The following is a 1122520-nucleotide window of genomic DNA, read 5'->3' on the forward strand; positions in this document are numbered from 1 at the left end:
CTCAACTTAGTGTTCTTAAGAGCATTTCCACAGTTATTAACAGAGAGCTTTCTTTGCCAAAGTTGTCATTTTCGCATTCGCATATCGTACGATGGTACTTTATGTCCACTTCCCTAGACATTTCCATTCCATCACGAAAAGATCCTGGACCGACCGGGAATCGAACCTAGACACCTTCAGCATGTAGCATTTGTAGCCGCGGACTCAAATTACTCGGCTAAGGAAGGCCCCGTTTGATTTTGTGTCTCTTTAGCGTTGTGAAATTTGGGAATGAGCCCAATATGTTAAGGTGTTAACTTAAATGATAACGAGGATCATTATTATCTTATTGAATTTCTTTCCAGCACAACAACACTCGAGACATTCTTATATCAGATTTTATTTTACAGACTTTTGTAGTACGAATTAACAAAAAAAAAACTATCGCTACACATCTTAGCCTTTCTGCTCTTCAATCTGACCGCTTCTGATTGTTATAAATTAGTTTAGTGTTCTTTTCCTAACGTAATTCGTACCGTATAAAATGTGTAACTAAGTATCACTGTTTCTCGATCCACCATCATCACACGATCATTAACTCGTTGAGGGGCATGATTAGCCGCGGACCCGTCTCCGACTGCTGCCCTGAAACGTGTCGTCCGGTTGTTGCGTGGTTAATGTTGTCTGCGTAGCGATGATTGAGATAACTATTGAAAATACTTCTACAATTGATAATAGGACCGAAGAAAGTATCCAGGAAAAATGGTTTAAAATACAAGACTAATTACAGCTAAAGCAGCAATCAGTCGCACACATTGTCCCACGTGCATTCACATTCACTCCGGTTTGATTTTTTCTGTGTTACTGTTAAGAATTTCAAACCTGTCGTAGCGCTAGTTGGCGTTTTTCTCTATTTTGGGTTTGTTAGCTCACCAAATTTTATGTAGATAATAATCAGGTAATAAGTATTATTACTCCGACACAATTATGTTTAATAGTTGTTAGTCTTATATGAGACAGGTTTTGCTACACTCAAACAATTGTCCAAAAAACGGGAAATTTCAGAAACAAATACCGGTTGAAGATTACATCAGGTGAATATACTTTTTTTCTCACTATCAGATTGAACTGGTTCTGGATGGATTAATCTAGAAAGAAAACGAAGGCCAAGAACCAAAAGACGAAATATAGAAACGTTCTTCGAAAGAATAAATGTGGTCTTAGCAAAGGAGAAGAATATCTGTGTTACAGCTGTTCCCAAACGTATGGAAACCCCCGAGGTTTCGTCTTCCGTCCATCGGTATTGGTTGTGCCTCTCTCTTGCTTTCGCCCTATTTACAATTCATCCTTCAGCAGTGTGTACCGCTTGTTCGAGGGTCCCAGGTTCTTGAAGGTGGACTCCGGAGGGGTGGTGGCTTTCTTCAAGTCCCCATTGATGACCACTTCGATGGTGTTGTCCTCGTTCCGTTCCGGACCGTAGTGGAATTCACTGACGGAGAGAAGATTGGAGAGTTAGATAGTTTTTAGTTGCTTACGATAAAACGATCTGTTACAGGTCTTAAAAAACAAAATCAGGACTGGTAGCGACTGAGTGGCTTAAAAATAAGAGGTTTAGAGAGCTCATGTCTGGAAAAAGAGACCAGAAAGGAAACAAAGAGAACAAAGAGGCCAAAAAGATACCAAACAAGAACCAAGAGAACAAAATGACATTACAACATGGTATTAGAGCAAGTTTTACCGCTCGTATTGCTATACGTATTTTACTTAATTTTTTGCTAGAAGTGTAAACAGAATCTAATTCAGATATTTGTCCGAAGTTTCTTTCAGGAGATAATCCCAAAAATTACTCCGGATTACCTGGAATTTTATCAGGAATTTCTTCAAAGATTTTTTACAAATTTCTCAAGAAAGCCCTAAGTAAGTTCACTGTTTTGTTCATTGATTGAAATTTCATTCAAGATTATTATTTAGCACTTCTTAAAGTATTTAATCATTAATTTCTCCAAATGTATCAATTTCTTAAAATTTACTTCAAAATTGTCTCTCAGGATTTCTTTACAGTGCTCGTGGTGACTGAATGCCTATAAAATAGGAGCTTTAGAGACCTTATCTTGAGAAAAAAGACCAGGCAAAAAAAACAAACAAACAAGACAAAAAAGAGACCAAGCAGGAAACAAAATGAGAACATGCAGGACACAAAACAAACAAAAACAATTCAAACAAAACTCAGGTGATTAAAGTTATTAGATTTTTTTCAGAAAATTCAGCCATACATGTCTTTTATAAGGTTCTCACAGCTTCCTATTTCCAGCAACAAGATCAAATGGAGTTTTTTGATTGTTGTTTTCATACGGAAATGGTTTTCGAAATGATCACCAACGTTGGGGGTGATATTGAGCAAAAAAGACTTAAGTTTTAAAGACACGGCCACGTTAATGCTTCCAGCTGACGATTTGCCCTTTGAAGGAAGCACCACACTAGACAACGGACTAGCATGAAACGCCCAGCTGCACAGTCGAAATACACTGCTGACGAAAAGTTTTTCGGACTGAAGCGGGAATCGAACCCACACCCCTTGACTCGATGCGGCTAAATGTTTGGTAACACTAATCGCACGGTCACGAAGCCCATTTTTAAACAACTTTTACAATTTGACTTGAATTCTGCTAAATATGAGAATACGTTCATGGGTTATGTATTTACAAATGCTGAATAAATAATTTCAATTCGTTTATTTTCCTTTGAATAGGATATGTATGAAAATAAACTAGAATTGATACGCAATTAGAATAAATCAAAAGAATCTTTTCCCACTAAAGTTTTCAAGAGCTTATTGAATATTGAAATTTCACCAAGAATACCTGGTGGAATAGGAGGTGTACACTACATTTCCTCCCGTATATCCTGATCGGCCACCGGTATCCAAATCTTTGTGGACGCATTTGGAGGTGCAACTAGTATCTCACACAAAACTGTTAAAATTTTGAGAATTGATCAATTGAGTCAAAAGATATGAGCCAAAGGGTGTAACAAAGTTGTCCACGCCTTTTAAGGGTTAAGAATATCCCTAAGGATAAGTTCAGAAATTACTCCAAAGATTCCTTCAATGATTACTTCAGAAAGGCTAGCAGAAATTCTTAGAGAAATTTCCCAAGGTTCTTTGTGAATGAATTTAACCAGGTTTTGTTTTCAGAAATGTCTCACAAAAATTGCCGAGGACATTTATCCAGAAATTAAAGGGGGAATCCTTGACAAGATCCGGAAAGTAATGCAATTAATCATCTAGCAATCTCTTATTAAATTTCTGTAAAAATTGCAGACGAAATCTTGCGAGGATATCCGAAAAACTCCCGAATTTCTGAGGGAGTCCTGGGGATTATCGAAATGTATTTCTAATACAATAAAAAAAAACCTTCTATAGATACGATAAGCAGTAGTGCGCGGGCGATAAAAACCGAGAAAAGCTTTATAGACAGCGTAGGTGCGCCATCATCAAAATCTGTAGACAGCATGTCGGACAAGATACACACATACACAACAACAAAACGCAACCTCGAAATCCCAGAAGAAGGTGAAATATACACCGAAACGTAGGAAAATAGATGAAAAAGGCGTTTTAGCTGCTTATCTAGACTGAAAGAGCCGAAAAACGTTAAAATAGTGGTGAATTACAGTAGAAAGCAAACCACAAAACTTCTATAAAAATATACTCAGGCCCTGTCTTTAGCGTTTCAGCCAGAAATTTCACTGAGGATACCTTCAGGAATAAATCCATATTCTTCCAGGAAATTCATTGACAAATTTCCAAAGGAAGTCCTTAAAAAATGTCCAGGATTTTTTTCAGTTTTTTTTCCAATTTGTGGCTCCGGAAAATCGTCAAAGAAATTTCTAGAAATTATTGGAGAAATTTCTGACATAAAAAGGAGGTGTTTCTAAAGTAATCTCTAATGAAATTTCTGTGGAAATTTTTGACGAACACTGGCAATGATGTACAGAACTATTGGACTCTATAGTGAATCTTGGTGAATATTCTTTTCTAGAACAATTGCGAAGATAATTATTGAACATATCGAATCCAGCAGAATTGACTGTAAGATTTCTGTTTCAGCCAAATAGCCAAGCCCCTTCCCTTCTCAGAGAGAGATGAATAGAAACGATAATTGAGAGATGAGAGATAAAACGATAAAATACTATGTAATGCTTAAACGAGTTTCTTCAAAAGGTCTGCAATAAATCTCTGAATATTTTTTTGGCAGAAATCCTTGAAAGAACTACTAACCTAGAAAAGATTGTCTCGAAAATTCTTTGAAAGTCTCTGGGAAAATTTTCAGGGTAATACCTGTGGAAATTACTGGGGATTAGTCCTGAGCAAATTTTGAAGAATTTCCTCAATGCCTCCCTTAAAAACGGTGAAGTTCCAGGAAGAATTGGTAAGCGATTTAAGAGAAATTCCTAAGGGTAGGTTTGGAGGAGTCTCTGAAAATATTTTAAAAGAAGTTGCATGCAGAATTCCTAAAGCATTTGCTCGTGAGTTTCCCCTACTACTCGGCTCAAACGGTATTATCTGCTCTGATTACTTTTGGTACTCGTCTGATCAACCTGTCGGTATTACCAGCATTTGCCCAAATAATTTGTAACGTTCTTCTCTGCTCCTCAAGCAACGGCTTTAGCGCCACCTTCGATTTCCGAAGGACCGTTACTCTGTCTAAGCCCGGTATGAGACCACCCTTCTCAGGGCAGGTCGCAAATAGTTCAATGCAGAAGCAAAAATTCCAAAATGGCACACACGAAAGGACAAATGAACGGAAATCTAAATAATTACTAAAAATAAACGCAAAAGAAAAGTAGAGTCGTTTTCAATCCGAACTCGAAATAATCATTAGAAACAAACATAAATATAAACGAATTTATTGGAAATAAAATTGAATTTGGAGAGTTATTTGCATAGGACCTATTCAAAACGTATGCAAGCTCTCAATTTATTGTGAACATTCAAATAAAACCTAGTAACTTATCTGGTGACGTCACGCATTTAACTCATTTAGCTTATTCTATATATACAGTTTTCGGATGCTATCAATCAGTTCAAAAGCTAGTGTGGATCTGACCTTAACTGCATCGGCGTGGTGCTCCAACGGCGATGGCTTATTCGTCCCTCGACGGCAGAAAAGCTTCGTCGGAATCAAATTCGAAACGTGTGCTAGCAGGTGGACTCGCGCGTGGGCACGATCATCAGGGTAGATGCGTCCCTGGAGGTTGGTGGAGTTAGAGCGGGTTGATTTTGCTCTACGCCTCACGCTTTGACGAAACGAGTCCGATAGTCGAAAAACTGCTCGATTTTGGACCAACGACTCGGGCACAAGCTCACGTCTGAACTTATCGATTCGGGGAAAAGCTGGATTGTTGGACGAGATTTTCCACCCACAATGGCCCACTAGTCGGAACAGTCTTCGATCACACGCAGGAAGGGACTTCGCACTTGAACACGTGGTACTCAGGTCAATCCAGGAAATCTTGCACCAGCCTAGACAAGCTGTCCACGTTGGATGGGCTGGACGATGCCTACACAACGTGATAATTTTCACTAACTAAAGTTCAATAATTATTCTCCACCAAAGGCTTACCTGAATAGTCACAATAAATCACTCACTGGCAATAATTATCTATTACAGGTCAAACTATCCGACTCTGTAAATTCAAACTGAAAAACACGATTATTTAAATTATTCGAGTAGTTACGGAAACTCGCGAACTTACTTCGAACTCGGATAAAAGTTCACAAATTTATAGTAAAGTTCACTTTGGAACTATGGCTTCACTTTTCGATAAAAGCTTCTACTTCGGAAAAATGATCCGTTCACTTTAACTGACTCCACCAGAATAAAATCGGTTCGCGCGCAATAGATTTGTTCGAACCTTTTTGCTGCGACGCAATTTCCACCTAATCGTGTACAGTCTTTTTTGTACCTTGTTTTTTATTGGTCAGCTCTGGAGGATTCAAAAAAGTCTCAAAACTTCCAACTGATCCGCTTTTCCCGATTGGTGGGTTTTCTAAATTCAAAGGACCAGGTACAAGTTAATTTGCGGAAAATTCCATAACTTATCGATTGTTTCTTAAGCGTCTAGCTCATTTGCCTTTGGTTATGCACCGTGCGCAACACTTACTTAAGCTTAAATCATCGGGCACAAAAGCTACTCTGAAAGCTTGCTGTTCTTTTGATTACGAACAAAAAGGAATATTCTTAGACTGGCACAAAACATTTAAGTGTTACAAATTCAGTTATTAATTCGTTAAAAGCTTTCTTAAGGAATACCTCCATTAAATTAGTACAAGATACCTGGCAAGGTGGGCTTCGTGGCCGTGCGGTTAGCGGCGTCAGTCGTTTAGGCGTATTGTGTCACGGAGTGTGGGTTCGATTCCCGCTCCGGTCGGTGGAAACTTTTCGTCAAACGAAAAATTTATCACCGGGCTACTGGGTGTTCCGTGTTGTCCGTTGCCTAATGTTAGTCATCGTTCAATCTATGCAGCCTTTGGTTGAAGACGGTGTAAATTGTCTCTTTTTACCTTTAATTTTAAGGACAATCCCAGAAATTACTCCAGAGACTCACCCATGAATTTCTCCAGGAATTACTTTAACGATTCTTCCATAAATTTTCCAAGAAAATCCTTCAGTTCTTCATTGATTTCTTTGGATTTTCTTATTTGAGAAATTTCTCAATAAAGTTTCAAGGAAATCATCCAGGATTGTTTCCAGAAAATCTTCTTCTTGTTCTTCTTGGCATTAACGTCCCCACTGGGACAGAGCCTGCTTCTCAGCTTAGTGTTCTTATGAGCACTTCCACAGTTATTAACTGAGAGCTTTTTATGCAAAAGTTGCCATATTCGCATTCGTATATCGTGTGGCAGGTACGATGATACTCTATGCCCAGGGAAGTCAAGGAAATTTCCATTACGAAAAGATTCTGGACCGACCGGGAATTGAACCAAGACACCTTCAGCATGGCTTTGCTTTGTAGCCGCGGACTCTAACCACTCGGCTAAGGAAGGCCCAGGAAATCATAAAGGACAATTTTAAAGCCAGTGTTGGAGAAACTGATGATGAAACTTCTGAAGAAATTCCTGATGAAACTTCTGAAGAAATTCCTGATGAACTCTTGCTTCTTCTTGGCATTTACGTCCTCACTGGGAGAGAGCCTGCTTCTCAGCTTAGTGTTCTTCTAGCGCTTCCACAGTTATTAACTGAGAGCTTTCTTTGCCTAAGTTGCCATTTTCGCTATCGTATATCGTGTGGCAGGTACGATTATACTCTATGCCCAGGGAAGTCAAGGAAATTTCCATTACGAAAAGATCCTGGACCGACCGGGAATCGAACCCAGACACCTTCAGCATGGCTTTGCTTAGTAATCGCGGACTCTAACCACTCGGCTAAGGAAGGCCCTCTTGCAAGGATCTCATAAAAACTCCCCAACTTCTGAGAAGTCTCGAGAGAATTAGAGAATTGTTAAGAAGAACTGCAAGAGTAATTTGTGGATCAAATGTTGGATAAATTTATAGATAAAGTTTTGGAGAAACTTAATGATGAATTTATAAAGAATTACTGGAAGAGTTCTTGAAAGATTTCCAGGAATAATCCCTAAAACAATTATGGAGTAATTCCTTAGATAAAGCTCAGATGAATTCACGAAGTAGTGCGTATAAAAATGGATAGAAAAATAATCAAATAAGTGGGCATATGAACTGCTTGATAAATTCTTGTTCGTGAAAAATAAACAAATTTCTTCAAAACATCTGGAATAAACTATTGGACATGTTCATAGCATAGCATGACTATACATGTCAATGGTAGCTATTTCGTGATTGATCGGAACTGGTACCTAAGAATTGCTTTTCGATTCAAATGAATAAGGGATGGGACTTTCCGCTTGCTCTTGAAGTGCACATTTTAGCAGCTCTCATATTATTGATTAATAATGGCGCCGGCCAAGTCCTTACAGCCAGTTTGGACTGGGAAGGGATGTTAGTGTGTAGTGATTGTTGCATCTAGAGACCGAGAATACCTCTGCATCTCCACAATCACCACGGGAAGTGTTCTTATTAGCGATGGAGGAAAAAATCGTCTTGTTCGGTGCTGCCATCCATAGATAATGAGGAAAAATACGATTCTGACCTTAAACCAGTTTTGGATTTCTGTCTCGTGGAGGAAAGAAATTGATAGAAAAATAAAAAAGTGCGTCGATATGACGAAAAAAGAAAGGTAAAGGTATGTGTATATGAAAATTATATGAAACAGGAATAAGAAATTACCGTAAAACGGGGTGAATAGAAAAAGTGGGGCGAATAGAAACAAAACGACCTTCGGTTAAAAATGCGACTATTGTGTAATGATAAACTTTAAAAACCTACTGATTTTTTTTTTCATTAGTTCAATAACAACAGAGTATCGCTAGACTATTTTCAAAATAAAAAAATTGCTACATTTATCATTTAAAAATTGAGAAGAAAATATTGAAATCTCAATTATTTTTGATAGCTTGAAACATCCGCCATTTTGGCTGATTTCAAAAATGATCAAAAATTGAACTCGGTTTAAAAAAAAAATTTCTTCACTAAGTAAATACATGTTGATAATTCTTCAAGCTCCACTTAAAAATGTGTTCATTTTTCCATTAAAATGAGAAAGTATTGATATTTACTGAACAGTGTTTCTATTCGCCCCATTGCGTGGTGAATAGAAACATACAACATTTTCATAAATATTTGTACGATATATTTTTTCTTTTTTTAACAGCAATGGGGGTCTTGCCAAAGGAAGACGCGACCCATATTTAAGGCTAATAAAAATGATTTTTATCCACACGGTTTAAGTTGTACACATTAAAACATGTTGGAAAGTGTTTCTATTCGTCCCATTTTACGGTATGTCGACACTTGTGACAAACCATCCATAGTTTGTTTGAAAATTACATAAACCTAACGTTCCATTGGACCTTCCTTAACCGAGTGGTTAGAGTCCGGGGCTACAAAGCAAAGCCATGCTGAAGGTGTCTGGATTCGATTTGGCAACTTTGGCAAAGAAAGCTCTCAGTTAATAACTGTGGAAGTGCTCATAAGAACACTAAACTAAGGAGCAGGCTCTGTCCCAGTGAGGACGTCATGCCAAGAAGATGAAGAACGTTCCATGTTGAAAATGTTTTATCATAAGCATGAAACGAGCTCACCAGTTTTCAATTCATGCTCGACTGAACATGAATACTATGGGCTTTAGAAGCACTGTCCAGCGCGGAACGAAACGATAAAAAAACATCTTCGTCGACCCACGGAAAATCGAACTGGCTTCCTTGGGTTTTTCGAAGCACTGCCTTTTGAGAACTTTCAATAAATATAGACTTGCATTAAATTTAAATTAATTAAATATAGACTTGCATTAAAATAGAAACCATGTCTCTAAAACGAACCTGCTATCAGTCCTGCATCGTCAAGGCTGGTAGCGAGTCACTTTTTAGTGACTTGGTCACTTTTTTTAAGCCAGTCACTTTAAAGTCTCTTTTTTGAAGCCATTTCAACTAAAGTCACTTTTTTCGTCAAAAAGTCACTTTTTTCAACTATTTTAAGCTAAATTTTCGGGACAAAATTTTGAATCGGCCTTTTTTAATTTAGGCTAAGTTTTAAGTTAGGTCATAACCTGGGAGGGAGGCACCGATATTTCACACGAAATATAACACGAAGTTATTTCGAATTGCAAGAAAACTCCAGCTTGCCAACGACAATCAAGGCAGACTTGATGAAAATCGCTAGTTTTCTTTTGTTGTGTTCCTTCGATCGTTCTGGACAAACATGGGAAAATGGTCAAAGTTTTCTGTGCATTTAAATTTCGTTTTTATTGGAAAAAGTATAATAATGCGTATTTGAACACTTTATATTAAATCAGGATAAAAGGTGTTATTGTGACATTACTTTTGAATAAGCATGGATAGCTTTTCAATCGATTTTTTGTCACATTTGATAAAATGCAAAAATACGTTTTAATCAATTACGCGCTTTTATCATGTTTGTCCATTGTTTTAGATCTGGGATCACAGTGACAGTTCGTGACAGCAGAATCTCGGCTCACCTTGACGTACATAAATTTCGTATTGGTTTCTCCCTTCCAGGTCATAACCAGAACAACTTCATGTCAGTATCAAAATATTGGTTCTTGGTTGTCTTGTGAAAAAAGGTTGGAAAAAAGCTAATATTTCATAGAGTTCCGCGTAATCTGTAATATTAGTATGGTGTAGGTTCATTGATAGAAAACTAGAAGTTTAAATGTTTAGTACTCATTTTGAATATCTTTTATGCATTCTCTTTTAGTAGAATTTTTAATACCTTGTGGTGGATAATAAGATGTTTATCTTCTATTGTCGAACACTACGTTTGTATCGTTATTATTCTCTTTGTTTTCCAAATTCATTTTATTAATCAATCCATCCTGGTATAAAGCACAATACTTCTTGAAAATTTTACAAAATCTATAATATAGATATTTAACACTTAAAACGCAAAACAAAGAATATTTTTTTAATATTCTATTTGAGAGTAAAACTTATCATACTTCTTAAAACAGATTCATTTATAATTTTTGAAATGGTCTATACTATAATGTGGCCACTTTTGAGAAACGTTTAATTTGGATAACCATGTGTCCTGCATTTGTTTAATAATTCAAATGACTATTTTCGGGTCCCCGAACGCCTCAAATTTACAATAAAGTAGCCATTTTGTTTCTAAAAATCTGTGATTACAGGAACGCATTTTAGTGATCTTCAGTTAACTCTCCCTTACTCGATATTCCGTATCTCGATATCGAATTAGAGAGCCATAGTAAAAGTTGGTTTTTATGACCAACTCGATGATCTCTTGGATCGCAGTTGCATTGGTTTTGTGTTCTGTAACTCGATACCTCCCTAACTCGATGGTCCCTTCAATATCGAGTAAGGGAGCGATGACTGTATTATGTTTGATCTATACTTTGAGAGAATTGAAACGGTTAAGCTTTTTTTAAGCGAGTAGCCTCATCCGGTACATTCTAAATGGTGAAAAACTCTTTATTTATAATGTTAAGTATCAGATCTTAATGATTTATGAAAATTGAAATGATTGCCATTGCATTGGTTTTTAACAGTATTTCAATCATAATCAATCTTCTATTATCATTTTTAATTTGAAATATTGATGAATGCCCAAGTACAGGTCGGACTCGATTATCCGGAGACTCGATTATCCGGGGACTCGATTATCCGGGATTCGATTATCCGGAATTTTAGACTCGATTATCCGGAATTTGTTTTTTGATGTTCATGTTTTTCAATTTTTATGCATAAATCTGAGATAATTTGGTATTGCATTATACAATATGAATGGTTTCGCAGTTTTGAACGTATTTAAGAAGAGTAGAGGTTTAAAAAGTGATTTTTTGTGTATGCTGATAAAAAAAATGTTTTTTCTTGTAAAGACCCCTACGGTTCGAAGAAATAATTTCTGGCTACGCCACCGCATCATATAGATAAAACATTGAAAAAAGATAATATTTAAGTTCTTTTATCGACGATTTCAATTTTTTTCTTAGTGATTCGATTATCCGGAGGATTCGATTATCCGGAGTGAAAAAAAAATCGATACTCCGGATAATCGAGTCCGACCTGTATTACATTTTCCGTAATCTTGATCTAATCACACAAAATATTGACCTTGATAGGTAGAAGCTTTAAAGTAGAATCTAATAAAGGTAAATAAAAAATATTGTTCTGTGAATATTACGTTTGACGGAACTTCATCTATACGCTTATAATTTTTCTAGACTGAATCTTAAATTCTTATCTATTTAAAGTCATGGAAAAGTTTTGGGATCTACACAGTTTAACGTTTTGTCTCAAATTTCGAACAATACTCATATCCCGCACAGTGGCGCTTATAAAGATTGAAATTAATATTTTCCATGCTTTTTAATATGGAGGACTTGAATTGAAAAAGAGTTGACATCCTGTCCCGATATTTTGAAGATTCATTTGAAAATGGTTGATTAATGTCGAGTGTTCGTAATATGCGTCATGTTCGGAATTAGAGACAAAACGGTACAATAAATTCAATTTTAGCGGTTTTATACGTGTATTTTTTTTTTTTTTGGAAATTTGGATAGAAATGTGAAATGAGATTGAGAACCTGGTAAAAAGGATTATTTAAATAAATGTTAATTTTTCTGTTTGAAAAAAAATATAGGCAACGTCTTGAAATTTGGGAAGTACAATAAAAATTTACAAACATGGTACTCAACTAGACCATCGACCTGCAGTAGATCCTATTGAAACAATTTTTCGTAGAACATTATACTAGAATTGAAATAAAACTGATTACGGTTTGATTTCAAGTCACTTTTAGTCACTTTTTCGAGAAACGAAAGTCACTTTTTAGTCACTTATTTCTGAAATCTGGTCACTAAAATAACTTTTTTCGGTGCCACTTTTTGCTACCAGCCCTGTGCATCGTGTACCTATAGAAAAATGCGCACAAGAAATCCACAAATCCAACTTACCGATGCAACTTTCCGCTGTACAGATCGCTCAAGAACTGCTTCAGCTTGCCCGGAGCGTACATATCCTTGAAGCTCGGGAACAGATACATATGCCGGAAGGAATCGATTGCGATCAGCGGCAGGTCCGATTGGCTCTTGCCAAGATGGTGCAACGGGTGAGCAAACCTCTTGCCATCGGCCGTCAGGAAATTGATGTTTTCTAAAACGAAATCGAATCCGTTAATTCTCCATCGGTTAGTAGCCTGTTGCAGCAAGCTAACGTTTTTCCGACATCAGCTGCGATTCGATTACGGCTTTGTAGTCCTTGATCGATTGGAAATCGTCCGGGGCGTGGAACAGAATCAGGAACGGCAGACCTTCCTCCGTCAGTTCTTCGGCGTTCTCGAAGGTGATTTCGCGCACCAGCGGCACGCACTTCTCCTGAACCCAAATGTTCAGCTCGTCAAAGTTGTTCATGTTGCCGGTGAACGTTTCGTCGTTCGCGTCCGAAACGGCCACATCCGGCCGGAACACGATGATGGGATGTCCTGCGAAGGGAACGGTAATGAACATTAGTAGACGTTTCTTTGCTTTCGATGCTACGCGATTCTATAACATTCCACGAAGTTCGTTCCTTTGAATGAATGAAACATTCCCTCAAAAACCTTTAGAAACTACAGAACTAGATAGTTTGCTCAATTACAAAATTTGCAATAAATGTTTTACAATCTGTAAGAAATGTTGCCTATCACCTACTACATTTAACAACATCCAAGCTTATTTTGCCCCGCTTACAATCTTCGGTTAGAGATAAGACATGTTTCAAAAAAATGTGAGATTCATTAGAGTGAGCGAAATTGGAGCATGCGCGAAATATGGGCGCATCACGATGAATAGTTTCCTGGGGAAAGGTACATTTTTGTGATTGATTTACTGTCCATAAACGCATATCAGTCCCATGTTTGCTGGATTTCCTATTCACATGGGACAATTATGTGTTTATGAAACTGCCCATAGGAGAATGACATTCTGGGAAATAAGATTCAGGGGAGTGTCATAGAATCAAACTACACCAATCAATTCTACAAAATTACTTTCATTATATCCTGTATCGTAGGTGAAAATGTAAGGAAATAAAAATTGAATTGTGTAATGAAACATTTCATAGAATTAAAAAAAAATATATACCTGGAGGATGCATAGCCGACACGGTGTCGCCGAACCCTGCATGGAACACACAGTCTTCCTTGAGATTCGTTGCCACCCGTCGGAACATGTTGTACTCAGGCATATCTCGCCGATCAAAGTATCCGACCACGACCCGCTTCTTGGTGTCCAGCTTCTCCAGATCCTTCAAATGGTGGAACTCCTTGATCGGATCTTCCAGCTGTTTCTTCACGAACTCGGTGAAGGCTTCCACGGTTCGCGCTCCGCGATATTCCCGCTTCGTCGGCTGTCCATTGCGGATGATCTTCAGCGTGGGGTACTTGGAGATGTGAAACCGAGACGCCACCGACGATTCCCGGTCGCAATCCACTTTACCCATGACGACCCGACCGCCATCGGGGAAGGCTTCTTTCACCTGTAGGAGATTAAATGTGAAGCATCACTGAGTTGCCAGAGCTGATAACGGCACAGCAGGAGATCAATCACACACTTACCTTATCTGCCGCTTCGTCGAATATTGGCTGCAGAATGTTGCTGAATCTACACCATTCGGCGTAGAAATTGATAAATACTAATTCATTAGAAGCTGTAAAAGTGGGAAGTAGGGTAGAGTTTGAGTTTATTCAGCGGGAAGAAATCGGAACCTACCTAAGGTCATATCAAGATTTTCACTGTTGAGTTGCACCGCTCCGCTGTCGGTGGGGTTGTAGAAAACATATACAACCTGGAAAGATAAGACAACAAAATTGTTTAGATGTCTGACCATATTTGTAATAGCGACAACTTCGTTGATAAAGAATTACATGTTGCCTTCACCCAAAAACAGAACATAAACTTTGGTAGTGGTTCTTTCAATCGGCTAAGAATTAATACTGCGGACTGCCTGTTCCGGTGGTAAAAGTCCATCTCACAGGTGACCCCTAATTTATGGTGTGATGCGTACCATGCCTAAGAATGAATGGTTAGGGAGGTCTAAATAAAACCTAATCGCTAACGGAGCTTGTGGAGTACCAGGGCGCCCTCTGCAGTATTGTGTCCTTCCTGTGTTACCCGGAGCAATGGCGCAGGTGACCTTGTGTTTCTCCGAGATAATCAGCTGCCCTTCTTCAGTCTCTGAGGCTAAGGGTGGGATTATGAATATGTTGCTTTTAAATTAAATTATCACCTATATGGTTTCGCATTACGCGTTTTTCTAAGTGTATGCTGTGCTTTTTCGCCTTCGATTTCAATAGATACTTATCTGTTTTTTTCAATGCTCGTCTTTTTCGTGCTGAGATTGCAAAAAGCTTAATCCTGCCTAGTTTGGGTAGTGGCTACGTTTAGGATAGCTCAGATAAGTCTTCAGCATAAAAGAACAGCAACGATCAATCTTTGCAGACTCATGCAAAATGGTACAGCCCAAGTGGCGCTAGTTCCAGAACCTTACTTTCGTATGGGGAACTTCTATCTAGGTAACCTTGTGGACCCAGTTTTCGCTACTTTCAGCAAACTTGAGATGGCAAACTCGCGTTCCATACCCCGCGCATGCGTGCTCGTTAATAAAGCAATCGTTGCTACACTCATTTCTGAGTTAACTACCAGAGATATATGTGCTGTCACAATCGATGTTGCTGTTGGTGACCTCAATAGGAAATACGTGTATTGTTCGGTATATTTACCACATGATGAACCCAACGGATGCATTCAGCACTTCAACAGCGCGTAATGGAAAAAAAATCGTATACCGTTTTGATTCATATTACGGACAGCTTCAAATTCCGGACACTCTCGTTTGTATGGGAAACATTTCACACGAAATGTTTCAATTTTCGCCATCCAAAAGTTCTCATTTTCGAGGCTCGTTTTATTAGTTTTTTTTTCCATAAATATCATTGCAAATTTAGAATGCCCAACTACCTTAGACGTCTCTTAAGTGGTTGAACGATTTCAATTGATGATTTGACTGTTCCATTTATGATTATCATGAGCTGTCCGTAATTCGAATCAAAGCGTCCGGAATATGAGGCAAAAGTGACGGAGCGTCCGGAATAAGAATCATGAAAAGGCCACACGTTTTGATTTATTTAAAATTATTCAAGTTGCGGAAGCGTATTCTTTACCCACCATCCAAAAGTTAAGGGCTTCCGACGCTCGATAACGCTAAAAAATCATACAGAATAATTTATTTTGTATGGTCCAAGTTGGGTTATACTTCACTGAGGCCTTAAGTGTCCGTAATATGAATCAAAACGGTACTTCTGTTCAGATAGTCAGGCTGCTATAAAAGCTCTTGCTGCGGCGAACTCAAGGTCGAAGCTTGTTATCGCAAGTCGAACTCAAATTGAGAAACTGAATTCAGTCAACTCTGTAAACCTTGTATATATACTTGGCCATTCTTCCATCGCTGGAAATGAATTGATTGATGAGCTAGCTCGCGATGGAGCATCGCATGACTTCATTGGCCCTGAGCCAGCTATTACGATTTTGAAGTGCTGGGTGAAGCTTCAGATAAATTCTTAGTCGGCAACTCAGCACAAGCAATATTGGAATAGTTTGGAGTCGTGTGGTCAAACAAAATTGTTCATTACTGAGCCTTCTCCGAGGGTAGCAAAGTATTTAACAAATCTGTCAAAGCAGAATTGCAGTCTTTTGATCAGAGCGTTGACATGTATGGACCTGTGCACGGGTTCACTATCAGACGTTTTAGCGGTGCCGTGTTATTTATGGGACCATGACAACCAGTGAATTCGGCACCGCTGAAACGTCAAATTAGTGAACTCGTGCATTGATCCATTAGCAGAGCGTATAACAAAAACTACTTGGCGCTACGGGTAGTAACAGTGGAATGAAAATTTATTAACTGTATACATTTACAGATTGCTGTGATCGCATGGTGAAATTTGAATTTCAAGTGGTTGCTTCGATTGTGCTGTTTCGGTATCTCAACACTCCTCCTCGAAACGCCCAGGAAGCACACCAGCCGTGGTTCGATGTTGAAGCGCTGTTGAACCGCTTAGCGATTGCTAAGTAGTAGCACCTCCGTTTTGTAGTTCGCTATCTTAAGCTTGGGGGGTGAATGGGCTATCCCGTTCTCGACCGTGCCCGTTGCCTCCGTGGCTAGCACTTCAACTTCCTAGGATCGCCGCTTTAAGTGCTTAATTAAGTATTCCATTCGGTCCGGGGGCTTTTTTCGTCACTGCTACAAGCTCGGATATCTGACAATCTTCAACGTTTGCTTTTTCCTCATCGACATACGGTGTCAGGTTATGCGTTGGGAAGAGCCCTCGACAATAACCTTCAGCTTTTCAGCACACGTTTCAACCGGTATTAATGGACCCTTAACTTTCGCTATGACCACTCGATAAACGTCCCTACAGGTGTTGGAGTCAGTTCGGCACAGCTCATTGTAGCACTCAGACTTGCTCAGCGTTGTCTCGCGTTTGAAAGCAGCTCTGGCTGCTTGGAATACGACATTTCGCTCCTCTTTGACTTCTACGTTCTTTTCTCTCTGGTAACGTCTCCTGGATTCAAGGCAAGCAGTGCGGAGGGCGTTGAGTGCCTCGCTCCACCAGTATGCGGGACGTCGATCGTTGTGGGGCTCCCGGTTTTCATGGCATTGTTGTATCACAAGCCTTTGCCTTCGCTTTTGTAAGCTCTACAGCATCAAAATTCAGGGCATTACTGTCGGTGCGAAGTGCCTCAACGAAGAGATCTTTGTCGAAAGCCGCAGTGTTCCGTTGGCCAATCCTAAAGCGTATCGCCTGGGAATCGCTATGGGTGTACTCTTCACTTATTCTTCAGTTCATGTTGCCCGCTAGTGAACTGGCAACCACTATCACTACTAGAAAACCTACCCGTCACTTGTATCGCTGTTGCGCCTGTACTATCCGCCACCTTATTGGTGTTGTTGGGTGGTACTTTTATCGCAACGTCGCACTTTGTTTCTGTTGTCGATTGCCACAACAGTTGCTGTGCGATGTCGCAGTGATTCAGGTTGATCTGCGTTACCTCCGATGCTGTTGGACTGCGATTGCCTTTTGGTACGCACGGTAATTGAAGCTGCTCGTCGAATGGGAGTTCCCTTCCTCCTATGAGCAGAACAAGCGCTTTGGTCGATTCTTGCGGTTTTGTTCTTCTTCTCCTTGGCATTAACGTCCCCACTGGGACAGAGCCGGCTACTCAGCTTAGTGTACTTATGAGCACTTCCACAGTTATTAACTGAGAGCTTTCTTTGCTAAAGTTGACATTTTCGCATTCGTATATCGTGTGGCAGGTACGATGATACTCTATGCCCAGGGAAGTCAAGGAAATTTCCATTACGAAAAGATTCTGGACCGACCGGGAATCGAACCCAGACACCTTCAGCATGGCTTTGCTTTGTAGCCGCGGGCTCTAACCACTCGGCTAAGGAAGGCCCCTTCTTGCGGTTTTGTCCGGACCATTATAGCTCGCCGCCGGGTGTCTGGAGTCCAGGCACTTGAAACATCGCATCGGTGGCCTATCTACTCGTTTGACGAGTCTCAGAGGAGATATCGACTAATCAATTATCATCTTGCCTTTCTCCACCAGTTTGATCGACGTGTCAACTGGTAGTAGTTGTCTCTTCCAGATATCTGCTTTCTGAGTAAGTGCTCTTACGTCCACCTCGTTCGCGAAAGATTTCGCGACTAGCTCCTGATGAGCCAAGCTCTTGATCGCTGGGTCACTCTTCAGCTCAAACAGCATCTCCCCTTTTTGGGTGCACCGCGGTCTAACTACATTTTCTCTGAGGTCCTTCAGGTTCGAATTGGCCTTAACTTTTCGAAGGATATTTGCGTACGTTGTTTGGACGCTTGCCTTAACAAGTATGACATCCCTCCACCTTCCCTTTCTGTTTCTTTTTTGTCTTTGACGTTAACGACGGTTAGCCATCCGTCATCGCTCCCGTCCTTTTCCGGCACACCTTTTCATTGTTCGTTGCGCTGCTTTTTTGGGTCTTCCTCTTCTCTTGGTGACTCTCTGTCTCGCTTCTTTGTAGGTTTTTCATCTCGGGGTCCTAAGCTTGGCAGCTGCTGCTTGCTCCGTAACCTTTTTTAGTGCCTTTTCGGCAAGCTCTGCTCTCATCACCAGCGTTTTTTGCTCGTTCATAGCAACGTTGACAGAGGATTTGATGTTCGTCAGCTTGCTCTTGATCGCGGTATGCACATTGTGCCGGTCCTTGTCGAACTGGATGAGTTCATCGACATTATTCTTCACCTCCGTCAACCTCGAGTTTTAAGGTTGTTGCCCCCTCGAGTAGCGTTGTTGCTCGAATTCGGTGTGTACACTGGACTCTGAATCCCTAATCATCCTTGTAGTCCTTGTGTCTCATATTGCTGCTCCGAGCTACTGCTATACGACGGTAGATTATCAGTGGTTAGCACCGGTGACCGTCGACTGACCCTGTTTCCACCAGATAAATTGGCGGGATTAGAACGTACTTGGAGGCCTGCCAAGGTTTTACCGGAACGGAGGCAACCGTACCATTAATCCACTCACCGTTTCAGGGAGGTCTCATCCATCCTTACTAAGAGTGTAGAATATGCTATGCTGCCAGTCTTCCATAATCAGAATCTCGCTGGCCTGGATCCTAATGCGCCTGGTGTTGCGCTAAAGTATTTTGAGTACGGTACGGGTCGCTTGTACGGAGACGTGCTTGCGGACCTGTGGGTTTTTGAAGGAGTTCAACAGAGCTCTTCAATGAACCCCAGCCACGTCCTAAGCAACCTCGCTTTGGGCTGACCGGTAAACCGGATCCAGGGCTCGATTAATCTAGTGACGAGGGAACAAGTCTCTAGCTCCCACCTCAGACTCGCTTTATGGGTTTGGTAATAGGGGTGAGTGTCGTCAAAGCACTCCGAACATACTGCCTGTCCTCTTTGTCGATGATGGCTCTTATCGTCCTTTCCTTGTATCCGTAAATTCTTACCGTCTCGAAAATATATCCCAGGTATTTCTACTAAGGTCTTTCCGTCTGCGCTGAGGGGTAGGGTCTGCACTCGGTGGACCATGCATTGCCATCTTATGCTGGAATGAATGATTCGATGTGTAGAGGATGACTCGCTGGGTGTTGGTAGGCTTCCTATTGATTGCGAAGTTGAACAATGAACTTTATTGCCTAATGGCAAGTAGATACAAAAACGGTAGTTTTCCCTACTTCTAGGTAGATCCTTCCGCTTGTTAACGCTGAAAATGTCGTCGACGTATCTCCACCAATTATCCGGTAATATTCCTGTTTCTTTAAATTTTCTTCAAGATTTGCCATGAGTAGCTCGGATAAAAACGTTGAGAGAGAATTTTCCATGGGGGCTTCTTTCGTCTGCTTGTAGAAGTTTCCTCGAAATTGTAAGAAATTCGCGTGCATGTACAATCTTGCCATGTATGTCCTGACCTTTCCTATCCATGCTGCATTCCATTGGCGTAATAACCAGTCCTCGAGAAGATTTAAGGAATCCTCTACTGGAACGCAGGAGAAAAGAGCCGCTAGGTCGAAACAAACCGTCAATTCTTCATCCTGGATGATTCCTGACCGTAATAGTTTCTGAGAGAACTTCAGTGTAATTTTACTGACTTAGTGCGGAAGGGATTCGGCATACTCCGGAAATCCTTTACTAACCATTTCGCCAGATTATGGGTGGGAGATCCGTCTGTCGAAATGATTTCTCGCCTTTCTTTTCCTGGTCTGTGAATTTTCGGAAGTCCTTTGAAACGCGGCAGAACGGGATTTGTCTCTTTCAAACGAGCCTCGCCAATGATCGCTTCGCAGTCCTTCGGGGTTTAGTCCGGGTAGTGGATCCATTCTCAAATATCGGTAGAGGCCTTTGTTTATCTTCAACAACTTCAAACAAGTCCTCAATTTGTAAGTACCTAAATTTCAACATCCCTAGTGATCCCATACATGCTACCATGTACTTTGTTTATATAGAATTTTTCGTCATCTGTTCATGGATTCGTAGGTCGTGTTCGACTCAGTGACGAAAATCTAGCTGTGGCAGGTAATATCTTTACATGAACTTGGAAAGCTGATTAAGCTGATAAATTCCAATCAAGTGTAACAATTGCATACGAGGTGGGAATATCGGTTTCACGGGGATGTGGTTGAAGGGCCTAGGAACACTTGTCACCTGTGGAAATGATGTTTCTCGTGTATCAAAAACACGTGTTCTTGCTGCGAAAGTGAATCAGTTTTCAATAATAATGCAATGAGAGCAACGAATGAAACATAATTGTCGATTTGCCCTGAACACACCGCTGATCATTGGCTCTCTAAACACATTGATTTAAGGACAGAAGCGATGACTATTATATGAATAAAATACGGCATACTTGAGTAAGATGGTCATTTAGTGCGAATGTCGGAAGAAGAAGATGCAACGAAGGTGGAGGTCAGCGGCTCCGTGGAAGACTTCCGCGTATGTTCATTCTGATATTGACGCAAGTGCACCAGAGCAACCAAAATATCCCGGATTTAACCCGTATGGGCCTGAGTGAAACCAAAAATTCTAAAACCCTCACTGCTCAGCGAATTCTTAATGGATTTTAATGATGTTTTGTCAGTATACTGGCACACATATCTAGTTTCTAGAGGAACGCGGAAATATTGCGGTGCTCGGAGTTATTCCGGTGGATCACTGGATCAGGTCGGGTGAGAAGGGTACTCTGCGTTTGTGCCCCTGGAGGTAAGCAAATTTCAAGTCACAGAAAATTTCCGGAATCTGTTATAATGTGGCCACTACATGACGGAATTTTAAGAAAATTGCATCAGTGGCGATTCCCTAACCTCAAATCTACCTGTTCCACGATTACAAATTCTGGATTATCAGCAACAAATTTGCATCTAACAAATAGAGCTTTGTTAGAAAGGAAGATTACAAAAATTCACTTTGTGTTTTATAAACTAAATTTGCCGAATTATCCATTTTTAGATTCGTAGAACAGGTAAAAAGTGAGGTTACGAGTCGCCTCTGCATCAGTGTAAACCTTTTGAGAAGCGATTGAATTGGATAACTATGAGTTTTGCATTTGATAAATCCTACAAATGACCATTTTCGGATCCCGGGACGCCTCAAACTTACAACAAAATGGCCAATTTATATCTGAACATCTGTGCCAAGCTTATGGGAACGCATTTTAAGTTACAATTATGTTTGATTTATACTTTTCGAGAATTGAAACGATTTAGTATCCAATAAATCCATAGCCGGTTCTTCCGGGCATTACATCCGATTGGTCACATCCGATATATTTTAAAGGGGAAAAACTCTTAATTTATAATGTTGAATATCAGATCTAAATGATTTACGCAAATTAAAATGATTGTCATTGCAAATAAATAAAGGTAACTTGGCATGTACCAAAAATTAGCCCTTTTTACCCGACTTGACCCAGTAACCCACCAGAATAACTCCGGTCACATGAATATTTCCGAGTTCCTCTGGTCACTTTTAGAAACTAGACATGTGGGCCAGTGAACTGTCAAAAAATCATTTGAATCCGATAAGAATTCTCTGAGCGGTGAAGGTTTCAGTATTTTTGCTTTCACTCAGTCCTATATGGGTTGGGTTAAACAAACGGTTGATACGTGCTGTACTGATCATAAATTTAATCACAATCAGCGATTAAAAATGTTGATTAATTTACTGTAAACAAGTACATAAGTTTTTTATGTACGATTTATCGTTAATCATGAGTAATATTCATCATAACCAAAATAGGTTATAATTTGCTGCACAGTTCAAAACGTGCAAAAAGTGCATACTTTTGTGCATTTAATCATTAGCCAATGAATGGTCGATCAGTCATCTATGATTCATCATAAAAACAGCGAAAATTTTATTGTTTATATGACTTTTTGATGTGATAAAAAGCTGATATTTGACAATTCAACTAAACTAGCTTTGTTTTTTAACAAAAAAAACACACATTTTTTTTTAAATATACGTTTTATTCGAAAGTCCTATCTACTGGTACATTCATAACCATTGGTATCGGTTTAATGAAGTTAAATCGTGCTTAGTATCACCAGTATTGGTACATTTACCCTATACAATATTATGTGATCCTGCTCATCACTGCGAATGCTTCGCTGCTCAAAACTGGATGACCTTTCTCGGTGAAAGTGGGTAGTGTTGGTAACAAGCGCCAATGCATGGGAATCACAGATGAAGAGAAACTATTCAAACAATAAACACAGTCGTTCACATTCATATTTTCGTGGAACAAATATCAATGGCAGATATGATCGTATTATAAGCTATACCATTATCGCAGATATGTAACGTTATGTTATGAATCCACATATGGTCATTATTGTTATGTGAGCCAGTGAGGTGCGATTTGTAGGTGGTTGGTAGTTGCAAGCAACTTCCACTTATCGAGTCACGCTCGACGACGTCACGTTGATTAGCGTATTGTACCAAGAACAATAATCCACTCTTGTGATAAGCTCGCTGTTCAGAAATCAGGAAGTTAGGTACCGTTGAATATTCAAACTAGAACGCGTAACACTTGCCAAACGCCCACCGATCGACTTAATGACGACATAATGCAGTTTTGATCTGTGTCGCCGCGTCCAATCGGAAGATCTTCAAGCTAAATGGCACTTACTCTGGAAACGATATATCATCAATCTAACAGAGTCAATTCTTCATCCTGGATGATTCCTGACCGTAATAGTTTCTGAGAGAACTTCAGTGTAATTTTACTGACTTAGTGCGGAAGGGATTCGGCATACTCCGGAAATCCTTTACTAACCATTTCGCCAGATTATGGGTGGGAGATCCGTCTGTCGAAATGATTTCTCGCCTTTCTTTTCCTGGTCTGTGAATTTTCGGAAGTCCTTTGAAACGCGGCAGAACGGGATTTGTCTCTTTCAAACGAGCCTCGCCAATGATCGCTTCGCAGTCCTTCGGGGTTTAGTCCGGGTAGTGGATCCATTCTCAAATATCGGTAGAGGCCTTTGTTTATCTTCAACAACTTCAAACAAGTCCTCAATTTGTAAGTACCTAAATTTCAACATCCCTAGTGATCCCATACATGCTACCATGTACTTTGTTTATATAGAATTTTTCGTCATCTGTTCATGGATTCGTAGGTCGTGTTCGACTCAGTGACGAAAATCTAGCTGTGGCAGGTAATATCTTTACATGAACTTGGAAAGCTGATTAAGCTGATAAATTCCAATCAAGTGTAACAATTGCATACGAGGTGGGAATATCGGTTTCACGGGGATGTGGTTGAAGGGCCTAGGAACACTTGTCACCTGTGGAAATGATGTTTCTCGTGTATCAAAAACACGTGTTCTTGCTGCGAAAGTGAATCAGTTTTCAATAATAATGCAATGAGAGCAACGAATGAAACATAATTGTCGATTTGCCCTGAACACACCGCTGATCATTGGCTCTCTAAACACATTGATTTAAGGACAGAAGCGATGACTATTATATGAATAAAATACGGCATACTTGAGTAAGATGGTCATTTAGTGCGAATGTCGGAAGAAGAAGATGCAACGAAGGTGGAGGTCAGCGGCTCCGTGGAAGACTTCCGCGTATGTTCATTCTGATATTGACGCAAGTGCACCAGAGCAACCAAAATATCCCGGATTTAACCCGTATGGGCCTGAGTGAAACCAAAAATTCTAAAACCCTCACTGCTCAGCGAATTCTTAATGGATTTTAATGATGTTTTGTCAGTATACTGGCACACATATCTAGTTTCTAGAGGAACGCGGAAATATTGCGGTGCTCGGAGTTATTCCGGTGGATCACTGGATCAGGTCGGGTGAGAAGGGTACTCTGCGTTTGTGCCCCTGGAGGTAAGCAAATTTCAAGTCACAGAAAATTTCCGGAATCTGTTATAATGTGGCCACTACATGACGGAATTTTAAGAAAATTGCATCAGTGGCGATTCCCTAACCTCAAATCTACCTGTTCCACGATTACAAATTCTGGATTATCAGCAACAAATTTGCATCTAACAAATAGAGCTTTGTTAGAAAGGAAGATTACAAAAATTCACTTTGTGTTTTATAAACTAAATTTGCCGAATTATCCATTTTTAGATTCGTAGAACAGGTAAAAAGTGAGGTTACGAGTCGCCTCTGCATCAGTGTAAACCTTTTGAGAAGCGATTGAATTGGATAACTATGAGTTTTGCATTTGATAAATCCTACAAATGACCATTTTCGGATCCCGGGACGCCTCAAACTTACAACAAAATGGCCAATTTATATCTGAACATCTGTGCCAAGCTTATGGGAACGCATTTTAAGTTACAATTATGTTTGATTTATACTTTTCGAGAATTGAAACGATTTAGTATCCAATAAATCCATAGCCGGTTCTTCCGGGCATTACATCCGATTGGTCACATCCGATATATTTTAAAGGGGAAAAACTCTTAATTTATAATGTTGAATATCAGATCTAAATGATTTACGCAAATTAAAATGATTGTCATTGCAAATAAATAAAGGTAACTTGGCATGTACCAAAAATTAGCCCTTTTTACCCGACTTGACCCAGTAACCCACCAGAATAACTCCGGTCACATGAATATTTCCGAGTTCCTCTGGTCACTTTTAGAAACTAGACATGTGGGCCAGTGAACTGTCAAAAAATCATTTGAATCCGATAAGAATTCTCTGAGCGGTGAAGGTTTCAGTATTTTTGCTTTCACTCAGTCCTATACGGGTTGGGTTAAACAAACGGTTGATACGTGCTGTACTGATCATAAATTTAATCACAATCAGCGATTAAAAATGTTGATTAATTTACTGTAAACAAGTACATAAGTTTTTTATGTACGATTTATCGTTAATCATGAGTAATATTCATCATAACCAAAATAGGTTATAATTTGCTGCACAGTTCAAAACGTGCAAAAAGTGCATACTTTTGTGCATTTAATCATTAGCCAATGAATGGTCGATCAGTCATCTATGATTCATCATAAAAACAGCGAAAATTTTATTGTTTATATGACTTTTTGATGTGATAAAAAGCTGATATTTGACAATTCAACTAAACTAGCTTTGTTTTTTAACAAAAAAAACACACATTTTTTTTTAAATATACGTTTTATTCGAAAGTCCTATCTACTGGTACATTCATAACCATTGGTATCGGTTTAATGAAGTTAAATCGTGCTTAGTATCACCAGTATTGGTACATTTACCCTATACAATATTATGTGATCCTGCTCATCACTGCGAATGCTTCGCTGCTCAAAACTGGATGACCTTTCTCGGTGAAAGTGGGTAGTGTTGGTAACAAGCGCCAATGCATGGGAATCACAGATGAAGAGAAACTATTCAAACCACCATTATCGCAGATATGTAACGTTATGTTATGAATCCACATATGGTCATTATTGTTATGTGAGCCAGTGAGGTGCGATTTGTAGGTGGTTGGTAGTTGCAAGCAACTTCCACTTATCGAGTCACGCTCGACGACGTCACGTTGATTAGCGTATTGTACCAAGAACAATAATCCACTCTTGTGATAAGCTCGCTGTTCAGAAATCAGGAAGTTAGGTACCGTTGAATATTCAAACTAGAACGCGTAACACTTGCCAAACGCCCACCGATCGACTTAATGACGACATAATGCAGTTTTGATCTGTGTCGCCGCGTCCAATCGGAAGATCTTCAAGCTAAATGGCACTTACTCTGGAAACGATATATCATCAATCTAACAGAGTCAAACAATTAATGTGGACGACCAAAGATAACAAAGAGCACGTAGCATTCCTGTACCCATCTTCGTACGGTGACAGACAACGCTTCCGGTGGTGGAGTGGAGCTGGTTTTTATCTTTCGCTACGCATCGCCAAAGTCGTGTCGCGGCGCGGCCCAGATAGTGCAGGGTTGGTAGCGACTGCGTGTCTTACATAAATCCTTTATTAGTAACATTTCAATCATTACCTTAAGGCGAAGTAGGCCGTCATTGAAATTTGTACGCGTTGTTAATGATTGTTGCTAACTCATCTCACGATTTCGATTCAAAGAAAATCAGTTGGTTCTGCACTGACACAGCTGAAAAAGTATCAGCATACTTTATGCAAGTTAGCGCGTACAGTGATACTTTTTCAAGTCAATATAAACTATCAAGACTAATTTTTAACACTTTGAAATGCAAGCTGAAAAGTCATCATTGTTGCCAAAACGAATGACGGGCTACTTAGCCTTAACCTGAATATATAAAGCACTTGTCGTCAATAGATGATTGCAACGATTTTTGTCAAATTTGTTGATAATTTTATTCGACGTTTGCTGCAATGGTTTAAAATTGGATATACTATAAGTAATTCATTGGTACTATACCAGGGAATGAGCTTCAGAATCATCTTCAAAATTGTATTTAGAATCCGATGTAGAGCTTTTTTCTTGGTATTACAACATCTAACCCATATTGGCACACCACACAACATGGCCGGCCTGAAAATTTATTTGAAAATCAGAAGCGTGTTCTTAAGGCAAAGAGTCGATTTTCTGTTAATAAGTGATACAGAAATTTTACATATTTGTTACATTTGGATTTAAGGACCTCAATGTGATGTTTTAAAAATTTAATGCTTATCAATCATGAGTCATAGATTAGAATCCCTCTCTACGTGACAACATGTCTACCTGAAGGTTTCAAATAAAGAGCTTTTGGTTTATGTGGAAATATTATTAGTTAAGTTTTGGAAGCATTAGGAGAAATCTTCTATTTTTGCAAGTATGAAGAAAAAATATCCAAACTTTTTTGCAATCTACTACAGATGACACGCAAGCTTCGGCCTTTGGCGGAGAGGCATGTGCCATCCGCAAACAAGGATTTTTGATATCCCTGAGGTAACTCAGGTAAGTCAGATGTAAAAATATTGTATAATATTGGTCCCAAAATGATGCCTTAAGGAACGCCAGCTCTTACAGATCGTGAGTTCTGATAATTAATCTGAAGTGTACGATTTGACAGATAACTTTGAATTATTCTAACAATGTATGTTGGAAAATTGAAGTTTTTTAATTTTACGATCAAACCTTCATACCAAACACTGTCGAATGCTTTTACTATGCCTAGAAGAGCAAGACAACTATAATAGCCTTCAGATTTGTAAGAACGGATCGCATTTGTTGATGAGTAGTCGAATGTCCATGGCGGAATCCGAACTGTTGATTGGCAAAAATTAAATTTTCGTTGATGTGGGCCATCATTCTGTTCAAAATAACCTTTTCAAAAAGTTTACTGATGGAGGAAAGCAAACTGATTGGACGACAGCTAGAAGCTTCTGCAGGATTTTTGTCTGGTTTTAAAATTGGAACAACCTTAGCATTTTTCCACTTGTCAGGAAAATATGCTAATTGAAAACATTTGTTGAATATATAAACAAAAAGCTACTTTCTAGAAGTTTATTGATGAGGATGTAGAAAATTCCATCATCGCCAGGAGCTTTCATATTTTTGAATTTTTTAATAATAGTTCTTACTTTTTCCAAATCTGTCTCCCAGGCATTTTCGAAAACGTTCTCTTGATTGAGAATATTTTCGAAGTCTTGAGTAACTTGATTTTCAATTGGACTAGTAAGTCCTAAATTAAAATTGTACGCGCTTTCAAACTGCATAGCAAGTTTTTGAGCTTTTTTGAAATTAGTTAGTAATAATTTGATTTCCTCTTTCAATGCCGGTATTGGCTTCTGAGTTTTTTTTTCAAAATTTTAGATAATTTCCAAAAGGGCTTAGAGCCAGGGTCCAATTGAGAAACCTTATTTCCAAAATTTTTGTTTCTTAATTGTGCAAAACGTTTCTTGATTTCATTCTGCAAATCCTGCCATATAATTCTCATAGCAGGATCGCGAGTGCGTTGAAATTGCCTTCTCCTCACGTTTTTAAGACGGATCAAGAGATTAAGATCATCGTCTATAATCACGGATTCAAATTTTACTTCACATTTTTTAAGCATTGCTATCCTGGCTTCAACAATGGAATTTGTTGAAGTTTCAAGAGCATTGTCAATATCAAGTTTTGTTTGTAAAGAAATGTTAACATCAAGATTAGAGTCAATATATGTTTCATATATATTCCTGTCGGCTCGAAAATAATTAAAAGTGGAGCTGATAGGATTGAGAGTCGCTTCATGGGATATTTGAAATGTAACAGGGAAATGATCAGAATCAAAAGCAGCATGAGAAATCAGTTGGCTACAAAGGTGACTAAAGTCGGTTAAGACCAAATCTATCGTAGATAGGTTTCTAGAAGAGGAAAAACATGTAGAGCTATCAGGGTAGGGTATTTAATTGAGATGTATCTTTAAGGAATTACTTCGGGAATTATTCCATGGCCGATGTTTGGCTTTACAGTCACCAATGACAAAAAAAATGACTCAATTTTCGCAAGTTTGGAGCAATTTAACTTGCTGCCCAGAGCATTGAAAAGGCAAATAGGCAGCTATAAAAGTATATTTACCAAGCTGTGTTTCAACAGAAACACCTAAAATTTCCAAAACTTTAGTTTCAAATGACGAAAACACTTGATGTTTTATAAGCCTACGAATGGTGATTGCAACTCCCCCACATGCTTCTTCAAGTCGATCATTACGATAAACAAATAAGTTAGGATCTCTCTTGAGTTTGGATCCAGGTTTTAAATATGGTTCAGTTATAACTGCAATATGTACGTTATTAGCTGTAAGAAAATTAAACAGCTCGTCCTCTTTACCATTCAGAGAACGAGCACTCCAATTTAAAATATTTAAATTATTATTTATTGGATCCTTTAGAAAAACGTAATCCAATAACAGTTTGATTAGTAAATTTTACACCAACTTGGACTTGTTTCACAAGTGTCGGATTGTTTCACGGTCTTCGGCAATATACTTCATCGTAAAAATACCTATCGAGGTATGTGTTCAGAATTTTTATAGAGGTAAATGGGCGACCTATGGCGATTTTTCTTTGCAAAAGTAAGTTTTCCCATAGTTAATCCCATGCAAACTTTGAACGGCTGGCGCTAAAATATAGTTTCTCCGATCGAGCTGAAATCTTGCACAGTTGGTATGGGACCTAACTGCAATCCAAAAAGTGGATTGGAGCAAGAATCGAAATTTTGTCCCACACTAATGAGCATGATTATAATCTTCCTGGTGGGTATGATTCTTAATCAAGCGATCTTTAACTGAAAAATGAGCATTGTTCGATACTCTACCAGGGGAATTCCGGAAACGACCGTTATCGTAACGGACATTACCGTTCATCAGCCTGGCACGAGCCTCGACGAAACGCCTACGCGAAGGGCAACCCCAAAAATTAGACTTATGATACTGCCGTGAATCGCAAGTCAGTCCCATCTGTAAAAAGTAGGCATTGAGAAAATGGGGTGTGAAGTTATCAAACTCGTTTTCCATACAAATATTCAAAAAATTCCAGAGGATTGGAACATGTTCAAATCTCAATGAAACTTTCACAATTTTCTTTTCACAACGATATCTTTCCGAGAAAAATATAAAAATGATCAGAAAACGGTTCATTTTTTGTGTTACACGGTGCGGAAATATGTAGTGGGACTGATATGCGGTTACTTTTCATAATGGGACAATTTGACTTGCTGTTTTTTCCTACTTTTTCCGAACAAATCTTATTATCTCATTAAGGCAGCTGAAAGAGTATTGGAAGATATGTTGAAAACTGAACTCAACTCAATTTTGACAAAAATGCAGATGGGACTGACTTGCGATTCACGGCAGGATAGCCCCCGCAATTGGCGCATATGAATTTATCGGTATCTTCCTTCACTGGACAGACGTCCTTAGCGTGAGAAGAACCTCCGCAAATCATGCATTTTCCATGCGGCAATTTTTTATACCATGACCCCACTTTTGACACCGACGGCACTGAGTGGGGTTCTGGTAATTTCCTCCAGGTTTCTGGAAATGTTCCCATGTCACACGGACATCGAACATAAGTATAGCCTTTTCTAAAGCTTTAATATTCTTGAGAAAGCCCTTTCCGAACAATGCCAGATTGGGTTCTCTTTTTCATAATGATTACTTGGACTGGGGAAAATCCAAGTAAATCATTTATTCCTTTTTGGATCTCTTCAGGTGACTTATAGTCACTTGAGAGACCTTTCAAGACAACTTTGAACAAACGTTCAGTTTTGTCGTCATTTCTTTGCTATTTGAAAGGAGACCTTGATTCCCCTAATGGAGTTCGAGATCTCCTGCCTAAATCCTCCATATTCGGAACAACTGACCACGATAGGCGGCACTCTTTGCTTCTTCACTTGAATCAAAAAGCCTGGGCTAGAGACTGCTTCGATTTGATGTTCGGAAAATTTGCCTAGAGCATGCTCCTTTCGATGCAATTATCAACATTATCCATTTCACCCTTGGAAGACAGTTTGCATTCCGGAGAAACGATCCTTTCTTCCATTCTTGCCACGTTTAGTGACAGTTTTAAATCCCACTTTTTTGGAAAGAAGTTCTGAATTCAGAGATTCACCCTTCCTTTTGTTTGTAGTTGCAACCATGTTTAGTGAATAAACGAAAGAACGTCTCCTAAGAGGTTTTTTTTTCCAATACGGTGTCCAAGAAGGATTACCACCGCTAGCTTTCGCCAACGGGTCCAACGAAAAATCGAAGGCACGGGTCCAAACAAGGATCTAAAGGGATCAATAGCAGAAAAAATAGTACTGAAAAGTACTGTTTTAGTAGCACTGAAAAGTACCGTTTTTAATTTTAGCACTGAAAAGTACTGTTTTATTGCTTTAGATAATTTTTAAGAAAACTTCCAAGAGCAGAGAGAATTCGTGCTCGCACAGCACGGAGGTACGATGCGCACTGATTGATTAATTATTAGTGTACAATAGTAGTTGTTGAAAAAAGTCGTGGAAGAAAACAGTATCAAAAGTTAATTTTCCAGTGATTCATTTCCATTGAATTTTTAAATGTAATTTCTGGAATAATTTCTATCAAAATTAGTATTTGTTTTTGAAATTCTGACAAACATTTTTGTTGTTATTACTAAGCGTCTCTGGATTATCTTCCGGAGGAGCTTTTATGAGGTTTCTTCAGAAGGCAGGATAAGATTCCTTCTATACTCATAGATTACTGCAGACAGTTCACTAGTAACTTATTCAGCAAGTCTGTCAGATATTGGTCCTGGTTTCCGCCAAATTTGTTCAAATATTTCAGCCAGAAAATTTAGCCCACAGCCGCTTCCTAAGTTTTGCTATAAAGGTTCCGAAACAATTTTTTTAATTTTCCTTTGGTAATGTGTACGAAAAATTCATCTGTGTCCTTCCAGGATTCCCTATCTTTCTTGACGCATTGATTTCCAAATCTTACTATACAGTACTGACCCGATTTTGTCAGCCCCCGATTTTGTCTGCCCCCGATTTTGTCAGCTTTTTGACCCGATTTTGTCAGCCTATTTAAAATTTTTCAAAAAATTGTGATCTTCATGTTTTACCACGTTTACATTAAAGTTAATGATGATGTTTGATGTCATGCACGCATGGGCGTAGCCAGAGGAGGCAATGGCAATGCCTTTTATTAAAAGTGAAGAAAATCGATATTACCAATATAAGGGAAGGGAGAGCCCCTGATAAAAAAAAATCTGGCTACGTCCATGTCCATTGCTCTCTTAAAAGTCCATGTAACCATGTAACACGTTAAAATTTAAAAAAACAGGAACAAAATAAAATGACCCGATTTTGTCAGGTTCCCCATTTTGTCAGCCTAAAATTCATCGAGGGGCTGACAAAATCGGGTCCTTACTGTACTTCGCTTTATAACAACAAATTTCTATTTCTTTCTGTTTGTGTTTGATAATCTGGCCCAGCTTCAAATTCCATCATCAAGATCATGGAAATAGTGACTTGAGTGAATTTCTGTTGTAAATAGTGACTTTTTAGTGGTTAGTGAACTGCTACCAGCCCTGTACAAGTAACAGAATGGACAAAATTTGATGTCGAAATTTTCATACAATTCTTGAAATTTTGGACGAAAGCGTGAAATTGTACAATGCACTCAATTAGGACACTTTGCGATACTGGCGTGAAACCTCAAATGAACTTTTAAAGAAATGATGGAAAACTTTCTAGTGAAAGTACTGGAGGAACTTCATGACCAATCCCTGGTCAATTTTATTGAGGAATTCCTGGAAAAGCTCTTTATAGATTTCCTCGAGTAATCCCTGGAAAACTTTTGTAGTAATTGCTGCGAGAAATTCAAGAAACACTAATGGAACTGACAGGAAGAATTCAAATAATTCGGTTTGAGAACTCTTGTAGTGATTCCCGGAAACATCCCTAAGTGTATTTCTCCGAAAAGCCTGGAATAAACCTTAGTGAATTTTCTTGGAAGAGCTCCTGTATGAATTTTTGGAAGATCTCCTAGTGAAATTACTGGAGAAATGAATAAGTGGAAAAAATGTGGAGGATGCCGGGCTAGACTCTAGCAAAATGATCAAAGTAAATTCTGTGGAAATTACTGGGGATAGTAGCGTCGAAGTGCTAAAGGGTTTTCTGGAAGAAAATTCCAATAAGCATCGGCTAAAAATTACTGGATTGATTTTTGGAGAATTGATATACTGCCCATAAACGCATACATGACCCATGTGATTAGGAAATCCAGCAAACATGGGACTGACATGCGTTTATGGGCAGTATTGGAGTCTCTAGAGGGATTTCAGGAAATTCGAGAAAAAAAAAACCTTAGAAGACATCACTAGAAACAATTCCTGAAGCTTTTTTTTTTCATCTCACAAATTTAGAAATAGTCTCTGAAGGTTTTTTTCAGGAGCCTTTAAAATTTAGCACCAAGATTCAGTGAAAGCAGAGTTAGTGATTGTAGAGATCATTCTGGTTAAAATAGAGACTTTAATGGAAGATCTATTGAAAATAGGGACTTTTAAGAGATTTGCATTAAGGCGACAATAAACCATACTTCAAATTTTCAGGAGCATAAATCTAGAGAACCAGCCATCGATTCAAGCTGAAAACTAGATCGATTAGTCACCACCACCGAGTGACCAGACGATCAAATTTTCAGCTTGAACCGATTCCTGGTTCTCTAGATTTGTGCTCTTAAAAATTTGTGGATCAATAATTAAGTGAATTCTCGCATAATTATTCATCTTCACCTTTAAATAATAACCAAGCCTTAAAAAAAACCTGCTACCAGCCCTGAAAGTGCGACAGGAAAAATGTCAAGCGCTGATTCGTCAGAACCGATGTTGTGTTGTGCGCTCGAGATTGGCTGAATGACCGACTAAGCGGCTAGTTTACCTATACCAATACCGGATAGACAACTCAACTCAACTCGGGTGGCCCTAATCTTGATAACTAGCATTCGAAGCTAGTGATGGTATTTCAATCGAACAATTTCCACTTTGCTATTCGGAATGGTTCCTGTTGAACAAGATTCATCCAAATTCCCAAATTAACCTATTCAACTACTCCGGAACCTCAGCTATAGCTGATGTGACAAAACATCGGGAGAATCTTCCTCCGCTTCAATCAGGTGTGGTCGTGTAAGGAAAGGGAGGCAACAGGAGACCTGGGACTTGGAGAAATGATTTCCCTTTTACCGATAAGCAAAACCTTTCTCATCTCCCACTCGGTACTCACCATAAAATAGCTGAATATCGCTGTCCTTGCACTACTGAGCGGGATCATCTTGGCCAGGCCAACACGGGGGAAAACCCGAAAATCTAGACACTAATTATAAACTACCCGAAAAAGAACACGCACGCCTCCTCCTCCAACCTGTCGTCTGGATTCCCTCTGATATCTGCTTCTTCTTGCCCAAAGCCGGAACACAATCTAACCACTGCTCACCGGACCGTTTAGTTTTCGGTTTACCGTGTTCCGGGTATGGTTTACGACGGAATTTTCGCGATCACTAAACTACACTTCGAGTTTACGGGAACAATCTTCGCAAGCTGCCGACGACGACACACGCAGACATTGAACCGCCAGCCAGACAGACAGCAAAAAATCCACGCACCACACTGTAAGACCAAAGTACCCTTTAATGGGTAAAAAAGTACCCTCTTTGAGAGAAACTAGTTTAACTCATAAAAAGAGTAAAGGGCCCTTACTCATTAAAGAGTAAACGGCTTGTACGTCAAATCAACGAGTGAATTTTACCCACTATCCAAAAAGTATTTTTAGAGAAACAGGGTAAAATTTACTCTTTTTCCGAACATCAAAATTCAATAAATTTTATTGTTTATTTTCGTGTATAAAACATAAACTATAACAACTTCTTAATATAAACAAACGTATTTTATTCAACATAATATTAAAAATTATTGTTCTGATGCAGTAGAATAATCTATTCATCAATAAGCCTAATGAATGGAGCAGCTGTTCCTGGTGGTTTTGCGCAGCGGGACATGCAACGGGATGTATTGGGCAGAAAATCCATTCTGTAAAATATTTGATTAATTGTTTAGATAGAGGACACAGCCACGAAAAATATGAAACCTACCTTTTACGTATCCGCACTTTTTAATTCTTATTTCTGATATAATAGTAACGAACTAATGAACATCAAACGCTGTTCCATGAATCTTAAATGACTATAGCTGCAAGATTTTTTTCACCCATTAAAGAGTAAATACGCGGAATATATAAATGTGCAAAAAATACCCATTATTTGAAAAAATGAAGTACCCTTTATTTTGACGTTTCCATATATAAGAAAATAATGGGTATTTTTCACACATTAAAGAGTAAAGCCGAGTTTACTGCAGCAGTTGCTGCAGCACCGAAAAGAAAACTTTCGTGTTTGACGTTTCTCGCTTCGGCTGTGAAATGCGCCAGGCTCATCAGTGCGTCGCCATTTTGGCAAACGTAACGCTTGTGATGCTCAAATCAAACAAGGAACGGTCGAAAATTACGTTTATTATAATTAGTAAGGCTTTGGAAATGACAATTTTGCTTTTGGGCCCATTCACAAATTGCATAACGCTGAAGGGGGTGGGTGGGTGTCCTCGTGCTGTTATGGCTCATACAAAATTTGTAAAATATTCATACAAAAAGCGTTACGAGGGGATGGGTGGGTGTCGAAAATGGCCATTTTTAGCGTTATGAAATTTGTAAACAAACCCTTTGATTATATCCTTATCCGCAACAATAGGGTCCTAAAGCCCTGTCCCAATTTTGGTGCCAAACGCTTAAGTTTAGGTCAAAAACATATGTTTACTCAATTTTCTAATGTTTTCCGATGGTTTAAGTCCAAAAAAACATTTTTTAAAGTTTTTTTTAATTTTGTCACACCCCTTGGTTTAAACTCAAATTTTGGGTGTATTTTGTTTTCCGTGTCCCTTCCAAAATGTCAGAAAGGAACAACCCCGGTGTTAAAAAGTTGAACCCCTGTGGCATTTTTGTCGACTAAGCGAACGTCAAACATGATCTCAAATGTCAAGGTTCATTTATGGATTTTTGAATTAAAGTTTTAATATGATATATCCGTTATTTGAGCGGGAAAAAATGCTAAAGTAGTTGCAGTAACATGCTCTTTCGTGATATTAAATGAAAACAAGATTCCATTAAACATTTTAGGACCCTATTGGGACAAACGGTTGTGAGCGAGCTAACTTTGTTGTTTGTTTTTCGTCTGTTTTGATGACAATTTGATTCACTGTCATTGACACATGAGCCAAATTTTCAGCCCATTTATCCGCCTGCATTCATACAACATGCATGAAATTTATCGTTCGTGGAAGATAACGAACCATGAACGAAAACAAGACAGACAAACACCACCCACTGTTTGGCCCCGATTACTGTGTGTCAACACTTGTAACATTCAAGGGTGGAGGGCGGCTGTCAACTGGGAGTAAAATTGAAAAGCCGCCAACCTAAGTCCAGAACCAGTTTTAAGGCTTAACGCGGAAAAGTTAAAATGATTCTTCGCAAAATTACAGGTTATCAATGCGCTTGAAAGAAATTGTTTGCAAGCAGTTATTTGCTACGTGCTACTGCAGTACGCTGTTGGCAAATCAATAAGGGTTTGTTCACAAATTTCATAACGTCGAAAATGGCCATTTTTGACACCCACCCACCCCCTCGTAACATTTTTTGTATGAATATTTTGAAAATTGTGTATGAGCTGTAACATTTTGTGGATACCCACCCACCCCCTACAGCGTTATGAAATTTGTGAACAGGCCCTAAGAAAATTCTGCTAAATTCCCAAAATAGATGTTTGCGAGAAAATTGATTACGCCTTCACCATTGTTTGGTCGTTATTTTGTATGGTTGTTTACATTTTAGAACCAGCGACATGTTGGGATAGCAAAATAGACATAATAAATTAGACCGCTAATGTCGCTGCAAATTTTGTTACCAACATCTAGTCAGCGTATTTTGGAGGTGATACTCAAAGTGTCAGATTCTCTTCAATATTACCATAGCAATCTGTTTTGGAAATCAAAACAATGACCTTGTCACAGCTCATGCTCACGCGTGCTGTATATTGTTGAAGCAATGGTTTCTTGCGTGTCCTGCAAAGTTGGAACTCTACAAACTGAAGAATGTTCCCTCTATATGTGTTGTTGTACAGGTAATTAATACTTCAAAATGCACGATCATCAAATACATGAGTGAACTTCTTTTAGGTTCCCCACAGATTCAAGTGATGGCCTCCGACTTCCAAAGTTAGGCTTTCAATTATTCAATCGCATTTTGCTCCCATGAATTTTTGTTCAATGAGAAAATTCTTAAACACGATTTTCACATCAATAAAGCAACGTTGTTTTATGTAGATAACAAATGCAAATTCCTAAGATGTATACAGTTTATGAAACATACATGGAACTAGCACTACAGATCACTAGAGTTAGCTGATAACAAGTTTCGCTTATAATCGTGGATCACCCAAGAGCTTCTAAAGAATGCAGTTGAACTGCAACGCGGTCTTCTCAATGAGGGTTCTAATCCATCACTTTTTCCAGGGACAATGCAACTTCACTTCCCGCATACTCGTGAACCATATCTGTACTGTTTCCGGTACTGTTCACAACCATTCACGACAATACCGTAACAGTTCCATATTACATGAAAAATAACAATAAACACACCAAACCAGAAACGGTTTTTACCGTTCCGCAAATAGTAATTGGGCAAATCATAATGTGGGGAATAGGCGGTTAAGTTATGTAACCATAAAAAAACACAGATTTTCCCGAACAAAATTTTTCGTTCACAATTCTTCAAACTGTTGACATACTATCCATTTTTGCCTAATTCACTATAGAACAAACAGTTGAAAAATAGTTGAACTATAAAATCACAAAGAGAACGAATAATGTTTGATTAATTGTTGATTTACGTTGCTGTATGGTATTTTAGTCATATACTGTACAGTTCTGTTACTGTAATATTGTACCGAAATAATTCCTAATTAAATGTTAATAAGAAACAATAAAATATAAATATAAATTATGTTTATTCATTATAAAATTTTGTTGTCGTTAGTTCCTCCAACTGCAAATTTAAATTTATTTATTTAAATTTATTTAAATTTATTTCTGCTCCATACTTGAACCCTCTAAATATCGGCTCTCGGAGGTTTGACTGTATGCAAAAGTTCACAAACAGTTCTGCCTCTTGGCCTCTGGGCCGCCGGCGACATCTTTGCTGATGGGTTAAACCCAGCAGCTTCACGACTTCACACTTCAGATACTGCTACGATTCCGGAAGGTATGACCAGTACAGCCTACAAGAAAAAAACACATAACAGTGGACAAAAACGTCGAGTCTTGATCATGCTTCAATTTTTTGTAGCTTACCTATTTTGTTGCACGTAAAGCCGTTAGCGAAGGTGGGTTCGGTTGCTCCGGATCCGGCCAAAATGTTCCAATTTGCAGTCCCATTTGCAGGTAATCCAAATCTTGCTATTTAAGGCGGTGGCGAGTTTCACTGATTTTTGCAGTCAACTATTTTTTCTTCATTGAACGCACCACTTCGGGAAATCGAATTTGCACAAGCAGCAAGGCGCTGCTGTACAGTTTTCGCGAACTTCCAAATTTCTGTTTTTTTTTCTTCAACTTTTGTTGACAGTCAAATGAGGTGTGCAGATACAAACACGCTAAAAAAATGCTATGTGACTGAATTAACCTCACACATATTATTTTCGCGTTTCTTCACCGTAATGTAAAATTATTTTTTTTTTCATTTCTCTAAATGAACCAAAATATGTTTGATTAAGTTGTGTGAAAACAAAATAATGTTTTATTTTGGTTTTATTGTTGCGTGAAAATTATTGACCATGTAAGTTATAGCCGTGTATAAAAATATAGCTCACAATTTACCAAACTGTAAAAGTAAGGTAATATATCCAGTTATCCGCGAGCGGGAATGGCTTCTTGTGGGTGCTGCTTGATAGTGGGTGAAAATAAAAATTTGACGTTTGTTGGAGGTCGTCAAAGCAACTGCACCTACCGAAGACAGCAGTCTTGCCACCCGACCCAGAGAAGAAGAAAAAAAGCAGAGAATTTCGATGGCTGTGGATTTAGAATTTCAGCTGTTTCAAATTGAAATATCGAACAAAAATGAATGTAAATATAATTCAAAAGGCGTTCCGGACACAGCATCGTTCCACAAATTTCCATCCTGACCCAGTTCTGAGTAAAATGATCAACACTGATTACTAGGATAGAAGCTGTTTCACGCAAAGTTGGTAAAACACTAGAAATTGCGAAAATGAAATTACCATGCGAATGTTGTTTTCATCACCCATGAAAAAGAACGTACTTCTCGAGCTATTTGAATGCTACGATCCTGCGGAACCATTTTTGTTTTTGAGGATTTTGATAGAGTACACGGAGAAAATCGAAAATACTAATTAGTATGAGATTTATTATTCTCCCAACATTATTCCCTTTTAATCATCGAGAAACTTTGAAATTAATCGTCGAAATATTTTGTTTTATACTTTTCCATGCTTAACCATGAATTATTTTTGGACGTGCATATGCGGTGAATCACGCTACTCTTGGGACTTAACCAAAATAATTTTGTCTTAGTTTGCTCTACAGTATCCTATTGCAATCCCGTTGCGTTTAAGAACTCCGGTGGTTTCCCGAATAGCACGCGTTCTGAGAAGTTTGATCTTAAATATTAAACTCATTGTCGAAGATCCTTCGCGTGAAAGTTATTTAAAGTAAAATAAGAATGTGGAAAAAGTTCCCTACACAATTTGCTCCATAGCAAACCATCCGCGACCGCCACCAGCGGCGGGGCCTCAACTTTAATAAATAAAAAAACGTAGTGGTAGCAATGAATATGAAGGTAAGTTCGTTTGTCTGAAGTATCTCGGTATTATTTAATAATTATGTCTAACTTTTTCAATTTAATTCTCCAGAAGAGCTCCATTGCGATCGTCGGGAGTTTTCCGGACAGATGTTTGGGAAGAACAGCTGCAAGCTTGTGGATAATGAATCTTGTTCGAAGCGGCGCAAAAGTGGAAGTGATCTGAATTAAAATCAACGATGATCATCAAATGCAATATAATGAGACCCTTATCACACACTTCTTCATGATTTGACTGAAAATAAATGCGCTTCATGCGAATATTAATTGTTGTTTCATTTTTGTTTGTTTTTGTTCACAACAAGAGAAAATGGTTAATTTTATTGATTGTACAGGATTATAGACCTTTATGCATGAGTTAAATAATTCACGAAAAATCATTTCCGGATATAAAATCTGTTTATACTAACCAAGCTTAATGCGTCAAAATGCATTACAATGAGTGAATAGACCGAATATGGTTTTAGAATGGTATTTAAGCCATCTAGTATAATTTTTTCTTAGCGTGTAGGTTCCGGAGAGTGTTACGTGTTATGGGAGGTACAGTGACCCCACGCAGTTGAATCACCCACAATTTATGAATCAGCTTACTTGAAAAGACAAAATTATTATCAAACTTGTCACAAAACATCACAGAATTATTTTTACTGATAAGAAACTATGTGTAAAAATAATTCTGTGATGTTTTGTGACAAGTTTGATAATAATGTTGTCTTTTGAAATCAGCTGATTCATAAATTGTGGGTGATTCAACTGCGTGGGGTCACTGTACTTGATGGGAAAGTTGTTGTTACAGCTTCCGAAAGCTTGATTTCTTCTGAATTGTTGGCTTGGTTGGGCCAACAGAAAGATAAAGAAATAATTTTTTTGGCAGCGTGCTCACTCTAGCAGATTGAATTTCATCAGCTTTTCTGAGGTGAAATTCGAGTTAAACTTCCATACAAACGTGCCGGTTTTCCATCTTGATATTTTGTAAACATCAATCATAGCGACGGCAAAATTCTCATTGGTAGGTGCGGTGCAGTTGCTTTGACGACCTCCAACAAACGTCAAACTTTGAATCCCACCCACCATCAAGCAGCACCCACAAGACGCCATTCCCGCTCGCGGATAACTGGATAGTGAAATATACATGTGTATTTGTTTTTGCATAAAAAATGCACAAATCATTTGGGAGAGGGTGGTCATACATTGCTACTATTTCTAACGATCTTTCATTCTCATATATTCCAACAAATTATGCACCTTTCGGTATATTGTTACAGTTTGGTATAGATTGAACAAATAAGTTTTTACAGTAAACAAAAATCAGACTCGTATTGTTCAACATAAAGCACACTGTTTGTGATACACTAACATTAACAGAAATCAGAAATATACTGTGCGGAAAGTATGACAAATTGTGTTTTTCTATGCGGGTTGCTTCGCCAATTTCACTCATTTTACTTCGAATTACGAGAAACAAAAACAAACCAATCTCATTGACACTTTGAGTACCAGTGCATCGTGCGAATATAAAAATAGGCTACTGTGGTTGGTTTATCCCCATCACAACCATTGTATGGAGGTAACAGCGCCCCTAGCGTTCTAAATCTAATATTTCTATTGGTAGCAATAAAGAGCCGCCAGTTCCACCCTTGGTAACATTCGCTGACTCACACTCATTCTGATCAAGAAACAAAGGCGAATATTTTTTAAATATTTTCTGTGCTATGTTTGCAACCAAAGGGGTGTTCAATGATCCAATAGATTATAATTAGGTTGTTAAAGGCTGCATTATCAGTTAATATGAAAGTTATTACCAATTTTATGCAAAACATAAATAACCCGAACGACTCGATACTGTTGCAGTCTGTGAGAGTTGTTGCTCTCGAACGCTCTTGTGTCGCGTATTAAACGAAAGAGTGAATGTTTACATTCATAGGGTTCTCCGAATGCGATGTGCCACGAACTGTTATGGTTCGCGAACTGTTACACTCTCCGAATATGGTTCGATCGGCTTATTCTGATCGAAATCCAAACACTGGGTTTGTTCATACATTTCATAACGCTAAAACTGGCCATTTTGTATGAACCGTAACAGCTTTTGGACACCCACCTACCCCCTCCAGCGTTGTGAAATTTGTGAATGGGCCCATGCAGTTTGTTTCTGAGCGAGTACAAAGGGAAAACCAGCGACATTATTCTTCTATGGTTTATTATTTCTATTATTATTGCCCATTGCACGGTGACGTCATCAGGAAATCAGTCTCTTTCCCTCCTCCGGAAAATCTGAAAACAACGGTGCCAGTACTTGTCAAAATTGACAGGTACTGGCACCATTGTTTTCAAGTTTCGTTGAAGAGCGAAAGAGAGAAAATTTTGCCGTGAAATGCCCAATTCAGCTGCTGTTTAGTGCTGATCCCAGCTGAGTTCAGTTTGCTATTTTTAGCGCATAGTGAGAAAATTTATATCAATGATGGTAACAAATAATGTTTGGGTATTGTTTATTTCTTTCACTACTGGACTGCGAAGTGCGGCCTCATAAGTGCGAAAGTGTGAATAAAAGTGCGAGATTGCATTGAATCCTGTTGGTGTCTTCAGAGCACTTATTAACTTATTACGAAGAATAAGTTCCCCGAAGACACCTATGGGGTCATCCAAAAATGACGTCCATCGTTTAGGGGAGGGGGGGGGTACTATGAAAGTGTGACAGTGTATGTATTAGGTATTGGAAAAAGCGTGACAGAGGGGGAAGGGGGGGTGTCTAGAAATCCCGAAAAACGATGGACGTAATGAGGCTGAAGCCGGTGAAGCATTCAGCGTACCGTGCACCCCCGATAATTTGAACGGTACCTCATGCAAACCATCGGAGGTCATTTTTAGTTTGAACATCTAGTCACTCTAGAACCGTGCTTCTGGTTACCCCTTTGGCTGTTTTGTTTTGATTCTGCATTCCGTTCCACAGCGTTCCATTTCACTTTACTCCGTTCTATGAGCTAAATGACGTTCGAACCATTTTTAATCTGAACGACGTGCAAATTAGCGGGGTTCAGATTAAAAAGTGTTCAGATTAAAAGTGGTCAAACCAACGGGGGTACCCGGTACTTCCTGAATGGAATACGCCAAGCATTGAGTGCTTTGTCAAATCGCTCTTACACTATTACCCTAGCTTGGGTCCCTTACCATTGCTCCATTCCGGGCAATGAGGAAGCGGACTCTCTGGCAAAGGTATGCGCCTCAAAAGGCGATGTTTACGACCGTCGAATCGCCTTCGATGTTTTTTTTCCATTAGCCCGTCGAGAGACCTTGATCAGCTGGCAACAGAAATGGAGAGACGGAGAAATGAGTAGATGGCTGCATTCCATATTTCCACAGGTGTCGAAAAAACCATGGTTTAAGGAGTTGGGCATGAGCCATGATTTCATTCGTGTCATGTGTCGGCTTAAGTCCAATCACTATTTGTTAAGCGCGCGTACCCACCGTATGGATCATTAAAATAACCAAAACGGCCGCTATGGAAAGCATAGATAGCGCCACCGTAGCCTTGTGTGTTTGACAGAACAGCAATGCTGTCACAATGTTAAATCCCATTTACAGTGGTGCCTTTATTTTGATGCGGTGAGCACTGACATACCCAACTAACATTCACTCATTTAACAAACACCATTATGGCAGTTTTATCCAGCATCATGTTTTATAACATTTTAATAATTTCCATGGCCAACCTTTGTTAAAGCATTGTTCACACAAATTTGGAGAAACTTTAAAGCATGTCGTTGAATACCAACTTTATTTTTCAGCTTTAAAAACGTTTTACAAGCATTTAGTTCAGCTTTTATACGGCTGGTCTAAAAATAATTAAATACTAATAAAAACAAAAAAATATTTTTCTAGGCACTTTATAAATGTAGTGTGCACTATTATTACGATAGTATAACAATCTTATTTAAAAATCGCATGTATACTGGATTCGAACTCGAGACCTTCCAATCGTCAGCGGTATGCCTTGCCATCTGCGCCATCCTAGAATTGATGATTATACCGTCCAGTGCAAAATATAAACTTTTCATAGCTGAATATTGACCATGTTCGAGCTTCTATTCGACAACGTCTAATCAACACATGGTACGCTAATCTACAACTGAACAAGAATATTATTCAGCTGCTGTTTAGTGCTGATCCAAGCTGAGTTCAGTCGGCTATTTTTAGCGCACAGTGAGAAAATTTATGTCGATGTTGGTCAAAGTAATGTTTATTTACACAAAATTAAAACAGTCTGAAATGATTAATCTAATTTCATAATAAATTTTAGTTTGTTCAAAAATGATTAATTAACTGAAATTATTTTATAAATTATAGTTTGATTATATTTTTATTTGTATTTTTCATAAACCTATTACATATGCATTGAAGTAAAATTTCTCTGTATGAATATATTTGAATCATTTTAGTCCTCAGAACCCACCTGAATAGAAAAATATTCGAATATCTTGATGCGATTTTTATTTTCGGTAATGGCCAAGTAAATCATTTTTCTCAGAGCGCAGTATTTATTCAGTTGTGAAGAAATGTCATTTCAAATGTAGCTGGCTATAGAAATTTATTTAATCAATTCTGTCAACGAAATTTCCATTTTTCTCGTACGGAAAAACATCCCGAGCAGGCGAAAAAAGCTAAGCAATAGAAAATATAATATGGATAGCTAAAAGTGATATTATCTTCATAGATATATGATATAAAATATCTGGAAATGATATCTAAAATAAACTACTAGAACAAAATTGGCATGTCCTATTTAGATTCTGCAAGATTTTACCATTAGCTGCGAGCTATTCATTAGATCTGCGTACATCAAATTTTTCATAGGTTTAGAAGTTCCAGGAACAACATTTTGATATTGTCTTCAGATATTTTATCTCTTATGTCAATCAAGTCAATATCACGCTTTGTTTGCAAGTACTTTGCTCCTACTTCGCAATAATTCTGCATTTCTGGAGACTGACCATGTTTATTTTCTGAACAGCTATTTCAAAAGTTTAAGAAAGCATAATTTATGAGCTTTGAAATGCATTCGGAACTCAACACGAATTTCGGATATTTTGTCCATTTTATGAAATTTAGCTATAGTGTGATCGCTTTTACAAGGCTTATTTATTGCTGAACAATGTGTTTGTTAATCGTCATTTTGGCCTCCATTGGATCAACTGTTCTTATAATATACTGAAGCTGAATTAGGATTTTGTAAGATACTTATTCAGCTCTTATTCATGCTTATGTTAAACATGTGGGAATAGCTGAAGTGCGACGCAAGTAAAACGTTAGTTCGTCTTCTGAATATCCTTTTATACATATACATTTGTTTAGTGGAATATTGGCTTTTTAATTGGGGGAAACATGTCTTGTTCAGCTTATTTGTAGAACAATCTTGACTAGTTGAATGAGAATCTTTGGAAACGTTTAATAAGTGGCGATTCAACTTTTGTTCATTCTAATGCATAACGTTGAACATTGATCTAAGTTTGTGTTAAAAAAGCACCTTCTCAGCTCTTTATAGAGCAAATTTTTTATTCAGCTGCCATTACCATTATTGAGCAATAATTAAACATGCATGCTTGTTTGTGGCTCTGAATTGTTAGTTGGGTAAACTCCCTTCAATGATCCATTGGGCTCTCAGAAAGCAATCTCTGTGTTTGCGGCGTGGCTTACCAGTATATCGAACATGTCGTATGGGGATGCAGTGAGCATCGTGGCATCAGATCTGAACTGACTGAAACTCTCCGGAACCAAGGAAAACAGCAGAAACCTGTCACTTCCCTTGTTGGCGGGCCTTGATTTAGAATATATAAATTTTAGCTACATGTTTTTGAAGCGTATCAATATCCGAGTTTGATTGTCGTTCGTTCCCTGTCTTTCGTTTTTCCCTTCAAAATGTCCTCTTCTCATCGTGTCTCCCACAAACCGTTTCTGTTTAGTTTCATTACAGATCTGTACGTCCTGTTCCTTCAAGCTTCATCAGCTTAGTACACAGTTAAACCAAATCACCAACTTCGATAATCTCATTACCGAAATCTCAACAGCTGAACGGTCGGTAATCAGTTCGGTAAACGAATAGATTACTGACCTTTCGGTAATCTGCGTTTCGCACCTCAGCTGTCAAAACTACCGAGTTTTCGATAAACGTTTACCGAAGATCTGTAAATACGGCGCACGGGTTTGTTCATCCAGATAACCAAATTCTTATTAGTAAATAGTAAAACGTAAATGTATACTTCACCTTTTTCACCTTTATTTTATCATCTAATATTATAATATATATTTACACATGATTGGATAACCAAATATCTACACTGAGCTGAAACTGCATCTAGATTGTATGTACAGCGCACATATATTTTTACAATCAAGCTTCGCATTTGCATTTTATTGATTCTGCACATAAAAGTTACGACTCGGTAACGCTTAGCTTTTTACTGCAGTGTCTTTATAAAATAAATGCGATTGCACATAATTTTAAGTAATCACGCCAATATAAATAATCTGTGACCAAAATGTTTATTTTTCCCCATTTCTTTAAATAAAAAATAAATCAAAAGCTTTTTGAAGGCTCATTTGCGTTTATTGAACTCTCGGCTGCATTTTTATGACCTTGATAGTGATGAAGTGAACTCCCGCATAGAAAAATACAATTTATCATACATTGAAAACAGTAAAACACTTATTTCCGTTAAGGTTAACGTATTACAAACAGTTGCTTTTATGTTAAACAATACGAAATTCAAAGTTAAAGACCATAAAGAATCATTTCAGTATTAAATACTGAATGGTGACAATTACTTAAACTGTAATGTCATTGTAAAACTATATTAAGCTGACAAACCGTGAGATATGGTTGAAACATAGCATCAACGTTCGCCAAATGGTTCACAGTTGTATATCCGCAAACGAGTCCGTAACACACTCACACATGTAAATTTTGTTGGGCAGAGGTGGACACACCACAACGCAGAACAGGGTCACCGAAGCGGAACGCGGAACCAGGATTTCGGTAGGAAAGAAACACAACTAATAAACTACTGTACGCAACGAGAAAGCTTTAATAAACACGTCTGAACGGATTGAACATCACTTTACGGATGAATGGTAAAACTTTCCATTCTCCCTTTCTTCGCACACATTTGGCGCGCTCGCCGCCTGCCCTACTGGCGCATGCGTTATTAGCCATTCTCTACACATTCAGTGTTGCCGCTTTGCTTACGAGGCACAACCATTGCATACTCCAACACTCCTCCTCAATGTTGTCCTCGTACTCGTCCGTATCCTCACTGCCTTCCATGCCGGGTTGATCTCCTCCTGCTTCAAGCAACGTAATCAACCAACCGGTTGGATCGTACTCCACGATTACTCCTCCTGGATTGCTGAACTTCCCTCCAGTTATCAGCATCCGAATCTGGGCTTCCACTGTTGGACTCTGCCACATGCAGCGGCTCCACTTCCTCGCTTGAAGTGTTCGCATCGAAGTATTCTTCTTCTTCACGTTCTTCGGCTCTATTCGGCTTCTTCTCCGAATACCAGCTCACCACACTGACTGGTGTACTTCTTCGCTTCGTCGTCTTCTTCTCGCCAATTAGCGGCCGCTGGCCCTCTAATTTCTTCTCAACTTTCGCCAACTTCAGCCGATACAACGACCCTGCCTTTTCTCCTATAACCACTTTCTTACCAGATGCATCGCAAATGTCGCAACCATCTTTCATGAAATTCACCGAAAACTTTTTCGCCGTCAATTTGTCCACTGACACGAGTCCACTCGCCAACGACGGAACATACAAGACGTTGGTAAGCTTCACCTCAACTCTTCTTCCGTTTCCGTCCTCACCGTGCACTACACCTACGCCACAACCAGCAGCGGTAACCACTTTACCATTCGCCAACACTACACTTGGGCCTTTTTCTTCCTTCAGTGACTTGAAAAAGTTTCTGTCGCTCGTCATGTGCCGACTTGTTCCACTGTCAATGTACCAGCACTTTTGCTGATCCACTCTAGCCATAAAACACACACTGGCACCACAATTTTCGTCCTTCGCTTGTCTCGCGTTTTGCCGCACACGCACTCTGTCGTCCGGCTTCTTCTTCTCTTCGCTCTCTCTTTCTAGCTCCTGTTTTGCTAGCAAAAACGAACGACAGTTGCGACGCAAATGACCGGGCTTGTCGCAAAAATAGCATCTTTTCACTGGTGCTCTATTGCCGAGTCCACCCACGCTTTGCACTTCATTTTGCACTACCACACTTTTCATCGCTTTTGTCTCACATTGCATTTCGCCGGAACGCTCTCTCCGACGCTCGAACTCATCGATCAGCTTCGATTTCACTAGCTGCATCGTGATGTCCGCATCGGCACGACTCTCCAACGCCGTGACCAAACCACCGTACGAATCAGGCAAGCTACGCAAGATCATCGCAATCCGCAGCGATTCCTCCAGCTGTTGGCCTGCATTCGTCAAACGGTCGAACAAATCGTCCAACACCACCAGATGACTCTCAAGGTCACCTTCTTCCGCGAGATTTAACGAGCACAGTTTCTTCAGCAAAGATACACGTGACGATACCGTGTTCTTCTCGTGATAAGCACGCAACTGATCCCAAAACGCTTTTGCACTGTTTGCTTCCTTCACCAGTGCAAACTGGTTATCATCAATACACAATCCGATAGTGGCACGAGCTTTCCGGTCGTCCTTCGTCCACTGATCGGTCACTACAGCCGGCCTCGCATCACCGACCACATACCATAGTTCCTCTCTCGTCAGGAGCATCTCCATCCTGAACTTCCATATTTGCCAGTTGTGGTTGCTCAACTTGGCAAACGCAAACTTGTTCACATCCGCCATTTTGTCCACACAAAATCACTACCGCGGAGAAAACAACTCACACACACTCACACACGGCGTGATCACTTTTGCTCTCTCGGAACCTTTTTCCTATGCAATCCAGAACCTTCCCTTCGGCACTGCTGGGCCAATAACCTGTTGGGCAGAGGTGGACACACCACAACGCAGAACAGGGTCACCGAAGCGGAACGCGGAACCAGGATTTCGGTAGGAAAGAAACACAACTAATAAACTACTGTACGCAACGAGAAAGCTTTAATAAACACGTCTGAACGGATTGAACATCACTTTACGGATGAATGGTAAAACTTTCCATTCTCCCTTTCTTCGCACACATTTGGCGCGCTCGCCGCCTGCCCTACTGGCGCATGCGTTATTAGCCATTCTCTACACATTCAGTGTTGCCGCTTTGCTTACGAGGCACAACCATTGCATACTCCAACAAATTTAACTATATGTTACAAATGCTTAACAGTTTGGCGAACAGTTGCACGCGTTAGTAAGTGTATATATTTTAAATTCATTTAGCTGCAAACGCTTAAAACAACTAACAGAACTATGTTTACATTTTCATGAATCAATAGAATTTATCTTACCCTCCATCACAACTGATCCAAAGATCATTATTGTCCAAATTTGTAAGATTTGTGGATGTATCAAGAATTGTGATTTTTGTCGGGACATTGATTCGGAAATCAATATTTTTCAAACAAAATTATAAAAATGTTACATCTACTGTGAGTTGTTTTTAGCGTGTCCTGTTTATTTTGTTCTTAAAGTAAAAAAAAAGCAAAAAAGTGAAAATTTTGTAAAAGAGTGCAAATAAATGAATAAAAGTCTTTTTCCACACCAAAAAAGCTCTTGTTGCTTTCCATGACAAGCATGCTGATCCTTGTGTGCTGTCGGTGTTATTTGCCCATCACAAACGCTTCATCGTTATTGCAGAAACCGCAGATTTTTCCCCTGGATTCGAAGGCCGGATTTTCTACCAGCAATCGATTGGAAGAACTATTTTCGGGTAATCAATGCAAAGCCAGATCAGATCCGCACCGTGGAAAATGGCAATGAAAGATACCTTTGGATTTGCCTTTCCATTCGGACTAATCGAAAACTTCACTCAAAGATTTTGTAAGGTAAGTGTTAGTGACATTGAATATTGGTTGTCCTTACTGGGGTATTAACTTCACGCGGCCTTCGGGAACGACGCGCGGCACTTTTCTCACCCCGTTATGATTCTTATGGGAGAATAACATTACGGTATTTGCTTAAGTGAGGTGCGTCGTTCTCCCAAAGGAAGGTCGCGTGAAATTTTGCAAGTGCCCTAAGGGAAACAAACCATCCGCCGCCCGGCGTTTACTATGCAAGGAATATAACAATAATATCTGTTTGTTTCCTTTCTCTTATAGAATCTGTACTCCATTTGAGAAGTGAAAGGAAAGCAATGGCACGACATGACCAGACCCTTGGCAATCCGGAAACAAACGAGTGTAAAACCTCCATCAGGAAAAATAGTGTCCGCAATAACACCATGAACGCTAGTGTGTAATTGGAATCGATGGCAATATGAATACAATTATTATATTTTTACCTTATATTCGCCTATTTATTTCAAATGAAAAAAATTAACAGTATGGCATCAGGTAAAAATTACAATAAAGCACCATAAAACAGATATTACACATACGTTATTTAATTTTGTACCGACTTTATTGTTCCACTATTTCGATACTGTTTGCTTTACAGTGGATTGTTACAGTATATCGACTGTTCCTCAAACTGTAAGCGGAAAAAAATGTTCGAGAAAATCGGCATTTTTTTATGGTTACATAACTTAACCGCCTATTCCCCACATTGTTATTTTCCCAAATACCATTCCCCAAACTGTAAAAATCGTTTATGGTATTGTTGGTTTATTGTTTTTTTTTGGATGTTATATGGAACTGCTCATATATTGTCGCAAATAGTTGCGGATAGTTTCAGAAACAGTGGTTGTATTGTTTTGGTCTATGCGGGCTGTATACTGTAGGTGGGATTAGCGATGGGTGTTTGCGCTAGAATTTGTTCGGAGTCGGAGAATCCTGTTAATTCTTAGGAACGTGGCACTGATTCCATGGCAGTTCATGGCATTCACCATCGTAGAGTTTAATCCGATGCAGTTTTGTTACTTCTCGGAAAACGGGAATCATAAATGCTTAGTAACGTATAATAAAGATGGGATTACCTCCAAAAAAATGATGATACAGAAGGCGTCATATTGATGTGTCCGTTGCTCTACGAGTTTCTATTCTTGAATTCAAATTGAAACTCTAATAAATTGTAACAACGTGACCTTCATAATGCATTACAATGCAAGTGAAAAATATGTGCATGAACATTTTATTTCATTGGTATCAAATAAAATTGATATGCGGCACATAAAATCTACTGCGAGTTAAAAAATTTGCATCTATCTGATTTCTGCATATAAAATATAATGGAGATTTGATTTCAGTGTATAAACATAAATCAATCCATGAACTCGTGCGTCGTTGCAATCTTGCTATAAATAATAACATTAATCCATATAAAAACCATTTGGAAGCTGCTTTTTACTCACCTCTATCGTATTTCTGTATTGAGTAAATCCTTAGAATAAACTTTAAATTTATAGAACATCGGCAAGCCAAAATTTTCACCACGACGCGTCCACGTAAACAGTTAAACGCTGTCAATTTTCCGAATTACCGATTTCGAAAGAAAAGATTTCGGCTCTGTTATGCCCTACGGCGCCTTAGCCTGCCAAATAAACGAAATAAAAAAATAATAATCCAGTGGTGAAAGAAATGCGCAATATTCACACAAAGTAAAACCAGTCTGAAATTACTTATCTAATTTCATGATAAGTTTAAATTTGGGGCCTTCCTTAGCCGAGTGATTAGAGTCCGCGGCTACAAAGCAAAGCCATGCTGAAGGTGTCTGGGTTTGAATCCCGGTCGGTCCAGGATCTTTTCGTAATGTAAATTTCCTTGACTTCCCTGGACATAGAGTATAATCTTACTTGCCACACGATATACGAATGCGAAAATGGCAAATTTGGCAAAGAAGTTCATATGAACACTAAGTTGAGAAGCAGGTTCTGTCCCAGGACGTAATGTCAAAAAGAAGAAGAAGAAGTTTTGAAAGATTTATCAACTTAGGGTTCATTCACATATTTCATAACGCCAAAAATTTTCAACACTCACCCACCCCCTCATTACGCATTTTGTAAGAATATTTTCCGAATTTTGTATGACCTGAAACTTCTTGAAGACACCCACCTACCCCCTTCAGCGTTATGAAATATGTGAATGCGCCCTTATACATATTTAAATTCAACTATATTTGGCCATTTAAGCCTGATTCGCTGCTGACAAGTAATTTCTCGGCCTATCTTGATGCATGGTAAATTTCTGCAAGGAATCGATGAAGAATGCGCTTTTTTCTGATCGCAGTACGCAGTTGAAAAGAAATTTCATTTCAAATGGGAGTCGCTGTAGAAAATTTCTGCAAGGAATCGGCGAGAAATTTCTTTAACGATTCCTTTTCAGTCGCAAATCAGGCTTTACGGCAAAATCAAATGGAAGTTGCCAAGTTATATACGCGTAACGCTCTGTCCAAAATACATAAAACACCCTAATGATTTGTATTTTTCATAATGGGAAGTATTTGTGCATTTTAACAGAAAAGTAATCGCCTATTCGTGATCAAACATCAACATCGCACCGCAAAATCGCTAGTGGTTGGAGGTGATTTTAACCTCCAACTTGCCAAATAACCTCCAAATCTTAACCTCCAAGTTAGTTCTAATACCCTCCGTTATATGATATATAGTGGCGCGTCGATCGTCGCAAGTTTATCGTTAAGCAGTCAATCTCGATGCGTGGAAAATTTCGTGCAAGAAATGCTCAAGAAAAGCATTTTTTTTGATCGCAGTACGCAGTTGAAACGAAAAGTCAATTCAAATCGAGCCATTGGTAACCAAGTGCGCAGCTTGATGTTACCGAGAAAACGAATGGATGTAGAGTAAAGTGGGGCAAAAGTTCGAGTGGGGCAAGAGTTTCTTTTTAAGATTTCTAGCTCAAATCAAATCAAAACTTAGAAATGTCATGGTGGTTCGAATGGTATTCAAGTAAGAATCTTTCACTCCAAATATCATAAAAATCGATTGAGATTTGGAAAAGTTATGGCTATTTGTTGTTTTTCGACATAAATATTGTAATACTTGCACTGACTAAACTGACGTGGTGGCTAGAGCATTTTGCTTCATGAATAATAGCCAAATATTTGAATGAAAATACGTTGGAACACTAACTCCACCTGGTGGTTTTTGTAAAGAAACACTTTGACGGACAAATCTTTAGCACTCCGAGGAAAAACTACACATGTTCGGGTAAAAATACGAGGAATATATTTAATCATATTTAGGAAATAGAGAATACAAAAATCTAAGCTTTCCTTTACGAAATAAAATTTTCTTGACTCAAATATATTGCTTTAGAATCAGACTCACATGATTGTCGATAGTTTTGACAAAACTAAAATGCATCATACGAAATTGATTTAGTTTATTTTAGATTTAGTATTTTACTCATACCTTACTAGTTTGAAACCAGTGTGTATTGTTTGGTTTGACTGATGAAGATGCTCGTTGTATAAATGTCACCTTCGTACTATTGACGTTGCATCAGTTTGACATTTGCGACCACTCATCATTTGAATTGATCGTTGCATATTTTCGGTTACCGTCTGCAATCGAGAGTCACGTCAGTTTAGTCAGTGATACTTGGTCAAACTTTCGATACATGGAACCAAATGAAGATAAAATATTTTTCAATATTTCATGTATGGGCGTTTCTAGGCCTATCATAAGGATGCTTTGACGTGTGTTAGTTTTTCCATAAATAGTTGGAATCAATTTTTGGCCCATAGCGGGGCAAAAGTTCGAATCTGCGGGGCAAAAAATCGACCCATGTATAAGGGCCCATTTACAAATTTCATAACGCTAGAGGGGGTGGGTGGGTGTCCTAGCGATGTTACGGCTCATACAAAAACTCAATAACATTCATACAAAAAGCGTTACAAGGGGGTGGGTGGGTGTCCAAAATAACCAATTTCAGCGTTATGAAATAAATGAATGAACCCTAAACCCACGGAAAATTTTTCAAATTTCCTGAAATCCACTTATTATCTTCAAATTTAGCGAAATTTGCCTGATCGTGCGAAAAATGTCACAAAAATTTTACATTTTCACTTAATTTTGCGAAAAACTGCTATTTTTTGGGTGTATTACAATTAATCCTGTTTTGGGCATTTTTTGATGAAAATTTAGTGTGTATTTTTCAGCAAACATAAGTTTACGGCTGGTAAAAAGTATGCCTGGCACAAAAGTATTGATATTTTGTGTTTTACCCAACGAACTTTTGCCCCACACTAGATTCGAACTTTTGCCCCACCGGTGGGGCAAGAGTTCGTTTACGACAATCAATTTTGAAACTGTTATAACTAAAAATGGATAAATATTTTGACACAAGTTTGTTCAGCAAAGTTATAGCCAATATGTTGAAGGTTCACTGTATGGTACTTGTTTTGTTTAATCTGCCATTATTTTCCTGGAAACTTTGATTATACCACTAAGGTCGAACTTTTGCCCCACCTTACTCTACACGTTATTCAACAATGCTACGATGAAGAAAAGATCCTTCTCTATCTTCCAGTGGTTACACGCTAAGACAGCTTCACGCGGCACATGTGTTAAAACTACACAGAATGAGTGCACATTGGCTGTGCGCGGATCGATGGAAATGGAACTGTCAGTCTTCTCCCGCGCCGGAGCAAACAGTTGGCCATTGATAGGATGAAAAGTTTTTCGGGATTTTTTTCTGGAGAAAAACCGGAAAATGATCGCAAATGTGAGAGTTGTTTTCCCATTTGCTTCCGCTTCGACTATTCCAATGAAAAAATCTCTGAAAAACTTAAAAAAATTGGAATGTTTTTTCATGTTTTCAGAAGCTAAACAAAAATGAAAGCGAATTCCGCATTCCGAGCGTTTCTCCTCTGTGCGCAATTCACTCATTCGGTTTGTTTACCACCGTTTGCACAAAACTGTGTACAGCCCCATTTGCACAGAATCTGTGCTGAATGAAGAGAGGCCGATTTTGTGCGCTCGGCACTCATTTTTGAGTTGATTTAGCAAGTTTAGCGTGTACAGTTTTCATCTTGGGCCTTGCTTTGCTTAGAAACAAGGAGTAAGGCCCCAAGCACAATGTGAACGGCAACGCGGTACAACGGCAAAACGGCATGCCCATTTTGATCTACACATTACTTATCAATCCCATGTTGACTAAATCCTTTTCAACATTGACTTGACAAGTAGAGTGTAGTTCAAGATGGGCTTGCCGTTTTGCCGTTGTACCGCGCTGCCGCTCTCATTGTGCTTGGGGCTTTATTCGTGATCAAATGTCAACATCCCACCGCAAAATCGGTAGTGTTTGGAGGTGATTTTAACCTTCAAATTACGAAATCATCACCTCCACCTAGTTCTAATAAATATCCTCCGTTATATGAATTATGGTGGCGCGTCGATCGTCGCAAGTTTCTCTTTAACCAGTCAATAACCACTCAAAATTTACAGAAGTCACCCAGTGACTTTAGGGCCCATTGACAAATTTCATAACGCTAGAGGGGGTGGGTGGGTGTCCTAGCGATGTTACGGCCCATACAAAAATTGAATAACATTCATACAAAAAGCGTTACAAGGGGGTGGGTGGGTGCCCAAAATGGCCAATTCCAGCGTTATGAAATAAATGAATGAACCCTTATTATATTTAGGGCTGTGCACTATGAAGATTTATCGGTATCGGCGATATCATATTGAATCAATATCGGTATCGGCGATATATCGGATTTGACATTATCGATATCGAACCGATATTCGATAATTTTCAAAAGAGATTGTTTAAAAGTAAAACCGACAAAATCGGCTTTGTTTGACACCAACTGTTGCATTATGAAGTCCATTACTTGAATTTCATAGTGATGTTTGGCAATACCCAATGGATTTTCAATATTTATTGAACAATTTTCAATTGTAGTATAAACATAAAATGTTGTTCTGATTTATCGGAACTGTTATCGGATCGATAATGGCTTTATCGATATCGGAAAATATCGTGCCGACAGATATCGGATATCGTATCGATAAAATCGATCCGATAATATCGATATTATCGATAATATCGATATTTGCACAGCCCTAATTATATTCATTTGAGGACTTAACAAGATTTATTCATTGCAAATTCATTTTAAGGCTATTTTTCAGGTTTAATTTTACTATATTGAGTAAAGCGAAGTATATGCACTTCAACAGAAAAGTAATCGCCTATCTCGATGCGTGGGAAATTTCTTGCAAGAAATACTAAAGAAAAACATTTTTCTTTGATCGCAGTACGCAGTTGAAAAGAAATGTCATTTCAAATGGAGCTCACTGTGGAAAATTTCTTGACCATTTCTTGATCAGAAATTTTTACTTTTCTTGAGCGGAACAGCATACCTAGCTTAAAGCGACAAAACGTATACATTTTAGATTGGCAAAAACCAAAATCTGACCAGGACGCTATTGCCACTCGCCATCGCCATTAAGTTTCTGCAGTATCAAAAACATGTAATTGAATGTGAATAGGGTATTTTGATCCTAATCGCTAACAGTTGGCGCCATTGGCAAAAAGTACAGACAACAACCCTTCGAACATTCAGTTTATCTGTGCTGGCCGCCTAGGGGCGACACTGATGCGTGTATTCCTATCACTGATCGCGCTACGCTGGATTCTCAAGTTTCTCAAATTTCAAACACAAGCGCATGGAAGAATGGTAGTCGGTGAACTGTCAAAACGTATGGGAAATAATGAAAAACGTAAATTACTTGCAATTAGGAAACTGGATCGAAAAAGTAGTGATTAGAAATCAAGCGTAATATGAATACATAACTTTCTGTGCTTAGTTCTTCTTCCATTGTGCTTTCTTTGCTTTAGGATTGTGTTTTTACTACCACTTAAAAAGAGTCATCTATTGCCTTTTCAGTTTTGAATATCGCCCTATTGTGTAATTTGTTAAGAAGCACCGAGAAATGGCCAGGAAAATGGTAAGGATTATAATATCATTTATCTTAAATGAAATCCTTGAACAACAAAACTGTTTATTTTACAGAAATCATAAATGTTTAAAGCCAGCATTTTCATATTTAGAGCCCTACCCAATTGGTGGTCGGCCAATTAGTTGCATGCACCAGGAACTCATCTCATCCGATATACTAGAGATCGCAGAGACTAACGCTGCCACCCGTCTGATGGAGGACTTGCCGGGGTTATGCTCCTACCTGGATTTTCTCAATCGGCTGTCCATATTCTGCCAGTCAAATTGCTGGAAAAATTAAATACTGCTAGTTGCCGCCTCAATCGAGAGGCTGGTAAATTTATTAATTTAGTTTGTGTTTATTTAATGTATGTTTATGGAATCAATACAAATACAGTCCAACCCATAATCGGCTCAACGTAATGAGCTGTTGTTTCAATTCAACCATTTATAATAATCTCAATAATCATTATTTTGAATCAGCTAAAAAGAAGTTTTAAAATGCTTAAAAACTATGCATTTTTGAATGGCTGATAAATCTACGTTTTAGATTGAAAACAACTAAAAAATAGTCATTGATAAACTAAACTGCATAAAGTTTAATCTGGCTTCTCGCATTTTAGACATTTTATGAATGAACCCAGGCAAACTTGCATTTTGCATGAAAAATATACATTAATGACTTTATTTATTTCTGAGTGACACACTCGGTTACCAATGGCTTTTAGGGCGAGATCACAAGTGATGCGAGATTTGGATGAAAACTGAGATTGCACAAGTCCTTCAAAGTTAGTATGGGAATTACTATGGGAAAGGTAAGCAATTCTCGCGAAACATTATTGTATATCCACTTCAATGTTGGATTATCCCGTCTATTTAGAAGACTGTTCAAAACAGCCGTCGGAAATCGAGGGGATTCTATCTATATTCCATCCAGATGAAATAATGTTGGCAATGTTGTTGAAACACATAATTAGGATAATACATACCTTACGCGCAATAAACTATTGCCAGGTCAAAGTACAAAAACGAAACCAATTGCCTGTCAAAAAAGACCACTTCTCATTAGTCGTTTTGGCAAAGGCCTCCTTTCACATCGTTGAGTTGGATTGCAACAGGGCACTTTGTTGCTTGATCGTACATTAGGGTTTTCATCAAAAGTTTAAATTTTTTTCATGAAATCTTTTTGTTTCAAATCTATTTATATTCGCTGTTAAGTTTACCCCATGTGCTTCTACAATGCTAAAATAAATAAAAAAGACTCAATTGAGTGCAATATGATGAAAATGGTTTAAATTTTCTTGAAAAACATCTCCGGTTTTGAATATTAACCTAATATTATAACAAGTATAGCACCCTCTATTGCACTAAATGAATGAAGCGTGCAAGAAACAACCAAAATGTGAACTTTGATTTTTTAATTGTTTCACAAGATTTGATTGAAAAAGATACTGGTAGCACTGGCTTTTGTATCGTCAAGGTTATCGACTGAAAAACAACCGGGCAGTCTTAGTTGAGCTGTCACGTCCTGTCCTAGATCGCAGCTGTTTCATGGATGGACCAATGCACGAGTTCACTATCTGACGTTTGAGCGGTGCCGTGTTATTTACGTGACCATGGTAACGAGTGAATTCGGCACCGCTCAAACGTCAAATTAGTGAACTCATGCATTGATCCATTGCCTTATACTAAAGGAACTATGTACAAATCTCGCATAACTTCTGATCTCGCCCTAAAAGCCATTGGTAACCATGCACTGAGAACAGCGTTGCGGTTGAAAATACTATATCAGAGGGTTAAATTAAATACACAACGCCACTTGATTTGTGCAGAATAAATTCACATTTATTTAGAATATTTTGTGCATTCAATTTTACCATGGCACCATTTGTATAGTAAAAATTACTATAGCATGGTCAAAAACTTGCAGCAGACCAGAATCGAACCGAGGATCTGGCGATTGTCAAGGGCGAACGCTAGCCGCTCGGCTATCGACGCGGTTGGAATGAGAAGGAACAAAACGCAAATAAAAAGCGTTCATGATAGCTCAATCGTGGTTGGAATAGTAAATTTAAAAACACGTTCATGGTTCTCATTACTGCAACGCTTGTTTCAGTGTGTGTGTGTAGCTCGTTGTTTCTGAGCATTTGAATGGATTTTCATGTTATTTAACAACACTATGTGGAAGAAAGGATCATTATCTACCTGTCCGTGATGTTGGTTTGGATGCTTATTCTTTCATTTGCTCAGAAACAACGAGCTACACACGTGGCTACCAATGGCTTTTAGGGCGTTATCTTAGAGTATGCGAGAAATGAGAGATTCTCTCCTCTCTCGCTCTCTTTCGATTATAACAGTCTCAGCAAAGACAAATTAAAGACCTCCATGTCCCTTGCAGTTGCCCAAAATTTTATGGCTCATAAGGTAATCTAGAATGCCGTGAAAAGTGTATTGCGATCTGTCAAACTTGGGTACCTTTTGTACTACCGAGGGACCACATGCAGTACTAGAAGTGGTACCAAATCTGAGCCCGAGTGTGACGGACCTGGTCTCAGCCTTTTGTCCCATTCTAAAGCATACCTTGTTTTGTACATGTACTTTGAGATCCATGGCGCCATGGCATGGCGTAACGCCAGCGTGATGCTCAGCTGTCAAAACTGAACATCATCACTGTCAGAGCGAACCCGTTTTTCGCGTTTTTAGTTTACATCTTCTCGAACATCTCATCGGTCGATGTGTGTCAAGCTGCAATGCGAAGCATCGATGCCATCGCAAGAGAACGGTGAAGAAAAATATATTTTTCTGCTTGTTCAACGCAAACTTACATACTTACGCTTCCGTGCTGACTTTTATATTAGTAGTGCGGAGAAGAGAAAGTGTAAAGTGAATTAGGGGTTTTTTTAGTGCAGTCGTTTTGCTTGCGGTGAAGCGAAAAGAATATTCGTCGGTGTGTGAAAAAAAGTTTCGCCATCGTTTTCATTTCGTGGGCCGCGTCGGAAAACGGTAAAAAGTGCGTTGAAAAGTGGTGTCGAAAGGCGTCAATTTCCTTTACGGTGGTCAAGTCTCTGTGGGAACCTTGGGGGCGACAAAAAGACGAGAAATGGTGGCGATGTGAATATTGTACAACCTGAGCAGGTGTGGAATTTAAAAGTGGATCACCATCAGTAGTGGAAGCGGAATTCATTTTGCGTGGCGTCGAGGAGAACTGAAGCGGAATACATTTTCGAATTGGAACGCAGCGGTGCAATTGCAGCCCTTGGAAAAGGAAGGGAGAAAAGCGAACAGGCAGACACAGAACCAGCCCCAAGTACCGCTCCTCGGCGGGAAGGGACAGAAAGCAGAGGCGGCAGAATGAGTTTCTTCACCTCCTTTCAGGAACTATTGGTAAGCGAAAGCGAGGATCGGTTTCTTCCTGTTTTTGGGATCCCCCCGGTGTAGATTGCGTCCACCCCGAGTCATTGTCATCCTGCTTTGGGGAAGGTGCGTTGCCCCATCGAAAGCAGATCCCCCTTCTCTTTGCTCTTGATTCGACCTCGATACACATTTTTTAGGGGGAGAGTTCATTTCTCCAGACGTGTGTCTGTTGGTTCCATTTGGGAAGCAGGGTTGCCAGTTTTCGTGGGAGATCAATTTGCCTTCTCGTAGCTTTTAGTCACAGTGCTGATACCCTCCTTCTCCCCTGGAAAACACGTAGCACAACAAACTACCCCTTATCATTTTTATAAAAGGACGACGGACCCCGGGATTGATCAATTTTAAAGAACATATTTTTCGAAACATATGTATCATTGTATTCCAAGCAAGTACAATGTAATGATTTTTATGAGCATTGCTTTGATTCGAACCAAGATATTTTTATAAATACCTTGATTCGAACTCTATTTCAATGCTTCTTATTCTTATTCTTGGCATTACGTCCTCACTGGGACAGAGCCTGCTTCTCAGCTATTAACTGAGAGCTTTCCTTGTCAATGTTGCCATTTTCGCATTAATGTATTGTGTATGGCAGGTACGATTATACTTTATGCCCAGGGAAGTCTAGGAAATTTCCATTACGAAAAGATCCTGGACCGACCGGGAATCGAACCCTTCATCATGGCTTTGCTTTGTAGCCGCGGACTCTAACCACGCGACTAAGGATGGCCCATTTCATCAATACAAGTCTCAGAAAAACAAATCCCTAAGATCTCTAAAGTCTATTTTAAGCAAAATGGTATCATGAGCCTCGATTTTCCATTTCCTGCTTGCAGTGAAAACCCCCAGAAAATTGTCTTGCATAATTAATGGACAGCCACTTAGTCACTATTTCCAACAAATAGTCACTAAAAGTCCCTTTTTCAGAAAAATTGTCACTGAAGTCACTATTTTCGCTATTTGAAGATAATCAAATTTCTGCTGAATAGAATATTAGTTAACTTTCTGCAGTAATTTACAGCTATAGAATGAATCCCAAATCTGTCTTCTGAAAGAACATCATCAAAACTCCTCCGGAAGAAAACCATTAAAACGAACAATTGAAAAATTCAAAGAGTTTGTCAGATACTCGGCATGGACCCGTCTGTGCCCATAATAGGAATGTTTACGCATTTGACGTTTCCTATTATGAGCCCTCCATTTGATTCCCATATTATCCGGCTCGCTTCCGGCGTGCCTATTATGGGCCCACCTGAAATTGCCCTCTTATGTAATTTCATCTACAAAACTGTTTTAAAATGTATTTATTTATGCACCTCAGACTAAATATTTTGTCTGAAACTGCTGGCTAGTAATGCCAACGATTTTTCCCCTTTGGTTTTGAAAGGATGATTGCTTTTAGTTGTACTTTTATGTTATTTTTGTAGGGGGTCTATAATACGCAAAAGGTTCATAACCGGCATCGATTCCCTAAATTGATTAATATACACATAGAACGTATTTTTATGACTAATACTTGTAGTTTTTGAGTCACTTTTTGGTCACTATTTTTATCATTTTAGTCACTAAACTCACTATTATTTTGTTGTCTGACCGCAACCACCCCTGCTTCAGTGACTATATTACGCGACTATTCAATTGATTCTTCAAGAAACTCTTCTCAGACTCCTCGTCTCGAGGAAAAGCTTCTGGAACTACCCTAGTGGTTTCTCCAGAGATTGAATCTGGAATACTTTATAGGGACTCTTACAGGGATCTCTGCAGATATTTTATGGAGATTCCACTACCAATTTCCTCCTGATATTCTTCTAGCAATTTTTCAACGATTTCCTCTCAAAATGCTCTAGAAAATCCTTGGGTATTTCAGTATTATTCTCCAGTAATTTGCTCAGGGACTACTTTGAAAAAAGAAAAAAAAACAAAGACTGTTCTGGGATTTCCTCCAGATATTTTTCCACTAATCGTTGAAACGAGTTTTTCAGTTGCTTTTTTAAGAGATCTTCAGAAACCCTACAAGTAGGGTCAACGGTTACTTCCAAGAAATGTTCCAAAAAAGAACTCCTCAAATTCGAACATTGATTCATCATAAAGTTTCTCTAGAGCTCTTTGTAGAAATGTATCGAACTTTTCATTCAAGAATTACAACTTCAGTCAGTCAACTATTTACGTTTTTTAGGTTAACTTTTAAGCCCTTGCGTAAAATTTGACATATTTCTATTTCAAATTCTTTTACCTAGTTGAAACTGGCTATTCTAAATAATGTTTCTTGAAAAGTAAAACATCCCATATCGAATGATTGACTGCAATCGATAGAGCAAATCAGTTGCTTGTACAGAAAATAGCAGCATTTTTGTGTGTGTTTTTTAAACAAAATATTGTCTAAGCTTCTAAAAATATTTTCCGTAGAAATATGGATGTAACATTTATAGGTGGGGATTGCTCATCAAACCTTCCGGTCCGCCTCATAGTTATGTACTATTTGGTGCTGGGTGTAGTTCTTGTTTTTCCAGCTGTATTGAAAAGCATGAGCCATAGTCTTTGGCATACAATCGGATCTATCTTTAGCAGAAAAGAACCGAAATGTCTATCGACGACCGGTGATTGCTAGCAGATATAGTGGAGAGCTTGTCTTGAAACGTTCATCGCTTCAAGCTAGTTGAAAAACTGAATACACTGATTGCCTGTCGATCAGAGCCGAACTAGGCATAGATCGTATACATACATCTGAATCTACATGTCTCCGATGTATTACATCGTTCCAGGTGGGAGTTATCTGATATGTGAATATGGTACCATAACAGAATTTTCCATCTGAACGAAGTGATAAATCATAATATTCCGCAAACTGTATCACACATCTACAGAATGTATTGCGTGAAGTTAAGACACAGCAGAGTATTGGGTACATAGGACCAAGTCCCTGCCGGGTGGCGCGAAACTGATGAGCGATAGACAATAGAATCAACAACACTGCCATAAGGGATAGTAAGCATGTGACTATTGTCGAAACTATGATTAGGAGGATTTTTGTTACAACCCAATGTAGGTATTATTAAATTAGGCTGTAGAAAATGATAAATATCTGATCACTTAGGAACCTTGCAACAGGTAATAAATGCTCGTAGTCTGTTTTCTTCGAATACACATGTATAAATTGTTAAAATTGCCGAATCATACGCGGAATTTATTAAACGGATCATGAAATTAGGACTGAAATCATAATGATGATAGATTTTCAACTATCCTTTCGTCTTGCTATTTGTTACCGTTAGAATCACCAAACTGATTGGTTTCCCACTACTTACACCAATACAACAGCACGAAAACTGAAGTATTATAATCGCGTGTTGGAACTTTTAATATCCATATATTACATCAATAGTGAATTCTTGTATGTAGCCAGTATAAATAACAGAATCATCAACTTCTTGAACATTCTTTAACTGAAAACAGGATGCTTGTTTTATCAAACATGCTCAATCTGCACCTAAAATCTCGGATCCAAATAGTTTTCTAAATAAAAATTGTGTCTAAATAAAACGTGTAGGCCAACAAAACATAATTGAGTAGGAGTTTACAAGTTACTTAGCACATGAAAAGCAGTTTAAATTAATCTATTACTAGATCAACACTAATGCTGCAGTTGCTATCCATCTCCCAACCGTACATCACGCGTTCGATTCTTTAGTGCTCTTTTTTCGCTTCAATCATGCCGGTGACGAGGAAGAATTGTATTGTGCTAGACACATCTGTTCTTCCAAAGCGACCCAGTATTGCCGATCTAAAGCAGTTTCTCGATGGTGAACTAAAGTTGGACATGACGTTAGTGAAGAGCATCCAAACTCATAACGTCAAGAATGTGGTTTATTTGATTGTGCATTGTGAAGAAGTAGCTGCCAGGATTGCTACAAATCATCACATGAAGCACTACATGTCTTGCGACGGGAAGCGACAAACGATCCCTTTGCCCATTTACATCGACAGTAGCGCTGTAGATGTCCGCCTTCATGATCTCCCGGAGGAGATCGACAACAACACTATCACCCGCCATATGCAGCAGTATGGTGAAGTGATTTCAATACGGAACGATGTCTGGAGAAGTTATTTTCCGGGCCTTAGCAACGGTATACGTGTGATACGAATGAAGCTGACTCAAGCCATCCCATCGTACATTACTATTTCCGAAGAAGTGACCTATGTTTCTCACTTCTCGCAATTGAAGACCTGCCGAAACTGTGGCCGTAAGGAGCATCCAAAACTAAGGTGCTCCGAAGCCGCCGCTCCTACATCATCAAACCCACAATCATTGCGTCCGATTAAACTAAACGAGCACCAAAACCAACCTGCACTTCTTGAGGAACAATGGCCATCTCTCTCCAAGCCGGAGACAATTGGTACAAACATCCCGAAAAAACAAACACACCACAAGCCGGAACCAAAGCGTCAGCGTTCAATGGATTCGGACCAAGACACTGCAAGCAACCATATACCCAAGCGAGTAGCACCCCATGTATCTGTTTCAACTTCAAATGAAAGCGATAGCAGCGTAGTCGTTTCTGATGCCTCTCCTGTGCGGGCACGAAATGGGAGACGACGTGGTTCATTTTCGCACATCGATGACCCTGTTCTTCGTCAGCAATATATAGCAGAGGAAGCTCAGAGAATAGAAGAGTTATATAGGCAAGGTTATAGGATTTAATTATTATGTAATTAAATTATTATGAATATCGGCTCCGTTATGCCTAGTGCGCTTGAGCCTATAAAATAAATAAATAAGAAAAAAAAAAAAAAACACTAATGCTCACATTTTTATATTCTCATTTCATCATGGTCCTCATTGCTCGAGCGGAGACGAACACCCTGGAGATGGAAAAAATCGACAGCGCTACGATAAGGAAACGTAACAGATGAGAAACTATCGATACATTTATCAATTATAAAACCCCGTTTTAATGTTAACACTTTGTTTCTGTTTCTGTTTTTTTCTGTTTTTTTCGTTTCAGCAATCAAATAACCGAACCAACTCTACTATCTTTTCATTTCTTCTTCGTTATACTTATAGTCCTTCTGGCACTGAACCGAGTGGTGCGCCTTCCGCTTTCTTACTGGTGCTGTTTTTCCTGTATATTTGGCATAGTGTCGGAGGTGGTGTACTGTATTTGCTATACAACGCGCTACTTTCGATATTGTGCTTGGCGTGTGGGGAAGCAGTACTAGTGGTGAAGCGGAGGGCGCCATTCGGTTTAGTGCCAGAGGGACTATATCTATTCAATGTATCTGAAGCTTGTGGGACCGCTTTAATTCCGGCGCCTGCTTGTGGAAGATCCCGGTGTGCTAAACGGTATAGGACATGTTAACGGGGGAGGCTTGGTAGGTCCTCACCCAGCCCGTGTCTAGATGGGCGGATAATTGTCTGCCAGGGTGTGGATTGAGCAATTACAATTACAAATATGGATGTAACATTTATAGAAAAATGAATACAAAATCCTACAGAACAGTACACGGAGAAAATAAAAAACCCATAATTAAGTATTTTTAAACTTATTTGTGAGTTATTTTTCTCTCCATATCGTATTCGCTCCTTCTATTGTTGTCAGAGAGCGAAGAGCAAAACAACCGAAAAACCGAACCATAGTGCGTTACCTTAAATTTGAGTAAATGACATAGTACTGAGAGTTGAGTAAATTATGCCGGTAGGTATTTTTTCGCATGGCTGTAAATGAAAACAACTTCTACCTCATTAACTCAAAATTAGGTTAACGCACTAACCCCCCGATTTGAGTGGATTGAACTCACTTTGGAGTAGTTTGGTTTCTCCGTGTAGTGCTCAACATGCCGCATGAAGTCCGTGATTCATTAGGGCCGCTTGTAATTTCGCACAATACATAAATAAGCTTATATCATATAAATTTGAACTGAGTTTTAATTTGTGTTTTAAAAGTTTAGCTTGATATGTTATAAACCTTATGAAATTAACGATATTTCGCAGGATCCCGCTATGAAACCTAAGAGGCCTCCAGGTGCGCGTTGGTAATACAATCCCGCTAGGACTCTGAAGCATCGCTAATGATCCACATGATTCTCAGGATCTCACTTAGGGCTCCGATAGGGATTGACATCTGTCTAAGAGCTCGGTAGGAATTTTGTGGATGCCACTTAGAACCTTCCATTCCGATAGAAATTCTTAAAAGTCCATTAGGACAAGATCTTTAGCCAGTGCTTATGCTTTGATTAGACGAGCTGTTCCAAATCTGGAAAAAAATTGATTTCTATTGAATGTATCACGTACCGGCAAACTCAAATGGGCTGCTACACATAGTATGAACGCTTGAGAAAAAATGTTGGAACTTTTATTGTGATGCTAATGGAGATGAATAACTTCATGAAACGTTGCGAACACAACCATCCCGAAGCAAATGAGCGCGTATGAAAGCCCTAGTAGTTGGTTGGATTTGGATGAATATCAGCAAAGATGGAGCTCAAGAATGTGGCTTCCGTGAAGCTGACCTGTACAAATGATTTAAACAAAAACATGATTATGTTTATAATTTACAGTGGCCCCGGCAAACTTTGTCTTGCCATCAAGTAGGCTGTTGAAAAACGCCATGATACGTCCCGTACAAAACGACACTCCAGTCCTCTCCCTTTTTCCCGACATTCCCGTTCAATATCCTTTGCTTTTTATATACACAAACACGTCGGAACACTTCAGAAACAAAATTGCGGAAGAATTTTCATTATCCGATTCTCCGTTCTCAAGCTATTTCGTGACATACAAACACCATTCCATTTTTATTTATATAGATGTTGCCAAAAACGGAGTTCCTTCAGAAACCCCTGCGGAATGTTATCCAAAAACACGATTGATTTCTTTGTTCAATTATCTTAGCAATTTTTCTAGAAAGTCTTCTAAAACTCCCTGAGAGTTTTTTATTCATCTAGAAATACTTTAGAACTTGCACAAAATTCAACAGAGGTTATCTCAAGATTTCTTTTAATGAACGACTCACAATTTTTTTTTAATTTCTCTAATTTCTGATAAATTTATCTGACATTACTCTGAATACTTTAATCAAACTCTTATCTCCTGATTCCTTTTAGGTTTCGTGTTGTTTTCTTAATTCTTGTTTGTACTTTTTTTCGATTTTATTTCATTCCAGTTGTACTGTTTTATTGATGATTTCATTTTACAGGCAAGAGGTTTTCAAAGTTATTTTTTTCAGAACACTCAATAACCTAAATTCGATTCCAGCTCAATAATTAACTTATGCGTCCATGAGTCCTCTCGTGGTGTAGTGGTAACGTGCCCTATCTAGTGAACGGGGAGTTCGATTCTCACCGAGAAGACGTGTTACTTTTTCGCAAATTTCACATCAATTTGTCCGTTCAATCCAATTGCAAAGCATATTTATTATGTTATGAGACGTTATGTTAGCCGCTATATAAATGCTCCCAGAGAATTATAAAATCGATCGATCCGTCAATTCAGGACTAAGTTGTGAACTCCACGCATCGCGTAAGCTGTTTTTACGTCGTTTTTTTATTTAACACGTAACAATATAAAAACTTCAGTGTATTTAAGGGGCCCATAAAGCCGTAGCGGTAAACGCGCAGCTATTCAGCAAGACCAAGCTGAGGGTTCGTGGGTTCGAGGATCTTTTCGGGTTGGAAAATTTCTGGACTTCCCAGGGCATAGAGTATCTTCGTTCCTGCCACACGATATAGGGGGGCATGGGGCAAGAGCGACACCCGGGGCAATAGTGCCATCTCTAATTTCACGTAGTTCAAATAATTTTTTTGATTTTTAACTCAGGATAAGAATAAATTGAGTACTAATTGAGGGTTGTGTAAATATTACAGTTAAAAATGTTTAGTACAAAAAATTAGAAAAATGTCTTTAACTCACCAACGCGAAAAATGCGAAATATTATAAGAATGTTAGACTGGAAAACAAGGTTTGACTCCCAATAAATACAAAACATATTGTTTTTTACGCACAGTATTGATGATTTTCAATTGTTTAAATAGCTGTGAGGATTTTTTTTTCGAAAAAGTCCTTTTGACATTAAGTTTTACATATATAAAAACAGTATGTCTTATGGGACAAGAGAGACACCGCAATTTTCTCATATAAAATCAAATGAACTTTTTATTTTTCTTGTTTAATATTGCATTAAATCAATGTTTCCTACTAAATAAAATCAAAATAAACCATTTTGGACATTCAAAATGGTTTCTGAAAATTTTTACTATTATTGTTACAGTCAAATAAGATGAGAACTAAATTAATTTCGTAAAATTACTTTTTAACTATAAGTCAACTTTTATCCCTCAGTTTTTTATCTTTACTTACTCTAAAATTTATCGTTTAGGCGGGGAAATAATAATGTACAAAATTTGTGGCATTTTGCTCTGGTGGTCTTCTTGCCCCATACGAGTGGCACTCTTGCCCCGTGCCTCATTTAAAAACCTCATAAGAAGGGACATTTTCAAAAATCTCAAATCATCATGTGTTTTTTATATTTTTGAAATCTATCGATAACATCATTTAGAACAAGAGGTGAGCTTGCATACACTGGAATAATCTTCAAAAATTGTGCTAATCATCCATGATTTGAACCAGAGGCGTCGCGTGGCCTCATTGTCAACCTGTGCACATCTAAATTAGTATCATTTTATTTTTGTCATTATTAGGCATACCTTGGATTCAAACTATTTTCAATAATAATGTGTGTTCAAATATAATTTTCTTTAAATTTTTCAGTTGTTTGAAAACGTTTAAGATAACATATGAAATTCGGGTTGTTGAGTTTGATTTATCAATTATACCAATAGTTTTTTTTTTATTTTACATATTTTTCATGATTATGGGCAAATTGTAAATTTGAACATAAAAAATAATTCTAATTATGCGGGTCATCAGTAACGATTTCAACAGCACTGACGAAAATAATTACTGTTCAGAAACGATCAGTATTTTTTTTTTCATTTCAATTCAAAAATAAACACTTTTTAAGTACATCTCGAAGAAAAGTCAAAATGTGTTTTCATATTTCAAATGTGAAAAAAAGAAATAAAAAAGATACTCAAACATTATTTAAATTTTTGATCATCTTAGAAATCGGAAATAAATGTTTGAGCTATCAAACATGCTTCATTTTCTTCTTGCTTTGTATGAGAAATATAGTAAAATTTTTATTTTTAAAATTGACCATACTTTTTTTTCTATCAAACACAAATATTTCAGGTTTTTATTTTTTGAAGATTGTGATTACATAATAGTAGCATTCCTAACTATAGGTCGCTTTGTTTCTTTTCGCCCTACTTCTTCTGTTTACCCCGTTTTACGATATCTTAAAAAACAAGATCGGTTTCATCGTGTAGGGTCCATAGGGGCAGTATGTTCCACCTAGGTAAAGGTTCTTGAAAAGCATAGAAACACAAAATAATTTAATCGTTCCATGGGCTTAATTTGTACTTTGAAGTATCTTTTTTCATACCATAGTTGTATTTTGTAGGATTCCGTTAAGAATTTTTTGGAAAAACACTATTTTATGTGTGATTTTACACTATACGGAGCGAAACGGTCCTCATTACGGGGCAATATAAGCCACAATACTAAATCTTATTATTTTAATTGTAAAACCGTTTGCAAGGCTTAATTTAGAAGAAAGCAATATGTATGAGAGAGTTTTATACAAAAACTCGGTTGAAACCTGATTTGAATCATGAAACTGTATGTTTTGCTGACAGTCCAATAAAACATGGTTGTAAGAGCTTCATTCGTCAGCAACTTTGTCGTTGAAATAATTTTAAATAGTTAAAATTAATAGTTAAAATTCAAATCACGTGCGGCAACGTTATTGCAATGAAACTACAAAAATGGCATGCATTGATTGTATATTATTGAGCTTTGACCATATTGCCCCGTTCCTAGATGTTCCATATAAATTCTGTTGTATTGAAAATTTGTTTCAGAATCAATTTCGTGCATTTAATGCCTATAGATAGTGGAAGAACGAACTGCTGTGAAAAATTATAAACAATAAACAAAACTTTATACAAAGCTTATTTATACATCCAAAATCATATAAGATTTTCGTAGTAGCATCAACGCTTTAGATTTTCATGAATATATGAAGTACAAAATCAGATTTTTGCACGGTTTTTACCTTGATAGCTAATTGAAGTATACTTTATGAGGTCCTAAGGTTATCAGGATCAAAATCGGGTTTTTAGGTTCAAATGAAAGGTGGCTCATATTACCTCGTAAGACCATACTGCCCCTCCTTACCCTACTTAGTGCACGCATCATGAACTATGCTGACTTTTAAAACATACTACAAGCGTGAAAATGCTGGGGTTGACGAAGCCCTAGCAACACACATGTTATAATTGAGCATTATCAACTGATATATGACCAGATCTGGTCATATATAAATTGAAAATGCTCAGATACATGTGTGTTGCTTGGGAGGAAGCGACCGCATCTTGAGTTTGTTTACTGGTTGTCATCTAATTGGCCACCGTAAGTACCACCGTGCTAATGCTGCATGTTCCCCGTAACGCGGGTAGATCACCTTTTCGAGGTGCGTTACGAGGCAAGATCTACCATATTGTACTCTTGTTGTATCTGTTCTTGTGAATACTTATAAGTTACGGTCGGTAGTATAAGAGAGTAACAAGACTTTAAGACCCACCTATTTGTCCTAGATGATGAGGAGGTCGATGTAGAAAAATGGCTCAATCAGCATCTGAGGTTGGTTCCAACTCATGAGACAATTTCTTTCCGAGTTCAAGAGTTTATCTTTCGATATCTAGGAGGGAAACGATTCCGAATCAGTGGTGTAGCAGACCTCTTAACTTCTAAAATAAGCTTTCTGTTTCAAGGAATCTAAATGTCTCATGCGATGAAACCTGTTCACAGTTTCAAAAAAACGACTTTGAAACTTATAAGATGAAGCAATAATTTGATACGCTAGAGTATCGATCCATGGTCAAAATCAGTATCATTCAACCAGCTTAGTGGTCGAACCTGATTAAGGGGCGCGCTTTTGAGAGTTTAATGGTGACAAACTGTTTTCTCCAAAGGGTATAAATAGCGGTATCTTTTTCTAAAGAGGCTCTATGCAAAATGGTAAAGAATGATATTTGTATAAAAAAAACCGACTTCATTATTTCTCAATAATAATGGGGTAGAACGACATGCACTAAACAAAGGTCACGGGTATACCACAAAAGATCAAAGAAAACTGGACGCAGTGGTTCATCCCGAACAGAAACAGGAAAAAAAATGCTGCATGTTATCAGCGCGGGTTTTAACCAGCAAACAACAAAAAGCAACAGCGTGAGTACTGAGTGCCAAAAGGGACGAATGACCTTCGGGTTAAAGTCCCTCTCAAACGACAACAACAACAACAACAACAACAACAACTGAGTGCCAAGCCAACTAGCAAAAACTTCCTACCGCCAGCCACCAGAAAAATCACGCTTGCACTTCACACCACAAGCGTGAGAGCAAGCAAAATGGATCTCTCTCGTGGACTGATTTCTCTCTTGTCTCGTCATCCGCACGCTCGAACTGATCAAATCAAATTTTGTGGATGTAGCAAAACTGTGCACCGGCCAGAGTTGACGCTTCGGCTACTAACACACTGGCATGTGTAGTTCAAAAAGCTTTCTACCACATATGCAGGATTGCGTGTACGATACAAGGCAGCGCGTTTCCCGATGAGAGTGCACACGTTGGTTTCCATCGTCACAGCAGCAAAGTTTAGCATGGAACAAAATGTTGCGGAGCATACATCGCGCGAAGCGTGTTAGGAAAATTAGGTCTCATATCGCAAGAACCAATAGCTGGCATTTCATTTGCTTAGCAAAAATTTAATAATTGATAGGTGAAAATTGTGTTGCAACCTATCAGCAATAGAAATAATTGAAATGGGCTAATAGCAATAGAAAAAAACATGAAATGGGATAAATTTTGTTGGAAGAATTCTCGCATAACTTCTGATCTCGCCCTAAAAGCCATTGGTAACCATGTGTGTAGCTCGTTGTTTCTGAGAATTTGAATGGATTTTCATGCTATTTAACAACGCTATGGGGAAGAAAGGATCATTATCTACCTGCCCGTGAAGTTGGTTTGGATGCTTATTCTTTCTTTTGCTCAGAAACAACAAGCTACACACGTGGCTACCAATGGCTTTTAGGGCGTTATATCAGAGTATGCGAGAATTATTGTATTGAACTTCAAAAGCAGTACATATTGTAGGTGGTTTGGATGAACGAGTTGCCACCTGTGCAGTGCACATGTTGCACATGCGGACGCGACGCCTCTGATTTGAACCTATATATCTTAAGGTGTTCTTCTTGCCCCCAGCCCCCCTATGCATGCAAAAATGATCATTGGCACAGTAAGCTCTCAGTTAATAACTGTGGAAGTGCTCATAAGCTGAGATGTAGGCTCTGTCCCAGTTGGGACGTAATGCCAGAAAGAAGAAGAAGTATTTGCATTACAATTAGAAAAAAAATCACTATAGATTTCTTCTTCTTTTGAACATATGCTGTTCTGTCGTGAAAAACTTTTTTTTTCATGTTCACTGGAAATTAAAACTTGTGGCTGCTAGAACTATGAAATAATTTGCTTAATACTATTCGAGTTACTGTCAAAAGCTGACTACAAACGCAATGCGAAAACCACTGATGGCAGCTATTGCCGCTAGCAGAGAAATAAATATTTGTTTATATTGGTAGTGATCTTCTTTCACTGCTGACTGTTTCTCAAACTAACATTAAAGAGCTTATTATTTGTATATAAATGACGATTTATCCTTCTTTACGAAAAAGCTGTCATTTGAAATTCAGCTTCAAAATTCATTACATATACATGTTAACTGTAGCTCAATATTGTTTTCGATTTCGGCCAAATGGCCCCGAACCTTCCCACATACAAATTATTTAACTTCTGGTAATTAACTGTGGACATAAGCAAAAAAGGAAGTTCAATGAAGGTAGAAACATGTTTGAATGTTTCAATTCCACTTTTAAGGAAACCACATAATTACATGTTAATATTGACAAACTTCTTCTTCTTCATCTTTCTGGCGTTCCGACCCCCATTGGGACAGAACCTGCTTTTTAGCTTAGGGATGGTACACAAATTATGTCACGCTAAATTTCAACTTTTTCGACCCCCTCCCCCCCTTTGTCACACTTTTTGCATGAGTCTTCCGAAAATTTTGTAAGGCTAGTCACGCTTGGCCTGACCCCCTCCCCTTGGAGCGTGACATAATTTGTGCAGTGTGTTGTTATGAGTCCTTCTATAGTTCCTAACTGAGAGCTTTCTTTGTCAATTGACCATTTTTGCATGTATATCGAGTGGCGCGTTCGAGGATATCATATGCCCTGGGAAGTTGAAAAAAATTCCAAGCCGAACAGAAGTAGTTCCGAGCCTAAATGTGTAGAGGTAAGGATGGAACAGACAGACGTGAGGTCATCGAAAGGTGGAATCAGCACTACAATGAACACCTGAATGGCATTGAAAGAAATTGAGTATGGCATCAACCAGCTGAAGAACAACAAGGTGGTTGGTGAGGATGGTATTGGAGCTGAACTCATTAAAATGGTCCCGGAGAGGTTGGCCGTCTGTCTACACGGGGTAGTCGTCAGAATCTACGAGACGGAACAGCTATTAGAACAAGAGATCATATGCCCTATTTACAAACAAGGGCGACTGGCTAGAATGTGAAAACTATCGTGCAAGCACTAGTCTAAATCCCGTCAATAAAGCACTATCTTTTGTAGTTTATCATCAATAAGAAATTTGTGTTTGTGAGAAGTTATCAAGCTGATTTCATCAATGGCCACCCGACGACGGACCGAATCTTCACTGTACGGCAAATCCTCCAGAAATGCTATGCATACCAGATCCTAACGCATCACCTGTTCATCAATTTTAAATGTACCTACCATGTACAGAATGCTAATGAGACTGGTGGTCCTCTATGGATATGAAGCATGCACCATGCTGGAAGAGAATCTGCGAGCATTTGGAGTGTTCGAACGCCGGGTGCTTATGAGCTGGGAGGGAGGCACAGATCCTACACACGAAATATGACTCAACACTTTTCCAAACTGCAAGATAACTCCCGCTAACCAACGACAATCAAGGAAGGCTTGGGAAGGATCGCTACTTTTCTTTTATTGTGTACCTTCGATCTTTCTGGACAAACTTGGAAAAAGGGCCATAGTTTTACTGCCGTTATACGCATAATTGTCCCATGTTCCAAAATATGTAATCGAGAAAAACGCGTTTAAAGATTTCAACACATGTAGGCCTCGTATTGACCAGGTGTGTGGTAAATTAAATTAAAATCATTACAAAGGTATAAAGAATAGAGTCAAGAGTTTGTATTATGGGAATAAAGTAAATTTTGCTACGAAATTCATAGTGGGACTCTTATGCCTAGAAATACGGGGTTTTTGGTGAATTTCTACGCATAACAGTCCCACTGATACTAATGACAAATTATGTGCTAAGCATACTGTAGATGACCGTTCTCACGTATAGATTGTACCGAATGTAGAGGACGTATATCCTTAAGACTAATGAAGGCTCAAGTGACCTGTGCCAAACGGAGCCACGTGAGGGGAAGTGAAGAAATACGATTTTATAGTTTGGAATGGAAAGCAAAGCTTTCTGTTTGTGTGGTAGTGAGAAAATGTATGAGTTAGTGAAAGAAAGAGTGGATAAATAAGTTAAAGAGTTTATATGATGTAATAAATTCCTATATCGAATCTTCCAGCTGCAGGCTTGACAGAAACTCGTCTGCGAATTCAAGGTTATTCTGCGGAGTAAATATTTAACTCAAAATTCACGACACAAATCTTCAAACGACTTGATATTTTTTTGGACTTGATTTGCAAAATCATTATATTTGACGCATCGCAAATTAAGTTTTAGAACCATAAACATATTTATCACTTGCACCGAAGAACTAATTATCCGGAATAAACCAGTATGTGGCCAGGTCATCCAAAACCTCTTGAACTATTCTTCTTTTGACTTGACTTTGACTTCTTCTTGACTTCATCAAGTTTGATATGTCGCAAGATAGGTCTTAGAACCGCCAATATAATGGCCACTTCCTTCGGGAAACAGGGTATTCAAAACAACCTGGCATGTTATCAGGTCATCCAAAAACCTCTTTAGCCTTGATTTGGGAATTTATGAAGTTTGATGTTGTCAGCTAGGTTTCAGAACCGACACTTTAGAGGCCATTTCCCTCAGGGAACCTGGAGTTTGGAACAATCCGACATGTGGACAAGTCATTCAAATACATTTAAACCACCCTTAGACTTGATTCGCAAATTCATGAACATTGATATGTCGCAAGCCAGGTTTCAGATTCGCCAATATAATGGCCGCCAGTGAACCGGTATTCGAAACAACCCATCCAGTGGCCAAGTCATCCAAAATCGGTCAAACTATTTTTTTTTAGACTTGGTTTACTAAATCATGAAGTTGATTTGTCGCAAGCCAAGGACTCGAAATTAAAGTGATTACTGATTCTTCAAGTGGGATTAATTCAGTACTCCCCGTGATGAATCCAAAATAACGGTAAATTTTTAATTGATGACCGTGGTTCCAAAAACTAGAGGAATTTTGTGATCAACCCTGAAAATTCAACTGAAATTTATTGAAAAACGGATGGGAAATAATATTTTGATATTGAAAATTTCAATCAAATTTGCCATCAGGCTCGCATAAATGATGAATGCATCCCGATAATACAAACACATAAAACAGGTTCTGTTCCATATGGGGTGTGAATCCAACGTAAGAAGATATTCAAAACGATTTTCCCAAACACCGACTAATTCAAAACTGCCTACTGAATTTTTTGTTCGAGATCAGTGCAACGAATTGTATAGTGTGACAGTTATGCGTAGAAATACACTGCCCATAACTGCAAAACAGTCACATTCGACATTTTTGGCAAATTGGAGTTAATACCATGGAGAGTCATCAAATGATAAATACTTTCGATCAACTTAGTGAAATCTGTGAGATTGTTCTAGAAAATTCGAAAAAAATACCAAGTTGTTTTGTCACATTGGCAATTATAACCGCATAACAGTCACATTGAGATTATATATGAGCCTCATAATGTTGTAGCAACGAAATTTCTATCAGAATTATTTTCTGACCATTCACCCAATATACGATATGAGTTGTACAAAATTTCAGCCTCAAATAAGCTCTTTTGAATTCTCAATGAATTTTTGAAATTTTAGTTTCCTCCCATACTGCAGTGATATGCAAACTTAGTATCCCATTTACTCAATGCCTACTTTTGTCGAATGTTACAAATATGCAGTTATGGGCAGTACAGTAGTGGGACAGTTATGCGTGGAAATTCAACAATGGGACAAATTGACTTGGCCTGCTTGCCATTGAGTTTCCGAACAAAGTTAATTTTTGGAAAGTGTTTTCTAAACCTATACGTAAAAATAAACTATTTGATGACAAAAAGTCAAAATGCACAAAAAGTAACATGGGACAATTATGCGTATAACGGCAGTTTATGTGTATTTAATTTTAATTTTGATTGAGAAACAGTAAAAAGATGCGTGTTTCAATACTTGATATTCGATCAAATTCGTAGCATTGCTTTTGGGTGTGCAGGAATTGATTTTCAACCGATTGTTGTCAACTTTGTTGACATGCAAAAAAATTGTTTTGATCTATTACGCGCTTCTATCAAGTTTGTCCATTCTCTAAGATCTGGGCTCATAGTGACAGTTCGTGACAGTAGATTCTCAACTCACTATGACGTAGGGTTTCAATGCTAGTAATGGACCCCTTAGTAGCTGAAATTCACTCTCGACGCTTTTCCGCAATGATCTCTCAGACGGATATACGTTTTGTGTAGTCTAACAACAAGTTCAATGTCTTTACTTTATTGTACGCCTATGAAACACACAAAATTATTCGATTTTTGCAGCGAAATATACTTTTGGAAAACTGTTGTCCAAATGCCTCCCGGGGTCCATAATGGACCAATGCACGAGTTCACTAGTTGACGTTTGAGCGGTGCCGTGTTATTTACGTGACCATGGAAACTAGTGAATTCGGCACCGCTCAAACGTCAAATAGGGTCCTAAAGCCCTGTCCCAATTTTAGTGCCAAACGCTTAAGTTTAGGCCAAAATCACATGTTTACTCAATTTTCTAATGTTTTCCGTTGGTTCAAGCCCAAAAAACATTTTTTTTAGATTTTGTCACATCCTTTGGCTTAAACTCAAATTTTGGGTGTATTTTGTTTTCCGTGTCCCTTACGAAATGTCAGATAGGAACAACCCCAGTGGTCGAACTAAAACCCCTGTGGTGTTTTTGTCGACTAAGCGAACGTCAAACATGATCAAAAGTGTCAAGGTTCATTTATGGACCAAATTTTTAAATTAAAGTTTAAACATGATATAGCCATTATTTGAGCGGGAGAAATTGCTAAAGTAGTTACAGTAACATGCTTTTTTGTGTTATTAAATAAAAACAAGATTTCATTGAAAATTTTAGGACCCAATTAGTGAACTCGTGCATCGGTCCATAGGAATGTTTACAAATTTGACGTTTCCTATTATGGACCCTCCATTTAATTATGGACCCACTTGGAAATGCGTATTATGGACCCTCTTGTGTGGTTTTATTTACAAAACTGTTCAAATATCTGTAATTATGCGTCTCAAACCAATTGTTATGTATTGCAATTTCAGAGAAAACTTTCCGTTTTACGGTTCAACAGAAAGCTACCGCAGCTGTCACATCACTGATTTGCACTGGTAAATCATCAGTAGGCTTCAATGATACCTTGGATACCGTCTTGATGATTGTTGTTTGTTGGTGTTTTTCATAGCGCTTTCTCTTTCAAGCATACTATGATTGAATTGTTTGCTTCAATGATAGAATGATTTCGAAGCCTGCGGTAGAACTTTGACAGCTGCGGTAGAACTCGGCGGCTACCGCAAAACGGAAAATTTTCTTAACAACCGTAATATCAAACTACTGACTTACACTGCGATCGAAGTTCCCCCGGTGAATTTTCATAGGAATAAGGTTGTTTTGAGTATTAACTTTATGTTCTTCTGTAGCGGGTCCATAGTGGTTTCTGCGCTCGTGTACATACACGTTACATGTCACCAACACTACTAAAAAAATGCTGGTTGAAAATATAAACAAAGATCAGCTGTTCCCAGCAAAATCAAACGGCAGTATTTTCAACCAGCAAATTTGCGCATGTGTTCGTGACACCGCTCGGCGAGAGCTCAATAATACGCAAAGGGTCCATAACCGGCATCGACTCCCTACATAAATTTTGTATCGGTTTTTCCCTCCCAGCTTAGGAGCATCTTTGGCGGTGTGTAGGAGAACGGTGTGTGGCGAATTCAGTATCCTTGCTAATTTGGTGTTCGCGTCGATTTTGGTTGGTAAAGGGAGGCGTGGATCGCACTGAGCCAGATGGCTTGATCAGGTGCAACGGGATCTGGAAAGCGTGTGCCGATATCAGAGTTCGAGTGGTTTTACCAAATTATTCGATGTAAATATGTTTTCCTGTTTAGAAATATCTGGCATCACTGCCTTCGAAATGAACACTCACTTGGAGTTTTATTTTGCTCGTGTTTCCCCTTTTCACCCATCCATCCATCCATCCGCTTGCTTTGGTTGAGTCATTCGAAAATCATTCATCGCTAGGGGCGTTCGGCGGCAACGTCTTCTCTCATTATTCAATCAACGCCGCCAAACCACAAGTGGATGAACTCACGCGCTGATGTTTCACCGTGGGGTAATGTGAGTAATGTTCACGGTGCTTGGTTCGTAGCAGTGAAGCATACTCCGATGCATTCTGTTATTAGGCAAGGAATGGTGTAGGTAGTAGAGCTAACACGAACGGAGTTATCAATTTTAAAGGTTTAGCTTCATGTGACACAAGGGTGCTAGCGACTGAGTTTCTTGAAAATAAGAGTATAGAGATCTCATCCCAAGCAACATTTTCTGTTTTTTCCACTTACTAAGAGCTTTTGTTATCACCATATCATTAAAACTCATTTGAGAATTTATTAGTTTTAACAATTTCATTGAACCTTTGAACGAACGAACGATACATGTCATGCGGCAGGCCGATAAATGGGATAACGCGTGTCAATGATCGTTAAATTTTCCAAAGCATGCTAAAATTCCTATTTTAAGACACTTAGTGGCTGCCAGCCCTGAGCCCTGCATGTAAGTCTGGCCCTTCGTCGTCTCTACGTAATAAAAAGTTGGGATTCCCTATTCCTCTATATCATTTCAGTTACCCAGGGACGTTGTCGAGAGTGTAATTTCAATAACGCCTATGTTTATGCAATCACGCCGGGGGTTCACCAATTCGATTTTACTTGTATGTATGCTTGATATGTGATACACTAATATGCATCTTCTCATTTTAGGACTTCGATCAATCGACCAACTTGAATGGGTTCCACTTCTCGAACAGTTTATTCGGGTTCGACTCGAACTCGATCCCGGGCTTGGAGAACTTGCCACCACCCCCGACGCCTCCAGTAGATCCACCCACGGCACCGGCCGTGACGACAAACCCTCGGCAGCTACTGAAAACTCCATCGCCTATTCCTGAACCCACCCTCCTGCTGGAAACCCCAAAGCAATGCCAAATCGTTGAACCACTTCAGCGGCCTCAGACTCCCCCAGTGCAACCTCCAGTCCCGCAGCCCAACAACCTACAAGTATCACCCATTCCAATAGTTTCCAAATTCCAGTTGAAAGTAACCCCCAATAACGAAATTTACATTTCCAACGAATCGGGAACGTTCTGCGAGCTGGCCGGAAGTTTCGTCCCTTCAACGGTAGAACGCGAACCTCGTGCAGTTCGGATCGTTGAAACCATTGTTCCTCCCGCATCCCCAGAAATAATCGAACCCGAACCGGAAGACCCGCCGAAGACACTCTACTGCATCGAGCGGGGCATCAAACGGCCACTGTCCCCTTCCGACCATCGGTACTGCAACTCTGGCATTTTCAAAACCTTAGAGACACTCAGGTCACCTCCTAAGAAGAAAACTACCTCCACGAAGAGTAACGGCCTCTTGCCGAGCAGCTCAGAACCGGAATCCGCAGCCAAGCTTGTGGTGTCCAACGTAATCAACAACGGGTTAATCGTTAACAAGAAACACCTCTCGAACAATGACGAGCAACCAAACGCTTCCGCCTCGTCAACCCCGGAGCGACGGATTATGCGTCCGAAAAAGAAGAAGAAGAAAGTACTTCCCAAGGTAACACTGGAGGCGAAGATCGAGCCGACTAATGGAAGGATTCTGACACGGATTGCCCCCGCTCCGACCGTGACCAGCCGGAAAGTGCCCCAGCAGAATGCGAACAAACGATCGGGCCCCACTCCGGACAATCTTCGGAAGGTTCCGATAAAACCTGCGCCGACTGTGGCCCCGATGACGCCAAGTTCCTCGATTGTATCCACGACACCCACCACTACGGAGAGTACGCTGAACTTCTCCGGCATCAAGGAGAAAGCCGCGCAGGAAGCGATTTTCATTGAACGAGTCGAGAAGCACTCTCCGGCGCAGAAGGTGGCGCATCAGCCGGCGCCAAACTCTCAACAGCAGCAGCATCAACCACTTCCAAGGCAACAGCACCCGCCAACGAACCATGTTGCCCCGGTGCAGACTAAATACACCGTACCTGTTATCGAACCTGATACGAAACTGGCACCGGAAGGTGCTGCCATACCGGACGAAGCCCATTCGAGTCCGGCGCCAGTGGAGCTAAAGGTCGTCGCTGATCTGGTGATGGATAAGGACGTCTTCGGTCACATTTCGTTGTTGAGGTAAGTGGGTGCTTTCGAGTAAGTGGGTGGCACTCTTTCAAGGATCACTTCAAAAATTCCTCTAGTCATTCCTTCGCTAACTCATCCAGCGATTTTTCAAAAGATTTTAGAGGCACTTTTCTACTTTTTTGTTTCAGAAAATCTTTGACAACTCCAGTAATTTTCACTGGTATTACTCTGTAAATTTTCAAAAGGACTATCCCAGGTTCTCAGATACGTTTCCATTAACTTTTCCACCGATTTTTCTAGTTCAGAGCTGGTAGCATGTCTCTTTTTAGGAAGTTAGTCACTATTATAGTACAAGCCTCTTAATGTCTCTGTTTTTTTTATCGGAAGGTCTTTTAAGCTCCATCTTAAGTAAAATGATTCCTAAAGTCACTTTTTTCCTTATTCTGCTTGCAGTGAATCGTGCTACAACATTTTAGAGGTCTTAAAGAAACCTCCAGTGACTATTTCGCGACTATTTGACTGGTTCTTCAGGATTTTTTCCTCAGATTTCTCCAGGAAAAACTATCCAAATCTTACTAGTGAGATCTTTAGAGATTTCTTCTGGTATACTTTTAGGGACTCCTTCAAAAATTGCTCTTGTGATTCCTCCATCAATTCTTCCAGAAATTCTTACATCGGTGTTCCAAGGGATGCTCAGAGGAATTTGCTCAAAGAAATTGCTGAGCACTTTATTAATGCTTCTATCACCAGTAGTTTTCCATAACTAACTCAGGATTTCAACGATTTCCCATATTAAAAGATGATCTCCAAAAAAAACTAAAGTAGTTCTTCCATGATAATCCGTAATGATCCTTTCAGAATTTTTTATGAAATTCGTTGGATTTTTCCAAACGTAGATCTGTTAGAATTCATACATCAATTTTTACGGTTATCCTTCCAGGCATTTCATATGAATTCTTAAAAGTGTTCATTTACATTTACTTCTAGGAATGGTTCGAAAAAATATTCCAGGGAATATTCGAGGGAACACATTAAATAGTCTTCAAGAAATTCCTCAGTACTTTCCGACCTGGGATCCCTATTGAAGTTTCTCCCGAAATTTCTTCAGAATTTTATTAAAGAAATCTTCCAAACAGTTCTGGAGTAATTTCTCAAAAAATATCTTTATGAATCGCTTAAATTTCATTTAAGGCCTAAGTGAAAATGGGGCAAATGTAAAAATGAAAAAGCAGTTTTCGCCGTTAAAATCAACAAATCGAAAAAAGTAGAAAAACTGTGTATGTTTTTTTCGAATGCTTGATTACAACGGCGAAAACTGTTTTATTTTTATTTTTGATATTTTCTCCATTTTTACTTGGGTCTCAAGGTTTTACTCCTGCTAATACTACATTAATTATTCTAGTAATTTCTCCGATCAATCCTACACAAATTTCTTCATGGATTTTCGATGGTTTGCATGGAATTCCTGCAGGATGTTATCAACAGACTTTTGTTTTGTTTCTTAATTATCTTAGTAATTTGTCTAGAAAATTTTAAAAGATGTGCTCAAAGATTCCAGGATTTCTTTCAGAGAATCTTGTGGGATTTAAACAAGCGTTACTTTAGACCTTCAGAAGGCTGGATTCAAAGGCACATTCCCCGCCAATTGACAGATTTGTGCCTTACTTTAGAACTTAATCAAGATGTTACTGTTGAATTTGCTTCTGAAAATCTCCAATAATTTCTTAGAAAAAATATTTGAAGACTCCATTGCTACATTTCTGAAAGAATTTCTGGAAGAATTCATTAAGGAATTCTTCTTCTTCTTGGCATTACGTCCTCACATAGCCTGCATCTCAGCTTAGTGTTCAATGAGCACTTCCACAGTTATTAACTGAGAGCTTTCTTGTCCAAAGTTGACATTTCCTCATTCGTATATCGTGCGACAGGTACAATTATACTCTATGCCCAGGGAAGTGAAGGAAATTTTCATTACGGAAAGATCCTGGACCGACCGGGAATCAAACCCAGACACCATAAAGCATGACTTTGCTTTGTAGCCGCGGACTCTAACTACTCGGCTAAGGAAGGCCCTCATCATGAAGAAATCTGCGGATTAATTCAACGACAATTTTGTGGGAAATTAAAAAAAAACGGAGAAAATACTGGTTTAATTTTAAAAGATGTTCTAAACGAGAATCTTTGAAAAAGAAATAGAGAAAGAGATGGTTATTGGACTATGGGCTTTCTTGAAAAAAAAAATTGAAAGAATATTTGGAGGAGTTCCTGTTGTAATCTCTGTGTTAACTTCTATGATTCTGAAGGTATTAAAATATCTAGTTTTGAAATCCTGAAGGTATCAAAATAAAACTCTTGAAGAGAGAAGTCCGTAAAAATCATCATGATTTGCCTAATATGTAATTAACTTAGCTTTCAAAAATCGAAACCAACACACAAACTACTTTTTTTTGCGTTCACCCTTGGCGTGTAAAGGAAAATTAACTTTGACTGTTTTTACTAGAAAATATAAAACAAAAACTGGCTCGGGTCGGGTTCTCAACATAACACTGTTACGCAGGGCTCGCGGTTGTACGTTTATGTTGATCTGCTGTAGTAAATAGCTGCAGTCTATTCGGCCTTGCAAGATGTCAGCAACCAGGAGAGCTCTTGACGTATCCCTACGAACTCGAAGCAGCTCCAGACCAATCAGCCGGCAACGATCCTCATAACTTGGCAGACGGAATGGGTCACTCCAAGGCAGTTTGCGCAAGGCGAATCGAAGACCGACGGTGATGCACCGATAATTATCTACGTTCAGCATGAAGGAAAGATTGCGGTGGAAAGTGATAGAGCATGAGCATGAGCATGAGCATAGATGACCGTACAATTCGTAGTTGCTACTCCGTGATTGACAAGAACAATCGAAGTTACACAGGGAATTTATGAATGGGGCTTGGGATTAGCTTACCATTATTTAATGTGCACAAATCGAGAGCTCAAATTTTAAAAGTCAATAACGGCGCCGGCCACGTCCTTACGGTCATCGGGGAAGGGAAGGAATGGTAGTTAGACACCCGTTGTTACTAGAGACCGAGTATACCTCTGCATCTCCACAGTTGTCATGAAAAGGATATTGGGTTAGTGGGATAAGGTAAAGATCTGGGAGTCACCAATGGTTGGTGATGCGATCCATAATATAACCACGCCTAATCGGATTCGCGATATAATTCGATAAACGCATTGTACCTCTAACAAGTGTTCTTCACTCGCCCACGCAAGAGCAAGCGACTCGATCAATAGATCAAACACTCCTAACGATCCGCGGCGCTTTTTATTTCACTACTCGACCTACGCTCGACATGTTTGATGCTGCCCTCGTCACCTGCCCCCGCAGGAACAAGCGTCAAGGTCGAAGGATCAAACACAACTCATTGCGGTGGAAAGCGATAGACGAAATAAACTGTGCAGCGGAGTAAGTAGACTGTCGATATGCTTCTTGAGGACTACTGACGGAATTCCATCTGATCCAGGGTTATACGACGACTTGAATTGCGATGTGGCCATGGAAATGGCATTATCGTCAACATCGAAATTGTCCAGCGTTTGTCCGTTTAGAGGAGCATTGTTGGCTGCTAGGATGACTTGTTCATTACTTTTTTGAACGTCGCTGAATACGCTGGCAAATTTGGAAGAAAATAACTGGCATATCTCCTGAAGGCGCGATGCGGTTCTACCATTCCATTGAATGGAAGACCAGACTCCTTACGCTGCTCATTCACGTATTTCCAGAATGACTTCGGATGGCGTTTAAGGGGGCTACCCCGTTTGGCATGAAGCCATTTGGCATAAAGTCGTTTGGCATAAAAGAAAAGAAATTATAAATTTAAATAGTGCTTCTTAAAAGAGGATCTGGTGATCAAAAGAAGGGAAAATCGTCGATCAAAATGTTAGTAGTTACAATGCAAACCACTAGTTTAACAACGTAATGAGAAAGAACAGCCTATGACCAAAAGTAGGGATCATATATGAGAATGTTAGCAATGGTAACGCCAAAAACATAGCAACTCAGTTTTCATTTTTTTTTTAAATTTCTTTATTAGTATCATTCCAAACATTACATTCATTTCTTATATCTAGGTGTTCTGTGTTATTAGACAACACTATCTTCCTAATTTGGTAAAACAAATTTAAGATTTAACTAACAACAACATATTACATTTCATTTGCCGTAGCAGTTCAGATTTTTTACAGGTGAGTTGATTTCACCTGCTTATAAGAGAAAAAACGCTTTGAATATACTTAACCTGACTTAACCTAAACATATAACGCATTAATCGTGGCAATAGAAGATTGTAACGATTTTTGCCTGAAATTATTAATTATTTTATTTGACATTTGTTCCAATGTTTCAACATTGGATATTCTATGTAACTCATTGGTACTATACCAGGGAGGAAGCTTCAGAATCATTTTCAAAATTTTATTTTGAATTCTCTGCAGAGCTTTCTTCCTGGTATTACAACAGCTAGTCCATATTGGTACAGCATACAACATGGCTGGCCTGAAAATTTGTTTGAATATCAAAAGCTTGTTCTTAAGACAAAGCTTTGATTTTCTATTAATAAGGGGATAGAGACATTTTACATATTTATTACATTTGGCTTGAATGCCCTCAATGTGATTTTTGAAAGTTAAATTCTTATCTAGCATGAGCCCTAGATACTTAACTTCATCTGACCAATTTATTGGAACCCCTCTCATCGTGACAACATGTCTACTTGAAGGTTTCAAATAAAGAGCTTTTGGTTTATGTGGGAATATTATTAGTTGAGTTTTGGAAGCATTAGGAGAAATCTTCCATTTTTGCAAGTATGAAGAAAAAATATCCAAACTTTTTTGCAATCGACTACAGATGACACGCAAGCTTCGTCCTTTGGCGGAGAGGCCTGTGTCATCCGCAAACAAAGATTTATGACATCCCTGAGGTAACTCAGGTAAGCCAGATGTGAAAATATTGTATAATATTGGTCCCAAAATGCTGCCTTGGGGAACACCAGCTCTTACAGGAAGTCTTTCAGATCTGGAGTTCTGATAATTAACCTGAAGTGTACGATTTGACAGATAACTTTGAATTATTCTAACAATGTATGTTGGAAAATTATTTTTTTTTAAATTTTACAATCAAACCGTCATGCCAAACACTGCCGAATGCTTTTTCTATGTCTAGAAGAGCAAGACCAGTAGAATAGCCTTCAGTTTTTTTTTGGAACGGATCAAATTTGTTACACGTAAAAGTTGATGAGTGGTCGAATTTCCATGGCGGAATCCGTCAAAAATTGAATTTTCGTTGATGTGGGCCATCATTCTGTTCAAAATAACCTTTTCAAAAAGTTTACTGATGGAGGAACGCAAACTGATTGGACGATAGCTAGAAGCTTCTGCAGGATTTTTGTCTGGTTTTAAAATTGGAACAACCTTAGCATTTTTCCATTTGTCAGGAAAATATGCTAATTGAAAACATTTGTTAAATATATCAACTAAAAATGATAAGCTACTTTCTGGAAGTTTCTTGATGAGGATGTAGAAAATTCCATCACCGCCAGGAGCTTTCATATTTTTGAATTTTTTAATAATAGTTCTCACTTCTTCCAAATCAGTCTCCCAGGCATTTTCGAAAACGTTCTCTTCTCTCTTGATTGGGAATATTTTCGAACTCCTGAGTAACTTGATTTTCAATTGGACTAGTAAGTTTGAAAAAACAATTGAATTGAAAAATATCCTGAAGAGCACTCATCAAACAAAATTCTGCCGTTGGAATTACTTTGAGAATTATTCCATGACCGATGTTTGGCACTAAAGTCACCAATGACAAAAAATTTTGACATATTGCGAGTCAATTTTCGCAAGTCAGTTTTGAGCAAATTAACTTAACAACAAGTGGAATGGGTACTCATGGAACGAACAGGGGAGGAGTTCAAATTTCCTGCTACGATATCGGCAAAGGATTTTCCGTGGGTAGATACATTCGAAATTGAAAGATTCGAACGGCTACCCGACGGATTAAAATTAGTTTGTGAATGAGCATGATTATGATCTTCCTGATGGGTATGATTCATGATCAAGCGATCGTTAACTGAAAAACGAGTATTGTTCGAAATTCTACCAGGGAAATTCCGGAAACGACCGTTATCGTAACGGATATTATCTTTCATCTGCCTGGCACGAGCCTCAATGACTCTATTGCGCGAAGGGCAAGACCAATAATTGGACTTATGATTTCCCTTGCAATTGACGCAAAAGAATTTATCGGTATCTTCCTTCACTGGACAGACGTCCTTGGCGTGAGAAGAATCTCCGCAAATCATGCATTTAGAATCCATGCGACAATTTTTTGTACCATGACCCCACTTTTGGCACCGACGGCACTGAATGGGATGGGGCCCAGATAGCCGTAGCGGTAAACGCGCAGCTATTCAGCATGACCATGCTGAGGGTCGTGGGTTCGAATCCCGCTGGTCGAGGATCTTTTCGTAAAGGAAATTTTCTCGATTCCTAGGGCATAGAGTATCTTCGTACCTGCCACACGATATACACATGCAAAAATGGTCAATCGGCAAAGAAAGCTCTCAGTTAATAACTGTGGAAGTGCTCATAAGAACACTAATCTGAGAAGCAGGCTTTGTCCCAGTTGGGACGTAACGCCAGAAAGAAGAAGAAGGCACTGAATGGGGTTCTGGTAATTTCCTCCAGGTTTCTGGAAATGCTCCCATGTCACACGGACATCAAACAAAAGTTTTGCTTTTTCTAAAGCTTTAATATTATTTAGTTCTTTTTTGTTAAAGTGAACTAAATAAAATTCTTGAGAAAGCCCTTTCCGACCAATGCCAGATTGGGTTCTCTTTTTCATAATGATTACTTGGACTGGGGAAAATCCAAGTAAATCATTTATTCCATTTTGTATCTCTTCAGGTGATTTATAGTCACTTGAGAGACCTTTCAAAACAACTTTGAACAAACGTTCAGTTTTGTCGTCGTAAGTAAGAAATTTGTGCTTCTTTTCTTCAAGATGTCTGAGAAGAAGTTCGCGATCTTTAAGAGTTTCCGGCAAAACGCGACAGTCTCCTTTCTTTGCGATTTGGAAGGAAACCTTGATTCTCCTAATGGAGTTCAAGATCTCCTGCCTAAATCCCCCAAATTCGGAACAACTGATCACGATAGGCGGCACTCTTTGCTTCCTCACTTGAATCAAAGAGCCTGGGCTAGAGGCTGCTTCGATTTGGTGTTCGGAAAATTTGTCTAGAGCATCGAACTGATTGCTCATTTCGATACAATTATTCATTTCACCCTTGGAAGAAAGTTCGCATTCCGGGGAAGCGTCCTTTCTTCCATTCTTGCCACTTGTAGTGACAGTTTTAAAACCCACTTTTTTGGAAGGAAGTAGTGAATTCAGAGATTCACCCTTCCTTTTGTTTGTTGTTGATACCATGTTTAATTAATAAACGAAAGAAGACGTGACCTTCGAGAGGTTTTTTCCCAAGACGGTATCCAATAAGGATTACCACCGCTAGCTTTCGCCAACGGGTCCAACGAAAAATCGAAGGCACAGGTCCAAACAAGGATCGTAAAGGGATCAATAGTAGAAAATAGTACTGAAAAGTGCTGTTTTAGTAGTACTGAAAAGTACCGTTTTTAATTTTAGCACTGAAAAGTACTGTTTTATTGGTTTAGGTAGTTTTTAAGAAACTTCCAAGAGCAGAGAGAATTCGTGTACACACTTAAACGGTTTCGCCGAGAACCCAACAGCTGATATTTCGGTAATAATTTGACGATTTTCGGTAAAACTTTTACCGAGATCTCGGTAAACGTTTACCGAATCTCGGTAACGTTCGCCGAGATTTCGGCAAAAAAATTCGGATTGCCGAAATCTCGATAAAATAAGTACCGAGATTCGGCGTTAAAATTTACCGAGTTCTCAGCTGTTGGGTTCTCGGCGAAAAATTTAACTGAGGTCGGTGAAATAATTTAAGTGTGTACGCACAGCACGAAGGTACGATGCGCACTGAACTCAGTTTTCAATGATTATGCCAAATGCCCATTATGCCAAATGACTTATGCCAAACGACCGTTATGCCAAATTATTTTATGCCAAACGGCTTTATGCCAAATGACTTTATGCCAAATGGCGTTCCCCCAACTTCCGCAGTTCACTGGTTTGCCAAGGAGGTCGGGAGACATTGTGGTGTGTTCTTTTCGAAACGTGCCTATCAATGATGTACAGTCGAATTTCGTTCGTTGCATTATCTTTAGGTGGGCTTCGTTTTAATTGGGCTCTTCCCAAGTAACCATAAGCATTAAATCATTGCACTAATTCAACGAAGAATCAACATTGCTAATGCAAATTAGCCCTTAGGTAACAACTGTTAGGGCATGATGCATTACAATGGCATTATGCAAGCTTCAAATTACTGGATATTTTATAATTGCTTTAATCTTGCCTGATTGCATTGCCTCGACAAATGTGTCATGGCACACTAAAGGGCAAGCATTTATAGCACTATAGAAGCAACTCCTTAAGCTAAGATCAGGTCGTGTTGACGAATATTGATAATTAATCGAAACGAAACAAATATTGGATGGTTTGTTTGAAATTTGATGCTCTACAATCCCAAAAACTGTAGATTAAAAGGATGTATAACGTATTCCTTTATTTTGTCGACTGCATTGTTTTACGTTATAACATTTTTGCTTACACCGGAGCGCACAAAGTTTCCCCCCAAAACATATTGATGTTCCACAAACACTTAGCCTGTCGAATTCCATTCTGTTTCGCGTAGAGCTTTCCTAGATGATAGCGCAATCTTCCTAAAGTTATATATTTTAGTTGTGGATTCTTTTGTGTGCTCAGCAGAAGGTGTAAAAGATGAGATTAAAATACCCGATTCGATATCGCATCACAATGCTTCCTTTTTATTATGCTCTTATTTCTTGAAATTTTGGAAGCTTCTACGGTACAGAGGATAAGGACGACTGCAATTTACGGATCACCAACACCTTCAGCAATCCAGGTTCAAATCCCGCTTCAATGCAAAAAAAAAAACGAAACCAGAACAACAACAACAACAACAACAGAATTGATGTGAGGAGAAATTGTTTTGTTTATTTTTGCACGCATGCCCTACATAAACAAGGACTAAAGCATATATAATGTACACCCTAACTCTACATGCTCAAATGCTGTTATGAAGCATATGCACTAATATTGCATTAGCAATGGCAACAGTCATGCCAGCTCGTATTACTTTAATTTGATTGTAGTGGGGCCCTTTTCGACTTTACATATGCTTTATTAGGGTATATAGGGTTTTGTCACTTTAAAATAAAATTGTATAGTGCTCTCTAAAGCAAAATTAAAGTATTCATATATAGCTTCTTGGTTACTTGGGTTGTTAGTTGGGCTATAGCCCACCTAAAACGAAGGCAAACCTCATTTTCTGACATAAGACGCAATTCAATAATTTAAGTCTTTCACTAAGTGGGCTAGAGGTTTAATGCAACGAACGAAAGTTGACTGTATAACAAAACATGTGCAAAAGTTTGCGGAGCTATTTCGATGTCGTTGTGATCAAGAATACTCTCCCAGTGGATGGTGGCTAGCACATCTGTGATGCTTTCGCTTAATCGTACGACACATTAGCGGGGCGGTTGTTAAAATCTTGAACGTGGTTATTATCAACGGTGATGATCAATGGAGGATCATGAGGGACTACTTCCACAAGCTCGCAAGATGCCGCCTCAATTATTGGAGCTTTAACTTGCATGCAAACGAAGCAAAGATACAAACTTAGATTGTTTTCGTTGACAATATGTTTGATTTGTGCCAACGCGGCAGTGCTGTAATTATCGAGGAGATTAGCTGCGCAAGCATGCAGGGACGATCGTACAGGATCCGGAAAGAGGAAGCCGTTGTCCGAGCGTTTCCACGAAATGCCAGCTAGGTTGAAATCACCCAGAACGAAGATGTCGTCAACTGGATTGACAGTTTCCATTATAGTAAAAACTGAGTCGCAATGTGCTTGTATTAGTTCGTTATCGCGACGTTATGACGAACAGCCACAAGTACTCCACCTCCTGTAGATTTTCTGCTATTGCTAGGATTTCGATCGCAACGGAACACTTCATAATCGATCCCAAGCAACTGACTGGACAGCGTTCGAGAGTCAAGCCACGTCTCGGTTAGAACGGTGATATCGTAGCACGTATCCGATACAGCCAAGCGATAGTCGTCAACAGATGAGTTCATCCCGCCAACGTGCTGGTAATACATTAGTATATCTTGGTTGCGCTGCACTGCTGGGACGCCGATATGTCTGGAAGGCATTTGTACATTAGGCAAATACTGAGGATTCACAATAGTAAAATACTCGCCGTTGTTAGGTTGTTGGAAGATCCTCTCTCCACTTCCGACAGCAGGGCCGGAACGACTATGATGTCAACTGGCAGCAGGAGGCAGGACTGCGTCGGAGGGATTGAGGACTTCCATTGGACTTTCTAAGGTGCGTTCCGGGTTTCCAGTAAGCGTATCCAAAGTGCTGAAATACGGATCGGCATCAGGGTTCGAAGAAGCAACAACTTGATGTAACAACTTGCTTGACAAAGGAGTCTGGAAGATCTCTGAACCACATCTAACATCAGGACCAGGACGACTGTGATGAACGCTGGCTGGAAAAAGCACGACTGAGCTAGAGGATCCAGAGGCTTCCAAAGTGCAATCTGCAGTGCGTCCTGGTAGTACAGTAGATGGATAAATGCGTTTTCCTTGGAGTCTTGGAGGCCTCGGTATTAGTTGAACATTGCTTGTTTCAAGCTGAGATTGTCTAATGGTGAATACTCCAATGTCGTTGCTGTTATGCTGGACAGCATTAGAAGGAGTTCTGAAATACGGAGGCTGATCAGGCGAAGAATTGATACTAATGGATGGGTAACTGCCTGAGAAAACAGGTTGGGAGACCCTGTCACCTGTCTCGGCAACAGGTTCAGAACGACTTCGATAACAGGAACCAGCATGCGCGACTGTGTCGAGTGGATCGAGGGCTCCCTTAAGGCGGCAGGCAAAGCGTTCTGGATTACGGGAACTGTTGTCACGTTCAATCACGTTGCTCCGATGTGCACTATTCGAAATTACACGACTAGATTGACTCTGGTTGGAGTGGAAAATTGTGATGCTCCCAATTCGGGCGACACCATAACTGTCGGCGAATTCAATCTGGGTAATCATGAGTTTTTTGCACATAGATCTTCGAACTCGCGGAACAAAATTCCTTTCGGCCACGTGTCAGGGCTCAGTGCAGTCTGACGGAGTTTATGATCAATAGGAAATGAAGTTTAAGTGGCTAACATTAATTCCTCGTTTTACAAGTGGAATAGCCTTGATAGGATCTTCGCTCTGCAAACAGTCTTTAGCAGGGTTCTGAATTTTCGTATCAATGTTGCTAAATGTACGATTTTTCGCACGTAAGGAGAATGCTTTTTTCGCTTCCTCACGTGAACATCTTTTATCGCTCACACAAATTTTCCCTGGAGCTACGATGGTGGATAACCGAAAATCACTCCACTCCGGGGATAATATATTTTTCACTCCATCATATTTTCACTCACCAACTGCTCCCGAGAGTTATCACTATGTGGATAAACAAAAACTAGTGCCGGCGACGGGATTCGAACCTAGAACATTGCTAAAAACAACCGCGATGCGTGCACGCTATCCATACTACCACACCAACTTGACGAAAGGGGTGGTTAATTTGGTGCATAAAAGCAACTGCTGCTTGTGACGATGCATACAGGAAAAGTTCTCCATGGATCGGAGAAATAGAAAACAAACTTTCACAGCTGCGGATATGTGCAATTATCTATTTTCGCTTTGTTTTGTGGACGGAAAAAATCACAAGGCAGCTGATCGCTGAAAATTGCTGTGAGGGATAAATCCATTATCGTGAGAGTGAGTGAGAATTCGGAAGCCTGGTATTTAGTCAATTTTTATATTGCTTCCGGTTTGACACTCGGATGGACACAAGAAGGATACAGTCCGAAAAACTCAACCGGTTCGGAGACAGTAAGTATGCTGGCGGTAGTTGTTTCTTTTGTGCCACCCACCTAGGAGCGGTTTTGAAGCAGTCGGGTTAAAGTCTATCTCTTCAGCACGGTGTCTTTTTGAGGGCGGTTGTCGAGAAAACGATCCAGATTCATGCATAAAGGCGGAGGATGGAGTCATACGCTTAGACAACAGAGCAATTTGTTGGCCGTTTTTGCAAGTTCCTTTCTAATCTCTGCGTGTACAGATTCTTGTTTTTCGGTAATGGACTGGAAGGCCTCACCGAACGAAGATACGGCAGATTTAAATCTTGCGATTTTCATCTCTTTCGCGCACTCGATGCACATCCAAATCAGACTTGGACTTTCATGAATGATTTTCACAAATGGTTTGTTGAGCTTCGTAACCGAGCACCTAATATGTACCATTCGTTCACAAAAAGCAATACAAGCTATAAACTCGTCATCGGATTCGACCGTCTAAGTCTAAGCACATTGATCACAAGCATCAGACGTGGTTTGGAGTTACTGTCTGTTTGTCTATGACTTCATTTTTCTAGTAATGTACGGTAGTCCAAAAAGTGCACAGAGAAACCAGTGGCGAAAACAAAGCGAAAGCAAAACAACTATCTACGGCGCGACCTAGGACAGGACATGACAGCTCAACTAAGACTGCTCCGTCGTTGTTCAGTTATTCAACCTTGACGATACAAAAGCCAGTGCTGCCAGTATTCTTTTTAAACAAATCTTGTGAACCAATTCGGATATCACGACTCATAGTTTTATAGTTTCTTACACGCTTTATTCGTTTAGTGCAATTGAGAGAGTTATTTCTTTCAAAATTCAGGTTAATATTCAAAACAGGCGATATTTTTAGAGAAAATTGACATAATTTCCATTGTTTTGCTCTTAATTCAGTATTTTTTAATTTATTTTAGTATTGTATTTTTACATGTAGTATATTTAACATCGAATATAAACAGATTTGAATCAAACAGATTTTGTGAAAAATTGCCAAACTTTTGATGAAAACTCCAAAATATGAACTAGCAACACAGCCGGGCTAGAAACAAAGTGCCCTGTTGCAATCCAACTCAACGATGTGAAAGTAGGCCTTTGCCAAAACGACCAATGAGAAGTGGTTTCATTTTTGTACTTTGACCTGACACGTCTTGTCTTAAGGCGCGACGTGAGGCGATAATATAATCGGACTTTTCTTGGTGTTAACACAGGATATGTGGGATTAATCAACTTGACGAAAAGCACGGCACAATATTTTATGGCGGTAAACTAAACGCAGGTAAATACGATGTATATTTCACGAGAAAACTTTTGAATTTCGGGGCGTGATAAAAAAACAAACTAGCACAAGCGGACGTTCTATGTTATCTCTAGAAAAATTCCTGGAAGTTTATTCAATCCTGGTTTAAATCCCAAATTAATCTTGAACAATAATTTTGGAGGAATTTCCATGAAACTAAGAGACACTTCTGGAGATATCCTTAGAAACATTCCTATTGAAATCTTCCAGATTGCTTCGTTTATTAAGTTAACATCTAAACATATCTAAACACTGAATCAATAATTTTACGCTATACTCACGCACGGTTCCCGATCGCATTCCCTCCATCATCAATTCTGCCCAACGTTTGCCATTTCCTATCGTGCACTTGATCTACTCACCTAGGTCACTTCGCATCAACGAAACTTGTGCCGATATGGTCTGAAATGAACGCAATCATTGCAGGGTTTCTGCCAATCGTATCCATGCCCTGTCATTCGTATCCTTTCAGCTGTAGCCACTTTCTGAATACTGGGAGCGCCGTAGAGTTGAGTGATTTATCATCTCTGCTTTATACTGTTCGACAAAAAAGTTCTAACTGGCGTCCGAAAACCCCAAAAGCTTGCAAGTCTTTCTCGAGCATCCGTTTCATCCTCGTATCGGTTTTTGAGCGTTTTGTACACGGGGAGAATCTTTTATGGTCGCAGCTTCTTCTGGAGGCCCGTCTTTCACAAACCATGCGCCTCCGTATTTCACTGCTGTACCTACATATTGCACCATTCATTGTTTGCCCTCTCAGTATCGTTAATGTTAAACACTGCTTCCACCTTTCGATCAGCAAACAATTCAATGATTTTGAAACAACTCCTAGGGAAATCCATGGAAGAATTATTGGATGAATTTCGGGAGCATTCTTTGGTGTAACCAGACATCATGTATACGCGCTTTATATCAAGAGCTTGAGATCAGCTTGCCATGAGCGCACAAAAATAATCGCGCGCTTGAGCACGTGCTATGGTGAGACACATTTTTGTAGATCTCATGTAGCAATGTACTAGCTCAAACGATCACATCTGCACTGACTCATGCGCCGTCTCATGAGAAAATCTCAATGTGACAGTGCATTTGAGCCTCGCAGATGAAGGTTTCAGAAGCAAGGAAAAGGGATTAAACTATGGATTAAACTGCCCGTAGGCAGTTTCAAAAGGCTGATGTGGTTCAACGCGGTTGAGATTCTAGAATTTGAATTGAAACTTGGGCTAGCCTCCGAACAAGCATAGGCATAGACCGAAGTGATATGCTTCCGGGGGGTTATTGTACTAGGCAAACATAACTGCATGAAAGTACTCCTAGTAAGCGCATGTGACGAGCCTCACGATATGTCTCATGAGACTCGCTCACTAAGATATATTTTGTACGTATCCGCATCTCGTGTCTCACAAAATCTGTGAGCTGCGATATGAACTATCGCATGGCACACTAGCTCATTTAGGTATACATGAGAAACACGACACTCTGGGTGTAACATCTGAACAAAATTACGGGTCAATTTTTGAATTGATTCTTGATCAAATTGCTGGGGAAAAAAATGAAAAAATAGTGGGATGCTTAGCGTAATATCAATGAAATTATTGAAAATGTTCTCAAAAATGTAATATACAATTACAAAATGTTAATTGCTCTTCCCTTTCTTCCATTACAGCAACGACAACAATCGCAACAAGGCAGTCATCTATCAAAACCCAGTGACCACCAAAAACGTCATCTACAGCATCCTGAACCCCAAATCGCTGAATCTTAGCTTGGGAGGTTCTGGGCGAGGAGCAACGGCCACTCTAACCCTTCAGCCTCATCGCCCAGGACGAAAGCCAAAGAAACGTGGTCGCAAGAAAAAGGTCCCCGGCGAAAACAACGGAAGCGCAAAGGATGGCCTTGTCAATGCTTCACTAACTCCTACTCCTCCCGACTTGAGCGCTCTCGATCCCAATACTCCCGTCATGATCACTCGATCCGGAAGGCTCTCTAAACCGCCCCGCTATGCGAACAACTTTTTCCAGAATATTAAACAGAAAGCAGAGCAAGCTCCAATCCTGCCACCTCCACCACCTCCGCCCGCGCCTGTGATCCCTCGGATAGATCTCCCCGCCACCGATCCCGAGACCATCGAAAAGCTCCCCAACTTCTCGGCAGCCCTCACTTCCTCCACCGTTGCACCCGTCACTTCGCAACCCGAACAGGAACCGAAACGGAAAATGAAGATCCCGCTGCAATATCGTTGCGCCACGTGCAACAAGATCTATTTGGGAAAACGCATGCAGAGGCATTTGGAGAAATATCCCAGTCACAACTCGCAGCGAGACTGCATGATCACCAGCAAAGAGAAGGTCGAAGAAAAGGAGGAGGAGAAATCCACCTATTTGTATAAACATCTGTTTGATTTGCTGCAGAAGTTTACCGAAAAGGATAAGGGACGCATCATGCTTAAGGAGATAAGCCATTTTGTCGATTACGTAAGGGCACTGATCCCTAAGCTTATTACAAACGATGAACAACACAGTACAGTTGAATACATTGATCATAACGTTGCGGACGTTCTGAGGTTGAATCATGGAAAGTATCGTCTCAAAATATCTTCCCTGGCGGAAGAATGCGACAAACTTAATCTCACAGTGAATCTGTTGAACAACAACCCCAACCCCGGTCTGACTACACCCAACCGACCACCACCTCCACTCTCGACCAGCACCCCCAACGGAACCATCGAAAGGCATTCACTCTCTTTCAATGCCGACGATCTACTCAACCAATCCAGTTCATTCCCTAGTCTAACGACGTTGATGCACGAACACAACCTTCTCCTGCAGCAGAATGGCAACGTGGGTGCCAACTACAACAACAACAATTCCTTCCACCAGCAGAACAATAATCACCAGCCACAGCAAACCAACAACCATCATCACTCCAATCACCACCACCACCATCATCATACTCATAACAATCACCACCCTCACAGTAACAACAACAATAACCACCACCACTACATCAGCAGCAATCATCACCATCATCTGCCGTTGATCGGATCCAGCTGTCACGATGATGCCATGAACAGCCTGTCCGGTTTGTGCAAATCCCCAGTGCAGCATTCCACCTCCGGAATGGTCAATATGGCACTGAACTTGTACTAGAGAAATTAACTAAAACAATACAAAAAAAATACACAAAAAATTAAACAAAAGTATATACACAGCTACTACCTACAACAAAAAAAAAATACAAACGATGAAGTTCTAACAAAAGTATGTAACTACTAGAAATTGTAAAGTTTTTTGATGCAAACGAAAGAAGGAGAGATGACGTTAAAACAAATTGGTTTTACATTGAGTCTAATCAGCATACAAAGAAGGATAATAAACTTATTGGAAATTAGTAATAATTTGTTTTTTTTTTTATTCTCTATAAATTTCTGTTTGGATACTATTTTGAAAATTAGATAATCCTTTAGCCTTCCTTAGCCGAGTGGTTACAGTCTGCGGCTACAAAGCAAAGCCATGCTGAAGGTGTCTGGGTTCGATTCCCGGTCGGTCCAGGATCTTTTCGCAATGAAAATTTCCTTGACTTCCCTGGGTATAGAGTATCTTCGTACCTGCCACACGATATACGAATGCGAAAATGGAAACTTTGGCAAAGCAAGCTCTTAGTTAATAACCGTGGAAGTGCTCATAAGAACACTACGCTGAGAAGCAGGCTTTATCCCAGTGAGGACGTAATGCCAAGAAGAAGAAGATAATTGGGTTAATTCTACGAGTGGCGTGAGGTGACCATTGTCGGTGTCGTATACACGGTAAAAAATAAGCACGATGCTATCAATAGTTCTGCAATTGGATGTAATGTTGAATCATGACAATACCAAGGTAACAGCACTTGAATTCAACGTTTTGAATTGAGTCAACTGATCAATCCATTCAATCGAGCGTGTTGATTTTTTAGCGTGTAGCGAGGTGCCAATTTTCGACTCGAGTGAAGTGACTCGCCGTGCAAATCAAATGGAGAGTCACTTCACTCGAGTAGAGAATTGTCACCTCACGCCACTCGTAGAATAAACCTCAATACTTTAAAGAAAGATAAAGAGGTATTTCGATGTCAGTAAAAAGTAATAAGGTAACTACTGTTTGTCGTGATGTACTTGCCAGCAGGGTTAAGCACATACACTGATAGGCAAAATAAAGTGCCCACCTCACCAGTTTTCGAATTTCTCTCATTGATTTGGTTCAAATTAAAGTTAACACACTTAAATCTTTTTTTGATATTTTATTTTTGATATTCTTTTAAAGTTGCACTTACGAAATTTTGATAAAAAAAAATTTCACTCAAAGAATAAGAAAATCAATTTGTATTGAAAAATTAATAGTGACAAAATAAAGTGCCCACTTCCTTCTTGGCCCCAGAAAAGATGATTTGAGAAAAATAAAAAGCAATTTAATAGTTAATGTGTCCTCCTTTGGCCTTAAGGACTTGCTGGAGGCGCTTCGGCATGCTTTTCACTAGGTTTTGTAGGTGTTGTGGTTCTAGTTCTTCCCAGGCGCGCTCCAACCCTGACATCGAGAATCTCCCACAAATTCTCGATGGGGTTGAGGTCTGAGCTTTGTGAAGGCCATTCCAGCGGTTTAATCCGACAAGACCGGAAGAAAGACTTGGTCTTCTTGGCAGTATGCTTCGGGTGGATGTTCTAGAGAAATATGAATTTCTCTTCAAGGCCCGTCTGGATCAGCGAAACCCCCAGATTTTCCCGTAAGATGTTGATGTAGGAATCTGCCGTCATTATTCCGTCGATGTTCATATTCCTACTCCACTCCATGAAAAACACCCCCAGACCATCACATATCCTCCTCCATGCTTCACCGTTCCTTGGATGTGGCGCTCTGCACCACACACGAGCCCGCCGCTTTCCGTTAAACAGTTCGAGCTTCAGGAGCGCTACATCCAAGGAACGGTGACGCATGGAGGTGTGATGTGATGACATGTGAAATGTCCCACAATACGGGTATATTATACTGGGTTATTTCGGTGGGCCAGAAGAACCAAAGTGGGGCATTCATCAATAATTGTACTAGCAATGTAACAGGTATTCAAAATCATGAAGATTGAACCGTCGCATGCCTAGTTTTTGTACAAAAACCGAAATGTCCCACAATACGGTGGTTATTCCTGGGTTATTTCGGTGGGCCAGAAGAACCAAAGTGGTCATTCATCAATATCTGAACTAGCAGAGTCACAGGGATGCCAAATCATGAAGATTGAGCCGTCGCATGCCTACTTTTGGTGCTTAAACTTTTTGGTCCTATATTACGGGTTTCCCGGTGGCCATTCCGGTGCTCCAAAAGGACCAGAATAACCATCCTTTCATTCTTTTGGCAAAATACATCTAAACATAAAAAATCGTAAAGAATTGGACACAATTCATTTGGTTGTGGGGTTCAAATCTGAGTAATTTCATCGAATTGCCCAGATTGGCCACCTCCCGGGACTCCAGGAACCGGTTCCGCATGGACCATACTGGACCGAATTTTTCAGGGAATGTGCGCCGGTAATTGGTTCCTTATTACAGAAAAAAAATTATGCCAAAATATCCATCAACCGAATAGTGCCGATGTGAATTACATATACAGAACTGCGATGGAAACTCATTTTTCGGATGTTCCGGGTTTCCGGAACCGGGTATGAATAACTAAGTGATTTAAGAATCTCTATTCACAGTCCACGTGAATACCTGTTCAACAATATGAAGACGGTTCAGATTACTTGTTTAGTTACGAAACTACAGGTCGTCAAAGTAAAGGTCTCTAAAGGGACTTTTTTCATGTGTAGCAGGTTCCCGGTGGCCACAGTGACCAAATCCGGATCTCCGGGAGAGTTTCTGAAACTAGACATGTATGCCCTTCTTTTAAGCCCAACAGAACTATATTCGGTCAACACACTGATTTTTGCGAGCTGTTTGAATTTTCGGGTCGAAAACGACCCTAAGTCACAATTTGTAACTTTTTTTTATGGAAGCTCCCCTAGGGGTCATTCAAAACTTTTGTTTCCGCTTAAACAAAATTTCCCACAAAAAAAATAATTGTCAGGAAGTTTCATATTGCTAGGTTATTTCAATCAAAAGTTACATTGATTTGAATTTTGAAATGGGTCGAAAAAGACCCAAGGTCCAAGGTTAATTTTTTTTCAAATGAATTGTTTTTGCTCATGAAGGTGTCTTCTATTTCCTTTGAAAAATTTCTGTTCATCATCGTGAACTGAACGGAGCTGTCAAGTGCATCAGTGTGTTTCAACTTGAATTTTTTTTAGATCAAATATTTTCCAATAATTTTCAAAATTGTAACTAACAGTACAGTAGTTTCTCGATTTTATCACTGCTCGCTAACGCTTAATTATTTCACTCTCGATTTTAGCACGGTTTTCTGTTCGATTTTATCTCGCCTCAATAATTATATGAAGTTCATATCTTTTACATTGAAAAACAACCCCAAACAATCAATATATATTCATTTGGCCCATGTCTTACGTGCTTTTCATTTCATTAGCTTTATTTCTGCAGTACAAAGCTCAAACTTTGATGAACATTATATGACAGAAAAGTACATTTTCGTTATATCACGCTTCGGTATGTCACGCCAAAATTTTTTGGGTCCGTGATATAATCGAGAAATCACTGTAATAAAAAAAAAAAAACAAAACGAAACCTAACAGGAATCAGGAGCAAAAGGGTTGATTCCTCATGGAATCAGATCAGACATTTTACTGATAATATTTCTAAAACTATTTTCAATTTTTCGTGACATTATGACAAATATGTAATACCATTCGTATCACTGATTTTCTCAAGGAATTTCATCAGAAATTATTTCAAGTATTTGCCAAAGATTTCAAATATTTCTTTAGGTTAGATAGATGGATAGCTCATTATTTGAGAGATTTGCATTTTCTTAATCAATGCCAAGAATTTTTGTTTTGGATATTTCAAAATACAACCTGGATTTTTCCAAAGAATACCACAAAAATTATCTCATAAATTCTATCAGGAATTTCTTCATATATTATTTCAGATATTTATCAATAAGGCCCTTAGTCCCCCAAGATTTTGCCCGGTGATTCTTCCATTTTCTAGGGCATCCCGTTTAAAAACTATTCAATCAGAAATTTTTCCAGAGATGCCAATAGGAATTTCTCTGGATTTCCAACAAAATTGCCCTTCAGAAATTCTTTAAGATTTCAACTAGATTTTTTTCTAAGGAATTGCTTCAGAGAATGCTCCAGTAATTCTAAGAGATATCTCAAAGAAGTCTTCAAAAATAATTTCAAGCATTCATCCAGGAGTTTTTCTAGAAATGAATGAAATGTTCCAGAAACCTGAGAAATTGCTGAAAAAAATCGTGACGTATTCCTAAAACAAATGGTAAACATGTGTTGTAAGTTCTTAAGCCACCCTTGATGAATGAGGATTTCTAGAAGAACTCACTCTTGACGAAATTTTAGAAGATTTTCCAGATCTTTGCTAAACTAAAAAAAAAGAAAAACAAATCAATTAAATCTCTGGATAATATCTTGCAGAGTTTAATGAAGGAACTCCTTGAAAAACATCAGGCGAAATCCCTAAAAAAATGTGTAGGAATGATCGGTGGATTTCTTGGACAAAACGCTGTAGTGTTATCTGTTTGGTACATTAAATCAACGTTTGGAGATATCATGGGATTTTTTTTCATTAATTCAATGACAAATGTTTGAAAGAATTGTAGTTATCCTGTTTTCCAAGAAAAATTCACATGAAACTCAATAATGAATCACAGGTCTAATTAAATGAATTTTTTAAAATGGTTTTAATAGATTTACTCGAATAATCCCTAGAGGAATTTTTTGAGCAATTCTTTAGAGTAACCGTGAATGAAATAGCGCAGCATTTCGGGTCTCTTAAAAAACATCCTTGAACGAATTTCATCAAAAACTCTGGAATCGACTTTACAGGTTTTCTTGGAAGATATTATGTGGGGATCTTTAGAAGATCTCTTAGAGCAACAACTAGAGAATTCAGTTAAGAAGTTAGTGAGAGAATATCTGGAGTAAATCCTAAGCTAGTCTTTTGAAAATTGTTCAATTAATCCATGAGAAAATTACTGAAGGTAGTAATGTTGAAATGCTCAAGGATTTCCTGAAGCGAATTCTAGAGAAATCCTTTAAGCATCCTTTGAAAAATTGTTGGAAGAATTGGTAGAGTAATCTCTTGAAGAATTTCTGGAGAGAACCCTGTATTAGTCGCTTAGAGTATTCCAGATGAAATCTCTAGAAAAACCATTAGGATAATTCCAGAATACACCCGATTCTGTTTTTGCACGGGGGATGCGTACCGTGCAAAAAAAGTTTTCAGTTCAAAATTTCAAAAACCGTGCAAAAAAAAGTAACACCATTTCTCGACGTTTCATGCAAAAATAAGGTTTTGGCGGAAAAAAATGTATGGAAACTTTTTTTGCACGGCCGTGTAAAATAAATCCGTGCAAAAACAGAATTGGGTGTACTTCAGGCAAGATAAGGAAGAAAGAGACTTTAGAGACCATTTGGATTATTTAAAGACTGCAGAGACCTTTGAGCTTGAGCTTGATTGGCCGCTCGTGGTTGCTACTCCAGTATCGCCAGATCAGCTGCACTTACACAAGGAACCAACCGAATGACTGCTTAGGACTAACAGACACCCTCAGTGTATAAGTGCTGGTGATCTTCTATTTTTAGGCAACAATGGTGCCTGCCACGTCAGAATGCAGACCAATGAGGGGAAGGGGGAGGAATTGATGATGCATTAAACTGGCTCCCACGTAAACCGTATATACCATTGCGTTCACGCCAGTTCATGCGGGAGTGTATGGGTTGAGGGAAAGGCATGGCAGAGAGGTTTGTTATTTGGTTAGCAGACTGCCTAGGGAGTCGATGCCGGTTATGGACCCTTTGCGTATTATGGACCCCCTTACAGAAAAACATAAAATTAACACTCAAAGCAACTTTATTCCTATGAAAACCCACCGGGGGAACTTCGATTACATTGTTAGTCAGCAGTTTCAGGCAAAATATTTGGTTTGAGACGCATAAATACAGATATTTGAACAGTTTTGTAAATGAAACCACACAAGAGGGTCCATAATACGCATTTCCAGGTGGGTCCATAATAGGCTCGTCGGCAGCGAGCCGGATTACATGGGAATCAAATGGAGGGTCCATAATACGCAACGTCAAATTTGTAAACAATCCTATTATGGACCCCGGGAGGGTCCATAATAGGCATTCGGACAACAGTTTTTCAAATGCATATTTCGCTGGAAAAATCGAATGATTTTGTATGTTTCATAGACGTACTATGAAGTAAAAACATTGAATTTGTTGTTAGACTCCACAAAACGTATATGCGTCTGAGATGTCATTACGGAAAAGCGTCTAGAATGAATTTCAGCTACTAAGGGGTCCATTACTAGCATTGAAACCCTATATATCAGGCGTAGGGAAACGGTTTCTTGTCCGTTTCTGGTTCTAGCGTTTGCTATGAACGAGTAGGGTGTGAGTGTGATAAATAGAGAATGGAAGATAGAAGGAAGTGAAAGATACAAGTATAAAAGTACGAGGAAAGGGACGGACCTTCTGCATACGAAGCAGAAGCGGTAGCCATTAGATCACCAATCCCGTCTTGATTAAAGACTGCAGAGACCTTTCATCACAAATAAAGACTTCCATTAATATAGAAACCAAGTCTCTAAAAAGCAATCTGCTACCAACCTTAGAAATGAGAATCCTTTACTGATCAAATAGGGGAAGACGGGGTAAGAGCGGACCATCTTTAGTTTGGCATGAAAATGGCGGTTATCTTAAAAGTTCACCAAGCACTTTCCATAAACACAAGATTTTTGACATTCCGAACCATTTAGGATGATACTTACATTAAATTTTTCATAACAAATATCAAAAACAAAGTTTCTGCTTGTCGCTATTAAATTTGGTCTAAATTTAACACATGCTCACTTAAGCATTTCGGAAGGGATTTTTTTGTAAAAACATTTCAAATTACCCGTCCATGGATCAACAGAAATATGCTTCAGTGAAGTGAAATATGTAAATATTTAGCTTTGAAATGAGGCCATAGTTGTAAATATTGCGCAAACGGGGTAAAACCGACCACTGTTGATGGGGTAAGACCGCCACCCCTAATTTATACCACATAAAATGTCTAAACCATTTTCAAAGTTGTAACTACGATATACATACATTACTATTCAAGTAATATGAAATCAATTTTGTTATAAACACAAGCCAAATCCGTATACAGTCATCCCTCCATGAGTCGACATTGAAGGGACCATCAACTCATGGAAATATCGAGTCATGGAACAGCATTGCTATGGAAAGCTGTTTGAGGGGACCATCATAGTAACCATGAAATTAGGTTTTTAGTATGGTTCCATGAGTCGATATCGAGTAATGGAACATCAACTCATGGAGGTTTAACTGTATTTTTTTTTCCAAAATATGGGTGTCTCAAGGCTGAAATAAGTAAACATCTAAGTATTTTTAATTGATTAATACTAAAAATGTTTCAATATCCTCGTTAATCAATATAGAATTCATAAAACATTATACTTTTTAAAATCATAGGGAACTGATATATTTTTTCGCAAAATTGTGTTCAAAAATCGTGGTGGTCGCTTTTACCCCTTCGCTAAAAATAATCGTGATAAGACATCACTTTTTCAAGCGTCAAGAAATATTTTTTTTTACAAATAGAACACCTGTGATATTTTTTGATCATGCCTAAGGCTTCAAAAAACGATATGCTGCGTCGAAAAAGGATTTATAAATTCTTGATTTTGTCATATGAATTAATATGCTTAGGCGGGTTGTCTTACCCCGTCTTCCCCTAAAGATATTAAAAAAAAAATCAATCATGTAGATCCTCACTGAACAGCTCAAAAAGTGGTTTGAAAGCGGCACAGCCGAATTTTTCTCGATTCATGATAATTTACTGGCAAATAATAGTTAGCTCTGGGTTTTGACGCAACAATCATTTGTCGTGACCATATTCTATCATACATTACAGACTCAAAATAATTTCCCTGATTGTGATCGAAATTCCCTGATAATTCCAGGTTTTCCAGGTTTTTCCAGGTAGTAGACACCCTGGTCGGCTTATCTGGATAACTCACCACCGTGAACGAAAGCAGAACAAAGCGCAACGTCCATACTAACCGTGCCTCGTATATCCAGCGAGATGGAAATAGAAAGAACCTTTGATGTGAGCACCGACTCTGATTCGGGTCCAGAACCCGAGCCAGATGATGTAACCGGATGGAGAATCAAATTTGACAAGCGGTGAAAGACAAGTTCATTGCTAAATATTGTAAATTATGTATGAATTTGAATTGTAAAATGAAATGTAGATTTTCTTTTATTCTGACATGAATGCACCTGTTTGGTGTAAAGTGTCGTTAATGAAACAAACAAGCTTAGGGGAGCTCTAAGTGTGCTACGAAGACATAGGATTATTGGAGTTTGGAGAGCTTTTAACGTAATCCCTGAAGAAATTCTAGAAGTTGGAAAAGGAACATCTAACACTGCTAGACTAGACTAAGTATTCATGGACAAATTTGTCAAAGAATTCATAGATGCATTTCTGACGTAGTTTCGGTTCAATTTCAATACTTAAACAAGGCTGGCGTTCTTGTCAGAATTCCCAAGTAATTAAATAGTACTTTAATTCGCCCTAATTCGTGCTAATATAGTGCTATTTGGTCGGTTGTGAGCTATATGCATTAAAAAATTCAACTGTTTCAAGCTTTCCAATAGTTAGGTTATTTATCCGTCTATTGGGAAAAATTTAATAATTCGAAGTAGACTGGCTCGAATTTTGACTCCTATATTTTTATGGAATGCAAAATTGCTGAACATCTTTAAAGACGGTTTTCTCCAAAGCTTTCAATCGCTTCATAAAATTACATCTTTTCAAACATCTATTTTTTTTCGGTTCAGCCATAAAGCACAAAGATATTATGCAGGTGTCTAGATGGTCTACATCTACAGTTTAAGTTTCGATTCTCGTTAAAAGAATATCATCACTGCAATTATTGCCAAAAACATCAAAAAAAGGTCCCAAAATGTACAGCACACGGGCGGGTCTGCAGGCAATGTAGCTTTTCCTTAAATTTCTCCACCATCCCCTCCCCACTGAAGTTGTTATCATAAACTCTTCAAATGCAGTGTGCAATGCCTTCGTGCTGTGCGTACACGAGAGAATTCGTGCTATTGGATTTTTTCTTTAAACTACCCAAACGCAATAATTTGTACTTTTTAGTACTACTAAACAGAACTTTTCGGTAATTTTGTTTTCTACTATTGATCCCTTTACGATCCTTGTTTGGACCCGTGCCTTCCATTTTTTATTGGACCCGTTAGTGAAAGCTGGCGGTGGTAATCCTTCTTTAAAAAAAAATCCCTTAGAAGGGCACGTTTTCTTTCGTTTATTCATGGTTGGGATGCAACTACAAACAAAAGGCAGGGTGAATCTCTGAATTCACAATTTCCTTCCAAAAAAAAATAATGAGGCTTGAAACTGTCACTAAAAGTGTTTCGGAATGCGCGCTTTCTTCCAAGGGTGATTTTTTTTACTTATGATGACAAAACTGAACATTTGTTCCAAGTTGTCTTGAAAGGTCTCTCAAGTGACTATAATAAGTCACCCGAAGAGATCAATAATGGAATAAATGATTTACTTGGATTTTCCCTAGTCCAAGTAATCATTATGAAAAAGAGAACCCAATCTGGCATTGTTCGGAAAGGGCTTTCTCAAGAATATTATTTAGTTCACTTTAAAAAAAAAACAGATCTAAATAATAATGAAGCTTTAGAAAAAGCTAGACTTATGTTCGATGGCTGTGTGATATGGGAACATTTCTAGAAACCTGGAGGAAATTACCAGAACCCCACTCAGTGCCGTCGGTGCCAAAAGTGGGTTCATAGTACAAAACATTGCCGCATGGATGCTAAATGCATGATTTGCGGAGGTTTTTCTCACGCTAAGGAAGTCTGTTCAGTAAAGGAAGCTACCGATAAGTTCATATGCGCCAATTGCAGGGGCAATCATAAGTCAAATTATTGGGCATGCCCTTCGCGCATGAGAGGCGTTGAGGCTCGTGCCAGGCAGATGAAAGATAATATCCGTTACGATAACGGTCGTTTCCGGAATTTGCCTGGTAGAGTATCGAACAATACTCATTTTTCAGTTAACGATCGCTTGATTAGGAATCATACCTATCAGGAAGATCATAATCATGCTCATTCACAAACTAATTTTAACCCGTCGGGTAGCTGTTCGAATCTTTCAATTTCGAATGTATCTACTCACGGAAAATCCTTTGCCGATATCGTAGCAGTTAATAAGAACTCCTCCCCTGTTTGTACTATGAGTACCCATTCTACTTGTTTCAAATCAAATGAAAAAAAACCCTACCGCCTCAGGTAACTCCTACCGAAAATTCAAACGGAAAATCATCAAATGTACCCACTTCAAGTGATATGTCTGCCTCTGATTTTAATTTTCTAACTGAACAATTGAATCTAATGATTGATGCAATGTTCAAAGCCACCACTATGACTGAAGCAGTCCAAGTAGGTGTAAAATTTACAAATCAAATTGTTATTAGATTACGTTTTTCTAATGGATCCAAATAAAAATTTAAATATTTTAAATTGGAATGCTTGTTCTCTGAATGGTAAAGAGGACGAGCTGTTTAATTTCCTTACGGTTAATAACGTGCATATAGCAGTTATTACCGAAACTTATTTAAAACCTGGATCTAAACTCAAAAGAGATCCTAACTTTTTTGTTCATCGTGTGATGATCGACTTGATGGGGCATGTGAGGGAGTTGCAATCATCATTCATAGGCGTGTAAAACATCAAATGTTTTCGTCATTTGAAACTAAAGTTTTTGAAACTTTAGGAGTTTCTGTTGAAACTTAGCTTTTCAAATATACTTTCATACCCAACTAACATTCACTCATTTAAGAAACACCATTATGGCAGTTTTATTCAGCATCATGTTTAATAACATTTTAATAATTTTCATGGCCAACCTTTGTTCAGGCGTTGTTCACACAAATTTGGAGAAACTTTATAGCATGTCGTCGAATTCCAACTTTATTTTTCAGCTTTTAAAACGTTTTACAAGCATTCCGTTCAGCTTTTATACGACTGGTCCAAAAATAATTAAAAACAAATAAAAAACAAAAAAATATTTTTCAGGCGCTTCAAATTAAAATGTAGTGTACACAATTATCATGATATGACAACCATATCTAAAAATCGCCTGGATACTGGATTCGAACTCGAGACCTTCCAATCGTCAGTGATATGCCTTGCCATCTGCGCCATTCTAGAATTGATGAATGAATCGTCCAGTGCAAAATATAAACCTCTCATAGCTGAATATTGATCTTGTTTGAGCTTCTATTCGACATCGTCTAATCAACACATGGTACGCTAATCAACAACTGAACAAGCATATTATTCAGCTGCTGTTTAGTGCTGATCCAAGCTGAGTTCAGTCGGCTATTTTTAGCGCACAGTGAGAAAATTTTGTCAATGATGGTCAAAAATAATGTTTATTTACACAAAGTGAAATCAGTCTGAAATGATTAAGGTGAATCTGCATAGGAGCCAAACCTCAAATTTTCAAGAGCACAAATCTAGAGAACCAGACTGCGCAGCGGTTCGAGCTGAAAATCTAATCGATTGGTCACACGCTGGTGGTGACCAATCGATTAAGTTTTCAGCTTGAACGGATGTTTAGTTCTCTAGATTTATGCTCTTGAAAATTTGAGGTTTGGCTTCGATGCATCTTCACCTTAATCTAATTTCATAATAATTTTTAGTTTGTTCAAAACTTCAATTCTAATGATTCATTAACTTAAATTGAAATTCATTTATTTTATAAATTATATTTGTATTAATTAATCATATTATTGATTTGTATTTTTCATAAACCTATTATGAATATATTTAAATCATTTGAAGTGTTCTGAAGACTATGCGCCTGAATAGAAAAATGTTCGAATATCTTGACGCGTGGGATTTTTTCAGAAATGGCCAAGTAAATCATTTTTCTTAGATCGCACTATTCAGTTGGGAAGAAATGTCATTTTAAATGTAGCTCGCTATAGATTTTTATTTAATCAATTCTGTCAAAGAAATGTCCACTTTTCTTGTACGGAACAACATCCCGAGCAGGCGAAAAAAGCTTAGCAATAGCTTATTATAATATGGATAGCAGAAAGTGATAATAACCTGAGAGATATAATATGTAAAAGTTCTGGAAACTACATACAAAAATCAAACAAAATTTTGATGTTGTCTTCAGATCTTTTATGTCAATCAAGTCAATATCACGCTTTGTTTGTCAGTACTTCGCTCCTACTAGGAATACTTAGCTCAAATGTTTGTTTTTCAAAGTAATCCTACATTTCTGGAGGCTGACCATATTTATTTTCTGAACGACTATTCAAAAAGTTTTGAGAAAGCATAAGTTATAAGCTTTGAAATGCATTCAGAACTCAACACGCATTTCGGATATTTTGTCCATTTTATGAAATTTAGCTATAGTGTGATCGCTTTTACAAGGCTTATTTATGTTATGGGGATGTTCATTAACCACGTGATCAGTTTTTTGGGATTCCAGGCCACCCTCCTCCCCCTCGTGGTCATTTGTCCATACACAAATTTATAAAATTCGTACGGACCGTATTCATTGGCCTTCCTCTCCCCATGAATGACCATGTGATTTATGGATGACCCCACAAAGGCTGGCGATTCTGATTTGGAATCGAATAGTCCAACATTTGTGCTGTGCTGTCTTACCTGATATCGATGGGAGCGTGAAAAGTTGTGACATTCATGGGTAGGTACTACTGTATCACAGCCTACGTGATTGAAAAATACTGAATTGATACTACGCATGGAAGTGTACCCATGTGGGTTCTCTTGAAATGTTTGTTTGCGCTTTTAGAGTTCATTCAGCTAAAATAGCATTTTTCGAAATAGCAAAAAATGTTGTAGGCAACAAGTTGCAAAATGATGATTTTTTCAGCACTCGTTGTATTTATCCAACTCAGCGCGTCTCGTTGGATAAATGTACAACTCGTGCTGAAAAAATCATCATTTTGCAACTTGTTGCCTAAATAACTTTTTACACAAACTGTTTAGTTACCCAAGTAACCAAATAGCACTTTAATTCTCCCTCCGTGCTAAAATAGGGCTGATATAGAGCTGATACGCTTTATATTAGCCGTATAACAGCCATATAAGCCCAAAAAGGCGAAAAAGCTCTCAGTTAATAACTGTGGAAGTGTTCATAAGAACACTAAGCTGAGAAACATGCTCTGTCCTAGTAGGGACATAATGCCAGAAAGAAGAAGAAGAAGGATCATGAAGAGAAGTTGCATGATACTTATGCCCTTATTCTAGCAGACACTCGAAATAATATGTAATGTATGTATGAAGAACTAATCTAGTACCTACGTAAGTCACAGTTATGTCACGATGTGATTTGTATCGGTTACTGGAGAACGTGTACTTTCCACCAATTTCTCGCAAGCCACAAAAGCCTTCATATCACAATTCTCACGTGGATGAGGGAGGAATGCGGCAGCCTCATGCATTGACTTCTTCCGCCTATGAATGTAGACACGAGGGACTCCATCAATATATCCTACCGTTGATGCATCGCAGCCATATCTATTGGTTTGTTGGCTTGTTGCATTCCGATTTCAGCACGTTGACAAATAAATGGCTCATACCGCAACTCTGTTCGACTTTGGTGCCATGCCTCCATATCGGCTGTCTGTGGCTGGTTGATGAATTGTATAGGGATGGGATCGATACAATTCGCGTTTCATTTCGGTTCGAGACTTGCTGCTGACAACGCACAATTGCAGGGAGATGATCCCACGCTGATGCCAAGCTTTATGACTATTTTGTGTGTTCTGTGCCGTCAAAAATTTAGCCTCCCAAGAGTGCCGAGTAGAGATTTGCTCGATACACTGAAACCTTAATTTACGTAATGGTTCCGGGGTACTGAATACAATTTCGTATGAAATATTGTAGATTGATATGAAATAAACGGAAAGCAAGCCTCCTTAGTTCCTAACGAAAAGTTAAAACTTGTGCCAAACGAATGCTGCTTAGCCAATGCATGCATATTCCATTATAACGTAATTATGTAGATGTTCTTCTTTTTCTTTTCGACATTAACGTCCTCACTGAGACAGAGCCTGCTTCTCAGCTTAGTGCTCTTATGAGCACTTCCACAGTTACTAACTGAGAGCTTTCTTTGCTAAAGTTGCCATTTTCCCATTCGGTGGCAGGTGCGATTACACTCTATGCCCAGGGAAGTCAAGGAAATTTCCATTACGAAAAGATCCGGGACCAACCGGGAATCGAACCCAGACACCTTCAGCATGGCTTTGCTTTGTAGCCGCGGACTCTAACCACTCGACTAAGGAAGGCCCCCGATGCGATGTGGATGTGTGGATGTAATTCCAAATTAATAAATAAATTCTCTGTAAATAGAATTTACGCAAATGGAGATTTCAGTGTACAGGCGGATAAATCCGAACTAAAATTGCACCCGTTGCAGAATGCTGACGACACGATGCATAAATTGATTGCCGAATGGTAGATATTTGCACAGCACTTGTAGCATACGTATGAAACATTCGATACGGTAACAATTCTCTGTTCAAATACCTACAATAAAACAATTCAGCACCTTCCCCAAAAGTGCATCTTTTGCTTTCACGGACATTCCAGAATAATGCACAAATCAGGATAGCCACTTTACGATAACTTTATTACACACCATCCTCCCAGGATTTCCCGTAAATGCGACACAAAGATATAATCCAAATCCACTCTTCCGGGCCGTTGAGGGCCTATAATTCACCGCACACTCCCTTTTATTTAAATTTTCACTCTTGCTTCTTGATCCGTTTATGCCGGTTGACGATGCTGCTGCTGCTAAAGCTGAACACCCATTAACCCAAATTCAATTAAAATATTCCACTTCATCGCGTTCATCTTCCCTTAAAAGCCATGACTTGGCAAATGTCCCAAAAAGCCGATTTTGGCGAAGCAGGGTGTGTTCGTCCTGCTATTCTGCAGTCCGGGATCTCAAACTGTGAGATCTCCAGAAAAGCGCTTCCGCTTTGGGAAGAAGCATGCATGCATGGTTTATGCGGAGATTAAGATGCAACTTGGAAAGTGTTACATTTTAATTTGCTTTCTTCAACTGTAACGCGGATAATTTGTACGGAAAAAATGGTCTCATTAAAAATTAGCATATTCGTAAGTCAGTCAAGCCTGTGACTGTTAACTAACATTTTTTTTTGAGAAAAAAAAACGATAGAGATTATTATCTAGATTATCTAGAAATCGTATTTGCAGATATTAGCGTTAGCGTTAGCGTAGTTACAGTATACTTCGTAGATAGGATACTAGCAACATTAATGTTTCGTTTGATTATCTTATCCAAACTACTTACAGGGACAAGACTGCGGAAGAAACCTTGAACCAATCTTGAATAAAATTATCAAGCGCATGAATATTGCTATTCCTGGCCACGCCCATCTTTACCGTAACTTAGGACAAAGAAGGGAAATGTTGATGTAGCACTTACTTAATGAGAGGCCACCGACTCAGCGACGCCTTCGCCTACGCATGAGGAGGTTGGGAAAGGTATTCAGTCAGAATTCGCTTGTAAAGCTGGCGATAGACCCAGACCATTTATTGTTTGAGTTAAAAATATGTATTCAACTTTGAAGATAATTAGTTTTCTGCTCAGTATTGAATAAAAAACAAAACCGATCCCTCTTGGGTCATCGAATAAAAGTGAAAAAAAAGAAAAGAAAAAAAAAAACAAACAATGGAAAAAAACACGTTCTGAATATGTAAGCAGACAATAATCCTACAAGAACTACGCACTGCCAACTGCCTAAAAATAAACTGACCGGAACGCGTAAACCGAACAATTACTGCAAACGAGTGAAAAAAACCGTGCGAATACCGACAACTAACAAATTGAAACGCGTTTCATGCCGAAAAGCGAAAATCTAACTAATTTCAAATCTATAGTAATGGAACAAACTCACCGGGTTGATTAATTGTAGTCATGTCTGTCTTCTCCGGACTGGAACACATGTTACGTCCAAAATCCCATGGCAACCAAATCCAGCTGAATCAACACCGAAAACACAAGTCAAATCACTCACTTCACTTCCACATATTTTCACTACATGTTTCTAGTACAAAATAGTCAAATTTAAATAATGTTCAAATACATGTATATAAATAAGCAAAATCATAAAATTTTTGACGGCACAGAAAAATTTTCGCTTCCGATTAGCATCATACCACACTTCCTGTTGCGCTGAACTGGGCGAGCACTTGGAGCCGAAAGTCGCTACGTCCATAACGTACACCTGTGGCGCATCGTCGTTGCTGCCTTGGAAAACGAATCGTTGCGCTTGCTTATCCTCCGTTCTGATACGGATTTGGTGGTACATCTCCTGTATGTCCCCACCAAAGGCGACCGGACGCTCTCGGAAATTGCAAATAACACGTGGGAGGGCAACTAGCATATCCGAACCCTTGAGCAACTTCGAATTCAGGGATACCCCAGACACCGACGCTGCAGCATCCCAGACCAGGCGTACCTGGCCCGGTTTCCGTGAATTAACCACAACATTCAGCGGCAGATGCTTGTGGCGTCTCCGTTAACTCGGCGTTGGTTGCCTTGTGCGCGTATCCCTTCATCTGGTACTCTTCGATTTGCCGACACACGTTCTCTTTCAGAGCGCTTAACTACGTTCCAGTTTACGGTCGAGTGCTTTCATCCGTCGAACGGCCATTGGGTAACTGTCGCGAAATCTTCTCTCGTCCTGGCGCCACAGCAATACCGTTTCAAAAAGATTGCATATCCGCTTTGTCGTCGTCTCAAGGATTTCTCTAGCCCGCTTCTCTTCCGCCGGTTCTGGAACTGCAAACGGCGAACACGCTGTTTTGTCCAGCGCGTACTCGTGCCGCATCAGGTTATGAAGCTCCTGGTTACCGGAGCGACGGAGTGTAGATTCAAATACTTCTGCTCCATGGGCTTTCGCGTCTCGGAATCGTATATCGTCCAGCCCATCTTCGATCGTACAGCGATTGGTTTCCCGACACGTGACTCCAATGGAGCGAACAAATAAAGATTGTCCAACCCAATGAGAATCGTTGGAAAGTCCTTTGTCAGCATCCCTACGAGATGCTTGTATTGCTGCACCACTTCTGCGTACCGAACTTTCTGCTTCGCGTGTAGAATAGCGAAACTGCTCTCTCGAACCCTTCGCCGACATCATCATTTCGACACTTCCGAGACTCGTTTTCAAACCGATTGATGTTTCCTGTCCACGTGACAATCAACGGCTCGAGTGTCCCTTCTGCCTTCAGCCGTTTTGCGACCATCTCATCCATCAAAGTTGCCGACGATCCTTCGTCAAGGAATGCGACGGTATCGTACTGTCGCTTGCCAACGTAGAGCGTCACCGGCGGCGTTCGGAAAATCACCATGCAGTCTGATTTCGCTTTCTGCAGCTGCACTGATTCTTCTACTCGGTGCAGCAGAGGATGATGAGATGCCTGACAATTCCGCATCACACACCGAATTTTGGGAGTGATTTCTATTGTGCTTGTTGAGGCAGACTCCACAGAGTTTCTGCCTCTCGACTTCTCGTAGACGCTTTGTGATGTCCATTCGCCTAAACTCTTCGCCTTTACGAACAAGATGATCCGGTCGCCTGCAAATCTAGCAATACCGGCTGGCCACCTCGCTACGATTGACTTCCCTTCGCTTCGGCTTGGATCCGAACACATGCAAAAACTCCTTCTTCCGATTATTCTCCTTCTCATTCATCGACCGTGTGGTGAATTCCGCCATTTTGGAAACGTCGGACACTATGTCGGTCGCGAAGTTCGTGAACATCCTCAGCGGACTGTCCACTCTGCCTCGCTTGTACCGGACCCAGTCCAGCTTGTAGCTTGGCGTCAGCTTGTCAACTAACTTCTGCACCAGCATCGGGTTATTCAGGTGGTCGTTCAGTCCTGCGGCTGTCGCACAGTTGCTTCACCGTGATACCAGTGATACGAAGGTGAGCTGGAGCGCTTTTCACCTTCGTCAGCAGCATCTTCAACAGCTTCTCGGGCTCCCCGAACAGGTTTTGAAGGTCCCGATTAACATCCGGAACCGATTCAGGTAGAACTAATCGACACACGCTGCTGTAGTATGTTCGAAGCTGCTGATGAATAGCGGCCAAACTTCCGCTTCTCCGCGAAACTTCGGAAGGTGCTGTGTCACCGCGGCCAGTTGCTCTCTCGAAATTCGGCCGATGGCGCGCTCCGATCTATCACCAACTTTGCTATCTCTCGAGCTTCGACCAACGCTTCGCCCCGGCCCGTCGCTGGCTTTGATGCGATGGCGGCTATTTTTCACTCGATCCTCCAACGAATCGCTGCTTTCGTCTTAGTCGCTTGATTCCGAATCGGCCTCGACCATTTACCACACTTTTTTCATCAGCTCCGGCTTCTCAACATTCCGCCTTTAGGGTACGTTCCCCGAAAATCGGCGGCCGACGGCAATTTCCCGATCTCCGTCTGGTCGTCTAGCCACTCGTGCACTCTCTGCTTCGGATTGTCTGCCAAAGCTCCACCAACAGTGCCTTCTTGGTCCTTCAACGCGTTGACACTAATAACGCTGCTAACAAACAGCTTCCGGATCGCATCCCGCTTCTTCATAAAATTCCTCTCCACAGCCAGTTGAGCATCTCTTGCTCTTGCTGCAACTGCTGCTCGTCCATCTCGCGTTGAACCTGGAGTTCCAGCTCACGCATCTCCCGTTCTTGCTTCAGCTGCTCTTCCTTTCACTGCCGAGCGAGTAACTTCTTCCGCGCCGCCATGTGCTTCGCAAAGGCCTGCTCCTTGGCTAGTTGTTCCTTTTCCAACTGCTTCTCAATTGGATCAAAGTTGGAACCAACTCCCTGATTAGACCCTCCATCGCTTTTCTTGCCTGACTTCTTATTCGTCTTCTTATCGGTCGCATCAGGTACTCTTAGCTGCTGAAAACTACTAGGGACACTCTGTGGGCAAAGCCAATCACTGTTGACAACCCCTTGGTCAATACCAGCGCACGAAAAATGGGTCCAGTGTTTACACTTCCCACACTGGACCCAGTCAACGTCCTCAGAAATTGACTCCGACATCGAGGAGAAAGCCATCTCGAAGAATCCGATGCAAAATTTTTGATTTTGTTCCGATCAAGTAGGTAGCACACACGATTTTTGGAAATCAGCCTATTTAATTTGGCAGATCACGAATTTTACTATGGCTTCACTATGGCTGCCCTTTCCCTCTTTTCCAAGTTCGCTATTTGCTTCGCACTATTATTTTCCGGCGGTGTACAGTATTAAACTACGTGCCTTAAACAGTTTGTGCGTCCGTTGTCTGTCGGTTCTATGTCCCACTTCTAATCGTTCGAGCCTTATGGTAATTGACTCAAAATCCTAATACAACAGTCTTCTAATACCTTTCACTTACAATTTTTCTTCACTACCTTTCACAAACCGAATCATTTTTAACCTCCACCAATAATTTACCGCGAACTTGCAGGCTTCTTCTTAGAAATCGTATTCGCAGATATTGCAGATCGCAGAACTAACATTTGAAACAATCGTTTATCTTTACAAAGATGGATCTTTAGATAAAGATAAACAGAAAGTCAAATCTATACATTTCAAAAGTACAAATATGAAGATCCAAAAATCAGTTTCAATCGGTTTCAAAATTGGTACAACCATGATTTTTCAAAGCCACTCTCAGGAAGTTCCACGCAGTTAACAAATGGTACTACATATTGAATTAAATGTGTTGACCCCCTAATTGATAGCAAAAATCAATCACTTTGAAAAGCGTTTTTTATTCCTCTGTGACGCCACAACGAGCGCCATCGTTCCGGCAAATTATAACAAATCGTCTTCCTTTCAGCTTCCTTACCACATTTTCTGGCTTATACTTAAAAGACCTTCCAAATTGCGTCGTCTTTCCAGTTTTCTTCTGTACATTTGTTAACAGAATATGTACAATGAAAAAAGAAAACTGCAAAACATCCCATTAAAAGCAAACAAGCCAGAAAAAAGCTGCTTATCACGAGTTAAACGAAACTAAATAGACTCTCATTCGCTATCTGGTCTCATTGTGCTCGGCCCCATGTTTGGCTTGCATGCCGAAGAAAAATAGAACGATTCTGACGAAAAAAAAGAGCGAACTTCTATAGCCATTCAGTTGGATCGCCTGCATACGGGAATAAGAAAGTCATTTATCATAAAACGAACGGTCGTGATTTTCCTCGCTGGGTGATTGCTTTATGCATTTTCTTACAAACGAGTGCTGGATGGTTCCAAATGCACGGTGTTTTAATTTGTCGATTTCGCTATTTAAACTTTCCTAATGTGAATGTTATGGCCCAAGGTTTAAGCCACAAGTAATCATTTTGATTTCCGAGCTAAGAAATACACAAAATTCCAAAAAGTATTCTGTCTAAAAGCGGGGTTGGGAATTATAGGGTATAAGTTGACACAGACATTTTATACATTTGGCTTGAATGCCCTCAACGTGATTTTTGAGTCAAATTTTTTCTAGCATGAGCCCTAGTAACTCACTTCATCTGACCAATTTATTGGAACCCCTTTCATCGTGGCAATATGTCTACTTGTAGGTTTCAATTAAAGTGCTTTTGGTTTATGTGGGAATATTATAAGTTGAGTTTTGGAAGTATTATGAGAAATCTTCTATTTTTGTCAGTATGAAGAAAAAATATCCAATCTTTTCTGCAATCTACTACAGACGACATGGAGGCTTCGGCCTTTGGCGGAGAGGCCTGTGTCATCCGCAAACAAGGATTTTTGACATCACTGAGGTAATTCGCGTAGGCCTAATGGAAAAATATTGGTCTCAAAATGATGCCTTGAGGAACATTTGCTCGTGCGAGAAGTCTTTCAGACTTGGAGTAATGATAAATAACCTGGAATGCACGATTTGACAAATAAATTTTGAAAAATATCGTTTATTCTATCTCACAACACTTTTTACATCAAAAGATACACTTTTCTATACCGAGAAACTTCGCCAAACAAACCATATCGCTAAAAGCATCAGTTTAGACGCTATTCAAAAAGCGCACATAATCGCCAAAACAAAACACTGTGCAACGTGATGAGTGTTACCGCCGCAACCACGTGGCTCGTGCGTTATTGTGGGAGCGTGGCACCGAAATGGCATTATCATCGTAATTACTCACAAAAGACATATTTCCGGCTGGCTTTCGATGTCAGTGGTTATTGTCGGCTACTAAATGCCGGGAAAAAAAGGTAGTACCAAGCAAGACCCACCTTCGCCGAAGAATTGCTTTGTGCTTCATCCTATTCACGTGCGTATCAATATTAATTTGAAGGTATTACACAAAGACTGACTGCCAGAATGAAGCAAACGTGTATTGTGTCTGTAGCTTACCTTAATAATGGCGTGGTTGCCTTTTGCTTATTAAAACGCGTAAAACTGTGCATCATTCTTTGGGAGATTTGCGGGAAATGATTTATGTGCTTCCACAAATACTTGTGGGTAAAGCTTCGAGGGCCTTTTTGATATGTTCCTGTTTCAATTTATGTGAAATAATGGTGCGAAAACTTTCATTTATAGCAATGACTGCATAAAGAGGTCTGTTTTATTCCTCCTAAGTATTCGGGGTACCTAATATTGTTACCTTTTTTTAATATTAGAAAATTCCATTTGAAAATTCAAATGTTGCGAACTACACCGATTGTTGCCGATTTCCACTGATGATGCAAGGATTCAAGGTAGACGAACTCGTCGACCACCTCGAACGTATCCCCGTCTATCGTAACACTGCTTCCTAGCAAACCCAGACGCGCTCGGCCCCACCATACTTTGTCTTGGACGCATTCACTGGTGTCCAACTTTGGCTGCCTCGTGTTTCAGGCGAGTGTACAGGTCTGCCACCTTTTCAAATGTTTGGCCGACAATACCCATATCATCCGCGAAGCAAACAAATTGACTGGATCTCGTAAAAATCGTACCCCTGTACCTGCTGTTGAGCCCGGCTCTCCGCATAACACCTACTTGCGCAATATTGAACAACAGGCACGAAAGTCCATCACCATATCGTAGTCCTCGGCGGGATCCAAACGAACTGGAATGTTCGCCTAAAACCTTCACACAATTTCACACGTCGCTCTTATCAGTCTCGTGAGCCTCCCGAGAAAGCAGTTCTTGTCCATGATTTTCCATAGCTCTACGAGGTCGATACTATCGTATGTCGCCTTGAAATCGATGAAAAGGTGATGCGTAGGGACCTGGTTTTCACGACATTTCTGGAGGATTTGCCGTACACGAACGATCGGCCGTCAACGAACTTCCCAGGAACTCGTTACCTACAGGTGACAGACGACGGAAGATGATCTGGGATAATACTTTATAGGCCGCATTTAGAATGGTGATCGCTCGTTCTCACAATCTAACTTGTCGCCTTTCTTGTAGATGGGGCATATTACACCTTCCCTCCACTCCTGCGGCAGCTGTTCTGTTTCCCAGATTGTGCCTATCTGCCGGTGCAGACAAATGGCCAGCCTCTCCGGACCCATCTTTATGAGTTCAGCTCCGATACCATCCTTACCAGCAGCTTTATTCTTATTGAGCTGGTGAATAGCATCCTTAACCCTCAAAACCCCGGGACAGACCTTTTATTTTCAATCGACTGGTTAGCGTTAGCGTAGTTACGGTATACTTTGTAGATTGGATACTAGCAACATCTATGTGTAATTTGATAATTTTATCCAGACTGCTTTCAGGAACAAGGCTGGGGAGTAAATCTTGGCCCAATCTTGGACAATATTACCAAAAGCAAGAATATTGCTATTCCCGGCCACGCCCATCTTTACCGTAACTTGGGATAGGGGAAGGAAATGTTGCTGTAGCATTTACTTAATGAGAGGCCACCGACTCAGCGACATCCTCATAAGGGCTTTAGGACATGTCGTCGAAGGACATTTGGTCGAATGACGTTTGGTCGAATGACATTTGGTCGAAAGTACATTTGGTCGAAAGGACATTTGGTCGAATGGACATTTAGTCGAATTGCTTTGGAACTTTTTTTTGCTGGAATGGCGTTTATTTGAACGGAAATTTAGTTGAAAGCTTATTTTTAAATGGTTTATTAAAATATTACTTGGTGACATTAATTATTGTTTTCTAAGTTTTTCAAAGTTGGTGAGATAATGTATTATTTTAAGGAATCTCAATCATTACCTGTTGTTGAATAAAAAAATGGGACATTTTTTGTAGTCTTATTTTCAAATTAAAAAAAAAGACAATTTACACCGTCTTCAGCCAAAGGCTGCACAGACTGAACGATCACTAACATCAGGTTCGAAAAAGTTGAAATTTAGCGTGACATAATTTGTGTACCATCCCTAATCAGTTCGTTTAGTTTCGGTAATTTGAATTTTTGAGCGCAGCTGTCAAAACTACTGAATGTTCGGTAATTTTTACCGAAAAATTGTAATCCATGACCACTAGAGTGATGCAAATTTCGAAATTTTTGCTCCCCTATGCTTAAACGATTTAAATTATGGTAAAAAGCATCCTCCCAAAATTTGAAATGATTTGGAAGAAATTTGACTGTGCACACGCCATTTGAAGTTTATATGGAGATTACTATGGAAAACGTCAACCTTTTGTGTTCAGCCCTCTATCTCTTCGTCATAATATTTTATGGAAAAGTGAACACACTGTTCTTATGTGAAATTCTTCCAGCTACAACTTTGCTGAAGACCACACTTTGATTAGACGTCAGGAAAAATTGTTATTCCTCATCATAAAGTGGGTTTGCCTTCAGTAAGCTTCAACAACTATTCGGCAAGCAACAGTGGTGCTTCTGGCGGGAAGAATAGATCAAAGTAATCCAGGCTACTATGTTCTACAGCAAAAAAGCAGTGTTGCTTTGAAAGTAATTGAATGATCATCTCAGCATGGTTTAGACTTTGGAATCAAGAATAACAAATTATCCTTACGTCCCATCAAAATGTAGTCTTCGGCAAAGTTTTAGCTGGGAAGATTTTACATGGGAAGAGTGCTTTTGCTTTTTCATATATTATTATGACGAGCAGATAGAGGACTGAACACAAAAGGTTTGGCTTTTCCATAGTAATTTCCATATAAACTTCAAATGGCGTGTGCACAACCAAATTTCTTCCAAATCACTTCGAATTTTGGGAGAATGATTTTCATCATAATTGACACCGTTTAAGCATAGGGGAGCAAAAACTTCAAAATTTGCATCAGTCTAATGACCACCGGTTGGTTTTTCTAGACAAAATATCACATAATCATCCTTTTTTATTTTTATTCCATCTTTATGATTGTTAAGTAGATATTAATTTACTTTTGAGCTGCGTTACGACACAGGTAGTTCTGGGACCATACAAGTCTGAAGATAGGGTCATTTTTGTTGTTTCGGAAAGCTGGTTGCGTTGCTACCAATACGGGACGGACAAATCGGAAAGGTGGTTGTGCATGGTGGTTCCTAGCAGCCATACTGCAAATAATTTTGTTTACTTCTATATAAAACATAAAAATATTATTACCTTACCTTCATCGTAATAGTTTCTACGCAAAATGTTTGCAGCTTCCAAAGGCCAACCAGAAAAAAAACATGACATTTTTGTTGTCAATTTGCAGATTTACCGATTTCGGTAAACTAACAGATCGATTACCGAAACATCTGTTAAATGTTTCACCATTGTCGGTAATTCTGGGGAATCACAGACTCCTCCGTAAAAATGATGACAGATTCACGTCAATTTACCGTAGTTTTGCTGTCAAAAACTGCTTGATTACCGAACCATCTGTAGTTTAGTGAACTACAGACCAAATTCGGTGATTTTATTTACCGAACTCTCACACTCTGTTTAAGTGTATAATGCTTGCATTATTTATTATTCTTTTGAAACGTCATCGTTCTTTGTTATGAACTGCTGATCTTCATCTGATGGAAGAATTCGGAGAGAGTGGTTGGAATCTTTCTTTGAATTCCGGATCTTGCAGCTTACGGAAGTGAGTAAGATTTTTGAATGCGGAATTCATAGTTAAAACGGCAGGAAAAATGCTTTAAGGAAAACCTTTATGGCGAAGTGTCAACTTAAGTGTCGGTAACTCTGCTTATGGCCAATTGGCTTATTGTTACTTCCAGCTTAATAAAATTCTTCAAGCAAATATATGGCTTTGATGACATCGGGTGAATAACAGTTTGCAGTAGAAGCTATTATTTAAAATGAAAATTGGGCTGTTTCTATGTATCGGGTAAGGGAAGACGAGCTAACTGAGGAGACAAAAATTGGTTTGCTTCCATTTAAGATCAACTTATCTCGAATTGCAGAACATGCCTGAACGAAAAAGCAGTATGAAACATTAAAAACGCAAGAGGTTGATCAATATGTTGGAAGAGCGTCCATCAAATTGAATAACTAAATTTTGCTAATCAAATATAGATTGTTAGTAAAATGATTGATACTTTTTCAATTATTCAATCTCCTTGTATTAGCGACAAAATGCTACTATCGACTATAGTAAGACTAAACGTAAAACTCTGTTTCCATACGATTCAGATTCGACCGCTATCCTTTCCACGAAATGTGGGTTCGATCAAATATCATATGCTTTCTGTCGCAACTAAACCTTTTCGACCAAATGTCCATTCGACGAAATGTCCATTCGACTAAATGTACTTTCGACCAAACGTCATTTGACTAAAATATCTCCGAATATGAGCGAACAAAAAAAAGTTCCCGTAGCGAAAACACGCAGCAAGTTCCGTGAAAATAAACCAAAAGGCATTTATCGATCCGATACCTATCAAAATGCGATTCATAAAATAATGGAACAAACTCACCGGATTGGTTCATTAAAACATGTGCCATCTGTAACCTCCGGATGGACAAATATGTTTCGTCCCGAGCACCACGGCATTCAAAATCCAGCTGGAATGGATCACGGCACCCAAAACACAATTCAAATCACTATTTTTTTACATGCCACTTCTTTTCACTAAAACTTTTGATAATAAAACTACAACAATTAAATACAATGAATTGGTAGAAAAAGACATTTTTGACGGCCCTTTTATTTTCAATCGACTGGTGCTCAGAAACAAAAAAGTTTAACGAAATGTTTTCACCATGATCGATGGGATGAGATAGACTTCCTGCGAGTGTGGTTTTCAAACCGGAATTTCTGGTCTTGACATATTTTTCAACCGGAAAGAAGTGTTCCCTAGTCACATATTTTACAACTTTACCAACGAAATCAATATTTAACGATAAGTTTAAGCCATTTTTAGCCAAAATGTAACGAACCAAGGCAAGATTACCCTATTTGGTTTATTTTCTTGTATGGTACGAAAGCCGGAACCTGTAAACCAAGCTTCTTGACAGTATGGACACTACGGCCATATGACCAAACAATGACCGGATTTTGAGGTCACTTCCGGTGAATCATGAACAAACATATATAATTGAAAAAACTAGGCATGCAACCGTTCAAAAATCATGAAATAACCTCAGCATTGCTGTAAGAACATGCTTTTTACGTTTTGATGCTTTGGTCAGATGAACAGACAATGGCCGGTTTCTGAGGTCACTTCCGGTGATTCAAAGAACAAACATGAATAGAATAAAAGGAAAAACTAAAAATGCGACTACTCAAACTTCATAAAACAACTGCGTGTACAAAATTCTTATAATACACAAGTTATAGTTTAACCATTGCCAACAGCAAAGCAGAGCTTAGACGATTTCATGAAGTTTGAATAGCCGTGCACCACTTTTTATACTTTATTTATGTGTGTCTTCTGGTTCACTAAAAGTGACCTCAGAATCCGGTCATTGTCTGGTCTTCTGGCCGAAGTGTCCCAACAGGCAAGTGTCATGTTCCTACAGCAATGCTGAGGTTATTTCATAAAGTTTGAGCAGTCGCAAGCCTAGTTTTGAGCTTCATCCATGTTTGTTTCTGATTCGCCGGAAGTGACCTCAAAATCCGGTCATTGGGCCGTATGAATAAAATGTAGTAAAGTTGAGTTTACTACATTCTCGGTAGTAAACGCTATATGTGGAACACGAGTGGAACATGTTTGTGTCATTTTCCTTTCTACACCTTTCGAACATACTACAAACAACGCATTGCTATGAATAAAGGTAGCATTTAGGGGGATTAGGGGCATAATGAACATACGGGGCGAAATGGACACCCTCTCAATATCTGATAATACACATATTTCATCAAAATTTCATTCACTGCATGAAATCTGTAATGCATTTGAAATGCTTGACGGTAAAAAAAAAATATTTTTTGCTTCAATAGTTCTTAAAATTTGACTTAAAATTTTTCTCAGTTTCAAATTGGCATATAAGCAAGACCGTGGAAGAATCTAATTTTTGAGCAAAGTAACGAACCCAGAAAGGTTCTTTTTAGCTATTATGATTGAGGGAGAGTCCTTTTGCATATCGGAATGACTGACAGCCATTGAATATGTTGGAATACCTAAATTTCATACAGGTGTTCATTTCGCCCCGATACCTTTTTACCAGCCTTGTTTTCGACCCAATTTTCTATCTCGCTTTTCTGACATATGATATGATTTTTATCACTATGAATGAATGTGGCACGTCGTACTAACATCAAACTTGAAAACTAGCCGGGGGTAAATTAAAAACATTGCCATTTAAGGGTCTTAAAACGAACATTTGCTTAACGTGTCCATTATGCCCCTAATTCCCCTACTACAAAGTTACTGGTAGTTAGCTTCAGAGGTTGCTACACATGCTTTGAGTCTGCGGAATTGAATGGAATAATTTACTTTTGAGTAAAAATCATGGGAAAACGATATGAGTTTTGATATATCGGAAGGTATTTTGAGTTTTGTAAAGGAATTCTGAGGTTACGAAAACTTACGCTCCGCCAATTCTGAGATTCCGGTAAGATTACCGGCAGTAGCAATTTGTAATATCCGTGTGAATTCTGGCATTACGATAATTATGTTATTTTCTAGGAATTTTAGGATGTCGGTAGGAATTCAGATATTGATAAAGTAATTCTGAATTTTACGTGTAAATTCTGACATCTCAGATTTCCTTTTGAATTCCGGAATTCCTGTAGTAACTTTGAGATTCCGATAGGGATGTCGGATTTTTTATGATAATTCTGAAAATTTAAATACCATTCTAGGAATATTGCGGAAATATTAGGAATCTGGTAAAAACTCTAGAATTGGGGTGGGAATGGGATTCCGAATATTAATCTCTTGGAATTCTGTGGGTATCTTTGAGACAGTATTTCTGTAAGAATCTATGAGATTGCGGTGGGATTCCTGCGAATTATTGTGTGAATATTTGTAATTCCGAAAATCAATCTTTGTAATTATTGTAAAAACCTTTAAGATTCCGTTGATCTCCAGTTCCGTTGGAATTTCAAAGTAAAGCTTTAATATAAACGTTTTGAATGTCGGTAAATATTTTATAGATTTCAATGGGATTTTTTGTGGAATCGTTAAGAATTTTAATAATTTCAAAGGGAACCCTGGTGTTTTAGGGGAGATCCTCATTGAATTCCAACGACTACCAATGGAATCACTACAATTCTCATAAAAATTTCTACATTCTAAGTTCTAGACATTCCAAAGATACTATCAGAAACCCCACCAAAATAACGAGAATATCACAGAAACACTTAGAACATCGGAATTCAACATGCTGTTAAGAAAACACACGAGGAGCATCAAAATTCTACCGCAATTTCACCAGAATCTCAGTACTGGTGCTAGAAAATATGTGGTTTGATAGCTGTAATCTCAAGATCTCTTCATAAATGTTAAGCTAGTATTTAAAAAATCATCGGCGTTGGCGAAGGCCGAAAACCACCCAGAAAATTCTTTGATGTACCATCATCATAAAATCATAGACATAGAGAGAATACCAGACTAATCGCAAAATTACACTACAAATCTTGTCAAATAACAGCACCTTCATGATTTGTGCAAATTGTCGCGTAATCGATTAGATTCCATGCATTTTCTCCATATGCATGATTGTATTAATTTTAAGCGTCACTCTGAATAGATTATTCTTTACGTGCAGAATCACTCTGCACTCTGAATGGAAATTTCTTAACGTGCAGCTTCAGTCACTGCTCATGTTCGAAAGTAGTAAGTACTACATGTTCGAAAAGTTTTTTATTCATACCAAAAGTGTAGTAAACTTTGTGGATTTTGTTTTTGAGTAGATGCTACATGTAGTAAAGTTCAAAGTTTTTTATTCATATCACCCGTCTGGTCATTTGACCGAAGTGGGCATGTTCTTACAGCAATGCTGAGGCTATTTCATGAAGTTTAAGCAGTCGCATGCTTAGTTTTGAGCTTCATCCATATTTGTCTCCTGGTTCACCGGAAGTGACCCTACAACCTAGCCTTGGCAATATGATAATATTGACAATACTGAGAGTTGATATCTTGCATTGGCTTTCTGAATTGATTTCATGACGTTCAAGTAGCCGTATATGTTGCTTCGGGTCAAATTTACATGTGTTCCTTGTCCTCGGCTCCTAGGAACCAGGTTCCGGCTTTCGTCCCATGCAAGAAAATAAACCAAATAGGGTAATCTTGCCTTGGTCCATTCCATAATTTCTAAAAATGGCTAAAACTTATCGTTAAACATTGGTTTCGTTGGTAAAGTTGTAAAATATGTGATTAGGGAACACTTATCTCCGATTGAAAAACATGTCCAGATCTGAACTTCCGGTTTGAAAACCCCACTCGCAGGAAGTCGATCATAGTGAAAACCTCATTTCGTTAAACTTATTTGTTTCTGAGCACCAGTCGATTGGAAATAAAAGGTCTGTCCCGGGGCTTTGAGGGTTAAACTCCCTCATAGCGGGTGCTAGTTGGTTTCCATCGTCCGCAGTACTGACGAAGGCATTTCCTCCGTTGTCCCGTCCTTCATTGCCTGTGCTCTCAGTGCTATTTAGGAATGTGTTCATCCGTCTATCTCTGCGTCGTAATATTTTATGGAAAGGTGAACAAACTCTTCTCATGTGAAATCTTACCAGCTATAACTTTGCCGAATACCACATTTTGATGGGACGCGAGGATAATTTATTATTATTGATAACAAAGTCTAAACCATGCTGAGATGATCATTCATTTACTTTCAGAGCAACACTGCTTTTTCTGCTGAGTGATTCCAAGCAACAGCACCAAAATTTGGTAAATTTTTTAATTCATTTTTTTCTATTGAGCTGAAACTTTGCACAGTTTTCCAGTTCCATCTAAATCGTCATTTTCCGATATCAAATCTTCAAGTTGAGTCACGACTAACTTTTCAAAAGGGTGTATGTGAAAATGGTTCAAAAATATTCAAAAAGCTGCACAGCAAAAACGGTTCGTTCGATTGTTAGACAACTAAAGAAACAAAGTTAGACAACTAAATAAAGATTCCAAAAAAAATACACACAGTAAAAAATTTTTTTTTTGCATTAAAAACATAATTTTTGACACAAAAACTCAAATATCTCAAAACCCTATCGAAATACCAACTTATTTTTTTGAGGGAAAACGGTCCATTATATTAGCTATCTACAGTGCTGTTCTGAATAATAGCAGCGCATGTCTATTTTCATACAAAATGCTCAACTTTGACATGCTGTAGTTTTGTTCCCTTTCAAGCAATCGAGTTGAAATTTTCTCCACAGAACTACAAATATGCCTAATTTTGTAAACACAAAATTTCAAAATTTTCTAAGCCCCTGCCGGAAAGTGAGATACTAGGTGAAATTGTACGAAAAAAAAATTTGGGGTGGGTAATGTCTATTACATTACCGCGGGGTTGACGTAGAACTACGATGATTAATAATTTGATATGCCATGTGTATGAATTTGTAAGTGTACTAGTTTTGTGTTGTTATTGATCGGATGAAGTTTTCATAAGTTAACTCTATTTGGACTCATTTTGGTAGTCCTGAAAAGCTGAAAAGCTTCTCAGGCACAGACATCGATAGCGAAGGACCTCCCCGTTTGTCTTGCTTCGCTCAAATCAAACTGTCGAGCGAGTGAGAGAAGATGCCGTCCGAAGCCAAAGTCATCACCGCTGGCGCCGCCAAGAAGTAGTAGAAGAAGAAGAAGAGGAAGCAGTCCACAGGTAAATTTGCGGTCGAACTGTGAACACGGTCGGGCAAGTCATTCTCGCTTTGTGCTTCACCGCTTGTTTGCGTTCACCCAGCCATCGTCATCGCCGCCATCATCAGATGTCGACTTAAGCCCGGTGATCCACTATCTGTTACTGTTGTGCGCCATCCACGCCACGAAACTTTCGGTTCGTCTTATAAGCAAAGAACTTGCTCAAATTTATACATTTGAGTTGAGGATTCCCCGTTTAACCATGGCAATCGACTGATAACATCCCACAGTGTTATTTATCTGTAAGAGCATCAAAGCTAACAAAGCCATCGGCCCTTTTCAGGGCCATCAAATCAGTGGAAAAGAGTTAAAAGAGAAATATTTCCGACTTCATATATGACTTCTTATATTCCTAAATCAATTTCACAGCTTCATACAAAATTTCATTTGTCATGAATAATTTATGACTAAACATTTTTAGACTGTTAATCTTCAAGCTGCCAATCCAGCATCTGGTTTGTGAAATCGCTCAAGATTTCTAGGTTGACCGTCGGACCGTAATAACATCATACTACTCAGAATTGTATGGTATTTCTAACAGCATCATTGATTTATCATATAATGGGGGAACACTTCCTCAATTCTCGAGTATGGAAATTGGAAAATGTATTAAAATTGCGACAGATTTTAAATACTGTTCAATAAACTGTTTCCTGACCAATTGTAATGAGCAGCTATTGATCTGAAATTTTTCTACATGTTAGTCTATTGCAAATGTCATAGTATATAAATCAGAACACATTAAACATTGATCAGAAATATTTAAAATTTGCACGAAAGCAAAACATGCGTGATTTTAATTTATTGTAAGCTATTAAAATAATGTTGATATTTTTACTGTCCATACGAACGCGCATGTGAATTTTCCAAGATATGTAAATCCCTAACCAAGACATCAACTTCATGTACCTTATCCTAGATTGGTCAACCAGAAGAAGGCGAAGAATACGAAAGGGAGGAGCATCGTCTGCAATTTAAATTATGTAAAGACAATTTGAGGATGTTTCGAGAACGCTGCTGCAGTACCGTCGGGATGCAATAACAGCATAATGCTCATTTTGTACATCCCAAGACATCAATTTCATATAGCCTATTTTTCAGATTAACGCAATAGACAACATGTAGAAAAATCAATTCAGATCAATAGTTGCTCATTACAATTGGTCAAAAAAACAGTTTATTGAACAGTATTTAAAATCTGTCGCAATTTTAATACATTTTCCAATTTTCGTACTCGAGAATTTTGGAAGCGGGGGCCGTGATGCTCGGGATGGATTGTCCTCCATGACTGGTCCTGGCTGGAAATATTCGTGGGGAGAAACTCGACCCTTTGCTGCATGAATTTCATTAACAACTCTTTGGTAAAGCAGAAATTTTCCGAGGAAAATTCTGCTAAAAGTGATCTTTTTCAAAACAACTCTTATAGATTGGAATATTTATCAAAAACTCTTTGTTAAGTAAAATCATCCTAAATAACTCTGCTCCATCGCCAAACCAAACCATTTCATTGAATTCTTCAAGTACAAGAATATGAATGGTAAGGAGTGGCAGATGGTGTATATTTCGCTGGCGTTACTTTCCAACAGGTCGCCGGTTGGCGCTGACTACTAATCCGTCCACTGAATGATTTTCAGTGTTGTTGCTTTCGCTACGTTGCTCTCTGGTTCCGTTCGCTACTCGCACACTGCTGTGGCTTTCACGCGCTCTTCTTTGCTGCTCCGCTGCTTGATCCGTTCGTTATGCCGTTCGATTTGTGAATGAGCTGGGAGCAGAACAACCAGTGGTTTTATTTGCTCGAGCTCCGTTCACCGATGGCGAGTGGTGGGGTTCTCGCTTGGTTATTTCGTCACTCCGTTCGCTACTCGCACGCGATTGGTTATTGCTTTCGCGCTATTTTCGTTGATGGTGCGATTCTTCGCTTTTGATTTTTCATGCAAAATGACCAACTTTGATAAACTATATCTCAGTTATTTATGGACCGATTTGAATGAAATTTTCACAGAATATCAGACATAACTTAAATTTTAACATATATTTTTGAGTGATTTTTCCAATCACACGTTGAAAAGCAGTAACGGTTTGACTAAAGTGAATTTTTTGACGATTTTTTATAATTGACATAACTAAACATATTGAAGAAATAGCTTCATGGTATCTTCAGCAAAGTTTTGACGAGATGAATAAGTTTGCTGAAGACAGTTTTTGTGTAAGGCTATCAGATTTTGAGATAAAAAGTTTTGAATTTTTCGTCGAAAGTTACAGTTTAGTCAAACCGTTATTACTTATAAACTTGTGATTGGAAAAATTATTCAAAAATATATGTTAAAATTCAAGTTCTGTTATATCTGCCACACGATATACGAATGCAAAAATGGAAACTTTGGCAAAGAAAGCTCTCACTTAATAACTGTGGAAGTGTCATAAGAACACTTAGCTGAGAAGCAGACTGTCCCAGTGAGGACGTTAATGCCAAAAAGAAGAAGAAGAATATGTGAATAAGTTCTCTGTTTATTCGACAAACTAGCTAAATATTTCATGGGTGCACAACAGCAATAGGGTAGCGGATCACAGGGATTTAGTTGAAATCTGGAAACGTAGCTCAATCTTGAAATCTTGAGCGATTTCACAAACCAGATTCTGGATTAACAGCTCAGCAGGCTTCTAGCAGCGAGGTACTTCTCGCTAAGCAAGTTCGGAGGAGCTCTTACCAGCTTGAAAGTGGAAATGGAATGAAACTGAATCCAACGAAGGCAGCATGTTTTATAACCTTGGAATAGCAGATGATGCTCCTCCCTTTTGTGCTCTTCGCTTTCTGATCGACCAATCTGGGAAATGGGTATGTGCCAATAATGTGTTGGGCTTGGAATTACTTGAAAATTGCGGAGAATGCTAATACGTGACAAATTGGTCGAACATGAATTGTTGGAATGATTGGCATTCCCTAAATATTCAATACGAGCTATTGATAATTTATAGTTTTCTTTATTAAAACGGTAAATTTCTGATCCATAGGTGCCAAAATTATTACAATTGTTCAATGAAAATGTCTTATCAAAAGCATTCTAAATGTGTTGCAATTTTGTTACATGGGAAAATTTTCCTAATCAAAGTGTTCCCATAAAATATGGAACATAAAAGGCGCTGTTGGAAAAGCCACTTATTTTACAATCGTTGTGAAATGTTGAGCACTCACCCTGACGGCACTGCAGCAGCGTTCGCGAGTACAATCTCAAATGGTTGAGTCATAAATTATTCACGACAAATGAAATTTTGTATGAAGCCGTGAAATTGATTTAGGAATATTAGAAGTTATAAATAAAGTCGGAAATATTTCTCTTTTAACTCTTTTCCACAAATTTGATGGCTCTGAAAAGAACCGATGGCTTTGTTAGCTTCGATGTTGTTACGGATAAATAACACTGCTCGGACCAGCAAAACTCAGGGGGCTTCTAGTATTTGCTCCTAACGGGATTGCTTCTTGACCACCAATGATGATTTCATCGCGATTCGAAATTTTGAAGCGCGGGTCAACAGCTCCTCGGCCGATGAAATTTGCGGCAGCAATGACGATGGCTGGGTGAACGCAAACAAGTGGTGAACCACAAAGCGAGAATGACTCGTCCGACCGTGTTCACAGTTCGACCGCAAATTCACCTGTGGACCTCTTCTTCTTCTAGGCGGCGGCAGCGGTGATGGCTTTAGCTTTAGACGGCATCTTCTCTCGCTCGCTCGACAGTTTGATTTGAGCGAAGCAAGACAAACGGGGGCGTCCTTCGCTATCGATGTCTGTGCCTGAGAAGCACGCCCGGTCAGAGCAAGCCGATCTGTCGCCTGCTGAGATGCGAGCCAATCGGAGAGTGAAAAGCAAATGACGTCAAATTTTCTCTAGCCACCCCTATTTATAGATTTGCTTGAAATCAACGTTCTCTTTTAAAACAGTTATTAAACTATTTGGACAGGTATGTGGGATTCAGTAAGTAAACGACATGAAGCTTTGATGTCTTATCTTTCGATTGAGGTGCTAATCAAGAAATTTCGTTAAGCCAGCGAAAAGTTATAAACGTTTAAAATATTTCATGCCAACGTAACGCTCTTGGTTTTGAAATTCCAATTTCACTCCTGTATAGAGAAGAAAGACGTACTTCTACGTCAATAGCAGTTTTAAAAATTTGAATTTCGGCTTGACATTATAGTTTTAAATTGTAAATAACTTACCATTGGAACAATCTCCTCCTACTTATCAAACCTACACCTAAACTGAAAATGTTTAAAATATTTGTAGAAGAAAAATTTCAAAATGAAAAACTGCTATTTTTTCGAAAAATTTCACCTAGTGTCTCACTTTTCGGCAGGGACTCAGAAAAAACTGAAATTTTGTGTTTACAAAATTGATCACATTTGTAGTTCTGTGGAGAAAATTTCAGCTCGATTGTTTGAAAGGGAACAAAACTACAGCATGTCAAAGTTGAGCATTTTGTATGAAAATCGACATGCGCTGCTATTATTCAGAACAGCACTGTACCATAAAAATTTGGTGATGGTAAACCAATAAACAAAAAAGTTATGACATCTCAAACATGTCACAATTTTCACATTTAGAAAAAAAAAAATTTTTTTTTTCGGTGTAAATTATTACGGGAACCGCAGTTTGTTGCTGATTTTATTGTTAAGGGCCTTGCGTGAATTAAACAAGCCGTTTTCATGTATTCATTAGTATTATGTATATTATATGTATAAATATTATGTATATGTATAAATATTATATGTATATGTATATATGTATAAATTAAAATGAATTAACAGATTACACGAAAAAAAATTTTTTTTACCAGGATATTTTTTTTTAGAGTATGATCGATGAGTTTCTAAATGTTATATATAAACTTTAAAAGTTTTGGATTTTGGTATGCGTTATGAGATCATGAAAACATTTTATTAATACTTATTTATTTATTTATTGTTATTCAATTTTTTTACAATATCGAACACTCTTGCATCATTATCAGTACAGTTCGAGTATAGTTTTGCTTTAATTTTATTTTCTGACAATGGAATGAAACAGTGAAATTTTTGGGTTCCTTGGATCATTTTCGCGTTATTATATTGCTCGCTGAGCTCTGATGCCGTTAATTCGTACTCTTCAGTAGTAGTAAAACAAAATGATAATTTTGTTAAATCTTCTTCTTTTCTGCGATTCGCCCAATCAAATAGTTCTTTTGCAGTTTTAATTGGATGCTCACGTTCTTTGGCTAAACTTGCTCTTGTGGCCATGCGCTTTATGGTTCCTCCAATAGCATCACAAGGACCTTTGCCATGTGACGTAGCAAAGAAATGCCATTCTGCATCAATTCCGTACTTTGATTTAAATTGACATAGGCTCGAAAAATTCTTACGGTTTTTGTACTGCGATGCTGCTCCATCAGACATGAAATATATCTTTCTGATTTCTTTATCCTTATCAACGCGTAAAAAGATAAACATTTTGGCAATGAACAAATTTACAGATACTGAGTCGTGTCTTAAATCTTCGGAAATTACAATAAAACTAAAATGTTCAATTTGCGTACTTCCATTGAAATAAATAACGAATGGATGAATTGTAGCTTGTTGTACGTTCCAGTGATGGGACTGCACTTCATCTTGCAATACAAAGCTATAGTTTTCAGAAAAATCACAAATGACTAAAAATTCACCATCTTGTAATGTATTTTTCGTATTTTTTAAAAAGCGGGATTGCTCTGTTTTAATAAAGTCGTGAGGCATTAAACTTTCTAATTTCAAGCAAAAAAATGACACAAACTCATCTACAGGTTTTACAATAGTTTCTAGGTCACACCTATCCGTGGTCACCCATTGCTCAAATGATAACTGATCAATACAATTTTCTTCAAACTCAGCGAATAAAGTATTTTCCAATGATGAAGAATCTGGAAAATCCGAACAAGATCGTAGATAGCAATTTGATGTTGTATTTTCACACAAAAGACTACCAGTTAACATTTTAATATCCTTTGATAAATTGATTCTTTTCAAACTATGTAAGATTAGGTTAATATTTTCGTGTGTTGTGCACACACAAACATTATGTGTTCCTGAATTGGATAGAAGCTTGCATTGCCTTGGACGAAAACTTGCAAATGAGGAAAAACCTACCTTAATATTTTCGTTAATTTCCTTGAAGCGTGTATACTCTTCTTTCAAAGTAGTCATCATTAATCGTTTTTGGATTGCTTGACGCTTTCCATCTTTTTTTTCAGATACATAATCTTTTTGGCCAGGCATAGCTCTACTTACTCCATCGTCTTCAAAATATTGAATTATTTTTTCTTTTGTCTCATCTGTTAATGAAGTACTCGACCTAGCATTTTTGGTTGCAAGACAGTCATTTTTGAATTGTTTTGCCTCTTTTGCTGTATATCTATTGGTTTTGAACTCATCAATGGCGTCTTGAATAGACCACGAGCTTGGCAGCATCGACAAAATCAATAATTTTTCTTTCCTTGTCGTGGCTAGATTCGAGAACCTTTCCTTCATATTCATAATTACCTCATCGTAGTCTGTATTTTCCACATCCTCAGGTCCTAATTTGAAGAGGTTTCTTCGTACAGCTTCGTTGATTTCACGGTATTTTTTCTCCGGATAATTGACGTAACCCATCTTCGTCCATTTAATCGGAGTCACTTTTATTCCAGCTATCCCTTCGTTGAAGCGTTCGATGTTGACCTTCTGGATGCACTCATCTTCTGATTGATTTGTTGAAACAGATGTCGCTGATGGTACCGTGGCAAGACTATCTGCACTTGGTACTTCTGGTAACTCCTCAGTTGTGTCGGTGCATCTAGTAATTCCTCAGTTGTTGTTGTTTTCGAACTTCCTGCAACCTGATCCACCGATGATGTACAGATTGCCCTTTTGTCAACGTTTAAACGGCAGGACGTACAAATGCGTAAATTTGTATTCAATGTAGACATTGGAGCATAACCAGCCGCTTTCAGTTTATCTATGGTGCTTTCGGTGAGATTTCGTAGCTCTTTCGAACACTTTTTTTCTGCAAACGGCCTGAAACAGTTGAGAAAGCGACTACTTATGTTGCTCGTTAGATTTTAATAAACAAAATCACTTTTAAGTTTTTACTGACTAGTTTGGTGTCGTTTGCTTGACTGAAGAAAAAATTTACAATTAAATCTTTTATAACCATAGTGGTAGTATATTTTTAGCTTTTTCGTGAGTATGTTCATGGTATGTACCTATCATTGTTTTTGAAAAGTTAGTCGTGACTCAACTTGAAGATTTGATATCGGAAAATGACGATTTAGATGGAACTGAAAAACTGTGCAAAGTTTCAGATATTTTTGAAATGGTCGATCAGAATCGACTTGCATGCCTCCGTGGAATCCCTCTGCTGTAGAACGTAGTAGCCTGGATTACTTTGATCCATTCTACCCACCAGGAGCACCACTGTTGCCTGCTGGAAAGTTGGTTCAGCATGCAAAATGCATGCCCAGTTTATGATTATGAATAGCAATTTATTCTGACGTCCAATCAAAATGTGGTCTTCGGCAAAGTTGTAGCTGAAAGGATTTCACATGAGACGATTGTGTACACTTTTCCATAAAACATTATGCCGAAGAGATATAGGGCTGAACACAAAAGGATGGCGTTTTCCATAGTAATCTCCATATAAACTTCAAATGACCTGTGCACAGTCAAAATTCTTCCAATTCATTTCAAACTTTGGGAGGATGCTATTTACCATAGTATAAGTCGTTTAAGCATAGGGGAGCCAACATTTCAAAATTTACATCACTACTGTACATGTTCGCTATGCAGAAGGTGAGAAACCTGCCTTTGGTCCTCAACTTGCACATTCGTTATCGATTGAGATGTAAATCAATCCTATTCGAACCAATAGAAACCGCATCAATATATTCACCAAAACACGGTTGTTGGAGATAATGTGATGACAGAATTTCTTCAGTGCCAATGTAAGTGAGAATTAGCGGAAATATCATAAAGACCCATAAAAGTAGGGCCACATGTGTTAGCACAGAGTGATAAGTTTTCAGAGCAGGATAAAAACTTTTCTCAATCTGTTATTACAACTTACGCAATCTATTGCAATTTTTCATACCTTTTCAAAGCAGATATGTGTTGGGAAAGTGTTGAAAGATAAATGAAACTTTGAGAGTAGTTTACGCTGTAGTAAAGAAAATACCGTTCGAATGGGGAAATCGAAGGGTTCGTTACCAAATTGACCCGGTTCAGTTTTTGGAATTTTTAATGATGGGCATCGTTAAAACTATGAAACGTTAACCAGTGCGGTTTCCTGTGGCGAAAAAATCACATCCCGAAAAAACTGTCTCTCCCACCGAATCACGTTTTCAAAAAACCACCCGGATCGACCTCAAGCCGGATCGACGTTTGCCACCGCATTTCATATTTGCATATTAATGCTTACGTGTGTCATTTTTTCATATTTTTACTTGTGTAATCATCGGATCGTCGTCGGCGTCGTCGTTGTATCATTCCCATCGTTGTCAACGTTTGCGCGTCGTAATAAAGCCAAATTTGCACATCAGAGTTTTCATCTAGGTACTGTCACCGGAAATAATTGCACCTATAGCGTTTATTTGTACAGTCGCAATTTTTTGTCCTGTAGCGATGGCACTCATTTAACGTGTAGTTGGTCAGAAGTACTCGACAGGATTCACACCCATTGCATGCACTGGAATAAAATGTGTGACTTTTTATAACAGGATTGCATTATGAAAACAAAAAATCAGTGGCAGAACATCAGTCATCAGTTCGTGACGTGTGTGGTTGAACTGGAAACGGTATCAAGAAGACATTTCATGATTTTTTCAAATCAATTCGTAATATTAATCCATGTGATACAAATTTTTAAGTTAAGGTTTTTACAAAAAAAAAAAATCTGAAAAAATCATTCCAGGCAGAATCAAAAAATGGCTGTTTCCTCATCTATTGAATTTTAAACAATTTTTCTCCATAAGGAAACACCCTCACACTAACCAATGGCTCCACATCCAACAGGTATCTGTCAGTACCTACCAGTTTTTTTTGCACCAGATATGATCCGCGGTGATGTTTCAATAATGTGCATAATCCTTAAAAGCGAACAAGCGAAGCAGCGTGAAATTAATTGGTCACAGTGTGCTCCACCACCATCATGTGTGGCCATTAGGGCGGATCAAACAACAAAAATCCCGTCTGCCATATCCTTTTTTCAATCTTTATGATTAAAAAATTCTGCCGAATTTGCAACCCTTTGTTGAGGTTGAACCATACATACAGGTGATTATAGAACGAAGCCACACCTCAAATTTTCAAAACCACAAAACTTGAGGATTAAACAGTGCTCCGCGTTGAAAATTTATCTCATTGGTCACCACCAGCAAGCAAGCAATTTGATTGATTTTCAACGCGAACTGTGATCAGATTTTCCAGTCTTGTGCATTTTAAAATTTAAAGTTTGGCTTCGTTTTATAATCACCTTTATGGTTTATATGAAAATTTGTGAAGACCACTAGCGGATGATGTAATGGCACCCGTCATCGAGAAAATCATTGTTCTGCTGTCACCGATCAGCGCTTGTGGTCAACTGGATTAAAGTGCGATCGAGAAGCCTGCATGGAAGTGATCTTCTATTGTGAGCAGGAAATTTAATCATAGTTCATTCATTTATTAATACCTTCATTAAATCAGAAGAATGACAATTGAACTGGAATCGCTTTTTGTTAATAATTAAATATTATTACAAGTTGTCTCACAACGTTCAATCAGAAAAACATATGTTTCTGATGCGTATTGAATACGTTGATTATACAAGTATATGACTTCATTACTTTTCTTGAATATGAGATGCTATTAAGTAAATCGTCAGTACAGTAGCGCGTTATGAACTGAGCACCTGTTTGAGCCAACTTGATGGTTTGAGATTTATGCATGTTAGATTTACGTCTTAAATACGTTGTTCAAACAAACTATACAAGCGCTTCAGTTGCCACGTGGCACGCACGAATGCAAAGTAAAAATTTGCCGGGGCAACATTGACGGTCCAAAAAATTGCCACGGCACAGTATATAAAGTCGTTTGATTTAAGCTGTCCGAATGTTAATTTGAGAAGTGAGCGCAATAAACACATTGTGATTATCCACAAGTAGTTTGTTATTCAGGGTAGTTCGATTGATATTAATGTGGATGTTACTTAGTAACATGATTTTCATTGAATAGTTTAGAATATTTAATCGATAAACATCCGAACTTTTTTTGACGGCACTGCAGGCTTCGTGAGGAAGACACCATATTGTGTTTCTAACATTGGGAATTGATCCGCAGAAAAATTCTATGATGGCCCACATATTTTTAGGATAGTTTGTTTTGTTTTCCCATTTCTTTGAGGTGCATGAATTAACAATTAATAAAATTGTGCATTTCACAATAAATCTGGAGCCGCATTCAGTTTGAGTACACTATTGGGAATCAACAGAAGAAAAGTTAATAATCACCATCAGCAATTCGTGAAGAGAAAAAAAAACATTCGCTTTCATTATTTTGATTTTGTTTTGAACTGATGCTATCAAAACAAAAATAAATGTAGTTTGTAAAACAATACATCTTCTTAGCTTCAATATAACAAGTAAGTATTAGTGATGCTATGTAATACATCTTTACCACATAATTGTGTGTTCTAATGATGTATTGGGAAACATCTTCTATGACATGAAAGATGTTTTATAAGCCGCCATTTTTTGCGCTGTTTCGGTGATATAAGTGTACAAAATAAAGTTATCCATATTCATCACAAAACATACCAATTTGTATGAATCAAGTATTTTATTCACTTATAAAACAAGTTGTGTTACTTGGGTTGCTGGAGACGTCGAAAGCCTGTGGGACCCTATCCATGAAGCTGTGACAACAACGGCGCGGGAAGTGATTGGCACTGGTCAACAACGAAGACAAAACGACTGGTTCGATGAAGACTGCCAGAGAGTGACATACATGAAGAATGTCGCCAGAAGCCGTAAGCTTGCCATGATCGAGAAGGGAATTTGCTGAACGATAAAACGGCGGTGGCTGCCTAGGTGGAAGGAGCACTTTCCGCAATATTTGAACGGTGAAAATGGAAATGGGGCCACATGTGTTAGCACAGAGTGATAAGTTTTCAGAGCAGGATAAAAACTTTTCTCAATCTGTTATTACAACTTACGCAATCTATTGCAATTTTTCATACCTTTTCAAAGCAGATATGTGTTGGGAAAGTGTTGAAAGATAAATGAAACTTTGAGAGTAGTTTACGCTGTAGTAAAGAAAATACCGTTCGAATGGGGAAATCGAAGGGTTCGTTACCAAATTGACCCGGTTCAGTTTTTGGAATTTTTAATGATGGGCATCGTTAAAACTATGAAACGTTAACCAGTGCGGTTTCCTGTGGCGAAAAAATCACATCCCGAAAAAACTGTCTCTCCCACCGAATCACGTTTTCAAAAAACCACCCGGATCGACCTCAAGCCGGATCGACGTTTGCCACCGCATTTCATATTTGCATATTAATGCTTACGTGTGTCATTTTTTCATATTTTTACTTGTGTAATCATCGGATCGTCGTCGGCGTCGTCGTTGTATCATTCCCATCGTTGTCAACGTTTGCGCGTCGTAATAAAGCCAAATTTGCACATCAGAGTTTTCATCTAGGTACTGTCACCGGAAATAATTGCACCTATAGCGTTTATTTGTACAGTCGCAATTTTTTGTCCTGTAGCGATGGCACTCATTTAACGTGTAGTTGGTCAGAAGTACTCGACAGGATTCACACCCATTGCATGCACTGGAATAAAATGTGTGACTTTTTATAACAGGATTGCATTATGAAAACAAAAAATCAGTGGCAGAACATCAGTCATCAGTTCGTGACGTGTGTGGTTGAACTGGAAACGGTATCAAGAAGACATTTCATGATTTTTTCAAATCAATTCGTAATATTAATCCATGTGATACAAATTTTTAAGTTAAGGTTTTTACAAAAAAAAAAAATCTGAAAAAATCATTCCAGGCAGAATCAAAAAATGGCTGTTTCCTCATCTATTGAATTTTAAACAATTTTTCTCCATAAGGAAACACCCTCACACTAACCAATGGCTCCACATCCAACAGGTATCTGTCAGTACCTACCAGTTTTTTTTGCACCAGATATGATCCGCGGTGATGTTTCAATAATGTGCATAATCCTTAAAAGCGAACAAGCGAAGCAGCGTGAAATTAATTGGTCACAGTGTGCTCCACCACCATCATGTGTGGCCATTAGGGCGGATCAAACAACAAAAATCCCGTCTGCCATATCCTTTTTTCAATCTTTATGATTAAAAAATTCTGCCGAATTTGCAACCCTTTGTTGAGGTTGAACCATACATACAGGTGATTATAGAACGAAGCCACACCTCAAATTTTCAAAACCACAAAACTTGAGGATTAAACAGTGCTCCGCGTTGAAAATTTATCTCATTGGTCACCACCAGCAAGCAAGCAATTTGATTGATTTTCAACGCGAACTGTGATCAGATTTTCCAGTCTTGTGCATTTTAAAATTTAAAGTTTGGCTTCGTTTTATAATCACCTTTATGGTTTATATGAAAATTTGTGAAGACCACTAGCGGATGATGTAATGGCACCCGTCATCGAGAAAATCATTGTTCTGCTGTCACCGATCAGCGCTTGTGGTCAACTGGATTAAAGTGCGATCGAGAAGCCTGCATGGAAGTGATCTTCTATTGTGAGCAGGAAATTTAATCATAGTTCATTCATTTATTAATACCTTCATTAAATCAGAAGAATGACAATTGAACTGGAATCGCTTTTTGTTAATAATTAAATATTATTACAAGTTGTCTCACAACGTTCAATCAGAAAAACATATGTTTCTGATGCGTATTGAATACGTTGATTATACAAGTATATGACTTCATTACTTTTCTTGAATATGAGATGCTATTAAGTAAATCGTCAGTACAGTAGCGCGTTATGAACTGAGCACCTGTTTGAGCCAACTTGATGGTTTGAGATTTATGCATGTTAGATTTACGTCTTAAATACGTTGTTCAAACAAACTATACAAGCGCTTCAGTTGCCACGTGGCACGCACGAATGCAAAGTAAAAATTTGCCGGGGCAACATTGACGGTCCAAAAAATTGCCACGGCACAGTATATAAAGTCGTTTGATTTAAGCTGTCCGAATGTTAATTTGAGAAGTGAGCGCAATAAACACATTGTGATTATCCACAAGTAGTTTGTTATTCAGGGTAGTTCGATTGATATTAATGTGGATGTTACTTAGTAACATGATTTTCATTGAATAGTTTAGAATATTTAATCGATAAACATCCGAACTTTTTTTGACGGCACTGCAGGCTTCGTGAGGAAGACACCATATTGTGTTTCTAACATTGGGAATTGATCCGCAGAAAAATTCTATGATGGCCCACATATTTTTAGGATAGTTTGTTTTGTTTTCCCATTTCTTTGAGGTGCATGAATTAACAATTAATAAAATTGTGCATTTCACAATAAATCTGGAGCCGCATTCAGTTTGAGTACACTATTGGGAATCAACAGAAGAAAAGTTAATAATCACCATCAGCAATTCGTGAAGAGAAAAAAAAACATTCGCTTTCATTATTTTGATTTTGTTTTGAACTGATGCTATCAAAACAAAAATAAATGTAGTTTGTAAAACAATACATCTTCTTAGCTTCAATATAACAAGTAAGTATTAGTGATGCTATGTAATACATCTTTACCACATAATTGTGTGTTCTAATGATGTATTGGGAAACATCTTCTATGACATGAAAGATGTTTTATAAGCCGCCATTTTTTGCGCTGTTTCGGTGATATAAGTGTACAAAATAAAGTTATCCATATTCATCACAAAACATACCAATTTGTATGAATCAAGTATTTTATTCACTTATAAAACAAGTTGTGTTACTTGGGTTGCTGGAGACGTCGAAAGCCTGTGGGACCCTATCCATGAAGCTGTGACAACAACGGCGCGGGAAGTGATTGGCACTGGTCAACAACGAAGACAAAACGACTGGTTCGATGAAGACTGCCAGAGAGTGACATACATGAAGAATGTCGCCAGAAGCCGTAAGCTTGCCATGATCGAGAAGGGAATTTGCTGAACGATAAAACGGCGGTGGCTGCCTAGGTGGAAGGAGCACTTTCCGCAATATTTGAACGGTGAAAATGGAAATGTAGCGAGGAACAGGATGAACATTGATGATGACGATCAAGCTGTGGACCCACCGACCATAGGAGAGGTTAAAAAGACTATCAGCGAGCTTCTCAAGCACGGAAGTGAGCAGATTTATCAGTCGATCCACCGAGTACTTCTGAAGGAGGACAAAGAATTGCTCACCGTCTGGTTGGATGGCCTCCTACGTCCAATCTACAAGAAAGGGCACAGACTGGAGTGTGCCAATTACAGAGGAATTACCTTGCTAAATTCGGCGTACAAAATTCTGTCGCGCATCCTGTTTAACAGACTGAGACCGCTCGAAGAGTCCTTCGTCGGTGAATACCAAGCTGGTTTTCGTGAGAGCTGTTCGACAACGGACTAGATGTTTACCTTGCGAATGATCCTAGATAAACTCCGGGAGTGTAACTTGTAGACTCACCATCTGTTTTTTGATTTCAAGGTGGCGTACGACTCAGTGAAAAGAAATGAGCTGTGGCAGATAATGTCTGAACATGGTTTTCCGGCGAAACTAATTGGACTGATACGTGCTACGCTGGATGGTTCGAAATCAAGTGTTCGGATCGTAGACGAGGTGTCAAACTCGTTCGTGACGTAAGACGGGCTGAAGCAGGGAGACGCACTTTCGAATTTACTGTTCAACATTGCACTAGAGGGTGCTATTAGGAGACCTGGCGTGCAGAGAAATGGCACTATCATCACAAGGTCGCACATGCTCCTTGGCTTTGCGGACGATATAGACTTAATTGGAGTCGATCGCAGGTCAGTGGAAGAGGCATTCGAGACAGCGAGGATAGAGGCCATTAATTTTACCAAAACGAAGTATTCAACAGGGAACCAGGTAGAGGTCGGCGGCTTCGGGGAAGACCACGAATACGCGGGCTGTACGCAGTGGAAGAGGACCTGGCGACCCTAAATGTTCGGGGCAACTGGAGAAGTTTTGCCCAAGACCGACGAAGACGGAGCTCTACAATACGTCCGGCAATGGCGTGACGCTACGCTGTAGCCATCAAGCTATCTTTAGTGCAAGGGTTTTTTTTACCGCAACAATTCTTCAAAGAATTTAATATGCCCGAGTCGCTGGATCTACAACCTACGCTGGTTGATGTAGTAAGCTGTATAACCTACTATAGGCTCGATGTAATCGGCAACTTTGTTCAGTGTAACGACTGTGATGCCTGTGATGTCACTTTTCATTTTCTGGCGAGAATGCATCAGTGAGCTAACGCGTGTGGGTGTGTGCTAAATGCCGCGTTGCTTCCAGAATATCTGGAATAAGTGGGCACTTCAACAAAACCGGTTCATCTCTTGCTTGAGAGCTCGAACGTTTGAAGCAGCATCAAGAGATCGAGTTGAAACGAACGAACCTGTTACTGCAAATGAAAGTTCTGGATCAAATATAGGAACTGTTGAATAAAGCGGCAGCGACAGACGAGACCCAGGACCTATCGAGCAACATAGATAAAGAGGCAAAACGCAACGAACAAAATATTGGGTAAATCATACTATTGGCGATGAAGAAGAAGGTGCAGTTGGAAGTTTATCTCAACAAGCTGCCTCTCCAACAGACCATGGTAACTAACAGCTTCAACCAGAGCGTCCTGATGCTCGCAAGTCTCAGCAGCACTGTTTTTTTGTTTACCATGAGTCTTTGACGTTTCGCAATTGGAGTGACCGTTGGATTACAAAAGAAAAAGTAAAGCTCTGACAACACTCGCATGTTTTGTTTACCCCTTCGCTTCGGTTGCTTGCACACTTTTAGCTGTCAGTCCTATCGCGGAAAGTCTTCATGGATAGCCTTATACAGCAGACGACACTGCTCAAAATTCCAGCACCAATCAATAGTGTCAACGTGACTGAAATTTGTTGGTTGCCATACTTTTCCGTTTGGGACATTCCGGGTGGATTACACCCATAATGTCTTTAAAGGAACTCCTGCCAATGGGCGGTCGAAGGTCCCAGAGCCAGCGAATGAGATCGATTCGAGCACTCAGTTCAAGAACACGAAGCAAGTTACCGTAAATTCGGGTGTAATTGATCAGTAGGGTGAAATTGATCACCGTGTCACGCGATTTTATTTCTTACTAATAGTGGGGCCCAAATAGCCGTAGCGGTAAACGCGCAGCTATTCAGCAAGACCAAGCTGAGGGTCGTGGGTTCGAATCCCACCGGTCGAGGATCTTTTCGGGTTGGAAATTTTCTCGACTTCCCAGGGCATAGAGTATCTTCGTACCTGCCACACGATATACGCATGCAAAAATGGTCATTGGCATAGTAAGCTCTCAGTTAATAACTGTGGAAGTGCTCATAAGAACACTAAGCTGAGAAGCAGGCTCTGTCCCAGTGGGGACGTAACGCCAGAAAAAGAAAAAGAAAGAAGAAGTGCACCAAATTCATTGCAACCTATAGTAAATGAACGGTGTTTGTTATAAATTATGTATATTTGTGTATAGTGAAGTTTCTGCGCCACAGAATGTTCATTTTTATGAAAATAATGTAAAATTCCAGAATCAAGTTTAGTGTGAAATTGATAGCCTTCCATAAACTTCTAGTTCTAAACAAGGAGTTGGACATGGTGTAAACCTGGAAGTTTATGAGGATGCTAAAAATATATCTCCAAAACAGATTTTACTATCAAAACTCTTACCAATTTGCTCGTTTTGTTAAAAAAAAAAGATTTTCTGCTACAAAGTAGAGAAATCCTTTGGAAATTGCCTACTTTTAGGCGTTTTTTGCAGTATTCTTGAAATTTAATTATTGATTATTTCCATAAATATTGTCTCGTTAAGAATTTGGGAAGCATATATGAATTCCGGAGGCCCAAATTAAGTATGTAATGTTAATTTCATAACTAACAATAATCACATTGACAAGTGATCAACTTCACCCCGAAATGGGATTCCACGATTTTTAACTTTAGAGTTGAATTTTGGCACTAATATCACATTTGTTAGAAAATTACGGCACATGAGCCAATGAGGTTCACCGTCGTACTTGTTTTCCTGCATTTAGTTGTATGGTATTGATAACATTTTAGAAAGCATATCAAGAAAACAGTGAAAAATTATCAATTTCACCCGAAATTACGGTATTTTTCAAGATGTTTGAGAAGAAGTTCGTGATTTTTGAGGTTATAAAACGAAGCCAAACTTTGAATTTTCAAGAGCACAAGACTGGAGAATCTGACAACAGTTCGCGTTGAAAATCAATCAAACTGCTTGCCTGCTGGTGGTGACCAATAGGATAAATTTTCAACGTGGAGCGCTGTTTGGTTCTCAAGTCTTGTGCTCCTGAAATTTTGAGTTGTGGCTTCGTTTTATAATCACCTTAAGAGTTTTCGACATAACGCGACAGTCTCCTTTCTTTGCGGTTTGGAAGGAGATCTTGATTTTCCAAAAGGAGTTCAAGATCGCCTGTCTAAATCCCCCAAATTCGGAACAACTGACTACGATAGGCGGCATTCTTTCCTTCCTTACTTGAATCAATGAGCCTGGGCTAGAGACTGCTTCGATTTGGTGTTCGGAAAATTTGTCAAGAGCAACGAACTGATTGCTCATTTCGATACAATTATCAACATTATTCATTTCACCCTTGGAAGAAAGTTCGCATTCCGTCCTTTCTTCCATTCTTGCCACGTTTAGTGACAGTTTTATATCCTACTTTTTTGGAAGGAAGTTGAGAATTCAGAGTTTCACCCTTCATTTTGTTTGTATTTGCAACCATGTTTAGTGAATAAACGAAAGAAGCCATGACCTTTGAGAGTTTTTTTTTTCCAAGACGGTGTCCAAGAAGAATTACCACCGCTAGCTTTCGCCAACGGATCTAACGAAAAATCGAAGGTATGATCTAGAGCGGCTTAAGCAACCGAATGTCGCAACTGCGTACGCGCAGCACATCGATGCTGCATAACTGGAACCCTCTTGAGGGCTGCTGGAGAACAGTAAAAGCAACCATCAATAATGCAGCTGAGAGCAGCGCGAGCGGTCATGCTGCAGTAAGGGACCGTCAGAACGTGGAACGTTATAGAAAGTTATTGCGGAACAGCAGACCCGCTTCTTTCGGGAGAAAAAACGCCGCCTGAAGGAGACGAAGTGCGAGGGGATGGAACAACTGTGCCAGTCTCTAGAAACACGTAAGTTCTATCAGAAGCTCAACGCATCCTGCAACGGCTTCGTGCCGCGAGCCGAGATATGCAGAGATAAACTCCCAGCATTTTGAGGGATGAGCGTAAGGTGATTGAAAGGTGGAAGCAGCACTTCGACGAACATCTGAATGGCGCTGAGAGCACATGCAATGAAGGAATGGACAACGGAAGAAATGCCTTTGTCAGTACTGCGGGCGATGGAAACCAACCAGCCCGGCAAATCCTCCAAAAATGTCGTGAATACCAGGTCCCAACGCATCACCTTTTCATCGATTTCAAGACGGCATACTTTAAAATGGAAAAGCATGGACGAGAACAGCTTTCCCGGGAAGCTCACGAGATTTATAAGAGCGACGATGGAAGGTGTGCAAAATTGTGTGAAGGTTTCAAGCGAACACTCCTGTCCGTTTGGATCCCGTCGGGGACTCGACAAGGTAATGGACTCTCGTGGCTGTTGTTTAATATTGCTCTAGAATGCGGAGAGCCGGGCTTAACAGCCGGCTTACGATTTTTACGAGATTTAGTCAATTTGTTTGCTTCGCGGATGATATGGAAATTGTCGGCCAAACATTCGAAAAGGTTGCAGACCTATACCTGTACCTGTACTGCAGACCGCGGGACAAGTAGGCGTAGAAGGGCAGTTTACACCCACCTGAAATGCGAGGTAGCAAAAGTTGGACTGGTAGTGAATGCGACCAAGCCAAAGTACATGCTAGTTGGTGGGGCCGAGCGCGACAGGGCTCGCCTAGGTAGCAGTAGTGTTACGATAGACGGGGATACGTTCGAGGTGGTCGACGAGTACGTCTACCTTGGATCCTTGCTGACGGCTGACAATAACGTTAGCCGTGAAATTCGGATGCGCATCATCAGTGGAAGTCGAGCCTACTATGGCCTCCAAGAGAAGCTGCGGTCGGTAGTCCTATACGGGTATGAAGTGTGGACGATGCCCGAGGAGGACTTGCAAGCACTTGGAGTATTCGAACGTCGGGTGCTTAGGACGTTCTTTGGCGGTGTGCAGGAAATGGTGTGTGGCGGCGAAGGACGAACTACGAGCTCGCCGAACTCTACGGCGAACCCAGTATCCAGAAGGTGGCCAGAAGGATACGATGAGCAGGGAATGTTGCAAGAATGCCGGACAGCAACCCTGCAAAGATGGTGTTCGTCTTGGATCCGGTTGGTACAAGAAGGCGTAAAGCGCAGCAAATAGGTGAGCGGATCAAATGCGCATCGATTTGGCGAGCGTGGGGCAGAACCGAGGATGCAGAGATGTGGCCAGATGGCGCCAGTACTGTGGCGTGAAATAGTTGATTCAGTGTTATATGTTTAGATGTTAACTAAATAAATGGAAAATATATTACTGAATGAAATGATAAGAAATTTTGTTGTTATAATGAATCAGATCATCGTACTTCTATTTTGAAAAATAATTATCAATTGTTTCTTTGGTGATTTCAAAATATTTTGTCGTTTTGTACATGAAATTTTTATTCAGAGACGAACCAGCCAAGGGCTGAAAGTCTCTCTAATATGGACAATAATAATAATTGTACATGAGAAATGACTTAAAATTTGACAGATTTCTTTTGATAATGGAACTGGTAGTAAAAATATGGGAAATAGTATTTTTAAACTTTTTTTGTAATTTGACCGACCCTAGAGTCCATGTGCGCGTAGATGAAGCATTCGAAGTGGGATTGCACCCTCGCTTGCTCCCCCCCCCCCCGCTGATAGTATCATCCAATACTGATTGATTCGACATGAGGGCCGAGTGTGCGTAACAACAGAGAGCGAACGCAAAAAAGGGACAATAAAAAATGCGCTAACAATGATGTAATTTTACGTTTTTTGTGCCACGTGATGAATATTTTGTTTTCGTAAGCCATTAAAATTCATCGGATTTGTCGGGGGGTTTTGTGATATTGAATCAAAGCGCTGAACCGCGAGGATGAAACCCATAATGTAACGACGTAATAACGTAGCTTTTGTTGCGATCTAATACTGTACTGACAAATGATGGATTCCCGGCGAGTTGACATTATTGAAATACATTGAAATCAAATGCATTGCTTTTGTGAGTCGAAATGTGAAGAGATGGAAATATTTTGACGGATTTCCAAAATAGTCGTGAATACATCTGCGAATAACTTTTCATTGAATATGCATTCAAAATTAATAAAAATAGTCAATGGGACAGTTATGCAAGCAAAGATAGTAAACTCAGTTGCCGTTAAACGTCGTTTACCGTGTTCTATCGCCCACCACTTCGCCTAACATTCTCAAAATGTGGAAATCTGTTGCACGCGAATAATGGGTCCTACTTGCGAAAACCACATAAACCGCAAGACGACGAGTACCTACTATGAGCATCCTAGCTATATGCATACAATTTGGTACCAATAATGCTCAAGACGACAATGCCAGCGAGGTTTGCCGCAACCGAAAAACCCATTCGGTGCAGCTGTTTACCGCTATCTTATGGCTTCCTCTCGTAGGGATTTAGAGAAGGAACTGATGCTGAGGTATATTCTCTGTAACGAATCAAGTTTACTTATCACACGTCACGATTTGTCTTCATACGGAAGGTGAATCCTATGCTTGCATTTCATCACACTTTGGTTTCGGGTACATTCTAGTATCTAGGTCTTGATATGTGTTTGACCATGGAGAGTAAAATACTAATGAAATAGATTTATTCTCCTCTTTGGAGTTTTATCGCAATTTGAGTAAAACTTTTTTAGATTAGTGTTTTCTCAGCACTTTAAAAGTATTATTTAGGAGCTTTATCGGCTCTTCTTATCATAGAGTAGAAGTAGCAATTTTGGTCAATATCATACAATTTTGTCCTACTCTATAGCACATCTTTAAAATAAGTACAGAACTCTCATAGGAAGAAATTTAGTGCTTTTCTGGCGCTCCACATGAAATCACGTCCTCAAAGCCCATTTGTTCCCGTTTATTACTTTTCATCGCGAGTAGTTGCTAACCGCACGACAACCAGCCTTAGTACCTACGTACACAACACACATGGCGTATAGGAGAAGTCAGAGTAGTTTCGCCAATCGGATAAAATGAACACCCCTTTGAAAACTACATAAATTCTTGAAAGCGTCTGCTAATAAATGTATAGAAAAAGAAATAAATAATGTTAAAACACATTCTTCTACCATTATAGCCTGCTATATAGACAGTTTGCTAAGCAAGCCTCTCTGCCATAAACTTACCTTACCTTCTGCCAAATAGACAACCAGAAATCATTCGAAGATATTATAAAAACAGTCCACAATATAATCTACCAAATATCTGTTATCGAACTCAGAAGGTCAAGGATTAGTTGCATATATTACTCAGAAACTTCTCCTGGAATTCCTTTTCATATTTCTCTGAATAATTTTGTTTAGATTTGCAAGAATTTCTTTCAGGAATCCACCAAAGGTTAATTCTACAAATCGAAACATGCAGTACTTCGAATTTTTCCAGCAAATCCTAGGCAGTGCCTCAAGGATTTTTGAGGATAATAATAAATCTTCCAGTTGATTAGTGGAATACCTATAAGCAAATAAAAAACCGAATTTACACAGAAAAAAAAATCGGTTCTTGTATTCGTGAACAGCAGACGTGAACTCGTCAACAAGCAAAAATACACCGTGAACTAGATCATGTATATGTGAACGCGTTGCCTAGTTCCGAAAACGATGGTGCTGGTTCACGGTGTATTTTTGACAGTTCATGTTTTCCAGAACTCTTTTTTGAGCGTGTAGTACTATACCATTTAATACCACTAGCACGGTATACTCAACAAGGTAGGCTAATCCCACGTGTAAACAACGGTTTTCAATCAAAACATGTGTCGTCATTCCTATCGTCAAGCATGAGGCTTACAGGATAGTAAAAGAGAGCAAGCCTTGCTTTCTTTTGCACTCGTTCGAGTTTGCGATAGGCATGATCGTCTTGTACCGGCCGGATTGGACGTAAACACCATCTTTGCACGTCATAACCATGCCTTCTTGCAGTGCAAACCTTTGCCCCGTATAATGCAATCTAATGTAATAACCTAAACATTGTTGGAAATCATGCACAAATCCAAAGGTTCCACAATATTTCCATCACAAAGTGCCCCACATTTCCCTGGTGTTGGAATCCTCAACCACGGCATTAAGTGCCATTTGTGGAAGGTATGGGAACAAGTTAGCTTTCCAGCTTAAACACATACTCTCGACAAACTCGTCAAGCAGATCGTTATGAAGCCAGCCTGCAGCGCCGCCGGTTGGCCTAGTTGAGCGTCATCGACTTGTGGTAGCTATCTCAATGACGTTATAATATTCAACCGTCCGGTGGATAAAGTTTTTCTGGGCTTAGCGAAACTCACGGAACCGGAAATCACTTGTTTTCTCGCGCGGAAACAGTTTCAAATATGTATTTCAAATAGAAATGAACTGCCCATAACTGCATATTTGTAACATTCGACAAAAGAAGGCATTGAATAAATGGAACACCAAGTGTGCATTTTATGGCAGTATGGGAAGAAACTAAAATTTCTAAAAATTACCAGAAACTCAAAAGTGCTTATTAGAGGCTGAAAATTTGTACAGCTCATATCGTTTATTGGGTAAATAGTTAGAAAATAATTCTGATAGAAATTTCTTTGCTACTACATTACAAGGCTCATACATAATCTCAATGGGACTGTTATGCGGTTACAATTACCAATGTGACAAAACAACTTGGTATTTTTTCGAACTTTCTAGAACAAAATCACATATTTTAGTAGGTTGATCGAAAGTATATATCATTTGATGACTCTCCACGGTATTAATTCAAAATTGTCAAAAACGTCGAATGTGACTGATATGCAGTTAAAGGCAGTGACGCTCTCTACCAAATCTGGGCCGCCATTTAGTCCATAGATTATGAATTAGGGTGTTTCTTTTTCTCCTTCTTCTTTTTCTTCTTGGCATTACTTCCTCACTAGGACAGAGCCTGCTTCACAGATTAGTGTTCTTATGAGCACTTCCACAATTATTAACTGAGAGCTTTCTTTGCCAAAGTTTCCATTTTTGCATTCGTATATCGTGTGGCAAGTACGATCATACTCTATGTCCAGGGATGTCAAGGAAATTTCCTTTACGAAAAGATCCTGAACCCACCGGGAATCGAACCCAGACACCTTCAGCACTTTTTTACAAATGAATATCTCACAAACACTCAACGAGAGAATACGATTCGGGACAATTCGAGACCACAGCGACTAAAAGGGACTTGTAATTAGAAGCTCGGTACGTGGAGCTGTAAATCTCTCAACTTCGTCGGGAGCACACGTATACTCGCCAATTTGCTGAAGGATAGCCTTCTATACCGATACACCTGTAGATCACCACAGCAGACAGAATCACAAATCGATCACATTCTGATTGATTGACGGCACTTCTCCGACATTATCGACGTCAGGACCTGTCGTGGCGCTAACATCGATTCTGACCAAAACTCTCCGTCGTTAACAATGTACAGTACCGACGGGCACCCCGGTATGACCTTGAGCGGCTTAAGCAACCGGATGCAACTGCATAAGCGCAGCACCTCGAGGATGCATTACCGGAACAGGGTGAGCTGGACAAAGCATATCTTGAGGACTGCTGAAGAACGTAAAAGCAGCCTTCGAAGATGCAGCTGAGAGCAACGTCGAGTACGTGAGACGGAGTCGACGGAACGATTGGTTCGACGAGGAATGTAGGCAGATTCTGGAGGAGAAGAATGCAATGCGGGCGATCATGCTGCAGCAAGGGACCCGGGAGAATGAGGAACGTCATAGACGGAAACGGCAACAGCAGACCCGCCTCTTTCGGGAGAAAAAACGCTGCTTGGAAGAGATGAAGTGCGAAGAGATGGAACAGCTGTGTCGGTCTCAAGAAAAACGTAAGTTCTATAAGAAACTCAACACCTCCCACAACAGCTTCGTGCCGCGAGCGGATATATGTAGGGATAAGGATGGGAACATCTTGACGGACGAGCGTGAGGTGATCGAAAGATGGATGCAGGGCTTCGACGAACACGTGAATGGCGCTAAGAGCAATGAAGGACGAGACAACGGAGGAAATGTCTTCATCAGTACTGCGGACGATGAGAACCAACCATCCCCTACTTTGAAAGAGGTTAAGGATGCCATTCATCAGCTCAAGAACAATAAAGCTGCTGGTAAAGATGGTATCGGAGCTGAACTCATAAAAATGGGCCCAGAGAGGCTGGCCATTTGTTTACACCGGCTAATAGACATAATCTGGGGAACAGAACAGCTACTGGAGGAGTGGAACGAATGCGGTGTACAAAGTTTTATTCCAGATCAGCTTTCGTCATCTGTTACCTGTGGAAAACGGGTTCATGGGATGTTATCAAACCAGCTTCGTTGACGGCCGATCCGCAACGGACCAGATCTTTACTGTACGACAAATCCTCCAAAAATCTCGTGAATACCAGGTCCCAACGCATCACCCTTTCATCGATTTCAAGGCGGCATACGATAGTATCGACCGCGTAGAGCTATGGAAAACCATGGACGAGAACAGCTTTCCCGGGAAGCTCACGAGACTGATAAGAGCAAAGATGGAAGAAAATGGTTCAAATTGCGCTAGAAGGTGTTATACGGAGAGCCGGGCCGAACAGCCGGGGAACGACTTTTACGAGATCCAGTCAATTGTTTGCTTCGCAGATGATATGGCCATTGTCGACTGAACATTTGAAAAGATGGCAGACTTGTATACCCGTTCGAAACGCTGGGCAGCACAAAGTTGTACTGGTGGCGAATGCGTCCTATACAAAGTACATGCTAGTAGATGGAGTCGAGCGCGACAGGGCTCGTCTAGGAAGCAGTGTTACGATAGATGGAGATACGTTCGAGGTGGTCGACGAGTTCGTCTATCTTGGATCCTTGCTGATGGTTGATAAAAACGTAAGCTGTGAAATACGAAGGCGCATCATGCTGCATCAGTGGAAGTCGGGCCTAGTATGGCCTTCGCAAGAAGCTGCGGTCAAAAAATATTCACCCCCGCACGAAATGTACCATGTACCATGTATCCTGAACGCACTTGGAGTCTTCAAACGGACGATCTTTGGTGTTGTGCTTGAAAACGGCGTGTGGCACGAAGGGTGAACCACGATCTCGCCCAACTCTACTGCGAACCCAGTATCCAGAAGGTGGCCAAAGCTGGAAGGATACGATGGGCAGGGCATGTTGCAAGAATGTCAGACAGCAATCCTGCGGATATTGTATTAGCTTCGGCTCTGGTTGGTACAAGAAGACGTGGAGCGCAGTGACAGAGGGGCCGATTGGTTTATCAGATGGATCGGGCCCTGAACATCCAGTCTATCTTCAATGGCTGCAGATGATATAAGGCATGTCTATAGTCTGAATTAACACCATTGCTTCGTGGAGTTGTGAATTTGGAATTTTGCTCTGTTGAGTTTTGTGCTGCATCTTCCTCCTATAGTACGTCACCGAACTCTGATTATCAAGGCCAGTGCTGGGAATGGTAATAGTAGTAGGCTTGAATTTCGAGAAACTCACGTGGCTCTTCTCAGTACAGTAGGTTAAAAACGTGAATCTCATCAAGTAGCCTATTTTGGGTGCATGAATTTTCCAAATCATTAGTGTCATTGAAGGCTCTTAATGCGGGAAATGCAGCGGGAAATGGATCAATGCACGAGTTCACTAATTTGACGTTTGAGCGGTGCCGAATTCACTGGTTTCCATGGTCACATAAATAACACGGCACCGCTAAAACGTCAAATAATGAACGCGTGCATCGGTCCATAGAACATGTTTCTACAATAATTTTGGGTTGCCCTTAGCAACGGGTGTTTTGCTATTTTCAAGGCTTTCTGCCTACAGCAGCGATGAGCGTGAATTTCACTGGCTTTGCTGTTTGTGATTTGCTTTGCTTGGCTACTGTAGAGTGAATTTCAAGATTTTTCCCAACCCTGATCAAGACTTTCTGTGGTCTAGGCATTGAGCGTTGTAAGTAAATTTCTGGCTTTATTTACAGAAAAAGGCCCAATAAAGCTTTTTCCTAAGAGATTCGAAAATTTTTTATAAACAGTCTGTTCAACGATCAGTATTTCATGAAGTATTTAAGAGTTTGTCACTTACGATAATGTGCCATACTAATACTTTTTCTTTTGCAATCGTTTTGTTTAACTGATTAACAGTTTTTTTTTCAATTGGAATGTTGTTGCTTGGGTACCACACTATCAAATTTTCCCGCATTATCAAAGATACTCAGTTTTACGGCACAAAATATGAAATTTTACTGTGGCATAATATGATCAAAAACATCACTTTCGTCGACACTATTTGTGTCCAAGTGCAAATCTTTCCCATTTTGCCAACTCTATCACGCCGCCATGATGATAGTCCCGGAGTATTCAAATCAAGTGGCTCATCTTCAACGCGAATAGACACAACGGCAACCGCTACAATGCAATTCCGCCTATAAACCGCAGCCGCACGTGTGCATACAGCGCAACAACTCCGACTTCGATATAGCAGCGATGACAAACCAGAAGCTACCTTCTCATTTAGACGGAACTCAACTCAGCTCAACTCATCGCCGAGCCCCACAATGAAGCTGCGAAACCGGGCAAATGTTTGCTGACACGTTCCGGATATAAAATAAAGTTAAAACAATAGAAAACTGCAACATGAAATGTGTGACGAGAAACAGAAGCAGCAATTCAAGTCCGGCACTAAAACGGCAATGACTGCCAACCTAAAACCTATATAACGACCGGCAATGCAATGCGATGGGGGAGTTGATGAAAGTGGGAGGAGTTTGGAACGTGATGAAAAACTGCACACAAATTCCACATGGCAGCCTGTTTAATGCACCAATGCAAAAATAGAAAAGCACCATAAAAAAACGATTGTGATCCATAACAAACGTAATACAAGGAAGTAAGCTCTGCAGAGGATTCAAAACAATAATTTGAATATTATTCTGAAGTTCCCTCCCTGAAATAGTAATAATGAGTTAGAATATCTAATGTTGAGACATTGGAACAAATATTTTTAGACAATAATCGTTGCAATCTTCTATTGCTTCTTCTTCTTCTTTCTGGCGTTACGTCCCAACTGGGACAAAGCCTGCTTCTGAGCTTAGTGTTCTTATGAGCACTTCCATAGTTATTAATTGAGAGCTTTCTATGCCAATTGACCATTTTTGCATGTGTATATCGTGTGGCAGGTACGATCATACTTTATGCCCTGGGAAGTCGAGAAAATTTCCAACCCGAAAAGATCCTCGACAGGTGGGATTCGAACTCACAACCCTCAGCTTGGTCTTGCTGAATAGCTGCGCGTTTACCGCTACGGCTATCTGGGCCCCTATCTTCTATTGCCACGATTAATTATATCTAGGTTAAGTTAATTGAAAGCGTTATTTAATCTTACAAACTCAAACCAACTCACCTGTAAAATTCTGAACTGCTACCGCATATGAAGTGTAATATGTTGTTAACAAAATATTAATAAAAGTTTAATTTAGTTATTTTCATTTTAGGATGATAGTGTTTCCTAACAACTAGATGTAATAAATAAATGTAATGTTTGGAATGATACTAGTAAAGAATAAAACAAATGATTTCGATGCATTCACTCAAACCTTATCTCACTGAGAAAACTCTGAAACTAATTGGTAAACTGCAGCTTATTTTTCTATTGAGCATAATCAATATATGTGGTGCTTTTCGATGTTTCATTGTAGCAAAAACTTTATTACCAATTCCGTACATCGTCATCATCACCACCGACTGGATGTGAGCTGCTGATACAGTACTTTATCTCTAAATGCGCTTCTGGTTCCCTTCGAACCGGGATTCCGGTACCCCAGTCACACGATGCCAGATGCAATGCTCGATGATGCCGATCTCTGCCTGGACAATGCGCTCGCTAGCATATACAAGGGCTCACAAGGACCACACGAAGAGAAAGTGTGATCCTGATGACGAAGCGAGAAGCGCAATTTTATGTGTTTCATTTACAATTAACGCCTCGGTTTTATTCTATCGATGTCGAACATCTCTCGCAGCTCGTTAGGTTTGATAGCGTGTGGCGTTGTGTGGAGGAGGAGTGGGAGGTGTCAGGAAGAGTAACGACGAGAGTAAAGTGACATATCACATACACCCCAAACCGCAGACTAGTGGTACTGTTTAGTGTTGCTTCGGGTTGATCGTCGTCCTCGTCCTCGTCCTCGTAGGATGACAATAACGCACTTGAGGAAACTTTGCCAACCGAAGTGGAAATAGAGCAATTGCTTTTGTTTTGGGGAGAATTGTGTAGAATACACCAAAATGGCATTTCCGGAATGTTTGATTCACAGAATCGGAGTTAGAATATGGAGCGCATAATTGATTTAACCAAAAAAAACTTGATTAGCTTCATTCTCTTAAATACCCTATGGAGAACGAGAACATAGATGAGCAACCATGCGTCTCCATTTCACAATTTATAAGCAATGCTTTTGAATGTCGAAATTTCGGAAAAAATGAATTTTTTATAGCTTTTCCCCATGCGTTCCCCTCTAGCATAGCATTCCCCCTCTATACACTAGTAATTCAGATATGGGGCGGTATGAATAAAATGTAGTAAAGTTGAGTTTACTACATTCTCGGTGGAACACGAGTAGAGCATGTTTGTGCCATTTCTCTTTCTACACCTTTCGAAAATACTAAAAAAAAAAACACGTTGCTATGAATAAAGGTTGGATTTACCACAAAGCTACTGGTAGTTAGTTTCAGTTGTTGCTACTCATGCTTTAAGATTTATTGAAAACGATGTCAGCTTTGATATTTCGAAAGGTATTTTGAGATTTCCGTTGAAATTTTGATATTTCGAAAGAATTTTGAGATTCCGGTAAGGAATTATGAATTTATTTGAGAGATCTGGTATTCTTTCTGGCGTTACGTCCCAACTGGAACAGAGCCTAATTTTCAGCTTTGTTATGAGCACTTACACATTTATTAACTGAGAGCTTCCAATGCCAATTTGCATGCGCATATCGTGTGGCAGGTACGAAGATACTCGTTACGGTAATTATGTTCAATCTGGAATTACGATAATTATGTTGTTTCTTAGCAATTCTCGGATGTCGGATTACAAAAAAAAGCTATTTATAAAATAATTCTTAATTTTATGTGAGAATGCTGCCATCCCAGATTCTTTGATTTCCTTTTGAATTCTGGAATCCATATAGTAATTATGGGTTTGCGATAGGCATTCTAGATTTGTTATAACAATTCAGGAAATCTGGACGCCATTCTGGGATTTTTTTTGGAATAATGTAAATCCGGTGTTTGATCTAGCTTTAAGTATTTTGAAATTATTCATAAGACGGTATTTCTGTAAGAATCTCTGAGATTTCAGTGAGATTCCGGCAAATTCTGGTCCGAATCTTTGGAATTCATGTAAACTTTAGATCCCATTGATTTTTTGTTCCGTTGGGAAAGGAAATCTTCAATTAAAGTATAAAACTTTGAATGTCTGAATGTAAAAATGTAAAAAAATCCTTAATTCAAACACTATTGTGAGAATTTATTTTTATTTCTAGGAATTCCAGGGACACTACCAGGAAACATACCGAAATTACGAGAATACCACAGAAATACTAAGAATCCAATATCCATCATGCTGTTTTTTAAAAATTCACGGAGGAAGCTTAAAATTCTACCGCTATTTCATAAAGTTCTCAGTACTGGAATCTTGAAAATGCTAGGAACTTTATAATTTCATAATTGCTGTAATCTCAAGATTCCTTCATAGGATACAGATTTCTAGCTAAAATTCCAAAATTCTAAAAACAAATCTTTGTGGTCAAATCATTATAAAATTCACAAGCACATAAAGGGAATGGTTATCGCAAATTTACACTTCAAAACGTGTAAAATTACATAACCTACATGAATTTGTGTTCATGATCGACTACGCGATGTATAGTTGGAATGTAGTAATATTCATATTTTCACATGATTTATCGTGTGAATAAGTGACAAATTTGACATCGCCTCTATATGCATGATTCTATTGATTTTACGCTGAAATATACTTTCATAGCTGCCTATTTGCCTTTTCGATGCTCTGAACAGCAAGTTCTTCTTCTTCTTCTTTCTGGCGTTACGTCCCATCTGGGACAAAGCCTGCTTCTCAGATTAGTGTTCTTATGAGCACTTCCACAGTTATTAACTGAGAGCTTTCTTTGCCGATTGACCATTTTTGCATGTGTATATCGTGTGGCAGGTACGAAGATACTTTATGCCCTGGGAATCGAGAAAATTTCCTTTACGAAAAGATCCTCGACCAGCGGGATTCGAACCCACGACCCCAGCATGGTCATGCTGAATAGCTGCGCGTTTACCGCTACGGCTATCTGGGCCCCTGTGAACAGCAAGTTAATTTGCTCCAAACTGACTTGTGAAAATTGACTCGCAATAGGTCAAACAAATTTGTCATTGGTGACTTTAATGCCAAACTTAGGTCATGGAATGATTCTCAAAGTAATTCCAACAGCAGAATTTTATTTGATGCGTGTTCTTCAGGATATTTCTCAATTCAATACCCTGATAGCCCTACATGTTTTTTCTCTTCTAGAGATCCATCTACGATTTACTTGGTCTTAACCGACTCTAGTCATCTTTGTAGCCAATTAGTTATTCATGCTGATTTTGATTCTGATCATGTCCCTGTTACATTTCAAATATCCCATGAAGCGATTCTCAATCCTATCAGCTCCACTTTCAATATATATGAAACATATATTGACTATAATCATTTCTTTACAAACAAAACTTGATATTGACAATGCTCTTGAAACTTTAAAAAATTCCGTTAGTGAAGCCAGAAGCATTGCAATTCCAAAATGTGAAGTAAAATTTGAATCCGTGATTATAGACGATGATCTTAAACTCTTGATCCGCCTTAAAAACGCGAGGAGAAGGCAATATCAACGCACTCGCGTTCCTGCTATGAAAATTATATGGCAGGATTTGCAGAAAGAAATTAAGAAACGTTTTGCACAATTAAGTAACAACAATTTCGAAAAAAAGATTTCTCAATTGGACCCAGGCTCTAAGCCCTTTTGGAAATTATCTGAAATTTTGAAAAAAACCTCAGAAGCCAATACCGGCATTGAAAGAGGAAAACAAATTATTACTAACTAATTGCGAAAAATCTCAAAAACTTGCTATGCAGTTTGAAGTGCGCACAATTTTAATTTAGGACTTACTAGTCCAATTGAAAATCAAGTTACTCAGGAATTTAAAAATATTTTCAATTAAGAAAACGTTTTCGAAAATTCCTGGGAGACTGATTTGAAAGAATTGAGAACTATTATTAAAAAAATTCAAAAATATTAAAGCTCCTGGCGATAATGGAATTTTCTTCATCCTCATCAAGAAACTTCCAGAAAGTAGCTTATCATTCTTAGTTGATATATATAACATATGTTTTCAATTAGCATATTTTCCTGACAAATGGAAAAATGCTAAGGTTGTTCCAATTTTAAAACCAGACAAAAATCCTCCAGAAGCTTCTAGCTATCGTCCAATCAGTTTGCTTTTCTCCATTAGTAAACTTTTTGAAAAGGTCATTTGGATTGGATCCGTTCCAACAAATCTGAAGGCGATTCTACTGGTCTTGCTCTTCTAAATAGACATAGAAAAAACATTCGACAGTGTTTGGCATGCAGGTTTGATCGTTAAATTAAAAAACTTCAATTTTCCAACATACATTGTTAGAATAATTCAAAGTTATCTGTCAAATCGTACACTTCAGGTTAATTATCAGAACTCCAGATCTGAAAGACTTCCTGTAAGAGCTGGTGTTCCTCAAGGCAGCATTTTGGGACCAATATTATACAATATTTTCACATCTGACTTACCTGAGTTACCTCAGGGATGCCAAAAATCCTTGTTTGCGGATGACACAAGCCTCTCCACCAAAGGACGAAGTTTGCGTGTCATCTGTAGTCGATTGCAAAAAAGTTTGGACATTTTTTCTTCATACTTGCAGTAATGGAAGATTTCTCCTAATGCTTCCAAAACTCAACTAATAATTTTCCCACATTAACCAAAAGCTCTTTATTATACCTTCAAGTATATATGTATATATGTTGTCACGATGAGAGGGGTTCCAATAAATTGGTCAGATGAAGTTAAGTATCTAGGGCTCATGCTAGATAAGAATTTAACTTTCAAAAATCACATTGAGGGCATTCAAGCCAAATGTAACAAATATGTAAAATGTCTCTATCCCCTTATTAATAGAAAATCAAAACTTTGTCTTAAGAACAAGCTTTTGATATTCAAACAAATTTTCAGGCCTGCCATGTTGTATGCTGTACCAATATGGACTAGCTGTTGTAATACCAGGAAGAAAGCTCTGCAGAGAATTCAAAATAAAATTTTGAAAATGATTCTGAGACTTCCTCCCTGGTATAGTACCAATGAGTTACATAGAATATCCAATGTTGAAACATTGGAACAAATGTCAAATAAAATAATTAATAATTTCAGGCAAAAATCATTATAATCTTCTATCGCCACGATTATGCGTTACATATTTAGGTTAAGTTAGGTTAAGTAAATTGAAAACGTGTTTTTTCTCTTATAAGCACTTGAAATCAACTCACCTATAAACAATCTGAACTGCTACGGCAAATTAAATGTAATATGTTTTTAACAAATTGGTAATAAAATCTTAAATTTGTTTAACCAAATTAGGATGATAGTGTTGTCTTATAAGACAGAACACCTAGATATAAGAATTGAATATAATGTTTGGAATAATACTAGTAAAGAAATTTAAAAAGAAATTGAAAGCAAATGGAAATGGAATAGTCAGAGTGTTATGTTGGGTGGCAATAGGAAAGCTTACCAGAAGCATAAACTGCCTTGCATAGTGCATGTCACCATATGGTAAACAAAGTAAGTTAATATCAACCACGAAAAGTAAAAGTAGAAATCTGTTGCAAAAGGAAATGGTTATGATTATGCCCTTTTTACTGATATCATCACCATCGTACCGAAGAACGACAAGGATAATATGATGATGATGATGATGATGATGATGCGAACGATACAACAACGAAGAAGCCGGAACAATGGGTGATCTTCTGTCTCTTGGATTCTCCCGCGTGTTGGATACATACATCTGATATGTTTCTGCAAAATGACAACGACATAATAAATATGCGACGCCCCGTCGAAGTGGCAACAGAAGGGAGGATGAGGGATTTGATACTTTCCTTTCCACCGCAGATGAAAATCTGCTCCGGGTGTGACCTTGCGTCCGCTGCCGGATGTTTCGGCAAATAGGTGCCGGTCTTTGTGTGTGATGATGCACCATTCTGGGGGAGTTGGAGAAAGCTGAAGATCCCGCCAAGCTTGGGAAGATTCTGATTCCTGATGACGATGATGATGAGACAAGAACTCTGGCGACGACGTTGAACTGAACGAGACGAGTGCTGCTGCATGATATATTTATGCGACATTTGCATTGTCATCGTCTGTGTGATAAAACAAGATTATTCAATTAGAGGTGCCGCACAAGACGACGACGACGATCCCGGGGACTTCGGGTGAAAGCTGACAAAAAAGTGTTTTAAACTGTAATAATCGTTATGAATATGAGAGGGGGCCCTTTTTGCGCTGCTTTACTGGAAGACGGACCCGGAAGAATCGCAACAAAGTTCCTTCGTGACAAAGGGGGAAAACAGCGACGATTTCGTACGGCTGCTCGTTTTCTTCCTTTCCTTGCTCCCCGTTCACGAGAACTTAATTATGCACTTTTGTGGTGTAAGAGTCATCCGAGACGGAAATGAGCCAGCTAGAGTTGCACGGTTTGAGGATTTTCCAAAACATAGAAATGGGTATCGTAGAGAAAGCTGGGAAATTTATCACGCCGTAATAATAGGAAGAAGGAAATTAGGGTTAATTAGTTTCATCAAGAGGGATGCACGTGAAGCCAATGATTTAACATAGTATATTATGACTTATTTTGGTGGAAGAAAAAGCGTTATGAATAAAATTGATTCGCTAGGGTCAATGTATATTAGGGCGGTTCAAAATTGAAAAAAAAGTTTGAAGATTCAATCTCCCATATCTTCCTCACCATCCTTACCATAAAATAGTGTTTCGTGAAATTTTAAACTTTTTCGGTGGTGATTCAGAAGTGGCCCAAGAAAATTATTCTTGATTACATAGGGAAAGATATCGAGATAGCTTTCCGACATTACCCGGAAAACCATTACCCGGAATGCAATTTACCGGAATGAACCATTTACCGGAAAACTATTACCCGGAAGGACCATTTACCGGAAATTTATTTATCCATTTTTCGACTTTTTTCATTAGCGTCCTTTCAATCGTTTTACGGTTATTCAGGTCAGTATGTTGACTCAAAAATATTTAAAATGACAGGGGGTGTTCTTCCTTCCAAATACATAAGCATCGAAGAGGAGTCTAAGATATCTTGGCTGAACTGGCTAAACTTGGCTACAACTATGTTACTTTATTTTTGACATTCGACCGTCGGTTCTCCAAGTGTCCAAATAAATAAATAAGCAATGATTAGATTTTTTAATACGATTGGATGTGCTACTTTTCGCCGAGTGTCAATTCACCGAATGTCATTTCCGCAAACGTCAATCAACCGAATGCAAATCCCCCGTAAATCCCTTTTTCTAGAATGACCCATTTCGGGTCATTTGATATTCACCCTTCTTCCACCAATCTTGGAATTTTTGGCAAAATGTGTTTATTCGAAAATGACTATATATCTTCATCTTATGATTGCTTATTGTTCTTTCTAGTTTATCACCCTGGCATTGAATTCAAGATACAGACATTCAGAGTTATGACATTCGTAGAAAAATAGCACAATCAGGCAAATTCAGGGGTCTATTTTGTAAATCGAGCAGATTCATGTGACTCGTTTGTATTCACTGTCGATCAAAGTGAGCGAGCATGGATATTTCAGATGTCACCGGTCGACTCCCATAGAAATCCAGTTACATAGAGAGACAACTGTCGATAAACTCGAGTGACAGAGCCGAGTCGACCGAATTTTTTGGTCGACAGCGACTCCAGTCGAGTCATTTTGGTCGACTCGACTTATAAAATAGGGCCCTGAGGGGTCTATTTTGTAAATCGAGCAGATTCACGTGACTCATCTGTAGTCACTGTCGATCAAAGTAAGCATGCATATTTCAAATGTCACCCGTCGACTCCCATAGTAATCCAGTCACATAAAGTGACAACTGTCGAAAAACTCGAGTGACAGAGCTGAGTCGAGCGATTTTTTCGATCGACAGTGACTCCTGTCGAGTCATTTTGATCGACTCGACTTATAAAATAGACCCCTAAATCAAGATGAAACTAAGGGGTCTATTTTATGAATCGAGCAATTTTGTGTGACTCTACTACAATCACTGTCGATCAAAGCAAGCACTGTCGATCAAAGCAAGCAGCATATTTCAGTAATTCAGTCACATAGAGCGACTACCGTCGAAAAACTCGAGTGACAGAGTCGATTTGAGTGAATGTTTTAGTCGACAGTGACTCCAGTCGAGTCATTGTGATCGACTCGACTTATAAAATAGGCCCCTAAGAGTGATTTAGGGCCCTATTTTATGAGTCGAGTCGACCAAAAACGACTCGACTGGAGTTACTGTCGACTAAGGGGCCTATTTTGTAAATCGAGCAGATTCATGTGACTCGTCTGTATTCATAGTCGATCAAAGCAAGCATGAATATTTCAGACGTCATCCGTCGACTCCCATAGTAATCCAGTCACTTAGAGTGACAACTGTCGAAAAACTCGAGTGACAGAGCTGAGTCGAGCGAATTTTTCGATCGACAGTGACTCCAGTCGAGTCATTTTGATCGACTCAACTTATAAAATAGACCCCTAAAATTTTTGCTCGACTCGGCTCTGTCAATCGAGTTTATCGACAGTTGTCACTCTATGTGACTGTATTACTTTGAACGTCGACGGGTGACATCTGAAATATGCATGCTTACTTTGATCGACAATGACTACTGACGAGTCACATGAATCCGCTCGATTTACAAAATATACCCCTTAGTGATCGAGAGTAGGGGCACTATTCGCCAATATGACGTCTGTCTTTGAATTCCAAAATATTGAACCTCAATAAGGGGTCTATTTTGTAATTCGAGCCAATTCACGTGACTCGTCTGTAATCATTGTCGATCAAAGTAAGCATGCATATTTCAGATGTCACCCGACGACTCCCATAGTAATCCATTCACATAGAGTGACAACTGTCGATGAACTCGAGTGACAGAGCCAAGTCGAGCGAAATTTTTGGTCGACAGTGACTCCAGTCGAGTCGTTTTTGGTCGACTCGACTTATAAAATAGGCCCCTAAATCTACTTTTCCTTTGAGGGGTCTATTATATAAGTCGAGTCGATCACAATGACTCGACTGGAGTCACTGTCGACCGAAAAATTCAGCACTGTCACTCGAGTTTTTCGACAGTTATCACTCTATGTGACTGGATTTCTATGGGAGTCGACGGGTGACATCTGAAATATGCATGCTTGCTTTGATCGACAATGAATATAGACGAGTCACATGAATCTACTCAATTTACAAAATAGGCCCCATAGATTTCCTATCTATATCAGGCGATACTTTTCTAATTAAGGGGTTTATTTTATAAGTCGTGTCGATCAGAATGACTCGACTGGAGTCACTGTCGACCAAAAAAATTGCTCGGCAAGGCTCTGTCACTCGATTTTTTCGACAATTGTCACTCTATGTGACTAGATTACTATGGCAGTCGACGGGTGACATCTGAAATATGCCTGCTTGCTTTGATCGAGCAGATTCATGTGACTCGTCTGTAATCACTGTCAATCAAAGTAAGCATGCATATTTCAGATGTCACCCGTCGACTGCCATAGTAATCCAGTCACATAGAGTGAGGACTGTCGAAAAAATCGAGTGATAGAGCCGTGTCGTGCGAATTTTTCGGTCGACAGTGACTCCAGTCGAGTCATTTTGATCGACTATACTGTTCAGAAACCACCTGGAACGTTCTTCCGACAATGTACACGTCGTCAGCAAAGCAGATGAACTGGCTGGATTTGTTGAAGATCGTGCCCCGCATGTTGAAGCCCACCCGTTTCATAACACCTTCTAGCGCAATATTGAACAGGAGGCAGGAAAGACCATCGCCTTGTCGAAGTCCTTTGCGTGTTTCAAACGGGTCCGATAATGCACCCGATATCTTCACACAGCACTGTACACTATCCATCGTTGCTTTGATCAATCTAGTCAGTTTCCCGGGAAAACCATTCTCGTCCATAATCTTCCATAGCCCTTCGCGGTCGATGGTATCATAGGCCGCTTTGAAATCGATCAATAGGTGGTGCGTAGGGACTTGATATTCGCGACACTTTTGGAGGATCTGCCGCAACATAAAGATTTGGTCTGTCGTCGATCGCCCGTCCACAAAACCGGCTTGATAACTTCCCACAAATCTGCTTGCCAGTGGCGATAGACGGCGGAACATGATCTGGGAAAGCACTTTATAGGCTGAGTTAAGAATGGTGATCGCTCGATAGTTCTCACATTCCAACTTGTCACCCTTTTTGTATATTGGGTATACTATTCCCTCCTTCCACTCCTCCAGTAGCTGTTCTGTATCCCAGATCCTGGTTGTCAATCAGTGCAGACAAGTGGCCAACCTGTCCGGACCCATTTTAATTAGTTCCGCTCCAATACCATCCTTACCAGCTGCTTTGTTGTTCTTGAGCTGTTTGATAGCATCCTTAACTTCGCTTATTGTGGGAGTTGGCACGTCTCCCTCATCCGCCGTACTGATGAAGCCATTCCTCCTGCTGTACTGATCTTCCTCCTCTGCGTCGTTTTTTTTTTCCTTCTAAGCAATGGGGGGATAATCTGCTCAACAGACTCCGGACCGAGGTCCGGGAGTGTGGGGTTGGGGACCATTTACTACATGCAAGCAGTAAACAGGACTACGGCTTTAGGACATTTGGTCGAAAGACATTTGGTCGAATGACGTTTGGTCGAATGACATTTGGTCGAAAGTACATTTGGTCGAAAAGACATTTGGTCGAATGGACGTTTGGTCGAATGACTTTAGAAAATTTCGTAGGAACATATTTTAGTAATAGTTGATCGCAATATCGATTGGTTCAATATATATATATAATCAAACTAATTTTTTGTTCAATGGATGATCTAAAGTTTATTTTAGATGAACATATTTTTCATCTGAGGTCAGTAACGAATCCATCTACATGATAAATATTATCTACGCTTAACAACGTGATTAGTATATGTACTAGCGTTTATATATGATTAATTATTCTTGAAAGTGTTCACACTTAGATTTTATTACCGAAGTCAGTAAAATTTTACTGGGTTTTTGAACAGCAGAGTTAAGTCGGTAAAAAATATAATTACCGAAAACTCAGCAAGGCAGCAAATATCGAAATGTCAAAAAAGTACGGATTAAATCAGTAAAAATTGTTGCGATACTTTACTGTCTTTTTCAGTAAAGTACTTTTTATTTACATTTTTTGCTGATTTTTTCAGTTAAACGATTTTAGTACTACTGGTTGTTCGCGATATGAATATAATGCTAATCTTTCCCACCCCTTTAGGCATTCCCATTTTTATGCTCCTATCAACTTCTCATGGTTGGAATATGATGTCCTCATTTCCTCGCGACTTCCCAAACTGGGTTTATATTACACCATGGTTTGTCAGAGATCCACTTGTTTTTTTTTTTTGCAGCCCGAGCATGTCTCCGACAAGCTGGATCTCCGAGAATGATTGGGTATGCTTTGCATACAAGGAAAGAAGGAAATACATGACGAATATTATATTTATCCACCAGAATTGAAACGGCCTCCAGTAAGTTCAGAATGCAAGACATGTTGCTGCACAATCTTAGCACCAGCCAAATTGTCCAGCATTGTGCGAGTTCCGTTGCACAAACATTGGCGGAAGATCGTTTCGATTTTTAATCGTCTGATTTTCGCATACTTACCATGAGTAGTGATGCAGATGGACGAGTTTAAATACCTATCAAATGTATATTTCTATCACAAAATTGAAATTTTCGTCAGTAGGCATTCTTTTTCTGTTTTTTTTTTAGATATAAGTACATCCTCTTGACAGATAGCACACGTGGTCAATTGTTTTCATTGCATATTAGCGAAAACTCGGTTAAAAAGAATCGATACTGATAAGTCAGTAATAACATTTAACTGGCTTTTTGCTTCTTTCGGTGAATTTGAAACTTTACGGTACTATCAGCATAATTGATTACCGAGTTCAGTAAACTAGGAAAAATTTTACTGAAAATTAGTAATATTATCCAAAAGAGCTGAAATCTCAGTATTTTCTGTGGTTTACTGATTGAAAACCGTAAAATAAATTACCGAACAGAGATATCGTTTTTAAGTGTGTTCATATTCTTCACCCTTTTTGAATTAGGATTTTATCCAATTTTGTAAAATTTTAGAAATGATTTTATCTTTTTATTGCTCAATGTTGAATTTATTATTCTTAAAAAATATCATCATTCTTTGTGAAAAATCCTCCTGAATACTCTCGTTGTTCAGATATTGGAATATTATACATTGTTGAATTTATTATTCTTCCACAATGTCATCGTTCTTTATATATTAACCTCAATGTGAGTGCTCGGAACCATTATTACCAATCACGTTTGATAAAAAGGTAAAATTTGCGGGGACCAGATCTGATGCAGCTGGATATAGAACAATTTGATCATCTTGAATGGTCTGCATATAATGCAGTTTTGTGCAAAGAATAAACAGGCTAATTTTAATGGCCATGGCTTTTACGAAACGATTTTGACGAAGCGTATTTAAAAGTATTAGCTTTATGATATGTTTTCCTACTCATGGTGATTTAGTGTAATGATTGTTACTCTCAGTTCAATTACATTCTTTGACTCTGACTCAATCACTGTGATTGAGTCAGAGTCAAACCCTGTACAATAATCTGAAAAATCCCTATTCGACAAAATTTTCGACTAAAAATCCTTTTAACATAATATCACATGCTTCTTAAAGCAATAAATATTTTTTCGACCAAATGTCCATTCGACGAAATGTCCATTCGACCAAATGTACTTTCGACTAAATGTCATTCGACCAAATGTCATTCGACTAAATGTCATTCGACCAAATGTCATAGATTCAGGACTACACCCCCGACCCACTAAACCATTTCCATTGCCGCCAAACCCTTCGTCTCTCCGGGACCACCAAGAAGGCATTGCTTCGGAGAGGGGCTATTGCACATCGCATCCTCCAGGTTAGCTGCGTAGCCATGCAGCAACGAACATCGATGACACGCTTAGGGGGGTCCACCAAGGTAGCATGCTGGCGCATTGCCAGCTTCCCGGGTGGTCCTCACCTCCCGTTGTCCGCTGAAGGCGGGCAGGGTCGACCACTAAGCCCGCGCCCAGCTGCACCGCAGGTATCAAGAACTGATACTGCGGGCTTCGCAATTTGACCTACTGAAGGCTCAGGCCCTATCAGCTAGCACCAGCTGTGATTGCTGACGAAGGGGCCTCCACCTGCCCCGAACAACCAGAGGCTCGTATCCACCCAGTAGGCCGGCGCCACGACAGCAGCGCTACCAGGATGTTCTCCCCGCGGCCACTTAATCGCTGTAAGGGTCGATTTCGACCGTAGGGCACCGGTATGACCTACGTAGCCGACTGCGAACCCTTGGACCACCTGTTAGCGTCTGCACTAGTCACTCCTCGAGTCCACACGCCACCTCCTTTGGAGTTCCGAGACGATGTGGGTGATAGCCGATAAAACGGCATTCCAGCCAAACTCGTCTTCACACATCCTCTGGACCAAATTGTCCGGAGTCGTGTCCCACGCGGGCACACGAACAATACGTGTTCCGCCGTTTCCTCTAAACCTGCACAAACTGGACATTCGGGAGAACCTGCATGACCGAAACGGTGTAGATACTGTCTAAAGCATCCATGGCCCGAAAGAACCTGTATTAGGTGGAATGTTAGTTCCCCGCCTATTGACCCAGATATCTAACCTCGGAATCAACCTGTGAGTCCACACTCCCTTGGTGGAACTGTCCCACGCACGCTGCCATTTGACCATGGAGGCGTATGCCTCTTGTGCCGCACATTTCGAAGCACTCTGTGTCTTCCATGATAAGGATACCAATAGGCATCATACCGGTGATGACACAGAGTGCATCGTGTGACACGGTAAGGTACGCGCTCGCAACCCTCAGGCACATTAGCCTATAAGTACTCTCTAGCTTGCTACGGTAGCTATCGGTACTTAAAGCCGTGCCACCATACCTCAGTATGGACGAGGCGACACTGGCCAGAAGCTTACGCTTACTGGCGTACACCGCAGAGCTATTGGACATCATCCGGGACAGTGCCACAATAGCGGTGGAGGCTCTCTTGCAGGCATAATCGACATGGCTACCGAAGGTAAGCTTGTCGTCGATCATCACCCCCAAGTGTTTGACGGAGCGCTTCGAAGTGATTGTGCAGTCGCCTACACTGATCGCCGCTTGCTGCACCGACTTTCGGTTGTTGACAACAACAGCCTCAGTTTTGGGATGAGCGAATTCCAGTTTCCTGGAGCTCATCCACTCCTCCACAATTGCGATCGAGTGGGCTGCAGTCAATTCCACTTCTTCGATCGATTCACCGTAGAGCTCCAGCGGCAAAGCCAACGATGACCACACCCGCCGGGAATTTTAATCTCAACACCTCGTCGTACATGACATTCCATAACACCGGACCCAGGATGGAACCTTGCGGGACTCCTGAGGTTATGTGAAAGCACTTCCGACCCACCTCTGTGTCATAGACTAATACCCGATTCTGGAAGTAACTTCCGAGAATCTTGTACAGGTACTCGGGTATCCCCAGACGCAGGAGCGCATCAGCAATAGCCGCCCAACTGGCACTATTAAATGCGTTCCTTACATCCAGAGTCACTACTGCGTAGTAGCGAATACCCCTCCTCTTACGCTGGAGTGCTATCTCAGCGGTTTTCTTAACCATCAGAATAGCGTCTACGGTGGACCTTCCTTTCCGGAAGCCGAACTGGTTACTTGAGAGATCATTTACACCCTCGGTGTACCTCGACAGTCTGTTGAGGATGATCTTCTCGAGCACCTTCCCCACCGTGTCAATCAAGCATATTGGTCTATACGCCGACGGGTCACCGGGTGGTTTCCCCGCCTTTGGCAATAGTACCAGGCTCTGCCTCTTCCACGCATCTGGAAATACTCCCTCGTCCAGGCATATCTGCATAGCAGATCTGAACATCCCGGGAGCCTCCAAGATTGCGACTTTGAGGGCCAGGTTTGGAACTCCGTCCGGACCTGGTGCCTTCCCCATGCTTAGGGATTTTGCAATCCCTACAAGTTTCTCATCGGTTACTCTATCCTCATCGCAAGCCCCAATCCTCGGCTGTCCTACAAAAGGAGGCCATGGGCTAGGGTTGTGGCGCGGAAAGAGCCCCTCGATGATCCCCTCCAGCATCTGTGGAGATTGCTCCGTAGGAGCAATTGCACCTCTTGTCTTCGCCATAACGATCCTGTAGGCATCACCCCACGGGTTCGCGTTGGCACTCTGACAGAGTCCCTCGAAGCAGGCCTTTTTGCTTGCCCTTATCTCGGAATTCAGCGCGACTTTGGCAGCGGTGAACACCGCCCGTCGTTCTTCACGCTCCTGCTCGGTACGTGCTCGCTGCATCCGTCTCCTGGCCCGTAGGCAGGCACGGCGCAGGTTCGCAATTGCTTGAGTCCACCAGTATGTCGGTGGTCTCCCATTCCTAGGGTGGACTTTTCTAGGCATGGTCGCATCGCATGCACGCGTAAGCACCGCTACCAGTTCGTCCCCGCTTAGGCCGAGTAGGTTACGCTCACGGCGGAGCGCTTCCCTAAGTACTTCATCATTGAAGTACGATGTCTTCCACCTACGAGGGCTTGGCCTTGACCTAGCCGCTTCCTCAACCCGCTGCCTGCTGTTGTTGTAGTCGATACTGTAGCGAGCCGCCAGGTGGTCGCTGTGAGTGTAGGTATTGTCTACCCTCCAGTTCGAACTACTCGTTAGGCCAGGACTACAAAAAGTAACGTCGATAATCGACTCCGCTCCGTTACGGCTGAAGGTACTTTTGGTACCAACATTAGCCAGATCGACATCTAGCACAGCCAGTGCCTCTAGCAGGATTTGACCTCGTTGGTTCGTGTTACGGCTTCCCCATTCCACGGCTCAGGCATTGAAGTCACCCGCTATTACAACTGGTCTTCGCCCTGTCAGCGCGGTCGTCATACAGTCCAGCATCTGCGTGAACCGCTCGGTCGACCAACTCGGAGGCGCATAGCAGCTACAGAAGAGGACCCCGTTTACCTTGGCGATCATGAAGCCCTCGTAGGTAGTAGACACCAACTGCTGGACAGGGTATTTACCCGTTGTCCATATCGCCGCCATTTTTCCGGATCCATCCACGACCCAGTTGCCGTTGCCGGCGGGTACTCGGTATGGGTCCGATATGATGGCGATGTCCGTCCCCCTCTCAGATACTGACTGATACAGCAGTTACTGAGCTGCGTCACAGTGGTTCAGGTTCAGCTGCGTTACCTGCACTGTGACTTTTCGTTAATGGCTCGTTTGAAGGTCAGGCACCTTGAGCCTCCCGTTGGGTGATTTTCACGGACTTGCTGGAAGCACTTGGGAGGGTTCTTGCAGCCTAGTGCCTTATGACCTTCCTCACCAAATTGTCCTTTACAGCCCCAGGACTTGTGTCCAGGTTCCCTACACCTAAAGCAGATCACCAGTTGCTCATGTATGTTCAGTGAACATACTGACCAACCAACCTTGATCTTACCTACCTTAGCGGACTTATTTGCGTCCGCCACAGGTAGGTGTACTAAGGCCACCTGAGAACCTGCCGGACCTTTCCGTAGCTGAACGGCAGCGGTGGGCACCTGAACTTCGCACTGTTGCCGCAGTGCCGTGACGAGCTCTTCTGCGTTGGTGATCTCGTCAAGGTTCATCACCTTCAGAGTCACTGACTGCGTCAGAGCCCTCACTTCAACACCAGCGCCAAGGACCTCTTCCGCCAAACTTTTGTAGGCGGCGCCCTTGCGCTCCTTGTCGCGCTTAAGCTCGAGGATCATTTCACCTGTACGAGTGCGTCTGACACTGCGTACGTCGGCTCCTAGATCTGCGAGCTTCGCGTCACTGCGCATCGCTTTCAGGACTTCCGAGTACTTGGACTCTTCCGTCTTGATGATGATCGCATCACCCTTTTCGCGCTTGGCACCTACCCTCCTACCTTTCTTAGGTCTGGTATCCCTGCGCTCCTGAACCTGCTGAATAACCTCCTGCTTCTTCTTCTTCTCCCTGTTCACTACGGTTGTCCAGGGGGCGTCCCCCCCCCCTGATCCACCCTAACCTGTGGTGATTGAGGGCCTCTCAAAGGTCGCAACCCCCTGTTCCCATCACTTCGTGAGAGGCCGGCCTTTTCGGGCCCACCCTTCTCGGCTTTCCGGGACGCCTGGCTGGGGTCCGATTTTCCGGCACTTCTGCCGGTTTTCGGGGTCAATATCCGCCTGGCCTTGCGAGCGCCGCCGGGTAGCTCCTCCCCTGACGGCTGCCTCGCGCGCTTCTGTGATTGCTTGTTGTAAGCATTCGCTTCCGCGCTTTTGGGGCTACCCGCGAAGACGAAGGGCTCCGTCTGGGTAGACTTCGGCACCTTCAATTCCACGGGCTCTGCTGCGGCCACAGTCACCATGGGTTCAGCATGGTTCTGCTTGGCCGCCAACATTGACCTACGAAGTCTAAACAGGGCCTGCTTGAGGTCCTTGCTGATGTTAGACTTCGAGGACGCAAAGTCAATTATGGAGTCGAGCTGCTGTGCAGCCACTTCCATCGCAGAGAGCCCATCTCTACTTTTATTGATGGCCCTCATCAACCACGCTCCATCCATAACCTCACCCGATGCGTTAGCCGGGGATGAAATATGGTTTCCAGCACTAGCACTACGTGCACTGCTGCCTCCTCCTGCTAATACTCTCCTCAACGGAGATCTAGCTAGCCCACTTCTTGCGAAGGGGTTCGCTTCCCTACTACTGCTACTACCTGCACTACTATTATTGTTTAGATTAGAAATTGTACTCATTATTGAATCCCACGAGTAGCACGGGAAAAAAGAGGTCCACCACGCCAGAGCCCTGCATTAACGCGGTAAGGGACAAAGTGCTGTGAGGGGTGCCCAGGTGCCCCACAGGCTCCGTTAATGGCCGAACATCTTTTTCACCCCTTCGACCATTCATTCCTCAGTACGGTTTTTCGCTTGACACCTTGAATTGGGATTACCCCGTTTGGTGGACTCTAACCACCGGAACAGGTCATCCGTAGTTCTATTCTATAAGCCGGAAACTACAGAGCGTCGTTTAGGTGTTCATCGTAGTGCTGCTTCCACCTTTCGATCACCTCACGTTCGTCCGTCAAGATACCTACATCCTTATCCCGGCACATTTTGGCTCGCGGCACAAAGCCTTTGCGGGATGCATTGAGTTTCTTGTAGAACTTACGTGTTTCTTGAGAACGGTACAGCTGCTCCATCTCTTCGTACTCCAACTCTTCCAGGCGGCGCTTTTTATCCCGGAATAGATGGGTTTGCTGTCTTCGCTTCTGTTTGCATCGTTCCACGTTTTGACGGGTGCCTTGCTGCAGCATCATCGCCCGCGCTGCATTCTTCTCATCCAAAACCGTCTGACACTCCTCGTCGAACCAACCGTTCCGTCGATTTCCTTCCACGAACCCAATGGCACCTTCCGCTGCGTTGTTTATGGCTGCTTTGAGACTACTCCAGCAGTCCTCAAGAGGGGCTTCGGTGAGCTCTCCCTCTTCCGGCAACGCTGCCTCAAGGCTTTGCGCGTATTCAGTTGCGACTTCGGGTAGCTTGAGTTGTTCCAGATTGTACCGTGGCGGGTGTCGGTACCTAATGTTGTACACAACGGAGAGTCGTTGGCGCACTTTATCCGTCACAAGGTCCGAATCGATGTTTGCGCCGCGATAGGTTCTGACGTCGATAATGTCCGAGAAGTGTCTTCCATCAATCAAAACGTGGTCGATTTGCGATTGTGTCTGTTGGGGTGATCTCCAGGTGTACCGATACGGGAGGCTGTGCTGGAAGTAGGTACTACGTATGGCCATGTTTTTGGAGGTGGCGAAATCAATCAGTCTAAGGCCATTTTTGTTCGTAAGCTGGTGAGCGCTTAACTTCCCTATAATCGGTCTAAATTCCTCCTCCTGGCCAACCTGAGCGTTGAGATCTCCGATAACGATTTTGACATCATGGCTTGGGCAGCCGTCGTTTTCACGTTCCAGCTGCGCGTAAAAAGCGTCCTTTCGTCATCGTCACTTGCTAGGTGAGGGCTGTACACTTTGATTATGCTGATATTGAAAAAACGGCCTTTGATCCTCAACTTGCACATTCTGTTGTCGATTGGCCACCACCCAATCACGCGCCTCTGCATTTCGCCCATCACGATAAAAGCTGTGCCCAGCTCATGTCTATTGCCGCAGCTCTGGTAGATGATATAATTATCCCTATACGTATGTACCGTCGACCCTTTTTTTTCCTTTGTGGGGACATGATACCACTGCGACCATTAATTTGATCTATTGTGGTGTTATCCTCTTTGTTTTTGCCGTACTGTAGAAATATATTACTATATGAAGTAACTATCTCCACAGCTATTTGCGTGCATCCCAATCAGGTACTACATTTCGGATAAAATGTAGTACCTGTTTTGGATGGTAGGTTCGAATTTCATTAGGCTCTAGCAGGCCTTTATCTAAATGTTTGCAACGCTTGTGGTATAGTGCAATACACTTGCACAACAAATGTTCAGTGCTCTCGCTTTCTAATTTACAGAAACGACACATATCTTCTTGCAATTTACGTATAATTTTGAGGTAACGTTTGCTGGGGCAGTGGCCTGTTAATAAGCCAGTATAAGTACTTAGATCGTGTTTATTGAGGTTTAACAACCTCAGCGTTTGATAGGCGTCTGGTTCGATGAATCGTTTGGACTGACGAGAGTCCATTGCGTTCTTCCAGTTTAGTTTAATTTTTGCCTTCATCCAGCTCTTTAATTGCATTTTCAGAGCACAAGAGGCCATTCCGAAGAACGGTTGAGGCCCTATAAATTGCATGGAAGAACCTTGTTTTGCTAACTGATCAGCTTTTTCATTTCCTTCTATTCCGCAATGGCCAGGAACTCAATATAGATTAACCTTATTACGATAGTACAACTACTGTAGCTTGGCACACTCCCAAACAAGTCTTGATGTGTAAGTTCTAGACTTCAAAGCGTTCAAGGCTGCTTTGCTATCCGAACACATACATATATTAGCATTCCTATAGCGCCTTTTAAGACAAATGTCAGCGCATTCAAGAATGGTATAAATTTCGGCCTGAAAAACTGTTGGCCAACTTCCCAGTGCATAAGATACATTAACTCCTGGGCCAAACACTCCTGACCCTACCATGTTTTCTTGTTTTGAACCATCAGTGAAAAAAATTAATGATCCAGATCGGAAAGTTGGTCCTCCTGTATCCCAATCCTGACGAGTTACATCAGCAACCCAAAAACGATGATCAAAAAAGTTACCGTAAAACGGGGTAACTTTGATAGTTTTTTCGAAGAAAACTTCAATATTTATGCATGCTGTTTCAAAGAAATATAAATTATATTTTTAAAACAAGTACTGGCATCCTGGCTATCGATTGCAGTCGATAGATTGCCAAAAGATATAGTATGAATGGATTTAAAATTTTTCATATAATCGAAAGTCGGTTTTTTGTTTTGGGGTAACTTTGATAATGGAATATGAATCGAACAAAATTGAACGCATTACGAACATTTGTAGGGCATTGCATACCTCTAGGCGTTTAACGCTGTATGAAAATTCCTGACTTAGATCACAAAAATGGTCCCAGTTTGTGAAAATGCTTTTCGCTAAGAGATTTGAGACCGTATTCAAGTTCTATGATAACTAGGCTGTCCAAGATAAGTGGTCAACTATTCAAAACTACATCAAATAGTGATCTTAGAACAGATTGTTTGTAAGCGTTTCGAAAATGCTAAAATTGTGTCAATTTTTAATACCCGTATAAAAAGCCTCAAATGTTCTCGATTCGAATGAAAATAGCTCTTACATGCAGTGTCATACTAATATTCTTCAGTTTTGCTTTCGTTTTGTTTAACCGATTAACAGAAATTATGATATATCGTTTAGTATGTGGTGGGTTACGCACTATCAAAGTTACCCGCATTATCAAAGATACCCCGTTTTAAGGTACGCTTCAACATATAATCTTCATTCACTAAGTACACTGGACTTATTTTGAAGTGCTTCAATATAGTCATATGTCCTTTCAGTTCATTATCAGCGCTATCTAAGGACCTTCTGACTCTGATAGCACTCCTAACTGCATCCATTTGTATATAGTCATTTACTGGAAGAAGATTTAACATTGCGTCCAACGCATTTGAAGGGGCGTTTCGTATTGCCCCAGTAATTGAAATAGTAGCAAGCCGTTGTAGTTTGTTTAGCTTAGCTTGAGTAGCGACTTGTTTGGTTTTTTCCTACCAAAAAATAGATGCGTATGAAATAACGGGTTTAACAATGGCCGAATAGATCCAACATATCATCTTCGGTTTCAAACCCCATTTTTTACCAAAGGTTCTTTTGCAGCCCCAGAAAGCACCCTTTCCAGCAAACTTCCTGCAGCGCTACGACGTCGAACTTGCGGACCCTCAATAATTCGGAAAGAATGCGGGTACTTCCCACGAAATTGAAAGACTTACAGTTCCATGATCCGTGTTTCCAATCGTTAGTCCGTTTTCGATGCCTGGGTCTATGCCGATTGTTCCGGTACGAATTTACATTGTATGCTTCCTGTACTCATGATTTTTACGGCTAGCTTGTAAGGCCTGCACCAACCCCCTGTCTCACCGGAGGATCATCGTGCACAGCAGTATTTAGAGTCCCACGCTGGCACTAGGACGATGATCAGCTGCTCCTAACATGGAGAACAGACGCTGTTTTGAGCCGCTCCTAACATGGAGAACAGACGCTCTGGTAAACTACACCCTCAGACAAGAGGAGCCCCGCCTTCCCTGTCAGCATACGACCAAGGTCTCACCGGGGGTTGGTTACCCGATCTTCCCTACGGTTACTCGTACTCCAGGCGGCACCATGGGGAGGTAGGGATAGGAGTTACTGGACAAGAGGCTAAGGACCACAAATGGGGTCGTACTGGTCATCTGATATGCCCCCTTCTTTATTTAATTAGCGGTTCTTACAAATTTTACCGCCCTCAACATTTGTAGCAACTTGTGTATAGTCCTATTTAGCACCTATTTGAACTGCTACACTTTTCGGGGAAACGGGTCATTCGGAGGAATGGCATTCTGGGAAACGGGTCATTCGGAAAACTGGCGTTCGGGGAACCGACATTCGGGGAAAAGTAGCACAATCGTTTTTTATGATGTTTACATAAAAATTAAAGTACGATTTATCAAACTTTTTTGTGAAGCATGCTAAAAATGCATGGTTAAATAGAGATAAAATCGATTTTTTCAACGTGCTTGCAGTCTCCATACAAAATACAACACTTTTCTAAACCATCAAAAAATAACTTGCTATGAACTTTGTGAATAAGTATTGTCATACACATGAAGTTTGTACTCTGTGGTAAATTAAGCAAATAAATATCCATACAAGCTGACAAGCTTGCATGCAAGTTTGCTGAAATAGTCAAATATTGCATATGCAACAGCCAATATTTCAAAAAACTAGACGTGCTATGATATTTTTGAAAGCGACTATGGATTCAGCAACTTTTTTTAAAGTAAATAACGGTATTTTGGTGTTTGAGACAAAAACGTGTTCCGCAGTGTAATGGCTGCTTGCACTGATCTCCAGCAGCTCTCAAGAGTGGCCGTATTCGTTCGTCAGTCAGTGCGCGCTGAATTTTCTAATAGTCGGCCTGAACTCCTTATTCTGGCCAGTCGGAGCGTTTAAATCTACTATGATGATTTTGGCAGCTGTGGGCTGCGCGTTAAAACGTCTTTATCATCAGTGCTTCCGGTGTCAGGACTGTGCACGTTTATTATGCTGGTTTTACGAATTGAGTCGTATTTTTTCCCATATTCTCCATCGGCGCTTTGATTTCGGCTTAAGGCCGCACGGGACGTCATCATAATCACCCTATCCATTTGAAGAAGCAAATCTCAAGAATCACTCCATTTATGGATGCGAAAAATGTATCACTATGATTCTATATATGTAGTGCACAACCTAATACATTTTCAGCTTCATCGGTTTACTAAAACTCGAGATTTACTTCCGCAAAGTTTTGATGATATTAGTTAGAGTGAGACAAAAGATAGAGAAAATAACACGGTCTCCCGTGTCCCCTTAAGACCAATCTTCTAAAGACGAGCTGGCTTTGTCTCATTTTAAAGTTTACATTGCATTGGCCACTGTCTTTCGACTACTCTTGAGAGATAGTATTACGTACTCGGATAGAACAAAGCTCGTTTTTGTTGGTTCGCACTTCCATGAGTGAGTGGTCTCCTCTGTCATTAGCTTGAATTTATCAGTAAATTGAATTAAATATTTTCATTGAATCATTCTGAGAACCATAGCCTACCGTTCACTCCAACTCTTGGAGCAAAATCGTCGTCGACGAGACGACTGCAGCCCGTTCTCGGCGGGTAAACATATAATCATTCGTCTTCGGTCATCACTATCTGGATTTGATGATTCTAACACATTCTAAGTGGCAACCAGAATACAGTGACGAACAAATTGTAAGATTACATCTCGCTGAGTTTCTGTGTTTTTATCATATTGCTATTGTAGTTTTGCGTGTATAATTTTAATTGCCGTCGTCGGGGGTGACATTAGGCCAAGGCATAATCAGAAATATCTCAGCAAGTATTAAATTTTGAAGTTAAACTAACAAAAGTCATGTGAGAAATAGTATATATAGTAGTTTACCAATTATGAAAAAATCAAGTTAGGAGGTCTTGAAGTTTTATCCATCACTGTATATGTTTGTCCGGTTCCCATCTCCACCCGCAGGGTAACGGTTCAAGGAAACGTCCAACGACAATGATAGCTTCTCGATTGTTTGGCTGCGCTATATTCGACTATATCTAGCAATGGATTCCTTGGGAACAATGCTCACCACCAGCAGGAGGGTATCGTTCGTGTGTGTCGTTTGAGGGCGCATTCTTATCCAAATAGCAACCGCTGGCATTACACAAACATGAACATGTTCGCTTACCAGCAGAATGGTTTCATTGCATACGGAATTCCTTTCATGAGGTCCACGATGACGATGATGCGCTCCATTATGGGGCCCGTTATCCGTATATGGTAGGTGTACCAGTGGTCGCCACCATTCCAATTTTTTTTATTCATAATTCAATCAAAAACTTTTGAATTCTATCAATACATTAAACAAAAGCTTTCAATCCATGTTTAGCAGGAAAATGGTTTTTTGTATTGTAATCATGAATATTTGTGTCGTAAAACGACATATCATCCTGGGTGGTGACTGTGCTGAATACCGGTACAACTACCCTATGGTGCGGAGGAGCCGTTGACATTGGTCGATCGACGACATGGCCTAGAGGTAAGCGATGACCAACTTATGCTTTGCTTCCCTCTGAGATGCTGTTTGCATTGAGAGTTGATTTACTATAATGTGGAAAGCCAATGTATCCGCTTACATTGTCATTCAGTGGACGTTTGCTATTAGCTATTCAATATGAGATTCCTGTCATAATATGGACCGATCGTGAATTTTGTCATTGAAGTTTGTTACAAATGCTTGATGGGACGTTATTCAAAAATGTTCCTGTTGGCCTAGTTCCATCAAGATAGCATTTAATTATCTTTGTTGGTAATTTTAATAGAATACTTAAAGAACTAACAACTATATTGATGTTTTTTTTGTTTTCAGAAAGTTTGTTTTCTTAGTAGTCGTCATGACTTCATTAAATAGTTTCATGCTGCAATTACATATATTTTTCTTTTATTTTTGTTAATGATATTATTACTGCCTAAAGATTGGGATCGGAAAAAGATTGAACTTGGAATTGCATGGATAAAAATTAATGAAATTTTGAGTAATACTAGTTTAGAGTGTTATGCTTATGTGTGCAGAATTTTATCGCGATCTGTCAACTAGTTTTCAAGGTGCATTCGAAACAAGAAGAGCTACGCCAGCATATCTTGGGCAAATGGCTCGGAATCCACCAGTTCACCGTGTCCCGCGTTGTGAAGATATTCAAGGAGATGAAGATTATCGAGCGCCGTGCTGGAAGCGGCCGAAAACCGAAAACGGAATACCAAGAGAAGGCGCGGAAGAGAAGGCAACATTTTAAAAATAACCCGATCCTTTCCACCCAAGACGTGGCCAAAAAGGTCAATTCATCGTGGTGGTTCGTCCAGCAGACCATGAAGCAGACTGGGCTACGTGTTTTTCACATCAGGCAAGCGCGAAACCGGACTGACAAGTAAAACACGGTGACCGAATTGCGTGCGCGGAAGCTGTACCGTGAGTGGCTAGTCAAGTGTGTGGCTGTCTCGTCATGGACGACGAGACATACATCAAGGCGGACACCAAACAAATACCCGGCCTCTAGTTTTTTGTCGGTACGTCCCGCATGGAAGTTCCGAAAAGAAAGATGGACAAATTGGCGATGAAGTACCTGTTGTAACAGGGGATCTGCGAGTGCGAACGGTACAGCAAGCCGTTCGTTACAACCGGTACCATAAACAAACAAATTAACCGAGAGGAATGCTAGCAGAAGCGCTTGCTGTCCTCCATCCGCTTTCACCGTGGTCCCACGCTGTTCTGGCCGGATGTCGTTTCGTGCCATTACGCCAAGCCTGTAATGGATTGGTACGAAGCGAAGTGCGTTAAACCCAAGGGACTGTCAGATTGTGATGCTTCCCTAGCCAGCATCAAAACTATGCAACACTGCATTGAGGTTGGCTGTCAGCTTGGGCCTTTGGCTTGAGCCTTGTAATGCTGGCTACGGAAAGATTGTGTTGGTTGGTATAGTGCTGCCAGTCCCTTGGTTAAACCCGTCGAAAACACCAGAACTTCGTCCGATCGAAAAGTTTTGGGCGATAAAGAAGAAGTTGAAGAAAAGCGGAAAAACTTTCAAGACCGATAAAGCTTTGAAGAAAAACTGGGAGAAATTGTGTAAGAAAAATGGGCAAAGCCTCGCCCAAGGTCACATCCCGACTAGCTTGTAACAAAAATATAATATGATATAATTTTGTTAGGCTCCGTTATCCATAGAACATAATAAAACAGAAATATAACATAATGTGTTTTATTTCCCTTTAAGAAATTTTTTTGTTCATTTTTGACAACGTTATAACAAAATAAATAGATAGTTATGCATTTCAATAATATACAATATTATCGTATATCGAACAGTATTATATTTTTGATACTTTGTATCAAACATTATAACTTGGTTTGATATGTTTTTGTTAGAATTAAAACACATTTTGTTATGTTTATGTTACTATTCATACACTTTTTGTTATAATTTTAGTTATTTTAACAACATCTTGCATCAAGTTTGTAACAACCTATGTTCGAAAAAAAAACTTATAACATAATAACATATGCTGATATAATTTTGTTATGCCTTAGTCGGGATGCACAGTGTTAGGAAAAATGTTCGAGCATTCAGCTTGGGGGAGGAAATTCAATAAATTATGACAAAACATAGCTAATGTATAGTTATTTAGTCCCTAAAAATATGAGAAGTATCCGATCAAAACATTTTTTGTGATCATTTTTTACGAGTCCAGTATTTATAAAGGTACATCTGTTCCTTATGGGAAATGTAGTTATTGCATGAATAACGCTCAAAGTGTGTCTTTTGATGCAAATATTCATAATTTTCTGATGCATGTTTTCGGTCTATATTGATTTAGCAAAAGCGTACAGATAAATTATTTTGCTTCTATTGCTCAGCATTAAAATATGAACATGAACATATAGAGACTGTTATACCTTTATTTTTCAATATGAGACTGCATCAACTGCATATATTTCTACAACACTTTCAAGTAGAACGTGTTAATGTTGGTCCCGAGAAGGACCGCGTGGAGACCCGAAAGTCGATCGATTCAAGGGTTAGCCAGATAAGCATGTGTTTTGTTCGTTAACTGTTAATGAAAATGTTGTAGCAAATTGTAATGTCGTATAGTTTATCGCTCTTTGAAGTTTTTGTATAGACTTTGGTGAATGAACGTTATGTTTTGTTGAATTAGTACATAAGAAGTAATCTGTGCGACCTAGTCGAAGATGAATAAATAAATAAATATAAGATTCTGCACCTGCTCATGAACTTTAAAATGCACAATGAAGATGAAAATCAGAAAAAAATACATCATTACATATTGAATTCACATAATTACAAATACTGCTCAATGTTCAAGCCTACTTGATCCCTCGTTCAAAGGTTTGAACTGGAACGCAAACTGAACGCGTTCAAATGCAACACTGTTAACAAGCAGATAAAAACTTAGTTTGAAGGTGGCCTTCAAGGCCCCATGATCAATGGTATTAATGATTAGAGAGGCTAGATAGCTATTTAAAATTCATTCTCAATAACTCGGTTTATTTTGTAATTCATACGGATCTATTTAATTTTGTGAAGCCCATAATCGTATCTGAAACTGATTTGGAGGTATGTTACTCATCATATCCTTAAACAAGTCGTTTCTCATTTCAATTATATTTAATGGGAAAATAAATCTGTTACCATCTTCGGGACACGGTTTGTATATAATCAAGGATGGTAGCAGATCTCTTTTTTGAGACGTAGTCTCTATTTCAATGCAAATCTTAATTTATTCTGCTCGCATTGAATCCTGCTTCAAGAGGTTCCAGTGAGACCCAAGACTACCCAAATAACCACTAGCCCGTTTATTTGCTTTTTCAGTCTTGTATGGCTATTTTATGGCTGAAATGGAGTATGTGATTTCTACAAAAATCTCTTCAGGTATACTTCTGGGATCTCCTTCAGAATTTTTTTCATTGATTCCAACACCATTAGGTAAATTCCGGCGAACACTTTTTTTTTCGAAGGGAAGAAGATTTCTTCCATTACTCACCAGCAAGAAAATTGTCTGTTCTTCGGGGAAAATACGCGCTGGAATTCGCCTACATGTCTCCCAAAAATTCTTCCAGCCTTGTTTCAAGGGATTGATAGAGGAATTTCTTCGTAATTTACTCTAGGAAATTTATGAGCACTACAACACTTTTCTTGACTATACAGTACTGACCCGATTTTGTCAGCCCCTTTTTTAAAACGTTTCTCAGCTCTCCTTCAAAAAGTAAACAAGTTATCAAAATTCTTTCATCACTATGTTATGCATATTAATAATAAATTTAACTGGGTTGAATAAGATTTGAAGAAAGTTTAATACTGAAACCGTGAAAGCAAAAAGTTTTCCGCAAAAAGGGGCTGACAAAATCGGGTCAGTACTGTATTCCAAAGTTTCCCACAGGAGTTCTTTTAAGAGAAAAAAAACATTATATCGTTCTTAAAAAAATTCATATGAGATTTTTTTCAAGAAGATCTTCGAGAATTCTTACGCCAGTTTGTCCAGTTTGCCATTCAGGAATTTTTATATGGATTCCTTTAAAGATTCATCCACATTTACCTTAGGAATTGCTCCAAAAATTACTTCAGGGATTCACCGAGGAAATATGTTTAATACTTTCGTGGAATTCTTCTTCAAATTAACTAAGGATTCCTCATAAAGCTCCTTCAGAAATTTTTCTAAAGATTTCTCCAAATTTTTATGCGAAAAGACTCCTGTAGTTCTTCCAAATAATTTCTCATGTATTTTTCAAGTAAAATCTTCATAATTTCTTCATAAAATCATCTAAGATTCCATACCAGCTAATACTACAGTCAATATTCAAGTAATTGCAATCATCTGAGTGATTAAAAAAAAATCTACGGATTCTTTAGAACTTCCTCAACAGCCTAGGAGTTCGTTAAGAGAACTTTGTGGCAGTTCATCATGGGTTGTTTTCAAACTTAATCACGTTTCAGCATATTTTTCTTTAAAATTTACTTCTGCAATATCTCCCGGATTTTTGACAAATTTCACTAATAATGTCTAAAAACAAATCCATTTTCTGGAGATATTCCTGGTAAAATTAGAAGGAAAATTCTTTAAAGACGTCTTCGGGAAATTTCTCTAAGAACTTCTAGAACAATTCCCGAAGGAATCTTAGGAACAATCTCACGAGTAATTTTTGAAGGAATTCATTGGTTGAAATCTGAACGATAATTTTGTAGGAAATTCATGAAAATCCTTCATGAAATTGACGCTTATATTGAGCAATTCCGCATGGTTATTAAATTAATTAACTCTTTACGCGTGGTAAAGATGGACAAGATGGCTGGGATCTCAACCGAGCACGTGGATTTTTTTCATAATTTCACCCATAATTTGTCCATCTTTACCACGCGTAATATTTTGAAATCTTAAAGATGTTATAAACGGGAATCTTGGTGGTAGTTTTGAGTAAACTATGGTTAAATCGTTGGAAACATACCTGGAGTACATATGACCTTCTTGAAAAATTTCTGAAAGGATCTATGAAGGAATGGAATGCTGGAATCTCTGATGTAACTTCTATGGTTATCCTTAGAAAATTTGATTTCTTAGAGGTTGAATTTCTAAGATATCTCAAACGGAATTCTTTGGAAGTTCGTAAAAATTATAAAATGAACTCCTGAACAGATCATTCTGTAATTTATTAGAAGCAAACTTTGGGCAAATTTATTGATTTTTCAGGCATTTCTTCAATCAAGAATTCCAAAATCAATCCCGACTCAGAAACACAAAATTTGTGCATGTCAAAATTTCCCTAGCATTCCCAATTTATGCTGTATATGAATTATTACTTTGCAGAGCTACTTCGCCAGCTAATATTTCCACTTCCATGACAATTCACTAGAAACGCTCTCTTTAATTTTAGTAAACTAATGTATATTTGAATAATAATTAAGAAAAGTAGAACTTCGGGCTCTCTAATCAACATTTTTGCCATTATTACAACAAACATTATCAATTTATTACAACAACATTATCAATTTATCAACATAAATTCCATTACTCTGGTCATAATTCTACAAAAGCTCTTTAGTCATTGTTTATTTGTTTATTTCAACAATCAATTTCACATTAGAACGGCGTTCACCTGTATTTTGAGGGCCCCTTAATGGAACTCCGGCTCCAAAAACCCTTGCAATGCCGCTGGATTTGATTGTTTGCGGATGCCTCCCAGTATTGTCCTCAAATTTGTGGAATTTTCCAGCAGATCGAAGTTGCTGACGCAACTCAATAATAGCGTTTTTTTCTAACTTGTGGTTTTGCTGATGATTATCTATTAGACAGTGTGCATGGGCAACCTGATGGAAAATACTCTTCAAACAGTTGATGGATGGTGTCGGTGAACCCTAAATTATTGTTTACAGAAAGACGGAACCGCGATGTTATTCAACATTTACGTTTTGTTGAATTGAGATAAGACAAAAAGGCAAAACGATATTTGCACTCTAAGTGTGATTTGGTTAGAAGTCTCTTGTGAAGATCTTGTGGTCTTTACACGCCAAGGCTGTAGCATACTAGCATACTTTAGAAAAACCCATAATAATCGTAATTAGCAATATCAATAAACAGTAAACGGAAATACCCAAATCTCCAACAAACAACCAATTATCACTTCTTTTGTCTATAAAGCCCTCTTATTGTCACCAACGGTTTCACTAAAAACATCATACAATAACATCAACACGCCTTAACCTTTACCCACAATAGAACTGAGCCTGGGATGCGTGGCCGCATCCAATGCCAGGCATCATACCGTTATGTTATGATTTAACATAACCCTCGTGTTTGGGTCACGTTCAGTCAGTTACAAGACAAATGTAAACTAGTATTTAAGAGAAAACTGAATAAAGAACAGAAGTCATTCATACTCAAGTCAATCTAGATGGACATGCTGTCCGTAGTGTTTTAACGTTTTCCGATGACTCCATTCCCCAACTAACGCGAATGTGTTAACAAAACCCGATTTGGAAAGTACAGTTAAAGACACAAGCAAAGAAATTTCACTCAACAGGGTACTAGCAGTACTTTAGAAGGGATCCACAAATCAACAAGATAAAACAGAAAACTAATAGAAATTACAGAACCGATCGGAGATCATAAGACGAATGATGTTCATGTATCTACTCCCCATGCTTTTTATAACGGCTATAGGTATGTTTGCAAACAAGCATTCTTTATATGTTCAGGTATCAAACTGGATGTAGTGAGCACTTTGAGGACAGTACCTGAATTTGTCTATTTTTTAATGTACTCAATATAACAAAGAGGAATTAGAAACAATGATCCGTAGAAATTTTTTTGATTTTTTAAATCTTATTACCATAAAACGGGGTAAACGTCCATTTTAGTAAGAAGTTCAAATTAAAGTTTATGATGGAAATGCTTCCCTTTTAATAAGCTAACAAATGTTGAGCATCTTGCGAAAATTGCACATCAAGTCAATTGTCAATCACTTGCAATTTAGTCAATAATAAAATTAAGATAATAATAATTTGTTACCACTTGGTTAATTTGAGAAACCCTAGAGACTTTCCTTAATACTCCCACATATGCAGGTATTTCATTTTATTATAAAATTGTTAAAAATAAACAAATAGAAATATCTATCTATATAAATAAAAATGGAATGGTGTTTGTATGTCACGAAATGGCTTACGAACGGGTCAATTGATCTGAATGATTATTTCTCCGTTTTGTTCGTCAAGGGTTCCGACGTGTTTGTGTGTATAAAAATCCCAATATATTCACAGGGAAAGTCGGAAAAAAGAGAATGGACGGAACTGTCATTTTGTATGGGACGATCCATAGCGTTTATCAACAGCCTACTTGATGGCAACTTGCCATTGGCAAGACGAAGTTTGCCGGGACCACTAGTATTCAATAAATATAACATATTATGTTATTTTTTTTTTGTTTCAATATTTTCTTTGAATAACGGTGCCTAACAAAATTATATAATAAGATCTTCTTTCTGGTGTCACGTCCCCACTGGGACAGAGCCTGCTTCTCAGCTTAGTGTTCTTATGAGCACTTCCACAGTTATTAACTGAGAGCTTACTGTGCCAATGAACATTTTTGCATGCGTATATCGTGTGGCAGGTACGAAGATACTTTATGCCCTGGGAAGTCGAGAAAATTTCCAACCCGAAAAGATCCTCGCGCGGTGGGATTCGAACCCACAACCCTCAGCTTGGTCTTGCTGAATAGCTGCGCGTTTACCGTCACGGCTATCTGGGCCCCAATATCATAATAAGATATACATATCATATTCTGATAAAATGTTATTATATTTTTGTCATATGCCCCTAAGATTTTTACAGAGCTAATCAAGGGATCATTTAAAGATAAAGGCAACAAAATCATACGACAATACATGAGGATAACTAAGGGATTAAAAATAGTTTAAAATTCAGAACGAACAGAAACCGAGGAACTTAAAACAGCAAATTGACATATAGTGGGGTAACTAAAGCAAACATTAAATCCGGTTGCCTTAAGCTTAAATCTTAAAATATAATCCAGCGTCTTTGACGAAGGATATCAACGATGCCATCGAGGAAAGGTCGTCTTTAAGAGCGTCTAGGATGCTGCCTAGAATCCCGTCTATCTGTCTCCAATTTTCGTACAGTGAGATCACTATCCTCGAAGAGAGCAAGCAACATAATGCCTCTTGCGTCGGAGCGGGACCTGCCCCCTGCCAGATTTTAGTTGTTCAGTGGAATACCTTTAAGTAAATTAAAAATCTATGAATGATGAATTCAATACTTTCTCGAAGATAGTTTCAAAAGTTTATTAGTTATCGACTGAAAAAATGACCTAGAAAGTTAAATACACAATTGCAACAAAAAGAGCAAAAAAGTTTTTTTTTATGATTTTTACGATTTTCGCCAGCAAAACACTTAAAACATTTTTGCACATTTTCTACTATCTCGGGTGGGTCGTTCGTTCAAATCGTGGTATCATCGCAATGGCGCATTTTACACCCAATTCCCCTACTAAGTAAACCCATAAAATTTGATTCGAACTTCTAACTAGAAGAGACATTTTGATCATTGTTACCCCGTTTTACGGTAGGCCAATTGTAACCAATTTTCTAAAGATTATTGTTTTTAATTAGGGGGATTGAGAAAGTTCTTTTTTTAATACCAAAAAATAGCAATATTTTTCAGTTATTCAAGTCCATAACCGTGCTGCTTTCATCCATGGTGAGAAAAATCTTATCAAATATCAGAAAAACTCAATAGAAAATTGGGTCAAAAACAAGGCTGGTGAAAAAGTATCGGGGCAAAATGAACATTTTCGTGGAATTCAGTGAAAACATTATTATTAATAGGTGTCAAACATTCTGATAGGTAAAAAAGAACCCCCTATATCACATTAACAAGAAAAAACTTCTCTAGGTTGGTTATTTTGCTCTAAAATTAGATTCTTCCATCACCTTGATTATAAACCAATTTGAAACTGAAAAAAGATTAGAGTGAAATTTCAGAGGATAAATGAAGCGAACCAGAAACTTTCATACCGTCAAACAGTTCATATACAATACAGATTTCATACAATGTATACAATTTTAATGAAATATGCAGATTCTCAGAGAATACAGGGGTGTCCATTTCGCCATTTGTCCATTGGCATAATTTATTACGGCATTTCTTCGAAGTTTTCGATAACGAGTGTGTTGCTCACTCCACACTTAATAAGTATTCTTAGCGAGAGCTCCTAGAATCGGTTCTGTAGCGGTAAAACCCCTGCCACAACCTCTAGGCTCGCATTATGTGTTGAGTGCATACACCCTAAGGCGATATGCAAACAAAGATATTGAATTCGTTCCAATTTAATCAGGTGGCAGTTTGCTGCTGAGAGAAAACAGAAAGAGCCATACTCTAGAACAGATAGAATGGTTGTTTTATAGAGTTTTATGAGGTCTTCCGGGTGAGCACCCCACCATGTTCCGGTAATTGTTCGTAGAAAATTGATCCTTTGTTGACATTTTTCCGTTAAATGCCTAATATGAGTTCGCCAAGTGCCTTTTGAATCAAACCAGACCCCAAGGTATTTTGAAGTCAAAGACTGGTCGATGTCTGTTCCCAAAAGCTTAAGCTTTAGTTGGGCAGGGTTGCGCTTCCTAGAAAATACAAGCAGTTGAGTTTTTTGCGGAGCAAACTCGATCCCTAAGTTCCTAGCCCAAGTGGATAGATTATCAAAGGAATTTTGCAATGGTCTTTGCAGAATTTCTGCTCGTGGGCCCTTCATAGAGACCACAGCATCATCTGCAAGTTGTCTAAGCGTGCATGGTTCTTCCAAACAATTGTCAATATCCTTAACATAAAAATTATAAAGCAAGGGACTTAGACATAAGCCTTGGAGAAGGCCCATATAGCTAATTCTGGAAGTTGTCAGTTGACCGAGAGTGAAGCTCATGTGTTTTTCTGACAACAGATTGTATAAGAAATTATTCAATATTCCAGGTAGTCCACTATTGTGCAAGTTTTCTGACAATATGTCTATGGAAACTGAATCAAAAGCGCCCTTAATATCCAAGAAAACCGAAGCCAACTGCTTCTTGTAAGCAAAGGCTAGTTGAATATCTGATGAAAGCAACGCTAGACAATCGTTTGTTCCTTTACCCTTAAGAAACCCAAATTAAGTACTGGAAAGCATATTGTTTGATTCGACCCAGTGATCGAGTCGGGATAGGGTCATTTTTTCTAACAATTTCCTTAAACATGATAACATAGCGATCGGGCGGTATGAATTATGATCAGACGCTGGTTTCCCAGGCTTTTGAATAGCTATTACTTTGACCTGTCTCCATTCGGGTGGAACAATGTTGTGCTCCATGAATAAGTTGAACAGGTCGAGCAACCGTCTTTTTGCGATATCAGGGAGATTTTTAAGAAGATTGAACTTAATCATATCGCGTCCCGGAGAGGAGTTGTTTGATGAAAAAAGAGACATAGAGAATTCCAGCATCGTGAATGGTCTGTCCAAAGCATCGTCTCTCTGAGTTTCCCAGAAAGGCGGATGAGCTGGAAATGAGTCTGGACCGACCTTTTTTGCGAAGTTGAATATCCAACGGTTGGAGTATTCGTCACTCTCATTTGTAGATGAGCGGTTTCGCATGTTGCGAGCCATTCTCCAAAGCGTCGACATTGAAGTTTCTCGCGAGAGGCCATCAATGAAACGCCGCCAATAACTACGCATCTTCGCTTTGATTAGATTCTTCAGTTTTTTTTTTCGAGCTTCGAGTACTCTAAATAAAGTTCTGAGGTACCATATCTACGAATAGCTTTGAAAGCATTAGATTTTTCTTGATACAGCTGAGTGCATTCATCATCCCAACCAGGAGTGGCTGGTCGTCTTTTGAAGGATGCACTTGGAACTCGTTGTTTTTGGGATTCTAATGCACTTTTATAAATCAATTCTGTTAGGAATCTATACTCATCTAACGGTGGGAGTGTGTTGAATGTTTCGATACCAAAAGTTACCGCTGATGCAAATTTTTGCCAATCGATATTCCTAGTGAGGTCGCAAGGAACCTGAATTGACTGTTCTGACCTTTCACAATTATTTCTGATAGAAGTTATTATGGGCAAGTGATCACTACCATGGGGCCATCGATCACCTTCCACATGTAATCGAATGATAGTGAACTTGAACCCAAAGACAGATCAAGGCGGCTTTCTTTGCCGTCGGATGAAATACGTGTCACTTCACCTGTGTTCAAAATGTTCAAGTTGAAATCGTCGCATAAGTCATAGAAAATAGCCGCTCTATGATCGTCATAAGATTTGCCCCATCCAGTACCATGTAAGTTCATATCACCCAGTATTAAAACTAGGGATGAGAGCATGGAGGCTCCATTCCAGAGATGACGGCGGTTTATTGAAACTCTTGGAGGAATATAAACAGAAGCTATGCAAAGATCTTTACCCTTTACGTTTATTTGGCAAGCAACGATTTCTATGCCTGGATGAGTCGGGATGGGGATTCTGTAGAATGAATGGCACTTTTGATCCTTAAAAGCACACCCCCGTAATTACCATCTCGATCTTGGCGTATAATGTTAAAATCGTAGAAGTTGAGATTATCTTCGGAAGAAAGCCATGTTTCACAAAGTGCAAATATATCACAATCGGAATTGTGAAGCATAAACTTAATTGTGTCTAATTTAGGTTTTAGACTATGACAGTTCCACTGTAGCACAGTGATCATATCTTGTACCTCACTCGATGAATTATTCATCGAAAGATATCGAAGCAAGGAGGGGCCACGAAATAGTCAATTCCCTGAGATACTCTTCTATTGCGGGGAGAAAAAGGTCGAGTATGCCTCTGAATGAGTGTGAAACTCCGAGAGCATTACATATGCGATCCACAAGGGCCGTAAAAGTCTTCGCATGTCAGAATCGCGTCAACGATTTTCCCTTCCACCTCTACCTCTCTGGCACTTATGTACATATAGTACTCCACAGTAAAAGCCTCAAGCTGAGCAACCTCATTCGCCGCTTTGTAACTAGGTGTAGTTACACGCAGCTTGGATTGCTTCAATTGGTGAATAACGGTCCCAGGATATTTACGCGTCAGCTCTCGAGAGATCGAGAGCACGTTCAAAATATTATGTTTGCGCCGGAAATAGACAACCCAAGGCCCAGACGAAGACGGTTGATAAAACCGCGTTCGAGCAACAAGATCTTTAGGAGGCGTATCGCCTCCATCCGATTCGTCCATGCGGGGCAAAATCCAACCGCAATTGAATCGCCAATAATAATTATAAAAAAAGTGTAGAGAATAAAAACAAAAAAATAAAACGATTGGAAAATATTAATCAATTAGTGGACTATTTTGTACATACCTCCCTTATAAAGGCAAAAAAAAACTAAAAAAAAAACTTGAAAAGAAAAAAAATCAGTCAGTGGACTATTTTTTACACACTTCCCCTAACCCTGCAAACAAATTTGCACCGGGAGAGAGACAGAGGAGAAGCGAAACACATCCTTGAACTCGAAACTGTTTTTTTCGGGAGATGCGAAGGCAATTCAATAGAGTATGGATAGGTATAGAAAAATTGCTACTTATCCGTTCCCGTTTGATGACGGCACAGCAGCTAGCCTTCCACGTCGTAGGTAGGCAAATATGTCTCGCCGTCCTCGCAGCAGATGTATGCGGGGGAACAATTATCGGTGTAACGATACCAGTTGACCCTTGCCAACCTGGTTCGCTTCCTTCGATGCGCGCGGTCTTAAGCACTAGAGGCACAATTGGTAAAAACCACACGGGCGGTGGAAGAAATTAAAAAAAAAAAACAAAAAAGCTGCCGACTGCAAAAAACTGAACTAACTTGCTCAAGCGCACAACAACGAATGAGTGTAATTCCTGTAAGACGGGGTTTTAACAATTTTTTAAGGATTATTGTTTCTAATTACTGCTTTTACAGAAAGACTAAACCGCGAAGGAATATTACATTTTGTACCAGAGATGCTCGATAAATTTGTAAAAAAAAATGTAATAGCCCCAATAGCTCCCTCTTTCAAATCTATTTGTAATGGCTTTAAACTTGCCTTGACTTATTTTGACTCAACCCTCGATCGAAATTGAATTCCTCTCAGTTAGCTCGATTTTTCCTCAAAAGTATATTGACTTACTCTGCAGTTCACACTTAGCCAACGAGGCAGAATAATTACCCCTCATCGATCATAAATCGATTGATCAACCGCAAAATCAACGACTTCCGCTCCAAAATGATCACTATCGCATCAAACAACATCGGAAAATCATTGACATTGCCTCAAAATCAACAAACATCGACGTTATCCCCAATGGCGCACCACCCGCATCGCCACCTCCACGACACCACGCACGCTATGTACCGTTTCGATTCATATTACGGACACTTAAGGTCTCAGTGAAGTACAACTCACCAGAAAGCATACAAAATAAATCATTCTGTATGATTCCTTTGCGTTATTGGGCCTTTGAAACATTTAACTTTCAAATTGTGGGTAATGATTTTGATCCCGCAACATGAATAATTTAAAATAAATAGAAATGTGTGGATTTTTAATGATTTTTATTCCGGATGCTTCCTTACTTTTGCCTCATATTCCGAACAATTTAATTCCGGAATTCCGGACAGCTCATGAAAATCATAAATAGAAAAGTCAAATCATCAATTGAAATTATCAAACCACTAAAGAAACTAAAGGTAGTTGGGCATTATGAATTTGCAAAGATATCTTTGGCAAAAATTGAAACATTAGGAGATTGGATGCGCTATCCAAGAGGCCTGTCGACAATGGAGAAGTTTGCGAGGAGGAAGCTGCTTTGGATCACCTCCTTATGACACCAAATGGCTGGAAGCAACCTGCATTCGAACCCACGGAGGGGACGACTACCTCTTCAGGGGAGAAAATTCGTCTGAAGAGTTCTGTGTTGCTGTAAAACCGCGAAACATTGTGTCGATTATGATAATTTGGCTGACAATAAAGTCAGTTAATAAATTAACGTTATTTTGAAGTTGAATAAAAATAATGCATATTTGTTTCTAATATTGAATGAAAATCAATTATTTTATTCATTAATGAACCTTATAGAAGTAATGGATGTGTTTTATAATAACCATGTGCATGGACACATAATTCAAATATATTATGAAATGAACCTAAATTATGTATCTCACACATAATTACCATGTACCGATACAAATTGCAAATATCTATGTGTGACACTAATAACGATGCTATTGAGATTTTTATCAGTGTAGGGAATATTAAGACAAAGATGTACTCTTTTCAATTGTTTATTCAAAAATGGTCTTAGCTTGTCATAGTCCTAGCCTGCTTAATTATAGAATCATTAACCATAGCTTACTACAACTATTAAATCAAATAGTATAATTTTAGACTAAGTAGATCAGTCGATATATAAGCTCAATGGAGCTTTCCAGCTATCTTTTACGCCATCTTCAAATCAATCGTTTATCTTTGTTCGTCTATCGTGTAGTGTAGTTCAAATCGCTGATATTAGCCATAGTGTCTCAATGTCCCAAAATTTAAATCTATGCGTAAAATTGTAAGTCCAATCAAATTATCTCTTTTTGTTTGTTAAATATTAACAATTTTTATTTTTTTTACAATTATTTAGATGTACAGGAAGCTCCCTATCCAAAAACGGCAATTATTGTTAAAATTGGCAAAAAAACGGTTGACAGCGTAAGAATGATTGTGTTATATGTTGTGTAAAAAGTGTTTGAAATTTTCTCTATTTTTTAGTAGCCCCTCGAAAAAGGCCCAATAAAAGAGCCGACACGTCGGGTAAAACAAAACATACCGTTTTGATTTTTCCCATGATTGAGAAAGCCATCCCAGTCGAATTCATCTACAATAACTTAACTAGTACATATTTTGAATATATATGGGCCTTCCTTAGTCGAGTGGATAGAAACCGCAGCTCCAAGGTAAAGCCATGCTGAAGGTATCGGAGTACGATTCCCGGTCGGTTCAGGGTCGTTTCGTAAAAGAAAATTCCCTTGATTTTGCTGGACATCGTTATCATCGTTCTTGTCACACGAAAGTAAAGTACCAAAAACTAGGTCCAAAAGGATACCTGGACAGAAGTTCCCCTTTCAAAGGAAAGGTTCTTTAATATATGGCAATAGGTCCAGAAAGCACCAGCCTAGGTCGGGATTGCATCGAGAGGAAGTGTAGATTAAATTGAAAGTAATCGATAGGGAATTAGAACCGATAGCTAAGTGCGAACTGATGAGTGGAGAGTAAGTCGAGCTGACTGAGAGGAATTCAATTTCAATCAAGGGTTGAGTCAAAACAAATCAAGAAAAGTGAATAAAATTAGGGAGAGAGAGAGCTTTGAGAGTTATCACGTACATAGATTACAAATCAATAACTCGGACACATTTTTTTACGGGAAATAAGTTTTTAATAACTGCTTTTACATAAAAAAAACTGAACCGCAAGAGAATATTACATTTTGGAGATAATTGAGATAAGACAAAAAGGAATATCGAGATATTGGTCGCAGCATTAGGACGTTGTTAGCGTTAAGACATGTACTTAGTGGTAATGAATTAATTGTAGCTTAGTGGTAATGAATTAATTGTAGATACCTGGATAAGATCAGTGGCTGTCTGCATGAATGGACTAGCTTGTTTTCTTTGAGGTTAGAATAAGCTAGAATAAGCTATCGTAGTTTCCAGTCCAAGAGCAGCGAACTAATAGAAATTACAGAGCCGATCAGAGTTCGTGAAATGAATGATGTTCGTGTATCTATTACGGCTTATCTATTACGCTTCTATTACGGTTATAGGTATGTTTGTGATCAAGTATTCTTCGAATTTTCGGGTATGGAACTGGCTGTAGTGAGCACTTTGAGAATAGTACCTGGACTTAATTGTCATAATGTTATAATGTACCCAATAAAAATATAGGGGGATGAGAATGCCTCTCATTAATTTATATTTTTTTATTGGGTACATTATAACATTATGACAATTCCAGGTACTATTCTCAAAGTGCTCACTACAGTCAGTGATACGAAAATTCGAAGAATACTTGATCACAAACATACCTATAGCCGTAATAGAAGCGTAATGGTGAGATACATAATTTAGGTTCATTTCATAATATATTTGAATTATGTGTCCATGCACATGGTTATTATAAAACACATCCATTACTTCTATAAGGTTCATTAATGAATAAAATAATTGATTTTCATTCAATATTAGAAACAAATATGCATTATTTTTATTCAACTTCAAAATAACGTTAATTTATTAACTGACTTTATTGTCAGCCAAATTATCATAATCGACACAATGTTTCGCGGTTTTACAGCAACACAGAACTCTTCAGACGAATTTTCTCCCCTGAAGAGGTAGTCGTCCCCTCCGTGGGTTCGAATGCAGGTTGCTTCCAGCCATTTGGTGTCATAAGGAGGTGATCCAAAGCAGCTTCCTCCTCGCAAACTTCTCCATTGTCGACAGGCCTCTTGGATAGCGCATCCAATCTCCTAATGTTTCAATTTTTGCCAAAGATATCTTTGCAAATTCATAATGCCCAACTACCTTTAGTTTCTTTAGTGGTTTGATAATTTCAATTGATGATTTGACTTTTCTATTTATGATTTTCATGAGCTGTCCGGAATTCCGGAATTAAATTGTTCGGAATATGAGGCAAAAGTAAGGAAGCATCCGGAATAAAAATCATTAAAAATCCACACATTTCTATTTATTTTAAATTATTCATGTTGCGGGATCAAAATCATTACCCACAATTTGAAAGTTAAATGTTTCAAAGGCCCAATAACGCAAAGGAATCATACAGAATGATTTATTTTGTATGCTTTCTGGTGAGTTGTACTTCACTGAGACCTTAAGTGTCCGTAATATGAATCGAAACGGTACATAGCGTGCGTGGTGTCGTGGAGGTGGCGATGCGGGTGGTGCGCCATTGGGGATAACGTCGATGTTTGTTGATTTTGAGGCAATGTCAATGATTTTCCGATGTTGTTTGATGCGATAGTGATCATTTTGGAGCGGAAGTCGTTGATTTTGCGGTTGATCAATCGATTTATGATCGATGAGGGGTAATTATTCTGCCTCGTTGGCTAAGTGTGAACTGCAGAGTAAGTCAATATACTTTTGAGGAAAAATCGAGCTAACTGAGAGGAATTCAATTTCGATCGAGGGTTGAGTCAAAATAAGTCAAGGCAAGTTTAAAGCCATTACAAATAGATTTGAAAGAGGGAGCTATTGGGGCTATTACATTTTTTTTTACAAATTTATCGAGCATCTCTGGTACAAAATGTAATATTCCTTCGCGGTTTAGTCTTTCTGTAAAAGCAGTAATTAGAAACAATAATCCTTAAAAAATTGTTAAAACCCCGTCTTACAGGAATTACACTCATTCGTTGTTGTGCGCTTGAGCAAGTTAGTTCAGTTTTTTGCAGTCGGCAGCTTTTTTGTTTTTTTTTTAATTTCTTCCACCGCCCGTGTGGTTTTTACCAATTGTGCCTCTAGTGCTTAAGACCGCGCGCATCGAAGGAAGCGAACCAGGTTGGCAAGGGTCAACTGGTATCGTTACACCGATAATTGTTCCCCCGCATACATCTGCTGCGAGGACGGCGAGACATATTTGCCTACCTACGACGTGGAAGGCTAGCTGCTGTGCCGTCATCAAACGGGAACGGATAAGTAGCAATTTTTCTATACCTATCCATACTCTATTGAATTGCCTTCGCATCTCCCGAAAAAAAACAGTTTCGAGTTCAAGGATGTGTTTCGCTTCTCCTCTGTCTCTCTCCCGGTGCAAATTTGTTTGCAGGGTTAGGGGAAGTGTGTAAAAAATAGTCCACTGACTGATTTTTTTTCTTTTCAAGTTTTTTTTTTTAGTTTTTTTTTGCCTTTATAAGGGAGGTATGTACAAAATAGTCCACTAATTGATTAATATTTTCCAATCGTTTTATTTTTTTGTTTTTATTCTCTACACTTTTTTTATAATTATTATTGGCGATTCAATTGCGGTTGGATTTTGCCCCGCATGGACGAATCGGATGGAGGCGATACGCCTCCTAAAGATCTTGTTGCTCGAACGCGGTTTTATCAACCGTCTTCGTCTGGGCCTTGGGTTGTCTATTTCCGGCGCAAACATAATATTTTGAACGTGCTCTCGATCTCTCGAGAGCTGACGCGTAAATATCCTGGGACCGTTATTCACCAATTGAAGCAATCCAAGCTGCGTGTAACTACACCTAGTTACAAAGCGGCGAATGAGGTTGCTCAGCTTGAGGCTTTTACTGTGGAGTACTATATGTACATAAGTGCCAGAGAGGTAGAGGTGGAAGGGAAAATCGTTGACGCGATTCTGACATGCGAAGACTTTTACGGCCCTTGTGGATCGCATATGTAATGCTCTCGGAGTTTCACACTCATTCAGAGGCATACTCGACCTTTTTCTCCCCGCAATAGAAGAGTATCTCAGGGAATTGACTATTTCGTGGCCCCTCCTTGCTTCGATATCTTTCGATGAATAATTCATCGAGTGAGGTACAAGATATGATCACTGTGCTACAGTGGAACTGTCATAGTCTAAAACCTAAATTAGACACAATTAAGTTTTTGATTCACAATTCCGATTGTGATATATTTGCACTTTGTGAAACATGGCTTTCTTCCGAAGATAATCTCAACTTCTACGATTTTAACATTATACGCCAAGATCGAGATGGTAATTACGGGGGTGTGCTTTTAAGGATCAAAAGTGCCATTCATTCTACAGAATCCCCATCCCGACTCATCCAGGCATAGAAATCGTTGCTTGCCAAATAAACGTAAAGGGTAAAGATCTTTGCATAGCTTCTGTTTATATTCCTCCAAGAGTTTCAATAAACCGCCGTCATCTCTGGAATGGAGCCTCCATGCTCTCATCCCTAGTTTTAATACTGGGTGATATGAACTTACATGGTACTGGATGGGGCAAATCTTATGACGATCATAGAGCGGCTATTTTCTATGACTTATGCGACGATTTCAACTTGAACATTTTGAACACAGGTGAAGTGACACGTATTTCATCCGACGGCAAAGAAAGCCGCCTTGATCTGTCTTTGGGTTCAAGTTCACTATCATTCGATTACATGTGGAAGGTGATCGATGGCCCCATGGTAGTGATCACTTGCCCATAATAACTTCTATCAGAAATAATTGTGAAAGGTCAGAACAGTCAATTCAGGTTCCTTGCGACCTCACTAGGAATATCGATTGGCAAAAATTCGCATCAGCGGTAACTTTTGGTATCGAAACATTCAACACACTCCCACCGTTAGATGAGTATAGATTCCTAACAGAATTGATTTATAAAAGTGCATTAGAATCCCAAAAACAACGAGTTCCAAGTGCATCCTTCAAAAGACGACCAGCCACTCCTGGTTGGGATGATGAATGCACTCAGCTGTATCAAGAAAAATCTAATGCTTTCAAAGCTATTCGTAGATATGGTACCTCAGAACTTTATTTAGAGTACTCGAAGCTCGAAAAAAAAACTGAAGAATCTAATCAAAGCGAAGATGCGTAGTTATTGGCGGCGTTTCATTGATGGCCTCTCGCGAGAAACTTCAATGTCGACGCTTTGGAGAATGGCTCGCAACATGCGAAACCGCTCATCTACAAATGAGAGTGACGAATACTCCAACCGTTGGATATTCAACTTCGCAAAAAAGGTCGGTCCAGACTCATTTCCAGCTCATCCGCCTTTCTGGGAAACTCAGAGAGACGATGCTTTGGACAGACCATTCACGATGCTGGAATTCTCTATGTCTCTTTTTTCATCAAACAACTCCTCTCCGGGACGCGATATGATTAAGTTCAATCTTCTTAAAAATCTCCCTGATATCGCAAAAAGACGGTTGCTCGACCTGTTCAACTTATTCATGGAGCACAACATTGTTCCACCCGAATGGAGACAGGTCAAAGTAATAGCTATTCAAAAGCCTGGGAAACCAGCGTCTGATCATAATTCATACCGCCCGATCGCTATGTTATCATGTTTAAGGAAATTGTTAGAAAAAATGACCCTATCCCGACTCGATCACTGGGTCGAATCAAACAATATGCTTTCCAGTACTTAATTTGGGTTTCTTAAGGGTAAAGGAACAAACGATTGTCTAGCGTTGCTTTCATCAGATATTCAACTAGCCTTTGCTTACAAGAAGCAGTTGGCTTCGGTTTTCTTGGATATTAAGGGCGCTTTTGATTCAGTTTCCATAGACATATTGTCAGAAAACTTGCACAATAGTGGACTACCTGGAATATTGAATAATTTCTTATACAATCTGTTGTCAGAAAAACACATGAGCTTCACTCTCGGTCAACTGACAACTTCCAGAATTAGCTATATGGGCCTTCTCCAAGGCTTATGTCTAAGTCCCTTGCTTTATAATTTTTATGTTAAGGATATTGACAATTGTTTGGAAGAACCATGCACGCTTAGACAACTTGCAGATGATGCTGTGGTCTCTATGAAGGGCCCACGAGCAGAAATTCTGCAAAGACCATTGCAAAATTCCTTTGATAATCTATCCACTTGGGCTAGGAACTTAGGGATCGAGTTTGCTCCGCAAAAAACTCAACTGCTTGTATTTTCTAGGAAGCGCAACCCTGCCCAACTAAAGCTTAAGCTTTTGGGAACAGACATCGACCAGTCTTTGACTTCAAAATACCTTGGGGTCTGGTTTGATTCAAAAGGCACTTGGCGAACTCATATTAGGCATTTAACGGAAAAATGTCAACAAAGGATCAATTTTCTACGAACAATTACCGGAACATGGTGGGGTGCTCACCCGGAAGACCTCATAAAACTCTATAAAACAACCATTCTATCTGTTCTAGAGTATGGCTCTTTCTGTTTTCTCTCAGCAGCAAACTGCCACCTGATTAAATTGGAACGAATTCAATATCTTTGTTTGCATATCGCCTTAGGGTGTATGCACTCAACACATAATGCGAGCCTAGAGGTTGTGGCAGGGGTTTTACCGCTACAGAACCGATTCTAGGAGCTCTCGCTAAGAATACTTATTAAGTGTGGAGTGAGTAACACACTCGTTATCGAAAACTTCGAAGAAATGCTCGAACTGAATACTCAGTCAAAATTCATGAGAGTTTATCTCTACTACATGTCATTTGACATTAGCCTTCCATGTTATAACCCTCCACGTGTACGCTTCACCAATAACAGTTCTGTTGAATATGATCTGTCCATGAAACAAGCTATTCATGGAATTCCAGATCAACTTCGATGTATATGAACTATCCTACATATTTTTAACGCAAAGTACCAGAATGTCGATTCCTACAGGAGATATTTCACTGACGGGTCCCGTATAAATGGATCCACTGGCTTCGGTGTCTTCAATGAAAATTCTTCCGCCTTCCGAAAACTTCAGGAACCTTGCACGGTTTATGTTGCTGAGCTGGCAACAATCAACTTTGCTTTGGGGATGATTTCTAACATGCCCGCAGACCACTTCTTCATCTTCTCGGATAGTCTCAGTTCTATTGAGGCCTGTATGAAACCTGTAAATCATGCATCTTACTTTCTTACAAAAATAAGAGAGCAGATGTGTGGTAACTGGTCGAAAGATCATATAAGATTACCTTTGTATGGGTCCCCTCACATTGCTTAATTTATGGCAATGAGAAGGCGGACTCTCTCGCAAAGGTGGGCGCTGAGGAGGGTGAGATTTATTATAGAAGAATTTTACACGATGATTTTTTCATTTAGTACGTCAAAGTTTTCTTCACGGTTGGCAAAGCGATAGGCTAAATGGCCAACTGGGACGGTCGTTACATTCCATAATTCCTAGAGTTTCCTTGCGAGCCTGGTGGAGTTTCATTCGCGTGATGTCAAGACTTATGTCAAACCATTACTCGTTAGATGCACATCTGCACAGGATTAACCTCGCGCTGAGCAATATCTGTAACAGGTGTGGTTCCGGTTATGATGACATCGATCACGTAGTTTGGCAGTGCTCGGATATGGAAGCTGGATTGAGGATCCTAGCCATCCGGCAGACGAATACCAGCAAGAAATAATCAACAAATCAAGATGTCACGTTATACCTCCCGGATGAGCTGCTGAGAACTCTGATCCCAATCCCTACCATGCCCTTCAAAAATTGTGACCACTAACCTCGAGCTGCCACGAGTACCCTGGCTCCAACCCATATTAATCTTGAACTAAAAAAGCCAATTAATTGTATGCAACAAAAATACAAAAAAATGAATTTCGGCTCCGTAAAGCGTTAAACGCATTTGAGCCTCAAATAAACGCACTAGATTAAAAAGACGGGGTTATACTGATCAAAATGTCCAAATTTTCTACGGATTATTGTTTTTAATTACTGCTTTTACAGAAAGACTGAACCGCGAGGGAATATAACTTTTTGGATCAGAGATAATTGATATAAGACAAAAAAGTAAAGACAATAATATCAAGGCATTGCTGATTTGAGCAGTCACAGTAGGTACATTAGAGAAACTTCAAGAACCACATTGTGAAGAAATAAGAGAGGCGCATTATGCTGGAAACTCTTAAAGATCGCAAACTTCTTCTCAAACATCTTGAAGGTTTGGTCAGTGCTTAGACGTATGTTAGTGGTAATGGATGAATTGTTAATACCTGGATATGGTCAGTAGCTGTCTGCAGGAATGGACTTACTTGTATTCTTTGTGGTTAGAATAAGCTATCCTGGAGTTGGAGTCCAAGAGGACCAAACTAATAGAAATTACAGAGCTGATCAGAGTTCGTGAAATGAATGATGTATGTGTATCTATTTCTTACGCTTCTATAACGGTATGTTAGTGATCAAACATTCTTCCTAATTTCGGGTATCGCACTGGCTGTAGTGAGCACTTTGAGAATAGTACCTAGCAATAATTGTGTAAATTGTGTACTCTAATTCAACATCGCTTAAAAAGTTCAAAAGATGGCACATATATACCCTTCAGATGACGATAAATGACATAGTAAAATAAGTCGTATAGGCCTATTCACATGACGTCTCAAATCAGCTGATCGGGAAGCACTTTGACAGTTCTTTTATGAAAATGACAGGCCCGTGTTAGCACCGGTCCTCCACCGATGTAAACAAATGCATAGACGGATCTGTCATATGAAAAGGCCTATTAATCGCCTTATTCTTGAAAGTTGTTGCAATTCCATTATGACATACTCTCATAGTCACATTCATACAGCGACTGCAAATATCTCGTTTATTGAACTAACTATTTTGAAATTGCGATGCCAGATGAAAAAAAAAACAATAAAGATGAAGATCAACTAGATATGAAGCCTAGTGATATTGTGTTCTTCGATTTCAAACCTTAACTTTTACGAGCTCGACCCTCGGTTCTGCCCCACGCTCGCCAAATTGATACGCACTTGATCCGCCCACCTAGCTCGCTGTGCTCCACGCCTTCTTGTACCAACCGGATCCGAAGCGAACACCATCTTTGCAGGGTTGCTGTCCGGCATTCTTGCAACATGCTCTGCCCATCGTATCCTTCCAGCTTTGGCCACCTTCTGGATGCTGGGTTCGCCGTAAAGTTGAGCTAACTCGTGGTTCATCCTTTGCAGGGTTGCTGTCCGGCATTCTTGCAACATGCTCTGCCCATCGTATCCTTCCAGCTTTGGCCACCTTCTGGATGCTGGGTTCGCCGTAAAGTTGAGCTAACTCGTGGTTCATCCTTCGCCGCCACACACCGTGGCCATCGACTTCTATATGTTGTCAGTATTTATTTATTTATGTATTGTATGCTTGGTGTTCCTGTTGATCTTTTTGCGCGATTACATCGACAGGAGTTCAAGATTGAGTTGAAAGTAATCGATGGCGAAAAAAGCCGATAGATACGGAGAGTATGTCAAGATAATTTTGGAAAAAATCGAGTTTATCGAGAAATTGTATGTTGAGCAAGGGTTAAGTTGCTGGTTTCAAGAGAAGGTTTATGTCAATTTAGTTTCGGGAGATATCGAGATTAGAATTTAAAACCTTATAAACCTAATTTGAATAATATTTTTTGCACAAACAAATTTTCTACAGTTTTTCGGATTTTTTTTACAGAAAGACGGAACTGTTAAGAATACTACAATTCGGATCAGATATAATTTATATAAGACAAAAAGATATAGACAATAACATCAAGGTTATTATTAATTACTTTAATACATTAGACAAAACTTCACAACAACAACAAATTGTAGTTCGATTCAAATGATGCAATCGCGAAGGAGACGAAAGTTCCCTGTCAAATTGCAAAGAAAGGAGACTGGTGCGTTTCGATGGAAACTCTTAAAGATCGCGAAGTTCTTCTTAAACATCTTGCAGAGAAGATGCACAAAGTTTTTACTTATGACATGTTGTCTTAGAAGAATAGATAAATCAGTAAAAAATGATTGACTTGGATTTTCCCCAGTCCAAGAGATCAGGTAAAACAGCAAATTAATAGAAATCACAGAGCCGATCAGAGTTTGTGAAATGATTGATGTTAATGTATCTATTGCTCAGGCTTTTATAACGTCTATAGGTATGTTCGTGATCAAGCATTCTTCCTATTTTCGGGTATCGCTCTGGCTGTAGGCTGTACTTGTAGAATAGTAGGTACCTAGACTTGGCAATAATTGTCATAATGTTATAATGTACCAATATAAAATACACTGAACTTTTACTGAACTATTATTACTTTTTTCAAAGCTTCAGAACAAAAATATCATCGTTATGGTAAATATTCAAAATTAAATTCAAAAATTAAAGATGGTCCCCTTAGACACACTGTATGACGAGTGTTTTGGGAATTTCATTGTCAATCATTTGCCATTGTTTCATTCAAGGCAGTGAAAAGTTTTCAGGGACAACTAGTGTGATCATAATTTACAGTGTGATATAAGTTTGATAAATCACTTGACTATGACAGCATAAATGGAAGTTGTAGCATGGAAGTTGCTTCTCAAATCTCACGAACCGTTGTTGATTTGTACCCGAAATAAAATAGTCTAATCAGGTTATTACCAAAAACTACTCCGGAAAACTCTATGTTACAATTTTGTTGACGGAAAACTTCTATACCAAATGACTATGAAGTGTTTTCTAAGTATTTATATTTTTTTCCTACAATTTTTCACATCATTCTTTGTTGAGCTACCGTGCGAGACAGTCGATAGTTCTCGTGTGTCCGGGTCCACACCCGTTTTTCCCGAATATTTTGTTGTTCGAGGCTTAATGCCAAGTGTGTTTATTGCAATGAAGAGCCTTAGTTCGGCATGGAAGCGGAACACTTTCGGCGAACCCATTGTGTTGCCGTTAAATCGAGTTTTGCGCAAAACTGATGAACGTTTTCGCCAACGCGTGGATTTTTCCGATCACGTGCATCGTCGAAAGCAGCCCGCACCCCGTCCCGTGTGCTACCTGTGTACAGTGCAGTGTGATCATCGGCTATAGTGTGTGTATAGCGTAAGAGCAGAGAGAGTGATAGACCAACCACACATCCACAAGTACCAGCGAGCGGCCTGTTCTTCACGTGTAGGGGAACTGGGGGTAATATGCCCATATGGGGGTAAAACGCGCCACCATCGATTTGGCCGAACGATGTGTTTTAGAATGCTTTTTTTCACCCTAGATCATAGAAAATGGTAAGAAATGATTTTCCTAATATGTTTTTATGGGGTTTTCTCAACCAAATTGATAAAATCGAATAAAAACGTTTTTCGCTGTTTTCGTTGCAATTTTGTGCGATTTTCAATGTCATTTTTTAGGTCGATAAACAACCAAATTTCTGAAACTATTGCCGAGAGCCAACTTGTGCACTGTCATAGTTTGTATTACGTGCAAAACATATGTTAAATTTGCCCTCAAAAAGCTTATTGAAGGACCTAAACTTTAATCAACTCTGGGGGCAAAACGCCCACCCCTATTTCATAACACCAAAACAGCCGTTTGAATTCAAATTCTACCAAACGTAATGGCACGTTGAAGTTACGCAAAAATTGGAACCTTACAAATGTACATTTTTCGCATCAGCATGTATACTATTATTGAACAATAACATCTGAACAAACGCCCGGATGTATGCAACTCATATACAAGCATGATTGTGTGCGTTCGTTTACAGCATGGCTAACGCCGAACTCAAGCGGGGCGTTTTACCCCGCAAAACAATACATACGCAGTTAAGCAAGCATTTTTTAAATAATAATTTATAAACCCCAGAAAAGTTAAAATGAATAGCTGTTTCAACTATTTGGTAGAAAACATGTTTGTCTATCCGACCATAACTAAAAAAGAGCATAAAATAATGTTTTTCACATCTAAAATAGCTGTTCTCCTTAACGTGGGCAAACTACCCCCAGTCCCCCTACCGTCGATGACAGCCCGTACCTCGTCCCGTGTGCTACCTGAGTGCAACGCAGTGATCATCCTCTGTAGTGTGCGACAGCGGAGACGTGCCAGCGAACGGTTGTCCGCCATTTGCTACCTCTCCCCAAGCGTAGACGCCCATCGGTTAAAGCATCATCGACGACGCCTGCGTGGATAGAGTAAAAGATAAGTACCTCTCGTTGTTCTTCTCCTCTTCAAGACTCTTTTGATTAGTTTTTACTGCGTGTGAAAGTTTTCCCTCTTCCCATTCCCCGTTGTATGTGTGTTTTTTTCAGTTTGATTCAATTTTCATTTCTGTGACTAGTGTTAGTTTAAGTTATTCGTGTGCCCTTTGCGGTGTTAAGTTACCGCAATGGGTGTAGATGATGATGGCGGGGGAACGTCGTATCCCCTCACTGAGTCTTCGAATGTGTTGAACCAACAAAACACAAACACCTCTATGCCCAATCCATGTGTGTCCCCTCAATCTGATGTGTCTCAAATGGACACCAATAATCTATCATCTCCGACGTCCCCCCGCCTCAAGGCCTACCCGCCCGACTCTGGTGGACCTTTTGTTGCTTTCTTTCGATCCAAAGGCAAACGGTTGAACACTATTCAGATCAGTAAGGATCTGACTAAGCGATTCTCTTCCGTTGTCGCCATTGACACTGTGGGTTCTGGTAAGTTGCGCGTCACGGTCAGTGACCGTAAACAGGCCAATGAGATTGTGGCCTGTGAGCTCTTTACTCGAGAGTATCAAACTTATCTGCCAAGCCATCGAGTTGAGATTGCGGGAGTGGTCACCGAAGGCAGTATGACCTGCGAAGAATTGATGCAGGGATGTGGTCGCTTCAAAAACCCTTCTCTCCCATCTGTCCCCATACTGGAATGCAAGCAATTGCATTCCGTATCCCTGGTGGGAGATAAGAAGATCTATTCGCATTCAGACTCCTTCTGTGTGACCTTTTCCGGATCTGCTTTGCCGAATTTTCTTGTAATCGGCAAACTTCGTTTACCTGTGCGGCTGTACGTACCGAAGGTAATGAATTGCACCAATTGCAAGCAGCTGGGCCATACTGCCCAGTATTGCTGCAATAAACCTCGTTGTGCTTCTTGCGGGGAGAGACATGTGGATGGTGCATGTAGTATACCGCCAAAATGCGTTTATTGCAACGAAAGTCCACCACATGCTCTCGAAAACTGCCCGACGTACGTACGCCGGCAGCAACATCAGCGACGATCATTAGAGCAGCGCTCTCGACGTAGTTTTGCCGAGATGTTGAAAAAGGCTGCTCCGTCTGCTGAATCACAAAATATCTACTTTTCTCTGTCTCTTGATGATCAGGGCTCCGACTCTGAGGTTGGTGAAGGAATTTCCTTCGTTTTCAAGGGTTCATCGAGGAAGCGTGTGAGACTCCAGAGACCCACAAAAAAGCCTCGGAATCTGCCTAGCAGTGATGACCCACCAGCCATGAAAAATACTAAGCCTGTCGCGAAAGTCTCAAAGCTTTCACCTCCTGGATTCAAACTCCAAGAGGAAAAAGACTTTCCGCCGCTACCGGGAAAATCTAAAATCCCAAATATCCCAAAATTTCAGACTGCTCAGCCAAAAGAAAGTTCGCATTCGGAGCCCCTAGGGCAACCTCAGGGCGTTCCAATGTTTACGCTTTCTGGCATTGTAGATATCATCCTTAACTTCTTCAATGCTTCCGACCCAGTGAAAAAAGGAGTCAAAGGATTGCTTCCATGCGTGACTCCTCTTTTGAAGCAGCTGGCTTCTAGAATGCCCCTCCTTGCAACGATCATATCTTTTGATGGATAAATTATCCACAGAGGTCGAAGATGTGATTTCTGTTCTACACTGGAACTGTCGTAGTATTATGCCTAAATTAGATAGTTTTAAATTTTTAGTTAGTAATTTACAGTGTGATGTTTTTGCATTATCAGAAACATGGCTAACACCTGATGTGACCTTTCCTTTCCATGATTTTAATATTATTCGTCTGGATCGATCCGACTCATATGGAGGAGTGCTTTTGGGGATCAAAAAGCATCACTCGTTCTACAGAGTCGATCTGCCGCCGATGTCAGGCATTGAAGTCGTTGCATGTCAGGTGACTATCCGAGGCAAAAGCCTCAGTGTCGCCTCCATATATCTTCCTCCGAGATCTGCGATATCTCGCAGAGATCTCTCTCACATCTGCTCAGTTATGCCTGAACCACGATTGTTCATTGGGGATTTCAACTCCCACGGAACAGGCTGGGGGGAACTGTATGACGACCACAGATCAACGTTGATATACGACCTCTGCGACGACTTCAATATGACAATTCTCAACACTGGGGAAGTTACACGAGTGGCACCTCCAGCTCAAGATGGAAGTCCTAGGGATAGCCGTTTAGACCTCTCAATATGTTCAAGCTCGTTATCGCTGGATTGTTCATGGAGGGTAATCCAGGATCCCCATGGTAGCGATCACTTGCCGATCGTAGTTACAATTTCCAATGGAACACAACAGTCTTCATCCATCGATCTCGCCTACGACCTCACGAAACACATTGACTGGGGAAAGTACGCGGAAACGATAATTGATGGAGAACAAGCGGTAGAAGTACTTCCTCCGTTGGAAGAGTATCGATTTTTATCCGAGTTGATTCTCAACAGCGCGCTTCAAGCACAACGCCGTCCTGTGCCAGGTCCGTCGGTTCGTAAGAAGCCTCCCAATCCGTGGTGGGATGACGAGTGTAAGGAACTCTATCGCGAGAAATCCGCCGCGTTTAAATACTTTCGGAAACATGGTTCAATTGACAACTATGAGCGCTATTCTTCACTTGAACGCAAGTTTAAAAGCTTGGTCAAAGCGAAGAAGAGCGGTTATTGGCGTCATTTTGTGGAAGGATTATCACATGAGACCTCATTGAGAACGCTTTGGACCGTCGGAAGAAGAATGCGTAATACATCGTTGGTTAAAGAAGATCGAGAGAGCTCTCCTCGGTGGATTATCGATTTCGCTAAGAAAGTTTGTCCGGATTCCGTTGCTGTTGATCGCGTGCGACGAGATATTCCGGTGGATAGGGACGCCATGGATAGACAATTTTCGATGGTTGAATTCTCATTTGCTCTCCTTTCATGTAACAATTCCGCTCCAGGAATGGATCGAATCAAGTTCAATTTGCTTAAGGGTCTACCTGACGTCGCAAAGAGGCGCCTATTGAACTTGTTGCGATGTTGTCGTGTATTCGCAAGTTGTTAGAGAAGATGATTCTCTTTCGACTGGATATATGGGTTGAATCGAATGGCATGCTGTCAGATACGCAGTTTGGTTTTCGCAGAGCCAAAGGAACGAACGACTGTCTTGCGCTGCTTTCTTCAGAAATTCAACTTGCCTTTGCCCAAAAGGAACAGATGGGTTCAGTGTTTTTGGATATTAAGGGTGCTTTTGACTCAGTTTGTGTTGATGTTCTTTCAGATAAACTCCACGCAAGTGGCCTTTCATCAATTTTGAACAATTTTTTGTGCAATTTGTTGTCCGAGAAGCACATGAGTTTTACTCATGGCAACTTGTCAGTTTCTCGAATTAGCTACATGGGTCTACCACAGGGCTCATGTCTGAACCCCCTTCTTTATAATTTTTATGTGAGAGACATTGATGACTGTCTCATGGGAAATTGCTCGTTAAGACAGCTTGCAGACGACTGTGTTGTTTCTGTCACAGGACCAACAGCAGCCGAACTACAAGGACCCTTACAAGATACTCTGGACAATTTGTCTACTTGGGCCTTAAAGCTGGGTATCGAATTCTCTGCGGAGAAAACTGAGATGGTTGTCTTTTCAAAGAAACACAAACCTGCCAAGTTTCCGCTTACACTCATGGGTAAAACAATCACTCATAGCTTGTCTTCTAAATATCTCGGGGTCTGGTTCGACGCCAAATGCACCTGGGGGAAACACATTGCGTATCTGACACAGAAATGCCAAAAACGAATCAACTTCATGCGAACTATAACCGGAACATGGTGGGGAGTCCATCCGGAAGATCTGATCAAGCTGTACCAAACGACCATCTTGTCGGTCTTGGAGTACGGTAGCTTTTGTTTTCAATCCGCGGCGAAAACACATATGCTGAAGATACAGAGGATTCAGTACCGTTGTCTTCGCATCGCGCTAGGTTGCATGAACTCGACTCACACAATGAGTTTAGAGGTACTTGCAGGAGTACAGCCCCTGACAGATCGTTTCGCGGAGTTAACACTCAGGTTCCTCATCCGTTGTGAGGTTCTCAATCCATTGGTTATTGAAAACTACGAAAAGCTGCTTGAACATAACCCTCAAACTCGTTTCATGAGTGTGTACTACTGGTACATGACGCTGGAGGTTAGTCCATCTTCGGTTAACACCAATCGTGATAACTTCCTATACTTCGACTGTTCCTCTGTAGTATTTGATTTGTCCATGAAGCAAGATATCCATGGTATTCCAGATCACTTTCGTTCAAAGTTTATCCCTCCCATGTTTGCAAGTAAATTCGGGCATGTCAGCGAGAACCGGCAGTTCTTCACTGATGGGTCAAAAATGGATGATATCACTGGTTTCGGTGTTTACAACGTTTTTCATAGCGCCTTCTTCATGCTTCAAAAGCCATGTTCTGTATATGTTGCTGAGCTAGCAGCTATACATTACGCCTTAGAGTACATCAGTTCTCTCCCACCCGAGCACTTCTTCATTTTTTCCGACAGTCTAAGCTCTCTGGAGGCTGTTCGGTCAATGAAGCCGGTGAAGCACTCAGCGCACTTCCTGAATAAAATACGCCAAGCATTGAGTGCTTTGTCAAATCGCTTTTACACTATTACCCTAGCTTGGGTCCCTTCCCATTGCTCCATTCCGGGCAATGAGAAAGCGGACTTTCTGGCTAAGGTAGGCGCTAAAGAAGGCGATGTTTACGAGCGTCAAATCGCCTTCGATGAATTTTTTGCATTGGCCCGTCGGGAGACCTTGATCAGCTGGCAACAGAAATGGAGAGATGGAGAAATGGGTAGATGGCTGCATTCCATATTTCCACAGGTGTCGAAAAAACCATGGTTTAAGGGGTTGGGCATGAGTCGTGATTTCATTCGTGTCATGTGTCGGCTTATGTCCAATCACTATTCGTTAAGCGCGCATACCCACCGTATTGGGCTCTCAGAAAGCAATCTCTGTGTTTGCGGCGTGGCTTACCAGGATATCGAACATGTTGTGTGGGGATGCAGTGAACATCGTGGCATCAGATCTGAACTGACTGAAACTCTCCGGATCCGAGGAAAATAGCAGAAACCTGTCAGGGAAGTGTTGGCGGGCCTTGATTTAGAATATATGAATTTTATCTATCTGTTTTTGAAGCGTATCAATGTCCGAGTTTGATTGTCGTTCGTTCCCTGTCTTTCTTTTTCCTCTTCAAATTGTCCTCTTCTCGTCGTGTCTCCCATAAACCGTTTTTGTTTAGATTCGTTACAGATCTGGACATCCTGTCCCTTCAAGCTTCATCAGCATTGTAGTCTAAGTAGCTTAAGATATCCCGAAAAATCCTTTCCTTTCCTGATGTACAAATGTATTCCCTAACCTTAAAACTTCCCCAAACTAACATAGTTTTAAAATAAATACAAATTTCAAAATGTATGTAATGTAAACAAAAAGAAAAGATTTCGGCTCTGTTATGCCATACGGCGCCCGAGCCTGCCAAATAAACGAGATAAGTAAAAAAAAATTTTTTTTCACAAAAACACGTAAGCCCTGCATGAACACAACTGTAAGCGAGTTAGGTAATTCCATAGAACCTTTTTCGTACTAAACAGTGGCAAACAACCACCACACTCTAGTCATTCATATAAATTGATAAATCGGCATTTAGAGCATACCTTAAAAATAAGAATTTACTCTAAACATTTGCTTAAAAGTATTCAGTGAACACCATATGGCGAATTTCTTCGCCGGCAGTGTATCATTAGAGTGGGGCTTATTTCCAAAAATCTTCCGTGGTCAGGATTTACAAAGTGGAAAATGATCATCGGTCCCAAAATAACATCCTGTGAAAAAATGAGAATTTTTGGTGAAGGTTTAGAGGTGGCGCAAAGGGCGTAAGTGCAGTTTTCCATTTTAGTGATCTCTGAAAATATTTGGTATGCTTTTCAGCTTGTTTTGGTGATTTTAGGACCCTTAAGGGCAAAAAATCACCTCAAAATTGCGATATCTCCACTCCTTTAGATGATATTTGACGAAATATATTTTATGCATGCGATTTTTGGCCCTTGAGTAGGCTACGCTGACTGATTACTACGAACCCGAATAAGCATATGAATAGCTGAGGAGGATTGCTATGCTAGTAGAATGGAACAAAGAGCAAAGAAGAATGAGATAAAGAACAACGAACACAGCAGAATGTAAGGTGGGGTGGGTTAAACAGGTGGGAGGGTTTAACTGATGATATTATATTAGAATAAACTGCGGAACCGTGAAAATGTCTCGGTTGCATATATTAGATGTGATTATATGCAAGTTTTACCACTTATTTAGTATTTTAGAATGTCCGTCTGATATAAATCCAGCAATTGCTTTTATAATCTGCAAGAAATTACAGAGGGGGGCCTATACAGGCTCAAAATCCGTTCACTTCATACAAATAGAAGGCGTTGTATATGAAGTGGAAGGGTTTATATTGATTTCTTAGGTGCACGGATTTTGATCCCGCACGATATATCCTTATAAGGTAACTCCATAAACGATTTCTGTTCTCTAGCAATAACACTTCCTTTTAAGAATTCCCACAGGAATTTCTGGATTATGATGCCATTTTAGAAATTAATTGCGTTTGGGCTTCCAATACTTCACTTACGCCACAACACCTTCAACATAACTTCGGACAAACAAATGCAGTTGAAGTTCAATACATCGTTCTACACCTGTATTTGAAATTGATGTATATAAACAACAGCAGAAGGAAAAAGTAGGTAGTCAAAATTCAAATTAGTGCACGAGCTTCTATAGGGTGCAAGAGATAAAGCACTTCAGGTTGAAAACCTCTCGAATAAAACCAAATCTCCGGGATGTATATTTTGCAAAGGTACCTTTCGATAAATTGCTATCAACATTCAGGAAAAAAACAACCGAACGATTATCGAACTAAAGCAGTAAAGTGTATTATTGACATGCATTTATCTATATCTACCTGGAGAATAACGATGAAACTTCGCATGGAGTTGAGGACATTATAGCCGTTACTGCAATTTGTCCATAGAGAGTAATCTAAAATCATACGCATGGGTCGAAAACTAGAGATTGGTCAAAAATTGGTGCTCTTTCCCTACTTAAAGAAAAAGTGCTCGAAATATTTCTGAGGTAGGTAATATTAATTATAAGTCAATATAATCTTCGTTTTCTACTGGAACTTTTCTCCATTGCGTAAAATCGAGATTTTCCAAGATTCCTCAGTTACGTTCAAGATATCACTAGTTTCACCCTCCCACCTGTTTAACCCACCTTACATTCTTCTGTGTTCTTTGTTCTTTCTCTCATTCTTCTTTGCTCTTTGTTCCATTCTACTAGCATAGCAATCCTCCTCAGCTATTCATATGCTTATTCGGGTTCATAGTAATCAGTTCGCGTAACCTATTCAAGGGCCAAAAATCGCATGCATAAAATATATTTCGTCAAATATCATCTAAAGGAGTGGAGATATCGCAATTTTGAGGTGATTTTTTGCCCTTAAGGGTCCTAAAATCACCAAAACAAGCTGAAAAGCATACCAAATATTTTCAGAGTTCACTAAAATGGGAAAACTGCACTTACGCCCTTTGCGCCACCTCTAAACCTTCACCAAAATTTCTCATTTTTTCACAGGATGTTATTTTGGGACCGATGATCATTTTCCACTTTGTAAATCCTGACCACGGAAGATTTTTGGAAATAAGCCCCACCCTAGTGTATCATCCATGCTATCAAAAGTATTAAATGACACTTTTGTTGCATTTGTTTTATAGACAACTAGAAAAACTTATATTTGACTGAAAATAAACATTATTTGTTTATTCAGAACATGTTTGAAAAGAGTATATTATGACATACATGTAACATTAATATGACATATTGAGACTGTTTATTTGTCGTACATGTCTAAAACAACCGAAATAAAACATATAACCAAACGCATGTTTTGATAAACATAAGAAGACAAATATAAAACATAATATGGTTGAAACATAGTCAACATAATCAGAACATTTTCAGCAAAATGGTAAATTTGTATTGCAAGACAAATTATATGCCTTAGTAGAACATCTCCATTCAAGGTCAATATTGAAAGGTTTAACAAAACAAAATAGCGACTTACGTGAGACATGACATGTTTCAAAAACTTTCTAGCAATCATTGTAGGACAAACTGTGTATTTTTAAATTTGGATTTATGTTTTCGGTGTTACTTGGGTAGCTGTCTGCAGGAATGGACTAACTTGTATTCTTTGTGGGGGATTTTTTTTATTTCCGTACGGGTTTGGGCCGAAAGGTCTCAGATTTTCATGAAACTTTTTCCACAGGCTCATCAATATATGAATAAAAAAATGAGAAAAATTCAGGGTCGCGGAAAACTCAGTTGGATTTTTTTTGTTTTCCCCTGACACTACTTACTTTGAAAAATCATAACTCAAGAACGAAGCATCATAAAAACAAAGTTTTTTTTTATGAAAATGAAAGCAAATTTTCTCAGGAATAAAAAAATAACGGGAAAAAGTATTCCACAAAATTTTCCACCGTTGAGAAAATTCATAAAGAAAAGCCGGAAAAACTATGCTCCAACTCGTGGAAATTTAAAAAAAAAAATATTTTTGAGAAGGTAATTTCATAAGCGATTAAAAATCGCTGAAATTTTTGAAATGGTATTTTTTTCGTTTTTGAGTTATGGCCAATTTTGTAAAAAATTTGCAAATGTGTCATTTTGAGCCTTTTCTTTGAAAAATTGATTAACTATTCCAGCTTACAAACAAAGTATATTTGAAAAGAGCGATCAATAAGATCCAATCCTAAACTTTTTTTAAATACGCTCATTTTTCGTTCCAAAAACATGATCAAATATTGCCAAGATGAGTTGTTTTCAAAGTTATTCATTTATTAGTTTATTAAACTTATTTTCAAATGTATAAGGTATAAACAAATATTTCTTCAATCATAATGTAGGCATAACAGGTAGGTAACTACAAAATTGACAGTTAAATCAATGAGTAGGCAATATGGCAATCAGGTATTTACCAATTCTGGTTTAAAGCGTTGGAATGGCTTGAGAATCATATGTTTACCAAACAACTAACAAAGAGCAGTGAGGAAGTACACGTGTTGTCAGCTGTATATTACTCGTTATTACCGAAGCTGTTGAAATGGACAAAGTTTAATTCTACGAATACTATTCCCCTTCGGACTGGACGGCCACAAATCAGTAAGGACAAATTTAATAGAGCGTAAAGTCATGGTCTCATGAAGTGCATGATTATGATTAACCAGAAGGCTCCCGTAACGGATCTTGCAGAAGGAATGGTGTTTGAGGAACAAGTTTTACCGGTTAGAATAAGCTATCCTGGAGTTGGAGTCCAAGAGGACCAAACTAATAGAAATTATAGAGCTGACCAGAGTTCGTGAAATGAATGATGTATGCGTATCTATTCCTTACGCTTTTATAACGGATATAGGTATGTTTGTGATCAAACATCCTTCCTAATTTCGGGTATCGCACTGGCTGTAGTGAGCACTTTGAAAATAGTACCTGGCAATAATTGTGTAAATAATTTTATAATGTACCCTATAGAAAAAAAGTGTAGGGGGTAAGAGGCATAATGAACATACAGAGCGAAATGGACACCCCTGTATTCTCTGAGAATATGCATATTTCATAAAATGTTTATGCATTGTATGAAATCTGTATTGTATGTGAACTCTTTGACGGTATGAAAGTTTCTGGTTTGCTTCAATTATCCTCTGAAATTTACTATAATCTTTTTTCAGTTTCAAATTGGTTTATATAAGCAAGGTGATGGAAGAATCTATTTTTTTAGCAAAATTACTAACCTAGAGAAATTTTTCTTGTTCATGTGATAGAGGGGTATCCTTTTTACCTATCAGAATATTTGACACCTAATAATAATAAAGTGTTCACTAAATTCCACGAAGTATTACTGTGCATTTTGTCTCGATATCGTAGAAGTTTTAAAAAATAATTCAACATTCACAATGTCGAACAATTCAAAAGATAATTTAAAATAATGTCAAAAAGAGAAAAAAATATATGTATATTGAATTTGTATAAGAAAAAAGCATAATGCCGATACTTAAAGTGACGAACAAAGTTTGTTTTAATATTACATTAAAGTTACGCTTTCACGAAAAATTGTGTTATCATAAGCATGAAACGAACTCACCAGTTGGTAATCCATTGTCGACTGAACACAAAACTGGCGTCCCGAAAACAAACCGTCTTGCTTGGGCCTTCCCAAATACCTAACCAGCAAGACGCTCCAAAACAGGGGAAAAAATTCTCCGGCGACGAAAACACGCGCGAAACCGTGAGCAAAATCTATCGGACGACGCAAAACCGAACCGTCTTACTTGGGCTTCATGAAGCACTACTTTGTTCTACGATTTCAAAGCTTAACTTTTACGAGCTCGACCCCCGATAAGGCATTTTCAAATAGCTGCTATTTCGTCAACTTTCTTTGGTTTTTTTTTTGAAACCATCTTTAGTTGACTTTGAAAAGCTATCAGTTATTTGTAATAAATAATAATAAATGAATTGCGTTCAAACCACAAACACATTTAAAATATTTGTGTTTCGAATTGTGCTAGAAAAAAAGTAACTCAAAATGTTGCTCCACTTTACTCTAAGTGTTGTTTTTCATAACAAATTCAAGTAATGCTAATAAGTAATGAAGCTGAAACTTTTCCATACAAAATGTCAAAACAGCCAAAAAGAAGGCCACATCTAAACATCAGCGGTTAAATCATAGTAATTTAATAATTCCAATTAGCGAAGCAGTCCCTGTTAGAGAAAATATATAAAAATGGTATTGAAATGAGCAAGCAGTGAAACCTCCATGAGTCGTTGTTCCATGACTCGATATTGATTCATGGAACCATACTAGAAACATAATTTCTTGGACGGTTTTTCAAATAGGTTTCCAAGGCATTTCTGTTCTATGGCACGATATTTGCATGAGGTGATGGTCCCTTTAGATATCGAGTCATGGTGGTTTGACTGGAATAGATACAATTCCTGAGTAGAAAATCGAAGCTCGCATCCACACCATCTTGGCAGGGTTGCTGTCCGGCATTCTTGCAACATGCCCTGCCCATCGTACCCTTCCAGCTTTGGCCACCTTCTGAATACTGGGTTCGCCGTAGAGTTGGCCGAGCTCGTGGTTCATCCTTCGCCGCCACACCGACTTCTATATGTTGTCAGTGTTTGTTTATTTATATATTGGATAATTGGTGTTCCTGTTGATCTTTTTGCGTGATTACATCGACAGGAAGTCAAGATTGAGTTGAAAGTAATCGAAAAGAGCCGATAGCTATGGAGAGTATGTCAAGATAATTTTGGAAAAAAAATCGAGTTTATCGAGGAATTGTATGTTGAGCAAGGGTTATGTTGCTATATTTCAAGAGAAGGTTTATGTCATTTTAGTTTCCGGAGATATCGAGATTAGAATTTAAAACCTTATAAACCTAATTTGAATATTTTTTTTGCGGAATAATAATAACATTCAAACAAATTTTCTACAGTTTTTCGGATTTTGTTTTACAGAAAGACGGAAGTGTTAGGAATACTACAATTCGGATCAGATATAATTGATAAAGGTATAGACAATAACATCAAGGTTATTAATAATGACTTTAATACATTAGACAAAACTTCACAACAACAAATTGTAGCAAGCTGTTCGATTCAAATTGTGCAATCGCGAAGGAGACGAAAGTTCCTGTCAAATTGCAAAGAAAGGAGACTGATGCGTTTCGCTGGAAACTCTTAAAGATCGCGAACTTCTTCTTAAACATCTTGAAGAGAAGATGCACAAAGTTTTTACTTATGACATGTTGTCTTAGAAGACTAGATAAATCAGTAAAAAATGATTGACTTGGATTTTCCCCAGTCCAAGAGATTAGGTAAAACAGCAAATTAATAGAAATCACAGAGCCGATCAGAGATCGTGAAATGAATGATATTGATGTATCTATTGCTCAGGCTTTTATTATGGCCATAGGTATGTTTGTGATCAAGCATTCTTCCTATTTTCGGGTATCGAACTGGCTGTAATGTGCTCACTTTGAGAATAGTACCTGGACTTGGCAAGAGTTGTCATAATGTTATAATGTACCCACTATAACAAGTGTAGGGGGATCAGAGGCGTAATGAACACACGGGTCGAAATGGACACCCCTGTATTCTCTGAGAAGAACATTAGTTTCATTGTCGCGAAAGAAAGAAAAGCTATGTGGGGCTTTTTGGTTGTGGCGATTTAAAGTTTTGATGTAAACAATTCAAAATAGTTGTATTTGAACAGATTTTGAAGAATTTATATTATTCAATTAAAAAAAATGTTTTCAAGAAGTCATTATCGTCGACGAAGTTCCTCCACGTGGCCGAGTCACTCATCATAAGGAGAATCCAGGACGAGCATTCCGTGCCGTAAAAATGAGTAGGTTGGCGAGCTCGAGGCTGGTGGCCGACAAGCCCCAAGTAATTGTCGTATCACACTTGGCAGAGAGAGAAATGGCAACCCTAGTATAGTGAATGAGCCGTATAATTTATTGAAAATGGTTTAACGTGCATTTGAACAGTTAGAGTTGAAGATAATTTTGTGAGAGTGTGATCACGATTCAAATAGCGTGACAGGACCTGATGAATGATGATTATAAATGGCTATAGTTGTATGAGTGCATCGTGGTCTGTAAACGAAAGCCCTGAACAGGTAGACGAATGGAAGAGAATTATCCGATAGGGCGAGGAAGTAGAAAGCGATTGACCGATTTGTATGTGAGTTTTCGGTCTTACAGAAGGAGAAAAAGTTTTTCAGTCTTAAGGTGATTATAAAACGAAGCTAAACTTTTTAATTTTCAAGCGCACATGACTGGAGAATCTGACAACAGTTCGCGTTGAAAACCTATCAAATTGCTTGCTTGCTGGTGGTGACCAATGGGATAAATTTTCAACGCAGAGCGCTGTTTGGTTCTCAAGTCTTGTGCTCTTGAAAATTTGAAGTGTGGCTTCCTTCTATAATCACCTTAAAAGTAGTTTTGTGTCGAACAGTTTGGATAGCGCACGATTTCCGGATACAACTATACTATACTAACTTGAATACTACACCTAGTTGTGGAGGTGAAGACTACTGTGAGGCCCGGTGGGATTACCCCCGCTTGAAGAACCCACCAACCATAAGCCAACCCTTATACCTTCGACTACATTTGTGCTAGAAAAAAAAAGAAACTTGCCGCACTCAAAATGTAGCCTCATTTTACTCTAAGTGTTGTTTTTTATAACAAATTCAAGTAATGCCAATAAGTAATGAAGCTGAAACTTTTCCATACAAAATGTCAAAACAGCCAAAAAGAAGGCCACATCTAAACATCAGCGGTTAAATCATAGTAATTTAATAATTCCAATTAGCGAAGCAGTCCCTGTTAGAGAAAATATATAAAAATGGTATTGAAATGAGCAAGCAGTGAAACCTCCATGAGTCGTTGTTCCATGACTCGATATTGATTCATGGAACCATACTAGAAACATAATTTCTTGGACGGTTTTTCAAATAGGTTTCCAAGGCATTTCTGTTCTATGGCACGATATTTGCATGAGGTGATGGTCCCTTTAGATATCGAGTCATGGTGGTTTGACTGGAATAGATACAATTCCTGAGTAGAAAATCGAAGCTCGCATCCACACCATCTTGGCAGGGTTGCTGTCCGGCATTCTTGCAACATGCCCTGCCCATCGTACCCTTCCAGCTTTGGCCACCTTCTGAATACTGGGTTCGCCGTAGAGTTGGCCGAGCTCGTGGTTCATCCTTCGCCGCCACACCGACTTCTGTATGTTGTCAGTGTTTGTTTATTTATATATTGGATAATTGGTGTTCCTGTTGATCTTTTTGCGCGATTACATCGACAGGAAGTCAAGATTGAGTTGAAAGTAATCGAAAAGAGCCGATAGCTATGGAGAGTATGTCAAGATAATTTTGGAAAAAAAATCGAGTTTATCGAGGAATTGTATGTTGAGCAAGGGTTAAGTTGCTATATTTCAAGAGAAGGTTTATGTCATTTTAGTTTCCGGAGATATCGAGATTAGAATTTAAAACCTTATAAACCTAATTTGAATATTTTTTTTGCGGAATAATAATAACATTCAAACAAATTTTCTACAGTTTTTCGGATTTTGCTTTACAGAAAGACGGAAGTGTTAGGAATACTACAATTCGGATCAGATATAATTGATAAAGGTATAGACAATAACATCAAGGTTATTAATAATGACTTTAATACATTAGACAAAACTTCACAACAACAAATTGTAGCAAGCTGTTCGATTCAAATTGTGCAATCGCGAAGGAGACGAAAGTTCCCTGTCAAATTGCAAAGAAAGGAGACAGATGCGTTTCGCTGGAAACTCTTAAAGATCGCGAACTTCTTCTTAAACATCTTGAAGAGAAGATGCACAAAGTTTTTACTTATGACATGTTGTCTTAGAAGACTAGATAAATCAGTAAAAAAATGATTGACTTGGATTTTCCCCAGTCCAAGAGATGAGGTTAAACAGCAAATTAATAGAAATCACAGAGCCGATCAGAGATCGTGAAATGAATGATATTGATGTATCTATTGCTCAGGCTTTTATTATGGCCATAGGTATGTTTGTGATCAAGCATTCTTCCTATTTTCGGGTATCGAACTGGCTGTAGTGTGCTCACTTTGAGCTATTACTCACGCTTTTATAACGTCTATAGGTATGTTCGTGATCAAGCATTCTTCCTATTTTCGGGTATCGCTCTGGCTGTAGGCTGTACCTTTAGAATAGTAGGTACCTAGACTTGGCAATAATTGTCATAATGTTATAATGTACCAATATAACAAAATGTAGGGGGGCAAGAGGCTTAATGAACACACTGGGCGAAATGGACACCCCTGTATTCTCTGAAAATATGCATATTTCATTAAAATTTTATACGTTGTATGAAATCTGTATTGATGATCTGTTTGACGGTATGAAAGTTTCTGGTTTGCTTCAATTATCCTCTGAAATGTGACTTTAATCTTTTTTTAGTTTTTGGTTTATGAGCAAGGTTATGAGCAAGATGATGGGAGCATCTTAGTTTAGAGCAAAATAACTAACACAAAAACTTCTCTATTTTTTTCCTGTAAATGTGATAGAGCGAAATCACTTTTACCTATCAGAATGTGTGACACATTTAAATAATAAAGTATTCATTAAATTCAACGAAAATGTTCATTTTACCAATCACCTTTTTTGAAACCAATTTTCTATTAGGTTTTTCTGATATTTGATAAGATTTCTCTCACCATGAATGAATGCAGCACGTCGTACTGATTACGAACTTAGGTAACTAAAAAATATGTGTGATATTCTAGGTAATTTTTCTAGTCGATCTTCTGAAACTATCTTTAATAATCGCTTTGTGCATTTCCATAGATTGTATTCCTTGCGAAAAAGGTGTTGAATTTTGCCTTGAAAAGCATATGTATGTAAGTACTTAAACTTCCTTAGTCGAGTGGATAGAGTCCGCGGCCACAAAGCAAAGGTGCTGAAGGTGTCTGAGTTCGATTCCCGGTCAGGCCAGGATCTTTTCGTAATGGAAATTTCCTTGAGTTCCCTGGGCGTAGAGTATCACCGTACCTGCCACACGATATACGAATGCGAAAATGGCAACTTTGGCAAAGAAAGCTCTCAGTTAATAACTTTAGAAGTGCTCATAAGAACACTAAGCTGAGCAGCAGGCTCTGTCCCAGTGAGGACGTTAATGCCAAGAAGAAGAAGAAGTACTTAAACTTTAATCAGCTGGAAAATCCAAGTAAATTATTTATTTCATAAGTGGAATTGAGCGTTTGATGTTTCAAGATCTAAACAAACATGAAAAATGTATGCCTCTAAAAGATGTTATCGATTTTTATGGGTTCGCAAGAACCCGTCTCTTTTATCATTTGGAAGGAAACATTCATGGAGCATGAACCTAAGAAGTTTGGACATATTTACTGATGGTATTCGAAAAAAAAGTTGTTTCGTTAACATTTTTTTTCTATCTTTATTAACGAGATTTTTAGCCCTGGGCTAGTTGTTCAGTTTGGATGGCGCGCGATTTCCCGATACAACGTACGGTGTTTATAAATTGGCTTGAATACTACACCTAGTTGTGGAGGTGAGGACTACTGTGAGGCCCGGTGGGATTACCACCGTTTGAAGAACCTACCAGCCATAAGATGACCCTTATACCTTGGACAGATACTTGGTACATATACCATAGCAAAAGTTGTCAACAAAATTATTTCAAGGCTATCTTGAATGAAGATAATTACCAGTTTGGAATTCATTTTAAGATGATTGTACCATGGTGCGTATGCCACCAGTGTGTCACAAGTATTAGACGCAAGCCATCGTTGGTTGGTTTGACTTTATTAACGAGATTTTTAGCCCTGGGCAAGCCATCGTGTTCAACTTCCAAGACGTCTGCTTCTCATCAACCCATATCGCCGGTATTCTTCTCACCAGTCAACAACCGAGAATTTCCACAACGGATGGCCATCCAGAAATCTCAGCTGCACTCCCCAGGCCGTACGCCAGCCAATAGACGCAAGCCAGTGGGACAATGTGCCTTGGTTCCGCGTCCATGCTCCTAGACGAGTCGAGTGGTAAGTTCCTCAAGAATACATGTTCTCTCTATCTCTCATGCATGCCCATAAGCGTAGCTTCCATTGTGTTGCGTCAATTCATTTCGAGGAAGGAGGGCTTGATTTTTCTGTGACGTCGTTGGTGTTTTTTTTTGGAAATGGTGTTGTGGGTCTTCTTCCAGTAAGTGGCTGCCGACCTTGGGATTATGCCCTGAGCTAGCCACTTATTTTTAGCGCATTTACCCGAAATTCCACGCGGTGTATGCTAGCCGAAAGGAACGGCCGCGCTTACATGAAACACCGCGCTGACTGAATCTGTCATTTCATTTCTCATGTTTATAATCGCAATCATTGTTGTTGTGCATTATAGTGCAAATAGTACCTGAAAGGAAAATTAAGAAGTGCTTCGAGACTTTCTTGAGTCGTAATGGTCCGTGAAGACGTTTTGAACCATGTCCAGCATCGACATGCGAGTGTTAACACCATCTCCCTTTACGCCTTTTATTTCCTGGGAATGGATCGCGGTTCCCTTGCGAAAATATTTGGAAAATCAAAATCGATAGACTGCTAATGGATCCGAAAATATGAACGAGATGGTACCTTCGCCTGGAAGTAACGGAAGGCAGTTTATCGTCGGTTCGGAACAGCTCATCGGCAATGGCTTTTGGAATTGTACTACAACGAACCTGTCCTCTTCATTGATGAAGCTCGGGACCGCTTTCAGAGGCATTTCAACTCGACTATTAGCGCTGCATCTGTCATCCGGATACTCCTCGCTGCAGGACTAACTTGGGAAAAAATTGAGAGACGAGCAATACAGATTCGTAAAGCAGACATTCTTAAATACGCTGACGAGTTAGATTCCATAAAATGGAAGTTTCATCAACTTATTTTCATGGACGAAGTATCGTTTGACTCAAGAGACATGCTTCGGAATCATGGGTATGGTGTTAAAGGGCAAAAAATTCTCTAGAATACATTGCGACAAAAATATAATTTTGTATCTAAGATCGATTGGTATCTTACCAGTATTCTTGCCAGCTTATTGTCCAATGTTCAATCCGGTAGAAATAATTTTTGGCTTGTGCAAAAAACATATGAAGCGTTATTATCAGGAAAATAATAAGAAACCGCTGTCCATAAAAATTAACGAAATTTTCACATTATTCCGAAACTATTCATATACTCACTTGTCTTGTTCCATAAGTGCGGATACACTTCTGGAGGTAATTTCGATCCATCTAGGTTTGGGACAATCATTGAGTGATTTTTGGTTTTAGGAAGGATATCTAACGGTTTGAGTAAATCAGGCTAAGAAAAGTTAAGTTAAATAACTAATCAGGCTTACAAAGTTAGGATAAAAAAAAAACAAATTAACTGTTAAGAAATCACGCTTAGAAAAACTATGCCATAAAAATCGGTTTGTTCAAATAGTTCATATGTAAGATTTGATAAAAAAAAAGTTGAAAGAAATAAAATATATTTGGCCTTTATTTCATATAAGAATGTATGACTCAAGTTATCAAAATCACATGTGGTCAATATCCATCATATCGCCTACTTGTTCACGCAGTTTCTGACTGAGAACTGTTTCCTGTGGGGCAGTCCAGGTTTGCATACCACATAGCATGTCATGGCAGATGTTCAGCTTCTCCTTCACTGCCCATAACTGTATAACAGTCACATTCGACATTCTTGACAAATTGGAGTTAATACCATGGAGAGTCATGAAATGATAAATACTTTCGATCGACTTACTGAAATCTGTTAGATTGTTTTAGAAAATTCGAAAAAAATACCAAGTTGATTTGTCACATTGGCAATTATAACCGCATAACAGTCACATTGAGATTATAAATGAGCCTCGTAATGTAATAGCAATTAAAATTCTATCAGAATTGTTTTCTGATTATTCACCTAGTATGCGATATGAGCACTCGACACTGAAGAAGTCTGTAAGTCGCAGACGAAATAGGCCTATCTGTCAAGATAAGCAACACATATTAGAGTTTAAAGGTATTTGCTCACCTTAGTGATTTTAGTATTTTATTTTTTTGCAAAAAGTGAAGTGTTAAAGTTCATTTGTAGTTTTTAAACATACTCTAATTATCCCTCCCAAAGTTTAATATAAAAAAGTGTAGTGTTTATCACACAGCTCCTTAACGCCGGCAGAAAGATTGTCCACAATATTTTGTTTCAGCAACCGTCAATCCTTGACGAGTGCATTCAATTCGTGTGCTTTCAGCTGTTGGTAGAGACCAAAACATCCCTCTCATCTCTGCTGGTGGCATTTGCTTTTTCATCTTTTCTTGGAGATGTGCTGGAGATGCATGAATTGTTGTAGCCTATTGTATCCATCCGGAATCATGGCTTTCAAGGTGAGAGTTTTCCTCCTTTATCTCTCGCCCTAAGTCATCTAGGTTGACATTGTTGGGGGCACTTGCTCTGTCGGTTTGTGTTGGTCGATCTTCAATAAAATTCTTCCTATTGTTGTCTTTCAGGTACACGAACTTAGCATTGTCTCGAACATCGGGCTTCTCTTTAGTTGACCATGATACTTTAATGCCATCCACTTCACTAACGTCAATTTACCGGCGAACATGTGGCTCGATAAAATTCCACAAGCAGTCTAACACTTCCGAAAGGGTATTCCCTGAAACAGGTTCCGGTACATTTTTCTTGCGGTTGACACACAATCCGTTCTTCTGTCTGGTGTGCTTTTTGACCATGAAATCAGCCAAGAAAAAAAACTTCTTTTTATGTTCGGGATCGCCAATCTTGTTTTCGTCAAGGACTTCATCAGACGAACTGGAATGCCCATCTTCACTAGCATTCAGATCATCGGGAATAATCGGAGCTTGGCCGTAACAATCTTGAAATCCGCACTCAGTTTCAAGTGCGTCATCCTCCTCCGGTTCATCATCCAGATATTCTGCTTCTTCTGCACATTCTCCAGGGTCATTTTCGAGATGAATCATCGCTGTGAATTGTTGGAATTAAACTTGTTAATAGTGTTATAGTTTAGAAAAACATATTAGCATTTTACCTGCAATCAAAAGATACAATTTTCTATTTAGTAATTTAAAAACAAAACACGACTGAGAAACTTTGTTGCTGCGCGATCCAGATTTGACAGATGTTTATTTTGATTCTTTTTCTTGAAACAGTGTTACCAGTTTGAGTATGTTTCTCGCAAAAGTGTACCGGTGACACGAATAATTTACTTGCAACACTATAGCGGCATTTTGAGTAAATATTTGTGCAGTTGGTGCGGCGTATACGTTTCAGAGAATGGCTCAATACAATTGGCGCTAAGCGTGGGGCATTCATACTGACATATCTGCTATTAAATATAATTCAAATTCTAGTTAGCTACAGTACGAGCTTCTGGGTTGATTTCCAGAGAATATGTGCTACAAGAAGACCCAAAAAATAATAAAAACTCTAAACTAGCTAAGGCCTTGAGCTCAGTGTTCTTATGAGCACTTCAACAGTTATTAACTGAGAGTTTCCTTTCCTAAAGTTGCCATTTTCGCATTCGTATGTCGTGTGGCAGGTAAGATGCCCAGGAAAGTCAAGGGAAAAGATCCTGGACCGACCGAGAATCGAACCCAGTCACCTTCAGCATGGCTTTGCTTTGTAGTCTCTGACTCTAACCACTCCACTAAGCAAGACCACGGCTCCCCTAATTCAACTTTGCATAAAACATTCCAAAGATGGCGTATATACTTCCTCTTAGATGATGATAAATGACATAGTAAAATGAATCGTAACTAGCCCTGTTGTTGGGAAGCAGTGCAGTCTCATGATCACAGACAACTAGACGTAAACTCTAACATCTGGTGTTCTACGATTACAAAGCTTCATAACATCTTGTGAACACACATTCACAAAATACCGTAATAAATGGAAGCCAAACAACTATTTGGGTTGAAGATCACTAATAAAGGAGCAAGTTTAAATCCGCAAACGATAAAAATGTCTGGAGTTTTGCGTTTACTTGTTTCTGGCCGAACTAAACCCATTCCCGAACGATAAACAAACAAACCAAAGCTACGATAGAAAACTGTAGAGGGAGTGCTAAACAAACACATAGAGTAATTTGCTCCCATTGCGGGTCTCGTTTTCACTATGGTGCTTGCGATTCCCACCAACTCTTTAGCGACATTTTCCCTCCAACTGGCGAAGAAGCAATGCACCGTTCTCCTCCGGTGTGACGTCCCAAGTAGCGGAAATATCGATGAATATCAATGATTTCCAACGCTAGAGCAGATGTGACAATCGATAAATTTGCCTCGGAACGGTATCTGGTGGGCTTTAGGGCGATCCCATTGTAAAATAGCGAGATGTTGGCCAAAGGCAGTGTGCACAGAGTTTTAATTTGTCGATTTCGTGCGATTTTTGAATTGAGTCTGAACTGTTGTCATAATTTGTGAACCGTTGACCCCAACGGAATTCGGAATACCTCCGGAAGCGTTAGATGTACCGGTTTAAACATTTGACCTTTGTAAATTGGGACAATTCTTACTTAAAATAATCGGTTTAAAAATGAGTTTATAACAGCTGATAAAAGATTTGGACATCCCAGAAAACAAGGATTAGCTACGCAAAAGTAAAGTTGTTATTAGAGAAGCACTCGAATTCGACAAATTAAAACACTTTGCAATGGGAACTTTGCGGTGCGCTATTGTTGTTTGTCTAGAAGTAAATTTGCCCAAACGATGGCATTTCAGAGGAATATCCACCAATCCACCCCATGTTCAGATGTTTATGTGTACTCGAAATCAATACTTTGTGCAACCGGTGTACAACGGTATGTAACGTAACATCATTCTCAATTCCAACAAAAGATTCAGCATTTCCCTGCACGGGAGATGCTATCTTCATTCATTACACCGCTTCCAATCAAGAAAGATTTGTCGGAAACATTTTTCACACTCCGAAGCGTTTCTCCGTTCGTTCCAGAGGGGGAATCCCCACCAGATAGACATCTTTAATCTCATAAATAATAGAGAATCAATTTAATTAGGTTTTCAAGCACGTTCTCCAGTTTAATTGCGGTGTTTGTGGTTTTTCTCAATTTTCCTCCTTGCTCGGGTTACTGCTTTTGCTATGGTTCCAGCAGAACGAGCAAAGAGAATGGGCCAATTCGTTCTACAACAATGGGATCCGGTGTTTGCGCATCGAACGCAGTGAGCACTAAAAGGCCAAGCGCTAAGATTCGTAACGTATCCACTCCAGCTGTGTAGAACTCCAACAGATAACACGGTACTTATGATACAGAATAATATTGAAAAAATAAGTCGACTCTGCTGAAACAGAATCAGACACGAGTTGACGAATTGGCATGTATTAGATGAGGAATAATTATCTGATCATCGCTACATCTTCTTTGAACATTCGAACATGTATGGAATCATGTATTTTAGGAATTCCCGGTCAACTAGCTGCGAACTCTATATTGAATGGATGAGACCAAATTTCATGGACACTCTCCGTCCATTGAATATTCAAGAGATTGCATCCTACACTATGGAAGCTTTTGAAGAAGCATGACCTCTGCGGTCTGTGAAGACTACAAGAGCACCCCATGGTGGAATTCCAATCTGTCTAGGTTCAGCAAGCAATGTAGAAGGAGTTGGAACAAACGCCATTCAGCTGGATCAGAATCGTTCAAGTCGGCTCGCAAGGCTTACAAGAAGGCTTTACGTTCTGCTGAACGATCCGGCTGGAAAAACCTTTGTACAAATTTTTCCAGTTTGAGTAAAGTTAGTCGGCTGAACAAAATCCTTGAAAATTCTTAGAATATCCAAGTCAACGAAATTCGCTAACCTAATGGTGACTTTACTTCTTCTGATGAAGAAGTTCCTGAATTTTTATCCTATACACATTTCCACGGATGTGTGTACATAGCATCTATGGATGAACCAAACGTCTTTCCATGTAGTTGCGAGTCTCTGGCTTCGGCTAGCAGTATCGTAACTACTGAATCGATTCAATGGACACTAAATAGTTTTGCTCCTTTCAAATCTACTGGAGCAGATGAGATTTATCCTGTTCTGCTTCAGAATGGATTTGAGTTTATAAAATATGTTTTGATCATACTCGATAAGTGGGCCTTGACAAGGTAGAACGGTTTTTTTCTCTGCTTGTCATATTTTTCATCCATTTCAGATACATATTACTTCCGAGTTTTTGGTTTGCGGTTTCGTGGATTTGCTGGGACTATTTTTCCGAGTATTTTGTTCCAGAGTTGCGGTATTTTCCAAGCAGTCAAGTGCTTCGTCCTTAATTCATGTTCGTCGTTGAAGTTTGGTGATTCAATCAACTGAACCCTCTTCTTTGAACAAACCTTTTCGTGTAAAGGTTTATCCTTTCAGTTTTTCCGGTCCTTTTGTAGTATTTTTTTTCGCAAGAAAGAAAATCTGATTAACTTTTTATTTATTCTATCTGAAATTTATAAAAAGTACAAATCGGTAAAAGAAATTAAAAAAAAATTCTCTCAATAAGTTGAGAGTAATTTTTGATCAAGAGATGATGCCAACACTCTTTTGAAATCCGTATTGTTTTCTAATTCCTATCGCGTTTATGCTCCTTGTGACGCATGCGAAATTGATGGAATTATTCATGATCCAGAGGCCCAGATAGCCGTGGTGGTAAACGCGCAGCTATTCAGCATGACCATGCTGAGGATCGTGGGTTCGAATCCCGCTGGTCGAGAATCTTTTCGTAAAGGAAATTTTCTCGATTCCCAGGGCATGGAGTATCTTCGTACCTGCCACCCGATATACACATGCAAAAATGGTCAATCGGCATAGAAAGCTCTCAGTTAATAACTGTGGAAGTGCTCATAAGAACACTAATCTGAGATGCAGGCTTTGTCCCAGTTGGGACGTAACGTCAGAAATAAGAAGAAGATTTATGATGAATTTTAGGAATGCGATGATGTTAAGAACCATGGTTCAGAAAATTTGAAGAACAAATCCCTTTCTCCTGTTAGAGTCTTGGATTGTGTTCGATTGCCAAAACAATAAATTTACAAATATATGCATTCTAATTGCATTGTGACAAATGTGTTCGTTTTGAACACACTTCCATTTTTTGCTCTAATGAACAACAATGTTCGAAATCCACATTCTTCGTCTGAATGTAATAAAAATTCGGACCTTTGTATTTGTTGTAAACAGAAGCACAAATCTTCGAAAGATTGTGAGGTTTATATAGATCATTAATCCAAGTTTAATCGAACAATAAGAAATAAGAACGATTTATCATACGCTGAAGTAATAATATCTTCAGATAACATTTCTTCATCCAATGTTTTTGAAATTTTCACAATGATGATAGAGTTGATTCATTTGAGATTTTTTTTATAAACCTCCTAATAAAAGGAGGAGAACTGCTAACATTTTTTTGATCAAACAAAATAATACTTCTGTTGAACTTCTATAGATATGAATTTTCCTCCTCTTAAGGCATCTGCACCTCACAAAAATATTCCTGGTTTTGAAAGATTTGATTCCTCCAAACGCAAGCTTTTCTTTGGCTCAAACAAAATGTGTTTTGAATAAAATTCCTTCTCCATTTTATATATTGGGCGATTTCAACGCACACAATTTTACCGGGGGTAGTGAAAAAACGGATGGTAGGGGTTCTTTAATTATGGATTTGATCGATGATATTCCCAATCGATCGATTACCAGGGTTGCTGTGCCTCCCAATTGTCATTCATGTGTTGATTTACCCCTGTGTTCAAATAATTTATAAATTTCAAAGTAGATGGAGTACCGTGTACCTTTTAATTCCGCTCCTAAATGCTTATCTCTGACAGATACGCGTAGTCGAACCACTTGCAGTCTTCTTCAGTGTCAATTACTCGTATCCACTAGTGGATTTGTTCCTGATCTCTGTAAAAATGTCAATTGGACAACATTTTCTGATATTATATCTGATTAATTGATAAATATTATTAATTTTGATTCACCAATTGGAAATTATAATACTTTCAATCTTCCTTCTTTGTGGTGGGATGATGAGTGTTCCATTTCTGTAAAGAATGAAACAGATACTTTTGTATTAATTCGCAGATCTGGCTCCAGAAATCAATATTTATCTTATGGTAAAACTGAAGCACAGTTTACCGTCGGACGGGGCTACTTTTGATTCCGGGGGCTACTTTGGACACTCACCTTTTGAATTTATTTCCAGCATAAATATACATCTGAGCAATTTTGTGTCTTCAGCACTTTTATTAACCAATGTGTGCTCTACCACTAGGCATGAAATTTTTATAGAACAACATCAACAATAACAGGATAAACAAGAAAACATTTCAAAAAAGTCTGAATAAATATTTACAAGGTATAAAACATTGGCTTTGCATAGCCATTGTTTGAATATTTCCGAAGTTATGGAAAGTTATTGGGAGTATCACAAAACTATCGAATCGTCATTTTTCATAAAAAAAAATGTAATAGTATGTTGCTTAAAATAGTTGATTTATCAATAATTGATTCAAGGTCTTATTTTTACGACTTTTATTTTATTATAATGTTTTGGATGAATATTTTACAACATAAAAAATAAATAAATTAAATGTTTGGAAAAGTGAATTTACATAAAACACACATGTTTCAATACGTACCAATGACAAGTTCACAACATAGGGGCAGTGTTGTGAAAAACCCAATTTCTTACAACTCACGTTTGAAATTTTTCATGCGTGAGTTGTCAATCACGCAACTAAGCAGTCAAAAAATCATGGATGAGTTGACTCATATTTTTGACTCATTGTCTCGTATTTCCACAGTTTAATGATACACGGCAAAAATTTCTTGTTAGTCTGGTAAAATTATAGTAATCCTTTCTAACGTAAACAAAAATATTCGGGTTTCACGAGTTTTTGACGGGTTCTGCGACTGAATCATTTTTTACGGTTTGAGTTGATTGAGTTGATTTTGCATCAAAATCTCAAGCGTGAGATTTGCGAAGCAGATCTATAATGAGTTTGCTCTCACGGGAGAGCGTATTGATTGAGATTTGAGTGTGAGTCAAACAACACTGCATAGGGGTCTATTTCATAAGTCGAGTCGATCAAAATGACTCGACTGGAATCACTGTTGACCGAAAAATTCGCTCGACTCAGCTCTGTCACTCGAGTTTTTCGACAGTTATCACTTTATGTGACTGGATTACTATGGGAGTCGACGTGTGACATCTGAAATATGCATGCTTGCTTTGATCAACAATGAATAGAGACGAGTCACATGAATCTGCTCGATTTACGAAATAGGCCTCATAATCTCTGAAAAACTATTTTCCGTCATATTCTATATAAATAAAAATGGAGTGGTGTTTGTATGTCACGAAATGGCTTCCGAACGGGGCAACCGATTTGAATGATTATTTTTCCGTTTTGTTCGTCAAGTGTTCCGACGTGTTTGTGTGTAAAAAAATCCCAGGGTATTCACCGGGAAAGTCGGTAAAATGAGCGTGAATGGAACTGTCATTTTGAATAGGACTATCCATAGCGTTTTTCAACAGCCTACTTGATGGCAAGACGAATTTTGCCGGGACCACTAGTTTTACATGAATTTGCAGTACAAGCCAATTGCTTCTTCCTATTGCTTAAATAAACTACTCTTAAGCCAGCTCTAAATGCTATGAAGATAAAAGCATATTACAAAAGCAACTTTGACTTCTTTACGATCATGTAAAACTTTACTTCATAGATTGAATTTGAATGAAAATTAATTTTTAGGTACAGGTTTTAAGGTGAAACAGTTTGGAATCAACTTTTAATATTGCACTGCAACTTCAAACGCACAAACGCACTTTTTATTTTGGCTTTGTGCACTAGCAGAAAGCTTAAAATAAGAAGATCAGAAACGTTTGCCAACTATTTCTCCAGTTTTTTGCCCTTGAAAACGTGAGTAGGGGTACAAGTTGGCCATTCTGCCGGCCATCTTTGGATTCCGAGATGTTTCACCTTAATGTAATCCTTCTACGTATCGTTCATATAACACTAAGAAAAGAAAAGACAGTTTTTGTAAATAACTCATCAACCATCGTAGTACGTACTAGTTACATCGTTTGTTTGTGTCAACTTAAAAATTAATCATAATTTTATTTTGCTCATTTTTGAGGTTATTGTGGGGAAATTTAAAAATTTGGATGGGCCAGCGGAAACAATGCACATTGATCTATCTCCGCACAGAACAGAAATCACACAGTGTGCGTTGGAGGCTGATTCAATTTTGTCTTGCAATGTGTAATAATGTGAAATCATTAGGGGTATTCACTCAACAGCGTAAACCACTGCGTAAGTCATACTAAATTGGTTATCGAAATTTTTCAATACGTTGCGTAAACTGCCAATGAAACATTACGAGATGATCAAATTCAACGCCATATCATTCCAAGAACGCTTTCGCAAACTGTCAAATGTCATTATTTTGTATTGTTGGAACAAATACGGAGAATATATTTTTAAGTTGCTATAATCAGCTGAAACAAAGATGGGCATGCGCCATAAATCAGAAGTTCACGTGGCCAAAGAAAGTCTCTATCACGATCCGGAATCATATCAGGATTGAATATCTAGATCTTGATCGAGGACATTTATGTTGGGATTCGTGAAATTTGTTCTGAGAAAATCTCCGGGCATAGCTTGATCATTTTGCTTCATATCCATTGAATGAGCAAAACAATCAATTAAATGGTCGGCGTAAAGTCAGAGTGGACCAAGTGACATTTTGAATATTTTGAGAAAAATGGGCTTAAAGTCTAACACTTTGTAATTTTTCAACTCGTTAAAATTTCGGCTCAATATCTCTACACATCTTTAAGTTACTTTCAAACCCTATAAGGTGCAGTGATAATCTTGAAAAAACGTAATACAAACTTCTAATAGAACGATTTTTTGATGGACTATGTGCACTTGGTCCACTCTGACTACACAAAAGACCACCGTTTAGTGATTTGGTTCACTCTGACTGAACAATTTCTAGGAAAATAACAATCATTCAATGCTTGCCTGGTCAAACTGGGTGCATATCTCTAAGATAAACAGATTATCAACATCCTTCGACATCGGTATAGTATATTATCCAATAATTCATATCTTCAATCCTAAAATCAGTGGCATTACGATAGCTTGAAAATTAAAGTGTTGCAGGGTCAGGGCATTGAAGACCAGCAATATTCAAATATGCGTTCAGTCAGAGTGGGCCAAGTGAAAATCTTGAGTGCCGGCCAATATATACTGGTCTAATGTGCAGGTTCTAGGACATTCCATTTAGCCACCATTGAACTACCCACAGCTTCTATCGGGCTCTGAAATCGACTCAAAAAACGCAATAATCAAGCAGTTTATTGCTTTTTGACACTTAGTTCGCTCTGTCTGCACAGAAAGTGTTGCAATTTCTGACCACCAATCCAAATGTGGTAAATGGTCAAAAATCAAAATCAAATGCATCGAAATAAGTAATATTTATGAATTTCTATTGATGGACGAGTAGATGAATAATTCGATGTGAAAAAATCTGTAATACACTTGGAATGTCTTTCATTTTCTCGCAGTCATCAGCGCGCTGGTGATTTTCGCTGTTATGGTAATAAGCACTTGGTCCACTCTGACTGCATACTTTTATGGATTTTTATTGATCATCCAAAGTAAGTTTCTTACATACAGTTGTGTTCAGAATAATAGTAGTGAAAGCCGATTTTCATACAAAATGCTCAACTTTGGCATGCAGTATCTTTGTTTCCATATTAGCAATCGGCATGAAATTTTGGCAGTGAACTACAAAAATGCTCAATTTCATTATTACAAAATTTGAAAATTTTCACACTACCGGCTAAAAAGTTAAGCACCAGGTGAAATCGCTCAAAATAATAGTAGTTTTTCTTTTGTAAATGTTTGTTCAGCTACAATTTTGTAAGAATTGTATTATTTGTACATTTAAAGCTTAGGTGGAAATGGTTGAAACGATGAGTAAAGAAAAATTCAAAAGCTCAAAATACAGCAAATATTTAAATTATTAAAACTACTATTATTTTGAGCGATTTCACCTGGTGCTTAGTGTTAGTGATTGTTCAGTCTGTGCAACCTTTGGTTGAAGACGGCGTAAATTGTCTTTAAAACATATAAGGCAGCTGATTATCGCCGATAATCCGTAATCAGTAGCACATTCGGTCATATATGAAATATCACATCATCCAACTTCGCTGTTTTCGATAAAGTAGTTGTTGTGCCAACCTCTATCATTAACACCGACACTTATGACATAACGAAATGGCAAGATTCATTCTAAATAAATCAAGAAAAATGCTTTTTTTCATGCTGTAATAATAGGAACAACATGATTTAAAATGATGTTTTGACGTTAACAGTGCCAAGATCCATAGACAACTAGATTATAAATATCTCATTTGACATTCCACCGAACCAAATAAGGAATATTTCATTGCTGAAGTTTAGCAGAATTGACCGATGCACGAGTTCACTAATTTGACGTTTGAACGGTGGCGAATTCACTCGTTGCCATGGTCACGTAAATAACACGGCACCGCTCAAACGTCAACGAGTGAACTCGTGCATCGGTCCATTGTACTCTATGGACCTGTGCACGAGTTCACGAATTTGACGTTTGAGCGGTGCCGAATTCACTTGTTGCCATGGTCACGTAAATAACACGGCACCGCTCAAACGTCAGATAGTGAACTCGTGCATCGGTCCATTATGAAGACATTGATCATATAGTATTTTAATGCGACAAATATATTTCTCCAAGAATAGCATAACTAATTTTGGTATTTCAGTTCCTGTGTCTGTGCGTAACATACTACATACTAGGTGCAAAATGTTATCTAGTTTTGAAATTTTTGTTTAATTTCTTGAATGAAACCTCATATTTTGTTTGATACTTTTTTGTTATTGTTTTTTTTCTTTTTAATTTATTTTTAGATATCAGGAAGATTTTGCTTCGTTCCCTGACTGGTTGTTATTCGCCAAATTTATGACTGAATTGATGCCCTTATCCAATACCTAATTGATGCCCCTTTCAAGACAATGGCTCTGTTATGGTTCGTTACCGTGTGAGTCTTTAGTTTTAAGTGTGTTTCATAACGTTTTGTCAAAAGATAAAGAGGTTTTGTGCCTCTTTGAGAAATATTTCTGAAAATAAATCACTCAAAGGGGTTGTTCCCTCTTTCAAAATTTTTGATTTAAAATAAATATATAATATTGAACATGTTTTGAAAAAAGCTACAATTTTGCTACCGGGTACATTCCCAGATTCTGGTGTAATATTACTGCGAAGATTATCCCGAAAGAAGAAGGTGCGTCGTATGAAGAAGCTGTAGCATCCGAAATTTGTATCTGCACAACATTCGGCTGATTTAGCCATCAGCTGATTCTCAACTACGGCTGAATATTTCACAACCGTTTCCCATTATTATCTTTCTTCACTAAACTATACTAGCTCTAGCTACCACCATTTTTCTTTCTTATATTTATTTTAAAGACTCTCTGTGCTCGTGGCCTCTACTGTGCCGGAATCTGTTCATCTGTAGCTTCTTTACCGATACAGATCTATTTTCAACTTATCTATATTTACATCTACATTCACTCTCTTCTACTCTTTTAGTCTCACCGAGCAGGTAGGATAGTGCTCTGCTGTTAGTCCAATCAATTTCCATCGCTCTTGCGGTGGTTCATTTTGCCGTGTTTATGAGTCGTTTGAGGCTAGCTGCCTTCGAAGAGGGTCAGTTTGTCTCAGTCACCATCTGATACTGACGGAGGATGGATGTGCTCCCCAAAGCACGGTCCTCCGTGTGGCGTCTTCTGGTGTTTTACCAAGGTTTGACTCCCAATAAATACAAAACATATTGATTTTTCCGCACAGTATTGATGATTTACAATTGTTTAATATAGCTGTGAGGAATTTTTTTCGAAAAAAATCTTTTGACATTAAGTTTTACATATATAAAAACAGTATGTCTTATGTCTACAATTTTCTCATGTAAAATCAAATGAACTTTAATTTTCCTTGTTTAATATTGCATTAAATCAATGTTTCCTACTGAATGAACTCAAAACAAACCATCTTGGACATTCAAAATGGTTTCTGACAATTTTTACTATTATTGTTACAGTCACATAAGATGAGAACTAACTTAATTTCGTAAAATTACTGTATAACTATAAGACAACTTTTATCCCTCAGTTTTTATCTTTACTTACTCTAGAATGTATCGTTTAGGCGGGGAAATAATAATATACAAAATTTGTGGCATTTTGCTCTGGTGGTCTTCTTGCCCCATACGAGTGGCACTCTTGCCCCGTGCCTCGTCGAAAAACATCATAAGAAGAGACATTTTCAAAAATCTAAAATCAACATGTGTTTCTTATATTTTTGAAATCTATCGATAACATCATTTAGAACAAGAGGTGAGCTTGCCCCCAGCCTCCCTACTTTTGTTCAGATAGTCAGGCAGCTATAAAAGCTCTTGATTTGGCCAACTCAAGATCGAGGCTTGTTATCGCATGTCGGACTCAAATTGAAGAACTGAATTCAGTCAACTGTAAACCTTGTTTGGGTACCTGGCCATTCTTCCTTCGTTGGAAATGAATTGGCTGATGAGCTAGCTTGCAATGGAGCATCGCATGACTTCATTGGCCCTGACCCAGTTATTCCAATTTCGAAGTGCTAGGTGAAGCTTCAGATAAATTCTTGGGCGGCAACTCGGCACAAGTAATATTGGAATAGTTTGGAGTCGTGTCGTCAAACAAAATTGTACATTACTGAGCCATCTCCAAGGGTGGCGAAGTATTTAACAAATCTGTCAAAGCAGAGTTGCAGTCTTATGGTCAGAGAGTTGATAAGCCACTGCCGACTCAACTATCACATGTCAAATATTCAGCGTGGTGACTTATTTTTGTGTGATAGTTGTAATTCCGATTATGGAACTTCGTATCATCTGAAACGTAACCGTCCAATTTTCACGCAACTGATATTCCGATTACTTGGTAAACACTTGTTAAGTGAAACTAATTTCAGAAGCCTGATTCTTCAGGACATTCTGTTATTCTTAATCCGCTGTAATAATGAGCTATAGGCTCTTTTTACGCTCATGCGTTTTGCAGTGCCCTGTTTGAACCCATTATTGTGGTATGAAGTTACATGCTCTCATTTCGCTTATGCGATTTTGTCTCTTCAAGGGACCCTACTCCAATTTCCTCCCATCTTTCCCTTCCCTTTCAAATATGGCGATGGCACAAACATCCGGGGAACGTGCCTCTGGAGCCGGCCTTCTGATACCTAAACAATCACACGAACACTGGGCACACGTGAGCTTGAGATAAATGTCAATGGCAAAGTAGTTTGATCATAAGTAGTGTTTGGTATGGACCAGTGCACGAGTTCACTATTTGACGTTTGAGCGGTGCCGTGTTATTTACGTGACCATGGCAACGAGTGAATTCGGCACCGCTCAAACGTCAAATTAAAAAACTCTTTCATTGGTCCATTGCTGTTTGCATTTGGGATGCAAATCTAGACTAAACGTCCTCCAAATGCGGTAACACAAAACAATCAAAGGACACCTAGCAACGATCAAATAAATCACCGCCGCCCTAGCAAGAAAAATCTATCTTTGACATCGCATTTCTTGTGAAAAAGCTTACCGCGTTTGATGTTCCCGCATTTGATATTTGCATTTCAGACGCACACAGCAATAGGAATTACTAGTTACTTAGCAATAGCAGTTTCAAAAATTTTATCATGAAATCTCCACCGCCTTCTATATTTTTTGAATAATATTCTTCTACGAAACACACCGTGATAAAGGAGGAAACAGAAATTGCAACCGATCGGTTAGATGCTGCGGTGGGTTTCCACAGTTGAAGGTGAAGATTTCTATTGCTCCGTTTGTATCGCACAGAATGGTGCATGCTTCCTTCTGCCAGCTGCGAGTTCTACTGAATGTGGAATGGTTGGTGTAAATCCTCGAAGGAATCAACAGCCAGAAGACAGAGGCAACAGCTTCTGCTACTCCCACACAATTCACTCAATTAAAGCGTAAATTGTTTGGCTCCATTAACTGGTAAGGTATTCTACTGGTCTATTTGTGGGAACTGCAAGCGGTGCAAATAACTAAAGGTTATAATTTTGAACTGTGATCTTAAGACTTCGATTGAATACCAAACGCATTTGATTTTTTATTGATTCATTAAAAATCCTTCTACCAGTAGCATCATTCTTTTTGCAACAAAAAATATTTTAATTCGATGACTGTTTTGTTTTTCGATATTTTTGCACTATTTTTCAAACGTTTCTCTCTTCTTTTTTTAGAACTTCCATTGATTTTGATCATTGGTCATCAAGTTCCAGAATTATTGCGGCATTCCTTGAGAAATCGACAAGTAGCTATAATTTACATGAATATCTCAGGTTACAGCATTTTTCTTATGATCGGTTATTTGCTTTTCCAAGGATTGCAGAGTTCACGATCAAAGCAAGTGAAAAAAAACATCGCATCTGTAGCGGTCCTTGATCGGCAATGTATCGCAAGTTGTAACAAGCTTGATGAACAAGAGCAGCGAAAGAGAGCCCTAAAGAAAGCGCGATAATAAAATCAATTTTTCTCACTTGCTTACCATTGAGGGTAGGTGCACGATAAACATTCCTCGAACATCCGATACCAATAGTTTCCCACAGGTTTGTAGTTTGTTAAAAGGGTTTTATCATGGACTGCTATCCCTCCGATCTAATCTGAGCTATAGCAGTATACGATAAATTGGTTTTCATGATGTGCTGCAAATCATGATTGTTACAGAGAGAAAAGTGAGAAGTACTTTCAATTTTCTCAGGATTGAATCCCTAGTTTTCGACAGGGTGGTGAGCTAAGAAGAACAATAAGTAATCAAATTAAGGAGGTATTCGGTCAGTCTCGAATAAACACATGCTGCCAGATAAGTTGAGAAAGATGAAACTCGAAAGAATTGCCAATCAAGTTAAGAATAATGCATAAAAGAAGACCATTTGACCCACATTTGCAACTGCATCTTTCTCATGTATTTAGTTCTGTTTTCAAGAAACTAAACCAATGTTAAGATTTTAAAAAAATAATTAGTCATTTGTTGTGCAGCACTTTAAGTTGAACTACTACTTCGTGAAATTCAAAGTTAGATTATAGCAGACCCAAACATCGACCAAAATCACACTAAACTCCCAAGACCAAACACGACATCCAACTTTTGCCATTCCTTTTCGCATGTTGCAAGGGGATGGTGCCTACTGAAGAGAGCTAGACTGGCCGTGCCAGTGCCTAGTGTGGTAAAATTTTAATGACTCATTAAACTGAAGCGTGCGGAGATTCGGCCGGATTAATCCGCCACTGCCAACTGTCGCCTGGAACAACGAGCCTTCATCAAGGCCATAAAAAAGAGCCTGTCGTCTCTTCATCTTATCCCCCTTGTGGGGGGGCTCTTTCGTACGACGAAAATTCTTGGCCAAAGGAAAACTCAACCTCTCTAACTCACCACTTTCAAGTGTCGTCACTTACATAAATTAGGTCTGTTCGCGTTTCTACAAGCTGTTCTGAGCGGGGCACGTTCCAGCAGTGATCACTCGGAGCAACGATTGAGTTCGCGCGATTTAAGGCCAACCAATAACGCCGGATTAAGTGTGCTAGAGCCGTAAATGGTTTATTGGCTGTCAGAACAATTTTGTGGTCGTAAAATAGCTTATTTGAGGGGTGAAGTACGTTTTAAGTAACGAACGAGGAAATTAATTTGACCTCTTGGTGATAGGGGCACTTCAATACAACAACTAATCAAGGATATTTTCCGCAAAGCTTCGAGCGTAAAACAATGCGCTTCCACTGAATTATATCTTTGGTGTCATATCTATGGGCGTAGCCAGTATATCAATCAGGGATGGGGAGCGAATGGCCTTAAAGTTATTATTCACCAATTTCTCGCAAAATTACAATTCTCGAATAAGTATTCAAACTGGTTCATTTCTGAGAATTAAACGAGCTTAGATTTTCGTTACATTGTAACGGCGGACAAAATTCTATATATTCCTTTCGAAGGATTGATCATTTTATAAAGATAAAGACCATGTTTATGCTATATCTTTTTATTTATGAATAAAATCGTGATTGGGCCTGGGAGATCGCCACTTCGATGGCCTGCAGCTGCCCATCAATGTCATCAGATGTCTCGGGTCGCACCTCGTAGTCGATTTGGGTGTCGACACACTGCCGGAACTGGTCCCAGTTGACATGGAGCGGTTCCATTTGAATTCGAATGTCGGTTTACTTTTGTATTTTTTTATTTGGCTGAAATTTGGCATATGCTTTCTTTATACCCAAAAATGCCTATTTGCATCATCGGTTCGCCATTTTTACCCTAGCGTTACTTTTGAGAAGGGCCTAAGAAAAAAAGCCTTAACAATTTTCAAAAAATTAAAACTCAGAAACTATTTGTCCGATCAGTTTGGTGTCTTCTGCAATGTTTTAGGTTATTGTTGGGACTATCTGGAAAAAATATACACTGTAAAAAAAATGTTGTAATTTTTTATATATCGAAAATAAAGCTTAAAAATCAATTTTCTCAAAAAATCGTATTTTAGATTTTTTTTTATTTTTTTATAAGTTAAAGTAGACAAAAAATGAAGTCTTTTGCACAGTGGGTCAAGATGGAGAAATCATGGACAAAAAAGTTATGATTTTTTGAAAAAAGGTGAATTTTTGAAAATGGTCATAATAAACTTTTTAAATATTTTTAAACTCGATTTTATGAAAATACGCAAAATTTACAACAAAAAAGGTATACGTAAAAATCAGGCTAACTTTTACCGTTTTAAAGATAAGGTACCGTGGGGCAAGTGGGTAATGGATTTAGCATAGTTGGGATTATTTAAATCCTAGAGACTTTAAATTAAAACAAATGAGGTCGTGTATATTTTTTGGCTTGACTCCCACCAAATATAAGCAGTATGCTGAAATTTATTTTTATGAAAAATTGAAGAAAAAAGTTCAGAAAAAGTTTTTGAAAAACGTCTCCTTACTTTTCACTTACCCCACAAGTGGGGCAAGTGAAAAGTTTATCGTTTTGAACAATAAATTCAAAAACTAACAGTTATATTCACGATTTCTAAAACCTTTAACATTTGTTAAGGCTTCTCAATGAACAATAACATAAGTAACATGTAAACAAAGAAAATTTTATTCTTGTTACTCGAATTTTCTTCTATTTAGTTATGTTTGTTGAAATGATTCGACAACATTATAACTGCAGCATTTCCAATGTTAGTTCTTACATCATGGGACAGCAATTGCATTTCTGCTCTGTAGAATTTACACCGCTCGTTTTTTTGTCAAGAAAATCGGATATGACATCGGATAGCTCTTTTGGAGAAATCAATCGGAACCCTTCAATAAGGCATTTAGATTTTTTTTATGTCGAAACGTCTATACACCATTTTTATATTTTGAATTAGCATTACATAGAAATTCCACGAGATTTACGTGCGTTCTCTTATATTGGAACTTTTCAATCAACGTCTTCCTTTTAATCGGCTGTCCAAAGTAAACATATTAATATCGTAATATTTGGCAATATTTTTTTAGAGAAGTTCCATGATAAAAGCTTTTAACACTTTGAGTGTAGTGTTTCTTGAATTATCAGCACGTTCTGTTATTCTATGATAATTGCAAACCTTGTATACTTATGGCTACCTAAAGAGAAAACACAAAATCAATCTCTAATAAGAAACTTTTCACTTGCCCCACGTGATTAGAAAATTGACGGTGTTTCATTTTAGTTAGTTTTAGTTCTATGTCGAATCAATTCTGAAACATTTTTTATTGCAGTTTAAAACTGTCAGAGGGGACAACTTAGAAGTGGTACAGAAAATGATTTTCCGCGACTTTTTTCCGCCGAAAATATTAAAAAAAGATTGCACGCCACCGACTTGTTACGGAGTTATATTTAACAGGTTAACAATCTTTCGCTCTATTATGCAATAATGGTTGAAAAATATCAGGAATCTCTTACATATCGTAATGTTCTGAATGGCCTCGAAGGTTTACACATGAGTTTAAAACGTTAATTCACATATTTAGTAAAATATGCAAATTATTTTCACTTACCCCATTTACCCACTTGCCCCGCGGTACCTTACAGCGATTTTAATACAAAATTGTGATATAATTTTCAATTTTCGGTCATTATAATATAACTTAGAAACGGTTTGTCCGATCAGTTTGGTGTCTTACGCAAAGTTTTAGGTTATTGTTGGGACTATCTGGGAAACAAATATACACAATTTTCTCAAAAATCGTATTTTTGATTTTTTTTATTTTTTTATATGTTAAAGTAGACAAAAAATGAAGTCTTTTGCACAGTGGGTCAAGATGGAGAAATCACGGACAAAAAAGTTATGATATTTAAAAAAAAAAGGTGAATTTGTTGAAAATGGTCATAATAAACTTTTCAAATGTTTCGGTAGCAATTAGAAAAATTTTCTCATATACCTTTTTTGTTGAAAATTTTGCGTAATTTCATAAAATCGGGTCGAAAAGCATTCAAAAAGTTTATTTAGACCATATTGAAAAATCAACCTTTTTTTTAAAAAATCATAACTTTTTGCGATTTTTTTAAGCTTTATTTTCGATATATAAAAAAATACAACATTTTTTTTACAGTGTATATTTTTTTCCAGATAGTCCCAACAATAACTCAAAACATTGCGGAAGACTCCAAACTGATCGGACAAACCGTTTCTAAGTTATATTTTTTTGAAAATTATTAAGGATTTTTTTCTTAGGCCCTTCTCAAAAGTAACGATAGAGTCAAAATGGCGAGCCGATGATGCAAAAAGGCATTTTTGGGCATAAAGAAAGCATGTGCAAAATTTCATCCAAATCAAAAAATATAAAAATGAAATTTGGGAAAAAAGTCGTAATTTTCTGTGGAACCGCTCATGATGATAGTTACACCGAGTCGTGAGATGCCGGTTGACCGAGAACCCAATTGGTCTGAACTGAGTTCCTGGTAGATGACCGGTTAGGAGATGTTTACCATGTTGGTGATGAACAGGTCCATGATGGCATCTGCTCAATCAGATGGGAGTATCCGGGCCAAAGATGTTGAAGTTTCCTTCCTTCCATCTAAGCCTTGCTGCAGGATGACTCCGTTTCGGTTTCTTCCCCCAGGCTTCGTGCTTCGCGTTGAGGTCACCAGCGATGATGTACCACCCGCACTGCCGAGTTAGCTTGGTGATGTCCTGTCGTAGGCCTGTCCTAGGAGGAGTGCCGGGAACACTGATTCCAGGATTCCCCCATCCAGGAGGGGGCGCATTCTGCACCGGTGGAGCAGCAGCGGCGGCCGCGAGGCCATGCTGAACGGAGGGGGCCGGCTGGCGGGATGCCTGCCAAATGGTTGGTGGAAGCGGTGGCAGATTGGGCACCTGGTAGCGGGGAGTCGGAAAGTGTTCCTCAGTCAGCGGTGGGGGTGGCCGACGCTGTCGTCCCTGTTTTTTTTGGCGGATCGCCAGTTTGATATTTGTTGAATGTTTACATTCCGTATGAATGAAAATGGGTCAAAATGTACCAGAAAAGACAAAAACTGCGCAACGCAGGTATGTGAGAATGTGCATTGAAAGTCTTCGGTTTTCTTACCAGTGGTTTAATCCTCGTTAGCAATGGCATTAAGCCGTCGATTCAGCGCATCGATATAGGTTGGAAACTTATGATGCGAAATGTTATCATCGTGATAGGGGAACTTACGTATTGTTGGCAACCTAAGCAGCTGAACTTTTAGGAAGGCACTTTTACGCAACAATAGAGCACAAAAATTAGCAGGATACACCTGAACTACACTTGAGCACTCTTCGTTTATTGATTATTATACATAAAACACTATTTTGTTCTCTTATTCTTCTATTTTTCCTCACCAAAGTCACGAGGCACTTGTTCTTCTATCGGCAATGCAATTTCTATTGTCGGCAACAAAAATGTTCACTTCGGCAATCCAAAACTGCGCAAAAAATAGTTTATGTATTGGTAACATTTCGTGTTTGTTGACAATTTCTGAAATTAAACGTCACTCATTATGTTCTACTCGTTGAAAGGGCCAATGCAGAAAAATACATACTACACTGAGAAAAGAATTGCAGTTATGAATAGAATAGCGGGGAGTCAAATTGAATACACAACGCCACTAAATTTATGCAGACTAAGGCGCCGTCATGCAAAGACTGTTGTGGAGGGGGAATGGTCGAAAATTGTACATTTTAACGTTTTGTCATAAATGGATGCTGCCTAATTTCGTTTTCATTTATTTTATTGAATATTTTTTTGTATTCAATCTCACTATGGCAGCATTTCGGCTGTATAAATTGCCATGTCATAGTTATAAACTTGCAGCAGGTGCGAATCCAACCTCGAAGTTGCAGCGTGACGTCATGGTTAATTGATTCATAATATTGTGCTCTGCAAGAAAAATCCCCGAAACGCGATTATCGGATTACTTGAATTTCAGAGTTGCGTTTGAATGGGTTACATGCATGCTCCTATTCGCTACTCGCAAATGCGCTACTGTCTATTAGGGTGCGGCTAATTTTTCAAAAGTTCTAAAAACCAAAAATTCGTGTACTCTTATGAATTCGAATCATATTAGTAAAGGAACCTCAAAGTTTGAGCCAAAAATATTAAGATTTAGAGGTGAATTTTCAAGTTATGAAAAATGGCCTTCAATGAAGTCGTCATAACTTCGGTAATTTCAGCACCATTACTTTAAAATTATTTTTTTGAAAACTTCAAATTTGTTTAAAATTAAAACTAGTTTCAATAAAAAGTAGTTCACTCCAAATTTTTTCTCATTTTACCAAAAAAAAATATCTTTGTTTGACCATAACTTTATGAATACTCAACCGATTCCAAATCTTTTTGCATGGTTTTGAAGCTATTAAATAAGCTGTTTAAACTTTTCATACGCCAAATTTCACTGAACATCAAATTTGTTTAAAATCAAAACTTGTTTCAATAAAAAGTAGTTCATTTCAATTTTTTTCTCATTTTACTAAACAAATATCTTTGTATGTCCATAACTTTATGAATACTCAACCGATTCCAAAACTTTTTGCATGGTTTTGAAGCTTATTTAATTGTGTTTAAACTTTTCATACGCCAAATTTCACTGTTTTGACCAAGTTATTCAACAAAAACCGCACAAAAACATGATTTTTAACGAAAAACGCCATTTTTTTTTTATTTTCGTCAGTGAAACAATATTTTTAAAGCTGAAACTGGTTTTCCTCATTTGTTAAACCTTGAAAAGGACTTGGCAACAATTTTTAAATAAATATGAAATAATAATATATTTGCACATGTTAAAAATTATATGCACTATTCAAAACCAAATGCTTTATAAACATAAGTTTTATATGAAAAATGTAATATTTGGCAAAAAATAATCCAAAGAATTTCGATTTTTTCTTTAAAAAATCATGTTTTGGGGGAAAATGTGTTGTATGAACAATTAGAAAAATACGTTTTATGAACAGTTTGTAAACAATTATTTTTTGCTTCAAAAACATGTACAAATATTTAAAATCGGTTGAGTATCTATGAAGTTATGGTCAAACAAGTATGATTTTTTTTCAGTAAAATGAAGAAAAAATTGTAGGAAACTACTTCTAACAAAGACTTGTTTCGATTTAGGACAAATTTGCTGTTGTACAAAGTTTTCATAAATTTAATTTTGAATATAATTTAGCATCATAATATTCAAAATTAAATTTTTAAAATTGGTTAGAAATAACCGAAGTTATGGTTACTTCACTGAAGGACTTGTTGTAACTTGAAAATTCACCTTCAAGACGCTTGCGCCACCCCTTAATCTCAATATTTTCGGCTCAAACTTTGAAATTTTTCTTATTATGTTATTTAAATTCATAACAGCACACGAATTTTTGGTTTTGAGAACTTTTGAAAAATAAGCCGCACCCTAGTGTTTATGCTAAAAATCGCTAAAAGATAACGCGAAAAATATTTGTATGGCGAAAAGCATATAACGAATTGTTTATCAAAATTGGGAACTATTTTCGAAAAAATACTTGGTACCGGTTGTACGGGATGATAATGACTATCACACCTACCAAATATTTTTTCGATTAATGCTTTTATTTACGAAAACTTTGTAGTTAGATTCCTTTCCCCATACAAAATGAAACGAGAAAACTTCTGCTAATCAACTGTGGACAAAAGCAATGCAGGTTATCTATTGCGCGTTAGGGTGCGTCCAGGGTAGACGCGAATCCGAAGCTACGCGAAAATTGCACGGAAAGGAATAATAATTGTTCAATAATGAAATGTCAAACTCCAAAGGATTTTCGCGTCTACCCTGGCCGAAATCTAATATTGCGGCGTTCATTTTAAATCCACATCCAGCGGCGGCGTTAACGCGCAGAACAAAAACAACGTCAAAATTCAAGTAGGCTTGGATTTTTTCGTTCTTCAAGGACGCAAATGTTTCAAATTTGGTAAATCTGAAACATTTGATGATTTTCATTATCACTGCGACGGTATATCGACATTTTCATATAATCGCATTACGTGGATTTATCTTGCAGAGCACAATATTGTCTACGCAATACTGCCGCCGCTGGATGTGGATTTAAAATGAGCGCCACAATATTGTCGGCGTGATGAAAAGTTAGAAATGGTTCCTCGCCGAAAATGGGTTTTTTTCAGATTTTATGCGAGATACCTAACTTCGGAAGTGATGCCTTCGATACGTTCGAATGCGCCCTACTTCCGCAGTAGGGTATCTTGCATAGATTCTGAGAAAGATCCAACTTCGGCGAAATGCATTTTCTAACAACTTACAATATTATCCTTTTTACCCGCTTCTGATCCACACCATCCGTCGCCATTCAAACAACACTCATGACTTATGTCGTTCAAGGGTGGAGGGCGGCTGTCAAATGGGAGTAAAATTGCAAAACCACCAACCTAAGTCCAGAACCAGTTTTAAGGCTTAATGCAGAAAAGGGAAAATCATTATTCGCAAAATTGCAGTCAATCCATGCGCTTGTAAAATATTGTTAGCAAGCAGTTATTTTCTACAAGCTACTACAGAGCGCTGTTGGTAATCATCAAAATTCCTAAAATAGATGTTTTCGAGAAAATTTATTACGCCTTTACCATTGTTTTGTCGTAATATTGTATGGATGTTTACATTTTAGAACCAGCAACACGTTGGGATAGCAATAAAGAGCCGCCATGACAGTACCTCCTTTGATGTCGCTAGTTTTTAATAAATCATCGAAAAAAGCTTGAAAAAGCCCTTTTTAAATTATCACTTTTGGGGTTTCATAGATAATCTCGCTTATTGAATAGCTCTAGAAAAATTGAGAGGAACACGATTCTCTCGATTTGTTCTTATTGCGAATCAATTCTACACGCAGCGAGCAGGACTATCGAAATTCATACATTTTTCCTTAAGAAAGATGGAACGATTATTGCAATACGAACGCTTTATGTATCGTTTTAGCATCACCCCACATCAAGACGTCGATAGACGAGGAGTGTGCGCACGAGCCTATCGATTGCAAGGTCCTTGGTTCGATTCCAGGTTGCCGCGAAAACTGTTTTTGTTATCAAATTTCGGTTTCATAACGTAAATTTATGAATTTCAATCCGATTTCTTGTGGCGAATTTTCATAAGGGGTTCCTATGTTTATCAATAGTTCATTTTCCTGAGTGTAGTTTGTTTGACCCAATGTCACCTTCTCGAAGGGGTGAGTTTGGGCAAATTTTCAAATAATTCCTATTTAAAGGAAAATAATCAAATTTCAATTATTGTTGTTCAGCATTTGCAATGTATTCTCATATTTGACTGAACATATCAAGTCCAATTGCGAATGTTATATAAAAAAATGAAGACTTACGCATTTTTGGCCAAATCTCAGCCCCAACGACGGTATTTGCACAGTTGTTTTCATTTTTTTTTAAATGCGAAAGGTCAAGAATTGCACCGTGAATTGAACTATTCGCTGACAAGCTGAATGGCTCCATATGGTTTTGGTCTGTTAAGGTTGCTCTTGAACGCTCTATCACCAAATTATTACCGTAATGTTAATGTGTATTATTAAAAAAAATCCGATTGTGATTTTTTTTGTTTTATGAATAGCTTTCTCCGAATATGGTTCGATCAGCTAATTCGGATCAGTAATTTTTAAGGTTCATTTTATTCTCAGTGTATGAGAAAATCAGAATAGACCCTTTTCAAATCTACTCACTTTTGACTTGACACAATTACATCATCCACTGATTGCCTGTAGAACAACAGGAGTGTTGCCAAAATAGTTAACCTATTAAAAGACGTATATTTTATTTGTTCTCAGTACATTGAAGTTTATGCGCTACCATCTTCAAATAAGTAAGATATTGAAAGGCTCCATTATTACCCATGCATGCTTTGTTGCCTAATTCCCGTGAATTAATTGGTTGTGTTCGATCTTTTCTGTGAATTAAAATCGTGAATAATAAATACACCGCAATTGAATATGGTTTTCTGGCAACCTGGTGCAGTAATAAAAAGTGATTGCCGAGGAAAACAAAGTTCATTAATTTTAACTTGTGATTTGAAGCATAAAAATTAAGTATTTTGGAGTGCTATATAGACCAATCAAAAGTTTAATTGTGCATAAAAGATCGGTGCGTAGATTTTGTGAAAAAATTGGCATTGGAGCGGAGAATTGGACCTTTCGAAGTGGTGAGTTTTTGTTAAGCTGTTCTTGTGTTGTTCTAATCGGCAGCTCACGAATGACGATCATTTCGTAAGACTTTATTTCATTCAATAATAAAACCCATGTTATATAATATTTTTTGTGAAGGATGTGATTTATATGGAAGATTATAGTTTAAGGAACATTTTGAGTACATTGAAGGTAACCATTGTTCCGTAGATAAATTCTAACAAAAACGATAAGTTAGTGTTGCCGAAAATTCCCTCAGGGTGCTGAAGCCATCATTTACCCTAATTGTTCTTCGACATCGCAAGAAGGAAAACAAAACTTCATTGTACTTTTCACGATAATTTAAATGAAACTTACTTTTATTTTAAACCGCGAGCTACGCTATGTATGTAACGAACAATATGCGTAGACACCACATCAGCTGCATTGCTTATAGCGTAATAGTATTAGTGAGCATTGCTTGCGTTCGATAAGAGGCAACAAAATACAGCCATTATACCGCCCCCCTGGATACCATAGAAACCGACTCTCCAAGAAGGTTTGGTAGTCCACAGCTGCTTCATATTTATACGATTTTGATTATTTCTGCAAACAGCAATTAGAACGGCTATAAATGCTAACATTTCTGAATATTTCTCGCGCTTAGTATCATACAGGCGTATCTGCATTGATCGATTTCTCTTCGTCGATTTTCTCTTTAGGTTAGCACATGAAAATCAAACCGTTTTCGTCACATTTTGCGATGCAGCATGAAGAAGGATGATGAGTGCTTTCTACTGAATCGAAAAAAGTAGTTGAAAATAGTCATCCGGCCGAGTAATCAGCCAAAGAGAAAATCGATGAAGAGAAATCGATCACTGCAGTTACGCCCTTATGATACTGAACGCGAGATTTGACAGTTTTCCATGCTGTTTTTTTTTCCTTTGTTTTCTGCTCACATACTATACATGTTAGTGCATTCAACCACTTTATGAATTATTTCGGGACTCATGAATGCAAAAAAGTCTCTCTTGGTGTAGTTATTCCACAACCAAATTCTGACACTCCAATCCGTGAATCATCGAACGTACCTTGTGGCGAAAGGTTTAATGGTCGGGGATACCAAAACATGCCAACATACAGTGAATGGATCTGTATAGGAGCTAAGAAAAAATGATGTAGCTAAGTCTAAAATTTGAAATCTTTGCTCAACTTACGCATCAAGCCCTTCGAAGCTGGAATCTGAATCAATATCCGATCCAGTATGCTGCGAGCAATCATCATCGTCTTCAAACGAGAGTTCAAACCAAGGTGTGGATCACTTTTCCAGTGCACATTTAATGTGCATCGATTTGCATCAAATGCATTTTTTCTAAATTTATATCAACTTAGCCCTGACACCGATTTATCATCATAGCAACATAGAAACACGACATTGTTTGTTGTGAAAAATTTTCGAAGTTTAAATTTTGGTCAGCTACAAACTGTATTAATAAATCAATTAATTGTAATCACATATATTTTAACATAATATTTAAATCTTTTAGGTCATCAATTAAATTTCCCTCCCCTTGGGGGCGATCCAATAATTACGTAAGACAATTTTTGGCGGTTTTTAGACCCCCCTCCCCCATAGTAAGATTTTTTGTATGAAAATTCAAAATAATTTGTATGGCGTGTAAGAAATATCAAACCCCCCTTCCCCCCATAAACCCTTACCTAATTAATGGACGACCCCTTGGTTATGCGATCTTGCCGCGATGGGAGGGCATAATCCATTAGCCCATATGATGGACACCAAAGGCGTAACCTGTAGTGGTGGTATCACATTTTGGCATTTTTTGCTTAAAGCCGCGTCATAATTCATATGGCATAGACGCAATAATATCTCGGATGTGATCCAACGGACATCCTGCGTCGTTGATAGAATTGATGCCCATTTCAAATAATTAATCTATTCGAAGTGGACATTAATACTATTGGCGACGATTAGTTTGCCTTTTGCTAACCAGAATGATCCGTAGCTACTCTTACTATTAATTTGCTAGACATATTGTCATCATATACGACGTAGGGAAGATTACTCTGAGGAAAATGACTATGAGATTCACTGAATAGAAATAAGTGGCGACAATCTTATTTTATTATGGTTTTCACATTGCCATAACAAGGAATACCTCTTTTGTAACAATGGTATAAACAATCTAATTCCAGCTTCATTTTCGCAAAATTTATAAGTAGAAAGTAGGCGTTGTGAATCTTGTAGGAGTCTGTAATAGAAGCCTAAGGTAACTTGCTAGTTTCGAAAAATTGTTGAATAGACAAAGAAAGTGTTTTTTTTTCTTTAAGGATATATGAACTTAATGACCAATAAATATTTTTAACAACAAAACACGAAATGAACTAGAACTACTACTAAACAGCCTAATTTTGTTAAGACTTGACGACAACTGACATTTAAGAAAATCTTATGTAAAAGACAGGAGTAATTAGAATAGGACTTAAACGACAAATTATTCAAAACTATTTCGACTAGACAGTATTGGTAATGATACTACTATTTCAAACAAATTCTGATGGAGCTGCTGATTTTGACAATGCTTCCTTTTCTCAGAAGCAAGGGAATATGAGTATTTTCCAAAAACTACCACGTCACAATACTAATAAAAAACAGTGTTCATGTGGGCACCATAGCCTAGTCCGTCTGGATATTGGTCCTGGAAGAGGGGAAACTTGGCAAAAGCCAGACCGAGGGTTCAGCCTTGACAAGTTAAGCTGTCAGGCAGCTCCAACTGAATACCATACAAAAAAAAACATTTAAATCTTTTAGGTCATCAATTAAATTTGAAGCAGCCATCCAGATCATGTCAAACATGAAATTTGTTGGGATGACCGGTGACCTATCACTTCAAGATCTTTGTGAAAGACGGTCTATGCATTCGTATGATATGAAACAGTTCCATGGATGATTCTAGATAAATGAGAAATGTAAATTTAAGAAAAAATATTGCAATAATATACGATAAAGTTTCTACAGGAATATGGAAATTATGTCTAAATCATCAAATAATTTACTGTTTCCTAATCCCGCAAGCTTGCATGTAGCTGAAGTTCTGTGTCGCATAGATTAGCTTTTTGCATAGCATACACCTAACAAAATTCCGACCATATGATAAAAAAAAACAAACGAATGTTCTGAAGATGCGAATCTAAGTTTGATTCACTCAGTCTAAGAATAAGTCTGTTACCGTCACCGTTCGTAATAGAAAAAAAATGTCGTTCTGCCCTAATTCTAAGGTTTCCATAAAACACGTTAATGACAACTCTAAAAATTGGTCATGATTCACTGTACATTTGAATCATGTCTTGTATTTTAGATTACTAAAATTTTAATCCTGGTTGGTCAGGCTTGCCTTTATTCATTAAATGTTTAATGTTTTTTTAATCCAGGGATCTATCGGACCAGCACCACTCTATGGAAGAATCTTCGTACAATAAATCTTTACTTGATGTCTGGTATCCAGAAATTCGCTATGACTGACTCCTCTCATCCCATGAATCCGTCATTTTGGACTTGAAAGCTGCAACGAAGAACATTTCATTATATATTATGCAGAGGTATCTCTCTGTGACTGGATAAGAAAATGTCCACGGGGAGCTTCAGATTTTCTCAATTAATATCCGCTAATCCACCGCCGACATCCGAGTTTACAAAGAATACTAGGGAATACACGACTATGATGTTGAAGGATCCGCCTGCAAAGACTAACAAACTTGCCAACAAAGCATTAAATTTCAATTGAAGTATTTACCAACAGTTTTAGAGATTGTTGTAGTACCGTTTTGATTCATATTACGGACAGCTTTAAATTCCGGACACTCTTCTTTGTATGGGAAACATTTCACATGAAATGTTTCAGTTTTTGCCGTTCAAAAGTTCGCACTTTTGTAGCTCGTTTAATTATGCTTTTTTCATCGATATCTCTAAAAATTAATATTGCTCAACTGCATTACACGTGTGTTTAGTGGTTTAGCGATTTCAATTTATGATTTGACTTCTCGATTTATGATTTTCATTCAAGGCAAAAGTGAGGAAGCGTCCGGAATAAGAATCATGGAAAGTCCACACATTTGTATTTATTCAAAATTATTCACATTGCAGAATTAAAATCTTCGCTCACAATTCGAAAGCTTAGTGTGTTCAAGGCTCGATAATGCGGAGGAATCATACAAACTGATTTATTTTATATGCTTTTTGATCAGTTTTACTCCACTGAGTCCTTAAGTGTCCGTAATATGAATCAAAACGGTATGTGGATGAACTAGTTTGACACATCAACAACGATAACAGTCAAACATTGTAACAATCCATGGATTATAAATAAACAAGTACATTTAAATGCATTTGAATGCATCCATATCTTCTGATATATCAAATGCATCAAGAGTGATACACCCCTTGGTTCAAACTCACTTTCGTCTGCATCCATTTTCTTTGATTTAGACAAAAACCAAGCAAACCACAACACTGTAGCGCTTTTGTTTATACGTCAATTCATGACAGCTTCTCAGCTTAGTGTTCTTATGAGCACTTCCACAGTTATTTACTCAGAGCTTTCTATGCCAATTGACCATTTTTGCATGTGTATATCGTGTGGCAGGTACGAAAATACTCTATGCCCTGGGATGTCGAGAAAATTTCCAACCCGAAAAGATTTTCGACCGGTGGGATTCGAACCCACGACCCTCAGCTTGGTCTTGCTGAATAGCTGCGCGTTTACTGCTACGGCTATCTGGGCCCTACTACTGAATACCAATTTGAGGTATTCCATACCAGAAAATTTCCATTACCAAAAATCTGAATGAGGTATGAATGAGCCCTGCATAAGAGGTAAAATACCTCAAATAATACCTTCTGCATATTCTACAAATACTAAGCTGATAATTAGATCAGGTATTGTAATACCTAAATAATACTTGATGGATTTTCATATGAAAGTGAAATTTTTCAATATTAGTTCAATACCTCCAGCAGTCCTCAATAGCTATCGAATACCAAAATGAAGTATTTTTAATTGCTTTTAACATTTTTCTTAAATACCAATAAAAAACCAAAATAAGGTATTGATAACTGAACAATACCTAATTGTGGTATGATACCAAAATCTGGTATGCATAAGTTATTGCGAGCTATTCTTTCCTCCTCGGGTTTCGCTACTCCCTTTCACTCTGAGTATAGGTATCGCGTTCACCGAAAAAAGCCAATCAATTTTCACAATAATGAAATGAATAATCTTTAGCATCGACTCCCCTTCGCCTCCCTCTAGGCTGTGCCCATGGTCATAGCTTAAACCAAACTGTGCCCAACCTTTGGCATACATATTTACTGAGATCGCATGGTTTTGGTCAAGAAACGGTCATACTCACAGCACATGTGGGACACATACGAATCTTTTCTCAACCATTTGACTGACCAAACAACCAGTCAGATGTTATGGCAAGCGGAAACGGATCCAGTGCTGGAAGGTATGGGAAGTACAAACGATATTGTTATGGCAATCATCTCCGTCATCCCATTCTCGATGGCAGCCAACGGCCAATGGGGTGGGGATGAGAAGCAAGGCTCGGGGAAGTCCAAGAGACATTTATTGCTTTTATTGACGCACATAAAATGTGAATCCCTTCGAATGGTGCTAGTGCTCCTTCCCATATATTGTCGTTGTAGCTACTCCTGCTTGCTGTTAAGACGAATTGTAACGTATGGTAGACACAAGGGCAGTATTAGCTGGATCCGGCCTCCAATGCCGTGCGCCGACACCAACTACATATGCCCTAATACTGGGAATCGTTTTGTTGGCCCCGAGTGAATGCCTCCGCCAACAGTCGGTGTAAGAGAATGGCAGCAGCAAATATAAACATATTGAGTTCATTTGGAATTCCGGGCACAGTTTCGTCATCTTGCACAAGAGAGCACCCAGAGTTCACAACATCAGTCGTAAAGTAAGATTCATTGGCCGGGAGCTCAATTTATTGGAATATTAATGAAGTCCGTGTTGCACTATTTCGACCCCGGTTTTACTAGAGGTCTAAGTTCAACTGGAAGATGAATTGGAGTTCGAAGTGCTGCAGCAAAGTCTCGTTCGACACGATAAATACGTGTCATTGGAGGAGATCAACGAGAATAACTTTGATTCTTGATTAGGCCGTGTTTCGAAATTGTCGGATTTATTATAATTTTCAAATGTAGTTTTATTTGTAAGAGTATCAAATTGATACCATCAATGTTTTAACACGTATTTCAGACATTTAGAATTATATTAATGAACCGCGGAATGTCGGCGTGATACTATAGAAGACAGGATGACGGACTTACGTACCTGCTGTTCAACAAATCGCACTATAAGGAGTAAGATAAATCCAAAAACCACGAGGTATTTTTTTTACTTCCAGGCATGGGAGGGGTGTGTCGTGGTCCAGTCAATGTCCAAGTGGTTTATGAGCAGCGCCTGATGAGGAAATCCAGGTTTGACAACCGTTGCACAACTTTTACAAGATCCAGTCAATTAGTAAGCTTCGTAGATGATATGGATATTTGAGGTACCTATCACATTTAAGTAGTCTGTAGTTAGTAAGTAAGAATACCGCCTGAGATAGGTGGACATAACAATGGCGTATCTTAACCGTAAATAAAAATGATGTGCATATATGTTCTTTGAGAAATATAAACAAATAGAAATTCCGAAAATATCGAAGTTCAGGCTTTTCGTCCTGGTTTTTGCGTCCGATAAGAAAGCCTGAATATAAATTAGGCCCATTATCAACTATTATATTTATTGCAAAATCTTTTACCTATATATTTAGTCGATTTTCTTCATTCAAACTTGAATTACGTTTTGCAACTTTTTATTGCAATGTCAGCGTTTTACTTACCATAAAGGAAATGTGAACGCACTGGATCAAAAGTGTTCACCCTGAATTCCGTTTTAAAAATAAGGATGTTCACGAACATATCAGGTAAAATTGTAGTTTCCAACAGCACCAGCAGAAGCCCAGAACATCAAAGCATTCACTCCAAACAACCCATGCCAAGCATCATTGTTAAAACAGACGATTCCCATTCAATTCACACGCCACTCGCGGTTCGTTCGCAGTCAGTGTCATCACATTTTTCCATTTAACCGCACACTGAGCGCGCAATATGACATTTCTTCCAAAGTTTGCCAACTGTCTGCAGCTGTCGTCGTCTTCATCTTCAATGCCGTCATCATCCATCCCATCATACACAGATTCGGGCATCTTTCAAAACGGGGAAGATTTTCCATCTCGTCGAGTTCTGCCACAGCACTGTGGGCCAGAAATCATTATTTCGCGACCAAAGTCCGGAAAAACTTTTTTCAAACAATGGTTTATGAGCAATTCTCGCACACTATTTACACTTGGTCTTTAAAATCTCCAAAATTATGCTCATTCGAAAACTCCTGTCGAGTAGCAAGTACTACCACCCATAGCTCGTGACTATATACTGTATTTTGTTTTTTTTTAAGATTTAAGCATGCTTACAAAAATGTTTTATGTGATATTTTCATTCAGCTGATATGTGTTAATAATGTTCGGTAATATTGAAAATGTAGTTACTTACTTAAATCATGGCCCCTGAAGCCGAATATGATGTTTATTTTACTTTTTGAGTTATTTAAAAATTAAAAACAACTCGAACAGCGGAATACGCCTAAAGGTAGGCATTTTCCTAAGGGAATTCTACATTTTTAACAGTAATTCGTTAATGTTGCCTAATTGAACATACCGTAAAACGGGGTAACTTTGATAGTTTTTTCGAAGAAAACTTCAATATTTATGCATGCTGTTTCAAAGAAATATAAATTATATTTTTAAAACAAGTACTGGCATCCTGGCTATCGATTGCAGTCGATAGATTGCCAAAAGATATAGTATGAATGGATTTATAATTTTTCATATAATCGAAAGTCGGTTTTTTGTTTTGGGGTAACTTTGATAATGGAATATGAATCGAACAAAATTGAACGCATTACGAACATTTGTAGGGCATTGCATACCTCTAGGCGTTTAACGCTGTATGAAAATTCCTGACTTAGATCACAAAAATGGTCCCAGTTTGTGAAAATGCTTTTCGCTAAGAGATTTGAGACCGTATTCAAGTTCTATGATAACTAGGCTGTCCAAGATAAGTGGTCAACTATTCAAAACTACATCAAATAGTGATCTTAGAACAGATTGTTTGTAAGCGTTTCGAAAATGCTAAAATTGTGTCAATTTTTAATACCCGTATAAAAAGCCTCAAATGTTCTCGATTCGAATGAAAATAGCTCTTACATGCAGTGTCATACTAATATTCTTCAGTTTTGCTTTCGTTTTGTTTAACCGATTAACAGAAATTATGATATATCGTTTAGTATGTGGTGGGTTACGCACTATCAAAGTTACCCGCATTATCAAAGATACCCCGTTTTACGGTACTTATAAAAGCTTTGACAGCGGAATCGTTTTTGGCGATGTCATTTTTAGTGAGAACCGCATTTTCCTTGCTCATATCGTTTGCAGAACCAATGTGAGGCATGAATCTTCGGTAGTGTCATCCTTAACCATTGAAATCATTGTTTCGCAAACTTGACACATTTACGCATAATGTTAAGGCATTTTTTTCAAAAATCTTATTTTAATAGCTCATAAATATAAGAAAGAGAAGCAACATTCATGCTTTGGAAATGTTTCATCAATAAATGTTGATACCAACTTATTACGAGATGAGTCATTCCGATCAATGTTACCCTGCTGATCAATGGTACCGTAAAACGGGGTAACTTTGATAATGCGGGTAACTTTGATAGTGCGAGACCCACAACATATTTAACAAAATAACGAAGTTTCTGTTAATCAGTTAAGCAAAACAAATGCAAAAGTAAAGAGTATTAGTATGACACTTCATGTCAAAGCTATTTTAATTGGAATCACGTGCATTTGAGGCTTTTTATACGAATATTAAAAATTGACACAATTTTAGCATGTTCGAAACGCTTACAAACAATCTGTTCTACGATCACTATTTGATGTAGTTTTGAATAGTTGGCCACTTATCTTTGACAGCCTAGTTATCATACAACTTGAATACTGTCTCAAATCTCTTAGCGAATAGAATTTTCACAAACTGGGATCATTTTTGTAATCTAAGTCAGAAATTTCCATATAACGTTAAACGCCTAGAGGTATGCAATGCCCTACAAATGTTCGTTATTCATTCAATTTTGTTCGATTCATTCTCCATTATCAAAGTTACCCCAAAACAGAAAACCGACTTTCGATTATATGAAAAATTATATATCCATTCGTAATAAATCTTTTGGAAATCTATCGACTGCAATCGATAGCTAGGATGCCAGTACTTGTTTTAAAAATATAAATTATTATTCTTTGAAACAGCATGCATAAATATTCAAGTTTTCTTCGAAAAAACTATCAAAGTTACCCCGTTTTACGGTACCCCGGATTACGGTAATAATGGTTGACGCAATTTTTGGCTATGTATCGAGAATCGGACGTAATTGATTTTGATTAGGTACATCTAGTTTACAACAATATTCCAATTAAAACGTTATCCGATTCAATCGACGAAAAAACTTGTTTCAAGTTTAACTTCCTTACTTCAGTGTGGTGAGATGACCGAGAGGTATCGGACGCACCTCTCACTTGGGCTCGAATCCCGACCTAATTTTTGCATCTTTTTGACATCTTGTCAAACCGGTTCTATCGATTGCTAGACTTCGATTTTCAGCAGTAGCTGGTTGGTTTTATACGTTTAAATGATTTAATAGTACATCATATTTGCGACAAGACTGTGTACAGCTGTTCTAGCAATAACGAAGTAGCAACTGCGGGCGGTCAATCATGCTCATGCTCTATGTCTTTGACATAAGTTATGTACGGTACTACAAAAGCAATGCGTTATACATTTTTAATAACAGCTGTGTTGTTATATTCACCAAAATGGCTTTGGTGAGTGAATTTGACGGATAGCGCCAACAATTGTTGTTGCATATGATTCATTGAATGTAGCGCGTTTGTTGCACCATGGTTCATGCATGACCAGATCCATTTCCTGAGAGCGTGCATGGAAAGAAATGGTCGGGGTTCTGCTAAACCGCACCAAGTGCCAAAATCTTTATTCCGAGATATTTTACTTTAAAGTCTTTTCCTGTACTAGTTTATCGCGGACGATAATTTTAATTTTATTATCGCTCACACGCGATTAACAGTGTTCAATAAGTACACAGAGATTAAATATACTTGTAAATCATCAAAAATTAACGATGTAATTGGATATCATTAAACAATATGAAACACTCAGTTCACTCTGGCTGAACAAAAATTGAAAAATATGGTTCTTGGTTTGGTATGGTTGGATGTGTTTCACAGTTTTCAACAACACAAATAAAATTGGAGACAAATGATGTTTATCATCACCGTGCATGTTGGAATCCATGTCACAAGTGTTTATGGGAAGGATTAGTATGTATTGAATCAAAGTTCTCACGTGTTCATACATAGATCCTAATGATCGAAGAAAACCATGAATTCGCTCTGCCAATGCGCACCAAGTTGCTTCCATTTGGTGCACCTTTGCTGATCAAGTTCACAGTTCAATGCGTGAAGTGTCCACCAGGAATGCCCATCATTTCAGATGTACATTGACCTGCTGATGTTTTACTGCAAAATAAAAATAAACACAGAATCTAAAAATTGGTTGATTTCCATCACCATCGGATAGAACAACAGAAAAAAAGTTTCAGTACTTAATTCATTAATTATTTCGTATAATAAAAAATAGTTTCTCTCAGTAGTGCTACTATAGGAACAATAGGTTAACTATAGGCGCAAGGGAGCTCAAATTTTAAGCAAAACTAATTATTTCGATCATTTTTTGAACAAAATCAAGCTGTGTATCAATGGTACTTAGATAAATAGCTCCTGACCTTCATGTCAAAAAATATTTTGAAAAGATTCATAGCAAAACGGCCATAAAAAGCCACTAGTGCGACTATAGGGGACTGTCCACTAAGGGAACACTGACCCTATCAGATTAAATTAATTCGTTTTTTTCATTACGGCTCCCGTGTGGATTGAGAAACATATTGTATAACAAGCAAATGCAAGTATTTATGCACGTAAATCTGGACAAACATTTGAAAAGGGCTCAAGAGGTCTTGAGCCTTTTTTCAGAAACGTTGCTGTTGAGCCCTTCCTTGCCCGCCCACGCAAACTAACACCACTATCAGAAAGATTGGTGTTAGTTCTTCCTGATAGCGGTATTGGTGAGTGTGATCGAGTTGAATTGGGTTCAACAGCGTTTTGCAAAGCCAATGTTTACCAATGTCGATGTGCCCTTTTGAAATGTTTGTCCAGAAATGCCTTTACTTCATGTCTAAATGTGATTTTCAAATAAACAGTACTTAGTGCGGTGTGGCTGGATAAAATTTCAAAGAAAATAAATCAACGCCACACAGTTAAAAATAATGAAGATTACACATCATGTAGACTTCATTTATGCGATGTAAACATGACGTCATGTAAATTTAAGTATGAAATCATGTAAAAATGTGTTATATGTCATGTAACCACACTGAATCCTGATGGGTTACATGACATTTAATTGAAGTTTACATGACATATCATGTAAATATCCATGATTTTCCACGCTCCAATTATGTGCATTATATGTCTCAGAAATTTACACGTTTCGTTCGAACTGTGCACCGCAACAATATTTAGTTTTAATTAATCAATTGCTGCAAAAATTTCACTGTCCTCTATTTCTATGAGTTGCTTGGAATGGATGAATTGTAAGAATGTAGAAGGAAATTGGAAAAATATAGCTTTATATCTGAAAAATGAATTCCCTCTGATGAAGTGCGTTGGTTTATGGTTCTCTCTGGCTGAACAAAGTTACAGTTTTACGTGTCCTTCCAAACAAAATTTGTGATCTAAGATTACAAGGGATTGTTCAAATCACTCGATATTTTTATAATAGAGAGGTTATGATTATTTAAGTCCTTTGGTGTAAAAAACTCAATTTGGGAAAAAATGGCACTTGGTGCGGTTTAGCAGAACCCCGACCAAATAACAATTGTTATTGAAAACAAATCTGTAGGGGCAAATCAACTGATGATCATTGTGGTTCTACTATACTGCTTCACGACTAAAAATGGGTGAACCAACGTGATAAGCTCGATTTTTGACCAACTTCTCCACGTCGCGAGTCACTTCGCTATGGACCAATGCACGAGTTCACAATTTGACGTTTGAGCGGTGCCGTGTTATTTATGTGGCCATGGTAACCAGTGAACTTGGTACCGCTCAAACTACAGATAAGTGAACTCGTGCGTTGGTCCATAATGCACATCTATGCCCTCCGCAATATTGAGAATCGAGTTGCGACGCGGCGAAGTTGGTCAAAAATCGAACTTCGCACGTTGGTTCACCCATTTTTAGTCGCGAAGCAGTATACTATTACAAGTTGCGTGGAAAATTATTCCAAAAAATATTATTCATACAAATAAAATGCTTTTAGAAGTTTGCAATATTGGTAAATCAGTCTGATGTATTATGCGCAGTTCATACTTATTTTTTAGATTCACTTTGATACCGTCGATCCGCCCCCAAACCGGATGGCGTACAAATTACTCAGCTCGCCGCAATTTGTAATTATGTATTGAGCATTGCGCATCATTCATGTAAATTTCATGTACGTGACGTATATATGCTATATGTTACAAATATGTTAATATTAGTTGTGGTGCTAAAGGGCTTCCTGAAAATCCGCTGACATTATTATATGCAATTATTTCTCTGATCGCTGATCGCGGGTTATTATGGGAATCCTTTTAGGATTTTTCCGTAAAATTTCCTTGGAATACTGCCGAAAATGATTTTATGATTGCTTTCCAGTGGAATGGAATCTATTTTAAAAATATGGGTTACTTCTGAGTTCGGGGATTCTCATAAAATTCCTCGGGATTTCTTCTGGTTATCCATTCGAAATAATTATATAAATCCTTCTGATTTTTTACCCGAAATCCTTCAGTAGTTCTTCCTTGAATCTTTTTGAAACTTCTTCGAATATCCCTCTGAGATTCTTCCAGAAACAGGTCTGAGATTATTTCGATTCATCTGGAATACTCTCGTTAAGACGGAAAGAAGGAAATTCCTTCGTGATACTTGAGATTTCTTTTCTAAGGGTCTTTGAAAAAAAAACTATGGTGTTCTTTTGGAAATTCATAAGGAAGCGTGCTTGATTGTTTTTCGTGATTTACAGTTGATTTCCTTTGAAGTCAATTACTCTTGAGTTCAAATGGAAATCCCTCAAGAAAACTACCGGACCGCCCTCTGGGACTTTTTAAAAATAACTATGAGATTCTTTGATTACTGATTTTTTGTTTCGAAAATCTTTTGAAAGTTACATATAAATGGTCCCGGAAATTCCTTTTAAGGTGAAGATGAATCGAAGCCAAAGTTCAAATTTTCAAGAGCACGGATCTGGAGAACCAAACATCCGTTTGAGCTGAAAACCTAATCGATTGGTCACCACCAGCTAGTGACCAATCGATTAAGTTTTCAGCCTGAACGGATGTTCGGTTCTCCAGATCCGTGCTCTTGAAAATTTAAACTTTGGCTTCGATTTATCTTCACATTTAAGTTATTCCGTAAATATTTCTGCAGTTCTTCTGGACATCGGAATTATTCCAGAAAATATTCAAGAAAACTTCTGGATGTCTGTGAATCTTCTTTAAATCTTTCAGGGATTCTTGCGAAATAACTTCTTGGATTATTTGAGATATTACTGTAAAAAACATCCAAAACCTATTTGGCATTCTCATGGGATTGTTTCAGATATTTACGAAAATCCCTTAATAATTCCTTTAGAACTCTCCCTGATAATATTTTAGTGATTTTTCTGTGATTCTTCTGTAAATTAACCTGGGATTCTTACGGAAATCCTGCTATAATCCCAAAGCGATTTCCAAAAGAATTTTCAGAAGAAAATTTTTAAGGATCCTTGATATTTTTTCCGAGGAATCTCAATGCAATTTCTGGAAAAATACCAGAACGATTTATGGTTGATTCTCACGAAAGCTTCTGGTAGAATTCTTAAATGGTTGAGTGATATCCGGTAGAATTCCAGTCGTAGATAAGATTCCAGCAGGATTTACGGAAGAATCCCAGCTGCAATATTTCTGGAATAATCTCCCAAAGTTTCTGAAGTCTTCCAGCAGGATAACAGATAGAAATTTGGGAGTATTTCAGAAGAATTTCCGAAAGAATCCAAGACAGAATAGCCACAGAGTTTCTTGAGAATTCGGGATGCTCCTGGATCCTACAGGCAATTTGGGAAGAATATTTGCAGGAATCCTTCAAAAAAAATCTAGTAGGAAGGATTTAAAGGATCCTCAGAAAGATTTCCGCAAAAATCCCAGAAGGTCCTAGAATGAATCCTAGAAAGATATCCGGAAGAATTCCAACAGTTTTTTTGGAAGAGTTCCAGAAGTATTTCAAAAATATTGACGTAAAAATCTCAGTGTAATTTCTAGAAGAATTTCTTAAAGGTTTTCGGAAGCATCCTCGAAAGTATTCGAAAGGATTTCCGAAAGCATTTTAGGTGATTTCCAAAAGAATACCCGAGGCATTCTCATAAGAATCCCAGAAGTATTTCCGAAAAAAATATCAGAGTTATTTTTGGAGGAATTCCTGAAGAATTTCTAGTACTTTTTTTTGACAAAATGCTCTAAGAATATCCAGAAGAATTGCATCAGGATTTTTGGTAGAATCTTCCATAGCATTTCCGAAAGAATTTTCAAGAATTTCGAAGAATTTATTTTTTATGATTTCAAATGTAATCCTTAAAGAGATACACGCAAAATTACATACAGATTTCTGGAAAAAATAAATCAAAAAAGATGTGCAGAAGAATCACAAGAGAAAATAAAAAACATCGTAACATCAATAATAGAATTAGTTTAGAAATCTTTATCCAGGTTATTAAGTATTTATCCAGGAATTTAAGAACATCCAAAATTAATAACAGTTCAAAGAGTAAAACACCATTCTCATGAGTTTTCGAGGATATAGATATGTTTGTTATTTGATATTTAAATACTTGAATTATGCTGTATCGATATTTACTAGCAATTATAATAAATTAGTATGTATGGAACAATAACAATTTTAATTTATCCCCTTAATTGAACGACAATTTTAATTAGAATGAGCCTCCACCACATCATCTCTCTTAGGAGGATTTTGAACTCCTATAAATATTTTTTGTTGCGATGATTCAGAATTGAAAATATCAAAAGTCTATTGTTATCATATTCTTGTTTAATAGCATGTGTTGTTATTCGATATTTAAAATAAGATTCGTTAAGCCGAACATGTTGATCCTTCAACAAGAACCAACAACGAGTATGGCTTTAAAATATGAGATTTTTTTGTAATGCACATCTAGCATAAACGTTCTCCCCCTTTTGTATATGTACTAATTATAACTTCAAATCATGTTAATTGAATTAGTTATGTTGCTAGTATTATACACGGTAACATGTTGCAAAATAAGTGGAGCTGCTTTTAAAACAAACTAAAATGCATCGATCAACCAAACCATAGAACATCCAATAGCGGAAAAAAAATAATAATCGATCAATCGAGCCAACTGGCGCTCTTTCCGTGCGCGCGCGCTTTCTGCAGAGCTGTCAAAACAGACTTTTTTGCCTTCCTTCTTTCGTTCTCCTTCAACGGAACATTGAAGGTAGTTTTTGCAAGTGCTCACCGCATCAAAATAAAGGCGCCACTGTATATGGGACATATGGGATTTAACATTGTGACAGCATTGCTGTTCTGTCAAACACACAAGGCTACGGTGGCGCTATTTATGCTTTCCATAGCGGCCGTTTTGGTTATTTTAATGATCCACTCAGCACGATCAGTGAATCAAATTGTCATCAAAACAGAAGAAAAACAAACAACAAAGCAAGCTCGCTCACATCCGTTTGTCCCAACTGTTGCGGATAGGGATACAATCAAAGGCAAAATTGTCATGATAATCACAGGGCAACCTTTTCAATTCGCGACTAATCAGTTATTTTGAGCGCAAAACCAATTTTCTTTTATGGATGCTGTTCGATAATGTGTCAATGTTTACCAACACGGAGAAAGTTCTCGAAAATTGCAATGCGAATCCCAGAAAATCACTGCACACGTGGTGATCAATCATTGTCATATTATGTTCAAGCGTTGATAAATTGATGTAGTGGAATAAAATTGTTGCAACAAGAATAGGAGACGACAATGTCTTTGTTGCTGTATGTTGGGTGACAATTTATTCACTGAGCACGATCCACCTCGGGATGGACTGGTGAGCTGTCTGGTTGTTGCAGATTAACACTTGTCGTGTAGTGCGACATCATCATTGCCACCAAGATTACAACTCACCAGGTAACGATAGGTATAATTAAGAACAGCCCTAATGGCTCTTATGAATGGAATTCATACATACTGTAAAATATCCTCACGCTTCCACGGGTCTAACAATTACAAAGACCGCTAGCTAAGGGTGGCGTTCTTAGCTGATCGTGCAACCTGGGCACTGTTGTCCTTCTGACATCAGCTAGAGTGTGGGGGTGCCAGGTGGGAGCTTGGGATTCTTGTCTTTCCCAAGCGAAACTCATCCATACAACTGTATGGAATACCACCTTTAGCACTTCCTCCGGGAGGTGGCCGGGCGTCTGGTCCATCTGACCAGGGGCTCCAGCATGGTCTACCTAGTATGTGGCGCGGTTTCAGCAGTAGCTCTGTTCAACATCTACAAAAGCCACAAGTACAAGTAGCCCTGAACTAGCAACCTGGTACCGCTTTCCAAGTACCTTAGCCCTCTGGAGTGCCAACCGGAATGGATGCCAGTGAAATTCTGATTATTGTATACTGGTCACAGCGTAGAACAAGGGTGACACCTACTTGAAACGGCGAATAGGACTATGAGGAGACTGCCTCCGTCCTGATAAAACCTTGGCAGGCCTTCATGTAGGGTAAGTGTTCCCTTAGTAGTGGGTGTTCCTATAGTTGCGGTAGTGCCGTTTCACTGATTTTATTGCATTAGCCACATAACCGACACTGTCAATCGACGTATTGGCTTGTTGATACACGGTATAGTTGAAAAGAGCGTTCAAATTGCTTTAAAACTGATGAAATATCACTAAAATTGCTAAAACTGTTTGTGATTGTACCAACAGTTGCGGTAAAGTGTTCCTATTGTAGAGGATCCCATAAGAAAACAACGGATACCGCAACTATAGGAGCACAAATTAAAAATATACCGCAACTAAAGGAACAGTGTACCAATAGTGGAGGTATTATTTTTCACTGACATGCCGTGGATTACTACAATGAAATCATTTTTCTCATTAAGTCAATGGTCGTTACTTCCCGTTACAACATCAACATGTGCATTAATTGTGCTTCTTGAATTATGGCGGTTAAATAAAGTTCATTCGTGCTTAGTACTTTCACTATTGGTACTCTACCCTACGTTCGGAACTCGTCACCAATTTCGGTGAGTAGATGTAACATTGTTGACTTACCCCGGTCCGGCTCTGAACACAACCCCCCATGGGATCACGAGAGGCGACTATATACAACGAGTTGAGATAGCGACCCGAAGGAGGGACCCAATCGAATGGAGCAAATAATCGATTTGGATGGACAATCAAGTGGAGGAAACGAAGACGCAATAGTATTCGCAAGGAGCGGTAAGATGCAGAGATCGCCAGTGATATCACAGACGGTAGCAGCCTGCACTAGCAGATGCAGCATATCGAGTGAGCCACCGGGAAACCAACAGGATGCATGCTTCCTGAGTCAAGTGTTCACACCAAAGTCGGAGAGTAGCACTGTTCAAAACGACCGGTAGCATGAGAGGACAAAGTTGTCGAAAGTTAAGAGGAAGGTCAACGAACTCTACGAGGTCGTCAAGACCTAAAACAATGTCCACCTCAGGATCAAGCAGCTGGTTACGAGCATCAAGTCCGCCGTTAGAGCCGCAGAATGCGGACAGAAGGAATTGCGGATTAGAGTGGAAAAAGCCAAAAAGGCATTGATCCCGGTAAATACAACAGCCGTTCCACAGGAGACGCCTAGGAGCAGTCCGACCACCCACTCGGAGAAAAGAACAAGGGACACACCAGGAGAACAGGAGGATCCCAAAAAGCAAAGAAGCGCCAATGAGTGCGTCAGCCAGCGGAAAGGCAAGAAAGGAACCAAAGAAGAATGAAAAGCGACGGTCACCTCGTGAGAGGTACAAGGGCGATGCTCTTGTCATTGAGACAATTGACAAGACAACCTACGTGGCGATTCTCAGGAGAGTAAGGGAGGATCCAGAGCTAAAGGGGCTGGGTGGAAACGTGGTGAGAATCACGTGCACTCATAAAGGTGATATGCTATTTGAGCTCAAAAAAGGTCCGTCAATCAAGAGGTCGGCCTGCCGGGAGCTCGTGGCTAGAATCGGCGAAAGGATCGTCATCACTATCACCATTGTGGATGCCATCTATTTGGGGAACAATCAGTGGCTTTGTTCCATTCAGGACCCTTGCGCGCCTTAGGACGTAGCGTCGCTTCTCTGGACCGCCATCGCTGCTAATTCTTTCGGGCTTGGCTTGGACTTCAGCCAAAAGGAGTTTTGTGCAGGTTAGTGAACCCTTGCTATTATATGTCCAGCCAAGCTAGGAAATTACTCTCCACTAACACCTGGTTTTTCTGTGCGATTTGGCTTGCTCTTCCATGGTTCGCCGAGGATACGACCGAGTTCTTCAATCAACCCAAATTCACCGGTTTGGCAGTGCATCCGTTTGCTTGTGGGAAAATTTGAATGCTTGGAGCTTGGACTGCATATCCGTGCGAAGTCATCAGAGGTCATCGACCGGCTATCCAGCTGGTGAATCAGAGGTCATCGACCGGCTATTCTGCTGGTGAATCAGAGGTCACCGACCGGCTATCCAGCTGGTGAACACATCGGCCGGCATTGAGGCTAGTTTACGCTATCGGGTCAACGACCAGCAACCCAAGCCAGTGAAAAGGATAGTTTGCGACGTTTGGCAGGATTTAAGCGTAGAGAGGCAGCATCACCATACTTTTTCCAAGGTAAATTTAGAATAAGTGTACTGCCGAAGCAAGGCAAATGGAAATATACCATTGTAATTTGGATCGAAACCTCTTCGTCTTACCTCTCTAATCGCTGAGCCCTGCTTGCCCGTTTGGGCTCCTCCGTCTTGATTTGGATTCGTGGAGCGGAAGTGGATTTGGTCGTATGCTTGTTCCGCTGGGAGTTTGATCGTTTGGTGCAGTAATTGTCTCATGTGGTGAGTTGCCGCAGTATATGCCTGGCCGAAGCCATCCCCTTTGGATACTACACCATATTTTCTCCTCTTCATTCATCCCCTTACTCGAGTAATTGCTGTGGTTCGACGATTTGGGTACAAGGCTGCCTGTGTAGTTCATCATTTAGAATTGGAGCATCGCTTTCAGTTTGATCGGGTAAATTTATGCAGTATATGCCTAGCGAAGCTAGGCCCACACTCTGTCTACTACACCGCACCATTCCTCTTTGATCCACTTCGTTACTGCTGAGTTTTCGTCGATTTGAATTTGGATGCGTGACGTCATACTGCTGCGGCTGGCTTTTCAAGAATTGGAGTGCTACTACTCGTTTTTCCGGGTAAATTAAGAAAGTATATGCCTGGCGAAGCTAGGCCTTAGCAGTATACTACACCGCATCTCTCTTTTCTGCTGTATTGCATTGACGACGACAACATGGTTTTACCTGGTGGAACATCGGCAACCAAGGCGCCGACTATGAGGGCGTTGACGGCGAGGCTGAAGGAAATCCATCTGTCCTTCAACGACATTCACCGCTTCACTCAGAAGTTTTCTGAAGCCACCAGCATAACAGAGGTGGAAATACGGATGGCCAAGCTGGATGAACTCTGGGAAAGCTACAGTGCAACCATGGTGGAAATCTTCGCTCACGAAGACTATAATCCAGAGAAAACGTCACTGGAAAAGGAACGTGTAGAATTCAGCGACCAGTATTATGAGGTAAAAACCTTCCTTATGGACAAGGTCAAGGAGGTTCATCAGCCCTTAATTTTGGAGCAAACCAGCCGAGCTGGTGATGGGTCAGCATCGAACACCAGCGATCACGTTCGTCTTCCGCAGATCAAACTGCAGACGTTCAACGGGGACATTGACGACTGGCTGAGCTTTCGTGATCTTTTCACTTCACTTATCCATTGGAAGGTGGATCTACCGGAGGTGGAGAAATTTCATTATTTGAAGGGCTGCCTTCAAGGAGAACCCAAGGCTCTAATCGATCCTCTCCCAATCACGAAAGCCAACTATCAGGTGGCATGGGACTCCCTGTTGAAACGCTATAATAATAGCAAGCAGCTGAGGAAGCGGCAGGTGCAGGCTATCTTCAAGCTACCAACTCTATCCAAGGAATCTGGAGCTGATCTACACATTCTAGTGGAAGGTTTCGAACGCATCGTGCAGACTCTCGATCAGGTCGTGCAACAGAACGAGTACAAGGATCTGTTATTTGTTAACATCCTCACAGCACGATTGGACCCGGTCACGCGAAGGGGGTGGGAGGAAATGTCATCTTCGAAGGAGCAGGACACTCTCGAGGATTTAATCGAATTTTTGCGACGTCGAATCCAGGTTTTGGACAGTCTTCCACCAAAATCCACCGACACTAGGGGAGTCGGTCAGTTGCAGCAGCAATCGAAGTCAAGGAGTCAACTCATGAAGGCTAGCTACAGCTCAACCCAATCTAACCAAGCATCTAGGGGACGCTGCGTGGTCTGCTCTTCGACCATCTTCTCTACCAATGTAGCGAATTCCAACAAATGGCAGTTTCGGATAGGGATGGTCTCTTGAAATCCCATGGACTTTGTCGGAACTGTTTTCGGGTGGGACACCAAGCCAAGGATTGCCATTCAAAATATTTTTGTCGGAACTGTAAAGGGCGTCACCATACTCTAGTCTGTTTTAAGCGAGATAAGGAAAGAGAAACCAAGGTTGCGGCCGTTGCTGGGGGCAACAAGCCGTCCAATTCCAAGGACCAACAGGAGCCATCCAACACTCAAGTGGCTAATGTGGCAGCCACGGAAACTGCAGTGTCCGCTGCAGCTCACCAACATCCAACGCAGGTTCTTCTGGCGACAGCAGTTGTGATGATCGAGGATGACGTAGGCAATCGTCATCCTGCTCGTGCAATGCTGGATTCCGGATCCGAGAGTAATTTTATTACGGAACGACTGAGTCAACGGTTACAAGTCCATCGAGATTTGGTAGATATTTCGGTGGCAGGAATTGGCCAGGTGGCCACCAAGGTTCGACAAAGGGTCAGAGCGGTTCTTCGGTCACGAGTTTCGGACTTTTCTCGTGAGTTGGGCTTCCTAGTCCTTCCAAATGTTACAGTGAACCTCCCAATGACCACCATCAAAACGGATACTTGGACACTCCCAACCGGGATTCAACTGGCGGATCTCACATTTTTCGAACCGAGCGCGGTGGATCTCGTACTCGGTATCGAGTGTTTTTTCGATTTTTTCGAAACCGGAAATAGGATTTCCCTGGGGGAGCAACTCCCAGCTTTAACCGAATCCGTATTTGGTTGGATCATCAGTGGTGGTATCTCGGTTCCAGCTCGTTCTCTTCAGATCAGCTGCAACGGTTCCACGTTGGATAACTTGGATAGCTTGATCACTCGCTTTTGGTCCTGTGAGGAGGTGGAATCATGCAAGGCTTACTCACCGGAAGAGGCACGCTGCGAGAAGTGGTTCTCCAGTACAGTTCAACGGGAGACTAGCGGTCGATACACGGTCGCTTTACCAAAGGTGGAAGACGCTGTGTCAAGATTGGGTGAATCGAAGGACATAGCGTTCCGGCGTCTTCTAGGAACCGAAAGGAGATTGGCTCGGGATCCATCGCTCCGAGAACAGTACGTTGGTTTCATGGCAGAATATCTTGAACTCGGTCATATGGAAATGGTAGACGAAACAAGGAGTATTTCAACCAAGCGGTGTTACCTACCACACCATCCCGTGGTGAAGGAGGCTTCAACCACCACCAAAGTTCGGGTAGTCTTCGATGCTTCCTGTAAAACGGCAACAGGAGTATCGCTCAACGATGTACTACTGGTAGGGCCGGTAGTACAAGAGGATCTCCGGTCCATAATCCTCCGCAGTCGGACCAAACAAATAATGTTGGTGTCGGATGTCGAAAAAATGTTTCGCCAAATCATCGTTCGCCCGGAAGACCGCTCACTTCAGTGTATTCTCTGGCGAAATTCACCATCGGAAGACGTTCGTTCGTATGAGTTAAACACGGTGACGTACGGGACGAAGCCAGCGCCTTTCTTGGCCACTAGAACACTTCATCAGCTGGCTGGCCAAATCCTTCGGTGAAAACTTTAGGGTTGACCTGGTTTCCTTCCACGGACACTCTAGGATTTCAGTTTACCATTCCCTCCCTGGACGTTGACGAAATCCTCACCAAACGGACCATTTTGTCAGTGATCGCAACTTTATTCGATCCATTAGGCCTTCTGGGAGCTGTTATTACTACGGCGAAGATCTGTGATCAGTCTTTACCTTCAACGGTGGGTGAGGCGTGGAGGAAATTTCACGAACTGCTACCGCTGCTCAATCAACCTCGTATCGAACGATGCGTGATCATCCCGAAAGCAGTTTCAATCGAAATCCACTGTTTTTCTGACGCTTCGGAGAAAGCATATGGAGCCTGTCTCTATATCCGTAGCACAGATGCATCCGGAAGGATCAGGGTTCAACTACTTTCCTCTAAGTCAAAGGTTGCTCCACTTAAATGCCAAACTATACCTCGTTTAGAACTATGTGGAGCAGTTCTGGGAGTACAATTATTCGAAAAGGTTCGTGAATCAATAAAAATAACACCAACCAGCTACTTTTGGACGGACTCTACATGTGTTCTGCGTTGGATAGAAGCTCTTCCGACCACCTGGACGACGTTTGTCGCCAATCGTATTGCCAAAATCCAAACTATCACCGAAGGGTGTCGGTGGAGTCATGTTCCTGGAACACAAAACCCGGCAGATCTGATATCACGTGGTATAACTCCCCAAGAAATCCTGAAAAATCGTTTCTGGTGGCAAGGACCTGCATGGTTGCAGGAGGACCCAGCTCAATGGCCCAAATCACCGGAGATCTCATCAATAAGGGAGGTTGACGATGAAAAACGACGAACAGTCATCGCAGGAACGGTTTCCACAGTCACCGAGTTCAATAACATGTATTTCCAAAAATTTTCATCATATTCCGATCTCGTTCGTCGCACCGCGTATTGGTTGCGTCTAATGAAACTGCTCCGATTACCATCTACGCAAAGAAGTGACCATGGTTTTCTGACTACGTCCAAGCTACGGGAGGCAGAGAACACACTGATTCGTCTGGTACAAAAAGAAGTATTCGTCGAGGAATTAAAGGCACTCTCAAGGGCTGAGCCAGTCTCAAAAGGATCACGACTGCGTTGGTACAACCCGTTCATCACAAAGGATCAGCTGCTCAAACTAGGTGGTCGGTTGAAGCACTCCCTCGAGCCAGAAGAAGCGAAACATCCCGTAGTGCTACCCGCTCGACATCCGTTTACTCGATTATTACTTCAGCACTACCACGAACGTTTGCTTCATGCGGGACCACAGTTAATGTTGAGTGTAGTAAGACTTCGTTTTTGGCCGCTAGGAGGGAGGAGTGTTGTCCGCAATACTATAAACAAGTGCCAAAAATGCTTTCGTTCCAAGCCATCGCCGATTCAGCAATTTATGGGAAATTTGCCAGCTGCACGAGTTGTGGTATCCCGTCCATTTTCAAACAGTGGTGTAGACTACTTTGGCCCCGTTTATCTTCGCCCCGTTCCACGTCGAGGAGTAGTGAAGGCCTACGTGGCTATTTTCGTTTGCCTATGTACCAAGGCGGTTCATTTAGAACTCGTGTCAGACCTATCCACTGACCGCTTTCTACAGGCACTTCGTCGGTTTGTAGCACGGAGAGGTCGTTGTTCAAACATTTACTCCGACAACGGTACAAATTTTGTCGGCGCACGCAACAAACTACAAGATCTCCTGCAGCTGCTAAGGAATCGCGACCATAACGATGCTATAGCGAAGGAGTGTGCCAAGGACGGCATTCAATGGCACTTTATCCCACCGAGCGCTCCCCATTTTGGAGGCCTATGGGAAGCAGCCGTTCGTTCATCTAAACATCATCTGCTGCGAGTATTGGGTGAGACACCGGTATCACCAGAGGATTTCAGCACGCTGCTAACCCAGGTTGAAGCTTGCCTCAATTCTCGCCCCCTTACGCCTCTGTCCGACGACCCCAACGACCTTGAACCATTGACACCCGCACACTTCCTAATCGGCTCATCCCTTCAATCAATCGCCGAACCAGATTTGGGAGAACTACCAGTTAACCGTCTGGACGTCCTGCAACTTACTCAAAGGAGGTTGCAAGATTTCTGGAAGAGATGGCGCAGAGAATATCTCTGCCAATTGCAAGCTAGAACGAAGCGATGGCAGCCTGCGGTTCAGGTTGAAGTAGGCAAGCTTGTGGTCATCAAGGACGATAATCAACCCCCGATGAAATGGAGAATGGGACGCATCTCTGAAGTTCACCCTGGTAGAGATGATATTGTCAGAGTAGTGACATTGAAAACTGCCAATGGATTCTTGACCAGACCGGTCGAAAAGATCTGTATCCTGCCGCTTCCAGAAGATGAGAGTGTGAAGCCAGCTGAAAAAGCCAATCCATCTCAGTAGCCACCCTTCCTTTCCCACCATCCCATCCTGTCGAAGAGGATCTGCTTTCTATTTTCAGAAATTAGGAATTTCAGGGTGGGTGAGGGTGTTTATGAGTACGAAGAACTCCACACACAGCCCTGTCACCTCTGTCGGCTATCGCAAAAGCAGCTCGAACGATAGCAATATCATCATCTACATCGTATGCATGCAGCCAACACTACCAACCAACTCAACGGTCAACGGTGGCTACGTGATCGACGCTCCACTATCTACCTTCTCTCCAATATACGACCGAGTCCACTCAGCATGATCATCATCATCGTCATCAAGGGCTTCAACTTCCACTAGAGTGATAAGGAGAGTGCGATAAGCCAGATAAGAGCGGTGAGAGTTACTCCTGACCTCGATAACATCGCAGCACGACATCCGAGGATAGAGGGACCGAACGGTCGGGAGCGATGACCAGTCCAGATTTACCAGGCAACCGGGCAGTTAATTAGTCGTAAGCCGAAATTGAATAGAAGTAAGTTTAATAAACCGCGTTTTGCATGTGAATAAAATGTAGTGTCTGGAACCTGATCGTCGCGAGTTGGTAGTTAATTAGTGGTCGAAGAAAACACCTACTTTTGAAGACTATACAGCGCATGTGAAAATCTCCACTGGAACCAATTTTCCGTCGATGTTGGGGGCTGGAAACAACCGATGTCCACTGCTAAAGTTCCAACACAAGGGTAATTGGACCTCCCCCTTCAGGTTATATTGGCAGAGACTGTCTGAAGACACCTAGGTGCATGCTATGTAAAACGGAGGATGGCAACGCTCATACGACGTGGCTTCAAATGCCCCAAATATCAGAAAGCAGTAATGGTGATGGAGATGACGCAGATGAACATCAATTATTGCTTTTTGCTGCAAAGCAACTGTTGTGGAAACAAAGTGCGACATTGCGATCATTGCAGAGCCATATCGGGTTCCTCCTAATAACGGCAATTGGGTAGCAGACAGAGCAAAGACGACGGCAATCCAAGTAATGGGCCAATTCCCTATCCAAGATGTAGTCAAACGCTCATACGAGGGCTTCGTGATCTTTAAAATTAATGGAATTTTCGTATGTAGCTTTTACGCCCACGATTCAGGGATATACGAAGCGAGATGATGTCAGAAACCGCAAGTGCCCTAAATCCGGACAACATCGTGCAGAACATGTGCCAGCATGGAAGCAATTGGAATGCGGTGAACAGAGGATAACGCAGATTATGTCGTTGCTGCAAAGAAGATGGTGTGAAGACCAGAGAGTTCCGGGTCGCGATCGGTGTAAAATATTGTATAATTTAAGCCACGATTACAGGGTGATTACTATATCCTGTCAGTAAAATAAGTAATCATAGACTAAATATGATTGTATGAATTTTAATTACCAGTGCATATATCCAGTTTTGGACATCTAGAACATTTATCTTCGCTATACATAGATAACATATTAATTTTGTTACCTCAATTTCCAGCCACATGCGTGGTTTCAGAAGCATTACAGTTAACACGAACGTTGTTCAAAAGCATATATTTTAACCAAAAAAGACATATTTTTTTCGCTAAAATTTTCCATAATCAGTCTTATGCTATTTCCTAGTTAGTTTTAAAGATTGTGGTAACATGCTGTTTCAATAAGGTAATTTTTCCAGCGGAGTTTAGTCAAAAATACAAATTTGTGGAAAACGTGCGTGCCAGGCGCAATGCCTTTAAAACAACACATATGACTTAAAGCTAAGGTAAATGAAAAAAGTTTTAATTTTTACTTTGTCAAAACAAACTTTATAGATATGCAAAACAGGATGTACACTTGAAATTAAAATTCATACATACATCTTTTATCTACGATCATTTACTTTACTGACAGGAATTAGTAATCACCCTGTACAGTAGTTTTCCCCACTCTGCAACGATCATAAGCTTTCCTGATGATCGCGAGATGGTCACCCATTCTAGCAGCATCCATCCAGCAGAGCCATATCACTCAACCTATCTCTCCGGTTACCCGGAGATAGGAGAATGTAGGTATACGATCATATAGATAGTATAGTCAGTCTCAATCCAGTGCGCGAATAAACCAGTCGCAAATACAGTTCGTCTCAATAAATACGCTCAAGTTTTTTGTACCCAGAAGTTATCGGTGTTCAAAAGTGCGGTAGAAAGATTACCCATCGTTGTGCTGGACTAATTACCAGTGTGATTACCGTTAGTTCATTCCGGGTAGAATTTGCTCCCCGGAGTCGCGAATAGGGAATAGACCACTTGAGAACGGTCGTTTCAATCGTAGTTGACCAGTGCGCTTAAGTCGAAGACGAAACAATCGGAGTTGGCTAGTTCCTCCGTCGGGGACTAGACCGAGTAGGGCGGGCATAGCGTAGTATCGATAATAAGTCGTCGGGGCGCCTGCAAACCGGAAGTCATCCTCCAACCGGAAATGCAGAACCGACCCTGGCACTTGAGTAGATCGCGTAGTAGTACCGGCAAAGGGTCGTCGGGCCGCTTGTGAACCGGAAGTTTCCCTCCACCGGATTCGCAGGACCGACCTCGGCATCTGCCCGGATAGCATCGGTTCGGGAGATCTTCCGCCACCGGGGAAATCTTCGTCGGAGTAGGATAGATCCAGCGCCGGGGACTACTCTGAGTAGTACGTACCGCATAACCGGTTCGAATCCTCGGAGCGTCAGTGAACCGGAAGCCATCCTCCAACCGGAATCGCTAGACCGACCCCGGCAACCAACTAGTCAACCAGTAGAGCTCGAACAGCAGCAGCAGAGAACAGTCGTCGTAGAACAACGAAGTGCACATAAGCGTCCAGTAGAAGTTCAACAGGGCTCTGATGCGACGCCAGCCCAAGGGAAGTATGTATCATCGCAAAGATAGCTGTATAAAGCCCCGGAGAGATCTTCAACCGTCAATTGGGGAAAACGAGTAGTCACCGTGAAAATGTCGTATTGAGCAGCGTTTTTGACGACATTAAGCTCCAACAGCGAACTAGCAGAATAGCTAGAGGCTAAGACTGACGAAGTGCATGAGCACAGGCCTCCCCCGATGAAGTTGTGTGGTGTAGTTCCGGGGGAGATCGAGGCACAGGACCACGCCGTGCCAACACATAACAGACCAGGTTTTTGAAGCTTTTTTGTTACTATAAATAGTAAAAAAACATATTTGTTGTAAATATTTGAAAAATTGTCAAAACAATTCAAACAATCATGGCTTCCTGACCATATTTTAAATACATTTATAGCCAGAGACTTTAAGGTGAAACAGTTTGGAATCAACTTCTAAGATTGCACTAAAACTTCAAAGCACAAATCTAGCGAAAAAAGCATCCAACAATAGTGTACTTTTTATTTTGGTTTTGTGCACTAGCAGAAAGCCTAATATAAGAAGATCAGAATCGTTTTCCAACTATTTATCCAGTTTAGTGCCATTGAAAACATGAGTAGGGGCACGAGTCGGCAATCTCTGGATTCTCTGGATTTCACCTTAAATGCGTTTAGCTTTGTAATGTATCTCTAAAATACTTTGAGATGCATCATTTTAAAATTAACTAGCCATTTACAAAAAAAAATATTCCTAATTCATTCCAATCCCTGCAAACACGATGTTCATATGTATATTTGAATTTGTATTGTGTTAATGGTGAATTTTGTTGATTATGGAAATACCAGGAATTTTGTCGTGAAATTCTAGTATCTGATCCATAGTGCGCCGTTGTTCTCCGAGGCATCCTGATAGCGAACGACCAATATCTGCGCCGCTCGTTCGTTTCATTCTTGCCAAGTCCCCGAAGAGCGGCGCGCGATTTTTGCTGCCTGCCTGCGGGAGGAATAAATCTGCCATTATTCCGAAGGCTGCGGGATATTTGAATTATTCACGCTCGATTAAGTAAATATGGTTTGGGATTTTCTTGCGGCTAGTTACCATGCATCCATCCTTCATTCTTATTATGTGGCACGAAAAGGGCGAGCCCGTACCGGGTGCTAAAAATTTGAATTCAAAGTGTGCGGGGACATGATATCTCCAGCAGACAAATTATCCACACAACGCTGCGATTCGGATATTGGTTGGTAATTATTTTCGCTTGATTTGTTGCAAATCGTAAGTGAGATATTCAAATTTCGTGGTCACTATTCTTCATTTCTACTTCTACCTTTTATTTAAAAAAATGATATACAATTTTTTTACATAAACATTATAGGTTGAGTTTTGGAAGCATTAGGAGAAATATCCCAGTTTTCAAGTATGAAGAAATAATTTCCTAACTTTTCTGCAATCTACTACAGATGACACGCAGGCTTCGTACTTTGGCGGAGAGACCTGTGTCATCCACAAACAATGATATATGACATCCCTGAGGTGACTCTGGTAAGTCAGATGTAAAAATATTGTTTATTACACTGCGGAACACGTTTTTGTCTCCAGCACCAAAATACCGTTATTCACTTAATTAAGGGTTGCTAAATCCATTGCCGGTTTCAGAAATATCAAAGCACGTCTAGTTTTTGAGATATTGACTGTTGAAAATGCAAAAAATGACTATTTCAGCCAACTTGCATGCAAGTTTGCCAGCTTGTAAGGTAATATATTGGCTTAATTTGCCACAGAATTCAAACTTTATGTGTATGACAATACTTATCATCTAAGTTTGTATTACTTTCGATACGGAAAAGTTATTTTTTGATGGTTTAGAGAATTGTTGTATTTTGCCATATAGAAGAAACAAAGAATTTTGTATGGAGACTGCAAGCATGTTAAAAAAAATCGGTTTAATCGAAATTTAAGCGCGCAATTTCAATCAAATTATGCCTGAAATGAAAGTTCAAGTTCTATTTTGCATGTTTGGTGGATTAGATTACAAAAAAGTATGATAAATTGTACTTTAAATTTCATGTAAACATTAATAAAACCAGTGTTTTATACAACTTTGGCGACCTGTAGCTAAAAATTGTGACGTGCTGGAACATTTCTGAGAATGGGATCAGGTTCAGCAACCCCAAATCTACTAGAGACACATAATTTGATCCTTGAGACACGCAAAAATGTCATTTTTGTTACGCTGTTATTAGTCCCAAAATGCTGCTTTAAGGGGTACCAGCTCTTACAGGAAGTTTGTCAGATTCGGATTTCTGTTATTAAAACCGAAGTGTACGATTTTACAAATTACTTGGAATTATTCAAACAATGTAAGTTGTAAATCTAATGTTTATTTAATTTTACCATTTATCCTTTATGTCAAACACTGTCGGATGCTTTTTATCTGCCCAGAAGAGATTCACACGTCTTGTATTTTAAGCTTCAATCATGTAAAACCATTTGTAATTTATTATTCAACGATACATCCTACACAGCAAAAAATCTTAAATTTATATAACACTTATTTTTTGCGATTGTCATGTAAAAAGCGAGTTATAACTAAATATTCAACGATAAATAATATAAACTGTATCATTTCATTCAAGAATGCTTGAAATCTTGAGTGATACTGAAATATTTCATGATCTTGCATTCAATATTTGCCAGTATTGCATGGTTTCTTGCATCTTGAAAGTGAAATTGCAAACGATAATGTTCGGTTTACACGATCATACGCTGAACAATTCATCAAAATTAATATACATCGATGGAACGGTCAATTCATGTACATTGTTATTGTTTTTTTTAGCGTTAAATCGAATAAACCAATTGATTTTGCTTGCAACATTCTTTGAAAGAAGATGTTTCCCGTACAATTCCTTGGATTTCATTGTAGAAAAAAAATGGTTGTGCTTCGCTGTAGTCTATAAAGTACAAAATCTCACGTTCAATCAATTTGTCCTCAAAACCAAGATTGCAAAATTTTCCATTGCTGCAGTCGGTGATCTAATTCTGTGTTTCTATTTGTGTGATCTAGGCCACGAAAATCATATGAGCTCAAGAGTCACCAACACTTCAATTTAATCTACTCACGTGTCACGCCTTGTCCTTGTGTTCTATCATCCCCTTCAAGATGGAAGATCCTCGGATTGTTTTTCTGTATGGAAAATGCCTTTGTCTGACAACGAGGAGTGTTCCGAAAGCCCATGCCGGTTTCGAATTCCCATCATTAGATTTTGATATTCATCGCAATGGGTAGCAATTGAAGAAACGCACACGACAATTTAATGCTTAGCCGGAGCGACGACTTCCCTGTATTTTTTTTCTGGGGAAGCACAGGAAGCTAACTCATATCACGAACCGATTCCCGAGTAGAAGTTTAGCTTTTGATGCAATTCAGAAGAGACTAAGTTGGGTACTCTGAATGTGGAATGTTTTTGAACATCATTAGAATTTCAGCTTAAGGTGGAGATGAATCGAAGCCAACCATTGAAAAATTGAGGTTTGGCTTCGATTCATCTTCACCTTAAAGCCGGATTCACTGCTGACAGGTAATTTTCCGGCCTATCTTGATGCATGGGAAGTTCCTGTAAGGAATTGATCATGAAAGCGTTTTTTTTTCTGATCACAGTACGTGGTTGAAAAGAAATGTCAGTTCAAACCGGAGTCGCTGTAGAAAATTTCTGCAAGGAATCGGCGAGAATTTTCTTTAGCGATTCCTTTTTAGCAGCAAACTGGGCTTAAACATAGAAAAATAACATGAAAAATGTCTATAAGACATGGTTTGTCTTGGGGACGAGCTTGGTGTAGTGGTTAGTACTCACGCCTCTCACGCCGGGGACCTGGGATCGAATCCCATCCTCGAGATAGTTAACGGTATACATACATGGAACATCGACTCATGGAGGTATCACTGTAGAATAATAAGTTAAGAAAGCTGCGATAAACAATCAGTTTAATAGCTGGCAGTAGAGCGTTGCTGAAAATCAATCAACTGCTTCAATTTGTTTAATTCCCTTTGCAAACATCAAAAAAGCTATTTTGCCAAAACGCATACTGCCAGGTGAAAGCTGAGGAGTACCGGGAGCAATGAGAAGCCAGAAAGCGGCAGCGCAGCCACAAGGAAGTCGACGAGTCAGACAATCCAGCGTCAACTAAACGGTAATAAATCAGCACGTTCGATTGAATGGACAGATCTCTTGGCTCAATTCAAAACACCAATCACCATAATTTGAAGAGTTCTAACTTTGGATTGGCGCTACTGTCTCCAGCACTAGACTCTGAAGTGAAAAGTCGTTGATTATGAACATCATGTCTCTTGTATAAAAGCATTCATTGACAGCTAGTTGTAGAAACTGATTGAAATTAATTCGATCCCTTTTAATAGATGCAAGTTAGTGTCGAGGTAAGATTCAAGACCAGCACTCCGATGATCAAAGGTTCAAATCTGGGTAAAGCGGAAACGTTTATTTTTTTACTTTTTTTTATTTCAAATCAAAACATGCAACGTTGAATTCATGGGATGTTTCTTTGAAATTGCGAAGATTAAACAGTAGTGCAAATCCTAGTGCAGAACTATTGGTATTATGGTGCTTATTTTTTACCTTGTACCGCTTTGGCGCATCTACACTGAAACAAGCGTTGCAGTAATGAAAACCATGAACAAGTTTTTAAATTTACTATTCCAACCAAGATTGAGCTATGATGGACGCTTTTTATTTGCGTTTTGTTCCATTTCATTCCAACCGCATCGCTAGCCGAGCGGTAAGCGTTCGCGCTTGACCATCGCCAGATCCTCGGTTCGATTCTGGCCTGCTGCAAGTTTTGAACCATGATATAGTAATTTTTACTGTTGGAATGGTGCCATGGTCAAATTAACACAAACTGTTCGAAATAAATGCGAATTTAGTCTGCACAATTCAAGTGGCGTTGTGTATTTAATTTAACTCTCTGATATAGTATTTTCAACCGCAACGCTGTTCTCAGTGTAGCGTTGAAGCAAAGGTTGGAGCACGGTAGACACAACAAGGTAGGCTATTCCCACGTGTAAACAACAATTTTCAATCAAAACATGTGTCGTCATTCCTTTCGTCAAGCAAGAGGCTTGAAGGATAGTAAAAGAGAGCAGGCTTTGCTTTCTTTTGCACTCGTTCGAATTTGCGATAGGAATGACGTCACTACCAAATGTCACTTTTCGGAACATAATACCTTGTTTCTTTTTATCGTGGGTTGAAGCGCTAGACGAACGTCAAAAGCGGCAGTATGGGGCTCTGCACTGTTTTGATTTTGCATTGGATTTTGACGTTTACTGGCCTTGTTGTTTACAAATTTTATGTAAGAGTAAAAGAGAGAGGAAGATTTTTGTGCAGTGACCCATGAGGAGATGGAAGCGGAGCTGCAGCTGAGGAAAAGAGAAAGGAAATGGGACGCGCATTCGAGCGAAAGAAGATGGAGTTAGAGCTGCAGATGCGTGCCAAAAAAGAAGAGGAGCAAAAGGCTTAACAAACGGAAATGCTCCGAAAGAAGGCGCAACAGATCGAATGGATGAAGGCGAATCAGGGGTCGTTCGAGAAGAAAATGGTGGCCATGGATAAGAAGTTAGTAGAGTTTTCGATCCAAAGGAGTCAAAATCGACGTCAAAACTCGGTGGTGACGATCGTGCCAGCAAAATCAATGAAAAGGTGTTGAAGCTGAGCAAGTAGAACGTCAGAAAGCTAGTGGCAGACGACGATGAATCCGAAGTATCGAGCCAATCTTCCGAATCGCCCGACGAGGAATGTTTCATCCCACCATCCAGGCACCTCAACCAGACAGGCATAGAGAAGGTTTATGAAATGAACCAAAACGGGCTTGAGCAACAGTAGACTGGACCGACCAAGGCGCAGCTAGTCGCAAAGAAGTGGCTAACCTACAAACTTCCAAAATTTTCTAGCAAATCAGTGCAGTGGTCTCTCTTCTACGCCGCCTACAAAGTTTCTAACGAGGCCTGTGGCTACATGAATCGCGAAAATCTTATGCGACTGCATGAAGCGCTAGAAGGCGATGCCCTCGAGCTAGTTTTCGGAAGTTACTGCTCCCTCAATCAATCCCGAGGGTCATCGAGATACTGCGTTGGCATTTTGGCCGCCCAGAACAACTGCTCGAGAGCCTGCTGAATAAGGTGAATCGGCTGCAACCTCCGAAGGCGGATAATCTCCATTCGGAAACACGATGGAGCAGCTCTGTAGTCAACTGGGGGCCGCGGAACTTCATCAACACCTTGTCAACCAACTGCTGATCAAGTCACTGGTCGAAAAGCTGCCGGATCGCGAGAAGCGTGAGTGAGTCCACTTCCTAAGAGGTCGTGGCGAAACGACGTTGTGAACGCTGACAGACTTCCTGAAGGACATCGTGGCAGATGCTTGTGAGGCCAACGTTGTTGTTAGAGTAAGGTGGGGCAAAAGTTCGACCTTAGTGGTATAATCAAAGTTTCCAGGAAAACAATAGCAGTTGAAACAAAACAAATACCATACATTGAATCTTCAACGTATTGGCTATAATTTTGCTGAACAAACTTGTGTCAAAATATTTACTCATTTTTAGTTATAACAGTTTCAAAATTAATTGTCTTATTCGAACTTTTGCCCCACCGGTGGGGCAAGAGTTCGAATCTAGTGTGGGGCAAAAGTTCGCTGGCCAAAACACAAAATATCGATCCTTTTATGATAGGCATACTTTACACCAGCCGTAAACTTAAGTTTGACGAAAAATACACACTAAATTTTCATCAAAAAATTGCCCAAAACCGGGTTAATTGTAATATACTCAAAAATAGAAGTTTTTCACAAAACTATGTGGAAATGAAAAATTTTGGTGACAATTTTCACACGATTAGACAAATTAAACTGAATTTGAAGATAATATGTGGATTTTAGGCAATTTGCAGATTTTTCCGTGATTTTATACATGGGTCGAACTTTTGCCCCGCTGATTCGAACTTTTGCCCTACTATGGGCCAAAAATTGTTTTCAAGCATCTTTGCAAAAACTAATACACCTCAAAGCAACCTTATGATAGGCCTAGAAACGCCCTTACATAAAATGTTGAAAAAGATTTTATCTCTAATTGGTTCTATGCAACGAAAGTTTGTCCAAAAATTACAATATTCACGTCGAAAAACAACAAATAGCCATAACTTTTCCAAATCTCAATCGATTTTTATGATATTTAGATTGAAAGTCTCTTACTTGAATAGCATTCGAACCACCATGACATTTTTAAGATTTGTTTTGAATTGAGCTGGAAATCTTAAAAAGAAACTCTTACCCCACTCGAACTTTTGCCCCACTTTACTCTACTCAATCTGGGAAGAGGCTGCTCAAGGAGAAGGGTGGACTATACTTCCACAGCAAAGCCAGCAATCCAGCCGCTACATCCAGGGAAGAGAAGAAATGCAAACCGTGCAAGATGTGTCAAAGTTTCAACTACCGACTGCGACACTTTGCGGACTTCGAGAAGTTGCGATATGTTAACCGGTTGAGACTGGTGACTCGAGAGAAGCTGTGCCATGTTTGCCTTAACGAGCACGACGGGCAGTGCGAATTCAGAATTCGCTGTAATGTCTGTCAATGCAGAGAACTGCACAATTCCCTGATGCACCCGGTTAAAAACACGGTCGGACTAAGTGCACATATAAGGAACGATTGAAATATTACGTAACGCAAAATTTGTCACTTTAGGACCTCATCCCTCCCCCACGTAACAGGTTTTGTATGGAAATGGGCCATAACATTCCAGAGGACCTCCTCCATCCCCTTAGTGCGTTACGTAATATTTGAACGATCCCTTAGGACCAACTGCACGGTTCTATTCCGGATGGTACCGGTACAGCTCCCCTGCGGTGAAAAAACCGTTACGGTGCTCGCATTTCTCGAGGAAGGTGCCTCCGTCACGCTGGTGGAGAAAAAGCTCGTCGATCGCCTGGATGCTTTCGGAATACAAGAGCGACTTACCATCAGGTGGACTGGAAAAGTACCGAGAGTGGAAGAAACCCGCAGAACAAGCTTGTGGATATTGAGCACAAACATCGGTGCCAATGACAAGATGTTCCTGAACACGGTTCATGCGGTTGGAAAATTGATGGATCAGCTGGACAGCGAAAAACTCGCCGCTGAATACGGGCACATGCAAGGCTTGCCTATCGAGTCCAACGAGCTGCAGTTGCGCATCGGAGCGAATAACATCCATTCGTATGCTCCGATGGAGGCAAAGATAGGCACTACAATTGCAATGGAGCGAATCGCAGTCCGAACTAACATCGGATAGACGATGTACAGGCCCAGGCAAAACACCACGGTAGTAGCGGGCAATTACCTTGGCTACCACCAGAGAATCACCAACAATTATCTGCTTGAGCTGCTGGAAAAGTCCGTCGTGGCGATTCCACAAGAGACAGCAGAGGAGAAACGTGCCCAGGAAATATTGGAGCGCACCACCAAACGCGTCGGCGATCGCTTCGAGACCGGATCGCTGTGGAAAACGGATGACTTAAGATTCCCAGACAGTTACCCAATGGCCCTGCGGAGGATAAAGCAGCTGGAGAAGCGACTCGAGAAAAATGAGGTTGCGGGAAAACGTCTGCAAACAGATTGACGAGTACCAGTAAAAGAGGCAACGAACGGCACTGCCTCCGATCAGGTCTGGTACCTCCCGCTTAACGTCGTCCAAAATCCAAAGAAACCTGAAAAGGTTCGCCTCGTCTGGGACGTCGCGGTACAAGGAATTTCTCTGAATTCACAGCTACTAACAGGACCGAGCATGCTGGTTTCGTTGGTAAAAGTTCTAGCTGGATGCCGCGAATGGAGCGTTTTCGGCGGCGACTTGAAGGAAGCGTTCCACCAGCTGATGATTCGCGTCGAAGACAAACAAAAGCAGTGGTTCATTGTTGGAAATCATTCAAAGGCCCCATCGAGTATCTACGTCATGAACGGAGCGACGTTCACGTCGACGAGCTCCCCCTGCTCGGCCCGATTCGTCAAAAATCCGAACGCTGAAGAGTTCGCTTCGCAACACCATGAAGCATCAGCGGCGATCATTCACCGACGCTACGTCGACGACTACTTCGATAGCGTTGGTACGGAGGAAGAAGCTGTCAAGCGAGCTCAGGTGGTACGACTGGTGCACCAAAAAGGAGGATTCGAAATCGCAAAACTGGGTGTCGAATAAAACAAGAAATTCTGCAGAGTCTGGGAAAGGAGAAACCGGTGGTATCGGTGTTTTTTGGTCACGACAAGCAAACGTCGAATGAGAGAGTCTTGAGAGTCATCTGGAATTCGGAAATGGACCAGTTTGCCTTTTTAACGACAAAGAACGAGGAGCTATTACCGTACCTCTACGAAGGCAAACCAAAGACTTGTCGCAAGCTGCTTGATGGTGTTTTTCGATCTGCTTGGATTGCTGTCGCCGTTTACTACCCACGGCAAAATCGTCATACAGTATCTGTGGCAACCCGGCTGCGATTGAGACCAGGACTTCGATCCCGACTACAGGCAGTCGTGGAAGCGGTAGACAGCCCTGTAACTGGTGGTTGAAGCTTTCCGGATTCCCCGCTGTTACACCGGTGGCGCTAAAATTGCCGAAGTTGGTTCGCTGAAAGTCCACATTTTTACCGATGCCAGCGAACATGGATACGGATGTGTGGCATATTTGCGAATGGTTATCAACAGGGCGGTCCACAGCAGTTTGATGATGTCTCAGACTACTTAAGGTGGCGCCAATAAAACGACAATCGATACCCCGACTGGAACTGATGGGCACGGACGACAAAGGTAACGGATAGGCGGTGGATACGAATATACTTCAACGTTGCGGACGTGCTAACGAAGTGGTGACAAGGCCCTCCACTTCAAAAGACGGCGAGTGGTTCAACGGGCCATCGTTTCTGTACCGGCCAGAAGAGCAGTGGCCAACACAAGAAGTAACGATCGACTTACGAAGAAGCGAGTTGTATTGTTCCACAGCGTGATCAACGTCGAACCGATATCACGCTGGACGAAGTTGTTGCGGGTGATAGCCAGCGTAGTGCGCTTTATCGCCAAATGCCGACGGAAGAAAAGAGGAGAGCTGACCGTCACTACACGGGCTACGGAAAAGCAGCAGCAGATGATCGAGGCTACAGCAGCGAATTACGCGGCACTGCAGTGAGTGAAAACCTTGCTTTAACGACAGGCACAGTGGTACAGCTTTCCCGACAAGTTTAGCGCGCTCACGAACAACCTCAAGCGCCAGCCGGACAGACCGGTGGAGAACATTAAGATGAGTAGCCCGACCTACAAAAGTTCTCCGATACTTGACGGCATGGGAGTGCTGTGCATGGATGGCACACTTGCCAATTCGGAGGAGAGCTCCTTCGACAAGAAGCGTCCGAACATCGACCTAGATTACCTAGATCCGGTGGAAGTCACGGTAGGGCACAGCCCTACCACAGAATCGTGTCGGATGGTCATCGTTCGTTTTCGTTACAAGTTTGACAAACCAAAGCAAATATGAGGAGATGGATGCGGAGATGGATGCGGAGATGGATGCGGAGCGGCAACTACGGAAAAGAGAAAGGTAGATGCAAAATGCTTGGCGAAGAGGAGAGGAGAAGCAAAATGCTTGGCGAAGAGGAGAGGAGAAGCAAAATGCTTGGCAAGCGGAAATGCTCCAGATATGCTGAATTACGTGACTCCTTCCTTAGCCGAGTGGTTAGAGTCCGCGGCTACAAAGCAAAGTCATGCTGAAGGTGTCTGGGTTCGATTCCCGATCGGTCCAGGATCTTTTCGTAATGGAAATTTCCTTGACTTCCCTGGGCATAGAGTATCATCGTACCTGCCACACGATATACGAATGCGCAAATCTCAACTTTGGCAAAGAAAACTCTCAGTTAATAACTGTGGAAGTGCTTATTGAACACTATGCTGAGTAGCAGGCTCTGTCCCAGTGGGGACGTTAATACTAATAAGGAGAAGAAGATGCTGAATTACGTGACATACACCAACTTCCATTGAAGGTATTCCTAAGCGCGCTAATCGTCTCCAATTCAACGCATACTATACGTAACTGATAACAATCGAAGATGATTTTCGGCATATTAAAACGAGTCCAGAGATGGAGAACAATTATATCAACAAAACGGCGTTAAATGTTTTGATGGTTTTTATCATAATAACGATAAATTAAGCATTTCAAAAAAGATAGCAAAAATAATTATTATGTGAATATTCCCATTTACTCGGGACCGTCAGCCTGAATGAAGAAGAACATCTTCCTCCTAACCAGTAGGAAGCAGACTGGGAGCCTACAGTGTGTAGCAGAAACGATCTGTGTCCTGCATTTCGAATACAGTCGTTTTGCAAATTGAAAGATATGTGAGCTGTGCTTGGGGGGTTATGTGAACTCACTCTACTCACACGCACTGCCATCCCAATTTGAATACCAGTAGCAGAATTCAGAATTCTGGTACATGTTCATGCATGGTTCGAAAATCTAATTCAGCCTTCAGTATTTCGAATGATGTATAAATGTCAAATTATGTCGCAACGGTTGGTTCGACACACGGGAACAGCTCGACTTTTGCTGAGGGATGGTTTTTGGGTTGAAAGGATGACGACTATTCCAGGGATGGTTTACAATTGAGAAGCCAACCCCCGGTCCTGAAGATGGCTCATCTTGTCGTCATCGACGTCGTATCGTTGAGGTTTTCCGCATGAATGTTGAATTTAGAATGCTCACTGCGTATCGCTTGATTTGCGATTGCTTGTATGCAGTCTTTGCAATCACATTACGGAGTCAAAATGTTAGAGAAGTTCACTTCCAAAATGACACGCACCGACTGGTTTGGCAGCAGCAGTGACTGCCTCTGCCTGGAAAGTGATTTGATTTTAAGACTTGCGTCATTCCGGACGAGAGAAGTGAATTTTGGTTTTGCTCGTGGTGCACATTAGTAACCGGATTTAGGGGCGTTTATGAGTCATAGGAGTTCTGTTCTGTAATTTTGAGCCGTGTTGTCTGTGGCTGCTGGTATCGGATGTAAAGTTTAACTTGATTTGGCGCTTCATTTGGGCGGAATACTAACATGCAGCGATTCTTGTGAAGTGTTTAAAAGGTAGTCCGCACATTCAGATCGCAGATTTCCGGTGAAATTTTTCAGAATTATCAATAGCTTGGCTGACAAACGGCTTGTCGACAACCATGAAGAAACATCCAAAACTGGAGCCAAGGAATAGACGGCATCCATCTTACTAGTAGAACGAGACGCTCAGCATGAAACTATGCTTGTCTCAGTGCCAAGAGGTTAGCACAGAGCGCAGAGAAGGAGATGGGCAGACAAAAGCGCAAGGCGACTTTTCGAGATGCTAGGACTGTATTCAAACAAGATACCAAGCTTGAGCTTGATTGGCTGCCCGTGGTTGCTACTTCAGTACCTATCGCCAGATCAACTGAACTTACACAAGGAACCAACCAGATGACTGCTTGGAACTTAAAGACACCCTCAATTTATAAGTACTGATAATCTTTCACTTTTAGGCAAAAATGGCGCCTGCTACGTCAGAATGCAGCCCATTGAGGGGAAGGGAGAGGAATTGATGATGCATTAAACTGGCTCCCACAGTAGACCGGATATATCTTACTTAACGTCTACGCCAAGTTCATTCTGGAAGGTGTAGGGCTGAGATAATTTTATGGCAGAGAGGCTTGCTGTTTGGTTAGCAGACTGACTATGTATCAGGCGTAAGGAAAATATAGTACGCTGATGGAAGAATGGAAGCGGGAGTAGGGGAACAGTTGTTTTGTCCGTCTCTGGTTCTAGCAAATAGTATGAACTGTGATAGATCAACTGTGATAGACCATCTGTGATAGATTAGGAGTTGAAGATAGAAGCAAGTAGAAGATTAAAGATAGTGGAACCGAACGTTCTGACTGATGGCAGGGCAGTTAGGAAGAAGTATACCTTATCGCCAAGATGATCTCCATTTACATCACTGGCTAAGAGTATCAAGTGCGTTTAGCAAAGAGACACCAGAAACATGCGATGGATAGTAATAATCGAATCGTCGGTAAGGTAACAGAAAGAGTGGGACCGTGCGGAGAAAGGAAGGTGAACTTACAGGGTCAGCACAAACTTGTCGATGTGATTGAATAAAAAGCATGAAGTCATCGGAGAAGGGTAGGTGCACTTCTAAGGACTAGTCGAGTGGATTGCGAAGCAACTCCTGCAGTTCCGATTAATATGCAGCGTATTGCAGACATGAGTCGTCGGAACGCCTTCGATGTGGGATCGATGTGGCGTCCTACACTCGGAATCGCTGGACTGAAACCAGTACTCTATGGAGATATTCCTTCCTGGAGGACAGTGCTGAGTAGTATTGGTCGTGACGAAGCTGCTTAAGCCACGACTTCAAAATCATCATTGGAGATCTTAACCCGTATAGGCCTGAGTGAAAGCAAAAAATCTAAAACCTTCACCGCTCAGCGAATTCTTAATGGATTCAAATGATTTTTTGTCAGTATACTGGCACACATATATTGTTTCTAGAAGTGGACAGAGAAACGCAGAAATATTCTTGTGGCCGGCGTTATTCCGGTGGATCGCTGGGTCAGGTTGGGTGAGAAGGGTACTGTGCGTTTGTGCCCCTGAAGGTAGGCAAATTTCAAGTCATTGATAATTTCCGGAATCGGCTATAATGTGGCCACTACTTGACGGAATTTTAAGAAATTTGCATCAGTGTAAACCTTTTGAGAAACGATTGAATTGGATAACTACAAGTTTTGCATTTGATTAATCCTACAAATGACCATTTTCGGGTCCCAGGACGCCTCAAACTTATGATAAAGTGGACAATTTGTATCTAATCATCTGGGCCAAGCTTACGGGAACGCCTTTTAGTACACAATTATGTTTGATTTCTACTTTTCGAGAGTTGAAACGGTTTAGTATCCAGCAAATCTACAGCCGGTTCTTCCGGGCATTACGTCCGAATGGCCACATCCGGTGTATTTTAAACGGTACAAAACTCTTCATTTACAATGTTGAATATCAGATCTTATTGATTTATGGAAATTAAAATGATTGTCATTGCAAATAAATAAAGGTAACTTGGCATGTCCCAAAAAAATAGCCATTTTTTACCCGACTTGACCCAGTGACCCACCGGAATAACTCCGGCCACAGGAATATTTCCAAGTTCCTCTGGCCACTTCCAGAAACTAGATATGTGGGCCAGTGAACTGACAAAAAATCATTTGAATCCGTTAAGAATTCGCTGAGCGGTGAGGGTTTCAGTTTTTTTTTGCTTTCACTCAGGCCTATACGGGTTAATGCTCAGGTTGGCCAGGACGAGGAATTCAGACCGACTATTGGAAAGTTCAGCGCCCACCGGCTGACGAACGAAAACGGCCTACGACTGATTGGTGTTCTCCGACATTATTGACGTTGGGACTTAACGTGGCGACATCGACTCTGGTGAAGGTTAAGGTTGCGCCCAAAACTTTTCGTCTTGTAACGTATGATTTCAACGGCCGCCAGGTATGACCAAGAGCGGCTAATGCAACCGGATGTCTCATCTGCATATACGCAGCACCTCGAGGCTGCATTACCGCAATAAGGTGAGCTGGATGAAGCTCCTCTTGAGAACTGCTGGAGTACAGTGAAAGCAGCCATCAAGGATGCAGCTGAGAGCAACGACGAGTGCGCGAGATGGAGTCGACGGAACGATTGGCTCGACGAAGAATGTAGGCAGATTATGGAGGAAAAAAAAAAAGCAGTGTGGGCGGTCATGATACACTACGACGAAAGGTTCTATCCCGTTAGGCCGAATACCGTTTGGCCGAATGTCGTCAGGCCAAAAGGGTCATTAGGCCGAAAATGTTCGATAGTTCTAATGAACCGTAAGATCGAATGGGTAATTAACAGGGATAGATCAGGATCACCTAGAAGCCGCCGGATGAATTTTCAGGTCGAATTGATTGTTATGTCGAATTCGTTTTTGAACCTAGGTTGGAACTGGCGCAACCCGTTCTGAATCACAGTTTCAACCTCAACCTGATTCAGGTTCGACCGAACTACAATTTGTTTAACGTTGGTTTGTTTATGTGTTGATCACCGACCCAGTTCCTAAAAACGAAAACGACATTAGTTGTTAGATCAGGATGATTTACAGTACCTAGAAACCCATAATAACCACTGTAAAAAATAAATAGAAAGAAAAGCCGTTGATTAGAAACAGGAAAAAAAAACAGATGAATGTGCCATTTAAAATAGTATTAAATGATCAAATGTTATTTCGGCCTAACGACCCTTTCGGCCTAACGGCATTCGGTCTAATGGCCTTCGTCCCAAAGACATTCGACCTAACGACCTGCATCGGTGGAATTCCTGGAGGAATATTTAAAGGAATATCTGGAGTTATTCTTGAAGGATCTTCTGGAGAAATTCCTGAAGAGTTTCTTAAGGAAATACTTTAGAGATCCTGCAAAAACTCTTGGGGGAATCATTAGAGGTATGTTTGGAGCAATTTCCTGGAGAAAGGAATACCAGGAAAAACTCCTGAAAGAATGTTTGGAGGAATACCTGGAGAAACTTCTGGAATATTACATTGATAAGCTCTGGAGAAATCCCTAGACTAATTCCAAAAGCAATTATTTCAGGATTTTTTGGAGGAATTCCTAAAGGAATACTAAAAGAAAGGAATAGCTAAAAGAAATTCGGAAATAATACCTGCAGAAACTCTTGGACGAATTCCTGAATAAACTTCTGTATGAATTCCAGAAGGAAAAAAAATCCTGTAGAAATCCTGAACGAAATCATGGAAGAGCTTCTGGAAGATAATTTGGTGGAATTCCTGAAATATGAAAGAATTTCTGAAGGAACTCTTGGAAAGATTCCTGATGGACCTCCTGGAGAAACTTCTGATGAGTTTTCGAAGGAACTACTCTAGAGATCCTGAAGGAACTCCTGAAGGAATATTTGTAGCTATTCCTATATGAATACCTGGAGGAATTCCTAAAGTAATCCCTTGAGAAATTGCGGGATGAATCCCGTGAAGAACTTCTGGAGGAATTCCTAAAGGAATTGAACCAATTCCAGAAGGATCTTCTGGATTGATTCTTGAAGGTACTTCAGGAGGAATACATGAAGGAACTCCTGGAGGAATTTCTGAAGGAACTCTTGAAAAAAAATACTTAAGGAACCCCTCGAATTTTTTTTTGAAGGAACTCCTTGAAGAATTAATGAAGGAACTCTCGGAGGAACTATTGAAAAAACTCTTGGAGGAATTTCTGCAAGAGCTCCTGGAGAAACTCTTGGAAGTACTATATAAACGCTATGAGGTTCACCACCAGGCGGCGCTAGTGAGCATGAAACTTTTGTTTTGCGGATATCTCAGGATCCTGGCCACTTAGAAAGATGGCGCCATCGGCAAAGTTGTTCAGTAGCTCAAGGACTATCATTATTAACGCTATAAGGTTCAAAATTTTGCCACCAGGCAGCACTAGTGAGCATGAAACTTTTGTTTTGCGGATATCTCAGGATCCTGGCCATTTAGAAAGATGGCGCCATTGGCAAAGTTGTTCAGTAGCTCAAGCGTTATCATTATAAAAGTTATGAGATTCGAAATTTTGCCACCAGGCGGCACTAGTGAGCATCAAAATTTGGTTTAGCGGTTATCTCAGGATCCTGACCGCTTAGAAAGATGGCGTCTTCGGCAAAGTTGTTCAGTAGCTCAAGGACTATCATTATAAAAGCTATGATATTCACCGTCATCCTTGCAATTCGACACGACAGATCAATGTTGAAAATAATTAGGATTGAACGTGTGGATTATTTTCAGTGTAGCGCTTGAGCTACTGAAAAACTTTGCCGAAGACGCCATCTTTCTAAGTGGCCAGGATCCTGAGATATCCGCAAAACAAAAGTTTCATGTTCACTAGTGCCGCCTGGTGGCGGAATTTTTAACCTCATAGCGTTTATAATGATAGTCCTTGAGCTACTGAACAACTTTGTCGAGGACGCCATCTTTCTAAGTGGCCAGGATCCTGAGATATCCGCAAAACAAAAGTTTCATGCTCACTAGCACCACCTGGTGGCAACATTTTGAACCTCATAGCTTTTATAATGATAGCGCTTGAGCTACTGAACAAATTTGCCGAAGGCGCCATATTTCTAAGTGGCCAGAATCCTAAGATAACCGGAAAACAAAAGTTTCATGGTCATTAGCACCGCCTGGTGCCAACATTTTGAACCTCATAGCGTTTAAAATGATGGTCCTTGAGCTACTGAACAACTTGGCCGAAGACGCCATCTTTCTAAGTGGCCAGGATCCTGAGCTATCCGCAAACCAAAATTATATGTTCACTAGCGCCGCCTGGTGGCAAAATTTTGAACCTCATAGCGTTTGTAATGATGGTCCTTGAGCTACTGAACAACTTTGTCGAAGACGCCATCTTTCTAAGTGGTCAGGATCCTGAAATATTCGCAAAACAATATTTCTATGCTCACTAACGCCATCTAGTGGCAGAATTCCGCAATTCAATAACCACCATAAGCTAGCCCTTGAACTACTGAACAATTTTGCTGAACATCATGATCCTCTATTTGGAATACTTTTTAAGATAATGATCATTTGTAAAAACGGTCGTTAATCTGAATTTCGGTCGTAAAAAAGTGGTCGGAAAAAGAACCGTCGGTAAAAAACGGTCGTAAAAAGAGGTTGGAGTGTACAATTTTGAAACATCTGACTCGAACAATGATAGTCCTTACAGTCACCCCACAGTTATGGATAGCACACAGATATGGATCAAAGTTCGATTAAAACGGGAATATTTCACCAAATACAGGGGCAATTTCGCAGAACACATTTTACCTACGTGAACCATAAATCTGTACAGCATCATAATCAATCATAATATGCTTAAGTATAATTTTTCCGTCTGTAGGAAATAAAATGTCAATCGTATTCCCAGAAGCGTTGATTCATAACTGTGGGGCATTGAAACCCATACCACAGTTATGAATCAAAGATAAGACGATTCCGAAAGAAACGCCAAAACGTATGCTTTCACTAACACACCATTCGTTTATCTCGAAGGTAAATTGCTGTTATAGTGCTTTGATCCATAATATGAGTCGATTTGATCCATAATAGGGATCCTCCTCTCTCACTGATCCACATCTGTGGGGTGGACATGACTTGGAATTTCTATTGAAATCGACACTTTTTGGTAAATAATCGCGAATTTTGATGTATATTCTCAAAAACAACTATATTCTGCAGTGTCAGGAAGGTAATTTTGATTCGTACAGCGTCACCATGATATTTAATCTTACTTTGTTCTGAAAAATGACCCTTAGTTGATCCATAACTGTGGGGTGACTGTACCATACTGAATAACTTTGCCGAAGACGTCATCTTTCTTTTTGGTGAGTTCTATGCTCACTAACGCCATTATATAAGTTTTCACAATTCAGAAATATCCTCAAAACAAAAGTTTTATGAACACTACGCCACTAAGTTATGCAATTTTGAATCTCAGGACTTGTATAAAGGTATCCCTTGAGCTACTGAACAACTTAGCCAAAGACGGAATCAGTTCTGGATCTCCTTCTGGGTTTACGACAATCTCGTAATGGAATCGCTTCTAGATTGTAAACCCATGGCGTCTGGTCGCTTAGTAGATTTCCTTTCGAACCATCCACTAGATTTGAAAATGAACACAGTATCCAACTTATCACAAGTATATTCAACATTGAAGTGAAAATAGTTTAACAACTACTTGGTACCTCCATCCAGTGGGCGGTGATGCGGAAGACAACTTTGACACCCACTTTCCTACATAAAATGCACCGTGATGCCAGATTAAAAAATGGCAAATATTGCGCGGCCTAAATGCCCCATCTACAAGAAAGGCGACAAGTTAGATTGTGAGAGCTTTCGAGCGATAACCATTCTAAATGCGGCCTTATGTCATAGACGTCCGTGCCTGTTGTTCAACATTGCGCTAGAAGGTGTTATGCGGAGAGCCGGGCGTAACAGCCGGGGTACGATTTTTACGAGATCCATTCAATGTGTTTGCTTCGCGGATGATATGGACATTGTCGGCCGAACATTTGAAAAGGTAGCTGACCTGTACACCCGCTTGAAACGCGAGGCTGCAAAAGTTGGACTAGTGGTGAATGCGTCCAAGTAAAGGTACATGCTAGTAGGTGGAGCCTAGCGCGACATGGCTCGCCTAGGAAGTAATGTTTCGATAGACGGGGATATGTTAGAGGTGATCGACGAGTTCGTCTACCTCGAAATCTCACCAGAAAGTAGTCAAAATGCCTGTATGAGAGACATTGAGTATTTTCCTCCAAAAACCATGGTACCATCATTTACAATAATCACCTTTGATTGCTTCTTTAACCCATCGATTTGAGCCAATTCACACACCCTTTTTGCTTACCCATGTATCTGATCCTCCCGAGAGAGCCACTTAAGAAAAACTTTCAACATCTTCTCAAGTGCAATCCACTGGAGAGCCATTGGAATTTTGATCACTTTGCCAACAGCTTCTGTTTTCCCCATCTCACTTACGTATCTGCTTACGTGGAGTCCTTTCCCACGGATACGGATCTTGGAGGAGATTTGAAGCAAACAAGCGGTTTTTCTTTTCGGGGAGGAAGAAACTTACAAAATTTATCCTCCCGCTCAAGGGATGTAGTTTTTCTTCTCCTTATGATTACGTCATGTGTTCGTCCCTTCAAAATAAGTGTATAAAGAAGAAGGGGGCACGGGTTGTTAGGAGTTTTGGGGGACAAGCCACTCGAGAGGAAATCAAATCACTTCGGAGACAAAAATAACATCAAAAATCTTTTGCACTTGCATGGTTTGTAGTTCCCCTCTAGCCTAGAGGTGGGGAGGGGTCGGAATCGTTTTTTATGGTGCTATTTTTTTTTCTTTTTTTTCCTGGGCCACATCCTAAGGCCAAGCACCAACTATTTATCTCGGTAACACTTTTATCCTTTCTCGTAGAGCTGCGTTTGCTCCCAATGGTCCCAATTTGCTGCGGAGAAACGAAGTCGGGGCAGGGGAAGATGGTTCAACATGGTAACATAAGCTCATTTGCATTTTACAGAGATAGAGCAAAGTTTTACGAGAAACTTGTACCGTATCACAGTAGTTTACAATATTTCCTATTGCCAAAACCATTAAAAACGGTTCAACCAACGTTTAATCTTCAGCTAGTTTTAATTTGAATTGAATGGGAAATTCTATTTATACTACAAAGCTGAGTTGAATCCATTTATTTTGCTTTGAAATTCTCATTGGCCAATAAAGGCCTCCAGAACCAGTTTCAGCCAGCTGAGAAGCAGGCTCTTTCTCAGTGAGGACGTCAATGCCAAGAAGAAGAAGAAGAAGTCAAAATTATAAGGAAAATGAAATGTTTTTCTTATGTTTTGAATCAATTTAGGCGAGTTAATTAATGTAGCTGATTGGCTTTGTAAAACGGTACACTGTGGATACAAAGACGTTGCTTCTACCCAATTAAATATACGGTAAGTACTGTAAATATTGTTAATTTCATTAAAATGTTAACTTAACAAAATTTTCCCTACGAGTGTATTTTGAACCACTTTCCTCTAGCTGCTTGTTTGGGTGTATGCACATGTGCCGACATCAGGAATCTTCATAAACCAAGAGCCACATAGGACCGAGGAGAAGATGATCGATGGCTGAGCTGCTGTTCGTTTGTCTTAGCTTAGCATCACAAGGCGACCTAATGCAGCCCACAGACGCTCATTTGGTTAGTCAAGTGTTGATGCAACTGTTTGGCCGGCTGTCAATGTTTGTTGCAGCAACACGATATTTTTTCGCATGTTTTGAATGATCTCGGCAAGTCTAGTGAATTAGTGAATGTTAGTTTTTTTTTCGAATTCTATGGCTGTGAGGGAGAATATTTCCACGATTTATTTTTTGGCAATAATCGTCAACTTCCAAAATTTATGTACCGGAAGGAATGGATATTGTTGAGGAATTACAGTTATAATTCGCACGAAGTATCCCAGCAAAACTTTGAAATTATGAAGGGTCTCTGTCGGGGAATATTCTGAGCAGTCATCGATATGGTTATGGCATTTTTTCAAACACTATACAGAATCTGTTAGTGGTTTATTCTAGTTTTTTACTTTGAAGTTTTTCCAGGAATCCATGGGTTTTACTAAGGATCCCATCAAAAATTCTTCCTGAGATTCTACCAGGAATTTTATCAATAATTCCTCTAGAAATTTATCCACAGATTTAACCAGAAATTTATCCGGGGAAAATCCCTCAGGCATACCTTCAGGTGGCATAGTTCCATAGATTCCTTCAAGGTATTCTATAAAAAATATTGAGGATTTGCTCCACCGATTCCTTCAAAAATCAAACAGAAAAATTCCGAGTAGCAATTTCTTTAGTGATTCTTCAGGGCTTACTCCAAGGCTGCCTACAAGAATTTCTCCAGAGATTGCTATAAAAGTTACTTCAAAGATTCCTTCAGGAATTCCTCTAGCAGTTAGTTCCAAGAATTCCATCGCGCGTTACCTAGGAATCACATCACGAGTTCTTTCAGATGCTTCTCAAGGGATTCCTCAAGCCAATTATCACCAGAAATCCCCCCTAGTATTTCAACAGAACTTTTTTCAGGGCTTCATTCTAGGGCTCCTCGTTAAATTCCACAAGGAGTTGCTTCAGAAATTCCACCAGGATTTTCTTCAGCAGTTGTTCAAGAGATCCCTTCCAAGAAATTAATACAGGGATTCCATCAAAAAATCCTCCATAATTTCCACCAGGAATTTCTTCCTTCAAATATCTTCTAGTAATTTCCCTAGTAATTCCTCAACAGATTCCTCCAGAATATCCTTCACCGATTTTCTCTAGAAATTCCTTCAAAAATTCTTACAAGAATACATTAAGAGATTTACTCTAGGAACTCTTACAATGATTCTACCCAGAATTTATCCAAGGATTCATCAAGGAACTCCTCCAGGGATTCCACCGAGAATTCCTCCAAGGATTCCACCAGGAAGCCTTCAGGGGTTCCACGAGAATTACTGCAAAAGAATTCATCAAAACTTTCTACACTAGATATCAGCAAGAATTCTTTTAGAGATTCCACTTACAATTTTTTTAAAAGTTATCCTCCGGTATTCCTTCCAGTATTTCTTGAAGATTTTTTTACAAGAAATCCACTAGGAATTAACCTAGAGAATCCTTTAGGAGCTCCTTCAGGGATTGCTTTTAAAGTTCTTCCAGAAATATAGTAATGAATATCTCCAGGAAATTCTTTGGGAATTGCTCCATTGATTTCTTTGGTAATTCTTACAAGGTTTCTCAACAAATTGCTCTAATGATTTTTTTCAGAAATTTTCCAAAAAAAAAAAATTCTAGTTGTTTCCTAAGGGATTCAACCTTAAGGCATTCATAAATATGTTTCGTTTAATCCTCTGAGTAATTATAGGTTGATTCCCTGGATTTTTGATAACTCTGAAGTGAAATCCAAGTAAAACCATTCAAGTATTTTATGGTAGAACTTCTGACGAAACTCTGGTGGATTTTTCTGATGGAAATGCTAGCGAAACTCGGTTGACATTACCAGTGCTAACCTTAGAAGAACTCCTTGTGAAATTCCTTAAAAACCTTCTTTCGTGAAAATTTGCAGGTGAAATAATTAGAGAAAATACTGATGAAGTTTCTGAAGTCACAACTGGTGGAATCTTTATAGAAAATTGTGGTTGAATCCTATAGGAAATTCGTCATGGGATCACCGAGGAACCTCTGGTGGAACTCTCAGAGAAATCTCTGAAGGAATTCCTGTTTTGAATCCTAGAAGGAACTCCTGATAGAGTCACGGGATAATGTACTTGGGGATCCAAAAATTGCAGGTGAAATTCTTATGAGATATTTCTGGTGAAATCATTATAACAAATTTCTGGTGAAATCGCTGGAGGAATCCTGAAAACTCTCAAGATTCCCTGGAGTTGTTCCGCGAAAAATTCTTTGGAAAAATCCGGGGAATCTCTTGTAGAATTCCGCGAGGAATCCTTTGAGAATATTAGAAATGAATCTCTTGAGTTATTCCGGTGATGAAATCCTTATGAGATAAATCTGATAAAACTCTTGGAGGGATTCCAGATAACCCTCGAGAATCCTTGGAAGTATTACTTAAGGATTAATTCCTTGAGGGATTTCGGGATGCATCCCTTGGTTGATTCCGAGAGAAATCCCTTTAGGAATTTAGTAATGAACTCCTGATGGAATCCCAACAACAAATTCTGTTGTTATACCTGTAAGAATTCCTAATTAAATCGCTTGGGTACTTCTGATGAAATCCCAACAAAAACTCTTGTTGAAAGACTCAGGGGAACTACTGATGGCATTCCTACGAAAACTTTTGATAGGAACCCTGGAGGAATTCCAGGTGGAATATCTTAAGAAAATGCTAATGAAATATCTGAAGGAACTCTCCATGAAATCCCTAGAGATATTCCTGAGGGAATTCGGAGAAACTCCTGATGGAATCTTTGCAGGAATTCCTAATGATATTCTTGAAGGAACTCCAGATGAAATCATTGGAGGAGCAACTCTTGATGAAATCCCTTGAAGAGCTCTTGATGACATATTAACTTTTGGGAACTCCTGATAAAATCACTAGAGGAATTCCTCATGATACCCCTAGAAGGAATCCTAATGGAATTCCTGGAAGAACTTCTGATATATTCTCATAAAGAACTCCTGATAAAATCCTTGGAGAAATTCCAGATGGAACCTCTGAAAGAATTCTTGATGGAATCCATGGAGGGACCAGATGAAATCCCCAGAAGAGCTCTGATGGAAGCCCTGGATGTACTCCTGATAGAATCCTGATGGATATCCTTATGATGAAATCCTTGGAGAAAATGCTAAAGATATTCTTGAAGGAAATCATCTTGGAATCATTGGAGGGACTCCTAAAATCCCGAGATGAACTCCTGATGGAATCTCTTTAGGAACTCCCGATAAAATCCCTAGAGGAATTCTTGAGTTTCCTGATGGAACTTCTGATAGATTCGTCCGAGAAATTCCTTATGATATTCCTGGAAGAAATATTGATGGAACCCTGTCAACATTTTGGTTGGTATAACTTTTGTTATACATCATTCTATATGAATCAATTCAATCGTATAGAATGGTCGAAAAGGCTATATACCTACCAAAGCGGAGGCTATATGCGTTATTGGCACGACTTTTTCAGACTTTCTGCGATCAGATATGCGATGCCACAAAATTTAAATGAAAATTAAATAAAAAGTTTGTATCAAGCCTCGAACGCGGGACCTTTGGATTAGTATTTGGACACCTTACCACTGTACCACCAAGGGTTACATAACGAAGTAGTGATTATTTGTCAATATTAATTCATATTTCATGTTCAGCGACACTTGCTTTGTTGTTCTTTGAAGCCCATCGTCAGCGATACCAAGTTGAGGTGGCAATTTTTTCTATAGAAGTTATAAGTTATTGTAATAAGTTATAAGTTATTGTGATTGATATATGATCTGTCAGTTTATTCAACTTAACGCGATTCTATGTTGCAATATTTACGACATGTTTTGCTGTCAATACAGATTGTCGTTTATGAATTGGAGATTTATATACAGCTCGTGTTGACATTGATAACGCTTAATCTGGCATGTTGTGCGATTCTGATTTCTGACGTACGAATATGTGATTTTGGATGCACATTCTTGTACGATACGTGGTTCACTGAGAATTTCTCGAGGAACTTTCGATAGAATCTCCAGAAAAACTCGGATGAAAACCCTAATGGTGCTCTTGATAATATACCTATAAGAACTCCTAATGGAATCCCTGGAGAAACTCCTGATGGAATCCTTGGACGAATATCTGAAGATGTTCTTGAAGGAACTTCTGTGGAATCATTGGAGCAACTCCTGATGAAATTCCAAGAAGAACTCCTGATGGAACTCGTGGAGAAACTTCTGTTGGAATTGCTAGAGGAACTCCTGAGAGAATCCCTAGATGACTTTCAGGTGCAATCCATGAAGGAACTTGTGACGGAATCTCTGGAAGAATTCCATATGGAATTCCTGGAGGAATATCTGATGAAATCTCAGGAAGAACTCTGATGGAATCCTTAAAAGAAATTCCGATGGAAGAAATTCCCTAGAGGGACTCCTGATAAAAACCCTGAAGAAACTCCTGAATGAATTCTTCGTGGAATTCATGATTGAATCTTTAGAACAACTTTTAATGGAATGGATAGATGAACTCGTGTTTAATTCCCCAGAATATCTTCTGACCCCTAAAGGAACTACTAATGGAATACTTGGAGGAAATTTTGATAGAGTTTTTGGTGGCATCGCTGAAGGAATTCCTGGTGGAATCGTCACAATGACTTCTGACGGAAACTTTTGATGTTCTCCTGATGTAATCCTTGAAAGAGCTTTTTAAGGGATTCATAGAAAAACTCCTGACGGAATCCCTTAATGAATTCCAGGAGAACTTTCGGAAGGAATTTCTGTAGGAATTCTTACAGGAATTCCTTGTTAAATCACTGAACAACATCCTGATTATTTTTTTGGAGGAACGCCTGATGGAATCATAAAGAGATTACCGATTAAGGAATTTCGGAAGAATTCTATAAGATATTCCAAGATATTACCTGCAGATATTCCTGTGAAATTCCTGATGGAATCCCTGTAGGAATTCCTGGTACAATCTCAAGATGAATTTCTTGTTGAACTTTTGATGGAATCACAGGTAACAAATTGCTGATGGATTCTTCGTATATAATTCCGGAAAATTGCTCGAAGAATATTTAAAGAATCCCTGGTGAATTTGCTAAAGAAAACTGTTGAAGATTGTTGGAAACCCTGGCAAAATATTCAGAAACAACTCCAGACCGCACATTTGCTGGATCACCATGGCATCGACACTGCGTAAATTCATGCATTTTGACTTGCCACCCATCTGCATCGGCATGGGATGTGGAAGCTTTAAATTGACATGCTGACGTCGATGTTCGTACATCATCCCTACACTGAGGCAAAAAAACTTAATAATTTCTTAAGGCACAATTATGATTTGGCGCCACAACGATTATTGTTGAAATTTTAAGTTTTGCTTATGATTTTGGTGAAGATTTTCATAACTTAATTTCATAAGTCAATCAATGAAAACAGTAATAAGCGCAATGATAATTGCTCACTTAAAATTATCAATCACTAATAACGGCTACCTTTTATATCAGGCGACCACAAAAATTGACATGTTTTGATAGCATGCATGTGATCTGTTTTCATTTAACTTGTACCCAACATCGAAATCGGAGCAGTTTTTCTAGCGATTGCTATGATAATTATTTCAAGTAATGGTTCTTAAATATTTCAAAGCTTTCACTTATGAAACTTTTGACCCCATTTTCGAAATGGTTAAGCGTTAATTTGGTTGATTCATAAGGCATGATCTATGGAAAATCTAAGTTTGCCTCAGTGATACAGTACGATCAGTTCATCAAACATTTGGCTTCGTCCACCGGTGGTTTGAGCAAAATCAAACTCGTTTGATTTTGGCCGACCGATTCGTTAACTATCAAACTGTCATAATGGTTCATCACACACGGTCAAACATAGCATTAACAATAATGGGGGCGGAGTCAATGTTGGTCAAACTGTATGAGCGTCTGTGGGCTGCATAAGCGATGACGAGTCAACCGTAGGGTTGAAAGCTTTCAGTTCACGATGACATAACAATCAAGGCTCTGGAGCGAGTCCTTACACTAAAAGCCAGAAAGGAGGTGCACCATCAATCGATGGATGGCAAGTGGAAATTTTGGGAGGGGTGACGTCGATGACGAAGGATGCAAACAACTTTTGCAAATATGGTGAAATCGTAAAATTTTCCTCCTCTGTCGACATTTTTCCTTTCCAGGGCCAGTGGCGGATCATAGGAAGAATAGTGAAAAAATGCTCTTGGCTGTCTCCTGACGGACAAAAGTACAGCTAAAGTGTCCTCTTGAGGCAATTGGCCTCTTCCTGTGCAAGCACTCTAGGAAGTACGTTTGCTTGTTAGTTTTACCGTTCGGGTGATGCTGTGGGTAAAAATTTTACGACTTTCTCTACAGCTTGGAGGGCGGTTCGTTTAAAACGAAAAATATGACTAGCATTACCCGCGAGAGTAACTAATTCTATGTTACGATTTGTTGGCCCTGAATTGTGATTTGAAGGTCATGGTTGCTTTGATATTTATAAACAAACTTTCGAAGCATTTAAATTCATTCTTCGCTTGAATAATATTCGGGGCACCTTGACAATGTTATAATTTATTTTGAATTGAGACAGAAATCTTAAAAAGAAAATAGGGCAAGAACTCGAAGTTTCATCCAATATTATTGTATTATTTAAAATAACACTAATTAAAAGCTAAAGGAGGAATGTTTGTTAATAAATAAAAAATATTAACAATTTTCTTCCCTATCGGACCCTTCAATATCAGAAAAGAACTGCCAGCTATATCCCCTGAAAAGTTTGTATTGATTCAAGTTCACACAAGTATTCAGTGCAACAACAAAATATCTGGCAATGTTCAAGAAGCGCTATGAATAATTGAAAGCATTGTTCACTTTTTTTTGTTGTTGTGTGAGCAAGTACTCTCAAGTACAGAACACAGACGAAAACAAATCGGACAGACAAATGGCGTATTCGCCACGGCGGGTGGCATCCTTTCACATCGGCTTATACAGTCAGTGTCACACTCGAATACAGCAGGTAATTCATGAAAAATGCAAATATTGCGCTCTTAAATGCAGAGGCAAAGGTCGAACACTAGGATGGCCCATAAAGATCAAAGTACAAAAATCATATTACAACCCCCAAACATTGTTTATTTGGATCTCTATAAGCTACCGTGAAAATTTGAGCGGGATCCGACCAATCTAACGGGGGCCAAACGAGCCTGAAATTTGTATGAAAAAATTGGCCAAATATATGAGAAATACGGTTCCAAATACATCTTCCCGTCTGTTGTCGAAAATGTAATTGGAACCGTAATTATCATATTTTCTCCATATAAATTTCAAGCTCATTCCAATGGACCACCTTATTGAACACCCACTAGATGGTGCACGACCCTCCATTATCGTAAACGACGAGAATGACACCGAATTGTTGGGCGACGTATCTTTTGGTGGCATACCAACTGAGCACGTGGCATTTTCCCTACGGCTGATGGCAGCAAGGAGTTTTCCCTCAACGAGTCGAACAAGGATACTGAAAGAAGCGCCGATGTGGGGGTATGTTTTATAGAACGTTTCATCACTGCCAGCCATTCGTTTCCGAATGGTCGGGAGGGGAAAATGCCAGTGTAGTCATGAATGGACACGAAGTTTCTGATCCGAGCGATGGAAAATTGAGAGAGTAAATCGGCATCATATGAGGGTTGTCGTTTACAGTTTTGCCGCAATTTACGTGATTTTGCTGTACGGCAATGTTGCCAATACAATCAAAAATTAAGGTTCGATTTTACTCAGGTTCGAGCAAGTGTTTTGCATTGATTAAAACATTCTGTTTCACATTGCTCATTCTATTCAAAGACAAATTATAATTATAAGTGTTTCTCTAATGTTAAAAAAAAATGGTGTATCATGAAAATAGCTTTGACCTGATAAGATCCGATATTGAAAAGCACATGTCGTTCTCCAACGATTACAGACTTCTAGGAAAGATAAACTAATCTCTACGCACCCCCACATCTCTGTCATATGATGCCAGAACACTCTATCTTTTTATCCCTGATGTCCCAGAAGTAAGAGAGACTCCTATTATTGAATCACTCACCATAAACGAAACAACATCCAATCACTGCTAATTACACATACATTTTTTATGACGGCGTACTTGTAATGTTTGATTTTATTCATAGTTGCACTTATTACAGAAAACTGACGCACTTTACGAAAAAATCATGCTGCATAAGCAAAACACATTGCGAATTTATTTGTTTGGACGAAGTTATTAGCAAAGGAGAGGACCGATGAAAAGAAATCGATCTTCTTTGATTTTTTTTTTTCGTCGAGGATAAGTAACTCGACAAAACATCCACATCTTGAAAGTTGAAAAATAGTATGCGGGGGTTAATTTGATTTCTTCGACTTTAACGCTCTTTTCCATACTAAATTCATGGAAAGTTCATTTTACAGCTTAAACTGTCCCACGTATGGGATTTTTTTTTAATCTTCCAATTTCAAAATCTGGAAGTATCCAATGTTTTTAAAAGTACGATAATAATAGATTTTGATAGCGTGCGACACTTCTTACACACACAACGAGCGGTAGAATGAACATCGAGAAAGACTGTGGAATAAATGTCATCTGACACGATGACATTTTCATAAATGGCAAATTCTGCATTAATTTTATGAATGTGCGATTATAAACAACAAGGATAGTTTAATCTGTTATGTTATGTGACATACTTACAATGAGAGTAGCTCCTATTACGAAAAACGATATAAATAAAAAAAAACATACTGTTTTCTGGCGATACCATCGGGGTTGACTGCTTTCAATTGATATTTTTCTATCACACGTTTGTTTAGTCGCTCGTGCTGAGAATGCTGAAGGCAAAGGCTGCCGATTGTCAAATAAATCATGTCGACTACCGCGATTGCAATGGACCGATGCACGAGTTCACTAATTTGCGTTTGAGCGGTGCCGAATTCACTGGTTTCCATGACCACATAAATAACACGGCACCGCTAAAACGTCAAATAATGAACTCGTGCATTGGTCCATACTGATTTTGACTAGTGAATATTCCTACTGTATCGTAACTTGTGGACTTCGTAGCCGTGCGGTTAGTGTCACCAAGCATTTAGCCGCATCGAGTCAAGTAGTGTGGGTTCGATTCCCGCTTCAGTCCGGAAAACTTTTCGTCAGGAACGTATTTCGACTGTGCCACTGGGCGTTGCATGCTAGTCTATTGTCTAGTGTGGTGCTTCTTTCAAAAGACAAATCGTCCACTGGAAGCATTAACGTGTCCGCGTCTAACTTTCCAGAAGAATTCAACGCTCTTCTATCAGTTTCCATTAATTCAAGGCCCTAGTTGACACAGTGATTTATTTCATCGATTTCACGATCAAAATAGAATAACTTCAAAACTATTGGTTCTAGATGTTTGGTGTCTTTGGTGAAGTTTCTTAGGCGCTTCTTTTGGTATTAGGGGTAAGTGAGATGAAAAAATTATTTTATCAAAAACTTATGTTAGAGATTTCAAGTCTTCGGCAAAGTTGCAGAGTATGTAATTACAAACAACTTTGCCGAAGACGCAAAATTTCTATATATTCGCGATAATGAGATATGGGGCATTTTGTCTTCGACACCCCTTAAAACTTGTTTTTTGTACATAACTTTTTAATAGAATTTTTCACATTTTTCGAATATTCTTCAAAGTTGTTAGAATCGATGAAATACACATTTTTGCTTATCGTTAAAAAGTTATAAATAAATTCATGTTAAATTTAAGTCCAGTTTCACCTTAAAAATCTCCATTCTATGCAAAATGACGCAGCTAGTTTCATGGCAACTTCAAGATCTAACTTTCTACTTTTGCATACAGGTAATAACTTTTGGAAACAAAAGGTTTTTTGCAGTGTTTTTTACAGATGATACACTCCCGTGCAAAAGTTTGGGTTCACCTCCTAAAAAACATGAACAAGTGTTTTGTCCATCTCTTTGCGATTACACGTCCAATTGAAACTCTCTATGGCGAATTTGAAAGCCAATGAGTTATTCTTCCTTCATAAGTATTTTCCCGAAAACAGTTTATGAATTTTGTATACTAAATTTTTACCTAAAGTTGTGATATTTAAAAAAAAAAACACACTGAAAAAACATGGCCATTTTTCTTAGAATTGGATCGATAAAAAAAATGTATCATTAGAATCGTAATTTTATATTCTTTGAAGAGCGCTTACGAAATTTTGGCTTAAAAATGTGAAAACTTTTCAAAACCAATCAACCAGTCATTCAAGTCATCGCGCGAAAGTTTTGGGTTTACCCCTCAGTATGATGCGTATCGTGCAAAAGTTTGGGATCATCTGAGCTGCCCGCAAATCATTTTTGTCGATATCTCTGCCATTTTTCAACCAATTTCAATAGTTCATAACTTTTTAAAACGAAAATAATGGCGCGTACATGATTGAGATTTCACAGAACTTTCGTGTTTTAGAAAGTTCAGATGAACCCAAACTTTTGCACGATGACTTGAAAGACGGTTTCATTGATTTTGAATAGTTTTCAGATTTCTCCACCAAAATTTCGTAAGCGCCTTTCGAAGAATAGAAGATTACGAATCTAATGACACATTGATTTGAAATTTTGGTCAATCCAATGCTGAGGAAATCAGCCATGTTTTTTCATTGAGTTTTTTTTTCAATAAATGTCACAACTTTAAGTATGAATTTAGCATACAAAATTTAGAAAATGTTTTTGGTAATACACTTACGTAGTAAAAAAAAACTCATTGCCTTCCAAATGCACCATAGACGGGTAATCATAGAGATATGGACAAATCACTTGTGTATGTTTTTTAGGGGGTGAACCCAGACTTTTGCACAAGAGTGTTTACCGTTCATTTAACGTTTTTAACTATAAATTCTCCCTTTTAACTACAATTTTCTTGTTAAGGTCTATCGGAGTAAGTAAAATACAGGATAATTAACAGACACAACTTCAATGAAATAAAAATATCAAAAAAATATTGCCTTACAATTTAGGGCAAAATATGGCTGTACAGGGGAATTAAGGGCATAATGGAAACAATTGACGATTTAGTATTTTTAGATTATGAAATGCCAATTCTTTGCAGTCTGTTAGTTTTCAAGCATTTGGTTTTTTTTCCTTGGTCTGGTTTAGCTAACATGTTCGCCACTTTCCATCACTTTCCATCACTATTCATTGTCCTTTATCAGACTGCATTGTAAAATTTTGCGAAAATCGATTCAACTTAAATGTACTAATCCGAACTGAAAATCGAAGAAAAGAAATCAATCATTGCAAGTATGTTTTAGTAAATGCAAGATATGAATTGTCAGAAAAACAAGATCGATAATTGGTTCGAATACAAGACTGGTGAAAAGGTATCGGGGCAATATGAACAATTTCTTTTATAGAAAATCTTGATAGAGAATCTTCTCTATCTTCTCTTTGGTCTGTTGCTAGAAATTTAAGAAATTGTAATTCTTTTTCTCCCAATATTTGCCTCTAAAATTTGTCCTGATTTTGTTCCATGTTCTATAAATTTTAATAATTGCCAGAGATATAATTATTTTCCTGAACTTAGTGCTTCATTTTCATTAGGAGAATTAGATTTAGCATTATCTGTTACAAAAAACACATCACCGGGAATTTGATAATATTAAATTTATTGTTTTGTAAAATTTACCACATGATGGAAAAATACATTTGTTAGAGTTGTACAATTCATTCCTTTTTCAAAATATTCTACCTTTGGAATGGCGTTCTATTAAGGTTGTCAGTATTGTAAAATCAGACAAGGATCCTTCGTTAGCTGATAGTTGTAGACCAATAAGTTTATTGTCATGTCTTCGTAAGCTTATGGAAAGAATGTTACTTAATCGTTTAGAATTATGGGCTGAAAGTAATACATTTTTTTCTTCTTCCCAATATGGTTTCAGAAAAGGTTGTAGCACTCGTGATTGCACTGCTCTTCTAGCTTCACAAATTAATCTTTCGTTTAATAAGAAGCAGGATATGGTTTCAACTTTTCTTGATGTTTCTGGGGCTTATGATTCCGTGTTATTAGATCTACTTTTTGAAAAATTAAAAAAATTCAATATTCCAAATATAATTGCCAATTTTTTATATAATTTTTTTTTCTTTCAAAATTATACATTTTTTCATAATGGCTCTTCCAAATTCATACGATATAGTTATTTTGGTCTTCCTCAAGGGTCTTGTTTGAGTCCATTTCTATATAATTTATTTACCAGTAACATATCATCTGTTATTTTTATCAATTTGCCTATGATAAAGTTATTTCTATCAGCGGTAATAATAGAGAAATTATTCGTCATTTTATGCAATGTGCATTAAACAATATTGAAATTTGGGCAAACAATAATGGTTTTTCTTTTTCTGTTTCTAAAACTAAATTTATTTTATTTTCTCGTAAACGTTCTATTGTTAATATAAATTTATATCTTAATGGTCACGAAATTGAACAAGTTGATGATTATAAATATCTAGGAATATGGTTTGATTCAAAATTATTGTGGAAAAAACATATTCAATATATCCAGATAATTTGTGCAAAAAGAATAAATTTCCTTAGAACTATAACAGGTACTTGGTGGGGGGCTCATCCTACTGATTACACTTTACAAAACGATCATTAGATCTATTATTGAATATGGATGTTTTACTGTTGTAAATGAAAGTCAATCGTGGAATTTAATGAATGTTTATTGTTCTTCTTTTTGGAATCACTTCGTTACAAACTATTACAAAGCTTGTTTCTCAGCTTGTTCTTAAAACATTTGCCACATTTCTTAACTAAGAGCTTTCCATGCTAAAGTTAGGAGTCGTCCACAAATGACGTAGCATTTTTTCACTGATTTTTTACACCCCCCTCCCCCCTCGTAGCAATTCGTCACAAATGCTGATACCCCCTTTTGGAAAATACGTAGCATATCAAGCAACCCCGCCCCCCTATCATTTGTTTTTTTATTTGTTTTCCTTAGCAATTGGGTTAAAAACAAAAAAAAAATAGAATTCAGGAGTTCAATACAAAGTTTGATAATAATTACTGACTGAAACGTAAGGATATCTAACGAATAAAAGTTTGATTTGAAGTAGCGCTCAAAAGTAATTTGGAAAACAGTTTTAAATAAACTTTTTCCTTTTTAAGTTGTTAGCTTCATTGTATTACTTTTGCTGTTGTTACCATGAAAAACAAGTTTACAGCTAAAAACATAGAAAAAATGGAAAAATCTTCGATTGAATTGATGAAGCTAACAGTAACGTGTTAGGGTACAATAGATTTTATAATATGTTGAAAAAAAAATTAGTTATATTATAGGATTGTTATTTTAATTAGTCGTTGTTAGGAAAAAGATTTTATAAAAATGATCAACAATATATTTTAATTTGAAAAGGATATTCCTCATTATTATCCAAATTGAAATCCATTTAGCAATCAGGTGCCAGATGTAGAAAAGATTGCACTTGTAATATTTTGAATGTTCAGAAAATCTTAGCGATTATTATACAAATTATTTATCTTTATTAATATTTCAGCTTAACTTCATTGACGTTCGCCAAACTGAAATAATCTTACACAACCTATAACGAAATAATTAAATACTAAAAATAATATTTTTTTCAAATTACCAAGTTTTTAAGAAAGTTGAATGACAGACAATTTCGATAACACTCGAATTTGTTGTCAATCAAGTTGTATTCAGGCTATTTAACGTTGAGAGCATAATTCACGTAATAAATATCTTGTTTTAATGTAATATTTGCCAAAACGAACATATGTTTTTTTTAAGAAATGAGCTCTAACAGAAAATATGGATGAAACTAAAACAATGTTTTCCAAGTTGTTAAAGTATTAATTTTTTATGAATTTATTTATTTTTTTATTTATTTATTTATAAATTTATTTATTAAGACATGAATATAATATTCACATAATTATTTAAAGCATTGAAAAAATCGGTTTGATTGCACTACAGAAAATCTTAAATTTTATAGATTTTTTTCAATATTGTCAAATGAATGTTTTGAAGCTGAATCCGCATTTTATAACCCAACTTCATAAGTAAAACTAAGAAAAAAGAAGTTTGATAAAAAATAATTGTATGTCCTTTTTTTCAGCGCCTCTCATTTTACCGACGTGATTCAAAATGCTACGTCGACTAGCTAGAACCCCTCCCTCCCCCTCGTCACACATCGTCACAAATTCTTGAAGCTCCCCCCCTCCTCCTAAAAAGCTACGTCATTTATGGACGACCCCTTAATATTTTTTGCTTTTGTATTATCTTCAAGGCATCGATACTTTTATGTGAAAAAAGTATCATAGAAAAGTATCGATACCTACAAAATATCTAATAGATAGCGAAGCTGATCTCAAATGGATGCAAGCCGAGCTTTGTCACCTCATTCAATTCGTCTGATCTCACCCGATTTACAGAATAAGCACAATTTCCTTAATGGCACAAATATACCAATTCGTGGGAAACGTGCCTTTGGAGCCGGCCTTTCGATAGGTCAAACTATTTTTGGTGCTTTCATAGTGTTGAATGGTTAGCTTCTACCGCAATCTCTGCTATTTACCTGAAGTCATCAACACCGCCAGCAAAGTCATATATTTACCTAAGGAATGTATCGATACCTACTTGAATCATATGAGTAGTTTTTATTATAAAGGAAACATAGAATTAAAACGATTGCGATAGCTATTTTTAAAGAATCGCATTGAAGATTTAGTCATAAATAAAAATACTGTTGAATAAGAATTCTTGATAAACTTTCGTGAATAAAAAAAGATTTCTCAAATGCTGCACCAGCCTTTCCAAAAACGTACATGAGAAAGTACTAATTCGATTCAAGTAATTTCATTCAATACCTATTTGAATTGGCATTGAATTGAAAGTATCGAGTATTTATTCGCTTTTACTTGAATTAATTCACCCCTACATGTGACAGGAACGGTGATACTCTATTTCTAAAACAAAAAAAAAATCATGGATCGACGGGAAATCGAACCCAGACCTAAGCATGACTTCGCTTTGCAGCTGTGGACTTAACATAGATTAGGGCCTTTTCCTTTTCCTAATTTCATTTCTTGAATCTTGGTAGTAGAATTCGCTTTCGAGAATCTAAAACTGAATTTATACCAACATACAGCCAAATTTCTGACCCACAAACTTACACAACTAGTTTACTAGGGCTAAAAGTCTCACTAAAAAAATAATTAAAGTGGTATTGCAAAGAAACGCATAATGCTTCAATTTTCCTTGCGTTTTGAAAATGGCGCAACAGTGAAAACTGGTACATGTTATACATTGTATTGAAACCAAAGAATGTTTGTATTGAATATATATAGCTTTATAAATCTTGTGAAATGTACATGACAATTTAATTTCACTGAAGTTGTACCTCAAGGTCTTAATTGTCTAGTATTCTTACTTGCTCCGATGTACCTTAACAAGAAAATTGTAATGTAAATGTAACAGGGAAGGTTTAAAACTTAAAATTTTAAATTAACGATATATCATCTGTGAAAAACACTGCAAAAAACCTTTTGTTTCCAAAAGTTATTACTTGTATGCAAAAGTAGAAAGTTAGATCTTGAAGTTGCCATGAAACTAGCTGCGTCATTTTGCGTTAAGGTGAAAGTGGATTAAAATATAACATAAATTTGTTTATAACATTTTAACTATAAGAGATAGAAGGTTTTCGTGTTCAGCAAAAATGTGTATTTCATCGATCCAAACAACTTTGTACAAGATTCGAAAAATGCGAAAAATTCTATTAAAAATTTATGCACTCGAAGACAAAATGCTCCATATCTCATTATCGCAAATATATAGAAATTTTGCGTCTTCGGCAAAGTTGTGTGTAATACCGTAATTTCGGGTGAAATTGATCATTTTTCACGTTTTTTCTAGTCTGTTTTCTATAATGTTAACAAAGCAAAACAACTAAATGCAGGAAAACAAGTACGAAGGTGAGCCTCATCGACTCATGTACCGAAATTTTCTAACATACGTCATTTTAGTGTTAAAAATATATATCTAAAATAAAAAATCAGGGGATCTCATTTCGGGGTGAAATTGATCACTTGTCAATGCCATTATTGTTAGTTTTCAAAACAACTCTTTAAGATAAATTTGAGCTGAATCTGAATATGCTTGTCAAATTCTTAACAATGCAATATTAATATAAATAACGAATAGTTAAATTTCAAGAATTATGCGGAAAACGCCTAAATGTATGCAATTTCCTAAGGAATTCAATGACATCTAACAGAAATTCAATTATTTCAACCATTTGAGCTAATTGGTACGAGTTTTGGTGATGAAATCTGGTTTGAGGATATATCTCAAGCAGCCTCACAAACTTTCAGGTTTATACCATGTTTAAATCCTTGCTTAAAAATAGAAGTTTATAGGTGTTTGACAATAATTCACCGTGTATGGTTTTGAAATTTTACATTATTTTCATAGTAATAAACATTCTCCAACGCAAAAAACTTCACAACACACAATTGGACAATAGTTACGACAAGCAACGTTTACTTACTGCAGCTTACATTGATATTTGTGCTTCATTACGAATTAATAAAATCGTGTGATACGATGATCAATTTCACCCTTCTGATCAATTACACTCGATTTTACGGTACTCTACAACTTTGCCGAAGACTTGAAATCTCTAACATAATTTTTTGAAAAAAATAATTTTTTTATCTCACTTTTAGGTGGATTGATCATCTTACCCCTAATACCAAAAGAAGGGCCTTTTAATATCAAGAAACTTCATCGAAGACACCAAACATCTAGAACCAATAGTTTTGAAGTTATTCTATTTTGATCGTGAAATCGATGAAATAAATCACTGTGAGTTGTAAGGCAATAAATCAAACTGAAAAAACACACAACTTCTTTGTTTGCCAATTAAAACAGCTCTGTGTTTTTATTTTTTACGATTTGTCGTTATGACAGCGGAAATCTGTTTTTCCAGTTTTGACATTTGTTCGATTCTAACTTGAGGCTTAAACTCCGACGAAATAATCAATCGTCGGTAAGTCTCCAGGATTCAATGTAGGTTAACGCTCATTTCACGTCTTTGCCTAATTCATCACACCATTATTGCGTGTTGTCTCTAGAGTAGCTTTTAAATAAGTGCGAATGAAGGAACATAAGGCAGCGTTCATCTATTACCTAACGCTAAAAATGGCAATTTTCAACCTCCTCCTCCTCATGGGGGGTCCGTAGCCTTGAGGTTACGCTTTCGCTTCATAAGCGGAAGGTCATGGATTCAATTCCCAGCCCCTCCAAAAAATAACCCGTCCAGCCACCAGAAGATGCCGCACGGAGGACCGTGCATAGGGGAGCACATCCATCCTCTGTCAGTATCAGATGGTAACTGAGACAAACTGACCCACTTCGCAGGCAGCTAGCCTCAAACGACTCAGGAACACGGCAAAACGAACTATGGCTTATGGAAATCGATTGGACCAACAGCAGAGCACTCTCCTACCTGCTCGGTGTGAGAGCAAAAAAAAGCAGAAGAGCTGTATCGGTAAGGAAGATACTAATAAAACTGATTCCGGCACAGTAGTGGCCACGAGCACGGAGCGCCTTACAAAAAAAAAAAAAAAAAAAAAAAAAAAAAAAAAAAAAAAAAAAAAAAAAAAAAAAAAAACTCCGTAAAGCTTTAGGTGTGAACAATTATATTTTTTCTACGTACCGTAACGCTTAAACCTACAACCCTCCTCCATTCCATAGTGCGTTACGTAATATGTGATCGGCGCTTTATACCCAAGTGATTTTAGAGGATATGTTCATTTGATAACGTTCAACTTCTGCGTCTTCTTGGCATTAACGTCCCCACTCACTGGGACAGACCCTGCTACTCAGCGTAGTGTTCAATGAGCACTTCCATAATTATTACTGAGAGCTTTCTTTGCCAAAGTTGCCATTTTTGCATTCGCATATCGTTTGGCAAGTACGATGATACTCTATGCCCAAAGAAGTCAAGGAAATTTCCATTACGAAAAGATCCTGGACCGACCGGGCATCAAACCCAGATACCTTCAGCATGGCTTCCCAGGTAACAATTTGATGCTGCTCAAACGTTTCTCTAACTAATTTAAATCAGCCTTTGTTTGAACAAAAGCTGTTCATAGTCTCCTCACACTTTTGTTCAGCTTTTAAAATCTAATTCTGGCGATTTTATTCAGCCTTAGGCTTAATTGAAGCTTTATGGAAGGCTGAACAAAGGCTTAGCATGAACCACATTCAATTTGAAAATTAACACGTTTAACACACACAGGAGATAAAAAAAAACGAGTCGCGTGAAACAAATTCAATTGCTGGAGTCATCACAGAGCACTTTCGAGCAAAACGCAAGCAAATCGAATAAAAGCAAAACAAAACTCCACAAAACAGCTTCAGATGTAATATGTGAAAAAAAGAAACAATTACATCACTTTGAAAAACATGTTCCCACAGAACATTTGCACGTGGCAAAGCCCCTTAAATGTGCGTTTCTTATATAGCGCTAAAGTCACATTTATTAGAAAATTTTGGTAAATGAGCCAAAGTTTACCGTCGTACCGTAATCCGGGGTAACATTGATCAGTTTTTAGGATATTTTTTGAATATTTCATCCAAAAATGTAAATGATGTGAGTTTAATATTTTTAAAACAAGTACTGCCACCCATAGCTCGTGACTATATACTGTAGTTTGTTTCTCGAAAGATTTAAGCATGTTTTCAAAAATGTTTTATGTGATTTTTTCATTTAGCTGATATGGGGTAACATTGATCACCCATGTAAACAACGTTCGGTAATATTGAAAATGTCGTTACTTACATAAATCATGGCCCCTGAAGCCGAATATGATGTCGAAACGCTTACATCTCATTTAGTTTTTGAGTTATTTTAAAATTAAAAACACCTCGAACAGCGGAATACGCCTAAAGGTAGGCAATTTCCTAAGGGAATTCTACATTCTTTACAGTAATTCGTTAATGTTGCCTAATTGAACATACTTCTAAAATTTTTGACAACGGAATCGTTTTTGGCGATGCCATTTTTAGTGAGAACCGTATTTCCCTTGCTCATATCGCTTGCAGAACTTATGTAAGACATGAATCTTTGGTAGTGTCATCCTTAACCATTGAAATCATTGTTTCACAAACTTGAAAAATTTACGCATAAAGTTAACGCAATATTTGCAAAAATCTTAATTTTTAATAGCTTATAAGTATAAGAAAGAGAAACGGCACTTGTTTTCCTGCAGTCAGTTGTTCGACACATGGTGTCGGAGCAGAACTCATAAAGATAGACCCGGAGAGGCTGGCCATTCGTCAGCACCGACTGATTGACATAGTCTGGGAAACAGAACAGCTACCAGTGTGTGGAATTTAGATAAGGAGATAAGGAGATTGCAGAGGATTGCCCAAACGATGTCGATACTTACATCGCGACGTAGCAGCACACGTCCTGTCAGGTCGGCCGTCCACAGGAGAAAGAGGACGAGTTCATGTTCTGTATACATACGACAGTTACCGCGATGACAATACATGTTAACGGACCTAATGAACGTCAATTGACAGTGAACCGAGGTCTATATATTAGAGTGGTTCAAAAAATCGTTTTTGCTCCACACCGCTCATTCGATTCTAGATCAAATTCTGAGTGTCCTCCCAAAATTTGAGCTCATTCAGATGAAAACTGAGACTGCACAAGCTCTTTAAAGTTTATATGGGAATTACTATGGGAAAAGCAAGCAATTCATTCAATCGGTCATAGTGTTTGCCCATGTGCTCTTGGGGATTAGTGCGACGTTGATACTGTGAGATACATTCATCAGCTACAACTTAGCCGAAGACCGTTTTCAAATCGGACACCCCAGTAATTAGTTATTGATTTTTGTATGAGTTGTGAAACTTTGGCTAAAATAATTGGGCTGTTCTGCAGGCAGCACTGGATATATGCAGTAAAACATAGTAGCCATGATTTGTGCGTGCTATCTTTCGCGCCAGATGCAGCAATGTTGCCTGTTCAGAAGTTAAATGAGCACTGTAGAAGAATTTGTGACTGGATATAAATCAATAACTAATTACTGATACGTCCGAATTGAAAACGGTCTTCGGCAAAGTTGTAGCTGATGAATGTATCTCCCAGTATCAACGTATCACTAATCTCCAAGAGCACATGGGCAAACACTATGACCGATTGAATGAATTGCTTGCTTTTCCCATAGTAATTCCTATATAAACTTTAAAGAGCTTGTGCAGTCTCAGTTTTCATCTGAATGAGCTCAAATTTTGGGAGGACACTCAGAATTTGATCTAGAATCGAATGAGCGGTGTGGAGCAAAAACGATTTTTTGAACCACTCTACTATATATGCTAGCATACTAAGACGGGAAATAGGGCATCCCACACATTGGAGGCGAAGGAATTGGTCATATGCCCCATGTACAAGAAATTAGGATTGTGAGAACTTTCTTGGGAAGCTACTAAGACGGCTTCAATGATAACAAACAATTTTTTTACTGCACGGCAATTCTATCGAAAATGTAGTGAATACCAGGTCCCTTAACATGATTGTGCCGATTGTATTGCAAGTCTTTGTACAGGTCGGACGTATTTCATATTTGCTCCGCTTGAAATAGGAGAACTTACGTATTCTCGGCAGTCTAAGCCGATGCCGCGCTTCTTTTGTAATATTCTCAGACATCAGCAGATAAATTCCGTGTTTGTCTGTTTGCATTTATGCGTTGCTCAATCCTCTATCGATTCACAACTACAGACTTGTCAAAATGCTTCTGGAAACGTTTTTACAACGCTGCGAACATCTCTTGTCAGTGTGACTATTGTCGGCAGCCTCATTCTGTTCGGCAACTTTCCCATAAGAACTGCTGGTGAATCACTTCGGCAGCTCCAAATCAGTCACATTTTGAGGCGTGTTCATTTGAATCAATGACATCTCTGGCGGTATTGTTTTTTCAGTCTCGGAAATCTCGTCAGTGGGAAGCGGACAGAACAAAGAATCATCTGAATGGTTTTAATGACGTGTTTTGATAGAATAATACTGTGAATTTGGTGTTTGAAATTTGGTTGCCGATAATAGTCGAATGGTGCCGAAGCCGTAAGTCTCTTTTGTCTAACTGCTGCATAAGTGAATCATGCCGTGCGCGAGTAATAATTGTACCGTCAGTGACGATAAGCATGTTGTGGCCAACAACAAGCCACCGGGGTGCACCATACCGCACCATACCGGTGGACGAACATGCCTCATGTTGAGGACACAAACACACCACAAATTCGCCATACTGGCAACACTTAACTCACCTGTAAACGGGAATATGCCATGGTCGCATTTGTTAACGATATCGTTTTACAACCTATTGATTCAAAACTACAAATTGAACTTTAACACTTCACTTTAGCAAAAAAATTCATTGATTCAACTGAGCTATTATCCAAATTAAACTTTTATGCTCATAATCAACAATTGCGTCACACAAATTTGTTTTCTTTAGATCGTTATCGTACAAACTACGCTAAATATAGTCCTCTAAATCAAATGATGGCTGCTTACAATGAGCACTGTGGAATGATTGATCTAAGTATGCCCCGGACCAAATTAAAATCATATTTTAACTCACTAGGAAATCTTAGAATATAAGAAACTATGTAACTATGTAGTCTACAAATGATTGACGAAAATAAACAGAGATTACAAGTCGACATATGATAGTATGGACCGCGTAGAGCTATGGAAAATCATGGACTAGATTGATTAGGGCGACGATGGAATGTGTGCCAAATTGTGTGAAACTTTAAGGCTTATATTCCAGTTCGTTTGAATACCGCCGGGGACTACGACAAGGTGACGAGATTTCGTGCCTGTTGTTCAATATTGCGTTAGAACGTGTTATGTGGAGTTCCAGCCCTAACAGCCGTGGTACGATTTTCAAGAGGTCCAGTAAATTTGTATGCTTCGCGGATGCTACGATGAATTTGAAATGGCGGCAGATTTGTGCATCCGCCTGAAACGCGAAGCAACAAGAGTCGGACTGGTGGTGAATGAGTCAAAAACAAAGTACATGCTGGTAGGCAGACCTGAGCCCGACAAGCCCCGACTAGGAAGCAGTGTCACAATAGACTGGGATTCGTTCGAGATGGTCGACGAGTTCGTCTACCTTGAATGCTTGCTGGCGGCTGACAATAACGTTAGCCGTGAAATACGGATGCGCATTATCAGTGGAAGTCGGGCCGAATATGGCCTCCACAAGAAGCTGCGGTCAAAAAAGATTCACACCCGCACCAAATGTATCATGTACAAAACGCTCATATGGCCCTCTACTGGCATGAAACATGGAAGGGTGGTACAAGAAGGCGTGGAGCGCAGCGAGCTAGGTGGACGAATCAAGTGCGCATCGATTTGGCGAGCGTGGGGCAGATCCAAGAATAATGAGATTGGGCCGTGAACCGAACATTGTGGCGTGAAATGGTCGATTCAGTGATGTACGGTCAGATGTTAAATTCATAAGTGGAACTCACGTTGAACAATTACAAAATTGAACATCGAAAATTCTGATGGATAGTCCGGCTGGCATCCTTGCATCCAGTCAGAAGCAACAGGTCATATTGCAAAACATCTGATTCGCCCCATCCGGACCGCATGCCGGCTATGGCGCTTTCGCTCTCGCCTCTCTTCATCCCGTTCGGGACACGGAACCGAGCAGTCGTCCCGAACCGCGTCCGAAACGAACCCGAGAGACCAAACGAACCATCCCGTCTGTTGCACATATCCTTCGTGCCCAGCATCATCACAAGCATCCGGCATCCCAGTTAGTATCCTTTCGGTTGGCAGCGCTGCTACTTGGCCAATTTCGGTTAGGGGTCCTACCGCGGATAGATAGATAGCATACCTCTTCTGCTGTCGTTGCTTCGGTTGAGCTTTTGGGCCCTCAGTGCGGATTTGCGGCGTTCAGTCGGTTTCGTTACTTGACGTCGTTGAGATCTCGCGAAACGTGGCACCGCGTCGCGATTCGAACTTTGATGCTAAGGGTTCTGAGTTGAGGGGTGACTTCGGCTTAATTGGTGGAAGTTCTTGTTGTAATGATGCAAGACCAACTTCGGTAAACTCGAAACAGAATAATTAAATTGAAACTGAAACAGGGAAGTGGCGTTAATAATGTAAAGGAGTGTCTTACTTAGTCGGTGCATTATTCACTGTCAGTTTGAAAAGCTCGGAGCAAGTGGAAGTGGAGAAAAAATTTCAAAAGTGCTTATCAGGCACCAGTTGGTCCGGTGATAAGGGATGACGGTGTTGTGTTGCTAGATTGTTTCTATAACGGTCTTTTCTTTCTTTTTGCTCCTACCCGTTCCTTGTTAGCCGCGTGTTGATGATTATTACTTTATAATGGAGAAGAAGTGGTGAGAAGTTTCCTCATTCTCCGGTGGAAAGAATTCCGGAAAGTGAATGGGAAGTTGGGTTTGAGTGAAAAGAAAAATGAATTATTGGATGAAGCTGAGAATATAAGTTGTGTTTCTGTGTCAAGTGAGGAAAAAAAAACAAGCGGAGGAAAGTGAGCAGCAGCTGTTCTTTGTGCAAGAAAAGGTAAAAAATACGGCAAAGTAAATCAGAGAAGTGGAAAGCGTGAAAATTCGCTGCAATTGCAAAACTCGTGAAAAGGAGGGAGGTGTTGAGGGTGGACCGGTTTGTGAGACTTATTGCAGGACTTGGTTGCGGAAAGTAGCTCTATCGCCACCAGCCTGGATGAGTTTCAATTGTGTACGTGTGCAATAGGAAATTGTATCGTTGCTGGTGTTCAGTACTTTTTATTTTCTCTCGTTGCTCTTGCCGCGTTGTTCATGATAATAAATGAAATTTGATGTCGTATCATCAATCTTAATCACTAAGAAATTATGGTTCTCGGACCGTGCTTGACGAGGTAGGTGTCTTCGACTATTATTTTTATCTTGAGGAAGTTTCTCGTGGATTTTTAAACAATGAAATTGGGATTCAATTTGTGTTCAAAGTGTAAATTGAAAAGTTCAAGGAACAAGTAAGGTAATCAACAAACGTTAGACTTCTTTGTTCCTATGCAAAATTCCCGAAATATACATAATTCTGGTAACATGTCTGCTCCCATTTTTGATTTCATAACTGATCAATTGCAACAAATAATTGTACTATGGCTAAAACTGTTCAAGTTGGTATTAAATTTACAAACAAAATTGTTACTGGACTACGTTCCTTTAATGGACTCAAATACATTTTTCAACAATTGGATTAGAATGCTCGTTATTGAATGCCAAAGAGGACGAGCTGTTTAATTTTTTAACAGCTAATAAAATACATATAGCAATTACTACTGAAAATTGTTTGAAACCTGGATCCAAACTCAAAAGAGATTCAAACTTTTTTGTTTATCGGATTAATCGTTTGGATGGAGTATTTTTTTTCGTCAATTGAAACCAAAGTTTTTGAGACTTTTGATGTTTCTGTTAAAACACAGCTTGGTAAATATACTTTCATAGCTGCCTTTTCGCCTTTTCAATACTCTGGGCAGCAAGTTAAATTTCTCCAAACTGATTTGCAAAAACTGACTCGCAATAAGCCAATTTTATGTCATTTAATGCCAAACATTGCCCATGGAATAATTCACAAAGTAATTCCAAAGGCATTATTTTATTTGACAAGTGCTCTTCAGGATATTTCTGAATTCAATACCCTGATAGCCTTGCTTGTTTTTCGTCTGAAAACTTTTCAACGATTGTTTTGTTCTTAACCGGCTCTAGTTGCCTGTGTAGCCAACTGGTTACACATCCTGATTTTGATTCTAATCATGCCCCTGTTACATTACAAAAATCCTATGAAGTGATTCTCAATCCTATTAGCTCCACTTTCAAGTATTTTTGAGTCGACTGGAATACATATGAAACATACATTGATAGTAATCTTAATGTTAGTATTTCGTTGCAAACAAAACTTGATGTTGACGAAACTTTACCAAATTAAATTGTTGGAGCAAGAGGCATTGCAATACCAAATGTGAATTTTACGAATCCGTGATTATTTACGATAATCTTTAACTCTTGATTCGTCTTAAAAACGTAAGGAGAAGGTAATATCTACGCACTTGTGATCCTGCTATGAAAATGATATGGCAGGATCTGCATAAAGAAATAAAAACACGATTTTCTAAAAAATGGCTATGGCTCTAACCCCTTTTGGAAATTATCTAAAATATTGAAAAAACCTCCGAAGCCAATTACGGCATTGAAAGAGGAAAACAAATTATTGCTAACTAATTGCGATAGAGCTCAAAAACTTGCTATGCAGTTTGAAAGCGCGCACAATTTTAATTCAGGACTTACAAGTCCAATTGTAAATCAAGTAACTCAGGACTTCGAAAATATTCTCAATCAAGAGAACGTTTTCGAAAATTAGGAATAACAAAATTGGAAGAAGTGAGAACTATTATTATTATAAAAATAAAAAATATGCAAGTCCCTGCTAAGGTTGTTCTAATTTTAAAACCAGATAAAAATCCTGCAGAAGCTTCTAGCTATCGTCCAATCAGTTTGCTTTCCTCCATCAGTAAACTTTTTGAAAAGGTTATTTTGAACAGAATGATGGCCCACATCAACGAAAATTTTTGTCAATAAACAGTTCGGATTCCGCCATGGACATTCGACCACCTATCAACTCTTACGTGTAACAAATTTGATCCGTTCCAACAAATCTGAAGGCTATTCTACTGGTCTTGCTCTTCTAGACATAGAAAAAGCATTCGACAGTGTTTGGCATGAAGGCTTGATCGTAAAATTAAAAAACTTTAATTTTCCAACATACATTGTTAGAATAATTCAAAGTTATCTGTCAAATCGTACACTTCAGTTTAATTATCAGATCTCCAGGTCTGGAAGGCTTCCTATTTTTATATATACAGTATTATACAATATTTTCACATTTGGCTTACCTGTGTTACTTCAAGGATGTCAAAAATCTTTGTTGATGACACAGGCCTTTCCGCCAATGGTCCATTCTGCCCCCATTGCACATCATTGCTCGACGGTGATAACAATCGAACGAGTTGGTAATTTTTCCTGGAAGTGCATAATATTATTCGCTCAATTTTCGGAACCAATTGCAATTAGGTAGCAAATTGAATTCGCCCAGCTGCACTCGCTTTGTTCTGGCTCAGTCGCTGTGGATGGTGGGCACTTCCGAGTACCTACTATGCACATATGTTTTGGGTGCGCTGGTATGCACAGAGCAAATAATTTGAAACATATGACAACAGGAAATTCATCCACTGGTGGTGAATTCTTTAATGAAGTTTGCACGTAGTTTTAAAATATGGATTCTTCTACTTTGTAGCTCTATATTGTCATTGGAAAATATCTAAATTTCTCCACATTCTATTAATTTTGTATGGAAATGTCTCATCGTTGCCATTGCAAACCAATAATTGGTCTGACATTGTATGGTTTATTATTTCGAGGAAACTTCCTACCCATAATCATGCACAGTGCCTGACCGGAAATAATTCAGTTTATATGATGCATTTTCTTCGTAAGCTTAATTGGGGTTTTATTGATGGAATCCTGCAAAAATTTTAACATAACTCCTTTTATTCATAGTTGAATGACATAATCTTCGAGAAAGTTTTTTTAAAACTCATTACCAAATCCGATTACAGTCATCTCTTCCTTACTCGATATTGAAGGGACCATCGAGTTAGGGAGGTATCGAGTTACAGAACACAAAACCAATGCAATTTCGATCCAAGGGACCATCGAGTTAGCCATGAAAACCAACTTTTAATATAGTTCTCTAACTCGATATCGAGATACGGAATATCGAGTAAGGGAGAGTTAATTGTATTCGTATTGCGAATAATTCTCAAAATGCAATTACCAATCTGTAAAGCCAAACATCCGTTTAAGCTGGAAACTTGATTGAATGGTCACCTGCTGGTGGAGATCAAAGGATCAAATTTTCAGCTCAAACGTATGTTTGGTTCTTTTGGATGGTGCTATTGGAAATTTCAAGTTTGGCCTCGATGCATCTAGGGACGTTCCGATACTTCCGATATATCGGAATATCGATATTTTGCGTTCGATATTCGATATTTTGGTATCGATATTTCCTATTCAATATATCGGTGATATCGATATTTCCTTCTGATATTTCGTATATTAATATAAAGAAAACAATTGTAAAGTTTTCTCCATACATATTTATTTTTTTGTATTTCAAAAAGTAGTTACCGTTCGTAATGTACCTCAACAGAGGATGTTTATGTCCATATCGGCATACTTGATAAAAACTACTCTGCGATGCAAAGAGGAGGCGATTTTGCCGTTTTTCTGAAGAGTGAAAATTGAACTCAAACTTTTCAACACAGATCCTCTAGCGATTCAAGTGAGAGAGTAAAAAAATGCGAGGAATTTTTCAGGTACTCTCTATCTCTTGTTGCGATGCTCACCTTTACTCACACTTCAAACGAACTCTTGAAAAAAAAATTACGATGCTGCATGATGAAGTACGATGATTACTTTCTACCAAAACAGCAGTGGAAAACATTCGCCCGGACAAGTAATTTGTAAAAGCGAAAATCACCGAAAAGAATTCGATCATTCCAGATACGCTATTATACTGAACGCGAGAAATGTATTTAATATCAGTAAATTTGTATGGTTTTTTTCGGTGAGCAATTTACTCATGTTTCCTAATAACAGCAATCTGTTGCCTTCGTTTTAAACGCTAGGCTTCAAAACAAGACATTAAACAAAATTCCATGTGGAGCTTATTTGTGACGAATCGTTTGTTCAAATAATGTTTACCAAATTTGAATCAATCATTTCAGGCACTTAATTAAAAATCACTAAGGGCTGAGACGAACTTAACTTGAAAAATTCAAATCCCTGTATCTTTTTCTCCTTTTCACCCTTCAAATATTATTGAAATTTGAGTATATACTTCAAAATTCTTGTACTATGAGTGAACATTATTTGCACTTACTATTCCATTTTTGATTTAACATCGGTAAAACTCCAAAAGAATCTCAGCATTATTTTGTTACTGGTAAAATTCAATTTGCAACAACAATAAAAGACAACCTGCCAAACTTTCACCAGCTTTACGATGCTTTCCCTTTTCGTAATCCATGTTAATGTACCAAGCATGTGGAATAATAGAGGCATTCATGCTATACACCCCTATTCTTGTATACGTTTGAATGCTCTTTCGATCGAAAGCCGTTTTACATTCTCGTTTACGCCAGCAAAATCAAGTGAATTCGAACGAATGGGATTCGATCGAAAGTTGGATCCGCCGTACACAAGAATGAGGGTGGTAAGCCAAACTGTATTTATTAACATATCAAAGATATAGTAAACCACGGCATGTCAGTGAAAAATTAATGCCTCCACTATTAGTACACTCTTCCTTTAGTTGCGGTATATTTTAAATTTGTGTTCCTTTAGTTGTGGTATTCATTGTTTTTATATGGGATCCTCCACTATAGGAAAAGTTTTAGCAGTTTAGTGATATTTCATCAATTTTAATGCAATTTGAACGCTCTTTTCAACTATTCCGTGTATCAACAAACCAATACGTCGATTGGCAGTGTCGTTTCTGTAATTGATGTAGTAAAATCAGTGAAAATGGAACTACCGTAACTATAAGAACACCCACAACTAATGGACCACTTACCCTATGCGTTTTACCTCATATTTCATAAAGAACTCTAAAAGCCTAGCAATTTCCCAAGGAACCTTTTTCTCCACGCCTGCTAGGACTTCAAAATGTTAAAAGTTCAAATTTGGCGATTTTGTTTATGCTTCTTTTTGATCTATTTATTATTATTTCAAATTAAGTTCGTCAGTCTTATGTTGAGAATTGTGACTGTTACAATCTGTGCTGGGAATGGTAATAGCAGTAGGCTTGAATTTCGAAAAAATCACGTTGTTCTCCCAGATCAAAATCGTGAATCTCATCAAGTAGCCTATGTTGCGTGCATGAATTTTCTAAATCGTTAGTGTCATTGAAGGCTCTAAATGCGGGAAATGCAGCGGGAAATAGAACATTTTTCTACAGTAATTTTTGGTTACCCTTAGCAACGGGTGTTTTGTAATTGTCAAGGCTCTTTGCCTACAGCAACGATATCCGAGGAGGAAGAAATAACTCGCAATAACATATGAATAAATTATTTTAGTATTATACCATAATTAGGTATTGTTCAGTTATTAATACATCAATTTGGTATTATATATTGCAAAAAACTGTTAATAAAATCAAAAATACTTCATCGAGGTATTCGACAGCTATTGAGGACTGCTTGAGGTATTGAACTATTATTGGAAAATTTCACTTTTATATGAAAATCCATCACGTATTATTTAGGTATTACAATACCTGATCTAGTTATCAGTTTGGTATTAGTAGAACATGCATGAGATATTATTAGAAGTGTTTTATTTCTTATGCAGGGCTCATTCATACCTCATTCAGGTTGTTAATATTGGAAATTATCTGGTATGGAATACCTCAGTTTGGTATTCAGTAGCACTTTTCTTCTGCTCGGGTTGGCGTGAGTTTCACTGGCTTCGCTGACTACGATTGGCTTTGTTTGGCTACTGTAGTATGAATTTCAGATTTTTTCCCAACCCTGGTTACAATTATGAAAACTTTATAAGCCTACTGAATTGCGCTGCACAATCGTTACCCGTTCTGTGGCGTAGTTGGTTAACGCACCCAGTCTAGCTTATTGGGAGTCGTGGGATCGAAACCCACCAGAACGACTCTATTATTTTTCACAATTTAACATCTCAATTTGTCCAAATTGACTTCTGTGTCTACGACATTCCGGTATTTTCGGTTGGTTTAAGCCGTAATAGACATGACAACCCTAGTTGAGTAATTTCTGATGAGTTTTCGGAAGAATTTCTGAGAAAATTATTGAAAAATTTCGGATGGATTTCCATAAAACAGTTAGTTAAATATATCCACGAGAGATATCTGGAAGAATTTCCGGACAGAATTTCTGAAAGTATTGCATAGAGATTTGCGAAAGAATTTCAAGAATATGAACGAAATAATCTGACAATGAAAGAAAAGTTTTTCTATTATAGTTCCAGATGGATTTCGTGGAGAATCACAGAAGAATCGGAATAATCCTGTGAGATTCTAAGAGATATTCAAAAAAGTCTCAGGGACATTCATGAATAGTTTTCTGAAAAAGGGAAATCAGGTGGTATAAAGTAATAATTTTGGATGGATTTCCGGAAGAAATCCTGAGGGATTTTAGTAAGGAACCCCGAAAGATTTCTGGGAGAAATCTTTAAAAGATATTCAGAAGAATCACAGATCTTTTTAAAGAACTCCATCCCACTGGAAAGCAATCGTAGCAATATATTCAGTAGAATACCAGGGAAATTTCACGAATGAAATCCAAAAGATTTTCATAAAAATACAAGAGAGATTTGCGAGATAATCCAAGAGAAAGTATCAGGAAGATTTTCGGAAAAAAACACAGAGCGATCTCAGAGAGAAAACTATAATAATTTCAGATTTTTCAGGGAGATTTTCTGAATAATCCCACAGGGATTTTTGGAAGACTTTCCGAAAGATTTTCTGTAGTATCACAAAGAAATTGCAAGAGCAATCCCAGAAGCATTTCCAGAATTATCCAAAACAAGATTTTTGGACGGAACAGTTCGAGATAGGTTTATGAATGATAAAAGAGGAATATCCTGAGAAATTTCAGAATAATTGGGATAATCCCAGAGAAATTTACGAATGAATTTATGAGGGATTGCAGGAAGAATCTCAGAGAGATTTTCCTAAAAATCCCATGAGAATTTTCAGAACTTCTTTAAGAATCCTGAAGTGATTCAATTTATAATCTTAGATGATCTTCCGGACGAATTCCAGAATAAATGAAAGAAGAATAAAAAATAGTTCAACTTTAGTTTTATTGTGACTTTTTATTTTCTTAGTGTTATTTTTTTCCGTGTACGCGCTCGAGAATTGAATCTGGCCCTGCTGCAACAACCGCGCTAGATTCGATGTCGGCGCTATCCGTCAAATTCACTGACCAATACCATTTCTGGACAAACATTTGAAAAGGGCTCAAGAGGTCTTGAGCCTTTTTTTAGAAACGTTGCTGTTGAGCCCTTCTCAGCCCGCCCACGCAAACTAACACCACTATCAGAAAGATTGGGCTCTTCCTGATAGTGGTATTGGTGAGCGTGATCGAGTTGAATTGGGCTCAACAGCGTCTTGCAAAGCCAATGTTTACCAATGTCGATGTGCCCTTTTGAAATGTTTGTCCAGATTTTGGTGAATATAACAACACAGCTAATGGGCCGTATGAATAAAATGTAGTAAAGTTGAGTTTACTACATTCTCGGTAGTAAACGCTATATGTGGAACACGAGTGGAACATGTTTGTGTCATTTTCCTTTCTACACCTTTCGAACATACTACTAACAACGCATTGCTATGAATAAAGGTAGCATTTACTACAAAGCTACTGGTAGTTAGCTTCAGAGGTTGCTTCACATGCTTTGAAATTGCAGAATTGAATGGAATAATTTACTTTTGAGTAAAAATCATGAGAAAACGATATGAGTTTTGATATTTCAGAAGGTATTTTGAGTTTTGTTTAGGAATTCTGAGGTTACGAAAACATTCGCCCCGCCAATGCTGAGATTCCGAAAAGATTACCGGCAGTTGCAATTTGTAATATCCGTGTGAATTCTGGTATTACGATAATTATGTTATTTTCTATGAATTTTAGGATGTCGGTAGGAATTCAGATATTTATAATGTAATTCTGAATTTTACGTGTAAATTCTGACATCTCAGATTTCCTTTGGAATTCCGAAATTCCTGTAGGAACTTTGGGATTCCGATTGGGATGTCGGATTTTTTATGGTAATTCTGAAAGTTTAAATACCATTCTAGGAATATTGCGGACATATGAGGTATCTGGTAAAAACTCTAGAATTGGGGTGGGAATGGGATTCTGAATATTAATCTCTTGGAATTCTGTGGGTATCTTTGAGACGGTATTGCTGTAAGAATCTATGAGATTGCGGTGGGATTCCTGCGAATTATTGTGTGAATATTTGTAATTCTGAAAATCAATCTTTGTAATTATTGTAAAAACCTTTAATAAGATTCCGTTGATCTCCAGTTCCGTTGGAATTTCGAAGCAAAGCTTTAATATAAACGTTTTGAATGTCGGTAAATATTTTATAGATTTCAATGGGATTTATCGTAAAATCGATAAGAAATTTAATAATTTCAAAGGGAACCTTGGTGTTTTAGGGGAGATCCTCATTGAATTCTAACGACTACCAATGGAATCACTACAATTCCAATAAAAATTTCGACATTATAAGTTCTAGACATTCCAAGGATACTATCAGAAACCCCCCAAAATAACGAGAATATCACAGAAACACTTAGAACTTCCGGAATTCAACATGCTGTTAAGAAAACACACAGGGAGCATCAAAATTCTACCGCAATTTCCCCAGAATCTCAGTACCGGTACTAGAAAATATGTGATTCTAAATTTGATAGCTGTAATCTCAAGATCTCTTCAAAGATGTTAAGCTAATATTAAAAAAAATCATCAATCACTGGCGTTGTCGAAGACCGAAAACCACCCAGAAAATTATTTGATGTACCATCATCATAAAATCATAAACATAAAGAGAATACCAGACCAAACGCAAAATTACACTACAAATCTTGTCAAATAACAGCACCTTCATGATTTGTGCAAATTGTCGCGTAATCGATTAGATTCCATGGATTTTCTTCATTCAAGCGTGTGCTAGAATAAGGGCGTAAGTCGCATGATCGATTTCTCTTCATCGATCCTCTCTTCTGTGAATAAAAGTGACAAGATGCAAGTTTGTGAGCATTTTTCCACTTCAGACCGCTTGCCAGCGATGCAATCTTGCGTCTTCAGGTGAAAAAATGCTGACAAATTTGCATCTTGTCACTTTTATTCGCAGAAGAGAGGATCGATGAAGAGAAATCGATCATGCGACTTACGCCCTTATTCCAGCACACGCTTGGTATGAATTTTAAGCGTCACTCTGAATAGATTGTTCTTTACGTGCAGAATCACTCTGCACTCTGAATGGAAATTTCTTAACGTGCAGCTTCAGTCACTGCTCATGTTCGAATGTAGTAAGTACTACATGTTCGAAAGGTTTTTTATTCTTACCAAAAGTGTACACTGAGGAAAGCAAACGTAAGACTGTCATAAGATTATGGAATTACGACACAACAAAAATCTTTGAAATTCATAAGACCATCGTATGGTTTTCGGCAGATGTTGTTTCCATAATACACTTCGAAGGAATTTCGTAAGATGATCTTATGAACCATCATTGACTTGATAACAAAATCCATAGATAGTCTTATGAATTACGTTCTGAACCATTCTTGGTTCCATAAGAATGTCTTGTGTAATTTGAGCTTTAGATTATAAATTTCAATGAATGAATAATACTAATCCGCGTTGAAAAATAGGTTAACCAACTTGGGAAAATCAAATTTTCATCCATTTTGTCACGCCGCAATTCGATCAAAGCACTTACTGTAAGCATTAGAATCGATTTGCGATACGACAAAATGGATGAAAATTCGATTTTCTCTAGTTGGCTAACCTATTTTGAACGCAAAGAAGTATATCATAGCAGCGAAACATTATTGAGAAAAGTTGTGAAGAACGCCTGAATTGTTGCAGGTTTACGTTAGGGGTGGATTAATGGATGAGAGGGGTTTGTGATTTCTTACGCGTCATACAAATTGTTTTGAATTTTCATTCCCAAATCTTATTGTTTGGATCCAATTCCTTAATCTGTTCGAAAGAAAGTGTTAGTTACAGCGGAATTGATGATAAATAGAAAATATTTACCCTTTGATGCATTAGAAACGGAGTCAGCCAACGACAAATCAGCAAACACGTCCATTTCGGAAGCCATATTGAATTTCTGATAGTGAAATGAGAAAATTTGCCTCACGTGGTTCTTCACAATGATGAGCAATGGGGTTCATAAGCGTTCTTATGACATTGACAATTGATTGTTATGAAAAAATTACACTTGTCTTATGAATCTCAATCTCGTCGAATGAAATACACAAGTGTCTTATGAACCAACAAAAAAATAATAAAAAACGCGTTCATTAGTGTGATCTTATGAAAATCATGCGAGATTTTTGCCTCAGTGATAGTAAACTTTGTGGGTTTTGTTTTTGAGTAGATGCTACATGTAGTAAAGTTCAAAGTTTTTTATTCATATCACCCAATGTGTTGGCCCACATGAGGTCGATATTGACAGTCATCAACTCAATTTCGTGTTAACCGATCGGACAGTGTACCGTAATCCGGGGTAACATTGATCAGTTTTTAGGATATTTCTTGAATATTTCATCCAAAAATGTAAATGATGTGAGTTTAATATTTTTAAAACAAGTACTGCCACCCATAGCTCGTGACTATATACTGTAGTTTGTTTCTCGAAAGATTTAAGCATGTTTTCAAAAATGTTTTATGTGATTTTTTCATTTAGCTGATATGGGGTAACATTGATCACCCATGTAAACAACGTTCGGTAATATTGAAAATGTCGTTACTTACATAAATCATGGCCCCTGAAGCCGAATATGATGTCGAAACGCTTACATCTTATTAAGTTTTTGAGTTATTTTAAAATTAAAAACACCTCGAACAGCTGAATACGCCTAAAGGTAGGCAATTTCCTAAGGGAATTCTACATTCTTTACAGTAATTCGTTAATGTTGCCTAATTGAACATACTTCTAAAATTTTTGACAACGGAATCGTTTTTGGCGATGCCATTTTTAGTGAGAACCGTATTTCCCTTGCTCATATCGCTTGCAGAACTTATGTAAGACATGAATCTTTGGTAGTGTCATCCTTAACCATTGAAATCATTGTTTCACAAACTTGAAAAAATTACGCATAAAGTTAACGCAATATTTGCAAAAATCTTAATTTTTAATAGCTTATAAGTATAAGAAAGAGAAACAACATTCATGCTTTGGAAATGTTTCATCAATAAATGACGATACCAACTTATTACGAGATAAGTCGTTCCGATCAATGTTACCCCGCTGATCAATGATACCCCGGATTACGGTACTTATCAAATAGATTGGATGGCAGAGGTACATTTGTTTTCACTAACGGCTACAAAACGGAACGTTTTTTCAAGGTTCTAAATAATCTTTCGAGTGACAATAAATCACCTGCTGAGATCACAAGTGAGGCTGCTTGGGCACGTCAGGAGTTAATCATCAATATTAACCTCCTTTTCGCGAGCAGCATAGATAGCCACGTAGTGTCGGTAGCGGTTGTTTCAACTGGCTAAGAATTAACACTACGAACTGCCTGTTCCGGTGGTAAAAGTCCACCTCACATGTGACCCCTAATTTATGGTGTAATGCGTACCGTGCCTAGGAATGAATGGAAAACCTAACCGCTAACGGAGCCTGTGGAGTACCAGGGCACCCTCTGCAGTATTGTGCCCTTCCTGTGCTACCCGGAGCAATGGCGCAGGACGGATTTCACGCCAACTCGACACGCGATTGGCAGCACCCCTTCAGAATTCAATGAAACTTTCTGGATGTCAAAAGTATGTGAAACTAAGATACTTTGCGTATTTTGTTTTTTTCAATATCGATCTAGACTAACATTTGGAAAGGGTCAAAGTTTTTTTTTACTTTTTTTATAAACCCGTATAACTCACAAACGGTAAGACCTACAAAAAAGTGTTGTATGGGGGACTGTCGTGAAATTTCCTGACGTTTTAGAGAAAAATATTGAAAAAATAAAAACACATTTTCTACACTGAAAAAAAAAATATTCAAAACTTAAAAAAAACGGCCACTTCAGATTTTGATCATCTTTAAGCAAAAAGTTTCGCAATTAAATTTACTAAAAGTCGTCCATACATTGCAAATTGGGCATATTTTAAAGAAAAAGGTTTTTCTAACATCGATTTTTTTAAGTCCCAAAGTTTTTTTTTTCACTTTTTTTTATAAACCCGTATAACTCGAAAACGGCAAGACCTACTAAAAAGTGTTGTATGGGGGAATGTCGTGAAATTTCCTGAAGTTGGAGAAAAAAATATTGAAAAAAATAAAAACACATTTTCTACACTGAAAAAAAAAATATTCACAACTTTAAAGTCGTTTAAAAAAAACGGCCATTTCAGATTTTGATCGTCCTTAAGCAAAAAGTTTCGTAATTAAATTTACTAAAAGTCGTCCATACATTGCAAATTGGGCATATTTTAGAGAAAAAAGTTTTTCTAACTTCGAATTTTTTAAGTCCAAAACTGATTTTATTTTTCAAAGATTTTGTTTTAAACTGTCAAATATGATCGTGTTTTCAAGTGATAAATGAGTTTGAATCAGAAAATAAATTGTATTTTTTATTGAGAATAGATAAAAAATGGATTTATACAGTGATTATGTTTTATAAATGAAGGCAATCAATGGACTTCGCCTCTGCCTATGAGGAAATCAACTCCGTCTAACAATCCGACGGATTTTTATGGTTCGAAAGGTATCACAACAGTATTGCAAACATTGAAAAGTAACAACCTTATCCATATCCCATTAAATTCTCTTCTAGAACAAGTGTTGTGAAAAAAAACTTACTAAACGTACCTGCATTAAACGCCAGATGAATAAGAAATAATGAATATGTTTGTATTGTTATCTACCTAAAAAAAGTTGATAAGCTCATAACTCATGATTTTATTTGCAAATAACGGTCTTCTTTTCTACGAATCAAAAAAGACAAAAAAGCGTCCAGGACGAAGGTTAAATACTGGTAATTAGCAACTTTACTGAAAATTATAACGCTGCTCAAGGATATCACTGGAATACTTCCCAAGCAGTGATACACCAATTCTAGATTTACCATAAAAAGATAATAAATTGGAAAATGTTAGTTTTATTATAATATCAGACCCATGACACAGTAGCAGTTCAGCTATTTATTTCAAAATTGATAAATTTTGTTAAACAAATCAAAAGTTATTTTTAAGTTAGATGGAGCTGCAGCTCATTATAAACATAGAAAAAATGCCAGCTTATGTAATTTCAAGAAAATACATGGATTGGAAGCAGAGTGGCACTTTTTGCCACATCCCACGGCAAAGGCCCCTGTGACGCTATTGGTGGCACTCTCAAGCGAATGGCAAAAAGAGCAAGTCTTGCAAAAGACTATGGAAACACAATCGCAACTCCGCGAGAACTATTCGACTGGGCAGTGAAACAAACTGATACATGCATCACCAAATTAAATTTCTGTTATAAATCTGAACAATATGTTAAAATGTCAGAGGAATTGGTGGAATTGTTTGATAAGGTTAACCCGTATAGGCCTGAGTGGAAGCAAAAATTCTAAAACCCTCACCGCTCAGCGCTGATCAGGTAAAGTATGTCGGAGTAGTTCTAGATTCCAAACTTTCTTGGACACCTCACATTGATTTCAGAGTCAAAAAAGCTTGCATGGCCTTCGGTCAATGCCGGCGAACCATTGGTAAAACTTGGGGCCTCAAACCCAAGTATATCAAATGGATTTGCACAACAGTTGTTCGACCAATATTGGCATATGGATATCTTGTGTGGTGGCAAAAGGGTGAAGTGAGAACAATTTAATCAAAATTGCGCCATCTCCAAAGGATGTGCTTGATGGCGATATCTGGTGCGTTCTCTACAACTCCCACGGCAGCGTTCGAGGCTCTTTTAAAGGTTGTGCCACTACACATACATCTTAAACAAGAAACAATTTCTTGCTTTTACCGTTTATGGGTACTGGATCTACTGGAGAAGAATCCAGTGAATCGTAGATCTACACATACTTCGTTGTTTCCACTTTTTGTGAATTGGGACAAAATTGTCCATGCTCCAAGTGATCTCACAATTGCTTGTCACTTTCCTTACAGGACATTTACCACACAATTCCCTTCACGGGAAGAGTGGACGTCGGGCTATTTGGAAAGAAGTATATTAAACAGTATAGTATGTTACACTGATGGCTCCCTTCTTGAAGGTAGAGCTGGTGCAGGAGTAGAGTTTTCATTCCCGGGAACATTTCCCGGGAATTGAGATTTCCCGGGATTCCCGTGTCCCGGGAAATGATTTTCTGTTTCCCGGGATTCCCGTATTTATTCCCGTATAACTTTATAAAAAAAAAAGAAATTACTATCTATTTTCAAACAAAAACCATCGCACCATTTACTTATCATATAATTCTACCCAATGAACTCACTACATCACTAGTTATATTTTGATACTGATTTTTTGTATTTTTTCGTAATGAAATAGTTGTTCATAAAATAGATATCGTTTTTTGATGAATTTTGCTATATAAAATAAAGGAATTTTCAAGGGATCTTTTCTATGAATTCAGTGGGCTTATAAAGTTTTCATGGATGTAACAGTCACAATTTTTAATGTAACTCTAGTTGGATTAAGAATAAACTCCACGAGGACTTATGCTTAAGGTGATTATATAACAAAGCCACATCTCAAATTTTAAAGAGCACAAAACATGAGAACCAAACAGCGCTCCGCGTTGAAAATTTATCCCATTGGTCACCACCAGCAAGCAAGCAATTTGATTGGTTTTCAACGCGAACAGTTATCAGATTCTCCAGTCTTGTGCACTTGAAAGTTCAAAGTTTGGCTTCGTTTCATAATCACCTTAATGCTATAAACTTTGTTGTGCTGAAGCCTAGCTTTCTTTAGAGAAACATGAATAAATTACTCATTACAACATAAATAAACAAAAGAATTACTGGTATAGGGTCGATGAAGCCGCATGACTTAGAACAAATATTCGAATAAAATCGAAAAATAAAGCCAGTGGCATTGTTTTTACGTCTGAAAGCTTTTTATCACGGTTTTGTAAAAAAAAAAACACAAAACAATTTTTTTTTGTGTTTATTGTCGCTTGTGCTACAAAAGCCTATAATACAAAGAAAAATACAAATCAAAACCGTGTTTTTACAAAACTTTAACATTTTTACTATTAAAGGTGGTTCAAAAGCGTTTGATTGATTTAAAAAAGTTCTAATTTAATTATTTATTTTGTTTTATGAAAAATAGCTTTTCTTAGTAGTGCTACTATAGGAACAATAGGTTTCCTATAGATGCAAGGGAGCTTAAATTATATGCAAAACCATATTTCGGTCATTTTTTTTACAAAATCGAGTTGTGTATCAATGGTACTTAGTTAAGTGGTTCCTGAGCTTCATGTTAAAAATGTATTGCAACGATTTGTAGCAAAACGCCCGTAAAAAGCTACTAATGCGGCTATAGGAGACTGTCTACTAAGGGAAAACCGGCCTTACACGAAATACGAATAATTTGAAAAAAAAAAATCCACCAAATTTGCTTTATTTTCACGTTTTTCATAATTTCCCGGGATCCCGGGATTTCCCGGGAAATGGTAATTCTATTTCCCGTTTCCCGGGAAATCAAATCCCGGGAAATTTGAAAACTCTATGCAGGAGTATATTCTCGTGAGCTAATGCTGATTCAGTTTTACTCACTTGGTAGAAACTGCACCGTTTTTCAGGCGGAAATATTTGCTCTTATGTGTGGAGTGCAATCAGCATGGGTAAAGTCATATACTTCTGTTCAGATAGTCAGGCTGCTATAAAAGCTCTCGCTTCGGCCAACTCAAGGTCGAAGCTTGTTATCGCATGTCGAACTCAAATTGAGGGACTGAATTCAGTCAACTCTGTAAACCTTGTATGGGTACCTGGCCATTCTTCCATTGTGGGAAATTAATTGGCTGATGAGCTAGCTCGCGATGGAGCATCGCATGACTTTATTGGCCCTGAGCCGGCTATTCCAATTTCGAAGTGCTGGGTGAAGCTTCAGATAAACTCTTGGGCGGCAACTCAACACAAGCAATATTGGAATAGTTTGGAGTCATGTCGTCAAACAAAATTGTACATTACTGAGCCATCTCCAAGGGTGGCGAAGTATTTAACAAATCTGTCAAAGCAGAATTGCAGTCTCTTGGTCAGAGCGTTGACAGGCCACTGCCGACTCAACTATCACATGGCAAATATTCAGCGTGCTGACTCATTTGTGTGTGATAGTTGTGACTCCGATTATGGAACTTCGTATCACCTGATATGTAACTGTCCAGTTTTTGCGCAAATGCGATTCCAACTATTTGGTAAACACTTAAGGTAAAGATGAATTGAAGCCCAACCTCAAATTTTCAAGAGCACAAATCTGGAGAACCGAACATCCGATTGAGCTGAAAACCTAACCGATTGGTCACCACCAGCTAGTGACCAATCGATTAAGTTTTCAGCTTAAACGGATGTTTGGTTCTCCAGATTTGTGCTCTTGAAAATTTGAGGTTTGGCTTCGATTCATCTTCACCTTAAGTGAAACTGAATTCAGAAGCCTAAATTTTCAGGACATTCTGTTATTCTTAACCCGCTGTGGTAATGAGCTAAAGGCTATCTTTACGCTCATGCGTTTTGCTGTGCCCTTTTTAGGGCGCTGTTCGAACCCATTGTGGTATGAAGCAACAAGCTCTCTTTTCGCTTATGCGATCTTCCCTCTTCCAACTCCTATTTCCTCCCATCTTTCCCTTCCCTTTCCTCTCCCATCGGGTAGATGATGAAATAGGCTCAAATATGGCGATGGCACAAATCTCCCAACTGGTGGGGAACGTGCCATTGGAGCCGGCCTTCTGATAACTAATACCTGGCCCACATGAGGTCGATATTGACAGTCATCAACTTTATTTTGTGTTAACCGATTGGACCGTGTACTTATCAAATATATTGGATGGCAGAGGCACATTTTTTCACTAACAGCTACAAAACGGAACGTTTTTTCAAGGTTCTAAATAATCTTTCGAGTGACAATAAATCACCTGCTGAGATCACAAGTGAAATAAATAATTTAGTTGGATTTCTTTTATCTTAGTAATAAGAATGAACAAAGAACCCAAATTGACAATTGCCGGAAAGATCATTCTCAAGAATCAAAAACTATTCGCATTCTCCGATTGAGGCTCAAGAATCCATCATTCAATCATCAGCAATCATCGAAAACTAAAAACCAGTTATTTCGTTCAAATTTAAAGAAATCTTCATGCAAATCTATCATTGAATTACAGATAGTAAGTGCAATGCAATAATAGATTGTCATGAACATTGCTTAAATTTTGAGTGGAAAAACTGGTTTTGAAAATTTGAAAAAAACGACTTTGGATATTTTCTTCTTAAAGAACGCTTGATTGAAGGTTATATCAATCACTGGGCAAAATTTTAATGATTCTCATCAACAAACTAATTTTGATGCTTCCTACGTTAGGGTTTGCATGCCATTTCCGAGATAGTGACTAATGACCTGAAGGTGATAGTGACATCTGACGCCAGATGGAAGAAATATGGAGTCGTTGGTTCCGAAATGTGAGGGCCCAGAACTGAACACCCGCACGCACGAATGTTATGCCTTGACTACTTCACAATGACTTCCTTGGTTATCGAATGCGCATTGTTAAAAAAATGATAATAAACAATCGACATTTTTAACTGTTAATCTTAGAAACTATCCTCCATAACCCCGCTTATCGTTTATCGATTTCGATAAAAATGCCAGACATTGGTGAGAAATGAATTTATTTTGCCTGCCAGAGTGATTTATCTCGCTCCTATATATCACAAACCGCAACTGCAATCTTCGGTTCACACGTGCTGAACAATTTCCCAAGCTCGGTTCTTTTTTCTTCGGTGCAGTATTCTTTGAAATGCAAAGATTTTCCCATCTTGCGGGTAAGCTTCTTTTGTCCAAAGTCGAAACCATCACCGCAGCGCATTTCTGGGAGGAAAGTAAATTTTCCCTCTGACCGATTTCGAGAGCTATCACTTCGTCTCGAATTTGGCACCCAGCTTCAGCAGTGCCAGCGCCAACCAATCCGTCCGACTGTCTACGTCCATCCGTCGGTCGAGTTTCGGAACTTTTAGAGCGGAAAAAACGGTTCTACTCGACCAGACGCAGCAACTCTTCGTCCGGCGTCTACAAAGACTGGCCGGCGGAATGATGGAGCTGAGTCTCCCTTCTGTGCAATGTGAAAAGACTTTGGTGATGCATTTTTGCATGCACCTCGTTTTAGGGTAAAGTTTTTCCGGAAGTGCTTCCCCATGAATGAGGTGCAGCGTGGAATCGTAAATAATTCATTGCACGTCACGTGAGATTTTCACTCAACCAGAACCAGAGAAACCAGAAATTTTCAGTCTCAGACAGTTGGTCTTCCAGAATTCAGATGGATGTGGTAAGGTGTCGCTGTTTTTCGGGGAATAGGTGCGCTTGTGAGACGGAGGAGATGGTTCAAAATTCAACACTCAAAGCGCACGGACGAATCAGTGGAGAAGATTTATTGTTTCTGGAAAGTTTCCTGCTTCCACCAGAGTCTCAAATTGTTTGAGGAATTCATAATGAAATTTGAAGAGCGTGATGATATCTTTAAGAATCCATGAACGCTCATATAACGAGTGTGGTTCCTGATTTTTTTTTTTTTGATATTCCATCAAAAAGCATGGTCAAATTAGTGACTGCTCTTAGGTTACTGAATTTGGTGTGTGCACACTCAAGACAAACTGTTATGAACAGAGCTTCTCGCTTAGGTCGCGTCATCACCATTAGAATCGATCGAAAACGAAAGCGTTAAATGCCACGTTCTCCATTATGATACCAATAATAAAAGACCATAAACAAAATCGATTCATTTATTGGAGCCGCGAAAAGGAGACCATCCCTCCTGCCATTACAGTGCAATTCCACCCTCCAGTTGCGTATAATTTACCCTCCCACCCCCAGAACCGTTATACCGACTGGGAAGGAATAAAATCACTCATCTAGGGTAATAAAACTGGAAACTTTTTCCCCTCGGTTTTTGGGGGCCTCTTGCTTTCGAGGATTCTAGGGGAAGGGGCCTGAGTCTGATGTGCAGACATTTCACATCTGGAGAGAAAAATACGGACAAGAATTCTTTCAAGGCCTTGGTCCCGTCTGGTTGTTGGCACAGCAAACTTAAGTGAAAACTGAACATGGCCATTCGTTTTCTTGGCGAAAAAATAGGATCACGTTTCGGGGGAAAAGTTTCGAAAGTCCAACAATCTTTAACATGGGTGGTCTTCGTTGTCACCGATGGATTTTGGATTTCGAAGGATAAAAGTTCATTGTCACGCTTTGGGATTTAATTTCTGGTTCTTTTAAAGTCAGCTGGATTATGTGCCCATATCTTTACTTTCAGAGCTGGACTGGAAAAATATGACTTGTTTACTTACATCGAAGTGGTTCTCAATCACTGGATGGAATACATAGGTTTTACCTGAGACAAGACTCGCAAAGATGGTCTTCTTTTTCTGTGATTGCTGAGTTTTTTTCTTATTTCACTTTATGTTCATACCAATCATGCGCAAGCCGTTCAAACCCTCACATGTACCTCTCAGCAAAAAATGATTGCGTTTGCATCACACCGAATCATAAATAGGCCAGGGGAAGTGATTCACCTAGAGTGAATTTATAGCAGAGAAAAAGTAGATTTTGTATGAAAATTGACAGGAAAATGAATGACAAGTTCATCCACTTCTCCTGGCCTATAGCCTTTTGAGTGAAATTGCATGCCAGCAAACGTAGCAGACATAAGAAATAACTAATCTTGTGTTTAGATTTATCAGCAACTTTGGAAAAAAAAAACGGTTCTACCGACTGAACCCAACAGTTTATTTTGAATACAATACTTTTCAATTTTTTAGCCATAAAAACAGCGGGCTGCATTTGACGTTTCGTGACATCGGAATCTGGGCTGCATATGACGTTGATATTTTTCCTCTTCGCGAGTCTCTCTCAGGGTTTTACTATATTATCAGAAATTCTGCATTGTAAATTCAACTTCTGTCAGTTGCTGTTGAATTTGTTAAAACTTTTTTATCATCATATTATCCATGTTTTTCAAAAATTATTTACCATTCTGCTTCGAAAGCCGGACACCTTGTACATTGTCTTATTTTTTGTAATGTTCTAGTAAGTGTAACTGTAATATTATTTCACAAGTCGATTCTTTGATTTTTAACATGTGTTGTAAATATCAATTTATCGTAGTAGGCTGCAAAATCGTAAAAATAAAAATAAAAATAGAAATGAATTGCGTGTCAAGTCGTTTATTTTTTGGCTTGGTAAATATTTACTTAACCCCTCTATCGGCAGCTTCATTTTTTACCGCAAAAAAAAAAAAAATAAATAAATCGCGATAACATTTTTGTTTCTTGACATTTTTGAAAAGCTCTCAAAAAACTCTTCTAGATTTATGTGTCGATATTGATAATTGGCCATCTGGATCAAAAGATATTCCAAAATTCCTTGGGGGCTGACGCGTAGTCATAGCCCAGGTAAATATCTCAGGCTACAGAATTTTTATCGTATTCGGAATTCACTCCTTGGAATGATACATTAATGCGAGTATGTTGTGAAAAAATGAAGCAATTTGATGCAGCCTTCTTTGTGTAATGAGCCTTTATGTTTCTGGTACCGTAAAACGGGGTAACTTTGATAATGCGGGTAACTTTGATATAGGGACGTTCCGATATTGCAAAGTATCGTTATTTGATTCGATACGATTATCGAATCGAAGGATCGATATCACCGATATATTGAATCAAAATATCGATGTATCGCAATATCATTTGATACAATCGATGGCTTGATTATCAATCTAATTGTAGAATTAAAAAAGGAGAATTCCTTACTCTACATGTATAACAGCATAAATAAATAAATAAATAAATAAAATATTCTTGAATTGCTTAGTTAACAGATGTTGAGTTTCCTACGATTCGAAAACAATTCTTTGAACCCTCAATATTATCGGAATTTTGTTCGATATGAACTTAAATTTCTTGTTTTACAATACATAATATTACAGTTGGTATGTGAACTGCTTTCAAATATTTGAAAATCAATTGTTATATGAGAACACCCTACAATTGTTATCCAAATATTGGTCTACGATATATTGAATATGAAATATCGATACCAAAATATCGGATATCGAAAGCAAAATATCGATATTCCGATATATCGGAAGTATCGGAACGCCTCTACTTTGAAAATGCGAGACTCTCAACATACTAAACGAAATAACAAAGTTCCTATTAATCTCTTAAGCAAAACGAATGCAAAAGTAAAGAGTATTAGTATGACACTTCATGTTAAAGCTATTTCCGTTGGAATCAAGTACGTTTGAGGATTTATATGCAAATATGGAAAATTCATAAGATTTTAGAAATTTTGAAATGCTCTCAAACATTCTGTTCTACGATCACTATTTGATGAAGTCATAATGAATTCGTCACTTATACTTGATAGCCTAGTTATAGTAGAACTCGAATTCGGTCTCAAAACTCTTAGCGTATACTATTTTTACAAACTGGGACCATTTTTGTAATCTAAATCAGAAATTTCCATGTAGCGTTAAACGCCTAAAGATATGCAACGCCCTACAAATGTTCTGTAATTCATTCAATTTTGTTCGATGCTTCATTATCAAAGTTACCCCAAAACAGGAAACCGACTTTCGATTATATGAAAAATTATAAATCCATTAAGAATAAATCTTTTGGAAATCTATCAACTGGAATCGATAGTTAGGATACCAGTACTTGTTTTAAAAATATGAATTAAAATTCTTTGAAACAGCATGCATAAATATTCAAGTTTTCTTCGAAAAAACTATCAAAGTTACCCCGTTTTACGGTACCACACTGGACAAATGTAGATCTTGAAAACTCTAAAAAAACTCATATTGTAATTTTCATATTTCTTATAGAATCAAAATGGCCACCAAAGACATTTTATATGGAGAATTTTATATGATCATCACAATATCTTCAAAACTAGATCACTAATGATTATTACCGACACGAGTTCTTAAACTAGAAGAGTTTTTGAGGTCTTGTGAGAAAAAGGTGCAAAAATATTGAGAAACAAAAAGTTATTGCGATTCGAATATTTTTTGCGGTAATAAAAGAAGCTGCCGGTAGAGGGGTTAAGAATGGTGCTCGGATATCTTCTTCTTCTTCTTATTGGCATTAACATCCCCACTGGGACAGAGCTGGCTACTCAGTATACTGCCCATAACTGCATAACAGTCACATTCGACATTTTTGACAATTTCGCGTTAATACCGGGGAGAGTCATCAAATGACAAATACTTTCGATCAACTTACTAAAATCTGTTAGATTGTTCTAGAAAATTTGAAAAAAAAAATACCAAGTTGTTTTGTCACATTGGCAATTGTAACCGCATAACAGTCACATTGAGATTATACATGACCCTCGTAATTTAGTGGCAACGAAATTTCTATCAGAATTATTTTCTGACTATTCACCCAATATGCGATATGAGTTGCACAAAATTTCAGCCTCAAATAAGCATTTTTGAATTCTTAGTGATTTTTTAAAATATCAGTTCCCTCCCATACTGCAGTAAAATGCAAACTTCGTATCCCATTTACTCAATGCCTACTTTTGTCGAATGTTACAAATATGCAGTTATGGGCAGTAGGGGAAGTAGTGGTAAAATGAACAGGGGTGGTAAAATGAACACCGTGCCTTTTACCGAGAATAACCAAATTTCGATGAATTTCCATCACGCACGAAGGATTTAGAGCATAAATCGGAGTATTCAAGTTGATACATAAGTCAATTAAAGTGAAAACATCAACGAAAACTAAGATTTTAGAAAACCATGTTTGAAAATTAGAACTGACGTTACTTTTAGCTCGGAAGACTTGGAGTTTTTCAGGGAGGTGAATATCGTTGTCATATGATGTCAAATCTGATATTTTTAGAATTCTTTTTGAATTGGTTACAGTAAATAATGGATATATTTTCGGTAAGGCAATAAATTTTTTCAGAAATAATTGTTTTGCTCACGATTTTTGCATGATGTTCATTTTACCACCAACAGCTGTTCATTTTACCCACATAGTGCAGGTAAAATGAACATTTACATCGTTTTTTGCTAGCGCCAAAAATATGTGAAAATTCAGCTATTTTAGTCTGAATTCAGGTCGCTTCTATAGATAACATCCCTATTTTTGATGTTGTGGGATAGAACTATACAAATTTCTCGTCTTTCTATTAGAAACACGATGATTTCCTTAAGGTGTTCATTTTACCACCCCTTTCCTTATAATGTTCTTATGAACACTTCCACCACGGAGAAAAGTTGTAGCTGAAAAATGTAAACAGCTAAAAACATGTTGTGAATTTCAGTTTATTTCCATGCACATTATTGGAGCATCAAAATAAACTAAAATGTCAACGATTAATCTGTAATATTTTTTTTGTATTTATTTATAAGGCTTTAAACTTGATTAGCCAGTTCATTCGCCTCAATAAAACATTTTACAATTCTTGCAATAATCCAGTTAATTGTAAGTATTTTAACAATTTGCTTTCTGATTTTTTGTTATCGCTCAATGCTTCTCTTAGATTCAAGCTGATACCTAATTTTTGCCTAATGTTATCAAATTTTTTACATCTTGTTATTATGTGATCTGTTAAGTTCCTCATTACAAATTTCACAAATATCAGGCGCATTTTTTTTTGAACAGGTGGTTTTTGGTAATTCTAGAGTGCCCTAAGTGACATCGTGTTAAAGCTTTCTGGTCTTTACGCTTAATTCGATCCTTCCATTCTCCAACATATGTTTTGATAGAGGCTAGATGCTGATGTTGTTCGTTTGACCACTTTAGCTGGTGTCAATGTCTGCAATATCTAATCCTGGTAAGTCGTGCACTAACAACCTCAATGATCTCCCTCTATATTATTCTTGTTGCCGATGTTTGCTTCGACAGATTGTAGACAGGCGTTGCGACTTTTTCCATTTTCCAGTGATTTTAAACAGCTTGCCGAGTCAGATAGAATGATGGTGGGTTTCTTCGAAGCGTATTTCACAGCTGAAAAAATACTGTATTGTGATGGTAATTTACGTTCTATAGGAGGTCCAGACCATATTATACCACATCCAACGTCCGAATTACATTTGGAGCCGTCAGTGTAAATCTTTTCGAAAGTGGCATATTTTTCATTAAGGATGTTGGTCTTGCTTTTATAGCTCCTTGACCAACTTTGAAGCTATTTTTAACAGTCCAGTCGATCGTTGGTGACTTAATATTCCATGGCCTACGGCTGATACGACGAAGTTTTTGTACCGGAGGGATATTTACTTCTGCTAAAGACAACAACGCTGAATTAGCGGCATGTCGAAGAGCTGGTTGCTGGTTGCTGGTTGTTTTTTATTCAATCTGGCAGAGACTCTTAACCATAGCCAAGACAACTCGTTCATTAAGTGGAAGTACACCACTCTCTACAGCCATAGCAATTGCAGGTGATGTGCGAAAAGCTCCAGATGTCGTTCGTAAAAGTTGGTTAAATGTTGATTGATAAGGCTTGGCACATTTCGTACCGAATAATTCGATCCCATATAGCATCTTATAGTGAGGAAACCTTCAATACATTTGTACATATTAACACCCATTTCGAGTTGCTTGACTCTTTTTAAGTTGTAAGGCCGCCAGGTTCTATCGTAGGCCTTTCGCAAATCCAACATGGCCAATTCACAGTGGTGGCGATTGCTTGTCGCTTCCGTCAAAATTTCATTGAGCTCCGCAAAATAAGTTGCTGTACCTCGTCCCGCCCGAAATGCATGTTGATTCGGATGGAGCAGATCATTTTCCTCCAGAAATGTGACAAGTCTATGATTCACCAATCGCTCGTAAATTTTCCCAATGCAGCTTAATAGGGTGATTGGCCGATAATTAGTAGCGAATTGACGTTTTTGCCCTTGTTTCGGTATTGGGACGACGATGCCTTCTTTCCAACTGTTCGGGAAGCGTCCGTCTATCCAAATCTTGTTGAACGATTTCAACATTGCTAGTTTGCTGGACAGTGGGAGCCTCTTGATCATAGGATAGCCTATCTGATCCTTACCGGTCGAGTAGCCCTTAGTTGAATCAATTGCAGTCAATAGTTCCGAGAGAATTAATTCACTATCCATTTCCACCACATCAATCGGCATCACGTCTTCTTCGTCGACGAAGGTGACATCTCGTGTTTCTTGGAGTGCGGTTTGATCAGTTTCGGTGTTGGTTCGATCTGCGGTATTTTCTTCAAATATATCGGCAAATTCCTCTGCGATCCTGGTAGGGTCGGAGACGTGTTCGTTGTTTATGATGAAACTTTTATTTCCGATAGCTTTCTTGCCACATAACCGATGGAAGTTATTCCAGATTTGATCTGCACCAGTTGTTGGCGCAAAGCTTTCACAAAATTGAACCCATGAGTCATGTTTCGCTGCGGCGATAACTTTTCGCGCTTCGCCTCTCATTCGTTGAAATTCTTTGAGATATGATGTTCTTTGGGGATCGTCAGGGTCAATTCGTTTCAGTGCTCGTAGCGCCTTGCGACGCGCTTTGACGACTTTCTGTACCTCTTTTGTCCACCAGATACAGTCACCCCACAGTTATGGATAGCACACAGATATGGATCAAAGTTGGCTTAAATCTCATCAAATAGAGTTGCATTTACGCAGAACACATTCTATCTACGTGAACCATAAATCTGTACAGCATTGCAATCAATCATAACATCTTTCAGCATATTTTATTCGTCCGTATGAAATAAAATGTTATCCCTATTCATAGAATCGTTGATTCATAACTGTGGGGCATTGGAATCCGTACCACAGTTATGAATCAGCGATAAGACGATTCCGAAAGAAACGCCGAAACATATACTTTCACTAACACACCATTCGTTTACTTCACAGATAAATTGCTTTTATAGTGTTCTGATCCATAATATGAGTCGATTTGATCCATAATAAGAACCCTCCAGTTCCACTGATCCACATCTGTGGGATGGATAACGTTGGAAATTTCTATCGAAATCGACACTTTTTCGTAAATAATTACGATTTTTTATGTGTATTCTGGAAAACAACCATTTTCGGCATTACCAGGCGGGTAATTTAGTTTAGTATAAGGTCATCATGATTTGTAATCGAATTTTATTCTAAAAAATGATCCTTAGCTGATCCATAACTGTGGGGTGACTGTAGCTGCTTTCCCATATGGTTTACAAGATCTTCGTGGAATAGAAGATATTGCTGCGCGATCGAGTGACTCAATGGTGGTGTCAGGACCTGTCAGCTGCTCAACTTCTCGCTCAAATTTCTTCCAATCGGCATCCTTGTATAACCAACGACTCATTCGTTTTTAAAATAATCGGTAAGTGATCGCTTCCCATCGTATCTTCTGCGACTTCCCAGATTAGTCTGGAGGCAAGATTTGACGAAGCGATGGTGTTATCTATGGCAGATAGAGAGCCTCGTGCTTCGTTTATGCAGGTTGGGGATCCATCGTTAAGAACGATCATTTGGTTTTGCACTACCCATGAAAGAAGCATTCTACCTCTCTTCGTTGACTTAGGACTTCCCCAAGCTTCGTGAGAGGCATTCACGTCTCCTGCTAAAATATAAGGTGGATCTGTTATCTTTAGAAGGTTGTTCAGAGCATCTATGATCTTGGTCTTTTGCCGAATGTAGAAAATATATCGATGTATGTCACAGTTATGTTGTAGGGGTTGAGGATTTTTGCAGCGCAGATGGGAATAATTGGGTTAATGTCGATGAATTTGTGAGGTACTTCCTTCAAAATCCCAAGGCCGGCTGAGCCTTTTCCGTTGTGAGCATTACGATGAGCTAACTTCCACGAATATTGACTTTTCAGATAATTCTCAACATTTTCAGCCATTAATTCTTGAAGACACAAAGCGATGGGAGCGTTGGTGGAAACGAAATTGGAGAGCTTGGCGTTGTTTGCCCAGATGCTCCTTATATTCCGTTGGAGAGCAAGAATTTTGTTATGGTTGACTTCGGTGGCATTTGGTTCGGGAGAGATTTCCCGCATCGGTTGGTTGTGTTCTTCTCCGACCATTGAACGTCTTGCGCTGGTTGATGGTTTTTGTACGATACTCCGAAATTTGTCGTATGCTTCAGGATTTGAGAGTGCATCTATCGGAAGGGAGCCTAGTTCTCGATAGTTCGTTCTTGCTTCTTCTTGGTGGTGTCGTTTGCCTTTCCGGTCCCCCCGGACGTTCACTTTTTTCCCGGGCATTCGTCGAGTTCTAGCGTTGCTTAGGTGTATTCTTGAATGCTTGGAGAGGTGGATACGGCTGTATTGTTGGCGGCGATTTCATGTTCTAGAACGGATATGGGAGACAGAGAGGTACTGCTTCGATGAGCTAAGTTAAACATACTTGCCTGTGGGTATTGGCAAGCCGCGTCGGCTGCCGCCAGAGGCTCATCGGGAAAGCCCGGAACATCCCTGGTCAGGGCCGACGCGGAAAGCCTCGCGCTTGGCGAATCATGAAGATGACTTGATAAACTCTTGTCTACGATGCTCAATTGGGATGCACTGGTGGAACACATGTTGCTAACGTGGTATATTTTCGTTGTCCTTTGCTTTTCCGTGTTTTTGCTGGGTCGTGTTTTCTTCCTACTGCGGGTTTCAACACCAGAGACTTGGTTCGGTTGAAGAACATTCCCGACAGATGAACATTTTTTCCTTTATGGAGATTCAATACCTTCATTTTTCTTGTTCGAAGTTCCTTTTCTTTTGGAGATCCGTAAATTTTCGTATTCCATGTTTGCTGCATGAGGTTCGGCGTGAGCGCTCGTGTTCGGTTGATTTGTGGGATGTTTTGGATTGGCGAGTCGTAGTTGGTCCAGAGAGCTGGAGCGTGTTAGTTCGACGTGACAATTTTTGTGTGAAGGTTCCGGTCGGATTGGGACTGTAATTTCTTTCTGTTTGCCACTTGGAGTGCTGGTGTTGGAGCGGCTACATTTCTGCTAGTTGGTTGATGCGATTTGCGCCTTTAGATCAGTGACCATTTTAGTTAGACTTGTTATTTGTTCTTGGAGTGCTTGAATTATACGGTCCTTTTCGCTTTCCAGATTTTGCGTGTTCTGGTTAGCTACAGCAGCATACGAGATATTTCCACTCAATTTTCGAACTTCAGATCGGGCTTCACTGTACGATAGATTGTTATCAATTTTCAACCGAACATTTTTTTCTTCCTCACGGTAGACTGCACATTGCTTCGGGATTGGCGAATGATTTTGGCCACAATTTTTACAGTGTTTCGGGTTAGTGCACGGAGTTTCTAAAACTTCGTGCGTTCCCGAGCATGTGAGGCAAACTTGTTAATTTTTGGTGATGTCGCACTTCTTCCGGGTGTGCCCGTAATTCGCACATCGGAAGCACATCATTGGAGCCGGATAGTAACGTCGTACTGCTACACGAAGAAGTCCGTGGAACACATAATCTAGCAGTTTTGCTCCGCTGAAAGTTAACACTGTTAGAGGAGTGTTTTGCAACCCCTTTCCTACTCGTTTTTTGATGCGTCGAACAGATGTTACTCCTTGAGATTGCAGGTTTTTCAAGATGTACTCTTCGTCGAGATTAACTCCAGCTTAATCAAAAACAACACCTTGAACTGAGTTCAATGTTGGATGCTCAATGATTTCGATAGGCGTGTTGTCTTGGATTTGGTTCGGAGTATGTATTTTGCTCCGCCGGCTTCCTTTGAAGCTTGAAGTTTTTTAGTTTCACTGGGGCCCAGAGCAAGTAATATTGTATTACCGATCAAGAAATGGTCAGTAGGCAACCGTGGTGTGCGCTGAGTCGAGCAAGCTTCATCGTCAGTGCGCACTTGCATCAAAAGTACGATCGATTGCGTGAGCTCATCATCTCGTATCATCCATTGCGGAATCCTCCCTCTGTCAGGTGGATCACTTGGATGGGGTTGAGAGTGGCCCCGCATTTGACTCAAACGATGTTAGGTAGCTTTTTTGATAGAGTCAGTGGCTGATTGTATATTGCCGTGTGGTTTAGATCTCCTCTCTTTTGGTGCTTACTGTATGCGGTCGTCCGATATCGCTCTCGGGCGTTGTATTGTATTATTCACGATTGTTTTTTGTTGCTGTTAAATGTCGGCTGTCCGAAAATCGGAATATTGGATAGCCAAAATGCAGTTTTTCAACTAATTACTGCACACATGGCTTGATTTTCACTATTCACCGCGACAGTTTTCAGTAACAAACGTTATGAATGTAGTTTATGGTGATAATACTTCGAATGAAGCGAGTAATTTCGATAATACGATGATATGAGTCGCGCGCGTGGGGTATCTTTACGATGCCGTTTACACACTGATCTGTTATTTTTCAATCAAATGCACTTTAAATTTACACGATCATGTAACATTCAAACATCTTTAGTTGAACGTTAAACGTAACAATAGATGAAATTGCTCTAATTTTACTATATTCTCCAGTTTACACTACATTGACATTTAAATATTTTTATCTGTGTATCTAACAGTTTCAGCGTAGCTCTAACCTTCAAGAGCACATGGGTAAACACTATGACCGATTGAATTAATTGCTTGCTTTTCCCATAGTGATTTCCATATAAACTTTGAAGGGCTTGTGCAGTCTCAGTTTTTTTTCCAAATGAGCTTTTGGGAGGACACTCAGAATTTGATCTATCATCAAATGAGCGGTGTGGAGCAAAAACGATTTTTTTAACCACTCTAATGAGCAGCCTTGTCGACAAAATTTAGTGTTGATCGGTATGATTCGGAAGAACGGAAATCAGCTTGAACATTATGATTTGTTTAATGACATAATTCGGAAGAACAGCCTATGCATGGAAGAAGGACAATTAACCAAAAACAAAAGACGGACTGGGCAATAATAACTCTACTAGAATAATACGAGAATGGACCACCTGGAAAGTTCCACACAGACTGCACATGGTACTGATGTTTGAAATGTCTTGATGTTATTAAAATAACTTAAAATAAGTTTACAATTGGAAACCTTTCGAAGGGTATGAGACTTAGAAAATTGGTCTACACGATGTATAAATAGACTTAAGTCAACTGGCAATCAGAAAACTTGAAAAAAATCCTACCCTTCAAAGCTCTCGATCTGATAAAAAAAAACTATCCCAACTCTTAATGTAAAGATGTATCGAAACCAAACCTCCAGTTTTCATGAGCACAAACGGTTGTCTGGTTCTCTAGATTTGTGCTCTTAAAATTCGAGATTTGGCTTCGATGCATCTTCACCTTAATCTCCCTCACAAGCTGAAAATATTTAGGATGAAAACATTGTACAGCCAACTCTCTCTCGTTTACTCGATAAAGGGTGAACACGAAATTATTGCGACACCTGTATTTTGTTTCGTTATAAATCTTTGAGTTACATTTCCAAATAATCAACAGAAAACATCAACAACTAAATATCGTATTGACAAAAAATCTAAAAGGAAAATATTTGATATTTTGGTCTATGCAAAACAACTTTTACCGAAATAATTTTAAGCGGATTACGAACATGCGTTATGAGCTTTTCGTTATGAGCTTTTCTTGAAGAGTACTTCAAGAAAAGCTCATAACGAACATAAAGCATGTGCGTTTGGCTCGCTGCTCGATTGGCTCACAATTTGACAGATATGTCAGCTTCCGCGTATCGCTCTTATAAAGTATCACTAGAGTACATGTCCTGCCAAATGAAATATTTGGAGGCGAACTTCGACATTTTCTTCCTCTTAAATTTGTTGTCCACATCGAACTTGCTCTTGCCGATGCAAAACTCCAACCCCGGAATTTGCTTAAAATCGGCTTTTATACACGTTTCGTCGTCCATATCACAGCAGCCATATTTTGTCAGCATCTTCTCGTAGAGCTTCCGTGCCCGAGTTTTAGCTGTCGATTGCTGCCGCCCATCGCGGTTTGGTGAGTTCTGTACCTTGTATGTAAGTAGTCCAGCTCTCTTCATTGCATTCTGGACGTAGTTTCGCGACATGCCGATTTTTTTTAGCCAAATCACGGCTTGAGACATTGGGATTTGCTTTAATCATCCGCTTCACCTTTCCCTCCGTCTTCTTGTTCCCCGGTCGTGGTTTTCTTCCAGCTCATTTGCCGTGGTCCAACGTCAACCGCTCCTGGAACCGCTTCAACACTCTGGAGACGGTTGAATGGTGTATGTTCAAAATTTTTCCCAACTGCCGGTGCGACAGGTCAGAAAATTCCAGGTGTTTGGAAAGAATTTGTTCTCTCGACTCGCGTTGGTTTACCTCCATTTTCGTTGAATCGAAAAACACAACTTCGAGTTTGACAGCATGTAAACAATACACATCAATGAGAAAGTGTGCAAAATTTGGTTGATTTTTACCCAATGGTAGAATAGTTATGCCCTGTTGAATGTGTCGCAATAATTTTGTGTTCGCCTTTTATTCTGTGTCTTGATATCGAGTTAGAGAACCACATTTGAACCAAATTTGGTTTCAATGGCTAACTCCCTTGGATCGCAGTTGCATTGGTTTTATGTTCTTAAACTCGATACTTCCCTGAATCGAATTTCAAAGGTGAATACCAAAGAACAGTTCATTCTTAAAGCAGGATAAATCATCATTGATATACAGCTCTTTAGTGTTAGTTCAAGGAACATTCAATGCTGAAAGAAAAACATTCTAAATGTAAGCAATTATTCACTCCTCTGCTAGCATAGGTTTTTGCATTGCGTTTGTAGTCAGCTTTTGACAGTTAGTGAAACCGTTTACGACTTATTCGTCTTTCTGTAGTATCGATTTTCTTCAATCTTTTTGATCGTAGTTAGTAAATCAATTAATTTCTAACAATCACAAGTTTGGCTTCTTCTTTTCACAACGCAGAAACAGCTTCTTTAACGTAGGTGTTCACTGAGTCACTATTAATTTATGTGGTTTGTTTTAACGTAAGAATAACGCGACATTTACGGAACGCGATGAGAGACAAGACATAACACCTATTGTTCTTACTATCGTCAAAAAAAAAAAACTTAAAAATTACCGGTTGACAGAAAGGTAATTTTTAAGTTTTTTTTGACGATAGTAAGAACTATAAGTGTTATGTCTTATCTCGCGTTTCGTGAATGTTCACCGAGTCGTTCGGTCTAAATTTTAGTAAGACTCTATGCACGTATAATAAGCCTTTGTTCCATTAACTGTAAAAAGTATTAAAATATGATGGAACAGCCTAAGATCAAAAGAAGGAAAAATTTCTTATAAAAATTTAAGCTAGTGTAATTCAAATAATGTTTATATCAGTATAACTATCAAGAACTGCCGATGATTTAAAGAAGGGAAAATTCCTAATTCAAATACACTGTGTCCATTTAGCTTAAGACCACCTACATTTTAGAACAAATGAAACAAATTTTGTTGAACTTCAAAGTAGTTGTGAATGTTTTATTGAGTACTTCAGTTGTACAGTATTTTGTAATCATTAACTTACGACTAATGAATAAATCTAATTTTTTAGAGCAACTTTATTGATTTCTGCTGTCCATTTTATTTAGGACCATTTCATATATTGTTCGCTTTTACACAGTAAAAGCTGTGTAAACAGTGAAATTAATGTGTCAATAATCGGTCACCTTACCATTCCTGTTAATAACCTGGAACATTCGGTTCGGCATACTGTTAACCAAGTTTTCCAGTACAGTCTTCTCAATATTTCCCCATGCCTCCAAAATAGCTGATTTGAGCTCATCAACAGTGGCGTACTGCTTACCTTCAGCATAAATCCTGCGTACAAGGATTCCCCAGAGGTTTTCCACAGGATTTAGGTCTGGGGAGCGCGCTGGCCAGTCCAGCAGATCGATTTTGTGGTCCTTTATCCACTGTTTGGTTTCCTTGCTTGTGTGGATAGCAGCATTGTCCTGCTGAAAAGTGAACTTTTGCGTCGAAATCTGCGCAGGAATGGTAGAAGACGCGTTTCTAGCACCTGGATGTAGTCCTTGCTGTTCATTTTGAACGACGTGAACGCAAGGTCCAGCTTTCCAGATGCACAGAATCCTGCCCAAACCATGCATGAACCGCCACCAAAATTTCTTGTGGTGAAATATTGTTCTTCTTTCCGCAAATCTCTCCAGTATCCATTAAATCCGTCGGGACCATCCAGATTGAACTTCTTTTCATCACTGAAGATCATCTGGAAGTAAACAAAAAAGAAAACATACTTTTTAATAAACATTCCTTAATCACGCTGAAAATTGCTTTAAAATAATACGCCCTTTTCACAACTTACCATGGTCCACTGTCGATTCATGTTGGCTTTTGCAAAGTTCAAGCGTCTCTCGATGTGGGATGGAGTAAGGTTTGGAGCTTTTGCCTTTTTGGCCCTTTTTATGTACGGACTTTGGACCAAAACTTGACGAATAGTCTCCCAGCAAACGTTCAAATTCAGCTCCTGCTTAATCTGCTTCAGCGATTTTTGGGAGTTCGAAGCGGTTCTAACGATTTCACGTGTCAGTGTCTCTCGTCCGGAAAGCTTCGATTTGCGAGGTTTCTTCCGATTTTTGCCATATTTTCAGATAAGTTAGGACCACTTGATGTGACCGGCCAATCCGACGAGCAATTTCTCTGATTCCAACTTTATCCCGGTGAAATGCTTCTATTTTGCCTTTCTCCTTATCCGTCAGTGCTTTTCCTTTTTCTTCTTAAAAATTTCAAAACACACGTAAAACACTTGTGGTCTTAACTTAAATGGACACCGCAAAAGTATGCGAAGGACGAATAAACACTGATCCTTCATCATCATCCACCACTACTCGTACATTCGACTGCTTACACAAATACAAGCAAAGTGTCATAGGGTGGGTCATAAATATAAACTGTTTTCCTATTGGATCTGAAAAAAATCAGGTGGTCTTAAGCTAGCTGGACAAAGTGTATGAGCTAATTTATTGCCAATAGTAATAAAACCAGTACATGTTGAAAAAATAGCCTATGTTTAGAAAAAAAAAATCATATTAAATTATCAAAAACATTTCAAACCCTAGCACATCGTTGGTAGCCCAGAGACGCACTAGCCATGAGCTCATAGTCTTGACTCGCGTTCACAACTTCGTCCTGAATGAACGGATAGTTTTATGTATTGTAAGTGTTCCATTATATAGCGACAAACATGACGTCCCGCAACATCATAAAGATCAAAAAGTTAACTAGCAGATCAGTTATTGGGCCACACTTATGAATCCTACACATCAGTGTTGAAAAAAAAAACGATTACATTTTTGTTCTTGATTTGGCCAAACGGCATTCGGCCAAACGGCCGGACACCGTTTCAAGGTTCTTTTAACTCGTTTAATTGATTTTCATATGTTTATTGTGTTTAATTGTTATTGTTAGATATTAATTGTAAAAATGCTTGTTTACGTTGTGAAGAAAATATATGGGGTTTTTATATGCTTTTGAGTAGGGTGTACATGTTAATCAACTCAACAAGCCTTTTCCTCATCACATATTTCATTAAGACAAAAAGTCGGATGAAATTCAATAACTAAATAAAATAGAATAATATCATTTATTATTGACTTATTTCTGGTGCCTACTGATCCTTTCGATTTATAGATGAAGGTTCATATGTCCCTGGTGTCTGAAAGGTTAGCAGATACTGGAAAAAAAAAAATGTTTAATTTATTTAATTTTCAATGGGTACTATGAAAAAATAAAACCTCGAAACAAATAAAGTGAAAATTATTGACAGTTCGATCAACATTCTGAAAACATTGCCTATTGAGATCATGTTAAATGTGTGTGCAAGAAATGTCAAAATCGATTCACACCTCGCAGTTTTATAGCCAGCTTTAAAAGCTGAATTGGTTTAAAGTACATCATGACGGAAGTACTAATATAGTCTATATATATAAAAAACCTGCGTCTACAATGAGTTGCTTATTTAGTCTCTACGTCATATTTAAAGCACAATAGTGAAAAACATGTTCATTTCAGAAGACCCATCAAAGCACAATGAAAACCATAAAAAATGGCACTGCTATAGTAAATCAAACTTATTTTTTTATTTATTATTTTCATAATATGCAAACAAATCTTTGGGATGGTCACTCCTCTGGTTACTACGAATAGAAGGTAGAATGAATCTCTGATTTCACAATTCCATTTCAAAAGTGAGTTTTGAACTGACGCTTAACGTGACCAAAATGGAAAAATGCATTCCTTTGGATTGTGCACTTCCTTCTAAAGGTTTCTTTCCGAATCGCAAAGCAGGGTAACTGTCGAATTTTGCAGGAAACCCTTGAAGATCGCGAACTTCTTCTTAAACATCTTGACGAGGAAAGGCCCTAAGTTTTTAACTGTTCAGGCCATCGAACGGTTGTTCAAGGTCGTCTTGAATGGTTTCTCAAGTGACGGTAAAATAAATAATTCAATTGGATTTTCCAAATCAAATGGTCTAATAATCCTTTCAATCATAATAAAGTAAGATCAAACTGCGGAGAGCAATCGAAACAAATTATTCAACTATTGATATAAGCGCTCGGAAAACGGAAATCAAATGGAGTGATCTTTTCACCAAAACCGATTTCCACCCATGATGAAAATGGAAAAACGTTTTCATTTTCCTCCTATCTACTCACACGGTTCATCGTTGCCCTACTGCTACAAGTGGTTAGCCTCGTCTGTTTGGTTTCGGTGGTTTATGTGGTTGGCGCTCATCCAACATTGGAGGAAAGTGTCATCAGAGACCAGAAGACCCACACTATTGGAACGAGAAAACTCAGTCCTGGCCGGTGAGAAAACTGTAACGTGTGCTTTTTCCGTTTCTCTACACTCTTTTGCAACTCGGGTCGGCTGCACTACGGGCAAGAAATCGAGATTTCGAGACGAAATTCCATGCATTTTCAAAATGAACAAAAAAAACTTCAAATGAACATACAGAAGTCGTGTTAGTGTGATCAATATTTTTCCAAAGAAAAAAAAATGGGCTTTTGTCGCAACATTTTGATTTCTGCCCCATAGTGGGCTGTAAGTGGCTGTAAGCGGCAGCTGTATGGTGAATGGTGGCAAAAAGTAGCTAGATATTTGCTTTCCACTAAGTTAAACGAGCCGTTGTGGGAGAGAGAAATGGAAAACGCAAAAAAGACCACTGAGAGTGCTTCCGTAGGAGTATTCCGATGTTTGAGCGTGGGAGGAAGAAAGATTTCGGCTTGGGTGGGGGCTGTGAAATGTGGGAGGGAAAAATTGCCGAGCAAGAAGGACGAACGAAGAATGATAGACTTCAGCGGAAGGCACTTGGCCCGAGTCGGCAGTCGATTCGGTGGGAGCAAAAGCAAACAAAGTCAGTCCTCAGGAAGGTCGATTGGCGCTGGTGCTGCCTGCTTGAACGTGGCTGGTGGAAAACGAAAAAGAGGGAGGAGTGTTCAGTTCTTTTTTGGGAATCCCCACCAGGGCTGGAGCACGTGCCTTTATTAGTCGTGATGGAAACGAGTGATTTCAATTCATCAGAGGCCAACTTTATTTGCCTGCATGAAGGTATGGTTGAAGACAATTCTCGAATGAAATTTCAAGGTCTGGAAATGCATTACTTTTGATTGGAATGGATGTACTTCGCTACATGACCCAAGTATCATTATTTGATAGGATTAAACCCTTATAGCCCTAAGTGGAAGCAAAAATACTAAAACTCTCACCGCTCAGCGAATACGGATTCCATTTTTTTTTGTCAGTTTTACTATACATATCTAGTTATTAAAAGTGATTAAAAAAAGGGGGTTTGTTCCTGGGGTTGGAGTAATTCCGGAGGGTAACTGCATCCGGTCAACATTATACCTGAAGAGATTGGGACTTTTTAGGATGTACCGGATGTGGCCACTAGGACTTAATGCTTGGAAGAACCGCCTATAGATTTGTTAGATACAAAACCGTTTCAAACCTCAAGAAGTAGACATTAAACATAATAACATACAAAAATGCGTACAAATGCTCAGATCCCATCCCCGACATAGTCACTTATGACTTAAAAGTTATAGTGACGACTTTCTTCGGAAGGGAAGTAAAGCCGTTGGTCCCGACATAAACTAACCCAGGGCTAAAAATCTCGTTCATAAAAATAGAAAAAAAAGCTTAGATACTAATTGACCACTCAATAGTAAATTTAAGGTGTACCGGGGAACCTGAAAATGACCAGTTTTAGGATCAATCAAATGTAATAAACATGATTATTCAATTCAATCGTTTCTTAAAAAGTTTAAAAAAGACACGGACACCGTCTTCAGCCATTTAGCTGCACAGATTTTAACTTAACACTAGACAACGGACAAGCATGCTCCAGTGGAACAGCCGAGAAACATTCTTGACGAAAAGTTTCAATGGCTGAAGCGGGATACGAACCCACACTCCATGACACGATGCGCTCAAATGCCTGACGACACTAACCGCACGGCCACGAGACCCACAACTGATGCGTTTTTAGTAAAATTCTCTGATACAGTGGACACATTATAGACACTTCAGGAGATTATCTATGACTTCAAATTTACCTACTCACTGGGGCACAAAAGCACACCACCCTTTACACTCGACCTGACCCAGTGACCCTCCGATATAATTCCAGCCACATGAACATTCCCAAGTTCCTATGACCACTTTTAGAAACCAGATCTGTACGGGTAAACAGACAAAAAATATTGAAATCCATAAATTGTTCGCTGACTGGTGAGAGTTTTATTCTTTCACTTAGGCCTATATGGGTTAATATTGGGTAGAGTAAGAACTACTTAGGCACTTTTATGGTTCACTTTGGTGTGGGGTTTTCCTCGGCCTTATTATCTGAAACATTGCGGTAAGCACATTGATCCCTCTTCGATTGGCTTTTCGGTCGATAATAAATTTAAAAGCGGAATTACTTTTAATCATCCGACGTTTCGACCCTTGGTTTGAATCTTTTTCAGAGAAGGAATAGGTATACCGCTTTCCTTTCACCGCCGATTGCTTGGCGTTGGACTGTCGGGTTTGGATCTTTCGTGGTTAGCTCTCTTGAAAGCTGAAACACAGTGTTTGGATTTTGATCCGAATAAGCCGATCGAATCATATTCGGAGAGTGTAACAGTTCACGAATCATAACAGTTCGTAGCACATCGCATTCGGAGAGACCTATGAATGTAAACATTCACTCTCTCGTTTGGAACGTGGCACTAGAGCATTCAAGAGCAGCACTCTCACAGACTGCAAAAGTACATAACAAAAAAAAATCCTAAATTTACGTAACACGTAAACTTTCATGATAATCATGTAAAACGAGTTATCACTGAATATTCAACGATACATAATGTAAACTGTCTCATTGCATTCGAAAATGCTTGGAATCTTGATTGAAACTGAAACATTTCATGATCTTCTACCCAACATTCGCCATGTCTTGCATCTAGAAAGTGAAATTGCAAACAAGATTGCTCGGTTTACATGATTCTACACTGCATATTCTGTCATATATAATGCACATGAATGAATCGACGATGTGCATTAATTATGATTGAATTGTCAGCGTGAAAATCATGTAAACCGAGCCGTTTTGCATGCAACGTTCTTTAAGAGAAGACGTTTCATGTTCAATATTAAGGATTTTGCTAGCAATGTTGGATATAATAGATATGTTTGTGATTTGCATGATTGAAGCTAAAATTTACGTTACGTGTAAATCTTAGATTTTTTTTGTGTGTATCGAGCCATTCGGGTGATTTATAAAATTGGTAACGAAGCCTTTAACAACCTAATTATAATCTATTGTAACCAAAGGGATGTTTTTGGTTACAAACATAGTACAGAAAATAAAAAAATATTTGCCTCTGTTTCTTGATCGGAATGAGAGTGGGTCAGTGAATGTTACAAGTGTTGACACACACTGATCGGCGTCAAACAGTAGGTGATGTTTGTCTATCTTGCTTTCGCTAATGGTTCGTTATCTTCAAAGAACGATAAATGTCATGCATGTTGTATGAATGCTGGCGGATAAATGGGATGAAATTATGACTCGTGTGTAAATGATCGTTAAATTTTCCAAAGTCTGCTGAAACATTAAGCAACCAATAATGAGCAAACATTTACCGAAAATAATTATTTATGTAACAAGTTGCAATATGATGATTTTTTCAGCGCGAGTCGTACATTTATCCAACGAGGCTCGCCGAGTTGGATAAATACGACGAATGCTGATAAAATCTAGATTTTCAACGAGTTGCATACAACATTTTCTGAAGATATTTTAAGGAAATCCACATCATGCGTAGTAGCAACTTAGTATTTCTCAATCAGGTAGGCTGTAGAATGACTAACACGAATTTTCACACTTTCATTGCTGATCACGGTTTACAATATTTATAAGGTTATATACTCCGAAAACTGGCAGCTACTTGACGACGTCATTCCTATTCACCTCGAACCAATTTGTTGAAAAAATAATCTAGTCATCTAGATCACGGTGTACTGTATTAAGAAGGTGATATGTTCCGAAAACTGACGACGTCATTCCTATCCACCTCGAACAAATTTTCGAAAAAAAATGATCTAGTGGTCCGGAAGGTATATAGTACGATAGGAGTGACGTCATATGTTTACAATCAAACTTAATATTTACATCAGTAAAGAGCCTGCCTTGTTAATTTTATGCCGTGATTCAGATCGTATATGTTACGCATGTTTACATGCAAATTTGATGTTTACACAAGTAAAGAGACTGGCTTATCTTGTTGATGCCGTGATTGTTGATTCTACTTTCAAAGACAGACCAGGTGAGACGCGGCTAGTAATTTTCTACTATATTGTAAGTTATTCATGTACTTAGTTGCCTACACATAAGCATACACGACCCGCCCTATAATGCTCCCGTGTATTTTAATAGTGAGCTTACAAATTCTACTGCCTTCTCTACGTACGCAAAACTCAGAATTCCTCACAGTCAACTAGCGTCTGATTGTACAATCCGAATCCGACTCAATATTGTTCGTCAAATGGTTGTAGAATTAGAATTTAGTTAAGTCATTGAGAAATTCAGAGCAATTCAATAAGTGACGTATAGAGGTAATCCAATCAGAGGCGTCTCGTGGTCTTCAGCCCTACCTGTTCTTTACACCATACCTTCACTTACATTTAAACTTACATGAGTGGATATTCAAGAGACCACAGACTCATGGAAATATTGAGTTATAGAACAAAAATGATTCGGATTCATTATAAAAAAAAATTATGCATTTTACATTAACTCACCATTTATTCCTTGTTTATTGATACAATACCGGAATACATGTTTGAATACAAATACAAATCATTTATATTATCATGCAATATGCACCTTTTTAAGTTTGTAACAATTCTCCTTCAACGGCCATTAGCATCAACTAAAACAATCTTTCCAACCCCAAACCAATGCAATCCAGCAGCGTTTTTCCTCCAACGATCTCATAGAAAACGGCTTTTCCGACAAAATTTCAATAACGCTGTAGGTCTACCTTCTCCATCTAAAATAAGTACCGTAAAACGGGGTAACTTTGATAGTTTTTTAGAAGAAAACTTGAATATTTATGCATGCTGTTTCAAAGATGTACAATTTATATTTTTAAAACAAGTACTGGCATCCTAGCTATCGATTACAGTCGATAGATTGGCAAAAGATTTATTAGGAATGGATATATAATTTTTCATATAATCGAAAGTTGGTTTTCTGTTTTGGGGTAACTTTGATAATGGAGGAAGATTCGAACAAAATTGAATGAATAACGAACATTTGTAGGGCATTGCATACCTCTAGGCGTTTAACGTTATATGGAAATTTGTGACTTAGATTACAAAAATGGTCCCAGTTTGTGGAAATGCTTTTCGCTAAGAGATTTGAGACATTTCAAGTTCTATGATAACTAGGCTGTCAAAGATAAGTGGTCAACTATTCAAAACTACATCAAGGCTTCGTGGCCGTGCGGTTAGCGGCGTCAGTCGTTCAGGCGTATTGTGCCATCAAGTGTGGGTTCGATTCCCGCTCCAGTCGGTGGAAAATTTTCGTCAAATGAAAAATTCATCATTGGGCTACTGGGTGTTTCGTGTTGTCCGTTGCCTAATGTTTGTAATCGTTCAGTCTGTGCAGCCTTGAGCTGAAGACGGTGTAAATTGTCTTTTTTTTAAATAGTGATCGTAGAACAGATTGTTTGTAAGCGTTTCGAAAATGCTAAAATTGTGTAATTTTTTTAAATTCGTATAAAAAGCCTAATATGTTCTTGATTCAAATGAAAACCGCTCTTACATGAAGTGTCATACAAATATTCTTTAGTTTTGCATTCGTTTTGCTTAACTGATTAACAGAAATTATGATATTTCGTTTAGTATGTGGTGGGTTACACACTATCAAAGTTACCCGCATTATCAAAGTTACCCCGTTTTACGGTACGTTTTAAATAGTGGTGAATAATGTGCACACCCAAAAAAAAATCATAGATTTACACGTAACGTAATTTTAGCTTCACTCATGCAAAGCCATTTCTCATGTATTATTCATTGATAAAACCCACAAACACATCTATTATATTCAACATTGATACCAAAATCCTTAATATTGAATGCGAAACGTCTTCTCTCGAAGAATGTTGCATGCAAAACGGCTCGGTTTACATGATTTCCACGCTGAAAATTCAATCATAAATAATGCACATCAAATGACAGGCCCTCGATTCATCCATGTGCATCATATATGACAGAATATTCAGCGTAGAATCATGTAAACCGAGCATTTTTGTTTGCAATTTCACTTTCTAGATGCAAGAAAGCATGCAATATTGGCGAATGTTGGATAGAAGATCATGAAATGTTTTAGTAGACTGGCCCACCCTAGTATGGGAGAAAAATAAAGTTGTATAATTCGGGGCACCCACCAGGATTATTCTTTAGGGTTAGAGGAAAACTTCCTGAAAGTTTCAGCTCATTTGGTCGTTCCATGAGCTGGCGCAATTGAATTGAAGTTAATATGGGATTTTCAGCTCCAACATATAGGAAACAGCACATCATCTCCTGTTTGAGTCAGGAAAATTGTTGATCGCGTTCAATTGAACCCAGAATGTCAAAAACACTACTTGATACTATAGCAAACAATATTGTAGAAGGTTGTATGATGATTAAAATTGATATGATTGCTGTTTTAACTATCTGAAGTAGATTTGCAATATTGCATAGTATTCCTTCAACTTAGCTGGGTGGTAGCCACTAAGCGCATCATAGCCACCTATGACGCTGGGCGAGCTGCGGCACAAGGTGCATGCACATGTGTGATTGTACGGGAGTGCTGATCTAAGCCTAACTTTCAACAACTGAAAGCTTAATGAAAATGAGCTTAAATCCAGTTACAACCTTCGGCAACTATGTTCATTAGCGTATCAACTAGTGAATTTGTCATTCTGGGCTCAATTGAACGCGATTAACTAGTGTACGAGACGAAACAGTGACATAGGGTCAATTTTCAATATATTTGAGACGAATATTCCATACAAATTTTGAATTGAATGCGCCAGCTGGGGGAGCAACCAAATGAGTTGAAATTTTGAGAGAGCTTTTTTCTTACCCTAAGGCACATATCTAGAGGGTGCCCCGTTGAATTTTACAACTTTTTTGTTTAAGGGCCAGTCTAATGTTTTAGTTTCACTCAAGATTGCAAGCATTTTCGAATGCAACGAGACGGCTTACAATATTTATCGTTGAATATTCAGTTATAACTCGATTTACATGATTATCATTAAAGTTTACGTGACACGTAAATTTAAGATTTTTTTGCTGTGTGAAGCAAATGTAATTTTACCGTTTAAACGATTCACAATTGGTCGGTGTTCAGGGCTGTCTACAGGACTACATGTAGTTTTAGCCTTGTACAGATTGATCAAGAACTCAAACAGTTCTGATCTTTTTGATACTATTTGGCTCTCTTGCAGACGAAACAAATTTTCGACGTTAGAAAACCTACAGGCATCGTTAGAGGCTCAATAACTGCGAATGGAGAGTGGTCAATCTTCTAATTTACCAGAAAATGTAGGTAATTTTTAAGAAATGCCGTTTCGTGCAGCGAGTTGGGCCTTTGTTGGAGTATTCGATCTCCGCTCTTATTTGTATGACGCCGTTCTCTTGGCAAACTTCTTGCTATATTCATTACCCGATTCTTCCTCAGTTACTTCACTAAGGCTAATGGATATTTCACTATCTGTTTCCTCCGTGCTTTCATCTTCGCATTTCTCTGTTTCAGCTTTTCCGACAAAGTTTACACCGTGGATGCGTTGGTTAGCTACGTCTTCCGTTACCCATCTTTCTGACCGCTTCGGCCTATGGTGCTTCATACTATCCAACTCCTGCTGGGTTGCATCAAAACGTACTTATTACGACTTACGCAAATCCTTCATACGCTCCAAACGAATCTGCTTCTTCTTTAAAATCTCCTCCAGCTTTCCTGCTGTAATTTTTTTTTTTGCAAATCGTTCTTCAATTCTATCCTCTGCTTTTGGAGAATTTGCTTCATCTCCAATCGCTTCTCCCTCAAAACACGTTCTTGCTGTATTTCCTCTAACTTGTCCTGTTTTTCTCGCGTCAACGATCTTACTTGACGATCCAATGGTGCCTGTACATCGAAATGCGTGACGCAGGCGTATCCCCACGCCTGGCAAAAAAGCATCATTTGCGACACTACCTTGAGTATCAGGGGATACTCTACTACATCCCAATGTACGTGGATGGTCCCACTACCACTGTTAGAATCCACGATTTACCACCGCAGATGTCTAACAACATCATATCCGACTACATGCAGCAGTATGGCAAAATCATCTCTATCTACAACGAGTTATAGAGAAAGTATTTTGCGGGAATTCCGAACGGTGTGCGAGTCGTACGCATGAGGATGGAGAAGCCGGTGCCATCGCGAATAACAATAGACAAACAGCATACACTCGCACCTATTCGAAAGACGACAAATCGAAACCAGTCCGTAACGAGAAAAGGGACAGTACAACAACACACCAAGAACGAACATCCAGCTCTACTGTTGCAGATGGAACGAACCATACGAACAACGACGACGAACACTTACCAACACCGCATGACGTCGACGACGATAACGACGACAACGAACGAGACAGCGAACTGGAAACATCCACGAAACGGCGGCTGTCAGCTAGAACATCGAGCGAAGAGAAAGAAGGAACGCAAACACTCGGTGCAGACGAAGAATCTGGCAATGAAATCGGTAGAAAACAGTCTCCTGATTTAGGCTGGAGAATTACTAGATCGAGAAAGTGTAGGAAAATTAATGAATGAATTTGATCTGTATATGATTCGAGAATTAGGTACTTAGAATAATTAATTAATGAATTTGTATAAATATCCGACACGAATGCACGGTTTACGTGTTAAGTGTCGTGATAAAAAAAAACAAAACAAACAATACCAAATTCGACAATATTTACAATGCATTTTGCCTTCTTGCGTTTCTTATTCCAATCCGCAGGCTCCACAAACACTTTTAGCGATGTTTGGTGTACCATGACCCCACAGTTATGGATCAAATAGTGTGGAGTCCAACCTATAAAATTCAATAAAACGACATGGAAAACGTAAAATTGTAATTCAAAAGCACGAATCGAATCGTTTTAAATTGGAACTTTGGTTGGTAAACTGTTTTGAGTGTAATATTTACATAGGATTGCATAAACATTAAAATTTGTGTCGGTTCCTGAAAACCACATTATGGATCAATTTTCATATTATGGATCAAATTGTGACATATTACCGATCAGTGCGCAAAATCAAGAGATTTTCAACTCAATGCATCTGTATTGCATGGTATGGCGAAAGTTAACAATGTGTCATATACACACTCAATCACGATTTGCTTGTTCGGTAATTTTTTATACTGGGTACGAATTGTAAATCATAAAAAATACCGAACTTTCAGCTTTTTGATTGAAAACTTCTGACGTTCAGTAATAATTTTTACTTTTTACTGAACTACGGTAGCTATCAGACCCCATTTTGCAACATTACCGAACAGGCCGTAAAGTCAGTAAAAACAATTACCGACTATTCAGTAGTTGATGTTTTTTATTGACTTGTCGTCAAAATCAAATCAAAACAAACTGATGCGCATGCGGGAAAGTGTCAAATGAGAATCTCCTGCTGTAAAATCGTCCGGCGCCGGGAGACACGGCTTTGGCAATCAAACTTTTCCTGCACCTACTTTGCGCTTTCTCGTGGTAAGTAGTCGAAATTTAGTGAGAAACTCAACCATTTTAAGCAACTAAAAAGGTTCAGCACGTTTAAATTGCTTACGTTGGTAAATTCGGTTGATTTCCATACAAGAGGTAAATTCATCTGCATCATTGAGTTTGCCTCTTGTATGTAAACCAACCAAATAATGATTTTGTCACACATTTTTCGATTACTTCCACTGAGATATGAGCATACCGTAGATGTTTATTCTCACGAAGAATGCATGTCGATTGGGGTTTAATTTGTATTGATTTCTGAAAAAACAGTATCCGGAGAAGCAAACCATGAAGCATGGGAAACTGGAAAGCCAGTAAAAACGCTCTACAATTTTACTGACTAAGTCAGTAATGTCCATCAATCAAAAAATGTTTTGGTTTACTGGGTTTTTTCGGTAATCGTAAAAATTACCGAAAAAACCGTAGTTCCAAAACCCAGTAAAATTTTACTGGGGTCGGTAATCTGAATTGGCTGTGTATTACTGCAAAAATAGCAGTGTTAGAGCTGGAAACAAGGGTAAAATGCCCTTTTTATTGTGATACTGCATTGTAGTAAATGAGACATGAACTGTTTTCGCTCCACACCAAGTTTTCCACCCATTTTTGTCTGCTAAAAATGAAATTTACAAACCTTGATGTTTTATTAGTTTTATCTTTAGTGCTATTGTCTGAAAATGTCGAATGCAATGCATAAAATAGCAGATATCTACATTCTTTGGAAGTGATCCATAACCGTGGTAAACAATCATTTCCTGGTCCATATTATGGATCACTAGTTAGAAGTGCTAATATTCGGTATTCAGAATAAAAATTCAAGTAAAACGTTTTCCAAAGATGAATTCACACTTCATCGAAGCAAACGAGCATAAAACATGCTATAACATTTGAATTTTACCACCTGTGGGAGCTTATGAATGCTGACGGCACTTTTTACAGAAAACGACCATATAATGATAGCTGTGTGCTACCAACTAAACATTTGTCAAATACACCGTTATTCAGGAGTTGAATGTTGTGCTTAACATTACAAATGGTAGAAGATAAATAGTATAACATGCAAAAATTTGTTTTACGTCAACGTTTATGTTTTGAGCGAGTTACCCGATGTTGAGCGCCAAAGTGATCCGTCACTGTGGGTGATCTTTAACTGTGTGGGCATGGTATGTGGTATCATGTCGCTAGATCTTCATAAATCTTTTTGAGTTTGTTATGAAGATAAACTTAGTTTTTGGAGCAGCCTTTGTACATCGGCTCAAACTGTAAATAATTGTATTTGATTATAATTCATTATGAATTCGTCACTTAACTTACAAGATTTAGTTTGCTTCCTGCGACTTTCCGATCCGAATTTCACTCTAGTTCTCGCATTCGTTTACTTTAGCTTATCACTGCTTTAACCCGTATACATAGGCCTGAGTGAATGCAAAAATCTCACCGCTCAGCGAATTCTTAATGGATTCAAATGATTTTTTGTCAGTATACTGGCACATATATCTAGTTTCTAGAAGTGTACAGAGGAACGCGGAAATATTCCTGTGGCCGGAGTTATGCCGGTGGGTCACTGGGTCAGGTCGGTGAGAAGGGTACTGTGCGTTTGTGCCCCTGGAGGTAGGCAAATTTCAAGTCACAGATGATTTCCGGAATCGGCTATAATATGGCCACTACATGACGGAATTTGAAGAAAATTGCATCAGTGTAAACGTTTTAGGAAATGATTAAATTAGATAACTATGAGTTTTGCATTTGATTTATCCTACAAATGACCATTTTCGGGTCTCGGAACGCCTCACACTTACGATAAAGTGGCTAATTTGTATCTGAACATTTGTGCCAAGCTTATGGGAACGCATTTTAGTGCACAGTTATGTTTGATGTCTACTTTTCGAGAATTGAAACGGTTTAGTATCCAACAAACCTATAGCCGGTTCTTCCGGGCATTAAGTCCGAATGGCCACATCTGGTTTATTTTGAACGTTGCAAAACTCTTCATTTATAACGTTGAATATCAAATCTTAATGATTTACGCAAATTAAAATGATTGTCATTGCAAATAAATAAAGGTAACTCGGCATGTCCCATAAAATAGCCCTTTTTTACCCGACTTGACCCAGTAACCCACCGGAATAACTACGGCCTCAGGAATATTTCCGAGTTCCTCTGGCTACTTCTAGAATCTAAATAAGTAGGCCAGTGAACTGACAAAAAATAATTTGAATCCGTTAAGAATTCGCTGAGCGGTAAGGGTTTCAGTATTTTTGCTTTCACTCAGGCCTATACGGGTTAATTAATTAGGCTCACTATTTGTGACTCAATGTTAATATTTGGAATTCAGTTTAAAGATTTCCCTCAGTACGATTGGCTTTGTTTTGTGCTGTCCCTACTTCGATTACCTATTTGACAGGGAATTATGCAAATTTCACTACCTATTGTTCATTTCTCCTTCGCTATAGACTGGTGCAGATACTGTAGCATCCTATTGATTTAACATACCGTAATTTCGGGTGAAATTGATCATTTTTCACGGTTTTTCTAGTCTGTTTTCTATAATGTTAACAATGCCAAACAACTAAATGCAGGAAAACAAGTACGACAGTGAGCCTTATCGACTTTTGTACCGACATTTTCTAACAAATGTCATTTTAGTGTTAACAAATATCTCTAAAATAATAAATCGGGGGATCTCATTTAGGGGTGAAATTGATGACTTGTCAGTGCCATTATTGTTAGTTTTCAAAACAACTCTACATGATAAATTTGAGCTCTCTGAATCCGAATATGCTTGTCAAATTCTTAACAATGCAATATTTATATAAATAACAAACAGTTAAATTTCAACAATTACGCGGAAAACGCCTAAATGTATGCAATTTCTTAAGGAAATCAATGATATCTAACAGAAATTCAATTAATTCAACCATATGAGCTAATCGGTACGAGTTTTGGTAATGAAATCTGGTTTAGGGATATATCTCAAGCATCCTCACAAACTTTTAGGTTTATACCATGTTCCAATCCTTGCTTAGAAATAGAAGTTTATAAGTGTTTGTCAATACTGCACCGTGCATGATTTTGAAATTTTACATTATTTTCATAATAATGAACATTCTTTAACGCAAAAAAAAAACTTCACAACACACAATTCGACAATAGTTACGACAAACAACGTTCATTTATTGTAGCTTACATTGATATTTGTGCTCCATTACGAATAAATAAAATCGTGTGATACGATGATCAATTTCACCCTTCTGATCAATTACACCCGGTTTTACGGTAGTTAGTTCATTACGTAACGCTAGTTCACTGCGGGACTGATTTGAGTTGCTTGATGAATGATTAAACAATTATTTCTAGAAACTGCAACACAATGTTACAATTCTGATATCTTCAAATGATCTTTAATCAATGCAAGACTCGTATTTAATAACAGAGCGTTAATGATTAATCATAAATTTAATCATGATTAATGATTAATGATTAATGATTAATCAAATATGTTAATCATTAATCACAAAAAATCAAAAGTTAATCATTAATCACTAATCATAATCATTGCAATTTTATGTTTTAATCATTAATCATTAATCATAATCATAAAGATCGTTAATTTCATTCAGTAATCATAATCTTAATCATAAGTCAAACATTTAATCAATCATCAATCAATCATTGAACAAAATTTAACAAATTTTACAACATTGCCTTCTAATGTATACATAAGTTTTACATTTCTTATATCTTGTGGCACGAACAATGAGAGTTTATGCCCAAGGAACATCGAAATCCAACCAGGTACAGCATGGCTTTGTATCCGAAGACCCTTAAATATTTCCTCCATGTAAGACGGTGCATTTCTTAGTTGTATATGATCCGAATCCGAAGCCGCGGTTGGAAGCTTGTGAGTTGTTTGTGAGCTTGTGAGTTGCTGTTTATAGGGGCAGATCACAACATTTCGACCTAGCACTAGTTTTTTGGCCGTTCATAAGATTGTTGTATACTTTGTATGAAAATCCGAAAATTGGCATAACATTTTCAAGATCAAAAATTAGTCCTTTTCCCCTAGTAGGTGGTATTTCTGTCAATACTTCCTCGCTGTTTTTGTTCACTTTTGATGTTTGCAATCTAACATCGCCTGCAGAAATTCACTGAATGTAGCAGTTTTCTTCAATAATGAGTAAAGCCATTCATTTTCATGTTTATGGCTCATTTGTTACACACTTCAAGGCGTGTAAGTAGCATCCATTCATTACGTAGCGCTAAAAATTGAGTTTTTGAACCCTGGAAAGATGCTTTTTGTATGAACATTTTCAAAATTCTTTTTGAGTAACACCGTATGAGCTTCCCCCTCTCCCTTCGAGCATTACGTGATTTGTGGACGGTGCCTTAGGAAGATGCCATTTAATTATTCTTTTATTAATAATCATTGATTAGTCATCCAAAAGCTAATGAATTAATGCCCAAAAGTATGCTATTAACGCCTTGAAGTATGCAACAGACAAGGTATACATTATATAATGATGAATTTTTCCCTTGATTAGCAATAAATCTGATATAAAATCTTTTGAACTTCGTTACAGCAATATTATTAATCGCGAACCATTTTTACTAAAAAAATTTGATTCAAATCAAGGAAATTTCTTTAAAACATTGTTTGAAAAAATATTTATCCAAGTTTTTCATAAAGATCTCAAAATTTCTCCAAGAATTGGGTTGTTTAGTGATGAAATATATGCAGTGTGTCGTAGCCTGTTCGAAAGATCACATTTTCTAAGTATATCAAGTATATCAAAAAAGATTTCAATCCGTAGATATTTTAATTTAAACAATGACAGCTCGCGCGAAACTAAATTTGCCGGGGGTGATTCAAAAGTTATTCCCATACTAATTTCGAACGCGTTAATAAAATAGTTTCAGGGCACGAACAATTTTGAAATTTTGGGTTCTGGCTCAGGTAGATTCAGAAAATACAAAAAAAAACTGGATACTTCTGAACAAGCCGATTCTTTCGAAAAGTCTGATATCAAATATTTCAATAATTCCCTTGAGAATTAATTCAATGGCTTGCTTTGCAAAATTCATGAAGTCTAATATATGGAAAGCTAGATTTCAGAACTACCTATATAGTGCTTCACTTTCATTTTGGAGGAATTTCCGGAGTATGAATAAACAACTTATTGAATTTTAACATTTCGCTTTACAAAAAGAATACTGAAAATCACTAGAAAGGCGAGCAAATACCATTGAACTTTTATATGTATAATTATAATATAATCACATGATTAGCAGTATATTAGAGTATACCGGGGTTTGCTCGCCTTACTAATGATTTTTTCAACACAAATATTTTGAATTCTTTTCCCGGGAAATCGACAATCTTTAACGTGAAGATGCATCGAAGCCAAACCTTAAATTTTCAAAAGCTTAAATCTAAAGAACTAAACAGTCGTTACAGCGGAAAATTTAATTGATGGGTCACCACCAAAGAGTGACCAACCGATTAAGTTTTTAGCTCAAACAGCTGTCCGTTTCTCTAGATTTGTGTTCTTGAAAATTTGATGTTTGGCTTCGATGCAACTTCACCTTAACAACCCGGCATATATTCAAGTTTATCATTAACGTCTGAAACTTCCGCTTAAGAGGAAAATAACCATCATCGTTTTACAAATTTTCAAAACCAGTTTTTTTACTCAAATTTTAAGCAATATTCCAGAAAATCAATCATTGCATTACACTTGCTATCTGGACTGCAATGATAGATTTTTATGAGGATTTCTTTAAATTTGAACGAAAAAACTGGTTTTTCATTTTTGATGATTGCTGATGATTGAATGATGGATTCTTGAGCCTTAAAGCTTAATAATTCATGAAGTTGGATGTGTAGCAAGCTACGCTCCACAGAGCCGATATATTGACCACTACCTCCAGGATACTGGCTCTTAAATCAGAGCAATTAATCACGATTTGTGATTGAACACTGTGATTAATTTGCCATAGCGAAGTTCAGAAGACTTTTTTATATGATTGTTTGTTAATCATGAGTAATATTCATCATTTTCTAGTGTTAGTATATAACCCACTGGTTGCATACTTTAAGTCGTTTAGTGCATATTTTCGGGTATTTAATCATTCGTTATTGAATGATTAAGATTAATTAAAGATTAATTATAAAAACAATAATTAAATGACATGAGATACCAAAAAAACCTTTAAGTATGCAACGAATGATCACATCTTTAAAATTTATCGGTACACTTATGATTAAAAAAACTGAATCAAATAGCTCTCATCATGAATTCGGAACTATCGTAATTTACGATTCGATACCCGCAGTTTCAAAGACAAACTGCAATCCTAATATTTACGGAATTTCGTTAGAAGACGACTGAAAAACATAATTTTGAAAAACAACATTACATATACTTCGCATATGGATTAAATGAAAAAATGATGTGAAATTTGCGATAAAATTACACGTCTTCTTGGTGAGAATCGAACTCACGACTCCCTGTTCACTAGATAGGGTGCGTTATCCATACACCACGAGAGGACTCACGGATGCAGAAGTTAACCTGACTTCGATTTCATCTCAATAATCACACACTACTCGCCAACGACTTGTTGGATGAGATTTGTATAGTGCAAGCTCACAATGAGCTCACAATATAAATACGATAAATGATAATTAAAAAAAAAATTGTTTTGAAATAGAAAATTTTGATCAAATTTTACATTAGGCATGTAAGGGTTAATCATAAACATTAATCATAATCACTAATCATACTGAGTTTAATCATTAATCATAATCATTAATCATTTAAAATTGTAATTTAATCATCATTCATAATCATTAATCATACTCTGGCTTAAAAATCAATCACAGTCATCAATCATGACTTAAGAAATTTTAATCAGTGCGCATCGTACCTTCGTGCTGTGCGTACACGAATTCTCTCTGCTCTTGGAAGTTTTCTTAAAAACTACCTAAAGCAATAAAACAGTACTTTTCAGTGCTACAAAAACAGTACTTTTCAATGCTAAAATTAAAAACGGTACTTTTCAGTGCTACTAAAACAGTACTTTTCAGTACTATTTTTTCTACTATTGACCCCTTTACGATCCTTGTTTGGACCCGTGCCTTCGATTTTTCGTTGGACCCGTTGGCGAAAGCTAGCGGTGGTAATCCTTCTTGGACACCGTCTTGGGAAAAAACCTCTCGAAGGTCACGTCTTCTTTCGTTTATTAACTAAACATGGTATCAACAACAAACAAAAGGAAGGGTGAATCTCTGAATTCACTACTTCCTTCCAAAAAAGTGGGTTTTAAAACTGTCACTACACGTGGCAAGAATGGAAGAAAGGACGCTTCCCCGGAATGCGAACTTTCTTCCAAGGGTGAAATGAATAATTGTATCGAAATGAGCAATCAGTTCGATGCTCTAGACAAATTTTCCGAACACCAAATCGAAGCAGCCTCTAGCCCAGGCTCTTTGATTCAAGTGAGGAAGCAAAGAGTGCCGCCTATCGTGGTCAGTTGTTCCGAATTTGCGGGATTTAGGCAGGAGATCTTGAACTCCATTAGGGGAATCAAGGTTTCCTTCCAAATCGCAAAGAAAGGAGACTGTCGCGTTTTGCCGGAAACTCTTAAAGATCGTGAACTTCTTCTCAAACATCTTGAAGAGAAGAAGCACAAATTTTTTACTTATGACGACAAAACTGAACGTTTGTTCAAAGTTGTCTTGAAAGGTCTCTCAAGTGACTATAAGTCACCTGAAGAGATCAAAAATGGAATAAATGATTTACTTGGATTTTCCCCAGTCCAAGTAATCATTATGAAAAAGAGAACCCAATCTGGCATTGTTCGGAAAGGGCTTTCTCAAGAATTTTATTTAGTTCACTTTAAGAAAAAAGAACTAAATAATATTAAAGCTTTAGAAAAAGCAAAACTTTTGTTTGATGTCCGTGTGACATGGGAACATTTCCAGAAACCTGGAGGAAATTACCAGAACCCCACGCAGTGCCGTCGGTGCCAAAAGTGGGGTCATGGTACAAAAAATTGTCGCATGGATGCTAAATGCATGATTTGCGGAGGTTCTTCTCACGCTAAAGACGTCTGTCCAGTGAAAGAAGATACCACCAAATTCATATGCTGTAATTGCGGGGCTAACCATAAGTCCAATTTTTGGAATTGTCCTTCACGCAAAAGGGTCATTGAGGCTCGTGCCAGGCAGATGAAAGATAATATCCGTTACGATAACGGTCGTTTCCGGAATTTGCCTGGTAGAGTATCGAACAATGCTCATTTTTCAGTTAACGATCGCTTGATCATGAATCATACCCATCAGGAAGATCATAATCATGCTCATTCACAAACTAATTTTAATCCGTCGGGTAGCCGTTCGAATCTTTCAATTTCGAATGTATCTACCCACGGTAAATCCTTTGCCGATATCGTAGCAGGAAATTTGAACTCCTCCCCTGTTCGATCCATGGGTACCCATTCTACTTGTTTCAAATCAAATGGAAAAAACCCTACCGCCACAGGTAATTCCGCTTCTTCGTCTACCGGAAATTCCAATGGGAAATCACATGACATGTCTGCCTCTGATTTTAATTTTCTAACTGAACAATTGAATCTAATGATTGATGCAATGTTCAAAGCCACCACTATGACTGAAGCAGTCCAAGTAGGTGTAAAATTTACAAATCAAATTGTTATTGGATTACGTTTTTCTAATGAATCCAAATAATAATTTAAATATTTTGAATTGGAATGCTCGTTCTCTGAATGGTAAAGAGGACGAGCTGTTTAATTTTCTTACGGTTAATAACGTGCATATAGCAGTTATTACCGAAACGTATTTAAAACCTGGATCTAAACTCAAAAGAGATCCTAACTTTTTTGTTTATCGTAATGATAGACTTGATGGGGCATGTGGGGGAGTTGCAATCATCATTCATAGGCGTATAAAACATCAACTGTTTTCATCATTTGAAACTAAAGTTTTTGAAACTTTAGGTGTTTCTGTTGAAACACAGTTTGGTAAATATACTTTCATAGCTGCCTATTTGCCTTTTCAATGCTCTGGACAGCAAGTTAATTTGCTCCAAACTGACTTGCGAAAATTGACTCGCAATAAGTCAAAATTTTTTGTCATTGGTGACTTTAATGCCAAACATCGGTCATGGAATAATTCTCAAAGTAATTCCAACGGCAGAATTTTATTTGATGAGTGCTCTTCAGGATATTTCTCAATTCAATACCCTGATAGCCCTACATGTTTTTCCTCTTCTAGAAATCCATCTACGATTGACTTGGTCTTAACCGACTCTAGTCATCTTTGTAGCCAACTGATTACTCATGCTGATTTTGATTCTGATCATGTCCCTGTTACATTTCAAATATCCCAAGAAGCGATTCTCAATCCTATCAGCTCCACTTTCAATTATTTACGAGCCGACTGGAATATATATGAAACGTATGTTGACTCTAATCTTGATGTTAACATTTCTTTAGAAACTAAACTTGATATTGACAATGCTCTTGAAACTTTAACAAATTCCATTGTTGAAGCCCGGAGCATTGCAATTCCAAAATGTGAAGTAAAATTTGAATCCGTGATTATAGACGATGATCTTAAACTCTTGATCCGTCTTAAAAACGTGAGGAGAAGGCAATTTCAACGCACTCGCGATCCTGCTATGAGAATTATATGGCAGGATTTGCAGAAAGAAATCAAGAAACGTTTTGCTCAATTAAGAAACAAAAATTTTGAAAATAAAATTTCTCAATTGGACCCTGGCTCTAAGCCCTTTTGGAAATTATCTAAAATCTTGAAAAAACCTCAGAAGCCAATACCGGCATTGAAAGAGGAAAACAAATTATTACTAACTAATTGCGAAAAAGCTCAAAAACTTGCTATGCAGTTTGAAAGTGCGCACAATTTTAATTTAGGACTTACTAGTCCAATTGAAAATGAAGTTACTCAGGAGTTCGAAAATATTCTCAATCAAGAGAACGTTTTCGAAAATGCCTGGGAGACTGATTTGGAAGAAGTGAGAACTATTATTAAAAAATTCAAAAACATGAAAGCTCCTGGCGATGATGGAATTTTTTACATCCTCATCAAGAAACTTCCAGAAAGTAGCTTATCATTTTTAGTTGATATATTTAACAAATGTTTTCAATTAGCATATTTTCCTGACAAATGGAAAAATGCTAAGGTTGTTCCAATTTTAAAACCAGACAAAAATCCTGCAGAAGCTTCTAGCTATCGTCCAATCAGTTTGCTTTCCTCCATCAGTAAACTTTTTGAAAAGGTTATTTTGAACAGAATGATGGCCCACATCAACGAAAATTCAATTTTTGCCAATGAACAGTTCGGATTCCGCCATGGACATTCGACCACTCATCAACTTTTACGTGTAACAAATTTGATCCGTTCCAACAAATCTGAAGGCTATTCTACTGGTCTTGCTCTTCTAGACATAGAAAAAGCATTCGACAGTGTTTGGCATGAAGGTTTGATTGTAAAATTAAAAAACTTTAATTTTCCAACATACATTGTTAGAATAATTCAAAGTTATCTGTCAAATCGTACACTTCAGGTTAATTATCAGAACTCCAGATCTGAGAGACTTCCTGTAAGAGCTGGTGTTCCCCAAGGCAGCATTTTGGGACCAATATTATACAATATTTTCACATCTGACTTACCTGAGTTACCTCAGGGATGTCAAAAATCTTTATTTGCGGATGACACAGGCCTCTCCGCCAAAGGACGAAGCCTGCGTGTCATCTGTAGTCGATTGCAAAAAAGTTTGGATATTTTTTCTTCATACTTGCAAAAATGGAAGATTTCTCCGAATGCTTCCAAAACTCAACTAATAATATTCCCACATAAACCAAAAGCTCTTTATTTGAAACCTTCAAGTAGACATGTTGTCACGATGAGAGGGATTCCAATAAATTGGTCAGATGAAGTTAAGTATCTAGGGCTCATGCTAGATAAGAATTTAACTTTCAAAAATCACATTGAGGGCATTCAAGCCAAATGTAATAAATATGTAAAATGTCTCTATCCCCTTATTAATAGAAAATCAAAACTTTGTCTTAAGAACAAGCTTTTGATATTCAAACAAATTTTCAGTCCAGCCATGTTGTATGCTGTACCAATATGGACTAGCTGTTGTAATACCAGAAAGAAAGCTCTGCAGAGAATTCAAAATAAAATTTTGAAAATGATTCTGAGGCTTCCTCCCTGGTATTGTACCAATGAGTTACATAGAATATCCAATGTTGAAACATTGGAACAAATATCAAATAAAATAATAAATAATTTCAGGCACAAATCGTTACAATCTTCTATTGCCACGATTAATGCGTTATATGTTTAGGTTAAGTTAGGTTAAGTATATTAAAAACGTTTTTTTTTCTCTTATAAGCAGGTGAAATCAACTCACCTGTAAAAAAACTGAACTGCTACGGCAACTGAAATGTAATATGTTGTTAACAAAATGTTAATTAAATCTTAAATTTGTTTTACCAAATTAGGATGATAGTGTTGTCTAATAACACAGAACACCTAGATATAAGAAATGAATGTAATGTTTGGAATGATACTAATAAAGAAATTAAAAAAAAAAAAAAAAAAAAAAAAAAAAAATTTAATCAATGATCATAATCATTAATCATGATAAAATTGAATGTAATCATTAATCACTTAATCAATCATTGCGACCCGTTAATCATTAACGCTCTGATTAATAATCATCTTTAAGTTAAGAAATGAATAAGTAGGGCGATTCAAAATTAAATAAATGTTTTGAAAATCCAATCTCTTATATATTTTTTTAACATACCATGAAAATGGTGTTCTGTGCAATTTTTAGCTTTTTAGGTGGTGATTTAAAGGTGGCCCAAAGCCAAAGTAGGCTTATATGGCAATTACTATGGAGAATGTTTTAGTAGTGTTCCAAACACGCTAGTACTATAATGTCAGTTCAAACTTATTAGCCACTAGTGAAAACTCATTCTTCAAACCTTAATGAAGGATGTTGCTGAAGAAACAAATCCCTTTTGAGCTATTTTTGTTTGGGAATTTTGTATATGTTTGCAGGGCTCCCATAATCCCATATGCAGCTAAATAGTAGCAAACAAACCTTTTACTTTGGGATGATAAGTTTGTACTCACATTCCAATACTTACGTGTTTGAAACCTATTTTACCTTTGGACCACCCATAAATCATCACCTAGAAAACTGAAAATTTCCAAGAACACTATTTTCATGGTACGGATTGTTAGGCAGATATAGGAGCTTGTATTTTCGAACTTTTTTTAAATTTTGAACCGCCCTAATGAAAAAGTGATTCTTGAGCCGTGAACGCAAATTGAGCATTTCATTCACGGCTTAAGCACCACTCACTCATTAGAGCGGTTCAAAATCAAAACTAAATCGACACAGATTCTAAAATTAGAAGAGTTTTTTAAGAACTTTTGAAAAAATGTTGCTAAAATATCAAAAAACAAAAAAAGTTATCGCGATTTGAATGTTTTTTTGGCGGTAAAAAATGAAGCTGTCGGTAGAGGGGTTGATTCCATTAGAGTATTTATCAGTGATGTATTTTAAACTGAACGCGAGCCAAAAATGAACTGAACGCGTTCTAATTTTGCACGTGAACGCAGTAAACATTGAACTCTCGTGCAAGTTTCTGAAGCTGCTCACGAACTTTAAAATGCACACTGAAGCACAAAACATAAAAAGTACTACTTTGAACTGCACTGAGTGGTATCCCGTAAAATGTATGGAACCTTTCATGTTCCTTGACATCTCTAGTAAATATTTCTGCATTAAATTTGTTTTAATCTGCCATGAAAACAATTTTCCTTTCGCGTTCATTTTTCTGCTCTTTTGCGTTCAAATTTTTGAACTGCTCAATGCTCAAGCCTACTTGATCTTTCGTTCAAAAATTTGAACTGGAACGCGAACTGAGCGCGTTAAAATGCTACACTGGTATTGTAAATTTCGTACCTTATCGAACGCGACGATTTGTAATCGTCGCCAGTGAAATCATCGCCAGTCTACCAGCCGCTGCAAATTTGACGTTTCACCAGTCTTACCAACATAACGACAAATCACCTCCTTTGATTCTTTTGTTGGCGACGATTTTGTCGATCTGTTTCAAAGTTGGCGGCCCGTTTCGTTAGCCATGAAACAGACAATATTTATAGACGTATTTCGACCTCAACTGTCGTCTTCAGTGACGTGTATTATACTCGACATGAAGAAATCCTTCAAGTTAGATTTAGTATGTTTTGTTATTTTTTATTTGTTTTTAAGCAAGAAGAAGCAAAAGGAAAAAGCAATCAAACGATATTTGAACCCGATCATTACAAAATTTTTACACGACTGTTTAGAACATCGAACAAAATAAACAAATATCCAAATTTTCCTTTTTTTAACTGTTAATCCACACAAGTGAACACTCATAACATAACGTGCGATAAAATACCATCTCTCAATTGATTCACAGACTTGCAATGATGTAACAAAATTGAACCACCACAGCACGTATCTAGCTGAAACAACTTCTCCCATTAGACAAAGTGATGAAATCACTTTTCTTCTCTGGGTTTGTCAGTTCCCCGTCTTCGGTTACGCCAAATCGTGCAGCGAAATCGTTTCACGTTCCATCCCTACCCTATGCAACGGGTGTGTGATCAGCGTGAAAATGATATAATTAAGGAAAATAAACACGTCCTTGCTTTCACGAGAAGACTTCACGAGCCCCCGGTCGGTTTTGCTTGCGGGCTGAATTGGAGTCCCTCTAAGATACTTACCGTAATTTCACCGTTCTAAATTGATCGCCATTTTCAATCGCCTCAAAAACAACTCTATATTCTAAATTTTGGGACGCTGAATTGCAATATGCTTGCTGAATTCTTACCAATTTAACATTCACGGAAACAAAGAACTTATAAATTTCAAGAATACCTTGTAAATTTACTCAATGGCTAAATAATTAAAAATAAAATTTTAATTATTTAGCAATTGTTGTTTTATACGATCAAAAATCGATCAACTGATGGAACATACACTTCGTAGTTGCTACTCCGTGATCAATCAGGATAGTGATATTGCACAGAGAACCACTCAGATGAAGCTTGGGCTTTAGCTTGTTTACCATCTTCAATGTACAACAACACTATCCTTGATATTTCTCAATTGATAACGGCGCCGGCCACGTCCTTATGTCCACCGGGGAGAGGAAGGAAGTTAATTAGTTAGCCGTTGTTACTAGAAAACCGGAGAATCTCCTGCATTTCCCACAGCTACCTTGGAAGTAGGAGTGTTTTTTTTTTGTTAGTGATGGATGAGGTATTCGACCGTATGGATACCACTGTGGTAAGCGGTTAAGTCGATATATTCAGTTCTAGCGATGGATAGAACTGATAATGTTTGCGCCATAATGACGCAGAGAGATAGTGAAAGACAGCTATTAGGAAAAGTGTTACAAATATGTGAAAGGGACGGGCCTGGGATTGAACCCATGACCTTCTGCTTGCGAAGCAGAAGCGATAGCCATTAGACCACCAACCCCGTCAATTTAGCAATTGTTGTTTTATACCTAACAATAATTCGATTATTTCAACAAAATTAGCAAAACAAGAAATTAAATCGTGTGCAACTGTAATCAATTTCACCCCATTTAACGGTAACTGTCTTGAAGTTGTTTTTGCTTTCGGGCGTTTTAGAAACCACCGCATCGATTGACTTAGCTGTTTGAAATTCAACTCTATTGTAGGTCAACCCGCCCTTTTGGCTGCGTTGTCGGGTCCGCAATCACGGGATAAAATATCAATTTTCCGAATGAGCAAGATTGTTGCGGCGTCACATCGTCAAACAGATCCTCAGCCGGGACGTTGTCGCCGATGCACAGTGGCTCAACTTTATACAAAAGTTCGACAAAACCAAAGTGTCCATACGAATAGTGAAAATATGGATTTTTTGAAATGTTTTATTATGTTAACATCATTTTACAAGAGGTTTTCATGAATTCTACTCAGTATTTCCTCCAGGACATTCTTGATGATTCCAGAGGTTTTTCCAAAATTTTATCTTAGATTTTTTTTTACTGAATTTCTCAGGAATTATTGTTAAAAAGTTCATTAAAGGTATTTCAGGAATAAATTTTGTTATTTTTCGAAGTTGTTTTTCAAAAGTTCGAAGAATTCTTATCTTGTTTTCCAGCATTTAAACTTTGATTTTTTCAATAAAAAGTCGAGGAATCTAAACAATACAAATTCTGAAAATCCAGTTCAACCAGAATCCAAACCAAAAACTACTCAAAATATTTCATCCTGGATTGCCTAAAATTTTATTGAAGGAATAACTGTTGGATACTCTGTTGTAATTCTAGAAGAAATTCTGGAAGAAACTCCTGTTGAAATTTGCGAAAGTTTCTTGGGAAAGTAGAAAAACCAAATCTTCTGAAAATATGCTAACAAACTACAAGAGAAGAAAGGAGAGCTCTGCTTTGCTCTGTTATGCAGGATTAACGTTATTACTTATGTTACGTTCTAGACAAAAGTTTAAAATAAAGAGTCTCTATTTGATCGAAATTGATAAATAATGCAATTTTGAGAAAATCAGTTATTTTTTATTTTTTCCATCCATGCGCCACTGTGCAAACAACGGCACAGGAAAACAACAAGTTGTGACTGCATAATAGACTTGCCTGGTGTCTACCCTTACCCTATCTATGGTTTTCGGGCGACATAAGACAACAAGATGCTGCAGTCTCTGACGCGTTTCCACTGTCTTTTCTAGCGATGGATGGCACATTTTTATGCTTCCTCCGTCGCGTTGTTTCGATGTTGGGCTGAAACATGGCGACCCGAAAGAGGCTTCCTCTTGTTAGGATTTATCTGTTTTCCAAATGGACTCTATATTAGTGGCTTGGCTAGATGCGGTGATATTGCGTGATACTACGATGAGCTGAGATTTGCATAAATATTTCCTCGCTGTTTTATTGAGACAATACACTAGGACGGTGCGTAGTTTAAGGATTTTTTTAAATGCAGTTTGTTGTGCCCTGATGAATTATTTTTTTACAGTTCTCTAACTACTTAACTGAACAACCTTAAAAGCACTTTGCATCAGGTCGAATAGGGTGCTTATGCACATCCCAACTATCAAAGCTAGATAGTCGTTGGCAAATCCATAAGTTGGAAAACCGCAATTATTGAGTTGCCTCAATAGCGTATCTGCTACGCGATTCCACAAAAGTGGTGACAAGACTCCCCCTTGGAGGCATCCGCAAACACACAATTTACGAATCGCTGCTTGACGCAATGTCGAGAAGAGATGTCGTTTTTTGAGCATTTGATGAATCCAATTGGTTATCATTGTAGGTAGCCTATGGTTTCGTGCGGCTATTGGAGGCATCGAAAGACACGTTATCAAAGACACCCTCAATATACAAGAAAACACCCAAGCAGGATTGCTTCTGAGCGAATGCTTTCTCGATATCGTATACATTTTTGTGTAAAAAAGACACAGTGGATTTTCCAGATTGATAAGCATGTTGACTCACATGGAGAGGCGTGTTTGCCAAATAAACATCACGGATGTGATGATCGATAATGCGTTCCAGATATTTCAGAAGAAAAGAGGTCAGACAATGTTGCATACCGCAATCAAGAGCAGGCTGACAAGCATCAAATCCACTGTCAACGCTGCCATGAACGAGCATAAATCGCTGAGGATGCGAGCAGAGCTTGCCGGAAAGGCACTGACGAAGGCTACGGAGCAAGCAGCGGCTGACAAGCTTAGGACCCCGAAGGTACGAGGTGACAAACCTACGAAGAAGCGAGACAGACAGTCACCAGGAGAAGAGGAAGACCCAAAAAAGCCACACCTAGATAGGGCAAATGCTGTTTGATCTGAAGTGTGACCAAGTGCGATCAAGAGCTCGGCCTATCATGAGCTAGTCACGAAATCTTTGGCGAACGAGGCGGACGTAAGAGCACTTACTCAGGAAGCAGTTGTTGAGCGCAGATATCTGAACGATATAACAACCGTGGACGAAATGAGTGAGAAGCTGCGTAAGCAATGCAGCCTTGGAGAGGAGGCCATAGTAATCCATCTGAGGAAATCGGAAATCGTCAGTGACGATTCGACTACTAATTGATACGGCGAACAAACTGATGGAGAAATGAAAGGTAAGAATTGGCTGATCGATGTACCCACTGGGACTCGTCAGCACAGTGGCCGCATCCCATACAAATACTGGCCAAAAGTACAATTCTCACTCAAAACGTTTAAAAATGCTAAATATTTGACAAAACATGATTTTTAGAGGTAATTTGATAGAAATAGTCGCTGAAACAGAAAATCGATATTTCCGGTACATTTGACAGAATTTGTTTAAAATAGCACATTTTTGTAATTCAATCAATGAAATCCGTATCCAGATCAAAATCAAATGAAACGTCATTCTTTTGATGCCAATTTGAAGTTAAATATCGTGGGCAAGCTCAAGATGGTTTTTGAATCTATTCGGGAGCTTTTAAAGGTAAAAAATGCGATATTTATATCAAGTATGATGGTCTAATGGGCTGATTCGTAGTGTAACTAAAAATAATTTTTCTTATCTTGGCGCAAAAAAGCGCAAGTGAAGCCATAGTACATCGAAAACTATGGAATATTTGCTACACATTGAGGGGTAAATGATCATTTTAGAGCGTTTCCCAGATATCTTGCACTACCTTTGAAAAAATGACTTATTTTTTAAGGAGCTCTATGTTACACACTTCTTGACATTCTCAAATGGTAAACATGTCAAATATGGTTTAAAATATCTTCAAAACAAAGCTTAAGGTATATTCTTTCGAATGAGACCGGTTGAGAAAGGTTTGGTCATGATTTAGTACAGAAACTGCAATTTCTATAGAACAACCTTCACGAAATTTGAAGAATTCAAAAGGGTCAATTTCAGCTGACATCTCTCCAGGTCACATGCTGTGAAAAATCGAAATGTACACCGATCGATCTGAAACTTTGGGGAATTGTTATTCAATACTGAAGAAATCAAGAAAATATATTCAAGAAGGAATTTGCAAACTTTATTTGTAAAGGTCCGGACAAAACTAAACAGTGCAGGAAGTATGGAGAAAAAGGTCATTTTGGGAAAGACTGCAAGAGTCCATCAAGGTGCTTGATCTGCTCACCGGAGGAAGGAAACACTCATTCGACGGACAGCATCAATTGCAACGATACAACGAAAACGGGAGCCCCGCAACGATCGACGTCCTGCGTACTGATGGAAAGAGGTACCCAACGCCCTTCGCGCTGCGTGCCTTACAGCCAGGAGGCGTTACCAGAGCAAAGAACGTAGAAGTCAAAGAGCGAAAAGTCGTATTCAAGGCAGCCAGAGCTGCTTTCAAACGCAAGATAACGCTGAGCAAGTCTGAGTGCTACGAGAAATTTTGCCGAGCAGCTGACGCCAACGGTGGTAAGTCATTTGGAAAAAAGTTGTTTGGCATAAAGCCGTTTGGCATAATGAATCTGAAACCAAGAATTTCTTAAGATGACATTCGTTTTTACGTTTCTATTGAATCTTTCTGATGACATCAGAGTAGTGTTTGATCTCTCGACCTTGACGCTTGCTCCTGCGGGGGCAGGCGATGAGGGCAAGATCAAACATGTCGCGCGTCAGACGAGTAAAGGGAAAAAGTGCCGCGTTCGATTAGTTCTTTTTGATCCTTCGACCTTGACGCTTGCTCCTGGGCAGTGCGTCAAGAAAGCCCGAGAAGTCGTCAGTTGTTTTCCCTCGCGGGTTGCACGCCTATTTTCTCTAAGTGCTTTTATATAGCCGAGCAAACGAGGGAAGCCGAAAGTGGGTTGTTGCTGCTCAGTCAAGGATGACGGATCAATTGGTGAGCTCGTTTCATGTAACTATTTCTCATCTATAAAATATGTATGACTGCACATTTAATCGCTACAACGGTGGGACGTAAATATGATGTTTTAACAAACTACGAATGGTTCGTCACTGTGAATGTTGACATAACCTCTGATTCATGAATTATTTATGTTTTTTTTTTGTATTTTTTTTTTTTTCAAAACACCCTTTCTTTTTACCTTTATTTAGGTAATTAAAAAAAAACTTTGAATGATTCGACACTACAAGTGTAGACCTGCGAAAGGTTCACATTATTCAACAAACTTTGGATGGTTCACATCTGCAAGTGTCGGTATAAGAATAAGAGTTTTAGGAATGTTACATTTAGGTATTTGTTCAACAAACTTTGAATGGTTCGTCACCTCAAGTGTCGGCATAATTTTGCTCTTCATAGAAATTGTTCATATCAAATGAATATATTATATTTACATATAAGCATGTTTATATCTCACAAATAATTATTTATCATGGTCTAATCGCTTATCAAAGTGAATTCTGTGACCCAACGATCCCCCCCATTAACAAAAATCCCTCCCAGTATCCTTTGTGGAGATGCAGAGGCAAACACGGTCTCCAAATAGCAAAGGTTACACACTAACATTCCTTCCTTCAACCCCACCTGACTGCAAGGACGTGGCCGTTATTGGCCTTATATAAATAGAGGCACTGAATTATGCACACAGAAGAAGATTATGGCCAATTCCAGCCGAACTTCTAGTTGATTCTTTGTGCATTTTCACTGACTTCGATCAATCACGGAATAGCGACCATTGATATGTGTAGTCAGTCTAAGCTAAGCTAAGCTAAGCTATTGAATCTTACTGATGACATCAGGTTTGTTTTGGAGTCAGTTGATACAAAATGACACTTCATTCAACAATCATATGCTCTTGAATAATATTAGGAAAGTTAGCATATTAGGTAAGTTAATGCCAATTATATTTTATTATTTATCCAGATATTGCCCTCTTTCAAATATTAATTCTTCTTTTGAGTTTTGTTATTGGAATAATTTTTTTCACAGAAGACTTTGATATATTTAGCACAAATTTATCCTTTATTCAAACTTTGAATAACCTTTCTAAATATGATACCATAATGATAGGCATAAAAACTATTGATTTAAAATCTAAATAAATTTCAGCATCGCTTATACATAGGCTGTTCTTTGGAACTATATTTTTTTGATATTATTTTCTAACTTATGTGAGAACTGCAATCGATAACATTGATCTGCTCAAGTTATTAGCGAAAAGAGAAATCGATTACTGCAGTTATTTAGATGGGTTGTACTACTTTTCCCCGAATATTGTTTCCCCGAACGCCAGTTCTCCGAATGACAGTTCCCCAAATATTCCGTTTCCCCGATAAGCCCACTTCCCCGTAAAGTTTTAAGCACTCAAAATTGTCGTAGCTTTATACATTTCAGGATGGGTAACAACCTGGCCATCTAAAATGCACCCTTCTTTATTTAATTGTTGGTTCTTTCGAGTTTTACCGTCTTCAGCATTTTTTCCAACATGTGTATAGCCGAGAATGACAGAATACCTCCTTCTGTTGATTGCTTATCGTTCCTTCTCGTTCACTATCCAGCCACTGGAGACTATTATAGTACCTATTTAAACTGCACCACTTTTCGGGGAACCGACATTCAGAGAAACGACATTTTGGGAAGAGTAGCATCTCTTTAATGAATGTTCGAATCCTCTGAGCAGAATCTCAAATAGAGAAACTTTAAAGTAGATGGAGTACCGTGTACCTTTTAATTCCGCCAGCGGAATTAAAAGGTACACGGTACTCCATCTACTTTAAAGTTTCTCAAGAGTAGCATAATCACTTCAATGATTCTGAACGCAATTTGATGTCTTTTCGTTTTATTATGTCGTAATATTTTTTGGCCTCCAATCTCCTATTGGTTTAATCATAAATTTTGCCTTCTTTTATAAATAGGCTGTTTTTTAGTTCAGCTAAATGTGAACCATTTTGATATTTTGCTGTTTTATCAATTCTTGCGAGAACCAGCCAATATTCAACATTTTTTTTGGCAGACGCATGATCTCCTCTTGAGATATGTAGATAAATTTATATTGAATCGTTGAAAAGTTTTACCACACATATTTTCTTCTGTGTTGTTCATTTGAGTTATGCTGTAAGAAGATTTTTTTGCGTTAGAGTCTTAAACACTTTAAACAAAAAATAATCTGCTCTCGTATATAGGCTATTTTCGCATTATGCTGCTTTAATACATCTTTGGATTAGAGCTTTTAATATTTTGCAAATAAATGTCCCCTTCGGTTATCAAGTAATTTTCGTCAAGTGTTACGCCCATCCTGAGACAGAGCTTGATCTGCAGCGAAAAATTCTATGAAATTTCCCTTTATTATTAACTACGAACTTTCTTTGACAATTTACTATTTTCAAATATGTATATCGCAACAAGCTCAAAGATATTCTATGCTCTGGGATGAAGAGAAAATTATTATTTCGAAAAGATCTTCCAACAGACCTGTCACGAGTTTTATTGCGTAATGTTATCTAATGTCACAACAATGTTTGACATTTATGGCTTGGAAAATCTCTGAACGAACACCACGCTTGTTGAGAACCTACCAAAAATTTTTGTTATGGGCTCGGTGGTGTTGATCTCGGTAAAAGCTTCAAAAATTCCGATATTCATTCTAACTCAATCATTATGCCAAACGACTTTATGCCAAACGGGGTATAATCGACGCCAACCCCTGGGGGATGCTTATCGAGTGGTCATGGCAAAAGTCAAGAGTCCATCAATGCCGGTTGAAAAGTGTTCTGAAAGCTGAGGGTTATTGTTGAGCATCTCTTCCCAACACATGATCTGACACCGTTGTCACCGACACCGTTATCGACGAGGAAGAAGCAACCGGCAAAGATCGTCAGGTCTCCAATGACGAGCTTGTAGCAGCAGCAGCGGCGAAATCATTGAAGGTGAAAAAGGCCTCCGGACCGGATGGAATACCGAATGTTGCACTAAAAGTGACGACCTGGATTTGGAAGCTTGGACGAAGATCATTTCCCAGATGCATGGAAGATACAGAAGCTAGTGCTGCTACCGAAGTAAGGAACACCACCAAATTCTTGGAACGCGTCATCGTAAACAGGATGGCTTAATGTACGGAGAGCGAGAACGGACTATCAGAAAGGCAGTTCGGATTCCGGAAAGGAAAGTCGACGCTAGGCGCGATTCGGACGGTCCAGTAGAGGGACGAGAAGACATCGAAGCAAAAACGAAGAGGAAGTCGTTACTGCGCCGTAAGACCAGGTCCGTCGCACTCGGGCTCAGATTGGGTACCACTTCTAGTACTGCCTGTGGTCCCTCGGTAGTCCAAAAGGTACCTAAGTTTGACAGATCGCAGTACACTTTTCACGGAATTCTAGATTACCTTATGAGCCATAAAATTTTAAGCATCTGCAAGGGACATGGTAGCCTTTAATTTGTCTTTGGTAAAGGCTGGTTTGCTACTGACAAGAAAAGGAATCGCCTATCTCGATGCGTGGACATTTTTTTTCCAGAAATGGTCCAGAAAATCATATTTTTCTGATCGCAGTACGCAGATGAGAAGAAATGTCATTTCAAACAGTGCGCATCGTACCTTCGTGCTGTGCGTACACGAATTCTCTCTGCTCTTGGAAGTTTTCTTAAAAACTACCTAAAGTAATAAAATAGTACTTTTCAGTGCTACAAAAACAGTACTTTTCAGTGCTTAAATTAAAAACGGTACTTTTCAGTGCTACTAAAACAGTACTATTTTTTCTACTATTGATCCCTTTACGATCCTTGTTTGGACCCGTGCCTTCGATTTTTCGTTGGACCCGTTGGCGAAAGCTAGCGGTGGTAATCCTTCATGGACACCGTCTTGAGAAAAAACCTTTCGAAGGTCACGTCTTCTTTCGTTTATTAATTAAACATGGTATCAACAACTAACAAAAGGAAGGGTGAATCTCTGAATTCACTACTTCCTTCCAAAAAAGTGGGTTTTAAAACTGTCACTACACGTGGCAAGAATGGAAGAAAGGACGCTTCCCCGGAATGCGAAGTTTCTTCCAAGGGTGAAATGAATAATTGTATCGAAATGAGCAATCAGTTCGATGCTCTAGACAAATTTCCCGAACACCAAATCGAAGCAGCCTCTAGCCCAGGCTCTTTGATTCAAGTGAGGAAGCAAAGAGTGCCGCCTATCGTGATCAGTTGTTCCGAATTTGGGGGATTTAGGCAGGAGATCTTGAACTCCATTAGGGGAATCAAGGTTTCCTTCCAAATCGCAAAGAAAGGAGACTGTCGCGTTTTGCCGGAAACTCTTAAAGATCGTGAGCTTCTTCTCAAACATCTTGGAGAGAAGCACACATTTTTTTACTTATGACGACAAAACTGAACGTTTGTTCAAAGTTGTCTTGAAAGGTCTCTCAAGTGACTATAAATCACCTGAAGAGATCAAAAATGGAATAAATGATATACTTGGATTTTCCCCTGTTCAAGTAATCATTATGAAAAAGAGAACCCAATCTGGCATTGTTCGGAAAGGGCTTTCTCAAGAATTTTATTTAGTTCACTTTAACAAAAAAGAACTAAATAATATTTAAGCTTTAGAAAAAGCAAAACTTTTGTTTGATGTCCGTGTGACATGGGAACATTTCCAGAAACCTGGAGGAAATTACCAGAACCCCACTCAGTGCCGTCGGTGCCAAAAGTGGGGTCATGGTACAAAAAATTGTCGCATGGATGCTAAATGCATGATTTGCGGAGGTTCTTCTCACGCCAAAGACGTCTGTCCAGTGAAGGAAGAAACCACCAAATTCATATGTTGTAATTGCGGGGCTAACCATAAGTCCAATTTTTGGAATTGTCCTTCACGCAAAAGGGTCATTGAGGCTCGTGCCAGGCAGATGAAAGATAATATCCGTTACGATAACGGTCGTTGCCCGGAATGCTCATTTTTCAGTTAACGATCGCTTGATCATGAATCATACCCATCAGGAAGATCATAATCATGCTCATTCACAAACTAATTTTAATCCGTCGGGTAGCCGTTCGAATCTTTCTATTTCGAATGTATCTACCCACGGTAAATCCTTTGCCGATATCGTAGCAGGAAATTCGAACTCCTCCCCTGTTCGATCCATGGGTACCCATTCTACTTGTTTCAAATCAAATGGAAAAAACCCTACCGCCACAGGTAACTCCGCTTCTTCGTTTACCGGAAATTCCAATGGGAAATCACATGACATGTCTGCCTCTGATTTTAATTTTCTAACTGAACAATTGAATCTAATGATTGATGCAATGTTCAAAGCCACCACTACGACTGAAGCAGTCCAAGTAGGTGTAAAATTTACAAATAAAATTGTTATTGGATTACGTTTTTCTAATGGATCCAAATAATAATTTAAATATTTTAAATTGGAATGCTCGTTCTCTGAATGGTAGAGAGGACGAGCTGTTTAATTTTCTTACGGTTAATAACGTGCATATAGCAGTTATTACCGAAACGTATTTAAAACCTGGATCTAAACTCAAAAGAGATCCTAACTTTTTTGTTTATCGTAATGATCGACTTGATGGGGCATGTGGGGGAGTTGCAATCATCATTCATAGGCGTATAAAACATCAACTGTTTTCATCATTTGAAACTAAAGTTTTTGAAACTTTAGGTGTTTCTGTTGAAACACAGTTTGGTAAATATACTTTCATAGCTGCATATTTGCCTTTTCAATGCTCTGGGCAGCAAGTTAATTTGCTCCAAACGGACTTGCGAAAATTGACTCGCAATAAGTCAAATTTTTTTGTCATTGGTGACTTTAATGCCAAACATCGGTCATGGAATAATTCTCAAAGTAATTCCAACGGCAGAATTTTATTTGATGAGTGCTCTTCAGGATATTTCTCAATTCAATACCCTGATAGCCCTACATGTTTTTCCTCTTCTAGAAATCCATCTACGATTGATTTGGTCTTAACCGACTCTAGTCATCTTTGTAGCCAACTGATTACTCATGCTGATTTTGATTCTGATCATGTCCCTGTTAAATTTCAAATATCCCATGAAGCGATTCTCAATCCTATCAGCTCCACTTTCAATTATTTACGAGCCGACTGGAATATATATAAAACGTATGTTGACTCCAATCTTGATGTTAACATTTCTTTAGAAACTAAACTTGATATTGACAATGCTCTTGAAACTTTAACAAATTCCATTGTTGAAGCCCGGAGCATTGCAATTCCAAAATGTGAAGTAAAATTTGAATCCGTGATTATAGATGATGATCTTAAACTCTTGATCCGTCTTAAAAACGTGAGGAGAAGGCAATTTCAACGCACTCGCGATCCTGCTATGAAAATTATATGGCAGGATTTGCAGAAAGAAATCAAGAAACGTTTTGCTCAATTAAGAAACAAAAATTTTGAAAATAAAATTTCTCAATTGGACCCTGGCTCTAAGCCCTTTTGGAAATTATCTAAAATCTTGAAAAAACCTCAGAAGCCAATACCGGCATTGAAAGAGGAAAACAAATTATTACTAACTAATTGCGAAAAAGCTCAAAAACTTGCTATGCAGTTTGAAAGTGCGCACAATTTTAATTTAGGACTTACTAGTCCAATTGAAAATGAAGTTACTCAGGAGTTCGAAAATATTCTCAATCAAGAGAACGTTTTCGAAAATGCCTGGGAGACTGATTTGGAAGAAGTGAGAACTATTATTAAAAAATTCAAAAACATGAAAGCTCCTGGCGATGATGGAATTTTTTACATCCTCATCAAGAAACTTCCAGAAAGTAGCTTATCATTTTTAGTTGATATATTTAACAAATGTTTTCAATTAGCATATTTTCCTGACAAATGGAAAAATGCTAAGGTTGTTCCAATTTTAAAACCAGACAAAAATCCTGCAGAAGCTTCTAGCTATCGTCCAATCAGTTTGCTTTCCTCCATCAGTAAACTTTTTGAAAAGGTTATTTTGAACAGAATGATGGCCCACATCAACGAAAATTCAATTTTTGCCAATGAACAGTTCGGATTCCGCCATGGACATTCGACCACTCATCAACTTTTACGTGTAACAAATTTGATCCGTTCCAACAAATCGGAAGGATATTCTACTGGTCTTGCTCTTCTAGACATAGAAAAAGCATTCGACAGTGTTTGGCATGAAGGTTTGATTGTAAAATTAAAAAAACTTTAATTTTCCAACATACATTGTTAGAATAATTCAAAGTTATCTGTCAAATCGTACACTTCAGGTTAATTATCAGAACTCCAGATCTGAAAGACATCCTGTAAGAGCTGGTGTTCCTCAAGGCAGCATTTTGGGACCAATATTATACAATATTTTCACATCTGACTTACCTGAGCTACCTCAGGGATGTCAAAAATCTTTGTTTGCGGATGACACAGGCCTCTCCGCCAAAGGACGAAGCCTGCGTGTCATCTGTAGTCGATTGCAAAAAAGTTTGGATATTTTTTCTTCATACTTGCAAAAATGGAAGATTTCTCCTAATGCTTCCAAAACTCAACTAATAATATTCCCACATAAACCAAAAGCTCTTTATTTGAAACCTTCAAGTAGACATGTTGTCACGAGGGGTTCCAATAAATTGGTCAGATGAAGTTAAGTATCTAGGGCTCATGCTAGATAAGAATTTAACTTTCTAAAATCACATTGAGGGCATTCAAGCCAAATGTAATAAATATGTAAAATGTCTCTATCCCCTTATTAATAGAAAATCAAAACTTTGTCTTAAAAACAAGGTTTTGATATTCAAACAAATTTTCAGGCCAGCCATGTTGTATGCTGTACCAATATGGACTAGCTGTTGTAATACCAGGAAGAAAGCTCTGCAGAGAATTCAAAATAAAATTTTGAAAATGATTCTGAGGCTTCCTCCCTGGTATAGTACCAATGAGTTACATAGAATATCCAATGTTGAAACATTGGAACAAATATCAAATACAATCATTAATAATTTCAGGCAAAAATCGTTACAATCTTCTATTGCCACGATTAATGCGTTATATGTTTAGGTTAAGTTAGGTTAAGTATATTAAAAACTTTTTTTTTTACTCTTATGAGCAGGTGAAATCAACTCACCTGTAAAAAAAAACTGAACTGCTACGGCAAATGAAATGTAATATGTTGTTAACAAAATGTTAATTAAATCTTAAATTTGTTTTACCAAATTAGGATGATAGTGTTGTCTAATAACACAGAACACCTAGATATAAGAAATGAATGTAATGTTTGAAATGATACTAATAAAGAAATTAAAACAAAAAAAAAAAAAAACAAAGCTCACAACTGTTTGTCGCAACTGTTGCGGATAAGGGCACAATAAAAAACAAAATTGTCATGACAATCACAGAGCGCAACATTGTTGCAACCTTTTCAACTCGCGATTAAGGTGAAGCGGCGTATATCCATGTATATTTTCAAAACAAACAAAGAAAATATATAACATTTGTGTTAAGCATTTTTTATATGTAAACACATGGAAAATTTAGTAAATTGACAAGTATTGGAAATCAAAATCAACTGTTCAATAGTACATATCAAAAGAAAACATTACAGTTTAACGGAATTTCTCTGTTTTTTATTGCATTTATCGCATATTTTTGTTACGCTTCGGTATGGTTTATGTTTGCAAGGGATGACGGTGTTGCCAGGTGATTGGTGACAGATTTATCTAGCAATTGTTATATGCTTGTTTTCGGAATGTTTGCTGCATATTATAAAAACTTATAATTTGGCAAATAGTTTTCCATCACAAGATCACTGATTTAATAAAGTTTTAATGATTTTTGTGATCAATCCACATTAAATGCAATGATTTTACAGATAGCAACTCTGACATCACTGTGCTCAACGATCGCGATGATTGTGCACACACGATAGACGCGTCCCGACGCATCCCGACGCAACGCACTGTGGAGCTTTTTAATTATTTTGGGTGGTCCAAATTGATAAACACTTGGTATGATTTTATGTTTCGTAGAGATGGTTTCTGTAATTTGAGAGAATCGAAAAACAAACAACGTATGAGTTTCAAGTTTCTATGCTTTGCCCAACCTTTCCGCACTGAAAATTAATACAACAGAAAAAAAGTTGAATATTTTAGACTATAAACACAGGCATGTCTCAGTGTGCGGTGGCAGCGTCGATTCGCAACAAGTGAAAACCATCGCCATAATAGTTTTGAGTGATGCGGTTGATTAAACTTTATAAATATTGAAATCCCGGTGGAAATGTGTTCCTTTAAGGAAAGTGAATAAAAGATTTGTTTAGTGGAAGTGTAGTGAACGCAATATGGAATCCAAAACACAAATGCTTGCCGCTGAATTACAATCGAAAAGGTAAGCACCTTCCATTTACAAGTGTAGTCACACAACTACAATGAAATGCGGCATGAAATCGGAGATTTTTTTCGAGAATATAAATCTCATGTTTACTGTCGCTAAATTGATAATGCTGTATCTGTAAGTGTTGATTAAATATTGAAATACCACCTGAAGCATTTTTCTTCGCATAAATTATCCATTTCATCAGGTGATAAGCAGTTATATTTCATCGATGTTGCAAATACCAGTGCGCATCGTACCTTCGTGCTGTGCGTACACGAATTCTCTCTGCTCTTGGAAGTTTTCTTAAAAACTACCTAAAGCAATAAAACAGTACTTTTCAGTGCTACAAAAACAGTACTTTTCAGTGCTAAAATTAAAAACGGTACTTTTCAGTGCTACTAAAACAGTACTTTTCAGTACTATTTTTTCTACTATAGATCCCTTTACGATCCTTGTTTGGACCCGTGCCTTCGATTTTTCGTTGGACCCGTTGGCGAAAGCTAGCGGTGGTAATCCTTCTTGGACACCGTCTTGGGAAAAAACCTTTCGAAGGTCACGTCTTCTTTCGTTTATTAATTAAACATGGTATCAACAACAAACAAAAGGAAGGGTGAATCTCTGAATTCACTACTTCCTTCCAAAAAAGTGGGTTTTAAAACTGTCACTACACGTGGCAAGAATGGAAGAAAGGACGCTTCCCCGGAATGCGAACTTTCTTCCAAGGGTGAAACGAATAATTGTATCGAAATGAGCAATCAGTTCGATGCTCTAGACAAATTTTCCGAACACCAAATCGAAGCAGCCTCTAGCCCAGGCTCTTTGATTCAAGTGAGGAAGCAAAGAGTGCCGCCTATCGTGGTCAGTTGTTCCGAATTTAAGGGATTTAGGCAGGAGATCTTGAACTCCATTAGGGGAATCAAGGTTTCCTTCCAAATCGCAAAGAAAGGAGACTGTCACGTTTTGCCGGAAACTCTTAAAGATCGTGAGCTTCTTCTCAAACATCTTGAAGAGAAGAAGCACAAATTTTTTACTTATGACGACAAAACTGAACGTTTGTTCAAAGTTGTCTTGAAAGGTCTCTCAAGTGACTATAAATCACCTGAAGAGATCAAAAATGGAATAAATGATTTACTTGGATTTTCCCCAGTCCAAGTAATCATTATGAAAAAGAGAACCCAATCTGGCATTGTTCGGAAAGGGCTTTCTCAAGAATTTTATTTAGTTCACTTTAACAAAAAAGAACTAAATAATATTTAAGCTTTAGAAAAAGCAAAACTTTTGTTTGATGTCCGTGTGACATGGGAACATTTCCAGAAACCTGGAGGAAATTACCAGAACCCCACTCAGTGCCGTCGGTGCCAAAAGTGGGGTCATGGTACAAAAAATTGTCGCATGGATGCTAAATGCATGATTTGCGGAGGTTCTTCTCACGCCAAAGACGTCTGTCCAGTGAAGGAAGATACCACCAAATTCATATGTTGTAATTGCGGGGCTAACCATAAGTCCAATTTTTGGAATTGTCCTTCACGCAAAAAGGTCATTGAGGCTCGTGCCAGGCAGATGAAAGATAATATCCGTTACGATAACGGTCGTTTCCGGAATTTGCCTGGTAGAGTATCGAACAATGCTCATTTTTCAGTTAACGATCGCTTGATCATGAATCATACCCATCAGGAAGATCATAATCATGCTCATTCACAAACTAATTTTAATCCGTCGGGTAGCCGTTCGAATCTTTCTATTTCGAATGTATCTACCCACGGTAAATCCTTTGCCGATATCGTAGCAGGAAATTCGAACTCCTCCCCTGTTCGATCCATGGGTACCCATTCTACTTGTTTCAAATCAAATGGAAAAAACCCTACCGCCACAGGTAACTCCGCTTCTTCGTCTACCGGAAATTCCAATGGGAAATCACATGACATGTCTGCCTCTGATTTTAATTTTCTAACTGAACAATTGAATCTAATGATTGATGCAATGTTCAAAGCCACCACTATGACTGAAGCAGTCCTAGTAGGTGTAAAATTTACAAATCAAATTGTTATTGGATTACGTTTTTCTAATGGATCCAAATAATAATTTAAATATTTTAAATTGGAATGCTCGTTCTCTGAATGGTAAAGAGGACGAGCTGTTTAATTTTCTTACGGTTAATAACGTGCATATAGCAGTTATTACCGAAACGTATTTAAAACCTGGATCTAAACTCAAAAGAGATCCTAACTTTTTTGTTTATCGTAATGATCGACTTGATGGGGCATGTGGGGGAGTTGCAATCATCATTCATAGGCGTATAAAACATCAACTGTTTTCATCATTTGAAACTAAAGTTTTTGAAACTTTAGGTGTTTCTGTTGAAACACAGTTTGGTAAATATACTTTCATAGCTGCCTATTTGCCTTTTCAATGCTCTGGGCAGCAAGTTAATTTGCTCCAAACTGACTTGCGTAAATTGACTCGCAATAAGTCAAAATTTTTTGTCATTGGTGACTTTAATGCCAAACATCGGTCATGGAATAATTCTCAAAGTAATTCCAACGGCAGAATTTTATTTGATGAGTGCTCTTCAGGATATTTCTCAATTCAATACCCTGATAGCCCCACTTGTTTTTCCTCTTCTAGAAATCCATCTACGATTGATTTGGTCTTAACCGACTCTAGTCATCTTTGTAGCCAACTGATTACTCATGCTGATTTTGATTCTGATCATGTCCCTGTTACATTTCAAATATCCCAAGAAGCGATTCTCAATCCTATCAGCTCCACTTTCAATTATTTACGAGCCGACTGGAATATATATAAAACGTATGTTGACTCCAATCTTGATGTTAACATTTCTTTAGAAAATAAACTTGATATTGACAATGCTCTTGAAACTTTAACAAATTCCATTGTTGAAGCCCGGAGCATTGCAATTCCAAAATGTGAAGTAAAATTTGAATCCGTGATTATAGACGATGATCTTAAACTCTTGATCCGTCTTAAAAACGTGAGGAGAAGGCAATTTCAACGCACTCGCGATCCTGCTATGAAAATTATATGGCAGGATTTGCAGAATGAAATCAAGAAACGTTTTGCTCAATTAAGAAACAAAAATTTTGAAAATAAAATTTCTCAATTGGACCCTGGCTCTAAGCCCTTTTGGAAATTATCGAAAATCTTGAAAAAACCTCAGAAGCCAATACCGGCATTGAAAGAGGAAAACAAATTATTACTAACTAATTGCGAAAAAGCTCAAAAACTTGCTATGCAGTTTGAAAGTGCGCACAATTTTAATTTAGGACTTACTAGTCCAATTGAAAATGAAGTTACTCAGGAGTTCGAAAATATTCTCAATCAAGAGAACGTTTTCGAAAATGCCTGGGAGACTGATTTGGAAGAAGTGAGAACTATTATTAAAAAATTCAAAAACATGAAAGCTCCTGGCGATGATGGAATTTTCTACATCCTCATCAAGAAACTTCCAGAAAGTAGCTTATCATTTTTAGTTGATATATTTAACAAATGTTTTCAATTAGCATATTTTCCTGACAAATGGAAAAATGCTAAGGTTGTTCCAATTTTAAAACCAGACAAAAATTCTGCAGAAGCTTCTAGCTATCGTCCAATCAGTTTGCTTTCCTCCATCACTAAACTTTTTGAAAAGGTTATTTTGAACAGAATGATGGCCCACATCAACGAAAATTCAATTTTTGCCAATGAACAGTTCGGATTCCGCCATGGACATTCGACCACCCATCAACTTTTACGTGTAACAAATTTGATCCGTTCCAACAAATCTGAAGGCTATTCTACTGGTCTTGCTCTTCTAGACATAGAAAAAGCATTCGACAGTGTTTGGCATGAAGGTTTGATTGTAAAATTAAAAAACTTTAATTTTCCAACATACATTGTTAGAATAATTCAAAGTTATTTGTCAAATCGTACACTTCAGGTTAATTATCAGAACTCCAGATCTGAGAGACATCCTGTAAGAGCTGGTGTTCCCCAAGGCAGCATTTTGGGACCAATATTATACAATATTTTCACATCTGACTTACCTGAGCTACCTCAGGGATGTCAAAAATCTTTGTTTGCGGATGACACAGGCCTCTCCGCCAAAGGACGAAGCCTGCGTGTCATCTGTAGTCGATTGCAAAAAAGTTTGGATATTTTTTCTTCATACTTGCAAAAATGGAAGATTTCTCCTAATGCTTCCAAAACTCAACTAATAATATTCCCACATAAACCAAAAGCTCTTTATTTGAAACCTTCAAGTAGACATGTTGTCACGATGAGAGGGGTTCCAATAAATTGGTCAGATGAAGTTAAGTATCTAGGGCTCATGCTAGATAGGAATTTAACTTTCAAAAATCACATTGAGGGCATTCAAGCCAAATGTAATAAATATGTAAAATGTCTCTATCCCCTTATTAATAGAAAATCAAAACTTTGTCTTAAGAACAAGCTGTTGATATTCAAACAAATTTTCAGGCCAGCCATGTTGTATGCTGTACCAATATGGACTAGCTGTTGTAATAGCAGGAAGAAAGCTCTGCAGAGAATTCAAAATAAAATTTTGAAAATGATTCTGAGGCTTCCTCCCTGGTATAGTACCAATGAGTTACATAGAATATCCAATGTTGAAACATTGGAACAAATATCAAATACAATCATTAATAATTTCAGGCAAAATCGTTACAATCTTCTATTGCCACGATTAATGCGTTATATGTTTAGGTTAAGTTAGGTTAAGTATATTAAAAACGTTTTTTTTCTCTTATAAGCAGGTGAAATCAACTCACCTGTAAAAAAACTGAACTGCTACGGCAAATGAAATGTAATATGTTGTTAATTAAATCTTAAATTTGTGTTACCAAATTAGGATGATAGTGTTGTCAAATAACACAGAACACCTAGATATAAGAAATGAATGTAATGTTTGGAATGATACTAATAAAGAAATTTAAAAAAAAAAAAAAAAAAGATGTTGCAAATACCAATACTATCATAACAATATGTTAATGATTTTGGATAAAGCCATTTTGTGATGACGCACTCAAAGGCCTTAATCAGTTATTTTAACCACAAAACCAAATTTGTTTTATGGATGCTGTTTGATAATGTGTCGATGTTTACCAACACGGAGAAAGTTCTCGAAAATTGCAATGCGAAGCCCACAAAATCTCTGCGCACGTGGTGATCGATCTTTTTCATATTCTGTTCAAGTGATGATAAACTCATGTTGCGGAATAAAAGTGTTGCAACAAGAGCAGGAGGTGACAATGTCTTTGTTGCTGCGTGTTGGGTGACAATTGATTCACTGAGCAGCGGCGAAATCATAGAAGGTGAAAAAAAAAGACTGGGATGCCTCTGAGAAAGATAGGTGCACCTACAGACTCATCACGAATTTGTCGACCTGGGTAAACAAGGAGCATGGCGAAGTGATACAGTTCCTGTCAGGTCACGGTTGCTTCAAAAAGTATTTGCATCGATTAGTTTGACCGCCCTCGGCACTCGAGCCAGCCTGACGAAGAAAGAAGACGAAGATCTCCCCTGCGATAGCCGCCGGTAGTCGCCATCAGTGCGGACGTCTCTCCAAGCGGTACTGGTGACAACCTCCGACGACGGGGGAAGTCAGGAGGAAAATGAAGCTAGAAGGGAACGACGGAAGGAGACAGAGAAGCGGAAAATGGAAAGGCAGTTTGCTCAACATTAAAGAACAAACCACTGGCAGACTGCGCAGAGTGCAAGAGCACAGAGCGGTAAAACGCCAAGAGCGCAATAGAAGTGCTGATGCACAGTCAGAGCAGATTGCAAAGCCTAACAACAAATCCACACTCGAACGATGATCAGCCGCCTCTAACATGAGGAACGGTCGCTGTTGAGTATGATTTATTCCATGAAGTAATCATTGTACGCCATGCCCTGTACTTACCAACTATGAAACTTTTTTATTATCTTTAATATTAGAATGATGATACTGAATCTTAGAGTGTGGACCCTAGTGTAATCAAATGGAATATCACTAAATTCGATTATAATTTACTCGTTAAAATGATATTTTACGTTTTTGTTAGAATCTGGCAGGCGCTAGTTGGGTATACAAAAACTTACAACAATGTCCAGGGTTCAGTAAAATAAATTCTACAACATTTAATCCAGTCATTTATCTAGAGAATATCCTAAAACATCCTCAAGGAATACTGAGAAATTAGTGAAAAAACACTCGCTGAGCTCTTGAAGCAATCAAATGAAATTAAAATGTGGCTTGCAGAACAATGAAAAAAAAATACTGATCGTTAATCTTAGGCTTCAAACACCGTGTCCCGTTCAAAAATCAGATCGAAAACTGCACGAATTGCGTTTTGTAATTCAAACCTCGTTTGGCACATCTTCTATGGGGATGCTTTGCTAGTGCAGGTCGACGTCGACAACGACGTTGTTTCGCAAAGTATGAATTTGAGCGAGGATGGAAGACATGGACTACTAACGACCAACAACGCAGATTCAGCTGGATTGCGTGTCCTGGACGGGTAACAATACTGACGCGCAATGAATTCTAGGGGAAAATGTCCGACATACTGTTTTCCATCAGTCCAGACGGCAGACGTTCGTGAGTAGTTTATGAGTCTAGTTAGGAGAAAACTAAAGATAGTGAAAAAGATGGTGATAACGATCTTGTTAGTTCTAAAACAAAAATTGAAAGAGTGATAAATTGGACAGATGAAGTTACCTATCTAGGGCTCATGCTAGATAAAAAATTAACCTTCTAAAATCACATTGAGGTCATTCAAGCAAAATGTAACAATTATATAAAATGTATGCATCCACTTATCAATAGAAAATCGAAACTATGTTTTAAGAACAAACTTTTGAATTTCAAACAAATTTTCAGCCCAGCTATGTTGTATGCTGTACCACTATGGACTAGCTGTTGTAATACTAGAAATTGCTATGGCAAATTAGATGTAATATGTTGTTAACAGTTAACATTATTAACAACATATTAAGCTTAATTCAGCTTTACCGAATTAGAATGATAGTGTTGCTCAACACAGAACTCCTAGGTATAAAAAATGAATGTAATGTTGCAAAATAAGTTTTCTCAATGTCATAATTTTAATTATATAAACCAAACAACTGAACAGATGGCTAATCTTCTTCTTTCTGGCGTTACGTCCACACTGGGACCGAGCCTGCTACTCAGCTTAGTGTTTTTATGAGCACTTCCACAGTTATTAACTGAGAGCTTACTATGCCAATGACCATTTTTGCATGCGTATATCGTGTGGCAGGTACGAAGATACTCTATGCCCTGGGAAGTCGAGAAAATTTCCAACCCGAAAAGACCCTCGACCGGTGGGATTCGAACCCACGACCCTCAGCTTGGTCTTGCTGAATAGCTGCGCGTTTACCGCTACGGCTATCTGGGCCCTTAACAGACGGCTAATAACGACAGCAAATCCATCCCTTAGCGTCACGAAGAGTGCGCCATTTTCTCATTAAATGCACAGCATGTCACCAGAAATGGTGAAATCTTAATTTTGCCTGCGCCAACGGAACCACTCTCCACCAGGACGACAGATTCCATTCCAAATCAGGTCTATGACTACTACTGCAGAATGGTCATTAAAAATCTCATATCCTTTTTTCAAGGCACATCTCATCACAGCTACCTCGCAAATCGGGTTCACACAGTTTAAGTTTCGGGGGGACCCGTTGGGAAAAAAGCAGTAGATTTTGCTATTTAATGCTTCTCTACTAGTCTTTGCCGAAAATGAAGGCACTGAGGATGACGACAAAGGCGGGAGTGTGTCATCTGATGAGAATATTCATAGTTCTTTCGGTCCGGTAGGGCGTTTCGACTCAAATTAAGTTTTTGGCAGTGATGCCCTACGAAACCGCTCACCAGCGCCGCGCATGAAAGCATAATTTCGATGTTCTGAAGATCGTTTTCCTGATTTAGGTTTTTTTCTGTTCCCATGTCGTCGGTGAGCTTCCTTGAGTTCGGTGGAGTGTCTGTCTCTAGAGAAGGGAGCAGCGAAATAAGGGTTCATTTTCTAGAACTTTTTTTGGACGGTGGCCAAATAGGACGTTGGGATGTTTGAGTTGGATCGACTTCGGATGCAGAAATTGTTATCTCTATGGTATGATTGCTTTTATTAATTTACACGAAAAATGTCATCAGCAGTTGCGATGGATATTTCGAATTCGTAAATTTCAAAGTTGGACGGAAGCCGAAAGGAACTAAAATAAAATTAAGAACATAAGTAATTATATAGCTTTGAGTTGCACATTTAACGACAACCGGCGAACATGCAGAATGCTCCAAGTAAATTGAATTAAGATGATTTTTGAACTATTTTAAAAGTTTCTGTTCTAACATGACATTAGTTTCTTATATCTTGGTGTTCTGTAATAGGAATTACCTGGAAGGCAGGCATTACAATCTCATCTGATCGAAGAGATCATCTCCATATAGTGGAAAGATATTATCTTCAATCCAAGAGTGCATTGGAAGGATCCCATCTTTCAATCATACACAGCAAAAAATTCTCAAATTTACATGGCACGTAATTCTTTATGATAATCATGTAAAACGAGTTGCAACTGAACATTCAACGATAGTTAATGTAAACTATCTCATTGCATTCGATAATGCTTGCAAACTTGAGTGAAACTGAAACATTTCATGATCTTCCATCCAACATTCGCCAATGTGGCATGCTTTCTTGCATCTTGAAAGTGAAATTGCAAACAAGAATTCTCGGTTTACATGATTCTACGATGAATATTCTGTCAAAAATAATGCACATGGATGGATCGACGGCTTGTCATTTGATGTGCATTATTTATGATTGAATTTTCAGCGTGAAAATCATGTAAACCGCGCCGTTTTGCATGCAACATTCTTCGAGAGAAGACGTTTCGCGTTCAATATTAAGGATTTTGGTAACAATGTTGTATGTAATAGATGTGTTTATAGGTTTTATCATTGAATAATACATGAGAAATGGCTTTGCATGATTGAGGCTAATATTACGTTACGTGTAAATCTAAGATTTTTTTGGTGTGTATACATCCAGAGATTATCTTGACAACTCTCCGCTATGCAAATCAATTTGCTGATGAAAATTATCCAATAAAGTAATTTGTTGTTAGTATTATTCTTTTGTCTAACTTTGCCATTTATAAAATGATGCCTTGTGAATGCTTGCGAATTTCAAAGCCAAGAATGGTGAAATAAAGAACTGGAATGCAGCTAAATTAAAGTGTGATGTTAACCTCTCTATGATGGCTGTTTTTGGAAGGGAGAAACCGATACAAAATTTCTGCACGTCATGGTGAGCCCAAATTCTGCTGTCACGAACTGTCACTGTGAGCCGAGATCTTAAACAATAGACAAACAAGATAAAAGCGCGTAATTGATCAAAGCATATTTTTTTCATTTTATCAAAACTAACAAAAATCGAATGAGAATCAATTCATGTACATTCAAATGTCTTGTCACGAGGGCGTATTTAATTATTTTTAAATAAACAGCATTGAAATACGCATCATTTCACATTTTCAAATAAAAATGAGAATATAATGTATAGAAAACTGTGGCCCTTTTATAATGTTTGTCCGGAAACGTCGGAGCTGCACAACTAATGAAAACTAGCGATTCTCACCAAGCCTGCCTTGATTGTCGTTGGCAAGCTGGAGTTATCTTGCAGTTTGAAAAAAAGTTGTTCGATATTTCGTGTGTAGTATCTGTGCCTCCCTCCCAGGGAAATACTATCATTTGGTTAAAATAAATTAAGGTACAGTGGGGGTAGTGTATCAGTGGGGTAAGTGGATCATTTGTCAATATAAAGCATAAATACTTGAATATCTTGAATGTTTACGCACCATTGCTTCGTTTTAGATTATATTCTTACGCTCACACTGATACTATTGCAAAACTGGTACTACACGTACACTAACACAAGCAAACTTGTTAGCTGCAAAAAGTAATTAATTTGAAAATTATTTTCCATCCATAAAAATCCATTGTATCGCTATCAAAGATCGATTTCTATATTTTGTTTGGACACATGGTGAGCATTTCAGTTCTAATTGAATGAATCACAATGAAAAATATGTGATTTTTATAAATTAATACAGATATATTGTACATGGTACACTTACCCCTACTTCTTAATAGGGTGGGGAAATTGGATCAAGAATTATTATCATTTATTGGCAGACTGCTTACGAGAATTTTAATAAGCTTCAATATTCCTGGTGAATACCTTTGAAGAAATCCTTCAATAAATACTGGAAGGAATAGATGAAAAAAAATGGGAATCCTCGGAGAAATTTATGGTAGATTATTGAAAAATCTATGACAATTGGTCGAAAGGATAAAAGATCGAAAAACAAAATAAAAGGGACACAAGGTCGAAAATCTGTTTTCAAAGAAGGAAAAATTTCCCACCAAGTAAATCATTTTCAACTTTTTGTCCTTTCGACCTTTTGTCCATATTGCAGTAATCCCTGCAGAAGTACAGGGACGAATGCCTCGTAGGCTCCCTTCAGAGATGCAAGAAAAAATCTTTGAAGGAGACATAAGTGAAATTTATAAAAGAATTTATAAAAGATTCCCTACACAAATACTGTAATCCGGGGGCAAATTGATCACTTTTACATATTTTTTTGTCAGGTTATCCTTTGTAATTCAAGTATTGCCAAATTTATTTTGGTAAAGCTCGTACTTCATTGATCTCTATCGGTTTATGTAATCGGATTTTGATGCAATAAAATTAAACATTTCATAAAATTTGTTTTAATATCAAAAATTGAAAATGAAACATTGGGGTGAAATTTATCACTTTATAATACAGCATATTTTATAATGTAAAATTTCCCCATCTACTAAATTTGGGTCTCCTAAATCTGAAAATGATGTCAAAATTCTTACAACTCGAGTAAATCATCATTTTATTGCAAAATTAAACTTTTTAAATCTGCACAATACGCTTAAATGTATGCAATTTTCCTTGAGATAAACACGTTATTCAACAATAAACGGTTTTATGAGCAAAAAACTATTCTTGTAATGCTGTACGATTTCAGAAATGAGTTCAGCAGTTCACACTGAAGCTAACACAACATTTTTAACACTCAAAGTCTGCATGCTGGCTCAGCACCAGCGGATTGTTTAGTACCGACATTTCCAACAGTATTGATAACACCTTTAAAAACTTGGAATATTTATATGCAAAACTGACCTTGATAAAAATGTAGGGTCGGTGTTCCCTTAGTGGACAGTCCCCTATAGTCGCACTAGTGACTTTTCACGGCCGTTTTGCTATAAATCTTTTCAAATCATTTTTTGACATGAAGGTCAGGACCTATTTATCTAAGTACCATTGATTTACATTTGGATTTTGCTCAAAAAATAATCGAAAAAAATATTTTTGCTTAAAATTTGAGCTCCCTAGCGCCTATAGTAAACCTATTGTTCCTATAGTAGCACTACTGAGAGAAACTATTTTTTATTATACGAATTAATTGATGAATTAATAACTTTTTTTACACCAAACGAAAGCTTGAGATCCACACTTTGTAGGAAAAATATAAAAGTTTTGTAAAAATATGGTTTTGATAAGTATTTTACCGACGCCGTGATGCTAGTGCTACTATAGGAACAGAAATTAGAAATAGTGCTACTATAGGCACATGTATTCCTATAGTGGCACACGCGATAATAAATACAAACATTTGAGTTTTCGTAGGTTTTATATTTTTCCCACAAAACCAAGATAAAAAGCTATCAGATGATGTAAAAATAATGACGCTAGCATTATTTTTCGATTTTATACGAATTTTTGTTCTTAGCTATGCGGCTATTGGTACATCGACCCTAATAGTTTAAAACCCTCATTAGACATTTATAAACTAGAAAACATGCAATGTCTGTGATGCAAACGAAGTATTAGGCATCCTTGCAAGAAAATACTATTTGGTACCGACCTGATCAAATACATCCCAGTGATCAATTTGCCCGCGGATTACGGTACCAAACATGGGAAAATTCACTCACTCACCCGAACGCTACCGATAGAATATCTGCAAAGTATCTGCTGCCACCGAATGTTCAATGACTGCCGAACGCTACTAGGGTGAGCGCAATCCCGACGAATCGTAAACGATTGAGATAAACCGAAAATGAAAAGATATACGGATCGGAGAGAGCACCTATCCTCTCTTAAATTGGAGACACGAAAGAACGCGTTCGCCATTCGATCACTGAAAGCTTCCTGCGAAATGTACAGATTTTGCGTTCACTAAAACATTTCGCCTTGTGTATTACCAGTCAGTAAACGCTCTTCAGCTCTCAAATACGAATGCCACTCGTGCGGAATCGGAATGTAAAGAATCATTCGCTACAGCAATCGGATGCCTTTGGCACAAGGAGTCGGTAGTGAATCATTCTGTTGCCGTTTTTGTCTAACTTGTCGCTCGGCGAACAAGAAGAAAGCGCATTGGAAATTGAAACACTCAGCTTGGTCGGAGAAAACGGCAATCTCGCTCTTGACCGCTTGTGGATGTGAGCGAGAGAAATGCAATATTCGAATGAATGTTTCGCATGCTTGTAGGGTACCGTTGGATAACCTGGGGGAAGCTTTCAAAAAATTGTAAGCGGAATCTCTAAAGGAATTCCTGCTGATATCCCGTGTAGGAGGAATTCTTGTTGGAATCCCTGTAGAAACTCCTTGATGAATACTTGGATAAATTCTGGGTAGAATCATTATAAGAGTTCCTGGAGTAAATTCTTCTTCTTCTTTCTGGCGTTACGTCCCTATTGGGACAGAGCCTGCTTCTCAGCTTAGTGTTCTTATGAGCACTTCCACAGTTATTAACTGAGAGCTTACTATGCCAATGACCATTTTTGCATGCGTATATCGTGTGGCAGGTACGAAGATACTCTATGCCCTGGGAAGTCGAGAAAATTTCCAACTCGAAAAGATCCTCGACCGGTGGGATTCGAACCCACGACCCTCAGCTTGGTCTTGCTGAATAGCTGCGCGTTTACCGCTACGGCTATCTGGGCCCCCGGAGTAAATCTGGAGTAAATCTCTTCATGTAATTCTGTAGGAATTTTTGAAGGAATTTCTTGAGAAAATCAGTGAAGGATATTCTGGAAGAATCTGTTGAGGATTTACTAGGGAAATCACTAGAAGAATCACTGAAAGATATTTGATAGGAGCAATTCCTGATGGAATTTCTTGGTGGAACTTTTGATGGAATCCCTGTATTTATTTCTTGAACAATCGCTGATCAAAATCCTGGTGGAATTTCTTGTGAAATTCAAAGACGTTAGGATAATGAAGCCAATAGGTGAAGTTAAGGATGCTATCAAATAGCTTAAGAACAACAAAGCAGCTGGAGAGGATGGTATTGGTACTAAAATGGGCCCGGACAGGTTAGAATGTGAGAACTATTGAGCGATCACCATTCTTAAAGCAGACTATAAAATGCTTTCCCAGATTATCTTTCGCCGTCTATCGCCACTGGCAAGCAGATTTGTGAGAAGTTATCAAGCCGGTTTTGTGGACGGGCGATCGACGACAGACCAAATCTTTATGTTGCAGCAGATCCTCCAAAAGTGTCGCGAATATCAAGTCCCTACGCACCACCTATTCATCGATTTCAAAGCGGCCTATGATACCATCGACCGAGAAGAGCTATGGAAGATTATGGACGAGAATGGGTTTTCCCGGGAAACTGACGAGACTGATCAAAGCAACGATGGATAGTGTACAGTGCTGTGTGAAGATATCGGGTGCATTACCCGTTTGAAACACGCAAAGGACTTCGACAAGGCGATGGTCTTTCCTGCCTCCTGTTCAAAATTGCGCTAGAAGGTGTTATGAAACGGGCGGGCTTCAACATGCGGGGCGCGATCTTGAATAAATCCAGCCAGTTCATCTGCTTTGCTGACGACGTGGACATTGTTGGAAGAACGTTCCAGGTGGTTTCTGAACAGTATACCATGCTGAAACGTGAAGCAGATCGGGTTGGGTTGAAGGTAAATACGTCGAAGGCGAAATATCTGCTGACTGGAGGAACCGAGCGCGATAGAGCTCGCATTGGCAGACGCGTAATGATCGACAGCGATGAGTTCGAGGTGGTGGACGAATTTGTCTATCTCGGATAATTGAAAACGTCGGATAACAACTGCAGCAGAGAAATTCGAAGACGTATCATTGCCGGAAGTCATGCTTACTACGGACTCCACAAGACCTTGCGGTCTGGTAAACTTCACTTCCGTACTAAGTCTACCATGTACAAGACGCTGATAAGACCGGTAGTCCTCTACGGGCATGAAACGTAGACAATGCTCGAAGAGGACCTGCAAGCGCTAGGAGTTATTAAACGACGTGTGCTTAGGACGATCTTCGGCGGAGTATGTGAGAACGGCGTATGGAGGAGAAGAATGAATCACGAGGTTGCGCAACTCTACACGCTTCGAAAAAATCATGCGATTTAACGTCTTTTGGATGCATATAAAAGAAGCGAACAAAATGACGTGAGTTTGTGTCTCTTTTTAAATACGATGATTCGGCAATTGTCAATCATAGCGGCATCGTTTTCATGACCTTCGTCATGTAAAATTACATTTTTATTTCAATACATCTTCCAGAACCCATTTTTATGTCATTTCATCACTTACATCATATGTCATTCAGTCATAATGTGAAGCACAATCATTCTGTTACAATACATATTAACAAGCTCAATTTTATGCCGCCTTTACCGAGCGAAAAGTCAAAACCCCGAAAACTGGAAAAATCGTGTCACCATTGTGCTCGAGTCATTTCGCATTCGGGTTCGAAAAAAACGTTGGAAGGAAAAAGATTACAGTTTTGAAGAGCCGTGACACTTTTTTGTTTTGAACGGTCATGGTTTGCTTTGGATTTTGATGGTCGTGTAGAAACATGCAAATGTAGAGGCGGTAAATGTTTGCTACAGTACATTTTCCATCCCTGTTCTTGGGTAACGCATGACGGAATCCTTGGAACTAACTGCTAGAGGAATTTCTGAAAGAATCTTAGAAGAAATTGTTATTGCAATCTCTGGAGGAATTCTTGTAGGCAGCCATTGAGTAAGCCCTGAAGAATTACTAAAGAAATTATTTGTGGAATTTTTCGAATTGGTGTCTGAAGGAATCAGTGGAGGAAATCCTCAATATTTTGTGGAGGATCGTTTGGAGGAATATCTGGAAGTGTGCCACCTGAAGGTATGTCTGAAGGATTTTCGCCGGATGAATTAGGAATCCAAACAAAAAATGACCACGTGGTTAATGAACAGCACCTTAGGAGCCAAATTGAGAGGATATGACTAAAATGGTTGGTTTTGGATTTGTTATATTAATCAAGATTACCAATATCCACTTGTTCTTCTTCTTCTTCTTGGCATTCGTCCTCACTGGGACAAAGCCTGCTTCTCAGTTTAGTGTTCTTCCACAGTCATTAACTGAGAGCTTTATTTGCCAAAGTTGCCATTTTCGCATTCGTATAACGTGTAGCAGATACGATGATACTCTATATCTCTAGAGTCTGACCCAGAATATTTTTATGTGTTTCTCTTAATAAAATCGTAAACATAGCATAGCATAGCATAGCATAGCATAGACTGACTGTACATGTCAATGGTTGCTACTCCGTGATTGATCGGAACTGGTAAGAATTGCACTACGATCCAAATGAATAAGGGATGGGAGTTTCCGCTTACTCTCGAAGTGCAATTTTAGCAGATCTAATATTATTGATCAATAACGGCGCCGGCCAAGTTGGGATGGGGAAGGAATGTTAGGGTGTAATGATTGTTGCTTCTAGAGACCGAGAATACCTCTGCATCTCCGTAATCACCACGGGAAGGGTGTTTATTTGTGAGGGAGGAAAAGATCTGGGAGTCACCTCTGGTCGGTGATGCGATCCATGGACAAGGGGGAAATATACGACTTATATTTAAAGCTAGTTTTGTATTTTTGCCTCGAAAAGTTTTTGGTAGAAGCTTTCAAAAATACGTCAACATCTATAATGTCGAACAATTCAAAAGATGTTTTTATTAATGACAAAAACTGAAAATTACATGCATATATTTTAAATTATATGAAACAGGAATAATGCCGACACTTGTAGTGACGAACTATACATAGTTTATTTTAAAATTACATATGAGTATTACTGTGCAGAAGTTTGAAAAAATACGTCAACATTCACAATGTCGAATTCAAAAGATAATTTTTATTAATGTCAAAAAGAGAAAAATATATGTATATTGAAATTGTATAAGAAAAAAGCATAATACCGACACTTATAGTGACGAACCATACAAAGTTTGTAATATTACTTAAAAGTTACGCTTTCAAGAAAATATGTGTTATCACAAGCATGAAACGAACTCACCAGTTGGTAATCCATCCTCGACTGAACACAAAACTGACACTGACAGCAAAACTTCTTGGCGTCCCGAAAACAAACCGTCTTGCTTGTGCCTTCCCAAATACCTCCTCTTAATAAAATCGTAAACATCGTAGAAAAACATTTTCGCTGTTTTCGTTGCAATTATGTGCAATTTTCAAGGCTATTTTTAGGTCGATAAATAACCAAATTTCTGAAACTATCGACGAGAGCCAACTTGTGCACTGTCATAGTTTGTATTAAATGCAAAAAATATGTTAAATTTGTCCTTAAAAAGCATATTGAAGGACCTAAACTTTAATCAACTCGTGGGGCAAAACGCCACCCCTATTTCATATCACCAAAACAGCCGTTTGAATTCGAATTCCACCAAACGTAATGCAACTTTGAAGTTATGCCAGGGATGCCAAGTCAATTTTTCCAAAATCTGGAAGAATTTGAAAATTTGTCTGGAAAAGTCTGAATCGCTTATGTTGTTTATGGAGAATTTTACAAATTATTTACAAACCGAGTTGAGTTTGATCCTTCGACCTTGACGCTTGCTCCTGCGGGGGCGGGTGAAGAGGGCAGGATCAAACATGTCGCGCGTCGGTCAAGTGAAAGTGAAAAGTGGCGTGATCCGTTAGTTGTGTTTGATCCTTCGACCTCGACGCTTGCTCCTGCGGGGGCGGGTGATGAGGGCAGGATCAAACATGTCGCGCGTCGGTCGGGTGAAGTGAAAAGTGGCGTGATCCGTTAGTTGAGTTTGATCCTTCGACCTTGACGCTTGCTCCTGCGGGGGCGGGTGAAGAGGGCAGGATCAAACATGTCGCGCGTCGGTCGAGTGAAAGTGAAAAGTGGCGTGATCCGTTAGTTGTGTTTGATCTATTGATCGCATCGCTTGCTTTTGCGAGGACGAGCGATGAACACTTGTCCGGCGTACAATGCGATTATCGAATTATTTCGCGAATTTGGTTAGGCGTAATTATATCATGGATCGCATCACCTACCATTGGTGACACCCAGATCTATACCTTACCCACTAACCCAATATCCTTTCCATGACAACCGTGGAGATGCAGAGGTGATCTCGGTCTCTAGTAACAACGGTAGTCACACTAACATTCCTTCCCTTCCCCGATGACCGTAAGGACGTGGCCGGCGCCGTTATTGACTTTTGAAATTTGAGCTCTCGATTTGTGCACATTGAAGAATGGTAAGCTAATCCCAAGCCCCATTCATTAATTCCCTGTGCAACTTCGATTGTTCTGGTCAATCACGGAGTAGCAACTACGAATTGTACGGTCATCTATGCTTATGCTTATGCTTAATTTTACAAATTATTTACAAACCCTTACAAATTCACTTCAAATTTTATCTGGATCTTCCAGATTTTTGTAAAATGGGGCCTCAAAAATCTGGAATCTTCTTCTTTTCTGGCGTTACGTCCCCACTGGGACAGAGCCTGCTTCTCAGATTAGTGTTCTTATGAGCACTTCCACAGTTATCAACTGAGAGATTACTATGCCAATGACCATTTTTGCATGCGTATATCGTGTGGCAGGTACGAAGATACTCTATGCCCTGGGAAGTCGAGAAAATTTCCAACCCGAAAAGATCCTCGACCGGTGGGATTCGAACCCACGACCCTCAGCTTGGTCTTGCTGAATAGCTGCGCGTTTACCGCTACGGCTATCTGGGCCCCTAAAAAAATCTGGAATGTTCCAGACAAATCTGGAAGGTTGGCAACGCTGGCTGTAAGGTTGTAATCTCAAATGATCGATGCCGTTTATGCTGTTGTAGGGTTTCTTCTACTGTGAAGAATGATACCGGAAATTCTAGATCATTCTTCTGTAATAGTGCGCAATGAACCATTTCGGTGAAACATTTCAAAGCTTTTACTTTTTAGTTTTAGCTCTTTAGCTTTTACTGAGAGACAGACAACTCTGGGATTATATATATATATATATATATGATAACATCTGAACAAACGCCCGGATGTATGCAGCATATATTACAGCACGAGTAACGTCGAACTCAAGCGGGGCGTTTTACCCCGCAAAACAATACATATGCAGTTAAGCAAGCATTTTATGAAAACTGGTTTATTAACCCTAACATAAATTAAAATAATTGTTTTCACATCTAAAATCTCTGCTTTCCTTAACGTGGGCATACTACCCCCAGTTCCCCTATAAGTCGATTCCTATAGAGATTCCAAACGTTCATCCCACAGATGTGAATCTGTGGAATAAAAGGAATCTTATGGAGGATCGTATGGATTCATATTATGCACAGTTCGAACGAAACGTGTAAATTTCTGAGACATATAATGCACATAATTGGAGCGTGGAACATCATGGATATTTACATGATATGTCCCAGCAGGATTCTGTGTGATTACATGACATATAAGACATTTTTACATGATTTCAGACTAAAATTTACATGACGTCATGTTTACATCGCATAAATGAAGTTTACATGACGTGTAATCTTCATTATTTTTAACTGTGTGGATCCGAACACTATATCAGCAATTTATCTGCGAGGTAAACGAATGGTGTGTTAGTGGAAGTGTTTGTTCCCCGTTTGGCATAAGGTCGTTTGGCATAAAGCCATTTGGTATAAAGTCGTTTGGCATAATGATTGGCTTAAAATAAATATCGGCATTTTTAAGCTTTTACCGTGATCAACACCACCGAACCCATAGCAAAAAAATTGGTAGATTCTGAACAAGGGTGGTGTTTGTTCATAGATTTTCCAAGCTAAGAATTTCAAAAACTGTTGTGACATTAGAGAGCATTACTAAATAAAACACGTGACGGGTTTCTACATCCCAGAACAGTATCTTTGTAGTATCTTTGAGCTTGTTGTGATATACATATTTGAAAACAGTAAATTGGCAAAGAAAATTCACAGTTATTCATCAATGGGACGCTTATAGAATATTTCGCTGCAGATCAAGCTCTGTCCCAGTTTGGACGTAACACTCGATGAAAATTACTAGATAAAAGAATGGAATTTTTGTTTGCAAAGTATCAAAAGCTCTAATTCAAAGATCTATCAATGCGACTTAATGCAAAAATAGCCTATATACGAGATCAGATTATTTTTCGTTCAAAATGTTCAAGGCTCTAACGAAAAAAAAACTTTTCACAGCATAGCTCAAATGTACAACACATCTTTAATAGAAAATATTTGTTGCAAAACTTTTCAACGGTTCAATATTCTAATTTTGGAAGTGTATATCAAAAACACCGTCTATTATCGAGAGAAGGGAAAATTTGTGATGAAAAATATATTTTCCAGCATATCTCGGAAGTAGACCACGCGTTTGCTTCAAAAAAGTATATGTTGAATATTGGCAGGTTCTAAAGTAATTCATTGGCACAAATTGATAAAACAGCAAAATATAAAAATCGATAACATTTAGCTTTACTAAATAATAAAATTTAAAACAGTATAAATATAAAAAACGGCTTATTTTAAGAAGAAGGCCAAATTTATAATCAAACCAATAGCCATTCTTCTCATTCGCAAAAACTATTGCGGCATAATAAAGCGAAAAGTCATAAAAAAGTGCGTTCAGAATCATCGAAGTGATTGTGCTACTTTTCCCCGAATGACTAGTTCCCCGAAAAGTGGTGACAAGAAAGAACGATAAACAGTCAAAAGAAGGAAGTATTCTGTCGTTCTCGGCTATATACATGTTGGCAAAAATGCTGAGGGCGGTAAAACTCGAAAAAACTGCCAATTAAATAAAGATTGTTTGAAAGGGTTGATATTAGATGGTCAGTTCGTTCACCATCCTGATATGTATTAAGTTACGCCAATAATGAGTGCTAAAAACTTTTCGGGGAAGTGGGCTAGTCGGGGAAACGGGATATTTGGGAAACTGGCATTCGGGGAGCTCTAGTTCGGAGACACGACATTCGAGAAAAGTAAGTACAGTCTTTTCGCTGATAATTTGAGCAAATCAATGTTATCGATTGCCGCCCTTTTGTCAGTTGGAAACAAAAAATACTCAAAAAATATAGCTCCAAGGAACAGCCTATGCATTAAAGAAGGAGGAATTTATTGAAATTTTAAATCACCTGTTCTCATACCTATAATAATGGTTACTTCATATTAAGAAAAAAATAGAACAACTAAAAGAACGGTAAATTTGTGCTAACTTTCGAATAATCTTCAGTGCAAAACTCAAAAGAATTATTATTTGAAAGAAGGGTAGTTTCTGTATAAATAATGAAATACTATTGGCAATAACTTTCCTAATATCCTTAAATTGATTCAACAGCGAATGATTGTTGAATAAAGTGTCATTTTGTATCAATTGACTCCAAAACAAGCCTGATGTCATCAGAAAGAATCAATAGAAACGTAAAAACGAAAAATTGGGCAATTCTTGGTTTCAGACTCATTATGCCAAATGACCATTATGCCAAACGGCTTTATGCCAAATGACCTACCACCAGTGAAAGCATACGTTTTGGCATTTCATTCGGAATCGTCTTATCTTTGATTGATAACTGTGGTAAGGTTTACAGTGTTCCACATATACTAATCAACGCTTCTATGGGGTGGTCCATTATTTACGTAAGGGATGGGGGAGGGAGGGTTTGAGATTTCTTACGTGCTATACAAATTATTTTTAATTTTCATACACAAAATCTTATCATGGGGGGAGGGGGGTCAAAAAAACACCAAAATTGTCTTACGTAATCAATGAACAGCCCCTATACATATGGTTGACATTTTATTTCATACGGACGGGAAAAATATGCTTGGTAGCACCGGAAATGCTGAATATAATTATGTCTTCAAAAGTGAAGATGGAACAAAATCAGTATCAAGTAAATTTATGTCCTGTCCTGTCCCAATCAAAGCACTATCAACAGAAAAAGTTCTGTTTTGAAACCTCGGTCCATCATTTACGCACCTATGTAGGCCGATCCATAATCAAAGGACAGTTAAAACGACAGAACTTGTTCATCGAGAGAGAGATCATCTGGTCGGTCAATTGTTAATTGAAAAATTTAAGCATGTTAAAAAATGTTTAGGCATTTTTCTGATTTAGCTGATATGGGGTAACATCACCTATGTAAGCAATGTACGGTAATACTGAAAATGTCGTTACTTAAATCAGGGCCTCTGGAGCCGAATATAGGGTCATTTTTCAGAATAACATATGATTAAAAATCATGGTAACGCTGATCAAAACAAAATTACCCCCCTGGCACTGCAGAATATAGTTGTTTTTGAGAATACACATCAAAATATCCGATTATTTACGAAAAAGTGTCGATTTCGATAGAAATTTCAAACGATGTCCACCCCACAGATGTGGATCAGTGGGAGAGGAGGATCCTTATTATGGATCAAATCGACTCATATTATGGATCAAAACACTATAACAGCAATTCATCTACGAGGTAAACGAATGGTGTTCTAATGAAAGCATACGTTTTGGCGTTTGTTTCGGAATAGTCTTAGGGTTCATTCAAATATTACGTAACGCAAAATTTGCCAATTTCATACCCCCTCCCTCCTCCACGTATCAGCTTTTGTATAGGAAATTTTAATTTTTTGTATGGACCGTAACACCATGCAAGGCCCCCTCCCTCCCCCTGTTGCGTTACGTAATATTTGAACGATCCCTTATCTTTGATGCATAACTGTGGTATGGTTTTCGATACCCCATAGATATGAATCAACGCTTCTGGGAATACAGCTGACATTTTATTTCCTACCAACGGCAAAAATATGGCTGTACAGCTTTATGGTTTACTTAGGTAAAATGTGTTCTGCATAATTGCAACTCTATTTGACGAGATATTCCCATTTTAATCCAACTCTGATCCATATCTGTGTGCTATCCATAACTGTGAGGTAACTGTACTACTTATAAATGTTTTGACAACGGAATCGTTTTCGGCGATGCCATTTTTAGTAAGAACCAAATTTTCGTTGCTTATATCGTTTGCAGAACTTACGTGAGACATGAATCTTCGGTAGTGTCGTTCTTAACAATTAAAATCATTTTTTCGAAAAGTTGACAAATGTACGCATAGGGTAAACGCAATTTTCGCAAAAATATTAGATTTTATTAGCTCATGAATATAAGATAGAGAAGCATCATTCATGATTTGGAAATGTTTCATCAATAAATGATAATACGAACTTTTGATGAGATAAGTCATTACGATCAATGTTACCCCGCTGATCAATGATACCCCGGATTACGGTACTGTTTTTTTTTTTGTGAGAATTTGTGTACATATAGCACGAGAGTTCGATGCGCACTGAGTTTATCTACTGATATAATAGATATCTAGATACTAAAATCTTGCGGGGCCTTCCAAGTGGTTAGAGTCCGCGGCTACAAAGCAAAGCCATGCTGAAGGTGTCTGGGTTCGATTCCCGGTCGGTCCAGGATCTTTTCGTAAAGGAAATTTCCTTGATTTCCCTGGGCATAGAGTATCATCGTACCTGCCACTCGATATACGAATGTGAAAATGGCAAAGGAAGCTCTCAGTTAATAACTGTGGTAGTGCTCATTGACCACTAAGCTGAGAAGCTGGCTCTGTCCCAGTGAGGACGTTAATGTAAATGAAAAGAAGAATACTACAATCTTGAAATCGATTTATCTTCAAAATGATTCTCGAGCTAATAAATGAAATTTGCGCAAGTAAACACATCTCAGTAATAGTCTTTAACCATGGTGACACCCTTCTCAATTGCCAGAAGTTTATCTCAGTCTCAAGTAGTAGGAAAAATGTGCCGCAAATTAAATCCAATAAAATCTACCACATCCATCCATTTATCCATTGCCTACTCTTGCCCACGCGTTGAAATCATCCTGAAATGAAGAATAGCGCAAAACTGGGAAGCAGGGACGACGACGACGGAACATAAATCAAAGCCCGGGGAGTTGGCAGTGGGACCAGAGTGTAACAAGAGCCCATAAAACATATCACTCAAAGAGCGGTGGCGGTAGCGGTAGCCTTCTTACACTTGGGTCGGGGTGCTACTACAAGCTTCAGCACATCGCCACATAATTTAATTGGATCCATCCCAGGAGGTGTCTCGACAGCTAGCAGCCTTCCGATATGACTTCCGCCTCCCTCTCACTTACCACATCCGCATCAGCAGTAGGGTGCGGCTTATCTTTCAGAAAATCTAAACACCGAAAGCTTGTGGGTTCTTTTGAAATCAAATCACATAAAAACAGAAACCTCGAAATTGTTGATTCAAAAATATTAAGATTAAGAGGTGGAGACTTGAAGGTGGATTTACAAGTTTTGACCTTTGGTGTAATTTACTTAACTTTGTCAATTTCCAACCATTTTAAAATCTTGAGCAATATTCTCTTTAAAAAAATATAAAAAAGTTTGTACAGCAGTAAATTTGTCTAAAACTATAACTAGGGTTTCGTTCTACTTCGTCGTAAGAGCTACTATTCGTCGTATCAAACTTAAAATGTCCCACTACGGCGGGTATTCCAACTTACCTGCAACATAGATTCATTTCCCGAATGTAATTTTGTGAAAGCTTTTATGATTCGTCCACCTGTACACCAAAAATGCAATGAAACTACTGTATTTCGATAAATAACCTCAGTTCAATTATCCACTTTTCATTTTTTCACCGAAATCGCATGGACGAACACGATTTGAGAGAAATGCTAGCGATCGACATCAGTCACACCACTTTCGAGCACAAGTTTCTTCCCGCCCCCGTGGGTGACTTACTTCGCCGGGCATTTATTTTCACTATGGAAAACCTTCATATTCTTCACTGAAGGATTTCATTCCAATCACACGCCGTAAAACTTTAATAAATCACCAAATTTTACGAAATTTCCTCAACCGCCGCGTATAATTGAGAATGTAAACAAAGTTCAATCCGTCGTACTGAGAAAAAAAAGCTTGTGCGCATCAATGTGCTCGACGTAAAAATACGGTTCCTTTGATTGTGTTGTTTTCGCTGTACTGTGAGCAAATGCCATAATTGTACGGTCAAAAGGAATTGTGCTCATATGATTGGGCTGAATTTTGATGACGAACAATGAATTTTAAAGGAAATTAGTATATTCCATCATGCTGAAGGAATGGAGGGAGATGCCCGTAGATCTATATATTCTAGTAAAACATTTTGTTATAGAGTTGATATATTGTGTTTTAACCACTCAATACATCACAGTGAGCCGTAAGTTGTGGGACGAATCTGGAAACTGATTGCGACGGAGTTGAAAACGATACGACGGATTGAGATTACGATAAGATACATTTTCTTTACATTATTTCCAAAAACAGATCAAGATTTATCAAAATGTTATTGTACAATGCTAAAGCCGTTTTAAGGAAGAATTGTTTGGCATCGGTTTGTATCAGCATCATTAACTGCAATACTGGGAAAATTGCAGTTCTCACTGATCAATGCTTAATACGATGGATACTAGCACATCACCCTAGTAATTCTAGATGAAAAACTGAATTTAGTACTGTACCATTTAATTCAACTAGAGTTTGTATCTGTATAGTACTAAATTCGGTTTTTCATCTACTTATAGGTATTCTACTGAACAGCTCAAAGATTTATTATCATAGTAATTCTAATTAGTTTTCTACTATTTTTTCTCACTCTACTAAAAATGTTCTTTGTTTGATCATTAAATATTAAACCGAATCCAATTATCCGTTGAATTCAATAATTTTAAAACTTTTGGCTCAATTTTTGAGGATTATCTTCTTATGTAATTTTAATTCAAAAGAACACACGAACTTTTGGGTTTAAGAACTCTTGAAGCATAAGCCGCACCCTAATCCTCCGCCAAGAGTCAGAATAAATCTTGGCGAATGTGCGAGACTCAGACCGGTCCATATCATACTAATCCCGTTATAATCGTGTCAATTTAGTTCAATTTCTTGCTCAGTCTATCCTCAAGATTCAAGACTTCAATCTTCGTCTGATGGCGTTTCTTTAATCTCTTTGCAGCTTCTGCGGATCCAGCCGGGCAGACATAAATTTCGATTAGACAATTGGAGCTCTCTCATGGGAGGCACTCCCAGGAAGCAAGTGTGATTTAGTGAATCCTCGCGCTCAGAAAAACCCAACCATCTACACAGGAAGTGCTGTAGATTCATGAATTCCTTCAGGATAATGCCGAGACAATTAGCATCACCTTAATTGAAGTGAAAATAGATCACACTCGGGAAAAAGGGGGGAAACAGTACAACGAATTGGAAGTTTTGACAGTTTTGTTTCTCGCGATTCCATAAAGTCTAGTTTGGAAAAACCGTTGATGGTCCAGTTGTGTCAAAACAGAGGAAATTCATTTAATCCTCCACGAAAATTGGCTCCAAGAGAGAAGAGTAAGAGTTACCTACATATCAGCAGGAAATAGTTTATCAGTGGCGAGTGCGGTGCCCAAGAAGAAGAAAAAGAAGATAACGAACGGAGTGAAAGTTGGATAGAAAAGTTCATTTTGCTCACCAACATGAACACGTCACTCAACATTAGCTTATCGTCGGCGGTGCTGCTGGCGGTTGCATTCTGGCTGACTCTTGTGAAAGGTAAGTGACAGTCATATTTTTCTGGTTTTTAAGCGTTATTCTATTTCGAAACTACAATATGGTACATTTTTAATAGAGCGAGCAACGTGCTCTCCATTTAAGAGGAGCAGTGTTACAGCTTATCGTATGAGAGGTGTGAAAACTGATTTGAAATTAGGTATTGCACATAGATTAAAAAAAAAATGTATCTTGAAACATACAACGATGTACGGTAGATCAATCCACATAATTGTTCAAGATAATTTACTAATTGATTGTGTATAAGAATAGATATATTATGAGTGAGATTCGAAGGTGGAATTCGAACCCAATAAAATACTAGACGTACGCTTTACCAAACAGTCAACAATACCTTAGTCAGTAGAGTATACTAGAATCGTGAGTTCAAAGCTCACATAGGCACGATTTTTTTTTATGATTTCATTGTTTATTCATTTTAAAATACGTAGACTAAACCAATATCAACAATGAAAACAAACTCTGTTTTATGCCTTAAGGGGCAGGATCCGTCATTGATTTCGGAATTTTCAAAAGCTGTTTTCTCGTTTACAATCAAGAAAATTTCCAGGAAAATGTATTTACTGTATTCTCCAACCGAAAAACAGAGAACGCATTTTCATCGGATAATTTTTAGTTTTGAACAGAAAAACAGCTTTTGAAGTTTCGATTATGACGATGATTACGTTGACGGAGCGTTGAACATTAAGGTAATGGCTCCTGTCTTCAAGGGTTGTAAATCGTTTCATATTCATAGACGCAATGAACTCTCGAACGAAAATTCGTTGTTGGAGTGAACACATTTCTTTTGGCATCATGATATATGACAAAGACAAACATCTACCTACCTCGATACAGCGTAGCGTCACGCCATTGCCGGGCATATTGGAGAGCTCGTCAATTTTGGTACAGTGTATTCGTCCAGGTAACATTGGTAGCTGAATAACTGCTGTTCAGCTAAAATTTTGTTAAAAAAGTTAATTTTAGTTGAATACATTATTATTCAGCTATCAATGCTTCATAAGCGTGATCTTTCACGACGTCGCTGACCTCTACTTAGCTCCCTGCTATAAGATATTCTGAAAGTATATTGGAACAAAGGGCTGTGCAAAAGTATTAAATATTTTGTTCTTCAAATTTTGAGAGAAAGAGAGTATTACAGAAAGAGAGATTATAGAAAGTGTAGTGCGAATGAAGCTCTATGCACGGTCATGTGTAGGTTTTGGTTGAATTATTAAACGAAGCTTGCGAATAGCGGACTCTCTGTGGCAGTCGATTTAAATTGAGTTCCGGTCGAGCAAAATTCTAGCTTTAACTGCTGATTAATGATGGAGGGTCACAATCACCACACTCTCCTCCGGGATTCAACCAATATCCGCTCCAATATTCTTCCGAAAACTCCTCCGGAATTCGTCCAGGATCTCCTTCGGGATTCTTCCAGAATCTTCTCCTGGATTCGTTCAGAATCTTCTTCTGAATTCGTCTAAAATCTCCCCCGGAATTCAACGGAAATCTCCTCCTAAAGAACCTTCTCTGGGAATCGTATAGGATCTGGTATTCGTAGAGGATCTCCCCCGAGATTCATCGGGAATTTCAACTTGGATTCGTCGTGAATCTCCTCTGAGAATCGTCTAGGATCTCCTCCAGGAATCGTCCACAATCTTCTTTGGGAATCGTTCAGAATCTTCTCCAGGATTCTTTCTCAAACTCCTCCGGGATTTGTCCAGAATCTCCTCAGGGATTCGTCATGAATCTCCTCCATCGAGTGTTTATATGTACTTCTCCAGGATTCATACAGAATCTTCTATGAGATTTTATGAGAATTCTCTCCAGGATGTGTCCAGAACCTCCTTTGGGTAATCTCCTCTGAGAATGGTATGGGATCTCCTCCGCGATTCGTCCAGAATCTTCTCCGGGATTTGTCCAGAATCTTCTCCGGGATTTATCCAGAAACTTTTCAGCGATTCGTCTAACATCTCCGGGATTAGTCCAGAATCTCATCCAGGAATCGTCCAGAATCTCCTCGGGATACGTCTAGAATTTCTACCGGAATTTGTCCAAGGTTCTGGACACGGGTCTCATCCAGAATCTCCTCTGGGATTCGTTCAGAATATGCACCGGGGATCGTCTAGGATCCTCTTCAGGATTTTTCTTCAATCCCCTCCAGGATTTGTCCAGAATCTCCTCCAAAATTCGTTCAGAATCTCTTCGGGTATTCGTCCAGAATTTCATTCGAGATTCGTCAAGATTCTCCTCAGGGATTCGTCCTGAATTTCTTCCAAGATTGGTCCAAAATTTCCTACGGGATTCGTCGTATCTCCCTTGGGACTCGTCCAGAATCTCCTCTGTGGTTCGTGTAGAATCTCATCTGGGATTCGTTGAGAACCTCCTCTGGGATTCATCGTGAATGTTCTCTGGAATTCTTCAAGAATCTACTCCGGGATTCGTTGAGAATCTCCTCTGGGATTTGCTGAGAATCTTCTCCGTGGTTTGTCGAGGATCTCCTTTGGGATTCGTCAAAAATCTTCTTCGTGATTCGCCGAGAAACTCCAAAATCTTATCTAGGATTGATCCATCAGAAGGTCGGCTCCAGAGGCACGTTTAAAATCTACTCGGGGATTTGCTGAGAATCTCCTCCGTGGTTTGTCGAGAATCTCCTCTGTGATTCGTTGAAAATTTGCTCCGTTACTCGTCAACAAACTCCTTCGGAATTCGTCTAGAATATCTACCGGAATTCGCCCAGAACCTCCTTCGGAATTCGTTCAGAATCTCCGCCAAGATTCGTCCAGAATTTCCTCCGTGTTCGTCCTGAATCTCTTCCAGGATTCGTCCAAAATTTCCCCCGGGATTCATACAGAATCTTCTCCGGCATTCATCTTGAATATTCTCCAGGATTCATACAAAATATTCCTCGCGATTCGTTCAGAATCTCCACCGGAACTCGTCCAAAATCTCCTCCTTGATTTGTCCAGAATTTCCTCCAGGATTTGTCCAAACACCAGAGATGCCAAGCCAATTTTTCAAAAATCTGGAATTTTTGAAAATTTGTCTGTAAAAGTCTGGATCGCTTATCTCGTGTATGGAGAACCTTACAAATTTTTTACAAAACCTTACAAATTCTAAATTCTTTACAAATTTTATCTAGATCTTCCAGATTTTTGTACAATGGGGCCTCAAAAATCTGGAATATTCCAGACAAATCTGGAAGGTTTGCAACGCTGCCAAACACTCCTCTGGGTCTCGTCCAGAATCTCCTCCGAGATTCACTCAGAATCTCTTCAGGGATTCATCCAGAATTCGTTCAGTATATGCTCCGGAGATCGACCAGGATCTTCTTCAGGATTGGGCGAGTGATGAACACTTGTTCGGCGTATAACGCGATTATGGAATTATATCATGAATCCGATTAGGCGTGATTATATCATGGATCGCATCACCAACCACTGGGGACTCCCAGATCTTTACCTTATCCCACTTACCCCCTTATCCTTTCCACGACAACTGTGGAGATGCAGAGGTATACTCGGTTTCTAGTAACAACGGTTGTCGAACTAACATTTCTTCCCTTCTCCGATGACTGTAAGAACGTGGCCGGCACCGTAATTGACTTTTAAAATTTGAGCTCTCGATTTGTGCACATTAAGCAATGGTAAGCTAATCCCAAGCCCCATTCATTAAATCTCTGTGCAACTTCGATTGTTCTGGTCAATCACGGAGTAACAAATATGAATTGTACGGTCGTCTATGCTCATGCTCGCCGCCTTGAAATCAATAAACAAATGGTGGGTCTGCAAGTCATACTCCCGGAATCAATCTAAAATGATTCACAAGGTGAACATCTGATCCGTTCTCGAGCAGCTCTCATGAAAAACCAGTCTGGTATTGGCCAACGAAGGACTCCTCGAGTGGTCTCAGTCTGTTAAACAGGATACGCGACAGTATTTTGTATACAATACAATAGGCCTAATTAAGCAGCACAATTCCTCTGTTTTTGGCATACTCCAGTCTGTGCTCTCCCTTGTAGATTAGGTGTATGAGGCCATCCAACTAGCCAGTGGGCATTTCTTTGTCCACCTATACCTTCAGAAGTACTCGGTGGATCGACCGGTGTCTCTTCTTTCCCAGCAGCCTCACAGATTTTCAGCTCGCTGACAGCCTGGACTTCGATTAGGATTTCCTCTATAGAGACTCATGTTTAGGTTTCTATGACAAACTATGGGAATCATAATAATCCTGTCTATTACACAATAAGCACCTTCCCACCATCTGCAACTTACCCCGCCATTTCCACACGAAACTAAACTGTTACATCCCAAGAAATAATAACCAATTTAATATCAGTCAACGCGATGACACAATCGGTCCAAAGTTGAGAGAAGAATTGAAAACAATATAACGACTTAACCAGAAGCCATTTATATTCATAGCCTTTTCCCCTCCTCGCGAGGTCGGTCGGTCCCACCAGCAGACCAAGTAACAACCCATTTCAGCAACTCTTAGCCCAAGTAAAAAACGACGACAAGAGGCAAATAGATTCCATTTTCAAATACGATCCCCTCTGCCAGTACCTCCCAAACATAGAAGTAGCATCCGACAAGAATGTGGTTGAGGTCGAAGTTTGACCCACCAACACACAGAGGTTCAGTTTTTTTTTAAGTTGTCAAAAATCCCTTCTAAACATAGATTAAATTTGAAAAAAAAAAACTTCGAACAATCATCAACAATATCAGATAGGGTGCAGAGCTACTTGGACACTTCCATGATTAACTTTTGCATGGGGTTTTTTCTCGGCCGAATCGTCTGAAATTTTGCAATAAGAACCACTTCAATACGATGGCGTGGTCAAATATGAGGTCAGTAGCTTTCAAAAAACCCCACTGCCGCAGTGAATCAAAAGTGCCCAAAATAGGATCCGACCCTAGCTAAAAACACATGCGAGAATTTGAAAAATATCTGCACCTGCCCAAAGCGTAGCGATTTTTTTTCAAATCTGAACCACTGTGCAATCAGCAGCCTGATGGAATGCTTTCCCGGAGAATGTCGAGGAACGGACAACAACTTTTTCGTCGCCACTTTGCACGGATTTGAATCATCTCATCTCATCACTTCGGGATTGTGCGACATGCGAGGGATGGGGCCGACAAAAGATGGAAGTTCTTAAAAAGTAATCCCAATAACGGGATGATGACAGGATAGTCGTTTCTTGGAATTGTCCTCGGCGTGCAAGAGAACGTTTGGCAGCGATAGCGATAGATACCTAAATGGTGCCAATTGAAGCAGAAGCGACCGATGTGCTATCGGGAAAGTTTTGATTGATACATTTTTATTGGAGAGTGGATGAGTGGCTTTTTGTTTTCCGCAGTGCTGTTGGGGTGATGGAATTCGATTGAAACGTCTAAATTTTGTGGAGAAAAATGGGACATTGGTTGGTTGTAACTTGGTTCAGTGATGAGCAGCGGAGACATGCGGATAAGCGCGAAATGTATCCGAACATAAAAATATTTTGCTGCAGAATTTTTTGGATTAGGATTTCGTTCTACTTCGTCGCAAGCGCTATTATTCGTCGTATCAAATTTCGGCGGATCTCCAAACATACACTGATAGGCAAAATAAAGTGCCCACCTCACCAGTTTTCGAATTTCTCTCATTGATTTGGTTCAAATTAAAGTTAGCACACTTAAATCTTTTTTGATATTTTATTTTTGATATTCTTTTAAAGTTGCACTTACGAAATTTTGATAAAAAAAGAATTTTACTCAAAGAAGAAGAAAATCAATTTGTATTGAAAAAAAAAAATAGTGACAAAATAAAGTGCCCACTTCCTTCTTGGCCCCAAAAAAGATGGTTTAAGAAAAATAAAAAGCAATTTAATAGTTAGTGTGTCCTCCTTTGGCCTTAACGACTTGCTGGAGGCGCTTCGGCATGCTTTTCACCAGGTTTTGTAGGTGTTGTGGTTCTAGTTCTTCCCAGGCGCGCTCCAAGGCCTCAACATAATTATTTTTGTTGGTAACACCAGTTTTGTCAACCCTGGCATCGAGAATCGCCCACAAATTCTCGATGGGGTTGAGATCTGGGCTTTGTGGAGGCCATTCCAGCGGTTTAATCCGACAAGACCGGAAGAAAGACTTGGTCTTCTTGGCAGTATGCTTCGGGTCGTTGTTCTAGAGAAATATGAATTTCTCTTCAAGGCCCGTCTGGATCAGCGAAACCTCCAGATTTTCCCGCAAGATGTTGATGCAGGAATCTGCCGTAATTATTCCGTCTATTTTTACGAGGCTTCCTACTCCACTTCATGAAAAACACCCCCAGACCATCGCATTTCCTCCTTCATGCTTCACCGTTCCTTAGATGTGGCGCTCAGCGCCACACACGAGCCCGCCGCTTTCGGTTAAACAGCTCGAGCTTCAGGAGCGCTACATCCAAGGAACGGTGACGCATGGAGGCGTGATGTGATGAAATGTGATGGTTTGGGGGTGTTTATCGTGGAGTGGAGTAGGAAACCTCGTGAAAACCGACGGGATAATGACGGCAGATTCCTGCATCAACATCTTGCGGGAAAACCTGGAGGTTTCGCTGATCCAGACGGGCCTTGAAGAGAAATTCATATTTCTCTAGAACAACGACCCGAAGCACACTGGTTTGGGGGTGTTTATCGTGAAGTGGAGTAGGAAACCTCGTGAAAACCGACGGGATAATGACGGCAGATTCCTGCATCAACATCTTGCGGGAAAACCTGGAGGTTTCGCTGATCCAGACGGGCCTTGAAGAGAAATTCATATTTCTCTAGAACAACGACCCGAAGCACACTGCCAAGAAGACCAAGTCTTTCTTGCGGTCTTGCCGGATTAAACCACTGGAATGGCCTCCACAAAGCCCAGACCTCAACCCCATCGAGAATTTGTGGGCGATTCTCGATGCCAGGGTTGACAAAACTGGTGTTACCAACAAAAATAATTATTTTGAGGCCTTGGAGCGCGCCTGGGAAGAACTAGAACCACAACACCTACAAAACCTGGTGAAAAGCATGCCGAAGCGCCTCCAGCAAGTCGTTAAGGCCAAAGGAGGACACACTAACTATTAAATTGCTTATTATTTTTCTTAAATCATCTTTTCTGGGGCCAAGAAGGAAGTGGGCACTTTATTTTGTCACTATTTTTTTTTCAATATAAATTGATTTTCTTTTTCTTTGAGTAAAATTATTTTTTTATCAAAATTTCGTAAGTGCAACTTTAAAAGAACATCAAAAATAAAATATCAAAAAAGATTTAAGTGTGTTAACTTTAATTTGAACCAAATCAATGAGACAAATTCGAAAACTGGTAAGGTGGGCACTTTATTTTGCCTATCAGTGTACCTGCAACATAGATTCATTTTCCAAGTGTAATTTTGTGAACGCTGTTATGGTTCGTACACTTGTAAGTACATTAAAAATGCAATAAAACTACTATCTTTCGATAAATAACTTCAGTTCAATTGTAAACTTTGCACTTTTCACCGAAATCGCATGGACGAACACGATTTGAGAGAATTGCTTTGCGATCGACACCAATCACACCACTTCACGATACAAGTTTCTTCCCGCCCCCTGTGTGACTGATTTCGCCGGTCACTTATTTTCACTCTGGAAAACCTCCGTACTTCTTCACTGAAGGATTTCATTCCAATCACACGCCGTAAAAGATCTATAATTCATGAAATTTTATGAAATTTCTTTACACACTGGTTTGGGGGTGTTTATCGTGAAGTGGAGTAGGAAACCTCGTGAAAACCGACGGGATAATGACGGCAGATTCCTGCATCAACATCTTGCGGGAAAACCTGGAGGTTTCGCTGATCCAGACGGGCCTTGAAGAGAAATTCATATTTCTCTAGAACAACGACCCGAAGCACACTGCCAAGAAGACCAAGTCTTTCTTGCGGTCTTGCCGGATTAAACCACTGGAATGGCCTCCACAAAGCCCAGACCTCAACCCCATCGAGAATTTGTGGGCGATTCTCGATGCCAGGGTTGACAAAACTGGTGTTACCAACAAAAATAATTATTTTGAGGCCTTGGAGCGCGCCTGGGAAGAACTAGAACCACAACACCTACAAAACCTGGTGAAAAGCATGCCGAAGCGCCTCCAGCAAGTCGTTAAGGCCAAAGGAGGACACACTAACTATTAAATTGCTTATTATTTTTCTTAAATCATCTTTTCTGGGGCCAAGAAGGAAGTGGGCACTTTATTTTGTCACTATTTTTTTTTCAATATAAATTGATTTTCTTTTTCTTTGAGTAAAATTATTTTTTTATCAAAATTTCGTAAGTGCAACTTTAAAAGAACATCAAAAATAAAATATCAAAAAAGATTTAAGTGTGTTAACTTTAATTTGAACCAAATCAATGAGACAAATTCGAAAACTGGTAAGGTGGGCACTTTATTTTGCCTATCAGTGTACCTGCAACATAGATTCATTTTCCAAGTGTAATTTTGTGAACGCTGTTATGGTTCGTACACTTGTAAGTACATTAAAAATGCAATAAAACTACTATCTTTCGATAAATAACTTCAGTTCAATTGTAAACTTTGCACTTTTCACCGAAATCGCATGGACGAACACGATTTGAGAGAATTGCTTTGCGATCGACACCAATCACACCACTTCACGATACAAGTTTCTTCCCGCCCCCTGTGTGACTGATTTCGCCGGTCACTTATTTTCACTCTGGAAAACCTCCGTACTTCTTCACTGAAGGATTTCATTCCAATCACACGCCGTAAAAGATCTATAATTCATGAAATTTTATGAAATTTCTTTACCGACCGCGTATAATTTAGAATGTAAACAAAGTTCAATCCGTCGTACTGAGAAAAAATCAGTGGGGGTTGTGTACAAGACACGACCGAATGACGTTAACTACGCCATGTGATTTGATGCATTTGAATTTAAGTCAAATGTCATAATTACAACCTTCCTTTAGTAATAATTCAGAATGTAATGGTTTGTGAATTTATGAATGGATCAATGCACGAGTTCACAGTTCAGCCCCAGTCATCGATATCGTCATCGTCACCGTAAATTTCAATTTGCCATATTGTCAATTCTTCTTCTTCTACTTGGCATAACGTTCTCACTTGGACAGATCCTACATCTAAGCTTAGTGTTTAATGAGCACTTTCACAGTTATTAACTGAGAGCTTTCTTTGCCAAAGTTGCCATTCTCGCATTCGTATATCGTGTGGCAGGTACGGTGTGACTTTATGCTCAGAGAAGTCAAAGAAATTTCAATTACGAGAAGATTTTGGACCGACCGGGACTCGAACCCACACACCTCCAGCATGGCTTGCTTTGTAGCCGCAAACTCTAACCACTCGGCTAAGGAAGGCCCCTATTGGCAATTATTCATAACAAATCAGATATTATGTGATGCGAATACGGGAAGAAGTAAATAATTATAGCAAGTATGTGGTATACACATCAAGAAAAATTACACAATTGATTCTTTAGTACACATTTGTTGACCCTGAAAAGGGCTGATTAAACTGTGAGATTCGAGTAACACGGTCACACGTTTTGACGGCACACATGTTGGAATCCTCCTCGTCCGATGAGGTTCAACGTGGCGATGACGATGGGCGCTTCTACGAGCGACTGTGGCTGATTTTCTTCAGTCATCTCGTACAAATCTTGCTTTGGCGCACCGATTTCTGCTGGGTCGATTCTGGAAGCACGAGTCAATCTACAAATCTCGAGCGATTTTACAAACTGGACGCTGGATTTGCAGCAGCTTGATGATCAAGAGCTCTGTGAGGATGACAGCGGAGCACTAACTGGTAGCGACGGATTTCTGGCCGAAAACGATTATGCTGGTCACGTGAGAGCAGCTTTAGTCGCGGTGGATCCGATATGCGTGTTGTTCCATTGAAAACTGAGCTGAGATTGCGAAAGGCACTCGAGACTTGCTCGCCGACCGTGTTCCAGTGATGCCACATACACAGATCTATCTGTAATTACACAGATTTTTTCATGTAATTGCCTACAGATATCTGTGATCACAGATTACAGATCTTCGAGATAAGAAAGATTTTAAAGATCTTAGGCTGTTTCACGAGTTTGAGCCATGAATATAAAGAACAAATGCCATTGCTCTGTTTAATTTTTCTCAATTTCGAACGTATTTGAAATGTTTAAATGCAAATAAATATATTTTTTTACCAACTACCGAATAGCTCGTGAGTTCGATTCTCACTGAGAAGACGTGTAACTTTTTCACAAAACTTCACATCAATTTGTCCATTTAATCCAATTCCAAAGTACCGTAAAACGGGGTAACTTTGATAGTTTTTTGAAGAAAACTTGAATATTTATGCATGCTGTTTCAAATAATTTTAATTCATATTTTTAAAACAAGTACTGGTATCCTAACTATCGATTCCAGTTGATAGATTTCCAAAAGATTTATTCTTAATGGATATATAATTTTTCATATAATCGAAAGTTGGTTTTCTGTTTTGGGGTAACTTTGATAATGGAGCATCACTCGAACAAAATTGAATCAATTACAGAACATTTGTAGGGCGTTGCATATCTTTAGGCGTTTAACGCTATATGGAAATTTCTGACTTAGATTACAAAAATGGTCCCAGTTTGTAAAAATAGTATTCGCTAAGAGTTTTGAGACCGAATTCGAGTTCTATTATAACTAGGCTATCAAGTATAAGTGACGAATTCATTATGACTTCATCAAATAGTGATCGTAAAACAGATTGTTTGAGAGCATTTCAAAATTGCTAAAATCTTTTAAATTTTTCATATATGCATATAAATCCTCAATTGTACTTGATTCCTACGGAAATAGCTTTAATATGAAGTGTCATACTAAACCTCTTTACTTTTACATTCGTTTTGCTTAACAGATTAACAGGAACTTTGTTATTTCGTTTAGTATGTTGAGAGTCTCGCATTATCAAAGTTACCCGCATTATCAAAGTTACCCCGTTTTACGGTATATGTAATGTTTAGCTTTTCGGTTGTTGTTAAACTTCCACTTGGCTGGTTAGCCGTAAACCACGATTCAAAATTAAAAACAAGTATATTTTTCTTACTTTTAGTAGAATAAGTTCAAATTAAAAATTGTTAACATGCCAAGCCTAATACGTTTGCAAGAGAGCTTTTTGATCTAAAAAGTTGAAAATTTTGGATTTTTCCGCAAAACAGATTTTTACCAAGATAAAAAAGATTTTTTCAACCTTAAACACAGATGAGATTCGGAAAAAAATTGGCAACAGTCGACAGTCTGACGGCAAAAAGAAAAATAAATGAAGAAACTGCTTAAACGTGACTGGATGCGTAAGAAAGGGGTCGACATTTTCCCAATTTTCAATGGTTTATTGACGATAATACTTTCTCCATTCGAGAAAATTGTTGTACAAATTTTCAACCGATTTGTCGGAAAATATTGGAAATCTATCTTATTAAAGTTCGAAATCTAACACAATTTCGTGACGGTCGCTAATTTTAAATTTTCTATTGAACTATTGAACACCCAGTAGGATGCAGAACCACTTGGGCACTTCCATGATTAACTTTGGCATGTGGGTTTTTCTTGGCCGAATTGTCTGAAACTTGGCAATAAGAAGCATTTCAGTGTGCCGCATATTGAGGCCAAATAAAAGCTTCGTAGTTCTCAAAAAACCCACTGCCAATGTGAATCAAAAGTGCCAAGATATTTATATATATATATATATATATATATATATATATATATATATATATATATATACATATATATATATATATATATATATACATATATATATATATATATATATATATATATATATATATATATATATATACATATATATATATATATATATATATATATATATATATATATATATATATATATATATATATATATATATATATATATATATATATATATATATATATATATATATATATATATATATATATATATATATATATATATATATATATATATATATATATATATATATATATATATATATATATATATATATATATATATATATATATATATATATATATATATATATATATATATATATATATATATATATATATATATATATATATATATATATATATATATATATATATATATATATATATATATATATATATATATATATATATATATATATATATATATATATATATATATATATATATATATATATATATATATATATATATATATATATATATATATATATATATATATATATATATATATATATATATATATATATATATCCCTATATTGCATTGGGCGATCCAGGTAAAAGTTCATTATTGTTAAGTAGCAACGAAGATCTTTTCCATCACTACCTAGGTTCTTGATAAACAATAATAATGTCTCTCTTTTTAATGTATTTGAATCTTCTGAGTGGAGTCTCAATAGAGAAACAATGGAGTACTACTACACACCAAAAAAATAACTTAGATTTCAACGTAACGTAATTTTAGCTTCAATCAGGCAAACCCATTTTTCATGTATTATTCAATGATAAATCATAAACCGAGCAATCTTATTTGCAATTTCACTTTCTAGATGCAAGAAAGCATGCAATATGGGAGAATGTTGGATAGAAGATCATGAAATGTTTCAGTTTCACTCAAGATTGCAAGCATTTTCGAATGCAATGAGACAGTTTACATTAAGTATCGTTGAGTATTCAGTTAATACTTGTTTTACATGATTATCATAAAAGTTTACATGTTACGTAAATTTAAGATTTTTTTTACTGAATATTTATCTTTTAATTATGTCCTAAATGCTTATCTTGGACAGATACGCGTATTTCAACTACCAGTTGCAGTCTTTTTCAGTGTCAGTTACTCGTATCCACTGAAGAAATCGTCGCATATCTCAATCTTAAATACTTAAACATCAGATAAGTACCTATAAAATTAATCTATCTAGGAAAGTTTCAACATTTTATATGTCTATAAAATCCTGGGATAATTACAAGGGAAAGTCGAAAAACCGTGAGCAAACGGAACTGTCATTTTGTATAGATCAATGTATAGCGTTTTTTTTCGTCGAAAAGTGTAAATTTTGCATCCATTTTTAACTTTGATACTGTATATCTCTGAAACTGAAGCAAGTAGCATCTTCAAGTTTTGGATTTTTCTGTATAATGTTATTAGTAATAAGTTGAAAATAACCAAAAATATGACGGGTTTGGTGGTCTAATGGCTACCGCTTCATAAGCAGAAGGTCGTGGGTTTAATCCCAGGCCCGTCCCTTTCCTCGTACTTTGTAGTTGTATCTTTCACTTGCTTCTATCTACCACTCTTAATATAATATATCACAGCTCATAACTATTATGCATAGCATAGCACGGACAGAAATAAACCGTTTCCAAACGCTCCCATTCTTTCATCATTATTGCACGCCTTTCCTTTCTGCTAAACAAACCAGCAAGCCTCTCCGCCATAAAAATTACAGCACCCCTTCATCCTTCTCGCATGAACTGGCGTAGACGCAGTGATATATACGGTCTACCGTGGGAGCCAGTTGAATGCATCATCAACTGTTTCGCTTCCCATCATTGGTCTGCATTCTGACGTGGCATTGCTGCATAAAAATAGAAGATTACCAGCATTATATATACTCTGAGGGTGTCTGTTTATTCCAAGCAGTCATCTGGTTGGTTCCTTGTGTAAGTGCAGCTGATCTGGCGATGCTCAATCAAGCTCAAGCTCAAGTAGCAGTAGAAAATAATTAAAAATGATTTGGGAGACATTTTTTTCGATTTATGATCACCTGATCTCTCGTAGTGCAATCTGACGACTTTACCCACCGTGATTTTTATGTATTTTGTATGAATTAATAAGCTATTACGTAAGCTAGAGTTTCCAATTTTCCTGGGAAACGGGAAATTTAATTATTATTTCCTGGGAATTCCCGGAAAATTCATAAAACGTGAAAATTAAACTAATTTAATGGAGTTTTTTGAAATTAATTATATTGCATGTACAGGTCAGGTTCGATTATCCGGAGACTCGATAATTCGATAATCCGGGATTCGATTATCCGGAGTATGTTCTTGATATACTTGTTTTTCAGTTGTTATGCATAAATTTGAGATAATTTAGTATTGCAATATACATTAAGGATGGCTTAGCAGTTTTGGACGAAGGTAAGAAAAGAGGATTTTGAAAAAGTGGTTTTATGTGTATGCTTGCCAAACATATCTTTATCTTCTCGAGACTCCTAATGTTTCTAGAAACAATTTCTGGCTACGCCACTGCATCATATAAATAAAGCAGCAAAAAAGAGATAATATTTGAGTTCTTTTATCGCAGATTTTCTTTTTTCTTTTAGTGATTCGATTATCCGGAGTGAAAAGAAATCGATACAGCGGATAATCGAGTCCGACCTGTGTATCATATATAAGACCAGCACTAGAGTGTCCATCCCGGGACAAAGATTCGCAGGATTTGACAAACTTCAGGATTTCCCGTTTCCCGGAATTTTATTCCTGGGATTCCCGAAATGTACGTAGAATTTGATGAAAACCATTAAATTTCAATGAAACACAATGACATTTTTCCTCACTACCAACTTTATTTGATAAAGTAGAAAAGCATAATAAAAAAGAGAATAAACGAGTAATTATTTGCATGAAAAGATCAATACACCAAGTTAGAAACACATATTTTTATTTGTCTAGTTGCAAAGTTTTAATGCTTTTCTTTTCAACATTAGCCATTTTTATGAGACTTTGCTGAGATAACAATTTTGAAAGTACACCTAAACCGCCACAAATCGCAAGTCAGTACCACCTGTGAAAAGTAGGCATTCAGAATAAATTGACTGAGAAGGATTCCAGGAGATTGGAACATGTTTCGATCTCAATGAAACATTCATAACTTGCCCTTTACTCCGTTACCTTTCCAAGAAAAACACAAAGATGAACAAATAACGATTCATTCTTGTGTTACACGATGCGAAAATCTGCAGTGGGACTAACATATGTTTACTTTTCATTATGGGGCATTCCGAATTGGTGTTTTTTCCTACTTTTACTGAAAAAAGTGATTTCTCGTTAGTGCTGCTGAAAGATCGTTAGAAGATATTATGAAAACTGATATAAACTCAATTTTGATCAAAATGCAGATGTAACTGACTTGGGATTCACGGCAGTAAAGCTCAGTCAATAATTTTCAGTAATTAACTTTTAGCATGATCTACAATACCTGCAATGATCTTCAATCGTTTCTTTTGTTTTTATGACTTTTCAAATGTTTAAAGAAAATTGCTCTAAAATTATGACTTATGTTTTATTCATAAGTGCTATAGAGAATTTCAAAAAATCCACAGAAAAATCGTAATTAATCCAGCTTAAGACTGCATTTGGTCAATTATTGACATACTAGTAGTTGCTCGAAATGTTACTTGATCTTTTTTTTTCATCCTTTAACACCCTATTCTACGGTAAACCATATTTATATCTCTTCAAAATAGCTCAAAATCTTCAAATCACGATAACTTTTGTTCTCCTCATTGAAATATTTTCAGGGATTGAATCCTGAGAAAATTGAGAGAATCTCTCACGTATCACTCTCTGTAACTATCATAACATGCAGCATATTATGAGTGCATGATGAAACCTCTCTAAACAAGCTCCATACCTGGGGGGCACTATAGCTATCGGAAGTTCGGGGATTGTTTATCGTACCAGTAAAGCAAAACACCTATCCCCAATGGCAATCAAACGAGAAAAATAGATTTCATCATCGCTCTCTCTTTGGGGCTCTCATTCGCTGCTTCTATTTATCAGACTTGTTAAAACTTGCGATACATTGCCGATCACGGACCGCAACAAATGGTATGTTTTTCTGCGCTTACTTTGATCGTGCTTCAAAATCAAATGAGAGCTAATTCTGCAATGCCTGGTCTACGGTACTGTGTTGAGCTTCTGATAGAACTTCCGTGTTTCTTGAGAACGGTACAGCAACTCCATCTGTTGTCATTCCACATCTTCCAGGCGGCGCTTTTTGTCCCGGAAGGGAATAGGCGGGTTTGCTGTTTCCGCTTCAGTCTGTATCGTTCCACGTTTTGCAGCGTACCATTGTGCAGCATTGCAGCTCGCGCTGCATTCTTCTCCTCTAAAACCTCCTGGTACTCCTCGTCGAACCAAATGTTTCTTGAGCTCCGTTCTACATATCTGATAATACTTTCGGCAGTGTCGTTAATGGCTGCTTTGACTCTGGGTGCTGCAGACAGACTCGATATGCTTGTAAAACGGGAGCCTGATTGCCGGAGCCAAACATTAGAAATTGAGGCTATGTTTGTTTCGGTTGAATGACTAATGAGAGTCAAGGAGTATTGCATTCTATCAAAATTAAAACCCAACAAAGTTTTTATTTACTTTATTCATATTTTATAAGTATAGTTTGAAAATCTCATTTATGATTCTCATATGGATTTGTCTTTATTATTTATGGTTATCACGTTCGACAGTATACAGCCATGCTGCCAACCGGCTGTCGAATTCTGATTTGCGTGTTTTTATCGAAACGAAATGCTACAAAGATTCATGTTCAGTGGTATCATTACTCCGAACAAAAGAAGATGAAACTCCAATTCAATGTCTTCGTTTTTGTCTAGATATTATCAAAAAATTTGAGCCACTTTGAGCGGAGAATAAAATCCGTTGGGAAGCGATAGAAACTCACACGATCCTACCTGTTGTTCTCTTGGCAACCTTTAATCGAGCATCGTATTGTAATCAACAAGTTAGTTATGAGTAAGAATAGAATAGATAGACAATAATCAACTTCCCGAAGATTTTATATGACCATATCCATATTTCACATGGAGTCGATTGAATCCAAATGTAACCAAACTTTGAGAAAGTCATGGATGGATCGGTGAGCAAAATTTTGAGAGCAGAGAACTTTGAATGACGTTTGAGGGATCAATGCGACAAACACAATTCGTCACAAGAAACATGTTTCAAGATTTGCTTGAAAATAAAAGGGGGTTCAGTTCGCAGTACCCAGCTTTGACTGTCCTCCAGCAGTCCTCAAGAGGGGCCCTATCGAGCTCATCCTCATCCAGCAATGCTGCCTCAAGATGCTGCATGTACGCATTGGCGACATCCGATTGTTACTACTACTAATAATGGAATAATTCAAAGAATGTCTACTGAAAGAATATTAATCACGGAGGAATTTTTGAAGGCTCGGAGTAGTTTCTAGAGGAATCTCCGGATGAATTCCTGGAGAAATTCACGGAGTGGTTCCTGGAGAAATTGCTGGAAGAGTTTAGGAATGAATATTCAAAGAAATATATAGAGTAAATTTTGAAGGAATTATTTACAAAAAATCCCGGAATCATTCCCTAAATTTCAAATGATTTTATGGAAGAATCATTGGTGTAATTCCTGAGAAAATCGGTCGGTGTTCAGACAGACCGGGTAAGATGATATTTTGGAGTTCTAAATATACGTGAAGCACTTCATCAATTAATACAACAATTAAAGCAAATATTTTGATATTTAGAATTACTGGGTTAAGTCATCCTGAAACCATTGAAAAACACTTTGTCCGGTCTGACCAATTGTCGGAGCGATTTTCAGATGGATTCCTTCAAGATTTTCCGGAAGAAACCCTTGAGGAACTTCGATCACAGGGGTAAAACCTGGAAAAATTCCCCCGGAGGAATTACTGGAGACTATTACCACCGAGCAGCTCACAATAAATTCCATCATAATGTTTCTGGATCGCTACAGCCATGGCGAGCGCCAGCTCTAGGAGAACTTCCAGTGGTAATCTCCAGAGCTCAAGGTTTATCCTTCAACTGGATCGAGTGTTGCGGCTCCGGGCGTTTCGAGTAGAAAAAAAATCAGAACAAGAATAAAAACAAATATACAGTATTATATTTCTGTCAAATGCCCGCAGCGCTGCAGCAAAATTTGTTTTCGAGCAGCATATTCGCAGCAGTTTGTATCATAATATTTAAATTATCACATTCAAAAGGTGATGTTGGAGCTGTCAAAAATGCATGGAAATAAGGACTGTTCATTTTATAAAGTGGACACTTCGTTTTTGCTATATCTTTTTTGTTATTGATAAAATCGTAATTGGTTTTCTGTGCATCGTTCAACTATTTTTGTACAATGTTGTGAAAAATAAAATGTTACAAAATGCTTTTGGTTAAAGAACTAAATAGTTTTTCTAAAGACTCCATAGAAAAATAGTTCGTAAAAGTTAAGCATTATTTTTCACATAAAAAAATCCTCATTTTTATGAACAATTTGTATGTTGGTATCCTTTATCATTCTACAAAATGGAGCGCTATAAAAAAATCAATAATATTCCACCGTTCAGTAGGTCATTCTGAAACACCATCCTTTTATTCCCAACAATAAAGTAAAGTTAAAATCGAGTTTCAAAATTGGTTTAGATAATTAGAGAAACTATATTTGTATAAAAGAAAGCTAAATGGCCAATCGTAACTGCATTCTTAGGTATATTTTTTCTCTTTATGGTCGTTTTATTAAAAAATCTCATACTTTCAAAATCTTGTACGCATTTTTATCGATCTACTGCAAATTGTAAGCGTATTTCTCTAAATATTTTTAAAGGTAATCTCAGAATAGCATATAGTTAAAATAATATATGAAATCATGATATATATGATGATTTTCACTGTGCATTGGAAGGTCTTCTGGAAGTAAAGCATTTGTTTTTCTATTCTGCTTTTGATGTGACGTGGGGATTAAACTAGCAACTCTATGACGGCGTAGGTTATTTTCCGCATCAATACTATATTACAGTGATACCTCCATAAGTCGATGTTACATGACTCGATATCGACTCATGAAACCATACTAGAAACAAAATTTCATGGTTACTATGATGGTTTCTTGAAACAGGTTTCCAAAGGATTGCTGTTCTATGACTCGATATTTCCATGAGTCGATGGTCCCTTCAATATCGACTCATGGAGGTTTCACTGTAGTACATCCATCAGAACGTACTTTAAATCTAAAAATTCTACTCATATCAGTTCCATCTAAATTTGAAATATTTTTTCTACAAATATCAGTGATATCAATGAATTTATGATGTCTGGAAAACTATTGCTCCAAAAATAACTTGATAATTTGCAGCAGGCTTCTGATTGATGATGCTTTGGAAGAACAATCATTTTTTGAAAATAAAAAATATAGGTGGTTGAGTTTTTCTGCCAACTTCTAATAATCATTGATTTTGATAACCTCCAAAAATCGACCGTTCTAAACGTTGTGCCTTATAAGTGCGAAATTAATTTATTTTGATGGCTTTTCAATTATCACAACATTGTACAATATTGATTGAACTATGTACATAAAACCGTTTGCGATTCCATTAAAGTGTCCACTTTATAAAAAGAACAGTCCTTATCACTTTCCAGCAACATGGTAGTTGCCCAATATCACGAAAACCGCTTGTATCATGATGACTGAACCGTAGCCTGAACATACCTGGGGGCGGAGTTAATGTTAGTCAAACCATATGAGCGTCTGTTAGCTGCATTACAGGATTCAAAATATTACCTAGGTACTCGTTAAACGAATTGCATGTCGTATGTGATTCCCATTTCATCACTCGGAGAAAGCAACAGAATCAACAAACCAAACACAACACTTTAGAGTTTCTGTCTACAAATGTTGAAATGGTTTTTCACTCGGTTACACTTTTAAATCTACTAGCATTGAAAAAACTTCATTCTAAGCATTCAAGTGGACATCAATTGACCACAATTAATTTGAGCGGGAAGTGACTATTATAAGTGCTCCATATGTGATCAAATATTCAAGGGTCATCAGAGTAATTGGAAATGCTATAAAATTGAATGGACAATTCGAAACTTTTTAAATCACTGCAGTATCACAGCAGTTTCCATCGCATCAATTTATATCCGAAACTAGTACAGCCATTCACACCATGTAACACAATACTGAAAAGCTCTCAACGGGTTTTTCAATTTCATCACGAACACGCACCGCAACACAGCCGTTGAAATCCAATTCAAGTTCTCTCATCCACATAAACTCGACAATTCTGTTTATTATCCCACTACACTATGGCTGTGGATTTCGCTTCATAAGTCACCACCGATTGCTAATCCACCCGACCCAGTTCGCCAAATTGACCTAAATTTATTCCGCATCCATCCATTAATCTGACCAATTTAGTAGTTGCCCCGAAAACTTTCCCCCGATCTTTATTGGCTGCGTACGTGCCGGCTCTCGATCTCCCTTTTATCGCCCAGCAGATTACCGCTCTCAGTCCTGCTCAACTATCATTCCGTCCCCGAATCCTAAATCAAACCTCACCGAAAAATTGTCATAAACATAAAGCATTCATATTTCAGGGAAATTTCTTCTCCAGCCACTACACTGGAATCTCCAGTTGCGTGGAATTTTACTTAGAAATAATCATTACTTGGTTTTGATTATAAATCGTGGTTTACGGCTAACCAGCCGAGTGGAAGTTTAACAACTACCGAAAAGCTAAACATTACATATATTTTGCAATTGGATTAAATGGACAAATTTATGTGAAGTTTTGCGAAAAAGTTACACGTCTTCTCAGTGAGAATCGAACTCATGTTCATGTTCCCAGTCCAACGACTGTGCCAGTTACTCCATCTTCCTCGCAAAGTTGTCAATGTCCCGATAGCAGGCGTCTATAGCACAATTACGAAAGCAAAGCATGAAGCCCGAGCTGAAATGCGTTCCCGAGTGGCGAACTTCTGTGAATCCTTGGAGTTTCGGGTACTGTGCGATTTTGGCGTATCGAGTAGAGATGGGCAAAAAGAATCGTAGCCGTTCAAAAGATCCGAATCACTCAAAAGAACGAGTGATCCGTGGCTCTTTGTTGGCGAAAGTCGGTTCATTTAATCACCACGGATCAGTCACAAATTGACCCGGAAAAGTACGAACCAAGAATCGGTTCCCATATTCTCCTTCGTTCGTTTCTCAGCTTTATTACAACGCTTGACACGTGCCTTGCTTTGCGCGCCACGGCACACAGGCAGCTCCGCTCTCTCAGAGTATACACAGCCAAACAACTAATTTTCCCCGCCTAGTTGCAAACAGAGCCCACTTGGATGGCAAAGCACATTTGATTCTTCCTTCGGGTAGGGGAATACGACCGAGTATCGTGAGTTTTTGGGGAAGAATAAGAGAGCGAAAGATAGTACCAAAGCTACGACGCATATCGTGCAATAGAGAGAGAACCGCTCTTCTTCCCGTTTGCTCAGTTCAGTTCGCTCTTCTTTTGCTAGCCGTTGAGCCACTGAACCGTTCAAAAGATCCGGTTCATTAAAATGAGTGATTCGAATCGGATCCGTTCACTAAAATGAGCCGTTTTGCCCATCTTTAGATGAGCAGCATTGCAAAAACTTTTATTGGACAACAGTTTCCCGCGACCTCGATACCTAGTTCGGATAGCGAAACACCCTGAGCACGATTTAATGATAGGACCATCGAAACCGTCTGCCTGCGAGTAGCTGAAGTGGCTGAGATGATCGAAAGATGCCAACTTGGGGACCCAATATCACGATTTTCTCAGGGAGTATGCACCTCTGGGCCACATGTATCCTGTCCAGGAAGCTGAGGATGATTTTTTTCCACACCACCCTATCATCAAAGAGTTGAGCACCACGACGAAGGTGAGAGTAGTGTTAGTGGTGCCCCCAACATTGGGGGCCTGTGGGAGGCCACTGTAAAGGTTGCCAAGATCAACCTCGTTCGTCTACTGTCTTGCCCATAAAAATCGAAGACTGCATGAATGCTCATGAAGCTCTTCGTACATCCTCCAGAACCCTCAAGAGAGCACGCTCAAAAAAAGAGTTCTGGAAAACGTGAACTGTCAAAAATACACAATGAACTACCACCAACGGTCACATAAACATGATCTAGTTCACGGTGTATTTTTGCTTGTTGTCGAGTTCACGTCTGCTGTTCACGGATACGATAACGGTTTTTTTTTTCTGTGAGCTATCTCCAAGATATGTCCTTTGGAATATGCCGCCCAAAATTGAACTTTATGAAATCAATGGAAAGTTTAGTTTGAAATATTAGATTGTGAATACTTTGCAAGATTGCAAATAGTTTTTTTTTTCAAAAGTGGCCGGTAATGATATGATTTGAATAGAATGAAATTTGAAATCCTTAATTGCCAGCAAAATTCCCTGCGAATGTGTAGTTCGAAATTACATGAACCTTTTTAGTTTTGCCCGTAGAAGTTTTTAACTTTACTGCGCTATCTCTGTTCATCCGTATACATATCGATCTCCACCAGTGTTATTGTTGTACCGTTTGCCTTGCTCAATATAGTTAAATATAGTTTTCTCGCAAGTTATATACGTTATTCTACTACACGCGAAACATGAAACATTTTTTTTTTTCAAAGTGCGAGATAACTCCAGCTTGCCAACGACAATCAAGACAGGCTTGATGAAAATCGATATTTTTTTTTGTTGTGTACCTTTTTTCTTTTCGAACCAACATGAAAAAAGGGCCATAGTTTTCTATGAATTTAGTTCTCATTATCTTTGGAAAAAGTAAAAATATACGTATTTCAATACTTTATACTCAATCAGAATAAAAGGTACTCTCATGGCATTACTTTTAAATAAATAAGAATCCTCATTCGATTTCTACCACCTTTGATGAAATTAATATATATATTTTGATAAATAACGCGCTTTTATCAGGTTTGTCCATTGTTTAAGATCCGGGCTTCATAACAGCGAAATCTCGGCTCACCTTGACGTACAGAAATTTCGTATCGGTTTCTCCCTCCCATGTTCTGAGTATAGATTCGAACTCCTGTTCTCAATAGAGTCATTGGATAACCTCACACAGTCGTTGATTTCAAATATGAGTAGGATATTATTTCTACATCTGTTCAGATATTACCATTACACACTAATCGCAAAGAAATTAAAAAAGAAACAAGATGCCCGTGTTTACATGTTTGCATTCATGGAATCACGTAAATTGAGGTTTCAGTGTACAATCATCCCTCCAAATTGGGGAGCCATGAATAAGAAGATTCGGGTGGAAACGACACGGGAAGGACGTCCAGTTTTAAATGTTTCAATTAAAACTCATTTTCAACTGGATTTATGGTGAAACTCAAAGCGTCACTTTATCTCTTCGAGAGGGAGTTTCACTCCCCCAACGAGACGAATGATGCATTAGGGTTATTCAATTTATAAGAAGAAAAATCAGAAATCTGATCAATCTTGTGAAATTTTCAGAAATTTCGGAGGCGATTTGAAGTAGATCCAAACATGAAGTATGTTCATATGGAAATGTTGTAATATGTTCCAAAAACGTTAGTACTGTTATGTAAGTAAAAACTCGACACCTCAAAGAAGAAACTCATTCTTCAAACCAGAATAAATAGAGTTGCTGAAGACAGTGACTGAACCCGACGGAGGCGAAAGGAGATATCCATCAATATCTCTAGATTTGTGCACATAAATTTTTGAGGTTTGGTTTGAGTCATCTCCATCTTCACCTTAGAAGTATCATTATGGTTTTTTTCACATACATTTTCATACTTTCAACCTTCACAAAAATGACAGAAAATTTCAAGGAACTCTGTTTTCATCATAATAATTGCAAAAAAGAAATGGAAGATGGAATTTTCTACCATTTTTAAATTGGAACCGCCCCAATGATGCAGTCATTCACCGACTGGGTGCGGGCAGGGAAGGGGTTAACTGCTGACGGGCTACCCGTTCCGCTCCGGATGATTGCTATCTCCTCCCTCCAAACCGGCTATCCGGATCCAGTTTGGGAGTTTGGCACTTTGAATTGGTGCCACCTCCCGGGGTGGAATTTATGAGCTCCAAGTGTGTGGGTTTTAAACCGAAGTAAAAGAGTTAAATGGCTCTGTGCGATATCGGATTTCACGGTAATTAGATCAGGATTTACTGGGTTTTGTGGGAGCTTACCAGCCGTGTCCGTTTGGAGGGCGTTATTGCGGTTCACTTTTGGATGTACACACCAGCTGACTAATTTAGGTTGAACGTTTTCGATTGCACCACTTTTAAATTGAAATAAAGTTATGGAATGCTTTAAAAGGAAACCGAGGACATAAGCTAGAATGTGTCGTAATAAAAACTTGCTAAGGTTCTGAGGAAAATCCTTCTGAGCATTCGAGGAGAATCCTTCACAGGTTTTGAGGAAAATCTTTTTCGGGATTTTAAGGAAAATCCTTCCCTGGTTTATGAGGAAAATCCTTCTCAGGATTCTGAGAGAAATTCTTCTCATGATTCTGATAAGAATACTTTTCAGGATTCTGAGGAGAATCTTTCTCATGATTCTGAGGAGAATCCTTCTTAGGATTCTGAGAAGAATCCTGCTCAGGATTCAGAGAGAAATTCTTCTAATGATTCTGAAAAGAATACTGCTTAGGATTCTGAGGAGAATCCTTCTCAGGATTCTGAAGAGAACCATTTTCAGGATTCTGAGGAGAATCCTGATTCAGGTTCTGAGGAGAATCCTTCTGAGACTTCTGAGAAGAATCCTTCTGAGGATTTTGAAAATAATCCATCTCAGGATTATGAGGAGAATCCCTCTCAGGATTCTGAGAAGAATCCTTCTGAGGATTGCCTCCTTAGGAATCTTATGATTCTGAGGAAAATCCTTCTCAGGATTTTGAGGAGAATCCTTCTCAGGATTCTGAGGAGAATCCTTCTCAGGATTCTGAGGATACTCCTTTTCAGGATTCTGAGGAGAGTCCTTCTCAGAATTCTAAAGAGAACCATTGCAGGAATCTTAGGATTCTGAGGAAAATCCTTCTCAGGATTTTGAGTAGAATCCTTTTCAGGGTTTTGAGGAGAATCGTTCTCATGATTCTTAGGAGAATCCTTCTCAAGATTCTGAGGAGAATTTTTATCCAGGATTCTGAGGAGAATTCTCAGTATTTTGAGAAGAATCCTCCTCAGGTTTCTGAGGAGAATCCTTCTCTTGATTCTGAGGAAAATCCTTCTCAGGATTCTAAGGAGAATCCTTCTCAGGATTCTGAGGAGGATCCTTCTTAGAATTCTAAAGAGAACCATTTTCAGGATTCTGAGGAGAATCCTAACTAAGGTTCTGAGGAGAATCCTTCTGAGGATTTGGAAAAGAATCCATCTCAGGATTCTGAGGAGAATCCTTCTCAGGATTCTGAGGAGAATCCTTCTCAGTTTTCTGAGGAGAATCCTTCTCAGGATTCTGAGGAGAATCCTTCTCTTGATTCTGAGGAAAATCCTTCTCAGGATTCTAAGGAGAATCCTTCTCAGGATTCTGAGGAGGATCCTTCTCTTGATTCTGAGGAGAATCCTTCTGAGAATTCTAAAGAGAACCATTTTCAGGATTCTGAGCAGAATCCTAACTAAGGTTCTGAGGAGAATCCTTCTGAGGATTTGGAAAAGAATCCATCTCAGGATTCTGAGGAGAATCCTTCTCAGGATTCTGAGGAGAATCCTTCTCAGGATTCTGAGGAGAATCCTTCTCAGGATTCTGAGGAGAATCCTTCTCAGGATTTTGAGGAGAATCCTTCTCAGGATTCTGAGGAGAATCCTTCTCTTGATTCTGAGGAAAATCCTTCTCAGGATTCTAAGGAGAATCCTTCTCAGGATTCTGAGGAGGATCCTTCTCTTGATTCTGAGGAGAATCCTTCTGAGAATTCTAAAGAGAACCATTTTCAGGATTCTGAGGAGAATCCTAACTAAGGTTCTGAGGAGAATCCTTCTGAGGATTTGGAAAAGAATCCATCTCAGGATTCTGAGGAGAATCCTTCTCAGGATTCTGAGGAGAATCCTTCTCAGGATTCTGAGGAGAATCCTTCTCAGGATTCTGAGGAGAATCCTTCTCAGGATTTTGAGGAGAATCCTTCTCAGGATTCTGAGGAGAATCCTTCTCTTGATTCTGAGGAAAATCCTTCTCAGGATTTTAAGGAGAATCCTTCTCTTGATTCTGAGGAGAATCCTTCTTAGAATTCTAAAGAGAACCATTTTCAGGATTCTGAGGAGAATCCTAACTAAGGTTCTGAGGAGAATCCTTCTGAGGATTTGGAAAAGAATCCATCTCAGGATTCTGAGGAGAATCCTTCTCAGGATTCTGAGGAGAATCCTTCTCAGGATTCTGAGGAGAATCCTTCTCAGGATTCTGAGGAGAATCCTCAGGATTTTAAGGAGAATCCTTCTCAGGATTCTGAGGAGAATTCTTCTGAGGATTGCAGGAGAATACTTAAGAATCTTAGGATTCTGAGGAAAATCCTTCTCAGGATTTTGAGGAGAATAGTTTTCAGGATTCTGAGGAGAATCGTTCTCAGGATTCTAAGGAAAATCTTTCTTTTAGTTTCAATGAAATTTTTCAGGTCATTTTTATTATTCCTTAAAATTCCTCAGCACGACTTAGCCACAGCTTAAAACTTACATGTTAGGCCAACAAACTTTGACCTAGAATGATCCTAAAACTCAGAATGCTATGGTGTTCGCTTTCGTCCACCCAACCAAGGAGATTCCTCCCAAAATCTGTTGTCTCTCATGAATATTAATGCACTTCCGTGGTTTCCTTCGGTTTGCATCAGCGTGCACAGTGCAATCATCATTCGTTGCTATTTTTTTGCCGGTTCTTGACCCATCCACCAACCTCTCAACCTGGATGGTACTCGTCCCCTCCAATAAAAGCGCAACCACCAAGGCGGGAAAATAACACTGCAGAAATAATTGGATCCGAATTTCAAGATGAATTGCACTCGTTGAAAACGCGACATTTCATACCGTTTCGAACGAGACAAACAAAACAAATTCCACCAGACACTTGAATGGGGGGGGGGCCCTAAGTGAGCATCGAAGTACCCCTCGGTAAGGAAAAAATCTTCAACGGAAACGGAATCGGTCGAAGGGTACGCGGGGCGGAATCGTTACAGAATTTCCATCCGGTTCGGTTGCTTTCCAGGAAAGTGGTTTCCGCAAGAATAGGAAATAAGTAGTTTGCTTTGCTGATTCGTCGTCGTCGTTGTCGTGGAGCAATCTTGCATATCGGGAACTCTGGTCCGGAGAAGGAAGCATTGTTTTCTCAAAACTGACCGGCTTCTATCGAGTAAGGACTGTACTCGAATAAATACATTATTTTTTGTTTTTGCGTTTGTGTAGCTAGGATTTTTTTCTTCCAGAATTCCTACCTCAAATTTCAAGAATACCAGGAATATTGCCAAAAACTTGGTACCATCACCAATGACAACGGCATAAGACAAGAAAGTCTTGGCTGCAGCCTTGCACGCAATGACATCCGAAAGCACACCTGGATGCACCCAAATGGCAAGCTCTGCATCCGGATAGATCATGTTTTGGTGGACGGCCGGCATTCATCGGATGCCATTGATGTGAGGACTTTCAGAAGTTCAAACATCGACTCAGATCACTATCTTGTTGTCAGAAATATTCGTGAACGGTGCCTATCGTGGCACACACAAGAGCATACCTGTGCTTATCAATAGAAGATCATTCATTTATTTAGTTAACAATTAAACAGATGACACCGAATCAACAATTTTACGCCACAATACACAATGTACTCGGTTCGTGGCCGCTTCTCTCCATCCCCGGTTCTGCCACACGCTCGCCGGATTCTTGAGGGCCCCAAAAACACGATAAATATTTTTCATAGTATTGGAGATTGAGTTTTTAACAAACTAAAATATATAGAGGCAAGGAAAACTAGGTTTGGGGGTGACCTGAATTGGTAGGTTAGAGGCCCCTGTATCATCCAGTATATTAATAAGGATAGCTTTTATTTTAACGTTATGGAACAGTACTTTTTATCAGAACATCGTGGTTTTGGATCCAAAAATACATAATTCTTGTAATCATCATGGGGACCTCTATAATTTGAGATCAAAAAGCCAGGAACTGGTATGGAAACATTTTTTTGTGAGTCATATACTGAACCAAGCTGAATATACTGAAGAAATGAATGTAAACAATATTGTATAGGGGGAGATCCCCCAGTACCGGACAGCACCCAATACCGGACAAAGTCGAAACATTGAGAAATCATGGTCCAATCAAGATGGTGTATTAGTAGTAAAGGAAGCTATTCTGTAGACTAATGTTTGCGTAGAATAACACATCCTTGAAATATGCATGCCTTTTTAAAAAAGTACAAAAGATTGAAAATTTCAAAATAAATGACGTATTGCCTTAATTTTGAGCCTATTTAGTAATTATTTTGAATATGAAAAAATACTTTGGATCACGCAAGCATATTCTAACATAATCCTAATTTGATAGTATGAATGTATTTTGTACTATAATTTGACTAAATATGGACAAATTACAATTTTGTTTAAGCACCTCCTGTCCCCCAGTTTCGGACAGCCTGATTTGTTATATGATATCTTTGTAGTTATTGCACGAGTGTCTCAAAATACATTCATTTTTCATGGATTCCGTCGATCATGGTATCAAACATGCTATAAAATTATGAAAAATGAACATTCAGAACAACATCGTAAAATGTGCTATTTTTCATCGTATAAGAAAGAGGTTTTTGATGGACATCTTGCAATCTATGATATACTCAAATTGTTCTTGTAAATGTTGCAAATGCATTGAAATGGCAATTATATACTATTTCTAAAGTAAACACATTCAATGATGTTCAAATTTACAGAATTCGAGGCATTTCCAGATTGTGTCCGGTATTGGGTGCCACCTTTCAAGATCGATCAATTTGGTACTAAAATACATCATCCAAATGCAATGTCAAAATTCATACTTATATTTTCAAATTTATTTTTGTACACTATAAAAATGATAATATTTATCATAAATGGGTAACACGAGCACATAAAACCAATATTTTTCGAATTATGAATTTAGTGGCTTAAGTGTCCGGTACTGGGGGATCTCCCCCTACATTCTAAAATACAGTCGACTCTCCACATCTCGATGTTCTATATCTCGATATCTCTCCCTATGTCGATGGTTTCTTCGGTTCCTTCATTCTCTCTTTGTATCTCGATATCCTCTTTATCTCGATGTTTCCATATCTCGATGCGTTCCTATTGATTTTGTGTTCACAATTTTCTCTCCATATGTCAATATAAACATTATCAAAGGTTACTAGACCAGATTATGATTAAGAACAATTTGGGCACTCGAAATGAAGTTTGTTCATTATTTTCCTAGTAACGAAGTGATTTTCAATCTAGTATTCATTAAATCAATGTTCTTTGTCTCGATCTCTGCTTATCTTGAAGGTCCCTTCGATATCGAGATGTGGAGAGGCGACTGTAATCTATATAAATAAGACTGGAATGGTGTTTGTTTGTAACGAAATTACTTGTGAACGGGCTATCGGATTTTGAAAATGCTTCCATAGTTATATTGCTGAAGTGTTCCGACGTGTTAATGTGTTTAAAAAGCATAGGATATTGAACGGGATAGTTGAAAATAGGGAGTGAATGGAACTGTAATTTTCTATGAGACGTTTCATGGCATATTTCAACAGCCTACTTGATAGCATGACAAAGTTTTCAGAGACCACTAGTACTAAATAATGAAAAAAGGTTTCTAAGTACTCTTTCCTGCGCAAAACAGTATCTGATGTTCCTTTTTCCTTTTTTTTGCATTACAATGGATCTTGATATAAATTCTTGAGGCTCCAAAGATCACTACGCGACTACTTCATAGGTTTATAGATTTTCATCTTCAGGAATTCTTCAAGAGATTGATTCACAGTTTTCTTCAGGAATACGTACAAAGGCTTCTCCAGGGAGTCCTCCATAAATAATAATTTAGTAATTCTCTCAAGAATTCGTCTTGAAATTTCTTAAATGATTTCTTAAGATAAGCTTAGAGGATTTCGCTCCAGAAAATCGTTCAGCAGTCCAAAAAACGGAGTTACAACGAAAATTCTCTCAAAAATGTTTACAATGTTCATTCGGAAATTCTTGCAATGATTTCTTCAGATTTAACATTGAGATATTTTAAAAATATTCCTGCAGAAAATTTTCCAAGAAATTAACAAGGGTCAGAAATTACACAATAAATTCAACCAAATTGATTTCATGTACCAAACAATACAATCATGTTCGACAGTATTCACATTTCAGTGATTCTAGTTTTACGACGACTATGTCCTTGTCACTGTCCTGTGATTTGTCTAGCCAGTATACCTTTTTGAATCGATTGTTGTGCCTTAGTCTTAAGTCAAACGTTAGAATGTTAGTTTATTTACAGTTCTGTATGATAAGATATAGTTTAAGTTGTAATTCAATTGAAATAAATCATAGTTAGTTTAAGTATAGAAATAATGCATGAATTGTAACTTAAAAATAGCGATAAATTGAAAATTTTAACGTTTGTTTCGTATAAATATCATTTTTGCATGGGAACTTACAAGCACTATTCAAAAGTGTTCATAATAGGAATTTATCACGGTAGTTGCACAAAATGTTTCAAATTTTTCCAGTATTCAGTTTCAAACTTGGCTCTTACACATCACTTTATTATTCACAATTCATTTTCAATCTTTATCTGCCATTCGAGCATTTCCACTCATCAGTGGCGTAACCAGAAAATCACTCTGGGAGGGATTTTGATTTTTTTTTTCCGAGATGGTCCATTGTATCGTAAGAAGGGGGTTTTCCGAAGAATTTCAATTAAAATATATAACATTCAAAACTTGTCATTCAAGTTGCTACACCTCTTATATTTTTCCGTTTCTATTCTGCGATCCCCATTGAATATCGTTTTCGAAAGACGCTTCATTTTTTTTTTCTATCCCAACCGTAACTTAAAAAAAATCTGGATAAAGCATTAAGTTTTACTCGATATTTACTTGTTTTATCATTTTGCATAAAACCAAATTAAGAATATGAAATCATTCTCTAAATGATCTATAATTTAAAAATAATTCTTCAAAATTGTTAGTTTGTTTAAACTTCATTTTGAACTAATTGTGTATAAATCATATAATTTTCATAGTATGTTTCTTCCATGAACTTCATTTGAAGTCGATTGCAAAGCAAGAAAATTTTTGTACAATGAGGCAATACATTATTCACAAATATATTTTTTTAATTGTTTATGGTAAAGGTTGCTAGAAAATCAGGGATGGAAAATTTTGTATATTTAGAAAATGCGACGCTAGGGTTTGTATGTCGCATCTGCTAACTACAGCAGACACGATTGTGCGATATTTGCCTGAAACCCATTCGCCAGAAAACTATTCGCCAGAATGACATCCGTTGTTACGTCAGTTTCATCGCCGCTTTTGAGATTTTGTAGATGTTTTCATCGGCTTTTTTCGGTGATATTAAAGTTAAAATTTTGCATTTACCGAACGTTTCGACCTACTTATGGATTCGGTCATCCTCAGCGGTTCCTTAAATATTTATTTCTTTAGCAAATTATAAAATAATCGTTTTAAAAAACTTACATGCTATAGAGCAAATCCTACACCACCATCTACCTGTTTACTTCTGTTTTTATCAATCATTCGTTTTGTGTTGTGAGTATGCTGGTGTTTTGTACATTTTGTTTTCCTTCTTTCAACTTATCTATCAGACCATTGTATGCGCACCTGAACTTGATGGAGTCTCTTTGTAAATTAACAGTATTCCCTTCTCCTTTGATTTTAATGTAGAATGTTTCCGCTATTAATCGTGTGTCTGTTCTCGGTATTTCGTTTAGTATTTTGGTCCTATCAAAATTGAAGCAATGTCCTTCGTTAATTGTATGTTGAACTAATCCAGTGCTTCCTATTTTTTTTAGTTTTTACATCATTTTTGTGTTGTTCTAATCGTTTACTTAAAAATTGACTTGTTTGACCAATATATGTTTTGTATTCACATACTCCACAAGGGATTTCATATACTACATTTGTTCGTTTTTGTTTATCAATTTTGTCTTTTAGTTTTTAAATACATGGTCTTTAATTTTATCTATAGGTTTAAAAGCAAGTGTAATGTTAAATTGTCTTAAATATTTAGCTATTTTTTCTCCTAGTCCTGGTACATAAGGTTTTGATATGAATTTGTATTCTAGAGTTACGTCTACTTTCTGCAATGAGTTGTACATATTATGAATTCTCTCTTTAATTGTCTTTTCAACTAATGCTTTTGGGTAGTTATTGTTATTTAAAATTTGTCTAACCGTATCAAGGGAGTCAGGTCTGTATAGTGAGTCACTAAGTTTAATAGCCCTATCCACTAGTGCAATAACAGTGTTCTTTTTGTGCGTGAAAGGACTCACTGATTTAAAATCAAGGTATCTTCCATTTATGTCTTTAGGAGTCCATTCTAATGTTAGTCCTTCTTCGGTCCTTCGTACAATTGTGTCCAAGAATTTCAAGCGGCCATTTTCTTCAATCTCCACTGTAAATTGAAGTCGAGGATGGTAGCTGTTGAACACTTCGACAATTCTATCGATGTCTTGACGTCGTATACCCAATAGACAGTCGTCCACGTATCTTTTGAAAAAAATCGGTGATATGTTTTCGTGTGTAAGCCACATTAGAGCGTTGGTTTCGATTCGTTCTAACGTGATGTTTGCTACCACTGGTGAAAGCGGTGATCCCATCGGTACTCCGAACTTTTGGTTGAAGAACTGGTTTTGAAATTGAAAGAACGTTGACGACAGCAATAACACTAGCATTCGTTCGAAATGTTCCTTCGGAATATTCGTAAATTCCTGAACTTGTTCCCATCTTAGCATGACACTTTCCACGGCAAAGTCAACAGGAATGTTTGTAAAGAGAGATACAACATCCAGTGATACTAAAATAAATTCGCTTGTCATTGATACTTTTCGCATTTCTGTCACAAAGTCGAAGCTATTGACGATGTGACACGCAGATTTCTCAACAATGTTGTTCAAGATTGACGAGACATATTTCGCACAGTTGTATGTAACCGTGCCAATCGTGGAACAAATTATTCGAAGCGGTCTATCTTCCTTGTGGGTTTTCGGAAGTCCATATATGCGTGGAGGGTTGCAATGGTAAACTTTGAGTCGGCGTTTAGTTGCTGCATCGATTCAATTTTCTCTGCTCCACTCATCCAACATTGTGTTGATTTTTCATAGCGTTTTCATCGTTGGGTCCCTATTGATCTTCTCGTACGTATCCTCATCATTGACTAGTTCATTCATCTTTCGGTTGTATTCCTCTCTTGTGATAACGACGACTTGTTTTCCCTTATCAGCTCTCGTTACTACCAAATCATCTCCATCTCTTTCCTTATCCATGCGTTCTCATCACTAAACGGCTGTTTGGTATAGTTTATATGGTTTATGAACGCGTTACACAACCCGTTTCGAATCATTTCTGCTTGTGGGTCCCATTGGATACAGTTCTCGATTTCAGACAACATCCGTACGTATGGTGCGTTTCTTCGGTCTGGAATGTTGAAGTTCCCTCCTAGTTGCAGAGTGCGAATCAGGAAATCTGGAAGCTCCGAATTCGAGTAGTTAACGACCCATGATTCATGTTTTCGAAGATTGCGGATTGTTGTTGTTTTTAAGCGTTCCAATTTCGTTATTCCTTTTGCGCTGCATCGTTGGTACATCGATTCCTCTTTTCGTTTTATACAGCTATCGACAAACACATTATCTTCCTGCGTGAGCGTGTGGTCAATTCGTCTCCGTAACGAGAGTGATGCTGTTTTAATCTTCTGTAGACTACGTTGGCAATCGGCTATCAGCACACTGACCACTTTTAGTTTAAACTTTTTAACGATTTTTTTCTAGTTTCTCACTTGATTCATGGTTTTCTACAGCCAATGACAACTCGAAATTTAAGCAATTCGGAACGAGTTTAGTTCTACGACAGTTAAGAAGGAAAATACGGTGATTCCTAAGGCGGGCTGCCTTTAATCTTATTTTCATATACTGGCGCAGTATTGTTTCCAAACAGCAGCCATACCGTCTACCCAATACTTTAACGAAGAACATGTTGTGATCTGTTCTCGTAGAGATTTTCTACCGATTGTTGCAGTTGTTACGTCAGTTTCATCACCGCTTTTGAGATTTTGTAGATGTTTTCATCGGCTTTTTTCGGTGAAATTAAAGTTAAAATTTAGCATTTACCGAAAGTTTCGACCTACTTATGGATTCGGTCATCCTCAGCGGTTCCTTAAATATTTATTTCTTTAGCAAATTATAAAATAATCGTTTTAAAAAACTTACATGCTATAGAGCAAATCCTACACCACCATCTACCTGTTTACTTCTGTTTTTATCAATCATTCGTTTTGTGTTGTGAGTATGCTGGTGTTTTGTACATTTTGTTTTCCTTCTTTCAACTTATCTATCAGACCATTGTATGCGCACCTGAACTTGATGGAGTCTCTTTGTAAATTAACAGTATTCTAAACGAAATACCGAGAACAGACACACGATTAATAGCGGAAACATGCTACATTAAAATTAAAGGAGAAGGGAATACTGTTAATTTACATTTCATTGAATGTATACGAGATTTCAATATACGTTGCAACTATTGTTATACAGATGTAGATGAGAGAATGTTATTTTATAATTAGTAAATTCCATACGATTTGCATTCTAAATTTTTCAGTTTCAATTGAATTCAATTCAATTTGATTAAAAGTTTTACAGGGAATTATGGTTTGGAATATTTCACAAGTGGTTCTCCCTTCTTTTCATCATAAGCTGTTCTTTAAAGTTTTGTTGCTTCTTAAGGGCCAGTTTATTGGATATTTACGAAATTTCTATATACGTTGCAATTATTTGTGCCATCTGTTCGATGAAGTTCGATGGTTAATGCCTCTACTCTCGAACCAACTTTACATTTACTATAACAACTTTCAGGAGCTTTCAGACAAATAAGACAAATGAAAATTTACTAAGACCATCCTTTATATGAAGCATGGAGAATTCTTATTTGCCCCGAACTATATCGAGTAGCGATATGCAATTACTCTATTTTAAATACTTTTTTATGTACCGAAATGTAGGTGATCACTATCACTAAAAACCTTTTGGTCTATTTTTACCGAAATGTCGTTCCCTCGAATATCATTTCCCCGAACGCCAATTATCCGGATGACACTTTTCCCCGCATTTCATTCTGCCGAATGACCCGAAATTTGTATGGATCGTGCACACCAAAAAAATCTTAGATTAACACGTAACGTTATTTTAGTTTCAATCATGTAAAGCCATCTCTCATGTATTATTCAATGATAAAACCTATAAACACATCTATCATATACAACATTGTAACCAAATTCCTTAATATTGAACGCGAAACGCCTTCTCTCAAAGAATGTTGCTTGCAAAACGGCTCGATTTACATGATTTTCCCGCTGAAAATTCAATACGCTTCCAATCGCAAAACGCAACATACCTTTAGCCATCTATACTTTGGTAGCGCAACTAGTCAGATGATGAGAGATTTGATTTTTCACGCATCCATCACATGCCGCTGTGGGGGAAAATGTTTTATTTTCCTGATATAAGACGGTTCACAGTGAAACAGTTAGGCGGAAAAGGTAGGAATATCCATCCTCTATGTTCTACATACGTTTGTTTTTTGTATTATTGCACTACTTTCATAAAAATTGAGATCCGGCTGGTAGGAGCACTAGTTTGAGGTTGGAAAACCAGGATATGTGAGGTTAGTTTCATTGGAACTTTCGCCACAGCGATTTTTGCGCTTGAATAAAACACGCTTCGGGACATTCTCCGCTGCCCCTAAAAATACCATTGGGTAGATAAATGAATTCTCTACCATTGGATCTCATTCAATTTCATACATAAGTGAAGTAAGCGGTGAAAATAAATATTTTGTTCCGAATGTTTTGAAACCATGAATGAGTTTGACATTGCTCTCGTCAACCATCATCATGACGACAGCAGCACACCCCACCGCACGAATTGTCGTATTGGGAGCGAATCATAAATAATGCACATGGAATGACACGCCGCCGATCCATCCATGTGCATTATTATTGGCAGAATATTCAACGTGGAATCATGTAAACTGAGCGATCTTGTTTTCAATTTCACTTTCAAGATGCAAGAAAGCATGCAACATTGGCGAATGTTGGATGCAAGATTATGAAATGTTTCAGTTTTACTCAAGTTTGCAAGCATTCCTGAATGCAATGAGGCAGTTTACATTATTTATCGTTTAATATCAAATGATAATTCGATTCACATGACAATCATGAAACTTTACGTGCCATGTAAATTTAAGATTTTTTTACTGTGTGGTATTAGGATAGAACCACCCCATTCTACACCCCCTCTTGAACGATCACGTGGTTTATGGACGGGCTCAAAATAGATGCAGTTCAAAATGGATAAGAAACAATCTTCAGAGACAGAGTGGTGAACTAGAAAGTACGATAACGAAAACAAGAAAAAATGCTGAGTTCGGAAAAACTTTAAAGAACCGCTGATCAAAAAAGAAGGGAACATATCATATGAACCGTTCATCACCCTAAAATATACAATAAGTTAGGATAATTATGAGAGCCAACACATTTTCGAGGAAATAGGCCACTTGAGAAAACTGGGAATTCAGGGAACAGGCATTTGCGGAACTGGTGTTCGGGAGACGACATTCGGGGTATCGATATTCGGGAGAAAGCACAACCACAATAAACTTCCCATTGAAAAGCATAAATTGTATGAGCAATTCAGTACAATACAATATTCTGACGAAGAACGGCTTGCGGTGAAAGGAAATGCAATTATCTCAAAGTTTAAACTGTGTAAACTGTGTCTGGCGAATAGTTTTCTGGCGAATGGTTTTCTGTCAAATATCGCACTATTGCAGACACCTATACTCTTCTCTAACTGAAGACCTAACGATGATTATTTTAAGCTACTTTGCAGTTTGACTTAAATTTCAATGGACTTCTAGAGAATCTCATAAATCGAAACAGGTTTTTAATGCGGTGCAACCGAAAACTTTTGGAACTTAAAAAGGTTTTATACCAAAAATTTGTTCCAAAATTTTTGGCTTTAAGGGAAGGGGGATGTTAACCTTAAAACTAGTCCTACCAGACCCCCCTCCCCTTCGGTATGCCATTGCCACTCATACCATAGTTGTTCTCGGATGACAAGTCAATCCGTCAGATCCGCACAATCCCTGTGGAGCATTTTGCTGAAGCGTCAACGGTCGTAACGCCTCCCGTAACATACTTATTTTATTAATTTCTCAGAAGACTTATCCAATACTTTCCTAAAAGTCCAGAAGAGATCCAGAGACCTTTGAAAGACTTCTCTCTTGTAGAAATTTATATATTTCGTCAGTGATATCTTTAAAAATTCGTTTAGAAATAGCTCCAACGATTTCTGAAAATTTTCCTCAGCATGATCTTGGACAAATTCCTAGAGAATTTTTTGCTGAGAGTATCATTGGAAAAAAAATCTAAGGGTATCTTTGATAAAAATTAGGCTTGCATTCTTCAAGGTTCCTCGAAAGAAAATTCTGGAGGAATTACTTGAGAAGCCTGAGAAAGAATCATTCAATGTACTTTTGAACAAATCTTCAAATTAATAGCTAAAGAGAACTTTGAGCAAATACCAGAATTACATTCGGATGAAATTGCTGAAGAAGATTATTGAATCCCTCATAAACTCTCAAAGCGTTGAGAGTTGTCTGCTCGAATTACTAAGTAGAAGAATCTTTATTGAACCGTGATTCCTGTTCAGTCTCTTTTTAGTCTTTTTTTTTCAGGCATGAGGTTTCCAAAGCTTCCTTTAGACACTTGACCGCTATCAGCCTTGAAGAATGAGGACTTTCCGACTGAGCTAATTGCATACTTTAGGCAGTTCTGTTGCGAAAAAGGATAAACAAAACATACGAGTATCTCTAGAGCTCTACATTCTCCTTTGTAACCGAGTGACCGTTCAACTCCAATCTCGAAACGTCAAAATCTCATGGTAAATAATAAACCAGCTGATCAAAACTGTCTCATGGATTGTCTTATTACTCTTCATTATTTGACATTTTGATTACTAAATGAAAAGTTAAAAACGGCTTCAACAATAGATGAACACAAGGTCCATTATTTTCAATCCGAAATATTAGTATTGACTGAAGGCATTTTGTCGTTTCGATTAATTGATTAGTCAATTGGCGGACTTCCCTATTTTGAAGGGCCCCAGAATTTTGCTTCGCACCGGGCCCCGAAAACCCTAGTTATGCTCCTGCGACCACTTCGAACGGCATGTACTTTGTCTTGGACGCATTCACCACCAGTCTAATTTTTACTGCCCCACGTTTCTGCTACCTTTTTAAATGTTCGAACAGCAATGTGCATATCTTCCGTGAAGCAAAATAATAGACTGGATCTCGTGAAAATCGTACCCTGGATGTTAAGCCCAGCTCTTCGCATAACACCTTGCGCAATTTTGAGACACGAAAGTCCATCACCTTGTAGTAGACTCCGGCGGGATTCAAACGAGCTAGAATGCCCAAATTACTCTCTTGAGCTTCCCGGAAGAGCTGTTCTTGTCCATGATTTTCCATAGCACTACGCGGTCGATATTTTCATATGTCGCCTTGCAATTGATGAAAACCGTGATGCGTTGGGACCTGGTATTCACGACATTTCTGAAGGATTTGCCATACAGTTAAGATCTGGTCCGTTGTCGATTGGCCGTCGACGAGGGTGGCTTAATAACTTCCAACAAACATAGTAAACGAGTTGACAGAGACAGAATGGTGATCGCTCGAAAGTTCGCACAATCTAACTTGTCGCCCTTCTTGTAGATGGGGTATAATAATCCTTCCTTTCACTCCTCCGTAAGCCGTAATGCTTCCCAGATTGTGCCTATCAGCAGATAGAGACAAATGGCCAGCCTTTTAACGCACATTTTTAAGAAGTTAAGCTCAGATACCCCCTTACCAGTAGCTTTATATTTATTGAGCTGATGAATGGCATCCTTAACCACCTTCAAAGTGGGGGCTCGTTGGTTTCCATCAAGTACTGAGGAAGGTATTTCCCCGTTTTCTGGATCTTCATTGCTTGTGCTTTCAGTGTCATTCTGGTGTTCGTCGAAGTGCTGCTTCCACCTTAAGATCACCTCACGCTCGTCCGTCAAGATGCTCCCATCCCTATCCCTCCACATCTCGGCTCGCGGCACGAATCCCTTGCGGATAGTGTTGAGCTTCTGATTGAACTTACGTATTTCTTGAGATCGCCACAGCTGTTCTATCTCCTCGCACTCCGTCTTCTCTAGGTGACGTTTTTTTTCTTTCGAAATAGGTGGGAGGGGCGGTTCGTTGCCGTTTCCGTCTCTTGCGTTCCACGTTCTGCCGGGTGCCTTGCTGCAGCATGGCCGCCTGCGCTGCATTCGGATCGTTGCCAGCTGAGACGAGACTCGCGAAGACGGTCTTCTTTTTCTGTGATTGCTGAGTTTTTTTTCTTATTCCACTTAGTGTTTATACCAATTATGCGCATGCTGTTCAAAACCTCACATGAACATCTCAGCAAAAAATGATTGAGTTTGCATCACATCGAATCATAAATAGCCGTTTGAGTGAAATTTCATGCCATGAAACGTAGCAGACATTAGAAATAATTAATCTTTTGCTTAGATTTATCAGCAACTTTGGAAAAAACTGCTCCGCCGACTGAGGTTTTTAATAACAGTTTACTTTGAATACAATACTTTTCACTTTTTCAGCCATAAAAGCGGTGGGCTGCATTTGACGTTTCGTGAGAGGGGAATCTGGGCTGCATATGACGTTGATATTTTTCCTCTTCGCGAGTCTCTCTCAAGTTGCCAGCTATCGACGAGCGGAAGTGTCAGAAAGCTCGGGCGAAAATCATTTTGCTGTTGGATCCCGTAAATAACGTCCATGTGAAGGATGCAAGCACGAACAGTGGTGCGTGGAAAAAGTGGGAGGCAGCGTTCGAGGACTCCTGCGTAAGTTAATCACGACCAAATTTGCCACATGTGACAGTGTAGACAACTACGTGAATCATATCGTATTCACCGCACACCAGCCATGGGGTAGGATTCGATATCTCCGAAGAGTGTGTTTGCACTCTGCACCTCGCAGGACTTCCAAAGGAGTACAAACCGAAGATCATGGCGTTGGAGAATTCCGGTCTGGCTATCACCAAGGACAGCATCAAAACCAAGTCGGAGCGACGGCGGACAAGACCGTTTCCGTAGGACATACGTAAGGAGAACGGCAAGACAGCTTACTTCCTCATTTATGTGGACGATATGGTCGTTACGCAGGCTTAGGAATATTTCAAGTCAATTTTGAAAAATCTGCAAGTACATTTCACCGTGTCCAACCTCGATTATAAAAGACACTTCCTGGGAATTGGGGTAGAGGAAAGCGACGTCGGATACAAGCTCAATCAAGCGGCATACATCCGGAGGCTCATGCGTAGGTTCAACATGGACAACGCTAAGCCATCGAAGACTCCTCTCAACCCGGGCTAACCTTAGGGGGTAACCTTAGGAAGATCGGGTAACCAACCCCGGTGAGACCTTGGTCGTATGCTGTCAGGGAAGGTGTTATTGGGTTTGTGGAAGGGAATCGGCAGAACGGTTGGCTCGACGAGGAGTGTCAGACGGCTATGGACGAGAAGAATGCAGAGCGCGCGATTATGCTGCAGCAAGGCACCCGTTAAAATGTGGAACGATTCAAACAGAAGTGAAGACAGCAAAGCCAGGAATAAAAGCACCGCCTGGAAGAGTTGGAGTGCGAAAATATGGAGCAGCTGTATGCATGCATCCCGCAAAGGCTTTGAGCCGCGAGCCGAAATGTGCCGGAATAAGAATGAAGGTTTCTTGGCGGACGAACGTGAGCCGATTGAAAGTTGGAAGCAGCACTACGATGAACATCTGAATGGCGCAGAGGAGAGAGACCAAGGCAGCAGGAGAAATGGCTTCATCAGTACGACGGATGAGGGAGACGTGCCAACTCCCACAATAGGTGAAGTTAAGGATGCTATCAACCAGCTCAAGAACAACAAAGCAGCTGGAAAGGATGGTATTGGAGCCTAAATTATTAAAATGGGCCTGGACAGGTTGGCTACTTGTCTGCACCGATTGATAGCCAGGATGTGGGATACAGAACAGCTACCGGAGGAGTGAAAGAAGAGAGTAATATAACCAATTACAAAAAAGCAAGCAGATTTGTGGGACGATATCAAGTCGGTTTTGTGGACGGGCGTTCGACGACAGACCAAATCTCTAAGTGTTGCAAATATCTAGGCCCTAGGCACCACCTATTCATCGATTTCAAAGCGGCCTATGATACCATACTATCGACCGCGAAAAGCTATGGAAGATTATGGACGAGAATGGTTTTCCCGGGAAACTGACTAGACTGATCAAGGCAACGATGGATAGGGTAACGGTCGTATTTTGGACCCCCTAAGGAAGTAATTTTAGTTTTTTGTCCCAATTAATTAATTTCACAACGTAACCAAGTAAAAGAACATGCCAAAATGTAGAGAAAAAGTTTCCTCCACGAGATTAAAATGCTCATTCAATCATGTAGAATCCAAAAAACGTCGAAAATAATTGAATAGTGAAGCACTGTTTCTCTTTATTTTGGACACAACAATACATTTTGGACCCCCGGCATTTTTTATCGTTTGGCGACAAGGTCCACGACACTGGACCATAGTCCAATCAATCGATTGACAATGGAACATCGAAGAAATTCTACGCTTTTAGTTCAGAAAATTGAAAAAAGTTTTTGTTTACATTTGAAAATTTTTGAGGGCTTCAATTTCTGTGTGTAACGTGTTGTAACGGTTGCATGGATGAAACGATTAAAATAAATTAATTTCAGATGAAAAAACACATTTTCTATGTACAAACGGTTGATGCAAGAGCGGAATAGTCCTATCTTTCCAAATGGCATGCAAATTAAGTTGGTCTTCCGATTTAAACTGGGAAATTTGCAGAAAAATGCCCCTGGGTGTCCAAAATATATTGGTTACCCTAGTGTACAGTGCTGTGTGAAGATATCGGGTGCGTTATTGGACTTCGACAAGGCGATGGTCTTTCCTGCCTCCTATTAAATATTGTGCTAGAAGGTATTTCTGAAACGGGCGGGCTTCAACGTGCGAGGCACAAAGAACGTTCCAGGTGGTTTCTGAACAGTATACCAGGCTGAAACGCGAAGCAGATCGGGTTGGATTGACGTCGAAGACAGTGGTACCGTAATTTCGGGTGAAATTGATCATTTTTCACGATTTTTCTAGTCTGTTTTCTATAATGTTAACAATGCCAAACAACTGAATGCAGGAAAACAAGTACGAAGGTGATCGTACTCGTGTACCGAAATTTTCCAACAAATGTCATTTTAGTTTTAAAAAATATCTCTAAAATAAAAAATCAGGGCATCTCATTTCGGGGTGAAATTGATCACTTGTCAATGCCAATATTGTTAGTTTTCAAAACAACTCTACATGATAAATTTTAGGTCCCTGAATCCGAATATGCTTGTCAAAATCTTAACAATTCAATATTTATATAAATAACGAATAGTTAAATTTCAAGAATTACGCGAAAAACGCCTAAATGTTTGCAATTTCCTAAGGAAATCAATGATATCTAACAGAAATTCAATTATTTCAACCATTTGAGCTAATTGGTACGAGTTTTGGTGATGAAATCTAGTTTGCGGATATATCTCAAGCATCCTCACAAACTTTCAGGTTTATACTATGCTCAAATCCTTGCTTAGAAATAAAAGTTTACAGGTGTTTGTCAATACTGTACCGTGCATGATTTTGAAATTTTATATTATTTTCATAGTAATAAACATTCTTCAACGCTAAAAACTTCACAACATTCAATTCGACAATAGTTACGACAAACAACGTTCATTTACTGCAGCTCACTTTGATATTTGTGCTCCATTTCGCATAAATAGAATCGTGTGATACGATAATCAATTTCACCCTTCTGATCAATTACACCCGATTTTACGGTACTGCCCATAGGTCAGAAATCGAAAAATGAATTGTCTTGTTTTCCACTTTTTTACCTCTTCATGGATCAACTATGGTCTCAAGAATGTAAAAACATAAATTTTATAGACGTTCTTGAATAATATTCATAGTAGGGCCAACAATGATGGAGTATGTTTTCATGTTTTAAAAATACATGAACAATTAAGCGATTTCTGCATGTTATTTATTGCCGTAAACCAGAATTAATATTTTTTTCAATCAGTTTAAATTACAGAACCTTAGTACAGATGTATATCAATCCCTTCCGATACATTTCAGAGTGTAATGTGACATCTAGGAGTCAATGAGGATGGAAACAGTCTCATTTAATAACTACATCTTTTTATTTGAAGTACGTTTTTAAATATGTTCATTATAACATTTAACCCGTATAGGCATAGGTATAGAGAAAATAAACTAAATCTCTCACCGCTCAGCAAATACTTAACGGCTTTCAATTATTTTTTGTCAGTATACTCGTACACATATCTAGTTTCTAAAAGTGGCCAATAGATCTCGGAAATGTTCATGTGGCCAGAGTTATTGCTGTGGGTCACTGGGTCAGGTTGGGTGAAAAGGGTGCTGTACTTTTCTGCCCCTGAAAATACGCAAATTTCAAGTAACTTCTAATTTCTGGAATCGGCTATAATGTGGCTACTATAACAAAGAATTTAAAAAACGCATCAGCGCGAACCTTGTGAGGAACGATTGAATTGGATAACCTTGTTTCCTGCATTTGATTGATCCTACAAATGACGATTTACGGGTCCCGGGATCCTCCAATTTACTATAAAGTGGCCAATTTGTGTCTAAACATCTGTGCCAAGCTTATGGGAACGCATTTTTGTGAACTATTGTGATTGATATATACTTTTTGAGAATTGAAACGGTTTAGTATCCAACAAATCTATAACCGGTTTTTCTGGGCATTAAGTCCGAATGGCCACATCCGGTACATTCTAAACAGTGCAACACTCTTCATTCATGATGTTGAAAATCAAATCTTAATGATTTCTTCTTCTTCTTCTTCTTCTTGGCATTAACGTCCTCACTGTGACAGAACCGGCTACTCAGTTTAGTGTTCTTATGAGCACTTCCACAGTTATTAACTGAGAGCTTTCTTTGCCTATATTGCCATTTTTGCATTCGTTTATCGTGTGGCAGGTGCGATGATACTTTATGCCCAGGGAAGTCAAGGAAATTTCCATTACGAAAAGATCTCGGACCGGGAATCGAGCCCAGACACCTTCAGCATGGCTTTGCTTTGTAGCCGCGGATTCTAACCACTCGGCTAAGGAAGGCCCCATTTATGATTTATGCAAATTGAAATGATTGTCATTGCAAGCAGATGAAGTTAACTTAGCATGTCCCAAAAAAAGCACTTTTTTACCTGACCTGATCCAGTAACCCATCGGAATAACTCCGGCCTCAGGAATATTCCCGAGTTCTTCTGGCCACTTTAAGAAACTAGATATGTATGCCAGCACAGTAACAAAAAAATATTTGAATCCGTCGGGTATTAGCTGAGCGGTGAGGGTTTTAGTATTTTTGCTTTCACTCAGGCCTATACGGGTTAATCAAATGTTTGCCACCAAATGATCATGTTTGAGAAGGAAATTGAACCTGTGAAGGTTCTCACTGCAAATATTTGCAAATAAGTTAGTAGCGTGCCTTCAGTATTGTTAGTTTTACGGGCAATGATAAAAATATTCATAGAATTCATCAGATACCAATATATTTGTAACTAACATGGAATGAATGTTCAAATTATGAAATTTTCACTGTAACTACTTCAACTCGATATGAATATACTTGCAACTTTGTATATTAATTTATTAAGTATATTCAGTGAGGGCGCTGAGACAATAAAATCCTAAATTATTAGTTATGGTACAACAGCAGGACATGACTTCCCCAAGTGTCAGAGAAACGGCATGAATATTTTCTTGTGTTATGATTAGCCTCGAAGCAGGGAATGTCCCTTAATTGGAAAATAGTAATTATTATATATTGCTTCCAGTGTTTACATTCCCTGGTCCTTTCCAATAACATATTAAATATTTCAGTCAATCTTGAATACAGAAAGATAGATAATTGCAAATTCGCTATAGACACATATACTTATTTAAATAATAGTATCTTTGCAATATGCTTTCCGCATCCATAATCCAAAATAAGAGCTTTTATAGTGATATCAGCGACGAGAGCAACCTTGTCTGTTTTTTAACAATTAGAAATAATTAATATGGCAAATAGTATTTGCCATCAGATATTTAGTAAAATAATTTATGACGCTTCGTAGAAAAATTGGAACCACGATGTGTGTTTAGGACGATCTTTGGCGGAGTATGTGAGAACGACGGAGAAGAACAATAAACCACTTGTTTGCGCACCTCTATAGTGAATCCAGAAGATCGCCAAAGCAGGAAGGGTACGATGGGCGAGACACGTTGTGAGAATGCCGGACAACAATCCTGAAAAAAATGGAGTTCACTTCGATTCAGGCCGGTACAAGTTGAAGAGGAGCGTAACGAGCTTGATGGTTTGACCAAGTAATTTTGGTAATAATTTTTGTCTGTTACATTTTTTTTCGAGTACAGTCCTTAGTGGAAAGCTACAACGAGTGAAAAGAATGCAGATTATAGGTAGTTCATTCTTGCAAATATACTTCCTTTCGGTTCATTTTTGCTCAGGAGTTTTTTTTTTCTTCTATCGGTTGTGAAGAACCAGTCCTTGGCAAGATAAAAATGTAATAGTGCAAGACGATATGCTTCTTCTTGAGGAATGCCCCCAAGGTATCGTCGGAGCAGCCGGGAAACTCGAACCGTACGTACGCTGAAGTAAATCAAGCAAGAGATATTGACCATTGAGTTTGTGCCCGGTCACTGCCTGAAGGTGATAGGTACTGAGAGATGCCGAAGTGAACTTTACCGGTTTGCTTTTATCGGTTGAAGTTCGAAGTTGTAGAAGGTTTATTTCTTGATGAAGTGGAACATTTAAGGAGCTTCGTAAATATCTGGACTTCATTTTCTCTTGCAAAAAAAAAATCAAATTTTGAAAAAGGAAACCGCATTTGTCAATTCATTACACCATTTCGCTTTTGGTGAAATCTTCCGCATATTTTAATGAAATTATCGTGCATTTATAATTTCATTAAAATATGCGGAAGATTTATATATTTTGATGATAAAAACAAATAATATTAAATAATGAATTCCAACAGGATCTCCACAAACTAACTAGCACACAATTTTACCACAAGACTATTCTACCGGAATCCGTGAATTTCACAGTAATTTCAGCAGCTGAACAGTTCGGTGAAATAAAACACCGTAATTCTGTCGAAATTTTACAGATTTCGATGAATTTTTACCGAATACTGTAAAAATTTACCGTACCGTACCAAGATATCACAGGTTTCGGTAATAGTAGTTTACGGAATAAATAGCAGAATGATGATTTTTACAGCACGAGTCGTAAATTTATCCAACGAGGCTTGCCGAGTTGTGAAATGATTCATTACGCAACTCAAAACAGTTGCGTTATAACAAAGCGTTGCGAAATGAATCATTACAGCACAGGTTCCAGTTGCGTAATGACTATTACCGCACTGCATACTTCAGTGCAGGAAAGAAGGCCGTTTCATGACAGATTGGCATGATGAAAAACAGCCTATAACGATGAGAAATTGCAGAAAATAATTTAAGTGTGAAGGGATACATTCATAGATTGTATTAATGATTCAACAAATTTAAATTTGGGATTAATCAAGTTAATTAAACCACAACGAATGCACCACTGTCATTAAGCTTATTAACCTGAGGATGTTTGACTGAATGTCCCTCCTCCGTCACATTGTGTGGGCTTTCAGATGCAACCGCTAATAACCCTTGAATATCAATTTGGCTTCCGTTGAATTTCAATTACCTCAAAAGTGGCGCAGCAGCCAGCAGCAGCAGAGGCTCAAACATTCGGCTGTGGCTGTGAAAATCCCTTCGAGCGAATGGTTTTAATTTCTCCAACAAATTTCAAACTGCCATTACAGCACTTTCACAGAAGTTGAATCAAAGTGCGCGGCTGGTGCAACCAGGAAAAAAAACCGAGTAACTGCCAACGTCAAGATTAAAATTTTAATGCTTCCCGGACGTCATAGGCAAAAACCATTTCCCACAGACAGGCTGCTACTGGGCGGGGAAAACCGAAATCTCACCAGGGGAGGAGGCGGAGCGAAATCTGCTTCGCGAACAGAAGGAGGCGAATTTTAAAGGATTATCTCTTTTATATTGCCATGAAAAATAGCAGTTCGCTGATTTTTGATTACTATTACACCATATCTTCGGCAAGGGCTCTATGGTGCACTGTGGCTGCTAGCGTGGGTGAAGTGGTAGATCCTTCTACCATTTACCATTTCTGCTGCCACTGTCAGATCCTTGACGGTTTCACATTTTGCTGCTATTCCAACGAGTGCCACTTCTGCCGTTGCTGGTTTTGTTGGCAGTGATGCCAGAAGCACGGAAATGGGCAGCTTTACCAATCGACCTAGGAATGGTAGGACAAAGAAATGCCCACCGGTTGGTTAGATGGCTTTATACGCCCAATCTAGAAGAAAGGGCGCTGAACTGTGCCAATTACAGAGGAATCACCCTGCTGAATTCGGTGTACAAAATACTGTCGCGCATCCTGTTTAACAGACTGAGACCACTCGAGAGGTCCTTCGTCGGTGAATACCGGGCTGGTTTTCGTGAGGGGCGGCTCGATAATGGAGCAGGTGTTTACCTTGCAAATGATCTTGGATAAATTCCAGGTGTATATCTCAAAGACTCGGGCCCATCCTTAGCCGAGTGGTTTGAGTCCGCGGCTACAAAGCCAAGCCATGCTGAAGGTGTCTGGGTTCGATTCCCGGTCGGTCCAAGATCTTTTCGTAATGGAAATTTTTTTTGACCTCCCTGGGCATAAAGTATCATCGCACCTTCCATACGATATACGAATGCGAAAATGGCAACTTTGGCAAGGAAAACTCTCAGTTAATAACTGTGGAAGTGCTCATTGAACAATTTGCTGAGAAGCAGGCTTTGTCCCAGTGAGGACGTTATACCAAGAAGAAGAAGAAGAAGAAGAAGAAGAAGAAGAAGAAGAAGAAGAAGAAGAAGAAGAAGAAGAAGAAGAAGAAGAAGAAGAAGAAGAAGAAGAAGAAGAAGAAGAAGAAGATAAAATATATAATTAACAATTTATCTAAACATTGGACTCGGAAAAAATAATACACACAAAAATGATCCCCGAAAATACATTTTACATCGGTTACTTCTCAAATTTTCAGGAATTATATAACTATACATCAGCTATGTTTTGGCATAATTTATTTATTGAAATTCCTCTCCAAGCTGAATGCTCGTACATTTCTCTTAACACTGCTCATGAAGTTTTGGGCAAGGCTTTGCCCATCTTTCGTACACAATTTCTCCCAGTTTCTTTTCAAAGTTTCATCGGTTTTGAATGTTTTGCCGCTTTTCTTCAACTTCTTCTTCATTATCGTTCAAAATTTTTCGATCGGATGAAGCTCTGGTGTTTTTGGCGGGTTCGCCTCCTTCGGGACCACATTAACGCCCTTCGATTCATACCAATCCATTACAGGCTTGGCGTAATGGCACGAAGCAAGATCCGGCCAGAACAACGTGGGACCACAGTGAGAGCGGAGGAAGGGCAGCAAACGCCTCTGCAAGCGCTTCTACAAGCAGGTACTTCTTTGTGAATTTGCCCATCTTTCTCTTCCGGAACCTCCATGCGGGACGTACCGACAAAAAACTCGAAGCCAGGGATTTGTTCGGTGCCCGCCTTGATGTATGTCAGCTTCCGCGCACGCAATTTGGCCACCGTTTTTTGCTTGTCATTCCAGTTTGGCATCTTCCTGACCTAAAAACACGTAGCTCAGCCCGTTTCATGGTCTGCTGGACGAACCACTTCGACGAATTGACCTTTTTGGCCACGTCTCGGGTGGAAAGGTTCGGGTTATTCTTAAAGTACTGTCTTATCTTCTACGCTTTCTCTGGGTATTCCGTTTTCGGTTTTCGGTCGCTTCCAGCGCGCTGCTCGGTGGTCTTCGTCTCCTGGAACATCTCGCCAAGGCGGGACACGGTTGAATGGTGGATTCCATAACTTTTGCCGACCCATCTGTGTGACTGATCAGGTTTATCGATCATCGAGCCCAAGATTTGCTGGAGTAGCTCTTCTTGTTTCGAATGCATCTTGAAAACTACTTGACAGATCGCGATCAAATTTTGCACATATAAACATAACACTCTACACTAGAATTACTCATTCATTTCTACCCACGCGTTATAAAGTTACTCCTAAAACAAAGTGTCGCATATTTTTCCCAAATCCAATCTTTAGAATATCCTTCGAGACTTTTTTCAGAGTTCAGAAGTGCTTTTGCAGATCTTAACAGGAGTTTTTCAAGAATTTCAACAGAAGTTTTCATCGAAGATTTTTTTTTTTTTTTGAAATGCGTCTTGATTTTTTTCAGAAATTACTCAAAACAACGATTTTTGAAAGTTTTGTTTTTAAATTTCTTGGAAGAGTTCCATCAAAGTGATTATCGAACGAAGCCACACCTTGAATTTTCAAGAGCACAAGACTTGAGAACCAAATAGCGCTCCGCGTTGAAAATGTATCCCATTGGTCATGCCCAGCAAGCAAGTAATTTGATTGATTTTCAACGCGAACTGTTGTTAGATTTTCCAGTCTTATGCACTTGAAAAATCAAAGTTTGGCTTCGTTTTATAATCACCTTAAGTTCCTTATGGATTTTCTCAAAGAATTTCCGATATTCTTTGTTGCAATCTGAAAGAAAATCTTAAACACCAATTTTGTAGGAAATCTTAATACAAACTGTGAAGGCATACCAGTAGATTTCATTGGTTGAATTGTTGATGATGTCTTCAACGGAAATTTTGAATGAAATTCTAGAGTAATTCCTGAAAAAAAGATGGGGTGAATATTTGTGGTTAGCTTCAGAGAATAAACAGAACTTCAGTTTTTGAAGGTATTGTAGATCGAATGAAATTCTCGGAGGAAGTCCGTGAATGAACCACTAATGAGCATAGAAGAAGGTTTCGACCGTGATTGTTTTGTATTATTTTTGTTTTAAGGCTGTAGCGGTCATGCGGCTCAAAGGTAAAGGGAGTCTATAGAAGCAAAAGATGGAAACGAATAGGTGCAATTTTTTTTGAAATTTTTTTAATTAGAAAATTGAACAAGCCATTTTAAAGTCACCTGATTAAAATAAATTTCAATCTTGTCGCTCCCTTGTGACGCCTATGCACCTATTCGTTTCTATTATTTGCTTCTATAGACTCCCTTTATCTTTGAGTCGCATGGGGGCTGTCCATTTATTACGTAAGACATTTTTCGGGGTTTTTCAACCCCCCTCCCCCCATGGTAAGATTTTTTTGTATGAAAATTAAAAATAATTTGTATGGCACGTAAGAAAACTCAGATCCCCCCTCCCCCCCATAAACCCTTACGTAATTAATGGACCGCCCCATGCCGTAAAAAAAAATAATCCACTTATGAGCTTCTGATCAAAAATTCTCAATCTGAAGGAAGTTTAAGGCAAATGATTTTTTGAGAAAAATACATATAGTTAGAGGAGCATTGATACAGTGCCCGTTCGTTTTCGGCAATATGTCAAAAATTTTCATGTTGCCTGCATAGAACCGTGCCAAAATCGAGTGGTTATTTTTGTTACAACTTTAATCACCATTATAATGACCATGAATTGAATTTACCTATTATGAACATTGTGAGCCTCAAAGAGGCCCAAAGAAACATTGAGATTGGTGATTGACCTATTATCATTTTTTGGTTGTGCATTTCCGTGTCCCCGAAAACATACCGTGTCAAAATTGAACTGTCGTTTTTTCACGAAGAATTCCATAAAAAAGCCTTTGATTTATTTTTATACTTACAGAAATGTTTGGTCGGTTTCATTGTAGAATTCATATAAAACTCTCTCCAAATAATTTGTTTGTTTGTTACTTTTTATTTTATCGACCTTTTTCCAGACACGAGTAATTTTTTGAGATTGCTCCAGCTTTTAACGAATGCTTGAATGAATGAGCCAGGGTATTTTTGAAGTGATAACTGGAGAGATCAATGTGAGAGTTATTTGTGGAAAAACATCCAAAAAAAAATCCATGATAAAATTTGAAAAAAATCCCAGGAAAAATTCCAATTGAAGTTATTATGAAATTAATAGAAGAATAAATGGATTATTTCATCCTGAAATTTTGGGGTCCATGTGAATCTTTTGTACTATTTGTAGAAATTACTCTGAAGAAGTTTTTGGGAAAATCTTTAAAAAATTTCTTGAAGCAACTCCTGAAGAATTCTTCGAAGAAATTCCTATAGAACCTTAGAAAAATTCGTAAATGATTTTGAAGATGAACCTTTTAGGATATCCCTGGATGTATCTATGGGAAATTTCATGGCGAAATTCATAGAAATTTTAAAAAACTTTCTCCCGATTTTTCGAAGCAAGTTTTTAATGTTATTCGGAAGTATTTCAAAACTCTGTAATGAAAGCTCTTTATACATTCTTTCAGCAACACCGAGAGTAGACGGGGTTGGTGGTCTAATGACTACCGCTTCTGCTTCATATGCAGAAGGTCATGGGTTCAATCCCAGGCCTGTTCCTTTCCTCGTACTATGTAGTTGTATCTTTCACATGCTTCTGCCTTCCACTCTCAAACTGTATCACACTCACACTATTCGTTCATAGTAAACGCTAGAACCAGAGACGGGCAAGATACCGTTTCCCTACGCTTCCACTCTATCATCATTATAGCACGCCTTTCCTTACACCTGATACATAGGCAGTCTGCTAACCAAAGAGGAATGTCATGCCATTCCCTCAACCCATACACTCCCGCATGAAATGGCGTATAGGCAGTGGTATATACGGTCTACTGTGGGAGCCAGTTTAATGCATCATCATTTTCTCCCCCTTGTTGCCTAAAAATAGAAGATCACCAGCACTTATACACTGAGGGTGTCTGTTAGTCCCAAGCAGTCATTCGGTTGGTTCCTTGTGTAACTGCAGCTGATCTGGCCATACTGGAGTAACAACCACGGGCGGCCAATCAAGCTCAAGCTCATGCCCATACCATGACAAAATGTTAGAACCCTTGGTATATTTGGAGTCAATGGGAATCCCTATTACTATTTGTAGAAAAGACTCTATAGAACTTTTAAGTCTTTGGAGAAATTGAAAGAGAATCCCAGAATAATTCCTGAAAAATTTTGTAGAGGATCGTCTTAGGACATCTCTGGATGTATCTATGGGAAATTTTATGGCGAAGTTCATAGAAATTTTGGAGATTCGGAAACTTTCTCAGGAATATTTGAAGCAAGCTTTTAATGTTTCTTTGGAAATATCTCAACATCACAAAAACACTCTCTAATGAAAGTTTCATACACATTCTTGCAACAGCACCTACAATTCTGTTTCAACCTTCTGGAACAATATGTGGAAGAATCACTGAAAAGATTTTTAAGGAATTGTTGCAGGGATTTATGAACAAATCTCTAAACAAATTCTCTTAAAATACTAGAAGAAATACATTTTTTGATAGAGTTCATGTTAGATTTTATAATAAATTTGATGATTCTAAGATTCGAAATAACTATGGATTTTGTTTCTGTGAAAATCCCTCGTGAGGATAAAAATTCAGATGAGAGAGCTTCAAGAATGATAAAACAAAATTTTTATTTCAAGGATTTTCTGGAGAAGTTTTCAAAATAATTCGTATAGGTACCAACAACTCCTAGAGGTTTCAATGGACTTATTTTTAAACAAATGTGTTAAAGAAATAGGGGAATGTTAGAGGAATCTCATTTCAATACAAAATTCTTGAAAAATACTTAGATAAAACTCTAAATAATTGTCAACAGAACTTTTTAAATGAATTTTTAAATTTCTTGGATTACAATGACATTTGTGATTAAGTCTCTAAATTATTATTGGAAGTCTATAATATTTTGTTTTAGGATCCTTCAGAGGCATGCTTGGAAGAATTTTGAATATCTAGAAAAATTTGTTCAAGCAAGTGTAAACTAATAACAAAATTTCTAACTTCTTCAGATAACTTTGTAGATACAAACCTGCAAAAATTATAGAACACGATCTTTGAGTTCTTTTGCAGGACTCTTTAATGGAGAAATTTGAAGGGTTCCTGAAGGATTGTATGACATTTCCCAAAATGACGTTCCCCAGAATGACATTCCCCAGAATGGGACATTTCCCAGAAAAAAAATACAAGGAATTTTTGGACTGTTAAAATGCAAGTATATGGTAAATAGTGAGTAATTAGTGAGCACATTTAACTAAAACATTCGAGGAAAACCAACTTATAGTTCTCGTAGAAAAAAAAAACAATTTTTTTTAAACTTTTAATCGAAAAATTAAGAAATTAATCAAATACAGCTCCACCTATGGCCGGAAATGTAATTAGAACGTAATAATTTACGTAATAATAATATGTAATAATTTGACGATTCCTCCTTGCAAATTTCAAGCTCATTTTGCCCCTTTTTAGAATTGATGGGTTTTGTTCAATTTTTACAGTAGTTATTGTAGTTTGACTAATGTGGGCCACCCTAGTGCATAGAGACTACGATATTTTGTAGCTATTAAGTTTTACTGTGAAAGGAAATTATCATAGACAAGAGAAATTTTCTAGTGTAATTATGATTCATTAATCTACATAATTAGGAAGAACAGCCTATGTTCAAAAGAAGGGAGAATATGCTTTGGAAGCAAAAATAAAAATAAAGTTCCATAATTTATTCTGTACATATGAAGAATATTACACTAATTTAAATTACCCTTTGTAAAATACAATACGAAAGAACAGCCAATTTTAAAAGAAGGAAGAATAACTATGAAAACAAAAAATCCAATAGCTTGGATCAAGTTTGATCATTAAACATAGTATGACATATATGAGAGCAGCTTATTTTGAATGGTTGTGCTACGTTTCTCCAAATGTCGGTTCCCCGAATTTCGTCACCACGAACACCAGTTCCCATAATGCCAGTGCCCCGAATAGCCTAGTTTCTCGAAAATTAATTATAATTGTCTTAACTTTATGTGTTTCAAGGTGGTGAACGAATCGGTCAGAATATGCACCTTTCTTTACTTGATTTGCGGATCTTTCGAGTTTCACCATCATCGGCAGTTTTGTCCAAATGTACTAACAAACTTAGTCGAGGATAACCTTATAATCTATATTATCTTCTTTTTTTAATTGCTTATCATTCTTTATAGTTTAGCACCCAGTCCCTAAAGACTATTCTTGCACCTGTTTGAACTGCATCACTTTTCGGGGAAACGAGTTATTCGGAGAAATGTCTTTTGAGGAAATGGGTCATTTGGTAAGCTGGGATTCGGGGAAATGACAGTAGCACAATCATGTTAAGCAGATGTAAATAGTTAAACAGTATTTTCCCATAGATGACCAAGTAGTTTATGGATGCCCCCTTAGATGGTTTACCTGAGAAAAGGGAAGCAAACACTCGCCTCTTTAAATGTTTTTTTATTTTGACTCCAATCCGATTTTGTTCGCTTGAGATTCTCAATAACAATTTTGACCAAATAATATTTTGGGTGAATTGAAAGTGTGAATTGTGTCCGGAATTCGAAGTTTCTGGGAATTCGAATCAATTCAGTAGGTACATTTTTTAAACGAAAAGAAACCTAAATTATGAAATTTACTTTTTCCACTGTTTTAAAACGTTCAAAAACGATTCTGGGAAATGTCGTTCTGGGGTTTGGCTTTCTGGGAAATGACCTACAACCTTCCTGAAGTAATCTGTAGAGTTATATTTTGAATACACAAATCTAGGTCAATTTCTGATCAGATAAATTTGTGGAGAAGTTATTTAAAAATTGGTTTAATCGAAAACCGTAGGCTGACAGATTGGCGTGATGAAAAACAGCCTTTTACGATGAGAAATTTCAAAAAGTAATTTACAAAGATCTGGCATCACTGTTTGTTGGGCCAATCAAGTCCCAATCTGGAGAACCACCGTCGCGACCCAAAACCCTATAGCGAAACGAAGATGATGATGATGAGTTCATGAAACTCACCCAGTCCCAGTTTTGTGCTCCGGAATAGGAAACTTGTTACAAGAATGGTGCTTGTTTTCTATTTTTCTTACGATTCTGGGGGCTTTTATTTTTCCGTCGGTACGGGAAATCGAGCCTTAATGTTTGGCGCAGCTGTTGCCGGTTGTTTCCGTGATTGGTTTGGGTGTTGAAAAAATACAGGATTTTTTCAGTTCTGCTGGGGTGGAAGCGGAACGGAACAGTTTTCGACGGTTGTAAACAGTTTGGGTTCTCCTGATGGCGGATGTTCAAGTTCGTTATATGGATGAACACAAGCTTACCTTGAGCGATTTGGGTGAAGTTTTAAAGCGTCAAAAGGGTGTTTGTTAAATTGAATGGAAGATGTAGAGTTTTTGTCATGGAAATGAATCAAGAGAAATCAGATAGTGCCAAATTGCATTCAAGAATATATATACTGTTAAGTATATCTATCTATAGCATTATCGCCAAAATAAAGTGTCGATCCTTCTCTGAAAATGATTTGGAAGGATCTGTAAAAAGAAATCAAAAACCGGTTTACTCAATAAAGGAACAAACATTTTCCAACAAAAATTGTATGTATAATCAAAAGTTATCTGTCAAATCGTATACTTCAGGTTAATTGTCAGAACTCCAAGTCAGGAAGACTTCCTATAAGAGATGATGTCCTTCGAGGCAGCATTTTCGAACTAATATTTTACAATATTTTCATATCTGACTTACCTGAGTTACCCCAGGAATATTTGAAATCTTGTAGTAGGCTTGTTGTCACAATGAGAGGGATTCCAATAAATTGGTCAGATGAAGTTAAGTATCCAGGGCTCAGAAAGAAATTTGTCGTGGTTCTATCGGCAGTCAATTACGCGATAGCCAGAAGATTCAAATAAAAAGAAAGTACAAGTACTTCATATACATAATTAAATTCTGTTAAACACCAAGCTAGAACAAGGAATCCATTCCATAAACGGTTTCCCCATTCGGCAGTCTGCATGCAATGGCACTTCTCCGTTTAACAAGAGAGTAAAGCTATAACTTATTCACATCTCGGCCTTCTTTAAACATAGGCACGCTGCCACATTTCACTGGCTGCCCAACCGAAAGTACACATCATAAATAAGCCAAATTTACAATCCGCCATGAACCGATGACCACTGCAAAAAACGACAAAAAAGCGAGTGCGAAACACGTTTTTAAAATGCACCAATTCAGTCCGTAGTCAAGCCTTGACACTGATAATGGGCGGCAGGAAAAAAAAATGCCATTACATGTTGTTGCCGACGTGCGGCCATGGCTCACTTCCACCCCACCCATGCACATGGACGTAGTCAGTCTAAAGGGAGTGCGTAGAGATTTCCTGACTACGCCAATTCATTGTTGCGATGGAAGATTCAATTCGGCCGACAGGAAGGCAACGCGTCCTGCAGTTACGGCTTGGCGCGCTGTTTGTCTAGTGGTGGGTAGGTATCTATGTGTGTCATCGCCGAAAAAAGGGGGGAAATCCACGCCGCCGAGCTTGATGGAAGCTAAATGAAAATTTAATTAACTAAGCTTCTTATAAATATGAGCGGATTACGTGGATGGGTTGCTTGCTGCTGTGTGAGCAAAGTTGCTTTTAAGAATGACACCGTGTAAATGTAGACGGTTGGTACACTTTGGCTGCCTGTGAACCGTGATTATGGAGGACTTTAGGTGGAAATGGAAGTTGCCAGACAAGGCAGAATGGCTCACTCTTCTAAAGGTGTTTGTTAGCATTTTCCTGGACTGACTCAGTTTACGTAGTGTTGGAAACATTTTCATAGTAAGTGATGTAATCTTAGGACAATTATAAGCAAATTACTAGAAATTACCTCTATGGGTTTTGATATACTTGTTGCTGTAAAAATACCAGATAACTCATGCATTTTTCATTTATCTTTGAAAAAAAAAACAGTTGTTTTTAATACATTTTTTCTTATTTTTCGTTTCAGGTACTACCCGACTAGAAGAGAATAAACCGAGTGAACTGGGTGACAATCAGAATATATGCTCAAAGTTTTGCGATATATTTCTTCACGTTGGAAATTGGATGTGGCTGAAAGTCTGGAAATGTGCAATCAGGTACCTACGACGCTACTCAACAGAGACCAAGGCAACAGCAATACATGGCTTTTCAACATTATTCCTACAAATCGTTCGCGTGATGTACCTAAGGTGCCATCCACAAATTACGTAAAGCTCTAGAAAGTTACGGCTTATACAAAAATTGAGGTGGTCGAAAATTGTCAATTTTTGCGTTACGTAATAAATGGGCGATACCTAATGGCTTTTAAATTTGAAGTTTCTACCAAAGAGGCGAGGGAATTATGACGGCCTTACCCTTTGTACCCTTTGACAACTCTAGTGGAATAAAATGGTATAGTGATTGGCAATCAAAAGTGAGATTAGGTCGCGGAAGTTTTTCAAATTGAAATGAATTTTTACGATATGCTGTGCCCTAAATTGCAAAAATCTTGTCAGATAAATGATTGTGGTGATTTTTCTTTCAAAGTTATCACTAAAAACTTTAAATAAGATGCATAGATCCCACAGTTAATCGATGCCCGAAAGATGAAAAGAAGCGGAGTAACTTGAACGTCAATGTGCTGCTTTAGAAGAACTGATGGAATCTTTAGAAGATCTGAGTTGAGGCACTGGTAATCATAGTTTCATCGATATCAAAACTTCCTATCGCATGAGATGACCGAGGAACGTTGCTAACGGCGAGCTCAATTTGATCCGCAGTTAAATCTTCTCTTGAAAACATACGCAAAAGTTTTCCGAAAACATGTCGCAGATTTCGCGGGTTATCGTGCCTTCGATGCTGTTAAACCTCATAGCAGATGGTAGTCCCGATACTTTTTGTTGCTCACTGATGAACTTCCAGAAGCGCTTTGGGTTTGACTTTAAATTTCGCTGGATATTGTGCTGATATCGGGAGAAGCACCGCTGACTGACATATTTATACTTATGATTGAGCCTAACATAAGCAATTCTTAGCGAAACTGTGTGGTGTTTAGTAAACCACCGCAGGGCAGCCTTTTTAAACGTTTTTACAGTCGCAGGGAAGTCCGGTTTTGTGCTCTTGGCGACGATACGATTCCAAATCCGTGGTCCTTCAGCACGTCGGCAAGTATGCGTGTGCTCCAGATGAAGTTGGGAGATTTGCAGTTCCACGTACCATGCTAGCTTCCAATCGCTAGTCCCTTTTTCGTCGCTGTGACCTTCGCTGATTATCCTGGTTCGTATTCTCTCGTTGAAAATTCGTTGCTTGTTTTTTACGGCTGGCATACAGGGCCTGACACCAACCCCCTAGATTTCCGGAGGGCCATAGTGCAAGGTTGTGCTACTTTTCCACGAATGCCAGTTCCCCGAATAGCCCATTTCCCCGAAAAATTTTTGGTACTCAGAAATATGGTAACTTCATAAAATTCATGGTGGTTAACGAACTGACGTCATCTGATATGCATTCTTCTTTGTTTACTTGGCAGTTCTTTATAGTTGCACCGACCTCGTCATCTTTGGCAATATGTGTTTAGTTGAGACTGATTATATATCACCTCCTTATGATTATCTTATTGTTGATTCTAGTACAGCCCGCTGTCACTAAAGATTTTTCTAGCCCTTTTTTGAACTGAATCACTCTATGGGGAATCGGGTAATTCAGGGAAATGGCATTCGGAGAAAAGGATTATTCGGGGAACCGGCGTTCGCGAAAAAGTAGCACAAACGATGTGTACCGCTCCTAACGTGGAATACAGACGCTCCAGGTTTGCCGAAACAAACCCCCTCTTCCCTGTCAGCATACAACTAAAGCTCCCACCGGTGTTGGTTACCAGATCTTCCCTAAGGTTACTCGTACCTCGGCCAGTACCACGAGAAGTTAGGGATAGGAGTTGCTGGGCAAAAGGCTAAGACCACACAAAGGGATGTATTTTATTCTAGCAGGTACGCGAGGTACAGTGGTCACACTATTATGGGTCACCCACTAATATGGGTCATTTGCATTTACATTGCATGTGGAACAGAGTGACTAATAATCGTGACAAGGTGACCCATAATAGTGTGGCCACTGTACCAAGGATTTCCACTTTTTTCAAATACACAACTAGATACACAAAGCTCAACTGATACTGTAGCACGTGAATTACGGCTAAAGGTTTTACGTCTCTTGTTTCGTTCCCTGGCTCAAGAAACAGACGGCCTTAGCGCCACCTCCGAAGAAGACCGTCTGTCGAGTTATGTTTGCCCGGCAAGAAACCCAACCTCAAGGCGGGTTTGTTTTATAAGAGTCCAAATAGCAATCAAGGAAACGATACAAAAAACTCAAAAGGTATAGTGGATCGAGATTTCTCAGTTATAGAGGTCGCTTTAAGCGATTCTCAAAAAATAGTTGATGCTGACCGTCGTTCTACCGACACAAAAAGACACCACTCACGAGTATCATCACTGGAAGAACTCACTAATTCAAATTTCCTTATCCGCTTCAGACACGTGAGTGGAGAGACTGATTTCCCAGGCAGTCTATCCTGGCGTACAAAAAAACAGAAAAAGAAACAGGTAGAACGACGCGAAACGTGAGAAATCTCGAAGACCAAAAAACGGTTACAGGGAAAGCACTTACATATTACAAAAATACATAATTTGGTAGTGAACAGCAAAAACATTTAGAAATTTATTCAAATTTGATAACCTAGGTTTTTATTCATGACACGTGTTTTCTTTTCTTCTACTTCTTCATACTTCCTAGCTTTCCCTAATGTGTGTGCGGATTTTCTAATCTACTTCTATCGATTTGCAACAATCACTTTCATCTTGTCTTCGATCTCAGTTAGTTGTGTGGAGTTTTAACGCATGCACATGGTTAGTTCGATTTGGCTTGTACTCACGGACCCTTTTTGCTGCGATGAATGCCGCCGGCAAAGCAGAAGCGACGGCCGTTGAATGGACTGGCAAAGCAGAAGTGCCGGATTCCGAATTTAGCACATCGATGATGGTGGTATTGCGGCTAACACTCCAAATACGGCAACGAACTGCGACCTTTTTGGTTTACCTTTTGATGAAGTGTCGCACGCCGGAAATTACATGCGTCGGTGACGGATGACGCAGTTGACGACGGTGGGGATCGTCGGGGGCTTCACACGTGGCCTGTCCACGCTAATAGAAATTGGTGATGGCCGCTCTGTCGGAACGGTTCGTTCCCTTCCGGCTTTCCCCTCAAACCGGGACTTTTGAACGCTGAAGTGTGGGGTCGAGAGCAGCGTTTAGCGAGTAGATGCGGTGTGCCGAGCTTAGGCGTTGATCGCTAGATGCAGATCCTAGATAAAAAGCCGTCGAACGGCTGTTCGACGCATTTAGCAAAAAATTTCTCCACACAACAAAAAAAACACAATTACCTTTTTTATTCACAAACGCACACACGAAACTAAATGACCGCACTTAACCTCCTGACTTAGGTTATTGACTTTTCTACTCTAACGAAAGGAACAAAAAGCAACATTAATTTTAATCTAAAAGACTTCTCACGTTTTCAAACTATTACCAAATTAAACACACCGCGACAATTAACAATTATTCACGCACTCTCGCCTCTTCCACGTTCCAGGTCAAAATGGACGAGTAGAAATTCTGAAAGTCCTCAAATAAGGTGTGATTTTACATCTTCGTGGACGGAAGTACGTAAAATCACCGAAGTAATTTCACGACCTTTTCAAACGACGATCCTCATCAACTACGAATGAGAACCGATTGAAGCGCTATCTCTTTCGCTACCATTCCATCTGAATGACCTGTATCATTCCGTCTATTTTTGGACTCCGATCTATTTATAACGATCGTTAACGTTCGGGCTTGAACTTTGAACCTTAGGCTTATTCGTGTTTCGTGGTGTAGTGTGTAAGGCGACAGGGACTTTTATTTGATATAGTATTGGTAGAAGGCGACTTGTATGCAAGTTTTGTATGCGGTTTTGGAAAAGTGCATTTCATTTTGAACTGTGATATTGAATATCGCATATATTTAAGTGAACTATTGAATTTGTTAATTTTGACAATGAAATAATATATGATTAAATGAAAAATAAATTAACACGAATAATAAATTAACATTGAAGAACATGAAAAAACAATATCATTATATAATAATTTATGTACATCTATATATATTGAATAAATCTTAAAATAATACTTACAAAAAAGTGACCATGCTACAATACTTCTCAATTTCCAGCTACATACAAAATATTTGCACTCCATACCACAGTGTAGACCATGCAACACTTTTATTCCCTGATGACATTTATTTATTTATTTATTCATTTGTGAATTCATGTAATATAAGGCTAAAAGCCTTGTAAATCATTACACTTGATAAGAAAATAATACGCCAAAGATATTATAATATTTAATATTCAATGTTAATTCAAATTATACCTAATCAATTCCCTGAATCATACTGCCAACAACTGTCTTAGGTCCCTTTTAAAATTCACAACTGAGACATTTGTTTTAATTTTTAGTGGCAATTGGTTCCAGAAGACAATACCTCTTGCGAACAAAGATTGACTGTAATGTGCAGAGCGATGGTGAGGAATTAAAAGATTTTCTGTCGGATCGTATAGGAGTAAGTTTTGTAAACAAATATTCTGGCTTTTCAACAATAGAATTTTGAATATTGTTATGCATGACCTATATCTATAAAGGTTCGAAAAACTGCAACCAATGAGCTCTTTGTGGAGATGAGACACTCTTGAAAGTCTCGACAAACTATAAACGTATCTTACACAAGAATTTAGAGCAAGTCTCAACTTATCTAGCGAGGAAACCGACGCATTAAAATTAATAAAATCACCATAAATGAAATAAGGGAGAAGTAAAGTTTTAAAAAGTTTAAGTTTAATAGGAATACTAAAACGTCTAGTAACTAAATTCAATTTTTATGCAACCATATATTTTACCACATTGAGAGTTTATCTGATCATCCCAATTAAGATTAGACGTTATGGTTATTCCTAGACTCTCTACACGATCAACAAATTCTATGTTTACTCCATCCAATACCAAATCCGGACACTCAAAAATATTCCTACCTCGATTGATCAGCATTGCTTTAGTTTTTGCTGAATTGATTGGTAACAAATTCCGCTGTGACCAATCTAAAATTCTTTGTAGATCATAATTAACCTTTTCTCTCAAGGAACCATAATTACTTGGCTCCAATTCACACAAATATATCTGGACATCATCAGCAAAGAGATGAACTGAACAGTAGCGTAAGGTGGAGGGCAAATCATTAATAAATAATGAAAAAAGCAATGGCCCTAGTACTGATCCTTGGGGAACTCCAGATACAATACTCTCAAAGCGAGATAACTTGTCATTGCCGAAAACAGCCTGAGATCGATCAGTTAGATATGAATGGATTAACTTAGTTGCCGCATGAGAGAACTGGAACACTTCTCCTAATTTCAATAACAGCAAAATCAATCAGCAGAAAAATAGCTATTCCTTTTTAATCTATAACTCTGGCAATATCATCATGAACTTTCATTAGGACTGTATTTGTACCATGATGTTGTCTGAATCCTGATTGAAATGGGTGTAGGAAATCCATCTCAGAAACAAAGGCAGAAATTTGCGTTTTCAATAGTTTTTTAAAAATTTTAGAAAGAGCACACAAAATACTGATAGGCCGAAGGTTACTGATCAAGTTTTGTCTAAGTTTCTTTTTAATTGGAATAATTTTCACTGCTTTCCAACCACTCGGAAATCTTGAACTAGAAATTATAGTATTGAACAAATGCTTGTATTGATGGCGTAAATTATTTCAGTGTCATCCACCAAGCGAAATCTGAACTTTCAGATCTATAACTTACAGTAGGTGTAGATAAATCATCTACTGTTAAATTCTCAGTGAAATAGCTATTAATATCATCTCCACTAAAGTCAAGATTATTTTCCAAAGAATTAGTTTTTGAAACTCCTAATTTCTTTATATTATTTATTATTAATTGCTTACAAGGCAAACTTGCATTAAACTTATTGGAATCTTATCGTCGTTTGGCATTACGTATCAACAGATTTACTCTATTCCTTTGTCGTTTAAAATGGAGCTCATCAGAAGCATCCCTGCTGCGTATCCAGTTAGAATAAGCAATATTTCTGTCTACAATAGCAAGCTCAATATCCCGGTTAAACCAAGGATTGGTTTTATGTTTTTGCTTCCGTAAAGGAATGAACTCATCATGTAAGAATTTCAAACGATTATTTAATACATTAAGAAGAATGTCACTATCCGTGGTGCTATAAAAGGAATTCCAATTCATATTATGAAATGCGTCATGCAAGCATCGTTCATTGTAATTTTTGTAATCTCTGTAAATACACAGTTCGAACGAAACGTGTAAATTTCTGAGACATATAATGCACATAATTGGAGCGTGGAATGTCATAGATATTTACATGATATGTCATGTAAACTTCAATTATATGTCATGTAATCCAGCAGGATCCTGAGTGGTTACATGACATAAAACATATTTTTAAATGATTCAGACATAAATTTATATGACGTCATGATTACATCGCGTAAATGAAATTTACATGACGTGTAATCTTCTTTATTTTTAACAGTGTATCTATCTTAACATTAGCCTTGGCGATGTTTAACGAAGCAAAAATAAGATCATGCCTGGAAGCAAATGGCATTGAAACTTGGTTAAAATTTGAGACTATGCTGGGAGAATCAGTTATGATAAGATCTAGTAAGGAGCAACCACTTGTATAGAAAAACGTTGGTTCACTATTGAGACATGTGTACGATATGGAAGACAACGTGTCCCGAAAACGATGGGATCTAGAATTATTTTTCAAAAGATCTGTATTGAAGTCTCCGATAAAAAATGTATGATTGTATTTGACGGTATACTGTTCAAAACGCACTCTTAAGAGTTCAGACCAATAATTATCTGGAGGATTGTAACACAAAGATAACAAGAATAACTCTAAGCCACTCCGCACTTCAATCACCATAAACTCAGTTGTTGATGTAGAATTCATTGGATTGCATGGTATGGACGATTGAAGTACTTTGAAAGACAAATTGTTTTTAATATATATGCACAAACCTCCACCATGTCGATCACGGTCATTTCACAAAAAGTTGTATCCTTCAATAGCAATCATCTGATCTGTAACGACATTACCAAGCAAAGTTTCCGTAATGTATACTATATTTATTTTACTGTTGAAAAAATTAGCTTTGAGTTCATGAAACTTGGAAAAATTCCTAGCACATAAGCTTTGTATGTTTATATGTCTAAAATTGTGTCAAAAACTGCTCTTGGAATCAACATAGACGCAGAGGTATTGTTATGTGAATTAGCCGATTCTACCCCATTACCCCGAACCCCATTACCCCGAATGCCATTAACCCGAACGCCATTACCCCGAATTTCAAAACCCCGAATGATCCATCACCCCTAATGACATTACCCCGAATTCCAATATCATGGGGAAATGTCATCAATATCATCATGTGAAGATAATTGTAAATTCGGGGAAAAAGCATTCGGGGTGATGGAATTCGGGGTAATGGTACATTGGGGGTAATGGAATTCGGGGTGGTGGCATTCTGGGAAATGGCATTCGGGGTAATGGGGTAGAATCGAATTAGCCATTATCGTATACGAAAAATAGAATGAACTTCAAAAGAAACCCATATAACAGTCGCAGCAGATATGAAACAGTATTGTGTATTTCTTTCACTACTGGACTTCGAAGTGCGACCTCATAAGTGCGAAAGTATCAATAAAAGTGCGGGGTCGCATTGAATCTTGTTGGTGTCTTCAGAGCACTTATTCATTGATTTACGAAGAATAAGTCCCCCGAATACACCTACCCGATTTGATTCAATTGCGCACTTTGATTAGCGTTCCCGCACTTGTGAAAACTTCTGCGATAGTCCAGTGGTGAAAGAAATGCGCAATATCATCAATGAAGTATCCTAACCTAATTAAGTTTCTGGACATGAATTCAATAAACAATAGTTGCAGTCTAATTGGCTTATGGAGTTAATTAAATAGTGAAGCACAAAAATAACAGCAGTATCGCAAACAACAGCAGCAACAGTATCGAGTTTCTCATAGGCCATACACAATAGATCATCAGTGTCATCTTGCAATTAAGTAGCAAAAATTCACAGCAACAGCATCAGCAATCCGTCAACAGCATCCATTCAGCACCAGCAGCATTACCATAATTAAACTCGACGATGTGATCTCCTCGATGTTTTTCCATTAACTTTCAGGAAGGATGGAGACAAGGACAACTTGGGATCGGATTGATGGATTTGCTTGGTAGGAAAAAAGTGAATATAACAAGGAAGGGGAAATTCGGCAATTCAGTTCGATTTAGTGACTTTTAGGAGCGGACTGGGTTTCATGGATTAACATAGAAGTGATACATGGATAATAGGAGCAGGAATATGAAATTCATAGGAAAGGTTAGTTGACGTACGAAAAGAGTTGTTCCAGAGATTGTAACGGTACTGCATCATCCTGGTTTTTTATCCGCGCATAAACCGTTCCACTTCGTGTGTATACTTGATGAATCCGTCCTTGTCGTTTAAGTTTTATTGCTTGCGTCCTGATCTCCCTGTCAGCCTGGCTTAGGTTTCCATTCATGTAGATTCTGTTGTCGTTGTTGAATCCAATGTGCCGAAGGTTGAGCGATCTCTCACGTAGATACTTCCCGTAAAATTTATCACGTAGATTCCGTAGCACAAATTGAATAAATAAAGGCGGTGATGATCCAACGCTGATTGGAAGCTTTGCAAGCCGTTTGACATACATTCCTTGCTTAGCGCTTGCACGAGTCGGTTGACAGGTTCCCGGTCTCATCGCACGGCACAAAGTTGCAAAGTTTATTTGGCTTTTTTCTCCCACCGCCCGCGTGGGTTTTTGGTCTAGTTTCGACTGTTAATCATTATCTAATTAGTGCATTTAAGTGCTTAGGCGATCGCGCTTTGCGAAGGAAGCGAACTAGTGTAACTAGTATCGTTCCACCGCAAAAAAAAAAGTCATCACCACCGGCACAACGGTGATTGACTTTTTTTCCCGCACCGAGAGCAACATCGAAGCAGAAGGCGATTCGGTTAGTCTGCTACCTACGGTGCTTGGACGTTCTGCTGCTATACGGATAAGTATCAATTTGTATATCTATTGAATTGCTCTACATTTCCGAACAAACAAGTTCAAGGTTGTTTTTTGCTTCACCTCTGTCTCTCTCCCGGTGCAAGTTTTGCCCGTATAGGGGAGGCTTGTACAAAATAGCCCACTGATCGGTTTTTTTTTCATATTTTTTTTCTTCTTTAATTAGTATTATTATTTTTTGCCCGTATAGGGGAGGTGTGTACAAAATAGTCCACTAATTAATTAATATTTTTCAAACGTTTTTTTTTTCTCCACATTTTTTTTTTATTTTTTGTTGATTTGGTTGCGGTTGGATTTATTCCCGCATGGACGATTCGGATGGAGGCGATACGCCTCCAAAAGATCTCGTTGCTCGAACGCGGTTTTACCAACCGTCTTCGGCTGGGCCTTGGGTTGTCTATTTCCGGCGCAAAAATAAGATTTTGAACGTGCTCTCGATCTCTCGAGAGCTGACGCGTAAATATCCAGGGACCGTTATTCACCAAGTGAAGCAATCCAAGCTGCGTGTAACTGCACCTAGTTACAAAGCAGCGAATGAGATTGCTCAGCATGAGGCTTTTGCTGTGGAATACTTTACCTATATTCCGGCACGAGAAGTCGAGGTGGAAGGGAAAATCATCGACGCGAGTCTGACATGTGAAGACATTAAGACTGGCAAAGGTGTTTTTGATAACCGGTCAATTCCTGATGTGGCTATACTGGATTGCAAACAATTGCAATCAGTTTCCATGGAAGGAAATAAGAAAGTTTTTTCGCCGTCAGCCTCGTTTCGAGTGACTTTTCCTGGTTCCGTCCTCCCGAAATTTGTTTGCATTGATAGTGTTTTTTACCCAGTGCGTCTTTACGTGCCGAAGGTATTCAATTGTACCAACTGCAAGCAGCTTGGCCACAGTGCTAGCTTTTGCGACAACAAGCCCCGTTGTGGCAAATGCAACCAAGCTCATTTAGAAGATGCTTGCACGCAGGAAGCTGAAAAATGCAGCTACTGTAGCAAGGATCTGCATGACTTGCAGAAATGCCCGGCATACAAAAAGCGCATTAGAAATGAGAGTCGCTCAATTGTGAAGCGCTCCAAGAAGACGTATGCGGAAATGGTGAAAGCTTTGAATCCGCCTGCAAAAGAGTCTTCATCAGCCATCCCAGTTGGTAACTCTTTTCAAGAGTTGTCTTCCGATGAAGCGAACGACGACGAAACCGATGGGGGAGATTCTTCGGAGGTACACGCACCCGGTAAAAGAAAGTCTCCATCTTCTCCGGGACTGCGCCGTAAGGTATTGAAATCTTCCCTCAGAAGTTTGCCTAATTCCAAAGGAGGTGGGGCAAATTTGAAAATCCCGAAGAAACAGGTCTTTGATGCTTCCGTGCCGTGTTGCAGCAAAGATCTGCCGCCCCCGCCTCCACAGATAAAATACACTTCGAAAAGAAGCTCTAGACAAGAAAGCAAAAGAAATACTACTGAAGTCCCTCGCTCTTCCTCGAAAACGCCCCGGGCTAAGCGAGGACTGATAACTTTTAGGGCCCTGGTGGATCGCATATGTAATGCTCTCGGAGTTTCAGACTCATTCAGAGGCATACTCGACCTTTTTCTCCCCGCAATAGAAGAATATCTCCGGGAATTGACTATCTCGTGGCCCCCCCTTGCTTCGATCATATCTTTCGATGGCTAATTCATCAAGTGAGGTACAAGATATGATCACTGTGCTACAGTGGAACTGTCATAGTCTAAAACCTAAATTAGACACATTTAAGTTTTTGCTTCACAATTCCGATTGTGATATATTTGCACTCTGTGAAACATGGCTTTCTTCTGAAGATGATCTTAACTTCTACGACTTTAACATTATACGCCAGGATCGAGATGATAATTACGGGGGTGTGCTTTTAGGGATCAAAAAGTGCCATTCATTCTACAGAATCCCCATCCCGACTCATCCAGGCATAGAAATCGTTGCTTGCCAAATAAACGTAAAGGGTAAAGATCTTTGCGTAGCTTCTGTTTATATTCCTCCAAGAGTTTCAATAAACCGCCGTCATCTTTGGAATGCAGTCTCTATGCTCTCATTCCCGGTTTTAATACTGGGTGATATGAACTCCCATGGTACTGGATGGGGCGAATCTTATGACGATTATAGAGCGGCTATTTTCTATGACTTATGCGACGATTTCAACTTGAATATTTTAAACACAGGTGAAGTGACACGTATTTCATCCGACGGCAAAGAAAGCCGCCTTGACCTGTCTTTGGGTTCAAGTTCACTATCATTCGATTGCATGTGGAAGGTTATCGATGATCCCCATGGTAGTGATCACTTGCCCATAATAACCTCTATCAAAAATAATTGTGAAAGGTCAGAACAGTCAATTCAGGTTCCTTTTGACCTCACTAGGAATATAGATTGGCAAAAATTTGCATCAGCGGTAACTTTCGGTATCGAATCATTCAACACTCTCCCACCGTTGGATGAGTATCGATTCCTATCAGAATTGATTTATAAAAGTGCACTAGAATCCCAAAAGCAACGAGTTCCAAGTGCATCCTTCAAAAGACGACCAGCCACACCTGGTTGGGATGATGAATGCACTCAGTTGTATCGAGAAAAATCTAATGCCTTTAAAGCTTTTCGTAGATACGGTACCTCAGAACTTTATTTAGAGTACCGTCGATGGGGGTGACAATGGGTCTAGGGGGTGAGATTGGGTCAAAACGGAAAAATATGTTTTGTGAAATATTTCAGCTAATAACGCTGATATTACTACACATAATAATTCATATGTTAGGGAACATATTATTACACATAATTCATAACAATATATATTTTTAGAAAAAGTAGTTTTTGTTTACTACATCAATAAACTTGCATGTTGAAACTAGATAAAATTTGCAACATTAAATTTCTCCTGTGCAAAGTATCACGCATGTACTCTAGCCTCTATCGTTGTATTAGTAGAATGTTGAAAGTCTTTTCATTACACATCACAGGTATTTTCCGGATTCTGTTTGATTTTCCCACAAAAAATAATTTTTTTCGGTACGATGTCTAAAACATTGAAAATGGGGGTGACATTGGGTCAAGCAAGAACGATAGTAAATGAAATTCCAAGTCCATTTTTTGACATTTTACGGTGCCGGGTGTTCTCTTTTTTCATTAAGATGTGTTTATTCTTCCTATATACAACATCTCTGAAACATCAAACAAGTCCACTTGAGTATTCCGTGCATTGAATAACAATACAACGCATTTTGACAACTTCTCAAACCAGCAACTGTGTTTCGTGCGCAGCAACATCGTAAATTTTTATCAAAAGGGTGTTTTTATCTAAATTTGATTATTTATCAGTATTTTCATATTATAGAAACATCTCAAGCAAGTACAAATGAGTTGGATCGCTGAAATATTGAGATTATGACGTCAACATCTGCCTGAATTGTAGTGATCGTGGAATGTCGCACCGAAATTTAACTATTTGCGAAGATTTAAAATAATCACTGTTTCAGTACACCTTTGGGAAACTGAATAGGCTTCATGGCAATGGTGATGAGACTTTGAAGACAATTTGAGGTAAAAAACAAGAAAATTTATTTAAACTTGACGATAAATATTAGATTTACATATTTTTTCTCATAGATCTTCAATTTTTTGGTATAATCGTTCTTTAAAGTGGGTTTATTATACTTGTGAAACATCTTAGATATCTTTTTAACTTGTTTGCATCGTATTCCATCAATATTTTTCAGCTGTGAATGGTTTTGCAATCATTTTCTCAAAAACAAGTTATTTCAATTTCAGTGACCCAATGTCACCCCCTCTATGGGGTGAGATTGGGTCATTTTTCATTCACTTGTGGTGCCGCTGTGAATAAATATTTGTCTTTAATTTTTTGAACAGTTGGTAATGTATCATCAAAGTACATACACACCAAATTTGAAGTTTATTGGAGTTAAATTGCGATAGTTATTCAAAAAATAAATCGCACATATCCCTTTTTGACCCATTGTCACCCCCAACGACGGTACTCGAAGCTCGAAAAAAGACTGAAGAATCTTATTAAAGCGAAGAAGCGTAGCTATTGGCGACATTTCATCGATGGCCTCTCACGAGAAACTTCAATGACGACGCTTTGGAGAGTGGCTCGCAACATGCGAAACCGCTCATCCTCAAATGAGAGTGACGAATACTCCAATCGTTGGATATTCAACTTCGCAAAAAAGGTCTGTCCAGACTCAGTTCCAGCTCAACCGCCATTTTGGGAAACCCAGAGAGACGATGCGTTGGACAGACCATTCACTATGCTGGAATTTTCTATGGCTCTTCTTTCATCAAACAACTCCTCTCCGGGATGCGATATGATTAAGTTCAATCTTCTTAAAAATCTCCCCGATATCGCTAAAAGACGGTTGCTTGACTTGTTCAACTCATTCATGGAGCACAACATTGTTCCACCTGAATGGAGACAGGTCAAAGTAATAGCTATTCAAAAGCCTGAGAAACCAGCGTCTGATCATAATTCGTACCGCCCGATCGCTATGTTATCATGTTTAAGGAAATTGTTAGAAAAAATGATTCTATCCCGACTCGATCACTGGGTCGAATCAAACAACATGCTTTCCAATACTCAATTTGGCTTTCGCAAGGGCAAAGGAACAAACGATTGTCTAGCGTTGCTTTCATCAGATATTCAACTAGCTTTTGCGAACAAGGAGCAATTGGCTTCGGTTTTCTTGGACATTAAGGGCGCTTTTGATTCAGTTTCCATAGAGATATTGTCAGAAAGCCTGCACAATAGTGGACTACCTGGAATATTGAATAATTTCTTGTACAATCTGTTGTCAGAAAAACACATGAGCTTCACTCTCGGTCAACTGACAACTTCAAGAATTAGCTATATGGGTCTTCCCCAAGGCTCATGTCTAAGTCCCTTGCTTTATAATTTTTATGTTAAAGATATTGACAACTGTTTGGAAGAACCATGCACGCTTAGACAACTTGCAGATGATGCTGTGGTCTCTATGAAGGGCCCACGAGCGGAAATCTTGCAAAGACCATTGCAAAATTCCCTTGATAATTTATCCACTTGGGCTAGAAATTTAGGGATCGAGTTTGCGCCGCAAAAAACTCAACTGGTTGTATTTTCAAGGAAGCGGAATCCTGCCCAACTAAAGCTTAAGCTATTGGGAACAGACATCGACCAGTCTTTGACTTCAAAATACCTTGGGGTCTGGTTTGATTCAAAAGGCACTTGGCGAACCCATACTAGGTATTTAACGGAAAAATGCCAACAAAGGATCAATTTTCTACGAACAATTACCGGAACATGGTGGGGTGCTCACCCGGAAGTCCTCATAAAACTCTATAAAACAACAATTCTCTCTGTTCTAGAGTATGGCTCTTTCTGTTTTCTCTCAGCAGCAAACAGCCACCTTATTAAATTGGAACGAATTCAATATCGTTGTTTGCGTATCGCCTTAGGTTGTATGCATTCGACTCACAATGCGAGCCTGGAGGTGCTGGCAGGGGTTTTACCACTACAGAACCGATTCTGGGAGCTCTCGCTAAGAATACTTATTAAGTGTGGGGTGAGCAACACACTCGTTATCGAAAACTTCGAAGAAATGCTCAAACTGAATACTCAGTCAAAATTCATGAGAGTTTATCTCTACTACATGTCATCTGACATAAGTCTTCCATGTTATAACCCTCCACGTGTACACTTCACCAATGACAGTTCCTCTGTTGAATACGATCTGTCCATGAAACAAGCTATTCATGGAATCCCAGATCAACTTCGATGTATAACGATTCCACGTATTTTCAACGCAAAGTTCCAGAATGTCGATTCCTACAGGAGATATTTCACTGACGGGTCCCGCATCAATGGATCCACTGGCTTCGGTGTCTTCAATGAAAACTCTTCCGCCTTCCGAAAACTTCAGGAACCTTGCACGGTTTACGTTGCTGAGCTGGCAGCAATCAACTTCGCATTGGGGATGATCTCAAACATGCCCGCAGACCACTTCTTCATCTTTTCGGATAGCCTCAGTTCTATTGAGGCACTTCGATCGATGAAACATGTTAAGCATGCATCTTACTTTCTTACAAAAATAAGAGAGCAGATGTGTGCACTGGTCGAAAGATCATATAAGATTACCTTTGTATGGGTCCCCTCACATTGCTTAATTTATGGCAATGAGAAGGCGGACTCTCTCGCAAAGGTGGGCGCTGAGGAAGGTGAGATTTATGATAGACGAATTTCACACGATGATTTTTTTCATTTAGTACGTCAAAGTTCTCTTCACGGTTGGCAAAGCGATTGGCTAAATGACCAACTGGGACGGTGGTTACATTCCATAATTCCTAAAGTTTCCTTGCGAGCGTGGTGGAAAGGTTTGGATGTAAGTCGAGATTTCATTCGCGTGATGTCAAGACTTATGTCCAACCATTACTCGCTAGGTACACATTTGCACAGGATTAACCTCGCGCTGAGCAATGTTTGTAATAGGTGTGGTTATGGTTATGATGACATCGATCACGTAGTTTGGAAATGCCCGGATATGGACGCCTCCAGAGCGCAACTTTTGGTCGCAATTTACGATTTTCTTCGCTTGTCCAGTATAAAAGTTTAATTCTCCTGTGTTCTCTTCTCCAGTTTTTTTTTGTCCCCTGTATGTTGGATTGAGGATCCTGGCCATCCGGCAGACGAATACCGGCAAGAAATTGGTACCAACGCCACTACACGTTCATCGCGATACCATGATATACCTCCCGGATGTGCTGCAGAAAACCCTAAACCCAATCCTCACCATGTCCTTCCTTCCAAAAATTGTGACCATTAACCTCGAGTTGCCACGAGTACCCTGGATCCATCCCATACTAATCTTAGTACAAAAAAGTGAATGATTTGTAAACAATACAAAAAATGAATTTCGGCTCCGTAAAGCGTTAAACGCGATTGAGCCTCAAATAAATGAAATAGAAAAAAAAAGCCGTTTGACATACACCATTGGTATAGCTGTTGCACAGTAGGATAGAGCTTTAGCAATGTTCTGGAAGATTAACATTGGATTTTCATCGTTCGTGTACGGTAGGGGTACCGGGGGCAGTATGGACACCCGGGGCAGAATGGACACCCCCTGTATCTAGGCATAGGCGAATACTTTTACACTTTCAATGCAAACAATATTTCAGTTGCCTATCGGAAAAGTAAACTATCCACTAAAATTTCAGAAAAAATGTTCAAAACATTGATTTTAAATCGAAAAATTGAGCATGATTTTATTTGGTTCGAAAATTATAACATTCACACCTCACTAAATAAGGTTTCAGAAGCAAATGACTGCAAGTTGACCGATAATGTAGCTCTTGATTGAATCTTCAATTATTTATGCTATATTCAAAAATATAGTAGATTTTTTTCTGGTACTTTAAGACATTGAAAAACTTATATGGAAATTTCTTGTACTGTTGGGGCAATATGGACACCGGGTGGCAAAGTAGAGCTGGCACTTCAAAGAGGAAGAAATATAACTTCAAACACAAAATTATCCAAAAATATTTAGCATTCAATGCAATAATTATAAAGTGGAACCACTTTAAGAAAATAAAAGAAAAAAGAAGAAGAAATGGAAATTGGAAGAAATATAACTTCAAACACAAAATTATCCAAAAATATTTAGCATTCAATGCAATAATTATAAAGTGGAACCACAAATTGGTTGAAAATCGTCAATTCTTGATTAAAACTACCCTGGAGGCAATATTAAAAGCATCTTCACGAAAAAATGTCGTAAATTGATTTTAATCATATTTTCAGTGGCACAGTGACCTGTCACTATAGTTTCCTGAATATGTACTTCATTTTCCGAGGTTTTGAGAACGATCGCAGGACAATTTTCCTTATGTTGAAGTGTTTGCTGTTTTACGTTCAACGAAGAGGACGATGAAGATGTGGAGCGAGTGAGTGGTTTGTTTTGATTTATTTTGTCAAAGAACAAAAGAAAAACTGAAGATAGTAATCAATTGGCATACAATTCTGAAGGGGACTTGACGCAGTAGTGCTTAGCAGTAATTTTTCAACAAATACACTGCGGAATGTAATTGTATGCGGAAAACTTTAGTTGATGAAGATCAAACTTTCACTAAATGTGAAGAACTGCCTTGGAACTTGATTTTAGAAAGACTCCAGCATCACTTATAAGCCAACGTAACTGCAGCCACCTATTGTTTCACTCTATAGCACTCATTCCCTTCAAAAACTTCACATTGCCAATGCACGTTAGAAACAGCTCATAAATTCAACTTTGAGCAAATGACACCGACAAGCCCCAGGGATGTTTTCTGCTTTTGAATAGTAAACGTCCCTAGACTCGACTCGCACCGACCGTACCAAGCGAAGACTTTATCTCCAGATAATCGACTTACGACCAATTGATTCATCGCCATCGTTCGTCGAATGCATTTAGTTGTAATGTGCTTCGGGGAGGGACCCAAACTAAAACATACGGTCTGACTGCAACCATCGACACAATTTATTGTGTTTGTAATCGTTTAGAAAGGAACATGAAAATTTACATCGCTCCGGAAACCCACTGGTACCGTTCCCATATCACCACTGGGAGAGAAGTCGACGATAAGGAAGATGCAAACCGACCGAACTTTGTAGTATTGTTCGCCGGTTTATAAGACATCTTGCAACCAAGAAGTGCTGGATACCCTTCCTGGCATCGATTCAATATTGGAAATTTACAGTTGAAACCATGAATAACAAATTAATCGATGCATTTTCCAGCGACGTAACGTATGTTGACTTCGCTGCATTTATTTCGGTTTCCTTGTCAACAGAAGGGAAGATGATAGGGTCCACAAAGGATGCAACGAACGACGTCATACCACTTGAGTTCTCGATAATAGTCTAACTGGCAAGCTGCATTTAACATAATCGGCTTTAAGCTGATAGTCATTAACGAGTTAACTGCGTCGTCAGTCTTGAAATCTGATGGAAGGAAAAAGTTTACGACGATGCTCTCGTCGCATAGAGTAGGGAGCTTTTTTGCAGCGCATTACTGGCTTTGTAGTTCCAAATGAATGCGATTGACCAAAGGCGGTGGACGTAGTAAGTTGTGCCAGAATTGGCATAAATGACACATATTAACTTGAAAGGTTGAAGACGTGAAAAGGTTGCTCGATATCAAATCATCTCTTTGTAATATTTTGTAATCGAAAGATTACTAAGTAAAATGTATTCTTGTATGCATTTGCATACTAGAAGCCTGTATCATCACTCCTCTGACAGCTGTTCTATTTCCAGCTTCTTCCTCTCCAACAGTTCAAGATGATCCAGCGAAAGCAAGCAGCTCATCTCGAACTGTTGAATGGTATCCTTCGTAGCCTTCGCTATCCTGACCTTCTATACGCACGACTAAGGATATGTACTGGATAATATGCGTTGAGGCGGCATCATTCTACTCCTTTGGTAGGGTCGTTCCAAATCCGTCGCCTGTTTGTTCCAACTGGGTGGAAGTAGGCTCAAATGCCACTAACTGACTTGCACCGATCCGGCTCTGAACATAGTAACCCATGAAGCACTATGTCAACCATAGCATCGCTTTCCTACTTGCATAGATAACCATGGGATCACAAAAGCGACTATTCCAGCAGAGATGGATAGGCTAAGCCGACTCTCGGTAAATTCTTGGAACGAGTTATCCTCAGCAGGGTGATGAAACGCAGAGAGAGCGAGAACGGACTATGAGAAAGGCAGTTTGTATTCCGGAAAGGAAGTTCGACGGTAGACGCAATCCGGACAGTGCTGGAGAGGGCCGAGAAAGCATTGAAACAAAAGCTTAGAGAAGATCGTTACTGCGCCGTGGTCACGCTAGATGTGAAAAACGCGTTCAACAGCGCCAGCTGGGAGACCATTGCCACAGCGCTGCACAGAAAGCAGGTTCCCGACTACTTGTGGCAGATTTTGAAGAGCTACTTCCAAAAACTAATACTAGGGTGTGAAATCGACGCCGGCCCGAAGGAGTTAAGAATAACGGTTGGAGTCCTACAAGGTTCCATGCTAGGTCCAACGCTGTGGAGTGTGATGAACGACGGGGTCCTATCGCTATACCCAAGGGGGTCGAGATCGTCGGCTTCGCCGATGACGTCGTCCTACCGGTAATATGTGAGACACAAGAGGAAGTAGAAATGCTGGCTCCGGGGGCAACTGGTCTGGTCGAAGATTGGATGAAGGGAAGAAAGCTGAAGATAGCCCACCACAAAACGGAGGTGCTACTAGTAAGCAACTTCAAAGCAGTCGTTCGAACGCTGAAACACCTGGACGTAATGCTAGACGATCGGCTGACCTTCAACAGTTACGTCGATTATGCACGCGAGAAGGCAGGGAAGGCGAGCAATGCGCTCACAAGTATTATGGCCAGCATAGGTGTTCCTAGAAGCAGTAAGAGTCGTCTTCAGGTTGCCGTATCAACATCGCTACTTAAATACGGTGCGCCATCCTGAGGCGCGGCGCTACAGACCATGCGGAATCGGGTTAAGTTAAACAACGCGTTCCGACTCATCACCTTGCGAGTAGTGAGCGTGTACAGGACCTTATTATCGGAGGCGGCATGCGTAATCGTTGGGATGACCCCGATCTACATCATCCTACCCGAAGACATCGGCTGCTATCAGCGAAGAGAAACCAGGTAGGCGAGGATCGATTCGGACAGGCGTCTTCACCATTCTGTTCTGAGTGTATGGACATTGAAGAAACTCCAGAACATGTTGTATTCGACTGCCCGAAGTTCAACACGGGCGGCTTTTGGTAAGTTCTTCAGCGTAGAATGTGTGGTACACGGAATGATAAGCGATCCCGATCTTTGGAATATGATGTGGTGCAAATAAAGTCTGGCTTACAGCGCAACTGGAGAGCAGAACAGCGAAACGAGACGCAGAGAGCAGCCCTTGACGTGGGGTCGTCGGGGCGCTGATGAACTAGAACCCATCCTCCCACTGGAATTGTCAGACCGACCTCGGCACTCGACAAGTCAGTCTATTGAGAGGAAATCGTCGGGTACGATCGGAGTAGACTAGATACTTTGTCGAAGACTAGACCGAGTACAACGAGCGTAACGTAGTATCGGTAATAAGTCGTCCAGGCGCCTGTGAAACAGAAGTCAACCTCCAACCGAAATTGCAGAACCGACCCCGACACTTGGTCGACCACCATCGAGTCGGAGTAGGCTAGATCGCGGAACAGCATTGGCAAATGATTGTCGGGGTGACTGTGAGCCGGAAGCTTTCCACCACCGGAATCGCACGACCGACCTCGGCATCTGCCCGGATAGCATCGGTTCGGAAGATCTTCCGCCTCCGGAGAAATCTTCGTCGATGTAAATATGATAGATCCACTGTCGGGGGCTATTCTGAGTAGTACGAGTGTATGGCTTGAGTCGTCGGTGCGCCATCCTCCAACCGGAATCGCTGGGCCGACTTCGGCATTGTGCCGGCTAACTAACCGAAATATTCCTCCGTCGGGGTACTCTCCATCGGAGTAGGCTAGCTTTGCCGTCGGGAACTCCGCCAAGTAGTATCGATCATGACGAGCCACCGGCTTTGGGTAGGCATAGCCCAGGCGTGCGGCTGGCCCCAAAATGTGAGTGACGTTGCAAAGACAAATTGCTGCCAGATCGAATAGAGCAAGAGGTGACGAAAAGGCGTAGAAACATCAACAAGCCCTTCGCCGCCTGAAATAATACCGTGAGGTAGTTCCAGGGGCACCTCCGCAGTAGTTTCCATTTGAACAAAACTGTGAATATGGAAGTCTAGCGAGAGACAGGGTGGATTCTACCGCATTACCCCAAATGTCATTAACCCGACTGACATTACCCCGAATTCCAATATCTTGTGGGAATATCATCAATGTCATCATGTCAAGATAAGTGTTAATTCGGGAAATAGTATTCGGGTTGATAGAATTCGGGATAGTGGTACATTTGAAGTAATGGCATTCGAGGTAATAGGGTGGAATCAAAGACAAAATAAAGACCTCCATGTCCCTTGCAGTTGCTCAAAATTTTATGGCATATAGGTTAATCGAGCAAAATCTAGAATGCCATGAAAAGTGTACTGCGATCTGTCAAACTTGGGTACCTTTGGCAGTACCAAGGGACCAAATGCAGTACTAGATGTGGTACCCAATCTGAGCCCGAGTGGGACGCACCTGGTAGAATCATGCTTTGTTTTGTAGACCTTTAGATCTACGAGCTCAACCAGGGATATTTCAATGCAATAATGAAGTAGGAAATGGTTGATACTTGGACAGTCTCTTTAAACAATATTGTATCAAGTTCAGGGTAATTCTACTGATTAAGGTTGTCCTTGAAGTTAAGGTCAAAAAATCTACAAGCGTTATGATTGATCTTTCAAAGCATTGTGAATAACGTTTATTCCCATGCAGGCTTACTTTCACATACATTTTTTTATGTGTTGAGTTTAAACGATCATTGGAGATTAACCTATAGCTCCTTTGAACCGACGTTTTGACAAAAATTAAGTCAATGACAATTTAAGGTGAAGCAAAAATTCCCCCATGTATGGTCCAACAGATGGGAGAAGAGATATTCATTAATTTGTCTGCTATCATTTGGCTCCATATGAGATTGCCTGGCAAACTATAGCAAGAATCTCGAACAAAATAAGCTCAAAAAAAAAAATTGAGTTGAACTTTGAATCGCCCTACGCATACAATTAAGATTCACCAAGTTTTGGTTCCGACTACGGTTTCAGGTTATCGTTAAATTCTGAGAATAAGGCGGTCAGATCTACAAGCATGTCCACTACGCTAAGACCAATAGGAGGATTGTTTAAGGTTTCCCTGGTATCGCTGACAGCTCTGTAACATGTAATACTCTTTTCATTGATCTTAAGTGTACTTAACATATTTTAAAAGTACAAGTTGCTTTCCAAAATCTTAAAGGGATATGTTTAGTGGTTAGAGCCCGCGGCTACAAAGCAAAGCCATGCTGAAGGTGTCTGAGTTCGATACCCGGTCGGTCCAGGATCTTTTCGTAATGGAAATTTCCTTGACTTCCCTGGGCATAGAGTATCATCGTACCTGCCACACGATATACGGATGCGAATAATGGCAACTTGGGCAAAGAAAGCTCTCAGTTAATAACTGTGGAAGTGCTCATAAGAATACTCATATGATTGATCAATAACGCCGCCAGCCAAACCCTTACAGTCAGTTGGGATGGGGAAAGAATGTTGGGGTGTGATGATTGTTGCTTCTAGAGACCGAGAATACGTCTGCATCTCCACAATCACCACGGGAAGGGTGTTTATTAGTGAGGAAGGAAAAAGATCTGGAAGTCACCTTTGGTCGGTGATGCGGTCCATGGATGAGGAAGATTAATATGACTTTTACCTCAAACTTTTTTGGCATTTTGTCTCGCGGTAAAAAGATATGTTAATATACAAGTTTAAGAAAATCCGTCGATATTCAGAATATCGAACTAATCAAAGGTTATTTTAGTAATGAAAAGAAAAAAAGCTATGAATAATAAAATTATATTTAATAAGAATAAGGGTTTATGCCGACACTTGAAGTGACGAACCATTCACAGTTTGGTTTAAAAATACGTAAACGATGATCCTAGAATTTCGAAAATTGAGTCTGAAACCCTAATCAATCTTCTTAATTTAATGCATTCCGACTCAAATTAGTGAAGGAATCATGAAAATTTTATATAAGAAGCCATATAGGGTATCTTTAAGAAAATGTAAACCTGTATTACCTCGATATTCATGATATCGAACTAATCAAAGGTTATTTTTGGTTTTGACAAAAAAATAAAGGTATATGTATATTAGAATTATTTAAAACAGAATAAGGGTTTATGCTGACACTTTTAGTGACAAACTATCCATAGTTCGTTTGAAAAATACAAAAGTAACGTTGCCTCGGTATAAATGAGTAACCATTAGCATGAAACGAGCTCATCAGTTTGTAATCCATCCTCGACTGAACACGAATATCTTTTCACACTCGAACAACGCGAACCGGACGATTGCTTGGGCGTCCCCGATGCACTGCCAGAATCGCCCGTAAACGGAGACGGGAACCGCACCGGCACGAAAAAAAAACGAACACGAATGCTTGGGCTTCTCCGATGCACTCTGAAAAACTGACTGATGAAAAAATTTCAAAGTAGATTTTCTCAAAACTTGCTCACTGACACCCCTTTGCTTCTGATCCCCTTATTTTAATGCCAGTCGTTATCCAAGACTTAGACTAAGCTTTTCGTCCTTACAGGGCTGGTAGCGACTGAGTGGCTTAAAAATGGGAAATTAAAGACCTCTTGCCAGATAAAATACACATAAAAGGAACTAAAAGTGACTGAAAGGGCTATTACTGTGTGTTTTTCATATTTTTCTCTAGGAACTTCATTAGAAATGTTTTTTGGTATTTTCCCAAATGTTCAGATTTTACTCCGGAAATTTCTAAAGAAGTTCATTTAGTGATAATTTCTCCAGGAACTTTCCGCGATTTTTTAGGATACGTCAGGAATTCAACCTTAATTTTCCCATGGATAACCAATGAAATAAAATTTATCCATCCAATTTATATTATTCCATTCCAGAAATCATCTGAATTCTGAATTCCTTCAAAAATTCTTTGAGAAATCTTTCAAAAAGCCCTAACTTCTCCAAGATGTTATCCAAAGATATCCCTTGGACATACTTCAAAATTTCCGGTCAAAACATCATCTATAATTCAATCACTGACTTCTCCAGAAATGTTAAGGGATTTCCTTAAAAAATGTCTTTTAGTATACTTAAAGATTCCTTAACCAATTGCTCCAGAGATTCCACCTAAGATTTCTACAGAAATTCATCCAGTAATTCGTTTTGATTTTCTCAAGTTGTCTTGACATTTTTGTTTTTCTCAGGAATTCTTCCAGGAATGTCTCCAGGAAAATGCCAAGGAGTTTTCCTGGAAAACTTGTGTAGGTTTTGAAGTCACCTTTTATGAATAAGGATCGCTGAAAAATTCCTGGATTCTTAAAAAAAATTGTATGATTTCCTAGATAATTTGCTAAGATAATCGAAAAAACAATCGAGTCCCAGGATAGTATTCCTCAGAGTTTCCTAAACAAATTTCTCGAAAAACATTGGACAGAATCTCTGTAGAAATTTGTGTAGGAATGATAGGAGCTATTATTGGAAAAATTGATGTAGTACAAACTGGTTGTAAAACTTATGGGTTTTTGTTGAGAAACTTTGAGAATGTTTGATAAAAAATGGACGAAAGGTTGCAAAATTCATAGAAAAAAAAATTTGTTCGAAGAACCCCTCAAGGAATTTTTAATTTCTGGGAGGAAACGTGGTTGAATGAAGGAATCCATATGAACAGGCTGAGTAATTCTTCCAAGGTTTCTTGAAAAAGGAAAAACCCATGGCATTTTTTTTTTCAGGTGCTTCAAAATAAACCATCATTGATTTCCTTGGAAGAAATTCTGTAGAAAACTTTAGAAGATCTGCTAAAGTAACTACTGTAGAATTCGATTGAAGGATTAGTAATAAATACCTGGATATAGGATAGTTTAAAAAAAATCAAAGTAATACCTGAGGAAATTACTGGAGACAGTAGCTTTGGAATTGTCACGGATTTCCTGGAGCAATTTCTTCTTAGCATCCTTTGAAAAATCGCTGGAAAAATTGGTAGAGAAATCTTTAGAAACTTTTCTAGAGAGATCCCTGTAGGAGACCCTGATACTATTCCCAATAAAATCGCTATGATAATTCCTGAAGCCCTTTCTCGGGGAATCAGAGACAAAATTCTTGAAGAGCCAGTTGAACCCGTTATAGTGTCTGAAGGTTTCTTTAGATCCTGTACAATTTTGCATCAGGATTCAATGCTTGCAAAATAGAGAAAACAGAGACGTTAGAGACCATTTTGTTTAAAATTGATACCTTAGAGACCTTTCCTTAATAGACTTTTTAGAGGCTTGCAATAAAATAGAGACTCCCAACTTTTGATATCACCCACTTTAAAAAAAAAATATGAATATCCTTTCTTTGTACATCCTTTTTAAATCAATTTTACTAAACACATTTAACAAATATAGACCAAACTGTTTGTTTAAGGGCAGGCTGTTCTAATTTCCTCATCTCTTCCTAGATAACAAATGGATGAACAGTGAAAAGTCTTTGAATGTGTGTAGTTTTTATTTTTTTGATACTGAAGTGACTCCTTAATCTCAAAAAATTCCAGCAGAAACTGAATATGCTCGAAAAATGTTGAACGATAAAATACCTTATCGTGTCATCCTCCATAAGAAAAAGTACGACGTTGATCGAGTTTGTATATATACAGGGTGTTTGGTTCCATGTTTTTAATAATTGGAGGGTAGATAGGTCGCCATGAGATATGAAAAAGTGCCCATGGAACATAGGGTCGCAAATCACTGCTAAGTGAGTTATTCACGATTTTAAGATTTTCAACTTGTTCATCTTTGGAATCTCATATCTAATTAACTGTGCGTCATACATTTAATATCAGCGCATGAATCGAAAGCTTATGATCTAATCTATCTTAGTTTCTTGGACGTATTTTTTGTAGAAAATGATTCAAAGGCTCAAATTACGAAAAGTTTGCAAAAAGTGACGGAAAAATCAGCATTTTTCGACGTATTTTTATGAATTTTATTAAAATTATCGTAATTAATGTTAAAAAAATGCTTCTACAAAATATGCATTAACTTGTCAGCTACCAAAGTGTCTTTGAGAGCAAAAGTGTATCTCTTGTAGATTCGTCACAATATCATGTTGAAAGTTGTGCTTCAAAGAGCAAAAAAATCAAAATAAATATCGGCTGATAACTCTATTCGTTCGTCCGTTCGTGTGTTGATGCCTCCGCGTGTGGATGAAGTGCTCGGAAACGACAGATGTCGGTCGTGCCGAAGCGAAGGGGAAATGAAATCGCTTCGCAACATGCGCCATTTATGTCTTCTCTTCGCGGCGTTTGGTTTGCAAACAGACGCATAAATAGATTTAGTGCGGTCGCCGCACGACCACCGCAGTAGCGAAAGTGTGCTCATAAAGACTGATCTTTTTAAATTCCTCGCACTAGTAGCTGAGCTACGGTGCAGAGCAGATGGGGGATGCGCTTGCGCGTGTAGCGAGGACTCAATTTATGCATTTCTCGCCTATGACGTGGAACTTTTGATGCATTTTGAAGGGTTTTAGGTCGTCTATTAATTACATAGAGGTGGACAAGGGAGAGTAGAATTTATGACGTGCCATTCACGCCGTTGTAAAAGTACAACACTACCAAGTAAACCCGCCCGTGATACACAGCACGAGCGAGGTGAATTCTTAGGTTCAATAAAGTAATTTAGGTATCGCACTAATGCTCAGCGTGAACTGTTGGAGCAGCAGGATGAAATATCTCACAAAATTAGTGACCGTCTATCCTACTACAGCTTAGTTTTGTGTATAAGGTTGCTTACAAATTATGTTCAATAGATCAATAATCTCTCAGTTAACTATTTTTATAAAATCAAATAATAGACCTACATGTAATATTTCATATAATTTTCGGTGTCGTATCCAGAAAATTGCTCAGGGGAGACGAACGACGCAAAAAAGTGGATATTTTTACAAAAATTGGGATGGCTTAAGACGGTTCAACCACATCATTTTGTTTTTCTTTTATCCAGCAAAATAATAGAATAACTGCATAAAATTAAGAATTTCTTTTGAAATTGAGACTTTGTCAGTTTAATAGGTTCTATGTGCAGTCACAACAATTAAAAGTCACAATTTGTAGATCAGTACTTTTCTTTAAAAAAAAAAGCCTGAAGCCTTGCAATATGAAATCAAATATTTTGAAAAAAAAATCAAATAATTCATCAAATTCCAACATTTTTACTTCATTATTGAAACAATTTATGATAGATTGAACGAAAACGACACAATTTTATCAAGCAGGTTGATGCGGTTCTTGTACAAGAATAATAAAATATAAATAAACCTTTTGTTATGCTCTAAATCAAATAGTAATCAGATCAGTACCCAAATATTTGTAGTTCAAAATTTCATTTTTTTCTCTCTCTCACTCTGTTGAGTTACTGAGTCTTATTTTTTTAAATTTGAATTAAAAACCAAGAGAAGTGTTAATTTTGAACGATAACATTTGAAATATTTGCAGTTTGCTCTAATAGATGGAAAATTAGAAATCAAATTGAATATAATTTAACAATTAAATGTATTAAAATGAACTTAAAACAGTCACAGTCACAATTAGAAATTGAAGCTCTTTCCAAACTTTAGTCAAGTTTTAATCATCAAGTTAACTGTAACTCTAGCGATGGCAAAATCATTTGAAATTTGACTCATGGAACATATTCAAGGCATAAATGTGAATGATTTTACACGAATTAAATTATAAAAAAAAATACCTGCTGGAAACCCACCAAAACCCGGAAATATGAGAATATGTCATTTTTCAAACAAAACTAGTTTCATGTTATTTAAAGCTCCCACAGCAATTTACGGATGCTAATGGTTGTCACTATGGCAAGCCTGTAAAATTTCGTGAAGGGAAATATCCTTCATCATTTTAGTAACAGAACCTCCGAAATGTCAAGAAGGCGAAAGTGTAAACACGACACGTAGCAAAACATATTTTGGGATGAACAATATTTTATTAATAGTATGTCTCACTATCAAGAACTTTGGTGATCCAAATGTTTAATTTTAAAAATAAAATTCAATTCACATTTTCAAAACTGAATAAGCCAAACATGCTTTTAAGAGCGTTTTTCGTATTTCAAGTAGTTTCACACCAAAAACTTACTCCAAAATCCACTAAGGTGGAGAGGGAGGGAGGGTTGACCCTCAAACACACCCCCTCCCACTGATCACTTGTTTCTGTTTTGTAGACAATATGATCTTAATTTTCTTTCTGGCGTTATGTCCCAACTGAGACAGAGCCCTGCTCCTCAGCTACTGTACTTATGAGCACTTACATAGTTGTTAACTGAAAGGTTTTCTCAGCCAAAGTTGCTGTTTTGTATGTGTATATGGGCAGAGGCATATACGTTTTAAATATTTTATATGGGACAAAGTCCACGAGACCCCTCCCAGCTCTGAAATTCTTTGGAAATGAGCATGTAGCTTAAGGACAGCCATAAAAGCACTGCAATATTAAATAAATGAAAAAAAAAAAAACTCTAGTGGAATTAAATGATATATTACTAGATTCGGGTTTTCTTTTATTTATAGGTATTCCACTAAACAGCTCGAAGATTTATTACACAATATTCTTAATTTTTCTCATGATCTCAATTAAATGCTTTTCACACAAAACAAAAGCATGATTACTGCATTCAGATGAAAATATTAATTTAGAAAATATTCAAGATCTATCCTGCAATTTCCAAGTTGTTCCAATAATTTCTCCACAGAAATTCTTTCAGTTAATGTTCTCAGGAGTTTCCCAGGGATACCTTCAGACTGAGACCACTTGAGGAATCCTTTGTCGGCCAATACCAGGCTGGTTTTTGGGAGGGCCGATCCGACAACGAATCAGATATTACCAGATACATCTTGCAAATGAACTTAGATAAATTCTTGGAGTATAACTAGCAGACTCACCATCTGTTTGGATTGGAGACGAGGTGTCAATGTCGTGTGTGAATTTATATGGAAGCAAGGAGTCGCACTTTGGAATTCATTGTTCAACATTGCACTCCAGGGTGATATTAGGAGACCAGCGAGCAAAGAAATGACACTATCATGACACGGTCACATCTTCTTCTTCTTCTTGACATTACGTCTTCACTGGGACAGAGCCTGATTCTCAGCTTTCTTTGCCAAAGTTATCATTTTTGCATTCGTCTATCGGGTAGCAGGTACGATGATACTTTATGCGCAGAGAAGTCAAGGAAATTTCCATTACGAAAAGAAGCTGTACCAACCGGGAATCGAACCGAGACACCTTCAGCATGGCTTTACTTTGTAGCCGCGGACTCTAACTACTCGGCTAAGGAAGGCCTACGGTCACATATGGTCCTTGGTCTTGTGGACGATATCGGCCTTATTTAATTCGATCGCAGGTCAGTGGAGTAGGTTTTCGAGGCTCTGAAGAAACTGAATATCTACATTTCTACAGTGACCCCTTCAGGAATCAATCCATTCTTAAAAACAGGGAGAAACTCTGGAAGAATTCCTGGAGAAACCAATGAAGAAGCTCCGGTAGGATTCATCGGAGAGATTCCTAAGGAAATTTTTGGATGAAACCCTAAAGGAATTCTTGGAGGAACTTCTTAGAGCAGTGTTTCCCAAACGTTATTAACTTTCGCCCCCTTTAGGCTAATATTTTTTGGAATCGCCACTTTAATTTACGAAACACATATGTATGCCAAAAAATGTCTTCGATTTGCATATCCCTTAATATTGTCGGTTATCGGACAATGATTAAAAACGATTAACTGAACAGTATTTTAAACAGTCGACTATCCACATCTCGATATCTCACCCTATGTCGATGAATTCTTCGGTCCTTTTATTCTGCATATAATTATCATCTCCATGTGTCGATATCTTCGTCGATCGATGTACTGCTCATAACTGCATATTTGTCAAAATCGACATTTTTGAAAATTTCGAGTTTGTACCGGGGAGAGTTATCAAATGACAAATACTTTCGATCAACTTACCGAAATCTATGAGATTGTTCTAGAAAAAAAAAATGCATAGTTGTTTTGTCACATTGGCAATTGTAACCGCATAACAGTCACATTGAGATTATACATGAGCCTCATAATGTAGTAGCAACAAAATTTCTATCAGAATTATTTTTGACTACTCTTCCTATATGCAACATGAGTTGTACAAAATTTCAGCCTCAAATAAGCAATTATGGATTCATAGTTTTTTTTGAAATTTTAGTTTCCTTCAATACTGCAATGAAATGCAAACTAGGTATATCATTTACTAAATGCCTACTTTTGTCGAATGTTACAAATATGCAGATATGGGTAGTTTAGTCTTGTAGTTTTTTCATTCCTGATTTTTTTTCCGTACGTCGCTATGCCCATTATCAAAGGATACTAGTTCAAATTTTCGTTATTCAAAATAATATAGGTGCATAAGATGACGTCTGCTTGTTTATTGTTTCGCCTATTTTCCTTCGTATTTCCACGCAATCAACGCATGCTTCGTAAACTGTTTAAGGTTAACGTCAACGAATTAACGAAACGACGTTAATCGTTGATTAACGTTAACAACTCTGTTTTGTACGCATATTTATCGATCTACAGCAAATTGTTAACGATTTTCTTCGAATATTTCGATAGTTAATCTCAGAATAACATATTATGAAAACAATATGTGAAAAATAGAATCCATTTCATTACAGCAGTGTTGCCAATTTTGATGATTGTCAATGTACTTTGAATGGTCTTCTAAGAATGAAGCAATTGTGTTTCTATTGTGCTTTAAATGTGGCATTGGGACTTAATAAGTAACTCTGTGAAGGCGTAAGTTATTTTTCATATTAATACTATAGGGTGATGTGCTAGTATCCATCGTATTAAGTGTTGATCAGTGAGAACTGCAATTTTCCCAGTATTGCAGTGAATGATGCTGATACAAACCGATGCCAAACAATTCTTTCTCAAAACGGCTTTAGCATTGTACAATAACATTTTGATAAATCTTGATCTCTTTTTGGAAATAATGCAAAGAAAATGCATCTTACCATATTCTCAGTCCGTCGTATCGTTTTCAACTCCGTCGCAATCAGTTTCCAGATTCGTCTCACAACTTACGGCTCACTGTGTGTATTGAATGGTTAAAACACAACATATCAACGCTATAATAAAATGTTTTACTAGAATATATAGATCTACGGGCATCTCCCTCCATTCCTTCAGCATGTTATATACTAATTTCCTTTAAAATTAATTGTTCGTCATCAAAATTCAGCCCAAATATATGAACACAATTCCTTTTGACCGTACAATTATGGCATTTGCTCACAGTACAGCGAAAACAACACAATCAAAGGAACCGTATTTTTACGTCGAGCGTGTGCACACATTGATGCGCACAAGCTTTTTTTTTCAGTACGACGGATAGAAATTTGTTTACATTCTCAATTTTACGCGGCGGTTGAGGGAATTTCGTAAAATTTGGTGATTTAGTGAAGTTTTACGGCGTGTGATTGGAATGAGATCCTTCAGTGAAGAAGTACGAAGGTTTTCCATAGTGAAAATAAGTGCCCGGCGAAGTAAGTCACCCACGGGGGCAGCAAGAAACTTGTGTTGGAAAGTGGTGTGACTGATGTCGATCTCTAAGCATTTCTCTCAAATCGTGTTCGTCCATGCGATTTCGGTGAAAAAGTGTAAAGTGGATAATTGAACTGAAGATATTTATCGAAATACATTAGTTTCATTGTATTTTTGGTGTACAGGTGGACGAATCATAAAAGCTTTCACAAAATTACATTTGGAAAATGAATCTATGTTGCAGGTAAGTTGGAATATCCGCCGTAGTGGAACATTTTCAGTTTGATACGACGAATAGTAGCTCTTACGACGGTGTAGAACGAAACCCTATTAGCACTTCCGTCAGGACGTACTTTTATCCAAAAAAATCTAATCATATCAGTTCCTTTCAAACTTAAAATATTTTTCTCTAAAAAATATAGGGGAAAAATGATTTTATGATATCTGTAAAATTGTTGCTCCAAAAATAATTCGATTTTCACCATCAGGCTTCTGATTGATGATGTTTTCTAAGAACAAGCCTTTTATGAAAATAAAAAATATAAATTGTCGAATTTTTCAGCCAATTTGAGCAATCATTGGTTTTGATAACCTCCAAAAATCGACCGTTCCAATCGTTGTTTTATATTCGTGTGAAATTTAATTATTTTGGATATTTTTTATTATCACTACATTGTAAAATACTAGTCGAACGATGTACAGAAACCCGATTGAAATTTCATTAATAAATTTAAAAGTTACAGCATGCACAAAATGTCCACTTTATAAAATGAACAGTCCTTAATTTCAAAGTTCCATACAAAAAAGTTCCTGGTATTCAATATTGAACATTGGGATAATTACTTAAAATTCTCAGATAAATGTTATGATATCTGTGTTCTCAATGATATCAGTGATTTATCTTTTCGATTCAGAGAAAATCTCAAATACCGATCATTCACATGATATGGAAAATATGAATGCATATTACAAACATTTTGTTTTTGACAATCATTCAGTGTTTTCTATCATAACTTTAAACGGAACATGCTTAGAGTTCTAAGCAGTCTAAGATAAAGGAAATCATGAAAATGGTTTAGTTTAGAATTGATTCTCCTTCAGATGCATTAGGCATAGTTTCTTGTTGTATAGTTGTACTTGAGTGTGTTCTTCAAAGGTTATAAGTAATTATTTTCAACTGCTCCCATGTCAGCTTTTTCTAGATTTTCGCTCCCCAATTTCTGTTTTACAAATTTTCGCCCCCTTGGACCTGAAAATCGCCCCTAGGGGGCGAATTCGCCCACTTTTGGAATCACTGCTTTAGAGGATTCATCGGGTTATAACTGACGGAATCCAAGAGAAAACCCTAGTGGTACTCTTGAAAAAAATCAATGGATATATTATTGATTGCTAGAGAAAACCCTGACGGTATTCTTAACAATTAATCAGAGATATTCCGGTTAGCAGTAATTTATGGACGAATCCTGAAAGATATTCCTCTACCTGAAGGTATTCCTGGAAGAAACCATGAAGTTAATCCTAAAGAATCCCTGGAGCTATTCATAGTAGAATTTTAAAGTTATTTCTTGTGTAGATCGTGGAAGAAACCTTGGACGTATTTTTAGAGGAATCCTCAGAGAAACTCTTGGAGGTATTCTTGGTGGTATTTCTGGAGAAAATGCTGAAGGAATGTAATTTAAGGAATTCCTGGAGGGAGCTCTGGAAGTATTTTACGAGAAATCCTTGTAAATATTTCTGGAGGCATTCAAAGAGGTATTCCTGATAGAATCTTTGGAAGAATTCCTGTTAAAATCTTTGGAGGAAATTCTGAACAAATCCCTAGTGGAATTCCTAAGAGAAGGAGTGCTAGGTGAAATCCGCGAAATCCCCGAAGAAATTTTAGAGGTCCTAGAGGAATCCTTTGATGTTTCTCATAGGAAATCCCTGAAAAAAAAAATTTGCCAGGATTTACCAAACAATTTCTGGAGAAACCCCTGGAGAAATTCATAAAATAATTCTTAAAGGGGTATCAGGGGTAATCCCTAAAAATACAGTTTCTTCAGAGCCTCGAAAACCTCCTCCACTGACCTGCGATCGTCCACAAGACCAAGGACCATATGTGACCGTAGGCCTTCCTTAGCCGAGTAGTTAGAGTCCGCGGCTACAAAGTAAAGCCATGCTGAAGGTGTCTCGGTTCGATTCCCGGTTGGTACAGCTTCTTTTCGTAATGGAAATTTCCTTGACTTCTCTGCGCATAAAGTATCATCGTACCTGCTACCCGATAGACGAATGCAAAAATGATAACTTTGGCAAAGAAAGCTGAGAATCAGGCTCTGTCCCAGTGAAGACGTAATGTCAAGAAGAAGAAGAAGATGTGACCGTGTCATGATAGTGTCATTTCTTTGCTCGCTGGTCTCCTAATATCACCCTGGAGTGCAATGTTGAACAATGAATTCCAAAGTGCGACTCCTTGCTTCCATATAAATTCACACACGACATTGACACCTCGTCTCCAATCCAAACAGATGGTGAGTCTGCTAGTTATACTCCAAGAATTTATCTAAGTTCATTTGCAAGATGTATCTGGTAATATCTGATTCGTTGTCGGATCGGCCCTCCCAAAAACCAGCCTGGTATTGGCCGACAAAGGATTCCTCAAGTGGTCTCAGTCTGAAGGTATCCCTGGGAAACTCCTGAGAACATTAACTGAAAGAATTTCTGTGGAGAAATTATTGGAACAACTTGGAAATTGCAGGATAGATCTTGAATATTTTCTAAATTAATATTTTCATCTGAATGCAGTAATCATGCTTTTGTTTTGTGTGAAAAGCATTTAATTGAGATCATGAGAAAAATTAAGAATATTGTGTAATAAATCTTCGAGCTGTTTAGTGGAATACCTATAAATAAAAGAAAACCCGAATCTAGTAATATATCATTTAATTCCACTAGAGTTTTTTTTTTCATTTATTTAATATTGCAGTGCTTTTATGGCTGTCCTTAAGCTACATGCTCATTTCCAAAGAATTTCAGAGCTGGGAGGGGTCTCGTGGACTTTGTCCCATATAAAATATTTAAAACGTATATGCCTCTGCCCATATACACATACAAAACAGCAACTTTGGCTGAGAAAACCTTTCAGTTAACAACTATGTAAGTGCTCATAAGTACAGTAGCTGAGGAGCAGGGCTCTGTCTCAGTTGGGACATAACGCCAGAAAGAAAATTAAGATCATATTGTCTACAAAACAGAAACAAGTGATCAGTGGGAGGGGGTGTGTTTGAGGGTCAACCCTCCCTCCCTCTCCACCTTAGTGGATTTTGGAGTAAGTTTTTGGTGTGAAACTACTTGAAATACGAAAAACGCTCTTAAAAGCATGTTTGGCTTATTCAGTTTTGAAAATGTGAATTGAATTTTATTTTTAAAATTAAACATTTGGATCACCAAAGTTCTTGATAGTGAGACATACTATTAATAAAATATTGTTCATCCCAAAATATGTTTTGCTACGTGTCGTGTTTACACTTTCGCCTTCTTGACATTTCGGAGGTTCTGTTACTAAAATGATGAAGGATATTTCCCTTCACGAAATTTTACAGGCTTGCCATAGTGACAACCATTAGCATCCGTAAATTGCTGTGGGAGCTTTAAATAACATGAAACTAGTTTTGTTTGAAAAATGACATATTCTCATATTTCCGGGTTTTGGTGGGTTTCCAGCAGGTATTTTTTTTATAATTTAATTCGTGTAAAATCATTCACATTTATGCCTTGAATATGTTCCATGAGTCAAATTTCAAATGATTTTGCCATCGCTAGAGTTACAGTTAACTTGATGATTAAAACTTGACTAAAGTTTGGAAAGAGCTTCAATTTCTAATTGTGACTGTGACTGTTTTAAGTTCATTTTAATACATTTAATTGTTAAATTATATTCAATTTGATTTCTAATTTTCCATCTATTAGAGCAAACTGCAAATATTTCAAATGTTATCGTTCAAAATTAACACTTCTCTTGGTTTTTAATTCAAATTTAAAAAAATAAGACTCAGTAACTCAACAGAGTGAGAGAGAGAAAAAAATGAAATTTTGAACTACAAATATTTGGGTACTGATCTGATTACTATTTGATTTAGAGCATAACAAAAGGTTTATTTATATTTTATTATTCTTGTACAAGAACCGCATCAACCTGCTTGATAAAATTGTGTCGTTTTCGTTCAATCTATCATAAATTGTTTCAATAATGAAGTAAAAATGTTGGAATTTGATGAATTATTTGATTTTTTTTTCAAAATATTTGATTTCATATTGCAAGGCTTCAGGCTTTTTTTTTTAAAGAAAAGTACTGATCTACAAATTGTGACTTTTAATTGTTGTGACTGCACATAGAACCAATTAAACTGACAAAGTCTCAATTTCAAAAGAAATTCTTAATTTTATGCAGTTATTCTATTATTTTGCTGGATAAAAGAAAAACAAAATGATGTGGTTGAACCGTCTTAAGCCATCCCAATTTTTGTAAAAATATCCACTTTTTTGCGTCGTTCGTCTCCCCTGAGCAATTTTCTGGATACGACACTGCAAATTATATGAAATATTACATAAAGGTCTATTATTTGATTTTATAAAAATAGTTTACTGAGAGATAATTGATCTATTGAACATAATTTGTAAGCAACCTTATACAGAAAACCAAGCTGTACACTGAAATGAATTTTATTGTAGAAACTACTGAATCCATGGTAAAATTCAACATCACTACACAAGAAAATTTCTTCTGTTGATTTAACCAGAGTTGTAGTATTTTTGACTAGAAACATTCTTGATTTGAGAAGTTTAGCATCATACTTTTGACCACACTGTGTTGTACGGTGGGTGTCACGGATTGAAATACAATGTTTTGTAGATGATGCTACTATGGACATAGTCAAATTTACTGTACTGCTCAGTGATTTTCACCAGATTATAGTAAACTTAACAGATTTTTGTAGTCGGTTGAAAATCGTTGGTGCAGTTCTTAATTCTACCATGGATTCGGTAGATTATACAACAAAATTTGTTTGCGTGTAGTAGGATAGACGGTCACTAATTTTGTGAGATATTTCATCCTGCTGCTCCAACAGTTCTCGCTGAGCATTAGTGCGATACCTAAATTACTTTATTGAACCTAAGAATTCACCTCGCTCGTGCTGTGTATCACGGGCGAGGTTTACTTGGTAGTGTTGTACTTTTACAACGGCGTGAATGGCACGTCATAAATTCTACTCTCACTTGTCCACCTCTATGTAATTAATAGACGACCTAAAACCCTTCAAAATGCATCAAAAGTTCCACGTCATAGGCGAGAAATGCATAAATTGAGTCCTCGCTACACGCGCAAGCGCACCCCCCATCTGCTCTGCACCGTAGCTCAGCTATTAGTGCGAGGAATTTAAAGGGATCAGTCTTTATGAACACACTTTCGCTACTGCGGTGGTCGTGCGGCGACCGCACTAAATCTATTTATGCGTCTGTTTGCAAACCAAACGCCGCGAAGAGAAGACATAAATGGCGCATGTTGCGAAGCGATTTCATTTCCCCTTCGCTTCGGCACGACCGACATCTGTCGTTTCCGAGCACTTCATCCACACGCGGAGGCATCAACACACGAACGGACGAACGAATAGAGTTATCAGCCGATATTTATTTTGATTTTTTTGCTCTTTGAAGCACAACTTTCAACATGATATTGTGACGAATCTACAAGAGATACACTTTTGCTCTCAAAGACACTTTGGTAGCTGACAAGTTAATGCATATTTTGTAGAAGCATTTTTTTAACATTAATTACGATAATTTTAATAAAATTCATAAAAATACGTCGAAAAATGCTGATTTTTCCGTCACTTTTTGCAAACTTTTCGTAATTTGAGCCTTTGAATCATTTTCTACAAAAATTACGTCCAAGAAACTAAGATAGATTAGATCATAAGCTTTCGATTCATGCGCTGAGATTAAATGTATGACGCATAGTTAATTAGATATGAGATTCCAAAGATAAACAAGTTGAAAATCTTAAAATCGTGAATAACTCACTTAGCAGTGATTTGCGACCCTATGTTCCATGGGCACTTTTTCATATCTCATGGCGACCTATCTACCCTCCAATTATTAAAAACATGGAACCAAACACCCTGTATATTACAAATGGCGTTTTAATTAACGTGACGTGTAAAACTAAAATTTTTTTGCTTCTTCTCTTTGGTTCTTTTGGTTCTTCTCTGCTGTTATGTCACTCTGTCGATTACTGATGCATCCATCGCCACTGGAAAAGACGAATCCCACTCCGTCTCTCGATCTCCTTCCACATAAACGTGGATAGTGGTTACAATAGTGGAAAATTGTTGCGCACTGCCGCCCTACCAGTCAACATTGGCTCAGACTTCAGAGCTCCACAGTGTCCAGGCGGAGGGAGGGTGCTGGTGTAAAGTTGTTTTCACTCTGGTTGGTTTGCGAGCTCAGGACTCGGACCCAGCGGACACGCAGCAGCATGATAGTGAAAACGACGGACGACGACCATTGACGTGACGCTCAAATCCTTTAAGCTTGTTCAGCGCTTTTGCCGACCGTTCGTAGTCTGATAATGATGACGGCGACGACGACGGACGGGCTTAAAGCGATCCCCCATTCGGACTTCGTTGGGTTGTTCGTAGAATTACAGAATAGTGGAGCAATTTTAGAGGAACAGAGCTCTGGCAATGACGTTGTTCTCACTGTTGTTGGGAATATTGTTACTCGTCTGTTCACCATCCAGACGCATTATGTTGAACCTTTGGTGGGAAAGGTGGCAGTTATTTTAGCAAAAAGGATGATGAGCTTTGTAATCGATTCTATCATGGGATCATAGTTTAAAGGTGTAAACAAGATGACGGGTCTTCCTGAGTGCTTGAGGAGCTATGAGAAGCCTTTATTTATACGATATTGATACGATAGTGTGTGCTCCTATAATGCAAAACTATGCTAAATACAGTATTCGGAATTAGTTAAATAAATTTTCAAGTATTCTTAGTAAATATTAAAAGTTCAGTAGATATTAATTATCAAATAGTTTGACTGAATATGCTAGAATTTCAACAGAAGTTTTATTTAACCTAGTTTGCTGCAAAACGAATGCTGAAATTGATCGAGTATTATCGGAATATAGGTTAGCCTTAATTTTTTGCAAGGATATAGCTGTAGTTCTGTTTCTTTCATGAATTTAAGAAGCTTTCATGAAGGTTAGCATCCTTGAAATGAGAAACAATTTGCACCGAAAACATTCTGTTTTTGTTTTGGTTTACGAACCGAACTTTGTTAAAGTAAAATGCAGAAAAGTTTGTTAAGTTTGCAAAATGTGCCTTATGCTTTCAGATCTATATTCAGGACAAAGGGTAGCCTTGAGCGTACTAAAACTCCTCTTCCATTTTTTGGTTATGACAGTATTCCCTTCGAATGCAATATATTTCCGCGACAAAGGAACGAACCCGCAGAGCATCGCTGTAAGATATAAACCGGCAAAGTCCATATTTCGAACACAAATAAAAAAGATTGCTGCACTAAGAACCGATACCATCATCATCGCGTTGAAAGCCTCCGCGCGTCCCCATGATTCCGCATCCAGAGGAGCACCCCTGTGCGCTGCCCCATAACTTTCAACCCATTTTGGGGCAGGAAGACTTTTGGCACATTGTCAAAAAAGCAGCTTCTGGCCGCACTTTGGCTGGGACATCCTTTCGGCATAGGCTCATTTATCATCTGGGTCTTTTCCAACCCCCGTCCGCCAGATTGCGCTGCTGCACTAATATTTCTCACGGTGTGTCTGAAACCTTTATTAACAAAAAAAAAAATGTCCACCAATGCGGCAACCACTATTTGAAAGATGTAGTATTCGAGCTTCTTCTCCTTGAAAAGCTATCGTAATTTGAAGGTTTTGTGATATTTTTAAGGAATATTCATATGGTTTAAATTATGCTAAAACGCATCACCCACGATTTGTAAAACAACGTAGTACTGTTTTAACTCATATTCCGAACACTTAAGGCCAATAGTGACTTCAAATGCATCTGATTGGCCTTAATTAGCTGATATTTGTGAACATTTGGTGTGCCGATAAAATGTTTATTTAATTTTGTTCAGTATTGTTTTAATATGGAACAACATTTTGAATCCTTCCCCTTGGTTATGCGACCTTGCCGCGATGGGAGGGCATAATCCATTAGCCCATATGATGGAAACCAAAGGCGTAACCTGTAGTGGTGGTATCACATTTTGGCATTTTTTTGCTTAAAGCCGCGTCATAATTCATAGGGCATAGACGCAATAATATCTCGGATGTGATCCAACGGACATTCTGCGTCATTGATAGAATTGATGCCCATTTCAAATAATTAATCTATTCGAAGTGGACATTAATACTATTGGTGACGTTCAGTTTGCCTTTTGCTAACCAGAATGATCCGTAGCCACTCTTATTATTAGCTAGCTAGATACATCGTTATCATATACGACGTAGGGAATACTTAGGAACTCTTAGGAAAATGACTAGTAGATTCACTGAGTAGAAATAAGTGGCGACAATCTTATTTTAATATGGTTTTTACATTGCCATAATAAGAAATACCTCTTTTGTAACAGCGGTATAAATAATCTAATTCCAGCTTCATTTTCGCAACATTTACAAGTAGAAAGTAGGCGTTGTGAAGCATTGCATTTGCCACCGAAAAGTGAATCTTGTAGGAGACTGTAATAAAAGCCTAAGGTAGCTTTACTCTTCAATATTCACTATAAAAATGACTATGGAAAGTAAGACGCTGAGATCGATCATTAGGGTACACTTGCTAGTTTCGAAAAATTGTTGAACAGACAAGGAAAGCGACTTTTTTCTTTAAGGAAATATGAACGTAATGACCAATAAATACTTTTAACAACAAAAAATGAAATTAACTAGAACTACTACTAAACAGCCTAATTTTGTTAAGACTTGACGACACTTGACATTTAAGACTCTAATCTTACGTAAGAGACAAAAGTAATCAGAATAGCACTTGAATGACAAATTATTCAAAACCATTTCGACTAGACAGTATTAGTAATGCACTACTATTTCAAACAAATTCTAATGGAGCTGCTGATTTTCATAATGCTTCCTTTTCTCAGAAGCAAGGGAATATGGGTACTTTTCAAAAACTACCACGTCACAATACTAATAAAAAACAGTGTTCATGTGGGCGCCATTGCCTAGTCCGTCTGAGTATTGGTCCTGGTAGAGGGGAAACTTGGCAAAAGCCAGACCGTGGGTTCAGCCTTGACAAGTTAAGCTCAGGCTTTGCAGAATCCGCTCTCATTTGAGTATGAAGCACGATCAAAGCAAGCAAAGAAAAACATCCCATCTGTTGCGGTCCACGATCGTCATTGTATCGCAAGGTGTAACAAGTCTGATAAATGGAAGCAGCGAGCGAGAGCCCCAAAGAGAGAGCGATGATAAAACCCATTTTACTCGCTTGTTTACCGTTGGGGATAGGTATTTTTCTTTACTGGCACGATAAACAATCCACGAACTTCCAATAGCAATAGTGTCCCCCAGGCTTGGAGCATGTTTAGAGGGGTTTTATCATACACTACTATCCCCCCAATCTGATCAAAGTTGTAGCAGTATACGATAAACAGTCTCTCATAATATGCAGCATGTTATGATAGTTACAGAGAGCGATACGTGAGCGATTCTCTCAATTTTCTCAGGATTCAATCCCTGGTTAAGCTGTCAGGCAGCTCCAACTGAATACCATACAAAAAAAAAAAAAAATATGGAACAACATTTTGAATCAAATGACGAACTCTGTGTTAATTCTGTCTAATATTCCAAACACCTTGATTCAAATTTCGAACAGCATGAATAAATCGTATTCAAATGATTTGTTTCGTAAATAAACTTATCTGAGTTCGTTGTACTGACCTCGAACTAGAGAATCATCACTTCTCCCGAGGTATGAAATAGATTGAAAGACGTTAAAATTTAATTGCAATTGCCTGCCATTTGTTGGTAATTTGATGACATATGTCAGCGAAACATTTCAACCGAATCATCATACAAAAACCGAGAGACAGACAGGTGCCTATTCGACCAGAATCACATAACAAAATTTTTGATCATTTCTAACAAGTTAAAATATTAAAAAGTTAAAATATCAGAAGTAGATATGATTTTGTAATCAAGACGGTTTTGTTCTTAATTTGTTACATTATTTGTAACAGATTTATTTTTGACATTGAAATGTTCGTTTTATAAAGTGGTCACCTTATTTATGCTTTATATTTTTTATTTATTAATGGAATCATAATCGGTTTTCTGAACGATTTCTTGAACGATGTCAACTACTTTTCTACGATGTTTTTTCTTTTCTTTGGTACCGTGCCCGATGTGCTCCTCGCCTTCTTGTACTTTCCGGATTGGAAGCGAACACCATTTTTTCAGGGTTGTTGTCCAGCATTCTTACAACATGCCCTGCCCAACGCGTTCTTCCAGCTTTTGCTATCTTCAGGATGCTAGGTTCGTCGAAGAGTGCAGCGAGCTCGTAGTTCATCCTTCGCCGCCACACACCGTTCTCCTGCACACCGCCAAAGATCGTTCTAAGCACCCGACGTTCGAAGACTCCGAGAGCTTGCAGGTCCTCCTCGAGCATCGTCCACGTTTTATGCCCGTAATGGACTACCGGTCTAATAAGCGTTTTGTACATGGTATATTTGGTGCGGGGACGAATCTTTTTTGACCGCAGCTTCTTCTGGAGCCCATGGTAGGCAAGATTTCCGCAGATAACGCGTCTCCGTATTTCACGGCTTACATTGTTGTCCGCCGTCAGCAAGGATCTAAGGTAAATTAATTCATCTACCACTGCGAAGGTATCCCCGTCAATCGTAACGCTGATTCCTAGGCGAGTCCTGTCGCGTTCGGTTGCGCCCACCAGCATGTTCTTTGTATTCGATTTATTCTTTTAATTATCCCAGTGATAAAATCTGGCAAGTAACTCTGTGAAGATCCTAGATTTAAGCCAAACTTCTTTGTAGCTGTTTTCCAGATGTTCTATTTACCGGACTGGGGATAAAGCTGCCTACGGCAGAAAATCCCTGAATAAAAATAGGAAAAAAATAAATGATTTCGACGCATTCATCACCAGTAGAGATGCGCAAAAAGAATCAGAACCGTTCAAAAGATCCGGATCACTCAAAAGAACGAGTGATCCATGACTCTTTTTTGGCGATAGTCGGTTCATTTGATCCGAACGGAGCAGACAAAAAATGACCCGGAAATCAAACCGATTAATTTCACCTGTTTTCTATCGTTTGTCTGTCAGCTTTATTATAACGCTCGTCACAAGCTTTGTTTTGCGCGCCACGCCACGCATGCAAGTAGGTACAGTTTTCAGCTACTCAGCGCTCTCAGCTAAGACAGACAAATATGCCCCGCCCACTTACATAAAAGCAGATGATAAATAGAGAGAAAATTTGCGCACTTGAATGGGTAGGGGAAATCAGCCGAGTAATCGTCAGTTTCTGGAGAAGAATTTACAAAGAATGAGAGAGCGAAAGATACGAAAGTTACGACGCATGTCGCGCAACAGGAAGTGAACTGCTCTTTTTCCGTTCGCTCGGTTCAGTTCGCTCTTTCATGGCGAGCCGCTGAGCCAGTGAGCCGTTCAAAAGATCCGGTTCACTAAAATGAGTGATTCAGATCGGATCCGTTCCCTAAAATGAGTTGTTTTGCCCATCTCTAATCACCAGTACGACTCTTGTTGCTTCGCGTTTCAGGCGGATGTAAGTTTCTGCCACCGTTTTAAATGTTCTTCCGATTATATACATGTCATCAGCAAAGCAAACAAATTGACCTTGTGAAAATCCTGCCTCGGCTGTTAAACCCGGCTCTCCGCCAGACATCCTCTAGCGTTATGTTGAACAACAGGCACAAAAGTCCATCACCTTGTCCATAGCCCCCGGCGGGACTCGAACGAACTGGAGTGTTCGCCCGACATCTTCACGCAGTTTTGAACACCGTCCATCGTTGCTCTAATCATTCTTATGAGCTTCCCGGGAAAGTTGTTCTCGTCCATGATTCTCCATAGCTCAATGCGGTCGATACAGTCCTGTGCCGCATTAAAATCAATTGCTATTGGTGATAGACGACGGAAGATGATCTGCGATAATACTTTGTAGCCGGCATTTAGAATAATGATCGCTCGATAGTGCTCACATTCTAGCTTGTCGCCCTTTTTGAAGATAGGGCATATAACCCCTTGTTTCCACTCCTCCGGTAGCTGTTCTGTCTTCCAGATTCTGACTAGCAGCCGGTGCAGACAAGCGACCAACTTCTCCGGGCCCATCTTAATAAGTCCCGTTCCAATACTATCCTTCCCAGCTGCCTTGTTATTCTTGAGCTGGTGAACAGCATTCTTATTCATTTATTTAGTTAACATCTACACAGATAACACTGAATCAACAATTTCACGCCACAATACTCGGTTCGTGGCCGCATCTCTCCATCCTCGGTTCTGCCCCACGCTCGCCAAATCGATACGCACTTGATCCGCCCACCTAGCTCGCTGCGCTCCACGCCTTCTTGTACCAACCGGATCCGAAGCGAATACCATCTTTGCAGGGTTGCTGTCCGGCATTCTTGCAACATGCCCTGCCCATCGTATCCTTCCAGCTTTCGCCACCTTCTGGATACTGCTGGATGGTTCGCCGTAGAGTTGGGCGAGCTCGTGGTTCATCCTTCGCCGCCACACACCGTTCTCCTGCACACCGCCGAAGATCGTCCTAAGCACCCGACGTTCGAAGACTCCAAGTGCTTGCAGGTCCTCCTCGAGCATCGTCCACGTTTCATGCCCGTAGAGGACTACCGGCCTTATGAGCGTTTTGTGTATGATACATTTGGTGCGGGCGTGAATCTTTTTTGACCGCAGCTTCTTCTGGAGGCCATAGTAGGCCCGACTTCCACTGATGATGCGCCTCCGTATTTCACGGCTAACTTTATTGTCAGCCGTCAGCAAGGATCCAAGGTAAACGATCTCGTAGACCACCTCGAACGTATCCCCGTCTATCGTAACACTGCTACCTAGGCGAGCCCTGTCGCGCTCGGCCCCACCAGCTAGCATGTACTTTGTCTTGGCCCCATTCACCACCAGTCCAACTTTTGCTGCCTTGCGTTTCAGGCGGGTGTACAGGTCTGCCACCTTTTCAAATGTTCGGCCGACGATGTCCATATCATCCGCGAAGCAAACAAATTGACTGGATCTCGTAAAAATCGTACCCCGGCTGTTAAGCCCGGCTCTCCGCATAACACCTTCTAGCGCAATATTGAACAACATGCACGAAAGTCCATCACCTTGTCGTAGTCCCCGGTGAGATCCAAACGAACTGGAGAGTTCGCCTGAAACCTTCACACAATTTAGCACACCTTCCATCGTCGCTCTTACCAGTCTCGTGAGCTTCCCAGAAAAGCTGTTCTCGTCCATGATTTTCCATAGCTCTACGCGGTCGATACTGTCGTATGCCGCCTTGAAATCGATGAAAAGTGGTGATGCGTTGGGACCTGGTATTCGCGACATTTTTGGAGTATTTGCCGTACAGTAAAGATCTGGTCCATTGTCGATCGGCCGTCAACGAAGCCGGCTTGATAACTTCCCACGAACTCGTTTACTACAGGTGACAGACGACGGAAGATGATCTGGTATAATACTTTGTAGGCCGCATTTAGAATGGTGATCGCTCGAAAGTTCTCACAATCTAACTTGTTCCCTTTCTTGTAGATGGGGCAGATTACCCCTTCCTTCCACTCCTCCGGTAGCTGTTTTGTTTACCAGATTGTGCCTATCAGCCGGTGCAGACAAATGGCCAGCCTTTCCGGACCCATCTTTATGAGTTCAGCTCCGATACCATCCTTACCAGCAGCTTTATTGTTCTTGAGCTGGTGAATGGCATCCTTAACCTCCCTCAAAGTGGGGGCTGGTTGGTTTCCATCGTCCGCAGTACTGACGAAGGCATTTCCTCCGTTGTCCTCACCTTCATTGCCTGTGCTCTCAGCACCATTCAGGTGCTCGTCGAAGTGCTGCTTCCACCTTTCGATCACCTCACGCTCGTCCGTCAGAATGCTCCCATCCTTATCCCTGCACATCTCGGCTCGCGGCACGAAGCCGTTGCGGGATGCGTTGAGCTTCTGATAGAACCTACGCGTTTCATGAGACCGGCACAGCTGTTCCATCTCCTCGCACTCCGTCTCCTCCAGGCGGCGTTTTGTCTTCCGAAAGAGGCGGGTCTGCTGTTGCCGTTTCCGTTTATAGCGCTCCACGTTCTGCCGGGTCCCTTGCTGCAGTATAACCGCCAGCGCTGCATTCTTCTCCTTCAAAACCTCCTGGCACTCCTCGTCGAACCAATCGTTCCGTCGACTCCGTCCCACGTACCCGACATCCTGCGACATCCGGTTGCTTCAGTCGCTCAAGGTCATACCGAGGTGGGCGTCGGTACCGTAGGTTTTTAACAACGGAGAGTTCTGGACACAGCTTTACCATCACCAGGTTGTGGTCGGAGTCAATGTTAGCGCCACGATAGGTCCTGACGTCGATAATGCTGGAGAAGTGCCGTCCATCGATCGAAACGTGTTCGATTTGCGATTCTGTTTGTTGTGTCGATCTCCAGGTGTAACGGTATGGAAGGCTGTGCTGAATGTAGATGCTACGAATGGCCATATTCTTGGAGGCGGCGATATCAATCAGTCGAAGGCTGTTCCCGTTCGTCAGCCGGTGGACGCTGAACTTTCCAATCGTCGTCGGTCTGAACGCCTCCTCCTGGCCAACCTGAGCGTTCGAATCTCCTATGTTGATCTTGACGTCATGACTTGGGCAGCGATCGTACTCGCGTTCAAGCTACGCGTAAAATGCATCTTTATCATCATCAGTGCTTCCGGACTGTGAGCTGTGCACGTTGATTATGCTAATGTTGAAGAATCGGCCCTTGATCCTCAACCTGCACATTCTTTCATTGATCGACCACCACCCGATCACGCGTTTTTGCATGTCACCCATCACGATGAAAGCTGTTCCCAGCTTGTGTGTGTTACCGCAGCTCTGATAGATCATATGATCACTTCTAAACGTTCGCACCATTGAACCCTTCGTATAAACCTCCTGCAGCGCTACGATGTCGATCTTGCGGTCCTTCAATACATCGGAGAGTATGCGGGTGCTTCCGATAAAGTTGAGGTATTTATAGTTCCACGTACCGAGTTTCCAATCGTTAGTCCTTTTTCGTCGTATTGGTTAATGTCGATTGTTCCGGTCCGTATTATTCTGTTGACGTTCCTGTGCCTGTTATCAACCCCCTAAATGTTCGGAGGGCCATAGTGCATAGTTTAGCTTAGAGTCCTTCTCTGGCACTCGGACGATGATCAGCTGCCCTTGACATGGGGAACAGACGCTGTTGAGATCCGCTCCTAACATGGAGTACAGACGCTTCAGGTTCGCAAAAGCAAACCCCCCTTCCCTGTCAGCATACGACCAGAGTTCCCACCGGGATTGGTTACCGGATCTTCCCTAAGGTTGCTCGTACCCCGGCTAGTGATGTTTTTTGACGGACGTAATGGACCTCGACCTTGGGACTGCTGGTCGAATGTGATGTTTGTTGGATTGAGCTTTTCATGCGGCAGACCGATTCCGAAGCAAGGACGACCCGCACGACCTTCCGGATAGCACATCAGCGTAGCGTGCATTTGCCAATGGTGGTTATCAGGCTCAATGGTGTGGGTGCCCTAGTGTAGATGTAGTTGTGAAACTCAGAGGAAAATAATATGCACTCTGTCTCCAAAAAAAAAACCAAGAATCTGGGTAAAAAAATCAGAGGGGGTTGTGTACAAGACACGACCGCATGACGTTAACTACGCCAAGTGATTCTTTGCATTTTAATTTTAGTCGATTTTCATAGTTGCAGCCTTCCTTTAGTTCAAACTCTAACATAATATCGTGACGGTCGCATCATTGTAGGTTTTCATTTTACACCCAGTATATTCCCGTAAGACGTAGTTAACGTCAAAATGCGCGAAGAAGCAGAAATTGGTCTGCTTTTATAATGCACTAGCCAACCCAAAGGAATCGTGGAAGACAATATGAACGAGTTTGGTTGCATAAGAAAGGGGTCGACATTTTCCCAATTTTCGACAGTCTACCGTCAACAATCAAAAGTTTTCTCCCTTTGAGTAAAATGTTGTATAAATTTCCGACTGATTGGTGGGAAAATATTGAAAATCTACCGATAAATGGCTGAGTTATTACCATTCAAAATCTTACATAATTTCGTGACGGTCGCAACATTTTAGATTTTCAATTGACACCCAGTATTTTGCCGTAAGACGTAGTTAACGTCAAAAATATCAAATTGGGTAATATTTCCATATAAATTTTGACAAGTCCAGAAAGGGTGTGCAAGTTTGGCGGAGGAAAACAAAAACAAACTGTGTATAACAAGCAAATGCGAGTGTTCGTGTGTTCAAATGTCACTAAGCTCTATACATGTTTGCCTATCCTGTAGTATAGAGGCCTACAAGTAAACTGCCACGAACACCAACGCACGATCAATCTTATACAAGGCGATTTCCTCAGAATGAAAACGTATCGATGTTTGTTTGAGTTCTTCTGGACATCGGAATTATTCTGGAATGTCTGTGAATTTTTCAGGGATTCTTACGAAATAACTTCTGGGATTATTTTGAATATCACTGTAAAACACATTCAAAATCCATTTGGAATTCTCATGTGATTGATTCAGATATTTACGAAAACCATTAAATCGACCTTCCGAATTCTTCCGGAAATAATTCTATAATTCCAAAGCAATTCCCAGAAGAATTTTCTGAAGGATATTTGTAAGGGTTCTAGATATTTTTTCCGAAGAATCTCAATGGAATTTCTGGAAACTACCAAAACGATTTACGGTTGAATCTCACGAAAACTTCCGGTAGAGTTTTTGAATGCTTGAATGATATTCGGAAGAACGACAGTCGAATTTTTGGATGAATCTCAGCAGGTTTCACAGAACAATCCCTGCAAATTTTTTTGAAAAAATCCAGCAAAATTTCTGGAAGAATCTTTGAAAGATATTTTGAAGCCTCCTAGCAGGATAACAGAAAGAAATCTGGGGGTATTTCAGAAAAAAAATCCGAAAGAATCCTAGGAAGATACTCGTAAGAGAAGAGTTTTCTTGAAAAATTTAGGATACTCCTAGATCCTAGAGGTAATTCGGGAAGAATTTCTACAAGAATCCTCACAAAAATCTAGCAGGAAGATTTGAAGGATACTCAGAAAGTTTTTCGAAAGAATGCCAGAAGGGTTTCCGAAAGAATAGAAAGATTTTCGGAAGAATTCCAACAGGATTTTTGGAAAAGTTCCAGAAGTATTTCAAGGATATTGACTTAAAAATCTCAGTGGCCTTTCTTGAAGAATTTCAGAAAGATTTTCGGAACCATCCTCGAAAGTATTCTAAAAGGATTTTCGAAAACATCTTGGGTGATTTTCGGAAGAATACCAGAGGCTTTCTCATAAGATTACCAGAAGTATTTCCGGAAAAAATCCAGAGTTACTTTCGGAGGAATTCCTGAAGAATTTCTAATAGAGTAGTACATTTTTTTTGGCAATATCCTCTAAAAATATCCAAAAGAATCGCATCAGGATTTTTGGTAAAATCTTCCATAGTATTTCCAAAATAATTTTCAAGAATTTCGAAGAATTTGATTTCCAGGATTTCAAAAGTAATTCTTAAGGAGATACACGCAAAATCACATCTGCAAAAAAAAAATCCAAAAAAGATGCCCAGCAGAATCACAAAAGGATATCCGTAAGAGTCTCAAAAGTAATACCGGAATCGTAACGAATGTTTTGGATGAATCCCAAAGCGATACCTGGAAGAAAAATCAGAAATATTCTCAAGATTTCCAGAACAATCCCAGTGAGGATTTGAAGGATTCATGAGTGATTTAAGGAAGAATTCCGGGAGAAGCTCCCAAAGAATTGTAGACTAATTTCTGGAACAATATTTTTTATCATATGATATATAGAAATACTTTGATTAAAATGTATTTCTTGTGTAGCATTAACTTTCACTGCAGACACAGCTCGTAACATCAATAATGAATTTAATTTATAAATCTTTATCCAAGGGGCGGTTCAAAATTTTAAAAAGTTTGAAAATCAAAGCTCTCATATGTTTCTATGCATCCTTACCATAAAATAGTGTTCTGTTAAAATTCTAGCTTTCTATGTGATGATTCAAGTTTTTGAAACGATCATTAACTCGCGAGCTATAATTTCATCCCATTTAGCCGCCTGCATTCACATAACACGCACGATATTTATCGTTCGTGGAAGATAACGAGACACGAAAGAAAAAAAGACGGAACCATACCCCAATTTTATGCAAACGCTCTTTCGCCACGTACCAAACGAGACAGTGAATTGCAATGTGGCACGAATTGTTGTGGTTCATGAACTGTTACACTCTCTGAATATGGAAATTACTATGAAAAAATTTTGACGAATGTTCCAAACACGTTACTACTGATATGTAGGTAAAATCATCCTATAGTAAAAACTCATTCTTTAAAGCATAATAAACGAATTTGCTGAAGAAAGCAAGGGGATTTTTTTTTAATTTCCGTACAAAGTGGGCCGAAGGGTCTCAGATTTTCATGAAACTTTTTCCACAGGCAAAAAAAAAATTCAGGGTCGCTTATTTTCCCGGAAAACTCAGTTGGAATTTTTTTGTTTTCCTCTGACACTTCTTACTTTGAAAAATCATAACTCAAGAACAAAGCATCGTAGAAAAAAAGTTTTTGCTGAAAATGAAAGCAATATTTCTCAGAAATAAGAAAAAAAAATTAACTGGAAAAAGTTTTCCACAAAATTTTCCACCGTTGAGAAAATTCGTAAAGAAAAGCCAGAAAAACTATGTTCCAATTGGTGGAAAACTTTCAAAAATATATTTTTGAGAAGGTTATTTCATAAGCTTTAATCGCTGAAATTTTTGAAATGTACTTTTTTTCGTTTTTGAGTTATGGCCAATTATGTGGAAAATGACCATATAAGCCATTTCTTTGAAAACCCATATTTCAATCGAAGCATCGGAAAAACAAAGTTTTTTTTATCAAAGCAATTGCAAATTTTCTAAAACATCTGAAAAAAATATATGGGATTGGTCTCTCGTCGGGATAATTTCAAACTCACAGAGAAGACCCTTGAATACTATATCTTTCGAAGGGTGATTGCCAAAATAATGGACATTTTCACGTCAACAACGGTTTCAGTCACACCGTGCTCTTCTTCCGGGTTGGCCCATCGGACGTTTTGAACCGGTCGATACTCTCTCTCTGGTTCTGATTCGGATGTTGTTGCTGCTGCTGGCCGGACATGGTCCAGTTTCTCATTGCCGTTCTTCCACAAGCAGGATGACGATGATGATAGTATCGGAACAAACTACCGGACCGAGAAATGCAGATAAAGAATTATTGATTTTCAGTTGCTATCACCCATTAAGAAATGTATGACTTCACCAGCTCCACAACCGTAGGACCGAGTTATTACAAAGGGAAAAGGCGTCTTCTTTGGGATTTTAAAAGTTATCGGTACATTTTTTTTTGATCTAGTCTGAGTCCCATATGCTGAAAGTCATCTGACCAATTTGTTGAAATTCCTTTCGTCGTGACAACTTGTATATTTCAAGAAGTAAGATCTTTTGGTTTATGTGAAATAAATGAAGTTTGAGTTTAGGAAGCATTACGAGGAATCTTCCATTTTTGCAAGTATGAAGATAAAATATCCAAACGTTTTTGCAATCGACTAAAGATGACGCGCAGACTTCGTCCTTTGGCGGAGAGGCCTCACGGTGTCTCTGGTAGAAAACATTAATATAAAAAAATCAGTATCGCTGAAATACCCACCAAATGAAAGCTTAGACTTTCCCCTTTCATTTGAGACCGGTTTGAAAATGTTCTATCGGGGGGTCCTGAACATTTTTTTTTTTTATTTTAGTAAGAGATCATAGGTGATCTTCTTCCACCAATAGTATGATACAATGAATCGCTTGTACCATATGATGACAACTCAATCGAACCGTAGAAGGCCATGACAAATATTTCTGGACAAATATTTGAAAAGGGCTGGAGAGGTCTTGAGCTTTTTTTCAGAAACGTTGCTGCTGAACCCTTTTTAGCTCGCCCATGCAAACTAACACCATTATCAGAAAGATTAGTGTTAGCTTTTCCTGATACTAGTATTGGTAAGCGTGATCGAGTTGAATTGGGCTCAACAGCATCTTACAAAGCCATTGTTTACCAATGTCGATGTGCCCTTTTTTAATGTGTATCCAGATTTCCATAAAACAAGCTTGTTTTGGCAGTGTTGCTGTTCAGTTGATTATAAATTCAGTAAATAGTAAAATTGTATATTTTGAATCAAAATTTATTTATTCATACAAAACTAAAATGGTTGTAAAAAGTATTTTAAATTTTATATAAAAAAAAAATGTTTAGAGATTTAAAAGATTTTCAATAAATAACCCTTATTTAGATTCAGTAGTATGCTACCGTCTTAAAACTCAAATATATTTTCAAAAGATATTGGTTTTTACGATCAGTAATAAACAAAGCGTTTGAGAAAACATTTACTCATGGATCATTACATTACAAATGGTTTCACAGATTGCACAAACAACTTAATTGGTATCAATAATAGGGAAATCGGCGCTGCATTGCTTAAGTTGTCGCGTTCTAAGGTGGTATAGCGAAAAATTGGTGCTTGTGTCGCGTGATAAGTTTATAAATTCATTGTTTTGGGTCAACATTTTGGTTTGCTGATTAGAGGTATGCCTGTTAATAATTACAATAAATATATCCCAATTTCACACCTATTAATAAATATATATTTACGCTACACTCTGTCAGGAGACCTGAAACATGAAACCGAAAATCGTTCGAAGATTTGCGTATTGTGTTCAAAAAATATATGTCTGCAAACGTTATCAGCAATAGTATTTGATATTATTGAACAGCACATTCTTCACGACATCAGGATTAAAGTCTGGTATTGTCCTACAAAAATATGTCGAGCTTGCACGTTTATTCGTTCAGTAACCAATTTAAATTTTTGAATATAGCACTGTATAAATATAAATACAATTTAAAATCTACCATTCGAAACATGTAATGATGTGAGAACAACAATCTCACCAAAACTAAAGGCAAAACGTGGTAGACACAGTAATGCAAAAAGTAAGTGCCAATTGAATTGGTTGGTTGTCGAATCTACACGGTTTACCACCCAATGTGCAACATAAAAAAAGCCCATTTGTTCGCTGATGACTTGTTTTTGATTTAAAAAAAAATGTGATTTGAGCACCAGATGAACGTTGCAGTTGAGCAGCTGTCTAAGGAGTTTGGATATTGCAATCGCCCCAAACATCGCCTTTAAAATCAGCAGACTTAACCAATCAGTTCAGGGGTTTTTAGAGGTATCACATCAGCACTTTGATTTGAACGATAATGCAGAAACTGAATTAAAACCTGTAATATACTGCAATAACATTCAGGGGTTAGTTGATTATGTGACGTCCAAACAGGAGGGTTGGCCTGGGCAGTTCAATCTGCAAGCGATGGAGAAGGGTCTTTTAAGGTTACTCTCTCGATTATCGAGCATAATTCCGACGTCATCGGGACTCAAGGCCGTTGTAAGGATACTGGCGTAAAAATAATGTTGCTGCTTGCTGTTGCTTCTGGTGTTTCAGATAAATATGGCAATATTGAGAAAATTTGGAAGACACTGTTGCTTTTGAATAATTTTAGGTGCTTCATTGCTGGAGATTTTAAAATCGTCAATCTGTTTTGCGCTATATAATGGGAGATAGTTCAATATTTCCTTGCTCATACTGTACCACACAAAAAAAGATCTATCCAATGTAGCTGCTCATCCACGAATACTTGGTTACATACGCGTCCGCGAAATGGAAAAGTCTCGGCTCGGACCATAAACTGGCGGAGCAGTTCTTCAATTGTATTTACTATCCACTGCTCGACAGATCACCCGACGAACAAATTGCCCACCAAATTCCTTGCATATTTCACTAGGTGTTGTAAATCCGATTGACAAAAAAGTATAATACATTGATCCAAATAATGTCGAGGAATGGGTAAGCATCAGCAGTTTGATTGTGTGATTCATAAAGATGACCTTAAAATTAATTCTTTTATCACAGGTGAGGATCATCAGTTGCCAAAGCCACAGCAAATGTGGATTCACCAGCTAAAACTGTCAGAAGCTTTTGAAAAATCGGCATGTTTTGGAAGTGAAACGGGATCCAAGTTTGCTAGCAATTGAAATTTATCGTACTTTATGTAAATTATCTCTTTTCAATGAAAAAATGGATTTCAGGCGCTTGATTATTTTGATCAGGTGCATAAAAGTTGTTTTCAAAGGAGTCTGGATGATGATTTTGCAGAAAAGGTTGAGAACTTTTCAAAAACGTGAATTGCTTACCCAATAGCTCGAAGTTCCACAGTTGCGCTATCATATCCCGGAGTTATGTTAAATCACAGGAAGTGGTTTGAGAAAATACGGGAAACAAGGCAGCGAAACCGTGCATTTCGATCTTCAAGTTGCTTAGAATTATGTTAAAGTTCCGGAGAACTCCGAAGCATATGATCGACAGCATCTTTGAACTAATATACAATAGTAAGCATTTGTACCTAAGCAGTATAAACCGTATTTACTTTATCGATATGTCGTGTTTGTAATTGGTTTAAATAGAATGGTATAATTGGGGCCCAGATAGCCGTAGCGGTAAACGCGCAGCTATTCAGCAAGACCAAGCTGAGGGTCGTGGGTTCGAATCCCACCGGTCGAGGATCTTTTCGGGTTGGAAATTTTCTCGATTTCCCAGGGCATAGAGTATCTTCGTACCTGCCACACGATATACACATGCAAAAATGGTCATTGGCATAGTAAGCTCTCAGTTAATAACTGTGGAAGTGCTCATAAGAACACTAAACTGAGAAGTAGGCTCTGTCCCAGTGGGGACGTAATGCCAGAAAGAAGAAGAATGGTATAATCCTTAATCCTTTTTATTAATTGGTTAACTATTCGTAGTAACTTTTCTCATGGCTACCTAGATATGCAGGAAAGAAAATGACTATGTGGACCATAATTAAGAAATCAGTACTGAATTAAACGGCATTGTACTGTTTTGAAAAAAATGTTCAGGACCCCCCGATAGAACATTTCCAAACAGGTCTCAAATGAAAGAGGAAAGCCTAAGCTTTCATTTGGTGGGTGTTTTAGCGATACTGATTTTTTTATATTAATGTTGTTCTACCAGAGACACCGTGGCCTGTGTTATCCGCAAACAAGGATTTTTGACATCCCTGAGGTAACTCAGGTAAGTCAGATGTGAAAATATTGTATAATATTGGTCCCATAATGCTGCCTTGAGGAACACCAGCTGTTACAGTAAGTCTTTCGGAGTTGAAGTTCTGATAATTAACCTGAAGTGTACGATTTGACAGATAACTTTGAATTATTCTAACGATGTATGTTGGAAAATTGAAGTTTTTTAATTTTACAATCCATCCTTCATGCCAAACACTGTCAAATGCATTTTCTATGTATAGATGGGCAAGACCAGTAGAATAGCCTTTAGATTTGTTGGAACGAATCAAATTTGTTATACGTAAATGTTGATAATTGGTCGAATGTCCATATCGGAATCCGAACTGTTCATTGGCAAGAATTGAATTTTCGTTGATGTGGACCATCATTCTGTTCAAAATGACCCTATTGAAAAAGTTTACTGATGGAGGAAAGCAAACTGATGGGACGATAGCTAGAAGCTTCTGCAGCATTTTTGTCTGGTTATAAAATTATTACAACCTTAGCATTTTCCCATTTGTCAGGAACATATGCCAACTGAAAATATTTGTTAAATACATCAACTAATAATGATGAGCTACTTTCTGAAAGTTTCTTGATGAGGATGTAAAAAATTCCATCATCGCCAGGATCTTTCATATTTTTGAATTTTTTAATAATAGTTCCCACTTCTTCCAAATCAGTCTCCCAGGAATTTTTGAAAACGTTCTTAGACGGTTTAGACCAGGGTCCAATTGAGAAGTTTTATTTTCAAAAGATTTCTCAATTGAGAAAACCATTTTTTCAATTTATTTCTGCAGATCCTGCCATATAATTTTCATAGCAGGATCGCGAGTGCGTTGAAATTGTCTTCTACGCTCGTTTTTAAGACTGATCAAGAGTTTAAGATCATCGTTTAAAATCACGGATTTGAATTTTACTTCACATTTCAAAATTTAAACAAAAAAAAAGAATATCATATTTTCTGCCATCAAGGAGTAGACACTGCGAACACAGGTGCGCTTTCACACGTCTAACGCTACCTGGAATATTAGTATTATTCTCTTCCCTGAAGGAAGCGAACATTTCTCTACCCCAAGAAAGAAAATCTCTACATTTATTTTTCTCTACAAAAAAAGCACTAATTTAGTTCCTCCTTAGGCAGTGTCGAGTCTTATTCCTCCTCCATCGCTCCCAAAAATTAAGCAAACGCAAAGCAACAGCAGCAGCAACTTTTCCGGACAAAATGTTTCAATTTAGCAGAAAATTTTGCGTTTTAATATTTTTTAATTTGTTCCGTTGCCTCTTTTGGGGGCCGAAGGGAAGGATCCCATGTACTTTGGAGCTGCCAGTTGGCGCGCCATACTTTGTACTTAGGGCGGTGGGTAGGATAGCAGGTGCAGAGGCGGTAGGAATGGTGTTTTTTTTACAACAATTAGTGCAATATGACTATCCCGCGTGCCTGCGATGCTCGGATTTTCGTGATATCCGAAAAGTTTTTCCAACAACCGTGGTGGGAATTACTGCAAATCGGTGTAGTGACTGGTAAGGGTGGGGGAAGATTGTAGTGGAGCAGCATTTGCTACTGGGAGTTGTGAAAGTTGGCTTTAATGTTATCAGCCGTTGCTCGGTTTTGTTCATCATTATAATGTGCGAATATGGTTAAACTGTTCCATTGTTGTAATGAAATGTTGCTATACAAATTGAAATTTATATATTATTGTTCTTAATGGATACGTATAGAGATAACTTAAGCAACTGTTTCTGTTTCAACCACATTTGAAACGAATGATATATCTTTCTTGGAGGTACCACTGTTATGTTGATGTTTGAGGTTATGGCTTTCAGTCTTAAATAAAACTCAAAAACGGATTTTTGCTTACATCCGACGTTTCGGACACATGTGCAATACACAATACATGTGTCCGAAACGTCGGATGTAAGCAAAAATCCGTTTTTGAGTTTTATTTAAGACTGAAAGCCATAACCTCGAATGATATATCTACAGAATTGTTTAGCATTCATGCAACATGTCCTGCCCACTGAATCCTTCCTGTTGCAAAATGAAGCCGAATATTGAGGCCAAACTCTTACAAGTCATTTGTACTCTGAGATATTTTAAAATTAAAAAAAGCCATTTCTCGAGGAAATTTTACATTCTTCGTTAATTTTGCTGATTTAAATATACTTATGCAAATTTTGACAACAATACCATCCATAATTAAGGAAATCGCAAAAAAAATAATCTTCTTTCTAATTAATTTCAATGAGACCAAATGATAAACGCTATGAACTGACATGTTTGATAACGACTTGCTCTAAAACATGAGCGTTTTTATTGCCAGCGATGCTACATAATTTTACAATTCATGCAATTAATACAAGGCCTTTAGTAGCAATGTCTCATCGTATTTTAATCATACTGCGCTTAAACTGAAATAATTCGTTTGACAACTTGAACATTTTGAGCTTATCCTTTGACATGAGTTCGGATTCAATCTGATGTGAAGAAGGTAGGTAGGTAGTAAAATCTTGAAAACAACGTATTAAAGTAATTATGGGAATTTTCTTGATACTATTTCTGAAACTTGTTCGATATGTGGTTAAATGTATGGAAAGTATGAATGATTCTTTTATTTGGAAATGGTGTTTAATCCATTGATCCTCTTAGTGGTAATCATATGAAATGGTTATCAATAATTATATGGTTTTCATTTCTAAGATTCTATAAATTAAGAGTTGCGCGAAGAGTGGAACCAAATGTACCTATCGAACTGTCAAACTCTCTATCTATCGAGCAGACCAGCAAAACAAATAGTGACTATTTTCGAAGATGAAGGAGAACAATCATTCAAAGAAGCCTCTTGGCGCAACTCTCTGTATATAGACTCTGTCATTTCTGAGCTCTTTTCGAGAAACTCTGCGGCCTCGTCGGACACTAAACGCATTGTGTTATAGAGTGAGCGTTACATTTCCGCTACATGCTGGAACACATTTGTTCTTCAGTATTTTTTCGACCATGCCACTGGGTGCTGCATGCAAATACTTTGGTTAGTGTAATGTTTTATTCACAGGGCAAATTGGTCATTTCCTATATTAAAATTTAAAGCATGTTAAAATTATCCTTATATTATATATTATTGATGAAAATGCTCTGCATAGCTTATAGGATTCGTAAACTGCAAATATATAGGCTAACATCCTGTTGCATTTAAGTTTTAAAATCATTTCAAGACAATTTTACGATGTATTCGTAGTTCTCAAATAAGATTAACAACTATGAAAGATATAGTAGTTAAAATAAAATGATTTGCGTTTGCAGGAGTTCCAAGTTCAATAATATTGATGTATTATCTGATGTATGTTGAACATTACTTATAAAATTGAATGGAAGCATCAAGGCTATTGACCAAAAAGATTATGTTTTGTTGTTGGCAAAATATGGTTTTAATTACGAAACTCAAATTCCTTAACACCCCATTTTGCGTTTTCGTCAAAAATCACACATTTTCATGAATATCTCAGAAATCTATCTTAGGATCCTCATAATTGTATTTTACTTTTGATATACACGACGAGAGAATGGTAGGGCTGTCCTTTATTCGACTATTGACATACTAGAAGTTGCTTGAAATTCGAGTCGAAGTTTTTATTCATTCCTTAATACCCCAATTACGGTATATAAGGTACAGTGGGGGAAGTGTATCTGTGGGATAAGTGGATCATTCGTCTATATTTAGCATGAATACTTGAATATGTTGAATGTTTTCGTACTATTGCTTCGTTTTAGGTTATATTCGTACGATACTATTGCAAAACTGGTACTACACGTACACTAACACAAGCAAACTTGTTAGCTGCTAAAAATATTAATTTGAAAATTGGTTCACATCAATCAAAAATCCATTGTATTTCTGTCTAAAATCGAATACTATTATTGTTTTCGACACATGGTGAGCATTTCAGTTCTAATTGAATGAATTAAAATGGAAAATATGTGATTTTCATAAATACACTCCAACCTCTTTTTACGACCGTTTTTTTACCGACGGTTCTTTTTCCGACCACTTTTTTACGACCGAAATTCAGATTAACGACCGTTTTTATAAATGATCATTATCTTAAAAAGTATTCAAAATAGAGGATCATGATGTTCAGCAAAATTATTCAGTAGTTCAAGGGCTAACATATGGTGGTCATTGAATTGCGGAATTCTGCCGCTAGGTGGCGTTAGTAAGCATAGAAATTTTGTTTTGCGGATATCTCAGGATCCTGACCACTTAGAAAGATGGCGTCTTCGACAAAGTTGTTCAGTAGCTCAAGGACCATCATTTTAAACGCTATGAGATTCAAAATTTTGCCACCAGGCGACACTAGTGAGCATGAAACTTTTGTTTTGCGGTTACCTTAGGAGCCTGGCCACTTAGAAAGATGGAACCTTCGGCAAAGTTGTTCAGTAGCTCAAGCGCTATCATTATAAAAGTCATGAGATTCGAAATTTTGCCACCAAGTGGCGCTAGTGAGCATAGATATTTTGTTTTGCGGATAGCTCAGGATCCTGGCCACTTAGAAAGATGGCGTCTTCGGCAAAGTTGTTCAGTAGCTCAAGGACTATCATTTTTGAAGCCAAGAGATTCGAGATTTTGCCACCAGGCGGCGCTAGTGAGCATAGATTTTTTATTTTCCGGATAGCTCAGGATCCTGACCACTTAGAAAGATGGCGTCTTCGGCAAAGTTGTTCAGTAGCTCAAGCGCTATCATTATAAAAGTTATGAGATTCGAAACTTTGCCACCAGGCTGCGCTAGTGAGCATATAATGTTTGTTTTGCGGATAGCTCAGGATCCTGGCCACTAAGAAAGATGTCGCCTTTGGCAGGGTTGTTCAGAAGCTCGAGGACTATCATTATAAAAGCTATGAGATTCAAAATTCCAAAGACGCCATCTTTCTAAGTGGCCAGGATCCTGAGTTATCCACAAAACATAAATTCTATGCTCATTAGCGCCACCTAGTGGCGGAATTTTGAATCTCATAGCTTTTATAATGATAGCGCTTGAGCTACTGAACAACTTTGTCGAAGGCGCTATCTTTCTAAGTGGCCAGGATCCTGTTGTATGCACACTTGTACTGCCTGGTGGCGCAATTTCACTTAAGCAGTGTTGCCAGCTACGAAAAAAAATTTGAACCCTGGATGAAAAACTGGATTACAGTTAAAGAGTATTGCTTTATTGCTAAGCATTATATTCTTCTGTTCCGCTCAAGTTTAATGGTTTTGATCTTTACTTTATTCTTCTTAAACAGTGTTGCTAGCCACATGAACATTTGTGATTCGGCCGACTGTATGGCACAGTTGAGAACTTTTTTAAATGGCCGTTCAAGTTTTCGTATTTTGGTAATAGATGGCAACACTGCTCGATTGTTATCAAAAGAGCCAATTTTAGGGGGGTATGATATGCAAATACCAAAAAATTTTAAAGATAACGATACCGAATATTCTTCAACTTTGGTAAACATTCGGTATCGTTTTTTTATCGGTATTTTTAAAAATTTTTGGTATTTGCATATCACACCCCTATAAAATTGGCTCTTTTGATAACAATCGAGCAGTCATTATTTTGGGCTTTGTGCAACGTAAGAACTATATCACAATCACACGACGCGACGCGAGACAGGACACAACACTTATGGTTCTTACAAACGTTAAAAGGACATATAAATTACCTTTTTTAACGACCGGTTTCGGGCTTGATGCTGCCCATCATCAGGACGATGTCCAACTGATTGTATAGAAGGAAAACGCACATATACAGCTTCATACTTGGCTAAGTACACGTCGAATGTAGGGTAAAATAATTTGATTTTTCGTCTGGTCAGGTAAAATAGGGGTGATGTTATTGGGGCTTCATCTTCGTTCATCAATGGTTGCTCAGCAGTAGCGATGTACATCGATTCCCAAGCATTCAAATGCGAAGTCTTCCTCACAGGTTTCAAGAGCTTCGCATTATCCCAGTCGACGGAATGATTGAGTTCCACTGTATGTACTGCAACGCTTGACTCATTTGTTCTGCCGTTTTCAGTGGCATTCTTATGTTCTCTCAAACGTGTTTTGAATTTTCGGCGAGTTTGGCCGATGTATACCGCAGGACAGCTTTTGCACGGAATTTGGTAAATCCCCGACAAATCTTCCTTCGGTACTTTGTCCTTCAAGCAACAAAGGCGGTCTTTAAGAGTGTTGGTACTCTTGTACACTGCCTGGAAGCCATGTTGCTTAAGGGTGTTCTTAATCCCATTGGTCACCTTCGGGTAGAAGGGTAAACTAATCCTTCGGATATCCTCTCTCTCTCTGCTTCAAAAGTAGTCGCGGCTCGCCTATGTTTCTTCCTCTCATGCTTGGCAGCAGCTAGCTAGTCTCTAATATTCTCTTACGGAACAGCTTATTCTTTTGAAGGCTGGATATCTTTGAAGCTTTAATTGAAATTAAGGGTCGTGTAAAAATATATCATTTGTCAATACTGGAAAAGCTGTTTTTTAATGATCAACAAATCAAGGAAAACAAGAACGTCCGTGACAAAATGAAGAAACAGACGATTATGTTTTTTTTAAATTTCTGTCCGTCAATTCTGGCAAATGACAAATTTTAAAAAGAAACTTAATCCCATATGATCATAAATTGTCACTTCTTGTACCTTTTTGAGACAAAATAGTCAGGTTTTTTATGGAACTATCCATCGCTTTTCAACCATCATCATTTCAAACAAACAAACAAACGGAACGATTGTCTATTAGGTTGGGCTTTAAGCAGGTCCCAGAGAACAACACTTGCAGCGATAATATCAGGTGACCATCCATTGCCATCATTTTAAAAAAACAAAGTATTTTGGGCTATCTTAAAACCGGTTGACCAACGTCTAAAAATTACGAGTGAAATGGGCAAAAGGCCCAAAAGCAAATTTTGTTCAATCGTATTTTTGGGCTATAAATTTCATAATAATTTCACTCTTATTTTCGAAATAGGCCATTCTTCAGAGCATTGCATTGTATCTGTGTGAATCTCATAAAAATTAGACGATACAACCAAACGGAACTTAATATTTAGGAATAATTTGCGGAAAATCTAGCTTCTTTATGTTCTTTTATATAAAAAATATATTGATAAAGCCAAAGTCGTTCAATGCTCTTAAGGAACCGTACAATTACTTTCCTGTCTTCTAATCACAAATATTATAAAAATGTCATGCTTTCGGGGTAATGGCGTTCGGGTTAGTGACATTCGGGGTAGTGGCGTTCGGAGTAGTGGGTCGTATAACATTTCCCCACATACCATTACCCCTATAAGGGCAAGCAATAAGGCCTACTTTGAGAGACTCTGTCAGAGTGCCAACGCGAATCCGTGGGGCGGTGCCTACAGGATCGTTATGGCAAAGACAAGAGGTGCAATGGCTCCTACAGAGCAATCTCCAGAGATGCTGGAGGGGATCATCGAGGGGCTCATTCCGCGCCACAACCCTAGTCCTTGGCCTCCTTTCGTAGGACAGCCGGGGATTGGGGCTGGCGATGAGGAGAGGGTAACCGATGAGGAACTTGTAGGGATTGTAAAATCCCTCAGAATAGGTAAGGCACCAAGTCTGGACGGAGTTCCAAACCTGGCCCTCAAAGTCGCAATCTTGGAGGCTCCCGGGATGTTCAGATCTGCTATGCCTGGACGAGGGAGTATTTCCAGATGTGTGGAAGAGGCAGAGCCAGGTACTATTGCCAAAGGCGGGAAAACCACCCGGTGACCCGTCGGCTTATAGACCAATATGCTTGATCGACACGGCGGGGAAGGTGCTCGAGAAGATCATCCTCAACATACTGTTGAGGTACACCGAGGGTGTAAATGGTCTCTCAAGCAACCAGTTCGGCTTCCGGAAAGGAAGGTCCACCGTAGACGCTATTCTGACGGTTAAGAAAACCGCTGAGATAGCACTCCAGCGTAAGAGGAGGGGGATTCGCTACTGCGCAGTAGTGACTCTGGATGTAAGGAACACATTCAATAGTGCTAGTTGGGCGGCTATTGCTGATGTGCTCCTGCGTCTGGGGATACCCGAGTACCTGTACAAGATTCTCGGAAGTTACTTCCAGAATCGGGTATTAGTCTATGACACAGAGGTGGGTCGGAAGTGCTTTCACATAACCTCAGGAGACCCTCAAGGTTCCATCCTGTGTTATGGAATGTCATGTACGACGATATTATGCTGGAGGTCTACGGTGAATCGATCGAAGAAGTGGAATGGACTGCAGCCCACTCGATCGCAATTGTGGAGGAGTGGATGGGCTCCAGGAAACTGGAATTGGCTCACCACAAAACTGAGGCGGTTGTTGTCAACAACCGAAAGTCGGTGCAGCAAGCGGTGATCAGTGTAGGCGACTGCATAATCACTTCGAAGCGCTCCGTCAAACACTTGGGGGTGATGATTGACGCCAAGCTTACCTTCGGTAGCCACGTTGTTTATGCCTGCAAGAGAGCCTCCACCGCTATTGTGGCACTGTCCCGGATAATGTCCAATAGCTCTGCGGTGTACGCCAGTAAGCGTAAACTTCTGGCCAGTGTCGCCTCGTCCATACTGAGGTATGGTGGCCCGGCTTGGGGCACGGCTTTAAGTACCAACAGCTATCGTAGCAAACTGGAGAGTACATATAGGCTGCGAGAGCGTATCGTACCGTGTCACACGATGCACTCTGCGTCATCACCGGTATGGTGCCTATTGGTATCCTTATCATGGAAGACATAGAGTGCTGCGAAAGGCGCGGCACAAGAGGCATACGCAGGACTGTCAGACTGGCCTCTATGGTCAAATGGCAGCGTGCGTGGGACAGTTCCACCAAGGGAGTGTGGACTCACAGGTTGATTCCGAGGTTAGATATCTGGGTCAATAGGCGCCATGGGGAACTAACATTCCACCTGACACAGGTCCTTTCGGGCCATGGTTGCTTTAGACAGTATCTACACCGTTTCGGTCATGCGGGTTCTCCCGAATCTCCAATTTGTGCAGGTTTAGAGGAAACGGCGGAACACGTTTTGTTCGTGTGCCCGCGTTTCCGCACAATGCGTGACCGCATGTTTGCCACATGCGGTCGAGACACGACTCCGGACAATCTGGTTCAGAGGATATGTGAAGACGAGTTTGGCTGGATTGCCGTTTCATCGGCTATCACCCACATCGTCTTGGAACTACAAAGGAGATGGTGCGTGGACTCGAGGAGTGGCTAGTGCAGACGCTAAACAACAGGTGGTTCACAGTCGGCTACGTAGGTCATATCGGTGCCCTGCGGTCGAAATCGACTCTTACAGCGATTAAGAGGCCGCGGGGAGAACATCCTGGTAGCGTTGCTATCGTGGCGCCGGTCTACTGGGTTGGATACGAGCCTCTGGTTGTTCGGCCACTTCGTCAGCAATCCCAGCTGGTGCTAGCTGATAGGGCCTGAGCCTTCAGTAGGTCAAATTGCGAAGCCAACAGTATCAGTTCTTGATACATGCGGTACAGCTGGGCGCGGGCTTTGTGGTCGACCCTGCCCGCCATCAGCGGACAATGGGAGGTAAGGACCACATGGGAAGCTGGCAAAGCGCCAGCATGCTACCTTGGTGGACCCCCCTAAGCCTGCCATCGATGTTCGTTGCTGCATAGCTACGCAGCTAACCTGGAGGTTGCGATGTGCAATAGCCCCTCTCCGAAGCAATGCCTTCTTGGTGGTCCCGGAGAGACGAAGGGTTTGGCGGCAATGGGAATGGTTTAGTGGGTCGGGGGTGTAGTCCTGTTTACTGCTTGCATGTTGTAAGTAGTCCCCAACCCCACACGGCGTCTGTTGAGCAGATTATCCCCCCATTGCTAAGAAAAAAAAGAAAAACCATTACCCCGAAAACCAGTACTTCGAAAACCAGTACCCCGAAAACCAGTTCCTCGAATGCGACACTTCCCGAAAATCAGTGATGCACTTCGAATGTTCTTTCCAGGATGCTCGCGAATTTGAGCCAAGAAATCTATCTTGCTCGTGATCTGTATGACACGCGAGGTTTATTTAGTTGTATAATAGTTGTCGGTGTAATAACTGTTAACATTTCTATCAGTGATTTTTCCTTCTTTCAATCATCGGCTGTTCTTTCAAGGTTGGCATTATAAGTGTAAATATTTTAATCAGTGATTGTACCTTTTTTGAGTTATAGGCTGTTGTTTCGAGTTGTACTATTTGAGTTGAAGTCGTGACGATAAATGCGATTCATCTATACTGTCCCTATTCGCATAATTATCCCATGTAAAAACAGTATCAAAATCAGCATTACCATCAGTTTGAAAATGATTTATTGTCACTGCTACATTCTCAAAATCGAATGCACACATATTTTGATTCTCACTTGGCCCTAAAAGAATAGCTGGTTAAATAGATAGATAAAAAAAATGGTTAAAAAAAGGGTAAATCTTTGATAACAAGAGCATAAGTTTAAATCAAAATCAATTGACTAAGTATATTTTGAAGTAGGAAACACTTCGTCCTACTGAGGGGAAGTTTCACATTCCCGGAGCTCAGATTCTCTTTGTCATATGTGTTAGAGACAATTTTATCAACAATAACCGTACCTAACCTCAACTTTATATTCCATATTTGGTGTTCATTTATCGTATCCTCATTTTGGCAATAATATTCGGGGTTATAATCCATTCGGGGTAACGAACTATTCGGGGTAATGGGTTTCGGGATCTTGGTTTTCGGGGTACTTGATCATTCGGGGTATTGACTTTCGGGGTGATGGTTTTCGGGTGGCTCGAGAGGGTGCTTCAACGGATGATTCGAGTGAGTGGCAACATTATGTTTACGTACTCAATGGATTTTCACCTTATAGCTATTCGGCTCAAAATTTGCATCAATAAAGTGAGCATATATCCCAAACTTACTGCGAGTTGTAAAATAATTGGCCGACAAAAACCCCCTATGACGAAGAGAGCAAAAGGGCTGAAAATACGTCCGTGGTGGATAAAAAACGTATTATCATCAATTGTATCACGAATCCAAACCTTAACATATTTTTGCTGATAGCAATTTCTACATACAGATTATAACGTCAACCAGTCCCGCAAACATGCCGCAAGGTCTTCCTGAACAATCTCATGTCCCGAGTAGTGCTGCAGCTTCAGTCATGTGCGTAAATTTAATAGCTTCACTATCTATCTTTGTAATTTTGCTGTACACGCAAAAGCCCCGTAGCCGCATTGCCCATATCTAATGCAATTGTTCGCTCGTTTGGTGCCTTGTTCTGCACTACTATATGCACTATGAAACCCTTGCTGTTGGCTTGCTCTGGCCGAAGTCCGACAAAACCACCGCAATCAGTGCTGCTGCCTTCTCAACCATTATCCGGTCGGGCCCATGTCTAGTCTAGTCGACCGATGCCATTCGATAGAGAGGCCTTCTGGGTTTATCTCTGTGGACATCGGACAATCGGTTGTTGGTTAGCCATCCTGATGATCAACGTCGTTACTCCCATCCGCCACTTTTGCCCCGTCGACCAGCTGGATGGAAAGCTAGATGGGTTATTTTTAGAACGTTGACCAGCTTCCATGAACACGCAGTTGTAGTTGTTGGCATTTTGTGTTGTTCGGATACTATACTGACTTCATCCCTATCCGTCCATGGCACTGTGGAAACTGCAACAATACTAAATTGCTCGAATACCTCTCTTCTGGGTGCATGACTTTCTATGAGTGCCTCTGCAAAAGCACACAACCGCACGCTGGAGTGATTTGGATGAACCATGGTCAAATTTATTTTCTCTCCTCAATAGTCTTTACGTGCAATAACATTGGCTAATATTTTGTTATAGCTTAATTAACTCAGACAGAGCCTGATTCTCAGCGTAGTATTCTTTTCACAGTTAACCTTTACGTTACCGGCCTCCGACAAGGCATTTTCAAACAGCTGCCATTTCGTTAATGTCCATTCGATTTTTTTGAAACTACCCTCAGTTTACTTTAAAAAGGTTTCAGTTATTTGTCATAAATGGACAATTCTGTATTCGAAACTATGCCGGAGATATTCCGGGATGTACTGGGGTCACGAGGGTGCCAAATTCGGGAAATGTGATTTTTTTTTTATTTTTTCAGCTACAACACTAAAGTTTTTATGTAAAACTTGAGATAATGGTCGATTGTCATCATTTCAACATTATTTAAATAAGTGGACCTTTCCGGAACATCGTAGCCGGTTCCGCCAGGGCCAGTTTGGGGTCATTTCCGTTTCATGTCCAAAACATACCGTGCGACGTCTCAATTTTCATGAATTCGGGAGAATATGTCAACAAAAGAAGAAAAACCCCGGTACAAACAGATGTGGCTACTCCAGATCTCCTGGCACAGGTTCCACGAGGGCCTTTCTGGGGACATTTCCGTTTTATGTCCAAAACATACCGTGCGACGTCTCGCTCTTCATGAATTCGGGAGAACATGTCAATAAAGGAAGAATAAACTAAATTTAAATAGATTTGGCCACTCCAGAGCACAGGTTCCATGAGGGCTTCTTGGGGAACATTTCAATTTTATGTCCAAAAACATACCATGCGACATCTCAATCTTAATGAATTTTAAATAACTTGTCAATAAATGAAAAATAACACAGTAATAAAAGATTTGACCACTCCAGACCTTCTGGCACAGGTTTCATAAAGGCTTCTTTGGGGATATTTCTGCTTTTGTCTCAATCTTTGTGAATTGTAAAAAAACATGTTAATAATAGAAGAATCAACTTATTAACATGTGATGTGGCCACTCCATAGCTCCAAGCACAGGCTCCACCAGGTCCTCCTTGCAGATATTTCAATTTAATATCCATAACAAACCGTGTGACGTGTCAATCTTCGTGAATTCGAAAGAACATGTCAATTAATGAAGTATGAACTAGGTATCAACTAATTAGGTCACTCCTAATCACCTTATACTGGTTCCGCCAAGGCCGCTTATGAGACATTTCAGTTTCATGTCCAAAACCTATTGTGCAACATTTCAATCTTCATGAATTCGACAGAACATGTCAATTAATGAGGAATAGACCCTGTGTTTTCACTCCTGAGCATCACGTGCAGGTTCCAGAAAGGCTTATTTTATGACATTACCGTTATTTGAAGGAAAAACTGTGTCAATAAATGAAGAATGACCTCGCCACCAACAGATCTGGCTACCCCAGAGCACAAGAAATAGGTTTCGCCGAAAAACTTTTTTGAAAATTTTCCATTATTTGAACAAAACATGATATGCCACGGGTAAAGCATAATGAAAATTCAGAAAAAGTATTCAAATAAATCTCGGATAAAATACATACAAACTGATGTGGCTTCTCTTCACTGATGCAGTCTTAGGCAGGATCTTTCTGAACACTGTTTTCCACGATTTTTGGAAAATATGTTATGCAGATCTTCATGAATACGCCATGAATGCACTGTGCAACTAGTTAAAACTCAGCAGAAAGCTGAGAAGAAAACTAACAAGGAACCCACCAGAACTTTGTTTCGAACATCATCAGAAATCCAACAAGAATCCTAAAAAAGTTTTGGCTAGAATGTTACCAAGAATCTATTGTAAACTTCGGAGAATATTTTCTATTTATTACTCAGGGTTTCCAATAAATTTGGTCGGCGTTAAGTCAGAGGGGACCAAGTACAAAACTTGGGAAAACTGGATTATTCTCTCATTAAATGCGAATTTACCATACCTCCGTTTCACTTTGATCAGATTTGATGAATGTTGTAAGCTGCGAGAGATATGTAACAAATTCACTTTGGATGATCAATAAAAATCGATAAAAGTATGCAGTCAGAGTGGACCAATTGCTTATTACCACAACAGCGAAAATGATCAGCGCGCTGAGGATTACGAGGAAATGAAAAACATTTCAAGAGATTTGTCAGATTTTTCGACATCGGATGATTCTTCTACTTATCCACCAAAAGAAATTTATAAATATTAGTTAATTCGATGCATTTGATTTTGATTTTTGACCATTTTCCATATTTGGATGGGTGGTCAGAAATTGCAACAATTTCTGTGCAGACAGAGCGGACCAAGTATTGAAAAGCAATAAACTGACAGTTTATTGCATTTTTTGAGTCAATTTCGGAGTCCGATAGAAGTTTATGGTAGTTCTAGTGTGTATGTATGGAATGTCCTAGGACCCGCTTTTTTGACCAGTATTTTTTGGCCGGCATTCAAGATTTTCACTTGGCCCACTCTGACTGAACGCGTATTTGAATATTTCTAGTCTTCAATGTCCTGACCCTGTCAAACCTTAATTTTCAAGCTATCGTAATGCCACTGATTTCGGTATTGAACATATGGATTATTGAAGAATTTACTATACTGGTGTCGAAGGGTCTTGATAATCTGCTTATCTTAAAGATATGCACCCAGTTTGACCATGGAAGCATTAAATGATTGTTATTTTCCTAGAAATTGTTCAGTCAGAGTGAACCAACTCACTGAACGGTCGTCTTTAGTTCAGTCAGAGTGGACCAAGTACACATAGTCCATCAAAAAATCGTTGTATCAGAGGTTTGGATTATGATTTTTCATGATTATCACTTCACGTTATATTGTTTGAAACTAACACAAAAATGTGTACAAATATTGAACCTAAATTTAAACGATTTCAAAAATTACAGAGTGTTAGACTTTGAACCCATTTTTTTCAAAATATGAAAAATTTCACTTGGTTTACTCTGACTTAACGCCGACCATTTGTTGATAAAAACTTAAAAGGCATTCGTTTTGGAACTTCTCATAAATGCACCATAAAAACAGTCTTATGATTTATGAAATCCTTTTGGATTACTGACCTTTGGCATATTTACTGCTAATAATTGTTTTAACAGTATAAAAAAAGAACAACCTATTGCCCGTTTAAAAAAGAGTAAATTCGACCAAACGTCGGTTCCGCCAATCGTACCGCTCATTCATGAATGGAGGAATTCCACGTGCAATAGAATAAAAATTTTGCTAAGAATATGTCAAGGATTTCATCAGAAATTAAACAATAATCTATCCAGCAATTATCTAATTTGGAACCCATTCGAGATTTCATCTATTACCCGCAAAGGGTTTTCCTACAGATTAGTGTTCGGTCCATCGATTGTGTCACTTGCTCCTACTGGGCAGAGCGATGCAATAGAAAACAGACGTGTCCGGTTCTCGCAGCGTGAAGAAAAAGTGGTGTAATCCAGTCATAAATGTTTGGTCCATCGATTGTATTGCTTGCTCCAGCTGAAGCGAGCGATGGGACCGTAAACACCCACTAACCCAATGTACTTTCCAAGACAATTATGGAGATACAGAGGTATATTCAGTCTTTGATCTCTCGTTTCGTGCTCTTTGAGAATGGTTCGCTAATCTCAAGCCCAATCATTAAATCTCTGTGCATCGTCGACTGCTCCGGCCAATCACGGAGTGCAACTACGAAGCGGTCATCTATGCTTGAGCTCATCATGCTCATTATCCGCAAAGGTTTTACTTACAAATTCTTCATGCATTTTTTCTTTTTTTATTTTTGAAGCTTGAAACTTAATAAGTTCATTCACCCCAATTCAAATTGTATCGCTCTGGAGTGGCCAAATCTTCGTTTATTGACAAGTTTCCTCGAATTCATGAAGATTCAGACGTCGCACGGTATGTTTCCGACAAGAAACGGAAATTTCCTGAAATTGGCCTTGGCGCAACCTGTGTCAGGCGCTCTGGTGTGGCCAACTCTAGGAATATTTAGCTTTTTCTTCCTTTATCGACATGTTCTTTTGAATTCAACAATATTGAGACGTCGCACGGTATGTTTTGGACATAAAACGGAAATGTCCCCAGAAAGGCCCTCGTGGAACCTGTGCCAGGAGATCTGGAGTAGCCACATCTGTTTGTACCGGGGTTTTTCTTCTTTTATTGACATATTCACCCGAATTCATGAAAATTGAGACGTCGCACGGTATGTTCTGGACATGAAACGGAAATGTCCCCAAACTGGCCCTGGCGGAACCGGCTACCATGTTCCGGAATGGTTCACTTATTCGAATTATGTTGAAATGATGACAATAGACCATAATCTTATATTTCACATAAAAGCTTCATTGTTGTAACTGCAATATATAAAAAAGTAATCACATTTCCCAAATTTGGGACCCTCGTGACCCAGTACAATCCGGAATATCTCCGGTATGGTTCCGAATTCAGCATTCTCCATTTATGACAAATATCTGAAACCTTTTTAAAGTAAACTGACGGTGGTTTCGAAAAAATCGAATAGGAATTGACGAAATGGCAGCTGTTTGAAAATGCCTTGTCGGAGGCCGGTAACGTAAAGATTAATAACCTTTGCGTTCCTGACCTAATTTTCACAAACAAATTTCGTGATCTTTTGGCTCTAATTTTTACAATTTTTAGCCTATTTTAATGAAACTTTGACACAACATCACATCACTATTCAAGTTTTATCTGGGAACCCAAGTCGGACGGCTGTCCAAAGGTCTTCTCTTCTTCTTCTTCTTCTCCTCCTCCTTCTTTAAAAAAAAAGACACTACACGTTAATGCTTCCAGTGGGCTGTTTGCCCTTTGAAGGAAGCACCACACTAGACAACGGACTAGCATGCAACGCCCAGTGGCATAGTCGGAAAACATTCCTCTCGAAAAGTTTTCAGCCTGAGGCGGGAATCGAACCTACACTCCTTAGCACGATGCGGCTAAATGCCTCGGTGACACTAACCGCACGGCTACGAAGCCCTTCTTCTTCTTCTTCTTCTTGGAATTATGTCCTCACTGGGACAGAGCCTGCTTCTCTGCTTAGTGTTCAATGAGCACTTCCACTTCGTTGGAAAATCACGAAAGATATACTTCGTGAGTTCTCTGGAGGAATTGTAGAAGGATTTTTCACTGGTTATGACAAATATTTTCCGCAATGAAAATAATGATTTACAATTATCCCAAAAAAATCTATTCATCTACGAAATTTATGAAAATCGTGACTTTTGCGACCGATATCCCGAGGCCACTCCTACAAAAATACTAGCTACGCCAATGCTGGTACGAGCCTCGACGACTCGCTTACGCGAAGGGCAATCCTGAAAGTGAGACTTATGGTTGACCCCCCTCCGCTCTTGGCACCGACGGCATTGAGTGGGGTTCTGGAAATTTCCTCCAGGTTTCTGGAACTGTTCCCATGTCACACGGACATCGAACATATGCTTTGCTTTTTCTAAACTTTAATATTATTTAGATAACTTGTTTTAAGCACTTAAAAATATTGCACTTGCACTTTAAGCACTAAAAAATATTCTTGAGAAAGCCTTTTTTGACGAAAGATTGGGTTCTTTTTATAATAACTACTAGGACTAGGGAAAATCCGAGTAAATCATTTATTATATTTTTGATCTCTTCAGGTAAGTTACTTTGAAGCTCGCGACTAAGGAAGGCCCCAAGTTATGTTAGAATCGTTCAAATTCAAAATTATGACCACCATTTCGAACCAGTTACTCCTCTATGTACCGACGGGAAGTCATTTATTGAAACCGAAAGTGCGTTCAGCAAAGTCCACCCCTGACCTTCATTGAAAACTGCCGTCCACTCCATGACCATGTTCAGACTGAATCACATATTCTCACTCCTATACATTCCACCACAGCACAACTGCCGGACTCCACCGCCATGCAATTGCGTGAACCTGTCGAAATGTGGTTGCAACTATATGAAATTATGTCCCCTCTATGTCGGACTACCGGCTGCTATTAAACCAATCGAGCTACGAATCAGCATAAATTGAACCAGGAGCTGGTTGAAACGTTTCTGCCGGAAACGGTATAAACGGAACGAAACGGGAACAACAACCCCGGTGATAAATTGATTTCATTTTAATTGAGAGAAATTACCGGGGACAAGTGCGGCCACAGAAGCAGACACCACCGAATGAGGATGACCAGTGACCACCGACCGGCAATTTGCTCTTCCTCAGCTATTTGCGAACCATTCGATACGACCAACGGTGGGTTTTTGGGCCACGGCATGGATGGGCACTATGGGCAGTTCACCGGGCGGATCGTTTTTCACTGCTCACCCATTCGTATCGGGAAACCGAGACAGGGTGGTACCGTGAAACGGGGAAGCTTTGAGAAGTTTGTTTTGAAGTTATTATATCTGCATTACGCCAAGAATTTTATTTTAGTTATTGATTGATGTTGAAAAATTGCATGAGATTTCATTTTGAATAGACTCATAATTTTCCATTTAATCACAAGTCAAAAGTTTTAGGTAACTTTAATAATGGGTATGTAAACACATGGAAAGTTACAACGAAACTACTATTTGGCATTATTACAGTTGTAACTGGATTGGACATTGTTAATAGAGAGCATGTATGAAACTTGCAACATTTGCATTTTGAATTCTAAAAACATATCACAAGAACTGATCAATGCTACCCCTAACAACAGTAGTTAGCTTTCCGCGTGTAGGATTTGGCGCTGGTTTACGGCTGCCCATCGTCAACCGCACCACACACACGTCGAAAGGTCGTATCACTGACTTCAGCATCACAGCCCTCGCCTCGAGGTGGGTTGACCAATGTGGCGAATTTGTGACGAGTTTTCGGTTGGCAGATAGTCACAAAATCACTGACCGCAACATCACCGCCAGGGTAAATGCACTGGAATTGTAGATTTATCGATGTTTGAATATTTACTCTTTTATGCCGATTAAACAAGTGCACTGTCGGATCAGCTGATTTCGGTTATTAACTCTATCGTTCACTGGTGGCACTGGAGCCTTCCTTAGCCGAGTGGTTAGAGTCAGCGGCTACAAAGCAAAGCCATGCTGAAGGTGTCTGGGTTCGATTCCCGGTCTGTCCAGGATCTTTTCGTAGAGAACATTTTCTTGACTTCCCTGGGCATAGAGTATCATCGCACCTGCTACACGATATATGAATGCAAAATGGCAACTTTGACAAAGAAAGCTCTCAGTTAATAACTGTGGAAGTGCTCATAAGAACACTACGCTGAGAAGCAGGCACTGTCCCAATGGGACGTAATGTCAAGAAAGAAGAATATCATAAAGTTGTGAATTCCACATACTTTTTTGAAAACTGCAACAATTTGTCCTTATTTTAAATCGCTCAAACCAATCGATAAAGATCATAAAACCACTCAGCCACAATCAAAACGCCAAAAGCAGGGAACAAAGCATCCAGAACTTTCTCTCGCCGGAAACCAGTCGGTAAAGTGAAATCGCAAACAAATAATTGAATAGGAGTGCGGAACGTGTTAGCCAACACTTTTTTTTTTGTTCTCCGGGATTCACACTCTGACCTTATGTCTCACCATGTAACAGAGGAAGCAAGTATGCAGCGCACCATAGTCGTTGGACACCCGACCAGAATCACATAACAAGATTATTGTAATTTTGTTATGAGACCAGAATTGTTCTTTATGTATTTCTTTGCATATTTCTTGGAATGTATTTCTACCTTTCCCGTAAAAAAACAGCTGAAAATACGTAAAGTAATACAATTTGTAACAATTTTGCTACCGTCGTCGGGGGTGACAATGGGTCAAAAAGCGATATGTGCGATTTATTTTTTAAATAACTATCGCAATTTAACTTCAATAAACTTTTAATTTGGTGTGTATGTACTTTGACGGTACATTAACAACTGTTCAAAAAATTAAAGACAAATATTTATTCACAGTGGCACCACAAGTGAATGAAAAATGACCCAATCTCACCCCATAGAGGGGGTGACATTGGGTCACTGTAATTGAAATAACTTGTTTTTGAGAATATGATTTCAAAACCGTTCACAACTGAAAAATATTGACAAAAAAGGATGCAAACAGGACAAAAAGATATCTAAGATATTTCACAAGTATGATAAACCCACTTAAAAGAAAGATTATACTGAAAATTGAAGAGCTATGAGAAAAAATATGTAAACCCAACATTTATCGTCAAGTTAACATAAATTTTCTTGGTTTTTCCCTCAAATTGTCTTCAAAGTCTCATCCCCATTGCTATAAAGCCCATCCAGTTTCCCCAAAGGTGTACTGAAACAGTGATTATTTTAAACCTTCGCAAATAGTTAAATTTCGGTGCGACATTCCACGATCAATAAATTTCAGGCAGAAGTTGACGTCATAATCCCAGTATTTCAGCGACCCAACTCATTTGTACTTCCGTGAGATGTTTCTATAATATGAAAACACTAATAAATAATCAAATTTAGAAAAAAAACACCCTTTTGATAAAAATTTACGATGTTGCTGCGCACGAAACACAGTTGCTGGTTTGAGAAGTTGTCAAAATGCGTTATATTGTTATTCAATGCACGGAATACTCAAGTAGACTTGTTTGATGTTTCAGAGATGCTGTATTTAGAAATAACAAACACATCTTAATGAAAAAAGAGAACACCCGGCATCTTAAAATGTCAAAAAAGTGGACTTGGAATTTCATTTACTATCGTTCTTGCTTGACCCAATCTCACCCCCATTTTCAATGTTTTAGACATCGTACCGAAAAAAATGATTTTTTTGTGGGAAAATCAAACAGATTCCGGTAAATACCTGTGATGTGTAATGAAAAGACTTTCAACATTCTCCTAATACCACGATAGAGGCTAGAGTACATGCGTGATACTTTGTACAGGAGAAATTTAATGTTGTAAATTTTATCTAGTTCCAACATGTAAGTTTATTGATGTAGTACACAAAAACTACTATTTCTAAAAATGTATATTGTTATGAATTATGTGTTATAATATGTTCCCTAACATATGAATTATTAATTTTAGTAATATCATCGTTATTAGCTGAAATATTTCACAAAACATATTTTTCCGTTTTGACCCAATCTCACCCCCTAGACCCATTGTCACCCCCATCGACGGTATTTTGGAACATTATATAAAAACTGTTGTTACTTTAACACTCAACGGTACATGTTGTATACCAACTGGTTAAAATCTTGTTTCTTCCATCTGGTCAGGACAGCGAAACAAAGCGATGTGCCAAAGCGGAATCGTGCGAGAATCCGGAGAAAGTGCCAACTCGTATTTGTTCGAGCTTGTTTGAATGTTGGCATGGAACAAAAAAAAAAGATTTCCGAATACAAAAAAAAAATCTCCGCACACAAACACCAAACTTTGGCTGTAAAATTTCGATTTTCATTCAGATCCAGAATTTTGGGCTACACACCGGGAAGAACTGGAGCGCAGTGTGCTCAGGAACCGGAACACTTGGCAAGCGTAAATCGTTAATATTCAGCCGCGTTATAAAACGGAAGGCAACGAATTCGAGGATAACAAAGGAATGTTTGTCTTGAATTCAAGTGGTGATATGGACTTGTATGTGCCAAAATGAAATCATAAGATATTACCGTAATTTCAGGAAACGGTCTGATGGTCACGCAAGAAATTATCTCAATCGAGAAACGCTTCTCACGGAGTCATCAATGTAATAGTTTTTCTACCGCATCGATGAAAAAGTGGAATCGATCAACTGGAAATGGACAGCCATTCTGACGGCGTCAGTTCGTTCAGTAGTTGGAAGGTGCCGCAATTTTGTATCGAAAAACTGTTGCCAGGGATGCCAAATCATCAGAAAGCAGTCAGTTTTAGAACCATAATGTATGAATACAGTGAACGACAAGAAGACAAGAAGACAAGAAGACAAGAAGACAAGAAGACAAGAAGACAAGAAGACAAGAAGACAAGAAGACAAGAAGACAAGAAGACAAGAAGACAAGAAGACAAGAAGACAAGAAGACAAGAAGACAAGAAGACAAGAAGACAAGAAGACAAGAAGACAAGAAGACAAGAAGACAAGAAGACAAGAAGACAAGAAGACAAGAAGACAAGAAGACAAGAAGACAAGAAGACAAGAAGACAAGAAGACAAGAAGACAAGAGACAAGAAGACAAGAAGACAAGAGACAAGAAGACAAGAAGACAGAAGCCAAAAGTTAGAAGTTAGAAGCCAGAACCTAGAAACCAGAAGTCAGAAGTTAGAAGTTAGAAGCCAGAAGCCAGATGCCGGAATCCAGGATTCAGAAGCCAGATGCCAGAAGCCAAAAGCCAGAAAGTTGAAGCAAGAATCCAGAATTTATAAGCCAGAAGCAAGAAGTCAAAAGCCAGTCAGTCAGAATTCAGAAGTTAGAAGCCAGAAGTCAGAAGGCAGAAGCCAGAAGTTAGAAGCCGGGATTCAGAAGCCAGAAGTCAGAAGTTAGAAGCCGGAAGTCAAAAGTATGAAGCCAGAAGTCAGAATCCAGGAGTCAGAAGCTAGAAGCCAGAAGCCAGAAGTCAGACGGCAGAAGGCAGAATCCAAAAGCCAGAATTCAGAAGTTAGAATCCAGAAGCCAGAAGTTAGAAGCCAGTAGTCAGAAAGCAGAAGCCAGAAGTTAAGAGTTAGAAGTTAGAAGCCAAAAGTCACAAGTTAGAAGCCGGAAGTCAGAAGCCAAATGTCAGAAGTTAGAAGCCGGAAGTCAGAAGTTAGAAGCCAGAAAACCAGAAGCAAGAAGTCAGAAGACAGAAGGCAGAAGGCAGAAACCACAATTCAGAAGTTAGAAGCCAGTAGCCAGAAGTTAGCAGCCAGAAATAAGAAGTCAGAAACCAGAAGGTTGAAGCAAGAACCCAGAATCCAGAATTTAGAAACCCGAAGCCAGAAGTCATAAGCCAGGATTCAACAGTCAAAAGCCAAAAGTCAGAAACAGAAGTTAGAAGCCAGGATTCAGAAGCCAGAAGTCAGAAACAGAAGTGAAACACCAGAAGCCAGGATTCAGAAGCCACAAGCCAGAAGTTAGAAGCCGGAAATCAGAAGTTGGAAGCCAGAAGCCAGAAGCCAGAAGGCATAAGCCGGAAGTCAAAAACCAGAAGTCGGAATTCAGAAGTAAGAAGCTAGAAGCCTGAAGTCAGAATTCAGAAGTAAGAAGCTAGAAGCCAGAAGTCAGAATTCAGAAGTTAGAACCGAGAAGCTAGAAGCCAGAAGTCAGAAGGCAGAAGCAAGAAGTTAGAAGCCAGGATTCAGAAGCCAGAAGTCAGAAACAGAAGTGAAACACCAGAAGCCAGGATTCAGAAGCCACAAGTCAGAAGTTAGAAGCCGGAAATCAGAAGTTGGAAGCCAGAAGCCAGAAGCCAGAAGGCATAAGCCAGAAGTTAAAAACCAGAAGTCGGAATTCAGAAGTAAGAAGCTAGAAGCCTGAAGTCAGAATTCAGAAGTAAGAAGCTAGAAGCCAGAAGTCAGAATTCAGAAGTTAGAACCGAGAAGCTAGAAGCCAGAAGTCAGAAGGCAGAAGCAAGAAGTTAGAAGCCAGGATTCAGAAGCCAGAAGTCAGAAACAGAAGTGAAACACCAGAAGCCAGGATTCAGAAGCCACAAGCCAGAAGTTAGAAGCCGGAAATCAGAAGTTGGCAGCCAGAAGCCAGAAGCCAGAAGGCATAAGGCAGAAGTCAAAAACCAGAAGTCGGAATTCAGAAGTAAGAAGCTAGAAGCCTGAAGTCAGAATTCAGAAGTAAGAAGGTAGAAGCCAGAAGTCAGAAGCTAGAAGCCAGAAGTCAGAAGGCAGAAGCTAGAAGTTAGAAGCCAGGATTCAGAAGCCAGAAGTCAGAAGTTAGAAGCCAGAAGCCAGAAGGCAGAAGGCAGAAGTCAAAAACCAGAAGTCGGAATTCAGAAGTAAGAAGCTAGAAGCCAGAAGTCAAAAGACAGAAGCCAGAAGTTAGAAGCCAGAAGTTAGAAGCCAGAAGACAGGAGGCAGAAGCCAGAAGTTAGAAGCTAGAAGCCAGAAGTCAGAAGTTAGAAGCCAGAAGCTAGAAGTAAGAAGTTAGAAGCCATAAGTCAGAAGTCAGAAGCCAAAAGCCAGAAGTCAGAAGCCAGAAGTCAGAACCCAGAAGTCAGAAGTCAGAAACCAGAAGCCAGAAGCCAAAAGTCACAAACCAGAGTCAGAAGCCAGGATCTGGAAGCCAGAAATCAGAAGCCAGAAGTCAGAAACAGAAGTGAAAACCAGAAGCCAGGATTCAGAAGCCACAAGTCAAAAGTTAGAAGCCAGGATTCGGAAGCTAGAAGTCAGAAGTTAGAAGCCAGAAGTCAGAAGGCATAAAGCAGAAGTTAGAAGCCAGGATTCAGAAGCCACAAGTCAGAAGTTAGAAGCCGGAAATCAGAAGATGGAAGCCAGATGCCAGAAGCCAGAAGGCAAAAGGCAAAAGTCAAAAACCAGAAGTCGGAATTCAGAAGTAAGAAGCTAAAGGCCAGAAGTCAGAATTCAGAAGTTCGAACCCAGAAGCTAGAAGCCAGAAATCAGAAGGCAGAAGCTAGAAGTTAGAAGCCAGGATTCAGAAGCCAGAAGTCAGAAGTCAGACGCCAGAAGCCAGAAGCCTAAAACCAGAAACCAGAAGCCATAAACCAGAAGTCAGAAGTAAAAAGCCAAAAGCCAGAAACCAGAGTCAGCAACCAAGATCCGGAAGCCAGAAATCAGAAGCCAGAAGTCAGATGCCAGAAGTCGGAAGTCAGAAGCCAGCAGCCAGAAGTCAGATGCCAGAAGTCAGAAGTCAGAAGTCAGAAGTCAGAAGTCAGAAGCCAGAAGTCGGAATTCTGAAGTCAGAAGCCAAAAGCCAAAAGCCAGAAGTCAGAAGTCAGAAGCCAGAAGCCAGAAGTTAGAAGTTAGAAGCCAGAAGCCAGAAGTCAGAAGTTAGAAGCAAGAAATTAGAAGCCAGTATTCAGAAGCCAGAAGTCAAATGTCAGAAGCCAGAAGTCAGAAGTTAGAAGTCAGAAGCCAGAAGTCAGAAGTTAGAAGCTAGAAGTTAGAAGCCAGGATTCAGAAGCTAGAAGTCAGAAGTCAGAAGCCAAAAGTCGGATGTCTGAAGTCAGAAGCCAAAAGCCAAAATCCAGAAGCCAGAAGTCAGAAGTCAGAAGCCAGAAGACAGAAGTTAGAAGTCAGAAATTGGAAGCCAGTATTCAGAAGCCAGAAGTCAGATGTCAGAAGCCAGAAGTCAGAAGTTAGAAGCTAGAAGTTAGAAGCCAGGATTCAGAAGCCAGAAGTCAGAAGCCAGAAGTCAGAAGCCAGAAGCCTGAAGACAGTAGCCAGATGAGAGATGAGAGATTAGAGAAGAGAGATGAGAGATGAGAGATGAGAGATGAAAGATGAAACATGAAAGTTGAAAATAAAAAGTAATAATTGGAAAAATTTAAATTAGAAAATTGGAAAATTGGAAAATTGGAAAATTGGAAAATTGGAAAATTGGAAAATTGGAAAATTGGAAAATTGGAAAATTGGAAAATTGGAAAATTGGAAAATTGGAAAATTGGAAAATTGGAAAATTGGAAAATTGGAAAATTGGAAAATTGGAAAATTGGAAAATTGGAAAATTGGAAAATTGGAAAATTGGAAAATTGGAAAATTGGAAAATTGGAAAATTGGAAAATTGGAAAATTGGAAAATTGGAAAATTGGAAAATTGGAAAATTGGAAAATTGGAAATATTGAACGATTTGAGCAATATTAAAATTGAAAATTTTTATAATTTTGAATCCTAGTTTATCGAGTACATGTGGGGAAATTATAATACATCTGTTTTTTCTGGCAACACTGCTATTCCCAATACCCAGCAGGTCGAAAATCATGGCAAATAAAATAAATGTGCTCACATCAGCACATTGCAATTTCTTCTCGTCCGGGATTCGATTTACTCAGATTGGTAGCCATCGGTAGTCAGTCACCGAGTGCCGGAGAGTAGTGCTTGATTTGAGTACGTAGCATTTTTTACGATCCGCATGACATCGGACAATACATATACTGCATCCTGGGATTTGGTCGGTGAGTCTAAGCACCTTCATGATGAGGTGCTTCGCTTCAACACTACTGATTCCAATTTCGGACGCACTCAATCAAACTGGAACGAGATTGATGGGCCCTGGCGTATCCTGCTACATGAACGAATGTTACATTACGTCTGATGGCTTCGAGAAATTCCAACCAGCAGTGATTACCGATAATTACCTTTTTGCCGAAAGGCGAAGCGGAACTTTCTCCGGATGGATGGAGTCAAACTTATGAACGCAGTTAACTCAAAATCTGCTTTGTTGAGGTGAATAATCAAGTTTCGGATCCAACTTATCTCAAGATCGTGAACTTTCTTGCTCTCGGATGGAACTTTGTCTAACACCGAAGAATGTGACATTGTTTTGCATACGATGGTGGATTCTAATGCATAAGCAGCGGAACGCTGTACGGAATAAACTTTTAATGAGAATTCCTCGCCAAAAAGTTTGAAACATCAGTTTGTCCTCCCCTCAGTTGGGTAACTTTCAAAAAACCACCGGGTGAACTGTGATTGGATCTGTGGCATTGTTCCTCGAATGACATAATTATATTCGTTTGTCGTCATACGAGCCGGGCTTTCGTTTCTGGCATTCCTTGGAAGTAGATTTTTTGACTGCAGGCTCCGTAAACGGAAATCCTAGCCTTGCTGGCATCATCCTGAAAGGAAATAACCACAAATCACTTCGGGAAACGTTGCTCGAAGGATGATCTCTCGAAACTCGACACTCAGTGACAACCAATAACAACCAACCGTATTATTTTTCCCCATTTTTTTCCACCGGATGTACAAACGTATCAGTGACACTGACTTCGTCGTACTTGCTTTTCCCTAAAGTCCACATTCTGTAAGCAACCATCAGGTAGCTCCTCACACCGCACTGTCCCTGTGCAGTAGGGTGCGGCTTTTTTTTTAAACCCCTAGAACCAAAAATTGTGCTTGCTCTAAAATTTTCATTATAATTGTTTTAACATTAGTTCTCACTTTTTCCAAATCAGTCTCCCAGGAATTTTTGACAACGTCAGTTAAGGCCAAATCAATCGTTGAAGGAATTCTAGAAGATAAAGGGTATTAAACTGCGAAATATCCTGAAGAGCATCAAATAAAATTCTGCCGTTGAAATTACTTTGCGAGTTATTCCATTGGCGATGTTTTGCATTAAAGTCACCAATGACAACAATTTTTGACTTTTTTCGAGTCAACTTTCGCGAGTAAGTTTGAAGCAAATTAAGTCGCTACCCAGTGCATTGAAGAGGCTAACAGGCAGCTATGAAAGTATTTATACCCAGCTGTGATTCAAAAAAAAAAAACACCCCAAGTTTCAAAAACTTTGGTTTCAAATGACGAAAAAAGTTGATGTATTGTACGACCACGTGCTGAATCTAGGCGATCATTTCGATAAACAAAAAAGTTTGGATTCAGCTTTCAAGTCAACTGTGAATGGTTTTTGGTTTCTCGTTTTTATGTGATTCGCATTCAGTAGACGAACTTTTGGGTTTGAGAACTTCCGACAAAAAGGTCGCACCCTATTGCCCAGGTCGGATTGGACTGCTCGGAGGCCACGAAGGTGGTGCTGCTCCCGCTGCTGCTGTAAAACGGTGAAATGTACGACGTCCATAAAAATCCTCGTAAAACAATGTTTATAACACCTTTCCGTCTTCCGGTCTTCCTTTGAAGGAGCTTCGACGGGGTGGGGGCTAAAGAGGACTAACAAGTACAATATGGGAAGCGTTAAGCACATTGTTTTCCGGTGTTGAGTTCACTTGGAGGTGTTGGCATTTTTGACTCGAAGGTGGCTCAACATGTGTGTCACGGGGGCTTATGTCGAGGTCGTTTTGTGTGCTGGATTAGAGAACTTTAAATTTTGATTTAAGAACAAATCTCAGCGAAAACATACTGGGTTTTTATCAATTTTTAAACTTTAATATTAACATTATTACTTCATTTCTTGAAGAAGATACGCATTTCGTCTAACACTTGCCGGGGATAGATTAAGAAGTCAGTGAATTCCATTTATCACTAGTTTTACTAGTTCAAAACAAACTTCATGAATTTATTCAAGAGCTGAGATTTATTCAAGAGCATTTGACCTGAACTCTCTGATGGTTTGGCGAACCTAGAACATTTTATATGTAAGGAAGCTTAATTATACGTACCACTTGGTATGAGGTATCTTCAAACCATTTGAGGATCCTGTAATATTTAGTATGTAAGTATATGAATCATCATTGCTGTGCACTGAGAGCCCTGGTTATATTGTATGATCCGAACTCTCAGATTGTTTGACGTAATTCAAGAGAGCTATAATTCCATCATTACAATTTCTGTAATGTCGTATTCTATGACAGCTACTAAATTGGGTTTGACATTCAATACAATTATACGATGGAAACAGATATTTTATGAAATTTTTGATGAAATGTAGATTCTGTAGAATAAAGATTCTTTTCCATAGAATCGACTATTATCAAGGCCATATAAAGATACCATTGAAAAAAAATGTTCCATACATTGACGCTTATATTGAGCTGTTCGGTAATCCAATCCGCATGGTTATTAAATTCAATTAACTCATAACGCATGGTAAAAATTGATAAATTATAGGTAAAATGATGAAAAAAATAATCCACGTGCTCGGTTGGCATTCAAACCCAGGACTCTTGTATGCTAGACGAGCATAATTTTACCCATAATTTACCCATCTTTACCAAGCGTAATGAGTTAATTTAATTTAGTTTCGTACATTCCAGATTTGTTTGCTCAACTTAGTTATGCATTTACATTGAGGATAGACATTCATTTCTAGTGGGCAAATTTTTCCATGTTATGAACAGGTTGCCAGTTTCAAGGAAAATTTGCTTACCTTTAGGCGTTTTATGTGTTTTTTTTCGGTAATTCACTAAATAAAATCCAAAATTTATTGATTTACCAATCGGTAAATACAGAATCAGGGCCACACAAATAAGTGAGTACCATACTTCTCTAGTTTTGGAAATTTATAGCTGGTAGACTTATGGGGCCCAGATAGCCGTAGCGGTAAACGCGCAGCTATTCAGCAAGCTGAGGGTCGTGGGTTCGAATCCCACCGGTCGAGGATCTTTTCGAGTTGGAAATGGTCGGCGTTAAGTCAGAGTGGACCAAGTACAAAACTTGGGAAAATTGGATTATTCTGCCATTAGATGCAAAATAACGTTATCTCCATTTCACTTTGATCCGATTTGATGAATGTTGAAAACTGGGAGAGATATGTAACAAATTTACTCTGGATGATCAATAAAAATCAATAAAAGTATGCAGTCAGAGTGGACCAAGTGCTTTATACCATAACAACGAAAACGATCGATGCGCTGAGAAAGTCTAGAAAATGCAAGACATTTCAAGTTATTTTCCAGATTGTTTGACATGGAATGATTCTTCTTCCCATCCATCAATAGAAACTCATAAACATGTCATAATTCGATGAATTTTATTTTGATATCTGGCCATTTACCGTATTTGAGTAGGTGATCAGAAATTGCAACAATTTCTGTGCAGACAGAGTGGACCAAGTGTCAAAAAGCAACAAACTGATTGATTATTGCATTTTTTGAGTCGATTTCAGAGTTCGATAGAAGTTTATGGTAGTTCTATGGTGCATGTATGGACTGCCCTAGAACCCGCTTATTGGACCAGTATATTTTGGTCGGTACTCAAGATTTTCATGAACTATGTGCACTTGGTCCACTCTGACTGAACGCATATTTGAATATTTCTGGTCTTCAACGCCCTGACCCTTCAAAACCTTAATTTCCAAGGTATCGTAATGCCACTGATTTTGAGATTGAAGATATGGATTATTGAAGAATTTACGATACTGATGTCGAAGGGTCTTGATAATATGTTCAGCTTATAGATATGCACCCAGTTTGACCACGCAAGCATTAAATGATTGTTCTTTTTCTTGAAATTGTTCAGTCAGAGTGGACCAAGTGCACATAGTCCATCAAAAAATCGTTCTATCAGAGCTCCGGATTGTGATTTTTCATGTTTATCACTTCACATTATATTGTTTGAAAGTAACACAAGGATGGGTAGAAATATTGAACCAAAATTTTACTGAGATAAAAAAATACAAAGCGTTAGACTTTGAGCCCGTTTTTCTCAAAATATGAAAAATGTCACTTGGTCCACTCTGACTTAACGCCGACCAAATGTCCTCGAGGGCATAAAGTATCATCGTACCTGTCACACGATATACGCATGCAAAAATGGTTATTGGCATAGTAAGCTCTCAGTTAATAACTGTGGAAGTGCTCATAAGAACACTAAGCTGAGATGCAGGCTCTGTCACAGTGGGGACGTAACACCAGAAAGAAGAAGAAGAACAACGAAGGCTGTACACATGGAGGTGTCTTACATAATGGCATTGCGACGTTTCGTGTCACGTCGCAGGCCACCCAGGGAGTTTTGGACAGATAATGCCACCTGCTTTCAAGGCGTAAATAATGAGTTGAAAGCAGAGATCGAAGCCAAAACAAAAGCCTGAGCCCGTCATCATAAGATGGAGCAAATGGTCGGAGGAAGCGAAAGACCTGGCGGTCGGAGATTTGGTTCAGGTGGCTGGCGATACGGTGAAGAACCGGTGGATTCGAGGACGAATTGAGGAAGTTTTACCGGGAAGAGACGGAAGAGTGCGGCAAGCGCTCGTACGGACATCGCCAGGGACCCTACGAAGATCAGCCACAAAGATACTCGTTTTGGACGTCGTGGAGTATAGTGCACCAGGCTCGAGACAGCACTGAGTTTTAAACCCTCGCCAAGGTCCACGGTCCACGAGCGGTGGTATGTGACGACGGTGTTCCACGACTACACCGATAGATGCGATGCATCAACCGACGACCGACATCAATTGGAGATAAGTCATTAAGGTAGAGAGGGAGGGGAGAAAACGTCATAGATAGATGATAGATTGAACGATACATGGTATCGTCCATCTAATCTTAAATCTATAGCTGAATTGTTTTGCTAGGTTGGACTTAGCATGGAAACATTTGAAGACTCAATTTTGACTCTTTATAGTCGGTTCACTAAAAATGTGAGTACATATCTTCACGGTAATATTGTAAAATGATTAACTTAACAAATCCTCATTCTAACTGGAAGCTTACCATCAATAAATTTCGAGTTTGCTCTCAGGACTTAGTGCAACCTAACCCCAACACTTCGCTTATCAATTATCATGGTATCTGATTTTGTACAGCCAATTATAGAAGCTGTGTCAACATGACCCATCCACAATGAAATAATAGGGCTCTGAAGCCTTATTCCAGTTTCACTACCTTGTTCAGTTTTCAAATGCTTTTCGTCGGCTCAAGCGAGAAAAAAACAATTTCCGGTCTTCAAGGTTTTATCACACCTCTTGGCTAAAACTCAAATTTTGGATGTGTTTGATTTTTCGTGTCCCTTTCGAAATGTCAGATGGGAGAAACCCCAGTACTGAAAAGTAAAACCCCTGTGATGTTTTTTTTTTTCTTAAGCAAACGTCAAACATGATCAAAAGTGTCAAGGTTCAAATTTGGACGTATTGTTGAAATTAAAGTTTAAATATGCTATAAATAGCTGTTGATTGATCAGGAAAATTTGCCAAAGTAGTAGTAAGACACACTCTATGGTGTAATTCAATAACAACAAGATTTCAAAAAAAAAGAACTTAAACTTTATTTCCCGAATTCCTTTCTTTTAAATGGACAAAAATCATGCCAGAAGAACTGCTTTCTGGCTCAAAGTAAATCCATCCAAGGATTTCAAAAGTTTCGTTGGTGAATCGCTTCGCTGGATTTCTTTTTCTAGAATTCATAAAAAGTGAGAAAAGTTTAATAATTAGTTCATTATTTCCTTCAACATTTTCAGGACACTTACACGAAAATTCACAAGGAACTTCTTCTTAAAACTCCTCTACAACTGCGCCATAAAAATTCATAGAGGATTTTCCATTGAAATGAAAACATTACTTCATATACTTTTTTTAAGTATCTTGAATTTATTCTAAAGCATCACTCTAAAAGTAATCATTTTCAAGTTTTTGATAGTTTACTAGAAAGAAAATATTTTAATGATAAAATAGATCATTTTCATTAGTTATTCGTAATTCTCTATCAAAAGCATTAGAGTATAGGCCATATTTCTTTCTATTGACTATTTTTTCTCAATGGAGAATGCACATGAGGCTCTGCACAAAATTCTTCCTCTCTCTTTGACTCTTCCATAAAATTTGTAAACAACAAGACCAGTAAAAGTCAAAGTCGAATTCAACAATTTGTTTTCTAATCTTTTATTTATTTCGTTCTCTAGTTTGAAGAAGTAAGGACTAGGATTCTGATGCATGGACAATATCGGTGTAATTTCTTGGCTTTATCGAGGGATCCGATTTTGCCTGATAAAGGGGCGCGCCTGTGGAGAGTGCATGCACCACACTCTTCGAAGGGTAGGAACCTTTCAGTTAGAATCCTTTTCTGTGATCAAGTTAGGAATTACAACTGTAAGAAAACCGAATGCTTTATCACTTCTCGATAGTGACAAAGTTAAACGACATGCACTACACAAAGGACACGGGATATACTACAATAGATCAAATATTGGTCGCAGTGGTTTATGTTCCGAACAGAAAAAAAAAAAAAAGTCAAAATCCCATGCAAAATCAAAACAATGCATAGACTCATTGGTCCCAAAGCCATATCTAATTGCGCCTAAACCATCAATTTTAGATACATGGTGTCTTCGGCAAAGTTCCTCCATATTTTTCCAGTGAAATTAGGGTAGACCACATGGTTTACGAGATTAGAATACAAAATTTTTTGCTGACACATTTTAGCCTATAGACTGTTCTACAATATTTTATAATAACGTATATGGAACAACTTTGCCGAAGAACTTGAATTCCTATTTCTTATGGTTCGCGAGTTATGTTTTTTTAAACAAATAAGTTAGGGTGGTCCTGAAAAATCAGTTTTTTCTTGATTACTTTTTATACTATAATTCTGCGCAAAAACTTTGTTCAGAGCACTTTTGTAATTTTTCATTGCGCAACTTTTTTCCCGGAAGAAATAACTTTTCTATCTCTTATGGTGCAGAGTTATCAGAGGAGCAATTCTCGCCGAGACCGGTCCACTATTTACACTTGGTCTTTCGGAATGTTCAAATTGCTCTTTCATAAGCTCCTGTCGAGTAGGTTAAGAAACTGTGTTCGATTGGTCAAATTGATGGATCCCTCGATAGTTAAAATTAAAAAAGTTTTTGAGGACCCCTCGATTTTCGACAGTTCTAAAACTGACCAAAATTTCACTCATCCTTGCGTTTAAGCCCTTCAATTATTCTGAATTAGAATAATTCTAAAATTCGCATTGTGTCATCAAAATGGATTTATTTTTACGAAAAATAAACTTTTTAATTTTGAAATTCTCCAAAAGTCTTCTTATTCTTCCATTCTAGGGTAAGATGATGCAAAATTTCGATTGGGAGAAAAGTTTATTTTTAAAATTTCTCTTCCAATTGAAAATAAATTGATAAACTTTATGGTGGTTGAAATGCTGTTCATGTAAGAGATTTCCTCAAAAACATTTTGAAATCAATCCTATTATCACACGGAAAACATACAGTATGAGAAAAGTCAAACAAATGTTTACCTTATTTTGTGAAAAACCTCTAGTTTTGAGTATACCACAATCAACTTTATTTTGGACTAATAAGTTTAGTGTGTGTTTTTATGCATATTTTTTTCGAATGCTTGAGATATTTGTCTGTCATAAACATCAATATTTGGTGTTTCAATCGGAGAATTTATTCCGCACAGTAGCTTAGAACTTTTGCCCACTTACAAAGGAAAAATTAACTTAAAACAGAGCTTTTTTAATGCTGTTCTTCTTATTCTATGAGAAAAAAACGGAAAAAATCAACGGTCGACATTTTGATTCACCTTAACTATGTCCATTTTGCCCTATTTTACCCTAAGATTGCAATTCGTATAGAATACAGAACAACTATAACTGATTGCGGCAAACTTGGGCTAACTTAACCTTCATCTAGCCAACATACTTTTCACATGCAAAAACACACTAAAATGTGCATAACTTTTTTGTTTCTCGAGGGATTTTGTTGAAATTATCAGAACTTCCCGAAAAACTCTTCAAGTTCATGATCCAGGAAACTTGAAAATATGGTCCACGTGGTTCCGGAGTTATTCCGGATTGTCTTGGCCTTGGTCTCCAAAATTGGCCACATTGTCCATTCAACGGATATCTCAAAACCCAGATGAGCTAGAAGGTTGGTGTCTTCGACAAAGTTGTTCAGCAGACCAAGAGCTATCCGTCAGCAACAATCTTAATTGGGAATTTATCCGCTAGGTGGTACTAGTAACAATGTTTCTTCAATCTTCTATATCTCAAGATCCTGATGAGCTAGAAGGTTGATGTCTTCGGCAAAGTTTTTCAACAGACCAAGAGCTATCTGTCAGTAACAATCCTGATTGGGAATTTATCCACTAGGTGGCGCTAGTAACAATTTTTCTTCAATCATCTATATCTCAAGATCTTGATGAGCTAGAAGGTTGGCGTCTTCGGCAAAGTTGTTTAGTAGACCAAGAGCTATCTGATAGTGATTGGGAAATTGTTCGCTAGCTTGTGCTAGTAATAAATTTTCTTCAATCTCCATTATCAACGATATATTGTTAAGCTAGAGGATTGGTGTCTTCGACGAAGTTGTTCAGCAGATCAAGGATTTTTGGGCAGTTGCAAATCTTATTAAAAATTCATCCCGTAGGTGAGGCTAATATCAAATTTTCTCGAACATTCTCTATCTCGAGATTCGGATAAGCTAGAAGGAAGGTGTCTTCCGTAAATTTGTTCAACAGATCAAGGGCTTTGAGTGAAAAAAGCATTTATAACAAATTGATGATCCAACTCATGTATTGTGGCTGTTGAGTTGCATAAGCTACAAATCAAGCGTGCAAAATCTCGAACATAAAATATGGGAATTTAAAATTTTTGCCACGATGTGAATAACTTTGCCGAAGATAAACTGGAGCCACCCAACATTGATCTGCTTGTTCACTTTTGATGCATACTATTAAAGATGATTTGTTACTAATGCCACCTCGCGGATAAATTCCCAATTAGGTTTGTTGCTGCCAGATCAGTGTTGTGAAAAACTCAATTTCTGATAACTCACGCTTGAGATTTTTCATGCGTGAGTTGTCAATCACGCAACTCAGCAGTCAAAAACTCATGGATTAGTTGGCTCACCTTTTTGACTCATTGTCTCGTATTTCCACAGTTTACTCATACACAATAATTTCTTGTTAGTCTGGTAAGATTATATTAATCCTCTCTAACGTAAACAACAACATTCGGGTTTCACGAGGTTTTGACGGGTTTTGCGACTGAATCATGTTTTACGGTTTGAGTTGATTGAGTGATTTTGCATCAAAATCTTAAGCGTGAGATTTGCGAAGCAGATCTCTAATGAGTTTTCTCTCACGGGAGAGCATTTTGATTGAAATTTGAGTGTGAGTCTATCAACACTGTGCCAGATAGCCCTTAATCTGCTGAACAACTTTGCCGAAGACACCAACCTTCTAGCCCATAAAAATTTTGAGATATAGATAATTGAAAAAAAAAAAATGTTACTAGCGCCACTTAGCGGATAAATTCTCAACTAGTTTTGCTATTGTAGATAGCCCTCAGTCTGCTTATCAACTTTGCCGAAGACACCAACCTTCTAGCTCATCAGAAACTTGAGATATAGAAGATTGAAGAAAATTTGTAACTGGCGCCACCTAGCGAATTTTTTGTTATTGCCAGATAGCCCTTAGTCTGCTTAACAACTTTGTCGAAGACACGAACCTTTTAGCACATCTGGGTTTTGAGATATCCGTTGAATGGACGATGTGGCCAATTTTGGTACCCCAAGACAATCCGGAATAACTCCGGAACCACGTCGACCATATTCCCAAATTTCCTTGACCATAAACTAGAAGATTTTTTCGGGAAGTTCTGAAAATTTCAACAAAATCCATCGAGAAACAAAAAAGTTATGCACATTTTAGTGTGTTTTTTGCATGTGAAAAGTATGTTGGCTGGATGAAGGTTAATATATTTTTCCTGTGGAAAATATTTTGAGTAATAAAATAAGACATTTAGAGTCAATAATTAAAATAGCCTGTTTCGCCCCAGATGATTATTGATATATTAGAGCCTTTATAACTGATTGTGACAGCTGAAATAATCATTTTTTGACGTATAATGATCTGGGGAATTTATTAAACCTCTTTTTAACCGATCTCGTTCACTGGAAAGCTTATATTGCCCCAGTTTCCCCTAAAAGTTCATTTTTTAACTATAAACAGTAGGCAAAAGTTCGTTTTCAGTAAATCAATTTGGTTAGAAATGGCTTTATGTTTATAACAATGGATACTTTAGTTATTCAAAACTCTCCATTGAATCTCATTCCGTATTTTTCCAATTAGGAATTTTTAGAAGCAATATTTTTAGAATAACTGTGATACTTGAAAAATTTGAATTTCACATGAATCAATCAGAGGTTAAAAAAATAATAAATTGAGAATTCTTCATGGAGCTTTTCCTTAAAAGTCCATTGACAAGTTATTTTCGACACTTTTTTCAGCTTTCTTCAGGAATTTATCTTGAAACTCATCCTGTGATTTAGGATTTCAGCGCTTTAGTAGCTGAGATTTTAGATGGATTAACGTTTTGTGCAGCCAATCAACAAGTTCCATGTCTTTTCTTTATAGTGCGCCTTCAAATCACCCAAAATCATTTGATTTATCCCGTGAAATTCTCATTTCGTAAAATGTGGACAAATTTGATGTTTATATTATGGACCCTTCATTTGATTACCATGATATCCGGCGCGCTGCCGACGTGCCTATCATGGACCCACCTGGAAATGCTAATTATAAATCATCTTGAGCGGTTTCATTAACAAAACTGTTCACATATCTGTATTTATGCACTTTAGGCCATAAATTTTGCCTGAAACTGCTACCGAACAATGCAAACAAAGTTCCCCGGTGGATTATTATAGAACTAAGGTTGCTTTGCGTGTTAATTTTATATTTTTTCTGTGTTCATAATACGCAAAGGGTCCATAACTGGCATCGACTCCCTATAAAGGAAAATTAACGTTTTGTTCTCTTCGTTATGGGCGATTTTCTGAAATTCTGCAGTAATATGCGCCTATATCCGTGACGAAGCTCAATTTCAAATACAACAAGAAGAATCGATTCTTTTGAGAATATCTTCAAGAAATTGCTCAAATTTTGCATGAAGATTACTACGAAAACATATGTGAACAAGTTCAATAATTTAGTATCGTATAATCCTGTCATGTAAAAGTTTTCTTTTACAAATCCGATTCCAAACATTTCGGCGAGGAAATTTTTTAATTTTTTTTTCAAATAGATTGCTAGTGATTTGGTGTAGTCAGATTCATATATATCTCTGTAATTATATTGTTAATTCTTTTACAAATGCTTGAATGCTTTTTGAATTAATTATGGAACACTAAAAGAGAAATTCTTATAAGTGATCCTCGACAGGACTAAAAACTATAAATACTAGAAAATTTAAGAACTAAAGAAACATCATCAACATAATTCTCCACATACTTAAAAATAATGAAAATTATTTTGGACGTAATTCTCGTTATGACTGAATGATACATGATGCAAGTACCTATTGGAATGACACAAAAACGTGTTTTGAAGATGTATTGAGCAAGAAATGTATTTTTTTTTTCGAAACAAAGAACGGAAAACAATCATTTGTAAAATCTTAGGATACAAAGCTGGGTCTAATATCTTCTTCTTCTTTCTGGCGTTACGTCCCCACTGTGACAGAGCCTGCTTCTCAGCTTAGTGTTTTTATGAGCACTTTCACAATTATTAACTGAGAGCTTACTATGCCAATAACCATTTTTGCATGCAAATATCGTGTGGCAGGTACGATGATACTCTATGCCCTGGGAATTCGAGAACATTTCCAACCCGAAAAGATCCTCGACCGGTGGGATTCGAACCCACGACCCTCAGCTTGGTCTTGCTGAATAGCTGTGCCTTTACCGCTACGGCTATCTGGGCCCCAGATGGAACTCCCAAAAAAACCGTAGGAACGATAGCTTTTAAGACACAATATTGAGAGATAACAAAACCAAAATGAATAGTCATGAAACACAACAAAAAACGAGAAAAGTAGGATATTATTTGAAACCCGAGCGGTTTTGGTCATCAAGTTCATAAACGTTTCACCTTTGAACATAAGACACCTGCTGTGCGAAATAATCTCGGGGTAGAACCACACACGTGGAAGCTTTCATCATCTTCCGCAACGTAACGAGCGAGAGAAAATTTGAGCTTATAATCTACAACAAGCGAAAATACCACCCCGAACCATCATCAGTGGCACATCTGTTACTATCCTCCATCATCAAAATTAGAGTTTTCCGAAGGAAAACGACTCCGGAGGGCAGTAGCGGAAGAAAATTAATACTCCTGTCATTTTTCTGAACAGAGAAAAACAGAGATACCATCCCTGAAGCTTCCCCGATGGTCCTCTATTCCGACCATGGTCCAATCCTTCCGTCGTCCGGGGGGGCTTCGATGGTTTTTGTTTGCCAGCAATTTGGTGACCACATGAAAGAGACCGGTGAAAAATGAGTACTTTTGCGATGCTTCCGGAGGGCTACTGCTGCTGCTGGACATTATTAATCATAGCAATTTTCCACGTGGACCGGCAGCAACTCTGTCGACGTCGTAGTTTGCCTGGAGGAGAATGAAAGTAGGATCTTGCGACAGTTGGTGAGTTGTTTGATGGTTCACATGTATCACGGAGATGATGAGACTAACAGCTTGTTCAGGAATAATGTGCATTCTTTTCGAGACAGTGTCAAGTTCATCCAAATGCTGGTGAGTTCCAAAACTTGTTATTTGATAATAGTTATTTCGAAGTGTTGTTGGGTCGTAAGCAAAGAACTTTGTTCGTCAAATGAAGGGTTTTAATTTTCCTCGATGTGGGGAAAGGTCCTTGCATAACTTGTCAATTTGGCTTTGTAGATGGATGTTTACTGGCTCATATCGCAAGAGTAGGAATAATAATGTTCAAAGTTGCCAAATACTATAAGGCAGTCTTCACCAGATGTGTGACGATAATTTGTAAGCGTAAATGGAGATCCATACTTTCTGGGGTTTCATGGTAATTGGTTGTAACCTGGGAGGGAGAAACCGATACAAAATTTATGTACGTCACAGTAAGCCGAGATTCTACTCTGTGTCACTGTGAGCCTAGATATGAAAGAATGGACAAACATGATAAAAGAGCGTAATTGATCAAAACATATTTTTGCATGTCGACAAAGTTTGCAACAATCGGTTGAAAATCGATTCCTGTACACCCAAAAGCAATGTCACGACAGCACCTTTTAATTTGATCGAATTTAAAGCATTAAAGCATTTACTCTCTTCTAATCAAAATGAAAATTAAATGCCATAAAACTATGGCCCTTTTTCCATGTTTGTCCAGAAAGAGCGAAGGTACACAACAAAAGAAAACTAGCGATTTTTCCCAAGCCTGCCTTGACTGTCGTTGATGAGCGGGAGTTAAATTGCCATTTGGAAAAGTGTTGTTTCATATTTTTAGTGTGGTATCTGTGCCTCCCTCCCAGGTATTAACCATTTAATGAACCATCCATAACGGATGATTTCAAAAGAGTTGTCGTACACTGCCTATGAAAAGGCCTTCTGCTGATTGTAGGCAGTGATGCTAATACTCAATCCATCATCTGGAGCAGCTCAGATATCAATTTGAGAAGTTGCAGTCTGATGAAATGCTTAAGTCGTTCAAATCTTGGATTACTTAGGAAATCGTTCAACCTTCATGGTATCTGCTACAGGAGAAGTGTTAGTCATAATGCTCTGCTCGAGAAGAATCTGTCACGAGTTGACGAATTGGCATGTATCAGATAATGAATCATTATCTGATCATCGCTACATCTCTATGAACATATGAATATTAATTCGCAGACTTTGCATTTTTCATACTCCACAGTTGGCGCCAACAGCAAAAAAGTACATAGGGGCGATCCATTAATTACGTAAGGGTTTATGGGGGAAGGGGGGGGTTTGAGATTTCTTACGCGGCATACAATTTATTTTTAATTTTCATACAAAAAATCTTATCATGGGGGGAGGGGGGTTGAAAAATCCCGAAAATTGCCTTACGTAATAAATGGACCACCCCATACAACAATCTTTTAAACATTCGGTTTCTTTCTCTGGCCGCCGAGCGGCGACACTGATGTTTGTATTCCACTCACTGATTCGTTTTTACTATCACTGAAAAAGAGCCATCTATTTTCAGTTTTGAATATCGCCCTATTTATGGCTCTTTTTCAGTAAAAACGAAATCCTGAAAGCATCCCGGAAGATGAACCAAACACAAAAAGTTATGTGTTCCCATAACGCTTGATTTCTTATCACTTTTTTTTGATCCAGTTTCCTAATTGCAAATAATTAACGTTTTTCATTATTTTCCATGCGTTTTGACAGTTTTCGACTACCATTTTTCCATGCGCTTGTATTGGAAATTTGAGAAATTTGAAAATCCAGCGTAGCGCGATCAGTGAGTGGAATACAAACAGTGATGCACAGTGATAGAAACCGAATGTTTAAATATTGTTGTATGTACTTTTTTGCTGTTGGTATTTAAGAGCGATGTGAACAGTCGTTGCCCTCTTGTCGTTATTTGGCAGGATCGCAATTGGTTACATGTATGCCCTGATTCGCTACTCGCCACATAGTAACGCACATGCGCTAGTGTCTATGTACGAAAAATCGCTAAAAATATTTGTATGGCAAAATGCATCTAACGATTTACTTCTCAAAATTGGGATCATTTTTCGAAAAAATATTAGGTTTTACGTAATGAAAATGACTATCGTCGCAAAAATACAGACAACAACCTTTCGAATGCTCAATTTCTCTCACTGGCCACCGGCACACTGATGTTTGCATTCCGCTCATTGACCGCGCTACGCTCTTTTCTCAAATTTCTCGAACTTCCAACATAAGCGCATGGAAGAATGTTAGTCGAGAACTGTCAAAACTTATGGAAAATTATGAAAAACGTTAATTACTTGCAATTATTTATGTATTTATTTATCATCGTCTTAAATCATGAAAACAATTCCCCAGACTTAAGGTGATTATAAAAAGAAACCAAACTTTGAATTTTCAAGCGCACAATACTGGAAAATCTGACAACAGTTCGCGTTGAAATTCAATCAAATTACTTGCTTGCTGGTAGTGACAAAGGGGATAAATTTTCAACGCGGAGCGGTGTTTGGTTTTCAAGTCTTGTGCTCTTGAAAATTTGAGTTGTGGCTTCGTTCTATAATCACCTTAAGCCACAGATAACAGACGTTTATTTTGATTGTAGCACGGACTGTTTAAATGGCAACAAAAGTAGCAACATCGTGGAGGCGCTGTTATCGCTAAGTTCCCATGACGATGTCAGTGGTGAATATGAAGTATTTCAAGATACCGTAGTCCGGGGTAACATTGATCATTTTTCTGAATGTTTCTTCAATATTTCGTTTTAAAATGCAAATGTTGCAGGTTTTATATTTTTAAAACAAGTACTGCCACCCATAGCTCGAGACTATATACTGTATTTTGTTTATTGAAAGATTTAAGCATGTTAAAAAAAATGTTTTAGGCGATTTTTTGATTTAGTTGATATGGGGTAACATTGATCACCTATATAAACAACGTTCGGTAATACTGAAAATATCGTTACTTACTTAAATCATGGTCCCTGAAGCCGAATATGAAGACCAAACGCTTACAAGTCATTTACTTTTTGAGTTATTTTAAAATTAAAAACACCTCGAACCGCGGAATACACCTAAAGGTAGGCAATTTCCTATGGGAATTTTACATTGCTAACAATAATTCAGTAATGTTGCCTAATTGAGCATACTTATAAAAGTTTTGACAACGGAATCGTTTTCGGCGATGTCATTTTTAGTAAAAACCACATTTTGCTTGCTTATATCGTTTGCAGAAATCATGTGAGACATGAATCTTCGGTAGTGTCATCCTTAACAATTAAAATAATTATTTCGAAAAGTTGACAAATTCACGCATAAGGTAAACGCAATTTTTACAAAAATATTAACTTTTATTAGCTTATTAATATAAGAAACAGAAGCACCGTTCATGATTTGAAAATGTTTCATCAATAAATGATAATACAAACTTTTGATGAGGTGAGTCATTCCGATCAATGTTACCCCGCTGATCAATGATACCCCGGATTACGGTACTGACATTCACCACTGTTTGACGCAATAAGCTGTGTGGCAGCGCTAGTTATTTCAACGTGTTTTAGTTTGAATAAACTTCTGTTATCTGTGCTTAAGCTTATTCTATGTTCTTATCCTATTCTTCACCACAAACTTTGAAATATTGTAATCGAAAACAGCACGAACGAAATCATTTATCGAACGGACTTCGCGAATGGATTCGACGCGGTTCAAAATTTCTTATCCAACAGTATTTGAATTCAATTCGTGACTGCTTTCGGAAGGAGGTAAAGTACTTGCACTTTTTGGTGTTTAATTCCATTCCGTTTTCGAGGCACCACTGCTCTGCCTATAACTGCATATTTGTAACATTCGACAAAAGTAGGCATTGAGTAAATGGAGTACTAAGTGTGCATTTTAAGGTGAAAGTTTATTGAGCACGTAAACATAATGTTGCCACTCATTCGAGCCACCCGCTAAAGCACCCTCACGAGCCACCCAACAAGGCGGAGCACAATGTAATGTGCGTCGGCCAAAAATAAATCATCATGGAATGCAACCAATCTACAATCCATCGAGGAAATATAATATGATGCAACTTTGCGACAGCAAGGTCTGTCGAACGCTTTGGAAATCGCAGCTGAGACGTCATTCGTGAAGGACAACAAATTCGAAGTATTTGATCGGTTTTTAACAAAACCGTGTTGAAACTCGGAAATTAACGGTTTGGCAGCAACATACATAGGGTTACCATCCATCCTGATTTAGCAGGACATGTCCTGATTTTGAGTTTCTTTTGAGGTGTCCTGATTTGTTTGTCATATTTTAAGATTTGTCCTGCTTTTTCAGCACAGATAGTAGCAACTACGGGATTCCCTATCTTCGTTTCAATATTTTGATGCATCTTAAAGAAAGATTTCCTCCATCTTACATCTAATGCTGCACACCATGTCTAATCAAACTTTCTGGAGAGATCCTTTACGAATGTTTCAGAGAATCGTGTAGAAAAAACTGTCGGGTTCCAAAGCATATCTTTGACGAACTTCTCCCAAAAACATTGATTGATTTTTTGTAGGACTCTTCATGAATTCCTGGCGAGAATAAACTGCAGGATTTCGTAGGATACCTAAATGGTTATCCTGAGACCCTCGGCAGATTCTTAAAGGATTGTTATTGTCTTAGCAAAAGACTGCCAAGTTATAATTAAAAATAAAAAAAACACCTGCTAATCAGAAATGTGATTTTACATTACATGTCCTCAAAATCAAAAATTGAGAAAAAATATTTGAAAATGCTACTGGGAATTGGGAATTTGAGTTAAAACAGAACTTGCACAGGTAGGGCCGAACCCTATTCTTGGCACTTTTGATTCACTTTGGCAGTAGGGTTTTTTGAAAGCTACTGACTTCATTTGGTTAAAACATGCAAAATGCTTCTTATTGCAAAGTTTCAGACAAATCGACCAAGAAATACCCCCAAAGCCAAAGCACCCTGAGAAAATTTTAAAATGTCCTGATTTTGATTCTTCAGGAGATGGTCACCCTAAACATACATTGCATTATAAACTGATCTTTCAAACACTTTCGCTACGCAACATTAAGAATCTGGATCGAATAAGTAGTGATAATAAATCAAGCGCAATGTGAATAGATAATCTTTTTGTGTTAACTCATCTTCCGTGGTGCTTTTTTTACTTCAGGTTTCGTTTTCACTACCACTGATGAAGAGCCATTTATTGCCTTTTCAGTTATGGATATCGCCAAGTTATAATAATGCCGATATGGCTTTAGGATTATCAACTGGAATTTCTCTAGAGATTTCGCCAAGAATTTATCCACAGAATGCTACAAAAATTTCATAATGGGTTCCTCCAGGGATTCGTCAGTACTTTTATCAGGAATTCATCCATAAATTCTACTAACGAATTCGAGCCCTGAAGAAGGTCCACTCCCAAACCGAAACGTAGGCGAAGCATAGCATAGCATAGACTGACTGTCTCCCGAACCGAAACGTAGGCGAAGATAACAAAGTAATCAACGCAATCGTTTTAATGACTGTGAAGCCGAAAAACAAGTTATAATTCCTCCAGGGATTCCTCTGAGAATTCCACTAGGGATTTTTGCAGAAGTTTCACCTGGGATTCTTCAAGGATTGCTTCCGAGGATTGCTGCAGGTATTCTTCCAGATATCCTAGCAGAAATTCATTTTGTATTTTATATTACTTCGCCCATACAGATCTAGACGACCAGTCGTCTAGAGATTACCTAAAAAATCACGAATTCTGCATGCAATTCCTCTGAAAATTCTTCCAAAAGTTCCTCCTGAGATTCCACCAGGAATTACTATATAAGTTCGTTAAAGTATTTCTTCAGGAAAATCTCAGGAATTTCTGCTAGTTATTGCTTCTATTTTCAGGAAATCCTTTTTTTTTCAGGAAACTCTCCCAGGGGTTTATCAACTATTTTTCCTCAGATTCTTTCAGGTATATCATCAGAGAATTTTTTAGATACTGCTATTGGGATTTCATCTAAGGAATTTGTGGAGAAATACCTGAAGGAATCATGGGATATTGCATGGAGAAATGATTGGAGGATTTTATGGAAAGCATTGGAAGATTATTTTACGAAGAAAACAAGAAACATTCTCAAGTGCATTCTTTTAATATATGCATAGAAAAAGTCCTTATGGAAATTCGTGTAATATTTCCCCAGAGAATTACGGCAGAAATTCAATGAATCATCTATGACAGATTTGTTTGAGCAATTTTGACATAAACCTGAAGAAAATACTGAAGAAATATGACTTCTACCGCTATGGCTATTCCAATATATGGGCTTCGTGGAATAATTAATTGAGAAAGAATTCTGTGGAGGAATCCCTAAGCAAGACTTTAAGTTTTGTAGTACCGCTCCTATAGGAAGTTGAAAGCTATTTTTAGCACGGATTTGTTTGTTTTGAGAACTTGGGAAAAATCAATAAATTGAAAACATCTAAGTGTTTCTATACAATACTGTAGTCTCTTTCTGTATCGATTGGATAAAATAGGCTCCAATGCTCATGAAAGTTAACTCAAAGTTAGTACGAATCCCTTATTCAACTAACTATAATGTAACGTCGTGCCCCAAGATTCAGCATCCGTTCCAGTAAAATTCATAATATGCTCCAAAGAAAACATTATTTTTTATGCTGCCCTCCATCATAAATTTGCACTACCATACCACCGCCGTTTTGTCCCGCACAGGATACACAGGAATCTTGGTTTCGCGTTCTCATCAGAAACGATGGGCCCTCCAAAGTGGTGGTGAGTCAGATTGGTGTCGAAATGTTTCCTGGCCCCAACCGAATCGCTTCTGTCTCACCACGCACCGACTTCCCAATGGCAGAACTACGCGGTATTCGGCAAGCTGCTGCCGCCATCAGCTCGTTCCATGGTGAAATAATGGAGTTCAACTCCAAGCAGGGGAAACCCTACCAATGGATTGCAACACAAATATTTTCCACATCCGAATTATAACAAAATTTGTTTTTTCCCTTACATGAAGGTTTTCAATTCTTTTAAACAAATTGTGCTATAATTTTTTTTTAGTTATAACTGTTGTTATAATTGATTGTGTTTCAATTGTGTTATAATTTCTTGTACCAATTCAAAGTGTTTCAAACAAAAATTAAACTTAAATTGTTATTGGCATCAAATTTAGATAGAACTATTACACAATTTTATTACAATCCGCTTATCGGGAAGCTACCGTGTTGTTGATGATGGAATGCCACACCGGAAGCAGACGTGTGGGGGTGAAATGACAGCAGCAGTGGCTTCCCGAAAACCGCGACCAAATAGAGCAAGCGAAGTATTTGGGGAGAGTACATTTGTTATTCACCGTTTCCTTGTTCGTTCATCACATCCATATTTGGTCGATGCTTTCCTCTTGTGTGACGCGAAATGGTCTATGAAATGCCACTTTAGCCACGTGTAATGAAAAGAACTACAACATGTCGCACTTCGTCATTCAAGAGCTTAGCTCGCGCCTAGGATCATTTTGTTGTCGTTTAATATTTACACTGATTTTCTCAATGTAAATGGCATTTGATCCAGGTTTTTACCAATTGTCGCGTTGTGGAACAGCTAATTGAATAATGTCATAATCCTGGAAACATACGTTGGGTACGCAAAGGTTAAAAGGTTGTTGCAAGAATAGAGTGCTTTAAACCTATGAACTACCTTCTCCCTCTCAAACATTAGTGAAATGAGCAAATTGGAAGTGTCGGTGGATATGAAAAGAATGTTATTACCGTATCTGTGGAACTTCTTATGCCATTGTGCTGCCATAATTTTCCACTATTCCCCCGAATTGGAATCGTTTGCTGTCTAACAAATTACTCCATCCATTGTCCGGGAGAAACTACAAACCTTCTGCGCTTTGTTCGTTCACTTCTTGTACACACTCGTCGTCCGGCCCCTAATACCCTTTATAGAGGCATTTTTTGTGTCGGAGTGGTATGACGTACCATCCAAGTTCATGCTCTTGTTTTGTCTGAGTTACCAAGGAAATAGCAGGAAAGTAGAGCTCATGCTTGGCGTAGTCTCATTTGAAATATATTTTCTGGCTGTCTTTTGTGGGATGCTTTGCATAAAGTTTCTACACCTGATGTCCTTGAATTTGTACGCTTGAACTCAACTGGTTCCGTTTAAAAGGGGTGTTGTTTGTCAGGACGTACACGTTTACCCATTGTATCTAAGCGTTTGGAATGTTGTGCGTAATGTTCGATAAGAAGTTTTTCCGAAAGCGTAACGTATAGACAAAGGAAAAGAAAACTCGAGTTTCTGTATTTTATATACTAGTAGAAATATCTTCAGCCTTCATCTGAGGTTACGTTTAAAACAAAAAATTAATTTTCTGTTAAAAAGTGATTGCAGACATTTGGCATGAATGCCCTGTATTCGATTTTAAAGTTAAAAATAATTTACCATGAGTTCTTCTTCTTCTTCTTGATATTATTACGTCCTCACTGGGACAGAGCCTGCTTCTCAGCTTAGTGTTCTTCTCCTTCGAAGTAATACTGCAAGGTGGTGCCGGAGGGGAAGTCAGGTGAAAGGAATCCTAGGAGAGTTTTTTTTAGTGGGTAGGCACTCAAGTGAAACCCACACAGCGCCAAATCTGTATACTGGCATGTGCATGAACAATACACACAACAGGCCAGTCTTTAGAAGATTTTTTTAACTCCTAGATAAAAAAAAAAAGCTTAGTGTTCTTATGAGCACTTCCACAGTTATTAACTGAGAGCTTTCTTTGCCAATGTTGGAGGAGACAAACAGCCCTTAAACGAATGGATTGGTAATCTTTTTCCAATTGAACCTGTAGATCATAGGACCAGCAGAAGTAAAAGAATAAGACCTTTAAAGGCTTATAACCCCATGAACGATTAAAACCCGGATCAAACCGTTCGACCCAAAGAGTAACCCAGCAAAAAGTGCAACATTTAATCAACTATACACATAAATCTTAATCGTTTCACTCTCGACTAGGACGTATATCCTCTATCACAAGTAGAGCAGAAGAAAAACTAACTAGCCGGATACATTATCCTCTTCAGCCACTTCAGTTAGTCAAGCAGAAGCAGGTCGTTTGCCACTCTTTAGTCAGTTTATCGCTCACCGGTTGATCGGGTCTCTTTCCTTCTCCACGAAGGATATCGCCATCATCCCCCGGTAACTCTCTGAAGCAAACATAAATGATTTTCGCCTTTACCTTTCACCTGCCACTGCCAGTATAGTGGTGAGAGCAACATCGAACAAAGTGCAAAGTATCAACAACCGAAGACACATGTTGCCTCCTCCAATCTGCTCCGTACTTGCAACTTATATTATACAGTGAAACCTCCATTCACGTTTGAAACAATCTCGTAACATTGGCAAAAAACAAGTGCTGTCCCGAGCAGAAGAAAATAACTACTGAATACCAAATTGAGGTATTCCATACCAGATAATTTCCAATACATACAACCTGAATGAGGTATGAATGAGCCCTGCATAAGAGGTAAAATACCTCAAATAATACCTTCTGCATATTCTACAAATACCAAGCTGATAACTAGATGAGGTATTGTAATACCTAAATAATACTTGATGGATTTTCATATAAAAGTGAAATTTTTCAATAGTAGTTCAATACCTCTAGCAGTCCTCAATAGCTAACGAATACCAAAATGAAGTATTTTTAACATTTCTTCAAATACCATTATAATACCAAAATAAGGTATTGATAACTGAACAATACCTAATTGTGGTATGATACCAAAATATGGTATGCATAAGTTATTGCGAGTTATTCTTTCCTCCTCGGGGTCAGGTTTTTATTTAGCTCAAGTCCAAGATGCACAGTAAAAATAAATCAATAAAGTTTACATAAAACATGAATATCACAACATATTCCCAATCATTAAACCTGAGAGGCCGCCTAGTCGATTGAACTGGACGCCCTGCCCAAGCAGCACAGTTTGTTCCAACTCAAGAATAAAATAATCTCTTGAAACTAATCCAAGTTGTCAATGGTTGAAAACATTACTTTCAATTGCACTGAATAGCAACGCAAAAAGCGCAAGAGGTGGAGTCTGTTTGCAACATATTTAAGTTATATCGAAATTGCTAATTTGTGGCAAAATACTAGAGAAAAAAAAATGAAAACAAAAATATGAACGAGAACCAAACTTCCGACCTCAAGATCACCAAACTTCTCCTCTACTCACTACTCCACCAGCTCTTCGAACAATTGCTTCGCCAATGCACTATAAAAGCGACCACATGGCCCATTAATCAAAGCTTGTTGCTTATAACTTTACTGCACCCTTCGGAATACAAGTTCATTACTGTCGAAATTAGACCACGCCTGAAATAATCTAAACTTTTTGCAAAAACTTCCGCGCAACATATGAGAAACACCATTCAAACAAACAAACTGTTGCTAGACCATGTTTTCGTTGTTAGATGATACGTAAGGTGCAACTCAACCATATTGCAACTCGATTCAAACAAACAAACTTCTAGCTGTCATACACGTAGTTTAGTGCAACTTGGTCGCAACTGGGATGAATCTTCTTGAGTTGTGGGTATGGAAACGAAAATTGAATGCAAGTTGTGGATGCTTTAAATGAAAGTAATTTGAAACATAACATTAAAACCGGCATTTTGGGAGAAGTTTCAAGAGTTTGTTTGAAAAGTTGCTGGAAACATCTTGACAAACTTGACTTCATTGCTATTTGCAAAGGACATTTGCAGGAAATCTTATCGTTTCAAAAATGTTGAACTTCAAACAAGAAGTGAAATGCGTGTTCATTGGAATGGAAATACAACTTTACGAGCCTTGATATTGATATGCAACCGAACTAGAACCATGTAAGTTACAGATGCTTTTATTGATACGCGATTGAAACCATTTTTGAAAAGCATCTCTTTGGAAGATGTTTCGTGTGCTACTTGGGTGTTGCTCCACCAGGTTGTTCAACTCGACGTGACTCAGCCGAACTTGCCTGCTGATCCCTGGTCAATGTCTCCAACTTGATGATCGTTGATTCATTACCAACAGGTGTACTGGTAGCCATATGACCGTAAGAACTCCGGAAACTGTCCTCTTCAGTGTTAGCCGTCTGTTCTTCAGCCTCCGTTGGTTGGTCTGGCGGTGTTCCACAGGTTAACGTAGCGTCGACATCTCTGACGTATTTTCCGTTTCTGCGATAGCTCGTTCCACCAACGTCAATCAAGTGGTCCCGATCGCTTAAACACTATATCAACCTTTATCTTTTGTCCATTCTGATGAGCTTTCCGGTCGCAGTTGCACAGACTTCCTGGCCCCTCACCAACGACGGTAATTCCTGTGCTTTTCGATCGTGGTAGAACTTAGCTTTCACTATGCGTTTACCATCGTCCCACGCTTTCTTGAGCACGTTCTTGACGATTTTAATAGACGACTCCGCTTTCTCGTTTGCCTCATGGTGATACGGCGCACTAGTAGCGTGGAGAACACCATAGTTTTGCATGAACTGTTTCGCCGAATCCGTAATAACATGGCAAGGAATTCCCAGTCTGCTAAAGTTCCTTTTGGTGCACTGCATAATTGCACTCGAGGTTTCACTGGTCAAGATGTCCACATCAAAGTAATCCGAGTAGTGATCCACCGTGATCCATAGACACCACATCATACGGGAACTCTGAAACTACCGAGCTCTGCATCGGTTCACACTGCTGAAAAGACTTGGGTGTGGTCCGTCATGTTTGGCCAATACACTACCTCTCGAGCTTTTTGAAGTGTCACCTGTTCTCCCTGGTGGCTGTAGTGGAGCATCTCCAACACTGGTTGTCGACAGCTACTTGGTACCGTGATCCGATCGCCTCTGAGTATCACGCCGTTCTGCATGTTGCTGGTTGATTGTCCCTTATGTCTCGAGAAAGAGTATCCCCCTGTAGGGGCAGGTGATCTGTTTCCACAGTGACTTGCTTGTTTCCGAAGGTGTATTGATCGAACCTCTTGCGGGAGAACAAGATCGAGAGGGTCGCGATCTGCGCATACTTTTGTACGGTAGCAGTTAACATTCAGCGAACATGATGGGCTGCCCTTGTTGCATTAGAACCACTCCCAATGCGTCGCACTGAATCGTAGTCTCACTCTTTGGATCAAAGAACTTCAGCGTTGTGATAGCGACGATCTTCTTCTTGAGCATACCGAATGCCTTCGCTTGGCATTGTCCCCACGTCCACTTTTCAGATGCCAACACTCTCGTCTCCGATAATTTGGGTAGGAACTTCGCCATGTAGTTGTCGACTCCCAAGAATGGTTGAAGCTCGGCCGCATCCTTCGGTGTCTCCATACTGCTGATCGCTTCTGTCTTCTGTTGACCTCCGTTTGATTTAGTCTCATCTTTGCTTTATTCAATTTGATGCCTACCGCTCGAAGCTTCGAGAACACATTTACTTTCTGTATTTCCGGTAGTATTTCTTCAAGCGTCGTCATTTGCAGTCTTGGTCGCTTGATTGCCTTGTTTAGGTGCAGAGGGTCCAAACAAATCCTCACCTTATCATTCCGAACAACAATCACGATGTTGCTGGTCCACTTCGTAAATTCTTCGACTTTTTCGAGCATGCCGCGCTTCTTCAAATCCTCCAGCTCTTGCTGCAGCTTTTGGAAATGGGTGCTCGCCTCGGTTCTTGCTGCTTCGGTGACAGATCGTTCAGCTACATCCACAGCGCCTTCACCCGAAAACACATCTTCAGGCGTCGCTACAATCCTGTCGTCTTCCGGGTTCTGAATCTTGGTTGAATTTTCTTCTTCGTCGCATACGTTCACGACATGGACACTCATATATCCCAGCGCAATACACGTTTTGGATCCCAGAATTGGAGTTGCCAGCACTTTTCGTGGAAGGTCTACCCAGACAACCAGAAATCGCATGAAAGTTCACGTTACAACTCGTTTATTCATACTAATTACATCAAACTCGCTTAACACCGTGGATAAACTCGTCAGATTGATGAGTTTCCTCGCATAAAACACTTCTTTTCTGAGTTCATTTGTACACTTTGTTTCGTCCCGTACACACGTACAAAGTAAGTCGGATCAATCCGTAGCAGCTGTCAAATCATCATTTGTTATCATAAGTTAAGTCGCATAATATTGCAGGTTAGTTCGGTAGAATATTTATACACTCGCATTGTATGTTATTATTCATCACATAATATATGCACGCATATCGCCTCCACTTTTGTACGTAGAAGGCCGTTTCGCAACATCTTATAAGTGAAATTTTGCACATATAGAGCCTCCAGGTGATTTCGTTATACGTACATTTTGGTTGTCTGGGTACCAATTGAAACAACAATTTGTAGCACTTGCTGTCTTTCATGTGCCTCAGAAACACTTGTCCGATCGCTTTCACTAACTGTCCACCAAATCCCTCTGTACGTCAGATCCAAATCTGTGCTTTTTCTAACCAACATCTTTAAGTCACTCAGCGTCATCGTTCAGTCGGCCCCGCTTCTATTTTATTTATTGCTCCGAAGTCTTATCATTTTCTCTGGATTTGATGCAGCAATTCTTCAGAAGTTGGAGCCCAGATAGCCGTAGCGGTAAACGCGCAGCTATTCAGCATGACCATGCTGAAGGTCGTGGATTCGAATCCCGCTGGTCGAGGATCTTTTCCTAAAGGAAATTTTCTCGATTCCCAGGGCATACTCTATTCGTACCTGCCACACGATATACGCATGCAAAAATGGTTATTGGCATAGTAAGCTTTCAGTTAATAACTGGATGTCAAATGCCTCTTGAGGCGACGAAGACGTGCGCGAAAGCGGTTCCTCTTTTAAGGCCGCACGGGACGTCATCATAATCACCCTATCCATTTCAAGAAGCAAATCTCAAGAACCACTCCATATATCGATGCGAAAAATGTATCACTATGATTCTATATATGTAGTGCACAACCCGATACATTTTCAGCTTCATCGGTTCACTAAAACTCGAGATTTGCTTCCACAAAGTTTTGATGATAATTGTTAGAGTGAGACGAAAGATAGGGAAAATAACACGGTCTCACGTGTCCCCTTAAATGCATTGTTCTCGATAATATGGAAGAAATTTATAAAAAAAAAGTAGCGGATAGTGCGTGTCAGTGGATATAGGAATGAATTTCCATAGTGTATAGTGAAAAATTGTGAAATTATGGTATTTTTCAAGGTGTTTGATTAATTTTGTAATGGCTTGGCCGATGTGAAGTGAAAAACAAAATCTGGCGTAGTCAATGTATTGGTGATGTCGTGTGGGTGGAGTGAAGTGAGGGGTTTCTTTATTTAAAGCTTGAATGATGTTGTTTTAATGGGGTTCAATGGTGCTGAATGAATTGCTGTCAGTTGGCATTTAAAGCATTTCATAAAAATTTCGTAACATGGTCGTTTTATTCAAGAATTTATGTAAAATCATGTGGTTGAAGTGAGCATCGAATTTTCTGGAAGCAATGGGTACTTCGGATCAGTAAGTGAGTGTGTGCGTGAAACTTAGCGCATCAAGCATTAAGGCTCCCCCAAATCTAAGCGACTTTTTACGGCGATAGCGACAAAAAATCCTCGCGATTTCGTTGTTGTGTCGCTGCAAGCACTCTTCTAAGGAACCATCTTGACTGACACGACGCGAATCGCTGTGAAATCGCTCTTCGACCCCATCTATTGGGAGTATTCTGTCAATCGAGGGCTTGATTGTACAATTGTTCGTGAAAACTTTCTTCTGGAAGGAGATTCTTTTCCCCTGCCGCGGGTTTCGTGCAAGTGTCTCTGCTTGCGGGTCCGCACATCCGTTTTTGGCCCTTCATACAGGAGACTGACTGCTTACGAACAACAGCACAATCTTGATCAAATCGCTTTTCAGATTATTTCAGTGCTATAGGCAGTTGCCTTGCTACAATAGATGGTAGAACCAAATCATCATCAAACAAGTAAGCTTTCAGTTAATAACTGTGGAAGTGCTCATAAGAACACTAATCTGGGAAGCAGGCTTTGTCCCAGTAGGGAAGTAACGCTAGAAAGAAGAAGAAAAAGATGAAAAAGAAGCTCCACTGGGAATTGCTTCAGATCTTCTCCACAATTTCTCCAGGAATTTCTTCATTGATCCTCAAACAATTAGCTTGGAGTTCCGACAGGAACCCTTCATCGGTTTCCCTAGGAGTCGCTCTGGAGTTCCTCCTCAGAATTTTCCGTAGTTCTTCCATTATTTTTTTCCAGATATTCTCCAAAAATTCTTTCAGAGTTCTTCCGGGAAGTCCTTCGGAGATCCATCGATAATTGCCTCGGATTAGTTTCTTCAGCAATTCCTCTGGTATTCCTTCAAAATTTCTTTCGGTATTCCTCCGGGATTCCTCAGATTTTTCTATAAGAATGTCTTTAGACTACTTCAGGAAATACTCCAGAGTTCCTCTGGGAAATCCTCCAGAGTTCCTTCGGGATTTTCTCATGAGTTTCTACTAGAATTCCTCACAGAGTTCCTTCTGGAATCCATCCGGAGTACCTCATGGAATTAATTTCTTCCAGAAACTCCTTCAACAATTCCTCTGGATTTCATCCAGTAATTTCTCGGAAATTCCTCGGAAATTCTACCGGAATTCCACAAGAAATTGCTCCGAAGTTCTTCCATAAAGTCTTAAGGATTTCTTCAAGACAATTCTCTGGATTTCATTCAGCAACTCTTTTGTAATTGTTTTGGAGCTCCACCGGGAATTCCTTCAGATTTCTTCCATAGTTTCTTCAGTAGTTTCATCGGAGATCCTCAAGCAACCATAGGTGCCGCTCTGGCGTTCCTCCACCGAATCTTCCGGAGTCTTTTTGAGCTCCACCGATAATTCTCTCATTTGGAATTTCTCCAGGAATTCCTTTAGCGTTCTCCCAGGAATTCTTACGGGGCTCCTCAGGGTTTTTTATAAGAATTTCTAGACTCCCTCCGGGAAATACTTCAGAGTTCCTCCGAGAAGTCCTTCAGAGATCCCTCCGGAGTTGCTCCTGCAATTCCTTTCTTCCAGAAATTCCTCAGGAGTTACTCCAACAATTCCTCTGGATTTCATCCAGAAATTCCTCAGAAATTTATCTGGAGTTCCACTAGGAATTGCTCCGAAGTTTTTCTATAAATTCATCCGAAATTTCTCTGGATTTGATCCAGTAATTTTTCTAGTAGAATTTCTTCGGAGTCCATCAAGCAATTACCGTGGAGTTCCTGCAGAAACGCTTCAGGGGTTTTCTAGGGATCGCTTTGGAATTCCTCTATGTTTTTTTTTTCAGATATCCTCCAGGAATTCCGTCAGGTTTCCTTCGGAAAGTGCTTCGGAGCTCCACCGATAATTTCCCAGATTTCGTTCATGGTTTCTCCAGAAATTCCTCTAGTGTTCCTTCATTAATTCCTTTGGAATTTCTCCAGGAATTTCTTCGGAGTTGCTCCACGAATTCTTCCAGGGTTTCACAGGATTTTCTATAAAAATTAATTAAGATTTCCTCTGGGAAATACTGCAGAGTCCTCCGGGAAGTCCTCCAGTGTTTCTTCGGAACTTCCTCTAGAGTTGATCTGGGAATTCCTCCAGAGTTCTTCTAGAAATTTTTGCAACTTTCCCTGGAATTCCTTTGGAGTACCTCCAACGATTTCACCAAAATTCCTCTGAACTCCATCTGAAAGTCTCCGGAGCTCCAACGAGAATTCCTTTGGAGTTCCGCCGCGAATGCCTTCTGAATCCTCAAGGAATTCCATTGGAATTCACCCAGGAACTCCTTCGGAGTTTCTTCGAGAATTCCCTTAACCCTCCACCGGAAATTCCTCAAAAGTTTCTTCAAAACTTCTCCAGATTTTCTCCGGAGTTCCTCCAGGAATACCGCCATGTGTTCCTCTAAGAATGCTCCAGGGAATTCTCCAAAGATCCCCCTGAAGTTCTTCCAAAAAATCCTTCGGGAGTTCCCCCATAAATTACTTTAGGAGATCCTCCAAGAATTTCTGAAGATTCCGTTCCCAGGAGTTCCTTCAGGAATTCGTTTTGAATTTCTTCGGAGTTCCTTCAGATTTCCTCCGGAATTTCCTTTGGAGTATAACCGGAAAGTTTATCCAGTTACTCTTTGGAAATCTTCCAGAGTTCTACTAGAAATTCTTCTGGAATAACTCCTAAAATTCCCCTTGATTTCCTCCGAGAAATCCTCCAGGGTTCCTTCGGAAATTTCTCATGAGTTTCTCGTAGAATTCCTTCGGAGTTTTTTCAGAGTTTCTTCTGGAACCCTTCCGGAGTTCCTCCAGGAATTCCTTCCTTCCCGTGAAGTTCCTCCAAAAGCTTCTCTGGATTTCATCCAGCAATTTCTCGGAAGCTCCTCCGGAGTTCCACAAGAAATTGCTCTGAAGTTCATCCATGAATTCCTCCGGAGCTCCTTAAGAAATTTCTCTGGATTAAATCCAGCAATCCTTTGCTCTGGAGTTCCACCGGGAATACCTTCAGATTTCTTCCATAGTCTCTCCAGGAATTTCTTCGGATACCCTCTAGTAATTATATTGGATTTCCTACATGAACGCTTCATGGGTTCCTCTAGGAGTCGCTCTGGAGTTCGTCCGAAAAATCTTCCGGATTTATTTTTTCAGATATCTTCCAGGAATTCCTCCAGAGTTTATCTGAAAATTCCTCTAGAGTTTCTCCAGGAATTCTTTTGCATTTCCTCAAGAAATTTATCGGAAAACCTTTTTACGATGCTTTAGAGTTTATTCAGCAATTTTTACGAAATTTCTCTGGAGCTCCTGTGGGAATTTCTCAGCAGTTCTTCAGGTAAAGTCTCCGGAGCTCCATCGCGAATCCATTTGAAACTCTCTCTGGAATTCCTTTGGAGTTACTTCTTCGGAGTTCCCTAACAGCTCCTTCGGAAATTCCTCAGAAGTTCCTTCCAAAATTTCATCGGAATTTCTCTGGAGTTCCACCATAAATTCCACCGTAGTTCCTCCAGGAATCCCGGAATGTGTTTCTCCAGGAATGCTCCAGGGAATTCTTCCCCCGGAACTTCCTCCAAAAACTCTTTCAGCAGTCCCTTATAAATAGTTCTTTAGGAGATCCTCCAAGAATTCCGGAAGTTTCTGTTCCCAGGAGCTCCTCCGTCAAAGATCTCACGTAAATCTGCTTGTAGATCTGAAGCTGTAGTCAACTTCCGTTCTCGTATTTTCATAAATATAAATGTTGTTCATAATCTTTCGAAAGATCACTGGTTAGGCTTGTCGATCTGAAGGCCTGATTCTCAAGGTGTTTATGACTGTTTAAAACACTAAGGCATAATAGCGCCAGTTCCACTACGTAAATGGAAGTTTCACTGTTCTCTCCTGATAGTGTAAGCAACCAGCTAGTCCAAGTCTCCGGAGCAAACCACATCAAATCCGAACCAGTGGATAAGTAGCGTCAGTCAGTGACGGCAAAAATGAACTCAGAAGGAAAGAATCTTCTGAGTTCTTGGAAGGTGAGGGTGGAAAAAGTTTCCTCGAAAGAAACGATTGGGAGGGTGGGTGGTTGTGCAAGAACACGAAGATTTTCCACCCTCTTTTCTGTTTGACTCTATGAAAGATTGCTTTTTCCTTCGGTTGGTGTTTCCCTTGCTCAAGAGTAGGAGGAAGAGGGGGCAGACGTTTTCGTTGGTTGGCTTTGATGAGACAGGATACGGAAGTGTATATGGATAAGATTAAACCTGTTATTCTATTCTTTGTGAACGTGAGAAAAAGTGATTTGTGGCGTGTGAAAATGAAGCATGAAGAGCTTGTCGTACAGTTTATTATTGGGTTGTCTGGTGGGGATGGTAGTTGGAGGATATTCTGGAAGTTGGGGGAAACGGTATATGATATGTTGAAGGTGTCAAAAGCTTAAAGGGAAAAAAGAACTGAGGGCCAATTTTTGTGAGAAGAAATAGAAGAGATACTTGAATACATTTTGATGCATTTTGAATCAATTACTTCAACTCGACTTGTTTCAACTGTTGCTTCTAATCTTTATCACTAAAATTAGCATAAAATCCAAATCTTTTTTCTCTCCAGATTCTAACCAAAAATCCCACGAACAAGAAACAAGAGCTCAAAAAACGCTCACTTAACTCACCACACTGAGTCGTTACCACTAAGTAGGGGCAACAAATCTCCACCCGACGACCCACAGCAGCAGCGGGATACAATTTAATCGGCACCATTAAATTTGAATAACTCACGGGTCGTATAAATTTTGCGTTGAGTACGGAGGAGAAAGCGCCAGAAAAAAAGCTTCAATGAAATCAGACGCTTTCGGGCGGCGGGCAGTGCTGATGATGTTTATGAGCGGGAAAATTGCTTTATGGGTGTAATTCAATTTGCGGTGTTGTGTGTTGAGTTTTTATTTGAATTTGATGATCTGGAGCTTTGACAGTTGATAAAATGTTCTTACTTTGGAGAAACATCGCCGGTTAACTCGAAATGTAATAGTGGATTGCCTTTTGCCTTTTGCCTTTTGCCTTTGCCTTTTGCCTTTGCCTTTTGCCTTTTGCCTTTTGCCTTTTGCCTTTTGCCTTTGCCTTTTGCCTTTTGCCTTTTGCCTTTTGCCTTTTGCCTTTTGCCTTTTGCCTTTTGCCTTTGCCTTTTGCCTTTTGCCTTTTGCCTTTTGCCTTTTGCCTTTTGCCTTTTGCCTTTTGCCTTTTGCCTTTTGCCTTTTGCCTTTTGCCTTTTGCCTTTTGCCTTTTGCCTTTTGCCTTTTGCCTTTTGCCTTTTGCCTTTTGCCTTTTGCCTTTTGCCTTTTGCCTTTTGCCTTTTGCCTTTTGCCTTTTGCCTTTTGCCTTTTGCCTTTGCCTTTTGCCTTTTGCCTTTTGCCTTTTGCCTTTTGCCTTTTGCCTTTTGCCTTTTGCCTTTTGCCTTTTGCCTTTGCCTTTTGCCTTTTGCCTTTTGCCTTTTGCCTTTTGCCTTTTGCCTTTTTGCCTTTTGCCTTTTGCCTTTTGCCTTTTGCCTTTTGCCTTTTGCCTTTTGCCTTTTGCCTTTTGCCTTTTGCCTTTTGCCTTTTGCCTTTTGCCTTTTGCCTTTTGCCTTTTGCTTTGCCTTTTGCCTTTTGCCTTTTGCCTTTTGCCTTTTGCCTTTTGCCTTTTTCCTTTTTCTTGTTGTTTTTGATCCTTAAATGATTGATTGGATTTCCATTTGCTCTCTAAGGAATAACTGGAACATGAAGAAGGTTAAATCAATCCTTTTCTACCAACCAAATCTGCAGACCGTTTTGATTGAACTTCAGATTTGACATCCTTAACGTTTCGTCTTCTTTGACTAAACGAAAAAGTTGTGAATCGGGTTAGCTTATGATGGAAGTTTTGTTTCGATAAAAAGCATTTTAGTCGGAAACAGTCTGATTCGATGGATATTGTTATGTTTATTGATCTTGTAGGAAGCAAAATGTTCTTTTTTCCTTCGAAAAAAGCTTTGTTTCCCGTTCGATTTTCCATCGTTCTATTTATCCTTTCATCATCGCCAAAAAACAACGCCGACGAGTTTGGCGTCAATCGACTCGTGGCTTGGAAGGGCTGTGGACCTGGAAGTTTATATTTACAGGAGGGATTTCTGCTTCCTCTTCCGTTGTTTTTAGCTAAACTGCTCGGAGAGCGCCAACCCATCGTGTTGACGTCGTTGCTATTTGCGCATATGTTGATTGATTGGGTTGGAAAACCAAACAGGATATGAATGATGGCGTTTGGGATGGAATGCCGACTGGCTGTGATAGGGAGATTTAAAATCTTGTCGGGGAAATGATTTTTCAAGCGGATGTTCCAAGAGAAGGGAAGGTTTAAAGTCGGCTCATATATAATATACTGTACCATGTTCCTATGAGATACTACTGACTGTAACAGAGAATCTCGAACTGTGTAACAAGTACGCTTTCTAATATAAGATTTATCCCTTAAATATATTAGTTAGATGTTTCCAATTAAATAGTGTTGCATGTCCGTTCGTTTTTCTCAATAAATAAAAATAAATTCACCGCATTAGATCGTTCCTTCTGTAGAGTAACCATTGGCATACGTTTGCACAAATTAGTTCCCTACAGCAGTTACACGCGCCTAAGAAAAGAACCCAAGCCAGCCCAAATTGTCTACGCGCGCATATTTGCGATGTCTCTCGGCGGACATCGACCTGCCCAAAATCCTTTCAGCATCCAATGACCTTTCCCGTTCGGCTTGGCACACTCCTACCGAACTTGGGAGGAAATTTGCCTTAACGTGCTAATGCGGCCGTTGGAAAGAGAGGTCGCAATGCCATTGAAGTTTCGGGTCCAAATTTTGAGAATTTTTCCTCGAAGCCGGAGGTCACAATTTAGCGGATATCTGAGGACAATTCGCAGCCTTGATCGTCCACTTCGTTTCGAACTGTGGAACAGGCAAGAGTGGTTAAAGTACTTGTTTCGCGTTGTGGTATGCTTTATTAGGTGAAGTTTAACTACATGAAAGTTCTAAGTAGGAATACTAATTAGTTTCCCTTTCCAGTAAGCTAGTTCAACTCCCTAAAGCTAGTAGAAATATTCTCGTTGAGTGTTTAGTGCGTGTTTAGATACCAGTATCACGGGTAAGAAGTTAGTTCGCTAATTTGTGGGTGGTGTAAAACATGTGCGTTGTGGCTTTTTGTGTGTAGGATTCGTGGCAGCAGAGACCATTACCGGCACACCACCATCCACCAAAACCTTACTCTTGACCCCACCGGAAGAGGGTTGCGCTGCGCCAATCTGCACGCCCTAGACAGGCAGCCCTAGAGCCCACCCACTCGTAAATCCATGGTAGAGTAAGTACCAAGCATGCATGCTAAACGTTTGTGTTGTCCATGTGCATGAGACATACGGCATCATTCGATAGTCCGTAGCCGTCTCGAACGTTATTTGTGAGTCGTTGAACACGTTTCACCCAATACACCGAAACCCACACCCGTAGCCACCACAAACCCACACAGAGAAAGAGAGTCCGTGCACGGCAAGCGCCGTCAAGAAAGAATGAAGTAGGAAGGAGAGAAACGCACGCTAGACTAGAAAGATAGTAGAGGAAAGGGAACCGAAAGACCTAGGCAAGCATGTAGAGGGAAGAGTGTTTGTAAATAAATGTATGTAGTAAATGATATGCGTTACGTGCTGAATTGTTTGATGTAGTATGTTGAGAGGAATTAGTGTCTTGTGAGGGATTTTCATGTAGTTCATTTTCGTTTCGTTTTCCTTGTTTTACTGGGTAAGTCGGCCCGAAATCGACCTTTACTACTTACTTAATTGGATTTACATCAATTATCTTGATAAAGCCTCGCCAACAATAATTCGCCAATTCACTCGGTTCATGGCTGCTTCTCTCCATCTTCGACTGTGACCCACGCTCTCCAGGTCCTGGTGCACCTGGTCAATCCACCTAGCTCGCTGCGCCCCACGCCTTCTTGTTCCGACCGGATTCATAGAGAACACCATCTTTACAGGGTTGTTGTTCGGCATTCTTGCAACATGCCCTGCCCAGCGTATCCTTCCAGCTTCAGCTACCTTCACGATACTGGGTTCGCCGTAGAGTTGAGCGAGCTCGTGGTTCATCCTTCGCCGCCAAACACCGTTCTCCTGCACGCCACCGAAGATCGTCCTTAGCACTCAGCGTTCGAAAACCTACAGAGCTTGCAAGTCCTCCTCGAGCATAGGCCACGCCACGGTCTTATGAGCATTTTGTACATCGTACATTTGGTGCGGGAGTGAATCTTTCTTGACCGCAGTTTCTTCTGGAGCCCATAGTAGGCATGACTTCCGTTGATGATGCGCCTTTGTATTTCCCGACTAACATTGTTGTCAGCCATCAACAAGCATCCTCGAAGGTATCTCCGTCTATCGTAACACTGCTTCCTAGGCGAGTCCTGTTGCGCTCAGTTCCACCAACCAGCATATACTTTGTTTTCGACGCATTCACCATTAGCCCGACTCTTGTTGCTTCGCGTTTTAGGCGGGTGAACAAATCTGCCACCGTTTCAAATTTTCTCCCAATAATATCCATGTCGTCCGCGAAGCAAACAAATTGTCCGGATCTCGTGAAAATCGTGCCTCGGCTGTTAAGTCCGGCTCTCCGCAAAACACCTTCAAGTGCAATATTGAACAACAGGCACGAAAGTCCATCGCCCTGTCATAGTCCCCGCCGAGACTCGAACGAACTGGAGTGTTCGCCCGAGATCTTCACGCAGTTTTGCACACCGTCCATCGTTGCTCTGATCAATCTTGTGAGCTTCCCGGGAAAGCTGTTCTCGTCCATGATTTTCCATAGCTCTACGCGATCGATACTATCGTATGCCGCCTTGAAATCGATGAACAAATGGTCGTAGGGACCTGGTACTCACGGCATTTCTGGAGGATTTGCCACACGGAAAAGATCTGGTCCGTTGTCGAGCGGCCGTCGATGAAACCTGCTTGATAACTTCGTTTGCTATAGGTGGAACGAACTCGTTTGCTATAGGTGGTATACGACGGAAGAGAATCTGGGATAGCACTTTGAAGGCGGCGTTTAGGATAGTGATTGCACGATAATTTTCACACTCCAGTTTGTCGCCCTTTTTGTAGATAGGGCATAAAACGCCTTGCTTCCACTCCTCCGGTAGTTCTTCTGTTTCCCAGATTCTGACTATCAGCCGATGCAGACAAGCGGCCAACCTGTCCGGGCCCATCTTGATGAGTTCGGCTCCGATACCATCCTTGCCAGCGGCCTTGTTGTTCTTGAGCTGTTGAATGGCATCCTTAACTTCCCCCATCGTGGGAGCTGGTTGGTTTCCGCTGTCCGCTGTGCTGACGTAGCCATCGCCTTCGTTGTCCTGATCTTCTGTGCCTGTGTTCTCTGCGCCATTCAGGTGTTCATCGTAGTGCTGCTTCCACTTTTCGATCACCTCACGTCCGTCCGTCAAGATGCTCCCATCCTTATCCCGGCACATCTCAGCTCACGGCATGAAACCTTTGCGGGATGTGTTGAGCTTCTGATAGAACTTCCGCGTTTCTTGAGAACGGTACAGCAACTCCATCCCTTGGCATTCCACCTCTTCCAGGCGACGCTTTTTGTTCCCAAAATAGGTGGGTTTGCTGTTTCCGCTTCAGTCTGTATCGTTCCACGTTTTGCCGCGTACCATGCTGCAGCATTGCAGCCCGCTTTGCATTCTTCTCCTCTAAAACCTCCTGGCACTCCTCGTCGAACCAATCGTTTCTTGAGCTTCGTTCCACACATCCGACAATGATTTCGGCTGTGTCGTTAATGGCTGCTTTGACTGTCCTCCAGCAGTCCTCAAGAGGGGCCCTATCGAGCTCGCCAGAATCCGGCAACGCTGCCTCAAGATGCTGCGCATACGCATTGGCGACATTCGGTTGTTTCAGCCGCTCGAGATTACCGGGGTGGGCGTCGGTACCGTACATCATTGATGACGGATAGTTTTGGGCGCAGTTTCACCATCACCAGGTAGTGGTCGGAGTCAATGTTAGCGCCACGATAGGTTCTGACGTCGGTTATGTCGGTGAAGTGCTGTCCATCGATCAAAACGTGGTCGATTTGCGATTCTGTCTACTGAGGTGATCTTCAGGTGTACCGATACGAGAGGCTCTGCTGGAAATGGGTGCTACGAATGGCCATATTCTTGGAGGCGGCAAAATCTATCAGTCGTAGGCCGTTCTCGTTCGTCAGCCGGTGGGCGCTGAACTTTCCAATCGTCAGTCTAAACTCCTCCTCTTGGCCAACCTGAGCGTTTAAATCTCCTATGATGATCTTGACGTCGTGGCTTGGGCAGCGGTCGAACTCACGTTCGAGCTGCGCGTAAAATGCGTCCTTGTCATCATCAGTGCTTCCGGAGTGTGGGCTTTGCACGTTGATTATGCTGAAGTTAAAGAATCGGCCTTAGCACCAGGTAGCGGAAAAATATCTTACTGAACATTGCTTCCTTAAATTGCTTTCAAGCTTCAGAACATCTTTGCTGAAAACACGAACATTCTAAGTGGTCGTAATTACGAGCTAGAGTTTGCTAGAACATTACTAAATTTACATGCACACTAGCACCACGTCGCGGCAAAATTGCTAACTAAACAGCGCTGTCTCAAATTGTTTTCAAGCTTCAGAACAACTTTGCCGAAGACACGAGCCGAAAGCAATTTCGGAGAAAATCCCGAAGAAACTTCCAAAGCAAACTCCGAAGGAACTTCTTGAAGGAACTTCCTAAAGGAGCTTCATTAATTTATTAAAATTGTGCACTACTTAAAACTGCATAGCAAGTTTTTGAGCTTTTTCGCAATTAGTTAGTAATAATTTGTTTAAATGCCGGTAAAGTATGATATATGATTAATTTTAATAAATCCTAGGCATTTCAATTTCTGGAATTAAGATTTGATTGCTTAGCAATATAACAATAGAAACATTTTCAACAATCATGTTGAGAATAACTCGAAGTTATCGTCGTGTGTGTATTATCCAATAAAAATTAATGATTTTGGTTTGTAGTAGAAAAAAGTGTTTTTTTTTTTATGGTTCAGGTACACTTTTCCCTCTGGCAGTCGACTCAGAGTTTCACTTTGATGTATTCAACTAGTAGTTTCAATTCAATTCAATTCCGTTGAATGTTCAATGCTTGGATTATGCTTTGTGTTATTACTTACTTACATTCTATCAAATAATGAAACAAAAAATCCGATTAGGGATTCGACCCAGCATCTGGTTAGATTGCCTTCCCAAATACGATAGAAATTTCTTCCAGAAATGAATTCAAATTTTCACTCTCTTCTTCAACGTTCTTGTAGTGCAGTTCTTGTTTTCTGTCTTTCGAAAGGAGTCAATCCTTACTGCAGTTTGTGAGTAGATACAGCAATTCAAAGCCACCAGCTTGTCCTTAAACGGTTCGATGCTTATTCCATGTTGGTCTGTAAGCTATTATAGAGATGATATCCCCACTCATCCACTGTCCACCTCTCATAGCAGCAGCTCCCCACCAAATGAACAACAAGGGAAGTGGTGTTGACTAAATCATTGAATCGAACAACAACCGTCGGTCCTCGGATGTGAGTGACCTCATCCCAGCATGGAAGGTTCCCAAACTTTCCGGATGCACGACCCACCTAATCATTGAATTCATTTTTCGGAATCCATCAAAGATAAACAAGGGGTCAAATTTTATTTTTTTCTAGACTTCCTAAAAATGCGCAAAATTCATCAAATTGTAATTTATAATGCATATCTGAAAACACATGTATGATTACTTAGGATTTTAGTGTATTTTACGGTCAACCTAATTCTGTTATTGGAATGGTTCTGGCGAGCCCTCAAAATTTTTGCTTCCGTTCATCAAACTTACCTAACTATTCAGATAATTTGAAATTATAGTTTGGTAACAATTGTAAAATAACAAATTCCGAAAAAGCATTCGACGAAATTACAAAAATACTAAATTAGAATATTTCTCGTCTAACGACTCCCTAGTGTGGGTTGCGAGCCATTACTTGGGAACCTCTGTGCGATATAATAGATGAAGTGTGGGACTGGAAGTACGGAATTCAGTTCCGTTGGATGGTGTGGCAACATTCTGTACTGGCTTCTGTGTAATACCATCCTGGTCCTAGTCCATCGTCCGCTCAGAAGACAATCGTTTGTGGTGGCTTGCGTAGGCTTTTTGCCGAACTAACCGAGTGGAAGTTTATAATCGGATGGTGTTTGGGAATTTGGAGAGGGGCGCGGAAGCTGCAGAGGTCCTCGATTGAGGTTTTGAACATATGTTGTTTTTGGATGCCGAAGCTCTCGGGGGGAGAGTCCGATTGTGCTTTTGAATAAAATTGACATTGTTCTGCTGAACGGCTTCCGGAGCATTATGTCGTACCAAGTGTTGAAATGGATAAAGACCTTTTAAGTGAAATTTTATTGAATTTTAAGGGTTGAGGAAGGTATGAAAACCGGAAGGAGATTTGTGTATGGCCTAAAGATGGAACAATATTGGATCATTCTTGACTGGTAAGTTAATGGCTAGAGTGATACTTACTTGATACCTGTTGAGCCACAATGCATTACTTTGATGCTATGTTGTAGTCGTAATGGTCATATAGGTATATTCAATAAAATAAAACGTACCATGTACTCCGAAACTTTCATAAGCATCCTGGTATATAGCATCTCAAATGCATAGCATATTTCATTTTCGATAGGGAAATATTAATACAGTTCATGCTCAGAAAGCTTTCATGATTTAATTTGCGTAATCGAATACACAAACTTTTGTGGACTTTTGAAAACTTTGGTAGACCTTCGCAATCCTTAGCAAGAATTCGCGGACTTTCACGTACCCACACAGACCTTCATGGACCGTTGTGGACATTTGTGGAACTTTCAGACCTTAGTAGAGTTTATCGATCTTTTTTCAGATTGTGAGGACCTTTACAGTGCTTTGCAGACTTGCAAATTAAAATTTAGTATTAGGGTACCCTAATACTTGTATCAGGGGAATTTACATGTTTGCCTGTTAACATTTATGCGATCCTCTATCGACTATGACTCGGCATTCTCTATGACTTGTTGAAAGCTTTTTGGGAACGTTTTCACAACACTTCGATTATGTCTTGTCAGTGTGACTATTGTCGGTAGCCTCATTCTCTTCGGCAGCTTTCGCATAAGAACTGCAGGCGAATCTATTCGCTCCAAATCAGTCGCATTTTGAGTCGTATTCATTTGAATTGGTGACATCTCTCTCGAAGTTGTTTGTTCAGTTTCAGAAATCTCGTCAACGGGAAGCTGACAGAACAACATATCATCTAAATGTTTTCATTGATGTTTTTTAATAGAAAAATGCTGCACATCTGGCGTTTGAAATTTGTTTGTCGATAATATTCAAATGGTGCCGACGCTGTAAATTACCTTAATAATTGAGCGTTTGTTCTCTATTATATACCTCTGTCACTGCGAATTTCCTCTTGGGTTCCTCTAAACAAAACTAAATCTTCAATGAACCTGTGTATTGCTAGCTTGCACGATTTGATGGAACGCGAATGATCGATTCATAGATAAACGGCCAGAGTGGTGAGATACGTGAGCAGCACAATACACTCCTTCACCGTGTTATGAAACATCTTCGTAACAACCCTTCATTGGAAGCCCTTCAACGCTATACGGAAACGGAATTCAACTCAATTTCGGGTTGTTTCAACGCAATTCCGTAGTTGAGCCCAATAACTCAATTTTGGCTATATTTCCAAGGTCCCACCTAGGTAGTTTGGCTTTAATTCCATTAGAAAAGTATACTCAATTTTGGGTTGATTTAACGCAAAATTGAGTTCTTTCGACCCAAACATAAGAAAAGTAGCATTTACCCAAATTTGGCTTATTGGGCCAAAGTACCTCCATTGGGTAGATGCAGCTCTCTCTATGTTTGACAACATTCGTGTGGGAGAGAGAGAAAACCGAGAGATTTTGGGTTGAAACTATAATCGATATACTTAATTTTGGGTAAAGAAAACTCAAAAATTAGGTAAAAATATTTCTCCGTGTACTATTTGCGAATCTACCTCCTTCCACTTCACGTTCGTTGCCCACTGACGGTAGGCAGAACGTACACCAAAGTATTTCCGACCCGTCATCCAGAATCGCGTAAGTTATCAAAGTTCCATTGTTGCCGCGCAGCTTCACAGGAGTTGCAAAATAACTCCGCCCTTCTAGCGAAGCGAAATTATGCATGGTGATCTCATTGGCTCCGATGGGTTAAGAGCTGTTGGAAATAACTACAAAACAAACCGGGTTCCAACCGTAGGCTACTGACTGCTATCGTTATCAGTTCAACGCCTCTTTTTGTATTCAATGTCTGGGATATATGTACAATCGTTATCTCTACAATTTTACCCATAGACCTCTCTACTGCAGAGTACATCACTGCTTCTTCAACACTTCTCCTTTTCACACAACCTTCACGCTCATCTGCCACCGAGCTCCTTCTGGCACCGAACTCCTCCTAGCTGCAGAACTCATAGTTTCGAGCTCCTTCTGGTCAGCAGCCTATCCTCCTCTTGGTCAACTGTGCTATCCTCCAAGCTCCTCCTGACTTTTGAGTTCCTCCAGCTCTTCCGAGCTCATCCTCCGATCAATCGGTACCCGTCGCCAGCTTCTACCGCATTTTGGCCTCCAACTCTTGGGCACTTCTTCCAAGCTACCTCTCGTCCAGGCTATACCTCCTCAGCGAGATTGTGTCGCCTGACTGACAAAATCAGCTCTAAAATTAAAAATCGGGTAATACCATTTCGGGGCGAAATTGATCACTTGTCAATGTTTGTCTTAGTTTTGAAATTAAATTTACATGCTTAATTTGCGCCTCTTGAATTCAAATATGCTTGCTAAAATCTTAACGAGACAATATTTATGGAAATAATCAATAATTAAATTTTAAGAATACCGCGAAAAACACCTAAGTGTAGGCAATTTCCAAAGGAATTCTCTACTTTGTAGCAGAAAATAAAATTTTTCAACAAAACGAACGAATTGGTAAGAGTTTTGATAGTAAAATCTGTTTTGGAGATATACTTTTAGCATCCTCACAAACTTTCAGGTTTGCACCATGTCCAAATCCTTGTTTAGAACTAGAAGTTTATGGATGTCTATCAATTTCACACCAAATTTGATTCTGGAATTTTACATTATTTTCATAAAATAAACAATCTGTGACACAAAAATCTTCACTATACACAAATAGGGGGAGATCCCCCAGTGCCGGACAGCACCCAATACCGGACAAAGTCGAAACATTGAGAAATCATGGTCCAATCAAGATGGTGTATTAGTAGAAAAGAAAGCTATTATGTAGACTAATGTTTGCGTAGAATAACACATCCTTGAAATATGCATCCCTTTTTAAAAAAGTAGAAAAGTTTGAAAATCTTTAAAAAATTGACGTATCTTCTTAATTTTGAGCCTATTTAGTAATTATTATGAATATAAAAAAATACTTTGGATCCCGCGAGCATGATCGAACACAATCCTAATTTGATAGTATGAATGTATTTTGTACCAAAATTGAAGTAAATATGGACAAATTACAATTTTGGTTAAGCACCTCCTGTCCCTCAGTTTCGGACAGCTTGATTTGTTATATGATATCTTTGCATCAGTGTCTCAAAATACTTTCATTTTTCATGGGTTCCGTCGACCATGGTATCAAACATGCAATAAAATTAAGAAGAATGAACATTCATAACAACATCGTAAAATGTGCTATTTTTCATCATATATGAAAGAGGTTTTTGATAGGCATCTTGCAAACTAAGAAAAACTCAAATTATTTTTGTAAATGTTGCAATTGCATTGAATTGGTAATTATAAACTATTTCTATAGTGTACACATTCAATGATGTTCAAATTTACAGAATTCGAGGCATTTCCAGATCGTGTCCGGTATTTGGTGCCACCTTTCAAGATCGATCAATTTGGTACTAAAATACATCATCAAAACACAATGTCAAAATTCATATTTATATTTTCAAATTTATTTTTGTACACTATAAAAATGATAATATTTATCATAAATGGGTATCACGCGCCCATACAATCAATATTTTTCGAATTATGAATTTAGTGGCTTAAGTGTCCGGTACTGGGGGATCTCCCCCTATACATTATTTAAGACACACACCGTTCATTTACTATAGGTTGAATTTGGTGCACTATTAGTAAGAAATAAAATCGCGTGACACGGTGATCAATTTCACCCTACTGATCAATTACACCCGAATTTACGGTACTCGACAAGTTAGTTGAAAAGAGGAGATCATCGGGCATGATCGGAGTAGGCTAGATTCTCCGCCGGGGACTAGACCGAGTAGAACGAGCGTAACATGATATTGGTAATAAGTCGTCGAGACGCCTGCAAACCGAAAGTCACCCTCCGACCGCAATCGCACAACCGACCCTGAAACTTAGCCGACCACCATCGAGTCGGAGTAGGCAAGATCTTTCGACGAGGACTAGCTGAGTAGATTGCGAAACAGCATTGGCATATGGTCGTCGGGCGCCTGTTACATGAAGTTTCCCTCCATCGGAATCGCAGGACCGACCTCGACATCTGTTCGGCCAGCTTCGGAGCAGGCTAAGTTCACCGTCGGGGACTAATTGAGTAGATCGATTCTATGACACTACCCCGAATACCACTACCCCGAACGCCACTACCCCGAAAGCCATTACCCCGAATGGGTTATTACCCCGAACGCCACTACCCCGAATGGGTCACTACCCCGAACATTTTGAGACATATTCTAGTTAGAGAGTGGGGAGATAATTGTACGATTCCTTTTGAGTATTTCACGAGTTTGGCTCAAAAATGTATTTTTCAAATATCAGAAGATAAAAAATCAGCTAGTTGTTCAGCAAATAATTTTTACACACTAAAGTTTGTCCTCTGATTTTGGGAAGATTCACACAGCCACATTGCAATGCCATTTACCGAAATCTCAACAGCTGAACGATCGGTAATCCGTTCGGTAGACGAGTCTATTACAGATCTTTCGGTAACCCGCATTTTTAGCCCAGCTGTCAAAACAACCGAATCGTCGGTAATCGCTTACCGAAGAACTGTAACCACGGTGCACAGATTATTTTCCTTCGAGCCTTGTTTTTTTTTTGTAAGGAATAAAAACAACGAAGACGAACGTTCGTGATTGTACTTCTTTATTTTATAAGTAAAATAGACATCATATATAGTCATTCTCATGAAAGCGCAGCGGAATATAAACCAGTGTAATACATAGACGATCGATGCCACATTTTCTGTCGGAAGCACAAAGCGGGATGCGCACGGGAAACTTCTGACAACAGAACTGCAAAAATTAACTTTAGTTTAGAGATGAACTGTTTATACGCTACACCCAAAAGTTGAAACCGTCATTATAGGCGTTTTCTGCGTCTATTGATGGCGGAAAAGTGTTCTTCTGAGCGACATGACGTTTTTGAGCGTCTATTGATAGGCAGATAATCCGGTCATTGAGTCGAGCAGTTTTTACGGTACAAATGGGGAAGTACAACTTGATATGCTTTTTGCACCACGCATACCAACAAGCGGGTTTAGTGCTGTGGTATAGTATTTGGTTCTCACGCTCATGACCATGGATCGATCCTGGTTGATGTCGCATGTGTATTTATTTTTCATGTGCTTAGATCACCAACACATGTATTAAAAATTAAAACTTCCACACATATATGCCTTTTAAGTGCATGTATTGGAAGTATGGAAATACGCAAAAAACCGAAAGGGTGCAAACCAGATTCGAACCATAATCATCGGATTGACTAGCACACTATGTACCTACTGCTCCAAACTTACTCCTGAAATGATGTGTAACCAAAGTCGATGTGGTTTTACGTTTCATATGCATGATTGCTCATGCTATTGATAAACATGTGAACATGTGTTATCCCCAGCAAAATAAAGATATACAGTCAAGTCTCCTTTAAAGCGTTAATCATCGTATGTTGAACAAGTTTAATATATATTCATAATAATTTATCACCTACCAGAGTAGCCACATTCTCTATTGTAGAACTTACTTAAGGACTGTTCATTTTATAAAGTGGACACCTTGTGCATGCTATATCTTTATAATATATCAGTAAAATCGTAATCGGTTTTCTGTATACAGTATCGTTCGACTATTATATTATTGCACGATGGTGTTATAACAAAAAAGCCATCAAAATAATTATAATTCACACGAATAAGGAACAATGTTTAGAATGGTCAAAGATTGGTAGGTCTTTATCCAAGTATAATAGTTAAGTATACCAAAACACAATTCATTCATAAAAAATCGGTTTTTTGGTATGTGAAAAACATTGTTTAAGTTTGAAGAACATCTTTTCTAGGAAGTTTTTGTCGAAACTTCTTTGTTCTTCTTTGTAAGATCTTATATTTCCATATAAGAGGAAAATAATAGTATTACGATGCACAGAAAACCGATTATGATTTCATTGATAAACTAGCTAACCCAGCGTGGCTAGTCACGTTTCATAAGAATTATCGAGCAAAAACCTCTTTCAAAGATTAATAATGTTTATGTTCAATTGCAAAATGATAATATGGACAGAGAAATTTCTCTGTTGATAAATATGCCATTGGTGTATGAATAATAAGCTGAGACACGCATGATATTTATGAACGCAAAATCGCCCAAATTTATGCTCTAACCATACTCCATTGTTATAGTGCCGTCATTCTGATCTGAAATAATTACAGCCTTAAATGCTGTTGTGAAATATTTCAAAAGTTCCAGAAGCTTCTATAACCTTTCGGTCGTCGCGCGAATTTTTGTAACGCGAGTAGTCGCGCGTTGTACTTTGTACAACACCCTTGGTTTTGCGAATATCCCAGGAGTCTGACCACTTAGAAAGATGGCGTCTTCGGCAAAGTTGTTCAGTAGCTCAAGGGCTATCATTATTTTAGCCAAGAAATTCGGGATTTTGCCACTAGGCGGCGCTAGTGAGCATGAAACTTTTGTTTCGCAGATCTCAGGATCCTGACCGCTTAGAAAGATGGCGTCTTCGGCAAAGTTGCTCGATAACTTATGGACTATCATTGTTCGAGCTAGTTGATTCAAAATTTTACCTCCAGGTGGCGCTAGTGAGCATAAAACATTTGTTTCGCAAATATATCAGGAGCCTGGTCACTTAGAAAGATGGCGTCTTCGGCAGAGTTGCTCGATAGCTCAAATTATTTCTTTGTTTAATCCTTAAAGTTCGAGATTTTGTAAAGTAATGATAGTTCCTGAGCTTCTGAACAACTTTGCTGAAGGTGCCTGTCTTAAAAGGCAAGATCCTGCAGTATCCACAAAACAAAAATGTTATGCTCACTAGCACCCCCTGGTGGCAAAGTATCCTATTTCTTGGCTCAAATAATGATAGTCCTTGAGCTACTGAACTACTTTGCCGAAGACACTATCTTTCTAAGTGGTCAGGCTATTGAGATATCTGCAAACAAAAGTTTCATGCACACTAGCGCCGCCTAGTAGCAAAATATTGTATCAACTAGTTCGAACAATGACAGTCCTTAACTTACTTAACAACTTTGCCGAAGACGCCATCCTTCTAAATGATCAGGATCCTGAAATATTTGCAAAACAAAAGTAAAACATCCATGCCCACTAGTGCCACCTAGCGGTCAAATTCCTAATTAAATGAAGTACCATCAGAAAGCGCTTCACCTCCAGAACAACTTTACTAAAAACCCCAAGTTTCTATATTATCTGGATTTTGAGATATACCGATTTAAACCTGTGGTATACTCGAACCGTACATAGTGCGTTCATTATTATGCGACTTTCATGTACATTTGTTGATTCTACAGCATTATAAAGGGTCACACTGTAAATAAAAACTGTCGAGTATTGTTCTTAAGAAGATTCTTGAGGAATACATTTTGGTTTGGTGTCGATATATATCTTTGTTCCAAAATGAAAGCATATAAATCACAACTGTTGTACAAAGTACAACAGCGCGACAGCCCGAAGGATAAATTAGAGAGAAGAATCTGACTGAAAATTCTAGAATATTCCATTGAATCCCGATTAACCAGGGCTACAATTTTTGTATAGATCTTTGTGCTGCGATGGCGATCTTCAACGATTTAAAACGAATCGAATTGTAATTAGGGGACTATCGACTAATGAATATATCGAGTCATCGAACAGGAATGCTTTGGAAAGCTCTTTTAGGGGACCATTATAGTTACCATAAAAAAATATTTTTATTTTGTCTTCATAAGTCGATATCGAACCATGGAACATCGACTCAAGAAGGTTGTGTAAATTAAAAAAAACTAGAATATTCGGCCCACAATCATGTTTATCTTTCCTTTGCATATATCTTATTTGTTTTTGAACCTTATATTGAAATGACGAAACCCGTAATGAATCACATTTTCAACTTGCATCGGAATTTAAGTGCGGTCGAACAGCATAAAGTTGGTTTGTTTACTTTTTGATTACCGTCCAAGTTCATAAAACCTGAAAACTACAATGATAAAAAGATCGTGACTTTTATACGAATTAGGAAGGACAAAGCTCCGGAAAACTCTAGAACACCCTGTGCAATAGCTGTTATAGTGCTCCACAATTTGCAATAGGGTCCTAAAATGGTTAATGAAATCTTGTTTTCATTTAATAACACGAAAGATCATATTACTGCAACTACTTTAGCAATTTTTCTCGCTCAAATAACGGATATATCATATTAAAACTTTAATTTCAAAATTGGATCCATAAATGAACCTTGACACTTGAGATCATGTTTGACGTTCGCTTAGTCGACAAAAATATCACAGGGGGTTTAGTTTTGACACTGGGGTTGTTCCTATCTGACATTTCGGAAGGGACACGGAAAACAAAATACACCCAAAATTTGAGTTCAAATCAAGGAGTGTGACAAAATCTATAAAAACATAAAAAAATGTTTTTTTGTACTTAAACAAATAAAAAACATTAAAATATTGAGTAAACATGTGTTTTTGGCCTGAACGTAAGTGTTTGGCACTCAAATTGGGACAGGGCTTGGACAGGGGCAAATTGGACTTTTGCAGTGCTCTTAATTTAACTGTTGTTGTGCTCTTAAATTGCTGGTGTATGCTGCTCAATGAAACCTTTCAAAGCGTTACTGACAGACAGAATACTCTGGGATTTTATTTACATGATAAAAAAGATATAGCATAAACAAGGTGTCCTCTTTATAAAATGAATAGTCTTTAAAACATGAAAACTCTGTGGAATCTTTTGCTGGTGCTATTCAAAGAAAACAAGATCACGGTTCTACTTTCACATTGATAAAAAAATATCGATCCAATGCTGATGAATGCTATCCAGAATGAGCCGATTATAAGAAACCGTGCCCCATATATGGGATTAAATTTTAACCATGGTTTTAGTATAATAGTAAAAGAGTTTTCTATAGATGAATCGATCATTTTGACTCAAGAACAACTTCTGCAAATTGGCTATTAATTTTTGCAAGCAATTTATTTTAAGAATTATGGCACCGATATGTTGATTTTAGAACAGAACGTTCAGTGGGGAGATTGTAGTAAACCGTTTGGAGAAGTCAAGAGAACATATATACTGATTTTTTTTATCATGAAAAATATGAAAACAAGATTTTATTTTTATATAACGCAATAATCTTTTTTTATCATTTTTAATTTTGACTATCTATGAATTGTGATAGGAATTAGTTGTTCAGGACAAAATTTCATGATGGAGACATTTTCGATAAGAAAGTTTTTCTAAGAACAACTTATGCTGCCCATAAAGGCCCATATTGAAAAAAGTAGGCACTGAGAAAATAGCGCTCAAACTTTGAAGTTTTTCTTTCATACAAATGTTTATAATTTTCTCTTAGGGGCCGTCCATAAATAACGTAGCATTTTTCACTGATTTTTTACACCCCCCTCCCCTCTCGTACCGTTTCGTCACAAATGCTGATACTTCCCCTTGGAAAATACGTAGCATATCAAGCACCCCCCCCTTCTTCTTCTTCTTCTTCTTCTTCTTGGCATTGACGTCCTCACTGGGACAGAGCCTGCTTCTCAGCTTAGTGTGCTTATGAGCACTTCCACAGTTATTAACTGAGAGCTTTCTATGCCAAAGTTGCCATTTTCGCATTCGTATATCGTGTGGCAGGTACGATGATACTCTATGCCCAGGGAAGTCCAGAAAATTTCCTTTACGAAAAGATCCTGGACCGACCGGGAATTGAACCCAGACACCTTCAGCATGGCTTTGCTTTGTAGCCGCGGACTCTAACCACTCGGCTAAGGAAGGCTCCTCTTTATATTTTTTTATTAATTTTCCTCAGTGATTGGGTTGAAACAAAAAATTAGAATTCAGAAGTTCAATACAAAATTTGATATTAATTACTGACTAAAATGTAAGGATAATCTAATCTAACAGTGTGATATACAGTAGCGCTCGAAAGTTATTTGAAAAACAGTTTCAAATAAACACAGTTTGCTGTTACATAATTTTGGTATCTAGTTTCATATAGGCTGAATTGTATTACTTTTGCTGTTGTTACCAAGACAAACAAGTTTACTATAGAAAATGTGAAAAAAAAATGATTGGATTGATGTAGCTCGTTATTGTTGAGTTAGGGTACAATATATTTCTAGTTTATTTTTAGTTAGAACAGAAATTTCGTTATTAGAGGATTGTTTTTTAATTATTCTTTGTTAGGAAATAGATTTCAATGAAAATGAACAATACAATATATTAATTCGAAATGAATTATTATCCAAATTCAAATCCATTCAAATCTACATTCAGTGGCCAGATATAGAAAAGATTACACTTGATATATTTGGAATGTTTAGAAAATTTTAGCGATTATTATACAAATTATTTATCTCTATTAATATTTGAGCTGAACTTCATTATCTTTCTTCATAATAAAATAAACCTACACAACCTATAATGAAACAGTTAAATAATAAAAGAATATCAAATTACCAAGTTATCAATAAAATTGAATGATAGGGAAATTTCGATATCACTCGAATCTGTTGTCCTCATTAATATTCAGGCTATTCCATCAAGAGCATTGATACATCAAAACAAATCGATTAAGTGAGACCTCCTGCAACATTGAATGCATAATACACGGTATACATATCTTGTTTCATGTAATATTTGCCGAAAAGAGCATATTTTATTGTCTTGAAAACGGCTGACTTTATGACTTGTCAACAAATGAGAAAACAATGTACTCCAAGTAGTTAAAGCATTGATTTTTAATTTATTTATTCAACTTTGATTTTGTTTATTTATAAATTTATCAATTAAGACTCGAATATAATATAATATTTACATAACCATTTAAAGCTTTGAAAAATCTGTTTTATTGCATTTATCAAGAAAATCTAAAATTGATGAATGTTTTGAAGCTGAATCATCATTTTATAAACCAAGTTTATAAGTGTCAAACAAAACAGAGGACAGAGCCTGCATCTCAGCTTGCATCTCAGTGTTCTTATGAGCACTTCCACAGTTATTAACTGAGAGCTTACTGTGCCAATGACCATTTTTGCTTGCGTATATCGTGTGGCAGGAACGAAGATACTCTATGCTCTGGGAAGTCGAGAAAATTTCCAACCCGAAAAGTTCCTCGACCGGTGGGATTCGAACCCACGACCCTCAGCTTGGTCTTGCTGAATAGCTGCGCGTTTACCGCAACGGCTATATGGGCCCCGTAAAGAGCCCTCTCCCTTCTAAATAGCTACGTCATATATGGACGACCCCTCACATTTCTTCCTGACATATTTAACACAACCGCATAGCTAACTAATTTTGCTTCTAATGATCAGCAAAAAATAATAAACTTGAACACAATTCACGTTTTGCAGCTGAAATTTAAATTAAAAGTTCATATGGAGACTAGTATGCCTTTATTTTTCAATATGGGACTGCACCAACTTCATATTTTCCAATACATTTTCAAACAATGTGTGTTTATTTTTATATGCATAATAAAATGCAGATTAAAATAAGTTTTATTGCACTCATTCGATAACTGTCAAGCAATGATACATAGTTTTGACATCATGAATGCTCTAAAGCATGACTTTAAATCGACAATATGTTGAGCATTATTATTATAAGTAAATATAGAGTTGATCTGGTGGTAGGTCATTTGGCATAATAATCATTTGACATAAAGTCGTTTGGCATAATGAGTCTGAAACCAAGGACGTCTCAAGATGATATTCGTTTTTACGTTTTTATTGAATCCCTCTGACGACATCAGGCTTATTTAGAGTCAGTTGATTTAAAAAAGGCACTTAATGCAACAATGATATGCTCTTGAATAAACTAAAACATATTGGGAAAGTTATTGCCAAAACTATTTCATTACTTATCCAGAAATCCTTTCTTTCAAATATTTATTCTTCTTTGGGCTCATTCGCTAATTTCACACAACGCTTGAGAGGGTGGGTGGGGGTCAGTAAGTTGTTACAGGTCATACAAAAATTTTATAATATTCATACAAAAAGCGTTACGAGGGGGTGGGTGGGTGTCCAAAATTACTATTTTTCGTCTTATGAAATTTATGAACAAATTTTATTGAGTTTCGTTATTGGTATATATTATCAATAAATAAAATATTTAGCACAAATTTACCCTTCCTTCAAACATTTCGAAATAAAATGTAATCATAAATGTAAAAACTGAAGATTTAAAATTAAAATGAATTTCGCCTTCTTTTATGCATAGGCTGTTCTTTCGAGCTATATTGTTTTTAGATATTGTTTTTTGTTTCCAAGTAATATAAAAGCAACAATCGATAACATTGATCTGCTCAAGTTATCAGCGAAAAGATAAATCGATTACTGCAGTTACTCCGATGATTCTGAACGCATTTTTTTGATGTTCTTTCGTTTTATTATGTCACAATAATTTTTGACGTCCAATAACCTAATGTTTTAATAATAAATTTTGCCTTCTTTTAAAAATAGATTGTTCTTCATATAAGATCATAAGATAAAATTTTGTAAAGCTATCTATCTATCTATATATCTATCTATCTATCTAAGCGCTTGCACAACCAATATTGAAAAGCATCCTGGAAATACTGGAAATGATTCCAGTATTTTCTTGTCGACATTCATATTTGCAGCATATCGTATACAATATGACACAAACATTAAAATGGCCAGGCCCACTGTGCAGACTTGGGTTTTAAGATAATTGAAAGATTTACGACCATCAGATTATTCACGAATGAATAACATGGTGAACGAACATTTTTCAATTTTATAAGTGAAGAAATGGAAACCACCGTACCGACCGTTTCATTAAGAGGGAAAGGTAAAATCGTTGGAAGTGGCGTAGCTAAGAAAATTAATGCACACTTCATCGCTGTGTTCCTTTTCCTGGGATGGGACACAGGTATTTCCCCCGTATATCCTGGCTCTAGAGCCTTGGCTTAAGCGCCATTACTCGCTCTCTGAAACGAAAAGAAATTTAAATCTGACCCCTCTCCTATTATGCTGTGAATTCAGATAAATGTGTATAAAAACCCACAAAATCATCACATTGAACAAAAAAAAGGTATTTTGAAATTTCTCACCAAAACTGCAACTCTGCATCAATTCTTATGCAGTAGAAACTAAATTTGGGGGCAACATGAATGACACATGAATATTTTATTATCTTACCTGAATGTGTCTTCGATCAAACACATACAAACTCTAAGTTTTCATAAACAAAAACTTTATTACCCGTTAACGGTAGACTAAATAATGCAACGCATTAGAAAAAAATGAACATTTTCTGTTCACATCAAATATGTAAACTGATCATACCACACTCTTTCTTCTTAGAAGTTTTGTCTTCACAAGGTTTCATATACCATGTAAGTATCATAGCATGCCATAGCATTTAAACAAAATATTAAATTCTCCTAGTAAGCCGACAAGTCATCACAGTCAGTTTCCTTGGAAACACACGTGTTGAGCAAAATCAATTGCATCACATTTTTCACCTTCCGGCCGACAGCGTGACACTTTTTCGATTGTCAAGGCTGTAGTAGCACACTCTGCTGAACAAAGTGATTTATTTTCACTACACATTTGTTCAATCCAATCTTCCTTAATTAGATTTCATAATTTCACTTCAATCAATTTCCTACGTGACTTTTACACTTAGATAAAATTTAGTAAAGCTTATACATAAACATTTTTATAAATTACTGATTTATCAATTCTTGCAAGCAACGCATTTAGAATGATCATTACTTTAGAACCTGCTACTATTTCTATATAAATAATTTTATAACAAACACATGATATCTATTCGAGATATGTTGAGAAAATATTATTTTAATCAATTTTCCATTCTTTCGATAATGTTTTTGATGTAAACCTTCAAAATTCATATTTTTTCCTTCTTTTACTAAGTAATTTTCTTCAAGTGTTTCGTTCCAACTGGGACAGAGCTTGATCCACGGCGGAATGTTCTATGAGCGTTCCCTTTATTATTAACTGCGAACATTCTTTGCCTATTTACTATTTTCAAATATGTATATCACAACAAGCTCAAAGACACCCTATTTTCTGGGATGTAGAAAAAATATTGTTTGGAAAAGATCTTCACGAGTTTTATTTAGATATGCGGCTTGGCAAACCTCTGAACGAACACCAACACCAAAAAATCCACTTAAGGGTATACGAAATCATTTCGTGACGCGTTCACCATTATTTTGCGATTATGTTGTGCACATAAGTTTTTTGAGAATTATTATTTATGTATATCAATTCCAAAAATATAGAAAATCTGGCTTTGGTGTAAAATGTTGAGTGCGATAATTAAACCTTATTGTAATTTCTGTAAATTCCAGTTAGGTACTATTGCATCTTCTTTACAAAAAAAATATAACGGTAAATGTAAATGACTGCTAATAAGAGCGGTTTAAAATTTAAAAAAAGTTTGAAATTCCAATCCCCATATCTTTCTTAGGGGTCGTCCATAAACCACGTGAACATTTTTCCTGACTTTTCAGTCACCTCCTCCCCCCTCGTGCTTTTGTGTGGTTTTGACGAATAACCCCCCGCTCGCCCAATGATCATGTGTTTCATTTGTTCATGAATGAAACAGAAATATGAAAAATGGGAGAAGAGATATTTATGAATTGGTTTGCTATTATTAAGCAAAATGTGAGATTATAGTGTGACAAACTTCTGCAAAAATCCCTAACAAAAATAGCTCAAAAAAGATTTGTTTCTACTGCAGTGTTCCTTATTATTGTTTGAGGAATTAGTTTTCACTTAGAGATAATTTTGTATTAACATTACAGTACTAACATGTGGGGAACATTTTTTTCAAATTTTGTCATAGTAATTTCCATAGAAATCTTAATCGTCTTCTAATCGTTGTTGGTAAAGAAGATATGAAATATTGAATTTTAAAACTTTTTTTTAAACTTGAACCATCCGACTGCTAATGAAACCTTTCAGGTTTAGTTGATGGTGGAATTTTCTTTGAAACACAAAAGGGTGGACCGTGGTCTTTGGCTAGATACCCCCTCCCCGCTAAATGATCACATGGTTTATCAACGGCCTCTATTTTGATAAGTAATTGTTAAAAGATACATAAAACATCCATGTCGTGATAATTGTTCCACTTCTAATATTGCGAAAGAATTACGGTAATCCAGTTTGCTGTATGCACACTTAGATGTTTGATTACAATATTACATCGTCAAATGAATCGAATCCCACAAACCCTGGGTCTCCTACTTCGAGGAGTCTCATACCGTCCTCAACCATGCGACTAATAGGAGACCACAATGTAAATAAATGAAAAGTAAATCAATCAGCAAACGTCAACGATAAAATTCTGCTTATAAAGCGCCCGACTGTTATAGTCAAGTGTGTTTATTTGTTTATCCCTAATATATTACCCAATCCAACACGCAAGGCATGAAATTCTATTTCCACTGCAAATGTATAAGTTATTGCTGATAATACAGATATACAAACATATAGATTTTGACTCTGGTATAAGTAAGAAATTCCCGCAGCACCGCGTTGGTACTTTAAATATATTTATAGAACATATCATCTCACCCCTTCTCGCACTTGGCTGTCCAACGGGTGTTGTATTTTGCTCCTCTTGCAGGTTGTTCTCCGTGACAAGATGGTTCCATGTTGTGTGATGTAGAGTTCCATACATAGGAAACTATGATAGGCATGTGGTGTAAGTTTATGTTTAAGGATCCAAAGATTGCGGTTTCCAATCCAGTCTTTGTTATTATTTTTTTGTTTTTCATATTTTGGTGTCTAAGGCAAATTTCTTGTGGCGGAGCCTTGGGGCAATCGGGTATATGGGGTAGCTAACAAGGGAAGGTCACGATGGTGTTACACGGGGTTTTCAACCGGACTATTTTTGTTGGATTCAACATGTCGAAATATGTAAAACCCCAAAGCCTTTCGGGTGAAGAGCCAGGGAGATGTAGTATGTTGTTAACAAAATGTTAATAAAATCTTAAATTTGTTTTACCAAATTAGGATGATAGAAGAAATGAATGTAATGTTTGGAATGATACTAATAATGAAATAAAAAAAACATGTACATCGTAATGTTCTGAATGGCTTCAACGGATGACGCATGAGTTTGGATACTAAGTTCAAATAATGACTTATTCAGTAGGTACAAGAATGTTGACACTTTTGACCGGGTTAAATCCGCTCGATAAAGGCAATACATACATTATTTGGAAAAGAGATAAGGCTGATAAAAATATTAATTTTCTTTTATGTCAGCCCACCCCCCCCCCCTTCGAAAATCCGAAAATTTTGAAGGGGAGAAAAAAAAAGATTCATCATTTTTTTGTCATCAGTTAGGTTTTTTCAATTTACAAGTAAAAAACAAGTAAAAAAATGATCCAGAGGACGATTAAAAACAGTTTAACAACTAACAAAAATTCGAAAAAATAACTTTTTTTTCATTTTTATTTGTTTGTTCCCTATTTATTTTTATCCCCCCCTCGTATCTTCCAAGTGGTCTCGGACATAGAAGAAATTTAATATTTGTATCAGCCTAACTTAACTTTACATAAAATGAGCAGTGGAAAATCGGTAAAAAAGAATGGTGTTTGATTTTCGATGATGTTAATACTTTTAGTAAAAGTAACATTGTTGCTAAATAAATAACTTAACTCAAGAAAATTGTTTTAAAAAGAACAAAATGTTTATTATGTATTTATGTGTGATTTTTTTTTTGTATTCATACACTAACAAATGAGGCCATTTGAAATCACAGATCTGACTGTTATTTTTTTAGTTTCAGTTCAGTCATTTAAAACGACTATATTTTCACTTGTCCCACTAGTTTCCAAAATTTTCAATATTTACCTTGAACTTTGGCACAAACATTAAATTTAAATATAGCATAGATTTAGTAGGAAACAATCTGAAAAATATAGTAGATCTTATTCATTTTATTTTTTTAAGAACCATCTCTGTACGAGTTCCTTTACCCATTTGTCACACGGTACCTTATTTCGATAGTCACTCAAGCAAAATGATTATCTAAATACAGGGACCGGAATCTATTATGATAATTCGCCACAAGAAATCGCGTTGAATTTCATAAATTTGCCTGAAGAACCAAAAAATAAAAACAAAATAAATACTCGCGCTTACTCGGAATCGAACCAAGGACCTTCCGATTCATAAACCAGTGCTATCTCTATGCACCTATCGACGGCTTGGTGAGAGAAGTGACAAAAGCAATATATAAAGCGTTTTATATTGCAATATTCATCCTATTCCTCTGACATGTCCACCATCCATTTGCCGCGTGACCATTTGCCTAAGTGTGCGTTTCGGATTGGTTGTGCAATTGTGTGGGTCGGGTGTAAACATTTAGATTGCTCGAATTTTCAAGTCCAATGTGCTCGATTTCAATTGACGGGTTTGCCCGTCTACGCTTAGGAGGCGAATCTTACCATCAATAGGTGGATTTAGCACCTAATACGCTAGGAGGGAAATCCGCCATCCGAATTATTTTGGGTGTACCATAAACTCACCTCTATCATAATTATCTGCCCAGAAAATCTTTGAGATACTGGCACAATTTCATTTCAGACATTTCACGACCAATTTAACTGCAACGTCCGGGAGAAAGAAGTACACGATTGATTGACGCTGTCATTCGCTCAAATCACTGAAGTCGGTAATCTAATAGACATTTTACCGATACTTCAGTTGAATATTTTACAGTTTTCGGTGGTACTAAACATTTACAGATTATTCGGTAAATTTTTTGACAGATCGTCTAGAATTCACCGTATTTCGGTAGTTCTGTTTGTAATGAGCTGTCAGAGGCTGCTGAATAACCGATAAATCGGTGTTCTTGTGAATTACTGATTCGTTGCGTAATTTTATTTACCGAACGCGTGTAGTCTGATTGAGTGTGTATTTCGAAAAGAGGGGTGAATTTATTATGAGAAGGATAGCTATAATATGTACAAAATTAGGATGTAGTAAAGTCTCTTATTCGACGTCGGTAGCCACTTCCTTTACTCATTTTGTAGGTGTCGGGCATTAAGATGGTGGTAAATCCATAAGAGACCTGTCTGTTTTAATACAAGAAGATAAAAGAAAGGGAAAATTTCCGATTAGAATTATAGCAGGAATCCTTAAGTGAATGCTTTCAAGATATATTCCTTTATAAAAAGCTGTTCTATATGGAAATATTAGTGACTAGCTCATTCAACAAAAACGTGAAAGAACAGCCTATTTAAAAAAGAAGGGCGAATTTCTTGTGAAATGTTTGCAGCTATGAAGTGAATGATCACTGTAACAACGTGATGCTATGACACAACCTATATTCATAAGAAAAAAAAAATTGTTCAAAAACAAAATTGAACACCACCAACAAGTCCAAATACCGGTGATTACGCATCTGTTAAGCAACACCATATTGAGGGTTATGGTTTCGAATTCCTTTCAGTCAATAAAAGGCTTATTTTATTAAAGCCCATTCACAAATTTTGTAACGCTGAAGGGAGCAAAAAAGTTTGTGGGTGGTTATCATCAAAATGTTACAGCCCATTCACAATATGTAGAATTTCCATACAAAAAAAGTACGAGGGGGTGGGTAGGTGTTAAAAATGGCAATTGTTGGCAAAATGAAATTTGTGAATGCACCCTTGAATTGCGAAGGTGCCCACTGAGCTGATAAACAGGCACTGTCTCAGAAAGAATGAGAAGAATATAGTTGCCATCAAGATATTTCGAAAGAATAAATATATAATGAACATTTTACCGACGAATTTTACGTGCCATTAATGACCAGCCTTCATTAGAAACGCATTTTTGCACGCAAAACAAGATACTGTACTGTATCTCATACTATTCGGGGTAATGGCTCATTCGGGGTAGTGGCGTTCGGGGTAATTACCCATTCGGGGTAATGGCTTTCGGGGTAGTGACCCATTCGGGGTAGTGGCGTTCGGGGTAATGGCGTTCGGGGTAATGGGATGGAGCCGAGTAGATCGCGTAGTAGTAGCATTGGCATAAGGTCGCCGGGGTGCCTATGAACTGGAAGCTTCCCATTACCGGAATCGAAGGACCGGCATCTGCCCGGATAGCATCGGTTCGGGAGATCTTCCGCCATCGGGGAAATCGTCGTCTAAATAGGATAGACCGCCGGGGACTATTATGAGTAGTCCATAGCGAGCCATCGGCTTGAGTCGTCAACCGGTTTCGAGAAATATTCCTCCGTCGGGGTACCCTCCATTGGAGTAGGCTAGCTTCACCGTCGGGAACTACGCCGAGTAGTATCGATCACGACGAACCGCCGGCTTTGGGTTGCCGGGACGCTTGCGAACCGGAAGTCACCCCTCAACCGGAATCGCAAGCCCGACCTCGGCATCCAACCGGTCCGCCCGTAGAGCATGATGAGCGGAGTAATGGAGTCAAGTGGACTAACAAAGCCTCACATGGCCCTGGCGTGTGGCTGGCCCCAAAATGAAGAGACAAATTGCAGCCAGATCGAATAGAGCAAGAGGTGACGAAAAGGGCGTAGAGGCATCAACAAGCCCTCTGCCTCCGGAAGTAATACCATGAGGAAGTTCCGACATCGGACTTGTAGCCCAAGCTAAAGAAAAGTGGCGTGGTACAGAGTTGTTTTCCCCTTTTTTTTCTCTGTTACCGCACTCGAGATGTGCATCCGCAGTAGACCGTTAACCTTTCGGTCATCGTGCGAATTTTTGTAACGCGAGTAGTCGCGCGTTGTACTTTGTACAACACCCTTGGTTTTGCGAATATCCCAGGAGTTTGACCACTTAAAGATGACGTCTTCGGCAAAATTGTTCAGTAGCTTGAGGGCTATCATTATTTTAGCCAAGAAATTCGGGATTTTGCCACTAGGCGGCGCTAGTGAGCATAAAACATTTGTTTCGCAAATATCTCAGGAGCCTGATCACTTAGAAAGATAGCGTCTTCGGTAGAGTTGTTCAGTAACTCAAATTCTTTCTTTGTTTAATCTTTGAAGATCGAGATTTTGTAAAAAAATGATAATCCCTGAGCTTCTGAATAAGTTTGCCGAAGGTGCCTGTCTAAAAAGTCAAGATCCTGCAGTATCCGTAAAACAAAAAATCATGCTCACTAGCGACGCCTGGTGGCAAAATATCCTTTTTCTTGGCTCAAATAATGATAGCCCTTGAGCTACTGAACAAATTTGCTGAAGACACTATCTTTCTAAGTAATCAGACTCCTGAGATATCTGCAAACAAAAGTTTCATACTCACTAGTGCCGCCTAGTGGTAAAATTTTGAATCAACTTGCTCGAACAATGATAGTCCTTAACTTACTAAACAATTTTACCGAAGACGCCATCCTTCTAAATGGTTAGGATTCTGAAATATCTGCAAAATGAAAGTAAAACTTCCATGCCCACTAGTGCCACCTAGCGGTCAAATTCCAAATTAAATGAGGTAGTGTAAAAGCACCGGTTTTGGCCAGCCTAAGAGAAAATGTCAATAAATATTATATGGAAAGCCGTACTTATATTACAAATATGTCAAATTCGAGCTTTCAATCCATATTACGTGTGTAAAATATCAAAACTGAGCTATAACCATCGTTTCGTATCGAAAATATTGTTGGTCAATATAGGTCACCAGAACCAGTTTCGGCCAGAGACTTAACTTCGGTTCCTAAATTGGCCAATCACATTGATTTCTTATGAGAGTGGCCAAATTAGGAGTACCCTGACCTAATTAGGTGTATGGGAGTTAAGATTATAAGGAAAATTAATTGTTTTTCTTATGTTTTGAATCATTTCGGACGAGTAAATGAATGTAGCTGTATCATGTGGATGTGATCTATTGAACACAAAAGGTTTCATGCTGATTGGCTATGTAAACGGAGTATAATCCACTGTGGCTACAACTGGCGTATGGCCAAAACCGGTGCTTCTACCCTACCATGAGATAGCGCTTCACCTCCAGAACAACTTTACTAAAGACCCCAATTTTCTAAATTATCTGGATTTTGAGATATACATACCGATTTCAAACTGAGGTTTATTCTAATCGTATATTGTGCGTTCATTATTATACTACTTCTATGTACATTTGTTGATTTTGAAGCACCATACAGTGAAAAAAACTGTCGAGTATTGTTCTTAAGAAGATTCTTTAGGAATACATTTTGGTTTGGTGTCGATATATATCTTTGTTGCAAAATGATAGCATATAAATCACAACTGTTGTACAAAGTACAACAGCACGACAGCCCAAAGGTTAAGTGTGAATCACAGAGCCTAAACCCCATGTGCTCCCCAGATAGCCGGGTTAGGGTGAAAGTTCATTGAGCACGTAAACATAATGTTGCCACCCACTCGAACCACCCGCTAAAGCACACTTTCGAGCCACCCAACAAGGCGGAGCACAATGTTATGTGCGTCGGCCATAAATAAATCATCATGTTCATACAAAAGTATTATTGTCGATATGAATTCATCAACAACTTCATAAAAGCTCAAAATCACATTTTTTTTTTCATTTGGTAGTGAAAACATGTTTTTTGACCAAAATTCTAAGCTTTTTTCACACCATGCGTGTGTTGTTTACTTTTTTGGCAGTTTTCTCCTCTCTTCTCTCGCTTCTCACGGATGGAGAAAGTTGTCATCAGTATGCATTTGAATTCTACAGTCAATTGTACTGTATATAATTTCTTATATTCATTTTTGCTGTTAAATTACGTCGTACATTGTTTTTCTCAGTCATAAACATGTTTTGCAACACTTGTAACATTGTACACCTTTTGAGTGTTATGAAATTGTTAAATACGTGGTTGTAGCGGGTGTATGAATATCCAAACAATATTAATTCCAAACATAAAAACTGACATCACTTCCAATCAGTGAGAGTGGCGCATCCGATTCATAAATAATGTTGGCTCAGTGAATTCGCGTTTCGGTGCTATTTTCGAGCACAAATTGACGAATATAAGTAATTTATTGCTTCCAGGAGCATTGTGCGCGAAAAATCAAAGTGTTCCAAGTATTGCATTAGATTTTTGAAGTATTTTGAGTAGAAATACGATTAAAGGGAGTTTTAGAACGGGCACCGAAGAGCCAGCAAACAATATCTCGGTGCGTGAAGAAGAAGTGATTCGGTAGTACGTGGTATTTTTCAACACAAATCACAGCAATAACTAGGGATCTTGATCCTATTCTTGGCACTTTTGATTCACTTCGGAAATGGGCTTTTCTGAAAGCTACTGAGCTCATTTGTGGCTACAATATGCATCATATTGAAGCGCTTCTTATTGACAAGTTTCAGATGATTGGGCCGAGAAAAACCCCGATGCTGAATTGGATCATGGAAGTGCCCAAGTAGCTCTGCACCCTACGTGTTTGCATTTAAAAACCGGTAATTTGTGAAAAATACATTATGGAATGCTTTCAGTTAAGAAACCACCCCTCTACAATAATCATTTTTTTTGTGATCGCTCTCGAAAACACTGTGAGAAGCGTGGGAGGAGGGAGCGGAAAGTGAAGGAGGGAGTAAGGCCATTTTGGTACTCATGGAGATATGTCGAAAAATTATATCGAATTTTGTTGGTCCCCTCACTGAATGAGTTTCTACTCAAAATATTATATGTAGCAAATCATGTGACTTGATTGAGTTAATTCTTTTCAAAATCATTATAATTCTGCAGAATTTGGTTGTCAAATATTTTCAACTAATGACGCCCTTGAAATGACTCTTTTTGCAGCTTATTTCCCCATACATCTATCTATACATTTCTGGTAACCTAAACGATACAACACCTTCCATAATCGCATAAATGCATAATTCATTCTTCCCTCGAGCACGCCTTCAAACACCATATGTGAATGATGTGTTGCCTTATGTTCAGTCGGTGCTTTGAATCCAACATCAGCAGTGCAAAGCACTACAAAGAACCCCAGAAGCGCAAAAGACGAAAAAAAAAACTCAACTCTCGAAACCAGATCAGCATCGCCTGACGACGACGTCGACGGTAGCTTTTCACTAACCCAAATAGCTGCCTTTGAGGGGCTCTCGTGTAAAAGTGCCAACAAGCGTGTCGGCTTGTCTGCACTCGGCGTACGTTCCGCTCTCAACCTCACTTTGGGGATGACTCGAGGGCACGTTTGCTGCCATATTAGCGCGAAAGAAAAGCGTAAGAGTGCTCACTATAGTGCTACTAAGCGGCAACGGGCGAAAAGGCAGAAGTTGCACATGATTTATTGCTTCCTTAGCAGTCGACACGGAAGTGCAAAAAGGGGGCGGAGGGGCAAGTGGCAGCACGCGTGTGTTGTGTTAAGCTGCTTCCGGTTTGTGTTGGCTGAAGGGGGGATGCAATGCAAAAAAGCACGAGATTGCCTCTTTTTCGTCCAGTTTTCTGCGGTGCACTTTAAAGAAGTCAAACATCCCCTAATCGAAGCTGACAGGTTGTCCGATGCACGAAAGCCTGAGCAGATGATTGAAAGGTTTTTATCGCCGTAGAACAGGTGACATTGTCAGCTCGGTGCTTCTCGATTTTGAGCCACGTTTAAAAGCCAGCCATTTGATCAGTACACACCTAGTTATGAACGCACCGAGAACTAATAAGCAACGTCTCTTCTTCTGTTCCACTTTCAGACGTATCAACGTTTCAGCCTGATTTCGCAGAACCAATAATCAACATATCGGTGGCAATCGGCCGGGATGCCACGTTCACCTGTCACGTACGACATCTGGGAGGCTACCGGGTAAGTTTCGATATCCTTCCGTTGTATGCTTATAATCATGTGGTTTCGCATAAAGGCATATCGTGAGGAAGATTTATTGCGACAAATTGGTGGTCATGTTTTGGTCTTGCTGAGAGACAGATCTTATTAACATGTAGGTGATTGTCGTTATAAGCACTATAAGACTTACATTATCATATAAGAATGAATAATTAGTATTGTAGGTTTTTCTGTGCATTTCTAAACCAAACGACAGAAGTTAAGAGGGACTAGGAAACAAATGATCTTGCAGCTGGTCTGGTACTATGAATGTAGTTATAAATGTCCCAATAACTACGTTTTTTTCTTCGATTTATAAGTTTTGTTTAGCTCTCCTGTACAGTGGATCAAAAACAAAATAAGTTTTAAAGCCTAATAATCCCATATTTTTTTAGAGTCTCTATGAAAACAGAGTCCTGACAAATGTTCAGCTTTCAGCCACCTTAATACATAAAATGACCTTATTCCATCAGCTTTCAAAAAGAAAAATGTTGAATAAACAAAACCATGTGTTCTTGTTAGAAGTTTACTGAAGCATATCCGTATAGGAAACTGGGACGTATCACACAAATTTATGGATGAATCTTTACTATTCGTCGAATTGTTTTAGATGCCATCCACAAAGTACATAACGCTCTAGAGGAAGGCGGGGAGTAGACTAAAGCGTTATGGCTTATTTTTTTTTGTACAAGAAGCGTTACGAACGGGGGGGGGGGCGTTACGTAAAAAATGGACGCTGCCTTACTATATTCAGTATTTCTTTCTCCTCTCTATGGTTTGAAGAACAAGTTAAGACTTATGCCTTGTTCAGACTACGGAGTTGTATCATGATCAGAGAATCTATTGTCACCTAATACGCAGTAACAAAGACATTATCTTCTCCTATGCTTGTTGCAACAATTTTATTCCGCAACATTAGTTTGTCACCACTTGAACAGAATATGACAATGATCGATCACCACGTGCGCTGCGATTTTCTTGGCTTCGCATTGCAATTTTCTCCGTGTTGGTAAACATTGACACATTATTGAACAGCATCCGTAAAACAAATTTGGTTTTGTGTTTAAAATAACTGATTAATCGCGAGTTGAAAAGGTAGCAACAATGTTGCGCCCTGTGATTATCATGACAATTTTTCTTTTGATTGTATCCCTATCCGCAAAAGTTGGGACAAACGGTTGTGAGCGAGCTTGCTTTGTTGTTTGTTTTACGTCTGTTTTCATGACAATTTGATTCACTGATCATGATATAAGCAATGCACAACTGTGCAATATACAACTGTATCACGAGCATAACCCCATGTGATCCCTAACAGACGGGTTAGGTGAAAGTTTCTACACCCAAAATAATTCGGATGGCGGATTTCCCTCCTAGCGTATTAGGTGCTAAATCCACCTATTGATGGTAAGATTCGCCTCCTAAGCGTAGACGGGCAAACCCGTCAATTGAAATCGAGCACATTGGACTTGAAAATTCGAGCAATCTAAATGTTTACGCCCGACCCACACAATTGTACAACCAATCCGAAGCCGAATGATGGCATCGGAAACGCACACTTAGGCAAATGGTCACGCGGCAAATGGATGGTGGACATGTCAGAGAAATGGAATGAATATTGCAATATAAAACGCTTTATATATTGCTTTTGTCACTTCTCCCATCAAGCCGTCGATAGGTTCGTGGAGTTAGTACTGGTTTGTGAATCGAGAGGTCCTTGGTTCGATTCTGAATAAGCGCGAGTATATATTTTGTTTTTATTTTTTGGTTCTTCAGGCAAATTTATGAAATTCAACCCGATTTCTTGTGGCGAATTATCATAATAGATTCCGGTCCCTGTATTTAGATAATCATTTTGCTTGAGTGACTATCGAAATAAGGTACCGTGTGATAAATGGGTAAAGGAAATCGTATAGAGAGGGTTCTTAAAAAAATAAAATGAATAAGATCTACTATATTTTTCAGATTGTTTCCTACTAAATCTATGCAATATTTAAATTTAATGTTTGTGCCAAAGTTCAAGGTAAATATTGAAAATTTTGGAAACTAGTGGGACAAGTGAAAATATTGTCGTTTTAAATGACTGAACTGAAACTAAAAAAATAACAGTCAGATCTGTGATTTCAAATGGCCTCATTTGTTAGTGTATGAATACACAAAAAATCACACATAAATAATAAACATTTTGTTCTTTTTAAAACAATTTTCTTGAGTAAAGTTATTTATTTAGCAACAATGTTACTTTTATTGAAAGTAATAACATCATCGAAAATCAAACACCATTCTATTTTACCGATTTTCTACTACTCATTTTATATAAAGTTAAGTTAGCTCTTTTCTAAGTAATGTATTTATTGCCTTTATCGAGTGGATTTAACCCGGTCAAAAGTGTTAACATTCTTGTACCTACTGAATAAGTCATTATTTGAACCAAGTATCCAAATTCATGCGTCATCCGTTGAAGCCATTCAGAACATTACGATGTACATGTTTTTTTTTTATTTCTTTATTAGTATCATTCCAAACATTACATTCATTTCTTATATCTAGGTGATCTGTGTTAGACAACACTACCATCCTAATTTGGTAAAACAAATTTAAGATTTTATTAACATTTTGTTAACAACATACTACATCTCCCTGGCTCTTCACCCGAAAGGCTTTGGGGTTTCACATATTTCGACATGTTGAATCCAACAAAAATAGTCCGGTTGAAAACCCCGTGTAACACATCGTGACCTTCCCTTGTTAGCTACCCCATATACCCGATTGCTCCAAGGCTCCGCCACAAGAAATTTGCCTTAGACACCAAAATATGAAAAACAAAAAAATAATAACAGTAACTGGATTCGAAACCGCAACCTTCGGATCCTTAAACATAAACCCACACCACTCGCCTATCACAATTTTTCATGTGTGAGTTTTCTACATCACACAACATGGAACCATCTTGTCACGGAGGACAACCTGCAAGAGGAGCAAAATACAACGCCCGTTGGACAGCCAAGTGCGAGAAGGGGTGAGATGATATGTTCTATAAATATATTTAAAGTACCAACGCGGTGCTGCGGGAATTTCTTACTTATACCAGAGTCAAAATCTATATGTTTGTATATCTTTATTATCGGCAATGACTTATACATTTGCAGTGGAAATAGAATTTCATGCCGTGCGTGTTGGATTGGGTAATATATTAGGGAGAAACAAATAAACACACTTGACTATAACAGTCGGGCGCTTTATAAGCAGAATTTTATCGTTGACGTTTGCTGATTGATTTACTTTTCATTTGTTTACATTTTGGTCTCCTATTAGTCGCATGGTTGGGGACGGTATGAGACTCCTCGAAGTAGGAGACCCAGGGTTTGTGGGATTCGATTCATTTGACGATGTAATATTGTAATCAAACATCTAAGTGTGCATACAGTAAACTGGATTACCGTAATTCTTTTAACAATTACTTATCAAAATAGAGGCCGTTGATAAACTATGTTATCATTTAGCGGGGAGGGGGTATCTAGCCAAAGACCACGGTCCACCCATTTGTGTTTCAAAGAAAATTCCACCATCAACTAAACCTGAACGGTTTCATTAGCAGTCGGATGGTTCAAATTAAAAAAAAAAGTTTTAAAATTCAATATTTCATATCTTCTTTACCAACAACGATTAGAAGACGATTAAGATTTCTATGGAAATTACTATGACAAAATTTGAAAAAAAAAATGTTCCCCACATGTTAGTACTATAATGTTAATACAAAATTATCTCTAAGTGAAAACTAATTCCTCAAACAATAATAAGGAACACTGCAGTAGAAACAAATCTTTTTTGAGCTAATTTTGTTAGGGATTTTTGCAGAAGTTTGTCACACTATAATCTCACATTTCGCTTAATAATAGCAAACCAATTCATAAATATCTCTTCTCCCATTTTTCAAATTTCTGTTTCATTCATGAACAAATGAAACACATGATCATTGGGCGAGCGGGGGGTTATTCGTCAAAACCACACAAAAGCACGAGGGGGGAGGAGGTGACTGAAAAGTCAGGAAAAATGTTCACGTGGTTTATGGACGACCCCTAAGAAAGATATGGGGATTGGAATTTCAAACTTTTTTTTTAAATTAAAAACCGCTCTTATTAGCAGTCATTTACATTTACCGTTATATTTTTTTTTTGTAAAGAAGATGCAATAGTACCTAACTGGAATTTACAGAAATTACAATAAGGTTTAATTATCGCACTCAACATTTTACACCAAAGCCAGATTTTCCATATTTTTGGAATTGATATACATAAATAATAATTCTCAAAAAACTTATGTGCACAACATAATCGCAATATAATGGTGAACGCGTCACGAAATGATTTCTTCAACCCTTAAGTGGATTTTTTGGTGTTGGTGTTCGTTCAGAGGTTTGCCAAGCCGCATAACTATATAAAACTCGTGAAGATCTTTTCCGAACAATATTTTTTCTACATCCCAGAAAATTTACTTATAATAATAATGCTCAACATATTGTCGATTTAAAGTCATGCTTTAGAGCATTCATGATGTCAAAACTATGTATCATTGCTTGACAGTTATCGAATGAGTGCAATAAAACTTATTTTAATCTGCATTTTATTATGCATATAAAAATAAACACACATTGTTTGAAAACGTATTGGAAAATATGAAGTTGGTGCAGTCCCATATTGAAAAATAAAGGCATACCAGTCTCCATATGAACTTTTAATTTAAATTTCAGCTGCAAACGTGAATTGTGTTCAAGTTTATTATTTTTTGCTGATCATTAGAAGCAAAATTAGTAAGCTATGCGGTTGTGTTAAATATGTCAGGAAGAAATGTAAGGGGTCATCCATAAATGACGTAGCTATTTAGGGGGGGGGGGGGGGATGTGGATCTTTACGGGGCCCATAGAGCCGTAGTGGTAAACGCGGAGCTATTCAGCATGATCAAGCTGAGGGTCGTGGGTTCGAATCCCACCGGTCGAGGATCTTTTCGGGTTGGAAATTTTCTCGACTTCCCAGAGCATAGAGTATCTTTGTTCCTGCCACACGATATACGCAAGCAAAAATGGTCATTGGCACAGTAAGCTTTCAGTTAATAACTGTGGAAGTGCTCATAAGAACACTGAGATGCAGGCTCTGTCCTCTGTTTTGTTTGACTTATAAACTTGGTTTATAAAATGATGATTCAGCTTCAAAACATTCATCAAGATTGAAAAGAAATCTGAGAAATTTTAGATTTTCTTGATAAATGCAATCAAACAGATTTTTCAAAGCTTTAAATGGTTATGTAAATATTATATTATATTCGTGTCTTAATTGATAAATTTATAAATAAACAAAATCAAAGTTTAATAAATAAATTATTCGGCAAATATTACATGAAACAAGATATTTATACCGTGTATTATGCATTCAATGTTGCAGGAGATCTCACTCAATCAACTCATCGATTTGTTTTGATGTATCAATGCTCTTGATGGAATAGCCTGAATATTAATGAGGACAACAGATTCGAGTGATATCGAAATTGCCCTATCATTCAATTTTATTGATAACTTGGTAATTTGATAATTTTTTATTATTTAACTGTTTCATTATAGGTTGTGTAGGTTTATTTTATTATGAAGAAAGATAATGAAGTTCAGCTGAAATATTAATAGAGATAAATAATTTGTATAATAATCGCTAAAATTTTCTAAACATTCCAAATATATCAAGTGTAATCTTTTCTATATTTGGCCACTGATTGCCAAATGGATTTGAATTTGGATAATAATTCATTTCGAATTAATATATTGTATTGTTCATTTTCATTGAAATCTATTTCCTTACAAAGAATAATTAAAAAAAAAACATTCCTTTAATAACGAAATTTTTGTTCTAACTAAAAATAAACTAAAAATATATTGTACCCTAACTCAACAATAACGAGCTTCATCAATCCAATCATTTTTTTTCACATTTTCTATAGTAAACTTGTTTGGCTTGGTGACAACAGCAAAAGTAATACAATTTAGCCTATATGAAACTAGATACCAAAATTATGTAACAGGAACTGTGTTTATTTGAAACTGTTTTCCAAATTACTTTCGAGCGCTACTGTATATCATACTGTTAGATTAGATTATCCTTACATTTTAGTCAGTAATTAATATCAAATTTTGTATTGAACTTCTGAATTCTAATTTTTTGTTTCAACCCAATCACTGAGGAAAATTAATAAAAAATGCAAAGGGGGGGCCTTCCTTAGCCGAGTGGTTAGAGTCCGCGGCTACAAAGCAAAGCCATGCTGAAGGTGTCTGGGTTCGATTCCCGGTCGGTCCAGGATCTTTTTGGGTTGGAAATTTTCTCGACTTCCCTGGGCATAGAGTATCATCGTACCTGCCACACGATATACGAATGCGAAAATGGCAACTTTGGCATAGAAAGCTCTCAGTTAATAACTGTGGAAGTGCTCATAAGAACACTAAGCTGAGAAGCAGGCTCTGTCCCAGTGAGGACGTCAATGCCAAGAAGAAGAAGAAGAAGAAGAAGAAGGGGGGGGGGGGTGCTTGATATGCTACGTATTTTTCAAGGGGAAGTATCAGCATTTGTGACGAAACGGTACGAGAGGGAAGGGGGGTGTAAAAAATCAGTGAAAAATGCTACGTTATTTATGGACGGCCCCTAATAGAAAATTATAAACATTTGTATGAAAGAAAAACTTCAAAGTTTGAGCGCTATTTTCTCAGTGCCTACTTTTTTCAATATGGGCCTTTATGGACAGCATAAGTTGTTCTTAGAAAAACTTTCTTATCGAAAACGTCTCTGAAATTTTGTCCTGAACAACTAATTCTTATTACAATTCATAGATAGTCAAAATTAAAAATGATAAAAAAAAGATTATTGCGTTATATAAAAATGAAATTTTGTTTTCATATTTTTCATGATAAAAAAATCAGTATATATGTTCTCTTGACTTCTCCAAACGGTTTACTACAATGTCCCCACTGAACGTTCTGTTCTAAAATCAACATATCGGTGCCATAATTCTTAAGATAAATTGCTTGCAAAAACTAATAGCCAATTTGCAGAAGTTGTTCTTGAGTCAAAATGATCGATTCATCTATAGAAAACTCTTTTACTATTATACTAAAACCATGGTTAAAATTTAATCCCATATATGGGGCACGGTTTCTTATAATCGGCGCATTCTGGGTAGCATTCATCAGCATTGGATCGATATTTTTTTATCAATGTGAAAGTAGAACCGTGATCTTGTTTTCTTTGAATAGCACCAGCAAAAGATTCCACAGAGTTTTCATGTTTTAAAGACTATTCATTTTATAAAGAGGACACCTTGTTTATGCTATATCTTTTTTATCATGTATATAAAATCCCAGAGTTTTCTGTCTGTCAGTAACGCTTTGAAAGGTTTCATTGAGCAGCATACAACAGCAATTTAAGAGCACAACAACAGTCAAATTAAGAGCACTGCAAAAGTCCATTTGAATGTAACAACATTACAATAGGGTCCTAAAGCCCTGTCCCAATTTTAGTGCCAAACGCTTACGTTCAGGCCAAAAACACATGTTTACTCAATTTTTTAATGTTTTTCATTTGTTTAAGTACAAAAAACATTTTTTTATATTTTTATAGATTTTGTCACACTCCTTGATTTGAACTCAAATTTCGGGTGTATTTTGTTTTCCGTGTCCCTTCCGAAATGTCAGATAGCAACAACCCCAGTGTTAAAACTAAAACTCCTGTGATATTTTTGTCGACTAAGCGAACGTCAAACATGATCTCAAGTGTCAAGGTTCATTTATGGATCCAATTTTGAAATTAAAGTTTAAATATGATATATCCGTTATTTGAGCGAAAAAAATTGCTAAAGTAGTTGCAGTAATATGATCTTTCGTGTTATTAAATGAAAACAAGATTTAAATAACCATTTTAGGACCCTATTGCAAATTGTGGAGCACTATAACAGCTATTGCACAGGGTGTTCTAGAGTTTTCCGGAGCTTTGTCCTTCCTAATTCGTATAAAAATCACGATCTTTTTATCATTGTAGTTTTCCGGTTTTATGAACTTGGACGGTAATCAAAATGTAAACAAACCAACTTTATGCTGTTCGACCGCACTTAAATTCCGATGCAAGTTGAAAATGTGATTCATTACGGGTTTCGTCATTTCAATATAAGGTTCAAAAACAAATAAGATATTTGCAAAGGAAAGATAAACATGATTGTGGGCCGAATATTCTAGTTTTTTTTATTTACACAACCTTCTTGAGTCGATGTTCCATGGTTCGATATCGACTTATGAAGGCAAAATAAAAATATTTTTTTATGGTAACTATAATGGTCCCCTAAAAGAGCTTTCCAAAGCATTCCTGTTCGATGACTCGATATATTCATTAGTCGATAGTCCCCTAATTACAATTCGATTCGTTGTATATCGTTGACGATCGCCATCGCAGCACAAAGATCTATACAGAAATTGTAGCACTGGTTAATCGGGATTCAATAGAATATTCTAGAATTTTCAGTCAGATTCTTCTCTCTAATTTATAGAAGCTTCTGGAACTTTTGAAATATTTCACAACAGCATTTGATGATGATGATGATGATGATGATGATGGTCCCGCCACATACCCCTACAAAGGTTTGAGCTAGACGATATATCTTTAAGATAATTATTATGATCAATTTAATCAGATATTGCAAAACGAAACGGTCTGATTATTTTTTACAGATATAAATAACATAGGAATTTTCATGCTATACAGCAACAAATAAATTTTGTAAACACCATTGATCTTAACCACAGATGTTCATAAGCATAACCAGTGATCATGAAATTCCAACAAAATCCAAAACCTTGTCAGGATTGAAAACTCCGCAAGACGATTTCAAAACTATCGACAACATTCGCATTTTCAAGAAGTTTCCGACATTCAACCAGCGAGCCTACTAATAATCCAAAGAATCCTTCAACAGTGCAATTGTCCAATTTTGTTTACAAATCATAAAATAGTCAATTATACCTGTATACCGCGCGCGAGACTCAAACTTTTGTAGACTTCACAAAAAAATAGGTTTTAAGCTAAAGCTACGTCAACAATATAAAAATCCATCATCATCATCAGGGTGAACATAATAGTTTGTCTATACCCTAATGAAATAAAACAAATAAATTATGCAATCAAATAATCTGTTTGTAAAAACATCGTCAAGATACAAAATTAGTCATTATTAAAAAATTACCATTTGGCTGCTCAAAATACAGCTTTTACGTGTGAAATGCATAGTCTCTTGAACTGTGACAGAGTCGTTGCACGCTTTATTTGTATTGGCATAGAATTGAAAACATTTATTCCTTTGTAGTATAATGAGTTTTGTGAAGCACCATGCAGAAAATTGGGTGTTCTGATTTCGTCCGCGTTTCTTGTGTTATATCTATGAATGTCACTTCCTCTTTCAATTCTGTCACACAAATATCGAGGCAGCAAACCGTTGACTACTTTAAAAACGAACACCATTGTCAAATAAACAATTCTTTGCTTCACTGACAGCCATTGTAGAGCGTCTAACAAAAAAAGTGAGGAAGTGAGTCTATCACATCTTAAAATCAAGCGCATAATTTTATTTTGCAAGCGCTGCAATCTCGATATTTGTGTTTCATTAGCCAAAAACAAAATGGAAGGGCAAAAATCCAAGTGAGGAGAGATGATTGATTTGTACAACAATATCTTACTAGCAATGGTTAATTCGTTTTTTAATCGACAAAGAATACCGTACTTCTTGGCTATTTTCTTGATGACATTGTTAATATGAGTGGCAAATTTAAGCTTATCATCAATAATCACGCCAAGATATTTAATTTCTCGAACGCGATCAATTGCCTCATTGTCAATTTCAACAGAGACTTGTTCATTATTACGATTCCGCGAAATGATCATGAATTTTGTTTTACTTATTTTCAATTTTAGTTGTTTAAACTTCAACCATCTACTTAAATAACGCAAATCTTCATTCAAGTTTGAAACGGCTTTTTTTAAGGCTGTAATTATTTCAGATCAGAATAACGGCACTATAACAATGGAGTATGGTTAGAGCATAAATTTGGGCGATTTTGCGTTCATAAATATCATGCGTGTCTCAGCTTATTATTCATACACCAATGGCATATTAATCAACAGAGAAATTTCTCTGTCCATGTTATCATTTTGCAATTGAACATAAACATTATTAATCTTTGAAAGAGGTTTTTGCTTGAAAATTCTTATGGAACGTGACTAGCCACGCTGGGTTAGTTAGTTTATCAATGAAATCATAATTGGTTTTCTGTGCATCGTAATACTATTATTTTCCTCTTATATGGAAATATAAGATCTCACAAAGAAGAACAAAAAAGTTACGACAAAAACTTCCTAGAAAAGATGTTCTTCAAACTTAAACAATATTTTTCACATACCAAAAATCCGAATTTTTATGAATGAATTGTGTTTTGGTATACTCAACTATTATACTTGGCTCCTGACCTACCAATCTTTGACCATTTTAAACATTGTTCCTTATTCGTGTGAATTATAATTATTTTGATGGCTTTTTTGTTATAACACCATCGTGCAATAATATAATAGTCTAACGATACTGTATACAGAAAACCGATTACGATTCTATTGATATATTATAAAGATATAGCATGCACAAGGTGTCCACTTTATAAAATGAACAGTCCTTAAGTAAGTTCTACAATAGAGAATGTGGCTACTCTGGTAGGTGATAAATTATTATGAATATACATTAAACTTGTTCAACATACGATGATTAACGCTTTAAAGGAGACTTGACTGTATATCTTTATTTTGCTGGGGATAACACATGTTCACATGTTTATCAACAGCATGAGCAATCATGCATATGAAACGTAAAACCACATCGACTTTGGTTACTCTTCACTTCAGTAGTAAGTTTAGAGCAGTAGATACACAGTGTGCTAGTCAATCCGATGATTATGGTTAGAATCTGGTTTGCACCCTTTCGGTTTTTTTGCGTATTTCCATACTTCCAATACATGCACTTAAAAGAGGCATATGTGTGGAAGTTTTATTTTTTAATACATGGTTGGTGATGCACGCACATGAAAAAAAATACACATGCGACATCAACCAGGGTCGATCCATGGTCATGAGCGTGAGAACCAAATACTAAACCACAGCACTAAACCCGCTTGTTGGTATGCGTGGTTCAAAAAGCATATCAAGTTGTACTTCCCCATTTGTACCGTAAAAACTGCTCGACTCAATGACCGGATTATCTGCCTATCAATAGACGCTCAAAAACGTCATGTCGCTCAGAAGAACACTTTTCCGCCATCAATAGACGCAGAAAACGCCTATAATGACGGTTTCAACTTTTGGGTGTAGCTTTGCTAGAAGTGCAAAAATTCTATTAAAATAAAATATATCTATCACGAAACCTGTTCAACCTGGATTTTCTGGTGATATTATTCGACAGCTCATATTATGGTTTTACTTCTCCTTCTTCTTATCTTATATCTCTGTTTTGCCAAAATCCTACAGCTGCTGCCGGACCGTATTAATTTCCCGACTTCTGTTTAAATTCACAGGTGTCTGAAAAAATTCGTTCACTAATTCGTTTGGGATCGTCTCCGGAAGTTTCTCTTGGAATTTCTCCGGAAGCCCCTTAAAATTTCCTTTGAGAGGAGAACTCCTTTCGTAGTTCTGATAGGAGTTCCTCCGGAAGTTCCTTTAAGACCATATTCGGAAGATTTTCTAGTAGTTTCTACGAAAATTTCTCCAGAAGCTCCTGTGGAAGTTTCTCTAGACATCGCACAAGGAGTTCTTCCGAATGATTTTTCTAGGAGCTTTTCCGTAAGTTGCTTTAGAATTTTCTTCGGCAGATCCTCTAAAATTTCCTCCGAAGGTTTCCTCAGAAGTTCAGCCGGAAGTTTCTCTAGAATTTCTTCTAGGAGTCTAGTCAAGTCGGTTTTCTGCAATTTCTCTTGGATTTTTTTTCTCAGAAAATCCTCTGCGGTAGTTCCTGTAAGAGTTCCTCTGGAAGTTCCTCTAGGAGTTCTACGGAAGTTCCTAATGGAGATCATTCTGAAGTTCTTGTAGAAGTTCCTTCGAAATTTCTGCAGGAGTTCCATCGAAAGTTCCTGTATGATTTCCTCCGAAAGTTATTACAGGAGTTCCTCTGGACGTATCTAAAATTCCTCGAGAAGCTCCTCCACAAGTTCCAGTTAAAGTTCTTCTGAAAGTTCAACTAATAGTTCTGTAGCGGTCCGAGGCACTCGCGGCACTGGTTTTTCGGATCATTGAACAATCAATTTCTTCTCCTGCACAATTTTATTTATTATTAGGCTAAGCTCCACCGTTGGGGGGAGGGGTTCGTTAATGAGGAAAGTTTTATGGTGTTCACACTAAAAGTCGTCACAATTCACTAGCTTTCCGCCCTTAGAATCGTTCTTAAGGAATCGATGGAGACACTTTCACTTTTCCCTCGATTCTGATCGCGTATGTGGGTGGTTCCACCAATTTCCCGAAATATACTTTATCCACCTTATATCACTATCAAACACTCTCGACCCGGAATGACCTGCTCGTCAATTTGGCAGAAAATGCCCACTGAACTTTGAACGAAAATGTCGAAAACGAAAAGTAGATTTAACCCGAACGCCACACCTCCTGGAACGGACCGTCGGAACTGGGGGCCTCACCGCCAGCGATCGGGGTGTTTTATCGCGCTCCCGCGGGGAACTCAATCTCCCAATCTGAAAATAAAGAGAGAAAAGAGAAAAGCCAAAACGAGCGTCGCTCTGGCTCGGTTAGTGCAGCCATGTGACTGAGACCTTGTTGGGGCGTTCAGTCAGCGCTGTCGGGTGACACACAAACAAAATTAAAACAAAAACATTCTCCGGCATTGGAGCACGTTAACGAGCAACAAGCAGTAAGGTTCTTCTCTTCTGCTTACATCGCTTGTTTCTAGTTAACCTAGTGAAAACCCACATCTGATGTAATCCACTAACTTGCGTGGAACATCATCGAAAAATAAAAGGGTTCTTTCTTAAATCAATGGTGATCATTGATCTTTCGAATTATTCAATACGGGGAGGGGAATGCTTCCTTCGGTCGGCAGGACCACTACAGTTCCTCTAGGTGATCTTCCTAAAGTTTCCCTAGGATTTCATCCAGAGCGTTCTTTTCTGGAAGTTGCTGTAGAATTTGTCCCGAAATTTTCCGGAAATTCCACTCTGATTTCATCCAGCGAATCCTTTAGAAGTTCTTCCGAAAATTTCTCAAGAATTTCTCCTGGAAGGTCCTCTCGAAGTTCCTCTAGTAGTTTTTCCGTAAGTTCCTTTAGAATTTCTTTTGTAAGATCCTTGAAAAATTCCTCCAGAAGATCCATTTCAAGCTTCTTTGGAAGTTTCTCTAGGAGTTCTTGCGGAAGTTCCTTTAAAATTCCTCTCGGAAGTTCTTCTAGGATTCTTTGTTGAAGTTCCTCTACGAGGTCTACGGTAGTTTTTTTGGATTCCGCAAGTTCCACCAGGAGTTCCTCTGAAAGGAACTTTTCCGAAAGTTTCGGTAGAAGTTCCTCCGGAAGTTCCTGTAGGAGTTCCTCTGGAAGTTCTTGCAGGAGCTACTCTAGATGTTCCTGTAACGGTTTATCCAAAAATTCCTCTAGATATTTCTCAAGAAGCTCCTCCAAAAGTTCTTACGAATGTTCTTCGGATTTCTTACTGAAGTTTTACTTGGAGTTTCTCTGGAAGATGAAATTCCGAAAATTTTTCTTGTTTTTTATCTTCTATAATTCTTCTGGAAGTTGCTGCCAAACTTATCCCATCACTTCCCCAGGAATCTTCCGGAAATTCCTCTTGACGTTTTTCCAGCAAATCCTCTAGAAGTTCTCCGGAAGTTTCTCTGGGATTTCTCCTGGTAGTTCTTCTCATAGATCCCCTAGGATTTCCTACGGAAGTTTCTCTAGAAGTTCTTCCGGAAGTTTTCCCAGGAATTCCCAAAGAAGTTCCTCTAGGAATACCTTCAGAAGCTCTTGTAGGAATTCTCTTCGGAAATTCATCTAATGTCTGCAACAAATCACTCCGGAAGTTAACCAAGCGTTCCTCCGAAAGTTCGCCATGGAGTTTCTCCAGAAGTTTCACTAGGTCTTCGTCCAGAATTTCTCCTGGATTTTTTTTTTCAGAATCTCCGCTAAGAGTTACTCCGGAAGTTCTACAAGTAGTTTCTCCTGGAATTCTTCCGAGAGTTTATTCTGAAATTCCTTTGGAAGCTTCTTTAGGAATCACTCTGCAAATTCCATCGGAAGTTCTAGTAGAAATTTCTTCAAAAACTCCAATGAATCCATAAGGAAATTCCCTTAGGAGTTCCTTGTGGATATCTTCTAAAATTTCCTCCGCATGTTTCCGTGGGAATTCCTCCGGAAACCTTTTAAAGTTCCTCCGCAAGTTTGCCCAGGAGTAACTCTGAAAATTTAGCTAAGAGTTTGTCCGGAAGTTTAAGTGGAAGTTCCTCCAGAAGTTCCACTAAAAGTTCTTATGGTAATTTCTCCAGGATTTCCTTCGAAACTTGCATCGTTCAACACTGTTTCGGGCGTTTCGGGCGGAAAAATAAACAGAACAGAAATGAAAACAATGAGAATGGCATTTCTGTCAAATGCTCGCAGGGTTGTCGCAAAAATTGATTTCGATGATATTTGAATTATCATGTTCAAAAGGTGATATTGAAGCAGTCAAAAATGTGTGTAAATACCACGAAACTAAAACATGATATTGACCCAATATCATTAAAACCGCTTGTATCATCGCATTTCATTAGGAAAATGTCATGAAATTGGTTTTTCTCAAGACATCCTTGAAGGAGTTTATGGAGTTTCAAATATCATGTTACAAACTGCTCGAATCTGGTGCTCGAATGCAAATTTGCAGCAATCTTGCGGACATTTGATAGAAATGTCATCCTGAATGTTTATTTTCTTCCCGGAATGGCCGGAACAGTTGAACCAGTTGAATGAGGAATCTGGGACCGCAGGAAGTTGTGCTGGAGCTGGCGTTCAAACTACCTTGACCAAGTGAGCTGGAGGTGGAACGTCGAAAAAATAATCTCCACCACGATTAGCATATGCTTTCCGGAATTTATTGAAATTGATGATGGCAGTATAGGGATGTTTTACAGGCACTGTTAATTTACTGAGGTCAAACTGGCGACACTTTGTCGTTCATGTACTATGGCCACTCAGATACAAAAAAAAAATCTTTTACATAAGTGTTAAGTAAAATTCACATAATATTATGATGCCTTCTCCAAAACCAGCGAATTATTTCAGGAATTGTTCCGGAGATACCTTGAAATTCACAACCAAAAGTCTGGATTTCTCTGGAAATGGTTCTAGAAATTTCTCAAGGATTTTTTCCCCAATTCTTTCTCAAAATAGAGTGCTTCGTGAAGCCCAAGCATTACGGTTCGTTTTTGCGTCGTCGGATAGGGTTTGTTCTCGGTATTGCGCGGGTTTTCGTCGACGGAGAACTTTTTTTTTTCCTGTTTTCGAGCGCCTTGCTGGGTAGTGCTTCGTGAAGCACAAGCAGGACGGTTTGTTTTCGGGACGCCAAGAAGTTTTGCTGTTCGCACTGTGTGAGTGCGAAGAGATATTTGTGTTCAGTCGAGGATGGATTACCAACTGGTGAGTTCGTTTCATGCTTATGATAACACATTTTTTCTTGAAAGCGTAACTTTTATGTAATATTAAGGGCCCTATTTTATAAGGCGAGTCGATCAAAAACGACTCGACTGGAGCCACTGTCGACCAAAAATTTCGCTCGACTTGGCTCTGTCACTCGAGTTTATCGACAGTTGTCACTCTGTGTGACTGGATTACTATGGGAGTCGACGGGTGACATCTGTAATATGCATGCTTACTTTGATCGACAATGACCTCAGACGAGTCACGTGAATTCGCTCGAATTACAAAATAGACCCCTAAACAAACTTCTCGACTTCGGAAGTCGAGTCTAGTACACGATGACACTAAAGACGGCCTTACAGTTGAGGTTGAATTACGCGTATCTGTCAAAGGATACAAACTCTAGTGGAATTAAATGATATAGCACTTTTCGGTTTTTTTTTTATCAACTCATAGAAATTCTACTAAACAGCTCGAAGATTTATTATTCTTTTGAATTGTTTGATATTATAGATGTCAACGTATTTTTTAAATCTTCTACCAAAAACTTCTCGAGACAAGAATACAAAACTTGCTTTAAATATACGTCGTATAATTCTCTTTGTCCATGGATCGCATCACCGACCAAAAGTGACTCCCAGATCTTTTCCTCTCTCACTAATAACACCCTTCCCGTGGTGATTGTGGAGATGCAGAGGTATTCTCGGTCTCTAGAATTAACAATCACTACACCATAACATTCCTTCCCCATCCCAACTGACTGTAAGGACTTGGCCGGCGCCGTTTTCGATCAATAATATTAGATCTGCTAAAATTGCACTTCGAGAGTAAGCGGAAACTCCCATCCCTTATTCATTTGGATCGTAGTGCAATTCTTACCAGTTCCGATCAATCACTGAGTAGCAACCATTGACATGTACAGTCAGTCTATGCTATGCGATGCTAATCCTTTCATTGTTTTCTCAAAATATTGCTGTTGGTATTTATTTTTAGGAACTTCTTTGAGGATTCTTCCTCAAAACCCTCAGAAAATTTCATAAAGAATTATTCTACAAATTGCACCGAAAATTCTTCACGAAATTCCAAAAAAAAATCAATACATCTTCCAAAACTCTCCCGGAAATTCCTCTAAAAACTACTCTGCACTTTTGTTCAGGAATTCCTCAGAAAGTTTCTTTAGATATTCCTCCGGGAAATTATTTGAAAAAATTTCAGATCATTGCTTGAGGAAACACTTTAGAAATTCGTCAGCATTTTCTCAGATTATAACTCCTGAAATTCATGCAAAAATATTTGGGGGAAGACCTAAAGGAATTATTCCAGAGTTTCTTTGAGATTTTTTAGCAATTCATCCAGATATTTCTCAATATATTGCTCGTAATATTCTTCCACGAACAATTTTAGGAATCCCTCCAACTAATTATAATCATTATTTCCATAGAAAACTTTCTGGGTGATTCTCCCAAAAACTGTTTCGGAATTTTCTAAAGCAATTCCTGTGAGGATATAGCCATATTTTTTTTTTTAGAAATTCATCAAGGAGTTTCTGCAAGACTTTATCTCGGATTTTCTAAGTGATTCATTCCAGAAACACTTCACAGGGCTAGTTACAACTTTTTTGTGAATTCCTCGTATTTTTTTCAAAAGTGAAACTGTTGTATGCATTTTTCCTGATTTTCTTTGCGAATTCCAACAGAAAATCAATCAGGTTTTTAGAGATAATTTCCAATGGAGTTCCTCCACGAGGCTCCTTTAAGAATTCTAATCTCGGATTCTTCCAAGGATGCCCATAGAAATTACCTTGGATATTTCACCAGGAATTCCAAAATATTTTTGATGTTGTTCAAGAAAATCCCATGTCCTCCAGGATTTCGTCAGATGATTCTTCCATCGGTTTCCCCAGGACATCCTCAAAGACTACCATTAAGAACATCCTCGAAAATTCGACCAGACACTTCTCCAGAGATACCTCCAGGGGTTTCCTAGAAAATTGTCCTTCAAGATTATGTCAAGATTTCAACAAAGGATTTATCCAGAAATTCTTTGAAATATTTCTCAACGAAGTCTTCAAAGATTGGTCCAGACATTATTAATATGCGAAACCGTACCGTTTTCTTGTGACTCCATCGTGGACAGCTGCATTCAATTGACATTTTCCACCACACAATTTTCTGACCACACCAGACAACGCACTAGCATGCAACGTCCAATTTCACAGTTAAAATACGTTTCGAACAAAAAGTTTTCCTGACTGAAGCGGAAATCGAACCCGCACTCCTTGATCGATGCTTTGTAATTCTATAAAAAAAAATCTAGAGTACCCCCTTGAGGAATACCCTGTTGAATTTTTGAAAGAATCCCTGGTGAAATTTTTTCAGGAGCCTATCGAGGGATTCTCTGGAAATCTCAGGAGGAATTCCTGAAAAAAATGCCTTGCAATCAAATATGGGTTTTGGCTGCGCAGTCTTCTTCTTTTCAACGGTTTTTTTTAATAAAGACTTCGAAGATGAAAAGCATACTTCATAAAAATGAGCAGTTGATTGTCTACCAGCTTATCCCTAGAACCATTTCAAGAGGAAATCATTTAGTGATTTTCCTGAAGCAATCCTTTGTGAAATTTTTGAAAAAAAAAAGCCTAACAAATCTCTGCAGGAATCATTGTAGAGATATTACTAGAGAAATCCCTGGATGAATCTCTGGAGAAACTCCTGTAGGAATCTTTGAAGGGCTTCTGGAAGATTTTTTGAAAGAATTCCTGGAGAATCCTTGTATCACTGTGAAGATTTTGTTGGTGGGGTTTTTCTGGTGGGATTTGCTTATAAATCCCTGGAAAACTCCATTTAGAGATTCTTCTGGAGAAATCCCTCGAGTAATTCTTCGAGAAATTCCAGGATAAATCTCCGGATTTTCCTAAAATAATCCCTGAAGCAATTCTCAGGATAATTTCTTATGAAATTCCTTAATTAGACTTTGGAAGATTTTTTTAGAAATGTTTGTAAGAACTGATTGGATTTTATCCAAGAGCAATGCTTGAAAAATATCTAGGAAAAAAAAAATTCTATAGGAAACTAATAATCATATTTTTTTTCAAGAATTCATGGAACTTCTTAAAATATTTTCTTGTAAAATCCCTCGCAGAATTTTTGAAATAATTCTTGGGAGTAATCGTGAATGGGAAGGCGAAGGAATTCTTGCAATGTTCCTTGAAAAAATCCCTTATCAAGTTTCTACAAATTTCAAGTTTCTTCAAAAATATTTTGAAAATAATTTTTGTACGGGTCTTTGGGATATCTCTTAGAGTAACATCTGGAGAATTTGGTCAATGCGAAGTAGGCCGTCATTGAAATTTGTAAGCGTCGTTGATGATTGTTGCTTATTCATCTCACGATTTCCAATAAAAAAAAATCAGTTGTTTTTGCCCTGACACAGCTGAAAAAGTATCAGCATACTATATGCATGTTAGCGCATACAGTGATACAGTCGCGAAACAAACTCTGAAACTTTCCCTTCATCCTGTAGAGTTTTGCAACAGAATTTACTGCAAGCAGAATATCATAAAAAGAGACTTTTCATTAAAAACAAACTTTTTAGAGAATTCTATTATAATAGATACCAAGTATCTAAAAGGAAACCTGCTACTAGCCCTGAATTTAAAGAATGACTGAAGAAATTCCACAAAGAATTGCTAAATTCCTAAAGAGAATTGCTGCAAGTGTTCTTCAGTAAATCACTCCCAAAATTCTGAAGGAATTCTCAATATTTTTATGAATAGCTAAGGGGCATCCTCCAGAAAAGTTTACATGAATCCTTATAGAATTCCTCCACGAAGTCTTTGGGAACCCCTACCGGATTTTATAACGGAAACTTGTCCAGGAATTCACTAGAAACTCGTTCCAGTCCCCGAGATATTGTTCCACGAAGAATTCCTAAAGATAATCTTTGGAGCAATCCCATGAGGCATTTCTGGGAGAATTTACGGTGGAATTCATGGAGCATTCCGCAAATAAACTTGTATTGAAAATTCTAGTAGAATCCTCGAACGAATTTCAAGAAGAGATTCTAGGACAATTCCTAAAAACAATTCTGGACAAATCTCGGGAAAAATTTAAGAAGAATCTTCATAGAAAACGCTAGCATTATTTCAGAAGAAAACGCGTAGACAAATGTCCGGGAGGAACTCTTTAAGGACCTCTTAGAAGAACTTTTAGAGGCCTTCCTAGATGAACTTCCGGAGGAACTTTCATTCCGGAACAATTTTAATTTCAGTTTATTAGATGACTGGAAGTTCTGAAAATCATCGAGGAACATTTCTACAGGGATTATTTAAAAGCTCTACCAAAAAAATACCACCAATCTGATCTAGAATTCCATTGGAGAATCCAACAGAAACATCTAAGATAATTTAATCATAAAATTCTCAAATTTTTTTTAAAGAAATTCTTCCAGCAATTCATTTAGAGCAATAGTGCTCCTAGATTACCATTATAAAATCCTCTGGAGATGAGCCGGGAAATCTACTCAAATTCCTCAGAAAATTAGTGCAGAAATTCCTCAATAAATTGATCAGGATTTTTTGTTTGAGAAATTTCTCCAGGAATTCCTATTCCTATTTATTATATCAGGGATTTTTCAAAGACACTGAAGGAATATTTCAAGGAATTTCTCCTTTAAGGATTTTTTACGAAATTTTGTCAAGAAAACCCCATAAATCCTTCGGACAATTCCTTCAAAAAATTTTCCAGGAATTTTTCCGCAAATTTCACTTTGAATTTTTAGAGGAATTACTCCATAAAATCCATGAAAGATCCATCGATAGTTCTTTTGGAAGTTCCTTCGGAAGTTCCTTCGGAAGTTCCTTCGGAAGTTCCTTAGGAAGTTCCTTCGGAATTTCCTTCGAATTCCTTCGGAAGCTCCTTCGGAATCTCCTTTGGAAATTCATTCGGAAGTTTCTTCCAAAATTCTTTCGAAAGTTCCTACGACGTTCCTTCGAAAGATCCTTAGGAAGTTCCTTCGTTTAGTTACATCGGAAGTTCTTTCAAAAGTTCCTTCGGAAGTTCCTACGGAAGTTCATTCAGAAACTCCTTCGGAAGTTCCTTCCAAAGTTCTTTCGGAAGTTCCTTCTTCGACGAAATTTTGAAGAAACTTGCGAAGGAAATTTTGAAGGAACTTTCGAATAAAGTTCCTAATTAAATTCCTAATGAACTTCCCGAAAAAAAATCCCAAAGGAATTTCTTGAAAGAACTTCCCGATGAAACATCCATAATGAGCATCCCACTGTAACTTGCCGAATGAACTTCCTGAAGCAATTTCCCGAAGGAACTATAAGAACATTCGGAGGGATTTCATGGATAAATTTCCAGAAGGAACTACTTTGAAGAACTTCCGGATGGAACAACCAGGACGAATTTTGCGATGAACATCTGAAGGAGGAGGATTTCAGCAGAAACTTCCGGAGCTGTTATCAAGCTGGTTTCATAAATGGCCGCTCGACGACATAGTCGTCCACTGGAAGTATTAACGTTTCGGTGTCTTAAAAAACAGATTTTCTGGTGTGTTTCTAGGAGGAAGTCGTCAGGATGATTACCAAGAGTAATATCTATAGAAATTTCTTGACGGTATTTCAAGAAAAATTTTCGTTGAAATTTTAAAGAACTTTTGAAAAAATCTCCGACATTTTCCCTGAATTAATCATTAGAGGAATTTCGAGTGTGGTTTCTGAAATTAAAGTACACGTTTTACTAACATTACTATGAGTTTTTGGCCTTCTAAAGACTGAAAATCTGTGTTACATGAAAAATCGAATGAGCTTTTCATTTTTTATATGTTCCGTACGTTTTAAGTTTGATTGAAATTTACAATGGTTATGCCAAAAAAAAACAAATAGCTATAACTTCTACAAATTTCAAATTATTCCTGTATATTTTGGAGTGGAAGTTTTTTACTTGAATAGCATTAGAATGATTATGACATTCTCATCATTCGTTTTGAATTGAGCTAAATATCTCAAAAAAAAACTTCGATCTCACTCGAAATTTTACTGATTTGTACTCTATGAAACAATTGCTGCTTGGCATCAATACAGCTAAAAAGTGTGATCAAACCAAAGAAAAATGACAACAAATATGAGATGCACTCAACTGAGAAAAAATAACTAGAAAGTCATTGTGGATTTGTATGAAAACCACTGCCTTGTAAAGTGTTAAAGCTATAGTACATCATAGAGATTCATGCAAGCTTACTCGAATCGTGCCAAGTATAACATCGCCAAACTTAGTAAACCTCAATTAGCCACAAGCCCCAAGTGCAGTTCCCACAATTATAAGCTAATCAAGTGTTTGTTTTCATCTCTTCCCAAAACAACATGCCACCGGACCGTTTACCGCCATCATATTACCATCATCACTGCTGCCGGCGACGACTCCTCGTTGGGACTGCCTTCAACTATCAAAACAACTAACCCTGCTCCGGATGCCACCGTCCCATTCACACATTCGGTTGTTCAACTTTCCCAACGGAAACCAAACATCCGAAAACTCCCACCCCATGAAACTGACAACGATGAACCCTACGGTTAAACTGAACCCGATTTCTCCCCTTGTTAAAATTCATTGGTCACAAACGGACAAACCTCATTACTACTCGTGATATCTTCATATTTTGCGTTTCAATTTTCCTTTTGAACACCGCAAAAAATGATAACAATCCCAATATTCTCTCTCCTACTGGAAATCCCTTCGTCCTTCCGATAACGACTCCATAAAAACTATATTCAAATGACCCCTAAACCCGGCTTTCCCCCTCATCAAATCCGTAACTGACAATCGCATAATATTGTTGAAATATCCTGTTCCTTCCGCCCCCACTTTCGCCCTTTTGTCGAACATCCCAATCATGCACCGCAAATAAACCGCAATATCCTGCCGCAAAAATATATGTTGAACAGGTCGGCTGGGTGAAGGCAAATACCAAGGCGATACAGGCCATCCACGAACAGGTCATCACCCACAATCCCCGGGTCACGGTTTCGCATGCGGACCTCAACACCTGGAATCTGCACATCAAATCGGTGATGGAGGAGGACCGGGGTGGATACATGTGCCAGCTGAACACCGATCCGATGAAGAGCCAGGTGAGTGATTGTCAACTTCGAGGTGAACGGAAGAGTGAGTTTATCATTTTTTGTACGAATATAATGGAAGTATGGGTAGTAGATGTAGTTTCAGTAATATATCAAGTGAAATAGCAGGTTTTGTCATAGTTTCAATACTGGGTCTAAACCATAATGAAAAAAAATGTTCAGATGCACTCCGTCTCTGTTATAATCTGATCGTCATATATTGAAATTCTCTATCCAAAGTTATTTCAATGTTAAAAATACCTTGAAAGTAAACAATCATTGGCTCTTAATTCGGAGTAATATTTATAATGTATTAAAATTCAACGTTTATAGAAATAATGATACAATTAGTTTTGAGTGAAACCGCGTAAAACACCTAAATGTAGGCAAATTCCAGAGGATATTCAACCATCTAACACTAGGTTGCTCCAAACGGTGGTCCGCGGATCCTTAGGGGGTATCCATTAATTACGTAAGACAATTTTGGCGGTTTTCAGACCCCTCTCCCCCCGTAGAAAGATTTTTTGTATTAAAATCAAAAATAATTTGTGTGACGCGTAAGAAATCTCAAACGCTTCTCCTCCCATAAACCCTTACGTAATTAATGGACGACCCCTTGGGGGATCGCGACAACTTCTCAGGGGGGCATGAGACCATCTCAAATAAATACTGTCATGCATATTTCGATCCTCGAACATTGTTCCAAACTGTGAACTATTTCAGTTAAACTGTACAAAAAAATGATTGAATATTATCAACGTATCTCTGTACATTATCGCTCAAAGACTCTATGACACTACTCCGAGCGCCATTACCCCGAATGCATATCAATTTGAGATTATCCCTAAAAAGCGTGGACGACTTTTTTGCTCGGTTTTGCCCATATTTTCACTTATTTAGTTAACATCTAAACAGATAACACTGAATCAACAATTTCACACTACAATACTCGGTTCGTGGCCGCATCTCTTCAACCTCGGTTCTGCCCCACGCTCGCCAAATCGATACGCACTTGATCCGCCCACCTAGCTCGCTGCGCTCTAGTACCATCCGGATCCGAAGCGAACACCATCTTTGCAGTGTTGCTGTCCGGCATTCTTGCAACATGCCCTGCCCATCGTATCCTTCCAGCTTTGGCCACCTTCTGGATACTGGGTTCGCCGTAGAGTTGGGCGAGCTCGTGGTTCGTCCTTCACCGCCACACACCGCCAAAGATCGTCTTAAGCACCCGTATCTCTGTAGCTTAGAGGTTGACATTATCGCTCAAAGACTCTATGACACTACCCCGGGCGCCATTACCCCGAATGCATAACAATTTGAGATTATCCCTAAAAAGCGTGGACGACTTTTTTGCTCTGTTTTGCTCATATTTTCATTTATTTAGGGTAAGTCTTCCCTTAGTTGTGGGTGTTCCTATAGTTGCGGTAGTGCTGTTTTCACTGATTTTATTACATTAGCCACAGAACCGACACTGCCAATCGACGTATTGGCTTGTTGATACACGGAATAGTCGCAAAGAGCGTTCAAATTGCTTTAAAACTGATGAAATATCACTAAAATTTCTAAAACTGTTTGTGCGTGTACCAACAGTTGCGGTAAAGTGTTCCTATAGTGGAGGATCCCATAAGAAAACAACGGATACCGCAACTATAGGAACACAAATTAAAAATATACCGCAACTAAAGGAACAGTGTATCAATAGTGGAGGTATTATTTTTCACTGACATGCCGTGGACTACTGTGATGAAATCATTTTTCTCATTAAGTCAATGGTCGTTACTTCCCGTTACAACATTAACATGTAAGGGGAGATCCCCCAGTACCGGACACTTAAGCCATTAAATTCATAATTCTAAAACTATTGATTTTATGGGCTCGTGTTACCCATTTATGATAAATATTATCATTTTTATAGTGTACAAAAATAAATTTGAAAAGATAAATATGAATTTCGACATCGCATTTTGATGATGTATTTTAGTACCAAATTGATCGTTCTTGAAAGGTGGCACCCAATACCGGACACAATCTGAAAATGCCTCAAAATCTGTAAATTTGAACGTCATTGAATGTTTTTATTATAGGAATAGTATATAATTGCCAATTCAGTGCATTTGCAACATTTAAAAGAATAATTTGAGTTTTTCTTAGATTGCAAGATGCCTATCAAAAACCTCTTCCATATATGATGAAAAATAGCACATATTACGATGTTTTTCTGAATGTTCATTCTTCTTAATTTTATTGCATGTTTGATACCATGATCGACGGAATCCATGAAAAATGAAAGTATTTTGAGACACTGACGCAATAATTACAAAGATATCCTATAACAAATCAAGCTGTCCGAAACTGAGGGACAGGAGGTGCTTAACGAAAATTGTAATTTGTCCATATTTAGTTCAATTATGGTACAAAAAAACATTCATACTATCAAATTAGGATTATGTTCGATCATGCTTGCGTGATCCAAAGTATTTTTTCATATTCAAAATAATTATTAAATAGGCTCAAAATTAAGAGAATACGTCAATTTTTTAAAGATTTTCAAACTTTTCTACTTTTATAAAAAGGCATGCATATTTCAAGGATGTGTTATTCTACGCAAACATTAGTCTACATAATAGCTTTCTTTTCTACTAATACACCATCTTGATTGGAACATGATTTCTCAATGTTTCGGCTTTGTCCGGTATTGGGTGCTGTCCGGCACTGGGGGATCTCCCCCTACATTAATTGCGCTTCTTGAATTTGGGCGGTTAAATGAAGTTCAATCGTGCTTAGTACCTCCACTGTTGGTACATCTACCCTAGTAAACATCTAAACAGATAACACTGAATCAACAATTTCACACCACAATACTCGAATCGTGGCCGCATCTCTCCATCCTCGGTTCTGCCCCACGCTCGCCAAATCGATACGCACTTGATCCGCCCACCTAGCTCGCTGCGCTCCTCGCCTGTTTGTACCAACCGGATCCGAAGCGAACACCATCTTTGCAGTGTTGCTGTCCGACATTCTTGCAACATGCCCTGCCCATCGTATCCTTCCAGCTTTGGTCACCTTCTGGATACTGGGTTCGCCGTAGAGTTGGGCGAGCTCGTGGTTCATCCTTCGCCGCCACACACCGTTTTCCTGCACACCGCCAAAGATCGTCCTAAGCACCCGACGTTCAAAGACTCCAAGTGCTTGTAGGTCCTCCTCGAGTATCGCCCACGTTTCATGCCCATAGAGGACTACCGGCCTTATGAGCGTTTTGTACATGGTACATTTGGTGCGGGCGTGAATCTTTTTTGACCGCAGCTTCTTGTGGAGGCCATACCCAGACAACCAAAATGTACGTATAACGAAATCACCTGGAGGCTTTGCATATGCAAAATTTCACTTATAAGATGTCGCGAAAAGGCATTCTAGGTACAAAAGTGGAGGCGATATACGTGCATATATTATATGATAAATAATAACATACAATGCGAGTGTGTAAATTTTCTTCCGAACTCACATGTGATCTTATGCGACTAAACTTACAGCTGCTACGGATTGATTCGACTTACTTAGTACGAGTGTACGGGACGAAACAAAATGTACAAATGAACTCAGAAAAAAAAAGGATTTTATACGACGAAACTCATCAATCTGACTATTTTATCCGACGTGTTTTGCGAGTTTGATGTAATTTGTATGAATAAACGAGTTATTACGTGAACTTGTATGCGACTTCTGGTTGTCTGGGTAGTAGGCCTGACTTCCACTAAAGATGCGCCTCCGTATTTCACGGCTAACGTTATTGTCAGCCGTCAGCAAGGATCCAAGGTAGACGAACTCGTCGACCACCTCGAACGTATCCCTGTCTATCGTAACACTGCTACCTAGGCGAGCCCTGTTGCGCTCGGCTCCACCAGCTAGCATGTACTTTGTCTTGGACGCATTCACCACCAGTCCAACTTTTGCTGCCTCGCGTTTCAGGCAGGTGTACAGGTCTGCCACCTTTACAAATGTTCGGCCGACAATGTCCATATCATCCGCGAAGGAAACAAATTGACTGGATCTCGAAAAAAAACTTCATTGCCTATGCTCTCAGCGTCATTCAGGTGCTCGCCGAAGTGCTGCTCCAACCTTTTAATCACCGCACGCTCGTCCGTCAAAATGCTCCCATTCTTATCCCTGCACATCTCGGCTCGTGGCACCAAGCCGTTGCGGGATGCGTTGAGCTTCTGATAGAACTTGCGTGTTTCTTGAGACCGGCACAGTTGTTCCATCTCCTCACACTCCGTCTCCTCCAGGCCGCCTTTTTCTCCCGAAAGAGGTGGGTCTGCTGTTGCCGTTTCCGTCTATAACGCTTCACGTTCTGCCGGGTCCCTTGCTGCAGCATGACCGCCCGCGCTGCATTCTTCTCCTCCAGAATCTGCCTACATTCCTCGTCGAATCAATCGTTCCGTTGACTCTGTCCCACGTACCCGACGTTGCTTTCAGCTGCATTGTTGATGGCTGCCTTCACTGTTCTCCAGCAGTCCTCAAGAGGGGCTTCATTCAGCTCACCCTCTTCCGGTAATGCAGCCTCGAGGTGCTGCACGTATGCCGCTGCGACATCCGATTGCTTGAGCCACTGTAGGTCACACCGGGGTGGCCGTCAGTACCGTCCGTTGTTAACGACGGAGAGTTTTGGGCGCAGTTTCACCATCACCAGATAGTGGTCAGAGTCGATGTTAGCGCCACGATAGGTCCTGACGTCGATAATGTCGGAGAAGTGCCGTCCATCAATCAGAACGTGGTCGATTTGTGATTCTGTCTGCTATGGTGATCTCCAGGTGTATCGGTATGGAATGCTGTGCTGGAAGTAGGTGCTACGAATGGCCATATTCTAGGAGGCGGCGAAATCAATTAGTCGTAAGCCGTTTTCGTTCGTCAGCCGGTGGGCACTGAACTTTCTAATCGTCGTTCTGAACTCCTCCTCCTGGCCAACCTGAGCGTTTAAATCTCCTATGATGATTTTGACGTCATGGGTTGGGCAGCTGTCGTACTCGCGCTCGAGTATCCCTGACATGGGGAACAGACGCTGTTGTGAGCCGCTCCTAACATGGAGTACAGACGCTCCAGGTTTGCAGAAGCAAGAGCAAAAGCAAACTCCCCTTCCCTGTCAGCATACGACCAAAGTTCCCCCCGGGGGTTGGTTACCCGATCTTCCCTAAGGACACTCGTACCCCGGTCAGTACCGCGAGGAGGTAGGGATAGAAGTTGCTGGGCAAGAGGCTAAGGACCGCACAAAGGGGTCTATTTTATTCCTGCAGGTACGCGAGGTACCAATGTTACGCCATGCCCAGCCATTTACCAGCCGTTTTGCTCATATATTTTGACTCAATTGATCAATTCTCACAATTTTAACAGTATTGTTTAGGGGAATAATCGCAACTCGTAATGTACCTATAAAAATTTGGATACCGGTGACCAATCCGGATACATGACCGGAAATGCAGTGTACACTTCCTATTCCACCAAGTATATGAATATAGTATGTATGCATTAAGTCTTGCGAGCTCATGTAGAACATTTTTGAACCATAATAATCACTTGGCCACATGACATGTTCTGATACAGGAGACCGGAAGTCTTAGTATCCGATCCTGGAGAACCAACCCAAATCAAATGTTGATTTCCATAATGCAAAATATGGCGGCCTTTTTCGGTCGTCTAGAATACAGGTGACCATTTGAAGTTCAGTTTCAGAACCCCGTTTTTGGTTCCCAAAGTCTGATTTTTACTAGATGACTCGCATTATGCGAAACATCAAATCACACTATTTCAGCAAATTGGATCTTATGAAGCTGGAGCATTCAGAATATATAGAAGTCATTTTGAGCTTTGTTATGTAACTTACTTCGATGTTTAGTTCCGGAGTCAGGGATTGATTGGGGATTTTGAGAGGGGAAAATTGAGAGAATCTCTCACGTATTGATCTCTGTAATTATCGTAACATGCAGCACATTTTGAGAGACTGAATATCGTATATTGCTACAACTTTGATCAGATCGGGGGGATAGCAGTACATGATAAAACCCCTCTAAACAAGCTCAAAGCCTGGAGGACACAATTGCTATCGGAAGTTCGGGGATTGTTTATCGTGCTACAGTCGACTCTCCACATCTCGATGTTCTACTTCTCGATATCTCTCCCTATGTCGATGATTTTTTCGGTCCCTTCAGTCTGCATACGTTTTCACTCTCCATATCTCGATATCACCCTTATCTTTTCATTTTCATTATTTTCATTACTGGTTTTCTCTCCGTATGTCGATATGCCCATTATCAAAGGTTACTAGACTAGATTTTACGGATTCAAAACAATTTGCGTAGACGAAATGACGTCTGTTTGTTTTCTATTTTCCTAGTAACGGAGTGATTTTCAATCTAGTGTTCATTAAACATTTGTTCTATTTATCAATCTCTCCTTATCTCGATGGTCCCTTTAATATCGAGATGTGGAGAGGCGACTGTAGTACCCCCAACGGAAAACAAGCGAGAAAAATGGATTTTATCATCGCTCTCTCTTTGGGGCTCTCGTTCGCTGCTTCTATTTTTCAGACTTGTTACAACTTGCGATGCATTGCCGATAGTAGACCGCAACAGATGGGATGTTTTTCTTCGCTTGCTTTGATTGTGCTTCAAAATCAAATGAGAGCGAATTTTGCAATGCCTGTCCGGAGTACAAATGTTTTTAAGACAGAATTATCTTGTGGCACAAAAATGCAAATTTTAAGGTTACTTTCATCATGAGAAATATGAAATACAACTGTTTTATAAGGGTAAGTATTTGGGATACCGTCAAACATTATACTGAAGCTCAGATTTAGTAACAAACTTCCACATTTTGATTTCGGAGATCAAAGCTTTATTTTTAAAATTACTGATATTCTGGGAGGGTCCTTGTGCGAATCCTTAAACGATTTCAATAAGAATCTAGAATTCCATGATCCTGAAGAAATCTGATTGGAATCCTAAATGGATCATAGTAAGAAACCCAGATTTCTAATGAAATGTCTGGAAGGTTTTCGATCAAAATTTTACACAGTTTCTGATAACAATACTGGAAGGTTCCTGTTGAAAATCTTGGTAGGATTCTGATGAGAATCTAGGAAATATATAATGAGAATCCTGGATCTCTATGAATATCTCGGATTTTCAGGTAAGTCCTCAGCAATGTTTTGGATGAGAATACTAGAAAGTTTGGAAAGGATCGTGGGAAAAATAATATGAATTCGGGAAGAATTATGATGAAAATCCAGGAATAATAATGGAATATTGGAAGGATTAGGATACAAATCTTGGAAATAGAAGGATTAGGATATTTATCTTGAAAGGATTCTGATGAGATCTCTTGAAGTATATTGTAGAAAAATTTGGAAAGATTTTGATGAGAATCATCAAAGAATTCAAATGATAATCCTGTAGAGATTCTGATGAAAATGCTTGTACAATTCTGATGAGCATCCTGGAAAGATTCTGATAAGCTTTCTGGAACAAATCTGATAAAAATTCGGCATCTATGCTGATGAGAATCGTGAGGGGATTCTGATGAGAACTTTCAAAGGATTATGATGAGGATCCTGGAAAGGTTTCTGATTTCAGAGGGTTCTGACAAGCATCCCGATAGATGATCTCTGATGAGAATCCTGAGAGGATTCCGATGAGAATCTTGAGAGAATTTAAATAAGAATCCTGAGAGAATTCTAATTAAAATCCTGAGAGAATTCTACACAGAATCCTAAGATAACTGTGGTGCGAGGAATCTGATATGAATCTCGTGATGATTTTGATGAATGCTGAATAGAATCATGAAAAGATTTTGATCAGAATCCCATGAAGAATCTTACGTGAATTTTGCGAGGAATCCAATGCGAATCCTCTATCTCTATCGATCACAATGCAGACCAGGTAGCGTTTAGGTGCCTTGAATATAGGAACTCTATCTCGAAAAAATGGACCAAAAAGTGACCGAAAATGGCTCAAACAGGAAACAGAAAAACATAATGTAACCTAAAATGAACCAGAAGAAAAAAAATCAGGCCAGACATTTCTCATTTTTATTTTTTTTTTTTGGTAATGCTTCATTACGACAGTTTTACTGCTCATATTACTGAATGTATTATTTCATTTTTTTTTTTCTTAGAATTACGCGAAAATTTAGGTATTTTTCCAATGATTCAGAGATAATTCCGAAAATTAAGTTATTGTTTCCTGTGGAATTCCTCCAAAATTTTTCTAAGGTATTTCTCCAAGAATTTTGTTTCAGATATCTCAAGAACATTTGAACAAGGATAACTACAGAATAAACTCAAGAATTTCTCCAAAGATTCTTTTAGATATTTTTCAAGGAAAGCCCAAGTCCTCCATGATGGTATCAGTTGGTTCTTCCATCGATTTTTATAGTAACAACTGTAGAATTCAGTTAGAAGATCAAATAAAAAAATATCTGGGGGAACTTCTAGTATAGTTTTGAAAAAAAAAACTCCCTGAAGATATAACTGAAGGTGAATCGTTGGAGAGCTCAAGGTTTTCTTGGAGAAAGTCCTCTAAGCATCCTTTGCAAAATCGCTGGAAGAATTTATGGGAGTATTGGTAGAGGAATCTCTAGAAAAAAAATTCTAGAGGGATTCCAGTATGAGTCCCTGTAAGTATTTCAGATGAAATCTCTCGGAAAACCACTAGAAGATTTCTTGAAGTTTTTCCACGAGACATGTGAGAGGAAGCCGTGAGGTTAGAGTCCGCGACTACAAAGCAAAGCCATGCTAAAGATGTTTGGGTTCAATTTGCAGTCGGTCCAGGATCTTTTCGTAATGGAAATTTCCTTGACTTTCCTGGGCCTAGAGTATCATCGTATCTGCCACACGATATACGAATGTGAAAATGTTTAATAGCTAATTAATAACTGTGGAAGTGTTCATTGAACACTGAGCTGAGAAGCAGGCTCTGTCTCAGTGAAGCCGTAATGCCAAGAAGAAGAAGAAGATGTGAGAGGAAATTCTTAAAGAACCTGCTGAAAAGCTTCATTAGAGTCTTTGATTTTTTTTTCTCATGAGCCCTTAGAATTTTGCATAAGGATTAACAGCAGTCCTAATGAGGGAAAAAGAGACTATGAAGAGCATTTGATTAAAAAAGAGACCTTAGAGACAGTTAACAGTTTATTCAGCTGAAATATGTTTGAGAGTATATGGTTAAACTCTTATTTCGGGAAAATGTTTTTGGGAAGTCTACGGTAATGAAAACCTTATAAAAAACATTACAAATGGGTTTTTTCTTGGAGAAAAGCCTCCCTTAGGATAATGGCCCCCGGGCTCTCACATTTGTAAATCCGACCCTGCCTGAGAGGATTCATCAGATACTTTCTATTCGTCCTTCCTTTCAGAATTCTCTATGGAATCAAAATTCCAAATATAAATTATAGGAACTTAGTTACTTGAGTTTAAACACAATGATCGAATAAATCCAAAATACTAAAATTAAGCTTCCGATATTGTACCTTTACGAAACAGTTAAATTTAATATTTCTCGTGCTAAGAATTTTCTTCAATTCTTCATTCATGCGCCAATTCATATGTTGTAAAAAATATAGTTTTTAACTCCAAAATCAAATACCAGGGCTATTGATAAAAACCCTAAATGCACAGCAAAAAAATCTTAAATTTACGTGACACGTAAACTTTTATGATAATCATGTAAAACGAGTTATAAGGACTGTTCATTTTATAAAGTGGACACTTTGTTTTTGCTATATCTTTTTTATTTATTGATAAAATCGCAATCGGTTTTCTGTGCATCATTCAACTATTATTTCACAATGTTATGAAAAAATAAAATCTTACAAAATGCTTTTGGTTGAAGAACTAAAAGGTTTTTCCAAAAACTCCTAAGAAAAACTATTCGTCAAAGTTAAGCATTATTTTTCGCATAACAAAAATCCTAATTTTTATGAATGAATTATATGTTGGTATCCTTTATCACTCTACAAAAGATAGCGCTTTAAAAAATATGAATAATATTCCATCGTTTCCTGACACTAGGTCATTCTAGTGATTGATGTTTTATGATCAAATTTGCTAAAACACCATCCTTTTACTCCCAGCAAAAATATAAAGTAAAAATCGTGTTAAAAATTAGTTCATGTTACTAAAGAAACTATAATTGAATAAAAGAGAGCAATATCGCGAGTCTTAACCGCATTTTTAGGTATAACATTATCGCCTTATGGTCGTTTTATTAAAACAGCTCATACTTTTAAAATATTGTACGCCTATTAATCGATCTACTGCAAATTGTAATCGTTTTTTTCCAAATATTTTGATAGGTAATCTCAGAATAACACATTATGAAAATAGTACATGGAAAATAAATTCGATTTCATTACAGCAGTGTTCCCAACTTTGATGGTTGTCATTGTGCTTTGGAGGATCTTCTGGAAATCAAGCATTTGTTTTTCTACTGTGCTTTTAATGTCCAGACCAGATTAGTAACTCTATGAAGGCGTGGGTTATTTTCCATACTAATACTATATTAGTACTTCCATCAGGACGTTCTTTAAAGCTAAAAAATTTACTCATATCAGTTTCATTGCAATTTAAAATATTTTTCTCTAGAAAAATTAGTGAAAAAATGATTTGATGATATTTGAAAAATTGTTGTTCCAAAAATAACCAGATATTTTTCTACAGGCTTCTGATTGATGGTGCTTTTGAAGTTAAAGCCTTTCTTGAAAACAGAAAATATAGATTGTTGAATTTTCCAGTCAATTTTCAATAATAATTGTGTTTGATAACCTCCAAAAATCGCCTGTTCTAAACGTTTTGGCTTATTAGTTTGAAATTTAATTATTTTTGTGGCTTTTTTACTATCACAATATTGTACATTATGGGTCGATCAATGTACAGAAAACCGATTCCAATTTAATTGATAAATTAAAAAGATATTGCATGTACAAGGTGCCCACTTTATAAAATGAACAGTCCTTAACTGAATATTCAACAATAAATATTGTAAACTGTCTCATTGCAATCGAAAATGCTTGTAATCTTGAGTGAAACTGAAACATTTCATGATCTTCTACCCAACATTCGCCAAAATTGCATGCTTTCTTGCATCTAGAAAGTGAAATTGCAAACAAGAATGCTCGGTTTATATGATTCTACGCTGAATATTCTATCATATATAATGCACATGGATAAATCGACGGCCTGTCATTTGATGTGCATTATTTATGATTGAATTTTCAGCGTGGAAATCATGTAAACCCAGCCGTTTTGCATGCAACGTTCTTTAAGAGAAGACGTTTCGTGTTCAATATTAAGGATTTTTTTTATTTATTATAGAGGTTTTAAACCGACCGGTTCATTCGCCTCTGAAAATGTTGGATATAATAGATGTGTTTGTGGGTTTTATCATTAAATAATACATGAGAAATGGCTTTGCATGATTGGAGCTAAAATTACGTTACGTGTAAATCTAAGATTTTTTTTGGTGTGTGGTCCTACTGAAAATATATTGAAATTTGATCAAGAATCACTGGTGGAATAGGAGGAGTAAACTACATTTTCGGCCGTATATCTGAATTGGCCGCCGGTATCCAAATCTTTATGGATACATTAGGAGGTACAACTAGTCCCCAACACAATACTGTCAAAATTTTGAGATTTGATTTATTGAGTCAAAAGTTATGAGCAAAAGAGTTAAAAAAGTCGTCCATGCCTTTTAAATAGAAGAAGGTTACGACCGTGCTTGTTTTTAAATTATTATTGTTTTATGGCTATATCGGTCATGCGACTCAAAGGTAAAGGGAGTCTATAGAAGCAAATGATGGAAACGAATAGGTGCATAGAATGCAAAATACAGGACGCTTCGATGCTTACTGACTTTAAAATGGCTTGCTCAATTTTCACCACCTAATTAAATTTCAATCTTGTCGCTCCCTTGCGACGCCTATGCACCTATTCGTTTCCATCATTTGCTTCTATAGACTCCCTTTACCTTTGAGTCGCATGACCGATATAGCCATAAAACATGCCTTTTAAGTCTTAATTGGGTTGTATAGTGATGAAAAATTCACAGTATTTGTAGCTTGATCAAAAGAGCACATTTTTCTAAGTGTAACACAAGTTTATTGCACTTCAATATCTTAATTTTATTAAAGTAAATGATTGGAAACGATTTCAATCCGTCTACTCAATGACTTTTGCATTTACATAATGACAGCTCGTCTCGAAGTAAAATTCAACGAGGGGTGATTCAAAAACGATTTCAATACTAAATTCAAACGTGTTTTAAAAATAGTTTCAGGTCACGGAAAATTATAAAACTTTGCATTCTGGCTCGTTTTTCAACGTAGAATCAGAATATGTAAAAAACAGGATACCCCTAAACAAGCATATTCTGAATAGAAGGTGGTGAAATAATTGTACGGACCATTAAACGATTTTGGCTTCACAATGTATTTTCAAAATATTAGGATGTAAGGCGAAGTAGGCTGTCATTGAAATTTGTACTGGGCATCGATTATTCTGGCTAATTCACCTCACGATTACGAATTAAAGAAAATCACTTGGTTTTGTACTGACCTAACTGAAAAAGTATCAGCATACTTTCTGCATATAAGCGCAAGTAGTGATACTTTTTTGAATCATTATTACTTATGTTGACTGAATTTTATAACTTTGAAATTGCGAACTGCAAAATCAACATGGCTGCCAAAACGAATGACAGGCTACTTAGCCTTTAAAAAGGAGCTAGATTCAGCAAATAATTCTTACATACTAAGTGAAAACGAAGTAGGCGGTGACTTTTCAAATCGATCGCGTCTCCACCACGTCGAGTGAAAATTTTTGAATTCAGTCTGTACCAACCACGTGACGCGAACGGTCACTTTTAAATTCGTTTAAATAAATTATTCCTAAGTCAGTTGTACTCCGTGCCTTTTTCGTGTTCCGGATAACCGAGATCCTTTAGGTTATGGGCACTTCAGTGAAGGATGGTGCTGGAATTCCCCAGCTGAACGGAACGAATTATGAAAATTGGCGGTTCCGAGTGCAACTTTTCCTGGAAGCTGCGGAAGTTGCGAAGACGCTTACGGAGGACGTGCCCGAAGCAGAAGGTGAGCCGAAGAACAAATTCTTGAAGACGGACCGGAAAGCAAAATCCTTGTTGGTCGGATTCGTTGGCGACGATTGCCTGGGAATCGTCCGGGACAAAACGACCACGAAAGCCATGTGGAAAGCGCTGGAGGACACGTTTGCAAAGAAGTCTGTAGCCAGCCAGACTCTCTTGCGCAAACAGCTGGCCAGGCTACGCATGAAGGAGGGGACGCCGATGAGGAGCCATTTTGCGTCGTTCGACGAGCTGGTGCGCCAGCTGAAATCTGCAGGAGCAAATTTGGAGGAAAACGATCTGGTATCCCAATTATTCCTAACGCTTCCAGACAGCTACGTCCCGCTGGTGACTGCTCTGGAAAACATCGACGAAAAAGAGCTCACCTTGGAAACCGTCAAACAACGGTTGCTAGGATCGAGCGGACTACTCGATTGAAGAAAAATCTGCTGCGTTCGTTGGTGGAGCCGCCGGCGGTAAGAAGCAGAAGAAGTTCAATGGAAAATGCCATCGTTGTGGAAAAACTGGCCACATGCAGAGAGACTGCCGGGTCAAGAAGCCTGAGAGCAACGCTAATACTGTTGTGGGAGGTAAATCTGTTACCTTCATGGTGAACCAAACCGAGTCAGCGAATAAGAAAGAGAGTGCCGTTTTCATCGTTGATTCCAGGTGTAGCGACCACCTGGTGAATGACCGAAGTTTCTTGCAAGAGGTGCGCAAGCTCGAGAAGCCATTTGTCGTCGATGTTGCCAAGGATGGCGTGACACTTGTCGGTGAGTACGAAGGTGTTGTGCGAGGTATCACCAAGCAAGATGTGAGGTTCGAAATGCAACACGTGGTGTGCTTATCAGATTTGAGAAGTAATCTGCTTTCGGTGAAAAAGCTGTCCAATGCAGGTATAGATGTGCTCTTCACACGACAGCATAGAATCGAAAAGGCCGTGATGAAGCACGACGGTGATGTTGTCGCCGTTACCAAGTTACGGCGAAATCTATATGAGCTCGAGTTAGAGTTGGAAACGGTGGAAAAATCAGCGAACATATGCACGACGGAGGTGAGTTATTTGTGGCATCGTCGACTCGGCCATGCTAGCCAGCATGCCATGGATACACTGGTGCGGCATGGTATGGTGACGGGTCTGAATCCGGAGCCAAAACGTATCGGATTCTGTGACACAAGCGTTCTTGGGAAGCAGTGCAGAGAACCATTTGATGGGAGTCGAAAACGTGCGGCACGACCGTTGGAGAGGGTTCACTCTGATGTCTGTGGCCCGATTGATCCCCCAGCCTGGGACGGGTCCAGGTACTTTGTGTCGTTTATCGACGACTGCACTCACTTCGCCGTTATCTATCCGATAAAAAAGAAGTCGGAGGTGTTCGAGTGCTTCAAGGAGTACGAAGCAATGGCGACGACCCACTTCGAGAAGAAAATCAGCAAGTTAACCGTGGATCAAGGCAGGGAGTACTGTTCTAACGAGCAACGTAAGTACTACAAGTGCAAAGGGATCCAGCTGCAGCCGACTGTTGCCTACTCACCGCAGCAGAACGGCGTTGCAGAACGCTTCAACAGAACGTTGGTTGAAAAGGTGAGGACGATGCTCATCGATTCCAACACGCCGAAGAGATTGTGGTCGGAAGCAGCGCTGATGGCTACATACTTGCTCAATCGAAGTCCAACGAGCGCATTGGAAGAACACGTGACTCCTGCGGAATGCTGGTTGAATGTGAAGCCAGATTTTGGAAAGCTCCGTGTATTCGGATGCAAAGCGTTTGCATGGGTGCCGGATCAGAAACGTAAGAAATTGGACAGCAAAAGTCGCGAAGGTGTGATGATCGGATATGCCCCGAACGGGTACCGTCTGTGGGATCGTGCAGCGAAGAAGGTCTTCATTGCGAGAGATGTGAAATTCGACAAGAAGTGTTTCCCGTTTCATGGACAAGATGACGCCGATAAAAATGTTCCATTGATCATTAACCTACGTTACCAGCAAGAGGGGGAACAGCATGATGGTGATGCTGTGAACATGCTGGAATCCGATTCTAGCGAAGATGAATGTCATGGTTTCGACGACGCAAGCGACAACGAGTTTGAAATGGCACCAACCGGTGTTTCAAATCCTGGCGCGCTCCCTTCGCACCAAAGAAGTGGAGACTGTGAGGAGTCAACCACGAGGCATAGCGAACGGGAGCGAAAGCTCCCAGGTAAGTTTCTGGATTTCTTTACTGGCTTTAGAGCAACATCTGCGGGTAATATTTCCCCTTTGACAGAACCACCGTCTGCGTATGGCGACATTGCAGATCGTGACGATCGTGCAGCCTGGATGGATGCTGTCGAAGCTGAACTGGAGTCGTTGAAGTCCAACGATGTGTGGAGTTAGTGAAGCGTCCGGCGTCGGTGAAACCACTGAGGTCCAAGTGGGTTTTCCGTTTGAAGGAGGACAAGAGTGGAAACACAGTTATGTGCAAGGCTCGGCTTGTCGTCAAGAGGTTTCTACAAAAGCCTGGTATGGACTACCAGGAGACGAACGCTCCTGTGGCCAAGCTCACCACTATCCGTACGGTCCTCGCTGTCGGCGTCCAACGGCGCTGTTACTTCCACCAGATGGATGTAAAAACGGCATTTCTTCATGGCGATTTGCGCGAGGAAATTTTTATGGAGGTTCCTGACGGCGTCAATGCTCCCCCTGGAATGGTTTGCCGTTTGCAGAAGTCGTTGTATGGGCTAAAGCAGTCACCCCGCTGTTGGAACGAAAAGTTCAATGCAGTGCTCTTGAAGCTTGGATTCGTGCGCTCGAAGCACGATTACTGCCTGTACACTTGGTTCAGTGAAGACGGCAACGATGCGATGTATCTTGTGCTGTATGTCGACGATTTGCTAATAGTTGGAACCAATCTGAAGTAAATTCAGTTGTTGAAATCGAAGCTGTCACAAGTCTTCGAGATGACCGATTGTGGCGCGATGAAACATTTTCTTGGAATCAATATTCATTACGATCGGAATGCTGGTTCTATGCAGCTGTCGCAAGTGGCCAACATCGAGCGGATCTTGGTGAAGTTTGGCATGGCAGAGTGTAATCCGTCGAGAACACCTATGGAGAAAGGATTGAGACTTGAAGCGAATGAAGGAAATATTGTTGAAGAGCCTTACCGTGAACTTTTGGAAGCCTCATGTATGTCATGATGTCCACCCGTCCAGATATTTGCTACCAGGTTGGCTATCTGGGTCGTTTTCAGCAGCATCCCGGCCAGCAACACTGGATTGCACTGAAGCGAGTTGTGCGGTACTTGCAAGGCTCGAAGCATTTGACGCTGGAACTGAAGTCCAACGAACGTGCTAAGCCGCTTGTAGGCTTTGCTGATGCCGATTGGGCCCCGGACATTGCCGATCGAAAATCAGTTAGTGGATATTTATTCCAGGTATTCGGCAATACCGTCTCGTGGTCCAGTAAGAAACAGACCACTGTGGCCAAATCATCGAGCGAAGCAGAATATGTAGCGTTGAGCGCTGCGGCAGCTGAAGCTATTTGGCTGGCAGGACTCTTGGGCGACCTTGGAATGAAGACCGTAAAACCCGTTCCGATTTTCGAGGACAACAGAGGATGCATTTGGATGGCCAAAAATCTCGAAAGCAAACGGGCCAAGCACATCGACATAAAACACCACTTTGTGCGAGACCATATTGCTACAGGCGACCTTACAGTGGAACCTATTCCAACTTTGGATCAGCTAGCAGATATTTTCACCAAAGCCTTGGACGCTGGTCGATTCGAAGCCCTGAGGAAGAAACTAGGAGTAGACGATCGAGAGGGGGTGAAAACGAAGTAGGCGGCGACTTTTCAAATCGATCGCCTCTCCACCTCGTCGAGTGAAAAATTTTGAATTCAGTCTGTACCAACCACGTGACGTGAACGGTCACTTTTAAATTCGTTTAAATAAATTATTCCTAAGTCAGTTGTACTCCGTGCCTTTTTCGTGTTCCAGATAACCGAGATCCTTTACTAAGTTTCGTTTGGATTTGTCATCTAATTTTGATGAGATTCACACAGTCACACTGAAACGCTCTGAAGAACAACCTATTTAAAAAAGAAGGGTGAATTTATCATGAGAAGGATAGGATGTAGTAAAGTTTCCTCGCTGCTACCCACACCCTTCACAAATATTTTTTTAGATGTCGGTCTACTAGCATGATAATCTTCCAAAAGATTTTGTGGCAATGGAAGATCCTGATATTATCGCTGCCAGTATTGTTCTATGGAACCCGTTTCAATTTCTCCGCTGTGGCATAGAAACGCTACAATACTTGTACATGTTAAAAAGCGGCCTCTGATTTCCGCTACATTAAAAGCTTTTGTTGGTTTGAGGGGCCATTCAGTTGAATTTCGATAAGATGATCACAAAAATTAGTTGTGTTTGATTCAAAACAATGAAGAAATGATGATGGCACCTGCCTGTTTGAAGGTAAGAAGATAAAAGAAGGGATAACTGAATAGAATTATAGCAGGATCAACTTCAATTAATGCTTTAAGGATAACTTGATTTCAATAAACTTAGCTGTTCCATACGAAAATATTAGTGACTAGCTTAACCAACAAAATCTTGAAAACACAGCCTTTTTAAGAAAGAAAGGCAAACTTCTGGTAAAATGCTTGCAGCTATGACGTGGAAAATCACTGACAACGCACATTGGTCCAGTTTTAAAATATCATGGTAGAAATTGCACATTCCCAATATTTTAAACCATTACAAGTGTTTTGGAACATGATTTAGGGTGAAAGACTCTATTTTGATATCTTCGCGGGGAGTGGCGGGGAGCGATTAGTCGACAATAAGTATTAATTCAATAAGGTTAACGACACTTGGATATAAATTTGCAACCGAAGATGTTGATTCTAAATGAGCATGAGTTATCGACCAGAAAAAAAATATTCTGAGACCAAAATTTGCATGGGTTTTAGTGAAAATTGGTTAGTTGAGTGTTAAAGCAAAAATTTACGTTTTTGGACATGTGCAGCTATTTAACGTCTGAACATGTGAATATACATGTTTATTTTTACTTATCGTACGTATTCTCAACCATCTGATATAGTAGATTAATGTTTGATTTTGCTTTTCAACTAAAAACTAAGTTTGGTTATGGGATTTTTGCTAGCTATTTGAAAATCTGAACCAATGTGCAACGTGACTCTATGGTATAATCTATATCCATATGGAAAAGGAATCTTTGTTTAAAAACATAATTGAAAAATGAACACCATAAAGGAGTCCAAATACCGGTGAGCACGCAGCCGTTCAGCAAGATTATATTGAGGTTTATAGGTTCGAAATGCCTCCGGTGGTGGAGGACATGGATTGCATTGACTTCCCTGGGCACAGGAGCACATGTACAATAATGGTAAATTGACAAGGAATGATCTTAGTAAATAGAAGGCTTATTCTATTAAAAGCCCATTCACAAATGTCATAAGGGTAAATAGGGGTAGGTGGTTGTCTAAATCGATTCTACCCCATTACCCCGAATGCCATTACCCCGAATGACACTTCATGTAAAAGCTGTTTTCACTTGAATGGAGAACATTTGAGGCTTTATATACGAATTAAAAAAAAAAAATTGAAACGATTTTAGCATTTTCGAAACGGTTACAAACAATCTGCTTTACGATCATTATTTGATGTAGTTTGGAATAATGGGTCACTTATCTTTGATAGCCTAGTTATCATAGAACTTGAATATGTTCTCAAATCTGTAACGAATATCATTTTCACTAACTGGGACCAATTTTGTAATAAAAGTCAGAACATTCCAACGTTAAACCCCTAAAGGTATGTGATGCCTTATAAATGTTACGTAATTCGTTCAATTTTGTTTGATTTATACTCCATTATCAAAGTTATACCAAAATAGATAGCCGACATTCGATTATTTGAAAAATGATATATCTATTCAAAATACATCTTTTGGGAATCTATCAATTGCAATCGATAGTTAGGATGCCAGTTCTTATTTTAAAAATATTAACTATAATTCTTTGGAACAGCATGCATAAATATTCAAGTTTTCTTCGAAAAAACTATCAAAGTTACCCCGTTTAACGGTAATGGGATTCGGGGTAATGGCGTAGAATCGTTTAAATCAGTATTACATTTTAACGCGTTCAGTTTACGCTCCAGTTTAAACCTTTGGACCAGGGATCAGGTGGTCAGTGTTTTTTCAGACTGGACCAAGTATTTTTTTCTGACTTCAGGAAAGCGTACTTCAAGCATTCGGAAATATTTGTGGGATTTATAGTAATATTGATATTTCTATATTTGATGAAACATCTGTATCAAAAAGGCATCGGAAAAATCAAAATTGATGGAGTTGTTGACTGATCTACACAAGGCCAAAATATAACCTAATCCGGTCAAAGCCAAGTAGGCTTGAACACTGAGCAGTTTAAAAATTTGAACCCACGTGAGCTGAAAATTGAACGTGAATGAGTTCACAACTTCCTTACAAAAAAGCAGGGTTTGAAACTGTCACTAAACGTGACAAGGATTGAAGACAGGACGTTTCTCCGGGATGCACGCTTTCTTCCAAGGGTGAAATGTTGATAATTGCATCGAAATGAGCAATCAGTTCGATGCTCTAGACAAATTTTCCGAACACCAAATCGAAGCCCAGGCTCTTTGATTCAAGTGAGGAAGCAAAGAGTGCCGCCTATCGTGGTCAGTTGTTCCGAATTTGGGGGATTTAGGCAGGAGATCTTGAACACCATTAGGGGAGTCAAGGTTTCCTTCCAAATCGCAAAGAAAGGAGACTTTCGCGTTTTGCCGCAAACTCTTAAAGATCGCGAACTTCTTCTCAAACATCTTAAAGAGAATTAGCTCACTTTTTACCTATGATGACAAAGCTGAACGTTTGTTTAAAGTTGTTATATGCTCTCAAATGCTTGTTAATGAATTTTTCAAAATATTTTTTACACTTTGTCATGAGAGTTGTGGCACTGAATATATTAGCATTAACAAAAACCATTTTTTCTTAAAATTTAACACATTTATTAACATATCAATTTTTTCAGAGGTGTGCAAGATTTTCATCGACATCTGTTAGTAATTAGCAAACTTATCATGCAAAATGCCACTTTATTGAAACAATATCATCGCATCATCATTTTTGAATGCATTGTATAGCATTTCTGATCAAAAAATTGTTTGTAGGTTCAACCCATTATTTTTGAGACTGTTTTGAAAGTTTGCGACTACTTTTCGATACACTCCTTATGTTCGATGTCCGTGTGACATGGGAACAATTCCAGAAATCTGGATGTAATTTTTAGAACCCTAGTCAGTGCCATCGGTGTCAAAAGTTGTGTCATAGTACAAAACATTGCCGCATGGATACTAAATGTATGATTTGCGGAGGTTCTTCTCATGCTTAGGACGTCTGTCCTGTGAAGCAGATACCAAAATGTTAAAGATAATGACAGTTAGCCATACATTGCCAAAGAAAGTGTGCATCTATTTTTGTCCTTGATTGGATGTTGTCAGATATAGAAACAGGATCAATATGACCCGACCGTCCTGAAAGGGCTAAGGCATGCTTCTCAATTCTATTTTTAGGAACGGTCTATTCCGTACGTTAATTTCATCCTACGCCTGCGACTACTATAATCTTAATTGAATATATCACCGTTTTGTCTCAAATACCGAACATGACTCATATTTCGAACAGTTGCGATTTCAAAGGTATGAATCAATGTTTTCAAACCTTTTAAATGTAGCATATTTGAATCACAGGAAAAAAATGATCGTCCTATGAAAAAATTTGAATGGCTTCGTTGAAAAATCGCTATAAAAATTCAAATGTTTGGAATATGAGCCAAGCTTGGAACTTGAGACAAAACGGTACAACTCCGCAAATTCAGCTAATTAATTACCATAGATTAGCGACTGTATTTCGCTAGCGGAGAGAATGACGTGCCTCCAACGAACTCACCGCCACCAATACCGAAACCCGTTCTTCAACGATTCGGACATCGCGCGAAAAGCTGATAAGTTAAAAACAAGCTTATCAAATATTCCGCGTGTTGTCTTGCGCTCAGTATTCACCACCAGCAGCGTGGTGTTCATATGTTCGCGTATGGCTCGCAATTACACGCGCAGACGCCAACCGAGCGTCGCGCGGTCAAGCCGGTTATTTGCGCTCAGCTGTTTGTTCGTCAACATTTGCGCATTGTCATTTTTTTTGGGATTATTTTTGCTAAACTTGAAACAAGAAGATTGCGATTCCATGGTCTGGAGTGCATTGTCCTGTTTAACGCATTGTCAGCTGGACAAAAATGGTGTAAGTATCAGGGTTTCGTGATTTTGTGTGATATCAATCAATTATCAATTCGACGTCTTTTCAGCTGTAATCGTAATGTATTCGCTATGTTGGTTTGCGTAACAGCTGTAGCGATAGCTTGGTTCTATGTGATCAATCAGAAGCAAGATGTGGAGCGTGTGCGGCGTGAAGGAGCGGTGGCTTCCAATGCCTACGAATGCGCCTCGGTAGGTGCGGATATTCTACGCCAGGGAGGTTCTGTAGCGGATGTTGCTGTGGCCATGATGTTTTGTGAGGAAGTAGCTTGCCCGGAGAGTGCCGGGATTGGAGGTGGCTTCCTACTTACATACTACCACCGTGATTCGGGCAAAGTTGAAGTATTCGATGCTCGGGAGATTGCTGCGAAGGCCGCCTCGCAAGACATGTTCGTTGATCACAAGAATGGGACGGCACATGGTGGCTTGGCCATTGCGACTCCTGGAGCATTGAAAGGTTATTGGGTGTTACATCAACGGTATGGGAAGCTGCCTTGGAGACGTCTGGTGGAACCTTCGATTGAGCTTTGCTACAGTGGGCATATGGTTGACCCTTACATGGCACAGGCATTGCAGGACAGGCGGGATAAGGTTCTAAACACTCCATCACTTCGAGAGATATTTGTCGACCCACAAACAGGGGATGTTTGGAAACAAGGAGACCGATTCAGGAGGCCCCTGTTTGCCGAGACGCTCAAGGTTGTGGCCGACGAAGGTGCCGATGCTCTGTATTCAGCCAAAGGTTCTCTTCTTCCCAAGGTCATGTCCGATTTGAAGAATTTTGGAAGTATCGTTACGGAGAATGACTTCTATGACTACGAGTAGCTCGAATTCGTTCGTTTTCGTGATAAATGTTTAATAATGTCTCTCTTTGTAGACCTCGATGGCTATCACCGGTTTCAACCGAAATGCGTGACGGGAAAACAGTGTACAGTGCTGCCCTTCCCGGTGGTGGAACAATATTAATTCATATGCTGAAGGTTCTAGATGGTTTCAAAAACCTTAATCCAGACGACCCAATAACTTGGCAACGTGTGGTGGAGACTTTTAAGCACGCATATGGTGTCCGTACCAGACTAGGGGATCCTCCATTCGTCGTCGGAATTGAGGATCTCATCCAGAATCTCACCAGCTCGGACTACGCTGATTTTATAAGGGATAAAATCAGCGATGATAAAACCTACCTAAACTATGATTTCTACGGTGCAGATTTCACTACGCCTGATGATCGCGGAACGGCGCACGTGTCAATTTTGGGACCAAACGGAGACGCGATAGGTGTGACCAGTACCGTTAACGATTTGTAAGTTTGTATGCCTATTATCGAACCTGATTCTAAAACCCTTAATAATTCATCAGCTTTGGCGCCCACTTGCGATCGCCTCGAACGGGGATTATCTTCAACGGAGAGATGGACGACTTTTCGACACCCGGAGTTGTAAACATCTTCGGCGTTCCGGCATCACCGGCGAACTACATTGCGCCCGGGAAGCGACCTCTATCATCAATGTCGCCAACGATCGTTGTGGATCAGAATGGGGACGTTCGTCTGATAGCGGGTGGTGCTGGTGGAACAAGAATCACCACTGCCACTCTTCAGGTGGTGCTGAGGAAGATCATATTCGGGCAGAGTCTAGCGGAGGCAATGGATGGTCCTCGAGTGCACCATCAGCTAGCACCGATGGAGGTAGAGTACGAAGGATCTGTAGACGCTCGGATCATCGATGGACTGATAGCACGAGGACACAAGTTGAGGAAAGTGAAACGAGTTGCTACGATGACGGCCGTGGCGAGAGAGGACGACGGTCGGGTTACGGCAGCGTTCGATCCAAGAAGGCCGGGAAGTGTTGAGATTGTAGAATTTTGAACAATAAATCAAAAATGAAATGAAACATGAAATCAAAATCAAATGGTATAAGCGCATTAATTTAGCCTATTTGAATAACAAGTAATATCACTTAGTTTTTATGGACTTGCGGAAGTGATGACAACTGAAGTCTACTGAACTACCAGCTAGTATAACTAAACGAATATAATGCCATGATTGTACATTGTTAGAACAAATTCAATTCAAATCGTTTATTCATGTCTTCTCAAGTCTGTGGAATTCATGGTGTTGATTTACATATGAAGCCATGTTGATCATTGAGCTTTTATTCGATGCTGAACAGGCTGTAGTTGGTGAACTTGCCCTTCATTCTGGTTACCACCGAATAACTTGCCTCAGTTGCTTCCCAAACACTATAAAGTCAACTCCAAGTTCTGATCTAACGCAACCGCTGAAGTAAATGTGAAACTTGACTGAAATGTTGGCGATAGGATCCATTGCTCGTCCTCCAGTTTTGAGTTAGTGCAGCTCTTCGATAGCTTAGGGTTCATTCTAAGTTCCCACGTTTCCAGATTCAAACAGTGAAAAAAGACATCTCAATTCCGGGTACGGATCCTCCAAACGATTGGATCTAAATGCTCTCTGTTGCCGTAAAATCAATCCGTTGCTCTTCTTTTGCCTTTCTTGGTTGATGAAAAGACTTCAAAAAGCCATATAGCTAGGGTTGCGCTACCTACATAGTGCTAAAGAAGCTGCCTGCTCGGTGCTGGCATGATACAGCAATGTTCGTTCGTCCTTTACATGATAATCGCGGTCATAGCTATCATAACCATCCAGCTCTGTCAGGACTTTGGACCAGTAGCTCTGTTTCTCAATAGTTTCGGACATTATACTTTGAGCCTCGATGCTCTTGTAGTGTACATCTTACCCAAAATAAAAGGTCCGACTGTTGGAAAGAAATGTTTTGGAGTCAAAGTCCGCTAAGGGGAATGAAATGCTATGGATTCAAAGATTATTGTTACAAAGTCTCCAGAGGGACGGACGGCAATGATCCATCTACCAGAGCTGCGGCAGCACACACGAGCTGGGAAAAGCTTTATTTTATTTAGCAATGAGAGAATGTGCATGTTGAGGCTCAAAGGCCGGTTCTTCAATTTCAGCATAATAAACGTGCACAACCCTCACTCCGGAAGCACTGATGATGATGAAGACGCTTTTAACGTGCAGCTCGAACGCGAGTACGACAGCTGCCCAAACCACGACGTCAAAATCATCATAGGAGATATAAATTCTGATTGATGGATTGAAGTGCCTTCTCCGACATTATCGACGTCAAGACCTATCGTGGCGCTAACATCGACTCTGACCACTACCTGGTGATGGTTAAACTGCGCCCAAAACTCTCCGTCGTTAACAACTTACAGTACCGACGGCTACCCCGGTACGACCTAGAGCGGCTCAAGCAAACGGATGTCGCAGCGGCATACGGGCAGCACCTCGAGGCTGCATTACCGGAAGAGGGTGAGTTGGATGAAGTCAACAGTGAAGGTAGCCATCAACGATGCAGCTGAGAGCAACGTCGGGTACGTGGTACGGAGTCGACGGAACTATTGGTTCGACGAGGAATGTAGGCACATTCTAGTGGAGAAGAACGCAGCGCGGGTGGTCATGCTGCAGCAACGTGGAGCGTTATAGACGTAAACGGCAGCAGCAGACCCACCTCTTTCGGGAGAAAAAACGCCGTCTGGAGGAGAAGGAGTGTGAGGAGGTGGAACAGCTGTGCCGGTCTCAAGAAACACGCAAGTTCTATCAGAAGCTCAACGCATCCCGCAACGGTTTCGTGCCGCGAGCCGAGATGTGCAGGGATAAGGATGGGAGCATTTTGACAGACGAGCGTGAGGTGATCGAAAGGTGGAAGCAGCACTTTGACGGACATCTGAATGGCGCTGAGAGCACAGGAAATGAAGGATGGGGCAACGGAGGAAATGCCTTCGTCGGTACTGCGGAGGATGGAAACCAATCAGCCCCCACTTTGAGGGATGCCATTCGCCAGCTCAAGAACAATAAATAAGCTGCTGGTAAGGATAGTATTGGAGCTGAACTCATAAAGATGGACCTGGAGAGGCTGGCCATTTGTTTGCAACGGCTGATAGGCATTATCTGGGAAACAGAACACCTACCGCAGGAGTGGTAGGAAGGGGTGATATGCCCCATCTACAAGAGAGGTGACAGGTTAGATTTCGAGAACTTTCGAGAACCATTCTAAATGCGGCCTACAAAGTATTATCCCAGATCATCTTCCGTCGTCTGTCACCTATAGTAAACGAGTTCGTGGGAAGTTATTAAGCCGGCTTTGTTGACGGCCGATCGACAACGGACCAGATCTTTACTGTACGGCAAATCCTCAAACAAGGCCGTGAATACCAGGTCCCAACGCATCACCTTTTCATCGATTTCAAGGCGGCATACGACAGTATCGACCGCGTAGAGCTATGGAAAATCATGGACGAGAACAGCTTTCCCGGGAAGCTCACGAGACTGATAAGAGCGACGATGGAAGGTGTGCAAAATTGTGTGATGTTGGATCCCGCCGAGGACTACGACAAGGTGATGGACTTTCGTGCCTGTTGTTCAATATTGCGCTAGATGGTGTTATGCAGAGAGCCGGACTCAACAGTCGGGGTACGATTTTTACGAGATCCAGTCAAATTGTTTGCTTCGCGGATGATATGGATATTAACGGCCGAACATTTGAAAAGGTGGCAGACCTGTACACCCGCCTGAAACGGGAGGCAGCAAAGGTTGGACTGGTGGTGAATGCGACCAAGACAAAGTACATGCTAGCTGGGGGGCCGAGCGCGACAGGGCTTGCCTAGGTAGCAGTGTTACGATAGACGGGGATACGTTCGAAGTGGTCGACGAGTTCATCTACCTTGGATCCTTGCTGGCGGCTGACAATAACGTTAGCCGTGAAATTCGGAGGTGCATCATCAGTGGAAGTCGGGCCTACTATGGCCTCCAGAAGAAGCTGCGGTCAAAAAAGATTCACTCCCGCACCAAATGTATCATGTACAAAACTCTCATAAGGCCGGTAGTCCTATACGAGCATGAAACGTACGATGCTCGAGGAGGACTTGCAAGCACTTGGAGTTTTCGAACGTCGGGTGCATAGGACGATCTTTGGCGGTGTGCAGGAAAACGGTGTGTGGCGGCGAAGGATGAACCACGAGCTCGCCCAACTCTACGGCGAACCCAGTATCCAGGTGGCCAAAGCTGGAAGGATACGATGGGCAGGGCATGTTGCAAGAATGCCGGGCAGCAACCCTGCAAAGATGGTGTTCGCTTCGGATCCGGTTGGTACAAGAAGACGTGGAGCGCAGAGAGCTAGTTGGGCGGATAAAGTGCACATCGATTTGGCGAGCGAGGGGCAGAACCGAGGATGGAGAAATGCGGCCACAAATCGAGTGTTGTGCCGTGAAATTGTTGGTCAGAATTATTTGTTTAACTAATTAAATGAAAATGAATGAACGTGAACGGATGATAGACTTCATTGTTGATTTAACTACTTTTACTATCTTTAGTCATGTACCGCCAGGATGAACAACCAGCACGTGTTGCTATCTTTGAACGTCTCCGACAACTCTTGGTTCATTGCCGTTGCATAATTCTGTTAGATAATCAAAATGCAAACAAAATCGTTCTGTGATTAAATGTAGATTTTAGTCGGCACCGCATCTTGCGATGAATCGTCACAAGGCTAATTTCTATAGAAAGCGATGCTGTCCCTGAGGAATAACCGTAGACGAGCAACTAAACTCGTAGAGAGTACCATCCAACATGCTTCCGGTAGAGGCGCCATACTGGGCAGGGTAGGATATGCTTGTTGCACTATTTACTAACACTTCTTCGCAACCTTCCGTACCACCATGCTATAAGTAGAAATGTAATACCGTTGATGAATCTTATAGACCAATGACCATTGTTTAGTATAAAACTATATCGACTTCAGGAGAATATTGCGACGCCCCAGACGGAAACGTGCCTAGGTCCCAAGCTGCTGGTACTAGACAACGGTTACTTACAGGTTAAGCACCAAAGGCCTCTTTTGTCTCCCGGGTCCCAGGACAGAGCTTCCACTTGGACGAACGTTCCAAATCTCAGTTCTGGAAGACGGAGTGCCACAAGGTTCTATGTTGTCAGTGACTTTGTTCCTCGTTACAATGCAGGCCATCTTCCAGGTATTACCAAAAGATGTCGATGTTCTCTTATACGCCGACGACATCCTCTTTAATGTGCTTGACAAAAAAAAATTGAATTTACACCGAAAATTACAAGCCGTCGTAATGACAGTAGATAACCGAGCGAAGAGTGTCGGGTTCACCCTATCTTCGGTAAAATCACACATCTTTTACCTCAGTCCAAACACGCGTTGAGAGCCTGCAAGCCACATGACCATCGACCGGATCTGCGTACTGAAGATCAACTGTCTAATGCACCCCACAAACGCTCAGACGGTTTGACCAACATTGACTCCGCCCCCCATGTTGATGCTCATGTTGGTGCTATGTTTGACCGTGTGTGATGCTGCTTGACGAACCAATTTGACAGTTTGTGAAACCAATTTGACGGTTGACGAATCGGTCGACCAAAATCAAACGAGTTTGATTTTGCTCAAACCACCGGTGGGCGAAGCCAAATGTTCGACGAACCGATTGTACCGTCTGTAGGGATGTTGCACGAACACCGACGACATCATGTCAAATTGAAGCTTCGACGTCCCATGAACTTCCGATGCAGATGGGTGGAAAGTCAAAATGCGTGAATTTACGCAGCGTCGGTGCCATAGTGATGTATCAAATGCACGCGCTTCAATCAAATGCATTATTCTTCAACCAATTTCTCCAGAAATATCTTAAGAGAATCCATAAGCAATTTCAACTAAGATTCAAAAAATCCATCCATGGATTGTACCTGGATTTGTACTACAGGGATTCCATCAGGAATTTTACCAGGAATTTCGCCAGATAATCCTCTTATAATATCTTTAGGAATTCTTTCAAAACTCCTTCATGATTCCACCAGGTGTTCTTCAAGAAATTTAATCAACATTTTGTCCAGTGATTTAACAAGAAATTCCTGTAAGAATTATTTTATAAATTCCTTCCGAAAGTTCACATAGAATTCCTCATGAGATTCTATCAGGAGTTCCTACAGGGATTCCTCTGAGAATCAGGAGTTCTTCTGCCTGCCTAAGCCTGCTTCTCAGCTTAGAGTTCAATGGGCATTTCCACAGTTTTTAACTGAGAGCTTTCTTTGCCAAAGTTGCCATTTTCGTATTTATATATCATGTGGCAGGTACGATGATGCTCTATGCCCAGGGAAGTCAAGGAAATTTCCATTACGAAAATATCCTGGACCGACCAGAAACTTAAACCAGAAACCATCATCAAGGTTTTGCTTTGTAGCCGCGGACTCTGATCACTCGGCTAAGGAACGCCTCTAGAATCAGGAGTTATTCTAGGGAATTGAACACGATTTCATCCAGGCATTCCATCAGGAGAACTTTTAAAGATGCAATCATAAATTTCACGAAGGTTTCATTCAGCAGTTCCTTCAGGGTTTTTATCAGGACTAGCTCTAGGGATTCCATCGGAAGTTCCTCTCCGGCTTCCATCGGAAGTTCCTATAGGAATTCCATCAAGAATTCTTCTGGGGGTTTCATCAGATGTTCGTCTAGGGATTCCATCAGGAATTCTTCAGGGATTCCATCTTGAATTCCTCCAGAGATTCGATCAGGAGTTCTTTCAGGGATTGCACCTGGAACTCAACTAGGGATTTCATCAGAATTTTCTCCAGGAAATTTATCAGGAGATATTTCTGACCTTCCACCTGGAATTCCTCCATGGACTCTGTCCGTCGTTGCTCTAGGGATTCCATCAGGAGTTCTTCTCGGGATTTCAACAGAAATTCCTCCAATGATTCCATCCAGAGTTCCTTCAAGAATATCTTTACAAATTCTTCCAAGAATTCCTTCATGAGTTCCCCCAGGGATTTCATCAGGAGCTCCTGTAGGGATTATATCGGGAGTACCTTTAGGGCTTCTGGAGATTTCATCAGGTGTTCCTCTAGGGATTCCATCAAGAGTTCCTTCTGAAATTTCACCCGGAATTCTTCAAGAGATTAAATCAGATGTTCCTCGAGGAATCCCATCAATGTTTCTTGTAGAAATATTATTAGGAGTGCCTCTAGCGATTCTAACAGGAATTCTATCCGGAAACTTATCAGGAATTCTTCCAGGGATTTTATCAGGAGCTTTTTAGAAGTTCCTTCAAGAATATATATAGATAGCAGTTCTTCCAAGGATTCCATCAGGAGTTCCTATAGGGATACTATCTGGAATACCTTTAGGGCTTCTTCTTGGGATTGTATCAGGAGTTCCTCCAGAGTTCTATCAGAGATTCCACTTGAATTGCCTCCAAAGATTCAATCAGAATTTCCTCCAGAAATCATATCAGGAATTCCTTGAGGAATTTCATCAAGACTCCTTCTGAGGATATCATAAAGAATTCTTCTAGGGATTCTTACAGGAGTTCCATCAGAAATTCCTTCAGGGATTCCATCAGGAGTTCCTTCAGCGATAGCAACTGTAACTTCTCCAGGGATTCTATCAGGAATACCTCTAGCAATTCCATTAGAAGTTTCTCCAGCGATTTCATCAACAGTTCCTTCAGAGATTCCACCTGGAATTCCTTCCAGAGATTCTATCAGGGGTTTCTCTAAATATTCCATCACTAGTTATTCTATGAATTTCATCAGAAATTCCTCCATTGATTCCATCAGGAGCTCCTTCAACAATATATTTAGAATTTCCTCCCAGCATTTCATCAGCAGTTCCTCCAGGGATGCCATAAAGAGTTTCTTTTGAGATTTCACCCGAAATTCTTCAAGAGATTTTATCAGGTGTTCCTCTATAGATACTATCATGAGTTCCTTCAGGAAACTTATCAGGAATTCCACCAGAAATTTCATGAGGAGTTCATCTAGTGATTTCATCGGGACTCTATTAGGAGTTCCTCCAACAATATCTTTATATTCCTCTAAGGATTCCATCAGAAGTTCCTCCACGGATTCTATCAGGAATTCCAATAGGAATTCTATTAGAAGTACTTTTAGGGCTACCATTGGCGTTCTTTTGAGGATTTCTTCAGGTGTTCCTCCAGAAATTCCACCAAGAGTTCCTTCAGAGATTTCAGCTAGCATTTCTTCCGAGATTCTATTAGGACTTCCTCCAAGGTGTACATCAGGAGGTCACCTAAGAATTCCATCAGGATCTTCTAGGGATATTATAAGGAATTTCTCTAGGCATTCTATCAGGAGTTGCATCAGGAATTTGATCAGGAATTCCTTCAGGGATTTCATCAGGAGTTCCAATAGTGATTTCATAAGGAGTTCTTCTAAGGACTTTATCAGGAGTTCCTCTAGGGTTTCCATTAGGATTTCCTTCAGAGATTCCACCTGGAATTTCTACAGGAATTCTATCAAGAGTTTCTCTAATGATTCTATCAGGAATTACTCCAGGGATTACATCACAAGTTTTTCCAAGGATTTCATCTGAAGGAGTTCTTCAATAGATTTCATTGGGAATTTCTGCAGGGATTCTATCGGAAGTTCTTTCATGGATTCCATCAGAAAAACTTCTAAGACTTTATTTTAAATCCTCCTGGGATTCCATCAGAAGTTCTGTCAGGGATTCTATCAGGAATTCTTCTAAAGGTTCCCTCAAGAATCCCTTTAGGGTTATTCTGGGTTATTTTATTATGAATTTTTTTCGGAATTTATTACGTGATACTACCCGAACTTTTAGAGATTCATCCAAGAACTCTTCAAGGTAGTCCTCCTGGAATTCCTTAAGGGATTTCTCCCGGAATTAGTCAAGGGATACCTCCCGAAATTTCTTAAGAAATCAATCCTGAAGGAATTCCTCCAGCAGAATCTCCAACGATTCTCGAAGATTATCAGGATTTCCTCCAGGGATTTTATCAGAAATTTCTTATAAGTATTCCATTACCGGCATTACTCAAGGGATTCCTTCCGGAATTTCTCAAAGGATTCCTCGCGGAATTCATCATGGGGCTCCTCCCGAATTTTCTTACGGAAATCCTTAAGGGATCCCTCCGGATTTTTCAAGGAATTTCTCGTGGAATAACTTCAGCGATTCTTGGGGGTTTTCAGGAACCCTCCAGCGATATTACCAGAAATTTATTATAATAGTTTTACCTGTAATTTGGGAATCTACCAGTATATCATCCAGTGACTCTATCAGGATTTCTTCCTGGGATTTAAAACAGGGATTCCTCTGGGAGGTTCCTTCGTGGATGCCACCAAGATGAACTCCAATTATCCAATAAAGAATTTCCTATGCGATTTGACCACAATTTCCTATAAAGATTCCACTAGTAATTCCTTCTGATACTTCAACTGTATTTTCCCTAATTATATCACCTGTAATTTTTCGCGAGAGAAGTTTTTTAAGGAATTTAATAAGGAGTTCTTCTAGCGTTAACACTGGGAATATCACCAGAGTTTCGCTAGAATTACCACCAGAAAACTCTACCAGAGTTTCGCCAAAAGTTCAACCATAAAATACTTCAAAGGTGTTACTAGGATTGTGCTTCAGGATTATCATAAATTCCTCCAGGGATTTAACTGATATTTAAAGTAGATCTAGAAGATTTTTTTTCATTTCTGAAAAAAAAAATCCATGGAGATATACTTTTAGAAATTCTTGGAGGTATCACAAAAGAAATCAACAGATCAATTCCTAGAGAGTTTCCTGGAGAGATTCCTTAGTATATTTCTGGAAGAAGTTTTAAAGTAATCCCTAAAGGAGTTTCTGAAAGATTCTCTAAGGTAATTCCTGGTAGACTCTTTGGAAAAAAATCCTTCAAGAAATACTGGATGGAATTGATGGATAAATTCCGTTAGAAATCCTCGGAGAAATTTATATTAGATTATTGAAGTAATTCCTGCAGAAATCCTAGGACGAATGCCTCGTAGGGTCCCTTCAGAGGTACAAGGAAGAATCTATGGTGGAGTTTATTAAAGAATTTATTGAAGATTCTCTAGAGGAATACCCAAGGACAACCTGGGGAATCCTCTCAAAAAATTACAAGTGATATCTCTAAAAGAACTCCTGCTGATCAAGTTTTAATGATTTTGTTTGCAGTATTTTTCTTGAAATCTATGAAGGCTTTCTGATTAAATGCTTGGAGGAATTGTTGGTGGAATCCCTGGAGGAACTTGATAAATCCTTGGATAAATTGTGGGTAGAATCTGTATAGAAATGCTTGAAATTTCGCTGGAGGAATTCTTAAATGAATCTTTGGAGGAATTTTTGGTGGAATTCTTGAAGGAAGCATTGGATGAACCACTGGAGAAATCCTTTGGAAAGTATTTGTATGGATCGCTGGAGAAATCTGTTGAAAAATTGATAGACAGAATCGCTGAAGAAATTCCTGGTGGATTTTCTGATGTAACTCCTTGAGGAATTTGAGGAGGAGGAGTCCTCCTTCCTGATGTGATTCCTGGGTAACGCGTGATGGAATCCTTGGAACTAACTTCTTGGTTGAATTCTAGGAGGCAGCCTTGGAGTTAGCCCTGAAGAAATTCCTTGGGATTTTTTGGACAGATCTTTGAAGGAATCAGTGGTTGAAATCCACAATAATTTGTAGAGGAACCTCTAAAGGAATCCTTGGAAAAATTCCACCTGAAGGTATACCTGAAAAATGTTCCCCGGAGGAATTTCTGGTTGAATCTGTGGATAAATTTCTACAGGAATTATTGATAAAATTCGTGGTAGAATCCCAGGAAGAGCTTATTATATTATAACTGGAATTCCTCTTAAATATTTATTTCTTCCAGTACTTAGATGTTGATAGTTTTTCTCTTCCTTACTGCAATTATTGCCAGAAAATTGCGAAAAGATTCTCCTCCACAGCCACAGCATTCGAGAAAATACCAATCACATATTCATTAGATTCTCGGCAAATCTAAAAACATACGAAGAAATATCGTGTTGCTGCAACCAACCTTGACAGTTGGTCAAACGGTTGTATCAACATAAGTCGGTTTGACTAACTTGGGGGCGGAGTCAATGTTGGTCAAACCGTCTGAGCGTCTGTGGGCTGCATAAGAAGGGGGTGCTCCATGCAATGCTAACAAACCCGGAGCTCGAAAACTAGGTGCAGAGGTAAGAAAATTCAAGTGAACCATGGGTAATGTGGTGGAAATGCGAGCTCTGTGCCCGAAGGTAAACCTCCAATGCAAGGATTTGGATGCGGTCTTTACGAAAGAAGAAGTTGGGATAGTCATGAAAGAGCATGGTGAATTGGGAGAGTCGCAGATTTCAATCCGCATGAGGAAGGGGTCTGGATCCAATTGCATAGTTTAGGCTTCCAATCTAAGCAGTCGTCAAGGTAAAAGAGGTTAAAATGCAAAGGGACGAAATCTGAACACTTTAAAACTAAATCAGCTAGCAACTATGCCATATTTACACGCAGTACTGCCAATGTTGAATCCCACGCTAAAAGTGGTTCACAGTTTTCATGTGTTGAGTTTATACAGATTTGGGTGAAAAAAAGCCGAATTGATTAAATGTATGGAAAACTAATGTAGTGGGCGGTAACAATTTTTGTGATCCGTTTTCAGCGTGCGTAAGAAAGTGTTTGACAAGTCTCCTGCTCGATAGAAATAACATTGACAGTAAATTTTGAATTCCAATGGACTTATCCACGGTCTTCTTTTATCCTCGACTTTCTTTTTCTTTGCTGCTCTAAATGCGGGCAATGTTTACATTAAATGACATCCGGACCAACATCCGGACAACGAATGTTCACCGAATGAACACGAAGTGGATGAATGCACAACGAAATCGTTCATTTTTTATAAACACGGCCCGCTGTAAAGGTTTTCTTATCGCTGGAAGTTGCAGCGTGACGTCATCGTAGATTAGTTCATTGGAACATTTCATCTCTTTGCTTTCATTAGCTTTAATCACGGGAAGATCAAAGTAGGCTGATCTCTATGTCAACTGACTGTTTCTCAGTGCTGAGAAACAGTCAGTTGACATAGAGATCAGCCTACTTTGATATTCCCGTGATTGCTCAATCGGAAGCATGGTTTTGGTTTCATGAGTTTGATCAACTTGATCGATACTGCTAAGGGTCTGAGAGAAGTAAATTGTGAGACGCGGAGAAGTCAGCCACAAGGCGTTAAATTTTCTGAAGGCCTTCGAAATGTATAATCTGCTCTAACGAAGAGATATACGGTATTGGAAGCAAACGACAGTTGCGCGTGCGACCAAATGAGCGGAGGTGGACATTGTAGAGCTAGTATGTGCTTGTTGAAACGTTAAGCTTTTAGAGCGACCCTCAGCAGTTCACTGCGAATGGATAGTAATCAGCGGTATTAGCACACAAGAAAGGGTAAACCGAGATACATTCGTCAATCCGCTTACTGATAGAACTCGACGATTACCGATCTGCGAGCAAATATGAGCAGAAGGCGCTAATCTCAATTAGTGATTCCACTGTCGAATCCCAACGATCCCTAGATATCGCGAGATGAATGATAGATGCATAACTTTTTTGCATTTACAGTTTTCCCACCTCACGATTCTTTATTTTGTTGATTTTTTTTATTTAATGGCATTTCGACCTAACAAACATTTCAGTTTATCAACATTCGACCTAAAACCGTTCGTACCAATGTCCAACGTTCAGTTCCTGTCTGTGATAACATTCGCAAATCAAACTGATAACGCAACAGCCTATCGCTCACAACAAACAGCTGGAGGAATTTAATATAATGCGACATAAACTCTTCATTATCTGTACTCGGTTTAAATGATACTATTGACCACAATTCCACCATTTAAATGCACGGTGGCATTTTACCACCTTTTACCTTTATTACCCTACGTTTTGAGATAAACCAAATATCACATTCAGTATTGTTATCAACTACCTTCTAGAGCTCAACTATCGCAACACTGCCTGGCCTCCTCGGATCGAAGGCAGCCGTCACCGTGCCATCGTCCTCTCTCGCCACTGCAGTCATTGTTGCTACCCTTTTAACCCTTCTCATAGAATGTCCCCGCGCTTCCAGCTGTTCCAATACAGCTGGATCCACGTCATGCTCGTATTCCACTTCCATCGGTGCCAGCTGGTGATGCACTCGAAAACCATCCATCGCCGTCCGTAAATTCTGACCGAAAAACACCTTTCGCAGGATAACCTGAAGCGTAGCCGTGGTGATTCTGGTTCCGCCGGCGCCTCCTGCGATCAGCCGAACGTTTCCTCGGCCATCAACTACGATGCTAGGGGCCATGGAGGAAAGTGGCCGCTTTCCCGGAGCGATGAAGTTTGCTGGAGAAGCCGGAACGCCGAAGATGTTGATCACCCCGGGAACCGAGAAGTCGTCCATTTCTCCGTTGAGGATGATCCCCGTCCGAGGGGATCGCAGTTGGGCGCCAAAGCTGGAATCAAAGAGGAAGTTAGTAGATCTTCGGATGAGGCCTGTTTTCAGAACTCACTAGTCGTTGATTGTACTCGTGACAGCTATGGCATCTCCATTGGGCGCCAACACTGAAACGTGAGCCGTTCCGTGATCTTCAGACGGGGAGAAATCCGCACCGTAGTAGTCGTAGTCGTAGAACGTATGATCATCCTTGATTTTATCCCTGATAAGATTGGCATAACCCCGATCAGTGAGATTGCGAATCAGCTCCTCGATACCCGGAACAAACGATGGGTCGCCAAGACGAGTGCGGATACCGTAGGCGTGCTTGAACGTTTCGACGATTCGTTGCCATGTTACCGGGTCATACGGGTCAAGATCTGGGTATCCATCGAGGACGTTCAGCATGTGGACCAGAATGGTTCCTCCGCCTGGGAGAGCGGCACTGAAGACAGTGTTGTCACCTCGCACTTTCGTTGATACCGGGGTAAACCACCTAGGTCTGTTACGAGATGACAATTTGTATTCAGTGGAATATCTAAACTTACTATACTTACTCATAGTTGTAAAAGTCTTCCTCTGTTAGAATGCTCCCGAACTCTTTGAGGTCTTGCATAAGTTTCGGAAGCAGAGATCCTTTTCGAGAATACAACGCATCTGCTCCTTCGTCGGCGATTACTTTCAGACTCTCCGCAAAGTCTGGTCTATAAATACGGTCACCATCCCTCCACACATCTCCAGTCTCCGGATTGACGTATATCTCTCGCAACGAAGGAGTTTCTAGAATCTCTTTCCGTACATCCAGTAAAGCATCTTCCATGTATGGGTTCACAATATGACCCCTGTAGCAAAGCTCGATTGATGGTTCGATCAGCTTCCTCCAAGGCAGTTTTCCAAACTTCTCATGCAACACCCAATAGCCTCTCAGGGCTCCGGGTGTTGCTATGGCCAATGCTCCGTGAGCTGTCCCATTCTTGAAGTTGACGAACATATCTTCCGCCGATGCGCGGGCGGCAATCTCTCGAGCATCCATTACCAGCACTTTGCCAGTTTCACGCTGATACAGCGTAAGCAGGAATCCACCACCGATTCCAGCACTCTCCGGACAGGCGATCTCTTCACATATCATCGTTGCGATAGCAGCATCAGCTGCCGAGCCGTTCGCCCGTAGAATATCCGCTCCGATCGAAGCACATTCGTACGCATTGGACGCAACTGCTCCAACCCGTTTGTGGACATCCCTATCTTCGTCATCAATGTCCAGAACATCTTCCACCTCCTCCTCGTGCAGAACGTAAACGGCGGCCAGAGTAATCAAGGACACCCCTACGATGGTGCCTGCCATCAGCAGAAACAGCTTCTTTCGGCCAATTTTCAATCTGAAAGTGTTATCAGTAAACAGTTATCAAACGACTTGTATATCACGCACGTTAAATCAAACTTACAGCATTTTACAGCCCCTTGATGGGTGTGTAAATATAATTGGAGGAGCACTAATCGCTGCTGCTCGCACTTCTATTTCAAGTAGATACGAGTCCAGCTGCGGTGGTTGAAGTAAAAAGGCAAATATGACTAGCTGGAGTGGCACTTTACCAGCTACTGAACAGTGAGCAGTGGACGAACATTGATCGGACAAGCTAGTAAGTGGGCGCGTGGAATCGGGGTATTGTCGATACTGCTACAAATAGGAGAAATTAAAATCTGCTTTTGGATTGCGCTATAACGGACGACATTATTGTCACGCAGAGGAAGATTACCGTTGAAATTCTCAATTTCAGTAGTACACTCCAACCTCTTTTTACGACCGTTTTTTTACCGACGGTTCTTTTTCCGACCAGTTCAGTTCAGTAGTTCAAGGGCTAACATATGGTGATCATTCAATTGCGGAATTCTGCCACTAGGCGGCGCTAGTGAACATAGAATTTTTGTTTTCCCGATAGCTCAGGATCCTGACCACTTAGAGAGATGGCGTCTTCGACAAAGTTGTTCAGTAGCTCAAGCGCTATCATTATAAACGCTATGAGGTTCAAAATTTTGCCACCAGGTGGCGCTAGTGAGCATGAAACTTTTGTTTTGCGGATATCTCAGAATCCTGGCCACATAGAAAGATGGCGTCTTCCGCAAAGTTGTTCAGTAGCTCAAGGACTATCATTATTCTAACCAAGAGATTCGAGATGTTGCCACCAGGCGGCGCTAGTGAGCATGAATTTTTGTTTTTCCGATAGCTCAGGATCCTGACCACTTAGTGAGATGGCGTCTTCGACAAAGTTGTTCAGTAGCTCAAGCGCTATCATTATAAACGTTATGAGGTTCAAAATTTTGCCACCAGGTGGCGCTAGTGAGCTTGAAACTTTTGTATTGCGGATATCTCAGAATCCTGGCCACTTAGAAAGATGGCGACTTCAGCAAAGTTGTTCAGTAGCTCAAGGACTATCAATATAAAAGCTATGAGATTCAAAATTTTGCCACCAGGCGGCGCTAGTGAGCATAGAATTTTTGTTGTCCCGATAGCTCAGGATCCTGACCACTTAGTGAGATGGCGTCTTCGACAAAGTTGTTCAGTAGCTCAAGCGCTATCATTATAAACGCTATGAGGTTCAAAATTTTGCCACCAGGTGGCGCTAGTGAGCATGAAACTTTTGTTTTGCAGTTATCTCAGGATCCTGGCCACTTAGAAAGATGGCGCCTTCAGCAAAGTTGTTCAGTAGCTCAATGACTATCATTATAAAAGCTATGAGATTTGATATTCCGCTACCAGGCGGCGCTAGTGAGCACAGAATTTTTTTTCGGATAGCTCTGGATTATGACTATTCAGAAAGGTGGCGTCTTCGGCAAAGTATTCGGTAGCTCAAGCGCTATCATTATAGAAGCTACGAAGTTTAAAATGTTGCCACCAGGCGGCACAAGTGAGCATGAATTTTTTGTTTTGCGGATAGCTCTTGATTATGACTATTCAAAAAGGTGGCGTCTTGGGCAAAGTTGTTCATCAGCTCAAGGACTATCATTATAAATGCTATGAGATTCAAAGTCCGCAAAACAAAAGTGTCATGCTCACTAGCGCCGCCTGGTGGCAAAATATTGAATCTCATAGCTTTTATAATGATAGTCATCTTTCTAAGTGGTCAGGATCCTGAGATATCCGCAAAACAATAGTTGCATGCACACTTGTACTGCCTGGTGGCGCAATTTCACTTAAGCAGTGTTGCCAGCTAAGAAAAAATTTTTGAACCCTTCGTTAAAAACTGGATTACAGTTGAAGAGTATTGCTATGTTGCTAAGCATTATATTTTTCTGTTCCGCTCAAGTTTGATGGTTTTGATCTTCTTCTTAAACAGTGTTGCCAGCCACATGAACATTTGTGATTCGGCCGAATGTATGACACGCAACACTTCCTTCAACTTTGGTGAACATTCGGTATCTTTAAAAATTTTTGGTATTTGCATATTACACCCCCATAAAATTGGCTCTTTTAATAACAATCGAGCAGTGTTGCCATCTATTACCAAAATATGAAAACTTGAACGGCCATTTTGGAGAGTTCTCAACCTATGCTTCATTTTTGCCGAATATATCGAATCAGTATTTCCGCATCTAGACGTTGCATTTTTCAAAAATATAATTACAACCCTGATTTATTTTACGACCGATTTTTTTACGACACCCCGATAACGGTCGTAAAAAGAGGTTGGGGTGTATCAACAATACTGCGACACGCCCTCAATCGTTATCTTGGAGGAATTTCGCAGATGAAATACATGCATGGATTTGATTTTGTACTCAACATATTCATTGTTCGGTAATCTTCGCAGCAGTGTGAATGAACTATCTGAATTACGTACTACGATTCTAATACACTTGTTAGATATTCGATCATGATAAAATGGATCAAGCTTGTTTTAATTAGTGCGTAATTGATAATTGTGTTCTATAGCCTTGGTATGTTATCAAAATCTTTGTTTTCAATAGAAGAATAAAAAGAAATCAAAGTATTTTCCAAACGGATCATGAAATCATGCAAAAAGTATTCAAAATATAATATCAAAGGCACACTTGACAGACCTTGGGATTCCTAATGTGGTTCTCACACAGTGTTGTCTGTACTTGTTTGCCTTTGGCATCTTCCAATAGACCGATCTGCTTGTTTGTTTGCTGTTGTTTTTTTCATGCTGTGATTTCAAACAGCTTAATCTTTCGTAGATTTTTCCACGGTTACGATAGCTCAGATCAATTTTCAGACGCATGTAAAATGGTTCATTCCATATATCGCTAGTGCAAGCACCTGATTTTCGGAAGTGTAACTTTTATCTAAGTATGCTTGTGGGCTAGTAAACATGAAATGACGAATTCGAGATGTATACGTAGCGAATGATAATATTATGATTCTTGGCCAACTAGGGCAAACGCTCCCTTAGTGGAGGTAGCTCCAAAAGTAGAGGTAGTGTGTTTTGGCATGTTTCGCATTAGAGTGATTCCAAGCAACAGCACCAAAATTTGGTAAATTTTTTAATTCATTTTTTTCTATTGAGCTAAAATTTTGCACAGTTTTCCAGTTCCATCTAAATCGTCATTTTCCGATATCAAATCTTCAAGTTGAGTCACGACTAACTTTTCAAAAGGGTGTATGTGAAAATGGTTCAAAAATATTCAAAAAGCTGCACAGCAAAAACGGTTCGTTCGATTGTTAGACAACTAAAGAAACAAAGTTAGACAACTAAATAAAGATTCCAAAAAAAATACACACAGTAAAAAAAAATTTTTTTTGCATTAAAAAACATCATTTTTGTCACAAAAACTCAAATATCTCAAAACCCTATCGGAATACCAACGTAATTTTTTGAGGGAAAACGGTCCATTATATTTGCTATCTACCATAAAAATTTGGTGATGGTAAACCAATAAACAAGAAAGTTATGACATTTCAAACATGTCACAATTTTCACATTTAGTAGAAAAAAAAAAATTTTCGGTGTAAATTATTACGGGAACCGCAGTTTGTTGCTGATTTTATTGTTAAGGGCCTTGCGTGAATTAAACAAGTCGTTTTCATGTATTCATTAGTATTATGTATATTATATGTATAAATATTATGTATATGTATAAATATTATATGTATATGTATATATGTATAAATTAAAATGAATTAACAGATTACACGAAAATATTTTTTTTTACCAGGATATTTTTTTTAGAGTATGATCGATGAGTTTCTAAATGTTATATATAAACTTTAAAAGTTTTGGATTTGGGTATGCGTTATGAGATCATGAAAACATTTTATTAATACTTATTTATTTATTTATTGTTAATCATTTTTTTTACAATATCGAACACTTTTGCATCATTATCAGTACAGTTCGAGTATAGTTTTGCTTTAATTTTATTTTCTGACAATGGAATGAAACAGTGAAATTTTTGGGTTCCTTGGATCGTTTTCGCATTATTATATTGCTCGCTGAGCTCTGATGCCGTTAATTCGTACTCTTCAGTAGTAGTAAAACAAAATGATAATTTTGTTAAATCTTCTTCTTTTCTGCGATTCGCCCAATTAAATAGTTCTTTTGCAGTTTTAATTGGATGCTCACGTTCTTTGGCTAAACTTGCTCTTGTGGCCATGCGCTTTATGGTTCCTCCAATAGCATCACAAGGACCTTTGCCATGTGACGTAGCAAAGAAATGCCATGCTGCATCAATTCCGTACTTTGATTTAAATTGACATAGGCTCGAAAAATTCTTACGGTTTTTGTACTGCGATGCTGCTCCATCAGACATGAAATATATCTTTCTGATTTCTTTATCCTTATCAACGCGTAAAAAGTTAATCATTTTGGCAATGAACAAATTTATAGATACTGAGTCGTGTCTTAAATCTTCGGAAATTACAATAAAACTAAAATGTTCAATTTGCGTACTTCCATTGAAATAAATAACGAATGGATGAATTGTAGCTTGTTGTACGTTCCAGTGATGGGACTGCACTTCATCTTGCAATACAAAGCTATAGTTTTCAGAAAAATCACAAATGACTAAAAATTCACCATCTTGTAATGTATTTTTCGTATTTTTTAAAAAGCGGGATTGCTCTGTTTTAATAAAGTCGTGAGGAATTAAACTTTCTAGTTTCAAGCAAAAAAATGACACAAACTCATCTACAGGTTTTACAATAGTTTCTAGGTCACACCTATCCGTGGTCACCAATTGCTCAAATGATAACTGATCAATATAATTTTCTTCAAACTCAGCGATGTTGTATTTTCACACAAAAGACTACCAGTTAACATTTTAATATCCTTTGATAAATTGATTCTGTTCAAACTATGTAAGATTAGGTTAATATTTTCGTGTGTTGTGCACACACAAACATTATGTGTTCCTGAATTGGATAGAAGCTTGCATTGCCTTGGACGAAGGCTTGCAAATGAGGAAAAACCTACCTTAATATTTTCGTTAATTTCCTTGAAGCGTGTATACGCTTCTTTCAAAGTAGTCATCATTAATCGTTTTTGGATTGCTTGACGCTTTCCATCTTTTTTTACAGATACATAATCTTTTTGGCAAGGCATAGCTCTACTTACTTCATCGTCTTCAAAATATTGAATTATTTTTTCTTTTGTCTCATCTGTTAATGAAGTACTCGACCTAGCATTTTTGGTTGCAAGACAGTTATTTTTGAATTGTTTTGCCTCTTTTGCTGTATTTCTATTGGTTTTGAACTCATCAATGGCGTCTTGAATAGACCACGAGCTTGGCAGCATCGACAAAATCAATAATTTTTCTTTCCTTGTCGTGGCTAGATTCAAGAACCTTTCCTTCATATTCATAATTACCTCATCGTAGTCTGTATTTTCCACATCCTCAGGTCCTAATTTGAAGAGGTTTCTTCGTACAGCTTCGTTGATTTCACGGTATTTTTTCTCGGGATAATTGACGTAACCCATCTTCGTCCATTTAATCGGAGTCACTTTTATTCCAGCTATCCCTTCGTTGAAGCGTTCGATGTTGACCTTCTGGATGCACTCATCTTCTGATTGATTTGTTGAAACAGATGTCGCTGATGGTACCGTGGCAAGACTATCTGTACTTGGTACTTCTGGTAACTCCTCAGTTGTTGTCGGTGCATCTAGTAATTCCTCAGTTGTTGTTGTTTTCGAACTTCCTGCAACCTGATCCACCGATGATGTACAGATTGCCCGTTTGTCAACGTTTAAACGGCAGGACGTACAAATGCGTGAATTTGTATTCAATGTAGACATTGGAGCATAACCAGCCGCTTTCAGTTTATCTATGGTGCTTTCGGTGAGATTTCGTAGCTCTTTCGAACACTTTTTTTTTCTGCAAACGGCCTGCAACAGTTGAGAAAGCGACTACTCATGTTGCTCGTTAGATTTTAATAAACAAAATCACTTTTAAGTTTTTACTGACTAGTTTGGTGTCGTTTGCTTGACTGAAGAAAAATTTTACAATTAAATCTTTTATAATCATAGTGGTAGTATATTTTTAGCTTTTTCGTGAGTATGTTCATGGTATGTACCTATCATGTTTTTGATGTTGTTGAAGTTACTCGCTTTCTCCCAAATATGATTAACAAAGTCTATTCTCTACCAAGGCGGGTCTATACCCAGGTGTAATCAGATTTTAACTTTGTGGAGAAAACCAGCGCCGAGAAAACCGACCTGCTTTACGTATACTAGATCACCTGTAAACCACTAGATGCCTTGTTCTCTACGAGGTAAACTTTTTGCAGGTAAACTAGTCGTATACCTGTATAGAAAACTTTTTTTGTAGCTTTTGTCTTCAATATTAGATTTCTTATAGGTTTCTTTTATCAAAAGGTTTCAACACTATTGAGAGAATTTTTCTTCAGTTACGTACAATAAAAAAAAAAGACACTATCAAGACTTTAGATCACAACACTGGATCGCGTCTAACTTTCTAATAGATGCTATAATAGTTATGAATAATTAAATAAAATATCATGAAAACAACTTGTTAACCTCATGTGGTACCCTTAACAAAAAATTCAGCAACAAACTGCGGTCCTAAAAAAAATTAACAATGAAAAAAAAAATTTTCACTAAGTGTCAAATTTGTGAAATATTTGAAATGTCATAACTTTTTTGTTTATTGGCTTACCATCACCAAATTTTTATGGTAGATAGCTAATATAATGGACCGTTTTCCCTCAAAAAATTACGTTGGTATTCCGATAGGGTTTTGAGATATTTGAGTTTTAGTGACAAAAATGATGTTTTTTAATGCAAAAAAAATTTTTTTTACTGTGTGTATTTTTTTTGGAATCTTTATTTAGTTGTCTAACTATGTTTTTTTAGTTGTCTAACAATCGAACGAACCGTTTTTGCTGTGCAGCTTTTTGAATATTTTTGAACCATTTTCACATACACCCTTTTGAAAAGTTAGTCGTGACTCAACTTGAAGATTTGATATCGGAAAATGACGATTTAGATGGAACTGAAAAACTGTGCAAAGTTTCAGATATTTTTGAAATGGTCGATCAGAATCGACTTGCATGCCTCCGTGGAATCCCTCATTAATAAATGATTATGTGATATTTTCAATGATGTACGATGCGAAAGTGATACAAGTAATCGAAATATTCATGAAATTTAACCGTAAAACTATTTAAAACAATTATTTTGATAAAATGTTTTGCTCCTTTGCACCTATAGTTGTGCATCAGTACCATTAGTGGAGGGCCCCATAAGAAATCAATGGTTGGCGTCACTAAAGGAATCATTCCTAAAACATACCTACACTACAGGAACAGTGTTCCTATTATTGGTGCAAGGCTTTTTGCAGGGAAATTTCAAATGAATCGTGATTTTTATACATATGAAAGATAGAAGGATTTGAGTTCTATCGAATGATACGTTAAAATCATATATTTCATGATTTTATCACCATGTTTTAGCAGTTTTCCCTTAGGTGCACCCAGTGGCGAGGGAAGTCGGTAGGACAGGTAGGACAAGTCCTACGCACGAAAATACCTGGGTAGGACAGTCAAAGGATTGTCCTACCCATGATTCCTACAGAATTTCTACAGCCAGATGTAGATGCTCTTGGAAAAATTGCATCAGCATATTTTGAAGCTTTTTTCGACAAATTACTGGAACATGAACAGAGCTTCTCGAATACTACCAGAAATCCCATACATCTGCCTGGGACCATCGAAGGCTTCCCATCTTTATCCTTTTTTTAAATTCTGGCGTTACATGCATACTAGGACTTATGAGAACGTCCTATACTATATACTATACTTATGAGAACGTCCACAGTTATTAACTGAGATTAATTTATCAATGACCATTTATGCATGTATACATCGTGGCAGGTACGAAGATACTCTATGCCCAGGGAAGTAGAGAAAATTTCCTATACGAGAAAATCCTCAACCAGAGAGATTCAAACTCACGACCATCAAGCTTGGTCTTGCTGAATAGCTGCGTGCTTACTTATACGGCTATCTGAGCACCTAGAAAATAGAGTATTCTTCTTCTTCTTGGCATAACGTCCTCACTGGGACAAAGCCTGCTTCTCAGCTTAGTGTTCTTATGAGCACTTCCACAGTTATTAACTGAGAGCTTTCTTTGCCTAAATTGCCATTTTCGCATTCGTATTTCGTGTGGCAGGTACGATTATACTCGATGTCCAGCGAAGTCAAGGAAATTTTCTTTACGAAAAGATCCTGAACCGACCGGGATTCGAACCCAGACACTTTCAGCATGGTTTTGCTTTGTACCCGCGGACTCTAACCACTCGGCTAAGTAAGACCCCTGAAAATAGAAGTATATTTTGGAGAATTTCTGAAAGATTTCTTGTTAAAACACTAAAAATGCTTGCAGAATTGTTAAAGATATTTCAGCGAAATATTCTAATAAATTTCTCTTCTGTACGTTGAACTATTTGCCAAGATACTTGGGGTTTTAAACTAGTTTTAAAATAAGCCTGGAAGTTTTTAGATTCGGTGATACCCAATTTGCACCATTGCTATTTCTTTAAGATTCTTTTACGAGTTCTTCCAGGAAGCTTTTAAAAAAGGAGATTGGGCAAAGTTGTATGGAGTTCGGTCCCGGAATGTACACAAATGACTTATACATCATTTGAAAGATCTAAATGAGACAAGAAAAAGTGTATATGGAGCTAAAAATATTCGTCATGGGAGAAAAAAGTTATGTATGCTGGAACGATGTAAAAAAGGGAGTGTTTTGAACAGACTTCTATTCTATCATATTGTTTTGCCCACATGTTTTGGACTCGTGCGTAGCAATGCACATGTATGTTTATATTTTTATCGTAAAATGTTCAAAAATGTAGTGATTTGAAACAGTTTTCAGGACGTTTTGAGTTTCTGGTATGTGCCTTGAGTATTAGGCATACGGAGATAGGAATTAAAGGTATACCAATGTAGATTTGACAAATAACTCACGTAAGGTAAGATACGTGGACACCTGCAAAGCGTGCTGATTCTCGCGATACAGGTTGAGGATCAATGGTCGATCATGGATTTTGATTCATGGGTTGCACTTCTCCGACATAATATACGTCATTGCTATCAACGATTCTGATCAATACCTGATAATGATAGAACTGCGCTCAAAATTCTCGGACTTTAAAAGTGAACAGTACAGACGCCCGCCTCTGTATGACCTTCAGCGAATTAACCAGATGGATGTCGCCACAACCTACGTCCCGCATCTGGAGCTAACGTTGCCGTACAAGGCTTTGCTTGCTGAAGCCTTTTGCGAGTTGTTGAACAGTCAGAGCAGCCATAAACATCACAGGTGAAAACAATGTATGGTGGACGGAGATCACAAAACGATTAGTTCGACACAGGGTGTAGAATTAATCTGGAGGAGAAGAACGAGGAGCATCACAGACAGAAGGGGAAGCAGCAGATTAGTCTGTTCGAAAGTTTCATACCGTGAGCAGAAATGTAAAAGTATATGCTCCCACCGTTCGGACGGAGGCAAGGTGATTGAAAGGTAGAAGCAGCACTACGACGAACATTTGAATGGTGCTGAGTGCACTGGTATGGACTTTCGAAGCAGTGAAGGAAATGACTACGTCGGAATGTTGGGCAATACCAACCAACTGAGGGAAGTTTAATATGCTATTCTAGAGTAACTAGGCAGTTGTAAAGGATGGTATATGAGCGGAGCTTATCAAGATGGGTTTGGAAGAGTTGGTCGCTTGGCTGTATCGGCTGATAGTCTTTGAATCTAGGATACATAACAACTGCCAAGGGGTCACCAAAAGGTTAAGTCTATATCTATCTATCTATCTATCTATCTATCTATCTATTCCGCTATCTGTAATTCTTGCATGAAGGATTCCAAGGGCTTGCAGATAAAATATTGAAGGGTGATAGAAGGGAAGATACAGAAAGAGATAATATACATAGCCACTAAATAGTAAAATAGTGCTCTTGGGCGCATTCTAACTCGTAAAGCGAAAACGATTGACATTTTGCTTAACTTAAGACCGATTGGATAATGTAGGAGTACACTCGATACTAAACAGACTTATACATCAAAAGAACAAATCTAGAGAACCACAAAATGGTTCCTGCTGAAATCTTGTCTGATTTATCACTGGCTGGTTGTTGCAAAGAGGTTGAGCTGATAGTTTTATTTAACTCTTAGTAAAATCTTTTCTGAACTAATATGTACCTTAGAAGAATCTGTTACAGTCAATTCTCTTATTAAACACAACTCACTTTTCTTCCACCACTGTTTCTTAACTATTTTTCATCGAATAAAGCAGCTTCATTTTTTTGTTTGAAGTTCAGTTATAATATAATCTTATAGGCCACACAAAATATCATATGAAATAGCTATAAAACATTTGAACAATTATGGTTGGTGTAATGTGGGTGGCTGAGTATGGTAGGAAACTTAACTGCATGATATGTATTTTTAAGATTTTTCAATATATTGCCGTGTAGCATCACCATGTTATGTTTTCATCTCTGAATCAAAGTCTTAGTTCGCTTCTATATAACAAAGAGCTTTTCATCATTATAAAAGTGCAGATTTAAATATATTTTCCATTGTTATTTAAGTAAAAATGTAGTAAAAAATTAATAAATACATCGAAAATCCATCTCAAACCATGCAACATAGATTTTTTCTCCCACGACGGATATTTTTGGCCCCATACCAACTTTTTCTTGTCTCAATTAGATCTTTCAAATGATATATGAGTCATCTGTGTACATTCCGGGCCCAGATTTGCCCAATCTCCTTTCCCAAATCTTCAAATCATTTTCCAGTATATTTCAATCGTATCTTCAGGAAAATGGCATGGATTTTTTTTTCAGTAATCAATAAAGTTTTTAATATAAAATGGGAGGTGTATTAAACATGATTGAGTTGTGGGCCAACCCTTGATTAATTTCTAGACACTCGGAAATCTTGGAGGATTTCCTAAACAAGTTACTAGTTACTATCCTACAGGAATTTCTTTCAAAATTATCGAACAGTCTAACCAAGAAATTAATGGAATAATTACAGAAATAATAGAAAAAAATATCCAGTAATATTTTACTTGAGAAATTGTTTCGACGAACTGCAGGATTAATTAATTCACACAAAAAACTCCAGAAGGATAACTGGAGGAACTTGCGTAGAAATTCTTGTACATCTTCCAAGAAAAATCCTTGAACATTATTCTTCAAAACTCTGGAATGAACCTTTCTGGACTTTCTTGGAAAATCTCCTTTAGGAATCTATGGGGAATCTCCTATAGAAGCAACTGAGGCAATTCGTGAAAGAGTTAGGCAACAAATATCTGGAGGAATTAATTACTGAGATAACCTCTTGGAAAACTTTCACTAGAATCATGTGCAAATTACTGGAGCGTCAGAGTGTTCAAGGATTTCATGCAGCAAATTCAGCAAAATTCCTCAAAACACCGCTGGAAGATTGTCTCGGACATTTGGTGAAGGAAGAGGAAGTATCCGAAGGGATCTCTGAAGTATTCAGGAATAAATCTTTAAAGTAAATACTAGCAGCTTTCCTGAAGCTCTTCCTTGAAAAATCTGAGAAGAAATTTCTATGGAACCTGCGAAATAGTCTTTAAAGTTTTCTCTAGAACCTTTGAAATTTAGCAAGCAGAATATGGAAAAATGTGACATTAAGGAATTTTTTTTTTTTTTTGTTAAAATAGAGACTTTAGAGACCTTCTGTCAAAAATAAAGACTTTAAAAAAACCGTGGGTGAGCAAAACTGAAAAAATAAACTAGTTGTAGAATTTCGAAGTTCATTCAAGTTTTTCGTCAAATCTGTCTGAGTGAATTGGTGACAACGATCAATAAACGCGATAAAATCGGCTAAGAACATAGTACAATTTTGCAAAACGTTCAAACCGTCATGGGATATTGGGAAACTAATATACAAAACTGTTATTGCTCCAGCTATACAATACGGTACAAAAGTATCAACACTTACAAAACGTAGTAGATTACAATTAGCCAAATATGAGAAACTAATTTTGAAAGATATATGGAATAACTGTAGAGTAGTAAAGAGAAAATTCAATGTGAGGAAAGAGATGAGCGGAAAAACTATCAATAGAAGAGTTAGAGTGGCTAGGTTGAATTACTATGGGCACATTATCAGGAGGCCAAATAAGCATCCACTGAAATCTGCTTTTAAATTTAAGTTCTGTTTTAAAAAGGAGGGAAGACCTAGTTTCACATGGAAAGATACGTTACAGCAAGATTTTTCAAGATATCGAGACATGACAAATAGCAAGTGGAAAGAACTAGCAACGGATAGAGAAAAACTTAAAAAGAAAGCAGAAGAAATTTATAAGGACAGCAATAGTGAAATTTCGGATGGAGAAGATAGCGAGTAGATATGTGATGACAGGGAAGCATTGTTAGAAAAGAAGACGATATACAAGAATAAATATAGAGTAACATATGTACACAAATAATTGAATGTGATTTAACTTACTGCCAAGAACCAAACAGTAAGATTGTTATGATATACTTCTGACCACGGATGATGAATCTTAATACGAAGCCAACGAACATGGGTACAAAGAGGTAAGATACTTTAATAACACTATATATGATATATTATTATATATTGGGTATTGGGGAGGGGTAGCATAAGGGAGTTAATTGAACTGTTGACTGGATGAAAGTGCGTGGGGTCGCCAGCCTTTTGTCATGAGAAAACAGCCTTAGTGTTGTCTTCCAAAGGTCTTTAAAGATATTAACTAGCCCTGCTACAACAAACCATCAGGTAGATCATTCCATCCCGGTATGATTCTGCAGCCATAGGTAATCCTTGCGCTGATGGTGGCTAAATAATCATCACATCATCATAAAATCTGTCTGAGTGAATTGGTCCGAAAAAGAATAAAAATTTGAAATTTTCTCAGTCTTGTGTTAATGACCGACTCTTTCATTTTGCTGTCAAGGATTCCATAAATTTGATTTTTTTTTCTGAGCTTCCAAGGACATAAAGACTTTAACAACGTTTGTCCTACCCATGGTTTTGAATATGGACGCGCCTCTGGGTGCACCACTAATGGTACACTTGCCCTAATACACATGGAACGACAAACTGTCGATCCATGCATGTGCATTATTTTTGGCAAAATATTGAGCGTAGAATCATGTAAACCGAGCATTGTTGCTTGCAATTTCACTTTCAAGATGCAAGCAAGTACAGTCACCCCACGCAGTTGAATCACCCACAATTTATGAATCAGCTGACTTCAAAAGACAAAGATTGATAAGAAACTATGAGTAAAAATAATTCTGTGATGTTTTGTGACAAGTTTGATAATAATTTTGTCTTTTGAAATCAGCTGATTCATAAATTCTGGGTGATTCCACTGCGTGGGGTCACTGTATGCAATATTGGCGAATGCTGCATGTAAGATCATGAAATGTTTCAGTTTCTTTCAAGATTGCTAGCACTTTTGAATGCAATGAGACAGTTGAGCTTGAGCTTGAGCTTGATTGGCCGCCCGTGGATGCACTCCAGTATCGCCAGATCAGCTGCACTTACACAAGGAACCAACCGAATGACTGCTTGGGACTAACAGGCATCCTCAGTGTATAAGTGCTGGTGATCTTCTATTTTTAGGCAACAATGGCACTTGCCACGTCAGAATGCAGACCAATGAGGGAAAGGGGGAGGAATTGATGATGCATTAAACTGACTCCCACGTAGACCGTATATTCCACTGCATCCACGTCATTTTTTTTTTTTTTTTTTTTTTTTTTTTTTTTTTTTTTTTTTTTTTTCTAAGCAATGGGGGGATAATCTGCTCAACAGACTCCGGACCGAGGTCCGGGAGTGTGGGGTTGGGGACCATTTACTACGTACAAGCAGTAAACAGGACTAAACCCCCGACCCACTAAACCATTTCCATTGCCGCCAAACCCTTCGTCTCTCCGGGACCACCAAGAAGGCATTGCTTCGGAGAGGGGCTATTGCACATCGCATCCTCCAGGTTAGCTGCGTAGCCATGCAGCAATGAACATCGATGACACGCTTATGGGGGTCCACCAAGGTAGCATGCTGGCGCATTGCCAGCTTCCCGGGTGGTCCTCACCTCCCGTTGTCCGCTGAAGGCGGGCAGGGTCGACCACTAAGCCCGCGCCCAGCTGCACCGCAGGTATCAAGAACTGATACTGCGGGCTTCGCAATTTGACCTACTGAAGGCTCAGGCCCTATCAGCTAGCACGAGCTGGGATTGCTGACGAAGGGGCCTCCACCTGCCCCGAACAACCAGAGGCTCGTACCCACCCAGTAGGCCGGCGCCACGACAGCAGCGCTACCAGGATGTTCTCCCCGCGGCCACTTAATCGCTGTAAGGGTCGATTTCGACCGTAGGGCACCGGTATGACCTACGTAGCCGACTGCGAACCCTTGGACCACCTGTTGATTAGCGTCTGCACTAGTCACTCCTCGAGTCCACACGCCACCTCCTTTGGAGTTCCGAGACGATGTGGGTGATAGCCGATGAAACGGCATTCCAGCCAAACTCGTCTGCACACATCCTCTGGACCAAATTGTCCGGAGTCGTGTCCCGACCGCATGTGGCAAACATGCGGTCACGCATTGTGCGGAAACGCGGGCACACGAACAAAACGTGTTCCGCCGTTTCCTCTAAACCTGCACAAACTGGACATTCGGGAGAACCCGCATGACCGAAACGGTGTAGATATTGTCTAAAGCATCCATGACCCGAAAGGACCTGTGTTAGGTGGAATGTTAGTTCCCCATGGCGCCTATTGACCCAGATATCTAACCTCGGAATCAACCTGTGAGTCCACACTCCCTTGGTGGAACTGTCCCACGCACGCTGCCATTTGACCATGGAGGCCAGTCTGGCAGTCCTGCGTATGCCTCTTGTGCCGCGCATTTCGAAGCACTCTATGTCTTCCATGATAAGGATACCAATAGGCATCATACCGGTGATGACACAAAGTGCATCGTGTGACACGGTACGGTACGCGCTCGCAACCCTCAGGCACATTAGCCTATAAGTACTCTCTAGCTTGCTACGGTAGCTATTGGTACTCAAAGCCGTGCCCCAAGCCGGGCCACCATACCTCAGTATGGACGAGGCGACACTGGCCAGAAGCTTACGCTTGCTGGCGTACACCGCAGAGCTATTGGACATCATCCGGGACAGTACCACAATAGCTGTGGAGGCTCTCTTGCAGGCATAATCGACATGGCTACCGAAGGTAAGCTTGTCGTCGATCATCACCCCCAAGTGTTTGACGGAGCGCTTCGAAGTGATTGTGCAGTCGCCTACACTGATCACCGCTTGCTGCGCCGACTTTCGGTTGTTGACAACAACAGCCTCCGTTTTGTGGTGAGCCAATTCCAGTTTCCTGGAGCTCATCCACTCCTCCACAATTGCGATCGAGTGGGCTGCAGTCAATTCCACTTCTTCGATCGATTCACCGTAGACCTCCAGCGTAATATCGTCGGCAAAGCCAACGATGACCACACCCGCCGGGAATTTTAATCTCAACACCTCGTCGTACATGACATTCCATAACACCGGACCCAGGATGGAACCTTGCGGGACTCCTGAGGTTATGTGAAAGCACTTCCGACCCACCTCTGTGTCATAGACTAATACCCGATTCTGGAAGTAACTTCCGAGAATCTTGTACAGGTACTCGGGTATCCCCAGACGCAGGAGCGCATCAGCAATAGCCGCCCAACTGGCACTATTAAATGCATTCCTTACATCCAGAGTCACTACTGCGCAGTAGCGAATACCCCTCCTCTTACGCTGGAGTGCTATCTCAGCGGTTTTCTTAACCGCCAGAATAGCGTCTACAGTGGACCTCCCTTTCCGGAAGCCGAACTGGTTGCCTGAGAGACCATTTACACCCTCGGTGTACCTCGACAGTCTGTTGAGGATGATCTTCTCGAGCACTTTCCCCACCGTGTCAATCAAGCAAATTGGTCTATACGCCGACGGGTCACCGGGTGGTTTCCCCGCCTTTGGCAATAGTACCAGGCTCTGCCTCTTCCACGCATCTGGAAATACTCCCTCGTCCAGGCATATCTGCATAGCAGATCTGAACATACCGGGAGCCTCCAAGATTGCGACTTTGAGGGCCAGGTTTGGAACTCCGTCCGGACCTGGTGCCTTCCCCATGCTTAGGGATTTTGCAATCCCTACAAGTTCCTCATCAGTTACTCTATCCTCATCACCAGCCCCAATCCCCGGCTGTCCTACAAAAGGAGGCCATGGGCTAGGGTTGTGGCGCGGGAAGAGCCCCTCGATGATCCCCTCCAGCATCTGTGGAGACTGCTCCGTAGGAGCAATTGCACCTCTTGTCTTCGCCATTACGATCCTGTAGGCATCACCCCACGGGTTCGCGTTGGCACTCTGACAGAGTCCCTCGAAGCAGGCCTTTTTGCTTGCCCTTATCTCAGACTTCAGCGCGACTTTGGCAGCGGTGAACACCGCCCGTCGTTCTTCACGCTCCTGCTCGGTACGTGCTCGCTGCATCCGTCTCCTGGCCCGTAGGCAGGCACGGCGCAGGTTCGCAATAGCTTGAGTCCACCAGTATGTCGGTGGTCTCCCATTCCTAGGGTGGACTTTTCTAGGCATGGTCGCATCGCATGCACGCGTAAGCACCGCTACCAGTTCGTCCCCGCTTAGGCCGAGTAGGTTACGCTCACGGCGGAGCGCCTCCCTAAGTACTTCATCATTGAAGTACGATGTCTTCCACCTACGAGGGCTTGGCCTTGACCTAGCCGCTTCCTCAACCCGCTGCCTGCTGTTGTTGTAGTCGATACTGTAGCGAACCGCCAGGTGGTCGCTGTGAGTGTAGCCATCGTCTACCCTCCAGTTCGAACTACTCGTTAGGCCAGGACTACAAAAAGTAACGTCGATAATCGACTCCGCTCCGTTACGGCTGAAGGTACTTTTGGCACCAACATTAGCCAGATCGACATCTAGCACGGCCAGTGCCTCTAGCAGGATTTGACCTCGCTGGTTCGTGTTACGGCTTCCCCATTCCACGGCCCAGGCATTGAAGTCACCCGCTATTACAACTGGCCTTCGCCCTGTCAGCGCGGTCGTCATACAGTCCAGCATCTGCGTGAACCGCTCGGTCGACCAACTCGGAGGCGCATAGCAGCTACAGAAGAGGACCCCGTTTACTTTGGCGATCACGAAGCCCTCGTAGGTAGTAGACACCAACTGCTGGACAGGGTATTTACCCGTTGTCCATATCGCCGCCATTTTTCCGGATCCATCCACGACCCAGTTGCCGTTGCCGGCGGGTACTCGGTATGGGTCCGATATGATGGCGATGTCCGTCCCCCACTCAGCAACTGACTGGTACAGCAGTTGCTGAGCTGCGTCACAGTGGTTCAGGTTCAGCTGCGTTACCTGCACTGTGATTTTTCGTTGATGGCTCGTTTGAAGGTCGGGCACCTTGAGCCTCCCGTTGGGTGATTGTTGTTCACGGACTTGCCGGAACAAATCAAGCACTTGGGAGGGTTCTTGCAGCCTAGTGCCTTATGACCTTCCTCACCACAACGCCTGCACAACTTAGTCCTATCAGGGCCTTTACAGCCCCAGGACTTGTGTCCAGGTTCCCTGCACCTAAAGCAGATCACTGGTTGCTCATGTATGTTCAGTGAACATACTGACCAACCAACCTTGATCTTACCTACCTTAGCGGACTTATTTGCGTCTGCCACAGGTAGGTGTACTAAGGCCACCTGAGTACCTGCCGGACCTTTCCGTAGCTGAACGGCGGTGGTGGGCACCTGCACTTCGCACTGTTGCCGCAGTGCCGTGACGAGCTCTTCTGCGTTAGTGATCTCGTCAAGGTTCATCACCTTCAGAGTCACTGACTGCGTCAGAGCCCTCACTTCAACACCAGCGCCAAGGACCTCTTCCGCCAAACTTTTGTAGGCGGCGCCCTTGCGCTCCTTGTCGCGCTTAAGCTCGAGGATCATTTCACCTGTACGAGTGCGTCTGACACTGCGTACGTCGGCTCCTAGATCCGCAAGCTTCGCGTCGCTGCGCATCGCCTTCAGGACTTCCGAGTACTTGGACTCTTCCGTCTTGATGATGATCGCATCACCCTTTTCGCGCTTGGCACCTACCCTCCTACCTTTCTTAGGTCTGGTATCCCTGCGCTCCTGTTTCTCCTGTTTCTTCTTCTTCTTCTTCCTCACTACGGTTGTCCAGGGGGCGTCCCCCCCCTGCTCCGCCCTGACCTGTGGTGATGGAGGACCTCTCAATGGTCGCAACCCCCTGTTCCCATCACTCCGTGAGGGGCCAGCCTTTTCGGGCCCACCCTTCTCGGCTTTCCGGGACGCCTGGCTGGGGTCCGATTTTCCGGCACTTCTGCCGGTTTTCGGGGTCAGTATCCGCCTGGCCTTACGAGCACCGCCGGGTAGCTCCTCCCCTGACGGCTGCCTCGCGCGCTTCTGCGATTGCTTGCTGTAAGCATTCGCTTCCACGCTTTTGGGGCTGCCCGCGAAAACGAAGGGTTCCGTCTGGGTAGACTTCGGCACCTTCAGTTCCACGGGTTCTGCCGCAGCCACAGTCACCATGGGTTCAGCATGGTTCTGCTTGGCCGCCAACATTGACTTACGAAGTCTAAGCAAGGCCTGCTTGAGGTCCTTGCTGATGTTAGACTTCGAGGACGCAAAGTCAATTATGGAGTCAAGCTGCTGTGCAGCCACTTCCATCGCAGAGAGCCCATCTCTACTTTTATTGATGGCCCTCATCAACCACGCTCCATCCATAACTTCACCCGATGCGTTAGCCGGGGATGAAATATGGGTTCCAGCACTGGCACTACGTGCACTGCTGCCTCCTCCTGCTTCTACTCTCCTCAACGGAGATCTAGCTAGCCAACTTCTTGCGAAGGGGTTCGCTTCCCTACTACTGCTACTACCTGCACTACTACTATTGTTTTGATTAGATATTGTACTCATTTTTGAATCCCACGAGTAGCACGGGAAAAGAGGTCCACCACGCCAGAGCCCTGCATTAACGCGGTAAGGGACAAAATACTGTGAGGGGTGCCCAGGTGCCCCACAGGCTCCGTTAATGGCCGAACATCTTTTTCACCCCTTCGACCATTCATTCCTCAGCACGGTTTTTCGCATCACACCTTGAATTGGGGTTACCCCGTTTGGTGGACTCTTACCACCGGAACGGGTTGTCCGTAGTTCTATTCTGGACGCCGGAACTACACGGCCACGTCAGTTCATGCGGGAGTGTGTATGGATTGGGAGAAAGGCATGGCAGAGAGGTTTGCTTTTGTGGTTAGCAGACAGCCTATGTATCAGGCGTAAGAAAGGCATGCGCGTGGAAGTAGGAAGCGTTAGGGAAACGGTTTCTTGTCCGTCTCTGGTTCTAGCGTTTGCTATGAACGAATAGTTTGAGTGTGATATATTTAGAATGGAAGATAGAAGCAAGTGAGAGATATACAACTACAAAGTACGAGGAAAGTACGGGCCTGGGATTGAACCCATGACCTTCTGCATATGAAGCAGAAGCGGTAGCCATCAGACCACCAACCCCGTCTTTTGAATGCAATGAGACAGTTTACATTATTTATCGTTGAATATTCAGTTATAACTCGTTTAACATGATAATCATAAAAAGTTAAGTTCCATGAAAATTTGAGATTGTTTTGCTGTGTGAATAAGTTTGTTAAAAATCGCTTCTTTGCAAATAATCAGGATCTCGAGACAAAGCAATGTTTTGAGGTACACAGCAAAAAATTATTAAATTTATACGATTCGTAAACCTTTATGTTTGTCATGTAAAACGAGTTATAACTGAATATTTAACGATAAGTAATGTAAACTGCCTCATTGCAATCAGGAATACTTGCAATCTTGAGTGACGCTGAAACATTTCTTGATCTTGCATCTAATATTCGCCTATATTTTATTTGTTTTACTTCTTGAAAGTTAAATTGCAAACGAAAATGCTCTGCTCACACGATTATACGCTAAATGTTCTGTAAAAATAATGCACATGAATGGATTAATCATTCCATGTCAGCGGTGCAACCAAGGGGGGGGGGGTTTTGGGGGTCAACGATTCCGAATTTTCCGATGCTTTTTCCATTCCAGCAAATATTTTGATATTGCGAATTCCAGCAGTTCATTTCCCTGAAACCACTAAAAAACACTTGGTCCAGTCTGTCTGAACACCGACAATTTGTTCCATTAAAAAAATGGATGCAGTATAGTAGTCAATTAATCGAGTTACAAAGTCAAAGCAATCCAATAACGAAGTTGGGTCTAGGGCAATCCGACTCCAGTACATGAAATAAAATCTTGCCAATAGATGCAAAACACGTTTCTCACCATAAGACTTGATTTTCAGTATTATCAATTCTTTAAAATAGGAAGTATATGCTATCACTGGCAGTTAAGTTTTTTCAATGCTAATTTACTTCCGTCCCACTGCAACATTTGTGGAAATAATTTCTTTTGTTAATTACTGAGCGTTAAAATTACTCTAAATGTTGAAAAAAAAAATATATTCAAGAAATTACACAGATCAACAGAAATTGCATGGTAATACGCAAATATATTGTAGTTTTGCTTTATTCACTTTAATTATACGCGTTATTTTTATTATATTTCAATTCCTCGACATATTTTTTTTTTATTAAAACTACCTTTTTTAAAAAAAAGTACCTTCAAATTTACAACAAACACTTTATTTTTGACAGCTTGTTCAGCAATATTGGCGAATGTTGGATGCAAGATCATGAAACGTTTCATTTTTACTCAAGATTGCAAGCATTTCTGAATGCAGTTTACATTATTTATCGTTGAATATTCAGATATAACTTGTTTTACATGACAATCATAAAAGTTTACGTGTAATGTAATTTAAGATTTTTTTTTGCTGTGCACGTTTTCAATTTTGAGTGAAGAAAAATGTCAAAAAGGCAATAGATGGCTCTTTTTCACTGGTAGTAAAAACGAAATCCTGAAGCAAAGAAAGCACCACGGAAGATGAACTAAACACAAAAAGTTATGTATTCACTTTACACTTGATTTCTAATCACTACTTTTTTGATCCAGTTTCCTTATTGCAAGTAATTTACGTTCTTCATTATTTTCCATACGTTTTGACAGTTCTCCGACTACCATTCTTCCATGCGCTTGTGTTGAAAGTTTGAGAAATTTCTGAATCCAGCGTAGCGCGATCAGTGGGTGAAATACAAACAACAGTGTCGCCGCTCGGCGGCCAGTATAAGAAATTGAATGTTCGAAAGGTTGTTGCCTGTACTTTTTGCCGCTAGCGCCAACTGTTAGGGATTATTAACGAAATAAACAGTCGTTACCCTATTGACTGTTTGACGATAAACTTGCAACGATCGACGCGCCACCATATTTCATATAACGGAGGTTATTAGAACTAACTTGGAGGTGATGATTTGGAGGTTATTTGGCAATTTGGAGGTTAAAATCACTAGCGATTTTGCGGTAGGATGTTGACGTTTGATTACGAATTGAAATCATCAAATCACGAATCAAGTATGCTGGAACCATGAATAAAAATCATAAAAACATAAGCACTAGTCATGGATTAGTCATCTGTCATTTATGAATCCTATTTTTGATACGCAGGTGGCAATTTCAGTCATGAAATCATGAAGGAGGATCTGATATCATGAACACAGGTCATGAAAACATAAGCATTTTTCATGTATTTAGATGCCTGTTTATGATTCTGACTTTGGTGCAGAAAAGTGGCAAATTGAGTCGTGATATCATGGAGCAGGATCCCTGAATCATGAACTCATTTCATGAAAACAAACACCATGCGTCAAATAAGATCCCAGCTTATGTTTGTCATGAAACATAAACAAATAAAATGAAGATTGAAATCGTCACGGCTTCTGTGCCGGTAGTTTTGTAATAAATCGTGAAAACATTCCACAGATGTCAACCTAACGAGTGCTACATCTTTAGTAGGAACGCGAACATTCAATGGTCAGGTTTGTAGGTTGTTTCGAGCATCAATTGAATTGACAATGGTCCTTGGGCTCACAAAACGCTGATGGATTGCATGAGTGATGGAACACTCCTTAACGTTCAACGCTCCATCATCGTTATAATCGTCATAATCAAAACTTCAAAAGCAGTTTTTCTGTTCAAAACTAAAAATTATTCGATGAAAATGTGTTCACTGTGTTACAGTTGTAGAATAGAATACAGTGAACACATTTTCCTGAAATTTGTTTTGGATTTTGAACGAAAAAACTGCTTATGAAAATTCGGAAATCAATGACGGATCCTGCCCCCTTAACGACTCTGCGGATGTAGAAAGTGGAACTGGAACATACGGCTGCCGAAGGCCTTCTGTGAGCTGCTCTTTTATAGGATGTGGGGAATGCATCACATCCGAACAGTTAAAATCGCCGTTAAAGCTTGTCAAGCAAAATCTTCGCTCAAAGATTGCCCGGTTCTGCATAGTAAGGGTGAAAGCTTTCAAGTACATTTTGGAATATCTAGGCAACAGCTCCGGCAGATTAATTGTGTTGTGAAATAATATGGGAACTCACGGAAATTTCGCCAAGAATGTCATCGATATGATGATACGGTGCCGAAGAGCATGGCCTTCAATTTAAACTGTTTCCAAAACAAAACTTTTTTTTATATAATTTCACTAGAAAACATCATTGATCGCCATAAGAGCGTTGACTAAGGTGAAGAAAGTGACCGATAGGTTTGTGAAACGCCCTGAGCATACAAGTTCTTGCATAAAAGTCACGATTCCATGACTTTTAGTCATGGAATCGTGACTTTTAGTTATGATATCATGAAGCGTAAAATTTTCTAAAATCATGTCTTTTTGTTCATTAATCCGGCAACGGATTTTTTTTTTCCGTGTAGGGCAGGACCAACTCCCTGAAGTAAGCTCTAGTTTTTGAAGCCTACCACGTTCTCCGTGGCGCTAGTGCTGAGTAAACAAGTTTAGGCTTTGACCCCATCAAACTCCGCGCGATAGCGACAAATGTCGCATAAGAAAAAAAAAATATTGTGTATTTCTTACACTACTGGACTGCGTAGTGGGGTTTTATAAGTGTAAAAATGCGAATAAAAGTGCGGGATTGCATCAAATCTTGTTGGTATCTTCAAAGCACTTATTCTTTGGATCGCGAAGAATAAGCCCACTGAAGACACGGACTCGATTAGATGCAATCGCGCACTTTTATTAGCGATTTCGCAATTGTAAAAACATCTGCGATAGTCCAGTGGCGAAAGAAATGCACAATACTATTGATAATGGTTTATGAATGCGCCAAATATAATGTGGCTAAATTATCTTGTGACTACAGAAAACTGGAAACAAATACACGCACTTAACACCAGAATAATAAGTAAAATATAAATGTCGCATTGAAAACGAGTGTGTTTCGTGTTTAAATCGATATTTTTGCGCTAGATGTCAAATCAGCCCCTCCTTTAGCACTAAAATGTTGGTTTCACTCTAGTTGTTCGTGGATAACAGCCGTTTCAATCCTGTTGGCAGGTCTGGTTTAGAGTGATTCTATGTATTTATCGTTGAATATTCTGATTCGGCTACCTTAGGTACCCAACGGCCTTGGCTCTATTTGGATACCACGACAATATCGGTTATTGCATGCATGAAAAGGCATGTCTTAAAAATATATTAGATTTTTTGGATTAACATACATTTTTGCTGCTTCAAAACAGTCATAATGGAATAAAGTCATGGAGAAATAAGTAGTAGATAGATAGGCTTTTGTACATAATTTTAATTAACATTCTACAATCACATTGCTTATTTCGAAGCAAAAAGAACTAATTTAAACATATCTTCACCAGTCCAAAACCTCAAAACTACCTCCTCTCTTTGGGTCGAATGCAGCGGTTACCCTATTATCACGTTCTCTAGCGATAGCAGTCATAGTGCCAATTCCCGTCGACAATCTCACTTCATGACCTCGTTCCCTCAGTCCATTGATCACTTCCTGGTCAAAACTCTGCTCCACATCGGCTGCCAACGGCGCTAGCTGGTGATGCAATCTCGGTGCACTCATTGCCCCTTCCAGATCTCGACCGAAAAACACACTTTGAAGAACCAACAGCACCGTAGCGGTAGTAATCCGTGTTCCACCGGCTCCTCCCACAACCATCCGGACATCACCTTCGGCATCTACTACGATGGTTGGTGTCATCGACGACAACGGCCGTTTTCCGGGTGCCACGTAATTCGCCGGAGAAGCGGGGACACCGAACGAGTTGATCACACCTGGGGTCGAGAAATCATCCATGATATTGTTGAATATGATCCCGGTGGATGGCGATCGCCGTTTGCATCCGAAGCTGTGAAATAAATTGGTTCAGTCTACATTACACCTTCGATTGGGATAGATGGGACAAGTCAGCACTTACTAAGTGTTGATGGTTCCGGTCATGGCGACCGCATCACCATTCGGAGCCAACACGGAAATGTGAGCCGTACCGTGATCTTCTTCTTCGGAGAACTCTGCTCCGTAGTACTGGTAATCGGTGAACGTGCGATTGCTGTCGATCTTTTCCCGTACCAACGTGGCAAAATCCTTGCTGGTAAGATTCTGTACCAGTTCTTGGATCTCCGGGACGAAATCAGGATCGCCAACTCGCGTTCGCAGTCCGTAGGCATGCTTGAAGCTCTCCACCACCCGATGCCAAGTGAGAGGATCATCCGCCTGGAGGTTTTCATAGCCATCGAGTATGTTTAGGATATTGATGGCAATTGATCCACTTCCCGGAAGAGGCATACTGTAGACGCTTGATCCTTCGTGTAGCTTCGTGTACGCTGGTGGAAGCCAACGTGGTCTGAAAAAATAAGATTTTACTGTAACATGCTTTTAAAAAATCAATTTGATATGCCCTACTTGTAGTTCAGGAAGTCTTCCTTTGTTATGATGCTGCCAAAGCTTTTCAAGTCCTCTAGGATCTTCGGCAATAATGTACCATTTGCTGCATGCAGTGCGTTAGCTCCCTCGTTGGCAATAACCTCCAAGGTATCACCAAAAGCGGTGTATTTCAAGTTATCACCTAGTTTCCACACGTCGTCAGTGTCTGGATTTACGAACAATTCTCGGAGCGATGGAATCGTCCGTAGATTTGTTCGCTGCGCTTGCAAGGCACTCACGAGGAACTCATTTACACTAATACCATTCCTAGCTAACTCAATCACCGGTTCGAACAAATCCTTCCATGGTAAGCTTCCGTAACGTTCATGAAGCTCCCAGAAACCTTTGATAACGCCCGGAGTGCCGATCGCCAGCCCTCCCAATACAGCAGCATCCCCATCACCTACAAACATATCTTCTGTAGCGGCTGCGGGCGCCATTTCTCGAGCATCCATCGTCTCTACAACTCCCGTCTTCCGGTTGTATACCGTAGCCAGAAATCCACCACCGATTCCTGTGCTTTGGGGCGATGTGAGCTCTTCGCATATCATAAGAGTGATCGCTGCATCGACTGCCGAGCCGCCCTTCCTCAGAATACCTGCACCGATTGCGGCGCATTCGTCTCCATTGGAGACTACCGCTGCTCCAGGAAGATATTCCTTCTCATCGGAGTCATCACTGCGGAGACCGAAGTACAAGCCTAGGACTAACGCCACCACAAGGATAGCCGCAAGTGTCGAAAACAGCAAGAGCTTCTTCTTGCTGAGGTTGAAGCTGTTGAAAAACAGGAACCGTTAAAGACATCCTCAAAATAAACCAAGTAGAACTACGTACAGCATTTTTACCCTTGATGTTCTAGTAACCTGCGTTCTAGTTTTCGCTGGATCTAGTTTTCAATGTTAACTGACCACAGGTTCGATATGTACTGAGATGTTTCTCAATATTATCTTGCAAATTGCCTATCACAAACTGAATAATCCTTTCGATAACAGTGAAAAGAGAATGTAATACTGCCGCAAATGATCAACCACATAGTGACAAAACGGTATTAACTTTAATTGCCTTGTTGTGATAAGAGCAATGTTTTTGTGTGAAACACAGATAACAACCCAATTCTCCCGGGGTATAAACATTACAGATCAAGTTATGCAAGGTGATGACGTCGAAGATTATCGAACGCGTCGAGAGATAGCAGGGTACACGCGAAGCGTACGAAGCCCGTTATCGAATTATATTGTTAAAATTTGGCGTCTTCCCGTACAGGTAATCCCAAGCCGTTGATAGCATTAGTCATTGTCTGAAGCGCGTAATAGTTCACTACCCTTCATGGTTAACAATTGTGGAACATCAAATTCACATACCGATGACTAGAAATCAACTATCTCGTGCTTCTTCGTGGCATCACATCCCCCATGGGACCGAGTCTGCTTCTCATTAAAGAGTTATATCTGCACTAAGTCAAGAGCCAAAGTTGTACTGAGCACACTAGGTCTGGGAAGTGCACGAATCGACATCACAGCACGAGTGAGGTGGCGTTGGCAGCCGTTTAAGGTGTGACTGCTCATGAGTTCAGGAATTCTAACCAAAGAGATTCTGGACCATTAACAATAGGGTAAAAGCAACGGTTTTGGTCATACGCCAGTTGTAGCCATAGTGAGTAAAACACCGTTTTACATTGCCAATCAGCATGAAACCTTCTATGTTCTGTACATCACATTCACATGATAGAGCAACATTCATTTACTCGTACGGATTGGTTCAAAACATAAGAAAACCAATTCATTTTCCTTAGTCTCATAAGAAACCAATGTGATTGGCCAATCTAGGAACCAAAGCTAAATATCCACAGCTCAATTTTTAAAGCGAAAAAATAATTTTAGAGCCTTTTTTAAAAAGTCGAGTCGACCAAAAACGACTCGACTGAAGTCCCTGTCGACCAAAAATTTTGCTCGACTCGGCTCTGTCACTCGAGTTTATCGACAGCTGTCACTCTATGTGACTGGATTACTATGGGAGTTGACGGGTGACATCTGAAATATGCATGCTTACTTTGATCGTCAATGGCTACAGGCGAGTCACATGAATCCACTCGATTTAGTTCAGTTTCGAAATTTTACATACATAATATGGATTGAAAGCTTGTATTTTATATATTTGTAGTATAAATACGGCTTGCCATATAATTTTTATTGACATTTACTCTTAAGCTGGCAAAATCCGGTGCTTTCGCCCTACTCAAAGTCACTTTCAGAAGGTATAGCAGTGCACATTACCAAGGGCTTTGTACGGTTTTATCGTGGAAAGGTGATGAAAAACAGCCTATTACGATGAGAAATGGCAAAAAATATTAAAAATACGTCAATATACCACTGGTTGTGTTCTGAGAGAGAGAGGATACAGCTCACTGACAGTTGGCATATTTTCTTGCCTTCTTTGATCTCTTTCTTTTATTCTTGGGTTGTGCGCAACGGTCAGATGACCTTATTTTGGTTAAAATTATATTCACTTCTTGTTGTTCACTATGAAAGAGGGTACGAATCAAAATCAATAGCAGTTTACCAACACGCAACTGTATCTAGTAATTCAACTTTTTGAAATATAAAATCATCAAAAAACACTTAGAAATTTTATTTAACTTTACTTTAATTTTGACGGTTTTTCACGCTTTGCCCTTCGAATGTGCGGGTTCCCTGTGACAGTTGATGATAGGTTTCCATGACTTTTGGGAGCTCGCAATCAAAGTCAGCTGTCTCCTCTCTCTCTCTCTCTCCGGTTGTGCTTGATAGTATCACTTATCTCTGCAATGATGCTCTAACTTCGGGAAAAATATTGTTGTTTTACTTTAGTGTATAACATGAATTTGAATTAAAATAAAACTGGCAGCACTGGTATTTCAAAACTTAAAGCATCTTGCTCCGGTGTTGACTTCCACAAACAACCGTTGTGCCAGTGTCGCAATGATTCAAGATCAATTTGATCTACGTTACTTCCAATACTGTCGTGATGCGATCGCCTTCTTATACGCAGGACACTTAAAACCGCCCGTTATATGGGCGTTTCCTTCCTCCGGTTTACAGAGTAAACACTTTGGTCGCTTCGTACAATCTTTTCCGTAGTCCCTTTCTCCCCGCAATACCTGCACAACTCTGATCGGTCGGAACCGTTACAGATTGCCGCCTGATGTCCAAAGTCCATGCACTTAAAGCACCTCATCGATGGCCTCTCGGCTCGGGAGACGAGTCTCAGTGGACAAACCGACTATCCAATTTTCACCTTTTCCTTCTCCACTTGTTTTATTGGCTGCGGCCACTGGTAGCCGAATCGTCGCTAGCTGTGTGCCATCGTACGACTTTGAAAGTCGGATTGTCATGGCCACATCTCCAATGTCACACTGTGATCGCAAATCCAGTTGCAGATCATCATTGGATGTGATCTCGTCCAGGTATCTGCATTCAACATATGCCTCCTGAATTAAGGCTTTTACGCTTGCCTCGTTGGCCAAGGACTCAGCAATCAACTCCTGGTAGGCCGAGCTTTTGATCACTGGATAGTTCTTTAGCTCGATGAGCATTTCTCCTCTCTGAGTACGCCTCGTTCTGACCACGTTCTCTCCGAGGTCTTTTAGCTTCGGATCATCTCTGACCTTACGAAGAATTGCTGTGTACGTGGTTTGGTCGTTTGCCTTAACTAGAATGGCGTCCCCCTTCGACCACTCACGCCGTGGGCGGCTAGTCTCTTTCTTCGTACCCTCCTTTTTTTCTCTTCCTTCGCCATGTTCCTTCTCTCTGTTCTTCTGGCTTCTGACGGTTTGCCATTCTTCATCGTTTTCTGCTCCGTTCAACAGGTAGTTACCTTGTTCGTTTTTCTGTTTTTTCAAGCTTGCTTCTTCTCCTGGCGAGTCTCTATCACGCTCGTTTGACGGCTTGTTGGCATGTACCTTAGGGGTTTTAGGCGTGTCATCCACTTTTTGTTCCTTAGCATTTTGTAGTGCCTTTTCGGCTGCCTCGGCTCTCATTTTTAGCGCATTTTGTTCGTTTTCGGTTGCGTAAATGGCGGATTTTATGCTCGTTACTGGTTTCTAATCTTGTGATGCACATTAGTCCTGTCCTTTATGTACTCGTAGAGTTCATTGACCTTCTTTTTGGCCTCCATTAACTTAGACTTCCCCGTTAGGCCTTCCTGGCAAATGCTGTTGCTCGATTTTGGTGTGAACGATGGGCTTTGAAACCCTAGTCCTGCTTGGAGTCTATAATTATCACCTTGCAACGCCCTGCTGCTACTTGCTGGTGCCTCCTGCTGTGCTACTGGCGAACGTTGTAGATTTCCGCTTCTCGCGAACGCATTTGCGTTCTCACCCTCTGCTGATCAACCTCCATTACGGTATTGTCTGAGATGTTCTCCATTTTTGTTGGGTGGCTATCTTCCTCCTCGTCGTAAGTAGTCGCCTTCGTGATCCCATGGTGATCTTTGCAAGCAGTGAGAGCCAGGGTTGACACGGTCCTTCATGGGGTACCGTGTTCAGAGCCAGATCAGCGAAAGACAGGAAACGTTCAACTGTACGTACACTATTATGTATATCTCATCACCGTCACGGTGCCGCACGTACAGGTAGCTTACACGCCATTCCCGGTGCTGCCTTCACACCGTCGGGGACGCAGTTATTAATATTTTCTTTCAGTTCACGATGAAGAAAAGCAGTCATTACGTCCATCTGGTGAACGCTCACCGCAAGTATGATCCTAATCGACGCAAACTTGGCAACCGGAGCGTACGTTTCGTCGTAGTCCAGTCCCGGTTTCTGCTCGAAACCCTTGGCGACGATTTGAGCCTTGTATCACACCGTTCGTCCGTCCTCGTCATCATTGATGCGAAAAACCCATTTGGTTTTCAACGGCTTCACGTTGGCAGGGCATGGTATCAGCTGCCACACCTGGTCCATCGACTGTAGCTCGTCTTGAATGGCTTTCAGCTACTTGTCACGGTCATCACATCTCAGGGCCTCCCGGTAGATCTAAGGAACATTTACAGCAGCGGAAAATGCGACAGAGGTTGCTCGAAAATCAGTGAAAAAGTCAATCAACTTACCTGGTAACTTGAGCTCTCATTCGCTGTGCCTCGACGACTCGCCCTAAGCATCGCGTCTATCTGTTTGCGAAGGGAGCGCGGCGGTAGTTGAGTCAGAAAGCTCGGACTCCTCGGGATCGTTGGTATTTTCGTGATAGCTGTCCTCATCATCACCAGCAGCCTCTTCTGGCACCGATTCATCTGCTGGTCCAGCTTTCATCTGCTGATTCTGCTTCCCTCTCTTGCTTGTACGATGGTAGCACTACTAACGGTTTCTAATTTTTCCTTATTTCAGAAGCGTATGGGAAACAGTCACCACCTTCCTGGATTTTCGGTTCCAAAGGTGGTATCCGATGGAACCGTAACCTATAACGATGGCTTTTTGACCCTTTGCGTCTAATTTCTTCTGGAGTTAAGTTGAAGTCCACGCGTATGCCTTGCATCCGAATACGCACAACTTCGAAAAATCCGGTTTGGATCCGATCCAACATTTAGCCGGTGTGGTGCAGCAAAGCTGCTGTTGGACTGCCATACACTAAGTACACCTTACTTTTTCCACCAGTTGAATCGATCGGCCACGCCATTTTGCTGGATTGTGTAGGCGACGGTAGCATAGATTTTGATGCCCTTCTTCTTGTAAAAGCCTTTCTGCGCTGTAGAACTATTCTCACTGCCTTGATCCACGATGAGCTTCGAGAACTTCAATCCAAACTGTGCGGTTACAAGGGCTTCGTACTCCTGGAACTTTTCGAAGACTTCCGACTTCCGCTTCATCAGCAGAATCGTTTCTGTCCCGGCTTGTAGTCCACGCGATTTGCCAACTGCTTCTGCACGATTTTGACCATCGATGCTACAGATCGTTTCGTTCTACCTGATAAACGTTAGCAGTTGAGCCAGAGACGAATAGAGACCTCCATGTCCCATGCAGTTGCCCAAAATTTTATGGCTCATAAGGTAATCTAGAATGCCGTGAAAACTGTACTGCGATTTGTCAAACTTGAGTACCTTTTGCATTACCGAGGGACCAAATGCAGTACTAGAAGTGGTACCCAATCTGAGCCCGAGTGGGACGGACCTGGTTGAGCCACTCACCTTAATTTCGATCTCGTACAGGTTGCCCCTTATCGGTGCGGTAGCGATGATTTCTCCATCCTTCTTGAGCACCACATCAACACAATTGGGGCACTAAGGAGATTCTGAGTGCCCAAACCTGTGCAGGTACTGCCTACTGCAACCATGTGCACACAGAAACTGCGTCAGGTGGAAGTTCACTTCCCCATGGTTTCTCTTATACCAATCTGACACATTTGGTATTAGCCGATGAGTCCATCTACCTTTAGTGGAGTTATCCCATTCCTGCTACCAACCTCTGAGTATTGCCTCTTTACACGCGTTGGGGACTCCTCTGGTACCTCTTCGGTTGAATGATTGAACATCTACCGTGATGATGATCCCAATGGGCGTTATCCCGATGCACACGGCCTCTTTAGATACCGTTCGGTATGCACTTGCTACTCTTAATCACATAATCCTATATGTGCTTTCCAACCGCCTTAGGTTTCTGCTCGTTCTAAGCGCTTTTGACCAGATTGGTCCTCCATACTTTAGAAAGGATAGCGCCACGATTGCCAGTAGCTTGCGTTTCACGGCAATTACAGCAGAGCTGTTAGACATCATCCTCGAAAGCGCCGCTATAGCCGTGGATGCCTTTTTACAGGCATATTCAACGTGGCTTGTGAAGCTGAGCTTGTCATCGATCATTACCCCAAGATGCCTAAGGGATCGCTTGAACTCTATGGAGCAATCACCTACCGAGATAAGCGTCCATTGCTCGAACTTGCGGTTGTTGACCACCACCACCTCAGTCTTGCGACGGGCCAGCCCTAGTTTCCTAGACTTCATCAATTCCTCAACTATGGAAATAGAGTGCGCTGCTGTCAACTCTACTTCTTCCATCGATTCACCATAGACCACTAGGGAGATATTGTCGGCGAAGCCAACAAACTTAACACCCGTCCGAAGGGGCAGCCTCAGTACGTCATCGTACATCGCATTCAATAACAGCGGCTCATGATTGAACCTTGAGGTATTCCCGCGGTAATTTGAACGCTTTTCTGCCCCTCTTCTGTGTCATACAGTAGAATCCTACCATCAAAATAGTTTGCTAGAAGCTTACACAACTGCACCGGTACCTTGAGGCGGTGAAGCGCGTGTGCTATTGCTTCCCAGCTTGCGCTGTTGAACGCATTCTTCACATCCAGAGTGACAACCGCACAGTAACGGATGCCGCTCCTTTAATGCTCGATTGCCACCTCAGATGTTTGAACGACCGACTGGATGGCATCCAGAGTAGATTCATCTTTTCTGAATCCAAACTGGTTGTTGGACTGGCCGTCCGCACTCTCCGTATACGGTACTAGCCTGTTGAGAATCAAACTCTTCAATAACTTGCCCATCGTATCTAGTAGACAGATAGGTCATCCTTGGTCAATGCAGCGTTGCATCGTGGTTCTGAACATTTCCGGATCCGCGATCACTGCTACTTTTAAGGCAACATTTGGGATACCATCGGGTCCCGGTGCCTTGTTTGACGCGAATGATTTCACGACTTCTGCCAGCTCTTCGTTCGTCACTCTCGCCACTTCTTCTCCTTCATCTGCCGCATACGGCGCTAGGAGCCATGGGCTTATGGGATTGTGTGGAAAGAGTATATCGATTATCGATCGCAGCCACTCTTGGGGCGCTATGGCACCTTTGGTCTTAGCCATTACCACTCTTTAGGCGTCACCCCATGGACTCGAATTGGCACTCTCGCATAGACTTTCAAAGCATGCCCGTTTTCGACTCTTGATTTCCTTTTTGAGAGCTAACTTTGCCTCTCTGAATGCTGCACCGCTTTCTTCTCTTTGTGCTTCTGTGCGTGCGCGTTGCATTCTTCGTCTAGCCCGAAGGAAGATTGCTCGAAGATTTGCAATTGATTCGCACCACCAATACACCGGCAGTCTAATCTCTCTGTGAGGGCTTTTCTCGGCATGGAAGCATCACACGCTCGTGATATCACAGCAACTAGATCTTTATCGTTTAGGTCCAGAGTGTTCCGTTCGCGCCTCAGGGCTTCAGTGAATACTTCGCCGTCGAAGCGCGCTGTTTTCCATCCTCGGGCTTTGGTCGAGTTACATCGCGCTGCCTTCCGCCCGCCTGGTATTATACTATAGCGAATCGATTGATGATCGCTATGAGTATAACCGCTATCAATGCGCCAGTTCATGGTACCTAAAATGTTTGACCTACAAAACGTTACGCCGATAATCGATTCTGCACCATTTATGCGGAAGGTACTCACTGTACCCACATTTGCCAGCTCTTCATTTAATGCGACCAAGGATTCCAACAACACCTGGCCTCTTTGGTTGGTGCAGCGGCTACCCCACTCCACTGCCCATTCATTAAAGTCGCGAGCTACCACTACTGGCTGCTGATTAGCTAGTTCGGCTATCATCCTGTCGCCCATGTGAGAAAATTCCTCAATCGACCACCTTGGGGGCGCGTAACAACTGCAATAGAACACGCCGTTGATTTTTGCTCTCGCAAAACCGTCATTTGAGCTAGAGACTACTTCTTGAATTGGGTATCGTCCTGTCGTCCCTATAGCTGCTAGCTGTCAAGACCTATTCGCCACCCAGTTCCCGTTGTTGGCTGGTATTCCTAGACTGACTACCAAAGCAGCTGCTGGGCTGCATAACAGTGGTTTAAATTTAACGGTGTTACTTCCGTTTTGGCTGCTTTGATACTCCGCTTGTGCCCCGGCATTAGGGTCCGCCCGTTAAGTGTCCGTTGTCTGCTCTATCGACACATATTAGGCACTTAGCGATTTGCCTTCAAACGGCCCTATGGCCTTCGGTGCCGCATTTTCTGCACATCTTACTTTTTTCGGGACCATTGCAATTACATGACTTATGGCCCGAAACACTTGAAGCAAACTACAGGAGTCTGTTGCATGCACAGCCGGCAAACCGACCAGCCTACCTTGAGTATGCAACACTTCGGTTTGACACGACTTAGTGTCTCTTTTGCCTTCTACCTTGCCAAGTTGTTCCTTGGCTTTCTCGAAGTCCTGCTTTGCAGCTAGGACAGATTGTCGCAATTTCAGTAACCTTGTTTGCAAGTCTTTGCTGATATCGGTTTTGCTCTTAACAAACTCGATAATGACATCAAGCCTGCATTTCAGGGAGGTACTCGGTCACCTAACATGCTGCACTGGAGCGGCCAGTGCCTGCCGTCGTCACAGTATCTAGGCTTTTGCCCACACTGTTTTCACTAAAGTTGATGTTAGTCGCCTTCTTCCTTGGCGGGAACCTTAGCCGATTACTGATAGGTCCAGAAGCCTCTCCTTTACATTCCGCTAGTTGTTTGTTTTGGTTTATCATCTCTTATGGGTCACAGTGATGCCACGTACACAGATTTATCTGTAATTACACAGATTTTTTCCTGTTCTTGCCTACAGATATCTGTGATCACAGATCACAGATTTTTTTTAGATAAAAAAGATTTTTAAGATTTTAGGATATTTCACGAGTCAAGGACACGGGTTTGGAAGATTTAAATCAGAAATGCTATTACTCTGTTTAGTTTTCCTAAAAATTAAAGTATTTTAAATTTTTGAAAACATTTATGCATCTTAGTTTTACATCTAGACGAATGAGTTCTAATTTAAAATTGTTGACATGCCAGACAGACGAAATACGTTTGCAAAAGTTCTTTTTGATCTAAAAACATTAGAAATTTGATATTTTTGCAACACAGATTTTTACCAATATTTTTGGAGCTTGACTTAAGATAAAAAAGATTTTTTCAGTCAAAAACACAGATGAAAGTTCGATAAAATGTGGCAACACTGATGGGTCCCCCTAAGAGCCGCTATCCAACTCGCTGGAATAGTCGCCTTTATGATCCCATGGTTATCTATGCAAGCAGGGAGGCCATGCTAAGATTGACATTGGCAGCTTGCGCCATAAACCACTCACCGTTTCGGGCCAGTGTCACCCGACCCTACTAAGGGAGTAGAATGTCGCCGCTGTCAGCCTCAAAGCATATTATCAAGTACATATCCCAGACAACCAGAAGTTCACGTAATATCTCGTTTATTCATACAAACTACATCAAAACCGCAAAACACGGTGGATAAATTCGTCAAATGTATGAGTTTCCTCGCATAAAACGCTTTTTTCTGTGTTCATTTATACATTTTGTTTCGTCCCGTACACTCGTACAAAGTAAATCGAATCAATCCGTAGCAGCTGTCAAATCAACATTTGTTATTATAAGTTAAGTCGCATAAGATCACAGGTTAGTTCGGTAGAAAATTAACACTCTCGCATTGTATGCTTTTATTCATCACATAATATGTACGTAGAAGGCCTTTTCGCTACATCTTATAAGTGAAATTATGCACATACAAAGACTCCAGGTGATTTCGTTATACAGTGCCTTCCCGATTTTGGCAACACCCGTTTTTGTCTACCCCTGATTTTGGCAACACCCGTTTTTGGCAACAATTTCTTCCCGATTTTGGCAACAAGTCCAAAAAACTTTTTTTTTTATGAGTTCTCAACCTATTGAATGCTCATAAATAACACAAGGTCAATAAAAATGAAAACTAAATCGTGTATTTCTATTACAAAAGGTAATCAAAATTGTATTTTTGATAAACTTTGTGATTGAATTTTAATTGTGCTTTCAATCGTGATAAATTAAATTCATATAGTGCCTCACTTAAAAAGTGTGAAAGAGCTCATATGAACACTAAGCTGATAAGCATGGTTTGTCCCAGTGAATACGTAATGTCCAGAAGAAGAAGAAGAAGAAGATTGTGCCTCATATTCTAAGGTTTTGCACCTTACAAAACTGGAGCTAAAATTATTTAGACAATCAATAATACTTCAATCAAATCATGAAATTTGATCCCACATTTTAGCAGCTCCCGAAAGCAGCAACAAATCAGTAAAATAGAATAGATATTAGAAACATATGTGTTCTTCTCAAGCACTTCTGAAGCTACACTAAGGCAAACAACTTAATAGTTTCTGTAGGAATAATTATGATTTGGCGCCACAACGATTATTGTTGAAATTTTGAACTTTTGCTTATGATTTTGGGGAAGAATCTGAGTACTAAATTTCATAAGTCAATTAATTAAAATTGGAAACAAACGCAATGATAATTGCCTAACTAAAATTATCAATCGTTAACACTTCAGTCGTTGCGCTGTTGTATTTTGTACAACACTGTTGAAAAAATCTCGCTTTTCGTTCACAACGTTCTAACGGTGGCAAAACGCGACGCCTGGAAGGTTAATAATGTTTGCCTTTTATTTCAAGCGTGCTCAAAAATGGACATGCTTTGATAACATGTGATCTGCTTTCGATTGACTCGTACTCAACATCGAAAGCGGAGCAGTTCTTCTAGTGATTGCTATGAAAATTATTTTAAGTAATGGTTCTTGAATTATTCAATGCTCTCACTTATGAAACTTATGATCCCATTTTTGAGATGATTAAGCGTTCAATGAAACCACAATTTGGCTGGTTCATAAGTCATGACTTATGGAAAACGAAGTATTTTTGCCTCAGTCTATGATAAGTTGATTTTCGTCCATTGGCAATCAAGCAACCCGGCACATTGTTCTGTCTTTATTCCGCAAAAGCTTCACCCAGTCAACTGTACACTTAAATATCCGGTGAAATCACAACAGCTGAACAGTTTGGTAAAAAAAAACAAACGGACAACGGTAAAATTTTATAATTTTCGGTAAAAGTTCACCGCACTTTTTAAAATTTTGCCAGTACTACGGTGTGTTATTTTTTTGAACTGTTCAGCTGTTGAGATTACGTTGAAATTCCCGGATTCCGGTAAAATAAGCTAAGTGTGTGGGAGAGTCTCATTTCCAAATAAATTCTCCACTTACTGTTCTTAAACGATCGTCTGATTCTCCACTTACTGTTCTTAAACGATCAATATGAGTAATTCTACTGCTTCTGCAGTTATCAAATGAAGGGATCCATTGATAATGGTACCAAATATCATGTATCGTATGACTTATTCTCTTTTAAATCGGAAAAAATATCAATTTTGAAAAAATACTAGCGACACCGGTATTTACACTTAGCAACATCTAGCGCGGTTTTGTTTTCATGTTGCGCATTGAACTAAATAAAACCCCTAAACGACGTTTAAAACAATATGAAATAGTAGGCTATGCTTTCTAGTTTGCGTTTATCACAAGACAAGAGTCATTATCGAACGTCATTTTCCGTAAGCTACTTCCTTGTTTCACTTTACTGGAACTCACCGTTTGATTTTTCGTAAATATATTTTTATCGTTTTGTTTTTCTTTCAATGATGGACAAATAATTACATTTTAATTTATTTGATTTACAAAGAAAATGAGAATCGCTGAGAAAAGTAAACGGAATTCCCTTACTTTGAAGGAAAAAGTAGAGGTGTTGCAAGCCTTAAGGAACAAGTCTTCTACAAAAGCTGATTTAGCATGGCGGTTCAAGGTCCACAGGAGCACAATTAGGAAAATTGAAAGAAATTGTGAATCATTTTTGGCAGCCGCAACTAACAAAACTTGCCGCACGAAATGTTTACAAGTACCAGCAGTATGCGGCGCCGCCATCTGTTCGAATCCAACATGTTCTAAGCAACCGCTGGATACTCAAATGCATTTCAATGCGGATTGGGAAATTGGGAAAAGCTAAATACACAGTATTTAACTATCAAAACACACCAATGAAAACATTCAGATGATTCTTCGTTATGTCAGCTACCCTCTAACAAGATTACCGAGACGGAACAAATAATTTCGCCAAAGATGTCAGCAATTCAATTGAACACGCTTCAAAATTCGACTGATTTGGAGCTGCCGAAGTGATTCGTTTGCAGCTCTTATGGGAAAGCTGCCCAACAGAATGAGGCTGCCGATAATAGTCACACTGACAAGAAATGTTCGCAGCGTTGTAAAAACGTTTCCAAAAAGCTTTTAACAAGTCTGTCGGTGTGAATCGATAAAGGATTGATCAGCGCATAAATGTAAACAAACAAACACGTAATTTGTCTGCTGATGTCCGAAACAATCACAAGAGAAGCGCGGCATCGGCTTATATTGCCGAGAATACGTAAGTTCCCCTACGTGACAAGTACGCTTCAAATGGTAGATATCGTCAGCTTGAGGAAGCTCTATTTTTGTGGTTCCTCAATCAACGTCGTTTGAATTGTATTGTGTCTACTTCGATGCTGATCTTGAAAGCAAAATATTTTGCTCCTCGATTCAGCGTTCCGAGAACTGCTCGCTTTTCTGAGCATTGGGCCCACAATTTCAAGGTTCGTTTTGGAGTACGAAAACTCAAAGTATGTGACGAAGTGTTGTCTTGAGATTTTGGCAGCATTTCGTGAACAATTTTTACACGAAATTTCATTGCGAAATTTGACCGTTGACATGAATCAGGCTTATTCTTTAGAATGCTACCAGCAGAGACGTTAGAAGGGCCAAGCGAGCGTAATGCTCCTGGTCATAAGGTTTCCAAACTTCGCAAAAGTAATTCGTCAATCTTGGCGAAAAATAGGCATGATCGATGGAGAGCAGATCTTACATGAGGACGACATTCCACTGTCTAAGTTTTATAGCAACCAATCGGAACCGATTGTTGTGCAGACGCCACTATCCGACCATGAAGAGCGATATTCTTGTAAAATATTAAGCGACGACGACGTCATACAGTTGATTATGCATCAGGATCCCGATCACGAAGATGTGGAACGTGAATGCGATTCGGATCAAGCTGTTGAGGAACCTCAACAAGAAATTTGTGAATTGTGGGCTGAAACGAGCAACGAAACCCTAACTAACATTGACGCAGTGAATCATTTGGAGAAAGTCATCAGTTGGGCAGAGCACTCGAGACTATCAATGGCTGACATTTTGGATAATTGTACAACTTCTTCTTCTTATTTCTGGCGTTTACGTCCCCACTGGGACAGAGCCTGCTTCTCAGATTAGTGTTCTTATGAGCACTTCCACAGTTATTAACTGAGAGCTTTCTTTGCCGATTGACCATTTTTGCATGTGTATATCGTGTGGCAGGTACGAAGATACTCTATGCCCTGGGAAGTCGAGAAAATTTCCAACCCGAAAAGATCCTCGACCGGTGGGATTCGAACCCACGACCCTCAGCTTGGTCATGCTGAATAGCTGCACGTTTACCGCTACGGCTATCTGGGTACAACTATTGCATACGATTCAGCTCGAAAATTTCCTTAATCGTATGATAAGTATACATAGAGCAACTTCTTTGAACAAACTAATCAAATACCACTGAATTGAACTGAGTTGTGTTTGAATTGGGATTCGGTGTGCAATGCAATTATCAAATAATATGGCGTATCCATTTAGAATGGAATGTATCATGGATCGCCTTCTATAGCCTAGTGACAAAGTCCGCTACTTCAAGCTATGCTGAGTCTGTATGAGTTTGATAAATCTCCTTGAAAAAAAACCCGAATTAGGCAGCATCCCCAATTTGGCAACATAAAATCGGGAAGACACTGTACGTACATTTTGGTTGTCTGGGATACCGTTACTGCCAGTATACATTATTGGGGCCGTACTGGCGTTGGTCCCAATGTGCTCGAAGCACTTGAAGGCCAAGATTCAACGTGGCTAGCGAGACAGAGCTTGTCGTCGATGTCGTCAAGATGTCTAAGGGATCACTTGGACCCTATGGTGTAATCACCTACCGAGATAAGCGCCCGTTGCTCAGACTTGCGTTTGTTGACCTCCACCACCTCAGTCTTGTGACGAGCCAGTCCTAGTTTCCTAGACTTCATATATTCCTCAACTAGCTAGATGGAGGAGTGAGCTGCTGTCAACTCTACCTGTTCCATCGATTCGCCATAGACCGCTAGGGTGATGTCATCAGCGAAACCGCCCAATACCTGAATGATGGTGAAGGCAATGAGGGTCAAGACAACGGACGGAATGTGTACAGTGCACATGAAAACCAACAGGCCATGAGAGGTTAAGGATGCTATTCTATTGCATCTAATCTTCTGTCATGTTCGCCAGAATATCCAAATCTTGAACATTACATCCCGTTTTTTATTTCTATCAAAATTGAAACTTTATTTGAATCTTTTGGGATCAACTGAATAAGTAGGTGCATGTAAAATGATTAAATTATAGATATTCAAATTTGTCATTTTTTCAGCGTATTTTACACCTCACTTCATTAATCCATTTTGCCAAAGTTCGAAAAATCAATGAAAATCACAAAGCTCTTCCCAATTACCCCGGATGCTTAGAGGGAAATAATGCCTGCATTTTGGCATAATGCGACGATGTTTTCGGCCGTTGGCTTTAATCGAATTAAGGCTACTTTCCCCCCTCATAAAAAAATTATTTCCATTTCAACTGACTAATCCAGAGACCATAGCGTGGCACCATTCATGGGAAAGAGCAGAACTGAAAACAGCGTGGCGTAACGGTACAGACGCTTTCCCAAATTAAGTGCGATTTATTTAGCAAAATTTACTGCCCTTGTAATTCAAGCGCATATTTCCGGATCTGGATGCTGAAGAGAACCATGATGTTTAAAGTGGATTGGAAAAACCGTTTTGTATACCGTCAAACGAGGTAACGTTAATAGTTTTGTGGAATAAAATCGGATTATTTCTGCATTCTGTTTTGAAGATTATTATTTTACAGTCAACTCTCCATAACTTGATATTGAAGAGACCATCGAGTTAGGGAGGCATCGAGTTGCAAAAAACAAAAGCAGTGTAATTGCGATCCAAGGAACCATCAAATTAACCACGAAAACCCACTTTTACCATGGTTCTTTAACTCGATATTGAGATACGGAATGTCGAGTAAAGGAGAGTTGACCGTAATTTCAATTTAGTAAAAGAGAACGAACTCAAGATCTACTATAACAAGGCCGTGAAGAATTAGTAACGAACTCTTTAAAACTATGATCGTAGAACTAGAGATTGCTTCATAAATGCTGAAATCTCATCAATTTTTATTATACTTTTAACTTTTACATTCGATTTGCTTAAGTTATTGATAGAAATAATGTTATACTCTTATTGTTCAATACTATTTTCACATGAACAAAATCACCTGACAGAATTATAAAAATTGGCTTAGTTGAAAGCTTTCATGTTTTCGAGTTAAACCTAGGTATTTGGCTTCCCAGACCATTGTGTACTGTTACTGTGTCGGGAAATTCAGCGCCAGTATCAAAATAAACCGAAGCCACGTAACTTCTTCTAACTTTTAATTAAAATCCAGAATCACAGCGCTCAAACGTGAGAGCCCCTGTGAAAATGCACCTCTCATCAGGGAAGGGTTTTTTATGTCCCTCAACTGGACTCGATGCTGACGATTTACCACCGCCCCCCTCTCTATTCTTCTTTCCAATTGTTTGTTACGTATTATTATTGATTGCAGTTCCATTCATATGGGTGAAATTGAATTAAAACTTTGCTGTTTGTTTTCCAACAGGCATTCACCGGCCATGTGTACACTAATCAGTTTCGCTTTCCCGAGAGCAGAGCACTCGAGAAACCCACTTGAGCTGAGATTGAAATTTTCAAACACGTGCCAAGTGCTACTTCATTATTCATCTGACCGTTATTTTTTTTTCTGCTCCTTCTTATTTACAGATAGGCTACTTGGATGTGGTAATTCCACCGGATTTCATCACCGAAGACACCTCCTCGGACGTGATCGTTCCCGAGGGAAGTTCCGTCAAACTCACCTGCCGGTAAGTGCATGGGCGAGGCTAGAGCTTCCATCAGGCAGGGGTCGGGCGATCAATGCTCTCTGCACCATTGAGGAATAGTTTTCTATGCTTATGTTAAATACGTAACACCGAGTAGGGTAACTAGGGATAAAACGCGCCCTCTAAGGAAGGAAGCGTTTTTAGCTATGAAGAACATTATTATAAGCCTTTTTTAATTCATTATCTCATAGACAAACATGCTTTCTATCAAAAAGTAGAAACAACCATCCATTTTCTTTTTTCTGGAGTTAATAAATCAATTTTTATAAAATGCTTGCTTATCTGCATTTTTAGTTTTTGCGGGGTAAAACGCGCCACATGATCTCGGCGTTAGTCGTTCGCGCGCAGGCATGCGCAATCATGCTTGCAAATACGTTGCATACATGAGGGCGTTTGATCAGATGTTATTGTTCGATTATAGTATACATGCTGATTCGAAAAATGTGCATTTGTAAGGTTCAAATTGGCACGTAACTATAGCTTGGCATTACGTTTGCTGGAATTTGAATTCAAACGGCTGTTTTGGTGTTATGAAATAGGAGTTGCCGTTTTGCCCCACGAGTTGTCCTTCAATACGCTTTTTAAGGATGAATTCAACACTTTTTTCGCATGGAATACAAACTATGGGAGTGCACAAGTCGATTCTCGGTGAAAGTTTCAATAGTTCTTTTGTTTATCGGCCTGAAAAATGGCCTAGAAAATAACACAAAATTACAACGAAAACAGCAAAAAACGTTTTTTCGAGTTTTTGACGATTTTTGCCAGGAAATCACATAAAAATATATATAGAGAAGCATTTTAATACTTTTTCCATTATCTCGGGTGAAGAACAGCGTCCCAAAGCACGTCGATCGTAAAAAACAAGGGTGGCGCGTTTTACCCCAACGGCGCATTTTACACCCAGTTCCCCTACCTAGTGTGTAGCAGTGACATAAAAATTCATCCGAATGATACCCGATCAGTACGAAAACGAACAAAAACAAACTCCACTAGCATGAATCCAATCTGAATATGAAGGCGAATGCGACGAGAAAGAGAGTGGATGCAACACATGCACACATTCAGTTTCACCAACTGTTGGTGTAATTTAAACATTCAATTTGAATTAGAGGCACTTAAATTGAAAATTGGATATAAAAATAACAAATGAATTTTAAATTACTGGTGTAAGAAAACGGTAATGTGATGCCTCCAGTTGATGAATCATGATTGTATTTTAATAAAAACACAACTTTTGCAATTTGCGGATATTTTTGTGGGGTTTTCTGATGGGAATGAATTTTTTTACAAGCGAAATTGGATTTGTTGCCACCGAATGTCAGTAGGTGTGTCAGTGTAGAAAAAGTAATTCAAAAGAAAACAAGACACAAGGAAGAAATCAACGATACAGATCCTACTGAGAGTCGGCGTTGTTGACTGTATTATTGAAATCTGCAGACCCTGGTGTAGTATGGTTACATGCTCCTGTGTGATGGATGACGGAATCAAGATCAATCGCATTGTGTTCGGTTCGCATTGTGCGAGTGTAAACAGATATTTGTGTTCAGTCGACAATCAGAGGTATTTGTAGGGTTTTCCAAAAGGTTTTCTTGGGGTTTGCTGATCGAACAAGCTGTTCGGATGTTCACTAAAAACTCACTATATAAAACACACAATGTTAGGTACTCTTCGTACACTAGGCACTAACGATCCTTTCACTGCGATGGTCGCAATACTTCTCCCCGTCTATTTCTCGCCCGCAGCGATTCTCGGTCGTCGTTTCCTTCTTCTGCACGAACGGTCGTCGTTCGTGCTGTTCCACAAGATAAAACAGAAAGAACAGATAATAAAAAAGCCAAGGTTTATACATTCAGACCCTACACCCCACCTTCAATAATTTCGATTCTGACCTGATCCTCTTAGACGCCCTTACTGCCTCTTCGGAACTACCTTCTCCCTGATTACTGTCTAATACTATCAGTTCTTCTCCTGCATTGTTTTCAACTTCTGAAGTCTGATCTGTACTGTCGTTTTCATTTGCTGAAATGGGTTTCAAATGATGTGCACTTCTTCTGTATTCTTTACCCGATTCAGTTGACCCAATCACAACTTCAGTAGCCTTCTTACTAACCACACTGTATTCTTCCGGTCCGAATTCTGAACTCAGCTTATTGTCTTTCTTCATTCGTTTTGCAAGCACACGATCACCCACCTTAATAGAACTAGGTTTCGCTCTTCGTCGATTATCCCTATACACTCTCCCCTTTTCTTTCTCTAAGCTGTCTCGATCCCTGACCTCCTCAGAATCAAATGTCGTCGCTGGAACATGTGGTAGTTTGGTTCGCATTTTACGACCAAACATTAGCTCGGCTGGGGCCTAGCTGAGTGGTACATCATCAGATACTTGCGTAATTCCTGCCTTTAGTCATGCCCAGACAACCAGAAATCGCATGAAAATTCACGTTATAACTCGTTTATTCATACTAATTACATCAAACCCGCAAAACACCGTAGATTAACTCGTCAGATTGATGAGTTTCCTCGCATAAAACACTTTTTTTCTGAGTTCATTTGTACATTTTGTTTCGTCCCGTACAATCGTACAAAGTAAGTCGAATCAATCCGTAGCAGCTGTCAAATCAACATTTGTTATCATAAGTTAAGTCGCATAAGATCACAGGTTAGTTCGGTAGATGATTTATACACTCGCATTGTATGTTATTGATCATCACATAATATATGCACGCATATCGCCTCCACTTTTGTACGTAGAAGGCCATTTCGCGACATCTTATAAGTGAAATTTTGCACATACAAAGCCTCCAGGTGATTTCGTTATGCGTACATTTTGGTTGTCTGGGTGGCCAAGCTCTTGGGCTATACGCACGCAATCGCTTCAGAATGGATCGGTTTTGACGCTCCACCTCTCCATTCATTCTCCTTCTAATGCAAAGTGCGGTCCGTTATCGGCTTGAAGTACTTCGGGTATTCCGTATCGGGAAAATATCGTAAGCATCTCTCTAATTGTAGATGATGTTAAAATATTCAACATCTCTACAACTTCGAAATATCTACTGTAGTAATCTATACAGACCAGTAAATTATCTCCGTTTGGTAATGGACCGAGAAAATCCGCAGCAATTTGTTCCCAGACTCGCAACGGAAGATCTTTCTTCATCATCGGTTCCGGTGCATTTGGTGCTGACACCAAGGAACATCCACGGTATGCCTTGACAAATCGTTCTACTTCCAGGTCGATTTTTGGCCACCAAACGTTTCCTCGTAGGTGTGTTTTCATGATCCTTATGCCCGGGTGTCCTTCGTGAGCCAACTGAAGAAACCGTTTACGTAGGTTATTGGGCACTACGATCTTGTCACCACGCAAAAGCACGTTGCTAACCATGCACAGTTCTGATGAAACGATTTTGTACACCAATGGTAAATCATCCTATGCACCTGACTTCTCTCAGTATCTGTCAACGACTTGGAAGCGTAGCAGATGACATACGAATCCCCACTCGAGTCTGTTTGGATAAAAACACTACCAATAACATGCGGACTTGTATCGGCAATTACAGATGTTTTGTTTTCCAGCCTGTAGAACCCTAACCTTGGAGCACTTGCCATACTTCGTTTCACTGCACGAAACGCAGATTCTTCATGACTACCCCAATGAAATTAAACACCTTTTTGAGTTAGTTGTCTGAGTGGCTCGTCTATAGCTGCCAAGTCTGGAATTAATTTTCCCATGTAATTTGCGAGCCCCAGAATACTTCTGACTCGCTTTCATTTTGGGGTTGACGAAACGACATTATTGCATCACGTTTGGGTTCTGATGGAAAGATTCCTTGTGGGTTGATCTGATATCCAAGAAACAAAATCCGTTACACGTATCTTACACTTTTCCCAGTTAAGAATAACCCCTTTTTCCTCGAATCTGTCAAGAACCTATAGAGCAATACGTTTTGAAATATAAATTAGAAAAAATAAAATTCAATGGATTAGTTAAACAATGCTTCCTTTATTTCTTCAAGTTTTCAGAAGTATACCTTCTTCAATCTTTCATCATGCTCTTCAACCGAGCTCCCTTCTAATCCAATGTCATCCAAATACCAGTAGGTTCCCTCGTAGTCGGCAAGGATTTCATCCATCTGCCGCTGGAATATTTCTAGAGCCGATACCAGGCCGCAAGGTAGCCGATTGAACCGATACAGGCCACGGTGTTTGATGAATGTTACAATATCTCTCGACTCTTCTTCTAGCTCCAATAGGAAGAACGCGTCCTTAATATCCAGGACGCTCCAAACTTTCCCTTTACCGATTTTAGCTAGAACGTCATCAATCACGGGCATGGGATGTCTCTCACGGATAACTGCCTGGTTAACTTGTCGTAGGTCGACACATAACCTTATAGTGCCGTTCGCCTTGTTGGCAACCACCAACGGCGATACCCAGGTCGCTGGGCCTTGTTTTGGTTCAATTATATCTCTCAGAAGTAACTCGTCTAACTTCTCATTAACAGCTCCCTCTAACGGAATTGGGATACGTCGTAGCGGTTGGAATACCGGAGTGATCGATGGGTCCATAGAAATGCGTACCTTTGTATCAGTTATCTTAGAGAACGGAGAATTGTAGATCCCTTTTTCATAACTCTGTTTATATCCAAACTGATCTACAGGATCCCCAACTGTTTCGAAGTTGTGTCTCCGAGCAAATTACGTTGTCCATGTTCAATCACAAGGAATTCGGCTTCTACATAGCGTTTTCCAATCTCGATTACCGCTTCGAAGGATCCCAAAATGGTTAGCGATTGGTTGGATGCGTACGCTTTCAATATTTTGCTGCTACCTCATTCACATTTAGAAACAACAACTTGTTGCGCCTTCAGTTTCTCCCAGGCATCTGATGTGATAAGGATAAGGTTGACGTCTGATCCTGAATCGATGAACACTTCAAGCTTCGCTCCTCCAATCGTACATTCGAATACGTTCGTTTCACTCCCAGTGTAGAATGTGTAGTAAACTTTCCGCTCGGCCGCGGTGCTGTATGTGACGCTGCATGTGGTTCTGACTGCGGTGTGTCAAGGGGTCGCTTACGACAGACTTTCTCTAAATGTCCTGGTTTCTTGCATCCCCAGACAACCAGAAGTCGCATAACAGTTAACGAACAAAGTCGTTTAGTTACACAAATTTCATCACACCCGCATTACATGGTGGATGCTATCGTTCGACAGATGAGTTTCCTCGCATAAAACGCTGTTTTATGAGTTCATACGTACATTTCGTTTCGTTCCGTATACTCGTACAAAGTAAGTCGGGCCAATCCGTAGCAGCTGTCAAATCAACATTATTATCATAAATTAAGTCGCATAAGAGAACAGACTAGTTCGCAATAAAATTTACACACTCGCATTGCATGTTATTTTTCATCATATAAAATATGCACGTATATCGCCTCCACTTTTGTACGTATAAGGCCTTTTCGCAACATCTTATACGTGAAACTTTGCGCATATAAACATCGCATAACGCAAAAGGTGATTTCGTTATGCGTACATTCTGGTTGTCTGGGTCGTCGGCATTTCTGGTCTTCCACAGGACACAGAGGCGATCTGGACATGTGTCCCGGATGACCGCACGCAAAACAAATTCTTTCGTTGTTCGACGTAAATACAGCTGTAGAAAACTTGTTGATGATTCGCTCCTCCCTGCGCTCTTTTCGTGGCTTCAGCACTACTGAACTATCCCAACATCGTTGTACCCTGATTCGCTGCAACTGTTTCCAATCTTGAATTCCTTTTCTTGAACCCGCACGCTTTCAAGCGATTCTCTGAGCACCTCGATGTCACACAATAATTGATCCTTCTCAAGGATCTTCCGCCGCAGTTCCTGGGAAGTACAGCCTTTCACGATAACATGATTTATTCCATAACTCTCCTCACCTTTTTTTTCTTTCTTTATTTACGAGATTTTTAGCCCTGGGCTAGTTCATCTCGGCACCAACGGCTTTACTTCCCTTCCGAAGGAAGTCGTCACTACAATTTTTTGTCAGTGACTATCTCGGGGATGGGATTCGATCCCAGGTCCTCGGCGTGAGAGGCGTGTGTTCTAACCACTATACCAGGTCCGTCCCCACTCTCCTCACCTCTTGTGAGTATTTGAGCTGCCCATATTTTTTTAATTGTTGACGTAGACGGAGCACATAATGCGAACAACGTTCGTTCGATTCCTGTTTCATACCGCGTAGCCTGTGTCATTCGAGTACATCCTGTTTACGTGGATTGTGCTACTTTTCCCCGAATTTCGTTTCCCCGAATGCCAGTTCCCCGAATGACCCATTTCCCCGAATGCTATTTACCCGAATAACCCGTTTCCCCGGAAAAGTGGTGCAGTAAAAATAGGTACTATAATAGTCTTCAGTGGCGAGATGGTGAACTAGAAAGAACGATAAGCAATCAAAAGAAGGAGGTATTTTGTCATTTTGGGCTATACACATGTTGGCAAAAATGTTGAGGATGGTAAAACTTGACAGAACCGCCAATGAAATAAAGAAGGGTGCATATTAGATGACCAGTTCATTTCACCACCCTGAAATGTATGAAGTTGCGACAATCTTGAATGCCAAAACCTTTTCGGGGAAGTGGACTATTGGGGGAAACGGGATATTCGGGAACTGGCATTCGGGGAACTGGCGTTCGGGGAAACGACATTCGAGGAACCGACATTCGGGGAAAAGTAGCACAACCGTTTACGTGGTTTGAAATACGCATCCAGACAATCAACTGCTACATCGTACCAACGCTTCTCCAACATTACCAAGGGAAAATCTTCGGTACCTTCAAGAGTACCGAAAACCTTTTGTAGCTGTGGCCCACCCAAGTGCAACATCTTGAAACGCATCATCTTTTGATCGTGCACGTGGCACGCATCAAAATAGTATTCAAGTGAATTCTTTCATTCTTGCCACTTCTTGGCCAATATCCCACTTTCAATTTCTTCACATCTGAATATCGGGATCGGCCGGCTCTCTTCCATCTAGAAATCGACAAAAGAAACAGACGAAAGAAAAGGAATCCATACAACCATTTGTTTAGAAGCTCATTTAACAAAGCATTTCTTAATAAAATAATGATCAGGAATTGTAGGAGGCTACTAACATGTTCTTTTCATATGTCCTGCCACGATCAACTATTGTATATAATCCTAGAAAACTCCAACCAGGTACCCCATCACAATTCCTCTGACGTTGACGTTAACCCTGCACCGTACCATGATTCAACTTTTAACGCATTTTTCATAGCAACAATCGGGCACCCTTCCACGATTCTGAACTGAGTACCCTACCACAGTTATGTGCAAACATAATTAGCCAGGTACCCTACTGCCCATAACTGCATATTTGTAACATTCGACAAAAGTAGGCATTGAGTAGGGGAAGTGGTGGTAAAATGAACAGGGGTGGTAAAATGAACACCGTGCCTTTTACCGAGAAAAAACAAATTTCGATGAATTTTTATCACGCACGGACGATTTAGAGCATAAATCTGGGAGTTCGAGTTGATACGGAGGTCAATTGAAGTGAAAATATCAACGAAAACTAAGATTTTAGAAAACCACGTTTGAAAATCAGAACTGACGTAACTTTTAGCTCGGAAGACTTGAAGTTTTTCAGTGAGGTGAATATTGTTATGATATGATGTCAAATCTGATACCTTTAGAAATATTTTTAAATGGGTTACAATCATAAATGGATGTATTTTCAGTGGGGCAATGAAAATTTTCAGAAATATTTGTTTTGCTCACGTTTTTTGCATGGTGTTCATTTTACCACCAACCGCTGTTCATTTTACCCACATAGTGCAGGTAAAATGAACATTTGCATCGCGTTTTGATAGCGACGAAACTATGTGAAAATTTAGCTATTTTAATCTGAATCTATGTCGCTGCTATAGATTACATCCCTATTTTTGATGTTGTGCGATAGAACTATACAAATTGCTCGTTTTTCTATCAGAAACAAGATGATATCCTTAAGGTGTTCATTTTACCACCCCTTCCCCTAAATGGAATACCAAGTGTGTAATTTATGGCAGTATGAGAGGAAACTAAAATTTCTAAAAATTACCAGGAACTCAAAAGTGCCTATTTTAGGCTGATAATTTGTTCAACTCATATCGCATACTAGGTGAATAGTCAGAAAATAAATCTGATAGAAATTTCATTGCTATTACATTACGAGGCTCATTTATAATCTCAATGTGACTGTTATGCGGTTATAATTACCATTGTGACAAAACAACTTGGTATTTTTTTTTTTCGAATTTTCTAGAACAATCTCACAGATTTCAGTAAGTTGATCGAAAGTATTTATCATTTGATGACTCTCCCCGGTATTAACTCCAATTTGTCAAAAATGTCGAATGTGACTGTTATGCAGTTATGGGCAGCCTACCACGGTTAAATTTCTGATCACTCTGTTCTAATTAATCTTAATAGTTCTAAAGACATCCATTACTTCAACTGGGCACCCTATCACAGTTCTTCTTTTGGTAGAGTGCCCACTTCTCTAAAAATTCCAACCAGGTGCCCTACCACAGTTCTCCTATTGGACACCCTGCCATGATCCACTGCATCAAAATTCCAACTAGGCACCCTACCATGGTTCTCTCTTAGGTACCTCACTACTGTCCAACATGTAAAACATCCAACTGGGCCCCCTACAACAGTTCTTATTTCCGCTCGAAAACGCAGAAAATTATCATGAATCTCTTTCTTGATTGGTTTCCACCTAATCATTTTCTCAATCTCTTATCAAGCAAAAATCACAAGTTTGCTAAATTAGAGAAAATAGTTTTGTTTTTTTTTTGCATCACATTGTTTAACCTATGCTGCATCAAGTACTTTTCATCTCAGTAGGTCGACTTGATGAAAAATCACTTGGATAAATCCCAAAAAAAAGTGTAATTATCACGGTACAACAAGTCTTCAATCTGACACCAATATTGTACATTAAAATGAATTTCAATTTCTAAACCCAAAACACATTACAAATTATATTCTTTCCAACTAAACCTTTTCACGCGTCTATGGTCTTATCCAATATGGCCGATCATTGATTCAACTCAATCTCGAATCATTGACTTGACTTCGGCACTCCATCGGCCAGTATCGAAACATATAGAAGCACGTAGCCGGAGTATGCTAGCTCCACCGTCGGGGACTAGGCCGAGTAGCATCAATCGTCACAAACCAGTTTTGGGTCGTCGGGGCCCCAGTGATCCGGAAGTCATACTTCAACCGGAATCGCTGGACCGACCTCGGCATCCAACTGGTCAACCAGGAGAGCTCGAACAGCAGCAGCGGAGAACGAGTCGTCGTAGAGCAACGAAGTGCACATGAGCGTCCAGTAGAAGTTCAACAGGGCTCTGACGCGATGTCAGCCCAAGGGAAGTATGCGTCGTCGCACAGAAAGCTGTCCAAAGCCCCGGCGAGATCTTCAACCGCCAATTGGGCAAACGCCCTCCCCCGATGAAGTTGCCTAGATGTAGTTCCAGGGGGGTGGATCGAGGCACAGAAGCAATAGGGAAAGTTTTTTAGTGGTTAAGCACGCCTAACGTGAGTCCCACACCGTGCCAACACACAACAGGCCAGGCTTTTGAAGCTTTTTTGTACCCTACTATTAATAAAAACACGAACACACACGCAAATCTTCGAAAACAAACGGTTACAGTAGTCTTGTAAGCAACTGCTTCAAGATTATTATTATTTATATCAGTTAAGGCCCTTGCCACAGGATAATGGAAGAATTTTGTTCAGAGTTTTTGTAAACATTTTAACAAATTTTCTCTGAAGTAATTCTGGAAGCAACGTAAAAAGAATAACTCTGGAAGCAATTTAAATGGATTTTTTTTTCTTAGAAATCTTCGAAAGATTCATTTGATCATATTTTTAGGACTAACCATTATGCGAGTTTTATTTTTGATAAAATATCTATGGTTTTTTATTACAGCATTTTTGAGAATTTTAGTGTAGGAGGTAGAAGGAATTTTCGGGATAATTAATGAATGTATTAAAAGCAAAATCCAAAAACAACTACTATTAGCAAAATCCAACACATATAAAGGTACAATTGGAGAAAACACAAATGTTTTCTTAAAATTATTGAAAAATATATTGCAAGGAATTGTTTAAATCCCAATTACTCCCTTGAAACAATTGAAAAGTGAATCGACGCGCCACCGTTATCTCATGAAGGTGCAACTCAAAGTATTGATAAATGATCCATTCTTACCATGGCTTCTTTAGAAAATATGCAAAAAGAACTAAAAATCACGCATAGTGCATACTGTATCTCCATTTGGAGGAGCTTTTTAATAATTTTTATCCATTTTTTTTTTCAATATTACACTAAAATTTTCTGGAACGTTAAGGGAAGATTTCTCTTTAAAGAAATTATCTAAAACAACAGGGAAAAATTTGGGATTTATTCTTAAAGGAAGTCCTTGGAAAAATCTTGAGAACAAGATTTGGAGGAATATTTAAAGAAAACCATAGACAGATTTCTTGACAATTATCACCCATTTTTCTTGTATGGGTTAAAAACTCAAGTTTGGCTGAAAATATCCTTGGCAGAATTCTGGTAAATTTCAATCATATCAATATTTGACAGTTTTGAACGCTGAAGACAATCTTAAAAAAAAAATCAAATTAGATGTCAGTCTTCTTGACAAACCAGTGTATTTTGAGGAGACAATGCCCCCTGACACCTACTTGTTACGCCCATGGACAGGTGCCATTCTGGCGGTGACCGTTTGTAGTTAACACCTTTTTGCTGTCCGTCGAAGCCACTGATGAAATGGAAACGTAACATCACCACGTTGGGAACGATAAAACTAAGGGAAGCTTTTTTCACTGTGTCACGCTTCAAGTCGTAATCTGGGTTCTAAGTGAACCTAGCGAACGTTCTAGCTGTGAATAGCTAGATGAAAAAATATAATTTTTCTAGCACTGACGAAGGAAAGCTTCCTTCACCTCCCATAGCCAGTGTCGTTACTCACCACGGTGGAAGTTATGGCTTTACTCAAGTAGTTCAGCTGTACAGCTCAGTGGAAACGCGCGCGAACATGGAAAGCTGTCTTTTTTATGTTTCCTTGCCAAACACTCGGTACCGTCATCCGGAGGCGAATTGATCACTGAGGCGAATTTGACCAGTTCGGAACCGAATTACAATGGCTCTCAGGATGCTTAACATTTCAGTTGCATCCCTGACATTCAATGGTTTCTAGTTTTTTGGATGTCTAATGGTAAATTTCAACTGTTTTGCAAAAAGGTAAGTTATAGTAAAATTATTCAGAGCTTTCAAAGGCATAGCCTACATAGATGACAAAGGCTGAAAGAGTTCAGGGAAGTAATGATTTTATATAAATAAAATTGATAACATGTGAATACAGAAAGCTCTAAAATATTGATCAACTTTCCCCCAGTTTACGGTACCGAGTTTCAGCCTGGTGGTCATTGGATCCGGAAGCAGGGAACAGGGAGGGGTTTGGCCTTTTGTGTTTTTGAATGTGCAGTTAGGTAGTTGTGCTTTTCACGCGCGGTAGTTCCGTTTTATGATAAATGAAAATAAAAAAATAAATGACAGTACACGGATACGAGTCTGAATAATAGTGCACTTGACCAGGTCGGGCCAAATACGAGATGAGCACGGTGATGGCATGCCAAGGTTGAGAAATGAACTTTCTGGTCTAGTAGAAGACAAAATGCTGCTAAACTCGGGGCAAACTATGATGGTTTAGACGCAAGGTTGATGAGATGGCATGAACATTAATTCATCACAGTCTATGAAGCGTAATAAACGTAAAGTGGGGCAATAAGTCGAGTGGGGCAATAGTTTCTTTTTGAGATTTGTAGCTCATTTTAAAACAAAACCTAAAAATTTTATGGTGGTTCGAATGCTATTCAATCTAGAGACTTTCACTCCAAATATCATAATATTCGATTGAGATTTGGAAAAGTTATGGGTATTTGTTGTTTTTTGACGTGAAATTTGTAATTGTGAGTCGAACTTTCATTGCATGGAATCAAATAATGATACAATCTTTTTCGATTTTTTATGTTAGGGCGTTTCATAAGGATGTTTTGACGTGTATTAGTTTTTGCATAAATGATTGGAAACAAATTTTGGCCCATAGTGGGGCAAAAGTTTGACTCATGTAAAAATTAGTAAATTGCCTAAAATTATCATATTATTTTCAAATTTAGCGAAATTTGCCTGATCATGCGAAAAAAGTCACCAAAATTTCGAATTTTCACTTTGTTTTGCGAAAAACTGCTATTTTTGGGTATATTACAATTAACTCTGTTTTGGGCAATTTTTTGATGAAAATTAAGTGTGTATTTTTCTGTAAACATAAGTTTATGGCTGGTTTAAAGTATGCCTGTCACAGAGCGTTAATGATTAATCATAAATTTAATCATGATTAATGATTAATGATTATGATTTATCAAAAATGTTAATCATTAATCACAAAAAATCAAGAATTAATCATTAATCACTAATCATAATCATTGAAATATTATGTTTTAATCATTAATCACTAATCATAATCATAAAGATCGCTAATTTTATTCAGTAATTATAATCTTAATCATAAGTCAAACATTTAATCAATCATTGAACAAAATTTAACAAATTTCCACATTGCTTTCTAATGTATAAATAAATTTTGCATTTCTTATGTCGTGTGACAAGAACAATGACAGTTTATGCCCAAGGAAGTTCCAAATCCAACCAAGCACAGAATGGCTTTGCTTTGTATCCAAGGACGTTATCATAATAGTAAAAAAGACCCTTAAATGTTTCCTCCATGTACGACGGTGCATTTGCTTAGTCGTATTTGATTCGAATCCAAAGACCCGGTTGGAAGCCCGGTACCATACTACATGAAGAATTTCTGTTTATAGAGGCTGATCACCAAAATTTGACCTAGCGCTAGGTTTTTAGTCGTTCATAAGATTTCTGTATACTTTGTATGAAAATCGAAAATCAGTCCTTTTTCCCTAGTAGGTGATTTTTCTTTTAATAGTTCTCGCTGTCTTTGTTCACGTTTGATGTTTGAAGTCTAACATCGCCTGCAGATATTCACTGAATATAGCAAAGCGTTAAGTTAATCTTGATTCAACATTTGATGATTATATACGATAAACCATGCTTAAAACTTTTTAATTTGAATTGTTCTCTTCAATAATGAATAAAGCCATTCATTTTCATGTTTGTTGCTCATTCGTTGTGTACGTCAAAGCGCTAGAAATTTAAATTTTTGAACCCCGAGGAAAGCCCTCCCCTATCTGTAATGCTTTGAGTATGAAAACTTTCAAAATTTCGTTTGAGTCGTACCGCATGAGCCTACCCCATTCCTGCATCGAGCATTACATGATTTGTGGACGGTGCCTTAGGGAGATGCCATTTAATCATTATTTTGATTAATAATCATTGATTAATGATTAATTATTCAAAGGCCAATGATTAAATGACAGAAACCAATAAATCTGATATAAAAATCGTTTGAACTTCGTTACAGCCAATTTTTAATCTATAACTGTTTTCACTGATATCTAGATTCAAATCAAGGAAGGGCGGAAATTCCTTTGAAACATAGTTTGAAAAAATATTTTTCCAGTTTTTCATAAAGATCTCGTTAGAAAATTCCTACCAAATGTTCAAACTGATTTAGCTCAACATTTTCAAAGAATTGAGCTGTTTAGTGATTAAATATTTACAGTGTTTTGTAGCTAGTTCGGAAGATCACATTTTTCTAAGTACATCACAATTTTATTGCGCTTCAATATCTTAATATTGATATTGAAATTGATTTAAAAGTTTAGTTCTAGGGCACGGAAGATTTTGAAACCTTGGGTTCTGGTTCAAACTTTAACGTAGATTCAGAATATACAAAAAAAACTGGATACACATAAACAAGCCAATTCTTCCGAAAAATCCAATATCTACTTCAATAATTCCCTTGAGAATGAATTCGATGGCTTGGTTTGCATAATTCATGAAATTTAATATATGGAAAGCTAGGTTTCACAACTACCAATATAATGCTTCACTTTCACTTTGGAGGAAACATTGGAGTATGAATAAACAACTAATTGAATTTAAACATTTCACTTTACAAAAAAAAAATACAGAAAATCAGTAGAAAGGCAAACAAATGTCATTAGACTTTTATATGTACAATAAACATATTATTAGATAAGCGACATATAAGAGTTTACCGGGGTTTGCTCGCCTTACTGATTCTACACTGTTCTGTTTTATAAAGTGAAGTATTGAAATTCAACTAGTTTTTTACCAATATTTTGAATACTTTCCCGGGGAAATCGACAAACCTTACATATCGACATATGTTCAAGTTGATCTATAACGCTTGAAACATCCGTTTATGGCGAAGTAGGCCGTAATTGAAATTAGTACTGAGCGTTGATGATTGTGGCTAATTCGTCTTGCGAATTGAAGAAAAACACTTGGTTTTGCACTGACATAACTGAAAAAGTATGATGACTGAGTTTTATCACTTTAAAATTGCAAGCTGGAAAATCAACATGGCTGTCAAAACGAATGACGGGCTACTTAGCCTTAAAACGATGTGTCGCAAGCTACGCTTCACAAAACAAAAATATTCGCCACATAGTTAATGAATGATTAACGATTAATCAAAGAGTAATAAAAAAAAACAGTTATTAAATTATATGAGATGCCCTAACCACCTTCAAGTATGCAACGAATGTATCACACTCTTGAAAATTTATTGGTACACATATGATTAAAAAAATGGGAAAATTGATGTAAAATTTGCGATAAGGTTACATGTCTTCTCGGTGAGAATCGAACTCACGAATCCCTGTTCACTAGATAGGGCGAGTTACCCCTACACCACGAGAGAACTCATGGACTGAGAAGTTATCCTGAATTCAATTTCAACTCAATAATCACGGTCCTCTTTCACGAAGTGAACCACTTTCGGAAAAATGAGATGCTCATCCAAACACAACGCTTTCTATTCTTGAATGCCTAGTAGCCGAGAGTAGTTATTAGGTATTGAAAGACTACACACGTGCTGGACGAGATTTGTATAGTTCGGACTCACGATGGGTCGCGACGTTCTAAATATAAATAAGATAGATGATAATTTAAAAGTATTATATTAAAATTGAAAATTTTGATCAAATTTGACATCAGGCACGTGGGTTAATCATAATCATTAATCATAATCACTTTTCATACTGAGTTTAATCATTAATAATAATCATTAATCATCTAAAACTTTAATTTAATCATTAATCATATTCATTAATCATACTTTGGCTTAATCATCAATCACAATCATTAATCATGGCTTCAAAAATTTTAATCATTAATCAAGATAAAATTGAATTTAATCATTTATCATTTAATTAATCATTGCGACCCGTTAATCATTAACGCTCTGGCCTGTCATAAAAGTATCGATATCTTGTGTTTAGGTCATCGAACTTTTGCCCCACACTAGATTCGAACTCTTGCCCCACCGGTGGGGCAAAATTCTGATTCTGGTCATGTCCCTGTTACATTTCAAATATCCCATGAAGCGATTCTCAATCTTATCAGTTCCACTTTCCATTATTTTCCAGCTGACTGGAATATATATGAGACATATGTTAATAGTAATCTTCATGTTAACATTTCTCCACAAACAAAACTTGATATTGACAATACTCATGAAACATTAACAAATTCCATTGTTGAAGCCAGGGGCATTGCAATTCCAAAATTTGAATCCTTGATTATAGACAATAATCTTAAACTCTTTGTAGCATGGTCACTTTTTTGTAAATATTATTTTAAGATTTATTCAATATGTATATAGTTGTACATAAATTGTTATATAATTATATTATTTTTTCATGTTCTTCAATGTTAATTTATTATTCGTGTTAATTTATTTTTCATTTAATCATATATTATTTCATTGTCAAAATTAACAAATTCAATAGTTCACTTAAATATATGCGATATTCAATATCACAGTTCACAATGAAATGCACTTTTCCAAAACCGCATACAAAACTTGCATACAAGTCGCCTTCTACCAATACTATGTCAAATAAAAGTCCCTGTCGCCTTACACACTACACCACGAAACACGAATAAGCCTCAGGTTCAAAGTTCAAGCCCGAACGTTAACGATCGTTATAAATAGATCGGAGTTCAAAAATAGAAGGAACGATACAGGTCATTCAGATGGAATGGTAGCGAAAGAGATAGCGCTTCAATCGGTTCTCATTCGTAGTTGATGAGGATCGTCGTTTGAAAAGGTCGTGAAATTACTTCGGTGATTTTACGTACTTCCGTCCACGAAGATGTAAAATCACACCTTATTTGAGGACTTTCAGAATCTCTACTCGTTCATTTTGACCTGGACCGTGGAAGAGGCGAGAGTGTGTGAATATTTTTAGTGTCGCGGTGTGTTTAATTGGGTAATAGTTTAAAAAATGTGAGAAGTCTTTTAGATTAAAATTTATGTTACTTTTTGTTCCTTTCGTTAGAGTAGAAAAGTCAATAACCTAAATCAGGAGGTTAAGTGCGGTCATTTAGTTTCGTGTGTGCGTTTGTGAATAAAAAAGGTAATTGTGTTTTTTTGGTGTGTGGAGAAATCTTTGCTAAATGCGTCGAACAGCCGTTCGACGGCTTTTTATCCAGAATTTAAATCTAGCGATCAACGGCCCAAGCTCGGCACACCGCATCTACTCGCTAAACGCTGCTCTCGACCCCACGCTTCAGCGTTCAAAAGTCCCGGTTTGAGGGGAAAGCCGGAAGAGAACAAACCGTTCCGACAGAGCGGCCATCACCAATTTTTATTAGCGTGGACAGGCCACGTGTGAAGCCCCGACGATCCCCACCGTCGTAAACTGCGTCATCCGTCACCGACGCATGTGATTTCCGGCGTGCGACACTTCATCATTTGGAAATCCAAAAAGTCGCAGTTCGTTGCTGTATTTGGGGTGGTAGTCGCAATACCACCATCATCGATGTGCTAAATCTGGACTTCTACTTTGCCGTCGCATTCTTCGTCCGGCACTTCTGCTTTGCCAGCCCATTGAACGACCGTCGCTTCTGCTTTGCCGGCGGCCTTCATCACAGCAAAAACGGTCCGTGAGTACAAGCCAAACCAAACTAACCATGTGCATGCGTTAAACCTCCACACAACTAACCGAGCTCGGAAAGAAGAAGATGATCGATAAACATCGATAGAAGTAGATTAGAAAATCCGCACACACATTAGGGAAAGTAGGAAGAAGAAGAATGAAGAGGAAAGGAACACCCAATCTATATAAATAAAAATGGAATGGTGTTTGTATGTCACGAAATGGCTTCCGAACGGGTCAACGGATTTGAATGATTATTTTTACGTTTTGTTCGTCAAGTGTTCCGACGTGTTTGTGTGTATAAAAATTCCAGTATATTCACCGGGAAAGTGGGAAAAACGACCGTGAACGGAATTGTCATTTTGTATGGGACGATTCATAGCGTTTTCCAACAGCCTACTTGATGGCAAGACGAAGTTTGCCGGGACCACTAGTTATGAATAAAAACCTAGTGTTCAGAAGCGGAACCTTCTAACCAGCGAACTCGCGGCGATACGACGGATGAATTTCGGTTGGCGAGACCCAAAGTGGACAATTCGCGACTTGTTGGGTAAGACCGACAGTAATTGGGTATTTCTCGATCGTCTCGAAAGGAAAACGCGATTCCGTCTGCTTTTAACGAGAGGTATAATTCAACTGGCTTAAGGAATACAATTCAGTGAGAGTCCAAATGAAGCTTTTGGTGTGTGTGAGATATGTATTATAAGAGAGAACGCTAATTTTATTTTCTTTACGAATTCGACTGCTAAATACTGACAGGGTTCATCGGGAAACTGGTATACAGCAATAATTCAAAATTTGTAAATCATCTTCTTAATCTTACATACTATTTTGCTCTGAACATCCCGGGCCCCGTTGAAACAGTCCGTTTCAACGATCAAGCGGCATCCTGGTTGATAGGATTTTGATCGCCTTCCGTAGTATCAATAGGCAACACTCGGACTTCGGTGACTGCTCGCTTGTAGACCCCGCGATTGGTGCGTACCAGCGCAACACGCACTAAACCGTCGGGACCTGTGTATGTTTTGTCAACCCGTCCAAGGTTCCACAGGAACGGTGGGAGATCCTCCTGCTTCAGAAGGACTAACGCTCCCTTTTTGATGTTCGGTGAGGAAGTTCTCCATTTTGATCGTTGGTGCAGCTGAGTAATGTAATCCCTGGACCATCGTTTCCAGAAATTCTGAACAGAGCGGCGTAGCTCCTGAAATCGAGAGAGTCGAGGCACCTGGTCGTTCGTCATATCCGGTTCCGGGATGGAAAACATCGGTTCCCCGACCAAAAAAATGGCCAGGCGTAAGCACAGCAAGGTCGTCAGGGTGATCGGTGAGAGGAGTGAGAGGCCGGGAGTTTAGTATGCTTTCGATGTGGGTTGCTGCCGTAGTAAACTCGTCCAAAGTGTAGGAATTTGACTTCACTCCGGCCTCCCACAGACCCCCGAAATGTGGAGAGCGAGCAGGTATGAAATGGAAGGTTATTCCGGAGTCGAGACAGTAGTCCTTCCACTCGTCCGCCTTGAACTGCTCGATATATTGGCGACGCAACGATTTCAACTCGCGGTTAGCCCCGACAAAAGCTGTTGCGTTATCGCAATGTAGCTCGATTAACCGACCGCGTCGAGCTACAAACCGTTTTATTGCATTAATGCACGCGGCGGAAGTGAGACTCGGAACGATTTCGAAATGTACCGCTTTTACCACCAGGCAAACGAAAATCGCGACGTACATTTTCACGTTAGCCCCCCTCCCATACAAAGGACGAATGTTGAATGGCCCGCAGTAGTCTAAACCAGCTTTGGAAAACACCCTGGACGGGACCACTCTGACTGCTGGCAGTGGAGCCATTTGTTGGTGGTAATCCGTTGGTCGACAGCGGAAACATGTTATACACTTTCGGACCACTTTCCGAACTAATTCCCGTCCACGTATCGGCCAAAACCTTTGACGCATGGTTGCTAGTAACAAGGAAGGTCCTGCATGAGCCGTCCTTATGTGTAGGGAACGGGCAATCAAAAGGCTGATTTGATGATTGGCTGGTAAAATCAAAGGAAATTTTGAATCGTGTGGGCCAGCTGCGTTTTTCAATCGACCATCCAAGCGCAACATATCTGATTGATCAAGACAAACGTTAAGGTTTTTTAAAGGAGATTTGCTCTCGAAATCGGCAGGACCTGATGGACCAACGTTATGGCGTTTGAGGATTTTAATTTCTTTAGTAAAGCAATTTACCTGAGCGAGGCGAACCATGGATTTCAAAGCTGTATCGACTTCTTGTGGAGTTATATTCCCGTACACTCTTTCCGCTTTCAATCGCCGACAGTTGCGACCGAAACGTATGCACATGGCGACTACTTTCAGTAACTTCCCCAGCTCGGAATATCTATCGAAAATAGAATTGTCATCTTGCACGCTAGCTAATACTACGATTGCGCGTTTCTCCTGCTCAGTTTCTTGGTTGATGACCCAACTTGATGGACATTTCGGCCAAGTTGCAGTCGTATCTGTCAGGAATGGCGGCCCATGCCACCATAGTGAATCATCGATGATTTGGCATGGATTTATTCCTCGGGCTAAACGGTCCGCCGGATTGAGCTCAGATGGGACATAATTCCATGGCAACCCTCGAGTTAGACGTTGCACCTCCGCAATGCGATTCGAGACGAACACCTTCCAGTCATTTGGTGGCGACAGGATCCAATGTAAAACCACAGTGCTGTCTGACCAAAATACCGCAGTTCCAATAAAATCTGTAGTTGTGCGCAGATTATGTATCAGCTGGCTGCCAAGGAGAGCCGCGCAAAGTTCCAACCTTGGTATGGACAAGCCCCGTAGGGGAGCAACCCGTGATTTTGCAATTAGCAACTTGCTCTCAATCTCTCCAGCTGCATTTGGGCCTACCACATAGACGCAGCTTCCGTAACCTTTTGATGACGCGTCACAAAAACAATGCAGCTGGTAATTATGACCACAGTTGGCAACTACGTGACGTGGGACGGTGATTTCCTTCAGGTTAGCCAAATCTTCGCGGAATGCTTGCCACCATTGACTTTCTTCATCTGATAACTGTTCATCCCAAGTGAGCCGCTTTGCCCACAATCCTTGGACAAATACCCTTGCATTGATTACTACCGGCCCAAGGAGGCCTAACGGGTCAAAGAGTCTTGACATTTCCGACACTACCGCTCGTTTTGTTACAATCTGCAGATCCCCCAGCTCGGGTACCTGGAAACTTAGCCGATCGGTGCTTGGGTTCCACAGTAATCCAAGGGCTTTCGTGATTACACTACGTCCTATTTCCGTGGGACCTGTAGATCCGAGGAGTTCTCTGGGTATGTGACGTAGCACTGTCGGATCGTTGGCACACCACTTACGAAGGGTGAATCCTCCCCGAGCAAGTAGTTCTTGTAACTGTCGGCAAGTCTCCACAACTTCCTCCAAATCATCTCCTCCAGCAAGGGTGTCATCCACGTAGAAACGTTTCGTTATTACTGGAGCGGCTAGTGGATAACTTTCTCCCTCATCCTCGGCGAGCTTGTTCAGTACGCGAGCAGCTTGATACGGGGAACAGGCTAGTCCGTATGTCACGGTTTTTAAGTGATAGTGGTTCAAAGGTAAATACGGATCCGAACGCCAAACGATCGACAGAAATTTTCGGTCATCTGGGTGGACCCAGACTTGCCGAAACATTTTCTCGGCATCGGCAGAAAACACGTACCTGGGAAGTCGGAAATTCACCACCATAATCAACAGAGCTGGTTGAACCGTGGGGCCAGTGAAAAGGACATCATTTAGCGACAATTGGCCATGGGATTTGCTGCTAGCGTCGAAGACGACTCTGGTTTTTGTCGTTGTACTTTCTGGTCGACGAACAGCATGATGCGGGAGAAAAAACTGCGGGCCATCGACAGATGGACATTCTTCCATATGCCCCAACCTTATATACTCTTCCATGAACTGCGTATACTCCGTACGTAGCTCGTCGTCTTTGGAAAAACGTCGCTCCATCATCGAAAATCTGTTCACAGCCGACTTGTAGGAATCACCTAGGAATGGAACTTGAGATTCTCTAAACGGAAGCCGTACCATATAGCGTCCAGTATCATCACGAGATACGGTTCGGATGAAATGATCTTCCACATGTTGCTCTTCCTGTGTTAGTGCACGTCCTACATCGAAGTCATCGACCTCCCACATTCGTTCCAGCTGAGCATTTAGATCTTGGTCTGTAGCAACGTGACACACTTTTGTCTCTGGCGACTTGGAAGGGGCGTTTCCAGAGACCACGTATCCCAAAACGGTTTTCTGTAATGTTGGAAATCCGTCAGCAAGCGTTAGTTTCTGAGCTTCGAGTAGAGTGAAAAACAATTCCGCTCCTATAATGAGGTCCACTCCATGAGAAATATTGAACCTCGGATCTGCTAACGGTAAGTTTCGTGGAATGGTCCACCGAGAGATGTCTATACTGCGGCTGGGAAGACTAACGGTTAGTTTTGGTAGAACCAAACAGTCTATTTGTTGCTCAAAACCACCGAATCGCGACGATAGTACGATGTTCACCTTGTAGTGAACATTCACGGTTGCTTGTCCGATACCGCTTACAGGAAGGTTGATTCGGGTACATTTTAGGTCTAATTTCTGGCATAGCGATTCAGATACGAAATTCGATTGTGAACCACTGTCCAATAGAGCGCGTGCGAAGTGGTACACATTATTCACATCTCGAACTCGCACAACGGCTGTTGATAGGAACACAATGCTGTCGAACGTATTGTTTGCTTCTGTTAACGACGTGGCTTGTTGCTGAGGCTGGGGAGGGCATGGAAGGTGCACTGATTCGGTTTGACCGTTCGATACAACTGGCGACGGAGAGGGGGGTTGACCGATCGCGACGAGAGGCGACGAAGCGTTTTGCGAGATTGGTACGATAGCCTGGGGTAAAGTACGCGTGAGCACCACCGGTTGTGCGTTTGCGACCGAATACGAACTCTCAGATTGAGATGTAGTTGTTGCTGTTGTACAGATAGCTGTGCAAGCTTGAGAAGTATTCGTTGATTGTTCTTCGCTCGGTGTAGCGATGACTGCCGAATTTGACGCTGGCGTTGGTAGATGTAACATACTATGATGTTTCTTCCCACACATTCTACACAAACTACTCCGGCAATCCCTAGCCATATGACCACCTCTTAAACAATTAATACACAAGCGATGTTTTTTCGCGAAGTCCAGTCTTTGGGTTGGGCTCAACTTGATGAACGCGTCACACTGAACCAAAGGATTAGCTTGCTTGCAGCTCTGACATTTCATCACATTGTCGGAGACCACATGAGAGGAGGTTGGTTTGGGTTTTACCGATTTCACTTGTATAGCCGAAGAAGCGTTACACGACGAAGTGCACTTTTGTAGAGTACGTGATCTCTTGCGAATGAACTCAAGCAAATGTTCGTACTGCGGAGTTTCTTCATCTTTACACTGAGTTTCCCACTCGATAAGCGATTTCTCGTCGAGTAGGCTGCTGAGACGCTCCACTAAGAACGAATTCCAGTGGGCATCCACATTTTCAAGTTTATCGAGAATTCCAACATGACGGTTAAACTCGTCTGCCAATTCGGATAGAGCAGATGAACTTGCTTTTCGCACACAAGGCACACGGAATAGAGCTGACATATGCTGTTTCACTAGGTAGTTAGTATTCTCGTACCGGTCACAAATGGTCTTCCATGCGATTGCATAATTGTCCGCGGTGATCACAATGGAAGAAATCAACCGAGACGCATCACCCTTTAAACTGCTGCGCAAATAATGCAGTTTTTGCACAGCCGACAGTTGCAGATTTGAGTGTATTACGGATTTGAACAAGTCACGAAACTCAATCCACTGTTCCGGTTGGCCATCGAATTCCGGCATCTTTAACTCCGGCAGTTTAACCGACATAATCTGATGCACCTGATGTTGGGATACTTGGGGTTCTGGATTAACCGGCGCACGGTTCTGGATTAACCGGCGGAAGTTTCGTCATCAACGAAGCCTTCAACATGAAGTACAAATCGTGAAACTCCTGACGCGATTCCGCGAAATCTTCTTGTTCGTCTTCAATAACTTCAATTTCGTCTTGCACACTTTCAAAACTTTTCCACAGTTCATCAAGACGAGCGATTCTCAACGAAACTTGATTCACTTGTGTTTGTGGGTCGTACTCTTCATCAAACTGTTGTATCAGTCTAGCCGATCCGAGGATATTATTTCTTCGTCGCAAAAGCGATTTGTGATGAAGAGTATTTTTTCGCAATGAGGACTTCTCCATCTTGTGCGCACACACTCACCAGAAGGCACAGACCTACAAAGCGGTTTCCTCACGACACTCTACTAGATGGTACGCCCTCGCCGTTTGAGGTTAACTATATCCACCGCCTGATCGACGGGTACTCGAGATCTAATCGCTTCCGAAATACTCGTTTTGGTGAAAACGACACCAGTGCCCACCAAAGATATGAAGAAAGGGTGTTTAGCTGAATTTCAGCAGCGACAAACGACAATCACTATGTTTCAAGCACGAGGCACTACACGTGGTGGTTCACCAAAGCACGTTTGTGGGATTTCCTCCCGGGTTTCGGCACCATAAATTTGTTCAGAAGCGAAACCTTCTAACCAGCGAACTCGCGGCGATACGACGGATGAATTTCGGTTGGCGAGACCCAAAGTGGACAATTCGCGACTTATTGGGTAAGACCGACAGTAATTGGGTATTTCTCGATCGTCTCGAAAGGAAAACGCGATTCCGTCTGCTTTTAACGAGAGGTATAATTCAACTGGCTTAAGAAATACAATTCAGTGAGAGTCCAAATGAACCTTTTGGTGTGTGTGTGTGAGATATGTATTATAAGAGAGAACGCTAATTTTATTTTCTTTACGAATTCGACTGCTAAATACTGACAGGGTTCATCGGAAAACTGGTATACAGCAATAATTCAAAATTTGTAAATCATCTTCTTAATCTTACATACTTTTTTGCTCTGAACACCTAGGTTATCAAATTTGAATAAACTTCTAAATGTTTTTGCTGTTCTCAACCAAATTATGTATTTTTGTAGTAGTCTTCGAGATTATTCTCACGTTTCGCGTCGTTCTACCTGTTTCTTTTTCTGTTATTTGTACGCCAGGATAGACTGCCTGGGAAATCAGTCTCTCCACTCACGTGTCTGAAGCGGACAAGGTAATTTGAATTAGAGAGTTCTTCCAGTGATGATACTCGTGAGTGGTGTCTTTTTGTGTCGGTAGAACGTCGGTCAGCATCAACTATTTTTTGAGAATCGCTTAAGGCGACCTCTATAACTGAGAAATCTCGATCCACTATACCTTTTGAGTTTTCTGTATCGTTTCCTAAATTGCTATTTGGACTCTTATAAAACAAACCCGCCCTGAGGTTGGGTTTCTTGCCGGGCAAACATAACTCGACAGACGGTCCTCTTCGGAGGTGGCGCTAAAGCCGTCTGTTTTTTGAGCCAGGGAACGAAACAGGAGACGGAAAACCTTTAGCCGTATTTTACGTGCTACATCTTGATCCGTCTTAATAACGTGAGTAGAAGGCAATTTCAACGCACTCGCTATCCTACTATGAAAACTACAGGGGATCGGCAAAATGATTGAGATAGGTAAAATTATGCCTAAATTCAAATGCCTATAACTTTATGAAAATTGGATGCATCCAGACGCAGTCGACGGAAAATTTGGTCTAGTTTCAGGAAGTTGCTTGGTTATACATATTAGCCACTGGACACCGGAGATGTTCCGGATTTTCCGAGGTCATGTGCTTCTAGAGGTTCTGAATATGCTGCTGGAAACATAATTTTGAAAGTTGATGCCCAGTTGAATATAGCTCTGGATAATATTTACATGATTGAAAATACATACATGACTGACCATGTTTTCCGGAACCAATTTTACGGAAATAATCATATTTCTGAAGATTTTCAACGAATCTTAATGCGTCCAGCGGCATTCAACTTCCTATTAGTTCTAGTTTCTAGTATAATTATAAACATTCATCTAACTTTACACCGCACAAAAATACAAGCGACAGAAAAAAATACATTTGGACAATCTGGAACATCTCCGGTGTCCAGTGGCCAATATGTATGACCAAGCAAGTTCCTGAAACTAGACCAAATTTGCCGTCGACTGCTTCCGAATGCATCCAATTTCATCCATTTTTCATAAAGTTATAGGCATTTGAATTTAGGAAAAATTTTGCCTATCTCAATCATTTTGCCTATCCCCTGTATATGGCAGGATCTGCGGAAAGAAATTAAAAAAAAGATTTTCACAATTAAGAATCAAACATTTCTCAATTAGAACCTGACTCTAAGCCCTTTGGGAAATTACAGCCAAACCACTTTTTACGCTTACTTTTTTTACGCTCCCTCTTTTTGCGCCCCCTCCATTTACGCTCCAATCCAATTCTAATTCCAACTTACGCTCCCTCTTTTGTACGCACGAAATTTCAAATAACGCTCCCTTTTTTTACGCTCCAAGAATTCCAACTTACGCTCATGCCTGATAACGACCAATTGAGAACCAATGCGTATTTTTGGAACGGGACCGATGAGGAGATACCGGAAACGTCTGATGCTATTTTGTAATCCAATATGGTGACTTCCGGTATGTAAAAATCACTTGAAGCCCATTCAATATGGGTATTTTTGATAGTAAAAATGTATTAAATGTGAATTAATTCGTAAAATCGGGTAAACTTGAATAAAGCATGTTTCTCTACGAAAATCAAACAGAAGTAGCCATTGAATCGAACAGCAGGTATAGAGGATTGATTATGTTTCAGACATTATATAAACCAAACTAAATTGTAGGACAAACCCAGTTAAGTTAGTTAGGCCCTGTAACATAGCGTTTCGTAGCATACTGTAATTATTTGTAAAGTTGACATACATTTAGATAAAATAAAACAAATTATAGTTTAGGATAGAAAAGAATCATATGTAAAAAAATAAGGAATGGAAAATTTCGGAACAGACGAAATAAGAGTAAAGTAGCGGAGTAATCTTGAGAACGGTAGAGAATACCGAAGTACAGTAATGTCCCGATTTTATCAGCCCCATGCTGTATTTAGGGTTGACAAAATCGGGAAAAAAATTTCGGCTGGTTTTAAGTTTTTATTTCAACCTAAGGACTTACTTTTATGATTTTGTTAGTGTGTTTTTACTTCCATTTTCTATGTACCGTAGTCCAGGGTAACATTGATTAGTTTCTTGAATAATAATTTTAAGAATTTAATTAGAATAGGCATTTTTTTATATTTTTAAAACAAGTACTGGTATCCATTACCCGTGTAGACATACTGTATCTATGTTTTCGATAATAAAATTTAAAAAAAGGATTTATGCGATTTCTTGATAAGGCTGATATGGGGTAACATTGATCACCCTTGTAAATAATGATCGATTTTCAAAATTTTGTTGATTCCTGGAATTATGGAGCCTGAAGCTAAATATGAAGGCTTTTTGGATTATTTAACCAAACTATAACTTTTGAATTATTTTCAAATTAAAAAAAAAACTTAAATCGCGAAATACGCCTAAATGTAGCCAATTTCCGAAGGAAATTTTACATTCTTAATAGTAAATCGTCATTTTTTTGAAACGAAAGTTTTGACAACGGAATCGTTTTCGGCGATGCCATTTTTAGTAAAAATCAATATTTTCCTTGCTTATATCACCTGCAGAACTCAAGTGAGACGTAGCTCGTTGGTAGAAACTAGTGTTTTGAAAAATTGAAAAATTTGCGGACGAACAAAACTCATAATTTACATTTATTAGCTCATGTGTAAAGAAAAGAGAAGCACTATCATGCATTTTTGAACAATTTCATTGTACTTTGCAAAACTAAGATACACAATCGGGCCAATTTTTAAACATTATTTAAACATTGTTAATTTTTGCTTCATTTTCTCAAATTTCACGACACACAGAAATATTTGGTAATAACATACTTATTTATGTGTCGTATATTTAAAAAACGGAGAAAAAACCATCCCAAGAGTACTTTTCTGAAATGTGAATTACAAATATAATTTGTAGATCCAGAAGAGCTTGATTTTATGTGAATCGTACTTTTGTCGTGTGTGTTCTAGGAACTTATGTTGCAAAATTCCAAATGTTGGATAAAATAATAGTGGAATGGGCTTCTGAAACGAATCTACTGATCGATGACGTCATTCAGGAAAATCACTAAAGTTAATTGGGGAATGATGCTGGAACAGCATAGAAGTTTCCCTGTTTTTAAATATTTTTTTCTGTTTTTTATCATATGTAACTTAATATCCGATGAATGTAGTACAGTCAAACATCCGTGAGACGATATCTGAAGAAACCATCGACTCTTGAAAATATCGAGAAATGGAACAGAAATTACTTGGTAAGCTGTTTGAGAGAACCATCATAGTAACCATGAAATATTGGTCTTTGCATAGTTCCATGAGTCGATATCGAGTCATGGAACATCGACTCATGGAGGTTTCACTATACTTCAATTATATATTCCGATAGTGTTTATATTTTCACACAATTGACAAAGTCTCTAAAATTATGTATTATCCCTTTTTCGATATTCTGTATCTCGATATTTCCCCTAACTCAATGGAATGCGCGGTTCCTTCAATCTAGCATACTTTGATCCCTCTCTTATTCGATGTTCCCTAACTAGATGCAATCTGTTTCAGTTTCCTATGCAAGTTTTCCCCTTTAACTCGATATTTAAAATAAATTAAATATCCTCAAAATTTTAACCAACTTTAGGAATTTGAATATAATGATCATACTTATAGTAAAATAAGGGTTTACAACCCACTTCAGGGTGATAAAATTTTCATAATTTCTAGACTGTCTAAAAGGAGTTTAATAGGCCAAAAGAGTCAAATGTGTTGAAATTCTATTATTTTTCACGTAAATATTACTATTTCAGATATATTTCGACAAATAGTAGAAAATTTTTGAAATTGAAAAATATGCGTTCTGTATCTTGATACCTCCGTAACTCGATGGTCCCTTCAAAATCGAGTTATGGAAAATAAATCTTATCTGGACATTTTTTACGGTCAATACACATTTTTTTTTAAGATCAAATGCCGTCAGATTATGTTATTGTACATCATGAACCTAATAACCACATAATGACACCGTCCCGTTACAACTGTCACGTTATAAAGGAAATCACGGTCTTTAGATAATTGTATAGACGTGGCCAAGTTCTTAATTGATTTTATGTACCCAATATGGCCAGTATAGACGTGTTTAGTCCGATGAAATTTAATATAAATTTGAGATTAAGAAAATCGGGTAAAAAGAATGCTAAAATCGGGGGTAGATAAAATCAGGGGCTAACAAAACCGGGTCATTACTGTATTACGATAATTTGAACATAAAAGGCATTGCTTGTTCATTAAAGTACAAGCCAATGAATTAGAAAATCAGTCTTTCAACAAACGTTGAAGAGTGAAGACGCAAAATGCAGCTCACGATGGCTCACCAGGAGAAACTCCGTTCACAACAAATTCCAGAATGGCGTCAGATATCGATTTCCGGCATCTACTGATCTGTCCCGTTTCAAAAATACCCAAGGGTTTTTAGTGATTTTCACAAACCGGAAGTCGCCATCTTGGATTCCATAGTGGCTTCAGATTATGGTTTACACGTCATCCCTATCCTTAAGAAGAACCACGGATAAACCCCATCTCTTTGCAAAACTTCTCGAGAACAAACGAAAAGCTTTGTAACGCTTCTAATTCTTTTTACGCTCAAAATTCCAACGTACGTTTCCTCTTTTTACGCTCCAATTATTTTTGCGCTTCCCCAGTTAGGGGCGTAAAAAAAAGTTTGGATGTATCTAAAATTTTGAAAAAAAAAAACCCTCAGAAACCAATACAGGTTGGACTCGATTATCCGGAGACTCGATTGTTCGGTGACTCGATTATCCGGGATTCGATTATCCGGAATTTTAGACTCGATTATCCGGAATTGGTTTTTTGATGTTCTTGTTTAAGAAAAGGGTGGTAAAAAAGTGTTTTTTGCAATTCGATTGCATATCGGCTTACTTTTTATCAAGAAAATGACCTATATAACAGCCTACTTTTCCTACCGATACAAACAGTGCTGAAAAGTGTTACTTTTCAGCACTAATAACAGTATCGAAAAGTAGCACTTTTCAGTACTGTTTTGGAAGTTACTGAGTTGCTACAACGCATGGATGGCCATGTGGATTTACTTGAAATATCCTCAAAAATCCAACTTTACCGACATTTTTCGTTATTGCAAAAAATGTTGTATGTTACTCGTTGCAAAACTCGATTTTTTCAGCACTCGTCGTATTTATCCAACTCGGCGAGCCTCGTTGGATAAATGTACGACTCGTGCTGAAAAAATCATCATTTTGCAACTTGTTGCATAAATAACTATTTGTGCATGCTGATATATATATATATATATATATTTTTAACACTTACTGTTCCTAGAAATAATTTCTGGCTACACCACCGCATCATACAAATTAAACAACGAAAAAAGATAATATTTAAGTTCTTTTATCGAAGCTTTCAATTTTTTCTTAGTGATTCGATTATCCGGAGTGAAAAAAAATCGATACTCCGGATAATCGAGTCCGACCTGTACCGGCATTGAAAGAGAACTACAAATTTTTGCTAACTCGTTTGGATTTAACGGCTACGCAGTCTTTTCGGAATAAAACGAGGTTCATTATTTGCCCAACGTTTCGACACGGGGTTGATGTCCTCTTCAGGGGGTTTTTGGTCTTAAGTTTTGTTAAACTTAAGACTAAAAACGGTAGAATTAGTTTCCCCCTGAAAAAGACACCAACCCCGTGTCGAAACGTTGGGCAAGTAATAAGCCTCGTTTTATTCCCGAAAAGATTGCGTAGCCGTTAAATCCGAAAGAGATAATGTTACAGTCGAACTTCCGCCAGATTTTAACTAACTAATTGCGAAAAAGCTAAAAAAAACTTGCTATGCAGTTTGAAAGCGCGCACAATTTTAATTTAGGACTTACTTGCCCAATAGAAAATCAATTTACTCAGGACTTCGAAAATATTCTCAATCATGAGCACGTTTTCGAAAATTCATGGCAGACTGATTAGGAAGAAGTGAGAACTATTATTAAAAAATTCAAAAATGTGAAAGCCCCTAGCGCTGATGGGATTTTCGACATCCTCATCACGAATCTTCCAGAAAGTAGCTTATCATTCTTAGCTGATATATTGAACATATGTTTTCAATTGGCATATTTTCCTGACAAATGGAAAAATGCTAAGAATGTACTAATTTTAAAATCAGTTTGCTTTCTTCCATCAGTAAACTTTTTGAAAAGGTCATTTTGAACAGAATGATGGTCCACATCAACGAAAATCCATTTTTTTTTTCAATCAACAGTTCGGATTCCGCCATGTAAATTCAACCACTTATCAACTTTTACGTGTAACAAATTTGATTCGTTCCAAAAAATCTGAAGGCTTTTCTACTGGTCTTGCTCTTCTAGACATTGAAAGAGCATCCGACAGTGTTTGGCATGAAAGTTTGATCGTAAAATTAAAAAACTTTAATTTTCCTACATACATTGTTAGAATAATTCCAAGTTATCTGTCAAATCGTATACTTCAGGTTAATTATCAGAATTCCAGATCTGAAAGACTTCCTGTAAGAGCTGGTGTTCCTCAAGGCAGCATTTTGAGGCCAATATTATACAATATTTTCATATGTGACTTACCTGAGTTACCTCAGAGATGTCAAAAATCTTTGTTTGTGGATGGCACAGGCCTATCCGCCAAAGGATGAAGCCTGCGTGCCATCTGTAGTCGATTGCAAAAAAGTTTGGATATTTTTTCTTTATACTTGCAAAACCGGAATATTTTTTCTGATGTTTTTAAAACTCAACTTATATTATTCCTACATAAACCAAGAGCACTTTATTTGAAACCTTTAAGTAGACATGTGCTCCTTCCCTGGTATAGTACAAATGAGTTACATAGAATATCCAATGATGTTAAGTTCATTGAAAACTTTTTTTTTTCTTACAAGTAGGTGACATCATCTCACCTGTAAAAATTCTGAACAGCTACGGCAAAAGAAATGTAATATGTTGCTAATAAAATGTTAATAAAAGCTTTATTTCGCTTTATCAATTTAGAATGATAGTGTTTTCTAACACAGAACACCTAGATATAAGAAATGAATGTAATGTTTAGATCGATAGTTATAAAGGGATTAAAAGAGTATAATATTTTGATATTAAATACTTTCCCATAAAACTTATGTTGAGCTTCCTATTTCAGTGGATAGAATAGGAACTTTTCACTTAATTTCGCCATTGTGTACAGGTTCTCCAACCATCAGTTCTCCCATTTTCCCAGTAAATATTTTATATTATAAACTCATGTGTGTCTGCCATGCAGTAGAGCTACCAACCCATCATGTTTAGTCATGCACTTTTATCTACCTTTATGGAGTGAGAATTTTCATAAAATAGCATCTATTGTCCTTTCATACTTCGCTGGAAACAAGAAAGAAACTTCCTTCCACTTGTTCCAAGTTGGCAAAATTTTCACCGATGCGATATCGTTATGATGAAGTGAAAAGTGGAGTTTCCTTTAGTTCATTTTTTCCCACTTGCGACCATCCTGCAGGATTTTACCGGGCTTCGTTTGCCCCAAACTTTACAATCCCGTTAAGCTAGTGGCGGCACAGGAGAATATATATTAGTATTTGCCAGTTGGTGCTTCTCGCGAGCTTGGCTCAGCTAGTTTCCCGACAGGTAGGTAGGGTAGATGTACACATTATGGGTGTAGTATGTCAACTGCCTCTTGCACGGTGACGTCATCAGAAAATCGCCCTCTTTCTCTAATTTGAGGAATCTGAAAACAACGGTGCCAGTACCTGTCATAATTGACAGATACTGGTACCATTGTTTTCAAGTTTTGTTAAAAAGCGAATGAGAAAGAATTTCGCCGAGAAATGAACCACAGTATGGATAATAAACAGATGTTAGCCGCGTGATCAGTTTTACCCAGTGTTGGGAAACTCGTGCTCGCGAATAAAAAAATACTCACTCTCGTACTCGTTTGCGAGTAATACTCACGCTGTGAGTCACTCATTCCTTACTCTAACTCACGCGAGAGTATGACGTCATAACTCACTGCGAGTATTACTCACGTAAAGAGTAATACTCGCAGTGAGTATGACGTCATTACTCTCGGATGAGTGAGTAAGTTACTCTTTGTGAGTATGATGAGTAACCAATTCCCAAAGCAAAATAAAATTATACATTAGTATGTTCTATACTAGGTGGAAGACTGTAAACGTAAATAATTCATAGTGTTTACAGCTGCTGTCGAATTCAGTGTGTATTGTGATATGCAGTTTTTGTTGTATGATTGTTTCAACTTTACTGAATTAAGAGTCAGTTGTTAAACATGGATAAACAAGTTATAATGGCGAAAGTCCGGTTGTGTTCAAATACTTTCCCGACGCTTAATTCGTTTAGTCCCATAAAATAATACTGAAACTTATTCTGAATGCGTTTATGTTATTGATATTCAAAGTTGAATTGAAATATTAGTAAAAATGGTATAAGATACCGTGGGGCAAGTGGGCAATGGAAATCGTAAAGTTGAGATTCTTCAAATTCTAAAGACTTTAAATTGAAATAAATGAGGTCGTATATATTTTTTTACTTGACTCTCACCAAATATACAGTATGCTGAAATTGATTTTTATGTAAAACTGAAGAAAAAAATACAGAAAAAGTTTTTGCAAAATGTCTCCTCACTTTTCAATTGCCCCACCAGTTTGTCGTTTTGAACAATAAATTGAAAAACTGACAGTTTTATTCACGATTTCTATTTACCTCAACATTAGTTAAGGCGTCCGATGAACAATAACATATGTAATATAAGTAATAATTTCCACCGCTCGTTTTTGGTTTTTAAGAAAATCGGATATGACATCAGATAAATCTTTGGGAGAAATCATTTTTTGAAACGAAATCCTTCAATAAAGTATTCGAATTCTTTGTTTCTGTTAATAGACTTATAGCCCATTTTTATGTTTTGCACTAGCTTTACATTTACATTCCACGTGATTTCCGTGAGTTCTCTTATATTGCAACTTTTCAATCAACGTTTTCCTTTCAATCGGTTGTCCGAAGTAGACACAATAATATCGTAATGTTTGATAACCTCTTTTAGAGAAGTTCCATGATTTGTAATAGCTTTCATCGCTTTGAGTATAGTGTTTCTTGAATTATCAGCACATTCTATTTTTCTTAGATAATTACGAACCTTGTTTACTAATAGCTACCTAAAATGAAAACATAAATTCAATCTCTAATGAGAAACTTTTAACTTGCCCCACGTGATTAGAAAATTGACGGTCTTTTAATTTAGTAATTTTTACGTCTACTTCGAATTAGGTGTAATTTCAAAACTTTTTTTTATTTCATTTTAAAATTGTCAGAGAGTGCAACTTAGATGTGGTACAGAAAAATTGTTTCCGCAACTTTTTTCTACTGAAAATGTTAATACAAGATTGCATGCCGCCAACTTGTTACGGAGTAATAGTTGACAGGTTAACAATCTTTCGCTCTATTATGCAATAATGGTTGAAAAATCGCAGGAATCTCTTACCTATCGTAATGTTCTGAATGGTCTCGAAGGTTTACGCATGAGTTTGAAACGTTTGTTCATATATTCAGTAAACCCGACCCGAACCCGAACTCGAAAAAAAAAAGATTTCAACTCGAACCCCAAATTATCGGGTGCGGTTTTGAAGAAATGAAATAAGCCGGGTTCGGGTTAGAAAAGTGTGAAACCCGACCATCTCTAATGTTTATTCATATGAATGTTACTATTATAAGAGAATCGTGACAACCCTTCGTGGTGTCGATGATGCAATTTTACTTACTTCAGTGATTATTTTACTATGTAAATCAAGCGAGAAATTGAAAGTCTTTAAAAGCTAGAAATTGTGGAACGAAATCAAGTGCAAGTCTTAGAGAAAGGAGTGGTAAAATGAACACCTTAAGGATATCATCTTGTAAAATTCTATTGCACATCATCAAAATTAGGGATCATATCTATAGTAGAAACAAAAATTCAGACTAAAATAGCTAAATTTTCACATATTTTTATCCCTAGCAAAAAAACGGTGCAAATGTTCATTCTACCTGCACTATGTGGGTAAAATGAAGCTGTTGGTGGTAAAATGATCATCATGCAAAAAACGTGAGCAAAACAAATATTTCTGAAAATTTTCATTGCATTACCGAAAATATATCCATTAAAGATTGTAACCCTTACAAAAAGAATTCTAAAGGTATCAGATTTGACATCATATCATAACAATATTCACTTCACTGAAAAATCTCAAGATTTACGAGCTAAAAGTTACGTCAGTTCTAATTTTCAAATGTCGTTTTCTAAAATCTTAGTTTTCGTTGATATTTTCACTTCAATTGACCTCCGTATCAACCCGAACACTCCTATTTATGCTCTAAATCGTCCGTGCGTGATAAAATTTAATCGAAATTAGTTTTTTCTCGATAAAAGGCACGGTGTTCATTTTACCACCACTTCCCCTATGTATTTTTTTTTGTTTTTTACAAGGGGGAAATCTGCAAACAGATCCTCTGAGAAGGTAACTCAGGGAATGCGGGGATGACGCACCGACGACCCGCTAAAACCAGCATATGCACTGTGCTTGAGCAATTCATTTAGAAGTTCCTCTACCTACACAGCCCATTCTGGATCTTACGCCAGTTCAATACGCCCGACACACACGCAGGTTACACGACTTTCGATTGGATTGCGGGTTGCTTCGGAGAATCGGTTCGGCCAGTATTGTCATCGGTGTGACGATCGATTCCCCTCCGAACTACAAGACGATTTACTCCAGTGGGATGATCCGTTTTCTTGAGAAGCTGGCCTTCCAGCCAACGCAATATTTTGGCGAGAAGGATGTCATTTTCAAGGAACTGGAGAAACACAGCGGGATTTGTGATTGTCAGAGTTCGCGGGGCACGTTTGCATATGCGGCTGGCGCCGTCAGGCGGGGACTGGAATCGGTGTCACGTATACTCGTGCTGTTACTGAAATTGTCCATCGAGGAAGTGGGCATGGCGAGGCAAGCGGTTAAATTTGAGGCACATTGATGGGTGGTCCGTCTGGTCTTCCTGGTCCTGTCGAATAGAAGAAAATTTTAATATAGAGGTTAGTTTTAGCGGATTTAGTTCCAACGACCGCTGGGATATTTCATTCCACCACGGATCGCCGTTTTTGCGCCAAAACAGATACTTACCATAATTATAACACGTAGTAATGGTCAGAAGTATTTTTTTCGCAATTTGTTTTAAAATTTATTGTTACAAAAATACTCGCTGCTGCTGGTGTTGTTTCGTTTGTTTTATTTTTTTCATTTTGAAGACGTTTCAAAACCTTCAAAACAGACGTCACACTGACAGTTCGACTTGCACGGGAAAAAAACCACACGGAAAATGATTTCACTGGGTACCCAACCAGGGGGGGTATACGCAACGAGGTTCGCCTACCGTTAATGTTTTGTGGGTGTATTCGTTTGGCTCACAACGCTGCTAGGCATAACGCTGTTTGAGTGTTGAAATGCATCAGCATTTGCTGTCTGGCATAGCTCGCGTTTCGACCTGTGCTGTTTGGGTCGGCCCGCGTGCGAGATGATGCTGTTTGGGACGGCCCGCCCGAGAGATGATTGTTAGGCGAGCTTTGTTTGTTGTTGACAGCCGTACACCCACCCTGTACCCAACTGGTCCCCAAAATTTAGAAACGTTTCTTCGATAGTTCGAGGTCTTACTTTTTAAGTCTATGGTGTTACTTTGACCACTCCTTTCCCTAACGAAGTTACACAAAATTGAGTAAAATGCGAACAATACCAAGCTTTTCTGAATCAACACATCATGTGTATAATTTTAATACATTCTGAACTGAACTGCTCCTGGGATGACTCGTCTTTTTTTAGTAAAGTATATGACAAACAAAGAAGCTTAGTAATCCTAAGCATTTCTGGGGTAGTAAAATTTTGCAAAAATATGTAAGAATAAAAAAAAACGATTTTTTAGAATGTGTTTAAATTTCCACATAAGTTAAAAAAAGTAAACTACTCCTGACTAGTATGTCTTTTAGAACACCGGTTTATGGACATAGACAGACAATGATATCTGTTTGATTCGAGCAGTGTGTAATGTACTGGCTATCCAAATGTTTCACCTTTTTTGTTTGTTCATAGCTTAAAATTTAAATTTATCAAATATAGTACATGGAAATGACCGAGCTAGGATTTTATTTCAAATGTGACTTTGTAAGTTGAATATTGTTCGAAAATTGTTTCAAACATAAACAACTGCATATTTTATCTGAAAAAGTAGGTTCAAGTGTAGGTTATCATACTGTGTCAGTTATATCTATGTATATGCTAATAATTTTGATTCCGACTTTTGTCACCCGTTTTAAATTTTTGGGCAAATTTCAAAATTAAGTTTTTCCGAAACATAATAAAGTTGGAAATTATCTCTAATACCCAGGGCAAAGAGTACTATTTGTACTCTACCTTACGATATGAAGTAAATAGTCAATTGGCAAACAAAGCTCATAGTTGATAAATGTGAAAATGCTCATAAGTACATTAAGCTAAAAAGCAGAATCTAACCCAGTAGAGGTGTAACGTCAGAAGAAAGAAGAAAAGGGCATTTACGATGCAACATGCGCAGCGAAATACCAAACATAATTACAGCTTGTGTTAAGAATTCATATTATAATAACGTTTTGCGTGCATCAAATAGTTTTCAGAATACAATTTTTATCTTATCATTTGAATAAGGTCACCTCAAGAATAGCCTTACTTATTAGTTTTTATTTATTTGGGCCATTCGCAAGCTTTTAGAATATTTACAATGTTTCAAGTGAGTAAAATTACTCACGAGTGAGTAAGTGTTAGTCGAAAACTCCCTCACGAGTATGAGCTGTACAACTGAAACTCACGCCTGAGTATACTCACGCGAGAGTTCAAGCTGTACAACTCATACTCGCGAGTGAGTTAGCAGTTTTCAGTGAGTACTCACGAGTTTCCCAACACTGGTTTTACCCATACATGAGATTCTCGATTTTTTTAATGGATTTAAGCCATAAAAACAAATTTGCTAGAGAATATTGTTATGAGTCAATGAGGTATACCGTTGTACTTGTTTCCCTAAATTTAGTTTTTTGACATTGTCAACATAATGGAAACAGAGCAGAAAACCCGTAAAAAAAGATAAGTTCATCCGATACTATAGCCTTTGTTGGTACATCCACCCTAGATGTTCCCGGTGGACGAAAAAAAAAACTTTACCTCCCGAACCGAAAGAAGCCAAAGCAGTAATGGCAGCACCCACCGCGACACGCGACAATCTCACCTGGCTTCTGGTCCAGAAAAAAAAGAGAAACTTTCTTTTTCAATTCAACTTTTCAAGTTCCTCTGTGCAGCGCGCTTCTGCTTCTGGGATAGTTCTGGTTTTAATATCCCAGTTTTAGTCAAACAAGCTTTCTTGAGCAGTTTTCGGCAGCGAGAAGACAGTTTCCGTGCTCGCCGCTTCGCGACACGGAGCGCTTAACTTTTTTTTCGTAACTGCATAAAAATCCAAAGTTTTCCAGCCATCTCATCGTTTTTCTCTTTCCAGTCCAGGTTGGAAAGGGGGTGGGGGATGTGTCTAAGCCGCCTCGAGGTGACGATGACGAGGACGATTTAAGATTAAAGTTATGGCGTAAAAAACGACTAAAAGTGCCAGATTTAATCTTCGTCCGGGTGCACTTGTTCCGAGATTCCCACTTAGCGAAGAAGAGGCTTCTTAGGAAGTGCATCCCATTTTGGCCCAGAGCTATCTGGTTCGTGCGGTTGATGGTGTGGGATTTTTTTATGGTTCAGTAACTTCTAGAAACGGTTATCAGAATTTTGTGTACTTAAAATTTTAAATGTATGGCAGCTTTACGTTAACTCAGTATACGTTATAAAGCAGTTCAATATTTTTATTTTATTGCTTATGGATAGATATTAACCCCTCTACCGGCAGCTTCATTTTTTACCGCCAAGAAAATATTGGAATCGCGATAACTTTCTTGTTTCTCGATATTTTTGCACCAGTTTTTCACAAAAAAAAACTCAAAAAACTCTTTAGATTAAGAATTTATGTCGATAATAACCATTGCTGATCTAGTTTTAAAAATATTTCGATGTTCCTTAGGGGACCGACATTCTTCATATAAAATGTATTTGGCAGCCATTTTGCTGTTCGTCAATTTATCAAAAAAATAAATAAAATGTGTACTATACAATGGCAAGTAATAAGGAGCTACCCTGAAAAAATCATGCAAATCAGTATTCTTCGAGAAATATGAAAATTACGATATGAGGTTTTTTAGAGTTTTCAAGATCTTTATTTGTCCAGCGCGGTACCAAAAACAAAAATGCTCATTACTCAAAGACGGCTGCACCAACATGCTTAATTTTCTAACACCATACTCTCATTAATGTATCATTCCGTGGAGTAAATATCCGAATACGATTGAAATTTTGTTGCCTGGGATATTTAAGTGGGTTATGGCTACGCGTTGGTCCCCCAAGGAATTTTGGAATATCTTTGGATCCAGATGACCAAATCAATATTGACACATATTCTTTAACTAGAAGAGTTTTTTGAGGGCTTGTGAAAAATGGTGCAAACATACCGAGAAACAAAAAAGTTATCCCTATTTGAATATATTTTTAGTGGTAAAAAATGATGCTGTCGGTAGAGGAGTTAATAAGGAGTAGGGGTAGACGGTATAGATGGATTTCACGCCAACTCGACACGCGATTGGCAACACACCTTCAGAATTCAATGAAACTTTCTGGATGTCAAAAGTATGTGAAACTAAGATACTTTGCATATTTTGTTTTTTTTTTCAAAATCGATCTAGACTAACATTTGGAAAGGGTCAAAGTTATTTAACTTCTTTTTATAAACCCTTACAACTCGAAAACGGCAAGACCTACAAAAAAAGCGTAAAAAGTTGCGTGATTCAATACTTTATATTCGATCAAATTAAAAGGTGCTATCGTGGCATTGCTTTTGGGTGTGCAGGAATAGATTTTCAACCGATTGTTGTCAACTTTGTTGAAATGCAAAAATATGTTTTTGATCAATTACGCGCTTTTTTCATGTTTGTCCATTCTTTAAGATCTGGGCTCACAGTGACAGTTCGTGACAGCAGAATCTCGGCTCACTATGACGTACATAAATTTTGTAGCGGTTTCTCCCTCCTGGGGCAAAACAAACAACGATGCCCGTATGTTGTTGCCAACGACTCGTTGGTGTTTTTGATTATAAGAAGCAGAAGAGTAATCAGAATAGCACTTGAATGACAAATTATTCAAAACCATTTTAACTAGACAGTATTAGTAATGACACTACGACACTACTATTTCAAACAAATTCTGATGGAGCTGCTGATTTTCACAATGCTTCCTTTTCTCAGAAGCAAGGGAATATGGGCATTTTTCAAAAACTAATAAAAAACAGTGTTCATGTGGGCACCATAGCCTAGTCCATCTGAGTATTAGTCCTGGTAGAGGTGAAACTTGGCAAAAGCCAGACCGAGGGTTCAGCCTTGACAAGTTAAACTGTCAGACTCAAACTAAACACCATATAAAAAAAATAAAATAATAGTTTCTCCATACTATTCCTTTAGCTTCAAATAGTTTTAAGTACAATTCAACCTCTTTTTACGACCACTTTTTTATGACCGAAATTCAGATTAACGGCAGTTTTTATAATGACCAATATCTAAAAAAGTATTCGAAATAGAGGGTCATGATGTTCAGCAAAATTGTTCAGTAAATAAAAGCAGTGGTCACCAAACTGCGGCCCGTGGGCCGCATGCGACCCTCAGCTAGGTGTTGTGCGGCCCGCGGAGTGATTTTGAATATTGAAGTAGTGTGGCCGCATGTTGTGATTCCAGAAGTTAAAATTTATCTTCTTTAAAATCTTGCAAATGTTTTTCTAAGGTGAGTTATTGGATTGATTTTCAGATTTTGTTCTTTCCCATGTGTTGAACAGTGGCATAGCAATCGAGAATCTAATAAGATATAATTTCTTGTTTACAGTTTGGCCAATAACCCAATGTTTCTTCAACTCATAATAAAATCGTTTCTTCAAAACTTCAAAGTTGCAACGTTCCTGAAGCGCTTTCTTTTTTCAAAGTTGAAGAAAGAAAATGTTTTTTCAAATATTTCTACTTTAGTTCCAAAATTACGCTTGAATTTTAGCTTCACTGTCGCTAATAATTTTTTTTATAACATAGAGGTTAATTATTAATAATGTTATACTAATGTTGCAATCATCAAATTAAAAATAGGGAAAATATTTAAAATTTGTCAAAGGTTGTTTATTGTTTGAAAAAATAATCCACAACTAGATTGTGACCATGATGTTTCACTTCCGTAAATCGTATAAGTTTTTACATGTATATTTGCACAAAGGACGAACTATTGACAATCCAGGGACATCGGTGTTATTAAAAGAGATTATTAAAACCATTAGTAACTGTCGAACACAATAAGCATGCTTATTTCAGAAGACACCTGTCGACCCCGATAGAAACTCAGTCAAATTGAGTGACAACTAACGAAAAACTCGACTGGCAGATTCGTGCAGAGCGAATGTTTTAGACAACAGAAACTCTAGTTGAGTCCGCGGCTACAAAGCAAAGTCATGCTGAAGATGTCTGGGTTCGATTCCCGGTCGGTCCAGGATCTTTTCGTAATGGAAATTTCCTTGACTTCCCTGGGCATAGAGTATCATCGTACCTGCCACACGATATACGAATGCAAAAATGGCAACTTAGGCAAAGAAAACTCTCAGTTAATAACTGTGGAAGTGCTCATAAGAACACTAAGCTGAGTAGCTGGCTCTGTCCCAGTGGGGACGTTAATGCCAAGAAGAAGAAGATGTGGTCATTGAAATGCGGGATTCTGCCACCAGGCGGCGCTAGGGAGCATCGAAATTTTGTTTTGAGGATATCTCAGGATCCTGACCACTTAGAAAAATGGCGTCTTCGGCAAAGGACTATTATTATAAAAGCCTTCAGAATCCAAATTTTGCCACCAGGCAGCGCTAGTGAGCATGAAACTTTTGTTTTGCGGTTATCTCAGGATCCTGACCACTTAGAAAGATGGCGGCAAAGTTGTTCAGTAGTTCAAGCACTATCATTATAAAAGCTATGCAATTCAAAATATAGCCACCAGACGGCGCTAGTGAGCATGGATCTTTTGTTTTGCGGATATCTCAGGATCCTGATCACTTGGAAAAATGCCGCCTTCGGCAAGGTTATTCAGTAGTTCAAGCGCTATCATTATAAAAGCTATGAGATCCAGAATTGATAGTCCTTGAGCTACTGAACAACTTTGCCGAAGACATCATCTTTCTAAGTGGTCAGGATCCTGAGCTCTCCGCAAAACAAAATTTATATGCTCACTAGCGCTGCCTGGTGGCAAAATCTCAAATCTCTTGGCTTGAATAATGATAGTCTTTGAGCTACTAAACAACTTTGCCGAAGACGCCATCTTTCTAATTGTCAGGATCCTGAGCTATCCGCAAAACAAAAGATTCATACACACTAGTACTGCCTAGTGGCGCAATTTCCCTTGACCAGTGTTGCCAGCTACTACAACATTTTGAACCCTTCATGAAAAACTGGATAACAGTTGCTATATTGCTAAGCATTCTGTTGTTCTGTTCCGCTCAAGTTTTATGTTTCGGATCTTTATTGATATTTTTTTATTTATATTTGAAAAGTGTTGCCAGCCACATGAACACTTGTGCTTCGGCCGACTGTATGGCACACAACACTTCCTTCAACTTTGGTGATCATTCGCTGTCGTTACCTTTAAAATTTATTGGTATTTGCATATCACACCCCCATATAATTGACTCTTTTGTTAACAGTCGAGCAGTGTTGCCATTTATTACCAAAATATTAAAACTTAAACAGCCATTTTGGAAAGTTCTCAACCCATGCTACAACTTTGCCGAATATCTCGGATCAGTATATCCACATCTAGACGTTACATTTTTCAAAAACATTATTATAACCCTGATATTTTTTTACGGCCAATTCTGTTTACGTCCCCCCGATAAACCCGGTGTATTTATGTTCGTATATTGTAACGATAATAACATTTAATATTCATGGGACAATAAGTTCAATGTTTTTAGCTTTAAGTTTACGCTTACAGTTTAGTTCACAATTCTTCCACAAATTCAGTTATGAAGTTTTTTTTTCCCAAAAGGCAAATTTTCTTTCTTGGAACTATCAATTCCACCTTACTCGTATCGGCACCGCAATCTCATCGATGCTGACATTTCACCACTCATTGAAGTTTCACGCATGACGGATCACTTTGCACGCCCTGTGGTATTTTACAACCATAACCAGCCAAGGGGTACTCGTCGTCACAAAAGGTGTTTCACATAATCAGTTGCATTCTTTTGAAATGTTGTTACCGAGTTGTGATTTTTTCCTCAATCGCAAAACTCAAATATCAGCTCTTGCTACAAACAATTTCAACTAGCGCCTTTGTAAAATATTTAAAAACCAACAAATTTGTACACAAACAAGCTACGAATTTGCATGAACGATTTCCAGGAGAATTCCACTCATGCGGACGTGAATGTTTATGTTATGTTTTGTTGGATCTTGATCATCTGCAAACTGTAGTCACACTTCAGTTCGTTCACAGAGTGATATAACAACAGAGCACATATGTCCATATATTCTGGTTTCACCACCAGGCGGAGGTAAGGATAGCATTTGGCTATTCAAAGCATGTTTATTGACGAGGAGTCCCCCGTTCTGCCACTGCGTCGAACTGACTCGGTAGTCTCGGTACTGAGTCCACGCGCGTGTGGCAGCCTCTCGGTGACCAACTAATAACCGCCGGACAACAACAACGATGAAGCGGACGCGAAGCTATCCGGTGGAGCCTAATATCTAATAACGAGCGGACGTGAGCAAATTCAATGTTTCGTCCAGCCAGGCACTCATTTTCCCCAAACTGGGAGAAACGATAAAAGCGCTCAATATTTATTTCATGGGAAAAAGTTAGCTCTTTTTAATTGGCAGGATGTGCTTCTCTAACGGATTCATACTTTTTTGTTTCGCTCGTATGCTCGTTTTTCGTTATTCACTCGATTTTGCGCCGTAATAAATTTTATTATTTCCGAATGCAGAACTTGGACATTACAAAAACTAAACATGTGCTGCTGTCCTAGCCCGTAAACTGCTGCCCGGACTTTGTGGACCAATTTTTGCAATCAGAACAAACTACGAATGCTGATGAACAACAAGCCGGACCAACGGCCGTCTAAACTTTGATGTGCATGTTTATTTTTCGTTATGAATATCGCAGTGTGTGTGGAGTGGTTTAGTTGTTCATGCGGATTAATTTGATTGGTATCTTGCATGCCAGTCACACGTCGGGCGGCTCCGGATTTTGAGCAACTGCGGAAAATGAAAATGTTGCGCACTTCGAGTGGCAGTCAGTGTGGCAAATTGTTACGTCTGCTGGAATTGCTGCGGATAATACATGGAATTCGCAATTTCACACATGGTTCACGGGCTGGAGTGCAATTATTCAATTGGGGATTTTTTTTTCACTCAATTCGTACGTTGTGGGCATGTAATAAACTTTTTGTTTACACTTATCTTGTTTATTTAATTGGCTCGGGTTCTACAACGCATAACGAAGCCGAATTCATCTGTAGTTTCTGGAGTCTCCAAGGTATATTTTAGGTAGAAATCATAATTCCAATAAGATGTTGTATAATAAACGGTGTAATCTAGTACAGTTTTTGTGCATGGAATAACTTGAACTACGCGTCATAAATACGGACTCATTAAAATATTGCAACACTCAGTTGAATAATGAATCACCCCCCCAAAAAGTTAAGCATCACCTCAAAACAGGTAAATTCACATTGCTATATCTCGAGATCCTTACGACTTGCAAAGAAGCGATCTTCAGCAAAGTTGTTCAAAGGATCATCCGGGCATTCGGAAAGCAAATGGTTCACGATTTTGCCTCTAGGTGGCGCTAGTGAGCATGTAAAATAGAACATTTCAAACTTCTTCTAGCTTGTGATCCACAAGAGATAGACAGTTCGAGTCTTCGGCAAACTTATTCAGAAAGTAAAAGACATCCGAATAGCAAACCGTTTGGTTCTTAATTTTGTCACTAGTTGGCACTAGTGCGCATATTCAATTAAATATATGAAACAAATTCTATCTTTAGAGCCAGATGAGATCGAAAGTTTAAGTCTTCGGAAAGTCAAGGGCACCCGGGAAACAGTTTGAATTATTTATTACATGTTTTTCCATCATGTGGCGCTGTTGATTATGTTTAAGTAAATACTTTATACTAGCTCTATCTCTTGATTTTACTACGGTCCAAAATAGTAATGAAAACCGATTTTTACTCTGGTTCTGGAGGAATGACCGTACCTAAACCTTATGAATTTGATAAGATAGAATCTCAAGTATGCTGTTGGCAATGTGTTGGCATTTGGAAGTTGAAGTGATTAAATTATTCAAGACAGAATCTCTTCATTAACAAGTGGTTCAAGTTTGATTGACTTCATATCCAAGTGAATGATGTGTGATTCTCTTTACATTCATGTTCTTCAGGTTTGATTCACTCTATATTCAAGTAATTCATGTTTAACTTGAATATGGAGTCAAAAAAAAATCATGTCTAATTCACTCCATCTTCAAGTGACTCAGGATTGATTCATTTTATACTCAAAAATCCATACCCGCAAGTGTTTCACTTCAGATTCACTTTATTATTAAGTGATTCAGAATTGATTCACTTTATATTCAAGTGATTCAGTTCGCTTCATATCCAAGTGATTCTTATCTTATTCACTCATATTCGACTGTTTCAGGTTTGATTCACTTAATGTTCAAATGATTTCAAGTAATTCATCAGTAGGCTGACCATACGCACCGTATTTAACGGGACAGTACCGTTTTCATCCCCACGACAAACTGTCCCGTCGTTTTATGGAAAATGCTCTAATTGTCCCGTTTTTTGGGAATGGAGAATTGGCACATATTTTTCAACACCAGTAAAAAAATAAAAATAACAACATAACAAACAGTTTTTAGAAATATTTCAGAGTTTATTGTCTAACTCATCTATTTTCCAAGCAGTTATTTGTTTCTCAAACCGAGTTAAACTTGATCCGTACATGCTTCTGCTTAACTTTTTGCGTTTCTTAACTCATATTTATGCCAAATTTCGGTGACTTTCCACAATACGGATCTTCATAAGATAATTATTATATAATACCTAAAATGAAAAAGAACAACTATGTGTTTACTTCTGATACGCACTTGATTGGATTAACTGTTTAAAAAGTGGATATTTCAATAAAGTAATGAAATTTTAGAAAAAATACGTTTGAATTTGAAAAATTGAAAAGAGTAACGATTTTTTTAGGAAAATCTTAAAAAAAACGCTCTTTCTCGGAAATCAAAGAATGAGCTTCAAGATTCTTAAGTGATTTTTATTGAATCATACAGACATGTAGCTTGTGATTGCATAATCTGGTTCTGCTACTTTCCCTCGAATGGTGGTTTCCCGAATGTCGTTCTCCCAACGCCAGTTCTCAGAAAGCTAGTTCCCCGAAAACCCCGTTTCCCCGAATAGCTCAGTTCTCCGAAAAGTTCTACCACTCATAATTGTCATAACCTTTTGCATTTCAAGGTAGTGAACAATATGTATTTTTGCCAATACGTATTTAGTCGAGAATGATCAAATATCTCCTTCTTTGGTAGCTTATCGATATTTGGGGTCATGCACAAATTACGTCACGCTCCAAGGGGGGGGAAGGGGTCAAGCCAAGCGTGACAAGCCTTACAAAATTTTCGAAGGACTCATACAAAAAACGTGACAAGGGGGGAGGGGGGAAGGGGGTCTAAAAAGTCGAAATTTAGCGTGACATAATTTGTGTACCATCCCTTTCTAATTCAACACTATCTCGCTACCCGAGCAGTAGCAAAGTTCTGACCATTAAATCGAGATATTGGGCCGTATGAATAAAATGTAGTAAAGTTGAGTTTACTACATTCTCGGTAGTAAACGCTATATGTGGAACACGAGTGGAACATGTTTGTGTCATTTTCCTTTCTACACCTTTCGAACATACTACAAACAACGCATTGCTATGAATAAATGTAGCATTTACTACAAAGCTACTGGTAGTTAGCTTCAGAGGTTGCTACACATGCTTTGAGATTGCGGAATTGAATGGAATAATTTACTTTTGAGTAAAAATCATGGGAAAACGATATGAGTTTTGATATTTCGGAATGTATTTTGAGATTTGCTTAGGAATTCTGAGGTTACGAAAACATTCGCCCCGCCAATGCTGAGATTCCGGTAAGATTACCGGCAGTAGCAATTTGTAATATTCGTGTGAATTCTGGCATTACGATAATTGTGTTATTTTCTAGGAATTTTAGGATGTCGGTAGGAATTCAGATATTTATAATGTAATTTGGATTTTACTTGTAAACTCTGACATCTCAGATTTCCTTTTGAATTCCTGTAGGAACTTTGGGATTCCGATAGGGATGTCGGATTTTTCATGATAATTCTGGAAGTTTAAATACCATTCTAGTAATATTGCGGAAATATTAGGAATCTGGTAAAAACTCTAGAATTGAGGTGGGAATGGGATTCCGAATATTAATCTCTTGGAATTCTGTGGGTATCTTTGAGACGGTATTTCTGTAAGAATCTATGAGATTGCGGTGGGATTCCTGCGAATTATTGTGTGAATATTTGTAATTCTTAAAATCAATCTTCGTAATTATTGTAAAAACCTTTAAGATTCCGTTGATCTCCAGTTCCGTTGGAATTTCAAAGCAAAGCTTTAATATAAACGATTTGAATGTCGGTAAATATTTTATAGATTTCAATGGGATTTTTTGTGAAATCGACAAGAATTTTGATAATTTCAAAGGGAACCCTGGTGTTTTAGGGGAGATCCTCATTGAATTCTAACGACTACCAATGGAATCACTACAATTCCCATACAAATCTCGACATTCTAAGTTCTAGACATTCCAAGGATACTATCAGAAACCCCACCAAAATAACGAGAATATCGCAGAAACACTTAGAACTTCCGGAATTCAACATGCTGTTAAGAAAACACACGAGGAGCATCAAAATTCTACCGCAATTCCACCAGAATCTCAGTACTGGTGCTAGAAAATATGTGGTTCCAAATTTGATAGCTGTAATCTCAAGATCTCTTCATAGATGTTAAGCTAGTATTTAAAAAATCATCAATCACTGGCGTTGGCGAAGGCCGAAAACCACCCAGAAAATTCTTTGATGTACCATCATCATAAAATCATAGACATAAAGAGAATACCAGACTAATCGCAAAATTACACTACAAATTTTGTCAAATAACAGCACCTTCATGATTTGTGCAAATTGTCGCGTAATCGATTAGATTCCATGCATTTTCTTCATATGCATGATTGTATTAATTTTAGGCGTCACTCTGAATAGATTGTTCTTTACGTGCAGAATCACTCTGAATGGAAATTTCTTAACGTGCAGCTTCAGTCACTGCTCATGTTCGAAAGTAGTAAGTACTACATGTTCTAAAAGTTTTTTATTCATACCAAAAGTGTAGTAAACTTTGTGGATTTTGTTTTTGAGTAGATGCTACATGTAGTAAAGTTCAAAGTTTTTTATTCATATCACCCATTGATTTGATTGACATAAGAGATAAAAGATCTGGAAAAGAAGCCCAATTGCATAATCTATGTCTTTTAAAATTGTCCCGTTTTTGTTTTTTATTTGTCCCGTTTTTATCTTGTTGGCTTATGGTTAGCCTATTCATCAGGTATCAGAAGGCCGGCTCCAAAGGCACGTTCCTCACCAGTTGGGAGATTTATGCCAACGCCATATTTGAGCCTATTTCATCGTCTACCTGTTGGGTGAGGAAAAGGGAAGGGAAAGATGGAAGGAAATAGGAGTGGGGTCCCTTGAAGAGGGAAGATCGCATAAGCGAAATGAGAGCATGTAGCTCCATACCACAATGGGTACGAACAGCGCCGCTGTTAGGGAACTGCAAAACGCATAAGCGTAAAGAGAGCCTATAGCTCATTACAACAGCGGATTAAGAATAACAGAATGTCTTGAAGATTCAGGCTTCTGAATTCAGTTTCACTTAATTAGTGTTCACCATATAATTGGAATCGCATTTGCGCAATAACTGAACAGTTACATATCAGGTGATACGAAGTTCCATAATCGGAGTCACATCTATCACACACAAATGAGTCAGCACGCTGAATATTTGCCATTAAATTGTTGAGTCGGCAGTGGCCTGTCAACGCTCTGACCAAAAGACTGCAATTCTGCTTTGACAAATTTGATAAATACTTCGCCACCCTTTGAGATGGCTCAGTAATGTACAATTCTGATTGACAACACGACTCACTCCAAACTATTACAATATTGCTTGTGCTGAGTTGCCGCCCAAGGATTTATCTGAAGCTTCACCCAGCACTTCGAAATTGGAATAGCTTGCTCAGGGCCAATGAAGTCATGCGATGCTCCATCCCGAGCTAGCTCGTCAGCCAATTCATTTCCAGCGATGGAAGAATGGCCAGGTACCCATACAAGGTTTGCAGAGTTGACTGAATTCAGTTCCTCAATTTGAGTTCGACATGCGATAACAAGCTTCGACCTTGAGTTGGTCGAAGTGAGAGCTTTTATAGCAGCCTGACTATCTGAACAGAAGTATATGACTTTACCCATTACGCGCTGTTGAAGTGCTGATTGCACTCCACACATAAGAGCAAATATTTCCGATTGAAAAACGGTGCAGTTTCTACCAAGTGAGTAAAACTGATTCAGCCTTAGTTCACGAGAATATACACCTGCACCAGCTCTACCTTCAAGAAGGGAGCCATCAGTGTAACATACTATATTGTTTGATATACTTCTTGCCAAATAGCCAGACGTCCACTCTTCCCGTGAAGGGAATTGTGTGGTAAATGTACTGTAAGGAAAGTGACAAGGAATTGTGAGATCACTTAGAGCAAGGACAATTTTGTCCCAATTTACCAAAAGTGGAAACAACGAAGTGTGTGTAGATCTACGATTCACTGGATTTTTCTCCAGTAGATCCAGTACCCATAAACGGTAAGAGCAAGAAAGTGCTTCTAGTTTAAGATGTTTGTGTAGTGGCACAACGTCGAAAAGAGCCTCGAGCGCAGCTTTGGGAGTAGTAGAGAACGCACCAGACATCGCCATCAAGCACATTCTTTGGAGATGGCCCAATTTTGATTGGATTGTAAACGTCGAATTCCATCGCGGATTCGTATTTCCGTAAAAAGAACAATAGATGTTTTATTCGGGTTAACCGAAAGGCCGTATTGGCGACACCAACTCTCGACTACCTGAAGAGCACTTTGCATCAGGTCGAATAGGGTACTGGTGCGCCGTGAAAACCGAGTTTGGGAAGCGCGGTGCTACGAGATTCCACAAAAGTGGTGATAAGACTCCCCCTTGGGGGCATCCGCAAACACTTAATTTTCGAATCGCTGCTTGACGCAATGTCGAGAACAGATGTCGGTTTTTGAGCATTTGATGAATCCAATTGGTAATCATTGTATGTAGCCCATGGTTTCGTGCGGCTTCCAATATGGCATCGAAAGACACGTTATCAAAGACATCTTCAATATCCAAGAAAACACTCAAGCAGGATTGCTTCTGAGCGAATGCTTTCTCGATATCGTATAAAACTTTGTGTAAAAGAGTCACAGTGGACTTTCCAGATTGGTAAGCTGTTGATTCACATGAAGAGGCATGTTTGCCAAATAAACATCACGGATGTGATGATCGATAATGCGTTCCAGATATTTCAGAAGAAAAGAGGTCAGACTGATTGGTCTAAAACTCTTCGCTTCTTCATACGACGCACGTCCTCCTTTCGGGATAAACTTTACAGTAATATCACGCCAGGATCTGGGAATGTACCCGGTAGCAAAACTGCTTACAAGTAGCTTTTTCAAAACATGTTTGATAAACTCAAACCCCTTTTGGAGCAGTACAGGATAAATCCCATCCGCTCCTGGAGATTTGAAAGGCGCAAAACAATTAAGTGCCCATTGAATCGATTCAGTAGTTGATATTGCGAGCCGAGGCCAGAGACTCGTAACTACATGAAAAGACATTTGGTTCATCCGTAGATGCTATGTCCACACATCCGGGGAAGTGTGTATCGAATAAACATTCTAAAACTTCTTCGTCAGAAGAAGTAAAGTCACAATTAGGTAAGCGAATTTCGTTCACTTGGAAATCCTTAGATTTTGCAAGGATTTTGTTCTGCCGACTAACTTCACTCAAACTGGAAACAATTGTACAAAGGTTTTTCCAGCCGGATCGTTCAGCAGAACCAAGAGCCTTCTTGTAAGCCTTGCGAGCCGACTTGAACGACTCTGATCCAACTGAACGGCGTCTGTTCCAACTCCTTCTACATTGTTTCCTGAGTCTAGTCAGATCGGAAACCCACCATGCGGTCCCTCTTGTAGTCTTTACATACTGCAGAGGACATGCTTTCTCAAAAGCTTCCATAATGTAGGATGTTGTAGTATCAACGGCATCATCCAGATCACTTGGATTTTCAATGGACGGAGAATATCCATGAAATTTGGTCGCAACCAATTCAATATAGAGTTCCCAGTTTGTTGAGCGGGGATTCCTAAAACGCAAAGTCTGCGCAGTTACATTTGAATGTTCAAAGAAGATGTGGCGATGATCAGATAATGATTCCTCATCTGATACATGCCAATTCGCCAACTCGTGACTGATTCTATTCGAGCAGAGCGTTATGTTTAACACTTCTTCTCTATTAGAAACCATGAAGGTTGGGCGATTGCCTTTGTTAAGTAATCCAAGGTCTGTACTACCTAAGTATTCCATCAGACTGGAGCCTCTCAAATTGATATCTGAGCTGCCCCAGATGATGTGATGAGCATTGGCATCACTGCCCACAATCAGCGGAAGGCCTTTTGTTACGCAGTGTACGACAACTCGTTTGAAGTCATCCGTTGGGGATGGTTCATCATGTGGTAAATATACCGAACAATAGACGTATTTCCTGTTGAGGTCACCAACAGAAACATCGATTGTGACAGCACATACATCTCTGGTAGTTAACTCAGAAATGAGTGTAGCAACGATTGCTTTATTAACGAGCACGCATGCGCGGGGCATGGCACGCGAGTTTGCCATTTCAAGTTTGCTGAAAGTAGCAAAAACTGGGTCCACAAGGTTACCTAGATAGAAGTTCCCTCTACAAAAGTAGGGTTCTTGAACTAGCGCCACTTGGGCTGCACCATTTTGCATGAGTCTGCAAAGATTGATCGTTGCTGTTCTTTTATGCTGAAGATTGATCTGAGCTAACCTAACCGTAGCCACTACCCAAACTAGTCAGGATTAAGCTTTTTGCAATCTCAGCATGAAAAAGACCATCAACGAAAAAACCAGATCGGTATCTATTTAAAGTCGCCAAAGGCGAAAGAGCACAGAGTACACTGTGTAAAACGCATAATGCGAATCCATATAGGTGATAATTTAAATTAAATGTCAACATATTCATAATCCCACCCTTATTAAGCCTCAGGATAGAGACTGAAGAAGAGCAGCCGATTATCTCGGAGAAACACAAGGTCACCTGTACCATTGCTCCGGGTAGCACAGGAAGGGCTCAATACTGTGGAGGGCGCCCTGGTACCCCACAGGCTCCGTTAGCGATTAAGTTTTATTTAGACCCCCCTAACCATTCATTCCAAGGCACGGTACGCATCACACCATGAATTAGGAGTCACCTGTGAGGTGGACTTCTACCACCGGAACAGGCAGTCCGTAGTGTTAATTCTTAGCCAGACACTACGCGCCTATCTAGGCTACTCGGGAAAAGGAGGTTAATATTGATGACTAACTCTTGACGTGCCCAAGCAGCCGGTAACAAAAAATATGGACACATCAAACCCATTGACACAATTGCTCTCAAAACCATGACCCTGGCAAATATTTTATGGTTAACATGGAAAACACGTAGTCTAAGAACTTTTTCATCTTCTGATACCTAACAAGCTAATATTTTCAACAATTAAGTGTGACTTTCGAAGGTGGAAATTTTATCATCAGAGTATAATGGGGACAAACGCTTTTTCTGACTTTTGGAGAACGAAACCTTCCAACTTTTCTGCTTCAGTACATTATTAAGATTAGTGATAAAAATATGAGAAAAATTGTTATATATAGCGAAGTAATATAAGAATGAACTACAGTCTTCAGAAGTTACATACACTCATAAAAACAATGAAAATAACGCTTGCGTATGCTAAATTCAAGTTCAAAACATTTTTGCATTTATTTTTTTGTACTTCGATTTGCGGCTCAAAGTTTTATCAAAGGTTCGCCGATACTGACTGAAAGCCCTGCAAGCTTTCTTGACTCTGAATGTGAGGTGTCCCGGAAAGTTTGGAATCTAGAACGACTCCGATATACTTTACCTGATCAGTCATACTAATCTTAGTGCCAAAAATATGTATAGGTCGAATCTCATCCCGGATTCGTCTTTCCGTAAAGATAAATATCGATGTTTTATTCGGGTTAACCGAAAGCCAATTGGCGACACCTCTCGACTACCTTAAGAGGTCGCTTTGCATCAGGTCGAGCAGGGTGCTTATGCACGTATTAACAATCGAATCTAGATAGTCGTCGGCAAATCCTATGTTAAGAAAACCGCTATTATTAAAAGGTATATCTGCTAAGAGATTCCCTTTTGAGGGCATCCGCAATCATTAATTTTCCGAATCGCAGCTTGAAGCAATGTCTAGAAGATATGTTGGTTTTTGAGCATTTGGTAAATTCTATTGGTAATCAGTGGAGGCATCCCATGGTTTCGAGTAGCTTCCAATATGTCATCGAAATACATCTTATCAAAGGCACCCCCACAATACAAGAAGACATCACAGCAGTATTGATTCTGAACGAATGCTTTCACGATATCGAATAAAACATTGTGTAATAGAGTCACTGTGGACTTTCGAGATTGGTAAGCATATTGATTCACATGTAGAGGCATGTTTGCTAAACAAACATCACGGACATCGAAAATACGTTTCAGACATTTCAGAAGAAAAGAGGTCAGATTCATTGGTTTGAAACTCTTCACTTCTTCATACGACGCTCGTCCTCCTTTCGAGATACATTTCACAGTAAAATCATGTCAGGATCTGGTAAGATACCCTAGCTAAACTGCTTAAAAGTAGCTTTTTCAAAATATGTTTGATGAACTCAAATCCCTTCTGGATCCGAATTCAGCCTCACGTATCAGCACACCTGGAGATCACCACAGTATACGGATCACGGAATCATATGGGTTTATTCACAAATTTCATAACGCCAAAAATTTGAATTTTTATATTACCACCTACCCTCTCGTGACGCTTTTGTATGAATGTTTTAAAAATTTTGTATAAGCTGAAACATTTTGAGAACACCCACCAACCCCCTTAAGCGTTATGAAATTTGCAATCAGGCTCTTATATTGCCCGGATTTTGACCGATCTTCGACGCGACTCCGATATTGCCGATGTCAGAACTTGTCATGGTACTTACGTCAACTCTATGACGATGAAACTGCCGCCAAATCTATCCATCTTCAACAATGTACGGTCCCGATGCAAGCCTCGATACCCAACCGACCGTCAAACTGAGGGTCGTGAGTTTAAATGGTAATGAAGTTTCCCGTGGTGTTGATTCGGATCGGACATATCAGTCTTTAAGTAGCTAAAACCATTTTTGCTTCTACGTTTTTGCGTTCATACGCCACAAACACGTAAAGTTTGTATTTTGTTACTCTGTGTAGTCGTTTTGTTTTATTCAACCCACAACTGTAATTAGCCACCTACAATGCACCAGTGTTAATTTTGTGTTGTCGTGGATGGCTAACTTTAGTAGTGTGACTAATAGAGTAACTGGGGGTAAAACGCGCCCTCTAAGGAAGGAAGAACATTATTATAAGCCTTTTTTTATTCACTATCTCATAGACAAACATGTTTTCTATCAAATAGTAGAAACAGCGATTCATTTTCTTTTTACTGGAGTTAATAAATCATTTTTTCTAAAATGCTTGCTTATCTGCATTTTCATTTTTTGCGGAGTAAAACGCGCCACCTGATCTCGGCGTTAGTCGTTCGCGCGCACGCATGCAATGCTTGCAAATAGGTTGCATACATAAGGGCGTTTGATCAGATGCTATTGTTCGATTATAGTATACATGCTGATTCGAAAAATGTGCATTTGTAAGGTTCAAATTGGCCCGTAACTACAGCTTGGCATTACGTTTGCTGGAATTTGAATTCAAACGGCTGTTTTGGTGTTATGAAATAGGTGTGGCCGTTTTGCCCCACGAGTCGATTAAAGTTTGAATCCTTCAATACGCTTTTTAAGGATAAATTCAACACTTTTTTCGCATGGATTACAAACTATGGGAGTGCACAAGTCGATTCTCGGTGATAGTTTCAAAAGTTTTGTTGTTTATCGACCTGGAAAATGACCTAGAAAATAACACAAAATTACAACGAAAACAGTGAAAAACGTTTTTTTCGAGTTTTTCACGATTTTTGCCAGGAAAACACTTAAAAATATATATATAGAGAAGCATTTTAATGAATTTTCTATTATCTCGGGTGAAAAACAGCGTCCCAAAGCATGTCGTTCGTTCAAAACAAGGGTGGCGCGTTTTACCCCAACGGCGCATTTTACACCCAGTTCCCCTAATACAAAAGGAATATTCATATTATTCCAATGACCGGTCAAAGTTAAACAAGTAGTACGCGTTCAAATCAACCTCAAAACTGAAAAGGCAGTCATAATATAGATATCAAGTCACAGTCAGCCACATTTGAAAAAAGCTTTATTTTGTCAACCCTGAAAGATTTCGAACATTTTAATATATTTAGCAAATTATTCAAAACAAATCAATGGTAATTTATCTTGTCCTGTCGGCCATCGTGTTCATCCTTATCCTGCCCTTAAAAAACTCCAGTGCCACCCCTCAGCGAATTTCAAAGTCAAAGTAATTAACTAGATCATCAATTCATGACCGGTCCATATCGTGGCACCATCAGTCATTTCTCCCACTCAACAACGAAAAAAAATCACAGAACACCATCGGTATCGACACATCGATTGATGGCCGGACCTCTTTTGCTCCACCAACCTCCCCATCAAAGACGTCAACCAGTCAGTCATCGTGCTAATGGACGGAGCTTCGTTTTTGAATGGCAAAATCAACAACCAACTGTGCATCCTAGGAACTGAACTGGCACCACAGACAACACCTAAGCCGCTTCCAGCCCCAACCTCTTCTAGAGTACCACGGCGATTTTTTACTGTAGGACCAAAGCAACATTCCACATCACGGGTTAAGGGTCCAGATAGCCGCAGTGATAAACGCGCAGATATTCAGCAAGACCAAGCTGAGAATCGTGGGTTCGAATTCCACTGGTCGTAGACTCGACTTTCCAAGGGCTGCCTACCTGCCACATTATATACATTTGCAAAAATGGTCAATTGACAAGGAATTCTCTCAGTAAATAACTGTGGAAGTGTCTCATACGAACTCTAAGCCTGAGAAGCAGGCTCTGTCCCAGTAAGGACGTGTAATTCCAGAAAAAAGAATAAGCACGGGATCAGATACCAGCATCTAGCCCCAGCCACAGGATAGACAAGCTATTGAAATTAAAGATGTACAATTGTTCCATTATCTCACTTTCCATTTCCGATCCGATTCGAGGCAGCAGAGAAATGCTCACCCATCATCCTCGACCGAGGAACGATGCGCACAGATTCAGCGAACTGTGATTTATCATGTTTCAGATTTTTGCTGCCGGTTCCAATGCATAGTGGGCAAAAATGGACCCAAAACTGCTACATTAAAAAGTTCGCTGGTTTAAAATGTTGAAGTGTACCTATTTGCTTGTAAAAATCATTATGAATCAATTGATGATAGCCTCTCTTGTGCAGACTTTGGGAAGTGCCTGATATAGCCCCATTTTGCTCTATTTCAATCCTTTTTCATATATTAAATGGTCAATAAAGGATACATATCAGTCAATTGCCGCTTATCTACGGTTAAGGGTGAGATTCAAACTATTAAACAATTGGGTCCTAAAGCCCTGTCCCAATTTTAGTGCCAAACGCTTAAGTTTAGGCCATAAACACTTGTTTACTCAATTCTTTAATGTTTTCCGTTTGTTTAAGTCCACAAAACATTTTTTTATGTTTTTATTAGTTCACACCCGGTGGCTTAAACTCAAATTTTGGGTGTATTTTGTTTTCCGTGTCCCTTCCGAAATGTCAGATAGGAACAACCCCAGTGAAAAAACTATAACCCCTGTGGTGTTTTTGTCGACTGAGCGAACGTCAAACATGATCTTAAGTGTCAAGGTTCATTTATGGACCCAATTTTTAAATTAAAGTTTAAACATGATATATAGCCGTTATTTGAGCGGGAAAAATTGCTAAAGTGATTACAGTAACATGCTCTTTCGTGTTATTAAATAAAAACAAGATTTCATTCAACATTTTAGGACCCTATTATTCCACAATTTTACTTGCAGTTGCCTATATTTCATTACATTTTAATAAACATTTGTTAAATATATCAATCAAGAATGATAAGCTACTTCCTGGATGTTCCTTGATATAAAAAAATCCATCATCGCCAAAGACTTTCATATTCTAATACTTTTTTAATAGTTCTCACTTCTTACAAATCGGTCTCCCAGGAATTTTTGGAAACGTTCTCTTGATTGAGAGTGCTTTCGAAATCCTGAGTAAATTGATTTTCGATTGGAATTAGAGGTTTCTTAATATTGTGGTTTTGTGTCCATTTTTGCCCACCGTGCAGCGTTCAAACCTCATTCGAGGCGATTTTTTTCCCGGATGGACTGTTCTGGAGCCAGCAGGGACCATTTGCCCGGTGGTATTGACATGCATGGTTTGAAACTTCAAAAGGCGTCTGCTAGTGAGGCGGCAGACGTTGAGCAGTTGCAAAAAAAAAAACAGTCGATCAGAGCTATGCAAGTTATGCTGCATGAACATATGCTTTTCCAAGCCGCTGGAAACAAGGCAAGCTGATGATGGACAGAATGGACGAAAAAATGTGCCTCTAGGCCGGTAATAAGTCTGATGACTAGTCGACGACGATGTGTTCCAGCTTTCCTTTCGGCTAGCCGACTGAGGAATTATATGCTTTTTTTGCGATTCGATTGTGACAGAAGGGAAAAGTCAAACGGGTTTACTGGGGAGCCTTTGATCAGTTTATGTGAAATCGAGTTTTGCAAAATGAATTGTAGGCACTTCGGTTTGAGACTCAAATTTGATCCCAATCGCCTTTAAGCCATTGGTCAATTCAGCAAAGCAAAAAACTAATAAATGTGAGTTCTAACATATATTTTTTGTCAATCAAAAAAGTCACAAGCATAATAAAAAGAAAGGAAAATAAATTTAAAACATGTGAATTTCTCGAACCACTACTCATGATAGTTTCTTCTTATCCTCATTTCAGAGCGAAAGGCTACCCGGAACCAGTTGTAACGTGGCGCCGTGAAGATGGCACCGAAATCGTACTGAAAGATTCAGCCGGCACGAAACAGTTGGGTAAGTTTTTTAAATGAATACATATGAAGAAAATTGGCTCGGTCTCCAGAATCATTAACCCTTGAAACACAAAGGATAAATATTAAAGTTAACTTAAAGTTAACTAAAATAGCTGCATGTAATATTTCCATTTTTTATCATTTTTCAAAACTAAGACTTTATTGTACAAGCCTGAAGATATTTAGCAATTTGTAGAGCGTGACTTCAGAATTTCTATTACTTTCCGGTCGAATAATTAATAATATTTATAAGGCATACAAGTCAACTCTTTTGTGCTAACTTCATCGTCTCGCTGACTGGCGGGTGCCATTGTTGCTTTTTCTCAGCCTGCAGAATAACAGCTCTTGGCCTGATTTCTCGAATCCCAAACACTGTCTCATAAAGATTTCTACTTCGAGTAAACAGTGTAGATAAGTGATCTTAGCATAGCAAATCGTGGCTGGCTGTACGATCGCTAAAGGAAGGGAAGGAATGTTAGTTCAACGTCTACTTAAGAAGATAAATGAATTTAAACTATCTACGTACACGTCACATGATAGGGAAACATGGCTTTACACTGGCTTATATATGTCATTGAATTACACTCGTGAACGAATTAATTCGCATTCTTAATCATCCTGCATTGGATCTTTTCTATTACATCCGAAGTTTGCTTCTCCATTAAGCAGTATCTCAACGAGCGACTATTTGTAGTACAACTCCAAGAAGGACGCATCTGACGATTACTAAATAAGTGTCTCGATACAGGAACTGGTACCCTCATGAACACCAGTTTCCGTGATATTTCCTGTTAATCTTTCCATGCCTCGTTGCAAAAAAAAACTCAGAGTTGTGGAAGATCTGGCTTCCGGACTGGATCTAGATCTGAGCAACAGTCGATTATGAAGACTAATGGCTGCAAACACTGTCTTTCTCCTGTATGTTTTTCTATTTCTGCTCAACAACTTTCGACAACCCATCTAAACAAGTTTCGTAAGTATCGATTCATAGTAATTTATCTTCATTCAGCGATCTTCTCTCAGCCCAATCGCGATGACTCAACTAGCGATGATGACGGTTCTCACGATACTTGCCCTCGGTTTTCCATAGGCGTTAATAGCTATCAGACTTCAGGGGGGCCACGACCCCTTAGCATTGGAGGTGGTGGATCGTTAAGGAGGCAGGATCCGTCATTGATTTCGGAATTTTTAAAAGCAGTTTTTTCGTTCAAAATCAAGAAAATTTACATGAAAATGTGTTCACTGTATTCTATACTCCAACCGAAATACAGTAGTGAACACATTTTCATCGAATAATTTTTAAATTTGGACAGAAAAACTGCTTTTGAAGTTTCGATGATGACAATGATTAAGATGACGGAGCGTTGAGCGTTAACGTTCAACGAACTGTCATCGTAATTATCGTCATCATTGAAACTGCAACAACAGGCAACAGAAAATTCTGAAAGTTATTCGAAGAAAATGTGTTCACTGTGTTTCGCTTGGAAAATAGAAATCGGTGAACACACTTTTTCATGTAAGTTTTCGTGAATTGGAACGAAAAAATTGCTTTTGAAAATTTTCAAATTGATGAAGGATCTTGCCCCCTTGAGGATTTGTGAAAATTCCCAATGCTTGTTTCGATAATATTTGTGAATCGATTACAGTGACACACCTTCATATCTCAGGCTTGGGAACTGTGACCACTATTCACCACAGGTCAACCTAAACATAAAGCAGCAGCAGCAACAATACCATCGTTGCGCTGTCAACAGTTCACACGCTGCTTGACTGTTTTTGTGTCTCCACTATGATCGTTTTCCAGGGCAGCCATCTCGAGGTGAATGATTGAAGAAAATGTTAAATAATTCAATTGCTAATATTTCGCTTGTGTTTTCAACTAATTGAAATCTATTAACGCTAATAGCAAAAGCACAATCATTTCATTGCGATACATATAAACAAGTTCAATTTCATGCTGCCTTTATCGAGCAAAAATGCAAAACCTCGAAAACCGGAAAAATTGTGTCACCACTGTGCTCGAGTCATTTCGCATTCGGGTTTGGAAAAACGTTGTGAAGAAAAAGATTACAGTTTTGAGGAGCCGTGACATTTTTTTTTTGCTTTGAACGGTCATGGTTTGCTTTGGATTTTGATAGTCGCGTAGAAAAATGTGAATGTCGAGGTGGTAAATGTTTACTACAGTACATTTCCCATCCCTGAAAGGTAGGCCATAACTTCAAAAGTGTCCAAAATCGATTGATAACACTGCGGAACACGTTTTTGTCTGCACCAAAATACCGCTATTTACTTACTTAAGGGTTGCTGAATCCATTACCGTTTTCAAAAATCTCATAGCACGTCTAGATTTTGAGATATTCGCTGTTGAAAATGCAAAATTTGACTATTTCAGCCAACTTGCATGCAAGTTTGCTAGCATGTATGGCAATTTATTTGCTTAATTTGCCGCAGAATTCAAACTTCATATGCAAAGCAATACTTATCAACAAAGTTAATCATACTTTAGATGCTAAAAAGTTATTTTTTGATGGTTTAGAAAATGATTGTATTTTGCCGTATAGAAGAAACGAAGAATTTTGTATGGAAACTGCAAGTATGATGAAAAAATCGATTAATTTTTAATTTGATCATGCAACTTCAACCAAATTACATCTCAAATGAATGTTACAGTTAAAGTTTGCATGCTTGGCGGATCAGATTACAAAAAAATGTTTGATAAATCAGACTTTAAATTTCATGTGATAAAGTTTTTAAATATAAAAAAGAAGAAAAAGCGGAATTTACACCATCAGATGATGTGACATAACATTCCAATAATATAAAATAAAGCTGAAAAGAGTTCTAGTGCACCCATAATAATTCTCAGGCTTTGGAAAATCGTTAGATCATTGACGCACGAGCTATAATTTCATCCCATTTATCCACCTACATTCATACAACACGCATGATATTTATCGTTCGTGGATACTAACAAGCCATGAACGAAAACAAGACAGACACACACCACCCACTGTTTGGCGCCGATCACTGTGTGTCAATACTAGTAACATTCGCCGACCCACACTCATTCTGATCAAGAAACAGAGGCGAATATTTTTTTATTTTCTGTGCTATGTTTGCAACCAAAGGGGTGTTTAATGATCCAATAGATAATAATTAGGTTGTTAAAGCCTTGACCAGAAAATATGAAAGTTATTACCAATTTTATGCAAAACATAAATCACCCGAATGGCTCGATACTGCTGCAGTCTGCGAGAGTTGCTGCTCTTGAACGCTCCGTGCCACGTACCAAACGAGAGAGTTAATGTTTACATTCATAGGGCTCTCCGAAGGCGATGTGCCACGAACTGTTATGGTTCGCGAACTGTTACACTCTCCGAATATGGTTCGATCGGCTTATTCGGATCAATATCCAAACACTGGTTTGAACTAGAGTTTTAACACTCTATCTACGTCTTTGATCAACAATTTCTCAACGGAAGAAGTGTTTTCACGCACAATTTCAGTCAGGAACGATAAGTTCGGATGAAATAAACTGTTCTGCTATGTAACCATAACGTATTCACCCTCAAGTCATATGCTTTCAGGTATCTCACACACTCAGTATTTTTACCGCTAAATTCGTCTAAAATGCTCAATTATCTGAAAGTGTTAGATAAGTTTAGAAAACTAGAAAATATGCATTAGAATCCTATATAAGACCACATTATATTATAATCTAGCTAGTAGCTGATCAGAAGTTAGATAGTATACAGTACAGTAATCAGTGTCAAGTGTCCAGTAATGTGAAGTTAAGTTAAGTTAAGTTTAATTTAAGATGCCAAATGTCCTACGATCAGACATACAGAATACAGTAAAGCTAAGTGTCCTAGAAATTAAGCATCAATTCAGAAGAATGTGTGTATCATTTAACTGTTGAATAAATGATACGTTCGTAAGGTTTTTTTGCGTAGTTATCGTCTTCTCAGTGTATATTATCACCGCGATCATGATTGTTAAGTGTCCGACTGATACCGTCCACCACAGACGCTCTTATGTACAGTATTGGACAAAACATTTGCAATTTTTCCGATTTTCCATACAAAATGACCAACTTTGGTAAGCTAGATCTTAGTTATTTATGGACCGATTCGAAAATTATTTTTTACAGAACATCAGATATAACTTGAATTTTTACATATATTTTTAAATAAATTTTCCAACCGCCAGTTTAAATTTAATAACGATATAACTTATGTGACATTTTTGATGAAAAAATCGAAAATTATCTTAAAATCTGATAGCCCTACACAAAAACTGTCTTCAGTATACTTCACGGCGTGTCTGGTAGAACAATATTATCACAAAAACTAGACATCGCTAAATTTTTCATCACTCGAAAATATAGGTTTTAAGCTTTCATTTGACGTGTTCCCTAAAAAAATCCACCGAGGGATCCCGAGGGATCTTTTTTATTTTAAACTAATGATCTCGGCAAACTACGTCTTGCCATCAAGTAGGCTGTTGAAAAACGCAACGGATCGTCCTATACAAAATTACAGTTCCGTTCACGCTCGTTTTTCTGACTTTTCCGGCTTTCTCTCCAGCTCGATGGTAGCCCAAATTTCAAATGAAAGTTGATATAACAAAGTTATACAAGATTACATATTGTAATGGACATAACTGTCCTATGTGATCTTGTGGATTTAATATGACATAGGACACTTATTCGTACAGTGAAGGACACACTCAGTTGAGTTAAACTAATTTTCATTCTTTTACCAAGATCCGCACAGCTAAGCGGTCAGCAAATTAATTTTAACTGATATGTCAGCAAAAAATCAAGTTTACTTATAACAGCACCAAACGTCACTTTTACTAAGATGTCAGCAAACGACCTTTAACCGAGATTTGCACAGTTGTGATCGGCATTATATCAGAATGTGTGTATTTGATTCTAGTGTATAACTGTTAATTTTCATGTTTAGAATAGATGAATTTTCTCTTTCTTCTGTCTGAAACTACACCCCTATTGAGACTAAACCAGCTGCTCAGATAAGAGCCCTTCGATTACTCATTAACTGAGAATTTGATTCGCACATCGTTCATTATTGTTATTTTTTTTTTATTGTGTGTAAGAAAAATATTCTCGACCGATGAGATCGAATTGACCATCCTGAAAAATACGTAACTCATAACAATTTCACGTAGCTTTCCCTTCAATTACATTTTGCTGTGTTGAGTTCCATACGAATTCAAGCTGAAAACGATTGATACGAAATATTGCTCTTTTTAACTATTTTTACACATCAATAAAACTTGCTGTTGTCTTAAAATTTTCATATTTTTCTCAATTAATATGTTACACAAAGATGCTTGATTTACTAGTTTGCTAGTGAGAAAATAAAGGAGAAGAGATAAATTCTTCAATCTGTTGAAAACTGTGTTTTTTTATTTTGTATAATTATTGACTGCCGTTCTACGCATATTCGTCCCGCGGTCTGTAAGGTTTACATTGAACATGGGGTAAGTAAGCATAGAAGGTCAGTGGATATGCTAGTAGATAATACAGCAGGGCAAGTGGAACATATAAGTAATTCAATAAATTTTACAATAAAATTTTAGTTTCAAATATTTGTTTATATCTAATGGATTAGTCTCCTTGTGATAGCATGCAGGGTGCGCCATCTTTTATGTCGGTGTGTGAACATTGAATAACTTCGACATTTAATAACCGAAACATGTCAAACCATGTTTTGGAAACGTCAGTTCAGTACAATTTAAACCATGAATAACTTTACACCGAAACAACATGCCAAAATTGTGCTTCTTTGAATTGTAAACAATCTTGCAGTTGTGTAAACTCAACTTTTATATCTTAGAAAATATCGTAGTCAACAGGCACCATTTGGATTCATAAATAAGCAATGACACAGTTGAAAAACAGAAAATCTATTCGAGATTCAAGAAACGCCATTCAATGACCAAGTAGTAACAGTTTGGACCAACGTGCGCACCAAAAAAAAATCTTAAAATTTTTTTTAAAACAGTACGAAACAGTCGAAAAGAATTCGCTCGTTTGTGCAATGCTGGTGGCGTCTTTATCACCGAGACGCATATTGGATGTCATGCTATCATTTTTTTTTTTTCACTATTAACAAAACGCCAAAAGCTCCTAAGATTTCGTCGCAAACTTCCTTGGACTCTTAGCACATGCGATTTGTGAAGATTATATTTAGTGAACTACAGGGTGTTCAATAAGTTCGAATGCATTTTAAAAATGTGTTAAAAGATGAAAATACAAGATATTCTTTTCCAAGTCAATTTCTATTGAATAAATATTTATTGAGAACCTTTAGGGCAGACGTTTCTAAAAAGAACACGCTCAAAAATCATAACTCGTCCCAGATCTTGGAAATGAGCTTTTTAAATTGGTCGATAGTGTTCACTTGATATTCGCTCTGCTTGGCCAACATGTACGACTACGCATAACAGTCCAGGGAATTAAAGTCCGGTAAGCTGGGAGACCACAAAGTCTTATCGAGAAAATCAGGCAAATTCTCTCGACACCACGCTTGGACGATATTCGCCGTATGGACTTGATTACTGTCCTGTTGAAAGACGTAATGATCCTTCCCGTAGTGGTCTCGAAGTTCCGTGGCCACAACCTTATCCAGAGCCTCAGTCTTATAATACGCTGCGATGATTGTCATCGACACGGCGGGGAAGGTGCTCGAGAAGATCATCCTCAACAGACTGTTGAGGTACACCGAGGGTGTAAATGGTCTCTCAAGCAACCAGTTCGGCTTCCGGAGAGGGAGGTCCACCGTAGATGCTATTCTGACGGTTAAGAAAACCGCTGAGATAGCACTCCAGCGTAAGAGGAGGGATATTCGCTACTGCGCAGTAGTGACTCTGGATGTAAGGAACGCATTTAATAGTGCCGTGAGCTTCTGGCCAGTGTCGCCTCGTCCATACTGAGGTATGGTGGCCCGGCTTGGGGCACGGCTTTAAGTACCGATAGCTACCGTAGCAAGCTAGAGAGTACTTATAGGCTAATGTGCCTGAGGATTGCGAACGCGTACCGTACCGTGTCACACGATGCACTCTGCGTCATCACCGGTATGGTGCCTATTGGTATCCTTATCATGGAAGACATAAAGAGTGCTTCGAAAGGCGCAGCACAAGAGGCATACGTAGGACTGCCAGACTGGCCTCTATGGTCAAATGGCAGCGTGCGTGGGACAGTTCCACCAAGGGAGTGTGGACTCACAGGTTGATTCCGAGGTTAGATATCTGGGTCAATAGGCGCCATGGGGAACTAACATTTCACCTGACTCAGGTCCTTTCGAGCCATGGTTGCTTTAGACAGTATCTACACCGTTTCGGTCATGCGGGTTCTCCCGAATGTCCAGTTTTGCAGGTTTAGAGGAAACGGCGGAACACGTTTTGTTCGTGTGCCCGCGTTTCCGCACAATGCGTGACCGCATGTTAGCCACATGCGGTCGGGACACGACTCCGGACAATGTGTGAAGACGAGTTTGGCTGGAATGCCGTTTTATCGGCTATTACCCACATCGTCTCGGAACTACAAAGAAGGTGGCGAGTAGACTCGAGGAGTGGCTAGTGCAGACGCTAAACAACAGGTGGTCCAAGGGTTCGCAGTCGGCTACGTAGGTCATACCGGTGCCCTACGGTCGAAATCGACCCTTACAGCGATTAAGTGGCCGCGGGGAGAACATCCTGGTAGCGCTGCTGTCGTGGCGCCGGCCTACTAGGTTGGATACGAGCCTCTGGTTGTTCGGGGCAGGTGGAGGCCCCTTCGTCAGCAATCCCAGCTGGTGCTAGCTGATAGGGCCTGAGCCTTCAGTAGGTCAAATTGCGAAGCCCGCAGTATCAGTTCTTGATACCTGCGGTGCAGCTGGGCGCGGGCTTAGTGGTCGACCCTGCCCGCCTTCAGCGGACAATGAGAGGTGAGGACCACCTGGGAAGCTGGCAAAGCGTCAGCATGCTACCTTGGTGGACCCTCCTAAGCGTGTCATCGATGTTCGTTGCTACGCCGCTAACCTGGAGGATGCGATGTGCAATAGCCCCTCTCCGAAGCAATGCCTTCTTGGTGGTCCCGGAGAGACGAAGGGTTTGGCGGCAATTGAAATGGTTTAGTGGGTCGAGGGTGTAGTCCTGTTTACTGCTTGCATGTAGTAAATGGTCCCCAACCCCACACTCCCGGACCTTGATTATCCCCCCATTGATAAGAAGGAAAAAAAAAAAGGTTGTCTATGCAAGCAGATAGGATATGCTAGAGTTCACAGATCTTCAATGGAGATAGTACGAAGTACCGTAAGTGAGGAATGTTACATCTTATCCAACTACTCACCAAGGTTGATGCCGACTTTCCAACATATTGGTTCCAAGGTCTGCTAAGATTTTATCAGAACAGAAATAATCTCGTCATAATCATATTCGTCGTTTCAAGTTGGTGTCATCCTTCCGTTCTCAGGAAACAGTAGAGTATACGCTGAAACCCTCAGCCCTCTGAGTAAAACCATTATAGATCGCTTGAGAACCATCGAAAATCCCATTGGAACCCCTGAAAGTTTGTTGGAATCTCTCTGGAACTTCCTGGAACTTTAAAGATCCTCCGGAAGCCTCAGGAATTCTATTGGGTACCTGTGAAAACCGCTTGCAAACCTCTGGGTGGGAACATCTTTAGGGTGACCTTTGGATAACCACTTTCAGCATTTTGACAACCAATTCAGTACACATTCATTAACTTAATTGTACCGAAAAGATAACGACTGAAGACCATAATTTTTCAACATCTACGCAGTGTTGATAGACTCACACTCAAATCTCAATCAATACGCTCTCCCGTGATAGCAAACTCATTAGAGATCTACTTCGTAAATCTCACGCTTGAGATTTTGATGCAAAATCAACTCAATCAACTCAAACCGTAAAAAATGATTCAATCGCAAAACCCGGCAAAAACTCGTGAAACCCGAATGTTGTTGTTTACGTTAGAAAGGATTACTATAATTTTATCAGACTAACAAAAAAATATTGCCGTGTGTGAGTAAACTGTGGAAATACGAGACAATGAGCCAAAAACGTGAGCCAACTCATCCATGTTTTTTTGACTGCTGAGTTGCGTGATTGACAACTCACGCATGAAAAATCACAAGCGTGAGTTGTGAGAAATTGAGTTTTTCACAACACTGCATCTACGTGCCCTCGCATTCCACGTGGCAAAGCCATCGGGCAGTAAGTGACCATCGTACATGATTTATAGCATACTATCACTGCCACCCTTCCCATGAACGATGAAAGATGAATTCTGAGACGTGTAATCCTGCCAATTTTCGTCCCATCCTCCAAGAAAGCGTTTCAGACATAAGAATAATGGTCCTTTCGAATCCCATGTTGTTACTCTCGCTACGTGATTTCCCCGTAACAAACGCATGAACCATATGAAAGGAAACGGGGTGACGGAAGTGATTTGTTTTCACCTCTTGTTTTTTTTTTCTTTGTATTCCATTGCAGTGACTTCCTACCGAGGCGAGGTGCTGAAGCTAGTGAAAATCTCACGCAGCGAGATGGGCTCCTATCTGTGTATCGCTTCGAACGGAGTGCCACCGTCGGTGTCCAAGCGAATATCGCTGAGTATTCACTGTAAGTATGATTCCGCGAATGTTTTGCTCGATGTACCGTAATCCGGGGTCAAATTGATTCATCATTGAATTAGATAAAGTCGAATTTTGCAAGGATCAAATGGAAAACATTGCTAAAATGATTTTTCAAGTTCGAGAGGGAGTGGATGAAAAAACTTCCAAAAATATGTAGAAGAACTCCCAAAGGTGAATCTTATACTAATACATGGAGGAATCCCCACAAACTTCTCAGTGTGTAACAATTTATGATACAATTCCTTGTATTTAAAAAAAATATAAAAAAAAAGTTTGTCTAAAACACCATGGATGGGTTCTTGGAGATGTCTTGAGAGTTTTTGTGAGAAAAAAAATCAGTAAAATAGTGATCAATTTGCCCCCGGTTTACGGTACCTATGGAATTGATCAGCAGCAATGTGCCCGGATTGAACTAGTTATGCACAAAGACAAAGTTGAACACTGACATGGGGACAGGACATGCCGTAATCAAATTCCATTCCAAATCAGACTCAATAGTTTGGCCATTCGTCTGACTCCTGAAAACACGATGAATTCCACATTAATTCTCACCCATATAGATGTATGAAAAGCCCACGGGGCCCAACATCACACAACTGCACCCGAATTTTGAACAGTTGTACACAGTGTGAAATGCGTCGCCACTGGGAAAGTTGTGTTTTTCGGGCGAAAAACTTTTGCTACAGCCAAGCCAACAGAACGGGGAAATTCTGATGCCACGTAAAGTGTCAATGACATCGTTTCTGGTCCTTGCCATGTGGAACGTTTCGGCTGGAGAGAAACTGATCGCATGAGTTTTCAGTAGACTGTTAGGATACAGTGCCAATTAAGGATTCAGCAGTACAGAACAATTCGTTTACAAGCAACGCCTATTATTGTGTAACTTTTGGAGAGTTTAATTGGAACATGCAGAGGATAATCTCTTTTAAATTGAAAGATGAATGACAAGAAATGTTTAATATATATATGTAATTTTAACATGTAGATTTGAATATGGATTGGATTTGGCTCTAGCTTTGGCGCTGACTTTGGCTCTGGATTTGGTTCTGGCTTTGGCTCTGGCTTTGGTGCTGGCTTTGGCTCTGGCTTTGGTGCTGGCTTTGGCTCTGGCTTTGGCTCTGGCTTTGATTCTGGCTTTGTATCTGGCTTTGGCTCTGGCTTTGGTGCTGGCTCTGGCTCTGGCTTTGGCTCTGGCTTTGGCTCTAGCTTTGGCTCTAGCTTTGGCTCTGGCTTTGGCTCTAGCTTTGGCTCTAGCTTTGGCTCTAGCTATGGCTCTAGCTTTGGCTCTAGCTTTGGCTCTAGCTTGGATTGGATTGATTGGATTGGATTGATTGGATTGGATTTGGATTGGATTTGGATTGGATTTAGATTGGATTTGGATTGGATTTTAGATTGGATTTGGATTGGATTTGATTGGATTTGGATTCGATTCTGAATTGGATTTGAATTGGATTTGGATTGGATTTGGATTGGATTTGGATGGATTGGATTGGATTTGGATTGATTTGGATTGGGATTTGGATTGGATTTGGATTGGATTTGGATTGGATTTGGATTGGATTTGGATTGGATTTGGATTGGATTTGGATTGGATTTGGTTGGATTTGGATTGGATTTGGATTGGATTTGGATTGGATTTGGATTGGATTTTGGATTGGATTTGGGATTTGGATTGGATTTGGATTGGATTTGGATTGGATTTGGATTGGATTTGGATTGGATTTGGATTGGATTGGATGGATTTGGATTGGATTTGGATTGGATTTGGATTGGATTTGGATTGGATTTGGATTGGATTTGGATTGGATTTGGATTGGATTTGGATTTGGATTGGATTTGGGATTGGATTTGGATTGGATTTGATTGGAATTTGGATTGGATTTGGATTGGATTTGGATGGATTTGGATTGGATTTGGATTGGATTTGGATTGGATTTGGATTGGATTTGGATTGGATTTGGATTGGATTTGGATTGGATTTGGATTGGATTTGGATTGGATTTGGATTGGATTTGGATTGGATTTGGATTGGATTTGGATTGGATTTGGATTGGATTTGGATTGGATTTGGATTGGATTTGATTGGATTTGGATTGGATTTGGATTGGATTTGGATTGGATTTGGATTGGATTTTGGATTGGATTTGGATTGATTTTGATTGGATTTGGATTGGATTTGGATTGGATTTGGATTGGATTTGGATTGGATTTGGATTGGATTTGGATTGGATTTGGATTGGATTGGATTGGATTTGGATTGGATTTGGATTAGATTGGATTGGATTTGGATTGGATTTGGATTGGATTTGGATTGGATTTGGATTGGATTTGGATTGGATTTGGATTGGATTTGGATTGGATTTGGATTGATTTGGATTGGATTTGGATTGGATTTGGATTGGATTTGGATTGGATTTGGATTGGATTTGGATTGGATTGGATTGGTTTGGATTGGATTTGGATTGGATTTGGATTGGATTTGGATTGGATTTGGATTGGATTTGGATTGGATTTGGATTGGATTTGGATTGGATTTGGATTGGATTTGGATTGGATTTGGGATTGGATTTGGATTGGATTTGGATTGGATTTGGATTGGATTTGGATTGGATTGGATTGGATTTGGATTGGATTTGGATTGGATTTGATTGGATTTGGATTGGATTTGGATTGGATTTGGATTGTTGGATTGGATTTGGATTGGATTGGATTTGGATTTGGATTTGGATTTGGATTGGATGGATTGATTGGATTGGATTTGGATTGGATTTGGATTGGATTTGGATTGGATTTGGATTGGATTTGGATTGGGATTTGGATTGGATTTGGATTGGATTTGGATTGGATTTGGATTGGATTTGGATTGGATTTGGATTGGATTTGGATTGGATTTGGATTGGATTTTGGATTGGATTTGGATTGGATTTGGATTGGATTTGGATTGGATTTGGATTGGATTTGGATTGGATTTTGGATTGGATTTGGATTGGATTTGGATTGGATTTGGATTGGATTTGGATTGGATTTGGATTGGATTTGGATTGGATTTGGATTGGATTTGGATTGGATTTGGATTGGATTTGGATTGGATTTGGATTGGATTTGGATTGGATTTGGATTGGATTTGGATTGGATTTGGATTGGATTTGGATTGGATTTGGATTGGATTTGGATTTGGATTGGATTTGGATTGGATTTGGATTGGATTGGATTGGATTTGGATTGGATTTGGATTGGATTTGGATTGGATTGGATGATTTGGATTGGATTGGATTGGATTGGATTGGATTTGGATTGGATTTGGATTGGATTTGGATTGGATTTGGATTGGATTTGGATTGGATTTGGATTGGATTTGGATTGGATTTGGATTTTGGAATTTGGATTGGATTTGGATTGGATTTGGATTGGATTTTGGATTGGATTTGGATTGGATTTGGATTGGATTTGGATTGGATTTGGATTGGATTTGGATTGGATTTGGATTGGATTTGGATTGGATTTTGGATTGGATTGGATTGGATTTGGATTTGATTTGGATTGGATTTGGATTGGCATTTGGATTGGATTTGGATTGGATTTGGATTGGATTTGGATTGGATTTGGATTGGATTTGGATTGGATTTGGATTGGATTTGGATTGGATTTGGATTGGATTGGATTGGATTTGGATTGGATTTGGATTGGATTTGGATTGGATTTGGATTGGATTTGGATTGGATTTGGATTGGATTTGGATTGGATTTTTGGATTGGATTTGGATTGGATTTGGATTGGATTTGGATTGGATTTGGATTGGATTTGGATTGGATTTGGATTGGATTTGGATTGGATTTGGATTGGATTTGGATTGGATTTGGATTGGATTTGGATTGGATTTGGATTGGATTTGGATTGGATTTGGATTGGATTTGGATTGGATTTGGATTGGATTTGGATTGGATTTGGATTGGATTTGGATTGGATTTGGATTGGATTTGGATTGGATTTGGATTGGATTTGGATTGGATTTGGATTGGATTTGGATTGGATTTGGATTGGATTTGGATTGGATTTGGATTGGATTTGGATTGGATTTGGATTGGATTTGGATTGGATTTTGGATTGGATTTGGATTGGATTTTGGATTGGATTTGGATTGGATTTGGATTGGATTTGGATTGGATTTGGATTGGATTTGGAATTGGATTTGGATTGGATTGGAATTTGGATTGGATTTGGATTGGGATTTTGGATTTGGATTTGGATTGGATTTGGATTGGATTTGGATTGGATTTGGATTGGATTTGGATTGGATTTGGATTGGATTTGGATTGGATTTGGATTGGATTTGGATTGGATTGGATTGGATTGGATTGGATTTGGATTGGATTTGGATTGGATTTGGATTGGATTTGGATTGGATTTGGATTGGATTTGGATTGGATTTGGATTGGATTTGGATTGGATTTGGATTGGATTTGGATTGGATTTGGATTGGATTTGGATTGGATTTGGATTGGATTTGGATTGGATTTGGATTGGATTTGGATTGGATTTGGATTGGATTTGGATTGGATTTGGATTGGATTTGGATTGGATTTGGATTGGATTTGGATTGGATTTGGATTGGATTTGGATTGGATTTGGATTGGATTTGGATTGGATTTGGATTGGATTTGGATTGGATTTGGATTGGATTTGGATTGGATTTGGATTGGATTTGGATTGGATTTGGATTGGATTTGGATTGGATTTGGATTGGATTGGATTGGATTTGGATTGGATTGGATTTGGATTGGATTTGGATTGGATTTGGATTGGATTTGATTGGATTTGGATTGGATTTGGATTGGATTTGGATTGGATTTGGATTGGATTTGGATTGGATTTGGATTGGATTTGGATTGGATTTGGATTGGATTTGGATTGGATTGGATTGGATTTGGATTGGATTTGGATTGGATTTGGATTGGATTTGGATTGGATTTGGATTGGATTTGGATTGATTTGGATTGGATTGGATTGGATTTGGATTGGATTTGGATTGGATTTGGATTTGGATTTGGATTGGATTTGGATTGGATTTGGATTGGATTTGGATGGATTGGATTGGATTTGGATTGGATTTGGATTGGATTTGGATTGGATTTGGATTGGATTTGGATTGGATTTGGATTGGATTTGTTGGATTTGGATTGGATTTGGATTGGATTTGGATTGGATTTGGATTGGATTTGGATTGGATTTGGATTGGATTTGGATTGGATTTGGATTGGATTTGGATTGGATTTGGATTGGATTTGGATTGGATTTGGATTGGATTTGGATTGGATTTGGATTGGATTTGGATTGATTTGGATTGGATTTGGATTGGATTTGGATTGGATTTGGATTGGATTTGGATTGGATTTGGATTGGATTTGGATTGGATTGGATTGGATTTGGATTGGATTTGGATTGGATTGGATGGATTTGGATTGGATTTGGATTGGATTGGATTGGATTTGGATTGGATTTGGATTGGATTTGGATTGGATTTGGATTGGATTTGGATTGGATTTGGATTGGATTTGGATTGGATTTGGATTGGATTTGGTTGGATTTTGGATTGGATTTGGATTGGATTTGGATTGGATTTGGATTGGATTTGGATTGGATTTGGATTGGATTTGGATTGGATTTGGATTGGATTTGGATTGGATTTGGATTGGATTTGGATTGGATTGGATTGGATTTGGATTGGATTTGGATTGGATTTGGATTGGATTTGGATTGGATTTGGATTGGATTTGGGATTGGATTTGGATTGGATTGGATTGGATTTGGATTGGATTTGGATTGGATTTGGATTGGATTTGGATTGGATTTGGATTGGATTTGGATTGGATTTGGATTGGATTTGGATTGATTTGGATTGGATTTGGATTGGATTTGGATTGGATTTGGATTGGATTTGGATTGGATTTGGATTGGATTTGGATTGGATTTGGATTGGATTTGGATTGGATTTGGATTGGATTTGGATTGGATTGGATTGGATTTGGATTGGATTTGGATTGGATTTGGATTGGATTTGGATTGGATTTGGATTGGATTTGGATTGGATTTGGATTGGATTTGGATTGGATTTGGATTGGATTTGGATTGGATTTGGATTGGATTTGGATTGGATTTGGATTGGATTTGGATTGGATTTGGATTGGATTTGGATTGGATTTGGGATTGGATTTGGATTGGATTTGGATTGGATTTGGATTGGATTTGGATTGGATTTGGATTGGATTTGGATTGGATTTGGATTGGATTTGGATTGGATTTGGATTGGATTTGGATTGGATTTGGATTGGATTTGATTGGATTTGGATTGGATTTGGATTGGATTTTGGATTGGATTGGATTGGATTTGGATTGGATTTGGATTGGATTTGGATTGGATTTGGATTGGATTTGGATTGGATTTGGATTGGATTTGGATTGGATTTGGATTGGATTTGGATTGGATTTGGATTGGATTTGGATTGGATTTGGATTGGATTTGGATTGATTTGGATTGGATTTGGATTGGATTTGGATTGGATTTGGATTGGATTTGGATTGGATTTGGATTGGATTTGGATTGGATTTGGATTGGATTTGGATTGGATTTGGATTGGATTTGGATTGGATTTGGATTGGATTTTGGATTGGATTTGGATTGGATTTGGATTGGATTTGGATTGGATTTGGATTGGATTTGGATTGGATTGGATTGGATTTGGATTGGATTTGGATTGGATTTGGATTGGATTTGATTGGATTGGATTTGGATTGGATTTGGATTGGATTTGGATTGGATTTGGATTGGATTTGGATTGGATTTGGATTGGATTTTGGATTGGATTTGGATTGGATTTGGATTGGATTTGGATTGGATTTGGGATTGGATTTGGATTGGATTTGGATTGGATTTGGATTGGATTTGGATTGGATTTGGATTGGATTTGGATTGGATTTGGATTGGATTTGGATTGGATTTGGATTGGATTTGGATTGGATTTGGATTGGATTTGGATTGGATTTGGATTGGATTTGGATTGGATTTGGATTGGATTTGGATTGGATTTGGATTGGATTTGGATTGGATTTGGATTGGATTTGGATTGGATTGGATTGGATTTGGATTGGATTTGGATTGGATTTGGATTGGATTTGGATTGGATTTGGATTGGATTTGGATTGGATTTGGATTGGATTTGGATTGGATTTGGATTGGATTTGGATTGGATTTGGATTGGATTTGGATTGGATTTGGATTGGATTTGGATTGGATTTGGATTGGATTTGGATTGGATTTGGATTGGATTTGGATTGGATTTGGATTGGATTTGGATTGGATTTGGATTGGATTTGGATTGGATTTGGATTGGATTTGGATTGGATTTGGATTGGATTGGATTGGATTGGATTTGGATTGGATTTGGATTTGGATGGATTGGATTGGATTTGGATTGGATTGGATTTGGATTGGATTTGGATTGGATTGGTGGATTTGGATTGGATTGGATTGGATTTGGATTGGATTTGGATTGGATTTGGATTGGATTTGGATTGGATTTGGATTGGATTTGGATTGGATTTGGATTGGATTTGGATTGGATTTGGATTGGATTTGGATTGGATTTGGATTGGATTTGGATTGGATTTGGATTGGATTTGGATTGGATTTGGATTGGATTTGGATTGGATTTGGATTGGATTTGGATTGGATTTGGATTGGATTTGGATTGGATTTGGATTGGATTTGGATTGGATTTGGATTGGATTTGGATTGGATTTGGATTGGATTTGGATTGGATTTGGATTGGATTTGGATTGGATTTGGATTGGATTTGGATTGGATTTGGATTGGATTTGGATTGGATTTGGATTGGATTTGGATTGGATTTGGATTGGATTTGGATTGGATTTGGATTGGATTTGGATTGGATTTGGATTGGATTATTGGATTGGATTGTGGATTGGATTTGGATTGGATTTGGATTGGATTTGGATTGGATTTGGATTGGATTTGGATTGGATTTGGATTGGATTTGGATTGGATTTGGATTGGATTTGGATTGGATTTGGATTGGATTTGGATTGGATTTGGATTGGATTTGGATTGGATTTGGATTGGATTGTTGGATTTGATTGGATTTGGATTTTGGATTTGTGGATTGGATTTTGGATTTGATTTGGATTGGATTTGGATTGGATTTGGATTGGATTTGATTGGATTTGGATTGGATTTGGATTGGATTTGGATTGGATTTGGATTGGATTTGGATTGGATTTGGATGGATTTGGATTGGATTTGGATTGGATTGGATTTGGATTGGATTTGGATTGGATTTGATTGGATTTGATTGGATTTGAATTGGATTTGAATTGGATTCGAATTGGATTCGAATTGGATTTGGATTGGATTTGGATTGGATTTGGCTCTGGCTTTGGCTCTGCTTTGGCTCTGGCTTTGGCTCTGGCTTTGGCTCTGGCTTTGGCTCTGGCTTTGGCTCTGGCTTTGGCTCTGGCTTTGGCTCTGGCTTTGGCTCTGGCTTTGGCTCTGGCTTTGGCTCTGGCTTTGGCTCTGGCTTTGGCTCTGGCTTTGGCTCTGGCTTTGGCTCTGGCTATGGCTTTGGCTTTGGCTCTGGCTATGGCTTTGGCTCTGGCTTTGGCTCTGGCTTTGGCTCTGGCTTTGGCTCTTGCTTTGGCTCTTGCATTGGCTCTGGCTTTGGCTCTGGCTTTGGCTCTGGCTTTGGCTCTGGCTTTGGCTCTGGCTTTGGCTCTGGCTTTGGCTCTGGCTTTGGCTCTGGCTTTGGCTCTGGCTTTGGCTCTGGCTTTGGCTCTGGCTTTGGCTCTGGCTTTGGCTCTGGCTTTGGCTCTGGCTTTGGCTCTGGCTTTGGCTCTGGCTTTGGCTCTGGCTTTGGCTCTGGCTTTGGCTCTGGCTTTGGCTCTGGCTTTGGCTCTGGCTTTGGCTCTGGCTTTGGCTCTGGCTTTGGCTCTGGCTTTGGCCCTGGCTTTGGCTCTGGCTTTGGCTCTGGCTTTGGATCTGGATTTGGATTGGATTTGGTTAGGAGACAAGCAGACAACAAGACAGGAAAACAAGAAGACAGGAAGACAAGGAGACAAGAAGACAGGAAGACAAGAAAACAGGAAGACTGGAAGACAGGAAGATAGGAAGACAGGAAGACAAGAAGACAGAAAAACAGGAAGACAGGAGGACAAGAATGGAGTTTGTAGCTTTGGCGTCTAGATATGGCTTCGGCTTCTTGTTTTGGTTTTAGCATCTAGCTTTGGAATTTGCTTCTATGAATTTGATGTATTGAAGTAGAAAAATTTGAAGATCATATCAATGGAAGATTCTGATTGTATGCTCTCAATTACTAAAAGTAGCAAAGTTGAAACAGTTATCCGATTCCACAGTCTACAATTATGTCGAAAATTACCCCCTAATGCACACGAAACAATTCACAAAGTGAATTCGCACCTCAAACACCATCATCACGATAAATGATTTCCCAACTCACTGCATCATCAACCAAAGCCAAAACGACACACAATCTCAGCTGGCTGAACAGCTTAGCTGCCTTCTGCAAGCGACCCCACAATTTGCATGCATACGTGTGGCAAACGAAAACGAGCAGATTTGTGTTTTTCATAACATTAACGACAACGACGACGACGACGACCACATTCTGTATTCCTTGCTCCTGCCAAACCCATCCGTCGTCATCCTCGTCGTCTTTGGGGCTATCCTAAATTGTATTAAATTAGCACACTAACACGTGTGCTCGATGTGTGTCACCTTCTGCTGTTCGTGGGCGTTTCTTCACTTTTCCGAGATGAACGGCGACGAACAGAGGTCTAGTTTTTCTGAAAAATTGACAAAAATTGACGATTTCCAAACGTAATTTCAAGTTGAAAAACAAAGGAAAGCATTTATCTACAACAGGCCTATTAGGGATGAATCTGCCTACGGCAGGAAATCCATCAATAGAGTGGATTATTTAATTCAGATCAATACAACAGGTCTGTTAAACCTTTTTGAACCACGGGCCAAATCCCAAACATAATCAGCAGTGTTGAAGATTCTGCCTGAAGAAGTCCGGCTACGAAAAACCTTACCCTTCATCTGCCTGGTACGAGCTTTGACGATTCGTTTACGCGAAGGGCAATCCCAAAAGTTAGACTTATGAATTGCCATGATATTTTTTTTTAATTCGAACCACTGTCCGACGGAAACCGGACGACGACACGACGGACCAGATTGTGGAGTTGTGCAGAGCGATGTCATTCGTGAGCAAGGCAGGAATACGTGACAGAAATGCATAACATGTGGTTGAAGTCGGTCTCCTGCCGCGAAAACTATAAGTGATTCAAAGACTGGTGCTGGTGATGAAATTCAAGCGGTTTAAAACTATTTTCTTTGTAAATATTATCACATCTTTGTGAAGATATTCTCTTGTATCCTTTTTCAATTATTCTACAGTTCACCCGGTCATCCAAGTGCCAAACCAACTGGTGGGAGCTCCACTTGGAACGGACGTGTCCATCGAATGTCTAGTGGAGGCATCTCCGAAATCTATCAACTACTGGGTGAAGGACACAGGTAAGACATCCACGTGAAGACTGTTCACACGTTTCCTTCCATACATTTTTGTGAACTGGATCATTTTTTATGGACCAATTTGTCTTGCATACTCTTTCTCTCCCTACACGTTGCTCACGAAACCCCCGTTTCACAAAGGAGAAATGATTGTGTCATCGCCCAAGTACCAGGTTCAGGACATTCCCAAGTCACTGTACGAGACCAAGATGACGATGACGGTGCGAGCGATCCAGAAAGAGGACATGGGATCGTATCGGTGCATCGCCAAGAACTCACTCGGCGAGGTGGACAGCAGCATTCGATTGTATGGTAAGTTGTATCCAATCAAACCTGAATTGCTTCAAGGCAAAACCGTAATTGGGGCCAATAACCCAAAATTAGGTTAAATTTCTAAAATCCCTTTGTCGGCCTTTGAAGCCATTATAAAAAAATACTTAAATTTGGATTGATTTTACGCAAAATTGAGTTCATTCCACTGAACCATAAAACAAAGTTACATTTACTCAAATATGGCTTACTGGGCCAAACTACTCCCATCGGTTAGATGCAGCTCTCTCTATTATAGACCACATTCGTTGGAAAAAAAAAAGGGACAACCGTGAGATTTTGGGATGAGAGAATAATCGATAAATATACCTACTTAATTTTGGGTTTGGTAAACTCAAAATTTAGGTTTTCTCCCGTGTTAGATAAAATCTCACTCGATAGAAATTGTATTTTCAAAATTCAATTTGAATGGAAATTAATTCGCATCATGTAATTTACACTGTTGTTTTTAGATTTAGCGGATTTCAGACAATACCGATCTGGATTTCTCACTACTGATTCATTTTGTGCTTTGATTGCTAACCACAGAAAATCTCTGCCAATTTGCGGAACCTGTCTGCAACACACTTCTGTAATCGTCAAATATCTTATTTGATGAAAAACACTTAAGAGAAAAAAATGAAATATAAACTAATGCTGTATCGGTCTTCCGACCTCAACTTTATAATTCTTCCCTTTCACTCAATGCTGTACCAACTCTTTCAACATTTTGAACAGGGTCATCTAGAACATTTTAATCACTCCGATACACATGTCGTTCTAATGGTATATTTGAACAGGAGCAGGTTTTGGAAAACTGTCCAAAGAAGTTCCAAAAGACGATGAAAAGCAAACAGAACTATGTAAACGCCGAATAGCAAGGAATTAATCCTGGAATTCCTCTATGTATTTCAGTAACCACTCAAAGGATCTCAAAAGAATCCTCGATAAAAATCAATTGTAATTTCTCTAGTAGTTCCTCCAAGACACTACCAAAAAATCCTCATAGGAGGATTATCAAATATTCCTCAAATAATTGAAGCAAGTTTATGCCCAGAAATTATTGTCAAAGAAGTTTTTTTCAAAGTTTTCTTTCATATGCTTGTTTTAGGAAATCCTCCAGTGCTTTCTTTCTAAATAATTTCATAGATATATCTAAGATTTTTCTGGCGTTTCTTAAGAAACTGATTTGAGATTTTTTTAATTTCTTCTCGGATTTTTTTTTTAAGAATCATGTTATAAGAGATAATTTCGTTACCAATTGCATTGAACGTTGTTGTAGAGATTCATTTAGAAAATATTGCAAAGATTCCTTCAAGAATTCTGCCAGCGGTCTGGAATTTCTCAAAGGATTACCTACATGGATATAGGATACCCACATTTCTTCATGGCATTTATGAGTAGATAATCCGTTATGGATTACTCTTGAAATTAATTCAGCACGTTCCCAATCGAAGCTCCTAGAGCTTCTCTAGAAATTTGCACATGGATCTTCTCTATCGACTTCTCACGGAATACCACCGAAGATACTTCTTCGACATTATCCGTCAAATGTTCATCCGAAAAATCGTAATTATTTAAAAAAAAATTAAACATTGTTAATACTTGTAAATTTCTATGACCGCACCTGTATTTTCAATGTTATTTTTTACTGAATTGATAAAATATATAAGCAACCATTGCTAAAGAAAGTCATTCACCAAACACACCGCTTGTTTTTTCATCAGAAAAATGCTTCACCAGTGGTTTCACAAGTAAAAATTACCAGCTTTTATACCAAAAAATTACTTTAGGCACATTTTTATCGTTCTTTCCTAGCAAATGAACGATATATTTCTAAACTTGTTATTGGCTTGACTACTTTGAATGAATTAGGAATTGGGGATTTTTTTTAATTTCCGTACGGGTTTGGGCCGAAAGGTCTCAGATTTTCATAAAACTTTTTCCACAGGCAGGGCTCATCAATATATGAATGAACAAAAATTGAGAAAATTTAGGGTCGCCTTTTTTTCCCGGAAAACTCAGTTGGAATTTTATTGTTTTCCTCTGACACTACTTACTTTGAAAAATCATAACTCAAGAACGAAGCTTCATAGAAACAAAGTTTTTTATGAAAATAAAAACAAATTATTTCAGGAATGAAAAAAATATTAACTGAAAAAAGTTTTTCACAAAATGTTTCACCGTTGAGAAAATTCGTAAAGAAAAGCAGGAAAAACTATGCTCCAACTCGTGGAAAATTTACAAAAAAATATTTTTGAGAAGAAAATTTCATAAGCTTTAATCGTTGAAATTTTTGATATGTACTTCTTTTTCGTTTTTGAGTTATGGCCAACTTTGTAAAAAATGTGCTTATGTGCCATTTTGAGCCTTTTCTTTGAAAAATAATAATTCAAGAAAGAAGCATCGTAGAAACAAAGTTTTCTTATGAAAATGAAAGCATATTTTCTCAGGAATAAAAAAAATATTAACTGGAAACAGTTTTCCACAAAATTTTCCACCGTTGAGAAAATTCGTAAGGAAAAGCCGGAAAAACTATGTCCCAATTAGAGGAAAACTTATTTTTGAGAAGGTAATTTCATAAGCTTTAATCGCTGAAATTTTTGAACTGTACTTTTTTTATTCGTTTTTGAGTTATGGCCAATTTTGTGGAAAATGACCATATAAGCCTTTTCTTTGAAAACCCATATTTCAATCGAAGCATCGGAAAAACAAAGATTTTTTATCAAAGCAATTGCAATTTTTCTAAAACATCTGAAGAAAAGATATGGGATTGGTTTTAATGAAGTATAAGTCGGAATGGGTGATAGGGGAAGTGTACCAGTTTTGGCCACCCTTAGGAAAAATATTGTTTATAAATAAATCAAACGACCTTTGGTTATTGAGTAGTGTTTGATCCTTCGACCTTGACGCTTGGTCCTGCGGGAGCGGGTGATGAGGGCAGGATCAAACATGTCGCGCGTCGGTAGTGAAGCGGTGAAAAAGTGATCGGTTCGTTAGTAGTGCTTGATTCTTCGACCTTGACACTTGCTCCTGCTGGAGCGGGTGATGAGGGCAGGATCAAACATGTCGCGCGTCGGTAGTGAAGCGGTGAAAAAGTGATCGGTTCGTTAGTAGTGTTTGATCCTTCGACCTTGACGCTTGCTCCTGCGGGGGTGAGCGATGAGGGCAGGATCAAACTTGTCGCGCGTCGTTCGCTCAGAGAAATGAAAAAGCGCCGCGGATCGCTAGTAGTGTTTGATCTATTGATCGCGTCGCTTGCTCTTGCGTGGGCGAGTGACGAACACTTGTTCGGCGTTTAATGCGATTATCGAATTATTTCGCGAATCCGGTTAGGCGTGATTATATCATGGATCGCATCACCAAACATTGGTGACTCCCAGATCTTTACCTTATCCCACTAACCCAATATCCTCTCCATGACAACCGTGGAGATGCAGAGGTATACTCGGTCTCTAGTAACAACGGTTGTCTAACTAACATTCCTTCCCTTCCCCGATGACCGTAAGGACGTGGCCAGCGCCGTTATTGACTTTTAAATTTGAGCTCTCGATTTGTGCACATTGAAGAATGGTAAGCTAATCCCAAGCCCCATTCATTAATTCCCTGTGCAACTTCGATTGTTCTGGTCAATCACGGAGTAGCAACTACGAATTGTACGGTCATCTATGCTTATGCTTATGCTTAAATCAAACGACCTTTGGTTATTGTCAATACATCAAACGAAAGCTTTCAATCCATGCTCAGCAGGGAAAATATAAAAACTTATCAGAAACTTTGTTTTTGTATTAAAAATGGGGGTGGCGAATACTGGACCACTTGCACCAGTATTCGCCACGATTTTAATTTCGGTTCCTGAATTCGCCACCTACGTTGATTTCTTATGGAGGGTGGCGAATCAGGAACGCCATGGCGAAAAATAGGTGCAAAGGAGCAAAAATTTTAGGGAAAATGATTTTTTTCTATTATTTTCTGAGAAATTTTTGCGGTTTCCAAGAATGTTTCCGTATCATCTTAAAGCAATTTAGCGAGCACTATACAATTGGCAACCATATATATCGTAAAACAGTATATAATCCGGGGTGGCGAATAACTGGTACATGGCGAATACCGGTACACTTTCCCTATTTTTCAAGAAAAATTACACCGCTAAGAAAAACTGAAAAAAAAACTGTTTCTGCCTCAAGTTTTCATTTCTCTGCAAAGGGATTCTTTCTTTTGTATGGAACAATTAAGATTATTATTATTATTTATTTAATTATGCAGTATATAACTTACATTTTTATCTTAATACTATCTATTTTTTCAATCGGGAAGATTGTCTTTGGTTGCTAACACCAGAAGATTTTCGTTTCTTTGCTGTATTTTCTTGGTTTTCATGTGCATCTGAAAATTCACTAGCAAAAATGCTTCGTTCGTCTTTTGGTATAAATGAATGATATTTTTTGTTCCAGGAATTGGAACAAGGTTAGAAAATCTTTCCTGAAGAAAGTTTTCAGCCTCTGAATAGTCATTTTAAGTTGCAAAGATAAATTCCCAATCTTTTTAAAATTGGTCTTTCACCTTTTGCGGCACAGCCCAGTCGAAAAATTGTTTGTCGTTATTAATTTCTGCTGACTTTCTAATATTAGCATCTCTAGCCATTCGCTTAATGTTGCCACCGATACCATCACAAGGACCTTTTCCATGTGAGGTTGGGAAAAAGTGCCATTCTGCTTTAATTTTAAAATCATTTTCATGGTTGCATACATTTTTGGAATTTGACATTGTAGCATAGTTGTTCCGGCTTTTCTTTATGAGTTTTCTCAACGGTGGAAAATTTTGTGGAAAACTGTTTCCAGTTAATATTTTTTTCATTCCTGAGAAAATTTGCTTTCATTTTCATAAAAAACTTTGTTTCTACGATGCTTCGTTTTTGAGTTATGATTTTTCAAAGTAAGTAGTGTCAGAGGAAAACAAAACAATTCCAACTGAGTTTTCCGGGAAAATAAGCGACCCTGAATTTTTCTCAATTTATTCATATATTGGTGAGCCCTGCCTGTGGAAAAAAATCATGAAAATCTGAGACCCTTCGGCCCACTTTGTACGGAAATTAAAAAAAATCCCCCTAGGTTATCTTGAAATATGTGTAGAAAAATTGTCCAGATGATTGATCCACATTTCGAAAATTCGACTCAAACCGTCAGTTATATCTAATTCCATGGCAATCCTTTCTTCAAATTTCAGAAATCCCTCAACCGAATCGTAAAGTCTACTCGCCAAAGTACGGCACGGATCAAAACGATATCGTCAAGCCCGGCGGCAATGGCGATAAATCGTCTAAACCCAAGTTGACCTATCCGACGGACGACGAGGAACAGCAGTACGGAGGCTCTGCGGAAGATTTCGAAGACATGATTGACTCCATGCAGCCCCATCAGCATCACCATCACCACTCCCATCAACAGCAGCATCCTTATGGGAGCAGGCCAACGTCCAGGTCACCATTCGGGTCCATGGACCATCCCAATAGTATCAATGGCCGCAACGGCAATGGGAATGGCGGCGGGACCAGCAGTAATAGCAACAATAAAAATTTGATACCTCTGATGAACGACATCGCCACCAGGAAACCGTTCGTTATTCCGCCAGGTCGAGCCGGGGACGGTAGTCTAGAAGGAAGCAATGCGGCAGGCCAGCGGATCACTACCGAGCTGCTGGGCCTCTGGCGATCGGTGCTCGTCCTGCTGGGAACCAGTTGGTACGCGATTCATCGCCAACGGCACTAGCTTCCGGGTGCGGTGAAATCGCTAGAAACGGTAGACTCTTAGACTCTAATTCTCATAGCGCACGGTGTGTCTGGTAGAAGGATATTATTGCAAAAAATGGGCAATGCTGAATCTTTCAATGGAAATGTAGGTTTTTTGCAGGTACTTAATTCTGAGAAAATTGAGCTCTTTGCAACAATCATGATTCGCAGCACATCATGAGAGTTTGCTTATCGCCTACTGATGCACCTCAGATTAGATTGATGGATAACAATGCATGATAAATCCCATCTAAACAAGCTGCAATCTGGGGAACTATCAAACACTTCTCAATTCTAAGCTTGTGTTCCTTAGAGTACTTTATGAATGTAATTATAATAAAATGCGACTTTAAATATCTCAAGCTCGCTGCAGACATAAATTTCAAATATAAATTAATAAAATTAAGAAATATTGAATTACATTATGAAACGAAATCGTTAACCAAATATATCCAAATTTTATCAAAATTCTTTCGAAATTAAGTTTTTATCAAGCTTGTGAGCAATAAAACTGTCTTTTGCTGTGATTATATTAATGAATAAAGTACGGTAAAATTTCAAAATAAAAAATGGTCGAGATTTATCGGTGGACTTTTTGGGGAACAATTCAAATGAAAGCTGAAAACCTATTTCTTCAATTAATGAAAGAATTAGCAATTCCTAGTTTTGTGTAAATATCCTTTACCATACACACACCGTGCACACATTTAGGTGCAACAGGGGACAAAATCTGCTCTAAAATTTAGAACAATGCGGGACAATGCGAAGTTCTTTTTTGTTATCAACCGACATATATTGAGTATAGACAAACCAGGATATATTATAGAGGTATAAAACATTATCTTCAGGGGAATTCACAGACTGGGGCGGCAGGCACCAAAAAACGGAGGGACAATGCTGTATATTGGATGTAAATTGCAAAGATAAATTAGTGGATCGAACGATAACGATGAGTATTTCTATGGAAATATGCAGTAGACAAATGGCCAAAGTTAGTTCGCCTGTTATGTTGCAAAGAGGAGGGAAAGAAGCCTAGGTTAATGACACTGTTTTCGCTGTTACTGCTGGCAATAAATCTCTGCCCGACGATATCAACACAATTTTGCGGTGTTTCAATTTTTGCAGGAAAGAAATTCATTTTATCTTAAAGAGTGTATGATAAGGTAGTTACAAAACTTTTTAACAATCTTCGAATGTTTAACCTCAATGTCATTTCTGAAAGTTAGCATGGGGCTGAGACACTAAACTTCATCTGCCCAATTTATTGGAACGCGTGAGAACATGTCTACCTAAAGTTTTTAAATATAGAGCTTTTGATTTATGTGGGGGTATCATAGTTGAGTTTGGGAAGCATTAGGAGAAATCTTCCATTTTTGAAAGTATACAGAATAAAATTCCAACTTTCTTGTAGTAATAAATTACAGATGACATGCAGTCTTCGTCCTTTCTTTGATGTTTGACGTCCCTAAGGAAGCCCAGGTAAATCATATGTGAAAATATTGTATACTATTGGTCCCAAAATGCTGCCTTGGGGAACACCAGCTCTTACAAGAAGTCTTTCTGGATTGAAATGTACGATTTGACGATAACTTCAGATTATTCTAACAATATATGTGGGATAATTAAAATTTTATTTTATTTCACAATCAAGCCTCCATGCGAGAAACTGTCGAATACTGATAATCAATGAAACAGCTTTCAGATTTGTTGGAACGAATCAAATTTGTAACGTAAGAGTTGATGAGTGATCGAATGTCCATGGTGCAATCCGAACTGTTCATAGCAAAAAAATGAATTTTCTTTGATTTGGACCATTATTCTGTTCAAAATGAACTTAACAAAAAGTTTACTTATGGAGGAATGCAAACTGATTGGACGATAGCTAAAAGCTTCTGCAGGATTTTTGTCTGGTTTCTAAATTGGTACAACCATGTCATTTTTCAATTTGTCAGGAACTTATGCCAACTGAATCATTCACCATACTAATTACCTAGAATGACAGATGGCATACATGACAATCATGAACATTCATCTTACTATTTCCGACTAATTCTATTCTCCATGATATCAAAGACCTTCTCCGTACATCGACTCTGCATCAAATTCCAACGGTCAAATAATTTCCATTATTCAAACTGGATGTCATCAGTCATTGTAAATTAACTGCTAACTGGTGGAGAAATGCGTCCCCTTTCTGAGATTTGCTTCCAGCTTACAATAGAAGCATCCAGGAATTTCAACCTCATCACTCCCATACGCTTCTGGTTCCGCATCCAATCCATCATGTTCTCCGATCATGGATGGGGACGGCAGAAGTGTTTTGATGCCGCCCATCCTACATCAGTCCATGTCCATTCGGATGGAAAATCGACGACAGGCCTCGTTTTAATTCGCATCATTAGATTTTCTGGCTCAATGCCACGGTCCAATCAATACGTAGCCTTACTTCAACAGCTGCTGGCATTCGAGATGATTGACAGGGCGGGGCATAGTTTGGCTAACGCTTCTAGTGCCAAATGTTTAAACCACCAAGTTAGGCTTATATGTACATTGGTAGCAGTACACTCACTTCGAAAATATGGATAACTTTTTTTTACGGAGCGAAAGTGCTATGGAATGTAATAAAGAAGCGTAAGTACAAAATTCAAGTGTAAAAATGGTCTGCTATTTTAAATTGGAAACGTAAAAATTATATAGAATCGGGGGTCGACAAGGAGTATTGTACTGAAATAGGGTCTCTACGAACTTTTCCACAAGAGGTCCTCATAGAAATCTCCACAGAAATTTTCACAAAGACCTCCAAATCATCCCAAAAGCCTGCACATATATCATATACAAAGGTTTCCACAAAGCTCTTCACTTGTATCTGAACAAGTGTCTTCAAGGTAATTAACATATTGTTTAATGGCTCCGAAAAGAAAAAATACCAGGATTCTCAAAACGAGTACACAGGGGCTCCAAATTTATCTTCACAGGTGACTCAAAACATGTTTCTGCGAATGTCTCCACCGAGGTGCAGAAGACTCCGTAGGTTAATTCAGAGCTCCCCTTAGAGGCCTCCATATTCAAAATCTCCTCAGAGGCTTTCACAGAAGTCTCCTCAAATGTCTACAAAAATTTCCACCGAAGTCTTCATAGCATACTAGGATCGATGAAAATACTCTTGTCTTAAGGTGATTATAGAACGAAGCCGTACCTCAAATTTTTAAGAGCACAAGACTTGAGAACCAAATAGCGCACCGCGTTGAAAATCTATTCCATTGGTGACCACCAGCAAGTAAGCAATTTGATTGGTTTTGAACGCGAACTGGTGTCAGATTCTCTCGTCTTGTGCATTTGAAATTTCAAAGTTTGGCTTCGTTGTATAATCACCTTAAACTAGGATGTCAAGCTGAAGGATTCAGCACACAAGCCATTTGTACAGGGAATCAGTCCTGTCACACGCTAGGGTAAGTGTTCCCTTAGTTGTGGGTGTTCCTATAGTTGCGGTAGTGCCGTTTTCACTGATTTTATTACATTAGCCACAGAACCGACACTGCCAATCGACGTATTGGCTTGTTGATACGCGGAATAGTTGAAAAGAGCATTCAAATTGCTTCAAAACTGATGAAATAACACTAAAATTGCTAAAACTGTTTTTACTTGTACCAATAGTTGCGGTAAAGTGTTCCTATAGTGGAGGATCCCATAAGAAATGAACGGATACCGCAACTATAGGAACACAAATTAAAAATATACCGCAACTAAAAGAACAGTGTACCAATAGTGGAGGTATTATTTTTCACTGACATGCCGCGGATTACTGCGATGAAATCATTTTTCTCATTAACTCAATGGTCTTTACTTCCAGTTAAAACATTAACATGTACGTTAATTCCACTTCTTGAATTTAGGCGATTTAATGAAGTGCGATTGTGCTTAGTACCTCCACTATTGGTACATCTACCCTATGTCTAAACCAGCAGATTATGCAAATTGAATGTACCCCGGATGTTTTTTGCGCTAGAGTTCAGTAATTGGGTTATATTACCATGATCGGAATGTTTTAAAATATTCCATCCGTGAAATTTTGATTTTTTCTACTTTTGAGCAATTTTTTATATACAGACGGTGAAAATCGATGAAAATTACGTTTTCCTACACATTTCACCCCATACAAAATGTGTGCACCGATAGAATATTTTGTAACCTTCAGATTATGAAATTATAGACCAAATACTGATATCTAGCGGGAAAAAATCCGAGGTACATTCGATCTTTATAATCTGCTGGTTTATACATAACGTGTGTCGTCGTAAAATTTGAGCTTCTTAGTCGTCTCTTTTTGAGAGAGGCGTTGTTAGGAGGCGCTTCTACTCGAAACAGTTAATAAGGGCGTCCTTAATAAAAAATGTCACAAGTTCTTCAATATGTGTAACAAACACACAAGGACCAATATGCACTTGCACGTGTTAAGTTTTTTTTTCCATTTCAACTAAAATGTGGAATGAAGAGACCAAGGACATAGGCCTAAACATTGTTCAGTTAAAAAAATGGGTCTGTAAATTTCTAACGACTAATACTAACAGACGTTACTTTTTCACATATCAATATTATACAGAAGGTGCTCAAATTCAGAAGGTTGTTTTAAGTTAAGTTTGAATAGAATTTAGTACAGTAGTTTCTCGATTATAACACTACTCGTTTTAATATCGCTTCATTATTTCACTCTCGATTTCAGCACGGTTTACTGTTCAATTTTCTCACGTTATAATTATTGTATGAAGTTGATGCATTTACATTGAAAAATAACGCTAAACAACTATCATATGGTCGGCGTTAAGTCAGAGGGGACCAAGTACAAAACTTGGAAAAAATAGATTATTCTCTCATTAGATGCGAAATTACCTTACCTCCGTTTCACTTTGATCAGATTTGATGAATGCTGTAAACTGCACGAGATATGTAACAAATTTACTTTGGATGATCTATAAAAATCGATAAAAGCGTGCAGTCAGAGTGGACCAAGTGCTTATTACCATGAAAGCGAAAATGATCAGCGCGCTGAGGAATACGAGGAAATGAAAAACATTTCAAGTGATTTGTCAGATTTTTCGACATCGAATGATTCTTCTACTTATCCATCAATAGAAATTTATAATTATTACTTAATTCGATGCATTTGGTTTTGATTTTTGACCATTTACCATATTTGGGTAAGTGGTCAGAAATTGCAACCAGTTCTGTGCAAGCAGAGCGGACTAAGTGTTGAAAAGCTTACTTACTTTTGCTGGCTCTACGTCCTTCAAGACATGACCTGCGCTACAATGTTACGCCAACTAACTGGGTCCATGGCTGCTAACCTCCAATTCCTCGATTGCCCCACAATTCCAAGATCCTGCTCCACTTGGTCAAACCACCTAGCTCGTTGCGCTCCCCTTCGTCTTGTACCGGCCGGATTTGAGTTGAACACCATTTTTGCGGGATTGTTGCCCGGCATTCTCACAACGTGTCCCGCCCATCGTACCCTTCCAGCTTTGGCGACTTTCGTGATACTGGGTTCACCGTAGAGTTGCGCAAGCTCGTGGTTCATTCTTCTCCTCCATACGCTGTTCTCACATACTCCGCCGAAGATCGTCCTAAGCACACGTCGTTCAAAAACTCCTAGCGCTTGCAGGTCCTCTTCGAGCATTGTCCACGTCTCATGCCCGTAGAGGACTACCGGTCTTATTAGCGTCTTGTACATGGTACACTTAGTACGGAAGTGAAGTTTACCAGACCGCAAGGTCTTGTGGAGTCCATAGTAAGCACGACTTCCGGCGATGATACGTCTTCGAATTTCTCTGCTGCAGTTGTTATCCGACGTTATCAATGATCCGAGGTAGACGAATTCGTCCACCACCTCGAACTCATCCCCGTCGATCGCCACGCGTCTGCCTATGCGAGCTCTATCGCGCTCGGTTCCTCCAGCCAGCAGATATTTCGTCTTCGACGTATTTACCTTCAATCCAACCCGATCTGCTTCACGTTTCAGCCTGGTATACTGTTCAGCAACCACCTGGAACGTTCTTCCGACAATGTCCACGTCGTCAGCGAAACAAATGAACTGACTGGATTTATTGAAGATCGTGCCCCGTATGTTGAAGCCCGCCCGTTTCATAACACCTTCTAGCGCAATATTGAACAGGAGGCAGGAAAGACCATCGCCTTGTCGAAGTCCTTTGCGTGTTTCAAACGGGTCCGATAATGCACCCGATATCTTCACACAGCTCTGTACACTATCCATCGTTGCTTTGATCAGTCTAGTTAGTTTTCCGGGAAAACCATTCTCGTCCATAATCTTCCATAGCTCTTCGCGGTCGGTGGTATCATAGGCCGCTTCGAAATCGATGAAAAGGTGGTGCGATGGTTGATATTCGCGACACTTTTGGAAGATCTGCCGCAACATAAAGATTTGGTCTGTCGTCGATCGCCCGTCCACAAAACCGGCTTGATAACTTCCCACAAATCTACTTGCCAGTGGCGATAGACGGCGGAAGATGATTTGGGAAAGCACTTTATAGGCTGCATTAAGAATGGTGATCGCTCGATAGTTCTCACACTCTAACTTGTCACCCTTTTTGTATATTGGGTATATTATTCCCTCCTTCCACTCCTCCGGTAGCTGTTCTGTATCACAGATCCTGGCTATCAATCGGTGCAGACAAGTGGCCAACCTGTCCGGGCCCATTTTAATAAGTTCCGCTCCAATACCATCCTTTCCAGCTACTTTGTTGTTCTTGAGCTGTTTGATAGCATCCTTAACTTCACCTATTGCGGGAGTTGGCACGTCTCCTTCATCCGCCGTACTGATGAAGCCATTCCTCCTGCTGTCTTGATCTTCCTCCTCTGCGCCGTTTAGGTGTTCATCGTAGTGCTGCTTCCACCTTTCAATTACCTCACGTTCGTCCGTCAAGATACCTCCATCCTTATCCCGGCACATTTCGGCTCGCAGCACAAAGCCTTTGCGGGATGCATTTAGTTTCTAGTAGAACTTTCGTGTTTCTTGAGAACGATACAGCTGCTCCATCTCTTCGCACTCCAACTCTTTCAGGCGGCGCTTTTTATCCCGGAATAGATGGGTTTGCTGTCTTCGCTTCTGTTTGTATCGTTCCACGTTTTGACGGGTGCCTTGCTGCCACATCATCGCCCGCGCTGCATTCTTCTCGTCCAAAACCGTCTGACACTCCTCGTCGAACCAACCGTTCCGTCGATTTGCTTCCACGAACCCAATGGCACCTTCCGCTGCGTTGTTTATAGTTGCTTTGAGACTACTCCAGCAGTCCTCAAGAGGGGCTTCGGTGAGCTCTCCCTCTTCCGGCAACGCTGCTTCAAGGCTTTGCGTGTAATCAGTTGCGACTTCGGGTAGCTTGAGTCTTTCCAGATTGTACCGTGGCGGGCGTCGGTACCGAATGTTGTTCACAACGGAGAGTCGTTGGCGCACTTTAACCGTCACTAGGTAGTGGTCCGAATCGATGTTTGTGCCGCGATAAGTTCTGACGTCGATAATGTCCGAGAAGTGTCTTCCATCAATCAAGACGTGGTCGATTTGCGATTCAGTTTGTTGGGGTGATCTCCAGGGGGGCTGTGCTGGAAGTAGGTACTACGTATGGCCATGTTTTTGGAGGCGGCGAAAGCAATCAGTCTAAGGCCGTTTACGTTCGTAAGCTGGTGAGCGCTGAACTTCCCTATAATCGGTCTGAATTCCTCCTCCTGGCCAACCTGAGCGTTGAGATCTCCGATAACGATTTTGACATCATGGCTTGGGCAGCCGTCGTATTCACGTTCCAGCTGCGCGTAGAAAGCGTCTTTATCGTCATCGTCACTTGCTAGGTGAGGGCTGTGCACGTTGATTATGCTGATATTGAAGAAACGGCCTTTGATCCTCAACTTGCACATTCTGTTGTCGATTGGCCACCACCCAATCACGCGCCTCTGCATTTCGCCCATCACGATGAAAACTGTGCCCAGCTCATGTCTGTTGCCGCAGCTCTGGTAGATGGTATAACCATCCCTACGACGTCGAACTTGCGGACCCTCAATAATTCGGAAAGAATGCGGGTACTTCCCAAGAAATTGAGAGACTTACAGTTTCATGATCCGAGTTTCCAATCGTTAGTCCGTTTTCGATGCCTGGGTCTATGCCGATTGTTCCGGTCCGAATTTACATTGTATGCTTCCTGTACTGATTATTTTTACGGCTGGCTTGTAAGGCCTGCACCAACCCCCTGTCTCGCCGGAGGATCATCGTGCACAGCACTGTTTAGAGTCCCACGCTGGCACTAGGACGATGATCAGCCGCTCCTAACATGGAGAACAGACGCTGTTTTGAGCCGCCCCTAACATGGAGAACAGACACTCTGATAAGCTACACCCTCAGAAGAGAGGAGCCCCCCTTCTTTGTCAGCATACGACCAAGGTTCCACCAGGGTTGGTTACCCGATCTTCCCTACGGTTACTCGTACCCCAGGCGGTACCACGGGGAGGTAGGGATAGGAGTTACTGGACAAGAGGCTAAGGGGATCTATTTTATACCTGCAGGTACGCGCAGAGTCCGATAGAAGTTTATGGTACCGTAAAATGGGGTAACCTTGATAGTTTTTTTTTTGAAGTAAACTTGATTATTTATGCATACTAATTCAAAGAATTATAATTTATATTTTTAAAACAAGTACTGGCATCCTAGCTATTGATTGCAGTTGACAGATTGGCAAAAGATTTATTTTGAATTGATATATAATTTTTCATATAATCGATTGTCGGTTTTCTGTTCTGGGGTAACTTTGATAACGGAGTATAAATCGAACAGAATGGAATGAATTCAGAACATTTATAGGGCATTGTATACCTCTAGGCGTTTAACGTTATATGGAAAGCTCTGACTTAGATTAAAAAAATGGTCCCAGTTTGTGAAAATGCGTTTCGCTAAAAGATTTGAGACCATATTTAAGTTCTATGATAAATAAGCTGCCAAAGATAAGTGACCAACTATTCAAAACTACATCAAATAGTGATCGTAGAACAGATTGTTTGTAAGCGTTTCGAAAACGCTAAAATCGTATAAATTTTTATTATAGGTATATAAAGCCTCAAATGTAGGGTGCAGAGCTACTTGGGCACTTCCATGATTCACTTTGGCATGGGGGTTTTTTCTCGGCCGAATTGTCTGAAACTTTGCAAAAAGAAGCACTTCAATACGACGCACACTGTGGCCAAATATGAGCTCAGTAGCTTTCAAAAACCCCCACTGCCGAAGTGAATCAAAAGTGCCAAGAATAGGATCCGGCTCCCTACTCGATTCAAATGAAAACAGCTTCAACATGAAGTGTCATACTAATATTCACGGTGCTCCCCTGACCGTTATTATCAGAAAAAAATCTCCATCAAATCTGTGCTCACCAGTCGATTTCTATAGCCAAGCTGCATGTCTGGGCAAAATCTTAAAAAAATCGTAGGGCCCGTTTTGAAGTTACGCCCTTTTGAATGTGTAAGTCCACAAATTCTAAGGAAATCTGAGATATTCAAACGAGTTTTTATTAGCCGTGATTATCAGAATAAATATGAAAAAATATCATATGAATATGATTATTATTTCAAAGGCTCAAGCGCTGCAAGGCATTACGGAGCAATGCTCGTGTCATTATTATTATTCATAAAATATTGTTATGGCCCAATTAGCTCCCTTGGGCCTTCCCTAACCGAGTGGTTAGAGTCCGTGGCTACCAAGCAAAGCCATGCTAGAGGTGATTAGGTTCAATTCCTGGTCGGTCCAGGATTTTTTCGTAATGAAAATAGAGTATGAGGGAAAAGAGTATGTTTGTACCTGCCACACGATACACGATACAAAAATGGCAACTTTGGCAAAGAAAGCTCTCAGTTAATAATTGTTGAAGTGCTCATTGAACACTAAGTGGAGAAGCAGGCTCTGTCCCAGTTGGAACGTAATGCCAATAAGAAGAAGCAGAAGCTACCGGCTATTGCGGCTAATTTTGTACTGCCTCAGAACATAAACTTTAATTGCTGAGTAATGCATAATTGGCCAAACTATAGAACTCTAGACCACTGTCAATACTTTTGTGATCATTTGTAGCATACATTACCAAATTTATATTTTTCAAAAAATCTACAATTTTACCATTGTGTTTCTCGGTCTTTTCGATTTCACGAACACGTAAGAACTCTGTATGAATACAATAGTAAAAAAATTGTATAAATCAATCATTCCATGGTAACTCGTGAAGAGAAAGCCTCAGTACTTGAAATGTGCTTAAGAAAAATAAAAAACATTCGTTATAATTTGGTTTAATTTATTTTAATAACATTACACTTTCAGAGCTTTATGCTACATGTCTCCCTTGAAAATCAAACTCTCTTGAGAAGATTCTATACCTTAACTCCGAATTTCATTAACCCGAGTGTCATCACCCTAAACGCACTATTAGACTGAATGCTATTGTCCCGAATATATAATTACCTTGAATGACATTGTCCTGTGATAATAGAATTCGAAGTAATGCCATTCTAGAAACTGGAACTTGCGGAGATGGTCTTCGGGTATTCGGGATAATTGAATTCAAGGTCAAAGGGTATAAATTTGAAAAGATATATAAAATATGGTTAAAACAGAGTTGTTCATGGATTTTACGTAAATTCCAGTTTTGATTACCTGAATATCGTAAATTGTTCTGTGCCCTGTTGATAACCTGCTGGACGACATACCAGAATATGGTTCCAATCCTACACAATCTGAAGATTTCCATGTAAACTTATTTATTCTCGATCGCAGACTGTGCTTGTGAAGTAAAAAAAATCATACTTTTGGAGCCTCACAAAGTTTTTCAAATTGACAAAGACAAACATATAAAATTAAGCTCTGTAAATGCTACAAATTTGAACTCCATTAAACAAAATAACAACGGATGTTTTAAACTTTGCATTCTTTTCTTCCATTTTGTATCAATGCTTTCTACGTTTTTAATTTTATTCTATTCCATACACTGTTATCCATAACCGAAAACTTACCTCGTAGAGTATTCCTTGACGTATACTTCTCTTCGATGTACAACAGGTAACAATAATTGCATGTAAAATAAACTGAATCGTGAGTACATGGGTTTACCAAGCTAGCCAAAATATTGTGCTACAAGAACTAATTTGGTTACATGATGAAATTAGCTCCGTAATGCCTTAAAACACTTGAGCCTATGGAAAATCAGTTAATTGTGAAATACTTTTGCGGCAAATAAGTGCAATGTGCCATTGAAAACATTTGAATATGCTCAAAAGTATAAGAATGCCTAATTAAACTATTGGAAATAAGTGTTTTCAATGGTTACGCTTCCAAAAGGACGTAACTCCAAATTTCGTCTATCTTCTCATTCAAAACTCTTCCCAGAACTTACAAATAACTATATAAACCTACTTTGGTTCAAATTTTAATATTATATCCATCCTGATAATCTCGGCCAATGAAAACTCGTTTGAATATCTCAGATTTCCTTAGAATTTGTGGACTTACACATTCAAAAGGGCGTAACTTCAAAACGGGCCCTACGATTTTTTTTAAATTTTGCCCAGACATGCAGCTTAGCTATAGAAATCGACTGGTGAGCACAGATTTGATGGAGATTTTTTTCTGATAAAAACGGTCAGGGGAGCACCGTGATATTCCTTAGTTTTGCAATCGATTTGTTTAACCGAATAACAGAAATTATAATATGTGTATGTGGTGGGTTCCGCACTATCAAAGTTACCCGCATTATCAAAGATACCCCGTTTTACGGTAGTTCTATGGTGTATGTATGGAATGTGCTAGACCCCACTCATTGGACCAGTATATTTAGGTCGGTACTCAAGATTTTCACTTGATCCACTCTGACTGAACACATGTTTGAATATTTCTGGTCTTGAATGCCCTGACCATGCAAAACCTTAATTTTCAAGCTATCGTAATGCCACTGATTTCGATAATGACGAATGGATTATTGAAGAATTTATGATACTGGTTTCGAAAGGTCTTGATAATCTGCTTATCTTAGAGATATGTACCCAGTTTGGCCATGCGATGAATTTAATTTTCCTAGAAATTTTTCAGTCAGAGTTAACAAACTCACTGAACGGTGGTCTTTAGTTCAGTCAGAGTGGACCAAGTACACACAGTCCATCAAAAAATCGTTCTATCAGAGGTTTAGATTATGCTTTTTCATGATTATCACTTCACATTATATTGTTTGAAAGTAATACAAATATGTGTAGAAATATTGAACCAAAATTTAAACGAGTTCAAAAATTACATAGCGTTAGACTTTGAACCCATTTTTCTCAAAATATGAAAAATGTCACTTGGTCCACTCTGACTTAACGCCGACCATATATCTTTCTGACCCATTTCCTACGTGCTTTTCATTTCATTCGCTCTATTTCTGCAACAGAAATCTCAAATTTCGATGAAAATCATATAGTAGAAAAACACATTTCATTTTTTTTCAAAAATCATAACTTTTGAACCGCTTGACCGATTTTCAATTTTTTCAGAATTTTATATTTTTTCTGAAAAGTTCAAATCTTAAACTTTCATTCCATAAAAAAAGATTGGAAAAACTGCGGAACACGTTTTTGTCTCCAGCACCAAAATACCGCTATTCACTTAATTAAGGCTTGCTGAATTCATTGCCGTTTACAGAAATATCACAGCACGTCTAGTTTTTGAAATATTGACTGTTGAAAATGCGAAAATTGACTATTTTAGCCAACTTGCATGCAAGTTTGCCAGCTTGTACGGCAATTTACTTGCTTAATTTGTCACAGAATTCAAAATTTATGTGTATATCAATACTTTTCATCGAAGTTTATTGTACTTTCGATGCGGAAAAGTTATGTTTTGATGGTTTGGAATATTATTGTATTTTGCCTTATGTTGCGGCGTGCAACTGGGACTTTGCTCGGGTGAGCGGGAATGGAAAGATCGGATGATCTACCGTCCACCTGTTGCCGGGAGCAACAGGGCACAGGACCGATAGCTCGACTGGAGGGGGGACTTAACAACTCTAGCCTTGGACAAGGCTGTTTGGTTTCCACTGGTGGAGGGAAAGGCGGTATGGTTCACTTAACTGAACTACTGTATTTCTCTTCTAGTTGGTTACAGATCGATGGTTGAAAATAAACTGAATGGAATTCTTGCGCATGCAAGCTTCTTTTATAGGCGACAGGTAGTCAAAAACATTGCATGCGCAGCGGTGGGGTTGCGATGGAAACTTCCATTGCCTACTATGTATCGCTCGGTGATGCTGGACGAAGTGGTGGTAGTGCGTTCTCTCGTTCGCGTTGTACATAACTGGGTGGTGATTCGGCTGGATTGCGCATGCGCATGATCATGTCGCTCGGAACAGCCTCCTGACACCGCCCATACAACCCCATTGGAAAATAACGAGCAAACATCTTTGGTTCCCACTGGGAAGTGGTTCCCACTGACAACCAATGTTTGTAAACAAATAGTCGTTTAAGGACTAACAGTCAAGGAAGGCGAAATCTCTTTTGCCGAAAACATTCTTTTCTCACAACAACAGTTATATTAGCACAAACATACGGTTGCAAACTATTCGTTTGCAGTACAGCAAGTTAATGAGAGTTGATATGGTTAGCGTGGAACACATTAAAATATCTGAGAAAAAATTCCCTAATATGATTACGCCAATAAAAGTTGTTGCTCTTGAGTTTGATGCTGACCTCGAAAACATGGCTGCCTAGCACCGGGCTGGCTCGGAAGGATGGAAATGGGAAACAAGCAAGACTGTCGAAGTGGTGTGTGTGGGCAAATTGGGGTGGTTGTTAGCTTGGTATTGGAGGCCGATATACTCGCGGCGGCTCGAGATTAGTAGGGCAGGGGTGGGAAGGACTCATAGACAAAACGGAAACTTCGCGTTGGCGCGAACACCTTATAAGAGAAACGTATATTTTTCTATGGAGACTGCAAGCATATTGAAAAATCGGTTTAATCGAAATTTAATCGTGCAATTTCAATCAAATTATATCTGAAATAAAAGTTCAAGTTCTATTCTGCATGTTTGGTGAATTAGATTACAAAAAAGTTAGATAAATTGTAATTTAAATATCATGTAAACATCAATAAAACCAGTGTTTTATACGATTTTGGCGACCTGTAGCTAAAAATTGTGACGTGCTGGAACATTTCTGAGAATGACATCAGATTCAGCAACTCCAAATCTACTAGAGACACATAATTTGATTCTTGAGACACGCAAAAATGTCATTTTTGTTACGCTGTGAAATCGGTTGAGCTGTTCAAAAGTTATATTTTTTTTTTAAATAAAAAATCCAATGAGCTGAGACCTACAGTGTGTGCCGATAAAAAATGACTGATTTTTTATTTTCAAGAACATATATCTCAAAAACTTAAAAACGTACATCACTGAAAATTTGACAGCACACGTAAAATTTTCTGATCTTCCAAGAAAAAATTAGAACAGCAATAGCCCCTTTTGTCCCGAGGTCTTCAAAACACAAAAAAACGGAAAGTTTTGATTATTTTTTTCATGTAAAAAAATATTTTTTGTGAGATTTTATATTTTCTTTGAAATGTCAAAATTTTTAGCGGTTCAAAAGTTATAATTTAAAAAAATAAAAATTTTGCGAAATCGCGGTTTTTCTGGTCATTTTATTTCGGAAATGGTCACCCTAATCGAAAAATCCTAGTAAAACGTGTATCCTTATTTCGGATAAGAAACAAAATAGCAAAATTTCACGGAATTCGGTGACCCACTAGATCGGTTTTTCATGGAATGGCCGTTTTATGAATAAAACAAAAAAAAATGTTTCTCACATCTGAGTACAGGGCTCGATTGCTGGGTCATTCTGGACCTGGCCAATTTTTAAAAATCCCTAGGAGACATCTCTAAAAATCTTGATTTGAAGTTTTTGACAAAAAATTTCAATACAATTATTAAAATTACGCAAAAGCCCAAAAACAATTTCAGTTTCCATATTAGTGTAGAGTAGGTGGTAAAATAGATAGTGATAGATAAAAACAGTGACTATCCACCAACGCAACCGTATAAATGAACGCGACGTGAGACAAGACATAACACTTATAGTTCTTACTATCGTCAAAAAAAGCTTAAAAATTACCTTTCTGTCGACCGGTTTCGGTGCAATGTAGCCCATCTACGCCTACGGGACAATGTCCGACTGATTGCGATTCGTACGATGTTCGTTCAAGTCCGAAGAGAATAACTGCTACTGAAGTGTCGTGTCTACCAGATCAAACAGACACGATACGATGAGGGGATCGTCTTAATGGAATGAATTTTGACAACTCAGTTGCAATTTAATGTTGTTGTTATGTTGGTTAAAAGTGAAACTTTCAATGCTAAACATAATTCATTAACAGCTTATTTTTCGAATTTCACACTTAGTGACCAGCCCACTGAAGTCTGCCGTATTTATTTTTCTTAATAATATTAGCTACTTTGTACATCTGGTACTACTCTTGACCATAACTGCATAACAGTCACATTCGACATTTTTGACAATTTCGAGTTAATACCGGGGAGAGTCATCAAATGACAAATACTTTCGATCCACTTACTAAAATCTGCGAGATTGTTCTAGAAAATTCGAAAAAAATACCAAGTTGTTTTGTCACATTGGCAATTGTAACCGCATAACAGTCACATTGAGATTATACATAAGCCCCATAATGCAGTGGCAACGAAATTTCTATCAGAATTTTTTTCTGACTATTCACCCAATAAGTGATATGAGTTGTACAAAATTTCAGCCTCAAATAAGCACTTTTGAATTCTTAGTGATTTTTTGAAATATCAGTTCCCTCCCATACTGCAACAAAATGCAAACTTGGTATCCCATTTACTCAATGCCTACTTTTGTCGAATGTTACAAATATGCAGTTATGGGCAGTTGATGTATTCGTCAAGTTTTCCACCTAGTATTGTCCTCAGAACTTTACGTTAGCATTAAAGTATTATGAATTCTAAGCCACAACATGATTTTAACTACACGGGAAACATCATTGTCACATGTCGAAAGTGTTCCAAAATTAACAAAGTCTACAACAAATTCAAACAAATCCCCAATAAGTACTATCCAAGTTTTTACATCACTACATACATATGGAACACCCTATGTTATGAAGTAGTGTTTTTTTTACATTCTGGGTTCATTTGAACGTGATCAACAATTTTCCTGAACCAAACAGTGAAAGTAGTGCTGTTTCCCACATGTTTGAACTGGATATGCCATACTGATTTCAATTCAATTGCGCCAGCTTATAGAACATCTAAATGAGCTAAAATTTTCAGCAAGTCTTCCTCTAACCCTAAGGAATAATCCTGGTGGGTGCTCCGTGGAATTATACAACTTTATCTTTCTGAGCTTTGCCAGTCTAATATCTACTGACGTCAAAATGAAAAATAAAGTTTCTTCTAGTTATATTCAAAAACAATTATAATATTCACAAAATTGAGAGTAAAAAAAGAAAGTGATTTCGTTGACTTGTGTTCTCGGTACTGCCAAGTAGCTTTTTTTACTGCTCCAAGCTTTTTGTAAGGAATCATTCGGAGGTTATGGGCAACACTTGATTTCTGAAAATCAATCCGGTGAGTTCGTTCCATTCTTCTTGGCATTATGACCTCACTGCGACAGAGCCAGCTGCTCAGCTTAGTGTTCTATGAGCACTTCCAAAGTTATTAACTGAGAGCTTTTTTTGCCAAAGTTGCCATTTTCCCATTCGCATATCGTATGGCAGGTACGATTATACTCTATATCCAGGAAAGTCAACGAAACATTACGAAAAGATCCTGGACCGATCGGGAATCGAACCCAGACACCTTCAGCATGGCTTTGCTTTGCAGCCAAGGACTCTCGGCTAGGGAAGGCCTTATTTGTTCCATTACATATGATAAGAATTGAATCCCTGCTAAACTTTTCATATAGATTCCAAGACTACATGTTTCCTTAGTTTTTTTTTTTTTTTGTGCGCCTTACTTTCTTTTTTGCGTTGTGGTCGTTTTTTGTTTTTGCGTTTGTTTTCGGAGTTTGATATTTATGTTGATTATGATATGCTTAGTCCATCGTGCAAGCTCTGAGTTACTCCCATTTGCCTCAAAATAAGCTCAAAATCAGATCTTGCATTTATTTTCAACACATGTTCAGGCGATTTTTTTTTTCATTTCTCTGGGATTTGATAAGCGATGAACATATCGATTATTGTTATTGAGAAGGTGGTGCATTTTATTAAGAGGTTCAAGAACGTGAGGTACAACTAAATGGATGTGAGTTGTGATTTCTTCGACATTGTAAATATTTTTTTTTTTCGTTATTTTATGTATATGATTTGGTGGCGTAGCCAGAAGTTTTTTCTAGGAACAGTAGGGGTCTTTACAAGAAAAACAAAAATTTGACCAGCATACACAAAAAAAAAACACTTTTTCAAAGCGTAACCTAATAGAAACTGAAGATAAGAGTTTGATTCTTTATTATAGTGTCTATCCACCCATTTTTTTTCCTTTTTTGTGAATTTTCGTGTCATTCGGACTGAATTAATGCTCGTGTTACCACAGACTGTCTGTGGTGTTACTGTATGTATTTCTTCATGATTGTCTCAAGGAATATCGTGAGAATTTAGGTATTTTTTCCAAAGATGCAGAGATTATTTTAAAAATTTCTCAAAGAATTCAATTAGTGATTATTTTCCGTGGAGGTCCTCCAAGAATTTTGTTTTGAATGAAGAATTCCTCCAAAGATTCCTTTAGATGATTTTCAAGGACGTCCCAAGTCCTTCAGGATTTCATTCGGTTGTTCTTCCATCGATTTCCTAAGTATATCCTCTAAGATTTACGTTCAAAACATCTTCAAAAGATCTTTGCAAGATCTTCTAAAGTAGCAACTGGAGGAGGATTAGTGAAAAATACTTGGAAGAACACCTAGTACAGTCTTTAAAAAATTGGGGTAATCCTTGAGGAATTTACTGGAGGTAGTATCGTGGGAGTGCTCAAGGATTTTCTGGAGAAAAATTTGGAGAAAATCCTCTAAGCATTCTTTGAACACTGCTGGAAGAATTTCTGGGAGAATCTGTAGATGAATCTCTAGAAGAATTTTGAGAGAGATTCCTGTATAAGTTCCTGGAAGCATTTCAGATTAAAGCTAAGTATGCTGTTCCGCTCAAGAAAAGTAAAAATTTCTGCCCAAGAAATGGTCAAGAAATTTCCCACAGTGAGCTCCATTTGAATTGACATTTCTTTTCAACTGCGTACTGCGATCAAAGAAAAATGCTTTTCTTGAGCATTTCTTGCAAGAAATTTCCCACGCATCGAGATAGGCGATTACTTTTCTGTTGAAGTGCATACTTCGCTTAAATCTGTAGACAAACCACTTGAAGATTTCTTAAAAATTCTCTTCGAGACATGTGAGACAAAATTCTTGAAGAACTAGCAGAATACACAGCAATCAGAATAAGAAAAAAACACACTATAGAGATAATTTTGATTAAAACAGAGACCTTAGAGACCTTCCATTAAAAATAGAGATTTTTAAAGACTTGCTTTACAAGTCCCTAGAAAAAAAAACTGCTACCAACCCTTTACCTTTTTTTCAACTCTAAACCGTTAAGTTAATCTGTATGTTTAACAACATGAATATTAAAACATGAATAAAATAATCATCATTTGAATTAAGGTACAGTCAAATTTCGTTCGATGCACTATTTTTAGGAGGGCTTCGTTTTAATTGGGCTCCCGTTAGTTGGGTTGGGCTATAGTCCACTTAAAACGAAGGCAAACGTCATTTTCTGACATACGACGCAATTTATCAATGTTGGTAACCCTGATTTTCTTTTGTTCTATGCTATTTGACAGCTCGAAACTCAGCCCAATTAGTGAAAGTCTTACACTAAGTGGGCTACAGGTTTAGTGCAACGAACGAAAGTTGACTGTATCAGTAGAAAGGGAATCATTGAATGAATGTTGTTGTCGACAATTAAGGCGAAGTAGGCCGTCATTGAAATTTGTACGCGTCGTTGATGATTGTTGGTAATTCATCTCACGATTTCGAATTGAAGAAAATCAGTTGGTTTTGCAACTTGGACACAGCTGAAAAAGTACCAGCATACTTCATGCATGTTAGCGCGTACAGTGTTACTTTTTCAGGTCAATATAAACTATCACAACTGAGTTTTATCACTTTGAAATTGCAAGCTGAAAAGTCATCATGGCTTCCAAAGCGAATGACGGGCTTAGCCTTAAGCCCCATTGAATTTAATGTGTAAACATATAAAATCTACAAATATAGAGAAGATATTAGAGAAAACGTTAACAAAGTAAATTTAAATTTAAAATTGGTTTACGATCATGAGGGATTTGAAACATTTTTAAACGTTATAAAATAGTTTAATTTCTCATAATGACAAAGAACATTACAAAACATCTAGCCTATTGTGAAGTTGAAATTGCTTTTCTCGGTAAAGGGCCCCCACAAGAGAATGGCCCCCGGGCCCCCACATTTGTAAATCCGGCCCTGATCCTGTGTATAAACTAATTCACTGCATACACAAAAGCACTTTAACATTCACGCGACAATGCTCTCATTTTAATAGCTAATACAATAACTAGACAAACTGAAAGAAAGCTTTTTAATCCAGCAAAAGATCTCCGATGAGGATTACTGGCGGCATACACTACGATGCGAACGTTTTTCACTGCGAAACAAACTACATACCAATCCACAAAGTATAACAAACTACATACCAATCTACAAAGTATATCGTAACTACGCTCATGCTAAGGCTTAGTTGCTGCGTGCCCCAGTTGTGCTGGTAAGGAAGAAACCGCGGAGCAAATCGTGTTCGATTGCCCGCGTTTCATTGTTGTGAGAGAATGCTCGCTACATACGGAGGGGACACGTCCCCGGAATGTGTGTGGATGCAATATAAATATTAGTAGTAGAACGCTAATGGCACTGTTCTCACAAAACTGAATTAGTTTATTATCACCTTTAACTGTATCTTTTCATTGTTTGTTCGATGCCATGTGGTAGTGGACGGTTTTAAAATTTATTTGACACTTTGAGGACCGGTACTCAAACTGTCAGCGCGTGGCAAACTAGATGTTGGTAACACGAACAGCAGCGACATTAGCATTCTTAGGTTAATGCTTCTACTGTGGATGCGGAGTACTGGATTGCAGTAACCACGGCTGTCACTCACATTATGTTGGAATGGACCAATGCATGAGTTCACTGGTTGACTTTTGAGCGCCATGTTATTTATGTTGCTATGACAACGAGTGAATGCGGCATCGCCCAAACGTCAAATAAGTGAACTTTTGCATTGGTCCATGAACCTATGCACGAGTTCACTAATTTGACGTTTGAGCGGTGCCAAATTCACTGGTTACCATGGCCACTTAAATAACACGGCACCGCTCAAACGTCAAATAGTGAACTCGTGCATTGGTCCATTGCAACGCTAGGAGATGCAGTCTAGGCTACTTCTGTTACATGTGTTCAGTGCTATATGCACTAGCCCCTCCTCGAAGAAATACCGTAAGGTGGTTCCGGGGAGAAAAGGGTTTGAGCCCACGTGTGATGTCGATGCACTGTACACCACTTGAGCAATTCAAAAAGAATTGCTCAAGTACAGTCCAAGGGCTGGTTTTAGCGGGTCGTCGGTGGTGCGGCATCCCCACACTTCCTGAGTCACCTTCTCAGGGTATACACAAATTTATTTTTTTTTTGTTTGTGTGGGAAAAAGACGACGGTGGAGAAGAGGTGGTTCTGAAAATCTATAAAAATGATTGTACAAGATCCAGTAGAATTGAACCCCTTCAACAAACCCAGTATGTATCACCCTAACAAAATCTTCCAAATATATTGCCTATATACCTACCGTTCAATGAGAGCATGAGCTCTTAATATGGTCACTCACAATGACCACTAGATATGTAGATGTAGACCGAGCGATCAGGGTCATCGATCGCTCTGATCAATATTTATGAGTTTAGTTCAATCCAACCGCTCAACCCGATAGGTTGGTAATATACGGCGCGCATAAATCTACAAAATCGAATCGTTTATCCAATTCCGAAAGTAAGTGCTTATCCGCGACTTTAGTTAAAAAGTGGGAAAGCAGAACTCGGTTCGATAGCCGTATTTAGTGACTGCTTGGTGCTAAACTTGTGCTCTGCTTGAAGAGCGAAGATAGCGAAGAAAGTGATCCCCATCCTTTTGCCACACCGCTGGCCTTTTAATTGCCATTTATTTTGGCGAAGAAAACCCTTCGATCCAGCGTATACAGCCGACTGGCTCGTACAATGATCATGTGGTTTTTGGACAAACTCTAATACGCAGTCGAATAAAAGGGCTTGTTATACAATGATAATATTTTCACAGGAAAGCCAAAAAAAAAGTTACCAGAACGAAGAGATCCTGAACAATACTAACAATTGAATATGGCCTTTAACAACCCAAATAACGACTCTGAAAACATTGTTCAAGCAAGAGTAATCAAATTTATACATGTCAAGTATACACTCCACTATCTGATATCTGATCCATTGGAATTGTCTGATATTCAATTAAAGATATTAATCACATCTCTATTTCAACAAAATACTTCCCATGGCCTAAACCACGCTCAAATCGACAGCCGTAGCATAGCAAGTGTTTAATGATCTCCACTAAACTTCAGTCTTATATCACAAATCCTCCCCAAAGCGCTCCCTCTATCCAGCAGCTCCTGGCATGTTATCCAATCACCAATTAACCTCCTTTGCCTTCACACGGCTCGGCAATCATTATCCTATTTTGCGGCGGCGGCGGCTCAGATTTCCGCCCCCCCTAACCCCACTTGTTCCTAGCACAAAAGCGAGGCTGTCATCACCCGCACAAACGACACGCAGAATCACACGGAAATCTCTCCCATTGCCCATTGCTCCCCACGAACACGAACTCGACTCTCGACTCGATGATAATGGCTTCATAATTAAAATATAATTATCATATCATATTGTGCCATTTAATATTACCTCTCGTGTCGGTGGCGGGTGTAGCTCTGCCGCGAAAATGACTGCCATTATGGGAGATTATCATGGGCTTAGCCAGAACGGGTAGGGAGGGGTTTTCCTATAACGATAATTTCGATGATTTAGGCAGAAGATCTAGAACTCCATCATGGGAATCCTTCCAAATAGCAAAGACAAAAGACGCGTTTTGCCGAAAATTCACCTGTTAAAATTCTGAATGACTACGGCAAATGAAATGAAATATGTTGTTAATATAATGATTATAATAGCTTGATGTAGTTTTACCAAATCAGGATGATAGTGTTACCCAACACTGAACATCTAGATATAAAAAATATTCTTCTGACCATGGGAGAGAGGAAACCCTCTCTACCCCCTTCTGGCTACAACTAAGCAGATAACGGGAAAGACTGCTGACAGTATCCCTGTTCCTTTTGACAATCTACCGATGCTGTAGCCGACGAGTGGTAGCGACATGCGGCAGGACGGAGCAATGATGAAGTTCCGTTACCAACTCCGATCTCACATCCCTCACCCCCACCATCCATCGTCTAGTCACTGTCAACTCCGGTGGCAACAGAAGTGTCTGCCTGTGGCCAGGTTGGGAATTTAACGAGCTCCTCCATCGTCAACCATCCATCGTCAGTTCACCATAGACGGTAGTCGTTCGTTCTGGTCTGCTGCAAAGGTGTCGTTTGATGGTTTCCGTGGTTTCTGTTTCCACCCCCAGCCTCAGAGGAGATTTTCACGGGCACCTCCTTTTGGTGCTAATAAAGTTGTGAGGGGGAGGGAGAATAAGGAAATTAAATCAACTCCGGGAAAAGAGTTTATCTTGTGGATTTCCGAACATGTGCGGGAAGTTTTCTGTGGGAAAGTTTGTGGCGAAAATTAATTCTAACAAATTAGTGGATTTGTAGACTGAAGTGATTTCGATAGCGTGCCTCTTGATCTATACGAAATTATGGTGATTTGCCACGTCGTTCAAATTCCTTCCAGAATTTTGTATAATACCTGTACAAAAATCTCCCCTTAATTCTTCAACGATCCAAGGATTCGAAAATCCAAGGGTTTTCCAAGACATTCAATCTGGAAGGCATTCTTCCACAAGAATTCATCCTATAATCTTGAATCAATAGGGTAACGACTATTAACATACTTCGTTGTTAAATGCTAACAGTTGACGCCAGCGGCAAAAAGTACAGGCAACAACCTTTCGAACACTGAGTTTCTTCCACTGGCGAGCGGTGACACTGATGTTTGTATTCCACTCACTGGTCGCGCTACCCACGGGTCTCAAATTTCTCAAACTTCCAACACAAGCGCATGGAAGAATGGTAGTCGAGAACTGTCAAATCAAAACGAATGGAAAATAATGAATAACTTAAAATATTCGCAAGTTGAAAACTGGATCGAAAAAATAGTGATTAGAAATCAAGCGTAATGTTAATGTATAACTTTTTGTGCATAGTTCATCTTCCATGGTGCTTTCCTTGCTCCATTATTTCGTTTTTACTACCACTGACCGTCTCTCTGCAGGAGACATAAACGCTCAGGTTGGCCAGGAGGAGGAGTTCAGACCGACTATTGGAAAATTCAGCGCCCACCGGTTGACAAACGAAAACGGCTTACGACTAATTTATTTCACCGCCTCCAAGAATATGGGCATCCGTAGCACCTTCTTCCAGCACAGCCTTCCATACCGATACACCTGGAGATCACCACAGCAGACAGAATCGCAAATCGACCACGTTCTGATTGATGGTCGGCACTTCTCCGACATTTTCGACGTCAGGACCTATCGTGGCGCTAACATCGACTCTGACCACTATCTGGTGATGGTCAAACTGGGCCCAAAACACTCCGTCGTTAACAACGTACGGTACCGTCGGCCGCCCCGGTACGTCATAGAGCGGCTCAAGCAACCGGTGCCGGTCTCAAGAAACACACCAGTTCTATCAGAAGCTCAACGCATTCCGCAACGGCTTCGTGCCGCGAGTCGAGATGTGCAGGGATAAGGATGGGAGCATTTTGACGGACGAGCGTGAGGTGATCGAAAGATGGAAGCAGCACATCGACGAACATCTGAATGGCGCTGAGAGCACAGGCAATGAAGGTGAGGACAACGGAGGAAATGCCTTCGTCGGCACTGTGGAGGATGGAAACCAACCAGCCCCCACTTTGAGGGAGGTTAAGGATGCCAATCACCTGCTCAAGAACAATAAAGCTGCTGGTAAGGCTGGCCATTTGTCTACACCGGCTGATAGGCACAGACACAAACAGAATAGCTACCGAAGGAGTGGAAGGAAGGGGTAATATGCCCCATCTACCAGAAAGGCGATAAGTTATATTGTGAGAACTTTCGAGCGATCACCATTCTAAATAAGGCCTACAAGGTATTATCCCAGATCATCTTTCGTCGTATGTCACCTGTAGTAAACGAGTTCGGGGGAAGTTATCAAGCTGGCTTCGTTGACGGCCGATCGACAACGGACCAGATCTTTACTGTACGACAAATCCTACAAAAATGTCGTGAATACCAGGTCCCAACGCATCACCTTTTCATCGATTTCAAGGCGGCATACGATAGTATCGACCACGTAGAGCTATGGAAAACGAGAACAGCTTTCCCGGGAAGCTCACGAGACTGATAAGAGCGACGATGAAAGGTGTGCAAAATTGTTTGAAAGTTTCAGGCGAACACTCCAGTTCGTTTGGATCCCGCCGGGGACTACAACAGAGTGATGGACTCTCGTGCCTGTTGTTCAATATTGCGCTAGAAGGTGTTATGCGTAGAGCCGGGGTACGACTTTTACGAGATCCAGTCAATTTGTTTGCTTCGCGAATGATATGGACATTGTCGACCGAGCATTTGATAAGGTGATAGACCTGTACACCCGCCTGAAACGCGAGGCAGCAAAAGTTGGACAGGTGGTCAATGCGACCAAGTCAAAGTACATGCGCGTACCGTACCGTGTCACACGATGCACTCTGTGTCATCACCGGTATGATGCCTATTGGTATCCTTATCATGGAAGACATAGAGTGCTTCGAAAGGCGCGGCACAAGAGGCATACGCAGGACTGCCAGACTGGCCTCCATGGTCAAATGGCAGCGTGCGTGGGACAGTTCCACAAAGGGAGCGTGGACTCACAGGTTGATTCCGAGGTTAGATATCTGGGTCAATAGGCGCCATGGGGAACTAACATTCCACCTAACACAGGTCCTTTCGGGTCATGGATGCTTTAGACAGTATCTACACCGTTTCGGTCATGCGGGTTCTCCCGAATGTCCAGTTTGTGCAGGTTTAGAGGAAACGGCGGAACACGTTTTGTTCGTGTGCCCGTGTTTCCGCACAATGCGTGACCGCATGTTTGCCACATGCGGTCGGGACACGACTCCGGACAATTTGGTCCAGAGGATGTGTGCAGACGAGTTTGGCTGGAATGCCGTTTCATCGGCTATCACCCACATCGTCTCGGAACTCCAAAGGAGGTGGCGTGTGGACTCGAGGAGTGACTAGTGCAGACGCTAATCAACAGGTGGTCCAAGGGTTCGCAGTCAGCTACGTAGGTCATACCGGTGCCCTACGGTTGAAATCGACCCTTACAGCGATTAAGTGGCCGCGGGGAGAACATCCTGGTAGCGCTGCTGTCGTGGCGCCGGCCTACTGGGTGGATACGAGCCTCTGGTTGTTCGGGGCAGGTGGAGGCCCCTTTGTCAGCAATCCCAGCTGGTGCTAGCTGATAGGCCCTGAGCCTTCAGTAGGTCAAATTGCGAAGCCCGCAGTATCAGTTCTAGATACCTGCGGTGCAGCTGGTCGCGGGCCTAGTGGTCGACCCTGCCCGCCTTCAGCGGACAACGGGAGGTGAGGACCACCCGGGAAGCTGGCAATGCGCGAGCATGCTACGTTGGTGGACCCCCATAAGCATGTCATCGATGTTCGTTGCTGCATGGCTACGCAGCTAACCTGGAGGATGCGATGTGCAATAGCCCCTCTCCAAAGCAATGCCTTTTTGGTGGTCCCGGAGAGACGAAGGGTTTGGCGGCAATGGAAATGGTTTAGTGGGTCGGGGGTGTAGTCCTGTTTACTGCTTGTACGTAGTAAATGGTCCCCAACCCCACACTCCCGGACCTCGGTCCGGAGTCTGTTGAGCAGATTATCCCCCCATTGCTTAGAAGGAAAAAAAAAAAAAAGTACATGCTAGCCGATGGCGCCGAGCGCGTCAGGGCTCCCCTTGGTAGCAGTGTTACGATAGACGGGATACGTTCGAGGTGATCGACGAGTTTGTCTATCTTGGATCCTTGCTGACGACCGTGAAATACGGAGGTGCATCATCAGTGAAATTCGGGCCTACTATGGCCTTCACAAGAAGTTGCGGTCAAAAAAGTTTCACAACCGCACCAAATGTACAAAATTATAATAATGCCGGTGGTCCTCTGCGGGCATGAAACGTGCACGATGCTCGAGGAGGACTTGCAAGCACTTGGTGTCTTCGAACGTCGGGTGCTTAGGACGATCTTTGGCTATCTTTGGTGCAGGAAAACGGTGTGTGGCGGCGAAGGATAAACCAAGAGCTCACTCAAATCTACGACGAACCCAGTATCCAGGAGGAGGCTAAAGCTGGAAGGATACGATGGGCAGGGCATGTTGCAAGAATTCCGGACAGTAACCCTGCTAAGATGGTGTTCGCTTCGGATCCGGTTGGTTCAAGAAACCATGAAGCGTAGCCAGATAGGTGGGCGGACCAAGTCCGCATCGATTTAACGAGCGTGGGGCAAAACCAAGGATGGAGAGATGCTGACACGAACCTAGTATTGTTGATTCAGTGTTATCTGTTTAGATGTTAACTAAATAAATAATGATAATAACCCATTTTAAGCCTTACTACTACGTCTTTTATGGTGATAGTTCTAAACAATTTCAAATTTATTACATTGAACCTATCAAACATCAGTGATGCTTGTTTCGTTGACAACTTGAATTTCGATACCAGCAGTTTAAACCAGACTCGCAATTCGCCACAGAATAGATACAATGGGATGTGTTCCCAATGCCAATGTCTAACTGCAAAACAACTTCATCCCGACAAACAGCAGAACAATGCATCATATCGAACGAGACATGACCATAATTCAGCTCGGTTGACTTGCAAGAATAGGCTGGCTGACTGTTGGTTGGTAGGAGAAGGTAAGATGTCCGTTTGTTCACCCGACTGTGGCGCCACGAGGCAACTTTCTCCATCGACTTGAAATGTAAGATGAAATCCTTTTCCGAACAAACAGGAGTAGTGACATTCTCATCATGAACTCGACGTTTGCTGAGCTGCATTCGTAGGGGTGCTTAGGGTAATATGCACTATTGACTCAAAAATACTACGCAGATTGTAAACGGCTCACACTCTGAAAATTTCATACATTTTGAATAATTTATCAGAAAGGTGAAATGATAAATTCTCACGTTTAGTATTACAGGCGTATCTGCAATGATCGATTTTCTCTTTGAACAAATTTCTGCACATGGTGCTCATGTGATTAACTGGTGCATTCTACCCCAGATCCCCCTATCAACAAGATGGCATTGTCCTTCTAGCGTCGCAGCACTTGGAGTTGGAATCCATTCTTTGCCGGTGCGGTTAGTCCCTTCACGACAAGCTGGGTCTCTTTCTCTCTCGAGCCATGATCATCACATCCGGGAACAATGATGCGGCTCTGTGGCATTGCCTGCTGAATACCAGAGAAGTCTGGGACAAAACTATATCTCGAAGTCAAACATCTTGTTAAATTTAAATTATAACTTTTTTGATATTTGTCCTCTTCGTTTGCGCACTCGACTCCGACAAACAAATGATGGGTTTTCTTCAACCGGACAGCACAGGGGTTGCCCATGAAACACGTCATTTGTTCGTAGAAAAATTTAAAAACTTACATGAAGAATTGACTTTTGTCAGAATCCCTTCTCCATTACACAAAACCACGTGGTTTACGAACGGTCCCTGATTGATATGGTGAGGAACGAGAAGAAAAAGTGATTTCTTGCGAAGACGATGCTTCATCTTCAGCATATCAAACTGCCACTCACCATTCCAAGTGTTTATTGTTCTCCACGATGTAGTGCAGCAGCATGATTTAGATTGCAACTTTGGTGGGTGGTTTTCCATCAAAATGATTGTGATAAAGTGGATTTTGACGAGAAATTAAGGTAAATATTATAGATGATTTTTTTCATCGAATTTAGGCCTGGTTAAGATTGGTGTCATCATTTTTACTACAAACTATTTAAATAATTTCGATAGATTTTGATTTAAAATCGGTTCCGATTTTTAGATACTTTTGTAGTTATTGAGCATGAGCTTGAGCTTGAGCCTGTGGTTGCTACTCCAGTATCGCCAGATCAGCTGCACTTACACAAGGAACCAACCAAATGACTGCATGGGACTGATGCTGGCCTCAAACGCTCAGACCGTTGGACCAACATTGACTCCGCCCCCCGGTTGATGCTCATGTTGGTGCTATGTTTGACCGTGTGTGATGCTGCTTGACGAACCAATTTGACAGTTTGTAAAACCGATTTGACGGTTGGCGAATCGGTCGGCCAAAATCAAACGAGTTTCATTTAGTTCAAACCACTTGTGGGCGGAGCTACATGTCTGACAAACGCACCGTCTGTAGTGATGTTGCGCTAACAAAATGTCAAATTTAATTTTGTTTATGTCATTATCATTTATTTAGTTTTACATCAATTAGCTTGATAAAACCTCGCCAACAATACTTCGCCAATTCACTCGGTTCATGGCCGCTTCTCTCCATCCTCGACTGCGACCTACGACATTTGGTCAATCCAACTAGCTCGCTGCGCCTCACGCCTCCTTGTTCCGACCGAATTCGTAGCGAACACCATCTTTACAGGGCTGTTGTCCGGCATTCTTGCAACATGCCCTGCCCAGCATATCCTTCCAGCTTTAGGATACTGGGTTCGCCGTACAGTTGAGCGAGCTCGTGGTTCATCCTTCGCCACCACACGCCTTTCTCATGCATACCGCAGAAGATTGCCTTTAGCACTCAGCGTTCGAAAACCTCAAGAGCTTGCAAGTCCTCCTCGAGCATAGTCCACGACTTATGCCCGTAGAGGAATACCGGTCTTATGAGCGTTTTGTACATCGTGCATTTGGTGCGGGGGTGAATCTTTCTTGACAGCAGTTTCTTCTCTGAAACCAGCAGCACGGATGCTCCTGAGCAAGTTCCTGAAAGAACCCCCTAGTGCAAATAAAAAGTGTACAGTGGAAAGTGAATTCGGTTTCAAGTTAGCATTAGCATTAGCATTAAGCATTTCGCACAAATTCGTAGGTGGTACAGTCCTAGACAATTGTATGAGGGTAGCCTCCTTCCCGTCCGTTACCAAAGTCAGAGATTTGGGACTAACCTCTAACTCTTAGACAAGATTTACGCATCCTCCAATAATCGAGAACTGTCCTGGCCACGTCCTTGCGAAAGCTGGGGAATGGGAAAGGATGATTGATTGAACACCTACTTAAGAAAGATGCAGAGAACTCTATGACCTCTCATAGATGTTACATTCTACCCAACCCCCCCGCGAAGTGTCGCGTAGATTGCTCGATCGATTATATATCGCAAAAATAACCGTCAAAAAGTTGTTGAAAATAAGTAATGAACTTATAAGCTAAGAAGAATTTCAAGCCGCTCCTGAATTCACTATTTGCAAAGGCTTGTGCACAGTTATTAGAGGCTTAATTAGGTGTTTAATTTGTGGCTATCATCGAATCACCAATTGTGTTATCGTCCTCTCCTACCAACTCTATCATGGGTCTTTCATATGGATGTGGTGAATGCTCTTTACCTATCGGCGGCGGTTTAGTTGAGCGTGTGGTTTGTGATGGATGCCGCAAAGGATACCACCTAAGCTGCACACAAATGAACCCGTACCAGCTAAGAGTTTGCATGGAATCAAAAAATGCGATCTGGTTGTGTGACGATTGTCTGCTTACGTTCCGCAAACAACAACCATCATCCAGCAATAAATCGAATGTGCAAGAAGGAGATGATACAGATCATGGAAAGCAAATGGAACAAACCGTCAGTCAGCTGCAGTGTGAATTAACCACGCTGAAACAATGCTTTGTCGATCTTCAGCTCACAATCAACAGTGGTTCCCAAACGACTGATAATAGTATCAACACCGCTATGATGCCTACTTCCACACCGCAAGCAACCTTCGACCACGGAAGAACATCGTCGCTGAATTCAAATGAGTCCTTTAATTTGCTAATGGGTTCAAACGCTGAAACTACGTCCCGTGGATGCCGCAAGTTTTGGATATTCTTCACAAAAATAGCAAAACATGTATCCGTCGATGCCATGCGCGAAATGGTTACAAACTCCTTGGATATTCATGATCCTCCCGATGTCGTCAAGCTGATCCCACGCTGGGGCAATTATGAAAACTTAAAATACATATCCTTCAAGGTTGGCGTCGATTGGAAGCACAAGGAAAAAGCCGTGTTGGAGTCAACATGGCCTGCGGGATTGCTGTTCCGACAATTTGTACACCGCGAATCTTACTACTGGGAGCCCTAAATTGCTTATTACATGTTTTTATTTAAATAGCGATTAGAAAGTTCAAGTTTTTTTTCTTATAATGTGTTGAATTTTGATTGTGTTCAATGTCCATGCTTTCTTTTTACATTGTGTTGTATATTAGTTGATAAGAAATTAAGATCATTGGGGCTAAATTAAGCCTGTTGATCGTGAATAAATAAATAAATAAGGATGTTGTGGAATATTGATGGAAAGGGTAGTGCCAAAGGATACGTTCGGTAGACGTTCTGGCCGACAAATGGTTAGTATTTACGCATTGTGATTATGCGCTGCTGATCAGAACAAACTCACCAAATACCATTTTTCGAAAATTCTCCTCTAATAATGAACAATAGCTTGAGCCGTAACTTAGCACTGCCCATCAAAATGCACGCACTGCAATTCCTAATCCATCCCGAACCGAGCATCCACGAATCACATTCAATTTTTGAATCAACACGCACGGGGGATAAAAAACGAGTCACGCGAAACGAATTCAATTGATGACTCTCGAGCAAAACGCAAACAAAACTTCACAAAACATCTTCGGTTTTAATCTCCGATAAAAAAAATCTATCTATCACTTTGAAAAACATGTTCCAACAGATCTATGCGGTATTACGAAGTTCACCGAGTGATTCAATTGAGTCTGATGTAAAGGTTATCGTAGCTACGTTCCGTCAATCGGCTATTCCGGCAATATGGTGTTTAGGTTATTATGGTGGAATTTATGAGTACGGACATTCTTTTGCAAGACTCATTGCACGTTTTTATTGATTTGAAGATTATACCTAAATAAAGCAATCCTATCGAGTTTCATGCGTTTTGTTTCCTAGTGAAACTTACCTGAAAGAAAAAACACCTCCAGGGATTCCTCTAGAAACTCTTCTACTAAATCCTCAAAGGATTCGTCTAAATTTCTCCGGGATTCCTCCAGTAATTCCTCTTATATTCTTCCAGGAATTTCCTGAAGAATTTCTCAGAGATTCTTCCAGGAATTCCTCCGGTATTCCTCCAGGATTTTTTCCAGGATTCCTTCAGAATTTTTTCCGGGATTCCTATAGGAATTCCTGTGGGATTCCTCCAGGAATTTTGTTGGGAATTTCAGCAGGAATCTCCAGGATTCTACCAGGGATTAATCCCGGATTCTTCCAAGAATTCTTTCCTAATTCGTCCAAGAATTCCTCCGGGATTCTTTCAGGACTCCGGGACTCCTCCATTCTTGCGGGATTCCTCCAGGAATTTCGTCCGTGATTCTTTCAGAAATTTTGTTCGGGATTCTTCCAAGAATTTTTCTGGGGGAATTCCTCCGGGATTCCTCCATGAGTTCCTCCGGAATTCCTTCAGAAATTTTGTCAGGGATTCATCCAGAAATTTTGTTTCTTTTTCCGTTTTGTTTGTCAAGGTTTCCGACGACTTCGTATGGGATTCTTCATTGCATTATGAACCGGCCTAATGGGTAGCAAAACAACGTTTTTTTCGGGTCTGCTCATGTATCAGAAATGCGTATATCTGAATTCTCAACAATTATTCCAGAGAATCTTATTTTTTTAAAGACATTTTTGGACAAAATTGTGATTTTTTTAATTAACGACACTTTACACTTCAAGAATTGTGATTACATTCTTCTAATATCATTCAAGGAATTTCTTTCAACATTCCTTCATTAAGATTTTATTTTAAATTCTCCAAAAATGTTTGGATGAAATTAACCTAACATAATGAAATTGTTGAAATTACTCTAACATAATTCAAGGAATTTCCTTCGTCATTTCTTGTAGAGGGTATTCAAAAATTTTGCAAAACATTGTATGAGAAAATGATATACTCCTTGATTCTACATCAACATTTGCACGACAGAACAAACTGAACAGACCGCACTAACAGAACATACAAAGAAGAGACAGAACAGACAGAGAACAGACACAGTACAGACAGATAACAGAAAGAAAACAGACAAAGAACAGACAGAACAGATAAAGCAGACAAAAACAGACAGAGAACAGACAGAAAACACAGAGAATAGACAGAGAACAAACAGATAACAGACAGAGAGCAGACACAGAACAGATAAAGCAGACAGAAAACAGACAGATAACAGATAGAGAACAGACAGAAAACACTAAGAATAGACAGATAACAAACAGAGAACAGACAAAGAACAGACAAAGTACCGACAGAGAACAGACAGAGAACAGACAGAGAACAAACAGAGAACAGGCAGACAACAGACAGAACAGACAAATCAGACAGAACAGACAGAAAACACTAAGAATAGACAGATAACAAACAGAGAACAGACAGACAACAGACAGAGAACAGGCAGAGTACAGACAGAACAGACAGAACAGATAGAACAGATAGAGCAGACAGAAAACGGACAAAGTGCAGGCAGAGAACAGACAGATAATAGAAAGGAAACAGGCAGACAATAGTCAGACAACAGACAGAGAACAGACAGAGAACAGACAGAGCACAGACAGAGCACAGACAGAGAGCAGATAGAGCAGACATAAAACAGACAGTCAAAGAATAGACAGAGAACAGACAGAGAACATACAGAGAACAGACAAAGCAGACAGAACAGACAGAGTACAGACAAAGAACAGACAGAGATCAGGCAGAGTACAGACAGAGTACAGACTGAGAATAGAAAGAAACAGACAGAGAACAGACATAAAACATACAGCGAACAGACAGAGAACAGACAGAGAACTATAAGGAAACAGACAGAGAACAAAAAGGAAACAGAAAGGAAACATAAAGGAAACAGACAGAGAACAGGCAGAGCACATACAGAGAACAGACAGCGAACAGACAGAGAGCAGACAGAGAACAGACAGAGAACAGACAGAGAACAACTCGAATGTCCAATCACGGACACCTGACGGATGGGCAACTTCTTCCTCTGAATAGACGGGACTCCTCCAGGTATTTCCTGAGAGAATAACTTCCAGGGATTTCTCAAAGAATTTCACTTTATGAATTCAACCGTGTATATTACAGGAATGCCTTCAAGTTTTCTTCTGAAAATCACGAAACCTTACGTAGAGATTTTTTTCAGTAATACTTTTTTTTTCTATCTTTATTAACGAGATTTTTAGCCCTAGGCTAGTTCATCTCGGGACCAACGGCTTTACTTCCCTTCCGAAGGAAGTAGTCACTAAAATTTTTAGTGACTATCTCGGGGATGGGATTCGATCCCAGGTTCTCGGCGTGAGAGGTGTGTGTTCTAACCACTACACCAGGTCCGTCCCCTACAGTAATACTTCAAGGAGTTTCTCAATAAATTTGACCATAGATTTTTCAGCGATTTGTTCAGGAATTCTTCCAGGAATTTTACCAAAAACGCTTTAAAACTTTGTCCAGGATATACACCAAGAAAATCTTCAAGACTTTCTTAGGATTACCTCCAGTAATTCCTCCAGGATTTCTATCAGAAATTTCTCCAAGAATTCCACCAAGAATTTCACCAGAAATTGTTCCAGAAATTTGTTCGAGATTCCGCCAAGAATTCCCCCGGAATCCCTCCAGGAATTCCTCCAGGAATTCCTCCAAGAATTACTCCGGGATTCCTCCAGTAATTTTTCCGGGATTCCTGCAGAAATTTCTCCGGGACTTCTCCATGAATTCCTGTGGGATTCCTCCAAGAATTTTATTCAGAATTCCAGCAGGAATCCCTCAGGATTCTACCAGGGACTCTTCTCGGATTCTTCCAGCAATTCCTTTCTGATTCTTCCATGAATTCCTCCGGTACTCTTTCAGGACTCCGGGACTCCTCCAAGAATTCTTCCGGGATTCTTCCAGGATTTTTTTTTCCGGGATTTCTCAAGAAATTTTGTTCAGGATTCCTCCAGGAATATCTCTGGGGGATTCCCGCCAGGAATTCTACAGAGATTTCTCAAGGTATTTCACCGGGATTCCTTTATGAATTCAACCGGGTTCTTCCTCTAGGAATTCCTGTGGGATTTCTCAAGAAATTCTTTTGGGATTCTATTAGGAATTCCTCCAGGATTTTTTCAGGAATTCCAGCATGAATCTTCCGGGATTCGTCCAGCAAGAATCCTCCTGGATCCTTTCAGGAATTCTTCCTGGGTTCTTCCAGAAATGTCTCCGGAATTCTTCTAGGAATTCCTCCAAGAATTCTTCTGGGATTCCTCCATGAATTTTGTTCGTGATTCCACAAGGAATTCCTCCAGGATTCTTCCAGCAGTTCCTCCGGGATTTCTCCAGGAATTTCTCCCTGAATTCTTCCGGAATCCTTCCAGAAATTCCTCCGTGATTCCTTCAAGAATTTCTAAGGGATTCCACCAGAAATTCCTTCGGGATTCCTCCGGAATATCTCCAAAAATTTCTCCGGGTTTCTCCAGAAAACTCACCTGGATTCCTTCATAAATTCCTCCATGAATTCCTCTGAGATTCATGCGGAAATTGCTCCAGGAAATCCTCCGGGATTCCTCCAGGGACCCTTCAATAAATCCTCCGGAATTCCTGCAGGAAATTCCTCCAGAATTCTTCTAGGGATTCTTCCGCAATTCTTTCGGGACTCTAGGACTCCTCCATGAATTCCTCCGGGATTCCTCCAGGAATTTTGTCAGAGATTCATCCAGAAATTTTGTCCGGGACTCCTCCAGGAATTTTCTCAGGGAATTTCCTCCAGGGATTCCACAGGGATTCTTCCAGGAATTCCTCCGGGACTCCTCCGGGAAATTTTCCGGGATTGCTACAGAGTTTTTACTGGGGTTCCTATAAAAATTCCAGTGGGATTCTTCCAGGAATTCCAGCAGGAATCTTCATGTATTCTACCAGGAATTCCTCTCGGATTCTTCCAGGAGTTCCTCGCTGATTCTTCCGGGAGTTCCTTCGGGATTCTTTCAAGACTCCGGGGCTCCTCCAGGAATTCTTCCGGGATTCCTCCAGGAATTTTGTCCGGGATTCCTCCAGGAATTTTGTCCGGGATTCCTCCAGGAATTTTGTTCGTTATGCCTCAAGGAATTCCTCCAGGATTCGTCCAGGAACTCCTTACAGATTTTTCAAGGAATTCCTCCGGGATTCCTCCAGGAATTCTATCCGGGGCTCCTCCAAGAATTCTCCCGGGATTCCTCCAGGAATTCCTCCGTGATTCTTCCAAAAATTCCTCCAAGATTCCTCCAAGAATTCCTGCGGGATTTTTGTGGGATTTCACCAAAAATTCCTTCGGAATATCTCCAAGAATTACTCCGGATTTCTCCAGGATTCCTTCATAAATTCCACCGGGATTCTTCTATGAATTCCTCCGAAATTCATCCGGAAATTCCTCCAGGAAATCATCCAGGATTCCTCCGAAAATTCCTCCAGGAAATCCTCCAGGGATTCCTCCAGGAAATCCACCGGGACCCCTCCAGGAAATTCCTCCGGAATTCTTTAAGGGATTCCTCCAGGAATTCTTTAGGGACTCTGGAACTCCTCCAGGAATTCTACCGGGATTCCTCTAGGGATTCTTCTAAGAATACCTCTGGGATTCTTCTAGAAAGTTTTCCGGGATTGCTCCAGGATTTTTACTGAGATTCCTATAACAATTCCTGTGGGATTCCTTCAGGAATTCCAGCAGGAACACTCCGGGATTCTACCAGGGATTTCTCCAGGATTCTTTCAGGATTCCGGGCCTCCTCCAGGAATTTTGTCCGGAATTCCTCCAGAAACTTTGTTCGGGAATCCTCCTGGAATTTCTCTGCGGGATTCCCTCCAGGAATTTCACAGCGATTCCTCCAGGAATACATGTGGGATTTCTCAAGAAATTCCTTTGAGATTTTATTAGGAATTCCTCCGGGAATTTTGTCCGGAATTCCAGTAAGAAGCCACCGGGATTCTTCCAAGAATTCCTCCCGGATTCTTCCCAGTTTCTTCCAAGAAATTCTCTGGAATTTTTCAAGGAATTCCTCCAGGAATTTTGTTCGTGATTCCACACGGAATTCCTTCGTGATTCTTCCAGAAATTCTTCCGTGATTACTCCAAGAATTCCTCCGGGTCTCTCCAGAAAATTCTACGGGATTCCTCCATAAATTCCTCCGGGATTCCTCCAGGAATTTCGTCTGAGATTCATCTAGAAATTTTGTCTGGGACTCCTCCAGGAATTTTCCCAGGGAATATTCTCCAGGGATTCCACAGGGATTTCTCAAAGAATTCAAAGGGATTCCTTTATGAATTCAACCGTGTTTTATTCCAGGAACTCCTCCAAGTTTCCTCCTGAAAATTACGAAAGTTTGCGTAGAGATTTTTTCAGGACTACCTCAAGAAGTTTCTCAATAGATTGCACCAGAGATTTTTCAGCAATTTGTTCAGAGATTCCTCCAGGATTTTTACCAAAAACACTTCAGAGCTTTGTCCAGGATATACACCAAGGAAACCTTCAAGACTTTTTTTATTTTTGGATTACCTCCAGGAATTGCTCCAGGATTTCTATCAGGAATTTCACCAGGAATATTTCCAGGAATTCCTTCAGAAATTGATCCAGGATTTTCACCAGGAATTCCAATAGGAATGCCTCCAGGAATTCCACCAAAAATTATCTCAAAGAATTCCTTCAGGATTTCTATCATGAATTTCGTCAGGAATTCCTACAAGAATTCTACCAGGAATATTTCCAAAAACTGATTCTAAATAATCTCTAGAGGATTTCTCCAAGGAATACATAGAGTTAATCCTTTAAATCATTGGGTAAATGCTGTTGATATTCCTGAAGTAATTTCTGAAGAATTCTTAGCAAGAATTCCTGGTTGGGTTCCTGTAGCAATATTTGAAGAAATCTCTGGAAGAGATCATTCGAAAAGTTTCTGGAAAAACTCAGCAAATATTTCCTGGAAAAATTCTAATGGCATTTCCTGGAGGTATATCCCAGAGATATTCCTGGGGAAAAATTTTGGTGAATTCTCGATGCATGTTTTGTAGAATCCCTGATAGAACCCCTAGAGAAATTTCTGGTAGAATCTGTGGAGGAATTCTTGGTGGAATCTCTGGAGAAATTCTGTATATAATCCCTGTAAGAATTTGAGGATTTTTGAAGGCATCTCTGCAAACAATTTGTGATGGAATCTCTGGAGGAATTCCCAGAGGTATACGTGAACAAATTCCTGAAGACTTTTTTGGAAGAATTTTCGGAAAAATCACTTGATGCATTTCTGGAAGAATCCGCGCAGGAATTGCTGTAGAAATCCTTGGAGGAATAGGGTATCCAATATATTTAAGATCCCGTGGGGCATTTTTCTACAAATTTCTCAGTTTAAATCAAAAGATCAACTCAATTCGCATGTCATTTGGAAAGATAAAACTATTTCGTACTAGCATCAACCGTTTGTGCATAGAAAATGTATTTATTTTATCTAAAATTAATAAAAAAAAATCCAATTGGTTCATCCATGCCACCGTTACAACACGTTACACTCAGAAATTGATGCCGTCAGAAACTTTTCAGATGAAAACTTTTTACAAATTTCTGGACTTAAAGCGTATAATTTCTTCGGGTTTCCATTGTCAATCGATTGATTAGATTAGACTATGGACAAGCATATTATACAACCAATATCGTGGACTTTGCCGCCAATCAATAATAAATGCCCAAGATTTAGACGGGGTTGGTGGTCCAATGGCTACAGCTTCTGCTGCACTAGGAAGATCATGGATTCAATTACAGGCCCGTCCCATTTCTCGTTCTTTCTAGTAGTATATTTCACTTGCTTCTGTCTTCCACCATTGATTTATCACAGTTTGTTCTATCACAGTTCATAGCATTTGCTAAAATCCGAGACGTTTTTTTTTTTAATGTTTTCCTACGCTTCCATTTTTCCATTATCATAGCACGCCTTTCCTTACGCCTGATACATAGGCAGTCTGCTAACCAAACAGCCAAGCATCTCTGCCATAAAAAATATACCAGCCCTACACCTTCCCGCAATAGAAGATCACTAGCACTTATACATTGCGGGTGTCTGTTAGTCCCAAGCAATCATCTGGTTGGTTCGTTGTGTAAGTGCAGGTGATCTAGCGATACTGGAGTAGCAATCACGGGCGGCCAATCAAGCTCCAGCTCATGCAATCGATTATAAATGCCGGAGGTCCAAAATATACACTTTGAGGGTTCAAAATGTGAAAATCCAAAATAATGAAAAACAAACAATTATTTTCGCCGTATTTTTGATCCTACATGACCTTGCGGGCATTTTTATCTCGTAGATGAGTAGTTTTCCTCTACATGTGGACATGTTCTTTGACTTTTTTACGCTGTGCAATTAATCGATTGGGACAAAAATTCAAAGTAACTTCCATAGGGGGTCCAAAATACGACCGTTACCTATATAGAGGAATCATCAGGTATTGTTTTGTAGAATCTCAAGAGGGAGACCGGTTGATTATTTAAAGAAATCACTGGATAAACTTATGGAGAAATCCTCATAGAACTTTGTTAAGAGAGATTCTTTGAGGAATATCTTCAGGAATTTCCGAAGAAACTCATAGGGATTCTTTACGGAGAAATATCTATAGGATTTTTTAAAGTATTTCCTGTAAAATTCTTGGTGGAATTCTAGAAAGAAACATTAGAAGATTTTTCAAAGAAGTCCCTTGAGAAAATTGTTGGTTAATTCTCGGTGGAATATATGGAGGAATTTCTGAAAATATTCCTAGATATATCACTGGTAAAGTTCCTAGAGAAATATCTGAGAGAATCCTTGAGAAATCCTTGGTAAAATCTATGAAATAATTCTTGGAGGTAATCGTGGAGTAATTTCTGAACCAATTCTTAGGTTGATCTCTCGAGAAATCTGTAGGAACATTACTAGAACAAAACTTGGAGGAATCCCTATTAAAATCCTTTGAAAAATACCTGGAGAAAATCTTGCTTAAACCCCTGGAGCAATTTCTTGAGGAATACCTGGAGAATTTTTTGGAGAAATTCTTGGTGAAAACTTTGGGTAAAGTCTTAGAGGAGTTCCTAAACGAATTCCCGTAGCAATCTCTGGAGAGATTCACGAAGGAAATCCTGGAACAGTCTCTGTAGAAACTTCTTAGGAAACTTTTGGAAGCGGGGGGCTTTTTCTGTAGAGGGATTTCTGCAGGAATCTTTACAAAAATCAGTGAAGCAAATCCTTAAATATTTCTAGAAAAAAATGTGAAGGAATGGTTGGCAGAGTTCCTGAAGAGATTTCTGGAGAAATTACTGGAGGAATTCCGGAAAGTATCCCTAGAGGAATCTATCACTGGACGAATTTATGGAGAAATCTTTGAACGAATATTTAGAATTAACCCTTAGAGGAATTCCTGGTAAAGTTTCTGATGGAACACCTGGAGAAATCTTCGGAAAAGGCCCTGCCTGAATTCCTGGGAAATTCCTGGTGAAATCCCTGAGAGCAGTTTATTGCGAAGAATTTCGGGAGTAATCTCTGAGGAAGCTTCTAGCTTCCTGGTGAAATTTCAGTTTGAACATCTGTAGAAATTTTTGGAAAATTCCCTACCCAAATTCTTGGGAAATTCCTTGTGAAATCCCTGAGAGCAGTTTATTGCGAAGAATTTCGGGAGTAATCTCTGAGGAAGCTTCTAGAGAAATTCCTGGTGTAAGTCCAGTAGAAATTCTTGGTAGATTCCTTGGGAATAAAACCTTGAGGAATTGCTGAAACAATTTTTGAATAAATTATAGTAGGAATCTGTGTATGAATTCTTAAAGAAAGCCTTGGAGGAATCCCTTAATGACACTGACAAAAAATCATGAGGATTTTTTGATTGACTTTTGGATGGATTTCTGGAGGAATCAGTGCAGGAAACACAAATTTCTAGAGGAATTTTTGAAGGAATGTCTGGAAGAATTCTCGAAAAAAATGTCTTGAGGAACTCCTTATTTCCTGTGAATAAATTTCTAGCAGAATCTTTCGTGGAATGCTTGGTATCATCCGTGGATAAATTCCTTATGGGGCCTGAAAAAACTTAAACAATTGTTGGGAGGTGGAGTCAATGTTAGTCAAATAGTCTTAACGTATGTGGGTATATAAGTGCTGGTGATCTTATATTTTTAGGTGATAATGGCGCCTGCCACGTCAGAATGCAGGCCAATGCACAGTGGTTCGATCTAGAACAAATGTCGGACAAAACCTCAAACTCTCCTTAAAATAGCTGAAATCATATATTTGACGTATTTTATGCCATATTTAGGTATTATGGACTTTTATTTTCAAATGTTTCTAGTTTTGGACTGATAATTAGAATATACAGGTTTGGACAATACATTTGTAATTTTTTCAATCCTTCATACAAAATGGTCAACTTGGGCAGACTTGTTCACAGTTATTTACTGACGGATTTAAATGAAATTTTCCCAGCATGTCAGGCATAGCTTGAAATTAAACATATATTTTTGAATAATTTTTCCATGCATAACTCCAATAGTAAAAACAACTTGACTCAAGTGAAATTTTTAACAAAAACTTGTGAATGATTTACCCAAAAATATATAACATATACACAAAAACTATCATATCCATATTAGTTAATCTTGTCCAAATTTGCAACTTAATTTTTATAAATATGCCAATCATCCAAATTTGTGAAAAAAAAGTTCACTAAGAGCTCGTGTTTCGACAAATCACTCAAAAATATATGTTAAAATTCATGCGATGTCTGAAAAACTGTGAAAATTTTATGCAGAATTTATCCATAAATATCTCAGATCTAATCCTGCCTCAATGCAAGTATCATCCATTTCATCAGTTTCAGCATGATTGTCTTGCCTATAGTTTTAGTCTCTTTTCATACTTACTTTGGCAGCAAAAGCAAATCCACGTAGGGAATTTTTTTTTTATTTGTTTAATTTTATCTGGAGGCTGCATTCGAAGGAAAAAGTTCCGTTCGACCATGTAAATAACACGAGCTAATTTATGTTATTTTATTTGGTGGATTCAGTAACAGTTTAAATTTTAATTCAAAGCACTTCAATACCATAATTACACCAAATAAAGGTGTGGACAATATTTAATTAGGGTATAATGCCAAAATATTGTATGTGTAGGGTCGCAGAGAGCCGTATCAGTGAAAGCGCAGCTATTCAGCAAGACCAAGCTGAGAATCCTGGGTTTGAGGTCCACCGGTCGAGAATTTTTCCGTAAAGTAAATTTTCCCGACTTCTCAGGGCACAAAGCATCATCGTACCTGGCACACGATGTACACATGCAAAAATGGTCAATCGGCAAAGAAAGTTCTCAGCTAATAACTGCGTAAGTGCTCATAAGAAATATAAGCTGAAAAGCATACTTTGTCCTAGTTGGAACGTAACGCCAGAAAGAAGATGTAATATAGATGCGTTTCTAGCAATGGCATTCATGGCTACTACGATTGCAATGCACGTACTAGCGTATCACAGAATTGTTATTATTAAACTAGAATTGCACTTCGTAAACATTAAAACGCGTTGAAAGTGGTCTATCGCAAGTTTTCGCAAAATAATTTGTACCCTACTTGAAAGCTCTTGTTTTTAGCTTTCGAATGAGCTTATTCTCATCGCGGGCATTCGCGGGCTACTAATGTCTTATGGTACTTTTATAAAAAATAATATGTTTTTTGAAGATTTTTTGCCTAAATTTACTTTGTATAAATTCAATGAAAAATTTTATTCAATTCAGGTGTACTTTATATATCTACAAACAACTTCTCTGAAGATACCATGGCAGTTTGAGCTCTCTGTAAATTCATAAATAGCAGGTGAATTATGGATCGCAATTATTAATTTTCTCGAAAAATCATGTTCATGGTCCACTTAAAGAGTTGTATAAAATTCAAAATTCAATTAATCTGCCTAAAAATTTGGATTTCAACCACCAATATGATAAGGAAGTCGGGAAAAACATTACTGTTCGGAGAAAACAACTTTGAATTTTGAGGTTTTGTCCGCCTTCGAACCATAGTGCAATGAGGGGAAGGGGAAGGAACTTATGAAGCATTAAAGTGGTTCCCACAGTAGATCGTATATACCACTGCGTTTACGCCAGTTCATGCGAGAAGGTGTACGGCTGGTATAATTTTCATGGAAGAGAGGCTTGCTGTTTGGTTAGCAGACTGCCTATCAGGCGTAAGAAAAGGCGTACTGTGATGATGGAAGAATGGAAGAGAAGGGTGACGGTTTTGTGTTTTTTGTCCGTCTTGGCTTCTAGCAAATGCTATGAACTGCGAGAGATCAACTGTGATATTTTAAGAGTGGAAGACAGAAGCAAGTGAATTCCATCTAAACTTTCAACTACATTTCTTCAAAACTTCTTGCTATAACAATTTAAATTTTATTAATTACTTTCAGGGAGTTATCAACAAACATCCATAAAACTAATCCTAGCATCTACCAAACCAAAGCCTGTTAAAGAGTAGAAAAATTCAAGTTGGCCTAGTATTCATGAGAGCCGTTTCAGAGCCAACTTCTTCAATTCTAGACAACTAAGCGGGGTTACAAAGAAACATATTTAGGCATGGCATTTAAGTTTTGTAACTATTATAGCCTGCATGCTAACTATTAGAAAAAACTTACGATAAATTTATAGCAAAGCTACAAATAGCTAAAACACTATAGAATTGTTTCTTATGTTGTTTTAAATACAGTTGATTCAGCTGAAGTATAATTAAAAGTTATTTTTCCAACTTTCATTCAGCAAAAATGTTTGTTGGGATTTTCTAATAATATGGAAGATTATGTGCATATAATTCATTTCTTAATCAAAGCGTACAAAACCAAATTTAGTTGCTATACATACATATATTTGTCAGCCTCCTGCATATTCCTTGAATTATAATATTATGAGCACACTAACATGTCCCATGCAGCGACAAACTCCCTAATTTCTCATTTCGCCGGATTTCGCATCACTCGTCAGTTAAAACGATGTCATATTACTACTCACTCCTCCCAAACTACCCTACAACTAGCCATCCCGCGGGTGTACCATGTATCTTCGCCGGAACATCATTCCGGTGCTCTTACACCGTCCAACACGGACGAAAAACTGCCAGCCTGCGTTCCGGAGACAATTTTGGCATTTTAAATTTCACTATTCACTGAGCTTAAAATTTAATTTAATTTGAATAAAATGAGACGACGATGACGCCGCTGCCGGTAGGGATGACGCAAGTCTGCCTTTCACAGTGATGCGTGTATCCTGATCCCGTAGCGAGCGTGCTTGGGTCCCCCTTTTGAAACTTTCCCGGAACTAGTTGCTAGAGCAAGATGAGCTTCAGCATTATGGGCTAGAAAAATCTGAGTTCCGTGATAAAAGTCCAAAAAACCCTTTTAATAGAATTATTAGAAATGAATCTCAGTTATTGAGAACTGGTGATTGATTTGTTGAACCGAAGATTTTATTCGATTTGTGACTCTAGGATCAAATTTTGTTTTTCTAGTAAATTGTTTGCTGCTAAAACCGTTCCCAAAATCAGAGATGATCCAGCACGTCTTCATTTTATAATTTTTTATTTATCCTACAACTGAAGATTACTTCAGAGGATAATTGAATATCGCAAAATTATTCATATCGTCAGAACTATATAAGTTCTAATATTTATAATTGTTTTTGCAACGTTAATCGCACAAGTCAAGTGACCTATAAGCATCATTAGTAACAAACCTCATTACTTCAGCATTCCGAAGTTTATCTCGTAAATTTGTTTTTTTTTTTTTTTTTAAACAAAACATCAATGTATCACAAAACTAATAATTTTTATATGGAAAAAATAGTTTTGGACGCCAATTTATATGGAAACTGCTCCAGTCTATACAGTGGTATGGTTGTGATTTGCTCAATATTAATGTGATTGGAATTTTGCCGCGTAATTTCGATTTCTGGCCCACAGTGCTCTGGTGGAGGAGGTTCTGCTTTGCCGGCAACATAATAGAGCTTGCTTATTATGAGATTTGCCCAAATCTGCGTTTCATGGAAAATTAATAATAACTACACAAAAACTACCGCGATAAAGGAATAAACGTAGGGAATAAAACGTGGGATAGATCCTTAAGCCCAGCCCTATTACCACACCAACAACGTCATACCTTGTAGTAGATACGTATTTCAACGTCAAAAAGAGTGACGACACTGCCTTCTGCAACACGCTACAATTGCAGTCCATGTGATGATGCTGTTAGCTCACAGAGAAAATGGTTTTCTGCTACGAAAACGATGTCACACCGCTTGCATGTGATGTGATACAACTGACCTTTAGATTATGCAGTTTCAAGGAATCCATGAATAGCGCTCGACCTTTGGGTAAAGTATTTCAATTTTCGGATCAAGTTCAAGTATGCAGACGTTAAATTTAGCTGGTTTAATATAAAATTTGATGAACTTATCGAGGAGGAACTTATAACAAATTCAACAATTAGAAGCACGTATCGGTTAATTATAAATCAAAATGTATCGCTAATTGATGGATTACCAAATGGATACAGCAAAATACCACGGCGATGACGGACCTAACAGCCATTCAAATTTATTGGAACGATTCTGAATCCTACCCACTCCTGGTTGAGTTCGATTTGCTCTTTCAATTTGTGACTGTCCATTTTTCGAAAATGCTCAATCAAATGGAATCTTAATTTGATACGAATGGCGAAAGCCGTGCTGCCAATTAAAATCTTCCGGAGGTAGGCGCTTCCACTTTGGCGGTCCAATTTAATGCTTTGTTGGGATCAGGAGATTGCTTTTTTCTTCGATCTATGCCATTAAATTCATAACCAAGAATTTTGCATGATTTTTTTACAGTTTGTCTCAATCCTTAAAGTGAGTTGTACCGTAAACGGGTAACATTGATAATGCGGGTAACTTTGATAGTACGATACCCACAACATACTTAACGAAATAACAAAGTTTGTATTAATCAGTTATGCAAAACGAATGCAAAAGTAAAGAGTATCAGTATCACACTTCATGTTGTTCGCAGCTCAGTCGAAATTCAGAGGATCAACAGAGTGCATTAAAGATCAGCACGACAGATAATAAACATTGAAAATAAATCGCGAGTAATGCGGGCTGTGTGTTTGCACTATTGACACTGTTTGGTATGTAGTTTGTTACACGGTAGACACAACAAGGTAGGCTATTCCCACGTGCAAACAACGATTTTCCATCAAAAAATGTGTCGTCGTGTTCCTATCGTCAAGCATGAGGCCTTGAGAATAGTAAGGGTGTGAACCGTTTCACCAGTTCGTTTAACTTTTGGTTAAAATTTGACAACTCGATAGTTATTTCCCCTCCGGTTAGAAATAACCCTGCTCTGGAGCATGGTTAAACTTGACAGCTCGAAAGTTATTTTCTGCTCCCGTGAATTTGAGAATAACTAACCATCTGTCAACTTTGTTCTGAAATAACTACTCGACTGTCAAAGCTCAAATGAGTCGACCGCGATGTTTAATTTAATCATTTGAGGGGAAATTAACTATCGAAATGTCATATTTTAACTAATAGTTAAACGATCTGGTGAAACGGTTCACACCCTAAAGGAGAGCAGGCCTTGCTTTCTTTTTTTTTCTTTTTCTTTTTTTAACTCGTTCGAGTCTAAGACAAGACGTGACAGGTCAAAGTACAAAAACGAAACCAATTGCCGTCAAAAAAGACCACTTCTCATTGGTCGTTTTGCCAAAAGCCTACTTTCACATCGTTGAGTTGGATTGCAACAGGACACTTTGTTGCTAGTCCGGCCGTGTTGCTAGTTCATGGATGAAAGTTTGCATCAAAAGTTTGGAAATTTTTCATGGAATCATTTTGTTTCAATTCAATTCATATTTGATATTAAGTTCAAAGAATGTGTTCATACAATACTAAAACATGTAAAAAATACTTAATTTTGACCAATATAATGGAAATTGTGTCAATTTTCTCTAAAAACATCGCTGGTTTTGAATTTCAATCTGAGTTTAAACAAATTGCAGTAAATGAATGAAGCGTGCAAGAAACAATCAAATGATGTGCCTTGATACTTAAATTTGTTTACAAGATTTGCTCAAAAAGGATACTGGTAACACTGGCAATTGTATCGTCAAGGTTATCGGCTGAAAAACAATGGGGCAGTCTTAGTTGAGCTGTCACGTCCTGTCCTAGGTTCGAGTTTGCGATAGGAATGACCTCACTGCCAAATGTCATTTTTCGGAGTATAATACCTTGCTTCTTTTTATCGTGGTTTGTTAGATCCATAGATAACGCAATAACGAAGAACTTCTACGTCTCATCTGAACGCTGTATACACACTAGACCTGTTCATATTTGAAAAAAAATGTCTGAAAATCTTCCAGTCAAGCAGTATTTTGAAATCTCATGCTAAGAACAATATCTGGTCAAATTTTCAGCTCATTTGGTACAGATTCCACTATGCTTCAATTTAAAAATGTATTTTGAGGATTATTTTAAGGTTTGAAAAATCATAACTCAATACTCATAAATCAAATCCCCTTGCTACTACCACCACCTATTAAAAGCTATTTGTATTCTGTTAAAGTTTGTCGAACATGCCAATAAGATTAAATTAAGTATAAACATTGTTTGATCGAGATTTGTTCTCCACAGTACCCAGAATCAGGTTTTCTGAATATGTATGGTATAAAAACGCACATTGGCATTATTTTTTTCAGGCCCTCGTCAACGGGAAGCAAACATAATAAATCTATGGAATCATTTACCATTAACAGCTAACATGTTGCTTTAGGCAATAAATTACAAAAAATGCCCAAATATCGAACAACGCACCACAACCTGATGATAGTTAAATGGAGCATGACACATGTACCGTCGAATGAATGCATTGAACAAGTTAGCATTGCTTTTTCTTTCCGAGTGATGATTGTTTTGATCGTATTTCACTGATTATTCAGAACGATTTGAAAACAATCATTATCATCAACATAGTCATCATGTTCTGGATATTCAAAATCCGAAATTTTCATGCAGGTATATTTTGCAGGGAGAACACTCCCCAAAAATAGTGCTTTTCAAGAACATCGAAGCACAAACCTCAACCAAACCACAGAGAACAGACGTTCATCTTTGATCGTCAGCGTGTGTAAAGCTTTTTACTGGTCATTTCGAAGTATGTCTTTATGCTCCTGATAGGCGGCGCTGTCATCAGAATACGGGGATTCAATTTTGCCACTTTTTACACTTTGGCGCTAGTGTTGTCACCATCAAAAATTGCCACTTGTCGCTAGCGTTGCTATGTGTGCTAATGTATGTTGACGTTCGCTACTGCCATTATGTGGTCGAAAGGGGTTTGTATGTCGGGCTGTCTGCGTTGGCGGCGCTGATGATTGAAACTAACCTTTACACATGATGTTAATGAATTTTTGTTCGAGCCTCAATGTCTGTTCTCTGTGACCAAACTATGTTAAACTTGCTCCAATCACAAAATCGTGTTCGACAAAAGTTCGTAGAATTGAATAAACTAGTATGTAACGGTATTTCCGATAAGTTTGGGTGTTCCGTTCAGTAGTTATGAATTTTCAAAGCTAGAAATTAGCCGAAAAATACATAATTGATTTGAAGCATATCTAAATTTTCTCCAATTTGAATAAAATTTTGTCCAGAAGTTCATTTCAACATGAAAAATCAAAATATTGGAACTTCCAGACATTTGAATAGGTCTAATACACACAGTCACAGAATCTGAATTGCCACTCAACACACACTGTAATTTTGTGTAAGTATGGATTTTAAATATTAAAAATTTATAAGATTTTAGCATTTTTGAAACGCTCACAGACAATCTGTTCTACGGTCACTATCTGATGAAGTCATAATGAGTTCGTCACTTATCCTTGACAGCCTAGTTGTAGTAGTACATGAATTCGGACTCAAATCTTTTTGCGAAAACCATTTTTACAAACTGGGACCATTTTTGTAATCTAAGTCGGAAATTTTCATATAGCGTTGAACGCCTAGAGGTATGCAACGCCCTATAAATGTTCCATAATTTATTCAATTGGGGCCATTTTTGTATTCGAAGGCAGAATTTTCCATATGATGTTAAACGCCTAGATGTATGCAACGCCCAAATTGGTTTAAGTAATAATTACTTATTATTACTTAATTATTCATTCGGTTTTGTTCGAAAAATACTTGTCGCCGTAAATGAGGTCCTCGGTTCTATCGCGCCCCCGTACGCCACATATCAATCCACCATGGCAGCATATCAGGTCAAGGTCAGAGGCCTAACGCCAATAGGGCGATATTCAAAACTCAAAAGGCAATATATGGCTCTTTTTCAATGGTAGTAAAAACGAAATCCTGAAGCAAAGAAAGCACCACGGAAGATGAACTAAACACAAAAAGTTATGTTTTCAGTTTACACTTGATTTCTAATCACTACTTTTTTGATTCAGTTTCCTAATTGCGAGCAATTTACGATTTTCATTATTTTCCATACGTTTTGACAGCTCCGACTACCATTCTTCCATGCGCTTGTGTTGAAAGTTTGAGAAATTTGAGAATCCAGCGTAGCGCGATCAGTGAGAGGAATACAAACATCAGTGTCGCCGCCTGGCGGCCGGTAAGAGAAACTGAATGTTTGAAAGGTTGTTGTCTGCAATTTTTGCCGCTGGCGCCAGCTGTTAGTGGTTATGAACGAAATAAACAGTCGTTACCCTATTAATGGAGCAGCTCACCCCCGTCGTGCTGCGTATCATGACAGTCAATTACATTACATGCACCCTGACTTTGTTAATGGAGACGCTTCCAAAGAGATGATCAGGTCTTGGTGTGACCCCCGAGCAGACCAAAGCGTGTGAACTCTGACCAAGCGTACCAAATGATTTCGGAATAAACGACATTCCGGAGCTAGAGTGGCCAACCATCTGGCAAGGGTTTGATCTAAGCATGAAGATTCGTTGGTTCGAGCTGAGAGCGCGCGTCGAGGAGACAACAGTCCGCAATTGCCAGAACACATATCTGTACGCAGCTGTGGCAGCCATCTGCAAAGGTAGTAACTGCACACCAGCATGGTGTGAATCCCGAATTCGTCAGATGACCGTGTAACCCGCCAGCCCGTCGCGCTTCCCGTTCGTAAGTGGATGGCTTTAGCGCCACTCCTAAAAGGAGACCACCCAGCAGTTTGCAGGTTTGCCCGGCCTGAGACCCTTCAAGGGAGGGGTTAAATTTTAAGAACTTGGGAAGAAAGCTGACCGGCTGCGTTAAATTAGCCGTTGTACTTCTCGGTAGAGGCTAAAGGCCATCAATACCACTGAAGTTCCAAATACAAATTCCTAGATTTCTATAAAACCTTAATCACTGGAGCGGGGTGTTCTCATCACTGGCCCAGTATGAACGTCACTCCATTCCAAACTGTTTCCAATTTGAAAATGGTTAAAGGTCGATTTCGGGCCGACTTACCCAATAAAACAAACTACAAGAAAAGCGAAACGAAAACGAACTACATGAAAATCCCTCACAAGACACTAATTTCTTCAACTGACTACATCAAACAATTTAGATTGGGAACCACTGACAACATTTATTGCACACAAAACTTAGCTATAAAAGCTCAGCGCAAAGCTGTAACGAATAACGCATATGGTTTACTATAAATATATTTACAAAACGCTCTCCCTCTACATGTTTGCCTAGGCCTTCTGTTCCCTTTCCTCTACTCTAACGTGCATTTACTCTCTCCTACTTCATTCCTTCTCTTCGACGGCGCTTGCCGTGCACGGACTCTTCTCCTGCGTGTGTGTTTGGTGGCTACGGGTGTGGGTTTCGGTGTATTGGGTCTAGCAAATACGGCTCAACGAATCATTGATAAATAACGTTCGAGACGGCTACGGGCTATCGATTTGTGCCGTTCTGTCTCATGCGCATGGACGATACAACAAAACATGCATGCCTGGTACTTACTCTACCATGGATTTACGAGTAGCGGGCGAATTACGGATGGTGGGGGTGGACACGGAGCTGCATTGGCATCTGCTCCGGCCTGAACACGATCGCGGATGCGATCAACGGTCCATTCCGTTGGTCCTTACTGGATCCGCGGACTTACGCGCAAACGCGGCACGTGCGTTCGTCCGTCTCCCTCCTTCTTGGCGGTTGGGTTGATGTCACGGATGAACTTGCTGACGCTGACGATAATGCGATGGCGGCTTGCCTGTCTAGGGCGCGCAGAATGGCGCGGCGCAACCCTCTTCCGGTCACGTGTGCCCCGGGAATCCGCCGAAGTCGAACGGTGGGGTCAAGAGTAAGGTTTCTGGTGGATGGTGGTGTGCCGGCAATGGCCACTGCTGCCACGAATCCTATCACACAAAAGGGTCACAACGCACATTTTAGACTACAAACCCACAATATAGCAAAGTAGCCTCTTACCCGGAATATTGGTTTAAACACACGCACTATTCACCAATCTAGAAATCTCCTACTAGTCTTAAGCAGTTGAACTAGCGCTACGGGAAAGGGAACTAATATTAGTAATCCTACTAAGAACTCTCATGTAGTTAAACTTTACCAAATGGAACACACCACGACGCGATACAGAACTTCAACCACTCTTGCCTCTTCCACAGTTCGAAACGAAGTGGACGATCAAGGCTGGGAATTGTCCTCAGATACCCGCTAAATTGTGACCTTCGGCTTCGAGGTCGCGAAATGGGACGAAGTCCAATTTCGCGTGTGCAAAATTCTCAGAATCTGGACCCGAAACTTCAATGGCATTGCGACCTCTCTTTCCAACGGCCGCATTAGCACGTTAAGGCAAATTCTCTCCCCAAGTTCGGTAGGAGTGTGCTAAGCCGAACGGGAAAGGTCATTGGATCCTGAAAGGATTTTGGGCAGGTCGATGTCCGCCGAGAGACATCGCAAATATGCGCGCGTTGACAATTTGGGCTGGCTTGGGTTCTTTTCTTAGGCGCGTGTAACTGCTGTAGGGAACTCATTTGTGCAAGCGTATGTCATTTGCAACTCTACAGAAGGGACGATCTAATGCGGTGAATTCATATATGAATAAATGATAAAAACGAATGGACATGCGATACTATTTAATGGAAAACATTTAACGAATATAATACAAGGATAAATATTAAATTAGAAAGAGTACTTGTTACATCATTCCCCACTAAAATTACGAAAATTTGATTGGCATTGAGAATGGAGATGAAAATAGCCAATCAAATTTTCGTAGGCCAAACAAGTCGTCTCAGAAACACTACTATCGATTTTCGGGGTCATATATGATCATCGTCGACCGAAGTCAACTCCATCTCTATTTACAGATCAGGATCCATCACAGAACCTGTCTGCCACTGACCATCAGCGACGTAAGTCTCCGGTCTCCAGCGAAAATCTAAACATAATGTAACCAAAAAGCTTGTTTATTGAAGAATAAAACTAACAGGGGTGGCCAGAAATACTCGATGTCCCAGAAAACCTTGACTTTATATTGAGAGAAAGGAAACTGTTCAATTGACCGGAAGTTTGTTGATGACCTCATTCATTCACATCAAATTCGAAAACACAAACATATAAACGGCTTTAACTCGAGAGTTGTCGACAATACTCTGAGCAAGCGCACACAAATAACGAAACATTGTCTTCATACACCAGGACATTGCCGATAATCGAAGACGACATTCACGAAAATTTCCACCTCAGTGGACGAAACCGATAAGTCCATTGACCATCTCTCCCCAGCACGTAGCGAGAAACGCGAGACGTCAACTTCCTTATCTTAACATAAACTGTTTCGTTTTCAGTTTGCAGCCACGGAAATGCATCCGCGATATGCGCTTACTGAAACACGAAATGAAAAAGCTCCTTAAAAGAGATTTCAAACGCCAGGTCAAACCGACTGCGAAAGCTCTTCAAGAATAACACATACTCACTATAAAACCCATCCAATCATTCATACCTTGCATACAATAATGTGTACCAGAATCCGACTCCTGTCGAACTCCGACACACTCACACTCAAAACATGACCGGTCTATCATACACGCGATGTCAACAACAAAGAACTGTCAAAATCAACAAGACGGAAAGTGAAAGTGGATCGCGCACGCGTGGCACGGCGATACAGTGCTAAAACGGGAAACTATTGATAAATACGTGAAAATTAGTGCTGAAATGGCTTGGAGTGCATCGGTGAACGTCCTGCGGGACATTCCAATAAGTATAAGGAGAGTGGAACACAATATTGTTCCAAATTATCGGGTGTAAGTTGGTTTGTTTGTTTGTTTATTTTTCCACAGGTGCTTTTGCGATTGCCCCCGGCTGCTAACGGAGAACTGCGGAACTGTTCGAATCGGAAAATGGAAAAGCTAGGAACTAACGAGTGGAAGAATTCGACGTTTTCAACGGGAGGATCGTGACTGAAAAGGATTGGACTGGACAACGGGAAAAAGGATATCGAAACTGGGAGAAAATGGTGGACGAAGGTGAACGTAATCGAGGAGCAAATCTAATTGGAATAACGGACGTGGGAAAAGGAAACGAATGAGAAAGTGACCAAATCTACAATGAACGGAAATGACTACAACGAACTTTAATAAGGTAATTATTGATCTAAGCTAATTAAATTTTACAACTGTATGAACGCAAACTAAACAATTATTTCGACTTTTAGGTATTTACACTATTTACATCGCCGGTAAGACGAAAACGAATGCAAAGGAACAATTTGAGATATCAAATGCCTTTAACATGGAAAGAATACGATAATCAACGGAATAAGGAATATAATCGTGAGTTATTTAAGTAAATTAACTAATCTACGTTAAGTACTAATACTACATTAAGGGCTAGGAAACTAGGAAAACTAATCTACTAATATTTACATATATACAGTTCGCATAGGCGAATGTATTCCAATCGGAATCTTGTCCCAATCGGTTTTCGCGTCTTAATTGGAATTTAACGACTTGATTGCTTTGCCCTTCGTGGTGTTTTAATAGATTTGTTCGTTGTGGTCACTTTCGATTCATAGCTTGCAAACTGATTGGAATGTGTTAGGCCCAATGTCGGTACCCTCAGCCCTGGTCAGTTCGAAACGTTCCGTAGGCGAGTCCGTCGAGCATTGTCCGTATGAAAATTGAACCCGAAGGTGTTTTTACATCTGAATAGATTTGTGGTCACTCGCAAGGAGTTTCATAGCTCTACAAGTAGGATTTAGAATTTTTAGGCTTAATGTCGGTACCCTCAGCACTGGTCGGTTCGAAAACGTTCCAAGAGCGAGTCCATCGAGCATTATCCGTACGATGTTTGAACCCGAAGGTGTTTTTTCATCTAACGATTTATGGTCACTCGAAAGGAGTTTCATAGCTCTACAACAGTGCGCCTACGATTGGCTTAGATGAGGAAGCATCTTCTTCAAACTGGTCGCGAAATAGACCCCTAATCGCTTCCCCGTCAAATCTTCCAACTCGTAGGTGTTAGTTCCCAACCTTTTCCGTACTACCGCCAGTTCGTATTTGGGTGCAAGTTTCTTGCAAAAACCCTTCCCCTTGTCAGACAAGTCAAAGGTCTGCTTTAATACTTTTTCCCCTACCACATAGGTGGGACAATTTGCATTGGATCGAAAATTGTAGGTCTTTGCATGTCGCTGGTAGGCTGTAGTCAGGTTGGTCTTAATGTCCTCGAACAGTTTCTTCCGTCGTTCGACTGTCAAATCCTCATTATCGCCAGTAGACTCATAGTTGTCCCTTATCCGACCGTACTCTCTCCCATCAGATACCATGTTACGACCAAATACGATAAAATAGGGACTGTACTTTGTGGATTCGTGAATCGCGTTTCGGATAGCGTTTGCGATCTCCTGAATATCATCCGCCCAGTGCTTGTGCTCTTTCTTCAGCGTGGCGCGAATGGCTGTCGTGATTACGCGGTTCACTCGCTCGGTGTTGTTCACCTGAGGGTGGTACGCCGGTGTTAGCCAATGCGAAACATGGTACGCTTCCAACAGCTCTCTAAATTGTTTCGAAATAAACTGCGACCCATTATCCGTTAGAACAACCTCCGGAACTCCAAACAGACGGAAGATCATGTTTTCGACAAATTCGACCAGTGAGCTAGCTTTTGCTTCTCGGAATGGCTGCACAAGTACGAATTTGCTGAACACGTCGGTGGCTACGAGTAGGCACGTATGTCTATTTTTGCCGGATGGTGGCAATGGTCCGACATAATCTAACGTCACGAACTGCCATGGGTATTCGACAGGCTTCTTTGATCCCATCGGCGGTGTCACATTCGTGTTACCCGACTTACTGACCTGACATTTCAAACATTCACGGCAATATTTCCGGACGTCGCTATTCATTTTCGGCCAAAAATATCTCTGCTTTACCTCGTTCAAAGTCTTGTCATATCCGAAGTGGGCTTTCTCGTGGGTTCTTTTCAGGATCTGCTCTCGTTCCGCTATCCGAGGATATTGCTTCCACGCGAATCGAGGATCGGTTAATCGGTTGGTTGATTTCACGTAACGGAAAATTCTTTCATCTACCACACGGTAGTCCTGGAACTTCGAAGGGTTTTGTCGAATGTCTTCCCGCAAGTCTTCGTAACTTTGGTCCGCTTGAGTTACTGTCAGTACATCTACTTCAATTGACCTAGACAAGCAATCGGCGGTGATATTACTCTTGCCTTTTCGATACTCGAGGTCGAAGTCGTAGGCCTGTATTCTCAATGCCCAGCGCATCAGCTTGGCATTCCCCGACTCCGTACCGATGTTGAACAGCCATAGAAGACTTCTCGCGTCTGTAACGACTCGGAATTTTGTGCCTTCGATGTAATGCCTGAAGTGTTGAATCGCTGAGAGAACCCCCAGACATTCTTTCTCCACAGCGGAGTACCGCCTTTGAGTACGATTCAGTTTCTTGCTGAAGTAACTGATCACCCTAGTAACTCCGTCTTGCTCCTGTACCAAAGCGGCACCTACTGCTCTATCCGAAGCATCGGATTCAATCGTAAAAAACTTGTTGAAGTCCGGGTTTCCGAGAATTGGCGCTGATGTCAAAATTGATTTGAGTTCTCGAAACGCCCCTTCTGCTTCTTTGCTCCAAGTGAATTTCTTATTTTCTTTCGTGAGAAGATCGGTTATTGGAGCAGTCACCTTACTATAGTCCTTGATAAAGCGCTGGTAGAACCCCGCCAAGCCCATCAAGCGACGGACGTCCTCCTGCGTCTTCGGTCTCGCATAATCTAAAATTGGTTGGATTCGACTACTGTCAATCGCAATCCCATGCTCGTTCAGAAGATAGCCCAAGTACATCACTTGCTTCCGACAGAAGCGTGATTTCTCTAACGAAATCGTGAGTCCCGCTTTGCGTAGCCGCTCCCCTACTAATTTTAGCAATCGAAGGTGCTCCTCTAAGGTTTCGGTAGCGATGACTATGTCATCGAGGTAGACGAACACCTGCGGTTCGAGGTCGAATCCAAGTGCTCTGTCCATCAACCGTGACATAGTGAACGGCGCGTTGATGACCCCGAATGGCAACACTTTGAAGCGGAAGACGCCTTCCGATGTTCTGAATGCCGTGTAGTTACGGCTCTCTTCCTTCAACGGAATCTGGAAATAGGCATCCTTCAGGTCTATGACCGAGAAGTACTTTGCTCTACCCAGACGACGAAAAATGTCCTGCATGTTTCTCAAATGTCCTGCATGTTTCTCATAGGGTAGGAGTCTTTTACCGTCAACTTGTTGATCTTCCTGGAATCCAGGCAGACGCGAACCTTCCCGTTTTTCTTCGGTACTGGCACTAGTGGGTTAGTCCACTCACTGTAGCACTCTTCGATTGCATCCAGTGTCTTGAACCTCTCCACCTCTTTCTTTATTGCTTCTTGCATGTACGGTGAGCATTTGTACATCACCGGGTTCCGTGGCTTTGCACCTTCCTTCAGCACGATTTCGTGCTCGATTAGATCGGTTCTACCTAACTTCCCCGTAGAAGTCAACTCAAACCCTCTGATTACTTCCATCAGTTGTTGCCTCTCCTCCGTACTCAATTCGTGTTCGGTTTCTATAGATTCTGGATCCGGGATCGCTTCTGTTGGCCCCTCATACACTGGAATGTCCAACGTGTCGTCATCATCTTCCTTGGCCGCCTCCGGCAATTGGTCTATCGGTTCAACGGTGAAGCAAATAGCGTCGTTTTGCTGACTTGCTACCGTTTCCAAGGACTCTGGGCCTCTACCCAGGTCGATCATTGGCTTGATTCCAAACGCGTCCCAAAAGTCCGCTCCCAAAATAATTTCCCGCGAAATTTCTGGAACTACGATTGTTGGAATTACCTTAGTGACCGCTTTGTAGGTAAACGGAATGTTTACGAAGCCCCGACAGGCGTAATTTGCACCATCAGCAGTGGCCACCCGAATGGCTGCCGGCTGCAACTTCAACCCAAATCTCTCGATCAATTCCATTGAATTTAAAATACTAATCCCTGCCCCGGAGTCCAACAAAGCTTCTGTCTCAAAATCGAAAATTCTCACCCTAATGTGAGGACACTTGCTTATTCTAATGCTTATATGGTGAACATGCAAAAATGGGTCAAATGTTTGGGGAAGAACGTGTGATGCAGGGATGCTCAATTCCCCTGACTCGCACCCCTTCTCCGGTTTCCCTGTATCCCACTCTCTGGTACGACTTCTTGTCTGACGCACCGTTCACAAGAGCGAATCGTCCTTCCAAGATTGCCACATCCGTAACAGAAGATGTTCCGCGGTTTTGTGCATTGTCTCCAACCGTGTCCTTCCTCTTGGCAGTTCCAACAGCTTAATCTCGCCAAACCAGGTTCACCATTCTCTGCTTGGCGATTCCCTTGCACCTGTTGCGTTGGACCACTAAACGGCCGGGACGCCGGTGGTCTGCTTCTCTGGTGTTGTCCCTTAACGTGGTTCACTGTCGCTTCCTGCTCCTCCTCGTCTTCGCTGACATATTCTGCGGCTTCAATCTGATTGATTGGTCTACGAACGAAATGATCTACCCCCGGTTGGTGTAGTTGATTATCGGCCGCATCGATGCGGTAGTTCAAGTCAATTAGATGCTGCAAGTCTCTGACGCGAACGATCGAGATCTTGGACCTATAATGTTGCCGCATGTTGTCCCATATAACCTCAAATTTCCGTCTTCGAGACAATGGCTTGGACAACATCCGGTTTAGCTTCTCAATCTCCGACACAAAAGCTATAAACGACTCTCCTCGCTGTTGTTTCCGCTCTTGAATCTTCGACCGTATCCCTTGGTCCTTGTTAGGGTTACCGAAGCGATAGGTGATTCCGTTTTTGAAGTCTTCCCACGTGATCAAGTCATCCACGTAGGTGAAGAACCAGTCTGACGCGGCTCCTTCTAACAGCATGTGGATGTCCCTTAGCAATGTATGCTCGGATACGCCTTCGCGCTCAGCTAGTTTTGACGCTTTATAAAGAAAGTTTTCGACGGATATTCCCCGAGAGTCTCCCGAGAACCGCAGCTTCCACTTCTCTACTCGCCCATAGCCTTGCTCACGTCTATGTCGGCCGTCTCTGATCCCTCGTCGATGCCGATACCGTCTCGTACTTCCACTATCGTATTCGTACAGCGAATCCTCGTAGCTATCACGCTCGAACTGGTTGCGATCGACCCTCCGATCCAATCTGTTTTGCTGCACTGTGGCAAATTCCTCCTCATCTGAATCCGTATCGACGAACTCATCAGCATAGCACGTTGACCGAAGTCCTGTCTGGCGCTGTTGTGTCCTTGGGTTGTTCTGTGGAAAGGTCTGTCTATTTTCAGAAATTCGCGGTCTACTCACCATATTCGCCGCATTATTAGCGTTTGCCTTATTTGACAAATCGGCTAAAATTCGCTTCAGCTCCTCCCATTCCGTACGAGATACTTCGATGGTATCTTTGATTCCGTTTTGGTCTGCCCGTTCCTGCAGTCTGAAATCTGACCGATTGACTTTTGGAATTGTCCCTTGGAAGTTGCTCATTTCACACCTGCCTTTAGGACCAGTTTCTACCATACTGTCGGACGCCGGTTCCCCCATTGTTCGACTTGGACTGACCGGACCTGATAGACCTACTGCCCCCTCTGTTTCTTGAATAATAGGAATGGATGGTTCTTTGAATGGAGACAAAGATGGTCCGAACTGGTAGTACTGCATAAGTTTTTCGATTCTACGGCTAAGTTCTCTTCGCAGTTCTTTACCCTCTTCCGTGTCTGCAATGCATCTCTTCACCCGATAATAATAATGTATCACCCTAGACTCATATTTGGCCTCTACCTTTTTAGACAGGGCCTTCTCCAAATTGTCAATTCTAGCACTAATATGACCCGCTTCGTCTTGAATGTTGGTATTTGACCTATAGTTCCTCCCTTCCTTTTGGTCAGATTTGAACAGAAGTCTCAAATGTCTTTGTTTTCCCTGGACATCAAGTTTGAAAACTTCTTCTGGTTGGTTGCGAATCGACAACTCGTAGTCGATCTCTTCAAGGTTGAGATCTTCAGCCCTTGGTAAGGAACGATTCATATTGATCGATCTATATATGTTTGCTTAAACCAGAAGAAAAAAAAGGTCACCTATTCAACCGCAAAATCGTGATTCAGAATATTTGAGTTTTGATGTAATGTTCCCAGAGGAGCTATTCTTGTTTAAACAGCTATAAGATCATAAATAACATTTAGCAAAACAAATATTGAAGAAAACAATTTTAATAACACTAGAAAATAATTAAATCACATATAAGATAAGCTTAATGATAAGAACGAGATTTTTTTTGTATTATACGTAATTGTGCAAATCAAACGTTTTATGGAATAAACGAAACGAAACAGAAATAAATACTCAATATTATTTATATGTACAATATAAGAGAAAGTTCCTCGAAGAAAAATAAATTAAACAAGTCTTGTTCCCTTCGACAACTAAACACACAAATACTATATTAATACGAAAAGATAATTATCATATACAGTTACACCAAAATCAGAAAATGCCTGGTATTGTTGGGCGCCAAATGTAACCCGCCAGCCCGTCGCGCTTCCCGTTCGTAAGTGGATGGCTTTAGCGCCACTCCTAAAAGGAGACCACCCAGCAGTTTGCAGGTTTGCCCGGCCTGAGACCCTTCAAGGGAGGGGTTAAATTTTAAGAACTTGGGAAGAAAGCTGACTGGCTGCGTTAAATTAGCCGTTGTACTTCTCGGTAGAGGCTAAAGGCCATCAATACCACTGAAGTTCCAAATACAAATTCCTAGATTTCTATAAAACCTTAATCACTGGAGCGGGGTGTTCTCATCACTGGCCCAGTATGAACGTCACTCCATTCCAAACTGTTTCCAATTTGAAAATGGTTAAAGGTCGATTTCGGGCCGACTTACCCAATAAAACAAACTACAAGAAAAGCGAAACGAAAACGAACTACATGAAAATCCCTCACAAGACACTAATTTCTTCAACTGACTACATCAAACAATTTAGATTGGGAACCACTGACAACATTTATTGCACACAAAACTTAGCTATAAAAGCTCAGCGCAAAGCTGTAACGAATAACGCATATGGTTTACTATAAATATATTTACAAAACGCTCTCCCTGTACATGTTTGCCTAGGCCTTCTGTTCCCTTTCCTCTACTCTAACGTGCATTTACTCTCTCCTACTTCATTCCTTCTCTTCGACGGCGCTTGCCGTGCACGGACTCTTCTCCTGCGTGTGTGTTTGGTGGCTACGGGTGTGGGTTTCGGTGTATTGGGTCTAGCAAATACGGCTCAACGAATCATTGATAAATAACGTTCGAGACGGCTACGGGCTATCGATTTGTGCCGTTCTGTCTCATGCGCATGGACGATACAACAAAACATGCATGCCTGGTACTTACTCTACCATGGATTTACGAGTAGCGGGCGAATTACGGATGGTGGGGGTGGACACGGAGCTGCATTGGCATCTGCTCCGGCCTGAACACGATCGCGGATGCGATCAACGGTCCATTCCGTTGGTCCTTACTGGATCCGCGGACTTACGCGCAAACGCGGCACGTGCGTTCGTCCGTCTCCCTCCTTCTTGGCGGTTGGGTTGATGTCACGGATGAACTTGCTGACGCTGACGATAATGCGATGGCGGCTTGCCTGTCTAGGGCGCGCAGAATGGCGCGGCGCAACCCTCTTCCGGTCACGTGTGCCCCGGGAATCCGCCGAAGTCGAACGGTGGGGTCAAGAGTAAGGTTTCTGGTGGATGGTGGTGTGCCGGCAATGGCCACTGCTGCCACGAATCCTATCACACAAAAGGGTCACAACGCACATTTTAGACTACAAACCCACAATATAGCAAAGTAGCCTCTTACCCGGAATATTGGTTTAAACACACGCACTATTCACCAATCTAGAAATCTCCTACTAGTCTTAAGCAGTTGAACTAGCGCTACGGGAAAGGGAACTAATATTAGTAATCCTACTAAGAACTCTCATGTAGTTAAACTTTACCAAATGGAACACACCACGACGCGATACAGAACTTCAACCACTCTTGCCTCTTCCACAGTTCGAAACGAAGTGGACGATCAAGGCTGGGAATTGTCCTCAGATACCCGCTAAATTGTGACCTTCGGCTTCGAGGTCGCGAAATGGGACGAAGTCCAATTTCGCGTGTGCAAAATTCTCAGAATCTGGACCCGAAACTTCAATGGCATTGCGATCTCTCTTTCCAACGGCCGCATTAGCACGTTAAGGCAAATTCTCTCCCCAAGTTCGGTAGGAGTGTGCTAAGCCGAACGGGAAAGGTCATTGGATCCTGAAAGGATTTTGGGCAGGTCGATGTCCGCCGAGAGACATCGCAAATATGCGCGCGTTGACAATTTGGGCTGGCTTGGGTTCTTTTCTTAGGCGCGTGTAACTGCTGTAGGGAACTCATTTGTGCAAGCGTATGTCATTTGCAACTCTACAGAAGGGACGATCTAATGCGGTGAATTCATATATGAATAAATGATAAAAACGAATGGACATGCGATACTATTTAATGGAAAACATTTAACGAATATAATACAAGGATAAATATTAAATTAGAAAGAGTACTTGTTACAACCGAGATGCATGGAATTGTGGTCGACAAAACCATCGTGACTCCACCCGTTTTGCGTGTTGTCTTTACAGAGTTCATCGATAAAGCGCATATAACAGTGGACGATCTGTACAAAATGCTGTTTGTTTGGTACTGAGCAGCTGATCACGCCGGAGTGACTATTCTGAAGTGGGCGATCGAGCAAATGGGAGCTTCCGGCGCGACGGCGCTGATCCTTATATCGGATGTTGTCACGGGGGCCAAACTCCGACGGGCGCAAAAGGGAAGAATTGAATGCGATCACACGCTAGGTGTGATCTACACAGGCAGAGAGATGCTGATGCGAGACCAAACAATACTTTTTATATTCCACAAACGTTTGATTTGTGTTGAATACTATGTCGAGAAGTAAATATCAATCGATATATTTTCAGAAACTTCATTTCATGCCAAATCATACAGACTTATAATGGTGTTTATCATGCAACTTTGAGCATAAAACATTTTTGTAAGTGAACCTTTCTGCAAATTCTGTTATTTTATAAACAAAAATCAATCTATGTTCTCTATTAATCAAATCCCAACTGCAATGATGCCAAACAGTAGTTTGGTTGTCGATTTTTATATATTTATATACCCATTATCAAAGTTACCCCAAAAACGAAAATATACTTTCAATTATATGGAAATTTATCGATCCATTCAAAATGAATCGTTATGCAATCTTTCCACTGCAATCGATAACTGTTACCCCGTTTACGGTACAGGACTTAGGATCCACAAACGAAACCAGTCAGATTGAAAGATGATCATTATCAAGCTGGCTTAAATAAACATAATCTATTAAGTTTCTACGTCAAGAAAACCTTCATCCTCATCTTCACTTCTGTCGTTCTCAACTACTTCATTACGAGAATGTTATTCTCTCTAATTCATAGAATGTTCTGGAATTTTCGAAATGTTTCACAGCTGAAGAAACACTACAACAGCATTAGAGCTGTAATAATTCCAAATTAGAACATTACAACAGCATTAAGGTCACGTGCTCAATAGAGTATGGTCAGAGTATAATTTTAGGCGATTTTGCGGTCATCAGCATCATGCATGTCAATGTCGGGTCATGTTAATAAAATTATAACCATTATCCTCTACTTCTAACGTTACATCTCCACTGGGACGGAGTGTGTTTTTGCACTTTCACAGTTATGAACAGAGAAAATCATTAGTTCATATTGTCATTTTGCAGTTAAACATAAACATAATCAATCTTTGAAAGATTATGCATAGCTTTCCGCTTTCAAATTTTGTTCGAGCGTATAAATAATGTGCTTATTTCAAGCGGAATTGCCTACATTTAGGCGTTTTAGGCAGATTTTCAAAGTTTAGTTTTGCACTAAAATGATCAAATATTCGAGTTGTAACAATTTTGACATCATTTTCAGATTCAGGAGACCCAAATTTAGTAGATAGGGTAATTTTTTATTCTTAAACCTGCTTTGTTGAACATAGAAATTTTGCCCAATTTTGTTATTATTGTTATTCCTTTACGTGTTAATGTTCTTCATTGTAGAAATACCTATCGAGGTTTGTGTTCAGATTTTTCATAAAGGTCAGTGGGCGACCTCTGGTGATTTTTCTTTGCAAAAGTAAGTTTTCCCATATGTCGAATTCGTTTTTGAACCTAGGTTGGAACTGGCGCAACCCGTTCTGAATCACAGTTTCAACCTCAACCCGATTCAGGTTCGACCGAACTATAATTTGCTTGGTGTTGGTTTGTTTATGTGTTGATCACCGATCCAGTTCCTAAAAACGAAAACGACAATAGTAAATCTCATACAAACTTTGAACGGCTGGCGCGAAAATATAGTTTCACCGATCGAGCTGAAATTTTGCAGTTTTTATGGGACCTAAAAGCAATCCAAAAAGTGGACTGGAGCGAGAATCTAAATTTTGTCCCAATCGTTCGTTTTGTTGCGAGCTATCGAATTCCTTCTCTGTAAGTTGTTCCTCATCTTTAATTCCAGCGGTTCCAGCTTAGCTGTGGTGGCTGTTATCCAACGACACTGAGAGAATGGTTGGGTCCCTAAAATCTTTACAATTTGCTTTTAAGGAAGCGGTCATATCATCATTTTTTGTTAATAAACGTTTATAAGCTGCTTTGAATTGCGTAGCACTAGGATTGTTGTTTGCGCCTCCTAAGAACCCAGTTTATGATGCGGACTGTAAAACCGTTTGACCTGAAGGTAATTTTAACGTCTTTAAAAAAAAAATCTGTATACCGTAATCCGGGGTAACATTGATCTTTTTTTTTTTAGTTTTTCTTAAATTTTTCATTTCACAATCCAAATGTTACAAGTTTCATATTTTTAAAACAAGTACTGGCACCCACCGCTCCTAACTATGTACTTTATTTTGTTTTTCGAAAGATTTAAACCTGTTTAAATAAATGTTTTAAGTGATTTTTTGATTCAGCTGATATGGGGTAACATTGATCACCCAAGTAAACAACGTTCGCTAATATTGAAAATGTCGTTACTTACTAAAATTAGGGCCCCTGAAGCCGAATATGAAGACCAAACTCTTACAAGTCATTTACTTTTTGAGTTATTTCAAAATTAAAAACACCTTGAACCGCGGAATACGCCTAAAAGTAGGCAATTTCCTCAGGAATTTCTACATTCGTAATGGTAATTAGTTAATGTTGCCTAATTGAATAAACTTATGAAAGATTTGACAACGGAATCGTTTTCGGCGATGCCATTTCTAGTAACACCCGTATTTTCCTTGATCACATCGTCTGCAGAACTCATGTGAGACATGAATTTTCAGTAGTGTCAGTGAAAATGATAGAAATCATTGTTTCAAAAAGTTGACAAATTTGCGCATGAACTAAACGCAATTTTGGCAAAAACTTTAATTATCATTAGCTTATGAATGTACGAAAGAGAGGCACCATTCATGGTTCGAAAATGTTTCATCAATAAATCTTTATTTGAACGTTTAACAAGATGAGTCATCCCGATAAATTTTACCCCGCTGATCAATGTTACCCCGGATTACGGTACTTGAAAGTTTCGTTTATTTCATCGAAGTTCTCCTTGCATAAAGGTTTTTTGAAGCCGCTTGCTAGATCATCCTTGCTGTTCATTGCATCGAAGACGTTATTGATTAAATCAACAAATTCGATGGTGGCATTTGGCGATACAAATGCAGGATCGTGCTTTTGCAAAATATGCAATGCATCAGCAACGCTTTTGCTGAATGTTTGCGCAGCAAGGACAACCTTCATTTTTTGGTTTTGAAACTTGATGTGATTGTCGGATTGGGGCTAACTTCATACCAGTAAGGTTTTGAAATTCGTTCAGTTTACTAATGTACCGTAAAACGGGGTAACTTTGATAATGCGGGTAACTTTGATAGTGCGATACCCACAAAATACTAAACGAAACAACAAAGTATCTATTAATCCGTTAAGCAAAACGAATGCAATAGTAAAGAGTATTCGTATGACACTTTATGTCGAAGCTATTTTCGTTAGAATCAAGTACATTGGAAGATTTATATGCAAATATTAAAAATTTATAAGATTTTAGCATTTTTGAAACGCTTACAAACAATCTGTTCTACGATCACTATCTGATGATGTCATAATGAGTTCGTCATTTATCCTTGACAGCCTAGTTGTAGTAGAACATGAATTCAGTGTCAAATCTCTTAGCGAAACCCATTTCTAAAAACTGGGACCATTTTTGTAATTGAAGTCAAAAATTTCCATATAGCGTTAAACGCCTAGGGGTATGCAACGCCTTATAAATGTTCCGTAATCCGTTCTATTTTGTTCGATTTATACTCCATTATCAAAGTTATCCCAAAACAGAAAACCGACTTACGATTATATGAAATAATAATCATCATGAAATAATATACATCCATTCAGAATAAATCTTTTGGCAATCTATCAACTGCAATCGATAGTAGGGATACCAGTACTTGTTTTAAAAATATAAATTATAATTCTTTGAAAAAGCATGCATAAATATTCAAGTTTTCTTCGAAAAAACTATCAAAGTTACCCCGTTTTACGGTATTCTACTAAACAGCTCGAAGATTTATTATCATCAAGGATTTTCTTTTTAAATTATTGGTATTATAATACCATGATGGTATCATTTACAGATGGAATTAACACGTGCCATACCGCCTTTTAGATGCAATGATATTGAAAAGAACAAGTTGCATAAAGAATGGCAAATATGGAAAAGATCATTGGAGTACTATTTTGAAGCGGAGGACATCAACGACCAAAAACGGAAGCGGGCAAAACTTTTGCATCTCGGGGGGCCTCAGTTACAGGCTTTGTTTCAATCTCTGCCAAACAGCGAAAAGTTTGCGGTAGTACCGTAATTTCGGGTGAAATTATTCATTTTTCACGGTTTTTCTAGTCTGTTTTCTATAATGTTAACAATGTCAACCAACTAAATGCAGGATAACAAGTACGAAGGTGAGCCTCATCGACTTATGTACCGACATTTTCTAACAAATGTCATTTTAGTGTTAACAAATACCTCTAAAATAAAAAGTCAGAGGATCTCATTTCGGGGTGAAATTGATCACTTGTCAATGCCATTATTTTTAGTTTCCAAAACAACTCTATATAATAAATTTGAGCTACCTGAATCCGAATATGCTTGTAAAATTCTTAACAATGCAATATTTATATAAATAACGAATAGTTAAATTTCAAGAATTACGCGGAAAACGCCTAAATGTATGCAATTTCCTAAGGAATTCAATGATATCTAACAGAAATTCAATTATTTCAACCATATGCAACCATATGAAGTTCATAGCTGTTTGTCAATACTGCACCGTGCATGATTTTGAAATTTTACGTTATTTTCATAGTACCGTAATTTCGGGTGAAATTGATCATTTTTCACGGTTTTTCTAGTCTGTTTTCTATAATGTTAACAATGCCAAACAACTAAATGCAGGAAAACAGGTACGAAGGTGAGCCTCATCGACTTATGTACCGAATTGTTCTAACAAATGTCATTTTTAGTTAACAAATAGGGTAGATGTACCAATAGTGGAGGTACTAAGCACAATAGAACTTCTTTTAATCGCCTAAATTCAAGAAGTGCAATTAATGTACATGTTAATGTTTTAACGGGAAGTAAAGACCATTGACTTAATGAGAAAAATGATTTCATCACAGTAATCCGCGGCATGTCAGTGAAAAATAATACCTCCACTATTGGTACACTGTTCCTTTATTTATTTATTTATTTTATATGGTAATCTTCATCTGACAAATATGTCTCCATGAAGTGTGGTGGGGAAAAGCAGATATAAAATAAGTAGTTACCGTGTACAAATATGCATAAAAACCCCACAAGTTCTTAACATAAAACTACAAATAACAGCTAACACTTAAAAATAACTAAAAGGGGAACAATGATACAAACAAAAATTACAACACACATGTTAAAATTATCTCCTTGATTGATTATTCGCTCGACGCCCAAATTCTGTGGCTCTTACGTCAAATTCAAAAAAACCGTACACTTCATTGAATTGAGACATCATAAACCTGATCGGATCGTGTTGTCCATAACGGCTATTTCGGGTGCCCAGTTGCAAAAAATTACGACGTCGTAGATTTCGTTCCGGCACATAAATATTGAGTTCAGCTAGTAAATTAGGAGCATCGATTTCGTTTGTTAGAATCTTGGCAACAAATATTGCTTGCATGTTTGATCTTCTTTTCTCAAGTGTGTCGATGCCTAGTAACATACACCGTTGTTCATATGGTGGAAGATTTGAAGCGTCCCTCCATGGTAGATATCGAAGACATAATCGTACGAACCTCCGCTGCACAGCTTCAATACGGTCTATCCAAGTCCTGTTGTAAGGACACCATACCAACATCGCAGACTCTAAGATGGAACGCACTAGAGCACAATATAGTGCCTTTAAACATAACGGATCACGGAATCCATCAGCGATCTTGAAAATAAATCCAAGTTGTTTGTTTGCCTTGGAAATGACACTCTCCAAATGTGGTCTAAAATTAAGCTCCTTGTCCAATATTACTCCAAGGTCTCTGACTTCATTCAAACGATCTAATGTTTGGCCAGACAGAGAATAGTTGAATATAATCGGATGTCGTTTTCTGCTAAATGAAATAGTATTACACTTAGCAACACAAAGCTCTAGACAGTTCCGTTTGCTCCAGTCCTCGAATGAATCCAATATTCTTTGCAACTCTAAACAATCCTCCAGTCTAGTGATAACCATAAAGATCTTCACGTCATCCGCATAAAATGATCGCTTCCCACGTGGCAGTACGTACGAAACATCATTGATAAAGAGTGAGAACAACAGCGGGCCGAGGTTACTTCCTTGTGGAACGCCCGAAAGTATAGCAATTGCGTTAGAATATTCAGCACCAATTTTCACTTTTACCGACCTTCCTGATAAGTACGATTCGAACCAGGGAATGAGTGCCGGCGAAACACCAAGTTTTAAAAGTTTCTGTAGTAAAATGCCATGATCCACACGGTCAAACGCAGATTTAAAATCCGTATACACAGCATCTAGTTGTAGTCCAGCATCCATCGTTCGTATGCACAATGAAGAAAATTCAACAAGGTTTGTACTGGCGGATCGTCTAGGAAAGAAGCCGTGCTGCGAAGTTGAGATGTAATTTTTACAGGATTCAAAAAGTAATGTGTTGATGATCAATTCAAGTAACTTCGAACAAGCGCTCAGCGAGGTAATCCCACGACAGTTCGAAATATTACTTTTGTCACCTTTTTTATGGACAGGAGTAAGGAACGACTGCTTCCATGCTGAAGGAAATACCCCTTGTTGTAATGAAGAATTAAATAGCTTTATCAACGGAACAATTAGCGCATTCCTGCAGTTCTTTAGTACAGATGAGGGAATACCATCAGGACCAGGTGATACAGAGTATTTAAGTTTACCCAATGCAGTTAGTACATGATCTTCAGTAATTACAAACGGACTAAAACTGAAGCTATCTGCAGGAGTATCACGAATTGCAGCAACTATTTGCGAAGGTGTAGCTGGAACAGACGAGAATGCATTCCTGAAGTGTTCAGCAAACAACTCACATTTTCTTGAAGCCGTATCAGTAGTGATATCTCCGAAGTACATAGATGTTGGCAGACCATCCTCTTTGCGTTTCGATTGAACGAAAGACCAAAATCGTTTAGGATGAGATCGTAGACTTTGCTGTGTGCGATCAATGTAACGAGCATACAGGAGACAATTATAACTTTTATATTTCTTGCTAGCCAATTTAAAACAACGCTTTAATCGTGGAATTCGATTACGACTATACAATCGCAAAGCAGCCTGTCTACGGCGTTTCAGTTTCCGAAGATGTCTATTGCCCCACGGCGGATTGGAACGTGGACGCTGGAGTGGAACATGAGTTTGTATTACTCGCTGTAATTCGTTGTTGAATCGCCCGACTAAATCATCAATGCTTAGTTCTGAGGACAAAAACTGCCAATCAACTGATAATAGTGCGTCGTTCAACAAATTGTAATCAGCACGCCGAAAATCGTGCTGAACATTCATTATGTTTTCAAACCTCAACGGTAGAGACATAGTAACCGCAACATCGAGAGCAGGATGAGCCTCATCAGTATGAACAAAAGTGTCCAGAGCTTCACATACGTTACAATTTGGCAAAGTTTCATCATTAACGAGCACTAGATCCAAAATTCTATCATTTGCATTTCTTATAGGATTAACCTGTGTGAGGCCATGGAAACTGAAAGTATCGTATAAGGCGCAACCGGAAGCCGTAAGACGCGAAGTAGCATCAGCCTTAAACCCGCCATCCTCCGAAGGAATCCAACGCAATTCGGGATGATTATAATCTCCAAATGGTAAAGCAAAATCACCATAATTGAGCGCAGACATAATAGATTGAATAGAATTTGCATGTAATTGAATAAGGTCTAAATCGTTACTACGATCAGGTGGCAAATAGAAGACTCCAATGCTGATGAATTGACCATGCAGCTTAATTTTGACCCAAAGTTGTTCTAATGTATCACTGACCAAAGTCGAGTCAGCAAAACAGCAGAATCGAGATGAAACGGCAATCAGCACTCCTCCGCCCCGGGACTTCCTGCTATTCCTGGAATTACGGTCATTTCGAAAGACTGCGTATGAGCCATCAAACAGTTGTGTTGATAAAATCCCATCATCTAGCCATGTTTCTGTTAACACGATTACGTCGTAATCTGAATCAGCAACAGCAAGAGAAAACCTATCGATTTTCGTACGGAGGCCTCTTACGTTCTGATAATAAATTCGCATGTTTGACCGAGAAGTTATAGAAGGGTTGTGATGCACTGGAGTCAATACTTCATCTACAGGAGTGGCGGTGTTTTGGTCATTATGACTAACCAGGAAGTTGCCTGGGGAGTCAGGCTTGGGGATCCCCGCTCCTCCTTCAAACAAACCTCTGGGCACTCCTTGGAAGACTCCCACTTTTTCTCCTACCACAGAACCGGGGCGGCAGGGTATGTGTCCCGGTAGTCCATTTAAAGTTGGATTCATTCCATTGGAGTATTCTGCATTGTAACATTTTTAATTTGTGTATATTTTTAATTTGTGTTCCTATAGTTGCGGTATCCGTTCATTTCTTATGGGATCCTCCACTATAGGAACACTTTACCGCAACTATTGGTACAAGTAAAAACAGTTTTAGCAATTTTAGTGTTATTTCATCAGTTTTGAAGCAATTTGAAAGCTCTTTTCAACTATTCCGCGTATCAACAAGCCAATACGTCGATTGGCAATGTCGGTTCTGTGGCTAATGTAATAAAATCAGTGAAAACGGCACTACCGCAACTATAGGAACACCCACAACTAAGGGAACACTTACCCTATCTCTAAAATAAAAAATCAGAGGATCTCATTTCTGGGTGAAATTGATCACTTGTCAATGCCATTATTGTTAGTTTCCAAAACAACTCTATATAATAAATTTGAGCTCCCTGAATCCGAATATGCTTGTAAAATTCTTAACAATGCAATATTTATATAAATAACGAATAGTTAAATTTCAAGAATTACGCGGAAAACGCCTAAATATATGCAATTTCCTAAGGAATTCAATGATATCAAACAGAAATTCAATTATTTCAACCATATGAGCTAATTGGTACGAGCTTTGGTGATGAAATCTGGTTTGGGGATATATCTCAAGCATCCTCACAAACTTTCAGGTTTATACCATGTTCAAATCCTTGCTTATAAATAGAAGATCATAGGTGTTTGTCAATACTGCACGGTTCATGATTTTGAAATTTTACGTTATTTTCATAGTAATAAACATTCAATAACGCAAAAAACTTCACAACACACAATTCGACAATAGTTACGACAAGCAACGTTCATTTACTGCAGCTTACATTGATATTTTTGGTCCATTACGAATAAATAAAATCGTGTGATACGATGATCAATTTCACCCTACTGATCAATTACACCCGATTTTACGGTAATAGACATTCTTTAACGCAAAAAAAAAACTTCACAACACACAATTCTACAATAGTTACGACAAGCAACGTTCATTTACTGCAGCTTACATTGATATTTGTGCTCCATTACGAATAAATAAAATCGTGTGATACGATGATCAATTTCACCCTTCTAATCAATTACACCCGATTTTACGGTATCTTTGCGTTACCCTGATACGCCGGTTTTGGGTACAGGTCGAATTTTTCGTGATTAAAGGTGGTCAACGCTCTATTTTGGGGGATGTTACGTCCAAGCAGTTGGGAATGCTGAAAGTCGGTCTGGAGATAGAACAGGTATCAGGGACTTTGGAACCGTTGTCTAAGATCTCCGGGGTGTCTGTGCAAATTCATTTAGATCCGGCTGTAAAGCCAATTTTCCAACCTATGCGACGAGTTCCGGTTGCACTTGAAGAAGCGGTCAACAGCAAGCTAACAGAATTGATTATGAAAGACATTATCGAGGAGAAGAAATGTCCGGTGAGCTGGGTATCGCCGTTGGTGGTGGCTGGGAAGGCAATTGGTGAACCCAGGATTTGCCTTGACCTCAAAAGACTGAATGAAGCTGTTTTAAGAGAAAGACACCCGATGCTAGTGATCGATGATTTTGACGTTAACTACGTCTTACGGCAATATACTGGGTGTCAATTGAATTTCTAAATTGTTGCGACCGTCACGAAATTATGTAAGATTTTGAATACTAATAATTCAGCCATTTACCGTTAGATTTTCAATATTTTCCCACCAATCGGTCGGGAATTTATACAACATTTTACTCAAATTAAGAAAAATGGATTTTTGACGATAGACTGTCGAAAATTGTGAAAATGTCGACCGTTAACTACGTCTCACGGCAATATACTGGGTGTCAATTGAAAATCTAAAATGTTGTGACCGTTACGATATTATGTTAGAGTTTTAACTAAAGGAAGGCTGCAACTATGACAATCGACTAAAATTCAAATGCAGAAAATCACGTGGCGTAGTTAACGTCATGCGGTCGTGTCTTGTACACAACCCCCTCTGATTTTTTGGCTAAGATTGGACCGAACATGATTCGCAGTAAATTGGATGTCAAAGATTCGTTTTTACAACTGGAGTTGGACGAAGAATCGAGAGATGCCATGGTGTTCCTGACAGCGCGAGGTATGTTCAGGTTCAAGAGTATGCCATTCGGGTTAGTGTCAGCACCCGAGGTTTTTCAGAAGACCATGGATGCAATACTTGCAGACTGCGAAGGTACTTGGTGGTACATTGACGATGTGTATATCGAGGGAAAGGATAAAAAGGAGCACGACGAGCGGGTAACCAAGGTAGAGTAGTTCGGCAATATTTTTTCTCTTCTTCGCTGTAAAGCTGCATTCCTAACCAGTAGCGCAGCTAGGGAGGTGCGGTAGGTGCGGTCCGCACCGGGCCCCGAGATCATAGGGGCCCCAAAATTGCAGTGCGGATTTCTCATAGCATTGAAAGTTCGAACTAGCTTCACACTTTGTATGTTCTCAAACTAAAAATTAGTATAATAAACATAGGTTTTGAAGGAAATTTGGTTCAGTTTTGTACAGGGGCCCCTTAATTATCCCTTATTTTAAATACTTAATGGCTAGATTTAGAACCAGCAGAGGGGCCCAGAGGGATCATCGCTTCAGGCTCCCCATTCTAGGGGCCTCCACAAATATTTGTTGTTGTTAAATCGATTGGGCGCATGAAAGAACTGAGCCTTCGAAAAGGGCCGCAGCTTGCTAATCCTCATGTGGATACTTAAGTAGGCTCAGATACCTTTATTTAAATGTCGAGTCTAATTACGACTTTGGATTAATAAATATTTACTTCATGAATTTTGATTTTTAATTAAATGTTCCTTAGTTTGTTGGCCTCCAAAAATTTGGAGCATTGGTGAGCTTTGAGCTTGAGGCAATCAAAATTCCTTTTTTTATCATCCAAAAATACTTACCAAAAATAATCTGAATTTATTCTCGGGTGGATTTGAATAATTATTCAGAATATTTCTTTTAAAAAATCTCCTGGTTATTTATATGAAATTATTCAATGAATTTTACCATTTTTTTTGTAAAACTTATTTTGAGAACACTCAAGGTTTCGTTGAAAAAAAAAGTAATATTTCTTCTTAGAAATTCTTTCAGGATTTTTTACAGAAATTTTAACTGGGTTTCTTCAGAATAAACATTAGCAACAAATTCAGGGATCTTTTTCCAGTGCTATCATGTAAAGAACATTCTGAGCAATGCAACCTGGAAATTAATATCTGAAAAAATTGCTTGGGGCGTAAAACCACTATAAAATAGCAAGTAATAATCGTTTTGGCTTTCCGATATGGGCGTCAATTAATTAAGGGGTTTTAAAAATTGCCTCAGGATTCCGAAAATGATTACCGTAAAACGGGGTAACTTTGATAGTTTTTTCGAAGAAAACTTGAATATTTATGCATGCTGTTTCAAAGAATTTTAATTCATATTTTTAAAACAAGTACTGGCATCCTAACTATCAATTCCAGTTGATAGATTTCCAAAAGATTTATTCTTAATGAATATATAATTTTTCATATAATCGAAAGTCGGTTTTCTGTTTTGGGGTAACTTTGATAATGGAGCATCACTCGAACAAAATTGAATGAATTACAGAACATTTGTAGGGCGTTGCATATCTTTAGGCGTTTAACGCTATATGGAAATTTCTGACTTAGATTACAAAAATGGTCCTAGTTTGTAAAAATAGTATTCGCTAAGAGTTTTGAGACCGAATTCGAGTTCTACTATAACTGGGCTATCAAGTATAAGTGACGAATTCATTATGACTTCATCAAATAGTGATCGTAGAACAGATTGTTTGAGAGCATTTCAAAATTGCTAAAATCTTTTAAATTTTCCATATATGCATATAAATCCTCAAATGTACTTGATTCCAACGGAAATAGCTTTAACATGAAGTGTCATACTAATACTCTTTACTTTTGCATTCGTTTTGCTTAACAGATTAACAGGAACTTTGTTATTTCGTCTAGTATGTTGAGAGTCTTGCATTATCAAAGTTACCCGCATTATCAAAGTTACCCCGTTTTACGGTACCCTGATTTTTTTCAAGGATCCTGGAAGATTGCATATAGGAATCGTTCAAGGAATTTATCAAGGTTTCAACCAAGATTTTCATTGAGGGGACTTCTAAGCATTTTCCCCTAAAAAAACAACTGAAGGGGGTTTTTGGCGTACCCTTGGTCAAGCCCCATCAATCTTCACCAATTTAGCTCGATCCTTCCATGGAATGGAGTCCAAGAGTTGCTCGTTGTTTGCTGCCCATTTGTGTAGGTGGAAACCCCCGCGGCTCAGAAGCTCGACCAATTCTTGTTGGAGGCTTTTCAGTTCTTCCAAGTTGTTACCACCAAATACCACGTTTTCCATATAGTACATTTTCATCACAGCTTCCGCTACCCGTGGAAAACGGTCTTACTCATCAATGGCCCGTTGATAAAGCGCGCGAATAGCACGAAACGGGGCTCACGCTGTCCCGTATGGTACCGTCCAGAGGCGCGTTCACGTTCGAAACCATGGGTAGGACAAACGTTGGACAATATTTTGTGCACAGTGAAATCAAGAAAAATTTCAACCCTTGACTGGAAATTGAAAGTTTTTATCTTTGGTCGGTTTTAAGATGATTTGAGTTGAGGAGGCTTGTTTTTTTGACTCCCATACAATTTTCTCAAAACTGGGATTTTGTCACTGACACATTTCTCTAAGATCTAAGACTTTTTTTATGAATTCATCATTACAAGTAGTACTGTATATGTTTTTTCATGATTTTCCCCAGTAATTTCATCACAAATTGAATCAGTTATTTGGCCAAGTGTTCCAATGTATAGATATAGAATTTATATAAGATTTCAACTAGAGATTTCTCTAAAGGTACATTCAGCAATTGCTCCAGAGATTCTTTCTAAGATTTCTACAGAAATTCCTCCAGTAATTCTTTGAGATTTTTTCAAATAAGTTTTTCGAATTTTGTTCCATTATTTTTCCAGAAATGCCTCCAAAGATATTCAAGGAAATTTTTGTGAAAAATAAATCCGTGAGTTATTTTTAACAAAATCCTAGAGTAAACTCTGAAAAAACTTTAAAGTCACCCTTAATGAACAAGGGTCTCCGAAATAACTCATGGTATTTTTTTTTCTTGAGGATGTTTTAGAAGATTTCCTAGATAATTTGATAATATGATAAAAAAAATCTATTCTCGGGACAGTATTCCGCAGGATTTTCTGAAGAAATTTCTTGACAAACATTCCCACCAAACACTTTTGCTGAATAAGAGTTGAACAAATCACTCTTAAGTTTATTTCAGTTTAATAAACTATTGTTCAGCTACTAATGTTACTTGGGTTGGACAGAGTCTCTATAGAAATTTGTGTAGGAAATGGAAAACTAGATGAAGTATAAACTAATGTGAAAACCTAAATAAAGTATTAAAAATTTCATGGAAATAGGCTATGTTTTCAAACACCCCTTTGTGGAATACCTCGGGAGAAGTTCTGTGCAAATCTATGGAAGATCTTCAGTGTTATACAAAATACAACATCGTGACGACTGAGAGACCTTCCATTGAAAATAAAGACTTGTTTTATACTTGTATTGAAATAAAGACTAAGTTTCTTTAAATAACCCCACCTTCAATCCTGTCCTTATGATCATTTATTGGATCAACTTTTGTAATCATTCGTGTTAAATATATGAATATCCTTTATATTTACACCCGTTTGAAATCATTTTATTGAACAAATTTGACAAAAATTGACCAAACTGCTTGAAATTAGTGAGTTTGTTCTGAATTCCTCATCTGTTTCTAGATAACAAATGGATGAACAGCAAAAATTGCGTGAATTTGTGTAGTATATAGGAGAAGGTATTTTTCTTCACACCGTCTTGGCCCGGCAGAAATACCAAACATTTTCAGGAGAAACTGAAGATGCTTGAAAAATGTTTCATCACGCAGAAACTTTATCAAATATTTCGCTGGATTTTCTTGTTTTTTTTTGTTTTGTTAAATCGTGGGTAGGACAATCCTTTCACTGTCCTACCCAGGTGTTTTTGTGCGTAGTACATGTCCTACCTGTCCTACCCACTTCCCGCGCCACTGGTACCGTCTGAAGTTCCAAAACTCGTAACGGCTCTTTGGGATGTTTCCTGTAGAATATGCGCTGTAACGGAGTATGGCATTTGTCTTTCAGCACTTGCCAATACATTTTAGCAATGTCGGCGATCAGCACATATCAAAACATGCGAAACTTCAAATCAGGTTGAATTGTAGGGGCAATCATCATCGCATCGTTCAAAGCCATTCCGCCAACCTTCGCTGACGCGTCGAACACTACGCGGCATTTGGTAGTCGAATTCGACAACTTGAGTACCGCGTGATGCGCTAAATACCATTTCTGCAAATCGGGAGAATCATCCGCTTCTTGAATCTCCTTGCAATGTCCAAGCTGTACGATGTAGCGACCATCCTCACTCCGACGAAACGTAGACTGGAAATGCTGTTCACACTTTTCTGCATCGGACTTCTCACAATGTTCGCTGGCCACGCTTTCAACTTCCCAAAACTTCTGCATCAGTCCATTCAGCGAATCACTTGATGGTGTTGCTGCATGAGAAGTTACACTGATTCCACGAAACGCACTAACACACTTTCATCCAACCAACTAGTCAAACTGCGAATCCGGAAGAGTGGGAAGGTCTTCAGATTGCTTCAGACGACCAGGCTTGATAACGTCGTCAAACCATTCCATTCCTATTAGAAAATCAACTTGCCCGGGGCGAAAGAACACTGGATCTGCTAGCTGAATCCCGGTTGGGATATTCCACGAAGCGACATCAACCTTAAAGTTGGGAAATTCCCGTCAACTTCGGCGACACCAAGCAGTCCAAGTCAAGCCTGAAGTCGTTATTCTTCGAAAAAACTTCAACTTTTGCCCGCTGACGAACACTTGATCTGACGCTGTTGACTCCGGTGACAGGAATGTTGATTTCTTCCTGATCCACTTACAGTTTTTTCCAACATCGCCTATGAAATAAAGTTGACCTGCGATCAGCTGTCCAAAAGAGCACGGCATGCTTGCGGGTTTCCATGCTTATCCAAAATGTTAACCATTGCAGTCAACAACAGCACCTGCGTCATTGGTTTGTCGACCATATTCCCCAAGTAGCACGCCTTGTCACTTTGACATCACAGCAATTTGTGTGTAACAAACTCAAGGAAAAAGTCAAAGCTAATGCAACGCAATATTCAACAGTTATGTAACGGGAAAAGCGCAGGAGGTGGAGCTAATATGTAACAACTGAAGCAAATTTTCACTAGTCACATTTGAATTGCAATCGTTCAAATTGCTACAACTGCGAAACAGACAAACAAGACAAGTTAAGTTGCAGAATTCCGAACAAAATGTTACCAGAATTCATGTTGTTTAATTTTATTTTACCTTTATAGAATATTTACAAAAACTAAAAAAAATTGGGGAAATTGAAGGCGTTAAATAACACTAGGTCTCTTCAAATTTATTTTCATGTACGTTACCGCAAATTTTAATGCGATTTAAGTTTTACCGTGTTCTCTTCGAAAAATGCATGCGCATCAAATACATGAGCTATTTCTCCTAACATTTTTAATATATTAACCATCGGTGCATGCAATATGTTTATGGTACCGATCTATTTTCTGTAGGCCATCCACCATCTCACATGCACTACCTTTCAAAAGATTTGATCATAGGTGCACATAAATCAATCCTGATTACATTTCTAATAATCGAAATGAGCGATAGTAAAACAAAATCGAAATACTAAACTTTTAAATTATCGAAAATGTTCAGCATTACTAGCTTGAATTATATATTGGTAATAATAAAAATTGACCGTAATAAAATTATAAAGAAATGTAAATACACACAAATCTCGCATACTCTGAGAAGAAAGACTAAGCATCCAAACCAACATCACGGACAGGTAAATAATGATCGTTACTTTCCCATAGCGTTGTCAAATAACACGAAAATCCATTCAAATGCTCAGAAACAACGAGCTACACACATGGTTACCAATGGCTTTTTGGGCGAGATCAGAAGTTATGCGAGAAATGTATGACCAATAGTGTATTGGAATGAATCACAACACTGTTCAGTTGCATAGCAGTTGCTCATGATTGAAGATTATGTTTTGACTTATATTAAATTTCTTTGCAACCATTAATGAAGTTTTGTTGTCACCAATTCTATACTGCTTCAGGTTACATATAAACGAGTAAAATACATTATAACGACAAATTAACATTTTGCGTATTCTGAAACAAGCATCTGAATGTTATGCACAGTGGGAAAATAATGAATGTTTTGTATGGGTAGTTTTATTGTCTGAATGTTGAAAGCTTACCAGAACTTTCGTAATTAGGGGTCTTGAACTGATATATATTAAAAACTACCTTGGATGCTGTTTGTCACAATCTATTCATAGAAGACTCTAACGGGTTTTATCCAATCATTAAAACTAAAACATTGGGTGATATTAATAAAAAACGTTGAACTTTACTACATGTAGCATCTACTCGAAAACAAAATCCACAAAGTTTACTACACTTTTGGTACGAATAAAAAACTTTTCGAGCATGTAGTATTTACTACTTTCGAACATGAGCAGTGACTGAAGCTGCACGTTACAAAATTTCCATTCAGAGTGCAGAGTGATTCTGCGCGTAAAGAATAATCTATTCACAGTGACGCTTAAAATTAATACAATCATGCATATGAAGGAAATGCATGGAATCTAACCGATTACGCGACAATTTTCACAAAATCATGAAGGTGCTGTAATTTGACAAGATTTGTAGTGTAATTTTGCGAGTAGTCTGGTATTCTCTTTATGTCTATGATTTTATGATGATTGTACCTCAAAGAATTTTCTGGGTGGTTTTCGGTCTTCGCCAATGCCAGTCATTGATGATTTTTTAAATATTAGCTTAACATCTATGAAGAGATCTTGAGATTACAGCTATCAAATTAGGAACCACATGTTTTCTAGCACCAGTACTGAGATTTTGGTGAATTTGCGGTAGAATTTTGATGCTCCCCGTGTGTTTTATTAGCAGCATGTTTAATTCCGGAAGTTCTAAGTATTTCTGTGATATTCTCGTTATTTTGGTGGAGTTTCTGATAGTATCCTTGAAATTTCTAGAACTAAGATTGGGATTGATTCGCAGGAATTCCAAAGCAATCTCAGAGATTCTTAAAGAAATACCATCTCAAGGATGCCCACAGAATTCCAAGAGATTAATATCCGGAATCCCATTCCCACCTCAATTCTAGAGTTTTACCAGATTTATAATATTTCCGCAATATTCCTAGAATGGTATCATAAAAAATCGGAATCCCAAAGTTTCTACAGGAATTCCGGAATTCCAAAGTAAATCTGAGAATCTGAGATGTCAGAATTTACACGTAAAATTCAGATTTACATTATAAATATTTGAATTCCTACCGATATCCTAAAATTTCTAGAAAATAACATGATTATCGTAATGCCAGAATTCACATGGATATTACAAATTGCTACTGCCGGTAATCATACCGGAATCTCAGAATTGGCGGGGTGAATGTTTTCGTAACCTCAGAATTCCTAAGCAAAACTCAAAATACCATCCGAAATATCAAAACTCATATCGTTTTCCCAAGATTTTTACTCAAAAGTAAATTATTCCATTCAATTTCGCAATTTTAAAGCATGTGTAGCAACCTCTGAAGCTAACTACTAGTAGCTTTGTAGTAAATGCTACCTTTATTTATTTAGCAATGCGTTGTTTGTAGTATGTTCGAAAGGTGTAGAAAGGAAAATGACACAAACATGTTCCACTCGTGTTCCACATATAGTGTTTACTACCGAGAATGTAGTAAACTCAACTTTACTACATTTTATTCATACGGCCCATTACATCGAAACATACAGGATACGAGACGCGATGCGAGACAAAACAAACTTATCGTTCTTACAATTGTAATTAACTCGATTGTAAGAATGATAAGTGTTATGTCTTGTGTAGCGTCGCGTCTTGTATGTGTCGTTTATATCTTACGTTAGCACATGCTACAAAAATCAGTGATTATTTCGAAGCCCAAAAATAAGAATGAAATACAAAAGTGCACTTATTTCTCCAATCTATGTTATAGGTTTATAATTCTGTTTCATCATTAAAAGTTTATGTTCTGTCCAAGACGTAGGATAGTTTGGCTCATTGTGCAATGCAATGACATGAGTGTTACATAATTGTTGCAGTTATGTCAAAAATGTTTCCGGGCAACCTCAATAGTCTTTTGAAATTTATGCTGTAACGCAGCTGCAACTTTCTCGGTTGATTGTTGAGTCGATTCAATTAATTTAGCTGTTTTGTTTACAGTTGTTCTAAATTTGCGGCAAGAAGTATTTTTTTTTTTTCAAAGGCACTTTGTGCTCGTGGCCACTACTGTGCCGCAATCAGTTGATCTGTAGCTTCTTTACCGATACAGATCTATTTTCAACTTATCTATATTTACATCTTACTTTCACCCTCTCCTACTCTTTTACTCTTACACCGAGCAGGTAGGAGAGAGCTCTGGTGTTAGTGAGGCTAGCTGCCTGCGAAGAGGGTCAGTTTGTCTCAGTCACCATCTGATACTGACGGAGGATGGATGTGCTCCTCAAAGCACGGTCCCCCGTGTGGCGTCTTCTGGTGGCTGGACGAGTTTTTTGTGGATGGGCTGGGAATCGAACCCATGACCTTCCGCTTATGAAGCGAAAGCGTAACCTCAAGGCTACAGACCCCCCTATCAAGAAGTATTCTTCAAATTATAAATTTATGAAAGTAGATGCGCATATTAAAAAAAAAGGAAAGCTGCCAAAGTGTTGCTGAAGTGTAAATATATATAGCAGGAAATGTGTAATTGTCTAAAAACCAAGTGTTATGAGTGATATTCAACTTTATCGGTGTTGAAACCATACCGACCCAGAGTATGAGAAGTTTGCCGAAATTGTATAATTATTTTTCTTCTAGGGAGATTTTACGGTTCTGCAACATTCGTTTCAATCAAAATCTGTTTTCTGAATCTTAAGTGATATACAATCTTCAAAATCATCATTAAGGTAAGTTGTGATATGACCAATCTGCAATGATTGATTTTCTTGTAACAACATCAATAAACTGCACAGTAACATTTGACTTCTATGAAATTCTACAGTGTTACTAAATGACCGATTTGAAACAGCTCTTTCATTCACATATTTATAAGGTTTTTTAGTAACAGAATGACTATATTATTGTAACGAAGTTAAATTCTATATGTTTCACTGTATCTCAAGAGTAATTCTTACGTAATTCTTTCTAATTTTCTTATTTGATGGGTAATTTACAAGTGCTACTTGGGTCGAAGCTACGAATCCTGCCCGGATTGTGCTAGAATCCTGTCCGTATTCTAATAGAATCCTGACGGGATTCTGCTAGAATCCTGCTGAGATTTTGCTGGAACCTTGACGAGATTCTGCTAGTATTCTGACATGATTCTGCTAGAATCCTGATGGAATTTAGCTAGAATCCTACCGGGATTCTGCTAGAATTTTGTCGGTACTCAGCTGGAATCTTGTCAGAATTCTGCTAGAATCCTATCATGATTCTGGTGTCGCGATTCTGCTAAAATCATGTCGGCTTGTGCTAGAATCCGTTCTTAAATACTGCTAGCATTCGTTTAATTCGTAAAATTACTCTTAAATCATCGGTGAAACAGTGAAACAATCACAGATGATTATAAACTGTGTAGTACCATGTATTTCAGGCTCTATAAACATAAATATACTTACAAACGCTCCTTCGAGGCAACATAAAACAATCATCAATTGAGATAAATTGCCAACGTTATTGCCGCATTGTCTCGAGAATAGCTAGCTTGCTAAAGGTCCGACCAAAGTTCATCCGTTCGCTTCTATGGCAGTTCAAGTGGTACATTATTGCTGCTGATCAATAATTGTTACTGGGAAAACATGACCAAAGTACAAACGTTATGCTTAACTACCAGGTCCACTTCGGTCCGAAAAGACGGAATGAAGTGCCGCTGCAGCAGTGAATCGATTGTCTGGGGCCAAGTGATTAATTTTATGATGTTGCAATACTCCAGAGCTCTACCCAGAAATGGTGCTAAATGCATGAGGCATTAAAAAGTAATCTTCCACAGCAATCAATGAGAAAATGCTTTTTGGATTGGTCCAAACACGAACCGAAATGGATAGGTACTAAATTTGAAAGATGTTCCCTCTTCGTTGCTCTCTGGTCGATCTTTTGATCAATTTGTTCCGATGTAAAAGAATCAATTATCCCAGTAATAGCTTAATTCTGACGCAGAGCGTGCCGCTATCAAAAATTGTAGCAAACTCAATAAACTTCCGGCGGCGTAACACAATTAGGATTCAATCCATCGCCTGAACCATTAATCACTCTCGGGTACGCACAGCAGCATCAGCCAACGAACGAAGAGTCCGTCAGTGGGCAAAAATTTACATTAATTAAGAGCCCGGGACGCATCCGTAATAGGGTGGGGCTTGTATTTCTACGAAGCAGATTAGACTAACTTGGGTAAGAAGAACAATGAGTTCAGAAAGACGAATTATTTTAACAGTTTTTGGAAATAATCTTAAATTTAGAAAGTAGAAAACAAATTATAAGGTTGATGGACACAAGGTCGAAAGACAAAAGGTCGAAAGGACAAAAGGTCGAAAGACAAAAAGTCGAAAGGACAAAAGGTCGAAAACGATTTGCATGGTGGGAAATTTTTCCTTCTTTGAAAAACAGATTTTCGACCTTTTGTCCCTTCTTTTTTGTTCTTCGACCTTTTGTCCTTTCCACCTTTTGTCTTTCGACCTTTTGTCTTTCAACTTTTTGTCCTTTCGACCTTTTGTCATAGATTCAGGGCTTACTAGTCCAATTGAAAATCAAGTTACTCAGGACTAGCTGTTGTAATACCAGGAATAAAGCTCTGAAGACGACATAAAATATTTTTTTTAATGATTCTGAAGCTCACTCACTGACTAGTATAGTAGTAATGACTCACGTAGAACTTCTAATGTTGATACATTCGAGTAAGTGTAGAATAAAATTATCAATAATTATAGACCAAAAACGTTGCAATCTTTTATTTCCAAGAAAAGATCTTAAGGTTTGATGAAAAGCTATTTTTTATTATATAAGCAGGTGTACTCAACGACCCTATGAGAATACTGAAATGCTACGGCATTTAAATTGTAATATGTTGTTAAAAATATGTTAATAATGATTTAATTTAGTTTTACTAAACCAGGATGACAGTGTTGCTTGACACAAACCACCAACATATAGAAAAATGAATGTATTGATTGGAATGACACTATTCAATGAATCAAAAGAATTGAGTTCGAAAAGACGAAACCTTCCAACAGTTACGAACAGATTTGTTACACCCTACTGCCGGTTTAATTGCATTCATCCGAGTACAAATTGAATATGAAGAACTGAAGTAGTCTTGTTCCTGATGTTCATCCCATTCCAGTTTCCGGAATAGGATTCTTGAAGAAAAGCATCAGGGCTGGGCACTTTTCAGTCCCAGTCACGTCGTCACCAGTGGTTATCCTGTGTCTGAGGAATAGCAGTGCATCGAGTCGAGGGATTCCGAACATTACTGGCGTGTTTCAATATTGTGACAAGTGTTACAGTAGCAATCGGTTGTCTTTGCCATCATCATCGCCCAACATCGACGTCGGTTTGTCTCTGTGGCTCTCTACGGACGGACACAATGAAGAGGCGCTTCCGCAATATGTGATGCTGGAAAATAGAGCATTCAGTCAATCAGTCCGACAGGCAGGCAAATTGTATTTTCCTCGAGAAAACGTGTCCAACATATCTTACCATGTTTAGAAACGTGTTTACAATGCTAGTGGGAGGGATTTCGTAGTATTGCAATGTGTAGTCTTTGGAAGTCGAGTGAAGCGGAAATTCGCTCGACACGATTGTTTTTGAATTGAACTCATTGACTGCTCAATGATTAAAATGTAAGTATCTCCTGGGCTAAGCAAAATTAATTCGATGCCATGTTAACAAATTGGTTTACAATGCTTGATTACTTATTCAATAGATTTACACTGAAACCTCGTTCACAAAGTATCCTTTACGTAAGTTCAATTACGTAAATACGAAGAAATCCCTAGCGAAATACTGCTAAGAATTTCTGAAGGAGCTTGAAAGTCTGACGAAGAAACCCTGGAAAAAATCGAAATTACACTGGTCACCCTAACAAGTGATTCACACTTTTGTGCGTCTTGTTTATTTGAATTACATGTGAAATAGAGTGATCAAAAATCGGAACAAGGTGATCCATAATAGTGTGAGCAGTGTATCTATCTTGGACCTCAATGGCTAACGACATTGTCGGTCGTATTGTGGAGCTCCACCTTCGTCGGTTTTGGTCGATACTTCTCCCGTTGTCCCGAACGTTTAGGGTAGCCAGGCCCTCTTCCACTGCATACAGACATCGTATCGTGGTCGAAGTTGCCTACCTCTACCTGGTTCCCTGCTGAATATTTATTTTCGCAATTATTTCTTCCGACATTCGCACTAAGTGATTGGAATTATGTTTGTAATCTAGGGGCCGATTTCTTTACCTTCGCTTTAGCCGTAAACCACGTTTACCGATATGATTAAACTAGGTTTAATGCCTAAGCGAAGGTGAAGAAATCAGCCCTAGTCAGATATTTTTATATACAACAGTAGTCGCCTAAAGGTATGCAATGAGCGTGCATGAGCATGAACATGATTGACCGCTTGCAGTTGCTACTCCGTTACTGCATGAACAGCTGTACTTACACAAGGAAGCAGCAGACGCTACTCAGGATCAGTAGCAAGTGTAAGTACTGGTACTCTTATTATCATAACAAACAATAACAGCCGGTCGCCGGTCGTTTGATGATCCTTCGCCGTCTTCACCATTGCTTTTCGAACTTGACCATCTCGCCCCACCCGACAGACGAAGAAGATCTCGCCCCATTAAGACCTCCACAACACGTCCAACAAAGAATTGTTTACATGCGCACGATGTGTGTCTAGCCCTTCACAGCTACCACGAGAAAACGTCGCGATCGGTACGAGTGCCACTCCTTAAGAAATTGTGCGCGATCAATTTTCTTGAGGGCGGAGATCTTGACCAGCATTTGCTGGAAGTAGACGATTTATTCGACCGGTTGGAGGCCGCGGGGATGACGCTCGATAAGGATACAAAAGTGTGTGTGTGCTCCTGCGGAGCCTCTCACGATCGTTTGACAGTTTGTTGTCGGCCCTCGACAGTCGGCCGGACGATGAAATCAACTTGGAAGTGGTAAAAGCGAAGCTGGCTGATGAGTACGGTCGCCGTTGTGAACGTGATGCGGGCACGAGTGGTTCGAAACATAAAAAAGCGATGCGCTCAGATGTGAAAGAAGAAACGCGCAAGTGTCACTTCTGCAAGATGCCGAGGCATCTCCGGCGAAACTGCAAGTACAAGGAGTCCTTGAAGCACGGTGACAGTAGTGAATCGAAAGGTAGAAAAGAAGAAGCAGGTAAAGCCAAAAGGGCAAACAGTGAAGTGAAGCATGTCGCATTTATGATAGGCGGTGACGCCCGTGCGTGGCTCATCGATAGTGGGGCAAGTGCCCATATGACGAGTGGCAGAGCGTTTTTCTCTGAACTGAACGAGTTCGCGAGCGGCTGGATTACGATGGGCGACGGGCAGAAGACGCAAATACTCGGTAAAGGCCGCGGAGTGCTTTACGGGTACGATGAATTCAAGAATATCGTTCGGATCGATAGGTATGTGCGACGTGAAATTCGTACCGGGTCTTGCGACTAGCCTCGTTTCGGTTAGCAAGCTAGCGCAAAAGAACATGAGTGTGTGTTTCGGAAAAGAAGATTGCAAGATCGTCGACACGAACAGTGGCACTGAAGGAAGGTATGGTCGACGGAATAAAGGTAAGCGACTGTGGATTGAAAATTTATTGCGAAAAACTTGTTTAAAGGGGAATTCGGCAAGAGCGCCGTTCCCGGAAGTCGTCGAGCGGAAATTGAAACGTGTTTTGGACATCGTGAATACGGATCTCTGCGGTCCCATGAAGAATGAGACACCGAGCGGCAACCGCTACTTTATGCACGTTATCGACGACTACAGCCGCTTCACCGTGACGTACCTGCTCAAGCACAAATTTGAGGCTGCAGACAACTTGAAGGACTACGTCCGTTGGGCAGAGAATATCTTCGGCCGCAAGCCCGCCGTAGTGCGCTCGGATGGAGGAGGAGAATCCGATAACAAGGAGATGCAGAAGTTTTACCGTGAAGAGGGAATAAAACCACAGTTCGGAGTGGTGAACTATTCTACCATTCTCCTCAGCAAAACGGCGTGGCTGAGCGGAAGCACAGAACGATAACCGAGATGGCCAGTGGCCACCTGTATGCTGATCGACGCCGGATTAGAGGAGAGCTACTGGGGAGAGGCAGTGTTGACAGCCACCTATCTCCAGAATCGGCTGTTATCCAGATCGATCGGAAAGATGCCTTACGAGTTGTGGTGGGAACCGAAGCCAAATCTGTCACACTTGAGAGTTATTGGCATGTGCACATTCCGGCGGCGAAGCATGTGAAGATGGACAGTAAGGCACGGAAGCTGGTGTTCGTCGGGTACCCCATGGAGCACAAGGGGTACCGGTTCCTGACACAGACACAGCACAGAGAACAGACATAGAGGCTCGAACAAAATTTCATCTGAACCATGTGTAAAGCTTCGAATCAACCATCAGCGCCGCCAACGCAGACAGGCCGACATACAAACTCGTTTCGACAACACGATGTCACTAGTGAACGTCAAAATGCATTAGCACACAAAGCAATGTTAGCGACAAGTGGCAATTTTTGATATCGACACTAGCGCCAGAGAGTAAAAAACGACAAATTTGTAGCGTTCTCAATCTGACGACAGCGCCGCGTTACAGGAGCATAACGACATACTTTGTAATGACCAGTACAATGCTTTACACACGCTGACGAGAAAAGATGAACGTCTGTTCTCTGTGGACACAGTAATCGTCAGCAGAGATGCGCGGTTCATGGAGTTGGGCAACCGCTCGTGGTCCGTTGAGATCGCGCTGAACGCACACACGAACTCCGCATCTCGTCAAAAGGATCCAATGCAGGATGAGCGAAAATCCTTACGCAGGCCGAATCTTCGAAAGACCGTGATCCGCTGAAAGATGATTCTCTTTACAATGATGCTGAATCAATACATGGTGATAAGGAAGTCGTTCGGCGTTCAAGTCGTTCAACCCGTGGTGTACAACCGCAGCGTTTTGAAGATTACGTGTTGGGAAGTGTAATTGAACGGGCGTTTTTTACGTAACGCTCTAGGGGAGGGGGGAGTAGGCTTTAACGTTACGGCTCATACAAAAATTAGAAATTTTTCATACAAAAAGCGATACGGAGGGGGGAGGGGGTTGAAATTTTCCATTTTTAGCGTTACGTAATAAATGGACGCTGCCTAATGGGATTTGGGAGCTTGTCACCATGCCAGCAGGAAAGAAGATTGTGGGATCCAAGTGGGTCTTACAATTGAAGTGCAATGAGAGAGGATAACCGGTGAAACATAAGGCCAGAGTAGTAGCCCAGGGCTATACCCAGCGTGAAGGAGTTGACTTCAGTGACGTGTACGCGCCAGCGGCAATCCATGTATCACTGCGTGCGTTCCTCGCTGTGGCTGCTAACAGGAGTTTCTATGCCCACCATTTCGATGTTAAAGCTGCCTGCACGGTTCACTCGACGAGGAAATCTTTATGAGACAACCTCTAGGATTCGCGAAGAAAGGTCAAGAGCTGTTAGTCTGCAGGTTGAGAAGAAGCATCTATGGCCTCCGGCAATCAGCGAGGTGCTGGAACCGGCTAAACGAGGTCCTATTGAAGCATGGGTTTAAGGCTGATTCCTGTCTTTATGTCCGTGGAGGCGACTGCGAGGCGTACCTATTGGTTTACGTCGATGACTTACTGCTAGCTTCAGCGTCGGATAAGGACATCCCAAAGATATTCGACAGCTTGAAAGCGTATTTTGAGTTAACGTTGCTATGACCCGTATGCCACTTCCTAGGATTGGAGGTAAAACGGAAGCAAAACGGAGTATTCACTATTCGTTTGCAACAGTACATTGAAAAGCTTATCGACAGTCACGGAATGAAGGATGCTAAACGTGCGAGATCCCTAATGGACTTAGGCTACCTGAAATCCGTGGAAATCAGTGATGCTTTGGAAGACGCAACCCAGTATCGGAGTTTTTTTTTCTTCTAAGCAATGATCAACAAACTCCGGACCGAGGTCCGGGAGTGTGGGGTTTGAGGACCATTTATTACATGCAAGCAGTAAACAGGACTACACCCCCGACCCACTAAACCATTTCCATCGCCGCCAAACCCTTCGTCTCTCTGGGACCACCAAGAAGGCATTGCTTCGGAGAGGGGCTATTGCACATCGCAACCTCCAGGTAAGCTGCGTAGCCATGCAGCAACAAACATCGATGACACGCTTAAGGAGGTCCTCCAAGGTAGCATGCTGGCGCTTTGCCAGCTTCCCAGGTGGTCCTCACCTCCCATTGTCCGCTGAAGACGGGCAGGGTCGACCACTACGCCCGCACCCAGCTGCACCGCAGGTATCAAGAACTGATACTGCGGGCTTCGCAATTTGACCTACTGAAGGCTCAGGCCCTATCAGCTAGCACCAGCTGGGATTGCTGATGAATGGGCCTCCACCTGCCCCGAACAACCAGAGGCTCGTATCCAACCCAGTAAGCCGGCGCCACGACAGCAGCAATACCAGGATGTACTCCCCGCGGCCACTTAATCGCTGTAAGGGTCGATTTCGACCGTAGGGCACCGGTATGACCTACGTAGCCGACTGCGAATCCTTGGACCACCTGTTGTTTAGCGTCTGCACTAGTCACTCCTCGAGTCCACTCGCCACCTCCTTTGTAGTTCCGAGACGATGTGGGTGATAGCCGATGGAACGGCATTCCAGCCAAACTCGTCTTCACACATCCTCTGGACCAAATTGTCCGGAGTCGTGTCCCGACCGCATGTGGCAAACATGCGGTCACACATTGTGCGGAAACGCGGGCACACGAACAAAACGTGTTCCACCGTTTCCTCTAAACCTGCACAAACTGGACATTCGGGAGAACCCGCATGACCGAAACGGTGTAGATACTGTCTAAAGCAACCATGGTCCGAAAGGACCTGTGTCAGGTGGAATGTTAGTTCCCCATGGCGCCTATTGATCCAGATATCCAACCTCGGAATCAACCTGTGAGTCCACACTCCCTTGGTGGAACTGTCCCACGCACGCTGCCATTTGACCATAGAGGCCAGTCTGGCAGACCTGCGTATGCCTCTTGTGTCGCGCCTTTCGAAGCACTCTATGTCTTCCATGATAAGGATACCAATAGGCACCATACCGGTGATGACGCAGAGTGCATCGTGTGACACGGTACGGTACGCACTCGCAACCCTCAGGCACATTAGCCTATAAGTACTCTCTAGCTTGCTACGGTAGCTATCGGTACTCAAACCGTGCCCCAAGCCGGGTCACAATACCTCAGTATGGACGAGGCGACACAGGCCAGAAGCTTACGCTTACTGGCGTACACCGCAGAGCTATTGAACATCATCCGGGACAGTGCCACAATAGCTGTGGAGGCTCTCTTGCAGGCATAATCAACTTGGCTACCGAAGGTAAGCTTATCGTCGATCATCACCCCCAAGTGTTTGACGGAGCGCTTCGAAGTGATCGTGTAGTCGTCTACACTGATCACCGCTTGCTGCACCGACTTTCGATTGTTGACAACAACAGCCTCAGTTTTGTGGTGAGCCAATTCCAGTTTCCTGGAGCTCATCCACTCCTCCACAATTGCGATCGAGTGGGCTGCAGTCAATTCCACTTCTTCGATCGATTCACCGTAGACCTCCAGCGTAATATCGTCGGCAAAGCCAACGATGACCACACAAGCCGGGAATTTTAATCTCAACACCTCGTCGTACATGACATTCCATAACACCGGACCCAGGATGGGACCTTGCGGGACTCCTGAGGTTATGTGAAAGCACTTCCGACCCACCTCTGTGTCATAGACTAATACCCGATTCTGGAAGTAACTTCCGAGAATCTTGTACAGGTACTCGGGTATCCCCAGACGCAGGAGCGCATCAGCAATAGCCGCCCAACTGGCACTATTAAATGCATTCCTTACATCCAGAGTCACTACTGCGCAGTAGCGAATACCCCTCCTCTTACGCTGGAGTGCTATCTCAGCGGTTTTCTTAACCGTCAGAATAGCGTCTACGGTGGACCTCCCTTTCCGGAAGCCGAACTGGTTGCTTGAGAGACCATTTACACCCTCAGTGTACCTCAACAGTCTGTTGAGGATGATCTTCTCGAGCACCTTCCCCACCGTGTCAATCAGGTGGTAGGTCATTTGGCATAAAGTCGTTTGGCATAAAGCCGTTTAGCATAAAGTCGTTTGGCATAATGGTCATTTGGCATAAAGTCGTTTGGCATAATGGTCGTTTGGCATAATGGTCGTTTGGCATAATGGTCGTTTGGCATAATAGTCGTTTGGCATAATGAGTCTGAAAACAAGAATTTCTTAAGATGACATTCGTTTTTACGTTTCTATTAAATCTTTCTGATGGTCATGGTGATACTCACACGTCAATTTCTATGGCACTTTAATAGAAGCACGCAACTTGCATTCAATGTACAATCCAACATAATGCGTTACATGTGCGTTACTTGTTGGTTTTGTTAGCTACGACGCCATCCAATATATGGCAAACATGGTGGGAGAATATTTTGGTGTGACAAAATTATGTTGGTGTGAGTCTATTAGAGGGCAAAATCCTCAATATTAGCGTTAGCGTTAGCTAGCGTTAGCGTTAGCTAGCGTTAGCGTTAGCGTAGTTACGGTATACTTCGTAGATTGGATACTAGCAACATTCATGTTTTTTATTTTGATAATCTCATCTAGATTGCTTTCAGGAGCAGGGCTAGGGAGTGAACCTTGATCCTATCCTTAACAAGAATACCAAAACCATGAATATCGCTATTCCCGGCCACGCCCATCTTTACCGTAACTTGGGAAGGGAGAGGAAATGTTGATGTAGCACTTACTTAATGAGAGGCCACCGACTCAGCGACGCCCTCATGAGTGCTACGGAGTTGGGGGTTGGGAAAGGTGTTTGGTCAGGATTCGCCTGAGAAGCTGGCGATAGACACAGAGCATTTGATGTTTAATTGTTTTAAATTTAATCTTTTGAATGCCGGCATGCAAAAGAAAGGAGCAATGCTTTATTTATAGTATGAACAATATTGTTTCCCGTGAAAAAAGGGAATGGTCGCGCGTTCGACGGAAGTGACATTCTGCTTAGATAAAGCAGAACCGATCCCTCCAAGGTCATCGGTTTAATGCTTACAAAAAAAAAAAGAAAAGAAAAATGCTGTCTGAACTACACGAAACGAGAGGCTGTCCACGACTCATAAACCGAGAAAAGAAAAAAAATGCCACTACGCATGGCAAATTTTGCGACAAACGACTGATTGATCATTGAATCCGTCTCCCGTCCCCATAAGGACAAGCAACAGAATAAAATGATAAACATTACATGCTTTTTCGTAACCGTACAACGCAAAAAAAAGAACACGATTGATCGCGATTCCGGCTCTCGCCCTCCCGTAAGAGCAAGCAACATAATCGAAAGACATTGCAAACCAATGAAGTTTCTCAACCGTCCAGCTGAAACGCGTTTAAATCGGATAAAAATGAATTTCGACCATTTAAAAGCATTCCGTAATCGAAAGTCTATTAGAGGGCAAAATCCTCAATATTTATCCAGAAATTATCCTTCTTTCAAATATTAATGCTTCTTTTGAGTTTCGCTATTGGAATATTTTTTCGCATCAAAGATTTTGATATATTTAGCACAAATTTACCCTTCATTCATACATTCTATGTTTTTTTAGCTAAACATAATGTAACCATAATAATAGGTATAAAGAGTGTTGAATTAAAATTTAAACTAATATCACCTTCTTTTATACATAGGCTGTTCTTTGGAGCTATATTGTAGATATTTTTGTTTCCAACTAGCATAAGGGCGGCAATCGATAACATTGATCTGTTCAAGTTATTGACGAAAAGAGAAATCGATTACTGCAGTTACTTCGATGGGTTGTGCTACTTTTCCCCTAATGTCGTTTCCCTGAACGCCAGTTTTCAGAATGCCAGTTCCCTGAATATCCAGTTTTTCCGATTATCCCACGTCCCCGAAAAATTTTTGGCACTCATAATTGTCGTAACTTTTACACATTTCAGTGTGGTGAACGAACTCACCATCTTATATGCACTCTTCTTTATTTAATTGGCGATTCTTTCGAGTTTCACCATTATCAGCATTTGCAACATGTGCATAGCCAAGAATGACAGAATACCTCCTTCTTTTGATTGCTTATCTTTCTTTCTCTTTAACTATCCAGCCATTGAAGACTATTATAGCTTATATTAAAATTGCACCTCTTTTCGGGGAAACCGGTCATTCGGGGAACCGATGATTCCCCAAGCAACCAAAAGTTCAGATACTACTTAATAATAGAACTCAGAAGTTCACATTAAGTTCCGACTTGGTTCCGTGGAACTTTATTGCTGATTAACAAAAATGTGTGTATGTCGAGGATACTTGATTCTCCAAGAAGTACCGATTATAATTAAAGAATCCAGAAAGTTCAGATAAATTTAAACAAAACTTCAATCGAACTTCCAAAACAAAGTTCGTTTAAAGTACAAACCGAACTTATCGTGAACTTCTTTGTAACATGAGGTAAATTTCATAAAACTTGTTGATAAATAGGTTTGTAGCATTCGCTAGTCTTCCATTCTACTATTATTTAATGCTCATCGCAAAATTTCATCATTTCCTGACTTCTTGATTGCAACTGTCCGGAAATAATATTGTGTATATTCTAGACAACAACTATGTGCAACAACCGTACCTTATTTGCAGCACGGTGCCAGAAACAGTGGCGTGTTGTTCAACTCAAGCCAGTTCTGGATGCATTATCACTTTTGGTAAATAATTTAATCAAACGTACCTGCTTTGGATTCTTTAATTCAGATTACTCGATGTGGATGCTTTTTCGTTCGGCTGAGGATTTTGTAGAGATACCCCACCAAAAGTTCGACATATTCACCGAAAAAAAAACTACTCCTCCACTGATATTCACTTTTTAATATATTAATCAATGTGTACTTAGCCTTCAAATATACATTAGGCTCTCTATTTAGTATTAGTATAAGCTTTTTCGCTGCCACTAGTTTTATTTGCAATCAAATTAGTAGGAAAATTTATAACATCACTGGGAATCAAAACAGACTGAGAAATGTCAAATTATGAAGTTCACAAACAGCTCCTCGTGAACTTTTTGAAACTTTTAAGTTCGGTTTAGATTAAAGTGAACTCTTAGGAGAGCTTCAAGTTCAGAATAAGTTCCTATGGGAATAGATTTAGCCTCGATTCATGAAATCACCATATCGAGTAAAATAATGTGGTATTCCTCTACTCGTACATACAGCCGTGGTATGCATTCTGGTTTCAATGCAAGGAACTCGAGTTCGAGTCTCGACGTAAGTATCACAACAAATATATACAACTCAAAAAAAAAAAACAAATGTGCCAATTATCCTCTACCAACAAAACTAGCAATGTGCTGGCACGAAAGTTGGCTATTTGTATTTTTTTAGTCAGTTTATCGCATTTATTTTTTGGCTGAACAACGCTCTTTTCAGTGGCATAAGCGAACCTTATGTGAACTAAAGTTCGGTTAATTACTTAAAATGTGAGCTGCATAGAAGTTTATTCATAGTCTTTCAAATAGCTGATTACGCCAAAACATGCCATTCTATCCGTACTTTTGGTTGCTTGGGTCTGAACGCAATTTTTGATGTATTTTCGTTGTATTACGCTGCGATTATTTTTGGCGTCCAATCTTCTATTGGTTTAATCATAAATTTTGCCTTCTTTAAAAATAGGCCGTTCTTTATATTAAAACTGTTTTATTTTTTATCATTTAGTAAAGCTTAATGTTAACCATTTTTATATTTCGTTGTATTATCAATTCTTGCAAGACGTGCTGTAAGAATACTTTAGAACCTGCCAATATTCAACATATTTTTTCTTGCGAATACATGATCTCTTTTCCCTTCTTTCGATAATAGACGTTGTTTTTGACGGACACTTCCTAAATTAAAATTTATATTGAATCGTACAAAAGTTTTGCCACACATATTTTTTTTAAATGTTTTGTTCATTTAAGTTACGCTGTAAGAACATTTTTTTGCGTTAGAGCCTCAAACATTTTATACGAAAAATTATCTGCTCTCTTTGGATTAGAGCTATAAATATTTTGCAAATAAATTTTACCTTCTTTTATCAAGTGTTCACAATGCTTGATCTGCAGCGAAATATTCTACTGCGAACTTCCTTTGCCAATTAGTATTTTCAATGTTTCTATGTTCTGAGATGTAGAAAAAATATCATTCCGAAAAGATCTTCCACCAGACCCGTTACGAGTTTTATTAAGTTATGCTCTCTAATGTCACAACAATTTTTGACATTCATAGCTTGGAAAATCTCTGAACAAACACCATGCTTATTAGTAGATAAAAAACCGAATATAGTACTATACCATTTAATTCCACTAGAGTTTGTATGCTTTGAAAGATACGCGTATTTCGAGTCGAGTCTAGTACACGACACTGAAGACGGCCTTACATTTGAGGTCGAAATACGCGTATCTGTCAAAGGATACAAACTCTAGTGGAATTAAATGGTATGGTTCTAAATTCTGTTTTTTCATCTACTTATAGGTATTCTATAAACAGCTCGAAGATTTATTATCACCATGCTTATTGCAAACCTACCAAAATTTGTTGCTATGGGCTCGGTGATGTAGATCTCGGAAAAAGCTTCAAAAATGCCAATATTCATTCTAAGTCAATCATTATGCCAAACGACCATTATGCCAAATGACCATTATGCCAAACGGCCATTATGCCGAACAACCATTATGCCAAACGGCTTTATGCCAAACGGCTTTATGCCAAACGACCTTATGCCAAACGACTTTATGCCAAACGGGGTACAATCGTCAATCAAGCATATTGGTCTATACGCCGACGGGTCACCGGGTGGTTTCCCCGCCTTTGGCAATAGTACCAGGCTCTGCCTCTTCCACACACTGGAAATACTCCCTCGTCCAGGCATATCTGCATAGCAGATCTGAACATACCGGTAGTCTCCAAGATTGCGACTTTGAGGGCCTCATCGCCAGCCCCAATCCCCGGCTGTCCAACGAAAGGAGGCCATGGGCTAGGGTTGAGGCGCGGAAAGAGCCCCTTGATGATCCCCTCCAGCATCTCTGGAGATTGCTCTGTAGGAGCCATTGCACCTCTTGTCTTTGCCATAACGATCCTGTAGGCATCACCCCATGGATTCGCGTTGGCACTCTGACAGAGTCCCTCAAAGCAGGCCTTTTTGCTTGCCCTTATATTGGACTTCAGCGCGACTTTGGCAGCGGTAAACACCCCCCGTCGTTCTTCACGCTCCTGCTCGGTACGTGCTCGCTGCATCCGTCTCCTGGCCCGTAGGCAGGCACGGCGCAGGTTCGCAATTGCTTGAGTCCACCAGTACGTTGGTGGTCTCCCATTCCTAGGGTGGATTTTCTAGGCATGGTCGCATCGCATGCACGCGAAAGCACCGCTACCAGTTCGTCCCCGCTTAAGCCGAGTAGTTTACGCTCACGGCGGAGCGCCTCTCTAAGTACTTCATCATTGAAGTACGATGTCTTCCACCTACGAGGGCTTGGCCTTGACCTAGCCGCTTCCTCAACCCGCTGCCTGCTGTTGTTGTAGTCGATACTGTAGCGAACCGCCAGGTGGTCGCTGTGAGTGTAGGCATTGTCTACCCTGCAGTTCGAACTACTCGTTAGGACAGGACTACAAAAAGTAACGTCGATAATCGACCCCGCTCCGTTTCAGCTGAAGGTACTTTTGGTACCAACATTAGCCAGATCGACATCTAGCACGGCCAGTGCCTCTAGCAGGATTTGACCACGCTGGTTCGTGATACAGCTTCCCCATTCCACGGCCCAGGCATTGAAGTCACCCGCTATTACTACTGGCCTTCGCCCTGTCAGCGCGGTCGTCATACAGTCCAGCATCTGCGTGAACCGCTCGGTCGACCAACTCGGAGGCGCATAGCAGCTACAGAAGAGGACCCCATTTACCTTGGCGATCACGAAGCCCTCATGAGACAAAACGTTACATTCCTCTCAGCTATCCTGGTGTGTAGCAAGGGGTGATCTCGCATGCGATAATCTTCGATGCCGCATTCTTGTTTTGAACGGCATGGCCAAGTGCGATGAGGAATCAGCCATATTCGACAGAGTCCTCATCACTTTCCAACGTTCATCTTGATTCAGCTTTCGAAATTCTGGACATTCCGTAATTAGGTGGTATATCTTACAGCAGTGTAGGCATGGTTTGGCACTTGAGGTAGCCGGTTTCTCCGCACAGACAAGGTTGATGGTTTCTAGTTCAGGAGCCGTTGGCGTTTGTTGGTGCACGAACAATTTCTCCATCGTAAACTTCTCCTTCTTAGGTTTCTCCAATCACTCGAGGTGTGCTGCACGAGATCCACATTGAGAGTAACAATCACATCACTAGTCCATCATGAAATCCATGAATACCGCCAAGTCGACAATCTGAAAATTTCTCTTGTAGAATGCCTATTGAAACTTCAGGTTTGGTGGAAGTCTATCCACCATGTGCTGTCGCTGGCCCGCAAGAATCATGTGTTCAGCGAATGGATTATAACCTCGGGTCTGTCATAGAATCGCATAGACATTACGTAGGGAACAAACTACGGTATCAGTAGACGACTGCGAACACTATCAAGGACATGGCCGCGGAGGCATTTTTGAAGTCTAGTTAAATTCTCAGCATCTGAATCCACACGCGTCGGTTGAGTTATTGAAGGAGCTGGGAAAAAGTGACCAGTCCTGGGGACCTCCGGATAACGTTGGCAACTCCTTTGGGCAGACTTAACGCGCAGCCAACTGCTCTGATGTATAACTGTACCGTTTCAGGCTGAAGTATCGAATGCCACAACTGTTGAAAACAGGCTGATGGGTTGAATGCAAAGCTTTCGTAACCCGGAAGTATTGGGACTCTTTCTGTTGATTGGAACGAATTTGGCTTAGAAGTTTGCATCAGTTTCTGCGTTGCTAGCGATACAGGTGGATTCGCAAGCTGCTGCTGCTGCCACTGTGGCCCACATTTTATCGTGCTCTTTCCGGTAAACTGCTTTCCGGTAAACGACCCATCTTCTGTTGTACTTCTTCCGACAAATTGCTGCTGCTGCGACGGTTTCCCTTCAACGGATGGCTGCTGCGACGGCGGGCCCGAGTCGCTCCTTCCGACAAATTGATGCTGTGACAGCGACTGAAGTTTTGGCGAATTTCTTCTTGCGAACGATTGCTGCTCTGGCAGTGTCGGCGGACCACACTCAAACGTATTCACTTCGAGCTGATACCCAGGATTTGGTTTCACCTTTGATAAATTTATTCCACTGCACTTGCCATAATTGTTTCGATACACTTGTCAGGCGGTTCATTTATTTGTGGGACTGTACCGGGAAGAAGGTGTTGGTATACACAGCAAAAAAATCTTAAATTTACGTGACGCGTAAACTTTTATGATAATCATGTAAACGAGTTATAATTGAATATTCAACGGTAAATATTGTAAACCGTCTAGTTGCATTCGAAAATGCTTGCAATCTTGAATGAAACTGAAACATTTCATGATCTTCTATCCAACATTCGCCAATATTGCATGCTTTCTTGCATCTAGAAAGTGAAATTGCATACAAGATTGCTCGGTTTACATGATTCTACGCTGAATATTCTGTCATATATGATGCACATGGATGAATCGACGGCCTGACATTCTTCGAGGGAAGACGTTTCGCATTCAATATTAAGGATTTTGGTATCAATGTTGAATATAATAGATGTGTTCGTGGGTTTTATCAATGAATAATACATGAGAAATGGCTTTGCATGAGTGAAGCTAAAATTACGTTACGTATACTGCCGTGAATCGCAAGTCAGTCCCATCTGCATTTTGGCCAAAATTTAGTTGATTTCAGTTTTCAACATAACTTTCCATGATCTTTCAGGTGCACTAACGAGACAACACTTTTTGTTCGGTGAAATCAGGAAAAAAACACCAAGTCGAATTGTTGAGTTCTCCTGAGTTTTTTTGAACGCTTGTATGGGAAATGAGTTTGAAAACTTCTCAGTCAATTTTCTCATTGCCTATTTTTTACAGATGGGACTGAATTGCGATTCACGGCAGTGTAAATCTAAGATTTTTTTGGTGTGTATCTCACACTTGTATAAAAATGTCGTGAGTAATTGAACAAAATGGTGTATCATTTTGTCAACAGATATTTGTGAAGAAACGATAAAAAATCAATACTTTCGCAAGCGTGCTGCTTTTATGTAAAGTTTCGGGGATACACGTGAAGAAAAACTGTCAAAATAGTTTTAGAAATAAGAATTTAATTTTTCTCATTTTTTTTTCTCCAAACAGCGAAGTGAAAATCACTTACGTCGATTTGAAAAAGTAATCGAGATTGTACAATGTCAGTTACTGACACTAAAGAAGACGTCTTTTAATTGAGATTCTGCGCACGGTACTTTATAAAACATTGTTGAGCATTTGTTATCTATTCCATTATTCATGAACATTTGAGCATGCTATCCTGTTGTGGGACAGTTTCAGCACATAATGAATAGCAAACGCATTAATAAGAATTATTCATGACATATCGAATGACATATTGTGATAGCTCATCAACATTCATTATTAGAACAATCTGAAATTTGATTGCAACTGTTGTGAAACAAATTCGAAATGTAAAAGGCAAACAAAATTCAAACAGCGGCTAGTCCGGTCATTGGTGACATGTAGAGGTATGCCCAACTGTCTAGTTCCCCAATCGATTCCCTTCGGCAGTTATAAAGAACCAATTGGCACCAATTTCAGTATCATTTACTGATTTCTCCCACAAAGTTTACCTTCCAACTGACCCAATGTTATGGCATTGCACCACACTTCTGTTGCTGGCGGCTAGAAGAAGGCCAATAATTGCATTCTTTTTCAATCCTTCGGTCCCGGGGTTCGGAATACCTATCGGTATTCCTGTCTGCTCGACGAAGAGCCACTTTCTGAAAGCCAATAATTTATCACATTATCTTGATTTCATTTTTCCATCCCACCGCAAGATAGTTTTGCCACCATCTCTCTGGTCAAACGGAACTATGGACTCTGTGGCTACAGAACATGATGAGGAAGGTATCCAGCAAAACAAACGAAATGGCAGCAAGAAGTGAAGCAAACCGATAGCTGGGACTTGGTTTCACTTTTCTTTTCTCACTACAGTTCTGCCAATTCTTCTGGTGGCGGAAAATTCAATATGAACCTACTGAGTGTATCACTAGGAGTCATGGGTGTAGCGAGAAAGAAGCAGAAGGGGCCGTCACCTGATGAAAATCCTGGCTTCGCCCATGGTGTGCATCACCAGGAGTAGGTAACTACTTGGCACCGACATTCGTCTAGCTAGCTAGCTGTAGTGTGGTGACATGCTGCATTGCTATCGAACCGCACAGTAGGATGTATCTCCCGTTCCGTTGCAAAGTGGTTCGTACATCGTACCGTAGTATAGTATCATCATCAGCAAATATGTACTCACAGTCAGTCCGCGAGACATATGTACTCCGTCCATGCCAAAAAAACAGCATTCCGTTTGCCTTAACCTCACTCGCTGGATGCCTCTAGACGGGCGTCTGGAATGCTATTTTTGTGCTCTTGTCCATATTTCCAATAGTCGTAAAACGGGAAATAGAGTAGAGAAAAAACATTATCTTTACTTTTGATATATAATATTCCTTTCACAGTCCTTTATTATCGTCGACAGTGGATATTGGATAGGATATGTGGTTTAGTCGATTCTGTCCAGCTTTATGTTGGTGTTCATTTACAATCACGAAAGTGTTGAACAGTCGAATATGTTTCATGTTTGCCGAAATTACCTATTGACAGATATACGAATGGCCTACAGTCTGCACGATCACCTAGATAGCCACAGTGAAGTTTCACGCAACTTTTCTTCCGGCATTTGCAATCACTTAGTACAACTCGTGGTTTATACGTCAACGCATTATCCACCGAGTATTGTCTTCAAGGCTTAACCTCCAAACACCAAAGGTTTTCCAATTCAATTTTATCAACGTCCTCGCTTCTTGTTCTTAGTGAGCCACCGGAAGAATCAGCCTTTCATAAACAGTGAATCTTACTTCCGTTTCTAAATTGCGAGGCCTAAGCTGGTTCCTTTGTCACTTCACGAGAAACGTAAGTGCCACATGATACAAGTGTTACACCATAAATAAACTCTCTAATGAAGCTTCAAACAGAATCCAATCCAACACTACCTAAGCACCAATAGCACTAGACATACCTCTATCAACTTAGGTGGGGGCTTGGGATTCTTGCCTTTCCCAAGCGAAACTCATCCATACAGCCGTACGGAAAATCACCTTTAGCACTTCCTCCGGGAGGTGGTCGAGCTTCTGGTTCATTTGACCAGGAGCTCAAGCATGGTCTACCTAGGATGTGGCGGGGGTTCATAAGTGGGCTAGCTCAAGTAGTTCTGAACAAGTGTTCTGGTACCGCTTTCAAAGTGCCTTAGCCCCCTGGCGTGCCAACCGGCACATCAGGATGGATGCCAGTAAAATCCTGATTAAGGTATACTGGCCGCAACCAACATGGACACGATTACGGAATGCCCCCGTCCCGTTAAAACTTTGGCCGAGTACCCCAAGTAACCAGATAGCAATTTAATTCGCCCTCCGTGCTAATATAGGTCTATAACAGAGCTAACAAGCCCTATATTAGCCGAATAACAGCCCTATAAGCCCAAAAAGGCGAATTAGCGGGCAAGTGGTTACTTGGGACGTTCCATATCCGCCATCTTAGCCGGTGGAAGTAGGCACAGTTAAACGTTTGCTGTCGCCGATCTGGCTGTGAACACGGTACCCTATGAAGGACCGTAACAACCATAACATGGCTCTCACTGCTTGCAAAGATCACCATGGGATCACGAAGGCCACTAGTTACGACGGAGGAAGATAGCGGCTTGGAGGGGGGACCCAACAAAAATGAAGAACATCTCAGACAATACCGTAATGGAGGTTGATCAGCAGAGGGTGAGAACGCAGACGCATTCGCGAGAAGCGGAGAGCTACAACGTTCGCCAGTAGCACAGTAGGAGACACCAGCAGGTAGGTAGCAGCAAAGCGTTGCAAAGTGAGAAGTCTAGACTCCAAGCAGGACTAGGGTTTCAAAGCCCATCGTTCACACCGAAATCGAGCAACAGCATTTGCCAGGAAGGCCTAACAGGAAATTCGCAGTTGATGGAGGTCAAATAAAAGGTCAATGAACTCTACGAGTACATGAAGGACAGGACTAATGTGCATCACAAGATTAGGAATCTAGTAACGAGCATAAAATCCGCCATAAACGCAGCCGAAAACGAACAGAAAGCACTTAAAAGGCAGCCGAAAAGGCAGCCGAAAAGGCACTACAAAATTCGAAGGAACAAACAGTTGCTAACGCGCCTAAAACCCCTTATGCAGATGCCAACAAGCCGTCGAAGAAGCGTGATAGATTCGCCAGGAGAAAAAGCGGGCTCGAAAAAACAGAAAAACGAGCTGGGTAACTACCTGCTGAACGGAGTAGAAAACGATGAAGAATGACAAACCGTCAGGAGTCAAAAGAACAGAGGAAAAAAACGCGGCGAAGGAAGAGAAAAGAAAAAGGAGGATACGAAAAAAGTGCCTAGCCGCACGTGGCGTGACTAGTCGAAGAGGGACGCCATACTAGCAAAGGCAACCGATCAAACCACGTACGAGGCAATTCGTAAGGTCAGAGATTATCCGAAGCTAAAAGACCTCGGAGAGAACGTGGTCAGAACAAGGCGTACTCTGAGAGGAGAAATGCTCTTCGAGCTGAAGAACCATCCGGTGATCAAAAGCTCGGCCTACCAGGAGGTCATTGCTCGGTCGACCAACTCGGAGGCGCATAGCAGCTACAGAAGAGGACCCCATTTACCTTGGCGATCACGAAGCCCTCATGAGACAAAACGTTACATTCCTCTCAGCTATCCTGGTGTGTAGCAAGGGGTGATCTCGCATGCGATAATCTTCGATGCCGCATTCTTGTTTTGAACGGCATGGCCAAGTGCGATGAGGAATCAGCCATATTCGACAGAGTCCTCATCACTTTCCAACGTTCATCTTGATTCAGCTTTCGAAATTCTGGACATTCCGTAATTAGGTGGTATATCTTGCAGCAGTGTAGGCATAGTTTGGCACTTGAGGTAGCCGGTTTCTCCGCACAGACAAGGTTGACGGTTTCTAGTTCAGGAGCCGTTGGCGTTTGTTGGTGCACGAACAATTTCTCCATCGTAAACTTCTCCTTCTTAGGTTTCTCCAATCTCTCGAGGTGTGCTGCACGAGATCCACATTGAGAGTAACAATCACATCACTAGTCCATCATGAAATCCATGAATACCGCCAAGTCGACAATCTGAAAATTTCTCTTGTAGAATGCCTATTGAAACTTCAGGTTTGGTGGAAGTCTATCCACCATGTGCTGTCGCTGGCCCGCAAGAATCATGTGTTCAGCGAATGGATTATAACCTCGGGTCTGTCATAGAATCGCATAGACATTACGCACAGATCGACACAGACATATCGCACAGACAATACCGTAATGGAGGTTGATCAGCAGAGGGTGAGAACGCAGACGCATTCGCGAGAAGCGGAGAGCTACAACGTTCGCCAGTAGCACAGTAGGAGACACCAGCAGGTAGGTAGCAGCAAAGCGTTGCAAAGTGAGAAGTCTAGACTCCAAGCAGGACTAGGGTTTCAAAGCCCATCGTTCACACCGAAATCGAGCAACAGCATTTGCCAGGAAGGCCTAACAGGAAATTCGCAGTTGATGGAGGTCAAATAAAAGGTCAATGAACTCTACGAGTACATGAAGGACAGGACTAATGTGCATCACAAGATTAGGAATCTAGTAACGAGCATAAAATCCGCCATAAACGCAGCCGAAAACGAACAGAAAGCACTTAAAAGGCAGCCGAAAAGGCACTACAAAATTCGAAGGAACAAACAGTTGCTAACGCGCCTAAAACCCATTAGGCAGATGCCAACAAGCCGTCGAAGAAGCGTGATAGATTCGCCAGGAGAAAAAGCGGGCTCGAAAAAACAGAAAAACGAGCTGGGTAACTACCTGCTGAACGGAGTAGAAAACGATGAAGAATGACAAACCGTCAGGAGTCAAAAGAACAGAGGAAAAAAAACGCGGCGAAGGAAGAGAAAAGAAAAAGGAGGATACGAAAAAAGTGCCTAGCCGCACGTGGCGTGACTAGTCGAAGAGGGACGCCATACTAGCAAAGGCAACCGATCAAACCACGTACGCAGCACTTCGTAAGGTCAGAGATTATCCGAAGCTAAAAGACCTCGGAGAGAACGTGGTCAGAACAAGGCGTACTCTGAGAGGAGAAATGCTCTTCGAGCTTAAGAACCATCCGGTGATCAAAAGCTCGGCCTACCAGGAGGTCATTGCTGAGTCGTTGGCCAACGAGGCAAGCGTAAAAGCCTTAACTCAGTAGGCAGTGGTTGAGTGCAGATACCTGGACGAGATCACATCCAATGACGATCTGCAACAGGAGTTGCGATCACAGTGCGATATTGGAGATGTTGCCAGGACAATCTGACTTTCACAGTCGTAGAATGGCACACAGTTAGTGACGATTAGGCTAACAGTGGCCGCAGCCAACGAACTAGTGGAGAAGGAAAAGGTAAAAATTGGATGGTCGATTTGTCCGCTGAGACTCGTCTTCCGAGTCGAGAAGCCACCGATGAGGTGCTTCAAGTGTATGGACTTCGGACATCAGACGGCAGTCTGTAACGGTCCAAACAGATCCGAGTTGTGCAGGTAATGCGGGGAGAAAGGACACTTCAGGATAAATTGCACGAAACGACCAAAGTGTTTACTCTGTAAACCGAAGGAAGGAAATGCCTATGTAACGGGCGGTTTTAAGTGTTCTGCGTATAAGAAGGCGATAGCATCATGACAGTAGTGGAAGTAACGCAGATCAACTTGATCATTGCAACACTGCACAGCAACTGTTGTGGCAGTCAACAACGAAAGCAAAGTGCGACTATGCAATTATCGCTGAGCCGTAACGAGTACCACTCGATAATGCCAACAGGGTGTCGGATAGCACGGGAATAAGGGCGATACAGATGATGGGTAAGTTCCCCATCCAATAAGTGGTTTCAAGCACCAAAGAAGGATTCGTGGTCGCGAAAGTCAATGATGTCTACGTAGGCAGCTGCTACGCTTAGGGGCGTTCCGATATATCGAATCAGCTTCATCAACTAGTTCCTTTATTCTGTTCGTGACTTCTCAAATCGATATGTTTGGCAAAAATAATATTTCAATCCAATAAAATAATGAATCATAAACGTTAAAAAGCATTAAAATAATTAATACCTACGCAACAATATAGAACTTTGTGTTTTGGAATTCCTTCGTTATTTTTTTCTTTCAAAATGATTCGATATATCGGAACGTCCCTACTACGCTCATCCAAGGTGGACGAATTCAGGTAGATGTTAGAGAAATTGACCGATGAGCTTGTCGGTCGGAAGCCAGTGCTAATTAGAGGATACTTCAATGCATGGCCTTAACTGGGCCGTGGAGTGGGGTAGCAGGGTAACCAATACCAGAACCTGCTGGAGGCCCTGACAAAGCTAGATCTCCAGCTGTTCAATTAAGCACATTTAAGAAAAACGGACGAGCATCGATCATTGATCTTATATGAACTGGAGGGTAAGTGAGAAGTATACCCATAGCGATCACCAGGCAATCCGCTATACCATTGGCCGACGGGACTGCGCGGCAACGCCGAGAAACACGACTATCGTGCAGCAGTGGAAGACGAAGGCCTTCGATAAGGACCTTTTCGTCGAAACATTTCGTGTAGGCAGCGATATCCCGGATCTCGATGTGGTAGAGCTGACAAGGGTGGGGGTCAGGGCGTGACAAAGCCAAGAAAACGAAAGCCATCAAACAACCGGTGTCCCGTATACTGGTGGAACGAGGCATTCTGCACTCTTTGCGCCGCTTGTCTTAAAGCCAAGAGACGATATCAGAGAGTGAGACACGAGGAAGTCCGAGAAGAGCAGAGAATTGTGTTCCAGAGAGCCAGAGTGGCTTTCAAACGTGAGATTAGACTGAGCAAGTCTAACTGCTTCAAAGAGCTGTGCCAAGCAGGTGATGCTAATCCTTGTGGGGATGCCTACCGAATAATAATGGCGAAAATCGAACGCCGGTCGAAACATGTGTGGACAAACTGAGAGTCATCGTCGAGGGTCTATTCCCAAAGGATGACCCTACAATATGGCCGGCCACACCATATGGCAATGAAGAGGTAGGAAATGTCAAAGCTCGTCAGATCTCCAACGAGGAGCTTATAGCAGCTGTGAAAGTGCTGCAGCTGAACAAGGCACCAGGTCCGGACGGAATCCCCAACATGGCACTTAAGGCAGCGGTCCTCGCGTATCCAGATATGGTAAGAAAGGTTATGCAGAAATGCCTGGACGAAAGTCAATTACCACAAATATGGAAAATTCAAAAACTGGTACTGTTGCCGGAGCCAAGAAAACCACCCAGGGTTCAAGGATCATATAGGCCTATATGTTAACTGGATACACAGCCAATTCAGATTACCGACCCCAGTAAAATTTTACTGGGTTTTGGAACTACGGTTTTTTCGGTAATTTTTACGATTACCGAAAAAACCCAGTAATCCAAAATATGTTTTGATTGATGGAAATAACTGACTTAGTCAGTAAAATTGTTGAGCGTTTTTACTGGCTTTCCAGTTTCCCATGCTTCATGCTTTGCTTCTCCGGATACTGTTTTTTTCAGAAATCAATACAAATTAAAACCCAATCGACATGAACATGAACATCGACATGCATTTTTCATTCGAATAAACTTCTACGGTATGCTTATATCTCAGTGGAAGTAATCGGAAAATGTGTGACAAAATAATTATTTGGTTGGTTTGCATACAAGAGGTAAACTCAATGATGCAGATGAATTTACCTCCTGTATGGAAACCAACCGAATTTTCCAACGTAAGCAGTTAAAATCGTACTGAGCCTTTTTGGCTGCTTAAAATGGTTGATTTTCTCACTAAATTTCGACTACTTACCACAAGAAAGCGCAAAATAGGTGCAGGAAAAGTTTTGTTGCAATAGCCGTGTCTTCCGGCGCCGGACGATTCTACAGCAAGAGATTCTCATTTGACACTTTCCCGCATGCGCATCAGTTTGTTTTGATTTGATTTTGACAAGTCAGCGAAAAAATATCAACTACTGAATAGTCGGTAATTGTTTTTACTGACTTTTCGGCCTGTTCGGTAATGTTGCAAAATTGGGTCTGACAGCTACCGTAGTTCAGTAAAAAGTAAAAAATATTACTGAACCTCAGAGGTTTTCAGTCAAAAAGCTGAAAGTTCGGTATTTTTATGATTTACAATTCGTACCCAGTATAAAAAAATACCGAACAAGCAAATCGTGATTGAGTGTGTACACTCGGTAATCTCTTGGAATGGGTTATCCTCAGCAGGGTGATGAAATGCACAAAGGGCGAGAACGGGCTATCAGAAAGGTAGTTTGGGTTCCGGAAAGGAAGATCGACGGTGAAGGAGTTAAGAATAACGGCTGGAGTCCCACAAGGTTCCATACCGGGACCATCGCTGTGGATTGCGATGTACGATGGGGTCCTATCGCTGGAGTTACCCAATGGGGTCGAGATCGTTGGCTTCGCTGATGACGTCGTCCTAACGGTAATAGGTGAGACGCAGGAGGAAGTAGCATGTTGGCAACGGAGGCAATTGGTCTGGTCGAAGATTGGATGGAGGGAGTCAAACTGAAGATAGCCCACCACAAAACGGAGGTGCTACTAGTTAGCAACTGCAAGGCAAGCATACACGGTGAGATCACTGTTGGAGGGCATGCCATAACATCACAGCGAAAACTGAAACACCTGGGCGTAATGCTAGACAATCGGCTGAACTGCAACAGTCACGTGGATTATGCATGCGAGAAGGCGGCGACGGCGAGCGCATTGCAAAGTCTTGTGAGCGCATTGACTTTTGCTCAACATAGGTGGTCCTAGAAGCAGTAAGAGACGCCTTCTGACTAGCGTATTAACATCGCTACTAAGATACGGTGCACCAGCCTGGGACGCGGCATTGCAGACCAAGCGGAATTGGGATAAGTTAAACAGCACGTTCCGACTCATCACCATGCGAGTGGCGAGCGTGTACAGGATTGTCGGAGACTGCGTAATGCTGGGATGACCCCGATCTGCTTCATCCTGTCCGAAGACATCGACTGCTATCAGCGAAGAGAAACCAAGCAGGCAAAGAAGTTGGCAAGAATTCGTTCGCTGGCTAAGTGGCAGCAGGAATGGGATGCCTCCGAGAAAGGAAGGTGGACCCACTGGCTCATCCGAAATCTTTCGGCCTGGGTGAACAAGGAGCACGAAGAAGTGAACTTCCACCTGACATAGTTCCTGTCAGGTTACGGCTGCTTAAAGCAGTATCTGCATAGATTCGGCCATGCGTCTTCACCATTCTGAGTGTATAGAGAGTGAAGAAACGCCAGAACATGTTGTCTTCGACTGCCCGAGGTTCAACATAGTACGAAACACGGTGGCGGCTGCTTTGGATGAGCACTTCAGCTTAGAAGGTGTGGTATACGGAATGAAAAGCGATCCCGATCTTTGGAATATGATGACCAACATGGTGGTGCAAATAATGTCTGGTTTACAACCGGCGAGCAGAGCAGCGAATCGAAACGTAGAGAGCAGCGCATGACGTCGGCTCGACAGGGCGCTGATGGAAGCTCTGACTAGCCGATCCCCACCGGAATCGTCGGACCGAACTCGACACTCGAAAAGTCAGTCTGCTGAAAAGAGAACATAAAGGAGACCATCGAGCCCAATCGGAGTATTCTAGATTCTTCCGTCGGGGACTTGACCGAGAAGAAAGAGCGTAATGTATAGTATCGATAATAAGTCCTCGAGGCGCTTGCAAACCAACCAGAATTGCAGAACCGACCCAGACACTTAGCCGAGAGTTGCCTGTCTGTCAGTAACGCTTTAAAAATGTTTCATTGAGTACTACAACATCAATTTAAGAGCATTACAACAGTAAATTTTAGTGTTGAAACACTACAGTTGAAAATTGTGAAGCACAACAAGCTGAGTTTTCTGGAACACTGTTTTATTCAATTTGTAGAATATTCTTGAACTTTCCACTATCGTCATGTTAAGGAACTTGGTCGGTGATTAAAACGTGAGCAAATTGTAGATCGGTCGGACTTGAATCGGTTTGGGGTTGAAAATGTGATTCAGAACGGGTTTCGCCAGTTTCAACTTAGATTTAAAAACGAATTCGACATATGCAAAAGCAAGAGAATGCATTTGCAGCAAATACTTGAATTTTATATTTTATTAACTGGCCTTTTGAAAGATGACAATAAATTATAGTATCATATTCTTGGAACTTTTGATTTACTTCGGCAGGAGGGTTTTTTAAAGTTACTCGGCTCATAATTGGCCACATTTTGCATCATATTGAAGTGTTTCTTATTGCTAAGTTTCAGATAAGCCTACACAGCAAAAAATTCTCAAATTTACATGGCACGTAATTATTTATGATAATCATGTAAAACGAGTTGCAACTGAACATTCAACGATAGTTAATGTAAACTATCTCATTGCATTCGATAATGCTTGCAAACTTGAGTGAAACTGAAACATTTCATGATCTTCCATCCAACATTCGCCAATGTGGCATGCTTTCTTGCATCTTGAAAGTGAAATTGCAAACAAGAATTCTCGGTTTACATGAATCTACGATGAATATTCTGTCAAAAATAATGCACATGGATGGATCGACGGCTTGTCATTTGATGTGCATTATTTATGATTGAATTTTCAGCGTGAAAATCATGTAAACCGCGCCGTTTTGCATGCAACATTCTTCGAGAGAAGACGTTTCGCGTTCAATATTAAGGATTTTGGTAACAATGTTGTATGTAATAGATGTGTTTACAGGTTTTATCATTGAATAATACATGAGAAATGGCTTTGCATGATTGAGGCTAATATTACGTTACGTGTAAATCTAAGATTTTTTTGGTGTGTAGGAAAACGCCTCATGCCAAAGTGAAAGCTTACCTTTGTCAAATCCGGAAAGTACTGTAGGGCAGCTAGAACTGGAGAAGCAACAGTCGAGGTAGGGCTGGCGGTGTGGTAAATCTAGCCGGATCAAAATCTGTTGCTCTGGAATCGTTTGCGGCGGGTAGAGCAGCTGAACGGGGCGGGGCGGCAAATTTATCCGCATCAAAATCCGCTGTTCTGTTCCGGAAACGTTCGCGGCGGGTGGATGACGAGCTGCAAACAGAGAAAAACGTGTTACTATTTTTCCTCTGAATTGGGAGTTGGATCCTATTCTTGGTACCAAGTAGCTGAGTAGCTAGAATCCAGCAAAGAGGATCATTCAAAAACGAATACTTACCTTTGTCAAATCCGAAAATTATTGTAGTGCAGCTGGAACGGGAGAAGCCAATCTTTGGGATTAATTTAAAAAAAACTACAAAAAAAGTCGAACACGTCTACTTCCGACGATAGCTAGTGTAGAATGACCAGCGTTGGAGACTACTCAACAACTAGTACGCAGCCTAATTGTCACACGTTGAGCTATTTTACTCAACCTTGCGTTTTTCGAGTGTTTGGCAAATTAATGATCGATTTACAATTTGATGATTAAATATTTTATTTGCCCTGACATTGGATATACTGCAGTGTTAGCGCAAATATAAAAACGTTGAGTGAAGTTTCAACAGTTTCTTGAACAATGAATACCTAAAAAAACAATCTAGGATTCCGTAACTTAATTTAGTTCAGAAAATACGCTGACCCTAGCTCAAGTATTAACATTAGTTGAACGACTTAAAGTTTGGATCAAATGTACGTGTTTGGCAGAAGGAAAATCACCCATTTTCCCAGTTCAACGTCTTTACTTAGTTTAGAGTACAAAAAAACTTATTTTTGAGTACCGTAAAACGGGGTATCTTTGATAATGCGGGTAACTTTGATAGTGCGTAACTCACCACATACTAAACGAAATATCATAATTTCTGTTAATCAGTTAAGCAAAACAAATGCAAAACTGAAGAATATTAGTATGACACTTCATGTAAGAGCGGTTTTTGTTTGAATCAAGAACATCTGAGGCTTTTTATACGAATATTAAACACTGACACAATTTTAGCATTTTCGAAACGCTTACAAACAATCTGTTCTACGATCACTATTTGATGTAGTTTTGAATAGTTGGCTACTTATCTTTGACAGCCTAGTTATCCTAAAACTTGAATACGATCTCAAATCTCTTAACGAACAGCATTTTCACAAACCATTTTTGTAACCGAAGTCAGAAATTTCCATATAACGTTAAACGCCTAGAGGTATGCTATGCCCTACAAATGTTCGTTATTCATTCAATTTTGTTCCATTATCAAAGTTAGCGGAATTTGGGGCAAGTGTGCCACCTTAAGCAAATTGTTCTCTAACTTTGTCCAAAGCTTATAAAATCCACCAATTATGCCTCATGAGGTTAGTTTCACATCTTTTCATACCCACTGTGCCATTTAAAAGGAAAATAATTTCAAAAAGTATTAGTTTTGGAGCTTCTCAAATATCATCCAAAAAAACCTATTTTTCGACACTATGGGGCAAGTGTGCCACCCATATGGGCCACCGAATGAACATTGCATGTAATTCTACTTGTAATGAAATTTTCTTTATTTCCCAATAATATTACTTACAAAGCAGACGCTAATCGATAATTTAAAAAATGATTTGAAGTTTACCGTTATAAGGGGATGCTTTATAACAAGGTTCAAAACATGCATAACTCCCTATTACTCAATTCGAATCACTAAAATGGTTATTTTTGTCTCCATTCAATACAATATGCATTACCATTATATTACGGCAAATATGTATAATATTAAACTAGATCAGCACTAAATAACGGTAAAATATTGATGTGAATATGAAAAACGGTACTTAATAAGCCGAAAAACATGTTATTATTGAATATTTTGAGAAAAAATCACTTTGGGGGCAAAAATGTCAGTTATTCCCCTACTATACTTCAGAAACTACTACTGGTGCCTCATTTTGGTTTATTATTATGATTTTGCTGATGATGTTTACAGTTTTATAAATTTCACTTCAACAATTTTTGTTTATCAAATAGGTGGCACACTTGCCCCAATAAGTATACATTTCAACCAAATTGGATTTCGTATGTATAACTAAATACTTTTTTCGTTCAAATGCCACAATAACTTACACATCTGAATAGTTTCATGATGTACAGTACGTTATAAAAATCTGTTAATAATTTACCTTTCACCTTGCTATTTACAAACAACGAAATCTTATAAAAATCCATTCAAATTTTGTTGTCTTTGCACAAGTCGGTGTAAATACATGAAAAATAGAGGAATTTTCATCATATTTTGATCATTGTTTTGGGGGGGGGGGTACTATAAGGGTACATATTGTTAAGCTCAAATAGAAAATATATATTGTAGTTTTTATAAAAAGCAGGGGTGGCACACTTGCCCCTATGGCACACTTGCCCCAAAGTCCGCTACCCCAAAACAGAATACCAACTTTCGATTATATGAAAAATTATATATCCATTCAAAATAAATCTTTTGGCAATCTATCGACTGCAATCGATAGCTAGGATGCCAGTACTTGTTTTAAAAATATAAATTATAATTCTTTGAAACAGCATGCATAAATATTCAAGTTTTCTTCGAAAAAACTAACAAAGTTACCCCGTTTTACGGTACTTCGTTTTCTCCGTGTACATTTGTTGGGCTTTTGTCAAACTAAAAATGAGGCCGGAACAAATCTTAAAATTTTCTTTTGTCACCTTCCATCAAAATGTGTCGAGGGGGGGAGACAATAAATAATAAAATGGAAATTTTGAAAAATTCATCATTTTTTTATACTTACATGCTGCAAAACTATGTTTTTGTTACATATAATCGTCAAATCAAAATGTTTTAAACAATAATTCTTGAGTTTTGGTGAGAGAAAATATTAAACTATTTAAACTATTCACAATTTTAGGAACATTGCAGAAATTTTGCACTTGGATGCAACTTTAAATTAAATTTAGATTTTAATTTGATTTAACATATATGTAACATTTTGTTTGTAAAAATATTTCACTGGATTTTAATAAAATTGAAGAAAATTTTCTCTGTGAAATATATTGTTCTTCTATGCCCTCTTGTGCCATGTTTTTTGCAAACCTAAGCGACTGTGAGATAAATATTCATAGGACGGCAGTATAATAGGTTGCAAGTAGGGACAATGGAAATTCGCAGTATTTTTTTTTTAATTTCACGGCAAACGAAGGTGACTGAACTAAACTTTCACGGTTTTGTCGAGGCCCCATACTTTAGCACTACAGTACATATTCTCAGTGAAAATACATTTCAAATGTGTAAACTCAGCGGTGTGTTAATAATTGTAATTTGTGTTTTACAAATCAAGATAATAAGTTTATTATCAGAGTAGAAATTTAAATCATAACATGCAATCAAAAGAAAGTCAATATAAACTAAAAGATACGAAAATTGTTGGAGGAACCTTGACTCAAAAATAAGTAAACCATTTTCATAGGCAACAAACTGAAACAATTTGCGTTCTTCATATGAATTAAAACGATCAAACGAGTTTCGCGTCGAAGGCCAAATTTTGTGGCTTCCGCGAAATCGTGAATTTCTATTGTTCCTAGTTGTAAGTGTCCTGAAAAGCAGCACTTTTTCTAAATACGGTTTTATATGTATAGAACGATTTCTCCCATAAATATAGTTTTATTCTTCAATTAAAAAAAAATCATAACGTTTACACAAACACAATGAAGACACGGACAAGGACATTTCATCACGATATTTTCCAAAAGGAGGATCTACTAGGAAAACATGTACTCAAATGAATTTTAAGAGCCAATTGCTGAATTGATTTGACTAATTGATTGTTCATTGAAAGTTTATATAAATAATAATTCATGAAAATCCCTAAAATATTTTATTTTCAAAGGCTACACTGTTACAGTAAAAGTGGCGTAAACTTTATTCTAAAAGAAAAAACGTTCAATGGAAAATCCCACCCCTATTAGCATTAACGAAACGATTTAGGACTTATAATGCAATAACACCTGTTATCTTATGTAATATCGTAAGGACGAATTATAAAACTAGCTAAAACCTCAAAAAACAATGAAAACCAACACTGAAAATAAGACATTTTATTTATTTCCCCCCTTCTGACTTTTTGAAAAATTTGAAGGGGGGGGGGGGTGACAAAAGTAAAATTTCAAATTTGTTCCGGCCTGAATGTGATTGAAAATTCAGGATTCATTCCTATACTCTTACCAGCTAAACTCTTCCTAAATTCATGCCAGCAATTCTTCACCCGGCTACATCCGACTAGAAATGTGCCATTAAAGCCTTTCTCATAATTTAAAATGAGATCCTAACACCAAAAATGCCCATAACTAACCTACTGTATCAGTAATCCAGTGCAATGGTATGGAAATAACCTGATAAAGATGTTCCCTATGCTTGCTTTCTTTCAGCCTGGAAGAGTAACACATGCTCCATCGACTGGATCCAGAAAATCCTCTTCCGGGTTTCTTCAAACCCGATACCCGCCCGCCCCTCGTTAGTTGCCAGTGTTCTAGAAAAACTTCGAATGCGGTTCGATTCCTTTTCCGTGCGCAATAAAAAGTTGCACCAGGGCGCGATGGGTCTTTCTCTTCGATATTTTTTTTATTCACCCATCCAGCTCAAAAACCATGTCCTCGCGTCGCGTTTTGGTTATGCTTTCCGGCAACCGGAAAGTTTGCGAACAGTTTGATAAGACATTCCGGAGTGCGCTCGCCATCCACACCATGGGACACTATGGGCCAGTAATCAACAATCATGATGAACATAAATCAAACTAAGAGTAATACAAACTCAAATCAACGTACAAAAGTTGTGTTCGAAGTGTGTAAGATGCATTCCGAATTTAATTTGAGATAATAAATCTCCCAGCTTTTCAGAGAAATGCATGACCATGAGCATTAGCATTGTTGACCGTACAATTTTTAGTTGCTACTTCGTGATTGACCAGAATAATTTAAATTGCAAAATGACCCAACAGACGAAACTCGGGAGAAGCTAATCATCTTCGGTTTCGAGATTTTCAAAAATTATAAAGTCAATAACAGCGCCAGCCACGTCCTAACGGTCATCGGGAAGAGAAGGAACGTTACTGTATCATCCATTGTTACTTAAGACCGAAAATACCTCTACATTTTCATGGGTAGTTCTGTTTGATCTTTCGACCTTGACGCTTGCTCCTGCAGGAGCGAGTAACGAGGGCAGGATCAAACATGTCCCGCGTCGGTCGAGTAGTGAAATGAAAAAGCGCCGCGGAACGTTAGTAGTGTTTGATCTATTGATCGAGTCGCTTGCTCTTGCGTGGGCGAGTGATGACCACTTGTTCGGGGTACAATGCGTTTATCGAATTATAACGCGAATCCGATTAGGCGTGATTATATCATGGATCGCATCACCAACCATTGGTGACTCCCAGATCTGCAAACCTTATCCCACTAACCCAATATCCTTTCCATGACAACTGTGGAGATGCAGAGGTATACTCGGTCTCTAGTAACAACGGTTGTCTAACTAACATTCCTTCCCTTCCCCGATGACCGTTAGGACGTGGCCGGCGCCGTTATTGACATTTAAAATTTGAGCTTCCGATTTGTGCACATTGAAGAATGGTACGCTAATCCCAAGCCCCATTCATAAATTCCCTGTGTAACTTCGATTGTTATGGTCAATCACGGAGTAGCAACTACGAATTGTACGGTCATCTATGCTCATGCTCATGCAAAATACCTCTTCATTTTCATGGTTGCTACGAATACGACTAATGTAACCTAAATCTGAAAAGACATCTATTTACATAGATTAATTTAGGTTTCTGGCCCACAGTGGACGGTCTGGGCCGATATTCTGGGTCATCAAATATTGTCTGATAATAAAAAATAATAGGAAAAGATGGCGAACAGCGCCGGCGAGGAGAATGTTTGCCATACATGCGGAAAGTTGGTCCATTCGATGCTGATGATGGCGGTGGTCCATCCGCGGGTACGGGAAAGGGAACACAAAGTAAAATCACAGTGATAATGGAATATGAATGTACTTTTTGTTGGGAACGCGATTCCGTTGTGCATCGGAAAAGTTTTTCCATCTCCATTCCGATGAGGGCGACGTACTGGATATTGGATGACATCTCACTTCTGCGGTTTTCATAGTATCTGGTGCGCCGATCCTGCTGTAGCACAAGTTGAAATAAGCAATCTACATGAGGAGCGAGGAAATTTAATGTTCATATGGTTGATTATACCCTTTCGTGCATTCAAGGATTTGTGAATGAACGCGAATAATCCACGTGAATGGATGCATTGTCATTGATGTGCAGCTACCAACTCAGAAGAGCATTCGTCTGTTGATTTGCAATACCTTGATGGTAGGTTCATAAGTGAAATTCTTAGTATCGCGATTTCAATTAAAAGTTTTGCCTCTCGTTGTTCCATGTTACTCACCAAGGAACATGTGATTCGACGAGAAACTTTCCGCATATGGATGAAAAGGTTTTTTGTTTTTTTTTTTCATTTTCCAATACTGAGATGTTAATCCAGCACTTAACAAGCATGAGTATCCCTCTAAAGCAGTATATATAGCAGTATGTATAGCTAAGAAATCCAGTACGTACTAACAAGTAAGAGGTATTAGAATAGTAAGGTAAAAGAATAACTCTTAAGATACAGGGGATAGGCAAAATGATTGAGATAGGCAAAATTTTGCCCAAATTCAAATGCTTATAACTTTATGAAAAATGAATGAAATTGGATGCATCTGGAAGCAGTCGACGGCAAATTTGGTCCAGTTTTAGGAACTTCCTTGGCCATGCATATTGGCTACTGGTCACCGGAGATGTTCCGGGTTTTCTGAGGTCATGTCCAAATGTCATTTTTTCTGTCGCTTGTATTTTTGTGCGGTGTAAAGTTAGATAGATGTTTGCAATTTTCCTAGAAACTAGAACTAATAGGAAGTTGAATGCCACCGAACGCATTAAGATTGGTTGGAAATCTTCAGAAATATGACCATTTCCGTAAAACTGGTTCCGGAAAGCATGGTCAGTCATGTTTGTATTTCCAATCATGTAAATATTATCCGGAGCTATATCCAAGTGGACATCAACCTTAAAAATGATGTTTCCTGCAGCGTATTCAGAACCATTAGATGCACAGACCACTTTATAGAAGGTTCCAGGTGCCCTGGCGGAAGTGGTCAATTAGGAACATATCTGGAACCATATCAAAATGGGCATCAAACTTCAGTATTTTCAAAGGTTATGCTTTCCGAAGCATTTCCAGCACCACTGGCTGCCATGACCACTTTATAGTAGATTCCAGGTGCCCCGGGGATGTGGCCAATTCAAAACATGTCCGAAAACACATCAATATGGGTAAAAACATCAAGATTTTTGAAGGTGATGCTAATAGAAGTATTTACAGCGCAACTTATTTATATGACCACTGTATAGTAGGTTCCATGGGCCCTGGGGGATGAGGTCATGTTTCGAGTTGGCCACATCTCTAGGAGCCCCTGGAATATACTATAGAGTGATTATTATATCTTGTGGTTCTGAAAATGCTCGCCATTTTCCAAGTCACATGGATCTTACTGTTTATGGTAGAATGTGATTCTAAACAGATGAACGGACATGTTCCGAATTGGCCACATCCTCCGGGGCACCTGGAACCTACTGTAAAGTGGTTATGGCAGCCGGTGATGCTGGAAATGCTTCGGAAAACATAACCTTTGAAAATAATGAAGTTTGATGCCCATATTGATATGGTTCCGGATATGTTCCTAATTGACCACTTCCCCCAGGGCGCCTGGAACGTTCTATAGAGTGGTCTGTGCATCTAATGGTTCTGAATACGCTGCAGGAAACATCATTTTTAAGGTTGGTGTCCGCTTGGATATAGCTCCGGATAATATTTACATGATTGGAAATACAAACATGACTGACCATGCTTTCCGGAACCAGTTTTACGGAAATGGTCATATTTCTGAAGATTTCCAACCAATCTTAATGCGTCCGGTGGCATTCAACTTCCTATTAGTTCTAGTTTCTAGGAAAATCGCAAACATCTATCTAACTTTACACCGCACAAAAATACAAGCGACAGAAAAAATGACATTTGGACATGACCTCAGAAAATCCGGAACATCTCCGGTGTCCAGTGGCCAATATGCATGGCCAAGGAAGTTCCTAAAACTGGACCAAATTTGCCGTCGACTGCTTCCAGATGCATCCAATTTCATCCATTATTCATAAAGTTATAAGCATTTGAATTTGGGCAAAATTTTGCCTATCGCAAACATTTTGCCTATCCCCTGTATATAGTACGGAGAAGAGAGAGAAAATAGAGAGATAGGAAAAACGCACAAGAGTAGGACCTAGAGTAGGAAAGGAACACATGTAAATAAAACAATACACAAAAATTAGCATGCTATTAGAATAAAATGATTCAATTCCATTATTCTCCTAATATATATTTGTTTTGTTAATGAATTCTCTGTTAGTAGTTGTTTTATATTCTTGAGAATGACCTATTAGAGTATGGTAATATTGTCCCGTTACTTACTTACTTATTTGGCTTTACATCAATTATCTTGATAAAGCCTCCCCAGGTAACCACCAAGCACTAAAATAAGTCGCGCGAAGGTCTGTTTACAACATTTGACCTGCTTACTGCCTTATGGAAGCAGTTTGATTGCATAGCTGCCATAAATGAGCAGAAGCATTGCTAATTAAAATCTCCCTGTTGGTAATAAGCATTTCAACTGCGTGGGCAACTTTTATTTCCAAGCAATCCAAATGTTGTTTCCTTGCTGTTTGAATGCAATGAAAGATTAGTGCAGATTATGTGTTACTCATTTGACTTCACTTGTTGTCTCTCTCATACTCCCGTGCAAACAAAGCAAACATGATTGCCGCGAAGAAAATCAGGTAGAGCGAAGCAATACTGTTATGCTTCATTGAAAAAAGCACGATAGATCCACAATGTCATTAGCTAATTTTAATGACATGGATGAAGCAAATGATTTGGTTAGGAATCTAACATACTTATATAGATTTCAGATTTATTGGGCATTGGTTTGATTTTTTCGCATCAGAAATTTCCGCAACGTATCTGCTTGTTGGTAGCTAATTGGGTGAACGTTTGAGCAGAACGTACCTTATGTAGGATATAAAATCAGTGCTCGGAACAACATCTGCTGTAACCGAGCTTGCAGCGTGGAGCTTCACCATCGGAAATCACCGGATCATCAGTTCGGATCGCACAAACCGAATAGAAGGCAAAAATGATTCACGAACCACAACAGACGAAAGACGAGAGGAGATGATATATAGGGGAACTGGGTGTAAAATGCGCCATTGGGGTAAAACGCGCCACCCTTGTTTTGAACAAACGACGTGCTTTGGGACGCTATTTTTCACCCGAGACAAAAGAAAATGTATTAAAATGCTTACGTATAAATATTTTTAAGTGTTTTCCTGGCAAAAAATCGTAAAAAACTCGAAAAACGATTTTCGCTGTTTTCGTTGTAATTTTGTGTTATTTTCTAGGTCATTTTTCAGGTCGATAAACAACTAAACTTTTGAAACTATCATCAAGAATCGACTTGTGCACTCCCATAGTTTGTATTCCATGCGAAAAAAGTTTTGAATTTATCCTTAAAAAGCGTATTGAAGGACTTAAACTTTAATCAACTCGTGGGGCAAAACGGCCACACCTATTTTATAACACCAAAACAGCCGTTTGAATTCAAATTCCAGCAAACGTAATGCCAAGCTGTAGTTACGTGCCAATTTGAACCTTACAAATGCACGTTTTTCGAATCAGCATGTATACTATAATCGAACAATAACATCTGATCAAACGCCCTTATGTATGCAACGTATTTGCAAGCATGATTGCGCATGCGTGCGCGCGAACGACTAACGCCGAGATCAGGCGGCTCGTTTTACCTCGCAAAAAATAAAAATGCAGATAAGCAAGCATTTTATAAAAATTGATTTATTAACTCCAGAATAATGAAAATGGATGGCTGTTTCTACTATTTGATAGAAAACATGTTTGTCTATGGGATGATGATTTAAAAAGAGCTTATAATAATGTTCTTCATTGCTAAAAACCCTTCCTTCCTTAGAGGGCGCGTCTTACCCCCAGTTACCCTATTTTTGTTTTGTTTTGCTCCTCCTGGAGGCGTTACATATTTTGACAGCGACAATCAACATTTCTGAAGGTGCAGCATTGGAGAAGCACGTTATTTCGCCAAAACCTGCTCTGAAACAGCACTACCAGCAGCTATACGATTTAAGAGCATTAATTGATTTGCCTTGCAGGCGCATATAATGCTGAATGAGTGCAGTTTTAAATGCTGGCTGGTCTCTTGGGTAGTGCACAGGGATACTCTGCCCTGTATTCACGAACTGATTTCACCTGTCGATGATGTACCTCAAGGTTAATAATCCTCCACGAATCCAGAAAATCTAACTATGGACCGGCGGCTATTCCTGGAAAATGATTTACTTTCCGACTTCCGAGCCATTGTCTTTGTCGTCGGAAAATCATTCCACCGCCGATAATCACCGGAAGATGACAAAGACATCGAGTTTGAATGGTTTAAAATTACACATTGACTACCATACCACAGCCACCATCAACCATCATCAGTAGAAAGTCATTCATTCGATTCTAATTATTTCCATGCGGTGTGTCGCCGATTTCTGCCGATATGTAGGATGACAGGGTAAAAGTGAAGAAATAATTATCGGATCGTTTTGCTAGGATGGGATTGTCGTAAAGTCTAATTTTCAAAAGATTCAATAGAACCCAAAGTGGGTGAGCTCTTACGTCTGTGCGAATAAGAGTTTCTATCAGTCGGTTGTATGCCAACAGAAATTACTTGAAAAGCCCTTTTGATTAATGCACAGATAATAACTACCGCTGCAGCAGATTGCACCAATTTTGCCATCATGCTTGACAGAAAGTGCAATGATCCGGATACTAATCTGCTAATTACTGGCAGAACCAATCGATGACAATGAAGTTGAGGTTCGACACTACGTCGACTGCAGTGAATACCAGAGAGAAATGTAAATTACTCGTGTAGGCGTTTAAGATGCAATGTTGAGAGGGGGAAGCATTTTTCCACCAAACTTCAATTCATCAACATAACAATGTTCCGAAAGTTTCTAATGCGAATTATACCTATTGCTAACCGAGAAGTAACAAATGAGATCCCGCTTTTGCGCTTTACCTACCATCTGTTACATCCCGAGAAGCATATCATCTCCTTCTCGACGGAGCGTATAATTTATGCACACAACAGTTGGAGTTGTTGATGATGAACTTATGCTTCCTGTTCGGAGAACAACACACTCTACGCGCTAGAGGTACCTAAGAAACTTCTCGCGGATGCCAAAGTCCTGCTCGAAACATGGCTTTGGCTCACTGCGGTTGAGTTTTGAGGAAGTGGCAATGCACCACGATGACTTTGGGAAAGCTCTCGAAGACGTTTCCGAAGACAGCTGGCAACATGTTCCCACTTCCGCGTCCTGTGTTCTTTGATTGCACTCGCTTGCTCAATCCATAGATGTAGCAGGGGGTGGAAGTTAGAATTCATCTTCCGATTTTTCCCTACAACATGGCTCCTATTTATCTCAAAACATTTGTGAGTTCAGGGCAACCTCAGGAAATTTAACTCAACACAAACTCAATGAAATGTGTTATCTTAGATTTACACGTCACGTATTTTTTGCTTCAATTGTAAAATCATTTTTATTGTATCTTTCAACATTGCTGACAAAATTCAAAAAAAAATGCGCGTGAAACGTCTTCTCTCAAAGAATGTTGCAAACAAATCCGCTCAGTTTACATGTTTTTACGCTGAAAAATAAATCACAAATGATGCCTATGAAATGACCGAGTCGTCGACCCATTCATGTGTATAAAATACCTTTTACAGATTGTATAATGTATAATCGTGTAAACCGAGCATTATCGTTTGCAATTTCACATTCAAGATGCAAGAAAGCATGCAATGTTGGCGAATTTTAGATGCGAGATCATGAAATGTTTCAGTTTCACTCAAGATTGCAAGCATTACTGAATGCAACGAGGCAGTTTACATTATTAAATAAACGATAATTTTTATCGTTGAATATCCAGTTATATCGGTTATAACTCGTTTGTCATATCAATCATAAAAGTTTACGTGCATTGTAAATCTAAGAATTTGTTGCGGTATCTAGGGATTTCCTCCAGATATTTTTTGACTAATTGGTCGGTGTTCAGACAGACCGGACTACTTAGATGATATGTTGACGCCCCAAAGATACGTTAAGTACTACATCAATTCTTATTCTTCTGATGCTAGACGATTCATGGCGTTTTCCAACAGCCTACTAGATGGCAAGATTAAGTTTGCCGCTAGTTTTTAATAACTTGCTGACAGCTGTTTTTGTTTGAAGCGTTTTAACCACCTATTTTTTCATGGATTTTGGCAAGATCATTTTAAGAAGTTGCTTGTCGAATTTCAAAAGAATATTTTCCAAGATTCATAGTGGACTTAGTATACTGATCTTTGTAGAATTCTTGCATCATCTGCATACACACAGATCGTCGTGCGTGATGACATTGGCCCATTGAGCTCTCGCCGAGCGGTGTCACGAACATGTGTGCAAATTTGCTGGTTGACAATACCGCCGTTTGATTTTGCTGGGAACAGCTGATCTTTGTTTATATTTTCCACCAGCACTCTTTAAGTAGTGTTGGTGACATGTAAAGTGTATGTACACGAGCGCAGAAACCACTATAAAGGTGAATTTGGGCCACTATTTTTACAGTAATCTAATACCCAGGGCCGCATTTACGGGCGGGCCGAGGGGGCCATGGCCCCCGGGCCCCCACATTTTAGGGGCCCCACAAATCTTGCCAAACATATTTGAAGTCAAACTTTTACGAATAATAAGAATCAATGCAATAGTACATACTCTTTTGAATCGCGTCATATGATTTAAAAGATTCAGTTTTATTTAAGGTGAAGATAAATCGAACCAAATCTCAAATTTTCAAGAGCACGGATCTGGAGAACCAAACATCCATTTAAGCTGAAAACTTTACGATTTGTCACTTGCAGGTGGTGACCAATCGATTAAGTTTTCAGCTCAAACGGGTGTTCAGTTCTCCAGATTTGTGCTCTTGAAAATTTGAGGTTAGGTTGCGATTCATCCCCACCTTGAAGAAATCCGAAATAAGTGGTGAAAATAAAGCAAAATTTAAATTTAATTTAAATTTAAATGAAATTGCTAAAACAAGATATCAGAACATTCATGATGGAATTTTGTTGACTTCATGAGAAACATGAAGATTTGAAAACCAAAACGCAATATAAAGATCTGCAGATCAAGAAATAGAACTAAATTATTACAATAATTATTTTCTAATGACTCTATCGATCCCACGGCATGGTTTGTAGTGTATAAGTGTCTTCAATATGAAAACTTTAGATACATGTAGCTTGGATAAAGAGTCCAAGAAGAGCCTAGACAGGAACCAAAGAGAGACCGAAAATGGACCGAACAGGAAACAGAAAAAAAACAAAACGTTATTTAATAGGAATTAGAAGATAAGAGTTTGATTCTTCATCACAGAAGGTAAGGCAGGTATACCTTATAAAATCACTGAAAGATTTTCAGGAAAAATTGGTAACGAAATCTCTAAAAGAATTTCTAGAGTCTCTGAAAGTATTAAATCTGTGGACAAATCACCAAAAGATTTCTTGAAGTTGTTCTTCTTGAAATTCTTGATGAATCTTCTGATTTGCCACCTTAAAGTCTTATTATTTTTCTCTGGAGCTTGTAGAATTTTGCATCAGGATTTACTGTAACCAGAATAAGGATGACAAGAGACTTCAGATACCATTTTGACTAGACTAGAGACCTTAGAGATCTTCAATTAAAATAGAGAATTTTTAAAGATTTGCATTGAAATAAAAACCAAGTTTCTAGAAAAAGACCTGCTACCAGTCTTAAATCAATTTCTTCAACTCAACATTGTTAAATAAATCTGTTTGTTCAACAACTTCAATATTCAAATTCACATTTAACAGGAATAGAAAAAACATAATTTCAATAAAGGTACCAATAAGAAAGGAATCATCAAATAAATTTCATTGTTGACGAATAAGCATCAAAAACATTGAATTTAACCTGTCAACATATAAACAAGACTTCTGATAATAAAGTCCTAACTAAAACATTAAAAATATGTAATCTATTCTAATGTATCAAAATGTTTTCTTTATGGGAAAAGGGCCCCCACAAGACAATGGCCCCAGGGCCCCCACATTTGTAAATCCGGCCCTGATGATAGCGCTTGAGCTACTGAACAACTTTGCCGAAGGCGCCATCTTTCTAAGTGGCCAGGATCCTGAGCTATCTGCAAAACAAAAGTTTCATGCTCACTAGCGCCGCCTGGTGGCAAAATCTCAAATATCTTGGCTAGAAGAATGATAGTCCTTGAGCCACTGAACAACTTTGTCGAAGACGCCATCTCTCTAAGTGGTCAGGATCCTGAGCTATCGTGAAAACAAAAATTCTTTGCTCACTAGCGCCGCCTGGTGGCAAAATCTCGGATCTCTTGGCTAGAACAATGATAGTCCTTGAGCCACTGAACAACTTTGTCGAAGACGCCATCTTTCTAAGTGGCCAGAATCCTGAGCTATCGGGAAAACAAAAATTATATGCTCACTAGCGCCGCCTGGTGGCATAATTTCGAATCTTATAACTTTTATTATGATAGCGCTTGAGCTACTGAACAACTTTGCCGAAGGTGCCATCTTTCTAAGTGGCCAGGATCCTGAGATATCCGCAAAACAAAAGTTTCATGCTCACTAGCGCCGCCTGGTGGCAAAATTTTGAACTTTATATCATTTATAATGATAGTCCTTGAGCTACTGAACATTTTTGCCAAAGACGCCATCTCTCTAAGTGGTCAGGATCGTGAGCTATCCGCAAAACAAAAGTTATATGCTCACTAGCGCCGCCTAGTGGCAGAATTCCGCAATTGAATGACCACCATATGGTCGGTGTTCAGACAGACCGAACTAGATGATTTTTTGGAGCTCCAAAGATACGTTAAGAACTCTCTCAATTTTTATTTACCCGATGCTATATTGATACATATGTATCATCAAACAGGTTAGTTCCATTGTTACAGCGAATGATGCAAATATTTCGAAATTGCAAATGTCTGGGATAAGTTTTCCGGAAACCATAAAAAAGCACTTGGTCCAGTCTGTCTGAACAACGACCATATGTTAGCCCTTGAACTACTAAACAATTTTGCTGAACATCATGATCCTCTATTTTGAATAAATTTTAAGATAATGATCATTTATAAAAACGGCCGTTAATCTGAATTTCGGTCGTAAAAAAGTGGTCGGAAAAAGAACCGTCGGTAAAAAAAACGGTCGTAAAAAGAGGTTGGAGTGTATAAAGATTTTTATACACTATTCAAAATCTTACTCAGAGAACTATCTTATGAAATTAAAATGTAATAAAAAACAAATTCTTACTTACTTGATTCCTTTCAATTCCTTGCTATCGCGTTGAATCTACGCCGAATGAAGAAGTCATCTCCATTAGACCCGGTCCTGGGCCTATCGCTTCCCGTTAAGCGACCTTAAATCCTCCTCAACTGCAAAAATCCATCTGGTGCGCGGCCTACCACGGAGGCGACGGCCTCTCCCTGGTTCTCTGCTGAATATTAGTTTAGCTTGACGTACCCCCGACATGCGAGCTACATGCCCAGCCTGCCGTGTTTTATACGCTTACCAATATCCGTTTCATTATAGACTTGGTATAACTCGTGATTCATGCGACGCCGCCAGATGCCATTGTCCAATTTACCGCCGAGTAGTGTTCGCAGCACTTTACGTTCAAAGACCCTAAAAGCTCTCCGGTTGACCTCTTTCAACGTCCAAGATTCGTAGCCGTACAGACCTACCGGAAGAATTACAACGCGAGTTTGGTCTTCGTCTGTAAGCTGCGGGGCTTTAGCTGATTACGAAGTCCGTAAAAAGCCCGACTCGCAGCTGCAATACGCCTCTTTTTTGAAGAGAGGGCAAATGAGGCCATCCATCCAGCTAGCAGGCAGTTCTTCTACCACTCATATCCTTGGTAGTATATGGTGAATTATTCTACGCAGCTGCTCACCACCTTGCTTGAGAAGTTCGGCCAGGAGCTCATCCTTCCCAGCAGCCTTGTTGTTCTTCAAATCTTTAAACGACTTCTGAGATGAGGTTATCTAGTGTGGAGGCTCCACAGCTTGACCATCGTTGTCGATGTTCATTCTGTTCTCCGATGCCCACTACCTTTCAGTAACGTTTCGAAGTGCTCTTTCCACCTGGCAGCCACCATCGTTTTATCTGTCAGCAAATTACCTTCACGGTCGTTGCACATGACGGGAGACGGCGCTCACTTTCTCCGCACGCCATTGACAGTTTCATAGAATCATCGCATATCGTTCTGTTCCATACATTTTTTCGCTTCGGCTATCGAATTCTCATCGTACTCTTTTTTCTTCCTGCGATGGATTCGCTTTTCGGCTGATCTTGCTTCCCTGTACCGCTCTCTGTTCAGCCTGGTGCCTGATACTAACATCCGACGTCCATGTTCTTCTCATCCGTCACCCTCTGGCACTCATCGTCGAACCATCCGCTTCTGGGTCGCCTTCGAGCAGTACCTATCACTTCTCGCGCTGTTTCACTCACCACTACAGAGGTAGTGATCTGAGTCAATGTTAGGACCCCTGAAACTCCTAACATCGGTGACATCTGAGAAATGTCGACCATCCACCAGAATGTGGTCTATCTGGATGCAAATATCACCATTTGGATGCCTCCAAGTGTGCTTCCGAATATCCTTGCGTGCAAAGTAGGTGCTGCTGATGCCATCCCCCTGGCAGCAGTAAAAGTCACTTGTCGTATGCCGTTGTCATTGGTAACGGAGTGAAGACTCTCCTTACTGATGATCGGACGGGAAAAGTCCTGTCTTCCGACCTGCGCGTTCGCATCTCCGATGACGATTTTCACGTCGTGTGTTGGGCACTCTCCATAGGCCTTATCAATGCCTTCATAGAACACGTCCTTCACGTCATCAGATTTGTCGTTCGTCGGTGCTTAGATGTTGATCAGGCTGTAGTTGAAGAATTTGCCCCGTATCCTCAGTACACAGATTCGCTCGCTAACCGGTTTCCACTTCATAACGCGTTTCATCTGCTTCCCAATCACTATGAAACCGTCTCCATGTTCTGCCTTATCGCCGCCGCTGTGGTAAAAAAAACAATTTCTTTTTTTTTAAATTTAGGGCTTCTTGATTTTTTTACAATGTTTCGAATAGTTTTTTCTTAGTAATAGCTAAAGATTACTTAAGGGGATAATTGAGTATCTAAAAATGAGTCACTTGTCACTAGTCACTTGTAGGGGAATTAGGGGCATAATGGACACGTTAAGCAAATGTTCGTTTTAAGACCATACAATGGCAATGTTTTTAATTTACCCCCGGCTAGTTTTCAAGTTTGATGTTAGTACGACGTGCTACATTTGTTCATAATGATAAAAATCATATCATATGTCAGAAAAGCGAGATAGAAAATTTGGTTGAAAACAAGGCTGGTAAAAAGGTATCGGGGCGAAATGAACACCTGCATGAATTTAATGATTCCAATATATTTAATGACTGTCAATCGTTCCGATATATAAAAGAGCTCTCCCTCAATCATTATAGCTAAAAAGAACCTTTCTGGATTCATTACTTTGCTCAAAAATTAGATTCTTCCACGGCCTTGCTTATATGCCAATTTGAAACTGAAAAAAACTTTTAGTCAAATTTTGAAGGAAAATTGGAGCAAAAATTAAACTTTTATACCGTCAAACATTTCAAATGCAATACAGATTTCATGCAGTGTATGAACTTTTGATGAAGTATGCATATTCTTAGATATTGAGGGGGTGTCCATTTCGCCCCGTATGTTCATTATGCCCCTAATTCCCCTAATCTTAAAATTCTAGTGACGACTTCCTTCGGAAGGATAGTAAAATCATTTGTTCCGAAATAAACTAGCCCAGGGCCAGCTAGAAACATCACAAAAATAAGGATAATCACGATAATAGGAATAGGGGCCTTCCTTAGCCGAGTGGTTAGAGTCCGCGGCTACAAAGCAAAGTCATGCTGAAGGTGTCTGGGTTCGATTCCCGGTCGGTCCAGGATCTTTTCGTAATGGAAATTTCCTTGACTTCCCTGGGTATAGAGTATCATCCTACCTGCCACACGATATACGAATGCAAAAATGGCAACTTTTGCAAAGAAAACTCTCAGTTAATAACTGTGGAAGTGCTCATAAGAATACTAAGCTGATAAGCAGGCTCTGTCACAGTAAGGACGTTAATTCCAAGAAGAAGAAAAAGAAGCAATTTATATTATTTTAGATTTAGAACAATTAGAAACATGTAATAAAAAGAACTTTTAGGAATAACACGCCTCCTTTGAACAATTTTAATAATTAGAAAATTACAGATTTTCCGTAAAATTTATGATAAAAGCTTTGAGGTAAAATGCCCCCTCATGGAAAACCCTTTCTTAGCCCCTGGTCAAGCTTGATTGCGCTTCATACTGTGTACAGGAATCGCAGGCAACCACATCGCAGCGGCAGTATACAATTCTTCTGACTCGTTTGGAGTCCTCCAACACCCACTACTAAATAGGGCTATTGAGCAAAGTACCGCTATACTACTGATGGTGTTGAGCCACATCAAGAGCGTTCTCTCTCGTGTTCAGATTCAAAGTACAGCAGCGGCACCCCACCGGCGGTGCGGGAACTGAAATATGATATCGCATTTAAATGCGGTTTGTGCTAATTAAATATTTCAATTAAAACGACAAAATGATTTTAATTTACATGAATTAACTGTTCGGTTGGAAGTTGGCTACACTACTACTGCATCGTCATTTCTTGGAGAGAGGTGGGTGTTCCGGCGCTTCCTTGTTTTCCCTCCCAAGTGGGGGCCGAAGCAAGCAGACAACATGAAGATGGAAAAAGTTGATGAAAGGAAAAGTGCGACTGAAAAGAAGTTTCCAACGCTTCATTGTTGAGTTGAGACGGGTGCCGACTGTTGTTGAAGAAGAATATTCTCCCTCAGTCGATCCTGCCTCGAAAAGGTGCCGTGACGCATGAAATAGGAAGAAACAAGCTAAAGCCGAAGGCGCACCCTTTCATTCACCGAGTCCTGTGTGGGCTGTGGATGCTGCCGTTTGTACAATTCGTTGCAAAAGCTTCGAAAGGGTGACAACTGACAACAGTGAACGGCTCCAGCGATTTTGCCTTGGCATCGGCAATTCTTCCCACCGTCACTTGTGGGATGATACTGGAAATGCAGTTGAGGGCAGCATTTCCCAACTAAATGCCAGACTGCATGGGCACGTCAGGAGTTTATCATCAATATCTGTCAACTTTCTTTTTCCGATCAGCCTAGATTGATGTATATCAAATAAAGGTAACGATTAAACTATATTCAACTATTATTAACATTTTGTTAAGAAATTATTACACTTAATTTGGGTAACAGTATATGGGCTGGTTTAAGCAGGTCGTCGTTGGTGCGTCATCCCCGCATTACCTGAGTTACTTTCTCAGGGGTCTGTTTGCAGATTTAATTCTTGTAAAAAAAGACCACTAGGGTGATATCGTCGGCGAAGCCAACATTCTCAACATCCGTTGGAAGGGGCAGCCTCAGTACGTCATCGGATTGAACCTGGAGGTTCTGCCCCTCCTCTGTGTCATACAGTAGAATCCTACCATCAAAATAACTTTCTAGAAGCTTACACAACTGCACCGGTACCTTGAGGCAGTGAATTTCGTGGGCTATCGCTATTCAGCTTGCGCTCCCGCATAGAAAAACACAATTTGTCAAACATCTCAAACAGTAAAGTTCTTCTTACTGAAGTGGTTAATGTATCACGAACAGTTGCTTTTACGTTGAACAATAAAAGAGTTTTAGGTTTCAACTATAAATAATTGTATGTCTAATGTATATCAAATTGTCATAATAAATCATATTGTACAGACATTGTTGAACGGTATGAGAATGGAAACTAAGGAGAAATAGTTGAAATGTAACTTTACAATTCGTCGTATGGTTCGTAATAATATTTCGCAACACACTTTCACATATACATTACTTATAACTAACAGTTTGGCAAATTGTTATTTTCTGTACACGTTACAAAATAACACAACAGCTTTGTAACTTTCAAACTGGCGTTTAATCCTACTTCACACTTATAGTGAACCACAGAATTAAATTTACTCAAATGTAAATAGATTTTTCAACGACATTTGTGAAAATGTTAATAAAGTTTTGCCGTTATTTGAAATTTATAAGTTTCTATAAGTTCCAAAAGTTCAGTTAGACTAGCCGCTATGTAGATTTTTTTAAGCGTGCCTGCTGTTATGTTTACCTTTCAGTGAAAAAATAAATGAAAAAAATGTTCCAATATTTAGAGTGCTCTAGAGTGCCAAATACGTTGTTCCGCGCCATCAGTATCATCGATAGAAGGAGAGTGGAAATGACACAGGTAGAGTCGAATGGCCACCTCTGACGGCAGCAACCTTAGCGACCTCGTAATTGGTAAGTTTTTGTATCTATGTAATGTTTTTTTTACATCTTTTTTTTTTCTCCGGTAGAACATGATTTCTTTTGATGACGCACACAAAGATGGGGCAGTTTCCAGGAGCTTCCATTGGCCCCGCAGGGAAAAGATGTTCGGTGATGCAAGCTGGATGGAACATCGAAAAGAAGTGTTTTCACATGACAGAACAATGAACAGCAATCACCTAACAATCACTTCGTACATTCGTGAAATAAACTAGTAAAAAAAAGCAATTCCAACATTACTTTTGTTTATTCATTTTTATCAAGAAACATCAAAACAGGAGGTACATGCGGTGAAATCTTATGGTATAAACACATACGTACATTATAATATACGGTTAAAAAACAATAACGCACAGTAAATCAAACATTATACATACATTATTCGTTTCATTTCAAGGTTACAGTTTAACAATTATGCAACTGTTTGGGTTACAGTGAATTGTGCAGAAAATGGAGAGGTAAACCGGTCATTTGGCAAATTGTTTTCAAAAAATATGTTCGAAGAAATCAGCGTTTTTAAATGGTTACATAACTTAACCGCCTACCCAGACACCCAGAAATCGCATGAAAGTTCACGTTATAACTCGTTTATTCAAACTAATTACATCAAACTCGCACAGTGCGCATCGTACCCTCGTGCTGTGCGTACACGAATTCTCTCTGCTCTTGGAAGTTTTCTTAAAAACTACCTAAAGCAATAAAACAGTACTTTTCAGTGCTTCACAAACAGTACTTTTCAGTGCTAAAATTAAAAACGGTACTTTTCAGTGCTACTTAAACAGTACTTTTCAGTACTATTTTTTCTACTATTGATCCCTTTACGATCCTTGTTTGGACCCGTGCCTTCGATTTTTCGTTGGACCCGTTGGCGAAAGCTAGTGGTGGTAATCCTTCTTGGACACCGTCTAGGGAAAAACCTCTCGAAGGTCACGTCTTTCTCGTTTATTAACTAAACATGGTATCAACAACTAACAAAAGGAAGGGTGAATCTCTGAATTCACTACTTCCTTCCAAAAAAGTGGGTTTTAAAACTGTCACTACACGTGGCAAGAATGGAAGAAAGGACGCTTCCCCGGAATGCGAAGTTTCTTCCGAGGGTGAAATGAATAATTGTATCGAAATGAGCAATCAGTTCGATGCTCTAGACAAATTTTCCGAACACCAAATCGAAGCAGCCTCTAGCCCAGGCTCTTTGATTCAAGTGAGGAAGCAAAGAGTGCCGCCTATCGTGGTCAGTTGTTCCGAATTTGGGGGATTTAGGCAGGAGATCTTGAACTCCATTAGGGGAATCAAGGTTTCCTTCCAAATCGCAAAGAAAGGAGACTGTCGCGTTTTGCCGGAAACTCTTAAAGATCGCGAACTTCTTCTCAGACATCTTGAAGAGAAGAAGCACAAATTTTTTACTTATGACGACAGAACTGAACGTTTGTTCAAAGTCGTCTTGAAAGGTCTCTCAAGTGACTATAAGTCACCTGAAGAGATCAAACATGGAATAAATGATTTACTTGGATTTTCCACAGTCCAAGTAATCATTATGAAAAAGAGAACCCAATCTGGCATTGTTCGGAAAGGGCTTCCTCAAGAATATTATTAAGTTCACTTTAACAAAAAAGAACTAAATAATATTAAAGCTTTAGAAAAAGCTAAACTTATGTTCGATGTCCGTGTGACGTGGGAACATTTCCAGAAACCTGGAGGAAATTACCAGAACCCCACTCAGTGCCGTCGGTGCCAAAAGTGGGGTCATGGTACAAAAAATTGTCGCATGGATGCTAAATTCATGATTTGCGGAGGTTCTTCTCACGCTAAGGACGACTGTCCTGTGAAAGAAGATACCAGAAAGTTTGAATGCGCCTGCAACGACCCCTCGGTCGGCGCTTCTCACTACACTGGAGATGGTCAGCTGTGGTAACTACAAACTTCATTGTGACAGGTGGCCTGTCACTGAATCTACGCTGTTCGGCGAAACAATAAAAGAGAGGGGAGAAAAATAAAACGTTGATTCATGCTAGAAGTTCGTCAAAACAATCAGCAAACTATTATCAAAATTTTCGTAGGAGTTCTTTAGAGTTTATTGTTCTATAGTGTCGAGGAATAGTCGCCAAGTGAATTGCACAAGGATAACCCTAAAACTTCGTCCGTGGAACAAGACAGCTCTGCAGCCTTTCTTCTGCGTATTACTCTTAGCTAGAGATTCAATCGCCGTCGGTTGAACCCGCTCGCTGAAAACACGTAATAGTAGCGTAATACGTTAACGCTGTAGCTAGGATCTCGTCCGGTAATTCTAATTGCTTCTCCTAAACGATAATCTATTTTGAAACTGAAATCCAATTACAGAAGCTAAACTCCAAAGTACATAGGGTGAACAGAAAACTTAAACAGAAATAAGAACACTAAACGTAAGCTATGAATATGTACAAACATAAGTTCAACTCACTCAAATTGTACTTGTTTTACAGGAATTTTTTAATTACATATTATTTGTCATTGAAAACTTGGACGTTCTTATTACTGGCGTGCTGTCACCAACAATTTAAAAAATTCGTTTATACTACGACCGTCTGCAAGTGAAAATGCCTAACCGCTCTCGGGCATCTGTAGGCAGTCTACAATCCCAGGAAGTTTTGAGCTCTACGCGAACAGAAAAATGCAATATCTGCAACAGTGCGGGCCAAGGTCGTTTGTGGAAATGCTGTGTATGCCGTAACTGCAAACATCCCACCTGCATCGGCCTAGAATCAGATGAAGACAACCACCAATTCGTCTGTTCACAATGCCAACCACCCTCCGGTGGGGTGACGCAAGCTTTTGCTCCAGTTCCTTCAGTCACGACCGGACCCTCATCGTCGGTTCCCATGTACATATCACCAAACGCAGTCGGCTATTCCCATACCGTCATGCCAAGATACTCGACTGCTCCGTCATACTCGTATGCAGCACCGTTTCCTCCAAACAACTACGCATTCCCAGGTAATCTATCAGGATTTTGCAACCCCGCGCAAGCACAACCGCCGTACACAAATACATCGCTGCCGATGTTGATACGTCACCCATTGCCTATATTGTCAGATGCAACCCCAATCACTACCGGATCGATTCGAGAATCCACAGTGGTACCAACAATTCTTCCTCCACCAGGTTTCCCGGCACAATCCTCAGTGAATCAACCGACCCCACAAGTTCCAACTGCTGTTGCATCTATCGGAAAACCCATGCCAATAGCTCCGACGCTGCCTTCATGCGTTCCGCAGAACACGTCTTTAACTCAAGCGGACGTCAAAAGTCAAAGCTCCAAGGCTACAAGTTCCAGGCGATCCACCAAGCAGCAACAAAAACTGTTGGAATTAGAAATGTTGGATGAAGAAAGGAAGCTGCAAGAGAAGGAAGAAGCGAGTAAGCGGGATTACCTTCGACGACGATACGAGCTGCTGCATGAAATCGCCAGCGAGACATCGTCAACATCGGGGATCAGTGAAGTAGATGACGGATGTAACGAGAAGGTCAACTCATGGTTGCAGAGTGGAATACCGAACAGGAACGTAACTCATACTATTGCATCTGCCTCGCAAGCATTCGGGTATATTCGGCCTGCACCCGCTATACCGCAGGCTATACCGTCACAAACCGCAGATCCCTTCGTGCAAAACGCGACACGTATCCAACCAGCGGAAAGTGGACTTCAGTTTGCACAAGATGACAGCCAACGCCCACTAAGAAGCATACGATTTGCCGATATGAGTGCTCCAGGCAGTGCACCAAACTTCAACCCAGTACAGCGATCAACCCCAAGGCAAATAACAACCCAGATCGAGTACGGTCAAAATCTATCACAGAATCAAGTAGCCGCAAGACAAGCTGTATCTCGTGAATTGCCTCCTTTCAGCGGCACACCGGAAGACTGGCCCCTATTTTTCTCAACCTTCAACTCCACAACGGAAATGTGTGGATACACGATGGAAGAAAACCTGATACGCCTGCAGAAATGCCTTAAGGGCAAGGCTTATGATGCTGTTAAATGCAGACTTATGCATCCAACTAACGTCCCTGGGATCATCGGTACACTGAAAATGCTCTATGGCAATCCTGAGGTTATTATTCACAATATAATAGCGAAGATTCATGCTGCTCCCGCTCCTAAAGCTGAAAAGCTCGATACTGTTATCGAATTTGCACTTACAGTTCAAAATTTACGTGCGACGATAGAAGCATGCGAGCTCTTGGAGTACTCATACAACGTTGCACTACTAACAGAGCTTGTCGACAAACTTCCACCACCACTCAAATTAGATTGGGCAAAACATCGACGTACACTTTCCACAGTTCATCTTTCTACGTTTGCTGACTGGCTTTATGATCTTGCCGAAACTCTATGCCCGATTGCATCACTTAACGCCGCCCGCGCTGCTAAAAATGGTCCAGCTTTTCTCAATGCTCACTCTGAAGAGCTTAACGATGCATCAGCAATGGGAAGCAACTCCAATGCTCTGAATATATCTACAAAAGGCTGCCCAGCGTGCAAAAGCAACTGTGTCAGCCTCGATAAGTGCCAGCGGTTCTTAGACCTCGGGTACAACGCAAGATGGGCAGTGGTTAAGGACGGCGGAGTTTGTAGAAAGTGTTTGAAGAAACACAAGGGAAGTTGCAAAGTGCAACAGACATGCGGAAGAAACGGGTGTAGCTTCAAGCACCATCAATTACTCCATAACAGCCAACGTGACGCTGCTGAACCATCTGGTAACCAGAATCACAAACCGGATGACGAAGTCTTAAGCAAAACATCTTCTAAAGAGCGGGATTGCAATGCTCATCACAGCTCCGCTGCAAAGACGCTGTTTCGCGTCGTCCCAGTCATGCTATATGGACGCGGCAGGACGGTTAAAACCTACGCCTTTCTTGATGATGGCTCTTCGTGGACCCTTATGGACGCAGATCTGGGAGCAGAGCTGAATTTGGACGGTAAACCTGCACCTATATGCCTGAGATGGACTGGAGACAAACAACGATACGAGAAGGATTCGAAACTGGTAGATGTTGATATTTCTGGGACTGGAGAAAACTGTAAAAAGTACCCGTTACGAGAAGTTTATACGGTTCCAAATCTCGGTCTTTTCCACCAATCGCTATGCATGCATGATTTAGTGCACCAATACCGTCACCTTAAAGGAATACCAGCTGAATCTTATGAAGATGTACAGCCACGACTCCTCATCGGAGTGAATAATGCCAATCTTGGGCATCCACAGAAGAGCAGGGAAGGAGCTATGTACGAACCACTTGCTACAAAGACTCGCCTCGGATGGATCATTCATGGTGGCTCAGATAGTGGTGAATTCACTGGACATCATAGCTTGAGTGTCTGTGACTGCAGCGAAAACAGCAACGAAAATCTGCATCGAGCAATGCAAGAGTACTTCTCACTCGATAGTGTAGGCATATCAAAAGCAAATAATCTCGTAATCTCAGCGGAGGATCAACGTGCTCAAGCAATCCTACAAACAATGTCTCGAGCGGACAATGGTCGATTCGTGTCGCCTCTACTGTGGAAATTTGATGAGTTTCGTCTTCCAAACAGCAAGCCAGTAGCACTTCACCGTCTACGATGCCTCGAAGCTAGACTTAAAAGAGAGCCTAAGCTAGCGGAAGCAATGGCACATAAGATGAAAGACTACGTTGAACAAGGATATATTCGAAAGTTAACTGAAGCGGAGCTAAAACAACCAAAAGCACGGATATGGTACCTCCCAATATTCCCAGTTTTCAACCCAAACAAACCGGGAAAACTTAGAATTGTTTGGGACGCAGCAGCGAAATCTCAAGGGATATCTCTAAACATGATGCTGCTCAAAGGACCTGACCAACTAACTTCCTTAAATTCTGTCCTTTATAAGTTCAGGGAAAACAAGGTGGCCATTTGCGGAGACATTAAGGAGATGTTCCACCAAACAGTGATCAAAGAGGAGGATCAAAATTGTCAACGTTTTTTGTGGAGGGAGCATCCAAACGATCTGGAGCCAAGCACATTCGTAATGCAGGTGATGACTTTTGGAGCATGCTGCTCGCCCAGCTGTGCCCAGTACGCCAAAAACGTAAACGCGAGGGAACATGAAGAAGAGTACCCCGACGCTGCTGAAGCGATAATTAAAAAACACTACGTGGACGACATGTTAGCCAGTGTGGAGACCGAAGATGAGGCTATCAAGTTAGCTCAGGATGTGCGACACGTGCATGCTAAAGCGGGGTATGAGATGCGAAACTGGCATTCAAACTCCTCAACCGTTCTCAACTCACTAAATGAAGGCAAAGAATGCGAGAAAAACCTGAACCTGACATCAGGGCTGGCAACGGAAAAAATATTAGGTATGTGGTGGTGCACGGCAACCGACACTTTCACCTACAAATTGTCTCCAAAACATGATAGCGACCTGCTAGCCAGGAAGCGAATGCCTACGAAACGAGAGATGTTGCGTACGTTAATGGCGATATTTGATCCTTTGGGACTCATCTCCAATCTGCTAATTTTCCTAAAAATTCTTCTACAAGAAGTCTGGCGATCCCGCGTTGGCTGGGATGATCAGATACCCGATGAGCTGAAGGATAAATGGGAGTTGTGGCTGCGTTATTTTCCGGCGGTACACTCCGTAAGCATACCCCGTTGTTACCGAGCAATGGTCCGCTTAGAAGACGATACGAACGTTCAGCTTCACACCTTTGTGGATGCTAGCGAACTTGGGTATGCAACTGTCATCTATCTACGATTCGAGCAGCAAGGCAAGGTGGAATGCATGATAGTTTCAGCCAAGGCAAGAGTAGCACCGTTGCAGTTTGTCTCAATCCCGAGACTAGAGCTACAAGCGGCCGTAATTGGTTCCAGACTGGCTGAAACCATCGTAAACTCGCTATCGTTCAAAGTTAATCAACGCTTCTACTGGACGGATTCACTCGACGTTCTTTGTTGGATACGATCAGATCATAGACGATACTCACAGTTTGTTGGATTCCGAGTGAGTGAACTTCTTGAAACGACAACGATTTCCAGCTGGAATTGGGTAGGTTTCAAAGACAACGTCGCTGACGAAGCAACGAAGCAACAACAACCGAATCTGGAAAACAGTAGCAGATGGTTCAACGGACCAGATTTTCTTCACCAGGACTCCTTATACTGGCCAAAGGAACCAGTACATAGTGGAAATACGATAGAAGAACTACGCGCACATCTGCTTCACCAAGGAAACACTTCAGTATCCGCTGTTGATTTCAACTACTTTGATTCCTGGGTGCGTCTACTACGCGTGACTGCTAGGCTTCTTAGATATATGGGTAACCTTCGTAAAACAGCGACTAAGCAGGATCGAACAGGTGGCCCGTTGTTAAAGTCAGAACTACAGTCTGCCTCGTTTTACATCTACAAGCATATACAACGAGAGGTGTATTCTGAGGAAATAAACCTACTTACAAACACCAACAAGCCCCGTCTACCAAAATCCAGTCCAATATACTCCTTTACACCATTTTTGGATGAACATGGAATACTACGAATGCGGGGGCGAATAGGAAACTGTGAATTTGCAACAATGGATGTGAAGAATCCTATTATACTTCCAAAGGATCACCATGTAACTAGGCTGATCGTGCTGGACTACCACGTACGGTATCAGCATGGCAATCATGAGACGGTTGTGAACGAGCTGCGACAAAAGTACCGTATTCCAAGGCTCAGGGTGCTATACAAAAGTGTCAAATCGAGCTGCCAAGTGTGTAAGAACGAAAAAGCCAAACCAAGTCCTCCACTGATGGGAGATCTACCCTTTGCTAGATTAGCAGCGTTCACTAGGCCATTTTCGTTCATCGGTGTGGACTATTTCGGGCCATTGTACGTGACAGTTGGAAGACGACTAGAGAAAAGGTGGGGCGTACTTGTAACATGCTTAACCGTACGTGCCATTCACGTTGAAATTGCACACTCACTCAACGCTGATTCATGCATTATGGCTTTGCGTAACTTCATGGCTAGACGAGGCGTACCGATACGAACCTTTAGTGATCGTGGCACAAATTTTGTGGCATCTAGCAAAGAACTCGAAGCTGCTTTAAGAGAGATGGATCAGGACAAGGTGATACATGAGATCGTGAGCCCTGACACGGAGTGGGAATTTCTGCCTCCAGCATCTCCGCACATGGGCGGCTGCTGGGAGCATCTTGTCCGTTCGGTAAAGGTAAACCTACAGAAGATGAAACCACAACGGAACCACTCGGATGAATCTCTACGCAACACGCTAACTGAAATCGAAAATATCATTAATTCGCGACCGTTGACGTTTGTATCCGTTGATGACCCCGATGCTTCAGTATTGACTCCGAACCATTTTCTCTTGGGGTCGTCCAACGGGTTGAAACCAGCAGCACCCTTAGATGACAGCGGACGTAGCTTGAGGCGAGCATGGCGAGCGTCACAAGTCGAGGCGAACCTTTTTTGGCAACGATGGGTGCGTTCCTACTTGCCTGAACTGACCAAACGCTCAAAATGGTTTGAAAAGGTCAAACCTATTACCATCGATGACATTGTAGTTGTGGTTGACCCAGGACTACCCCGGAACTGTTGGCCTTTAGGACGCATAATCTCGGTCAAGAAGGGCAAGGACGAACAGGTCAGAACAGCTACGGTGCAGACCAAGAACGGTATCTACGAGCGCCCAGCTACGAAGCCGGACGTTCGACGCGATTTACAGGTAAGCCAGGACACTGGCGTACCTGGGGAGGGCTGTAACGACCCCTCGGTCGGCGCTTCTCACTACACTGGAGATGGTCAGCTGTGGTAACTACAAACTTCATTGTGACAGGTGGCCTGTCACTGAATCTACGCTGTTCGGCGAAACAATAAAAGAGAGGGGAGAAAAATAAAACGTTGATTCATGCTAGAAGTTCGTCAAAATAATCAGCCAACTATTATCATAATTTTCGTAGGAGTTCTTTAGAGTTTATTGTTCTATAGTGTCGAGGAATAGTCGCCAAGTGAATTGCACAAGGATAACCCTAAAACTTCGTCCGTGGAACAAGACAGCTCTGCAGCCTTTCTTCTGCGTATTACTCTTAGCTAGAGATTCAATCGCCGTCGGTTGAACCCGCTCGCTGAAAACACGTAATAGTAGCGTAATACGTTAACGCTGTAGCTAGGATCTCGTCCGGTAATTCTAATTGCTTCTCCTAAACGATAATCTATTTTGAAACTGAAGTCCAATTACAGAAGCTAATTTGTCATTAAAAACTTGGACGTTCTTATTACTGGCGTGCTGTCACCAACAGCGCCAATTGCAAGGGCCCTCACAAAGCTAACTTTTGGGAATGCATTTCACGCAAAAGAGTCGTTGAGGCTCGTGCCAGGCAGATGAAGGATAATATCCGTTACGATAACGGTCGTTTCCGGAATTTGCCTGGTAGAGTATCGAACAATGCTCATTTTTCAGTTAACGATCGCTTGATTAGGAATCATACCCACCAGGAAGATCATAATCATGCTCATTCACAAACTAATTTTAATCCGTCGGGTAGCCGTTCGAATCTTTCAATTTCGAATGTATCTACCCACGGTAAATCCTTTGCCGATATCGTAGCAGGTAATTTGAACTCTTCCCCTATTCGTTCCATGAGTACCCATTCTACTTGTTTCAAATCAAATGGAAAAAACCCTACCGCCACAGGTAACTCCTACCCCGCTTCTTCGTCTACCGAAAATTCCAATGGGAAATCATCAGATGATATGTCTGCCTCTGATTTTAATTTTCTAACTTGAACAATTGAATCTAATGATTGATGCAATGTTCAAAGCCACCACTATGACTGAAGCAGTCCAAGTAGATGTAAAATTTACAAATCAAATTGCTATTGGATTACGTTTTTCTAATGGATCCAAATAATAATTTAAATATTTTAAATTGGAATGCTCGTTCTCTGAATGGTAAAGAGGACGAGCTGTTTAACTTTCTTACAGCTAATAACGTGCCAAACATCGGTCATGGAATAGGGTTTCAATGCTAGTAATGGACCCCTTAGTAGCTGAAATTCATTCTTGACGCTTTTCCGCAATGATATCTCAGACGCATATACGTTTTGTGGAGTCTAACAACAAATTCAATGTCTTTACTTCATAGTACGCCTATGAAACATACAAACTCATTCGATTTTTCCAGCGAAATATGCATTTGAAAAACTGTTGTCCGAATGCCTATTATGGACCCTCCCGGGGCCCATAATAGGAATATTTACAAATTTGACGTTTCCTATTATGGACCCTCCATTTGATTCCCCTGCTATGAAAATTATATGGCAGGATTTGCAGAAAGAAATCAAGAAACGTTTTGCAGATTTAAGAAACAAAAATTTTGAAAATAAGATTTCTCAATTGGACCCCGGCTCTAAGCCCTTTTGGAAATTATCTAAAATCTTGAAAACACCTCAGAAGCCAATACCGGCATTGAAAGAGGAAAACAAATTATTACTAGCTAATTGCGAAAATGCTCAAAAACTTGCTATGCAGTTTGAAAGTGCGCACAATTTTAATTTAGGACTTAGGGGAACTTACGTATTCTCGGCAGCTTAAGCCGACGCCGTGCTTCTTTTGTAATTTTCTCGGACATCAGCAGACAAATTCCGGGTTTGTTTATTCACATTTATGCGTTGCTCAATCCTCTATCGATTAACACCGACAGACTTGTCAAAATGCTTTTGGAAACGTTTTTATAACGCTGCGAACATCCCTTGTCAGTGTGACTATTGTCGGCAGCCTCACTCTCTTCGGCAACTTTCCCATAACAACTGCTGGTGAATCGCTTCGGCAGCTCCAAATCAGTCGCATTTTGAGGCGTGCTCATTTGAATTGATGACATCTCCGGCGATATCGTTTGTTTAGTCTCGGAAATCTCGCCAGCGGGAAGCGGGCAGAACAAAGAATCAACTGAATGTTTCCACTGATGTGTTTTGATAGAAAAATACTGTGTATTTCTCGTTTGAAATTTGGTTGCCGATAATAGTCGAATGGTGCCGAAGCCGTAAGTCTCCCTACTAGTCCAATTGAAAATCAAGTTACTCAGGACTTCGAAAATATTCTCAATCAAGAGAACGTTTTCGAAAATGCCTGGGAGACTGATTTGGAAGAAGTGAGAACTATTATTAAAAAATTCAAAAATATGAAAGCTCCTGGGGATGATGGAATTTTCTACATCCTCATCAAGAAACTTCCAGAAAGTAGCTTATCATTTTTAGTTGATATATTTAACAAATGTTTTCAATTAGCATATTTTCCTGACAAATGGAAAAATGCTAAGGTTGTTCCAATTTTAAAACCAGACAAAAATCCTGCAGAAGCTTCTAGCTATCGTCCAATCAGTTTGCTTTCCTCCATCAGTAAACTTTTTGAAAAGGTTATTTTGAACAGAATGATGGCCCACATCAACGAAAATTCAATTTTTGCCAATGAACAGTTCGGAATCCGCCATGGACATTCGACCACTCATCAACTTTTACGTGTAACAAATTTGATCCGTTCCAACAAATCTGAAGGCTATTCTACTGGTCTTGCTCTTCTAGACATAGAAAAAGCATTCGACAGTGTTTGGCATGAAGGTTTGATTGTAAAATTGAAAAACTTTAATTTTCCAACATACATTGTTAGAATAATTCAAAGATATCTGTCAAATCGTACACTTCAGGTTAATTATCAGAACTCCAGATCTGAAAGACTTCCTGTAAGAGCTGGTGTTCCCCAAGGCAGCATTTTGGGACCAATATTATACAATATTTTCACATCTGACTTACCTGAGTTACCTCAGGGATGTCAAAAATCCTTGTTTGCGGATGACACAGGCCTCTCCGCCAAAGGACGAAGCCTGCGTGTCATCTGTAGTCGATTGCAAAAAAGTTTGGATATTTTTTCTTCATACTTGCAAAAATGGAAGATTTCTCCTAATGCTTCCAAAACTCAACTAATAATATTCGCACATAAACCAAAAGCTCTTTATTTGAAACCTTCAAGTAGACATGTTGTCACGATGAGAGGGGTTCCAATAAATTGGTCAGATGAAGTTAAGTATCTAGGGCTCATGCTAGATAAGAATTTAACTTTCAAAAATCACATTGAGGGCATTCAAGCCAAATGTAACAAATATGTAAAATGTCTCTATCCCCTTATTAATAGAAAATCAAAACTTTGTCTTAAGAACAAGCTTTTGATATTCAAACAAATTTTCAGGCCAGCCATGTTGTATGCTGTACCAATATGGACTAGCTGTTGTAATACCAGGAAGAAAGCTCTGCAGAGAATTCAAAATAAAATTTTGAAAATGATTCTGAGGCTTCCTCCTTGGTATAGTACCATTGAGTTACATAATATATCCAATGTTGAAACATTGGAACAAATGTCAAATAAAATAATCAATAATTTCAGGCAAAAATCGTTACAATCTTCTATTGCCACGATTAATGCATTATATATTTAGGTTAAGTAAGGTTAAGTATATTCAAAGCGTTTTTTTTCTCTTATAAGCAGGTGAAATCAACTCACCTGTAAAAAATCTGAACTGCTACGGCAAATGAAATGTAATATGTTGTTAACAAAATGTTAATAAAATCTTAGATTTGTTTTACCAAATTAGGATGATAGTGTTGTCTAATAACACAGAACACCTAGATATAAGAAATAATGAATGTAATGTTTGTAATGATACTAATAAAAAAAAAAAACATCAAACTCGCAAAACACCGTGGATAAACTCGTCAAATTGATGAGTTTCCTTGCATAAAACACTTTTTTCTGAGTTCATTTGTACATTTTGCTTCGTCCCGTATACTCGTACAAAGTTAGTCGAATCAATCCGTAGCAGCTGTCAAATCAACATTTATTATCATATGTTAAGTCGCATAAGATAACAGGTTAGTTCGGTAGAATATGTATACACTCGCAATGTATGTTATTATTCATCACATAATAAATACACGCATATCGCCTCCACTTTTGTACGTAGAAGGCCTTTTCGCGACATCCTATAAGTGGAATTTTGCACATACAAAGCCTCCAGGTGATTTCGTTATACGTACATTTTGGTTGTCTGGGTTATATTCACATACATTGTAATGTCTATTCTCAATTTGTGCACCAATCGGGAACCTCTGAGGTCGAAGCGCATCATCTCACTTCTCCCGATTCGTATTCGCCGTACAATTCCACCGGTCGCAGCAGACAACAACTTTGGCTGGTGGTCACCACAATCGCTGAATAAGTCGTGAGGTTGTGTCCCGCACCCAAACACCCACTCGACAGCATCCTTTTCCTCTTCCGATGACGACGCCGCCCCGCACACCGACCAACAACAATCTGCATGTTCATTTTGTTCTTGGTGACAGCGAACACGATGCAGCCGTCGACGTCCTTTCTAGCAAGATCCATGATGAAGGGTGGGTGGTAGATGAGTAACGAGGACTGTGGTCGACTGCTAGCTGTTGTGTTGAGAACAAATTGATGATGCGAAACAACTCCAGTCGCAGCCAGCCAGTCAGCCGTGGACTTGGGAGTGCGACTAGAATAAGCAAATACCCACGTTGTGTCAACAGAACGGAAATAAACCCCAAGCAAGACAATTAATTATGCGATGTCTTTGGGTGCATAATGACGCCCGTCAACGACGGTGCGGTTGTGTTAAAGGAATTGAAAAAAAATGCGGATAGCGGCTAAAGCTTGTTTGCATTTTTCGGGATTTCTGGGCAGATGCTGTTCCTGAGGATTCAAGACTCAAAAATCCAAAGTTAAATATTCAATAATTCTTTTATACACTGTAATAGTTCGTATTGTGGTAACATCCATGGCTATGAGGTGACGTCATGCTGAATGTTTCGTAGAACGTAGTTGGAACATAGTAACACTGCTTCATACGCGGCTCCTCATACTAGCATGTAAGTACCTTTGTCTTTGACAGAATGAACCACTGAACTGACAATTGCTGCTTCAGGTTTCAGGCGAGTCTGGCACCTTTTCAATGTCAACATCAATCGCGAAACAAACAAATTGCCCGGATCTGTTGATAATCAATACTCAGCGAGTTTCCATCCATTATCATTTATCTGTCATTCTCGTTTGTGATTTCACATCCAAGATGCAAAAAAGCATGCAATATCAGCGAATATTGTATGCAAGATCATGAAATGTTTCAGTTTCACTCAAGCAAGCATTCCTGAATGCAATAAGGCAGTTTACATTATTTATCGTTGAATATTCAGTTATGAGTGTGCTTGTCTTTGTATAATTTCCTCCTGTACTACCCTCTATGTTCAATGTGAATACTGTTTTAGCTCCGTTTCGACTAACTGTTATACTGTGAAATCAAAATTCAAATTTTAAAATTATTTTCAATCTAAAAGCTAATAAACAGATGTGTTTGTAGGTTTTATCATGAAGCTAAAATTAACTTACGTGTAAATCGAAGATTTTAGTGTGTAATTCATCTTTTTGATGAAAATAACTTACAGAGAAGTATTGAATTGATATGCACCTATCCAACATATTTAAAGTGAAACAACTTCCAAATTACTGTTCTCAAATTACCCTTTCTCCTGACGCTAGATCATAGCTGTCGGGCAACAACTCAAACAAAACTCGAAAGATAACATTCAAAAGTTACGAAACCATCATCCCTTCCACCAATCGTAAGCCTGCAAGAAGAAAGCGCAACTACACTCCAAAAACAATTACTTATTGCAGCACTTCCACCGAGGCGGCGAAAGTTAAACATTCCACTCGTACGGAATGGCGAAGCTGCGGTTAGTCTACCGCGGAACAACACAGAATCAACAAGGAAGCCGACAAGCTGCTACAGAAGTGAAGCCAGCCTGTAGGCTAATTTTAATTGACACCCCTACTTCTACAACACGTTTAAGAATAAGGCGAAGGATTGTTATGCTTCTCGTTCGGAAACTTGAATAGCTATAAACAGTAGTGTGATGAAAGTTTCAACATAACAACATTTAAAACTAACATCAACTGATGAAGCAACTAATGGCTTTTTGTTTCATTCATCATGCGTGCCAGTTTGCAATAAAATTCAATGAGACATGTGGCATTGACTAGGTTCTCTTCTTCTTTATACTGCTTTTCATAATGAAATATACAAAATTCAAACCTAAATTTTAATAATATTACGATGCAAAATTTACTTGGTTAAAATCATTAATGGGGGGCAATGTGGCATAGTTGGCTACACGTTCGCTTTATAAGCGGATGGTCATGGGTTTGATTCCCAGCCCTTTCAACAAAAAAAACTTCGTCAGTCCACTAGAGAACATCCGTCCAACATCACGGCTGTCTGAAAGCGGACTGACATCTGACCCTTCTCTGAGCGAATGCTCAACTGTACCCGGATTAACACGGCAATCGACCAACGGCTATGAACAAATGGACCTCTCTTGGACTGATAAAGCGTCCCTGCGTGCTCTTCGATCTACCTGCGAAAAGTAGAGAGCGCAAAGAGACAGCGTAGCATCAGATCTAAAAATAGATTAGGTAGTAAAATAGTGTGAATTTAGGCGTTGTGCTCTAGCATAACATTCCAATTGATCCTCGCTCAAGTGATGCCCAATGGCGAAATGAGCTTCCAATTAGAATATAAGTAAATTGAGAATAAAAAAAAATCATTAATGGAGTCATTAATTTCATCTGACTTGAATTTGCATCTTACTACTTTTTCATTTTATCTGATCAAGTATCCCGACCAGAACCACATAACAAGATTATAGAATGTGTTAAAATTAACAGAAGTTGATATGATTTTGAAATCAGATGGCTTTGTTTCCAACTTGTTATATTTTTAGTAACACATTTATAACAACATTTGTTATGTTTTTGACATCGCTTTTATAAGTTTGTTGCAAATAACATCCGATGTCATAAACAGTAACATAGTTTGCAATAGGGGCCTTCCTTAGCCGAGTTGTTAGAGTCCGCGGCTACAAAGCAAAGCCATGCTGAAGGTGTCTGGGTTCGATTCCCGGTCGGTCCAGGATCTTTTCGTAATGGAAATTTCCTTGACTTCCCTGGGCATAGAGTATCATCGTACCTGCCACACGATATACGAATGCCAAAATGCCAAACTTGCAAAGAAAGCTATCAGTTAATAACTGTGGAAGTGCACATAAGAACACTAAGCTGAGTAGCCGGCTCTGTCCCAGTGTCAAGAAGAAGAAGTTTGCAATAATGTTGTTATTTTGTAACATCTTTGCAACACATTCTGTAATAATTTTGATATTATTATAACAGGGTTTGTTATATTTTAGTTTGATTTGGTGCAAATTTTGTTAAAATTGTTGTCATTTTAACTTCTAACGGTACATGTTTTATAACAACTGGTGATATAAAAAATCATATTAGGGGAACACATTCTGTTATAATCTTGTTTCTTCCATCTGGCCGGGATGTAACTTCAAATTGTCATTCTGTTACTTATTTGCTTGGTGTGACTCTATTATAATCATCAATGTGAGATTACATATAAGTTCATCTTTTAGTATTAGCATTAGCATTAGCTTTAATCAATTCACACAAATTCGTAGGTGGTCCAGTCCTAAACCGTTGTATGAGGGTGCCTCCTCTCCGTCCGTTAGTCAAAGAGCTTGAGCTTGAGCTTGATTGGCCGACCATGGTTGCTACTCCAGTATCGCCAGATCAGCTGCACTTAGAGTAACTCGGTGTAATACGCCCCAACGGGGCAATACGCCCCTCTTCATTTTCACGGGATTGAGGCTTCTTTTGTACGTATTTATGGTCACATATCTTAAATATTTGCGAAAAAATGATGTTGCACATATATGTTCTTTGAGAAGTAGAAACAATCAATAGAAATTCTAAAAATATCGAAAATCAGGTTTTTGGTGTAAAATTATGCGTCCGATAAGCAAGCCTTGCCGTAAATGAAGCCCCTCCTTTACTATTGTACTTAATACAAAAACTTTTACCGGAAGAAGACTGCTAATGGACCCTTTTAAGATTAGCAGGTGGTGGAATTCTCCTTGGAAATGTTTCTACAACGCTGTGAAACTTTTTTCTATGAGAAGGGCATATTGCCCGGGTTGTTTTGAAACGTAAACATTGGGACCGTTTACAAAAAAACATCTTGTACACTTTTTTGAAGCAACCTGGAAAGAGAGAGTTGTGTGCAGAGCATGGCCAACTTTATAAGCAACACATTGACATAGGAAACTTTAGAAATGATGCATTTGCTACTGCGATAGAGCAGTTTTTCCTTAAGGGGGGGCGTATTACACCTTTTTACCTTACACAAGAAATCAACCAGATGACTGCTTGGGACTAACTCACACCCTCGGTGGGCTCTATCCCATTTGGCATAATGCCATTTGGCATAATGGCCATTTGGCATAACGGCCATTTGGCATAATTTGAAGACTAATTTCCTCAAATTATTGTTCTCAACTTTTGAACTGATAATGATCTGGCTAAATGAAATGCATGTCATCTTCGATTCGAAACAATATTATAGAATCATTTTCGATTTCCGACCAGCGCCCTCCAAATCACACTTGTAGCTGTGAGAACTCATTCGCGTAGCTGTGAGAACTCATTTGCGTAGCTTCATAGAGGAGTGCTATGAGGAGTAGAAAATTTGGCGCCATAGAGCGAGCTCGCTTTTATCAACCTTTTAATGCTCTCTGAACGTCTGTCTTTACTTATTTTTTGAGCATTGGCTCGATTTTTGACCGTGGCTTGGGTGCCACGGTTGTGCTGCAAAAGTATATTGATTTTTTTTTATTTATGAGGGCACAGAAGTTAAGTATGAAGAACATCAAATGTCCCAAAGAAGGCAAATCCCAAAAGAGATGCTTGCCTTAAATGATACAACAATCAGTTGATACACGGTTAAAAATTCAGCAGGATAATTCGCCTATTGTTGAACGGCTCAAAATCTTGCCTATTGCTGAAGAATATGTGTGTTCCTAATGTTCAACAGCGAGCATTTTATGCATACACTAATTGGCGAATTATCCTATTAGAAATTTCACCTTCTTTCAAATATAAGCTGTTCTTTTAGTTTGCAGCGTAGCGAATCATAAGCATGCCATGATCGATTTTTATTTACATCGGACGCCTTGATACCGTGTTGATTCGAATTTCAAGGACGCTTCCAGCTCCGGGCACTGACCTCAATGATTGCCGTCCACAGTTGCTACTCCGTTATTGCAAAAACAAACTGTACCTACACAGGGAACCAACAGACGCTACTCAGGATCAGTACGATCCTCAATGTGTCGGACTTGTACTGGTGCTCCCATTATTATAACAAACAATAATGATGCAGACATATCTTTCGATTTTTTTTTTCACCCGCCTAATGCGAACCAGCCACAATTGATTCGGATTCCATCGTTCGCCCACCAAGAAGCATGCAACAAATTCATCGGGTCAAACACTAGGGTAAATTGGTATAATGCGCCCCATCCGGGCAATACGCCCCACTTAATTTTCTAGGGATTAAGGCTTATTTGACACGTAAATATGATTACACACCTTGAATATCCGCGAAAAACTGATGTTGCGCATATAAGATCTTTGAGATGTATGAACAATCAAAAGAAATACCAAAAAAATAGAAAATCAGCTTTTTGGCGTAAAATTCTGGGTCCGATAGGGAAGCCTCGTTGTAAATGAAGCCCCTCCTTTACTATTGTACTTATTACAAAAACCTTTACCGGAAGAAGACTGTTAATAGACCCTTTTAAGCTTAGCAAGTGGTGGAATTCTCCTTGAAAACATTTCTACAGCGCTGTGGAACTTTTTCTACGGGAGGGGCATATTGCCCGGTTTGTTTTGAAACGTCAAGATTTGGACCGTTTACTGAAAACGTCTTGTACTCTTTTTAGAAGTTACCTGGCAAGAGAAAGTTGCATGCAGAGCATGACCAACTAATTAAACCACACTTTGAAACCAATAACAATAGAAGTAATCCATTTTCCACTGCGATAGAGCAATTTTTCGTTAGGGGGGGGTGTATTATACCTGTTTACCCTACTCGGTAATGTGGTCCATGATATGATCACGCCTAACCGGATTCCTGATATTACTCGGGTACGCATTGCATGCCAAACGAGTGTGTTTCTGGTTCCATTGCTCGCTCTCGTTTGATCAAGTTACAAAACCAATGGACCAAACACTACTCAATCATGGACACTATCCTTAATACACCAAAAAGTCATTTTTCTTCTACCTTATGCATGGAGAATGTAGAGGACGTCGTAATTATGGACTTTAGACGAAAAAAGTCGGAATTTAGTCCAAAAACGTCGTGAAAAGGCCTTTCTCCTGCTTTCAAAGCGTCCAACAATTCGTTATAATTCCCTAAACTGCAAACTCAAAAGAACAGCTCATGGTTGGAAGAAGGCGAATTTTACTATGGGGCTGCCCATTAACCACGTGGTCATTTTTTAGAAATTTCAGACCCCCTCCTGTCAAGTGGGGAATGAATGACCATGTGGTTCATGGACGACCCCCTATCCTAATTCATAGTCCCATATGCTATGGGATGCCTCTCTTCTTGGACTAAAAATCATTGTCAATATTTGTCCTTTTTCCAGTAAATTTTACTTGTCCTAGCCAAACATTTGAAGCATTTAAAATATTGAAATGTGAAAGAAAACAATTTTTTTTTTAATTATGCCAGATGGCCGTTATGCCAGATGGCCGTTATGCCAAACGGTATTATGCCAAACGGCATTATGCCAAACGGCATTATGCCAAATGACATTATACCAAATGGGGTAGAGCCCCCTCGGTGTATAAGAGCTGGTGATCTTCTATTTTTAGGCAACAATGGCGCCTGCCACGTCAGAATGCAGACCAATGAAGGGAAGGGGAAGGAGTTGAGATGCATTCAACTGGCTCCCACGGCAGACCGTATATTCCACTGCGTCTACGCCAGTTCATGCGGGAAGGGTGAAGGGGTGGGGTAAATTTTATGGCAGATAGGCTTGCTGGTTTGGTTAGCAAACTACCTATGAATCAGGCGTAAGGCAAGGCATGCACAGAATACTTGACGCGTCAACTTCATAAATAGATGACCACAAGAACTGAGTTGAGATTGTAGTAACGGCTAGCAAACGGATGGACCAGACATCGTAGTAGTGGGATGACAAACGGAACTTCGAACAATCGGATGGGCGGCTCCGGCTGCCGTGGGTGAACTTCACTCTGGAGGATGAAACATTCTCTAAGCTTTTTGACCATACATTAATAAACCAAATCTCAACAGGACCGCCAAGACCCGAAGGCTTCGGCAGCGCCGTAGGGCGCTCGTTGGAGAAGGAATCAATCCTCCTCGTGAGCCGACGAGGGCAACGTTGTCCCGTATTGGCAGGACACACACCTTGGAGATCGTTCGAAGAAAGTTGCCGTCCTTCTTGCGAACCTTGACGACATGGATATTTTCGTAATTCCCCGAGTGAATCTCTGTAACTCGACCCATTCGCCACTTGAGGGGTGGCACGTTGTCCTCGCAGAGCAGCACCATCGTGCCAATAAACAATTTCGTTGCCTGGTCCATTTTGTGCGGGCGTGCAGATTGGATAGGTACTGAGTTGACCAACGATTCCAGATTAGTTGGAGAAAATACTGCACTCGCTGCCACCTTGACAGTCTTGCCTCGTTGAGATCTTGCAGCGATGGTTCTGGTATCGCTATGACTGACCTCCCCACCAGAAAGTGACCGGTAGTCAAGATTTCTAGGTCGTCCGCATCATTCGAAAGGGGTGTGATTGGCCACGAGTTGAGGATAGCTTTCATTTGTGCCACCAGGGTAGCCATTTCGTCTGACACGAGCACTGTGTTGCCGAGGGTCCGCTTTAAATGCTCCTTCATTGACTTGCCGCAATAAACTTGAAGTTAATGTTCTCCCAGGAAGCCTCTTCTGTAACTACCTTCGCAGCTCACGCCGTGCGCCGGTTGCGTTGTCGCAAATGATGATTTCTGGGCGACCTCGACGGGAGACAAACCTTCTCAAAGCGGCGATGAAGGTTTGAGTCGTGAGGTCTCCAACGACCTCCAGATGAACGGCCTTTACGATGAGACAAACGAAAACGGCGAAGAAGCATTTGATAGGACCACACTTGCGTTAGGGGTACTGGATGTAGAACGGACCACAGTAGTCCACCCCTACGCACATACAGACCCGAAAACATTTTACGCAGCTGTGGATGACTTTTCGAGCTAAGGTACGGGCTGCCAACGGCCAATACCTTTCCCGCATGCTGGCGACAAGCAATTGTTGCCCAGCGTGCAGATTTTTCTGGTGATGATAGTCTTGTATGACCGGATGCTTCCGGCCAGTCGAAAAGTTGGCGTTCCGTAGCCGGCCGCCAACCAGGATCAATCCGTTCACTAGACGTGGAGTTAGTTGCTTTAATCTTGAGGTTGGCTTAACCTCTCCGGTTCTGCAAAGAGTGATAAGATCTTCAGGAAAACTTTCTTATTGCGCAAGGATCAGCAGCTGATCGTTCTTCATGCCTTAAGAAGCCTGCTCTACGGTCGCCAGGATTTCAGCAGTTGTGGGCGAATCACCGAATGAGGGACACAATTCTAACCAAATCTTGGAGTGATGATCGTAGACTGAAGACAGGACTAGGATTGAAAACAAGGGCTGGAACCGATACCGTGGATCTCTCCTCGAGAACCGAAGAATCCACAGAAACTGTATCGCTTCCAAAAGCGATCCAACGAAGAACTTGAAGATTAGTGAGGTCGTCCAAACTTCCTTGGAACTCTCTCCACCATTTCTGAAGCTCGTCGGGCAGAATATCATTCCAGGAACACTTTGATCTCCAAAGCTCCTGGAGGAATACCTTAGCTGGAACCAAACTAGGTCCAACTAGGCCTAGCGGATCAAAGAGCTTTGAAAAATTCGATAGGATGATTCTCTTGGTGAACTCAGGTGAACAGGATTCCACTGAGGCACAGTGAATCGGAATAAGTCCGATCTGGGTTCCCATCTGATTCCAAGGGTTTTGACGGTGGGATTTGAAAGTTCGAGGTTCAAAGACGAGCGTACATCTCGCAGATAGGGTGGGATTTGGTCTAGCAGTTTGCGAGAATTAGAGCTCCATTTCCTCAATATGAGTCCAGCAATACCCAGAACATCCAGGTGTATCGGTATGGAAGGCTGTGCTGGAAGTAGGTGCTACGAATGGCCATATTCTTGGAGGTGTCGAAATCAATTAGTCGTATGCCGTTTTCCTTCGTCAGCCGGTGGGCGCTGAACTTTTCAATCGTCGGTCTGAATTCCTCCTCCTGGCCAACCTGAGCGTTAAGATCTCCTATGATGATTTTGACGTCGTGGCTTGGGCAGCTGTCGTACTCGCGTTCGAGCGTAAAAAGCGTCTTCATCATCATCAGTGCTTCCGGAGTGAGGGGTGTGCACGTTTATTCTTCTGAAGTTGAAGAACTGGTTTTTGAGCCTCAACTTGCACATTCTCTCATTGGTCGGCCACCACTCGATCATGCGCCTCTGCATATCATCCATCACTATAAAAGCTGTTGCCGCAGCTCTGGTAGATGGTATGGTTACCTCTAAACGTTCGCACCATTGATCCCTTCCTACACAGTTTCTGCAACGCTACGAGACCGAATCCGCGATCCTTCAGCACGTCGGCGAGCATGCGTGTGCTCCCGGTGAAGTTGACAGATTTACAGTTCCACGTACCGAGCTTCCAATCGCTACTCCCTTTACGTCACTGTGGTCTTCGCTGATTGTCCCGGTTCGTATTCTCTCGTTGATTATTCGTCAGGACCTATCCTGGCGCTAACATCGGCTCTGACCACTATCTGGTGATGGTCAAACTGCGCCCAAAAATCTCCGTCATTAACAACGTACGGTACCGACGGCCGCCCTAGTATGACCTAGAGCCGCTTAAGCAACTGGATGTCGCAGCGGCAAATGCGCAGCACCTCGAGGCTGTATTACCGGAAGAGGGTGAGCTGGATGAAGCCCCTCTTGAGGACTGCTGGAGAACAGTAAAAGCAGTCATCAATATTGCAGCTGAGAGCAACGTCGGGTACGTGGGATGGAGTCGACGGAACGATTGGTTCGACGAGGAGTGCCAGGAGGTTTTGGAGGAGAAGAATGCAACGCGGGGGGGGCATGTTGCAGCAAGGGACCCGGCAGAACGTGGAACGCTATAGACGGAAACGGCAACAGCAGACCCACCTCTTTCGGGAGAAAAAACGCCGCCTGGAGGATACGGAGTGCGAGGAGATGGAACAGCTGTACCGGTCTCAAGAAACGCGTAAGTTCTATCAGAAGCTCAACGCATCCCGCAACGGCTTCGTGCCGCAAGCCGAGATGTGCAGGGATAAGGATGGGAGGATTTTTATGGACGAGCGTGAGCTGATCGAACGGTAGAAGCAGCACTTTGACGAACACCTGAATGGCGCTGAGAGCACAGGCAATGAAGGACGGGACAACGGAGCAAATGCCTTCGTCAGTACTGCGGGCGATGGAAACCAACCAGTACCCACTTTGAGGGAGGTTAAGGATGCCATTCACCAGCTCAAGAACAATAAAGCTGCTGGTAAGGATGGTACCGGAGCTGAACTCATAAAGATGGGTCCGGAGAGGCTGGCCATTTGTCTGCACCGGCTGATAGGCACAATCTGGGAAACAGAACAGCTACCGGAGGAGTGGAAGGAATGGGTAATATGCCTCATCTACAAGAAACGCGACAAGTTAGATTGTGAGAACTTTCGAGCGATCGCCATTCTAAATGCGGCCTACAAAGTATTATCCCAGATCATCTTCCGTCGTCTGTCACCTGTAGTAAACGAGTTCGTGGGATGGAAAGTTATCAAGCTGGCTTCGTTGACGGCCAATCGACAACGGACCAGATCTTTACTGTACGGCAAATCCTCCAAATATGTCGTGAATATCATGTCACAACGCATCACCTTTTCATCGATTTCAAGACGACCGCGCAGAGCTATGGAAAATCATGGACGAGAACAGCTTTCCCGGGAAGCTCACGAGACTGATAAGAGCGACGACGCAAAATTGTGTGAAGATTTCAGACGAACACTCCAGTTCGTTTGGATCCCGCCGGGGACTACGAGAAGGTGATGGACTCAATATTTCGCTAGAAGGTGTTATGCGGAGAGCCAGGCATAACAGCCGGGGTACGATTTTTATGAGATCCAGTTAATTTGTTTGCTTCGCGGATGATATGGACATTATCGGCCGAACATTTGAAAAAGTGACAGACCTTTACACCCGCCTGAAACGCAAGGCAGCAAAAGTTGAACTGGTGGTGAATGCGCTCAAGATAAAGTATATGCTAGCTGGTGGGACCGAGCGTGACAGGACTCTAGGTAGCAGTATTACGATAGACGGGGATACGTTTGAGGTGATCGACGAGTTCGTCTACCTTGGATCCTTGCTGACGGCTGACAATAACGTCATCCATGAAATACGGAGGCGCATCATCAGTGGAAGTCGGGCCTACTATGGCCTCCACGAGAAGCTGCGGTCAAAAAAGATTCACACCCGCCCCAAATGTACCATGTACAAAACGCTCATAAGGCCGGTAGTCCTCTACGAGCATGAAACGTGGACGATGCTGGAGGAGGACTTGCAAGCATTAGGAGTCTTCGAACGTCGGGTGTTAAGGACAATCTTTGGCGGTGTGCAGGAAAACGGTGTGTGGCGGCGAAGGATGAACCACGCGCTCGCTCAACTTTACGGCGAACCCAGTGGCCAGAAGTTGGCCAAAGCTGGAAGGATACGATGGGGAGGGCATATTGCAAGAATGCCGGATAGCAACCCTGCAACGATGGTGTTCACGTCGGATCCGGTTGGTACAAGAAGGCGTGGAGCGCAGCGGGCTAAGTAGGCGGATCAAGTGCGTATCGATTTGGCGAGGCGAGCGTGGGGCAGAACCGAGGATGGAGAGATGCGGCCACGAACCGAGTATTGTAGTGTAAAATAGTTGATTCAGTGTAATCTGTTTAGATGTTAACTAAATAAATGAATGACTGGTAGCTAAGCTGAAAAGCAGGATCCGTCCCAGTTGATAAGCTACAGAGAGAAGAAAACCAACCGGTTAAGGAATCGGTATTTTCACTAGACTTTAAGCAATACAGGGCAAATGTAGAACTAGGTCAAGTACAGTTATCGATTCAAATTATCCCGTACCCATTCTATACTCAAGGTGTTAAGATGTCTCAACAACGCTTCCGCAAATGATTTTAAAAGAAATTTGGTCGCCGTTAAGTCAGAGGGGACCAAGCACAAAACTTGGGAAAATTGGATTATTCTCTCAATTGATGCGAAATTACCTTACCTCCGTTACACTTCGATCAGATTTGATGAATGCTGCAAACTGCGAGAGATATGTAATAAATTTACTTTGGATGATCAACAAAAATCGATAAAAGTGTGCAGTCAGAATGGACCAAGTGCTTATTACCATAATAGCGAAAATGATCAGCGCGCTGAGAAATGCGAGGAAATGAAAAACATTTCAGGAGATTTGTCAGATTTTTCGACATCGAACCATTCTTCTACTTATCCATCAATAGAAATTTATGAATATTACTTAATTCGATGCATTTGATTTTGATTTTTGACTGGGATGGGTGGTCAGATCTATGGTGTATGTATGGCATGTCCTTGGACCCGCTTATTGGACCAGCATATTTTGGTCGGTACTCAAGATTTTCACTTGGTCCACTCTGACTGAACACATATTTGAATTTTTCTGGTGCAATGCCCTGACCCTGCGAAACCTTTATTTTCAAGCTATCGTAATGTCACTGATGTTGGTATTTACTATATGGATTATTTAAGAATTTACGATACTGGTGTCGAAGGGTCTTGATAATTTGTTTATCTTTAAGATATGCACCCAATTTGTCGATGCAAGCATTAAATGATTATTATTTTCCAAGAAATTGTTCAGTCAGAGTGAACCAACTTACTCAACGGTGGTCTTTAGTTCAGTCAGAGTGGACCAAGTACACATAGTCCATCAAAAAATCGTTCTATTAGAGGTTTGAATTATGATTTTTCATGATTATCACTTCACATTATATTGCTTGAAAGTAACATAAGGACGTGTAGAAATATTCAACCAAAATTTAAACGAGTTCAAAAATTACAGAGCGTTAGACTTTGAACCCATTTTTCTCAAAATACCAAAAATGTCACTTGGTCCACTCTGACTTAACGCCGACCATTTAGTCTTCGGTATGCCCTTAAACCCTCTTCCGGACTAACGACGATGATAGCATAATTTGGTGCCAACAAATGGGAGGCTTGTAGTTTATTGTTATTACTCGACGTTACACAATTATAAGCAAAAATATGGCAGGGGAAACAATTAATTATGCCGTCGGAGAGGACGGCGGCTACAATTATCCAAAGATTTTTAGTTTAGCGAAACACGGACGAGTTCTCTTACGAAATAAGTCGATGGGTTCAAGAAAACGATAACGATTATTGTTTGGGAAGAAAGCCACGTGCTGCGCAAGGTTTGGGTGGGTGTGAAATATATCTCGAAAATTAAAGGGATGCTGGAACACAACAGAACTGTGCCAATTAATTTCGAATTGCTGATTAACTTCAACTGGAATTTACTAATGGTTTCATTGAAGTCTTTTAACACATTCCAGTGAAAGGTCCTGAAAACCTTTACTTATTAAATCTTTTTTGATCCTTGTATCATTCCAAACTCCATATTCGTTACATATTTCTATCGAGCCAAGAGTCTCTTTCCATGTCAATTCCGGCTAATATATCGGACTAGCTTCATAATGGCCTGGGAACCCGTTCTGAATGATTTCACTTAAGCAGCTTGATCTTTTCTCTCGCTTCGATACTTTCCTAAACGGCTCAAAAGAATTTCCTTTCGCTTGACCCTCTCTAAAGGGTGAAAATCCTCTTTGATTCCACAAATGTGACAAGTGCTGTGCCACAGTTTGTCCCAACGACCACCCCCTGCATCCATTTTCCCAGGCGAGGATAAGTTCACAGGAAACCCCAGAAGTGTGTGATGATGTGTTGTGTAGGTATGGGATTTTCGCTCCATTTGTGCTTCGGTTTACGTATACCGGTCACAGACAGGTAGACGTAACAATCACGTTATTTGCATCGTACACTGTAAAAAATTAGTACGTGATATCAATAGTTCTGCTATTGGATTAGTGCAAATATTGACAATAATCATAAAGCTCTTGAATCCAACGCTGCATTTTTATTTGAAATAAAAAAAAAACGTTTTCACGCTTTTTCCAATACCTAATACATACACTGTCACACTTTCATAGACCCTCTCTCAGTCTTTTTAGGATGACCCCTAAGAATAGAGATAGAAAACTATAGAGGACGAATGTCGCTGCTGTTCCCTTTGTTCTCGCTCAGAAACATGTCGGGTACATAAGTGTCAAACTGCATACTTTTACGCGTTGACATTTATAGCCCCGCCTATCTCCGCCAGCAAAAGATGTTCCTGCAGCGGCGCCAGCGACATTCTTCCTCTATAGTTTATTACCTCTATTCCCCTAAGGGAAATTATGCGTGGGTATCTAGTTGTGAAATATGGAACTAAGGAAATTGAGGTTGACGTTTGCTCACTACTGCACGGTTGGCGACACATTAGCATTAGGCTTCAATTTTCGCTTGACTATTTTTGAACTGAGAGTTGTCCTAGCTGTTACGCCTGTTTGTCTGTGTACTGGCTTCGATGCCTTGAATCCAGAAAAGTCGAACTAACGCCAACGATTCGTAAAGGGAAAGTTTTCATTCGATCTAAGCATCTCTGAAGGAATCGAAAGGCAACAAAGTGGAACAAAACAGAAAAACCAACAATCGGTTGTGCCGGAAGCAGTTCTGGTGGACTGCGTCGACGAGGGACGGGGAAGTATTTAAGGGAATCAAGTGATACAGATTTCTTCCTATTTGTTATCGATTTCGGGGGTGACCGGCACCGCTGGCGCTACCCAAGGTATAGAGCATGGATGAGAAAAATATGTTAGTTTGTAGAAACATGTGTATCGGTGGGAAAATGATGTGTGACACACGTTTCAGCTTGGGATGAGTGATAAAAATATCTACAGGATATGTATCTTTTTGATAAATATCTCAAGCAATTACATATATATTGCTTGTAATGTTGTATGGAACCATTTGGGATTTACAAATAGATTAGATCGGTATATTTAATGTTCTGATGTATACATAAATTCTTCTTAGGCAATTCCAGAAGAGAACATTTTAAACTTCATTATGAAAATTAACTGAAAAGTTTTCTAAAACCTCCTTATTTTCAGGCTTTTTTTTCCGTGGAGCTCCTTCAGATGCATTCCGGGAAGGCTTCATATTGCGAGCCGAATTATATAACTATGATAGTGATGGAAGAATTTTGTGGAACGGACGTGAAGTTGTTGAAAGTTGAAAGCTGTACTACGACGAACATCTGAATGGCACTGAGAGCACATAAACAAAGATTTAAATTTCTAATTTCCTCCTACAGTGGAATACAACAGCTCAAGAACAACAATACAGTTCGAAGAAACTATAACAAAGCGGAGCTCTTCAAGATGAAATGAAGAAAATATGTAGAGGAAAGGTGTTAGACTGCTGTATTAAACAAGAAATTGGAGTCAATTAGTAAGGAGTAAGTTTAAAAACTACACTTAGAAACAGAACCAACGAAACAAAAATTCTTCTAGTAAGCCATAAACGAGTAGTAGCGAGACATACAGACCATCCATGTAACCATGGTTGAGCCGTATATCGGGCTCAATCCTTTAAATAGGCTTGTTGTGCTGTCGACTTGACGCGAAAAAAAAATCAAAATATTCAAATCGAATTCTTCAAAATGGCTTTCTCACCGTCCAAGAATGAGCTATGTTTGTTCTGCTCGATGTCGGAGTCAATGTCCGAGGGCGTTGACTGTATCCAATGTGGGAAGTATAAACACTGGGCCCATTTTTCGTGCGCTGCTGGTGTTGACCAAGGGGTTTTAAATTGTGATTGGCTTTGCCCACAGTGTGTCCCAAGAAGTATTCAGCAGCTCAAAGATCCTGATGCAAAGTTCAGCAAGAAAAGTGATGGAGGATCCGATAAGGGAGTTGGTTCCGACGTTGATTGGAAGAGCAACAACTGGCCTTCACGAAGCAGATGGCGGTGTGGAAGAAGTTACTCGCTGAAGGTGTGGAAGGAAGAGCAGCTCGGGAGATTCGTGAGCTAGTACTCCAGGTGCAATGCGAGATGGAGGAGAAGCAGTTGCAGCACGATCAAGAGATATTAGATGCTCAACTGGCGGAGAGGGATTTTTTGAAGAAGCGGGATGCAATCCGGAAGCAGTTCGCTAGTAGCGTGAGTAGGGACGACGCGTTGAAGAACCAAGAAGGCGCTGTTGGTAGAGCTTTGGCAGACAATCTTAAGCAGAAAGTGTACAAGTGGTTGGATGAACAGTCGGAGATTGCCAAGTTGCCGTCGTCCGCCGACTTTCGGGGAGCGTAGCTCAAAGGCAAACCGCTGTGAGCGGAAATAAAGGCTGGCCTACAATGATGTGAGTGGCAACGCGGCGCGGCAGGTTTTGGCAGCAAATCCTATGAAATTTTGATTCAAAATCTTAAGGAGAGACTTGACAAAACTGATTCAGTCTTGCTCCAAAGTCATAATTTCAGTACAAAAGTACAGCAACCTGGGGAAACTGCAAGTGATTTTGCTTTTTCGCTCAAAGTGCAACATTGCGGGTTTGGTGATCAGAAGAATCTTCTTATTCTCGATCGCATTCTTGTTGGTTTAGCAGACAATTCCCTTAGACATAGACTTTTTACTGAAGATAGTGCTAAATTGACTTTGGCACAGGTGGATAAAATTATCGCTTGATGGGAAATAGCGGATACTCACACAAAAGCTTTAAAGAACAATGATGTTGACCAAGTGGCTTCAATAAATAAAAAATATCCATTTGCTGATGGAAGACAAATGCCTGAACATAGGATGAGAGAAATGCGTCAAGGTTATCGTAATACAGTAAATAATCGTTTTGATTTTCGATCCATGGATGATCGTCGCAAAGCTAATTTCCAATTCCAGCAACAAAAGCGTCGAGATTTACCAGCAGGTGCATTTCTTCAGCGAGGCAGAATGAACGGTAAGCAATGGACATCGGATCAGCGCATTTGCGACTACTGTGGACGTAGAGGACATTTACGAAGGAAGTGCTACAAACTCAAGGACGATAGAAGTGAGGAAGAGGTCAACCATATTTCCAACAGGATTTCTTCTGATTCGGATGCTGTGGACGAAGAGCTGGATAGGCTCATGACCATTGACTGTGGTTTGGATGATGATAAATCAGGTGATCTAGAATGTATGCATGTTTCATCCGTTGACAAGAATGATTCTTGTTTGTTAAATATATCTATTGGGAACAGTGATGTACAAATGGAGGTTGACAGTGGCTCTTCTGTTACAGTAATGGACACAAATTTATTTGCTTTAAAATTTTACCTTCCCTTGTTGAAAAGCTCTAAACAACTTGTTGTGGTGAATGGCTCCAGATTAGATGTGTCTGGAGAAGCTAAAGTTGAGGTTCAATACAAGGGCAAGTTAGCAAAATTAAATATTTTAGTACTTGATTGTGAATACGAGTTCACGCCTTTGCTAGGTAGACCATGGTTGGATAAAATTTTTCCCAACTGGAGAATTTTTTTTTTAGTAATTCGTTGCCAGTAAACGATAACATAAAAGATAATAGTTCATGACATAATTGTCAAGGATCTTCCTAATTCTACGAATAATTGAAAAACAGATTTTGCTTTAAAAAGTAACGTTAAAATTTTCAAAAACTGTGTAGCACAGGCAAATGTTGATATCATTGACAATGCAGCTTTCTGGTTGCGATTCCCAACAAAAATGTTAACTGCCAATGAGTATGGTCAAGACTTAGTAAACAGTGATAATTTTGGGAACAATTTGTCCTGTAACGCTGTAAATATTGAGATGTTTGTTGCTGCTTGTAAAAGCAATGCAAGTTTGGCAATTTATCTAAAACTATAAAATAATTCCAAATGCAAACCTATCATGACACCATTTAGTGAGAAACAATTCTACAATGTTTATCGCGATTATCGGGCCTTCTTTTTGATGGTAAAGATTTTCTCTAAATGGGTGGAGGTAAAGAATAGTACAATCTTTTCAAAAGCTAAAAAAAAAACTTTTGGATTGCCAGACGTATTGTCGGATAATGGATTTTCTCTCAACTTGTATTCATTAAAAAGTCTAAATCATCCTGCTAGTATTGGCCGGGAACAGATATTTCAGAAAATAGTGAAGTATAACAGTCTTATTGTGAAATGGTTTTCAATGCTAAAAATACTTGAGATGAGTTTAGAAATCCAGATATTTGTCTATAAACGGTAGATTTCCTTCTAGAACAATAACATTTCAACATTTACACGAAAAATGGATAGTGGCATCTTTTCTAAAACGGTTTTATAAAAACTCATTACAGATCATGGTTGGACATGAGATGACAGCTACATTGCATCCAACTCAAGTTCGGTTCATTAAGGATGGACAAGATTTACGGGGTCAACTAAGACCATCGACGAGAATGGTTAAGGCTGGTCGGCCGATCCTGACTGTCGAGCAACCCGAGATGCCTTCCATTACTAACGAGTGCGATGTCGGGCAACTATCTGATCGAAGAAAAAGTAAAATTTCAAAAATAAGAAAAAGTAGATTGAAAAAAAGGAAGTTTATTTTAAATCTGGTAGTGCTTACTGGCCGACCAAGGCGTTCGAAAAGAATAAGTAATATTAGAATGAGAAGTAAATAGCAATTTCAATATTCGTATTTTTAATTGAATTAATGTTCAATCTTCTGAAGGAGGAAGAACTAATGTATATTGTATTTCAATTTGACTTAAAATACTTTAGAGTGTATTCAGAAGAATCATCAATCGTCAAGCGCAAGCGCAGACGTACGCGCAACACTGCCGTCGAACAGCATAAAAGAAAATAAACAAACCCGTGAGGGTCTCTTTCTATTACTGAACTTAGTCGTGTCAACATCTTTATATATACCCGAATAAACTCCCTCGTTTTAAGTTAAAGTATTTATTACAAGTAGTGCTGTTATCACAAAGTGAAACCCAAATCATCCGGTTTGGTTCCGGATCTCCAAATTTAATAGATATAAACTCATTTAAAAACATAGGTAACACTACCGTATTAATTTACAAAAAAAAACCTGTTGAAATTACAACAGAACGTGAAATTAACGAAATATTGAAACAATACCATGACTCTCCCGTAAGAGGTCATAGAGGTGTGATTAGGTTATATAAAAAATTAAAGTCGCTCTTCGTTTTTTTTTTTTGCTTCTTCCATGAGGCCTTGTATCGAGCCGTTTTGCCAGTCATTCCGGAGGCACAGCACGGTTTTGTCAAAAACAGATCTACAACGACGAATCTAATGACGTTTGTAACTAAGTGTTAGAACCAAAATGGAGAAAAATCGTCAAGTCGATGCCATATATATCGATTTTGCAAAGGCTTTCGATGGAGTACCTCACGGATTACTTATTGCAAAGCTACAATAAATAGGCCTCCCCGAGTGGGCAACATCTTGGTTACGCCCATATTTGACTGCACGCTGGCAGGGATGGGAAATGTACTGTAGCAAACATTTACCACCTCTACATTTACATGTTTCTACACGACCATCAAAATCCAAAGCAAAGCATGACCGTTCAAAACAAAAAAAATGTCACAGCTCTTCAAAACTGTAATCTTCTTCTTCCCAACGTTTTTCAAACCCGAATGCGAAATGACTCGAGCACAGTGGTGACACGATTTTTGCGGTTTTCGGGGTTTTGCATTTTTGCTCGAAGCATGAAATTGAACTTGTTTATATGTATCGCAACGGAATGATTGTGCTCTTTGCTGTTAGAGCTAATAGATTTCAATTAGTTGAAAACACAAACAAAATATTAGCGATTGAATGATTTAACATTTTTTTCAATCATTCACCTCGGAACGGCTGCTCGAAAACGATCATAGTGGAGAGACAAAAACAATTAAGCAGTGTGCGAACCGTTGGCAGCGCAACGCCTGATGGTGTTTATGCTGCTGCTGCTTTGTGTTTTGGTTGGCTGGCAGAATCCATGAACTGTGGTAAATTGTGGTCACAATTCGGGGTCGTCCATAAATGACGTAGCTTTTTAGGGGGGGGGGGGGCTTCACGAATTTGTGACGATGTGTGACGAGGGGGAGGGAGGGGTCCTAGCTAGTGGACGTAGCATTTTGAATCACGTCGGTAAAATAAGAGGCGCTGAAAAAATGACATACAATTATTTTTTTATCAAACTTTTTTTTTTTCATTGTTTGACTTATAAAGTTGGGTTCTAAAGCGATGATTCAGCTTCAAAACATTCATATGACAAGATTGGAAAAAAATTTAAGAAATTTTAGATTTTCAATCAAACAGATTTTTTGATGCTTTAAATAATTATGTGAACAATATATTCATGTAATAATAAATTTATTTATAAATAAATAAATTTAAATACAGATAAATTTATTAAAAATCAAGGCTTTAACCCTTCAGTCGTCGCGGGGTTTGCCACCGCCAGAACCACCACGCTGATGCTGAGTATGATAAGCGAGGTTTTTTCATCCTTGTTGTACAAAATACAAAAGCGCAACGACTGAAGTGTTAACGACTTGGAAAACATTGTTTTAGTTTTATTCATATTTTCTGTTAGAGCATATTTCTTTAAAAAACATGTGTTCGTTTCGGCAAATATTATATTAAAACAAGATATTCATTCCGTGAATTATGCTCTCAATGTTGCAGAAGATCTCCACCCAATCAACTCATCGATTTGTTTTGATATATCAATGCTCTTGATGGAATAGCCTGAATAAAACTTGATGGAAAAGCCTGGACAACAGATTCGAGTGTTATCGACATTGTTCTATCATTCAATGTTCTTAATTACTCGGTAATTTGAAGAAAGATTATTTTTATTATTAATTTGTTTCGTTATAGTTTGCGTAAGATTATTTTAGTATGGGGAACGATAATGAAGTTAAGCTGAAATATCAATAAAGTTGAATAATACTACAAATGTAATCTGTTCTACATCTGGCACCTGACCATTTCAAATCAGATATATCTTATCTTGATCATTTTCATTGAAATCTATTTCCTAACAACGAATAATTAAAAAACGATTCTCTGATATAACTAAATTTCTTTTCAATATATTATAAAATCTATTGTACCCTAACTCGTTACTGTTAGCTTCATCAATCCAATCAAAGATTTTTCCTTTTTTCTATATTTTCAGCTGTAAACTAATTTTTCATGGTAACAACAGCAAAAGTAATACAATTAAGCCAACAACTCAAACAGGAAAGTTCATTTAAAACTGTTTTCCAAATTACTTTTGAGCGCTACTGCAAATCAAACATTTATTCGTTAGATTATCCTTACGTTTCAGTCAGTAATTAATATCAAAATCTGTATTGAACTTTTGAAATCCAATTTTTTGTTTTAACCTAATTGCTAAGGAAAACAAATAAAAAAAATGTAGGGGGGGGGGGTTGCTTGATATGCTACGTATTTTCCAAGGGGGGGTATCAGCATTTGTGACGGAATGCTACGAGGGGGGAGGGGGGGGGTGTAAAAAACAGTGAAAAAATGCTACGTCATTTATGGACGGCCCCTTCCCAAGTCTGAACGCTGGGCTTTCGTCAAAATTGATGGAATTACCACAGTTGACCCTATACGTGAAGCTCCGATTTCTTTACATGACAAAGCATAGGAAGTCAATTTTGAAATGCTTCTAAGAAATTCAAAACTAAATTTAATTAATTTCTGTTAAGTGTACGGGGTTAGATATATGATAAGCTATAGAATCCGCAGAATATTGAGGAATAAATATAAGAATCAAAATAATGTGTCTATAATGTAGCCCATCAGTAGCCTATCAACATGTACTGTATTTAAATAGCTATTGTAATTGATTTTATACAAGCATTTGAAATTTCACTTCTTATACCTTTTCGGGTTAAATTTACGACGCTTCACGCATACAGTAAACTTTTTCCAGATGGCAGCACCGTACCTTCGTTAGAGCGAATTAAGTCATCCCGTTTCAGGATACCTTCGGGTGTTCCTCAGGGAAGCCATCTGGGACCGCTGCTCTTCATTTTGTTCACTGCCGATCTCTGTGGTCTAATTCAATCAGAAAAACTGTTTTTCGCCGATGACCTGAAAATCTTCCGAACGATACTATCTCGTATCGACTGTTGTATTATACAACGAGATTTGGATACGATCGTGAGGTGGTGTCACGCCAACGGCATGTAAGTAAATGCAGACAAAGGTAAATGTATTTCATTCTCACGCTCACGTTCCCTGATGCATCAAAAATACGAAGTGGCATCTCAAACACTTGAACGTGTCAGTTCTATAAATGATCTTGGAGTGATTGTCGATAGCAGGATGAACTTTAATGAGCATATTGCTACTACTACGGTGAAAGCGTTTTCCTTACTAGGATTCGTACGAAGGATCACATAATCGTTTCGGGATGTTTATGCGATGAAATCGAACTACTGTGCAGTAGTTCGCAGTATGTTGGAGTACGCCGTACAAGTCTGGGCACCGTATCATCGAGTTCAAGCTGACAGAATCAAATGGGTGCAGCGATCTTTTGTGCGTTATGTTTTGCGTTACCGTGGAATGATCCCATCAGATTACCTCCCTACGATCACCGTTGCAGGCTGATTGGACACGTTAACGTCGAGAAGAATTATGGCACAACGAATCTTCTGCTTTGACTTACTGACAGGAAACATAGACTGCGCAAATCTTCTTCGACAGATGAATTTCCATGCTCTAGTTCGTCGTCTACGACAAAATATTATGGATCCGACATGGATAAGGACAATTTTTTTTTAATATATTTTTTCTCGACCTCCAAGCGTCGCGACTAAAATTTGAATAGTGCGCTGTGTTCATAAACATCGTAAGAATGCATCGCCACACATGTCATTATGACAGTTATGTCGGGAACAAGTCACACGGCGCGTGTCCCACACGCGCGTTCCGATTTGGTGGGCGCGCGACAATACGTTATTTTATCTACCAACGCATCGTACTCTTTACGGTCATAATAATCCTCTCCATAGCTGCTGTAGATATTTCAATGAAGTACATGACAAGTTCGATTTTAACATAACAAAGACGTCATTTAAAAGTAGGATAAGATAATTAATTTAAGCTACAGCCTGTGCAACCATTGAGTTGAAGGCAAAGAAGAATAAATAAATAAATAAAATTTATATTTAACATGCATTTATCGCGTGGAATATCGTAAGGGCATGTATGATACTGAACGCGAGTTTTAACTATATTGTCATTTCTCTTCCATTTTTTTACGAGGGGGCCAAACCCAACTTTCGGGGGGGAGGAGGAGGGGGCAGGCCAACCCTGCTCCCACCCCCTTTTTTACGCCAATGACGATATGAGATTAGAAGTACAGATTTATAAAACCCTACGTACATACAAATCTAGACAGTCCAAAAATAAAATTGTCACAGTGTAACACGAAAACAGCTTCGAAACAAATACACCAATCCCCAGTGCGACTGACAAGTGTCCTCTGGCACTTGATCTGCTTTGACAACCTTTGGTCTTGTTGTAAAGAAAGAGAACAAAAAAGATCCAACATAATCGGTTTTTATCCCTTCGTTATTTAACCAAACTTACGGAGGAAATGAAGGGAGGGGAAACGTTTTTCCGTTTCCGTTCGATCCAACAAGCTGTTTCGGGTGCTAAAATCTTTGAGACCGGATCATTGGCTTTGGGTTCGTTGGGTATCGAATCAAAACGATTGTGTTGCTCGGTTTGTTATTTTTGTTTCTTTGTGATGACTTGTTGGTGACAAGAGGGAGTGGAAAAAAAGGCGGACATCAAAGTTTATGAGGATTGTCTTTGACTTGTCTTGGCGGATCTGCTTTTCTCAACTGCAACCCAACCAGATTGAAGCGGGCATCCAGGCGGAAAGTTTTCCGCCCACTCCCATTGGGCAAAAATCAATTGATTGATTTAGGGTTCAATTCTCTAGGTGTTAAGATGATGTTTTGAGGGGTGGTTTTCCGTTTTATCTTTCAGATTTATGACGTTGAGCCGATGTATATTTAGCTCGTTGTATTGACGATAATTTAAATGTACACTAGTGAACGTTTTAGCATCATTGATTTTAAATTGAGGATCGATCCTATTTAGGTCAGTCAAACTGATAATTTACTTGTTCAAAAAGGTTGTTTTACTTGAGATTCAATTATGTGGAAACTGAAGTATATATTGAATATGAATTTCAATTATTTTGGTGGGTTTATTAAGATGACGGTATATACTATATATAGCGTTTCATAATGATATAATAACATAAATAAATAATATATAATATAATAAATAAATTTCATAATGATATAAAGCCTAACTAGTGGCTACGAATGTAAATCGATGAGTAAATAATTATTTCGCCGGGGGATGGAAGTTTGAAGAGTTCCAATATTGGTCTACGTAGTTTATTGATGGGTTCTAGGCGTTTACATCGTTTACTTTCCAAGAACAAAATTTGAACAGGTGAACAGATTTTGGTCCTCTTTCATACTTGTTTAATTTCAAATCTATTCTAACAACCACGTGTTAGCACCAACAAAAGCGCGCGCAGTCCGTCTAACAACGTCATGACAACCGCCGCTGGGAAGTTTCGTTTTATCAATAAACGGTTCCAAACCGTTGACAGCGCTACTGATTTCAGTTCAGCCCTCGGTTTAGTCCGTGTCGGTCCGCGGAACCGTAAAATCGACTTATCAAAACGTTCCGTGCCGTTTCTGTGAGGGTGCCACAAGAGAACGAATAGACAACCGAAAGAACCACGCGTCGCGTTCGCAAATTAGTCCCAACGGACGGATTATTTATTTATGTGATTTATCAATTTATTTTTCTACTCTTGGTCAAACCGAACGCATAACGGATCCACCGAAGTTCCGTCGTTTGTGTCCTGCCATTGAATATGGTCCAATTAAGTGTGCACAATTTTTAACGGACGCTTTTTTTCTATCCTGCATTCACTTCATCGCCCGACAGGAGTTAGTGCTGGACAGTTTTTAGACAGCGCGTCGACAGCAGCCGAAAAGCCGGTCCCCGGAGATATCCACTGGTGGGGACAAAGAGCAAACAGGACACTAACGGGACTCACGGTGCAATAAAACGGGATTATAAGCAAATATCAGCTCGCAGCTGAACAATAAAAATGGTAAGTTTGCGTTTTTTGTTGCGAGGATGCTTGACTGATTATTGGCGATGGTTGTGCGCGAATCAGAGGTTCCCAAAACTTGTGCTTTCTGTGAACGACTATTGCTTTAGAAAATTTCATTCCATACTAGTCTGCCCATACTCGCATAACAGTCCCATTTGATTTTTTGCCACTTTTGAGTTAGTTCCATGAATAGTATTCATTTTTAGATTATTTTCTAAAATCATACTCCAAATTGTAATTTTGTATGGACGAAATGTGAAAACAAAACCAAACCATGTGCGTCCCATAGTGAAAGTACCCGCATATCAGTCCCATTCAATGATTACGAAGAAATTAAAGTAAACATATTCCTATGATGATTTCTGAAAGCTTGCATAGGCATTTTTATATCGTTATAGAAACAATTAAAAAAAATCAGGTACAAATTATCTATAATCCAGTGAAACTCTTATTTTTGTTTAAAAAAAAGTTTTACCACAATGACTTTTTCTGTACTTCGATCAATAGTACCACCACATCAGGCTATCTGGCTGTAAACTAAAGTAAAGTAAAATAGTTTTCCTGAGACTATTTTACTGCTCCATTTACAATCGGCCTGCGGCCAATCATAATCAGAATCTCCGGCAGACTGAAGTCCAACAGCGAGGAGTGAGAAACTTGTTTTGCTGCCGCAAGATTACGCACATCGTCACTAGCATCGTCGACAATGTTCAAATGGTCAAGCTAAGTGCCTGCAACACCAAATTCACGCATCAGCATTTTCTATATCTTGAGGACCGCCATTTATCTTCTTCTAGTTGCCCAAAGCATGTTCGACTCATGTTTCTTTGATATTTTTCAAATCCTCCACCCGTCATGTGCTGCGATTTCAGCAAGCCTTCCAAAGGGCCGACCGCAACAGTTAATTTGAACTCAGGAAAATCTTCACAAATCTTGAGTGGATATCGAGTCATGGAACATTGGTTCATGGAAGTTTCACTGTATCTGGATCAATCGAACCATAATAAAATAGGTCTGTAAAAATGAATAACAATTGTCCACATCCAGCAATTCTGAAACAATAAGCGCGGTTGGCTGCACTTTTTAATTCCTCGCTTGATTCGAAGAACCTAGGCTAGAGGCTGCTTCGATTTTGTTGCTCGGATAATTTGTCTCATCGAATATTTTGTTCGTCTCGATATCATTTTAACATTATGCTTAAAGACTGAATGGGTCAAGACATTTATTCTCAACAATTTCTGGAAAAAAAAATTCCACACATCAAGATAGACAATTCCTTTTCTTGTCAGTAGCAAACCAGCCTTCAGAAGGAAGCGAGTGTTTCAATTAAGGTGAAACAGTTTGGAATCAACTTCTGAGATTGCACTAAAACTTCAAAGGCACAAATCTCGCGAAAAAAGCATCCCACGACAGTGCACTTTTTATTTTGGCTTTGTGAACTAGCAGAAAGCTTAAAATAAGAAGATCAAAAACGTTTGCCAACTATTTCTCCAGTTTTGTGCCTTTGAAAACGTGAGTAGAGTCACAAGTCGACCATTGTGTCGGCCATCTTTGGATTCCGAGATGTTTCACCTTAAACACGCTTTCTTTCAGTTTTCCATGTTTAACAACTGGAAATACCTTGATTCGTGATACCTAGTGAGTTTCTAAGAGGGTTTTCACACGACGGCCAAGAAGGATTACTACCGATTACTCTAGGTGTAAAACATAATACAGTCCACTCTCATTAAATTGAAGGGACCATCGAGTTAGGGAGGTATCGAGTAAAAGTTTGAAAAATTTTCATGAAATCTTTTTGTTTCAAATCTATTTATATTCGATGTAAAGTTCAATGAGCTTCTACAATGCAAAAATGAATAAAAAATACCCCATTCTAACCAATATATTGGAAATTATGTCAATTATCTCTAAAACATATCACCAGTTTCGAATTTTGACCGGATTTTTTAAAAATATAGCATCCTCTATTGTACTAAATGAATGATCCGTGCAAGAAACAATCAGATTATGAGTCTTGATATTTAAATATGTACACATGATTTGCTTAAAAAAGATACTGGTAACACTGGATTTAGGATCGTCAAGGTTATCGACTGAAAAACAACGGGGCAGTCTTAGTTGAGCTGTCACGTCCTGTCCTAGGTTCCGATCAATCACGGTGTAGCAACCATTGACATGTACAGTCAGTCTATGCTATGCTATGCTATGCAAATCCCCACAGATACATCTATTCCCCAATGTTTCAGAGCAATCGGTGTATATTTCAATGTTTCACAGCATGTGACCTGGAGAGATGTCAGCTGAAGTTGACCCTTTTGAATTTTTCAAATTTCGTGAAGGTTGTTCTATAGAAATTGCAGTTTCTGTACTAAATCATGACCAAATCTTCTCAACCAGTCTCATTCAAAAGAATATATCTCAGGCTTTGTTTTGAAGACATTTCGAACCATATTTGACATGTTTACCATGTGCGAATGTCAAGTAGTGTATAACATAGTGCTCCTCCAAAAATAAGACATTTTTCAAAGGTAGTGCAAGATAACTTGAAAACGCTCTAAAATGATTATTTACCCCTTAATGTGTGGCAAATAATTAGCATTTTTGAAAGTTTTGAGTGAGACTTGTACTTTTGGCCAGCATTTGTATGGGATGCGGCCACTGTATAAATGACGCTCATGGAACACAATGAAGTTAAATGAAACGTTGTGGAATGGGACGCAGAATCAAAACAAAACAGCCAATGAGGAGACCAGAAACACGTTTTTTCGTTCTGCGTAGGGTAACCAGAAGTTCAAATTAAAAACAAAACCCATGGTTTGCATGAGGTACCGTTCAAATTAGCGGGGGTACACGGTACGATGAAATTTTAAAGAGTTCATAACTTATCCCTGACAGCCCAGTTACAGTAGAACATGAATGATCTCTAAGCGAAAATCATTTTTACAAATGGATCATTAAAATTATCCAAACGGCCGCTATGGAAAGCCAGGGATGGGGTGCGACTCAAATCTCTTTCGGTGCTACACGCGCTGCTGCGAGATAGCACCCAAAATTCGAAAGAGACGTGCAGGAGTATTTTTCTCTGGACTGCACCCTGGCTGTGCTGACTCGCAATGTGCTTTGGGATGCATGGTATCGAGTTGTCTCATTTTCACTCTTTGCGTTTCGTACACGCATAAACAAATTCACTTGAATTCATTTCATTAATATGTGACTGTCAAAATTATTAAACACGTTGAACATAATTCGTCACCACCTTATGTTTCTGACATTACCAAATATGTCAAGATCCACAACAATAAGATTTTGCAAAGCACTTATTAAGCTTGTTCGCTTTCAAAGCATACTTTGCTGAAAATATTCTAGAGTGGATTTTGTGCTTTCATGAAAGAGACTGAAAGAGTAGAGATTGTGCTTTGCTTTGTCTCACACAAAAACAAATTGTCTCCTGCGCCTTGCTTTGAGTTTGCTCGCAAAGTATGGGAGACGCACAATCGATTTCTGAGTGGCACGCTTGTTTTTGGCACTGCACTGAGTTTTCAGACATTCCCTGTGGAAAGCATAGATAGCGCCACCGTACCCTTGTGTATTTGACAGACAGCAATGCTGTCACAATGTTAAATCTCATATACAGTGGCGCCTTTGTTTTGATGCGGTGAGCATTGACAAAAACTACCTTCAATGGTGCGATCCATGATCCATTAGTGCGAAGTCAGATATTTTCCATATAGGTATGTACACTAGACCTGTTCATATTTGAACAAATCTCGATTACTTTTTCAAATCGACGTTAGTAACTTCCATATGGATTTGAGAAAATTAATTCAGAAGAATCACAACCTGTCTTTTAAAACTGTTTTATAATGAATAACCTTCTTGACATTTTTTCGCCGTGTACATTGCTTAAATTTTGCACACAATGAGCTTGCGTTCAAAAACTAGGGAGTTCCTATTATTTCCCACAAATTTTGTATGACAAAATGATAAGCCGTTTTATTCAGTTACTTGCGACGTTTTTCTACCAGTGTAAAATCGACTCAAGTAGTGTTTTGTTTTGATTCGTGGTTAAGTCACTTTGTTTCTCCATACAGCGGAGCGGCGAAAGTAGTGGTTAGGTTGCGAAAGTTGAAAATCTTACTTTCGTCGTTTTGTAAATCCGGAAATTAAAGGTTCTAAAAGTGAAAAATTGAGTTTGTTTAGAGCGAAACGTGTAGAATTTCGCCTGTGAAACACGTAGAATCGATAAAGTAAAGCTGTATACTTTTTTTACTTGAGTCTGTTTGAATAAGGTTTCGAGAAATGTCTAGAAATCTACCGTTTAAGAAGTATTCTGAATTCTCATGCTAAGAACAATGTCTCGTCAAATTTTCAACTCATTTAATAAAGATTTCAATATGCTTCAAGTTAAATATGTGTTTTTGAGCTCATATCAAGGTTTGAAAAATCATAACTAGCATTTGAAAAGTCAAAACCACTTGCTATTACCACTATTTGAAAGCTAATTCTATTCTGTTAAAGTTTGTCGAACACGCTAATAAGATTAAATTGAGTTTTAACATTGTTTGATCGAGATTTGTTCTCCACAGTACCCTGAAATCACAGTTTTTCCAATATATATGGTACAAAAAACATACATTAGCATTATTTTTTTCAGGGCATAGTCAAAGGGAATAGAATATTGTAAAGCTATAAATTCATTAACCGTTAACAGCTTACATGTTACCTTAGGCAATAAATTACCAAAAATGCCCAAAGATCGAACACTGCATTGCAACCTGATGATAGTTAAATTGCGCATGACACATGTACCGACGAATGAATTAATTGAACACGTTAGCATTGCTTTTTCTTTCCGATTGATGATTGTTTTTATCGCATTTCATTGACGATTTAGAACGATTTGAAAACAAACTTCATCATCGACTGAGAAAAAGCAGTGCTAACGTGTTGATTTTTTACATTCCTCAAAGCTCACGATGGAGTTTTTTGCTCCCCCACAGCGGATTTACATATGTGCTTCATAATTTCCTATTTTTTACAATTTATTTTCGCAAGATAACTTGTAACTTTCAACGGGATTGATTTAAAGATAAGCGTAGTTATCATGTCCTGGAAATTAAAAACCCAAAATTTTCATACAGGTATGTGTTTTAGAGAGAACACTTCCTAAAAATAGTGATTTTCAAGAACCTCGAAGCACAAACCTCAACCAAACTATGTTAAAACTTGCTCCAATCATAAAATCGTGTTCTACAAAAGTTCGTAGAATTGAATCAACTACTGTGTAGAGGTATTTCCAATAATTTTTGGTGGTCCATTCGGTAGTTATGATTTTTTAAAGCTTGAAATTAGCCCAAAAATACATAATTGATTTGAAGCACATCCAATTTTTCTCCAAATTGATTGAAATTTTGACCAGAAGTTCATTTCAATATGAAAAATCTAAATATTAGTTGACTGGCAGATTTCCTTACATTTTTGAAAATATGAATAGGTCTAATGTACAGTATTGAACGAAGTGCTTTGATGGAGCAGCTGGAAAATGTATCAGAATCATCCAGTTTGTAAATTTAACATCACTGAGACAAAAAAAAATGGACAAGTTTACAAAAAAGTATTCAAAAATAGAATTTCTCCATTCGTTCAATCGAACGATTGTACCCCGTTTGACATAAAGTCCCGGCATAATCAGTGATTTAGAATGAGCAGATTTAAAAACAATATATTACCACCGTGCTCCCCTGACCATTATTATCAGAAAAAAATCTCCATCAAATCTGTGCTCACCAGTCGTTTTCTATAGCTAAGCAGCATGCCTGGGCAAAATTTAAATAAAATCGTGAGGTGCGTTTTGAAGCTACGACCTTTTGATAGTATAAATTCAAAGGAAACACGCTATGTTTAAACCAGCAGATTATGAAGATCGAATATACCTCGGATTTTTTCCGCTAGAGATCAGTATTTGGTTTATAGTTTCATAATCGAAAGGTTTTAAAATATTCTATCGATGAAATTTGTCCATACATTTTGTATGGGCTGAAATGCGTAGGAAAATCTGATTTTCATGGACTGTGTATGAAAAAATAGCTGAAAAGTGAAAAAAAATCAAAATTACACCGATGGATTTTAAAACCTTCCGATTATGAAAATATAACCCAAATACTGAACTCTAGCGGAAAAAAATCTGAGGTACATTAAATTTACAGAATCTGCTGGTTTGGACATAGCGTGGGAAATCTGGGATTTTTAAACGGATTTTTATTGGCCGTGATCATCAGAAGAAAAAAATCATCAAAATTTGATTAAAAGTAGGTGTGTTAAGTTATTTGTGATGAGATGATCGTCTAAATTTTAAGGTAAGCCCTTTTTGAAGTTTAACTATAAAATCAAAAAATTTTAAAAAGCTTAATTAGGAATTCTAATACAGGTAAGCGTGTTCAAATATTTTCAATGACACATTGCACTTACATGCTATCAAAATATTTCACAATTGACTGATTTTTCATAGGCTCAAGCGCTATAAAGGCATTACGGAGCCAATTTCATTATGTAAATAAATTAGTTTTATACAACAACATTCTGGACAGTTTGGTGGAGCAATGAACTCACTATTCACAAAAGCTATAGAAAACTACTGGTGAGCACAGATTTGATGGAGATTTTTTTTTTCTGATAAAAACGGTCAGGGGAGCACCGTGATCACACCTCTGAAAATATACAAACTTTTTCTTTGAATATCGGTAGGGGAACTGGGTGTAAAATGCGCCGTTGGGGTAAAACGCGCCACCCTTGTTTTGAACGAACGACGTGCTTTGGGACGCTGTTTTTCACCCGAGATAACGGAAAATGTATTAAAATGCTTCTCTACGTATATTTTTAAGTGTTTTCGTTGTAATTTTGTGTTATTTTCAAGGCCATTTTCCAGGTCGATAAACAACAAAACTTTTGAAAATATCACCGAGAATCGACTTGTGCACTCCCATAGTTCGTATTCCATGCGAAAAAAGTGTTGAATTTATCCTTGAAAAGCGTATTGAAGGACTTAAACTTTAATCAACTCGTGGGGCAAAACGGCCACACCTATTTCATAACACCAAAACAGCCGTTTGAATTCAAATTCCAGCTAACGTAATGCTAAGCTGTAGTTACGTGCCAATCTGAACCTTACAAATGCACATTTTTTGAATCAGCATGTATACTATAATCGAACAATAACATCTGATTAAACGCCCTTATGTATGCAACGTATTTGCAAGCATGATTGCGCATGCGTGCGGGCGAACGATTAGCGCCAAGATCAGGCATTTATAAAAATTGATTTATTAACTCCAGATAAAAGGAAATGGATGGCTGTTTCTACTATTTGATAGCAAACATGTTTGTCTATGAGATAATGAATTAAAAAAAGCTTTTAATAATGTTCTTCATAGCTAAAAACGCTTCCTTCCTTAGAGGGCGCGTTTTACCCCCAGTTACCCTATATTTTGAATATTTTAACCGAGATCAACACCAACGAGCCCATAGCAAAAATTGTTGGTGGTGTTGGTTGTAGTGTTGGTTGTGGTGTTGGTGGTGGTGTTCGTTCAGAGATTTCCCGGATAAAAACGTATCATTCAGTGAATGGAATAAACCATTAATGTACAATATAACGTATTGGATACAATACAGCGTATTGTAATTGAATGTCGAAGCAATATTATTCTTGTTTGGATATACAATTCAAAAACAATATAATATATTGTAACAGAACATTGTATTGTTTTTAATTGGTTTTATACCTTACAATTTTGGTCAAATTCCTATTTTCGCGTAAAACAACTGTTGCTTTTTTCTATGTAGCTTTGCTGAAAGAAATAAACAAAACAAGTTCAGAAAGCAAGAAATGTTGGGTGAAAAATATTCAAAAAGTGAAAATAAGTAGTTTTTTAGAAGTCACTTGACATTAGCTGTAACGACGAATGCAACCATGATACAGTTCGTTGAATTGTTTTTAAATTGTACAACAATACACGAATTGCTAATCAAGACAATACATGAACATTATATCGTATTGTATTTTCAAAATGTTTGTATGAGAAAATATCTATATTTGTATTGTTACGATACTTAACCACCCATACATTATATTGCAAAAATCTCATATACCATACAGTGAACTGTTCAAAACAATATATTGTACTATAATTGTATTGTCATTTTACATATACTGTATTGTATTTCCAATATATTGAATGGTACTGTTACAATACGTTATATTGTTTTTGTATTGTATTTTTTATTCGGGTTGCCAAGCCATGGATGTCAAAAGTAGTTGTTACATTAGAGAGCATAACTTATTAAAAGTCGTGACGGCTCTGGTGGAAGATCAATTCGGAATAATAATTTCCTCTACATCTCAGAACATAGAGTATCTTTGAGCTTGTTGTGATATACATATGTTAAAGTATTAACTTTAACTTAAATTTGACAGTTCGGAAATTATTTCCCCTCCAATTAATGTTTGTCTGGTCCATTTCGCAATCGTTTTTTTTCTTTTTTTTTTATGGCACTCCGTGCTCGTGGCCACTACTGTGCCGGACTCAGTTGATCTGTAACTGCTTTATTGATACAGATCTATTTTCAACTTATCTATATTTACATCTAGTTTCACTCTCTCCTACTCTTTTCACTCTCACACCGAACAGGTAGGAGAGAGCTCTGCTATTAGTGAGGCCACGGTGTACTAAAATTAAGAAGGTGATATATTCCGAAAACTGACAGCTACTTGACGACGTCATTCCTATCCACCTCGAACAAATTTTTGAAAAAAATGATCTAGTGGTCCGGAAGGTATATGGTACGATAGGAGTGACGTCACATGTTTACAATGAAACTTGATATTTACATCAGTAAAGAGACTGCCTTGTTAATTTTTATGCCGTGAGTGAGGCTAGCTGCCTGCGAAGAGGGTCAGTTTGTCTCAGTCACCATCTGATACTGACGGAGGATGGATGTGCTCCGTGAGGCGTCTTCTGGTGGCTGGACGGATTTTTGTGGAGGGGCTGGGAATCGAACCCATGACCTTCCGCTTATGAAGCGGAAGCGTAACCTCAAGGCTACAGAACCCCCTATTTCGCAATCGTTGCCGATTTAGGAAATTTCAACCCCAAGTATAAGCAGTTTAACACAAAATATTGTCGCATTGTCGAGTTTCTAATTTGTGTATTTACTTAAACTTATTTTCTGCCTTTACAAGTTTGTGGCTGCTGTTGGATAATAATCATTACTGATTTACAGGATGCGTAGTGGACAAATATGTTATGAATGTCTCGTCAGAATCAAAGAAAATCTTCACGTATTCATAATGGTTTTTGGTAATGTCATTAGTGTGAAGCCAGAAAAGAGACCGCGAAATGAAGTTTTCTACGTTTTGTGCTGTATTATTGCATGACCAGTGTGAGCGCAAAATTCTTGAGAGGGCAAATATTATAAATACTCTAAAGAAAACGAAAATAATTATCAACGTTTCACAAATGCTCTAAACCAGATATTTTTCTTCAAAATTGAAGCAATGTTCATGAAACACGTGCTGGAATGTCACAAAATCTTTTCCACAAAGATATTTTTAATTTGAGCGACAATACTGCTATTTTATTTTATTATCTAGGGCGTCATACAGAAGATTACATATCCCCCACCCCCTAAAAGAATTACGATTTTTTTAACAAATTATTAGTGTGGATAAAATTCAGATTCTCGATCCAACCCACTTTTCAGGTCCGATTTGGATCCTATTGCAACTGTGTGAAATTTCACCTCGATCGGTTAAACTATAAGTTAGAATGCAATTCATTATGGTAAAACTCACTTTTGCAAAGAAAAATCGTCATCGACTTCTGCAATAAATTAGAACGCAGACCACGATATGTAATTTTATGATGAAGAACATTGCCCAAGACCACGAAGCAATCCAATGCTTGTGGGAAAAGTTATGCAAATGAAACCAATCAGCTAAGTGCCAATGATTAATAAAGGCTGATTTCCTGCTGAAAAAGAATCGCTGAAGAAAATTCTCGATGATTCATTGCAGAAATTTTCTACAGCAATTCCCGTTTGAATTGACATTTCTTTTAAACTGCGTATTGCGATCAGAAAATAGCGCTTTCTTGGGTGGTTCCTTAACCCTTTGGGGCCTGATTTTTTTCCAAGAACTATTATACAGTTTTTTGAACGCCTTTCAATAGTTTTGGTGCTCAAAATGCTAAACATAACAAGAAATGATGACAAATATTTTTTTGGGAGGTGCTAGGTCCTCCAAACTGCTCTTGAGTTCATAACTTGAAGTCTATGCATGTAATAACAAACTTGTTCATCATACAAGGTGATGAACTGTAATCTACCGTATATTCTGAACCTTCTGAGTGTTCAGCAAATATTATCAGATCATTTCGAATGTTCTAGATTATCTAACTTGTCGGGATGTTCAGTACATAAGATCTACAACGCGATGAGAATCAGGATTTAGTGGTAATGAATTAATAACCACGAAACGAAGCACTTCCGAAACATGGTGTATTCGACAAAGTTTCCAGTCATAATTAGCGGCATCTATTGGGAAGCATCCATAAATTATGTCACGTAAAAATATACTATTTTCAACCCCCCTGCTTTTCACCTTTTGTTTGAGAACAATTTGTGAAAACGTCAGTAGAGTCGAAATGCGTAAACGAGTAGAAACACGTTTTGAATATATGTGTTTGTCGACGAATCTTCTTCTTGGCATATCGTTCCCACTGGGAGGAAGCTGGCTTCTCAGCTTAGTGTTAGTTTAGCTCTTTCACATTTATTACCTGAGATCTTTCTCAGCTAATGACCTTTTTGCATGGATATTTCGTGTGGCAGGCATGCGCCCATACTCTGTGCCCAAGGAAGTCAAGACTCTTTCCTTTACGAAAAGATCCGGTAATCTTCATACAAATCTCGAGCTCTACTTCTTTTTTGCAATCGTGCAACACGACTATCCGTGTAGAGGCGTCACTACTGTACTGTCACAGACAAACAGACGAAACACTCTTGAGAAGCTCATGGTACATGCGTTTAACGATAAATTTGAATTTCATTTGACCGACGCGATCGTTCCATCAGAGGCGCTAGTGTTCGACCGCTTTGACTTTTGATAGTGTACACCAGTGCTTCCCAAACTTTTTCAACTTTCGCCCCCCTGAGAGCTGTATTTATCTGAAATTGCCCCCCTGATTTGTGATTCAATTATTTAATTCAGCGCTGTGCACCATAATTTATCCTCGACTCGCATATCCTTAGAATCGTAATACAATAACTCTTACGCACATTTAAAAAAATGTTTTTGATATCGATAACCCACATTCATTAGAAATGATTTACAGGACATTAATTTGTAATAGCAATTTTAACAATTCCTTGCGTGCATTACAGGCTATTGAATCAGTCTTCGATACAAGTTCTGCCCAGTTTTAGTTATTTAAATGTAATGTATACATAGGCATAGTTGGGGGCGAAACTCTCCAAAATAGAACCAAATGCAATGGTTTTTTTTTCTATCTTTATTCACAAGATTTTTAGCCCTGGGCTAGTTCATTTCGGGACCAACGGCTTTACTTCCCTTCCGAAGAAAGTCGTCACTGAAATTTTTTAGTGACTATCTCGGGGAAGAGATTTGATCCCAGATCCTCGGCGTGAGAGGCGTGTGTTCTAACCACTACTCCAGATCCGTCCCCCAAATGCAATGTTTTCTAAGCAAACCCACTTCTTTTCACATGAATATGTCATATTTGAGTGAACTGCATTGATTTTGTTTGCAAAATAATTCCTTATATAAAATATTGCAAATTCCTTATATAAAATATCGGGCATTTGCAAAAAAATCTCAGACACATATTTTGTACATCCAAAATATGGTGTGAGATTTAAATGTTATCTGTGACTAATCATGCCGACCTTGTGAAAATTCTTAAAACTCACATGATATTAAAATACCTAAATGCAGAACACTAACATTTTGTGTTTGACAATCATCAAGTGTCTATCATAATTTCAAAATGACCATGATTAGAAATATAACAATCTAAGGTAAAATAGCCCTGGACTTTACTAAAGTTTGGAATTGGTTAACCTGTATGTATGTATTTTTTCAAATGTTCCCGTGTTAGCTTTTTCGCCCCCTTTATGAATTTTTCGCCCCCCAAATCCTGTTTTAAAAATTTTCGCCCCCTTGAGCCTGAAAATCGCCCCCAGGGAGGCGAATTCGCCCACTTTGGGAATCACTGGTGTACACGTTGCTGAATGATGCGAACAAAACTTACAGGCAATTCGTGTAGTAGTGTGCGTGTAAGGCAAATGTCAACTAAAATCCATCATGGCAGACAGTGCTTCGCGCGGTTCTTGCAACAGATGGCAGTCCATACGGAAATGCCCGCACCTTGGCCTTAACCCCGGCCATGAGATTCTTCACAACCTGTGAATCAACCGTTTTTTGCATGTGAACCCATACTTTCTTCAGTTCCTCGACTGTCTTCACTACCTTAGGTCGTTTACACACTTAATTTCCGAAATCGACATCGGTAATACGGATTGCCGAGAATCCAACAGCCGAATCTCGGTAAAATATTTGCTGAATCTCGGCAAAACTTTAACCGAGATTTCGGTAAACCATTACCGAATCTCGGTAACGTTTGCCGAAATCTCGGTAAAAAATTTGGTTTGCCGAGATTCGGTAAAATTTTAACGATATTTCGGTAAAAAGTTTACCGAGATTCGGCAATTTTTCTTTACCGAAATCTCAGCTGTTGGATTCTCGGCAATCCGTTTGCTGAGGTCGGCAAAATAATTTAAGTGTGTAAGAAGGTGCTGCTTCATAATCGCCCAGTACTTCTCGATGGAGCGGAGCTCCGGAGTGTTGGAAGGGTTGAACATTTTCGGCACGAAATTGACCTTATTATCCGCACACCACTTCAGCACGTCCTTGGAGTAGTGGCATGAGGCAAAATCCGGCCAGAAGATTGTTGGGACGTTGTGGGCCTTCAGGAGAGGGAGCAGCCGCTTCTGGAGGCACTCTTTCATGTACACTTGTCCGTTCATCGTGTCCTAGGTCACGAAAGGTGCACTCCGCTTCCCGCACGTGCAGATGGCTTGCCAAACCAGGAATTTCTTCGCAAATTTGGACCTCTTCTGAGTGCGGACATGCTCCGGAACGCTGAACTTATCCTTGGCCGTGAAAAACAGGTTGCCGGGGATCTGTTTGAAGTCGGCCTTCACATATGTTTCGTTGTCCATGAAAGTATGGGTTTACATGCAAAAAACGGTTGATTCACAGGTTGTGCAGAATCTCATGGCCGGGGTTGAGGCCAAGGTGCGGGCATTTACGTATGGACTGTAAATAAAATACGAGTAAAATGGTAAAATGAAGTTTAATAGTTATTTCTCAATCCCTGAAGTTTTGATGGCAATCGGATGAAAACTCGAATTTTGCGAATCTTGTGGCAATTTCATCGTGGACACCCTTTACTCTATGCCCAAGGCAGTCAAAAATATTTTCATTACGAAAAGATCCTGGACCGACCGCGGAACCCTCAGCATGGTCATGATGAATACCCGCGTCTTTACAGCTTCGGCTATGGGGGCCCTATAGAACCTGGTAGATTATATAACTGAACTCTATTTAGCGAAAAATAACACTGCCACAAGGGCAGATTTGAAGTTCTGAGCTCCAGGACAGTTTGGAAAAGCTTTTGAGATTCTCAGAGGTCAATAAATTCCGTTTGAGTTGAAAATATTATTATTTGCAGCGTTGCCAGATCTACGAAAATTTCCGTAGATCTACGGAATTGAGCACTCTCTACGGATCCGTAAGATAATTCTACGGAAAATGTATATTTTCTACAGAAAGCTACGGAAATTCTCATTATTCTACGGTAATTTACGGATTTTTCCAATGGAAATCTACGGAATTTCAATGCCGGGGATCTCTCCCCCCGCTTATCACTTTTCGTCTACGGAATGATTTCCAAAGAAATTTGGCATCGCTGATTATTTCTAGCGCAAGCAACTATTGCTGTAAATTTCGAGAATTGAGCTTCGGGATAGTCTGATCGTCGTAGAATATCCCAGGACATGAAAAAGCATGTGAAGCAGCGTTTTTCTTGACATAATAGGTATGTATTACCAAGTACGAACATCAATTGTATTTACAAAAGGCATTTTAAGCTACTTTTATACTAATTATTCTATTTGTCAAACTTCTGCATGTTCAGGATGTTCTAGGTTGCCAAGTAGGACATTAAGGCATACACCTAAAATTTTTCCCTGACAGGGAAGTATATTTGCAAGGACTTTTCCGAAGACAGTAAATTTTATTCATTGGTTCCTTTTATACAGCCATTTTTCGACTGCGGTCCGTGCCGGCCCCAAAGGGAAAACTTTGATCAGTTTAGCGAGAAAAGTTACTGAAACAAGGGTAGACCTGAAGTTCTGAACTCCAGGGTAAATTGGAGGGCCTGGAATATCACCAACGTTCCTTGAAATAGCCAATTGGTCTGTGAGAAGGTTCAGTGAACATGGTAGATTATATAACTTCACTCAGTTTAGAAGGAAATATTACTGGAAAAATAGTAGACCTGAAGTTCTGAAGTCCTGGGGAAATTTTGAAGGATCTGCAATACCTCAATCGTTCCTTGAAACAGCATATTGATCCATGAGAAGGTTCAGTCAACATAGTAGATTATATAACTTCACTCAGTTTAGAAAGAAAAATTACTGGAACAAGAGAAGACCTGTAGTTCTGAACTCCAGGGTAATTTGGAGGGCCTGGAATACTCAAAACGTTCCTTGAAATATCTTTTTGATTCGTGAGAAAGCTCAGTGAACATTAAATAACTTCATCGTTTAGTAAGAAAAATTACTAGAACAATTGTAGATCTGAATTTCTGAACTCCGGGGTAATCTGGGTGGCTCGGAATACCCCAAACGTTCCTTGAAACAGCTAATCGATCCGTGAGAAAATTCAGTGAACATGTTAGATTTTATAACTTCACCGTTTAGCGAGATAAATTACGTGAACAAGTGCAGACCTGAAGTTCTGAACTCCAGGGTAATTTGGAGGGCCTGGAATATCCCAAACGTTCCTTGATAGAGCTTATTGATCCATGAGATGGTTTAGTGAGCATGTTAGATTATATAACTTCACTCAGTTTAGTGAGATAAATTACTGAAACAAATGTAAACCTGAAGTTACGAACACTAGGGTAATTTGGAGGGCCTAGAATACCCCAAACGTTCCTTGAATTAGCCTATTGATCCATGACAAGGGTCAGTAAACTTGGTAAGTTATATATCTTTACTCAGTTTAGCAAGAAAAAAAACTGGAATAAGTGTAGACCTGAAGTTCTGAACTCCAGGGTAATTTGGAGCACCTATAATATCCTAAACGTTCCTTGAAACAGCCTATCGATGCATGAGAAGGTTTAGTGAACAGGAAAGATTTTATAAATTCACTCAGTTTAGCGAGATAAATTTCTGGAATAAGTGTAGCCCTGAAGCTCTGAACTCCAGGGTAATTTGGAGGGCCCGGAATACTCCAAACGTTCTTTATAACATCCTATTGATACGTGCAAAAGTTCGGTGAACATGGTAGATTATATAACTTCACCCAGTTTAGCAAGAAATACTACTGGAATAAATGTAGACATGAAATTCAGATTTCCAGGGTAATTTGGAGGGCCTGGAATACCTCAAACGTTTCTTGAAGTAGCCTTTTGATCCGTGACAAGGTTCAGTAAACATTGTAGATTATATAACTTCACTCAGTTTAGCGAGAATAACTACTGGAACAAGTGTAGGCCTGAAGTTCTGAACTTCAGGGTAATTTGGAGGGCCTGGAATATCCCAAACGTTCCTTGAAATAGCTCTTGAGATTCTTAGAGGTTGGTAGATTCTATTTGAATTTGTAATGTTATTGTTTTTAACCCGAACAATTACTGTTACGGTTGTAGATTTCAAAGAGTGTGCTTCAGGACAGTTTGGACGTCCTAGAACATCCCAGGACATAGCAAAGCAAGTGTTTCGTTAAAAGAGTAATTCTGTATTATCTAGCCTGAACATCATTTATGTTCACAAACAGCATTTCACGCTTCGTATATACTTATAGTTCAATTTTCCAAACTTCAGGATGTTCAGGATGTTCTAGGTTGTCAATTAGGTCATAAAAGCATATACTTCATATTTTTCTCTGATAAAAGAGTATATTTGGGACAACTTTGCCGAAGACAGTATATACATTTGTTCATTGGTTCTTTTTTTACAGCCTTTTTTGTACTGCGGTCATATATGACCGCGCCGGCCCCAAAGGGTTAAAGGAATTTCCCATGCAGCAAGATAGGCCAAGAAATTATTTGTCAGTAGCACGATCTGTCAAAAATAAGTCTCTTCTGAAGCAGACTTGTTTTTGCTAGATCGAAATCAGAAGGCAAATAATTTCCGAGCTGTCAAATTTAAGTTCGGACTTATTTTAACAACGTAATTGAGACAGACCCTAAAATGGCAGAGAAAGTTTGCAGTTGATAATTAAGGGAACGCTCATAGAACATTACGCTGCGAATCAAGCTCTGTCCCAGTTGGGAAGTAACACTCGATGAAAATTACTTGGTAAAAGAAGGAAACTGCAGTAATTGACATCTTTTTTCGCAGATAACATGAGCAGATCAATGTTGTCTTTTACCGCCCTTATATCAGTTAGAAACAACAAAAAATAGCTCCTAAGAACAGCTTATGAATAACATATGGTGAAATTTATTCAAATTTTAAACCAACGGTTGTTATTCCTATAATTATGGTTACATCATATTTCGTAAGAATTCCAATGTTTGTTGGTAAGTTTGTGCTAAATACATCAAAATCTTCAGTGCAAACATTTATTCCAATAGCGCAACTCAAAAGATTAACTTAAATTATAAAGAAGCGTAATTTCGGGATAAATAATAAAATACTATTGGCAATTACTTTCCTAATATGCTTTAGTTAATTCAAGAGCATTGTTGAATAAAGTGTCATTTTTGTATCAATCGACTAAAAAATAAGCCTGATGTCGTCAGTGGGATTCGAAAGAAACGTAAAAACGAATGTCATCTTGATAAATCCTTGGTTTCAAACTTATTATGCCAAATAACTATTATGCCAAACCACAATTCTGGCAAACGATTATTATGCCAAATGACTACCACCCAATCGAACGAAGGTCCCGTGCACGGCAACGCGGATCTACTCAAATTGGAGTTGTTTCAACGCAAAACTACGGAGCCCAATAACCCAAATTTGGCTAAATTTCCAAGGCCTCCATTAGGTACTTTACCTTTAAAGCCATAAGAAAAATTTACTTAAATTTGGTTTGATTCAACGTAAAATTGAGTTCATTCAACCCAAGCTTAAGAATAATTCATTTTACCCAAATTTGGCTTATTGGGCCAAACTTCCCCCATTGGGTAGGGTCAGATCCCTATTTTTAACAACATTGGTGGGGAAGAGAGAGAATACCGAGAGAATTTGGGTTGAGAGAATAATCGATATACTTAAACTTGGTTAAAGTCAACTCAAAAATTAGGTAAAATGGTTTTTCCGTGTGAGGTTGCACCTCGCCTTAGCCAGCTGTCATACCATATCTGAAAAGCTGAGAAATATTTTTTGTTATAATTTTTCTATGGATTTGCTATGATCTTTGCACATTTTTACCTCTAGGAGAAATCATTAATTTTTTGAGGAAAAATTTTAATTGAAACAGACTTTACATGATCAAATACACGAATTGCAAAAAAATGTCCGTTGTTTTCTAAATCAGGACAACCTTTATTTTAAAACTTGGTTTGTTAAATGATTATCGCGCCAGTGTATCTTAATAATAGAAATATTAGTAGTAGAACGCTAGTGGCGTTGTTGTAACAAAACTGATTTTAATTATTATTACCTTAAATTGTGATTTTTCATAGTTTGTTCAATACTAAGTCGTTGTTTTGGTTTTGAAAATTGACCTGGCACTTTGATGCCCGGTACTCACGCTGTCAATTCGTGGCAAACTAGATGTTGGTAACATGAACAGCAGCGACATTAGCATTCTAAGGTTAATGCTTCTACTATCTTAATGTAACAAAAAATTGTACAATAGTGATCAACTTTTCCCCAGATTAGAAAGAATTTGTGTATGCACAACACGAGAGCAGGCACGATGCAGTCTATTTATTATTTATTTTTAATCTTTTTTAGTATTATGCTAAACATTACATTCATTTCTTATATCTAGGTGTTCTGTGTTATTAGAAAACACTATCATCCTAATTTAGTAAAACAAATTTAAGATTTTATTAACATTTTGTTAACAACATATTACATTTCATTTGCCGTAGCAGGTCAGAATATTTACAGTTTAGTTGATTTCACCTGCTTATAAGAGAAAAAAACGCTTTCAATTACATTAACTTAACTTAACCTAGATATATAACGCGTTTGTCGAAGATTGCAACATTTTATTCGACATTTGTTCCAATGTTTCAACATTGGATATTCTATGTAATTCATTAATACTATACTAAGGAGGGAGCTCTGGGATCATTTTAAAAATTTTATTTTGAGACTTCTGCAGAGCTTTCTTTCTAATATTACAACAGCTAGCCCATATTGGTGCAGCATACAACATGGCTGGCCTGAAAATTTGTCAACACAAAGTTTTGATTTTCTATTAATAAGTGGATTGCGCCCTGATTTGGAAACCTCTGTACTAGAGCAACGTTGTAGCGGTGCATGACTTTTATCGTGAAAGGTCGTAACGAACGATGCATGCATACATTGTGTTTGAGGCCGTGGACATATGTGTCCTTGCCACGGAAAGAGTACCTATATGACAATGACGTTGTCGGTCGGATTCTGTTTCCACCGGACCGGAGCCGGTTGCAATCGCTAGAGTTCGCAGAATTGGCGGTTTTTCGATTTGTTTAATTGCGTTAATCTAATTCAGTGCAACACAAAGCTTACTCCGGCAAAATCTGAAGTAGTTTATGATGTTGATTGGCACATGCCGATTGAGTCGAATTTTTAGTTTGCTTTAGAATTTTACGTTTATATGCATGTTCTACTTTTTCAAGTAATTGTATTCGTGTTATAAACCTAATCCTTTCTCACAAAAAAATTTTGAAATTAAGAATAAAAGTATTACTAACAATCACTTGCTAGATTTTCGACTAGTTGGTGTTCAGGTTCCGTAAGGACCTTTTAGGTAGAATGAAGAATCAATTCGTAATTGTTGCATTTCCAGTGGCAAACCCTCAGCCTTCACACCGCCAACCAAACAGTGCTATGGTTACGCTCGATCAACCAACTCCGGAAAGTGAAGTTGATTGGCCTCTAATGAGGAGATGCAGGGCAGAAGCCTTGGCATAGTTCTAATGCATACCGACCTTTTACTACATTTGTGGGGATATTGAAATCGAAATGAGCGTGAATGAATGGAGCACAGCATGAATTCAATGCAACATTTCTATTTCAAGGCGCTCTGTATGGTGAATTCAATGCTGATGTGACCTAGTGTTGCCTACAGAGCAAGATTGGCCTTTCGAGCTAGAAGCTTCTGCAGCATTTTTGTCCGGTTTTAAAATTGGTACAACCTTAGCATTCTTCCATTTGTCAGGAAAATATGCCAACTGAAAACATTTCTTAAATATATCAACTAAGAATGATAAGCTACTTTCTAGAAGTTTCTTGATGAGGATGTAGAAAATTCCATCATCGCCAGGAGCTTTCATATTTTTGATTTTTTTTGATAATAGTTCTCACGTTCTCAAATGTGCTTCTTCTCTTCAAGATGCTTGAGAAGAAGTTTGCGATCTTTAAGAGTTTCCGGCAAAACGCGACAGTCTCCTTTCTTTGCGATTTGGAAGGAGACCTTGATTCCCCTAATGGAGTTCAAGATCTCCTGCATAAATCCCGCAAATTCGGAACAACTGACCACGATAGGCGACACTCTTTGCTTCCTCACTTGAATCAAAGAGCCGAGCCTGGGCTAGAGACTGCTTCGATTTGGTGTTCGTGAAATTTGTCTAGAGCATCGAACTGATTGCTCATTTCGATTCACTTATCATTATCCATTTCACCCTTGGAAGAAAGTTCACATTCCGGAGAAACGTCCTTTCTTCCATTCTTGCCATGTTTAGTGATAGTTTTAAATCCCACTTTTTTTTTGTTTGTAGTTGCAACCATGTTTAGTGAATCAACGAATGAGACGAGACCTCCTAAGAGGTTTCTTCCCAAGACGGTGTCCAAGAAGGATTACCACCGCTAGCTTTCGCCAACGGGTCCAACGAAAAATCGAAGGCACGGGTCCAAACAAGGATCGTAAAGGGATCAATAGTAGAAAAAAGAGTACTGAAAAGTACCGTTTTTAATTTTAGCACTGAAAAGTACTGTTTTATTGCTTTAAGTAGTATTTTAAAAACTTCCAAGAGAAGAGAGAATTCGTGTACGCACAGCACGAAGGTACGATGCGCACTTAATCATGGCTACTATGTTTTACTGCATATATCCAGTGATGCCTGCAGAAGAACCCAATTATTATAGCCAAAATTTTACAACTCATAGAAAATGTTAATATTCTTTCTGCACAATTTCCACTCCTGTGGAAAATTCTATCCTTTTTCTTATTTCCAATCAGAAAAAGTCTTTTTAAAAATTGTACAGTTTGCAGAAAAACTGTGTCGTAGCTTTTAGGTATAAATTAATTTGTACAAAACACTACTCGAATTTCGATCCGTTTCTCGACTTGACGTGCTCGTCACTCTACTGGACATGATCCTCTGTACGTGCCATAAATTCTCTTGTTCTTTTGACTTTTACTGTGCGCCGTGTGTTGGTGCTGTCTCGCTCTCACTCACGGGCAACTTGAAAATAGGGCGCACAGTAAAAGTCAAACGTTTTATAGCATGCATAGGCTCATGGACGCATCTACCCTGAATTCATTGTCACCCACGGATCGTGCTAGTGTTCGCTCTAAAAGTCGAAGGTAAGGTCGCTTGTCATCGCCAACCATCAAAACCAATCGAACATCGGTTGGACTTACAAGCTTGGCAACGAACGGTTTCTTGAACTGAATTGATTTGAATAATAAACTACTTCAACTTATCTGTGAAGCTTACAACAAAGCTGATCAGTAAAATTTGAAATGCGAAGCTTGATGAGAAATAAAAGTTATATTACATCGAATTCATTTCTCCACTAGAATGGTCTGGCCTAGTTAGCGAAGACACAACTCGATTGGTCGACTGTACGATTTCTTTCAATTTTCAATTTTCAATTTTCAATTTTCATTAGTTATTTCACTTCATTGGTTGGGTCAATTTGTATACAATTCGGTTCGTTATTAACTGCTTGGCCTGCTTAGGATTGTTACACGTTGGAATTAATTGGGACTGATTATAATTTACCTGATGGGTATAATTATTAAGCAACGGAAACTGAGAAATGAGAATTGCTGAATATTGTGCCTGGGGAATTCCAGCTACAAAAAAACGTTGCCGTTCATCTGCTTGGTCTGAGCCTTAATGATTCGTTTGCGAGAAGTGCAATCCCAAAAGATAGACTTACGATTGCCCCCGCAATTTGCGCATACAAACTTTTTGGTATCTTCCTTCACAGGACAGTTGTCCTTTGCGTGAGATGAACCCCCGCAAAACGTGCATTTAGCATCCATGCAGCAATGTTTTGTTCCATGAACCCACCTTTGGCACTGATGGCACTGAGTGGGGTTCTGGAAATTTCCTCCAGGTTTCTGGAAATATTCCCATGTCACATGGACATCGAACATAAGCTTGCTATTTTAAAGCTTTAATATTATTTTATTAAAGAGAACTCTTGAGAAAGCCCTTTCGGAACAATGCCAGATTGGGTTCTCTTTTTCATAATGATTACTTGGACTAAGGAAAATTCAAGTAAATTATTTACCGGGTACCCCCGTTGGTTTGACCACATTTAATCTGAACACTTTTTAATCTGTACCCCGCTAATTTGCACATCGTTCAGATTAAAAATGGTTCAAACGTCATTTAGCTCATGGAACGGAGTAAAGTAGAATGGAACGCTGTGAAACGGAACGCAAAATCAAAACAAAACAGCGAAAGAGGTTACCAGAAACACGGTTCTAGGGTGACTAGATGTTCAAATTAAAAATGAATTCCGATGGTTTGCATGAGGTACCGTTTAAATTAGCGGGGGTACACGGTATTCCATTTTTGATCTTTGATAATCTACGATTATAGTCACTGTGGTGACCGCGTCCATCCATTTTGGATCGGCCGAAATTCCTCCGCTTCTGGTCCGGGAACTAATAGCGCGTCAAGCGGTCGAAATTCCTCAGCTTCTGCTCCTGGAACAATTTGCGCGTCAAGCGTCCGATCGTCGCAAAATCCGTCTAAAGAATGACCCTCTAATAGCGTGAGGCCACGACAAACCAATTTCAGATTGGATTCCGCTCTCTTTCTCTTTTCTCAGTGTATCTCTCTCTTTCTAGCGTTCTTCCAGAAACGAAGCTTCTCAGCCTTTGCTCCGCTCTTATATGAGTATGAAATTTCTCTCGGCTAATTTCATTTCTCAATTACTGTGTTGCCAGTGATGCTTGCATTTTTTAACATAATACAGTTACGCAAATATCTCAGACAACGTAACAATCTGAGTCAATAATTATTATTTATTATAAGAATAACATTTTACTACCGCTTTAATTGTACCTTTGTAATAAAATTTTAATCTTCCATATATAATCGCTTCTGATCACTACAGTCACTTGAGAGACCTTTCGAGACGACTTTGAACAAACGTTCAGTATTGTCGTCATAAGTAAAAAGATTGTGCTTCTTCTCTTAAAGATGTTTGAGAAGAAGTTCGCGACCTTTAAGAGTTTCCGGCAATACGCGACAGTCTCCTTTCCTTGCGATTTGGAAGGAAACTTTGAATCCCCTAATGGAGTTCAAGATCTCCTGCCTAAATCCCCAAAATTCGGAACAACTGACCACGATAGGCGGCACTCTTCGCTTCCTCACTTGAATCAAAGAGCCTGCCCTAGAGGCTGTCTCGATTTTATGTTTGCGAACTGATTACTCATTTCACCATATATCAACATTAACCATTCCACCTTTGGAAGAAATCGCGTATTCCGGAGAAACGTCCTTTATTCAATTTTGCACGTTTGGTGACAGTTTTAAAAACCATTTTTTTTTTATAAAGAAGATATGAATTCAGAGATTTATTCTTCCTTTTGTTCGTGGTTGCAACCATGTTTCGTGAATAGATGAACGAAGACGTGGCCTTCTTCTTCTTTTTGGAATTAACGTCCTCACTGGGACATAGCCTGCTGCTCAGCTTAGTGTTCTTACGAGCACTTCCACAGTTATTAACTGAGAGCTTTCTTTGCCAAAGTTGCCATTTTTCGCATTCGTATATCGTGTGACAGGTACGATGATACTCTATGCCCAGGAAAGTCTAGGAAATTTCCATTACGAAAGGATCCTGGACCGACCGGGAATCGAACCCAGACACCTTCTTCTTCTCTAACCACTCAGCTAAGGATAGCCCAAAGACGTGACATTCTAACAGGTTTTTCCCAAGACGATGTCCAAGAAGGATTACCACCGCTAGCTTTCGCTAAAGGGTCCAACGAAGGCTCAGGTCCGAACAACGATCAAAAAGGGTTGATTGTAGAACAAATAGTACTGGAAAGTACTTTTTTTGTTGAAGATTTCTTCCAATGGAATTTTAGAACTCAACTTATACTGTTCCCACATAAACCAAAAGCTCTTTATTTGAAACCTTCAAGTAGGTACAGTGACTCAATCTCATTTTCGTACAGGGCACTGTTTTCATACCAAGTTGGTATAAATCTATTAAATGGTGCATGGACTTCGATATACTTTATCAATAATAAAGGTTATAGGTGTCATCTATTGTTTGGCAATGACAAACTGTATTCATTGTATTAAATCTTTGGAATAATGGAAAAGTATTGAGATTGTGCCTATAATGAGCCATTTTACGAGACGTTTCGGAACAGCTGATTGCCGCAACGGTGTCAATTGACAGGAGACCTGGGATTAAATCCAGCGTGATTTTCAATAACGCCTTATCTTACCAACCGAGGACATGGAGAAAATGACAACAATGAGATCCAAAAATGTTCGTTACTGCAACATTACACCTAGTTATTGTATCAGCTTCCTCTTTGTTACCCATATTGCACATAAAAAAGCACTTTTGTGATCAGAAATATTTTAATATTTTTTCTCCATTTAAGTTTTCGCATGGATGAAAAGCTACGCTAGAAATGCGCACAGTTATCAACCATCATCATCGCGAAAACTGACGCCGATGATTGAAAAATCCCAGGTCTCCTGTCATTTGACCAGGCTTCGTAAAATGGCTCATTGACCCAATTCCATATTCGTACACCTAACAAAAAAGAAATATACAGCATGAGCTATAAATAGCTACCGAACTAGAATATATGAAAAAAGTTCTAAACAGGATTGGAACTTGCGACCTCTGGAGCGATAAATACGCGCCCGAGCTCTCTCGGCTGTCTCACCATCTTAGTAAGTGGCTGACGAAAGTTGAAGCCCTTCTGCGTAAAATGAGTGTATCACAGAATCGCTTCGACGGTTGGTGGTTTTATCGAGAGGTTATAAGCCATTTTACGAAGCCTGGTCAAATGACAGGAGACCTGGGATTTTTCAATCATTGGCGTCAGTTTTCGCGATGATGATGGTTGATGACTGTGCGCATTTCTAGCGTAGCTTTTCATCCAGGCGAAAACTTAAATGGAGAAAAATTATTAAAATATTTCTGATCACAAAAGTGCTTTTTTATGTGCAATATGGGTAACAAAGAGGTAGCTGATACAATAACTAGGTGTAATGTTGCAGTAACGAACATTTTTGGAACTCTGTTTTGTCATTTTCTCCATGTCCTCGTTTGGTAAGATGAGGCGTTATTGAAAATCACGCTGGATTTAATCCCAGGTCTCCTGTCAATTGACGCCGTTGCGGCGATCAGCTGTTCCGAAACGTCTCGTAAAATGGCTCATTGTCAAAAATGCGGAGCGTTCTCTCGGTCGCGTGATTGTTGAGCGTGGCTGGATTTGTTTTGTGGCAGATTCATGCAAATTTCTAGCGGATTTAACTGAAATATAAATGGAAGGGCCCTGATTGGTTGACAGATGGTCACAATCGCTTCGGCTGTTGGCTAACGCTTGTAATTTTCAAATGCCTGCCACAATTTTCTGTCGATGTCCAATTTGCGTGCTATTCACAAATTTTTGCTGTGTACCTGTTGCGGACGCACTTCGTAGCTTACGCAGACATCTGGAACGGCGTCGTGCACCTCCAAATCACATCAATGCGTACCTTTTCGTGGCGGAAGTGTGCATGAACCAGAATTACTTCACATTCAGGGATAAGTTTTATAAACAAACCTTTGGACTTAGTATGGGTAGCAAACTTTCCCCTCTTCTAGCTGATGTGTTTATGAGCGATTTCGAAATGGAACTCCAAAAAGAAAAACTATTTCCACGCATTTGGAGACGTTATGTTGACGATATTTTTGCAATAGTAAAAGAGCGGTATTTGTCACAAACGCTTGAGATGTTGAACTCTCGGCATAGCACCATCAAATTTACAGTAGAGAAAGAGTCGGACGGAAAACTCCCCTTCCTGGAATTGATGATTGCAAGGAAGGAGGACAACACTCTGAAATTTGGTATCTATCGTAAACCCACGTCAACCGACCGTTATATAACGTCTGACTCCAACCACTTCGGCGCACAACAGCAAGCTGCTTTCCATTCAATGGCTCACCGACTCTTCAACATTCCTATGGAGAATCAAGAATTCGTGGCGGAGAAGAAGAAAATTCACGAAGCCGCGACCTTGAATGGTTACAGTGCAGAATTTGTAAAAAGAATCCTCAGGAAACATGAACGGAAAAAACATCGCCAAAACGCAACCACACTCCAACCACAAAAAGAAAAAGCTGTTCGGATAAGCTTACCGTTCCGAAAATCACGAACTCCATGCAAACTGTTCTCAAACAACACAGACTGCATGCAGTTTATAAGAGCGGTCACACGTTGAAAGAATATTTATGTGCCCTCAAGGATAAAATTCCAGCAGACGAATTGTCTGGAATCTACGAGATTCCCTGCAAAAGTTGTCCATCAATATACATTGGACAAACCCGTCGGAAATTTAAAGTTCGTTTGAGGGAACATAAAAACGCCGTGGACAACGAAAAAGTCCACGAATCAAGTGTGGCAGCACACTCCACAGATCTTAACCACACCATAGACTGGGAACACGCGAAGCTTAAAAAGAGTATCAGAAAAGTATCCCACCTGAATGCTTGGGAATCAATGTTCATCGCCACTGCAGAACAACCACTGATGAATGATGACGATGCTCCAATAACTTCGCCACTTTTCCACTTGACGAAACGAAATATTCGTTGATGCTTTCTCTTTCTGACGAGTACTGGAGAAAGTACGAAGCTGTGTTGTTTTCTTCGTGTAATCAGTTGGACATCGTCCTGTAGATGGGCAACATCGAGCCCGAAACCGGTCGACGGAAAAGGTAAATTTTAATTCCTTTTCATGTTTGTAAGAACAATAAGTGTTGTGTCCAGTCTCGCGTCGTGTATTGTAAATGTACGATAGTTCTTACGTTAGCACAAACCAAGAATTATGAGTGTTATAGGATTTAATAGCAAAAATCATTGGAAAACTGGCATTTCTCATAACTTTACCTAAATTTCATATACCGTTTTGATTCATATTACGGACAGCTTCAAATTCCGGACACTCTCGTTTGTATGGGAAACATTTCACATGAAATGTTTCAATTTTTGCCGTCCAAAATTTCTCATTTTCGAGGCTTGTTTTAAAAGGTTTTTTCCATAAATATCATTGCAAATTAATAATGCCCAACTACCTTAGACGTCTCTTAAGGGGTTGAACGATTTCAATTGATAATTTGACTGTTCCATTAATGATTATCTTGAGCTGTCCGTAATTCGAATCAAAGCGTCCGGAATATGAGGCAAAAGTGAAGAAGCGTCCGGAATAAAAATCATGAAAAGGCCACACATTTTGATTTATTTAAAATTATTCAAGTTGCGGACGCGTATTCTTTACCCACCATCCGAAAGTTAAGGGCTTCCGACGCTCGATAACGCTAAAAAATCATACAGAATGATTCATTTTGTATGGTCCAAGCTGGGTTATACTTCACTGAGGCCTTAAGTGTCCGTAATATGAATCAAAACGGTATGTCCACTAATAAATTGCCCAAATGTATTTCACTACATCTGAACATCATAATAAAGCATTTCAGTAATCCAATAAGGTACCCCGGGGCAAGTGAGAATACGGGGTAAGTGGGGCGTTTCGTCATAGCTCAACTAGGAAAAAAAATTCATGGGGGTATTCTTCTAGAAAGTTGAAGATACAATGACAAGGCATGTATTTAGTACTAAACATATTGTTTTTTTTTATTACCATGTGGTTCATGTAGCAGTTGTCAGTTCAGCGCCATTTTCAACTTGCATGACAAATTATGACACGTTTCACGTCTTGCATTGACTCGCAAAAAATAAATGTGTTTTAAATCGAATTTCCATCAGTAAGCTATAATTTTTAATATTATTGCAAGCTGCTAACGATAAACCAGTATTTTGTTTTCATTTCATATGAAATTTTCGATGGTCTATTTTACCCCTAAATATATTTGTACCTGGGGTAAGTGGGACCTATCAAAACAAAAACCAAAAACAAAACTTTTCGTACACGTTTCATACATTTTGCTAGAGATTAGCACTAAAACATTCAAACAAATGATTTTTATCAAAAAAGATCAACCTCAAATACTTCCTAAAACGTAACGTATTTTATGGTTGATCCCTTATGTACATCAAATATGTACTTGAAATTAAAAATCTATGACTTATCAATCCCATTATTGTAATAGTTGACTTATTGATGTGGATTGACGCATGAAACTGGATGTGTCCCACTTGCCCCGCTTAGCGAGGTAACTGCGTCCATTGGCTCATTCTAAAACTTTCTTCCAAGGTTTTCACAATTTCGAAATTATTCGATTAGTTTCATGCACACACCAGCAAATATGTTACCAGAACGTGATTGTGTTGTTGGATTTGAAAAATATTGACATTTGAAAATTTTATTGAACAATTTGTTTGAACTATCGTTTTTTTCGTTCCCACTTGCCCCGCGGTACCTTAGAGCTTCTAAATTTAGTTTTGAACGTTGTGCGTATGAATTTTGAAAGGTGTACAAATATGGAATTAGGTAAATTTTAGACATCAATTCAATACTTTTCTATTAATCCAAAGATGAATGTAAATGGAAACATTTTGTGATTGGCAAACAATATATAACACCTGTTACCTTCAATGTGGATAAAGTATTTGTAGCTCAATACTTCATTTAATAGTTTTTTACTAACTTGATGTGGAAACAGTATCCTGTACGAATATGAAATTGGGCCACTGTAGTACATATATAATTTGATCGCTTGCTTCCAAGTCCACGTGTTTCGTGAATGATACTTTTGTACGTTTTCATGCTCGTATAAAAATGACTCATGTTAAAGATTGAGGAAGCTGTAGGCACCGTTTCGATTTGATACAACCTTCGCACTATAATTCACGTTTCCGCATCAATTAAAGCTACCTTCTATTTTATTTTCCAACAGGGTCCCAAAAAAGCCAAAGGAAGTAGTAAGTATTGTTCTCTCGCCTTCAAATTCCTTAAATATTCACACGAAAAACTTCAATATAACATCTAGCGGTCATCGATGGGGTGGACACATCCAGTATGTCCCGCGAACAGCTAGAACAGTTTGCGCTCCGGCTTCGCAACGAGATGGAACGGGAACGCGAGGAGCGAAACTTCTTCCAGCTGGAGCGGGACAAACTGCGCACGTTCTGGGAAATCACGCGCAAGCAGCTCGAGGAAGCGAAAGCCGTGATACGCAACAAAGAACGTGACGTAGAGGTTGCCCAAGAGCTTGCAGACCAGGACACGAAAAATGTGATGCAGGAGATGAAGCATCTGCAGTACGAGCATCAGTCGCACATAGGAGAGCTGAAAGCGGAAATGATGACACAGCTGAAGATGGCTCAGGAAGATCACTCGCTACAGGAACGAGAACTTCTCAACGACAAACGTGACCTGCGACGGTTACTGCGAGAGAAGGAGGAAAACTCTGAACTGGAAGTGCAACAGCTGAAACTGAAGCACAGTGAACTGTTGAGCCAAGAACGTGGCAAGTTCAAAGAGGAAATTGACGCTATGACAAAATTGTTTGAACAACGGCTGCAGAGCTATAAAGAAGAAGCTGAAGTGCGCCACGAAATGGAATTGTCAGAGGTTGAAGAACGAAAGAACGGCCAAATTTCCGAACTGATTCAAACCAACGAAAACGCCTACAAGGAAATGAAGGGTTACTACAACGACATTACCCTGAACAATCTGGCGCTCATCAACAGTATGAAAGAACAGATGGAAGAGTTGCGTATTCAATCAGACAAGGACCTGAAGAACCATTCGGAAGTGATGGCTGAGAATAGAAGACTCGTTGAACCGTTGAAGCAGTCCCAATCAGAGCTGGTCGAGTTGCGCAAAAAGTTGCAATACTACGATCGCGACAAGGCTACGCTCAATCGAGTGAAAACTCGGCTTGCTTCGACGCAGAAACAGCTCAGTAGTTTGAAGCTCGAATCGGACGTCCTGCAGATGCGCTGCGAGAAGCTGGTCGAAGAACGCGATCAGCTGAAGAATATGTTCGAGAAGTCTATACTGGAGCTGCAACAGAAGTCAGGTAATGTTCGAGGAAGAAAGAAGCTCATGTTTAACGATATGTTTCACTATTTATCTTTATTCATAGGTTTGAAAAATTCCTTATTGGAGCGAAAACTAGAATACATCGAGAAGCAAACGGAACAACGGGAAGCCATTTTAGGGGAGGTGTTATCGCTTGCCGGAATCGAACCGCAGTCGTTGAGTATCCGAATTGAAAAACTTCTGGTGCAGAAAAATGACAAAATCCAAGACCTACGCTACGAACTGGCCCGCGTTAGCAAAATGTACGACGACTTGCTGTCGATGATGGAGGCTAAATTGGCAAAGTATGGCATAACTTTAAAGGATCTGGAGCTGAGCAGCATGAGATTGGAAAAGTGAATTTGGCACAAGAGAAAACTTTTCGACTTTAAATAAGTTGTTGCACAGGTTTGCAAATAAACTTTTGTACACAGTACAACGGAGGCATTTTTTTGGGAGTTATGGGATAATAGTATATTTGGCATTTGGGCTTCGATAGCCGAAGTAAAAAACATGTTTGTAGTATTATTATTAGAATTCTTTAGAATGATTTACGCCTTAGAATCTAAGTTATATACCATTCGTGCCAGGGGGCCAACAAAAGACGATTTCCCCGTAGCTTACAACAAAAAGATAGTTTCTCCCTTTATTTAGTGGCTTACACAATTGTTTACTCATTTACTTGCATATTTCTAGGAATCGTGTAACTTTTGAGCAACAGCACACTAAAATCAATTTCGTCATTATGCGCCTTATCCAGCTTAAACCCACGTTTATGAGTAGTTGTAAGTTAACGTGAACTACCCAAAACTGTCAGATTCCCCAAAAGCGTCAAAATCCCAAAAACGTCAATCATGTTGGCCACGGTTCATATATACCTATGGGGTTGACACGCTTGGAGGGCCCGTGATTCGTGCAGAACAGACTGTGCCTTGGGGTCATGCACAAATTACGTCACGTTTCAAGGGGGGAGGGGTTAAACCAAGCGTGACAAGCCTTACGAAAATTTCAGAGGTCTCATACAAAGAACGTGTCATAGGGGGCGCGGGGGGCAAAAAAGTTGATATTTAGCGTGACATAATTTGTGTACCATCCCCCCATTCATTCATTTATTTCATAACGTTGAAATTGGATATTTTGGGCACCCACCCACCCCCTTGTAACGCTCTTTGTATGAATGTTATTCAATTTTTGTATGGGCCGTAACATCGCTAGGACACCCACCCTTAGTGTGAATTTAGTTTCGGCTTGCATGTTGCGAGACCTAGCCAACATCACTTGGTCTGCTTCGTTTAAACCTCTCTTCTGCGCCTTCGACTTCCTGTATTTATAGTGCATAAATCCCGAAAGTAGAATTAAGTAAATGATATCAAAATCACATATCTCGCATAATCTGAGATAACGCCCTAAAAGCCATTGGTAACCACGTGTATAACTCGTTGTTTCTGAGCAAATGAATGAATATATATATATATATATATATATATATATATATATATATATATATATATATATATATATATATATATATATATATATATATATATATATATATATATATATATATATATATATATATATATATATATATATATATATATATATATATATATATATATATATATATATATATATATATATGATTCATAAGGTAGAATAACTAATACTAGGGTAACGTATATAATTTCGACATGCATATATTTTGGACAGGGTTGTTGTTCTATGCTTATTTCCAATGAAATGGTGAGGAATACATGTACGGGAAATCATGTATTGCATTATTAATACACTATGCTACTTATTAATGATGACCATTTTCATAACAATTACAAATTGGCTTCAAAAATATAAAAAATGTAAATTGTATCAACAGAACATCTGTGAAACCTACGAATGCAAGAGGATGTGCATTTCAAGAACATACATCAAATGCAATAATAGCGCTCAGAATTGGCATTCATAAAAGATTTGAAAGTGGAAACATGATTAAATATGTCTAAAATTTAAGCTTAGTTCATCTAAAATCTTAACATGAGTATATAAGGCATAAATCAAGTGTTGTCCACAATAGATTATGGTTTTTGTTCAGTTGATACGATTTGGCCATCTGATGAAACACCCTGGAATGTCGCATGCATGCATACTTGCAGGCGTTTGTCATGGATCTGGTGCATAAGTCTCATGTAAACTCTTAAAATTTTATGATATGATCGTCTTTGTAAGAAACCATTGTATGGATATTGAGGTAACGCCTCTGTCCAAATTATACCGGGTACCCCCGTTGGTTTGACCACATTTAATCTGAACACTCTTTAATTTGTACCCCGCTAATTTGCTCATCGTTCAGATTAAAAATGGTTCAAACGTCATTTAGCTCATGGAACGGAGTAAAGTGGAATGGAACGCTGTGGAACGAAATGCAGAATCAAAACAAAACAGTGAAAGAGGTAACCAGAAACACGTTTGACTAAATGGTGACACGGTGACTAAATGTTCAAACTAAAAATGAACCCCGATGGTTTGCATGAGGTACCGTTCAAATTAACGGGGGTGTACGGTATTCACATGAGGGTGTACAAAATGTATGACAGACAGGCCGCCAAAAAACGCTATTTTGGATGCATCGGGTGAGCAAATTTAGTTGCGCGATAGTAGCGCTGCTATTTGATTTTAATTTAAGCATACAGTGGGAGTTCTGAGATTCTGGGGGGAATTTTGAAAATTTGATGCGCATAAAGTGGAAATTATGAAATTTTGGGAATTCGGGTAAAATTAGAATACTAGGAATCTGATGTGATTATTGGAAATCCGGGAGAAATTTTTGAAATATTCGATTCATCGCAAGAATTTATCTTTCAGGATTTCACCTCGAATCTTTGGGATTCCAACCGGAAACCTTGAGATTCCAACTGGAATCCTTGAAATTCCAACCGGAATTCTTGGGATTCCAACCAGAATTCTTGGTATTCTAACCGGAGTCTTTAGGATTCCAACCAGATTCCAACTGAAATCCTCGGGATTCCGACCGGAATCCTTGGGATTCCGACCGGAATCCTTGGGATTCCGACCGGAATCCTTGGGATTCCGACCGGAATCCTTGGGATTCCGACCGGAATCCTTGGGATTCCGACCGGAATCCTTGGGATTCCGACCGGAATCCTTGGGATTCCGACCGGAATCCTTGGGATTCCGACCGGAATCCTTGGGATTCCGACCGGAATCCTTGGGATTCCGACCGGAATCCTTGGGATTCCAACCGGAATCCTTGGGATTCCAACCGGAATCCTTGGGACTCTGACTGGAATTCCAAGAAAAGGATTCAAAAAATCCCAAGGATTCACGTCGGAATCCCCAGGATTTCGGTTGGAATCCTCAGGATTCCGGTTGGAATCCTCAGGATTCCGGTTGGAATCCTCAGGATTCCGGTTGGAATCCTCAGGATTCCGGTTGGAATCCTCAGGATTCCGGTTGGAATCCTCAGGATTCCGGTTGGAATCCTCAGGATTCCGGTTGGAATCCTCAGGATTCCGGTTGGAATCCTCAGGATTCCGGTTGGAATCCTCAGGATTCCGGTTTGAATCCCAAGGATTCCAGTCAGAATCCCAAGGATTCCAGTGGGAATCCCAAGAATTCCAGTCGGAATCCCAAGTATTCCTGTCGGAATCCCAAGGATTCCAGTCGGTTCCCAAAAAAAATTCCAACCTGAAATAATCACCATTATTTTCACAACCCAATATGTTGACCCAAAAGGCAACGACCGGTACGGAAACGAGTTACTAAATATAGTAGCGACCGGTGTGAGAATGAGTGACCAAACTAAAATGACAGCTCTGTGGGTGATCATTTTACTCACCGGAATAGTCGCCCCCGTTAAAGATGCTCTAATAACTTTCGAACCGTCAAATTTTAACTAAATGTTAAACAAATCTGTAAAACGGTTTACACTTTACAGCCTCAGAAACATGTGTAGTCACAGAATCACTAAATGTTAGTAATTTATGACTATTTTCTATCTGCCTCTCTTTCATTCTGATTGTCGATTCGCCTGGGTTGAAGCACAGACAAACAGACGTAACACTTAGAACAAATCTCGATCCAAATCATAGTCACGAGGACATGTATGACCAATGCTAAAATTAGTGTATTTGGCCGACGGGCCAACAGATGGCGGTAATGTGTAAACGTCAAACGCGAACAAAAACGATGCGAGCGCTGCGGGTGGCGGATTGGCCACCTACCATATTTTTGAATCGACCGTCATAAAGGTGGTCGATGGACAATGATGAGAGTGTGACGTCTGTTTGTCTGTGGTTGAGGCATCGCTAAGCTTCGACCTAGTCGAAATGACAGTTAGTGCAAAAATTCACAGCAGAATGAAAGAGAGGTTGATAGAAAATAATCATTAAACTTGAATAATGGTTGTTGTCATTGACTTGAATAATGGTTGTTACTAATAAGTTTACGTGACGTTAACAATAAAATTACAATTATAATCAATGCATAAACTTTGGGGGGTCCGTAGCCTTGAGGTAACGCTTTCGCTTCATAAGCGGAAGGTCATGGATTCAATTCCCAGCCCCTCCAAAAAAAATAACCTGTCCAGCCACCAGAAGACGCCGCACGGAGGACCGTGCTTAGGGGAACACATCCATCCTCCGTCAGTATCAGATGGTGATTGAGACAAACTGACCCACTTCGCAGGCAGCTAGCCTCAAACGACTCAGGAACACGGCAAAACGAACCACCGCAAGAGCAATTGACTATGGCTTATGGAAATTGATTGGACCAACAGCAGAGCACTCTCCTACCTGCTCGGTGTGAGAGCAAAAAGAGCAGAAGAGAGTGAAAGCAGATGTAAATATAGATTAGCTAAAAACAGAACTGTATCGGTAAGCAACACAGCAAAAAAAGTTGTTGAATATTACATCGAAACCGCTGCAACCAAGTCGTTCCCTCGGTTGGGTAATATTACACAGCTCGACGTACTCGCGGGCTATTGGTGTAATAAACGCGACCGATGTAATTTGCCCGATGTAATATATTCAACGTACACAATTCGATGTAATCGATGCGATGTAATAGGAAAGCTATGTAATCTAAGGGATTTAAGCAAAAAAAAAAAACGATCGCAAATTCTGTTCAATGGCTGATTGAAATGCTTTTTTATCCTTTTACGCTCATAAATTTAATCTTCAGGTTTTAAAAAATTGTTTACTTTAATAAAACAGTATCTTAATAACTTTCATTAGAAATAAAAGGATAAATAGCATTTCATTCAGCCATTGAATAGAATTCTTATGTAACCAGATACATAATAATTGAGAAGAAGAAAATGCGTTGATTTATCATATTCTCTTTATTTTTCACTATTTATTATTTACATGATTTTACACGACAGATCGACGGCCACCTGGGTCATATTTCCAAATGGATGGATATATGCCTGAAGGACAAATACAAAATATAATTGTTCCCTTAAAGCAGACTATGGAACGGGCAGTACAATTCGATCAGGAATTCCAAACTCGTTAACCTGGCAAAAAAAATAAAAGAAATATTAGATGAATATAGAACCTAACATTTACGTGTTTGAAGATAAGTAAGCTGATAACAAAAAATATTATATTTAAGTACTTCCATTTTCTTGTAGAAATGCTAATAAAAAGTTCTGGAAGTGTTCCTACAAGAACTCAACCAAGATTCTTTTCGCATTTTTATGAGGATTTGTTTAGGAACTCTAGCATTCATTAGAAATTCTATAATACTTCTTATAGTCTGTTTAACATTAAAAAAAATGTCTTGTACGTTTTATTAACCCTTCTACCGACAGCTTCCTTATTTTACTACAAAAAATAACGATAACTTTTTTATTTTTCGATATTTTTTCACACCCCCTTAAAAAACGCTTCTATTTTTATAATCTGTGTCAATATTGATTATTGGTCATATGCTTTTGAAGATATTTAGATGTTTAGGGGATCGACATTCGCCATATAAAAATTGTTTCCCCATATAAAATTTATTTATTTATAATTAAAATGTGGGCTATAGGGTGATCGAAGTATTTTGGACAGACCGTTACACGTACATAATTTGACCATTTGCGGTAAAACCAAATGGAGGTGGCCAAATTATACACTCGTAACGTTCTGTCCAAAATACATAAAACACCCTACAATGTCAGGTTATAAGGAACTTCTACGAAAATATCATGGAAATCGGTTGAGTTGTCTTCAAGAAATCTAAAAATTACAAAATTATGTTTTTTTGAAGATTTCAAGATTTTTATACGGCTCGAACGGTACCAGAAACAAACATTTTCATTACTCCAAAACTGGTGCACCAATTTACTTATTTTTTCACATCAGTCTCTCATTGAAGTATTGTTTCGAGTATCGAATGATCGAACATGAGAAAAATTCGGTAGCCTGAGATATTTACGTTGGTTATGGATAAACGTCGGTCCCCCAAAAAAATTCGGAATTTCTCCGAAACCAGATGACCAATGATCAATATCGACACAGATTCTTAAAATAGAAAAGTTTTTTGAGGGCTTGTTAAAATAGAAAAGTTTTTTGAGTGAAGCTGCCGATAGAGGGGTTAAAAAAAGCAGAACGCACCGTAAGATTTTGAAATACGTAATTAGGACCTTGCGCATGAAACATTTATTTTGTTTGCTTTAACGCCGGTTTTATAAATAACGCATAGTAATTGCTCAAGATATTTTCCTGGAAAGTTCTTAGTGAACTTTTCCGGTCATCCAGGATTTCACCGGATTTTATATATTACATTTATTATTACATTATTTAATATTACACAACTAACTCGTGAATGCAATAAATATTGTCAGTGAAGACAGAATCGCTCAACTAATCATCACACGACGAAAAGCTAGCTGAACACTGGTCATTTTTACGTGTTGGTGTTCGAGCGACACAGGCAATTTCAATACGTCGCTGGACTGCTCTTCCACGCCTAATTGTCCCATGTTCTCTGTAAATCTTATAGACAAATATGAGGAGAACGGCAGTAGAGCACTAAACGGCGAAGCGTTCGCCAGTCCAACGACGCGATTATTGAGCGATGTTGCAGCATTACTTGGATGTACTAATCCCAACAATGTTTTTTGTTGCGGACTCACAGAAGTACAATCTGGATTATTTTCTCATCATCATATTCCGTCGCCAATTGCCGCAAAAATTCTGTACGGAAAATTTCAGCGAACTCTTCACGGAGCTTCTTTACAAATTCCTCCGGGCTAATTCATTTAGAACCTGAAATATTAGATGAAATATCAGTTACAAATACTTTATTATTTTTAATATCTATTCAAGAGTTGTAGATTTTGAGATTCGTATGTACATAAATATTGAGAGAAAAACATATATAAAATTTAAGATAGAATTTGTTTAAATAAACACCTAGGTTTAGCGGATACTTAACTATTACTTTCATACAAGATTATCGTTTTCGAAATTTACAAGCATTCTTTTTTTAAGATTTCAAATGGATTTTTTAAAATTTAACCACAGCTATCAATAGGAAAATGTCTAAACATTTACATATTTCTCAGATAATTTCAAGTAAACACTTTGCATTCTGTTCAGAGTTCCTCTGAACTTTTCGCACGATTTTTTCCTATCAAAAAAAAAAAACTTTTATAATTTCACCCTTAAGCGAAGTATGCACTTCAACAGAAAAGTAATCGCCTATCTCGATGCGTGGGAAATTTTTTGCAAGAAATGCTCAAGAAAGGCATTTTTCTTTGATCGCAGTACGCAGTTGAAAAAAAAAATTCAATTCAAATGGAGCTCAATGCAGAAAATTTCTTGACCATTTCTTGGGCAGAAATTTTTACTTTTCTTGAGCGGAACAGCATACCTAGCTTTGAGCCCGATTTGCTACTGAAAAGGAATCGCTAAAGAAATTTCCCGCCGATTCTTTGCAGAAATTTTCTACAGCGACTCCCATTTGAACTGACCGAAAAAAGCGCATTCTTGATCGATTCCTTGCAGAAATTTCCCATGCATCAAGATAGGCCTAGAAATTACTTGTCAGCAGCGAATCAGGCTTTAAGCTAAGTATGCTAAGTAGCTATGATGTTTCGCTCAAGAAAAGTAAAACAAAATCTTGATTGAATGGGTCAAGAAATATCCTAAAGAAAGCCCCCTTTGAAATGACATGTTTTCTAAACTGCGTACTGCGACCAGAAAAACGTGATTTTCTGCACCATTTCTGGGAAAAAAAATTCCACACATCGAGATAGGAGATTCCTTTTCTTGTCAGTAACAAACCAGCCCTTAAGCCTTTTGGTATAACAAGCCTGCTTGAATTTTGACGTTGCGTTTGAATTGCGCGCATATCTTCTGCTGGATGTAGATTTAAAATAAGATCCGAAATAAATTCTTACATAGGAAAGTTTATAAAAATCTGGAAAAAAAAAATCCTACAATACATAACGATTATAAATTATACCAAGACTCGTCAAACATTCAAAAAAATCTTTAACCTTCACAAGAATGTTTGTTTTTTTTTTTCAACTTTCAAGAGTGTACAAGAATTTTTAAACAATCGACTAAAGGCTGTTTTTTAACTAAGGTATCTTAGTAAGTTTTACATCTATGAAAGAAACGAGAGAAGTTTCAATAGAAATTTGATATTGATTTCTGGTGTATCTTCTTTTTTTGGCATTACGTCCTCACTGGGACAGAGCTGGCTTCTCAGCTTAAATGAGCACTTCCACAGTTATTAACTTAGAGCTTTCTCCGCCTAAGTTGCCATTTTCGCACTCATTTATCGTGTGGCAGGTACGATGATACTCTGTGCCCAGGGAAATAAATTAAATTTCTATTACGAAGAGACCCAGGACCGACCGGGAATTGAACCCAGACACATTCAGCATGGCTAATTTCAATAGTAATTTCCAGAAAAGAAATGCGTGGAGTATTTTGAGCGGAATTTGTTTTCTATTGTTTTGGACAGTTGCTATCAGAACCCATGAATTTCTAGAATTGGTACAGAGACTTACTTGTGACGTAGTTTGGGAACGAAGCTCTCCAAAACTGAACAAAATGCAATGTGTTCCGAGCAAATGCGCTTTTTTCACTTGTGACTTAGTTGGTGCGTATGTCAGGTATTTCTAGGAAAATCTCTATTTTAACCCTTTTGCTTTAACGCTCATGTTGTATGTAGAGCACTTTCACTTTTCGACGAATTGAACAAAAACCAAAGCAGTTGAATATTATAAAGTAGGGTAATTTTCCTATTATTGCGGTATGAAAATTTAACGCTCATTATAAATTCAAAACTCTATTTTCTATGAATATTATTGATGGTGGTGATAAAGCTAATAATGAAAAGCTTGTATTTTTAACCGGTCCCTCTTTCTGCGGAACTAATATCATAATACAAACAAATACAAATAAGCGTGAATTTTTAAGTTAAAAACCAAAACATTTATATGCTGTGGATATATTAGTTCACGATGAATATAGTTACATGATAGACGTTGAATTTAAAAAAAAATCTATATGTTTTTGAATAAGCATATACTCTAATAATAGGACAATGAAAATAGCTTTTTGCCTATTATTGCGGTATATGTAGATTATATTAAAAAAGTCGAAATTTCAATAGTCAAAATGACTGTTATTGATAGAAACATTTTTTATATTATTAGGATACTATTTTGTGACATTGTGTTATTTATAAATTTATACATAAAAACAATCTGTAATATTTACCCTGTCGTTTCTCCTATTTACAAATGTATTTCAAATAAACACAATATTTTACCGAAAAATTACGAAAACTGAATGTAAATCGATACACATGCCAAAAATGCATTGAAAAACTAAGATACAAAATGATTACAGAAAAGCAATATTTTAAAATTGTATTAATCAGAATCAGAAAGAAAACCTGCTGGTTTAGACATAACTTTTTCTTCTTCTTCTTGGCATTTACGTCCTCACTGGGACAAAGCCTGCTTCTCAGCTTAGTGTTCAATGAGCACTTCCACAGTTATTATCTGAGAGCTTTCTTTGCCAAAGTTGCCATTTTCGCATTCGTATATCGTGTGGCAGGTACGATGATACTTTGTGTCCAGAAAAGTCAAGGAAATTTCCATTACGAAAAGATCCTGGACCGACCCGGAATCGAACCCAGACACTTTCAGCATGGCTTTGCTTTGTAGCCGTTGACTCTAACCACTCGGCTAAGGAGGGCCCCTGGTTTAGACAATATGAAAACAAAAAAACTCCAAGAACTCTTCGAACAATTCTGTCTGCTGATTGTCACTGGTTGAAAATAGGAACATTAGAGACCTTTTGCTCTGAAAAAGGGACCGAACGATGACCGTAAAAGAGACCCATTAGAAACCACAGAATCAAAAAGAAACATAACAAAAAAATAAACAAAGTTTGATTCCTCATTGAATCCGATCGGATTTTTTTTTAAATATTTCTCAGACTTTTTTGGAAATCCCTCGTGACATTACAAATATCACTGGATTTCTCAAAATTTACTGGTTATTTCATCAACAATTATATCAGATATCTAAATCTTCACATATCTTCAGAAGTAGGTTGTTCTACCGATTCCCTAAAGGAATTCATTCAAAAATTTTGTTTCACAAACTTTCAAGAATTTAACATGAAATAAAAGCAAACTGACACTTATATTGAGCTATTCGGTAATCCAATCCGCATGGTTATTAAATTAATTAACTCATTACGCGTGGTAAAGATGGACAAATTATGGGTGAAATTATGAAAAAAATCCACGTGCTCGGCTGGGATTTGAACCCAGGACTCTTGTATGCTAGACGAGCGCTTTACCAACTAAGCTACCGAGCCACTTGGTGACCCAATAACTGAGTTGGTTACAAGTTTAGAATTCAAATCCCTACAGACCACGCGGACCCCTTTCATAACCAATATCCATCCATCTCATGTTCCTACACACGCGGAGCGAGCGAGTGCGATTTGTTTAGTGTTGAAACTGTTTGCCTATCGTACCTACATCGCTTCCACAACAACTGTATTGTGGAAGAGTAAAGATGTGGGAAGGCTATCAACGTGTCGTTCTCACTCAAGTGACGACATGACTACTACAGAGAGGCAGTACACTCTAATATAAACTGACACTTATATTGAGCTATTCGGTAATCCAATCCGCATGGTTATTAAATTAATTAACTCATTACGCGTGGTAAAGATGGACAAATTATGGGTGAAATTATGAAAAAAATCCACGTGCTCGGCTGGGATTTGAACCCAGGACTCTTGTATGCTAGACGAGCGCTTTACCAACTAAGCTACCGAGCCACTTGGTGACCCAATAACTGAGTTGGTTACAAGTTTAGAATTCAAATCCCTACAGACCACGCGGACCCCTTTCATAACCAATATCCATCCATCTCATGTTCCTACACACGCGGAGCGAGCGAGTGCGATTTGTTTAGTGTTGAAACTGTTTGCCTATCGTACCTACATCGCTTCCACAACAACTGTATTGTGGAAGAGTAAAGATGTGGGAAGGCTATCAACGTGTCGTTCTCACTCAAGTGACGACATGACTACTACAGAGAGGCAGTACACTCTAATATAAACTGACACTTATATTGAGCTATTCGGTAATCCAATCCGCATGGTTATTAAATTAATTAACTCATTACGCGTGGTAAAGATGGACAAATTATGGGTGAAATTATGAAAAAAATCCACGTGCTCGGCTGGGATTTGAACCCAGGACTCTTGTATGCTAGACGAGCGCTTTACCAACTAAGCTACCGAGCCACTTGGTGACCCAATAACTGAGTTGGTTACAAGTTTAGAATTCAAATCCCTACAGACCACGCGGACCCCTTTCATAACCAATATCCATCCATCTCATGTTCCTACACACGCGGAGCGAGCGAGTGCGATTTGTTTAGTGTTGAAACTGTTTGCCTATCGTACCTACATCGCTTCCACAACAACTGTATTGTGGAAGAGTAAAGATGTGGGAAGGCTATCAACGTGTCGTTCTCACTCAAGTGACGACATGACTACTACAGAGAGGCAGTACACTCTAATATAAACTGACACTTATATTGAGCTATTCGGTAATCCAATCCGCATGGTTATTAAATTAATTAACTCATTACGCGTGGTAAAGATGGACAAATTATGGGTGAAATTATGAAAAAAATCCACGTGCTCGGCTGGGATTTGAACCCAGGACTCTTGTATGCTAGACGAGCGCTTTACCAACTAAGCTACCGAGCCACTTGGTGACCCAATAACTGAGTTGGTTACAAGTTTAGAATTCAAATCCCTACAGACCACGCGGACCCCTTTCATAACCAATATCCATCCATCTCATGTTCCTACACACGCGGAGCGAGCGAGTGCGATTTGTTTAGTGTTGAAACTGTTTGCCTATCGTACCTACATCGCTTCCACAACAACTGTATTGTGGAAGAGTAAAGATGTGGGAAGGCTATCAACGTGTCGTTCTCACTCAAGTGACGACATGACTACTACAGAGAGGCAGTACACTCTAATATAAACTGACACTTATATTGAGCTATTCGGTAATCCAATCCGCATGGTTATTAAATTAATTAACTCATTACGCGTGGTAAAGATGGACAAATTATGGGTGAAATTATGAAAAAAATCCACGTGCTCGGCTGGGATTTGAACCCAGGACTCTTGTATGCTAGACGAGCGCTTTACCAACTAAGCTACCGAGCCACTTGGTGACCCAATAACTGAGTTGGTTACAAGTTTAGAATTCAAATCCCTACAGACCACGCGGACCCCTTTCATAACCAATATCCATCCATCTCATGTTCCTACACACGCGGAGCGAGCGAGTGCGATTTGTTTAGTGTTGAAACTGTTTGCCTATCGTACCTACATCGCTTCCACAACAACTGTATTGTGGAAGAGTAAAGATGTGGGAAGGCTATCAACGTGTCGTTCTCACTCAAGTGACGACATGACTACTACAGAGAGGCAGTACACTCTAATATAAACTGACACTTATATTGAGCTATTCGGTAATCCAATCCGCATGGTTATTAAATTAATTAACTCATTACGCGTGGTAAAGATGGACAAATTATGGGTGAAATTATGAAAAAAATCCACGTGCTCGGCTGGGATTTGAACCCAGGACTCTTGTATGCTAGACGAGCGCTTTACCAACTAAGCTACCGAGCCACTTGGTGACCCAATAACTGAGTTGGTTACAAGTTTAGAATTCAAATCCCTACAGACCACGCGGACCCCTTTCATAACCAATATCCATCCATCTCATGTTCCTACACACGCGGAGCGAGCGAGTGCGATTTGTTTAGTGTTGAAACTGTTTGCCTATCGTACCTACATCGCTTCCACAACAACTGTATTGTGGAAGAGTAAAGATGTGGGAAGGCTATCAACGTGTCGTTCTCACTCAAGTGACGACATGACTACTACAGAGAGGCAGTACACTCTAATATAAACTGACACTTATATTGAGCTATTCGGTAATCCAATCCGCATGGTTATTAAATTAATTAACTCATTACGCGTGGTAAAGATGGACAAATTATGGGTGAAATTATGAAAAAAATCCACGTGCTCGGCTGGGATTTGAACCCAGGACTCTTGTATGCTAGACGAGCGCTTTACCAACTAAGCTACCGAGCCACTTGGTGACCCAATAACTGAGTTGGTTACAAGTTTAGAATTCAAATCCCTACAGACCACGCGGACCCCTTTCATAACCAATATCCATCCATCTCATGTTCCTACACACGCGGAGCGAGCGAGTGCGATTTTAGGTACGATAGGCAAACAGTTTCAACACTAAACAAATCGCACTCGCTCGCTCCGCGTGTGTAGGAACATGAGATGGATGGATATTGGTTATGAAAGGGGTCCGCGTGGTCTGTAGGGATTTGAATTCTAAACTTGTAACCAACTCAGTTATTGGGTCACCAAGTGGCTCGGTAGCTTAGTTGGTAAAGCGCTCGTCTAGCATACAAGAGTCCTGGGTTCAAATCCCAGCCGAGCACGTGGATTTTTTTCATAATTTCACCCATAATTTGTCCATCTTTACCACGCGTAATGAGTTAATTAATTTAATAACCATGCGGATTGGATTACCGAATAGCTCAATATAAGTGTCAGTTTATATTAGAGTGTACTGCCTCTCTGTAGTAGTCATGTCGTCACTTGAGTGAGAACGACACGTTGATAGCCTTCCCACATCTTTACTCTTCCACAATACAGTTGTTGTGGAAGCGATGTAGGTACGATAGGCAAACAGTTTCAACACTAAACAAATCGCACTCGCTCGCTCCGCGTGTGTAGGAACATGAGATGGATGGATATTGGTTATGAAAGGGGTCCGCGTGGTCTGTAGGGATTTGAATTCTAAACTTGTAACCAACTCAGTTATTGGGTCACCAAGTGGCTCGGTAGCTTAGTTGGTAAAGCGCTCGTCTAGCATACAAGAGTCCTGGGTTCAAATCCCAGCCGAGCACGTGGATTTTTTTCATAATTTCACCCATAATTTGTCCATCTTTACCACGCGTAATGAGTTAATTAATTTAATAACCATGCGGATTGGATTACCGAATAGCTCAATATAAGTGTCAGTTTATATTAGAGTGTACTGCCTCTCTGTAGTAGTCATGTCGTCACTTGAGTGAGAACGACACGTTGATAGCCTTCCCACATCTTTACTCTTCCACAATACAGTTGTTGTGGAAGCGATGTAGGTACGATAGGCAAACAGTTTCAACACTAAACAAATCGCACTCGCTCGCTCCGCGTGTGTAGGAACATGAGATGGATGGATATTGGTTATGAAAGGGGTCCGCGTGGTCTGTAGGGATTTGAATTCTAAACTTGTAACCAACTCAGTTATTGGGTCACCAAGTGGCTCGGTAGCTTAGTTGGTAAAGCGCTCGTCTAGCATACAAGAGTCCTGGGTTCAAATCCCAGCCGAGCACGTGGATTTTTTTCATAATTTCACCCATAATTTGTCCATCTTTACCACGCGTAATGAGTTAATTAATTTTATGAAATAAAAGATTTTTTCCTAGAAATCACACAAATTTTCGTAAGGAATTTCTTCAAAGATTTTTATTATTGTCAAAAATTGATAACCAGAAGAGACTTCAATAAAAATGGAAAAGAACAGAGACGTTCAAACATAAATATCAAAATAATCAAAAACCAAAATTCATGAATTCGCGTAAAAATAAATCCTTGCCGAAAGCAAGAAATGATATTTGGATTGAATATAAAAAATATGTATGTTCTGTCAAAAATAGAGACTTTTTCGAGACCTACATCTCAAAATAATGACCAGTAGGAGAATTCCGGCGCGTATTTTCTTCGAAGAAAAGAAAATTTTATTGCTGGTACGTAATGGACGAAAATTTCTTCTCTTCGAAGAAATTGTTCGCTGGAATTCACCTAAAGGTCTATGAAGAAGGTCTTCTACCCGCCTTTTTGAGATTCCTTAAGGAAGTTTGTTGCCGAAGAAAATTTCAAAGATTTTATCCTGCATTTTTTGCGGGAATGTCTACAAGCAATAGGGTAACGACTGTTTATTTCGTTCTTAAACACTAGCAGTTGGCGCCAGCGGCAAAAAGTACAGGCAACAACCTTTCGAACAATCAATTTCTCTCACTGGCCGCCAAGCAGCGACACTGATGTTTGTATTCCACTCACTGATCGCGCTACGCTGGAATCTCAAATTTCTCGAACCACCAATTGAATTCTACTTAAGATATCACTCAACAAATGTGTAGAAAAACTGCAGAAGTAATCCCAAACGAATTTCTCTAAAAACTGTGCGAGTATTTTTAGAAAGAAGTCTTGCAGGAATCACTGGAATATCTGCTAGAGTAACTACCTGACATATTGACGAAAGAATTAGTGGAAAATCTGTGGAGGAAATCCTGGGAAACTTTCAAAGTAGTCCTTGGGAAAATTATAGGAAATAGAATTTCTTAAGCTTTTTCTCGACATTTTTGGAGAACCTATGGAATAATCGCGTATTGAGAATTGTATGGAGCTTGCAAAATATCGGACTAGGATTCACTGCAAAGAGAAAAAAGGAAACAAGTGACTAGTATATTAAGCTACTTGTATCAGTATTTTTTAGATACTTGCATCAAAAGTGATTAAAACTGTAAGGAGATACCTGTACCAGCCATAGCTTACACTTTGAGAGCTTCTTCAAGGCATAAATTCTTAATTTAATCGGGAGACCTTCATTCCCTGATTAATGAAAAACTGGTTTTATACGAAAGTTTTAGGCTTCTTCCAAAGATCTCACTAGAAAACATTAGAAGGTTTCGTCAAGAATCCATAATGGACCTTCAAAAGAACCTGCCAAACAATATTATTATGAAATTTCCCAAAACATTGCCAGCAGAACTCAAAATAAAATTATTTTTAAGCGATGAATTCATCAAATAATCTCCAAATAAGTTATCCTTTGTTAATAACTCTCTAAGATCCAACCCCGCCTTAAGACGAAGTATTCTTTCAGATTTTTTGTAAATATTTATTTCGTAGTTTTGAGGTGGAAATAATCATTTTTCCGATTAATAGGTTGGACTTTAACATGCATATCAGGAAATTTTTTTTTTATGATTTTAGAAACATTTTTGTATGCTTGAAAATATTTGAAAAATTGTAATATTTCATAAACTTTAAATGCCTGATTGTGATTTAAAGTGTAATATAAAAATTAGTACAATTAAGATTCTTCCACAATCAATCTAACAAAGAAAGAAAACCTGGTGGAATTAAATTTATTTTAAAGGCCGATTTGCTGCTGAAAAGTAGTCACTTATGAAATTTCTCAACGATTCCTTGCAAAAAATTTTTACAGCGACTCTCGTTCTAACCCTCTAATACCCAAATTTTTAATTTCAATCTAAATATAATTTTTCGTTATCTAAAATCGTTCTAAACACGTTTTGGGCAATGATTTATTTTTATTCGCGAATTTATGATTTTTGGTTTTTCATTTTTATAATGTTTGTTTTTGAACATCCCTATCCTTTTTCACTTTTTCTTAAAGCCTCTTCTGGTTACTGATTTTTGGCAAATAATAAAAATTCCAGTTTTTAGAAAACTTTTGAAAATATTATTTTTTGATTTTTTTTTCTGGAACATATTTCATTTTCCGTGTATCTAACGGAAAAACAGATTTGAAATTATTTTAGTATCACCAAGCTCTTATGTGATCGGTTGATTGTAGAAAAATATAAAAGGTACGATTTTTTTATATTCCACGTCACATGAACCCCAGGCCTTTGTAGGTTACATAAAAATACAATTTTTCATTTTTTTTAAATACAAAATAGTTCCAAAAGTCATAAAACACTTTCCTTATATGTGTTATGAGCCAAAGTTTAAGCCAAAAATAAAATCATTTTGATTTCCGAGCTACGAAAAAAAACACAAATTCCTTGCATAAATTTTCTACAACGATTCCCGTTTAAAGCTAAGTATGCTGTTCCACTCAAGAAAAGTAAAAATTTCTGCGGAAGAAATGGTCAAGAAATTTTCTACAGCAAGCTCCATTTGAAATGACATTTCTTTTCAACTGCGTACTGCGATCAAAGAAAAATGCTTTTTTGACCATTTCTTGCAAGAAATTTTCCACGCATCGAGATAGGCGATTACTTTTCTGTTGAAGTGCATACTTCGCTTAAAGCCTGATTCGCTGCTGACAAGTAGTTTCTCGTCCTATCTTGATGCATGGAAAATTTCTGCAAGGAAACGATCAAGAATGCGCTTTTTTCTGATCGCAGTACGCAGTTGAAAAGAACTGTCAGTTCAAATGGGAGTCTCTGTAGAAAATTTCTGCAAGGAATCGGCGAGAAATTTCTTTAGCGATTTCAGTAGCAAATCAGGCTTAAACTGACTTTTTTTTTCTAATTTTTTTTAGTATCATTCCAAACATTACATTCATTTCTTATATCTAGGTGTTCTGTGTTATTTGACAACACTATCATCCTAATTTGGTAAAACAAATTTGAGATTTTATTAACATTTTGTTAACAACATATTACATTTCATTTGCCGTAGCAGTTCAGATTTTTTACAGGTGAGTTGATTTCACCTGCTTATAAGAGAAAAAAAACGCTTTGAATATACTTAACCTAACTTAACCTAAACATATAAAGCATTAATCGTGGCAATAGAAGATTGTAACGATTTTTGCCTGAAATTATTAATTATTTTATTTGACATTTGTTCCAATGTTTCAATATTGGATATTCTATGTAACTCATTGGTACTATACCAGGGAGGAAGTCTCAGAATCATTTTCAAAATTTTATTTTGAATTCTCTGCAAAGCTTTCTTCCTGGTATTACAACAGCTAGTCCATATTGGTACAGCATACAACATGGCTGGCCTGAAAATTTGTTTGAATATCAAAAGCTTGTTCTTAAGACAAAGTTTTGATTTTCTATTAATAAGGGGATAGAGACATTTTACATATTTATTACATTTGGCTTGAATGCCCTCAATGTGATTTTTGAAAGTTAAATTCTTATCTAGCATGAGCCCAAGATACTTAACTTCATCTGACCAATTTATTGGAACCCCTCTCATCGTGACAACATGTCTACTTGAAGGTTTCAAATAAAGAGCTTTTGGTTTATGTGGGAATATTATTAGTTGAGTTTTGGAAGCATTAGGAGAAATCTTCCATTTTTGCAAGTATGAAGAAAATATATCCAAACTTTTTTGCAATCGACTACAGATGACACGCAGGCTTCGTCCTTTGGCGGAGAGGCCTGTGTCATCCGCAAACAAAGATTTTTGACATCCCTGAGGTAACTCAGGTAAGTCAGATGTGAAAATATTGTATAATATTGGTCCCAAAATGCTGCCTTGAGGAACCCCAGCTCTTACAGGAAGTCTTTCAGATCTGGAATTCTGATAATTAACCTGAAGTGTACGATTTGACAGATAACTTTGAATTATTCTAACAATGTATGTTGGAAAATTAATTTTTTTAATTTTACAATCAAACCTTCATGTCAAACACTGTCGAATGCTTTTTCTATGTCTAGAAGAGCAAGACCGGTAGAATAGCCTTCAGATTTGTTGGAACGGATCAAATTTGTTACACGTAAAAGTTGGTGAGTGGTCGAATGTCCATGGCGGAATCCAAACTGTTCATTGGCAAAAATTGAATTTTCGTTGATGTGGGCCATCATTCTGTTCAAAATAACCTTTTCAAAAAGTTTACTGATGGAGGAAAGCAAACTGATTGGACGATAGCTAGAAGCTTCTGCAGGATTTTTGTCTGGTTTTAAAATTGGAACAACCTTAGCATTTTTCCATTTGTCAGGAAAATATGCTAATTGAAAACATCTTAAACTGACATTTATTTTTAACTGCGTACTGCGATCCGAAAAAGCGTTTTCTTGGGCGGTTCCTCAAAGGAATTGCCCATGGTTTAAGATAGGGTGAGAAATAACTTGTCAGCCGCAAACCAGGTTTAAAACTGTTCTTCCGTTAGGTACACGAAAAATAAAACATGTCTTAGAAAAAAAAAATAAATAAATAAAATCATACTTCTTAAAGCACCGTAAAGCCTAATTTTGTTTCTGTCAAAAACCGGTAACCAGAGGAGGCATCAAGAAAAAAATAAGAATTGATAGCGATGTTGAAAAATAAAAATTAGAAAAATTAAAAACAAAACTCATTAATTCGCGAATAAAAATAAATTATTGCCCAAAGCGAAAAATAACGTTTAGATCAAAAATAAAACTTTGAGTATCAAAGAAATATTCCAAGATTTTTCCCGAGCACTCAACATTAAAGAAGTCTGCAAGTCGCAGACGCAATGAAATAATTTACTGGTTTAACCTACTAGTGAATTTTAAGAATTCTCCTGTTTTTCTTTTTGCAAAGTGCTCTTAAATATTCTGTTACTACCAAAAGTGAATGATTATTGCTAAAATGTTCTTATAAAAGATATTTTGATTCCCTTTATTTTACATTTGCTAATTGCCTATATTTTCCCGAAGTGAAAGTAATTTTGATGGGTTATACTGCCGTGAATCGCAAGTCAGTCCCATCTGCATTTTCGTCAAAATTGAGTTCAGTTTTAAACATATATTCCAATGCCGTTTCAGCTGTACTAATGAAATAAAATAATTTGTTCGGAAAAAAGAGGAAAAAACAGCAAGTCAAATTGTCCCATAATGAAAAGTAATCGCATATCAGTCCAACTACAGACTTTCGCACCGTGGAACACAAAAATGCAACTTGTTTTGATCATCTTTACATTTTTCTCGGAAAGATATTGTAGTGAAAAGCAAGTTGTGAAAGTTTCATTAAGATTGGAACATGTGCCAATTCTCAGGTATTTTTTGAATATTTGTATGAAAAACGAGGTTGCAAACTTCACAACCCATTTTATCAATGTCTACTTTTTACAGATGGGACTGACTTGCGATTCACGGCAGTATAGCCGTACTATGCAATAGTTTAACCAGAATCATTAGGTCAGAAGATAATATCTGAATTTTGAAATAAAAAGGTTGACATTGCTTTGAAATTTACCCAATATCTAATCAAAACTACTAACGACAGCGATCAATTATCAAAACTCATCGCTCCTTGGAAAATATAATCCAAAGCCCAAGGTATTAGGAGACTTGCTTTGAAATGAGCTTGAGCTTGAGCTTGAGCTTGATTGGCCGCCCGTAGATGCTACTCCAGTATCGCCAGATCAGCTGCACTTATACAAGGAACCAACCGAATGACTGCTTGGGACTAACAGGCATCCTCAGTGTATAAGTGCTGGTGATCTTCTATTTTTAGCGACAATGGTGCCTGCCACGTCAGAATGCAGACCAATGTGGGGAAGGGGGAGGAATTGATGATGCATTATACTGGCTCCCACGTAGACCGTATATACCACTGCATCTACGCCAGTACATGCGGGAGTGTGTGGATTGGGGGAAAGGCATGGCAGAGAGGCTTGCTTTTGTGGTTAGCAGACTGCCTATGAATCAGGCGTAAGGAAAGACATGCGCGTGGAAGAATGGAAGCGTTAGGGAAACGGTTTCTTGTCCGTCTCTGGTTCTAGCGTTTGCTATGAACGAATAGTTTGAGTGTGATAGATTTAGAATGGAAGATAGAAGCAAGTGAAAGATATACAACTACAAAGTACGAGGAAAGGGACGGGCCTGGGATTGAACCCATGACCTTCTGCTTATGAAACAGAAGCGGTAGCCATCAGACCACCAACCCCGTCAATTGTATTAGGAGACTTGCTTTGAAATAGAGACAAAGTCTCCAAAAAGACTTGCTGCCAGCCTGGAACTATTGAAAATTAAGTTATTGAGGTATTAAGTTGAAGATTCATCGAAGCCAAAACACGAATTTTCAAGAGCACAAATGCAGAAAACCAGACAACAGTTTGCGCTGAAAATTTAACTCACTGTTCACCACCAGCGCGTGACATATGAGTTAAATTTTCAGCACAAAGGGTTGTAAGGTTCTTTAGATTAGTTCTTCTTCTTCTTCTTTCTGGCGTTACGCCCCTACTGGGACAAAGCCTGCTTCTCAGATTAGTGTTCTTATGAGCACTTCCACAGTTATTAACTGAGAGCTTTCTTTGCCGATTGACCATTTTTGCATATGTATATCGAGTGGCAGATACTCTATGCCCTGGGAATCGAGAAAATTCGAACCCACGACCCTCAGCATGGTCATGCTGAATAGCTGCGCGTTTACCGCTACGGATATCTGGGCCCCTATATTTAGATTAGTAGTGCTCTTGAAAATTCAAGGATTGGCCCCGATACATTTTCCACCGAAATGCTGTTAACAAAAGTTGTATTTGAATCATTGTATTTGGAATCTGAGGCAACTAATAGTAAAGCAAGGATTGACGGCAATATCTATCTATAATTTAAAACAAGTATCATTCAAAATTTAAGAGAACACCTAGCTTTTGTCAAAAATTCACTTTCAATGTTCAAAAGAACTGAAAGTTTTTTTTTCGAAAATTATTGAAGGTATTTCCCTGCTGACTACCTTACATGATATGCAAAAACATACAGACGCTGCCACCCACTTTCCTCCTAACGCAATTTCCCAGCAGTTTCCAATTGAGTGAAGCTGATTTTTCGTTTGTGATTGAGGCATATATAGTATCAACTTATCACCTACCAAATATCACTAGAATAAATTAAACGACAGCTGAGAAATCGCGGTGGGCGTAAAATGGGTGGCAGCGTCTAATAGGAGACTTCCTAATTTTCTTGGCATTACGTCCTCACTGGGACAGAGCCTGCTTCTCAGCTTAGTGTTCTTATTAGCACTTCCACAGTTATTAACTGAGAGCTTTCTTTGTCAAAGTCGCCATTTTCGCATTTATATATCATTTGGCAATACTACCAGGGAAGTCAAGTAAATTTCCATTACGAAAATATCCTGGACCGACCGGAAATTGAACCCAGACACCTTCAGCATGGCTTTGCTTTGTAGCCGCTGACTGTAACCACTCGGCTAAGGAAGGCCACAAATAGTCTAATAGGAGACCTGACTAATAATTAACAAGGAATGTAGAGCCCATAGCACACTAAGCTGAGAAGTAGGGTAAGACCTAAATTGATCGTAACGCTAGATAAAAGTAGAAGTTGAGGGAGAGATTAACATGAATAATTACCCTCATCGCTGGAATTAGGTTCATTAGGTTGCACATAGGCAACGCACTAAATCGTTATGTGGAACGCCTACCCCGGGTAGAACCATCCGTTCCGGCCTGTGATTTTCCAGCTCCTTGAAATTGCGACATCCTTCTGCTTCTCGCCAAAAAATATACGTCGATTGCAAGGCCAGCTTCACTAGAAAGCCATCTTGTAGCGCGGATCGGAAGCGATCACCACACCGACGGTGCAAAACAGGTCGAACAGATTCTCCGACGCAATCCGCAATCGATTCGTAGATTATGTCACCTGCATATAGTTGCCCCTGGCCAGACTTATTGCACTGGCGGAAGATCCTGAATGGGCTGTGAAAGCGGTGGCATCATAATGAATATGTACTCCGGGGACACATGTGTGGTTAATCTGTCCGGATTGCTGGCACGGCTCCCTTCCAACTGTGTTGTTGCCGCTGGTGCTAACGTAGATGGTCAGCCTAGCACCGGATGAATGCAGCTTCTTCCTGGTCCTGTTAAAATTTAATGTATAAGAAAAAAAAATCATGTTAGTTTTTGGTGCATTTCGCTCCAACGACCGCTGGGTTATTTCATTTTAACCACCGGACGATCGAAATTCTGATCCCGTCGTATGGTTTACTTTTTCACTGAAACCGATACTTACCACAATTAATACACGTAGTCATGGCCTGAGACACTATTTTTTCAATTTTATTATCAAATTTTTGTGATAAAACCACTTAAACACAGATTTAAACGCGAACAGCTCCAAAAAACAAATGGCGCCGTCGTTTCTCGACTATCAAACAACAACATGCGGACAGTGTTGCGAGATTTATTATCGCATTGAGATGGAATGTGAAATAACATCGGTTTTGTGTAATATCACTAAACCATGTCGGAATGATGTGGTTGCAGCTGTTTATGTGTAATATTGTACGTGTTTCATATGTAAATATTACACAAGACCAACGTACTGCTGAGTGATTATGTCATTTCAATGTAATTTAAGGGCAATGTGATATCACACCGCAGTTGATGTTATTATGCATCTGAAATTTGTGATTACATTGATTTTTCATTACGTCGGCATTATTACATCGAGTCATATTACATAATTTTTTGCTGTGAAGATACAGATAAACTGATTCCGGCACAGTAGTGGCCACGAGCACGGAGTGCCTTGAAAAAAAAAAAAAAAAAATTAATGCATAAACTTCAGTAATTCCAAGACTATTTCAATTTCTTAGTGTAGTCCTACATCAAGATTTCAGCGTGGGTCATCCTTCACATCACACACTTCAGTTCTCGCTTCACACAATCTGACAGCACCTAATTTATCCCACCTCGAGCAGCGTAAATCCCACTTTGGCGTTTTAAAACAGACCAAACGTCAACAACGACCGAGAGAAAACCAAAAAACTGCGAAAATTTCCAACCGTCGCTGTTTACAAGTGATTTTTGGGGAAAAAACTGGAAATACTGTTGAATTGCCCCTTAAAAGTAGTGAAATCCGTGTGCCATAAACCGACCGATTGTTGTGCTTAGTTTCAAGTTTTGGTTGGTGAAAATCCGCTCTCAAACAGTGACAGTGCTCCGGGACCCGGCGTCCAGAAAAGTAAAGTAAAAGGCGAAACCATGTCCACGAGGGCCCGGCGTGCCGCTACCAAGGCTCCCATCGTGATCGAATCCGACACGGAGTCGGAACCGGAGGACAGCGATCCAGAGGGAATCTTCTCGAGCCCGGACCAACCGAAGAAGGTCAAAAGGGCGCCGAAGAGGCCAAGAGCTGCCGGGAGCGATGATTCCGACTTTGACGAGAGTAAAGTGGCTGAATTGTGAGTATGGGAAGGGGAAGGACGGCACGGTGTGTCTGAAAACGTTATTAACGAAAATAAAATGATTATCAATTCTACATCCAACATTCGAAAAATATGGTATCCGCACGGTGCTCCGCCAGAATGTTGTTATAAAAAATGTATTATATCATGGCGTTACGTCCTAACTGGGATAAAGCTCGCTTCTCAGCGTTCTTATGAGCATTTCCACCGTTTTTAACTGAGAGCTTTCTTTGCCGATTGACGCTTTTTGCTATGACAGGTATGAAGATGGCAGATACTATATGCCCAGGGAAGTCGAAAAAAATTCCTTTACAAAAAGATCCTCAACCTGTGAATGAACCCTCATAATAGCGACTTCGAGGGCCCAGATAGCCGTAGCGGTAAACGCGCAGCTGTTCAGCATCACCATACTGAGGGTCGTGGGTTCGATACCCACTGGTCGAGGATCTTTTCGTAAAGGAAATTTTCTCGATTCCCAGGGCATAGAAGTATTTTCGTACCTGCCACACGATATACACATTAACCTGGAACACGGTTATATGAAAAATTTAGATTTAGGTCCCATAACAACTGTGCAAAATTTCAGCTCGATCGGAGAAACTATATTTTAGCGCCAGCCGTTCAAAGTTTGTATGGGATTTACTATGCACTCAGGCAAATAGACTATCGATAAACATAGGATCCCCTTTGAAAATTCGCCACAAGGAATCGGGTTGAAATTCATAAATTTGCCTTATGAAACCGAAATTTGAAAACAAAAATAGTTTTCGCGGCAACCTGGAATCGAACCAAGGACCTTGCGATCGATAGGCTCGTACGTACACCCCGCGCCTATCGACGCCTTGATGTGGAGTGATGCTAAAACGATACATAAAGCGTTCGTATTGCAATAATCGTTCCATCTTTCATAAGGCAAAATGTATGAATTTCGATAGCCCAGTTAGCTGCGTGTGGGAAAACTTACTTTTGCAAAGAAAAATCGCCAGAGGTCGCCCATATTGCTCTATAAAAGATCTCGATAGGTATTTTTACGATGAACAACATTGCCGAATACCGCAAAGCAATCCGATGCTTGTGAAAAAAGTTATTAAGCATAGACTATTCGGAAATTTTACCCGATTTTGTTATTATTGCTATTCCTTTACGTGTTAATCAACGTCGCCTTGCCAATAGGTTTTCATTGAATAACTTTTTTCACAAGAGTCGAATTGTTTCGCGGTCTTCGACAATATTCTTCATCGTAAAAATACCTATCGAGATCTGTATTCAGAATTTTCAAAGAGCAATATGAGCGACCTCTGGCGATTTTTCTTTGCAAAAGTAAGTTTTCCCATAGTAAATCCCATACAAACTTTGAACGGCTGGCGCTAAAATATAGTTTCTCCGATTGGGCTGAAATTTTGCACAGTTGTTATGGGACCTAAATGCAATCCAAAAAGTGGACTGGAGCGAGAATCTAAATGTTGTCCCACACTAATACACATGCAAAAATGGTCAATCGGCATAGAAAGCTCTCAGTTAATAACTGTGGAAGTGCTCATAAGAACAATCTGAGAAGCAGGCTTTGTTCCAGTTGGGACGTAATGCCAGAAAGAAGAAGCGACTTCAATATGATATCACATAAACTCTTAAGTGTACCATGCTGAATTTGAAGCAATATTTTATTGGTTAAACCAGTGGTGCTCATCCTGCGGCCCGCGGGCCGCATGTGGCCCTCTGAACCCAAGAATGCGGCCCGCGGAACACTTTTGGAGAAAAGAAGAAAATTCTTATTCTACAATTACAAAAGTGCATAACATTTAGTAAGGACTTCCAATACTTCCAAAGAAATGGGGGAAAACTCGTACTGGTCATTATTTATTTTGTGGTTCTTGTTTAAATGTTTTGGGATCTCTTGTTAAATACGTCGTTGGGAAAAATGATATTATCATATGTAACAGACAAATAACTGATTTAATGCTGAAAAATATGAATATTTTCATAATAATTTGAAAAATCTGGATTTGATCTTGATTCTGAATCTGTTTCGTTCACGATTAATTATTTTCAATGTTTGTATTCACAGGCAGAATCTTTCATAAAAATCAAAACAATCAATCTGCAAATCATTCTGATTCTTTTCTTAGAAACAAAACCAATAACATTTTTCAACCCTTTCTCACAGTTTTGGTCGACATTTTATCTGTCAATATGGCGTTTTTAAAATAAGTTCTTGAGCAAAAGTTGTTGCAAAGAAGCTAAACTGTTCAAAATATATATATATATATATATATATATATTTTAATCGAAATCAATTGTTTGTTTATTATTTATCGATGAATGCTACCATGAGAAAAAAAAAATGTTAATGCGCAGGAGAAATTAACAGTGATAAGGAGAGTTTTGTTAATACATTTAATAGCTGGGAAAGTCAATCAGTCCTTTTATTTTGTTTTATATGAAAAACACTCTTTTTTTTCATTATTTAAATCTCATTTGCATATTCTGAGTTTTGGGAATTTTGAATAATTAAATCAAGTGTGTGCATGAATGAGGCCAAATGTAACATAATCGATTTCTTTGCATCGATCTTTTCTTCTGCGAATAAAAGTGACAAGTTTCTTTGCCCTTTTTCACGCTAGTCAGCGAAGTAATCTTACGTCCTGAGATGGAAACATGCCGAAAAATTTGAATCTTCTCTCCTTTATTCACAGAAGAGAAAATCTATAGAAAGAAATCTATCGTGCTACATTTTATGTGACACAAAAACTATAAACTGTTGAAAAACGTTTACTTGGTATTATTGATGCGTAAGTTTTTCAGAACTTTTGTGAAATATATTTTTAACTAACATACGGTCAGAAACTATCTAATTCAGCTGATTTATTGAGCTTATTGGCTGCATCCAACTGCAAAAGCTTTGTGTGTAGTATTTTAAGTGTGCATCTTGAAAATGGTTTCCTGCGAGACGAGCAAATAAACAACGGTTAGCACTGGTAGAAAAAATTGTGTTTAAATTGAATGACCAAAATGTTGGAGACCGCACCTCTCAGATTCAAATATCCCAATGCGGCCCGCTGCGCTGATGAAAAATCACGATTTGGCCCGCAACGTGCTCCAGCTTGAGCACCACTAGGTTAAACTTACGTAAAAGTTTAAAATTTTGTATAAAAAAGGACTGCCTGAAAAAATATCGCAAGAAACAAACTTGCATTATGCCCCCCATTAGCCCATATGATGGAAACCAAAGGCGTAACCTGTAGTGGTGGTATCACATTTTGGCATTTTTTGCTTAAAGCCGCGTCATAATTTATATGGCATAGGCGCAATAATATCAAGCGTGTGCTAGAATAAGGGCGTAAGTCGCATGATCGATTTCTCTTCATCGATCCTCTCTTCTGTGAATAAAGGTGACAAGATGCAAATTTGTTGGCATTTTTTCGCTTCAGACCGCTTGGCAGCGATGCAATCTTACGTCTTGAGGTGAAAAAATAGCGTTAGCGTTAGCGTTAGCGTAGTTACGGTATACTTCGTAGATTGGATACTAGCAACATTCATGTTTCTTTTTAATAATCTCATCCTGACTACTTTCAAGAACAAGGCAGGGGAGTATACCTTGTTCAAATCATAAACAAGAATACTAAAAGCATGAATATCGCTATTCCCGGCCACGCCCATCTTTACCGTAACTTGGGATAGGGGAAGGAAATGTTGATGTAGCACTTACTTAATGAGAGGCCACCGACTCAGCGACACCCTCATAAGTGCTACGGAGTTGGAGGTTGGGGAAGGTATATTGTCAGGATTCGCCTAGAAAGCTGGCGATAGACCATAAATATTTGTTGTTTAAGCGTTTTCAAATTAATCTTTTGAATGCCGGCAATCAAAAGAGAAAACAATAGCTTATTTATAGTATAAATAGTATTTCGCGAAATGCTTGTCGATTGTGCAGTAATATTTTTGCTCAACAACCAGTAAAAAGCAAAACCGATCCCTCCAGGGTCATCGGATTGTGTAACGATACGCGTAAAAAAAAAAAATCACGCCTATTGAAAAACTGTACTGTGCTCATTGAAAAACTGTACTGGGTGGTACTGTATTTTTAGATAATCGAAAAACGAAAGGAAGCGCGTTCGAACTAAACACCCTAGGACACAGTCGGTTTTTCTGCTCAAAATTATACGAAAAGCAGGATCGATCCCTCCAGGGTCATCGAACAGTTAAAAAGCATCCACAACCGATTGTTAGTTGCGTTACACCCGCCCGGACAGAATGCGCAATCTGAACATAATTATCAAACTCCGAAAATAACATTTTCCGTTCAAGAAACGATCAGAAGTTCCACGACGCGAACAAAAACGATCCGGAAGGCTCACAAAAGAAAAAGTATCATACTGGAACAAACTCACCGGATTGATTCTCTAAATTTATGTGCTGCATGTCACTTCCGGATGGTTCGGTGAACTTCGGGCGGCCAAAAACCAACAGTACTGAGGACACAAATCAAACAAATCACTTTTTCATTTTTCACTTTTCACTATTCCATTTCTGAATGTAAAAACGGTCCTGCTTGGGCTTCACGAAGCACTACCCAGCAAGACGCTCCAAAACAGAAGAAAAAAAATCTCCGGCGACGAAAACATGCGCGAAACTGTGAGCTAAATCTATTGGACGACGCAAAACCGAACTGTCCTGCTTGGGCTTCACGAAGCACTACCCAGCAAGACGCTCCAAAACAGGAAAAAACAAAATCTCCGGCGACTAAAACATGCGCGAAACTGTGAGCTAAATCTATCGGACGACGCAAAACCGAACTGTCCTGCTTGGGCTTCACGAAGCACTACCCAGCAAGACGCTCCAAAACAGGAAAAAACAAAATCTCCGGCGACGAAAACATGCGCGAAACTGTGAGCTAAATCTATCGGACGACGCAAAACCGAACTCTACGTCTTGAGGTGAAAAAATACCCACAAACTTGCATCTTGTCACCTTTATTCACAGAAGAGAGGATCGATGAAGAGAAATCGATCATGCGACTTACGTCCTTATTCTAGCTCACGCTTTGATATCTCGGATGTGATCCAACGGACATTCTGCGTCATTGATAGAATTGATGCCCATTTCAAATAATTAATCTATTCGGAGTGGATATTGATACTATTGGTGACGATCAGTTTGCCTTTTGCTAACCTGAATGATCCGTAGCCACTCTTACTATTAGCTAGCTAGACACATCGTTATCATATTCGACGTAGGGAATATTACTCTGAGGAAAATTACTAGTAGATTGACTGAGTAGAAATAAGTGGCGACAATCTTATTTTAATATGGTTTTTACATTGCCATAATAAGAAAAAACCTCTTTTGTAACAACGGTATAAAAAATCTGATTCCAGCTTTTTCGCAAAATTTACAAGTAAAAAGTAGGCGTTGTGAAGCATTGCATTTGGCACCGAAAAGTGAATCTTGTAGGAGACTGTAATAGAAGCCTAAGATAACTTTGCTCTTAAATATTCACTATAAAATGACTATGGAAAGTAAGACGCTGAGATCGATTATTAGGGTACACTTGCTAGTTTCGAGAAATTGTTGAACAAACAAGGAAAGTGACTTTTTTCTTTAAGTATATATGAACGTAAAGACCTGAACTAGAGCTACTACTAAACAGCCTAATTTTGTTAAGACTTGACGACAATTGACATTTAAGACTCTAATCTTACGTAAAAGACAGGAGTAATCAGAATAGCACTTAAATGACAAATTATTCAAAACCATTTCGACTAGACAGTATTAGTAATGACACTACTACACCACTATTTAAAAAAAAATCTGATGAAGCTGCTGTTTTTCACAATTCTTCCTTTTCTCAGAAGCAAGGGAATATGGGTATTTAAAAAAAAACTACCATGTCACAATACTAAAAAAACAGTGTTGATGTGGGCACCATAGCCTAGTCCGGCTGAGTATTAGTCCTGGTAGAGGGGAAACTTGGCAAAAGCCAGACCGAGGGTTCAGCCTTGACAAGTTAAGCTGTCAGGCAGCTCCAACTGAATACCATACAAAAAAAAGAAATTTAAGTGACTTACCAAAACAAGATTTAAGTTTTTAATATCTCTATTATTTAATTAGTAAAGAATTAACATACCTAGGGCCTGCATCAGGATTCTTTTTAGAGAATGGATCTTTATTTTTATGCGAGTTTCTAAAAAGTTTCTATTTTTGTTTAAAGCAAGGTCATGGACAACCGGTTAATCTACAAAAAGTTATTTGATTTGTTCGGCAATCATTTTTAAGGCAGAAAATGGTACATCTGGTAACCTTAGCTAGGATATATGTCTTTCGAATTGATGGTCATTTTGGTTTCGTTAAAAACGATGGCAGGGGTTTTCTTTCACTTGGAGCTAACTTTTGTGTTTTTGGGGGTTTTCAGGAAGCATCCTGTAAAAAGGAAAGCGTTGGTCAAAGAGGCAGAAAGTCCAGCTAAAAAGCCGAAAGCTGAACCTAAGCCCAAAGCAGTGAGGAAACCAAGAGAGCCCAAAGCTCCAAAGGCGCCCAAAGAGCCCAAGGCTCCAAAGGTTCCAAAGGAACCGAAGGCCCCAAAAGCTCCGAAAGCTCCCAGAACAACGACGGGTGTGAAGCGCAGTCGAAAAAAGGCTGAGACTGCGCCCGAAGAACCGACTGAGGAAATCGTCACAGAAGTTAAGATTGAAGAGAAGCCGGAGGATGTTAAAATGCCATTGGACTCTTCTCTGGAGATCATGGCTCCGGAGCTTCCGATCAAGCCAGAACCGGTTCCAGTCAAACACGAGATCGCCGACGAAGTCGATACCAGGCCAAAGTACAAGAAGCGAGTTAGCATGACGGTCCGAGACCAGTGGGATGATTACGAGCTTCTAGCGGAAATGCAAAATATCGACCGGAGAACGGCCCGGACCATTATCAAATTGTTTGAGGAGGAGAACACGATTCCCTTCATCTGTCGGTACCGGAAGGAGCTGATCGGAGACATGACTCCGGACGATTTGCGAGACGTTAAGCTGGCGTACAATCAGATCTTGTCCATCAAGTCCAAAGCCGACACCATCATTAAGAATCTGGAGAAGGAAGAGAAGCTTACCGAAGATATTAAACAGGATCTGCTGTGCGCCAAAAGCATCGACGAACTGGACCACATGTACGCTCCGTTCAAACCGGCCAATAAGGGCTCGCTGGCTGACCGAGCGAAAGCACTCGGTTTGGACAGCTTTGCGGAGGGTATTCTCATTGGAAGTCTTCCGCAGATTGATTTGCCGGAACTGGTGAAACCGGAAGTGGAAGGACTGGAAACTGTGGAAAAGGTGGAGGAAGGTATCAAGCATCTGATGGCGCACAACTTTAGCAAGAATACGGCGGTTCTGGAGGAAATTAGAAGACTGTGAGTATATAGTGATAATGGCAGGGCGATTTTTGTTCTTTTAGTAAAGCAATGCTTAGCTGTTTAATCTGTTTTTGGTTTCAGTTTTTTTTTTTTTCAAGCATTCCTATTTTTAAGGCACTTAGTCGCTACCAGCTCGTGATGGGCTTCAATGATGGTAACATTTAAAATGTATTAAATTACCTACTTCTTTTCAGCATTTCAAAATACGACATTGTCCTAAGCTCCACTCAAATAACCAAAACGCGAAAGGCCGAAGAAAAGGACGAATCCAACAACAACGGTAAAGGGGCGGGCGGTATGAAACGGATTCCCAAAAAGGTGGACGAACACAAGTTCGAGCATTACTTCAGCTTCACCTGCTGCACCAAGTATCTGCGACCGCACCAGATTATGGCGCTCAATCGGGGCGAGAACCAGAAGGTGCTCAGTATTAAGCTACAGTTTAAGGACAACGTCAAGGGAGACCTGTACTGGTTTCTGAAGAAGGAGTACCTCCAGGAGGGAACGGCCTCCCGCAAGCGGACGGAATTGTTCGAGGCTTCGTTCGACGAGGCGTTTACCAAAAAGTGTAAGTAGAGACAAAGTACCTGAGGACGGAAGTCAACCTGCTGTGATATTCTTAATTGTACGTTGTTACTCACAATTCCGTGTAGTTTCTATATTGTTATTCAGCCTTTGTTAAGGACAATGTTAAAATAAATTGTTTGAATAAATTCCTTAATATGTTATCTGTCTTCTGGATGTTATAACATTGATTATCGTTCTAAGAAAGACATTTTAAAGAAAATCACTGATCGAAGTTGTTTTTTAAGAGGATTAAAAGCTGAGTTTCACAGGTATCTTTTAAAATACGTGGTCACTATTTTAATGTAAGTTTCTGAAACCTCTATACTTTCGATGGATGATCTCTTAAGTTTCTTCGTTAACGTTTTGCTGCTTGTTGTGAATCCTGCTGCAAAATTTTAGAGGCTCCAGAAAACTTTTAGACTTTATGTGACTGTTCTTAAGGTTCTTATTGAACTTCTTCTCAGATTCCTCGAAATAAAAAATCTTCGGGAATTCCTCTAGTGATTCTTACAGAGATTTCGAGATTCCCTTTGAATTAAAAAGAACTGTCCAGGAATCATTCTAAAAATTCTTGTAGAGATTCCTTCTCCAAATCTCCGCGGAATTTGTCCAGACATTCCTCCAGCGATTTTCAATATGATGCTCAGAACAATGTTCACAGAATTAGCTTCAACAAATCCCTGAGCACTCAAACACTACAAACCTCAGTAATTCACACATAGATTACTCTGATTCCACCAAGACACCGCTTTCCTAGTTGTTACTGTACGAGATCTTCCCAAGATTACTACAGGTGTTTTTTCAATAAAATCCCCAGAACTATAATTCAGAGTTTTGAAGAAATTCGTTTAGACATTTTTGCAGGAATCCCTTCTGGATTTCCTCCAGGAGCTCATACGCTCGCTTATTATCCAAGCCACTTTTATATGAATTTCTTCAAAAAATCCTACAGGAATAATCTAGGAAATCCTAGAGAATTTATCCGCATCATTATCCTTCAAGAATTCATAGTTTCGTCCAGGAATCGCTCAAAAAAATCCTACAAGATTATTCTTGGAAAACTATTAAAAACTTTTCCAGGTATTCATCACGAAGTACTTTCAGTTCTTTAGCATATCTTTCAATGATTTATCCAAGGGCCGTCCATATACCCACGTGGACACAAAAATAAAAAATCAGTCATTCAAGCTTTCTTTGCAAGTCGTATGAGGCGAATAAGTCTTTTTGAATATCTGTCAAATTTGTGTGCTTCATGGCCGTGCGATTTGCGGCGTCATTCGTTATGACATATTGTGGGAAGCCCGAATAACAAAAAGTAGAATGAAAAAAAATCAAAATCACATAAAGTCAAAACATTAAAATTTATTTTATGCAGTCCAGCACATTTTCTACAATATTTTGGATATTTTTTTACAATAGGGTAAGGCGGACAAAGATCCACAAATAACGTTAGGAAGCGTCAAATTATTACGTAATGTTTATTATTTTTTGTGGGGCCTTCCTTAGCCGAGTAGTTAGAGTTCGAGGCTACAAAGCAAAGCCATGCTGAAGGTGTCTGGGTTCGATTCCTGGATCTTTTCGTAATGAACATTTTCTTGACTTTCCTGGGCATAGAGTTACACGATATACGAATGCGAAAAATTATATTCAAAAATAAGGAGCCGTTCCAGGATTTCCATCAGATATTGTTTAATAATTCTTCTCTCGATTTCTCCAGGTGAAGATTCCAGTTTCTTCCAGTCATTTTTTTAGGCATTCTTTCAGAAATTTATCAGTGGTTACCCCAAATTTGTTTCAATTGTTTCTCCGGGATTCATTCTAGGAAATCTATTGAAAACTCTTCTTGGAATTGCTTAATCAATTCGTCGAATCTTGTTTATAAAGTTCCCCTAGAAATTTATCTAGAAACTGCTCCACTCCAGCATTTCTTGCTCAAACGTTTCTAGAGTAATTTATCAAGTAAAATCTGCATGGATTTTTCAAAAGTCCTTTCATGGTTTTACACCAGCATATACGAAAGCAATTATTTCAATAATGTCTCCGATCATTTCTACACAAATTTAGATTATGTGTGGCGGTCCGATGAACCGTTTTTCAAGGAACCTCAGAAATCCTGCGGCATGTTATCAAACAGTGAAATAAATTCATATTCGTACAGAACAGTGTTTTCACATCAATTTGGTAAAAAACTATGATATGATATATCGAATTCAAAATACTTTATCAATGATGAATGTCATAGGTGTCATCGATTATTTGACAATCATAAACTGTTTCCATTTATTTTCATTTTTGATATGTTATTTTCTTTTAATTTGAACCAAATTTTTGTTTTGAAAAATAGGATAAAGTTGATTTTAAACTTACTTGTAAATATAATCTAAACTACGAACTTTGTTATTGAACAAACTACCCTATCCATGCTGTCCATAGCACAGTGGTTAGATCCAGAATAAATGGCGGTCAAAAGTATTCTGACTTTGAAGGAACTCAGTAGAGAAACTCTTCCAAAACACCACATCTTTGATAAAACATGGGAAAATCCTTGTGCTGTGTTTTACTATGCGTTTTGTCTTAAGTTCAAAAACAGACAGAAATTGTAAAATTGTTATCATGAATCTTGATAGCATTTGTAACATGATATAATCTTACCACTCAATTATTAATTATATAATTCGCTTGATAATTGTTGATGAGCGTCCAAAAATTACGCAACACTTTTGGGGGATCTTAGGAAGTGATTACGATCAGGCATTGCAGAAATCGCTCTCATTCGATTTTGAAGCACGATCAAAGCGAGCGAAGAAAAACATACCATCTGCGGTCTATGATCGGCAATGTATCGCAAGTTGTAACAAGTCTGATAAAAAGGAGCAGCGAACGAAAGCCCAAAGAGAGAGAGCGATGATAAAATCCATAAACAGTCTCTCATAATGTGCTGCATATTATGATAGTTACAGAGAGCGATACGTGAGAGATTCTCTCAATTTTCTCAAGTTGCAACCCCTGGTGACGATCCATACAAATATTTTGAAAATGTGATACTAAAGGCGAAATATAGGAAAGTATGGTTTGAAATGATCAAATTTACGTGGTGTAAATACATAATATAGGGTCAGTGTTCCCTTAGTAGACAGTCCCCTATAGTCGCACTAGTGGCCTTTTACGGCCGTTTCGCTAAAAATCGTTTCAAAATAGTTTTCGACATAAAGATCAGGAGCTATTTATCTAAGTACCATTGATACACAGCTTGATTTTGTTCAAAAATTATCGAAATAATTAGTTTTGCTTAAAATTGGAGCTTGCGCCTATAGTAAACCTATTGTTCCTATAGTAGCACTACTGAGAGAAATTATTGATGAATTAGGAACTTTTTTTTACATCAAACAAAAACTTTTGATCTACACTTTAAAGGAAAAATATAAAAGTTTTGTAAAAATACGGTTTTGATTTGTATTTTGCCAACACCGTGATGCTAGTGCTACTATAGGAACAGAAATTAGAAATAGTGCTACTATAGGCACATGTGTTCCTTTAGTGGTAAAAGCGATAATTAATATATACATATGAGTTTTCGTAGTTTTCATATTTTTCCCAAAATCAAGATAAAAAGCTTTCAGATGATGTAAAAATAATGACGCTAGCGTTATTATTCGATTTTATACGAATATTTGGTCTTAGCTATGCGGCTATTGGTACATCGACCCTATACTTGTTCAGATCGAACAAATCACACCACATACCACGGTGCTCCCCTGACCGTTTTTATCAGAAAAAAATCTCCATCAAATCTGTGCTCACCAGTCGATTTCTATAGCTAAGCTGCATGTCTGGGCAAAATTTTAAAAAAATCGTAGGGCCCGTTTTGAAGTTACGCCCTTTTGAATGTGTAAGTCCACAAATTCTAAGGAAATCTGAGATATTCAAACGAGTTTTCATTGGCCGAGATTATCAGGATGGATATAATATTAAAATTTGAACCAAAGTAGGTTTATATAGTTATTTGTAAGTTCTGGGAAGAGTTTTGAATGAGAAGATAGACGAAATTTGGAGTTACGTCCTTTTGGAAGCGTAACCATTGAAAACACTTATTTCCAATAGTTTAATTAGGCATTCTTATACTTTTGAGCATATTCAAATGTTTTCAATGGCACATTGCACTTATTTGCCGCAAAAGTATTTCACAATTAACTGATTTTCCATAGGCTCAAGTGTTTTAAGGCATTACGGAGCTAATTTCATCATGTAACCAAATTAGTTCTTGTAGCACAATATTTTGGCTAGCTTGGTAAACCCATGTACTCACGATTCAGTTTATTTTACATGCAATTATTGTTACCTGTTGTACATCGAAGAGAAGTATACGTCAAGGAATACTCTACGAGGTAAGTTTTCGGTTATGGATAACAGTGTATGGAATAGAATAAAATTAAAAACGTAGAAAGCATTGATACAAAATGGAAGAAAAGAATGCAAAGTTTAAAACATCCGTTGTTATTTTGTTTAATGGAGTTCAAATTTGTAGCATTTACAGAGCTTAATTTTATATGTTTGTCTTTGTCAATTTGAAAAACTTTGTGAGGCTCCAAAAGTATGATTTTTTTTACTTCACAAGCACAGTCTGCGATCGAGAATAAATAAGTTTACATGGAAATCTTCAGATTGTGTAGGATTGGAACCATATTCTGGTATGTCGTCCAGCAGGTTATCAACAGGGCACAGAACAATTTACGATATTCAGGTAATCAAAACTGGAATTTACGTAAAATCCATGAACAACTCTGTTTTAACCATATTTTATATATCTTTTCAAATTTATACCCTTTGACCTTGAATTCAATTATCCCGAATACCCGAAGACCATCTCCGCAAGTTCCAGTTTCTAGAATGGCATTACTTCGAATTCTATTATCACAGGACAATGTCATTCAAGGTAATTATATATTCGGGACAATAGCATTCAGTCTAATAGTGCGTTTAGGGTGATGACACTCGGGTTAATGAAATTCGGAGTTAAGGTATAGAATCTTCTCAAGAGAGTTTGATTTTCATGGGAGACATGTAGCATAAAGCTCTGAAAGTGTAATGTTATTAAAATAAATTAAACCAAATTATAACGAATGTTTTTTTATTTTTCTTAAGCACATTTCAAGTACTGAGGCTTTCTCTTCACGAGTTACCATGGAATGATTGATTTATACAATTTTTTTACTATTGTATTCATACAGAGTTCTTACGTGTTCGTGAAATCGAAAAGACCGAGAAACACAATGGTAAAATTGTAGATTTTTTGAAAAATATAAATTTGGTAATGTATGCTACAAATGATCACAAAAGTATTGACAGTGGTCTAGAGTTCTATAGTTTGGCCAATTATGCATTACTCAGCAATTAAAGTTTATGTTCTGAGGCAGTACAAAATTAGCCGCAATAGCCGGTAGCTTCTGCTTCTTCTTATTGGCATTACGTTCCAACTGGGACAGAGCCTGCTTCTCCACTTAGTGTTCAATGAGCACTTCAACAATTATTAACTGAGAGCTTTCTTTGCCAAAGTTGCCATTTTTGTATCGTGTATCGTGTGGCAGGTACAAACATACTCTTTTCCCTCATACTCTATTTTCATTACGAAAAAATCCTGGACCGACCAGGAATTGAACCTAATCACCTCTAGCATGGCTTTGCTTGGTAGCCACGGACTCTAACCACTCGGTTAGGGAAGGCCCAAGGGAGCTAATTGGGCCATAACAATATTTTATGAATAATAATAATGACACGAGCATTGCTCCGTAATGCCTTGCAGCGCTTGAGCCTTTGAAATAATAATCATATTCATATGATATTTTTTCATATTTATTCTGATAATCACGGCTAATAAAAACTCGTTTGAATATCTCAGATTTCCTTAGAATTTGTGGACTTACACATTCAAAAGGGCGTAACTTCAAAACGGGCCCTACGATTTTTTTAAGATTTTGCCCAGACATGCAGCTTGGCTATAGAAATCGACTGGTGAGCACAGATTTGATGGAGATTTTTTTCTGATAATAACGGTCAGGGGAGCACCGTGCATACTGTTCATGGCTACTATGCTAAAATGTTATCACAGCTGATATGTAATGTCAGAAATGAAAAGAAAATGAAAGATATCCATCAAATATTTAGAGTAAGGCCCTTTTAAATACTGCAGGACTTTTTTTGATCATTTCACTTTTTCAATGATAATAAATCTTCGAGCTGTTTAGTGGAACATATATAAATAAATGAAAACCTGAATTTAGAACTATACTATTTAATTCCGCTAGAGTTTATATTATTTGACAGATATGCGTATTTCGACCTCAACTGTAAGGCCGTCTTCTGTGTGGTGTACTAGACTCAACTTTTTCAATGCTTTTTATCAAGATTGGCACCGCCATGCACCCAGAAATGAGAGTATCAAAATGAATGATCAGAAGATTACAAGGAATTTCTTGAAAAAAAGAAATCATGTTAACAAAACAATTTGTGGTTGAATTGTTGATGCAACATGAGAAGTTATTTACGAATTATTTAAATTTTATTCATTTCATTGAGTTACTTTGTTCACAAGCATACCGTTAGATTTTTTTACGAATTCTTGAAGAAAATGCTGGTGAAATCTTTTTGGCACATTTGAATTTTTTCAAGGATTCCACCAATTTATGCTTCTTATGCAAATACAATCGATACAATAAGGCTACAATTTTCGATTTTATTTCTGCAGGATTTTCTGTAATATCCTTAGGAATTAAAACGGATAACAGAAAAAAAGCTTAGATTTTCTGGAATCAGTGGAAAAAATTGTAACAATCATTATATTTTTGTTCTTCTTGTAGAATATTGTGTGAAATTTAACATTTATTTTTGATAACCGTGATTTTTTTTTTTAAATTTTTAATTGTAGGAGGTGCCTGAAAATGTCTATAGTAAGTACCGTAAAACGGGGTGAATAGAAAAAGTGGGGCGAATAGAAACAAAGTGACCTTCAGTTAAAAATGTAATGATAAACTTTAAAAACCTACTGAAATATTTTTTTTCCAGTAGTTTAAAAAAAAACAGAGTATCGCTAGACTCTTTCAAATTAAAAATTTTGCTACATTTCTTATTAAAAAATTGAGAAGAAAATATTGAAGTCTCAATAATTTTTGATAGCCATTTTGGCTGATTTCAAAAATGATCAAAAATTGAACTTAGTTTTGAAATTTTTTTTTTCTTCTCTAAGTAACTACATGTTGATATTTCTTCAAGATGCACTTAAAAATGTGTTTATTTTTCCATTAAAATGAAAAAAGTATTGATATATACAGAACAGTGTTTCTATTCGCCCCAATTGCGGGGTGAATAGAAACATACAACATTTGCATAAATCTATGTATGACTTAATTTTTATTTTTTAACAGCAATTGGGGTCTTAGCAAAGGAAGACGCGACCCATATTTAAGGCTAATAAAATTGGTTTTTATCCACACGGTTTAAGTTGTACACATTCAAACGTGTCGGAAAGTGTTTCTATTCGCCCCATTTTACGGTATCTAAATATTCCCCCATTACCTTCCAGCTGTCGCAAGGATGTGGTCAGAAAAACTCATGACTGCTAAAGAAGCGTCAATCTGGTCTAGATTGCTAATTTCCAAATGTCTAGATTGGATAAATGCGACGGCAGGAAGAAAACCATATAATTTCTAACAATGATCAGATAATTTTAATCATGGGCTCTTCTTTTATACTAAGGGATCTTCTTTTATACTAAGCAATTCAATTATTCAATATTTTTTACAGATTAACTAATCAATGATCATGAGATAATTTGAAAATATTTACAGGCTCATTGGATCGCCCCACATAATTTAATTGATATGTTGAAAAAAAAAAAATACATGCACAATAACAACAAAACATTTGCGATCCACACAGTATAGCTGATCATCTTAACATTTGACGCTTTTCTTACACGTGCTTTTACTGTCGATTACCATCATATCACCAATTTACGATGCTTATTAAACTATGTAGGAATAATTTATACATTGCTTGCTTTATAGGACTTTTCCTATACGTTAAACTATAGCTTTAAAATATGCGAGTTCTACTCATAAGTACGTTCTACATTACGTTTCGTAGCTCGCAATGGTCAACACCATTTTAATTTTGACTTATTTCCAGGACATTTGCGGGCTACTAAAATCTAGGGTGTTTTTTTAAATAGCATGCTTTTTAAACATTTTTTTGCCTTATTTCACTGTGTATAAATTTAATGCAAAATTTTATTCAACTCAGGTGTACTTTTTGTATATACAAACAACTTCTATGAAGATACTATTGCGGTTTGAGCTCTCTTTGAATTCATATATAGCTGGTGAATCATAATTCACCAGCTATTTATGAATTATGAATTATGTTTATTATAAGTTTTTGAAACTCATTCAGTATTCCCAAATATTATTCTAAAAGCAATGCCATTAAAAAATGACGTTACTGCTCGAGCTAATAGATTTTATAACAAAAATCACCCAAATTTACTTTAACACAACTGAACGATTTTATATATTATTATTATTATTATATATATTATTATTATATAAATATATATTATTATATATTTTATAAAATACTCGATCAATCATAGACAGCATTAAAATTTAGCTATAAGTATTGTATACTTGAATTTTGAAACATGTTAAGGTACCGCGGGGCAAGTGGGTAAATGGGGTAAGTGAAAATAATGTGTATATTTTATTAAATATGTGAATTAACGTTTCAAAATCATGCGTAAACCGTTGATGCCATTCAGAACATTACGGTAGGTAAGAGATTCCTGAGATTTTTCAACTATTATTGCATAATAGAGCGAAAGATTGTTAACCTGTTAACTGGTACTCCGTAACAAGTTGGCGGCGTGCAATCTTATTTTAATATTTTCAGTGGAAAAAAGTTGCGGAAAAAATATTCTGCACCACTTCTAAGTTGTCCCCTCTGACAGTTTTAAATTGCAATAAAAAAAGTTTTAGAATTAATTCGACATAGACCTAAAAATAACAAAATTGAAACACCGTCAATTTTCCAATCACGTGGGGCAAGTGAAAAGTTTCTCATTAGAGATTGAATTTGTATTTTCTTCCTAAGTAGCTACAAGTACACAAGGTTCGCAATTATCATAGAACAACAGAACGTGCTTATAATTCAAGAAACACTATACTCAAAGCATTAGATGCTATTATCATGGTCAAATCATGAAACTTCTCTAAAAATAAGGTTGCCAAATATTACGATATTAATATGTTTACTTCGGACAGCCGATGAAAAGGAAGACGTTGATTGAAAAGTTCCAATATAATAGAACGCACGGAAATCTCGTGCAATGTCTATGTAAAGCTAGTTCAAAACATAAAAATGGGGTATAGGTGTATCCACATAAAAAAAAAATCTAAATACTTTATTGAAGCATTCCGTTTGATTTCTTTTGAAGAGTTATTCGACGTCATATCCAATTTTTTAAAAACAGATAACGAGCGGTGGAAAATCTACAGAGCAGAAATGCAATTGATGTCCTATAATGTAAGAACTAACATTGGAAATGTTGCAGTTATAATGTTGTCGAATCATTTCAACAATCATAACTGAACAGAAGAAAATTCAAGTAACAAGAATAAAATTTTCTTTGTGTACATGTTACTTATGTTATTGTTCATTAGGACGCCTTAACAGATGTTAAAGGTAATAGAAATCGTGAATGTAACTGTTAGTTGTTGGATTTATTGTCCAAAACGATAAACTTTTCACTTGCCCCACCTGTGGGGCAAGTGAAAAGTAAGGAGACTTTTTTCAAAAACTTTTTCTGTACTTTTTTCTTCAATTTTACATAAAAATCAATTTCAGTATACTGCTTATATTTGGTGAGAGTCATGCTAAAAAATATACACGACTCATTTGTTTTAATTTAAGGTCTCTAGAATTTGAAGAATCCCAACTATGCAAAATCCATTACCCACTTGCCCCACGGTACCTTATAAATGGAAACAGTTATATGATTTTCGAAAAATGATATATATGACGTTCATTATTATATTGGCCTAAACTTAAGCGTTTGGCACTAAAATTGGGACAGGGCCTTTGGACCCTATTCTATGCAGACATCCGCGAAAGATTTCCTGGACAAGTTCCTGAAGAAACGCTAGGAGTAATGTATGGAGTTATTCCTGCAGGTATTTTTAGATAAATTTCTGGTTGTAATCTCAATAAAATCATGAACGATTTTTTTAAGACAAAGCTTAGAAATACTCGGAGGCATCTCTAGAACAATTTCTATAGTTATCCTTGGAAAAAAAAATCCGGTTGAATTCTTGAAGGAAACTTGTGCGGAAATGATGAAGGAATTCCACAAGAAAACCGTAAAAGAATCAATAGAAAAATACAAATAAACTGAAAGAAATATCCTTAGAGAAATGTCTAATTAGATTCTCTGAAGAATCCTTATGAAAGCTCTCATCTACTGGTCTCTTTTTGGACTCTTATTCCAGGCTTAGGGTGAAGATGAATCGAAGCCAAACCTCACATATTCAAGAGCACAAATCTGGAGAACCAAACACCCGTTTGAGCTGAAAACTTAATTGATTGGTCACCACCAGCGAGTGACCAATCGATTAAGTTTTCAGCTCAAACGGATGTTTGGTTCTCCAGATTCGTGCTCTTGAAAATTTGAGGTTTGGCTTCGATTTATCTTCACCTTAAGGGTTTCTAAAGTCCAAGAAGGATTACCACCGCTTACGAAATCTAACTTCTGCTAACGAAGAATCCACTAGGGTTTATTCGTATTTCGTTTCTTTGATACATTCATAATATCCGCGTGTTTCCTACCGGTGATCAAAGCACACACTATCTATCCTTTGCCCATCTTCCGCAGTGGTACCATTGATGAGCCGCACAGTTCGATCGGAGCTGACCAAGCGTGCGGAGAAAGCCTCCGTCGAAGTTTTTGCCAACAATCTCAAACAGCTGCTGCTCACCGCCCCCGTCAAGGGCGAGAAGATCCTGGGCATCGATCCGGGTTTCAGCAACGGCTGCAAGCTAGCCCTCATCTCGGAATGCGGCGACCTGCTGGACACGGCCACCATCTATCCCCACATCGGTGGCGAACGGTCCAAGGTTGCTCCGGGCATTTTGGCCAACATGATGCGAAAGCATAGCTGTGCGTTGATTGCCCTGGGTAACGGAACAGCTTGCCGAGAAACCGAATCCATGCTTTCGTACATGATGGAAGAAGGGATCCTGGATAAGCGATTCGTCCGGTATAGCATCGTTCCGGAACAGGGAGCATCCATCTACTCGTGTAGTGAGGTCGCCAAAAAGGAATTCCCCAAAATGGACGTTAATTTGATCAGCGCTGGTAAGTCCTAATCCTTAATATAATTCCAAGAAAAGTAAAAAACATCATAAATCAGTTCACTAACAGAAAATCACAGCTCTTCAAATTATTCTGGGACCCCATATTGACCCCAGAAAACACATGAAGGGTTTAGAAACATTCATCATACAAACCTGTTTTTCCCTCTTTCCAGTATCAATCGCCCGCCGACTGCAGGACCCCCTGTGCGAGTACGTTAAGATAGAGCCCAAGCATCTCGGCATCGGGATGTACCAGCATGACATCAATGAGAAATCTCTCTCGGAAACCCTGGACGAAGTGGTGATGGAGTGCGTGTCCTTCGTTGGCGTAGACATCAACACCGCCTCCGTTAGCCTGCTGAGTCACGTGTCTGGATTGACTGCCAAACGAGCCGAACATATCGTTTTGCATCGAACCAAAAATGGACCCTTCCGTAGTCGAGAACAACTGCTCAAGGTGAAGTTCATTGGCGACAAAACCTTCACCCAATGCGCCGGTTTCATTCGCATCGAACCGCTGACGGCCGGCATTCGAGATTACAATCTGCTGGATTCCACGTGGGTACATCCGGAGAGTTACGCTCTGGCCGAAAGCATCATCACTAAAGCCGGCCTTTCCAACAAGGACATTGGCCGCGTAGATTTCATCCTTGGAATCCGAGACTTTGCCTATCGTACCCCGAAAAGCGCATTGCCAGGCATGTTCAACCAGACCATCGAACGGATCGAATGCGTCCTGTCCGCGCTGCAGCGGGAACTCCTCAGAGATTACCGAGCTGACATCAATAAGCCGCCGATGTTCAAGAAGGGGCTAACCTCGATGTCGGACTTGGCCGAAGGAACCGTCCTAACCGGAGCGGTGAACAATGTGACCGATTTCGGTGCATTCGTCGACATCGGCGTAGAGAACAATGGACTGATTCATCGAAGCAAGATGAACGGAATGCGTGTGAACATTGGAGACCAGGTGGAAGTGACGGTCTTGTCGATTGACGTTGGCAAAGGGCGGTTAGGGCTGAAGCTGGAAAAGATTCTGTAGGCGCGCAAACCGTAAGTAGATATTGAACGCATCGTGACTCAACAAGTAGGTGTTTAGTAATAGGACTCGCATTTTGTAACATTGATCAGGCAAAAATGTTCGTTTGTTGTTGCAGTGTAGTAGAGAAGTAAGTTGGTATTTTATTCTCTTCGAAATCTCCTAGCTCGTTCTCCTACACACCGCCAAAGATGGTCATAGGCAGCCGATGTTCGAGACCCTAAGTGATTGCAGATCCTCTTAGGGCCTAGTTTTACGCACCGAACAATCGGATGATTCTTTTCTGACCGCAGCTTATTTGGAGCCCGTAAGAGGCCCACAAACAATACGCGCTTCTGTAGTTCAATAATAACAAATAACGTTATTATCAGCCGTAAACTAGGATCAAAGGTACATGCACTCATCGATCACCACGAGGTACGATAGGAGTGACGTCACATTTTTACAATGAAACTTGATATTTATATCAGTAAAGAGCCTGCCTTGTTAATTTTTATGCCGTGTGTAAGAGTTTGTACGGATGTCGCTGGCCGAAATGATTTATCAGCTTGAACAATGGACCAGTGCATGAGTTCACGAATTTGACGTTTGAGCGGTGCCGAATTCACTCGTTGCCATGGTCACGTAAATAACACGGAACCGCTAAAACGTCAGATAGTGAACTCGTGCATCGGTCCATGGATCAATGCACGAGTTCACTAATTTGACGTTTGAGCGGTGCCGAATTCACTCGTTGCCATGGTCACATAAATAACACGGCACCGCTCAAACGTCAGATAGTGAACTCGTGCATCGGTCCATTGCTGATCATCAGTCGGTGGATAAAAAAATGATGGAAGTTCCAAGTACTAGCAGACTCCGTTACCGACCTTTGACGATCGTTATGAAGGTTGGTACAAGTTTAAATATCGGTTAATGGATATCGTTGATAAATGCATAGGGGATTCTCCTGCTACTAAGCTTCACTACTTAGATAAGGTTTTGGTAGGGAAGGCAGCAGGTGCAATAGACCAACAAACGTTGCAGGACAATAACTACGAAGGGGCGTGGATGATTTTAACAAAAAGGTTTGAGAATTTGCGTATGGTTGTCACACAACTGCTAAATCCAAAGCCTATGATAAGGGTACCAATGAGCAACTTAGGGCTTTGTTAAATATCGTTAAAAATGACGGATCAGTTGTCCGAGTCCATTTTAGCGAATTTGCTGATCTCAAAATTAGATTCCGCTACTAGGAAGGCATGGAAAGCTATTGTAAATCATGGTAACCTTCCGGTCTACAGTGAAACACTGGATTTTTTACGGAATTTTTGCTACATGCTAGAAAGATGCGAGGATTCTTCACAGGCGTCCAGCTTTAAAAGTTGTACACCTGCAGCTTCGGTCAGAGCGCATTCAGCTACAGTGCACAGTGGGACGGATAGGGGTTTTAGGAGGAAAGATGGAACTCACGCCTTCAATTGCGATTTTATGTAAAAATGATGTTCTACAAAGTTTTTTCTAATATAAAAACAATTTTTTTGGTCGGAACGAAAATTAGGGTGGCCCTATGTAAAAAAAGATAACCATTAAAACTTTTTTATTTTAAGGAATATTGACATAGGTTGTTCTACAAAGTTAAAGATCAGAGAATTTTAAGCTGGTTTGATAAAAAAAGTTTTTTCCTAGCTCAAAAATTGACCGTTTTAGAGCATTTTTCGCTATTAATGTAGAGTAGCCCTTCAAAAATAGGTTTTTGTGTTATATTTTTTTTTTAGATATCTCATCAAAGTTGTCATTCCTTCATCTTTTGACGATTGAGACGCATATTTTAAGGCCTATACAATTTTGTCGGTGAATAGTTATAAACATTTTTCATGAAAAACAAACGTTTTTTTTACATGTAAATGTAGTTGGGGCAAAAAAAGATTTTTTTTTGCATGACAATTATTATCTTTCGGCTTTAAATCGGAATAAAAAACTAACTTATTTTATATTCTTATATACGTACTTCCGAAAGGAGTCAAAGAAGCACAGCAATATAAATAAGGAGAAACGTTTTTTGAAAATATCTTCTAAATTTACCTCACGGTTGAATTTCCTGACATGGCTCATCCCAAACTTCCGAATACTTCTGTTCTGGGATTTGCCGGGCTCTTTGGGAAACATTCTGATTGGAAGTAACGAATGCTCAATTACTAGTAATTTGTCCACCGACAAATTACTAGTAATTTGTCCACCGTAGGAGATATATCGTATCTGGGACGGTATATTACTAGAGTACGATTTCTGATTATGACGCTGACTTTCAAAGCTAGATTAAGAAGAATAACCATATGCATTATTTGATCATCCATCCATGCCTGAAAATTGAACATTATAGTAAATTTGGAAGTTCTTTCAAAAATCTGTTAGTAACGGTTATTAATATACCAGTTATACCATTAGCAGACAGATCCGCCGAAGTATAATACGATTATTCACATTTTTAAGCTGACAAACACTATCGTCATGTCAACACAATTCATTTTGTTTTCCCAACTATACAAACATATAAACATGTTTTTTTTTTTGGTTATCAAAAAGTCTTTAATTTTTCATCAGAAAAAAATTGTATCAATATTTTTTTTTGGCATCGCGTCCCTACTGGAACAGATCATACTTCTCAGGTTATTGTTGTTAGGAGCACTTCCACAGTTATTGACTGAGAGTTTTCTTTGCCATATTTTTCATTTTGCATTCGTATATCATATGTATTAGTATCGATGATACTCTTGTCCAAGGAAGTAAATTAAATTTTCATTACGAAAAGACTTGTATCTATTTGTTTTCATTAGCTATATGTTTTATGTTTGCGTTTCAATTAGTCTTGGAAGTAATGAGAAGACAATTTTACTAAGAAACTTGAAATAATAAAAATTAAACACAAAAAAATGATGGGCCACCCTACATTAATAGCGAAAAATGCTCTAAAACGATCAATTTTTGAGCTAGGAAAAAACTTTTTTTATCAAATCAGCTTGAAATTTTTCGATCTTCAACTTTGTAGAACAAACTATATCAATATTCCGTAAATTAAAAAAGTTTTGATGCTTATCTTTTTTAACATAGGGCCACCCTAATTTTCGTTCCGACCAAAAAAATTGTTTTTATATTAGAAACAACTTTGTAGAACATTATTTTTACGTAAAATCACAATTGAAGGCGTGAGTTCCATCTTTCCTCCTAAAACCTCAATCCGTCCCACTGTGCAGTGCAGCATGATAGATGTCCGATTTGTGACCACGATCATTCAATCGAAGCGTGTGACATGTTCAAGGAAGGAAGGAAGGAAAGCGTGGACATCCCAATTGTTGGAGTCAACGGAACACGTACATCAGTGAATTTCAGAGTTCATGCCACGTGATGTCTTTTTTTTTTTTTTCTTCTAAGCAATGGGGGGATAATCTGCTCAACAGACGCCGTGTAGGGTTAGGGACCATTTACTACATGCAAGCAGTAAACAGGACTACACCCCCGACCCACTAAACCATTTCCATTGCCGCCAAACCCTTCGTCTCTCCGGGACCACCAAGAAGGCATTGCTTCGGAGAGGGGCTATTGCACATCGCATCCTCCAGGTTAGCTGCGTAGCCATGCAGCAACGAACATCGATGACACGCTTAGGGGGGTCCACCAAGGTAGCATGCTGGCGCTTTGCCAGCTTCCCAGGTGGTCCTCACCTCCCGTTGTCCGCTGAAAGCGGGCAGGGTCGACCACTACGCCCGCGCCCATCTGCACCGCAGGTATCAAGAACTGATACTGCGGGCTTCGCAATTTGACCTACTGAAGGCTCAGGCCCTATCAGCTAGCACCAGCTGGGATTGCTGATGAAGGGGCCACCACCTGCCCCGAACAACCAGAGGCTCGTACCAACCCAGTAGGCCGGCGCTACGACAGCAGCGCTACCAGGATGTTCTTCCCGCGGCCACTTAATCGCTGTAAGGGTCGATTTCGACCGTAGGGCACCGGTATGACCTACGTAGCCGACTGCGAACCCTTGGACCACCTGTTGTTTAGCGTCTGCACTAGCCACTCCTCGAGTCCACTCGCCACCTCCTTTGCAGTTCCGAGACGATGTGGATGATAGCCGATAAAACGGCATTCCAGCCAAACTCGTCTTCACACATCCTCTGGACCAAATTGTCTGGAGTTGTGTCCCGACCGCATGTGGCTAACATGCGGTCACGCATTGTGCGGAAACGCGGGCACACGAACAAAACGTGTTCCGCCGTTTCCTCTAAACCTGCACAAACTGGACATTCGGGAGAACCCGCATGACCGAAACGGTGTAGATACTGTCTAAAGCAACCATGGCCCGAAAGGACCTGTGTCAGGTGGAATGTTAGTTCCCCATGGCGCCTATTGACCCAGATATCTAACCTCGGAATCAACCTGTGAGTCCACACTCCCTTGGTGGAACTGTCCCACGCACGCTGCCATTTGACCATGGAGGCCAGTCTGGCAGTCCTGCGTATGCCTCTTGTGCCGCGCATTTCGAAGCACTCTATGTCTTCCATGATAAGGATACCAATAGGCACCATACCGGTGATGACGCAGAGTGCATCGTGTGACACGGTACGGTACGCGCTCGCAACCCTCAGGCACATTAGCCTATAAGTACTCTCTAGCTTGCTACGGTAGCTCTTGGTACTTAAGGCCGTGCCCCAAGCCGGGCCACCATACCTCAGTATGGACGAGGCGACACTGGCCAGAAGCTTTCGCTTGCTGGCGTACACCGCAGAGCTATTGGACATCATCTGGGACAGTGCCACAATAGCTGTGGAGGCTCTCTTGCAGGCATAATCGACGTGGCTACCGAAGGTAAGCTTATCGTCGATCATCACCCCCAAGTGTTTGACGGAGCGCTTCGAAGTGATCGTGCAGTCGCCTACACTGATCACCGCTTGCTGCGCCGACTTTCGGTTGTTGACAACAACAGCCTCCGTTTTGTGGTGAGCCAATTCCAGTTTCCTGGAGCTCATTCACTCCTCCACAATTGCGATCGAGTGGGCTGCAGTCAATTCCACTTCTTCGATCGATTCACCGTAGACCTCCAGCGTAATATCGTCGGCAAAGCCAACGATGACCACACCCGCCGGGAATTTTAATCTCAACACCTCGTCGTACATGACATTCCATAACACCGGGCGCAGGATGGAACCTTGCGGGACTCCTGAGGTTATGTGAAAGCACTTCCGACCCACCTCTGTGTCATAGACTAATACCCGATTCTGGAAGTAACTTCCGAGAATCTTGTACAGGTACTCGGGTATCCCCAGACGCAGGAGCGCATCGGCAATAGCCGTCCAACTGGCACTATTAAATACGTTCCTTACATCCAGAGTCACTACTGCGCAGTAGCGAATCCCCCTCCTCTTACGCTGGAGTGCTATCTCAGCGGTTTTCTTAACCGTCAGAATAGCGTCTACGGTGGACTTCCCTTTCCGGAAGCCGAACTGGTTGCTTGAGAGACCATTTACACTCTCAGTGTACCTCAACAGTCTGTTGAGGATGATCTTCTCGAGCACCTTCCCCGCCGTGACAATCAAGCATATTGGTCTATACGCCGACGGGTCACCAGGTGGTTTCCCCGCCTTTGGCAATAGTACCAGGCTCTGCCTCTTCCACGCATCTGGAAATACTCCCTCGTCCAGGCATATCTGCATAGCAGATCTGAACATACCGGGAGCCTCCAAGATTGCGACTTTGAGGGCCAGGTTTGGAACTCCGTCCGGACCTGGTGCCTTCCCCATGCTTAGGGATTTTGCAATCCCTACAAGTTCCTCATCGGTTACTCTATCCTCATCGCCAGCTCCAATCCCCGGCTGTCCTACAAAAGGAGGCCATGGGCTAGGGTTGTGGCGCGGAAAGAGCCCCTCGATGATCCCCTCCAGCATCTGTGGAGATTGCTCCGTAGGAGCAATTGCACCTCTTGTCTTCGCCATAACGATCCTGTAGGCATCACCCCACGGGTTCGCGTTGGCACTCTGACAGAGTCTCTCAAAGCAGGCCTTTTTGCTTGCCCTTATCTCGGACTACGGTACGTGCTCGCTGCATCCGCCTCCTGGCCCGTAGGCAGGCACGGCGCAGGTTCGCAATTGCTTGAGTCCACCAGTACGTCGGTGGTCTCCCATTTCTAGGGTGGACTTTCCTAGGCATGGTCGCATCGCACACACGCGAAAGCACCGCTACCAGTTCGTCCCCGCTTAGGCCGAGTAGGTTACGCTCACGACGGAGCGCCTCCCTAAGTACTTCGTCATTGAAGTACGATGTCTTCCACCTACGAGGGCTTGGCCGTGACCTAGCCGCTTCCTCTACGCGCTGCCTGCTGTTGTTGTAGTCGATACTGTAGCGAACCGCCAGGTGGTCGCTGTGAGTGTAGGCGTTGTCTACCCTCCAGTTCGAACTACTCGTTAGGCCAGGACTACAAAAAGTAACGTCGATAATCGACTCCGCTCCGTTTCGGCTGAAGGTACTTTTGGTACTAACATTAGCCAGATCGACATCTAGCACGGCCAGTGCCTCTAGCAGGATTTGACCTCGCTGGTTCGTGATGCGGCTTCCCCATTCCACGGCCCAGGCATTGAAGTCACCCGCTATTACTACTGGCCTTCGCCCTGTCAACACGGTCGTCCAGCATCTGCGTGAACCGCTCGGTCGACCAACTCGGAGGCGCATAGCAGCTACAAAAGAGGACCCCGTTTACCTTGGCGATCACGAAGCCCTCGTAGGTAGTAGACACCAACTCCTGGACGGGGTTGCCACGTGATGTCTAGGACGTCGAACTGTGTACTTCTCCTAGATTTTCTGATAGTTCCTAGAGTAATAAGCGCACTCCCTCTCGTACATTTCGACGCTTCGACTTGATCGATTCAAGAGCAGTTGCCGCTGGTGGATCCAACTTTCTTCCACTCAAGACATGTGGATATGCCTATTGGAGCAGGTGTTTTCTTCAACCTGGTGGAAGCAGGGAAAATTTGAATGTCAGGTGAACTTCCTATACTGCAGGAAAGTCAGCTGCGATGGTTAATGGCAGGATCTATTAATATCGAACGCGCTGTTCCCACGTTCAACGTTTACCAAGCTTTGATCAATGATCGAAAGGATGAACAGTTGAAAATTGATTTGGTGCGTTTTTGGATGATCGACGAACAAGAAGTACCAAAAGTACATGGTTGCAGGTAGAGATAGAGTCAGGCATGGAGGTGTAAGTGCTGAGGTAGTGTTTGAGGGGGATGTGTTTGAAGTTGTTGAAGAATTTGTTTACCTTGGAACACTTGTGACATGTGACAACGACGTTTCCCGCGAAGTGAAAAGACGTGTTGCGGCTGCAATAGGGCCTTTTAAGGACTACGTAACCAGCTTAGGTCCCGCAGCTTGCAAACGGAAACTAAATTCGCCATGTATAAAACATTGATTCTTCCGGTGGCTCTCTACGGGCACGAAGCGTGGACGTTGAAAGAGTCAGACCGGAAAGCTTTCGGTGTTTTTGAGCGTAAAGTGCTGCGGACAATACTCGCATGAATCACGAGTTGTATCAAGTGTACAAAGATGCGAATATTATCAATCGTGTAAAATACGGCAGACTTCAGTGGGCTGGTCACTTAAAGCGAATGTCGGAAGAAAGAATTGCGAAAATAATATTCAGCAGGGAACCAGGTAGAGGTCGGCGGCTTCGGGGAAGACCACGAATACGCTGGCTGTACGTAGTGGAAGAGGACCTGACGGTTTAGTACAGTTGGCTGACGACTAACGTGAGATATACCCGGAAGCGAGTGCTGTTCTGTTGAGCATGAACATAGATGACCGTACAATTCGTAGTTGCTACTCCGTGATTGACCAGAACAATCGAAGTTGCACAGGGAATTTGTGAATGGGGCTTGGGATTAGCTTACCATTCTTCAATGTGCACAAATCGAGAGCTCAAATTTTAAAAGTCAATAACGGCGCCGGCCACGTCCTTACGGTCATCGGGGAAGGGAAGGAATGGTAGTTAGACACCCGTTGTTACTAGAGATCGAGTATACCTCTGCATCTCCACAGTTGTCATGAAAAGGATATTGGGTTAGTAGGATAAGGTAAAGATCTGGGAGTCACCAATGGTTGGTGATGCGATCTATGATATAATCACGCCTAATCGGATTCGCGATATAATTCGTTAAACGCATTGTACCCCGAACAAGTGTTCATCACTCGCCCACGCAAGAGCAAGCGACTCGATCAATAGATCAAACACTACTAACGATCCGTGGCGCTTTTTCATTTCACTACTCGACCTACGCTCGAGTTTGATCCTGCCCTCGTCACCCACTTCCTCAGGAGCAAGCGTCAAGGTCGAAAGATCAAACAAAACTAACCGATCACGGCACTTTTTCACTTTACTCGACCGACGCGCGACATGTTTGATCCTGCCCTCGTCACTCACCCCCGCAAGAGCAAGCGTCAAGGTCGAAAGATCAAACACAACTAACCGATTGCGGCAATTTTTGTAGTCTTAACCAAAATGGTATTGCAGCAGCTTTGGAGAAAGAAAATAGACTGGGATGATCCGATCCCGAACGAAGAGCTTGACATCTGAAGAAGACTAAGATCGGAGTTGTGCATCGTGAACGACATGGAGATCCAGAGGCGTGTGAAAATAGACAATCCGACGACCTTTGAGCTTCATGGGTTTTCGGACGCATCCACGAAGGCGTACGGATGTTGCGTATATCTGAAAACTGTAGCTGCTGATGATGGAGGTGCGACTTCTATGCGGAAAATCTAGAGTGGCTCAGCTTAAGGAATCTGAACGAAAGAAGAGCGATGGAGTTACGCCAGCGGAAATGACCGTACAAAGATTGCAGCTTTGTACGGCGATATTGCTGGCTAGGCAGATGAAAGCGTGTACCATGATGAGATCAGCAGATTTCAACAAGGAAAGCAAGTGAAGGGTAAGCTAAGAAATGTCAACCCAATTTTCAACGAAAATGATAGGCTGTTGAGCGTCGGTGGTCGTGTCAAATATTACGATTTGCCGAGAGATTAGAAACATCCGATGATCATACCTGAATGACATCATTTCATAAACAAGGTCTTCTTCTGGATCAGAGCCTGCTTTTCAGCTTAGTGTTCAATGAGCACTTTCACAGTTATTAACTGAGGGCGTTCTGTGCCAAAGTTGCCATTTTCCCATTCGTATATCGTACGGCAGGTACGATAAAACTCTATGCCCAGGAAAGTCAAAGAAATTTCCATTACGGAAAAATCCTGGACCGACCGGAAATTTAACCCAGACACCTTCAGCATGGCTTTGCATTGTAGCAGCGGACTCTAACCACTTGGTTAAAGAAGGCCCAGGGATTACATTACGAAAATCTCTACCTAAATTCCGTTTGGATTATATAATCATGGGTTTTTCCAGAGATTTATCCTTAGATTTCTGCAGAAATTTCTCCATGGATTCCTTTTTTAGATAAATCTCTACACTGTTTCAGGGATTTCTCGAAGAATTCAACTAAAAAAAATCTATACAGTGATTTTTCCTGGGATAGGATCAAGGATTCCTCTAGAAATGCCTTCAGGAGTCCTCCAGTAATTAACTTAGATAGTCCTTCAGAGATTCCTACAGGAGTTTTTACAGATACTCCTCCAGGAATTTTTTTAGGAAAATCTCTACAGGGATTCCTGTAGAGATTTCTCCAGCTGTTTATCAGGAATTTCTCCAAAAACTGTTCCAGAAAAATCTCTACATGGTTTCCTCTAGAAATTATTCCAAGGATCAGCTGGTAGAGAATCAACTGTATAATAATGAAATATGCTCTACGTGTACTCAGTCTTTATTATAAAAAAGCCGTTCAAAACAGAAAGACTGCGTAGTCGAAAAGCATAGTTGATGTTCCAGGTATTTCTTCAGGAATTCATTCAAAGATTTGATAAGGTTTCCATCCATAGACTTCTGCAAGAATTTCCCCAGGGATTTTTCCAGGAATTTAACCGGAGATCCCTCTAGGATTACACTATTTTTTCCTAGAGGTTCCTCCAGAGATTGCTCCAGGAATCCCTTTAAAAACTTATCCAGGGATTTTTCAGAAAACTTTTTCAGCAAAGAAGTTCTAGAAGGGATCTCTAAAAAAACTTCGTGGATTCAACTTTGGAAGTTTTTTATTTTTATTCTTTTTATGAAATCCAGGGCTGTTACAAAAATCTTAAAATCATATCCGCGAAAATCGCGACTTCAAAAATTCGATCCGCGCCTATGAACTCCAATCCGCGCCTAAAAATAATCTGTTTCATTGACATATCTACTACTCATTATAAAAAATGCGTAAACGAGCTTGATCAAAAACTAGTTTTTAGTGATACTAAGTGATTATTTTCGCCTTACCATAAAGTATCTACAATTGAGCAAGACAAGTTGGTATATGGATTTCTGTCAACACTAAGGGTAGAGTTAAATTATGAAATATATTTGATTTACTCCAGTTGCGCCACGAAGCGGAAAATTCCAATAATTCGAGTGTTTATGGAGAAAATCGTATTCAACAATATCACTCGAAATTTATTTGTCATCAACATTTTTTGTAGAAAATAGTGCAATTTGATAAATGGTAGTGTCACTACAAGCAGAGAGGAGGCCTAGTTTGCAACTATACTTAAAACAATTCGATATTATCTTTGCATACAATAGGAGATGCAAAATGTAGTTATTAATGATAACTTAGAAAGAAAAACACACAAAGTAATTTTACATTGTCAATTAGAAGCATACAAAGCCTTAAATTGCTATTTGAATTTCGATTTTTTTTTCTCATCTAACTTTACACTATGTTTTAAGTGGTGATGTTATCGAGAGCGAAAAGATTGCCATAAATAAAATTAGATCACCAATACTTTCCTTTTTTATTTTTCTAAAATACATTTATTGTGTTTCAGTCGAAACACAAATGCACGGTGAATAGACCCTTATCAATATTTATGGTTCCTATTACCGTGTATTAGTATAAAAGAAAAATGATTGGGTAATATTGGATTTATTGTTATGTCGTGAATTAACTACTTGATGTTTAGTTTTTGAGAGAATATGAATTGGTTTGGACAATACAGTCAAACCTCCTATTACAATTTTAATGAAAAAATAATGATTAAGCCATTTTTTAATTTTCTATGGTTTTTATTGTAAAATAAGATTTGAATACTCTTAAAAATGAGTGTGCACACTACTAGCAACATAGCTGCTCCACCAACGACGTTTCTTCAAAATACGAAATTAAATCATGACGAAAACTATACGCACGGTAAATGGTGCACCAGCGTGCACGGTAAATGGTGACATAGAACGGTATGAGGCGACCTTAACATGACATTTGTAAACATAGTTTTTGAGTAATTTTACATCACTAATTTTAGATTTTTCCCTGAATTATTGTATAATTTCACGCTTCATAGTGGCATTCTAGTTCGCTTTGCATGATTTGGAAAAATATATATAATTTAAAGTGCTGATTTTTTTTAAGGCACGGTGTATGGTGGCTTGACGGCCCATTTTTTCCTGTAATATTCATTAGTCATTGGCAGTATATTGGACTATACATTCAAAACTCTTCCGACGTTTGACACAAAATGTCCAACTCTACAGGGCAGATCTGAGCCACCTATAAATCAATTTTGATGAAATTTTATCAAGACCTTATTTATATATTAAAACAGATTAAATTCAAAATTTTAATAAAAAAAAACACAAAACACACAAAAGTATTGAACATGTAATGTACATACAGTTGTGTCCAGAATAATAGTAGTGAAAGCCGATTTTCATACACAATTCTTAACTTTGGCATGCTGTAACTTTGTTTTCCTATGAGCAAAACGCATGAAGTTTTGACAGAGAACTCTAAGTATCTCTTCAATTTCATTATCACAAAATTCTAGAGTTTTCAATCCCGGGAACATTTCCCGGGAAATGAGATTTCCCGGGATTCCCGTTTCCCGTGCAATGATTTCCTGTTTCCCGGGATTCGTATTTTTTACTTTTCATATCATTCTTGACCTTACTAGATCACTAGTTATACTTCGATATTAATTTGTTGTTTATTTGTAATCAAATAGTTGTTCATAAAATGGATAGTTCTTTGACGACATGTTTTTTTTCCAAAATAATTTATATGCTATACAAAATACAGGATTTTTCGAGGGATCATCCATGAATTGAGTACGATCATAAAGTTTTCATGGATTTAACCGTAACATTTTCCATCGTTAGACTCTAGTTGGTTTTTATTCTAGTGCTTGAAAGGTTTGATTTAATGTTGGTGCAAGTCGGACTCTATTATCCGTTATATCGATTTTTTATCACTCCGGATAATCAAATCTTCCTAAAAATCGAATCACTAAAAGAAAAATTAAAATCTGCATTGAAAGAACTTAAATATTATCTTTTTTGATTGTTTGTGTGGTTAGTGGCGTAGCCAGAAGTTATTTCTAGGAACATTAGGGGTCTTGGGAAGAAATTATTTTGACCGGCATATAAAAAACCTCTTTTTTAAACCCCCTTTTTTACCTACATGCAAAGCTGCAAAACCATTCATATTGTATATTGCAATCCTAAATTATCTCAAATTCATGTATAAAATCTCAAAACAAGACTATCAAAGAACAAACTTCGGATAATCGAGTCTTAAAGTCCGGATAATCGAGTCCGTCCTGTACATATTATTTGAACTTCATACGATTTGTCAAGAATGATTTCCACATGGACTCAATATCATAATTTGTGTTGTTCTGAAGCCAAGCGTACACAACGAAATCAATAGATTTTTTTGAGAAACATAAATAAATTACTTACAAAAAGAGAATGTAGGTACCATACAAGTTAACTGGTATAAAAAAATATAACAAAAAAACGAATAATTAAAAAAAATCATCAAATTTGCTTTAGTTTCACGTTTTTGTAAATTTCCCGAGATTTCCCGGGATATGGCAAATTTATTTACCGTTTCCCGGGAAATCAAATCCCGGGAAATTTGAAAAATCTACAAAATTCGTCATTGTACTGCACACTTAGAGAAAAAACTAATATTACGTACCTAACGTAAATTTGATGGCATTAAAACTTGAAAATACGTCATTCTTGCAAAATTACGTCCAATGTGACTGAAAATAACGTCATTTGTGACTTAGATTCATGTCCTTTTACTTACTTCAATATGTCGGGAACATATGACGTACAGTGGTCACACTATTATGGGTCATTTCTATTTGAATTACTTGTGAAACAGAGTGACTAATAAACGTAACAAGGTGATCCATAATAGTGTGAACAGTGTACATTTCAAAGATATTTTCTAAGTGTTTGGTTGAAAATTTAAGCACCAGGTTAAATCGCACAAAATAGTAGTAGTTTTGATATCAGCTGCATTATGCTTTTTTAAATTTTTCTTCACTCATCGGTGTTAAACAGTTTTCTCCAAAGTTACAAATTTATAAATTATCCATTTTTGACCATACATCACCAAGCAAAACTACTATTATTTTGACCGATTTCACCAGGTGCTAACATTTTAACCGGTCTGTTAAAAAAATATAACTGCAATTTTTGCCGCATGATTTGGGAAATCCGCGATTTTCGCGACAGAATTTTATCCACCCGCGATTTTCGCGCTTGGCTGACCAAATCCGCTACAAATCCGCGGAAATCGCGAAATCCGCGAGAATCGCGAAATTCGCGCCTGTTGTAACAGCCCTGGAAATCCTTCGACGAATTCAAGGATAAATCTCTGTATGAATTTCCAGATTTTTAGAGGCCCCAAATCAATCTCCGGAGAAATTTCAAAGGGAATGCCCGATTTTCCTGGAGATATCCCCGGGGAAAATTCCTGAAGAGAATTCTTGAGGAATCCCTATAGGAATTTTTGGGTCATTTCTTGTAGAATCCATTGATGAATTTCTGGTGAAATCTTAACAATAATTCCTGGAGCGACCCCTGGAGGAAATCTCAGGAAAAAATATCTAAAGTGATCCTTGAAGAAATTGTCGTAGTTTAGCCTGGAGGAAGCCTTGAAGACATCTCTGAAAAATCTCTGTAGAGATTTGCTGGAGGAATCCTTATAGAAGAATTTTTGGGGGAACATCTTGGAGAATCTGTGCAGGAATCGCTGTACGAGCCCATGAAGCAATCCCAACATTTTTTTTTTGTGAAAGTTCCCTGAGGAATCCTTGGAGAAATTTCTGGTGGTGGTTGGTCCCTAGTGATAAATCCTACCTCCGTTCTGGTCACGATCTTCAGATTATCGTGATTCGTCAACATTCTTATTGATAAAGTGGGGGGACAGGCTTGAAATGGGGTTTGAAAGAAAAGAATGTCAGAACAGGTATCCACCGGCGACGCCAAACGGACCAACGTAATGTGGTGTAATCTGGGATTTGTGGATTGAATACTGATATTTTTTGCCAAGCATCAATATGGGTGACTTCCGAGGATAGCGAAACGTAAGAGGGGTTATGACAAGGTTGTGGGTTAATCCATCACATTGGGGTTGTGACTCTGTGTCTTGTCAGGAATAGGGTCTGATTGGTATTGTAGTATGCAATAGAGTTTGGAATTGATAGACAGACTTTGAGGAAAGAAGTTTTGAACGTAAGGCAGCAGCACCTTGGATCTTGGAGGGCGTTGGTCTGGAGAGTTGGGCAGCTGTTTATGCTGGGTTACATTACGTAGAAAGTGGAATCTGTTTTGCTTCGCATAAATTATGGGAAGTATTTGAAAATGGTTTCTTGTTCAGATTGTGTAACGCAAGAAAGAATCTTTAGCTCGGCGTTATATTAGGAGGTTATTATAGTGCAGGGTCGAAGAGAGGATGAATATTTGATCACTTAAACTTTACGCTGCAAGATATTCGTAGTCGTTTTTCGTTTTTTTTTCTGATGCACGGGTATAAACAGGTATATTTAGCCTAAATAATGAACAATCATACGCGTAGAGCCTACGGGTCATGAAGTTAGGATTGAAATCAAAATAATATTGCGCATTTCTTTCACACCACAGGATTATCGCAGAAGTTTTTACATGTGCGGAGGTGCCGGTAGAGGTGCGCGATTGCGTCGAGTCGGGTCGGTGTTTTCAGCGGACTCATATTTCGCAAATCGAAGAATGAGTGCTCTGAGGGCATCAACATGATTCGATGCGGTCTCACACTTTTATTTGTGCTTTTGCACTTGTCTTATTAAATAGGAATACTTTGTGTTAGGGAAAGTGGAGGAGAATAAATTATGATTTATTAGAATTTTCTAATAGAGGCAGAGTTCACATGTTACTTAGGTATTTGAAAGCAAATGAGAACCACATTAAATAATAGATAAACACTAATGCTCATATTTTTATATTTTTATATTTTTCATTTCATCACGGTCCTCATTGCCCGAGCGGAGTCGACAAAACTCGAGGTGGATAGAATCGACGGAACTACGATACGGAAAAGAAACAGATGAGAAACTATCGATACATTTATTCAACTATAAAAATCACGTTTTAACGTAATAACTTTATTTCTTTCTTCTCGTTCCAGCAATCCAACAGCCAAACCATTTCTACTATCTTTTCATTTCCTCTTCGTTACATTTATAGTCCCTCTGGTACTGAATCGAATGGCGCATTCCGCTTTTATTAGCGCTGTCTTTGCTGTACGTTGAGTATGGTGTCGGAGGTGGTGTGCTCTGTAGAACATCTGATGTGCTACATGGCACGCCACTTCCGACATTTTGTTTGGTGTGCGGGATGGGCAGTGCTGGTGATGAGGTGGAGGGCGCTATTCGGTTTAGTGGCAGAGGGACTATATCTATTTAATGTATCTGAAACTTGTGGGACCGCTTTAATTCCGGCGCCTGCTTGTGGAAGAACCCGGTGTGCTAAACGGTATAGGACATGTTAACGGGGGAGGCTTGGTAGGTCCTCACCCAGCCCGTGTCTAGATTGGCGGATAATTGTCTGCCAGGGTGTGGATTGAGCAATTACAATTACAATTACAAGTTCCCTGAGGAATCCTTGGAGAAATTTCTGGAGGAATCCCAGTAAAGATGTTATTGGACGAATCTATGGAGGATTCACTAGAGGAATTCCGGCAAAAAGTCATGGCGAAATCGCTAAAGGAACCCCTTTAGAAATATTCCTGCATAAATCCAGACAAGTTATCGTTACAGCAGTCAAACCTAAAAAGCTCGCAATGTTCGTGTTTTTCTCATTAGAAAAAAGGTTAACTACTAATGATGGAAAACATTTTATTGTGACTTATTTGATGAATTATTTCAATAAACATAATATTCGCAGGGTGGTGCAATATATTACTCTAACGTTTATACTACTGCCAATCGCTATCCACGCGTTCCCAGTTGTCTATAAACGACTTGTCAATGGTGCTTATCATTACCTCGCCGCAGAAGAGACAGTCCGACACGAGAATGTCTTCGATTTGACTCTTGAGGTGCTCCTTACTGTTCGAGATCCCACTAACGGTGTCCTGCGGTTGGTTCTGCGCCACCGTAAGCTGCTGTTTCAAATTTTCCAGATGGTGCAATACTTCCGGCTCTGAAAGACGAATTTGAAATTATTCATTAATACGATTGTGATTGGGTACGTAGCAACAACTTACTTAGCTGAGGCAATAGTTGAGCCTCCAGACAATCAGCGTGGAACTTGTGTCCACAGTGGAATATGAAGAACGGTTTCATTAGAAGATACACCCCACAGATGGCGCACTGCTCCTGAGCCCCGATGGTGACCGATCGATTACGGAATGTTTGCAGCTTGCTGCGAACCTGCTCAGCCGATATGGCCGAATCCTCCATGTCCTTCCGCTGCTCCTGGATCTTGATGTTGTACTCCTTGAGTGATTCGCAAATCGCTTCCTTGAAGTGGTCGATCTTCTGGAAGTCCGAAAAATACGGTAGCAGATCTTCGATGCGTAGGAGATCGCACTCCTTGAGTATCTGCAGGGCCTCTTGGACGTTTTCCTGTTTCCCGCGAATTTCCTGCTCGGCAATGATGAGCCACAACTTTTTGCGGAGGCTTTTATCGGACGGCTGCGATGCGGTAAATTTAGCGAGCTGGATATCGAAGGTCAATGCCAGCTCTACCGCTGGTACCCACATGTCCAGCAAGGTCTGCAGAAAGACACTGGCATCCCTGATTTGGCGCTTTAGGCAAATTCTCAGCGCATAGTGAGCATCGTAACTGATCATGGTGATTTCTTTGCCTTGCGTTTCCAAAAACGTTAGCAGTTTGTCGGGGAAATGTTCACTATAGAGCTGAATCAAATAGTTGTGGATAGCTGATTCTGCGCAGTGAATAGAATGGATGCAGAACTCAAGATATTTGACTATATCTGCGATGTGTTTTGCGCTGTCCAAGCACAGTAAGGAAGGGATGAGCTTAATAGGATCTAGCCGTTTTCCTTGGTTGATCAGTACGCCAATGGTTTCCGTTGGTAGTTCTTCCATGATTATAGGAGCGTACTTGTAGATCAATTCCTGACGACTTTGAGCACGCAGCACTGACAAAGCATCGTCGAATCGATTCTGATTAATGTACTGTTGAATAACGCTTTCGTAGTCCTGGTGTATCGTAGTCAGTGCTGCCAGATTGTGACTATCTCCATGCGAGGCCATCAGATCGTAAATGACCGATCGATTCTTCTTCATACAATCGATCACGATAGCCGTTTGCATGAACGCATCGAATTCCTTCTGGAGCTCCCTCTCGCGCTCCCCAGCGCTTCGGGAAATTTCCACCAAATACAGCTCCACCATCCAAACGATGAGCATCGTAATTTGCGTCTTCTCCTGCGACTTCAGCTTGGCTAAGCGGTTCTTCAGATACAACATCAACGCGTCGTTCTGATTGCGCTTTAGAAACTTGAGGCAGACGTCTTCAAAGCTGAGCTGCGTGTCGGAGTAGATACGAGCCGCCTCCAAGTAGTCGCCCATGTCGAAGAAGGATTGAGCCTGCTTGACCAGTACAATATCCCGATGGGCGGGATTATCGTTGCAGTATTGTAGCGCCAAGTCATACTTTTGCCGTTCGGCGTACAGTCGCCAGGCGTTGCGCTGTTCGTTGTTGATCTGGAAGAAAATACGAAGATAATCATATATGATTTTGTGCAGGGATAAGGATGAGAGCATCTTGACGGACAAACGTGTAGTGATCGAAAGATGAAAGTAGCACTTCGACGAACACCTAAATGGCGCTGAGAGCGCAGGCATTGAAGACGGGATTATCACAAAAGGCCGAATCACAGAAGGCCGAATCACAAAAGGCCGAATACATTCTAGCCTACCACAAAAGGCCGAATGCACAGAAGGCCGAATCACAAAAGGCCGAATGCACAGAAGGCCGAATCACAGAAGGCCGAATCACCGAAGGCCGAATCACAGAAGGCCGAATCACAGAAAGCCGAATCATATGAGGCCGAATCACAGAAGGCCGAATTAAAGTTACAAATCTAAAGAATAAAGCTTGGATATGAAAAGCACAAGTCCATGCTTTGTTAAATGCAGTCATGTTAGTAAACAGTGCAAAATTTACATGCGGAGAAGCCGCATTGAGGATAGAGGAACTGAGGCGGCAGAAGGCCGCCGAAGTCTCAGGTATCCGAAGGGTGTGTATAGCATCTATTCGGTGTCATGCAAACAGCAAATCCAGGCGTTTGCCCGGTATAATGCAAACAGAGGATGTTTTTCCATTTTTAGGTCCGACGAGCGACAGCGAGTTCGGACAGCAAGCGTTTGCCCGGTATAATGCCAACATAGTCTTTTACGAAACAAGCAGGAGAATGATTGCTGAGATAGGGTATAACAAGTGTTTGAGTGCTCATAAGAATACTAAGTTTACTAAGAATACTTTTCATCGTACAATGCCCGTGCGATTCTGACTCGGTTTGAATTTGGCAACACGGAAATCCATGTACACGAAAAAATGAATCATGATCAGTCACAAATCTTGTCAATCTCAATGTTTATGTGGGACTTCTTAAGGCTTAACATATTCAAGATATATAAATTTAATTCGTGGTCAATATTACGGTGTTAAAAGATATAATAAAAACAACTGTTAAAATTTGGAACGGTTCAATTTAGACAACATGATTTTTTTTGGCATGTTGCCAAAATCGAACAGGCACTGTATAACCTTCCAGTTTTCTCGAGGTTTCTACAGTTATGTTGTACAAAATACATCAGCTCCAATTATAGAATTTTTTTTGGGTGTGTAAGCTAAGAATAGATTAGCTGACACACCCAAAAAAACACCAACCATATTTTAGCTGGATAAACTGTTATTCAGCTAGTAATGTTACTTGTGCATCTTGTCTCGCCTTACCCTACTGTAGAAATGCTCATAATATTGTAGAAAAATGTGCTGAATGTTTGTGGCTTTCACTAAAACTTTTTTTTTTTTGTATGGTATTCAGTTGGAGCTGCCTGACAACTTAACTTGTCAAGGCTGAACCCTCGGTCTGGCTTTTGCCAAGTTTCCCCTCTACCAGGACCAATACTCAGACGGACTAGGCAATGGCGCCCACATGAACACTGTTTTTTTATTAGTATTGTGACGTGGTAGTTTTTGAAAAGTGCCCATATTCCCTTGCTTCTGAGAAAAGGAAGCATTGTGAAAATCAGCAGCTCCATCAGAATTTGTTTGAAATAGTTGTGTAGTAGTGTCATTACTAATACTGTCTAGTCAAAATGGTTTTGAATAATTTGTCATTCAAGTGCTATTCTGATTACTCCTGTCTTTTACGTAAGATTAGAGTCTTAAATGTCAATTGTCGTCAAGTTTTAACAAAATTAGGCTGTTTAGTAGTAGTTCTAGTTAATTTTATTTTTTGTTGTTAAAAGTGTTTATTGGTCATTACGTTCATATATCCTTAAAGAAAAAAGTCGCTTTCCTTGTCTGTTCAACAATTTTTCGAAACTAGCAAGTGTACCCCAATGATCGATCTCAGCGTCTTACTTTCCATAGTCATTTTATAGTGAATATTGAAGAGTAAAGTTACCTTAGGCTTCTATTACAGTCTCCTACATGATTCACTTTTCGGTGGCAAATGCAATGCTTCACAACGCCTACTTTCTACTTGTAAATTTTGCGAAAATGAAGCTGGAATTAGATTATTTATACCGCTGTTACAGAAGAGGTATTTCTTATTATGGCAATGTAAAAACCATATTAAAATAAGATTGTCGCCACTCATTTCTACTCAGTGAATCTACTAGTCATTTTCCTAAGAGTTCCTATGTATTCCCTACGTCGTATATGATAACGATGTATCTAACTAGCTAATAGTAAGAGTGGCTACGGATCATTCTGGTTACCAAAAGGCAAACTGAACGTCACCAATAGTATTAATGTCCACTTCGAATAGATTAATTATTTGAAATGGGCATCAATTCTATCAATGACGCAGAATGTCCGTTGGATCACATCCGAGATATTATTGCGTCTATGCCATATGAATTATGACGTGGCTTTAAGCAAAAAGTGCCAAAATGTGATACCACCACTACAGGTTACGCCTTTGGTTTCCATCATATGGGCTAATGGATTATGCCCTCCCATCGCGGCAAGGTCGCATAACCAAGGGGAGGGATGTTTGTGGCTTTCACTAAAACTTGTTTTAAAATTTCGGCCTTTTGTTATTCGGCTTTTTGTGATTCGGCCTTTTGTGATTCGGCCTTTTGTGATTCGGCCTTTTGTGATTCGGCCTTTTGTATGTTTCGGCCTTTTGTGTTTTCGGCCTTTTGTGTTTTCGGCCTTTTGTGATTCGGCCTTTTGTGGTAGACCCATTGAAGACAACGGAGGAATTGCTTTCGCAGTGGCGCGGGAAGTGGGTAGGACAGGTAGGGCATGTCATACGCACAAAAATACTAGGTTAGGACAGTCAAAAGATTGTCCTACTCATGATTCTACACGATGTGACATCTTTCCTACAAAATTTCTACAGTCTGATGTAGATGGATATTGATAAATTACTGGAATTTTCATGAAGAACTATCAATAAGTGCTTGTAGAAGTATTTCAGAAATATTCACTGGAATTCCTACTCGTTGAACCATTTACCAAGAGTCTTCAGCTTCTTGAGTAATTCTACAATTATCCTGAAGTTTCTAGTTTCCAGTTTGCGCCACTGCTACAAATCGTAATTCAAATTAAGTTGATAACAGTTTTCAACATATCTACCTACGATCTTTCAGTTGCACTCATGATGCATCGCAACTTTTTCTGTTAAATTAGGAAAAAAACTCAGTACATTTTATTAATGCCTACTTTTTAACATATGGGATTGACATGCGATTTACCACATTACCTATTAAGCTACCTCGGAAATCTTTATTTCACAATTTTGAATTCTGAAAAAAATCCTCCACAAGATTGTGTGAATCTCATGAAAAAAAAATCTGGAATTATGATTAAGGCTAGTAGCCCGTCATTCGTTTTGGCAACAATGATGACTTTTCAGCTTGCATTTCAAAGTGATAAAACTCAGTCTTGATAGTTTATATATAACGTACATATTATAAACTGAAATATTTGATAAAAATAAATTGTAAATTTTTTATGTTTTAATTAGAAATTGGTAGAATATAAAACGGTTCAGATATTAAAAAAGTCTTGAAACTCTTTGCGGGCCGTACATTAGGCAGCCCTTATCTAAACAATGATTTTGAAGCATTCTCAGTCTTGTGCTAATGACCAGCATGAAAACAATCACTCTCAATTTACTGTGTATTCTACAAATTTGAAAAAAAAAGAGGATTTCCGTGTAAAGATCTTGCCAAAGTTTGTCCTACCCAAGGTTTTGGATGTGAACGCGCCTCTGTGCCTTCGTAAGGATCGCGGACGATGGAAACCAACCAGCTGCCACTTTGAGTAAGAAATTCACCAGCTGAAGAGAAATACAGCTGGTGGTAAGGATGGTATCAGAACTGAACTCATAAAGATGGGTCCGGATAGGCTGGCCATTTGTCTGTACCAGCTGATAGGCACAATCTGGGAAACGGAACAGCTACCGTAGAAGTCGCAGCAACTCGGGCGACTTCTCTTGGGGCGCTATGACACTTTTGGTCTTAGCCATTACCACTCTGTAGGCGTCACTCCATGAACTCGAATTGGCACTCTCGCATAGACTAGCAGGCCCGTTTTCGACTCTTGATTTCCTTTTTGAGAGCCAACTTTGCCTCTCTGAATGCTGTACCGCGTTCTTCTCTTTGTGCTTCTGTGCGTGCGCGTTGCATTCTTCGTCTAGCCCGAAGGCAGATTGCTCGAGGATTTTCAATTGATTCGCACCACCGTTCTCCACCGGCGGCCTGTTCTCTCTAGGAGGGGCTTTTCTTGGCATGGAAGCATTACACGCTCGTGATATCACAGCAACTAGCTCTTCACCGTTTAGGTCCAGAGTGCTCCGTTCGCGCCTTTGGGCTTCAGTGAATACTTCGCCGTCGAAGCGCGCTGTTTTCTATCCTCGGGCTTGGGTCGAGTTACATCGCGCTGCCGTACGCCCGCCTGGTACGGTGTGTTGTGGCGAAGGATGAACCACGAGCTCGCCCAACTCTACGGCGAAACCAGTATTCAGAAGATACCAAAAGCTGAAAGGAACGATGGGCAGGGCATGTTGCAAGAATGCCTGACAGCAACCCTGCAAATATGGTGTTCGCTTTGAATCTGGTTGGTACAGGAAAGCGTGAAGCGCAGCGAGCTAGGTGGGCGGATCAAGTACGCATCGATTTGGCCAGCGTGGGGAAGAACCAAGGATGGAAAGGTGTGGCCACGAACCGAGTATTGTGGCGTAAAATTGTTGATACAGCTGTGTCTGTTTAGATGTTTTAGAATGGAAAACATTCTAAAAGGAATCTACCGTTTGTAGAATTTTGTAATTTAGAATTAAATGTCTCTAAAATATTTCCTGATATTTCTCCAGGAATTACTCCTACTTTTTTTATAGAACTTATATCTCACTTCGTTTAGTTGTATTCTACGTGAAAATGAACTCCATCATTGCCGATAGTGTTTGGAAAGATTAGTAAAAACAGTTTGAAATGTATCTGACTTACCTTATATCTAAAAATCATCTTGTTGCTGTAAACATATGTCACGTTAGAACGTACATCCCTCACCACATTGCACAGTTTGCCGTACTGTTCGACAAAGTACTCCTCGTAGACGACCTGATAGTTCAGCAGCGAAATGGCCGTAACGTGGTCCACGTACAGCAAAATGGCGTGGAAATCCGTCAGGACGAACGACAGCGGTGTGTTCATTTTCCGAGTCATTTTGTAGGAATTTTCCGGCTGCTGAGCAATGTCCTCCTGTGTTGGGTACGGAATCATTTCCTGCGGCACGAACTCCAGGGTGTTCATTTTGGGATTGATTTCCTGAAAGTTGATACCGTCCTCGGTCAAGCTTCCGAAACTCTTGGGGAAATCTTCTTCGTGGTTGAACGCCAGCTTCGAGTAGTTCAGTTGACTTCTCACGATCTGAAAGTTGCAGACACAGTCCTCGGGAATGTTCAAGTATGGCTCAAACACCTTCTGTAGCTGACCTGATGCCATTTTTGAATCCGACGAGGCTAGTGTATCTTGAAACTTGTATATTCTCTCTAACGTTAGTACCAAAATCATGCAATGGATATTCTTCTGAGCTTGACGCATATGGAATTCAATTCCTGTTATTGGATTTGGTTTGCCATCGGTGCGCCTCATATCAAACACTTGTCTTATATTCTGCTGCACTAACTTATCGCCACTGTCTATTCCGATGTCGGCCTCCCAGATAATTCCCTTACTCGTTCCCAGCAGGATAGGACCGGTCATCATTTCCGAGTTATTCAGATAGTTGAACCCGATGGCTGTAATTTCCTGATCTTTCAGCTAAAACGAAAGAAGCAATCGTTAATACTATCCAGCAACATATGCGTTAGAATGGCTCATGCTGATCAAACCGAAAAAATCTCAACTCTATTAACCTATGTTTCCTTCTCACTCACCTTAGGAATAAATTTTGGCTTGAAGCTGTTGCGCTGCAAATAGAGTACTTCGTGTGTGAGCCCCGGAGTTTTCGGCGATAGCGTTATGAACAGATGCGCCCCCAGGGGATCCAGGAACAGATTGCACGACTTGAAGCCACCGACGTACTTATCGATGGGCACCTCGGTGAACTTGTCCGGCTGTTTGATGTTCATCCGCAGGATGGTCAGATTGGTCATCAGGATTATGACCCAATCGTTCTGCACCGATAGGAAGAGGATACCAGCCGGAAGGTTCAGATTCATCTTCTGCTTCGAAAAAATGGGTGGTTCCTTCTTGATGCGGACGCTCACATATCCCGACGATTGGGGCTGGTTCGATGGGTCAGGTTCGTTGGTGTTCTCGCGGATCAATGCCGACGAGTACTGGTCGAACATGGACGCCATTTTGGGCTTATTTCTTAAAGATTAATGCACGCACTATCTCTGAAGTTCTAATCACGATTAATTCCTTAAAAACTTTCCCATTTCTCTGTGGCTGAAATCGATAACAAAACTTGAAAAATGATTCACTTTAATTTGGTTGTTTTTGTTTTTGATAAGCTTGTCAAATAAATGGGTCTAACCCGTTTGGCATAATGCTGTTTGATATTATGCCGTTTGGCATAATCTCTCTTTGACCTAGGGTAAACGCTCCCTTAGTTGAGGTAGTTCATATTCACTAGCGTGGGACAAAATTTAGATTCTCACTCCAGTCCACTTTTTGGATTGCATTTGGGTCCCATAACAATTGTGCAAAATTTCAGCTCGATCGGTGAAACTATATTTTAGCGCCAGCCGTTCAAAGTTTGTTTAGGATTTACTATGGGAAAACTTACTTTAGCAAAAAAATCGCCAGAGGTTGCCTATTGACCTCTATAAAAATTCTGAATACAGACCTCTGTATTTTTTTTTTCTTTGATTTCACATAAAAATTTCACATAATTCAATTTCAGCATACTGCTTATATTTTTGTTGGGAGTCAAGCTAAAAAATAGACTTGACCTCATTTGTTTCAATTTAAAATCTCTAGAACTTGAAGAATCTCAACTATGCAAATTCCATTACCCACTTGCCCCACGGTATCTTATAGTTATACCAGAAGAGTGAACTAAGTCGCAGAAGCTGTACAGTTAAGGCTTTTTACGTGTATTGTTGAGCAGCCTATGATTATACATTGAAACTCAAAATTAATATAATTGACAGCTATCATTTATTGTTAATTAAGTTATGTTTTGAAAAAACCTGAAGGTCGTAGACACAAAAGTCAATTTGGGCTTCGTGGCCATGCGGTTAGACGCGTCAGTCGTTTAGGCGCATTGTGAATGCCACGAAGTGTGGGTTCGATTTACACTCCAGTCGGTGGAAACTTTTCATCACTGTGCTACTGGGTGTCTCGTGTTGTCCGTTGCCTAGTGTTCGTAATTGTTCAGTCTGTGCAGTCTTTGGCTAAAGACGGTGTAAATTGTCTTTTTCTTTAAAAAAAATAATGTGAAAAATAATAGAATCGTTCTGGAGGCCTTCGATCTCCGACTCCTTAACCAACTACGCCATAGTTTAGCCGTTTCTGCATCGCAATCGGCCAACCTAAAACCAAAGTCCGTCACGACCCCATATTCTCCTTCACAGCCCTACACCTCCTTCTGCTCTCTGAGATGCCCAATAGAGTGCTGCATATGACGAGCCTAACCTCACTTATTTGACAGCTGCTGGTCCTGTTGTTTACGTTTCGGACTTAGTCGTTTTTTCCATCATTTCTTCATCTTCGCATTTCTATCTCCAGCATGCTGATGGTGACGATTTTCCACAGTAGGAAGATAGAATAATACGATCCGTGGGTATCTGCAGTGGATTTGACCTCTCCTCGCAGCAAACTTCTACGAAATTAAGAATGATTCGAAAAAAGTACTAAGTCCAAACTGTAAACAACAGGACCAGTACCTGTCAAAATTGATGCGTGACGTCACAGTGCAGTAAAGTATTCGACTCTCCTAAGCGTGCCAACGAACAACAGTGAGAGATTTTATTTTTAGCGTCGCACTGCAAAAGGGGACGATTTGACGAGATACGACTACATCGAAAGCAGAGCGTAAATGATTAATCATAAATTTAATCGTGATTAATGGTTAATGATTATGATTAATCAAAAATGTTAACCATTAATCCAAAAATCAAGAATTAATCATTAGTCACGTATCATAATCATTGCAATATTATGTTTTAATCCTTAATCATAATCATAAAGATCGCTAATTTTATTCAGTAATCATTATCTTAATCATAAGTCAAACATTTAATCAATCATTGAACAAAATTTATCCATCCACGATTGATTTGGTCTTAACCGACTCTAGTCATCTTTGTAATCAACTGATTACTCATGCTGATTTTGATTCTGATGTCCCTGTTACATTTCAAATATCCCATGAAGCGATTCTCAATCCTATCAGCTCCACTTTCAATTATTTTCGAGCTGACTGGAATATGTATGAAACATTTATTGACTCAAAACTCAACTCCTTTACAATCAAAGCTTGATATTGACAATGCTCTTGAAACTTTAACAAATTCCATTGTTGAAGCCAGAAGCATTGCAATTCCAAAATGTGAAGTAAAATTTGAATCCGTGATTATAGACGATGATCTTAAACTCTTGATCCGTCTTAAAAACGTGAGGAGAAGGCAATTTCAACGCACTCGCGATCCTGCTGTGGCAGGATTTGCAGAAAGAAATCAAGAAACGTTTTGCACAATTAAGAAACAAAATTTTTGAAAATAAGACCAAAATCCTGCAGAAGCTTCTAGCTATAGTCCAATCAGTTTGCTTTCCTCTATCAGTAAACTTTTTGAAAAGGTCATTTTGAACAGAATGATGGCCCACATCAAAAAAATTCAATTTTTGCCAATGAACAGTTCGGATTCCGCCATGGACATTCGACCACTCATCAACTCCTACGTGTAACAAATTTGATCCGTTCCAACAAATCTGAAGGCTATTCTACTGGTCTTGCTCTTCTAGACATAGAAAAAGCATTCGACAGTGTTTGGCATGAAAGTTTGATCGTTTAATTAAAAAACTTTAATTTTCCAACATACATTGTTAGAATAATTCAAAGTTATCTGTCAAATCGTACACTTCAGGTTAATTATCAGAACTCCAGAGCTGAAAGACTTCCTGTAAGAGCTGGTGTTCCTCAAGGCAGCATTTTGGGACCAATATCATACAATATTTTCACATCTGACTTACCTGAGTTACCTCAGGGATGTCAAAAATCTTTGTTTGCGGATGGCACAGGCCTCTCCGCCAAAGGACGAAGCCTGCGTGTCATCTGTAGTCGATTGCAAAAAAGTTTGGATATTTTTTCTTCATACTTGTAAAAATGGAAGATTTCTCCTAACTGTCATGTCTACCTATCTCAAGTGTTATTAATTATTCTACCTTATGAATCTGGTACCTTTTACATGTTTGTACCTACACGATTTTTGAGCTATAAATACTAGCTGCTGTAGGCGCAGAAGGGGACTTCCCGGACTGTGGACAGATTAACATATTATTTTATTCTTTATTTACAGGATACAAAACTAATGCTTCCAAAACGCAACTAATAATATTCCCACATAAACCCAAAGCTCTTTATTTGAAACCTTCAAGTAAACATGTCGTCACGATGAGAGGGGTTCCAATAAATTGGTCAGATGAAGTTAAGTATCTAGGGCTCATGCTGAATTTAACTTTCAAAAATCACATTGAGGGCATTCAAGCCAAATGTTATAAATATGTAAAATGTCTCTATCCCCTTATTAATAGAAAATCAAAACTTTGTCTTAAGAACAAGCTTTTGATATTCAAACAAATTTTCAGGCCAGCCATGTTGTATGCTGTAAAAATATGGACTAGCTGTTGTAATACCAGAAAGAAAGCTGTGCAGAGAATTCAAAATAAAATTTTGAAAATGATTCTGAAGCTTCCTCCCTGGTATAGTACCAATGAGTTACATAGAATATCCATTGTTGAAACATTGGGACAAATGTCAAATAAAATAGTTAATAATTTCAGGCAAAAATCGTTACAATCTTCTATTGCCACGATTAATGCGTTATATGTTTTGGTTAAGTTAGGTTACGTAAATTCAAAGCGTTTTTTTTTCTCTTATAAGCAGGTGAAATCAACCCACCTGTAAAAAATCTGAACTGCTACGGCAAATGAAAATATGTTGTTACCAAAATGTTAATAAAATCTTAAATTTGTTTTACCAAATTAGGATGATAGTGTTGTCTAATAACACAGAACACCTAGATATGATAAATAAATGTAATGTTTGGAATGATACTAATAAAGAAATTAAAAAAATAAAAATAAAAAGGCCATTGTTACCAAAACGTGCACTTTAGGGGAGTAGGATCCAATAATAAGAGAATATACTAAGATAAAAGTTTATATCTTGTTTACGATTTCTCGTTATTCGTTGAGTAGATCAGTGAAAATCTTAGCTCTTATCAAACCTTGCTTAGAATCTCGTTTTGTTTTAGATTTTGCCGCTTAGTTTGGTAGTTTTACCCGACCTGCCCTGAGAGGACTAGTCGTGTATGGTAATTTAACACGACCTTTCGCAGTTCTGGTTCACCGATCTGGCGCTTAAGCGATTATTGAAGGTTATTCGAAAGGGTAGTTCATTGAAGAACTTGTCGATTTTTCGAACATAGTTCTAAAATTTGAGGCTGTAAAAACACGTATGATTTAGTGGATTTACTTTCGGTTATGCACTGTTTCCGCCCCACAATCTACAAACTGTTACAAAGTACAACACAACAGAAGAAGAGCGGTTGAATGGCATCACGATAATGCTTTGCATGTTATAAATGGTAATTGATATGAAAATATTAATAAAACTGTTTTATAACTTAAACAACTAAAATAGTAATAAGACTTCTTCTTATGTAACTTGAATGATACAACAACCGATACGTTTAGACTCCGTCACATGCCACGGCTCAAGCAAGACTGAGCTAGCTCTTTATTATTCAGCTCTCAGTCTCTTTTCTGAAGCGTTACATGCTAACGCTTAATTATAAAGTAATAGGGCAGACACCACAGTTCTCCCTTCTTAAGAAAAGTCAATCAACTTAATTTCAGAACATGGATATGAATAAGATTATTTCAATAATTCAAAAAACTTCAATAATTCGAACTCAAACTCGTTGATGGTAGTGAAGCAGCTCCAGCTTGGTTGCGCCTAGCTGATTAATGTAGTTCTCGAGCGAGTGTTAATGAGACTTCTAGCATGTTTGGCTTTCTTTCGTTGGGAAACATCTTCTGGTCTCGGGACATCTGAGAATCCGTAGAAATCTTCATCCTCATCGATTAACTCCCTCTTACGTTTGTTCATTGTGGTGGTTGGCAGTTGTACCACTGTCTGACTTCGTTTGGGTTTGTAAGCAGCCTTCAACTGTGCGCATTCGTCTTGTGCTTACCGACCAGAATCATTCTAACTTCTCCATCCTTTTTCATTACAGCTATGACCGGGGAGGCCCATTCACTCGCCTGAATGGGAGTGATTACTCCCTGACTCTCCAACATGTCCAAATGTTCCAAAAACTTATCCTTTATTTTGAAAGGCACTTGATACGCTTTTCTGAAAATCGGTTGTTCTGATTTCAAAGTTAGTTCCGCTTCAAAACCTGTAATTGGCTCAGTAAAGTCTTTTATGTATTTTAGAGTATTTTTGCTTGATCATACTTAAAATCTGTTCCGTATTTTTTGTGATATCTAAACTGTTTACTGAGCGAGGTGGCATGAATTGGTCCTTCCTGTTTGGATAGAACACCTTCATCCAATCTCTACCAAGAAGCGGTGTAAAATCTTTGTAACTTTTCAGAACAATCAATTTCCTTTCAGCGTTAAAACCATTCAAAGTAACTTCAACTGTGATCTCTCCAACAACAGCAATTTTGGATCCTTTCACTACAACAAGTGTTTTATCACATTTGGATACCGAAATCGACGAGAAATTTTGCTTGTACAACATTTCGCTGATAACTGCTACTGCTGAGCCCGTGTCTATTTCCATACTTAGCTGAAAACCTTGGATCGTAACATCAACCAAACACGCCTCTGTAGCCTTGTTGATGCGGCCTATCATCATACACGCAGAATAATACTGTAGGGTTGAATCTAAAAACTCACTTAATTCTGATTTGAATTGAACCAACCCATCTGGTGGTTCGTTTCTAAGTTGGTCTTTTTTTGAAACAACAAAATTCTGTGTCGAAGGTAAAATTTATGCTCGATTTTAATTTCAACAAATTGCAATTGTTGTTTCAACAATACCATTTTGTTGAATTTATCAATTTTATTTATAACTGTCGCCATTTTGTATTGAGAAGATAAACAGAAAATTTTGATGCGAAAATTAAAATGTGCTGAAATTTAAAAACGAAGTGTCCGTGCTAGATCTTGGCTTACATGTTATAGTTCGAAACACATTCAATTATTATTATTATCTGGAAAGCTCTTTCTGCATTAAATTATTAGAAATAATAATAAAATTTATGATTTTTTTTTCAATGTTTTGGTTTTGTTTATGTCAATAAACATTATTGTAGAAACAACAATATTTTGGTTTTTGTTTCAACGCACATTTTTTGTTACTTCAATATGAGGTGTTTTTAGAATCAACAAATTATATTTTTGTTTCAATTTTTTTCTTTTTGTTTTTGACAGCTGGCTATTTTGAGAAATTTTTAGAAACTACAATTTATTTTGTAGGAATAAATGGAAGTAATCATTGAGTCAACAAATAATACCGATAAGCCGTGAGTCAAAAATAAAATTTGTTGAATCTATACAGAATTTGTTTGCATTTACAATATTTATCTCTGCGTGTACATGAATTCTCTTCATTTGAATCATTTACCCGTATTCTATTAAATTTATCGGTAATTGCAGTTTCTACGATTTCCTCCTTTTCAACGAAATTCACTGATTTTCCACGGTTACTGTTCTGTATAAAATAGCAATTTTTACGAATATGGCCCTTACGTTTACAGTAATTGCAAACCGCATTAGTATGGACATTCTTAAAGCGATTTTTACGGTTGTCCTGACGATAACTTCTAGGCCACTCACGATCACGGTTTCTACTACGATCAGAACTTCTGCCACGCTGATTACTCCTGCTGCGATCTCAACTCCAACTGCGATTACGAAATTTTTCACTTTCTCTTCTATGGTCATTATCATTGAATTTCCCGCCTAATCGCTGCTTAACCGATAGCACTTTGCTAGATTCACCAAAATCATCCATATGTTCAGTCCTGCTTTCTGCCTTTTCACAGCTAATAATAGTCTTTTCTACCGTTTCCAAATTTACATCATCATCCATCAACAATTTCTTCCTCAACTCTTTATCTCGCAAGCCGATTATTAAGCGATCACGAATTGCTTCATCCTTGATTTCCCTGAAGTTACAATTTTCCGCAAGCAACTTAACCGCGAGCACAAAATTTTCTGCTGATTCCTTAGGCCTTTGTAAACGATTATAAAATTCATAACGATTAATTCATGCCGGTTCTACTTTATCCAAACGAGCTTTCAGTTTTTTGATCATTTCGTCGTAGGGTATTTCGCTCACTTCTTTTTTAGGGAAGATTAACTTTACCTTGTCGAAAACCTCATCTCCACTCACAGAAATAAACCAGAACTGCTTTGTTTCAGCCGACACTTTATTCAGCTTACATAGTATCTCGAACCGCTCAACATAATTTGTGAATGACTTATGCCGTTGGTACTGGTCTATGGACCCAATCATACCAGGCGTAGTCATTTTAAAATGCTATCAAATTTAGAAAAAAGGAACGAATCAATACTCTACTCACGATTGCAGCAGATCAGTCTCACCGTGTACTTGGCTGACACTTGTAACTCGTCCCCTATACTATAGACGTTTACAGCATGCACCTCTGTACAGTGAAAACTTCGAAATGTGTCTCTGAAGTTTCAACGACAACGGGTTCGTCTACCTCGTACTTCGACTCGAAATCAACTTGCTGTAAATCCACTCGGCGCGATGTGCTTCCCACAGCGTATGGGTTGAACTGTGAGTAGTGAGTAAGGTGTTCACTATATCAGTTCTCACTTTGCGAGACCTCCAGCAAAGCAATGGTACTCTCAAATGCCTATGGTACTCTAATTTTCTCCCGAGTAATACATCTCGCAACAGCAGCAGCAGCAATCTATCCACGAACCCAGCAACCAACAACTCAACAGCACAGCAGTAGTAACTCAAACCTTCTGAGTCGATTTTCGAGCAGATCTCGCCTCTCGCACGGAATCTCCGATATGCTGTATTGCTTATTGGAGAACGAAATTCTTTGTTCTGAACACAAGCTGTGGAATAAAAGAAAAGAAAGCAAAATGGTGTTACAACCACGCTAAGGCAATAAAATATACTTTTCTCAATATTAACTATTTAAATAAAATTAACCATTTCAAAGGACTCAACAGGTACTCTAATTGCTTTTCTGTGTAAACAATTTGCAAGTAAAACCTGTCTGTCACTTTTACCAAGTTTCTTGAGTTGCTAGCTCAAAGAAACTCTTCAAGTACTTGTACTTACGCTGACTCACTCTGGAAGTGCCTTCCGTTTGAGTTATCTGCACTTCTCACAATCACTTATTTATCCGTCATCGCCACTGTTATAAATGGTAATTGATATGAAAATATTAATAAAACTGTTTTATAACTTAAACAACTAAAATAGTAATAAGACTTCTTCTTATGTAACTTGAATGAAACAACAACCGATAAGATTAGACTCCGTCACATGCCACGGCTCAAGCAAGACTGAGCTAGCTCTTTATTTTTCAGCTCTCAGTCTCTTTTCTGAAGCGTTACATGCTAACGCTTAATTATAAAGTAATAGGGCAGACACCACAATGCAAACAATAAAACATACTTAAACTCTTCAACTCAATTATTCAACTTTATCTAAAAATATCTTTTCAAAAAGTATTTTGAAATTATAACCAAATTCTGGTTTCGCTACTGACAAGGCAAACGTTATAGTTTTGTCAAAACTTGATAAACACTGAAAATTAAAATTCGTTCAAACATCTCTTTTCTATGATCATTTTTTTACTGACAGAAATTAGTAATCACTCTGTAAATAGACCAATCCAGTTGCCTGCGTAGTAGTGCAATGTTGACAAAATTATCTTTGTTTGCTGTGAGAACTGTCACAACATTGCTTTTGTTTGCTGTGAGAATCCAAATATAAACAGAATTGCTGCAAAACAACCACTTCCTTTTTGGCCTGCCGTTGACCGAAAACTCAATAACGTCAAACAAACATCGATACGTTATCATTCTGAGAAAATCGACTTGTGTAAGATTGATTGTGCGTTGGTGTTCGTGGCAGTTTGCTTGGGGACCTCTATACCTAACAGGGGTTGATAAAAAATAGCTATTTTCACCTCTTCTATTTTCTATTTTTTGAAGGAGGTGAGGGGAGCTGATTGACAACATTCAGAAAATCATATTTGTATCAGCAATATTCTGTGATATAATGTAGTATGTCTGGCTGTGCATATCGTCTCACGTATATTTTATATGAAAGGCATATGTTACGTATACCAAACAGTATTTTGCTGCAGGGAAGCCTGTCCTCGGTTTATGAAACGTCTGATCCGTCATCGCCACCGGTATCAGATCAGGCAAAAAACGAAAACATCTGTCTCCCATATAAATTCAGCCTGCGAGAGAGTGCCACGCCATTCCTTCGAATATACAATTTATAAGGCTGTATGTGTTCGTCTTTCTATCTGCTGCGGCTGCATTTCAATCGTCGTGAAAGAACGCCGGCTACAATCCGGTAAGTATTGGAAATGTTATTTAAACTGTAATGGATAGTTAATTTTGTTAACATTTTGTTCTCACTTCAACCATTAGTGGTCCAGGCAACGAGCAATGATGACCAATTGATGGATTTAGCGCATTGCGAGGAAATACAAACGAAGAAATAAAATTGCCTGTGTGGAAGCGACATTTTTGTTTCCATCACGCATCACCACAACCACACTAACTAGAGAGCTGTTGGAAGATAGAGGCGGTATATCGCTGTGTGGTATTTTGTGGGGGTACATTGGCATCTAGTCACAGAGTTGCATCGATCTGTTGGTCCTGCCTGCCTGCCTGATCAGGACATCCAGTAACGATGGAGCACGTTTCCAAGCTCCGTATGAATCTCGAGAAGCAGGAGAGCCTGGTGAAGCTGGGTATTCTCACAACGGCTGCGATTCTCTGTAAGTTGAGTAATAGGGTGTCCCAAAATATCACTTTGTCAGAAAACTCGGAGACTCCATCTCCAAATGGTAGCTAAGGCTTTTACGATTAATCTTTTGTTTGAAGGGAACTTTGGGAGTCTCTGATGTTTAGAGGCTGTCACGTTAATATTTTTGAAGAAAGTCTGATTTTCGTGAGAAACGTCAAAACAATATTTCTAGTTCTGCAAAATTTCATAAAATCCATAACTTTTATATATATATATATATATATATATATATATATATATATATATATATATATATATATATATATATATATATATATATATATATATATATATATATATATATATATATATTATTTTTCAAATATCTCGGGGTTTAATCCTTTTATTCACACGACTTTGATCGACTATTTCAGTATGAACAAAGTGCGTTTTTTTCATAAGAAGTGCATAAACAAACAATGTTGTAAACGAGCTATTTTTTTCTAAATCAGTTTGAAAATCATTCACTGTATATTTAGCCGTAAAATCTTGCTCCCTTTTTTTTTTTTGTTAATTTGAAAGCTATGCTTTTCTAGTACATTTTAATTAATATAGATCATTAACAGTGTGTGGGTATGAAACTTAAATCTATAGAATTATTGTGCATGAATATTGATTGTAACATCCTTAGCTACCGTTTGAAGGTTGAGTCTCTAAGTTTTCTACAAAAGTAAAATTTTGAACATCCCCTTTTAGTATGGTTTTGGTATGGAGTTGAAATTGTATCCTTACGATTGTTTTATCTTACAGCGTTCTCGACGCGTCTATTCTCGGTGCTGCGATTCGAGAGTGTCATCCATGAGTTCGATCCGTATTTCAACTATCGAACGACAAAGTTCCTGGCCGAGCAGGGCTTCTACAACTTCCACAACTGGTTCGATGATCGGGCGTGGTACCCGCTGGGAAGAATCATCGGTGGTACGATCTATCCGGGGTTGATGGTAACCTCGGCCACCCTGTATCGTATCATGTGGCTGTTGAATATCACCGTGGACATCAGGAATGTCTGCGTATTCTTGGCCCCGTTCTTCTCGTCGCTTACGACTATTGTCACGTATTTGCTGACTAAGGAAATCTACACTACTGGGGCCGGATTGGTGGCGGCAGCAATGATCTCAATTGTTCCGGGATACATCTCCCGATCGGTGGCCGGTTCGTACGATAACGAAGGTATTGCCATCTTCTGTATGCTGTTGACCTACTATATGTGGATCAAGGCGGTGAAAACGGGAGCTATCTTCTGGGCCACAATGGCAGCATTGGCCTATTTCTACATGGTGTCCTCCTGGGGAGGCTACGTGTTCCTGATCAACTTGATCCCGCTGCACGTGCTGGCTTTGATGGCCACTGGTCGATTCACGCATAGGGTGTACATCGCCTACAGCACCCTCTACACCATCGGAACGATCCTGTCGATGCAGATTTCCTTCGTTGGATTCCAACCCGTCCAAAGCTCAGAACATATGCTGGCCTTCGGTGTGTTCGGCCTCTGCCAGCTGCACGCCTTTGTCGACTACGTCCGCTCTCGTGTTTCGAAGGAACACTTTGAAATAATGTTCAACGCGCTGGTCGTCTCGATCGCCACGATCACCGTCCTGCTGAGCTTGATTCTCACGCTGACCGGCAAAATTTCACCATGGACCGGACGCTTCTACTCGCTGCTGGATCCGTCCTACGCCAAGAATCACATTCCCATCATCGCATCCGTATCCGAGCATCAACCGACCTCGTGGTCGTCGTTTTATTTCGACTTGCAGATTTTGGTGTTCCTGTTCCCAGCCGGTTTGTACTTCTGCTTCTCGAAGCTTTCCGATGCCAACATTTTCATCATCCTGTACGGGGTCACTTCCATCTACTTTGCGGTAAGTTTCAACATTTGCGCATTGGTCCCGAAGTCATATCTAGGAAGATAAGAATGTTTGCTCCTAAACCGTCGGTTTTAGATATACTTCGCGTTGGGTATCGTAAAGGCTTATCTGCAGTTATTGATTGCTCCTCAATCTTTTTTTGTTTAGACTATCACGCGAATATCAGTCGACTTTCATTAGATTTTCCAGTTCACTACAACGACAGGGCCAGAAAAAACTCAGTCACTTTTATGTATGTCTTCGAGACTATTTTAATGGAATGGAGAAGGTCTTTTTGGAAATTATTATCCTTCACTGAGGCAAAAATCTCGCATGATTTTCATAAGATCACACTAATGAACGCGTTTTTGATTATTTTTTTGTTGGTTCATAAGACACTTGTGTATTTCATTCGACGAGATTGAGATTCATAAGACAAGTGTATTTTTTTCATAACAATCAATTGTCAATGTCATAAGAACGCTTATGAATCAGATTTGTGAATGAAAATTCAAAACAATAATGTTTCGCTGCTATGATATACTTCTTTGCGTTCAAAATAGATTAGCCAACTAGAGAAAATCGAATTTTCATCCATTTTGTCGTATAGCAAATCGATTCTAATGCTTACAGTAAAGTGCTTTGATCGAATTGCGGCGTGACAAAATGGATGAAAATTTGATTTTCCCAAGTTGGTTAACCTACTTTTCAACGCGGATTAGTATTATTCATTCAATGAAATTTATAATCTAAAGCTCAAATTACACAAGACAGTCTTATGGAACCAAGAATGGTTCAGAACGTAATTCATAAGGCTATCTATGGATTTTGTTATCAAGTCAATGATGGTTCATAAGATCATCTTACGAAATTCCTTCGAGGTGTATTATGGAAACAACATCTGCCGAAAACCATACGATGGTCTTATGAATTTCAAAGATTTTTCTTGTGTCGTAATTCCATAAGCAAATCTTATGACAGTCTTACGTTTGCTTTCCTCAGTGAATTTATTAACGAGAATTTCAGCTGTCAGCTGGTTCGTCTCCAAACACTGAGGAAAGCAAACGTAAGACTGTCATAAGATTTGCTTATGGAATTACGACACAAGAAAAATCTTTGAAATTCAGTGTCGGCAGTGGCCTGTCAACGATCTGACCAAGAGACTGCAATTCTGCTTTGACAGATTTGTTAAATACTTCGCCACCCTTGGAGATGGCTCAGTAATGTACAATTTTGTTTGACGACATGACTCCAAACTATTCCAATATTGCTTGTGCTGAGTTGCCGCCCAAGAATTTATCTGAAGCTTCACCCAGCACTTCCAAATTGGAATAGCCGGCTCAGGGCCAATGAAGTCATGCGATGCTCCATCGCGAGCTAGCTCATCAGCCAATTCATTTCCAACGATGGAAGAATGGCCAGGTACCCATACAAGGTTTACAGAGTTGACTGAATTCAGTTCCTCAATTTGAGTTCGACATGCGATAACAAGCTTCGACCTTAAATTGGCCGAAGCGAGAGCTTTTATAGCAGCCTGACTATCTGAACAGAAGTGTATGATTTTACCCATTACGCGCTGTTGAAGTGCTGATTGCACTCCACACATAAGGGCAAATATTTCCGCCTGAAAAACGGTGCAGTTTCTACCAAGTGAGTAAAACTGATTCAGCCTTAGCTCACGAGAATATACTCCTGCACCAGCTCTACCTTCAAGAAGGGAGCCATCAGTGTAACATACTATATTGTTTGATATACTTCTTTCCAAATAGCCAGACGTCCACTCTTCCCGTGAAGGGAATTGTGTGGTACATGTCCTGTAAGGAAAGTGACAAGCAATTGTGAGATCACTTGGAGCAAGGACAATTTTGTCCCAATTCACCAAAAGTGGAAACAACGAAGTGTGTGTAGATCTACGATTCACTGGATTTTTCTCCAGTAGATCCAGTACCCATAAACGGTAAGAGCAAGAAAGTGCTTCTTGTTTAAGATATATGTGTAGTGGCGCAACATCGAAAATGGCCTCAAGCGCTGCTGTGGGAGTTGTAGAGAACGCACCAGACATCGCCATCAAGCACATCCTTTGGTGATGGCCCAATTTTGATTGGATTGTTCTCACTTCGCCCTTTTGCCACCACACAAGACATCCATATACCAATATTGGTCGAACAACTGTTGTGTAAATCCATTTGATATATTTGGGTTTGAGGCCCCAAGTTTTACCAAAGGTTCGCCGGCATTGACCGAAGGCCATGCAAGCTTTTTTAACTCTGAAATCAATGTGAGGTGTCCATGAAAGTTTGGAATCTAGAATGACTCCGACATACTTTACTTGTTCAGTCACATTAATCTCAGTGCCAAAAAGACGTAAAGGTCGAATTCCATTGCGGTTTCGTCTTTCCGTAAACAGAACAATAGATGTTTTATTCGGGTTAACCGAAAGGCCATATTGGCGACACCAACTCTCGACTACCTGAAGAGCACTTTGCATCAGGTCGAATAGGGTGCTTATGCACATACCAACTATCAGAGCTAGATAGTCGTCGGCAAATCCATATGTTGGAAAACCGCTATTATTGAGTTGCCTCAAAAGCGTATCTGCTACGAGATTCCACAAAAGTGGTGACAAGACTCCCCCTTGGGGGCATCCGCAAACACTCAATTTTCGAATTGCTGCTTGACGCAATGTCAAGAAGAGATGTCGGTTTTTGAGCATTTGATGAATCCAATTGGTAATCATTGTAGTGCGGTTTCGTGCGGCTTCCAATATGACATCGAAAGACACGTTATCATAGGCACCCTCAATATCCAAGAAAACACCCAAACAGGATTGCTTCTGAGCGAATGCTTTCTCGATATCGTATTCAACTTTGTGTAAAAGAGTCACAGTGGACTTTCCAGATTGATAAGTATGTTGATTCACATGAAGAGGCATGTTTGCCAAATAAACATCACGGATGTGATGATCGATAATGCGTTCCAGACATTTCAGAAGAAAAGAGGTCAGACTGATTGGTCTAAAACTCTTCGCTTCTTCATACGACGCACGCCCTCCTTTCGGGATAAACTTTACAGTAATATCACGCCAGGATCTGGGAATATACCCGGTAGCAAAACTGCTTACAAGTAGCTTTTTCAAAACATGTTTGATAAACTCAAACCCCTTTTGGAGCAGAACAGGATAAATCCCATCCGCTCCTGGAGATTTGAAAGGAGCAAAACTATTAAGTGGCCATTGAATCGATTCAGTAGTTACGATACTGCGAGCCGAGGCCAGAGACTCGTAACTACATGAAAAAACATTTGGTTCATCCGTAGATGCTATGTCCACACATCCGGGGAAGTGTGTATTGAATAAACATTCTAAAACTTCTTCATCGGAAAAAGTAAAGTCACCATTAGGTAAGCGAATTTCGTTCACTTGGAAATCCTTAGATTTTGCAAGGATTTTGTTCAGCCGACTGACTTCACTCAAACTGGAAACATTTGTACAAAGGTTTTTTCCAGCCGGATCGTTCAGCAGAACGAAGAGCCTTCTTGTAAGCCTTGCGAGCCGACTTGAACGACTCTGATCCAGCTGAACGGCGTCTGATCCAACACCTTCTACAGTGTTTCCTGAGTCTAGTCAGATCGTAATTCCACCATGGGGTCCCTCTTGTAGTCTTTACAGACCGCAGAGGACATGCTTCTTCAAAAGCTTCCATAATGTAGGATGTTGTAGTATCAACGGCATCATCCAGATCACTTGGATTTTCAATGGACGGAGAATATCCATGAAATTTGGTCGCAACCAATTCAATATAGAGTTCCCAGTTTGTTGATCGGGGATTCCTAAAACGCAAAGTCTGCGCAGTTACATTTGAATGTTCAAAGAAGATGTAGCGATGATCAGATAATGATTCCTCATCTGATACATGCCAATTCGTCAACTCGTGACTGATTCTATTCGAGCAGAGCGTTATGTCTAACACTTCTTCTATATTAGAAACCATGAAGGTTGGGCGATTGCCTATGTTAAGTAATCCAAGCTCTGTACTACTTAAGTATTCCATCAGACTGGAGCCTCTCAAATTGATATCTGAGCTGCCCCAGATGATGTGATGAGCATTGGCATCACTGCCCACAATCAGCGGAAGGCCTTTTGTTACGCAGTGTACGACAACTCGTTTGAAGTCATCCGTTGGGGATGGTTCATCATGTGGTAAATACACTGACTCTGACGTGGTGGCTAGAGCATTTTGCTTCATGAATGATAGCCAAATATTTGAATGAAAATACGTTGGAACACTAACTCCACCTGGTGGTTTTTGTAAAGACACATTTAACGGACAAATCTTTAGCACTCCGAGGAAAAACTACACACGTTCGGGTAAAAATACGAGGAATATATTTAATCATATTTGGGAAATAGAGAATACAAAAATCTAAGCTTTCCTTTACGAAATAAAATTTTCTTTACTCAAATATATTGCTTTAGAATCAGACTCACATGATTGTCGATAGTTTTGACAAAACTAAAATGCATCATACGAAATTGATTTAGTTTATTTTAGATTTAGTATTTTAGTCATACCTTACTAGTTTGAAACCAGTGTGTATTGTTTGGTTTGACTGATGAAGATGCTTGTTGTATAAATGTCACCTTCGTACTATTGACGTTGCATCAGTTTGACATTTGCGACCACTCATCATTTGAATTGACCGTTGCATATTTTCGGTTACCGTCTGCAATCGAGAGTCACGTCAGTTTAGTCAGTGGTAAATATACTGAACAATAGACGTATTTCCTGTTGAGGTCACCAACAGAAACATCAATTGTGACAGCACATACATCTCTGGTCGTCAACTCAGAAATGAGTGTAGCAACGATTGCTTTATTTACGAGCACGCATGCGCGGGGCATGGAGCGCGCCATTTCAAGTTTGCTGAAAGTAGCAAAAACTGGGTCCACAAGGTTACCTAGATAGATGTTTCCTCTACGAAAGTAGGGTTCTTGAACTAGCGCCACTTGGGCTGCACCATTTTGCATGAGTCTGCAAAGATTGATCGTTGCTGTTCTTTTATGCTGAAGATTGATCTGAGCTAACCTAACCGTAGCCACTACCCAAACTAGGCAGGATTAAGCTTTTTCCAATCTCAGCACGAAAAAAAACAGCAACGAAAAAACCAGATCGGTATCTATTTAAAGTCGTCAAAGGCGAAAGAGCACAGAATACACTGTGTAAAACGCATAATGCGAATCCATATAGGTGATAATTTAAATTAAATGTCAACATATTCATAATCCCACCCTTATTAAGCCTCAGGATAGAGACTGAAGTAGGGTAGCCGATTATCTCGGAGAAACACAAGGTCACCAGCACCATTGCTCCGGGTAGCACAGGAAGGACTCAATACTGTGGAGGGCGCCCTGGTACCCCACAGGCTCCGTTAGCGGTTAGGTTTTATTAAGACCTCCCTAACCATTCATTCCTAGGCAATGTACGGATCACACCATAAATTAGGGGTCACCTGTGAGGTGGACTTTTACCACCGGAACAGGCAGTCCGTAGTGTTAATTCTTAGCCAGTTGAAACAACCGCCACCGACACTACGCGGCTATCTAGGCTGCTCGGGAAAAGGAGGTTAATATTGATGATTAACTCCTGACGTGCCCAAAATGGTCTCTAAACCAAAAATTCTGTTTTCGAGAGGCTTCAAAGAAACTTCAGAAACTGTCACGCGACTATTCTACAAGTTTTTTCGAAATTTCTTCGCAGACTTGTCAAGGGAGAGGATTAAAAGGAAAGAAGGAGAAGAAATTTCTTCAAAGACCCCCCAAAAATTGCACCATTTATCCTGAGAATTCGTCCAAAAATTCCATTAGACATATTTCAAGGGATTTTTTAAAAATATCCACTTGCTCCAAGAAATCCATGAGTACTCCAACGTTTGAACCTCCAGTATTTTCCACAGAGACTACTTTGAAATTTTACCCAGGGACTAACCCAGGTTTTCCTCGAGTGACAGGGTAGATGTACCAATAGTGGAGGTACTAAGCACGATTGAACTTCATTTAATCGTCTAAATTTAAGAAGCGCAATTAATGCACATGTTAATGTTGTAACGGGAAGTAACGACCATTGACTTAATGAGAAAAATGATTTCATCGCAGTAATCCATGGCATGTCAGTGAAAAATAGTACCTCCACTATTGGTACACTGTTCCTTTAGTTGTGGTATATTTTTAATTTGTGTTCCTATAGTTGCGGTATCCGTTGCTTTCTTATGGGATCCTCCACTATAGGAACATTGGTGTGGATCGGATCCCTTAGTGGACAGTCCCCTATAGTCGCACTAGTGACTTTTCACGGCCGTTTTGCTATAAATCGTTTCAAATCATTTTTTGACATGAAGGTCAGGACCTATTTATCTAAGTACCATTGATTTACATTTAAATTTTGCTCAAAAAATGATCGAAAAAAATATTTTTGCTTAAAATTTGAGCTCCCTTGCGCCTATAGTAAACCTATTGTTCCTATAGTAGCACTACTGAGAGAAACTATTTTTTATTATACGAATTAATTGATGAATTAATAACTTTTTTTACATCAAACGAAAGCTTGAGATCCACACTTTGTAGGAAAAATATAAAAGTTTTGTAAAAATACGGTTTTGATAAGTATTTTGCCGACGCCGTGATGCTAGTGCTACTATAGGAACAGAAATTAGAAATAGTGCTACTATAGGCACATGTATTCCTATAGTGGCACACGCGATAATAAATACAAACATTTGAGTTTTCGTAGGTTTTATATTTTTCCCACAAAACCAAGATAAAAAGCTATCAGATGATGTAAAAATAATGACGCTAGCATTATTTTTCGATTTTATACGAATTTTTGTTCTTAGCTATGCGGCTATTGGTACATCGACCCTATTTCATCAGTTTTAAAGCAATTTGAACGCTCTTTTCAATTATTCCGTGTATCAACAAGCCAATGCGTCGATTGGTAGTGTCGGTTCGGCGGCTAATGTAATAAAATCAGTGAAACAGCACTACCGCAACTATAGGAACACCCATAACTAAGGGAACGCTTACCCTAAACAGCTCTTCTTATAACAGTTTTCATATGGAATCCTGCAAAAATCTATTCACAGCTTCCCGAGCTCTTCCAAGAATTTCTTGATAAGATCGACGTGGGATTCCTTATGAAGTACTTTCACAAATGTGATTCGGCGGTTCCGGCCGAAGTAGATTTCCAGAATTTCTACATAAGTTTCTGCCGAGATTATTCCATAATTTTGTTACATACACCTTACAGATTTTTTTTTCAGGTATTTCCCCGATTATTTATGAAAAACATCCTTGAAAATTCCCTGGAATATTCGAAGGATAAATTATTTGAGAAATCTCTGGAGTACCTTTTGAAGGTATCCTTAGTGAACATTCTGGTTGAAATCCTAAAGAAAATTTCGGAGGAAATCTTTAGAAAACCTATCGTTTTAAGAATCCATGGATAAATTCCTGGAGGATTTTCTTGAACTATTTCTGAAATAATGGCAAATCCTTAGTGGTATCTCCATCCTTGAAAAAAAAAACAGGTTGAATTATTTACGCAGAGAAAACTATTTTGATAACAATTATAAGGTACCGTGAGGCAAATGGATAAAGAGAATCGTATAGTTGCGGTTCTTGCAATCATAAAGAGTTTAAATCAAAATGAATAAAGTTGTGTACATTTTGTGGATTGAGTCTCACCAAATCTAAGCGGTAAAAAACTAAATTTGATTTTTGTGCAAAGCTACAGACAAAAAAAAACATTGAAAAAGATTGCAAAAAAAAATATATTTTTTGCAATTTCTCATCGTAATAGGCTGTTTTTCATCACGCCAATCTGTCATGAAACGGCCTACTTTCCCGCACTGAAGTATGAAGTGTGGGAATAGTCATTACGCAACTGAAACCAGTGCTGTAATGATTCATTACGCAACTGTTTTGAGTTGCGTAATGACTCATAACACAACTATTTTCAGAAATCGTAAAATAATGGTGAATGCATTCAGATATAATATCTGATACTCTCAAGTGGTCTTCTACGAAATTGCAAAAAATGTTGTACGTATCTCGGTGCAAAACTCGATTTTTACAGCACTCGTCGTAATTATCCTACTCGGCAAGTCTCGTAGGATAAATCTACGACTCGTGCTGTAAAAATCATCATTCTGCAACTTTTTTTTTTTTTTTTTTTTTCTTTATTAACGTGAATTTTAACACATATGGCTAAGTATTCTGCAACTTGTTCCGTAAACTACTATTTCCTTTTCACTTGCTCCACTAGTGTGACCTGTCTGGGCTGATAGCAATTCTCTTTTATAGAGACTTGGTCACTATTGTCTAATCCACTGGATATGATACCCGTGCGGCTGTTTTTTAATTTCTTTTTTTTCATAATAATGAAGTAAAAGCAAAACCGCGGTTGTTCCTTCCCTCAGGGGAATGCTGCGTGTCATTTTGAGCAAATGCGCTTATATAATAATAAAAGTCTATTTTCAATGGAAGGTCTGTAAAGTCTCTGTTTTGCTAAAAAAGTTTCTAAAGACGCCATTTCCTTTTCTTCAACTATTCTTTCGATTCCTCATGAATTCCACTAGAAAAATGCTTCAGATATTCGTTCAAGAATACATTCAGAAACTTCTTCAAGGATCTCTTAAAAAATCCTTTGCAGATTATTCCAGCAATTCTCTCATGAACCAAGCTCCTGAATTTGCTTTAGGAAATTACTACTCATAGGATATATTTCGAAGAAATTCTCGATCACATATTCCAACTGAAATTCTGCGGGAAAATCTACAAAGATTTGATCAAAAATTTAGTGTAAGAATTATTCAAAATAATCCTGCAAGATTTTTCTGTATTTCTTCAGGTCATTTCATAAAGATTCCTTCATGAATTCCGCTCCACCAAAGATTACCCAAGTAATTTCTTAAGCAAATTCCTACAGATATTTTTTCTGTACTTCCTCCAATCTTTCTCACATAAATTTCCCAGAAGACGATCTAGGAATCCCTCTGGATAATCAGGCAGGATATTATCCAGTGTGATTTTAGCTTTTTTTTTCTCTGGAAAATTAACTAAGCCTTGCTCGTGGGACCAACTATCAGTCCAAAAGTTCTCCCCAGCAGGAGTTTATCATGTAGTTCACTAGGAGTTCCATCACGATTTCTTTTAGAAAATAAAACTTCTGAACCGGGTTCCTAATCTTCAATAATTTCTGGAAAAAAAAAATTGTCGGTCATCTGGAGAATTTTTTGTAGACATTCCTGGATGAAATCTTTAAGGACTTCTTAGGAGGTTTATAGACGAATCTGTTTAGAATTACTTGAGGAATCTTTCTTAATTTCTAGAAGATTTTTTTTTTAAATCCTTAAAAAGCATGACTGGATTTCTGGAGATATCTTTAGGAAAATTCCGGGTTGAACTTTCGAAGATTTGCAGAAAATCTGGAGGGATGTGAAATCACCGGGTAACTTCCAGGAGGGCTGAAGACTTCGTTGAATAAGAATCTTTGGAGGGATTCTCGAATTCCAAAGTAATTTATGAGGGAATCCTTGCAAAAAATCCTGGTAGAATTCTTCAGGATTTTGAAGTTTTAGAAGTATTCCGTAAAAAGTCCGTTCCAAAATCATTGAATGCTCTAAAAAAATTTTCGTAGAAAACTAAGACCATATATCTGCAAATGCTGGTCGGATTCTCTAAGAAAACCATATTGAAACTAAGGTATTTCCTAGTTGCTGTTACTTTCACATTTGTTTCCTTCTTCTTATTTCTGGCGTAACGACCCAACTGGGACAGAACCTGTTTCTCAGCAGTGTTCTAATGAGCATTTCCACAGTTATTAAATGAGAGCTATCTTTGACAATTGATCATAATCGCATGTGTATATCGTGTGATGTGTACGAAGATACTCTATGCCCAGGGAATCGAGAAAATTTCCATTATGAAAAGATCCTCGACCGGTGAGATTCGAAACCACGACCCTGTGCATGGTCTTGCTGAATAGCTGCACGTTTACCGCTAAGGCTGCGTTTACCTGGGTCCTGCGCATTTGTTTCCTGTTTAGTGTATTTTTGGTCTATTTTTTAGGAATGAAGTTTCTACAGCTCTTTGTTTTATACATTTGGGCCTCTGCAAGCCTTGGAATCCCTGCAATAATTCTTGAAGAAATTTCAGGAGAACTTCGCAGAAGAACTAATTGGGAAATCTTTGAAAAAAAAATGAAATCCCTGGAACCTTTCCTGAAGAAATAACTGGAATAAAACATTAGCAATTCCATGGGAAATCCGTGCCAGAATCCCTGAATGAACTTCTAGGACACTTTTAGCAAATACCCTACGTTTTGGTGAAACGGTTCTGGAGCAAACCTTGAAAAATACACAGGGTAACACTTTGCGTAATGTCACGAGGAATCTTCCAAGAAAGGCGGAAAACCACAAGGCAGAATGCCAGAACGCTGTAAATACAACAAGGCGGAATTTCAATAGGCCGAAAATACCGCAAGGCAGTAAAATCACAAGGCCGAAAATACCAGAAGACAGAAAACCCAAAAGACAGAAAGTTCCGAGAGGAACAAAATACGAAAGGCGGAAAATGAAACAGGGGAACATGATGGATTTTAAAGTGATTTGAGGATGAGTTGAGGGACGTGGACGCTAAGTGGTCCCCCAAGGGTCCTGAAGGTATTAGGCGTAGATGACCCCGTGCGCAAAATCGAGCTCGCTGCTCTAGTGCACGCAGCATGAGTACGAACAGCCATCAGTAACAAATAAAATTCTGCCTTCTGGAAATTCCGGGGATTTCGGCCACATCGAGTGATTTTTTTAAAATAAAAATACCCTCTGAGAGATGTCTGGAGATGGATTCTCTGATAAATCTTTACTGAAACTAAAATATTTTCTGGTTACTCTTTGGTCTCTTTTTTTCAGACATGAGGTCTCTAAAGTTCCTTGTTTTGGACGCTCAATTACTACCAGCAGCCTTGGAATCCCTGTAATAATTCTTGGAGGAATTTCTGGCAAACTTAGCATTCTGATGGAATTCCTGAAATATGACGTAAAGGAATAATTGGAAAAAATACCTGCAGAAATTTCTAGCGAACTTTCTGGAAGAATTCGAATATCTATATAAATAAAAATGGAGTGGTGTTTGTATGTCACGAAATGGCTTCCGAACGGGTCAACCGATTTGAATGATTATTTTTCCATTTTGTTCGTCAAGTGTTCCGACGTGTTTGTGTGTATAAAAATCCCAGGATATTCACCGGGAAAGTCGGAAAAATGAGCGTGAACGGAACTGTCATTTTGTATGGGACGATTCATAGCGTTTTACAATAGCCTACTTAATGGCAAGACGAAGTTTGCCGGGCTCACTAGTTTAAAAATAATTTTAGAATAATCCTTAAGAAGACAATCCATGCAAGAGTGCTCATAGAATCTCCTGAAGGAATTCTCGCAAGATATCCTAAAAATGCAATGTCTAAAAGTATGGATAAATTTCCTCAAAAACACCATCTTTCTAAAATTGACGGTTGTACAATGTACAATGTGGTCTTCCTTAATGTGATTAAATAACATTCCCACAATTCCAGGGCGTCATGGTCCGTTTGATGTTGGTGCTGGCGCCGGTGATGTGCGTCCTGTCGGGAATTGCCATTTCCCACCTGCTGAGCAAATACATCCGTAACGTGGACACCAGCGGCAGCAGTGCGGGTGGTTCTAAGCCACTCGACGCCAAGAAGGCCAAAAAGTACGAACAGCAATCGCCGATGAAGAGCGAAATCGCCAACGCCTTTGTGGTGGTTATTACGCTGCTGCTGATCACCTACACATTCCACTGCACGTGGGTCACTTCGGAGGCGTACAGTTCGCCCAGTATTGTGCTGAGCGCTCGGTCCCACGATGGAGGACGGATCATCTTTGACGACTTCCGTGAAGCTTATTATTGGTTGCAGATGAACACACCGGAGGTAAGTAGGAACGAATTGGAGATAATCATAAGTCATATAGGAAGGCAATACGATGATGAACGCTAGTTTAAGTTTGAAGGACATAGCATTTGCATTCAAGTGCAGGAGCCCCGAAGCAAATGATCGGTTGAGTCATCGACGCGATTCCCGGATTTTGCTTCGTCCTGACTTGAACAAATGCCTTACCAATGTCCCGATGATCATTAGCACTTTGATCGCTGAGTGTTGCTTCTTGAAGTCAAGATATCAATGATGTTAACTGATTAGTTAGCGGAGCATATAATGCTTTAAACTCACCTTTCTAGGATGCTCGCGTAATGTCGTGGTGGGATTACGGCTACCAAATAACGGCCATGGCGAACCGGACCATTCTGGTGGACAATAACACGTGGAACAATACGCACATTTCGCGGGTCGGTCAAGCGATGGCCTCGACTGAAGACAAGGCTTACGAAATTATGAAGGAGCTGGACGTCGATTACGTGTTGGTCATCTTTGGTGGATTGACTGGTTACTCTTCCGATGGTAGGATAACTTGCAACCTAATTGGGAAGCACATTTCTGATAACTCCTCCCCCTATTTATAGACATCAACAAGTTCCTTTGGATGGTCCGGATCGGCGGAAGCACGGACCGTGGGGCCCACATCAAGGAAACCGACTACTATGCCTCGAGCGGCGATTTCCGCATCGACAAGGAAGGATCGCCCACTCTGCTCAACTGTTTGATGTACAAAATGTGCTACTACCGGTTCGGCCAGGTGTACACCGAGGGAGGCAAGGCGCCTGGCTACGATCGGGTACGTGGTGCCGAAATTGGCAACAAAGACTTTGAGCTGGACGTTCTGGAAGAGGCATACACGACCGAACACTGGCTGGTTCGAATCTACAAAGTGAAAGACTTGAGCAATAGAGGCGTTTAGAAATCTTTGTTCACGGTACCCGTACGAATGAAAAAAAAAATTAAAACATTATTTCAATCGACTTTCCTATGACTCAAAATTTACCCTTAAAGAATTGTGTACTCAAATTGATACTTTGTAGGTTTCGACAAATAATTTCTACGATCTTTTTTCATACAACTTTAAAGCATACAAACGCACCCCGCAAACCACGAGTCCTAGATAGTGTGTTATAACTAGAATATGCAATTGAAGCTCAGCAAATGTTGGGCAAACAATGACATGATTACAAACAAATGAAAATCACTACAAACAAGCGAATAAATTAGTCTGCCACAAAAAGAACAAATGAAGAAAAAACTGGTAATTTTAACACATTTTTTATATACGTATGGTAATATACGCGCATTGAACTAAGCAGAATTTGTGCATTTATAATTGCTAGAAAATCCTTGTTTGTATCAGTTTACCGGAATACATAAACAAGCGCAAAAGGACGAATACTGAAAATAAAATTAACACCACAAAACCCAACGTCATGTGTTTTACACGGAACGAAATCTCCCGCCATAAATTGAATGATTTTTGCCTCATCTGAGCCCCATTCGCATTCAAGATGATTTTCATCTGCTTGAAAATCATCTGTTTATAAATCACACTGAATGAAAATCATCCAATATTGAAATGAATTTTCTGTTTCCAAAAGTGATCGACAATTGAATGATCATCATACATCTGGGGATTTTTTTTTATTATCGTACAAACTGGGCCGAAGGGTCTCAGATTTTCATAAAACTTTTTCCACGGGCAGGGCTCATGGATATATGAATAAAAAAAATTGAGAAAAATTCAGGGTCGCCTATTTATCCGGAAAACTCAGGTGGAAATTTTTTGTTTTCCCTTGACACTACTTTGAAAAATCATAACTCAAGAACGAAGCATCGTAGAAACAAGGTTTTTATATGAAAATTTAAGCAAATTTTCTCAAAATCCAAAAAAAATATGAACTGGAAAAAGTTTTCCACAAAATTTTTCAACGTTGGGAAAATTCGTAAAGAAAAGCCGGAAAAACTATGCCCGAACTCGTGGAAAATTTTCAAAAAAATATTTTCGAGAAGGTAATTTTATAAGCTTTAATCACTGACGTTTTTGGAATGCACTTTTTTTTTCGTTTTTGAGTTATGGCCAATTTTGTGAAAAATGTCCAGATGTTGGTTGGTTGGTTTGACTTTATTAACGAGATTTTTAGCCCTGGGCTAGTTCATCTCGGGACCAACGGCTTTACTTCCCCTTCCGAAGGAAGTCGTCACTATAACTTTTTACGTCATAAGTGACTATGTCGGGGATGGGCTTTGATCCCAGGTCCTCGGCGTGGGAGGCGAGTGTTCTAACCACTACACCAGGTCCGTCCCCATGTCCAGATGTGCCATATAAGACTTTTCTTTGAAAAATCATAACTCAAGAACAAAACATTGTAGAAACAAAGTTTTTATATGAAAATTTAAGCAAATTTTCTCAGAAATCCAAAAAAAAATATAAACTGGAAAAAGTTTTCCACAAAATTTTCACCGTTAGGGAAATTCATAAAGAAAAGCTGGAAAAGCTTAAATTTTCATATAAAAACTTTGTTTCTACAATGTTCAAGCAAATTGTAGTTCGGTCAAACCTGAATCGGGTTGGGGTTGAAACTGTGGTTCAGAACGGGTTGCGCCAGTTCCAAGCTAGGTTCAAAAACGAATTCGACATTAGTAACAAGAGATGTTTACGAAAGCATTCGGCATTTATTGGAATAATTATAAGTCTTTCTTCTATCTTTTTTAATTCAAAGAAGTGATATTTGATTACAACCAGCCCCCACTTTGAGGGAGGTTAAGGATGCCATTCACCAGCTCAAGAACAATAAAGCTGCTGGTAAGGATGGTATCGGAGCTGAACTCATAAAGATGGGTCCAGAGAGGCTGGCCATTTGTCTGCACCAGCTGATAGGAACAATCTGGGAAACAGAACAGCTACCGGTGGAGTGGAAGGAAGGGGTAATTTGCCCTATCTACAAGAATGGCGACAAGTTAGGTTGTGAGAACTTTCGAGCGATCACCATTCTAAATGCGGCCTACAAAGTATTATCCCAGATCATCTTCCGTCGTCTGTCACCTGTAGTAAACGAGTTCGTGGGAAGTTATCGGCCGATCGACAACGGACCAGATCTTTACTGTACGGCAAATCCTCCAAAAATGTCGTGAATACCAGGTCCCAACGAATCACCTTTTCATCGATTTCAAGGCGGCATACGATGGTATCGATCGCGTAGAGCTATGGAAAATCATGTACGAGAACAGCTTTCCCGGGAAGCTCACGAGACTGATAAGAGCGACGATGGAAGGTGTGCGAAATTGTGTGAAGGTTTCAGGCGAATATTCCAGTTCGTTTGGATCCCGCCGGAGACTACGACAAGGTGATGGACTTTCGTGCCTGTTGTTCAATATTGCGCTAGAACAGGGTAGCCCAACGTACGGCCCGCGACGTCATTTTGTGCGGCCCGCGAAGAGTTTGAAGACTCTTCTCAAATCTGGCCCGCAGACTGTTCTACTTTTTTGAAGTTAGAACATTCCAAAAATCATCATTGAAAATTTCACACTATTATGATGGTTCAATTAGTTTTTAAATTTTCCAAATTTACTTGATATCATTAATGATTCAAATAATGTATTGTCATATTTTGCTAACACGTCAAATACTTTTAATAACTACAATAATTTATTTAAGATTTTAACAACACTTACACACTTAAATTATTTCACCGACCTCAGTAAAATTTTTCGCCGAGTACCCAACAGCTGAGAGCTCGGTAAATTTTAACGCCGAATCTCGGTACTTATTTTACCGAGATTTCGGCAATCCGAATTTTTTGCCGAGATCTCGGCGAACGTTACCGAGATTCGGTAAAAGTTTACCGAAATCTCGGTAAAAGTTTTACCGAGAATCGTCAAATTATTACCGAGATATCAGCTGTTGGGTTCTCGGCGAAACCGTTTAAGTGTGTATATTAATTTGTTCAATACCATTAGCAGAATTTTTCTTCTGAATATTTTTTACAAAATTCTGGGCAGTATTTCCACATAATCTTATGTGAATTTCTGACCGAATTTTTAAAATGTACTCATATACAATCCTGGGTAAATATCTCGCAGATTCGATACCAGGGTTTAAGAATGGAGATTCTGAGGGTATAACCCGTGTAAGATTTTTGCCAAATGTCAGGTAGGATTCTTACACATCCCATTATAGAATACTGAGTAGAATTTTTACTGAATCATTAGTATGATACTCAAAAACAAATATTTTGTATTTTTTCCAAAAGAAATTTCATTTAAAAAAATGTTGGGAATGTTTTGGCCCACCAAGCAATATTATTGTTGAAATGTGGCCCGCGGTTCAATAAGGTTGGGCAGGCCTGCGCTAGAAGGTGTTATGCGGAGAGCCGGGCTCAACAGCCGAGGTACGATTTTTACGAGATCCAGTCAATTTGTTTGCTTTGCGGATGATATGTACATTGTCGGCCGAACATTTGAAAAGGTGGCAGACCTGTACACCCGCCTGAAACGCGAGGCAGCGAAAGTTGGACTGGTGGTGAATGCGTCCAAGACAAAGTACATGCTAGCTGGTGGGGCCGAGTGCAACAGGGCTCGCCTAGGTAGCAGTGTCACGATAGACGGGGATACGTTCGAGGTGGTCGACGAGTTTGTCTACCTTCGATCCTTACTGACGGCTGACAATAACGTTAGCCGTGAAATACGGAGGCGCATCATCAGTGGAAGACGGGCCTACTATGGCCTCCACAAGAAGCTGCGGCAAAAAAGATTCACACCCGCACCAAATGTACCATGTACAAAACGCTCATAAGGCCGGTAGTCCTCTACGGGCATGAGACGTGGACGATGCTCGAGGAGGACTTGCAAGCACTTGGAGTCTTCGAACGTCGGGTGCTTAGGACGATCTTTGGCAGTGTGCAGGAAAACGGTGTGTGGCGGCGAAGGATGACCCACGAGCTCGCCCAACTCTACGGCGAACCCAGTATCCAGAAGGTGGCTAAAGCTGGAAGAATACGATGGGCAGGACATGTTGCAAGAATGCCGAACAGCAACCCTGTAAAGATGGTGTTCGCTTCGGATCCGGTTGGTACAAGAAGTCGCGGAGTGCAGCGAGCTAGGTGGGCGGATCAAGTGCGAATCGATTTTGCGGTCGTGGGGCAAAACCGAGGATGGAGAGATGCGGCCACGAACCGAGTATTGTGGCATAAAATTATTGATTCAGTGTTATCTGTTTAGATGTTAATTAAATAAATGAAAATGAAATGGCGCGCCGACCAAGACTTGGTTGCAGAGGATTAGCCCTGCTGCTCCCTTGTAACATTGTTTAAGTCGGCTAGGAGAAGCAGTTTGCCTAGGCTACTTCTGCTACATATGTTAAGTTCAATATGCACTGGCCCGTCCCTGAAGAAATACCGTAAGGTGGTTCCGGGGAGATAAGGGTCTGAGGCCAAGGTTAATGTCGATGCACTGTACACCACTTGAGCAATTCAAGAATAATTGCTAAAGTACAGTGCATGGACTGGTTTTACTGGGTCGATGTTAGTGCGGCATCCCCACACTCCCTGAGTTACCTTCTCAAGGGTCTGTTTGCAGATTCCCCCCTCGTAATAAAAAACCCCTGCTCACGTTATCACATTGTCGGTCTGGTTCAATTGGATTTTTTCGGATCATTTTTTGATTTTAAGAATTTTCTCGACTGCTCTGAATGAGTTCCATATAATCAATAAGCACGCGGAGTACTATATTTTACCAAATCGACCATATAGTGCTAAAATAGAACAAACAAACAGATTACAAGCTTTGTTCTAGCACTATATTGCCAATTTGGAGCTCTTGTTGAATGTCTGTGGAACATCTAATTTGGATGATATTCCTTTAAAATAAGAAGTAGTCCATTCTATCTGTTTCTTAAAGCCAGAAGAATGAAGAGGAAGTCGATAACCCACGAAATAACTTTGGTGGATTGACGCCACTTTAACATTTGACTTATTTGGTCATATATTTACAGAAGTAAAGAAATTATAATATTTCTGTATCATGGTTTTACAAGAACCAATGCTTGTTAATCGTTCCGGATGATAAATTTACACAACTAATTTTTTTTTTGATAGTCAAAAAGTGCTGGAGATTGAAATGGCGCTTACGTTGGTCTGCAGATTACGGCAGTATAAATCTATATTATTTAAAATTATGCATAGCAAAGTTCAGAAACACTTTGACCAATTAAAAAAGTCTTAGAACTTTTTCTAAGCATTTTAACGTCAACTACTTCAACACGTATCCGAAGTTTAGTGAATTTAGGAAACGTGATAACTTATAACTGATAAGACGGTTAAACAAAGTTTTACACCACTCCCGACCGTTCAACAGTGACCTAGACAACCTAAAAACGTACACACTGAAGCACATGACGAACGAGTTTTACGTAACTAGTTTTTTTATTCCATAATCTTCGACCTTATACCGACAGAGAAATACTTTACTGGCAGAAGTGGAGAGTATCACGAATGACGCGAGCGTAGTTGTTGAAGCGTTCCACTCCGCGGTCGACGCAGGTCATGATGCGTGGCAGCATTTCGGTTCTCAGGTCGAAGACTTCCTGGAGGGCACGTTCCAAAGCGGGCTGAGTGGTCTGCTGGAAGTATTCGTACTTCTCGTTGATCTGAGCACCCACAATAGTCGAAATCGACTCGGTGTAGTCGATGGCGTTCCAGTCGATGAATCCTCGGACGACGATGTTCTGTAGTTCGGTGGATTGGACCTGAGCATCTTCAATGGCGCTGTGCACATCAGCGGTAGCTCCAGTGATGTCCAAGTTAGCCTGAGAGGCGCAACGCTGCAGAGCCTGTCCAACCCATTCAATTTCGAGTTCCCAGTTGGCGGTGGCCACATCCAGACAAGCCTGCTGGGCGCTCGAGCCTTCAACCAGTTCTTCAGTATCTTCCTTGATCTGTTCAACTTCCTCGAGAGCGCTGTTCATGCGGGCAATCAAGTCACGGTTCAGATCAATCAGCTGGTCGCTCATGGTGAAACGCATGTTATCGAAAGTTCCCTCCATCAGCTGGTGGACGGTTTCGGCTTGGGCCTGAATTTCCAGCAGATAATCGACGAACTCATCCTGGCTTTGGGCCAACGACTAACGGAGTACATAAGGTTAGGAAATAATAGGTTAACTTAGGTAAGTAATATTCAATTACTGTTCTTTTCCTATGACCCTGCTAGAACTTCTAAGATCCTGTTCCAAAAACTTCACTTCTTCAATAGCTTATGATCCCCGATCACTCACCTGTCCGGCGATGGCCAGCAGCAAACACAAGAAGAATTTCATGACTAGTTTAGTATTTAGCGAAAATAGCTAGCTAATTTTCAATCCGCTTCCAAGGAAGGCTTCAACTCGACTGACCTCAAACGGGTGGCAATTTGAAATTAAACTTCTGTCCACCCTCAATCGTATCGATCTGGTATTTAACACAATCAAATCATGCTCCATCACACTCGACGTGGCGGATACCGTGTAGAAGGATTTAGACCATATAGCGTTTGATAGAGACCACCCAATCGCAGCTGTTAAACGCAGATTATCAGAGTCAGGAAATTTACGAGACAAGGCTGCCTCGTAGCTGTTGTTGTAGGCAGGAGATGTCGTAATAGACGCGAGTTAATCTAATCTTCCAGTCAAACAACCAACCACAAACTTATGACCCTGTTGTAATTCTGGCAATCCAATGTTCGAAAAACCACACACAGGATGATGTCCACATATCCGATAAGATTATACGACTTGATTGCGGAGACCTGCAATATCGACGCCAATTAATCAATTCGGAAAATTGACCATCATGCAGTATTGGAACTAATTCCGCAAGCAATGGTCGGGGAATGTTATCATTATTGGATGCAAATAATAACCTACAGAGGAAGTTAGACGATAACACGCGATAGTATCCGACAAGCCAGCGTAGATCAGAAAACATAAGACTATCATTTGGTCGGTGTTTAGTCAGACTGGACCAAGTGTAGAATTATAAAATATATGCACCATTTGCTGCAATGTTGAAACTTATCTATTCAATGAAGTGTCTGTATAGAAATTGCATCGAAAAAAGGAAAATTGTTGGATTTCTCGACTAGTTTTTATAAGGACAAAAAATCATCTATTCCGGTCTGTCTGAACACCGACCATTTGTAAACTGTGGACATTTTCATGAAAACTACAGTAGACACACCTGTGCAGAACTATTAAAGATTTGACATCAGATGGCGGATGGAAATGCTCAATAAACGTCCCTTTGGATGCATTTTTTCGTGCTACAGTTGTGTTCACAATAATAGTAGTGAAAGCCGATTTTCATACAAAATGCTCAACTTTGGCATGCTGTAACTTTGTTTCCATATGAGCAATCGGCATGAAATTTTGGCTGTGATCTACAAATATACTCGATTTCATTATCACAAAATTTGAAAAATTTTACACTTCCGGCTATAAAGTTAAGCACCGGGTGGAATCGCTCAAAATAATAGTAGTTTTTCTTTTGTAAAATTTTGTTCAGCAACAATTTTATAAAAAAATGGCTTGTTTATACATTTATAGCTTGGGTCTATTATTATTATTATTATCTTTATTTATGAGATTTTCAGCCCTAGGTTGGTTCATCTCAAAGCTTCGGTCTAGTTGAAACGATGAATGAAGAAAAATTCTAAAAATCAAAATACAGTAGATATTTAAATAATTAAAACTACCGTTTTGATTCATATTACGGACAGCTTCAACTTCTGGACACTCTCGTTTGTATGGGAAACATTTCACACGAAATGTTTCAATTTTCGCCATCCAAAAGTTCTCATTTTCGAGGCTTGTTTTATTAGATTTTTTCCATAAATATCATTGCAAATTTATAATGCCCAACTACCTTAGACGTCTCTTAAGTGGTTGAACGATTTCAATTGATGATTTGACTGTTCCATTAATGATTATCATGAGCTGTCCGTAATTCGAATCAAAGCGTCCGGAATATGAGGCAAAAGTGAGGGAGCGTCCGGAATAAGAATCATGAAAAGGCCACACGTTTTGATTTATTTAAAATTATTCATGTTGTGGACGCGTATTCTTTACCCACCATCAGAAAATTAAGGGCTTCCGACGCTTGATAACGCTAAAAAATCATACAGAATGATTTATTTTGTATGGTCCAAGCTAGGTTGTACTTCACTGAGGCCTTAAGTGTCCGTAATATGAATCAAAACGGTACTATTATTTTGAGAGATTTGACCTGGTGCTTAACTTTTTAGCCGGTAGAGAAAATTTTCAAATTTTGTGATAATGAAATTGAGTATATTTGTAGATCACTGCCAAAATTTCATGCCGATTGCTCATATGGAAACAAAGTTACAGCATGCCAAAGTTGAGCATTTTGTATAAAATCGGCTTTCACTACTATTATTCTGAACACAACTGTAGGTAGGGTCGATTGGGGCATTATGGTCAGCCTAGGCAAAAATTCTTGAAAAGCATAGAAACACAATACATTTTGATCGTTCAACAAGCTTAATTTGTATTTTGCAGTATCTCCTCTCGACAGTTTTTCGGTATTTTGCAAAAAGATTACTTAGATTTTTTTGGGAACATTTTTGAAAAACACTAATATGTGTGTGATTTTACACTATACGGGGAAATAGGGTGGCTTATCCAGTGGTAGTGTAGTATCCAATAATAGTGGTAGTGCGGTTTTAAGCGTGTGTACCATATTTGACGCGGTTAAGAAAATTCTAAATTCAAACATTTGTCAAATCGTCAAAATCTATCCGATTTGCTATGCTAGCTCAACTATTATAGAATTAGGGAAAAATCAGTAAAAATATATTAAATGTTTTTTTCTTCATGTTTTAATGACTTTTTGACGCACTATGTTTCTTATTTGACGCACTAAAAAATAATTGCTAAAGTTGAAAATATACGAGAGTTTTAGTATTCAATAGTTCAATTAATTGAAAAAAAAAACGCTTTTAAGTGAACATATAAGTTAGAACTTTTGAAAAATGTTTTGAATGACGTCATCCGGTAGTACTTTTGCTGTGCGTTCAGTTAAAGTGTAGAAAATAAAATCGACGATTGAGTTCAATCCATAGTCAAGCATTATTGTTTAGTTTAATGTATTTTGTCGTGATATCAAACAAGGGAAAGGTTTGAAAACAACATTGCGTTGGAACGGGGAAGGAAGTTGCAAAAAAAGGAAAAATTGGTTGAAAACTAGAACGAAGACAACCGATTCCAAAAATGGTAGTTTGAGAATCTTTCACTACGCCTACTTGTTCCATGTTCTATGCAAACCTTATGGACCGCGGGACTAATATGCGTAGAACCAACGGCAATATGGGCCTCTAAAACCTTATATGAGGTCATCCATTCAGTACGTCATGTTATTAGGGGAAAGGAAGTGTTCTGCAAGATGTGACGAATCACACAATTTTTTGAAGGTTTCATAAAAAAGTGTGACGTAGGGCGGGGTTGTTTTAGAAAATGGTATGTTTTTGTGATACGTATCCCATGGACACCCCATATTCCATAAATTTTACTAAACCAACCATTGAACCAACAACCCCCACCTGACGTCTATAAACCGCGTTAAATTGTACCATTTTCAACCCCTCTCCACCTTGGCCACATTTTTTGTATGGTAAGTGCGATTTTTTTGTATGAATCTTTGCGTTTCCCTGAACCCCTTCTCCCCCTAAAACGTGACGTAATCTATGGATGACCCTTTACATGTGATTACATAAAGCATTGGATTGTTCTGCGGACGGATCTTTTAATTGCAAGCGTCATAAATATTTCTTTTCCTATTTTCGATCCAACAAAATATGCTGAACAAAATAGCAAATAATAAGGAACATTGTGCGCCTAATTTGACGCACAAGATTTTCATACAAATATATGTCTTAAACCTTAAAAATAGAAAAATTTCGACGTCAATTCATGAATAAAAGAATATTATTGGCACTTGTTGACGATATTGCTGTAAAAGACCACAATATTTTAACAAAAATTGATTAACAATATTTAGCACATTGACTAAGGAAAGAAAAAATTGACGCACTTGTCGGATGCATTTTTAAATAAACTTTATTTTTTGCCTATTATTAATCAAAAATAAACTTTTTTCAATTGGAATCCTTCAATAACCCGGTCAACCAGTCAGTGGTTTTCGATAGCGATCGATAGCGATTCGTTTTGAATCGTTGGCGTTCGCAATCGTTGGACAAAGATCTATAAAGAAATCGGAAAATTGGTTAGTCGGGAACATGTAAATGGAGATTAAGCAATAAATTTTTGAGTGCTAGTCTGAACTAGAATTATTTTATGATAAAATTAATTAGAAAATGCGTCAAGTTTGGACCCGCGTCAAATATGGTACGTTCACGGTATTTATCTATCATGGTCCTTTTTAAAATAATAAGAATGTGTATAAAAAAAATCTTGAATTTCAGTAAGAAAATTGTAGAAAACAAAGAATCCTTAGCTCTTTTGCTCCTTTGCACCAATAATTGTGAGGCGTTCCTATAATAGTGAGTCTCAATGGGAAATCAATATAAACCACTGTTATAGGAACACAAGTTAGCAAATACCACTGTTACTGAAACATGTTCCAGGCTTTCGAAAGACGTATTTAGATATGAAAAATGACTTTCCGTTATTCTTTGATGATTTTTTATTCCTCAACCCGTTACTATTGCCTCTATAACTGGTACAGACCTGAGAGAGACTCGCGAAGATGAAAAATATCAACGTCATATGCAGCCCAGATTCCCCTCTCACGAAACGTCAAATGCAGCCCACCGTTTTCATGGCTGAAAAAGTTAAAAGTATTGTGTTCAAAGTAAACTGTTATTAAAAACCTCAGTCGGCGAAGCAGTTTTTTCTAAAGTTGCTGATAAATCTAAGCAGAAGATTAATTATTTGTAATGTCTGCTACGTTTGCTGGCATGAAATTTCACTCAAACGGCTATTTATGATTCGATGTGATGCAAACTCAATCATTTTTTGCTGAATGGTTCATGTGAGGGTTTGAACAGCATGCGCATAATTGGTATAAACACAAAGTGGAATAAGAAAAAAACTCAGCAATCACAGAAAAAGAAGATCGTCTTCGCGAGTCTCGTCTCAGGTACAGACGCCCTATAAGCCACCATTTTATTTTATTTATTTGGTTTCATATCAATTAACTTGATGAAACCTCGCCAACAATATCTCGACAATGTACTCGGTTCATGGCCGCTTCTCTCCATCCTCGACTGCGACTCACGCTCTCCAGGTCCTGGTATACCTGGTCAATCCACCTAGCTCATTGCGCCATACACCTTCTTGTTCCGACCGGATTCGTAGCGAACACCGGACATTCGGCATTCTTGTAACCTTCCCCGGCCCAGCGTATCCTCCCAGCTTCAAGCATTCTCAGGATACTGGTATCGCTGTAGAGTTGAGCGAGCTCGCGTGGTTTATCCTTCGCCGCCACACGCCGTTCTCCTGCACGCCGCCGAAATCGTCATTAGCGCTCGTCGTTCGAAAACCCCAAGAGCTTGCAAGTCCTCTTCGAGTATAGTCCACGTATCATGCCCGTAGAGGACTACCGGTCTTATGAGCGTTTTGTATATCGTACATTTGGACCGGGGGTGAATCTTTCTTGACCGTAGCTTCTTCTTGAGCCCATCGTAGGCACGACTTCCAATGATGATGCGCATTCGTATTTCCCGACTAACATTGTTGTCATCCATCAGCAAGGATCCGAGGCAGACGAACTTGTCCACCTCGAAGATATCCTCGTCTATCGTGACATTGCTTCCTAGGCGGGCCCTGTCACGCTCAGTTCCGCCTACCAGCATGCACTTTGTTTTCGACGCATTAGCGCGACTATTGTTGGCGTTTCAGGCGGGTGAACAAATCTGCCACCGTTTCAAATTTTCTCCCAATAATATCCATGTCATCCGCGAAGCAAACAATTTTTTCGGATCTCGTGAAAATCGTACCTCGACTGTTAAGTCCGGCTTTCTGCATGACACCTTCAAGCACAATATTGAACAACAGGCACGCACCACGGTGTCTCTGGTAGAACAACATTAATATAAAAAAATCAGTATCGCTAAAACATCCACCAAATGAAAGCTTAGGCTTTCCCCTTTCATTTGAGACCTGTTTGAAAATGTTCTATCGGGGGGTCCTGAACATATTTTTCAAAACAGTACAATGCCGTTTTATGATTTCTTAATTATGGTTCACACAGTCATTTTCTTCCATGCTTATCTAGGTAGCCATGAGAAATTGTACTACGAATAGTTAACCAATTAATAAAAAAGGATTTAGATTTATCATTATACCATTCTATTCAAACCAATTATATACACGACATATCGATAAAGTAAATACGGATAATACGGCTTACAAATGCTCACTATTGTACATTACTACAGCTCGAAGAAGCTGTCGATCATATGCTTCGGAGTTCTCCGGAACCTTAACTTGATTCCAAGCAACTTGAAAATCGAAATGCACGGTTTGACTGGCTTGTTTCCCGTATTTGCTCAAACCACTTCCTGTGATTTCACAAAACTCCGGGATATGATAGCAGAAATATGGAACTTCGAGCTATTGGGTAAGCAATCCACGTTTTTGAAAAGTTCTCAACTTTTCTGCAAAATCATCATCCAGACTCGTTTGAAAACAACTTTTATGTACCTGACAGAATGATCAAGCGCCTGAAATACATTTTTTCATTTAAAAGAGATAATTTACAGAACATTACGATAAATTACAATTGCTAGCAAACTAAGATCCCATTGCACTTCCAAAACATGCCGATTTTTCAAAATCTTCTGACAGTTTCATCTGGTGAATCCACTTTTGTTGTGGCGTTGGCAACTGATGATCCTCACCTGTGATAAAAGAATTATTTTAAGGTCATCTTTATGAATCACAAAATCAAACTGCTGATGCTTACCCATTCCTCAACATTATTTGGATCAATTTGAAGCAGTGGATATTAAATATAATTGAAGAACTGCTTCGCCAGTTTATGGTCCGAGCCGAGATTTTCCCATTTCGCGGACGCGTATGTGACGAAGTATTCGTGAATGACCATCTAAATTGGATAAATCTTTTTTGTGTGGTACAGTATGGGCAAGGAAATGTTGAACTACCTCACATTATTATCAATCTGTTTGACGATTTTCAAGTCTCCAGCAATGGAGCACCTAAAATTATTCAAAAGCAACAGTGTCTTCCACATTTTCTCAATAATGCCATATTTTTCTGGAACGCCAGAAGCAACAGTTTTTTTTCGCCAGTATCCTTACATCGGCCTTGAGTCCCGATGACGTCGGAATTATGCTCGATAATCGACAGGGTAATGATTAAAGGACCCTTCTCCATCGCTTGCAGATCGAACTGCCCAGGCCAACCCCCCTTTTAGGACGTCACATAATGAACTAACCCCTGAACGTTCTTCTTCTTGGCATCAACGTCCTCACTGGGACAGAGCCTGTTTCTCAGCTTAGTGTTCTTATGAGCACTTCCACAGTTATTAACTGAGAGCTTTCTTTGCCAATGTTGCCATTTTCGCATTCGTATCTCGTGTGGCAGGTACGATGATACTCTATGCCCAGGGAAGTCAAGGAACTTTCCTTTACGAAAAGATCCTGGACCGACCGGGAATCGAACCCAGACACCTTCAGCATGGCTTTGCTTTGTATCCGCGGACTCTAACCACTCGGCTAAGGAATGCCCCTGAACGCATTTATATGCATTTACATTTACGTTATTACAGTTTCTGCATTATCATTCAAATCAAAGTGCAAATGTGTTACCTCTAAAAACCCCTGAACTGATTGGTTAGGTCTGCTGATTTTGAAAGCGATGTTTGGGGCGATTGCAACATCCAAACCCCTTAGACAGCTGCTCAACTGCAACGCTCATCTGGTGCTCAAATATTTTTTTTTAAATCAAAAACAAGTCATCAGCGAACAAATGAGTTTTTTTAGGTTGCACAGATGTTGAATAAGATGCTCAGTTGGGTGGTAAACCGTGTAGATTCGACAACCAACCAATTCAATTGGCACTTACTTTTTGCATTACTGTGTCTACCACGTTTTCCCTTTAGTTTTGGTGAGATTGTTGTTCTCACATCATTACATGCTTCGAGTGGTAGGTTTTAAATTGTATTTATATTTATACAGTGCTATATTCAAAAGTTTGAACTGTTTTTGTAGGACAATACCAGACTGTAATCCTGATGTCGTGAAGAATGTACTGTTCAATAATATCAACCACTATTGCTGATAACGGTAGACACAAATTCTTTAAACACAATACGCAAATCTTCGAAAGATTGTCTTCATGGCTTTTCGGTTTCATGTTTCAGGTCTCCTGACAGAGTGTAGTGTAAATATATATATATTTATTATTAGGTGTGAAATTGGGATATATTTATTGTAATTATTAACTGGCATACCTCTAATCAGCAAACCAAAATGTTGACCCAAAACAATGAATTTATAAACTTATCACGCGACACAAGCACCAATTTTTCGCTATACCACCTTAGAACGCGACAACTCAAGCAATTAAGCGTTATAACGCAGCGCCGATTTCCCTACCATTGATGCCAATTTAGTTGTTTTTTGCAATCTGTGAAACCATTGGTAATGTAATGATCCATGAGTAAATGTTTTCAAACGCTTTGGTTATTACTAATCGTAAAAATCAATATTTTATGAAAATATAATTGAATTTTAAGACGGTAGCATACAACTGAATCTAAATAATGGTTATTTATTGAAAATCTTTCAAATCTCTAAACATTTTTTTATTCAAAATTTTAAATACTATTCACAATCATTTTAGTTTTGTATAAATGAATAAATTTTGATTAAAGATATACAATTTTACTAATTACTGAATTTATAATCAACTGAACAGCAACACTGCCAAAACAAAAACAAGCTTGTTTTATGGAAATCTGAACAAAAATTTAAAAAGGGCACATCGACATAGGTAAACAATGTCTTTGTAAGACGCTGTTGAGCCCAATTCAACTCGATCACGCTTACCAATACTACTATCAGGAAGAGCTAACACTAATCTTTCTGATAGTGGTGTTAGTTTGCATAGGCGAGCAAAAAAGGGCTCAACAGCAACGTTTCTGGAAAAAGGCTCAAGACCTCTCCAGCCCTTTTCAAATGTTTGTCCAGAAATATTTGTCATGGCCTTCTACGGTTCTATTGAGTTGTCATCATATGGTACAAGCGATTCATTGTATCATACTATTGGTGGAAGAAGATCTCCTATGGTACGTATCTCTTACTAAAATAAAAAAAAAAATGTTCAGGACCCCCCGATAGAACATTTTCAAACCGGTCTCAAATGAAAGGGGAAAGCCTAAGCTTTCATTTGGTGGGTGTTTGATCGATACTGATTTTTTTTTATATTAATGTTTTCTACCAGAGACACCGTGCGCACTGTCGTAGTACCCGCCGAGACTCGAACGAACAGGAGTGTTCGCCCGAGATCTTCACGCAGTTTTGCACACCTTCCACCATTGCTCTGATTAGTCTTGAGAGCATCCCGAGAAAAGTGTTCTCGTCCATAATTTTCCATAGCTCTACACGTTTAATACTGTCGTATGCGCCTTGAAATCGATGAACATATGGTACGATAGAGACAGATTTCTGGAGGATTTGCCGCACGGAAAAGATCTGGTCCGTTGTCGAGCGGCCGTCGATGAAACCTGCTTGATAACTTACCACGAACTCGTTTGCTATAGGTGATAGAAGACTGAAAAGAATCTGGGATAGAGCCTTGCTTCTACTCCTTCGGTAGCTGTTCTGTTTCCCAGATTCTGACTATCAGCCGATGCATATAAGCGGCCAACCTGTCCGGGCCCATCTTGATGAGTTTGGCTCCGATACCATCCTTGCCAGCGGCCTTGTTGTTTTTAAACTGTTGAATGGCATCCTTAACTTCCCCCATCGTGAGAGCTGATTGGTTTCCACTGTCCACTGTGCTGGCGTAGCCATCGCCTTCGCTGTCCTGACCTTATGTGCCTGTGTTCTCAGCGCCATTTAGGTGTTCATCGTAGTGCTGCGTCCACCTTTCGATCACCTCACGTCCGTCCGTAAAGATGCTCCCATCCTTATCCCGGCACATTTCAGCTCGCGGCCCTTGAGGAATGTGTTGAGCTTCTGATACAACTTCCGCGTTTCTTGAGAACGGTACAGCAACTCCATCTCTTGGCATTCCACCTCTTCCAGGTGGCGCTTTTTGTCCCGGAATTGGTGGGTTTGCTGTTTCCGCTGCAGTATGTATCGTTCCACGTTTTGCCGCGTACAATGCTGCAGCATTGCAGCCCGCGCTGCATTCTTCTCCTCTAAAACCTCCTGACACTCTTGGTTGAACCAATCGTTTCTTAAGCTCCGTTCCATATATCCGACAATGCTTTCGGTAGCGCCGTTAATCGAGCTCACCCTCATCCAGCAACGCTGCCTCAAGATGCTGCGCGTACGCATTGACGACATCCGGTTGTTCCAGCCGCGCTAGATTGTACCGAGGCGGGCGTCGATACCGTACATTGTTATCGACGGATTGTTTTGGATGCAGTTTCACCATCACCAGGTAGTGGTCAGAGTCAATGTTAGCGCCACGATAGTTTCTGAGGTCGGTTATGTCGGACACGTGCCGTTTATCGATTAAAACGTGGTCGATTTGCAATTCTGTCTGCTGAGGTGATCTCCAGTGTACCGATACGGGAGGCTCTGCTGGAAATAGGTGCTACGAATGGTATGACAAGAGTTTTGTATAAAAACTGGGTTGAAGTCTGATTTGAATCATGATATTGTATGACAGTTCAATAAATTATGGTTCTTTTTTTTCCCTATGTTTATTTGAAAGGCACTCTGTGCTCGTGGCCGCAACTGTGCTGGAATCATAGTTCATCTGTAGCTTCTTTACCGATACAGATCTGTTTTCAACTAATCTAAAATTTATCATCTACTTTCACTCTCTTCTACTCTTTTACTCTCACACCGAGCAGGTAGGAGAGTACACTGGTGTTAGTCCAATCAATTTCCATATTTGCCATAGTCCATTGCCATGTAACATTTGTTGCTAAACAACAGTTTAATCAGCTGAAGTACGTTTGAGAGTGGTTTGTAAAACTCTTATTCAGCAAAAATGTTTGTTGGGTTGCTCTTGCTATGGTTCACTTTTCCGTATTCCTGAGTCGTTTTGAGGCTAGCTGCCTTCGAAGAGGGTCAGTTTTTCTCAGTCACCATCTGCTTCTGACGGAGGATGGATTTGCTCCCAAAAGCACGGTCCTCTGTGCGGCGTCTTCTGGTGCCTGGGCAAGTTTTTATTGTGGAGGGGCTGTGAATCGAAACCATGACAATCCGCTTATGAAGCGAATGCGTAACCTCAAGGCTACGGACCCCCTGAAATTATGGTTTTAAGAGCTTCATTTTGCAAACATAAAAACGTAACATAAAAACAAACGTTCAAATAAGCTTAGCCAGTTAAAATTTATAGTTTTAATCGAAATCGGCTCACACCCTTTGTTCAAAATGCAAGTCTTCTGATCACCATGCATCGAGTCAAAAATATCCAGTTTATGTGGCTGAAAACGAAATAGCTAGAGTTCAAGTTAATCTAGGCATGACGTATGATGCGGCTAAAAAGCACTACTAGTAAAGAAAACTTCTTCGTGAATCACGAGTTGATCAAACTGGGAACTCCAGTAACGGCTGCGACCAGGAAATATTGGAGAACTGGCAGAAATGGAGGTACGTTCA

General features: G+C 39.3%; 11 protein-coding genes and 5 long non-coding RNA genes across 21 annotated transcripts; 8 read left to right on the top strand and 8 right to left on the bottom strand.

The window, feature by feature from the left end:
- Positions 1–363: 363 nt before the first annotated feature.
- On the bottom strand, positions 364–34681 carry LOC5578806 (endoplasmic reticulum resident protein 44). Of its 2 annotated transcripts, XM_021844152.1 has the most exons (8): positions 34303–34681; positions 14343–14418; positions 14189–14280; positions 13716–14109; positions 13622–13633; positions 12809–13075; positions 12549–12747; positions 364–1468 (listed from the first exon to the last, which is right to left on the bottom strand). In XM_021844152.1, the coding sequence occupies exons 1-8, from the start codon at positions 34348–34350 to the stop codon at positions 1315–1317; spliced, it is 1242 nt and encodes a 413-aa protein (XP_021699844.1). In that variant the 5' UTR covers positions 34351–34681; the 3' UTR covers positions 364–1314. The 2 variants fall into 2 exon arrangements, with proteins under 2 accessions (XP_021699844.1, XP_021699849.1); XM_021844157.1 differs by lacking the exon at positions 13622–13633 and having other exon boundaries at positions 500–1468; positions 34303–34666.
- Positions 34682–34888: 207 nt separating this feature from the next.
- Positions 34889–35308, bottom strand: LOC110676400. The gene is made up of 2 exons (XR_002500345.1): positions 35168–35308; positions 34889–35105 (listed from the first exon to the last, which is right to left on the bottom strand). It is a non-coding gene; the product is annotated as an uncharacterized LOC110676400 (long non-coding RNA).
- Positions 35309–38210: 2902 nt separating this feature from the next.
- On the bottom strand, positions 38211–38722 carry LOC110674468. The gene is made up of 2 exons (XR_002498891.1): positions 38475–38722; positions 38211–38401 (listed from the first exon to the last, which is right to left on the bottom strand). It is a non-coding gene; the product is annotated as an uncharacterized LOC110674468 (long non-coding RNA).
- Positions 38723–39533: 811 nt separating this feature from the next.
- LOC110674469 lies at positions 39534–40263 on the top strand. Its single transcript, XR_002498892.1, has 2 exons — positions 39534–39975; positions 40049–40263. It is a non-coding gene; the product is annotated as an uncharacterized LOC110674469 (long non-coding RNA).
- A 9385-nt stretch (positions 40264–49648) lies between these two features.
- On the top strand, positions 49649–50452 carry LOC110674470. The gene is made up of 2 exons (XR_002498893.1): positions 49649–49993; positions 50267–50452. It is a non-coding gene; the product is annotated as an uncharacterized LOC110674470 (long non-coding RNA).
- Positions 50453–59703: 9251 nt separating this feature from the next.
- On the top strand, positions 59704–98051 carry LOC5568097 (proteoglycan 4). The gene is made up of 3 exons (XM_021844176.1): positions 59704–60392; positions 79907–81318; positions 96321–98051. Exons 1-3 carry the CDS (start codon positions 60360–60362, stop codon positions 97801–97803), a joined length of 2928 nt encoding a protein of 975 aa, XP_021699868.1. The 5' UTR covers positions 59704–60359; the 3' UTR covers positions 97804–98051.
- Positions 98052–322875: 224824 nt separating this feature from the next.
- Positions 322876–812160, top strand: LOC5564407 (lachesin). Of its 3 annotated transcripts, none has more exons than XM_021844222.1 (10): positions 322876–323961; positions 423072–423649; positions 625101–625210; positions 647889–648074; positions 727098–727198; positions 785177–785268; positions 794790–794918; positions 805422–805541; positions 805680–805850; positions 811074–812160. In XM_021844222.1, exons 2-10 carry the CDS (start codon positions 423574–423576, stop codon positions 811613–811615), a joined length of 1527 nt encoding a protein of 508 aa, XP_021699914.1. In that variant the 5' UTR covers positions 322876–323961; positions 423072–423573; the 3' UTR covers positions 811616–812160. The 3 variants fall into 3 exon arrangements, with proteins under 3 accessions (XP_021699914.1, XP_021699908.1, XP_021699921.1); XM_021844216.1 differs by having other exon boundaries at positions 322876–323627; XM_021844229.1 differs by having other exon boundaries at positions 322876–323627; positions 805683–805850.
- On the top strand, positions 669285–671427 carry LOC5575418 (gamma-glutamyltranspeptidase 1). The gene is made up of 4 exons (XM_021844206.1): positions 669285–669508; positions 669573–670343; positions 670400–670825; positions 670882–671427. The coding sequence occupies exons 1-4, from the start codon at positions 669504–669506 to the stop codon at positions 671387–671389; spliced, it is 1710 nt and encodes a 569-aa protein (XP_021699898.1). The 5' UTR covers positions 669285–669503; the 3' UTR covers positions 671390–671427.
- Positions 683171–685498, bottom strand: LOC5575420 (gamma-glutamyltranspeptidase 1). The gene is made up of 4 exons (XM_021844188.1): positions 685312–685498; positions 684424–685245; positions 683943–684368; positions 683171–683885 (listed from the first exon to the last, which is right to left on the bottom strand). The coding sequence occupies exons 1-4, from the start codon at positions 685314–685316 to the stop codon at positions 683378–683380; spliced, it is 1761 nt and encodes a 586-aa protein (XP_021699880.1). The 5' UTR covers positions 685317–685498; the 3' UTR covers positions 683171–683377.
- Positions 709144–711289, bottom strand: LOC5564390 (gamma-glutamyltranspeptidase 1). Its single transcript, XM_001648703.2, has 4 exons — positions 711144–711289; positions 710289–711083; positions 709804–710229; positions 709144–709734 (listed from the first exon to the last, which is right to left on the bottom strand). Exons 1-4 carry the CDS (start codon positions 711146–711148, stop codon positions 709227–709229), a joined length of 1734 nt encoding a protein of 577 aa, XP_001648753.2. The 5' UTR covers positions 711149–711289; the 3' UTR covers positions 709144–709226.
- Positions 812161–980102: 167942 nt separating the features above from the next.
- LOC5564397 (growth arrest-specific protein 8 homolog) lies at positions 980103–1010975 on the top strand. Of its 3 annotated transcripts, none has more exons than XM_021844249.1 (5): positions 980103–980346; positions 980442–980610; positions 1009410–1009434; positions 1009503–1010537; positions 1010604–1010975. In XM_021844249.1, exons 2-5 carry the CDS (start codon positions 980608–980610, stop codon positions 1010897–1010899), a joined length of 1359 nt encoding a protein of 452 aa, XP_021699941.1. In that variant the 5' UTR covers positions 980103–980346; positions 980442–980607; the 3' UTR covers positions 1010900–1010975. The 3 variants fall into 3 exon arrangements, with proteins under 3 accessions (XP_021699941.1, XP_021699950.1, XP_021699935.1); XM_021844258.1 differs by having other exon boundaries at positions 980103–980277; XM_021844243.1 differs by having other exon boundaries at positions 980103–980610.
- A 4897-nt stretch (positions 1010976–1015872) lies between these two features.
- Positions 1015873–1034152, bottom strand: LOC110676416. Its single transcript, XR_002500364.1, has 3 exons — positions 1033905–1034152; positions 1033247–1033752; positions 1015873–1016072 (listed from the first exon to the last, which is right to left on the bottom strand). It is a non-coding gene; the product is annotated as an uncharacterized LOC110676416 (long non-coding RNA).
- Positions 1034153–1034584: 432 nt separating this feature from the next.
- On the top strand, positions 1034585–1055610 carry LOC5564408 (uncharacterized protein YdcI). Its single transcript, XM_001648700.2, has 5 exons — positions 1034585–1035078; positions 1041491–1042474; positions 1042672–1043045; positions 1053963–1054445; positions 1054618–1055610. The coding sequence occupies exons 1-5, from the start codon at positions 1034879–1034881 to the stop codon at positions 1055481–1055483; spliced, it is 2907 nt and encodes a 968-aa protein (XP_001648750.2). The 5' UTR covers positions 1034585–1034878; the 3' UTR covers positions 1055484–1055610.
- A 16125-nt stretch (positions 1055611–1071735) lies between these two features.
- On the bottom strand, positions 1071736–1080096 carry LOC5564402 (vacuolar protein sorting-associated protein 18 homolog). Its single transcript, XM_001648699.2, has 4 exons — positions 1079507–1080096; positions 1078575–1079390; positions 1072124–1073591; positions 1071736–1072059 (listed from the first exon to the last, which is right to left on the bottom strand). Exons 1-4 carry the CDS (start codon positions 1079930–1079932, stop codon positions 1071833–1071835), a joined length of 2937 nt encoding a protein of 978 aa, XP_001648749.2. The 5' UTR covers positions 1079933–1080096; the 3' UTR covers positions 1071736–1071832.
- A 9138-nt stretch (positions 1080097–1089234) lies between these two features.
- LOC5564391 (dolichyl-diphosphooligosaccharide--protein glycosyltransferase subunit STT3A) lies at positions 1089235–1105136 on the top strand. Its single transcript, XM_001648698.2, has 6 exons — positions 1089235–1089393; positions 1089471–1089823; positions 1090603–1091714; positions 1103324–1103701; positions 1104007–1104226; positions 1104289–1105136. Exons 2-6 carry the CDS (start codon positions 1089736–1089738, stop codon positions 1104621–1104623), a joined length of 2133 nt encoding a protein of 710 aa, XP_001648748.1. The 5' UTR covers positions 1089235–1089393; positions 1089471–1089735; the 3' UTR covers positions 1104624–1105136.
- Positions 1105137–1110110: 4974 nt separating this feature from the next.
- On the bottom strand, positions 1110111–1111137 carry LOC5564398. Its single transcript, XM_001648697.2, has 2 exons — positions 1110978–1111137; positions 1110111–1110827 (listed from the first exon to the last, which is right to left on the bottom strand). The coding sequence occupies exons 1-2, from the start codon at positions 1111017–1111019 to the stop codon at positions 1110171–1110173; spliced, it is 699 nt and encodes a 232-aa protein (XP_001648747.1). The 5' UTR covers positions 1111020–1111137; the 3' UTR covers positions 1110111–1110170.
- Between the last annotated feature and the right edge of the window lie 11383 nt (positions 1111138–1122520).

This window comes from Aedes aegypti, chromosome 1 (genome assembly GCF_002204515.2).
Source record: "Aedes aegypti strain LVP_AGWG chromosome 1, AaegL5.0 Primary Assembly, whole genome shotgun sequence".
Taxonomy (NCBI): Eukaryota; Metazoa; Arthropoda; class Insecta; order Diptera; family Culicidae; genus Aedes; species Aedes aegypti.

Coding starts and splice junctions, on each gene's coding strand:
- LOC5564407 (XM_021844222.1), top strand. CDS start 423,574: ATGAACACGTCACTCAACATTAGCTTATCGTCGGCGGTGCTGCTGGCG. Junction 648,075..727,097: donor CCGATCCGATGAAGAGCCAG/GTGAGTGATTGT, acceptor TCTTATTTACAG/ATAGGCTACTTGGATGTGGT. Junction 785,269..794,789: donor AGCCGGCACGAAACAGTTGG/GTAAGTTTTTTA, acceptor ATTCCATTGCAG/TGACTTCCTACCGAGGCGAG.
- LOC5564390 (XM_001648703.2), bottom strand. Junction 710,230..710,288: donor GAAGACTTCCTGAACTACAA/GTAGGGCATATC, acceptor TTATTTTTTCAG/ACCACGTTGGCTTCCACCAG. Junction 709,735..709,803: donor ACCGGAACCATCAACACTTA/GTAAGTGCTGAC, acceptor TTTATTTCACAG/CTTCGGATGCAAACGGCGAT.
- LOC5564408 (XM_001648700.2), top strand. CDS start 1,034,879: ATGTCCACGAGGGCCCGGCGTGCCGCTACCAAGGCTCCCATCGTGATC. Junction 1,042,475..1,042,671: donor CTGGAGGAAATTAGAAGACT/GTGAGTATATAG, acceptor ACTTCTTTTCAG/CATTTCAAAATACGACATTG. Junction 1,054,446..1,054,617: donor CGTTAATTTGATCAGCGCTG/GTAAGTCCTAAT, acceptor CCCTCTTTCCAG/TATCAATCGCCCGCCGACTG.
- LOC5575420 (XM_021844188.1), bottom strand. Junction 684,369..684,423: donor GAAGACTTTTACAACTATGA/GTAAGTATAGTA, acceptor ATCTCGTAACAG/ACCTAGGTGGTTTACCCCGG. Junction 683,886..683,942: donor ACGAGTACAATCAACGACTA/GTGAGTTCTGAA, acceptor CTTTGATTCCAG/CTTTGGCGCCCAACTGCGAT.
- LOC5564397 (XM_021844243.1), top strand. Junction 1,009,435..1,009,502: donor CAAAAAAGCCAAAGGAAGTA/GTAAGTATTGTT, acceptor TATAACATCTAG/CGGTCATCGATGGGGTGGAC. Junction 1,010,538..1,010,603: donor GGAGCTGCAACAGAAGTCAG/GTAATGTTCGAG, acceptor CTTTATTCATAG/GTTTGAAAAATTCCTTATTG.
- LOC5578806 (XM_021844152.1), bottom strand. CDS start 34,350: ATGATCCCGCTCAGTAGTGCAAGGACAGCGATATTCAGCTATTTTATG. Junction 12,748..12,808: donor GCAGCTGATGTCGGAAAAAC/GTTAGCTTGCTG, acceptor ATTTCGTTTTAG/AAAACATCAATTTCCTGACG. Junction 1,469..12,548: donor TACAGCGGAAAGTTGCATCG/GTAAGTTGGATT, acceptor TCTCTCCGTCAG/TGAATTCCACTACGGTCCGG.
- LOC5564402 (XM_001648699.2), bottom strand. CDS start 1,079,932: ATGGCGTCCATGTTCGACCAGTACTCGTCGGCATTGATCCGCGAGAAC. Junction 1,073,592..1,078,574: donor AGATGATTTTTAGATATAAG/GTAAGTCAGATA, acceptor ATTTTCTTCCAG/ATCAACAACGAACAGCGCAA. Junction 1,072,060..1,072,123: donor TCAACTATTGCCTCAGCTAA/GTAAGTTGTTGC, acceptor TTCGTCTTTCAG/AGCCGGAAGTATTGCACCAT.
- LOC5568097 (XM_021844176.1), top strand. CDS start 60,360: ATGAGTTTCTTCACCTCCTTTCAGGAACTATTG. Junction 60,393..79,906: donor CCTCCTTTCAGGAACTATTG/GTAAGCGAAAGC, acceptor TTCTCATTTTAG/GACTTCGATCAATCGACCAA. Junction 81,319..96,320: donor GGTCACATTTCGTTGTTGAG/GTAAGTGGGTGC, acceptor CTTCCATTACAG/CAACGACAACAATCGCAACA.
- LOC5564391 (XM_001648698.2), top strand. CDS start 1,089,736: ATGGAGCACGTTTCCAAGCTCCGTATGAATCTCGAGAAGCAGGAGAGC. Junction 1,091,715..1,103,323: donor TCACTTCCATCTACTTTGCG/GTAAGTTTCAAC, acceptor CCACAATTCCAG/GGCGTCATGGTCCGTTTGAT. Junction 1,104,227..1,104,288: donor GACTGGTTACTCTTCCGATG/GTAGGATAACTT, acceptor CCCTATTTATAG/ACATCAACAAGTTCCTTTGG.
- LOC5564398 (XM_001648697.2), bottom strand. CDS start 1,111,019: ATGAAATTCTTCTTGTGTTTGCTGCTGGCCATCGCCGGACAG. Junction 1,110,828..1,110,977: donor TGCTGGCCATCGCCGGACAG/GTGAGTGATCGG, acceptor GTACTCCGTTAG/TCGTTGGCCCAAAGCCAGGA.
- LOC5575418 (XM_021844206.1), top strand. Junction 670,344..670,399: donor AATGACTTCTATGACTACGA/GTAGCTCGAATT, acceptor CTCTCTTTGTAG/ACCTCGATGGCTATCACCGG. Junction 670,826..670,881: donor ACCAGTACCGTTAACGATTT/GTAAGTTTGTAT, acceptor ATAATTCATCAG/CTTTGGCGCCCACTTGCGAT.